At 43.2% G+C, this 1,153,433-nt stretch overlaps 2 protein-coding genes, 2 non-coding genes and 2 pseudogenes across 5 annotated transcripts; 2 read left to right on the top strand and 4 right to left on the bottom strand.

Moving 5' to 3' along the window:
* Positions 1 to 122,525: 122,525 nt before the first annotated feature.
* Positions 122,526 to 299,979, bottom strand: LOC126108504 (zinc finger protein 436-like). Of its 2 annotated transcripts, none has more exons than XM_049913769.1 (8): positions 299,758 to 299,979; positions 298,140 to 298,229; positions 283,336 to 283,398; positions 242,692 to 242,784; positions 233,896 to 233,937; positions 201,811 to 201,870; positions 154,673 to 154,710; positions 122,526 to 124,031 (listed from the first exon to the last, which is right to left on the bottom strand). In XM_049913769.1, exons 1-8 carry the CDS (start codon positions 299,767 to 299,769, stop codon positions 122,615 to 122,617), a joined length of 1,815 nt encoding a protein of 604 aa, XP_049769726.1. In that variant the 5' UTR covers positions 299,770 to 299,979; the 3' UTR covers positions 122,526 to 122,614. The 2 variants fall into 2 exon arrangements, with proteins under 2 accessions (XP_049769726.1, XP_049769727.1); XM_049913770.1 differs by lacking the exon at positions 122,526 to 124,031 and adding an exon at positions 142,491 to 143,042 and having other exon boundaries at positions 299,758 to 299,976.
* Positions 299,980 to 426,678: 126,699 nt separating this feature from the next.
* LOC126108294 (adenylate cyclase type 5-like) lies at positions 426,679 to 1,119,957 on the bottom strand. The gene is made up of 20 exons (XM_049913517.1): positions 1,119,858 to 1,119,957; positions 930,308 to 930,429; positions 897,934 to 898,026; positions 702,773 to 702,919; positions 695,409 to 695,567; positions 682,667 to 682,838; positions 668,731 to 668,825; positions 654,551 to 654,707; positions 651,384 to 651,481; positions 630,776 to 630,860; positions 621,302 to 621,418; positions 606,238 to 606,375; positions 591,250 to 591,380; positions 584,424 to 584,569; positions 558,763 to 558,875; positions 528,094 to 528,313; positions 524,990 to 525,121; positions 512,594 to 512,718; positions 448,820 to 449,026; positions 426,679 to 428,621 (listed from the first exon to the last, which is right to left on the bottom strand). Exons 2-19 carry the CDS (start codon positions 930,388 to 930,390, stop codon positions 448,820 to 448,822), a joined length of 2,418 nt encoding a protein of 805 aa, XP_049769474.1. The 5' UTR covers positions 930,391 to 930,429; positions 1,119,858 to 1,119,957; the 3' UTR covers positions 426,679 to 428,621.
* On the top strand, positions 743,095 to 743,169 carry Trnas-uga (transfer RNA serine (anticodon UGA)). The gene has a single exon. It is a non-coding gene; the product is annotated as a tRNA-Ser (tRNA).
* On the top strand, positions 839,494 to 839,611 carry LOC126109021 (5S ribosomal RNA; annotated as a pseudogene).
* LOC126109051 (5S ribosomal RNA) lies at positions 948,205 to 948,322 on the bottom strand (annotated as a pseudogene).
* On the bottom strand, positions 1,097,564 to 1,097,638 carry Trnat-ugu (transfer RNA threonine (anticodon UGU)). The gene has a single exon. It is a non-coding gene; the product is annotated as a tRNA-Thr (tRNA).
* Positions 1,119,958 to 1,153,433: the final 33,476 nt, after the last annotated feature.

Genomic DNA, 1,153,433 nt, shown 5'->3' with positions numbered 1-1,153,433 from the left:
TGGGATACTCAGCCAGTATTTCATTTATCTCATAAGGCAACTGACCACCTCCCTCCAGATCTTGTTCATCCTGCTCCTGATTGTAAAACATTCGACTTAAGGTGTCTGTGATCATGTTGTCCACGTCCTTGGTGAGTCTTACCCTGAACCGAAAAGCAGATATTCATGTCACTCATCGAAATATCCGCCCAGTTCTTCTAGGGCACCTCAGCACTCAAGGAAGGACCTGATTATCAGTCTCAAGTTCAAATATCTGGTACTCCAAATACATCTGAAATTTTTCCAAAACAAATAAGGCTGCTAATGGTTCAGAACTGTAAGCAGAATACTGCTGCTCCAAGTGACTAAGTGAACACAAAGCAAAAGTAACTCGACAAACCCTTCACCATGTTCTTGTAGGAGGGCAACCTCTATAGCTGTCTGTGATGCATCAGTCTGAACAATACACGATTTATCAAAATCTGTCAGTGCTAAGACTGGTGATGCCACCAAGGCCTCTTTGACAGCAAGGGAATCAGCATCTTGAGACTCACCTCACTGAAATTTCACTTCTTTTTTCCTCAAAGCATTCAAGGGGTCCACCTTTTTGGGCAAATCCAGGAATTTTATTTAATTTAATCGTATGGCTATGGCCCCCTTTGGGCCGAAAGTTCGCCAGGTGTCGGTATTTCAATTTGACGCCACTTCGGTGACCTGGAGTCGGTGGAGGATGAAAGGATGATGATGACGACAGCACAACACCCAGTCCCTGGGCGGAGAAAATTCCCTGACTCAGCCAGGAATTGAACCCAGGCCCAGAGGATTGTCAATCCATCACTCTGACCATTCAGCTACCAGGGGCAGACAATCCAGGAATGAATTTCCTAAAAAAGCTGGCCATGCCTGTAAATATTGCCACCTGCTTCACATACAGAACACAAGAAATTTCATAATCGCCCTAACTTTTTCATTATCTATAGTGAGACCAAGGAATTGTATCAAGGGACAAGCTAACCTCACCTTGTCAGAATTGACCATAAGGCTGACCTTATGTAACCTCTTGGAAACTCAAGATGTGGGAAATGAACTTTCATAGATGCACTACCATCTCATCTTGGTAATGAAACAGAAATTAAAATTTAATCTCATTCAAGACTCAGCTCAGGAGTTGTGACAATACTGCAGCATCTGTTGAAAGGCCAAATGGAAACACCCAGCACAGTAGCCATCCCATTGTGGAGCGGCTTGTCATGTACCTGCAAAGTGGTAGCCTCCTCACCACACAGGTTTCCACTGTTGCTGCCTGAGCTGAAAACTCCCCATGCATGCCACGGAGTATGTTTGCTGTGACTAGGCAAGGCGACTCTGAGCAATGGTTTCTGGCCAGGTAGCCATTGCGGGGTGGTGTCCTGGTCAGAGTGGGTCAAACCAGGGCAGAACAGTCACAAATGAAGTGGACGAAGTCCTCTTCCACTGGTGGCCATATGGCCCCAGCAGTCTCTATGAAAGGATAGTGCTCTTTCAATGCAGAGAGATCCGAACCTAAAATATTCCCTTCCTGGCTACACTATGAGAGGAATGTAGGGCCAAGTGGCAAGCAGAGCAATACTCCCCACAATACTTGGTTTGTATGAGGACTGATGGTGATTCCTACTTGGCCAAAAAGCCTTTGTTCTTTGTGGAGAACTTAGAAGACAAGTTTGGGGAAGCGATAGCCATCTTAAAAATGGAAAGTGGGCCAGTTTTCTGATAAAATGGCATCTCCTAGCATTGCAGGAGTCTGTAAAGACTGTGGACAAGCACTGCATGCAAGTACTCCCTGTGCACGTCCCCACATTTGTGTCAACTGTGGAAAACACCATTCTCCCTGCTCACTAGACTGAACTGTTTTTCAGAGAGAAAAGAGAATTCAAGAATACAAGACTTTGAACAAACTCAGTTACCAAGAGGCCAAGAAGAAGTACAGGTGGCTACAGCTAGCATGTCAATTAATGTCATATGCTACAGCTATGATGACTTCACCCCTTTTAGTGATGGTACTCCCATCCATCACACCTCCTACAGTGTGTCCACAGGGCCACTGGCCCAGGCCTCCCCATGACGGTTGGGAGATCCTCCCTTACTGCTTTCTCCGGACCTACTTTGGGGTCTATGGTTTCTCTCGCCAGGGAGGTGTCCCTTGGGACACTTTCTTGTAAGGTTTCCGTTGGTCTACAACTGGACACAAGCCAATGGCTGAAGGAGGCACAGGCTGCTGGTTGCCGAGCTTCACGATCAACCTCTTTATCTGAACTGACTCAGAGAAGCCCTTGAAATGATAAAAATCCTTTAAGGGGACGAAATACAAGAAAAAGGCCTCCATGAAGAACGACATTCAGATGGGCCCCCGCGCCACCAGGTTCTGCCGTTTCTTCTCCTGTGGCTGAGGTGAAGATTCTTGCCGCCCATAAGGCCCCAGGCCATACCACACAATGGAACTCAGAACTTGCGTACATTGATTCTGTAACACTTCAACTAGTGCCAGCAGGTGACTCTAAGGCATAACCTCCCTCATGGTCCCCCCATGGCCTCACTGTTCATCAACAACATTATTCTACAGTGGAATAGGATATTTGCTTTCTGGAAATTGTCTTAAATGATTAATTACGTCATTTTATGCTCCTAATATGCTTTTTTTCCTCTTGAATTTCAGTATTCTTTTATAAAAACGGAACTGAAATTCAAGTAGTTTGAAAGCCCACTAAAGTGCTTCATTTATGTCATGTGATGCCTGTGATGTCGTCACTGACTAGCTGGCTGCTCCTACTGTCATAATGCTAATTCACAGTGATGTCTTGTTTTGGAATTTCCGTTCGGTAAATGGGTTGCAAATGGTGCATAGTACCGTAGTGTACAAATAAATCTATGAAAACTCCTGAAAAGTAGGTTTTGAGTGTTCCAGAGAATCAGAAGATACGTAAAATGTGGTTGCACTGGACTGGCAAATTGCCACCACGTCGACACCCAAGTTCACTAACTTAATTAAAAATGTGTTGCAATGTGAATTTAACATTAATTTACCTCTGAGATATGCTTCCTCACTGTTACTAGGAAGGGTAGCGTTATTCAACGAAATTAAGCTTCTACTGAAAATTGTCCTTTTATCCAACTACACCTCAATCATTTAGCACCTCAGTTGTTGGAGTGGCAGACCGCTGAATTGTGTAAGATATTGTACATAGGTCGCTGGTTCAAATCTAATCTGAAAGAACATATTAACTTGTTTGTGGAACAACTCGATAGTACTCTCATATGAAAACCAAATCACAATTACAAAACTTCACCACGCCAATCAGAAACAGGGTATTATTGTGTTTTCCTTGGTGTTTACATGCGCTTAAATTTATAATTGTTGTTCACACACGTCATGTTCAAAAAGATATTTTCTAGTTAATGTGATCACGCCCTTTTTACTTTCTTAGAAACAACGTTTTTATCTTTTTATCTGTGCAGGTAGCATCATTATTGTTTAAACATTTGCAGTTTCGTTACCATACATAAATATGAAGCAAGTTTGCTTGAGACGCTAAAGTTAGTTTACACTCACAAACATAACAGCCCTTATGTTTGTGTGATCTGCATGTTGTACATGCTTTATATCTCTCCATATAACCTCTTTGTCCTACATCTCATTCTACTGTGGATGTGTGGTGATATCTTCACTACTAGCAACGCTTTCCAGAAATGTGAATCGTTTGTTCGCAAAGAAAATTCATTTATCCTCTGCTGTCCATTTCTCAGGCTAAGACTAATGTGAAGCTATATATAATACATCCTAACATCGAAACAAACGCTACAAATAGTTCTAGCTAACGTTATTTTCGTATTTTGTGTAACACTTTTAAAACTATATGTCCTTTTCAGGATTCGAACATATGATCTCTACATCTGCTGTCAGATGCGCTATCCATTCCACCACTGAACATCTGTTGGATGCACTATCTCTGCTGATTGTCTTCTACAGAGGAAATCGGAACTAAGTTTTGCCAAGATAATTTTATCGTGCTATGGGTAACAGCTAGTCGACAATCTAGTTATAATGTACGGACCCATTTGCAAAAGTTCTATAATTCCTTAGCTTTGAGTGAGCTCAATGACGTTATGGAGGGGAAGGAAAAGAATATCCATCATCGCACATACAACCGCTTTCAAAGGGGTGGTACATAAACGCATCAACTTTTTCAAGGCTTCCACTATCAGTGTTCACAAAATTACTTTCTATTGTTACTTAAAAGTTGTAATTGTGTTTTCCATCACTAAATAGCTAAACTGTTTGCAGAAAAAGTACGTGAAAAGCTCATAACTGCGGCTAACGGTCGCATAACACATGTATAGCTTTGTCTTACTGCTAGTCTGGGTCTTTACTAGGGCGTCAGCCAATAACAAAGCGTTTTCAATTGTGTGTCGGAACTTGATATTTAATTACATAAGACTAAAATTTTGTGAGAGTATTGACCATGAATGCTGCATAAAAGTTACAATCAATAAAATAAGAACAATATTTTTAACTTAGAAAAATAGCCTATTGGAGTGCTGTTTTACATTACCTGGCTGATTTACGATATCTTTTAAGCACACCACCTGCCTTCTGCATTGCCCTTCAAGAGCCTCAGTTTCGGGCAATCCAGACTACAGCCCTACATGGATACAGGGGATATTTTGGGAATCGTGTTGCCTATGACAGGATGTAGGGCAGAGTTTGCACTTAAAAAAAAAATGAACCTCTCCATACTCACACACACTGACATGATGGCCAACACAAAAGGTCTACTGCCACCTTTGCATAAGGGCTAATTTCCACTAAAGTGAGGTCTCGCAGGACGTGGGTATTGTGATGTTCGCATATGTTTGGCTAAGATCAACCATTAATGTGCGCTCATCTAGAGATAGATTAGGTTGAAAGTTGAAAAAGGGCAGTGGTTTGAATGGCAGAGGGAAAAAGTACCAAGGCAAGAGCCAGGGGAAAAACACCTCTGTGATAGTTGGATCAGGTTGTAAAGACAGTAGTGGTTTTCTTGCTGTCTATGACAGGTCATGAAAGGGTAGGCTTTGTTAGTAGTGGATATCATGATGGTCGAAACCTTTGATGTTGTGCAGTGGTGTTACTTGGTAGCTGCTGCTGGGTGCCGGTGTTGATATCTTGGTCAGCATCAGCATACCTTTAACAGTTACGTTCATCATCGTTTTGTGTCTGATTAGTCATATATCACATTCACAGTGTAGGGTAGTGTTGGCAGTATGCCTGTGCATTAGTGTGCGAGCTTGTTGGTTTCCCCACTGTAGCCTGTCAGTCAGCTTTAATAGAAGCTGGCATGTCCAGTCAATGTTGCTGACATGCAGGGGCTCACTGATGTTGTCACTAGGGGGTGTATGTTAGCTAGCCATAGGTGGTTAAGAACAGTGGGAATATGCTCATGTAATAAACAGATTTTAATGTAGATGAGTTTTTTCATAAGTAACAATTCATACATGTATCAGTGGTAAGTATCACCTGGGGAAGGTTTTACATTTGCACATAAATCTATCATCTAGTTAGTTGCCAATCCAACAGCGGGTCTAAACGTGTAATTTGTCACATTGGATCATTTTGTGTCATTTACGACCCTGGGAGGAGTCAACAACCACAGCAGCAATTTGAATTTTTTACAAACAGAAGCACACACACACACACACACACACACACACACACAGAGTTGTGAAATTACGTTTTGCTCTTATACATTTTGTTCAACATCAAAGCGCAATATATACATTTTGTCAACAATGTTATTTAGACACCATTGTTCATGGCAAAGAGAAAGTGACTTTCACTGTTATGCAGGGTAAGCCTGTTTGACCAGCAACAGCACATCATACGTATGTTATAGATCACCCAACAAAACAATGTTACGAACTATGTTGTAACATTTCGATTAATTTACAATATTTACTTGGTCCAAAGGTCTGACCTAGGGCCTGGAGAGGTGGGGACCTGGGGTTAGGGGGCTTGAACCTATGACTTGAGTAGCAATGACCTGGCAGGTAGGTGGTATAGACATTGGGGGTGAGGTGGGGGGGGCAGGGGGAGGGGGAATGAAGCGTTATGCAATTACATAAAACTCTACACTGAATGTGGTTGTCAAATTTCGATTAAATAACATGAAAATTAAAATATTTGCACATGCTGGGGTTGAACCCTGAACCTTCATGCTCCAGAGCGTTGGTATTATTGTGAAACAGTTTGTGATGATGTCATTTACACTTGGGAACTCTTAGCTCACTTGTGCTATTAAACTGTATAAAACCTGTTTCGACAGTGGATAATTATTTAAAATTGAAACTGAGTCAGAGTAATTAGGGTGCGTCCTTGGGGAGCAACTCAATCAGCAAAGTCCTTCTACTCATGTGCTCCAGGTGATTCTGCGACCTGGACTGTATTCTAAAGTTTATGACCAATATCCACCACCTGTAGGGCGTGGACAACATTGTTCTACATCTACATCTACATCCATACTCCGCAAGCCACCTGACGGTGTATGGTGGAGGGTACCTTGAGTACCTCTATCAGTTCTCCCTTCTATTCCAGTCTCGTATTGTTCGTGGAAAGAAGGATTGTCGGTATGCCTCTGTGTGGGCTCTAATCTCTCTGATTTTATCCTCATGGTCTCTTCGCGAGATATTATGTAGGAGGGAGCAATATACTGCTTGACTCTTCGGTGAAGGTATGTTCTCGAAACTTTGACAAAAGCCCGTACCGAGCTACTGAGCGTCTCTCCTGCAGAGTCTTCCACTGGAGTTTATCTATCATCTCCGTAACGCTTTCGCGATTACTGAATGATCCTGTAACGAAGCGCGCTGCTCTCCGTTGGATCTTCTCTATATCTTCTATCAACCCTATCTGGTACGGATCCCACACTGCTGAGCAGTATTCAAGCAGTGGGCGAACAAGCGTACTGTAACCTACTTCCTTTGTTTTCGGATTGCATTTCCTTAGGATTCTTCCAATGAATCTCAGTCTGGCATCTGCTTTACCGACGCTCAACATTATATGATCATTCCATTTTAAATCACTCCTAATGCGTACTCCCAGATAATTTATGGTATTAACTGCTTCCAGTTACTGACCTGCTATTTTGTAGCTAAATGATAAAGGATCTATCTTTCTGTGTATTCGCAGCACATTACACTTGTCTACATTGAGATTCAATTGCCATTCCCTGCACCATGCGTCATTTCGTTGCAGATCCTTCTGCATTTCAGTACAATTTTCCATTGTTACAACCTCTCGATACACCACAGCATCATCTGCAAAAAGCCTCAGTGAACTTCCGATGTCATCCACCAGGTCATTTATGTATATTGTGAATAGCAACGGTCCTATGACACTCCCCTGTGGCACACCTGAAATCACTCTTACTTCGGAGGACTTCTCTCCATTGAGAATGACATGCTGCGTCCTGTTATCTAGGAACTCCTCAATCCAATCACACAATTGGTCTGATAGTCCATATGCTCTTACTTTGTTCATTAAACGACTGTGGGGAACTGTATCGAACGCCTTGCGGAAGTCAAGAAACACGGCATCCACCTGTGAACCCGTGTCTATGGCCCTCTGAGTCTCGTGGACGAATAGCGCGAGCTGGGTTTCACATGACCGTCTTTTTCGAAACCCATGCTGATTCCTACAGAGTAGATTTCTAGTCTCCAGAAAAGTCATTATACTCGAACACAATACGTGTTCCAAAATTCTACAACTGATCGACGTTAGAGATATAGGTCTATAGTTCTGTACATCTGTTCGACGTCCCTTCTTGAAAACGGGGATGACCTGTGCCCTTTTCCAATCCTTTGGAACGCTACGCTCTTCTAGAGACCTGCGGTACACCGCTGCAAGAAGGGGGGCAAGTTCCTTCGCGTACTCTGTGTAAAATTGAACTGGTATCCCATCAGGTCCAGAGGCCTTTCCTCTTTTGAGCGATTTTAATTGTTTCTCTATCCCTCTGTCGTCTATTTCGATATCTACCATTTTGTCATCTGTGCGACAATCTAGAGAAGGAACTACAGTTCAATCTTCCTCTGTGAAACAACTTTGGAAAAAGACATTTAGTATTTCGGCCTTTAGTCCGTCATCCTCTGTTTCAGTACCATCTCGGTCACAGAGTGTCTGGACATTTTGTTTTGATCCACCTACCGCTTTGACATAAGACCAAAATTTCTTAGGATTTTCTGCCAAGTCAGTACATAGAACTTTACTTTCAAATTCATTGAACGCCTCTCGCATAGCCCTCCTCACACTACAATTCGCTTCGCGTAATTTTTGTTTGTCTGCAAGGCTTTTGCTATGTTTATGATTGCTGTGAAGTTCCCTTTGCTTCCGCAGCAGTTTTCTAACTCGGTTGTTGTACCACGGTGGCTCTTTTCCATCTCTTACGATCTTGCTTGGCACATACTCATCTAACGCATTATGTACGACGGTTTTGAACTTTGTCCAGTGATCCTCAACACTATCTGTACTTGGGACAAAACTTTTGTGTTGAGCCGTCAGGGACTCTGAAATCTGCTTTTTGTCACTTTTTCTAAACAGAAAAATCTTCCTACCCTTTTTAATATTCCTATTTACGGCTGAAATCATCGATGCCGTAACCGCTTTATGATCGCTGATTCCCTGTTCTGCATTAACTTTTTCAAATAGTTCGGGTCTGATTGTCACCAGAAGGTCTAATATGTTGTCGCCACGGGTCGGTTCTCTGTTTAACTGCTCAAGGTAGTTTTCAGATAAAGCACTTAAAAAAAATTCACTGGATTCTTTGTCCCTGCCACCCGTTATGAACGTCTGAGCCTCCCAGTCTATATCCGGCAAATTAAAATCTCCACCCAGAACTATAACATGGTGGGGAAATCTACTCGAAATATTTTCCAAATTATCCTTCAGGTGCTCAGCCACAACAGCTGCTGAGCCAGGGGGCCTATAGAGACATCCAATTACCATGTCTGAGCCTGCTTTAACCGTGACCTTCACCCAAATCATTTCACATTTCGGATCTCCGTCAATTTCCTTCGATACTATTGCACTTCTTATCGCTATAAACACGCCTCCTCCTTCACTGTCCAGCCTGTCTCTGCGGTATACATTCCAATCTGAGTTTAGGATTTCATTACTGTTTACGTCTGGTTTCAGCCAACTTTCTGTCCCTAGTACTATATGGGCGTTGTGACCGTTTATTAATGAGAGCAGTTCTGGGACCTTTCTGTAGATGCTCCTGCAGTTTACTATTAGCACATTAATATTGTTATTCCCTGTTGCATTTTGCCTACTCCTACCTTGCCGCATCTCAGGAGGCGTCTTGTCGGGCCTAGGGAGGGGATTCTCTAACCTAAAAAACCCCCATGTGCACTCCACACGTACTCCGCTACCCTTGTAGCCGCTTCCGGCGTGTAGTGCACGCCTGACCTATTCAGGGGGACCCTACATTTCTCCACCCGATAGCGGAGGTCGAGAAATTTGCACCCCAGATCTCTGCAGAATCGTCTGAGCCTCTGGTTTAAGCCTTCCACTCGGCTCCAAACCAGAGGACAGCGATCGGTTCTGGGAACGATACTGCAAATAGTTAGCTCTGATTTCACCTCGCGAGCGAGGCTTTTCGCCTTCACCAATTCCGCCAACCGCCTGTACGAACTGAGGATGACCTCTGAACCCAGACGGCAGGAGTCATTGGTGGCGACATGAGCAACAATTTGCAGTCGGGTGCACCCAGTGCTCTCTATCGCCGCCGGTAGGGCCGCCTCCACATCTCGGATGAGACCCCCCGGCAAGCAGACAGAGTGAACACTGGCCTTCTTCCCCGACCTTCCCGCTATTTCCCTAAGGGGCCCCATCACCCGCCTAACGTTGGAGCTCCCAATAACTAATAAACACCTCCCCCCGTGTGCCTGCTCAGACTTTGCTGAAGGAGCAGCCACATGTCCACTCACAGGCAGAGCGGGCGATGCCACACGGCCAGCCTCCACATTGACCCTCCGCCTCGTGCGCCGCGAACGCCGCTGAACCCGCCACTCCCGTTGGGGAGAGGGTGGCCCAACCGCGCCCGGTACCCGCGAAGATGTCTCGACAGCAGGGACAGTGGGTGAAGCATGTAACACCTGGGGTGTACCTTGCGACGCACCAGACTCCCCACTGCCGCTACACTCCGAGGCAGCAGCCTGAATACGGCTGACCGTGGCCATCAACACGCTCAGCTGTTCGCGAACAGTGGCCAGCTCCTCCTGCGTCCGTACACAGCAGTCACACATCCTATCCATCCTAAGAAATCAATTTACTGAAGAGAGTTAATCAACCTTTAACTAGACTGCTAATTCACTAAAGGCGGCTGTTTATTCACTAAACTGTGGTTGCTAGCCACTTCTTGTAGAAAACAATGAAAATAGCACTACCTGATTCTGGACTGTATTGAAAACAAACACTAGCACTGCTGGCACTATGGTTGACTAAAGGGACTTTCTCTGACTGTATTCAAAACAAACACGAAATCTATGGAACACTATTAATAGCACCCGACAATTAATGCTTCCTAAAAGCAAATACACACGGAAGAAGAAGTGACAAGTAAGAAAAATACAGTTAATACTTAAATTAAGGTAGCTCGCTGCACAGCAGACGTGAGGCAGGCGGCAGTTACGACGACACTGACTCTACTGGCACTATGGCTGACTAAAGGGACTCTCTCTGACTGTATTCAAAACAAACACGAAATCTATGGAACACTATCAATAGCACCCGACAATTAATGCTTCCTAAAAGCAAATACACACGGAAGAAGAAGTGACAAGTAAGAAAAATACAGTTAATACTTAAATTAAGGTAGCTCGCTGCACAGCAGACGTGAGGCAGGCGGCAGTTACGACGACACTGACTCTACTGGCACTATGGCTGACTAAAGGGACTCTCTCTGACTGTATTCAAAACAAACACGAAATCTATGGAACACTATTAATAGCACCCGACAATTAATGCTTCCTAAAAGCAAATACACACGGAAGAAGAAGTGACAGGTAAGAAAAATACAGTTAATACTTAAATTAAGGTAGCTCGCTGCACAGCAGACGTGAGGCAGGCGGCAGTTACGACGACACTGACTCTACTGGCACTATGGCTGACTAAAGGGACTCTCTCTGACTGTATTCAAAACAAACACGAAATCTATGGAACACTATTAATAGCACCCAACAATTAATGCTTCCTAAAAGCAAATACACACGGAAGAAGAAGTGACAAGTAAGAAAAAGGTTGTTACAGATTATCTCTCGTTCATCAATACTATCCCCACACAAATCGACAATTATAAGTTTGTGGAGAGACACCTCCAGGTAAACAACTATAAGACCCCCTCAATGACCCAAATACTAATGTTAAACGTGAACTTTGCCAAATACGAGGGATGACTAGACAGATCATACACAATGTGCCACAAAGCCACATTGGCCCCCGATCTCTTGGCCACTTTGGAATATCATTTACAACCAGCTGCACAGCGTGTCATATCTTATCGTCTGCCAAGTGACATGCCCTGTCACAGATCATTTCATGTGGCCGAACTTTATGGAAGATTGCAAAGAGTGAATACACACGTGCATGCAATGTCAAGGAGTACACTGGAACTGGTACAGCTCTTCCCAAGTTCGACTGCTATGGAAATACTCCTTCAGTCATCGACCACATAACGATAGTGGGCAGAGGCCATACCTCTCAGAAACATGGAAGATTCAGCAGCCAGGTCTTTCATTAATACTAGTATTTCTTGGTACGGATGCCCAGCGTCTATAACCACAGATCAAGGTTGGCAATTCGAATCAGCCCTGTTCAGTGCACATGAAAACTTCGCAGCACTTATCGATATCAGTCATCTGCTTAACAGACACAGAGAAACAGCCTGGTCGAATAGTGGCACTGTACCTTGAGAGCAGTCACATGTGCCACACAGGCCAGTGGACTCAAACTCTGCCTTGTTTGCTGTTAGACGTGCACTTGGAACACAAACACGATTCAGGGGGCTTCTCAGATAGAGATCATATAGGGCAAAACACTCTCCATACCAGCTGATTTCATGCTTCAACAACCAGGACTAACAGACACATGCCTGTCCACCATCGTCACACATGTCAAACGCTAAATAGCACAACTGCACACCTGTCCTCTACTGCCACAAGTGTGCCAAAACTCTTTGTACCCAAGGTGATGAATGATTGTAATTTCGTTATGTACCGCAAAGAGATGAAGCAGCCACTGTACACAGGCTTGCACAAAGTAGGGGGTACACACTTCCGAGATATTGCAGAAAGGTAAGCCTACAACAGTGACAATGTACAATCTCGAGGTCACGTGGACCCTGTATGACAACTCGTCCACCGCTGATATACCATTTCCCTCTCGTGCCTGCCAGCGCCACATCTTACCACTATGCTGGGAGACCTGACAGCTCACACTGATGATGCCAAGGTATGCCTTATTGTCCAAAATTTCCTGCCCAACGACCTGAGTGACTAGTTATTAACAACTTTCTTGTCACCGAGGGACAACACCCAGAATGGCACACTGAAGATGACTTCACCACCCATCACTTCACACAGCTCTATAGCCCCCCAAATGACGTGCACTTGGTTGCTATTACACAGTTGCTATCACCAGATAGCTATTTCACTAGCACTGCTACCAGAACATCGCAATCGCTCAACACCTCTTCTGAGGAGCCAGACACTTACATGTTATATGTTGATACTGTGCGCTCTGCTCTGACGATCGATGCCTACAACCTATTCCGCTAATGCTAGACTTGTCGACTTCCAGTCCGTTTTCGGGACTACCATCTCCATACAATGACACAGGAACTGCTCCCACACGCTGCAGTCATGGACTGTGTGGCTTGTCCCGGCAGAGGTTCGAGTCCTCCCTTGGGCATGGGTGTGTGTGTTTGGCCTTAGGATAATTTAAGTTAAGTAGTGTGTAAACTTAGGGACTGATGACCTTAGCAGTTAAGTCCCATAAGATTTCACACACATCTGAACTGCTCCCACATACAGACATTCCAGCTGGGACAAAAACTGCTTTGACTGACATCTGCAATGACTCGGACCTCACCGTGCCTCTCCTGCTGCATGGGTGTCACACTATTTCAGTGTCATTGGATCATTGTGGTCACCTCCCTCGGCCCAATGCTCCACACTGGGAGTTGGAGATGTGGCTCCGTAGGGACGTCATGATATGTGACATACTTCCCTGACTGTTGACTGTGGTCTCGTGCAGCTGATATTTGGATCTGTGTGTGTGTGTGTGTGTGCGTGCTTTAGTTTGTTCAATGGCGTTCTCTTGTATGGACACACTCTTGTATTGCTGTTATTTGTGTAATAAATAAAGTACTATATCTTATCAGAAAGTATTATCTCTCACTGTGATCTCATCCCAGGATATGTTTAACTGCAAATCATGAAACACAGGGAGGTTGCTGTCTCAGAACATTCTTCATATGTGAGCTCTTCACGAGATATGTAGACATATTTTAATTTGGATAACTTTTTCATTAGTGTAGGGAATGAAAGAAGAGACTGCTTACAATCTTTCATGAATTTTAACTGACTTTCCATTGATAGTAAACCACCCAAAACAGAGAAATTTTTCTATGGCGCAGTGTTATAATTAATCTATTAGAATGCTGCTGTTTTTGTATTTGCCATTTCAAAGACTGCTTCGAGGCAGCTCTCCAGTTTAGTCTATCTTCCGCATGTCTCTTCACCTCTGAATAACTTACGCATCCTGTGTCCATGTGAACCTATTTACGATAGTCAGATGTCTGTCTCCCTCTAAAACTGTTTCCATTACTCTTTTATCAGTTGCTGAGCTAACTATTGCGTCATGCATCATGCAATATCCTCTCCTGTCCCTTTCTTTGGTCAAGTTGGGCCATATGGATCCCACATAGAAGTGAGCCACCAGCCTAAGTTGGCGACACACCAACAGTGTAGCAAGTCACATATTTAGCTTTTTCTGTTTGTTTTCACAGTTTAATTAGTCATGAAAATAAAAAATGTCATTTTTCGATTTATTTTTCATTCATTAGTGACAGTATCTTCCTGAACTTCCATAGTCGAAATCGCTTCTTAAGTGCCACAAAAAACTAAATACCCATTCATCCTGCCACATCCACTTGCTGAAGAGACTCTTCATTATTAATTTTCATATTACTTGTACAGGGTGAGTCACTAACTACCGCAACCAAGAATAACTCCGAAAGTACTATAGTAGCTGAAAAGTTTCTGGGACAAAAGTTGCATGGGACAATGGGGGCCATAACATGACGTTGGTTTTTTGTTGTTAGGTGGGGTCGCTTCAGAGATATGAAGGTCAACTTTTTTTTTAATGGGATGCTATAGATTGGTACTCGCACTCGCCGGTCAGTACACAGGGAGTGAAAAGATACCATGGAAGCGGTAAAGACACTTCAATTATCAAAACTTTTACAGCAAACTGCAGAAGTTTTCATAACAAAATTAGTGAATTTACTTCCCTCCTGGAAAGCTGTAGTGCTCAATTTATTCTCGGAACCGAGAGCTTGCTGAAACATCGGTAGAATGTTATGAAATATTTAGAGAAGCGTGGAACATATATCGAAAGGACAGACTGGATGTCATAGGAGGGCGAGTGTTCCTTGCTGTTGACAAAAAAAAGTTCGTCTATCGGGGCTGAAACTAAAAAAAAATGGTTCAAATGGTTCTGAGCACTATGGGACTCAAAATCTGAGGTCATCAGTCCCCTAGAACTTAGAACTACTTAAACCTAACTAACCTAAGGACATCACACACATCCATGCCCGAGGCAGGATTCGAACCTGCGACCGTAGAGGTCGTGCGGTTCCAGACTGTAACGCCTAGAACCGCTCGGCCACCACGGCCGGCGGCTGAAACTAAGTCTGACTGTGACGTTACATGGACGCGGGTAGCAAACCTATGTGAACTAAAGTTAATCGTCGGATGTTTTTATTGGCCACCCGATTCCGCCGTAACGGTTGTTGATTCATTTAAAAGAAGTCTAACTCAGCAGCAGGGAAACACACACATCAAGCAGTATCAGTTGAAGGTGACTTTAAACTACCAAGTATAGACTGGGACATTTATGGATTCATTGCCCATGGTACTGATGACAGCCTTGTGGGGCACTTATGAACATATTTTCTGAAAACTGTCTTGAACAGGTACTTAGGCAATCTACACACAGCGGAAATATTGTAACTATAAACCGGCATGACCTTATTAATAGTGTTAATACAGAGACAGTGATTAATGATTATGATGTGTTCATAGTGACGATGGTTACTAAGTTAATAAATCCATCAGGAAAGCTAGAAGAGCGCTAGAAAGAGCAGATAATGAGTCGTTAGCATCCCACTTATATGAGGGTGTGCCGAAAAATAATGCACCTGAATTTTTTATTTTGTTCTCAATATCAGTTGAGATGTTATATGTCATGCATACTACTTGGTCAATTTTCCCGCTTTTCTGGAGAAAATGGCAACCATCGGCTGCTGGAGGTGTGCAGTGTAACTATGCTGGGCGTGAGAAACAGCCCCGAATGCTCACTCCTGACATGAGATAGTGAAGATTGATTATCTATAAAAAATTTCTTTTGGTTTCGAGCGTGAGGCTCATGGGTTCCTTGGTAACAATCTTATTAGCTGATGATTTGACCGACAAAAGAAGAGTGCACCAATGGAGTGCCGCCACAAAGTATCGCCGACGCCAAAAATATTGAAGATCATACTGTCAGCAGGAAAAATCATTCTCACAGTGCTCTGGAATGTTCAAGGTGTGGTGAATTTGGAATTCGTACCTAATGGTACCACCAAAAACAGTGCATGGTACTGCGAGACCCTCAGCAAACTGGAACTACGAATTCGAAAAGTTCGTCCACACACGGAGCACCCTATCTTTCAGCATGACAGTTCAAGTCCGTACATGAGCGTAGCGATGTCTGCAGCAAAACAACGCCTTCGGTTCACTATCATCAATCATCCTTAATATAGCCCTGCCTTGGTCCCACCCGGTTACCATCTGTTTCTAAACCTCAAAGAACAGCTTTAGGAAGCTTAAAGAACAGATTTGATGGTGACGAAGTTTAAAGAAGCTTAAAGAGCAGTTTTGATGATGATGATGATGAAGTGGTGCAAACGGAGGTGAGGTTGTGGCTTCAATAACAAAGTCAAATGTCCTACAGTGATGGTATCACCAAACTGGTCTCTTTTTGGGAGAAAAATTCTGAGGTATTACTTTTCAACATCACTTGTACAGTGAATAGACATTATTTAATTCCAGTGTGATCAACATAGAGGAATTATGGGCACCGTTTAAACTGACCGTAACTCACACCATGGGTAAGTATGTGAGATGCAAATAGAGTAAGGATGAAAAAGACCCACTGTGATCTAGTAATAAAATTCGGAAAATGTTGAGGCAGTAGAGATTGTTGCTTGTCAGATCACAAAAGAACATGCAAATGTCAACAATGAAAAGTTAGTAGAAATTCGTACATGTCAGAAGAACAATATATGAAGCATACAACAACTTCTTCCATACCTTAGCGAAAGGTTCTGCTGAGAATACGAGACGACTTTGATCGCTAAGCGAATTATAGACTTCTGTTCATTCACTCGTCGACTTGTCGGGTGGGGCAATAGGAGACAGCAAAAGAGAGATAAAGTTTCAAATTTTGTTTTTAAGCAATCATTCACACAGGAGGATCGTACAAACATAACATCATTTGACCGCTGCAATGACTCCCATACCGAGGACAGTAATAGACATCCCTGGTGTAGAGAAACAACTAAAAGGACTGAGAATAAATGAGTCACCAGGTCCGCATGGAATACCAGTTCAATTTTACAGAAAGTATGCTTAAGCTTTGGCCCCTTACTCAGCTCGCATTTATCGTGAATCTCTCGCCCAGGCAACTGTAAAAAGCACAGGCGACTCACATATATAAGAAGTGTAAAAGAACTGACCCACATAATCACAGACCGCAATCCTTAACATTGTTTTGCTGCAAAATTCTCGAACTCATTCTGAGTTCGAATATAATAAATTTCCTTTAGAGAGAAAGCTTCTGTTCACAGATCAACATGCATTTAGGAAGCACCGCTCGTGCGAAACTCAGATTACCCTTTATTCACGTGATATCCTAAAAACCATAGATGAAGGACAACTGATAGAGTCCACATATCACTGGAAACCATTTGACAGGGTGTCCCTCTGCAAACTATTAACGAAGGTCCGAACTAGTGGATTAAGTTGCTAGTGGCTTGAAGACTTCTTAAGTAATAGAACCCAGTATGTTGTCCTCGATGGCGAGTGTTCATCAGAAGTGTGATAGGACCGTTTTTTTTTCTTATATATGTATGATCTGTCAGACAGGATGAGAAGCAATTTGCTGATGACTCTATGGTGTATGAGAAGATGTCGTCGATAAGTGACCATAGGAGGATACAGGATGACATGGACAGTATTTCTAGTTGGTGTGACAAAAGGCAGCTTACTCTAAATATAGAGATCTGTAAGTTAATGCAGACGAGTAGGAAAAGGATTCTTGTAACATTCGATCTCAGCATTGGCAGCGTACTCTTTTATACCGTCATATCGATTAAATATGCAATGTAACGCTGAAATTTGATATGCTATGGAACGAGCATGTAACGACAATAGTGGGGAAAGTGAATGGTCGCATTCAGTTTGTTGGCAGAATTTTAGGAAGGTATAGCTAATGTATGAGGGACACCACATATACAACACTAGTGTGACCAATTCTTGAGTGCTGCTGGACAGCATGGGATCCCCTTCAGGTTGGATTAAAGACAGACATCAAACGGATTCAGAGACATGCTACTAGATTTGTTACTGGTTGGTGTGATCAGCATGTAAGTATTATGGAGATCCTTCGTGGCCAGCTGTGGTGGCCGAGTAGTTCTAGGTGCTTCAGTCCGGAACCGCACGACAGCTATGGTCTCAAGTTCGAATCCTGCCTCAGTCATGGATGTGTGTGATGTCCTTAGGTTAGTTAGGTTTAAGTAGTTCTAAGTTCTAGGGGACTGATGACCTCAGATGTTAAGTCCCATAGTGCTAAGAGCCATCTGAACCATTTTTTTTATCCTTCATGGATTCAAATGGAAATCCGTGGAGAGAAGACGACGTTCTCCTTGTGAGGTACTAGTGAGAAAATTTAGAGAACCTGTATTTGAAACTGACAGCAGAACGATTCTACTGGTGCCAGAGCACATTTCATGTAAGATCCACAAAGATAAGAGAAATTAGAGCTCATATGGAGGTGAATAGAACATCGTTTGTCTGTCGGTCCATTTTCGTGTATAACAGGAAAGTAAATGACTAGTAGTGGCACAAGGCACCCTCCACGATGCACCATATTCTGGCTTCGAGAGGATATATGTAGATAATTTTCTTTTCTCCTACTTCAATACAGTTGCTCTTGATTAGTTATGCTGTTTACCCATCTTAAATACTGTTCCTCTTACCCATCTTATCTTCACCATTCTCCTCTGTCATCAAATTTCAAAATCTTCTGTTCCCTTTTTGTCAGAACTGATCATTGTCCACGTTTGACTTCCATACAGGGTTACACTTCCAATGAATACCATCAGAAAACATTCCCTAATATCTAAATTTATATTACTTACTAACAATTTCCTCTGTTTCAGAAACGCTTTTCTTGCAATTGCCAGTTTGCATTTTATATCATCTCTACTTTGCCCAACATTAACTACGTTGCCGCCCAAACAGCAAAACTCATCTACCACTTTTAGTGTCCTGTTTCTTAATCTAATTCCCTCAGCGTTTCCTGATTCCATTTAAATATCCTTGTCAATTTTTTTGTGTATTAATGTTATAAACTCTTTTCAATGCAAATAGACATTCACTCCAACTAATCTTTCTAAGCCTTTTGCCATCCCTGACAGAATTACATTGTCATCTGTAAACCTTCAGTTTATCAATTTATCTTCTTTGCCCTTAATTCCCTGTCCAAATTTTTCTTTGCTATCCTTTACTGCATGTGCAATGTCCATACTGAGCAACATGGGGGTAGGCTACAACACTTCTTACTTATTTGGCAACCACTTTCCTTGTCTTTTGACTCTTAGAACTACAGGCTAGTACGTGTACAAGTGGTAGACAAACATTCACTCCCTTCAATTTATCCCTGATAAAAATGATAAAAACTCCAAAGAACATGTGACACTTAACAATGTCAAAAAATGTCCCTGCATTTACAAATTCTGCAAATGTGGGTTGACAGTTCTTAAACATATAGCTATTCTTCAACGTATTTCCTAAGATAAGCCTTGCGCTTCTAGTATTTGTATATTCCTTGAAAACTGAAACTGATATTGCCCCAAACTGACTTTATGAAGTAATTTCATCTCTCTGTAAATAATTCGAATTAGTATTTGACAACCACGATTCATTACACTGATTGTTCATAAACACACACATCTGTCAGTGCCTAACTTCTTTGGAACTGGCATTATTACACTGCTCCTGAAGTGTGAGAGTATTTCACCTGTAATATACATCTCGCATATCAGACAGAATAATTTTGTCATATACTTTTCTCCCAGAGAACTTAAAGCTTCTGAGGAAATTTCAAGTACGCCAGATGCTATAATGCATTCATTCGTTTATTTTTCTGCAGGTCTCATCAAGATGGAGAACCATCATGGATGTGAAGGAGTGGTGGTGTACATCAACATAAGACAGACATCATATGAACTTAATGTTTCTAATAAATTAACAATAAGCTATCACTATAGTCCATAAAGCTATCCAGATTTATGCTACCTAAGTTTATTTACGTAAATCAGTAAGAATGCTGTCACTCTGAAAGAGTTTTCAGTGTTCGAGTGCACTGTCAGATTGTTCTTGCAATTGTTTTCGGTGTTCGTGTGCACTGAAATATTCTTCTTGCAATTTTACATTCCTGTGACTACTGGGCTTAAAAGGGTGAAATCTTTAGGTTGGGGGAAGGTTACAGGGAGGCAATGTTGAAAGCAAGAACAGAGCAGGAAGACAACATGGTATGCTGTGCACCCACTATGCCACATTTTGTGAACTTACTGCTCGGATTGCATCTATTAAGCAATTGACAGAACGTTTATATGTTCATCATTTCCAGATTTCACTTCTGATCTTACAAAGGATGATTTTCTAATGAGCAAAATTAGTCATGACACAAAACTGCATATCAGAACAGCTCTGGTGGTTCTTATTAGTATTAGAATGAATGAACTGTGGAGCTCAAAATAATAAAGATTATTTCATTTGAATGAGACAACAAGAAATAACAGCATGCAAAGTTGCGCAACACCCTTGGTTTCACCTCAGCATAACAATAGATAGGTCTGAGAGCAAAACGTGCTAAATAAACGTCATTATTAATTAGCTATGACTTAACTACATTTTAGGCATTTGTTCTGGTGGATCCAAAAATAATCATAATGTGGTGTTTAAATTACTGTATGAACAACAAACAGTATACATTTTGGAATCCATATCATTTTTAGTATGTAAGACTATATGATATAAATCTTTGTGTCCTTTAACTGTTTGCTGTGAATCGGTTGATCACCTGAGTAACAAGCTATCCTGGGCCATCTGATATGATCAAATTTTTACCTTCGACTGGTATACTAGAATCAACAGAAAACTAAAACAAAACTAAACTCTGCCCAAACAGGCCACGAAGGCCCAACTGTGCCAACCAGCTGTCGTGTCATCCTCAGAACACAGGTGTCACAGGATGGATGTGCATGTGGTTGGCACACTGCTCTCCTGGATGTATGTCAGCTTCCATGACTTAGCCAAGTAGCTCCTCACTTTGCTTCATGAGGGCTGAGTGCACCCCACTTGCCAACAGCGCATGGCAGACTGGATGGTCACCCATCCAAGTGCTAGCCCAGCCTGACAGTACTTAACCTTGGTGATCTGATGGGAACTGGTGTTACCATTGTGGCAAGGCCATTGGCCAGAATCAACAGTAAACCTTACGGAAATTGAACAATAATCGAAAGTCATTGAAGATCGCTCATGTGTAGTAAGAATATGAGTACTCACAAAACAAACAGTTGTGGGACTCCACATTTTATTTTGCACTACTCTGGCATAAGACAGTTGCCAATAATGCCATAACACTTTTGTTTCCAATAGAATTGTAAGGTCCATACCATCATCTGGATAGTTTCTGTTATTTAGGTCTGCTAGAATTTCATTTATGAGGTAGTGTGTACCTTCCTGCCTGCAAAATCTTGTTAGATAAGGCAATGGAGATGTCAGCAATTTCTGTTGCGAAATACAAGTTAGTGTTTTAGTGTAGGCCATTTCCTCACAAGTCTCTCAAAAGACTAAGGACTGAGACAGTTTATTATAGGACATAACATGTTCATCTAAATTTTTGTAGTTGAATTTGTCAAAAAAAAATCTCTACAGACATGGACCAACGACAAATACTGTTCAAAGGTAGTTGTATAAAGTAAAATCAAGATTTAAATACTCTAATAGAAGCACATAAAAATTCCCTTGACTCATGAACTAATAGATATGGCTGACGTGCTGTTTTATATTTAAGATTAGAACACATTCCACAAGACACCTTCATATTCCAGTTATTTAAAACACAACAGTATAACTGATGTTAAGTTATTCGAGTTATACAGAGAAGACCTTAAGAGTTAATCTAGCAGTGTTGTGTCAGATAGTGGTTTGAATATCTTACAAAGCTCACAGAAGAGATTAACAAGTCAGACAGCTGTGATATTGACATGTAAAATAATTTTCAGGAAAATGCAGTACCGGAGAATGGTTTATTGAGGCGTGTGAAGAAATTTTGCCAACTGGAATGAAAGCGGAGCACAATTATATGCAATGTCATTAATGAGGATAAAAGCGAGACCGTTATGATGAAAAGCAGCTTACGGTTAGAACACACAGCAATGGATTGTAAGATTACATTTATAGAGAGACATTGCTGGTGCGTTCAACACAAAGTGGCTGTTAGAGAAATTGAAGCAATTAATGACTCAACATCCCATTCTTATTGCTCAGACTGAACTACACTGCCACAATAGTTGAAGCTCACCATGCTCTGGGTCGAGTATTACGGCAAGTTAATGCAACTCACTTTTGCTGGGGTTTTACCCACTATAGCTGGTTTGATACGTGTGCTTGAGTATCATTTAGCTGTTGCAGAATGGAAGGTCCGTTTGTTGTAGCTACGCTGTCAGACTTTCAGCACACGTTTACGTTTACTCTGAAGCCAACAAGTGCTATCTTATTGTAGATTAAACGATTTCACTGACAGTTCAATATCAGCACTTTCGACAAAACTTAGTATTGCTGACAGATGATGTTTCAATCTACATCATACAGTTTCTTTCAGTTCTACGCATTCACACTTTTCTGTGTGACTGGAGTATTGTGATGGACTGCAGTAAATAGCATATATACCTGTGCTGTAAATAACTGTCCCTACCTCTCCAAGTGTCAGTCCAAAGCCTGGAACATAAAACAAAGATGCCTCAAAGTGCAACACCCACTATGTGGCCACTAGGTTTTGTTCACAGTAGCCAGTACATTAATGATGCAAAATTGCTGGATGTAAACGTTGTGTTGATAGTACCCTAAGGGAGTATAAAAAATTCTCTCTTTGCACCAGAAGCTGACATTAACTGTTACACAGTTAATGAAACGGTATATGTAACATGGTCTGGGTCTCAGGAGGATATTACTCTAAAATGGAGTCAGTATATATGTAAATTAATCAACCAGCACAGTTAAACATGTTTTGCGTTTAGAAGGATTCTTCATTGCGTTGAGATGAAAAATCTGTGATATCTACCACCAGTTCTTTCCCTATTTCATAGAACTACCTACTTATAATTTAAAAAAATATTTAGCAAAAGCAACCAGCAAGACAACTCTGTGAAGCAGGTAGTCACACATACAGAAGAAATCTCATACATTTTTTTAAAACCTTACAGTCAGTTCCCAAGAAATTTACTCCTGTGTGAAGTGGTCCTGGCTTTCGAGGACTTTAAAATCCTGTTGCCTACTGAAAATTGTCCTCTCTCGAAGTAACGCTGGCTGGCAGCTGTTTTAGCCTTGGAGTGTCCCAGAGATGATGTCTTCTCTTTCGTGATGCTGAATAACAGCTGTTTGTGCCTCCTCTAGTGGTTGCAGTAATCGGTGTCCTTCTTCTTGAATCGCTGAGGCGAGAAGTGGCTTATGTAGATGTCGATGTGACAGGTTCCCATCATATTGCCATACGCAGGAGAATGAGGTAACAGATTATTCGGTATTTTCCTCAAAGCGGCAATATGTTGAGTGCTTTTCTCAGTCGTCTGATGGTGTGGTTAATCACTTGTGAACTGTGAAAGCGTCAGATAGAGTAAGTCACTTTCTATCAGCTGTAGTTTGGAATTTGTTATATGCTGTATGGACCACCAAGGTTACTTCCACGTGCCATTGCAGTGGATCAGTAAGCATATGTGTTCACAGCCAGTTGTGCATCGCATCTTGGAAACTGGTTCTGCTATACTTTTGAGGCTACATCAGTGAGATGTGGTAGATGTTTTGATCCATTTACGTTTTTTTCTTCTTCCTCATATGTGAAATGTGTGGGGGGATCAGTTACCAACAGTTTATCAGTCTGATGTTTTGTACTATCAATTGGTTATTGTGAACTTCGAGTTTATGAAATCTGATTAAAATCTTGTATTGATTTCTTATATCAGTGACTGCCTGAGTCGCTCAGTGATTTTATTGATGGAGAATGAATTCTCCAAGCCATTTGGTATGGAAAGTCAGCATCGCTTGTCACACTGATTAGAATGTTAAGAAACTGTAGTTGAATGTGGTTGTCATAATTATGACCGGCTTCGCCACTGTCGTTTAAATTGACATTCAATCAGGAGTGTTCCTGTTTGGATTGTATGAGGACATGTGGAGTGCAACATCTGTGTCTGACCAAGCATTGAATTTTTACTGACTGTATTTTGTGAACTTTTTTCATCTTGTTATTTGTGTTTCTTATATGGGTTTGGATTTCACACATGTGTGATTGTCTAATTGAACTTGTTGGTTTGTGTTGATCTGTGTGTGATTTGAGTACTGCCATTATGTAGTTTGGCATTACAGGCTGATCACTGTGAAGTGTTGAATATTGGTTGTAAGGGACAATGTATGTGTGTTATCACAATTCATCCACTTGCTCAGTGGGCAACTTGAGATGTTAACCATAAAATATAACAGCTAGAGCTGTTCTGATTATACCAGCAGTAAACCAGCGTCAGTGTGCTGACTGTTAGCAAGGCCACCTTGACATGCTTGTATTCTGTTGTCATTACTGACCGGGCTAAAATACTTGTGGTTAGAAAGGAACTATTTCCCTGGTGTATTCTGGAAATGTAGATAAGTTACAGCTACTACAGTCTTAGGATCGGAGGGTTTTGCCCAGTAGTTATAAATGATATCAAATGACAAACTACTACTACCTTAATTGTAAATGACACTGTAATCATTAACATTAATAAATGTCAAGTGACCACTCTAGGTTAAGAGTCAGCTTTGGTGTAGATTACTGAACGATCTCTGGTATGTCTACTAATTTATAGTAACCACTGCTACTGTTTGGTAATGGTAATACCTGTGTTATGGTATGTAGCTAACTGTGCTATTGAAGTTGTTTGTTAACTGTAACCTGTGGTGACCATTTAACATGTGCATTATCCAATACTGCTAGATGGTTGTTGTTCTATGAGACAGCATATACTGATTACATGGATAACAATTACCAGCTGTATGATAATGACTTGAACTGTATGTCTGCTGTAACATTTAGTATTGATTGATGACAGAATATTATTTTCTTACAGTGTTTCAGATCTGATGGTGTAGGAGAATCCATTATTGAGTTTATTCTCTCGCTAGCTAGAGTCAGCCCTTCCAAGAAAACACTGTGCTCTAAAAATTGCACTCGGAGACATAACCTTCTTGGGAGTAATCAGTAACCCAGCTTTCTGGAGTCTTTCAAAAACTTCATCTACATGTTTCAAATGTGCTTGGATAGATTTACTCTAGCACACTACAACACAAAATCAGACATAACGCCATCCATGATCTTATCCAGTAGCTGAGACAGCACAGCACCACTGATGGACAAGCCAAAGCGAATTCTATTAAATTCAAAGATATTCCAGTATGTGCTGGTGGTAGTTAACGATTTAAATGCGGGGTGTAAAGATATCTTGTTTGAAGTATGGATTTGTAAAAACAGTGGCACCTTTGAACCAAGAAAAACTTGAGTGAAGATCAAGGAACAGGAACTGAATACAGAATAATCTTTTTATTTAGTTTTCGGTAACGAACTACTTCTAGAACTTCGCCTTGTGGCCTATCAACAGTAAATATTAGGGATTAATAGGGTGATAATTATGGATGAATCGCACCTTGTTCAATCGTCTTTTCTACCACTTGCTTTGACTGCTTTATCCATGGTGCAGACAAACTGAAAAGGGACATCTTAGCTGATATAGAATTCGTTACTTCAGTTATATAATTAATCAGATGTATAAGGCATAATTCTTTGGCCCTCACATTAGGAAATTAATCACAAAGCTTCTGAAGATTCACTCGGTCTTTAGTGGAAAAATTTTGCTAATTGTGCCTCATATCTGAATTACTGTGCTCGTTTGGCACTAGAACTTGACATTGACTCACTAATACACACATTTCTACTTGACATTGACAAAAGTGAAGATGACTACTGCAGATGAAATTGGATTCAAAATAACTATCAGACCAATTTCGAAGTAATCCTATCTTAGCAATGTTATCTGATCTGATAATAGCCTCTGTCACAAGATTGTCGATTATGCTAAGCCAAATCTTCCATGTAAAATCAGTGATTCTCAGTACAACAACCATTGTACTTAACACGTCGACCAGTGAAATATTTGCTGGTTCTGGCCGATCTGCTGTGGTGGAAATGTGCTGTGTTGCCGATGCAAAAGTAACCATTGAGAGCTAATAGTGAAAATGGGCTGCCCAAATCTAGAAGCGTGTATACCAGCTTATTATTAATATGATAGCAGACAAGAGGTAATTTACCTACAGACATGTATGTGACTCCTGCTCTTCATGGAATCAAGTTACTCTACTTATCCCTTGATTCATTGTCACCTATCACCAATTATTCTAGACAGATGTGGCTGATGTGGCCTACCTTCCAACACTCAAAGCATTTCACACCTGATTTTAATGGCATGTCTAGTTGAGGTCCTTCCTCTGCCCTGGGTGTTGAATGACAATTAACCTCTTGTTTTTGGTCAAAATACACAACATCTTGGACGTTGTCAGGGATCCGTGATCCAACAAACATAGATATTAGTATCTGACACCTTGGTCAACAGCAGACAAGAGTCGATTGTCGAGCGCTGCAGGAGACAGTGAGATTAGTGTCGAGTGAAAGCAGCCTACTTTTCACACTACTTTCTGCATTTGTGACGTCACTAGTTGGCTTTCGACTATCGAGTTTTGGGAGCGTATGTGAATTGTGTGCATTTCGATTACTCATTTCTTGTGTAACGATAGCCGATTAAATAGTAAATAGTTTGGGACAATGTGTGCTGAACTAGTAGATGCTTACAAAATGCTATTTCAGACAACGCTACGGGATTTTAATGTTACAGGAGAGGGCCAGTTTTGTGGCTTTTCTGATTCAGCTAGTGAGTTAGATGGACTTTTCGAAAAACTGAAGTGTCTTGGCTACTCAAACACGGCGAGAACGTCTTCAGATGCAACCAAAAGTAAGTTAATAACTAGGTTCGTATCAGTATTTTATCTGTTTGCTACTAGAATGTTCCTTGTTTCGTAGCATTACGTCACTTAGTGAAATAATCAGTGTGGAACTTTCGATTACCAATAATTCAGTTGTAGTGTTACCTTAGTTATGCATTTCTGAGATTGATTTTCAACTGATTGTGGCGATTAATTTCGCTACTTTGCAAGAAATGTTGCCTTAAATTGTTTAATAACTATTGTGGGTTTTAAAGTAACAAATTATCTGTTTATGTGTGAAAACTAGGGTTAATTTAGTTCCATGATGATTCAGTCTGTTTAGTAACCCTATTTTAATGATTTAATTTTAGTAGCATAATATAGATTTTGTAGTGCAAACATCCTTTTCTCCTGTATGATGTTGTATTTATACCTGTAATAATCAGATGTAACAGTTTTAATAGTTTTTGTTTGTATTTATTACGTTGTCTTTTCCAGACAAAGCTTGCCTTTTTTTCCAGCACTTGAGTGGAAATGTACCAATTGAGTTCATGGGATCTGCATTGTGTATTGAGGGCATATCCCACAGACAATGTGTGCTTGGCCCTAAGTATTACAAGAAAAAAGAAACTTCTGTGGCAGATCATCTGGTTTGTAGTCTAAAACTACGTTGCAAGATAAGTTTCAATTCTGTGAAACATAGGCTTAAGTTAGTCAAACCAATTGAAAAATAATTTTTATTGTACTTCATACTTCTAGTTTGACCATGTAAATCCAATAAAAATGTAGAGTATTAATGGACACAAAAAAGTGACTGTTCTGCCATTCTTTCTGTAAAGACCATAAGAGTGTTCCACAATTATTGTATAAAGCCAATAAATTAATCTAGGGACACCAAAAAACGAGTGAGTACTTAATTTCTGAATCATGCTTGTAGAACTGTTGCATTGTCTATTGTGCATTTTGTCATTATTGTAGTGATGATTTGACGTTGATTATTATTTGTTTACAGGTGACTGATTCTCTGAAAAAAGTCTTGGAGTTGGTAGAGAAACCAGTTGGTTTCTACGGTTTTATGTTGTTGCGTTCCCAGGAGATCACCACTGTAGTGTCGCGGAATAGTAAAGAGTTGGAAACGTGGAATATTGTCAAAGCACACACAGCAGGCAAAGGGCGCAAAGGCCGCCCGCCACACATGCAAACAAAACACCACAATCCCATCCAGCCACACAAGAAAACAAAACACGACAACACACACAGACAAGGCATGGTTAAAACCAAGGCCGGACACACCAAGGGCAACTTACGCAGAAGTGGCTTCTCCCTCGAGAAGCCATGGAAACGTAGCCCCATCACCACAACACCAGACACCATCACAAGAACAACACCGGGAAACTCACAGCAACAATGACCAGGTCCACCATGACAGAGAAAGCTCTAGGGAACCCCACACACAGCCCACACCCTAGGATCAGGTGTTAGGCATTATGGTGCAGACCATGAACCTCATCATGGAAATGATGAAGGAATTCAAGGAAGCCCAGAGGCCGAACACACAGATCCTCGTTGCCCTTCAGGCAGCAGTCCAGCAGTCGCTCCCCTCTGCGACTTCCTCAGTAGTTTCAAAACCCCATCATGAATAGACAACCAATCATCCAAGGCCCCACAATGTGCGTCTTTAACGCAGACAGCATTGTTAATCAAGAGGTCGAGTTCAGAGAACTCATGAAGGAGTTCTCCATCGACATATGCATGATGGGGGAAACCCAACTAAAACCGGGAATAAAAGCGACAGTCCCCAACTATGTTAGCTATCACAAAGACAGGCCAACCCAAGGTGGAGGAGTGGTCATATACATGAAAAGAGGGATCCCCCGCCACCAGGTATTCTTACCAGCTACCAATAAAATCGAAGCAGTGGCGGTGGAAGTAACCACTGCCACCAGACCCCTAAAAATTGTTGCAGTCTACCGACCTCAAATGACCAGATACATGAGGGAGACATAGCTGCTCTAGGGCAAATTGAAGGCAAACTCGTAATAGGGGGAGACCTCAATGCCAAACACCCTGATTGGAATTCTAGAGTAACCTCCAGAGCAGGCGCCAAGCTGCAACAACTAGTGCGCACCCACCACTTTGAAACATGGGGTCCAGTCGAGCCCACATATTTTCCGAGAAACAGAAGCAGGCCCAATGTGTTAGACATAGCTCTCACTAGGAGGATCGCAGGATTTGTGGCCGCAAGGACAATCAACAGAATGTCCTCCGACCACAACCTAGTGATTCCAGAGGTCGATGTGGGAGAATGGGTAGCACTCCCACTGTACCAGACGTCTTACAAACGTACAGACTGGGAGCGATACCAAGAAACTGTCGCCTCCGATATCGCTCGCGCTCCGCCACCTACTGCCGAAACAATAGAACAAGTGCTACAAGACTTAACAGGCACCATCTTGCAGGTAGCGAAAGAGACCACCCTTCCACAAAGGGATGGCCATCCACCGCAAATACAGCTCCTGGAACACTTGCTAGCGCAAATCTGGCATAAGAACAGAGTGGCGAAAGAGTGGAAGATCACCAGAAATCAGGCCACCAGGAGGCTGCTCAATCGTCTACAGAGAGAACTGAAGGTAGCGCTCAATGAGCACATAAATCAGCAATGGCAAAACCGCCTCACAGCTCTCAAAGTAGACAATCATACACTATGACAAGCAACCAAACAGTTCACAAAAAGACGCGCTAGGATGCTGCCACTGCACGGCGAGTGGGGACTGGTCTACAGCCATGCTGGGAAGGCCAACGCCCTCGCTGACTCCTTCGAGAAGCAGTTTCAAGCGGCAGAACCCCAGGATGAAGAGTATGAAGAGGTAGTCAGTCATCAACTGGCTGTCTTCCTCAATGCTGAGGAGGACCCAGAGGACGAACCCATACTTTTTGCCCCTGAGGACGTGGCAAGAGTAATCAGGTCCCTCCCTACAAAAAAGGCGCCAGGGCACGATAGTGTCACAAACCAGTTAGTCAAAAAACTCCCACCCACAGCGATCACACACCTCACGAACGTCCTCAACGAGATTACTCGCTCCTGTGAGTTCCCAGCTTGCTGGAAACATGTAGAAGTGGTCGCGATACACAAACCAGGGAAAGACCCTCTATTCCCGCAGCACTACAGGCCGATTAGCCTCTTGCCAACTCTCAGCAAGATCTATGAGCGCCTCCTGCTAAGACCCATACAAGAACATATTACCAGAGAGCAAATTCTGCCGGATTTCTAATTCGGGTTCCAGCAGAACCACTCTGCCCCACAACAGGTCATGACAATGGTTGAAGCAGCCACAGAGGGCTTCAACCACAGAGGCTACTGCGGGATAGTGCTACTAGACGTAGCCAAAGCCTTTGATTCAGTATGGCATAGAGGGCTACTCTTCAACTTGTACACACAAGGGTTTCCCAGGAGCATAGTTCAGCTGATCAAAAGCTATCTCACGAATAGGACTTTCTCCGTCAAAGTAGAAACTGCCACCTTCACCAAAAGGCGTATTCGTACTGGGGTGCCACAGGGATCGGTCCTGGGGCCCATCTTGTACAGTTTATACACTGCGGACACTCCAACGGCCCCCCTGGTGCACATTGCGCAGTACGCGGACGACACAGCCTTCTATACAAGAAATGCGAACAAGGACCTGGTCATTCGTCGGCTACAAAGGGTTTTAGACGACACAGACACCTGGGCCCGTCGCTGGCGCATCACCATCAACTCTGAAAAGACGCAGGCAATGCTGATTATCCACAGGCTCGAAAGGCGCGAACCTCCTCAACGTCCCCCCCCCCCCTCCACCTTCACCTAAACGGAACCCAACTCCCCTGGCGCAGAGCCGTCAAGTACCTTGGCGTAACCTTGGACTCTCGTCTTACGTTGAAACCCCACATAGACGAGGTCCACAGGAAGGTCTGCGCCAGAATGTCCATCCTATACTCTATCCTGAACTCAACCAGCTCCCTTCCCTGCCCAGTAGCAGTAATTGTGTACCAGGCCCTGATCCGGCCAGTAATGGAATGACGATACACAGCAAAGCAGCACCTGGACAAACTCCAGAGGCTGCAGAACCGCGCCCTCAGGAGGGCACTGCATTTACCTCTTGGGTTCCCCACAGACGATCTGCACGCCGCAGCCGATATCCCACTCCTGAGAGAGCGTTTCCAAGATCTGGCAAGGGTCTTCTACGAGGGTTCTTAGGGTTCTTCCAGATCGGGAAACGGCCTCATCCACTCCCTAGGTCAGTATGACATGTCCCGTGGTAAGCACAAGCGCCCTATGACGATCTTCGACGATTAAGTCGAAGAGAAAATCCCAATACCAAATCCCAAATCCTGCTTCTTGCCTATATAACACCAAACATCTCGCCAACCCCAGATAAATACTAGACACATACAGAACAGTCATCACATATCACAGACACCAAAAAAGTACAGAAAAATCATACACACACGTACACAGGGGAGTAAAAGCCGAAAGGCTACAAACTCCCCCTCACACTTCCCTAAAGAGGGGAAAGTAAATGATGACAGCAGCAGGACAATGTGTGCTGAACTAGTAGATGCTTATAAAATGCTATTTCAGACAATGCTACCGGATTTTAAAGTTACAGGAGAGGGCCAGTTTTGTGGCTTTTCTGATTCAGCTAGTGAGTTAGATGGACTTTTCGAAAAACTGAAGTGTCTTGGCTACTCAAACACGGTGAGAACGTCTTCAGATGCAACCAAAAGTAAGTTAATAACTAGGTTCGTATCAGTATTTTATCTGTTTACTACTAGAATGTTCCTTGTTTCGTAGCATTACGTCACTTAGTGAAACAATCAGTGTGTAACTTCGGATTACCAATAATTCAGTTGTAGTGTTACCTTAGTTTATGCATTTCTGAGATTGATTTTCAACTGATTGTGGCGATTAATTTCTCTAATTTGCAAGAAATGTTGCCTTAAATTGTTTAATAACTATTGTGGGTTTTAAAGTAACAAATTATCTGTTCATGTGTGAAAACTAGGGTTAATTTAGTTCCATGACGATTCAGTCTGTTTAGTAACCCTATTTTAATGATTTAATTTTAATAGCATAATATGGATTTTGTAGTGCAAACATGCTTTTCTCCTGTATGATGTTGTTTTATACCTGTAATAATCAAATATAACAGTTTTAATAGTTTTTGTTTGTATTTATTACGTTGTCTTTTTCCAGACAAAGCTTGCCTTTTTTTCCAGCACTTGAGTGGAAATGTGCCAATTGAGTTCATGGGATCTGCATTGTGTATTGAGGGCATATCCCACAGACAATGTGTGCTTGGCCCTAAGTATTACAAGAAAAAAGAAACTTCTGTGGCAGATCATCTGGTTTGTAGTCTAAAACTACGTTGCAAGATAAGTTTCAATTCTGTGAAACATAGGCTTAAGTTAGTCAAACCAATTGAAAAATAATTTTTATTGTACTTCATACTTCTAGCTTGACCATGTAAATCCAATATAAAATGTAGAGTATTAATGGACACAAAAAAGTGACTGTCCTGCCATTCTTTCTGTAAAGACCATAAGAGTGTTCCACGATTATTGTATAAAGCCAATAAATTAATCTGGGGAAACCAAAAAAAGAGTGAGTACTTAATTTCTGAATCACGCTTGTAGAACTGTTGCATTGTCTATTGTGCATTTTGTCACTTTTGTAATGATGATTTGACGTTGATTATTATTTGTTTACACGTGACTGATTCTCTTAAAAAAGTCTTGGAGTTGGCAGAGAAACCAGTTGGTTTCTACGGTTTTATGTTGTTGCGTTCCCAGGAGATCACCACTGTAGTGGCACGGAATAGTAAAGAGTTGGAAACGTGGAATATTGTCAAAGTTTCGTTGCCTATGCCGAGAGGCAGAGGCAGTAGGTTAGCCTAGAGGTAGGAAGATTGCACATGTATCTGAATGTGTCGTCATGCAGGGGCTATGGCCTGGTTACACACAACGGGCGAGAGAGAATTGCTTAGCATACGGGTTTGTGTTAGACAGAGACTTTCGTAGAGTGCAAGTCAGAGGTATAGCGTCAGCTGTACTGCATTTCACAACTTTGCGTAAGTCTGCTGTAGCAACACGTAACTCTGTTGCAAGAACACCTAAGGGGCGAGTACGACAGATGAATCAGCAGTATAAGTGGAACGAATGCGTTCATTGCAAATGAGCATGACGTTAGGATGTCGCTCGTGCTTCCTTTAAATACGCCAGCTTTGATAGCAACAAGGCACCCGCAATTAGACTTGCAGTTAGATGTGTACTGGGTCGCTGTGTAGTGCTCAGCTCGGTGATCGACATGTTAATCTTTATTAAGGAGAAGTTGCAGTAAGGGTGGCCCATCCAGCAGCAGACGTGAGGGGACAGTACCAGCTCTGGTCCTCCCTGCTGCCACTGTCAATCATCAACCCAGGATTAGCAGACATCGCGGCAGACTCGCTCGCCGCCAATGCTGACCACATCAGTGAGCCGTCGTCGAGATTGTGCGGGGCCTAGGCCCTGTGCATCCGCCGTCACAACCGGGTGAGCTGACGACGCTGGGGGATTGCAGCCCGTTCCGTCCGTCCACCACGGACGAGTCACCAGAAGGAGCAGGGAAGAAGACGGGGTGGGATAGAGTATACTCCGAACTACGAGAACGCTTCTCGTGCCGACAGCGCCGGGACTTCAACCCTGAACCTCCTACGTGCAGCGGCCTGCTGTCTGCAGCCAAGCCGGCAGGCCAGCCGGGCGCCGCCAGCCATGTGCGGCCGAAGTAAGGGCATTCCTCCGCTACGTCACGGCACGCGGCACTGCGCTAGCAAGACTGATGCTGCCCGGAGCTAGTGTCATCGCTACAAGTCAGAGAGGACTCGTGGAAGGTCGTTGATATCACCAAGCTGAGCCAGCCTGTGTTACACTGGCCACATTGTACTCGACAGGAACAAAGGTGTTATGAATTAATAATGTTTCTTTGGTGTTTCTGAAGCGTCACAGTCACTTCCTAGCATCATGACAACTGGAGAGGGCACCGCTCGGCCTCCAGTCCACCGTAGGCGACCGGGACCACCAGGGCGCCTACACCACACACGTACTCCAGGAAGTGTCAAAGTAAGCGGTGTCATACATCATTTGCTTGCACAAGATATATTTAATATTGTGAAGAGTGGAACATCATCATTGACTATTATTAAACTGCAGCTGGAAACGTTTGTTGACAATCATTTCACTAGTGAGCACAGGCCAGACAGAATAAACACAACATATTAGCGCACTGAGCAAGTAATTTATTCTTATGTACATAGACCTCTATTTAAATTAAAGAATTAAGTCTTTGACCAAGAAGGACTGAAAAATCAAATATATCAGTGGAATATGGAATCGAGAGGGGACAGATTTTTCTTCAGGCCTTATTCAGATCATAATGGGGAAGTGAAGTCATTACTATTTTGTTATCAGAATGTATGGTAATACTGCTTTCCTAGATGCAACGTATAAGATGTATAAGACGACATACCGTTATTTTTCTTGGTGGTTAAAACGAACGTTCTTTACTTAGTAGTCGGAATATTCTTTGTACAGGTGGAAAATATGAGTACTATTCAAGAAGCTCTGTGAATTTTTAAGGGGTAGAACCCTGATTGGACTCCCGTCAACTGGGTTACAGACTTCTCTGAGTCACAAATAAGTGCTATTGAAGCAACATTTCCGCAATCGGTTGTTCATTTGTGTGCCTTTCATCGGGAGCAAGCTTGGCTTAGATGACTGAGGAAAGGGGGCAGTCTGACTGTACCAGATGACAATGCAAAAGTGCTGAAGCTGTGGCGTCAAACTGCTGCATTTTCATCTGAAGAACTTTACAGAGCTCATGTAGATGTAATGGAAACCATTGATGCATTTCGTAGAAACCCGAAAGCTCTTTCTCACTTTCATTAGCAGTGGCTTCCACATCATCACAGATGGATGAAGGCTTTCGAACCCAAGGGCTACTTTGCCACTATTAACACCATAAATGATGTCGGATCACTGAACAGAACAGTAAAAAAAGTTTTTCTTAAGCACAATTCATGCCGATCATTGACAGGAGTGGCCAGGGTCATAGTAAATAGTTTTTTTCCAAGCTCAATCAGAAAATATTGTGTTAAGAATTCCATTATTAAATTATACAGTGAGTAGGTCCCTGTTTTTTTTTGCACAAGAAGACACCCATGTTTATAGATCACGTTATGAGAAGATATTCTGATGCAGAAATTTAATTTAGTGTAAGATCAGTCAAGATGATGGAAGACGGATTGTTTTACGTCGAAAGTACAGTGTCAAAGGACAAACCTTATCTAGTGAATTTCTCAATTCCTAGCCATAGTTGTGAAGATTTCCAGAAATCAAGGCACTTGTGCAAACATTTTTTTGCTATATTCATTCATTATCCTGGGTGGGGATTGAGAAAGTTGAAAAAGGATATAGAACCAGTCCATTAATATACGTCGACGAGACTTATGGATTTGGATTGAACAGCAGTTGCACAGCCCATACGAGTGCTGTGGTACATTCACAAGACATCAATGTGAGTAGCGATGAGGAGGCAGACGAAATTCACAATACAGTAAGTTCTCGCTCTTCACGGAAGCGGGAGGTGAGAGAGATTTGTAAATGTATTAGAAATCTCACCTACAATTGCAGTGACGATGATGCATTAGACGAAGTTCTCCAAATGATGAATATATGTTCCGTGAGGCTAGAAAAATCAAATGCTGTAAGTGATGGGACTTCCCTTAGTGGTAATGTCGCATGCTAAGTAACATAATTAGGACAATGTTGAGAGAGAGAGAGATTCAGTCAGTGGACTTTGGGAGGGAGGAGGTGGGGAATTATGCTTTATTCCTTTTTTTCTTTGCAAGTTTCGCTTGTATTATGGTTGTTGACGTGATTCTTTGCTCGTATGCCTTTTTCCAGTTTTAAGTAGAATATGTTTATCATGATCTGTGTTATTCTTGTATTGTGCTTGACAGCTATTATTGGCATTTCCTCGTTATTTTGTCCAGGGCTAGGTTGAACAATGGTTGGGATACTTTGAGATTAGTGAATGGGCTTTAACAAATTGTTATCCTGTTTTAGAGAAGATTATTGGATCCCATGTCTGGTTCATTGCAAATGCTCAACTTCAATGGACTTTTCTTACTGCAATGAATTTGTTGGATATTTGAAAATTGCTAGATCTGGGCCTCTACATCTACATCTACATTTATACTCGGAAAGCCACCCAAACGGTGTGTGGCGAGGGCATTTTACGTGCCACTGTCATTACCTCCCTTTCCTGTTCCAATCACATATGGTTCGCGGGAAGAACGACTGCCAGAAAGCCTCCGTGCGCGCTCGAATCTCTCTAATTTTACATTCGTGATCTCCTCGGGAGGTGTAAGTAGGGGGAAGCAATATATTCGATACCTCATCCAGAAACGCACCCTCTCGAAACTTGGACAGCAAGCTACACCGCGAGGCAGTGCGCCTCTCTTGCAGAGTCTGCCACTTGAGTTTGCTAAACATCTCCGCAACGCTATTACGCTTACCAAATAACCCTGTGACGAAATGCGCTGCTCTTCTTTGGATCTTCTCTATCTCCTCTGTCAACCCGACCTGGTACGGATCCCACACTGATGAGCAATACTCAAGTACAGGTCGAACGAGCGTTTTGTAAGCCACCTCCTTTGTTGATGGACTACGTTTTCTAAGGACTCTCCCAATGAAAATCAACCTGGCATCCACCTTACCGACAATTAATTTTATATGATCATTCCACCTCAAATCGTTCTGTTTGCATATTCCCAGATATTTTACAGAAGTGACTGCTACCAGTGTTTTGTTCTGCTATCATAATAATACAATAAAGGATCCTTCTTTCTATGTATTCGCAATTCATTACATTTGTCTATGTTAAGGGTCAGTTGCCACTCCCTGCACCAAGTGCCTATCCTCTGCAGATCTTCCTGCATTTTGCTGCAATTTTGTAATGTTGCAACTTCTCTGTATACTACAGCATCATCCGCTAAAAGCCGCATGGAACTTTCGACACTATCTACTAGGTCATTTATATATATTGTGAAAAGCAATGGTCCCATAACACTCCCCTGTGGCACGCCAGAGGTTACTTTAAGATCTGTAGACGTCTCTCCATTGAGAGAAACATGCTGTGCTCTGTTTGCTAAAAACTCTTCAATCCAGCCATACAGCTGGTCTGATATTCCATAGGCTCTTACTTTGTTTTTCAGGCGACAGTGTCGAACTGTATCGAACGCCTTCCGGAAGTCAAGGAAAATGGCAACTAACTGGGAGCCTGTATCTAATATTTTCTGAGTCTCATGAACTAATAAAGCGAGTTGGGTCTCACACGATCGCTGTTTCTGGAATCCATGTTGATTCCTACAGAGTAGATTCTGGGTTTCCAGAAATGACATGATATGCGAGCAAAAAACATGTTCTAAAATTCTACAACAGATCGACGTCAGAGATATAGGCCTGTAGTTTTGCGCATCTGATCGACGACCCTTCTTGAAAACTGGAACTACCTGTGCTCTTTTCCAATCGTTTGTAGCCTTCCATTCCTCTAGAGACTTGCAGTACACAGCTGTTAGAAGGGGGGGGGCAAGTTCTTTAGCGTACTCTGTGTAGAATCGAATTGGTATCCCGTCAGGTCCAGTGGACTTTCCTGTGTTTGTTTTTAATCAAATTTTTTCCCCGTAATACTCTAATTTCAGTAATCTTTGTTTTATATGGACAAGTTCTTGTGGTTTATGGTGCCAGTCTATCTGTGAGCCGTAAATGACAGTGCATCGTCTGAAAACAAAAATGCTAGTTTGTAATTGTTTACAGCAAGGCTTCCCAACCTGTGGTCCGCGGACCCATTAGGGGTCTGCCGGCTCTTTCTAGGGGGTCCGCGGCCACATTTCACCAAACCGTGTAAAATAATGAGTAAAATTATTGAATAAAAATGTGAAAATTAAATTCATCACTTTTTTTTGTGTGTAGAACATGTGTACTTTTACTTCAGGTCGTATACCCAAGCAGCCTTTGCGGTTCCTAAGTGAGAACATATACACAGTTTAGTGCCGGAGAATGAGGCTTCTCTGATCGACTGTTTAGCAACAATACGGGGGGCGTTTGTGTGCTGGCTCACGGCGCTAGATGCGCTGAAACCTTTTAGGCATGCGCGGAGCGAGCTTTGTCGACCAATCACAGCTCTCGCTGGCACGTATGAGGCCCCAGGCATCACTAAACGTTACACTTGCCTTGTCAGTGCACTACCTGTTTCATAAGTCGATTTTTGCCCAGTTTATTACTTCTAACATGGATCGGTGGCTGAAGTCAGGATCATTGAAGAAGGCTGCAGTTTCTCCATCGCCTTCACAACAAGGGAAGTTTCCAGGTGAAATGAATGAGGAGGGACGACGACCAAAGAAAGACTTTACATACATTTGAACATTTTTCTTAGGATTTCACGAAAAACCACACACACACGACTGTTACGAAATATGCATGCTCATTACACAATAGTAGCCAAATAGTGGAAGTGAACAGATCATAAGGGACAGCTTGTTAACATCGAACAGTTTGGACGTAACATTGATTGCTCTTGGAGGAAGAAAGCTCCATCGTGTGAAATTTCAATTACCAAGTAATTTTAATCAGGCTCTTTGAACAAAGAGAGTAAATCCACTAGTAAGTGTCTGGATACAGAGGGAATTCGAATTGGATCGTTAATTTCAAGTTGTTTTCATTCATCTCTAAACCAAAGGCTATTGATACTTCGGGGGGGGGGGGGGGTCATTGGGAACATGGCACCTGCATTAAGAAGCTTTCAGTTCCCATGGGTTTCGCTCTGAAATTTGAAGTTACTGCGCTGTTGACTGACTAGGGGTCCGCCATGGATTTTCGACTGAAGAATGGGTCCGCCAGCTGAATAGGTTAGTGCATTAGCACTGTGAACATTGGGAATTGTTATGTATTTATTAGTTTTACCTCGCTGTACACATGTTAAGCTGTTGCATTGTTGTATTCCTTGAAATCTTGTTTGTGTCTCGCTAATGCATTTTCCCATTCCAAATCCCGCCATGAATGCTTAGTGTTACTTTACCTATTTTGCTTTTTGTGTGGTCTTTCTATAACTTTTTCTCATGTATTTATTTGTCCCATTCCTAGTTTGTTGGAGTCAGATTTACGTGCTATTATTTTTATCGGTGTAAATAGGATTATGATTGGACATTAGTAGTGGTCTACATTAAGATTTCCACCTCTGAATACTAGAATGGATTTTCTTTTGTAATGGGTTGGAAACTGCTCCAAGGTGTATTTAAATTTCCACCACCTTTTGTACAGGTGATCATGATTTCTGTTACTGTTTTCTGAGGGACGGTGACATAATCTACAGCTTGTTTTGCTGGTAAAGTTCGATTAGTTCCACGTCATTTTTGAGTGTAAACTCATGTGGGAAACTTTCTCAAATATTCATAGGACAAACACACTTACTTACTTTATGGTCTTATGCAGCAAATGTTTGTTACCATTTCCTTTGAGATTTTCTATGAGCATAACCTGTAGTTCTTGCTACAAAAACTCCAGTAGTAATGGTAACATCTGAAGCAACAAGAGAAATGGAAAGAAAGTAGCATAATGGTTGTGCATATGAAGTATCCATTAGTAATAGCAGTGTGAAAATGTAAGTACAAAGCATTATATGCAAACACATTATAAATGTTACAGTGTATATGAAATAATACTTTTGTCCTCCTAGTTGGTTTAATGATTAAACAATGCTTGCAAGGAATAGCCAGAAATTATGTATCCGCATTTCCAATTTTTTTAAATTGGTGATTTAAAGGATTAATCAGGAAAACACAAGTCTATCAGTTAAATCATTAATCTAGAATGAAATGTGTAATGGGGTCTTTGTATTGAGACAACAGTTTGAGCTAGCAGATTCATAAATATGTGATAAACAACACTAATTGATCTTGTGTAATTATTTATTTTGCAGTTTGTTAACATTAGCAGATAGAGGAACATTTTGTGCTAAATTGTTACTTACAACCCGGATCTCTTGACAAATGTGCTTCCACTTTGCTGACCAGCTGACTCAGAATTTTCCAAAATGTATTTTACTAAAGCACTGTGGCAAAGAGCTCATTGTATTGAGTCTAGCTTGAGTTGGCAGTTCCTGAGGGTACCTTAAGAACTTCTGCAGAGTGCAGGTGCATTTAGAGAGACACATGAAAGTGTTGAAGTTATTGGGTAGACTGTGAGTCAGCCAGGTAATGTGGTGGAAGTGCATTGGTTGTGAAAACCAGAGTTGTACATCCACACCCCACAGACCAATGTTAAGTGCATGGCAGTGTGTACATTCCATTGTACCACTTATTGTTAATTTTCGCCTTCCTTTCCTGTGGAGCATGGGTAGAATATCTGTTTAAATGCCTCTGTGTGTGACTCATTGATATTGTAGTAATAGGACATTAAGAATTTTTTCATTTTGGGAAGTTTACAACTTTGCATTTCAGAACACTTAAGAAAAAAATCTTGGTACCACTTTATAACTTTTTTAAGAACTGACTGAATATTTATACTGTTTCTTCCAGGATGTATTTCATTCTACATAACTGCAACATCTGTGAAAAGTTTCAGGTTACTATTAATACTGTCTGCAAGATCATTAATTTAAAACATAAATAGCAAGTGGCCCAACACACTTCCCTGAGGTGCACCAGAAGTTACTTAAAAGCAACAAAGTCTCTGCATGGAAACATTTTAGACCTTCGAACGACAAATAGGCCTGAACTTATTGATAGTGTTGATGATGTAGAGACAGGGATTAATATGAAATCATAGCAAATGTAGTTAATAAAGTTAACAAGTGTTTCAAGAAGGCTAGGAGCAGATAAGCAGTTGTTAACATCCCACCTACACTATGAATGGATGTCATTTATTTCTGGCACTATGGACACAGAATTATGAGAAAAGTTCATATGGATTGTAAATCATGCTTTGGAGAAGTACCTGCTGAGTAAGTGGGTTAAGGACAGAAAAGACCTACCGTAGTTTAATAACAAAATTTGGAAAATGCTGAGCATACAAATACTGTTGCAGTGTGGTTCTAAAATAATGTAAATGGTATCCAACAAAACCTCGTAAGTGGTTCATGCATTCATAAACTTCACCATCATACCTTCATGAAAGATATTGCCAGGCACCAGAGAAAATTCTGGCGCTATGTCAAATTGTAAAGCGGGTCAAAGGCTTATATCCGGTCACTCATAGACCAATCTGGTGCGTCAATAGAAGGCAGCAAAAGGAAAGCTGAAGTTTTAAATTTTGAGTTTGAAAAATCATTCATGCAGGAGGATTGTACAAACATACCACAGTTTTACCGTCGCAGATTCGATATCTAGGATAGACTTTGACATGATCCGTGACTGCAGACTGTTCAAAAAGGTATGAGCATGTTGTATAGGTTCTCAGATATGTAAGTGGCTGGAAGACTTCTTTAGTAACAGAATCTAGTATGTTGTCCTTAGTGGCGAGTATTCATAAGAGATAATGGCATTGTCTGGAATTCCACAGGGAAATATGTGATTGGGTTGCTATTCTGAATATACATAAATGGTCTGACAGATATGGTAGACAGCAGTCTGCAGCTGTTTGCTGATGATGCTGTGGTATACAGGAAGGTGTCATTGTCAATTGACTGTTGAAGATTACAAGATGATTTTGTCATAATTTGCAGTTGGTGTAATGAGTGGCAGCAAGCTCTAAACGTAGAAACGTAAGTTATTGCAGATGAACAGGAAAAACAATTCTGTAACATAAGAGTACAGCATTAATAGTGTGCTGCTTGAGTCAATCACGTCGATTAAATATCTAAGTATAACATTATAAAGCAGTATGAAATGGAATGAGTCTTTAAAGATTGTAATAAGGAAGGCGAATGGTAGACTTTAACTTATTGGGAGAGTTTTAGGAATATGTGTTTTTTCTGTCAAGGAGACTGTATATGAAACACTAATACGAGCCATTCATGATTGTATAGGATCCCCACCAGGATGGAAGGAAGATATTGAGGCAATTCAGATCGAGCTGCTAGATTTGTTACTGGTAGGTTTGATTATAATGTGAATGTTACAGCTATGCTTAGTGAACTCAGATGGGAAGTGCCAGAGAAAAGTCTGTGCTGTTTTCATGGGGAACAATTGAGAAAATATAGAGAACTGGCGTTTGAAGCTCCGGCGTACATTTTATGTAAGAACCACAAATATAAATTAAGACTTCTACACAGGCATACAGTACTTCTTCCCTCGCTCAGTTTGTGAGTGCAACAGGAAAGGAAATGGCTAGCAATGGTACAGGGTAACCTCTACCAAGCACTGTACAATGTCTTGAGAGTATGTTTATAGATGTGAGGATTTCATGAGGATTTTCTCAGTATGGGTGAAAGTAATTTTCTCCTTGTACCTTTATTTTTATGTTGTACTTGGCTATTAACTTATGCTAACAAAAATTTGTGCCAACAAATTTGGTATTTTGTTCAAGCATATCGTATATGAAAAGCAGCATGTAAGCCTGTAAGAGGATTTCAGTACAAACCTGGTGGATCAAGATGATATTAAAATGTTTCTTAATGCCTTTTAATGTTTTCCTCATTATGCATGAGCTGGAAATTTTGGGAGATCTGATATGTTAATTCAGCCATTATTACAAATATGAGAGTATTAATTATAGAATCCTATACAGAAAGTGTGACATGTAAAGATTGAAGGTATTACATTTAATGTTTTCCCATACAGCTGGATTATTGATTACTAAAGCTGCTGCCAGAGAGCATAATACTTTCCTTCATCAAGCCTCTTTCGATGTGTCACCTAGTCTAGAATTTAAGTTTTGAAACAGTGTAAATTTTCATATGTATGCCCATAAAATAATTTGTGTTCAGCCCAAGTTAAAACATTTTACACAAGTTCACAGTTTTTTTTTTGTTCGAATCCTATCACAGTCCCTGTATTTTGTGACAGTTCCCTATACATGTATTTTACATCTGCTCAGCATGAAAGGAAAATAGAATAAACTTAAAGCATTGTGCTGGATTGCCATAAGTCATGAAATGGGTGGAATATTTGTAGCTGTGCAGTTGTTGTCAAAAGAATTTGCCTTTCTTCATAATTTCATTCAATTATTAGAGCATCTGTGATGCCTGTTCCTTAAGGCATGCATGTCTGAAGGAACAGACATTGCAAAATGAAACAATATTTTTTTCTCTCAGTAAGTGTGATGGCTACGAAAGTTTATCTTCTACAACTGAGCACATACTGTAAATTTTTTCACACTTTACATGTTTTAATATAATTTAATGTCTAATTCGTGAAACTGATTTTTGTGTTTTATCATTTTCAGGTAGCACTGATATATATCCAGTACATGGAGAGCAGTTTTAAGATTTATGTTTTTGAAAATTGGACACTGATGCCAGCAGCAAGTAAAAAGAATCTGTGGCCTTAATGTACCTGAATGAATTCCAATCTGCTCTCATGTTTGAAAATTTGTAGTGTTTTATGGGTTGACTCCGTAATTCGTCTCTCAACAAATGCACTATTAATACATTCAGCTAAAGTACAGGGACATCCCAAGAAAAGTGATTCTTCTTGAACCTTCATAATTGTAGTTTATTACAGTAGTTCTGACATTTTCTTTGTTCATGGTTAACGTTTATTGGTCTTTTGGATAAAACACTATATTGATTGATGTGTCTGAAGACTGTTGTCAGCTTAAACAATTTGTCTCATTTGTGTAGACTTTATGATGACTAAAAGAAATGTGATATATAATGAATATTGAAGGTACATTTAATATTTTCTGTCTTGATCATTGTACAAGTATATATGGGAAAATATAGTGTAGGGTTTATGGAACTAAATTACTCTTTAGTCTGTGGTATTTGGTGACAACGATAGTTCAGAGAAATAAAATTTTGTGAACATTGCAATAAATGTGATTTGCTGTAAATTTTTGATGTGAATTTAAGATCTTATACTTTGTCATATATATGTATGAATTTATGTCTGGGTGTAATTTTTATTGCCTGAAGTGCTGTTTATTGGCAACTGTAACTGTATGCTTTATAGAATTAAAGTAATTGAATTTTATAAAGTTTCCTCAATTCTGTGATGTTTACTGACTTAATCATGTTAGCACAAGAAAATATAACCACTCTTACTAACAAATATACTGGTATGAATAGAAATCATATAGTAAAAAAGTTCCTAAACATTTTGCTACCCTGTGTAACTGTCCTCTGAGCAAGATAAACTACTGTCTGTACCTCGTAGTTGAGCTTTTTGACTGGCATATTTCATATAGCTGTGCTGGTGCAGGTGAGACCATAATCTTTGTGCAGATGCTATGTAAAAAGTTTCCTTAACTTCATTACATCTTCCTACTTGACTCCAATTGCATGTAGTTAAAGGTCCATGTGGAAACATACCTGTACCAAGCTGGAAATAATTCACAGAGGGCTACATTTCACTTGTGGGAATACTGGTGTAGCAAATTTTGGTACATAGATGGTAATATCAGTTAAATTTTATTTATGTCTCATGTGATGTGGTGTGGTAATGTTGGCAATGACCATTGAATACTGGGGAATATTCTCTGTTTTTTTTTCTTGTAATTACTTTTTCTGAATGTTCGCTTTACAAGGATAATTAATTTACTTAGTGGACAAGAATGTATATAAGGACCTGTCAACCATAGAGCAGGGACAGCGCTAATTATTTATTTCATGATTGGTCATTGCCAACATCAACAGACCATGCCACTTGAACTGCAAGTAAAATTTCACCACGATATCTGTATAACGGTTGCATCATGATTGTAAATCACTCCATACATTGAACAGTCGGCTTTGTGTGTGATAAATAGCTCACATTAAGTATTTGACTTTATGAGTAACTAGTTACTGACAAGGTAATTACAAACAAGTCTAGAATGTCAGGTAATTTGAGACTTCACAATTTTAATTTATAGAGTAAAGGTTGTGACATTATTATATTGTAAGCCTTTGTTGTATGAAGCAGTGTTCTTGGTAAATACCAGTTTTACAGCTGCAAACCAGCACAGATACTCCCAAATACATACTGGAAATATTTCATCTGGAGGGTTTGAAAAGCAAACAGTTGGGATTTTAGAGTACGATTATTAAACTTTAAGTTGCTGAGTTGGAATCTTCATTGTACTATTTAATACTGCAGTGTTCCTTACTTAAGTACATTGATACCCAGTGAGGGAATGCCCTTTTGGTCAACCTACTGTCTTTGCACTTGCACATAATCAATAAGTATTTTGCCACATTTCAGTTACTGTAAATGGCCATATGTCTATCACTCCTATTTGAAAACCTCAACAAACTTGACAGTTGCTGTGGTTTCCTCACTGTCATCCTAACCACACTAACATTTTCTGTACAAAATACTCATATGGGTGACATTCAAGATACTACATTAACTTTTTGTCAACTCCAGAGTGAATCACAAGCCATTCAGGCACAACACTTATCAGGGACATTTCTCCAGAATGACCCTCTATCTATCCATCAACAGATGGGTTTGTGCAGCAACAAAAGAAAATCTTAGAATAAGTCAAAAATTGAATGTCCTTAGTGCAACATTCAACATGGATGTCTCCTCTAAATTGTATTTTCTCAGTATGACAGTTTAGTACAAATGTTTGCTCAGACGAGATATCATACTATTGTAGGCAAGCTGTATCTACATATTATCTGATGATGAAATTCTTGAGATGTGTCATTAAAAGATTTGGTCATCTCAACATCTGTAACAACATATTTATTTTGGTGTCCATATTAGCACTGTTGAATTATCTAATATTCAGAATGAGATTTGCCTGATAAATATTTCGTACATGTATTTCTTTTCTTAGTAGTAGGATAACCATAATCATTTTGGTTCATTTTGGTTCATACATTCTTTGCGTGTTTCCCTTGCGTTATCTAGGCACAGACTCGTGTTTCAGAAACTGTTGTTCAACATCGATAAGAATGGACAGGGACTGTGATTACTGTGTTCGAATGAGGGCTGAGTTGGCATCTCTTCACTCACAGCTGCAAGCGGCGCTGACTTCAGTCGCACAGCTTGAGGCTGTTGCCAATGGGCACCACAGTGGGGAGCAGGACTTGGGTACCATGAGGATGTCAACCTCGTTCCATCTGTCCCCAGATCGGTCTGCCGCTGTGGTCGCCCCAGTTGCTGCCCGCAGTGGGGCTGAGCCCTCGCCTGTGGTTAATTGGGTGGTCGTTCCAAGGCATGGCAGGCAGCAAAAGACGTCCCCGGAGGCTGATCAAAAAGCCTCCCCGGTGCATCTGACAAACAGGTTTCAGGTACTGTCTCTGGCTGAGCCAGATGCAGCTGCCTGCCCTGTTTCAGAGGATGATTCTCAGCCTCCAAGGTCCGGCAATCGCAGAGGGTGGGCTTACTGGTAATTGGGAGCTCCAATGTTAGGCGCGTAATGGGGCCCCTTAGGAATATGGCAGCTAAGGAGGGGAAGAAATCCAGTGTGCACTCCATGTGCATTACGGGTGGAGTCATTCCTGATGTGGAAAGGGTCTTTCCGGATGCCATGAAGAGCACAGGGTGCAGCCAGCTGCAGGTGGTGGCACATGTCGGCACTAATGACACGTGTCGCTTTGGATCTGATGAAATTCTCTATGGATTCCAGCGGCTATCTGATTTGGTGAAGGCTGCCGGTCTTGCTTACGTGATGAAGGCAGAGCTCCCCATCTGTAGCATCGTTGACAGAACCGGCTGTGGACCTTTGGTGCAGAGCCGGGTGGAGGGTCTGAATCAGAGGCTCAGACGGTTTTGCGACCGTGTTGGCTGCAGATTCCTTGACTTGCGCCACAGGGTGATGGGGTTTCGGGTTCCGCTGAATAAGTCAGATGTTCACTACACTCAGCTGGCGGCTACACGGGTAGCGGAGGCTGTGTGGCGTGGACTGGGCGGTTTTTTAGGTTATAAGGCCTCGGGAAAGTACGGGGTGGGCTGCAATCTCAAAGGGTGGGTGGCAAATACAGGACGTGCTTGGATCAAGGAATAGTCGGAATTGTAGTTGTAAATTGTTGTAGTTGTGCTGGGAAAGTCCCTGAGCTGCAAGAGCTAAGAGAAAGCACAAAAGCTGAAATCGTTATAGGTACAGAAAGCAGGCTAAAGCCTGGAATAAGTTCTGTAGAAATTTTTACGAAGTCTCAGACGGTGTTCAGGAAAGACAGATTAGGCAGAATTGGTGGTGGAGTGTTTTTGTCTGTCAGTAGTGGTTTATCTTGTAGTGAAGTCGAAGTCCACGCGAATTGGTATGGGTGGAGGTTATACTTAACAGGCGAATTAAGTTAATAATTGGCTCCTTCTACCGACCCCCAGACTCCGATGATATAGTTACTGAACAGTTCAGAGAAAATTTAAGTCTCGTAACAAATAAATACCCCACTCATACGGTTATAGTTGGTGGGGACTTCAACCTTCCCTCGATATGTTGGCAAAAATACTAGTTCAAAACCGGTGGTAGGCAGAAAACATCTTCCGAGATTGTCCTAAATGCTTTCTCCAAAAATTATTTCGAGTAGTTAGTCCATGAACCCACGCGAATTGTAAATGGTTGCGAAAAAACACTTGACCTCTTAGCCACAAACAATCCAGAGCTATTAGAGAGCATCATGACTGACACAGGGATTAGTGATCACAAGGTCGTTGTAGCTAGGCTCAATACCGTTTCTTCCAAATCCACCAGAAACAAACGAAAAATAAAGTGTCACTAGAAGCCTTCCTAAGAGACAATCTCCATTCCTTCCGAACTGACTATGCAAATGTAGATGAAATGTGGCTCAAATTCAGAGATATAGTAGCAACAGCAATTGAGAGATTCATACCTCATGAATTGGTAAGAGATGGAACTGATCCCCCATGGTACACAAAACAGGTCCGAACGCTGTTGCAGCGGCAACGGAAAAAGCATGCGAAGTTCAGAAGAACGCGAAATCCCGAAGATTGGCTAAAATTTACAGACGCGCGAAATCTGGCACGGACTTCAATGCGAGATGCCTTTAATAGGTTCCACAACGAAACATTGTCTCGAAATTTGGTAGAAAATCCGAAGAAATTCTGGTCATAGGTAAAGTACACAAGCGGCAAGACGCAGTCAATACCTTCGCTGCGCAGTACCGATGGTACTGTTACCGACGACTGTGCCGCTAAAGCGGAGTTGTTGAATGCAGTTTTCCGAAAGTCCTTCATCAGGGAAGACGAATGGAATATTCCAGAATTTGAAGTACGAACAGCTGCTAGCATGAGTTTCTTAGAAGTAGATACCTTAGGGGTTGCAAAGCAACTCAATTCCCTTGATACGGGCAAGTCTTCAGGTCCAGATTGTATACCGATTAGGTTCCTTTCAGATTACGCTGATACAATAGCTCCCTATATAGTAATCATATACGACTGCTCGCTCACCGATAGATCTGTACCTACAGATTGGAAAATTGCGCAGGTCACACCAGTGTTTAAGAAGGGTAGTAGGAGTGGTCCATCGAACTACAGACCTATATCATTGACGTCGGTTTGCAGTAGGGTTTTGGAGCATATACCGTATTCAGACATTATGAATCATCTCGAAGGGAACGATCTATTGACACGTAATCAGCATGGTTTCAGAAAACATCGTTCTTGTGCACGAAGTAATGGCCGCTATCGACAGGGGATCTCAAGTTGACTCCGTATTTCTAGTTTTCCGGAAAGCTTTTGACACCGTTCCTCACAAGCGACTTCTAATCAAGCTGCGGGCCTATGGGGTATCGTCTCAGTTGTGCGACTGGATTCGTGTTTTCCTGTCAGGAAGGTCGCAGTTCGTAGTAATAGACGGCAAATCATCGAGTAAAACTGAAGTGATATCAGGTGTTCCCCTGGGAAGCGTCCTGGGACCTCTGCTGTTCCTGATCTATATAAATGACCTGAGTGACAATCTGAGCAGTACTCTTAGGTTGTTCGCAAATGATGATGTAATTTACCGTCTAGTAAGGTCATCTGAAGACCAGTATCAGTTGCAAAGCGATTTAGAAAAGATTGCTGTATGGTGTGGCAGGTGGCAGTTGTCGCTAAATAACGAAAAGTGTGAGGTGATCCACATGAGTTCCAAAAGAAATCCGTTGGAATTCGATTACTCGATAAATAGTACAATTCCCAAGGCTGTTAATTCAACTAAGTACCTGGGTGTTAAAATTACTTCAGTTGGAAAGATCACATAGATAATATTGTGGGGAAGGCGAGCCAAAGGTTACGTTTCATTGGCAGGACACGCAGAAGATGCAACAAGTCCACTAAAGAGACAGCTTACACTACACTCGTTCGTCCTCTGTTAGAATATTGCTGCGCAGTGTGGGATCCTTACCAGGTGGGATTGACGGAGGACATCGAAAGGTTACAAAATAGGGCAGCTCGTTTTGTATTATCACGTAATAGGGGAGAGAGTGTGGCAGATATGATACGCGAGTTGGGATGGAAGTCATTAAAGCAAAGACGTTTTTCGTCGCGGCGAGATCTATTTACGAAATTTCAGTCACCAACTTTCTCTTCCGAATGCGAAAATATTTTGTCGAGCCCAACCTATATAGGTAGGAATGATCATCAAAATAAAATAAGAGAAATCAGCGCTGGAACAGAAAGGTTTAGGTGTTCGTTTTTCCCGCGCGCTGTTCGGGAGTGGAATGGTAGAGAGATAGTATGATTGTGGTTCGATGAACCCTCTGCCAAGCACTTAAATGTGAATTTCAGAGTAGTCATGTAGATGTAGATGTAGATGTAGATGTAGATGGTCATCAGTTTAATGAATGTAACAAATTTTCTGGTTGTGTTCTTCCCTTTCCTGAGTAACCCAATCACCCAAGAATTTCCATTAACATAAAGCAATTATGAACACTTTGGCATATGTTGCACTTAGTAAACTATTTATTACATGTGAAAATGAGTTAACATTTACATAGCAATATACTTAATCAAATGACAGACAAACCAGCATCAATTTAGAATTACATTTCATTTACCTTAATAATTTTCAATACATCTTGTAGCCTTACTAATGGAACGAAAATTGTATGTAGGTGATCATATATGTATATATGTCTGCAATCTTTCAACTGTGTTTATTGAAAGTTTCATTTGTACCTTGGGCTTGAAAAAGTTTGTTCAGGTATGGAAATTACCACAAATCTTTATTTTCCACATTAAATCTTCTCTTGATTAAACAAGAGCTACTGAATATGTGAGTCTTCCAGTGGAGTCCCAGAAAGTTTTTTGCGCACTATATGTAGACATATTGTTCACAGCTATCTGTTGGGTTGTGAATTGCTATAGCCAATTTATATTCATATTTCCACAAATAATAAATGATTTCCTTTGGAAGTAAACAGACTACAGCCTCTATGAATAAAGAAAAACTACCATAAAGATACAGCTCGAAATTTTTAGTTTACCTTCCAAGATTCAGATCAGTTATTTTGAATTAATACAACTAAAACTTCTACTTCATGTGACTCTTTCCCATTAGATATTATGAAAATTTATCCCATAACTTTACAGGCAAACAATTTCTGCACTAGAAATACAAAACGAGTAAAAAAGCGCTAATTGTAAAGGCACTGATAAAATAGAAGATTATTATAGTTCTTTTCATGGTAACACGCAGTCTGCTTTAATTCTTACTCGTAGTCTACTGTAACTTTATCATAGGGAAGAACTAGCATATCTATACAAATTAATTCATTAACTCGTTACACTTTCCATTGCTTCTGTCTCAACTTTAGCTGTAAGATTTGGAATACAGGGACAAAAAATTCCCTTGCAGTAACACTTTGATAAATAAGTATGTTCTGTTCATCTGGCCTATTTTAATGAGGGTTTGGTTTACTCATCAAACAAATATTTATAACTAGCTATTCAACTGAAACTCATTATTATATGAATCCACAGAATTACACTGAAAAAACGCATACAAGTACCAAAATGATATTGATCTTGGAAGCACAAGAATACTGAATATGTCAATTAATACATATGAAATTTATTCCATTCCTGTGGCAGAAGAAAGCCATCAGGAACACTGACAGAATCCGAGTATATACAACAGAGAAGTGCCACATGTAGGTACAGCACTAGACACAGCAGTCTATGCATGTATGTTTCCCATGAAGTAAACCTGAATAATTTTAAATATGCTCTGATCAACCTTTGCAGATGGAAAGTTAAGAAGTGAAAGATTTTTTTTACCTGACACAGAAAACGGCACACTATTGTAATTTGTAGCCATGCTGTGGTGTTCAAAACAATTTTCAGATTGATGACCATTTTACTGTAATGAATGCTATTTACTTGTGATTACACTTTCACTGTCAGTAGCATTTATTCTTATTAGGCCTACATAACTACTACCAAAAAGCTTAAAAAGCGTAATATTCAATGCTTTATTAATGGTAAAAAAATAGCCTAAATAATTTCTACAATGAAGTACGGTACACGCAACACATGTATTTTATCAACGTCAGTTCACACGATTTTGGCTTTGAAGGAACCTGAAAAACAGAAGGCCGACCTACTATTTTCTTTAAGCACTGTCTCATTTCTGTATACTCTCTAATTTACATATTACAACTAGCGAAATTTTGAGATCGAAATGGAAGAATATAACACACGATGCACAACCGCAAACACTTAGTTAACACATAGGAGGATTCTAACCTCCAAATAACAAACATTCTTGCAACAGATAGCAGATACATAAACATCAACTCGGCGCTATGCCGTCATGTTGATAGACAAATCGATAGCCTCGTTTCTAGTCGCCATCAAGCGGCACTAAGTCACATTTACGTCAGTTCCTGCAAAAAGTAGTGTGAAAAGTAGGCGATCCGTGCTGGGAAGAGTGGCAAAAATGAAAAATGGCGGTCGAGCTGAGTACGGTGTCGATGGCGAATGTGCCGAGTGAGGGGTAAATTGTAAATTCACCGGAGTGTGACAAATGAGCACATCCCCTTATCGTCGTGGGGTTGACCCTCACCAATACCGATTCGCGAGTGATATAAAACCAAAAGTGACAAGTGCCAAATTGCGTGTTTCGCGTCAGTCGCATCGGCCAGCAAAAACCATTGATTGCAGTGAGGATTGTTGTGAATGTTAACCATCATCATTGCATGTGACGAAGCAGGACCTACTTAAAGTCAACAATGAATAAAATATATAACCGTAATTAAACATGTAAGGCGAATGTAGCAACTGCCTTAGAATTTGTATGTTAGTAGAAAATACATATCAGTTTGTATTTCGTAACTTTTGTGGTCTTTAATAATAGAAAAACTTTCAGTCATTAAATATTCCATCTCAGAACAGCCACACTCTCTTGCAATACCCCCGAAACGACAGAAGAAAAACTGATGGCCTTTCATCCATTAAGCACACAGCCATATATTCATAATAATTAACTGTTTGGTGGCTTCAGTAAATCACAAAAAACCAAATAAAGGATATATCAGGGGTGTTTCAATGTGTCAGCCCAATCTGTCTAGCTCTACAAGGATAACTGGCACTGGAGACAAAACTATCCTTGGTCTATCATTTGGACTTAAACCTTCAGATTGCCAGCCAGAGTGGCCGAGCGGTTAAAGGCGCTACAGTCTGGAACCGCACGACCGCTACGGTCGCAGGTTCGAATCCTGCCTCGGGCATGGATGTGTGTGATGTCCTTAGTTTAGTTAGGCTTAAGTAGTTCTAAGTTCTAGGGGACTTATGACCACAGTTGTTGAGTCCCATAGTGCTCAGAGCCATTTTTGAACCATAAACCTTCAGAAATATGCTTAACCACGAGTTGTTCACTACAACACTTCATTTAACCTGGCGAAAATAGTTTCCAACCATTTCGGTCAGACTTCGTTCTTTACCATAAATAGGAATGTGCTAATGCTTGAAAGGCCCAGCCTGGAATCATATTCGCAGTAATTCGACAACATACCTGCTTCAAGAGATCGCCTGTTACTATAGGGTTTATAATAAATAGAAGTTGTTATTGTTGTTGTTGTGGTCTTCAGTCCTGAGACTAGTTTGATGCAGCCCTCCATGCTACTCTATCCTGTGCAAGCCTCTTCATCTCCCAGTACCCACAGTAACCTACATCCTACTGAATCTGCTAAGTGTATTCATCTCTTGGTCTACCTCTACGATTTTTACCCTCCACGCTGCCCTCCAATACTAAATTGGTGATCCCTTGATGCCTCAGAACATGTCCTACCAACCGATCCCTTCTTCTAGTCAAGTTGTGCCACAAACTTCTCTTCTCCCCAATCCTATTCAATACTTCCTCATTAGTTATGTGATCTACCTACCTAATCTTCAGCATTCTTCTGTAGCACCACAATTCAAAAGCTTCTATTCTCTTCTTGTCCAAACTATTTATCGTCCATGTTTCACTTCCATACATGGCTACACTCCATACAAATACTTTCAGCAATGACTTCCTGACACTTAAATCTGTACTCGAAGTTAACAAATTTCGCTTCTTCAGAAATGCATTCTTTGCCATTAGCAGTCCATTTTATATCCTCTCTACTTCGACCATCATCAGTTATTTTGCTCCGCAAATAGCAAAACTCCTTTACTACTTTAAGTGTCTCATTTCCTAATCTAATTCCCTCAGCATCACCCGACTTAATTCGACTACATTCCATTATCCTCGTTTTGCTTTTGTTGATGTTCATCTTATATCCTCCTTTCAAGGCACTATACATTCCGTTCAACTGCACTTCCAAGTCCTTTGCTGTCTCTGACAGAATTACAATGTCACCGGCGAACCTCAAAGTTTTTATTTCTTCTCCGTGGATTTTAATACCTACTCCAAATTTTTCTATTGTTTCCTTCACTGCTTGCTCAATATACAGATTGAATAACATTGGGGATAGGCTACAGCCCTGTCTCACTCCCTTCCGAACCACTGCTTCCCTTTCATGCCCCTCGATTCTTATAACTGCCATCTGGTTTCTGTACAAATTGTAAATCGCCTCTCGCTCCCTATATTTTACCCCTGCCACCTTCAGAATTTGAAAGAGAGTATTCCACTCAACATTGTCAAAAGCTTTCTCTAAGTCTACATATGCTAGAAACGTAGGTTTGCCTTTGCTTAATCTAGCTTCTAAGATGAGTCGTAAGGTCAGTATTGCCTCACGTGTTCCAACAATTCTACGGAATCCAAACTGATCTTCCCCGAGGTCAGCTTCTACTAGTTTTTCCATTCTTATGTAAAGAATTCGCGTTAGTATTTTGCAACTGCGACTTATTAAACTGATAGTTCGGTAATTTTCACATCTGTCCACACCTGCTTTCTTTGGGATTGGAACTATTATATTCTTCTTGACGTCTGAGGGTATTTCGCCTGTTTCATACATTTTGCTCACCAGATGGTAGAGTTTTGTCAGGACTGGCTCTCCCAAGGCCGTCAGTAGTTCCAATGGAATGTTGTCTACTCCGGGGGCCTTGTTTCGACTCAGGTCTTTCAGTGCTCTGTCAAACTCTTCACGAAGTATCGTATCTCCCATTTCATCTTCATCTACATCCTCTTCCATTTCTATAACATTGCCCTCAAGTACATCGCCCTTGTATAGACCCTCTATATGCTCCTCCCATCTTTCTGCTTTCCCTTCTTTGCTTAGAACTGGGTTTCCATCTGAGCTCTTGATATTCATACAAGTGGTTCTCTTTTCTCCAAAGGTCTCTTTAATTTTCCTGTAGGCAGTATGTATCTTACCCCTAGTGAGATAAGCCTCTACATCCTTACATTTGTCCTCTAGCCATCCCTGCTTAGCCATTTTGCACTTCCTGTCGATCTCATTTTTGAGACGTTTGTATTCCTTTTTGCCTGCTTCATTTACTGCATTTTTATATTTTCGCCTTTCATCAATTAAATTCAATATATCTTCTGTCACCCAAGGATTTCTACTAGCCCTCATCTTTTTACCAACTTGATTGTCTGCTGCCTTCACTACTTCATCCCTCAAAGCTACCCATTCTTCTTCTACTGTATTTCTTTCCCCCATTCTTGTCAATTGTTCCCTTATGCTCTCCCTGAAACTCTGTACAACCTCTGGTTTAGTCAGTTTATCCAGGTCCCATTGCCGTAAATTCCCACCTTTTTGCAGTTTCTTCAGTTTTAATCTGCAGGCCATAACCAATAGATTGTGGTCAGAATCCAAATCTGCCCTGGAAATGTCTTACAATTTAAAACCTGGTTCCTAAATCTCTGTCTTACCATTGGATAATCTATCTGAAACCGGTCAGTATCCCCAGGCTTCTTCCATGTATACAATCTTCTTTTATGATTCTTGAACCAAGTGTTAGCTATGATTAAGTTGTGCTCTGTGCCAAATTCTAGCAGGCGGCTTCCTCTTTCATTTCTTAGCCCCAATCCATATTCACGTACCACGTTTCCTTCTCTCCCTTTTCCTACTACCGAATTCCAGTCACCTATGACTATTAAATTTTCGTCACCCTTCACTATCTGAATAATTTCTTTTATTTTATCATACATTTCTTCAATTTTTTCGTCATCTGCAGAGCTAGAGCATTAGCAAATTTAAGTTAGCCATATCAATTAAAGATAACAATTCCTGATACTGGAGTCCCAGAACCTCACCTTTATCCTAAACATCCATCAACAAAAATACAAAAATTTTAAAATACTCATGATTGAATTGTCACAAAAATATTCTAACTTTTTAAAAAAATCCTGGAGGGCATTGGCAACTTTATCAAAGATCTTCACTTTATGATTCATCTGCAGTGGCTGATAAATATTTAACTTTTGTGTTACACCTTTCAGTTCACTTGTACCTGCTCTCACATATCCATTTACTCAGTCAGTTAATTAGTCACATTGCCATTACAGTTGTTTACTGTGGGGTACTTATTTCTGTCATCTACTAGCTTCGACTAAACCCTGTAATATATATTGATAATGTGTTACTTTAGCTTCGAGCTTAAGCTGTTGTGCTAATGATAGGGATACTCAGTAAAATAACTCTTTAGACACTTGGATCACTGTAACTGCAACCTGTAAAGTTAACAGTGCTTCACTCACGCCTTTCGTCAGCCCCTCTGGAACTGTGATCGGTACATCCATCAGGTGTTTTAATAATAGGAGTTATTAAGACATGGCAGAATCACTTCTGCCTCCTGTAACACGTAGCTCATAGCACAGCTCATGTCTCCTCACCAACTGGGGGTGGGGGGTAACATACAAGTCGAGCACAAACGCTGTAACAGAAAGACTGACCTTAGAAAGAGTTTCTAAACAATCTCTGAGTTCAACCCACTGCAGTCTCCCAATACTATCTATCACACTCTACTACATCTGGTTGCACCATACAATACAATTGATGGCTAGAGCACTCGATTTTTGTGACAAAGTTGGATGAGCTGAAACAATCATTTTTATTCAGTTCATCAATTTCTAAACTCACAAGCAACTAATTTTTCTATCTTTGGCATCTGATAAGAAATTCAACTGTACAATATCTACAGAGTGCACTCTGCACGAGATATCAGAAATTCATCCGGCTCGTCCAGTGTAGAGTCAAAAAACAACAACAGTGCAGACCTTGGAATTGCTGAGGGTGGAAGACTAACAGACGGTACAAATCATATTGTTCTCTAAAAGAGATATTAATTACTAATGTGAACCATTAAAATTGTTAGTTGTATTTCACTCTGATCAACAACACAAAAGATTGGCAACATTTACATTTAAAGCGCACAAAATAAAACATGCAATTTAAGTTTATCATCATTAACAATAATTCATTCATTGATCAAAACTTTTTCTGGAAATTTATTCCTCAGTCCATGCAAAATGGGGCCTCTCTTAATCTACTGAGGAGGAAGGATGGAAAGTTCCAGTGAACAGATAAGCAGGAAGTGGCCTTTGTAGGTCTGAAGGAAACATTGACTTCAGTTTCTGTGCTGGCACTACCAGAATTTCAAACAACCTTTATTGATCAAATTGAAGTGTCACAATCTAGAGTAAGTGTGGTATTGCTTCAAAAACTTGAGAATGTGTGTCAGCCAGTTTCCTCTCCTTCTTACTCTTTAAATCATTTGGAACAAAAGTATTCCATTTCTGAATAGGGGGTATTAGCGATGTTGTTTATGCTTGAGAAATTTAAGGAATATCTTAAACAGATGCTTTTTGAACTGGACACTGATTACTAGGCCCTTGATTAGGTATCAGGATGATGTCAACAAATAAATAGTATAGCTAAATTGGGAAACCATAAATTAGCCTTCAGATTTCAAGTAAGAGATATCAAGAATTTCCATGGTACCATAGCCAATACACTTAGTCAGATGTTCAAACCTCAAGGTCAGCACAAACAAGAGTCATTACCCATAGATAGGTATAAACAGATAAATAAGGTCAGAACTCTGTTGTCAGAACTCCCCATGCATTTTGAAGGAACAAAGAAGTGTCAAGAACAGGGTTCTGGAATAAATGAGATTAAAGAAAAACTAAAGCATAGAGGGAATTGTTATGCATATTTGACAAGAGATGGTAGGATTTTATCGTCAGGCTACATATGATGGTGCCTCCAAGTTGGTTGATCTAACAATAGCGGCGTCTTATGTGTTACAGTAATTTCACTTGTCACCAATTGGTCGACATCTTGGCACTTATAAAATTAGACAAAAAGTCAGAGGGCACTTTGGCCTGGGATCTGCATTGATGTTAAGAGCTTCATAGGAAGTTGTGAAACTTCTGTAATGTATAAACTAGCTCAGAATACTGAGTGGGACATTTGACCTCTAAATGAGACGAGAAATCCATGGATAGGCTGTATAATGATTTTGTAGGTCCCTTGTCATGATCAAGGGCTCGACGCCAGTATGTATTCTTAGCAGTGGATGCCCTCTCTAGATTCATGTGGCTTTTCCCAAAAAGAGCAGGCACAGCTGTAAATTCGTTAAAGATTTTGTTCAATACATTTGGTGCAAGTTGGGCAATGGTTTCAGATAAGGCCACAGTATTTACTTCCAAACTGTTTAAGCAGTTTTGGTTTGGGATAGGAGTGAGTCACCAGCATAATATGCCATACTAGCCCAGTCTGTCATTTGTGGAAAAATGATCCGTAATTTTTGCTTGGCGCTAAAAGCATACCACGACGATAATCATACAAAATTGGATGATACATTAAGTTGGTTTGCATACACGTTTAATACAACAAAGCATGAAACCGCCAGAATACTTAAGCAAGTTTGACGTTTCTTTCACTCTGAATTCAACTCTAAATACTCTATGTGGTACTGATTATCTGTTGCCTCAAATGGTTTTTCTGAGCAGTATTAGAGAGCAGTGGAAAAAAGACTCATAATAATGTATGTGCAACACATGATAGACAAAAGAACAGATATAATAAAAATAGGCAGTCTAATGCATATCAGGGGTGAAACAAGGTGTTGCAGAAGAATTTCTCCGCAATTAGTAAGGCTAGTGAGGAAATTTCTGCAATTCTCCCACCCATTTATAAGAGTACTTTTATAATAAAGCATTTCATTATCCTGGTCACTTTCCCAAGAAAGGAAAATTGAAGTAACATGACACTGCTAGCTCATCTCTCCCTGCTAAAGCCCTTTTGCAAGTAGAGCACATTTCCATCTCAATTTTGGGCTACACTTCTTAGGTTTAGACGTATGCCAAATTTGGCGGAAGCGGTGGACAGAGTTCAAGGCAAATGGTCCAGGCTTTCGAAGACTAAAATTCTGGCACCTAATTCATGTGCTGTCGATCTCTTTTTCTTTCCCTGTCTCTGTCGAAATGGCACTGACTCGCGGCTGTTTGCGTAACTGTCGCCTTCCGAATCACCGAAGACGAGTAGACCAGATGGAGAAGTAATATGTGTAGATGTTGATGTGACAGTTTCCCATCATGCAGTCATGTGCAGGAGAGTGGAGTTACAGACTATCAAGTATACTTCTAGAAGCGGCAGTATTTTGAGTCATTTTCTCAGCTTGCGAATTGCGGAAGCAGCGGACAGAGTCAGTCATGTTCTACTAGCTGTACTTTAGTTTGTTTACAGTTGCATGGACCGACAAGCTGACTTCCATATGAGGTTGTGGTGATCCAGTACACATGTGTGTTCCTAGACAATTTAGTATCACTCTGAGGAAACTGGGTTTGGCTTGATTGCGAGATTTTTGCAACGACCCGTAGTTTTTCATTTGGAACATTTCTTCTTTCATATGAACTTAAGGAGAATCAGTTCCTAACTGCTTATCGGTCTGACGTTCGTTCTATCAACTGCATGTTAGATCTTTTAGTTTGTGAAATCTTGTACTGATTCCTTATATCAGAGATTGTACAATTTGCTCAGGCAGTTTATCGATGGAGAATGAATTCTGCACATTATTTGTGAATGAACAATAAGTCTCGCTGATTGTACTGTTTACAATGTTAAGTAACTGTAGTCGAATGTGGTTATCATAATTAAGACAGGTTGCACGACCGTTGTTTAAACTGTCACTCAGTTTGGTGTGTTCCTGTTTGGATTGTTCCAAGGATCTGTCGGTATCTGATGAACTTTTTAATCATTTGTGTTCGTGATATGGGTTTTGATTGCACACTTGTGTGCTTATCTAGTTAAATTGTTGGTTTCTGCTCAGCAGTGTGAAACATGATTGACCCACTCTGATAGTAAAATTAGTGTGGTTTAGTAATTTCAGGTTAATTAAAATAAAATGTTCCTGGATAATTTTCTCCAGCATTTTAAGTACATCAGTTTACACAAGGGGGAAGAAACCGCCAAAAACTCAGTTCTGCAACATAAAATAGAACAGCCTGCATATGGCTGTAAGCTGTGATCTAACAGAAGTGTGGGACTTAGTTTCAACACAGACCTACCTTCAGATACTGCATACTTGAAGGCCAGCCACACAATCTCAACCTGCCTTCACCGATGACGCAGTTGTGGTTATGCTGCACTCCCATTTGTGCCCCTAACTGAACCTTGCATGACCGTAATAATACTCAAACAGGCCCCCATTAAAGACTGAACAAACTAATCTGATAAAATTGAATGCATTATCGAGGCCCTTTATCATATAATTAAGACAATGGACATATTTACATCATTTTTGCAAAATTAACAATACCATTTATCAGAATTCAGGGCGCTTGTGAGACTGAAACTAATTTAGATCGACCAAACAATTTTGCGTTATTGAATTAGCTACTCGCACATAACATTGCCATCACTTTGCTGCTACGACACGTGGGATTTAAACACAAACCCCCGGATAATTTACCAATCTGCCGGAAATCTGTCTCATTGCCACACGATTTTTTAAGACACAAATTACACTAAGCCCCAGGTCTCGACTACACAGTCGTCATCATGTGCCAGTACACAACTGAATAATTAGCTTCGTCCGACTTACTGGCATCTTGTTGAATGAAAATGTAGAATGCACAGTAAGGTTACATCAGTTAAACTGTTTCTGTCTCAGTTAGAGTCACTGCTAATGTATGTAAGTATATGGATTTAAATTTATTTAATATGAAATGAACCAATACAAAGTTTTTGATATAAATCAGGTGGGCTGCCATCTGATACATGATTGAGCTTTGTCAATCACAAGACGTTGTCCTTAAACAATGGTCTATCAGTTCTGCTCATAACTTTTCAGATTGCTGTGACACCAGACAAGGCACTTCGGCAATATTTTTTCTATCAAAAGTGTAGTGCATTACATCGGTTCCTCAAGTGAAAACTCTTTTGAAACTCTCTCTGAAGTAATTCTCGCTTCATTCTCATTTTCACAAAATGCGTTTTTTTGATGGGCTATAATTCTTCCTCAGTTGTTCATCTGCTGGTTGCCCAAGGATGTTTGACCTTCTAAATTGCGTCAGAGTTTCAGTTTGTTCCTTCCTTTTCCTTACGCCAGGCCTACGAAACTTTCTATAAACGTGCTCTGAAGACCACTGTGATTATGAGGGTTCGTTACGTATGTCACCACCACATTGACGTAATAATGATAGCCTCCTGCCTTTCTGTGGTCCCAAAAATTTTGATATCAGTGCTCAATTAAAACTGGTATCTACCACCGTGATTACCATGCGGTTTTTACCAAAAGCTCTGAAATAAGTTACCATTCCCATAAACCGTCTGTTCCAGCCTCTGCCTCGTGTTACTGAATTCTTACACATGCAGAAACAAGTACATCGGTAATGAGCATGATCAGTGAACACACATGTCACTGCCACACCTCAAGAGCCCTGGTTCGCTTTTGTCGTTCTGCCTTGTGACATTGCATGTTGATTACTCTAATGTATTGAAAATTCATTGTAAGCATTTCCGTTAATGGGATTCATGTGCTTTGCTCATTGAGAATCTTCAGCCGTTAAACACAAAGTGTTACGGCTAGAGCTGTTCTTATTATATCAGTGATAAACTAGCATTAGTGCACTCATTACTAGAGTCTTGTATCCTGTTGTCAGTATTGACCAGATTAAAGCATGTCTGGCTATATAGGGGCTATATCCCCAGTGTATACTGAAGACATAGATAAGCGATAGCTAGTACCATTTTCCGATAAGAGGGTTATTCACCAACACTTTAAGTGATATCGTCATTGAAGTCAATAAACCTCGATGAGTGCTCCAGGTCATGAGTCTGTTTAGCTTAGCTTAGTGAGTAGTCGGTAGTATGTCTGCTGTTTCATACTGACCATTACTACCAGCTGGGTACATGTGTTATGTTATGAAACTAACTCTGTCATCGAGGTTGTTCATTTACCATGTGTGTTACTCAGTACTACTAGATAGAGGTGTTTGTGTGAGATGACATATACTAATTATGTGAATATTAATGATTACCAACAGTATGGTAACTATTTGTAGTGCATTGTCTGCTGTGTCAATTTATATTGATTGTGCCCAAATTTTATATTCTTGAAGTGTCTGATTAACTGTGATTAGTGAATGTATTATTTTTAACACGAAATATTTAAACTGATGGCCAGTTGTCCATTTTATTTAGTGTGCTTTAAATATTAATGTTGCCAAATTGTGTTTTCGATTTAAGTGAGAAGGAAGTGAAAAGTCTGAATAGATAATATTAGATATTCAGATCTCTTTTTCAAAACAAAATCGCTTGTGACTTCCATCTGTCTTCCGTTCTCAGCAATTCTGAGATTCGTACCATTCCTGTTTATTGACACTGCACTGGTCAACCTAGGTAAGGTTATGTCTGACTTAGCGTTCATTCTGAAGACGATGTATGGTTGGGTTTTATGTCAGATTCCAAAGACTGAACATTGAATCGCTTGTGAAATCAGAAAGTGAAGGTCTGATTTAAAAAAAAAATGTTTTGGCACAATTAACTCTTTCACAAAAACCCAGCACTCTACCCGCAAATCATATTCCTTGGCACACCCATTAAGGTTATATTTGTTAGGAATAAGAAAATCACCTTCAATTAAACTGTGCCATGCACAACCACATCTCACACCAAAAGTAATTTTCACAAAGACTTTGTCCTCTCGTTTCATTTTCATGTTGAATTCTGCATTCTGGAGCTGTTGTCTCCAACAAATTTCCAACCGTTATTTCCAAAGAATTCGAAGAACTGGAACTACAATTACAACAACAACCACAAAAATAACGATTGGCTACTCCTACAAATTACTGGATTATCTAGATACAAAGGTTGGGATTACAGTCCCCTCCAAGGCATAGAACAATGTACACTGTAAACAAACATTTGTTGTTACAAATGTACATAGGTAAATATTCCATGTGATAAATCTCAGTCTGGTCACATTCAAAATAATAAACGGATTGCTGCTTTTCGCGAAGTAGTGGATTTTGAACCAATTTTAACATGTCAAGTGTGATGCATATGAGCACAAGCTAACAGATGCTGTATAGTAACACTTCATTGTTAGTAAGCTTTTATTGACTTGATTTCTAACAGTTACTTATCTTTTGTTAATCTATACCACTACTGTGTTATTTTGGAATGTTGTCCTTCATTATGTGATTTACAGAACTGAAAATGAAATAAAGTATAAAATAGGATTACAACAGTAAAACAAGATTGATTGGTATTTCTGTTTCTCAAATGAGTGCAGAAGTCATCGATGCTAAAGAAGTGTTTATAGTCACTAGTGAAGAACAGACCAGCAGTTGGAATAGCCAAAATGTTATTATGTACCCTAATTATGGTGCTCCTATATAGTGTTAAGCTTGTGCAGATGGATCCTTATTTCAGTGATAGTCTTCCAGCACCAATCACACTGTATGCCAATCAAAATGAAAATTCCATGAAACTAACTAGTTCTTATCAATTCTCACAGTCCACTGATAATGAACACCACAAAGGCAATTGAAACTTAGCTCTGGTTTTTGTAAAGTGAAATGGAAAAAAAATTATTTCCAGGGTAGGTATAACATTTAAATATGACAAGAATAAAATAGTATAACGAAAATATTATTCAACACTGACGTCATACCAGTTCAGTACCTTACTTCAGTTACTGTTGTGTGTGGTGGGGACTGTACTTTACCCTTGTGTTACAATGAGACTTTAAACTGTTTGCTGCAAGTTTTCAAGGAGCAGAGGGTAGCCATGAACCTTGTTAAATCAGTATTTGGGTGTAAGGAAATCAGCTTCCTTAGCCATGTGATTTTGCATGAAAGGATCCATCCTTATCTGGAGAAGTTCCAGGTCAACAGAAATTAAGCAGTATCAAAAAACATGTGGCACTTGCATACCTTTTTAGGGCTCAAAAATATTTACAAAAGATTCCGTGGGATGACTGTGTCTACGCTGCTGCTGTGTCGCCTACCAGAAAAGAATACCATTGATATTGAGATGAAGATGCACAATGAGAGTTCATGGCATTAAACGAAGCATTAAACAATGCTCCCATAGCAGGACATCCTGACAGAGAGAGTCCTGCCTTGTGCCAGATAGCTCCTGAACTGGGCTGATACACATATACAGAGCGAAAAGTTAATGTTCATCTTTTTCTGTTTTTTCCTCGTAGTATATTTATTATATTTCGTGCGCGTTTTACTGTTTAAGAGATTCACTCTCGCCTTCTTTTAGCGTAAATTCATTCAGTCTGTAGCACAGTAACTGTTCATTTGTTTTGTTTTGAAGGCAACCGTCCAGTCACTTAGTAAGGCATTTAGTCAGACCTAAGCTCTCGGATGATATACATCTACATTGTAGAGTGTCGAATTAACTGTTTATCTTTTTCTTTGTTTTCCTCGCAGTATATTCATTAAATCTTGTGCATGTTTTTCTGTTTAAGAGGTTCAGTCTCGTGCTTTTGTAATGCTGAATTCATACAGTCTGTAGCGTAATGGTTCCTCACTGAACAGCCATTTACACAGCTCATTAATGCATCAGCGTCCTTTGGTCACACATCAGGAGGGTAGCAAGTAGCATATCTAGCATTCTGTCTGCTTTTATAGCTTACTTCTTCAGTTACTCTTGATAGGATGGTTAGAATGTGTGCATGCTGTGTGCGGATTCAGATGGCCGCAGTTTGTGAATTGGCTAGGGTTAGTCACCTTCAGGCTGCTGCCTGATGGTGTAACGGCGGCTGAGAATCTGGCCTGTCACATGGAACACCTCAGGTGTCGCTTGTTTTGCCCATGGGCTCTGCTTCCAAGGCATCTCCTAGTGTACCCAATGTGGTGGATCTGCACTGACAATAGGTGGAGTGGCAGATGGTATCATGTTTGCATCACTCCAGGCAGAGGGCCAATGTGGAGACTGGCTGCCTGACCTTGTCCATTCAAACTGTGAGTGGACAGGTGCCTGCTACTTCAGCAGGGTCCGAGCAGGCACATGGCGGAGGAGAGGGGCGGGGGTTACTAGTTATCGGGAGCTTCAACATCAGACGTGTTATGGAGTCCCTTATGCAGATAGCGTTCAGGGCTGGAAAGTAAGCCAATGTGCAGTCTGTATACCTGCCAGGGGCCTCATCCGAGGTGTGGAGGCGGCCTTTCCTGCAGCTTTCAAGTGTTCAGGGTGCAGCCATCTGCAAGTTGTAGCTCACGTCGGCAGCAACAACGTCTCTTGCCTGGATTCTAAGGCCATCAAATGGTTCACATGGCTCTAAGCACTATGGGACTTAAGATGAGTCGTACCACCCTATCTTGACAATGTTGAATTGGCTATACAAATGCCCTGTTTTCTCAGGAACTGTTGAGTATATAAATGTGGTGTTTTTATCATGTGTTCTCCCATGTGTTGTGACTGTATTGCTCTACAATCACTTTAAAATAATAACTGGAAAAAAGTTATGATTCTTTCCCTAAACATATAATTTTTTGGTGTAAATTATCACAATTTTAATTTCTTGAATTTTAACTATTACAGTAAACACAGTAGAGGTACAACATCATTGTACTATCTATGTTACGTGGTAAATAATTCATTGATGTAGTTTCAGAATCTTCTGAGAAAAAGGGGCTTTTATTCTGAAGAAGCCATGTTGAGAAAATTGCATTTAAAGAAAAAAAATTAATATACAGCCAACTGATACATAAAAATATGTTAGAATCCTCCTGAATGGTAGTCCTCATCTCCTCCTTCATCTTCCTGCCCTCCTTCTCTTGCATCTGGTTTCTTTTGACATATTGTTTGCTGCAATCTCTGCCTTCATGATTCACAGTTGGTCCAAGTCCATCACACTTTGAGTGGTGTTGTAACCTTTATGAATGCCAAGATATTCCAGAACCTGTAGTCTTACAGAATAGCCATAATTAAAAGTAAGAACAGCATCCAAAACACCAAATTCAAAGACTGACCTTCCAACAAACACACTTTTTGGTATCCTTGACCATACAACATTGTTAAATGATCCATTCACATTTTGTGTTTTGCCCTTGAGACATTTCTTCAACAGCTGTGGTTGGGCAAGATCCTGAAACACAGGTTTCATGGCAAGCATAACAGCATTTGGTATAGTAATTTTGTGCGAGAAAGTGTCTACTTTACCCTCCTCTTTTGCCTTTAAGTATTCACACCACTCAGTGGAACACAGGTTGTGTATTGGTTCAGAATCTGTAAACAGCTTGTGAAAATAAATTTCCCAAGCAGCTCTCTTCATACCATCTAAGTTATCTCTGTTACTTCTAATAGCCACACCATAATATTGTGTAATCTGATCAATTTGTTTATCAGTCAGTCGACGTCTTATACTTAGACCATCCGATAACTTGGTACTTCCCAACTGCTGTTTGAGTCTACATAGTCTTGTGCCCATCCTCTTTTGCATATGATTAATACGCTCTAGTTTTGTAAATGACAAATCACCATAGGGTTTACTCTGCACCACTTCCTTATACGATTATGAGTCTCCATCCCCAAGAAAACTCATGTAGTGAACAGCATGGTCATGCTGGGAACGTTGGAACATTTTCACTGCAGAAGCAACCTCCATCCCTGCACTACTTCCTTCATAGTTTCTCTGACAATTCATTTCATGCTTAGTTTGCTTTTCAGTACTCTTGCCTGTTTGCCTACAAGCCTGACAGTATGTGGTCAACACATCAACGTCCAACACTTTCCCATTGTCGATGCTGATAATAGATACACATGAAATCTTTGACTGGAAACCTCTTTTTTGTCAGGATCCGTCGAATGAAAATGTTATGTCAGAACTACCATTTTCTGCTACAGCCTGCACTACTTCTGTAGTCATTGACTCCACAGCACACGCCTAGACACTACTTCTTACTGTTAGATAGATTTTGTAGGGGGGCTAGGGAGGTTCAGCGAGCCACGAAGAACCTTACCAGCGTAATGGCCTTTTCCTATGCATCTAAGTCCACAGACATATCTTAGATTAGTGTCAAAAAGTCCATTCTTTACACTTACATCTGAAGTCTTGAAAGTCTTTTCGCTTTTACAGTTCAAACACATTATTTGTAAAGTGCCCACCAGATAGCTATTCAGAAATTTCAATTTCCCCTCAACATATACGACAACACACTGTTTCCCACAAAGCTGAAATAGGTATATGGAGATTAATAATTAAATTGCAATTTGTTTCACTGTCTGAAGCTGCATGGTATTTTGCATCATTACCTAGCAGTTTTTTTCTTGGAAGCACTTGGAGCAGTAGGGCTGTCACTATTTACAACCAAATCACGCCCTTCGGCGATAACCACTCTTTTTGCTGCTGCTATATTCGTTCTGTAGTATCTGTTTCCTTTGTTTCGTATTTTTTTAAACACTCCTTTTCGTTTAGTCATGACGAAAACTATCACAGGAAACACAGAAACTAAAACGCGGCTAGTGGATTATTGTTGTTGTCAAACACAAACAAACGTACAATTCAAAGAGTTTACTGTGAAGTACCGCCAGTGTAGGCAACTTATGAAACGGACAGTTCGCTACAAAACAAAAGAAATTACAGCCTTCTAGACTATATAGTTCCAGAGAAAAATGCCAATATGCGAAATGATGGAAAACAAAATTCTCGGAAATATCAGGGCATGATTATTTTCAAATATTTATTTTAAATAGTAAATAATCGTGTATTTCAATTAAATCAACACCAAATTAAGCATAAACATCCATATTTTCATAATTTGTATAAAAGTATAAATGTCAATTTTTTTCATTTTTGGTGGTAGAACTCCTCTTAACATCTGAGGTCATCAGTCTCCTTGACTCAAAACTACTTAAACCTAACCAATCTAACTAACCTAAGGACATCACACACATCATGCTCGAGGTAGGATTCGAACCTGCGACTGTAGCAGCAGCGCGGTTGCGGACTGAAGCGTTTAGAACCGTTCGGCCACAGCGGCCGGCTCTAAGGCCATCCTCAGTTCATACAGGCAGCTCGAGAAGGCTGTGGAGACTGCTGGTCCTGTGTGTGGGGTGCAAGCATGGCTCCCAATTTGCTGAATTGTTCGCAGAGTTGATGGGGTTCCTTTGGTTTGGAGCCGAGTGGAGAGTCTCAAACAATGGCTTTGCCAGTTCTGTGATGGTCTTGCTTGCAGATTTCTAGATCTTCGTTATCGTGTGCGGTTTTGTAGGACTCTCCTGTATAGGTCAAGGGTGCAGTACACAAAGGGAGCAGCTACTCGTGCAGCAGAGTATTTGTAAAGTGCACGTGGGGAATTTTTAGGCTGGACGGCAGTTTGCTGTACCGAGATGAACACTCGCCAGTCATTACACAGCAAGGGAAGTCAGACAACGTTCAGAATAAAGAAACTTCAGCTGTCAAAATTTTATCAGTAAACTGTCGAAGTAATCATGATAAATTAACTGCCCTTTGGGAAAGTTCTCATGCTCAAATTGTTCTTGGGACAGAGTGCTGGTTGAAACCTGGAGTGGAGAGCTCTGTGATGTTTAGCGAGTCGTCGAATGTATATTGCAAAGCCAGATTACAGGCCATAGAAATGGGAAGTGTTCATTGCAGTTGTCGAAAATATTTCCTCTATTGAGGTCAAAGTTGAGTGTCACAGTGAAGTTGTCTGGTTATGTGTCACAGGTCTAGGTGAAACAAAGTTGATTGTTGCATGTTTTCACTGGCCACCTGATCCTGCTGTGACAGTTCTAGAACCATTCAAAGAAGGTCAGTGTTCAGTAGCGTGTAAATACTCAGATAATGTAATATTAGTCAGAGGCGACTGTAAGCTACAGAGTATATACTGGGATGTCTATGGATTCATTGTGTGTGTGCATGTGGGGGGGGGGGGGGGGGGGTTCAGACAGACAGTCTTGCGAAGTACTTTTGAACATATTTTCTGTAAACTGCCTTCAGCAGCTAACTCTGCTGCCAACACACGTTGGAAATATCTTAGATCATGTACCTAAAAATAGGCCAGACCTTATCGATAATGTCAGTACAGAAATGGGGATTAACCATACCGAGGTTATTGTATCAACTATTGTTACGAAAGTTAATCAATCAGTCAACAAGGCTAGGAGAGTGTTCCTGCTAGATATATCAGATAAGCAGTTGTAAGCATCTCACTTAAATAGTGAACTGACACCACGTAGTTCCAGTAAGATGGATGTAGAGGAGTTATGCGCAAAGTCTAAGCAAACTGTAAATTGTGGTCAGGAGAGTTATGTGCCCAGTAAGTGGAAAAGGATGGAAACGACCCAACCACGGTTTAATAATGAAATTCGGAAGATTCTGAGAAAGCAGAGTTTGTTGTTTTGTCGGTTAAAAACAGAACGCACAAATGACTACAATCAAATGTTAGTAGAGATCTATGCATCTGTGAAAAGATCTATGCACAAAGCATACAACAACCATTATACCTTAGCAAAAGATCTGGCAGAGAACCCGACAAAATTCTGGGTCTATTTAAAATCGCAAAGCAGGTAAAAGGATTCCATTCAGTCCCTTGTTGATCAGTCTGGTGTTGCAGATAGCAAAACAAAGCTAAAGTTTTAAATTTCGCGTTCAAGAAATCGTTTACAAAGGAGAATCGCGCAAACACATCGTTATTTGACCGTCAGACAGACGACAGCAGTATGGATGACTAGTATGAAACATTCCTGTTGTAGAGAAACAACTTTAAGATTTAAGAGCGAATAAATTACCAGATCCAGATGGAACCCCAGTCCAGTTTTACAAAGACTACTCTACGGTATTGGCCCCTTACCTAGCAAGTATTTATTGCGAATCTCTCGCCTAGCACAAAGTCCCAAGTAACTGGAAAAAAGCGCAGGTGAACCCAATACAAAAGAAGGTAACTAAAAGGACCTGCAAAATTAGAGACCAATATTCTTCACTTCGATTTGCTGCACATCCCTTGAACATATTCTCAGTTCTAATATACTACACTTTCTTGAGACTTAGAAGTTTATTCTGCGAATCAGGATGGTTTTAAAAAGAAGCGCTCATGCGAAATTCAACTTGCTCTTTTCTCTCATAATATACTGCGACCAGTGGATGAAGTTCATAGGCAGATTTCATATTTCTAGATTCCCAGAAGATGTTTGCCACGGTGCTCCAGTGCAGGCTCTTAACAAAGGTACGAGCATGTGGAATAACTTCACAAATACGTAAATGGGTCAAAGACTTCTTAAGTAATAGAACCCAGTATGTTGCCCTCAATGGCGAGTGTTAACCAGAGAAAAGGTTATCACCAGGGAAGTACGATAGGACCGCTGTTGTTCTCTATATACACACATCAAAAAAAATTTTTGCATCACCACAGTTCCCAGAATTCCTGAAGATAGACACTGACTGTGGATATTGCACCACAGACACATTCCCTTTGAATGTTCAGAGATGTCACTAAACCCGCCCAAAGATGTAAACAACCATGCATGAACAGCGCCTATTTGACGGAGGGGGTCCAATAGCCGATCAGTTCCAGTCATCCCTCCAGGAATGAGGTACACGGCTCTTGTTGTGTGTAGTTTAACCATGCTCAGACGATCAATACCGCAGTTCGATCGCGTCCACATTGATAGTTTGTGCCAGGAAGGGCTCTCAATAAGCGAAGTATCTAGGCATCATGGAGTGAAGCAAAGCGATGTTGTTCAGACATGGAGGAGATACATAGAGACAGGAACTGTCGATGTTATCCCTCGCTCAGGCCGCCCAAGGGCTACTACCACAGTGGATGACCGCTACCTACGGATTATTGCTCGGAGGAACCCTGTCAGTAACGCCACCATTTTGAATAATACTTTTCATGTAGCCACAGGACGTCATGTTACGACTCAAACTGTGCACAATAATCTGCACAATGTGCAACTTCATCCCTGACGGCCATGGCGAGGTCCATCTTTGCAAACACGACACCATGCAGCGCAGTACAGATAGGCCCAGCAACATGCCGAATGGATCGCTCAGAATTGACATCACGTTCTCTTCACCGATGAGTGTCGCATATGCCTACAACCATACAATCGTCAGAGACATGTTTGGACGCAACCCGATTAGGCTGAATGCCTCAGACACATTGTCCAGCGAGTGCATCGAAGTGGAGGTTCCCTGCTGTTTTAGGGTGGCATTATGTGGGGCCGACGTATGGCGCTTGTGGTCATAGAAGGCGCTGTAACGGCTGTATGACACGTGAATGCCATCCTCCAACCGATAGTGCAACCGTATTGGCAGCATATTGGCGAGGTATACGTCTTCATGGACGACAATTCGCGCCCCCATCGTGCACGTCTTGTGAATGACTTTCTTCACGACAACGACATCACTCGACTAGAGTGGCCAGCATGTTCTCCAGATATGAACCTTATCAAACACACCTTTTTAGGGCTGTTTATGGACGACGTGACCCACCAACCACTCTGAGGGATATACACCGAATCGCTGTTGAGGAGTGGGACAATCTGGACCAACAGTGCCTTGATGAACTTGTGGATAGTATGCCACGACGAATACAGGCATGCGTCAATGCAAGAGGACGTGCTGCTGGATATTATAGGTACCGGTGTGTACAGCAAGCTGAACCACGACCTCTGAAGGTCTCAATGTATGGTGGTACAACATGCAATGTATGGTTTTCATGAGCAATAAAAAAGGGCGGAAATGATGTTTATGTTGATCTCTATTCCAATTTTCTGTAACTCAGAACCGAGGTGATGCAAAACTTTTTATATGTATCTATGTAAATGATTTGGTGGATAGGGTGGGCAGCAATTTGTAGTTGCTTGCTGATGATGCTGTGGTGCACGGTAAGGTGTCAAAGCTGAATGACAGTAGGAAGATAGAAGACGATTTAGACGAACTTTCTAGTTGGTGTGATGAATGGCTGGTAGCTCTAAATGTGGAAAAATATAAGTTAATGAGGACGAGTAGGAGGGACTAACCTGTAATGGATACAGTATTACTAGTGTTCTACTTGGTACAGTTAAGTCGTTAAAATATCTGGGCATAGTGTTGCAAAGTGGTATGAAATGGAACGAGCATATGAGAACTGTGGTAGGGAAGGCCAATCGTCGACTTCGATTTATTGGGAGAATTTTAGGAAATAGTGGTTGATCAGTAAAGAAGACTCCATATAGGACCCTGGTGCGAAATATTCTTGAGTCCTGCTTGAAGGTTTGGGACGCATATCAGGTCAGACTGAAGGAAGATATTGAAGCAATTCAGAGGCAGGCTGCTAGATTTGTTACTGGTAAGTTCAAACGTCAGGTAAGTGTATGGAGATGCTTTGGAAACTCAAATGGGAATCCCTGGAGGGAATGCAAGATGCAACGCTGTCAAGATGCCCAACAGACGCTATCGTCGTCGTGCAAGACAAACAGTCTATAAAACCATTGAGAACATAGAATTCTCAACGTCTGCCGCTGACAAGAAGAAGAATGCTGTGAAGAACATTGCTTCAACTGCACTTCTCGACGGACCTGCTGTGTTCTGTGGATGTAGACTGAACTTTAGTATTGATCTTAATGATACCTTTTCACATGGGAATGGTTGGCTTACAGTAGCCATTGTACGTGGAGGTACTGGAGTTCCTAACGTTCCCGGCCTGGAAAGTTTCGTCGACAGAGACATCATCGCCTACCGCACCTATCACATTGCTGATTGTACTTTGTATTTTCATAAATAAAGTGATCTGTAGCGTAGCTGAAAACCGGACAAGGGTACATCTAGAATCTGTCGGCATAGAGCGAGAACAGCATGTTACGTCAGCACACTGACCAGTTGACCTTTGACCCCGCGCCGATAAGGCCGGCCGACGTCATCTTGGCAGCGCGCCAGCGGCGGACTTGGCTCTCAGCGGACGGGCGCACTCTAGTGCTGCTAGTGCGCCCGTCCGGGATAACGCGCCGCTGGCACTGTGAAATACGCTAAGTCCCAATCAAGGTCATGCGCTATCGCGCTTCTATAGTGTTTTGGGAAACACTCTTGAAAAAATATAGATAACCGGCATTTGAAGATGAATGCCAAACGATTCTGCTGCCACTAACATAAGTCATGCACGAGGTCCACAAAGATAAGATACGAGAAATTAGGGCTCGCATGGAGGCACATAGACAGTAGTTTTCCCCTCGCTCTATCTGCTAGTGGAACAGGAAGATAAATGACTAATAGTGGTACAGGATACTCTCCTCCACACATCATATTGTTGGCTTGTGGAGTACTGATATAGATGTAGGCGTAGCTGTAGATGTAAGTATAGATGCATGTGTTTATCTGATCCAGGAGATACAGCATGATAGTGTAATGGTGGCTCAGATGACTGCATTTATGAGTCACGTCTTGTCAAAGTCCAAACGAAACCTGAAACCTGAAATGTCAAACCCTCCTGAGAATGTGGCGATTTATAAGATTTTAATTCTTGCTATTCAGTCAGGAGATAAAGGTGTACTGTGACCATAACGCACCGCAGTTTTGATGACTGCCAAATTGAGGGACTGGAACATAGCACACTAGCTACTGTATCTCCTAGATTTTCTATTCACATGCATGTACAAATGGTGGCAGATTTCGTGAGACCCCTCGCCTCATTATCACGCTGAACTGCAAGCTCTACTGTCTGTTAACACAGCATAACATGCCAGGAGACCAAGTGCTACCAGCATATTTTCTACAGGTGCGTACCGGAAAAACTGAGTATTGTGTTGGATAATGTGGAAGAACATGATGTGGATGATTAATTTATCTCTGATATTTATCTGCTGTTTTCAACAAATTAATGATATAATATATGGTACGTGCTGTATCACTACCAATGAATTACAGCTTACCATGTTAACGTTTTTAATGAAACAAAGTATCCCAAATTGTGACGAATTAGCAGGATAATACGCACTTTGAGCTTCAAACAGGACTACCCCGAAAGAATGGAAATGTAGTAGTACGAGTATATACATAATGAAATCCAAACAACGCGCCATTCAAAGCCATATTTAAGTTAACACAATTGACAAAAGTAGTAAAATCAGACACTTGTTAGTGTTGTGTGAAGTTTAACAAGTTTTACACCTTTAGATATACAGGGTGCAGAATCAAGAGAGCGACAAAGCTTATGAGGAAGAAATTGTCTTAGGATTGTTTTACTGATTGTCGATCTGTTGGTGGCTCTTTCATACACAAGGTAAAAATTTTGCCTCCAGGGGGATTAAAATCGAAAGCTAACACTCTCTTCTACTTGATGGGCGAACACTTTAACAGAGCACTTGCCCACGAAAGGCAGAGGTCCCGAGTTCGAGTCTCGGTCCGGCACACAGTTCTAATCTGCCGGGAAGTTTCACTTTAACAGTAAGTTAGCACACAGCTGCGTCACACAGGACTGCCTTTTTGTCCGAATGATGGGTAAGTCGTAGAATTTGCAACGCAAATGGCGAAGTACGCAACAGTTTCTGCTGGAACGATCTTCCTAGGGTCAAAACTATAAGTCTGCTATCTCTATGCCGTCCTTTAAGTGAGAATAATTCAGAATATTTAATCAAAACGACAATAAAATGTTGAGTGAATTTCCCAGGATAATTCTGAATCAATCAAAGAAGTAAATTGATTGTCACATAGTTGTAAAACTTATTCTGCAATGTTTGCAATTCTCCATCAGACTAGCGACAGTCAGACTACGTTTGTCAGCCACTGTGAATCTAGGTCTGGCTGGCAATGTGGATCCTCGCCCTTCGAAGTTGTGGTATTACCAGCTGCCGCTGCATTGACTGGGAGCAGAAATACCTAGTATGGGCCTAAGAGATTTATTTGCATATCTGGTAGCCATGATTTGGATCTAAAGCTTAGTTGCGAATAATATCCCATTGCACCAACTCCTGTTCACACATCATAAATAAAGAGCGGGGAAAATTATTTGTGCTGTTCACCTCTTCAGTGGTTATAGGTATTTTTGTTTCCTGCGTTAACCAAACTGCAAACGGACAACCCATTCACCGGGAGCGATTTCCTTTTTTAGCATCACCAAACTCTATTAGCATTGTGAGTAAATAACATTGATTTTTAGAAATGCATATTAGAAAACGGTTTTCCTTATGAGTTCTTCCATTGTGCCCACCTCTAATAAATAATAACACAAATGGAAATACAACATAACACTGTGGATATTCGGTTTTAAGAAAAGACAACATAATTCTGTGGATGTCTGCGTTTTATAATCAAATTTCATAAGCTGTGAATAACATGTTTTCAACCACAAAAGCAAACTGTGCAATAAAGTCTTCGTCAATGACCGAAAATAGGAGTCAAAAGCCGTGAAGAACATTAAATAAGCAAATTATTACGGTGAAAGGTCGAGTCCAGCTTGAAATAACGTGAAATGCCAAACGGTTGCGAGGTGAATGTGAAACAAGCAACAAAAAGTGCCGACAGTAATGTTTAGAATATGCCTTTGTTAAGCAGCGGCTGGTTGCTTGAGTGATTCACAGGACGGGAGAAACGGCGAGCTCATTGGTCCCATCAGCTTAGGGAAGGATGGAGGAGGAAGTTGGTTGTGTCTTTCAAGGAACCATCCTGGCATTTGCCTGAAGCGATTGTAGGAAAATCACGGAAAACCTAAATAAGTTTGGCTGGAGGCATATTTGAGCCATTGTCCTCCCAAATGTGAGTCCAGTGAGTTAACCACTGCACCATCTCGCTCGGCTGTTTTAGTGTACCAACCACGAAGGGGCATTTATATGCCCCTTCGTGACCCTGGGTAGTAGTGTATTGCAGAAGCGCTGACAGCAGGAGAGCACAGATCTTTGTCACTGTAACAACTGAACGAGGCCAACACAATATTGCAAAGTAGGTCTGCTTGCTGAAACGGCGAATTCAGCGGTACAGCACAGAGGAGGGCAGTAAGGGCAAGGCTGATTTCTACACTGACAGTGGTAGTGCTGTTCTAGGATATGAAACTAGTAGTGACACATACACACAACAAGCGCACTGCTGCCCACTATAAGTACTGGAAATTTCTGTAATGAAATTATCCTTAATCATGCAGCCTGACCAGAATGATGGGGCTGTGCCTAATTAGGGAGCCACATGGACTTGCCAGTAGAAGTCACTGGCTTGAGGGGACAGCAGGGAAACAACTCTGTACACTATGTCCCTCCTGGACTTACTGCCACAGTGCAGCTGACCATCCCAGGTCATCTCCAGCAGCATAACTGATTCCTGTCCACTTGACAGCTGATCACTCCCCTTGCACGTGAGACACCATCTGCCATCAGAAACAGGTCTCTCATGGTGTTGGGCATTCACCATCGTGACACAGACAGGTTTCACCTGAGCCCATATAGAATTTTTGATTACATGGTGCTGGCTTGGGGACCAGGCGGCTAAATTTCATATCAAGGCCACCAGCTCTCAGTGGCATAGCTGTGTCAGTATCACTGGGTGTACAGGCAGCCAGCTGAGCAAAAAGGGATTGCACTGGTGCCCTACACCATGTCTTCTTTCCATATGAACCATATTTTTCTAAAATTCTCCAAATAAATGAAATCAACCGTTTGCCTTCCCTGCTACAATACTTATGCATTTGTTCCATTTCATGTCGCTATGCAATGTTATGCCTAGATATTTCAAAGACATCAGTGTGTCAGCCAACACACTACTAACAAGATTGTTTTAACTCCTCATCTGCGTTAACTTACATTTTTCTACATTTACAGCTAGCTACCATTCATCACATCAGTTACAAATTTTGTCTGTCATCTTGTATCTACCTATAGTCACACAGTGCTGACACTTTCCCATTCACCACAGCAACATCAGCATTCAGCCACAGACTGCTGCTCACCTGTCCACTAGGTCATTTACGTATGTAGAGAGTAATGGCCTTTCTTTCTAAAACAGTGCTGATTTGTGGACAGAACCTTTCACATCTCGAATTCGAATTGAGGATATGTTCGAGAACACTGCAGTGCACAGATGTTAAGGATATTGTAATTTTGTGGGTTCTTTCTTTTCCCTTCCTATATAAAGCAGTCCTCTGCGCTTTTTTCCAGTCGCTTGGGACTTTGTGCTGAGCTAGAGATTTGCGATAAATGCTAGATAAGTAATGGGTCAACGCTTTAGAGCACTCTTTGTGAAATTGAATTGTAATTCCATTCAGACTTGGAGACTTATTTGTATTCCGCTCTTTCAGTTGTTTCTCTACACTAGGGATGAATATGTTAAACGACAGTATATTTGTGTGATTCTCCTGCATCGGCGGTTGATTGAACGTGAAATTTGAAACTTTGACTTTGCTTTTGGCATGTTATACTGCCACACCAGCGTGGTCAACAAGTGACGGGATAGGAGACTTCGACCTGCATTGCGATTTTACATACAACAAAAGTTTTCTCAGATTTTTGGAAATATCTTCTGCTAACATATGACAGTGACAGTTGTATGGTTCACACATTGATCTTTTTGCTGATGCCCAAATCTCCACTAATTTTTACTTGTCACCAATTGTGCACTCTCTTTCGAATTTGACGGCAACAGTTTTTGCTTCCTCAGCACATATTCCTCCAGAGCATGATTTAGGATACGTTTAAACTTTGCCCATAATTATTCTACCTTCATTGTACTGGAACTAAATGATGTTCATTCATTGTATAAGATGGATCCTAACAACCGTTGTCTGTTATAATATTGCCATTGCTTTCGGCTCAAAACAGTTTTCGGAAAATGTGTTCAAAAGTATTTTCGAAGCAGCCTGTCTGTTCCACCTACAGTGAATCCATAGAGTTTGGTACCTTAAAGTTGCCTCCAACTAATATACATGATCTGGATATTTCCGCACTACTGACCATAGACTTTCTTTCGAGTGCTCTAAAACTATCACAGTTGAATCAGGTGGTCCGTAAAAATATTCAACAATTGACTTGATTTCATGTAGACCAGTTATATATGTCCAGATGACTTCACTGTCAGACTTAAATTTGTCCTCAATAGAGACAATATTATTGTCAACAGCAATGAACACTCGCCCTCCTATGGTCTCTATACCGTCTTTCTGATGTACGTTCTATGACTTGCTACATATCTCAGAGCTTCCTACTTTGAGTTTAAGCCAGCTCTCGGTCCTTAGAATAACCTGAGTGCACGAAATTTACTGAAACGCTGTAAATTTGGGAACTTTATTACAAATAAATCGATAATTTACTGATAAAATTTTGACAATCGAAGTGTCTTTAGATGTGGTCTGATTTCGCTATCTGTGAGTCGTCTGTCTAGTGTTCATCAGAGAACCTCAAACTAGCGCCTAGACTAAAAAACACCCACGTGCATCCCACAGGCACTCTGCTACATGAGTAGCAATTTCCTTTGTGTAGTGCACCTCTGACCTATAAAGGGAGTCCCATAATTCATCAACCTACAACGCAGGACCAGCAGTCTGCAGTCAATACCATCACAGAGTTGATGAAGCTCTGACCTCCCCACCCCTATTTGGCTGCAAATCAAAGGACACACATCAACTTGGGGAATAATGCTGCAAATTGTGAGCTCTGCTAGCATCCTGCGTGTGGGGCTAGTAGCCCTTACCACTTCCACCAGATGCCTATATGAAATGAGAATGGCCTCAGGTAACAGGCTTCATTGGTGCCAATGTGAGCCACAACTTGAAGATGACTGAACTCTGCAAGCTCAACAGGTGCAAGCAAAGCCTCCTCCACATCTTGAATGAGGCCTGCCAGCAGACATACAGACTGCACATTGGCTTTCTTTCCAGCCCTGAAAGCTATTTTCCTAAAAGGCTCCATAATGTGCCTAACATTGGCGCTCCTGATAATAAACAAACCCCTGTGTGCTTGTGCCTTCTTGAACCCTGCTGAAGGAGTGGCCACCTGTCCACTCACAGAGGGACTGAACGAAGCCATACAGGCAGCCTATACATTGATTCTCCATGTGTTTGCATCCGACATTGACACTGAGGTGAGGGTGGATCCACAGTGTTGAGTATACTGGGATGCACCTTGGCAGCAGAACCCATGGGTGAAACAAGCAAGTATTATGTGGGCAAGTAGGATGCACTAGGAGATAATTTGCTGAGCAAACCCACCCAACCAAAAAATAAGATATAAGGAAATTAAATCAGTAAAAATGTATTCAAACAATGAATTCCAGATCATGAAATTCTTTATCATTATTTTTAGTTCTCTTCATTCCTTTATACTTTAGCTTAATATTACCATATTCAAAAACAGAGTCCCAGTTAATTATTATTTTATTAAACCTGTCTGGCAAAATAATTTTAAATTTATTATCAAGCTCCAAACAAGTTTTCTCTCCATACCCAGTTTTTAAATATTCACATATGCTAATGTAATACAATTCATTTATTTCTAGCTCACAAATCTTTTTAAACAAATTAGAATTGCTTGCATTATTAAGCTTTTTCAGTAAAGTATCCATTTATATAGAATAAAAAATAATAATACTAAAAAGTTTAACTGAAAATTCTATGCTGAGCATCATATGTTAAATTTTTTTGCCATACAAGACTACATAAGCAATTGCATCTTCAGGAATTTATCATAAAAATGGTAACTAATTTCATTATGTGGCTAACACAATCATTCTCCTAAACATATTTGTAACAAAAATAGGGTAATTTTCAATAAAACTGAAGGGATTTACATTGACATCATTCGTTTGAAGGACTCTCTTAAAATCAAGGAAAGCATCGTATACTTTCAGAGAATATTTGGTAGTTCAAGATGCCATAATTCTTGAGGAAAAAATTCATTTCTCCCATTTTTCATATAGATATTTTGTAAATTAACATGATTGCATGAATCAGAATCAAATAGTTGATTATTTTTTCGATCAGTTTGGAAAACAACGAAAATAAGGTAAGGCACATCATTTTCTGAAGAATTATAATAATTACTAATATCTACTTCAAAATTTCAATTTCCTTCTAATCTGTCTATTTCAACAGTTTCTGATTCAAAGAAAGAAATTTGAACTTTTGGATTTTTGAGTCTTTCTTCTTCTAATCTTGTGAATATTCTGGTTCATATTTCACAACAGGAACACGAATTTTACCTCCTTATGGAAGTGTACCTTTTATTTCAATTCCAGCATCATTTTTATCAGCCCATTTAAGAACAGCATCTCCAGCACTTGAACTCCAAGTAAAAATTACTGTTAATCTCCTTCCCACATCACTTCTATATAATCTATGGAAAAATCCACCAAACAAATCTAGTGGAAAAAGTACTTCATTTTTGTTACTTTTATGATCTTCCATGGTTAACTCACAAGCTGTATCTCACAAATACAGATGAAGGAATGAACGGATGTCCCATTCTAGACAAAATATTGTTTCCTTTCTTTATAGTGTTGATCTCGAACAACTTTGCGTCATAGTTATCAATTAATTTTTTATTGTGTTTTCCATCATATTATGGATAATCTGTAGTACCATAAGCTCCAATAATACTAAAATGCATGTACCGGATGATCAAAAGGTCAGTATAAATTTGAAAACTTAATAAACCACGGAATAATGTAGGTAGAGAGGTAAAAATTGACACACATGCTAGGAATGACATGGGGTTTTATTAGAACCAAAAACATACAAAAGTGCAAGTTATTAGAACGAAAATAAAAACAAAGTATTGCTAGATGCATGAAAGATCTCTTGCCACATCGTTTGGTGACAATCATGTGCTCAGCCGCCACTTTCGTCATGCTTGGCCTCCCAGGTCCCCAGACCTCAGTCCATGTGATTATCGGCTGGGGGTTACCTGAAGTCGCAAGTTTATTGTGATCTACTAACATCTCTTGGGATGCTGTTAGACAACATCCGATGCCAACGAATCACTATAACTCCCGACATGCTTTACAAAGCTGTTCACAACATTATTCCTCGACTACAGCTATTGTTGAGGAATGATAGTGGACATATTGAGGATTTCCTGTAAAGAATATCACCTTTGCTTTGTCTTACTTTGTTATGCTAATTATTGCTGTTCTGATCAGATGAAGCGCCATCTGTCGGACATTTCTTGCACTTTTGTATGTTTTTGGTTCTAATAAAACCCCATGTCATTCCTAGCATGTGTGTCAATTTGTACCTCTCTATTTACATTATTCCGTGATTTATTCAGTTTTCAAATTTATACTGCCTTTTTGATCACCCGGCATAGTTGTGCATGATTCAGATGAACCCATCCACATCCAATATTTCTATTAGTCTCTGTTTTCTTATTGGGGTGATATAGATTATTTTTAGTCTTCTCATTCACAGAGAATGACTAAAACTGATAACTCTCAATTTGGTTCATGATTTAATAAGAATAAACTTATTAAGATGTTTCTATGATTACTGTGACATAAGCACTGTTAAAGGCAATCAAATTATCATTTTCATCAGTTATAGTAACTTCTAAATCTTGAATACGTTCAAAAATTGGAATATGTACAGGATAATGTGGTTCATGAATTATTGGTCCACAAAATTCTGCATTAGGCTTGAATGAAGTTTCTTGATGAAAATGATTATTGCGATTGACAAATATTGCTTAAGGGAAATTGAAATTTATATAAATTAATTCAAATGGAATGATATTAGGAATAGCCTTTTTATTACCTTCAATAATTTGATTATTCAGTCTTAATATATTACCTGTACTATCTTTTATATCCATACTTTTATACTGTCTTTCTATTCATCTATCCATATTTTTATACTATCTTTTATATTCATTTCACATCACTTTCAATAACAATTGATTTTAAAATATGATCTGCTTTAATATGAATATTTGCATCTTTTTAATGAATAAATGTTTCTAAATTTTTCAGTCTATATTGATGTACAGGAATTTCTATCGTTTCTCCACTGCAATACAGTTTATTATTTTTTGCTGTGATATATGGAGTTAAAAACCAATCAGTGCAACGTGACTAAAGCTATCTCATATAAGTACAGTTAATCTCTTTTTGAGAACAGATGGCTTATCACCTAATGAAAATAATCTTATCATTGACTATTAAGAATTTTTACTAAATAAATGAAACTTAATCAAGACTGCTTTACCTGTTGCACAGCTTGGGAACCAAAAATAAGAGTTCTATAAAAGAAAGCAAAAACTAACACAGTAAAATTTTGCCATATTCTATTTGACATGCAATCATAGGACCAAGTGGCTGTGGAGAAACGACGTTAATGATTGGTAATTATATTATAGGACCTGGATGGTGGAACTGGCATAAAATTAACCATTTGTACATTTATTTATAAAGTTTAGATCAACTGAAATATAGAGAATTTATAAAAAGATGTGAAAAATTGAAGATAAGTGTAACAAAAAAATACTACCTTCATTGAAAATTATAATATTAAAGCAATGTCTAGATAATTCAATACCAGTATTTGATGACTTCACCCTTCAAAATCAGGATATAGTTAGAGAATATTTTACTAGTTGAAGTCATAAAGGAACTGATTGTTTTTACTTAGTTCAAACAATTAGTCAGAGATAATCTAATTTTTTTAAAATATTCTTAGACAAGATGATGCAAATTTAAGTAATATTTATCATGAATTCATTGGTGGTGATTTAAAGTTTCATGATTTTAAAGAAATGTGTAGTAAATGTTGGAATGATCAATTTGGGTTTCTAAACATTTTTCGCAAAATACGATGCTGAATTTCTTAAACAGCTAGGAGAAATAGAAGGATTAGAAGAAGAATTTAGAAAATGGAAAAAACAACTGCAAACAGAATACGATAAATTTAAAAAAGATCAGCCAGTTATCATGAAACTGGACAAGTTAAACAAGGTATTGAAGGATTAGGTGATAATGTGTTAAATGCGATTGAAGAAAATTGAGAGTTGAAAAACAAATGGTTCCTTATTCTCAGTATCAGTTAGAAGAATTTAATGATATAGCACCATTTAAACATTATGAAAGTCCACACTGTAACCTTACTTTAAGTGAATCCAAAATAAAATATTTATTGAGTAACTATGGAGAAGAGAGAAAAACAATAAAAATGTTAAATAAATAAATTTAAGTGAAAGAATGTTAGAATATATTAACCTCAGCGAAGGTGAAGTTTTGTATTAAGACCTGTTGGCACATTTAAATTTGTTGGTAAATTACCATAAAATTAGATGGAGATAAATTAACTATTGGTGATAGGACATAGGAAGGTACAGGTGGATTAATGGATCCTTTAAATAAAAAAAGATAGCTGTATAACACATGAATACACTATTTACAGGTTCTTATTTATCAAATTATGCAGCTATATTATACTATTTGGATTATTATTTTCATCAATAGTCACAGATGCAGGTTTACAATGATATGCAAGCTTGTTATTAACAGGCTCTATGACTGACTCCATTTATACAGAGATAAAAAATATATTAGATAAAATAAAGTTCTATAGCACACAAATTCAAAACTTCGTCATAAATATTTTCTCTCTCCTCATTTATTTCGTCAACAGTATCATTGGACTAATCACATAATTTATCAACAAAATAAGATAGACTGTTAAAATGGATATTGTACATTTCTTTACTATTATTTACTCTGTGTACACCAAAATAAATATCAAGTATATGTTCTACTAATTTATAATATGTACATTTATATTTAAGCCATAACATTTTGTGTGTTGTTTCGGTCTTCCACTATTATAACTAGATAAGCCTTCTGAAAGATGATTTAATGGACAATACATCACCACCTTCAAAATAATTTTTATAGCATATTGCTTAGATGTAGCTATGTAAATAATTTGTTCTTTCTTTATCTCTACTGCATCAGAAATATATTTCTTGGTTGTAGACATTCTTGATGTTTTGCTTGTATTTCTATCACTTACTATTCAGTAGTTTTTTGAGATTTATCTTTTTCAACAATTGCTGTATACTTCAGATAATTGAGTAGTACTTTTTCTAAAATATGTAATATTTTCTTTCTTGTTTACATTGTTTTGTATTGAATGTCATTACTGATTTTTTAAAATTTCTTTTGAAGAAGATTATTCAGGTTTCATTTCATTTCGAATATATTCTTAGTGGATTATTGTGTTGTATTTCTTTGTATGGTGTTTCGTTACCATTAATAAATTTAACATACTCTCTTTTATATTGTGTCAATTTTCTAGGTGGGAAATTTTTCCCATCTGGAATTCCACATAGAAAAGTTAAAATATAATTTGTAATCTACACATTCTTCTCATAGAATAATGGAACCCAAATATCCTTAAACCAAGTACCTAAATTCAGTTGATAACTTATTTGATATATAAATTCGAATACATTCATCATATATGTTTCTGAACTAGTGATAATGGCATTAGATGTGCTCAGAATTGGCGCCATTTACATAGAATAAAAATATATTACATAAAAATATTTATTCCAGGTTTCAGTAGTGTCATTACAGATCACAATTTCTTTTTCATGAAATTTGTATTGTATTGCAAATTCAAAAATGAAAAAATACTTCGTAAAAATGCTAGCGACAGTAAAAAATTTAAAAGTGTAAATGCTTTATCTATACAAGTATCTATGCCACAACCACAGGAAAGAGGATTCATTTATTAAGGACTCATTTTTATTAATCTAATGAAGAAGAGTAAAAAATTCGAAGAAAAGAAGTAAATTGATAACTTTTATCATACATGTACGTAAAGGATAAAGCATTTACAACTGAAAATTACAGGTAGTAGTAATTTTGTACAAGGGTGTCTCAGTAGCTTTCCAAAAACATTTGACTTCAAAGAATGGAAGAAGGGATACTTGCCACATTTGTTCAATACACAAGGAAATGAAAATTACATAGGACCAATTCCAGATATTATTGTGCTGACACTATGAAGCAGAAAGATAGAGAAGCATGTCTCAAATGGTACAGATCCAGAGTTAAAGAAAATTGTGTGTTCAATTTGAAAAAAGAAATTCTTGAATACTGTAATTCTGATGTAGATATTTTAAGAAAAGGTTGTTTAGAGCTGAGAAAACAATTTCTAGAGAAAGCTAATATTGAACCATTGTTATTTGACAATCGCTGGAGTTTGTATGGCTATATACAAATCTAAATATGTACCTGAAAATACAATTGCTGTATTGGATAAAGAACAGAGGGATAATTACAGTAAAGAATCCACAGCTTGGTTAAACAGTTTAAACAATAAAAATATTTTGCATGCTCTGAATGGTGGTAAAGTAAAAATAGCTGATGCAAAAGTAGATGCAATCGATAAAGAAACTAATGCTGTTTACCAATATCATGGTTGTTTTTGGCATGGTTGTAAAAATGTTTTAAAAGTGAGATAATTAACAATAAAAATCAGGAAACAACACATGCTGTTTATCAAAATACTTTAAGAAGAAATGTGAAATACGAAATGTTGGATATAATTTAGTGGAGATGAGGGAATGTGATTGGCTTAACTTCCCAGAGTATAAAAGTCTTAAAAAATTAAACGAGTTACCTGAAATTGTTGAATGATTGAATCCAAGATATGCATTTTATGGTGGTCATACAAATGCAATGAAATTAACAACTAAAGCAGATGGTCTTATTACAAAAATTAAATATACTGACTTACATAGTCTATATCCTACTGTGCAATCTACAACTTTTAACCTGAACAACATTTGAGAAAAATTTATAGACCAAGATAGTATTCAAAAAATTGGTATGGTTTAAAAATGTAGATGTGCCACCTAAAGGATTGTTTCATCCCGTTTTACCAGTTAGAGTAAGTGAAGATATATTGTTTCTTTCGTGTGTCAAATGTGCTCAAGAAAAAGAAAGATAAATGTAATCACAATGATGGTGAAAAAAGTTTTACTGGTGCGTTGATGCCTAATGAAGTGAAGAAAGCTGTAGAAAAAGGATACAAAACGTAAATGTCTATGAAGAGTGGGATTTTAGGAATACAAGCAACATGCTGTTTAAAAATTATGTGAAAGATTTTCTGAAATTAAAATTAGAAACCAGTCCAAATAATTTTGAAAATGATAAAGAGTATATCAATTCAGTTAAACAGAAAGTAGATATTGGCTTAGATTCTGATAGAATAATGGAAAATGCAGGAAAACCAACTATTGCTAACATATGTCAATTCATTATGTGGGATACTGAGCAAAGGCAAAATGTAAATCACACAGAATATGTAACAACTTAACAGCAATTTTATGATATAGTTCAGATGATCAATTAGATAATATAGATATAAATTTTCTTACTGGCAATATGGTTCAGACGAAGTTTAGTTTCAAGGATTATTAAGTGGAATGTGACACAGCCACAAATGTTTTATAGCTGCATTCACTACCCCAAATGCAAGGATTAGACTGTATGATATGTTAGACAAACTAGGAAAATCTGTTATATATTTTGATACAGAGAGTATAGTATATATTAATAATGGTGAAAATACTGTGGAAACAAGATCTATGTTAGGCAAATGGATTGATGAATTAGGAAACAACTGAATTACAGACTGGGCATCAACTGGCCAGAAAAGTTACTGTTATGAGAAAAATGATAAAAGACAGAGATGTAAGTTAAGGGATTCACATTAAATTATAAGAATATTGAAAAACTGAATAGTGAATCTATGGTAAGATTAATCGAGAGTGAAGTAAAGAAAAAGATATAATTAGAATACAGTCAGATCGCTAGATATGTTGATACTAAAAATGTAGTTGATAAACTGGCAAAGAAAAAATTGTCATTTCAGTCTGATAAAGGAGTACCTCTAGATAATTATGATACAGTGCCTTATGGATATTAAAAATTATTTATTATTTAATAAGTTTAAAATAAATTTCTATATCTTCTAATGTAAGAACAAAATTCATTCCACATTTGTTATACAAATGACAGACATTTATAAGTTGATTTTTATTGTATTCTCTTTTTTTGTAAATCTCTAATTATTGAGAGAGAAACTATTAAAAAAATTACTAGGATTTAATATATTTTTGAATTATTTTTGGTAAATTATTTATTGGTAAATTATAATTCGCTACATATATTGCATTCATAAAAAAAGAGAGAACCTGAGTTTTCAATTTCTTCCCATATTTCTGTATCAGTCCCATAGTAACTATTAAATCTCATTTTGTATTTTCCATAAATTTGTTTTTATATATTAAAACTTCCAGTATGGTCCTCAATTCTCAAATGCTCTATAATTAAAGATGATTTAAAATATTCTTTGGATATATTGTATTGAAGTTGCTTCTCTCTTGTTTTATTTTTTTGTCAATGAAAATACCAAATTAAATTTCATCCTACACATTACTTATATTTATAATACTAAGAATTTATAGTCTTATAAAAAGTTTATTTGGTATAAATGTATACTCTACTGAAAAAGCTTGATAAAACAAGCAATTCTAATTCATTTAAAATGATTAGTGCACTAGAAGTAAATGAATTGTATTAACTTATGGGATGTGAATATTTAATAACTAGATGTGGAGAGAAAAGTTGTGTGGAGCTTGCTACTAAATCTAAAATTATTTCACCAGTCACATTTAATATAATAATAACTAACTGAGACTTTCAATTTCTTGAAGATTGAAATATTATGCTAAAGTATAAAGGAATGAAGAGAACTAAAAACAATGATAATGAATTTCACGATTTGAAATTCATTGTTTGAATAAATTCTGATTGATTTAATTTATTTACTTTTTTTTGTTGGTTAGTAAATTATCTGCTACTGCACCCAACCTGCCCACTTACTACTCAAGGGATACCTGAGGTGTTCCATGCAGTGCGTCAGATTCTCTGCCACCAGTAGACAGTGTAGACAGTGAGGCAGCACCCTGAAGATAGCTAACTGTAGCCAAAAGTGAATTCAGCTGTTTGTGAACTGTGGCCAGCTCCTCTTGTGTCAGTACACAGCATGCACACATGCTATCCATCCTAGTACGACTAACTGAACAAGTACACCGCAAAAGTATAGACGGAAACCTAGATAATTAACTTGTTATTCCACTGAAATGTCACCTGTCGAGGCTTGTGTGTTAATGAGCCGTGTAGCCAACTGTTCAGAAGAAATGACAACTGTCCTTGAGTTGAAACCTATCAAATATAAAAACATGAACGGAATCTGCAAAATATACCACTAAAAAACAGAAAAAGAACTAAATACATAGCTTGCTGTTCTGCTGGTGTGTAACAGACGACTTTTCGACTCTCACTGACTGAATGACTGCTTAAGCTGAAACGAACGGCTGCTGCTTCTTTAAAACTAACATATGAATAATGGCAGTGCTACAGTTTGTCTGAATTTGCATTTAAAGTCACAAAACACGAGATTACACCACTTAAATAGAAAAACATGCATGGAATTTAAGAAAGATACAACTAATAAAACACACTAACGCTAAATATGTAATTCGCTGCTTTGCAGGTTGTACCAGGCGACCGTTGGACTCTGAAGCTAAACCTACTCACATCTGCTGAGAAGGTATGAATAAGGAAAAGAGGATACAACACAAAGAGCAGATTTTACAAGAAATGAAAAGAAAAATATTTCAAACATATATGGCTTGATATATGATATTATGGTTATCTCAGTTTGTACTTTCATTCACTTACTTTATCGTTCTATTTTGTTTACTGATTTCGAGGATACTGGAAGGCATGAACTCGGCAAACGTATGATTTAGCAAATTGCGCAACGAACTGGACAGTGGAAGTTGCGATATTAATTTTCTTTATTACTTGACGATTAGTTTCAAGTCAAAGGTCATTATCAAATCATCCACCAAACTACGTAATAATGTCCAATATGACAGCCATATGACAGCTCATTCGAGTTAAACATATAAATTAGTGCAGTGCTGAGCTTTATTCACCAGATCTGTGAATAAAGTTCAAGCCAGCACTAATTTACAAGATACATTTAACTGGAAAGAATGGTGGTGTCGCTGTCATAACCATATAATAACATTAGCTTAATGGATGATCTGACAATGAGCTTAGGCTAGAAAGTAATCATTAGGTAATAGAAGGAATTAATATTGCAACTTCGACAATTTTTTGGAATTTGCTGCATAATTTGATTTGATTTTGTGTGGGGCTATACAAGCAGTTTGTTCTGTGTTGACAGATCCGAGATTATTATTGAACAAGATATTTGTTATGTAATTTTTATTGCTTTTCAATAATAGTATTGGTAATCTGTTTATGGCTGATTTGCAGATTATGAGTCGCTATGTGTATAGTTGTGGAAGTCTGATGATGATGATAATAATAATAATAATAATAATAATAATAATAATAATAATAAGTTAATTGACACCTCATGTTCTGTTATTACCAAGCAACAAACCTAGGAACCAACACAACTAGATACAGATCACAAGTATACACAACATTTATTACCAGATATCCAGAATTAAAATTTTTAACAGAACAACGACTAGCTGATCAGATCCGTGTAATAATAAAAAATAACAGGATACCCCAGTCATAATTAGAAAACATCAAACAACAAGTACAACAAATACTGGAACAAAATAATGTGCAATTAGAAGAAGAAGAAAATACAGTAATTGACTCAAACATCCCAGAGAAAACAAACAAAGAACAAAACACGCCTATTAAACAATCAGAGGAAAACGAAATCTTAAGATAGCCACCAGAACAAGCACAAATAGAACATGAAGTGACACACATGTTAGATATAGGAGAAAAATTTCAGTTGACGTATATAGAATACAAAGACACAAATACAGACATTAGACCATTCTTGCATAGACCACCAAATATCCCCTAGAGTCGAAACAACAGTAACAACTATCAACACAATCATACACAACAAAATAAATGAAAATACAACTATGGAAGAGTTACAACTACTGGTTTATGTAGGAGCACTCACTACACTAAATATACACACTAGGCAGAGATCAGAAGCAACCAACACACAGAAGAAACCCACAAAACCAGCATGGCAACACAGGCTACAGATCAGAATAGAAAAACTGAGAAAAGACATTGGACAGCTAACACAATTTAAAAGAAATGAAATATCAGACAAAAAACGAAAAAGGTTAGGTAAAATCTCACAACAAGAAGCAATAGAGCAATTAGATGAAAAGAAGCAGAAATTACAAGCATTGGCCAAACGACTTAGAAGATACAAAGAAAGTGAAAATAGATGGAAACAAAACCAAACATTCAACACAAACTAAAAGAAATTTTACCAGACAATAGATAACACACACATTAAAATAGTCAATCCACCAAACATAACAGACATGGAACACTTCTGGAGCAACATATGGTCAAACCCGGTACAATATAACAGGCATGCACGGTGGTTACAAGCAGAAACAGACACATACAAGATGATACCACAAATGCCTGAAGTGATAATATTGCAACACGAAGTCACCTGAGCAATTAATTGTACTCAGAATTGGAAAGCCCCTGGAAAAGATAAAATAGCAAATTTCTGGCTAAAGAAGTTCACCTCAACACATTCACATCTAACTAAATTATTTAACAGTTACAGTGCAGACCCATACACATTCCCTGATACACTTACACATGGAATAACTTATCTGAAACCTAAAGATCTAGCAAACACAGCAAACACAGCTAAATATCGCCCCATAACATGCCTACCAACAATATACAAAATATTAACTTCAGTCATTACACAGAAATTAATGACACATACAACACAGAACAAAATTATAAATGAAGAACAAAAAGGCTGTTGCAAAGGAACACGAGAATGTAAAGAGCAACTGATAATAGATGCAGAGGTGACATATCAAGCTAAAACTAAACAAAGGTCGCTACACTACGCATACGTTGATTGCCGAAAAGCTTTTGATAGTGTACCCCACTCATGGTTACTACAAATATTGGAAATATACAAAGTAGATCCTACATTGATACAGTTCCTAAACATAGTAATGAAAAATTGGAAAACCACACTTAATATCCAAACAAATTCAAATAATATCACATCACAGCCAATACAGATTAAGCGTGGAATATACCAAGGAGACTCATTAAGTCCTTTCTGGTTCTGCCTTGCTCTGAACCCACTATCCAACATGCTAAATAATACAAATTATGGATACAATATTACTGGAACATACCAACACAAAATCACACATTTGCTATACATGGGTGATCTAAAACTACTGGCAGCAACAACTCAACCAATTACTAAAGATAACAGAAGTATTCAGCAATGATATAAGTATGGCTTTTGGAACAGACAAATGTAAGAAAAGTAGCATAGTCGAGGGAAAACACACTAAACAAGAAGATTACTTATTGGATAACCATAGCGACTGCATAGAAGCGATGGAAAAAACAGATGCCAATAAATATATAGGATACAGACAAAAAATAGGAATAGATAATACAAATATTAAAGAAGAACTAAAAGAAAAATATAGACAAAGACTAACAAAAATACTGAAAACAGAATTGACAGCAAGAAACAAGACAAAAGCTATAAATACTTATGCTATACCAATATTGACCTACTCATTTGGAGTAGTGAAATGGAGTTACACAGACCTAGAAGCACTTAATACACTTACACGATCACAATGCCACAAATACATTCAGCAACAGAAAGATTCACATTAAGCAGAAAGGAAGGAGGAAGGGGATTCATCGACATAAAAAACCTACATTATGGACAGGTAGACAATTTAAGAAAATTCTTTCTAGAACGAGCAGAAACTAGCAAAATACACAAAGCAATCACTCATATAAATACATCGGCTACACCACTGCAATTTCATAACCACTACTACAACCCTTTAGATCACATAATATCAACAGATACGAAGAAAGTAAATTGGAAAAAGAAAACACTACATGGCTAGCACCCGTATCATCTAACACAGCCACACATCGATCAAGACGCATCCAACACATGGCTAAGAAAAGGCAATATATACAGTGAGACAGAAGGATTCATGATTGTAATACAGGATCAAACAATAAACACCAGATATTACAGCAAGCATATTATTAAAGATCCCAATACCACAACAGATAAATGCAGACTTTGCAAACAACAAATAGAAACAGTAGATCACATCACAAGCGGATGTACAATACTAGCAAATACAGAATACCCCAAAGACATGACACTGTAGCAAAAATAATACATCAACAGCTTGCCTTACAACATAAACTTATAAAACAGCATGTTTCCACATACAAGTATGCACCACAAAATGTACTGGAGAATGATTAATACAAATTATACTGGAACAGAACCATTATAACAGATAAAGCAACACCACATAACAAACCTGACATCATACTCACCAATAAAAAGAAGAAATTAACACAACTAATCGAAATATCCATACCCAATACAACAAATATACAAAAGAAAACAGGAGAAAAAATTGAAAAATACATCCAACGGGCTGAGGAAGTCAAGGGCATGTGGCATCAGGATAAAGTTAACATTATACCGATTATACTATCAACTACAGGAGTCATTCCACACAATATCCACCAGTACATCAATGCAATACAGCTACATCCAAACTTATATATACAACTACAGAAATCCGTAATTATTGATACATGTTCAATCACCCAAAAGTTCCTAAATGCAGTATAACATATACCGTACAGTTAAAAGGAAGTCACGCTTGATCAAGGTCCGCGTTACTTTCCATTTTTGACCAGACATAACGTCTGAGAAAAGAAAGAAAGAAAGAATAATAATAATAATAATAATAATAATAATAATAATAATAATATTTGCAGAGGTGGTGGTGGTGGTGGTGGTGGTAGTAGTAGTAGTAGTAGTAATAGTAGTAGTAGTAGTAGTAGTAGTTGTTGTTGTTGTTGTTGTTGTTGTTGTACTACCGTTAGAGGGTAACAAATGAAAAACAGAAGCAATGGCCATTAAGCAATGTGTGAGAAAAGTAGTGAGACTGGTTTTTTATCTACCTGGATTTTACTTTTTTTTTCAAACAACCTTTCAAAGTTGAAACCCCCTTTCAAAGTAGTTTCCTTCGGCAGCTGTTGACCAGTAGAGTGGTTGTTCCTAGTTTTTGAAGCAGCACTGAGAGGTAGGTCCTTTAACATATCGGTCACGTTCTTTTCAATGTTCTCCAGAGTCGCAAAATGACGATCTTTTAAGACATTTCTCAGTTTCACGAAAATGAAAAGTCCCAAGGACAATCTGGAAGTGATAAACACAGCACTTTCCATAAGTAGCACAACAAAGTGCTACCAAATCACTTATAGTGTTGATAGTCTCATTACTTTTCTCATACATCTCATGCAGTTGGTAGTGTTGTCTGTGCGTCAAGATAACAAGGAAAAAATGTTCCACTTCTTTATCCTGGGATGTCAAGCATAATGCGATGGTAGAGTCCATTGTAATATTATTGTCCTTTTTGCGATTTTGAGTTATGACGAGATGTGTGTTTGTGGGCTGATTGTGTTGGTTTCTACAACTTGCGGTGACCCATTTACTGTGATGAGTGAGGTCTCACCATCTTGAGGACTGAAATTGATGATTCATGTAAAAATAGATTTTAGGAATATCATGTAAACTTTCAGTTGTATAATAATTAATAAAACAAAAGTGTGTCTCCAATATCGAGAGTGAGAGAGAGAGAGAGGTGAGAGGGCACTCAGATTTGTGGAAAGAAACTTTGTAATTTATTTAGGGTGTGAGGAAGACTTGTTTGAATATTTGGTGTAAATATACCTTTCTTGCATGTAGACTAAGAATTTTTTCTGTATGTTCATGGGCATTTTGCATTACGATGGGGAAGTGGCACCAATCTCTGAGGGATCAACAGCAGAGGTTGCCACCAAGCACTTCAGCTGTGTACGGATCAGCAGAGTTATGTGGGGGCCACTCCAACCCCCACTGGCGGCCACTTGGGAGTTTAATTTTAGGTTGGATACTTTCGCTGCACTTACCATCATAAGGCCAGCTTCTATGTGGAGTCAGCTGTTTTCTTGAAGCGACATATCAGCTGGCCTTGGGGCAATGCCTGCACCCTTGGATGAGGCCATGGGGCATCTGATCACACAGCCATGAGACGCAATGCTGTGAGCACTCTTTGCTATGGGATAACTTATGACATTATACTAAAGCTGAGCGATCAGACCTGAGTGTTCTGTCAGTTGTGACAGGACAACAATTGAAAACAGGCTGGAGATGGAGTGATAGGCATAATATCAAAATGGCACTTGCATTCACTTCTGGAGGTACACAGCAGTGCCAATATCTTTGATTTACCACTGGTATATGTAATAAAAACAATAATACACTGTACGTGTCACATATTACAACTGCAGCTGCTGTTACTATTACCCAGTGCCTATCTAGTGGAAGTAGAGATTGCCAGTTCATAACTTTATTATAACATACAAGTCATGGGTACGATTTTAGAGAGTGGTGATAGTGTAGAATCTCCAAAGATACGCTTCCTACATGTCCACTGCGTATTGTAAATTTGAAGACTCTTATGAAGAGTAATTGATGAGTCAAGTAACGACAGATACATTTGAGAAACAATAATGTATGGCTGAAGAAATAATATTTCGATCTTGTGTGGTATGGGAGTGACCTCAATTAAGATTATTCAGAGTGTGTCGTTTTCTGTTCTCTTTAAGGTCACGTTACCAGTTTGTATGATAACAAGAGGTGTCAAACCTACTGAACATTTTCAAAGCCCATCCTTCATATTACTCTCTAAGACCCCTGTGGAAAGTGTTTTAATATAAAGAGGTTAAGGCAGAAACTGCATTACACCTCGAAATTTTTCTAGATATTGTATCCTTTTTTTTAAATGTTTTCTGGTCAGATGAAATCTATGAACTTTAATGATTTCTGTGTCTGTCGTTCTGTAATTTCTTCCAAATTCAGACTATGTGTATTCACATTTAACAGTACTATTATGTTAAGTTTCACTGCTTACACCTAATGATGTGTACACACACACACATACACACACACACACACACACACATTTACTGTTGGGGTGCTTATGAAATCTTTTTAATTGCTCAATTGTATCCTGCAAGAACGAAACTTTTCCATGGAACCAAGTAAGAATAACGCAGGGAATGATCTGATCTGTGAAGACAGTTTGGTGTAAAAACCAGTCATTTCTAGGACTTGCCATGTCATAAGACTTTGGAAAGTAAAATACAACCAAGAAATTCACCGTGGTTGGAGAGACAAGGACTTTTCATCATGACTAATAAAGCTGTTTTCATTTAACATTAAGAAATCTGATATTGAGAAATTTACTAATTCAAAAAAAGGTTCCTTGAGTAATCCATTGAACACAAGCAGATAGTTCGTTGTAGTCCATCATTACCATAAATTCACTCTCGTGACTTTCTCTGAGGAAAAGCTTCATAACATGCCTCTGTAAGTTAAATCTGAAAAACATAAAGATGTCATGAAGCTTGTCAAGAAGTCTGTGCAGGCCTCAGGCATAGGATTTTATAAGTTGCTCTGTGACAGAACTGTTACAGACGCTGAATTCAGTTCAGCGGAATGGGAAGGCTGATCAACTTCACATCACTCTTCTCAACTCACAACTTTTATTAAGGTATCCTCTTTCTTTTTGTAATTCTCAGAAACCTCATAATATTCTGCAATACACGAAGTGCTAATAGTTGTAGTTTCTTTAGGCGCCTGTTTATTAATCTGATATATTCACAAAAAGAAATTGTATATTACAAGAGAGAAACAAGTACATTTTTAAAAAATTCGATAAATATCATCAAATTTCTTACTTGGTTATGTAATAAGATATTACCATGTGCTAGTGGCCTAAATAAAGGTTGAGAAAAGACAAGATACGTGAAAAAATTCCAGTTTGTGGACAGATTTTTGTACTTTACTCGAAATTATGTAAACATGACGTACCTGATTAATGTATCAACGCCTTCAGCTGATCATAATTTGTTTGATGCTGAACTTACACACACTGACAGAAGAAAATCTCAGCATCAACAAGGAGTCGTGCAACATATACAAAAGTTGGTAGGCATGATTCTATATCTAAAAGATAATGTCTATTCAGGTTTCATGCAGTCCCATAACAGACGCGCTAGTAGCAGCACTATGAGGATCTAAATCAGGTTTCCTTTAAATACACACTGTAACTATCATGAGCTTTAGTTACCTTTGAGATCAGATGTGGTGAGTTGATGTTAGTGAAGCATGTCTTTAAGGTGATTAAGACCCCATTATCAGTACCTCATTGGGTTTGAATGAGATCAGGTAATAGGTCAACAAAGAGCTGAATGTTCCTTCTGTGCTGCTGCACAAAGACTTGGCAGCAATGTAGCCACTGTATGCGACTGCTGGCTGTGGTGGTCATAAGGATGAACAGCCACAAGAAGACTAGGATCTGCATGGCCATGTAACATTACTGAGAGAGAAGAGCATCATGTATGGCATATGGCACTGTCGCATTGTACTTCACCTGCAGCTCCAGTTGGCACTACAGTAACACAATGAACTGTTACAAATTCAAGGACAGCTCAGAGCCAGACACCCTGTAGTGTGCATTCCACCAATCCCAAATTACCTTGATTTGCGGCTTCATTGGTATCAAGCAAGAGCTCACTGGAAGGCAGTGATGGCTATGTGTTGTTAATAATGACGCCAGTTGAGGGTCTACTTGTTAACACACTGTATCTACATCTGGAGTTATCATCTGTCATTTCATATGACAGCAGGAGCACTCTTCTGGTTATTCCATGCACTCTCACTGCAAATTTGCATACAAGTCTGGTGATTCGATCTGGAAGTGTTTTTCAACTGGACAAAGCTCGACCACATGCCACTGTTTTAACCCAATGTACTCTTGAGTGTGTCAACATGTTGCCTTGCCCTGCTTGATCACCAGATCTCTCTCCAGTCGAGCACACATAGGACATCATCAAACAACTCCAGTGTCATCCGCAACCAGCATTTACTGTCCTTGTACTGACCAACTAAGTGCAACAGGCATGGAAATCCATCCCCCAAACTGACATCCAGCACCTGTACAACAAAATGCATGCGTGTTTCCATTCAATGTTCTGGTGGTTATACCGGTTATTAGTGTACCAACATTTCACGTTTGCAATGGCTATAAACCTGTGAACATGCAATGTTAATTACATACTAATGTTATCTATACAAACGTATTCCCAAAATGTTATTACACGATATGGTAAAATTATTTGCTCATGGTCTTAAATGTCAAAGTAAATTTTGTTAGTAGATATCATGTATCCCAGTTTTAAATTGACATTTCATGTTCATTTGTATTTTGTCACAATGCTGATTATTTTGTAAAATAATGAAATTAGTAGTATTATATTCAGTTTGTAGAATGTGTGTGGCCTAAATGAGGGGATAAACAAATCTCCTTTGGGGAATATTTAATGTATGCTACAAGATTTGTGTGTGTTTGACAATTTATATGCTGTTAAAATAATAATTAAAAGTTGTGGGGGACCACTAGGACTAAGGTTGCCCACTTGGTCCCAATTACTGTGTCGCAGCGAATAACAAAAGAAACAAAATACCTACACCCTGATAACAAGCATCTCCTTCTAAACCACGTGATGGATTTCAACCAAACTTGGTGCGAAGATCGAGGTAAGAAATGTGTTTTCTCAGCACCTGGCGTGTATGGACCTCCAAATGGCAAGTATGTTGTGCAGGTAGTATCAGCATGCTTTGTGGAGGCTACACTTCCTCACAGATATGGCTGAGCTGAGATATGGATGGGCAGGAGAGGGGCATCGGTTGTAAGGGGAATGCCAGAATGGACAAGGTAAACTGTATAGGTGGAGGGATGAGAGAAGGGACAGGGACCAGTTTTGGAGGAAAGAGAGCCAGAGAGAAGAAGAGAGAAACAGGGAGGGTGGGAATGAGATGGTGGACAGAGGGATATGGACAGGGATATAAGGAGGAGATAATTCAGAGAGGACTGGAGAATATGGAAAGAGAGTAGAGGCAGATCAGATGTGGGAGGCAACAGGAAGGTGTAGAGGAGTATTAGTGAGCTGATACACCAATCTTCTTCACAGCAACTACACTTACAGATGGACACCTTACATAGTAGAAATGTTAAGTAGGAGTGGTGTTTCCAGCCCATGCCATGCAGGCTGCCCTGCACGATGGTTTGGTAATGTAGCCTGCTTTGTTGACCATCAGCACTGAGGCATTTCCATAGATGTCCATAACTCCTTCACAGCTGACACCAAGTGTCTCACATGAAAGGTTGCACCATGCTGCAAGCTCCATCAGTTTCCACTCATCTTGCACCTCCATAAGAACATGACTACACGTATGGTAATAATCAACAGATGTTTTACACTATTTGTCTTCACTGCAGTGTGATACTTCCCATGCTTTTGTATTAAGCCTCTGGGATATGCACAGTGCACATCACATCATGTACATACAGGAGGCATGGCCATGACTCCTGTGCAGCATCTCAACATGTTGTTGCTCCTGCAGACATACTCACAAGGTACTTCCACACACATCCTTCTGGACATTACACTATGTGCGACTAGCAAAGAGCCAAAAAGGAATCAAATGGCAGTTGGCTGCCAAATGGGCCCAAGTACCAAGAAATGTAAGCTCAACCATACACAGGAATGTACGCAGGAGACAGCCACACAACAAGCTAGGCAGTGCACCACAGCTTCCACAAACAAAGCATCTAAGACAGTCCCACAGTGTGACACCTGGTTACACTGCATGAGACAACTCTAGCTGCCTCCAGAGCTCAGAGACTGCGTAACAGTGTGAGTGGTGACTTCAAGTGAAGGATGACAGCCAGATGAACAAAAGTTTACATCACTGCATGAATCTATTACCAATGGAGAACTGGATGCACTGTGTGTTCATTGTAAGCCAAGATCTCCTGACCACTGCCATAAGGATCGACAAGTAAAACTTGTTTAACTGCTGCATTCCACTGAACTGATGTTTCCTCAATAAGACACTACAACCCAGGTCACATGGCGATATTACCAATTACAATTCACCTTCAGAGAAATAATATGAAGACAAGGTAGTCAGAATGGTGTGGTAGGCCGATACATCTACTTTATACATACGTGGGTGAAGCCACAGTCAAATGGCAGGTGTGTAAACATATAGTGTGATCGGAAATTTCTGTTACAAACTTCTAGGAATTGTAGAGGGGTGTGAGTACATAAGTTAAATATTATGTTCCGTGTGTAGGTGTACAGCATGCTTGGTTCTTTTTTTCGGAATAATGAAATATTTAATACAAACAAATGGGCTTAAGTGATAAATAGATATTTGTTATATTATATTGTTTTCGAATTGTTACCTAACAATTGTACTGTATCACACCTACTTCAATTCCTCATGCAGAAATGGATGAGTTAAACATCTGAACTGAAACTGAAACTACCTGTCAGGTTGTATGAAAGTATCCACAGACAACTATATTCCCAAAAACGAACAGTGAATATGTAGTAATGTGTTACTGTGTTTGTATAACTATGCTATTTTATGCATGTTTTATATTTAAAGAACCCACTGTTGAGATATTTGGCGCCAAAACTTGTTAATGGAATAAATAAGTCAATAAATAACAAAATATTTCACATAAAGGCAGACTCACAATTCGCCTATTGGAGAAAAATTAGCTACAATGGCTTTTAAGGAAGAATCAGTAATATAGCTAATGGAAGTGATGAGCCAGTTCTGTTGAATAATATCAAGCTGGGGATAACTGAAGCAACAAACAAGGATTTAGGAAAAAGAAAAGTGGAACCATAAAATATTAGATGATAGGAGAAATAGTGAACTTAATTCATGAAAGGAACAAGGTCAGAAAGGAAAATAAAGTAGTTAACTACAAAAGAATTTAAAATCACACCAGAACTAAATGCAGAGAATAAAGAGAAAAAAGGACCAAAAGCATTGCTAAAGAGGTACAAGAAGATCAGAGAAAAGGAAGACAGGACCGAGTTTGTAAGAAAATCGAAGCCCTTCAGAACGAACCTAGAACGAAATCTGTAGCAGCAAGAAATAAAGAGGGAATATTATAGATACCCAATGATTACATATTTACTCGTTTGAAACAGGATATAGAAGAAGTGTACAGTGGTAAAGACTTCAAGAATGAAAATAACCGAAGTGAAGGCACCAATGAACGTGGAAGAGAAATGCAAAACCCTCTAGTCATGAGAACATGAATCTGACCTTAACCTTCAGAGCCTCAGGGAAGGTAAAGAAATTGGTGTTGATGGAGTCACAGCAAAATTGCTGAAAATTTTACGCAACAACGTGAAATAAATGACTCCCATGAAAGAGAAATAATGCCAGAAGACACAATGCAGAACCATTATCACACCAGAAACAGAACAGACATTTAACAGCACCAATCATGGAACATTATCAATATTATCACGCTTCAAAATTACACATGAATACAGTTGAAAGCAGGATAAAAAGGTAAGTGTGTAACTATGGTACCAAAAAACTAAGGTAAACTCCGTCCGATCAGCCCTCAGAAGGCCCAACAGTACCAACTGGCTGCTGTGTCATCCACAGCCCACAGGCGTCACTGGATGCTGATATGGAGGGGCATGTGGTCGCACACTGCTCCCCAGCCGTATGTCAGTTGACAAGACTTCTCAGTCAAGTAGCTCCTCAGTTTACCTCAAAAGGGCTGAGTGCACCCTGCTTGACAACAGTGCTCGGCAGACTGGACGGTCATCCATCCAAGTGTTAACCCAGCCTGACATCGCTTAACTTCAGTGATCTGACAGGAACCGGTGGTACCACTGTGGCGAGGCCGTTGGGTAAGTATGGTAAACAAGACCAGTTTGAATCTAGAGAAGATGGAGGAACAAGAGAAGCAATTTCTGCCTTGCACATTCTGCAGGAGAGAAGAATATACGAGGGCTATCCACAAAGTACATTACGTTTTGGAATTAAAAATAAATAAAGAATAGGAAATTTTTTTATTATATACAGATGAAAGCCACACTTAAATACTACTTTCCTACATAGTTGCCATTTAAATAAAGGCACTTATCGTAGCGATGGACGAGCTTGGAAATTCCTACATCGTAATATTCTGCCGCCTGCGCCTTCAACCACGTGGTTACCTCTTCTTGAAGCTGTGCGTCGTTATCAAAATGCTGCATAGTCAACCACTTCTTCATTGCTGGGAATAAGTGGAAGTCGCTCAGTGCCACGTCGGGACTGTATGGCGGATGAGGAAACAACTCCCACTTAAAAGATTCGAGAACTTCACCAGTGGCATTTGCCATGTGGGCCCAGGTGTTGTCGTGAATCAGTAAGATCTTTGAGCCCAACTATCCCCTGCGCTTGTTTTTTATTGCTCTTCTGAGGTTGTGCAGAGTTTGGCAATACCTTTGAGAGTTTATTGTAGTGCCTCTTTCCAGGAAATCCACAAAAATCACACCTTTTCTGTCCCAAAAGACAGTCGCCATCACCTTCCTTGCCGACATTGTCTGCATGCATTTCTTGGGTTTTGGGGGGGAATTTGTGTGCCCCCAGTGCATTGACTGCAATTTTGTCTCGCAGTTCACATTCTTAACCCATGTTTCGTCACCAGTAACGATGCAATCGAGTAATGAGTCGCCATCTTTCTCGTAAGCGTCCAAAAACGTTAACGCTGCAGCCATTCGCTGATTTTTGTGAATCTCTGTCATTTTTGGTATCCATCTTGCACAAAACTTGTGGTTACCAAGCTTTTCGGTAATGATTTCGTGCAACAAACTTCGTGAAATTTGTGGAAAACTCAGAGTTCCGTTATTGTGAAACTACGGTTTTCACGGACCGCGGCATCGACTTTTTCGACAAGTTCGGCAGTCACTATGCTGGGTCTTCCACTTCGTTCTTCGTCGTGAACGTTAGTTTGGCCATTTTTAAATTTTATGACCCATTGACGCACTCCACCTTCAGTGATTATGTTGTCCCCATACACTTCACAAAGCTGCCGATAGATCTCTATCGGTGTACGGTTTTTTGCAGTCAGAAACCTTATTACAGCACACACTTCACACTTTGCGGCATTTTCAATTAACGCTGACATTTCAAACTGTAACAGTAACTCAACAGAGTACAGCACGAACCTTTCACTAGCACGGCAGGATGCCGCTGAGCGGCGGAATGCCATGACACCAAGATGGCCACGCTAGCCCTGCCCCTAACGGACACAAACGAAAACATATTGTACTTTGTCGATAGCCCTCGTATATGAATGTAACAATTTATTTCTCCTTCATTTGGTAGAAAAACCTTTTGACAATGTGAATAAGGAGCTTTTTGTCACAACTATGAAAGAATAGGTCTTGGATAGAAGGATACAAGACTGATTACTAAACTTTATCAGAAACCCAAAGCAGCAAGAAAACAGGATCAGAAAAGTAGTTATGCAAAGATTTCCACTATCTCGATTTTTATTTAATATGTTGATTGACAGTGCAATTCAGATCATGAAAAAGAAAAGGAAGGAAATAAAAGCCCATGGTGAAACAATCTATTGTACTATCAGATTTGCAGGTGTCATTGTGATAATCGGAGACTCTGAGAAGGAAATGAACACAATGCTGCAAGTCCTTTCAGACACTTATAAACTATGGAAACTGAAAGAGAACAAACTGAAAAAAGGTGTAATGGTAGTATGGAAAAATATGGGAGCAATTAATGGCAAATAACAATTGATGACATCAAAATTGAGCAGGTAAACCAATTTTGTCATCTTCATAGTACAGTCAAAGGGGACAATAGACGCTTAATGGAAGTGAAGGCATTTATGAATAAAAAACATTTCAATCAGCAAACATATGAGTGTATGTCAGAAAATCCTTTGCAAATTCTTGTGTATGTGATACACTGTTCTATAGAAGTGACAGTTGGACATAAGTAAATCGGAAAGCAATCGACTTGAAGTTGATGATATGTGGCTATGGTGCAAAGTTATAGGAACAAGCTGTGGCAGAAAGAAAAAATGATCTGGAAGGCCAAATTAGCATGCTTTGCAGGGGCTGCATGTGTAGATGGGCATGGCTGAGCAGAGAGGAGAGAGAGAGAGAGAGAGAGAGAGAGAGAGAGAGAGAGAGAGGAGGAAGGTAAGATGGACAGAGCAAGGGTTAAGAAGGAGATGCTCAAAGAGGGGGATAACAAGATGGGCAGGGGAGTGGGAGGAGGAGGTACAGAGAGAGGGGGGAGGTGATGTGTTTGTGTGGTGTATTGCAAGTCTTAAGGTTCTCAAGTGCTATACATGCACATGGACATGCCTGAAAAGAGAAAAGGAGGAGGAGATGGATAGTGAGAGAGGGAGATGATAAGGTGTACAGAGAAAAAAAGGAACAAGACAGACAGAGAAGGGGGTGGGAAGAAATGATGGAAAGAGAAACAAGGGGAAGAGGGAGTGGTGAAGGCTGAGATAGAGACTGGGGGGATGAGAGTGAAACAGAGAGGGGGAGGATAAGATGTAAAGAAAGAGTGGAGAGGATGGGGCATAAAGAGAGCGAGAGAGAGCAGGAAGGATGAGAGTGGGGAGGATGATTCAGAAAGAGAAAGAGCATGAAGGACGAGACAAAAAATAGAGATGAGGGAAGATGAGATAGAAAGAGAAAGTGTGGAGAGTGTGAAGACAAACAGAATGAGAGGAGTATAGAAGACAACAAGAGAGAAAGGAAAGAGTGAAGGAGACAGAGGGAGAAGAGGTGGAGGGAGGGGGGAGGGGGAGAAAGGGGGAGAGGGGGAAAGGGGGGAGAGAGGGGGAGAGGGGGGAGATAGGGGGAGAGAGAGGAGAGAGGGGGTGAGAGGGGGGAGAGGAGGGGGAGAGAGGGGAGAGGGGGAGAGGGGGGAGAATGGGGAGAGGGGGAGAGGGGATGAGAGGTGATGAGGGGTGAGAGGGGGATGGGCGAGAGGGGGAGAGGGCGAGAGGGCGAGAGGGGGAGAGGGCGAGAGGGGGAGAGGGCGAGAGGGGGAGAGGGCGAGAGGGGGAGAGGGCGAGAGGGCGAGAGGGGGAGAGGGCGAGAGGGGGAGATGGCGAGAGGGGGCGAGCGCGAGAGGGGGCGAGCGCGAGAGGGGGCGAGCGCGAGAGGGGGAGAGCGCGAGAGGGGGAGAGGGCGAGAGGGGGAGAGGGCGAGAGGGGGAGAGGGCGAGAGGGGGAGAGGGCGAGAGGGGGAGAGGGAGAGAGGGGGAGAGGGCGAGAGGGGGAGAGGGCGAGAGGGGGAGAGGGCGAGAGGGGGAGAGGGCGAGAGGGGGAGAGAGCGAGAGGGGGAGAGAGCGAGAGGGGGAGTGAGCGAGAGGGGGAGAGAGCGAGAGGGGGAGAGAGCGAGAGGGGGAGAGAGCGAGAGGGGGAGAGAGCGAGAGGGGGAGAGAGCGAGAGGGGGAGGGGGAGAGAGCGAGAGGGGGAGAGAGCGAGAGGGGGAGAGAGCGAGAGGGGGAGAGAGCGAGAGGGGGAGAGAGCGAGAGGGGGAGAGGGGAAGAGGGGGAGGAGCACAGGAGGTTGGAGGTGCAGACACGCAGGGAGAGGAGTGGAGGATGTCCAGTCAGGCAGAGATAGGAGTGGAGGTGGTACAGATGGACACAGAGAAATGGCGAGGAGGGAGCAGACAGACGAGGTGACAAGAGACCAGAGAGGAGGCAAGTAGGGAATAGTCAGGTGGAGGAGCAAACAGGGGGAAGATGGGTAGAGGGGACAAACAGGGGAATACAGGTGCAAGGAGCAAGCAGAGGCAGACAGGGAGGCGAGGCGAGCATGTAGCAGACACAGAGAAGAGATGAGAAGGGGGTGGAGGACAGAGAGAAGGAGTGAGGAGAGGGTGGAGGACAGAGAGAAGAGATCAGAAGGAGGTTCAGGACAGAAAAGGGGAGTGAAGGGGCTGGGGACAGTGAGAAGGGGCGTGGAGGAACTGAAGGATAGAGAGAAGGGTCGAGCAGGGACAGACAGTGAAAAGGGGCGAGGAGGGGATGGAGGACAGCAGAGGGGCAGACAGAAAGAAGGGGTTGATGGGGCAGTGGACAGACAGAAGGGACGAGGATGCAATGGACAGGCAGAAGAAGTGAGGGGGGTGGAGAGGAAGAAGAGTGTTGGCAGGGGAAACAGCTGTGCAGAATGATGGCAGGATGAACATCTGGGCATTACAATGGAAGAGGAAAACCTAGGCAGAAAGATGGGGGGGGGAGGAAATGGGTGGAACAATAGGAGGGTGGAAGAGCTAGGCAGAATGATGGGGAGATGAAGAGAGATAGGCAGAAGAGTGGGGGGGGGGGGGGGAAGAAGTGCTGGCAGAATAGTGGGGGATGAAGTGCTGGCAGAATAGTGGGGGGAGGAAATTTTGTGTCTACCCACTCATCTAATATAGGGTGCGTAGGAAGCTGTTTTCTCAGATCGTTAGACAACATTTCAAGCAAATCGTATTAATCGAGTTTATCACAGTAAGTTACATTCACAGTACTTTGCGTGCAAAGGTTGTGACAAGCAAATAGCGACAATGTCGTTCGGTATATACAATTTCAGTGCAAGCTAAACAATACAATTCACTGCTGTAGCGTTTGTATGGCGGCTTGTCTTCCACTCTGCCACAGCTAGGTTGAGTGGAGCTTGTATCCTCTTTGTACAGGGGCCGCTCGTGTCTTGGTGTCGCCCTAGAGAGGGGTTTGTCATGGTACTATTGGCTGACATCGTCTCACAGCCCTCTCTGCTCTTCCATTCTTGATCGTCATGCCAGCGCTTGGTGTTAAGCTGGAAAATCCCCCCACCCCCAAAACGACGGACCGTCGTAGTGTAAGGAGCGCGACAATGGCGGGAGAGGCCGGAGTGTGGACGTTACGCTAGACTGGAAACTGTGGCTGAGGAGACATCAAGCTTCCTGTCGTATTCCGCCATCCAGTCTTCGCTCTGGAGGAAACATCCCCTGGAAAACGACCAGAAGGATACACGTTCACCTCTGGAGGCCAATAACCACATGTAGAAGGGATCAGCTAATGCCGTGTGGGCGAGTCCAGCTCCATCGATAAGACAAGAGGAGGCAGAGGAGGCAAAGGCTCCATCTCCATGAGGTCGTCCCGCAGTGTTGTGATGAAACCTTCTGGCGACTGCTGTGGCTGCAGTGTCCTCGGAAACCATGAATCTGGGGGAAGAGGCACAGAAGGATCACTGTGCACATGACAGTGGCGAAGTTGATTGTGATGTAGGCGCTGCACTCCGTCTTGACCTAAAATGAGATACATGCAAGCGCCAAGTCGACGGATGATCTTATCTCGCGCCCACCGTCTGCTGCCACTAAATACCCAGTAAAACACAGTATCACGCATCACGAAGCAACACTTGCAGCCTTCCTTCAGCGCCACTGCTGAGGAGAGTGGAACAGGTGGAACAGTGTCCGATGGTGACTGTGAAGCAATTCCGCTGGCGATGGTCCATCTTGAGAGTGTGAACGACGGGAGGCGAGAAACAGTTGGAATGCTTAATCCCTGTGTGTGTGGAGCGGAGTTTGGCCATCTGGTGCTTGATAGTTCTGACAAAACGTTCCACTTCACCGTTTGACTGTGGATGGAACCGTGCACTAGTCAGAGGTTGTATGTAATTACATTCACAGAATGTTTCAAATTTATTTTACGTGAACTGAGGGCCGTTGTCTGACGTCATGACTTCCCATAAACCTTCGAGACAGAAAATAGAGGACAACACCTGAACTGTGCTACGTGACGTTATAGAGTTCATTGGCACAGAAAAAGAAAAATTGCTATACAAGTCAACTACAATCAACCAACGAGCGTCGGAAAAAGGTCCCGTGAAGTCTATTTGCACACGTTGCCATGTTACTTGCGGCTTAGGGCAAGAAGAGAATTTTTGTGACGCAGCAGACTGATTTTCAACACATGCGTGACACAGTGATGTCACGATTTGGGTGTCCATACCCTGCCAATTACAATGTTGCCATGCTAACTGTTTCGTACAAAAAATCCCCCAGTGTCGTTGGTGAAGAAACAGAAACGCTTCTTCTCGTCATTTTGAACAAGAATCACACCTTTCTGTGTAGCGAGGCGAGGCTATGTCGATTTACAAAGTGTCGGTGCACAAAGAGTTCTTTATGCTATGCAGGGAATGAGGCCAAGATGTGCGAATGTATCTAAGGAAAATGTTCAAATCTGAATCAGCTGCCGTGGCCTGTGCAATTTTCCTATATTTTGGCTGTAAAGATTTAATTAATTCAGAATCCTGAGCATCGATGTGACAGATACAGCAGAAGCATCAAAATCTCTATCAGGGCCAATCAGAAGAGGTGAAAATGCGTCCACATTACCACGTTTAACTGTCGGACGATGCACAATCTCGTACTGGTATTGGAAAAACAACAAAGTCCATCTTTGCAATTTTTGGGCTGTCCGTACAGGAACGGGTTTCGTCGGATGAAACAAGGGCTGCAATGGCTTGTGATTCATTATTAAGTAGAATTTTCTGCAATAAAAATAGTGGTGGAATTTGGTGGCACCATACGCTTTAGCTAAAGCCTCTTTCTCAATTTGTGAACAGTGACACTGAGCTTTGGACAATACTTTTCATGTGAAAGCGACAGGCCTGTCTTTATCACCAATTCTGTGCTAAAGCACTGCACCGATTCCGTAAGAGGAAGCGTCAGTTTGCAATACAGCTGATTTGTCAGGATGAAAGTGATCTAAGCATCGATCACTGAGCAATGCATCTGTAAGTTTTTGAAAAGCCACTTGTCACTCTTCTGCCCTAACAAAGGGGACATTCTTACGACGCAAGCGATGCAATGGAGCTGCGATCTGTGCAGCATTTGGTATGAACTGAATATAGTAGTTCATTTCCCCTAAGACTGACTGCAGTTCCGTGACGTTGCGAGGAACTGGTGAATCTTGTATGGCTAACAAATTCGATTGAAGAGGATGTCCACCTTGACTGTTTATGACATGACCAACATACTGCAACTCAGGTTTGAACAAGTCACACTTGTCCAGTCTACACTTAATCCTGCATAACACAAAAAGAAGCATGCAAATTTGCAATATGACTTCAGGTGTATGACCTGCTACAGCAATATCGTCCAAATAGTTTGAACAGTTTGGTGCTTGAGCTGTTCCAAATACCATTGGTAAATGGCAGATGCAGAAGCACTGCCAAAAGGCAAACGCAAATATTTAAGTAAGCCCAAATGAGTATTCACTACACACACTTTTTGAGATTCTTCATTGAGCGGTATTGAGAGTTCCGAGAACACTTTCAGCAAGCTAGTTACACTGTCTTTCGCGTGGAATGCAGAAACAGACACTACATCGCCCTGAATGTTAAAGCCAAACAAATCAAACTAATCGACACCAAATATGTTCTCACAATTGCGGGATTGTAGCACCATAAATGTCACTGTTCGTGTATGCGAGCGATACATGGCAGGCAAAGTACATTTTCCAACAATTGGAAGGCGTCAGGTGCGTGCTAGTTTTAGATGGGTATGGGTAACCTAACATTTCATGTGTGTGACGGTTCCACAATGTAACAGAGGCACCTGTATCCAACTGAAATTTCCCATAAAGGAGGAAATGAACAGAAAGTTTGTTGGACTGGTATTGCGCTGAAGAAGCTGCTCGCTTGGTAGTTTTGCTATGCTTGTTGAAGATTTTGAATATATCACATTAATGACATGCGCCTTGTGACTAGATTTTTTAGTGTGGGCCGAGTTCTTATGTTTGTTCTGTTGCAAACATATGGATTGAACATATCCTTTCTTGCCATAAGCGTAACACTGTGCCTGTCAAGAGGGGCAGTCTTGGTGTTTGTGCCGTGAATAACACTGAGGGCATGGCTTAATTCTGTTCGCCTGTGTAAGTGCCCGTGTTGCGAGCTCCTTACGCAGTATGGAGAGTTTTGTAGTTCTAATGATGCAATTAAATGTGCTGCCTCTTTAGATGGTAATGTTAGCCAGAAATGGATACAGGATTTTACAGCTTTGAAATCAAATAATGTTAATTTTTGAAAACTTGGGTAAGACGGTTTGTTTTGTTATGAGTATACCAGGAAGTAATGCTCACACTGAGAGAGTATTTTCTCTTATGAATAATAAGTGGACTGATGTAAGGAACAGAAGTAGCACAAACTTAATCAAATCTGAACTACAAGTTGCCATGAATTTTCCTTATTCGTGTAGTGAATTCTTTGAATTTGCTAAAAATGCTGTAAAACTAGTGACTGAGGCAAAATGTGTGTAACTAATTGTGATGTGTAAATAAATAGTCTACTTCTACAAATACTGCTTAGATTTTTGCCGAAATTTTGCTGTGCTATTAATCTCCTTTATTTTTTTTGTAAAGGATATAAGGATCTCCCTCTTTTCGTTTAGGAAAGTTGGTCACCCTACTAGGGACTCAACCTGACAAATTACTGGCTGCTCAAATTGTTCAGCCGACAGGACACCTGAATCGCACTGATCGAGTATTTGCACTACTTGCTGAAATTTTGGTTCAGACTGTTTCAAAACCTGTTCTCTGAGTTTCACATCAGTTACAGTGTACACGACTGCATCACACAACATAATATAAAGCACAACAAACACATTTGATTTTGCATTTTCTCAGCATAACCTAAAAATCTGTTTTTACAATTAAAGAATTGATACCTAGTGCTACCATATTCACTTATTGGACGTAATAGTTAGTTAGCGAATCTACAACCTGATCATACGAAAATTCACTCTGAGTGACATTAGGGAACAGTTATTGGACGAGTCTAAACACTGCACTGCCTTCTGTGGACAATAGATAGGAAAGTTTCACAGTACGTGGTAAGTTGTGAGCAGTTATGTGGTCTTCAAATTGTTGCAACCACTCGAGCCATTCCTCTTCTTGTTCATGAAATTAGCGAAATGGAGGTATAGCACTTGGTATTGCTGTAGGTGTTGCTTGTGCTGCATTAGTAGTTTGGCTCACCATGATCTGCTGTATCATGTTTAGCAGAGAAAATATTTGCTGGCTCTGAAACTGTAACATCTGCATTGCATCTAATGCTGGCAGCTGTTGCGTCTGAGCACAGGGTGCGATAAGTGCGCTGGGCATGTTGAAAGGGACAAATTCAGAAAAAAAGACAAGACAAACAAGAAAAGTAAATACAAAAGCAAAGAACATTTCTGCAATGGCCACCTAAAAACACTGCTTAGCAAAAGCACGACTGTTAAAGCAAGTAAACACCCCTGCAAAGGAAAGACAAGAGACAATTATGGCATCAGAAAAAGAAAAGAAATTTCCATGGCCAATAGGCACGGTTTTTCTTAATACTCTTCGTCAATTTTTGTGTCTGCCCACTCATCTAATATAGGGTGCTTAGGAAGCTGTAGCTGTTTTCTCAAATCGTTAGACAACAATTCAAGCAAATCGTATTAATGGAGTTTCTACAGTAAGTTCAATTGACAATACATAACTTTGCATATTCACAAAGGTGTGTCGCAAGCAAATAGCAGCATGCAAATAGTCAATGCCTTTCAGTATATACAATTTCAACGCAACCAAAACAATACAGTTCTTAAGTCACCCCTGTAGTGTTTCGATGACAGCTCATCTTCCACTCCGGCTGGGACTAGGTGGCCCAGCACTTATATTCTCCTCGTATAGAGACTACTCCTGTCTTGGTTTCGCTCTAGAGAGGGGTTCATCAGCATACTATTGGCTGACGTCGCCTCACAGCCCTTCCTGCTCTTCCATTCTTGATCATCGTGTCAGCACTTGTGGTTAAACCAGAACAGAAAGATCTGGACAGAGGAATGGCTGAGGAAGAGTTGTGCAGCGCTATGACAGAGGAAGAGCTGGCTAGAATGAAGGAGTGGAACGATGGGGGGAAAAAGAGCTGGGCAGTATGATGGAGGGAGGAATACCTGGTCATAACAATGGTGGGAGGAAGACCTGGATAGAATGACAGGGAAGGAGGTGGGCACAATAGTGGGGGCAGGAAGATCTGAGAAGAATAGTGGGGGAGGAAGATCTGAGCAGAATAGTGGGGGGAGGAACATCTGAGCAGAGTAGTGGCGAGGAACACCTGAGCAGAATAGTGGAGGGCAGAAGAGCTGGGGAAAATGGTGGGAGGAGGAACAAAAGGGCGCAGCAATGGAGGAGGGAAGGTGATCAGGGGTTGGGAGGAGGAAGAAGTGGATTTAGTAATGGGGGAACAGATGATGATGATGGAGTTGGGTTGAGGGGGCGCTCGACATCATGGTCATCAGTGCCCTGACGAAAAGTGGACATGAATCCTAATGGGCGGGGACAAAGGCTGTCCTCACATGAAGAGCAGTTTATAACGTACTAAAGGCTGCCGTTCTTCCCCACCACTTTAGGAATGAGGCCTGTTAGTTCACAAAATTTCACCACTCTGTTAACACTGGTATCGGTATCTGTGAGGATGGTGGGCAGATCTCCAGCGAGACCAAGGGCTGCCCTAATATCAGTATCCAAGATACACGTAGCCACAATATGCTGAACTGAAAGTGGCACATCGCAAACTTCACAGAAAGGTGGATCTTCCCCCCCCCCCCCCCCAGAGGAGCAAGCCATGTGTGAAATGGCTACAGCCAATGTGCAGTCTGGTAAGCAGAACCTCCTTCCAGCAGCAAGGCTGACACGAAATCCTCCAAGCTTTTGTGGTCAGTTTGAGTGACCAGTTTGTTGTTCGACACCTGCAACGCATGACGCATCTGTAAGAAAATGAGATAATGGCGTGCAATGGGACGGGACATTGACGGACAGCACCATCCCAACATGCTTCCTTGGCAGCTTTATCAGGCATGTCGTTACCCTGCATCCCAATGTGGCCAGGTTCACAGCAAAAGACCACCTCCTTGCCACAGCATTGGAGCCACTGTAAGTAGTCATGGATGAGCTGAATCAGTGGGTCTCCCAGATACATTTGGTGAAGCGTTTGCAGTGCGCTAAGAGAGTCTGAACAGACAAGAAAACTCGTACGGTAATGTCTGTGAACCCTCTCCAGTGCCATTAGAATGCCATATAACTATGCATCAAAATTTGTAAATTGTTCTGGAATATGTACTTTAAAACCCCATCAGGGAAAACCACAGAACAACCAAGAGCATTTCGGGTACTGCGTCTAGCTTAAAATCACTTTGGGCTCCGAAGACATCAAGGCGGTAGTGTGCTCCATCCCTGGGTGTGTATTTTCATGCCCGAGAGATCCAGATCCTTGATGCAGTCCGTAGCATGTGTATCAAATGGCTGGGTCGCTTGGGGCCAATTCCTGAACAGTCGTTCAAAAGTGGGTTGGACCACTGAACTAAATGCCAATGACTGTGGTGATGCCAACATTTTCAGCGCCTGTCGAGCCAAAAGGATATGTCGCCAAATCAAGAGTGGTGGTCCACCAGCGTCTGCACACAGACTCTGAACTGGGCTAGTCTGAAAGGCTCCAGTCGATATCCAAATGCCCACATGGTGGACAGCATCTAACATCCGGAGGTAGGAAGGATGGGCCGATCCATAGACCACGCTGCCATAGTCTAAGCGTGATTGAACAAATGCCCTATAAAAGTATAGGAGGCAGGACCTGTCAGCTCCCATGTTTTTCCACCAATGCATTTCAAAATGTTCAACAACCAGAACCCCTTTGTTCGTAGGTCTTTCAGGTGTGGGAGCCATGTTAATTTCGAGTCAAATAATACACCCAAAAAGTGCACTGTGTCTTGAAAAAGTAACTACAGTTCCCTATAGTAAGCTCTGGTTGGATAAAACTGACGAGCACAATTAAAATTGACACACACAGTCTTCTCAGGTGACAACCGAAAACCAGTTGTCTGGGCCCAGGTTTCCAGCCTCCTAATGGTCAGTTGTAGTTGCCTCGTCGTCATCGTAAGATCAGAGGAAGAGTAGAAGATTGCAAAGTCATCCACAAACAAAGAACATTTGGCAGGGCTCCTGACTGCAGAGGAAATGCCATTGATAGCGATGGCAAACAATGTGACACTGCCCTGGGGCATACCATTCTCCTGAACATAGCAATCAGACATGGCATCGCCAATGCGATAACGAAAACGCCTGTCCTCAAGAAAGGATTGGATCAGAACTGGCAGGTGTCCACACAGTTCCCATTCATGAATTTGGCGAAAGATGTACCTCCAAGTAGTGTCATATGCTTTTTCAAGGTCAAAAAACACACAAACTAAATGCTTTCAGCGTAAGAAGGACTCCTGTATCGCCGTCTCCAGTAGAATTAAGTTGTCAAGAATGGAACGGTAGTGCCTGAAACCACACTGGGAGCAGCTCGGGTGACCTCAGGACTCGAGCAGCAGACGAGGTGGTGGTTGACCATGTGTTCAAGAGTCTTACCCATACAACTAGTAAGGGCGACACTCCAGTAACTGTTAGGAACGCTACAGTCCTTACCTGTTTTACAGAATGGAATTAAGATTGCCTCCTTCCAATTCGTGGGGTACTGTCCATCAAACCAAACCTGACTGAAACAAGAAATGAGCTGACCTTTCGCTTCAGGGCACAGATGACGAAGCATGGTATAATGGATCTCATCACGTCCTGGAGCAGTGTCTCTGATTGCAGCTGAAGCTGATTCCAGTTCCCACATGGAGAATGGGAGGTTGTAGACTTCCTCACTGCGCGAAAAAAAATTGAGCTTCCTCATCTCTGCAGTCTGACGGAATACCTGAACAGCAGGAGTTTGTCTGGATGACTTAGTAAAGAACTGTTCAGCTAAAACAAGAGCCATCTCTTCTGGCATGTCCACCAAGACCCCATTATTTGACAACGCCGTAAGGGGATGGGGACTACCCTTGGGTGAAATCCGTCTTATTGATTTCCAAATGTGCACAGCAGAAGTGGACCAATTAATGGAAGTCGTGAATTCCCTCCAGGAAGCCCTCTTCCATTCTTTGATCACTCGCCTTGCATGTGCTCTTGCAGACCTGAAGACATGAAGATTGTCTGTAGTTAGACACCATTTGAAGTTCCAAAGAGCTGTCCATCTGGCCCTGATTGCCAATCGACAGTCGACATTCCACCAAGGTACAGGCCTTCGTCCGAGGTGGTTACTAGACCTGGGGATGGACTCTGCAGCAGCCCTTTGGATCTCATGATTGATATGGGCCACCGCCTCTTGTGCACAAACCTTTAGTTTAAAAATAGACTGTCGACTGTCCTGTAACCAATTTGCCCTTTGTATCATCCACCTGCGTGGTCTCCTGCTGGTCACTGTCCTAGGCGGCAGATGAATCCACACTGGGAAGTGGTCACTAGAATGTAAATCTGGAGACTTCCCAGTGAACTGAATCTGCAATAGCTGAGGAACAAAAGGAAAGATCAATAGCTGAAAAAGACCCTGTAGCTGTGGAAAAGTGAGTCATCTCACCCACATTCAGAAGGCAGATATCTTCAGAATGGACGAGTCACTCGATCAGCTGAACCCTGGAACAAGTAGTAGCCGAGCCCCACAGCACATTGTGGTCATTAAAGTCCCCCACAAGAAGGAATGGGCGCGGAAGTGCCTGGATGAGTTCTGTCAGTGTGTCCGGTGAGATAACTTTCATAGCAATTGCTTGCATGGTCGTGCTGAGAGGGACAGGAGAGGAGAGGTATCCGTCATCAAGAAAAATAGCCACTCAACCTTTAGCCCTGCCTACAGTAGTATCGTCTTTCCTGCATATGTGGTAGTTCCATAATGTAGGTGTGTCTGTGAGTTTAAGATGCATTTCTTATAAACAGATGCAGAAATGTTTATCCTGGACCAGCAGCTGCAATTCTTCCAAACGTGAGCGATATCCATTCAAATTCCACTGCAACACAGAAGTCCTTATGGAAGCCATTGGTTAGCAATAGTGGTTCCTTCTTTTCTCCCTTGGAGGCAGTGATTTACCGGGGAGGTCACGGGGAACGTTAGCTGGTTCTGCATTCTCTAGTTCCTCCAATTGGAGGTCCATATCTTCAAGAGCATAGTCGCTGTCAGAAAGGAAGAGCACTCATTGATCCGAAGGCTTACCTACTGCTTTCTGGGACTTAGAACTACTTTTAGATGGACGTTTTTCTTTTACTGACAGGGAAGGAGACTGCCTGGGTTGCTGGGATGGCTTAGGTGACTTCTGAAGTTGGGGAGCTACACCAGTTGCAAGTGGAGCATTTCCCCCACAGGTACAGCAACAAGTGCATGTGCTCATACTTGAATCTGTGGTCTGGGTTTGTGTGAAGGCATCACACTTAGCTAATAATGTTTTAAGGGCAGATGCAAAAGAAGTTGCAAAAACCAGTGGTTGCATGGCTTTGTAAGTCTTTTTAGCTTCACCATAGGGTATGCGTCTCTGTACATTTGACTCTTGAATTTTCTTTTCCTCATTGTAAACCCCATACTTTATGCTCCACACTCGGTGATCCACAGAGCAGTTAACACATTTCGGAGGAAGTGTACAACAAGTCCCTGACTTGTGAGCGAAGCTTCCACAATTGCCACACGTAGCCTTCCCCTTACATCCCATAGTGGTATGGCCAAATCATTGACATTTATAGCATAACATGGTGTTAGAAACAAATGGGCGAACCATAAGGCAGATATAGCCAGCAAGGATATCTTCCAGTAATTCAGGATACTAAATGTTGCCAATTTTTCTAATTTGCCATTGACTCTCATAATTCTGCACCTCTGTGATGCCCACATTCTTCCACTCTTTACTCAACTCCGTGGGGACCATCTCCATTATATCAGAGCAGGTAACCACGCCTTTAGTATAGTTATATACCCACATAGTTTACATACCCACATAGTTTACATACCCACATTGGGGGCATGCTATATTCCATATATGCTGCAGCAATGCCCTCAAATGGACAGTTTTCGCCCCTTATACCTAGAGTGCTACCTACTAGTTAACTTGGACCACCTTGTCATTTATATTTTCTACCACAAATGGTTCAAATGGCTCTGAGCAATATGGGACTTAACATCTGAGGTCGCCAGTCCCCTAGAACTTGGAACTACTTAAACCTAACTAACCTAAGGATATCACACACATCCATGCCCGAGGCAGGATTCGAACCTGTGACCGTAGCGGTCATGCGGTTCCAGACTGAAGCGCCTAGAAGTGCACGGCCCCACTGGCCAGCTTCCTACCACATATCTGGCTATGTTGTGTTTCAGTGATATGTCTTCCTGTGACCTCATTTTGCTGATTTCGACTTTCCTTTATGTCTTACTGCTTATCAGGATTAGCTCTACAGTACTTTTTATTGTCAACTATTCTTCAAAGGAACTGATCGTTGAGATACTAAGACTGACACAAAGGGTGTATTAGTCCATGTCATTGCATGCAACAACTCTTCCACTTACTCTGAAAGAAACCATCTGAAGGTGTAAGAATAGTGTCTAATATTTCAACAAAATGATAACAGATGGTTCTCTGAATCCGAAATTTCTGAAAGGGACAGCGAAAAGTTTAAAGTGAAATCAAATTTACTGAAAAATTTGACTGGTAAGAAAACGATTTTTGTCAACTTTAGCACACAGTTAACGATTTTTCTTGGGACAAATATCAACAAAGGACTCATTATTTATGTTATTTTTGATACAAGATATTTCGCTAACAAATACAAAGGCTTTTGAAATGTCTTGATGTTTATTCCACATGTACAGTAAAGAATAGGGCACATTAAATGTTCAGGTAATTATGATATTTAAGTACACATCTCTAACCAAAAACATATATAGATAATTTCCATTTCCCTAAAGCTTTTTATGTCATAATTACACACAAAATTGACATTTCTATACATTCCCATTAACCTTTTAGGCCCTTTGTAGCTGTCTATGGATGAAATGCCCCTTTCTACCAACAGTAGAGTATGAACATTTCTAATTATGTATGTCTGATCTCGAAAGTTACAGTAAAGACAGAGAGTATTATTAACTATATGACGGAAGCAGGTCATCCATTTCCAACACACCAGAAGTTATTGGAAATTTAAGAAATCCATCACCAATTATCAATAATGGATGAGAGATGTTCTGTAGCCATTCTACTTAACTTTTTACACATATTATATGTGTTAAATATCAAATTTACAGGACATGTATTACATATTATATACTTACTTAAATATTAGATGGGTAACCTATCACCTGCCAGTAAAATTCTATGTACCGACTTGACAGAAAATCCTAGGAAGTTCTGGTCTTACGTTAAATCAGTAAGTGACTCGAAACAGCATATCCAGACACTCCGGGATGATGATGGCATTGAAACAGAGGATGACTCACGTAAAGCTGAAATACTAAACATCTTTTTCCAAAGCTGTTTCACAGAGGAAGACCGCACTGCAGTTCCTTCTCTAAATGCTCGCACAAACGAAAAAATGGCTGACATCGAAATAAGTGTCCAAGGAATAGAAAAGCAACTGGAATCACTCAACAGAGAAAAGTCCACTGGACCTGACGGGATACCAATTCGATTCTACACAGAGTACGTGAAAGAACTTGCCCCCCTTCTAACAGCCGTATACTGCAAGTCTCTAGAGGAACGGAAGGTTCCAAATGATTGGAAAAGAGCACAGGTAGTCCAAGTCTTCAAGAAGGGTTGTCGAGCAAATGCGCAAAACTATAGACCTATACCTCTGACGTTGATCTGTTGTAGAATTTTAGAACACGTTGTTTGCTCGAGTATCATGTCGTTTTTGGAAACCCAGAATCTACTCTTTAGGAATCAACATGGATTCCGGAAACAGCGATCGTGTGAGACCCAACTCGCTTTATTTGTTCGTAAGACCCAGAAAATATTACATACAGGCTTCCAGGTAGATGCTATTTTCCTTGACTTCCGGAAGGCGTTCGATACAGTTGCACACTGTCACATGATAAACAAAGTAAGAGCCTATGGAATATCAGACCAGCTGTGTGGCTGGATTCAAGCGTTTTTAGCAAATAGAACACAGCATGTTGTTATCAATGGAGAGACATCTACAGACGTTAAAGTAACCTGTGGCGTGCCACAGCGGAGTGTTATGGGACCATTGCTTTTCACAACATACATAAATGACCTGTTTGATAGTGTCAGAAGTGCCATGCGACTTTTCGTGGATGATGCTGTAGTATACAGAGAAGTTGCAGCATTAGAAAATAGTAGCGAAATGCAGGAAGATCTGCAGCAGATAGGCACTTGGTGAAGGGAGTGGCAACTGACCCTTAACATAGACAAATGTAATGTATTGCGAATACATAGAAAGAAGGATCCTTTATTGTATGATTATATGATAGTGGAACAAACACTGGTAGCAGTTACTTCTGTAAAATATCTGGGAGTATGCGTGCGAAACGATTTGAAGTGGAATGATCATATAAAATTAATTGTTGGTCAGGTGGGTGCCAGGTTGAGATTCATTGGGAGAGTCCTTAGAAAATGTAGTCCATCAACAAAGGAGGTGGCTTACAAAACACTCATTCGATGCAATGGGAACGAACCTCAAAAAATTGGAGAAACTAAAAGCAGAAGGAAAGCTTAAAAAACCACTACAGAAAGGGGTCGGTTGTCCCCAAAATGAGCTTAAAATGACTGACGTCATCTCACTGGCACTAATAAACTCGAGAACGCGATCAGCTGAGCGCGTCATATGCTAAAATGGACTATATTTCAGGCGACAGCTGTAGACGGGCGTGTAACGGAGTAAAATAGGGGCACTCAAGTAAAAGGTGTCTTACTGTCCACAGCTGAGAGCAGTGCAGACAGAGTGGGGGAGGATCACTGCTTAAAAGATGTCGATGGCTAAAAAGACAGTGCCCTATCCGGAGTCTAGTTAAAATTACCTCCTCCCGACGACATGTTCAGGAGGAAGAGGTCCAAGCACAGGGACGAGCTTTCACATCCCGCAATTTATTATGGGGAAGTGTCGACCAATGTGCTTGCCATAAAAGAACAACACGATGACATAAAACACTCCGTAGATCGGCGAAGGGAATCGTGCGAATAGCTGGCCGAAGAAGAGAGACTGCAGCCTTCGCTGCTATATCGGCCACCTCATTTCCACAGATACCAACATGTCCCGGGATCCAGAGAAACGCCACCGAGACGCCCCCCAAGTGGAGCAAGTGTAGGCAGTCCTGAATCCGGTGGACCAGAGGGTGGACAGGGTAGAGAGCTTGGAGACTGAGGAGAGAGCTGAGAGAATCTGAACAGATAACATACTGTATCCGCTGATGGCGACGGATGTATTGGACAGCCTGGAGAACAGCGTAAAGCTCCGCAGTATAAACCGAACACTGGTGAAGCCAAAATCGATTTGGGGTGCCGCCAACAATATAAGCACTACCTACACCAAATGATGTTTTTGAGCCATCAGTGTAAATAAATGTGGCATCCTTCATTTGTGCGCATAGAGCAGAAAATGCCCGACGATAAACACGTGAAGGGGTACCATCCTTGGGAAACTGACAAAGATCACAGAGCAGGCAGGTCCGAGGACGGAGCCAAGGCGGTGCTGTACCCCAAGTTGTCAAGAAAGTTTTAGGAAAGCGGAAGGAAAGAGAATGGAGCAGTTGACAGAAGCGGACTCCCCGTGGTAGTAGGGAGGAAGGGCAGCCTGCATACCCTAAATCCAAGGAGGCGTTGAAAAAAATGTCATGGGCCGGATTAGCAGGCACGGAAGACAAATGGCTAGCATAACGACTTAGGACAGCTCGCCAATTGGAGAGCGAAGGTTCAGCAGTCTCAGCATAAAGGCTTTCCACAGGGCTGGTGTAAAAAGCTCCAGACACTAAACATAATCCACGGAGGTGGATAGAGTTGAGACGCCGAAGAATAGACGGCCGAGCAGAGGAGTAAACTATGCTTCCATAGATCAATTTCGAGCACACTAAGGCGCGATAGAGGCGGAGAAGGACCACTCGGTCCTCTCCCCAGGAGGTACCATTCAGGACATGGAGGGTGTTGAGGGATTGCACACAGCGAGTCAAAAGATAGGAAATGTGGGAGGACCAGCACAGTTTTCTGTCAAACATAAGACCCAAGAATTTAGCGACGTCCGAGAATGGAAGGTTGACAGGTCCTAGACGTAAGGAAGGTGGAAGAAACTCCATACGACACCAAAAATTAACACAAACGGTCTTACTGGGACAAAAGCGGAAGCCTGTTTCGATGCTCCAAGAGTGGAGGCGATCGAGACAGCCTTGAAGACATCGTTCAAGAAGGCTGGTCCTGAGAGCTGTAGTACGTCGCAAAATCGTCCACAAAGAGGGAGCCCGCAACATCAGGAAGGAGACAATCCATAATTGGATTTATGGCAATGGCAAACAGTGCAACACTTAGCACGGAGCCCTGGGGTAGCCCGTTTTCTTGGGAGAAAGTAAGGGAGAGAGTAGTGTTCACCCGCACTTTAAATGTGCGCTCTGCCATAAATTCACAAATAAAAAGGGGCAACTGACTGCGAAAGCCCCAAGAGAACTGTGTGTGAAGGATGCCTGTCCTCCAACAAAAAAATATTGCTACTGTTTGGCATTTCCGGAGAAAATTGTTCATGATATAAGTGGAGAGAGCAACCAGACGGTCAACTGCAGAACGATGCTTTCGGAAACCGCATTCGGCAAGTGTTAAAAGACTGCGGGACTCCAGCCACCAAGCTAAATGGCAATTCACCATATGCTCGTGAGAGAAATGTGCCAATAGCTAGAGGGGAGATCTGGATGAGGTATCGAATATATTGCTTCCCCCTACTTATACCTCCCAAGGAGATCACGAATGTAAACTTAGAGAGATTCAAGCGCGCACGGAGGCTTTCAGTCCTTCCCACAAACCATACGCGACTGGAACAGAAAAGGGAGGTAATGACAGTGGCACGTAAAGTGCCCTCCGCCACACACCGTTGGGTGGCTTGCAGAGTGTAAATATAGATGCAGATGTAGAATTATGTTCTCACTCTAGTAGAAAATCATTCCTGAAGCTACACCATTTCTGACACCATATTAATATAATTAAAATGATTTTAAAGAGGTTCAGAACAAACTTCAATATATGAGAACAAGAAAGAAATGATCAGCATACTCCATTCTCCCTATGAAGTAGCACAATTCTTTTGGCAACAAAAACACCATAAACAAAAATTGTTATTAATGGCTTTCATGCCCCACACAAAATGAGACAGTATAATTGGCATATCAACAGAATGTAACAGACTACATAGGAGGAGGACGCATGAAGTAAAGTAGGTATTATCAACTAACAATTATGTAGGAACACTGAACTAATGATGCGCATTGAATATGACATGTAATTGTCAGAATAATTTATTACAATCAAATAACAAGCTGTTGACAGAAAAGTCACCTTTAAATCACTAGATCCATAATGACTTAATTTCCAGCAATCCTGATAATCAATAACTATTTTCTTTTCACCTGCTATAATGGTCCTCTTGGTGGTAACAAATTTTATAAAGTAACCAGGCTTCACAGATAGCACTCCAGCAATACTCAGCACATTGCACCATGATACTTCAATATCCATTCGCCAGGGAAGCCCAGATGCACATTACATAATGGCTAAGTATTACCAATCAATAAGGACAAATGGCTGACAAGCAGGAAAAAACTCATTTCTGTTTCCTTTACCACATAAGAAATCAAAATGGGTTGCAATACGTAGGCAGCAGAAGATGCCATTTTACAGCTAGCAACTGACAGATTTAGTAGTTTATCCTATATTTACAAAACATACCACTCTTTTAGAAACAATAAAGAACTATCTTTGATGGAACTGTCAATTATTTCAACAGAAACGTATTCCACAGCTAGTTGGTTGCAAAGGCGTGTCATACAAAAGCACCACAATTCATTAACATGAGGTGGAATCAGATTATTCAGATAATACTAACAATCAAGCCTCATTATACATGTATAAATATAGAAACTTACACAAGCAACCTTCAGACACAAATGTTGACACAATGAACAATATTATATAACTATTAACTAATAAAGTTTAAAATGTCCCAAACATACATCAATAATGAAGTCTCAAAAGAAAGTTTCTTCAAACTATCTGTGGCATATGAAATTTAAATAATGTATTGATATATGTATAAACAGGTAATTCAATAACGTGTCCAAATGTGCACTGACTATTACAACAGGAGAAAATATATATTTATTATACTACAACCATGTGTACAATGATGAAGTCGCTATTTAGACTGTTCTACTGATATTTTACAAAACCACCTTAAATGAGGATAAATTATAATTACCAATATCAGCAAAAGTACACTCGTTAAATACAAGGGGTACATACATTAAACATAATTCTCAATTTTCATTTAAATCTTTCAAGAGAGAAATAAACACGAGTAGAACAAACACTTCACACTCACATATATATATATATATATATATATATATATATATATATATATATTTACACACATCGCTGGTTAAAAGGGAGCTACTTTTAGCCAGTTTACACATGCAACAATTATCTCTCAAAATGCAACCTTTAAAAAGTTGATACTTTAAAAATGGGCTCCCCACAACGCACTGATATAGAATCATAATAATATCTAGAACAATTCCCTCTGTGCAATTACTGTTTTCTGTGTTCAGCACATCAGTGACACATTTTTGTGAGATCTGTCTTGTATATGAACATAACTCCCCACCTTATTAGAACTTCTTTAAAATATCCCACAGTTATCAAATTTTTGTACTCTGGCGAATGTGTATTAACCTATGCGCATTTAAACTACCAGATTGAGTAAAGGCTTTGCCACAAATGTCACATTTGTAAGGTCTCTCGCCAGTATGTATTAAATAATGTTTCTTCAGACTGCCAGCCTCCGTAAATGATTTGCCACAAACGACACATTTGTGTGGTCTCTCACCAGTATGTATCAAAACATGCTTCCTCAGTGAACCAGACTCCGTAAACGATTTTCCACATACATTACATACGTGGGGTTTCTCACCAGTATGTATTAATTTGTGGGCCTTGAGAGTACCACAATGAGTAAATGATTTCCCACAGATATCGCATTTGTGTCTTCTCTCGCCATTGTGTACTAATGCGTGGATCTTTAGATTCCAGGAGTTTGTGAACAATTTACCACAAACATTACATTTGTTTGATGCCTCACCAGTATGTTTTATGAAATGGGCCTTTAGACTACTGGACCTTGTAAACGATTTGCCACAAACGTCACATTTGTGAGGTTTCTCCCCAGTATGTATTAAGACATGTCGCTTCAGAGTATCGGATACAGTATATGATTTCCCGCAAACATTGCATTTGTGGGGTCTGTCGCCAGTATGTATTAACATATGCTTCTTTAGGCTACCACATTCCGTAAAGGATTTCCCACAGACCTCACAGTTGTATGGTCTCCCACCGATATGTATTAGGGAATGCCTCTTGAGATGACTAGGCAGAATAAATGATTTCCCACAAACGTTACATTTGTGCGGTCTCTCGCCAGTATGTAACAGTGCGTGTTGCTTGAGATGAGCATAGCGAGTAAAAGCAACCCCACAAATTTTGCATTTGTGTGGTCTCTTGCCAGTATGTATGAAGGAATGTTTCTTAAGACTCCGCAACACAGCAAACGATTTTCCACAGACGTCACATACGTGTGGTCTATCATCATTGTTTGTTATTAGAGGACTTGACTGACTATAGGATCCTCCAAAAACATCAGACCTGTTTAGTTTGATATTGGAGACTGTGCTATGTTGTTCACTTTCTTCTTGGCTAGTCCTTTTTTCCACCACTGAATGCATACTCAAGCCATCATGGGTATGGAACACTTCACCACATGTGGTACAGATATGTACAGGTGGCTGTACACCATCAATATGCGTAAACACATGCATTATTAGACTATACTTAGACAAAAAGGTTTGCTTGCATGAACTACATGTGAATTCTTTTTCCTTGGAGATGTTATTTCTAGCACATGGGGCATTATCCTGCTTAGAGAAACACACTTTATTTAGAGATCCACTACCAACATTTGTCGATTTCTCTGCATCAATGTCCAGCTCCTCACAAGTTGCTCCCTGCAGGTGTGTTTCTTCACATCCAGTTTTACCAGACTCATTAGCGATTTCAGTCAACCTGAAGCATGAACAGAAAGGCAGTAAATATATCATTCTCTAGATACACAGAAACATTACTTCAATAATCTACAAATTCTTATTTCTAAAGGGGAAATAGTTTCAAGTATACACATAAGAACATTCCTGCTCATTCACTGCTTATGAGATGAGACTGTTTCACAAGCGGCAAGATAAACCAGAACTAGCTTGAACCTTGTGTGGTTCCAAACTGAGTTTACAGTGGTATTGGTAATAATATTACAACAAACATTTATGATAACACCAGCAGTATACTGAGTTAAACAGCCCGAGGAGCCTGTTTTTCAGAAGAGGTGATTATATGGGAAAATTTCATTTTTTCCACTCATATATTGCATATTATCTAAGCTAACTGCAGTTACGTTTTTGGCTCAAAATAGGAAAGTCAATTTATAAAAATTTCCACCAAAGTAAAGCTTGTATTCGAAATGGCTCTGAGCACTATGGGACTTAACATCAGAGGTCATCAGTCCCCTAGAACTTAGAACTACTTAAACCTAACTAACCTAAGGACATCACACACATCCATGCCCGAGGCAGGATTCGAACCTGCGACTGTAGCAGTCCCGTGGTTCCAGACTGAAGTGCCTAGAACCGCTTGTATTCGAGTTCGCACTAATTTTCTCCATACATTCTATAGTTAAGTTATGATTATATGTCGTGCAGTAATTAGTATTGTTCTTTGGTCATTACTCATTGATGTACAATGGTGCTGAACTGTCATCTTACAGCCTCACATTAAATGAGAAACAGTGAATTATGGGATTTTGGTAACAATGACTTTACAGCTTAAATATTAGGTAAACATTTTAAGATGTAATCTGTTGAATACGATGTAGCAGCCACAAACACTGACAGCAGTACAGTCCAGTGGAATGGAAGCACCTTCAAAAGTCTTCCTGCATGAAATTACATGCCTGTTATGATTATGAAGATAATGCCTGGAAGTTGGAAAGCTAGATCAGCTAAAAAAAAGATTAACATAAGCCATAATCAAAGCACTGAGAGAACTCCAGCAGATTTTAAAAAACCAAATCGAAACTTGAGAACAGTGCATGCCTCTTCTTGAGCTACTGGGATCTAGTCACAAGGCTACTGGATTTGTGGTAAAAATACACATGACCAGCTGTTCACAGATTGAGGATATTGCAGAGCACAGATGGGAACGAAATGTAATGAAGCTTTAGCCTTGATGCAGGGCTGGTGCTTACAGAACAAGCTGCAAGTGGTAGTAAATTAAACCACTTACATAGTGCTGAAAGATAAACCGTCTGCAACATGGTTTTTTTTTTTTCAAACTAAACAATGTTCAATCAGTAGACATCCCTCATATTGCTAACTCGGTCTTTATCTTGGTAATGATCTCATTTTTAAAGGCTATGTACAAACTATGCCCAAACAAACCACAAAATTAATTTACAAGATTGCAAATATCACCAGAGGTCAATACAGAATAGCACTTGACACAGGACAGTAACATGCTGCTGACTGACTGACTGCTGTAGCTGGGACCAATGACTGGGCATATAAAATTATACAGGGAGAGCCATTCAAAACACTACAGTGGCTGCAGAAGAGAGTATTTCTACAAATCATAGTTGCATATGGATAAACACTAGTAATCCTGAAAATACACTTCCTACAATTGCAATTTTGGAGGAGCCACTTACTGCCTACAGAGAGAAAATATGAAGAAAATGCAAGCAGTAACTGAGATGTACTGGACAGTATAGGTGCTGAGCAGAGGTAGGCAGACAAGTAAAAGTCAATGTATGTAGACACATATGGTACTGGTTACAGGGTGTGTTCACTATTGCCAAATGTTAAGGAGTGAAGTAGACTGAACGACTGACTTCCAGTAACTGGTTTTGCGAAACCTAGGCATTGGCCCTAACCCTCATATCAAAGCATATTCAAGTGCAAAGAAGACAACTTTGTGTGGTCAGACTGGAATCATGGTACATCATTCTTCATCATGGTGATCCAGATGACTATTCCAAATGATACAGGTGAGGGGTCCAAGCAATGTCCACATTTAAAATGCTATGACCCAGAAAGGCACGTGAAATTTTGCGGTGTCTTTAAAGAATTCACTTGCAAAAAAAGAACAGGAAGTATACATAACTGAATCAGGTGCAAACTGATAATCCAAAAAAAAAAAAAAAAAAAAAAAACATGCAAAAGTAGGTGGAAATTCCCTGTATCTTGTCTTATACTCTTCTGCCAGCTACTGCCACTCTGATGATTTTCACGTTTGTGTTCTGACACTGACTGGCTTCGCTCAACTCTGTGGAGCTGGCTCTTCAACCACTCTCACTGGTTGCAATTGGGCACAGGGAGCAGAGGCCACTGCCGCGTTCATGGTCTGAACCGAAGGGGGTGCCGCACTTCCCCACCACTTTTCCCGTGCCGCCTCTTCTTGCTGATTTCTTCACATTCGCTTCATAACTTATTGCCTCTTGTATCCCATTTCCAGAATTTCTGCATGCTGTAAAGCCGCAACACAGAGAGGACACTGACCTTTCTTTTGTGTACAAGTGCAACTGTCATGGCTGCCAGCACACTGATTACATATCACCCGATTTTAACAGTATTTTGTCATGAGCTCTGCTCATTGACATTTAGTACTGAATGCAGCTGTGAGAGGTTCCACCTTAAAAGTCAAAGCATGTGAGCATATCCAGCATGAAGATCATTTAGATGATGTCCTCTCTGTTCTTGAAGTCTGTACTGTTATCAGACATATCTACTGCCAGGATGAACAGTGGAGGTCTCTTCTTATTAGTTCGATTGTGAAGCCTCTGTAGCACATTGAATTCATGGTCAAACAGTGCTTGATGTGGTCTTATCATCAAATGTCCATGGCAGCCCTTATAGGAGGGCTGTTACCTCTTGTGTCTTCTTCTGGAGTTCTGCCCTGCTTGGGAATTCAGTCTGATAGCCCTCAATCTTCTTCATGGTCACTTCAAGTGATTGCACATAGATCCAGTGTGGCATTGTTATTAGCTGCAGTGACCTTGAGGGTGTACTGAAGTTGCAGAATTTCCATATCATTCAATTTATCTCCTGTATACTGAATGTAGACAGGTAGGATATTAGAAAAGTACCCGTCACAGAGTAGCACTACTTCTATCTAGCCCTACACCTTCTGAGTTTCACTTACATCTAGGGACAGCAAATAATGGTGTCTATTGCGTGCACTTGACATGAGTTGGCTCTACAGGTTCTAGTGGCTTCTAGTCACAGACAGTGAATGCTTACAGCAGTCTTCTGTGTACTGTTTGTGCAGTCTAATTACTGTGCATTAGTTTAGCTTAATGCAACTCTCATTTGAGAACTGGAAAAGCAATTTGTCCCATCATGTAGCAGCAATAACAGCTTATATCACCAAATTGCCCAACATACCAGGCAGATAATCAGAAATTAACAATACATACAAACAGTCATAACTTGTCTCCTTTACGTAGGAGACTGAAAATCAGCTGAGAAGCTTAAGAACACAGGTTTATATTTAACCTGCAAATCTTTACTACACATTATATTTCAACATCATTTTTCTGGACTTTTAGTCTTCACCGTTTAAAACCTTGCTATTACAGAAAATTATGGAAAGGATGATATTGACACAACATTCTAGTACTTCTGTAACAAACATCAGGCTTCTCAAATCTGAAATTCATATCAAAATTCATCAACAAAAAAACTAAAGAAATAAAAAATGTACTTATTTGACCTGATTGCTATATGTGCAATTTAAATATCTCACTCTTGACACAAAATCATATCATCAACTACGTTGTTACAGACTGCACCATAAAAAATGTGCTTTGACAATTTGCCTTACTTTTGAATCCAGTGTCATCAGCAGTGACACTTTTCATGTGCTTTTTATTTATCAGCAAAAACGCTATTTACAAACAGTTTTTATTCCAAGTTCATACTGCTTTACATGGCTAAAGTTGTCTTAACAAACAATAATTCCAATTTCCTGCATTTTTTAATTTGAAACATCTTCAGCAAAAAATTTCCTATGTGACAACTACTGAGACTATTCACAATAGTATTTGCCCAGTTTTTGAAATATTTCATACACTGACAAAAACTACGTACATTCTTATTGTATAGATTTTGCTCTAATAACAGACTCGTTAAGAAGACTAGATTATATCATGAAGCCTGTCAGCTGTTTCTGATTTTCCACGTCAGTGCAGTACACTAATAAGTGTTCTATAATGAGAAAAATAATTGGTTCATTGGTTGGAAGGGTTGAAGGGATCAGACTGCAAAGGTCATCGATTCAGAAAAATAAATACAACAGTCTATGCGTTATCGGCAGAGTTACACAGAGTTGTTACTTAAAGATTAACTTCCAGGCTAATGATGTAAACCAGTGTCACAATGTTTCTCCTGCCATCACACCAATCTATCTCCATAGTCCCTGGCAATCAGGATCATACAGTATTAGTTGGTTAAGATAGTAAAAATTGGAACGCTTCTCTCTGAAAAATTACTCATACTTTGAGGACAACTTACCTACAATTTTAGTTTTGGCTATGTTTTCAGGGAATTTATGTAAAGTTACTCATTACCATAAACTGAAGACCCCAAAAACTGCACAAGCAGCCTAGGTGCTATGACACATTGTGAGTTGAAGTTCTAATAATGCACATCAGATTAAAAGTTTCGGTAATTAACAAACAATTTTGAATTTCATGAGAAATGAGTCAAACAGCTCCTTGCCATAAAGGCGAATTAAGTTATCCTGTCCCTAGATGAATGTCCAAGTTTCTTACATTACACATTTTTAATCATGGTGTTGCCTTCTGCTTGCTATGGGAGTTCTTACACATGCTGTGCACTTGTTTCAAATTGCAGGTGGTGTAAAAATAGGTAACAAAAATTTTGCTTCCAATTAGAACAGCATTTTTTTCTCTTCTGCTTCAACTCACAGAATTGAAGTAGAGTCATAAGATTAAATCTCTTTCTGGGTCTGATCCCTGAATATTGTGATGGTGTGCTGACTGATAATTCTGAGGGTTCTGCCTCAGAGCCTAAAGACAAAGAAACATGGCCATAAGGAGAGGTGGGTAGAGGCAAATTGACAATAATGTAGAGTGCTGTGAGGAGATTGTATGGACGGTGACTTCTGGCTCTGTGCCATATGTGCACAGTGTAATCTAATTGCCTTGCTGTTCAGTACAACAGTGCAATATGCACAGGCTGCAATGGTAAGACACTAAGTCTCTGTTACTGGTTAGAATCTGAAACTGAGTGGGAGGTGCAGTAACGTGTGTACCTTTTTGTGACCATTGTGTGTGGGTTATACGGTGGAACAACACAGATATTTGATACCATAAGACTAGGAAATAAATGTGTAGCAATTATCACATCATAAACGTGTGAGATACACTCTGCAGAAGTTTGAAGTCCAACACTGATACAGGTGGGCTAACTGCATGTCTTTATTCAACATGATGCCCCCTTTTCATGGCAAAGTTATATATGAATTCAATTTCCTTACAGGTGTAGCACTTCCCTACTGCTGTCATATATTCCCCCCTTCCTTCAATGCCCTAGTAAAACACACCCACATGCTGCTGTGAAAGATGGATTTAAGCACCACACAGGATTGTACAAACATACCATCAGTTGGCCATCATACACATTCCCATATGAAGGACATAATAATAGTCATCTCAGTGCAGAGAAGCAACTAAAAGAGTTAGGAAAAAAAGTAAATCATCTGGTCCAGATGGAATGAAAATTCGATTATACAGGGAGTGCTCTGTGATACTATCTTTTAATTAGCTTGTATTTATCACCAACATTTCACCCAGCACAAAACCCCAAGTGACTATAATAAAGTGCAGATGATTCCCATGTATAAGAAGGGAAAAGAACAGACCCACAAGACTACAGACCAACATCCTTAACATCAGTTTGACACATTTTCATAAGTCAAATATGATAAATTTCTTTGAGGCTGAAGAGTTTCTGTCTACAGTTAAGCATGGATTATGAAAGAACAACTAATGCAAAACTCAAATGGTCCTTTTCTCACAGGATATCCTGCAAGCCATGTATGAAGAACAACAACCAGATTCCATATTCTTAGATTTCTGGAAAGCATTTAATATAGTCCCCACTGCAGACTGTTAATGAAGGTAGACGTAGGCACAATAGCTTGCCAGATATGTGAATGGTTCAAAGTTTCTTAAGTAACAGAAACCAGTAACTGTTCTTGATGGTGAGTGTTCATCAGAGACAAGGGTATCGTCAGGTTTGCTCCAGGGAAGTGTGTTAGGACCACACATATTCTCTAAACATGCAAATGATGTAACAGACATCACAAGCAGAAATCTGCAGCTCCTTGCTGATGATGTTGAGATGTATGGGAAGGTGTCACCATTGAGTAACTGTATGAGGATATAAGATAACTTAGACAAAATTTCTAGTTGGTGCAAAGAATGACAACTTGCTCCAAATTTGGATAACTGTAAGTTAATGCAAACGTCCAGGATATGCAATACCAAGGGTTACAATATGGTATTAGTAGTGTACTGCTTGAGACAGTCACATTTATTAAATATTCAGGGGTAACATCCAAAAGTGATAGTAAAGGGAATGAGCATATAAGGATGGTAGTGGGGAAGGTGAATGGTCGACTGTGCGTAGAACCCCATTGGTGTGATCAATTAATGAGTACTGCTCTAGTGTCTAGGATATCCCCCCCCCCTGCCCCAAGGTCCAAGGTCAGAATAAAGGAAGAAATTGATGCAATTCACTACAGGGCCATACATTTGTTATCTGCAGGGTCAATCAACACGCAGGTGTTACAGATATGCTTCATGAACTCAAATGGGTTGGCCTGCGTGTCTCATTGATACAGATAGGAACACCATAGCTGCAACTGCAATGGATAAAAATCTCTGTAGAAACCAGACAAAAATGTGGTTCCTAAGGACAGCTAGTAGCATTTCCAGTAGTTGCAGGAGGCAACATCTGGATGAATGCTTCATTTGGTCTCATAATGTTACACAACATACCCTTGCTGTGCTGGTACTACAAACAGTTGAAAGAATGGGCAGATTACAGCTATTATTTCTCTGGAGAGCATACAGCTCCTCTGCATAGTTAAATGGTGATGGCACTCTCTTTGATGAAATATTCCAGAGGTAAAATAGTCCCTCATTTCAGTCTTCAGGCAGGACTACTTAGCAGGATGTTGTCTTCAAGAAAAACAACATGGGCTCTCTAGGGAGGGGTTGGAGTATGTAAAGTTATTTCCCTTAATCAGATGGGTATGTTAATGAATCTGAAAAGCAAAATGGTTAGGTACCCATTTCAAATATAGGGAATTAATGAAGCATGGTGGCAGGAATAATAGGCTTTTCTATTACACAACAAAATACCAAATAGGAGGTAACGAAGAACTAGGTATAATAATGAATAAGAAAACAGGAGTGGGTGTAAGCTTCTATGGTCAGCATAGTGAGCACATAATCGTAGCTATTACAGACATTAAGGCAATGCCCACTATGGTAGTACAAGTGTGTATGGAAATTTTGGAACTTGGGGTAAGTCCCCATGGGACCAAACTGCTGAGGTCATCGGTCCCTAGGCTTACACACTACTTAATCTAACTTAAAATAACTTATGCTATGGACAACACACACACACACACACACACACACACACACACACACACACAAACACCTATGCCCAAGGGAGGACTTGAACCTCTGACAGGGGAAGCCATGCAAACTGTGTCAAGGCGCCTCAGGCTGCACGGCTACCCTGTATGACAGTGTGTATGGCAACTAGCGGTTTGTAAGATTGATAGAAAACGTGATGGAATCGAAAATGTTGCACAGATATTTAAACGAGACCAAAATATAGGAGGAGGTCATAGACCAGTAGAATTTTACACACAGCATAATTCTGTCATCGCTAACTCTTGGTTTAATAAGATTCATGAATGATGACTCTACACATGGAAGAGACTTGGAGACATGGCAAGGTTTCAGAGTGATTATGCAAGGGTGCGATAGATATTTTGACACCTGATTTTACATTGTGAAACATTTCCATGGCAAGATATGAGGTTTGACCCTATTTTATTGCTTATGAGTACAAATGAAAACTTGAGGAATGACACGTATGTGGCAACTTATGGACATGGGACATGAATAAATTGAAAAGGATCAGAGACTGTTGGGTGTTTCAGAAGGAGCATCAGGCAATGTTCATCTGGAACATGGGAAGAGAATACAGGTGAAGAAGAAGGGTAGCTTAGAGATATGAAATAGTGCAGGTAGCAGAAGATCAAATACGCATAAAACAAAACATAACACAGGGCATCTTGAATTCAATTTACAAAAGAAGAAAATATCAAAATGTGGCAAATGAAGCAGGCAAAAGGGAATAATGTCATCTAAAAAATGAGACTGGCAAAAGGTGTAAAGATGATAGGCAGGAATGGCTAGTGGGAAAATGTAAAACTGTAGAAGCTTGTACAGTCCAGTCACATTAAAGTGACCATCTGTAAAAAGCCTGAATGACCACTTTTTGCAGTGCAGAAAAGCAGGAAGAAAATCATTCAAATTCTGAAAGATACCAACAGGGATGTGGAGCCAGGCCAACTCCAATACAGCAGCCAGATATCTAGGTGTTTTAGTTGAGGATCCATGGCACAAATAAACCAATTGAGGTGGTCTCACAGATTTGCTATCGGGTTTAAATCCAACTTGTTTGGTGGCCAGAAGAGCATGGTAGACTCATCCTGGTGCTCTTCAAACCACATGAGCTGTGTGACATGTGCACTATCCTGTTGGTAGGTGCCATAATGCCAAGGAATAGATAAGTGTAGGTGTGGACATGGTCCCTGAGAATGGATGCCTACTCGTATTGCTTCACTGTGCCCTTCAGGATGACAAGATTACCCAGGGAATGACACAAAAACATTCTCCAGACCTCCGTCCTCCAGGGTGGACCCTTCTCGCAACTGTTGCAGTGCCATACATGCCACTGGCTATCTACCTCATGGAGCTTAAAACATGATTCATCTGAAAGGGTTGCATGTTACCACTCATGAGGAGAATATGAGAACCGCTATACCCTCATTCCCCAGAAACTTTGCTCAGTGGAAGAGGGGTCAAAGTAAGGTATTTTCGAGGTACTTCATGCACCTTTTACCACGTGATATCTTGAGAAGACATGGTGGCTCAATGGTTAGCATCATGGCTTCTTAATTTTGCACCCTGTGTTTGAAACCCCATTATTACTTATTTTCGGTTTTATTTATGTACCCATGCCTGTAGAATGTCTTCCATTATACACTGCTATAACGTTGTTCTTATTTGTCTACTAATTTGTATGTCAAGTGAACTGATTTTAACAAAGAACAAAATTGTTTGAAATTATTTTTGTGAAATTCCTGTAGTGTGTCTTTATTCGTAAGTGCAAGTGCCAGTTTTCAGAAAAATAACCCATAATGCATGGTTTGCTGCAAAATTATTGCCAACACGCGAAATCTTAACTAGTGTTATTGATGTTTCTTTCCTGAGTGAGATTCATACACAGAAATGTCACTTTGGTAAACCTACCTTCATGTAACACTTGTGCCATTCAGAATATCTGTGTTTTGAATGTTTCTGTGATTAGTCTCTACTGCCAGTTCTGCCAACTGCCTTTGTGACATAGGCAGTGATGATGATGTTCGGTTTGTCGGGTGCTTAACTGCGCAGTCATCAGCACCACTAGAAAGTCTGATTTTTTACACAGTCCAATTTAGCCATTGCCATGAATGATGGTCATGATGATGATGATGAAATGAGAAGTACAAAACAAATACATAGTCCCCGGGCACAGAAAATCCCCATCTGGCCAGGAATACAACCCAGGATCCTGTGGTCCAGAGGCAGCAACACTAGCCACTGGACCATGAGCTGTGGACAAACATAGGCAGGGGTCACATTAATGTGATGATACCATGCATAACCACAAGAAGCATAGATACTCCTCATAGCAAGATTAGACACACCTTTACATAAAAGTAGAGAAGAGATGAAACACAGGCTGGCAATGGCAAGAAAACACATCTGAAATACTGGAATGGAATTTGTTAACATCTAACTTAAATTTAGCTCTAAGGATATCTTTTCTGAAACTGTTTGTCTGCAGTGTAGCCTTGTATAAAAGCGAAATGTGGGTGATAGGCAATTCACATAGAACAGAATGGAACAGAAGCTTTTGGAATGTGATGCTACAAGAGAATGCTGATGATTGGATGTCAGGATTGAACAAAAATAAAGAGGCACTGAATGAAATTGGGAAAAATAGAAATTTATGGCACAACACTTCTGGTTGTAAGAACACATTTGATGCATCCTCAAGGAATTGTCAATTTGGTAATGGAACAAAGTGTGGAGCATAAATATTGTTGAAGGAGACCAAGGCTCGAATACAATAAGCGGGTTCAAATGGGTGAAGGTTGTGATAGGTGTGCAGTGATGATGACACACACAATAGACTAACATGGAGGGGTGTATCAAATTAGCCTTCAAACTGAGGACCATGGCAACCACAACAACAACAAGTCATTATTATCGAACAGATATTGTCAGAAACATTAAACATTAAGCTAATATTCATTAATATCGTAAATTCTAGTTTTATCTCTCTTCCACTGGGGGTGTTTTCAAATGGAGAATTGAGGACAACATTGTTCCCACAAGTCGAAGACGAAAAACAGTCCACTCAGAGCTCAGAATGCCTGAGCAAATCTAGCTAAATTGAGCTGAGACTGGTATCCCTGATATTGCTCAATAACAATAATGCTTGTTTAACATGTATTTTGCCTGAATGGCTCAAATGGCTCTGAACACTATGGGACTCAACTGCTGTGGTCATAAGTCCCCTAGAACTTAGAACTACTTAAACCTAACTAACCTAAGGACATCACACACATCCATGCCCGAGGCAGGATTCGAACCTGCGACCGTAGCGGTCGTGTGGTTCCAGACTGTAGCGCCTTTAACTGCTCGGCCACTCCAGCCGGCATTTTGCCTGAATATTCATCCTCGTAATCCACTTGCAGCTCACTTCAATGATCCTTTTCCAGAGAGATCCTATCAACCACACAAAATGGCGAGTGGAACTAGTACATTTGTTCTCTGAAAGGCGTTATGTTCTTGCACAGAGCACCTTAGGAACCTACCGATGCCAGCAAAGAGTTTCTTGTAACAAAGAAGCTGTATCACTGGCACTAGATCTCTGGTCTCATGCCAACCATAAGAACTGGATCAGGAACTTTAACAATGCTGTAGTATTTATGGTAGTGACTTCTTGGATGTACACCTGCGTGTTTAGAACTAAAAGTAGGTGCTCTAAAAAAGTCAACTAATGACCAGTGTAGCTAGATGGGAAAGAGTAGACAAAGAATTTAAATAACTGAGGCAGAAACTCATCAGTATGTGAAACAGGTATGGCAAGTTAAACTATTAACGGCAGCCTAAAAGTTGCAGTTGGGAGGCTTTGAAGAATCACCTGATTCATTTGCATAAATGACTGAGAAAAAGAGAAGTCTCACTTCATTCCCCTGTGTATACGTGCCCCTTAGTAACAGTGAGGAAATTTGATCAATCTCCAATATATCAAAATGCTGCAATTTCATAAGTGAAATATAAGATGCAAGACCCTAAAAACCTCATTCTAAAATCCGTCTGAAAATTAGTTGGAAGAAATGTTTGGAATACTTCCCACAACATACAGTGTAACATCTTTGAAAAAAATTCCCTCAGCTGTTTTTATTTTAAACTAAATATCTACCGGTTTTGGTTGTGGACCATCTTCACAGGAGTGAATAAGTACAAAATGGGGCTAGTAATTTACATGAAAAGATATAAAATTCGTAATAGGTACATAAAAATAATCTACTCATGAACACTTACAATGTAAAACAGATCATGTGACTACATCGTTTCTTTTATGGCTTATAGAAAATCCAAAACGTCATTATAGATATAACAAAAGAACACAACCTGTTCCATAAAAGTCTAACAGAGGTGTGCTAAATATAACAAAAGTTGATGTAGCGATGTACAAAGAAATAATAAACTAAAGAGGCGAGAGCTATACAGCATAACCTCTGTAATATAAGCCAAGGACCATATCAAAACACCTTCTACATATAATGTTCAGCCTACTTAATAGTCAGTATGTCCACATTCGGCATGGGTAATAGTAGCGACCCATCTTGGCATGGAAGCAATGAGGCCTTGGTAGGTGGCTGGAGAGAACTGGCACCACACCTGCACACACCCGTAAAATCAGGGAGGCAGGGCGATGAGCTTTGACGCCATGTCCTATCACGTCTGAGATATGTTTGATCAGGTTCAGACCTGGCAAGATGGGTGGTCAGCACATCAGTTGGAACATGAATCTGTGTTCTTCTAACCACTCCATCACACTCGTGGAATAGTGAAATGGTGCACTATCTTGTTGAAAAATGCCACTGCCATCAGGAAACGATCGGCATAGAGGGTTACACGTGGTCTGGAATGAGTGTATGATACTCCTAGGCTGTCACGGTGCCTTACACAAGCTCCACTGGACCCATGTATGCCCACATCAATGTTCCCCAGACCACAATGGAGTTGCAGCCAGCTTGCCTCCATCCCACTGTGCAAGTGTCAATGACTGTTCCCTAGATGATGACAGATCTGTGACCTCCCATAGGCATGATGATGAAGATATCGGGATTCGTCAGACCATGTAATGCTCTGCCAATGCACCAACGTCCAGTGCCCATGGTCACATGCCCATTTCAGTCATAGTTGCTGATGTGATGTTACATTGGAACATGCATGAATTGTTGTCCGCCGCTCGTGGTCTCGCGGTAGCGTTCTCGCTTCCCGAGCACGGGGTCCCGGGTTCGATTCCCGGCGGGGTCAGGGATTTTCACCTGCCTCGAGATGACTGGGTGTTTGTGTTGTCCTCATCATTTCATCATCATCCAGGAAAGTGGCGAAATTGGACTGAGCAAAGGTTGGGAAATTGTACGGACGCTGATAACCACGCAGTTGAGCGCCCGACAAACCAAATATCATCATCATGCATGAATTGTTGGCTGCAGATGCTCATTGTTAGGAGTGTTCAGTGCACTGTGTGTTCAGACTCACTCGTACTCTGCCCAGCATTAAAGTCTGATGTTAGTTCTGCTACAGTTCACTGCTGTTCTGTTTTACCAGTCTGACATCTGTAATGAAAGGTGGCTGCTCAACCCCATGACGACTGGATGTGGTTTCACCTTGGTTTTGGCATGTGCTTAAGACATCCACCACAGCATTCCTTGAACACTCAAAATGTCATGCTGTTTCCATAATGCTAATGCCAAACCTCTAGGTCATCACAATCAGCTTTCAGTCGAACTTTTAGAGATTGTGCACCTTCCCTATTTTACACAACAGCACACTCATGATTAATATGCGCAAAGTACATCTACATGCACAGTGCATGAATTATCAATGGGTGTGCTGCCTATGTGTAGAATGGAGAAAGAGATCATAATTGTCTACACTGTAGTATTGCGCACTGTAACATTAATAGCCTACTATGTGTACAAGGTGTATACACAGACAAGGAGAAAAATTCCCGGATTTTTCCCAGATTTCCCGGTTCAGAATACATTTCCTCCCAGTGAAAAACACTTTTTCCTTGTTACATGGCAGTTTATTCTCCCTTGGAACTATAAAACTTATCAATCCTTTGAATAGTTATGGTTTTATATACGAGTGTAGAATTTCTCAGCACTTTAGAAAATGAAACTCAGGGAAAGAAAAACACGTTTTCGAAAGATCTTTGATTTGCACCAACATGTATGCTGCATATTTTCATATTACGAAAGTATGAATCCAAATTCCACCAAACACGGCATGTTACCTTCCGAATCATTGAAATCGCGATTGCGATGCGCTTTTGTAAGCCAGTTGCAGCTCATTTCACGCGATCTCGCCAGCTGATGACAGCGGATATTCAAAGTATACGAGACGTGATATGGTCAGCCAATACTAACATAACTGTTCAGTAGTGCGAACTCAAGTTAATGGTTTAAACTAAGATACATAGTGTTGCTACATGGTAAACAAAGATTTCACATTTAATATTGCTCTCTAAGGTTAATAAGCTGCAAGAGAAGCTAAGCTTTCACATATAATGTTAATATGTTTTGCGAGTGTTACACTTTAAGATACATCACACATGTGACCGTAAAAATTTTAATAATGGCGCAAGTGCCTGATCTTCTGGGCTTAAAATTCTTCTAAATGGTTCGTCATCGAAGAGTCGATTTTTAAATGAGAGTCAAATGCTCTGTGATTTAAGAAATTCATTGTACTTTCTCGCACATAGTTCAACTTCCGCAAAAGGAAATTTGATTTGAAAGCAATGCTTTTCAAACCACCATTGGCAATATTTTCCCGTGACCTGTTAGAAGCAGTTTCGTTTCAGCAGTTGCCACAGAGCGCCAGATGACATGCGCCACAATGCTTACACAGATACGATGACGTAGGAAGCCTGTATGTTCGTACTTGTAAAACATTAAAAGACTAAAACATTAAAAGAAACAAGACATCAGAGGATACTTCAAGAGCATTGGAATTTCGTGAACCATACAAAATGTGCACATTTAAAATGCATACTTAAAGGGCACATTCGTATTTTCGGATTCCCAATGAAGTAGGCATCAACCTGATATTAAGCTTTCCAGTGTGGTTTTCGGGATGTAAATTTTTTTGGAGTACCTGAACTGTAATAACTCTTGTTTGGTTCTTTATTATGGCATAATGCCATACGTGATAGAAGATTACAGAGTGCACTCTGGCCAATAGTATGGAATTAAACACTTTGTTTCAAATACATTGACTGCCTCATTGGAAAAGATTAATAAAAGCCGGATTTTTTTAGCAAACTGACAAAAATAACTTCACTGTTCTGTAGGGCGATTTATGCTTGCCTGTCAGAAACGTGGAAATAAAATCTGAAACTAATAACATATTTTAGCCTTCTGTAATTATGTGAATCTGTTTAATTTCCTTGACAGCTTCCTGCCACAAAAATCTGTTTTGTTTTTATTTGACATGAGAGCAGTAAATGACGAGGAAACAGCAAAAATCACTAAATGTAAACACGAATCATGTGGAGACTACCCACATCCTCATTATAACTCAGACTGCTCTGTGCATCAGCCCCCGATGTACATTTCCGAACCGGGGCAATAGTAGATAGTGGCGCCCTCCCCCCAACCCCTCCCTTGAGCGATTACGAAGACGTCAAAAAGTTAAAAACTCAAATTTTCAAAAATATGCTCATTTTGTGGCGCACATCTTTCTGAAGAGTCTGATACATAAACATATGTGTTCGAGGAATTGTAAGACATGTTATTTGGTTTTAAGTGTGCCAAAATGCAGTGCCATGCCTCTTCACACAGCATTCTTCAATCACACATCACTGTATTTCGCTCTGTGGAACTGAAACGTGTATATTTTGTAATGGATGCTATCGAACTATATTCAGGACAGTGAAAATTAAAATGTCCTGAGGTGCCTCTCCTGCTCCCAGTTAGCCTGTTTGACATTCTGCCCCCCCCTTTTTCCTAAAAAAAAAAAAAAAAAAAAAAATTAATACCAGATGGGATTATTTATAACCAGGAGACCAAGAACTCTTCACAAAATTTGCACCCTTTATTATCTATTAGCTAATAACTTGCTGTTTTGTGTGACATAAAATTAAATATAGGATATATAAAAGCAGTAAAGATAAGCAAGACTGTACACATTACTTCAAACCATAGCTCCTAGCGTTTTTTCTCTCTAATCTTGCTACAGCTTTACATGGCCTCCTTTCCTTTCTGCCAAAGGATCTGTTACCTCATCAAAGTTCATCAAAAGTTTTGCTACATGAAAAAATCGAAATGTCGCTGTCTAATACTAAAAAAGCAGTTAATACAAATAGCACACAAGACTGGTGTGGTTCCTCAATCTGATTACGTCTATTTTCCACTGTCTGCTAGATAAAACAAAATAAGCTTTCCTAATATTGCAGCAATTGTAACACACACCAAATAAACGAAATGGTCATTTTTATAATACGATAGAATATAATTCACAAAGTACCAATATCAATGCCTATTCAGCCTACATGCAAAAAGCTTTATACTAGGAAATAGTTTCACATTTCATTCATATGCTACAGTTTCTCAAGCACGAGATCAGAAAGTAGTTGTACGAAATTTTTATATAAATTTGGAATCGCCATATTCTTCCACAAATTATGTGATGTTCCTGTTTCTTCTCCTTCCTCACTCTAACAGACAATCTTTTCAACACTAATTATGTAACTATGCCTGCCATTGTCGAAATTTATTCGCCAGTTAACTTTACTAACCCTGCCACAATCACCGATTTAGTCATCCTGCGATTATTTTCTGATTAGGCGTTGTTACATGTTCATACAACACGTTTTCCTTGCTACTTACAGAACAGAACTTAAGTGGCTGCTGACCAGGGACTTACTAGTGTAGCGAGCTGGTCAAAAATTTTCTGTGAAAATTTAATTTTCTTGGATACAGCGAGAAGATAATACGCAATCTTTCTTACCTGTTATTCCTGTTAGTCGTTTATTTTCACTCTGGTAGTTTGAATCTGTGGACTTTGCTAGTAATGATAATGATGATCATTCACAAACCCAATCAACCACATAATCAGATAGCGATTGGCATTCATCCATTCAGCTTTACTCCCCTCAGCTCGTATAGCCCTGTCCCCTTTTGTCTGCAGGAAAGTCTATTTCTAGATGTGATGAGGATTCCCCTGACAGACACATCACATACACAATGCCCAAATTCAAAAATAACTTACGATTCAGTTAGAAATCAACAGGTATGCATTTCAAAATCATATGAATAATCGATAGGTCCACGTGTGCTGGATGCTAGGAGCTCTGTGAAACAAGGTTTTCTTTTCCCCCCTCAAGAATATGAATTTGCCACCCCCACCTCCCTGAAATCACTGTCTGGGTCAGATACCATGGTCTGCCCCCCCCCCCAAAGCTACAACATACGGGCCTATCCGGGCCTTCTGCGCATGTGTGAATTTGGCAGCTTGGGCATGCCACAAAAATTTTTCCCAGTAGCATGTACCTGCTTGCTATGATTGCTTAAAAAGCCAACAGCACCATTTACACAGTCAGAAGCGGGAGAAGGTACTACTCATACATGACTAAACTGTGCATGCGCATCGCATGAGCCCACTCATAACTGCTAAATTGAATCTAGTGAAAACAGTTGTGACGTCGTACTCACTGGAGGCAATTTGATGTTATGAAGCATTGCATAGTCTTCCTAAAGCCTTTGAAACATTTTGCTGTTGGCAGACGCTTGTATGAGCACTGTGTTTTTTTGTTGCATATGGCGCATTTCCTTTGCATCTTCAGTTTTATTTTCTCTCGTTCATGTTTTATTGCTGCAGTATTATTCTGCAGTAGTGGGGTACAGTAATATCATTGTCAGAGTATCGGTTCTGACCAGACAAAATTACAAAAAATTAACTGGAGACTAAAATGATAAAAATTTCCAGAATTCTAAAAAATTCCCGGGTTTTTCCCAGATCTTGTGGTGGTCCTGGGTCACATACACCCTGGTATATCAATCTAGGTAACAACTGACACTGCTGCAATATGAATAGTTATCCGAAATATCATGTTGTATACTAGGGTTGCTCACCTGAGATGACTATTACTTATGGTGTGATCCTATGTTATGTACTTTTTACTTATACCATTGATTTAATAGGGTTAACTACAAGAAAATGGGTTGATATTTTTCCTTCTTATTTGTTGGTAACCTATTTATGTGCTTATTGTTCAGGCTTGTATTTTGGTACAGACATTCACTACAACACATCTTTATTTGTCATTAATATTATCATAATTTTATTTACTCTCTCTTTTTGACTGTGCTTGTGAGAAAATGTGCTGCAAAAGATTTAGTTGAACGATTTGAAGTATGTGCATACCAGTTTGAGGTGAATCTGAAAATTCAAGTTGTTCAAGTGTCCAGGGATGACCCTAATGTGAACAAGGCATTCCTAGGAGTGCTGAAAAGCAACCTCAAAGTTGAAGGTAATCCAGAGGATCCCATGCTTCTGGACTTTGGGACATGTTGCTTACATACAGTGCATGGTACTTTTAAGACATATTGTAGTAGGGTTGACTGGAGTCTTGTTCAGTTTCTGAGAGCTTCATGTAATCTATTTAAAAATTTTCCCCTCCAACACTGTTAGTTACAACAATATTACCAGCACTACTGTTTTCCCCCATTAGTTTCGTGATGTTTGGTGGGTGGAAAATAAAATGGTGTCAGTCTGGGATCAGCAAATATATAAAGGAACAAACCAAAGCCTAAGGTTGCTATTGGAATTCCTAAGAGTCGCAGCTACCCGTCTGGATTACCCTCGACATTGAGCTTGCTTTTCAGCTCTTTTATGAATACTTTGTTAACATTAGGGTCATCCATGAACACCTGAAGAACTTGCCTTTTCATATTTATCTCACATTGGGATGCACCTGCTGCACTATTCCAAAAACATACAAATAGATCGAACTTAATTATTATGACAACACTGGCACAACAATCTCCTGTAGTTCTTTAGTGAAAACGGCTCCAGTCTGTACACAATGAATTAATTTAATTTTGACTTTTGAAGGTGGCTTTTTGAGGCAGTTTTATGTTTGGAAACACATCTAATAAGATATTAATAAGCTGCCAAAGTCTCAAGATGAGTGGTGTATGTAGCAGCCAACAGACACAAATAGACTTCTGCTTTCATCACGGCATTCCTCTGCATATAATCCAGTATTGAAGTATTGTTGGGCGTCATCCAGGAGTTCCTGCACCAAGTGCTTGATGTGACTGCTTTACGGTAGCACCTGGTTACTGGAACACATCACAACAGCATGTCACACTCCCTGCCTGTGCGGCAGAAAACTACAAATACATGGAAGCTAATTAGAAATACCATTTTTCTTCATCAAAACTGATAATTTTATTTTCCAGTGCACTTGTTGAATCACAGGCTCTCTCAGGATTGTCTTTTCCAGTGTTGGAGTTGATTATCAGCTGTGTGCACTCAGATGTGGTAGGCAGTACTGCTGAGGCTATGTTCGATGCAGTAGCATTGGAGACAGGGCTATTTGTGGCAAATAGCTTTGATGTAACACTATAACCTTCCAAGTAGCCTTCAGCCCAGCATGCTTCTTTTCCTTATAGGGCTGAACAAGGTCTACTTGCCTATACTGCTGAGTGGGAAGTTGGTTTTAGAGAGCATGAACCAAACTGAGAATTTTTCAGATATGCCCCCTCTGCAACCTACCGAAATTCTGGATTCTCTTTACAATGAGAACTGAATCCATAATTTCAAATCCTTGAGTAAGCCATGAGGTAGCACAGCGGTCGGTCACACATGAACACCTCAGTGACATGCAGCCAAGAGTTCACACAGATAGTACACTACTAAAACAAAACTAGTGATCTGAGCTTTTCCTGTCTTATGTTCAACTTCCACCACACTCCCTGACTTACATCTCTACTTGAGCAGGTTCAAAGAACGGCAATAAAATCTTCTTTACATGCTTACGGCTGAAAGTTTATGTTGACTATAACCCACAGCAGCAGCAGCAGCAGAAAAGTTAGACAGAGATCAGAGGAATGACACAAAGAGTCACCTTGCCCCATGACCAAGGCACCTACTCCCACAGTCTCTGCTAACCCTCCAGCTCCTTGCATTGCAATGTTCCCCTTGCAGGCTTTAACTCTATGTTAAATAAACCAACAGTTGCATAACAATGCCCAATGATTGCTTATTAGTGTCCAAATTACACTATTTTGTGCTAACACTAAGGATCTACAATCAATCTTGCTCATACACAATGCAATCAGATAGATGGGTGTTTGCATGTATATATCCAAAACAATGTACCATACACAAATCCATCAACCTTAGTATCCTTGGTTGAAGATAAATGGATTCAAACAGTCCATGAACTCCCCTAAAAAGCATGTCTTTGTGATACCATCGTGTTAACAAAGAAGGGATACATTTAAACAGATGTAAATGTAAACCACACCAAATACTCATCACACAGCCTTGTTGGCCACATTGTCGTATATGTACAAAATCACGACACAACAAACCAGGGTAGGATGGTCAGGCTGCAGTGACAGGCATGCAAACCATTCTATCCCAACAACAAACCTGAAACTTCCTGGCAGATTAAAATTGTGTGCTAAACCAAGCCTCAAACACAGGACCTTTGCCTTTTGCTGGCAATTGCTCTACTGACTAAGCTACCCAAGCTTGACTCATGACCCATCCACACAGCTTTCATTCTGCCAGTACCACATCTTCTACCTCTCAAACTTCACGGAAGGTCTCCTGCTGAACTTGCGGGAGCAGCACTCTTGGAAGATAAGACTGAAAGGTAGGAGGTAAGCTTCTGACACAATAGAAGCTGTGAGAACAGGTAATGAGTTATGCTTGGGTAACTCAGTTGGTAGAGAGCTTATCCACAAAAGGCATGGTTCCATGTTTGAGTCTCAGTCATACACACAATTTTAACCTGCCAGGAAGTTTCATATTAGTGCACACTCCACTGCAGGGTGAAAATCCAATTCTAGATCAGAAAACCTCCACACAGTGTGTCTGGAATCAGCCAGGCTGGGCTGGCTGGTTGACTAGTCACTGCATTGGGCAGAGTGAAACGGTTGAGGGGTGCTACACCGCAGTGGCGGACAGTCTCACAGCACCAAGTTGAAGGTGAACAGTGTTTGATCAATTGACTGATTACCTGAGATGGGTTATGGGACCAAATGGCGAGGTCATGAGTTCTGCGAATCTGAAGTTAGTCAGGGTCTGCTAAAAGTGGAGGGATCCAGTCAGAGGAGTCAAAATATAAAATAATGAAAATTAAACACACACACACACACACACACACACACACACACACACACACACAGAAAAAGGCATGAAAGGTGAGACCAAATCTAAAAACTGGAAAAAAAGGGGGAGGTTATGGGGCCACAGACAAGGAAGACTGGAAAGGAAATCCCAACTACAACAACCTGACCCTGCTCCAAGACTAAAGTAGAACCTTATATCCGGAAATAAAGACCACTTTCATGGAAGGAAACGAGGAACAGTTCAAACAGTCTAAGGAATCAGGAAGAATATACTTAGCACAAAGGGCCAAAAGAAGGGGGATTCCACCAATATGTGGGATACCATCCGTCTGGCTCAATAACAATGTTGTAGGAGTGGGATGTTATGTAGGAGAAAAAAGGGGGTGAGCCAGGTATGACTAATGTGTCAATGGAATAATACAGTGGACTCCTTCCAAGAGGAGCGAGGAAGAGTACCAAAACTGTAGTATACTCCTTGATTGTGCTGAGTTTATTACTGTGAGCAGTGGCGCTCCATATGGCATTTAGCGTGGAGACTCCTAACAGTGAGGAGGTTGGTCTCTGAAGGGTGTCACTTTAATCTCTGCAGCGACCATCGGTGGTCCTGGAAAGTGACTGTGACATTCTTGGTTCACCATGGTACTGGTAGATGATGAGGGGGACCTGTGGATAGGGGAACACCAGTGCCAGCAGCTTGAAGAATAGTGGCAGACACACCTTGCATGACTACATCAATGAAATTTGAGAAGGAGGTGTCATAGTGCACAGCAGATGTATATGAAGTCCAACTGGCACTGCAGAATGCCCAACATGGAGGCCTGTATGCCTGGCGGCAGCAGGGGAACAATAGCATCACTGGAAAATGGTCACTGTCACAAAGGTCATTATGGGATGACCAATGTAGGAAAGCAACGAGGGCATGGGAAGAGATGGTGAGACCGATAGCAGAAAACGTTCACGAGTGGCACTGAAGTGGGTAGGGAACCATTACTGAGGAGAGAGAAATCAAGTTACATAATAAGTTGATCAATTAGGAAGCTCCTACCTGTTGAAGTGATACTCCCGCACAGTGGGTGGTGGGCATTTAAGTTCCCAAGGAGGAGTAACAGTGGTGGGAGTTGCTGGATTAAGGTAGACAGTGCAACTTAAGGAAGTGGCCTACCTGGAGGGAGGTAGACATTGCAAATGGTGATTGCTGGAGTCGTTTGCACTCTAACTACTACTGCTTCCATGTTGCAATTTAGGGGGTATGACATTGGAGCGAACCAAAGTGCAGACACTACTAGAAGCTACACTGGAGCCAGCATGGTTCTGACAGAATGCCTGATAACCAAAAATGTTGGAGAATTGTCGTCATGAAAATGCATTTCTTGAAGTACAAGACAGAACGCAGAATAGGAAGTGACAAGATGTTGCTTTTCCAGTAGGTGACAATAGTATCCGTTTGAATTCCACTGGATGATCATGTGGCGAGAGTCCAGGTTAGACACAAAGAAGCCGAGAGTGGGTTATGTCACTCCATCAGTAGTCGACACTGAGAAGGATATGGTGACATCCATAAATAAGATATCAGACTCAGGTTGCGAGGGGGGAGAGGGCACCGCCAGGAGCATCGGAGGGGGGGGGGGGCGCTTGTCTTGAGATTTATATTTATTCTTCTCTTTCAGAGGTGGAGGAGTGCAGGGCACAGAGGGATACAGGCATCTGCGAGATCTCGAACTGAAGGAGAGTGGGTGACCTTGGGGTGCACAGATGGTGAGTCTCATGGCTGAGTGCTGGTAGGAGTCTTCTAGCCTGAGAGACACCGGGGAAAGGGATCCCAGGAGGGAGTTTGATCATCAACAGGTGCCAAAGGAGAGGGGCACTTTTTTGGGTAGGGAGGGGGAGCAGCTCCCAGATGGGAGGTCATGAGAACTGCAGGAGGGGGAGGGAAGAGGAGAATGAAGTGGAGGTGAAGAAGAGGCAGGAGGAGGAAATGAAGTTACAGAGGCAAAAATTGAAGATAGTGTCAATGGATGGAATCTCTCATAGTTTTGGCAATCCTCAGCATACAACAGGCGATCTAGGGACTTGTATTCTTTGGTCTTCTTTACTCTCTTTTAAGCCGGGCAATCAAACGAGGGGTGTGGCAGTCAGCACTGTCGACACACACAGGTGAGCCTAGCCTTTCTCCCATGGTGTAGCCAGGGAAGGTAGCCGGGTCATACGAAGCAGCATTCAATGATCCTTCAACATTCAAAGAGACAGCCATTTCAGAACAGAAAAATTTTTGCTGCTTGATATGGTTCATGCGTGAAACATCCACCCTGATATCACCCACTCCAACCAGTGGCTCTCCCCATGGGCACTACCCAGCCACAGCAAGGGCTGTCTGCAACCATTCCTTGGCATACATGGGGAGGGAACAGCTAAGGTATCAGTAGTGTGATCCTTGTGTAGTCAGGGGACTCAGCCACATGGGTACATAACAGGGCCATCACACAGACTGGCCACACGTGCTGGTGACGTAGTAGTGTGGAAGGGGGCTACAGCAGAAAAGGGAGAGGAGAAGGAAGGGGGATGGGGAATCAATACAGTAGATGCTAAGGAGGGATTTCTTCCCCAAATGCCTCACACTAAAAAACAGGAAATCTTGAAGTTGAGGTCAGACCTCAAGTGGTGATCGAAACACCATAAAGGATGAAAGAACATGCAAAAGGAACAAAATTGCAACCAATATAGGAAACCAGGTGGATAGCCAGGTCGATATAAATCATAACACTGAGAGAGGGGAAGGAGAGTTACAAGGATCAGTGACCACGAGGTCATTGTAGCGAGGTTCAAAACCATATCAACCAAAACCATTAAAAATAAATGCAAAATATATCTATTTAAAACAGCAGATAAAAATTCTGCTTGATGCCTTCCTAAGAGAGTGTCTCCATTCCTTCCAAGCTAATTACGTATGTTTAGACTAGATATGGCTCGAATTCAAAGATACAGTATTGACAGCAATAGACAGATTCATACCGCATAAGTTAGTAAGAGATGGGACTGACCCACCATGGTACACAAAACATATCAGAACACTGTTGCAGAAGCAATGAAAAAAACATGCCAAATTCAGAAGAATGCAAAATCCCCAAGACTGGCTAAGTTTTATGGAAGCTCGAAATTTAGTGTGGTGTCAATGTGAGATGCTTTTAATGGTTTCCACAAAGAAACATTGTCTCAAAATATGGTAGAAAACCCAACGAGATTCTGGTTGTATGTAAAGTACACCAGCGGCAAAAAAAGCAGTCAATACCATCACTGCGCAATAGCGATGGAAATGTTACCAATGATGCTGCCACTAAAGCAGAGTTACTAAATACAGTTTTTCGTAATTTCTTCACGCAAGAAGACAAAGTAAATATTCCAGAATTTGAAACCAGAACAGCTGGTGACAGCAGTGACATAAAAGAAGGTATCTTAGGTGTTGCGAAACAACTCAAATCACTTGAAGGCAAGCCTTCCGGTCCAGATGATATACCAGTCAGGTTCCTTTCAGACTATGCAGACACAATAGTGCCTTCTTAGCAATCATATAAAATCACTCACTAGACGAAAGGGCTGTTCTTAAAGGCTGGAAAGTAGCACAGGTCACACCAATATTCAAGAAAGGAAATAGGAGTAACCCACTGAGTTACAAACCCATATCACTGAGCTCAATTTGTAGTAGGATTCTGGAGAATATACTGTACTCAAACATTATGAATCGTCTTGAAGAAAATGACTTACTGATACATAACCCACACAGATTCATAAAATATCATTCTTATGCAACACAGGTAGCTCTTTATTCCTATGAAGTAACGAGTGCTGTCGACAAGGGATCTCTGATCGATTCCATATTCCTAGATTTCCAGAAGGCTTTTGATACCATTCCTCACAGGCGACTATTAATCAAGTTACGTGCATATCTTCTCAGTTGAGTGATTGGATTCATGATTTCCTCTCACAGAGGTCACAGTTCGAAGTGACAGATGGTAAACCATCAAGTAGAACAGAAGTGATATCTAGCATTCTGCAAGGTAGTGTCATAGGCCCTCAGCTGTTCCTGATTTATGTAAATGATCTAGGTGATAATCTGAGCAGCCCCCTCAGATTGTTTGCAGATGATGCTGTAATTTACCGTCCAGTAAAATCATTAAACGATCAATTCCAATTACATAATAATCTAGAGAGAATTTCTGTATGAAAAGAAGTGGAAATTGGCACTAAACAAAGAAAAGTGGTAACTTTAATGAACAAATATAGGTTGAAAAGTGAAGTAGATGATGTCCTAAATTCTTTATGTAACCAATCATGTGATAGGAGGCATGGCGACACATACAATAACTGATTGGAGAAGAAATTTGTCAAGTAATAACATTTTTACAAACATATTTTTAACTTGGATATTATTTACATGATATTTCTGTACATACTGATATAAAAAGGTGGTAAAATACACTTAAATACTGGTAATTCAATATTTCCACGCATGTTTAGTGACTGTGTAAGTGGTTGCAACAGTAACAACAATAAAACCAGTTATTGTTAATAATATTGATTACTGAAACAATTACAAATGGTAAATTAAAATTAGTTGTAAGTTAAAATCCTTTGTTACAATGTTAATGTTGAAACCACTGGAGTAACTACATAATGTAATACCTAAAAAGTCATGTTCTTGGCAGTAGAAGGTATTATTGTGTCAGGAATACACCTGTAAGGTTGGAAGGGTGACAACATGATGCTTGGTTGCACTGTGAGAACAACTATATTGAAAATGTTAATAAAAGGTGAGAAGTTTAAGACAAAGATTGCAGAGTTACATGTAATGACATATATAAACAGTTGTAAAACTGGCAAACAATTTTGCATGCATAAATAATATAGGTTCTAGGTTAAAATTGTGCCAACAATATCAACATAGAATGGATGATGAACAAGAATTAAGTACAACATAATCATTTAAATGATGTGAGTTTAAAATTTTATAGACATTACTATTCATTTCCTCTTATTGTTCAGGTATGACATATCATATTGCAAACAAAAAAGAATCTTGTGATGTTAGTTGTTTTAAACAACACTGGTAAAACGTTAAAAACAGAGTTGATAAGAGAAAAGTATGATTGCATCTTGTAGGAGTCAGCCAGGGTAGAATGAATGAAAATGTTGCAGGAATAGCAGCAAAAGAGTTCAATGAAATTTGTTATTGAACAACATACGTAATTACGAAAGACTGGAAACTGAACAGTAATACCAGCAATAATGAACTGGGACACATGAAGTTAAAAGTTAAAAAACTTTTCTTACTGCAATTCTTCCACTTATTTTTACTTACATTCCATCAGCTGAAAATTACCAAAAAGACAATCAAAGTAATCTTTAAGATATTTGAACTAATTCTGACCAAGTAAAGCCATAAATGAATCAACTATGACAGCTAATAAACACTCTCGATGTTGGAAAACAACATTGTCAAAAACAATGAATAAGTTAACAAGCCCAGCTGAACAATTACCTGAAATTAATGCAAGACCAGTGAACAATTTTCAGCAAGAACTTACTAAATCAGACACAAGTTTTGAAACTGATTCATGAAACTTGAAAACAGTGAATGATAGTGGGATGAGTGAAAATTTTAAAATAAAACTTTGCAGTCTAGAATAAAAAAATTAAGTTAACACTGACAGTGAAAGATAAAAAATTAAGTTCACACTGAGCATGTTGCTACTACAACCACAAACGTAGTTAAAAGAAAGGAACGTGAAGTGTAATTTGGTTTGTGAATAACTAATGCTGTTAATTATGTTGAAAACTTTGAAGTGATTGATGTAATTAGTAAAAACGAGAATGTAGTTAATTCACAGAATATTTATGTATTAGTTCATGAGAGTGAAGCAAATGATACTGATGAGAAACTATTTTCTTGTTCTGTAAGATGAATTCTTGTCTGCATAAATTGAAAATGTAGTATTTAGGCTGTTAGTATCAAATAAGTTTTCAACATGGAGAGTAAAATGTTACTCTAAATCAGTTGTATGGAAACATTTGGTTTGGTAAAAATTATAAGAATTCTGTTCAAATGGCTCTGAGCACTATGCGACTTAACTTCTGAGGTCATCAGTCACCTAGAACTTAGAACTAATTAAACCTAACTAACCTAAGGACGTCACACACATCCATGCCCGAGGCAGGATTCAAACCTGCGACCGTAGCGGTCGCTCGGTTCCAGACTGTAGCACCTAGAACCGCACGGCCACTCCGGCTGGCATGAATTCTGTAAACAACTATAATTTGTTTGGTGGTAAAAGTATCTGAACAATTTCTGTAAGCAGCTTAAAATTTATTGGAAGGACCTTATGGCAATGTAGTGAATGACATTCATTCATTTGAGGGCTTGATTCTGATGAGAAAATTTTCAATACTGCCTTGTCAGTTAAAGTCAGGGGGAAGACTTACAAGTGAATGTAGAATTTATCACACACATCTGAAAGAATAGACATTGTTAATGATCCAAACCTGTATGAAATAATTCAAAATTTAATTCACTGACTGCACATTCCTTGACATCTTCCATAAATCTACTACTCAAATGTGCCAGACAGGGACTCAAACCTGGATTTCCCGCTTATCTTAAGTGGTCTCCTTAACCACTTTGGCTATTGGTGCATGCTCCTTATACTGAGACAAACTTCCATACATCACACTTCCACATCCTCATATCATTGTCCACTAAATTCATTACCTCTTTAGCATAATTTATGACATATTCCTTCGACAGATAACAATTTGCTGAGACTGGAAGGGTAACAAAAACCCATATTTACAAAAAAAAAAAAACGGCACAACTTATCCACAACACAAGAACCCTGCATCATAAACTTTTATCCACAATGAAATTCTAGAAGATACTCACAAATAATTACCTACAGAGAAGATCTGTGCAGAATTTCAGAATATCAAGAGTGTGAGTAAGAACTAACATACCATCAGACACCAGGTGACCTGAACTACAATCGACTTCAACCAATCTGAATTATAGTGAATCTGCAAATACTGGAAATTATACTGTTAATAAGGTCAATGTTACAGGTGTATCTCATTATGACTCACGACTCTCATATTGTAACTTTGATGGTAATATAAGGTTTTGGATGGAGTTCCTATGTGTGTCTTGATATCATGTTTTGACTCTGCTCTTTGAGCAGGTAGACAAAGAGAACTTGTGCATGGTTGCAAGTATACAGCAAATGGTATTTAAATATGGTGCAGAATGTAAATGATGTAAATCATCTGAAGTGATGATACTGAATCAGAACACAATAAAAGGACTAAAAAATAGGCAAGAAGTACTTTCATTCAACAGAAAAATTCTTATGAAATAAATTCTTGTGAGATTTTGTATTGAAGATTCAGGAAGTACTCAGTTTGGTGAAGTTATCATAAATGAAAAGCACCACCTTTACTTTCTCATTTCCAGTGGTGTACAAGAAACATATGCTATTACAGAATACAAACATAAATGTGGATGTAGTTTGTAACAGATATCATGTTACGTGTCACATTATGAAATAATAGATACGAAGCTTTTACAACAAATACAGGAAAATTAGATACTTATGTGTCATAACAAATTTGCTTAAAACAATATTGTATTGCCTTATGTAGGATGGCGATTGAAAAACTGGACCCGAGTACAGACTGCTTGCTAACGACACATGAACTGTTGTCCACCATGAGAGATACAACAAAAATTAGATGAACATGTAGTGATTAGATAATAAATAAATAATAAATAAGCTAATATAAAAGCCTATATTTACTGAATTGATTTTGCCTTTTACACTACATCACATCAGGTGCTAAAAATGACCTCATGCACTTTTTTGTGCAAGCTAACACGTAAATATATACTTTAACAGATCTGTCACAACAATTCTCAAAATTTCATCAGGAGTATTGTCCTTCAAGTCTTCTAACATTATTGGATTATGTGTGTACACTTCTCCCTTTAGACCCTCCTCCCCCCACCCGCATTATCCCACAGTTAAATGTCTTAAGTGGTTAGGTCAGGTGAAAGCAGCAGCCAAAATCTTTTACTGACAGTCTTTTCTTCTTGAATCTCTCATGAATTCATGAGATTGGCTCACAAGAAGTGTGACATATTGAAACATTCACTTGTGACAATCTGTGTGTCGATTTCTTTGGATTCTGGATCAACTGTACTCTGATCACCATGATCACAGTAGGTGCACAAACAGGTGGGGCCTGCGTCTTTTTCTTGTTCACAACTGACTCTGTAGTATACCATTTTGTCACCAAATCCTGTTAGACTGCTCTCTGTCTGTATGGAAATGTCAAGAAACTTCTTTGCAAAAATGTCTCGCATTTCCTTAAATGAACCAGTAGACAAATACCCCTCCACTATTGCAATTCTTTCTTGAAGAAGATTTATCTCACTGATATGTTTGCTTATAGTTTTAACCATGACACAACTTTTGTATTTAACATAAAATGGAACTGCAACAGCTTCGGAATGATAGATATGATTGTGGGCGACAATGAGCATTCTAGTATTCAGGGTCAATTTTTCATGCACCATCCTACACATTTTCATGTTGGATATCATTTGGGTGTGGTACTTTGCACTAAAACATTCCATTTCACATAGTTTGTGTTGTATATGAAGGATGTCGATATCTGTTGACAGTGGATTCAACTTCAAATAAATAGGCATCTACTACCAATTCAACATCTTTGAACGCCAGAAGGGAATTAAAAATTACTCAGGAATTTCCATGAAAGTTATTACAGTTTATTTTCATTATGCTGATTTGTTGATTAAGAAACCAGTTACAATAAAAGATTTAGTAACTACCTTCTATAAAAATACTGCTCAGCACTTGGAAGCAGAAAAATGGAGCAATGAAAACTTCACACACTTCATTTCATCAGCAAACCATCTACATAAATCGGCCTTTCATAGCACGCAGTTAAGGACACAGCTTTCAGATTTCGTCACTTAGTCACTTTTATTTTACTGCTAACTTGTGTATAAAGTTAATAGCACAAAACTATGGGATTCTCACCTAGCACACACAGAGCATCAAATCCAAATACATATGCATTATTGATCATATTACCTTTTACTGTAATATGACTGCCTATTAATACAACAATAAAGAAAAAATCCTTAATATACAACTAACAGTTTCCCCATGAGCTAATGGGAATCAGTACTTCTGTTATTGTTGATTGTGGAATTTAGGAGACTAAACATCAAAGTCCTCAGTCACCGATTCACCCACTTCCCCCAAATCCTATGAGTGTGTGTAAGATCATTTTCTAAATAGTGGTGTGGCATGTATTTGGAGTTGGATATGGATACCAGCCTGGTATTCACCCAGTGGGATATTCAAAACTGCCTAAACTCCACATCAAAACTGGCCTGTTTACCAGCCTTCTTTTTTTAATCTGGAAAGTACATTTGATCTGGGTCAGGCTGGCCTCCCCACATTCCAGTAGTGGGGCACTAATACACTCTGTTAACTGTACTTTTAAGAAAATAGTTCAATGAATAATGAAAACCTTACCTTGGACTGTGCGGTGCAAGTCTTTCTGACGCTATCCCCTGAAACATTTTATAACACTATTAGGTAATGAATTCAAAAAGGTAAGTAAGTAAAAAAATTAAGACACACTACTACTATTCTGACAACTGCTAATTCTGGATTACTCCCTACTGGTAATGTACAGAAAAGTAACTTACAATGTATAATAAAGAGGCTGTGGGAAACATGCAAAATATTTATAGAAATTATTTCATTACAGATACATGCAAAAAAATTAGTCAGAAGCAGTAAACAACTCAGTGCATCCACAAAGACAAGTACTTCCTTGCTGAATGACAGATGCACATGCATTCACATATGCCTGGGGATGAATTTCAGCTGAGGGCCAGCAATACAGACCAATGAGTTTAAGAAACATACATCATTAACTTACTGAACAATTCCAACATTCATATCACAAAAATAAATGTGGAGGCTATCAATCATAAGGTTCCTGCAATGAATATTTCACACTAAAATACTGTATGCACAGTTTTGAAACTTCCTGACATGGTGTTGATGCCAGGCCACAAAATGCAAGATTCCAGTTTTGAGTTTTAGTCCAACACACAATTTTAATCACCCACAGGAAGTTTCAACCTTAGGGCTACTGAATTGCCTGCAAGCATGAAGTATTATTTAAATTGGAGATTTACACATTATCCCATGCCACGAGCATTATGCCCATGCTGTATACTGTCATTCAAGTTATAATCCACACAACAGCCATCCCCAATTGTGTCAGCCATCCTCAATTATGGCCAAAATATTAGAATAATTTTTAATTTTAAACAAATGGTACTGACTTTGCCGATTGTAGTCTTGGGCAGCTTAACACATGTTCAACTTTGAATGACACTTTCTTACTCTGTACATCTGATTCTAATGCTATACAAATACTCAAATATGTATAGCTGTGAAACCAATGAAAGACAACGTACACGTATTTGTAAGCTGACAGCTTTTCAGACTGCAGCATATTTGAAGTGTTCATTTTTACTCTTAAACTAAACTTTCACTAATGTGGCTCTCAGTACTCAGGCCTCTCAGTAACATGGCCCACCACTGGTCTCTAGTTGGTCAAGCAGAAGTAATGGACACAGCAATGTGGTTTGTCAAGTACAATGTTATACATTCTATAAGCTCCAGGAGGATGAGACATTTATGAATATTTTGCTAAGTGGCTGAATGAGGAAAACTGTGAGATACACCAAATGTTACAAGGTAAGGAAATAAAAGTGTGTAGAACAGGTTTGATGAAATAAGAAGAAAAGGACGTATGAGGAGAGAGCATGAAGATTTCTCATGCTGCTGGTGCCAAAGCTACAGACATCTTCCTGAAGAACATTATGCAACAACCAGATACATGAAGTACTGGTGTACTGCTTGTAAAGCAGCAGTGTGCTGACATTGTTTATCATTATTGTGACAACTAAAAATTTGGGACATGTTTCATAGTAAATGATACTACTTGTATGTACGCAGTCAAAAAGTAAGTCTTCTATGAAAGTTAATGTATCTTGGGACTTAATAAAGTATACTTCATTTGTGTTTAAACTAAATTACAGACACTCACAATAATGTGGCACTTCTACTAATCCAGTACTCATGTATGCGTGGAATGGCCAGAACATCGAGAGTCTAGCATATTTTGTTGCTTGATACATCCTTGCAGTCACTGTTTCTGTGGTAGACATATTGATAACATGTCCTTTAATATATATAATTATCCTGAGAATGCAGAAAACAGTACAAACAATAAGTCTTCATCAAGTGAATGAGCTACTTTAGAAGCACGAGTCAGAATAGCAAATAATAAAATGCTGGACACACACATAGTTCAAAAGACGCAGAAAATTGTGAGTGTAGAGACAGAAGCCCTAGAAGTTCATGAAAACTGAAATTATGTGGTTTCCATGTGACATCAGAAACCCACAGCTTAATAATTTCTCAGTTTATGTACAGATGCAGCTACACAGTAATTCAAAGGTCATAAACATTCACTACCACCATCGCCAGCAGCAGCAGTCACTTGACTTCTACTGCTGAATCAAAGCCACACCTAGACTTTTCCATGCATTAGAGTCATCAGGTTTACACTTTTACTTTTTTCCTGTGTATTTTTCAATGTCATCTACTTCCTTCAAGTTTTTCATTTTCTTTTCTTTTGAAATGCCACAAGTAACTTTTGTGGCCTGCCTACCTTCATGTCTAACTTCTTCTGTCCATGTCGTACCCCCTACCATCCAATTTTCATTACAGTCCTAACTAGATCAACAACTCTAACCTATTTTCAGATTCATTTCTTTGTTTTTTAGCCTCTCTTAGTGATTCTCAGCACTCACCTTTTCACTAGCTGTTGAGAAACTCCTCGTTTGAAAAGTTTTCACATTAAAATTTATGCCTTATTGGTATAAGTCTAAACTGGGAATACAATACTCTGTTATTGACCATTTACAAGAAGTGTCAAAATGCAATGGCTCATTTACTATATTGTAGGAAGAATTACAAACACTCTTAATTATCTCTCTTAATGTTTCTGAAGTGTAACTTATACAGATATACACAAAGCACTATGGTCTGTTCAAAATCACTTTAAAACTGACAGTTGAGCAGAAGATTGTGGAGGTGCAGAGCATAGTTACCACATCCCACACTGAACTCTCAAATAATCTTACACTTCATTCAACTTGCTGAATCTCTCTAACTACTCTCTTTATAAATAAGGATCCCACCTCGACATGTTCTCGAAGGGCTGCACTACGTTTTCACTTTATTTGAGGCAGCAAATTATTAAGTTAATATATGGACAGTTCACAATACTGCATTTTCTGATGTTACTGATTTTTCTATATATGAGGAACTTTTTGGTTATTGATGTTAAGTGAACAGATGAAATGAATGAAATCTTAGAAATATGTCAAATTTTCATCAACTCCAAATCATAACTCTGTCAGAGTTTTCTAACATGAGACAGTTTCAGTTACATATGATGCACAATGGTCCCTTGTGCATCAAGTACTAAGTGGTCAGCCGTATGGTTTCATTATGAGATACAGAATGCTACATTTATAATGAATATGTTATTAATTTTTCTGATCCACCTACTTATGTCTAACATAATAAAATATAATATGTATGCATGTCTCTCATGGTGAGAAAACATACTTTAAATAGGCCAACAAGTGTTTGGAGAAAGATAAAAAAAAAAGTGATACAAAAAAGCATTACTTCAGTATTGCAGCAATTATACTGTAAATGGCAATATTTATTTTGTGGGATACTGACTATATAACTGACATGAACTTCATTTGGAGTTGGTTGCTGATAAGGCCTTCTTATTAAAATGTCAAAACTCACTAAAAAACAATTTTGTTATGTAGCTACTTACTGCTGTAAATTGTGCATTTCAAGCTGAATATGCTATATATATTTGATTTCTTTTATGATAAGGTAGAAATTCCACTCAATTCACTCTTGCACTCACAGATGCTGTAAGTAACACTATACTGTACAGATACTATTAAATGAAATAGTCTTCCCCTTCACTGAAGGTCTAAGAATGTATGTTGGTCTTCTTCCAGTCTTCAGGTATGACATTCTAAAACTGATTCTCCTGTGACCTTTCAGACTGCAGCAGGCGCAAATTTATTACTACTCCTGGTTCTGTACCTCTTAATTTGGGCCCATATTAACTCCGTTGGTTTGAAATGGTAGCAACAAAGTGGTAGCCTAATGATTGTATGCTCATGTGTCTTCACCAGCTCGTATATGGGGAACTGTGTTTTTTGTAGGGGTATTCATTCCATAAGCACCACCTTTGTAGGGTTATCTGTCACTTAAATCAACATTATGAAATTGAAGCCAATCAGTCACTCCCTTCTTTCTCTTTGTCACGGTAGATGTATTTTAAACTACACCTGAATGGTAAGGAACATTATCTATAACAACTGTTCACAGTATTCTGAAATTATGCATTAGTGATTCTATGAACAACATTAATAACAGTATTAGGTTATTTCGTAAGGATCATCTCCTGTCTGCTCGACTTTAGAAGCACATAACCATTCAAGAGAAAATCATCTGAGATGCCTGCATGACAAACAGTAAGTTTGTCTCCATTGTCAGAAGGTATTGCTTATATCAACTGGCCAGCCCTGCTTCATAAAGTGACCATAACTGACCCACATCTCATCAAGCCACACTTCATTGATGCCAAGGATCTGCCTCACAAATTTTATTGCCATGCAGCTAAATCTTCCCTATTCATCAACACCTTAGAGTTACAGAAATGTACATAGTAACATCCTAGGTCATGTAATACTGTATGTGACAGCCATGAAGAAGACCTCATTTCTTAAGGGTGACCAATAACTTCCAAGTGCTGAATTTTCCTTTCTCAGCAAATGAAACTATATTCATAATCCACTTATACATACCATGTTTTTTCCTCAAGAATTTTAACCTTTGTTGTTTTTCCACTTTCCTTTTCTTTCGTTAACATTTTCTTGCCAACCTTCTCAACACCGTTCTTGTTTATGTTCAGAGATGCAGCATTTCTATCAGTTACATTGCTCACAGAGAGCAGAGATCACCATTAAGTTATTCAGTCTCAAAATAGGCAAGTAACACAAACGATTTATCTTGACTAACCTTGTATGGCAATACCCTAGCTGAGAGATTGAGGTGGAACTTTTCCACTCAACTTTTGATGATTTTCTTTGTGAAACACTGTTCAATACCACACAACAAATAAAAGTAACAACAAATGCAATAATAACTCTGGCAACAGTAAAAATAACAACAAACAAAATCACAGTTTGCAATGATCACACAGAACAGCAAACTGCCTGAAATTCAAACAATGGAAATGGGAAATTTTTTTGGTCCTGGGGTGAAGGTCTGACAACTCTGCATGCTTCTTGTTGTTACAGGTATTGCAGAATTGGTGGAATACAGTCTGTGCCTTCCTTGTTGGCTCCCCCTTACTACCACCAAAAAGTTCCTAACCCTGAAGTAATTTTCAACAGATTATAGTCACTAACCCACAGTTCTTAAAAAGGTAATTTGACACTGAAAAATGGAAAAACAGAAAAACTTAACCAATACTCGTCCAGTGTCCAGATCCAAATGTAACATTGGAAATAGGTACCTTACTTTATCAGGTATAATCTCGCATTGTACATCAGTTCACTGATTACTTCTGTGTACAAAAGACAATTCCTTCTTCTGTGAGGCCACACTGTGTGATTATCACCAGAGTTACAGTTATTTGTCATTAATGTAAAAAAGTGATGTGTAATGTATAATATGTAAATTATAAAGAATTAGTTCATCATTTTCAATGCAACCTTCAGAAAGAGTGAAATATAATAATAAAAGTAAGTTGTTGAAAACACATTTTTCCTGTCTCTATGTATCTGTCTTCTTTTTCTAATGTTGAAAATAATCACTGTCCTCAGCAGTAACCATGTTGAACAAACATTAGCTACTGATAGGACAAAGAAAATATCTTAAGAAGTGGATATAACACAGTTTTCCATCGTGTACAAAATTATGGAACAGAACAAAAAATATGAATTACACGTTGGTAGTCATAGATTTCCAAACAGCATTGAGTTCAGTGGCTACCAAATCTGAAGTACCAGCCCTTGCAAAACAAAACACTGATTCAGCCCATGTAAGTGCACTGAAGAGTGGTTGTGTCAGCCTCACAGTTTCCCTCACACTGATCATGATAGACAGAACTAAAGAGTCAGACAAAACTGGATATTAATAAAACTATTCTCAGTCCTCCCAGAAAAGTTTTTCACATTGCCAAATCGCCAAACAGAGAAAATAAGTGCATTACACCTGTAACTCTGGTGATAATCACACAGTGTGGCCTCACGGAAGAAGGAATTGTCTTTTGTACACAGAAGTAGTCAGTGAACTGATGTACAATGTTAGATTAGACCTGATAAAGTAAGGTACCTATTTCCAATGTTTCATTTGGATCTGGACACTGGACCAGTATTGGTTAAGTTTTTCTGTTTTTCCATTTTTCCTGTTCCATGAATGCATTACAAAGAATCAAGACTGTTGTTGTTGTTGTGTTCTTCAGTCCTGAGACTGGTTTGATGCAGCTCTCCATGCTACTCTATCCTGTGCAAGCCCCTTCATCTCCCAGTACCTACTGCAACCTACATCCTTCTGAATCTGTTTAGTATATTCATCTCTTGGTCTCTCTCTACGATTTTTACCCTCCTCACTGCTCTCCAATGCTAAATTTGTGATCCCTTGATGCCTCAGAACATGTCATACCAACCGGTCCCTTCATCTTGCCAAGTTGTGCCACAAACTCCGCTTCTCCCCAATTCTATTCAATACCTCCTCATTAGTTATGTGATCTACCCATCTAATCTTCAGCATTCATCTGTAGCACCACATTTCAAAACTTCTATTCTGAATCAAGACTATCAGAGAAAAAATTCTGTTCATTAAACATGTCAAGACCTTGGCCTCTTCAGAGAACATACCCTGTAAACTTACGAAACAACAAGCTGAGCCATTATCTACAACATCAAGAATTCAAGATGAGTATGATTTTATAACTACTATTTATTGCAAAAGTCAACTTAGGCACAGCAATCTACAACCAATGTGCCCACGACTAACTGCACAAATTACTTCAGACAGAAACACCATGAAAACTTGAATTTATATTCTTTAATTATTATTGTGATTATTTGTTGAAACAGTGTTGTTTAAGCATGGTAAAACATATTGGACACCAATTCAAGTATTGCATCCTACTGAAAAAGATAGCTTTATATATCTGCTTGATGAGATAGGTGTATATCCCATATAAAACGATCATTTTAAAAAACCACCACTTCATACTTGTCAGTGGACACATTGAATCAGTCAGTTTTGCCTTCTGACAGAATTTCATCCACCTGCTTTCTGTCTTACAACTGAAACATTCAGAGCCTAACCAAAAATCGAATGCCACACTAAAATAGAACAGACATTTAATTGGTTTAATCCATGTGTCATAATACTAATTCACACTGGCAGTAAGCTGTCACAATGTTATTTGGGTCAAACTCTCATAATATTTATGTATGCACAGTTGTAAAATTTTGTTATACCATTATGATAAATAACGATTTTTTATTTTCAATTTAGTTACAAATAAGTTTCATGCAGTATGTATTGCTTTTAGTGAAACTTTTATGCTTTGTAACCTCCTACTGTAACATTACTGTACATGTTGTAACTTCTCCAACAGGCAATTTCTTTGTGTGTGTGTGTGTGTGTGTGTGTGTGTGTGTGTGTGTGTGGTTTTAATTAATTTAATTATGAATGGGCATACCAGTCTGATGATTAACCAGTCAGTTCTTAACTGTTTATAACACTATTTGTACATAATAAATAGCATTATTAACAGAGGTTGGTTGCTGTTTTTACTTTTCTGTAAGCTCTCTTCTCTTTATTTACATAAGTTCTGTTTCAATATGGAGAGCTCATTTAGCAAAGATGGCCTTCGAAAGAACTTAATTTATATCATCCTGGGAATGTCATTTACATAATCAATGACTGCATGTGACAGCTCTGGCATATCATTACTATGGAGGAATTTAACGATGTTCTGACATTCCCAATAGTAAATCACTGTTTAGAAGAACTTCCTTAACTGATGTGGAGACCTTATTTACTGGTTCTCTTCAATTCTCTTCACACTATTGGACACCAATCTTGTAACAGCACATGGAGATGCACTGCTTTTACTACTGCTAGTCATTCCCTTTTCTGTCCCACTTACAAGTGATGTTAGGAAAAAAATGGTTCTCTATATGTTTCCTTCTGAAACCTCATTTTTCATATCTTTTCTTCACTGTTCTTATGCAAGACATACGTGGGTGGCTGTAGGATCATTTTGCAGCCTATGACAAACACCACTTCTTAAACTTTCTTACTAGTTTTATAAGAAGTCAAATCTTTTAGCTGCAATTTAATCCTTATTTACTTGTACGAGATCTGTTCAAAAATTGCAGACCATTCGTAATATTGTGCCAATTGTGTGTTGGACTGTAATGTGGTTTCGAGCCCTGCACACGTTTGTGTTTAATGAGTAAGGGCCAGAAGTTTCATTGTTGTATGGCTGTTAGCTATTGTTCAATGATGTATTGATTAAAAGGTGTCACAGTTTGCAAATTTTGATATAGCAGAGCCAGAGGAACAAGATGTCTGCATTAAATTTTGTGTGAAACTCGAGAAAACATTTACAGAGACACACTAAATGATGCAGGAAGCCTACGGTATAAGCACTCAAGGTGTACTCAGTTTAAAAATTATTCACATTGTTTAAAAATGGCCAGATGGAAATCAAAGATGTCCCTCATTCAGGACGCCCTTCGACATCTACTGATGACACTAATGTCAGGAACATCGTCACGAATTCATGCCACAGGGACAAACTGTTAATCAATGATACTGTAGGGATGTGTTGCGACACCTGCAGGGAATTGTGAGAAGGATATGGCCTGAACTTGGTTGGTTGGTTTAAAGGGGGGGGGGGGGGGGAGAGACCAAACTGCGAGGTCATCTGTCCCTTGATCCCAGTAGAACAATTACACAAAGGAAAGAAGAAAAAAAAGAAAATGTATGGCACAATAACAGGGGAAAGGAAGAACCAGAAGAATGACAGAAGGACAACGAACACTACAAAGGACAAAACAGGACAAGAAAACTACAGACGGACGCAAGAGACAGAGAGAAAACATTAAAAACAAGAAGACAGATTACCATGGCCGGCGGACCATGAGAATAAAAAAGGAGAAGCCAGCCACTCTGCAACACATTAAAATCTCCACCCTAAAGGTCCTAGGGTGGAGGACACAGAGGGACAAAGGACATGCGCTAAAACTCAGATCAAATGAGAAAACACACCCTCACGAATAAGGGAAGACTAAAGCTGCTGTTGAGGCATTGTTGCCCAACACTGAAGGTAGGGTACTGGGAAAGTTAAAAGTCTGCTGCAGACTGGCACAAAAGTGGGCAGTCCAACAAGAGGAGGATCACCGTCATTTGGGAACTGCAGCAACACTGAGGTGCGTCCTCGCAATGGAGAAGGTAACCATGTGTGAACCACATATGGCCAATGCGAAGCCAACAAAGGACAACTGATTCTCTGTGAGAAGCCCGCAGGGAAGACTCCCACACATTCGCAGTCTCCTTAATAACACACAGTTTGTTGTGCATACTGTAATGCCACTCCCTCTCCCAAAGCCGAAAAACCTTGTGGCTTAAAACAGAATGCAGGTTACTTTCAGATATGCCCATCTCCAGGAGCGGTTTCCGCATAGCTTGCTTGGCCAGCCTGTTAGCAAGTTCGTTGCCTCGGATTCTGACATGTCCTGGGGCCCACACAAACACCACTGAACGAGTGGACCGTTCCAGGGCAGAGATGGGCTCCTGGACCTTTGCAACCAAAGACGGCGAGGGTAGCACTGGTTGGTAGCTTCTAAGCTGCTCAGAGAGTCAGAACAGAGAAAAAACGACTCACCAGAACAGGAACAGATGTACTGAAGTGCACGAGATATGGCCACACACTCTGCAGTGAATACGTTGCAGCCAGCAGTCAAGGAATGCTGTTCAATATGGCCTCTGTGGATATAGGCGAAGCCAACATTACCATCACCCATTCAGCCATAAGTGTAAATAAATTCAGAGCCCGTGAACATTCAAGAATCGAGAGGAAATGACAACGGAGAGCGGCGGGGTTAGCAGAGTCCTTGGGCCATGCAAAAGGTCCAGACGAAGCTTTGACCAAGCTGCACACCATGGAGGTGTACGTGAATGGACCTCAAGTGGAAGTGCTAAAGAGAAGGACTCCAGTTTGGAGAGAAGGGATTGCATCCGAACTGCAATCGTAAGCCTTGACCTGGACTGCCAATATGGGAAATGAACTGCCGTAGATAGGAAAAGGAAATGGTAATTCTGATGCTCAGGAGAACTACGAATGTGGGCAACAGAACTGGCGAGCAGTTGTGAACGTCAGAGCAGCAATTGAGGGACTCTGGCGTCCACCAGAACACTGGTCACCAGACTTATTCTAAGAGCTCCTGTCACTAGGCAAATGCCGTAGTGATGCACTGGGTTGAGTAAACACAACACTGAGGGCGCTGCCGAACCGTAAACCAGAGTCCCATAGTCAAGGCGGGATTGAACAAGGGCTCTATAGAGCTGCAGCAGCATAGAGTGATCTGCACCCTAGATGGTGTTGCTCAGGCAGCCAATGGCCTCGAATTGCTGCCAGTACTTCCGCTTAAGCTGACAAAGGTGAAGTACACAGGCCAATCAGTAATCAGAAAACCAGTCCTAAGAACCAATATGTCTCAAATACAGTGAGTGGGACTGCATCTTGTGAATGGCTCCCTGTAGGCGCCGCTCAGCAACATCAGTACTGGAGGAACAATACGAAATGCAGAAGTCATCGGAATACTGAGAAGGGGACGACAGCCCTAAAGTTAGGCCGTAAATGGCCACTGAGATACACTCAATAAGGAGCCTTGCAGAACAGCATTCTCCTGAATACAGGGGGAACTATGGGAGGCACCAACTTGGGCACAGGAAGTACAGAGCGACAGGAAGGTTTGGATAAAAATCTGAAGCGGGCCCAGGAGATACCACTCGTACAATGTGGCAAGGATATGATGTTGCCAAGTTGTGTCGTATGCTTTACGCAAGTAAAAAAAGATGGCAACCAGATGTTGGCGTCTGGAAAAGGCTGTTCGGATGGCAGACTCGAGGGACAAAAGATTATCAGTAGTAGAGCGAGCCTGGCAGAAGCCGCCCTGACATGGAGCCAGTAGGCCACGTGACTCCAGGACCCAATCCAACTGCCGACACACCATACGTTCCAGCAGCTTACAGCTAACATTGGTGAGGCTGATGGGCCAATAGCTATCCACATCAAGCTGATTTTTACTGGGTTTTAGCACCAGAATTATGGTGCTCTCCCGCCATTGCGATGGAAAGAGCCATCACACCAGAACTGGCTGAAGATGACGAGGAGATATCGCTTGTAGTCAGACGAGAGATGTTTAATCATCTGACTGTGGATCCGATCCAATGCGACCCAGGAGCTGTGTCAGGGCAATGTGCAAGGGATGAGGAGCTCCCACTTTGTAAAGAGGGTGTTATAGGGTTTACTGTGGCATGTATGGACGAGAGGACTTTCCTTTGATCCGCTATTTGAGGATGTGAAAGGCTCGGGGGTAGTTCTCTGACACAGAGGTTCGAGCAAAGTGCTCAGTAATCGCCTGTGTGTTGGTAGAGAGCACACCATTGATGTTAGGGTCTGGTACCCAAAAAGACGTCTGATCTTCGTCCAGACTTAAGAAGGTGACACATGGCACCCACTGATCAACACATAGCTCTCCCAACACTCCTGTTTTCGTCGTTTTATATGCAAGCAAACGCAGGCACAGAGCCACTTAAAGGCTATTAGGTGCTCTAGGGAAGGGTTCCACTTTTGTCGCTGTACAGCTTGCCACTTCTGGCGACCACCAAGGGACTGTCTTTCACCAGGGCACCCTAGAGAACGAGGGATCGCGCTTTCCGCAGCAGAAGCGGTCGTTGTAGTCACCAGCTCAATCACATCATCGATGGCACCATGTGGGGGAGATTCAACATTGATAGCAGATGTGAAGGCTACCCAGTATGCCTTGTTTGAAGCCCATCTAGGTAGGCGCTCGTGGGCATGACGCCGGAGGAGTGACAGGAAGATGGGGAAGTGATCACTACTACACAGGTCATGTTCTCTCCAGTGACAGCTTCAAGAGGAGTTTGAAGGGGCACAGGTTCACTACATACCGCGTTCAGGACATAACCGCAAACTCCACCTAATACTCTATTATATTCACTGTGGTTCTTGTAATATCCCCAGTAGCCACGAAGGGCAGGGGACCATGTTTCCTGGCAGGCGATGCAGAAAGCAGGTGTAAAGCTTAACAGTTCTCGTACCTCAGCCAGGTGGTGGAAAAAACCGCCGCAATTCCACTGGAGGATGATGTGTTCGTGAGACTGGGAAGGCATGAAACACTCAATGAGGCAGTATATGCCTCAGGGTCACTTGCTGCCACCGACTTTTTCCTGAACAGGCTACATCCATTGTGTCCGAGGGTCTGGCCAGATCTAGGTCCTAAGTGGATGCCAGAATCTTCACCTCATCCTCAGACGCAGATGCAGAGGTTGTGGGCAGCAGTTGGTGTGGGTGCAACTGCGATTCCCTTGGTTTTGGGGTCTTCTTTCTGGAATTCTCTCGCTGATCCTTGGGTTTCTCTGGCTGGGACGGATTCACTGATTCTGTCTCTGGGATGGAGGATTATCATGAAGCCCTACGACCATCTGCTTTTGGGAACTTCAGCCAGTGGTGGATGTCATCCTTCCCACTAGCAGAAACCTGGGAACAGAGTGACCCAAGGGACAACTTTGTAGTGAGAGGAGCCGAAGGAGACTTACGCTTCTCCGGCTGAGAAGCGGGGACTGGTGTCCCTGATGGTTGGAGGACAGTGCTCCCGAGGTAGGTGAGCTGATGTCTTCCAGCTCTGAGAGGCAACTGTAACTCACACAACTGATGGGGCTGCAACTTTTCTTGTAGTGGTGGCATACGATGAGGCCTTAGTCACAGGATGTATGTTTCAAAGTTCCTCTTAGCCTCAGTGTAGGTCAGTCAGTCCAGGGTCTTTTATTCCATGATTTTCCTTTCTTACTGTAAAATCTTGCAGTCTGGTGAGCAAGGGTAATGATGTTCTCTGCAGTTGACACTGATGGGAGGGGAGACACATGGAGTATTGGGGTGGGATGGACATCCACAATCTCGACAGACGATGCTGGAAGTACAGCGGGAAGATATACAGCCGAACTTCCAGCACTTAAAGCACCGCATTGGGGGAGGGATATATGGCTTGACATAACAGAAGTAGACCATCACCTTGATCTTCTCGGTTATTGTGTCATCCTCGAAGGCCAAGATGAAGGGACTGGTGGCAACCTGATTATCCCTCGGACCCCAATAGATGCGCTGGATGAGATGAACTCCTCATCGCTCTAAGTTTGCGCACACCCCGCTGTCAGACAGCAAAAGAAGGGCCATATTTGAGGTCTTATGGTGCGTGATGGTTACGGAAACATCCCCCAGTTTGCCACAAACAAGGAATGCCCATGACTGGGCAGAGGATGCTGTTTTTATCAAGACTGACCCTGACCACAGTATGGACAAGCCCTCCACCTCCCCGAACTTGTCCTCTAAATACTCTACAAAAAACTGAGGCATCATCAAGACAAAGGGGTCCGCATCTGCTCTTGTACATATGTGGTACCGGGGCAAATGAGGTTTAGTGCCATTTTTAGCTTAGCATTCCTCCCATGGTGTGGCCAGGGAGAGGAATGATTTAGGATCATATTTCCTTGCATTGTACTGAGACTTGGAACACTTAGAGACCGCTGGCATTAGATCACCAGCAAGTGATGACATGGTACACTTTTCGCGTGTCATCCGCCCAGATGTCACCCACTCCCGACGCTCCAGAGTGACGGGCATCTACTTCTTGGCATATGTGGGCAGTTAAAGGTGCAGGCATCAGCAGAGCGATCCCTGCGTAGTCAGGGGCTACAATCAACAGGGTACATGGCGGTTCCACCAAAATAGACTGGCTACTGTGATGGATATGAGGTGCCAAGAATTCCAAAGTCATCATCGGCGCAGAAAACGACACTGCATAGTGCGTGGAGGAAAACGTACCCAGGAAGGTGTCCTCACCCACGAGATGGAAGATGAGTGGGATTGCAATGCCACGACGTGAAAGTGGGCTAAAGATCTCAATGCATGATGGACGCGATGCACCATGTAAGGTGCCCTTCCCCAGTTGGCACGCTCTTTGGAAAAATTTTCAAAAACAGAGGTCAAACCCTACAAGGGACCATCGCATAAACACCGGAAGGTGAGAGACTCCTTTTAGTCACCTCTTATGACAGGCAGGAATATCTCTGGCCTATTCTAATCCCAGGGGGCTGAAATGTGGTCAGACAATTCATGGCTCTTGCATCACAATAACGCACCCACACATTCATCCCTGTTGTTGTGTGACTATCGCACAAAAAGCAAAATCACTGTGCTGCCTCATCCTCTGTGCTCTCCAGACCTGTCTCCCATAGATTTTGTTTTAATTTCCAAAACAAAGGACAAAGATTTGCAACAATAGGAAACATTGAAGAAAATTCGCAGCAGATGCAACTTAAAGCGATCCAGCAAGATGCATACCAACAATGGTCTTGAAAGTGGAAATGGCATCGCAAGTAGTGTATCAATTGTGGAGGAGAGTATTTCAAAGGAGACTATGCACATTAAGTGAACGGTCTGCTAGTGGACAAGGTCTGGAAATTTTTTGAACAGACCTTGTATACAGAGATTTCTGTTCAACAAGTTCGCTTGTTTCAGCATACAATGCCATTTTCAAATGTGCCTGTGTGGTCTGGAAAAGTGAGTCTTATACATATGTTATTTATGATTTTATTTATCATTTTAAAAAATTATATTTTTACTTACATCCAGGTCGAGTTAAAAATAACAGCAAATTGCATAGCTACACCACTAGAAGAAAGGATGATCTTCAGTACTCTGGATTAAATCTCACTTTGGCACAGAAAAGGGTAAATTATGCTTCCACAAAAATCTTTGGTCATTTGCCAAATAGTACTGAAAGTCTGACAGGTAGCCAACCACCAATTAAAAGCAAATTAAAAGAATTTCTGAATGACAACTCTCCTTCTACTCAATAGATGAATTCTTAGATATGAAGTAGTAACTGTATGGTACAGAAAACTATTTAAAATTACACATTCCACATCATTACAAAATGTCATATCCATGATCTATGGAACAACATTAAATGTATGTATGTATTTCTGTAGTTGTTGATCATATGGCACGCGAGAGCCAACTGTGAGTGACCTGTTATGAATTATTATTATTATTATTATTATTATTATTATTATTATTATTATTCCATATTTCTGGATTTCAAAAAAAAAATGGTTCAAATGGCTCTGAGCACTATGGGACTTAACTGCTACGGTCATCAGTCCCCTAGAACTGCCGCCTGCTTCACGTCTGCTGTGCAGCGAGCTACCTTAATTTAAGTATTAACTGTATTTTTCTTACTTGTCACTTCTTCTTCCGTGTGTATTTGCTTTTAGGAAGCTTTAATTTTCGAGTGCTCTTAATAGTGTTCCATAGATTTCGTGTTTGTTTTGAATACAGACAGAGAGAGTCCCTGTAGTCAACCATAGTGCCAGTAGTGCTAGAGTTTGTTTTCAATACAGTCCAGAGACAGGTAGTGCTATTTTCATTGTTTTCTACAAGAAGTGGCTAGCAACCACAGTTTAGTGAATAAGCAGCCGCCTTTAGTGAATTAGCAGTCTAGTTAAAGGTTGATTAACTCTCTTCAGTAAATTGTTTCCTTAGGATGGATAGGATGTGTGACTGCTGTGTACGGACGCAGGAGGAGCTGGCCACTGTTCGCGAACAGCTGAGCGTGTTGATGGCCGCGGTCAGCCGTCTTCAGGCTGCTGCCTCGGAGTGTAGCGGCAGTGGGGAGTCTGGTGCGTCGCAAGGTACACCCCAGGTGTTACATGCTTCACCCACTGTCCCTGCTGTCGAGACATTTTCGCGGGTACCGGGCGCGGTTGGGCCACCCTCTCCCCAAGGGGAGTGGCGGGTTCAGCGGCGTTCGCGGCGCACGAGGCGGAAGGTCAATGTGGAGGCTGGCCGTGTGGCATCGCCCGCTCTGCCTGTGAGGGGACATGTGGCTGCTCCTTCAGCAAGGTCCGAGCAGGCAACGGGGGGAGGGGTTTATTAGTTATTGGGAGCTCCAACGTTAGGCGGGTGATGGAGCCCCTTAGGGACATAGCGAGAAGGTCGGGGAAGAAGGCCAGTGTTCACTCTGTCTGCTTGCCGGGGGGTCTCATCCGAGATGTGGAGGAGGCCCTACCGGCGGCGATAGAGAGCACTGGGTGCACCCAACTGCAAATTGTTGCTCATGTCGGCACCAATGACTCCTGCCGTCTGGGTTCAGAGGTCATCCTCAGTTCGTACAGGCGGTTGGCGGAATTGGTGAAGACGGAAAGCCTCGCTCGCGGGGTGGAATCAGAGCTAACTATTTGTAGTATCGTTCCCAGAACTGATCGCGGTCCTCTGGTTTGGAGCCGAGTGGAAGGCTTAAACCAGAGGCTCAGACGATTCTGCGGAGATCTGGGGTGCAAATTTCTCGACCTCCGCTATCGGGTGGAGAAATGTAGGGTCCCCCTGAATAGGTCAGGCGTGCACTACACGCCGGAAGCGGCTACAAGGGTAGCGGAGTACGTGTGGAGTGCACATGGGGGTTTTTTAGGTTAGAGAATCCCCTCCCTAGGCCCGACAAGACGCCTCCTGAGACGCGGCAAGATAGGAGTAGGCAAAATGCAACAGGGAATAACAATATTAATGTGCTAATAGTAAACTGCAGGAGCGTCTATAGAAAGGTCCCAGAACTGCTCTCATTAATAAACGATCACAACGCCCATATAGTACTAGGGACAGAAAGTTGGCTGAAACCAGACGTAAACAGTAACGAAATCCTAAACTCAGATTGGAATGTATACCGCAGAGACAGGCTGAACAGTGAAGGGGGAGGCCTGTTTATAGCGGTAAGAAGTGCAATAGTATCGAAGGAAATTGACGGAGATCCGAAATGTGAAATGATTTGGGTGAAGGTCGCGGTTAAAGCAGGCTCAGACATGGTAATTGGATGTCTCTATAGGCCCCCTGGCTCAGCAGCTGTTGTGGCTGAGCACCTGAAGGATAATTTGGAAAATATTTCGAGTAGATTTCCCCACCATGTTATAGTTCTGGGTGGAGATTTTAATTTGCCGGATGTAGACTGGGAGACTCAGACGTTCATAACGGGTGGCAGGGACAAAGAATCCAGTGAAATTTTTTTAAGTGCTTTATCTGAAAACTACCTTGAGCAGTTAAACAGAGAACCGACTCGTGGCGATAACATATTAGACCTTCTGGTGACAAACAGACCCGAACTATTTGAAAAAGTTAACGCAGAACAGGGAATCAGCGATCATAAAGCGGTTATGGCATCGATGATTTCAGCCGTAAATAGGAATATTAAAAAGGGTAGGAAGATTTTTCTGTTTAGAAAAAGTGACAAAAAGCAGATTTCAGAGTACCTGTTGGCTCAACACAAAAGTTTTGTCTCAAGTACTGATAGTGTTGAGGATCAGTGGACAAAGTTCAAAACCATCGTACAATATGCGTTAGATGAGTATGTGCCAAGCAAGATCGTAAGAGATGGAAAAGAGCCACCGTGGTTCAACAACCGAGTTAGAAAACTGCTGCGGAAGCAAAGGGAACTTCACAGCAAACATAAACATAGCCAAAGCCTTGCAGACAAACAAAAATTACGCGAAGCGAAATGTAGTGTGAAGAGAGCTATGCGAGAGGCGTTCAATGAATTCGAAAGTAAAGTTCTATGTACTGACTTGGCAGAAAATCCTAAGAAATTTTGGTCTTATGTCAAAGCGGTAGGTGGATCAAAACAAAATGTCCAGACACTCTGTGACCAAAATGGTACTGAAACAGAGGATGACAGACTAAAGGCCGAAATACTAAATGTCTTTTTCCAAAGTTGTTTCACAGAGGAAGATTGCACTGTAGTTCCTTCTCTAGACTGTCGCACAGATGACAAAATGGTAGATATCGAAATAAGACGACAGAGGGATAGAGAAACAATTAAAATCGCTCAAAAGAGGAAAGGCCTCTGGACCTGATGGGATACCAGTTCGATTTTACACAGAGTACGCGAAGGAACTTGCTCCCCTTCTTGCAGCGGTGTACCGTAGGTCTATAGAAGAGCGTAGCGTTCCAAAGGATTGGAAAAGGGCACAGGTCATCCCCGTTTTCAAGAAGGGACGTCGAACAGATGTGCAGAACTATAGACCTATATCTCTAACGTCGATCAGTTGTAGAATTTTGGAACACGTATTGTGTTCGAGTATAATGACTTTTCTGGAGACTAGAAATCTACTCTGTAGGAATCAGCATGGGTTTCGAAAAAGACGGTCATGTGAAACCCAGCTCGCGCTATTCGTTCACGAGACTCAGAGGGCCATAGACACGGGTTCACAGGTAGATGCCGTGTTTCTTGACTTCCGCAAGGCGTTCGATACAGTTCCCCACAGTCGTTTATTGAACAAAGTAAGAGCATATGGACTATCAGACCAATTGTGTGATTGGATTGAGGAGTTCCTAGATAACAGGACGCAGCATGTTATTCTCAATGGAGAGAAGTCTTCCGAAGGTAATTTCAGGTGTGCCGCAGGGGAGTGTCATAGGACCGTTGCTATTCACAATATACATAAATGACCTGGTGGATGACATCGGAAGTTCACTGAGGCTTTTTGCAGATGATGCTGTGGTGTATCGAGAGGTTGTAACAATGGAAAATTGTACTGAAATGCAGGAGGATCTGCAGCGAATTGACGCATGGTGCAGGGAATGGCAACTGAATCTCAATGTAGACAAGTGTAATGTGCTGCGAATACACAGAAAGATAGATCCTTTATCATTTAGCTACAAAATAGCAGGTCAGCAACTGGAAGCAGTTAATACCAAAAATTATCTGGGAGTACGCATTAGGAGTGATTTAAAATGGAATGATGATATAATGCTGATTGTCGGTAAAGCAGATGCCAGACTGAGATTCATTGGAAGAATCCTAAGGAAATGCAATCCGAAAACAAAGGAAGTAGGTTACAGTACGCTTGTTCGCCCACTGCTTGAATACTGCTCAGCAGTGTGGGATCCGTACCAGATAGGGTTGATACAAGACATAGAGAAGATCCAACGGAGAGCAGCGCGCTTCGTTACAGGATCATTTAGTAATCGCGAAAGCGTTACGGAGATGATAGATAAACTCCAGTGGAAGACTCTGCAGGAGAGACGCTCAGTAGCTCGGTACGGGCTTTTGTCAAAGTTTCGAGAACATACCTTCACCGAAGAGTCAAGCAGTATATTGCTCCCTCCTACGTATATCTCGCGAAGAGACCATGAGGATAAAATCAGAGAGATTAGAGCCCACACAGAGGCATACCGACAATCCTTCTTTCCACGAACAATACGAGACTGGAATAGAAGGGAGAACCGATAGAGGTACTGAAGGTACCCTCCGCCACACACCGTCAGGTGGCTTGCGGAGTATGGATGTAGATGTAGATGTAGAACTACTTAAACCTAACTAACCTAAGGACAGCACACAACACCCAGCCATCACGAGGCAGAGAAAATCCCTGACCCCGCCGGGAATCGAACCCGGGAACCCGGGCGTGGGAAGCAAGAACGCTACCGCACGACCACGTTTCTGGATTTCCAGAAGGCTTTTGACACTGAACCAAGCAAGTGGCTTGTAGTGAAATTGCATGCTTATAGAATATCATCTCAGTTATGTGACTGGATTCGTGATTTCTTGTCAGAGGGGTCACCGTTCGTAGTAATTAACAGAAAGTCATCGAGTAAAACAGAAGTGATTTCTGGCGTTTCCGAAAGTGGTGTTACAGGCCCTTTGCTGTTCCTTATGTATATAAATGATTTGGGATACAATCTGAGCAGCCATCTTAGGATGTTTGCAGATGATGCTGTCGTTTATCGACTAATAAAGTCTTCAGAAGATCAAAACAAATTGTAAAACGATTCAGAAAAGATATCTGTATGGCGCAAAAATTGACAGTTGACTGTAAATAATGAGAAGTGTGAGATCATCCACATGAGTGCTAAAAGCAATCGGTTGAACTTCAATTACACTATAAATCAGTCAAATCTAAAGGCCATAAATTCAAGTAAATACCTAGAAATTACAATTATGAACAACTTAAATTGGAAGGAACACATAGAAAACGTTGTGGGGAAGGCTATCCAAAGACTGCATTTTATTGCCAGGACACTTAGAAAATGTAACAGATCTACTAAGGAGACTGTCTATACTATACTTTTCTGTCCTCTTTTAGAATACTGCTGTGTTGTGTGGGATCCTTACCAGACAGGATTGACAGAGGACATCGAAAAAATTCAAAGGGCAGCACGTTTTCTATTATCGCAAAATATGGGAGAGAGTGTCACTGAAATGATACAGAATTTGGGCTGGACATCATTAAAAGAAAAGCGCTTTTTGTTGTGACAGAATCTTCTCACAAAGTTCCAATCACCAACTTTCTCCTCCGAATGCGCAAATATTTTGTTGATACTGACCTACATAGGAAGAAACGATCACCACGAAAAAGAAAAGGGAAATCAGAGCTCGTTTGGAAAGGTATAGGTGTTAGTCCTTTCCGCATGCTATACGAGATTGGAACAACAGAGAATTGTGGATGTGGTTCAATGAACCCTCTGCCAGGCACTTAAATGTGATTTGTAGAGTATCCACGTAAATGTAGATTGTTCTGCTGGAACTGCTCAAGTCTGTAGGAATGTACAATGGACAGGAATGGATGAAAGTGATCAGACAGACAGCTCACATGTGTCACCTGTCAGTCATATCTAGACATAACAGGGGACATAACTCCAACTGCACATGCCCCACACCATTACAGAGCATCCACCAGCTTTAACAGTTTCCCCCGACATGAAGGGTTCACAGATTCACGACGTTGTCTCCATAACTGTACACATCCATCTGGTCAATACAATTTAAAACGACACTTGTTTGACCAGGCAACATGTGTCTAGTTGTCAACAGTCCAATGCCAGTGTTGACGTGTCCAGGTGAGACAAAGTGTGTGTCATGCAGTCATCAAGGGTACACGTGAGGCCTCCTGCTCTGAAAGCACATATGAGTGATGTTTCATTCAATGGTCCACATGCTGACACTTGTTGATGGCGCAGCATTGAAATCTGCAGAAATTTGTGGAAGGTTTCACTTTTGTCATGTTGAGTGATTCTCTTAAGTCGTCGTTGGTCCCTTTCATGCAGGATCTTTTTCCAGCAGCAGCGATGTCAGAGATACAATGTTTTACCAGATTCTTGACTTTCATAGTATATTTGTGAAATGGTCATATGAGAAAATCACCACTTCATCACTACCTCGGAGATGCTGTTTCCCATCGCTCATGCGCCACCTCTAACACAATTTTCAAACTCACTTAAATCTCGATAACCTGCCATTGTAGCAGCAGCAACTAATCTAACAACTGTGCCAGACACTTGCCTTAGAGAGGCACTGCCAACTGCAGAGCCATATTCTGCCTGTTTACCTATCTCTGTATTTGAATACACATGCCTGTATCGGTTTCTTTGGCGCTTCAGTGTAGATATGTAATTGATGTTGCTGTGCAATCACTTATGTATTTGAACATGATTGTTTTTCCTATTAATCTGCACTAATTTACATTTTTCTATATTTAGAGCAAGCTGTCATTCAACAAACCATACAGAAATTCGGTTCAAGTCATGCTGGATCCTTCTACACTCAAAGATTACAATATCCTATACATACAGCAACATCAGCAAACAGCTGCAGACTGCTTTTCATCCTATCCACCAAATCGCTTATGCATATCCAGAACACTTGCCTTGGGTAAATCAGATGATACCTTTGTCTTCGATGAACACTCACAATGCAGGATGACGTACATGGTTTTATTAAAAATCTTTTGAACCGCTCACATACTGGACAACTTATTTGGAATGCTAGATCTTTGTTAACAGTCTCGAGTGGGGCACTGTGTCAAATACTTTTCAGAAATCTAGGAACATGAAACCTACCTGTTGCCCAGCTTCCATGGTTTGCAGGTATTGTGTAAGAAAAGGGCCAACCGAGATTTGATGCTTTATAAATCTGTTGATTTGTTGACAGAAGCTTTTGCCTCTGAAGGATACTTATCATATTTGAATTCTGAACCTGAGGACATCGCACATTCATTGCCCCAGGCAGGATTCGAACATGCGACCACAGCAGCAGTGCAGTTCCCGACTGAAGCGTCTAGAACCACTCAGCCACAGAGGCCAGCTCATCTGAAACAAAAAAGTCTAGTAAACATGGGCACTAAAGTGCATACCTGTAGAGCTATAAGCGCCTATTCTTCATTACTAGTGTGGTACACAGTTTTTCTACTGAACAAGTTCTCACAGCCCTTAAGGTATTTATTTCAGAGCCCATGTTTACTAGACATTTTTGCTCTGAATGATGGTTCCTGTCATATCCCCGAATATTGAACAATTCGTGTGGGACACTCTCTATAAGGGAGTCACCTGTACTTTTTCCCAGATGACGACAAAAATAATGATTAAGTAAGGGATGCTCAACGTCATGGTCACCAGCACCCAGACAAAAAGTCAGCATGCCAATCTCATGGTTGGGGGTGAAGACTGTCCCACATGTGGAGCAGTTTATATTGCATTTAAGTTTTTCCTCCCTTCCCCCCAATTTAGGGATAAGGCCTGACAGTTCACAAAATTTCACCACTCTTGTAACACTGAAATCGGTATCGATGAGGCTGGTGGTGGATGTCCATCGAGGCTGGGGGCAGCCCTAGTATCTATATATAAGATACACATTGCCAAAATGTGCTGAACTGGAAGTGGCACACCACAAAACTCACAGGGTGGTGGATCCTCCAGTTGGTGGAGAAAGCCACATGTTAAATGGCTATGCCCTATGCACAGCCTGATAAGTAGAACCTCCTTCAAGCAGTGAGGCAAACATGAAGACCACATGCCTGTGTGGTCAATTTTGGTATCTGCAATTTGTCTTCTGTCACCTTCAAACATTCAGTCTCCCGTTGCACACCTGTCAGAAAATGAGGTGACGGCATTCAACACGATAGGACATTGACAGACAATACCACCCCAACATGCTTCCTTGGCTGCTTTATTGGTCATGTTTTCCTGTATCCTGATATGGCCAGATACCCACCAAAATGTCACTTTCTTGCCATGGTGTTGGAGCTGCTGTTAAGAGTCATGGATGGGCTGAATCAACTGGTCTACTAGATTCAGTAAGCGAGTTGGAACAGACAAAAAACCTTGTATGATGATATCTGTGAATCCTCTCCAGTGCCATAAAACTCTGCATCATAATTTGTAAATTGTTCCAAGAGACACACTTTGAAAACCCTTTTGGGGAAAATAGTGAAACAACTGAGGATATTATCTTGTTAGTATCCTTCTGTATGAACAATGACAAAAGTGTGGTACATACTTAAAATTTAAGAAAACAAAGTTGTAAAAATGTAACCTGGAGTACAAATTTTCTTGTACCGGACACCAAGGAACTAATGCATCCCATCCCTGATCGTGTACTTGGGGATCTGATAGATCCAGATCCTTGAGACAGTCAGTGGCATGTATTACAAATGGCTTGTTTACATGGAGCTAATTCCTGAACAGTCATCCAAAGTCGCTTTGGACCACTGCACTAAATGCCAATGACTGACGTGACAGAGAGATTTTCAGAGCCTGTCAAAAGGATACATCGTCGAATGCAAGGCGGTGGTTCACCAGCCTCTGCATACAGACATAATGAACTGGGCTGGTCCAAAAGGCTCCATTCCATATACAAATGTCCAGATGGTGGACAGCATCTAACACATAAGGTAGGAAGGATAGGCTGACCCGTAGACCATGCTCCCATAATCTAAACGTGATACATCAATGCCCTATAAATCTACATGAGATGGGACCTGTCAGCTCCCCATGCTTTCCTGCTAAGCCATTTCACAATATTCAATGACTGGAAGTCCTCTGTGTGTAGGTCCTTCAGGTTTGGAAGCCAAGTTAATTTCGAATCAAATAATAAACCCAAAAAGCGCACAGTTTCCTGAAAATGTAAAATATTGACCTGTGTGCTGTGTTTAAAAACTAATACTACATCCTTGAATGTAGAAATACAAGGGTGAATCAAATAAAACAGAAGTTTTGTTTTACTTGTTTTCTTGTAAATGGAGAGTGTCACCATATCCGCTCATTGTTGCTTTCATTTCCCTTGACTGTTCTTCACAACTATAACGTCGTCGTACTGTGTCTTTAATCAGAATGGCAATGTCTGTGTAGGAGTTACTGTCACTTGTGAAATGCATTATAATCAAGTCTTCCAACAGAGGACATAAAACTATCAACAATTTTGAAGATACTTGCTTCACAGTTCAGTGGCAACACCCTGAACACATTTAAGTGTATGTATGGCACAAGTAGTTTTTATGAAGATGAGAAACAATTTAGAATGCAACTCTCCAACATCACCCAAGGACCAGAATGACTGAGGAGAATATTCCCTTGGTTAGACAGCTTATTGACAACAACCACTTGATAACAGTTTCTGAAACTGCTCCAGTGGTTCGCATGAGCTACCCTAGTGCTCAGGTGATAATTACTGACAACTTTGGATTTTGGAAAGTGTCTGCAAGAAGGGTGTCTCACCTTCACACAATGTTGTTGTTGTTGTTGTTGTTGTTGTGGTCTTCAGTCCTGAAACTGGTTTTATGCAGCTCTCCATGCTACCCTATCCTGTGCAAGCTGCTTCATCTCCCAGTACCTACTGCAACCTACATCCTTCTGAATCTCCTTAGTGTATTCATCTCTTGTCTCCCTCTATGATTTTTACCCTCCACGCTGCCCTCCAATACTAAATTGGTGATCCCTTGATGCCTCAACACGTCCTACCAACCGATCCCTTCTTCTAGTCAAGTTGTGCTACAAACTTCTCTTCTCCCCAATCCTATTCAATACTTCCTCATTAGTTATGTGATTACCCATCTAATCTTCAGCTTTCTTCTGTAGCACCACATTGCCAAAGCTTCTATTCTCTTCTTGTCCGAACTATTTATCGTCCATGTTTCACTTCCATACACTCCATACAAATACTTTCAGAATCGACTTTCTGACACTTAAATCTATACTCGATGTTAACAAATTTCTATTCTTCAGAAACGCTTTCCTTGCCATTGCCAGTCTACATTTTATATCCTCTCTACTTCGACCATCATCAGTTACTTTGCTCCCCAAATAGCAAAACTCCTTTACTACTTTAAGTGTCTGATTTCTTAATGTAATTCCCTAAGCATCACCTGACAATTCGACTACATTCCATTATCCTCATTTTGCTTTTGTTGTTGTTCTTCTTATATTCTCCCTTCAAGACACTGTCCATTCCGTTCAACTGCTCTTCCAAGTCCTTTGCTGTCACTGACAGAATTACAATGTCATCGGCGAACCTCAAAGTTTTTATTTCTTCTCCATGGATTTTAATACCTACTCCAAATTTTTCTTTTGTTTCCTTTACTATTTGCTCAATATACAGATTGAATAACATCGGGGATAGACTACAACCCTGTCTCACTCCCTTCCCAACCACTGCTTCCCTTTCATGTCCCTCAACTCTTATAACTGCCATCTGGTTTCTGTACAAATTGTAAATAGCCTTTTGCTCCCTGTATTTTACCCCTGCCACCTTTAGAATTTGAAAGAGAGTATTCCAGTCAACATTGTCAAAAGCTTTCTCTAAGTCTACAAATGCTAGAAACGTAGGTTTGCCTTTCCTTAATCTAGCTTCTAAGATATGTCGTAGGATCAATATTGCCTCATGTGTTCCAACATTTCTATGGAATCCAAACTGATGTTCCCCGAGGTCGGCTTCTACTAGTTTTTCCATTCGTCTATAAAGAATTTGTGTTAGTATTTTGCAGCTGTGACTTATTAAACTTATTGTTCGGTAATTTTCACATTTGTAAACACCTGCTTTCTTTGGGATTGGAATTATTGCATTCTTCTTGAAGTCTGAGGGTATTTCACCTATTTCATACATCTTGCTCACCAGATGGTAGAGTTTCGTCAGGACTGGCCCTCCCAAGGCTGTCAGTGGTTCTAATGGAATGTTATCTACTCCCAGGGCCTTGTTTCGACTCAGGTCTTTCAGTGCTCTGTCAAACTCTTCACATAGTATTATATCCCCCATTTCATCTTCATCTACATCCTCTTCGATTTCCATAATATTGTACTCAAGTACATCGCCCTTGTATAGATCCTCTATATACTCCTTCCACCTTTCTGCTTTCCCTTCTTTGCTTAGAACTGGGTTTCCATCTGAGCTTTTGATATTCATACAAGTGGTTCTCTTTCCTCTGAAGGTCTCTTTAATTTTCTTGTAGGCTGTATCTATCTTACCCCTAGTGAGATAAGCCTCTACATACTTACATTTGTCCTCTAGCCATGCCTGCTTAGCCATTTTGCACTTCCTGTCGATCTCATTTTTGAGACATTTTTATTCCTTTTTGCCTGCTTCATTTACTGCATTTTGATATTTTCTCCTTTCATCAATTAAATACAGTATTTCTTCTGTCACCCAAGGATTTCTACTAGCCCTCGTCTTTTTACCTACTTGATCCTCTGCTGCCTTCACTACTTCATTCCTCAAAACTACGCATTCTTCTTCTACTGGATTTCTTTCCCCCATTCCTGTGCTTCTCACAATATGGCACAAATATCATCATCTCAAGGTGTGCTACTGAAGTGCGACCAAACTGAAAAAAATTTTTTGCACCAGATTATGACCTATTACGGACCATGGAAGTACCGTTACACCCCAGAACAGAAAAAAATCAACATAAAATGGCACAAAAAGGGCAAATCTGCACCCATAAAAACCAAAGACCGTCTCTCTCTGTAGGTAAGGTTCTTAAAAGTCTTTCTCGATTTTAAAGGAGTGTTGCTCATTGATTTTCTCCATCAATGCCATACTGCGAACACTGCACACTACTGACATCTTCCAACCAAACACAATGTGTATACTGTCACAACAAGCATGCGGTTCTGATCTGGAACATAATTGTGCTTCGTAACAATGACCGACCCCACACAACTGCCCAAATTACACAAAAAATTCCAAAATTGTTCTGGACCACACTAGAACTTCCTCCCTACTGTCCAGATGTATCACCCTCCAATTTTCCTTTGTTTATGCCCTTAAAGGAATCAGTCAGAGGACATATTTGATGATGATGGGCATGTAGAAGTGTTCGTGCACAACTAGCTGCTATCATAGCCATTCAATTCAAAAAATGGTATCAATAAAGTGCCTACTTTCTGGGAAGATTGGGTTTTCTGCTCAGATTATTAGGAAAAATTAGGATGTATATATGAATTTATCTGAAGCTTACATAAACGTATAAAAAAATTACTGTTTATACCTGACTCACCCTCACACATTGTTATCCTTCTTCCAGCTATTTGATTCATGTTTTTGTTCTTTTATTTTATTTTACAGAAACCTTCAACCTTGGCCTTTCATTCACAAGAAATGAATTTTGTGGCTGCAAGTGAACCTCAATATTTTAAATGATCACAGCTGTCTCTGCATGAAAAAACTAGTTACAAAAAGAGGTTATTCAACACACAATGTTCTGATATTCAGCCAGGCTCAAGTAACAGCAATTAGCATATCCATAGCTTTAATTCTGAGTGGTCCTAATGAAAAAGTTGACTTTGCGGCTATGGAGTAAAACATACATTATTTTGCTTAACATGTCTTCTGTTTGGAGGTGATATAATGCAGACAGAGTGGTGACAGAAACATAAACAATATGAAAGAATAAACTGAAAAGTGTGAGGTCTCAGAGTGTTAGACAATGCAATTTCACTATCACTTTTAGGAAGCATAAGCAGTAGTGTGGCATACAGACATTCAATAAATGTGCATAACAAATAGGTTAAAAACAATCATGAAATTTTGTCCAGAATAATAGAGTGCATGTTCTTTTTTAGAAACTTTGGAACATCTCTACATGGCTTGAGCAGCTGGCTCAGCAGCTTGCATGCAGTGGAAATATCTTAGACCTTGTGGCTACAATCAGGAAAGATCTTATCAACAAAGTCAGTATAGAAATGGTGATTAGTGATCGTGATGTCATTATAGCAAACTATGATTATGACAGTTAATAAAGCAGTCAAGATGGCTAGGAGACTGTTTCTGCTACACAGAGCAGATAAGCACTTGTTAACATCTCACTTAGGCAGTGATTAACGTCACTTAGTTCCTGTAATATGGATGTCCAGGAGTTATGGACAAAGTTTACGCAGATTGTAAATCATTGTCTGGACAGTTTTGTGCCTAGTAATTGGATAATGGATGGAAAAGACCCACATGGTTTAATAACAAAATTCGGAGGATGCTAAGGAAGTATAGGACACTGCTTTCTCAGTTCAAAAGGGAATGTAAAAATAATGACAGGCAAAGGTTAATAGATTCATGCATCTGTGAAAAGATCTATAGCATAGTATAACTACTACCACTGTCACATGTTAGCAAAATATTTGCCAGAGAACCTGTGAAAATTCTGGTCTTGTGTAAAATTGCTAAGTGGGTCTAAGGCTTCCATTCATTCCCTTATTGATCAATCTTATGTGGCAGCTGGAGATAGCAAAACGAAAGGCAAAGTTTTAAATTTCACTTTTAAGAAATCATTCACGCAGGAGAATTATACAAACTTACCATCATTTGACAGACTCCTGTATGGATGACACAGTAATACGTTTCCATGGCATAGAGAGACTACTGAAAGATTTGAAAGCAAATAAATCACAAGGTGCAGATGGAAGCCCAGTTTGATTTTACAAACAGTACTCTAGGGCAATGGTCCCTTACCTTGCATGCACTTATCATGAACCTGTCACCCAGCACAAAGTCCCAAGTGACTGGAAAAAAGCACATGTGACTAGTATATACGAAGGGTTAAAAGAATGGACCCATAAAATATCAGACTAATATCTCTAATTTAGGTTTGCTGCACAATCCTTGAACATATTCCAAGTTCGAATATAAAACGATTTCTTGAGACTCAGATGCTTATTTCCACAAATCAGAATGGTTTTCACTGATGAGGAACTAAGCGTTCCCTTTTCCCATATGATATATTGCAAACAATGGATGAGGTGCAATAGGCAGATTCCATATTTCTAGATTTCTGGGAAGCATTTAATGCAGTGCCTGCTGCAGGCTGCTAATGGAGGTACGAGCATATGGAGTAAGTTCACATGTATGTGAATGACTCAAAAACTTCTGAAGTAATAGAACCCAGTATGTTGCCCTTGATGGAAAGACAAGGATATTGTCATGAGTGTCCAAGGGAAGTGACAAGACTACTGCTGTTCTCTATATACATAAATGATTTGGCGGACAGAGTAGACAGCAGTCTATAGTTGTTTGCTGATGATGCCATGGCGCACAGTAAGGTGTTAAAGTTGAGCCAGCGTAGGGAGACGCCGGGCCAGCGTAGGGAGACGCCGGGCCAGCGTAGGGAGACGCCGGGCCAGCGTAGGGAGGTGCAAGAAGACATACATAAAATTTTGTAGTTCATGTGATGAATCACAGCTACCCTAAAATGTGGACAAATCTAAGTTAATGTGCGTTTGTAGAAACATAAAACCTGTAATTTTTAGATACCACATTACTAGTGTCTTGCTTGACACAGTTAAATCATTTAAATATCTTGGCACAACATTGCAAAGTGATATGAAATGGAACAAGCATGTGAGGAATGTGGTACAGGAGGCAAATGGTCAACTTCTGTTAATTAGGAGATTTTAGGAAAGAGTGGTTCACCTGTAAAGGACACTGCAGATAGGATGCAGATTGCTGGTGTGACCTATTCTTGAGTACTGTTTGAGTGCTTGAGTATGTATGATGTCGGATTGAAGGAAGACATCAAAGCATTTCAGAGATGGGCCACTAGATTTGTTACTGATAGGTTAGAATACCGAAAAAGTGTTACTGATGTGCTTTGGAAAATCAAACGGGAATCCCTAGAGGGAGGGCGATGTTCTTTTTGAGAAACATTATTGAGAAAATTTAGAGAACTGGCATTTGTACTTGCCTGCTGAACGATTCTACTGCTGCCAACATACATTGTACCTAAGGACCATGGAGATAAGGTACGAGAAATTAGGGCTCACACGGAGATATACAGACAGTCCTTTTTCCCTCACTCCATTTGCAAGTGGAACAGGAAAGGAAATGACTAGTAGTTGTACAGGGTACCCACTGCCATGCACCGTAAGGTGGCTTGCAGAGTATCAATGTGGATGTAGATGATTTAGTAAACATGGGGTATTTGGAGGATTAGTAAATTTTGCATCAAAATATACTCAAATTTGAAGACACTAAGAGACCAGTGCAGTCTTCTATGTAGTTTTAACACCATTTCAAATGAGTAACCTGATTGCCTCAAGAAATACCATATCCCATGAGGAGACAAAGGCAGAAATTCGAAAAGTCTCCTTCATAGCTGTCACGGCTGATGATAAATATTTTGCAACACACTCATAAGGTCCTTGTTCTGTGGTATGTATTGAATGCACAAAAATTTGAGCTTTTTGGGGGATTCTTTTTACCAAACAAACTGCCAAAAACATATCACAATATAGTTCAGAAATAAGTATAATTCTTCAACGAATTTGACAAACTGATAGCTCAGCTCAGACATCCTGAAGTGCCAATTTCTTGAAAGGAAAAAAACAGGAGTTAAAGTAAAAATAACAGCAGTTAATAGTAACCAACAATTCATTCACTGTTATGTACATCAACTTAATTTAATAATGAGAAATGCATTTAGGATTATACAAAATGTAAAAATATTTTTATTTTTCATTCTCCCTGTTCCAACATTCTGCTCAATGCCACTCCAATGAGTGATATTTCTCAAAAATCAAGCATTCCACACCCATCCTCTACAAGGTGGAACTTCAAAATATGGATCATAAACAGTAATGGAAATTTATGAACGGAATAAATGACTAGTAGTTACTGCAAAATACTGAAGCAAGTAATTCAGAAATCAAAGCAGTTTTATTATAAAAAATCATAATTATATTGGGCAACAAAATGAAAACTGTATAAAATATAGTGAAGATACTTCATTTCTGTTACTGACAGCTTGGGAGTTATCAGGTTTGGTGAGCAGTGCAATGGAGTATCTGAGACTAGTCTTTAAAAATAACTTCAGTAAAATGGAAATGACACTCAAAACCCCCAAGGATGTGGCATCCATCATAAAATACTTAAAACGTAAGTACTCTAGGGGATATGATAACATATCAGCAAAGTTAATCGAAGAGTGCTCATGTGAGTTGAGTTCTATCTTTAAGTTATCTGTGAAATCAATCTCTTTTCAGCCGAACATTCCAGACTGGCTAAAATATGCCAAAGTTAAGCCTCTTTACAAGAAGGGGCATAAAAGGATACCAACCAAACTTCACTTTTGACGACTTTCTCAAAAATATTTCAAAAGGTTGTGTTCAAGTGTCTTCTTAGGCATCTGACTGCAACTAATATATTGTCCAAGTCACAGTTTGGGTTTCTTAATAATTCCGATACAGAGAAAGCTATTTACACTTACAGTGAGAATGTTCTTTATTCATTAGACAATAAATTAGAGGCTCCTGGCCTTTTGTGTGACTTTTCAAAAACCTTTGACCGTGTGAACTACAGCATTCTCTTAAGTAAATTAGACTATTATAGTGTCACTGCCAGTGCTGCAAAATGGTTTGAGTCCTATGAAACTAACAGGAAAAAAGGAGTGTCATTGTAAAATACCTCTGCAGTAAGCAGTCAGTTCTCATCTGACTAGGAAATAATTACATGTTGTGTTCCTTAGGGTTCCACTTTGGGTCCATTGCTTTTTCTTGTGTACATTAATGATCTCTCATCTGTTACATTGCCACATGCCAAGTTTGTTTTGTTTGCAGATGATACAAACATTGAAATACGTAGCAAGTCAAGTGCAGATTTAGAAATAGTTGCTAAGCAAATTTTCGCTGACATTAATAAATGGTTTAAAGCTAATTCACTGTCATTAAACATTGGTAAGACCCACTACATGCAGTTCAGAACCTGTATGTGATTTCCGTGCAGCACGTCTTTAACATATGAAAATATGCAGATTGGATAGGTTGACACTATTGAATTTCTGAGGTTACAACTCTATAATAAACTCTCATGGGAAGGGCATACCACAGAATTGCTTAAGTGCCTAAAAAAGTCTGTATTTGCAGTGGGAATGATGTCAGACATAGGAGATATAAATATAAAAAAATTGCACACTTTGCTTACTTTTAATCTATTGTGTCATACGAGATCATACTCTGGGGTGACTCATCAAACCGAGCAAATGTTTTTAGCATGCAAAAGTATGTAATAAGAATCATTTTCGATGTAAATTCGAGATCATCATGTAGAAACCTGTTCAAGAAACTTTGTATTCTAACCACTGCTTTTCAGTATATTTATTCCTTAAAGAAATTTGTTGCATGTAATCTCTATTTCCAACCAACAGCTCAACAGATAGTATCTACACTAGAACTAAGAACAAGCTACATAAAGACCTAAAATCACTTACCTTGGTAAAAAAAGGGGTCTAATAATCGGGAACACACATTTTCAATGAATTGTCAGCAACCATTAAGAAGTTGGTTGCAGGTGAAGCACAGTTTAAACAGAGCTTGAAAGATTTTTTGAGAGGCAACTCTTTCTACTCTATAGATGAATATCTTAACAGAGACTTTTAGACCAGCTTTAGTAAAAATCCCTGTTGAATTTCAGTTTTGACAGCACTTGGTCACAAAAGTCAAGATTAGATATTTTGTGTATGATAAATTTATTGAAAGTACATAACAATCTTTCAGTCTTATAGTGTAATAATTCTGTAAATATTAACAGTTCCAGTTTACTGTGATGTATTTGCCTATTTTGACGATCTCTTGACAAATGATCAAGGTAGCAAGCATTATATTCAAATGTTTTATGTTTACTTTCTGACCCCCCCCCCCCCCCCCCCCCCCCCCCATGAACTGTGGACCTTGCCGTTGGTGGGGAGGCTTGCGTGCCTCAGTGATACAGACAGATGTACCGTAGCTGTAACCACAACGAAGGGACATGTGTTGAGAGGCCAGACAAACGTGTGTTCCTGAAGAGGGGCAGCAGCCTTTTCAGTAGTTGCAGGGGCAACAGTCTGGATGATTGACTGATCTGGCCTTGTAACACTAACCAAAACAGCCTTGCTGTGCTGGTACTGCAAACAGGTGAATGTAAGGCGAAACTACAGCCGTAATTTTTCCCGAGGGCGTGCACCTTTACTGTATGGCTAAATGATGATGGCATCCTCTTGGGAAAAATATTTCGGAGGTAAAATAGTCCCCCATTCAGATCTCAGGGCGGGGACTACTCAAGAGGATGTCATTATCAGGAGAAAGAAAACTGGCATTCTACGGATCGGAATGTGGAATGCCATATCCCTACCTCGGGCAGGTAGGTCAGAAAATTTAAAAATGGAAATGGATAGGTTAAAGTCACATATAGTGGGAATTAGTGAAGTTCGGTGGCAGGAGGAACAAGATGTCTGGTCAGGTGAATACAGGGTTATAAATACAAAATCAAATAGAGGTAATAATTAATAAAAAAAATAGGAGTGCGGGTAAGCTACTACCAACAGCGTAATGAACACATTATTGTGGTCAAGATAGACATGAAGGCCACGCCCACCACAGTGGTACAATTTAAATGACAACTAGCTCTGCAGATGATGATGAGGTTGATGAAAGGTATGATGAGACAAAAGAAATTATTTGGATAGTGAAGGGAGACAAAAATTTAATAGTCATGGGTGACTGGAATTTTATAGTAGGAAAAGGAAGAGAAGGAAACATAGTAGGTGAATATGGATTGGGGGTAAGAAATGAAAGAGGAAGCCACCTGGTAGAATTTTGCACAGAGCATAACTTATTCATAGCTAACACTTGGTTCAAGAATCATGAAAGAAGGTTGAATACATGGAAGAGGCCTGGAGATACTGGAAGGTTTCAGACAGATTATATAAGTGTAAGGTAGAGATTTAGGAACCAGGTTTTAAATTGTAAGACATTTCCAGGGGCAGATGTGGACTCTGACCGCACTTTATAGGTTATGACTGTAGATTACAACTGAAGAAACTGCAAAAAGGAGGGAATTTAAGGAGATGGGACCTGGATAAACCAACTAAACCAGAAAGTTTACAGAGTTTCAAGGAGAGCGTAAGGGAATGACTGACAGGAATGGGGGAAAGAAACAGTGTAGAAGAATGGGTAGCTTTGAGGAACGAAGTAGTGAAGGCAGCAGAGGATCAAGTAGGTAAAAAGACGAGGGCTAGTAGAAATCTACATCTACATACATACTCCGCAATTCACCATAAGGTGCGTGGCGGAGGGTACCTTGTACCACAAATAGCATCTTCTCTCCCTGTTCCACTCCCAAACAGAACAAGGCAACAATGACTGCCTATATGCCTCTGAATGAGCCCTAATCTCTCTTATCTTTGTGGTCTTTCCACAAAATACAAGTTGGCGGCAGTAAAATTGTACTGCAGTCAGCCTCAAATGCTGGTTCTCTAAATTTCCTCAGTAGCGATTCACGAAAAGAATGCCTCCTTTCCTCAAGAGACTCCCACCCGAGTTCCTGAAGCATTTCCGTAACACTCGCATGCTGATCAAACCTACCAGTAACAAATCTAGCAGCCCGCCTCTGAATTGCTTCTATGTCCGCCCTCAATCCAACCTGATAGGGATCCTAAACACTCGAGCAGTACTCAAGAGTAGGCTGTATCAGTGTTTTATAAGCGGTTTCCTTTACAGGTGAACCACATCTTCCAAAAATTCTACCAATGAACCGAAGATGACTATCTGCCTTCCCCACAACTGCCATTACATGCTTGTCCCACCTTCTATCGCTCTGCAATGTTACGCCCAAATACACTCCTGGAAATTGAAATAAGAACACCGTGAATTCATTGTCCCAGGAAGGGGAAACTTTATTGACACATTCCTGGGGTCAGATACATCACATGATCACACTGACAGAACCACAGGCACATAGACACAGGCAACAGAGCATGAACAATGTCGGCACTAGTACAGAGTATATCCACCTTTCGCAGCAATGCAGGCTGCTATTCTCCCATGGAGACGATCGTAGAGATGCTGGATGTAGTCCTGTGGAACGGCTTGCCATGCCATTTCCACCTGGCGCCTCAGTTGGACCAGCGTTCGTGCTGGACGTGCAGACCGCGTGAGACGACGCATCATCCAGTCCCAAACATGCTCAATGGGGGACAGATCCGGAGATCTTGCTGGCCAGGGTAGTTGACTTACACCTTATAGAGCACGTTGGGTGGCACGGGATACATGCGGACGTGCATTGTCCTGTTGGAACAGCAAGTTCCCTTGCCGGTCTAGGAATGGTAGAACGATGGGTTTGATGATGGTTTGGATGTACCGTGCACTATTCAGTGTCCCCTCGACGATCACCAGTGGTGTACGGCCAGTGTAGGAGATCGCTCCCCACACCATGATGCCGGGTGTTGGCCCTGTGTGCCTCGGTCGTATGCAGTCCTGATTGTGGCGCTCACCTGCACGGCGCCAAACACGCATACGACCATCATTGGCACCAAGGCAGAAGCGACTCTCATCGCTGAAGACGACACGTCTCCATTTGTCCCTCCATTCACGCCTGTCGCGACACCACTGGAGGCGGGCTGCACGATGTTGGGGCGTGAGCGGAAGACGGCCTAACGGTGTGCGGGACCGTAGCCCAGCTTCATGGAGACGGTTGCGAATGGTCCTCGCCGATACCCCAGGAGCAACAGTGTCCCTAATTTGCTGGGAAGTGGCGGTGCGGTCCCCTACGGCACTGCGTAGGATCCTACGGTCTTGGCGTGCATCCGTGCGTCGCTGCGGTCCGGTCCCAGGTCGACGGGCACGTGCACCTTCCGCCGACCACTGGCGACAACATCGATGTACTGTGGAGACCTCACGCCCCACGTGTTGAGCAATTCGGCGGTATGTCCACCCGGCCTCCCGCATGCCCACTATACGCCCTCGCTCAAAGTCCGTCAACTGCACATACGGTTCACGTCCACGCTGTCGCGGCATGCTACCAGTGTTAAAGACTGCGATGGAGCTCCATATGCCACGGCAAACTGGCTGACACTGACGGCGGCGGTGCACAAATGCTGCGCAGCTAGCGCCATTCGACGGCCAACACCACGGTTCCTGGTGTGTCCGCTGTGCCGTGCGTGTGATCATTGCTTGTACAGCCCTCTCGCAGTGTCCGGAGCAAGTATGGTGGGTCTGACACACCGGTGTCAATGTGTTCTTTTTTCCATTTCCAGGAGTGTATTTAATTGGCATGACTGTGTCAAGCACTACACTACTAATGGAGTATTCAAACAATATGGGATTTTTTTTTCCTATTCATCTGCATTAATTTACATTTATCTATATTTAGAGTTAGCTGCATTCTTTACACCAATCACAAATCCTGCCCAAGTCATCTTGTACCCTCCTACAGTCACTCAACGACGACACCTTCCCGTACACCGCAGCATCATCAGCAAACAGCTTCACATTCCTATCCACCCTATCCAAAAGATCATTTATGTAGATAGAAAACAACAGCGGGCCTACCACACTTCCCTGGGGCACTCCAGATGATACCCTCACCTCCGATGAACACTCACCATCGAGGACAACGTACTGGGTTCTATTACTTAAGAAGTCTTCGAGCCACTCACATATTTGGGAAACAATCCCATATGCTCGTACCTAACTTAGGAGTCTGCAGTGTGCACCGAGTCAAATGCTTTCCGGAAGTCAAGGAATATGGCATCTGTCTGACACCCTTCATCCATGGTAAGCAAGATATCATGTGAAAAAAGGGCGAGTTGCATTTTGCAGGAGCGATGCTTTCTAAAGCCATGCTGATGCATGGACAGCAACTTCTCTATCTCAAGGAAATTCATTATATTCGAACTGAGAATTTGTTCGAGAATCCTGCAACAAACCGATGTTAAGGATATCGGTCTGTAATTTTGAGGATCTGTCCTTCTACCCTTCTTATATACAGGTGTCACCCATGCTTTTTTTCAGTCGCTTGGGACTTTACATTGGGCAAGAGATTCGCGATAAATGCAATCTAAGTAAGGAGCCAATGCAGTAGAGTACTGTCTGTAAAACCGAATTGGAATTCCATCAGGACCTGGCGATTTATTTATTTTCAGCCCTTCCGCTGCTTCACAATCCCAGGGATGTCTATCACCATGTCCTCCATACGGGAATCTGTACGAGACTCAAACGGCGGTATGTTTGTACGATTCTCCTGCGTGAAAGATTTCTCAAATGCTAAATTTAAAATTTCAGCTTTCGTTTTGCAGTCTTCCATTGCCAGACCAGACTGATCAGTGAGTGACTGGATGGAATCCTTCAACCCACTTACCGATTTTACGTAAGAACAGAATTTCCTTGGGTTTTCTGCACGATCTTTTGCTAAGGTATGACGGTGGTAGTGGGTGTATGCTTCACGCATTGCTCTTTTTACAGCAGCACGAATCTCTACTAACTTTTGCCTGCCCTCATTCTCCCGATCTTTCTTGTACCGCGAGTGCAACTGTCTTTGCTTCCTGAGCATTCTCCAAATTGCGATGTTAAGCCCCGCTGGGTCTTTTCTGTCCGTAACCCAATTTTTTGGCACATACTTGTCCAATGCGTGATTTACAATGTGTTTAAAATTTGACCATAATTCTTCAACATCAATTGTACCAGAAGTAAATGAAGTCGATTCATTTACTAAGTGGGATGCTAACCACTGCTTATCTACTCTTTCTAGTAAGAATACTCTCCTAGCCTTCTTGACAGACTTTTTAACTTTCACAACCATAGTCGTAATGACAACATCATGATCACTAATCCCTGTCTCAACACTGACACAGCCGATGAGGTCTGGTCTGTTTGTGGCTACCAGATCTAAACTATTTCCATTAGGCGTTGGCTGTTGATTTAACTGCTCAAGATAGTTTTCGGTGGGCGCTACAGTCTGGAGGTTCGAATCCTGCCTCAGGCATGGATGTGTGTGATGTCCTTAGGTTAGTTAGGTTTAATTAGTTCTAAGTTCTAGGCGACTGATGACCTCAGAAGTTAAGTCGCATAGTGCTCAGAGCCATTTGAACCATTTGAACAGTTTTACGGATAATGTGTCCAATAGTAATTCACACGACTGCTTGTCTGTACTACCTTGGTAACAGAAGATGTATTAAATTTAATTGATGAAAGGAGAAAATATAAAAATGCAGTAAATGAAGCTGGCAAAAAGGAATACAAACGTCTCAAAAATGAGATCGACAGGAAGTGCTAAATGGCTAAGCTGGGATGGCTAGAGGACAAGTGTAAGGATGTAGAGGCATATAGGGGTAAGATAGATACTGCCTACAGGAAAATTAATCAGACCTTGGGAGAAAAGAGTACCATTTGTATGAATATCAAGAGCACAGATGGAAACCCAGTTGTAAGCAAAGAAGGGAAAGCAGAAAGGTGGAAGGAGTAAATAGAGGGTCTATACAAGGGCAATGTACTTGAGGACAATATTATGGAAATGGAAGAGTCTGAAGATAAAGATGAAATGGGAGATATGATACTGTGTGAAGAGTTTGACAGAGCACTGAAAGACCGAAGTCAATGCAAGGCCTCAAGAGTAGACAATATCCCATTACAACTACTGATAGCCTTGGGAAGAGCCAGCCCTGACAAAACTCTACCATCTGGTGAGCAAGATGTATGAGACTGGCGAAATACCCTCAGACTTCAAGAAAAATATAATAATTCCAATCCCAAAGCAAGCAGGTGTTGACAGATGTGAAAATTACCAAACTATCAGTTAAATACGTCACAGCTGCCAAATACAAACACAAATTCTTTACAGACGAATGGAAAACTGGTAGAAGCCGACCCCAGGGAAGATCAGTTTGGATTCCATAGAAATATTGGAACACGTGAGGGAATACTTACCCTACAACTTATCTTAAAAGATAGATTAAGGAAAGGCAAACCTACATTTCTAGCATTTGTGGACTTAGAGAAAGCTTTTGGCAATGTTGACTGGAATACTCTCTTCCAAATTCTGAAGGTGGGGGGCCATGAAAGGGAAGCATTGGCTGGTAAGGGAGTGAGACATGGTTGTGGCCTCTCCCCAATGTTATTCAATCTGTATATTGAACAAGCAGTAAGGTAAAAAAAAAATTGGAGTAGGAATTAAAATCCATGGAGAAGAAATAAAAACTTTGAGGTTCACTGATTACATTGTAATTCTGTCAGAGACAGCAAAGAACTTGGAAGAGCAGTTGAATGGAATGGACAGTGTCTTGAAAGGAGGATATAATATGAACATCAACAAAAGCACAACAAGGATAATGGATTATAGTCAAATTAAGTCGGGTGATGCTGAGGGAATTAGATTTGGAAATGAGACATTTAAAGTAGTAAAGGAGTTTTGCTATTTGGGGAGCAAAATAAGTGATGAGGGTCGAAGTAGAGATGATATAAACTGTAGACTGGCAATGGCAAGGAAAGCGTTTCTGAAGAAGAGAAATTTGTTAACATTGAGTATTGATTTATGTGTCAGGAAGTCGTTTCGGAAAGTGATTGTATAGAGTGTAGCCATGTATGGAAGTGAAACATGGAAGATAAATAGTTTGGGCAAGAAGAGAATAGAAGCTTTGGAAATGTGGTGCTACAGAAGAATGCTGAAGTTTAGATGGGTAGATCACATAACTAATGAGGAGGTATTGAATAGAATTGGAGAGAAATTTGTGGCACTACTTGATGAGGAGAAGGGATCGGTTGGTAGGACATGTTCTGAGGCATCAAGGGATCACCAATTTAGTATTGGAGGGCAGCATGCAGAGTAAAAATCGTAGAGGGAGACCAAGATATGAATACACTAAGCATATTCAGAAGGATGTAGGTTGCAGTAGGTACTGAGAGATGAAGAAGATTGCACAGGATACAGTAGCATGGAGAGCTGCTTCAAACCAGTCTCTTGACTGAAGACCGCAACAACAACTTTCTTACATGTTCCACATCCATGAGAATCATCTCATTTTTTTGTTCCATGGAACAAAAACTGATCTAAACTAATCTAATCTAATCGTAAGACATAATTTTCCATACTGAAACATAAACAGAATGCATGAAAATTTACAACCCTTAAAAAGCTGCTTTACTGAAATTAGTCAACATCAAATGCAGATCAAGCCACTGCAGCAGCAACATGAATTTTAAAACACCTAAATGATAACAATGTCATCATATTATGTCTCATGTTAACATAATTTACAAATAAACATAATCAGGAGATATTAGCACATTTAAAGTTAATGAGTATAAAAAAATTCAAGACTGCTTTTTTAGAATTAAAAAAAACTCAAAATCCTGCGAGAATCCTTCAAAGACAAAAGAAGCTAAGGGAGTGTGGGACTGTACATGTGTGGATATATTTGGTAGATATTCTAATACTAAGCATTTGGTAGCTGCTGAATTGTTCAAAGAAAATTCTTCACTAGTTTTAAGAATGGTCATCCTACAGAAAAGAGCGTACTGACCAGTGAAGCACATAGCATTATTGACAAAGAAAAGTCTGAAACTGAACTAAAAGTAATCTACTACATGTCTGATATCTATGATATTGCTCATGTAATCTGTAAGGGGCAGTGAAATAGAAATGAGACAGACAGAAAAAAGGAAGTAAGCTGTTCATTATTTCACACGTTGATACCATAAATGTTAATAAATTTTTCCTGCTGAGAAACAAGATGGTCAATGCCTTCACAGAAAGAAGATTTTTTGTGTCCTACAGAACCATGATTATACTCATACATATGGAAAGTGCAAGGGAAGAAATTAGGACTCTATGAAGAATTTGTATGGACTTTCCAGTGAAACTACAGCAGTGTAGCTGAAAATACTTCAATAACATGCCGGCCTGGCCACATATTGTTGTTTTGAGCACACTGTAGAAGTTTCAACAGGTCTCACTTACACATCCTCCACACTCGCAATCCCTCCCAAGGTGATTTCTTAATTCTTGAAACCCTGAAGAATGACACCTGCAGCAAGCAATCTACTTTGGATGAAGAGGTGCACCCCTAGGTACAATTATGGTTCCGGAAGCAACTGCGAACATTTTATCATGAAGGTACCGAGTGTCTTGCCTCACAATGGGATAAATGTATTAGCAGTTACAATAGCTACTTTTCAAATAATAAACAGTTTACTTAGTTTTCTTCCATGTATCTCATTTTTCATTTGACTGCCCCTTATATCTTGCAATTACCTAGACTGTGTCGACAGTGGAATTACTAAATTGGTAAAAAAATCTGTTGCAGTTCCCATGACTAAATACGAGGCAGAATGCTGCTCTTAACAATGGAAAGGATAAAAACTTTTCTAAGATGCATTATGAATTCAGAAAGAGTAAATGTGTTGACAGTTCTTTCAATAAAGAAAAGTTTCCACACATGGGAAACTTCCCATAAAAACAAACACACACACACACACACACACACACACACACACAAACACACACACACACACACACACACACACACACACACACACACAGAGAGAGAGAGAGAGAGAGAGAGAGAGAGAGAGAGAGAGAGAGAGAGAGAGAGAAAGAGAGAGAGAGAGAGAGAGAGAAAGAGAGAGAGAGAGAGAGAGAGAGAGAGAAAGAGAGAGAGAGAGAGAGAGAGAGAGATTTAGTGGTAAGATGCATAGCATGTCAAAAACTGAACACAGATCAAGCACCACAGCAGGAAGAGCGGAGAGTGTACTGAACAGTAGGAAAAAAAATTAAAACAGACATAGCGAACTCTTCAAGTTTAAGTGCAACACTGAGTGAAGTGGAAGAGCCTCAGCATCATGGTTAAGTGGTTGTGGTGTTAGACTGCAAGGAGGACAAGCCGTGTTCAAAACTCCCTTGTGCGGTTTATTTTTATTTCTTTTTTTCACAACATAATGAACTGTTTGTGTGGACATTGAAATGTTTGTACTCTTTTTCTAGTCTTGATAGCTGTCATACTACACATTGGTTGTAGAATGAAGAGACAAGTGGTAAGAATATATTACCATCACAAATTTGATGATAGTGAGAGGAGGTGAGATACCACATGCATGTCTCACAGAAATGGAAACAACAAATAAATAGGTGTGAACTACATTACAACAAAGGAATTCAAAGATAAAAACTTACAAAAAAGAACACAACTTCAAAAATGTTAAAACTATTTGTTTTGACAGAGCACAGAGAAACAGTACGATTGTGAAACTGTTGCATTCATTTGTTCCTGCTTATGTGACAAACTATTATGTTTTCAACACTTCCTAGGTGGTGATCACATTCCCAATCATACAAACACTTATACACAAAACTTGCAAACCAACATCAGCTTTCAACAAGATGGAGCTCTATAACATTGATCATTAGCTGTTTGCAAGTTCAGGGAAATGAAATTCCCCAGTTGCTGGACTGAATGCAGAGAACCCATTACCTGGCCACCAACATTCCCTTAAAATTATCCTGCATCGATTAGAGAAGGACCATATGTGTGTGACCAAAGTGGATGATATTTGTATGTTAAGATGTCATACTGATTTGATTGTAACAGTGACACATGACGTGTTATGAAGAACATGGCAAGAAATTGAAAACAAAGTTCATATTCTTCATGCTAACAATTGTTAACATGTAGAGGTGTATTGATGATTATTAAAAAGCTTCTTTGAGATGCTCCAACATATGACACCATTTCATTATCATATCTACTGAAGTTGTTCTTGAGCTTCTAAAATTTTGGAGGTATGGAAGGGACACCATGGATAGGGACAAAATAACACCCTGCACTGGCATAAATAATATGATAAATACACTACTGGCCATTAAACTTGCTACACCACAAAGATGACATGCTACAGACGCGAAATTAAACCAACAGGAAGAAGATGCTGTGATATGCAAATGATTAACTTTTCAGAGCATTCACAAAAGGTTGGTGCCGGTGGCGACACCTACATGCTGATATGAGGAAAGTTTCCAACCGATTTCTCATACACAAACGGCAGTTAACCAGCATTGCCTGGTGAAACACTGTTGTCATGCCATGTGTAAGGAGGAGAAACGCGTACCATCACGTTTCAGACTTTGATAAAGGTTGGATTGTAGCCTATCGTGACTGCGAATTATCATATCGCGACCCTGCTGCTCGCGTTGGTCGAGATCCAATGACTGTTAGCAGAATATGGAATAGGTGGGTTCAGGAGGGTAATACGGAACACCATGCTGGATCCCAATGGCCTCATATCACTAGCAGTCGAGATGACAGGCATCTTATCTGCATGGCTGTAACTGATCGTGCAGCCACGTCTCGATCCCTGATTCAACAGATGGGCACATTTGCAATACAACAACCATCTGCATGAACAGTTCGATGATGTTTGCAGCAGCATGGACTATCAGCTCGGAGGCCATGACTGTGGTTACCCTTGATGATGCATCACAGACAGGAGTGCCTGCGATGGTGTACTCAATGACGAACCGGGTGCATGAATGGCAAAACGTCATTTTTTTTAATGAATCCAGGTTCTGTTTACAGCATCATGATGGTCGCATCCATGTTTGGCAACATCACAGTGAAGACACATTTGAAATGTATATTCGTCGTCACCACACTGGCGTATCACCCAGCATGATGGTATGGGGTGCCATTGGTTACACGTATCGGTCACCTCTCGTTCACATTGATGCCACTTTGAACAGTGGACGTTACATTTCAGATGTACTATGACCCGTGGCTCTACCCTTCATTCGATCCCTGCGAAAACCTACTTTTCAGCAGGATAATGCATGACCCCATGTTGCAGGTCCTGTATGGGCCTTTCTGGATACAAAAAATGTTCGACTGATGCCCTGGCCAGCACATTCTCCAGATCTCTCACCAATTGAAAACGTCCGGTCAATGGTGGCCGAGCAACTGCTCGTCACAATACGTCAGTCACTACTCTTGATGAACTGTGGTATCATGTTGAAGCTGCATGGGCAGCTGTACCTGTACACGCCATCCAAGCTCTGTTTGACTCAATGCCCAGGCATATCAAGGTCGTTATTATGGCCAGAGGTGGTTGTTCTGGGTACTGATTTCTCAGGACCCATGCACCCAAATTGCGTGAAAATATAATCACGTGTCAGTTCTAGTATAATATATTTGTCCAATGAATACCTGTTTATCATCTGCATTTCTTCTCGGTGTAGCAATTTTAATGGCCAGTAGTGTATTTGTTCAGAAACGTTTTTACGTAAGCTGCTCCAACAGTCAAATATTCTGCTCACGAATAAACAACAAAAGTCTTGATGGTACTAGATAACTAAATTGAAAACAAGATGCAAGGATAAAGCGGAAGAGCAATATGACTGCCTTCTAATGTTATTGCTCTTGCTAAGCTGCTGTTATATCTTCTGGAACAATGAAATACGGTGTTTTGAAAAGTTTGTGCAACACCCTTTATCTGTTCCCAACAGTGAGTAGAAATGTTCTTATGACATTTGTTAAGGGCATCCACTATTAATTTCACTCCAGCAATTGATAAATTCGACTACCACTACTCGCCCCTTCATCTTACGACCCTTGCAAATTTGGTAAGAACATTAGTCTCTCATAACAGCAAATTCACCATCCAGCATTTGCAGTTCAGCAAGACATAAAGTTGATGTTTCATATTGGGTCAACATGCTGCTGCTCTTGGCTGTATATACAAGTGTGAATAGACTTTGTGAGAAAAATAGATGGTGACCATTAACCTTCACAAAATATCCAAGATGTAATTTTAAGATGAGTAACAGTCGCTTACCAAGTAATAGCTGTGCTTGGCTCTCTCTCTCTCTCTCTCTCTCTCTCTCTCTCTCTCTCTCTCTCTCTTTCTTAACAACACCAATAATAGTAATAATACTTTAGCTCTATATGGTAGTTCAATTTTCTGTACATTTTTTCCACGCTCGTTTAGTGTATTGATGCATGTGCACACAATTTCATTTCTGCTAAATCCTCCTACCTTTGAATCATTGGTAGCTGCCACGTTGTTCTTGAAGAAATTAAATCGAGAACAAAAATTCGCTAAAATTATTGAGATTGTAAGAACTAATAGGCTGCTTATCAAGGAAAACATTAACATCTATGGCAAAACAAGAAAAATTTAATAACAGAATTACAGGTTCCGCCGTGAAAAATATGTAATTGTATATTTCTGGCACTACATTACATAAAATGCAAAGAAATTAAGGATACTGTAAGGCTGAGAAGCTGTTCCTAGAGGCTTTAATTTTTTCAAGTCCTTTGCAAAACCAAAGACGTTCCACATAGAGATTTCTGTGTAGAAATATCTGCTGTTAGCAAATTTAGGAATACACAGAATATCAGAAATAGAGTCCAATATTTTCAGCTGCCTCTATAAGCAACTGAAAATGTTTCGGAACACTGAAGACTGATGGCTATCATGCACACCTTTGGCTTGCCCAAAGAAGCAAAAGAGAACTACGTAACTGATATGCTTCCTTCTTGGTTTTATCCCATCTTTTTGGTTTTTATTCCCTCCAATGCTAAACAAAATGGTCAGTAATTATCATTAGAAAGATCAAAAAACATATGCAACACATACAAAATGTGTGATCAGAATTACAGGATGTTTTCTTTACTTGACAAGCCCATAATTACACCATCCTAGCACACACAACGCAGAGAACAAATGAGTTTTACTTTAAAGTGTTGGCACTCCAGTGACCACTGCTCCTGATGCAGTGGAAGAGGAAGTTTTCTCCTGGCTGGAACTTGCAGTAATGCAAGCAAAATACTCCAGCACCATCAGTGAGATGTATTGATATTGTGTTTGGAGACATCCTTGCCTCAATCATCATTGATGGTTGTACCAGGAGGCAAATATAGCTGAAGTAACTCCTTAGTTTATATTTGGATTAACAATTATTACACCTAACTGAACTATTGTGAGTATAAATTGTCTGAAATCAAGTGGAAGTTCCTTGAAAAACAGCATGTCAGTATTATCTTTCAATTAACAATTTTCTGCTGTTGAACTGTTACTTCCATTTAAAAAGTAACAAAAATGTAACTGCATTGGGTGTAGTCTCTCTTCAATTTTTCTGTAATGAAATAATACTAACCAGCACAGAAAACAACAAAAATGTATCTGAAAAGCATGTTTCATTCAGCCAAGGTTTCCCCTTGTGGAAGCAGGATCAATTTTCCTATATTTTTAAATACTTTTTTTTTCCTTTTACTTTTTTTTGCTCCCTATTTCTCTCCCCCCTTTCAATTATATTACTATCTGATGCATTATTTACTCGTATTTTCTCATCTGTCTACTACTTAAGAGACTGAATTAAGATTTTTGTTCTTAAATCAAGGTCAGTACTCTGCACTGTACATGTCCAAGAGCTTTCTATTTTCATAGCATGTCATACATAATACAATACCTTTAATGTTCCTTCTAATTAATATATAGCAGGACTGTAAAAATATACAAGTTCCCCTCAGCTGGAACATATGGGGAGGGCAACAAAGAACAGAAGCTATCCTCATCATTTATCAAAACAGAGTTCTTAGAAGTTATAGCATTTTCACACATTTTAAAACATTATCAAACACGTGGATGCATGTGTACATCTGAGGCAGCCCCACAAATAGTCTCCCAATTCAGTAAACATATTACTTTCGATATCATTATAATGCTTAAAAACAGCCACTTCTGAATCCTGCCACATGAATATACATTCTCAGTCAATGTCTTGAATTACCTTGATAAACTCAACGGAAAGGCAAACATAAATTAAAATTCTCATTGATATTCAAAGAATGTTTATATAGTTATTTATTTACAGTCATAAACAAATGTTATTTCACAGCACACATTGATTTTTTGGTTCTCTTATCAGCTGAGTCTGCAGATGCAACAAAAAGACTATTTCAAATTTCCATGGTTTCAAACCATCTTAGATAGTAGCCAATACATCATCCACATTTTTCCAGTTAAATGTAATTTTATTTACTAAGTAAATAACTATATGGCAGCTTGAAGTCAGAGTAAAAGTAAGATAATATCTTTAGATTAAGGATGTATGGCTTACCTCCTCATCTCTTATATCCAAGGGGTCACATTCATGAAGACAGTCATCAAATTCCAAACCCTGCACAAATTGAAGAGCATTAATACAAAAATTAAAATACACTCACTAAGAATATAGTACCAAAAACTAGGGTTCTAAACACACACAAAAAAAGAAGATTGTTGCAATCTCGCTGTTGGTTTTATTTAAAATGTTGTGTATTGTCATCATTATACATGGGAAATCAACATTTTTTAACACTAACGAATGATTGAAGACAAATTTCAAATTATTGTAGAGACAAAGCTACCCATATAATTATGGTCCCACAAGAACATACTGTGATAGTCATGCAAAGTGTTTAGCAGTAAGTAACATCTACAAACAAGATACACAAATTATGTAACTTAACATCAGCTACTCAAAAAGTCCTGCTAATGTCATCATTCTTTTCAATTATATTCCATAGACAAATTTTAGTTGGTTATGCTATCGGCACAATAAGAATTTACTGTACTTAGCTGTGAGCTAGAATCATTTCTTTATTCACAAATTATGAAAACAGGTATTGCTAAATGTGTAGATGGTAAATATGAGGTTAAGCATTGAAATAAGCAATTTTTGGTACAGATTATAACACAAACCCATGTATTTCTTGGATGCTACTCAAAAGTATTTCCTTTATAAATGTTGAAAATCTATGGATCCCGACTGGGATATTTCAATTCTTAATGAGGAATCTAAATCCACTGCTGAGCAACCTATCACAAAAAATCAACGTAGATTTCTTAAAAGATTCAAATTGTGCTTAGTAGCTTCACTGGCGTTACAACACTGCTACAATACACTATTGGTGTGGGCACTACATGGGCAAACAACGGCTCAATAATTACCGGGGAAAAGAACCCCATGAGAGGAAACAAAAACTCCTCATGCTAGTCAATCTACAAAAAACAGAAATGAATCCTCACAGAGGCAAGCATGGGGATAACTCAGCATGCATCTGGCATGGGCGGCTGTCGGCTTAGCACTAAGGAACAACATTCAACATAAGGGCAAGGTCCATGGTAGATGAACTCAGTGTAAGTACTGCCCCACTTGGCTTACAGCTGTCCACAAATTAACATCTCCATCTATGGATCTGCCCACACCCTCCACTGCATGTGTCCTCCATGGTGGCTTCCACACTAGTACGAAGTGTTATCCAGGCAAGAGCATCTGCCTCTATCACAACATCCACTAGTGGGAATACTAAACCCTCCTCCCAAGAAAGGCAAGTAAGACTGACAATAGCCAGGCTTTGACCACTGTGTCTAGTGCAGAACAAGAGAACCCAGCATTGGACTGAACTCATAAAACAGGCAATGCAAACAACACTGATTACAGCAGAATAGCATTGAATTGAGGAGCCACCAGGGGTCCACCAGCAGCAGGTGGAGGCACAGGTGAAAGCGGAGGAGGAGGAGGAGGAGGAGGAGGAGGAGGAGGAGTGGATCAAAATCCATGGGCTCCACATTAGCAGATGCAGGTGCATACTTCACTAGGCCAAAGGCTGTAGGTAATGGAAGAACAGCAGCCGGTGTGGAGGGGGGGACAATGGGGAAGCACACAGCTGCAAGTGAGAGTCCACACATTGAGCAATGTCATGACCACCTAGTCACCTGGCAGACCAGAAGAGTGGTGGTGGTAAAGTCATGACTGGGTGAAGTCACAACTGATTGCATGACAGGTCTGCTGTCCCTACTGGCATCCATCACAAACAACTGCCAACTTTTGTGCCCCAGCACAATACCCAGCAGCCACCCCTGCCAGTGGTTGAAGAACTGGAGCCAAACAGAAGGCTAAGAAGAAAACACAGCATGATACTCTGGGTGCAACAATTACAGAAGCCCCATGGCGTGTGCCCATAAAAACATTCTGCCAGATTGCGTCTGTTGTCTGAAGTCACCCGGTATGTAGCCAGAAAGCTTGACAATGCATTGTTGTGGAAAGAGAAATACACCGACTGCTTCATGTGGAACTTAAATGTACGCACAGAGTTCTCCATGCCTGAGTTAGATGTCAGGTGAAATGGTGTGGTAGTGAGATACTGAATCCCGCTGCAGATGCAAAAGACCTCAAACTCCTGCAACGCAAATTCGCTACTACTATTGGATACCAGGGTCCTGTAGGAACTCTCAATGGCAAAAATAATCAACAATTCCTGAACAGTGGTAATTGAAATTGTGTAAGACAGCTCGGCTATGTGCAGGAAATTGGACAATGCAATGATCATGAACAATCATATTACTGTCCAAAACAAGACACACAAAAGTGACGTGCCCCCTGTCCCAAGGGCACTCTGGTTTGGACAAAGAAAGAGAGTGGCGCAGTAGCTGATGCAGCCTGGTTCTGTGCACAAGACCCACAAGTCCACATGAGACATTTGATGTCACTAATAATTGCAGGCCAGGACATCTGCAGGGTACCAGGGGTCGCGTTTACCACACTCACCTAACTGCACTCCCACCAATTATCAAAAAGGACATTCCTTGATACCATCGTCATCCAAAATGAGTACATAATTTGGGCAATGTTGTCTAAAGAAACTTTGGGCAAAGTTAATGCCCTAGTCTGAATTTCAGAATCATGCACTAAGTAGACAATCACAACCCGAATCAGCAAATCTGTATAAGAGACAGCACATCTGGGACACACAAAACTACACTTAAACAATAGACCTTGAAAATCGGCAATAAAGGCCACATATTACTGCCCAGGGCACTTGTGGTGAAGACCAAAACCAACAAACAGCACCATGGGCTTTGTGGGTACAGAAAAAAACCTGTACCATTGGTGAAGTTTGCTGCTGGTGGGGCAAGCTCTTGAAGCAACTCTACAGTGTGGTTCATTAGTGATGTCGTCATTCTCTGCTGCTTCTTTTGTATTCCTGCCAGTATTGCACACATTCTGGGTCCATGGTGGCCCAAAATTAGCCCTGGGGAAAAGGGAAACAAAAAATAGGGGCATCAAATACATAAGAACGTTCCTTGTCACCATTTTAGTATTTGCACTGGTGTGGCAACACTTCTACATTACACTATAGGTGTGAACATTTAACAGGCTCAAATGGGCTCAACAATGACTGGGGAATATACCATGTATCAGGAAATGAAAACTCGCCATAAATCAGTCTACAGGAAATGGAAAGTCTGAACCAACACTCAGCATGATGTGCAAGGCAATGTGAACAACAGTTGAACTCAGTGTAAGCACTGGCCTATTCGGCTTACAGCTGCCCACAAGTAAACATCCCTGGCAGTGGATCTACCCATACTATATGCTACATGTGACCTCCATGGCAGGTTTCTGCACTGCTCTGCAGCACTACCCAGGCCAGCTCTTCTGACTTCATCATGTCTGCTGATGATGTTAAACTGGGAAAATAATGAGTTAGAAACATAATTCTACTGTTACAAATTGATTTAAGTAGTAAATTTTCCAATGTGTGTGCACCCAAATTCGTAAGATTCTCATAGACACAGCTCAGTCTCAAAAAACTCATTGTTAACATACTAGCAGACCATGATGAATAACAAGTGAAAATTAATATAGTAAGACTGTATTGTGTGCCCTTCTATGTAAGGGACTAAATGCTGTGCTACAAACTCCTAGTCAGTCCTTAGGATTTATTGCTTCTTTCACATTTGGATATTATTAGATAACAAGAAATATGTCAAGAAGCGCCTAAATGTGCAGTACAAATGAAAGTGTAGGACTATGTTTAAGCAACTAAGTCAATTCAATTCAAGGCCTGGGGAAGGCATGGTCACACTTGCTTGATCGTAAGTCAAAGCTGGTTATAATATTTGTGCAAGTTGATCCTGAACTATATAATTAAAAACAAAATATATTCAATGTTCCCCTAAGGCAGCATGCCTAGTCTGTGTCTGGAAATACAAGAGAGCAGGACGTATTCCTTTTTAGGGCAGGGTCTATGTCAACTTATGTCCACTAAAATAATTTACACTTCTAATAAATGTGAATTTTAGGCAGCCATGACAAACATGTAGTACACAAAAAAATTGATATCAAGAAGAGTCACAGCAAGTACTGTTATACATATAGCTACAACTGCTCAGATTCTACTCCTGATGGCCTGCAAATAACTAAAGATAAGAAAAGTGCAATAACACTTTGCTTAATGAACTGTAATGCATCATTCACCTTCTACAATTAGCAAATGACATACTTTTACTCCACATGCAGTATGTATATATAATGAATGCATGCAGAATTCTCAGCACCTTCTGGTTCCAAATTTGATTCTTTATCCTCCTCGATAAAGTCAGTTGACATTTACACGGCTTTGTTCTTATGAATGTCATCATAATTTTAAATGATTCCATTCTTCTGTTCGAAGGAAAATGTAACCAAGCCAATTTGCTGATGCATCATTTACTACCATGTACTGACATGATGTCATCCCAATGCTACAACACACATCAGTCTTTGCTGAGAATTAGACGGTTCTTTCACTTTTGTATTGTACGTCATGGAATTTATAGACCTTTAAATTTATGTTCTGATCTCCAGCAACAGTGTTATCTGTGTTCTATCCAGTCATTTTAAAAACTTACTTCAACAAGTAGTTGCAAAATGTGTCAGTTAGGTAAAAATATGCTCGGGCATGCAAGTCAAATGTCATGCCCACTGAAGTCTCCTAGTCTTCAATTTCTGGAGAAAAGATAGGTAGTTGTGGCAGTTTTTGGGCCTTGGCTCTTCCTTCATGAACATCAATCTTTATCTTGGAGAAGACCAACGCTCTTCACCAAGACTTTACACTGACGAAGTAACAGTTCTGTTTTGCTGCCTTTGGCACACGCTTGCTTTTGTCTTAATTTACTGCCAGTTAAACCGTAACTATATAATATGACTAGGTTGTAGGATTTTTGGAGATAGCATTCAAAGTCACTATCTTTTTCATATTAAACTGTGTTATGGATTGCTCAACAACACACACTTTTTACATTCAAAATTTGTCTCTTTGGTTTATTTTTAACATACTTCCAGTCTATTGAAATCAAAACCACAGGTAGGAGCAGTTGTACCATCTATCTACATGTGGCACAGCAATATGTACCTCAGCATTAACTGCACTTTTGAGGCTTTGCAGATGCTATATGGTGGAGAAGCTCAGGTGGCTGGTTCCCTCCTATGTAATGCATCATCTGGAATCTCCTACATATATCTTGTGAAGAGACCATGAGGATAAAATCAGAGAGATTAGAGCCCACCCAGAGGCATACCAACATCCTCCTCTCCACGAACAATACGAGACTGGAATAGAAGGGAGAACCGATAGAGGTACTCAAGGCACCCTCTGCCACACACCGTCAGGTGGCTTGCAGAGTATGGATGTGGATGTGGAATTATATAGCATCTACAGATGCAGCATAAAGCCAAATCACACACCACATAGTGATTATACTTTTGGTCATTTCCATGGTGTAAAATTAACTACCTTTGTAACACGAAATAATATACAGGAAGTAAAGAGTAACTGTTTACAATGTATCACAATAGTATATGGGAAGTCAGACAAAGTCACTGAAATAAGGCACTTGTGGTCTATCAAGACAAGAAACAGCCTCAAATTGGCCTACAAACACACTAAGCTACAGCGTGTATGCTACGTTTACAAAACCCTTTTTCCTTTCATTATGCTCACAGGAATTTTAAATTAACTATGTTAATGGAATAGCCATCTAACCTGCACATAGACAAAAATCAGAGGATATTCAAGTCACATGTTGTGTGCATGCTCTGTGGCTTAGGAGGTTTTTGTGAGATAAATTGAGGTTTTGCCAGGTCTGAGTGAGCACAAATGTCCTAGCTCAAATTGTTTTATCATTACTTCTCCTATACTGCTCTGGTACATTGTAAAATATTATTGTTTACACCCTGTATCAGTACGAATTCACCACACGTATCTAAAGTCACCAGCTTTTACAGTTTTGAATACATATATGGAATACGTTCAAAGTGTACATGGAGAACAAATCTTCAATTTGTGAGCAGTTAATGTCTGAGTGAGTGAAGTAATGTTTCACAACAATGGAGTGAGTCATATACTTTGAGTCAATGGAAGAAAAGTGAAAAAAGTACATGCTTCCAGCAGGTATGTAAATGATTAGTTTTTATTTTTCTGTGTCAAGTAGAACAGCCATAGGAGTACAATAGTGTTTATCAGGTTTACTATTGTTAACTGGCCTGGTAGGGTATATAACAGGCAAGAACATTGTAAGATGCTGAGTGATGACTATGAGGTGCCTTTGTGGGCCTCCATTTGGTTAGCTTATCAAACTGTGCAATATCAAATTTTGTGCACCATTGAGATGCAATAATTACCTGATGCTGGACTGCATGGTAATGAGAGGCAGGTATACTTGCAAGGTTCCAGTCAATGAAGTCTAATCACCACAAGGAAGAATCATTGTATTGCACAAGCAGCACTCATAGCTGCTTCACATCAGCATCTGCCATCCAAGAACAAATAATGGACTCCCTGCATCATTCTGTGACATCTAGCACCACTTGTCATGGACTAGCAGCAGCTCAACTATGGAATTACTGCTCTATGTGTAGTAACACCATAACACAAACAGCTGCATTTGGAGGAGTGCTGTGACCAGGAAGCATGATCTGCTGATGAACAGTGTCACATTGTATAGAGCAATGAATTACATTTCTGCACTACCCCGCACGGCTCTCGTTGGTGAGTATGGTGGCAACCTGGGAAAAAGGTCTCAGTCCTCTGATATTTTAGAAAGGCACAATGGTGTTACTCCTGCTGTCAGGGTGTGAGGAGCCAATGGGTATGATGTAAGTCATGGCTGGTAATGACTGAGGGAACTCTGACAGCACAACGGCATGTCACAGAAATACTGTGTCATGTGTTAAAACCCAACCTACAGTCTTATGGCACCATTTTACAAAAGTAAAAAGTTTGTCTATACATGGAATGTGCCTCTGGACTGTCTTCGTGAGATTGAAGTACTCCTGTGGTGAGCAATATCCTCAGATCTGTCCTAAACACAATGTGGGCGACCAGCTCAGATGTCAACTCCATCGAGGCCTTGTATACCAAGGACTATGTTACAAATGTTGTGGGCCAGCTTGCTTTAGGATATGATACAACAGCTTTATGATGTTCTTACAAAACAAACAGGTCACTGCATCCAGGCCAGATGGGGTGAAATGTCATACTGGTAAGTGTACTTATACCACGAAGTTGTTTCAGGGTCTATAAGCTAAAAGTAAACAAAAAATAAATAAAAATATTCTTGGATTTTTCCCGGATTTCCCTGTTAAAGAAGCACTTTTTCCTATGTTCAAATACACTTCTTCCAAGGTGAAAAATACACTTTTTCCATGATAAGTGAAAGTATACTTTCACTCAGAACTGTAAAAATATCAATCCTTTGAATGATAAAGGTTTTATACACCAGGCAGAACTTCCCGGCATTTCAGAGAACGAAAAAACTCGCAAAAAAGATTTTGGAAATATCTGATGTGAAGCAAATTTTGTGCTGCATATTTTCATATTTGTATTATTCAAGTGTAAATTCGAATTTCACCAAACACAGCATGTTAGTTTCTGAAGCATTGAAATCAAGATTGAATTGTGATTTTTTAAGCCAATCATAGCTTATATCACGTGATCTCACCAGCGAATGACAGCTAATATTCAGAGCATACCACATGTGATGTAGTCAGCCAATAGCAGTATCACTGTTAAGTAGCATTAACACACAAATAGGAAAAGTTAACCGTTTAAATTAATGTACGTAATGTAGCTACAAGAAAAGCTAAGCTCCCACATATAATATTGGTCTTTTTGCATGTGTTACATTTTAAGATACATAACACAAATGTGAAAGTAAAATTTTACATAATGACATTAATGTCTGGTCTTCTGGGCTCAAAATTCTTCAAAGTGGCTAGTCCTCAATTGTCAAGTTTTAAATGAGAGTCAACGCCCTGCGATTTAAGAAATTCATTGCACATCCTGACACGTAACATAATTCAACTTGCGCAAAAAGAAATTTACTTTGAAAGTACACTTTTCAAGGTACCATTCACAATATTTTCCCGTGACCTGTTAGAAATAGGTTCATTTCAGCAGTTGCCAGAAAGTGACGGAAAACACCCGTTACAGTGCATGGGCAACTACAATGACATGGGAAGCTTGCATGTAAGAGTGAGTGTGTGTGTGTGTGTGTGTGTGTGTGTGTGTGTGTGTGTGTGTGTGTGTGTGTGTTTTGTAAACCATACTAAAATGCATAACTCTGCTTCAAGTGCACATTCAATGTTCAGATTAACAATGGAATAGGACGCCCAGCCTGATATTAAGCTTTTCACTGCAGTTTTCAGGATGCAAATTTTCTTTGAGTACCAGTACTGCATTATGTCATGTTTGGTTCTTTATTATGGCATAATGCCATACATGACAGAAGATAAAAATGTACACTTGAAATTCAGTGAACAGTTCAAATGGCTCTAAGAACCATGGACCTTATCATCTGAGGTAATCAGTCATTCAACAGTTGAAACTAGCCAATTGTGTAGAATGAAACACTTCGTTCACATTAAATTGACTGCCTCTGTGGAAAAGATTAGTAAAAGCCACATTTATTTAGAAACCTGACAAAAATAACTTCATTGTCCTGGTAGGTGATGAATGCTTGACTGCCATGGAAATAAAATCAGAAAAACTGAAACTAGTAACATATTTTAGCCTTTCATAATTACATGAATGTATTTTAATTCACTTGCCAGTTACCAGTCAAAGAAACCCATTTTATTTTCATTCGACATGAGAACTGTAAATGAGAAGAAAACAGCAAAATCACTAAATGTGAACACGGCTCATGTGGAGACTAACCCTCTCCCCACTACAACCCAGACTGCTCTACGCATGCACAAATTTGGCAGCTTGGGCGTGCCATAAAAATTTTTCTAGGTAGCATCTGGCCACTTGTTACTACTGATGATACATGAACTGCCACTCTTCAAGTAGCCAGAAGTGGGAAAAGGTACTGTCCATAAGCAATGTAACTGTGAATGCATGTGAGCCTCCTGGCAACTGCTCAAACGAAATTAATGTAAACAATTGTGATGTCACGCTCATTGGCAGCAGTTTATTGTTATGAAGTATTCCACAGTCTTCATCGTAAAACCTTTGAAACATTTTGCTGTTTATTGGTTCTCACCAGTTAAAATTACAAACATTTAACTGAGTACTAAAACAATGAAAAATTCCACGAATTCTAAAAAATTACCAGGTTTTTCCCAGATTTCATAGTTTCCCCAGAGCATATACACCCTGTCTGTAAATTTGACAATTCTGTAAGCACCTAAACAACAACACATACCCTCACAAACCATGTAGTTTCATTTTGTTTAATCGTCCCCTAATGTATACTTCACTTTTTTGATAGGGAATGTGGATGAGAACACGTACAACTCTTACAGGCTGTAACTACAATTTGCCACTTAGAAAGGCACCTACTACCACGTCCACGAGCTAGGAGATATATTGTGCATGCTAGTCAGTGTCACAATTGAATCAACAATCTGTATTAATGTGTACACTGTGACCCTCATGAACTTCTGAAAATGCTGCTAAAATGCAATATGATGGTAATAAAGACGGTGCAGTCAACAAGGGATATGTTTACGATACCTGATTTTAACTGTAATTCATTCTAGATACAATGAAGAGCCAAAGAAACTGGTACACACGCCCAATATCGTGTAGGGTCCCTGCAAACTCGCAGAAATGCCGCAACACATCGCTGCATGGACTAGACCAATGTTTGAAGTAGTGCTGGAGGGAATTGACACCATGAATCCTGCAGGGCTGTCCATAAATGCATAAGAGTACGAGGAGGTGGACACCTCTTCTGAACAGCACTCTGCGAGGCATCCCAGATATGCTCATGTCTGGGGAGTTTGGTGGCCAGCAGAAGTGTTTAAAATCAGGAGACTGTTCCTGGAGCCACTCTGTAGCAATTCTTGATGTTTGGTGCGTCACTTTGTCCTGCTGGAATTGCCCAAATCCATATGAATGCACAATGGACATGAATGGATGCTGGTAATCAGACAGGATGCTTACGCATGTGTCACCCATCACAGTCTTATCTAGACCTATAAGGGGTCCCATATCATTACAACTGTACACGCCCCACACCATTACAGAGCCTCCACCAGCTTGAACAGTCCCCTGCTGACATGGAGAGTCCACAGATTCATGAGGTTATCTCCATACCCATACACATCCATATGCTCGATACAATTTGAAACAAGATCTGTCTGACCAGTCAACATGTTTCATCAACAGTCCAATTTTGGTGCCGAGAGGCCCAAGCGAGCTGTAAAGCTTTATGTTGTGTAGTCATCAAGGGTACATAAATGGGCCCTCAGCTCCCAAATACCATATCAATGATGTTTCATTTAATGGTTCGCACTTGTTCATGGCCCAGCACTGAAATCTGCTGCAATTTGCAGAAGGATTGCACTTCTGTCATGCTGAACGATTCTCTTCAGTCGTCGTTTGTCCCATTCTTGAAGGCTCTTTTTCTGGCCTCAGTGGCATTTGAGATTTAATGTTTTATCAGATACCTGATATACATAGTACACTCGTGAAATGGTCATACAGGAAAATCCCCAGTTCACTGCTACCTCCGAGATGCCATGTCTCATTGCTCATGCGCTGACTGTAATGTTCAAACTCACTCAAATCTTGACAGCCTTCCATTGTAGCAGCAGTAACTGAACTAACAACTGCACCAGACACTTGATGTCTCATATTGGTGCTGGCAACTGCAGCTCTGTATTCTGCCTGTTTACAAATCTCTTTATTTGAATATGCATGCCTACAGCAGTTCCTTTGGCACTTCAGTGTAGTTTGATGAAGTGAAAGAGGCCTTTATGTGTTGAAACTCCACACAGGATATTATGCAGAAGTCACTTATAATCTAAGTAATGGACATTGTAGTATTTTGGCAAACATAAGAACAAACTTAATACCAAATCAAAGGACAACTTCTGATATACTGACTTCAACACTTAGTATAACAACATTCTTAGTTTGATTAACTATGGGCTGTTAGTGTGAATGCTGTATGTAAGATTACACCCGAAATGCAAATAAAAATGCTTTAATGGTGCACAATAGATTTATTGTTCTAACAGAACAGGGAGTTGGAAGGAGTTTCTTGATTTGCCTATTTTGAGAAGATAAAACATGTGTTCTTCAAAAGACTTATTTCAAGTAGTAGAAAATCAAATCCTAAACACCAAAATGAACTTTCTGGCTTTCAGTTACATGACACTATGATGCAGTCTAGGGACATTGTAATAGAGAAAAGTGGGACTGTCCCACTTGTTTTTACAGAACCCTCCAATGCTAATATTTTCTCTTGTTTAATGACTACTTTTCCTTCAAAGTGCAAGTACTATGTGGGCACAAAACTATCAAATTTCTGTTTATGTAGTATTTTACTAAAATTTTATTATTTACATTATAATCTACTGATTACTTGTTAACAATAGTGGTGTGGTTGCAAAAAAAAAGTTTTGCAACTAACTATATGGGTAAGATGCATGCTAATCACATGTAAAAAATCACCAGGAAGACAATTCAGTCCCTGTTCTATAAAAGGGACATAGCCAAAATCTATAATCTGCTGGGCTCATCTCCACTACTACGTTGTTCCACACCATGGATGAATTGTTTTGCCAAGTGACACACAAATCAATGAGACAGCTCAGATTAATAGAGTTTGAGCATGAAGACATTCCAGATATATTACAAATGGTCTCTTAACATGTTACTGTTCACCATCCTTGGCATCACTGATGCTGTGTCAGGAATCATACCGAATCATTGAATCAGTAAGGTCTGTTGTTCATTTCCTAAACTGTTTATTAAGTAAGAATTAGGCTGCACAAAAGTGCAAATGCATTAAAACTGAGAAACTCTTGAGACACAGGAACACTTCATTGCCATCTTCAAGAACAAAATCTAATATCATTATTAGCTACGTATGACTCTATGCCCAGGACCTATGTTCCTATAATACTGTCAAAGGTGAAGGGTTCAGGAACTTATGTCAGGACTTTTCAGGTATATGTGTAAAGTATGCGAAGTCTCTCTGCATAAATGTTAATTTCCTTCTTCATCTGTCAACAATATAACAATATTTCTGAGGAAACTAAAAAAAATCAAAGCAGGAAACCAAAAGTAGCTTGGCAACCAATGCATGTGCCTCTGAAATGGATTAATGGGGGTGACGAATACACTAAAACTGAATACGTTACCATTACTGATCACTATATGACTCCTGAAATCCAGATTAAATCATATTTTATGCATGTTGGAATTTCTTTTTGAAGATGCTAAATCTGGTGTTAATACTCAGAGAAAATTTTTATCTGACTTACAAAGTTATGGCATTCCTGGCACTTATTTAGAAGGTGGAATATTTGTAATAGACCACACAGCTAATATCAAGTCAACAAAACTTCCATTCAGCGGCTTTTCTGTATACCACACTGCATTGCAACAATGCTAAGATACATGTTAGCTGAAGAGAAATTTATCAAAGAATTTGTGTCACAAACACTCACACTAATAACTTCAAGGAATATCACGAATTACTTAAAAAAACTAGTTTAAGAAAACTTGTCACCAGAACAGTAAAGTCCAAAATGGATATCAGTTTGAATACTATTGTTGATATAACAGAGTCTGTGGCAAATGTCATGGAGGAGTTCATAGTCACATTATCAGTATGGAATCAAATGCATCAATTACAAGGCTGGAACAGAGGCTAACTACGGCTTTGATTCATTTCCTCTCGAAGCTTTAATGCATCACTCATAAGCTTCAAGCAGAGAAGCATCCAACATTCCCTTTTGTTTTGGTAATGTACTACAATATGATTTCCCACTTGTCTGTTCCAGAAACTACATCAACAACATCCTTGGAACTAGAGTTACTGGTATGAATTCCATCTACTTCCTTGTTAACAAGCATTTATTGCCACCAAAGGAGACTACTGTTAAGGTCTTACTTTATACTGCAGACAGAAATCACAGCACTTAAGCAAAGGGCAGAATCTCTTCTGAAAGAGAAAATAAAGATTTGTAATGAATATCTTTTCACCGCATATTTTGTATTAACATTCGAAATCTAAAGAATTTAAAGCCAGAAGAAAGACAGGAAGTGCACAGTACAGTGTGCAGAATGTAGAGTTTCCAAGACTCTTCAGATTAGCTCAGTCTATGCTAATAATCCCTGCAGCAAATGCATTTAAGGAAAGAAATTTTAGGTGAGTAGGGCTGATTATCAATGATAAAAGATCACTAATCAGTACACAAAATGTTAGTAACTTGCTGATTCTGCATAACTTCTATTTGCTAAGGTTTATTTTGCAGAAATAGTAATTTCTAAGATTATTTTGTTTATATGTTGCAGTTCTTGTTTACGCGCAAAAGTCTGTGGTGCCTACTCTTTTATTCTGTTTCTTAATTTCTAGGGACAGAAGAATGATTCTAACAGCCAGGTGGATCCACTCAACAAATAGTGATATTTATTTTACAGTGCAGTAAACTGCTATTCAGAATTTGGTTTATCAGCATATTACTTTCTGCAATTCAATTTCAATACATCTGTAGTTCAAAATGTTGTGGTTTTATTTGTCTAAAGAGCTGCACTAAACCATAACCTTTCACCAGGAGAAATAATACGAATAGCTGAACATCAAAATATGATGCTACATTTCCAGTTCTCATTACAGTACTGAATACCAGTATCAGATTTTCACTGGTGATCCATTTCATCAACTGACATCTTAGATTATAGCATTTTATGTATTCACTTTATGAGCAAAAATCATGAACACAAGAGCTTTGACTACAACGCCAACGTAGACTGAAGAAATGTGAAAACATGGGGAACAGCATATTTCCTTGTAATTTCAGTCTGTTTCAGTAGCTATATATATATTATAAGAATGTGCCATTAGTAGCAATTGCAGAATATATTTACTGTGTATACATTCTTTTAATTATGTGTCTCAATTTTCAAACAGCACAAATCAAACATTCGTTAAAGGCACTGTATTCTTGTTGGGAGGAGTCCCTGATAATCACAGTTATTGTAGTAATGATTTGACTCATAGCAGGAATCACACAGCACTAAATGTGAATGAATCATTCTCTCCTCGTATATCTTAAGACATTGCAAAGAGATGCAAGGTACCCCACAACACAGGCAGAGGGCTCAGCAGTACCGTACGCTGAGCACACAGCGCAGTGGGGTGGTAAGTCAATAGGCTGGTGAACTGACCTGTCAGTTTCTTTGCTCTGACTGGGCCCACAGCCCGTATGGGCCAGCAGCGATACACGGGCTAGATGGGTTGAAGCCAGCACAGTGCATGTCTCTAGTTTTGGACACAAAATCAATAGCCCGGTTGCTTAACGTACATTAGTACATGACTGCACCCATATTTCCTGTAAAAGGGGAACACTGACTTGATATTACAGCAACACAGAAAAGACATATAGTATGCCGAGCCAGTGAAAGCATATGAATGGTTATTAGTACCACCAATTCTGGCGTTATAAAGATTTGATTCTTGAAATGAAATGTGTTTTACCATGCACAAAAAAATGTACACTCACAAATGTAAAGCAGTCTCTGGGGAAAAGAGAATACTCCAAGAAAAAATGGCTCACTGAGGTTGGTTGGGACAGTTGTGGAACATAGTATAAAAGTAAGGTACGTTTGCATGTACAGAAATCAGACTAAGAGAAAAAGAAACACATTCCAAGTGGAAAACAGCATTCTGGTAAAATATACAAGATGAACTGCAAAAGAAATTTTAAAGATCATACAGGAACATAGCTGTAGTGTGTATCTTGCAATGTTCTTCAGTTGATCACCTTAGCAAAAATGAAGCAATTACTTAATTCAACAGATCATTCTCAACCCTTTGGCTGTAGTGGAATGCCACAGTAGTCTAAATGCACTATGCCCTAACAGCAGTTGATTGTTATTCAGCACCAATGGAAGTATGGTGTGATTAACTGCTGTAGCAGTTTTGAGACATACAGTTTTTAAGTGCACAAGTTGATAACTCCATTAACAAAACAATATTTGATCCTGATGGAGTTGATACAAGTAACAAGTGCATGGTAATGTTTGGGCAGCATCAACAATTTGACACATTTTATATTCTTACATGGTAAGTATACCCCTGAGGTCTGTTAATAGATTTTCAGTGTTAAATGTTGAAATTTCCGTGCACATCAGCAGCAATGGTTGATCACACAAGCTGAAACTGCAAATTTAAGCTGTATACAGAATACTGAGGGGTATTCACAACACACCAGAATGACTCAGAGTGAAAATTACCGCTGACAAAAGATTTCTGTATGCTTTACTTCATTTTAGTTGTAATGGTATTGTCAATCACATCCAGTCTGTCCCCGATTCCCATTTAGAGCACTGAGAAACAGGTATGTTTATATCTGAATTGACCAGAGGTTGTTACTGTGTCATTTCCTTTAAATAATTTCTTATAAGGACAGCACGCCATCTCCTTACAATAGCCAGAGAAATGTCAATTTATGCTTAGCTCACAGATATTAATGTTTGTATATTAGAATGTATGTTAGTTGGACTGGCATTTTTTTAGAATACAAAATATTACTTGAAATTAGTGCAAAAATAGTCCACAAGATGTTTATTATTATAATTATTTTTATTCTTTTTTGGGGGGGTGGGGAGGTAATCATGGAGCAGCTAGCACTAGGTTTAGTAATTTTCAATGAGTAAGTCAAATGCTCAATAGAAAATCTTGGCGCTTCATGTGTTGCAAGTAATCAATAAACAGTTTAATTTTCAAAGAGGAGTCAGTTCTTGGAATGAGTTGTAATTTGTGGATGTATTTACACTACAGTCTTTCTAAATTAAATAGATAATAACAGCTAGACTGTAGTTTTAGAGAGAGAGAGAGAGATTTTACTTGATTTAATGACGACCCGGAATATTACCTTGAAACATTATTTTTGACTACAATTAAGTTGAATTATCATATAATTATCTCAACAGAATTAGTGACAAATTAAATAATAGATAGTTTATGTTGTTCTGAGCACTGCACCTAGCTAGAAACTGGTACAGTTCAGCATACACTAAAAAAGATGCTATCTGCATTCTGCCCTTGCCCTTTCATTAGTTCAAATTTTAAAATATTATGAAGTGGTTTTCTACCTACCATCTGCAGTAAGATAACAAGGTTTTATGTACAGTCTTAGACATAAAAACTGACCATCGGCCGGCCACAACAGAGACTAAGTTCGAGTCGTTCACTTAAGGTGGTCAATAAAACTGACTGCCCATGACAACTCAAAGTCCGGCAATCTGCACAATCTGGCAACACTGTAAGATGCAGAAGTGTTAGGAGGAAGTGTTGTGTACTTCCGAAATCTTCTCGCATTGTGTGAGCCTGTGGTCTAGTGGTAATCATCGTGCATTCTAAAATTACAGTTGCCTGTTCACGTCCAACAGTTTGTTTTTATTTTTTTTTTACTACATTTCGGTGTAAAGTTATGAGTCTGATTGAACATCGAAGATAATTTGCTTAACAGTCTACCCACCAGCAATAACAAGTATTCCAGAAACAATTCTGCAGGACAGCTCGTGGCTGCGTCGCAATCATAACAGCTTACGCTCGAGCGTTTCCTCACACTGCAGCGGCTTCCGGCCACCGCCCAGACGCCACTCGCCGCATGAAATCCGGTGCCGCACAGGTGAACGCGAGCTGTCAGTGTGTGTTTCAACTGTCATTTTCGAATTTGAAGTTGTAGATATCATCTTGCAGTTAAGCATCAGATTTTGCATACTTGAAAATCATGAACTACAGTTAAGCATTGTAAAATTGAGTCACAAGTGGCAAAAGGTGTAACAACTGCAACACAACGTTTACTTTTGGTATAACAGAGGGATGAATGCAGAGGAGACAGCAAGAAAGATTTAAACTGTGTGTAGAGTGAGTGCTTTTGGGAAAAATACGCCAGAAAAATATAGTCTTGTTTCAACAAAGATCATTCTGGCATGAATGATTTTCCACATCAAGGAAGTCTCGACTACTGAGATATGTTATAGATTACCATTTTACCATCATGCGACATTTGCATTCAACAGACAACGTTCAGAAGTATGGTGTAGGAGTACTGCATGCTCTAATTCGAAACAACAAAAATCAACGGAGTGACTATTATTCAACGCCATCAGGTAGCTGATTGAGCATTCCTATGCAGTACTGTTACTGGTGATGTGTTATGATACCTTTATTGTTGACTTCCTAAGAAGAAAAGAAGAGCTGAGTCCCACCAAAAGACGTACACTCGAGCAAAGAGTAGTGTGAACATAATATTTTACATCTGATAGCTCCAAAAGTGTGTTTTGGGCTATGAATTCTGCCCCAAGGGGTGTGCGCAACACAGCTGGAATTTGTTGCCAACAACTGAGACACCTTCTGGTCGCAGTGTAAGAAAATCGAGCAACTAAACTACATCACCTATGCTTCTGCATGATAACGCACTGTTGATTTGAGAAACAAAACTATCCAGGAGATTGATAGGAAAGTCTTCTCTCAGGCACTTGTATTGATAGGGAAGCCCTCTCTTGAGCACTTGTCCTCCTTCTCGTCATATATTCGTAAAATTTTACCTTTCCCGCTCTTGATCGATCAACCATCAAGGCAGTTCATTTCTAGACGAAAATACTCTTAAAACTACACTGGTTTAATGACATCATTATAACCAGTAGGTTTTTACTGGCATAGAATTTGTAAACAACTTTAGCATTGTCAGATCATTTTAGATATCGTGAAAGAAAACTCTGCTACTGATTAATTTCTCTTTGATGATTACTGTTGCATTTAGTAAACTAATGGAAAATGCAATTAAAATATTCACTGTACTAATACAAGTAAAATTCAGCTTACTACAGAAACATCCTGACTACAGTCTATCTTAATAAAGCATTAAGTGTCTGTAAGAAGATTGAGCCTATTTTAACAGGAATTAGTAGGATGTTACCAACTTTTCACTTCGAAAAGATCTGTATTTACTTCATTTCCTGTATCATTCGCAAGTATTATGAAAATGTGGCATTTCATAGATAAAATTATGTATTCTCAACAACAACAAATATGTCGGCAGAAAACAAAAGTGGCATTATGAATTTGGCAGTACCGTAAGGTTTTTGCTCTGACATTAAGGGTTACTGAAAGTAGCAAGACGAATTTTGCTGGAGTGTTGTCTTACGATTCCCTTATTGAGTTTGTATCAAATCTGGCTTTCAGTGAGTCTCGAAAGGCAAACGAAAAAATGTGGGAACTGGTTTTTTCCTAAAGTGGGAAGACATCCTTTTGTGGTTGAATTGTTGGCAAATGTCAGTCAGACGTGTGCCATTGGTCTAAGTGTTTCGGTGTGTTGAATTTGTACCAATGATTTTTCTACAGGTTTTTTTCTGTTACAAATAGAGAGTTGAAGTCTCCTATTAGTATTTTCACATCATCTTGGTGAATTTTGCTCATAGTATTTCTGAGTGTGTTCCAGAACTTTCGACAGTTTTGGTGTTTTTCTTATTTTTGATGTTTGTGGGGCCTGAGCATTGGAAAGTGTATATTTTTTACTGGTGCTCTGAATGAGCATAGTCATAAGTCGATTTTTGATGGGTGTGATATCTTTGACAAAATTGATGATAGATCTGTGTTCGAGAAATGCAATGCCGAAGATTGGTATGCCTTTCGCTACCTTTTGTTGTATATTGCTCTTGAAAATGCAATGGTTCCCGTAATGCAAGGTTTTGTTGTCAATTAGTTGTGGTTCTTGAAGAGCAAGGAAGAGAATTTTTTGTCGGTCGATTTCTTTTGTGACATTATTTAGTTTTCGAGTTTGGATCAATGTATCAATGTTTAGTTTTCAAATGCATGTTTTCTGCTTGTAGGGAAATTTACCAGAGATCTTAGATATTCTCTGCCGTGCTAACCTGTACTCACCAGTATCCGAAAATCCATCTGCCACCTATCGACAGCCGCGTTGTGTACCACCTGGAGCAAAGTTGACTTTGCTTGCACAGTTCATGTTTGCTTGTGTTTCACTGGTTTGGCCTGAGTGATTCCAGGACCGGACAGGACCAGAAGGTGTTGAAGCCTTTGGAAGCAAATATTTTCAGCTGAGCTCATTGAACTAACTGACGGTGACCAATATAGCGGTGATTTTCATTCTGACGTGCCTGGATTTTGGGTTCAACGGATTGAGTAGCCGTTCAGGATTGTGTTAATATTTGGTTCACCCCAAGTATTGGATTTCTTCGGTACCACCCTTATGGGGGAGAGTTTCCCTAACTGCCACATGAGATTATTATTATTATTATTATTATTATTGTTATTATTATTATAACTGTGGAAGCAAATTCAACTTTGCCCCAGGTGGTACACAACCCAAATGTTGGAACATGTGAGGCAATACTGACCCTACGACTTACTTTAGAAGATAGATTAAGGAAAGGCAAACCTACATTTCTAGCATTTGTAGACTTAGAAAAAGTTTTTAACAATGTTGACTGGAATACTCTCTTCCAACTTCTGAAGTGGGCAGGGGTAAAATACAGGGAGCAAAAGGCTATTTACTACTTCTACAGAAACCAGATGGCAGTTATAAGAGTCGAGGGACATGAAAGGGAAGCAGTGGTCAGGAAGGGAGTGAGACAGGGTTGTAGCCTGTTCCTGTTGTTATTCAATCTGTATACTGAGCAAGCAGTAAAAGAAACGATATAAAAATTTGGAATAGGAATTAAAATCCATGGACAAGAAATAAAAACTCCGAGGTTCACCGATTCTGTCATAGACCACAAAGGACCTGGAAGAGCAGTTGAACGGAATGGACAGTGTCTTGAAAGGAGGATACGAGATGAACATCAACAAAAGCAAAATGAGGATAATGGAATGTAGTCGAATTAAGTGGGGTGATGTTGAGGGAATTAGATTAGGAAATGAGACACTTAAAGAAGTAAATGAGTTTTGTTATTTGGGGAGCAAAATATCTGATGAGGGTCGAAGTAGAGAGGATATAAAATGTAGCCTGGCAATGGAAAGGAGAGCATTTCTGAGGAAGAGAAATTTCAAGATATGATTACACGAAGCACATTTAGAAGGATGTAGGTTGCAGTAGGTATTGGGAGATGAAGAAGCTTGCACAGGATAGAGTAGCATGGAGAGCTGCTTCAAACCAGTCTCTGGACTGAAGACCAGAACAACAACAACTGTTTCATAAATACTGTAACACAGTACAACCAAATTTTATAACCAATTTCAGAAATTGAATTAAAACTTAACTGTAAACTTTAAAAAGCCTGATTTTAACAATGTATGATCTAACTTCGTATTGTTAAAACATAGTTGAGGACCAGTGGCAGTAGTCATAAGAAAACCAGTATTTATCCAGACTTTGAAGTCAGTATTGTGTCAGTCTTTGAGAGAGTGTGAGGCAACGAGTAATTTTTTAAAGCAAGTACACTCTTTTGGCTTCGTCATTTAGTGATTAACAACACACACAGTGCCTCACATACATTGAAACACCCAGATATTATACATAGAGAAAAATCAGCGAAGAAGAGTTACACATCTCGCTCAACATTGGGTACAGTAAGAAGTTACGTTGCACAATTGCAGCGATGAAAGCCTGTTATGTTTTACTGTGCCCTGTTGGGTCATCACTGCTGTGATCTTCCAGGAGGCCAGCTGGCAGGGTTTGTCGTGACATTGTTCAATGTGTGAGCACACACTTGCAGCTGTGTACCTCCCCACCAACACTCACTATAAACGCTGTTGTCATGGAATTCCTATACACCTTAACAACAGGCATAAGGTGTTGATAGAATGTTCATACCAGTGAAATCCATTTCATCAGCTGGAACTGGGGAAAATCTTCCTGATGTTTCATACTTGTACAGAAGAATGGTTTGTTCATTACTTCATTACTGGGAACCCCAATGGTAGAAATGTGACAGACCTTTCAGGGAAACAACAGTCCTCCAAGGGCAGAAAACACACACACACACACACACACACACACACACACACACACACACACACACACACACACACACACACACACTAGTACTATGCATTTTGCAGGAGCTATCATCTGAGATATGGATCCTAGACTGCTGAAATGTGTGGGACCTATACCCAATAGGACTAACACGGGATCTCACACATATGGGACAGAGAAAACTGTAAGGGCCTACAGCATGCCACCTTCAATTCTGAGATTTTTGTGAACATTCACAAAAAGCAATCTCAATATTTTCTTTGATATCCACACACATATGGGTCACCATGATGTTGTGCTTTAGGCCCTTGTGGTCCTCAGTGCCACATATGCAAAGAAGCACAACACATATAGTTACATGTATGTTTGACTTCATGTGAGTTTTACAGAGATGCTGGAAGAACCAAACTGTCTGATGCTTAAAGACAGAAGCAAGGCCTATTTGCACAGTTTTAAGAATCAACTTTCAATTATGCATCTACGAATATACCACAACCCCCACTTATCTCTTCCACTGACTTTGCCAGGACAAGATTAGACTACAGTGAGCACAGATGAATTGATGCAACCACTTTTCGCATGTTCCATACATGAAAGGATTAAAATTAGTCTGAATATTTCATACCCTCTGCCATGCACTTCATAGTGGTTCACAGTGTATGGACTCAGATGATGGCGGTTGAATAAAAATGTATTTATAACTATCAATGTTCTCTTTGGATTACTTGATAACACGGAATACAAGCAGTTTTTTCTTTGTCACCATTTCCATATAATATCATGGATTTTCATTCTTGTGCTAACTTTCAGATTTCTATGGGAAAATATTCCACTTCCAATTGCCACTTTACTGGAAGCTGGATTACTGGAATCATTCATGTGAGAAACACACTATACATATCTCATAAAAGGAGTTGTAGCAAATTTTGATTGTATCCAAAATATATGTTGAGGTTATGTTCTATCTCCAAGTTAAAATATAGACCTAACTGCTCAAAATGCAAAAGCAGCTTAACTTTTCATTAGCACTTTTGCAATCTTAGCAGTTTAACTACATTAAACCTTTAAAAAGCATGCATAAATGTATGCAAGATTTAAATGAATGTATTTAGCATATTTGATATTTAATAATAAATATTTTATGGTGTGAGACTTTAACAACAATAGCTAAAAATAAACAAAGCATATAAGCTGTAGAAATCAGGTTTTTAAGAAGTGTAGATAGCTTTGAGTGTATGATATGATTATGAGTACAACAATCACACAAGGATAAGTACTTAAAAACACAACTGGACAGATAAAACAGTACAGAACTAAATAGAAAATCATGTCACAATACTGAATGAAACTAGGTGATAAATTTGTGACCAATTGGAAAAGATCAAAGGTAGACCAAAAAACAGATGGAGCAACAAACAGAAACTAACCACTGACCATAGAGGCACTGAACAAGAGGACTTAATAGCCAAGAAGAAGAAGAAGAAGAAGAAGAAGAAGAAGAAGAAGAAAATTCATGGCCTGCTGATAACTACAGGTATACGTGCACCTACACTTTGCAAATCACTGTCACATTTATGACAGAAAATACTTTTTACTACATCATATATTACGCTTTCTTCCTGTTCCATTCACAGATGGATTTTAGGAAGAATGTCTGCTTACACACCTCTGTGCAAGCTGGTATTTGATTAATTTTGTCTGTACAATTTCTGCACGACAGTTGTTTATGGAGCTGAGGAATATTCATAGTTTCTATATAGAAAGACATTCTTAACACCTTAACTAAACAAATTTTCTGCAGAAATGGACACAAAAATTTTCAGTTTTTTTAAAGTGCTTATGTTCAACTCTATTATGATTATAGATTATTTCAAACAGCAGTTTGGCAAATTATTGACTTAAAGGGCAATTGGAAACTGGTAAAAAGTCGCTATACTTGCTATTTTAAAAACTAACTCTGTCTTAGGACAGAGTATTTTGGCCAAATCTCTTTCGAAACTTTCTGTAGAGTTTTTGCTAGACAACAAAAATTACAATAATACACTTTTGCACAACAATCATCTTCATATGATTGTGGCTGTGTGAAAGGCTCTGAAGTATCATCCAACACATAGAGGTACATCACTATCTTCACACATATCTCACGAGACCCTCTCATTTTTCTTCCCATTTGCATCAGGAACCCAGCTGTAAATCCCACATCATCTGGTAGGATTCTGCTTCCTTGCCATTGGTAGAATGAATTATGGTAAATGATGGTCAGCTGGATAAAAAGGACTGCTGCTCATGGATGAACAACCAGCTATTTTGAAGATAATTTCTTCCTGTGATGTTCAAATGTCATCTTCTCAGTCACTGCCAAGAGCACTCCTTGTTCCTCCAGATCTGTTGCACCATCTGATTGAATTCCAAAGAGCTAGTTTAAGTAGATGGAAAAATATTTTTGTGGTATTTTCCCTCTTTTTGTGTTACTGGATTGTCTGATATATGCTGGGCAACTTTACCCACTCCTCCCACTAGGTCGTTATATGATACGACTGCTGCTGGTTTTATTAAATGTTTGCGCCTTGTATTTGCATTTTGAATTTTTGCATTGCGGATAGTGCTCAAAACATGCACATCATGCTTGTCTTTCCATCTCATTGCAGTAACTTTATCCCTCTGAAATGCAACAATATCTCCCTTGTTCAATTTATTAATACAAAAGTTCAGTGGCATATGTTTTATAGAAGGTTTCACAGGGTCACGTCAGTTTTTTTTTAGCAATAAGAAGATCTTATATTAGCAGAGAGGTGCAGAAATTATCAACTGTAAGGCAGTAGCTCTTGTTGAGAAGTGGTTTCATTAGGGTCAATACTTTATGACATGATTGGGCACATCCTTCTATTCACCATCAAATATTGTACTCTTATCTGTATATATAATTACAGACTACTCATTGTCAGACTTCAAACCACACAACATGTAGGTCTATTCCATATCTTGCTCTCGTTAGTGGTAGCTAGATACTGAAACCTACCTAATCTCCCTTTATGTAACATAAGACTCATCTATGGTGGCATCCCTCTCAGGAGTACAAATAATTTTGAATTTGTTATTGATATGTTCTAAAAGGGGCCAGATTTTGTTTAGCTTTAGGTTTGTACAGCTAGCAGGGTCATAACTTGAGTTGTCTGAATAATGAGAGCATTTCTTTAGTATCAAAATTGCAGCTAAGTAACCAGTGAAATATTGGAGCTGCAAATAGTGTAGGTTTAGATCAATACATCTGGTAGTTTGGTTTGATCATAGTATTTTGTAACAGTAGTATACTAAAGAAGATACTTATTTCATCATTGTTTGTGTCCTTCCAGCCAGTAATGTTCTTATCTTGAGTATATCTATTACTCTCAGTAACTACTATATTGACTAACTCACTGCCCAGTATTTTACTTACATATTGCACCACATCTGGAGTCATTCTGTGTATGAAGATGTTCCAGTAAACAAAAATTGCGGATGTGCAAGAGGCAATTCTGCAGCCGTTTATATTTCATATTTTTTCTGATGCTGGAAAAACTAACATCGCTTGAGTCACTTTCTTGATCTGTCATCGCTTCACTAACACAGTCAGTGACTGAAGAGTCACTTTCTGATCCACTAAGTTCTATATCAAATTCTTCATCACTCTCCATAATGGGGGGCAGGGGGGGGGGGGGGGGGACCACACATAACAATCTGTACACAGCAAAAGCAAATGGCAACTAGAATCTCTCCCCCTCTAACTCTGACTGCAGCTGGCCAACAGGGGGTTTCAAGACACTGTAATATTATCAAAGTAGCATTCTTGTGCTCTGTTGCGACCACATCTGTAAATGACTCAACGTAACGACAGACAAGTATTCTCAGGTTTTTAAGTTGTTGTAAATATTAACATCCCGAGTACTTAAGAAATGGCTCTGAGCACTATGGGACTTAACATCTGAGGTCATCAGTCCCCTAGGCTTAAAACTACTTAAACCAGGCTGTTCCACCTTGTTGGCTCCATTGTGAGCCGTGGAGCGCTCCCTGCTCCATGGAGCCATGTCGCTCGCTATGACCATTCAAGTGGGCCACCACACCGGCACGTGGCACGGCTGACTGAGGCAGGTGGCAAGGCAAGCATTTTGATGTGCCAGCTGTGTCTTACAAGATCAACAACCTCATACTCTTAGCTGCTAAGACATGGTGACATGCTACACCACGAAATACGATGTACAGGAAATAAATAAGAAACAACTATTTTACAAGAAATTGCATACTAAATTTATTGGGCCTCTGTAGCTTGACATTTTCTTTTCATTACAAGATCGGAAATATCAGGCGTCAAAGGGTTCGCAGTGTTAATGCGGAGGATGGCCTTCATTGTTGCATCCTGAAGAAACGATTGTTCCTTACTTTTCACTCTTTTCATTGCTGAGAAAAGCTGCCAACTACAATACATAGACCCACACATGCACATGATCTGAGCGGCATTGTTGTGAAGCTTGGGAAAAGTTTTTTGCTGTAATGAACAATACCATCGCGACAAATCCAACATGTTGTAGTACCTCTCTTTCAACAAAGTTGAATTTTGCAAATCGATAATCTCCAATTGAAGTGACGATGACAAGTCATCGGGGAAAACTGCAAAAGGAGTGCTGAACACCTTAAGTTCCATTTCAAAACTAGTGAGGTCTCGGAATCGTGTTTCAAACGACGTGATGAGCTGCTTTAACTTTGCTTGGTAATCGCCGAAAGTAGTACCTTCAGGTAGTTTTAAATAAGCAAGATGACTGAAGAACATTAAATGTCCATTACTCATCTGCCTATCAAATAAACATCACTTTTCCATGAATGCTTTGATCTGGTTGTGCATGTCAACCATTAGGTGCCCTTTGCCTTGCAATGACAGATTTAAATTATTCAGATGCATAGTTATGTCAGCTAGGAATGCCAGGTCTGATATCCATTTTAAATCTTTCAGACAATGCACTTCTTCCCCTTTCATTTTGAGAAAAAGGGATATTTCCTCGCAAATGGCAAAGAAAACATCAAGAACTTTTCCCCAATTCAGCCAACGAACTGTACTGTGGTAAGGTGTATCCCCATACTCCGCTTCCATATCTTTCAGGAATCCTTTGAATTGGCGATAATTCATACTGTGACGCCACAAAAAATTCACACACTTCACGACATCTTTCATTACACCACCTAGCTCTACTCTTCCAACACACAGTGCCTCATGGTGAATAAAACAATGAAGAGTCAAAATGTCTTTCCCGAATTCGTCCCTGAGTTTATTTTTCAAATGAGAAGCAAAACCTTGATGACGCCCAATCATTTGTGGTGCACCGTCTGTCGCTACAGAATGGATCTTATCCTATGGCAAATTCATATTGTCTACTGATTCACAAACAACTTCAAAAATGTCACGTCCTGTTGCGGTGTAATCAAGTGGTACCACATCCAAGTGTTCTTCAGTTACTTGCAGCTCCGTGTCGACACCATGCATAAAGACTGCAAGCTGAGCACAGTCCGATATGTTGGTGCTTTTGTCAAGCACTAGCGAAAATGCAACAAAGCTCTCCGCCTTTTTCCTGAGCTGTGTCTCTAAATCTGCTTCCATGTCCAGGATTCGATGAGACATTGTTTGCTTCAACAGGCAAACCCCTTCTATTGCCTGTACCTCCCTTGGAAACAAACATCCTGCAACTGCTACCATGCACGATTTTACAAGTGGTCCCAGCGAAAATGGCTTGCCACTCATCACAATGATGTGAGCAACCCTGTAGCTTGCTTGAATTGCAAATTCAGTAGTGTTTTCCCTGCTCTCGTGTTTTCTCCGCTCTCATTCGCCTGAAAATTATAAACGCATTACAGAACACGAACTATGTTGCATGTTTTGATACCATCCGATTTATGAAACCGTTTTTAAAGTTACGTCTCCTGGTATGTCATTCTTAAGCCTGGCTACCAGTTCTCTGCGTGCAACACCTTCTACCTGATTGTAGTGCGCTGCATGAAGACATGTATAATGTCATTGTATATTGTACCTCTTCGCAGAATAAAATACTTTATGACATACAAGACACTGCGGACGACCATCCCTCTCAATGAATAGAAAGGTATCCTCCAATAGGGGTACAGGGCTCCCGCAGCTAGTCATAGCTGTCATTGAACACAGATTATTGCCTCTGTTGCAGCTGCATGTGGCCAGGGGGCAGTGAGTTCACTTTCCCCCTCCACGCAGGCTCCAAGCTGCCGCAGTGAGTGCTCCAGAGCGCTCCGGCTCCCTGGAGCTTGGTTGGAACAGCCTGTCTTAAACCTAACCAACTTAAGGAAATCACACACAGTCATGCCCGAGGCAGCATTCGAAGCTTCGACCGCAGTAGCAGCGCAGTTCCAGACTGAAATGCCTAGAACAGTTCGGCCACAGCAGCCAGCCATCCCAAGTATTCTCCAGCTTTTCAATTAATGGGTGAACCTTTTCTTTCTAGATGGTCACAATTTGTATGGCATTTTTTCTTTGTGTGTCCACCAGCTAGGATCTACCAAAATTTATGTTACACTTTTTGTCAGTTGTACAAGCCTTTGACAATTGTCACTAACCTTCTCTGTACATGATCAGTGTCTCTATGTAGTCTGACCAGATGTGGGTCCAACACACTCAAGGAGTATTCAAGTATGAAGGAAGGAAGAAAGGAAGCAATTCAGGAAGGCAGATCGGAGCTTGATTTCCTTTGGATAACAATGTTATTAGAGATGGAATACCATCTCAAATTAATTAAGAACAAGGACGGAAATTGGCTAATCTGTTTCAAAGCAATCATGCTGACATTTGACTTAGGAATATCCAGGTTGGAATGTAACAATATTATGAGAAGGAAAGTTGCTACTCACCATACAGCGGAGGTGCTGCATCACAGATGGGCATGACAAGAAGACTTCCACACCAACAGCTTTCGGTCAACAATAGACCAAATTATGTGGGCGCACCTGTGCACACACACCCCCTCCCCCCCCCCCCCCCTTGTCCACCGCTCGTGGTCTCGCGGTAGCATTCTCGCTTCCCGAGCACGGGGTCCCGGGTTCGATTCCCGGCGGGGTCAGGGATTTTCACCTGCCTCGAGATGACTGGGTGTTTGTGTTGTCCTCATCATTTCATCATCATCCAGGAAAGTGGCGAAATTGGACTGAGCAAAGATTGGGTAATTGTATGGGCGCTGATAACCACGCAGTTGAGCGCCCCACAAACCAAACATCATCATCACCCCCTCCCCCCACCCCACCCCACCACACACACCAGCTGGATGAAACTGCATTTGTGTGTGTGTGTGTGTGTTGTCTGCGAGACGAAGGCCATTTGCTGAAAGCCTTAAGTGTAGAAGTCTTTGTTGTCTCAATCTGTGACTCACCATATCCGCTATATGGTGAGTAGCAGCTTTCCTTATAATATCGACATTTGACTTGAGCAATTTAGGAAAATCACTGACAACCTACATCCAGTGCATTAACCAATGCATTACCTCACTTGATATCAAGAAGTAGAGGTTTTTCCAAGTGATTTGCATGCATATTTGTTTTTTCTACAAACTGCAGTTTGTCACTAGCTTATCATGTATCGTAAAACAAAAATTGTTTCACCTACAATTAAGCCTATGTAGTTGCTCCATTTCCTATTTCCAAGATATTTGTGTGGTATGACTGAGCCTGTGGTCAAAGCATACCACAGTTTTACTTTTCATAAATTGCACCACTTTGCGTAATTTATGTTAAGAAGAGCTAGTTGTCAGTCTTTGCATCTGGTTTATATTTTGGCAAGATTTGACCAGTTATTAGTGAATTTTTACCAGATAGACCCTTTTATAGAAACCTTCATTATCTGCAAAAAGCTTGAGATTTCATCAACCACAATTCACTAAACCATTGACTTTCAAGATTAACAACAATTATCTTATGTTTTGTATCTACCGCACAGTTTGTTGAATATCTTCCCAATGTCCATATACCAAGAATCTCAGAGGGACAATTAACAGCTCCTTACCTGTTTTTTGGCATGACTCGGATACGTTTGTTCTAGTAAACAGGGGTTTTGTTACAAGTTGTAAGTTATTTTTGTGGCCGACTGATGGGTGACAGAAGAATTCAATTACAACTTTTATCCCAGTTCTGAATGTTAATCACACTCATACCTGTTTGCATACCATTGATTTAAGATTGTTACCTACTGCTACAAATATATTTCACCACATTTACCCTGTCATTTTAGTAAACAATAGAACCTGTTCTAAACATCTTGCTACTATCAATATTCTACTTCCACCCCCTCTCAGTACTGCATACTCTCACTCTCAGTACTGCGTATTAAGTGAGCCCTACAGTTTTTAACACTACAGACATATATTGTGTATTATTTTAATGGAAATCATGTGAACAATCAATGGAACATGGAACTAACTCACATCTGGTAGTTCCCCAGCAGATGTGAAACATCTAAGGTCATGCTATAATTTGCAGCCCCATGTTAAACTTAACCACAAAGTAACTTTAAACACCAGTCCTTTAAAATTCCTACTGGAAGTGGCCCTTGCCATCCTTTGACATTTTAAATATCTTACCCAACCAGTTATCTGGGAATCAGTGTTTATTGGGGATTCAAAACAAAGCTGGAACTCATCATTCCTCACACTTTGCCAGAGCCACTGATGCTATTACCTTAAACCTTTGGATTTATGGTCCAATATTTATCATCTTCACCACACACCAGTATACTTAGTTGAGTACAGCAGTTCAGATATTCTTCCTTCTCGAAGTCCTTCAGGAGTTATCAGATTGACAGTAGAAGGCTACTGTCAGGGGAGAAAATGTGTAGTACTGAGCAAGGCAGTGCAGTGATTGGAACACTGAATTCACTTTCATGAAGACTATGGTTCAAATATGCATCTGATCATCCTGGACAAGATCTTTCGTGATTTTCCTGAATTGATCCAGGCTGATGTTGGGATGGTTCATTCGAAAGGACACAGATGATTTCCTTCCCATTCCTTAAACAATCTAAGCTTGTGATCTGCCTCTAATGGCCTTTTTGTCAATGGGATGTCAAATCCTAATCTTCCTTCCTTAAACGTGTGTGCTGAATAAGGATTCAATTGTTCTAAAAACTAAGGATTAATGGATCTCAAATATAATTCTGAAGAAATAGATGTGTAAGCTGTCACTAAACTCATGGTTACTGCACTTTGCAGAATAGCATTCCCATACTAACAATAAGACTATTGTATGACTAAAATTACTTGTTGGTTGATACTTCACACTCTGAAGCTGGTTGCCTCCTACCAGAGTGTTCAGTGTCACATCTCAACTGTTCATTACTGCCAAATTGCCACAACAAACAGCCAGTTGAATTCCAACTCCTTGTGAAACTTACTTTCTTGATGTGGTTCAATCCTGTATCTGGGGTGTGCCCCTTTTATTTTACATTTTATCACACACACACACACACACACACACACACACACACACGCACACACACACACACACACACACACACACACACACACACGGAGAGAGAGAGAGAGAGAGAGAGAGAGAGAGAGAGAGAGAGAGAGAGAGAGAGAGAGAGTAACAAAATATGCACATTTCATACTAACCAAGCACTACTGGATCCTTTTGCACAAGATGCAATTCAGAACCACATACACAGTTATCACCACCACAGATGTCGGCTGAAATTAGATAAGGCTTGTACAACATTACATTAAGCCAAAGTACTTGAAGGCAACAAATCACTGCTATTTGTCTTCAGAGTCATAAATATAACATTGTACTGATAAGCAGTGATGTTGTATAGTGTTCATGTTTCATGCCTCATAAATAGATGGTTATGGGTGTGAATCTTGCCAAGTGCTTTAAAACTGTTTATATTTGAATCTTTATGAAAACAACTTTTTTACTTTTATTCAATTAGCTGGTTGAAATCTAATTTCTTCTTTATAATCCTTTGCTGTGTTACTTTCATCATTGTACTGACTTCTTTATTTGCCTTGACTTTTTCCTTTCCATGATTCTTTTTCATTTTGTAGCTTTCTGTGATACCTATCACCTGCAACTGAGTACTATCCAGTACTGTTCATTTGTTGGTAACATGTCAGCTCATGTAACCAGTGTGAGTATAGGTTCAGGTGAAAATGAGAAAGTAGTTTGCTTTTAGTTCTGAAACAATTTTTTCTGTGGTGAATTTGCTCACAGAGGTTAGCTTTAATCACTGTGAACAAAGCAAGTGTGATGAAAAGTTCTGCTACAGGTTGATTGCTGTTGTCTCAGTTATATTGCACATCCAATATTGTTGTTAGGTTAGGACAAGAGTGCAAATTCAGTGCCAGAAAACAGATTATTTGCCCCAGTTCAGTAATGGATCACGTAAAATCAGTTGTTGACAGAGCATCTCACATTCCTGTCATACCTCACAGCAGCTGCTTCCAACATTGCCCCATGTTACACGCAAATAACAGCACTTAACAGACTTTACTGGCCAAGTTTGTGTGTCACCTATAACCGAGCATTAGCTAGCAGGCAATGTACCAAAGCTGTAGTAGTGAGTGACCAAAATCAACTAACAGTTTATTTTAACCAGACTACAGAAATTTATCTGTGATATTTCTGATATTCAATATCTCATTTCCTACAATGTATATGCTGCAGCAATTTTGAATTCCATCCCGTCTTCACTATGTTGCATAAAAAAACTTCACATGCAGTTAAATGTAATTCCGTTTAAGAGTACTACTCCTTGCCCTCCAAAATTCAAAGCAATAATCATGCACATAGGTAAAAACTAAACCAGAGAGAGAGAGAGAGAGAGAGAGAGAGAGAGAGTTATGAGGAAAAGAAAGAAGTATTAGACATTAATGTATGATAGTAACTCACCTCCTCCTTCATTGCCTGAGGATCAAATTCAGGACTGCATAACTGTGACAAAAGAAACAGAGAAAAATAAAACCACTTTTGATGACATGAAGTTCATTAGCTTCATTACTATCACTGTAAAGGCATTACATGCACTGATTCTGTACACAAGAAAATTCTTACATTTTGTATCAGCAGAATGTGTCCTATTACAGGCAGAAAAGATTGAGGTACTGTCACATGCCAAGTTAAAACATGATTCCCAAGATTACATATTTTCCTCATTGTAGAAGTTTCACATTTTATTTAATATCATTCATCTGTACATTAGCTGAAAGAAATAAAAACTTTTGGGGATGAAGAACACCTACACCTCAAAAAATAGATTAATAGCCCCAAAGAAGCCACTGCAGACATCTTCTGTAAAGTATACTAATGATAAATAATTGAGACTAGTGCCGAGCCTTTCGCACTAACAATTATGAATATTTCTTTGGATTACTTTAAAAATGGGACAGTGACTACTTTGAAATAAAATGCACTGGCTCTCCTCTTACGCTACTAAACTGTGTTTTTATTTGTTGCTCCAACTAAATATTTCTCTAACATTGTTCGGTACCTACATACCGGCAAAGACAAAACCACGTAGTAACTGCATCCCTCAGTCCAAATATTTGTATAGATTAAAGGACTTCCTAAAAAGGTTTTGTAATAGATGGGTATGTTCAATTTTCTGCCTAAGGCCCACTGGAATCCTATTACAGACTCCATATATTTAACTCTATTCTGAAATTTGCACAGGTATAGATAGTTTATATCGACACTGCTCTTTCTTCAAGTAGTGTGGTTGTGATACCACAATTCACTCTAATTAATTGTTACCCACATATTCCATTATGGGGTTCATTTATTAGCAACTAAGTACTTCATACCATTGCTCCTTGAAGAGGCTCTTCTAAGATTTCATGTAATGAGTGCCCACTGATATTTACTTCTGGAACTTTTTAAGTTATTCTCACTTTTTTGCAACTGCACAATGTGAGTCGTCTTACTTTAGGTTAAGCTGTCTGTTGGGAACCAGTTATCAGGGCATCCTATTATCCTCCTGGCAATGTGATACATGTTTCGGCCCTTCATCTGTTTACTGCTATCATACCAGAAGTGGACCAAACACTAAAACCTTAGGGCATAAAATTCTACATGATGTCATTTCTGTAGTGTTATTTATTAATATGAAACTCTGCTGCCTGTTTTGATAACATCACTTCATAAATCTAGAGGGAATGCCTTTACCATCATTCCATTTTTGTTTCCCTGGTATAATTTAAAGATCTAGATAATTTATATCCTCACACAGAGCATAGACACTGATGCAGTGGGGTGGCTTCCATGGCTCAACAATACAGGTAGCAGCACCGTACATGCAACCACACGGGAAGGTTGCCTGTGGAGGCTAGTCAGTCTGTTCAATGTTCCATGGATCCTTTGTACCATTAATATCAATAATACTGTGGCATGAGTTATTCCACATTCACATGTGAATATGGATACATACTGATCATTTACAATGGTCTTTTTCTTTCAAAAAAAAATTGTGTACGTGTATGTATATTAGTAAGTCCTAGCCACCGTTCTTTACACAACAGATAAATATAAATTTTTCCATAAAACTAAAGAAATTGTCAAGAAGAAAATTTTTCAGTTTTTATTGAAATTAGCTGTCTGACTGACAGTTTTTGTCACTGGATAGATGATCAAAGATTCTGGTGGCATCATTGTGCACTCTTCTGTGTGTTAAGGATAACCTCCCCCTTATTGTGAAATTATGTCATTTTTTCTTCTGGAACTGTAGGTACTTACATCATTGTTCCTTTTGGACTGTAGTGGATTATTCACAAGAAATTTCACAAGGGAGTAGATATACTGTGAACAACATGGGTTAGCACCACATAATATTCTTGTGCAATGAAGACTTTCTTTCTTAAAGCTGAGTTACCCCAGAAGATTTTTCCACAAGGCATTATTGAATTAAGAAATGCAAGACATGTGAATTTACTGATTTGTTTCTCCCCAAGAACTGAAATGATTTGAAGTGCAAATATGAATGAACTAAGTCATTTTATGAGTTCCAAAATGTTTTCTTTTCTTTTGTTTAGTTCGAACTCTTCTCTACACAGAGATCTAAAAATTTTGAAGTTTCCATCCTAGTTGTTATTTCCTTAACATATGTTACACTTATCACTGCATAGTACCTCTAGAGGTGAGATTTGAACATGATGTTTTTTTGAAAAGGCGAGAAAGAGTAACATAGTTGCTGACGAGGGGCAGCAGCTATTTCAGTTGTTGCAGGGGCTACAATACACATGGTTGATTTATTTGGCATTGTAAAATTAGTCAACATGACACGGAATGAATGAAAGCAAGGACAAACTATAGCTGTTACATTTCTTGATGATATGGTGAGCTGCACCAAATCAGCCTTCAGAATGACACCAACAACAAAATTCAAAGGCTTTGGAAACATCACAAAAAATGCATGTGGGGTAATTTTTTGTCGAATTCTTCCAGTTCTGAGTTGTAAGTTCATATATGACTTTCCTTGTACACAAGCCTCTATGGAAGCCAAACAGAGCTCTCATTAGAAGATCATCACAAATGTTGGTCTATGTTTTACTACAATCTGACAAATTTTTATGCAGGTAGAGGGGCTTGCAACTAGAGGTCACTTGCTTTACTGCACTTTTGCCATTGACTGTTACTTCAGAATATGTCATTATTTCATAAGTAATATGGTGTGCAGAAGATCTGGGGGTGAGGGGAGTGCTACAAAGTCATTTCAAAAGTTTATTACTTTGGTTGTAATACAGCCATAATCAGAAGAGTTATTATTTTATGTGAGATACTGATTTTTGTTATATCTTTCATGTGTGGTAACGCAAAACATGTCAGCTAGAGGAGCATACAATGTCTGTCAAGTAAGTATAATGCTTCTACTTTTGATGGTCTGTTTCCTATCCCTGTGTTATCAGCAAGTGTTAAGAAGAATGCACTGAACTTAATGGACAATGAATTCAAATCAGTTTCATTCGTCTCACTGCTATGGTCATTAGGGCATTGACCATTATTTGTCTCATTGAGTTTATTCATTTCATTCCAAAATTCTGTTTCATTGTTCTTGAAATTTTCATTTTTTATATATAGTGTACAGATTTCATGTTTTTCGTGACATGGCAAAGTATTTTTAATAAGTCTTTTTTTAAAGCTAATCCTCTGCATTAAATAAATCTCTTTTCCAGTCACAATACAGTTTGACCTCAGACATTCGCCATATTTATCTCAACTAACAGTGAGAAATGCATTGCAGATAAACCAGCTTATATATTGTTACCAGTTTTTTATCACTACTTGCTTATTCAGATACCTTGGAAGTGGGAGCTTTGTGATGAAGTTGGAGTATGACATTGTAGAGGTGCACTTATCAAAAAAGGGCTGTTATCATATGATCCACATTCACAGTTGCAGTAGTTGCTTGAAAGATGGCAGTGAGGAGAAAGGTAAGGAGAGGTATGCGTCAGTTACCAAAACAACAACCTCTAACATTGGCACTTGTTTCAAAGGCAATATGTACTTTCAATACAGATGAATTTGGCAACTTGAAATAAGACTTTATGCAAACAGAAACAGGGAGCTCTTTCCGATATCATGTCTGACTTTCTACACTTGTATCCTGAGTGAATGTGTGTTCCATATAACTAATGGGACAGTACTACTGTTGATTGCTTTTTTTTTCCTTCATCCTACATCTTCCACCAGTTTTTCAAATCATAGGTGATCTCGGAATGCGGCTGGATGATAGTTTTAAGTTTGTTGCGTTGTCTACAAAATCTACAAAGTAATCAGGCCTTTCTGAAAAGAACTAGGTTCTATGGCCTGATAACACTGGATACATTAACTTAGGAAATTTTCTTTTTGTTTCACACAGCCCAGACTGGTTGAAAACATGGTACAGCTGGTGAAAAATGATTCATTTTGGTCTGACTATTGGAGCAGCAGCAGTTTCTGGTATTATCTAGTAATATGATTTTCTCATCAGGGGGACTACACTAAAAACTACTTCGTTATTTGTAGTCAGTACTACGCCAAGGTCAAAACATGCTACTGGCAACATGCATAAAAGAATTTGAGGGATTCAGGTAATTGTAAGGACATGTTACAGAAAGTAAGACCAGTACTCACGGAGCTTTCACAGTTGTCCACCACTTAGCATAACTCAGTGGGACCTGAGCAACTAATATGATGTTTGAGATTAAATGAACACTACTTCAAACAAAAATAATAAAAATGTAATAACTACATTCACATCTGATAAACTATGCAATGAAGTGTTATAACAAATTTGAAAATATTTATATTTAGGATTGCTACACTTATTTAGATATAATATGATGAAAAACAGTCATTAAAATAAATACTAAGCACCAACTTCAGAAATACATAACCAGTTTTATACCATTAATATACATACTTATTTGGCTCACAATGTAGCTCTGAAAGTTTAATACAGGATTATTTTTTCATTATTGTGTATCCTTGAGATGGAAGAACTATTTGAGTAATATGAGACATTTGCAGTAATAAAATTCCAAAAACACCAACTCACAAAATTAGTAAATAAAACCAAAAAGAAAAGAAGAAATTTCAATGTTCTTTAAAATTTCTTATAGTAATTATCAGAAATCCATAAATCTATTACGAATGAGAAAATAATGGTAAGTACTGCTAGAATACATATTCAGTACAACAAATACTTTTTTGTTATTGTCAAAATTCTTAACTGACTTTTGAAGATTTTTAATCAAATTATAAATCGGCTTTGCATTTCCATTTGCCTTACAGCTTATAAGTTGCTTCTTGAGCATCCATGTCAACAGTCAAGTAGTAGTCTGCCAACGTAACAGCTCACCTCCCAGTATATCTTTTCTCCATGACTGCAATATCCTGGGGAAAATTCTTGTCTATAATTTTGTATTCTCTCAGTTGTTAAGATATTGAAGTGAACATTTTGAAACTTTCTGAACAACCTTCTCATCACCATGGTGCATTCCATCAAACTGCTTGTTCTGAAGAGCTATCAAATTCATAGGCCAACAAGGATATCCTATTTGATTTTGATTCCCTCAACCATTGAACTTTTCCCTCAAGTGCTTGCAGGTCTTACATTCAAAATATATTTTCATTACAAAATTTTCAGGATTTACGTAAGAATCACTTTAGAAAAAATGTAAGGACAAATTACAAAATTAACTGAATCGAGATATTGAACTAGTATGACCTGGGCATTGAGTGATATTTCTATTATCTTATTTCTCTCTCGTCATACATCATAACAGTTACACATACATGGGCAATAAATGTCTCATTTTTTTCCTTTCTAAGTGACATTCAAAAACCAGAGCTAAGGTGCAATTCTCTTTGTGATATTGATTATCAGTACATTGGAACTGATACAGGTTACATACTTTTCAGGTAATTTATATTTTCACTTGTACAAAGTGCTGGAAGATCATCACTGGGCTAAACTTCCATTTGAACCAGTTAAGCAACATACAGGCAAACTAATTACCTTACATAATCCAATGGGCAACAAATTTGTGGGAAAATTTTTATATGCTTCCATATCTGAACTGTGTTGCACTCACAAAGTTGTTTATAATTTCCTTTCAGCAAATATCACTGTGTGAACATGTTTCGCCATTGGCTGAATTTTTAGATATAAATTAAGGGAGGGAAAAAAAAGAAAAAAAACAACTTAAACATTAGTGTCATGCAATATTTTGTGTAATGTAATATCTTGTACAGACATCTTTTATTAACCTGACATGTTCCACATCATTACGAAGTGTCGTATTCATGATCTATGGAACAAGTATTAATCTCATCTAATCTAATCTAAACACTTCTTTGGCATCCATGCTCCCTGCACTCATTTGTTGTGATAATGCTGTTTCGTACAGTAATTCTTTTATTCAGTTATTCAGTTCTGTGCATACCTAACAATCTGATATCTTAATTCGATAACTGACAGAATTTGTTTTCATTATACATCACAGTTACTGTGCTACAACAATTTAAGTAAATCATTGTGCGGAACTCTAAAAAGTTTGGAGAGAAAAAAAACAAATTGCACAAACTTTGTGTATGGTTGATTTTAGCTCATGCGTCACAGCTTATGAAATGTAGTTAAAATATCACAATTTAAATAAAATTGAGAGTAGAATAATATCTGATTTTGTTCTAGAGTTATTGATTTTTATATCAGACAGATGGTCTGATGATACACCCATTCCCCTCCCTGCGCATTGTGAGTCATGTTGTCATAACAGTCATCAAATTTCATAAAAAGTTCAAGATATCGTAATGAAGTTTCTTGCAAATGTTAGCATAGAAAGAGGCACATGTATTGTAAGGCACATGTATTGCATCATAAATAATCAAAAATTTGGTCTTGACCAAGATAGGGAAGCAACTCGTCCACAGCTGTGAGAGGACAATGGAATGGGACATGTAAATATGTCAACAGTGCTTCAGTAAAACTCCGGACCAAATTTAAACATATCTTCAGCATCTTGGGAGTGACGGAGCATAATGAATTAACTAGTTCACAGCAGGGAAGCAGTTGATGTGACCATCTGCTTTCCATCACACAAGATAAATGACAAACTCCGCATCATTTACTTTATGAAGTACACTATGTGATCAAAAGTATCCGGACACCACCAAACACATACAATTTTCATATTAGGTGCATTGTGCTGCCATCTACTGCAAAGGTACTCCATATCAGTGCCTCAGTCATGATTAGATATCATGAGAGAGCAGACTGGGGCACTCTGAACGTTGTCAGGTGATTGGATTTAACTTGTGTCATACGTCTGTACGCGAGATTTCCACACTCCTATACACCTGTCCACGGTTTCCAATGTAATAGTGAAGTGGAAACTTGAAGGGACACGTACAGCACAAAAGCGTACAGGCCAACCTTGTCAGTTGGCTGACAGAGACCACAGACAGATAAAGAGAGTCATAATGTGTAATAGGTGACATGCATCCAGACCATCACACAGGAATTTCAAACTGCATCAGGATCCACTGGAAGTACTATGACAGTTTGGCGGGAGGCGAGAAACTTTGGACATCATGTTCGCAAGGCTTCTCATAAGCCACACATCACACCAGTAAATGCCAAACAATGCCTCACTTGGTGAAAGGAGCGCTAACATTGGATGACTGAAATGTGGAGAAACGTTGTGTGGAGTGAGGAATCATGGTACACAACGTGGCGATCCGATACCGGGGTGTGGATATGGCGAATGCCAGGTGATCATTATCTGCTAGCATGTGTAGTGCCAACAGTAAACTTCAGAGGCAGTGGTGTTACAGGGTGTGTGTGTGTGTGTGTGTGTGTGTGTGTGTGTGTGTGTGTGTGTGTGTGTGTGTGTGTGTGTGCGCACGCGCGCGCGCGACCGTTCGTGCGTGCGTGCGTTTGTTTGTTTTTCTTTTTTTTTCATGGAGCGGGCTTGCATCCCTTGATGCTTGTTGTTTTGTGTGGCACAACAGCAGAACATGCCTACATTGGTGTTTTAAGCACTTTCTTGATTCCCACTGTTGAAGAGCAATGCGGGGATGGCGATTGCATATTTCTACATGATCGAGCACCTGTTCATAAAGCATGGCCTTTGGTGGGGTGGTTACATGACAATAACATACCTGTAATGGGCTGGCCTGCACAGAGTCCTGACCTGAATCCTATAGAACACTTTGGGATGATTTGGAACACCGACTTTGTACCAGGCCTCACCAACTGACAGTAATACCTATCCTTAGTGCAGCACACCATGAAGAATGCCATTCCCCAAGAAACCTGACAGAAACATGCCTGCGAGAATGGAAGCTGTCATCAAAGCTATGGGTGGGCCAACACCATACTGAATTCCTATATAACCATGGAGGGTGCCATGAACTTTGAAGTCATTTTCAGCCAGGTGTCCAGATACTTTTGATCACATAGTGTATTGTTTTGTACTCCACAAAATGCCTTAGCAAGCTCACAAAATATACCAAGATTATTCTTCTTGCTTAGCTCTGCCATGACAATCTGTAATATTACAAATGGATCTCTGTGGAGAACTGCATGCTAAAGCCAAATTCAAAAGTCTTTCTGTGAATGTACTATGGAATTTAGCAACACTGCATATATGTTGGAATCATGTATCAACCTACATAGGGGGTGACCTATCATGTAGTAATATTTATTACCTCTGATAACTTCCATGGCACAAAAAACACAAATGTAAATGACCTGTTCAAACAAAGTAGCCTGATGCCATGGAAAGATTAAAGAGCCAAACTACATTTAAAGTGAAACTAGTCAAATTATTCTTCTGCAACTCTCTCCCTCCCCCCCCCCCCCCCCTCTCTCTCTCTCTCTCTCTCTCTCTCTCTCTCTCTCTAACTGCTCCTCTAATTTAGATTTAAAACATCCAACACATGCATTATACAAAATGTTTGGTTTCAAGAAGAGTTGCTGTAGGTATGATTATACATATTGTTCCAAGCACTAATGAGAATTTCCTCACAATTGCCACCAAGAGGCAGAAAAAAACCTGAATCAGGAAGAGCTGTACAAGGATGGTGGGAAATTACAAACAGCACTTAGTTCCAGATGACTTATTTCTTTGTAACACATCCTTTACATTCTGCAATTAGCCAAAGAATTTTTTGTTCCACATGCAATACCTCACAGACATTAATGCTTACAATGTTCTCAGTTTCTTCTGGTCCCAATTTTTTTTGTGTTTCCTCCTTGGGACAATTAGTGGACTCCAGCGTTACCAACGGATGTTCAGGAAACTGAAAGAAAAGGAAAAGAAAATCTCAGTTACGATTGCATACATATTTCTGCATACATTACATGCCTCTCAATATTTTATTATGAATATCATCCAGTTTGCAATGATTCTCATCTCTCACACACAAGGAAATTTAATGAAACTAATTTTCTGAGCAGCTATTCTAAGTTACATCAATATGGTTTCATATCTATGCTACCTTGCTCAATAATCTTTGTAGACAATCATACAGTTCTGTCTCATAAGCAGCATACTCAACTGTATAATAGTGTACAGGATAAGGAATACATGTCTCTTTGGCATACTGAATTCACCCATGATGAACTGCATCACTGTTCATTAAATCTTCTGTATCTCCTGTACTATCCTTCCCAGTAACAATTCTATATTCATAAATTGGCAAAACAAGTGTTCTAGAAACAGTTTCTTTTATGGCTGAGTTACACTTATTACTGTTCACTTATATGTGATAAAGTAGCTAATGCCTGAAGAATGTTGCTACAGATCAATGGTGTTGCAGCAATGTGGAACAGTAGCTTCCTTAAACAGCCTCACAGGGTTTTCAGTGTCCTCTGCTCTATCATTTACATATATAATGAACATTAAGGACTTTTTAATACTCCCTTTGGGTACGCCAAAAGTAACTTACTGACCTGACTATATTGTATCCTGAATGTACTCACTGCTATATGTAAAATGCAGTGTGGTACCATGTATTTTGCATTGTGATGCCTCTTTCTATGCCGAATAACACTCATTTCATCAATTTTCAGATTCCTTTAATGTTTCTGCTTATGGACTGGCACTTCGAGAACTAGGTTAAGTTATTTACAGTATTTACTGTGATCTATCACCATACTACAGTTTCATAGCAAAGTATGCAAACATAGAACTGACAGAAACAATGGAATATATACTGAAACATTATCTGTCAGTAAAATTAAATTTTATAAAATGCAATGACATTTAACTGACAGAAAAATCATTTATTGTACACTGAGATGGTACCTGTTGACTTTAGAGTAGGTAATGAAGAATGGAGACAGTTCAGCAGTTGTGCTGAAATCGAATGGGCCGAGTTTTCTAACTAAGTTAAATGAGAAACAAGTGTTTTGAAATAAACAGCTACACTGCTACCACACCAGAGCCATGCTGCACTAAAGTGCTGCTTCAACTACTATCACAGTCAAAGGGCTCACAATGAGATGTTGAGTCAGTGAATGGCTTCAATTTTGCCAACATAATCAAAAAAGAAGTTTCTGAAGTAACACAGCAACAGTGTCCCTTTATAAAGGAAATACTGTAACACCTATTGTACATTGTAACTGAAGATGCTATTTGCCTTAAACTCTCCCCTTTTCTCTCACTCTAACGACAATGCATATAATTTCCACTGCTTTCACTCTGGTTCCAGAACTACATCACTTAACACTTCTTGGGTGTTGTATTTTCTTGAAAATTTCTTTACTTGTCAATATCACAACTTCCTATTTGTCTCGTTGGTCTCTTGCTTGGTCGTTATAACATATTCAAACCAAGTTCAAAAATTGCACCGCTGGATTATCTCTTGAAACTATCTCTACAAACTTTGAACAATTTGATATCAGTTATATTATTGTGCCTCCAATCTATCAGAATTTGAACATCTTTGGGCAATGTGCTTACCACTCTCATATAAAACAGCACTTGAACAACATTTGTTAGCAGTTCTTGAGCCAAGGGATCTTTTCTTTGTTTCTGTCACCAGAATTGACAAAGAAAGAAACATTTGGAAAATACTGACAAGAGAAAGGGACACAATGATAGGGCATGTTAATACATCAGGTAATAATTTCCACAGTACTAGAAGGAGCTACAGGAAGAGAGGGAGACTGGGTTACATAAAACAAATAATTGATGCTGCACAATTCTAGACTTCTATATGTGTTATGGTCATGGTTATCATCATCAGTCCAAAGACTGGTTTGAGGCAGCTCTCCACCCTACTCTATACTGTGCAAGTCTCTATCCTTTCGTAACTATTAAAACCCCCATAATTGACAGTGCTTCCTGTAATCATGCATTAGTGTGTATTTACAATTTTTAACTCTCAAACCTCCATTCATTACCAAACTGACTATTCTTTGATGGCACAAGATGTGTCCGGTCAACATACTTTTTCTTTTAGATAAGCTATGCCATAAATTTCTTTCCTTTCGAATTCATTTCTGTACCTCTTCAATGGGTACCTGATCTACCTGCCTTATCTGCAACATTTCAAAAGCTTGTCTTCCCCTCTTTTCTGTGCTGTTTAACATACACATTTCATTTCTGTACAAGGCTGCAGCACAAAAATTACTTTCAGAAGGTATTTCATAACACTTGAAATTCTATTAGAGATTTACATACACTCTTTATGAAAAGCTTTTCTTGCTATTGCTGCTCTCATATCCTCTATACATCAGCAATCAGTTATTTTGCTGCCCAAATAGTAAAACATACTACTACTACTACTACTACTACTACTACTACTACTACTTTATTGTCTGATTTTCTAATATAATTACATTGGAATCTTTGAATTTAATTGCACTACATTCCAGCGACACTGTTTTACATTTGGTGATGTTCACTGCATAACCCATTTCCAAGATACACAATATTATGTTGAGCTGATCTCCCAAGTATTTTGCCATTTTTGACAGAAATACATTGTCATTACTGAATTTCAGTGCACCATATTTGTTTTCTTCACTCATGAACCACGGACCTTGCCACTGGTGGGGAGGCTTGCATGCCTCAGCGATACAGATGGCCGTACCGTAGGTGCATCCACAACGGAGGGGTATCTGTTGAGAGGCCAGACAAACGTGTGGTTCCTGAAGAGGGGCAGAAGCCTTTTCTGCAGTTGCAGGGGCATCAGTCTGGATGATTGACTGACGGCCTTGCTGTGCTGGTACTGCGAACGGCTGACAGCAAGGGGAAACTATAGCCATAATTTTTCCCGAGGGCATGCAGCTTTACTGTATGGTTAAATGATGATGGCGTCCTCTTGGGTAAAATATTCCGGAGGTAAAATGGTCTCCCATTCGGATCTCCGGGCGGGGACTACTCAAGAGGATGTTGTTATTAGGAGAAAGAAAACTGGCGTTCTACGGATCGGAGCGTGGAATGTCAGATCTCTTAATTGGGCAGGTAGGTTAGAAAATTTAAAAAGGGAAATGGATAGGTTAAACTTAGATATAGTGGGAATTAGTGAAGTTCGGTGGCAGGAGGAACAAGACTTTTGGTCAGGTGAATACAGGGTTATACATACAAAATCAAATAGGGATAATGCAGGAGTAGGTTTAATAATGACTAGGAAAAGAGGAGTGGGGGTAAGCTACTACAAGCAGCATAGTGAACGCATTATTGTGGCCAAGATAGACACGAAGCCCACGCCTACTACAGTAGTACAAGTTTATATGCCAACTAGCTCTGCAGATGATGAAGAAATTGAAGAAATGTATGACAAAATAAAAGAAATCTTTCAGATAGTGAAGCGAGATGAAAATTTAATAGTCATGGGTGACTGGAATTCGAGTGTAGGAAAAGGGAGAGAAGGAAACATAGTAGGTGAATATGGATTGGGGGTAAGAATGGAAAGAGGAAGCCGTCTGTTAGAATTTTGCACAGAGCATAACTTAATTGTAGCTAACACTTGGTTCAAGAATCATAAAAGAAGGTTGTATACATGGAAGAATTCCAGAGATACTAAACGGTATCAGATAGATTATATAATGGTAAGACAGAGATTTAGGAACCAGGTTTTAAATTGTAAGACATTTCCAGGGGCAGATGTGGACTCTGACCACAATCTATTGGTTATGACCTGCAGATAAAAACTGAAGAAACTGCAAAAAGATGGGAATTTAAGGAGATGGGACCTGGATAAACTGACTAAACCAGAGGTTGTGCAGAGTTTCAGGGAGAACATAAGGGAACAATTGACAGCAGTGGGGGAAAGAAGTACAGTAGAAGAAGAATGGGTAGCTCTGAGGGATGAAGCAGCGAAGGCAGCAGAGGATCAAGTAGGTAAAAAGACGAGGGCTAGTAGAAATCCTTGGGTAACAGAAGAAATATTGAATTTAATTAATGAAAGGAAGAAACATAAAAACACAGTAAATGAAGCAAGCAAAAAGGAATACAAACGTCTCAAAAATGAGATCGACAGGAAGTGCAAAATGGTTAAGCAGGGATGGCTACAGGACAAATGTAAGGATGTAGAGGCTTATCTCACTAGGGGTAAGATAAATACTGCCTATAGGAAAATTAAAGAGACCTTTGAAGAAAAGAGAACCACTTGTATAAATATCAAGAGCTCAGATGTAGACCCAGTCCTAACCAAAGAAGGGAAAGCACAAAGGTGGAAGGAGTATATAGAGGGTCTATACAAGGGCGATGTACTTGAGGACAATATTATAGAAATGGAAGAGAACGTAGATGAAGATGAAATGGGAGATACGATACTGTGTGAAGAGTTTGACAGAGCAATGAAAGCCCTGAGCCGAAACAAGGGCCCAGGAGTAGACAACATTCCATTAGAACTACTGACGGCCTTGGGAGAGCCAGTCCTGACAAAACTCTACCATCTGGTGAGCAAGATGTATGAGACTGGCGAAGTACCCTCAGACTTCAAGAAGAATATAATAATTCCAATCCCAAAGTAAGCAGGTGCTGACAAATCTGAAAATTACCGAACCATCAGTTTAATAAGTCACAGCTGCAAAATACTAACACGAATTCTTTACAGACGAATGTAAAAACTGGTAGAAGCCAACCTCGGAGAAGATCAGTTTGGATTCTGTAGAAATACTGGAACACATGAGGCAATACTGACCTTATGACTTATCTTAGAATAAAGATTAAGGTAAGGCAAACCTACGTTTCTAGCATTTGTAGACTTAGAGAAAGCTTTTGACAATGTTGACTGGAATACTCTCTTCCAAATTCTGAAGGTGGGGGCCATGAAAGGGAAGCATTGACTGAGAAGGGAGTGAGGCATGGTTGTGGCCTCTCCCCGATGTTATTCAATCTGTATATTGAACAAGCAGTAAGGGGAAAAATCGGAGTAGGAATTAAAATCCATGGAGAAGAAATAAAAACTTTGAGGTTCACTGATGACATTGTAATTCTGTCAGAGACAGCAAAGGACTTGGAAGAGCAGTTGAATGGAATGGACAGTGTCTTGAAAGAAGGATATAAGATGAACATCAACAAAAGCAAAACGAGGATAATGGAATGTAGTCGAATTAAGTTGGGTGATGCTGAGGGAATTAGATTAGGAAATGAGACACTTAAAGTAGTAAAGGAGTTTTACTATTTGGGGAGCAAAGTAACTGATGATGGTCGAAGTAGAGAAGATATAAAATGTAGGCTGGCAATGGCACGGAAAGCGTTTCTGAAGAAGAGAAATTTGTTAACATCAAGTATAGATTTAAGTGTCAGGAAGTCGTTTCTGAAAGTATTTGTATGGATTGTAGCCATGTATGGAAGTGAAACACGGACAATAAATAGTTTGGTCACGAAGAGAATAGAAGCTTTCGAAATGTGGTGCTACAGAAGAATGCTGAAGATTAGATGGGTAGATCACATAACTAATGAGGAGGTAATGAATAGAATTGGGGAGAAGAGGAGTTTGTGGCACAACGTGACGAGAAGAAGGGACCGGTTGGTAGGACATGTTCTGAGGCATCAAGGTATCACAAATTTAGCATTGGAGGGCAGCGTGGAGGGTAAAAATCGTAGAGGGAGACCAAGAGATGAATACACTAAGCAGATTCAGAAGGATGTAAGTTGCAGTAGATACTGGGAGATGAAGAAGCTTGCACAGGATAGAGTAGCATGGAGAGCTGCATCAAACCTGTCTCAGGACTGAAGACCACACAACAACAACAACAACAACAACAACAACAACATATTTGTTTTCTACAGTATTCCTTTCCCTTGTTTTAGTCAATAGCTGCCTAATTCCCCATTACAACAACCTTTGATTTTTTTCAGTTTATCCAAGTTGCATGTACCAAATTTCCTAAATTTCTTCAGTTTTAATAAGTAGTTCATAAAAGTAAATTATAATCAGAATACACTACTGCTCTTGGAAACATTCTGCAGTTTAAAATCTGGGTTCGAAATCAACCCCTCTCTCTCTCTCTCTCTCTCTCTCTCTCTCTCTCTCTCTCTCTCTCTCTCTCTCTCTCTCTTGCAGCATTATGCTATCGGATACATTCTCATGTCTCCAGGTCCCTTTCATGTAAAGAATCCTTTTAGGATTCCTAAACCAAGTGTTAGCAATGATTAAATTCTACTGTATACAAAATTCTATCAGACAGTTTCCCCTTTTATTCTTTCTCCATTCAGTTCTTTTATAGTATTGGAAATCAGTATAAAGGAACAGTTGCAATGAAAGTAATATTGCAATGTCTTTAGCATAGTGTATTAAATTTATTATGAATGTAGTAAATATATATAATACACGCACTATTATGATGGAATTACATAGCTTCTTTCTTAACGTAGCAAAATACGGCATTTGCATTTCCTGGATGGAAGATGGTATAAAGGCACTCACTGTCCTGTTGTGGTATTGGATTGTGGGTTCCTTTGTTCAAAATTCTCTTCAGCGTTGATTTTGTTGCAATTTGTAGTTCTTGCAGTGAAATTTATTGCACTTTTCAGCTCACATACAACCTCAAACTGCCGTCAACTGTGGCAAAAACACTCTGCAAGTATTCCCCGAAGGTTTTCCATGGGGTTCATATCCTGGCTGTGCGCATACCAGAGCAAAACAGCCATATCTGTATCTTCAAACCACTCTTTGCATGTAGCAGAAACATGCATAGATGCATTAACTTGTTGACGTTCATTGCCTAGGTTCTGATACATTCTAATCAATTCTGGTTCTAGCATCTCAGTGTAGTGTAAGTCTCAAGAGTCCATTCTTGTGTTTAGCCAAGCAATGGGTAATTTATGTTTAGTCCTGAAGACTGCCCAAACTGCAACACTTCTGCCACCAAAATTTATGTTCAATCTTACTTGCTGCACAGCTTTCACATCACGCCAATAACACTGAAGTCCACCTGGAAATCTAAATTAAATTTCTTCTCATCACTGAAAATCTCTGTATCCCACTCTGAAGTCCACATATGTTCTTCAGTGAACAACTCCAGTCTAGCTTATTTATGTTTGAGTGTTAGAGCAGGTTTCTGCAGTCGTTCCTTGAATGCAAGATGTTTGGAACTTGACAGAATTTCACGTACACGTCTGGCAGTTACTGACAACTGTAAATCAGCAACAAGTTGAGAAGAATAACAGTTTGTAGCCCTTGCTTTGCACAAAAGGAACCCTTTCTGTGACTCAGATAATTTTCTACTTTTCTCATATTTTCCTTTCATCCATATCGTGCACCCAATCTCACAAAATTATCAATCACTGTAGTTGAACGTTTCAACCTCTTAGTGACATGATGATCAGAGAATTCCATTACCTTGTACACATTGATCTTTTTCTTTTTCATCCCATGCTGTTTCCCATATGACAGTGTCACAATCATGGTTTATGTACACAACTCACACTGCCATTAATAGTGTGTTTCATATTTGTTATAAAGGCAAATATGTACACAGTAACACCAGACAGAGCCTGCTCCACTATATTGAGTTATACCATCTACCACCTGAAACACTGATGTCTTGTTATACACTGTATTACATCAACTGCACTACCATTTGACTGTGTTTGTTGTCATACTGGATCTCCAACAAATATTCATGCCTTTATACTGATTTCCATTACTGTGCTATTTTCCTGTTCCTAATATCAAATTCCAGCCCTATCTCAAAATTTTACCTCCCTCGACAATCTGAATAATTTCTTTTATCTCATTATACATTCTTTCAATTGCTTTATCATCTGTGGATCTAGTAGGCACGTATATTTGCACTACTGTGGTAAGTCTTGGCTTTGTAACTATCTCGATTACATTATGGAATTCAGTACACTGTTTACAGTAGATCAAATGTGATATTTTTTTATTCAGTATTACATCTACTGCATTTGTATTTCTGTTCATAAAGCTCTATTCACCTGAACATAAAACCTGTTCTTCCTGCTACCACACTTTAAGATATGTACTTCTGCCTGTAAATGCACTTACCAATCTACCCAATGGAGGGATCAGACATTCCATCTTCTGACTTGCAGGATGCCAAGTTTGATTTATCTGAACACTACATCACCGTCCTGACTATCCTCCTATCACCATTATAGATATCTGAATGTTAGTTAGTTACCTTTCTCAGGTATGGGGTATATTTCATGTAAGTGCAGAACCACTGTAAACGCACGAACACTAGCGCAAAACTCTTTAGTATATACGACTTCCACTTATGTTTAACTTTTCTGTCCCTGTGGTTACATGGTGCTCACATAAGCACAGAAAATAACTCTTTAATATATGATCTGCTCCATCATATCAAATTTGTGAATATACCTCCTTTTTCAGTTCCATTCATTCTGATGAAATACAGGGTGATTCATGAAGATATGCAAATATATTAATATGTTATTCTACAAATAAAACTAAAGAAACTAGTTCATATAAAAATATGTCTGCAAATGTTTAGTTACTGAGTTATGGCTAATAAAAGATTTTGCCTGAAATGTAGCAACTTTGTTAATATGAAGCCATCGAAAAACTGTGCGAGGTTAACACCACCCAGAAAAACAAAGAAGTAATTTCAAAAAAAATTTAATTTATTGATTACTTGGCCCCATTCGTTTTTTTAAATTCCACACAATTACACAATGTTTGAAACAGAAGTTAAAGAGAATTTAAGTTTGGAAAAATGGCAGTAATAACGTTAACTGAAACTGCATGAATGTGTCAGATAATCTGCTTTTATTAATACCCTAGCACATGTGAATTCATGTTAAACCGGACAAAACAAAGCTCAGTGATAAGGAAGTTGTACAGTGTTCATACAATTTCACAATAAATGATCAAAAATTTCTCTGAGTTCAATGTATTTAGCTGCACATGTATGAGCGTATTTTGTTGCTCGTTTCGGTTTCACAGGGATGTTCTTAATTTTGTCTAATGCATTCATAAGTCAAGCAAGTAATGCCTCATGAACTGTCTTTCATCGATCCCCATACACAAAAATCCATTGTTGTCAAATGGGATGATCTCGGTGGCCACAGACGTGTAGCACCAAGACCAATCCATTTCTGGGGAAAAATGTTCATTTAAATGTGTAGTAACAGCATTGGTGAAATTTGGAGGTGCACCACCATGTTGAAAACACATTTGCAATGGCATAGCAAATGGGACATCTTTGAGGAAGCGGGGCATTTTTTCTTGAAAGAATTTTAAGTACGTCTCGCCCATTAGATGTCCTGAGAAAATGAATGGTCCAATAAAGTGTATGTAGATTATACCCTACCACACATTTATGCTAAATTGCTGCTGCTAATTGCATTGCTCTGTAGCAGATGGGTTTGCTTCAGATCATACGTGTTAGTTATGAAAATTGTTTATACCATCTCGAGTAAAGTGTGCCTCATCAGTAAATAAAATGTATTTGTGTAACAGTTGATAAGTATTTAACCAGTTGCACAACTCCAAGCAAATAGCAGGATCTCCCAGATGTAAATGATGCACTTTTTGTTTATGGTAAGGATACAGATTATTTACTTCAGTATACGCCATACTTTACATTGTGAAATGCCTAATCGCTGAGGAGATGTCGGGTACTGGTACCCAGGCTATGTTGAATAGCATCCATAATATCTTCATCATCGTCTTCACGTATTGAGCGCTCGTACTGATTATGAATGCTAGGTAGAGAGCTTGTCTCCCATAACTTTTGAACTCTTCCACTAATGGGTCACACTTTCGGAATTGTTAACTGCAGCCATAGCATTACCATCACATTTGCCATAAATAAACACCATTTCTTGGTCATAAATTTGAAAGGCATGCCTATTTCATAAATAATCTACCATCGAGAACACTTACCATGTGGTTTCACTTAAACACACTGTTGTTATGTTCTTTCACTGAACAATACAGAAAACTAACTCATTTCATGTTTAGGAAATGACAAACAACTCACTAACGGTTGCCAAAGATGACAGACGTTTCTACATTCTTAATGGAAAGTACACAAATTTACTTGTACAATAACCTTTGCTTCTCTGGATATTCTGAAAAACTACTGCAGATACTCATCTGGAACATGTTTTATCAGATTCACCAGACCAATAACAACAAAATAAATGGAAATCGTACTTTACTTTAACCTTGTACAGATCTGCGATAGCTTCGTATTAACAAAGTTGATAATTTTACAGACAAAATCTTTTAATAGTCATAACTCCGTAACCAAATATTTGCAGACCTATGTTTGTATGAACTTTTTTCTTTAGTTATACTGGTAGAATAACATATTAAAATATTTGCATATATTTGTGAATAGCCCTGTATACTAACCTTACCTTTTGGAATGTACTGAATATTTTCTGTTCTTGTATTGTTATTGTTTTCAGGACTGCCTGTCTGTAACCTGTCTCTGACCTACAAATTTTGCTGTTTTAAAGTCAATAATAACAGGAATGTGCTATTGCAAGAAAACTTTGACAGATCACTGAAACAAATCTTTTTTCAAAATATCACCTTCCTTACTAATTTACTGGTGGCACAAACCTGTATAAAACAAAAGATGATAATTTATTGTTTACACCTGCTGAACTACCAATCTTGTGCGTACACTGCTTCATCCCCCTATGAACCACGGACCTTGCTGTTGGTGGGAAGGCTTACGTGCCTCAACGATACAGACAGACGTACCGCAGGTGCAACCACAATGGAGGGGTATCTGTTGAGAGGCCAGACAAACGTTCCTGAAGAGGGGCAGCAGCATTTTCAGTAGTTGCAGGGGCAACAGTCGGGATGACTGACTGATCTGGCCTTGTAACAATAACCAAAACGGCCTTGCTGTTGTGGTACTGCGAACGGCTGAAAACAAGGGGAAACTACAGCCATAATTTTTCCCGAGGGCATGCAGCTTTACTGTATGATTAAATGATGATGGCGTCCTCTTGGGTCAAATATTCCAGAGGTAAAATAGTCCCACATTTGGATCCCTGGGCGGGGACTACTCATTTTTTTTTAGGGCGCAAAACTGCTATCATCATTAGCGCCCGGTCCGTGACTTAGGAAACAGTAAAAAACCGAAAATGTAAATCAGCAGCAATGGGAACGAAAGTCATAAAATTGGAGAAACTAAAAGCAGAAGGAAGGATTAAAAATCCTCTACAGAAAGGGGTTGGTTGTCCCCAAAAAAAGCTTCAAATTACTGACGTCATTTCACTGGCACTAATAAATTCGAGAACGCGATCGGCTGAGCGCGTGTCATCTGCTAAAATCGACGATATATCAGGCGACAGCTGTAGACGGGAGCGTAATGGATTAAAATAGGGGCACTCAATTAAAAGGTGTCTTACAGTCCACAGCTGAGAGCAGTGGGGACAGAGTTGGGGGGGGGGGGGGGGGGGGGAGAGATCGCCGCTTAAAAGATGTCGATGGCTAAAAAGACAGTGCCCTATCCGGAGTCTAGTTAAAATTACCTCCTCCCGACGATGCGTTCGGGAGGAAGAGGTCCAAGCACAAGGAAGAGCTTTCACGTCCCGCAATTTATTATTGGGAAGTGTCGACCAATGTGCGTGCCATAAAAGAGTAACACGACGACATAAAACGCTCCGTAGATCGGCGACGGGAATCGATTGAATAGCTGGCCGGAGAAGAGAGACTGCAGCCTTGGCCGCAATATCGGCCACCTCATTTCCACAGATACCAACGTGTCCCGGGAGCCAGAGGAATGCCACCGAGATGCCCACCAAGTGGAGCAAGCGCAGACAGTCCTGAATCCGGTGGACCAGAGGGAGCACAGGGTAAAGAGCTTGGAGACTGAGGAGAGAGCTGAGAGAATCTGAGCAGATAACGTACTGTATCCGCTGATGGCGGCGGATGTAGTGGACAGCCTGGAGAACAGCGTAAAGCTCCGCAGTATAGACCGAACACTGGTCGGGAAGCCGAAAGTGATTTGGGGTGTCGCCAATAACATAGGCACTCCCTACACCTAACGATGTTTTCGAGCCACCGGTGTAAATAAATGTGGCTTCCTTCATTTGTGCACATAGAGCAGCAGATGCCTGACGATAAACAAGTGAAGGGGTACCATCCTTGGGAAATCGACAAAGGTCACAGAGCAGGCAGATCCGGGGACGGAGCCAAGGTGGTGCTGTACCCCAAGTTGTCAAGAAGGTTTTAGGAAAACGGAAGGAAAGAGAATGGAGCAGTTGACGGAAGCGGACTCCCGGTGGTAGTAGGGAGGAGGGGCAGCCTGCATACCCTACATCAAAGGAGGCATCGAAAAAAATGTCATGGGCTGGATTAGCAGGCATGGAAGACAGATGGCTAGCATAACGACTAAGAAGGACTGCTCGCCGATTGGACAGCGGAGGTTCAGCAGTCTCAGCATAAAGGCTTTCCAGAGGGCTGGTGTAAAAAGTTCCAGACACTAAACGTGATCCACAGTGGTGGATAGAGTCAAGACACCGAAGAATAGACGGCCGAGCAGAGGAGTAGACTATGCTTCCATAGTCCAATTTCGAGCGCAATAAGGTGCGATAGAGGCGGAGAAGGACCACTCGGTCCACTCCCCAGGAGGTACCATTCAGGACACGGAAGGTGTTGAGGGATCGCAGACAGCGAGCCGAAAGATACAAAATGTGGGAGAACCAGCATAGTTTTCTGTCAAACATAAGAGCCAAGAATTTAGCGACATCTGAAAACGGAAGGTTGACAGGTCCTAAATGTAAGGAGGGTGGAAGAAACTCCTTACTTCGCCAAAAATTAACACAAACGGTCTTACTGGGAGAAAAACGGAAGCCGGTTTCGATGCTCCAAGAGTGGAGGCGATCGAGACATCCTTGAAGACGTCGTTCAATAAGGCTGGTCCGTTGAGAGCTGTAGTAGATCGCAAAATCGTACACAAAGAGGGAGCCTGAGACATCAAGAAGGAGACAATCCATAACTGGATTTATGGCAATGGCAAACAGTACAACACTCAGCACGGAGCCCTGGGGTATCCCGTTTTCTTGGGAGAAAGTATGGGAGAGAGTAGTGTTCACCCGCACCCTAAATGTGCGCTCTGCCATAAATTCGCGAAGAAAAAGGGGCAGCCGACCTCGAAAGCCCCAAGAGAACAGTGTGCGGAGGATGCCTGTCCTCCAACAGGTATCGTATGCTCTCTCCAGATCAAAAAATATTGCTACTGTTTAGCGTTTCCGGAGAAAATTGTTCATGATATAAGTGGAGAGAGCAACAAGATGGTCAACTGCAGAACGATGCTTTCGGAATCCGCATTGGTCAGGTGTTAAAAGACTGCGGGATTCCAGCCACCAAGCTAAACGGTAATTCACCATACGCTCCGAAACCTTACAGACACTACTCGTGAGAGAAATGGGGCGATAGCTAGAGGGGAGATGTTTGTCCTTTCCAGGTTTCGGAATAGGAACGATGACAGCTTCCCGCCATCGTCTGGGAAAAGTACTGCCGGTCCAAATTCGATTATAAAGGCGAAGGAGGTAACGCAGACTATGGGTTGATAAATGCAGCAACATTTGGACATGGATACCATCCGGTCCTGGGGCGGAGGAGCGAGAAGAAGAGAGTGCATGTTGGAGTTCCCGCATGGAGAAAACAGTATTGTAGCTTTCACGATTTAGAGAGGAGAAAGCAAGAGGTCGCACTTCTGCTGCACGTTTCTTCGGGAGAAACGCTGGCGGGTAATTGGAAGAGCTCGAAATCTCAGCAAACTGCTGACCCAATGAGTTAGAAATTGCGACGGGGTCCACTAATGTATCATGCGCGACAGTGAGCCCAGAGACCGGGAAGAAACTAGGCGCACCTGAGAACCGTCGAAGCCGACTCCAAACTTCCGAGGAGGGAGTGAAGGTGTTAAATGAGCTAATAACGAATTTCCAGCTTGTCTTCTTGCTATCGCGGATGACACGACGGCATCGCACATGGAACTGCTTATAGCGGATACAGTTGGCCGAAGTAGGATGGTGGCGGAAAACTCGAAGAGCACGTCGCCGCTCACATATTGCGTCACGGCATGCCTCGTTCCACCAAGGAACTGGGGGGCGCCGGGGCAATTCGGAGGTGCGTGGTATTGAATGTTCCGCAGCTATAAGAATGACATCGGTAATATGTGTGACCTCATCATCGACGCTGGGAAAGTGACGGTCATCGAATGTCACTAGAGACGAAAAGTGTCCAATCGGCTTGGCCAAACTTCCAGCGTCGCGGGCGCATACATGGCAGTTGAGGCTGCAGTCTAAGGACACATGGAAAGTGGTCACTCGAGTGTGTGTCATCAAGGGCGAACCATTCGAAGCGCCGAGCTAGCGGAACAGTACCGACCGCAAGGTCCAAATGAGATAAATTTGTCGTGGAGGCAGACAAAAATGTAGGGACCCCAGTGTTGAGGCAAACTAGATCCGCTTGGTGGAAGACATCTAGCAATAGTGAGCCACGTGGACAAGGATGTGGAGATCCCCAAAGCGGGTGGTGGGCATTGAAGTCCCCAACCAGCAAATAGGGGGTGGAAGCTGACCAAGAAGATGAAGGAGATCAGCTCGTGCCATTGGTGTGGACGATGGAATGTATACAGTACAAAGAGAGAATGTATATTCAGAAAGGGAAAGACGGACGGCGACAGCTTGGAAGGAGGTGTTTAAGTGAATTGGGTGATAATGGAAAGTATCATGGAGAAGAATCATGAGTCCTCCATGGGCTGGAGTGCCTTCAACAGAGGGGAGATCATATCGGACGGACTGAAAATGAGGGAGAACAAAGCGGTCATGGGGACGCAGCTTTGTTTCCTGAAGACAGAAGATGACCGGCGAGTAGGATCGTAAGAGGATCGACAATTCATCCCGATTGGCTCGAATGCCGCGGATATTTCAGTGGATAATGGACATAGGGTGAACATAAAATGGAGGAATGTGACCAAGGTTGCCGTCAACTCAACGACTGCTCAGAGCTTGCGACTGACAGCATGGAATGGCATTCAGCCGAAGGCAGAAGATCCTGATCCATAGGTTGTTCACGAGCAGCTCCTGCCACCAGCGATCGGCCGGTTGATTGGCCGCCAGCAGTGCGCCTCGGCGACACAGAAGACGGCCGAGGGCGATTTCCACCAGGTGGTGCTGTAGATGGGACACGCCTTGGCGGAGAAGGAGATGAACTGGGTTTCTTTGTAGCCTTCTTGGAATTATGATGTTTAGATGAAGGAGGAACCGATGGTTGTGAAGTTGGGGTACGTAAAAAATCTTCACGAGTATGCTCTTTTTTCGAAGTCTTGGTGTCTGACTTTTGGGCTCGAGATTTAGCAGAACCCGATGAAGGGTGAGCCATAGAGTGGGCAGGCGAAAGTGGTGAGATTGAACGGGCGATCTTTGCACTGGCTGATCGGACGACCATGGCACTAAAGGTGAGGTCGCAAGTCTGTGTGGCCGCCTCCTCTGTTGGCCGAGGAGAAGCAAGGACAGTGCTGTATTTTCCTGTCTGAGGCACGGTGGACTGTCGACTGGCGAATAATTTTCGAGCAGCAAAGGTCGACACCTTTTCCTTCACTCTGATTTCCTGGATGAGCTTTTCGCCCTTAAAAACGGGGCAATCTCGAGAGGAAGCAGCGTGGTCACCCATACAGTTGATGCACCGAGGGGATGGAGGTGGACAAGCACCCTCATGGGCATCCTTGCCACACGTAACACATTTGGCCGGATTGGAACAGGACTGACTGGTGTGATTGAACCGCTGACACCGATAGCAACGCGTAGGGTTTGGGACGTAAGGGCGAACGGAAATTATCTCATAGCCTGCTCTGATTTTCGATGGAAGTTGAACTTTGTCAAATGTCAAGAAGACAGTGCGGGTTGGAATGATGTTCGTGTCAACCCTTTTCATAACTCTATGAGCAGCTGTTACGCCCTGGTCAGACAGGTAGTGCTGAATTTCTTCGTCAGACAATCCATCGAGGGAGCGTGTATAAACGACTCCACGCGAGGAATTTAAAGTGCGGTGCACTTCAACCCGGACAGAGAAGGTGTGGAGCAGTGAAGTACGCAGCAATTTTTGTGCCTGGAGGGTACTGACTGTTTCTAACAACAAGGTGCCATTCCGTAATCTAGAACAAGACTTTACAGGACCTGCAATTGCGTCAACACATTTCTGAAAAATGAAAGGGTTGACCGTGGAGAAGTCGTGACCTTCGTCAGACCGAGAAACAACAAGGAAGAACCGTCTGTGGCTGAGACTCAGTATACTTACTCTTGTGAGCAGACATAGTGGAAGGTGAGGAAACCATTGCGGAAGAATGCCGCATGATTACCGGCGTCTCCGATGGCGTGCTCCTCCCTTGTGGGGGCCCTCTCTGAGGGCACTCCCGCCTTAGGTGATTGTTCACACCTCAGGTCACACCTCCCGACATACGGACAGAGGGACCAATCGGCACTTTCGGAAGGTATCAGCTCGGGTAATCACCCCTCCCTGGGCCTGGCCGTTACCAGGGGGTACGTACGTGTCCTACCTGTCTACCCGGGGCAGGGAATTACGGGTTACCCCGTCACCGGCTACACACAAAAATGCGTGGGTCGGCCTTCAGACACGCACAGGGAGGAAGAAAGAGAAAGGGAAAGGAAAGAAGAGAGGTCTCAAACGCCGCAGCGGAGAAAAGGGTAAAGAGAAGAGGTAAGGAAAAGAGAAGGACAAAGGAAGGAAGAAGACATACAAGCAAAGAAGGCGAAGAATGCGTTACATTTTCAAGTGTCCGTCTCCGGATGTAGGCACAAACCATACTCCCAGATGAGGAGAAAGGGAAGGAAAGAGCCAGAGGTGAGGGGAGGAGGGGCGAAGATGGGGGATGGGGAAGGATGCGGAAAGGGAAGGTATGCAGTCCGGAAAGGAAGGAAGGCCACATTAGCTCGGGGTCCCGTGCTCGCTATGCACGTATCCACAAAAGAGTTGTGGACCCCCCGGGGGAGGGGACTACTCAGTAGGATGCTGTTATCAGGAGAAAGAAAACTGGCGTTCTACGGATCGGAGCGTGGAATGTCATACCCTTAATTGGGCAGGTAGGTTAGAAAATTTAAAAAGGGAAATGGATAGGTTAAATTTACATATAGACGGAATTAGTGAAGTTCGGTGGCAGGAGGACAAGGTGAATACAGGGTTATAAATACAAAATCAAATAGAGGTAATGCAGGAGTAGGTTTAATAATGACTAGGAAAAGAGGAGTGCGGGTAAGCTACTACAAACAGCATAGTGAACGCATTATTGTGGCCAAGATAGACACGAAGCTCACGCCTACTACTATAGTACAAGTTTATATGCCAACCAGCGCTGCAGATGATGATGAAATTGATGAAATGTATGATGAGATAAAAGAAATTATTCAGGTAGTGAAGGGAGATGAAAATTTAATAGTCATGGGTGACTGGAATTCGACAGTAGGAAAAAGAAAAGAAGGAAACCTAGTAGGTGAATATGGATTGGGGCTAAGAAATGAAAGAGGAAGCCGGCTGGTAGAATTTTGCACAGAGCACAACTTAATCATAGCTAACACTTGGTTCAAGATTCATAAAAGAAGGTTGTATACATGGAAGAAGCCTGGAGATACTGACAGGATTCAGATAGATTATATAATGGTAAGACAGACATTTAGGAACCAGGTTTTAAATTGTAAGACATTTCCAGGGGCAGATGTGGACTCTGACCACAATCTATTGGTTATGAACTGTAGATTAAAACTGGAGAAACTGCAAAAAGGTGGGAATATAAGGAGATGGGACCTGGATAAACTGACTAAACCAGAGGTTGTAGAGAGTTTCAGGGAGAGCATAAGGGAACAATTGACAGGAATGGGGGAAAGAAATACAGTAGAAGAAGAATGGGTAGCTTTGAGGGGTGAAATTGTGAAGGCAGCAGAGGATCAAGTAGGTAAAAAGACGAGAGCTAATAGAAATCCTTGGGTAACATAAGAGATACTTAATTTAGTTGATGAAAGGAGAAAATATAAAAATGCAGTAAATGAAGCAGGCAAAAAGGAATACAAACCTCTCAAAAATGAGATCAACAGGAAGTGCAAAATGGCTAAGCAGGGATGGCTGGAGGACAAATGTAAGGATGTAGTGGCTTATCTCAGTAGGGGTAAGATAAATACTGCCTACAGGCTAATTAGAGAGACCTTTGGAGGAAAGAGAACCACTTGTATGAGTATGAAGAGCTCAGATGGAAACCAAGTCCCAACCAAAGAAGGGAAAGCAGAAAGGTGGAAGGAGTATATAGAGGGTCTATACAGGGGTGATGTTCTTGAGAACAATATCATGGAAATGGAAGAGGATGCAGATGAAGATGAAGATGAAATGGGAGATATGATACTGCATGAACAGTTTGACAGAGCACTGAAAAACCTAATTCTGAACAAGGCCCCAGAAGTAGACAACATTCCATTAGAACTACTGACAGCCTTGGGAGAGCCAGTCCTGACAAAACTATACGATTTTGTGAGCAAGTTGTACGAGACTGGCAAAATTCCCTCAGACTTCAAGAAGAATATAATAATTCCAATCCCAAAGAAAGCAGGTGTTGACAAATGTGAAAATTACCGAACTATCAGTTTAGTAAGTCACAGCTGCAAAATACTAATGCAAATTCTTTAGAGACGAATGGAAAAACTGGTAGATCCAACCTTGGGGAAGATCAGTTTGGATTCCGTAGAAATGTTGGAGCACATGAGGCAATACTGACCCTATCTTAGAAAATAGATTGAGGAAAGGAAAACATACATTTCTAGCATTTGTAGACTTAGAGAAAGCTTTTGACAATGTTAACTGGAATACGCTCTTTCAAATTCTGAAGGTGGCAGGGGTAAAATACAGGGAGCGAAAGGCTATTTACTGTTTGTACAGAAACCAGATGGCAGTTATAAGAGTCGAGGGACATGAAAGGGAAGCAGTTGTTGCGAAGGGAGTGAGACATGGTTGTAGCCTCTCCCTGATGCTATTCAAACTGTATATTGAGCAAGCAGTAAAGGAATCAAAACAAAAGTTCAGATTAGGTATTAAAATCCATGGAGAAGAAATAAAAACTTTGAGGTTTGCTGATGACAAATTATTCTATGATTATATGATAGCAGAACAAACACTGGTAGCAGTTACTTCTGTAAAATATCTGGGAGTAAGTGTGCGGAACGATTTGAAGTGGAATGATCATATAAAATTAATTGTTGAGATTCACTGGGAGAGTCCTTAGAAAGTGTGGTCCATCAACAGGGGGGGGGGGGGGGGGGCTTACAGGACACTTGTTCGACCTATACTTGAGTATTGCGCATCAGTGTGGGATCCGTACCAGATCGGGTTGACGGAGGAGATAGAGAAGATCTAAACAAGAGCGGCCCGTTTCGTCACAGGGTTATTTGGTAACCGTGATAGCGTTACGGAGATGTTTAACAAACTCAAGTGGCAGACTCTGCAAGAGAGGCGCTCTGCATCGCGGTGTAGCTTGCTCGCCAGGTTTCGAGAGGGTACGTTTCTGGATGAGGTATCGAATATATTGCTTCCCCCTACTTATACCTCCCGAGGAGATCACGAATGTAAAATTAGAGAGATTAGAGCGCGCACAGAGGCTTTCAGACAGTCGTTCTTCCCGCGAACCATACGCGACTGATACAGGAAAGGGAAGTAATGACAGTGGCACGTAAAGTGCCCTCCGCCACACACCGTTGGGTGGCTTGCGGAGTATAAATGTAGATGTAGATGTAGACACTGTAATTCTGTCAGAGACAGCAAAGGACTTGGAAGAGCAGTTGAACGGAATGGACAGTGTCTTGAAAGGAGTGTACAAGATGAACATCAACGAAAGCAAAATGAGGATAATGGAATGTAGTCGAATTAAGTCGGGTGATGCTGAGGGAATTAAGATTAGGAAATCACACACTTAAAGTAGTAAAGGAGTTTTGCTATTTGCAGAGCAAAATAACTGATGATGGTTGAAGTAGAGAGGATATTATATGTAGACTGGCAATGGCAAGGAAAGTGTTTCTGAAGAAGAGAAATTTGTTAACATCGAGTATTGATTTAAGTGTCAGGAAGAAGTTTCTGAATGTATTTGTATGAAGTGTAGCCATGTATGGAAGTGAAACATGGACGATAAATAGTTTAGACAAGAAGAGAATAGAAGCTTTCGAAATGTGGTGCTACAGAAGAATGCTGAAGATTAGATGGGTAGATCACATAACTAGTGAGGAGGTACTCAATAGAATTGGGGAAAAGCGGAGTTTGTGGCACAACTTGGCAAGAAGAAGGGACCGGTTGGCAGGACATGTTCTGAGGCATCAAGGGATCACAACTTTAGCATTGGAGAGCAGCGTGGAGGGTAAAAATCGTAGAGGGAGACCAAGATATGAGTACACTAAGCAGATTCAGAAGGATGTAGACTGCAGTAGGTACTGAGAGTTGAAGAAGCTTACACAGGATAGAGTGGCATGGAGAGCTGCATCTAACCAGTCTTAGGACTGAAGACCACAACAACAACAACAACAACAACAACAACAACAACACTGCTTCATAGTTGGCACATGAAGTTTGTGCTTGGTTCAGCCACTACAGGTCGCCTGGCTTGCTAATACGACAGCAGTTGCTTGTGCAACCACCCCTTGATGGAGCTAATGACAATGTAGGCTGGAGCACAAGGCTCTGCCAACCATTTGTGTATTGCTAATTGCATTCTACCTTGTCTTACATTTGTGTGTGTGTGTGTGTGTGTGTGTGTGTGTGTGTGTGTGTGTGTGTGTGTGTGTGTGTGTACTGTTTTGAGCAATAACATACTGTGTTCTGGGGTTAGAACACTTTTTTGGTGGCAAGTACAGTACCTGACTCCACATGTTGCACATCAGTCATTGATCCTTTGAGTTTAATTTTCATGGAGGCAGTGCTTCAATCTCTTTGCAAGCAACAGCATTGACAGCTGCTATTTTCAGTTTGACGACTACACTGGCATAATCTGGGGCCCTGCCAACAACATACCCGCTGCCACTCACTGTATACAATGATGCAGCAGAGAACCAGGACATAAACAAAAAATGCCTGTAGCAACATTCCAAGCATTTAAGGTAACATGTACATACTTGTGCAAGGCCCTTTTCTGTCATGGATTTCACCTCACGTGTATCAGTTGTTGCATCAGCCCAACCCCTTACAAGAATTTTCCAGCCTTTCTTTCAATCACTTGTGTGACTTATTTTCTACTTCCACTGTAAACATACGTTATAGCTGCTCTTGTGGAAAAGCAACCTAAAGAGTCATACAGGGCATGGGCAGCAGAACTACATCGACTTAGCCAACAAAATTTTGACAGATTTTCATAGGGAATCCTATGGAGATCAAATGGTTCGTGATGCAATACATTTTTCTCCTGATAGGAAACTTCAAGAGTGAGTTCTACAATGTGAAAATCGTACCTTTTTGGAAGTCATGAAGACACCTCATTCATTTGACGGTTCATCGGCTGCAGGCAGTCAGGTGGAAGCCTGATCTGAAATATCAGGAATCTGTCCCTCTCACACTTCCCAGCCTTCAGTCAGTCCACAATGGAACATATGACTCTACTGCAGCAGTCCAGCAGATGTCTTTATGTTGTACAGGTAATTGTCATTTGTGACAACAGACCGAATCACAACAGTGACAGGCTAATGCTCTACTGCCTTTATGCCCACACTGCTTCATTCAACACGAATGGACTGCGTGTCCCAAGAGCTGGAAAACATGTAACAGGTGCCATAACAAAGGACACACTGCTTCTGTAAGTAACTCCTTCCCAAATCTGAGTAGGGATGAAATGAACATTGATATGAACAGTATGTCAACAGTGACAGTGTTCCAAATCAAGATATACACTGACGTGTGCATGCGGCGCGCGTGCTGTAGCAACACTGGTGATTCTCAAACTTATGTAGATTTGGATTCTCCCCCTCTGACACAAGTGTCACAGAGGTTGACGACTAATAAGAAAAAACACATTCCCATTGTTGAACAGTTTTCTGCACCAGTGACTTCCAAGGCTGTGGTTTTTTCATTAAAATTCCTAGTTGTGGAGAATGTTTACACTGAAATTCTGTTTGGGTGCTTTTCAACTTGTTTTGATTCTCCATCGTTGATGAAGGGCATGTGGTTTATGATAAAAGTTCCATATGAACACTTAGATACCCTGGGTCTGATTTTCCTCTGTATTTTTCCCAGGACTGGGTGGTGCAACAGAATATCATGCTTATCTTCTAATGTTTCAGGCTTATCTTCTAATGAAACAGTCTCTCTGACAGCATTTTTTCTGGGTCCACCCGGTACCAGTAAACTCACAGGATCAAGCAACAGCAGAATTAGTGTGTCTTCAATCACGTTATGTTATTCGACCTATTTCTTCCAGTGAATGGTCAGCACTACTGGTGATAATCAAAAAACCTACCGGTAAATAACACCTCTGCAGTGATTTTGGAAATTTATTACTCCACAGTCAATCATTAATACCTATCCTTTTCTGCACCCTGATGATCTGTTAACAATATTATTGGGGGGGCCACATTTTTCAAAGACTGGCTTCGGAGTGACATATTTACTGCTGCTGTTCAATGAGGAATCTAAATGCCTTATAGTTATCAATACCCATTTGAGCTTTATAAATACCAGCATTTGCCTTTTGATGTAGCAAGCACGCCACTTACGTTTCAACACTTTAGAGCAACTTATTGCATCAGTTTCAGGCTGCATCAACTATTTAGATGACATTGCAGTGTCCAGCGCCTCCACAGAGAAACATTTGCAGAAGCTTTGTGCTCTATTTTCTGTTTTACAGTCTGCATGGTTAAAGTGCAATTTGGAAAAGACACAGTTTTTCAACCATCCATTATTTATTTGGGTTTTGAAGTGTCACATGCTGACATTAAACCATTGCACCAGCATATTGATGCTATTGACCTACTACTACACCCCACATCTGTCAAAGAATTACAAGCATTTTTAGGTATAATTGCATATTAACACTAATTCACGCCAGACATTATTACTGTGCCCAAGTGCTCCACGCACTGTTACATATGGATGTTCCTTTTCACTGGTCCCAGCTTGCGACCGGACATTTAAGTTGTTTAAATGTAAGCTGCAGTTGGCCCTTTGTATGGTCACTTTTCAGCTGGATCAGCACACTGTGTTAGCAATGTACGCACCCGTGTTTGGTCTTCGTGCCGTCCTTGCTCATACGTGTGGAAATGGATCTGAACACCATATTGCACATACCTCTTAAATCCCTAAGTTCAATACAGTGGTGTCAGTAGTGTTACCCTCTGTAAGAGGAAAGGCTTTGGCGATTGTGTATGTTTTATAAAAAATTATGTTTTTCTACACGAGTCTACATTTCACCTGATCACAGACCACAAACCACTGGTCTTTCTTTTTAATGCTTTGGTGTTCTTGTCGAGCAAGGGCATACAGCACTTACCTGACATGATATGAGATATATTTTCAGCTTATAGTGCAACATGCAAATGTCTTTTCGCACTTGCCAACTGGCCATGATCCAGAGTTTGACAAAGGAGAACTGTTTTCATTTAGATGCGGAATCTCAAAATGTTGATGCTTTTCCTGTTACTAGCACTGAAACTGTGGTTGAGGTATTTGCAGATCCTGTTTTAATTAAAATTGTTTCTTTTGTGCAACACAGCTGGCTGGATAAACCTCTGGATCATGCTTCCGATCCTTTGAGAGATTATTTTACATTATGAAGTCTTTCTGTTTGGAATGGATGGCTGCTGTTAGCTACAAAGGACACTGCTCCCCAGGTTGCAGTCCCGTCTGCCCTTCAGAGTAAGGTTACGCGTTTGTTACATGTTTGGCACTGGGGTGTGTCACATACAAAAGCACTAGCATACAGGCGTTTTTTGGGCAGGCACTGATGGGAAATAGTGCTAGTTCTGGCAGACTGCCCACGGTGAGCCATCCATTAAGTGGTTCCCTGTGATTCTCTTACACCATGGCCAGATACAGCAGTGTTGGGAACGAATTCATGTAGATTTTGTGGGACCTATTTTGAATCTCTTTTGGCTCCTTGTAATTCATGGTTATTGGTAGTTTCTGTATACTTCTGTGGTGGCTACTATTTCAGCTTTGTGAAAAATTTGTTGCAATGAAAGGTCTTCTGTATACATTAGTTAAAGACAACAGCTCCCAGTTCATATCTTAGGAATTTGAAGTTTCTCGTAAAGAAAGTGGTGTTCACCATGTCATGGCTCCTCCTTTCCACCCTCATTCGAACAGGGAAGCCGCATGACTGGCATGAACATTTAAAGACTCAGATGAGAAATGTGTTTCGTTTGTGTCACCGGAAGTAGCTTTTGACTGGTTCCTCAGTTCTTATAGGTTCACCCCTGTTGGCAATAGGAGTCCGGCAGACTTGTTCCATGGACATCAGCCCTGAACTTCACTGTATCTGCCCTGTCCAGCACAGGGCCATCCGCCAGCACAGTGCAGTACCAGTGGCCAATGCCTCTGCAACATCCGCATGGCTGAGGGGAGGGCAATGTGACACATTGACCAGCTATGACCTCCCAGGGGTGGCTGCACGCTAGTTGTGCCTCCGTCTCCCCTGTGTCGTCATTCTGCCCAGCCGTCTAATACATCGCGGCCATTATCCTCACCTTCTCTGTCGCCACTGCCAATGTTTTCACAACTATCTCCTCTGCTGTGCATGCCCCTTCAACTGCCACGGACCATGGTGGAGGCCCATGTCCCACACTGTTGCAGCCGACACCAGTGCTGCCACCTCCATCACAACCAGTGCCACATGTTCCATCACCATTAACACAACTTCCTTCCCCTTGTTGAAATCAGACATGGAAATGGAAGCTGTACCAGTGCTGCCTGTCCTACCATATGACCTTAGACAAGAGGGCAGGCACTGCACCTGTCTGCACTCATGCAACTTACGACCCTACGCATGGTGGCAGTAGATCACATGACTCAACAACCTACCGTATTTACTCGAATCTAAGCTGCACTCGAATCTAAGCCGCACCTGAAATTTGAGACTCGAAATTCAAGGGGACAGACAAGTTATAGGCCACACCTCCAAATCGAAACAAAGTTGGACCATCGTAATATGAGACAATTTAGGTCAAATGAATGATGATACAGCTACAGTAGTTTGGTTAGAGTCGTAAGCTTAGCAGTTAAGCTTAACCAGGTAGCCATTACTATGCGTCAGGTGCTCCAACCATATTTATACGGGTACCCTTCCTTTTTTGCGTACTTCGTCTGGTTTGAATTGATTGCTTATTTTTCTTTGATCTGATAAGTGCCGTTCTCTTTGTTATAGGTGTTTACTTCACTCCAAGCTGAAAATGCGTTACTGTACTGTGTTATGCATTGTTTGGCGCATTCTGATAATGAGTGTTTACGACCTGCCCCGCTCGCAGCATGGCTTACTTTTGTGCACGATACCGCCGCTTACAATTAAAAAAGAGAGAGGGAGGGAGGGAGGGAGGGAGAGAGAGAGAGGAATCATCTCATTAGCGAAACAATGGCAAGAGACTGCTATTTGTTGTTACTTACATTGCTGCTTTCTTTGATAATGATCAACAAGAACCACATAATAAACAGCGTATGATAGAAGATATTCTGAACGAGAGTTTAGCGAAAATTTTTCTCTGTTTGAAAATCTTTGCAGGCGCCTCTTTGGTACATTGCATTCTGCACTGAAATTTTAGTCATCTTAGATTTAAAAATCCTTCAATTCTGACTATCACTATTAGGCATAAGAATAATACAAATATAAACATTACATGATATCTATATTCTTCCGCGTTTGCTGTTGTCTCACTCTAGTTTCGTAGTTTATTAGGCAGACAGGATTTAAATGAGTTAGCAGCAAACACGAAAGAATACATGGCAAAATGTTTATATTCGTATTATTCTCGTGGTGAAGAGAATACTGCATGTGATTCACAATTCATAAAAGTTCCTATAAGGAACCATCTCTTCTCAAAGGTAGGAAAATATTCAGAACGTAAAGTTAGCCATGTTGACAAACATCCCAAACAGTCTTGCCAGTCGGATTTTCATAGTACATTGAAATGCTGCTACATTCGAAGATGGAAAATACGGAATTTGTATTTACTTCGTTGGATAATGTATGAAAATGCAGTGGTCGAAACTCGAGGCGGAGAAAAAAGCTCGTCTTCCACCTTTTTTAAAAAATTTATTTACTGACGCAGAGGGTTTGGCGCCAGTATTTATCTTTGTGCCTGTAAAGCATGCCTGTGTAGCGCTACATATATTCGACAGCAGGAGTTAATTGTGGCGGCACCTACCAACATTTTTCAGAACTTCCGCTTACTTTGCACTAGATTCTAAGCTGCAGGCAGTTTTTTGGATTACAAACAATGGAAAAAAGTGTGCCTTAGATTGGAGTAAATACGGTACATTGCCCACAGAAGAAATAGACATGAGCATAGTGCTCACCTCCATGCAATGGAAGAGGAGTGCTTTAACTACCGGTTTAATGTGTGCATCACTTCATAGTTTGCGCATAAAGTTTGTGCTTGATTTGGCCACTAGAGGCCACTTGGTATGCTAATAGAACAGCAACTGTGTGCACATTCTGGCAGCTGCACCCCCCCTTGGAACTAATGACTATATAGGCTGTAGTGCAAGGCTCCACCAACCACTTGTGTACTGCTAATTTTATAGTACCTCGTCTTCCATGTGTGTGTACTGTTTGAGCAATAAAGTACAATGTCCTTGGGTTAGAACAAAACAGAATGCAGATTAAGCTTATGTGATGTCTCTGTGTGATTTTAATGCATATCTTAACTCATTCCACCTCCTAGAATGTTCCCTTCCTCAATGGTATCTACACATACCAATGAACATATCAACAAATCAATGTATCAAGACACCTAGAGTGGTTGATATTTCTTAAGAAGTACTAAGTTCTTTGCAAGAAAGGACTATGATAAAACTGATGAAACTGGTATGCAGGATAAATATAACACCTTATACACCCTCAGACCTCATGGCCAATATAATAATCCAAATTCCAAAGAATTCAGGTACGGAATGATGTGAGTATTTCTGAACAAACAGTTTACTGAGTTGTGGTTGTGGAACATCAACTCAAATTATTTACAGAAGGATGGAATGACTTCTAAAAATCAGTCTGCAGGGAGATCACGGTGGATTTTCCAGAAAATTGGGAATACAGAAAGCAGTATTTATTTTGAGGTTTTGTTTTAGGAAACACATTGAAGAACAGCCAACCAATATTTATAGCCCATGAAAATAAATGGAAAGCTTTTGAGAATGTGAACTGGCACATGGTCTTCGATATTTATAATTGTCCAAGATACACTGAAGGGAGTGAAAGTGTGTCTACAACTATACGGAAATTAACTGTAGTTCTAAGAGCTGAAGAAGAACCAAAAGGGAAACTGTGTTGGTTAACAATGTGAGATATTGTTGTAGCCTGTCCCCATACTATTCTCTCTGGAAATAGAAAAAATAGAAATGAAACTGAAGAACAATTTTGACAGGGAATTAAGAGACAAGGAGGACCTTAAAGGTTTGCTGATGTTACCATAATTCTGTTAGAGATGGAAAAGGATATGGAAGATCAGCTGAACAATATGCCACAAAAAAAAAAGACAAATATCCATTAAAGTTAAACAATGATAGTCAAATTAAGTAAGCTGAGGGTGAGGAAATTAGATCAGAAAATGGGACAATAAAAGGGGTAGACAAGTTTTGCCATTTGGTTAGTGAAGTAACTGATGATGGCCTAAGTACAGAGAATATAAAATGGCAATTGGTTATAGCACAAGAAAGTTTTCTGAAAAACATGATTTTGTTAATATTAAATATAACTTTAAGTTGTCAAGAAGTCTCTTCTAAAGGCATTTGTCTGGAGTGTAAACTTGTACAGAACTGATAAGTGGTCGATAAGCAGCTCAAGGAAAATAGAGAACAAGAACCTATAGAAATGTGTGTTTACAGAAGAATGCTGAAGAATAGTTGGTAATACTCAATAAATAATAAAGAGGAATTGAATGTAATCAGGAACACAAGAAATTTACAGTAAAACTTGACAAAGATAGGGAAAGTTTGATGGGTTACAATATGAGGCATAAAGGCATAGTTACTTTGTGATGGAAGCAGGGAGGGAGGAGGGAGAGAGGGAAGGATAAAAAAATGTAGAGGAAAACAAAGACCTGGTTGTGATAACAGGTGAAAGTCAACAAAGGCTGTAGTAGTCATTCTGAGGTGAAAAAACTTGTACAGTTTAGAATAGTGTGGCATTAAACCAGCCTTTGAACTGAGAAATACAACAATAATACTCAAATAAATAAATTGGAATGTTGTCTCACAACATATTATCTGCTTTGGTTGGTTTATTGTAAATGTAAAGTTATTCAAAATTCACGAAAGGTCACAAGTAGTCTCCTCTTTCATTTTCAGAGCTATGAAAGAATTGAATTAAAGTATGTCCACTTTTCTTGTGAAGATTATACGTATGTATAATTTTGTAAGACAGCAACTAGACAGCAGATAATATGGTGTTGGATGACCTGCAATTAAACATTTATGGATCACCTAATGAGTAGGAAAATCTGAATTGGATATAGTATACTGTACCATAAATAATTAGTTAATTATTGTAAAGCTTCGTGCAAGATAGATGTCATGTTTGGTGATCTTTGCTGAATACACACATCTAGCCTGGTGTTAACTTCCTCCCATTTCTTATCCTTAATACGTTTGTTATTCAGAGTTACACAAGTGCCTCCAATAGCTGTGCTATCATGATGGATTATCCAAACGCACAAACATAAATGGTTTGAAAGGTTATTGTTACAGCTCCACTGACACTGGCGACACTGACTTGATAAGCCGACAGATATTAGAAGAGGATTGACCACACAATTTTCAAACTAATAAAATACAAGACTCCACAGGTCCTAAAGGTGTGACAGTGTCATGGCATGCCCTGCGACTACCACTATTCTGGCCTGATAATATGCCACTCTGGTTTGTGCGGGTTGGAGCTAGGTTTCATAATTCAGGATGTCCACAGATTCTACCAAGTCTGCTCTAGTGGTTAGTGAGCTCTACCATCACTATGTTGCCAAATTTAAGGTTGTAATCACATCACCTCTTGCACAAAATTCATGTAGCAAATGGCCAACAGTGTTGGATTGCGAAGTGTCTGCAGAAAAACAGAGCATGTGTGTCAAATGTTAATGCAAGAAGACATCGAAGTTGGAAAGCTGTCACCATACCTGAGGCACATATATAGTAAAGTTGACGTGGGAGTAGTACCCGACTCATTACTCTGTATGCTTTGGAACAGCTGTTTTCCGACTCAGGTTAAAGCCATAGTAGCATCTCAGGCACAAACATTCTTGGACACTGTTGCAGATCTTGCTGACAAAACTCAGGATGCAGTAGCACCACCATCAATCAGCACTGTAGTGCCATGCAATGGTGTCTGAATATCAGCAATAACACAGGCAGATTATGATCACCCTTTAGACAAATTGGATGCCCTGGCTAAACTAATGATGGACTGCCAGTCTCACGCCATCTTAGAGTGTCATCTTCTGGCCATTTGCAAAGGCAAAGGCAAAGTTTAGCCCAAAGCTCATGGAAAGTGTTACTCCCCTTACACCCAAAAAATCTGGCATGGCACCTGCAGCGTAGTTACAATGCCCTGAATGCAAGAACAATTCCAGACTCATATCCAGTTCCTTTATCAACCCCTCGACTGTTATGGATGAGTTAACGTGCCATGCTCCGCTGCTCCACAAGTGCTGAAGATGTGTTTAAACACAGCCCCTGGATTTTCCTTAAGCACTATTGACGTGTTTACATGTCCCATATCACCAACCTTCTCACTACCACAGATGAGCTATGTCAATATTTCAGTGAATACATAGTTCCAAATATTTTGAACAATTTATGAAATATGCCAATTGTAAATACCAAAATTCACAATGCTGGATATAAAACCCAATACCTTAAGAACAAAATGCTCTAAATTTTAAATTACATTTCGATACTTATCTACATTTCATAGACAGCATTGTATGGGCTAAAATCAACTGTATACAAAGCTTACACAATGTGTTTATGTTCCTACAAACACTAGAATTTCATACAATGCTTTACTTAATTTGATGCAACACAGGAAATATCATGAATACCAAAAATAAATTCCGCACTTTATTGAGTGAAGACATCCAACTGTAAGATGTGAAAAAAATCAAATTTTTTCGCATAATAGTTTTCTTAAAATCAGATGATGAGCATTTCGTAGTGGCTGGAACGCCATCTCCCAGCACACAGGTAATAGCATCATGCGAACAGTACAGCCACAACAAAGCAACACTCACCAAAGAATGCGGAGAGCACATGTGGACCAGTCAAAAGATTATGTGACTACAATTGCATTCTCAGTGATGCTACTGTGTTCAGTGTACTGGACTGTGCAAAGACTTTTATGCAAATTCATGTGGTGAACAGACATTCCGAAGACTTCTGTAATAATGCCATTCGGCTTATACAAAAATGTCAGTGTAGTGGACTGACCGACAGCCAGTCCACAGTGACGGGTAACCGAAAGGCACGCGTTTACACACGCCGTCTGGCGTTTGGTCTGAAACAGGATACGTAATGAATGCTATAAAGAAAAGTTCGTAGCTGCTGGAATACTTAACTTTAATCCATCATTTGTATACAGCATTCTTGATGATACAAGTGAGACTCTTTAGATACATGCAATGTAATGCTAATGGCGCCTTGCCAGGTTGTAGCCATTGACTTAGCTGAAGGCTATTCTAACTATCTCTCGGCAAATGAGAGAAAGGCTTCGTCCATGTAGTCGCTAGCAAAGTCGTCGTACAACTGGGGCGAGTGCTCGTACGTCTCTCTAGACCTGCTGTGTGGTGGCGCTCGGTCTGCGATCACTGACAGTGGCGACACGCGGGTCCGACATGTACTAATGGACCGCGGCCGATTTAAAGCTACCACCTAGCAAGTGTGGTGTCTGGCGGTGACACCACCGTCAGCACAGTACAATAGCCCGTTATGTGCATGTGCCCACTGGGGAATTTGCATATAGGCGGAGATGCTGGCCTTTGCCTTCATTTCAAATTGGGTTTCTCACTTTGGCTGTCTGCTGGACATTAGCACAGACCAAGGCCAAAAAGTCAGGCCAGAGTTATTTAACAAGCTAAGAAATTCTGCACTGCTCTCCATTACTGGAGGACATTTACCACCCAACAAGCTACATTATGGTCAAACAATGGCTTAATTCTATGAAGGCTGCATAAATATGTGGCACAACCAGCTGGAGAATTGAACTGGCCTTTCAAAACAGTCATTGTCAGAAGAGCTCTAATATTGTGAAACATTTCAACTGCTCAGTGGATTCATCAATCCAAGGTCAGTACCATCATACTTCATTTGCTGCCTGAGGAACCACGCTGTATGCATTCGCCCACATCAAGCCTCAAGATGTTTAATGGCACCTACTTTTTTGAATATCACAATCTGCCCACATGCACACATTATGTTTTACACATATGGTGTCACTATCTCCACTAACTCTGTACACGGGCCCACATTGGGTGATCAAAAGAGAAGCATGAACCACAAATACAGAGTGTTTGAAATAGAATATACAGCTTTTAAGGTAATGTAGCTTTTATTACACACAACTTACAATTATAATTCAGCAAATGAAAGAGCAACTCAGTTTTGTCTGTGTAGCTGTGCACAAACAGAATACTATGGAATGACCAATAGTAACTGATGAATGTGCTGAACAAGTGAGTCTTTCACGCGTAGCCCACGAAATCAGTTAAGAGAGCTATTTGTGAACTAGCTGTTCCAGTGATGTCTGTGTGGAGACATAAGGTGACACAACTATTTCCTTATTGTTTGCAGTTGTTACAGTCTCTAAAGCTTACATACTATGGTTTACTTGCCAATTTTGTTGATGAAAAGTTTCTGTATGGAGCATGTTTTCTGGATCATGTGGTCTTCAGTGATGAATCGACATTACACCTATGTGGACAGTTGCAATGAGACTCCATTCAATTGAATTTTATTAGTTCCGTACCCCATCAGAACGTTTATGGGCTTGCTTTCTCACTAAAGCAACTGTAATTTGTGCTTCTCATCTTGTTGTGCTAGAACAGCAGCTCTTCCTTCAACTGGAAAAAGCTGAACCACAGAGGGTTATTTGGCAGCAATATGTTGTGCGTCCTCACTGGTATAACTCAGTATGTGATTATGCAATCGATTGTACCACATTGGCACTGACCAATGGATTGGTCATAAGGAACTGGATAACAAGAGCTTGGTTTGCATTACCTCCATCTTCATACACAGTTTGATGCCATGCAGTTTTTAACTTTGGGGTTCACAAAGGATCATTTATCGGTGCCTCCCCTACCAGCTGATAAACCTGACTTCATGAACAGCATTGTTGCAACAATTAGTCCATGCACATTGAACAAGGTTTGGGAAGAACTCACCTATTAACTTTGTGTGTGACAAATGATGCTCGCATTGAACATTTGCGCAAAAAAACTGTTTGACTTGCTCTTTCATTTGACTATTATATATAACGTAAGCTGAAGGTAATAAATGCTTCAAAGCCTTAAAACCAATACATTCATTCTGAAATACTCTGTATTTTACCAAATGGTAAAACTACTACTATCCCAACACAGTAAAACCAGAGTGCTTATTTCCAAACAAATGTCACATACACTTGTGCCTCAAAACCAGTCCCAGCCTCAAAAGCACATACTACCATTCAAAACACGCTCCAGGCATTGAGTTCATTTTCTGATAAGATATTTGGATGATGCTCCACTTATCCTTAGGGGACTGATGTACCAAATGAGACAGTTACCTGCTGTGTTTCACAACTGTCAGTTAGTTCACAAGACAGGTGCTCTTTATTCAGCATCAGCAGTATTGTTCAGGAAGGTTCCTTGGAAGCAGGCATTGAAAACTTCTTTCCTGAGTAGGTACACATCTTGCCTAGTGTTAATTTACTGCAATTTACAAATTTCAAGATCTTGCTTATCACTAACATATATCTGTAAGTAAATATTTGTTATTCAGAGTTATATAAGTGCCAATAATTTGTGTGCTATCACACCTGAATGCATGTATGTAAGTAGTTTTAACAAATATTGCCATAGCAGCTTCGACAAACATTTGTGAATCGTCTAATGGGAAGGAAAATCGAAATTGTAGATAGTACATTATCTCATGAATAATCAGTTATTATAAAGCTTCCTGCAAGATGGGTACTACCTTGGATGAATACTGAGCACAAGAAATTTGAAGAAAAAGTCTTGTTTTGCTTGTTTCAAGCACTGAAAAACAAACAAATTGTGTGTACTGATTTGTTAGTACAGATGAGATGACTGAATCTGAAAGGCATTATCAGTCTTAAATGATGATGATGATGATGATTATGATGATTATGATGATTATGATGATGATGATGATTATGATGATGATGATGATTATGATGATGATGATTATGATGATGATGATTATGATGATGAGATAAGATGAGATGTGTATCTCATGCTTCAAGTCAAAAAACAACAGCAGTCAAACAGAGTCCCACACCAAAAGAGTAAGTCAGTCTCATGTGCTTGAAAAGTTGTGAACAATTTTTTCTGAGATGCAAAACAGATTCTTGTAATGAAGTGATTCACATGGGAAAACTGATAGCAGGCAAACAACACATCAGTTTTTTAAGATGAATTGGATGGGAAAAAACACTGCCATTTGTAAAGACAATAATTCTGCCCATGAAGGTGATTTGGCAATGTAGAAATTAAGAGGTCTGAAGAACATCCAGAAAATTCACTTGACTTTGCATCCCTAACTTGAATTTTTCCTCCATCTGATGAGTGTGTTGCTGGAAAATGTTTCTGGATACAACAAAGGAATCGTGGAAGATACAAACTAGTGCTGTATCGACTGTCCTGCATCTCACTGCAGGGATGGATCCCAGTCACTGGAAAAATGTTTAATGTCTGACAAAAGACAACAACCTAACAGAAGCAATATCAAATGTAACAACATTTTAAACCTAGAAACATGTTTTTCACTTCGGTTGTGAAAAGTTTACATGTTACCCTGACATATTCTCCCCTGAATGTAGAAAAGCCATGACAACTAAAACTGACTTATCAGGCACAACTGCTACACACACACACACACACACACACACACACACACACACACACACATTTGTTTGTGGAAAATAACAAAGGTGTGCCACATATCCATGCAATTAACGAATGTCAACCATTATGTATACAAGCTCTTCCTCTCTTAAAAATCACACGAAGAGAATAACCTACCTTGATATAAAAACAATTTGGAATATATGGATAGTGCAAATGAGAAAAATTACATTTATTAGATTGTCTTGAGGTGCACTGAACAAAGAACCAAAAGATAAAAATACAAGTTCTCTTTCTACCAGATCTATTCAGGGATATAATGGAATCAGTAATCATTGCATTAATGATCAATTTTTTAAACATCCCTGAATGTATGTAAATTTTAATCTTAGTTCATAAAATGAACCCAGTTCACAAATTTGCTATGTTGTATAACACTTAACTTGCACTAACTGAACAACGTTTAGCATTAATTTAATTTAGGTGCAAGAGGTTGGAAAAAGTGCTGAATCAGCATTTGACCTGACTGTTCCTAAGATTGCAGCTTGTAAAGGGACATCCTCCACCAACATCAGTTTTCGTTAACAGTAGTAGCCGAAACTGGAAATATTTTTTGAATTTTCAATTGTATCAGCTGTTTTTCTGAAAAATTTCATATAATTTTACACACAATACGTTATATTTCAAGTTAAAACCTATGAAAAGAAATTACTTTACTTTCATTGTTACAATTGGTATTTACTAGCTCTGAATGTACACATACTTTTTTTAAAAAACATTTGAAATTATGAAACATTTCGCACATTTCAAATTTTTATTATTAATCACACAATCTAGTACTGTTTATTTATGGATTCATCATAAAATAATAATCTAAACTGACAGAAATTCATTTGTCAAGAAAAATTGTAAACCGTCCGTCTGGAATAATGTTATTACCGCAGAGCGAAGTGGAAATAAGTGTGCTTCTGATGTGATCAGAGGTCTTTTTTTAGTTGGGATGATCAATGTTATTTTGGCTTTGGTAATGTAAAAACTCAAAAGACAGTGTGATATAGTAAAATAGACACAATAAATCATCGAAAAAACAAAAGTTCTGCACAGACATTTTCAAATTTATTTATATGAATTGGACAATGAAAACCTAAAATGGGAAAATTTCAGCTTCAAGAATCAGACCCCCTGGACATGAAGGATTGGACTCAACTGAACATGATAGGTTAGGCAAAAAGCTGGTTATAATCTTACCTACCGTGAATCTAATGAAAAAACGTCATCCTCGTAGACAGTAGCGATAACAAAGAAGGGAGGGATAGATTACAAGCCATTAATTGTACATCACAGATAAACTACAAAATTGTTTGAGGTTGTGTGTTTCAACGATGGAGGGCATGAGGTGGAAGAAACTTCTCAAATTCTGCAAGACACTTCTCCATGGGGAAGAGTACTGATATCGATATCTTTGAAGTGAACATGAATACACAGCTCTCAGCATTTATAGCTCTTGAGCACAGAATTTTCACCATTGCAGTACTCATAATTCTAGGAAACAGCAAATGATGTATTAAGTTGGTGGGTATTGTAGATAATAATCTTTATAACCAATATGGTAGTGAATGTATTGTTTCTTGGCAGATAATTAATGGTTATTTGGCACTGGCTCTTAGGCAGAGCTTTGATTCAACTGAACATACTGCAAACTGTGGTGTCACTCAGAGCTTAAGAAGTCTGCTGAACATGATGCAAACAAGAACTTATGCAACATTCAGTGTGGATGGGTGTTTCAAAACTTTGTACCACAGGGATAAGCAGTTCAAGAGTAAAATCAAAATGGTATTTTCAAAAGTCGACTCACATAATATTCCATCATATGGATGTCTCACCTACTCCTCATTCTGAAATTAGGAAAATCACATATTCTCTCAAAAATAAAACTTCATCTGTACTTGATGGTGTTTTCAGCAAAGTGAAGACTTGTTATGATATGTGTTGTATTTTCTGAAACATGTAATGCATCACAAAGACAGTGTATTTTTCCAGACATATTGAAACACACCATTGTTGAACCACTATGTGACCAAAGTGTAACAGAGATGTAAGTAGCTACCAAGATGTTTCACTGACATCATTTTTCCAAGTTTCTGAGATGGTGATTCACTCTAGAATAGTATCTCTCCTGTGCAACTTTAATATCAAAAATACAGTTTGGCTTTCAACTGAGAAAGTCATTGTGCATTCATTCATAAAATTTTACAAGAATTGAACAATAAAATAGCACCAGTTTCTCTGTGACCTATCTAGTGCACTTGATTATGTGAATCACAACTTAGTTAACTAAGGTTTCATGGAATTAATGGGACAGCCGACAAATGGATATTGCCTAATCTAATCAACAGATGCAGAAAGTGTACATAATAATCCAACCAATATAAGCACGGGAGATGCTTCCAATTCGAAAGAAATCAATTACGGTATTGCATAAGGCTCATTGGTTGGCCCACTATTGTTTCTCATACATGTGAACAACAAAATGCCCAATATACAATAAGCAGAATTAGTAATTTTCCAGATGACATTAGTCTTGTAATCACCCAAAATCTATATACAGCAACAGAACGAGAAGTAGATACAGTTCTTGCCAGTGTTACTGGATGGTTTTCTGCTATTGTTCTGCAACACACATTAGGAAGCACTAAACCAATAATAAACACAAAGTAGGGAAATAATAACTACACTGGGAACCACAACATTTTGTGTGTCCGAATGGATGAGAGTTTAAATGGAAAAAGTACACTTTTGAAACCCTAAAACAACTCGGTTCAGCTAAATTTGCACTTTGTATCATGGCAAATCTTGGGAAGAGAGAAATCAGTAAGTTAACATTTTGCATATTTCCATTTAATAATGTCATGTGGAATAATGTTCAGGGGCAACTTATCACTAAGAAACAAAGTCTGCACTGATCAAAAACTTGCTGTAAGAATATTATGTGCTCCTCACCCAGCACCATTTGCAGACATCTGTTGAAGGAATCAGGCATTTTGACTACTGCTTCACAGTACATTTATTCTCTCATGAACTTGGTTGTAAATAATCCCATCCAGTTCAAAAGGAACATTGATGAACATAAGTCCATTAACATACTGACATTCATTATTCCACACTGAGGTTGTCTTCAGCACAAAATGGGGATGAACAATGTTGCCACCAAAATTTTTGATCACTTACTCAATGATATAAAATTTCTGTCAGCCAGAAAAATTAAATCTGAAAACTGAAAAATTTTCAGTCTCACTACTATTCTGTTCTACTGGAGGATTTCTGTTTACACAAAAAAGGTTGTGGGTAATTCACATTTGCATTAAAAATAAGAACCTGGTAAATTGTCAGCATTAATCATACTCACATATAATGTGTACTTATGACAACTCATTCCACATCATTACAATTACTTGTACAAATGATCCACAGACCAAGAACCTACAAACCAACTTTACTAACTAATTAACCATCAGTCACCCATCCCAAGATTGGTTTTGCCAGCACAAACATTCACTGGGTATAGACGTTTTAAAGGTGGTATACCTTTGCCTTTCTCAGACTTTTCATCAGAATTACTTCTCCAGATGTATGGGGGCCTACAGTTTAAAGTGGATTCCAACCCATGGTGAAACTTCACATCTTGCAAAAAACATCCTGCAAATATTAGAGGAAAAATAAATGGAAACCAAAAAATGGAAACTGGACTGACAAGGGTTGAATGCTAAACTGTTTAGATCCATCCTCTTACACAATTACAGAGCCACGGAAACAACTTAGTTTACACCTTAGCCAATAAAAATGACTGATAACTGACACTGGCATTCTGTAGTTACATTATTGTCCTTCTGTGGCTACTGACATGCAGTATTAGAGTACAGAGTGGATTCCTGTAAAGGATGATCATTATTCCCTGCCAAATAATTCATACACATGCTATTCATTGCAAATAGTTTCACATTCCCTTTTTTACAATGACGTTGTGTGTCTATGAAATTCCTGTAAATTTTTCACGTTATTAGAAGTCTTCTCTAGAAATTCTTAGGGTGGCTGTTATTATCTGCAGCTATTATTTACATCACAGATATTCTCCTTAGCCTATCATTAAAAATAAAAATTCTTCCAGCAGCATGAAAATTTTTCAACCTGTAGTCACACAACATGAAGTCTATTGTTTTGCAGTGTCTTTATTATATCATTTGTTGACTACAATTGAAATTAACTCGACCCCTGAGATTCTCCTAGTCAAAGGTGATGCTAGTACATGGCATATTAATTTGCAGGTAATGTATGTACAATACAGATTTCAGAGTTCAATGTGACGATTTTTTCCCATAATCTATGATCAACTGCTTTATAAAATTGGCCCTGAGCATTTGAAATATCTGCCTCCCTTCTGTCCAGTGTGTATTGAGTAACAGGCCTCTAAAACGGCAAGATGGTTTTATGTATGCCGCCATCACCACAATCCTGCTTACATGAGCTTGCAGGTAGTCTCTACTGAGGATGCTGGTGCCACAGGCGCGCGCGCACACACACACACACACACACACACACACACACACACACACACACACACCAGATTTTAGGAGGGCCTAATGTGTGGAGAAGATATAACTTCTCTGTATTTGTAAATGTAGTATTTAGAGGAAGTACTAGGATGACTGTGGCTATTGTGCCAGGAAACCAAGTATACTTTGGAGGCTTTGAATCTACATTGAAGTTCTGGCAGACAATCACCACTAGGTTATTACTAGGCACAGAGTAATAGAAAAAACACTTAGAATCTTTGTGTGGTTATTTTACAACAAAATGTCATTTACACAAGCTATGCTAACAATTTTAAGATTGTATAACAAATGGCATCTTTGCTAATTATAAAGTGATGGCTAGTTAAAGCAAACTGACAAAACTTACGAAAGGAAAATGAATGTTTTTCATAGTGATAATCAGCACTCAACAAAGAATAGTAAACTATTTGCAATACAAATACTTGCTAAATCTAACTACAATACTAATTTTGAATAGCCTTTGAGGGACTTACTACCTCCATCATCATGTGTACATATTTACTACAGAAATTACAACATTTTTGTGCTTTCCTTCCCTCCTCTTCCCCACCCCACACACATGTACTGTGAATTCAGAAGATGTGTTTATGTGATCTGCCACATGTAAGGAAAAATGTATAAATTTATATTGACAAATAATTGTTTCAAATACCAGATGTTTACAGTTCATCAGACATTCCAAAAAGAATTCAAGACAGAGAAGTAAGAAATTATTCCAAGTAAAAATTACTGAATCTATGAAGTAGAAATTTGCTTTTGACAAAAGAAAAAACTGAACACGGTTTTCCTGCCTTGATCACATGCTACAACAATGAGAATTTGGCAGGGTCCAGAACGCATACTTAGATGGCCGACTAATTCACACAACTAGTCATTAAGGCGTGGAATCTAGGCTCCAATCCCGGTCAAGGCAGCAATTTTCATATTTTGATTCGTAAGTATATCATCACAATAACTCATAATTCCTATCTGTAGTGACATATGCAAGGAACTAATTCTTAAAATATACACACTAAAACTATTGCACAAGCTCACTGATACTACTTCGGCTAATGTTAAGAGATGACGCCCCCCCCCCCCCCCCCCCAAGTCTTTGGTGTGGTGACAGTCTGAGTTGTAGCTAAGTCTGAGATCTAGGTTATGTTTGAAGGTGACAATTTGGTTGAGAGTTGGCAAAGTTAATGGATGTAAAAGCAGAAAAATCTTGTGGTGGTAATAAGCTGACTAGTAGTGAAGCCCCATCTTTATCTCCATGCCATACTCAAAAATACAAGGGAGGAGGTTCAAATTTAACTTTTACCGATACTTCAGTTCATTTAGTGTAAATTATAATGCTCTATTTTGCCTGCTTTCCCTAGTTTTCTGCCAGGGGCCTATAATATTACAATGAGTGTAATCATTACAGGCACTACAGTGAAAACCTGAACGCCAATGGAGAGCTGCATTGCTTACCATTCCCATTATGATAACAACTGTGGCACAATTCAAATGTGCTTAATTTTATATAGTTACATAAATTATTGAATTACCTCTTGATTCACACACTCTTGCAATTCTTCTTTCACGTTCACAGTGGATGGGCAAACCTGGACCTGTGGTAATAATAAAACCACATAATTAGTGTGCTTAAGCAGTTGTAATTTTAATAGTTTTCTGTAAAACGTATGACACTATTAAGTTTAACAATAATTATAATTTTATTACTAGTTCTTTTTTCTGACAGGAATTATTTTGAACAATGGAAACTCCAGGTTGGGATATCAGCAAAAGATAGAATGCTGCTGACTGTAAAGATGACATGTTAAACTGCAAACAGATACAATGAAAAGAAACTTACACATTAGTTTCGTCCTTTTCTTACTAAGGTAATCAGTAAGTGTCTTTTCACTGTGTCTGCCTGCAACTTAGTGTCTCATCTTTCCCTTATGTTATCGATATTCACATAGAAGAGATGTGTCATATATATCATAAACCATTTGCCAAGTAATGGAAAGTAAAGGATTGAATAAAAACAATAATATGAAGGTAGATCACTACTCACCATATAGCGAAGATGCTGAGTCTCAGACACGCAAAGTGAAAAGACTGCTACAGTGGCCAGAGACAGTGGTCACATGTATGTGTATGCAAATTGTTCTTGTGCAAATGTGTATGGGCGTTTTCTACATCGAAAGGAAGCCTTTTGGCCAGAAGTTAAAATGCAAAATAAGTTTTTCTGTTGCCCCTGTGTTACTCACTGTTTCTTCTGTATAGTAAGTGCTCATCTATTTTTTCGTAATATTGTTACAAATGACTTTTTCTCAACAGGTGATTTTCTTATACCTATGGATGATACACAAACCCGCTCAGTAACAAAATGTCCTGGGTACAGGCAAGACAATTCTTACAATGAAGTCACAAAAATGTAGAGAAATGAGATTTTCAAAGTTCAGGGGCTGGGAGTTGGGGGATATTCAACCGTACCCTGTTTGTCCTAGGCTCAGCTTACACAGACTGACCCGTTTCAAGGAAGACTTTCTTGGTTAGGTAGTCAATTTACCCCGTTATATTGCAAGGGCTAATTTTGTGTGAGTTCTTTCATTTGTGTTTTTTGTTGCTTCTCCTGAATTCTTCTAGGTGAGTGAGCTGAAAGACGGAACACAAAATTCACAGGGACAGAAAAGTTTGTTTCAGTTTTCCCATTAAATTTCAGCCTTAAAACTGGATGATATTGCCACATTTAAAGAAAACGAACAAGAACTACGTTTTAGCATTAATTTTAATTGAGGATGTAATGGATTTTGGTCCAAAAAATATATTTTTCAAAAATATTATTTCCTTGATCTACACAGTTTAATCTATGTTGTGTGTGAATTTTATGATGATAGTAGCTTCAGAAATGCCTTTAAATTGTTAAACTGCTCTGCACTTGCGGCCACTCCCACCTTTTCTAACATTTGGGAAACTGCTTGCTTCAGCGGAGTTTGTCAGTGTGAAGGATATTTTCTTTTGATAACTTTGGCTGACATTTAGACCTTTGCCTGAAAACATTGTCGCATGTGGTCTATTTACATTTTGACAGTACCAACACACATTATGGGACGAAGGTTGAATTTGCAAACCTTCACATGGAAGTCAAGATTTATGCATAATGGGTAGTAGAAAAACTGTGTTTAGGAAATGGAGGTTTCATGGAAATCGGTTTAAAACAAAAAAAGAGGACGTAGTTCGAAATTAAGCTTCCACATCAAAATTTGGAATAGGAGAATTGTACAGGTGTGTGAATGATGATATGGATACCACTGGATTCAGACTTACTGATTTAGATCTTGTCTGCCAGGTTAGAGCTTGTCTGTCAGGCTATAAAGTTTTCATGTTCATGTATTAGCTGTAAAAATACAGAATGCACAATTGTTATTGAAGAAAGAAGAGTGGGAATAGCTTGTGATTTTAAATTAATTTGTAATTTATGTGGCTATGAATTTTCATTTTCCTCCTCCAAAAAAATCGACACTGGTACATATGAAAGCAATTTTAGGTTAACATATGCTATGAGATGCTTTGGACAAGGCAGAATTTATTTTGTGGTTCCTTGAACATGCCTCCAACTTGTGCAAGGTTTGAAAAAATAAATAAAGAAATGTCTGGATGTGTATGCGATACTGCCAAAGTTTCTATGAAGAAAGCAGTTGAGGAATTGGTGGAAAAAAAAAAAAAAAAAAAAAAAAAAGAAGAAGAAGAAATAGATCCTAGAGTCGGTATTCATGACAGTGAATATCCTACAAATGTTACTGACCCACGTGTGTCTGCAGATGGGACCTGGATGAAAAGGGATCACTCATCCCTATACGGAGTTGCATCTGTTATAGGTATTGACTCAGGTAAAGTTTTCGATGTAGAAATTATGTCTAAATACTGCCACAACTGTGCAACAAGGAAAATGTCCAACAATGAAGACAGTGAGAAACTGTGGAAAGAAAGGCATGCAGTAGCATGCTCTAATAATTATAGTGGCTCAAGTGGGGGCATGGAGGCTGCTGCAGTTGTTAGGATGTTTTCCAGATCTGAGGACCAGTATGGTGCCAGAGATACTAAATACCTTTATGATGGGAACTCCTCTTTGTTCAAAGCTGTGACAGATAAAAATCTGTACAATACAACAATAGAAAAGTTGAAATGTGTTTGCCAAATCAAAAAGAGGCTTGGAGGTAAGCTTCGTCACTTGCTGAAAGAGAAGAAAGGTGAAGTACATGAAGCTGGAAAACCACTAGGAGGAAAAAGCAGGCTTACTCTTAAAGAAACTGGTTCTCTTCATTTATTTTATGGGAGAGCTATCAGGAAAAACCCACACAATTTGGAGGTAATGAGGCATGTTGTGTGGGCAATTTTTTTTCCACAAACTATCCACTGACAAAACACCAATGCACCACTGTGTCCAATAGGCGATTGGTGTACATTCAACAACAGAAATAGGATGTATTCACATAAACACTAATTACCAGAACTTTTTTTTTAGGGCACTCAACTACTAAGGTCATTAGCACTCAGTCACAAATGTTAGTGCACTAATAGCATAGAAAAACGCAAGGGGGCAACAACAGGATGTACTTACAAAGACACAGATAAACAAAATAAAAGAGTTAGATTTTCTTGGACAAGTCTGTCAATGTCATAAAACTAAGAATACGAGCAGCTGCTCGAGTGTCATCAGCTAAAAGTTCCTGTAAGGTAAGGCTAAATCGTCAATGCCCAATCCGCAACCTGGCCAAAATGACCTCCTCTCGCCAGGAAGGGTGTGAGAAGTTCGTCCAAGCCATCAGGATCGGTTTGATGACCCTAACCCCACTAACGTCAGTTGATGAGACACAAAAGTAAGCTGACCGAGGCAGGAACACAGCAGCCTTGGCCGCAGCATCAGCAGCTTCGTTCCCAGGCACACCAACGTGGCCAGGAACCCACAAAAAAAAGGACACAAGCGCCAGTATCAGCTAGTGACTGAAGGGACCGTTGAATTCATTGCACGAGAGGATGGTCCGAATATGGGTCACAGAGACTCTGAATGGCGCTCAAAGAATCAGAGAATGACGATGGCAGCGGACATACTGTACAGCCTGATAGAGAGCAAAAAGCTCAGCTGTAAAGCTTGAGCACTGGTCAAGGGGCCGGTATTGAAAGGTATCATCCCCAACGACGAAGACACATCCGACGCCAGCAGTAGTCTTGGAGCCATCTGTGTAAATAAAGATGTTATTAGTGAGCCTCGAACGAAGTTCGACAAACCTCGAGCAGTATATCGAATCTGGGGTCCTCTCCTTCAAGGTGAACGTGAACCTGAGTCTGGAGCCAAAGTGGCGTTGGGCTCTCACCCACTCGAAAAGTCGTAGGGAGGGTAAAATCAAGTTGCTGAAGCACGCGACGAAAGCGAACTCCAGGAGGTAACAGGACAGAGACACACAGACTGTATTGGCAGGCGAAAGAGTCGTCAAAGATGAAGAAATATGACAGGTGGTGGGGCATTGACATCAGTCTGCAGGCGTACCGACAAAGCAACATATCGCGCTGGTAGTTGAGCGGTAATTCGGCAGCGTCGGCACACAGACTCTCAACAGGGCTGGTGTAAAATGCTCCAGTCGCCAGACGTAACCCCAGATGGTGGATAGATTTTAGAAGGCGTAAGACAGACGGTCGGGCAAAAGAGTGGACAAAGCTCCCATAATCCAGCTTTGATCGGACAATGGATCGATATAAGCAAAGCAGGACCATTCGATCTGCTCCCCATGACGTACCGCTGAGAACACTGAGGACATTTAGGGAACAGGTACAATGAGCAGCCAAGTAAAACACACGTGGAGACCAGCAAAGTTTCCTGTCAAATGTAAGACCTAAAAATTTTGTTGTCTCCACGAATGAGAGAGCAACGGGACCAAGATGAAAGGATTGGGGAAGAAACTGTAACGCCTGAAGTTCATACAGACCGTTTTCTCACCACAAAAACAGAAACTGTTAGCAACACTCCAGGAATATAGACGGTCTAGACAATGCTGAAGACAGTGCTCCAGGAGACATGTTCTCTGAGTGCTGCAGTAGATCGTAAAGTCGTCCACGAAAAGGGAGCCTGAAACGTCAGCTGGAAGGCAATCCATTATTGGATTGATAGCTACTGCAAAAAGGGCCACGCTCAAAACGGAGCCCTGGGGCACGCCATTCTCCTGGCGAGAGGCATCTACAAAGCAGAAACCACAAGTACCCTGAACATTCGATCCATTAAAAATGCATTAATAAAAAGAGGGAGGTGTCCGCGAAGGCCCCAAGTGTGCATGGTGCGGAGAATGCCCGCCCTTCAACAGGGGTCATAAGCCTTCTCCAAATCAAAGAACACAGCCACCGTCTGGCGCTTACGCAAAAAGTTGTTCATAATGGAGGTCGACAAGGTAACTAGGTGGCCAACAGCAGAGAGGCGCCTACGAAAGCCACATTGGACATTGGTAAGGAGGCGTCTAGATTCAAGGAGCCAAACCAATCAAGAATTTACCATGCACTTCGTTACCTTGCAGATACAGCTGGTAAGGGAGATGGGGCGATAACTGGAAGGAATGTGTTTGTCCTATCCTGGTTGGGGTATGGGAACAACAATTGCTTCACGCCAGTGTGTGGGAACATGACCTTCAGTCCAGATGCATTTATAGGCACAAAGAAGAAAGCCTTTACCTGCAGGAGAAAGGTTCTTCAGCATCTGAATATGGATACCATCGGGCCCCGGAACAGAGGATCGGGACCGGGCGAGTGCACTTTAGAGTTCCCAAACGGTGAAGGTAGCATTGTAACTTTCATGATCCAAAGACTGGAAAGAAGGTGGCCGTGCCTCCTCTGCTTGTTTTTGGGGGAGGAAGGCAGGGTGGTAATGGGCAGAGATCAAAACCTCCCTGAAAAAGCGGCCGAAGGCATTTGAGACATCCTCAGGATCCACGAGGACTTCATTCGCTACAGTCAGGCCAGAAATCGGGGAGTGGACCTTGGTGCCAGATAGCTGGTGCAGGCCACACCAGACAACCAAAGAAGGAGTAAAACTGTTGAATGAGCTGGTGAAAGCCACCCAGCAAGCCTTTCTGCTTCCTTTGATAACACGACAACATTGTGCAAGGAGTCGTTTGTAACTGATACAGTTCGCCATCGTACGGTGGCATTGGAAGGGGCGTAAAGCACGTCGCCGAGCACAAATAGCGTCGCTGCATGCTGTAGCCCACCAGGGGGACTGGGATTCAACGTGGAGAAGAGGAAGTACGGGGGATGGAATATTCAGCAGCAGTGAGAATAACGTCCGTGAGGTATGCAACCTGACTATCGCAGCTGGAGAAGTTTTGATCACTGAAGGTCGCCAGGGAGGTGAAAAGCCCCTAGTCGGCTTTGTAGATGTTCCAGTTCGTGGAACATGGGGAAGGGGTATGATGCAGGAGATGGATTACGTAGAGGAAATGGTCGCTCGAGTATGTGTCAGACAGAGCATACCACTCGAACTGATGTGCAAGTTGGATGGTGGATATTGAGAGGTCCACGTGGGAATAGGTATGCATTGCGTCCGAAAGGAAGGTAGGTGCACCGGTATTTAAGCAGACTAGATTGAGGTGGTTGCAAAGGTCTGCCAAGAGGGAGCCTCTCGGGCAGGATGCTGGAGGGCCCCAAAGGGGATGGTGGGCACTAAAGTCTCCAATCAACAAAAATGGTGTAGGAAGCTGAGCAATCAATTGTATCATGTCTGCCATAGTAAAGGCAGACAATGATGGAGTGTAAACAGTACAAATGGAAAATGTGAAAGTGGAGAGAGTAATTCGGATGGCAACTGCCTGCAGATCTGTGTGCAATGTGATTGGATCATAGTAGACATCATCCCGAACCAGCAACATGACCCCTCCATGAGCCGGAATACCTGCCACAGGGGGTAGGTCGAAATGCATGGAGGTATAGAGTGCCAGGTCAATACAATCGCATGGGCGTAACTTCGTTTCTTGGAGACCTATGACAAGTGGGCAGTGCATTCAAAGAAGCAATTTTAGTTCCTCTCGGTTGGACCGAATGCCGCGAATATTCAATTGAAGAACTGCCATTATGAAAACGAAAAGAAAAAGAAGAAAGGGTCATCTCGATGGCCGCTGAGGGCCTGGCTTTGAGGGAGCGCTGCTGCTGCAGTTGATAGGTGGCGAGTCATGGTCCATCAACTCAACAGTTGCATCTGCCACCTTCCTGAGCTGGTCAGGAGGGGCAGCTTCCTCCGCCGGTGAAAGGTCAGATGATTGGCTACCAGCGGTGCAGCCTGGCGAAACTAAAGATAGCCGGAGACGGCAACCGCTGGGTGGCGCAGGAGAAGAAACGCGCCTCGGTGGAGATGGAGAACTCTTGTTTCTGTGAGCCTTCTTTGAAGAATTACGTTTTGTCGAAAGAACAGTTGATGGCTATGAAGTTTGAGTATGCAAGAAATCTTCACGTGTCAGTTCTTTTTTTGAAGGTCCAAGCATCTGATTTAGAGGTCCTTGTCTTAGCAGTACCAGATGATGTTTGAGCCTTAGGGTCGGTGGGAGTAAGAGGAGACATTGATCGAGCGATCTTAGCACTGACCAATCTGACGACCGAATCCCTGTTAGGCCAAGGAGAGGCGGGAACGGTACTGTATTTACCTGCCAGAAGCACAGTGGACTTTCTGCTATTGAATAACTTGCGAGCAGCCGAGGTCGACACCTTCTCTTTCACTTGAATTTCCTGTATACTTTTCTCATCTTTGTAGATGGGGCAGTCACAAGAGGAGGCAGCATGGTCGTCCATACAGTTGACGCAATGAGGGGACGGAGGTGGACAGTCACCCTCATGGGCGTCCCTGCCACAGGTAATGCATTTAGCCCCACTTGAACAAGACTGCCGTGTATGATTAAACTGCTGACATTGGTAACACCTTGTAGGGTTGGGTACATACGGCCGAACAGAAATGATCTCATAACCTGCTTTAATTTGTGAAGGCAATTGCACATTGTCGAAAGTCGGGAATATAGTTCGGGTCGGTATGAGGTCCTTGTCGATCCTTTTCACAACCCGATGGATGGCCATCACTCCCTGATCAGAGAGGAAAGACAGAATCTCCTCATCAGTTAGTCCGTCGAGTGACCTGGTACACACCATGCCACATGACGCGACGAATTCAAGGTGTGCTCCACCTGTACAGCAAATGTGTGTAAGAGTGTGGCTTGAAGTTATTTTTGGGACTGGAAGGTGCTCTCTGTCTCCAACAGCAAGGTACCGTTGCACAACCAAATACAAGATTTCACTGGTCCGGCAATCGCACCTACACCCTTCTCAATGACAAAAGGGTTGACTGTTGAGAAATCGTGACCATCAGATCTTGTGACAACAAGAAACTTTGGTGCTGGTGGTAGAATTTTCAGAACAGGAGTTACATCTAGCTTTCGTTTTTGGGCAGAAGACATGGAAGAAGAAGAGAAATCTATTGCGGATGAATCCCCCACGATTGCCAGCATCTCCGATGGTGCGCTCCGTCTTTGTGGGGGCCCTCTCAGAGGGCACTCCCACCTTAGGTGGTTGTTCACACCTCAGGACACATCTCCCGAGAAACTGACGGAGGGACCAATCGGCATGTTCGGAAGGTGACAGCTCAGGCAATCACCACTCCCTGGGCCTGGCCTTTACCAGGGGGTACGTATGTGCCTTACTTGCGTACCCAGTGTGGGGAATTATGCATTACCCCGTCACCGGCTACGTGTGTGAACGCGTGGGTCGGCCTTCAGACACGCACAGGGAGGAAAGAAGAGAGGAAAGAGAGAAAGGGTTAGAGGGACAGAAGAAAGAATCTCAAATGCCGAAGCAGAGAATAAGACACGGAAAAGAAGACAAGGAGAATAGGGCAAGGAGAATGAGGCAGAGATAGAAGTAAGGGTATGAAAGCACGGGGAAGAGTGAACGCAGGGAAAGACCAATATAGGAAGAAAGCATGAGGATGGAGAGAAAGAAAGGAAACAGGATCCTGGAGTTTTCAAATGTCTGTCTCCAGACGAAGGCTTGATACATTACTCCCAAGAAGAGGGAAGAGGGAGTGTGAAGTGGAGGTATGGGGGAGGGGGGGAGGATTGGTGACGAGAAGGGATGGGGAATGGGGGTAGGGCAGCCCGGAAAGGAAAGAGAATGGCACTAGCTCAGGGCCCCGTGCTTGCCACGCACGTATCCACAAAAGAGTTGTGGACCCCCTGGGGGGGGGGGGGGGGGGGGGGGTACCAGAACCTGTTATGAATGCATTGAAGCCCACATTCAGGTTTCTTGCAAACCCTGATTTATTGAGGAAGTGTCTTCACAGAAAGACACAAAATGCAAATGAAAGCCTGAAAGCCTCAATAATTTAATTTGGATTACATGCTCAAAAAGGACATTCTGTGGACTTGAAGTACTTAAAATAAGTGTCTATGATGCTGTTTTATGTTACAATAACAGAAATAATGGCAGATTTGAAGTGCTGAAGAGAGTTGGTACAGATCCTGGTGTGTTTACAACAAAAGTATTTTACACCATCGACAACAGCAGGGTGAAGAAAGCTAATAAATCAGTGTCTTACCTGCAAATTCAGGCCAGGCAGATTCAAAAAGGAGGGAAAAGAACATGGCGGATTTTAAAATTGAATTAAGCTTATTACAAGTATAAGTATGAGAAGAAAATCTTTGAACCTCATTTTCTCTGTTCTACATCTCTTACATTATTAGAAGCCTTTTCTCAAGAAGTACATGTGCTAATTCTGTCTCTCTAGAACTAAAAACTACGAGATCCTGCTATTACATTATGATTTTTAGATGATTGTATGTAGAAAAAAAAGTTAATTTTGGATATGCAAAATTAAAAACTCTGTTAATGATACAATTTGTACCATAAATTAATAACTGTAGTTTAGTGGTTTTATAACCTTCTCAGGCTCCTACAATAAAATTTTCAGATTAATTGCATGAGTAGAATGAGTTATGGATTTTTATAAAAGGACAATAAAAAATTCAAAATTACAATTTCTGGAAAAATATTAATCCTGCATATTTTATTATATTTTTCCATTAAAACACAACTCAGCTGCTTTACACATGTAAAATTTTGGATTTGTAAATTAATAAATATGGCTTTAATGACTTATTAAATAAAAGTTTACACTTCCCATTACATCCCACCTTAAGCAATGTAATTCACCAGAAGTTGACAGTGACATTAAAGTACAATAAATAATACTTGTTATCAACAACGAACAGCACATCACATGATTAAGTTTTGTGTGTGTATTAACACACAAATAATTAATATGACTGCAGCAGATGTAGATTGGGAATGTAAATATGTGCTGGCTAAAAGGCAATGAAAATTTTGACTCTCCTATTATGTAGTAACAGCCCAGCCACAATATCATTCTTTGGGATGGGCATAAACAGAAAAGAAGTGATGGAGATACTTTTTGCCTTCCACCTTGTACACATCAGTAGCAGTTAGCCACCTGCTTAGCGCTACCTCACAACATACTTTTTGGGGAAATTTGTGTACTGGGCAAGAAGTACACACTAAATACCACATCACCACACAGGCACAAACCCTTGCCTGACATCTATCAGTTCCATGCGAGCAGCCTCCAGATGGTGCTCCCTAACGCACACTTCTTCCTGCTTCTGCGCCACCTCCTTCAGCACACTGTGTATGTCTGCTCATAGTGCAGACAGCCAATAGGAAAAATGTCAACTACAGACTATACAGCTTTTGCCTCCACTGGGCAGACAGGGATCTTCCCACTGACGGACTCAAAATACAATGGGATGCAGATGCGGACAAACATAACAGTTCCCCACCAGCAGCCAGACAGTTGTTCCAGAGCTGGCAATTCTCACACAATACTCTGAAGATTACCTTCTGACACTACAGTTGCTGTTCACAGAGAACCATAACCAATTACAGAGTCTTTGCAAAGATTTCTATCAGTGGCAATATCAGACGGTCAAGAGACTGCAAAATTAGTTAGATACCACTGCATCATGTTCAGGACATCATCCGCCATGCATCAAAGTTTAGCAAAGTTAAGTACCATTTTGTAAAATACTCTTAATAAATGTTATTTGTTATTTCTTACTGGGTTGTGACATCTTTGTAATAGCACATTCTGTCACAGTATGAGTTTGCGTAGTATAGCATGCCACTATCAACATTAAGGCACTGTAGCAGAGAACATTTTTTCTCCTACCATGAATATTTACACTGAATTCACAGTCACATTCCGCTTCTACAATCACAATGGACAATCCTCAGAGAGGGATAAAATACATCAATATTCAGTTTGAACACAGAGCTGTTAAATACGCATTTGGTACAATGACTTACAATGTGATACTGGCCAAACAAATAAAAACAACTGCTGGAAAAGTGGGGAGAGTGGTCAAATGCATCTATTTATGACATAAAATACACAGACTGTGTAGGAGGTTCTATGTATTTTTGCTATGTAAGTGGCTTTCAATTAACATGATATACTAAATATGGTTTTTGAAGGGTCCAAGGTGGTTCAGTCCATCCACTCAATATTTGAGAGAAGCTTCCATGTGACATATCCATTGTTAAGCAGGGTTCAAATCTTCAAAACTAGTATTCATCAAATACAACTTTAATCTTATAAGACTATTATTTAATTTTATCTCACTTATCAAATTGTAACACAATGTTTAAAGGTATTTGCTAGAAAATCTGAACCTGCCAATCTCAACCACCTCAACTGACATCACAATTAAAATAGTAAACATACACTACTTGCAAATATTGAAGAGAGGTAGAATAAATGTGATAACATGAATTATAGTTGTTCTCAGGTCAGAGGACTTGGTTTTGCTTACTCGAAACCCAACTTTCACCTTCCAAAATAATATGCAGCATGGGCTATGGTAAAGGTCATCATCACAACTTCCACTCAAAACATAATATACAAGCAGAGTTACTTTATCAGTATTCTACTATATCTCTCTGCATGGCATTACAGAAGGATTCAATTCAACCTGTTTGCTCTGAACCATGAGATGGAAGCAGCTATTTCCAGCGTATACAAAATGGTTACAATGATGTCACTAAATACACATGCAAACAAACGCAAAGAAAAATAAGTATGATACAATGTTTCACTCCAAAAATAAAGTGAAACTAACGGGAAAAACACAAAAAATTGGGGTTTTAGGGTGGGGATAAGTCAAATACGCAACAATAACTACACTATGCCGAAACAAATAATATCCAAAAAAGTTTACATTACAACATTCCATTACACCCCCCCCCCCCCCCACACACACACACACACACACAGAGAGAGAAAACCTTAACTCACCATCTTCAGCCTATACATCCTCCCCTCAAAAAATCTTCTGTCAGCAATAGTAATCCAAATGAGATTGCAGGTTGTAAGAGTGCGTAATCCAAATGAGATTGCAGGTTGTAAGAGTGCCTCTTCCCCTCCTTATAACAGATTTAATTGCTCCCAAAGCCCCTCTATCATGTAACTACAAGCCTCACTGTCACAATCCTTAAACTCAGTACTGTCAATGATTGTAAACCCTTGTCCCCAAACCCCAATACGACGAAAATGCATCAGAAACAATAGTGCTACCCCCTCAATATATTCTTCAATTAGACCCACCAGTTACCTATTACTACAGCTCAGTAGAACCATAAAAACACAATCAGCATACCCATCCCCTGAAGTAACAACTACCCTCCCCCCTCCCCCCCCCCCCCAAACACCCACAAACCAACCAGAAAAATGCCCCTCCCATTCTGTGATTCATCAATTTCATCAACCACACCTGGCCCAACCAACTTCCTGCTACATTTCATGTATTCTGAACAAACCTCTTGACAAACAGATATCCAATCCAAAACAGTTCTCTCTCTCACAGCAGTCTCATATGCAAAAACATTTATAAAGGACTTACAACAAAAATAATAAGAGAGCAAGACAATCTCCCACAGGGCTAATCTAAATTTCTCAAACCAGGTACCACATCTCATAGATCTCCAGGTATGTTCACACTGACGTCACATATACATGTCCCTGGTCTGAGCTGCCGGATTGATTGATTGATTTTAAAAGAAGAGCTGAAACAGCTTAGGTTTAATCCGGCACTGCCCGCACCGAAACGGAAATACGGAAGCGTCCAATCCTGCCCGTCTGCTTTGATCCATGACGTCACAAATATGGCGGAAACGACCATAAACCACGATTCCAATATGGCACATATAAAGTTGTTACGTACACATTATGAGGACGAAAATACATCGAAAAACTAAAACACACACACACGTTCCACAAAAAGCCTAACAAGACTAACGGGACAAGTGCGGGAAATAGGTGGTTTTTGGGTGGGGACAAACTAAATATAAACAAATTTAGACACCCACCAAAATACAAAACCACACAAAACGAGGAAAAAAACTGACATCACAAAAGTACTCAAATACCACTAAAGACAATATCATCTGGTATCAGACACTTCCCTTGAACTATATAGCTCAACATCAGCTCCCGATCCCATAAATTAGGACGTAACACTTCCCTTGACCTATATAGCTCACAAACATCTCCCGATACCAATACAAACATTCACAGCCACACATTGGGAGCGAACACTTCCCTTGACCTGTTATCCTCACGACATCTCCACATACAGCCGTCCCTGGTCCAAGACGCCAGAACTTTAAGTAAGCCTCATTTCTTCACAACATACTGAACACTTCACGACTTCATCCAAAAATCCGAATAGTTGAAGAAATTTTACTAGAGACAACGCACTGTCCCCCATCATAGCCGACAACCGAAAACTGTTGACCCTGTCAGTCATATCCATACCTACCAAAGACATAAAAAAAAAAAGCAATTCACACACGACGCCACACTAGCAAACAAAACCTAAAACATCACCTAACACACAACCGGAGAGCACCACCGATTGTATCAAAACGACACCTACAAACAGGCCACTCTCTCAAACTAAATTCCGCGCCGTCGTGACGTCACACACCACAACAGCCTTACATCACGGGTCCAAGCCGATGGGTGGGATCGGACATTTCGGTCGACCCATCAAAACTAGGTTTAAGCCGCCAGAACTTTGATCTACCTCATATTGTCGCCACAAATGTGACACCTAACACATTCAGCAGTAAGGCCACCCATCTGCAGAAACCGTTTGTGTGACATACACCATATCACCACCCTCGCAGAATGTAACGATGCACTCATGTATTTCACTGTCATATCCACACCCAAGAAAAAAATCAATAAAAATCATAGACCCCTGTATGCCCAACCAACACCAATCTAATCAGACGTAACAAAAATGCCAAATATATAAACAAACCTTAATAACTCACTGTAAACACTTCCACAACCCACACTGCCCCACCAACTACTTGAACTGAAGACCACATTAGCACAATACAAGCCGAAACTCAAATGAAGCCTGTACACACCTTAAACTCAGCGTGTCCACTTCCACCCTCACAGGACACCATCCAGAAGCAACTCAACATCTACAAATAAAACCAACTCAACATCACAATACCACTATTATGTCATAAGCCAAAGCAACAAGTGGAATCGGTCGCTTCCGTTGATCCTGTGCACCTATGACATCATATGCCACATCATTTCACCAAGGGTTACACCCAAAGCCTGGTATCGATTGGTTCAACCCACAATATCACTGAAATTGTAACCTATCACAGTGCAAGCAGAGTGCTATCAACTATTTATTGAGGTGCAGTAATGAATTTTACATGAAATGAAATTTACTGACATACTGTTTACATATTCAAAGAGAACTGCTAATGTATATATTAGAATACAGAAGCTTAATTATCACACCAGTGATCACAGTAAACATCTCTTCAACCTTACTTACAAAACAAATATTTTATGTGCCAGCAAACATCGAATGTTAATAAATAAATTACTGGAAGTCTACCTAACCTTCTAGCTGCAAATTAAAGTTGATATTTAAAAGAAGCAGATCAGAATAAGCTCCATGTTTATGCTTATGTATTATAAATGTCAATGAGTAGTGATTTAAGAAATTCTCTAGCTTCTGCTAAATATTTAATCCAAACTATTCCCTCTGTCTATGTTCAACACACACGTTTTATTCACAGTGTTGTGGATCATTACGTTTAACAAAAAGATCTGGATTCTGTACTACATTGCATTCTCCTTACTTCCAACCATATCACTGATTTATGTTAATTCGTTCACAATACTACACACAGAAATTATTAAAACAATGGTAAGATATACAAGAAAACTACTTACAGTGGAGTCTGGCACAGTCGATATCTCGTCTGTTGGCTCCGTTTTTATCCAAATAATGTTTCTGTAATCCATTGCTGCAGTGTGAAGGCCCTGAAAAACAAGGAATCAGATAAAAGTAGTCATATTCAAAATTCATTATCACTATAAGATACAACTCACAAACAGCATTTTTTATTCCAAGACTGAGAGCAACATATGAGCCAGTGCACACAAAACAAATTTAACACTACCTGATGAAAACAGAAATTGTAATTATGGGAACAGATCGACATTTCTCTGGTTAAGAAGAGTTTAAACAAATTACCTCAAAATGTCACATCAATATCACATGCAATGGAAACAAATGATTATATTGATGTTTCTTTGAAACAGGGGTCAATGGTACACTATAATAATGTAAGCATTATAAGACATGAATATTTAGCTTTCCAAATGAATTCTAATTTCAGCAATATGGCCATGCAAAGCGACTCATCAAGCAAAGACATTTTACAAAATAAAACAATTTACTACGGCCAACCTCGATTTTACATATGATGAGAAAATTTGAAATGAAGCTTGCAGCCTTCTGTGAGCTCAATGCTTTTAAATATACTATAGACGTTTGATAATGAATGCTGTCATCCAACACATTCATAATCCGATTCTTACTGATATAACCAAGAACAAATGAGAATTTGTATTTCTTAATCGCATATAAGACACTGAAAGGCTTAATCTCTGAACACAGATGTCATTCTATACACTGTTCACTCACTTATTAAGTTGCAGGCATAAAATGAAATTCTTCCCCTTCTGAATTCAGCAGCCTTCAGACGGCATTTTTATCAGGCAATTTAATATGCATTTCATCCCCATCATTACTGTATATACAAATGTCGAATCTTTAATAGTTCCCGTACTTAAATTCATACTAGAGAAGTGCTCAAAACTTTCTGAACAGCCACAGTAAACAACGGACATGGCCTAATACCTTCTACAGCATTTTCTTTCATTCCAATACAAACATTATCTGATAAGATGTATAAATTACTGGTATTTGAATCTGAAATACTAAGATTAGTACCCAATTTCACACGCAATAATCCCGAGCAGCTACACAGCTAACACACTTCTTGTCTCTTCACAACTAGGTACATCATCAGCGGCGGTAAGCAAGTTAACATAAACATACTAGTATAGTGATTGTACGAATTTCATTACACGTCTTCTCTCGCCCATCACGAAGTATTTAACGACGATTTTCATTTTCACTTGAGGTCGCAAGGTAAAGACACTGCCTTTTACAAACTACGGAAAAACATAGGCATAGATTTCATGTCATGTGGACAAATTACCGGGCACTTTACAAGACGATATGGGCCGGCGTACGTGTAATATTTTTCATAACTTGGAACTTCATAGAAGTTAACAGCGACGTTTTATCGAGTTAACATAACCTAAAACAACTGCACAAGCTGTCTCTCTCGACACACCGTCACCACATTTTTCCAAGCGTTACCCAACCACAGTTATTCAGATGTCGATAACATCGCAGTGAAGTTTGTCGGCTAAATCATATTAAACTGTTACGATATTGATAGAAATAGATACGAGTGTTTCATAAAAATATACTCACAAGTTGCTTCATGGGCCCTACTCAGTTATAATAGAAAGGAAATTGTAGTTGGGTTTATGTTCGAAAATAAATATCAGTCTTTCGTTCTTTCATGTATATAATCCTCCTCACTTTTTTTATTGCTCGGAGGACGGAGAAAGTGGTTCATATATATATTTTTATTTTTCTATTAGATACAAGATGGCGACCACTTTGCTAGAATGGCCAGGCGGAGGCTGCTTAATGATGAGTACCTAACTCGAAAGATGTTTTCATCTTGGGGTGTTTGTTCGTATTTTTCCATTTTTTGATGCAAGTTCGACAATCAGTGATTCTGTGGATATTGCAAAGCATATTTTACATTCTCTCTAGAGGCATGAAAAAGCTGAATCACAAAAAATGACGAACTAGAGGAAAATATCAGTTATACTACATAAGTCAGACAGCCACATAAACGTCAGTATTTTACACTAATAAAATAAATTAACCCCCTGATGATCGTATAACTGCACTCGAAAACGTCTAAGAGTTAAACAAATAAGAATTTGTGTTTGCTCATGACACAACTGTCTGTTCTACAACCAAAGGTATTCATCGTCAGTGGATGGTATTACAAGATAGGTTCATCTTCACCTCTTACGCATCTTGTTTTCTTTGAACGCAATATGATGTTTTCCTTGTTGGTAGCTCGGTAGCAATCGTGAGTCTAAATAAATGTTGACGTAAGGTCTCCCAGATACTAAACAAAATCTACAGATTGCATATAGGAATGAATAAAAACGACGAATTATTCTGAAATAACAGTAAACTCCTAATTTGATACAGTTACATTTGCTCAACTTCACAAAACTAACGACTGACTGTGATGTATTGCGTGTAATTTCTGCTGTAGTTAATGCCGCAATCTCCTATGAATGTGAAAGTAATTGTTAAAATACTTCGTTACGGATTAGATGCACATCAACAGTATTTTTGTGTTCATATTGTCTTTCATACCCTCATGTGTGGCAATAATATTTGCGAAGAGACGACTAGGGACAGTAGCATATCTGATGTGCATCTTCTCTACATTATAACGTTAGCTACTGCTAACGTTAAGTGCTTATAGTCATATTTCGAGTATTAGTTATATGGAAATGCAAAGGAAGAAGCTGTAGTAGGTATTAATTGATCCCAATCAGAACGCTTTCGGCATTCATTTAACTACTACGTTCTGTGCTATAGGTCTGCAAAGAATGTGCTAACAGCTTTAGCAGTGCGAGTTGCAGGGCAGTTTAGTACAAGCGTAACGTGATAGTTTTTTTTGGCACAAATGTGTAAATGAAAATGTTTCTGGAAGAATCAAGAGGTAAATGTATTTCTCACTGAGAAAGAGATTAGCATGACAGCAGAACGTTCGCCATCACCATACAGCAGTAAGCTGTTTCAGTAATCAGTTTAGTAAGAGAAAATTAACCAGTATAAAATGTTTTTGCTAATCAATAATAGGTTGTTTTACATTGCTGTATGTGTGCTTGAATCTAGTGAATAGTTAGAATTCGAATATGACTGATTTTTGTAAATTGGGTAGGGCTATAAAACTTTGAATGTTTACAACGAAAGTTCAAAAAAATGGCTGTGTTAAGAAAGCATAGAAAATTGTCTGCTAATAATGAACTTCACAGGCTGCTAATATTCATTTTCTGTGGGTCAACTAAATTAAATAGTATAACATAGTTAACAATCTTAATAATGACATATGAGCCTAGAGAGAATGTATTTCTAGTGCTGCGTAAATGATGTAGTACAAATCATGTAATGTTCTTATTTACGTTAATAAGAACAGGATTTTAAACCTCTTGGATAATAGTACAAATTAAGATGTTCCCAAAATAGATAAAGCAGTGAGCCTGCAGGAGGTTCAAGCTCAATACCAACCTTTCTTTTTTTTCTTTATCTGTGAAATTGCTTGACAGTAGGCAACTGGTTTTATTCAGCAAAGTCACTTTACATTTATTGTTGTTTTTCTTTCCATATTTCTTATTTTATTTTATTATTATTATTTTTTTCATTTATCATAATACTTAAATTTTTGAAAAATAGAAAACTGTCTCTGTTGCAAATGTTTTATTACTAATGACTTCTTTCTTGCAGTTACTGCAAGAGACCACATTAGTCATATTTAAAAGCCTTTGATATGACAGTTTCTAAATTTTTATTTTTATTAATGACGTTTCTCTTTGTACAAAGACTACCAGCAAATTTACTCTCTTTGCAGATGATACACCTCTTTTAGTTGAAAAAAATAACAGATGATGACATTGCAACATGTGCCAACTTTGTGTTCCATGATCTTCATAAGTGGGCCAGCTGGAAATAAAAGTACATTCATTTCGATGGGTCTCAAAGTTCAGGAGGGCATAAATCTAAGCTGTAATGAGCATAATACACAGAAAGTTTGTTCAAAAATTTTAGCCTCCTCATCCCTAATAAACCAAATTGGTCTTGCCACGTTCTGGACTACAGAAAAAGACTTATTTGAGCAACTTATACTCTAAATATTATAGCAGCAACTGCTAATACTGATGATGGTAAGATTAGTTATTTTGGCTATTTTCATTCATTGTTGCCCAACAGCATAATATTTGGGGTGACCAGCCAATGGAAAATAAAGTATTTGTCATTCAGAAAAGAGCAAGCCAAATTATAAGGTCAGTTAACAGAAGTCATTCATGGAGAAATATTGTAAACTGAATAAAAGATTAACAATGACCTCACAATACACCCTATCCTTTATGTGCCTTTTAATTAAGAACCTCCCCATGTGCAAAGCCAAGAGTGTCTTTCACGACTATGACACAAGGTTAAAACATGACTTGAGGTTGATAGAAAAAACTTGTCTAGTACAAAAGGGAGTCATTACTCAATTATTAATGGTTTTTAATGCTCTCCCATCAGGCAAGGGGGAAAAAAATACCAGTATAATACCACAGTTTAAAAGTAAATTAAAGGATTATCATCTGGAAAACTCCCATTACCCTCTTCATGAGTTCTTTAATATAAACATTTCTACATTGTAATTTAGATAAGACACACATTGTACTTCTAGTATTTGCTATTACCGATTTGTAATAGAATACAGTTATGTACGTTAGCACAGAAATTTTCACTCAGGCTGATGATGAACTTCAGTTCTATCAAATTTGTATTGTTGAATAATTTTAGTGTGTTATTTGATTGTTGTATACCTCTGTTCACTATTGGAAATGTCTAAGCTGGTAATTATTTGCATATTTTGTTCCTGTATGCATATTACAATTTGCATCTCTTAGCATCTATAAGTACTGTCCTCATATATAATTATGACTTGTTCCAAATCCATGCAGTTCTCTTGTATACTGGATCAACGGAACACAAATTGATAAATAAAATATGTCTAATGTGGTCTCGATGGTTTAAGGTTATCTGAAGGTATGCTAAGAATGGAAAATGTGTCAATATTAATACAACACTTGCAACAGAGACTATTTTCTATTTTTTGGACATTGAAACACTGTTGTTGCTTCAAGCCAAAATTGAGAGGAATAATGTATACATAACACTTGAGTTACACTTTATGTGGATAAGCAAAGTGTGTCTTCCATAGTGTTCAATGTACGATACTCTTCCTTGTGATGTACATAAACTATGATGTTTAAACTGCATAAAAGATTAGCAATAACCTCACAATAATTCTTATTTTCTGTCATTTGAACTATGTTTTTTGTATCTCTTCAGAAACAGAGAGCTGTAAATTAGTGCCTGTCAATGGATGCTCTGTGTTCCCCAGCCACTGTGAAATTTATTTCTTGTGTAGTGGTCAGAAAAATGCCACCTTTACCGTGTATGTCACAGTGACAATAGAAATGTAATGTTTGGTTATTTCTTGCCTGTGGACTTTAGATGATAATTTTCAACTGAGAGTATAGGGTGCATCATGCAATTTTATGTATACAGTAAATTTATAGCAAAGAAAGCAGGATGACATTGTATGGGCACATATGAGGTTATTACATATTTTCTGTTTGAATGTAACAGTTAATATTTAATTTGATATTTAACGTCACTCATACCGTATATACATTTCCCTGGAAGATAAACTTTTAAATTTTTGTAAAATACATTTAATTTCTTTAGTTCCTTAATTGATTTTTGAAACTTCTTAAAAAACCATCTGTCTGTTATTATTAGTTTGAGATTCCACTGTGTTGTGTAATTATTTTCCTTCCCTCTAGCTAGAATGTAATGTACCTCCATGTTTGGTAGGTGTTTAGCATTTACTCTCATTGACATCATATTGTGATATATATACAGTGAGTGCACGTTCATAAGTTTTTGGTATACAAAAGCTTGTCTACAAATTTGTCTGGGTGGTTTTTTGGCTATTCATCTCAGTGCTCTTTTCTGAATTTTAAATATTGTTCTTAAGCAGCTATCTTGTGCTCTTCCCCATTCACAAATTGAGTAGGATTAATATGGAAACAAGTTATATTGTTCATTGTTCTGAGAACTTTATCATCCACAACTTTTGCAGTTTCCCGTATGAGGAAAATCTTTGTTTATCATTTTGCACAGTACGTCTATGTGCTCTCCCCATGTTAAATGCTCACCTATAATAGTTCCTAAAATTTTTTGTCACTTGCCTTTTAATTGCCTCACTGTTTAATATTTACATCATACACACATTGCTTTAAGAATGAAATTTTCACTCTGCAGCAATGTGTGCACTGATATGAGGCTTCATGGCAGATTACAGCTGTGTGCCAGACCGAGATTTGAACTCGGGAGTTTGAGTCTCGGTCCAGTACACAGTTTTAATTTGCCAGAAGTTTCACAAGGTTTTAGATTGATTTATAAGAATATTGTTTTGTACTAGATATTTATTTGCGGTTTCAGTATGTATGAGTGCTTCCATTTTAAGCTCCCTTTGTCTCATCTGCACATATAATGGTAGTATCATCAGCATACATTGTAAGTACATCTATATCTACTCCGCAAGCCACCTGACGGTGTGTGGTGGAGGGTACCTTGAGTACTTCTATCGGTTCTCCCTTCTATTCCAGTCTCGTATTGTTCGTGGAAAGAAGGATTGTCGGTATGCCTCTGTGTGGGCTCTAATCTCTCTGATTTTATCCTCATGGTCTCTTCACGAGATATATGTAGGTGGGAGCAATATACTGCTTGGCTCTTCGGTGAAGGTATGTTCTCGAAACTTTGACAAAAGCCCGTACCGAGCTACTGAGCGTCTCTCCTGCAGAGTCTTCCGCTAGAGTTTATCTATCATCTCCGTAACGCTTTCGCGATTACTAAATGATCCTGTAACAAAGCGCGCTGCTCTCCGTTGGATCTTCTCTATATCTTCTATCAACCCTATCTGGTACGGATCCCACACTGCTGAGCAGTATTCAAGCAGTGGGCGAACAAGCGTACTGTAACCTACTTCCTTTGTTTTCGGATTGCATTTCCTTAGGATTCTTCCAACGAATCTCAGTCTGGCATCTGCTTTACCGACGATCAACATTATATGATCATTCCATTTTAAATCACTCCTAATACGTACTCCCAGATAATTTATGGTATTAACTGCTTCCAGTTGCTGACCTGCTATTTTGTAGCTAAATGATAAAGGATCTATCTTTCTGTGTATTCTCAGCACATTATACTTGTCTACATTGAGATTCAATTGCCATTCCCTGCACCATGCGTCAATTCGCTGCAGATCCTCCCGCATTTCAGTATAATTTTCCATTGTTACAACCTCTCGATAACCACAGCATCATCTGCAAAAAGCCTCAGTGAACTTCCGATGTCATCCACCAGGTCATTTATGTATATTGTGAATAGCAACGGTCCTATAACACTCCCCTGCGGCACACCTGAAATCACTCTTACTTCAGAAGACTTCTCTCAATTGAGAATGACATGCTGCGTCCTGTTATCTAGGAACTCCTCAATCCAATCACACAATTGGTCTGATAGTCCATATGCTCTTACTTTGTTCATTAAACGACTGTGGGGAACTGTATCGAACGCCTTGCGGAAGTCAAGAAACCAGCATCTACCTGTGAACCCGCATCTATGGCCCTCTGAGTCTCGTGGACGAATAGCGCGAGCTGGGTTTCACATGACCGTCTTTTTCGAAACCCATGCTGATTCCTTCAGAGTAGATTTCTAGTCTCCAGAAAAGTCATTATACTCGAACACAACACGTGTTGCAAAATTCTACAACTGATCGACGTTAGAGATATAGGTCTATAGTTCTGCACATCTGTTCAACGTCCCTTCTTGAAAACGGGGATGACCTGTGCCCTTTTCCAATCCTTTGGAACGCTACGCTCTTCTAGAGACCTACGGTACACCGCTGCAAGAAGGGGGGCAAGTTCCTTCGCGTACTCTGTGTAAAATTGAAGTGGTATCCCATCAGGTCCAGAGGCCTTTCCTCTTTTGAGCGATTTTAATTGTTTCTCTATCCCTCTGTCGTCTATTTCGATATCTACCATTTTGCCATCTGTGCGACAATCTAGAGAAGGAACTACAGTGCAATCTTCCTCTGTGAAACAACTTTGGAAAAAGACTTTTAGTATTTCGGCCTTTAGTCTGTCATCCTCTGTTTCAGTACCATTTTGGTCACAGAGTGTCTGGACATTTTGTTTTGATCCACCTACCGCTTTGACATAAGACCAAAATTTCTTAGGATTTTCTGCCAAGTCAGTACATAGAACTTTACTTTCGAATTCATTGAACGCCTCTCGCATAGCCCTCCTCACACTACATTTCGCTTCGCGTAATTTTTGTTTGTCTGCAAGGCTTTGGCTATGTGTATGTTTGCTGTGAAGTTCCCTTTGCTTCTGCAGCAGTTTTCTAACTCGGTTGTTGTACCACGGTTGCTCTTTTCCATCTCTTACGATCTTGCTTGGCACATACTCATCTAACGCATTATGTACGACGGTTTTGAACTTCGTCCACTGATCCTCAACACTATCTGTAGTTGAGACAAAACTTTTGTGTTGAGCCAACAGGTACTCTGAAATCTGCTTTTTGTCACTTTTTCTAAACAGAAAAATCTTCCTACCCTTTTTAATATTCCTATTTATGGCTGAAATCATCAATGCCGTAACCGCTTTATGATCGCTGATTCCCTGTTCTGCATTAACTTTATCAAATAGTTCAGGTCTGTTTGTCACCAGAAGGTCTAATATGTTATCGCCACGAGTCAGTTCTCTGTTTAACTGCTCAAGGTAGTTTTCAGATAAAGCACTTAAAAAAATTTCACTGGATTCTTTGTCCCTGCCACCCGTTATGAATGTCTGAGTCTCCCAATCTATATCCGGCAAATTAAAATCTCCACCCAGAACTATAACATGGTGGGGAAATCTACTCGAAATATTTTCCAAATTATCCTTCAGGTGCTCAGCCACAACAGCTGCTGAGCCAGGGGGCCTATAGAGATATCCAATTACCATGTCTGAGCCTGCTTTAACCGTGACCTTCACCCAAATCATTTCACATTTCGGATCTCCGTCAATTTCCTTCGATACTATTGCACTTCTTATCGCTATAAGCACGCCTCCCCCTTCACTGTCCAGCCTGTCTCTGTGGTATACATTCCAATCTGATTTTAGGATTTCATTACTGTTTACGTCTGGTTTCAGCCAACTTTCTGTCCCTAGTACTATATGGGCGTTGTGACCGTTTATTAATGAGAGCAGTTCTGGGACCTTTCTGTACACGCTCCTGCAGTTTACTATTAGAACATTAATATTGTTATTCCCTGTTGCATTTTGCTTACTCCTACCTTGCCGTGTCTCAGGAGGCGTCTTGTCGGGCCTAGGGAGGGGATTCTCTAACCTAAAAAACCCCCATGTGCACTCCACACGTACTCCACTACCCTTGTAGCCGCTTCCGGCGTGTAGTGCACGCCTGACCTATTCAGGGGGACCCTACATTTCTCCACCCGATAGCGGAGGTCTAGAAATTTGCACCCCAGATCTCCGCAGAATCGTCTGAGCCTCTGGTTTAAGCCTTCCACTCGGCTCCAAACCAGAGGACTGCGATCGGTTCTGCGAACAATACTACAAATAGTTAGCTCTGATTTCACCCCGCGAGCGAGGCTTTCCGCCTTCACAAATTCCGCCAACCGCCTGTACGAACTGAGGATGACCTCTGAACCCAGACAGCAGGAGTCATTGGTGCCGACATGAGCAACAATTTGCAGTCAGGTGCACCCAGTGCTCTCTATCGCCGCCGGTAGGGCCTCCTCCACATCTCGGATGAGACCCCCCGGCAAGCAGACAGAGTGAACACTGGCCTTCTTCCCCGACCTTCCCACTGTTTCCCTAAGGGGCTCCATCACCCGCCTAATGTTGGAGCTCCCAATAACTAATAAACCCCTCCCCCCATCTGTTTTATACATTCTGGGATGTCAGTTATGATGAGCAGGATTTCCCAAATTGTGTTCCATGGGACGTTAATAACTGCTCAATGAAAAGCTAGGAGTGTCATGGTCTCTCTCTCTCTCTCTCTCTCTCTCTCTCTCTCTCTCTCTCTCTCTCTCTCTCTCTCTCTCCCTCCCTGCCTCCCTCCCTCCCTCCCCCCCCCCCCACTCCCCATTCCTCTTCCCACTCCCACCTTTTCCACATCCCCCCTCCCTCTCTTCCCTCTATTGACATTTTGGTGATACTAATCACTTGTTAAAAATTTTATTATGATTTCTGTGTTATCATTTAAAATTGAAGTTATCACTGACTAAAGTAAATCTCTCTAATTTTTTGAAATATTATTGACCATTATTGACCTTCAAAATAAATAAGGTGTTTCATCAATGGACCAGGATTTTCAATACGTTCCATCAGAGGAAAATTTTGGGAACCTGTGACATTGAGAACAGACAATATTGACCCAAGCACTGAACCTTGTGCCATATGATGTCTCATAATTTGTAATTCAGATCTGTAATTAATTATATTTTCTCCACTTATACGTCTCATTTCTGTTTACTGTTTTTGACTATCTCATAGCATTTCCCATGAATCCCATACTGATAGAGTTTCTCCATTATCCTAGAATTATTTATGTAGTCAAATAATTTATATAGGTCCACAAAGATCCCACTGATCTCCTGTTGTCTGTCAAGTGAACTCCGAATATGGTCTTCTAAATCTGTTGATTCCGTTATTGTTGATTACTCTTCTATGAAACCATATTGTGATGAGTACATTACTTGAAATTTTATTCTTTATTATCATTTCACACATTTTAGCCAAATTGGGGATCAGTAATATTGGCCTGTAGTCTCAAAATTAACTTCTTTATATTTTCTTAAATACTGGCTGTACTTTACTTGTTTTTAGTGATTCTGCTAATATGCCTTCCTATAACGCAGCAATCAGCATGTGTATTAAGGATTGTAGTATACTTCCCCAGATTTCTTCATGGTATGATTTAAATGTGGGATTTTTAGTATTGTATTTTCTTCATATGTTTTGTTTTCAGTTCTACTGCTACAGTTGTATATGTCATCAGTGTCTGATATTTCTCTAGGATGTACATCACTTATGGTATCTTCCAGTGAACAAATGCGCTCTGTAAATACTGTAGTAAGTCTTTAGTGTAATTACCTGCTTTAACTACAGCTGCCTTAATGAATAATGACTTTCCTTTTTTGATGAAACTGCTGTTTGTGATAATGTAGGACTGGAGGGCTTGTTTATTAAGTATTGAAGCTAGAATGTAATTGGTCTTTCTAATTTCTTTAAATGGGTATCAACAGTTAAAAATCAAGCTCTCTCAGATGTTCAACACCCGTCGCCCACTGTATGGCAGGAAATGAAAGCTGTCTCAATCCTGATGGAGCTCGGGATCTTGGCTGACCCACAACCCCACCCTCCTCCCAGGAAAGCTTCTCGCAAGATCAGATGGTGAGCCTTGAACACACACCAAATGTGCAAACTACTGCAGCAGTAGCTGTGAAACTAGGAACAGAATCACTATGGTACCTTCATTCTGGAAGTAGCATAGCAGTGAGCTAAACAACTTAAGTTTCCAATGAATAGTTAAGTTTTTTTATCAACCTTTTAAGCTCTAATGGGGATAGCCCATGACCAAATGTGAACTACTTAGCCCCATGGTAAGTATAAATATCACAGAACAAGAAAGGGCAGTAGACCATTCAATACTAATGTTTTAACCATCAAACACATAAATGGCAAGCAAAATGGAATCAGGCTTTAGCAACAAGGTGCTTACAACTTAAACTTAACAGTGGACAAATACATGATTACTAAATGAAACTAACAGGTCACCATCTTTAGCAATGAGGCTTTTACAACTTACTGTGCTAAAGTAACTTTATAATGGTGAAGGACATGATTACTTGATTTGAACAGCATAGGCTAACACAACTTAGCAACAAGGCTTTTTAAAATTTACTACATTAAATTAATACTGGCCAAGCTCAATGACCACTACATTCAAATAAGTCACTCAGAGATACTATATACTCTGAGCCACAACTGCATTGCAATAGTTTAACCTTAATGGGGCATAGCTATGCAAGTGAAGCCGAACCGGCTGTAACTGTGCGGACACTAAGCTGCTGTGCAAAACAATGTCAAGTAAACCCATGTGACCATACCCAGCTTGTCAGTTGTGGTCAGCACTCTTTCTTAAAATTTACCAACTGAGATAATGCAGCACTTCACTGCTTCCATTGTTTTACTACAGTGGATATGCTTTTGTAGTTATTAGCAACAAGGCTATGAAGCACAGCTGTTGTCAGGGGCAGTCCTTATAGTAACTCACAATGGCTGCACCACTAAACAAGACAAGGAAATCAACATACCACACACAGTTGAAGAATAATGTTAGCTATCTGCAGTCATTAACTGCACTTTAATATGATAAAAAACACCACCAAGAAGCTGAGGAATCAACTTAGCTGTCTTAGATCTCGTAGTCAACCAGCGTGGTCTGTTGGCATTGTCTTCTTAAGGTATAAAGTAAGTGTCACCGCTTAATCTAACTCAGCCAGCAGCATCCAAGAAAGACAATGGGAACAATTGCCCAAGCTTAACCACAAATCTTGGCTACAAATTACTCTCTCCACTATCCTGACTGTATTGAGAGATGCTTCTTGGGGAGCTGACTTGACTGTCCTCCTCCGCCTCTATCGATCTCTCGTCCGCTCCAAGTTGGATTATGGATGGATTGTCTGCTCCTCTGCATGGCCGTCCATCTTACACCATCTAAATACAATACATCATTTGGGAATCCATCTCACCACTGGTGCCTTCTGTACTAGCCCTGTTGAGAGTCTCTATGCAGATGCCGGTGAACTACCACTGTCGTACCGGCACAACATCCTGCTCAGTAGGTATGCTTGTCGGCTTTCTTCCACGCCAGGCCACCCAACCTTTGACCCTTTTTGTGATGATATTCTTGACTGCCAGTACAAGATGTACGTTTCTTCTCTGTGGCCTCCCGGCATCCACTTTCGTCGCCTGCTTCAGCAGCTGCAGTTCATGCTTTGTGCCACTTTCCGTATGGGAGAGAGCCCTCACCACATTGGCTTCAGACACAAGTTTGTGCTCGTTTTGACCTCAACTCATTCCCGAAGGATTCGACTCCCGAGCTGACCTATCGCTGCAAATTTCTCAAACTTCACTCACAACTTGCCGATAGCATATTTTTGTACACTGATAGTCCCAAGTCCGCCCATGGTGTTGACTGTCCTTTTGTCGTCTGGGCTGATATGTTTCACTATCAACTTCTCGACTAGTGCACAATTTTTACAGGAGAGCTTTTTGCCTTCCATCAAGCTGTTCACTACGTCCGGAGGCACCAGCTCACTTACTGTGTGATCTGCTCTGACTCCCTCAGTGCCCTTCAGAGTCTGGATGATCCCAATCCAGTCCACCCTATTGTTCCACAGTTCCAGGACTGCCTCCATTTGATCCCGGATGTGGGAGCCCAAGTGATGTTCATGTGGGTTCCTGGCCATGTTGGTGTGCCAGGGAATGATGCTGCTGCCGAGGCCACAGTCCATCTCTGTCGGCACGCCTCTTACTCTGTTCCCTTGCAAGATATTTTTACTTTTCTCTATCGGCGTATCATGTCACTTTAGCATGACCATTGATGCTCCCTTCATGAGAACAAACTCAGAGAAGTCAAATCTCTCCCAACAGCCCAGTTGACTTCGTCTGGGCCATTTCGCCATGAGGAAGTAATGTTAGCTTGATTGCGAATAGGGCACTGCCGCTTTAGTCACTGCCACTTGTTGAGTGGCGACCCTGCACCTAGCAGTCCTTTCTGTAGCCAGACATTAACTGTCAGACATTTCCTGATCCTCTGTCCCTATTTTAGCCACTTATGCCAGGCTGCAGCCCACTTTCCCGGACATTTTAGCGAATGATGTGCGAGCTGTGGCTTGCGTTTTGTTTTTTAAAAAGCAGTAATATAACAAAAGAGATTTGATTTCTACCTGGTGGCTCCGGTGTCTTGTCGACGTCTTTTAAATACTCTTACATAAAGTCTTGATGTTTTAGATTTATTTTTTGTTCCTTTTTGTATTGGATCTCGCAACGGTTTTTTGCCCTCGCAGTCCCAGCATTCTATGGTTCTATACTGGGTATTTATGACCTTAGATGTTTTGCGCCCTAAAACCCTACAAAAAAGTATCCTGACTGAATCCAACTAATAATGAAAATGACAAATAGCAACATAGGACTAAACCATCAAAGACATATTTCAACACTTTTGAAGAACTTAATTCCAATAGACACACTTGATATTTTCAGCCGCATGCCTGGCCAAGAACTGCTTCGTTGCTGTGGTGCCCATATGCTGCAGCTGTAAATGGTCATTCAGAACTGAGTGTCCAGCCTAGCTTGTAGTACCTAGGCTGTAACCTTTGACACTGCAACATCACTGCACAACCATTCACACATCTAGGCAGGACCAACACACCATGTTATACACAGGAGTTGTGATAGAACCTCAATGGCAAAAAATGTACATTGCCAGAGAAGGAAACCAACTGGGGAACCTCCCCCACAAAAGTCTATGTTACCTGTGGGAGTGAGCCATACCCAGTGGATGATGCCTATGAAGCAAACGGTATGACCTGTCTTAACGTGTGCGTAAAGGACCTCACCACTCTGGTAAGCAGTGTAACAAACCCCGTGAATGAGAAGGGACCCTTAGATCTGGGCAGTAGGTACTGAAGTTTTTTTTTGTCCTTGCTGTTGGCTGCAAAATTCTTCCAAAAAGCTCTGTCCTCTGCATGGTATTTCAAGGTAGTCTCTTCTGATTATAATGGAATTCCCATTTCTGTGGCCGCCCACTGTGGCCAAGTGGTTCTAGGCACTTCAGTATGGAACTGCGCAACTGCTATGTTGCAGATTCAAATCCTGCCTCAGGTGTGGATGTGTGTGATGTCCTTAGGTTAGTTAGGTTTAAGTAGTTCTAAGTTCCGGAGAACTGATGACCTCAGATGGTAAGGCCAATAGTGCTCAGAGCCATTTGAACCCATTTCTAGTGTGACTGGTGAATGTTTCTCCAGGCCTTATGAGACTGCTCTTTAATATTGGAAGGTAAGAATGTCTCAGCTAACAAATACTCAGTTCTTCACAAGTTGCCCAGTGGTGAATTCAGGACGTAACTGGATATTAGTCAAACTGGCATATGCAAATGGCTCTCATGTCTCGCTGTATTAAAGGCATATGCTAACCATCTCAAGGTTTTATTTCACTTTGCTGAAACCCCTGATGGTAAGTGTTACGGGCAGCTTGGAGATTTTGGTTGACCCTTTCAGTGACAGAGAGGGATTAGGATAGTATGGCATAGTCTGGTGATGTTACACCCCCCCCCCCCCCTCCCCAATGCAAACAAATAATTATTAAATTCCTCAGAGGTGAAAATTGTAGCATTATCAGATACCCCACGATTCAACTAGGACCAAACACCCCGAATATAGCTTTCAGAGCCTCTATTCTACTATTGCAGTAGCCATTCTGTTAGTTATTAACCAGGTAAACCTGGAGACAATGTCCATAATGATAAATATATAGATAAATTTCCCTTCTTAGAATATGGTAATGGACCCACAAAATTAGAAATATTTTTTCAAATGGTTCAAATGGCTCTGAGCACTATGGGACTTAACTTCTGATGTCATCAGTCCTAGAACTTAGAACTACTTAAACCTAACTAAGCTAAGGACATCACACACATCCATGCCCGAGGCAGGATTCAAACCTGCGACTGTAGCGATTCCAGACTGTAGCACCTAGAACCACTCGGCCACTCTGGCTGGCACAAATATTTGTTCCATAGGATGTGAGACCATATATCTAGACAAGGTATTGTGTGCAGGCGTACTAGAAGCACAATCTTTACATTTCCTGACAAAATTTCTTATGTTCTTGTTCACACCTGCCCAAACAAAATGTTCCTCAACTTTCTCCCTAGTTTTAAACAGTCCAGGGTGCCACCTATTGGGAACACATGAAAGTAGTGTAAAAGAGAAATTGCTGCAGCAGCTGGGTCCACAACTCTTGCCTGAGTTTCACGCCACTTTTGACAGTGCAAATGTTCTTTCTTCAATAGGTAGGTGCAGCTCTCCTTGCCATTGTTAATCTTATCCATCACCAGCTTTAACTCTGAATCCCGATTCTGATAATTCTCAATTCTGTAAACCAGTATGGGATACTCAGCCAGTACTGCATTGATCTCATAAGGCAACTTCCCATCTCCCTCCAGATCTTGTTCATTCTGGTCCTGAACGATACGTGTTTTATCAAAATATGACAGTGCTAAGACTGGTGATGCCGCCAAGGCCTCTTTGACAGCAAGGGAATCAGCATCTTGAGCCTCACCTCACTGAAATTTCACTTTTTTTTCCCTCAAAGCATTCAAGGAGGCCACCTTTTGGGCAAACCTAGGAATGAATTTAGTGAAAAAGCTAGCCATGCCTGTAAATCTTGCCACCTGCTTCGCATACACGACATAAGAAATTTCATAATCGCCCCAACTTTTGCACTATCTATAGTGAGACCCTCTGCACATACCACGTGCCCAAGGAACTGTATCGAGGGACAAGTTAACCTCACCTTGTCAGGATTGACTGTAAGGCTGGCCTTGTGTAACCTCTTGGAAACTATCTCAAGATGTCAGAAATGATCTTTCATAGATCTTACCTTGGTAATGAGACAGAAATTCAATTTTAATCCCATTGAAGAGTTGGTTCAGGAGTTGTTACAATACTGCAGCATCTGTTGAAATGCCGAACAGAAATCAATGAAATTCATAAAGTTCCAATCTGTGCTAAATGTAGTTAATGCCTTGGACGACTCTCATAGGGGTATTTGGTAGTATGGCTGATTTAAATCTGGCGTGCCTAAAACGTTAGCTTCCTTAAACCATGCGAACAGGTGTGGAGATTAGGTAATGATAGTGAATACAAAATTATCTTCTAGTTAACAACAGGCCAAATTCCTCCTTGCGGCTTCCCCCCAGTGGGGTCACAACTCTTCTTTGAGTACAGGTGTGGCTACCAAAGGGCCCAGGCCTTTGCAGCATTACTTCCTTTCTATGCTACATGCTTATACTTCCACAATCCCTTTCTCCCTCTGCCTCTCTATCAGACAGGTTTCTTGTTACCGACACTGCTTGGACCTCGTTTATGATTGGGCTTTGAGTTTCCACTTCCAGCATATTCTACAACTTTTCATCAAATAAACACATGGTCCCAACTGTTGGGTTTGACCTGCCACCAATTTTCAAAATTCTACATAAGTGCGGATCATGCAGGGAAGGTCACCCAATGCAGTGTGTGCTCCATCTTTGCACTGTGCCCTTTAATACAGTAATACACCCAAAACCCAGCACAGTAGCCAGCCCATTATGGGGTGGATCGTCAAGTACCTGCAAATTAGCCTTCTTACCACACAGGTTTGCACTGTTGCTGCCTGAGCTGAAAACTTCCCATGCATGCCAAGGAGTACGTGCTTGCAGTGACTAAGCAAGGCGACTCTGAGCAATGGTTACTGCATTGCCCTTGAAGAGCATTGGTTTACAGCAATCCAGACTACAGCCCTTTGTGGATACAGGGGATGCAAAAGGTCTAGTGCCACATTTGCTTAAGGGTTAGTTTTCACTAAAGTGAAGTCACATTCATCTGGAGACAGATTGGGTCGAAAGTTGGACGAAGGGAAGCGGTTTGAAGGGCAGAGGGAAATATGTACTAGGGCAAGACCCAAGGGGAAAAGAAACCTCTGTGATAGTTGGATCAGCTTGTACAGACACTAGTGGTTTTCTTGCTGTCTGTGACAGGTCATGCAATGGTAGGGTTTGTTAGTAGTGGGTATCATGCAGGTAGAAACCTTTGACATTGTGCTGTGGTATTACTCAGCAGCTGCTACTGGGTTCCATCGTTGGTTTCTCAGTCAGCATCAGCATACCTGTAACAGTAAGTAACACATGCCATGGAGTACGTGCTTGCAGTGACTAAGCAAGGCGACTCTGAGCAATGGTTACTGCATTGCCCTTGAAGAGCATTGGTTTACAGCAATCCAGACTACAGCCCTTTGTGGATACAGGGGATGCAAAAGGTCTAGTGCCACATTTGCTTAAGGGTTAGTTTTCACTAAAGTGAAGTCACATTCATCTGGAGACAGATTGGGTCGAAAGTTGGACGAAGGGAAGCGGTTTGAAGGGCAGAGGGAAATATGTACTAGGGCAAGACCCAAGGGGAAAAGAAACCTCTGTGATAGTTGGATCAGCTTGTACAGACACTAGTGGTTTTCTTGCTGTCTGTGACAGGTCATGCAATGGTAGGGTTTGTTAGTAGTGGGTATCATGCAGGTAGAAACCTTTGACATTGTGCTGTGGTATTACTCAGCAGCTGCTACTGGGTTCCATCGTTGGTTTCTCAGTCAGCATCAGCATACCTGTAACAGTAAGGTTCATCATAGTTTTGTGTCTGATAGGTCATATATCAGATTCACAGTGTAGGGTAGTGTTGGCAGTTTGTTTGTGCATTAGTGTGCAAGCTTGTTGGTTTCCATACTGTAGCCTGTCGGTTGGCTTTAATAGCAGCTATCATATTCAGTCAATGTCGCTGACATGCAGGGGCTTCCTGATGTCATTTGTGGGTGTATGTTAGCTAACCATAGGTGGTTATGCCCTAGCTGGTAGAGTCTTTGGCCACTTATGCTTTCACCTATGGTTGTGATCATAGTTCCCCAGAGTAAGGATGAAAGGATTGTTCGAGTGTCTTGAATTCCTGTATAGTCATGTGGCATGTTTATTGAATACTTTCTTGAGGGTTTCAAGGTGGTATTCATTGTGAAGATCCACAGTGTATGTGTAGCATGTAGCATAGCTATGACATGTAGCACTTTTTTCTGTATGATCTGTAGGTGTGTAGAAGCTGCATATCCCCAGATGGGAGCTGCGCACATCATCAGAGGTCTAATCAGTGTCATGTATATGGACCTCAACACCCTCCTATTCAGTTTACTTTCCCTGTTGAGTACTGGGTAGAGTTGTTTGAGTCTCGTGTGGGCTCTGTTGCTAATGAATTCATTGTGGTTCCCCAAGTAAGTTTCTGGCCCAGCCAGACCCCGAGAAATCTGACTTTCTGTCAGAAATGTATTGGGCATGCATGTAGTGTTACCTGTCGACAGTGTTAATGTTCGTGCAGTAGCTTTATTTTGTGTGTGAACAGAACTGCTTCACACTTGTCGACATTTACTTTAATACACCATCATTCCAACCAAGGCTCAGAAGTTCTGAGTGCCGTCTATATTCAGGAATTTATGTTTGACAGTTTCCAATCATGTGCAAGGATGCCCATGTCATCTGTGTAGTTGGCTAACATTGTGGTTTCTGTTGCTGGAAGGTCATTAATGTAGAAATTGAACAAGATGAACCCTGGGATGCTTTCCTGGGGTGCTCCAGCTTGGATACCATATTGTGTCAATTGTTTGCCCTGCACGTCAGTGTTAAAACATCTGTTCGTGAGATATGAGTCTATGAGATGTGTGAGTACGTCAGGGAAACCAGCATCGCTTAATTTGCATATAAGGCCATTGTGCCAGAGACGGTCAAAAGCTTTTTCGATGTCTGGGAACATGGCCTCTGTTGCTTTGTTTGTGTTGTAGCTGTGTGTTATATGTTCGACTATGCAGAGAAGTTGAGTTGTTGAGTGGTGATTCTTAAACCCGAATTGATGCAGCCTTAGGGTTTCATTGGGGATGCAGTGCCTAGTGATGCATTTTAGTAATACCTTCTCAACAATCGCGCTGAGCGAGCACAGCAGACTGATGAGTCGGTAATTTTGTGGGAGGGAGTGGCCCTTTCCTGGCTTCCTGAATATCAGGACCTTGGCTGCCTTTCAAAAGTCAGAAAATTTTTATTGTTTTAAGATGGCATTTGTTATGTGTGCAAGGTGTTCTACAGCTCTATCCATGAACTCCTGGAGGACATGGTTTAGAATCCCATTGGGCGCAGGGACTTTCCGAGCATTGGTATGCTTGATAGCCCAAGTAATTTCGTTTGTACTAGTACGTCAAATTTCATCGCGCATGGGCTAGGCTACAAGTCTTGTAACCTCCTGGTCCATTTCAAGTGTGAATACTGGATCTGATGAAGCCAGATTCGGCATGAAAGACGTTGACAGAGCAGTCATAAGCTCTGCCTTCTCCTTGGTGGAGAAGGCTGTCTTGTCCATGTAGAGTAGAAATGTAATGTTTCTCCCTGGTGAAGCGTCTGGCTAGCTTCTACATGCCAGAATGTATGTAGCCCTACGAGTTTCTGCCCCCATTGCTCATTTAGAAATGTTTGTATTTTCTCCTGTATTATACCCAGGAGTATGTTGGTGTGCAGTTTATAGAACGGGCTCCTGGCACACTGCCAATATCTCGTGAGGCAGTTCCTCATTGAAATAAGGATTTCCTGGGGCAGGACCGTCAAGTGTTGTTTTGGTGTTGTGTGTGGAATGGCGTCAGTCATCGTGTCTTGGACAGCAGTAGTAAGAGCCTCCACCACCTCGTCAATTTGTTGTGTGTTGATAATTTCATGAGTGTCTGGAATAAGACCGTCAAGTGTTTCCTTGAACAGGGTCCAATTTGTGTACTTCTAGTTCAGTATTCTGCATGATTCTGTATCCTGTAGTGTTTCTTCTGTGTGTAGTGTTACAGGCATGTGGTCTGAGTGCAGATCGTTTTCAACCATAATGTTGAGCGTGCATGTGATGCTCTTGATGAGGGCTAATCAAACACATCTGTCCTGAGTTGGGCTTGTGCTTGCATGTACATGGGAATGTCCAGCCCAAGTATAATGTAGTTTTGTCCTAGTGAATATTTGTATAGTTTCTTGCCATTGGAGGTACGTATTTGCCAATTCCAGTTGGGGTGTTTTGTGTTTAGATCTCCAGCAGAGATTCATACAACCCCCCCCCCCCCCCCCCCATGCTATGTTGAGAACTGTGCTGGTATCGTATGTAACTATGGTTTTAGGAGGGTTGTACAGTGCATTATCAGTGTGGTGCTGCCTGCATTGAACTTGACCCTGACAACTGTGGCTTCGAGTCTCTCAAGTGCAGGGAGCTTGATGTTTGTGTGTTCCACGTCTTTGTGTATGATGACGGCAGTGCCAGTTTGTGGTGTACACCGACTTTGAATGCCTTCTCGCTCCTGTGATCAACTGTGAAGGTGACTTTACAGCCTCAAATAGTGCCTTTAGAGAAAAACACATATCATATGCAGCAACATGCCAAATTGCATCATCCTATGATTCAAGTCTTAACCACTACAAATTGTATGTTGGGGATAATCCTACAGTTGGGTTGAGCACTGAGGTCAAAAAATTTCAAGGGAGTTTGTTAAGCTTTACAACAACAATGTACCCATGACCAAATTGAAGGAGGATTAAAATTTGACCAATAACACCGTTGACTGTCATATTTGTGGATTACCGTTAGATAAAAAAGCAGAAACTCCTCATAGGAACCACTGTTATCTTACAGGGAAGTTCCATGGCTCATTTCACAACACATGTAATTTAAAGTACATGTTACCAAGGCATATACCCGTTTTCTTCCATAATTTAATCGGGTATGATGCTCACTTTCTCGTTGAGCACTTGACTGATTTCAGCATGAAGAAAGATCAGGTCAGTGTCCTGCCTGAGAGTGTCAGAAAATATATTTCTTTCTCCAAATGATGAAACAAGTATTATGCTCCACTTCCTTGACATGTTACATTTTATGCAGTCACCACTCCATAAACTCACTGAAACTGTACCTTGGGAGGATATGCACATAACTTGAGATGCATTTCCCAATGAGGAAAAGTCTCATTTTCTGACTAGGAGGAGGGTTTTTCCATGCGAGTATCCAGATAGTATGGCAAAACTCAACGAAACCAGAATACCTGAATTAACTGCGTTCTCCAGCAACCGCACAGGTGATGTCAAATTGGTTGCAGACTATTAGCATGGCATGAATGTCTGGAGGGAATTCAACATCTCCACTTTAGAAGAGTGTGCGTGGCTTTACATGGACACAGACATGCACTCGCTTGCAAATGTTTTTGAGAAATTTCTGGGCTGTGTATGACCACATATTCTCGGATCCCATCTTTCATTACAGCACCTGGGTTGTCTTGAGATTTAATGGTCGAAAAAACGAAGTGCAGCATGAAATTATTGACTAATCCTGACATGTCTTTTTTCTTTGAATGAGGAATCTGTGGGGGAATTTGCCAATGTTTCCGTAGGCACACAAAGAGAAATAACCCACGAACGAATGTCAAGTTCAACTCATTCCTTGATGTAAATACCTTGATGTAAATACTTGATGCTTTGTTTGGAGATTAGCATGACTTTCAGTCTGGACTGTGTGCAGGTCTGTCTCCCAGCCTGTGAGTGCAGGAATATGTGAGAATGTGAGGCAGCTGGCGCATTGTGCTCGCTTGTGGATAGCGAACAGTGCATGCTTCACGATCGGAAGATTTTGAACAGTGTAATTACATATGATGAGTGTTTCATAATGGTATTCCTTGTGCAATCAGACTAAAAATGCTCTGCAATTGTTGAAATATTCCATTGTTCTCAAAATATTTAAATATGTATTCTATACATTGCAGTCAATTACCCAACAATTTCTTTAAATAAATAAGTAAACTATGTTCCACAAACTGCTTTCTATCCTATAAATTCTTTCAATAGACAATATACCACACATTGGCTTGTCTATCAGAAATTTTTTAAACAATATTCCATACACCGCAGTCGATTTCCCATCAAATAGCCAGTTAAATGAGTGTTTTTCCTGCCAATTTCCAGGGGGAGGAGAGGAGGGGGGTGTGAGGGGAGGGGTTAATTAACTTATCAATTAGTTTAATTAATTAGTCAATCAAACTGATAGAGTAGAAGGAGCAATTCGAGCCTGAAAGTGTACTTGTATCAGCAAGGGGAAGGGGAATGGGGAGATTGAGGGGAGGGAGAGGTATGAGGGGGTTTCTTGGAAGGACAGATTTTTGTGACTTGGCAAGACACCCAAGCCACTATGATTGGTAGCCGAAAGGCACGCGTTAAGCTCACGCAGGCTGGCATGAGGTCTGGAACATTTAAGGGAATTTATCGTAGCAAGAACATAAGTAACTACTGAATACTTAACTTTAATTCATAATTGGTGAACATCGGTCTGATGGTACATGCATTACAAGATAAATAGCAAATGATAATGGCACCTTGCTAGGTCGTAGCAAATGACGTAGCTGAAGGCTATGCTAACTATCGTCTCGGCAAATGAGGGCGTAATTTGTCAATGAACCATCACTAGCAAAGTCGGCTGTACAACTGGGGCAAGTGCTAGGAAGTGTCTCTAGACCTGCCATGTGGCGGAGCTCGGTCTGCAATCACTGACAGTGGCGACACGCAGGTCCGTCATATACTAGCGGACCACGGCCGATTTAAAGGCTACCACCTAGCAAGTGTGATGTCTGGCGGTGACACCACACAGATTATCTGCAGTGAGTCATAAATCAGTTAACAGAACAATGGGTTAAGGGGAGGGGAAGGGGTCATAAATCAAACAGTTTTGCGCCCGAATGCATGCAACCTGCACTAACAAAACATGCCAGAACATAGGTTGTCCTACTACTAATAACTATACTCACAAAAGTTTAATGTCCAGATCGTTCTTGTAAGTAAAGACATATACAGTTATTGCCTTTTGTCTGGACAAGATCCTAAATTTACACTATAATTTACTGATCGGGGAGTCCTTATTCACTATCCTGTCTGAAGACATGGCTGGAGTGCCTCAGTATACAGCAATGCTTACAGTACACTCGTCATGTCATTACGCAAAGAATGCGGTGGCGATGCCAGTGGCGGCTGAGGACCACACACACATGGCAACCACATGGAAGCATCATGGTCAGCAGAAGTATGCGGCCTGGCTGTTGAGTCCATGACGCTAATGGAAAAGGCTGCAGTAGTCTTACTGGCAACGAACGTGGGACAGCGCCTCTGGGTGGCGACAATGGCAGAGGAGTGGCGTTGGACTTGGGTAGCACGCCTTGAACAAGGCTTGATGAACAAGGTGAGTGGTACAAATGCGTCTCGCATTTTTTTTCCATGTGTCGATGCCAGGCTCAGGGTTAAATGGCGGCGAATGAGAAGCTGGGCCATCTGCGACCGCCAAATGGGGTCACCCCACATGCAGCACCCAAGTGTGTGGCTCGGCGCGCTCAGTACGCATTAATTAGTGCGGCATGCTGTGGGAGGCAGTGAGGCGGCACAGTAGACTTTGTCCCGGCGCTAGTATGTGTGAACGTAGCGTTTGGTGCAGCATCATAGCTGAGGCACTGCAGCAGGCAGGTTGGTAGGCTCAGCTCACAACAGAATAACAGTGGCGAATACTTACCAACCGCACAACATCATACACGAATCAAAAGTAAACGTTCGCCCCATGCACTGAACAGTGAGAACAAATCCCGATACCGACATCTGCAGGGAGAGGGAGAAGGTTATTGCATACGTGTTATGACGATAATGTACAGGTGGTTGAGCGGTCAGGACTTCTGAGTGAGTATCCAGTGTTAAATGGCAAAACAGGAAATTAGTTCAAATGAAGAAAATATATTTCAATGTATGGAATACAAAGGGTGCGCCTAGGAAGGTAAGGTTCATATTAAGTTATGTTGGTGGCTGGCCATGGGGCACAGAGCCAGAGGGTTGGCCTCTCAAGAAAGACATCTGTTCTAGTCGAGGTCCAGATCACAAGAGGGGGAAGCAACCGTGTTCTGCTCTGGAGGACCTTTCAGTGTCCACATACATGACCTGTATCCCAAACATGTTACTAACTAAAACCGATGACGTGAATTCGCTAGCAGCAGTTTCAGCAGAGGGCCCAAGATGTCTCTTTTCACCAGCTTTAACCAGACAGAACTGCCATAGTTTTGAAAGGCAAGCAACTTGTGCCATGTAGGCTCAGCAGAAGTTGCTCTGGGAGAAGATTTGTAAAGATTTGAGTGGGGCCTTTGAAATAAATTTTTACAACCAATTCCGTAATTACTCCTTGACTGGCTGCCATCCCATACAGATCTCATACAGATATGATTTTATGTATATAGACTGAAGCAGTGAGTGAAAATTTTTTACCAAGGCTGGGAATCGCACCCAGGTCTCTTTCTTATTGGGGAGGTGCCTTAGTCACTTAGCCACCTTGGCACAGTGTTTCACATGACCACATGGATTACCCTGGCATACCTCCCTCCTCGATCCAGATTCTCACTGCCACCCCAGTCTATTTTAAATTCCTCTTATGCACTAACAGAACTGCCAAGGCTCTCCATGTTCTGGAAGAGCACCTAAGCATCTAACATAAATGGGGGACGCAGCCTGAAACCCAGGTACAGGTACTCATACAAATGAAACGACACAGTTTGAGAGACTTTACTGACCCCATACAGATATGATTTTATTTATATACTGTGATCTTATTATGTATTTTGTATGGTTTTCTCGGATTTTATTTTTTAGCAATTTCAATGTGTTTTTGCAGTGTTCTTTGTCTTGAATGGTGTTTATTTTATTATTCAATTTTTAGTTTGCTCCCACCCAAAACGCTTTTTTTCCTATGGTTGTCCACTGATTTTACTGGACGTGGTCAGTGTAATGGTTTGGGTGCTATTTGTATTTCTGCTGGAGCTATGATCGATGTTTGGTCGATATGTTGGATATGCTAAAATAGAGTTTTTGGTGGGGTAACGACGTCAATGGTCAATCGAGTATTCCCTATTTTCTGCGTTTAATTTGCCATCTGTGAACAGTGTGTTAGCTGTTCTGTGTGAGGTAGGGAGACAGTCTGGGCTTGTAGGTATTTTCTGGCATTTTGAGACCTTTTCGGTAGTTTAATGTAATGTCTTGTTATATGTATGCTGGGACACAAAATGATAGCTGTTTATTAAATATGCAATTTTTTGAGTTACGAAAGACTTTCGCTTTCCATTTAAGTGTATGCCATATCTTGTATAGTGTTCTCTGTCCACATCATCCATCACGAGGAATTATGTGTTGGGGAAGTTCTAGCAGATTTTTCTGTATAAATTAACTACTTTCTTTATTTCTTCATTCATAATTGAAAAATAAAGGTTGTATGTTTTAGGAATCCGCATACAGTTACTTGATGTTTATTAAGCCACACAGTGTCTCATGTAAACAGTGAGTGGCTTTGTCAAGTTCGTTGTGGTAGATGTCATTTGATCCCGCTGTCCGCCTGCTTAGCTGGGTGGCAACATGCTCGCCTCCCATGCAAGTGGGCCTGGGTTCGATTTCTGGCTGTGTTGGAGATTTTCTCCACTCAGGGGCTGGGTGTTGTGTTGTCCTCATTATCGTTTCATCCTCATCACTAGTGTGCAAGACGCCCAATGTGGCATCGACTGAAATAAGACTTGCACTTGGCGGACGAACTTTCCCAGATGAGGCCTCCTGGCCAATGATGCCATACGCTCATTTCCATTTGATCCTGCTATTAATAGAATAGACAGTGTACCTGGATCATTCATGGGATAGTTCTTTACTACTTCATCTTTACATCTTCCTCATACAATAAAGTTTTAGCAAGTTTTCTGTCATGGCCGTCTGCACATATTTTTGTGTCACAACTATATTGTATTGTTTTCTAGGAGGACAGTTTTGCAATTTTTATGATTTCTCAATCATCTTGTTATTATTTTTTTATATGTGACTTGTTTCACACCTCCATAAGTTTGTAGAAATAATTTATTCTTTCATTTGAAGTTTCGTTTTACTTCTTTTCTTCTAATCGAGATGTACATTTTGGTTTTGGAGTCTGGCAATGGTTGGTATTTTAATGCTGTCATCTCTGTAGATTTCAAGTTTACTTGGTTTAACTCTGATTTTTCTCCTCTTCTCTCTTCTATGTGAACATAGATTCTTTCAGCCTTTTGAATTCTGCATTTAAATATTTCTTACTCTTCCCCACCATATCATATTTGATTTTAAGTTCTTTATCTCATTAAGTAACTGTAAAAAAGTCCACTTGTTTCAGATTCAAGACTTAAATCCCTTTCATAACAATTCCTACAAATCCAGAACTTTTGGCTTGGGCTAGTGTCACAGCAACAGTAATGTTATACCACTTCGCATTTTATACACATAATACCTTTTGTGACTTGTTTCCTGCAATGGCAGCAGCTGAAATTTGCTATTGGTCATAATATGATGTGGTCGCTGCACACTCTCTCTTAATTGTAATTTCCCAGTGTCACACTAGTTTCTGTATCTGTTTTTCCTGTCATTACAATGCAAAGAAGTACACTTTTTAACACACTGATTTGTTGAAATTAGTACATATTTCTCACCTATTTTCACAAGTTTATCCACATTCACTGCATTTTCATTTTAAGTGTTGCCACTTGGTATCTTTATTTGTTCCACTATGTTTTACTGTTTCAGCTTTCCTTCCTTCCACTATTTTTGTGATGCATGATCACTTAAGATTACATAAATACTGCGATTTCTGTACACGACTGCAGTAGCCACCAGAAAGATCGCGGGAGGCGCACATCGGCACGGCACGTCACAGACGGTAGTTGCTGCAAGTAGAGTCCCGTCTACTAGAGGGCACGCGAGAATTCGGCCGCGACCTCTGCCGGCGGAACAACAACAACAACTCAGGCAGCATGGGCCATGCCCAGTCAGTTCACATCGGGCATGCCTAGGAGACAGTTCCAGGTCTACGCTATGTGAAGTGCGACGGAAAACGTGAACCGAGTTACTACAACGACACATATATTTCACTGTTTACTTTTATATTTTAAGAGCTAACGCACTCATGATTATAGTGTCCACCATTATGCTACAACCCATGTGACTGCTTTTATTTGATTCCCTGTTTTCCAGAGGCCTTGAACTACAGTGATGGGCTACAGAAACGTTATTTGCATAAAAGCAGAGGAAAAAATTATATATCAACCATGTCTGGCTCAACAGTACATGGTTTCCTTGTATTTCCTACCATTGTTTCATTAATTTCTGTCTGCAGTGTTCTGAGCAAATAAACATAGTTGAGTCATGTGGCTGAAAGTAAGTATAATGAAATACAATGAAAATACAGATAATTTTTGTTGTTGGTGGTTGTGATCTTCAGTCTGAAGGCTGGTTTGATGCAGTTCTCTATGCTATTCTATCCTGTGTGAGCCTTTTCATCTCCAAATAACTGCTGCAACCTATGTCTTCTGAATCTGTCCTCTGTATTCATCCCTTGGTCTTCCTGTACGATATTTATCCCCTTCCCTCCACATCCCTGCAATACCAAATTGGTGGTCCCTTGATATCGCAGAATGTCTGCTATCAACTGATCCCTTATTTTGGTCAAGTTGTGCCACAAAATTCTTGTCTCTACTGTTATATTCAATACCTCTTCATTAGTTACGTGATCTTCCCATCTAATCATCAACATTCTTCTGTAGCTCCACATTTCAAACACTTCTGTTCTCTTCTTGTCTAAACTGTTCATCCACATTCAGCCAGCTTCCATGCTTGGCTACTCTCCAGATATACGCTTTCAGAAAAGTGATTCTAACACACAAATCTATATTCGATGTTAATAAATTTCTCTTCTTCAGAAATGCTTTTCTTGCCATTGCTATTTTACATTTTATATCCTCTCCACTTCGGCCATGCTCAGTTATTTTGTTGCCCAAATACCAAAGTTCATTTGCTACTTGTAAGTGTAACATTTCCTCAACTAATTCCCTCAACATCACTTGATTTAATTCTACTACATTCCATCAGCGTTGTTTGCTTTTGTTGATGTTAATCTGATATCCTCCCTTCAAGGCAGTGTCTATTCCATTCAGCTGCTTCTCCAAGTTCTTTGCTGTTTCTGACAGAATTACGATGTCATCAGCAAACCTCAAAGTTTTTATTTGTTTTCTATGAACTTTAATCCCTACTCCAAATTTTTCTTTGGTTTCCTTTACTGTTTTTCAATGTTCAGATTGAATAACATCGGGGATAGGCTACAACCCTGTCTCACTCCCTCCTCAACCACTGCTCCCCTTTCATGCCCCTCTACTCTCATAACTACCATCTGGTTTCTATATTAGTTGTTCATATCCCCTCACTCCCTGTAATGTATCCCTGCTATCTTCAGAATTTAAGAGAGTATTCCAGTCAAAACGGGTAAAGCTTTCTCTAAGTCTTAACCTATATTCTATAAGTTGTAGGGTCACTATTGCCTTGCATGTTCCTACGTTTCTCTAGATTCCAGACTGATCTTCCCCAAGGTGGGCTTCTACCAATTTTTCTATTCTTCTGTGAAGAATTTGTGTTAGTATTACACAACTATCAGTTATTAAACTGATAGTTCGCTGATTTTCAATCCTGTTAGCAGCTAATTACTTTGGAATTGAAATTATTACATTCTTTTTGATGTCTGAGGGTATCTTGCACACATGGAAGAGTTTTGCCATGGGTGGCTCACTCGAAGCTGTCAGTAGCTCTGATGGAATATTGTCTACTCGCAGGGCCTTGTTTCGACTTAGATCTTTCAGAGCTTTGTCAAATTCTTCTTGCAGTGCCATATCTCCACTCTCTTCTTCATCTACATCCACTTCCCTTTCTATAATATTACCTTGAAGAACACCTCCTTTGTATAAACCTTCATATACCCCTTCCACCTTTCGGCTTTCCTTTCTTTGCTTAGGATTGGTTTTCCACTTAAGCTCTTGATATTCATACAGCTGCTTCTCTTTTCTCCAAAGGCCTCCTTAATTTTCCTGTAGGTAGTATCTATATTTCCCCTAGTGAAATATGCTTCTACATACTTACATTTGTAAGCTAGCTCTTCCTGCTTAGCCACAAGCACTTACTGTCAATTCGATTTTTTAAACGTTTGTGTTCCCTTTCCCTGCTTCATTTGCTGCATTTCAAATTTTCTCCTTTCATCAGTTAAATTCTCTGTCTCTTGTGTTATTCAAGGATTTTTACTAAGCTTTGTCTATTTACCTATTTGAACCTTTGCAGCGTTCACTATTTCATCTCCTGAAACTACCCATTTGTTTTCCACTGTATTCATTTCCCCTGTTTTAGTCAACTGTTACCTGATACACGCTGTGAAAGTGTCATCACCCTCTGGTTCTTTCATCTTATCCAGCTCCAGTCTCCTCAATTCCTACCCTTTCCCCGTTTCTTCAATTTTAAGCTACCATTCAGAACTAATAAAGTGTGGTTGGAATCTACCTCTGAAAATGTCTTACAATTTAAAGTCTGGTTGCTAAACATTTGTTTTTGTCATTAAATAATCAGTCTGTTTCTAAGGCTATTCCACATATACAACCTTGTTTTATGATTCTTAAATGAAGTGCAGTGTTGATTAAATTATGCTCTGTGGAAAAGTCTACCAGGCAGCTACCTCTTTCGTTCAATTGTTGCAATCCATATTCATCTTCTGTTTTTCATTCTCTTCCTTTTCTTACTGTCGAATTTCAGTCCTCCATCACTGTTAAATTTTCGTCTCCCTTAACTGTCTGAATAAATTTCTTTTATCTCGTCATACATTTCTTCAAGCTCTTCATCATCTACAGAGTTAGTAGGTACACACAAACTTGTAGTACTGTGGTGGGTATGAGCTTCATGTCTATCCTGGCTACAATAAGACATTCACTATGCTGTTCATGGTAGCTTACCTGCACTCCTATTTTCTTATTCATTATTAAACCTAGACCTGCATTACCCCTATTTGATTTTGTATTTACAACCTGACCAGAAGTCTTGTTCCTCCTGCCACCAAATTCCTCTAATTTCACTAATTTCCACTGCCTTCAACCAATCTATTTCCCTTTTCTAATTTTCTAACCTATCTGCCCGATTAAGTTATCTAACATTCCGTACTGCTATCCATAGAATATCTGTTTTTTTCCTGATGATGAGTAGTGGGAGATCCAAATGAGGGACTATTTTACCTCTGGAATATTTTCCCAGAGGACACTGTCATCATTTAACCACATGACAGGGCTGTGTGCTATTGGGAAAAATTACAGCAGTAGTTTCTCCCTGCTTTCAGCTATTTGCAGTACCTGCTCAGCAAGGCTGTTTTGGTTGATGTTACAAGGTTCAAATGGCTCTGAGCACTATGGGACTTAACATCTGAGGTTATCAGTCCCCTAAAACTTAGAACTACTTAAACCTAACTAACCTAAGGACATCACACACATCCATGCCCAAGGCAGGATTCGAACCTGCGACTGTAGCGGTCGCGCGGTTCCAGATGTTACAAGGGCAGATCAGACTGTAGCTGCTGAAACTACTGAAAAGGCTGCTGCCCTCTTCAGGAACCAGACGTTTGTCTGGTGTCTTAGCAAACATCCCCATTGCGATTGTGCCTACAGTCTGGCTGTCTATTGCTGGAGCATGCAGACCATCCCACTCATGGTGAGGATCATGGGGGAGCATTTCTTGTTATACATAACATTTCACAGTGCTATGCATAAAATGTGGTGGGGGGGGGGGAAGTGTTTAAAATTAATATTTAGTAAATTTATGTAAATTACCTCCCCACTGAATATTAAGATGGTGAAACTAGTTATATGGGTGAAAAATATTCCTGATATTTGCAAAATAAGTCTTTACAAACGACTTTTATTATAGATTTGTATCAATAAATCCAGAATTTTAATACTTTTATGTTATATTTTATTCTTCAATTTTTACAGTGACACCAAACTGAATAAAATTTATTCATAACTAAGAAATCTGTAGTACTTATAAAACACACAAGTCTCCTTGTCTCTTGATGCCAATTTGTGAAAATGATCCACATGTCAAAATCTGTATTTCTGATCAAAAATTCTGGAAAAAATATTTTAACCTTTTTTATTACATACCTTTTTACGCAAAATTTTCACAAATAGCTTTGATATTAGGACAACAGTCACTGGGTTATATCACTTTACATTGGTCCATTGGCATTGATGTAGGTTTATTTTGATGTGTCACACTTCTTTCAATGACAACTTTAATGTGCTGTATAAGAATGAAGGCTAACTTTTAATGAATATTAGGAATCTAATGAAACTTGAAAAAGAAAACAGATGCAAGTAGTGCATTGTTACAATATATATAATAGAGGGAAACATTCCACGTGGGAAAAATATATCTAAAAAGACAGATGATGAGACTTACCAAACAAAAGCGCTGGCAGGTCGATAGACACACAAACATACACACAAAATTCTAGCTTTCGCAACCAACGGTTGCCTCGTCAGGAAAGAGGGAAGGAGACGGAAAGACAAAAGGATTTGGGTTTTAAGGGAGAGGGTAAGGAGTCATTCCTATCCTGGGAGCGGAAAGACTTACCTTAGGGGGAAAAAAGGACAGGTATACACTCGCACACACACACACACACACACATCCATCCGCATATACACAGACACAAGCAGACATTTGTAAAGGCAAAGAGTTTGGGCAGAGATGTCAGTTGGGGCAGAAGTACAGAGGCAAAGATGATGTTGAAAGACAGGTGAGGTATGAGCGGCGGCAAATTGAAATTAGAAATTAGCGGAGATTGAGGCCTGGCGGGTAGCGAGAAGAGAGGATATGCTGAAGGGCAAGTTCCCATCTCCGGAGTTCTGACAGGTTGGTGTTAGTGGAAAGTATCCAGATAACCCGGACGGTGTAACACTGTGCCAAGATGTGCTGGCCATGCACCAAGGCATGTTTAGCCACAGGGTGATCCTCATTACCAACAAACACTGTCTGCCTGTGTCCATTCATGCGAATGGACAGTTTGTTGCTGGTCATTCCCACATAGAATGCTTCACAGTGTAGGCAGGTCAGTTGGTAAATCACGTGGGTTATTTCACACGTGGCTCTGCCTTTGATCGTGTACACCTTCCGGGTTACAGGACTGGAATAGGTGGTGGTGGGAGGGTGCATGGGACAGGTTTTACACTGGGGGCGGTTACAGGGTTAGGAGCCAGAGGGTAGGGAAGGTGGTTTGGGGATTTCATAGGGATGAATTAAGAGGTTACGAAGGTTAGGTGGACGGCGGAAAGACACTCTTGGTGGAGTGGGGAGGATTTCATGAAGGATGTATCTCATTTCAGGGCAGGATTTGAGGAAGTCGTATCCCTGATGGAGAGCCACATTCAGAATCTGATCCAGTCCCGGAAAGTATCCTGTCACAAGTGGGGCACTTTTGGGGTTCTTCTGTGGAAGGTTCCGGGTTTGAGGAGATGAGGAAGTGGCTCTGGTTATTTGCTTCTGTACCAGGTCGGGAGGGTAGTTACGGGATTCAAAAGCTGTTTTCAGGTTGTTGTGTAATGGTTCAAGGATTCCGGACTGGAGCAGATTCGTTTGCCATGAAGACCTAGGCTGTAGGGAAGGGACCGTTTGATGTGGAATGGGTGGCAGCTGTCATAATGGAGGTACTGTTGCTTGTTGGTGGGTTTGATGTGGACGGACGTGTGAAGCTGGCCATTGGACAGGTAGAGGTCAATGTCAAGGAAAGTGGCATGGGATTTAGAGTAGGACCAGGTGAATCTGATGGAACCAAAGGAGTTGTTGGAGAGGAAATTCTGGAGTTCTTCTTCACTGTGAGTCCAGATCATGAAAATGTCATCAATAAATCTGTACCAAACTTTGGGTTGGCAGGCCTGGGTAACCAAGAAGGCTTCCTCTAAGCGACCCATGAATAGGTTGGCGTACGAGGGGGCCATCCTGGTACCCATGGCTGTTCCCTTTAATTGTTGGTATGTCTGGCCTTCAAAAGTGAAGAAGTTGTGAGCCAGGATGAAGCTGGCTAAGGTAATGAGGAAAGAGGTTTTAGGTAGGGCGGCAGGTGATCGGCGTGAAAGGAAGTGCTCCGGGAAGTGCTTCCGGGACTGGATCAGATTCTGAATGTGGCTCTCCAGCAGGGATACGACTTCCTCAAATCCTGCCCTGAAATGAGATCCATCCTTCATGAAATCCTCCCCACTCCACCAAGAGTGTCTTTCCACCATCCACCTAACCTTCGTAACCTCTTAGTTCATCCCTATGAAATCCCCAAATCACCTTCCCTACCCTCTGGCTCCTACCCCTGTAACTGCCCCCGGTGTAAAACCTGTCCCATGCACCCTCCCACCACCACCTATTCCAGTCCTGTAACCTGGAAGGTGTACACGATCAAAGGCAGAGCCACGTGTGAAAGCACCCACGTGATTAACCAACTAACCTGCCTACACTGTGAAGCATTCTATGTGGGAATGACCAGCAACAAACTGTCCATTCGCATGAATGGACACAGGCAGACAGTGTTTGTTGGTAATGAGGATCACCCTGTGGCTAAACATGCCTTGGTGCACGGCCAGCACATCTTGGCACAGTGTTACACCATCCGGGTTATCTGGATACTTCCCACTAACACCAACCTGTCAGAACTCCGGAGATGGGAACTTGCCCTTCAGCATATCCTCTCTTCTCGCTACCCGCCAGGCCTCAATCTCCGCTAATTTCTAATTTCAATTTGCCGCCGCTCATACCTCACCTGTCTTTCAACATCATCTTTGCCTCTGTACTTCTGCCCCAACTGACATCTCTGCCCAAACTCTTCGCCTTTACAAATGTCTGCTTGTGTCTGTGTATATGCGGATGGATATGTGTGTGTGTGTGCGAGTGTATACCTGTCCTTTTTTCCCCCTAAGGTAAGTCTTTCCGCTCCCGGGATTGGAATGACTCCCTACCCTCTCTCTTAAAACCCAAATCCTTTTGTCTTTCCGTCTCCTTCCCTCTTTCCTGACGAGGCAACCGTTGGTTGCGAAAGCTAGAATTTTGTGTGTATGTTTGTGTGTCTATCGACCTGCCAGCGCTTTTGTTTGGTAAGTCTCATCATCTTTCTTTTTAGATATATATATATATATAACATGGAATTGTAGGTTGTGTACTGTACACTTTCAGGTGGGGTGCATTATTAAGGACTTGCATATGAATCCTATTGGATATCAGAAACTACATCTTTGTTTATAAAACTACTAAGTTGAAATTTACTAGATTATATATATATATATATATGCTATGAAATAGAAATTGTGGTTTCTGTATTAACGTATGATGTTTGTTGGTAATTTAAAATAATTTCAAAAATAAGTTTAAAGAGACAGTGAAAGCTTACTTTACCTGTGGTTTCTAGTTTACACTTGGTTATTCATCAATAGAAGATCATTAATTGCTGTAAATCATCTTAATGCTAACTTCTGCAATGATGTAAACAACACATTTTTTAAATGATTTCACTTGTTCCACTTTTATTTTCACTCTTAGTAACACAATAACCACTTTCAGCCCTCACATAAAATGTTGTTCACAGGCAGTTAATTTCAACCTCCTGCTAATAAGTATGACAGGGGCAAGACAGTCACAGTGCATTTTGCACTTCTAAATAGAAAGTCCGTTTAGAGTCAGTGAACACCCTACATTTCTTACATAATACACAAGTGCATAAAATTCCAGGTTGTTGACAAAGCAGCATCCAAAATGAAGTTTACTCCCAGTTTGAATCAAAGAAGCCATAAAGGTAATACAAGCTATTGCATGATGATGATCAGTAGCAGACTTTCATGGAATTGTAGGTTGTGTACTGTACACTTTCAGGTGGGGTGCATTATTAAGGACTTGTATATGAATCCTATTGGATATCAGAAACTACATCTTTGTTTATAAAACTACTAAGTTGAAATTTACTAGATTACATGAGCTTTATGTTTAGAAAAGAATATAGTTTACAGTATATCTAGTGAGTTAATATGATACAAAAGATTACCTACAGAACTATTGTATTTGTCTATACTGGGAATTAATAATTTACAAGTACATTTGTAACATTGCAAATTACTATAGTTAATGTAGAGTCATAATTAATGGCTTAATTAATTAATGAAGTGCCATTTGATGCAAAAATCATAAGGAAACAGAAGTATAGTGGCAAACTTGGTAATTAAATGGGTATAAGTTCACTGAAGCAACTGTAATTTTTGGTGGATGAAAACTTTAATACTAACTAACTTTCAAATTAATAAGTTTCAGGAAAATGAAAATGTGTTATTATGAAGTGTGGATTCTGATCTTTCTTTGCATGTATCAGTGTCTATAATGACTGATTACCTCAGTCAAAAGCTCTTTAGTGTGCTTTGGTAAGATTTTAAATTAGGCATTGCTTTTAATTAATATGGTTTTGGGAATAAAAGCAAACTGTTGCAATCAGTATATGAAAAATTATCATAGGAATCTGTATGAAACATAGTGTGAATAATATTTTGGCAGATTTGGGTGCATATTACTTATACATGATGTGGATAGATTCAAATCTGAGGTCACCTGAAGGAGTTTGATACCAGGCATCAGCTCTGACTAACAACATGCTGTTGTTAAACCATGTGACATCATGTCCGGATGGTGTACGTAATTTTTGGTGCTCTCTATATCTAAATTTAAATGTTTCCAAAGCTGTTGTGTTGTTCACATTGGATTATTAGTTGAGAGAAAATGTGAGGTTTCTACATGTTGAGTTTGTAAGTTTTACTTACAATTTGGACATAAGTGCAGTTTTTGTGTGTTTCTGTTCAGAGAGAATGGAAGGGACCCTTTTTGATGGGAGAAGATGAGAGCTAATTTTTATGTTCTTGTTCTGTTTTTTATTGTGAATAGAGTGTCTGAATAATTTGAATTAATTCTTGTTTTGTTTATATTTGGTGTTGGGGAACAGATGTTGGTTGGTGGATGGCATGTGGTGTAAGGAGGGTGGGTTTTTGTGGTAAAGTAGGGACTTTATTTGGTCCTTTTTTTTACAGGTATATTTGCTTACTGAGTAAATTTCCGAATTTTATTCTTTTCTTTCTTTGTTACTTTAAATTGTTTGGACAACAGTGTTTTTTGTTGATAAGTACACTGTTAAAATCGATTTATTTTATGATTTTTTATAATGAAGGATTAGACTTGCTTTTAGTAAACATCATGGATTTCATTTTAAACATGTGGGGTAATATAAGTTAATAATATTGTACATGAATTTATGGTACTTAATTTGGTTAGTTAGTCTATATTGTTTATTCATGGTAGTTCATTTTAGCTATATAAGTCAAATAACCTTTCTGAAACCAGTTGTGGTAGCTTTTCATTGAAGATGCTGTTTTCTCATTTGTCAGTATTGTGGAGTATAATTCACCTATATAGGTTAATTGAAGATGTTGATAGCAATTTTTTAGTTTTCTTTTCGAGATTTATGTAATTAGGGCTTAATGGACTTTTGGTTTATTTTCTTCTTTAGTTCCAATGTGAAGGGAGGCTGTTGTCTGGTTTCTGTTGTTCAAATGGTTCAAATGGCTCTGAGCACTATGGGACTTAACATCTGAGGTCATCAGTCCCCTAGAACTTAGAACTACTTAAACCTAACCAACTTAAGGACATCACACAGATCCGTGGCCAAGGCAGGATTCAAAACTGCGACCGTAGCGGTAGCGCGGTTCCAGACTGAAGCGCCTAGAACCACTCGGCCATACCGGCCGGCGTTTCTGTTGTCCAAATTCCCATGGGTTTCCTGTTAACTATAAATCAATTTCTTGACCACATCCCTTCCTACAGCTTTTTAATTTTATATTGCCTACATGTAATTTTCTTCACACATCTCGTAACTTGCATGTCTTCTGCTTGGAGCAGAAAAATGATTGTCCATTGTGACAGCAAGGGGGATACAACAAAAAAATTGACATGGAAGCAGTGATAAAGACGGAACCATCATTTTTCACGGATAGAGATAAGATGGCTGGAATGGACTGTTTAACATGGGTGACCTCCAAATGTAGGGTAATAAATTTATAATTGTCAATTAGAAGTCCAGGTATGTCCCCAAAGTTATCGGCAACCAATTTACAGATTTTTATAAAACGCCCTTAAAGAAAGAGCATTGTATTACCAGCTTTGTGGGTGGGGGGGGGGCCTGAAATGTACAAGTACAGAATAGATAGCGTGTTTGATCCAGTGCAATACTGTTTCTGTGTTTTAAATCCCAACAGACAGTATTTACAATGTACTTACCTGTATCTAGAATGAAATTTTCACTCTACAGCGGAGTGTGCGCTGATATGAAACTTCCTGGCAGATTAAAACTTACTTACTATTAGGGCGAAATCCAATCTACATTTCATGTGCCATCTCCTTGACTCTTATGCTGAAAGGCATGAAGTATTTTGTTGCATCCATTTTAACTAACTTACCAGAAGAATTAGAAAATCTTGGCAGTAACCCTTGCACTTTAAAGTCTAAGTAGAAGAATTTCCTCATGGCTCACTCCTTTGATGCTGTGGTGGGGTTTCTGTATAAATTAAATTAATTTGTATGTTATATTGTTGATTACACAAATATATACCCAAAGCTTGTCATCTGCACAGGACAGAGTACATGTTATTTAGCCTTTTGTTACTCTCCTGACATTTATGAATGTACTTTTTTGTTCCATGACCATGGAGATTTGCTCCTTTAGTTGACCTTACAGGAACAGACATACGCAACAAAATAAATAAAACTTTGTCCCCTTGTTTGGGAGTCAGTGCTGGGTTCTGTATTCTGGTGTTGTTGTCTCCAACAAATGTCCAACAGACATTAACGAAAAAAATGGAAATAACTACACTACCACCACCACCCTCGCCACCACCACCATAAACAACAATGGCAACAACAACAACAAGAGAAACAACAATGTGTATTGGCTACTCATACAAATTATTGGATTATCAAGATCCATTAATTAGAGATTACAGTCTTACAGTTAGCTCAGTGACAAGGAATGATCATTATTATAAACTGATATTTATTGTTAAAAATTTAGGTAACTATGTATGATGAATATCAAATTGGTCATATAGGCACAGTCTGGTAGGTATTTACCAAGCAAGGTGGCACAGTGGTTAGCATGATAGACACACATGTGGGAGTATGTTGCTTCAAATCTGTGCTCAACCATCCAGATTCAGGTTTTCTGAAATCACTCCATACAAATGCTGGGATCGTTTCTCTGAATACACATGGTCAGTATCTATTCTGATGCTTGAAATATTCAGAGCTTCTACTACACATCTGGTGACCTCAGTGCTAATGGAGTGTTAAATCTTAAACTTCCTTTCTTTTAGTAACTTTTATAAATAATAACTGAAGTAGCAGCAAACAGTGGCTTTTCAACCAATTTTAATACATCAAGTGTATTGCATATGAGCATAAAGTGACTAATACTGTGCAGTGACACTTCATTGTTAGTAACCATTTACAGGCTTTATTTCTAATAGTTTCTTGTTGTTTTTATATACACTATTATTATTACAAATTGGAAGGTTCTCACTCATAATGTGATCTACAGAACTGAATAAATGAATTAATGTGTCAAATGTACACTCCTGGAAATTGAAATAAGAACACCGTGAATTCATTGTCCCAGGAAGGGGAAACTTTATTGACACATTCCTGGGGTCAGATACATCACATGATCACACTGACAGAACCACAAGCACATAGACACAGGCAACAGAGCATGCACAATGTCGGCACTAGTACAGTGTATATTCACCTTTCGCAACAATGCAGGCTGCTATTCTCCCATGGAGACGATCGTAGAGATGCTGGATGTAGTCCTGTGGAACGGCTTGCCATGCCATTTCCACCTGGCGCATCAGTTGGACCAGTGTTCGTGCTGGACGTGCAGACCGCGTGAGACGACGCTTCATCCAGTCCCAAACATGCTCAATGGGGGACAGATCCGGAGATCTTGCTGGCCAGGGTAGTTGACTTACACCTTCTAGAGCACATTGGGTGGCACGGGATACATGCGGACGTGCATTGTCCTGTTGGAACAGCAAGTTCCCTTGCCGGTCTAGGAATGGTAGAACGATGGGTTCGATGACGGTTTGGATGTACCGTGCACTATTCAGTGTCCCCTCGACGATCACCAGTGATGTACGGCCAGTGTAGGAGATCGCTCCCCACACCATGATGCCGAGTGTTGGCCCTGTGTGCCTCGGTCGTATGCAGTCCTGATTGTGGCGCTCACCTGCACGGCGCCAAACACGCATACGACCATCATTGGCACCAAGGCAGAAGCGACTCTCATCGCTGAAGACGACATGTCTCCATTCGTCCCTCCATTCACGCCTGTCGCGACACCACTGGAGGCGGGCTGCACGATGTTGGGGCGTGAGCGGAAGACGGCCTAACGGTGTGCGGGACCGTAGCCCAGCTTCATGGAGACGGTTGCGAATGGTCCTCGCCGATACCCCAGGAGCAACAGTGTCCCTAATTTGCTGGGAAGTGGCGGTGCGGTCCCCTACGGCACTGCGTAGGATCCTACGGTCTTGGCGTGCATCCGTGCGTCGCTGCGGTCCGGTCCCAGGTCGACGGGCACGTGCACCTTCCGCCGACCACTGGCGACAACATCGATGTACTGTGGAGACCTCACGCCCCACGTGTTGAGCAATTCGGCGGTACGTCCACCCGGCCTCCCGCATGCCCACTATACGCCCTCGCTCAAAGTCCGTCAACTGCACATACGGTTCACGTCCACGCTGTCGCGGCATGCTACCAGTGTTAAAGACTGCGATGGAGCTCCGTATGCCACGGCAAACTGGCTGACACTGACGGCGGCGGTGCACAAATGCTGCGGAGCTAGCGCCATTCGACGGCCAACACCGCGGTTCCTGGTGTGTCCGCTATGCCGTGCGTGTGATCGTTGCTTGTACAGCCTTCTCGCAGTGTCCGGAGCAAGTATGGTGGGTCTGACACACCGGTGTCAATGTGTTCTTTTTTCCATTTCCAGGAGTGTATTATCAGAATGAGAAAAATATTATCCTGATGGTTCCTGAAATGAATCCAGAGAGCATAATACCAATTAAGTGTTTAAAGTGAAGGTGGAGACACAGACCAACAGCGGGATTTTCTGAAATGAAATTATAAACAGCTACATGAGTGCAACACACTTAAGACACAGAAGTGTACATAATTTCCCCCCTCAGAAATATAATTAAGTAACCTAATTAGGATGCCCTGTATCGTATTAAGCTGATTCAGATGGCTCCCTACTTCAGTGATTGTCTCCCAGCACTAGTTCCACTGTACAACAGTGAAATTTAAATTGCATGGAACCATCTAATTCTTATTGAATCCATTGTACTGATAATAGTAACACAAAGAAAATTGAAATTCAGGTGCATGTTTTACATGCTACAAATGTTTCATCTACAAAAAAGAATAGAAAGAATTTTACTGGCAAAATATATAAAACCATTACATATCATGAGAATGGAACAATGTAATAAACATGTTATTCAACATTCTGGGTATATCAGTTCAGTGCATAACTGAGGTAGTATTGTATGTAGCAGTGACTGTAATGAGTTCTCAAGGAGTCACAATTATTAACAAAATTCACTGTGCTAAACATTTCTGGAGTATTTATGCCACTTAAAAAGGTATATGTATATATATATATATTGGTGCTGTAAAACTCATCACTGGAACTAATTATTTATTTTATAAGCTACTTTTCATCAGATTTTGTCCAAAATGTAGAAACACTGAAATACTAGGTATTTTCCACATTTATGATAATACTTTGTTGCATACAGTTACCAACAGCATGTATAGTTCATAAATTTTTAATGTGTTTGTTTGAAGTAATGCTCTTTTCATCAGAAAAATCTCATTAGTTGCACAGGACCTCTTGAGTCATACTACATGACAAACATCTCAGAAAGTTCAGTGAGTACCATTCTTACTTTCTGTAACTTGTTCTTAGAATTACCTGAATCCTTCAAAGTCTTTTATGTGAGCTGTAAGTGGCATGCCTTGTCTGTGGAATAGTATTGAGTAAGTTTTTGCTTCAGTCCCCCCTGTTAATGCACTTGACAGGATCATATTACTAAGTAATAACAGGAAGTGATGATGGTTTAGTAGTCAGACAAGAACGAACCATGTGTCACCAGGTGTAAAATGTACACAGTATTAAAACAGGAATTCTGAAATAAAAGCAAAAATGCCTAAGTATATATGCCTAGTATTACTAGGTCATACAGTCCACTGCTCTTCAGATAAGCCTGATTATGTTGCTGCAGGTTTTGTGGGCATGCAACAAACCTAAAATTGCCATCTAACTGTACATGTGAGACAACACCTACCACAAAGTAGGAAAATATGTAGGAAGATATGGATGAAGAAACATCAGGATGCAAGTGGCTCAATTGAGACTCATTATATCTGGAATGGCTCCATGTCTCTACATAAAATATATTTCAAACAGTTAAATGCATTTATACTAACAGCATATAGCATTTACAGGACGAATTTTTACTTGTAGCATGGCGTTTGCTGATTGAAACTTGCTTGCAGATCAAAACAGTATGCCAGGCTGGTACTCGACCCTGAGACGTCTGCATTTTATGAGGAAGTGCTCTATTGACTGACCTATCCAAGCTTGACTCATGAAGTGCCCTCACAGCTTTACTTCCGCCAGTATCTCGTCTCCTACCCCTGGAACTTCACAGAAGTTCTGCTGCATACCTTGCGAGACTAGCACTCTTGGAAGAAAGGGTGTCCCGCGCCCGGGTTCCCGGGTTTGATTCCCGGTGGGGTCAGGGATTTTCTCTGCCTCGTGATGACTGGGTGTTGTGTGATGTCCTTAGGTTAGTTAGGTTTAAGTAGTTCTAAGTTCTAGGGGACTGATGACCACAGATGTTAAGTCCCATAGTGCTCAGAGCTATTTGAACCGTTTGAAGAAAGGGTATCTGAGGAAACTTGGTATAGCCAATGAAGTATCATGCTGCAGTGGACTGGGTGCTGATTTGAAATTTCTTGATATGTCTCTGCAATATCCTTTCTTTCAAAAGAGCTAGTTCCTGAATGCAAGGAAGAGAACTTCTGCAAAGTGTGGAAGATAGGAGATGAGGTACTGATGGAAGTAAAGCTGTGAGGATGGGGCATGAGTTGTGCTTGGGTAGCTCAGTTGCTAGAGCACTTGCCTGTGAAAGGCAAAGGTCCCGAGTACGAGTCTCGGTCCAGCACACAGTTTTAATCTGCCAGGAAGTTTCATATCAGTGCATGCTCAGCTGCAGAGTGAAAATCTCATTCTGGAAACATCCTCCAGGCTGTGGCTACCTCCAGGCTATGGCTAAGCCATGTCTCCGCAATATCCTTTCTTTCAGGAGTGCTAGTTCTGCAAGATTTTCTGGAGAGCTTCTGTAAAAAAAAAATGGTTCAAATGGCTCTGAGCACTATGGGACTTAACTTCTGAGGTCATAAGTCCCCTAGAACTTAGAACTACTTAAACGTAACTAACCTAAGGACATCACACACATCCATGCCCAAGGCAGGATTCGAACCTGTGACCGTAGTGGTCGTGCGGTTCCAAACTGCAGTGCCTAGAACCACTCGGCCACCCTGGCCATCTACTTCTGTAAAGTTTGGAATGTAGGAGACGAGGTACTGGCAGAAGTAAAGCTGTGAGGACAGGGCGTGAGTCATGTTTGGGTAGCTCAGTTGGTAGAGCAGTTGCCCGCAAAAGGTAAAGGTCCTGAATTCGAGTCTCGGTCTGGCACACAGTTTTAATCTGCCAGGAAGTTTCAAAAAAATTATCTTGTTGGCGTTTACTATGAACTCGTTAAGGTCTTTGTTGTTGTTGTTGTTGTTGTTTTACTGGTTGTTTTCTGTCAGAAGACTCGTTTGTTGCAGCTCTCCTTGTCCTTTGGAAATAAGACAGCTGTAGTGTATCCTTGTTTTCATCCATTCAATGTAACGTTGGCTACTGTTACAAGTGCAAATAAATCAACCATCCACACTGTGGACTTGCAACTACTGAAAAGGCTGTTACTCCAGTTAAGAGACATGTCTTAGCCCAGTCGTTCCACAGATACTATTCTGAGGTGGTTGCAGCTATGGCACTGCTATCTGTATTATTGAGGCATGCACACTACTCTTCTGCAGAAATTCATGGTTTGTGCAGAGGGTACTGATGATACATATCTTAAAATTGTACTTGGACATCTAAAATAGTATGTTGTTCAGACATTCCCCATGCATGGATGGAATGATATCTTGACAATAGACAGCAGATTTGCTGTCATCAGATCATATCACAGAAAGTAAACTAAATTTCGAGTGAGAAAATGTTAAAATATTTTATCCTTCCAGGTTCTGTATTTGGTCCAACCTTAATCTTTCCCTTCATAAATGATTTACCCAGAACATTGGAGCATTCATCAGGAACTGTGATGTTTGCTGGGAACATAAGTATATTGATAAAGGGTCCAATACATTGATACCATATGGCCAGGGGAATAACTGAGCAACATTTCTGACATACATATGGGAAGCATGTGCTATATATATGACGAGGCACATCTGTTTTAAAACATGTCTTACTGTAATGAAGTCATGGTGGAATACTCAAAAGATGAACACGAAATAAGCTTAGTATCAAAACTTATATTTAAAGTATGGTGTTACGGAGTGAGGTGGCGCGTTGATTAGTACACTGGGAGTCACATTCGAAGGACATCAGTTCAAAACTGCATCCAGCAGTCCTGGTTTAGGTTTTCTGTGGTTTCCCTAAGTCGCTTCATGCAAATGCTGGGATGGTTGGTTTGGAAGCACATAGCCGATTTCCTTCCCCATCCTTCCCTAATCTTATGGGTCCAAAGACCTCACTGTTTGGTCACCTCCCACAAATCAATCAGCCAACCAAAAATGTGGTGTATACTAGGCCATAGTGGTGTCGGAGTCATTTTGTTAACAGCACTATCGTTCATAAAACTGCTGTGCAGTAGCTACAAAACGTTTGTGTTGTAGGTTCATTAGATGTCGCTACTGTAGGTCTACACATTTTCATCGTTTATGTAATTGTCAGATATAAAATAACAAGAAGATGACAAAGGGTAATGTCTGTAGTGGTTTTTTTCCTTTATTTTAATTTCATTCCCCTGCCCATGTGGGCAGGCAGTGGCACAGTCCACCACTCTTCAGTCAAACGGCTTTATAAAATACAGAAAGGAGAAGTCTTACATACAAAGGGGGATAAGAAAGGGTGACATAAAAAAACTGGAAATGTAGATGAGGGGAGTTAAAATCACTTTAATATGGGAACATGCACTGGGGACAATTAAAAGTCGACATCAAGTTAAAAGAACATGGGGCAATTTGAAGTGCGCTTGAAAAACACTTCAGGCAAAAGAATGTAAAAGGTGGCCAGTGGTATAAAAAGCACACGAACAATAATGGACTATATACAGGTTGAGTGCACAATTAAAACTACATCCCTACATGACACTGTATAATGGTACCAAACACAACTCTAATGCAGCACACTTGATAATGAATAAAAACCTGTGATGATCTGCTGGGGGGTGGGGGACAAGGGAGAAGAGAAAAGGAGGTGAGAAGGAGGGGAGAGAAAGGGGGAGAAGGTGGGGGCGCGCCGAAGGAAGGCTGGGGAGGGAAGAGATGGGAGAGGAAAACAGCCTAGGAGGGCGTGCAGGGACTCAAGGAGGGAAGACGAAAATCTGCTTGGGAGGAGGAGAGGAAATAGAGGGCCCTGGGGAGGGGGGACAGGGTCAGGTTACAGTTGGAAGGAAGGGTAGATGTCATGGTAAAGTTCAACACCCAGGAGAGGAAGGTGCTGGAAATTGCCCTGATGAAGGAGATAGAGGGTGTGGAGGTGGAGAGAGGGAGGGATACAGCGATAGAGGTGTGGCAATGGGTGGGGGATGGAGAGGAAGGAGTAAACCCGGGGATGGGAGGGATCAAGCCTGCAGACAGTGTAAAGGATGTGGAGATGTTGGAGGAAAAGGAGGAAGTGGGGGAAGGGGATGAGGTCATACGGGAGTCATGTGGGGGAAGGAAGGCAAGGTGGAGCACATGGCATTTGAGGATTTGGAGGGCCTGCAAAAGTGGGGGGAAGGGGTGGAGATTTAGGAAATGCTGGCATGACAGAGGAGAGGATGGATGAGGGATTTGTAGGTGTGGAGGATGGTGGAAGGATGCAAGCCCCATGTCTGGCCAGACAGGAGTTTCAGGAGGCAGAGGTGCGAATGGGCTTTCTGCTGGATGGTCAGGAGATGAGGGTCTAGGTGAAGTGATGATCGATGGTGAGGCCAAGGTATCTCAGGGTGGGGTTGATCTTGATGGGACGACCATAAATGGGCAGGTAGAAATCGTGGAGACGAAAGGAGAGGGTGGTGCAGTTTATGATGATTGCCTGAGTTTTGGAGGGGTTGATATGAAGGAACCACTGTTGACACCAAGTGGTAAACTGGTCAGGGTGGGTTTGGTGGGTGTGTCAGGACCATTGAAAGGCAGGAAGGCGCTGTCATCAGCATATTGGAGGAGGTGGGTGGGAGAGGGTGGCTTGGGCATATTGACAGAGTACAGGAGAGAGAGGAGAGGGCAGAGGACAGAGATGTGGGTGATGCCAGCAGTGGGGTAAAATATATGGGAATTGGTGTTGTGGAGGGTGACATAGGAAGGACGGTGTGAGAGGAAGGAAGTGACGAGAGGGACAAAATTGATAGGCAGAGGGTAGGTTTGGAGTTTAAAGAGGAGACCAGGATGCCATATGCAGTCGTAGGCATTTTGGAGGCTGAGGGAAACTAAAATGTTGGAGCGATGGGAGTTAAGCTGGAGGCAGAGAAGGTGGACGAGGTTAAGTAGTTGGTCTTCAGTGGAGAAGGAGGGTCAGAAGCCACAATGGGTAAGGGGGAGGAGGTCCTGTTGATTAAGGTACTGATGGATACGACAGGAGAGGATGGATTTGAAGACCTTACTGAAGAATGAGGTGAGGCAGATGGGACCATAGGAAGAGGCGACAGAAGTGGGTTTTTAGGGTCTGAGGAATAAGAGGGTGCGGGAAGTCTTCCACAGGTCATGATAGAAGCTGGTAGAGAGGATGACATTGTAGAGATTGGCAAGGACAGTCAGGAAGGAGAAGGGGATTTCTCTAAGGCGGTGGTAGGTGACACAGTCGTGACCAGAGGACACGTTGCGTTTTGACTGGAGGGTAAGTTGAATGTCTTGTGTGATTGGAGAGTTGTTGTTGGAGGGGGGCAACTGCCCCAAGTACTGGAGACTAGGAGCAAGTGGAGCAACCAAGGTATCGGCACATTCCATGATGGTGGGGAAAAGAGAATAATCAAAGTGGTGATCATCAGGGACAGAGAAGACCTCAGAAAGGTGAGAAGCGAAGTGGTTGGCTTACTGATGTTGTCGGGAAGGTGGCAGTCGTTATGGAGAAGGGGGTAATGGAGTGCAGAATGGGAACCAGTAAGGCGATGGAAGGCGGACCAGTACCTGGAGGAGTTGATAGGGTGGGTGGCGTTGAGTCGTGTATCTATAGTGGGCTTACCAATGCAGATCAAAAACACAACTAAAATTGAACTTAGAGTGTTGAAAAGGGAATGGTTGAGTGACAATAACTCTGATACGCTGTTGTGGCTACTTTAGATAAACAGAAATTGAAATACATCAGAACAAGCTTACAGAGCTGACAGAATAATATGAAAATCATAAAATAAATGGAGAACGAAGCCTAATGGACGAAGGAACAGACTGTAATCGCCCTCTGTTCGCGTGGCCGTCAGAATGCCGCATAGGCGAGAAGTGGTCAGAGGGAAACCGACAGAGGGCCTCTCGTACCTTGCTACACGACATTCCAAAAAAAGAGTGGTGGAAGACTGTACCAATCACTTAATAATAGTACATAGTAAATGAAATAAATATATAAACAGAGAAGGGACAATTGAACAACAGAGTAATATGCTCCACGAAACAAAATCAAGTAAATATGTAATGCATTCTATACTTCGTGAAGACAAAATCAAGATATTATATGAGGCGTTCAACGCCTTTTGTGCTGTTTCCAGCATGCATCCCCCCCCCTCCCTCCCTCCCACGGCTTGAATATACGAATATACACTCCTGGAAATGGAAAAAAGAACACATTGACACCGGTGTGTCAGACCCACCATACTTGCTCCGGACACTGCGAGAGGGCTGTACAAGCAATGATCACACGCACGGCACAGCGGACACACCAGGAACCGCGGTGTTGGCCGTCGAATGGTGCTAGCTGCGCAGCATTTGTGCACCGCCGCCGTCAGTGTCAGCCAGTTTGCCGTGTCATACGGAGCTCCATCGCAGTCTTTAACACTGGTAGCATGCCGCGACAGCGTGGACGTGAACCGTATGTGCAGTTGATGGACTTTGAGCGAGGGCGTATAGTGGGCATGCGGGAGGCCGGGTGGACGTACCGCCGAATTGCTCAACACGTGGGGCGTGAGGTCTCCACAGTACATCGATGTTGTCGCCAGTGGTCGGCGGAAGGAGCACGTGCCCGTCGACCTGGGACTGGACCGCAGCGACGCACGGATGCACGCCAAGACCGTAGGATCCTACGCTGTGCCGTAGGGGACCGCACCGCCACTTCCCAGCAAATTAGGGACACTGTTGCTCCTGGGGTATCGGCGAGGACCACTCGCAACCGTCTCCATGAAGCTGGGCTACGGTCCCGTACACCGTTAGGCCGTCTTCCGCTCACGCCCCAACATCGTGCAGCCCGCCTCCAGTGGTGTCGCGACAGGCGTGAATGGAGGGACGAATGGAGACGTGTCGTCTTCAGCGATGAGAGTCGCTTCTGCCTTGGTGCCAATGATGGTCGTATGCGTGTTTGGCGCCGTGCAGGTGAGCGCCACAATCAGGACTGCATACGACCGAGGCACACAGGGGCAACACCCGGCATCATGGTGTGGGGAACGATCTCCTACACTGGCCGTACACCACTGGTGATCATCGAGGGGACACCGAATAGTGCATGGTACATCCAAACCGTCATCGAACCCATCGTTCTACCATTCCTAGACCGGCAAGGGAACTTGCTGTTCCAACAGGACAATGCACGTCCGCATGTATCCCGTGCCACCCAACGTGCTCTAGAAGGTGTAAGTCAACTACCGTGGCCAGCAAGATCTCCGGATCTGTCCCCATTGAGCATGTTTGGGACTGGATGAAGCGTCGTCTCACGCGGTCTGCACGTCCAGCACGAACGCTGGTCCAACTGAGGCGCCAGGTGGAAATGGCATGGCAAGCCGTTCCACAGGACTACATCCAGCATCTCTACGATCGTCTCCATGGGAGAATAGCAGCCTGCATTGCTGCGAAAGGTGGATATACACTGTACTAGTGCCGACATTGTGCATGCTCTGTTGCCTGTGTCTATGTGCCTGTGGTTCTGTCAGTGTGATCATGTGATGTTTCTGACCCCAGGAATGTGTCAATAAAGTTTCCCCTTCCTGGGACAATGAATTCACGGTGTTCTTATTTCAATTTCCAGGAGTGTAGTAGGACATGTAGAACAGGTATGCCTCATCATATTTAAAACGCATGTTTTCCGCGTGTGTGTCACAAATACTTTTCATTTTCGCCTATTTTATTATTTTAACATGTAGAGATTCCAATAGCTATATTTGTGTTTTTTCCTATGTTGTGCTAGAGATCCGAAGACAGTCATCGCTCACACAAACCAGTAGTCTAAGGGCCAAAGAATTTTGTGTCATGGAGGGAAACAAAAGGAAGACTGTAGGAAGAGTTGCGCCTGGTGTATTATTTGGAAGTGCAGTGAAGCATGTTGGTTTGTATTATGATGGGATGTCGTTGGCAGAAGCTTTACATTATTAATAGGCTAGTGAAATGGTTAAGACATGGGTATGATTAAGATTTTATTGATACTTTTCTGACACAGTGAAAAATGTTTTTCCTTTTGTGAAATCACATGTTTGTATGATGTTTCCTCATACAGGGAGAACAGTTTCAAGCTACTACACACTGAACATAACTCTTTTCTTTTAATTTCGTGCAGTATTAATCTTGAGAAATTTTCGTAATCTGAAGTGCCCTGAAGAGTACACGACACTTTCTTGTATCAAAGTCCTTTTTTTTTCTAGTCATTCTGGCTATGATTTTGGAAGCACATTGGTGTTGGGTTTAATGTAAGGAATGGAGTCATTTTGCTTAAATTTGCAGGAAGACTGAGTCTTGATTCGGTTTCATATGTTTGGAGGATGTTGACTACATTGGAATAAGAACTTTTTTCTGTTGCCGCAGCTTATTTGATTTTCATTAGCAGAATCTTTGAACTTTGAAAATTTTGAGTTTGGAAGCCATTTGAGGTAGCACTGGACATTGTGTGCTATAAGATGAGACATATTATGTTTCTAAATTTTTCTCAGTTACATTTTCTGATGAATATTTAAGAATTATCGAGTGCTTATTTAAATTCTACGATGGTGAGTCAAATGAAAACCTTAAATATTTTTTTAAATATTATTTATTGTGCAGAAGTGGTAAAACGCTGTATCACATTTCAACATAATCTCCACCACGCTCAATGCAAGTCCTCCAGAGCTTATAAAGTGCATAAATTCCTTTAGAAAAAAAAAAAAATTCTTTTGGTAGTCCGAGCAACCACTCATGCACTGTGTGGCGTACCTCTTCATCAGAACGGAACTTCTTTCTTCCCATTGCCGGCCGTTGTGACCGTGCTGTTCTAGGCGCTTCAGTCTGGAACCGCGTGACCGCTACGGTCGCAGGTTCTAATCCTGCCTCGGGCATGGATGTGTGTGATGTCCTTAGGTTAGTTAGGTTGAAGTAGTTCTAAGTTCTATGGGACTGATGACCACAGATGTTAAGTCCCATAGTGCTCAGAGCCATTTGAACCATTTTTCTTCCCATTGCGTCTTTGAGTGGTCCAAACATATGGAAATCACTTGGGGAAAGGTCTGGTGAGTATAGTGGATGAGAAAGACACTCAAAATGCAGGTCTGTGATTGTTGCAACTGTTGTACGGGCAGTGTGGGGCCTTGCATCGTCATGTTGCAAAAGGACACCTGCTGACAGCAATCCATGTCGCTTCGATTTGATTGCAAGCCGCAGATGATTTTTTAGGAGACCTTTGTATGATGCACTGGTGACAGTGGTCCCTCTAGGCATGTAATGCTCCAAAATGACGCCTTTTTCGTCGCAAAAGAGACTCATTTCAGGAGTCAGCTGCCATGGCACCCATCTTGCAGACACTTTGTGAAACTGGAGCACATCATGCACAATGTGGTGTGCTGACCCATGACTAATCTGTAAACATGCTGCAATTTCTGTGTTACTCGGCGGTTTTCCTTCACCGTGGCTTCAACTGCTGCAATGTTCTGTGGAATCACAACTCGTCATGCCTGACCTGGATGCGGAGCATCTTCCACTGAAGCCACACCATTTGCGAACTTCCTACTTCATTCATAGACTTGCTGCTGTGACAAACATGCAACACCGTACTGAACCTTCATTCGTCGATGAATTTCAATAGGTTTCACTCCTTCACTACGCAAAAACCGAATAACACGATGCTATTCTTCCCTGGTTCAAGTCGCAGGTGTGGCGGCCATCTTTATACTGATACTGTGACGATATGTGTGCTTATGTCTATACTGTCTATAAATACGTAAGACTGCGAGGGGGTGGATTTCTCTTCTGAACAGCACGTTGCACTATGCTGCTACCTACAGGCCATTCTGCACGCTGTTTGTAGCACGCTTACCAACTTATAGGATAACGGCGTGGAATTTCGATTTGTTATTACGAATTTAAGGTTTACATTTGACTCACCCTCGTACATGTACCTCAAGTCTGGCTTGAAGTATCACGATGAGTAATTAGTCGACTCAAACAATAGCCTACACTTTTACTAGACCTACACTATCAATGCATCACACAACTGGTTAACTCATAGAAATAACTAAGTGCAAAAATGTGTAGAGAGATGAAACGGAACGATCACACAGGCACAGCCATAGACGAAGAAGCTGGCAGACCTCGTTTCACTGCTGGAATACTCGGAGAAATGCATTCAATCTTAAAGGAAACTGCTTACAAAACATTTATGTGACCCATATTAGCATATTGCTTGAATTTGTGCGAGACGCCTACCACATAGCACTAGCAGGGGCTACTGAGCGTGTACAGAGAAGGGCAGCAGGAGTGGCCACAGGTTCGTTTGACCCATGAGAGAATGTCACTGAGATCCCGAAGAAACTGAACTGTCAGATGGATATGAACCATCCTCGGAAAAGCCACTTACGAGGTTTCTAGATAGAGACTTAACTTATGACTCTAGTAATATAATACAAACCGCTGCATACCACTCCTATAGCGATCTTGACAACAATGCTAAAACTGATCCCAGTATGCACGGACGCGAAAAAACAATCATCCTTCCTGCAATCCTTTTACACAGTCGCTAATGTTTTTCCTCATTTTGCACCATCATTTTCGGAGCGTGTTTACACGGGGAATAGCGTGTACTTCTACACCGAACAGCAAAGAAACTGTAACACCTGCCTAATATCGTGTAGGGCCCCCACAGGAACGCAGAAGTGCCACAGCACGATGTGGCATGGATCGACAAATGTCTGAAGTAGTGCTGGAGGAAGCTGATACCATGAATCCTCTGACAGGAATCCTGGAGGACTGTCTATAAATACGTAAGACTGCGAGGGGGTGGAGATCTCTTCTGAACAGCACGTTGCAAGGCATACAAGATATGCTCAATGTTCATATCTGGGGAGTTTGGTGGCCAGCTGAAATGTTTAAACTCAGAATAGTGTTCCTGGAGCCATTCTGTAGCAATTCTGGATGTGTGGGGTGTCGCATTGTCCTGCTGGAATTGCCCAAGTCCGTCGGAATGCACAATGGACATGAACGGGTGCAAGTGATCAGAAAGGATGCTTACGTACGTGTCACCTGTCAGAGTCGATTCTAGACGTATCAGGGGTCCTATATCACTCCAAATGCAGACGCCACACACCTTTACAGAAACTCTGCTTACAGTCCCCTGCTACAGTCCTACGTCTGCTAACAGTCCCCTGGTTACATGATGGATCCATGAGGTTGTCTCGATACCCATACACGTCCATCTGCTCGACACAATTTGAAACGAGGCACGTCCGACCAGGCAACATGTTTCCAGTCATCAGCAGTCCAATGTCGGTGTTGACGGGCCAACGTTAGGTGTAAAGCTTTGTGTCGGCTCTGAAAGCCCATATCGACGATGTTTCGTTGAATGGTATGCATGCTGACACATGTTAATGGTACAGCATTGCAATCTGCAGTAATTTGCACTTCTGTCACGATGACGATTCTCTTCAGTCGTCATTGGTCCCGTTCTTGCAGGGTATTTTCCCGCCCGCAGAGATGTCGGAGATCTGATGTTTTACCGGATTCCTGATATTCATGGTACACTCGTGAAATGGTCGTACGGGAAAATCCCTACTTCATCGATGTCTCGGAGATGCTGTGTCCCATCGTTCGTGCACCGACTATAACACCACGTTCAAACTCTCTGAAATTTTGATAACCTGCCATTTTAACATCAGTAACCGATCTAATAACTGCTCCAGACACTTATTGTCTTATGCAGGCGTTGGCGACTGCAGCGTCGTGTTCTGCCTGTTTATATATCTCTGTATTTGAATACACATGCGTATACTAGTTTCTTTGGCGCTTTAGTGTACAAACTGATGTGGAACATAACTACAGAGCTAATTATGTCATAAAAAACATAGGAATGCAGTCAGTTCTATCATGTCAGGACATGGTGTTCCCTTCTCTATTGACCTCCCTGTTTTCATGGAAATGCTTTTTGTATTGCCACATAGAACTCTATCTGCTGATGGAGTGATTCCTTCAGCAAAGGGCAGTACCTGTTCTGACCGACAATAACAACAATCTGTCGCCTATTCTTTCCGTCATTAACTTTACGCTGCATGCCAAAATACCCACAAAAGAATGTTACAGCCTAAAGACTGATTCAAAACTTAGGGATTTGTTTCATACACTGATGTACTATACACATCAATTAAGGTTTGCATCACCTCGGTTATGAGAGTTCCAGAACCTGTACAGAAAATTAGAGTAAAAATCAACATAAACATCATTTTCGCCATTTTTATTGCTCATGAAAACCACACATTGCATGTTGTACTACGATAAGCGAGACCTTCAGATGTGGTGGTCCAGATTTCTCTACACATCGGTACCTCTAATAACCAGTAGCACGTCCTCCTGCGTTGATACATGTCTGTATTCGTAGTGGGATACTATCCACAAGTTCCGCAAGGTGCTGTTGGTCCAGATTGTCCCACTCCTCAATGGCGATTTGGCGTTGATCCCTCAGAGTGGTTGGCGGTCACGTGTTCCATAAAAAGCCCTTTTCAATCCATCCCAGGCATGTTCGATAGGGTTCATATCTGGAGAACATGCTGGCCACTCTAGTCGAGCGATGTAGTTATCCTGATGGAAGTCATTCACAAGATGTGCACGATGGGGGCGCTAATTGTCGTCCATTAAGAGGAATGCCTCGCCAATATGCTGCCGATATGGTTGCACTATCAATCGAAGAATGGCATTCATGTATCGTACTGCCGTTACAGCGCCTTCCATAGCCACGGGCAGTGTACGTTGGCCCCACATAATGACACCCCCAAAACATCAGTAAACCTCTACCTTGCTTCACTCGCTGGACAATGTGTCTAAGGCTTTCAGCTTGACCGGGTTGCCTCCAAACACGTCTCTGACGATTGTCTGGTTGAAGGCACATGCTACATTCATCGCTGAAGAGAACATGATGCCAATCCTGAGCAGTCCATTCGGCAGGTTGTTTGGCCCATCTGTACCGCGCTGCGTGGTGTTGTGATTGCAAAATTGGACTTAGCCATGGACGTCGAGAGTGAAGTTGCGCATCATGTAGCCTATTGTGCACAGTTTGACACGTAACACGACGTCCTGTGGCTGCACGAAAAGCATTAATCAGCATGGTGGCGTTGCTGTCAGGATTCCTCCGACCCATAATCCATAGGTACTGGTCATCCACTGCAGTAGTAGCCGTTGGGCGGCCTAAGAAAGGCATTTCATCGACAGTTCCTGTCTCTCTGTATCTCCTCCATGTCCGAACAACATCGCTTTGGTTCACTCCGAGATGCCTGGACGCTTCCATTGTTGAGCGCCCTTCCTAGCACAAAGTATCAATGGGGACGCGATCGAACCGCGCTATTGACCGTCTAGGCATGGTTGAACTACAGACAACACAAACCATGCACTTCCTTCCTGGTGGAATGACTGGAACTCATGGGCAGTCGGACCCCCTCCATCTAATAGGCGCTGCTCATGTAGGGTTGTTTACATCTTTGGGCGGATTTAGTGGCTTCTCTGATCACTCAAAGGGACTGTGACTCTGATACAATATCCACAGTCAATGTCTATTACTGTGTCCAGACTAAGCGCCTGCAACTCTCGCTTCCCGCGAAGCAGACCGGTACAGAGGGTCCCGGACCGAGTAGGGGTGAACCTGGCCGGTCGTCCCGGAAACACACACTTCCCAGAGACCACCAGGAGGCGTCCACGGCGCCGCAAGAGGTCGCTACAGCCGCGGACCTCCTTCCTTCCGCTCGACACGTGACTGCAAATAGAGCCAGCCATATCCATGCGCCAAGCAGTATTTAGGCTGCCGCAGGAGCCTGGAGAGGAGGTTCACGCCGAGCGAGCCCACTGGTGTCATCGTAGCCGCCACGTCATCGTCCACCACCACCAGCGTACTGGAGCCATCCTCGCAGGGCCTCTACTCGTCCTCGGACTCAGGTGACGGCAACGTGGACTCCGCGCCGCTCTTCACGAGACGCCCGGGGCTTGGTTTGGTGAAGTTGTATGGTTACTACAGACAGTTTTTGGTTGGAAGAATCTCTTATTTAGTTATTGGTAGCCTTGGAGGATCAGTCCTATCTCACGAATATTGTTTTGTAAATTTTGAAGAAAGACTTTGGTTTAAATAACACCGCTATAACTCACACTCTGAGATTTTCCTATCCGCGGACAGCGGATATATTACTGGCGACGAGGAATTTTCTACGTGTGCATCTCTATGGTGGAGACGCAGTTTCTTCTCTTGGACTGTTTCAGTTGCTCAAGTATGACCGGGCAGATGGATGTGTCCCAGCAGATGCTCCACCTGCTCCAGCAGATGCAGCGGACGAACCAGCTTCTGGTCGAACGTCTGGAGTCAATGGCTAGCACCCCTCCAGAGGTCTCACAGCGTCTTGCACGGATCGACACCTTGATTATGAATTTCTGGACTGCGCCACCTCCTTTCCAGCAGTTTGACAAGAAGGTGGAAACATGGACTAACTACGTGGCGCGTATGGAGCAGCACTTTGTGGCCCATGGCATCGCTGGGGACGCCCAACAGCGTGCTTTCTTCCTGGTGTATGCGGGGCATGAGATCTACCGCCTCCCGCAGGAATTACACCCGGAGGTGGAACCCCATGCTCTCCCTTATGAGATTCTTAAGGTCAGTCTGTCAGATTATTTTGGTTCCCAAATTCACGTGGCTGCTGCCCAGCATAAATTCTTTAGCAGCCACAAGGCCACGGGGCAGTCTTACCGGGAGTGGACTGCCCATTTACAAGGGTTATACCGGGACTGCCGTTTTGTCTGTCAAAATCCTGCCTGTAAACAATCTTACGCAGCTTCCCTGGTGCGTGACATGATTCTGGTTCACGCACCAGATGACAGTCTCCATACCGACCTGCTGAAATTGAAAGATCCTTCTTTGGAAGCATGTCTTCCGATCATATGGGCGTTCGAGCAGTCGGTTCGTTCAACTGCCTCTTTCCAGGACCCATATTCTGTATATGCCACCCGCTCTATATGTCGGTAACGTCCTTCTGCAGGTCAGAGGGACACGCCGTGCTCTGGTACTGCCCTCACGTTTGGTTTATGCCCACAAGCATTGCCCTCCTGTCGACATTGTTTTTCCCAACACCCTCGACCTCAGTGCCCCCATAGGCGTGCCAAATGCGCCGCCTGTGGTAAGATTGGTCATCAAGCCGAGGAGGTCTGCCAGTCTTCCACTTAAATGGTGGTCAATTCTACTCGCTTAGATCAATTTGATACCGAAAAGGAGGTCTCGACCAGTGGGTTGCCAATGACCTCCTTGATCCAAAGTGTTTTTCCACACTCTACAAAGGCTATATCCATCCGTCTGTCGATTAATGCTGTTCCTCTCGACTTTCAGATAGATACTGGCTCGTCTGTAACCATCATTGACTGGAAGTCCTATGTACAGGTTGGCTCCCCACCTTTACATCCCTTTGACATCTCTCTTCGCAGCTACAACAATGACATCCTCAAGGTCTGTGGACAGTTTTTGGCACCAATCCAATATAATTCTACTGCCCTGACTGTTCACATATTGGTCATCAATTCTCCTGGCACCAACAACCTCTTAGGCATGGATCTTTTCAACATTTTAGGTTTGGAGATCCAGGATGCGACCCCCTCCATTAGGTCCATTGCCGATCAGTCATTGGGCGCTGATGACCACGCTGTTTAGCGCCCGTAAACTTCAAACAGACACACACACACACACACACACACACACACACACACACACACACACACACACACACACACACACACACCGATCACTCATACCTGCAAGAGTTGATGCCACAGTTCAGTTCGGTGTTCGAACGACCCACTACCGACATAGTCGGGTTCCAAGCTCATGTCGCCCTCCTGCCCACAGCAGTACCTAAATTCTTCAAGGCGCGTAATGTGCCTTTTGCTCTCAGGGATGCACTAGGCCAGGAGCTTCAGCGACTTCAAGATGAGAAAATCCTCACGCCAGTGCCTCACAGTTTGTGGGCATCACCAATCGTTCTGGTGGAAAAACCTAATGGTGCGTTGCGCATTTGTGGGGACTTCAAGCATACAATCAACACCCAGTCAGTTGTTGACTCGTACCCCATTCCTAAAGTTGAAGACATCTACTCACGCCTCGCTGGAGGGCGTATCTTCGCCAAAATCGACTTAAAGGATGCCTATCTTCAGATACCACTCGATGCTGACTCTTGGCAGCTTCTTGTGATCAATAAACCATTCGGTCTCTTCCAGTACAGCCGGTTGCCTTTTGGCATAGCCAGTGCACCAGCCATTTTTCAACAGTTTCTGGAACAGCTGATTCGAGAGGTACCAGGCACTGCCAACTATTTAGATGATATTCTGGTTCCGGAAAAAGACGCTTGGGATCTAGCAAACAACCTTCATGCCCTATTTTCAGTACTCCAACAAGCAAACCTTAAGGCCAACAAGGATAAGTGCTCCTTCTTTGTGAACCAGGTCGAGTATTTAGGTCATGTGTTATGCGCTGCAGGGATCAGGCCGATGGCCCAACAAATAGAGGCCATCCAGCAGCTTCCACCTCCTTCCAACACCAGTCAATTTAAGTCCGTCCTGGGCCAATTGCATTATTATTGCAAGTTTATTCCCCATTCAGTAGCCATTGCTGAACCATTACACAGACTACTTTGCAAGAATGTGAAATGGCATTGGTCACCTCAATGTAACAAGGCCTTCCAGGCACTTAAGAAGGCCCTCCTCCGGCCCACTTGTCTCGCCCCTTATGACCCATCCAAACCTCTGGTCTTAGCAGGGGATGCATCAGTTTACGGCTTGGGTGCCGTCCTGTCCCAAGTTATGGATGGTGTAGAGCAGCCCATAGCTTTTGTCTCCAAAGCCTTATCAAATGCACAAAAGAACTATAGCCAAATTGAAAACGAAGCGTTAGCCATTATATTTGCACTAAAAAAATTTCATGATTATATGGCAGAAAATTCACGTTACTTACAGACCATAAGCCTTTGCTTCCTCTCTCCAGAATGTCAGCTTCTGTTCCAATGAAGATAGCCAAACGCCTTCAGCGCTGGGCCTTGTTCTTGTCTAGTTATCACGATGAGATTCAATATTGGTCGACCACCCACCATTCTAACTCGGATCTGCTTTACCACTTACCTCTTGGACAGGACCTGGAGTTTGATGAAGAACCTGATGTGTGCTTCCACATCGACATTGCAGAAGAAGACGCCATTGCCAACCTGCCGCTGGATGCCAGGCTCATTGCCAAACACACAGCCACAGACCCAGTCCTGCGGGAGGTGTTACACTGAGCAAAAGTGGGGTGGCCAACCAATCGTCGACAGCTTCCCCACCCAGGCACGAGGCACGAGTTATCCTCTCACCAGGGGGTGCTTCTTCTCCAGGGAGACAATGGGAGAACCAGGGTCACCATCCCCTTCACCCTCCAACAACGGGTCCTCACATTACTCCATGAGGGTCACTGGGGTGTGGTGCTTACCAAGAGACTGGGTCGTCAATATGTCTATTGGCGAGGTATGGACACTTACATCACCAAACTCGTCACCTCCTGTCAGACATGTCAGAGTAAAGAAGCAGCCGCCCCACGTCAGTTCTTCTCTTGGCCGGATACCTCAAGCCCTTGGTCTCACCTCCACCTGGATTTTTCGGGACCCTTCCTGGGACACACATGGCTCATACTTGTCGATGCTGGTACTGGTTTTCCATACGTTTCCCAAATGTCCAACACATCCGCAGGGCAAACCGTACAAGTACTTGCCCACATCTTTGCCATCAAAGGATTGCCAGAAACTATTGTTACTGATAATTGGCCCCAATTCACATTGGCGGAATTTACTACCTTTTGCACTGCCAATGGCATTGCACTACTCCACACTGCCCCTTTCCATCTGGCATCTAATGGGAGAGCGGAACAATTTGTCTGCACTTTTAAAACTCAGATGTCCAAGCTGATACAGCACCATCCGTTAGAAACGGCTCTACCACTCTTTTTGGCCTCATATTTGGCTACCCCACAAGAAGGAGCAACACCAGCAGAACGTTTACACAGCTGTGCACATTGGACATAACTATCATTAATGCAGCCGTCCCCATCTCAACCTTCTAGTCGACGAACCCGTCATCACCGCTTTGCACTGCAAGATCCACTTTGGGTGTTCATGTATCCCAAAGGTCGTCCTCATTGAGCCTCAGGAGTTATATCCCGCCTGCTAGGACAGGGTATGGCTGAAGTTACCCTCCTTGCAGACCCTGTCTGTCGCAAACATATAAACCAACTGCGGCCCTGTCGTGGGGAGACTTCTGTTCCTAGGCACTTACCATCTTCTTTTGTTCCCAATATCGATCCTCCTTCCCCAGAGTCAGAGGGGCGCCTTGCACCATGGCCGAGTTTTGACGGCCGGCAACCAAACCTCACGTCTCCTCCGACAGCAGCACCAACTCCAATGGAGGTGGACCCAGATATTCCAGCTGCCCCAGCCACCGACGCAAAGCTGACAGAACCACACGACGTCGAGATGCGATGTGCTCTCTCCTCCCTCATGGGGGGGGGGGGGGGAGGAATACTGTGTCCACACTAAGCGCCTGCAACTCTCGCTTCCCGCGAAGCAGACCGGTACAGCGGGCCCCGGACCGAGTAGGGGTCAGCCTGGCTGGTCGTCCCGGAAACACAGAGACTTCCCAGAGACCACCAGGAGGCGTCCACGGCGCCGCAAGAGGTCGCTACAGCCGCGGACCTCTTTCCTTCCGCTCGACATGTGACTGCAAATAGAGCCAGCCATATCCATGCGCCAAGCAGTATTTAGGCTGCCGCAGGAGCCTGGAGAGGCGGTTCACGCCGAGCGAGCCCACTGGTGTCATCGTGGCCGCCGCGTCATCGTCCACCCCCGCCAGCCTACCGGAGCCATCCTTGCCGGGCCTCTACTCGTCCTCGGATTCAGGTGACGGCAACATAGACCCCGCGCCGCTCTTCACGAGACGCCCGGGGCTTGGTTTGGTGAAGTTGTATGGTTACTACAGACAGTTTATGTTTGGAAGAATCTCTGATTTAGTTATAGGTAGGTCTTTTGAAGAAAGACTTTGGTTTAAATAAAACCGCTATAACTCACATTGTGAGATTTTCCTATCTGCGGACGGCAGATATATTATCTGTCTTCAGGAGTTCTGGAAACCGGGGTGATGCAAAATTTTTTTTGATGTGTGTATTTTGGAAGCAAAGAATGGGACGCATCACCTGAGTGAAGAAATTTTACAGATATCTATAAAAGTGTGGGAAAATCATTGTCAGAAGGCATATGAAAACATCAACTTAAATTACGTACTCTAGGGGGAAAATGTGATTTGTATGAAAATTTAGGGTGAAGTGTAATTTTTTGAAAATTTTTTCTTCTTCTTGAAACTTTACTAATAGGAACCAACAAAATATTATGTATCTCGGGACGTTTTTGAAAATTTTTTCAATGGATGTCATGTGTAATACTAGGTTCAAGGTTTTCAGGTATACTTATAAGGGAGACACGCCTCAGGTAAGAAAGCATTACACCAACTGCAGCTGTCATACTTAGCGAAAACGAAAGTATTTTCAAAACATGGCAGTCTCGGCTTCGACTGTTAAAATTAGTTATTTATTATATCAAATACTCTCTTTAATCATTTATGTTAAATTTTTTATTCATAAAATCTCGCATTGCAATTTCGATCTTCAGCTATTTTCAAGTGGTGCGCACTGAAACTATGAGAACAGAGTGTATCCTTGCATAACTTCACTTGCATAGAACAGTACAAGTCGCCGTAGTATTGTGAAACACACATTACTCCATATTTTGCACGTTGGTGGACGGCATATACATGGTGATATGTTCCACTGCGTACAAATTCTAGGGATTGATCGATGAGAGGATAGGGAATAGAAAACGTCTAATGAACTTATGTCCGGAAATGCATGTTTACCATGCTAGAGACCATTTATTCGATCATACATTCTTACAGAGACTGCGATCTAGTTCGTGCTGTACCACACATCCACAGTTACAGTATGTGTTGAAAATGGTTTCCATGTGCCTCAATGCATGCGTGTACGCGCAGTATCATGTCCTGTCTCACATTTTAACATCGGACAAGCTGCATTCTAATACTGCCAAAGGCAGTATAAATACTCTGCTCCAGTGTCTCCATGTCTGGAATGGGCTCTGCATACACGATACTTTTGAGATGGCCCCATAAGCAAAAATTGCGTGGTTTGAGATCCGGAGAAAAGCAGACCATGTAACTGGACCACCTCATTCGATTCTTTGACCAGGGCAGACAGGGTTGAGATACATCCGGACGTTAATGGCGAAATAGGCTGGAGCACATCATGTAGCACCCACATAACCCTTCAAATCATCGCTGGCACTTCTTCCAGTTCCGCCCTGTTAGGTGACTTGGAAGGAATACTGGTCCCTAAATACGGTCGCTAACTATCCCGGCTGCACCGATGCTGATGATTCGCTGTCACCATACCTTGTGGGTTCTGCATACTATCCCACAGATGACTGTTATGAAAGTTGAAGATACCACTCTGTGTAAAGGTGGTCTCATCTGTGAATAGGATGGGTGACACAAATCCCGGAATCCTGCTTGCCTGGTGAAGAAACAAGTGACAAAACTGCTCCCGATGTGGAAAGTCTGCCGGTAGTACGCCCTGGACACGATGTAAGTGATAAGGGTAGTAACAATTGCTGTACTGGCAGGCCAACTGCCTGCAACTACCACGGCGGTCGCTTTACATTGTGTTAATCATACTTTTCTCCAAGTCTGGTGTCCGAAAATTTCGGGTACGTGCTCCATGATTTCTTGCTTCTTGAAACGACCTTGTCTCAGACCAAACGGCGAAACACTGTTGCAAACATTGAATGCTGTGGTTGCTGTCGGCGGGGATCTCCTGGTACAACGTTACTGCCCGCTGCCTTGCCTTTCCGTAAGTAAACACCATGTCGGCGGCGCCTCGAGTCAAATTTGGAACCATTGTGTACAACGCTGTATCACGTCCACTACGAGGTGGGTCAGCAAGAAAAGTGAATTGGACACAACGTTACCAGTTACTATGGAAGGAGAGGGCGCTAGGGCATGACGTATGAGGAACAGTATAACGCTGTAGGACTAAATCACGCATACTGTAACTGTGGCTGCATGGTACAGCGCATATTAGACTGCACTGTCTATGATAAGTATCATTGAATATACGGTCCAACCATGCGTTTCTGGACATAAGTTCATTACGCCTTTTTTGTTCCGTATCCTCCCATCGATCAGTCCCTAGAATTTGTACATGGTGGAAAAAATCACCCTGTATATTATTACACGCCACCGTCACCATGGATCCATCTACAATGGGGAGTACCCGACTGAAAGAAACCACCATCGTTAAACAAGAACGAAGTTATGCTTTTGTAGTTTCTGAGTCAGTGTCAACGAAATAACGAAAAACTTATTTCAGAAGCTGAGCCAACGGCCTTGCCGCACTGGTAACATCGGTTCCCGTCGGATCAGCGAAGTTGTGTGCTCTCGGGCTGAGCTAGCACTTGGATGGGTGACCATCCGATCTACCGAGCGTTGTTGGCAATTGGGGTTCACTCAGCCCTTGTGAGGCAAACTGAGGAGCTACTAGATTGAGAAGTAGCGGCTCTGGCCTCGGAAACTGTCATACGGCCGGGAGAGCGGTGTGCTGACCACATGCCCCTCCATATCCTCATCCAGTGACGCCTGTGGGCTGAGGATGACACGGCGGCTGGTCGATAACTTTGGGCCTTCATGGCCTGTTCGGGAAGAGTTTAGTTTTATTTCAGGACCCAAGTATCGCATGCTGGCGCAAATGTAGCTCGTTGAGTGCATATAAGGGTGAGGTTTGCGACTGTTCATCAAGATACCTCTTTGTGAAGTTCCGTTCAGGAAAGCTGACGACTGCCGGTGGAGCGCTGTGCTGACCACATGGCATCAGTATGTATATGGCGGTATCCAGTGACGGCCATGAACTGTGGATGATACGGTGATCGGTTGGTGCCATTCCTAGAGACGAAAACGATGCGCCAGCCAGGGTGGCTGACATGTTACAGGCGCTAGAGTCCGGAACCGCAAGACTGCTACAGTCGCAGGTTCGAATCCTGCCTCGGGCATGGATGTGTGTGATGTCCTTAGGTTAGTTAGGTTTAAGTAGTCCTAAGTCCTAGGGGACTGATGACCTTAGAAGTTGAGTCTCATAGTGCTCCGAGCCATTTGAACCATTTGAAAACGATGCAACGACGTTTTTAAACCTTGACGTTTCGACCAAAGATGTCGAGGTTAACATCGCCGTTTTGAATGGCAACGCATCGACGACAAAGGCCAAAAACATCGATATCGTTCAACAGTGGATCATTCATTCCGTTCGTGGATGCTCAGCCATGATGCATTATGTCTTGTAACTTGTACAGTGCTACATTTACTGCTGAACCCGTGATTTGTGTGCTTTTGAAGTAGTAATCAAGAATATGAAGTTTGCAGAATATTAGTTTACTTCAGATGTTCTAAACTGAACTATATGTTCCAATCATTGTCCCGATGCCCATTGTGCAAGCTGCCAAGTCGAGAAACAATGGGAACTAGTATTGTAAGTATGAGGGAATGAGTAACACTTTTAAAACATTCATAATGAAAAACAGACATATTTTCTGCATGTTGAATATTTCAATTGAAAGTTTGACATCACTGTTACGAAGTTTGTAACGGAACTGAAATGATGGTAGGCTGCCAGTAATTTGGAACCCGCGCGTCAGAAACGGGCGCGCTGGCGTGTGACTGCCAGAGAGTGCACCCTGATGCCATCTATTGGCGAAACCGGGAATTAACGCTACCTGTCATACAATGCACTAAGCTGTCGGACTCAAATGTATCCTTTTTCTGGTTAATTATAAGTTATTACTGTATAATTTAATGCTGTTAAGCGCTAGTAGTAAATCATTATGACAGTTATGAACTCCAGAGTAATAAATATAAAATTTCTTAAACATTAAATGATTTCGGTAAAAATGTGGTAGGGGAACGCCCCCACTCTTGGTGATACGAGCGTCGCTAGTGGTAGCTGGAGACACAGGGACAGAACAATAGAAGGGCCTGGGGAGTGTTGACGTGATCGGACGTGTGTAACTGTGCTCACGCAAAAGTGATTGTGCAACAGCGAAGAGGCGAATATCGCCGCCGTTTGTGGAGTAAAACGCGACGAATGGTTATCGAAGCCGCCTCTATGCCACTGGGGCTGATTGTAAGAGTTCCTGCGCCCAGATTTTATGGCGAACGTGCAGTAGCTTATACGAGTGCTACGGCTCGTGGTTCCAGCTGCCATTAAGGGCATGAGGCGTGAAGAGTTGCGTTATCCACATACATCTCACCACCCGCACCGGCACATCTACCCAAGGCAAGACTGCTTGTAACTGTTGATTCGAACTTTATAGAAATGTAAAAGGAGAATACCAGTTTTCTTTTATGCAAGTACAGAGGACAGAATATAGTAATGAGTAAAATTACGACGCATGTTGTTCATTGTAAAGTGTAGTAACCTCAAACATAGTATAGTGAAATTCTTTTTGTTGTAGAATACTTTAGCGTATAAGAATGTTGAAAAGAGCAATGGTCACACCAGAATGAGTCGCTTATTTATAGTTAACTTAAATCTTTCTGAGGAACGTTTCAAGTAACATCACTTAAGTAATTCTATATCAATTGTTCAAAGAGTAATATCCAAAATCATTACATAAAATTGAAGGATTGAATTTTGTTAACCCAAATTGCATAAATAGTCTTGGTAGTAATTACCAAGTCAACACACAGAAATTGAAAGAGTATTTGCTTTGTTGAATCACCTTGAATGATCAGTAATAGTAATATTCAAAATTAAGTTTAAATTCAACTCAAGCCGCTTCACTTTGAAACGAGCCAAATATTGATTTATTCTTTTGCTCCTTCAGAGCTGGCGACCATAGTTATAATTATTTTCAGGAGGATTCGACGGTAAGTCTGCTGCTCTCGTCGTGCTGATGGGATTATCCACTGCTGCTAGCAGTGATGATTGGATACATAAGCTCACTACCAAGTTAAGTGGGTCAGGTAGGCAGTGTTACCGTGTGAACTGTAGGGCATTGTAGGCTGTGAATCGAACCCATTCAATCATTACAGCTCTTGGGCAAATAGTCCGGTTAGGAGTGTGCTTTAATCATTAGGTAAATACTGGCGAGTAACAGTCAAAATGTACACGCAAGTGAATTCAATAGCTTAGCAAGGCCCAAGTAGCACATAGTTAATGTTGTGCAATGGCGAGGGTAGGAGCTGAGTACAAGTGAACTGAGCATGTGGCAGCTGTGCTGTTTTCAAATATTAACAACTTGAGTTCACTACTACCTCTTACCATTAGGACTGAACTATTTACTGTTAAAATACGTAGCAGTAAGCGCAAAGGCGTGACAGCTACAAGTCCGTATTGGTGATATACATATGGAATTAGGAAGTGGTCATTCCGTCAGGGGAGGGGGTTAAAACAACCGAGTCAGTTGAGAACATACCCCATTTACTGACAGAAGGATTTGGCAGTTTGGTCGCAAGTTCCCTCAGGACGTTTGGCGAAAAACAGATGACCTACATCTGTCCATTTTTAAGAGACAGTCTCCACTCCTTCCGATCTGATCACGTAAATGTAGAAAAGATGTGGAATGCTTTCAAAGGGATAGTGTAGACGGCAATTGAAAGATATATATCACATAAAGTAATAAGAGATGGCACTGATCCCCCATGGTACACAAAACGGGTCATAAGTTCGTAATATAGCGCGTGGTTCAATGCAAGATGCTTTTAATAATTTGCACGACGAAACTCTATCTCGGAATCTGGCAGAAAGCCCAAAGAGATTCTGGTCATACATAAAGCACACCAGTGGCGAGGCGCAATCAATACTTTAACTGCACGATAACAACGGTGAAGTCACTGATGACTGTGACACTAAAGCAGAGTTATTAAACACGATTTTCCCAAACTCTTTCATCAAAGAAGACGCAATAAATATTCCTGAATTCCAATAAAAAACAACTGCCAAGATGAGAAACATAGAAGTTGACATCATCCGTGTAGCAAAGCAGCTTAAGTCACTTAATAAAGGCAACGGCTCTGGTCCAGATTGTATACCAGTCAGGTTCCTTTCAGAGTATGCTGATACAATAGCTCTATATTTAACAATTATATACAATACCTCGCTGATAGAAAGATCCGTACCTAAAGACTGGAAAATTGCTCAAGTCACACCAATGCCCAAAAAGGCAAATAGGAGTAATCCGCTGAATTACAGGCCCATATCACTAACATCGATTTGCAGTAGGGTTTTGGACATATACTGTTTTTCGGACGTAATCAGCTACCTTGAAGAAAACGATTTATTGACACATAGTCAGCACCGATTCAGAAAATATCGTTCTTGTGAAACACAACTAGCTCTTTATACTCACGAAGTAATGAGTGTTATCGACAGGGAATGTCAAAGTGATTCCATATTTGTAGATTTCCAGAAGGCTTTATACAGCGCTCCTCACAAGCGTCTTCTAACCAAACTGCATGCCTATGGAGTATCGCCTCAGTTGTACGACTGGATTCGTGACTTCCTGTCAGAAAGGTCACAGTTCGTAGTAAATGCAATCCGAAAACAAAGGAAGTAGGTTACAGTACGCTCGTTCGCCCACTGCTTGAATACTGCTCAGCAGTGTGGGATCCATACCAGATAGGGTTGATAGAAGATATAGAGAAGATCCAACAGAGAGCAGCGCGCTTCGTTACAGGATCATTTAGTAATCGTGAAAGCATTACAGAGATGATAGATAAACTCCTGTGGAAGACTCTGCAGGAGAGACGCTCAGTAGCTCGGTACGGGCTTTTGTCAAAGTTTCGAGAACATACCTTCACCGAAGAGTCAAGCAGTATATTGCTCCCTCCTACATATATCTCGCGAAGAGACCATGAGGATAAAATCAGAGAGATTAGAGCCCACACAGAGGCATACCGACAATCCTTCTTTCCACAAACAATACGAGACTGGAATAGAAGGGAGAACCGTAGAGGTACTCAAGGTACCCTCCGCCACACACCGTCAGGTGGCTTGCGGAGTATGGATGTAGATGTAGATGTAGATGTAGATGTAGAACAGACGGAAAGTCATCGAGTAAAACAGAAGTAACATCCGGCGTTCCCCAAGGAAGTGTTAAACGCCCTCTATTGTTCCTGATCTATATTAACGACATAGGAGACCATCTGAGTAGACCTCTTAGATTGTTTGCAGATGATGCTATCATTGACGGTCTTGTAAAGTCATCAGAGTTCCAAAACGAATTGCAAAATGATTTAGATAAGATAACTGTGTGCTGCGAAAAGTGGCAGTTGACCCCGAATAAGGAAAAGTATGAAGTTATTTACATGAGTACTAAAAGATATCCCCCAAATTTCGATTGAGCGGTAAGTCAGACAAATCTGAAGGCTGTAAATTCAACTGAATACTTAGGGATTACAATTATAAATAACCTCAATTGGAACGATTACATAGATAATGTGTGTCGAGCAAACCGAAGACTGCGATTCATTGGCAGAACACTTATAAGGAGCAACAGGTCTACTAAAGAGACTGCTTACACCACGCTTGTCTGCCCTATTCTGGAGTATTGCTGTGTGGTGTGGGGTCCGCATCAGGTGCAACTGACGGACGACATCGAAAAGTTCAAACAAGAGCAGCTCGTATTGTATAGAGGAGGTAGTGCCACAGACGTTATATGTGAATTGGAGTGAGAATCATTAAAACAAAAGCGTTTTTCGTTCCGACGGGATCTTCTCGTGAAATTTCAGTCACCAGTTTTCTACTCCGAGCTGGCTGGTGTGGCCGATCGCTTCTAGACCCTTCAGTCTGGAACCGCGTGACCGCTACGGTCGTAGGTTCGAATCCTGCCTTGGGCATGGATGTGTGTGATGTCCTTAGGTTAGTTAGGTTTAAGTTGTTCTAAGTTCTAGGGGACTGATGACCTATGTTAAGTCTCATAGTGCTCAGAGCCGTTTGAACCATTTGATTTCTACTCACCTTCATAAGGAGAGGAGGAGGATATTAGTGTTTAACGTCCCATCGACAACGAGGTCATTAGAGACGGAGCGCAAGCTCGGGTGAGGGAAGGATGGGGAAGGAAATCGGCCGTGCCCTTTCAAAGGAACCATCCCGGCATTTGCCTGAAGCGATTTAGGGAAATCACGGAAAACCCAAATCAGGATGGCCGGAGACGGGATTGAACCGTCGTCCTCCCGAATGCGAGTCCAGTGTGCTAACCACTGCGCCACCTCGCTCGGTCATAAGGAGAAATGATCATCAAGATAAAATAAGAGAAATCGAGCTCGCAGATAAAATTTAAGAGCTCGTTTTTCCCACGCGTCATTGGAGAGTGGAATGGTAGAGAGACAACTTGAAGGTGGTTCATTGAACTCTCTGCCAAACACTCTATTTTAAATAGCAATCACATAGACATAGATCCTGCACAAGCCACTTAGGGCGATTAGCGAAGGGTACCCTATACCACTGCTAGTCATTTCGTTTCCTGCTTCATTCGCAAACAGAGAGGGGGAAAACTACTGTCTACATGGCCCCCGAATGAGCCCTAATTTCTCTTGTCTCATCTTTGTGCCTCCCTTCCTCCTTCCCTCCCCCCTTTCCCCCACTGCAGTGTAGGTTGGCGGCAGTAAAACCATTTGGCAGCCAGATTCAAATCCCAGTTCTCTGAATTTTTCCAATAATATTTCTCGAAAAGAACGTTACCTTCTTCCAGGTATTCCAATTTGACTTGCCGAAGCATCTCTGTAACCTTATATGTTGTTCGAGTCTACCCATAACAAGCCTAATAGCCCGGCTCTGAACTGTTTCGATGTCTTCCTTTAATCTGACCTGTTGCGTATCCTGTACTTAAGAATAGGTCACAGCAGCGCCTTATATGTGGTCTCCTTTACAAATGTCCTGTTTGTTGTCGGAGGTTAGGGAAGACTCAGATTTCTAGGGAGTAGATAATCCAAGCTTCTTTTCCTAAATTCTGTACTAAAATAGTTGAATACAAAGAAATAGCTTTGATGACAAAAAAATTAATTTGCTTTGAAAGACTCATTTTGTTTAGATTCGTCATCTGATTCATGTAAAGGTAGTTGATCATCACATCGGTAGGTATCATTGCGCCAAGAGTAACTTAACGTTAGAAAGTTGGATAGATTTGTGAAGAAATAAGTAACTATTTCCATTGTGTGCGTTTTAAATTATCTCTGACCACACAAAACACAAGTTTTTCTACTGAGATACTTAAAAACATTTCGACGTGCTTTTTCTGATATTTCAGAAGCGGCTGTAGGACTCTTAAAATCAACTATGTTGTTAGCATCGATGGTTTTATGAACGATAGTGCAACCCTAGCCGTTGCTCATTAGTTTGGACGTGTGGAGTTTTTTTTAAACGATTGATGGGGCAACTGGAGCGACGTTTGTTGACTTCTATGTTTTTATAGATTATGGTACAGTACTAGACTTTGCTCGGACGTCGTTTGAATGGGTAGAGATTACTTAAATAATCGATGGGGCACCTGTGCCGTCCACGTACGCGCAACGTTATACTGCCCACGTAAATGGAAGTAACCATAATAAAAGATGAGACGATAGTGCGTTTAAAATTAGTTGCGACTTTTGACGTTTGGCTCAGCGGCGGGGACGAGACGCCGTTGCCCAGGTAACAGCAACGGCGAGACGGTTTTGCCTACCACCGGCAATTCGGTTGGTAAAGCCACCCTGAGGGCAAACAGTGCGACGTGGCGTCGCGCAGAGGCACCACTGTTCATTAGCTCTCGTTCTAAAGTGATATATTCCGGCGTTGAAGTGTTCTGTAGTCGTCAAGTATTGTGAATGAGTGTTTCGTGTTGGTGCTGTGTTAATGATAACAGTGCAGTACTTCTGAAAACACTATATTCACAATGAAAATGGACTTTCAGGAACACATTCACTGGCTGTGAAATACTGTTCTGCTGCCAAATATGTCTCCAAATTCAACAATAATAATGGACATTACGCCATACCAATCTGTTGTCAAGGATAAAGCTACAACAACGCAGTGGATGAAACCGGATATTTGGTTCTAGGTACAAAGAAATGTTACACTGGATAAAGTTGAACATAGCATGTATAAGGTGAAGGTAATGGAGCTTTAAATGCTGTATGAGCAAAAAGCCCCACAGTACCAGGTCGACAATCAGGCTGACGCCAAAGGACATAGTTTAATCGTCCTTCATCCATATCACGCTACTTTAAATGCGACTGAGAATACGCTCAATGAGGCTAAAATGCTGAAAGAAGAAGCCATTGGAAATGTTACACCACAGGACACGTCTCTAGTTGTCAGCCATACCAAGTAGGCAGTTGAGGAGAGGCGGATTCAAAAAGGACTATGACGAGTTTTGAGTAATACGTAACTTCTCTTGTTGCCATGTTAAAATCTGCTTCTTTTGTCAAAACACAGCACAGTTTACAAACATTCATCTCACTAAGATTCTAATGCAGCTGAAATTGCGACAGAATTATGAAATAGTTAAACTACACTCCTGGAAATTGAAATAAGAACACCGTGAATTCATTGTCCCAGGAAGGGGAAACTTTATTGACACATTCCTGGGGTCAGATACATCACATGATCACACTGACAGAACCACAGGCACATAGACACAGGCAACAGAGCATGCACAATGTCGGCACTAGTACAGTGTACATCCACCTTTCGCAGCAATGCAGGCTGCTATTCTCCCATGGAGACGATCGTAGAGATGCTGGATGTAGTCCTGTGGAACGGCTTGCCATGCCATTTCCACCTGGCGCCTCAGTTGGACCAGCGTTCGTGCTGGACGTGCAGACCGCGTGAGACGACGCTTCATCCAGTCCCAAACATGCTCAATGGGGGACAGATCCGGAGATCTTGCTGGCCAGGGTAGTTGACTTACACCTTCTAGAGCACGTTGGGTGGCACGGGATACATGCGGACGTGCATTGTCCTGTTGGAACTGCAAGTTCCCTTGCCGGTCTACGAATGGTAGAACGATGGGTTCGATGACGGTTTGGATGTACCGTGCACTATTCAGTGTCCCCTCGACGATCACCAGTGGTGTACGGCCAGTGTAGGAGATCGCTCCCCACACCATGATGCCGGGTGTTGGCCCTGTGTGCCTCGGTCGTATGCAGTCCTGATTGTGGCGCTCACCTGCACGGCGCCAAACACGCATACGACCATCATTGGCACCAAGGCAGAAGCGACTCTCATCGCTGAAGACGACACGTCTCCATTCGTCCCTCCATTCACGCCTGTCGCGACACCACTGGAGGCGGGCTGCACGATGTTGGGGCGTGAGCGGAAGACGGCCTAAGGGTGTGCGGGACCGTAGCCCAGCTTCATGGAGACGGTTGCGAATGGTCCTCGCCGATACCCCAGCAGCAACAGTATCCCTAATTTGCTGGGAAGTGGCGGTGCGGTCCCCTACGGCACTGCGTAGGATCCTACGGTCTTGGCGTGCATCCGTGCGTCGCTGCGGTCCGCTCCCAGGTCGACGGGCACGTGCACCTTCCGCCGACCACTGGCGACAACATCGATGTACTGTGGAGATCTCACGTCCCACCTGTTGAGCAATTCGGCGGTACGTCCACCCGGCCTCCCGCATGCCCACTATACGCCCTCGCTCAAAGTCCGTCAACTGCACATACGGTTCACGTCCACGCTGTCGCGGCATGCTATCAGTGTTAAAGACTGCGATGGAGCTCCGTATGCCACGGCAAACTGGCTGACACTGACGGCGGCGGTGCACAAATGCTGCGCAGCTAGCGCCATTCGACGGCCAACACCGCGGTTCCTGGTGTGTCCGCTGTGCCGTGCGTGTGATCATTGCTTGTAGAGCCCTCTCACAGCGTCCGGAGCAAGTATGGTGGGTCTGACACACCGGTGTCAATGTGTTCTTTTTTCCATTTCCAGGAGTGTATTAACTGAGGGCAAGCCAGGTCAACAGTTTATGAAACAATACATTCTTAGAATAAAATAAACGCCTAACTTCATCACTTATATTGTCACAAAACCCACGGCAATTCTCGTTTCACTGGATATGGATGGTCCTTAAGAATTACATTATTGCACTGAAAAAAATCTGTTGTTCTTTGATTATCGCAGTGAATTTGAAAGTTCCACATAATAACCATGGCAAAATACTCTGCTCTTTGTGTGTTATCATTTGTCAAAAATCTTGTTCTGTCAGTGCGAACAGTTTATGAGATATGTGGGATTTATGACTATTTCTTCCTGGTTTTTTCGCTGGCGCGTGCTTTCATGATGTAGTGGTTTTCATACAGTCCATTTTATCGAGACTACAGACACATCAACGCATGTTGAAATAAGAATTCAGTATGTTTTCTACAGATCATATGAAGCAACATATGGTCTGACTTGCACGAAACGAGAATTCACCGCATCCTTTAATTTTACAAGTTTCTTCGCAATAATCACGCCAAGCTGGACTGCACGAAGTCCCTATTAATTTCAATCTTTGTATAGGTAGTCGACTCGCTTTGCGTTAATTATGGGGCACATAGGCCCTCCAAAAATTTCAAATATTTGAACATGGTGAATGGCTTCGTGCCGTGCCATTCACTTCTCTTTTTTTTTTTTCCTTTATTGTAATTTTAATCACCTCATATAGGCGGGCTGTCAGCAGCATATTACGCTGCTCTTCAGCCTTAAGTGGCACAATAATATGACATATAGGTGACACAGACAATACAATAAAAATGGAGGGCAAAAAAATGGAGATAAAAAAAAAACAATAAACATGAAGCCGTTCACGCTGGACGCGAAAAAACAGTAACACTTGGTGACACGGCGCACATAACACGGATGACTGCGATGGCACACGTGAACAGTGGAGGCGTGATGGCGAAAGAACACAAAACACAAATCGAGGCACACACACACGACACACGGATGGCGGTGATCTCCGGCGCACGAAAGTCCACTGAGCGTGTACGAGTCCGGGGACCTGCCAAGAGTGAAGGAGGAGGAGGAGGAGAAGGAGGGGAATGGGAGAGGGGAGAGAAGAGATGCTATGGGCAGAGGAGAGAGGGGGAGGGAGGAAGGGGGAGGGGAAGCCTGGGGGAAGAGGGGAGGAGGAAGGGGGGAAAGGAAAGAGAAGGGAAGGGAAGGGAGGGAGGGAGGGTGCCTAAAGGAAAGGACACAGGAAGTGGGGGGAGGATCAAAGTTGATAGGAGGGGTAGATGGAGGGGAGGAGGAGGGGAGGGGGAGCTGGTGGAAGCCACCTTGGGAGAGGGTAAGGAGGGTGGAGAGATGGAGGCCAGGTGGGACGTGGGAATACAGGTGTGGCAGCGGGCGGGGGTGGGAGAGGATCGGGGATACGAGCGGGTGAGGAGGATCAAGTTTGCGGGAGGTGTACAGGATCCGTATCCTTTCAAGCAAAAGGAGGAGAGATAGATGCGATAGGCAAGGCGGAGAGCATGGCATTCAAGGATTTGGAGTGATTTATAAAAGGTAGGGGGGGGCGGAGATCCAGGCTGGATGGGCGTAACAAAGGAGAGGGTGGATGAAGGATTTATATGTGTGGAGGATTGTGGAGGGGTCCAGACCCCACGTACGGCCGGAAAGGAGCTTGAGGAGACGGAGTCGGGAACGTGCCTTGGCTTGGATTGTCCGGAGATGGGGAGTCCAGGAGAGGCGACGGTCGAGGGTGACGCCAAGGTACTTAAGGGTGGGAGTGAGGGCAATAGGACGGCCATAGACGGTGAGATAGAAATCAAGGAGGCGGAAGGAAGGGGTGGTTTTGCCTACAATGATCGCCTGGGTTTTGGAGGGATTGACCTTGAGCAACCACTGGTTGCACCAAGCAATGAACCGGTCAAGATGGGATTGGAGAAGGTGTTGGGAGCGTTGCAGGATGGGGGCAAGGGCAAGGAAGGCGGTGTCATCGGCAAACTGGAGAAGGTGGACGGGGGGTGACGGCGGCGGCATGTCCGCCGTGTACAAGAGGTACAGAAGGGGGGAGAGGACGGAGCCTTGGGGCACACCAGCGGAGGGGAGAAAGGTGTAGGAATCTGTGTTATGGATGGTGACATAGGAAGGACGGTGGGAGAGAAAGGAACCGATCAGACAGACGTAGTTAATGGGAAGGGCGAAGGTTTGGAGCTTGAAGAGGAGACCGGCGGAGGGGAGAAAGGTGTAGGAATCTGTGTTATGGATGGTGACATAGGAAGGACGGTGGGAGAGAAAGGAACCGATCAGACAGACGTAGTTAATGGGAAGGGCGAAGGTTTGGAGCTTGAAGAGGAGACCAGAATGCCATACACAGTCATAAGCGCGTTCGAGGTCAAGGGAGAGGAAGATGGCGGAGCGACGGGAATTTAGCTGGTCGGAAAGGAGATGAGTGAGGTGAAGGAGAAGATCGTCGGAAGAGAAGGGCGGCCGAAAGCCACACTGGGTAACGGGAAGGAGGCGGTGCTGGCGGAGATGCTGGTGGATGCGTTGGGTGAGGATAGATTCCAGGACCTTGCTGAAGACCGAATGCCATTCACGCTACAAACAGAGTTATATAGATGAAGGATTGGATGATTTAAATGGGTAGAGAAGTTTTTCTTGGTCTTCAGCCATGGTATATGTTTCCATAATAGTAAATGCAATTAACAACATATATATCAACTATAATTTCCTGTCTTACATTCAGAAATTATTTGCACATTCTCCGTTTTTAAATTCTATATTGCGTTGTAACACTGAGCTACCAGTGGTGCCACTCAGCGCCGGGAAAGGGATTTATTTCAGCGTCAGATCGATGCGCCGAGTTCCAATACTGAGCTACCAGTAGCGCCGCTCAGCGGCGGGAATGGAAGTTATTTTGGCATCAGACCACAGCGCCGAGTCGGGAGTGCAGTTCTGAGGACAGGGCGGGTGGTTGCACGATTCTTTCTTACTTACAGACGGAACTTTGGTCTGACATTCTGACATTGCGAATGTCAACGCTGCCTTGACTGCAAACGTCACAGTATCTGAGAAGAAACACGCTTCGCGTTCGTTAAGCACGTGCATCGAAGAAACATCTCCACCCACTTTAATTATTCTCATGTATGAAGTACTTTCATGCACCCACCCACCCCCACCTCCACTCCAAGCATCATTGACATTCATCACTGACTGTATTTCTGATCTTCAAACAAGTTTTGGTGTTTTCCACACATGTTTTTAGAAAAAATCTTCAATAATTATCATCTGCTTTTACGTAAAAATCGTATGTTTCTTACACCAATGTGGTTTTCACAAATATCTTCTGTTATCATCATCTTTTTATGTATTTTAAATATTTTTTAAATGCAGTAGATGCGACCTTTGGATGAAATGTGGTTTTCATCCGCTGCTGAGCCGGCCTCTTTGTGCGGAATTCAAGCTGCAATTAGCAAAAGAATACAGAACGCCTAACGTTTCCTCTCCCCACAATATCTTTTCTAACTAGTGTAGGTCATTCGGCTTTTTAATGGAAGTGACAGGTTGTAATGCGCCAAACCGTTTTTAGCCCGGAAAAGGTGCATCACTTCTTTGTATCGCCTCAACTTATTATCCATTTCTATATGCTAGAAAAATGAATTGTTCATATAGCTTTTTGTGTTAAGATGTTGTAGATATGTGACACTTAATGGTAGAGAAGAGCTGTGTCCTGTCAAGTCAGCGAGCGTGCAATGCCCAGCCGATTGCTGGATCGCGGCGTACGCCAGGGTGACAACATATTTATTGTTAAAGAAAGAATTAGAGTGGTTTGTTTGTTCGCAAAGAACGGTTCTTTTTGTCCTTTTAGCATTTTAGTAGTATTCGAGTAGTATGCGAGTATCATTCGAGTAGTGAGCCTCGAGAGAGATTACCTCAAGGTGGTGATGAGATGGGCTCACACGTACGATATGTGAACTAGTCTGCTATGGGGACAGAACTCAAATGTGTTCAAAGCAGTTCTAAGTCGTTTATACAGGTATTTTGAGAAGATTATTGATTTATGTAGGAAATTATTATTTCGCCGGTTTTTGGTAGTGTGTGTTTCTCTCTTTTTTTCCTTTATTGAATTTCGATTTGCATGTGTGGGACGAGTTTGGCTGCCGTGTTGATGTCTGACCTGCAGCTAACAGGGATCACATGGAACATTTATAACATTTATCCTATTTCTAATTATTAAAAACTAATTAATTACAAATTATTAAATTTATTAAATTGATATCACACATTATAAAAAAACTTTGAAACTTCCTCTTTTCATTGGTATTAAGCTTGTTCATTTTGGATTTGTACTTGAATAAATACAAAGTTCTGAATATGAGTCCATAATTTAGAGTAACCCTGTATTATTATTGTGGTGCTTCATTGAGTTGTTTTAGATTTATTCGTGGAATATTTTTTTCTTGTCACTAGCTGAAGTACTTCTGATATTTTTCGGAGGGAGGAGACTTGAGGTTCTTTGTCACTACAGCAAAGAAGTTGATACTTAATTGGTGATGTTGTTGTTCGTTTGAGAATGAAGAAATTCACGATGACCAGAAGGTGTAGAACTGGAGGGAGTCAGGATACTAGTGAGAGGTTTAAAATCAAGGAGCAATCCGATTTTGGTGATGTTCTGTTTCCTGTTGGTAGCCAAGGTGAAGAATGCATGTTTTATAGTAATTGAAATATGCCAATTAGTCAAGCAGAGGGTATTGAAATAAGTGGTGTTAATATGAGTGATGTTGCAGCTGGATCTGGGGTAGTCATTCCACTTGAACCTCTTCATAGATGACACTGCAGCTACTACTGCGTGTAATGTTCAATTAGAACCAACAACAGATTGTCCCATCAGGTTCTATTTCTATAATGTCTGCTTCATCTCAAAGGAGTAAACAGGACTGTGATCTTCCTGAAGAGGTGCTACGAGGGACGCTGATTTATTTGCACTGTTGTAGTCAAACAGCTAGTAACAAAGAATTGGAGGAGCAGAATGATAAATATCATAAATGATATTAGAGTGAATGTAAAAGGACTTAGGGAGGATTTAAATGCTAGTAACAGAGAACTGGGTTAGAACTTATAAAAAGGAATAGATGCCAAGGCCAGAGAAAAACCTAATAGTGGTTAATGCATTGGAACAAGAAGCTAATGCTATTACTTTACAATGGTAGATCCAAAATTTAGAGCAGAAATTTGACCCCACTCTGGAAGATGTTTCAGTGAGAGTTAATGGGAGACCAGGTATGTGACCCTTAAAGGTGGCAGGTGAATTAGGCTGCTGATATGATAGCATGAAGTGCCATTCACCTGTGAAGACGTGTCTGCAGTCGTAGTGGTGTCAGGTATTGGGCAGTGGCCAACAGGAAATCTTTCTAGTTAAGAAAGTCATTTATAGCAAAGCAATTACGCTTTTGAAGCTCATCTCCTTAAAGAAAACCACCACCCAAACGACACTTCAACAGATGATAAGATCGTCAAAGAAAGCAATATTCTCCAACAAAAGTTCACAATGGAGGAGAACTACCTTATAAAAAAACAGTGTTTCAACGGGTGAAAGTCTTGAGTAGAAAAAACACTATGCAACAAAACACGGTTTGCAATGCTCAATGAATTATAAGGAGACACTTTCCCTTTATAAAATATACACTGAAGAGACAAAGAAAGTGGTACACCTGCCTAATATCATGTAAGGCCCTTGCAAGCATGCAGAAGTGCTGCAACGCGACGTGGTATGGACTTAACTAATGTCTGAAGTAGTGCTGGAGGGAGCTGACGCCATGAATCTCACAGGGCTGTCCATAAATCAGTAAGAGTACGAGTGGTGGAGATCTCTTCTGAACAGCACACTGTAAGGCATCCCAGAAAATGTCTGGGAGTTTGGTGGCCAACTGAAGTGTTTAAACTCAGAAGAGTGTTCCAGGAGCCACTATGTAGCAATTCTGGATGTGTGTGGTATCGCGTTGTCCTGCTGGAATTGCCCACGTCTGAAGGAATGCACAATAGACATGAATGGATGCACGTGATGAGACAGGCTGCTTACATACGTGTCACCTGTCAGAGTCATACTTAGACGTATCAGGGGTCCCATATGATTCTAATTGCACATGCCTCACACCATTACAGAGCCTCCACCAGCTTGAACAGTGCCCTGCTGACGTGCAAGGTCCATGGATTCGTGACGTTGTCTCCACACCCGTACACGTCCATCTGCTCGATACAATTTGAAATGAGACTCGTCCGACCATGTAACATGTTTCCAGTCATCAACAGTCCAATGTCGGTGTTGTCTGGCCCAGGCGAGGCGTGAAGCTTTGTGTCATGCAGTTATCAAGGATACACGAGTGGGCCTTCGGCTCTGAAAGCCTACATCGATGATGTTTCGTTGAATGGTTCACACACTGACACTTGTTGATAGCCCAGCACTGAAATATGCAACAATTTGCGAAAGCGTTGCGCTTCTCTCACGTTGAACGGTTCTCTTCAGTCGTTATTGGTCCTTTTCTTGCAGGATCTTTCTCTGGCTGCAGCGATGTTAGAGATTTGATGTTTTAGCGGATTCCTGATATTCACAGTGCTCTTATTAAATGGTGGTAGGGGAAAATCCGCACTTCATCACTTCTTCAGAGATGCTGTGTTCCATTGCTGGTGCGCTGACTATAACACACATTCAACGTCACTTAAACCTTGACAACCTGCCATTGCAGCAACACTAACTGATCTAACAAGTGCACTAGACACTTGTTGTCTTATATAGGCATTGACAACTACAGTGACATGTTCTCCCTGTTTACATATTTGAATGTGCATGCCTGTACCAATTTCCTTGTCGCTTCAGTGTAGTAATCACACACTCTGAAATATCCAAAACTATTATGTTTCTCAGTCTCTCCACCTCCTTTGCCTCTCCCCTCCTCTCTCTCTGTTTCTCTTTCATTTGCCCCCCTCCCCCCCCCCAACCACTACCACCACCACGCACGCTACATAACATATGTTCTCTGCCAGCAAACACATCACAATATTTCCTATCAAACATCCAAAGTTAGTGCCACATTGAACACAAGCAAAACAATGAACTAGTGTATTGCGACAATAAAATAGCGCTTCCTAGTGAGTATGGAGACATAAGCGTTTCTGTAAAAAGAAAGAAAGGTGAGAGTGAAATGAAAGAAAGATGTGGAAAACAATGCACTCCCACCAGGGGAGCACAACAGAGCGGAAAATGTAAGTACTATAGCGGTTCCAGTGCAGAGACAGGTGGCTGTGAGTCAGGATGGTGCAAGCAGATGGTGGAGAGGAGTGGGAAACCCAGGAGGCTCCAGAGAAAGGCGGCTTCAAAGTTAGCCAGTTCTTTGTTGAAGCATCTGCACTTATGTAGTACACCAGATCATTGACTGGTTGGTTGCTGAGTTCTTTTGTGCTGGCTGCTTGCGCTCCCTGCTATGGATGGGACAACTCACTGTTTCCAGTAAGCGACTGGTCAGTCGATGTCTTATTCCTTCAGTCGGTTTTTTCAGTCGAATGAAACAACCGAATGAAACTAGTCACTGCGGCAATGTCTGCTATATAAATGTTTCCACTCACTCACCAGGTTCAAGTGGTTTCACTCAATGCGAGACAACTGACTGAAACAAACACCCATTGGCTGTGGGTGTTATATGAATGTTTTCACTCACCTACCGGATTTGAGTGGTTTCATTCAGTGCAAGACAACCAACTGACACAAGTCTCTGTCGACTGTGGCCATTATATGAATGTTTTCACTCAGATGTCCGGTTTGAGTGGTTTCATTCACTGTGAGACAACCAACTGAGACAAGTATCTGTCAGCTACATCACTTGGTCTCTGGGTTTGAGTGATTTCAGTCCCATACCTTTCCGGCATTTTCTGTGTAAGGGGTGGGGGGGGGGGGGGGGGTGCAGCTGCTGCCAGGGCCAAGGGTGCAGCTGGCGCGAGAAGGTAGTGTGGTGGCTGACGCGAGCCGAGCGCTACTAGGATCTGCGCTAGTGGCGACTGGCCACCTCCTCGCAGCAGCTGCAACCCTGGCAGCAGCAGGACTCTGACATGGAGCATGTGGGTTTGGTTGGTTTCTCTTGAAAAGAAAGAATGAATTACTCAATTAGTACGCAAAACACCACTGGATTGTGTGGACTGTTTTCATTCACTTGCTCCGAAGGTCTGGTTTCACTCAAAAGAACTGAATAAATAATAATCCAGCTGACATGTAAAGGATGTCAAATTAAATACCTTTCAGCCGTCAATTTTCAACCTTATTTTAATTGGCAACCAGTTTCAACGTTTTATTACGCCATCTTCAGGCCCCTGACCGACGTGTAGGAAGAATCTACCTTGTTTGTTCAAAACAGGGGCCAGCAATACTGGTATTAGTACATATTTGCTACAGTGATGTCTTCAACCATCGGCAGGTGATGGTTGAAAATTTACGACTGAAAGATATTTAATTTGACATCCTCTATCGAACGGCCGAGTCCCACAACCATTTACTAAAAGATGGACATACAGAGACTTGATCTGTAAAGCTACAACCTGCTGATTCGCTTGTTTCCATTCGGTTGAGCCAGTAGACTAGTTTCACTCAAAAGAACGACTGAATATGTCAGCCGATACCTAAAACTACAACCGAATGAGTTAACTGTTTTCCAGCAACCGAATGAATCGATTGTTTTCATTCGATTGTTACCAACACTACTCCCCACCATGTCTCTGCCATTCACCTGCAGCCTTGTTACATGTTACATAAGGCTTCCATGCCATTGGCAGATCCGTTCGACGATGCCATTATCTGATGCTGTCCTGGACAGTAACTCGGCTGCATCACAATGGGAAAGCCCACTGCAATGAAGTGTACATTCTACAATGGCAAAAGATGGCTGGTGTGCACGTGGAGCAGCCTGTTGACCTCTGGGCAAGAGTAGGCCGTGCTGCTGGAGTAGACGTGGGATAGCCTGCTGTGCTGTGGCACTAAGTCGAGGAGGTACTTAGCATGTAGAGGTGTTGCTCCGCTGTGGCCTCGAACTGGTGACTTCAGCTGGCAGTTACGTGTGATCACCTCGCTCAGCACTCCCCCTTCGTCCAGGTTGAACTGTGAGACTGAGAATAATCTTGTTACAAAATGTCTGATACTTAAGTCGGGTGATGCTGAGGTAATTAGATTAGGAAATGAGACACTTAAAGTAGTAAAGGAGTTTTGCTATTTAGGGAGTAAAATAACCGATGATGGTCGAAGTAGAGAGGATATAAAATGTAGACTGGCAATGGCAAGGAAAGCGTTTCTCAAGAAGAGGAATTTGTTAACATCGAGTATAGATTTAGGTGTGAGGAAGTCGTTTCTGAAAGTATTTGTATGGAGTGTAGCCATGTATGGAAGTGAAACATGGACGATAACTAGTTTGGACAAGAAGAGAATAGAAGCTTTCGAAATGTGGTGCTACAGAAGAAGATAAGGTGGGTAGATCACGTAACTAATGAGGAGGTATTGAATAGGATTGGGGAGAAGAGAAGTTTGTGGCACAACTTGACTAGAAGAAGGGATCGGTTGGTAGGACATGTTTTGAGGCATCAAGGGATCACAAATTTAGCATTGGAGGGCAGTGTGGAGGGTAAAAATCGTAGAGGGAGACCGAGAGATGAATACACTAAGCAGATTCAGAAGGATGTAGGTTGCAGTAGATACTGGGAGATGAAGAAGCTTGCACAGGATAGAGTAGCATGGAGAGCTGCATCAAACCAGTCTCAGGACTGAAGACCACAACAACAACAACTTACAGACGGCAGCAGAGCGTTTCTTGTGCATCTCCGCCGCTACCCGTCACACATCCTAAAACACTACTGCCACTACCAGTGTGGACATCTGCCTTGCCCATTGCTACATGAGCTTTTACAGCATTGCTGCTTCTGCTGTTTCAGTAAGATACCCCACTTCTCCAACATTCGACATTAGTACAGCAACGTCATACTGCCCTTGCCTGCTGTCAGCACTACTGCAGTTTTCTCCACTCAGACGTACATTTACACTACAGGCCATTAAAATTGCTACACCACGAAGATGACGTGCTACAGACGCGAAATTTAACCGACAGGAAGAATATGCCGTGACATGCAATTGCTTAGCTTTTCAGAGCATTCACACAAGGTTGGCGCCCGTGGCGACACCTACAACGTTCTGACACAAGGAAAGTTTCCAACCGATTTCTCTTACAAAAACAGCAGTTAACCGGTGTAGCCTGGTGAAACGTTGTTGTGATGCCTCGTGTAAGGAGGAGAAATGCGTACCATCACGTTTCCGACTTTGATGAAGGTCGCTTTGTAGCCTATTGCGATTGCGGTTTATCGTATCGCGACATTGCCGCTCGCGCTGGTCGAGATCCGATGACTGTTAGCAGAATGTGGAATCAGTGGGTTCAGGAGGGTAATACGGAACGCCGTGCTGGATCCCAACGGCCTCGTATCACTGGCAATCGAGATGACAGGCATCGTATCCGCATGGCTGTAACGGATCGTGCAACCACGTCTCGATCCCTGAGTCAACAGATGGGGACGTTTGCAAGACAACAACCATCAGCACGAACAGTTCGACGACGTTTGCAGCAGCATGGACTATCAACTAGGAGACCGTGGCTGCGGTTACCCATGACGCTGCATCACAAACAGGAGCGCCTGCGATGGTGTAGTCAACGACGAACCTGGGTGCACGAGTGGCAAAACGTCATTTTTTCGGATGAATCCAGGTTCTGTTTACAGCATCATGATGGTCGCATCCGTGTTTGGCGACATCGCGGTGAACATACATTGGAAGCGTGTATTTTGTCATCGCCATACTGGCGTATCACCCGGCGAGATGGTATGGGGTGCCTTTGGTTACACGTCTCGGTCACCTCTTGTTCGCATTCACGACATTTTGAACAGTGGACGTTACATGTCAGATGTGTTACGACCCGTGACTCTTCCCTTTATTTGATCCCTGTGAAACCCTACATTTCAGCAGGATAATGCACGACCGCATGTAGCAGGTCCTGTAGAGGCCTTTCTGGATACGGAAAATGTTCGACTGCTGCCCTGGCCAACACATTCTCCAGATCTCTCACCAATTGAAAACGTCTGGTCAATGGTGTCCAAGCAACTGGCTCGTCACAATATGCAGTCACTACTCTTGATGAACTGTGGTATCATGCTGAATGTAATCACATGTCAGTTCTAGTATAATATATTTGTCCAATGAATACCCGTTTATCATCTGCATTTCTTCTTGGTGTAGCAAATTTAATGGCCAGTAGTGTATATGTCCATTACATTGTGTAACGTTCCCTGGCAAACTCACGTTATTAAAGAACAAGAGTTTATTTGTACCGTATACGCCGCTCTGGGCAAGTTGTATATAGCGTAATTATTGAACAAAAATATTACTGAATGTGGTGTAAAAGACATTTGTTATTCTCCTTATATTTTTTGTTGTAATATTTCTCTGTATTTAGGATAGGAATTTTTCTGTATTTATTATGTGATTGTAAAATGTGTCAGTATTTGCGATAGCAGAGATATAAAATGTTGCCAGAAGAGAATAATATCGTCAATTTGCAAAGAAATGTTAATAGTCAGCAATACTATTTAAGCACAATGCATTATGTATCCTTTGGTCTTCTCTGTTCAGAAGTCATTGCGGTAGGACACTGTGAAAGAGTTTTTTTTACGAATGTGTAGACTTCTTTTGTCTCTGTCTGGACTTAGCCGCCATTAGACGATGCGTTACGAATTAATGTGAGTTGTACTACTGTTTGATCTAAATATATCAGAATTTATCAAATGTGTGAATTATTTATGTAAATTAGCTTGCCCACGTCATCTATAAAATTTCTTTAAGAATTTTTCAGCATTTTTTAGCGGTGTTGCTGGGCTGTGCCGCGACCAACGGCGGCACATTTAAAAAAAATTATCAAACCCGTAAATCGGGAACAGATGCATAAAAATCAATAGTGAATTAAGAAATTGTTCTTCTTTTTCAGTGATCCTGTGGCTGATAAAATTTGAATTAATTATACGTTTGTGCATTCGTAGGCGGATAGATAATGTTTGTTAACATTGAAATTTAAACAGTTTGGTTCTTTAAAATTAACTCAAATGCATAGTGAAGTTGGTTTGATCAGTGATAAATGTCGGCTTGGCAATAATTAAAACATTTTCTGCTAATAGAGGTAATCTTGTGTTCTATGGCTAGTGCCGGGATAAAATTCAGTAAAAATATTAAAAAAAAAACCCACTGCATCTGGAAAGTGTATGCCAAGGCCGAAAGATTTAAAGGACTCAATTCTCAACCTAATATTCTTAACCAGTTCATATGAGTTCACGTAAATATTATTTTTTCTTTAAGTGTACGTAATTCTTAAGAAAGTAAAAATTTTTATTACTACACGAAAATAAGAGAGTGGTTCTACAACAAAGTTGGCACGAAAGAAAATTAACTTAAAAGCAAAAGAATAAAATTTACTATTCTTCTTTAACGAAATTGTGACGACGTTTTTGTTAAATTGGCGCCCAACGTGGGGCCCGAATATGCAGTGGCCACTAAATACCCGTGAGATAACTAGGGATTTAATATAGTCGAACTTTGTTGCAGAACATTTAACAATTTTTCTATGTATTGTATGTATTGCATAACTAATATTGTGTGGTAATACCTGTGTATGATTTTTTGCATGAGAACACTATGTACCCAGAGGCAAGCTGAAGAAGAGAGCTCAATATTTCGAAAAATTAATTACCTACCACAATATCAGGGGGCAGCTGCACCTAAGATAGATCACCAAAAGGTAAAGCTACAGTGTAGTTGTCCTGTGGGTAGTAAAGTAGCCTCAGTGCAGTGTTCTCGGATCATTAGTGGTGTGCTTGTTGTTAGTACTTTGTTTTAAAATAACAGGACATTTAGGTAGTTAGTCATTGTAGTATATAGTAAGTGTGTATTAGTTAACGTCCATTTCTTGTGTGATTATGTCAGTGAAACCTGAGTGTTAGGATATTTAGTTCAGATTTTATTTCTTTTGTTTACTATGGTTAGATTGCGTAGTCAGAAAGATATCAACATGGATAATGAGCAACAATCAGTAAGTAGTGATACCGAGTTGGAAAGTGGGACACAAAGTAATGTTAGTGACGTAGTTCAGGAAGTACAATGTGAGAATCTGGGGGCAGAAGGACAAGAAATGTTGCCATTGCCACCCAGTGATTCAGTTGATAGCGGAAATACTGTGCCATCCGCAAGCACTGGACACGGACCAGAGAGTGTTGTGATGTCAGAAGTGCAATCATTAAGAGTTATGTTCGAGCGCATGCTAAATTTCCAAGCTGAATTTGTACATATGCAAGCAGAGCGTGACCAGAGATTGGTAGCTGAATTTGCATGCAAACAAGCAGAACGCGATAAAGAACGTGATGCTAAACAAGCAGAGCGTGACCGACGCCTGCATGAGAGGGACTTGCAGTTGATGCAAACTTTAGAAGTTATGCAAAGTGAGCTTGTTAGTTTGAAACAAAAATATGAAACCATACCCAAAACAGTGCATGAATTAAGCGAAAGAGTAGACAGTATTCAAGTGGCTAACGCCAATATCGTAGAAGAAATTAGTGTCCTGACTAACAGAGTCGAGCAATTGGAAATTGACACAACTCAAGTAATTGAGGACAAAGTGATCGAACAAGTACACAAAGTAGAAAATGAAGTCATAAAAGAAATAGATCAGAAAGTGCACGCCGCAATTGAGGCCAGAGATGGGGGCTCAAGTGCGGATGTGCAGGATCTAAAAAGGATAGTGCACAAAGACATTCCGCTGTGGCAGCGGAGTATGGACCGTCGTCTTGCCGAAATGGAGCTTAGCTTGCGGCATGGCGAGGCACAGGCGTATGTCACGCCAGCCAGGTCCAACAATGATAGACATATAAATACTGCAGTAAAAAATTGCGACTGCGAGACAGAACAGGCAACCAATGTAAGCGAAACAAATAAATGTCATTCCAAAGTAGTGATTGAAGAAAGCTTGATTAGGAACCGACAGTTTCAGATCTTTACAACGGAGAAGAAATCTGTTCACCCTGTAGTGTTTATCAAGGGATTTAGAAACATTTTGCCTAGCGTTTGGAGTCATACCCAGAAAATACAGTTCGTTATGTCTTACATACAAGGAGATGCTGCATTATGGGCAACCGAAGCAGCTGATAGTTGCGATACATATGAGCAATTTGAGAAGGCATTCTTGGCCAAATATTGGTCAACATGTATCCAGGAGAGATTACGGAAGGAGGTATATAAACCAGAGCCGTATTCTCCACGACTAGGCAATTTGCGAAAATATTTCGAGAAGTACATTAATAAGACCCGTTACTGGGACGAACAGATTTCATCCCGGGATTTGATCAGACTTTTGAAATCACACTTGCCGATACATGTAAAGGAAAAACTTATACACGTGCCCGAAAATGATATGGAACATTTCTTGTCTGTTCTGGACTCAATTGACCTGATTCAGGAGGACGTTAAGGCAGCCTCTGAACAGGCTAGAAGTAACGGAAATGGTTATAGAAATGGTAGAAATAACACGCCTCCACCAAGTAATGGAAACGGCGGAGGTAATAATAGGAGACAAGATTATGCACAAAACGGAAATAGAGGTAGAGACCGGAACGGCAATAGTCCGCCGGTGAATAATGACCGGAAAAGGAGGTTCGATGACCGGTATGAGACAGGCCCACCAAGCAATAATAGATGGAATAATGCCAGGGGGCCGAGCAATACTAATACTTATAATGACGCAAACCGAACTTGGCCGCAGAACCAGAGGCCCAGTCCGGACCGGCAAAACAGTGATAGATATGACAATAACCGACCGCCACCACAAAATGCGCCAATTGCGCAACCGTGGCGGCCGACGCAACACAACGTGCACATAGTGGAGGTCAGTGACACAGAGCAGCCACACCCATCCACTAGCAATAATTCAACAAACTAGATGCAGCCGAGATACGCTCTCCATCGTCGGCTGAGGTTTGGAGTGAGAGCAGCCCGACGCAGAACAAAACACCGAACAACATCTGTATCCTTAGGTACAATGACGGGGTACAGATGGGAGATGAATTAATAACTGAACCATCCACGTGCATAAAGGAGCACAAAGACAAAGTACAAGCGATAATAGGGGTCAAAATTAACAATATTGATGTGCAAGCGGTCGTAGATACAGGTGCTACTGTCAGTGTTATGAGTATGGACTTATTCAAAGTACTGGGGAAGGAAAGGCGTATGCTGACTTTTCCCGTGAATAATTGTAAAGTCACTGGAGCCATAAGTGCACAGCGACAAATAATTAAACTCCAAGTGCGGGTAGAGATGTATTTAGGGGATGAAGCCATAGCGTGCTCATTCCTGGTAGTAAAGGGTTTAAAAGTAGCCTGCATTTTGGGGGTAGATTTTTTGAGAGAAAGGGACGCAATAATCGACCATTCTCGGGGAAAATTAAATTTGATGAATGCTGGTAGGAGAATAGAATTGTCCATGCTCAGATCTGAAGAGGTACCTGTACCTAATTGTAACGCTATTAACATAAGGTGTAGGAATCAGTGGATACTACATTTAGACAATCATTGTCTAGGCCAGAATCTCTATTATCCTGACGTACAAGGTGATCAATTAAAAGCAAATGTGGACGCACTTGTGAACAAAGTATCACAGTCCGAAAATTTAAATTCAATGCAACAACAGGATTTGGTACAGTTATTATTTAATTATGCAGATGTATTTTCTGAACGACCAGGAATTGTTAAGGGATATCAGTACAAGATCGAGGTAAAGCCTCACAAAACTTACTGTCGAGCCTCATACTCCATTCCTTGGTCCAAGAAGGAAATAGTAGCTAAAGAAATAAGAAAACTGATCGAGTGGGGAATAATAGAACCGTCTTTGTCGCCTTATAGTAGTCCTTTGGTGGCGGTAGCGAAAGCAGACGGACAGGTACGGTTAGTACTAGATGCGAGAGACATAAATGAAATTATTGTACCTGTTAGGACTCATCCGGAAAATCTTGATGAGCAAATACAAAAATTTCATGGAGTGCAATATTTGACATCTATTGATATGAGAAGTTCTTTCTGGCAAATCCTGCTCACACCCGAGTCGAGGAAATATACTGCATTTATATTTGGGGGAAGGAGCTACCAATTTAGGGTACTACCTTTCGGCCTAAATGTAAGTGCAGGAGTTTTTATAACAGCCCTCGACGCGGTGTTAGGTCCGGATTTGCTGCAAAGGGTAACAGTGTATGTAGACGATCTAGTGATTGCCACTGCCACCTGGGAGGAGCACGTAGAACTACTGAGTAAAGTCTTAGAAAGGTTTAAGCAAGCGGGAGTAACAGCGAATCTTGATAAATCCAAATTTGGACGTAATCAGATTAAATTTCTAGGTCACATAATAACACCACAAGGCATCAAGCCTGACAGCAAAAAACTTGATGTAATTCGTGGGTTTCCTAGTCCGAGAACTAAGAAACAGCTCAAAGCATTTATAGGTCTAGCATCTTTTTTTAGACGGTTTGTTCCCAACCAATTAATGAATAACGAATCCTTATTGAGCCTGTTGCGTAAAAATGCACACTGGGTGTGGACAGAAGAATGTCAACGTGCATTTGACGCTATCAAAAATGCCTTGGTGAACGCAAACATACTGCGACACCCAGACATGACAAAAGATTTTTGTATAGCGACAGATTCGTGTTCATACGGTCTGGGCGCGTGTTTATTTCAGTGGGACAGGAGCAACGACCCCACAACAATCAATGTAATCGGATTTGCCAGCCGCACACTAAACAGCTGCGAGAGAGCATATTCCGCTACCGAATTAGAGGCTCTTGCAGTGGTTTGGGCGGTAAAGAAATTTAACTATTACATCTATGGTAAAGAAGTCAAAGTATTCAGTGACCACCAGGCTCTGAGCTATTTAATGACTTGCAAATTATACCATACCCGCTTGCTAAGATGGAGGTTAGCATTACAGGAATATAAAATTAAAATCATGTACCTAAAAGGACAAGATAATGTTGTAGCAGACGCCTTGTCGAGGCTTCCACAAGGGCAATCCTCAATGTCAAATATTTTGGAACAATCGGAGGAACATCGAATACTATTAGTACAAGATAAGGTACATAGGAGGGACTTTTTACATATATGTAAAAATATGTCTATATTGCAGGAAACTGATCCGATTTGGCGAGATATCATTAGTAAAATTAAAGAAGGAACCAATCTTAAAAGTGTTCAGAATTTCAAAATAGTAGATAATATTCTGTATTATAAAACAGGTGTGTCAAATGACCATGGAGTCGTGTGTATACCACAACAGGCTATCCCAGCTGTAGTGTGGCACACGCATTTAGCATGGGGTCACGCTGGGATAGGCAAGACAATAAGGATTTTGTCCAAATTCTGTTATTTTAAGGGGATAAGCCAGCAGACTCGCACCATTATCAGGACTTGTCCTCTGTGCCAAAAAGCTAAGTTTCAAAATAAGTCCACAAGGTTTGAACTGCATCCTATAGTGCCTCATCGACCACTTCAGTTAGTATCTATAGACATAGCAGGACCCTACCCACGAGCCAGGGGTGGATTGAAGTACATTTTAGCGGTGTATGACCTTTTCTCTAAATATTTAAAAATATACTGCCTTAAATCAGCCACTGCTCGTGGAATAGTTAAATGGTTAGGGAAGGAATATTTTACACAAGTGGGTAAGCCTGAAGCGATAATATCGGATAATGCTTCCTATTTTACAGGCCATACCTGGAAAAACTATTTACATGAACAAGATATAAAGCATATACTAATTTCCCGTTTTCACCCACAAGCAAGTTTAGTAGAGAGAACATTTGGAGAGTTAAATAAATTTTTCAGGTTATACATTGCATATAAACACACAAGATGGCCAGATCTGATACCTAAGTTTGTAGAAGTTCACAACGCAACCCCGCATGCTTCTACGGGGTATCCACCAAACGAGATTATAATGAATAATAATAGAGTTTTGAATGAGTGGCTGGCACCTTTGCCTAAGGTCCCAGTCATTCCAGAGCCTAAGGAAGAGAAGATAAGAAAAGCAGGGTGCAACCTTACCAGGTGCGCTCAGAAAAGGAAAGAAAAATATAATCGACATGTGACGAATAACCAAAAATTTAATGTTGGGGACTTTGTACTCTTACGCAATCATCCTAAGTCCTCGGCATCCTTGAAACAGAATAGCAAGTGGCAATTGGTGTACAATGGACCTTTTAGAGTAGTAAGTGTGCCACATGAGTGTAGCTATCTCTTAGCAGATCCCCACTCAGGGAGAGTACGGGGACTGTATCCGCGTAAGGATGTAAAAGCATTCCTACAGTAAAAGACTAATAGTCCTATGTGGACACCATTCTTTTGTAAATAATGAACATTAATGATGTGTGATCTTTAGAGATAATGTACTAGTGTAGAAGTGTTTAGTTATAAGAATATGATTGACTTTCTCATGTGTATGGATATTTGTGTTATGTACTCTTTTAATTTGTGTTATCTAGAACATGCTCTAAATGTTTGCACAGATAATCTGATTAGTGCAATTATTTGTAGTGTTAAGCTGTGACAGAGTTCAATCAAAAAGAACATTTTAGTAATGATTAGTTAGTGTACTACATAATTTTTTATGTGCCCAAATTTGAAATATTTCTTGGCACAATCTTTTCTATTATGTGTATGTATCTATATATGTGTAGCTGTCAGATTGACAGATTCGAACCCAGAATAATATCAATAATATGAGGCCCTGAGAACTTTATTATCTCACCAATGTTATTAGAGAAAATAATGCACCCAGTAGTGACCCGAGGGCACCACGGGAGGCAAACTTGTTGCAAATTTAAGTAGTGCAAAGTTACGCGCAAAGAAGCTTCAATTGAAGCATGTGCAGATTCAAACAGTAAAAAAGAGCTAGCCAGATACAGTCCAAGTCAATTTTTACCTACAGAGACTACACTGTAGTTACGTAGGACGTTGATAGTAAAGTGTGACATGATTTCAAAGGAGTTATTGAACAATATGCCTGAATCCGGCTGGAATGCACAAATAAAATCTACTCGAACACGAATATAGATGACTTTTGGGCAAACTAATACCAAATTTTGAATATTTGTTACCATGTACGCAAATATCACACCTTGGTAAAGAGTTACGAATGTGCTATTACAAAAAAAATTGCACAGCGGACATTGTAAATAAAAATAAAGGAACTTAAACAAAAGTGCAGTATTGTGCGGCAGAGACAGACAGTGACTGTTAAACCTGCAGCAATACGTCACGGAGTAGTTGTGTATAAGTGATAAAAAAAAACTGTATCATCGCCGTGTGTGCAAGTGGACAAGGAACTAGCACGACACGAACAGTGAACCGATAACGGACGGTGGATCACGTTAGTGTCAAACTTTAACTCTTTGTGTGTCAAGGGACGCTAGGAAAGCGCATTGACTACGAAGATACATTTTGTCCTAAGGTGAAAACTTGCGTGTGACTAATGACAAGTCATGACATGGTGAAAAATATTGTGTGCCCATAAAACGTATTACTGTGACAACGAAACATTGTGCAAACCAGACTAGTGAAGGCCTACTGAGTAATGTTGTTGTTGTTGTGGTCTTCAGTCCTGAGACTGGTTTGATGCAGCTCTCCATGCTACTCTATCCTGTGCAAGCTTCTTCATCTCCCAGTACCTACTGCAACCTACATCCTTCTGAATCTGCTTAGTGTATTGATCTCTTGGTCTCCCTCTACGATTTTTACCCTCCACGCTGCCCTCCAATGCTAAATTTGTGATCCCTCGATGCCTCAGAACATGTCCTACCAACCGATCCCTTCTTCTAGTCAAGTTGTGCCACAAACTTCTCTTCTCCCCAATCCTATTCAATACCTCCTCATTAGTTACGTGATCTACCCACCTTATCTTCAGCATTCTTCTGTAGCACCACATTTCGAAAGCTTCTATTCTCTTCTTGTCCAAACTAGTTATCGTCCATGTCTCACTTCCATACATGGCTACACTCCATACAAATACTTTCAGAAACGACTTCCTGACACCTAAATCTATATTCGATGTTAACAAATTTCTCTTCTTGAGAAACGCTTTCCTTGCCATTGCCAGTCTATATTTTATATCCTCTCTACTTCGACCATCATCGGTTATTTTACTCCCTAAATAGCAAAACTCCTTTACTACTTTAAGTGTCTCATTTCCTAATCTAATTCCCTCAGCATCACCCGACTTAATTTGACTACATTCCATTATCCTCGTTTTGCTTTTGTTGATGTTCATCTTATATCCTCCTTTCAAGACACTGTCCATTCCGTTCAACTGCTCTTCCAAGTCCTTTGCTGTCTCTGACAGAATTACTATGTCATCGGCGAACCTCAAAGTTTTTACTTCTTCTCCATGAATTTTAATACCTACTCCGAATTTTTCTTTAGTTTCCTTTACTGCTTGCTCAATATACAGATTGAATAACATCGGGGAGAGGCTACAACCCTGTCTCACTCCTTTCCCAATCACTGCTTCCCTTTCATGCCCCTCGACTCTTATAACTGCCATCTGGTTTCTGTACAAATTGTAAATAGCCTTTCGCTCCCTGTATTTTACCCCTGCCACCTTCAGAATTTGAAAGAGAGTATTCCAGTCAACATTGTCAAAAGCTTTCTCTAAGTCTACAAATGCTAGAAACGTAGGTTTGCCTTTTCTTAATCTTTCTTCCAAGATAAGTCGTAAGGTCAGTATTGCCTCACGTGTTCCAACATTTCTACGGAATCCAAACTGATCTTCCCCGAGGTCGGCTTCTACCAGTTTTTCCATTCGTCTGTAAAGAATTCGCGTTAGTATTTTGCAGCTGTGACTTATTAAACTGATAGTTCGGTAACTTTCACATCTGTCAACACCTGCTTTCTTTGGGATTGGAATTATTATATTCTTCTTAAAGTCTGAGGGTATTTCGCCTGTCTCATACATCGTGCTCACCAGATGGTAGAGTTTTGTCATGACTGGCTCACCTGAGGCCATCAGTAGTTCTAATGGAATGTTGTCTACTCCCGGGGCCTTGTTTTGACTCAGGTCTTTCAGTGCTCTGTCAAACTCTTCACGCAGTATCTTATCTCCCATTTCATTTTCATCTACATCCTCTTCCATTTCCATAATATTGTCCTCAAGTACATCGCCCTTGTATAAACCCTCTATATACTCCTTCCACCTTTCTGCTTTCCCTTCTTTGCTTAGAACTGGGTTGCCATCTGAGCTCTTGATGTTCATACAAGTGGTTCTCTTCTCTCCAAAGGTCTCTTTAACTTTCCTGTAGGCAGTATCTATCTTACCCCTAGTGAGACAAGCCTCTACATCCTTACATTTGTCCTCTAGCCATCCCTGCTTAGCCATTTTGCACTTCCTGTCGATTTCATTTTTGAGACGTTTGTATTCCTTTTTGCCTGCTTCATTTACTGCATTTTTATATTTTCTCCTTTCATCAATTAAATTCAATATTTCTTCTGTTACCCAAGGATTTCTATTAGCCCGCGTCTTTTTACCTACTTGATCGTCTGCTGCCTTCACCACTTCATCCCTCAGAGCTACCCATTCTTCTTATACTGTATTTCTTTCCCCCATTCCTGTCAATTGTTCCCTAATGCTCTCCCTGAAACTCTCTACAACCTCTGGTTCTTTCAGTTTATCCAGGTCCCATCTCCTTAAATTCCCACCTTTTTGCAGTTTCTTTAGTTTCAATCTGCAGTTCATAACCAATAGATTGTGGTCAGAATCTACATCTGCCCCAGGAAATGTCTTACAATTTAAAACCTGGTTCCTAAATCTCTGTCTTACCATTATATAATCTATCTGAAACCTGTCAGTATCTCCAGGCTTCTTCCATGTATACAGCCTCCTTTCATGATTCTTGAACCAAGTGTTAGCTATGATTAAGTTATGCTCTGTGCAAAATTCTACAAGGCGGCTTCCTCTTTCATTCCTTCCCCCCAATCCATATTCACCTACTATGTTTCCTTCTCTCCCTTTTCCTACTGACGAATTCCAGTCACCCATCACTATTAAATTTTCGTCTCCCTTCACTACCTGAATAATTTCTTTTATCTCGTCATACATTTCATCTATTTCTTCATCATCTGCAGAGCTAGTTGGCATATAAACTTGTACTACTGTAGTAGGCATGGGCTTTGTGTCTATCTTGGCCACAATAATGCGTTCACTATGCTGTTTGTAGTAGCTAACCCGCACGCCTATTTTTTTATTCATTATTAAACCTACTCCTGCATTACCCCTATTTGATTTTGTATTTATAACCCTGTAATCACCTGACCAAAAGTCTTGTTCCTCCTGCCACCGAACTTCACTAATTCCCACTATATCTAACTTTAACCTATCCATCTCCCTTTTTAAATTTTCTAACCTACCTGCCCGATTAAGTGATCTGACATTCCACGCTCCGATCCGTAGAACGCTAGTTTTCTTTCTCCTGATAACGATGTCCTCTTGAGTAGTCCCCGCCCGGAGATCCGAATGGGGGACTATTTTACCTCCGGAATATTTTACCCAAGAGGACGCCATCATCATTTAATCATACAGTAGAGCTGCATGTCCTCGGGAAAAATTACGGCTGTAGTTTCCCCTTGCTTTCAGCCGTTCGCAGTACCAGCACAGCAAGGCCGTTTTGGTTAATGTTACAAGGCCAGATCAGTCAATCATCCAGACTGTTGCCCCTGCAACTACTGAAAAGGCTGCTGCCCCTCTTCAGGAACCACATGTTTGTCTGGCCTCTCAACAGATACCCCTCCGTTGTGGTTGCACCTACGGTACGGCCATCTGTATCGCTGAGGCACGCAAGCCTCCCCACCAACGGCAAGGTCCATGGTTCATGGGGGGGTAAAAACTGCCACTAACTGTGTGCGTTCTTTCCCACAGCAGGAAAAATGCCTATAAGGATAGTACACTGTTTCTGAACTTGTTGCATGTTTGCTGGAGCACTGCAAGAAGACGTCGCACGGGCGAGCGGATATCCAACGCGCATCCGGCTACATCAGCTATGCAGCGGCCGCAGCAGCCCGTAGCAGACCAGACAGACAGCCACGCCCCTCCGCGCCGTAGCTATCAACGCCGGGGGCGGTGACCTACACGGAGTCAGCGCGCCGCGCCGAGCGCCGCTCAACAATCACTCCGCACCGCTCACCAAATACAGCATTATTGATTTTTTTTATGTTCACATAAACTGAATAACATGTCAATGACTTCATTTCGATAAACATTGAACATTTACTATGTATGTCTGTAAGTGATATATCCTAGGACAAGTGACCTTGTAGTGTATCACAAGAATAATAGTGTCACGCACAAAACCTTCCGTTGAACTGTATGTGACTGTGATATTGTGTAATTGTGTAACCGTTTGTGACGAACTGCAAATTTAATTCAAATGAATAACTGCTAAAGAGACAATATTGACCATGAACCAACTGGGATGGCTGGGCTCCGGCACAGTTTTGCCCAGGTTTCCTGTTTGCCTACGCCCAAATGGGGGAGCCATGAACTTATATAACCCTGGGACTAAATAAAAGAGCCATTCCGTAAAATATACAAGTCTACAGAACGTTACTGGCACCATTGTGTCAAAGTCTAAAAAACTCTTTGCCAAATGCTGCCAGGGGGCAATGTAACGTTCCCTGGCAAACTCACGTTATTAAAGAACAAGAGTTTATTTGTACCGTATACGCCGCTCTGGGCAAGTTGTATATAGCGTAATTATTGAACAAAAATATTACTGAATGTGGTGTAAAAGACATTTGTTATTCTCCTTATATTTTTTGTTGTAATATTTCTCTGTATTTAGGATAGGAATTTTTCTGTATTTATTATGTGATTGTAAAATGTGTCAGTATTTGCGATAGCAGAGATATAAAATGTTGCCAGAAGAGAATAATATCGTCAATTTGCAAAGAAATGTTAATAGTCAGCAATACTATTTAAGCACAATGCATTATGTATCCTTTGGTCTTCTCTGTTCAGAAGTCATTGCGGTAGGACACTGTGAAAGAGTTTTTTTTACGAATGTGTAGACTTCTTTTGTCTCTGTCTGGACTTAGCCGCCATTAGACGATGCGTTACGAATTAATGTGAGTTGTACTACTGTTTGATCTAAATATATCAGAATTTATCAAATGTGTGAATTATTTATGTAAATTAGCTTGCCCACGTCATCTATAAAATTTCTTTAAGAATTTTTCAGCATTTTTTAGCGGTGTTGCTGGGCTGTGCCGCGACCAACGGCGGCACATTTAAAAAAAATTATCAAACCCGTAAATCGGGAACAGATGCATAAAAATCAATAGTGAATTAAGAAATTGTTCTTCTTTTTCAGTGATCCTGTGGCTGATAAAATTTGAATTAATTATACGTTTGTGCATTCGTAGGCGGATAGATAATGTTTGTTAACATTGAAATTTAAACAGTTTGGTTCTTTAAAATTAACTCAAATGCATAGTGAAGTTGGTTTGATCAGTGATAAATGTCGGCTTGGCAATAATTAAAACATTTTCTGCTAATAGAGGTAATCTTGTGTTCTATGGCTAGTGCCGGGATAAAATTCAGTAAAAATATTAAAAAAAAAAACCCACTGCATCTGGAAAGTGTATGCCAAGGCCGAAAGATTTAAAGGACTCAATTCTCAACCTAATATTCTTAACCAGTTCATATGAGTTCACGTAAATATTATTTTTTCTTTAAGTGTACGTAATTCTTAAGAAAGTAAAAATTTTTATTACTACACGAAAATAAGAGAGTGGTTCTACAACAAAGTTCGCACGAAAGAAAATTAACTTAAAAGCAAAAGAATAAAATTTATTATTCTTCTTTAACGAAATTGTGACGACGATTTTGTTAAAATTGTCGGTATGTTACATTACTCCCTCCACAAACAAGATCTGCTCACTTGGGCTGACCTTAAAATCAATGCATGTTATATTACATGTTCCTATAAAAAAACAGAGTAAATTTATAACTTAAACAACTGGTGGCTTGTCCACACGAGTCAAATACTGCATCCAATGTTTCTTACGACACTGCTTATTGCTTCTTTGGTTATGAGTCCATTTATCAAACTTGTTTTCCGCTTTTGGCAGTTTTAATCTTCACAGCTAGTCCTGTAGTTTCCATTTCTCTTAATCTTAAATTCACATTTTTTTTCATGTTTATAATACAAGTTTACATTCTCACTCTCTCTTATATACTAGGGATTCAGTCTGCTGGAGTCTTGACTATTGGTAGTTTATGCTGACAGTCAGCTCTCTACATCTGAAGAATGAACGCTATGCACAGTAGCGTTAGAGCCACTGCGGCACTTGGTATTGCAGCACTCAAAATCACTGCCAATCATCGTTATCCCTCTTTGAACTTTCTATGTGCTACATTAACTGCTCAGCTGAAATGCACCCATACAGTGCAGCAAAAAATCAGAACAGGGAATTGAGTAGATCTGGTTATAAAGTTTTATTTAGAAATTTCATAGTCGTTTCTGGCAACAGCATCCTTAAGTTCAGATTGTCTGACCTCCATGTGCTATTCCCGCTCATAATAACTCGCCATTACTACTATGTCGTCATAAGTGGGGTAAATCCGATGAAAAGTTGCCTGCTAGGAAAGAAGTCTGCGTTCTACGATATTCTTCAGACAATCTAGTGCCTTGCCTGGCTAAGAGAAGCTGTACTGCACATCTGCTCAGCCTATATTGTATTACCCTGGTAAGACACACCGTGATCTTCGATCTTCCCTCTATGACAATGTTGTCACTCCTCCATCATTATTACGTGTCTGCTATCATCTTCTGAAATTACTAATATCCCACAGGCCCTCCCCTGTAATAACTTTTCAAAAGCTCTCCACCTCAGTGGCTACGTGTGAATGGCATAACACTAAAACTGTGCAATTTCTCTTGTTACCGTGAACTGAATTAGAATGTACAATCGTGCTTGGTCAGTTTTCACTTCTACTGATGTTATGTGGTAGTAGAAGGGCAGGTTTGTCTATTGGTTTCCATAATCAAGCTTAACTCAGGCAGTAGCTCGCTCTGTGCTTGCTATAACCCTGACAAGCACAATACAGATAGCAGAACACGTGATGTATGGCTTCTTGCACGTATGATACCACCCCCTTCCGTATCCCACACACTTTCCACTAATACTCGTCACCACAATTTCCTTCTCCAATAGTTCTATTTGTGCTTACAGCACTCTCAGATTCTGATTCGTCGCGTCCTAACACGCCGTTTCACAGTTCGTTACTCTACCTGTCAATTTCCATAATAACTCTGTGATGTTAAGCGCTTCACTCACCAAATTCGCTTTCTATGTTGCATGCCTCTCCACTGCCTACTTAATTCCTTCAGCCAATTTTTTTAATCATTTCACAGTTTCGTTTAACTCTAATATCATCCCTACCTGCTGTCCTAGATATTGTTTCCAAAATTTTCCTCTAGCATCCAACCATCCTCTGTTCAGCTGTGTCTGTGGCACAACATCCACTACCTATCTCATCTGTTCGCATAGTTGCTTGTAGGATGTATGCAGTTTATCACACACACCTGACCCTTTTTGGAACTTCTACGCCCACTGTTGTCTGAATAGCACATCGTCTTGCCACGAGAACAGCACTCTTCCGTACAGTTGCTAATTCTACAACACCTCTGACCCAATACAGTTGATAAAATGCAGTACTGATATGACTCACATTCCTTCCAGTCTTGGCCTCAGCATATTGCAACCTGAGGACAGGGACTAATACCCTTCTTCCCCCTGCCGAAGGCTGCTGCCACTAGTACTTACATTCACATACAACAAAAATAGCAGAAAAAATGTTTACATTAACGTAACTTATTCACTACAGTTCTATATATAAGCTAATACAGTGTGGTTGCAAGTGAACTTTCGCCACTTCAGAGGGCAGCCATGAAATACGAGTGATCGTAGGGAAATGGAACTTTGTAAAACATTTTTATGGACGTGCAGGAAGGAAATAAAGAAAAAACGATTTAAAGAAACACATTTTAATTTCCACATGATATGACAATACTTGTTAATTACGTACCATGTTTTGTTGCAGGTTACAAATATTGATTAATGTGACAACCACACCCTATTACACTGGTCTGGAACTGCATTAGAGATTGCTCTAGTCCTGCCAAAACATATCAGGTGGGATGTTCTTCAACCTCAGCGCAGAAAGAGGATCTCTCAGCATTCTTTTAATGCCAGCCACGGTGGTCGAGCGGTTCTAGGCGCTTCAGTCCGGAACCGCGCGACTGCTATGGTCGCAGGTTCGACTCTTGCCTCGGGCATGGATGTGTGTGAAGTCCTTAGGTTAGTTAGGTTTAAGTAGTTCTAAGTTCTAGGGGACTGATGACCCCAGATGTTAAGTCCCATAGTGCTCAGAGCCATTTGAACCATTCTTCTCTGATTGCGTCCTTTAAACTCCTGGAATCAACACTAGACTTCTTCAAAAATGTCGTAAACATCCAACATGCGCTACTGTCCTTCTTGTTGGCAACTGAAGCTTCATACTGACTGACGAAGTAGTCTCTAGCACCTGGTAGGGTCTGTCATATCTTGTGATGAACTCCTTCGTTTTCCCTGTCAGTGTGTAATTACTTCATAACGTTACCCATTGCCCTACTGTATACAGCAACAAACTTGCCATCCATTTCATTGATTCCTCTTGCTTCTCTAATGCCTTTGCCTTACAATTTAATGATGCTTATACTCATCGCAGATCACTATTTGATATCTTCACATGCTAAAGCATTAATTATCTCAAACACACCACAGTCCCCACTGCAATACAACTGTAGGTGGCCAGTATGGTTGACACCAAACACGCAGTCACAGTACGATGAAACACTTCAAAATAAACTCTTTTGTCACGATTGGTAAATTGCTGAGGGTCAACGCATGGTGTTGGGGACACTCTCAGTCCACAGTATGTGTTGTGGGTGATGTTCTGCCATTACACCACTTCCTGCTCACTTAGAGCTGTCTTAGCGACTTCTGCCCCTGCACACTGCCTTAAGTCACTATTAACAATTTCTATACATCCCTGGCGCTCGACAATCAGTATCTAGCCTGCCTCCACCTGTATGAGACTAAATTACTTTTATCCTTACCTAAGGGGCTGTTGATCCCTTACGTCCCCGCAGAAAAATGCTTCTTTTTGACCAGAGGCGCAAAAGAATGTAGGAAAAGTTTATACCTATTCAAAAAGAATGAAGACATAAAATCCAAGTAAACACTGAAATCATAAAATATCGAGTAAATTCTCTCTGCCTCTGGTTGTAAACTGCCTCTACAGAAAATGTTAACAAAAATTCAACTTATCTGATTGAAAAAATAGGAAATAGTTTACACAAATTCTTTACATTATGAACAATAAACTTCTGTCTTCAACAGTTTGAGTGTGCCACAGAATGATAGATACCTACTATGCAGCACAGCATAAAAACCATTATTAACTTTATTCCGGCTACCCATTGGGTTTGCCGCTCTTTCAGCAGGAATTTCGGTCGAAAAATACTATTACTATCGTTACAGATCAATCCACTGGTTTCTCAGCAGGGCTTTAGCCATTCGAAAACAGTAGCTATCATGTCAATTAACCACCACACAAGAAGGAGATGGTACTGACTATCCTCTATAACACACTAATAACACAGAAGATATTACACAACATATAATAAATAATACAAATAATTAGCAATGCATTACTCCTTACCACTTTTGCAAATGTAAGTATATCACCAATGTGTTTGTCTGAGAACCAGTTTCCAAAGAGATGGCTATATTACTCTGCCCTAGGCTACTTTTACTAAATTTGAACAGTTGTTAGCATCATACATAGGATAGTGAATACCTTTTATTATAGATTAAAAATTTGAAATGTCAATTCCCATTGTTCAACATGTAGTGCTAGATTTCTACCTTCACACTCAACCCAATTAGCTCAACATCTAATTAGATCATTGAATTATTGTTTCTCTACTCTTCATGAGTTATTCTCCACTTATCATCAACATACCTCTTTCATTATTACAGCTTGTAAATACATGCTAATCTAAATAGAGCAACTCGAGTGAACATAAATGACATTCAGACATCATTTATTACATGCTTCATGCTCTTTATGTCTTACACCTTATATAAACCTCCATGAACATATACAGATCTACCACAGCTGAATATTTCAATTCAAGATCACCTTTACTTCCAATATATATTCCTTCATCATACACTTATCACCTTCATTAACCTCAGTATGACAATACTCCATTAACTCTCTACATATTATAAGCTTCTTTAACTTCATAACACTGTAACACCACTTCTGTCTATATCTCATTATTATGTGTATAAACTATTATTTGTCAACTATATGCCACTGTATACATTCTCCTATCAACCAGACCCATAAGCCATTATTTAACTACAATTCCCTACAGTTTGCTTACTCTTTTATTATGCATGAGACAAAAACCACAAGGTTGCAAAAAACTCCTTACTGATGCTAATTAGCTCTTTTCCCTATTTGAACAGATGTTTACCTTTAGATCTGGCACTACAATTTTTGTAATTTAATTTCCAAACAATTAACAAGACATGACTTCTTCAATAGTTCAAACTTATCCCCTATTACGGCAATGAAACATACCATAGGTATTACTGATTGGTTTTGATTGGAATGCCTGGGCAACCACAACGACTATGACATCACAATAATTTAAACAATAACTCCTACTATTTCTTGATGTCTGAACAACCACCATTAATTTATTTATTGACCTAATGAATATATCCTACTATTTTCTTAACTATTTCCTAGTATTTCCCAGGATTTGCTAATCATCCAATGAATTAATACCTAAGGACCTCTTAAACCTATGGATAGGAAAGACTGTAAAAGAGTGAGACTTGAAAAAGGAGAAAAGTCTCATCCAGCTGGGAGCATACCCAACGCCACTGAGCATACAGACAAAAGAGCTCGCTGTTCTCTACGTTTTAACGGTCCTGGTCATTCTCTTAATCTGGATTACCTCTGTCTTCACATGGTATCATTGTAAAATAGGCGATCATTCCTTTCGTTCCAGTACCCATGACCACCTCCTCTTCCTCAGTGAGATGATTAGTTACAAGAGTGATTTCATTGGCAATTATATGTGCTTTGATTTTTCCCATTCATCTATCTTCATGTGCATGTATTAATTCTAACAGCTCAAGTATCTCCATCAATGGATCTATATTCTTGATCAGGATTATTGATAACTAGTCTTGCACTCTTCTACTGAGTCCTCTCTTAATGGCAGACAACATTATATCCTCGTATAACTGTTGCTCTAAGGTTTCATTCAATCCCCACAAATATTCAGCAAATCCCTCAGGGTACCTCTACAATTATTAAGTGATTTGCGATATAGCAAGTCTTCCAGCATTGCACGTTGACTGCTCCTTGACCAGTACTTCTTTAGAAATTCTCCTTAATATTGATCATAACTATTATACTCTTCATTCTTTCTCAACCTCCTCCTGCCCCTTCCATGTGAAAGCTTACCCTCCATATTATCTATTGCAAAGTGAATCTTGTCTTTATCGCTGAAATGCATAAGGAAAATGCCCTTTAACCATTTCCTAAATATCATTGGGTGCAAGGCTCCATTAGTTTTATATCTTTGTCCTACATGAGCCTGGGTGTACCTGTTATCACCGTTCCCCACCATAATAACCTTACTCTCGCGCACTGCTAAGGCTGCATACTAATCTTCTTATCAATTTCATCAGTTTTCTTTTCTAGTTACTGAATTTCTGCCTGTGTAATCTTCTGCTTATCTTCTCTTCCTTGCACTGCTATTGCAGTCTTCATATTCACAGACAGTTCAGTTTTTAGACCTTAGTACCTGAATAGTGGCATCATATTGTCTTTGCCTCTGTGTCACCTCTTTGATCTCTTGACCCAAATGTATTTCAATTTACTGGATCTTCTCCTTCAGTTTTTTCTTGACTTCCTTAACATCTTCCTTGATTTTTACTTGTCACTTTCTCTTCCATCTTGTTCATATCTTCTCTGAGCAGTTTCAGGTTTTGCTGCAATTTTCTGTCTCTTTCATTGGAGTCTCTCTTCATTTCCTCCTTAAATTCCTGTAACTCCTTCTTCAGATGTTCTTTATTGTCTTGTAATACTTACTGAAATCATTCTTGATTCTTCTAGTGAGCTTCTCGTAATATTTTTTTTCATTTTTCTGTTCATTTTTTGGAATGTTTCTTCTTGTTCTGATCAGACTCTTAATTGCTTTGCAAAATCGCAGTCATCATTGGTTGTATCTTTTCCCATCTCTCCTCCTCTGAATCTCTTTGCTTATCAGTTGATTTTATTGGTATCTATTGGTATCTATTTTCAATATGCCTCCACAGTCTCAATTCTTTCTTCCATCGAGAAAGTCATTTTGCAGAACGCGAAGATAAACGTCTAACTTCACTGAAGAAATAAACTGAAACACTGACGTAAGGATGCTAACATTCGATTATTGCATAAAACTGTCCGTAGTTGTAGGTGTTTATTTCAGAAGTTGAAATATTACATTCTCATTCAAAGCATAGGCGGGCGCCTCCCTGTTACAATCGTACCATCAAGTCAGTGCAAGTCTTAAGTTAATATTACGACATTTACATGCAATCACAGCCACTCTTAACAGCCAGTCTTCGGTATTTAACGGAAAGTTTACAAGCGGATGGTCAGCGAAAATAGTATGCTCGCTCACTGTTATACAAATAGGTCACTCCGGGCACACAGTTCTCGGTGACTACCCGTATAAAATGGTAACGTACAGACCTTTCTCCCTATAGTGTCACAGGTGTAGAACACCCTCTTCCAAATCTGGTGTAAACACAGTCCACCGCCTCCCTCCACGTTCTTCTGTCTGAAAGGACGCATGACCACACAAACGCCCAAAAAGGGTTTGTAATGTTGTGTGATGTGGTTGGCGTCTGTGAGGGTGGTTGTTTTGGTATAGGCGTGCTGCCTCTTGAACGTTTCCGTCTATCTGGTCGTACACAAACACCATCTCAGCTTGTTCCCAACATGAATGCTAGACTATTCTCCTGCTTATATAGCCTGCAGCACACAAGGAACACACGGCAAGTGGTCCGAGGAACTTTCATTCGTCAGCGCCATCTACCGTGGTAATGATGCATTTCTGGGCACATGTTCATAAGACCTTTTGTTCTCCGTTCCTAGTCTGTCCCTGCAGTTTGTCGCTTTTGTCAATGTTCATACTGTGTACTATCTTCAGATTGGTGAAGGTACATCAAATCCAATCAGCTATTAGAACTAAACCACACTGTCCCGCACCTTTTACTATAAGCCAATCACTACATAATATCTGTTCTAAGCAATTTATTATACGAATAAAATTATAAAACCCACAGATACCGTAATAATCTCCTACCTAACTGAACTAACTGAGTATGTTTCTTGTTTACACAGGAGCATAACAAACAACAAATCTACCCAGAGTCCATGACTCACGCACATTGTCGTTACAATTCTCACACAGCTAATAGACTTACTAGTTTTCCTTTCTCATATTACTTTCGATTTACACCTTTATTCCCTTTAATAATTAAACATATTAAACCTAGAATAATTAATGAGACATGTAATATTAGATTATGAAATGTCGCTTCAAAAATACATTGTTCTCATCGAGTATGATTTTGTTGCCTATACGATAGTGACATCTTTAGGCCACAGCCATAACTATTAGCAACCCTCACCGTTAACTATCCTGTAACTTGGTGTGGAGAGAAGCTGTGATGGGCGTTTCTAACTACCCATTAGCCTGAGAAGTGGGCCAAGTCAAATGCAGATGGACATGCAAATGAGAGGAGGAAAGGACAGATTAAGAGTAAAGCGACACAAGCAGAAGCTTGGGCTGCCAGACTGAGAGGTGGAAAATTTCTATACAAGGTGCATCATAACTGTATGCAGTTATGCAATTTGGAACAAACTCCAAAATCTACATTTTGTGCAAAGCTGTTTAAACACAACTTTCAAATAAAATTCAAGTCTGTCATTATCCCAAAAACGATTCCTGCATTCTCAACATTTTGTAATGCTCTGTCAGATCAATACTATAGGTTTCAACAATTGTTGATCACCCAAGCATAGGGGGTCGAAACTGGAGTTGGTTCTGTGATGCTCAACGTAAAATTTAACACTGGGAATTTGTTCTTGTGGTTTGTAGTTGGGAAGGAGGAAAATAAAGCAGAACTTATATAACTAAAATAACTACATTTCAGAACTCGTGTTTGAACAATTTTTGATTCATATTTTCATTGTGAGAGTAGTAAAATGAAGAAGTAAATACAAAAATGGATGAAACATTATATCAAATTTACTACTGTTATTATTACTATTATTAATTAGAAATACACTCCTGGAAATGGAAAAAAGAACACATTGACACCGGTGTGTCAGACCCACCATACTTGCTCCGGACACTGCGAGAGGGCTGTACAAGCAATGATCACACGCACGGCGCAGCGGACACACCAGGAACCGCGGTGTTCGCCGTCGAATGGCGCTAGCTGCGCAGCATTTGTGCACCGCCGCCGGCAGTGTCAGCCAGTTTGCCGTGGCATACGGAGCTCCATCGCAGTCTTTAACACTGGTAGCATGCCGCGACAGCGTGGACGTGAACCGTATGTGCAGTTCACGGACTTTGAGCGAGGGCGTATAGTGGGCATGCGGGAGGCCGGGTGGACGTACCGCCGAATTGCTCAACACGTGGGGCGTGAGGTCTCCACAGTACATTGATGTTGTCGCCAGTGGTCGGCGGAAGGTGCAAGTGCCCGTCGACCTGGGACCGGACCGCAGCGACGCACGGATGCACGCCAAGACCGTAGGATACTACGCAGTACCGTAGGGGACCGCACCGCCACTTCCCAGCAAATTAGGGACACTGTTGCTCCTGGGATATAGGCGAGGACCATTCGCGACCGTCTCCATGAAGCTGGGCTACGGTCCCGCACACCGTTAGGCCGTCTTCCGCTCACGCCCCAACATCGTGCAGCCCACCTCCAGTGCTGTCGCGACAGGCGTGAATGGAGGGACGAATGGAGACGTGTCGTCTTCAGCGATGAGAGTCGCTTCTGCCTTGGTGCCAATGATGGTCGTATGCGTGTTTGGCGCCGTGCAGGTGAGCGCCACAATCAGGACTGCATACGACAGAGGCACACAGGGCCAACACCCGGCATCATGGTGTGGGGAGCGATCTCCTACACTGGCCGTACACCACTGGTGATCGTCGAGGGGACACTGAATAGTGCACGGTACATCCAAACCGTCATCGAACCCATCGTTCTACCATTCCTAGACCGGCAAGGGAACTTGCTGTTCCAACAGGACAATGCACGTCCGCATGTATCCCGTGCCACCCAACGTGCTCTAGAAGGTGTAAGTCAACTACCCTGGCCAGCAAGATCTCCGGATCTGCCCCCCATTGAGCTTGTTTGGGACTGGATGAAGCGTCGTCTCACGCGGTCTGCACGTCCAGCACGAACGCTTGTCCAACTGAGGCGCCAGGTGGAAATGGCATGGCAAGCCGTTCCACAGGACTACATCCAGCATCTCTACGATCGTCTCCATGGGAGAATAGCAGCCTGCATTGCTGCAAAAGGTGGATATACACTGTACTAGTGCCGATATTGTGCATGCTCTGTTGCCTGTGTCTATGTGCCTGTGGTTCTGTCAGTGTGATCATGTGATGTATCTGACCCCAGGAATGTGTCAATAAAGTTTCACCTTCCTGGGACAAAGAATTCACGGTGTTCTTATTTCAATTTCCAGGAGTGTAGATTATACCCATACGACTCCTTTACACACTGACTTGATTGAAAACTACTCCAAAATGAAATCTAGTGTACCATCAATGCCATCAACATCACCCACAACGCCAGGGTCTGAAGTTAAATTTTCATAAAAGTGTCTGGCATCCCCTGGAATGAGATGCATTACCTATTTTATATCCTGCAATTTTGGGTGTAGTGTTGGTTTACCACATGGCTATAAAGGTATAGAGAATGTCGTTAAGTTTAATGAAGACTTTGTGCAGCCTGAAGTACATCTCTGAATAGTTACTTCAACGAAATTCTTATCAAAGTTTTTTTGTTCATGTATACTGAACAAGGTTTGCCCTTGGTTATTCTTATTTGACAAAACTCCAACCAATTAGCTTTGTTGTTGTTGTGTATGTCATGCTTTCTGTTTACTATGCTTTTTAGTAACGGTGAATTACTCCAACAGTTTTTCTTTGCTTTCCTACAGATTTGAAGAGGTTTTTTTCTGGTTTGTTGCATGACAATAACGTATATAATCATGATGTAGGCCAACACATTAAAATACTGTGCCTTATAATTATTTATTTTATAGTTTGTAAGACACTTAGTGATTAATGTTATTAATTAAAATGTTATATAATACAGCCATTAACAACCATTCTACGTTTAAGCTACAACTGGCCATACTAGCCTGTAAATGGCTGTTTTCAGTATTTTCTGCCGAACACAAAGACACCAAGAACTTCCCTCTGAATAGCATGTCTATGACAACAGCATGTCTTTTTAAACAATGACATACATGAAAATACATTCCTCATAATTCCTTGTGCTTCAACTCCAATACGTAAACAGCAAATCATGTGATATTCTTTCAAGGATTTGGTTCGATATTGCAATTCACTGCCACATGGTTACAGCAACTAGTAATTGGTTTGTACCTCTTCAGACAGCAGCACGTTATTGAGTGGAGTTGGTTCCATTTTGCATGACATGTTACACATATTCCAACACAGTTTGCAGCAGAGAACCAGAAATCTGAAAAATGGTAGTTGCTTCCCAATTCCATAACTATCTCAGTTAATACCGAAAACTGGCGGAGGTGAAAGTGTACAATTATAGAAGCAAAAACCATCCAGTAAACACCGGTCCACAAAGGATGCATTTTCGAAATATCTGCGAACATGGGATTACGTGCCGCCACTGACTTCAGTGACGTAATATTGTCCTAGGTGGTAAAAATATGTATCTGAAATGTTCGCTTTTGGACAGTCCCCATTTAATTGAGCTGAAAACTTACCTAACATCTACTTTAGCAAGCAATACTATGTTATTTCAGCATGTAACACATTACGAATTATGGAACACCTATACCTAACGAACGAGGTATTCCACATATCCCCTTTCTATATGGTTTCCAAAATCCCCAGCTCATCTCATACAGCTTGATCAGGTTGTACAGTTTGCTGCTACAGCTTTTTAACTGTTTCAATGGAACCACTGTACACATGACTTCTGAGAGGACCCAAAAAAAAGACTGGGATTAGATTTATTCTATATCTACATGAAACTCTGCAGTTCACACTTACGTGCCTAACACAAGGTTCTTCATACCACCTTCATACTATTTATCTACCATTCCACTCTCCAACAGCACATGCTAAGAAGTAGGCTCTCATATCGTTCTGTATGGGCTCTCATTTCTCTTATTTTCTTATGATGACAATTTCTCTCTATTTTGGTTCGCAACAATAAAATATTTTCCCATTCAGACTAGAAAGTGAGATGACAAGAGAAGAGCTGGAAACAATGTTGAGGGAGAAAACAGAGGAAGAAGTCATGCAAAGAAAGCAAAGATATGACAGGAAGGTGATGGTGGCAGAAACAAAACGTGGTGTTCTGGCGTGGGTATGAACAAAGAAAAGATCTCGTAACAACAAAACACGCCTTTGTTTTAGTGATTACCATCGAAACTCGCTTATGGTATCCGTGACACTCTCTCCCCTATTTCGTGACAGTACAAAACGAGTTGCGCTGCTTTGAACTTTTTCGATATTTATGCGTCAATCCTATGTTGTAAGGGTCCCATACTGCACAGCAGTACTCTAGCAGAGAACGAACACACGTAGCGTAGGCAGCCTCTTTAGTAGAACTGTTGCAGCTTCTAAGCGTTCTGCCAATAAAACGTAGTCTTTGCTTCGCCTTCCCTATAACATTATCTATGTCATCGCTCCAGTATAAGTTGTTCATAACTGTAATTACTAGGTTTTTAGTTGCACTGACAGGCTTTAAATTTATGCGATTTATCGTGTAACCGAAAGTTAACGCATTTCTTTTTGCACTCATGTTGATGACCTCACACTTTTTCTTATTGTGAGACAATTGCCACTTTCCGCACAACACAGATATCGTCTCTAAGATGTTTTGTAATTGTTTTTTGATCTTATGATGACTTTATTAGTCGATAAATGACAGAATCATCCGTAAACAATCTACGAGCACTGCACAGATTGTCTCCTAAATCGCTTATGTACAATAGGAACAGCAGAGGGCCTATAAGACTTCACTGTGGAACGCCATGTATCATATCTGTTTCACTCAATGGCTTTCTGTCGATTATTATACATTGTAACCTTTCTGACCTTTCGCACAGCTGAAGCGATACTCCATATGCATGCACTTTGATTAGAAGCCTCTTGTGTGGAATGGTGTCAAAAGCGTTCTGGATATCTATAAATATGGAACCATTTTGAGAACTTCTGTCGATATTACTCATTATTTTGTATGAATAAAGAGCTGGTTGTGTTTTACAAGAACTATGTTTTCTGAATCTGTGCCGACTGTATGTCAATAGACCATTACTTTTGAGGTAGTTCATAATGTTTGGACACAGCACATGTTCAAAAATCCTCCTGGAAGTCGACGTTGGTGTTCTGGCGTTGGTACGAAGAAAGAAGAAGTCAAGTGAGCATGGTAAGGAGACAAAGAAGTCTTTGAATTATCTTATGGGCCTTACAAGTTAATGGCAACTTTACACACACATGAATACCGTGAGCTGAGAAATATACATGAAATAAAGTTTAGTAGGAATGAGAATAATGATGGGGTGTGTTATAGTGAGTGAGGTATGTATGTTTATTAGTTCATCATTACTTCTGTGATAAATTCAATTTTTTGTTACGTATTTGTCATGCTGTTCATGCAGCATGGATACTAAAGTGGAGATATATCTCCAGAATTTATACAAGGGACATATTGGAAAGTGGAAAGTGTGAATACCTTCAAATGGCAATAGAGTGGAAACGTTGCTCAAGGAAAAGACGGCAGGTGGTCGAAACAAGAATTAGACTGGAGGCCAATTTATTAACAAATACCAAGGGGAAGACCCTAGACAGATGGGATAGCAGCTGATACGAACTGGCAATGGGAAGCTCAGGACTGCCAGAAATCCAGAAATGGGAGAACCTTATGTTGCCCGCTGACTCACAGTGGCCAGAATGTTAAGTGACTGAATTAGCTGATGATGCTCATACAAGGGAATTGATTTTTATGGCATTTGAGGGGGGCTGCTGTTTTAACATTATCATAGGTTTATTAAGTTGTACATTTTTCATACAGTGCAGGAAACATGGAAGATGAAATACAGACATAATTTGTGAATTTTTGGAAGGGAACTAATTTTTTTATGTCATTTGGTGGATATTGCTTAAACATGGTCATATGTGTTATGTCTGTGATTACAAAACCAAGTCAAATTTGGCAAAAACTTGGCACTATGAGCCCACTTATCAGTATGATATTGCACCCTGTCTCACCTGGATAGACATGCTGACTCATTTGGAAAGGATGTCAGAAAACGGTTGTACTGTGTCCTGAGGCCAGATTTCCTTTAGCTGTTTTAACTTGTCTTTGACATCCTTAACAATGGCACTGGGACAGAGTTAGCATCGAATTTGGTCCTACACATGTTATATCAGGGACAGATCTAAGGATATTGCTGGCCATAGGAGTACCTCAACATTACGTAGATAATTGATCAAGGCACATGTAATATGTGGATGGGCATTGTCCTACTGAAAAATGCCACCACAATACTGTTGTATGAGAGGTCGCACACGAGGAAACAGGATGTCTGTGACTTACCATTATGCCATCAGAGTACCCACAGTTACTATCGGCCATGACCGGAACTCATACCTGATGGTTCACCACACCATTATTCCAAGAGTAACCCCCCCCCCCATTCATCTATCTTCATGTGCATGTATTAATTCTAACAGCTCAAGTATCTCCATCAATGGATCTATATTCTTGATCAGGATTATTGATAACTAGTCTTGCACTCTTCTACTGAGTCCTCTTTTAATGGCAGACAACATTATATCCTCGTTTAACTGTTGCTCTAAGGTTTCATTCAATCCCCACAAATATTCAGCAAATCCCTCAGGGTACCTCTACAATTATTAAGTGATTTGCGATATAGCAAGTCTTCCAGCATTGCACGCTGACTGCTCCTTGACCAGTACTTCTTTAGAAATTCTCCTTAATATTGATCATAACTATTATACTCTTCATTCTTTCTCAACCTCCTCCTGCCCCTTCCATGTGAAAGCTTACCCTCCATATTATCTATTGCAAAGTGAATCTTGTCTTTATCGCTGAAATGCATAAGGAAAATGCCCTTTAACCATTTCCTAAATATCATTGGGTGCAAGGCTCCATTAGTTTTATATCTTTGTCCTACATGAGCCTGGGTGTACCTGTTATCACCGTTCCCCACCATAATAACCTTACTCTCGCGCACTGCTAAGGCTGCATACTAATCTTCTTATCAATTTCATCAGTTTTCTTTTCTAGTTACTGAATTTCTGCCTGTGTAATCTTCTGCTTATCTTCTCTTCCTTGCACTGCTATTGCAGTCTTCATATTCACAGACAGTTCAGTTTTTAGACCTTAGTACCTGAATAGTGGCATCATATTGTCTTTGCCTCTGTGTCACCTCTTTGATCTCTTGACCCAAATGTATTTCAATTTACTGGATCTTCTCCTTCAGTTTTTTCTTGACTTCCTTAACATCTTCCTTGATTTTTACTTGTCACTTTCTCTTCCATCTTGTTCATATCTTCTCTGAGCAGTTTCAGGTTTTGCTGCAATTTTCTGTCTCTTTCATTGGAGTCTCTCTTCATTTCCTCCTTAAATTCCTGTAACTCCTTCTTCAGATGTTCTTTATTGTCTTGTAATACTTACTGAAATCATTCTTGATTCTTCTAGTGAGCTTCTCGTAATATTTTTTTTCATTTTTCTGTTCATTTTTTGGAATGTTTCTTCTTGTTCTGATCAGACTCTTAATTGCTTTGCAAAATCGCAGTCATCATTGGTTGTATCTTTTCCCATCTCTCCTCCTCTGAATCTCTTTGCTTATCAGTTGATTTTATTGGTATCTATTGGTATCTATTTTCAATATGCCTCCACAGTCTCAATTCTTTCTTCCATCGAGAAAGTCATTTTGCAGAACGCGAAGATAAACGTCTAACTTCACTGAAGAAATAAACTGAAACACTGACGTAAGGATGCTAACATTCGATTATTGCATAAAACTGTCCGTAGTTGTAGGTGTTTATTTCAGAAGTTGAAATATTACATTCTCATTCAAAGCATAGGCGGGCGCCTCCCTGTTACAATCGTACCATCAAGTCAGTGCAAGTCTTAAGTTAATATTACGACATTTACATGCAATCACAGCCACTCTTAACAGCCAGTCTTCGGTATTTAACGGAAAGTTTACAAGCGGATGGTCAGCGAAAATAGTATGCTCGCTCACTGTTATACAAATAGGTCACTCCGGGCACACAGTTCTCGGTGACTACCCGTATAAAATGGTAACGTACAGACCTTTCTCCCTATAGTGTCACAGGTGTAGAACACCCTCTTCCAAATCTGGTGTAAACACAGTCCACCGCCTCCCTCCACGTTCTTCTGTCTGAAAGGACGCATGACCACACAAACGCCCAAAAAGGGTTTGTAATGTTGTGTGATGTGGTTGGCGTCTGTGAGGGTGGTTGTTTTGGTATAGGCGTGCTGCCTCTTGAACGTTTCCGTCTATCTGGTCGTACACAAACACCATCTCAGCTTGTTCCCAACATGAATGCTAGACTATTCTCCTGCTTATATAGCCTGCAGCACACAAGGAACACACGGCAAGTGGTCCGAGGAACTTTCATTCGTCAGCGCCATCTACCGTGGTAATGATGCATTTCTGGGCACATGTTCATAAGACCTTTTGTTCTCCGTTCCTAGTCTGTCCCTGCAGTTTGTCGCTTTTGTCAATGTTCATACTGTGTACTATCTTCAGATTGGTGAAGGTACATCAAATCCAATCAGCTATTAGAACTAAACCACACTGTCCCGCACCTTTTACTATAAGCCAATCACTACATAATATCTGTTCTAAGCAATTTATTATACGAATAAAATTATAAAACCCACAGATACCGTAATAATCTCCTACCTAACTGAACTAACTGAGTATGTTTCTTGTTTACACAGGAGCATAACAAACAACAAATCTACCCAGAGTCCATGACTCACGCACATTGTCGTTACAATTCTCACACAGCTAATAGACTTACTAGTTTTCCTTTCTCATATTACTTTCGATTTACACCTTTATTCCCTTTAATAATTAAACATATTAAACCTAGAATAATTAATGAGACATGTAATATTAGATTATGAAATGTCGCTTCAAAAATACATTGTTCTCATCGAGTATGATTTTGTTGCCTATACGATAGTGACATCTTTAGGCCACAGCCATAACTATTAGCAACCCTCACCGTTAACTATCCTGTAACTTGGTGTGGAGAGAAGCTGTGATGGGCGTTTCTAACTACCCATTAGCCTGAGAAGTGGGCCAAGTCAAATGCAGATGGACATGCAAATGAGAGGAGGAAAGGACAGATTAAGAGTAAAGCGACACAAGCAGAAGCTTGGGCTGCCAGACTGAGAGGTGGAAATTTCTATACAAGGTGCATCATAACTGTATGCAGTTATGCAATTTGGAACAAACTCCAAAATCTACATTTTGTGCAAAGCTGTTTAAACACAACTTTCAAATAAAATTCAAGTCTGTCATTATCCCAAAAACGATTCCTGCATTCTCAACATTTTGTAATGCTCTGTCAGATCAATACTATAGGTTTCAACAATTGTTGATCACCCAAGCATAGGGGGCCGAAACTGGAGTTGGTTCTGTGATGCTCAACTTAAAATTTAACACTGGGAATTTGTTCTTGTGGTTTGTAGTTGGGAAGGAGGAAAATAAAGCAGAACTTATATAACTAAAATAACTACATTTCAGAACTCGTGTTTGAACAATTTTTGATTCATATTTTCATTGTGAGAGTAGTAAAATGAAGAAGTAAATACAAAAATGGATGAAACATTATATCAAATTTACTACTGTTATTATTACTATTATTAATTAGAAATACACTCCTGGAAATGGAAAAAAGAACACATTGACACCGGTGTGTCAGACCCACCATACTTGATCCGGACACTGCGAGAGGGCTGTACAAGCAATGATCACACGCACGGCGCAGCGGACACACCAGGAACCGCGGTGTTCGCCGTCGAATGGCGCTAGCTGCGCAGCATTTGTGCACCGCCGCCGGCAGTGTCAGCCAGTTTGCCGTGGCATACGGAGCTCCATCGCAGTCTTTAACACTGGTAGCATGCCGCGACAGCGTGGACGTGAACCGTATGTGCAGTTCACGGACTTTGAGCGAGGGCGTATAGTGGGCATGCGGGAGGCCGGGTGGACGTACCGCCGAATTGCTCAACACGTGGGGCGTGAGGTCTCCACAGTACATTGATGTTGTCGCCAGTGGTCGGCGGAAGGTGCAAGTGCCCGTCGACCTGGGACCGGACCGCAGCGACGCACGGATGCACGCCAAGACCGTAGGATACTACGCAGTACCGTAGGGGACCGCACCGCCACTTCCCAGCAAATTAGGGACACTGTTGCTCCTGGGATATAGGCGAGGACCATTCGCGACCGTCTCCATGAAGCTGGGCTACGGTCCCGCACACCGTTAGGCCGTCTTCCGCTCACGCCCCAACATCGTGCAGCCCACCTCCAGTGCTGTCGCGACAGGCGTGAATGGAGGGACGAATGGAGACGTGTCGTCTTCAGCGATGAGAGTCGCTTCTGCCTTGGTGCCAATGATGGTCGTATGCGTGTTTGGCGCCGTGCAGGTGAGCGCCACAATCAGGACTGCATACGACAGAGGCACACAGGGCCAACACCCGGCATCATGGTGTGGGGAGCGATCTCCTACACTGGCCGTACACCACTGGTGATCGTCGAGGGGACACTGAATAGTGCACGGTACATCCAAACCGTCATCGAACCCATCGTTCTACCATTCCTAGACCGGCAAGGGAACTTGCTGTTCCAACAGGACAATGCACGTCCGCATGTATCCCGTGCCACCCAACGTGCTCTAGAAGGTGTAAGTCAACTACCCTGGCCAGCAAGATCTCCGGATCTGCCCCCCATTGAGCTTGTTTGGGACTGGATGAAGCGTCGTCTCACGCGGTCTGCACGTCCAGCACGAACGCTTGTCCAACTGAGGCGCCAGGTGGAAATGGCATGGCAAGCCGTTCCACAGGACTACATCCAGCATCTCTACGATCGTCTCCATGGGAGAATAGCAGCCTGCATTGCTGCAAAAGGTGGATATACACTGTACTAGTGCCGATATTGTGCATGCTCTGTTGCCTGTGTCTATGTGCCTGTGGTTCTGTCAGTGTGATCATGTGATGTATCTGACCCCAGGAATGTGTCAATAAAGTATCCCCTTCCTGGGACAATGAATTCACGGTGTTCTTATTTCAATTTCCAGGAGTGTAGATTATACCCATACGACTCCTTTACACACTGACTTGATTGAAAACTACTCCAAAATGAAATCTAGTGTACCATCAATGCCATCAACATCACCCACAACGCCAGGGTCTGAAGTTAAATTTTCATAAAAGTGTCTGGCATCCCCTGGAATGAGATGCATTACCTATTTTATATCCTGCAATTTTGGGTGTAGTGTTGGTTTACCACATGGCTATAAAGGTATAGAGAATGTCGTTAAGTTTAATGAAGACTTTGTGCAGCCTGAAGTACATCTCTGAATAGTTACTTCAACGAAATTCTTATCAAAGTTTTTTTGTTCATGTATACTGAACAAGGTTTGCCCTTGGTTATTCTTATTTGACAAAACTCCAACCAATTAGCTTTGTTGTTGTTGTGTATGTCATGCTTTCTGTTTACTATGCTTTTTAGTAACGGTGAATTACTCCAACAGTTTTTCTTTGCTTTCCTACAGATTTGAAGAGGTTTTTTTCTGGTTTGTTGCATGACAATAACGTATATAATCATGATGTAGGCCAACACATTAAAATACTGTGCCTTATAATTATTTATTTTATAGTTTGTAAGACACTTAGTGATTAATGTTATTAATTAAAATGTTATATAATACAGCCATTAATAACCATTCTACGTTTAAGCTACAACTGGCCATACTAGCCTGTAAATGGCTGTTTTCAGTATTTTCTGCCGAACACAAAGACACCAAGAACTTCCCTCTGAATAGCATGTCTATGACAACAGCATGTCTTTTTAAACAATGACATACATGAAAATACATTCCTCATAATTCCTTGTGCTTCAACTCCAATACGTAAACAGCAAATCATGTGATATTCTTTCAAGGATTTGGTTCGATATTGCAATTCACTGCCACATGGTTACAGCAACTAGTAATTGGTTTGTACCTCTTCAGACAGCAGCACGTTATTGAGTGGAGTTGGTTCCATTTTGCATGACATGTTACACATATTCCAACACAGTTTGCAGCAGAGAACCAGAAATCTGAAAAATGGTAGTTGCTTCCCAATTCCATAACTATCTCAGTTAATACCGAAAACTGGCGGAGGTGAAAGTGTACAATTATAGAAGCAAAAACCATCCAGTAAACACCGGTCCACAAAGGATGCATTTTCGAAATATCTGCGAACATGGGATTACGTGCCGCCACTGACTTCAGTGACGTAATATTGTCCTAGGTGGTAAAAATATGTATCTGAAATGTTCGCTTTTGGACAGTCCCCATTTAATTGAGCTGAAAACTTACCTAACATCTACTTTAGCAAGCAATACTATGTTATTTCAGCATGTAACACATTACGAATTATGGAACACCTATACCTAACGAACGAGGTATTCCACATATCCCCTTTCTATATGGTTTCCAAAATCCCCAGCTCATCTCATACAGCTTGATCAGGTTGTACAGTTTGCTGCTACAGCTTTTTAACTGTTTCAATGGAACCACTGTACACATGACTTCTGAGAGGACCCAAAAAAAAGGACTGGGATTAGATTTATTCTATATCTACATGAAACTCTGCAGTTCACACTTACGTGCCTAACACAAGGTTCTTCATACCACCTTCATACTATTTATCTACCATTCCACTCTCCAACAGCACATGCTAAGAAGTAGGCTCTCAGATCGTTCTGTATGGGCTCTCATTTCTCTTATTTTCTTATGATGACAATTTCTCTCTATTTTGGTTCGCAACAATAAAATATTTTCCCATTCAGACTAGAAAGTGAGATGACAAGAGAAGAGCTGGAAACAATGTTGAGGGAGAAAACAGAGGAAGAAGTCATGCAAAGAAAGCAAAGATATGACAGGAAGGTGATGGTGGCAGAAACAAAACGTGGTGTTCTGGCGTGGGTATGAACAAAGAAAAGATCTCGTAACAACAAAACACGCCTTTGTTTTAGTGATTACCATCGAAACTCGCTTATGGTATCCGTGACACTCTCTCCCCTATTTCGTGACAGTACAAAACGAGTTGCGCTGCTTTGAACTTTTTCGATATTTATGCGTCAATCCTATGTTGTAAGGGTCCCATACTGCACAGCAGTACTCTAGCAGAGAACGAACACACGTAGCGTAGGCAGCCTCTTTAGTAGAACTGTTGCAGCTTCTAAGCGTTCTGCCAATAAAACGTAGTCTTTGCTTCGCCTTCCCTATAACATTATCTATGTCATCGCTCCAGTATAAGTTGTTCATAACTGTAATTACTAGGTTTTTAGTTGCACTGACAGGCTTTAAATTTATGCGATTTATCGTGTAACCGAAAGTTAACGCATTTCTTTTTGCACTCATGTTGATGACCTCACACTTTTTCTTATTGTGAGACAATTGCCACTTTCCGCACAACACAGATATCGTCTCTAAGATGTTTTGTAATTGTTTTTTGATCTTATGATGACTTTATTAGTCGATAAATGACAGAATCATCCGTAAACAATCTAAGAGCACTGCACAGATTGTCTCCTAAATCGCTTATGTACAATAGGAACAGCAGAGGGCCTATAAGACTTCACTGTGGAACGCCATGTATCATATCTGTTTCACTCAATGGCTTTCTGTCGATTATTATACATTGTAACCTTTCTGACCTTTCGCACAGCTGAAGCAATACTCCATATGCATGCACTTTGATTAGAAGCCTCTTGTGTGGAATGGTGTCAAAAGTGTTCTGGATATCTATAAATATGGAACCATTTTGAGAACTTCTGTCGATATTACTCATTATTTTGTATGAATAAAGAGCTGGTTGTGTTTTACAAGAACTATGTTTTCTGAATCTGTGCCGACTGTATGTCAATAGACCATTACTTTTGAGGTAGTTCATAATGTTTGGACACAGCATATGTTCAAAAATCCTCCTGGAAGTCGACGTTGGTGTTCTGGCGTTGGTACGAAGAAAGAAGAAGTCAAGTGAGCATGGTAAGGAGACAAAGAAGTCTTTGAATTATCTTATGGGCCTTACAAGTTAATGGCAACTTTACACACACATGAATACCGTGAGCTGAGAAATATACATGAAATAAAGTTTAGTAGGAATGAGAATAATGATGGGGTGTGTTATAGTGAGTGAGGTATGTATGTTTATTAGTTCATCATTACTTCTGTGATAAATTCAATTTTTTGTTACGTATTTGTCATGCTGTTCATGCAGCATGGATACTAAAGTGGAGATATATCTCCAGAATTTATACAAGGGACATATTGGAAAGTGGAAAGTGTGAATACCTTCAAATGGCAATAGAGTGGAAACGTTGCTCAAGGAAAAGACGGCAGGTGGTCGAAACAAGAATTAGACTGGAGGCCAATTTATTAACAAATACCAAGGGGAAGACCCTAGACAGATGGGATAGCAGCTGATACGAACTGGCAATGGGAAGCTCAGGACTGCCAGAAATCCAGAAATGGGAGAACCTTATGTTGCCCGCTGACTCACAGTGGCCAGAATGTTAAGTGACTGAATTAGCTGATGATGCTCATACAAGGGAATTGATTTTTATGGCATTTGAGGGGGGCTGCTGTTTTAACATTATCATAGGTTTATTAAGTTGTACATTTTTCATACAGTGCAGGAAACATGGAAGATGAAATACAGACATAATTTGTGAATTTTTGGAAGGGAACTAATTTTTTATGTCATTTGGTGGATATTGCTTAAACATGGTCATATGTGTTATGTCTGTGATTACAAAACCAAGTCAAATTTGGCAAAAACTTGGCACTATGAGCCCACTTATCAGTATGATATTGCACCCTGTCTCACCTGGATAGACATGCTGACTCATTTGGAAAGGATGTCAGAAAACGGTTGTACTGTGTCCTGAGGCCAGATGGCCTTTAGCTGTTTTAACTTGTCCTTGACATCCTTAACAATGGCACTGGGACAGAGTTAGCATCGAATTTGGTCCTACACATGTTATATCAGGGACAGATCTAAGGATATTGCTTGCCATAGGAGTACCTCAACATTACATAGATAATTGATCAAGGCACATGTAATATGTGGATGGGCATTGTCCTACTGAAAAATGCCACCACAATACTGTTGTATGAGAGGTCGCACACGAGGAAACAGGATGTCTGTGACTTACCATTATGTCATCAGAGTACCCACAGTTACTATCGGCCATGACCGGAACTCATACCTGATGGTTCACCACACCATTATTCCAAGAGTAACATCACTGTACGTCTCGAAAACGTTGGAAGAATGGGGTCTCCACCCAGCTAGCTTCCATACTTGGTGATGATAGTCATGTGGTGTAGTGCCGAAATGTGAAACATCACTGAAGAAAATACAAAACCATTCATCCACAATCCACACTGTCTGCCCATCGTACCACTCTAGCCACAACCGTTTGTGTTGTGGTGTTAATGGTGTTCTAAACATAAACAGTTATTCATATCCAAATGTCCAAAAAGTCTGGATATTGCACATGAATGTCCTTTAAAACTTGGCACTTTTGACCTGAAATGGAAACTTGTACAAATGCATACAGTAAACAATTGTGCATTACAGTGATGTCATCCTGCAAAATCTTTCTTTTGAAAGCACATGGCATCTGAACTGCTTGTGAATGCCTGCATTTTATAAATCTGTGACAATCAACTTTTTGCTTATATTTCATCATCTTGTGTGAAACCATCCTAGTTATTTGTGCAAGCAGGTGCACAGATTCCATAAATTCTGTCTCTTCTATTGTGTTATTGATGTACTACGGCACTTCATATATCTTCTCAACCATAATGCTCTTGTCTGAACAACACTCGTTTGTGTCATAAAAAAATCTTTTATTTCCCACTCCATCACTCAGTCATTTTCTTGTAGCAGAAATCTGACAGTGGTATGACATCCCTCCTTACATCAGAAAACTGAATAATATCCCCAGCTTCAAAAGAATGTTAATGACATATCTACTGAAGCAATAATAATGCCGACCTTTAAGCCCTTTACATAATTTATTCCAACCATATATTCCTATTTTCTCAGTGCTTTTAGCTGGCATGTTCTGCTCAAATTTCTCTCCCTCGGAAGCCTTTATATTAGCAAATATCACTTTCCTGAACTTATAAATATTTTGTATTTGATTATCATTATTATTATTATAATTATTACTATTATTGTTATTATTATCAATGACAGCAGCAGCAGCGTCAGTTGTAGAAGTACCACGTCCTTTTGCTTTTGCTACTGCCTTTATCCCGCATTGTGCGCAGGGTCAGCAGGGTTAAGGACGGAATTGGCATGGTTTATTTTTAGGGGTGGCCGGATGCCCTTCCTGCCGCCACTCAATAACCCCCCCCCCCCATCGGGACAGAATTAGTGTACCCCAGCTGTCTGCGTCCAGTGTAAATCGTGAAATAGTGTGAATGTGTTACAAATGTCTGTGAGTTGTGTAACTGAGGCGGGACGAGGGGACCAGCCCGGTATTCACCTAGTCGTATGTGGAAAACCATCTAAAAACCACATCCAGGCTGGCCGGCGCACCAGTTGTCGTCGTTAATCCGCAGGGTGGATTCGATCCGGGGCCGGCGCGCCTACCCGAGTCCAGGAAGCAGCATGTTTGTGCTCTCAGCTACCCTGGTGGGTTTGTAGAAGTACCACTTATACTAACTTTATTCGGTATTATTATTATTTATGCACATTTTCTCTACATACATTCAAATCATTATCAGTTCTATTCATACTACTTTATTATAATTTGTCATATTAAAATTTCAGTTATTTCTTGGGTAACTATGATGTAAAAAAATGTTGTATACGTGAAACTCTGGTTTGATGTGAGAGGAGTTCTGAAGAACCTAGTTTGATCAGGTTAAGTATATACACTGATCATCAAAAATGGTAATAATGACGAAAATAATAATAATTTCCAATATTTTATGACAAAACATATACTTGATTCTTTATTTACAATGCACAACACACATACAAGTCATCTTACATTTCACAATTTGAGATTCATCTTTAATTTCATAGACAAGTTTTGAATAAGAAAAATACAACACTCATTTCAAAATTATTGATTCTCTAAGTAACAGCAGTTGTGACAGACAACAGACTACAGAATTTTATATCTACTGAATATTTGCAGAGTAAAAAAACAACCTTATGAGTAATCAGATACTGTGAAGTTTTTGGCAGAAACAGAACCTTTTACAGAATTCCTAATAAGTAATTATGAATACTGTCCAGCAGGTCTCATAACACTGTAGAAATCCAAAAAAGATGTGTTTCTTTTAGTTCAATCGACTTCCTTGGAAGTAGTTTACATAATCCTAAGAAAAAATACAGATATCCAGAGTATTCAAAGTGAAAAGAAACGTGTTTGAATTCAAAGTAATGACTGATCAATTATGAGGTACGAAATTGTCAGGTGTTTGGAATTGTGTGTTTCATTAATTTCATCACATGCTGAGACAACACGTCTCTACTTCTGCAAATTCCACTTGTATAATTCCTTCTTACCTAACAGTTTGCAGCAGAAGCTTAGTTTGGAAAATTGTGAGTTCAAGAGAAAATATGCTCGTTTTAATAATATGATAAAGGCTCATGTTTGTTCTCCCTCTGGAACGTTTTCCAGAGATAGAACTGAAGCAAACTACATCACTACCAGAGTTTAATGAAATGGTGTCAGCTATGTGGAGTCAGAGTTTGTGTGAATTATGAGAAGCAGCGAAAGACAGTTTTTGAAATGAGACAGGGTACACAGTTAGAGACATTTGGATTTCTGTTTCATATTTTCAATTAATGGATATCTTGCAGCATTTTGCTTATAAAAACCAAATAAATCAGCAGCAGTTACCCATTTTGTTGAAATGGGATACACTGTTGAAAGATATTGAAAATAATCTTAAAATCCTACACTTGCATGACAAAAGATGAAATGTAATCATACTAAAAAATTTAAAAATTTTCAGATACAAAATTACCCAGCTGGAGTTCTAAATACTTTCTAGAACTGTTGAATCAAAACATACCTTAATTGTAATTCTTGTTTCATGTCATCTCCTCATGTTTCTTCAAAAACAGACTAAAACATTGTAAAAACACACTGTCCATTTTTTAAATTTAATTAACATAATTTCTCATAGTAGTAACTAAATTACAGATGTCGACAGGCACTTTATTTCTTCGAACGAAAAAAGTTTGTAAAGATGATAAGATCTGAGCTTTTTCAGAAATATGTTGTGTATCAACTCAACAACATTAAGTTTTCGTCACTACACTTCCAGCCAGAACAGTGAATGTAGAAGTTAGGAATCTTATATGGAATGCTATACCTGCTTTTTTCAGTCGAAAATAAGCCACTACAACAACTACAGATGAAGGCAAGCCCACACAGACATGATACCAATGTCAAAAGCAATCAAAGTGTTTCTCAAGATAGAAGGAACCCATTCCACACTTCCTGCTACAAACAAAGAAAAATTGTGTATTACAAAGTTTAGTGAAGTGTAAGAATGAAGAATGTGGGAGTCAATAGACTACTTATGAAACCGTTATGTATCACAGGAAGCTCCTATCATAGTACGAACACACTACAACAGAAAGGTATGCTTCTAGGGCATGAAATATGTGTTTGTGTTTTCATGATTTCAGGACAATAATCTGTAGTTACGCACATGTTTCTTCGAGTGACATTTATTTTACAGTTATTCACATCTTTTTAATAATTTAGTAATGCTTGGAATGTAAAAACATAATTTCTATTTCGTTAATTAAGAAGAAAAATAATTAACAATGAAGATTAATCTTACAGCTGCCTAGGTTGCTAGTATTGTTCTAACTGTCAGATGTTAATAACTTTTACTGCAGTGAGGGCCACAACCATATATGTTAGATTGTTTTTACATAATGCATGCATAACAACATTAGCTTCTCTCAGATGCAATTGCCTTACAGTTTCAAGGCGGAAAACCTGATGTGAAAGTTGAACACCCTGCAGAAGAAGATTTCACTCTGATATATGCATTGCAAATTGAAAGTATGAAACCAAAACACAGGCAGTCAACAGATTTTTACTCATAAAATTTGTATATTTGAGTGCCAAAATTTGTATATTTGAGTGCCACTGTGTGTCAGATAAAACCATTATGGATGAAAAAAGTAGGAGAGAGTGTTGTATACAATGCCAGCCTTGCAAGTGGTGAGTTTAGGATTCCCCATCTTACTGCTTAGAACGTCTTTGCAGGAGGAATAACCTCAGAAGCTGTACGTTCACTACTGGAAAACCATGACAGCAAAGTGAATGTTGCAGGCTAATGCAGGAAGTATCCAGTAAAGGTGATCAGGCTGTCAGTTTGCTTTTCAATAGTACTGTTCATCTAAACTCAATAACAGTAAGTCTTCAACCTTTCCGAAAATAGGATAGGGATATTACCAGTCTGCCATAAAGAATGAATGAGACACTGCAAAGTTAAACATGTTCTGTGTTGTCTCTAAACAAAAAATTGGGTTTTTATTCCAGTCACAGAATTATGACTGTTACTGCAAGATGGTTCTCCACCTTCCAGCCCTGTGGAATGCTTATGTGCTTTGCTGCTGGAATTAGGCATTCCCAGTGTGAAGGTTAATTTACGTGTACTTTAATCAGAATGTGTGTGTGTGTGTGTGTGTGTGAGAGAGAGAGAGAGAGAGAGAGATAGAGAGAGACAGATAGAGAAGCCAGTTCACTTCATGGCAATAGCGTTTAATTAATAATCCTTGTCTCTAATTAAGGTTTCATTTCTGCCAAAAACATTAATTGGCATTTGATACAACGAAAGAAAATATATAGTTCATTCCAAATGTAAATCAGTTACTTCGGAGAACCTCTTCAAGTGAGGAGCAGCATATAATAACATTAAATATCAGGCAGGATTAAAGGAATATTGAGAGATTTTAATAATTGATGCTTCCCCTAAGTACCTCTGGTACAGACATCTTACATTAATTCCTAGGAAAAGGAAATTCACTTCCATTAGCTCTCATGAGTTAGCTGTTACCTTTTGAGAAAAAAATTGTTGTTTATTCAGATGGGGCTATAAAGTACTGAATATTTCCATAAAAGAAAACAATACTAAAGATTAAAAAGGCAGGCTGAAAGAACAACGTTAATTTTGATGTGACAAGAAAGTGCTTTGTAAAGACAATGTTTGGTTTCAAAAGCCCTATCCGATTATGTGCTTGTGAGGTTTGGTGATGATATCAGAATTCTGTTAGAGACAGGACAGGACTTAGAAGAGCAGTTCAGCAATCTGAATGGTGTTGTAAAACGAGGTTATAAGATGAATATCAACAAAAGTAAAACAAAGGTAACTGAATGTAAACGAATTGAAGTAGGCAAAGCTGAGGGAATTAGTCAGGAAATAGTACACCAAAAGTAGTTGAGTTTTGCTACTTTGGCAACAAAATAAGCTGGGAGGCCGAAGTAGAGAGTGCTTAAAACTGAAACTGGCTATAGCAAGAAAATCAATTCTTGACAAGAAGGAATTGCTAACATCAAATAAGAATTTAAATGTAAGGAATTAGTTTGTGTAGGCATTTGCCTGGAGTGTAAGAGATCTGTACAGAAGTGCAACATGAACAATAAGTAGATCAGACAAGAAGAGAAAAGGAGATTTCGAAATGTGGTGCTTTACAAGAATGCTAAAGATTCGATAGGCAGATGGCGATACAAATCAGAAGATATTTAACTAACCAGGAAGAAAATAATTTGTGGCAAAATTTGACTAAAAAGTTTTCAATTGATAGGACACATTCTGAGGCACCAAGGAATCACCAATTTAGTACTTGGGGAAAGAGTATGGGCTTAAAAATAAAAATTTGTAGAGGTAGACCAAGGCTTAAATACAGTAAGGAGTTTCAAATGAATGTAGGTTTGCAGCCTTTGGACTGAGGACCACAAGAACAACAAAGGATCACAGATACGTTAGTGTCAAGAATGGAGATAGTCACTTGCAAATTAGTACAGATACTGGCAAGGACTTGGTTGGGTTTCGGTGTAAGAATGTTTTAGCGACTTAAGCAGCATTTCAGGGCCACCATTGCTGACTAATATGTCACCTATCTGAACACTAGTAACAGTACTGAATGACAGCAACTGGTGTGACCAATTCTAGAATATGGTTCTCGCATTTGGAGTTGTTTTCAAGTAGCCCATGACAGCAGACAGAGATTAAATTCAGAGACACACTGATAGATTCATAGTGTGTCAGTATAGCACATACAAAGCTATGACACAATTGACAGAGGAAGTTAGAAGGGAAACATTCAGAAAAAGATGACATAGTTCTTAGGAAACCCTATAGAATAAATTTAGAGAATCTAAATATTTTCACATATACAAATTATTAAGTGTCCCAGTTTTAATCTACGCATCTATACAGCTGAAAGCTGGACTAAGGAGGTAGGCAAATTAAGAAGATTTGAACTCAAAATCTTAAGAGAAATGTTTGAACATGCAAGAGTTAGCAGTACTGTTGAATGAATCATCCTACAATATCATGAAATTTATAAATTGGTACAAAATAACAGATACAGTAGAAAAAATTAAAGCCAAAGTAGTCCTTAATAATAATAATAATAGTATCTGTTGTGAAAATATAAGCTTGCATTCAAATATCTTTCACAAAAATAGAACAAGTGACAAAAATAAAAGAGGCACCTAATTTATGGAACACAGAATTTGCAAAAACTAATGAGTCAAAAAAATTTAATATCGTGGTGAAGTAATACCGAAGAATGTCAGTGGTGGAGAGGCTAAAAAAATGCCAAGTAAGATGGAATTGGACTTTCAGTGACAAAATATGTGTACTATAAGAGCTACAGCATTACATTATAGTATTATAGTCACATAACCAGAATGTTTCTACTTATCCCAATGCCTGGGACTGACTAAGACAGGAAAAACAAAAAGCATGGAAAAGAAAGAGAGTAAATTCTGAAGAAAAATTCTGGTACCAATAAAACGCAATGGCTATTACCAGAGAAAGAGTAATGAAGACCTGTTCGAGAGAATTGGACTACTAAATGTAACAGTGGGAAACATGGAATGATGTTCTACAGCCATCCAGCTCAGATAAATGAAAACATGATGTGTAAGGGAATTTTAGAACATGCCAACTGAAAAAAGTATCCCTGCTGCAAGTTGCTCCAAGAAATTCAAAGCGATATGATAGAGATTAATATTGAAAAACGTGATATTCTGCATAGAGAGATATTTTCACAGAACGTTTTAGATTCCCGTCCCTGTAGACAACCAAAATACAATATTGGGTGGAAGTGCTCAGATGTTCAGATATAATAGAACTCTGGCTGAATAAAAAATTATTGGAGGAACGCTGATGTAAAAATCAGAAGTACTCATTTATGGGGACCATAGAAGGGTCAAATTGAGTAAAAACAAGAAGTAACAACTTTTCATTGAGAGTTAACGTGTAGAAATTTGACTTTCATTTTCCACATTTTGTTATAAACAACCAAGTTTCAGAAAATATTTGTAGCTAGCTATATATATATAACATACATACAATGATCATAATACTGGAACATTTATAAAAATGTTTGTAAATATATGGTTACCCTGTTTTCAAACATTTATGTCCATTTCACAATTAACAATTTTTTGATTTGGAAGTTTGCTATTTGATTGGTGAGTAAACATCTACTAAAAACAATCAAACACACACACACACACACACACACACACACACACACACACACACACACAAAGAGACATCACAAAAGTGTACAATTTTCTGGAATGTACTTTCTTTTCTGCCATATCTTCTCGTGTAACATGTCTTCAGTGTTCACATATCATGCTGGTTTATTTAGCAGTGACATGGAAAACTGCATGTACCACAGAAGGCCAAAAAACCTAGAGACACACAAATTTATACATAGAAAAAGCATTGCTACACTGTCATTCCTTTAGAGCACCATTAGATTGGATGAAAGATGAGAAAGTTGGGCCACTGAGTAGCCATGAAGAATTGAGGCATCGAGCTTAGGCCAGAAAAAGACGCCAAAAGTACAGAGCATTTGGCAGTGAGTGGTCCATAGGAGTGAAGCGAAAAATAGTTTTAAACACCACCCACTAAAGATTTCAGATACTTAGGTGATTTTCTTCCATCTCAGTGATTACACAGTTTATGTTTACAAGTATAAACACTAATTCTTACAACATCAAAAGACATCAATTCGTTTCCAATACAGTTGATTCCTCTACAGCTAATGTTTAAAATGTTGTTAATTCATAGATCTTGAACCAGTGGTTACTAGTATCCTTTTAATATAGGTATTATAATTTGTGTTTTTAAACACTCATTTCATAAATGGAATAATTTCACAGTATTTTTTTTCATGTCTTTGTTTCCAAGCTTCTTAGAATATGTTTTTGGAATTAGACTGTTACACCAGTTAAAATAAGTTGAAATAAATTAAGTGACCTGCACCGCTTTTCAAAGACATAATGGTGACAGCACACTTTAATGTTCAATAAACCAGTCCTTCACACTCAAATATTATTTTTCCACCTAAATGTTCATGTGTTTGCAAATGGTGTCATGTGAAAAACTATCATTTTAGACGAGATCCTAGTCTCTTCTTAAAATTCTTGACACATTATCCCAAACAATGGCCAATAGAAATTTAAGTTTCCATTTGTTATTAAACCCAGAACTGCAGTATCTCATACAAACGTTTGAGACAGGAAATAATACAATTTTGTCTTAAAGGTATCATTGGAGACATACTCTCATTTGGCTGTATGGACACTCAGTTACATGGCTTTCTAACTTAAAGTACCGTTTGTTGTCAATAAAGTTTATTTAAATATTTATAATAGGTATGAACTGTAGCAATTTAAAGGGAAAACTACTTGCTAAACTGTCGATAAATGATCATCAGTGCAGCCAACTTACTTGAAGTGTTTAAGTAAACAATACATCTCTATAGCCCCAGGTTTTTCAGCAAAACTATTAATCTACAACAGGCTGTTGTTAAAATATGATGGAACCTACATATTTACTACTATCCTCTATTACTGATGGAACACATATGTGATTCATTTAGTTTGAAATAATAACACTATTCACTGAGTACATTAATGTTTTGAGACAGATACTAGAAAGTTCTTGATTTGGCACTTTATAACAATAATGTGATGGTTTCCTCCATAATTATGGAAGAAACTACTATAACATTCTTGATTTCACTCATCCTGTCATATTGTAATAAGTCCTCTTACTTAATTGTAGTCCACACTTACATAACATTCTTCATTTCACTCATCTTACGTCATATTATTGAGACTTTCCAGTAGAAATACTTTTCATTGCAAACATGCTTCCTGTTGTTCTTATTACAGTAAAGTTCAGGATAAAGGATAACATTCCTTCAGAGAGTTGTGTTCATAGCTCATAAAAATTGTGAAGAGATTTTCATTAGGTCTCTTGCAGTATCTTGCCAGGAAGACATTCAGGTGTCACTGTTACTTCTGGGATAGCCGAAACTGGAAGAGAAAAAAAAGCATTTTTGAGTCTACAGTACTGAGGGATGTGATGCAAATACATTTTAGATTGCTCACCACTACACAACATTAGCAGAGTTTAAGGTATATTTAAGTATAGTTATATTTTGCCACTAGTGCCTTGCTGTAGTCAAACAAATCTGCTTTACACACTGATCAGCCAGAAATTGGGAATGAGCATGTGAAAGATACATAATGTACTAAAGTAGGTGTCTAGCAGGTGATAGGGTTAAATGGATAACTATTATTCTGAGAACAGACGAAGTATAGCGACAGCTACTAGTCGATTTTAAATATCCATACATCATCTGGTACTGTAGACACTAAATATTGCCACTCAGTATGGGAAACAAATGTGAGCAGTAGCATAACAGAATGTGTAGTATCTATTGTGATAGCTACAAATTTAATGGTGAATGTCATTCATTGCTTGTTATCAGAACCAGAACTTCACAAAACCCATGTGCCAGTGTACATCAGAAAGTTAGCAGATGAAAATGAGATGTGATTATGTTGTTTCATAACATTTTGCTTGATTTGTTTATATTAAGCAGGATCTGAAAATATATTTACTGTTTCTACTTTTCAATACGTTTCCGTGTCTAATGAACTGCATTTGTTAACATATTCATTACAATGTGTAACAAAACATTTATTGCTTTGTAAGTTCAAAACATGCTTTAATGAAGAACAGACCATAAATTGCCAAGCATTGATTATTTAAGTTGTTTTCTATTACTTTGTTTGTCAACTTTTCCTATGACATCCACATAATATTTACAATCTACAGTTGGAGGAATAAATAAATAAATATACTGTCAATTAGTATACCTTTGTTAACACTTCGAAAAAGGATTCACTCCTTCATAGCATCTATTTTAATAAACATTTCAGAACAGTTCCAAGTCTGTCCAATAGTTCACAGCTTCTACTAGCTCATATATTGGAGTTATTCTGCCACTCACTATCTTGGATATTTTATGCTAACGAAATTCATGCTACTGTACTTTTGAGATAATTTTAGTCTAGAAAAAGTGATGTTTTGCTACCAGAAAACTACTTAAATAGAAGGCAGATGGAATTCATTTATATGCAGAAATTAGTTACTATCTAATTAATACCCACAAATCAGTAATCAACACAATATTTATCACTATACCATCGAAAGTAGGTGTGAAGGTTATTTACGAGAAACCTGAGACAACTTTGCAGCACTAATAAAGTGGATCAATATAGCTCCACAATATTTCCATTACTTTGTTTTAGACCTGATTTAGCTTGAGATAGATTTTATTATGTTGGAAATGAGTTCCACTGAGAGATTAATGTTGTTATTAGTATGATACGAGAATAAAAAGGAGCAAAGACCTCGCCAACATATGGATCACATCACTGAAAATATGAAAGAATGCCTGGAATCCATAAGAAATGGAACACATGCTTTTCATATCACAAAATGCTTCTAAACCAATTCCAGGAACTAGTAAACAATGTAAGAAGAGAAAAATCCAGACAGTGTTTGATTATTCTAGTGATGAAGACATATTACAAGGAGAAATTCTTGATGACAATTCAGACAAACATTTGGAACCATACAGAAGAAATCAAATGACATGTGTTAGCATCATCTACAGAGAATGAAGAGTACTTATGAAAACCACTGGCAAATTTGAAACCGATAAGATAGAGAATTCGTGTGTTTGGATGAAAGTTAACATTATCCTGATGTTATTGAAAGTTTTAACGAAGACAGTGCAACTATAAATACCACGATAATAAACATGCACTTTTTCACAATAATGAAGGATATATTTATAGAGGTATGTTCCATCTTTGCAACTAAATGAAAGGCAGTTTGTTTCTTGCCCTAGGCGTTTCCCTTCTTTTATTGATGAATCATCTTCAGTTTCCTGTAATACCTGTTTGTTTTTATATACATAATAAGTGCATTATGTAGCAGTTACAATATTTTACTCTTGTTTTTCAGGTTACAAGCAACTTTTGTAGCACATGTTTCGTGAAGGTAAATTATCGTTTGGTGCTACTTACGATTTCCAATGTTGCTAGTCCATATGTGTGATCAAATAAATAAATAAATAAATAAAATAAAAAAATCCACTCTCAGAAAGAATGACACATTCACACATAAGAAAACACACACACATACACACACAAAAAGAAGTGAACATATATCAAACTACACACACAACACACTCAAAAGACAAAAGATAAACACACAGTGGCAGTTGGCAACACTACACACAGTTACCACACGCACGTTCAACACACAATGAAAAGTGCAAGTGAAGTGTTGAAATAAACGTGAGTGAAAAATACTGGAAATTGGCCATCTGGAGTATGGGGACCGACTACACATATCTGCAGGGTCACAAAAATGGGCTAGCAACATTGGAAATCATAAGTAACACAAGCAATAACTTACATGCACGAAATTTGTGCTGCGGAAGTTCTTTCTAACCTGAAATACAAGAGGAAAACATGAGAACACGTAATATAGTAACATGCTTGTACTGCATAGCGCACTTACTGTACATACAAAAATAAACATTTATTACAGGCCACTGAAGACGCTTCATAAACAAAAGAAGCAAAACGTGTATGGCAAAAAACAAACAGTTTTTAATTTAGTTGCAAAGAAGGAACATACCTCCATGAAATTTGATGTGACTAAGGACGACAGAAAACAGAACAAATGGGAGGATATAGTTGAATCTAGGATTTATTTTCTCAGTGCCACAGTTGGTCAACGGTCATGAATTGTGCTTAACATTTTCTTTGTTTAGACACACCAACATACCTAATGAAACATTGGTCTCTTTTTTGATAGCAAAAAACACTAAATTTTGTTCACGTTTGTTACTTTTTTTTACAACTTATATTACAAAAAGTTGCGTTTCTCTGTATTTTGTAATATTTGTCTCTCTGATTCCAAAAACTACATAGATGTTGGTTTAATATGGTTTTATAAGGTAACTCAATAAATTTTAAAGAGGGTGACATTGCCCCAAGCTATTACACAGTCTTAAAGTTTATATTAATTGAAACAAAGTAAGCCACTCCATCAGCTATTTTGCTCCAATTTTTGAAAGATTATAATATTTCAAAAATAAGTCTTTGATATCATTCTACGTTGCTAGATGGTTTCTATATTGCTCTAGAATGGACTAACTTCATTTTCGAAAGTCATTTTACAGCACTACTATGCATTACATGATTTTGTTTGAAAAAACTATCCAAAAGGGGAGGAAAGTAACGGCACTTGACAGTAATGAGAACATGGAGTGTAAGAAATGTTGCTCTTATTAACACTGAGTTACGAAATTTTCTCATTATGTTCCTAACGAAAGTAATGACACCCAATAGAAATGTGTGGTATGGAGAAACGAAAATGGTGAAGTTAACTGGTCAAAAGGAAGGACGAGAAATAAAAGAATAATGTTAGTAGGGGATATGGGAGGAAGAAAACGGAAATAGAAAGGGATGAGAAAAGCAGTGTAGGCAGTCTGACCATTAATGGTTCCATGCTGGATAGAGGGAAAACAGATGGGATATGCCTAGAGGGAAGCTGCATCCATGTTAATAGGTGGACAGTGGATAGGGATAAGATGCATGTTATAGGGTATATCTTGTTCCAGGATCGTGTGGCTGAAGTGGAGAAAGAAATGCAAAAAGTTTAGTGTTGTGCAAAGGTGCTGGATATATCCAATCTTATTTTGCAGTTATGGAAGAGCTAGTGAGCACAGCAATGCTTCGCAATTGCTAAATACGAATATGTATGGAAATTGGATATTCATCCTAATCTTCTTCCCTCCACTCCTCCTCCCCCAATTTTCTGGCCATTTACTCCGCCTCCCCCTCTTTCTATGCCTCACCTCTCCTCCCCTCTTTCTGACGATTTCCTCATCCATTTCCTCCCAGCTCTGGGTTCTCTTACCTCTCTCTCTGACTTTAGACCTTCTAAACTCCTGGAAATTGAAATAAGAACACCGTGAATTCATTGTCCCAGGAAGGGGAAACTTTATTGACACATTCCTGGGGTCAGATACATCACATGATCACACTGACAGAACCACAGGCACATAGACACAGGCAACAGAGCATGCACAATGTCGGCATTAGTACAGTGTATATCCACCTTTCGCAGCAATGCAGGCTGCTATTCTCCCATGGAGACGATCGTAGAGATGCTGGATGTAGTCCTGTGGAACGGCTTGCCATGCCATTTCCACCTGGCGCCTCAGTTGGACCAGCATTCGTGCTGGACGTGCAGACCGCGTGAGACGACGCTTCATCCAGTCCCAAACGTGCTCAATGGGGGACAGATCCGGAGATCTTGCTGGCCAGGGTAGTTGACTTACACCTTCTAGAGAACGTTGGGTGGCACGGGATACATGCGGACGTGCATTGTCCTGTTGGAACAGCAAGTTCCCTTGCCGGTCTAGGAATGGTAGAACGATGGGTTCGATGACGGTTTGGATGTACCGTGCACTATTCAGTGTCCCGTCGACGATCACCAGTGGTGTACGGCCAGTGTAGGAGATCGCTCCCCACACCATGATGCCGGGTGTTGGCCCTGTGTGCCTCGGTCGTATGCAGTCCTGATTGTGGCGCTCACCTGCACGGCGCCAAACACGCATACGACCATCATTGGCACCAAGGCAGAAGCGACTCTCATCGCTGAAGACGACACGTCTCCATTCGTCCCTCCATTCACGCCTGTCGCGACACCACTGGAGGCGGGCTGCACGATGTTGGGGCGTGAGCGGAAGACGGCCTAACGGTGTGCGGGACCGTAGCCCAGCTTCATGGAGACGGTTGCGAATGGTCCTCGCCGATACCCCAGGAGCAACAGTGTCCCTAATTTGCTGGGAAGTGGCGGTGCGGTTCCCTACGGCACTGCGTAGGATCCTACGGTCTTGGCGTGCATCCGTGCACAACATCGATGTACTGTGGAGACCTCACGCCCCACGTGTTGAGCAATTCGGCGGTACGTCCACCCGGCCTCCCGCATGCCCACTACACGCCCTCGCTCAAAGTCCGTCAACTGCACATACGGTTCACGTCCACGCTGTCGCGGCATGCTACCAGTGTTAAAGGCTGCGATGGAGCTCCGTATGCCACGGCAAACTGGCTGACACTGACGGCGGCGGTGCACAAATGCTGCGCAGCTAGCGCCATTCGACGGCCAACACCGCGGTTCCTGGTGTGTCCGCTGTGCCGTGCGTGTGATCATTGCTTGTACAGCCCTCTCGCAGTGTCCGGAGCAAGTATGGTGGGTGTGACACACCGGTGTCAATGTGTTCTTTTTTCCATTTCCAGGAGTGTATATTGTTACTGCAAACGTAACCTTAATTGTGAATTGAAATCGCTTAAGATAAGTGGGTAAATCGGTTGGGATCATTGGCATGTGGGGTATGAAACGCTTCGTAGTATTACAGGTGATTCTAAAATATTACGATAGCTTGGTAGTAAAGGATATTGTGTGTAACATTGGCACTGTTTCAAATATTGCAGTTCAAGACATAAGTTAAAGGCTTGTAGAAAATAAACTAACGCTAAATCGCAGCAAGATTCAGTTTCTCCGGCTTCTAAAACACAAATCAAAGATACCTGACGTGCTAATCACACTGAATCGGCATATGATTAGTAAGACTAAACAGTTCAAATTTCTAGGCATTCAGATCGATAGTGAGCTGTTGTGGAAAGCCCACATTCAGGGCATTGTTCAAAAACTTCATGCTTTTACTGTTAGCTGCCGTTTTTACTATTACAGCAGTACCAGTAACAAGTGATAGTTCGACTCGAAAAGTAGTCTGATTTGCCTATTTTTCATTCGCTTATGACGTATGGTATTATATTTTGGAGTAAAACATCCCATTCTCAAAAGGAGTTTTCGCCTCAGAAACGGGCGGTTCGGACAACAATTGGTGTTAAGTTCGCGAGCCTCTTGTCGACCCCTGTTCTTTGGTCTGTGCATTCTGACACTGGCCTCTCAACATTTACATTCTTTAATGTCGTTTTTGGCTAACAGTATCAGCCTATTGCCAAGAATTAGCGGTTCTCACTCCGTTAATACTACGCAGAAATCCATCTGCATTTGGACCGCATCTCCTTCTCTCTGGTGTGCAGAAAGGCGCACAATATTCTGCTGCAGCCATTTTCGGTAAGCTGCCACAAGATATCAAAAATTTTAGCAGTGTTCCAAGCGCTTTCAAACCTACCTAAATTGAAGAGTTTCCTCATAGGTAACTACTTTTGTTCTGTCGAGGAGGTTCTTGAAAAATTAATCTACTTGCTGTGTTACATTGTTGATTGCATTTGTATAAACTTGTAGCTTGTCGTCTTTTTGGGATTCATAAACATTTTATCCCATTTATTATTACTTTTATGTTGTAATTTTATGTAGCGAAACGTTCCACGACCTTGGAGATTTACTCCTGGATTTGGTCATACGGAACTACTCGTGTAAATTAAAAACGAAAAAAGGGACACCTGTCCAGTTTCTGTCTCTCTTTGAGAGTAGCTTTAGTGACAGTACTTATTTTCCCCCTCTTCCGTAAAATTATCAGAGAGGAATGAATTAAAACAGTATATTGTTGTGTTTGCAATTTTTTTGTCGGAAAAATGTATGTAAGAAGAGAAAATAAGTACAGGAGAAACAATTTGTCTAAAGGGTTAAATGCCCTCCTATCGCAGTCGAAACTGACAGCGAGATAGAAATCGAAATTGCACGTTTTGGCAGCAGAGGGCAGCATTTTGTGTCTCTCAGTCGGTGGTTGATGAGGTTCATATGGGATACATATCGCCCACTAATGTAATATGAAGTTCCGACCTTTCGGACTTCTACTTCTCACATCTGTGTAGTGCTAGCCTGTGGCGAGATGCTTTAGGAACTTGGAGAAAAATACTATGGACTATGCGGTGGATCTATAGAAGGTTGTGGGCGATCAAACGAGCCGGCACGAAAATCAGATATAATGTCTGAAGCAACAAATTGTGTTTTCTTGTATATTACAGACGTTTCAGAATGAAGTTTTCTCTCTGCAGCGGAGTGTGCGCTGATGTGAAACTTCCTGGCAGATTAAGACTGTGTGTTGGGCAGAGACTCGAACTCGGGACCTTTGCTTTTCGCAAGAAAGTGTTCTACCGACTGAGTAAAGCTGTGAGGAGACGTCGTGAGTCGTGCTTCGGGAGCTCAGTCTTTAGTGCACTTCCGCAGGAAACGCAAAGGTCCCGAATTCGAGTCTTGGCCAAGCACGCAGTTTTTACTTGCCAGGAAGTTTCATGACAGACATTGTTTTGAAACTTTAATACATATCTCAGCAGTTCTGCTAGTTCGTAGATTATTTATGTATCAAGTGGGACGTATATGCCAGAGAAAACTCCGCAGAATGTAGAAAACATTGATGTGGGGTATGTCAAAGGAATCTTCAAATGTTGTACTGCAAAATTTTGTGAGGTATTTCAGTTTTTCGTTTTCGTTGGAATAAATGTGTTTTGATATGGATCTGTTAAACTTTTTTTCCATGATTGATAAAATGACCCTAAAATTAAAAATCTAGCTCGGAAAAATCCTGTGTTTACATGAAAACATGGATCTAATAAGCTTCGTGGGACAAATGCGACCCACTCCACCAATTTTCGAAACTCAACAATTTTGGTAGTGCAAGTGTGTTATTTATATGCAGACGTGGTGGGTGTTCTCTCAGACATGGAATAGAACAGACGCAATACATTCGTATGATTGATTCGCCTAGGTGGACAATGGGTCCGCCTTCTTCAGTGCGGTTGCACAAGTATATCCGAGCCCTGGCGGGAATCTCGGAGTAGCGATTGTGAAGGAAATGGGCAGTGGCTGCGGGTAGGTGACGCTCCGTTCGGTGGTGTGCAGCCCGCAAGGCGTGCCGATGTAGTCGGTGCAGTTGCGCTAACGCAGTGTCCTGGGTGGCACAGTCGTTAACACACCTGCCCAGTAAGCAGGAGGTCCCGGGTTTGAGACCCAGCCAGGCACACATTTTCACCCATCGCCGATGTTTCTGCGCAATGTCCCGAAGCAACTGACATCAGTAATCCCTTTCGTTTCGTTTCCTTCCCCTCCTCCACCTTCAGTTTAAATATAGAGTGTTATTTACCACAAAGGAAGACAGTTTTCTACCTATTATTTTCCAAATGTATGCAAAATAAAGTTCATCATGAAAGAGTTACGAGAAAACCTGTACATAGTCATCAAAGAAATACACAGCCTTTGCCTATCCAAACGTTCATCAGAATAACGTGTAAAAGTTCGAAGTAAATCTGTCAAGAACTTAAGGAGATTTTTGATAACAGCGTTGCTCCTTAAGGGGCTCCGGAAAGGCTCAAAATCATGACAAGTTCAATTTTTACTTTTTTGCGTTTTCTGAATCTGCAGACTATTACCTTTTAATAGATATATAATTTATTCAATTCCGAAGACTACAACTATTTTTAAATTTTTTTTGAAATGTGTTCTACATGGGCGTGACCCACTGTGCCGCTGTTAAACTGCTGTCAAATGGTGTTATTATTAACGTCCGTGTTCATCAGGTACATTTTAGTGATGTGAGATAAAGTATGTGTTGTGGCTAACCTATTTTCAGAGACTTAGCAGCACCTGAACTGTTGAAAAAGTGTATTCACGGAAAAACTCAAAACCCCAATGAAAGTGTAAATAGTGTTATATGGTCGAGAATCCCCAAGACTGCATTTGTTGGAATAGAAACACTTCACTTTGGTGTGTATGATGCTGTTGCGACTTTCAATGATGGCAACATTGTAAGGTGGAAGGTATTTAGAAATATGGGAATGAAGATAGGTTCTAACATGGTACGAGCGATGCTTGCTTTAGACAAGGAACGCCTTCGGGCTGCAGACAGGGCTGTAAAGAGTCTAGAAATAGAAGCAAGAGTAAACAGGAGGAGGAACAAGAGGAAGCTGGAGGAGGAGTTTGCAGAGGATGAAGATAATCCATCCTATGGACCTGGAATGCACTAAAAAGTTAATCCAATCTTTGTCGCTCGATTCCCAAAACTTTTATTTTCTCATACTAATTACATGTTTTCTAAGGATCTTCCAAACATATTTGTTTCAAACTTTCAGTAAATGTTACACAGTACCTTCTGCATAATTTAACACAGCCTTTTTCCAAAAAACTGTATATTTTTGAATATATAAATAAAAAATTGCAAAAAAATGTTGTGAATTTTCATTACAATTGAAAACAAATCATCTTTAATAACTGAACTAAAATTTTGTAAAATCCCTGTGTTAAGTTGTAGACCATATTCCAATAAATAATCTGTAAAAAGTTCAACTTCCTACCTCAAATACTTTGTGACGAAAGATGTAATTTATAAGCGTTATTTTAACATTGCAAGTATAGGGCGTTCCGGAGCCCCTTAATACACCGATAGAAAAAAAAAAAATCGCAGCACCAAGAAGAAGTTCTGCGACATAAACGAAAGTCGGTAGACGTGGCTCCACACCTGAAAGGAGACGTCTATTCAAGTCTCACACCAGCTCTATAAGAGTGGCGCTGGTAGCAGCAATATGAGGATGTAAATCAAATTTTCTTTAAATACGAGGGCTATCCACAAAGTACATTACGTTTTGGAATTAAAAATAAATAAAGTATTGGAAATTTTTTTTATTATATACAGATGAAAGCCACTCTTAAATACTACTTTTCTACATAGTTGCCATTTAAATTAAGGCACTTATCGTAGCGATGGACGAGCTCGGAAATTCCTTCGTCGTAAAATTCGGCCGCTGCGCCTTAAACCTCGTGGTTACCTCTTCTTGAAGCTGTGCGTCGTCATCAAAACGCTGCACAGCCGACCACTTCTTCATTGCTGGGAATAAGTGGAAGTCGCTCGGTGCCAGGTCGGGACTGTAAGGCGGATGAGGAAACAACTCCCACTTAAAAGATTCGAGAACTTCACGAGTGGCATTTCCCGTGTGTGCCCGGTCGTTGTCGTGAATCGGCAAGATCTTTGAGCCCAACTTTCCCCTGCGCTTGTTTTGTATTGCTCTTCTGAGGTTGTGCAGAGTTTGGCAATACCTTTGAGAGTTTATCGTAGTGCCTCTTTCCAGGAAATCCACAACAATCACACCTTTTCTGTCCCAAGAGAGGTAACCACGTGGTTGAAGGCGGAGACGGCCGAATTTTACGACGAAGGAATTTCCAAGCTCGTCCATCGCTACGATAAGTGCCTTAATTTAAATGGCAACTATGTAGAAAAGTAGTATTTAAATGTGGCTTTCATCTGCATATAATAAAAAAAAAATTCCAATACTTTATTTATTTTTAGTTCCAAAACGTAATGTACTTTGTGGATAGCCCTCGTACACGCTGTAACGGTCGTGAGTATGAATTACCTATGAGACTCGACGTGGTGAGTCCATGTTAAGAATGCCTCTAAGGCGACAAAGGTGCCATTATCAACACTGCAGTGTGTTTGAACGTGGTTGTGCAAAAGGGCTACAAGAAGCTGGATGTGCCTTCTGTGGTATTGCAGAAAGACTTGGCGGGAATGTAGCTTCTGTACACGATTGCTGCCAGAGGTGGTCATGGGAATCTATGGTCGCAAGAAGACAGGGCCCCGCACTACCATGAGGGATTACATGGCAATCTACGCGGATGACACAGCCATCCTTGCGCAAGATTGGAAACCATCAAACATTACGTCACGCCTACAGACTGCACTCAGAGTGGCCGAGCCTTGGTTGGAGAAATGGCGTGTTAGAGTAAACGTCGACAAGTGCGAAGCCGTTCTGTTCACCAAAAGACCGAAGCAACTGCGCAAACACCGCTACTGCAGACCAATCACTCTACATGCACGTCCAATACGTTTCCGCGAGAAAGTCAAATACCTCGGTGTCTGGCTGGACCGGAAATTACTCTGAGGGGACCACATACAACACATGACCAACCGAGCTAGCGCGAGGCTCAAACAGCTCTATCCTATGCTCAACAGGCGTAGCACACTGAACAGAAGGGTGTCGAGGTCCATGTACATGACACTTATCCGACCCCTGATGATGTACGCAGCTCCCGTCTGGGGATACGCTGCGCCTACACGCCTGCGCCGTCTGCAGCTCATACAAAACAAGGTACTCAAAATCATAAGCAATGCTCCACGATACACACGCATCGCGGACCTACACCGGGAATACCGACTTGAGACTCTCACGGAGGTAATCCACAAACTCACCACAAGACTATACAGAAACTCCAGACATTCGCAGAACCCGTTTATTCTGAATCTGGGGAACTACGACCACAACCATAGATGGAAACATAAAAGACCAAAAGACATACTTGCAAGGACATAACATCTATGGCCAAGCATACGCAAACATAACGGCACAGGCGAGCCCCTGTTAATCAGACGCATTTACTGGATATCCAGCTGAAATACACTGCCGAATAACTGGCACCACACAGGGAAGCCGTACCGTACACTGCATGCAAACAAGCTCCACACATCCCCCACACAGTGAGATGATCTATGGCCGATCTCCCACTACTGTATAACGATCTTGATTGTTCCAGGAAAGTAGCAGCCGCAGCAACTGGGACACATCGCCATCGCGTGTCACGGTAATGATGCATGATACCTATACTAACAAATCCAACCTTGCATGAGCTATCGCAGCTAGTAAGCCACTACTGCTCTTACTACCCATCCCACTGTCGCAGAGGTTTTTTTCCCACGGCACGAGCCATGGCACTTTTTTCCCTCTGCTCTTCAAATCGCTACCCTCACTCGCGTTTCGTCCACTATCTATCACCTGATGGACCGTGTTAATGCGTAGCCTTACCCAGACGCACGGAGAACATCACAGCCCAGCATCCTGTGATCCACCTACTAGATAACTAACATGTTTACGGAGGTGACAGTAGAACTTTTGGTTTGGTCACCACGTTGGTGCGGGCGTGGAGGGGCCCCATCTCTAATTAAACCGAGAGGGAAGCCTACTGTGTTCGGCTGATAGCTCTGGCGCATCACACTGCATCTGCAGCAGCCATTTGACCAGCAGTTGGCACCACTGTGGCACAACGAACTGTAGCGTGCATTCCAATGACCCCACGCCACCGCCATTTGCGACTTCTGTAGTCTCAAGCGAGAGGTCACTAGAGGGCTGGGTGGAGGTCTGTTGAGTTTCCTGATGAAAGCTGGTTGTGCCTCAGTGCAAATGAGGGCCGTATATTAGTTTGAAGGGGGCCAGTTGAGAGCAAGTAACCAACCTGTCTGCATGCTAGACACAATAGGCCTACACCTGGAGGTATGGTCTGGGATGCGGTTTCATGTGACTGTGTGGAGCTCTCTCGTGGTTATCCCACGCACCCTGACTGCAAATTTGTACGTCATGTACTGCCATTTATGAACAGCATTCCAGGCGGTGTTTACCAACAGCATAGCGCTCGCCCACATACCGGCTTTGTAACCCGACATGCTCTGTGGAGTGCCGACATGTTGCCTCGGCCTGCTCAGTCACCAGATTTGTCATCACTGAAGCATATATGGGACATCATCAGAGGACAACTCCGTTGTCATCCACGCCTAGCATTAAGTGTCCCTTCAATGCCCCACCGAATGCAACAGACGTGAAACTCACATGTGCCACCTGTACAACACAATGCATGCACCTTTGCATCCCCGCATTCAACATTCTGGCAGTTACACCGATTAATAATGTGCTAGCATTTCACATTTGCAATAGCTTATCTCGTGCTTACAGTAACCAGTGATCTTCCTGTGTTAATCACTTAGATATGTTACCTAGACAAATGTATTCCAGAAATTTCATTATTCTGTAATGCATAAGTGCATTCCCTTCACGTATTTAGGCCAAGTATTACGCACATTTATGTCATCGGGAATGCTCAGTAGCGGTGAGGCAGCAGGAGGCAATGTTGTGCAACCTTAGCAGGGACAACATCCGACTATTCTGGAGTAGAATCTTAGAATCTGAGACAGCGTTCCGAGACAAACTTCCGTCACAAGGTCCGCAAACGTGACGTCAGATTCGCCTAGCAACAGCGATCGGAACGCCCATATGCTGAAACTTTGAATTATATATATATATATATATATATATATATACTCCTGGAAATGGAAAAAAGAACACATTGACACCGGTGTGTCAGACCCACCATACTTGCTCCGGACACTGCGAGAGGGCTGTACAAGCAATGATCACACGCACGGCACAGCGGACACACCAGCAACCGCGGCGTTGGCCGTCGAATGGCGCTAGCTGCGCAGTATTTGTGCACCGCCGCCGTCAGTGTCAGCCAGTTTGCCGTGGCATACGGAGCTCCATCGCAGTCTTTAACACTGGTAGCATGCCGCGACAGCGTGGACGTGAACCGTATGTGCAGTTGACGGACTTTGAGCGAGGGCGTATAGTGGGCATGCGGGAGGCCAGGTGGACGTACCGCCGAATTGCTCAACACGTGGGGCGTGAGGTCTCCACAGTACATCGATGTTGTCGCCAGTGGTCGGCGGAAGATGCACGTGCCCGTCGACCTGGGACCGGACCGCAGCGACGCACGGATGCACGCCAATACCGTAGGATCCTACGCAGTGCCGTAGGGGACCACACCGCCACTTCCCAGCAAATTAGGGACACTGTTGCTCCTGGGGTATCGGCGAGGACCATTCGCAACCGTCTCCATGAAGCTGGGCTATGGTCCCGCACACCATTAGGCCGTCTTCCGCTCACGCCCCAACATCGTGCAGCCCGCCTCCAGTGGTGTCGCGACAGGCGTGAATGGAGGGACGAATGGAGACGTGTCGTCTCCAGCGATGAGAGTCGCTTCTGCCTTGGTGCCAATGATGGTCGTATGCGTGTTTGGCGCCGTGCAGGTGAGCGCCACAATCAGGACTGCATACGACCGAGGCACACAGAGCCAACAACCGGCATCATGGTGTGAGGAGCGATCTCCTACACTGGCCGTACACCACTGGTGATCGTCGAGGGGACACTGAATAGTGCACGGTACATCCAAACCGTCATCGAACCCATCGTTCTACCATTCCTAGACCGGCAAGGGAACTTGCTGTTCCAACAGGACAATGCACGTCCGCATGTATCCCGTGCCACCCAATGTGCTCTAGAAGGTGTAAGTCAACTACCCTGGCCAGCAAGATCTCCGGATCTGTCCCCCATTGAGCATGTTTGGGACTGGATGAAGCGTCGTCTCACGCGGTCTGCACGTCCAGCACGAACGCTGGTCCAACTGAGGCGCCAGGTGGAAATGGCATGGCAAGCCGTTCCACAGGACTACATCTAGCATCTCTATGATCGTCTCCATGGGAGAATGGCAGCCTGCATTGCTGCGAAAGGTGGATATACACTGTACTAGTGCCGACATTGTGCATGCTCTGTTGCCTGTGTCTATGTGCCTCTGGTTCTGTCAGTGTGATCATGTGATGTATCTGACCCCAGGAATGTGTCAATAAAGTTTCCCCTTTCTGGGACAATGAATTCACGGTGTTCTTATTTCAATTTCCAGGAGTGTATATATATATATATATAGATAGATAGATAGATATACAGGGTGAGTCACCTAACGTTACCGCTGGATATATTTCGTAAACCACATCAAATACTGACGAATCGATTCCACAGACCGAACGTGAGGAGAGGGGCTAGTGTAATTGGTTAATACAAACCACAAAAAAATGCACGGAAGTATGTTTTTTAACACAAACCTACATTTTTTTAAATGGAACCCCGTTAGTTTTGTTAGCACATCTGAACATATAAACAAACACATAATCAGTGCCGTTTGTTGCATTGTAAAATGTTAATTACATCCGGAGATATTGTAACCTAAAGTTGACGCTTGATTACCACTCCTCCGCTGTTCGATCGTGTGTATCGGAGAGCACCGATTTACGTAGGGATCCAAAGGGAACGGTGATGGACCTTAGGTACAGAAGAGACTGGAACAGCACATTACGTCCACATGCTAACACTTTTTTATTGGTCTTTTTCACTGACGGACATGTACATTACCATGAGGGGTGAGGTACACGTACACACGTGATTTCTGTTTTCAATTACGGAGTGGAATTGAGTGTGTCCCGACATGTCAGGCCAATAGATGTTCAATGTGGTGGCCATCATTTGCTGCACAAAATTGCAATCTCTGGCGTAATGAATGTCGTACACGCCGCAGTACATCTGGTGTAATGTCGCCGCAGGCTGCCACAATACGTTGTTTCCTATCCTCTGGGGTTGTAGGCACGTCACGGTACACATTCTCCTTTAACGTACCCCACAGAAAGAAGTCCAGAGGTGTAAGATCAGGAGAATGGGCTGGCCAATTTATGCGCCCTCCACGTCCTATGAAATGCCCGTGGCCCGTGTTTGTTACAACACGCAACTGAACGTCGGAGGTTTCAAGCGTCAACTTTAGGTTACAATATCTCCGGATGTAATTAACATTTTACAATGCAACAAACGGCACTGATTACGTAATTGTTTATATGTTCAGATGCGCTAACAAAACTAACGGGGTTCCATTTAAAAAAAGGTAGGTTTGTGTTAAAAAACATACTTCCGTGCATTTTTGTATGGCTTTTATTAAACAATTACACTACCCCCTCTCCTCACGTTCGGTCTGTGGAATCGGTTCGTCAGTATTTGATGTGGTTTACGAAATATATCCAGCGGTAACGTTAGGTGACTCACCCTATATATATGTATATAGGGTGAGTCACCTAACGTTATATATATATATATATATATATATATATATATATATATATATATATATATATATATACGAGGGCCGTTCAGAAAGTAACCTCCGGTTGATTTAAAAAAATACACCAAGTTAAATAAAAATATTTTAATATATACATCTTACAACTACATCTGTGCACTATTTTTCTACATAGTCTCCATAGCGATTGAGGCACTTATCGTATCTCTTCACAAGCTTTGAAATTCCTTCTGCATAAAAATCACCCGCTTGTGCCTGGAACCAGCCTGTGACCGCATCTTTGAGCTCTCCGTCGTCATCAAACCGCTGTGACCCGAGCCATTTCTTCAAATGCATGAAGAGGTGATAATCACTTGGCGCCAGATCTGGGCTGTAAGGTGGATGGTTGATAACGTCCCACTTGAAGGACTCAAGAAGGGCCGTTGTTCTGCGAACAGAGTGAGGACGGGCGTTATCGTGCAAAAAAACGATACCGGAAGTCAGCATACCACGGCGTTTGTTCTGTATAGCCCGTCGTAACTTTTTTTATTGTTTCACAGCACACGTCTTGATTAATGGTCGTACCACGTTCCATGAATTCAACCAACAACACCCCTTTGGCATCCCAAAACACCGTTGCCATCAGTTTTCTGGCAGAAAAATCTTGCGAGGCTTTTCTTGGTTTGGTAGGCGAATTTGAATGTGCCTACATCTTTGATTGTTCTTTTGTCTCAGGGTTCACGTACTTAATCCAGGTTTCGTCACCGGTCACGATTCTGTTTAACAATGGTTCTCCTTCGTCCTCATAACGTGACAGAAAGTCTAATGCAGAGGCCATTCTTTGAGTTTTGTGGTGGTCGGTAAGAATTTTGGGCACCCATCGTGCACAGAACTTACGGTAACCCAATCTTGCTGTCACTATCTCGTACAAGAGAGTCTTAGAAATCTGTGGAAAACCAGTAGACAACTCCGACATTGAGAAACGTCGATTTTCACGAACTTTTGCATCAACTGTCTGAACGAGTTCGTCAGTCACCAATGATGGTCTACCACTCCTCTCTTCATCATGAACGTTTTCTCGTCCACTTTTAAATAAACGTACCCATTCACGGACAACTCCTTCACTCATAACTCTTGGTCCGTACACGGCACGAAGCTCACGATGAATAGCTGCTGCAGAATATCCTTTGGCTGTAAGAAACCTTATGACAGCACGCACTTCACATTTGGCGGGGTTTTCTATTGCAGCACACATTTCAAACTGCCACAAAAACTAAACTAGCGCAGGTACGACGTTGACTCGACCACGGCTTGATGCCGACTGACCTGTTGAGTGCGTGAACGCACAGATGGCGTCGCTACTCCCCCGACAACCCGCACTGTGACCGATCGGAGGTTACTTTCTGAACCGCCCTCGTATATATATATATATATATATATATATATATATATATATATATATATATATATATGTGTGTGTGTGTGTGTGTGTGTGTGTGTGTGTAGGAAACGAGTGAGGTGTTCCTATTGGCTGAGGTAGAAAGGTGGGGTTTCTGTTGTTATTCGCCAAGACAGGGCGAGTTAGTAGCGAAGCGCCGCTCAAAAGGCACGGTCAAGTAACCGGTGGCGGCACTGAAAGAACGGTCGCGAGTAAATATTCCAGCTATTAAACAAGACATAAAGTGAAGGTATTAGGTATCAGAACGCCACGTGTCGTGGGCAGTGTCTATCAAGAGTATGGAAAGTGAGAACTGTGTTAATGTGTTGTAAAGGGTTGAATACAACGGCGTAGCTCAGAGCCGCGATGTTGCAAATTCTGTGACGTGTGTGTCAAAGTACTTTCTTCATTAAAACGAGTATAATACAAAACGTTGTTGACATTTGACAACTGGCGTCCCGAAACACTCCACTTCAGCAGGATAAAAACCTATATGGAACCTGGCACCTGAGCGCTACTACTGTGCGACGAGGGACTACCGAAGCAGCAAGACACCAGGTTAGTGATACACCGACCAGGGAAGTACTTCCTTCTCGCTAAAATGCCGCTGAGGGCATTCTAAGTCTACATGAATAATATTTTGGTACTGCAATTTTTTCCATTAGCGTCTATTACATATACCGGGTGATCGAAAAGTCAGTATAAATTTGAAAACTGAATAAATCACGGAATAATGTTGATAGAGAGGTACAAATTGACACACATGCTTGCAATGACATGGGGTTTTATTAGAACCAAAAGAATACAAACGTTCAAAAAATGCCCGACAGTTGCCGTTTCATCTGATCAGAATAGCAATAATTAGCATAACAAAGTAAGACAAAGCAAAGATGATGTTCTTTACAGGGAATGCTCAATATGTCCACCATCAATCCTCAACAATAGCTGTAGTCGAGGAATAATGTTGTGAACGCACTGTAAAGCATGTCCGGAGTTACGGTGAGGCATTGGCGTCGGATGTTGTCTTTCAGCATCCCTCGAGATGTCGGTCGATCACGATACACTTGCGACTTCAGGTAACCCAAAAGCCAATAATCGCACGGACTAAGGTCTGGGGACCTGGGAGGCCAAGCATGACGAAAGTGGCGGCTGAGAACACGATCATCACCAAATGATGCGCGCAAGAGATCTTTCACGCGTCTAGCAATATGGCGTGTAGCGCCATGCTGCATAAACATCGTACGTTCCAGCAGGTGTTTATCAGCCAGGCTGGGGATGATGCGATTCTGTAGCATATCGGCATACCTCTCACCAGTCACAGTAGCAGTTACAAAACCAGAATCACGCATTTCCTCGAAGAAAAAAGGCCCGCTAACGGTAGATATGGTAAATCCGACCCATACCGTGACTTTCTCGTCGTGCAATGGAGTTTCCACGACAGTTCTAGGATTTTCGATAGCCCAAATTCTGCTGTTGTGGGCGTTGACAGACCCTCGGAGCGTGAAATGAGCTTCGTCGGTCCACAACACGTTACTCAACCAATCGTCATCTTCCGCCATCTTTTGAAACGCCCACACCGCAAATGCCCTCCGCTTCACTAAATCGCCAGTTAACAGTTCATGATGCCGATGGATTTTGTACGGATAGCATCGGAGGGTACGCCTCAGTGCCAACCCAACAGTAGTCTATGGAATGCCGGTGCGACGTGCGACTGCACGAGCGCTGACTTCCCCGTGCATAGACGAACCCGCTACAGTCTCCATTTCTTCCTGAACTGTGTCAGAACTGTCTCAGCAGCATTACGCCTTGTGCTCGATCGGCCACTACGTGGTCTATCGTCGAAACAACCCGTGGCTTCGAACTTCGAAATCATTCTCGCCATAGCTGCATTTTTCAACGCATCTTTACCCGTTCGAATCCCCTTCCTATGGCGATAGGATCGTAACGCTGAACTAGCACATTCCCCATTCCGATAATACAGCTTCACTAAAAGCGCCTTTTCAGGTAACGTCAACATGCTGCGACTGCTGGCGCATCTCATTCTCTCTCTCATTACAGCTCCTTTTATACACGATTGTCATGCGCAGTCACTGGCGTTTTGCTGTCCAGCGCCATCTGTCGGACATTTTGTGAACTTTATTTTTTTTTTTTGGCCTAATAAAACCCCATGTCATTCCAAGCATGTGTGTCAATTTTTACCTCCCTATCTACATTATTCCGTGGTTTATTAAGTTTTCAAATTTATACTGACTTTTGATCATGCGGTATAGTTAGGTATCATATACATTAAAAACAGCCTATGTCCGTCACAATGTTCATTACAGTATCGTATAAAAATATGATGGAAAATGGTCAAGAACTTTTAGAGGTTTTTGGTACGAACGTAAAACAACGACTTGTCTTTACGCAGTAGTGTGAGGAGGGATACCTGACGAGTATAAAAGGTTGGTGGTTGGTTGGTTTTGGGGAAGGAGACCAGACAGCGTGGTCATCGGTCTCAGCGGATTAGGGAAGGATTGGGAAGGAAGTCGGCCGTGCCCTTTCAGAGGAACCATCCCGGCATTTGCCTGAAGTGATTTAGGGAAATCACGGAAAACCTAAATCAGGATGGCCGGACGCGGGATTGAACCGTCGTCCTCCCGAATGCGAGTCCAGAGGAGGGATATTGAGGACACCAGAAACCAATGAAGTAAACAGTGTGTGTGAATATCGCGTCGCCTACCTGTCCACATCCAGCCTGAGCATAGGACGGGCTTAGATGATCGACGAACAGAATGTTAGAAACATATCTTAGGTGGGCTTTCATAGCTGGCTCGAGTCGTCTATATTGTTAATATCCTGCACGGAACCCGTTTTTGCGCGTTGTTTCCTGTTTTGTTAGCGAGTGCCATGACGTACTGTACAACAGCTGATGGTTGTCCTTGTAGGTGGCTTCTAGGAAACACCATGGTCAGGTGAGAAAAGGCGGCTCGCAGGACGTACCTAGCTCTCGGACGCTCCACCGCTGTTACCATCACCACTGGGCGCCGGCGGCGGCTCTGATGACGCTGGCGTCGACGGCGCCGGCGTGGTGGCGTACCCATTGAGGAAGTAGGTGACCATCTCGCCCTTGCCCTTAACCTTGATGGTGCCGCGGCAGGTGAGCGGATAGCCCTTGGCGTGCAGTATGTGGTACATCTCCTGCGTGACCTGCACACAAGAGATCCAGGTGACGTGAAGAAGACGCTGGGGTACTATCATGGTCAATTATACAGGGTGACTCTAAGAGGTCTTTACGACTGTACAACTTTACAATTTACAACAGAGGTTTATTGGGATAGCTTACAGAATCGGTAGATGTGTCATTTTGTAGCAAGCAACTTTAAGTTTGACATAAAAGTGTCAAGTGTCATTTTGGTTCGCAGGTGGTAGCTTTTAAATCGGCCGCGGTCCGCTAGTATACGACGGACCCGCGTGTCGCCACTGTCAGTAATTGCAGACCGAGCGCCACCACACGGCAGGTCTAGAGAGACGTACTAGCACTCTCCCCAGTTGTACAGCCGACGTTGCTAGCCATGGTTCACTGAGAATTACGCTCTCATTTGCCGATACGATAGTTAGCATAGCCTTCAGCTACATTTGCTACGACCTAGCAAGGCGCCGTATTCAAGTGATATTGAGATTCTATTAATGGTTCAAATGGCTCTGAGCACTATGGGACTCAACTGCTGAGGTCATTAGTCCCCTAGAACTTAGAACTAGTTAAACCTAACTAACCTAAGGACATCACAAACATCCATGCCCGAGGCAGGATTCGAACCTGCGACCGTAGTGGTCTTGAGGTTCCAGACTGCAGCGCCTTTAACCGCACGGCCACTTCGGCCGGCCAGATTCTATTAATGTATCATCAAGAGCGATGTTCTACAAATGTGGATTAAAGTTAAGTATTCCAAAGCTACGTAGTTTTCTTTATAGCATTCATTACGTATCCTGTTTCAGACCTCACGCCAGCCGGCCGAAGTGGCCGTGCGGTTAAAGGCGCTGCAGTCTGGAACCTCAAGGTTCGAATCGGTCGCAGGTTCGAATCCTGCCTCGGGCATGGATGTTTGTGATGTCCTTAGGTTAGTTAGGTGTAACTAGTTCTAAGTTCTAGGGGACTGATGACCTCAGCAGTTGAGTCCCATAGTGCTCAGAGCCATTTGAACCATTTTTGAACCTCACGCCAGCCTGCGTGAGTTTAAGCGCGTGCCTTTCGGCTTCCTCTCATTGTGTCTAGGCTGTCTTGTCTAGACACAACAGTAACTACCATCTGCAATGTGGCAGACATCCCGCCAGTAATGAATATCTTCCCACATCCGTAGCAGCAAACCTGGCATTGCTTGTGCAATGGCAGCGTACATTCGATTTTGCAACTCGTCTAAATAGTTTGGTAGGGGAGTAACATCTCCACAGTCTTTAATGAAACACGACAGAAAGGAATCCAGTGGCCCTTTACGGACAGTTCACCGACCTGGTAAGTGATTATCGGAGAAACCTCGAACTTCCACGAGGCGATGAGGTGGTGCACCGTCTTGCTAGCAGTAGACCATCCCATCTCGGTAATCTTCATCAACTTGTGGAATTAAACTTGTCGAGCACATCCAGTTACACAATGTGTAAGGGATCCGTGAGCCCGCGAACATAGACGCTAATATCCGGCGCCCAGGTCGATAGTAGACAGGAGTCGATTGTCGAGCGCTGCAGGAGGCAGTGAGACGAGTGTCGAGTGCGCACACCTGCACATTTGAAGGAGGGAGATATCCTCGACTGGGGGCGAAGTTCTAGCGCACGAGGCGCTTCACCTTCTGGCTAGAAAATTACATGGCTTTATCGTGCTGCTTGGCTTTGTGCATTTTTCCCTTTTTTGTGATTTTTTATATTTTTATTTTAAAATAAAAGAAAGATTAAAGGATAGTAAGAGGGACAGTGAGAGAAATGGAAAACGAACGGCCTAAGTGACTGGCCGGTGGTTTTAGCAAGAGTCTCCGCTACTGTGGTGATGGCCTCGCATGGTTTTCGTTACTGAAACTGTCGTTGTTTACGTGCAATTTCTTCCATGGCTTCCAGATCTTCGGGAGCCATCTTCCTCCTACCAGACCGGAACTCTTCCTTCACCCATAGGTCTATAATGTCTACTAAGTCGTCCCACTGAGAAGGCGTGAAGATGGGGTATGAATTTATCAAGGCTAGTTCTTTCTTCGTGAGCGCTTCCATCAACGCGTCACGGTATCTACACGTGCGAAGGGGGATCGGTCGATGGGGGAGGGGAGGTATAGGCTGGTCTGGCGGGGTAAAGGGGGTATGGTTGGTCTGAATAGGGGTAGGACCCGTTCTTCAGTGCCGCGGCAATGTTCTTCAGGATGACCTGTACGTTGCTCACGCCGGGGAATGGTAAGCTAAGCCTCGTCTTCTTCGTTGGCTTCTCGGCTTGCGAGGAGTCAGGAGGCGCGTTAGCGCCCTTGCTTGCAGCTGCCACCTTGGAGGGGGGCAGCCCAGGCGGCACATCCTCGTTTCCATGACCGCCACCTCCTGGATTGCTGGAGGGGGCGGAGCGGCGGTTGTTTGTGTGGCCGCATCGACCCCCACCGGACGACTCACGGGGGGGGGGGGGGCGGCGGGAACTGGCGGCTCCTTCTTGGTAGCCCGCAGTTCATATCGCAGCTGTTGGAGCTGGCGATGCACAGCTGCGAGCTCCTCCTTCAGTGCGGCCCTTTCGGTCGCAAAGGCGGCTTGGATGCCGGCCAGAGCTTCATCGGTGGCGGCCTCAAGGCGGGGCGGCTCGAGAGTGAGCGGTAGTGCGGGAAAGACGGGCAAGAATGGTGGTCGAGTAAAATTCACCGGAGTATGACGGGTGAGCACGTCCCCCTGATCGTCGTGGGGTGGACCCTCATCGATACCGATTCGCGAGTGATGTGAAACAGAAAGTGACAAGTGCCGAATTACGCGTTTCGCGTCGGCCAGCAACAACCGTGGATTGCAGTGAGGATTGTTGGAATGTTAACCATCAGCATTGTGTGTGACGAAGTACTGAAAATCAACAACCAATAAAAAGATATAACTGTGATTAGACGTGTAAGGCGAAGATAGCAACTGCCTCAGCATTTGTGTGTTAGTAGGAAATATATATATCAGTTTGTACATCGCAACCTTTGTGTTCTTTAATAATAGACAAACTTTCCATCATTCCACTATTCAGTTGTAAAACAGCCGCACTCGGTTGAAATATCCCCGAAACCACAGCAGAAAAACCGATAGGCTTTCATCCATTAATCACACGGTCATATAATTATAATAACTGACTGTTTGGCGGCTACGATAAATTACGCAAAACCCAATGAAGGAATTTAAACGGGGGTGTTTCAAATGCCAGCGACAATTTTCTCCATGAAGGAGAAACGGCTGAACACTTTCAGTTTGTTAACGGCACAAACCACGTTAACTCTGGGGCTGTTATGAACGTGTTCCATGGCTGAATGTGGATTTTTGCTGCCTCATATTCTTCAGTCGGTGACACAGTGGTGACAACGGTTCCTATCAGATCGCCGAAGTTAAAGCGCTGTCGGACTGGGCTGTCGGACTCGGTCTGCTGAGCGCTCTTGGCAAGCAGGGTGCACTCAGCCCTTGTGAGGCAAACTGAGGAGCTGCTTCATTGAGGAGTACTGCCTCTCGTCTCGTAAACTGACATACAGCCAGGAGAGCTGTGTGCTGACCACATGCCTCTCCGTATCTGCCTCCAGTGTTGCCTATGAGCTGAGGATGACACGGCGGCCAGTCGGAACCGGTGGCCATTCGTGGCCTGTTTGGGCAGAGTTTTAGTTTTCTTATCCTGCAGTTGTGGGTGTTCATCATGCCACTGATATGAAGTACACGCTGAACAGCTGATGCAGAGTTCGTTCGTGGAACCAAACCACACAACGAGCAAGCTCCGCATTGGCCAAAGCAGCCATTTTAGCTGTGAACCGCAATGGTACTCCTGGGTGTGGAATGGGGCGCTGATGCGCTACGTGAATCACACTTGAGCTTAAGTTTCCTTTAATTTACGCCTATGGTCACAAACGTTTTGTTAACAGATTACCAGTTTCGGTCTATAATGACCATCATCAGATCTGTTTTACAAAAACAAAGTGCTAATGGTTCAAATGGCTCTGAGCACTATGGGACTTAACTGCTGTGGTCATCAGTCCCCTAGAACCTACAACTACTTAAACCTAACTAATCTAAGGACGTCACACACATCCATGCCCGAGGCAGGATTCGAACCTGCGACCGGAGCGGTCGCGCGTTTCCGGACTGTAGCGCCTAGAACCGCTCGGTCACTCCGGCTGGCAAAGTCCTAATGTACTGCAGTCATAGTGGCACTTTGTTTTTATAAAACAGATCTGATGATGGTCATTATGGACCGAAACCGGTAATCTGTTAACAAGACGTTAGTGACCATAGACGTAAATTAAAGGAAACTTATTGTATCATGCCACTGATACGAAGTTCACGCTGAACAGCTGATGCAGAGTTCGTTCGTGGAACCAAACCACACAACGAGCAAGCTCCGCATTGGCCAAAGCAGCCATTTTAACTGTGAACCGCACTGGTACTCCTGGGTGTGGAATGGGGCGCTGATGCGCTGCGTGAATCACAATTGAGCTTAAGTTTCCTTTAATTTACGTCTATGGTCACAAACTTTTTGTTAAGCAAATTACCAGTTTCGGTCTATAGTGACCATCATCAGATCTGTTTCACAAAAACAAAGTCCTAATGGTTCAAATGGCTCTGAGCACTATGGGACTTAAACTGCTGTGGTCATCAGTCCCCTAGAACCTAGAACTACTTAAACCTAACTAATCTAAGGACATCACACACATCCATGCCCGAGGCAGGATTCGAACATGCGACCGGAGCGGTCGCGCGTTTCCGGACTGTAGCGCCTAGATCCGCCCGGCCACTCCGGCTGGCAAAGTCCTAATGTACTGCAGTCATAGTGGCACTTTGTTTTTATGAAACAGATCTGATGATGTTCATTATGGACCGAAACTGGTAATCTGTTAACAAAACGTTAGTGACCATAGACGTAAATTAAAGGAAACTTTTTGTATACATGGGTCACTGTTGTGAAACTTGAGGTTGATCGCTACAAAATGACACATCTACCGATTCTGTTAGGTATTGCAATTAATTTCTATATCATTCAAAAGTTATTAAATCCTTTTCGATTGACGCTGTATTGTGCGATAACACTTTGATGCGGAATGATAGGCGATAAAGACACTGCGCCGTTATGGGGATGTCCACTAATTACTTGAGTTCAAAACACAGGAGGAGTCCGGCAAAATCTCACCAAATTTTATTTATAGGGTTGTGGGGCTGGGGATCAGAGTGGGGGGGGGGGGAGGAGGGAGGAAGGAAACATTCTTTTTTCCTCGGTAAAGTTTGGCTGAAAAATGCGGTATTTGTTGTGGGACGTCGTCGAATATTCCCGCTTCAGCCCCTATACTTTAACGAAGAACTTCCGATAGTTGGCAGTGCAATACATAGTCTTCGATATAACGTCTATAACGGTGGTGCGATCCAAGCTGAGAGTTGACTCTCTTTTGGCGGAAAACCAGAGCATCGCAGATATTCGTGGGCTGTTGCAATATCTCTACAGAGATCTAAAAATTGGAAATTTGTTGTAAGGTCTATGGGACCAAACTGCTGAGGTCGTCGGTCCCTAGGCTTACACACTACTGAACATAAGTTAAACTAACTTATGCGAAGGACAAAACACACAACCATGCCGCAGGGACGACTCGAACTTCTGACAGGGGCAGCCGCGCGAACCGTGGCAAGGCGCCACTGAACCGCACGGCTTCTCCGCGCGGTCACTGCGAACTGACAGCGAACAAAATCACGGTGAGTCGTTGGGCGTGGCGCCTGTCGTCTTGGCAACCAGGTGGCGCAAACCTATCCGATCTCCCGACGGCCCGGATCTCGCACCCTCCGACTCGCAGCGGTTTGACCCAACGAAGGATGCGCTCCATGGGAAGCAGTACACGGATGGTGGGGGAGGTTACTTATGTTGCAAGACGCTGGGTTCGACGTCGACCAGTAGGGTGGTACCACGTGGGGGTACTGGTCCGCACAGTAAAGTGGCATAAGACCGTCGCATTGAACGGAGAACATGTTGAAAAAAAAAGAGTTTTGTAGCCAAAAGGGAGAGGAATAATACGCTGTATTAGAATCCTGAACAGATCCAACCAGCTTTCGGTAAAGAAATGCGTTATTGTACTTACCGGTGGCCCCTAGTACGTTACTGTAATGGATAAAATTTTGTTTTGTATAATTAATCCCAAGCACAGACGTTATTGAAGTGGCCACCAGCCTTTATGGCCTCTCTCATCCGAACTGAATACTTTACACGCATGCCTGAGATTTCCCGATTTCAAACAAGTAGCTCATGAGCGCTACGTTTCATTCAGTCATGCCGGTGGGAATAACTGCATGTCAGTCAGTGAGTCCGTCGTGATACTGCGTCACGCATATAAACCTCAAGTTATTGTGCTGAACATGGATTTGTATCAAAAATTTTACAATGCATATGCTAAGTTACATGTCGACAAGTCGGCACAAACGTACGAGCAAGATTTTAATCGTGTGTGGAAGGAAGCTAGGCTAAATTTCACCTGCAAGGTACAAACAGTGTTGTCTTTTATCTGCAAAGGAAGTAGAGCTTCAGTAACATTTAACGAATGTATATTATATCAATGGGCAACGGCCTTGCCGCACTGGATACACCAGTTCCCGTGAGATCACCGAAGTTAAGTGCTGTCGGGCGTAGTCGGCACTTGGATGGGTGACCATCCAGGCCGCCATGCGCTGCTGCCATTTTTCGGGTGCACTCAGCCTCGTGGTGCCAATTGAGGAGCTACCCGACCGAATAGTAGCGGCTTCGATCAAGAATACCATCATAACGACTGGGAGAGTAGTGTGCTGACCCCACGCCCCTCCTATCCGCATCCTCCCCTGAGGATGACACGGCGGTCGGATGGTGCCGGTAGGCCACTCGTGGTCTGAAGACGGAATGCTTATACACTCCTGGAAATGGAAAAAAGAACACATTGACACCGGTGTGTCAGACCCACCATACTTGCTCCGGACACTGCGAGAGGGCTGTACAAGCAATGATCACACGCACGGCACAGCGGACACACCAGGAACCGCGGTGTTGGCCGTCGAATGGCGCTAGCTGCGCAGCATTTGTGCACCGCCGCCGTCAGTGTCAGCCAGTTTGCCGTGGCATACGGAGCTCCATCGCAGTCTTTAACACTGGTAGCATGCCGCGACAGCGTGGACGTGAACCGTATGTGCAGTTGACGGACTTTGAGCGAGGGCGTATAGTGGGCATGCGGGAGGCCGGGTGGACGTACCGTCGAATTGCTCAACACGTGGGGCGTGAGGTCTCCACAGTACATCGATGTTGTCGCCAGTGGTCGGCGGAAGGTGCACGTGCCCGTCGACCTGGGACCGGACCGCAGCGACGCACGGATGCACGCCAAGACCGTAGGATCCTACGCAGTGCCGTAGGGGACCGCACCGCCACTTCCCAGCAAATTAGGGACACTGTTGCTCCTGGGGTATCGGCGAGGACCATTCGCAACCGTCTCCATGAAGCTGGGCTACGGTCCCGCACACCATTAGGCCGTCTTCCGCTCACGCCCCAACATCGTGCAGCCCGCCTCCAGTGGTGTCGCGACAGGCGTGAATGGAGGGACGAATGGAGACGTGTCGTCTTCAGCGATGAGAGTCGCTTCTGCCTTGGTGCCAATGATGGTCGTATGCGTGTTTGGCGCCGTGCAGGTGAGCGCCACAATCAGGACTGCATACGACCAAGGCACACAGGGCCAACACCCGGCATCATGGTGTGGGGAGCGATCTCCTACACTGGCCGTACACCACTGGTGATCGTCGAGGGGACACTGAATAGTGCACGGTACATCCAAACCGTCATCGAACCCATCGTTCTACCATTCCTAGACCGGCAAGGGAACTTGCTGTTCCAACAGGACAATGCACGTCCGCATGTATCCCGTGCCACCCAACGTGCTCTAGAAGGTGTAAGTCAACTACCCTGGCCAGCAAGATCTCCGGATCTGTCCCCCATTGAGCATGTTTGGGACTGGATGAAGCGTCGTCTCACGCGGTCTGCACGTCCAGCACGAACGCTGGTCCAACTGAGGCGCCAGGTGGAAATGGCATGGCAAGCCGTTCCACAGGACTACATCCAGCATCTCTATGATCGTCTCCATGGGAGAATAGCAGCCTGCATTGCTGCGAAAGGTGGATATACACTGTACTAGAGCCGACATTGTGCATGCTCTGTTGCCTGTGTCTATGTGCCTGTGGTTCTGTCAGTGTGATCATGTGATGTATCTGACCCCAGGAATGTGTCAATAAAGTTTCCCCTTCCTGGGACAATGAATTCACGGTGTTCTTATTTCAATTTCCAGGAGTGTATTATATCAATAAAAGGTCAGCTTTTTTAGAAGTCCGTCAAAACGGTTAATACTGTTTTCGTGTAGCCATTTTGCCCCTCTGTCTATGTGTCTGTCCTCCCGAATACTACTCATGGTGGGCATATGTAAAATAAGTGTTTCTAACAACTGGTAAAAATGTGTTTTTAATCACTTGTCAAAATCACATTTTAGAAAACTTCATAAATAGAAAATTACTTTTATAAAATTGTGATAATGATTGTTTGAAACAAATTTTCAACGTTTGCTTTTACATATTTTTATCCGACCAGCTCCCCTCTCGTCTTGGTGAGATTTGGTGAGGGGAGCTGCAAGTTTTAAACAAAAACCTTCATGTAATTAATTGTCATCCCTTAATGCTCTAATTTGTTGCAAGCAGAAAAAAGGTGGATGAAAAATTTGGTCAAGGAGCGTCGAAGCTCGCTGACGAAAAATTATTTAGAGAATTGAGTTTGGACGAAAAAACAATGATTATCACAAGTTTTCGTGCGTTGATGGTCCAACGTTACTGAAAATTATTATTTCCATTGACAAGCACTTGTCCCCCTGCTCCCCCCCCCCTCTCCCGCCCCATCCAGATAAATTCCTGTGAACGCCAATATCTCCATCATCAGAAAACATAATTATGCACCTACATCAATACTCTGAAATTCACCATAAGGTGCTTGGCGGAGGTAACTCCCCACCACTACTAGTCAATTCCTTTCCTGTTCCACTAGCAAACAGAGCGAGGGAAAAACGACTATCTACATGCGATCGTATGGGCCCTAATTTATCTGGTCTTGTCTTCGTGAACCTTACACTCAATGCATCTTAGTGGCAATAGAATCATTCGGCAGTCACCTTAAATGTCGGTTCTCAAAATTTTCTCAATACTGTTTGTCGAAAAGAACGCTGCATTCCCTCCAGGAACTCCCATTTGAGTTCCTCAAGCATCTCCCTAACATTTAAGTTTTGTTCGAACCTACCAGTAACAAACCTAGCATCCCGCCTCTGAATTACTTCTATTTTTTTTTTTTTTTTTTTAATCCGACCTTATACGGATCCGAAACACTCGAGCAGTACTCAAGAATAGGTCCCGCTAGCGTCTTATACGCAGTCTTCTTTACAGATCAACCCCACTTTCCTACAATTCTTCCAACAAGCCGAAGTCGACTTTCCCTACCACAATCCTCCCGTGCTAGTTCCACTTCATATCGCTTCTCAACGCTACGCCCAGATATTCAAACGACGTGACTGTGTAAAGCATTACACTACTAATGCTGTGTCCGAACATTCTGAGTTGGTTTTGCTACTCATCCGCATTAACTTACGTTTTTCTACATTTGGAGGTAGCTGCGATTCATCACACCATCCGGAAACTTTCTACATCTACATCTACATCTATACTCCGCGAGCCACCTTACGGTGTGTGGCGGAGGGTACTTATTGTAACACTATCTGATCCCCCCTTCCCTGTTCCATTCACGAATTGTGCGTGGGAAGAACGACTGCTTGTAAGTTTCCGTATTTGCTCTAATTTCTCGGATCTTTTCGTTGTGATCATTACGCGAGATATATGTGGGCGGTAGTAATATGTTGCCCATTTCTTCCCGGAATGTGCTCTCTTGTAATTTCGATAATAAACCTCTCCGTATTGCGTAACGCCTTTCTTGAAGTGTCCGCCACTGGAGCTTGTTCAGCATCTCCGTAACGCTCTCGCGCTGACTAAATGTCCCCATGACGAATCGCGCTGCTTTTCGCTGGATCATGTCTATCTCTTCTATTAATCCAACCTGGTAAGGGTCCCATACTGATGAGCAATACTCAAGAATCGGACGAACAAGCGTTTTGTAAGCTACTTCTTTCGTCGATGAGTCACATTTTCTTAGAATTCTTCCTATGAATCTCAACCTGGCGCCTGCTTTTCCCACTATTTGTTTTATGTGATCATTCCACTTCAGATCGCTCCGGATAGTAACTCCTAAGTATTTTACGGTCGTTACCGCTTCCAATGATTTACCACCTATGGCATAATCGTACTGGAATGGATTTCTGCCCCTATGTATGCGCATTATATTACATTTATCTACGTTTAGGGAAAGCTGCCAGCTGTCGCACCATGCATTAATCCTCTGCAGGTCTTCCTGGAGTACGTACGAGTCTTCTGATGTTGCTACTTTCTTGTAGACAACCGTGTCATCTGCAAATAGCCTCACGGAGCTACCGATGTTGTCAACTAAGTCATTTATGTATATTGTAAACAATAAAGGTCCTATCACGCTTCCTTGCGGTACTCCCGAAATTACCTCTACATCTGCAGATTTTGAACCGTTAAGAATGACATGTTGTGTTCTTTCTTCTAGGAAATCCTGAATCCAATCACAAACCTGGTCCGATATTCCGTAAGCTCGTATTTTTTTCACTAAACGTAAGTGCGGAACCGTATCAAATGCCTTCCTGAAGTCCAGGAATACGGCATCAATCTGCTCGCCAGTGTCTACGGCACTGTGAATTTCTTGGGCAAATAGGGCGAGCTGAGTTTCACATGATCTCTGTTTGCGGAATCCATGTTGGTTATGATGAAGGAGATTTGTATTATCTAAGAACGTCATAATACGAGAACACAAAACATGTCCCATTATTCTTCAACAGATTGACGTAAGCGAAATAGGCCTATAATTATTCGCATCTGATTTATGACCCTTCCTGAAAATGGGAACGACCTGCGCTTTCTTCCAGTCGCTAGGTACTTTACGTTCTTCCAGCGATCTACGATAAATTGCTGATAGAAAGGGGGCAAGTTCTTTAGCATAATCACTGTAGAATCTTAAGGGTATCTCGTCTGGTCCGGATGCTTTTCCGCTACTAAGTGATAGCAGTTGTTTTTCAATTCCGATATCGTTTATTTCAATATTTTCCATTTTGGCGTCCGTGCGACGGCTGAAGTCAGGGACCGTGTTACGATTTTCCGCAGTGAAACAGTTTCGGAACACTGAATTCAGTATTTCTGCCTTTCTTCGGTCGTCCTCTGCTTCGGTGCCATCGTGGTTAAGTCAACTTCTATCCTCCTACAGTCACTCAACTTCCATTCCTTACCGTACACCACAGCATCATCAGCAAACAACCGCCGACTGCTACCCACCCTGTCCGCCAAAGTCATTTACGTACACAGAGAACAACAGCGGTCCTGTCACACGTCCCTGAGGCACTCCTGACAGTACCCTAGTCTCTGATGAACACTTGCCGCCGAGGACAACATACTGGTTCTGTAACTTAAGAAGCCTTCGAGCCACTCATATATCTGTGAATCTGTTTTGCACGCTCGTACCTTCTTTTAACAGCATGCAATGGGGCACCGAGTCAAACGCTTTCCGTAAATCTAGAAATATAGAATCTGCCTGTTGCCCTTCATCCATACTTCTCAGTATATCATGTGAGAAACGGACACGCTGATTGGTGAACATATGATTCTCCGTCTCAAGAAAATGTATTGAATTCTAACTGAGAATGTATTCAAGGGTTCTGCAGCAAACCAGTGTTAAGGATATTGGTCTGTAATTTTGTGGGTCCGTTTATTCACCCTTCTTTTATACAGCAGTCACCTGCGCTTTCATCCAGTCAGTTGGGACTTTGCTCTGGACGAGGGATTCGCGATTAATGCTAGCTAGGTAGGGGGCAATGCCGTAGAGTAGTCTTCGAGAAACGGAATTAGGATTCCAAACGACTGACACAGTTCCGCGTACCTGTTACGCTATGATACCTTCCCGCTACCAATCTTTCCAAGACTTTAAATTTACAAGTACAGTTTTACCTCACATTGTCTGAGACATACACTATTGGCCGTTAAAATTGCTACACCAAGAACAAATATATTATACTAGAACTGACATGTGATTACATTTTCACGCAGTTTGGGTGCATAGATCCTGAGAAATCAGTACCCAGAATAACCACCTCTGGCCGCAATAACGGCCTCGACACGCCTGGACATTGAGTCAAACAGGGCTTCGATGGCGTGTACAGGTATTGCTCCCCATGCAGCTACAACGCGATACCACAGTTCATCAAGAGTAGTGACTGGCGTATTGCGACGAGCCAGTTGCTCGGCCACCATTGACCAGACGTTTTCAGCTGATGAGAGATCTGGAGAATGTGCTGGCCAGGGCAGCAGTCGAACATTTTCTGTATCCAGAAAGGCCCGTACAGGACCTGCAACATGCGGTCGTGCATTATCCTTCTGAAATGTAGGGTTTCGCAGGGATCGAATGAAGGGTAGAGCCACGGGTCGTAACACATCTGAAATGTAACGTCCACTGTTCAAAGTGCCGTCAATGCGAACAAGAGGTGACCGACACGTGTAACCAATGGCACCCCATACCATCACGCCGGGTGATACGCCAGTATGGCGATGATGAATACACGCTTCCAATGTCCGTTCACCGGGATGACGCCAAACACGGATGCGATCATCGTCATGCTGTAAACAGAACCAGGATTCATCCGAAAAAATGACGTTTTGCCATTCGTGCACCGAGGTTCGTCATTGAGTACACCATCGCAAGCGCTCCTGTCTGTGATCCAGCGTCAAGGGTAACCGCAGCCGTGGTCTCCGAGCTGATAGTCCATGCTGCTGCAACCGTCGTCGAACTGTTCGTGCAGATGGTTGTTGTCTTGCAAACGTCCCTATCTGTTGACTCAAGGATCGAGACGTGGCTGCACGATCCGTTACAGCCATGCGGATAAGATGCCTGTCATCTCGACTGCTAGTGATACGAGGCCGTTGGGGTCCAGCACGGCGTTCCATATTACCCTCCTGAACCCACCGATTCGATATTCTGCAAACAGTCATTGGATCTCGACCAACGCGAGCAGGAATGTCGCGATACGATAAACCGCAAACGCGATAGGCTACAATACGACCTTTATCGAAGACGGAAACGTGATGGTACGCATTTCTCCTCCTTACACGAGGCATCACAACAACGTTTCACCAGGAAACGCCGGTCAACTGCTGTTCGTGTATGAGAAATCGGTTGAAAACTTTCCTCATGTCAGCACGTTGTAGGTGTCGCCACCCGCGCCAACCTTGTGTGAATGCTCTGAAAAGCTAATCATTTGCATATCACAGCATCTTCTTCCTGTGGGTTAAATTTCGCGTCTGGAGCACTTCATGTTCGTGGTGTAGCAATTTTAATGGCCAGTAGTGTAGTTGTGTGAACGTGCCATGCAATGATACGATCACTTAGGCATTATATTCGGGTAATGTAGGAAGAGATAAATATCATCATATATAATGTACTTATACCTTTGCATTAATTAAATTTTTTAAAACCATCATCCTTCAATCCTTCATGTCCCTCTGCTGCATTTTTCTGAGCACGGAATCATGTGATTCGGAACACTTTGTTCTGAACGCACTGCCCCTAACATCCGCAATGCCGACATATCGTGGGTGTCGCAGATAAAAGTAGCCCATGTGAGCATCAACGAAATGCAGTGAAATTACAGAGGCGACGGGCTGAATTGAACTTACGATTTATTTACAGTGAAAAATACATTTATAGAAGACGCTGGAAGTGAACCCCTGCTACATCAATACAGAGCTGTGCACATCAAAGCGTATTATGATACATCGGCCCTAAAGTTCGGATATCGATGGCGGCCACTTCACGGCTGGTTTGAAGGGTTTTAACCCTTAACATTCCAAGTCCTGCCTCACAGACCGCTAGGGTTCATTCTTACACTTTGCTAATGTATAATGGTGGAGTAGGAAATTACAGCGTTGTTTACCTGTTCCTTCCGGAAGCTGCCGTGGTTTCTCTCGTCAGTACCCACCTATATTATTACTGCTTCAATTACACTAGCAGTCTCTGAGACAGCACTTGCACTATGGATTCAGTAGCCAGGTCTTCGTCTGCTGTTCATATTACAGACTCTGACATTGAGTACACTGTTTTAAAATGGTCTGAGGACAGTTTAGGAAGTGATGTTGGCTCAGACAGTGACAACGAAATTTAAAGTGAACATAATTCAGAACAGGAACAGTGCCAAAGTGAAGCATTTTTTTTTTTTCTGCCTGTGAATTCCTTGAATGAAACAAGTGATCAAGGTGACGGAGAAAGAAGTGTAGAGACTGAATCTTTAGCTACAAGTTTTGCTAGAAATATATGGGATGAAACAAATATCGCTGATGGTCAAAGCCTCTTCCAATAATGGCCAATGACATTGTTTTTCAACACGTTGGTCGTAAGTGAGGTGAATGTGTTTGTCCTTCACAATTCCTACAAAGACAATATTCAGGTGAGTCGCTTTAATTTTTCGAAGAAGCTTGCAAACCCATTGGTGATAATACCGCAGATAAAAAGCGAGTCAACACTATCACGTATCCCGTGAATTTCGTGCACCCATTGACCGGGTTTTGGGCGTAAAGCAAGAGTGAAAGTCTTTGTAAAAAGATCGGATACACGTAAAACATGCTCCACCTGCGGCCCAAAAAAGTAGTGAGACGTCTTATACTCGTCGTTGTTGCAAGGAGCCAATCTAATCTGAAATCCCTACAATTTCCAGCGAGAGTGTAAAGAAAACTTCCAAGGAAGAAATTAAAATCCAAAAAGTACTAGCGTAATTTTTATTTTTCAATGTTTTATGGGAGCTTTTATATTTTTATTATTCTATGTATAATAAACAATAAAAAACTAAAATTTAGACTGCAAGGTATTTGCTTTTCCATAGCATTACCATCATCATGTAATATTATGTTCATTTTGCGCAGTTTCCTGCTTATGTACTCCTTTTTCGAAAAAATAAACTTTAAAATTTATTTGTAATATTTTTTGAGAGGTATTAATGTAACATTTTACATAAAAACTGAAATGTTTCACTGAAATTGCTGAATGTAATTTTTATGGATATTGATATACAGTAAACTGGATAGCAGTCTGCCATACTGCGCCTGGGAAGAGTGTTGTAATATCTCTTTATATTCGATGAATTATTCTGATACAATTCTACCCTTGAATGACGTTTACAAATTTTCTATCTTCATACTCGCAGAATCCATGCGCAAAGTATTTTCATACAATAGCTATGCCATGAGCGCATAATTATTCTTTGTAGTACTCTCTCTGGTGGTTGTTAGAAAAAAGAAATCTTCCGAGATTGTCTTCGTGCCGATTAGCCTGAGCTTGGTTTGAAGAACTGTAATCTGATTATTGAGATTTATGACAGAAGATAACTGATAGGAAATTGTACGATTAAAAGGGAAATATATATATATTGCTCCTTCATAAAAAGGTGTGTATTTGACATTTGAGAATTAATGATATTCATCGATATATTGCGTAGTTGTTAATCAGAAGGGAACTTCCGAAAGACTGGATACGAACCTGCATTTAATAATCCAAGAGCTCCATTAATTCTTCGGAAGGTTAAACTTCATCAAAGCCAAATATCCGCTTGATCTGAGGTTTCCCGAATGATTGTACAACACTCCCAAAATTACGAGGCATTTTATTTGTACAAATTAGCAGACTGCCGCAAAGCACGAGCCTGCAGAGAAGAAGAATCATCGCCTGATTTCATTCTAACAAGTAAAATTTCTGAATCATTTTGAGTCACTGAGCTATGACTGTGTTTCCTATCATGAATGATTGATTGCTCGAACGAATTGAGAACTACATAATCACGTAGATAGGAGGAAAAATTACAGTGTGATAAAAGAAAGATCTGGGAAGCTAACGATTAATAGTCAGATTAAACTCATCGTGTTAAAAAAAAGACAAAAAAGAAGGATATAACCGAAAACCGTTGTTTCAGCAATAGCCGCAGCCCCTAGCGTAGATTTGTAAAGCACAATAACAACAACAACAACTAATTACAAATTAAACAAGCGAACTGTGCTGTTTTCTAGGTAGGTATTTCTCAACTGTTACAAACGAAATGAAAAAATGTTTTCTGATTTTTGACTGCAAACTTACATGATCTTATGTCCATGTCGTGAAAACTTTTGCGATGAAAAAAATTTACGCTCACTGTACAGTACCTTAATTTGCCAATTCTGAGAAATGAAACAAGTAAAATAAAAATTTCTGCATGCCGTTGCGGACAAAGATGTATCTGGCGTTTGCTAAGCGATCTCAAAGTACAGCATGGTGCTTTAATATACTGGGTGGTTGAAAAAGAACGAATAGAATTCAGTTGTTTGTTACAAACTATGAAAGATAGAAACGCATGTCACTTGATCGAAGACAAGACGGCTGCACAGTTGTTTGTTTTTAGAAAAAAAAGATGGAAACACAAAGCGTAGCTCACTTGATCAAAGAAGGTTCAAACTATTGACACAGCTGTGCTGTTGTTTGTTTTCAGAAATATGGCAACCACACCACAAGAGAAATTATTTTGTCGCGATGTGAGTCCATTGTTCAAGTACAATCTCCATTTCCGCCTCCGATTCAGGAAGAAGCCGCCTCCGCACAAGCACATTTGTGACTGTCATACAAAACTATTGGAAGTTGGTGGCTACCCTGAAAGGGTACAGGACTACCCGACATGCAAAAGATTTGGCTCATTGGGTACAGTAATACCCGCTGTATAACAACATACTCCGTTGTTCTTGTCAGAACAACGGTTTTATGGTAACACTATTTTATTCAATACACTATTTTAGTCATTTATTTATTCATTTTATATACACTATTTTATTCAATATACTGAAAACGGATACTGATGTAGAAAAGAAGACCAGTTTGGATATTGAATTATTCATATGTGCACTTCCTTCAAAAATATATCTCTGTATCCAGTTTTGTGATGTTTGAGAAATGAGTGAATGGTTTGTTGTCTGCTGACCACAGATAGTGGATGTAGAATCTGTAATTATCTCTGACACAGTCCTCTGGTCACCTTGGGCAGAACCAAAGAAAGGAAGTATTCCACAGCACTAGAGGCCCTGTGTGTGGTTGACCAATACGGTTATATGATCCTCCCGCACTTCTGTGGAAGAGTGGGATGGCCTGGGGGACGGCCATGTTCCTGCACTTTGACGCTGGTTCCTGAAGTGGAAACACCTGTTTTCAGTGTGCTACGTAAAATTTAAGGAATATGGGAATGGTATTCGCGTGGAATATTTAAGAATAGCTAGAAGTAATGATTTCCCTTTTCAGAATATTGACGAGAACAAAACTTTTTGGTGGGAGATTCAGGTAAAGGTAGGCAGGTAAAATTAATGGGGAATTTAGGATTCTTTGGATGTCACCAACGGTCATAATGAAACCACATTTATTTTAAGCTGAGATACTTGCGTGTGTAAATTTGAGCTGAGAATATTTAAGAATTGCGTGTGCAGAATCTGAATTAGGAACAAGCACTTCCACGTGGTGAGTGCTGACTTTGTCTCAAACTGACCAACAGACAGTCGAAGACAGAGGTGCTTGTGCAAACTTCCAGCTGAGGATCCGTGTGTGAGCTAATTAAGTAATCATGATACCAAAATTACCGTTATTAAATACATTCGTGTGAAGCGAGTTAGAAATTTCGATACTTTGAGACAGAAAAAGGTGATTTAGCCATCTGCCCAGCAACACAATGAGTGTTACATTGCAGAGGGAGATGAGCATAAATCCTCCAGGGAGTGCGGTAGGTCCGTAGGAGATTTTACGTCTGAAATCTAATCCGAAGGTCTGTGACTTGTTAATCTGGGCTGAAATTTTGCTGTGGGAAAGATTTGTTACGTACTAGCAAAAGCCGGTTGTTTTGTTTTATTTACACGTTTAATCTGTGTAATTTGAATGTGGCGACTTAGTTACAAGTACTGCACCAAAAAGCAAGAATTTTCTTTGCATAGCCTGACCGCTAGTAAATTCTCTAGGTTATTAATGAATGGGCTTATGAGTGTGTGTATGTGTGTATGTGTGTGTGTGTGAGAGAGAGAGAGGGGGGGGGGGGAGAGAGAGGGAGAGAGAGGGAGAGAGAGAGAGAGAGAGAAGTTCTGGATATCCGTAACAATCCAGAAAGTGCACTGTAGTGATAAGGAAAATCATTAAGAGACCATAGGATACTGAAATGTGTACGTAACATCATACCCACTGGCAGAGAAGTCCTTGTTTTCTTTTATGTTTGAATGTATTGCAGGAAATTTTGTGTCATTGTGGTGGTACACTCTCAGAAACTAATAGAGGAGATATGAAACAAAATGATGGTCATGATCATTAAGTAGAGGGTAGCCATTTTGTTCAGAGATTTTTGCCATCAGCTCCTTATTACTAGACTACCCAAGCGCTGATTAAAATGAATGAAATAGAATGGGAATGTGGTCTTGCCGAGCTGGAGTGAGTCCATCGGAAATGTTACAGAGAGTGCCATACTTAAAATTTATTAGTCAGATGCGTTTAATTCCGTTGCGTTGAGATAATATTTATAAAAAGGAACAAAAATAATAGCAAAACATTTGGGGAATATAGCGTTGCTATTAGTTTACAGTACCAGTGGCTACGGGAAGTCATATCAACATATCCGATGCACAAATATTAAAAGCACTCGCTTGGTAGGCCACACATCTAGTAAGCCTGACTACTAGATGCAACAGATGGGAGAGTTGCGACCGGAAGTGTTAACAGTACTAACGTCTCAATGCAAGCGGAAGAGAACCTGGTTGGCCACGCACGTCTGATGAAAATGTCGAGTGTATCAGAGACGCGTTCACACGAAGCCCTCGGAAGTCCAAAAGACGGGTAGACCAAGAACTTCTACGTCCTCAAACAACGGTATGGCGTGTTCTGAAAGGACACATGCATATACACTACAGGCCATTAAAAAGCTACACCAAGAAGAAATGCAGATGGTAAACTGGTATTCATTGGAAAAAAAATATATAATACTAGAACTGACATGTGATTACATTTTCACGCAATTTGTGTGCATAGATCCTGAGAAATCAGTACCCACAACAACCACATCTGGCCGTAATAACGGCCTTGATACGCCTGGGCATTGAGTCAAACAGAGCTTGGATGGCGTGTACAGGTACAGCTGCCCATGCAGATTCAACACGATACCACAGTTCATCAAGAGTAGTGACTGGCGTATTGTGACGAGCCAGTTGCTCTGCATCATTGACCAGACGTTTTCAGTTGGTGAGAGATCTGGAGAATGTGCTGGCCAGGGCAGCAGTCGAACATTTTCTGTATCCAGAAAGGCCCGTACAGGACCTGCAACATGCGGCCGAGCATTATCCTGCTGAAATGTAGGATTTCGCAGGGATCGAATGAATGGTAGAGCCACGGGTCGTAACAGATCGGAAATGTAACGTCCACTGTTCAAAGTGCCGTCGATGCGAACAAGAGGTGACCGAGATGTGTAAACAATGGCAGCCCATACCATCACGCCGGGTGATACGCCAGTATGGCGATGACGAATACATGTTTCCAATGTGCGTTCACCGCGATGTCGGGGATCGAGACGTGGCTGCACGATCCGTTACTGCCGTGCAGATAAGATGCCTGTCATCTCGACTGCTAGTGATACAAGGCCGTTGGGATCCAGTACGGCGTTCCGTATTATCCTCCTGAATCGACCGATTCCATACTCTGCTAATAGTCATTGGATCTCGACCGACGCGAGCAGCAATGTCGCGATACGATAAACCGCAATCGCGATAGGCTACAATTCGACCTTTATTAAAGTCGGAAACGAGATGGTACGCATTTATGCTCCTTGCACGAGGCATCACAACAACGTTTCACCAGGCAACGCCGGTCAACTGCTGTTGGTGTATGAGAAATCGGTTGGAAACTTTCCTAATGTCAGCTCGTTGTAGGTGTCGCCACCGGCGCCACCTTGTGTGAATGTTCTGAAAAGCTAATCATTTGCATATCACAGCACCTTCTTCCTGTCGGTTAAATTTCGCGTCTGGAGCACGTCATCTTCGTGGTGTACCGATTTTAATGGCCAGTAGTGTATAAAGCCTTAGAAGTTGCAGTTACTGGAGCAACTGCGTCCCGGCGACCATAACAAAAGTTAGGAATTTTGCATTTCAATTCTCCAAGATATGGCGGAAGACACGTTTTCCGAACGACTTCATCTTTTCAGACGAATCGATCTACGGAGTACAGTAAACCGCCGTAATGTAAGAATTTTGGGTCACAAATTAATCACACTGTCGTCGAACTGAATGTATTTTCTGCTGTTTCTGTTCACAAAGTTGATGAATCTTTCTTTCTGGCGGAAGAAACTGTGAAAGGAATGTCATACCATGACACGCTGCGAAAACTGGTTATTTCCTCAACTTCGCGAAGATTCCAGAGATTTTTACGCATGCCAACGTGCGCCTCGCTTTCACCTTGAGGTGCGGCGTTATCTTAACAACGCCATCCCACGACGCTGGATTGGAAGAGGTAGACAACATAGCTTTTGGCCTCCAAAGTTGGCAGACCTCTTTTTTTTCTGCGGGGATACGTAAGACACACAGTGTTAATCCCACCTACGGCAGCTACTCTTCAAGGTGTGCGAAATCGAGTCATTGGGATGTCGATTTAATGAACAGCGACCCGCTGATTCGCGAGTGGAATGAAACGGACTACTGTTTCGACGTTTATCGATCAACGCATGGTGGTCATTTTGAGTTGTATAGTGTCTGTGCAAACATGAAACTTCGAACCTGCTTCTAACCAGTGCGCAAATTGTTTCTATCTGTCATACAGCCCGGTTCCGATTACTCCTCAAGATACACGTTGACTGTGGATATTGTATCACAGACACAGTCCCTTTGACTGTTCAGAGATGTCACTAAACCCTGCCCAAAGATGTAAACAGCCATGCATGAACAGCGCCTTGTGGACGGAGGGGATCCGACAGCCGATCAGTTCCAGTCATTCCACCAGGAAGGAGGTGGTGTCTGTAGTTCAACCATGCCTATACGGTCAATACCGCTGTTCGATCGTGTCTGCATTGTTACTTTGTGTGCCGGCTGGAGTGGCCGACCGGTTCTAGGCGATGCAGTCTGGAACAGTGCGACCTCTACGGTCGCAGGTTCGAATCCTGCCTCGGCCATGGATGTGTGTGATGTCCTTAGGTTGGTTAGGTTTAAGTAGTTCTGAGTTCTAGGGGACTGATGACCTCAGAAGTTAAGTCCCATAGTGCTCAGAGCCGTTTGAACCATTTTGTTACTTTGTGCCACGAAGTGCTCTCAACAGGGGAAGTGCCCAGGTGTCTCGCAGTGAACCAAAGCGATGTTGTTCGGACATGGAGGAGGTGCAGAGAGACTGTCTCCGGGTTATGACATTTCTCGCTCAGACCGCCCAATGGCTACTGATGTAGTCGATGAGCGCTACCTACGGATTATGGCTCGGAGGAACCGTGACAGCAACGCCACCATGTTGAACAATGCTTTTCGTGCAGCCACAGGTCGTCGTGTTACGACTCAAAATGTGCGCAACAGGCTGCATGATGCGCAACTTCACTCCCGATGTCCATGGTGAGGTCCACTTTTGCAACCACGACGCCATGCAGCGCGGTACAGATGGGCCCGACAACGTGCCGAATGGACCACTCAGTACTAGCATCACGTTCTCTCCACTGATGAGAGTCGCGTATGCCTTCAACCAGACAATCGTCAGAGACGTGTTTGGAGGCAACGCTGTCAGAGAGACCGCCTTAGACACACTGGGCAGCAAGGTGGAGGTTTCTTGCTGTTTTGGGGTGACATTATGCACGGTCGACGTATGCCATACGCGAATGCCATCCTCCGACCGATAGTGCAGGCGACAGTGCAGCCCCCATCGTGCACATCTTGTGAATGACTTCCTTCAGGATAGCGGCATCGCTCGACTAGAGTGGTCGACATGTTCTCCAGACATGAACCCTATCGAACAGGCCTGGGATCGATTGAAAAGGGCCGTTTGTGGACGACGTGACCCACCAACCACTCTGATTGAACTACGCCGAATCGCCGTTGAGGAGTGGAACAATCTGTACCACCAGTGCCGTGATGAACTTGTGGGTAGTATGCCACGACGAGTGCAGGCATGTATCAATTCAAGAGGACGTGCTACTGGGTATTAGAGGTACTGGTGTGTACAGCCATCTGGGCCACCACCTCTGAAGCTCTCGCTGTATGATGGTACAACATGTAATGTATGGTTTTCGTGAGCAATAAAAAGAGCGGAAATGATGTTTATGTAGATCTCTATTCCAATTTTCTGTAAAGGTTACGGAACGCTCGCGACGAAGGTGATGCAAACCTTTTTTTTTATGTGTGTAGTTTGTCTGTAACAAACAACTGAATTCTGGTCTTTCTTTTTGAATCACCTCGTACGTCCTGCAGCACACTTCCTGATATTATGTCGTTCACGTTTTTCAGTTTCTTTCCGAAATTCGTTCGCAGCTAACTTGAATTTCTCTCGGTCTCGGCAGGAACTGACGTTTGTTGCGCAGTACTACCCTTACTCGACGGTATATCGAGTGACCATCAATATTTTTATGTGACTCTCCAAGCTTTCACGGCGGATATGTTGTAAATAGTCTTCACGGGTTCACCGCGCGACTGTCCGACATCTTCAGGTGGTTGAGCCTTGCTGGTGGATAGGTACGACTGGCGATATCCGCACGCCGCTGACCCTGTATATAGAACACGAGCACGAGGAATGCGCAGGCGCGGAAATCACGCATGCGCAAATGAAATTAAAATGATCGTATGACATTGTTGATGAGTTGCAGATAGATGGCGCCATACTCAAACGCCCTCTGCCTAAAATCGCAGAGCAGCTCTTCTGTGCGTGTACTGTACGAGGTGCATTCAAATTCTAAGGCCTCTGATTTTTTTTCTCCGGACTGGAAAGACATAGAAACATGCACATTGTTTTAAAATGAGGCCGCGTTCATTGTCAATGCGTCCCAGAGATGGCACCACCGTACGGCAGATGGAATTTTGCCGCCAGCGGCGAGAATGAGAACTGTTTTAAATACTTAAAATGGAGACGTTTTCCTTCCTTGAACAGCGTGCAATCATTCGTTTTCTGAATTTGCGTGGTGTGAAACCAATTGAAATTCATCGACAGTTGAAGGAGACATGTGGTGATGGAGTTACGGATGTGTCGAAAGTGCGTTCGTGGGTGCGACAGTTTAATGAAGGCAGAACATCGTGTGACAACAAACCGAAACAACCTCGGGCTCGCACAAGCCGGACTGACGACACGATCGAGAAAGTGGAGAGAATTGTTTTGGGGGATCGCCGAATGACTGTTGAACAGATCGCCACCAGAGTTGGCATTTCTCTGGCTTCTGTGCACACAATCCTGCATGACGATCTGAAAATGCGAAAAGTGTCATCCAGGTGGGTGCCACGAATGCTGACGGACGACCACATGGCTGCCCGTGTGGCATGTTGCCGAGCAATGTTGACGCGCAATGACAGCACGAATGGGACTTTCTTTTCGTCGGTTGTGACAATGGATGAGACGTGGATGCCATTTTTCAATCCAGAAACAAAGCGCCAGATTCACCACCACCAAAAAAATTTCGGGTAACCGCCAGTGCTGAAAAAATGATGGTGTCCATGTTCTGGGACAGCGAGGGCGCAATCCTTACCCATTGCGTTCCAAAGGGCACTACGGTAACAGGTGCATCCTACGAAAATGTTTTGAAGGACAAATTCCTTACTGCACTGCAACAAAAACGTCCGGGAAGGGCTACGCATGTGCTGTTTCACCAAGACAACGCACCCACACATCGAGCTAACGTTACGCAACAGTTCCTTCGTGATAACAACTTGAAGTGATTCCTCATGCTCCCTACTTACCTGACCTGGCTCCTAGTGACTTTTGGCTTTTTCCAACAATGAAAGACACTCTCCGTGGCCGCACATTCACCAGCCGTGCTGCTATTGCCTCAGAGATTTTCCACTGGTCAAAACAGACTCCTAAAGAAGCCTTCGCCGCTGCCATGGAATCATGGCATCAGCGTTGTGAAAAATGTGTACGTCTGCAGGGCGATTACGTCGAGAAGTAACGCCAGTTTCAACGATTTCGGGTGAGTAGTTAATTAGAAAAAAAATCGGAGGCCTTAGAACTTGAATGCACCTCGTATGCTATGTTTACCAACAGTCCGGCCAGACGTTAATCACAAAAAACCGTACTAGATCAATGTTACGGCGGGTCTGTTATCAAAAAATCTTGATTTTCTCGCCGTGATTTAGCAGCAGCCAATGGAGGGTTCCAGACTGTGCTGGGTTGAAGTCTATCATCCCTGTTGATGAGATTATTGGCTGTATGGATATGTACTGCTTCCTTAGGGTCGCAATCCCAGAAACATGACGTCGGGAATAAGACTTCCGTCTTTTCATAAACCATGCGATGTCCTGTATTCAGGCAGTGTTCTGCAATTGCCGAATGGCGTAGCTGTGTACGACGATGATGCCCACCGCAGCGTTCTTATACTGTGCGACATGTCTGGCCCATCTGTGCCGCCCCACACTGACAAGGAATCTTATACACAGACTCGTCATAACATTGCTCTAGTATTGGTCTAGTATGTGTCAAAAATGGTTCAAAGGCCCTGAGCACTATGGGTCTTAACATCTGAGGTCATCAGTCCCCTAGAACTTAGAACTACTTAAACCTAACTAACCTAAGGACATCACACACATTCATGCCCGAGGCAGGATTCGAACCTGCGACCGTAGCGGTCACGCGGTTCCAGACTGACGTCCCTAGAACCGCACGGCCACACAGGCCGGCTAGTATGTGTCGTCTAGTATGTGACGTCTGGCCGCACTGTTAGTAAACTTAGCGTATAGCGCATGCGCAGGGGGCCACTCTGCGATTATCGCCGGAGGGCGTTTGAGAATGGCGCAGTCTATGTGCAAATCATAGCACAAGCGTGACTTCCGCGCCTGCGCATTCTTTGCGCGTGTTTTCTATATACAGGGCCTCGACGTGCGGACGTCTTTTAATTTTGTGGCCAACTTTTCACCTGTGCGTGTGACTTCAGTGTCTTTTTTTGTGTTCTGCGAATCGCCAACTGTGTTTTTTAACTTGATGTCCACCTTCTTTTTTTAAATTGTCCCCCCCTGAACGTCTCCATGTCAGTGTATTTTTACCTCCATTATCTCCCAGATGTGAAAATTACCGAACTATCAGTTTAATAAGTCACAGCTGCAAAATACTAACGCGAATTCTTTACAGGCGAATGGAAAAACTGATAGAAGCCGACCTTGGGGAAGATCGGTTTGGATTCCGTAGAAATGTTGGAACACGTGAGGCAATACTGACCCTACGACTTATCTTAGAAGAAAGATTAAGGAAAGGCAAACCTACGTTTCTAGCATTTGTAGACTTAGAGAAAGCTTTTGACAATGTTGACTGGAATACTCTCTTTCAAATTCTGAAGGTGGCAGGGGTAAAATACAGGGAGCGAAAGGCTACTTACAATTTGTACAACAAGCAGATGGCAGTTATAAGAGTCGAGGGACATGAAAGGGAAGCAGTGGTTGGGAAGGGAGTGAGACAGGGTTGTAGCCTATCCCCGACGTTATTCAATCTGTATATTGAGCAAGCAATAAAGGAAACAAAAGAAAAGTTCGGAGTAGGAATTAAAATCCATGGAGAAGAAATAAAAACTTTGAGATTCGCCGATGACATTGTAATTCTGCCAGAGACAGCAAAGGACTTGGAAGAGCAGTTGAACGGAATGGACATGATCTTGAAAGGAGGATATAAGATGAACATCAACAAAAGCAAAACTAGGATAATGGAATGTAGTCGAATTAAGTCGGTTGATGCTGAGGGAATTAGATTAGGAAATGAGACACTTAAAGTAGTAAAGGAGTTTTGCTGTTTGGGGAGCAAAATAACTGATGATGGTCGAAGTAGAGAGGATATAAAATGTAGACTGGCAATGGCAAGGAAAGCGTTTCTGAAGAAGAGAAATTTGTTAACATCGAGTATAGATTTAAGTGTCAGGAAGTCGTTTCTGAAAGTATTTGTATGGAGTGTAGCCATGTATGGAAGTGAAAAATGGACGATAAATAGTGTAGTAGACAAGAAGAGAGTAGAAGCTTTCGAAATGTGGTGCTACAGAAGAATGCTGAAGATTAGATGGGTAGATCAGATAACTAATGAGGAGGTATTGAATAGAATTGGAGAGAAGAGGAGTATGTGGCACACCTTGACAAAAGGAAGGGACCGGTTAGTAGGACATGTTCTGAGACATCGAGGGATCACCAATTTAGTATTGGAGGGCAGCGTGGAGGGTAAAAATCGTAGAGGGAGACCAAGGGATGAATACACTAAGCAGATTCACAAGGATGTAGGCAGCAGTAGGTACTGGGAGATGAAGAAGCTTGCACAGGATAGAGTAGCGTGGAGAGCTGCATCAAACCAGTCTCAGGACTGAAGACCACAACAACAACAAATCTCCCCTTACTCTACTCTCCATACCCTCGCCCAAGGTGGCTATCACCAGCTCCCCCTCCCTGATGATGCCCTCCTCCCCTCCATCTACTCCTCCTACCAACTTTGATCCTCCCCATCCAGCCCCTGTGTTTTTTCCCAAGGGCACACTCTCTCCCTTCTGTCCCTCCTCCCTTCCTCCCTCCCTCCTCTCCCCCTGGCTTCCCCTACCCCCTACCTCCTTCCTCCCCCTCCCATGTCCTCTGCCACTGGCATCTACACCCTCCCCTCTCCCTCCTCCACCACCTTTTCCACTATACCCACACGTATAGTGAACATTCGCACGCTGGAGATCATCGCCTAGTGTTTGTGTGTGCTGTCGTGTTCGTGTTCCAGTGTTGCAGTGTTTCATCGTTTGTGCTCCCACATTCGCGTGTGTCATCACTGTGCGTATCCACTTTTCTGAACGTTTTTCTTTTGGACACTGCGCCTGTGAACGGCTCCGTGTGTTTTACTTCTGTATTTCTACGTTTGTATATCCACCATGTCTGTTCTGCGATTGTCTCCTTTTATATCAGTAGTCGTATCTGTGGCCGAAGAGCGACGTAGTATGCCGCTGCTGGCCTACCTGTATCAGGTGTGAAAATAACAATAAAGAAAGAAAACCTTACTCTGTTTTATGTCTCCCCTTTTTATCGCCTTATATGTAACATTTTATTCTAGTATTAGTTGTCATATCCATATGGGGCAGGGGAATGAAATCACAATAAAGACAAAAAAAGTGCGGACACCATCAGTCGTACACAGCCCCAAGGTTCAACCACCTGAAGACGTTGCGTAGTTGCTCCAACAAAATATTGTGGAATTTGTACAGTGTTACCCGACGGCAAACCCGTGAAGACTGTCTACAGTATTATTATAGCTCTGCAGTCTCCTTCAATATATTGCGCAAAGCGGCAACACCGGTCTCAGAGACTTGCGTATCTCTCCACTACGAAGTGATTGTTGTGCCGTGTTGTTCCGTGTCGCATCCTAACACATCTGTTGACGATGAGTGACGCAGCGGTCCCTGGGCCATGACGGCAAGCAGCAGATACACTTCCCTGTCCTCTGAGGAGAGCAGATCGCAGTGCTTTGCAGAGGTAGAAAGTGTTGGTGAATGTTGCGCGTTGGAGAGCGAGATTGAAGGAATTTCTATACCCAAGGCCGGAGGTGGGAGGTTGGCACGAGAGAAGAAGAGAGAGAAAGAGAGCGAGAATCTCGGCATAATTACAATTTTTGCTTACTGCAGAACGTAATTGAGAGTTTAAAAAAATGCAAGAAGCCTGAAAATGACAGAATTGTGACTTGTTGTGTTATGCCTTCATTTACTAGCTTCTTGTTTCTTTTATTGTCAGAACTGGCAGCGAACGGTTCGGGAGAGCGTTTTGGGGGTGCTGCGCCAGGTCTTCGCCAGAAATCGCAGTTATTAAAAGTTAAGTGATTTCTGATATGTTGTTTCAGTTACTTGTTAAATTCTACTTGTTTTCTTGGTCAGTCTCTCGTCCCCAGCTTGCTCGTTTGTCCTGCGTCCGCATTTGTTAGGCAGTTAGTGTCGGTCTGTCTGTCTGTCGGTCGGTCTGCCGTACGTTAATAGCTGCCTCTGTCATGTTTGTCGGATTCGGTGTTAACGAATTTATAGAATTAAGGTACAGGCCGAATTCCAGAAATATGTTTTTATCTTGCCTATCATCTTCCGAGGCGGTATATGTGTAATGTAGAGCATGTTGTACAGTTTATGTAAGTCTGAATTTCACGGGTTTTATTTAAATAGTCATTTTATAAAGTTGCCACCCTTCCACAGTAAGAGCCCTTTTAAAAACAAATTGCACTTTTGGTGGAAAATAAGTTCATAGTGTGAGTGTATCATTTCCATCCCTCTTACGGGGTGCATTGTTAATGTGTTTGTATGAGCTCTTAAAAATTTTAGTTTAAAGTAATCTGGTGTGTTGCAGATTTGCACCACTGTAGTTTTTCAGAGGTCGTTGTCAGCTCTTGCCGTCTTCGGAATTGTGTGGATGATGCTTTTCCGAAAGTCAGATGGTATATCGCCAGACTCATATATTCTACGCACCAACGTGAATAGTCGTTTTGTTGCCACTTCCCCCAATGATTTTAGCAATTCTGATGCAATGTTATCTATCCCTTCTGCCTTATTTGACCGTAAGTCCTCCAAAGCTCTTTTAAATTCCGATTCTAATACTGGGTCCCCTATGTCTTCTAAATCGACTCCTGTTTCTTCTTCTATCACATCAGAGGCTTTCAATGTATTCTTTCCACCTATCTGCTCTCTCCTCTGCATTTAACAGTGGAATTCCCGTTGCATTCTTAATGTTACCACCGCTGCTTTTAATGTCACCAAAGGTTGTTTTGACTTTCCTGTATGCTGAGTCTGTCCTTCCGACAATCATATCTTTTTCGATGTCTTCACATTTTTCCTGCAGCCATTTCGTCTTAGCTTCCCTGCACTTCCTATTTATTTCATTCCTCAGCGACTTGTATTTCTGTATTCCTGATTTTCCCGGAACATGTTTGTACTTCCTCCTTTCATCATCCTTTCTTCTGTTAGCCATGATTTCTTCGCAGCTACCTTCTTTGTACCTATGTTTTCCTTCCCAACTTCTGTGATGGCCCTTTTTAGAGATGTCCATTCCTCTTCAACTGTACTGCCTACTGCGCTATTCCTTATTGCTGTATCTATAGCGTTAGAGAACTTCAAACGTATCTCGTCATTCCTTAGTACTTCCGTATCCCACTTCTTTGCGTATTGATTCTTCCTGACTAATGTCTTGAACTTCAGCCTACTCTTCATCACTACTATATTGTGATCTGAGTCTGTATCTGCTCCTGGGTACGCCTTACAATCCAGTATCTGATTTCGGAATCTCTGTCTGACCATGATGTAATCTAATTGAAATCTTCCCGTATCTCCCGGCCTTTTCCAAGTATACCTCCTCCTCTTGTGATTGTTGAACAGGGTATTCGCTATTACTAACTGAAACTTGTTACAGAACTCAATTAGTCTTTCTCCTCTTTCATTCCTTGTCCCAAACCCATATTCTCCTGTAACCTTTTCTTCTACTCTTTCCCCTACAACTGCATTCCAGTCGCCCATGACTACTAGATTTTCGTCCCCCTTTACATACTGCATTACCCTTTCAATATCCTTGAAGTGTTGGCAGAAGAGCCAACACTGTGTTGCTAGAGGAGGCCGAAATGCACGCGTTTAATTAGACGCTAACTGGCGTGAGATCTGGAACAGTTGAGGGAATTAATAGTAGCAAATAAAGTACGTAGTTGATATAATACTTAACTTTAATCCACAATTGGTGTACATCGCTCTTGACGGTACATGTTATAATCTCAATATCAAAAACTATGGCGCCTAGCTAGGTCGTAGCAAATGACATAGCTGAAAGCTATGCTAACTATCGTCTCGGTAAATGAGAGCGTAGTTGTCAGTGATCCATCTCTGGCTAAGTCGGCTGTACAACTGGGGCGAGTGCTAGTACGTCTCACTAGACCTGCCGTGTGGCGGCGCTCGGTCTGCCATCACTGACAGTGGCGACACGCGGGTCCGTCGTATACTAGCGGACCGCGGCCGATTTAAAAGCTACCACCTAGCAAGTGTGGTGTCTGGCGGTGACACCACAATCCTCATACATTTTCTCTATCTGTTCATCTTCAGCTTGCGACCTCGGCATGTATACCTGAACTATTGTTGTCGGTGTTGGTCTGCTGTCGATTCTGATTAGAACAACCCGGTCACTGAACTGTTCACAGTAACACACCCTCTGCCCTACCTTCCTATTCATAACTAATCCTACATCTGTTATACCATTTCTGCTGCTGTTGATATTACCCGATACTCATCCGACCAGAAATCCTTGTCTTCCTTCCACTTCACTTCACTGACCCCTACTATATCTAGATTGAGCCTTTGCATTTCCCTTTCCAGATTTTCTAGTTTACCTACCACGTTCAAGCTTCTGACATTCCATGCCCCGACTCGTAGAACGTTATCCTTTCGTAGATTATTCAATCTTTTTCTCATGGTAACCTCCCCCTTGGCAGTCTCCTCCCGGAGATCCGAATGGGGGACTATTCCAGAATCTTTTGCCAATGGAGAGATCATCATGACACTTCTTCAATTACAGGCCACATGTCCTGTGGATACACGTTACGTGTCTTTAATGCAGTGGTTTCCATTGCCTTCTGCATCCTCATGTCGTTGGTCATTGCTGATTCTTCCGCCTGTATTCACCTGACCAAAAGTCATGTTCCTCCTGCCACCGAACTTCACTAATTCCCACTATATCTAACTTTAACCGATCCATTTCCCTTTTTAAATTTTCTAATCTACCTGCCCGGTTAGGGGATCTGACATTCCATGCTCCGATCCGTAGAACACCAGATAACGACGTCCTCTTGAGTATTCCCCGCCCTGAGATCCGAATGGGGGACTATTTTACCTCCGGAATATTTTACCCAAGAGGACGCCATCATCATTTATCCATACAGTAAAGCTGCATACCCTCGGGAAAAATTACGGCCGTAGTTTCCCCTTGCTTTCAGCCGTTCGCAGTACCAGCACAGCAAGCCGTTTTGGTTAATGTTGCAAGGCCAGGTCAGTCAATCATCCAGACTGTTGCCCCTGCAACTACTGAAAAGGCTGCTGCCCCTCTTCAGGAACCACATGTTTGTCTGGCCTCTCAACAGATACCCCTCCGTTGTGGTTGCACCTATGGTACGGCCATCTGTATCGCTGAGGCACGCAAGCCTCCCCACCAACAGCAAGGTCTATGGTTCATGGTACATTACCTATATGAAAATTTCCATTTACAGTATAAGACAAAGAGAATGCACAGAGTTTCAAAATTAGTCCTCTGACACCACACCACCTGTGAATACAAATTTGTAAATTAAAATGTATTTATATTCTGAATATGTAGCTTGATTCACTGAAGAGATTGCTTTATAACCTATTATTCTGCTGCAGAATTCGTCAAAAAAATATTTTACTTATTGAAGAAGGAAATCTGTATATTTTATTGTTGACTGTACAGCATGGATTATGTTACTGCAGCCTTGTAGGATAATGTTTAGGAAGTTTTCTAGATGTGTCTTCTGTGCACAATATTTAATGATTTGGGTGCTGCACTCTATGAGACAAATAACATTTATAGTAATAAAGAAAGAAAGAAATGCATAAACGACGAAATAGTTCAGAGCAATGCATAAACAAAGAAGTCTACTGTGTTCAGTGCAACAAACAGAAGTGGCTCTGATTTGTAGGTATGAGAGATACAAAGGTGTCTATTTGATTACAGAATTGTGGTAAGGAAACAGTTATTATTCTCCTTAAAGAGTCTGTTTCAAATTCATTACAACCTCTGGAATAATCACGTAACAAAACAGCAACATACTGCTTGTGCTTATCTGAACATAAATGGTTGTAATTAAATCATTATCTTGCTGCTACAACACTTCATTGATGATGTCACGGTACAACTAGTACTGTATGGTAACAACTACTAATATCTGGAGATTAATTATGTACATAGATACAACCTTCTACTTACTGTGTAGGTGAAGGTGATGATTGAATCTATTATTTATTTAACCTGATCTAATAAGGGTGCTCTCTTATAATGGACCAGGGTCTCAGAAATACAGCAGTTATTATATCACAGTTACCTAAGGAATAACCACTTTAATATGACAACATGTACACCTTGTAAATAATTGTTAACGCTCATTGCATGAAAGGTGATGGAGTGTGTTTATTATCAGAATGGCGTAATGAATGATTGCCTATAATGGTAGAGGTGGGAACGACAGTGGAAGTGAAACGACTGGCGGAACTCAAGCCCTAAGTGGAAGGCCAACACAGGTGTGGTGGTCCAGCTCCACACAAGTGCCAAGACGGACAGTGTGGACACCTGAGCGCGAAGACACAATACAGGGTGAGAGGTGGCATGAGCCCCCTCTCATATTTCTATCTTACGATTCTCCTCTCTAATTGCATGCGGTGGAAAGTTGCTATTCCTTCACACGCGGACTTCCCACGCAGCGTCTCTCGTCACCCGGGTGGTCCAGTGACAGGCGGGCTCTGTTGACTTTGAAAGGGTAAGCCGGCAGGTGTGAGGGAGTCGAGTGAATGCTTTCCAGACGCCGACATTGTCAAGAGGCACGCCCGCAGGGCCTGAAGTAGCGGCTGGGCTAGAGGTTCCGTTACTTCGCAGAAACTTAGCGAAAACACTTTCTGGCAGGCTACCAGCGAGGCGTGGGAATAACTTGTGTACCCAGGCAGCTGTGGCGGGAAAATTCCCGCGCTTTCTGCAAAATAGTAACTGTGATTGGCTTGCTCAGGGCATAGCTCCGTGACGTAGCAAGATCGGCGCAGAAATTGGCGCCAAGAATCTCCATTGGTGGAATGGTAGTGTTCCGGCAATAGAGTGGAATTTTCCGCCAGTTTTCGAGTTGCTGATTGGAACGTTTAACCACGGCCACTGTCGTGGGGGCGGGAATGTTCTGTGTTCGGTTTTGTACGGGTGCTCTTGTGAGTAGTCGGCTCTCGCCTTTCGGTCGAGGACGTCGAAGCAACCAGCCAATGGCTCCGGTACGCCTGATCGTGTCCTGGCAGTCAAGAAGACAGTTTGGTAATGTATGTCCGCAGCACTGGCAGATAGGGATTTTCCTAGGTGATAATCAGAGCTCAGCAGAGCGCGCCTGTTCGTCTTTTTTCTAACTTTGTTCTGTCTTGGGTAGCAGCAATTAATGTTGGGTTGGCTATGTGTTTTCTCTAAGATTTGAGTTGCAAGGAATTGGTTGCACATACCACTTCGTCATAATCCTCACAATCTAGTTTAGGGACAACTTCACATTCACAGCGTTTGTTTGAGTCTCCAATTTGAGCCAATTTGATGTATTATAAATGTTTCATGTGTTTTTGTTTATTATTTTGTGTTTAGTCTTAATAAATCATATTGTTATTTTGGACAGAACTTTCATTCTGTTAATCGGTAGAGCAACCCCATCATTCCTCACTATGTTAATGAAACTTTCGTTTATTTAACTTATTTATCAAATTTAATTATTGCAGGTGCCCAACTCTCTTCTACTCCACTGGCAGGGTTGATTAGAGTCAGTTCGCGTTATTTTTTTTTCCTAGTGCAACAGCAAAAGTTGGAGTCAGAATAGGGGGGGGGGGCCTTAGAGCATCATGTACATATGTAGATTCTAGAAGAATTGAGTGTTAAATACACCGCTAGCCCCGGCACCTCGCAAGGGGAGGCTGGTCACTATCGGCCGCTATTGTAGTAGGGACGGAAGGATAACCGGGTAATACTTCCGAATTATGCAAATCGTGGACGCAGAGGAACGAAGAAGCGGCACCTCGGAAACCACGCAGGCTGGGTTATTTCCAAGGATTTTTACTGAGAAGCGTGCCATTGTACGAGTATAGGTTTTCCCTCGCTAACTTTGCGCGCTGGACGACAAAAGACTAAAATATGGTTGGTCGGCGTTGGTAAGAATCTGCAGAGCGGGAGAATATTGCGTGGTTTCGGGAATATGAATCGTTTTCGGAATTACAAGGGTGGGGAGCCGAGGCTTGCTGGGAAGCCAAGGGTGGAGAGAGGAGGTCTTCCACTGTAACGTTCGCTCGGTATCAGCTTTGTTGGTACAGACAGACTTGCTGTCTTTGCTCTCAGGAGAGTTTATAGTTAGAACAGTTAGTCACTGTACTGCTACGAACCTATACGTCGTTGAGTACGCAGCGTTTAGTAACTGAGAGCACTTCTTCTGCCTACACTTACGTCAAGACGTTATCTGAACTCTGTCCTTGTGGCTGGGAATTCGCATTTCTCGTCTGTAGGACACGGAGAGGAGGAGACAGTATTAGAGTATATTAGTTGGAGGACCGCCTTCTGCCGCCCTAGCGTTTGAAAGAGATTACTTGTGGCTGGAGTTCTTCCATCGCCGCAGACGAGTACGAGAACCATCGCTTCGACGCACCGCATGCAGTACATACGGTGATATCGCAAATTGCTTCGGCTTATTAGGGCTGTAAAAGCTAAACAGCTGTGATCACGTTTGTTGATTTCCACTGAGGTTCCACACCACCGTAGATCATCTTTGAAAGTAGTGTCTTCTAGTGTTTGGTACGTGGATGATGTCAGTCATTTCGTGTTACTGATAATAGATGCGCAGTCAAAATAAGGCGCAGAGTTTGGCAATTCATTAATAATTTTAGGTAGGAAATACAGACAATTGCACTTAAAGGGTTGATTTTGATCTGCAATAAATATATATTGCACAACAACGTTTACATTTAGTAGTATTAGTTGCCTTCATCATTCGTTTATGTTTAGATTGTAATTTATAGAATTAAGAGATCCTAAGATCTGCTTCAGGGGATAGTCAGACAGGGCCACATAATCATTTTAGCGTTTATTATTTTCCATTCCGCACATTCACTTTACACCCGCCTGGAGTACCGTCTAGGAATTGACGAAAAAAAATTCGGAATTTTATATGACGCTCAGTAGCGTTAAAGAAGTCGAATTTTACACCCTTTTCGCATAGTGTAATGGGTAGGATAATAGCTATATAATCAAGGGAGTGTCGGTTAAAATATCATCAGGTGCAGTAAATCTATTTCGTTTTTAAATCATTATTGTAATTATCATCACTTTTAATCAATTAATTGGTCTAAATGTAATAATTTGTTTCCATTACTGTGTCACATCATTTTAATTTTAATAGCAACTTCTTCATTTGTTCGCATTTTTCTTTTTCTAGTTTAAGTCTTTGTTCGTGAGTTTTTCATTTTTCGATTTAATGTCTTTCGTTTACTCACCCTGTTTTTTCTTCCACATTATTGTTTCCATTACATTCATAATTCACTTCGTTTGAATTTTGTTATACTCATAAAACCTTCTTTCATTTAAAGTTTCGCTGGCATTATTTTGTTTATAGTTGAATAAGTATTTAGTTTATGTTTGAATGTTTCTATGATGGTTATCGTGCAAAAACAGTTGAACAGCTGGTAACGAAAAATACTTTTTCACACCACTGCACAGTAAAAATAAACATTTTATTTGGTATTTTGTTTTTTAACTGATAGACCGAAATTTTCAAATAATTGAATATTGCAACAGATAACATAATTAAATTTAGATTCACAAAAATTCCGATTAGGAAAAGAAGGATATAAAGAAAAAATGAAACAAATGAAAAAAGTTCGTTCGGTGATTAAAATAACGTGACAAAGAAATATAGATTAAAAAATGGATTTTAATCTCACGAACGAGGGCCCATCAGGGTTAATAGTTGTAGTGTGTGATACCTGGGATCTTAACAAGCATCACTGTATATTTTGTTTCAAAAAGTCAGTCTCACGTCTGGGACTTCTCCATCTTAGTTTATAGCAATTTATATCTTCACATTTACTCTGTGTTCAGGTTTCTGATTGTACATAGCCACAGTCTAACATAACAGTCGCTGCAGTCCGTCTCATATTTAAAATAAGATTTTCACTCTGCAGCGGAGTGTGCGCAGATAAGAAACTTCCCGACAGATTAAAACAGTGTGCTCGAGTTCGAGTCACGGTCTGGCACACAGTTTTAATCTGCCAGGAAGTTTCATATCAGTTGGCTTTAATGTATTTTTTTTCTTTCTATTCCTTTATTTTAATCACCATATGAACTTTTCTCATTTGTTTCGTTTTTTTCTTTATATAATCCTTTTTCAATCTGAGTCCGCCCCCATTAGCTGAGTGGTCAGCGCAGCGGAATGCCACGCCAAGGGGCTCGGGTTCGATTCCCAGCTGGAGCAGGAGATTTTCTCCGCCCAGGGGCTGCGTGTTGTGTTGTCCGCATCATCATTTCATCCCCATCTCCGACGCGCAAGTCGCCCAATGTGGCGTCGAATGCAATAAGTACTTGCCCTCGGCAGCCGAACTTCCCCGAATGGGGGACTCCCGGCCCACAATGTCGTATGCTCATTTCCATTTCCTATTGGAATGTTCGTGAATATCAATTTAGGTGTATTTATCCATCATATTCAATTATTTGAAAATTCCGAATCATCAGTTAAAAAGCAAAATACTAAACAATCTATTTATATTGCCTGTGCAGTGATCTGAAAAATGTTTTTTTTTTCGTTACCAAATGTGCATGGTCTTGTTTGTAGTTGTCGTACAAACATTTAAAACATAACCTAAATACGTTTAGTACTACGGACAAAATAAAGCAGATGAAAATATAAATGAAAGAAGGGTTTATATGTCTAGCGAAATTCAAACAAAATGAGAAACAGATTTAATGAAAGGAATAACATGGACGAAAAAGCAGGATGGATAAACAAGAGAAATTAAATCATAATTAATACATCAAATTAATTAAAAACAAGTGAACAAAAATTGCAGCTGAGAGAACAATACGAAGAAAAATGAGAGAAATGAAGAAGGTGATATTAAAATGACGTGACGAAGGAATGGAAAGAAGAAATTACATTTAAACCAATTATTTGAATAAAACAGATGAGGAAAGTCATTCTAATAAAGATTTGAAAATGAAAAAAATTACTGCAACTGAAGAGGTTTTAGCCCACAGGCCCTTGATTACGTAGACATCATCCCGCCCATTACACTATATCACCGTAGTGTAAAATTCGAGTTCTTTAACCCAAACTGCGACGCCACCGGACTTAAAAATTCGAGTTGTTTAACGCTGTCGTGCATCACGGGATATTCCCAAATATTTTAGTTTCGATAGTCACCCACGTGAACGTAGAGTAGGTTTCAAAATGTCGATCGCACTCAAAAATATCTCCATACTTCTATGTTTCACCGGCTTATGAAGAAATAACGAATTCCTAAAATTCTACACGTATGTTGTGTCTGACATTCATGTTTCTTGTTAACCCGCTGCGGTGCATCACAGAATGTACCCAAACTTCTTGATTTCGATTGTCACCTATGTGCGCTTCAAGTGGTCGTGCATCACGGGATATTCCCAAATATTTTAGTTTCGATAGTCACCCACGTGAACGTTGAGTAGGTTTCAAAATGTCGATCGCACTCAAAAATATCTCCATACTTCTATGTTTCACCGGCTTATGAAGAAATAACGAATTCCTAAAATTCTACACGTATGTTGTGTCTGACATTCATGTTTCTTGTTAACCCGCTGCGGTGCATCACAGAATGTACCCAAACTTCTTGATTTCGATTGTCACCTATGTCCGCTTCAAGTGGATTACTAAATGTCGATTGAGCGTATGGGTAGCCCCTTACGTTGTTGTTTCATTGGATACTGAAGCCATAACGCTCTCCAAAAATTCTATATGTATGTTGTGTCTCATATTTGTGTCAATTGTTAACCCTAATCGATTTACGAGGAGCGAATTGATATCGGTGTAGCATTGTGTGAATCAAACGAGTAGATATGTCGCTCCTCTTTTGCAGTCACGTTACTCGCTGTAGTAATAGTAACTGAAATAAACAAAAGTCTGTCGATGATATTTTATGTGGACAAGCGGCGCTAAGTTGTTCGTTTAATTCGAATTCTTAAGTTTCTATGCATTGATGCCACTGGGATCTACCGGTGGCGCCGCTCAGCGGCGCGGAAGAGAGTTAGGCGTCCTCCCCACTGAGGCGCTTGCCTGGCGGACGGACTCGCCAGCGGCGGGTTCAGACAACGCCACGTAGGCAATGAATCGCGTACACAATAGCATACATAAATACTAACGAAAATTATTCGAGAGCGCACGAACAAACGTTTCAGTTTGCTCGCATGGAAATATTTCCTCATATCTGCATATACGATACACGTTTAAGAAATGACATTTCATGATTTCATTCATCATAATCGATGTTTCTGGATAGCCTTCAGATGTGTCATTGACGATTTAAATGTTGAAAAACTGCCTTATTTTTCACGTTTAATCCCCTCTGCAGGTGTGCCCCAGGGCTCTGTCCTCTCCCCTCCCCTCTACCTCCTATGTACGGCCGATATACCCCAAACCCCCTTCCCCTCTCCATTATACCTCCTGCAATATGCCGATGACACCGCGTTCCTCGTCCTTGCTCCTACGCTCCAACGGTCCCAACGCCTTCTCCAGAATCACCTTGACCTTTTTGCCGCATGGTGTAACCAGTGCCTCCTGACAATCAATTCTTCCAAGACTCAGGCCATCATCGTAGGTCGTACCACTCGCTCCTTTCGGCTCCTGGATTTCTCCCTTACTGTCTGCGCCCGTCCTGTCTGCCTCTCCCCCACACTCACCTACCTCGGCCTCACCATTGACCGTCACCTCACCTGGATCCCTCATCTCCGCTCCATCCAATCCAAAGCCCACAACTGCCTCCGACTCCTCAAACTCCTCTCTGGCCGGACATGGGGGGTTGCACCCCTCTACCATCCTCCATACCTACAAATACTTAATCCGTCCCATCCTCTGTTATGCCAGTCCTGCCTGGATATCTGCCTCTACCCCCCCCCCCCCCCAAATTCTATAAGACCCTCTAGATCCTTGAGCGTCATGCACTCCGCCTCGCCTTCCATATATGCCTCCTGTCCCCCACGCGGATCCTTTGTGACCTCATTCCTTTCCCCCATCTGCTCCTATTACTTGAACATATCCGCATACTCTACACCTCCTGCAACCTTGATCCCCCTCATCCCCTGGTTGCTCCTCTCTTCTCCTGTCCCCGCCCCCTGCCACACCTTCACTGTTGTGTCTCCCCTACCCTCCACCTCTACACGCTTCACCTCCTTTCCCAAGGTGGCTTCCATCAACTCCACCTCCTGGATGATGCCCTCTCTCCCTCCCTCCATCTATCCCTCCTATCAACTCTGATCCTCACCCCCCTCCTTTCCTCTGTCCTTTCCCTGGGGTCCCTCTTCCCCCCCCCCTTCCATCCTGTTCTCGCCCTGCCAAACGTCTCCCTACCTCCCTTCTCCCCCCCCCCCCCCGAGTCCTTTAGTATTCCCATCCTCTGCCTTCCCCACTCCCAGTCGCGTCTGCTCAGCACCCCCCACCACTCTTATGGGTCCTCATCCTCCATTCCTCCATTTACTCCTTTCCCCACTCCCCCCCTTCGCTTTTCCTCTCCTTCCCCCTTTTTTACTTTTCCATCATCTGTCCAGTTTCCCTCCACCTGCTCTCGGCTGTGGTGTCACATTCGCCAACTTTTTAGTGCGGTGTTCCAGTGAATGTTCAGTGTTTTTTGTCTTTCTAGTGTTGCGAACAGAAATCATGCTGTCGCTGGGTGTGAATTTTATGTCTTCTGCGAACAGAAACCAGACTGTCGCCGTGTTTTTCTTTTTAATTGTCTGTCTATTATTTTACCTGTCTGCTTCATATGTATTTTATTAGCATAATCACCCCTTTGTTCTATGTTTTAAGTTCCACAATTTTTTATCCATGTTACTCTTTAAGTCTCGGATTTTATCGCTGCGGCCAGCCCGCCCCTTCCTTCGAGGGGTGGGGGTGGGGGAATCAAAATGCAATAAAGGAAAGAAAATTCAATGATCATTGCGGTAGTGGCGACGTACCTGATATATTTCGTCATTTTATAGTTTAAATGCACTAAAGCAAGCGAAGGAACATGTAAACAGCAGCCCTCGCTCTAACTTTTATCGAAGATTTTTGCTAAAGGCTTCCTTACTACTAGCCACGATTCGAGCATCGTGACGTCATGACTACGCGTCTCCAAGCCGACGTTAATACATGAGTCATAGAGTCCCGCACAGCACACGAAAACATTTCATACTTTCACGGAAAACTACGATCGGCGTTTTTGCACGTAAATCCGTTAACGGGAGTGGACGGCACGTTGGCTCACTAGTGACCGTCCGAAAGTCCCCCCACCGATCCCATTCACATTGACAGGGTGTGTAGCGCACGGTCAGAACATTACACATATGGAAACAGAAAGACGCAACTATCAACGGTTTCCGAGAAAACAGAGATTCAAAATTTAAGCAGTGCCTACATACTTCGCAGGACCGTTCTTCTACAACCAAGCCGGTAAGTGCTTAATTTTACACTACTGGCCATTAAAATTGCTACACCAAGAAGAAATGCAGATGATCAACGGCTATTCACTGTACAAACATATTATATTAGAACTGACATGACATTACATTTTCACGCAATTTGGGTGCATAGATCCTGAGAAATCAGTACCCAAAACAACCACCTCTGGCCGTAATAACGGCCTTGATGCGCCTGGGCACTGAGCCAAACAGAGTTTGGATGGCGTGTACATGCAGCTTCAACACGATACCACAGTTCATCAACAGTAGTGACTGGCGTATTGTGACGAGCCAGTTGCTCTCCCACCATTGACCAGAAGTTTTCTGTTGGTGAGAGATCTGGAGAATGTGCTGGCAAGGGCAGCAGTCGAACATTTTCTGTTTCCAGAAAGGCCCGTACAGGACCTGCAACATGCGGTCGTGCATTATCCTGCTGAAATGTAGGCTTTCGGTGGGATCGAATGAAGGGTAGAGCCACGGGTCATAACAGATCTGAAATGTAACGTCCACTGTTCAAAGTGCCGTCAATGCGAACAAGAGGTGACAGAGACGTGTAACCAATGGCACCCCATACCATCACGTCGGGTGATACGCCAGTATGGCGATGACGAATACACGCTTCCAATGTGTGTTCACCGCGATGTCGCCAAACACGGATGCGAATATCGTGATGCTGTAACCAGAACCTGGATTCATCCGAAAAAATGACGTTTTGCCATACGTGCACCCAGGTTCGTCGTTGAGTACACCATCGCAGGTGCTCCTGTGTGTGATGCAGCGTGAAGGGTAACCGCCGCCATGGTCTCTGAGCTGATAGTCCGTGCTGCTCCAAACGTCGTCGAACTGTTCGTGCAGATGGTTGTTGTCTTGCAAACGTCCCCATCTGTTGACTCAGGGATCAAGACGTGGCTGCACGATCCGTTAGAGCCATGCGGATAAGATGCCTGTCAAGTCGACTGCTAGTGATACGAGGCCGTTGGGATCCAGCACGGCGTTCCGTATTATCCACCTGAACCCACCGATTCCATATTCTGCTGACAGTCATTGGATCTCAACTGATGCGAGCAGAAATGTTGCGATACGATAAACCGCAATCGCTATAGGCGATAGTTCGAAACGTGATGGTACACATTTCTCATCCTTACACGAGGCATCACAACAACGTTTCACCAGTCAACGCCGGTCAACTGCTGTTTGTGTATGAGATGTCTGTTGGAAACTTTCCTTATTTCAGCACGTTGTAGGTGTCGCCACCGGCGCCAACCTTGTGTGAATGCTCTGAAAATCTAATCATTTGCATATCACAGCATCTTAAATTTCGCGTCTGTAGCACGTCATTTTCGTGGTGTAGCAATTTTAATGGCCAGTAGTGTATAAGCGCAGTGTTTCTAGATCGAATCTTGCACTGGTGCTACTTTTTTATTTCCACGTAATTCGCACTACAGGTTTATTATGAGCGTACAAATTCTCAATATCTAATGATTCATTTGTTTTTTTCTAATCTTTATCCTCATAAAAGGAGTAAAATTATTCTTCTGATAGAGACTGGAAAAAAAAGTGATACACGAGAACTTTCTGTCAAGTCAGTAGGTCATTTCGTTCGTAGTCTTGTATATACAGGGTGACAACTACTGAACTACACGAAATAAAATCGTTGTAACTTCTGACCGGTTTGCGTTAGGACGTGAAAACTGCACGGTTCGCCGAGGGGCACGATGGGAATTAGTATACGCTGTAGGGTTTGGTTGAGCGACGAAGCCCACCTTCATTTGGATGGGTTCCTCAATAAACAAAATTGGAGCATTTGGGGGACTGAGAGTGGGAATGTCGCGATCCAGAAGTCTCTTCACCCTCAATGGGTGGCTGTGTGGTGTACAGTGTCCAGTCACGGAATAATCGGCGCGATATTCCTCGATCTCCACGGTGACTCCCGAACGGCACGTGAAGGTTTTTGTAAGATTATTTCATCACCATTATCCAAAGTGATCCTGAAGTCGACAATATGTGGTTCGTGCAAGACGGAGCTCGAGCCCAACGAAGCAGGAGAGTGTTTGATGTCCTGGAGGAGCACTCTGGGGACCGCATTCTGTCTCTGGGGTACCCAGAGGCCATTGCCATGGGCCTCGATTGGTCGCCGTATTCTCCTGATGTGAAAACACGCGACTCTATTTTGTGGAGCTGTAGTAAAGACGAGGTGTACAGCAATAACCCTAAAACCACTGCTGAGCTGAAAACAGCCATTCAAGAGGCCATCGACAGCATCGGTTTTCCGACAATTCAGGGGGTCGTGCACAATTTCGCTATTCGTGTGCGACACATCGTTGCCAATGATTGCAGGTATATCGAAAAGTCTTTTCTCACATAGTTCAATAATCGTCACCGTATACACAGGTGACAAGTATAATACGTAACCTATGCAGCCCTGCAAGAATCAGGATAATACTGATCACAGGAAAATGAAAAGCAAGTATTATTATGACGCATAGCACAGGCAATGAGCCCGAAATTTTTCCATGTCCATTATTTTTTCAGTACATCTATTGGAAAACGGACTTCGTTCAGGTTCATAAACAGTTCCCAGTAGTCGCACAATTTCGCGGCGTATCACGCATATCGAACAATATTACAGAATATACACTCCTGGAAATTGAAATAAGAACACCGTGAATTCATTGTCCCAGGAAGGGGAAACTTTATTGACACATTCCTGGGGTCAGATACATCACATGATCACACTGACAGAACCACAGGCACATAGACACAGGCAACAGAGCATGCACAATGTCGGCACTAGTACAGTGTATATCCACCTTTTGCAGCAATGCAGGCTGCTATTCTCCCATGGAGACGATCGTACAGATGCTGGATGTAGTCCTGTGGAACGGCTTGCCATGCCATTTCCACCTGGCGCCTCAGTTGGACCAGCGTTCGTGCTGGACGTGCAGACCGCGTGAGACGACGCTTCATCCAGTCCCAAACATGCTCAATGGGGACAGATCCGGAGATCTTGCTGGCCAGGGTAGTTGACTTACACCTTCTAGAGCACGTTGGGTGGCACGGGATACATGCGGACGTGCATTGTCCTGTTGGAACAGAAAGTTCCCTTGCCGGTCTAGGAATGGTAGAACGATGGGTTCGATGACGATTTGGATGTACCGTGCACTATTCAGTGTCCCCTCGACGATCACCAGTGGTGTACGGCCAGTGTAGGAGATCGCTCCCCACACCATGATGCCAGGTGTTGGCCCTGTGTGCCTCGGTCGTATGCAGTCCTGATTGTGGCGCTCACCTGCACGGCGCCAAACACGCATACGACCATCATTGGCACCAAGGCAGAAGCGACTCTCATCGCTGAAGACGACACGTCTCCATTCGTCCCTCCATTCACGCCTGTCGCGACACCACTGGAGGCGGGCTGCACGATGTTGGGGCGTGAGCGGAAGACGGCCTAACGGTGTGCGGGACCCGTAGCCCAGCTTCATGGAGACGGTTGCGAATGGTCCTCGCCGATACCCCAGGAGCAACAGTGTCCCTAATTTGCTGGGAAGTGGCGGTGCGGTCCCCTACGGCACTGCGTAGGATCCTACGGTCTTGGCGTGCATCCGTGTGTCGCTGCGGTCCGGTCCCAGGTCGACGGGCACGTGCACCTTCCGCCGACCACTGGCGACAACATCGATGTACTGTGGAGACCTCACGCCCCACGTGTTGAGCAATTCGGCGGTACGTCCACCCGGCCTCCCGCATGCCCACTATACGCCCTCGCTCAAAGTCCGTCAACTGCACATACGGTTCACGTCCACGCTGTCGTGGCATGCTACCAGTGTTAAAGACTGCGATGGAGCTCCGTATGCCACGGCAAACTGGCTGACACTGACGGCGGCGGTGCACAAATGCTGCGCAGCTAGCGCCATTCGACGGCCAACACCGCGGTTCCTGGTGTGTCCGGTGTGCCGTGCGTGTGATCATTGCTTGTACAGCCCTCTCGCAGTGTCCGGAGCAAGTATGGTGGGTCTGACACACCGGTGTCAATGTGTTCTTTTTTCCATTTCCAGGAGTGTAGCTGCAGACACGTCAAAAAATGGTTCAAATGGCTCTGAGCACTGTGGGACTTAACATCTGAAGTCATCAGTTCCCTAGACGTAGAACTACTTAAACCTAACTAACCTAAGGACATCACACAGATCCATGCCCGAGGCAGGATTGGAACCTGCGACCGTAGAAGCAGCGCGATTCCGGACCGAAGCGCCTAGAACCGCCCGGCCACAACGGCCGGCGCAGAAAGGTCACAAAAAATGTTGTATTGGTAGCGAGATCCGATCTGGAGAAGTCGCCTTTACGAAACTAAGCACTTGGTCACTCGGTTGCGGATTTCGTACAGTCACAGCGACACTATAAGGTACACTATGTGATCAAAAGTATCCGGGCACCTCCAAAATTATACATTTTCCATATTAGGTGCATTGTGCTGCCACCTACTGCCAGGTACTCCAATAAGCGACCTCAGTAGTCATTAGACATCGCGAGAGAGCAGAATGGGGCGCTCCGTGGAACTCACGGACTTCGAACGTGGTCAGGTGATTGGGTGTCACTTGTGTCATACGTTAGTACGCCAGATTTCCACGCTCCTAAACATCCCTAGGTCCAGTGATAGTGAAGCGGAAACTTGAAGGGACACGTACAGCACAAAAGGGTAGAGGCCGACCTCGTCTGTTGACTGACAGAGACCGCCGACAGTTGAAGAGGTTCGTGATGTATAATAGGCAGACATCTATCCAGACCATCACACGGGAATTCCAGACTCCATCAAGATCCGCTGCTAGTACTTTGACAGTTACATGGGAGGTGAGAAAACTTGGATTTCACGGTCGAGCGGCTGCTCATAAGCCACACATCACGCCGGTAAATGCCAAACGACGCCTCGCTTGGTGTAAGGAGCGTAAACATTGGACGATTGAACAGTGGAAAAACGTTGTGTGGAGTGACGAATCACGGCTGACAAAGTGGCGATCCGATGGCGGGGTGTGGGTATGGCGAATGCTCGTCGTACGTCACCTGCCAGCGTGTGTAGTGCCAACAGTAAAATTCGGAGTCGCTGGTGTTATGGTGTGGTCGTGTTTTTAGTGGAGAGGGCTTGGAACCCTTGTTGTTCCGTGTAGCACTATCGCAGCACAAGTCAACATTGATAATTTGAGCACGTTCTTGTTTTCCACTGTTGAAGAGCAATTCGGGGGTGGCGATTGCATCTTTCAACACGATCGAGCACCTGTTCATAATGCACGGCCTGTGGCGGAGGGGTTACACGACAGTAACATCCCTGTAATGGACTGGCCTGCACAGCGTCCTGACCTGAATCCTATGGCACACCTTTGGGATGTTTTGGAACGACGACTTCGTGCCAGGCCTCATCGACCGACATCGATACCTCTCGTCACTGCAGCACTCCGTGAAGCATGGGCTGCCATTTCCAAAGAAACCTTCCAGTACCTGATGGAACGTATGCCTGCGAGATTGGAAGCTGTCATCAAGGCTAATGGTGGGCCAACACCATACTGAATTGCAGCTTTACCGATGGAGGGCGACACACGAAGTTGTAAGTCATTTTCAGCCAGGTGTCCGGATACTTTTAATCACGTAGTGTACATGAGCACGTCAAAAATTGTCAGACTCGGTTTCCTAGGAACCGGTTGAGAGTTTCGTCGTTTACATATTTCAAAGTCCCGCTCATGCCATACATATCCTGTCAATAGGAATCGATATCGTACGCTCCTATTGTCAGCGCGTTCTGTAAGGTGACCGGCCCACTTCTGCATTAAAAAGCTAACTGAAGTGTTCAGTGATGGGGAATCAAAGAAGTCGTGCGACATCTGCATAGCATCACTGACAAAAAACACTACGCAGAAATAGAAAGGAAGATGACGAAAATTTGGTTAGCGTCGTCCCATTTCTTGCGGAAAGACCACTGTTTGATTCCTGGTGACGACTCACATTATTTTCTGGAACGGGGGCTCTTCAAATGGCTCTGAGCACTATGGGACCTAACATCCAAGGTCATCAGTCGAACAGGGGGCATTCAGCCTCGTAAGGCACATGAGGAGCTTCTAGAATGAAGATCAGCGGAATCATCGGGATTTATATATTGGAAATGACGGGTGGTAGGGCTGTCGATATGCTGATCACACGCCCCCCGGTCACAGGTCCGTCCCCCTTACTGTCCTTTAGGGGGTTCAAATGTTCAAATGTGTGTGAAATCTTATGGGACTTAACTGCTAAGGTCATCAGTCCCTAAGCTTACACACTACTTAACCTAAATTATCCTAAGGACAAACACACACACACATGCCCGAGGGAGGACTCGAACCTCCTCCGGGACCAGCCGCACAGTCCATGACTGCAGCGCCTGAGACCGCTCGGCTAATCCGGCGCGGACCTTTCGGGGACATTCGGAACAGGCCTAAGGACGAATCCCTAAATGATGTGTACCTTATAAATCTGCAGACGTATATTATAACACTGCTTATAGCGCTGCTTACATTTCGTAAACGAGACCTCCAAATGCAGAATACAATCTACTATTTTTAACTGCAAAAACCTGATTAAAACAGTTGCTTACAATTTCTCAAGTTCTTACAGTTTGTTTCTGTTTTCGCTCGCTCTCTCTCTCTCTCTCTCTCTCTCTCTCAGAAACACACACACACACACACACACACACACACACACACACACACACACACACACACAAAAGAGAGCACGCATGCAGACACGGGCGAGACAGAAATGGGACACAGCTAATGACATATAAATAAATTGAAACAAATATACGTTACTAACAGTCTTGCAACTTTCGCGGGAGAGCTTCTGCGAAGTCTGTAAAGTAGAAGATGAGGTTCTGGCGAGAGTAAAGCTGTGAGGACGGGTCATAAAACAAATTTAAACAGCTCATTAGCTAGAGATTGCCGGCAAAAGGCAAAGATTCCGAGTTCGAATCTCGGTTTGGCACACATTACTTTTAGCTGCCAGGAATTTTCAATTTTACCAATACAGCGAAAAACTAATCCAAGTTGAAAATTTATTCATTCGATGGCTAATTTTGGGCCGAGACCCATTTTCAAATCATCGTAACAAACTCGAAATGGCATTTTTGAGGAAGTCAAAAATGTGCAGTGAACATTCACAGAGCATGCAGATTTTAATTTTATGTCTGCTGCAAGTTTCAGTGCTGAGGTGACAAAAGCCATGGAACACCTAAAATCGCGTCGGATTTCCTTTTCTCCGGCATTGTGTAGCAAATAGACATGACATAGACTCAACAAGTCGTTGGAAGTCATGTGCAGGAATATTAAGCCATGCTGCCTCTATGATCGTCCATAACTGCGAAATTGTTGCGGTGCGCCATTTTGTGCACGAAGTGAGTTCTCGATTAGGTACGGTAACTGTGCGATGGGATTCATGTCGGGCGATCTGGGTGGCCAAATCAAATGGTTCAAATGGCTCTGAGCACTGTGGCACTTAACCTCTGAGGTCATCAGTCCCCTATAACTTAGAACTACTTAAACCTAACTAACCTAAGGACATCACACACATCCATGTCCGAGGCAGGATTCGAACCTGCGACCGTAGCGGTCGCGCGGTTCCAGACTGTAGCGCCTAGAACCGCTCGACCATTCCGACCGGCAAATCCGACAGAGAATGCCTCTTGTAACACGATGAACAGATTCAACGAAATCTTTGAAGATTTATGTGTTTCCGTATTGTTCTTCCTATGTTTTACAACTATTTGCTTTGAGCTAGTTTCAGTGCTTGGCAGTTTCTAAGGAACAGAGACATTATTGGGCAGGAATAATCACAGAGGATGGTGGGCGACATGAAACACATTATATACGTAACAGAGTACATTCATAAGGACAAATAGTGTATTCTGATTATTCTTCTATCAAGATGGGTCAACCAATTCCTATGGTTCTCCTTGTACTGTACTCAGAAAGCTAAATCCTCGACATTCTGTGATATAGGGAGCATGGTTCTGTGCTTCCACTTTGCAGTGGTATGTATTTGTTTTTAAAACATATTTACAAATGTTGTAAGTCTTTTGATCATTGTATCTCGTAGATATTTAATAACATTAATAAGCAGTTGGAACTTAAATAGCGGCAACACTTCTGCAGATAAGCAACCCAACAGAATCATATGGCGTTGTTTATACCATATATTAGTTCATGATGATATATAAATATTTTAATATGCTATTCTACTAGTAAAACTAAACAAAAAAAGTTCATATAAACGTAGATCCGCAAATATTTAGTTACGGAGTTATGGCTAATAAAAGGTTTTTGCCTGAAATTTAGCGACTACGCTTATACGACGCCATCGGAAAACTGTACGAGGTTAAAGTAAAGCACGATTTCCATTCAGTTTGTTGTTATTGGTCTGGTGAATCTAATAAAACATGTCCCAGACGTGAATCTGCAGTAGTTTTCCAGAACATCCAGAGAAGCAAATATTATCAGACAAGTAAATTTGTTTACTTTCCATTAAGAATGAAGAAACGTTTATAACACTTGCAACTTGGCGGCCGAACGTGACTGGGACATCCCGGCCAACAATGCCATACGATCATTTCATTATGTCATTGTTGACGACCGTTAGTGAGTTGTTTCAGTCTTTTGCTAAACTTGAGTCGATTTTGTTTTCTGTATTGTTCAGTGAAAGAACACAATTTCAACAGTGCATTTAAGTAGACGTCTTGGATTGTTTGCAGATGATGCTCTCATTTACCGTCTTGTTAAGTCATCTGGTGACCAAAACTAGTTGCAAAATGACTTAGAGAAGATATCTGTATGGTGCGAAAAGTGGCAATTGACCCCGAATAAAGAAAAGTGTGAAGTTATTCACATGAGTACTAAAAGAAATCAGCTAAATTTCGATTACGCAATAAGTCACACAAATCTGAAGGCTGTAAATTCAACTAAACACGTTGGAATTACAATTACAAATAACCTAAATTGGGACGATCACATAGATAATGTTGTGGGTAGAGCAAACCAAAGACTGCGATTCATTGGCAGAACATTTAGAAGGAGCAACAGGTCTACTAAAGAGACTGCTTATACCACGCTTGTCCGCCCTATTCTGGAGTATTGCTGTGCGGTGTGGGATCCGCATCAGATGGGATTGACGGATGACATGGAAAAAGTACGAAGAAGGGCAGCTCGTTTTGTATTATCGTGAAGTAGGGGAGATAGTGCCAGAGACATGATACGTGAATTGGAGTGGCAATCATTAAAACAAAGGCGGTTTTCGTTCCGACGGGATCTTCTCGTGAAATTTCAATCACCAGTTTTCTCCTCCGATTGCGAAAACTTTCTGTTGGCACTCACCTACATGGAGAGAAATGATCATCACGATAAAATAAGAGAAATCAGGGCTCGCACAGAAAAATTTAAGTGCTCGTTTTTCCCGCGTGCCGTTCGAGAGTGGAACGGTAGAGAGACAGCTTGAAGGTGGTTCAGCGAACCCTCTGCCAGGCACTTTGTTGTGAGTAGCAGAGTAATCACATGGGTGTAAATGCGTAGATGAACCACATAGCAACTGTTGTAGTTTGTAGATTATTTATGAAATAGGGATACTTCTCAAATTTACGACGGTGGAATATGCCGATATGGTATTTATTAATGGCAAATTTGATGATAACAACGTCCATTTAAAACTTTGTGCAGTTGCCTGGAATTTAAAAAAACGAATTGGACCAAGTTGTTAATAAATTAAAATTTTACGAAATTACATCTTTGCTTCTCTGGATGTTCTGGAAAACTACTGCAAATACACGTCTGGAACATGTTTTATTAGATTCACCAGATCAATAACAACAAAATAAATGGAAACCGTGCTTTACTTTAACATCGTACAGTTTTGCGATGGCTTCATATTAGCGAAGTTGCTAAGTTTAGGCAAAATCTTTTATTAGCCGTAATTCCGTAACTAAACATTTGCGGACCAACGATTATATAAACTTTTTTGTTTAGTTTTACTCATATAATAATATATTAAAATGTTTTAATCTCTTAGTAAATCATCCTGTATATGTCACAGTGCAAATGCACTTTCCTTTTCCACACGACACGTGTGCACAAGTATGAGAGGGACAGGGCCTTGCGTAGTGGATGGTCTCATACAGTGATGTCAAAATGTTTTATAAACGTGAACAACACTGTTGAATAAAATCTGGATGTTCCAGCGTGCGTACAGAATGACAGTTTCCTCATTGTCTGAAATAGGTTTATGGGAAGTCTGCATTGCCTTACGATGCACTCAAAGCACTGGAATGCCATTAAGCGACAGTTTAAAATTTCTAGTCTATTTTTGGTATTCAATGAATGTGATGTTATCTCTGTCTTCATTCGATGTGCTCATACTTGATGCCTGCACTCTTGACATTTGAAACAAGAGTTTTCAATAGTCGACGCGTCATGCCACCTAGATTTTGAGTACAATCACCGTGATCTTTGATTGTTAGTAGTAGACTTGGCCACTGTTTCTATGTTTCGATACAGTGTGTCGATACGTGGAACTGTTTCAGTGTTTCGGAACGGCTGTGGTTCACTGTTTCGAAACAGTGGTGTTTCATTCCGCCCCTGTCTCGGATATCCGGACCACATCCAATCCGAGCCAGACACAGAAACTGTATCGTTGTTTCAAAATAAGGCTGTTTCAGTCCACCTGCGCTTGGAACGGACTGTTTGTATCGAAACAGTGATGTTTCATTCCGCTCTGTGTCGGACGAGATTCGGGCTTGGCACAGGTACTGAAACACAACATACCACTTCGTGAAATACTTTCAAGAGTGTCGAAATCGTTTTGACAAGCAATAGCATGAAGCTTAAGATATCCGAAAATAAAGCTTCGTTTCTAGATGACTGTCCTATTCCGAAATGGCGTAACATTTGCTTTATAAATATTAACCAAACAATAAAACAACTCATACTATTCACATTCAAAATAATAAATATGTGAAAATCATTCAGTTAAATTACACTTTTTTTATAACATACGTTTCTCTGTTCAAGTACAGTAATCATATTAAGAAACGCAAGTAAGCCTACAACATTTTGAATAAAAAAAGGCGTAGAGTGACAGTTACTATACATATACATAAAATTAATGTAGGTATAATTGCAAGCAATCTGTTTCACATATCACTGATAGTGTAATGGTGAACGGGAAGGGCTGGGAAGCATGGTGAATTTATAGTTTCGATTCGAAACCCCTTTGTAAGACAAAAATTTCTCTCTTATATTTTGTTATTTATTCGAATTATTTGGCATTATTTGTGAGTCTATAGTCACTGTGCCTATTATCCACAATGATTCCCTTTGTGTGCATGGGAATTAGCAGGATGGGTATATTCCCATACTAGCGGAATGTGGGAATCCCAGTACCATATCCGTTGTTTCTGCAGTTCGCTCCCACCTTCTGTCTTCAGCTATGGCTGTCCTTAGCAAATTGAAAAGTATGAAAGTCACACGACACGAAAGCAGCGCATTTGCTGCATGAAATACGAAACTACCAAGACGCCTAAGTGATAGTTTCATACTTTCTGCGATATGATTAGCGCTCTCGCACCTCATTTGTGTTTATATGGACATACCTATACAGTAGACATTCAAGATGATAAAATGTCTAGGTTTATTAGATTACAAAACACAAACTGTTTCACTGTTTCGAAACAGCGTATCGAAACATTACATTGTACTGTTTCATTTGTTTCGAAACAGTTACGTGTTTCAGTTTGCACATCTCTAGTTAGTAGCAATGTCGTTGCTGTAGTGGGTAACACGTCTCGTTCCAGAACCGTTACTGCAAATGTGACGTCATTTTGACACCACACGGAATATAGACTACCGCGTGATCGGTTGTCGACTTTTGTTAGCGTTCAATACAGGCGTCTCACAAGACTTCATCACTACCTTTGCATACGTAACGTTTTCCGAAAGATGAAACCGAATTTCAGAAACCGTTTTTCGCTGTCTTATTTACATGTTACTATCTGAAGCGGATTTGCTAGCCCAGTTAAATATGGCGCCAGGAAAACAGCTGATTTAGTCAGTACAATCGCTCATTCTCTTAAATTAGACGAGGTTTAAACAGCTTCAATGTAATATTTCTACTAACCTTTTACTATACAAAAAGCCACTCCTTCATATTAAGCGAAAATTTTTGAAAACAAGACAAAACAGTACAGAGTTGCTGTTTACACGGGAGGGAAAACCGGTTGCGGAATTGCAAAACCGGCAACTAGATGCGGATTTCCAGAATCGATTTTGAAGTGTTTACATGACCACCCAGCAGCGGTAATGGGAAATAGGTTTAAGAAATCCGGTTTTGGGAGCTCCGTGTAAATGGGATGTATGCACTTGTGTTGGAAATTTACAAAAACACGTCTTTCATGAAATTATTTATTATAATTATTGCTATAATTAAATGACTCATAATGATTTATCGACAGTTAATGCCTTCATATAAGAATGCTCTCTCAGGAGTGGGTTGCTATCGACAATAATTTACAAATAAAGCATGAAACACTCTCATATTATAATTTGCAGTGTCGCGTTTCGAGGTAAGAGAGCACTGCAAATATATGACAAACACGTTATACTATTACTTGTCTGTGGTTCATTTAAATTTTTACAATTTTTTTTTGTTTTTGCTTTAGAATTTTCGTCTATTGGCTATACTGGAGTTTGAAGTTCTTTGCATTGTATGTGAGTAATGCAAGTAAAATACCACGTAAATTGTTTATTATGTTAAATAATTTTCTAATGACATTTTGTATTTAAAAATATTTGCGTGTATAAATTGTTCATGTTGATGTAAATTTGACAATTTAAGAAATGGTCACGCTTAGGAACAACGTAAGAAATAGGTGTTATGTAGAAGCCAGTGTGCTTTTGTTCGAAACTAAAGTGTATCTGGAGAGTGGAAAAGGCGAAATGGCGCGCTACCTAGAGCAGGAGCGGGAAGTAAGTAACACAGTGTGTAAGCAGCAGAGGCATTGTGGAGCAGAGGAAGCTTTGTCTGCAAATTTGCACAAAAATGCCTCGGATGAAGACTGCAAACGGCTTACGACACAGCTGCGAGTTGTTGGGTAGCTATATGTAGAACTGAACGACTCCAAGAAGACAAATTGAGCCCATACAGCAAGAGACTTCCAGGCTGTACTGTGGGTAGTGCAGCCGTCATAACTGTTCGCCACACCCAAGCCTACAGCCACCAGATAAGATTTTTTTTTTTTTGTATTTTTACTTTTGTACAGTGTGGACCATTAATTTAAACTGTGTTTTAATAATAATTCTTGAACTTTAAAGAAAGTGGTTCAACCTGTTATTTCATCCTAATCATACACCTATATAGGGTTCCTTCCTAGTGTTTGGTTAATGGGAGTATCCTATTTTACAGCCTTACGAAGTGCCAAGTTAATATAAAGGGGCACCATTTAAATAGTTTTTTTTTGTAACTAATAAAAAAGTTTTCTTAACTACTGGAAAGTGTTACAGTAAAAGTTCGCTTATGTAAAATTCAACCAGAGTGAAGCCAAGTTACTTGAATCTGTTAAATGGCTATACAGAATTAGTTCAAAGAGTAATTACTTTTGAAAGTAAATTCCAGTAAGAAAGAGGTTTTCTTGAAGTGAAATGTTCAATACAAAAAGTGTGTGCTTTAGTATCTAAGTATTTTAGTATTTAAGTTGGTTGATTATGGAAAATGCTTATCTAAAAGTTCCCCCCCCTCCCCCCCCCCCGGTCAATTTTTTTAGCTTCCTTGAAGTTATCTACTGGGCTTTTCCTCTTTTAAAAACGTAATGTATAAGGGTGTAGTCCAACATTGTTTAAGTAGAGTAATATTTATTTGAAGAACCAAATGAAACGGTAGCGAGAAAGTAGGCAAAATTCATACTTCTGCTTTTCCAATACTTCACTGTTCCATTGCCTGGATAGGGTGGCGACCGTTAGTACATGTTTTAAACCACTAAATGAAGTTGGAACTGAGTTGACAGAGCATCTGAATAATAACATCCATACTGTGTTCCTATGTAACCGCTGGGTAAGGTCTTAGGAAAAGAATTGAATAGTCTGATTTACTTTTCCATTAGACACGACACACGGCCAAATCCTGTAAAAAGGGTAACTCTGTTGATTAGCGTTTCCTATTAACGGGACTGTCTTACCATAGTGGACTTTATTTGGAAACTAAACTAAATTTGACTTTTCCAGTGACAGGACTTTTTGTTCTGTTGGGGTATAGTATGCGTGGCAACATAAAGACAGCGTTTCCTGTTATTTAGGTAACAACATACTAAATTACAATAGTAGTGGTAGGGTTATAACGTCACCATTATCATAAAACGTAACTTAATAATGCATCAGCAACATAAACCTTCAAGAGATACTATAAAGACAGGAAGTAAAGATGACGCAATTGTGCGGTAACTTAATGGATAATGCCATTGTTTCAGGAATCGGTTGTTGTGGGTTCGAATTTTGCTACACGCCAATATTTTTTCCATGTTTGCGTTGCTATGATTAGTGTAATACAAGTATTTCCTGCAATATTTTGTGTTATTTACATTCCGTTTGATCTGAGAACGAAGGATGAAATAAATATTTAGCGATTACCCAGCTTGCGGTTAGGCAGGAATCTAAGAGGATAGTTTAAATTGCTGCGAGTGAATCGAGGAGCAATAACATTCATATTCCTCCTCGACACAAAATCGACAGCCGATCATGCAGTCCCGTTTGCAGCAAGTGTTGTGAAACGACTGTTACCTTAGCTGCAGCATTCCAAGAAAAGCTAAGAGAGTGCGATACTAGACACACTACTGAGCGGACTGGAAGTAGTTTGCACAACACGGAGATAAAAATACACTGGATGTTCAATTCTGGAAATGTGATTTAGTGCAGATTAATCTGAGGAGTGAAGATTTTCCGGTAACGTTGCTGCTGCACTGTTTGCTTGTGCGTAAATTGTGATGTGTCTGAAGAAGGGAAAGTTTTAGTGCATTTTTCTCCGTCGGTTTCGGTTACTTAGTTCGATTAATGAAACGTGATTAAACAAAGTTATCAGTTCACATAGCTTGCTCTCGGGTTCGGAAATTTACCACTGCTTTACCATTCGTCTAATTCATTTCATGGCAAAGTAATATTTTTTGCAAAAACTAATTTTTATAAAGATCATTGTAACTGTCAAACTATGAGCATTCACCGTACAGCTTTATAAAAGGTTAATTTCTTTCCAATCATTTAGCAAGTGTAGATTCTACCACTGTCTCCTCACGAGAGTTTATTTCCTGATTACACAACTGGCCATGAAAATTGTTACACCAAGAAGAAATGCAGATGATAAGCGGGTATTCATTGGACAAATATATTATACTAGAACTGACATGTGATTACATTTTCACGCAATTAGGGTGCATAGATCCTGAGAAATCAGTACTCAGAACAACCACTTCTGGCCGTAATAACGGTCTTGATACGCCTGGGCATTGAGCCAAACAGAGCTTGGATGGCGTGCACATGCAGCTTCAACACGATACCACAGTTCATCAAGAGTAGTGACTGGCGTATTGTGACGACCCAGTTGCTCGGCCACCATTGTCCAGACGTTTTCAACTGGTGAGAGATCTGGAGAATGTGCTGGCCAGGGCAGCAGTCGAACATTTTCTGTATCCAGAAAGGCCCGTACTGGATCTGCAACGTGCGGTCGTGCATTATCCTGCTGAAATGTAGGATTTTTCAGAGATCGAATGAAGGGTAGATCCACCGGTCGTAACACATCTGAAATGTTACGTCCACTGTTCATAGTGCCGTCAATGCGAACAAGAGGTGACCGAGATGTGTAAACAATGGCACCCCATACCATCACGCCGGGTGATACGCCAGTATGGCGATGACGAATACACGCTTCAAATGTGCGTTCACCGTGATGTCACCAATCACGGATGCGACCATCATGATGCTGTAAACAGAACCTGGATTCATCCGAAAAAATGACGTTTTGCCATTCGGGCACCCAGGTTCGTCGTCGACTATACCATCGCAGGCGCTCATGTCTGTGATGCGGCATCAAGGGTAACCGCAGCCACGGTCTCCGAGATGATAGTCAGTGCTGCTGCAAACGTCGTCGAACTGTTCGTGCAGATGGTTGTTGTCTTGCAAACGTCCCCATCTGTTGACTCGGGGATCGAGACGTGGCTGCACGATCCGTTACAGACATGCGGATAAGATGTCTGTCATCTCGACTGCTAGTGATACGAGGCCGTCGGGATCCAGCACGGCGTTCCGTATTACCCTCCTGAATCCACCGATTCCATATTCTGCTAACAGTCATTGGATCTCGACCAGCGCGACCAGCAATGTAGTGATACGATAAACCGCAATCGCGATAGGCTACAATACGACCTTTATCAAAGTTGGAAACGTGATGGTATACATTTCTCCTCCTTACACGAGGCATCACAACAACGTTTCACGAGGGAACTCCGGTCAGTTGCTGTTTGTGTATGAGAAATCGGTTGGAAACTTTCCTCATGTCATCACTTTGCAGGTGTCGCCACCGGCGCCAACCTTGTGTGAATGTTCTGTAAAGCTAATCATTTGCATATTACAGCATCTTCTTCCTGTCGGTTAAATTTCGCGTCTGTAGCACATCATCTTCGTGGTGTAGCAATTTTAATGGCCAGCAGGCTATGTGTGTTGCCGATAGCACTTTCCGGAACACAGTGTTTGAAGTATGACCCGCTGAGAAAACTCACAAGTCCTTGTACTGGACTGAGCAAGGCTGGATGTCTTTATGTACTTGGTTTGTCGCTGCGCTGTGATTTCGTTCTAGCAACACCCAGTGTCCGTTGCTACAGTTAAGCCATGAAAATTAGTTAGGGCCACTTTTGTGGTGTCACCGCCAGACACCACACTTGCTAGGTGGTAGCTTTAAATCGGCCGCGGTCCATTAGTACATGTCGGACCCGCGTGTCGCCACTGTCAGTAATTGCAGACCGAGCGCCACCACACGGCAGGTCTTGAGTGACGTACTAGGACTCGTCCCAGTTGTACGACGACTTTGCTAGCGACTACACTGACGAAGCCTTTCTCTCATTTGCCGAGAGACAGAATAGCCTTCAGCTAAGTCCATGGCTACGACCTAGCAAGGAGCCATTAGCCTTACAGTGCTTGTATTTAAAGTCTCATTTGTATCGTCAAGAGCGATGTACAACAATGATGAATTAAAGTTAAGTATTACAGCAGCTACGTACTTTTCTTTGTAGCATTCATTACGTATCCTGTTTCAGACCTCACGCCAGCCGGCGTGTGTAACGCGTGCATTTCAGCTACTTCCGAGTGGCGTGGCTGTCTTGATACGCCACAACAACTTTCACATTACAGTCAGGATACAAATAAATCATTTACAGTTAGGCATTGCATTCCAGATGTATCACCACGTCCAGTTTACGTAAAATTCAGTTTTAAATTACACTGAGATGGCAAAAGTCTTGGGGTAACTAAAAAAAAAAAAAGGTTCAAATGGCTCTGAGCACTATGGGACTTAACATCTGTGGTCATCAGTCCCCTAGAACTTAGAACTACTTAAACCTAACTAACCTAAGGACATCACACACATCCATGCCCGAGGCAGGATTCGAACCTGCGACCGTAGCAGTCGCGCGGTTCCGGACTGAGCGCCTAGAACCGCTAGACCACCGCGGCCGGCTCTTGGGGTAGCTCCTAACGTCGTCTCGGAACTCCTTTCGTCCGGCACAGTGCAACAGGTCGACGTGGTATGGACTCAACAAGTGGTTGGACGCTCCCTGCAGAAATATTGAGCCATGCTCGCCCCACAGCCATCCATAATTCCGAAGGTGTTGCCAGAGCACAGTTTTTTGCACGAACTGACCTCTCGGTTAAGTCCAATAAATGTTCAATGGGATTCGCGTCGGGCGATCTGAATGGCCAAATCGTTCGCTCAAATGGTCCAGACTGTTCTTCATACAAATACTGAACAACTGAGGCCCTGTGACATGCGCATTATCACCAATAAAAGTTCCATCGTTGTTTCGGAACATTAAGTCCATGACTGGCTGCAGACGGTCTCTGTGTAGCCGACCATTACCAGGACCCAGCCCATTCCACATAAACAGCCCAGACCGTTATGGGGCCACCACTAGCTGGCACAGTGGTACACTCCTGGAAATTGAAATACGATCACCGTGAATTCATTGTCCCAGGAAGGGGAAACTTTATTGACACATTCCTGGGGTCAGATACATCACATGATCACACTGACAGAACCACAGGCACATAGACACAGGCAACAGAGCATGCACAATGTCGGCACTAGTACAGTGTATATCCACCTTTCGCAGCAATGCAGGCTGCTATTCTCCCATGGAGACGATCGTAGAGATGCTGGATGTAGTCCTGTGGAACGGCTTGCCATGCCATTTCCACCTGGCGCCTCAGTTGGACCAGCGTTCGTGCTGGACGTGCAGACCGCGTGAGACGACGCTTCATCCAGTCCCAAACATGCTCAATGGGGGACAGATCCAGAGATCTTGTTGGCCAGGGTAGTTGACTTACACCTTCTAGAGCACGTTGGGTGGCACGGGATACATGCGGACGTGCATTGTCCTGTTGGAACAGCAAGTTCCCTTGCCGGTCTAGGAATGGTAGAACGATGGGTTCGATGACGGTTTGGATGTACCGGGCACTATTCAGTGTCCCCTCGACGATCACCAGTGGTGTACGGCCAGCGTAGGAGATCGCTCCCCACACCATGATGCTGGGTGTTGGCCCTGTGTGCCTCGGTCGTATGCAGTCCTGATTGTGGCGCTCACCTGCACGGCGCCAAACACGCATACGACCATCATTGGCACCAAGGCAGAAGCGACTCTCATCGCTGAAGACGACACGTCTCCATTCGTCCCTCCATTCACGCCTGTCGCGACACCACTGGAGGCGGGCTGCACGATGTTGGGGCGTGAGCGGAAGACGGCCTAACGGTGTGCGGGACCGTAGCCCAGCTTCATGGAGACGGTTGCGAATGGTCCTGGCCGATACCCCAGGAGCAACAGTGTCCCTAATTTGCTGGGAAGTGGCGGTGCGGTCCCCTACGCCACTGCGTAGGATCCTACGGTCTTGGCGTGCATCCGTGCGTCGCTGCGGTCCGGTCCCAGGTCGACGGGCACGTGCACCTTCCGCCGACCACTGGCGACAACATCGATGTACTGTGGAGACCTCACGCCCCACGTGTTGAGCAAGTCGGCGGTACGTCCACCCGGCCTCCCGCATGCCCACTATATGCCCTCGCTCAAAGTCCGTCAACTGCACATACGGTTCACGTCCACGCTGTCGCGGCATGCTACCAGTGTTAAAGACTGCGATGGAGCTCCGTATGCCACGGCAAACTGGCTGACACTGACGGCGGCGGTGCACAAATGCTGCCCAGCTAGCGCCATTCGACGGCCAACACCGCGGTTCCTGGTGTGTCCGCTGTGCCGTGCGTGTGATCATTGCTTGTACAGCCCTCTCGCAGTGTCCGGAGCAAGTATGGTGGGTCTGACACACCGGTGTCAATGTGTTCTTTTTTCCATTTCCAGGAGTGTATGTTGACAACTTGGGTCCACGGCATCGTGGGATGTGCGCCACACTCGAACCTTATAATCGGCTCTAGCCAGCTGAAATCAGGACTCATCTGGGCATCCACGGTTTTCCAGTCGTCTATGGTCCAACCAGTATGGTCACGAGCGCAGGAGAGGCGCTACTCGAGGTGTTGTGTTGCTCCCAAAGGCACTCCTGTCGGTCGTTTGGTGTTGTAGCCCTTTCACACAAAATTTCGCTCTGATGTCCTTATGGATACGTTCGTCCCACGTTGATTTCTGCGCTCATTTCACGCCGTGTTGCTCGTCTGTTAGCACTGACAACTCTACATAAACGGCGCTGCTCCCGGTCGTTATGTGAAGACCGTCGGCCACTGCGTTCTCTGGGGCAAGAGACAGTGCCTCTAACCTGTAATTCTCGGCACACTCTTGACTTTTTGGATCTCGCAATATTATACTCTCTAACGATTTTCGAAGTGGAATGTCCAATGCATCTAATTCCAACTACCACTCCGTGTTCACAATCTGTTAATTCCCGTCGTGCGGCTATAATCAAGTCGGAAACCTGATACGTGAATCATATGAGTACTAATGACAACTCCGCCAATGCAGTGCTCCTTTATACCTTTTGTTCGCGACACTACCGCCATCTGTATATGCGTATATCTCTCTCTCCCATGACTTACAATCTCATTGTAATGTCCGCAGCTCGTTGTCTAGTGCCTAGTCTTGCCGCATCTGGATCACAGGGTCCCGGCCGGCTCAGGGCAGCAGCTTTGGTGTCTCCCCCTGGTGGGAAAGCGTAAAGGTTGCCTGTTCACGTGCATTTAAAGGGCGCTATGAGCTCGCCAGTCAGTCTGTCAGGGTCAGTCTCTCGTCCCCAGCTTGCCAGTCTGTTTCTCGTCCGCATTTAATAGGCAGTGAGTGTCTGTCTGTCTGTCGTTCGGAGTGCTAGTATGTCTCTCGTTCGGAACAACATTTAAAGCCGGCAAAATGAGAGTCTTTCCACTCCGCCGGTAAGAGAACTCAGCGAGTGGTCGTCCGGTCGGGGCTGAGTTCCTGCATCTGAGTCTGCGCGATAGGCCGCCAGTCTGGTCGAGTTGCTCGGGCAATGGTCATTGGCGGTTGGATCGATCGGTTGGTCGGTCGTGCACTGAGGCAGAAAATGACTTGTCCGCCTTGAGCGTCGGCGCATGTGAGGTCGCCACGTGAGTCCAGTGGGCCGCGGCGTAAAGCGAGGCGTAGTGGCTTCGTGGTTCACACGAGAGCAACAGGAGTCAACCCACGACATCGGTCTGGCCGGTGCGAGCTGCGACGCCGTGAGACGGGAGATCGGCGCGCCTTCCTGCGTCCGTTGAAGCGGCTGGCAGCGGACGGTCCGGGAGAGCAATTTGGGGTTGCTGCGCCAGGTCTTCTCGAGAAATCGCAGTTTATTAGAAGTTAAGTGATTGGTGATATCTTGTTTGATTTACTCTTTTTAAATTCTACTTGTTTTCTTGGTGAGGTCACCAGCCGTTTTGCTTTGGGGTCGTCCCACCATTCTTCTCCGTTTGCCCACCCGCGGTAAGGTCGTTATTTATGAACTGGGTGGTCTGTTTTTTCCCTTGTGCAGTAGGGGCAGGTTAGAGCAACTTGCGATTCGGGTTATTCGGTAATCTCCCTATCAATCTACCGTACGTCAGTAGCTGCCTCTGTCATGTTTGTCGGATTTGGTGTGTTAACGAATTTATTGCTTGGAGTGTAACGGCCTAATACCTGAAATATGTTTTGATCTTTGGAAACTTTGATATTATTGCCTATGATCTTGAGAGGCGGTATCTGTGTACTGTAGTTTCATGGGCCGGCCGCGGTGGTCTAGCGGTTCCAGGCGCGCAGTCCGGAACCGCGCGACTGCTACGGTCGCAGGTTCGAATCCTACCTCGGGCATGGATGTGTGTGATGTCCTTAGGTTAGTTAGGTTTATGTAGTTCTAAGTTCTAGGGGACTGATGACCTCTGATGTCAAGTCCCATAGTGCTCAGAGCCATTTTCCATTTCATGGGCTTTTATTTAAATGATCATTTTAGTATATAAAGTTGCCACACTTTCACCATAAGACTTTTCTTTGAAGTTAAAATCAAGTTGCACCTTCGGTGGCAAGGTTAATTAGTGTTTTGTACCATTTACATCCCTCCTATGGGGGGGGGGGTAGTTTGTGTGCTTGTGTAAATTGTTAAAACTCTTAGTTTAAAGTGCTTGTGTAAATTGTTAAAACTCTTAGTTTTAAGCTATCTGGTGTGTTGCAGATCTGCACCAGTGTAGTCTTTCAGAGGCTGTTGTGAGCCATCGTAACTACGGCCGTGTCAAAAGGGAGCAGCAAGGATCTCTGCCCGAAAGCTCGTACAGTCAAAGCTTGTTTCTTTCTGCCTCTGAATAAATTGTAACTTTGATATGTAGAAGGTGCTCTCCGATTGTAATTTTAAATCTGTTTCTTTTTAAAATATGCTCTTAGGAACTATTAAAGTGAATAAAATTCCCATTTGTTAAAAGGAATTTGGTTATTATTTGATCAGTTACTCCCTGACAACTACTTCCATGCTTACATAGTGTGATTAAATGTGTTAATGTTCTTGATGAATCGCTAGTAAAAAAGATAAATTCTTAAGAATATTCTTTGAAAATAAATCACGGTTCATGGGTGTTTGTGTTATCCTCATCATCTCGTCACCATTCAGAAAGTCATGAGACTGGAAATGGAAAGATTTGGAACTGATACGGGCGCTGATGACCACGATGTTGAGGGTCCTACAAACCAACATTACAATCATCTCGGTGTAATGCATTCTGATAGGCATTCTACCTGCCACACAGACCTACAGGTTTTATCATTTTCATACCCACCAATGGTGGGCATGGGTATGAACTTACACTGACATCAGACTGTGTCCTCTGGGAGCTTCACTTCTTTGTCGGGCAGTGTAGCTGCCTCTATTTAAGATTCCTACCTTCCTCACTGTAAAAGTGTCAGTCCAGATGGAGATGGTGCTCTCTAGGGTCCACACCAGCGACCTGTATGTTGTGTAGCAGTACTCAGGCAGCCGGCACAAGGTAAGGTGCGCCACAACCCACATCCCCGGCATCAGAAGCTGCCACACCACTGACCTGTATCTTGTCGAGCACGCCCGTGGAGTCCATGCGGCTGGCCACGTTCACGGCGTTCCCCCAGATGTCGTATTGGGGCTTGCGGGCTCCGATCACCCCAGCAACCACCGGGCCGATGTTGATGCCTGAAACATGTGCACCAAGCCCAAAGTTCAAAATGGTTCAAATGGCTCTGAGCACTATGGGACTCAACTGCTGAGGTCATTAGTCCCCTAGAACTTAGAACTAGTTAAACCTAACTAACCTAAGGACATCACAAACATCCATGCCCGAGGCAGGATTCGAACCTGCGACCGTAGCGGTCTTGCGGTTCCAGACTGCAGCGCCTTTAACCGCACGGCCACTTCGGCCGGCTGGCCCAAAGTAGCTCTCGCTCTGACTCTTTTGCTAGACTAGAGAAGATGAGCCACACTCGTCAATGTAGGTAACAAGGGGAGGCCGCGACGTTGGGATCACAGATTAGCGAAATGCCTTATACATGCAATTTTGTAACGTACCCAAAATTACTTTGCACCTCGACGCTTCGAGCTGCAAACACAGGCGCACACCCCATTTGGTAGTCAACCTGCGTAGCGGTGAGACGTTGCTAATGTAGCAACCACCAATCGTGTAGCTCCAAATTTTTCAAATATCACAGAATTTGCATTCCTACGACAAAAATTATGTTGGAGCGGGAGTCGAAACGTCGCTTCATACACGTTCGTCCAACGGCGCCACGCCGCTAACCACATAACCACCATGAATTCGAACGTCCGCTACCTGTGCACAGATACATAAGCCACCTAACAGACACGTAAAACTTCTCTTGAAGTTTTCTAGGAATTGCCAGAGTAGTGCACCATACGGCTTGCACATTATGTCGTTTTAATTGCCTATTAAAGGTCTACGGAGTTTGAAGTAAATCCGTGATCCCAAAGTCATGGCTTCCACTCATAAGTCAGTATCCATGTAGTGCCGTGCTGGCAGTCTAGATTGCGGTTGTCCGCAGTTCGTGGTCTTGTGGCTAGCGTTGCTGCCTCTGGATCACAGGGTCCCAGGTTCGATTCCCGGCCTGGTTGGGGATTTTCTCTGCCCGGGGACTGGGTGTTTGTGTTGCCCTCATCATTTCATCATCATCGTCATTCGTGACAGTGGCTAAAAATTGGACTGTGTAGAAACTGGGACTTTGTATGGGCGCTGATGACCACGCAGTTGAACGCCCCACAAACCAAACATCATCATTAGAGCGCGGCTAGGTAGTTATCCAGTGAGTTACAGGCTTCATACATGATTTCAACGATTCTTTAATCCAAATGCGGCGGAACGAGTCAGTTTAGAGAAGATGTATACGTGATTACTGCCAGAACTAATGAACACATTATTTTATTAGTCCTACTCATGCAACTATACATAAGAAGGTGTTTTTTCTATATAACGTCTACGCCTCCATGACTACTCCGGAATTTACAATCAAGTGTCTGGCAGAGGGTTCATCGAACCACCTTCAAGTTTCATCTCTACCGTTCCGCTCTCGACAAGTTCGCGAGAAAAACGAACACTTAAATCTTTCCGTGCGAACTCTGATTCCTCTTATTTTATTACAGTGACCATTTCTCCCTATGTAAGTGGTCGCCTACAAAATATTTTCGCATTCGGAGGAGAAAGTTGCTCACTAAAATTTCATCAGAAGATCCTACCGCCCCGAAAAACGCATCTGTTTAAATGATTGCCACCCCAATTCGCGTATCTTATCCGTGGTACTCTCTCCTGTTTCACGACGATACAAAACGAACTGCCCTTCTTTGAACTTCTTCGATGTCCTCCGTCAATCCTATCTGATGCGGATCCTGCACCACACAGAAATACCCAGAAGTGGACGGACAAGTGTAGTGTAAGCAATCTCTTCAGTACACCTGCCTAAGTGCAAGGAAAACGCAGTCTTTGGTATGCCTTCCCCACAATATATTGCATGTGATTGTTCCAATTTACGTTATTCGTAGCAATAATCCCTAAGTATTTAGTTGTATTCACATCCTTTAGATTTGTGTGATTTATTACGCAACCGAAATTTAGCGGATTCCTTTTAGCACTCATGTGGATGAGTTCTCACTTTTCATTATTCACAGTCAACTGCTACTTTTCGCACCGTACAGATATCTTGTCTAAATGCTTTTGCAATTCGTTTTGATCATTTGATGACTTTTCAGGACGGTAAATGACAGAATCATTCGCAAATAATCTAAGGTGACAGGTCAGATTGTCTCCTAATTCGATTATGTAGATCAGGAACAACAAAGGGCCTGTAACACTTCCTTGGGGAACGCCAGGTATGACGTCTGTTTTACGCGATGAATGTCCGTCAGTTATTACGAACTGTGACCTTTCCGACAGGGAATCACGAATCCAGTCACACAACTGAGACGTTACTGCACAGGAACGCAATTTAATTAGAAGTAGTTTGTGAAGAATGGTGTCATAAGCCTTCTGGAAATCTAAAAATGTGGAATCCATTTGAAATTCCCTGTCGATAACACCAATTACTTTGTGTGAATAAAGAGCCAGCTGTATTTCACAATAACGATATTTTCTGAATCCATGTTGGTTGTTTCTCAATAAATCGTTATATTCATGGTAACTAATAATGTTTGTAAACATAACTTCGGTCACGGAATAGAAGAAGTTATCCAGGAGACGTGATTGGAGCTTACAGTTAAAATTTGCCGTTATTTCCAAAAATTATCCCATTTTGCGAAATTTGTAACAGATGGTTACTAAGTGGAGATTGTTGAAGCAGAAGTAGCGTTTGTAGTTTTTGAAATGAAGTGTGCAGTTGGGAGAGATGTGTAGTAACCATATGAGAATCGAAGACGAGCATTAGCAGAAAGAGGCATAGAAACCAGAACAGAAGAAACAGGAGCAGTAATTAAAAACAGAACTGGAATTGGAATGAAAATAGAAAAAAAGATGAAAACAATATACGACATAAAAACAGTAAACTACAATTACAAGTCTGGAACCGTGCGAACGCTATGGTCGTAGGTTCGAATCCTGCCTCGGGCATGGATGTGTGTGATGTCCTTAGGTTAGTTAGGCTAAAGTAGTTCTAAGTTCTAGGGGACTGATGACCTCCGATGTTAAGTCCCGTAGTGCTCAGAGCTACCTGAACATTTTTTTTACAATTACAAGAATAGAAACAAAACCAAGAACGGACAGAAACAGGAAAGAAAATACGACTGAAAACACTGTTAGGAAGAGGAGAAGCAATAGGAATAAACCCTAATAGGAATAAAGCCTGGAACTGAAATGAAAATAAAAGAAGGAACGAGACATGAGAATAGAAATAGAAATTCTAAAGAAAACAGGAACTGACACAAGAATGTAAACTGAAATACGAGCACGAGTAGGAACTGACGCAGGAAAATGAATATAGGGGATGGAAGGCAAGCAATAGCGAAAAATAACGAGGGATAAAGTATCCAATAATAGAACAAATAGATTCTACTAAACATGGAGTGGCAAATGTGCCGTTTCCAAGGTAACTGCGAGTGTGTGGACGTGAGCCACCACTGGCTTCACTATGAAGTATTGTCCTGTTTATAATGAGTTCATCGCAAGAATAAATCTGATGTAAACATTACATAGCGTATTATCCTGAGTTTGCGACAACCTCATTGAATTTCGTTTCACGTGTAGGCGAAGCCAAGCTCTTTGAAATACATTCAAGTACGACCATAAGGATATGTTTTGTGCTGTGCGTTACTCCCACACCGACTTAGCGATGATACGGAGCGGCCGCTATACAGAAAAATTTGCGCTACTGGCCATTAAAATTGCTACACCACGAAGATGACGTGCTACAGACGCGAAATTTAACCGACAGGAAGAAGAGGCTGTGATATGCAAATGATAGCTTATCAGAGCATTCACACAAGGTTGGCGCCGGTGGCGACACCTACAACGTGCTGACATGAGGAAAGTTTCCAACCGATATCTCATACACAAACAGCAGTTGACCGGCGTTGCCTGGTGAGAAACGTTGTTGTGATGCCTCATGTAAGGAGGAGAAATGCGTACCATCACGTTTCCGACTTTGAGAAAGGTCAGATTGTAGCCTATCGCGATTGCGGTTTATCGTATCGCGACATTGCTGCTCGCGTCGGTCGAGATACAATGACTGTTAGCAGAATATGGAATCGTTGGGTTCAGGAGGGTAATACGGAACGCCGTGCTGGATCCCGACGGCCTCGTATCACTAGCAGTCGAGACGACAGGCATCTTATCCGCACGACTGTAACGGACCGTGAAGCCACGTCTCGATCCCTGAGTTAACAGATGGGACGTTTGCAAGACGACAACCATCTGCAGGAACAGTTCGACGACGTTTGCAGCAGCATGGACTATCAACTCGGAGACCACGGCTGCGGTTACCCTTGACGCTGCATCACAGACAGGAGCGCCTGCGATGGTGTACTCAACGACGAACCTGGGTGCACGAATGGCAAAACGTCATTTTTTCGGATGAATCCAGATTCTGTTTACAGCATCATGATGCTCTCATCCGTGTTTGGCGACATCCCGGTGAACGCACATTTGAAGCGTGTATTCGTCATCGCCATACATGCGTATCACCCGGCGTGATAGTATCGGGTGCCATTGGTTACACGTCTCGGTCACCCCTTGTTCGCATTGACGGCACTTTGAACAGTGGACGTTAAATTTCAGATGTTTTACGACCAGTGGCTCTACCCTTCATTCAATGCCTGCAAAACTCTACGTTTCAGCAGGATAATGCACGACCGCATGTTGCAGGTCCCGTACGGGCCTTTCTGGATACAGAAAATATTCGACAGCTGCCCTGGCCAACACATTCTCCAGATCTCTCGCCAATTGAAAACGTCTGGTCAATGGTGGCCGAGCAACTGGCTCGTCACAATACGCCAGTCACTACTCTTGATGAACTGTGGTATCGTGTTGAAGCTGCACGGTCAGGTGTACCTGTACACGCCATCCAAGCTCTGTTTGGCTCAATGCCCAGGCGTATTAAGACCGTTATTACGGGCAGAGGTGGTTGTTCTGGGTTCTGATTTCTCAGGATCTATGCCCCCAAATTCCGTGAAAATGTAATCACATGTCAGTTCTAGTATAATATATTTGTCCAATGAATACTCGTTTATCATCTGCATTTCTTTTTGGTACAGCAATTTTAATGGCCAGTAGTGTAACTTTCACAACATTTCCCAGCCATTTACTCCAAATAAGCTGCACTGATGTAAGACGTAGAACGAGACCAACACAGCAACAACATAGCTTTGAACGTCAAAACTGTAGCAACATGCTTCTTAGGTGACCAGGCATAAAAGTTAACATGCTCTCGTTTCTTAGCTAACATAGTACTGTAATAAAGAACAACTTAAAAACGGCTACGTGTGACGTGAAAGCGTGTTGCAAAGATTTCATCCTGTAGTTAAACAGGATTTTCTCAAAAACGGTTCAGACTTACGTCTTGCTGTTACGTCCGTTGAAGTCCTAGGCGTGTCCTGCACACCCTGTCAATATGAATCAGATCGGTCAGGGAAATTAAAACTGTGTGCCGGACCGAGACTCGAAATCGGGACCTTTATGTTTCGCTCGCAAGTGCTCTACCGTCTGAGCTACCCAAGCACGACTCACGCCCCGTTCTCACAGCTTTACTTCTGCCAGTACCCCGTCTCCTACCTTCCAAACTATACAGAAGCTCTCCTGCGAACCTTGCAGAACTAGCACTCCTGGAAGAAAGGATATTGCGGAGACATGGCTTAGCCACAGCCTGGGGGATGTTTGCAGAATGAGATTTTCACTCTGCAGCGGAGTGTGCGCTGATATGAAACTTCCTGGCAGAGGAAGGTAGGAGACGAGATACTGGCAGAAGTAAAGCTGTGAGGACGGGGCGTGAGTCGTGCTTCGGTAGCTCAGATGGTAGAGCACTTGCCCGCGAAAGGCATAGGTCCCGAATTCGAGTCTCAGTCCGGCACACAGTTTTAATCTGCCAGGAAGTTTCATACCAGCGCACACTCCGCTGCAGAGTGAAAATCTCATTCTGGTGAGGGGAAGTTCGTACGGTTCCCAAGTTATTGTGATGCTAACAACTGCGCATATGCTCTTTCTAGCTAAAATACTCATTATGGATGGAATTATTAACTTTACTAACCATCGTCCCCGAGATGAAAATTTGCTGTACACTCACATCTCTTAAAGGAGGCTTCACACGTCTAGTTGTCGTAACTCAATGCAGATCATCTTGTAAATCTTGAGAAGAGTATATATTTTGAAGCTGCAATTCGTCAACCGTGTCACTGCCATTGCTGTACACTTCACATTTGAGGTGAGCTCAGACAGAGGAACCCAGGGGACTGGGGCCAGGTGGCGTTGGCGACTGAGGCACAGGATCTCTTCGACTTGTTCACCTCGGACCACATCAGTGCTGGCCCATCACGCGTGAAGTACGTCCACTAACCGTGGGCTGTGGGTGAAATTTCAATCCATATACGGACATGTTTGAAAACCTTGCACTTCAAATACGTCTGTACTAACTGTAATGATAGCTCATGCCGTAGTCAGTGGCGGCTTGTAACCACTGTTTGTGGAGGAGTTTTCTTTGGAATGTTTTCGCTTCTACTGTCATACATGCGGTCCAGTCACATTAAGGTGGCCACCGCCTGTGTTCAGCGCCAACGTGCAATAGCCACTCACAGGCTGCAGGTGGCAGCAGCAGCTGTGGAGGGTGTTGAGCAGTGTTGAAAGCAGTGTTGAAAGCAGTGCAGTCTCGTCGTAATGCGGAAACGTAGCAATTTAGCTGACGTCCAAAAGCGCATCTTCTCGTTTTTCTGGCCAGGGGTGAACTATTTCCGGAATGGTGTGTCATGGAGATTGACATATACCGTGCATGGCAAAGTGGCTCTATCCAAAACGGCGTCAAGGCAACTGTGATATACCACAGGCCATAGTTGACAGGGGTGGACGACAGCTGTGGACGTGTGCGCCGGCGAACAGACGTGCAAAATGTTGAGCAACTGATGGCCCAGATGAACCGAAGGGCTACCTACAGCGTCTCCTCAACGACTGTTCAGTGAACGTTGCTGTGTACGGGCCTCCGCATCAGGCACCTGGTTCGCACACCCGTGCTGACTGCTCTCCATTGGCGACGGAGGCCTAAACTTTCACACCAGTACTGCAACTGGGCAGGCGACACGTGGCCTCTTCAGATTAATCGTGTTTTACGCTCCATCAAACGGAGGGCTGTGTGTGTAAGTCCATCCAACAATCGTCAGAAGTGTCCAGTACGGAGGAGGGAACGTTATGGTCCTGCAACTGTTTTCGTGGCATTCCTTGGGTGATCTCATCATTATGGAAGGCACAATAGGTCAACACAAGTATGCATCTATCCTTGAGCACCGTATCCACCGCTACATGCAGTTGCTTTTCCACGGCTGGATAGTATCTACCAGCAGGACAACACAATGTGTCACACAGCTCATAGTACTTACTTTTACTTTTCCGTTTCTGGAATTGGGAAATGTCTAATGCTTCTTCTTTAGCCAGCCATAGATCGTCGAGGGTGCATCTGTTGGGGGCAGGCAGGGCATTGTAGAAGATGTCCCATGTACTGGCGAGTGCCGCAGTCGCATTTGTCGTCATTTTCGTCCACCAAACCCCATTTGATCAGATTAGATTTCACAGGAGCCACCCCAGTTCTGATGGGGTTAAGCGTTCTCCAGGTTTTCCAATCACCAGAAACGCCTCTTGGTGGGTCCTCTCTTAGTGGATAGTAGATGGGAAGGGGGGGGGGGGGCTCATCTAAGGCGCAACTTAGGAAACGGCGTCTGGATTTGAGTCTGCTGGGGCCACACTCCAGGCCAAATATTCAGTGACGGGCATCAAAGGTTTGTTTTAGCTTCTCGGTATGTTCATGGGCTTTCCTACGTGAGTCAGGGTTTGTGAAACCTGCGGCCCTGTAAAGATTTTCTATAGGGGTTGGTTTCATGCAGCCTGTCACTATCCTACATGTTTCATTCAAGCTAATATCTACCTTTCTTGCGTGGGCGGATCTCCACCATACCAGGCAGCTCATAGTGTATCTGCGTAGTTCGAAGACCACCAGGATGCGCTTACCTTACTCCCCTGACCACTAAACTGCCCTGATTCAAGACCAGTCGACAATGATGATGATGTTTGCATTGTGGGGTGCTCAACTGCGCGGTCATCAGCGCCCATACAAAGTCCAATCTAGCCACTATCACGAATGATGATGATGGTGATGATGATGATGATGACGATGAAATGATGAGGACTACACAAACACATAGACCCTGGGCAGAGAAAATCTCCAACCCAGTAAGGAATCGAACCCGGGACCCCGTAATCCAGAGGCCGCAATGCTAGCCACTAGACCACAAGCTGCAGACCAAATCGAGACTCGGAGGGGTGAAGTCGACTGGGCTGTTCGCACCATGGAGCCTCAAGCGAGAAACCTAGAGCAGCTGGGTACGGCACTGAAATCGACATGTTTCATCCCTCTCGCTACCTTCCGGAACCTCACTTCCTGCACATCTCACAGCAGTCCACGCTGCAAAGGGTGTCTATTGAAGCTTTCGAAATGTGGGCGCAGTAATGTGAGCGGACAGTGCACTTTTACCCACACTAGTTTTCCTGTTACTTATGACACACCCTGTATACAGGAAAAGATGTAGGAATAGACTCGAAAAGAGTGGAACAATAGTAAAACAGGATACGAGTGTTATTTTTCCGATCGGTCGCGAACCACAGTTAATCAGAAAAATTTGCAACATTTAGCTACACCTTCCAGCTGTTTCTCTACATAGTGCCCGCTCTAACTAAGACATTTGTCGCAGCATGGCACAAACTTTTCAATACCCTCATCTCATCACGGAAAGCTGCATGAAATCAGAAGAAATCCCTCAGCAGGCTCTACACACTCACCTAGAGACACCACTAATCTAGGCATCTTTATTTGCTCACTGTGTGCACAGAACTGAAAAGTGACATGACGCAATCGACGGACATACTACTGATAATGCGCAAAACATCTGCACAAAGCTTCACTAGATTTAAAGTGTGATTTTAATTCCGCGACTGATCGGAGGTTTAAAAAAATAGCCCACACGCATTAAAACATTTTGGATCCTATTTAACAGTTGCAATATTATGTGATTAACTTTCAGTCTGGATATAAAGTGAACATGAGTACAAGAGCGAGGTCAAAGTGTGTAAGTGTGGTAACCTGAGACTGTTTTTCTGAGGCCCATTTAACATTCTCTTTGGGAGTAGATCCCGTACCGGAAGGCCTGTAATCCAAGCGCTTTGGCTGGTTCAGTCTCTTCTTTGAACTAAGAAAGTTCTCCAGACATAAACTTGAGTTCACATGACATCAAATTCGGCTAATATGACAGATTCTTCATACTCACTCCATCTTCCCAATGGGATAATACACAGTGACTCAGATTTTGAATGGGTATCAATACCCTCAAAGGTGTGTTCCACTTAGTGCTGAATGAATACTAGTACCCCTCATAGGTGGGCTCCATGAGCTGTACATGATGTTGAATGGGTACTAATACTTCTCATAGCTGGGCTGTGTTTGGCATCAAACAGGTATCCCCCCACCCCGCCCCCCCCCCACCACCAGGTGAACTTCACTCTCAGCGTTGAATGGATAACAACAACCCACCCCTTCCTTGAAGGCAGATTCTGCTCAGTACCAACTCCCCCTCTCCCCCCCCCCCTCCCCGCCCATAGGCGGTCTATTTTCGGCGTTAAATGGGTATGAATACCGTCCCATAGGTGGCATAGCTGCTTAATGCTTCAGTCCATTTCCCTGTTCCCCTGACAGTGTGGCAGGTGATGTATATAGGTTTTCGCCAGTTATTTCACACAGAACAGTGCAATAGCACATATCACCAGTGTGTCTGTTACAGAATTACCAGGAGAACACAAATTTGTGTGGTGCTTTCTCGCATTGTTCTGCTTTAAATAACCGCACATAATTTCGTTAATTGTCAGTTTGGGATGTGTCCTCACATTGTACTGCATGAAATGACCGCAATTCGTTAATTGTTAGTTCTCTCAAAAAAGTTGCAGTGTATTACTCGTGTACATATTATATCGATCATGGGAAACCCAATCTGCACCTTCACACATGACATCCTGAAAACCATGGATCAGGGCTAATACGTAGATAAGTAGATTCAGCATTTCTTGACTTCCGCAAATGTCGAACAAGCTGTTTCCTTGATACACTGTATTATTCAAGAAGCAATTATCCGAATGGGACTCAAATCGGCACATATGATGTACAGATACAGACAAACAAATGTTTACAGCTTCAGAAAAATTGGACGATTTATTCAAGAGAATGACCTTCACAAATTCAGGAAGTCAATAAGCCACTGGTCTACTTCTGGTCCTTATACAAGCAGTTATTCGGCCTAGCATTGATTCACTCTGATTGACACATGTGTTGGATGTCCTCCTGAGAAATGTCCTGCCACATTCTGTCCTTCTGGTGCGTTAGATCGTCAAAATCCCCAGCTGGTAGGAGGGTCCTGCCTGTAATGGTCCACACGTTCTCAATTGGGAAGAGGCCAAGAACGAAGACAAGGAGTGGAAACACTTGTGATCGCGCAGTCATTATCTTGCTGAAATGCAATCTCAGGATGGCTTGATGTGAAGACAATAAAGGAGAAAGAGCTTCACAAATTCAGGAAGTCAATAAGGTATTGGTCAACTTCTGGTCCTCATGCAAGCAGTTATTCGGCTTAGCATTGATTCACACTGATTGACACTTTTGTTGAATGTCCTCCTGAGGGATATCCTTCCAAATGCTGTCCGACTGGTGCGTTATATCGTCAAAATCCCCAGCTGGTTGGATGGCCCTGCCCATAATGATCCAGACGTTCTCAATTGGGGAGAGATCCAGCTACCTTGCTGGCCAAGAACGAAGACAAGCAGTGGAAACACTTCTCGTGATCGCGCAGTCATTATCTTGCTGAAATGCAAGCTCAGGATGGCGCGACATGTAGGCAATAAACCGTGGCGTAGAATATCGTCGACGTATCGCTGTGCTTTAAGGTTGCCTCGGATGACACTCAAAGGAGTCTTGCTATGAAGTGAAATGGCATACCAGACCATCACTTCTGGTTCAGGCTGTATAGGCTGATAGGTTGGTGTACCACCGCTGTATGTGGCCTCTGCACACACGTCTTCACTAATCATCAGAGCCTGGAATCTCGTTGACTGGAGGGGAATTGTGTGATGAGTCCCGCTTCGAACTGAACACCGATGACCAGTGAAGAGACGGCCCAGACAGCGATGGATACCATGGAGTCTGTCATCTGCCATACAATACGACAACCGCAAGTGATGGTGTGGAGTGCCATTTCATTTCATAGGCAGTATCCCTTTGGATGTTATCAATGGCACCCTTCAGCACAGTGGTACTCCGTTCTGTTACCCTTCATTCGAAGTCATCCTGGGATCGCATTTTAGCAACAGAATATCCTTCTGCACATAGTGAGAGTTTGTACTGCTTGTCTTCGTGCCTGCCAAACTCTCTTGGCCAGCAAGATCGGCAGATGTCTTACCAAATAGGTCGGGACAGTGATGATCTAGCACGTCAGCTGCACAAAATGTGGCACGATGTCCCTAAGGGGACATCCAACAACTCTATCAATCAGTGTCAAGCCGAATAACTGCTTGCTTAAGGGCTAGAGGTGGACCAAAGCGTTACTGACTTGCTGAATTTCTCACGCTCCTTCTCTTGAATAAATCATCAGTTTTTCTTGAAATTGTATTCATTTGACTGTCTGTACATGTACATCACATCTATCTATTTATTTCTTATTCGAATAATTCGTTGGTGGTACGTCGTGGTTTTTTCTTTCTTTTTTATTTCTAAGAGTATAACTACTGTCTCGCTTCTGTACATCTTGTAGACAGCCTTTTGTTCCCTATGTGTCATCCCTTTTATCTTCAGGAATTCAAAGATGGTACCGCAGAAAATATTGTGAAATGCATGCTCTGGGTCTTCACATCACATGAATTTAGGGTTACCTTTCTTCTACTTACATTCTATGAAACGACGTAGCATCAGTATTGCGTTGCGTGGTCCTACATTCCTCTGGCACCCAAACTGATCTTCCTCGAGATTGGCTTGTACCAGAGTCTCCATTTTTCTGTAACTAATTCCTGTTATTCTGCAGCCACGGCTTACAAAAGTGATCACTGACACCTGCTTTATTTGGCGTACTGACTACCTCTCCAGCTGGGCAGTATTCACGGGACAGACGCATCACCCGTAAGGCGCCAGCAGCAGCATTAATAGTTTTTTGGCTATTGCAACAAAATTTGGGCCGACAGACTTACCGATGCGGATGCGGAAGTTGTTGAAGGAGTGTTCGTTGACGTACGCGAGCTGTTCTCGGATCCTGAGGGCGTAGTCCGCCATGGCCGAAACGTGCCGGTAGCCCTTCAGGTCGCACATGCTCTTCGTAAGCCCTGGAACCGAAAACAAAGAAACACACTGAGCGGATGTTACTCTAGCAGAAGAACCACAGGAGGTTTTGAACAGATGGCAAGAATATATTGAATGTCTGTATAAGGAGGATGAAATACAAAGCGAAATTAAGGTTGAAGAGGAGCAATATGTGCCAGAAGATGAAAAGGGATTCAGCATCTTGGAAGCAGAAGTAGAAAAGGCGCTGCAGGAGATGGAGAATAGGAAGGCATGTGGAACTGATGATTTGCCACCAGAACTGTTGAAGAGTCTGGGAAACAAGGAAAGAAAAGAAATAGTCTACCTCTGTAATGAGATATATGACAAAGGGGAATGGCCTGAGGACTTCCTTGCAATAGCTATGATACCAATAGAGTAAAAGAGAAACACTAAAAATTGTGAGGAGCGTAGGATCATAAGTCTAATTTCTCATGCAGCCAAAGTGTTGCTGAGAGAGTTGAATAGAAGGCTATATGGCAAGCTGGATGGAGGGATTGCAGAGGAGCAGTTCGGATATAGAAGAGGAAAAGGAACAAGAGATGCTATTGGCCTGTTAAGAACTATTGGGGAACGATATATGGAAAAAGGTAGAGAAATATTTGCTGTTTTTATAGATTTAGAAAAGGCTTTTGACAGGGTCCAGTGGAACAAGCTGATGGATATATTGAAGAGGACATGAGTAGATTGGAAAGAGGCACGATTGGTACAGTATCTATATTTACACCAGAAAGTAAGGATAAGGATTGGACGATGTGTCAGACAAGGTTGTTGCGTTTCCTCACCGTTGTTTAACACATACCTTGAAGAGATTATTGCGAAAGGCTTAAACAGGAAAAGAGGAATATGTACTGATGGAAAGAGAATAGATTGTATAAGATTTGCTGATGACATCGTATTAGTGGCAGGAAGTGAGCGGACAGTAAATAGCACGCTGAAAGATCTGAATGAAGCTTGTGTGGAATATGGGATGCAAATAAACACAGCAAAAACAAAGAGCATGGTCATCAGTACAAGACGCAGACAATCCAATATTAAAATAGGACAACCTATCGTTAGCCAAGTAAGTGCATTTGGATATCTTGGAAGCACAATTACTGGAGACCAGGAGGCGAAAATTCGAACTGCCATAGCGAAGGAGGCATTCGTCAGAAAGAGGAGACTCTTATGTGGAAAATTAGATAAAGGACCACGGAAAAGCCTTCGCAAATCTTTTGTCTGGAGTGTGGCACTATATGGGGCAGAAACACGGACGCTGAGACGAGAGGATGAAAAAACGTTACAAGCATTTGAGATGTGGATGTGGAGAAGAATGGAGAGGATAAGATGGATGAAAAGAGTGAGTAATGAAAGAGTATTGGAAAGTATGTTACTTTGAAGAGGAAATAATGAATACGACGAACTTACTAGGTGCATTACCTACCTGGCGTAATAATGAGAGTGGTAGCATTTCAGGTATGTCATTTATTGCAATAAATGTGAGCTTACAAGCCTTAAGGACAGTCTTATCTGTGATAAGGCGTTAGCTGATATTTGTAGTATCGTGGTATTACTTTACATCTTGAGTTATTGCGATACAGAGCAGAGTTTTGTAGTGGTGACTTGTTGGAACCATTTTCAATAGTCAAACGACTGTACCAAGGAGCGATTAGAGGACCTGCTAGACAGTTGCGTTATGTGGGTCGCATGCAAATCAGGCAAAATACAATTCAGGTCGTTCGGATACTTTTGAGCACGACTGTACATTAAATGTTTTTTATTTTTAAATCTTTATCCAAATCACCTTGATCACTATTTTTATTCAATTAATTAGTTTACACGCAATTTCTTTTTTTTCTGTTCCTCTACCACATCACTTTAATGAACGTTTTAACTACTTTAGTTGCTCTTATTTTCCTTCCTATCATTCTTTTCATAGTTGGAATCTTCGTCCGTGTGAATTTAATTATTTTTATTAACTATCATAATGGTTAAACATTTGAAAATGCAGATCTGTTGGTTAAAAAACAAAAGACGAAATAATCTGTTTATACTGACTGGGCAGTGGTCTCAAGAATGTATGTTTCGTTGAAAGATGTATATCTTTCTGAATGCAAATCATCATACAAACATTTAAAACATAATTATTATTGAACTGTGGACAAAATAACGTGGATGGCGATTTAACGAAAGCAAGAATCGTAATTAAAATGAAATTCAATGCAAAATGAGAAATAGTAAAAATGAATGCAATAACATTGATGAAAATATATGATGCCGAAATAGAAACAATTAAATCGAAGTTAATACATAACAGTAATCATTTTCAAGGATAACATGTGGAAAAAGACTGATAGGAAGAAAAATGAGAGCAAATAGTGTATTTCATACGATGAATAATATGACTTCACAAAGGAAAAGAAAAAAAATTACATTTAAACCAATTAACTGTATAAAAATACTGATGAAAGTCATTTTGATAAAGATTTAAAAATACAAAAAATTGGAAGTATTCAACAAGACTGGAACCCACAGCATTTTGCGTATGAGGTCAGTACATTAAACGTTATTCTACGGAATCAATCTGTAAATTTTTACTATTTTTAAACATATAGAGCATCACGTGAAATTTTGAAATTTTTTCGTCAATTACTCGCAGTCAAGAGGCCACCAGGGCAAATGGCTGCAGGATGTGATTCCTTGGATCTTAACCTACATCACCATACAGTTGGTTTCAAAAAGTCGATCCCACCGCTACCTCACATTTGGACATGTGAAGCACAATAAGTGCACATAGAAGGGGTACATGGATTCTTCTCCAAGGGATGGGACGGCGGAAGCAGGCAGTTTTAAAAATATCTCTGGGAATGGCATTCCATTTTAATGAGGATCCCTGTACACGTGTACCAGACCATATCTAGACTTGCACGGTTCCACGGCGCCGAGAAGGGAAGGAGGAAGGAAGGAAGGTAGGAAGGTTTCAACGGAGCCGACCGACCTGAGGCGGCCATGTAGGTGGCGCCGGTGGTCTTGATCTTCTCGACGCACTGGAAGCGCTCCTCGGACAGCAGCTCGTCGAAGTCGGCGATGATCTCGTTGAGCAGCCGCAGGCACTCGACGCCCTCGTTGTTCGCCTCCAGCTCGACGTAGAACTCGGAGAAGTTGGGGATGGTGGCGAACATGACGCACACCGACTCGCACTGCTCGTGGTACAGGTCCTACACACAGCAGACACACATACGTTCACATTGGTGGGGGTTTCCACATATAGTGCAATGGAACATATACTACTTGATCAAAAGTACTGCAACACCTGTTAGCGGACCAAATATGACAGGTGTAGACCCTTATCCTTTATGACGACTTAAATTTTGCTGGGGACACCTTTGGTGAAGTAACTGAAAGTCTGTGGAAGAATGGCAGCGCATTCGTCTTCAAGAATCGAAACAAGAAAAGGTAGTGATGGTGGACCGTGAGATCTGGACCTAAGTCGACGCTCTAACTCATCCCAAAAATATTCAGTTGGGTTCAGGCGTGCACTGTGGGCAGTTCAGTCCACTGCAGGGATCTTATTCTCCACAAATCACTGCCACACAGATTCTGATTCATGAGAGGGTCCAATGTCATGTTGCTCCAAACGATCATCATCTCAAAACTGTTAAATATGTCCACATCCTCCCACATTTAGCTTTTTCTCATGTGCAATAAAAAAAAATCACCCCACTACGACGAAAGACACTCCCACACCATAGTAACACTTCCTCCGCAACTTCATTGTAGACACTACGCACGACTGCAGGGGATTCGCGAAATTCTGACCCTTCCATTTGATTGCTAAAAATGTAGTGTGGTTCACGTCTACTCTGCTACTCCCGAGCGACTCCTTCCACTGGTTCCATGTGACCTTTTATCAGTACAGGGCTATTACAAGTGATTGAAGCGATTTCATAAATTCACTATAGCTCCGTTCATTGACATATGGTCACGACACACTACAGATACGTAGAAAAAACTCATATAAAGTCTTGTTCGGCTGAAGCCGCACTTCAGGTTTCTACCGCCAGAGCGCTCGAGAGCGCAGTGAGACAAAATGGCGACAGGAGCAGAGAAAGCGTATGTCGTGCTTGAAATGCACTCACATCAGTCAGTCATAACAGTGCAACGACACTTCAGGACGAAGTTCAACAAAGATCCACCAACTGCTAACTCCATTCGGCGATGGTATGCGCAGGTTAAAGCTTCTGGATGCCTCTGTAAGGGGAGATCAACGGGTCGGCCTGCAGTGAGCGAAGAAACGGTTGAACGCGTGCGGGCAAGTTTCACGCGTAGCCCGCGGAAAATTGGCTCATGCCAGAACTGGAGACCGACAGCGCTGACTTCATCTTTCAACAGGATGGTGCTCCACCGCACTTCCATCATGATGTTCGGCATTTCTTAAACAAGAGATTGGAAAACCGATGGATCGGACGTGGTGGAGATCATGATCAGCAATTCATGACATGGCCTCCACGCTCTCCCGACTTAACCCCATGCGATTTCTTTCTGTGGGGTTATGTGAAAGATTCAATGTCTAAACCTCCTCTACCAAGAAACGTGCCAGAACTGCGAGCTCGCATCAACGATGCTTTCGAACTCTGACGGGGACATGGTGCGCCGAGTGTGGGAGGAACTTGATTATCGGCTTGATGTCTGCCGAATCACTAAAGGGGCACATATCGAACATTTGTGAATGCCTAAAAAAACTTTTTGAGTTTTTGTATATGTGTGCAAAGCATTGTGAAAATATCTCAAATAATAAAGTTATTGTAGAGCTGTGAAATCGCTTCAATCATTTGTAATAATGCTCGATGGTCCCTGTCCGTCAGTCCGTCAGTACATGCCGTGCACCATATCTCGGTTTAGCTACGATTATTCCTTCATAACATGTCACCCCTCATTCTGCCAACGGCCTTGTCAAGGATGGCGGAGGAACAGACAAAGATTCAGGGCACTCTCTTGTCCTAGGGTTGGTTAACTGCCCCTAAAGATGGAAGAATCAGCAATGATCAACTGCATGAGGATGCAGAAGGCAATTGAATCCACTGCATTAAAGACAAGTGATGTGTATCCACAGGACATGTCGCCTGTAACTGAAATGTGTCATGATGATCTTTGCGCTGGCAAAAGATTCTGGAATAGTCCCCCATTCGGATCTCTGGGAGGGGACTGCCATGGGGGAGGTTACCATGAGAGAAAGGTTGAATAATCAACAGAAGGACAACGTTCTACGAGTCGGGGCGTGGAATGTCTGAACCTCGAACGTGGTGGGGAAACTAGAAAATCTGAAAAGAAAAATGCCAAGGCTCAGTCTATATATAGCGGGGGTCAGTGAAGTGAAGTGGAAAGAAGACAAGGATTTCTGGTCAGACGAGTATAGGGTAACATTAATAGCAGCTGAAAATGGTATAACGGGAGTAGGATTCGTTATGAATAGGAAGGTAGGGCAGAGAGTGTGTCACTATGAACAGTTCAGTGACAGAGTCGTTCTTATCAGAATCCACAGCAAACCGACACCAACAACGATACTTCAGGTATAAATGCCGACGTCGCAAGCTGAAAATGAAGAGATAGAGAAAGTTTATTAGAATATTGAAAGGATAATACAGTATGTAAGACATTCCCAGGGGCAGATGTGGACTCTGACCACAATCTGTAGATTAAAAATGAAGAAACTGCAAAAAGGTGGGAATTTAAGGAGATGGGACCTGGATAAACTGAAAGAACCAGAGGTTGTACAGAGATTCAGGGAGAGCATAAGGGAACAATTGACAGGAATGGGGGAAAGAAATACAGTAGAAGAAGAATGGGTAGCTTTGAGGGATGAAGTAGTGAAGGCAGCAGAGGATAAAGTAGGTAAAATGACGAGGGCTAGTAGAAATCCTTGGGTAACAGAAGAAATATTGAATTTAATTGATGAAAGGAGAAAATATAAAAATGCAGTAAATGAAGCAGGCAAAAAGGAATACGAACGTCTCAAAAATGAGATCGACAGGAAGTGCAAAATGGCTAAGCAGGGATGGCTAGAGGACAAATGTAAGGATGTAGAGGCTTATCTCACTAGGGGTAAGATAAATACTGCCTACAGGAAAATTAAAGAGACCTTTGGAGAAAAGAGAACCACTTGTATGAACATCAAGAGCCCAGATGGAAACCCAGTTCTAAGCAAAGAAGGAAAGCAGAAAGGTGGAAGGAGTATATAGAGGGTCTATACAAGGGCGATGTACTTATGGAAATGGAAGAGGATGTAGATGAAGATGAAATGGGAGATACGATACTGCGTGAAGAGTTTGACAGAGCACTGAAAGACCTGAATCGAAACAAGGCCCCCGGAGTAGACCACATTCCATTAGAACTACTGACGGCATTGGGAGAGCCAGTCCTGACAAAACTCTACCACCTGGTGAGCAAGATCTATGAAACAGGCGAAATACCCTTAGACTTCAAGAAGAACATAATAATTCCAATCCCAAAGAAAGCAAGTGTTCACAGGTGTGAAAATTACCGAACTATCAGTTTAATAAGCCACAGCTGCAAAATACTAACACGAATTCTTTACAGACGATTGGAAAAACTAGTAGAAGCCGACATCGGGGAAGATCAGTTTGGATTCCGTAGAAATGTTGGAACACGTGAGGCAATACTGACCTTACGACTTATCTTAGATTAAGGAAAGGCAAACCTACGTTTCTAGCATTTGTAGACGTAGAGAAAGCTTTTGACAACATTGACTGGAATACTCTCTTTCAAATACTAAAGGTGGCAGGGGTAAAATACAGGGAGCGAAAGGCTATTTACAATTTGTACAGAAACCAGATGGCAGTTATAAGAGTAGAGGGACATGAAAGGGAAGCAGTGGTTGGGAAGGGAGTAAGACAGGGTTGTAGCCTCTTCCCGATGTTATTCAATCTGTATATTGTGCAAACAGTAAAGGAAACAAAAGAAAAATTTGGGGTAGGTATTAAAATCCATGGAGAAGAAATAAACATTGAGGTTCGCCGATGTCATTGCAATTCTGTCAGAGACAGCAAAGGACTTGGAAGAGCAGTTGAACGGAATGGATGGTGTCTTGAAGGGAGGATATAAGATGAACATCAACAAAAGTAAAACGAGGATAATGGAATGTAGTCGAATTAAGTCTGGTGATGCTGAGGATATTAGATTAGGAAATGAGACACTTAGAGCAGTAAAGGAGTTTTGCTATTTGGGGAGCAAAATAACTGATGATGGTCGAAGTAGAGAGGATATAAAATGTAGACTGGCAATGGCAAGGAAAGTGTTTCTGAAGAAGAGAAATTTGTTAACATCGAGTATAGATTTAAGTGTCAGGAAGTCATTTCTGAAAGTATTTGTATGGAGTGTAGCCATGTATCTAAGTGAATCATTGACGGTAAATAGTTTGGACAAGAAGAGAATAGAAGCTTTCGAAATGTGGTGCTACAGAAGAATGCTGAAGATTAGATGGGTAGATCACATAACTAATGAGGAAGTATTGAACAGGATTGGGGAGAAGAGAAGTTTGTGGCACAACTTGACAAGAAGAAGGGACCGGTTGGTAGGACATGTTCTGAGGCATCAAGGGATCATCAATTTAGTATTGGAGGGCAGCGTGGAGAGTAAAAATCGTAGGGGGAGACCAAGAGATATACACTAAGCAGATTCAGAAGGATGTAGGTTGCAGTAGGTACTGGGAGATGAAAAAGCTTGCACAGGATAGAGTAGCATGAAGAGCTGCATCAAACCAGTCTCAGGACTGAAGACCACAACAACAACAATACAGGATGTAAAGGGAGATGAAAATCTGATAATCATTGGGGATTGGAATGCAGTTGTAGGGGAAGGAGTAGAAGAAAAAGTTAGTGGAAAATATGGGCTTGGGACAAGGAATGAGAGAGAAGAATGACTAACTGAGTTCTGTAACAAGTTTCAGCTAGTAACAGCGAATACTCTGTTCAAGAGTCACAAGAGGACTAGGTATACTAGGAAAAGGCTGGGAGATATGGGAAGATTCCAGTTAGATTACATCATGGTCAGACAAAGATTCCGGAATCAGATACTAGATTGTAAGGCGTACCCAGGAGCAGACATAGACTGAGTTCACAATATAGTGATGAAAAGTAGGCTGAAATTTAAGACATTCGTCAGGAAGAATCAATACACAAAGAAATGGGATGCAGAAGTACTAAGGTATGACGAGATACGCTTGAAGTTCTCTGAGGCTATAGATACAACAATAAGAAATAGCTCAGTAAGCAATACAGTTTAAGAGGAATGGACATCTCTAAAAAGGGCCATCACGGAAGCTGGGAAAGAAAACATAGATACAAAGAAGGTAACTGCGAAGAAACCATGGATAACAGAAGAAATACTTCAATTGGTCGATGAAAGGAGGAAGTACAAAACTGTTCCGGGAAAGTCAGTAATATAGAAACACAAGTCGCTGAGGAATGAAATAAATACGAAGTGCAGGTAAGCTAAGACGAAGTGGCTGCAGGAAAAACATCGAAAAAGACATCGAAAAAGAAATTATTGTAGAAAGGACAGACTCAACATACAGGAAAGTCAAAACAATTTCTGGTGACATTAAAAGCAAAGGTGATGAAATTAAGAGTGCAACGGAAATTCCACAGTTAAATGCAGAGGAAAGAGCGGATAGGTGGAAAGAATACACTGAAGACCTCTTCCCCCTGAAGATATGTCTGATGTGACAGGAGAAGAAACAGTAGTCGATTTAGAAGAGATAGGGGATCCAGTTTAGAATCAGAATTTAAAAGAGCTTTGGAGGACTTAAGTCCAAATAAGGCAGAAGGGATAGATAACATTCCATCAGAGTTTCTAAAATCACTGGGGGGAGGGGCAACAAAACGACTATTCACGTTGGTGTGTTGAATGTATGAGTCCGGCGACATACCGTCTGACTTCCGGAAAAGCATCATCCACACAATTCCTAAGACGGCAAGAGCTGATAAGTGCGAGAATTGCCGCACAATCAGCTTAACAGCTCATGCATGCAAGTTGCTTACAAGAATAATTTACAGAATAATGGAAAAGAAAATTGAGGATGCACTAGGTGACGATAAGTTTGGCCTTAGGAAAGGTAAAGGCACAAGAGAGGCAATTCTGACGTTGCGGTTAATACAAGACAAAACAAAAATAAAGACACGTTCATAATATTTGTCGACCTGTAAAAAGAGTTCGACAATGTAAAATTGTGCAAGATGTTCGAAATTCTGAGTTTAGGGATAAGCTATAGGGAGAGACGGGTCATATATAGTACGTACAACAGCCAAGAGGGAATAATAAGAGTGGACGACCAAGAACGAAGTGGTCCTATTAAAAAGTGTATAAGACAAGGTTGTAGCCTTTTGGCCCTGTTCAATTTGTACATCGAGGAAGCAGTGACAAATAAAAGAAAGGTTCAGGAGTGGAATTAAAATTCAACGTGAAAGTATATCATATATCAGTGATACGATTCGCTGATGACATTGCTAGCGTGAGTGAAATTGGAGAAGGATGACATGATTTGCTGAACGGAATGAACAGTCTAATGAGTACAGAGTAAGGATTGAGAGTAAATCGAAGACAGACTAAGGGAATGAGAAGTAGTAAAAATGAGTACCGGTATTGATGGTTACGAAGTAGATTAAGTTAAGCAATACAGCTACCTAGGCAGTAAAATAACTAATGACGGACGGAGCAAGGAAGATATCAAAAGCAGACTTGCTATGGCAAAAAAGGCATTTCTGGCCAAGAGAAGTCTACAAATATCAAATATAGGCCTTAATTTGAGGAAGAAATTTCTGTGAATGTACGTCTGGAGTACAGCATTGTATGGTAGTGAAACATGGACTGTGGGAAAACCGGAACAGAAGAGAATCGTAGCATTTGAAATGTGGTACTGTAGACGAATTTTGAAAATTAGGTGGACTGATAACGTAAGGAATATGTGGAAAACACTGATAAGGAGAAGGGACAGGGTGATAGGACATCTGTTAAGACATGAGGGAATGACTTCCATGGTACTAGAGGGAGCTGTAAAGGGCAACAATTGTAGAGGAAGACAGGGATTTGAATACATCCAGGAGATAATTAAGGACGTAGGTTGCAAGTGCTACTCTGAGTTGAAGAGATTGGCACAGGAGAGGAATTCGTGGCGGGCCGCATCAAACCAGTCAGTAGACTGATGGCAAAAATATAAAAATTCCTTGACGTTTCCACTTCAGAATCATTTCACCATCAGTCGACTTGGGCAGCTTCAGAATGGTTGGAATGTCTCTGGTGATTTCATTATTCATCTAACATTCTATGAACTACTCCGCTTTCGAAGCCTCTTAGCTCTCCTGACCGATCAGTTCTGCTGTTTTCTGCTCCTCTACTGAAAACATAAAACTCTCTACATCAGTTTACACTGTTGGCTCCTCCTCCTATAATATCTAGTGTTCTGATACTTTTTGTCAAGATAATGCATACTGATGAACCAAACCTGCTCAAAAACGCCTTGATTCACCTTTGAAGCGCTAAACTGTTGCGGTTCTGTGTGGCATGGATTCAGCAAGTGCTCGGTAGGTTCCAAAGGTATGGGGCACCAGATTTCCGTGTACAGGTGATGCAGTTCGTATGAATTACGGATGAATGGTTTGTCATCACGGTACAATGCCGGTGCAGGTTCACGCGTTTTGAAGTACAGCATTCAGCCAAGATTGCTGAGGATGGAACTACACAACAGACAGCCCTTACATGTTTCTATGCAGACTCAATGACATCATCAATTACGATATAAGTGGGCATGAGTTCATCGAGACCGGAACGTAAAACAGTGGAAACATGTTTCTGATTCATATATAAAAGATATGACAATGATGGGAGACAGTGTGTTTACGAACATATAACTAAAAGGTGCTAACTTAGGTTTAAATAACCAAGTACAAACTATTTTTGCCCTTTTAAAAATTAAGTTTTTGTTACGTAAATGTTAAACAAAAATATTGAATTCAATTTCAGTTTCACCTTTAAATTACAGTAACAAGAACAACTTAATTTTCATCTTTTCTTAAATGTAATGGTTCCTACATACATACAAAATATTTTCATTTTCTGTTAAGCGCAAAAGTCTATATTTGCTTGAAAAATAATACTTTCCTTTGGAACCACTCTGCATCACGTTATTCAAAAATCTTCAGTACGACAGGGTTCGCACCCGTGATGAATCTTTTAATTGATTTTGAGATGCGTTCAGCTGACATTTTCTTTATTTGCTGTACATTTGTATAATTTTGGCCTTCAGCTATTTTCAAGTATCTAAAACGAAAGCATTGCACATTGAATCGATTGGTACCACTTACGAATTTAACATACAAACGAGTCATATCTTAAGATGTACTAGGAGGATACTATCTTAGTTTATAGAGAATTCGTTAATAGTAAGACCTTAACTTTTCCCGGCGAATCGAATGTTCAAATAACTTACGGGTTTGCTGCCGCGTGACGTCGTCGAACACCGCCGATATTTCGACAGGAGCACACCCTGCCATTCTCAAGGCACAAATGCAAGGAAGAGAAAATGTGCAAGCAAATTTAATACCTCGGTTCACAGAGGAGAAACCACACACTGAACAAGTGTCAACACAACCAAAGATAACCAACATCAGAAATATCGATAGTGACTGTTAATCAAGAGGTGAGGTAGCACTAATTCTGTCCCTCTGTTTTTTGATGAGAGACAGAGCCGGATTCCAAGCAGCATTTAAACAAAATCTACCATCTCTGTTAATAAGGTTGCTTGATAGTCTGATTTCGACAGCTTCCTTAATAACGCTATCCCAATAGGTGGGACGTGCAAGCCAGAATCTCCGTGTTGTTGTATTCCATAGGATGACCGGTGTCAAGGCAATGTTCTGCAATAGCGGATTTGCTCGGCTGTTGTAAGCGTGTGTGACGCTTATGTTCAATACACCGGTCTTCCACAGTCCTGATTGTCTGACCAATATATGACATGCCCAGCCGTACGCAAACCAAGGTCATATTTTACGGACGCCAACAGGACCTTAATCTTAGAAAGTGGTCGAAAAACACATATCACATCATATTTCGAAAAATGCGACCAATCCTGTTGGAAATGCTTCCTGCGTAAGGCAAAAAGGCCGTAGACTTGGGTGCCACTTCGTTGCTGTCGTCACCCACCCGTTGCACAGAAGGCTGATAGCGGAACGCAGGTTTGATCTGCCTCTCACTATAACCATTCTGACGAAAGGTGACTTCGAGATGTGACAGCTCAGCTGCCAAACTTTCAGGGTCTGAGATAACGTGGGTCCTGTGAACCAGGGTGCGAAGTACTCCTTCACGCTGAGCCGGATGGTGACAACTACCTGCTCGCAGATACAAGTCAGTGTGGGTGGGCTTCCTATAAACAGAATGTCCCAACGCACTATCAGTTTTCCTTTTGACCAACACATCGAGGAAGGGAAGGCATCCATTCTTTTCCACCTCCATAGTGAACTGAATATTCGGGTGGATTGAATTCAGATGTTCCAAAAACCGGTTTAAATTCTCACTACCATGAGGCCACACAACAAAAGTATCGTCAACATATCTGAAAAAACACGCAGGTTTCAAGGTCGCTGACTCCAATGCACGTTCCTCAAAGTCCTTTTATGTGTGGTTCTGATATTCAGATGTGACCAGTCAATGACATAAGAGGCTGAAACCACTTTCTGGCGAAATAAATAATATTTTGCAATACATCACGAAGGTGTTGCCTATTTAATTTTAAAATACTTGGATTTATCATCAACAGAGGACAACAAAATCAAGTGTTTCTCCATGGGGTAACAGCACCCTGAAATCCTATTATGAAATAAAACTGTAAAAATAGAAATGAACTTAACTTCATTCCGACTAACTGAGTGTGTAAGAGTTACACTGTGAATCTTTTCGCTGTGGCTAGACTGAATGTCTGATGGAAGACTGTATCAGACTGCATATGGTTGTTTCAAGAATAAATAAAGTGTGTTAAAATTGAGAAACTTTTATCATTACAGTACTGCTGGGAGGCATAGATCCCTATATGCACAGGAAGCAGTGCGCCGGTCGATTTAAGCACATTGTAAAATTCAGTAGCTGCGTAATCATCTGACGTAAACGCCAAGACCGTCTGTCATTCATCCGATAATCACTAAAGTTGAATGAACCGTTGTCATTAAAATAAATATGAAAAAACTAACGGGAAGGTGCTGTTCTTTAAGTAGTGAATTCATACTTAATATTTAAATAATAATTTCAGACTAAACGGAAGTAAATTCGTAGTACTAAACAAACCTGAAGGTCATTTTATGTAATGGAGGAGTGTTTCATAAATTTGCATGGTCCTTACTAATTAGTAAGTAAAAGGCATATACTAAAAAAAAGTAAATGGAAAAAAAGTAATTGGCAGGTGGTTAGTGGCTGACTTATCTTCACTAGGACTTACACCAAAGTTACACTGTACCAAAGAAATGAAGCGGCAGAAAAAAAGGAAAGAAATATAACATCTATGTAAACAATTCTCTGCATACGAGTTTTTATTTTATTCCACAGTTACCAAAAACATTTTTGTTAAAGAGAGAAGTTCTTAGGAACGTTAACCTTCATGTGCTTTGAAGAGAGAATAAGTTAGGAAATCGTCATTATAATGCTTAGGTCCAAAAACAAAATAAAAATGAAAAAGGCTATTCCTTGTTAACTACTCTTGCTGTTTCATGTAAAAGGACATTTATATTAAATGTCATATATATATGTAATCGCATAAATAAATTTAGGAGCTCCATTATCATAACACTTTCAAATCCTATCCCAGGTATTCTAATATACAGGGCTATTAGAAATGATTGAAGCGATTTCATAAATTCACTGTAGCTCCATTCACTGACATATGGTCACAACACACTACAGATACGTAGAAAAACTCATAAAGTTCTGTTCGGCTGAAGCCGCACTTCAGGTTTCTGCCGTCAGAGCGCTCGAGAGCGCAGTGAGACAAAATGGCGACAGGAGCCGAGAAAGCATATGTCGTGCTTGAAATGCACTCACATCAGTCAGTCATAACAGTGCAACGACACTTCAGGACGAAGTTCAACAAAGATCCACCAACTGCTAACTCCATTCGGCGATGGTATGCGCAGTTTAAAGCTTCTGGATGCCTCTGTAAGGGGAAATTAACGGGTCGGCCTGCAGTGAGCGAAGAAACGGTTGAACGCGTGCGGGCAAGTTTCACGCGTAGCCCGCGGAAAATTGGCTCATGCCAGAACTGGAGACCGACAGCGCCGACTTCATCTTTCAACAGGATGGTGCTCCACCGCACTTCCATCATGATGTTCGGCATTTCTTAAACAGGAGATTGGAAAACCGATGTATCGGTCGTGGTGGATATCATGATCAGCAATTCATGTCATGTCCTCCACGCTCTCCCGACTTAACCCCATGCGATTTCCTTCTGTGGGGTTATGTGAAACATTCAGTGTTTAAACCTACTCTACCAAGAAACGTGCCAGAACTGCGAGCTCGCATCAACGACGCTTTCGAACTCATTGACGGGGACATGCTGCGCCGAGTGTGGGAGGAACTTGATTATCGGCTTGATGTCTGCCGAATCACTAAAGGGGCACATATCGAACGTTTGTGAATGCCTAAAAAACTTTTTGAGTTTTTGTATGTGTGTGTAAAGCACTGTGAAAATATCTCAAATAATAAAGTTATTGTAGAGCTGTGAAATCGCTTCAATCATTTGTAATAACCCTGTACACTACTCAAAAAATGAAAAAGTTGTCACTTCTGCAAAACACTGTGATTATCTCCCATTGCGAAGCATTCGTTTAAAATTTGGCTCAAAGGTGCATCCCACCTTCCTCTGTAAAGTTGCAAAAGGCTGACGCACTGTGACGCCACCATCGAGCTGTGCAATACGTCAAACAGCAAGGTGTCGAAACGTGCGAAACCGAGGCCACAGTTAAACAGCTCATGTGAGCTGCAAGGTGGGCTAATGGTGTTCCACTGGCACGAGTTTTACCACAATTCTGCCCAAACGCCATAACGGACGTGTCCACGATGGGACGGACGGGTCATCACACCCCGTGTTACCCACGTTTCACCCCTTCTATTAACGCCTGTGCTACGGGCGTCAGAACCGCAACATCCAGCGTTGGAATCGTAATTTTCTTATGGGTGGACGAAGAAAGCATTTCAGGCACCCCGTCGCTCAGAATCGGCACGAAAGGTCCTCATCAGGTGGCGCAGAGGGTGCCAATGTAACCACCCCTTCACTTGAGGCGTTGAATCCCACCCTACTCTAAGGACATCGTGGCACTGAAGCACCATGAACGTGATCGCTCAGAATCGGGACGAAAGGTCCTCATCAGGTGGCGCAGAGGGTGTCAATGTAACCACCCCTTCCCTTGAGGCGTTGAATCCCACCCTTCTCTAAGGACATCGTGGCACTGAAGCCCCATGAACGTGATCGCTCAGAATCGGCACGAAAGTTCCTCATCAGGTGGCGCAGAGGGTGTCAATGTAACCACCCCTTCCCTTGAGGCGTTGAATCCCACCCTTCTCTAAGGACATCGTGGCACTGAAGCCCCATGAACGTGATCGCTCAGAATCGGCACGAAAGGTCCTCATCAGGTGGCGCAGAGGGTGTCAATGTAACCACCCCTCCCCTTGAGGCGTTGAATCCCACCCTAGTCTAAGGACATCGTGGCACTGAAGCCCCATGAACGTGGTATGGCCGTTCTGGTGTGCAGTGCGACGGCAGCTGTCTGCCATGGTGTTCAGGATGGAACGCTAGGGATCATTCAAAAGCACTGAACGAAATCTGGCGCGATCTGAAGCAGCAAAGTGTGTTTATGCTCTCTATCTCTCTTGTTTTGCGCCCTCCTGTGGCGTGATCATGGTGGGATGCAACATTGACATGTGTGTGTTCCCTGTTCAGTAACACACATGCACCTTTGTGAGCACGTTAAAAATGTACCTGTCTGAGTTTTCGACACCTATTCGAGTGGCGCCTCACGGTTGCGCCTCAGGGCAGGCAAACCCCTGAACACCCCTTAGGTAGGGCTGCCTGCCCTCAGGTGTTAGGGCAGCTGCGAGGCACCACTCAGGCTAACAGGTGTCGATGCCTCTGACAGGTACATTTTTAACGTGCTCACAAAGGTGCATGTGTGTTACTAAACTGGGAACACACACATGTCAATGCTGCATCCCTCCATGATAACGCCACAGGAGGACCATAGTGGTTCCACTCGGTATACCAGAGCAAAATGTTGCGGTCGCATTACACACTCAATTGGACAGATCAATGTCAATAGCCCCATGATGTTATGGTGTACCAATGTATGCAAAACTCTAATTTGGGTGCCACGAATTGATATTGTGGTGAACGGTACATATCGACTGCCAGAATCGGACGTTCGTGTGCTACGAACGCGTCTCTGTGTCTTACCAAACCAAAGATTTGTTTTATGGAGTCTATATGAAGGAAATGGAGAGATCGGAAGCGTGGGAGAGGAAGAGAGACTGTATTGTTGTAGGACTTTGCAAAAACAGACATAATGTCTTATGGGATAACAGCAATCAGTGATTTTATAATGTTACTTAAAATCCGTCTTGATTGCAATTTTTTTTTATTATTCATATGACCGGTTTCGGTTCATTCAGAACCATCTTCAGATCTGATATTTCAGTTACAGGACTAACACGTCCAAATCCAGCAACTTTCACATGCTACGTCACATGTAGCATGTGAAAGTTGCTGGATTTGGACGTGTTAGTCCTGTAACTGAAATATCAGATCTGAAGATGGTTCTGAATGAACCGAAACCGGTCATATGAATAAAAAAAAAATTTGCAATCAAGATGGATTTTAAGTAACATTCTTGTAGGACGCCATTACGGTATACAGGGTGAGTCACTAACTATTGCCACCAAGAATAACTCAGAAAGTATGATAGGGGCTGAAAAGTTTGTGGGACAAACGTTGCATGAGAAAATGGGGGCCATAATATGACGGTTTTTTGTTGGTAGGTGGAGTCGCGTGAGAGATATGAAGGCCAACTTTTTTTTAATGGATTGCTATAGTTTGGTACTTATCTTCTGATAGCGGCTATCGACGTGAATCTAATGATGTGTAACAGTAAGGTATTTCAAGGTATTCACAGAAGGTGTTCGAAGTGATGACCATTGGTATCAATGCTGTGCTGCATTCTTCTTATCATGGACTGAGTGGTATTCCTTATCACATCGACACTTATCGAAGGACACAAGAAAAAATCTAGAGGCGTCAAGTCTGGCGAACGAGCTGGCCACAACACATCTCCTCCGAGTCCAATCCAACGATTTGGGAATTGTGTCTGCAACTCATTTCTAGCCATCAGCGAAATATGTGCCGGACACCCATCGCGTTGATACCACATTGTGTTCCTTGTTCCTACACGTATTTCTTCCGATGACAGACCTAATGTTTCTTGCAAGAATGTTGTGTACTTCCTACCATTAACATTTCCTTCGATGAAATAGGGGCCTATAATTCTGTCCTCCAGAATCCTACACCGTACATTCACCGAAAACAGCGTTTAGTGTGCAGCTTGCTCCAGCCAACATGGATTTTCAGTTGCCCAATAATGCATGTTACGCAAATTAACATTTCCTTGGTTCGTGAATGTAGCCTCGTCGTAAATAAAATCAAATTGCTAAGTGTGTCATCCCTCTGAATCTGAAGTTGACCCCGTCTACAGAATTCATTGTGACGCATACAACCCGTACCAGTTAATTCCCGGTGGAGACTGATATGGTGAGGATGATATTTATGGCGATGCAGAACACGAACAACACTACTCTGACTCGTGCCAGATTCCCTTGCGATTTGACGCGAACTAACACAAGGATCTCGAACCACAGTGGCAAGAGTACCAGTTTCCGTTTCCTCCTTAGTACCTTTCCTTTGCGGGATATGTTTCCGAAGCGTTAAGGATCCAGGTGTTATAAATTTATCATACACATATTTAAATGTACGACGTGTAGGGTGGGTACGTTGAGGATATCTTTCAGTGTATAAGTCTCTAGCTCTCACTGATTTTTTTCAGCATTCTCCGTAAATGAGGAGCATATCAACTTGTTCTTCGAAGGAGTACATCATTCACATTCGCTTGATTCGACGATACTAGTCTTACCGTTCCTACTAGTGTTGGATTGCGAAACCGTCGAATGGTGTTTACATGTCAGTGGCACGTTAGACGGATACTATTTTCACGATATACGAGAGAGAATTGTCAGAGCACGTGCTTCGATAAGTGATGAAGTGATAAAGAATACCAGTCAATCCATGATAAGAAGACTGCATTGATACCAATGGTCATCACTTCGAACATCTCCTGTAAATGGACGTTCATGCCACCTTTGTGACCTTCGTTGACCTTCAAAGACCTTACTGTTACACATCATTGGACTCATCTAGATAGCCGCTATAAGGAAATAAGTACCAAACTATAGCATCCCATATAAAAAAAAAGTTGGCCTTCATACCTCTGACGCGACCCCACCTAGCAACAAAAACCCAACATCGTATTACGGCCCCCGTTGTCCCTTGCAACTTTCGTCCCACAGACTTTACAGCTCCTATCATACTTTCGGAGTTATTCTATGTGGCAATAGTTAGTGACTCACCCAGTACAGTAAATGTTCAAATAGTTCTTTGCACAAAATAAAATCCAATAATTAACGTCAAGTATTCATGGTGTGTATATCTCCATTCAGAGATTAGTTAGTTATCGCGTACAGATATTACGAGACGTAGATCGTTCGGAGGTGAAGTTTGGAACGATAGCGCGGCCCTGCATTTTCCACGCTCATAATTCGTCGAGAGATTATCTCCGAATTAATAGACTTTACTTGCCACATTTTTGAACCTGTCATGCAGACTCATCAAACAACATAGCACACAGTTGTGCCGAACGATGTGCGTAGTGAGTAAAAGGTTTTAGAGATTTTAGGCAGAGCAGATAACGAGGAAGAATTCTCGCGAGATGCCGCTTCGGAATACATCTCTTGCTCACCTGTGGTATTTAAAACGAAATATTTATATTTTCCAGGTTTTCACGAGAGTAATGATAAAATGAAATAAGAAACTAAGTTAAACCAACTAAAACCAGTAACTAAACCAATGATTAAAATAAAAGCACACATAAAGAAGGGAACGTTTCCGTCTATGTGCGTGCTCGGCAGCTCAGTCGGCATCCATCCGTGACAGAGGGAACGTCTCTGCACGTCTGTTTGTTTCGATATTCGAATCTGAAATGCGCGCTGCAATCGAAAATCCCGCCAGTTATGAGGTGCGGTCTGTGATACGGTTTTTGCTGGCAAAAAACCTAACACCTATAGAAATTTATCGTGCGAAGTGTACGGAAACAACGTAATGAGTGAATATTCCGCCCGGAAACGGTGCATTCGGTTTAAAAATGGCCGAACCAACGTTCATGATGAAGAGAAGAGTGGACGTCCGAGCATTGTGACTGACGATCTTGTAGCTAAAGTCGATAAAACGATTCGTGAAAGCCGTCGCTTCACAATAACGCAGCTTTCGCTTTCTTTTCCTCAACTTTTACGGATTTTGTCGTTTGAAATTGTCACTCAAAAGCTAGGCAACCAGAAATTTTATGCATGATGGTTCCCAAAAAGTGCCCAAACTGCGTACAGAACACCATAAAGAACAGCGAATGGGGGCAACGTTGATATTTCTGGAGGCCTACCAGAAACACGGTGATTCATTAATGAATCGAATCGTAAACTGTGACGAGACTTGGTCGAAACACGTCAATTGCGAGACAAAATTACAGTCCATGGAATGGGGGCACACAAGGTCTCCCCAAAAACCAAGAAAATGTTTGCAAACCTTGTCAGCAAGGAAGTTGATGGTGACAGTGTTTCGTGATAGACAAGGTGTGCTTCTTATTGATTTTCTGAAATGTGGAGCAATCATAAATTCTCCCCAGTACCGTCAAACTTAGCACAGCCTTAGAAGAGCAGTTCAAAACAAACACCAAGGAAAGCTGGCGTCCAAACTTTTATTTTTGCACGACAATGCCCGACCTCACACGGCAAACCGCACCAAATAACTCCTTAATTCGTTCAGATGGGAAATTTTTCCTCATCCGCCGTCCAGCCCCGATCTAGCACCAAGCGACTTCCACTTTTTTTTCCAACATGAAGAAGTGGCTTGCAACGCAGCGCTTTGACGACGACGGGGACCTCCAGGCGGGCGTGACACACTGGCTGAAATCTCAGGCGGCTGAATTTTACGACGAAGGTCTTTCAAAACTTGCCCAACGCTATGATAATTGCCTCAATGTGTTTGGCGACTATGTGGAAAAGTAGTGTGTCAGTCGCTCTAAAATGTATTTCTTGTACTTAGTCTTTTTACGCCAACTTTCTGAACAGCCCTTGAAAATAAATAAAGAGTCTCAGGAATCGACCTGGGAGGAGTTCTTGTGACTCTGAGACAATGGGAGTGAAACTCGTCGTTGCCTGTCACCTGCAACCATTATACAGGGTGATTCAAAAGAATACCACAACTTTAGGAATTTAAAACTCTGCAACGACAAAAGGCAGAGCTAAGCACTATCTGTCGGCGAATTAAGGGAGGTATAAAGTTTCATTTAGTTGTACATTTGTTCGCTTGAGGCGCTGTTGACTAGGCGTCAGCGTCAGTTGATGCTAAGATGGCGACCGCTCAACAGAATGCTTTTTGTGTTATTGAGTACGGCAGAAGTGAATCGACGACAGTTGTTCAGCGTGCATTTCGAACGAAGTATGGTGTTAAACCTCCTGATAGGTGCTGTATTAAACGTTGGTATAAACAGTTTACAGAGAATGGGTGTTTGTGCAAAGGGAAAAGTTCTGGACGGCCGAGAACGAGTGATGAAAATGTAGCACGCATCCAGCAAGCATTTGTTTGCAGCCCAGGAAAATCGACTCGCAGAGCTAGCAGAGAGCTGCAAATTCCACAATCAACTGTATGGAGATGGAGCGCCACCACATTGGCACTTATCTGTCCGTAACTACCTGAACGTCAACTACCCGAGGCGATGGATCGGCCGCCAGGCAGCCCGTGACAGAGCACTTCATCACTGGCCTCCAAGAAGCCCTGATCTTACCCCCTGCGATTTTTTCTTATGGGGGTATGTTAAGGATATGGTGTTTCGGCCACCTCTCCCAGCCACCATTGATGATTTGAAACGAGAAATAACAGCAGCTATCCAAACTGTTATGCCTGATATGCTACAGAGAGTGTGGAACGAGTTGGAGTATCGGGTTGATATTGCTCGAGTGTCTGGAGGGGGCCATATTGAACATCTCTGAACTTGTTTTTGAGTGAAAAAAAACTTTTTTAAATACTCTTTGTAATGATGTATAACAGAAGGTTATATTATGTTTCTTTCATTAAATACACATTTTTAAAGTTGTGGTATTCTTTTTGAATCACCCTGTATATTGGATTCAGCAAGAGAATCCAACCAGCCTCTTTCATTCCAGCACGTAACCTACAAGCACCTAACACTTTTAAGCCGAGCGTCCCAGTGGAACATTGGGTAACCAATCCCAGTGGGAAGCTGAGTCGGCGAGCAGACCAGTGCTGGGGGCTCCAAGGCTCACAGCCTTGGCAGGATCCTGGTCGGTGGGAAACATCGTCGACACCAATAAACAGTTTTCCAACTGACAAAAGCCTGCAGGAAAGCTCAGTGAATGCTGCTACCCCAGGTAGTACCCAATCCACCGTCGTCTTGGACGATGCGTGCAGGCTTCTGGAGTGTGGGGTGCCCGCACCGACATGCTTGCAGGTAACGGAGACTCCTGCAAAGATTAAGCACAACTGGCCAAATTACTTTGCCACCTTTAATGCCAACTCGCTTCTGAAAGCTGGTAAACTAAAACAACTTACAGACACCCTGCAGCAATATAAGATACTAATTGCAGCGATTCAAGAAACAATATTCACAGATGAACATACCTTTGAGTCAGAGGGCTACAGAATATTTAAAGGTAAAACTCGCAAACGCGTTGTAAAAACTATTCCTCGTCTTGGCACAGGATTTATAGTCAACAAGAAAATTCTAGATTCCGTCATAGACTTTAGCTCACCAAATAGCCGAGTATCTGCTATTTCTTTCCGAAGCACAAAGTTTACAGCATTGTGAATGTTCATGCACCTACCAACCAGGCAAACAAGAGAGATCCGAAAGGAGCAGAAAAATTTTGGGAAGAACTAGAAGAGCTCCTATCCAAGATCTCAGACAAACGCATCATCATCCTGGTTGGATATTTCAATGCGCAACTTGGCAAGGAGAGAAAATTCCAAGACATTGTTGGAAAATTACCCAGCACATAAAAGAACCAACCGCAAATGAGAGAGACTCGTGGAACTGTGGAAAGCTTTTAACCTAGTCATGAAATCAACAGCAGTCAAACACTTGCCAAGAAAACAGGTAACTTGGTCATGCCCAAATCCGAATCTTGTAGAATATAAAATTGATCACGTTTCCATCACCTGAAAGGCACAATGGGATATCCAGAAAGTTAAAGTTCTGAGGAATGCCAATCTGGATTTAGATCACTATCTTTCAAAGATTAAAATTAAGCTAATTCCAAGAAGTTCCAGAAAAACACAGCAAAGAAGATACAGATTTGACACGGAAAAGCTGATGTCCAGTCGAGAATTCACTCGTAAACTTTAATCCTTGCATCCAGAGTGCTGGGAATAATTGCAACAAGCCCTGCTCAGAACAGCAAAGGAAACTGTTCCGCGTCTGAAACCGGAGAATCATACTTGGTGGAGCAGTGATTGTCAGGAAGCAGTGAAGCAACGACAGCTTGCATGGCAGAGATGGAATGCCAAAAAAACGTGAAGCTAACAAAACTAACTTCCTGGATGGTAGAAAACATGCTGCAAAGATCATACGGGGAGTGAAGGGTACATTTGAGAAAATGAAGTTGGCACAAATTGAATAAGACTTCCAGACGACAAATACACGGAACTTCTACAGAACTTTTAAGGCGAGTCTCGCCTAAGTACAATCCTCCAAGCCTACACTTCAAAGCTCCGAACGGGAAGCTAGCTCACAATAATAAAGACAAATGCTAGATATTAGAGAATTACTTCACAGCTCTTCTGAATTGTGAACCTCCAAACTCCACATTTCCCTTCACCAACTATGTAGGAGTACACCAAAATTCATCACCACCCACGAAAGAGGAAATCAGGCTAATTATTCACTCGCTTAAAAACAACAAAGAACCAGGCGAAGATTCTATAATTGCTGAGCTTTGGAAGTATGCAGGGTATAAGGCAGTAGATAAACTAACAGAAATTATCAGCGAGATTTGAGAAACTGAAAGACTTCCACATGGCTAGAATTATGCTCTAATTCATCCTCTTCATAAGAAAGGAGACAGAACAGATGTAAATAACTATCGTGGTATCCCTCTCTTATCAACAACCTATAAGATTCTGTCGAAAGCTCTGCAAACTATGTCAGAAGAACAGCCAGACCCACAGCTGGGAGATTGTCAAGGAGGTTTCAGGAAGGGGCGATCATGCGTCGAACAGATAATGAACCTCGAATCCATCCTTTCTTACCTGAAGCTCAGGAATAAAAATTTTGTTGCGACCTTTGTGGATTTCAAAAAGGCATGCGACTCGATTGATCATAAAACTCTGATCAGAATTCTAGAAGAACTTGGCCTAGACAAGAAGACCAAAGCGATAATCCAGCAAACACTAACCGACACAATCTCAAAAGTTAAATTTAGAGCAGAAACACCACAAGCTTTTGAAATAAAGACTGGAGTGAGGCAAGGAGATGGGCTCTCGCATCTGCCCTTCAACTGTGCCTTCGAGAAGGTAATTTGTGAGTGGCGCAAAGAACTGGAAAACCAAGGAATTAAAACTGGTGTCAGGCTGGCTTAGAAGAAACAGAATGTTGAACTCGATTGTCTCGGTTTTGCGGATGATCTTGCAATTTTTTTCTGATTCCACGGAAACAGCTGAGAGACAGATTAATGAGCTTAAAGTACAAGCGCAGGAGACTGGCCTCCAAATTTCATTTGAGAAAACCGAGTTTATAACGAACATAAATTCACCACAAAGGGAGCTTGTAGCGGGTCAAGGCAAACCTAAGCGAGTTGAAAAGTTTAAATATGTCGGAGAATGGATAACAGCCACCTTATCAGAGGAAGAAGCCTTGCATGAACAAAATGGAAATGGCATTCAATTTAACCATAAACATGTACAACAAAAGGTCAGTATCGTTCAATGCAAAGTTAAGGCATTACTGCATTGTTATCAGTCTGGAGGTCTTGTACGCTTCTGAATGCCTAGTAATGAACAAAAAAAGCCCTAATCGAAAAACTGGAGGCCCAGAAAACGAAGATTTTAAGAAAGATCTTGGGTCCCACCAAAGGGAATGGGGAATATAAAAGGCGTCATAATCATGAACTGTATTCCGACATAGAGAAGATAACCGACACCATCTGGAAAAGGAGGATTATGTTTTATGGACATATGACCCGAATGAGCCCTGGAAGACTCACCAATCGTATGATCACCTACTTTCAGGAGAAGAAAAGAAAATGGGCCTGGTTTACAGAGGTGGAGAAAGGTCTTAAAGAAGTGGGGGTCACCCATGATGACATCTTGGAGCGTGTCGCACTCTAGGAGAAACTTATGGCGTGGCAGTGTTTCCAAGAAAAGCCAAAACTAAAAACAGGAATGGCTTGGATCCAGGCGAGGAAAGAGCAGCACCCAGAACGACTGTGGGAGCATTGGGCAAACATCAGAACACGTAAAGGAAGACTGTTGAAATAACGTGGTCCAAAGATTGCCTATACGAAATGAATGAATGAATTAATAAATAAAGAATATTTTTAATTAACTTGGGGTTGGGTTGTTTTGGGGGAAGAGACCAAACAGCGAGGTCATCGGTCTCATTGGATTAGGTAAGGATGGGAAAGGAAGTCGGCCGTGCCCTTTCAAGGGAACCATCCCGGCATTTGCCTGGAGTGATTTAGGGAAATCACGGAAAACCTAAATCAGGATAGCTGGACGCGGGATTGAACCGTCGTCCTCCCGAATGCGAGTCCAGTGTGCTAACCACTGCGCCACCTCGCTCGGACTTTAATTAACTAACCAATAATAATATATTATGTTCTTAGAGTAGGGTCGAACCGTCCAGGAAGTGTCAGAGGTGTCGAATGTTGCCAAGAACGTCATTCTCTTGCTCACTGGACTACGAATTGTAGCTTTCGACCGCGAACGGTGAGGAAATCAATGCCTCAAAGGAAGGAATGGTTACATGGACACCCTTTATGCCACTTTCTCAGGGATTTTCGTGTAGATTGCCAGTGGCGGTGTGTGTCAAATGTTTTCCTCGGCGACCCCTAAGAAATCAGCGTGATTCCAATGCTGGGTGCCGCTGTTTTGACCCCCATCACAGAGAAATCCAGGGGTGAAATGTGGGTAAGAAGCAGTTTGACGACTTTCCAATCGTGTAACACGTACATGGATGTGCTGGACAGAATTTTCCTGGAATTTGGAGCCAATGTGACAGCATTAACGCACCGTAAGCCTCACATGAGCTCCTGAGCTGCGGCCTTTTTCTTCGCAAGTGTCGACACCTTTTTGTTTGAAACGTCGCCAAGCCCGAGGGTGGCGTTGCAGGACGCCATGCTCTTGCACCGTCACAGAAGAAGGTTGTAGAGACATTTGTGTCAATTATATGCTTCTCAGTGGGAGCCAATTACAGGGATTCGCAAAAGCGACAACTGTTTTACTTTGAGTCATGTATATACACAGCAACACAAAAAAAGAAGAGTCCTGAAGGTACGGTCGGACGTTAGTATAACTTTCAACAGATAAACACCATCGGGACGGAGGTATATAAATGATTAGAGTTGCAACTTTCTGTGACAGGTGGAAAGGCCGTAGTTGGTATTTAGGTTTGTTACCAGGCCTGCAAGGGTATGTAAGCGACATGAATAGCGTCAGACGCTGCGTACTCGTGTGAGACAGCTTTATCAGCATCGGTCAGAGTTTCAAATGGACCTCATTTTGGGTCTTCAACATGCCAGCTGGTCGAATTGTGCAATATCCACATTATTCAAATGTAATAGTGTCCCAATGCTGGACTGTATAGGAATGTGAGAGTAGGCACATTCGCTGTCAAGGCTGGAGTCGACAATGCGTAACCACCACAGGGAGGAGGGTCACTGTCCTGTGCACCAAGAATATTGCAAACCCTTTCAGATCTGTAGCTGGCATCAGAGAACAAGCAGTGGATTACCTGCAACATTCTCTGTCATCCAACACCATCGGAGACTAGCAGCAGCCGAGTTACGGAATTATTGTACCATGCGAAAGCTCCATTCAGAGTGGTACGAAATGTTCAAATGTGTGTGAATTCTTAAGGGATCAAACTGGTAAGGTCATCGGTCCCTAGACTTCACACCTAACCCATGCCCTAGGTAGGACTCGAACCTCCAGCGGGAGAGTGGTACCGTGAGCAGGTGACATGGAATACTGATCAATGGCGTCGCATTGTGTTCAGGGATGAATCGCGGCTCTCCAGTGCCCTGGGTGTCCATTGTCGGCGAGTATGGAGCTGACCTTTGATGGGGTCCTTTTCTTCGAATGTTTTGGAGAGCCACAGTGTTAGCAGTCCTGCTGTTCAGGTGCGGGGAGGCATCGGGTATGACTTTAAGGGAACTCCGAGGGCACAGCAGTATGCGCACATCCTGCGCCCTCATGTGGTATCCTTCATGCAATAGTATGGGAGCGCCATTTTCCAACAGAGCAACGCTCGTTCACACATGACCAGTGGCTTTTCGAACTGTATGCGTGATGCTGAGGCACACTCGTGGTCAGAGAAAGACCCACATCTGTCCACAGTAGAATCTGTGTGGCAGCAACCCAGATGTCGGCTCTGTCCTGTTGCTAGTACTGGGGATGTCGAGGACCAGTTACAAGTGTTGTGGGCCAGACTGCACCAGGACAGGAGACAACAGCTTGATGACACATTTCTCAACCAAATCAGTGCATGCATAGAGGCAAGAGGGGTGCAACGTCATGCTGATAAGGGCCCTTATACTGCGAAGTTCTCTCTGACTTTCAATCGAGTTTGTAATAACTGAAATAACATAGCACACCTTGTCAAAGCATTCAGTTTAATATCATTTTCTCCTCATCTTCTGGGCGCTTCCCCTTTTTATTTGTCAGGGAAATATCCAAAAGGACGTGAAGAAAAGAGACTGTATACATGTAGGATGTCCATAATTAAGATTACCAGTTTCAAAACGCCGTAGAAGGAGAACCACCGCTCAAAACAACGTTAAATTTGAACACCATATTATTGGTGCTGGGAGAAACGTCACGGGATGGAAAACAAAAACAAACGGAAAATTTTACCAATAGATGGCGCTGTAAGCGTCAGAATGCACACCAACAGGCGCGTGGCACACGGCTGTTCCTCAGTTTGCGTCCGAGATGCCCAACATGACTGGCTCGCGCGCTGCTCGTAAAAAGCTTTTTTACACTAAAGCGCCAAAGAGGGGATGGGTTGGCTTGTTTGGGGGAAGAGGCAAACGGCGAGGTCATCGGTCTCATCGGATTAGGGAGGGACGGGGAATGAAGTCGGCCGTGCCCTTTCGAAGGAACCATCCCAGCATTTGCCTGGAGCGATTTAGGGAAATCACGGTAAAACCTAAATCAGGATGGCCGGTCGCGGGACTGCACCGTCAGCCTCCCAAATGCGAGTCCAGTGTGCTAACCACTGCGTCACCTCGCTCGGTCGAAGCATCAAAGAAACTGGTTAACGCATGCGTATTCAGATACAAAGATATGTAAACAAAAAAGTTCAAATGGCTCTGAGCACTATGGGACTTAACATCTTAGGTCATCAGTCCCTAGAACTTAGAACTACTTAAACCTAACTAACCTGAGGACATCACACAACACCCAGCCATCACGAGGCAGAGAAAATCCCTGACCCCGCCGGCAATCGAGCCCTGGAACCCGGACGTGGGAAGCGAGAACGCTACCGCACGACCATGAGATGCGGGCAGATATGTAAACAGGCATAATACGACGCTGTGGTCGGCAACGCCTATATAAGACAATTTTCTGGCACAGTTGCATCGGCTAATGCTGCTACAATGGCAGGTTATCGAGATTTAAGTGAGTTTGAACGTGGTGTTATAGTCGACGCACCTCCGAGGTAGTTTTGAAATGGGGATTTTCCCGTGCGATCATTTCACGAGTGTACCGTGAATATAAAGATTCAGGTAAAACATCAAATCTCCGACATTGCTGCGACCGGAAAAAGAGTCTACACGAACGGGACCAACGACGACTGAAGAGAATCCTTCAGACAGAAGTGCAACCCTTCAGCAAGTTACTGCAGATTTCAATCCTGGGTCATCAACAAGTGTCAGCGTGCGAACCATTCAACCAAACAACACCGATCTGGCCTTTCGGAGCCAAAGGCCCACTTGTGTACTCTTGATGACTACACGACACAAAGGTTCACGCCTCGCCTGGACCCATCAACACCCACGCAAACTGTTGATGACTGGACACATTTTGCCTGGTCGGGCGAGTCTCGTTTCAGATTTTATTGAGCGGATGGACGTGTAAAAGGTATGGAGACAGCGAATCCCTGCACCTTGCATGTCAGCAGGGGACTGTTAATGCTGGTGGGGGCTCTGTAATGGACTTGGACGATTTCAGCAAGACAATGCGAGATCCTACACATCCAGAATTGCTATACAGTGGCTCCAAGAACACTCTTCCACTGTCCACCAAACTCCCCGGACATTAACATTATTGAGCATATCTGGGATGCGTTGCAACGTGCTGTTCAGAAGAGATCTCCACCGCCTCGTACCCTCACACGGATTTATTACAGCCCTACAGGATTGATGGTGTCAGTTCCCTCCAGCACTATTTCAGGCATTAGTCGAGTCCATGCCACGTCGTGTTGCAACACTTTTGCGTGCTCGCGTGGGCCCCATATGATATTAGACATGTGTACCAGTTTCTCTGGCTCTTCAGTGCATGAGAATGGTGGCTGTGCGCCAGTAGCCCTACAGAAGTTGTGGACACTGGAGGGTATGAGAAAAGACATTGGATAGGGAGAACATGACATCGAAATGACAGCTTCTTTTGACTTGCGACGGAGGGAGGAAAGCAGTCGATCCACCGTCTGTCAAAGATGTAACCACAACATTCCAGGAGCGGTCGAACAGTGGTCTGCAAACATGCAACACTAGAGGAATTCCCCGAACATTGCACATGCCTGCAAGCATGGTGCATGAAATTCTACGAAAAATCCTGCAGTGCTATGGATGTAAAATCACACATGTTCAGAGTTGCTTCCTGCTGACCTTCCAGAAAACCAAGCGTTCGGTCTCTTGTTCACACGGAAGCGGACAACAAGTAGATTATGGGAAAAATGAACATCGGCACGCACGTGAACTGGTTCAAAAATGGTTCAAATGGCTCTGAGCACTATGGGACTTAACATCTGTGGTCATCAGTCCCCTAGAACTTAGAACTACTTAAACCTAACTAACCTAAGGACATCACACACACCCATGCCCGAGTCAGGATTCGAACCTGCGACCGTAGCGGTCACGCGGTTCCAGACTGAAGCGCCTAGAACCGCTCGGCCACTCCGGCCGGCGCGGATCTTGGTCTGAGGACAGTTACAAACCAATGTTTTCCGTCCGATATGGAACGACCTTGCCTTGGTGGATGGGCTTACCCAACACTGCGACAAATGTTGACTGCCGATCTTGTTCATTCATGAGCACTGAACAGTACGGGTGGCGTGTGTGCATAGCCGTCCTACTGCGATTAATTTGTCTTTTGAGGGCGACCCCACTACGTTAAGACGCCTACAGCTCCATCTATTTTTGAAATTTTCGTTAAATTTCTTTCGTGCAATGTCCTTTTCCCCTGTGCCAATAATGTACTGTTCAAATTTGACGCCATTCTGAGCAGTCGTTTCCTTTCTACAGCGCTTTGAAAGTGGAACTTTAATTATGGACACCCTGTACACCGTGTTTTCCCTTAAGATTCAGATGGTTGAAATGGCTCTGAGCACTATGGGACGTAACATCTGAGGTCATCAGTCCCCTAGAACTTAGAACTACTCAAACTTAACTAACCTAAAGACATCACCCCCCCCCCCCCCCCCATCTGCCCTTGGCTATTCCGAAGTGTTGCGAACAGAAATCATACTGTCTCTGGGTGTGATTTTTATATCTCTTGGGCACAGAAACCGGACTATCGCCATGTTTTTTTAATTGTCTGTCTACTATTTTACCTGTATGCTTCCTGAGTATTTTATTAGCATTGCCAACCCTTTGTTTTATGTTTTAACTTTCCACAATTTTTCGCCGTTTTACAATTTACGTCACCGTTTTATCGCCTGCTTTTATTCTTTCTTATCTTCTTCTTACGTTTTAAAAAGTCTGTAGGCTGAAGAGCAGCGTACTAAGCTGCTGCCAGCCCGCCCCCTTAGGGGGGAAATCGAAGTTCAATAAAGGAAAGAAAAAAAGACATCACACACACCCATGCCCGAGGCAGATTTCGAACCTGTGACCGTAGTAGCCGCGTGGTTCCGGACTGAAGCGCCTAGAACCGCTCGGCCACCGCGGCCGGCTTTTCCGCAAGAGCGTGCAAAAATGTAACCGGCCACAGACAGTGCTCCTCTGAACAATTTGACGCAGGGAAAAGCCACCTTAAGGAGTTTTGGAAGGAAACTTCTTTGTCTAGCAATGCTGTTTTCCAGCTTATTTACAACTAACATGCATACAAGTTTACACGTATTGTCCTGTTTATTTACATGTATACTCTTTATTTGGTGCAAGGAAACGAGAAGCACGAGACTGATTACCAGGAAGTCATGATGCAAGGTTTTGTTTACTTTAGTTGTGCATATCGTATTTATATTGTCTCATCACAGAATGTGCTCTGAATCAACGATAGACGCATTAATGAATCAGTGCTATTCAAAGATGTACCAGTACAGTGCGATGGAGTTGTACCGTTACAGTTTCGCAGAACCCACTGACATGCAGCTTGTGTATGGGGAAGTACGGTGCAATGCTTTCACTGCTGAAAGGCTGTACAGGGAACGATTTCGTAACAGGCATGACGAGTGTTTATTTCTCTCGATCGACGAATTCGGGAGACTGGTTGATCGGGAAGAAGAAACGAGGGACCTGGCAACATGAGGGGCACTCGCCTACCTGATTTTGAAGAGGAGGTGCTGGGACGTGTTGCAGTGGACCCCAATACAAGTGCTCGTCGTATTGCACGTGGAATGGGCGCTGCACGTACTAGCGTGTGGCGAGTACTCCACGAACAACAATTACAGCCCCATCACCCGCCACGAGTCCACGCAATGCTTGTGACTGACTTTGGTGCAACGCTCGCAGTGTGTCAGTGGCTGCTCCAACAACTGATTGGTGGACCAGATTTCCTGCAAATCGTGCTGCTTACTGACCAGGTCTCACTGGATGGTATTGCGAACAGCAGAAATAGCCATGTATGGGATGAGGACAACCCTCACACTGTTGTAGAGACACGCCATCAAGCAGGTTTTGCTGTGAATATCTGGACCAGAGTTGTAGGCGACAATCTCAGCCGGCCGTTGTGGCCAAGCGGTTCTAGGCGCGTCAGTCCGGAACCACGCTGCTGCTACGGTCGCAGGTTCGAATCCTGCCTCGGGCATGGATGTGTGTGCTGTCCTTAGGTTAGTTAGGTTCACATAGTTCTAAGTCTAGGGGACTGATGACCTGAGATGTTACGTCCCATAGTGCTTAGAGCCATTTGAAACATTTGACAATCTCGTTGGGACATATCTTCTACCTGGCCATCTGAATGGCCACCCGTACTTTAGCTTCGTGCAAAGAGTTCTACTTGGGTTGTTGGAAAACGTACCCTTGGCTGTTCCTGAGAGGATGTGTATACAACATGAAGGTGCACCGCCTTACTTCACTGTGGATGTCCGCAACCATCTCAGTGCTGTATTTCTTGGTCGGTTGATTGGAAGGGGAATTCCTATTCCATGACCTGCGAGGTCACCTGACGTGAGTGGCCTTGATTATTTTCTGCGAGGATATCTAAAGTCACTTGTGTATGAGACCCCAGTGGATTTGGAGATGTAATTAGTTGACAGAATTGTGGCTGCCTGTGATGCGATTCGAAACACACCAGGGATATTTGTCAATATAACGTCCAGCCTTGTCGTCAAATATGGAGTGTCTAGGAATCCTTCTTACTCGGTTCGCTAGACAATCAAATCAAAGAAGTCATACTAATGAATTTTATTACCAAACGAAAAGAGACAAAACTTTTGCATTTACACAGCTTGTGGCAAGCCAGGAGCTACATACAAAATAAGCAATCTTCTTCCATATAAACAATTCAAAGTCTGCGCTACATGAAGTGTGCAAATGAAATAAGTAGAGTTGAAGCTACTACAGAGCTCGCCAGTCTTAAAGCTGCTATTCAGCTGGGGCGTCACCAGTCGGTCGCGGCGCTTATGTCCTCTTCACATAGGGGCCGCTACTGTTGCGTTGTCGTCCTGGAGAGGGGTCGGTCAGCGTCCGATTGGCTGACGTCTTCTTCACAGCCTTCTCTTCCCTGTCGTTCCCGACTGGCGTGCCGGCGCTTGGCTTTATGCCGTAACAGTCAGCGTGCGTCAGAATCTTGTTCGCCTGTGTCATGCTTGCATTGAGGCTGGTGGCCGTCAGTTACAGCACGTTTTGTAAGATACAGTACACATGGTCCGTTTATTGTGTGAATGAAGGTCTTTCCAGTTACCTGTCATCATCTATGTTTCCCCTGTATCCAACATCTGGTATCAATGGTACTTCCTCACTTTACTCGGTCCTTCCACCATTCATCTTCCACAATTTGGTCCCCTAGCAGGTTTCTCCTCTTTAAACTCATCTTTAGTGTATCAATCCATCTTGTTCTCGGTCTTCCCAGTTACAAGTAACTAATGTAAATAAAAAAAGTGCACATGAATGTGATTTCGTACATATTACATCCTTAAGCTGGCTTATCCACCCCAGCTTCCCTACTCAAATTGTTCAGTAGAGCATCCTCCATGTCTTGTTCAATTTTTGCACGCCCTTACGGAAACATCCTGTGTGTGTAGTTAAAGAGAGAGATAAAAGATTGAACTCATGTAAAAGGAAATGCATAATCTCTTAATACTTAAAAAGGTCGTAATTCGTAGTATTACAGCAGTCTTAAGCCTCGAATACTTTTCTTGGTTGTCGATAATTGTGTTTTCGTTGCTGTTACATTCTCAGTGCGTACAAATCACGAAAAATGTGGCTCAGATTAACATCTGGCTTGTTACTTGTGAGAGAGAAGGGTGAGCACTTGGTTCGTTCGTGGGGCTGAGCTGAGACAGAGCGTTAATTCTCTCGACGGACCGACACGCCCTTTCTTCTCTCTACCACAGACCTCACCGAGAAGGGGGGTCTCGACAAGTACTAGAGGCTGAGTGGAGGCAGCCGCCGCAACCGCGCTGACACTCACGTCGACGGAGTTCTTGTCGCCGCGCAGGAAGTGCTGCGCCACGTGCACCGGAAGTATGTTGGCCAGCAGCTTCCGGTTGTACGCCTGCAGGTGCTCCACGTCCTCCTTCTCCTCTGCAACAAGCCAAGCGACACGCAGCGTTAGTCGTAAGTGCACGGTCCAGAGTTAAAGTGGGGCGAATCCGCCGAATTGAGAGAAAGGACAGTAAAAGTTAAATCACTTGAATTAATTAACAATGCGATTGAAACAAAGTTTGGGAATGATCGGTATGTATTTAAATGATCAGTCGCATCTTGATAAGCTTTCAAAGTGGTGCAAAGATTGGCAATATGTCAGGCAGAAGTTCCTGGCAGATTGAAAGTCTGTGTTGGACCGAGACTCGAACTCGGGACCTCTGTCTTTCATGAGCAAGTGCTCTACCGACTGAGCTACCCATGCAAGACTCACGACCCGTCATTACAGCTCTAATTCCGGCAGTACCTCGTCTCTTACCTTCTATGCTTCACAGAGGCTATCCTGCGATGTGTGCAAGACTAGCACTCCTGGAAGAAAGGATGAATGAAATGGCCGTACGGCATTGCTGACCGGGAGTCCCCAGCCTCCGAAGTTCGGCCGCAGAGTGCGAGTGTTATTTCAGTCGACGCCACATTGGGCGACTCCCGCGTGCCAGTGAATCAGGATGAAATGATGATGAGGACAACACTACACCCAGTCCGCAAGCTGGGAATCGAACCCAAGCCCGCTGCATGGGAGGTAAGGACGTTACCGTCCGGCTAAGCAGGCGCATGGAAGAAAGGATATTGGGGAGAGATGGCTTAGCCACAGCCTGAGGGATCTTTCCAGAATGAGATTTTCACTCTGCACCGGAGTGTGCGCTGATATTAAATTTTCTGGCAGATTAAAACTGTGTGCTGGACAGAGACTCGAACTCGGTACCTTTGGCTTTCAAGGGCTTTCATATCATCGCACACTCCGCTGCAGATTGAAAATCTCATTCTTAGAACATCCCCCAGTCTGTGGCTAAGCCATGTCTCCGCAATATCCTTTTTTTCCAGCAGTGCTGGTCTTGCAATGTCCGCAGGAGAGCTTCTGTGAAACATGGAAGGTAGGAGACGAAGTACTGCCGAATGTAAAGCTGTGGGGACGGGTCGTGAGTCGTGCTTGGATAGTTCAGTCGCTAGAGCACTTAGTTGTGAAAGGCAAAGGTCCAGAGTTCGAGTCTCGGTCCGACACAAAGTTTTAATCCGCCAGAAAGTTTCATATCAGAGGACACTCCGCTGCAGAACGAAAATTTCATTCTGGAATATGTGAGACATTAGTTTCTACCAGCGTATACAATGTTCAAATAACTTACGGGAATGCAGGCGAATGACGTCGCCGACAATCGTCGATATTTCGACAGGACAACACCCTGCCATTTTCAAAACAAAACTTCGGGACTACGCGCTGCGCAAACGAATACAAAACCTCAGTTTCCAATAAACTCCATAATGATAACACACACACACACACACACGCACACACACACACACACACACACACACACACACACACACACGATGGTTCAAATGGCTCTGAGCACTATGGGACTCAACTGCTGAGGTCATTAGTCCCCTAGAACTTAGAACTAGTTAAACCTAACGAACCTAAGGACATCACAAACATCCATGGCCGAGGCAGGATTCGAACCTGCGACCGTACACACACACACGCACACTTTGCTAGCACTAGCGCCATCACAAACTAAAGATGACCGACGTCGGAAGTCATCGATAGTGAAATTTATAATCAACGGCTGAGCTCGCATAGACCTGCCCCTCTGTTTCTTGTCAATTGAGAGAGCAGGATTAAATGCGGAACTCAAACAAATACCACCATCCCTATTTATACGGTAACTTACTAATTTAATATCAACAGCTTCCTTAGTATCACTGTCGCAATAGCTGGAAGTGCATTCTAGAATCTCCGTGTTGTTATATTCCGTACCATCACTGGTGACAAAACAATATTCTGCAATAACGGATTTCCTCGGCTGTCGTAAGTATATGTGCCGGTTATGTCCAGTACACCGGTCCTCCATAGCGCCACAACTAGGACTATATCCGATATATCGACATTTAAAAATATCGTTATCGGCCCCCGAGATTTAAACAAAAAGTGTCGATGTATCAACGGAGTAAATATGGACGTGTTGTTGTTGATGTCTTCAGTCCTGAGACTGGTTTGATGCAGCTCTCCATGCTACTCTATCCTGTGCAAGCTTCTTCATCTCCCAGTACTTACTGCAGCCTACATCCTTCTGAATCTGCTTAGTGTATTCATCTCTTGGTCTCCCTACACGATTTATACCCTCCACGCTGCCCTCCAATGCTAAATTTGTGATCCATGATGTCCTATCAACCGGTCCCTTCTTCTTGCCAAGTTGTGCCACAAACTCCTCTTCTCCCCAATTCTGTTCAATACCTCCTCAGTAGTTACGTGATCTACCCATCTAATACTCAGCATTCTTCTGTAACACCACATTTCAAAAGCTTCTATTCTCTTCTTGGTCAAACTATTTATCGTCCATGTTTCACTTCCATACTTGGCTATACTCCATACAAATACTTTCAGAAACGACGTCCTGACACTTAAATCTATACTCGATGTTAACAAATTCCTCTTCTTGAGAAACGCTTTCCTTGCCATTGCCAGTCTACATTTTATATCCTCTCTACTTCGACCATCATCAGTTATTTTACTCCCCAAATAGCAAAACTCCTTTACTACTTTAAGTGTCCCATTTCCTAATCTAAATCCCTCAGCATCACCCGACTTAATTCGACTACATTCCATTATCCTCGTTTTGCTTTTGTTGATGTTCGTCTTATATCCTCCCTTCAAGACACCATCCATTCCGTTCAACAGCTCTTCCAAGTCCTTTGCTGTCTCTGACAGAATTACAATGTCATCGGCGAACCTCAAAGTTTTTATTTCTTCTCCATGGATTTTAATACCTACTCCGAATTTTTCTTTTGTTTCCTTTACTGCTTGCTCAATATACAGATTGAATAACATCGGGGACAGGCTACAACCCTGTCTCACTCCCTTCACAACCACTGCTTCCCTTTCATGCCCCTCGACTCTTATAACTGCCATCTGCTTTCTGTACTAATTGTAAATAGCCTTTCGCTCCCTATATTTTACCCCTGCCATCTTTAGAATTTGAAAGAGAATATTCCAGTCAACATTGTCGAACGCTTTCTCTAAGTCTACAAATGCTAGAAACGTAGGTTTGCCTTTCCTTAATCTATTTTCTAAGATAAGTCGTAAGGACAGTATTGCCTCCCGTGTTCCAACAGTTCTACAGAATCCAAACTGATCTTCCCCGAGGTCGGCTTCTACTAGTTTTTACATTCGTCCGTAAAGAATTCGCGTTAGTATTTTGCAGCAATAACTTATTAAACTGATAGTTCGGTAATTTTCACATCTGTCAACACCTGCTTTCTTTGGAATTGGAATTATTATATTCTTCTTGAAGTCTGAGGGTATTTCACCTGTCTCATACATCTTGCTCACCAGATGGTAGAGTTTTGTCAGGACTGGCTCTCCCAAGGCCGTCAGTAGTTCCAATCTAATGTTTTCTACTCCCGGGGCCTTGTGTCGACTCAGGTCTTTCAGTGCTCTGTCAAACTCTTCACGCAGTATCATGTCTCCCATTTCATCTTCATCTACATCCTCTTCAATTTCCATAATATTGTCCTCAAGAGCATCGCCCTTCTATAGACTCTCTATATACTCCTTCCAACTTTCTGCTTTCCCTTCTTTGCTTAGAACTGGGTTTCCATCTGAGCTCTTGATATTCATACAAAGGTCTCTTTAATTTTCCTGTAGGCAGTATCTATCTTACCCCTAGTGAGATAAGCCTCTACATCCTTACATTTGTCCTCTAGCCATGCCTACTTAGGCATTTTGCACTTCCTGTCAATTTCATTTTTGAGACGTTTGTATTCCTTTTTGCCTGCTGCATTTGCTGCGTTTTTATATTTTCTCCTTTCATCAATTCAATTCAATGTTTCTTCTGTTACCCAAGGATTTCTACTAGCCCTTGTCTTTTTACCGACTTGATCCTCTGCCACCTTCACTACTTCATCCCTCAGAGCTACCCATTCTTCTTCTACTGTATTTCTTTCCCCCATTCCTGTCAATTGTTCCCTTATGCTCTTCCTGAAACTCTGTACAACCTCTGGTTTAGCCAGTTTATCCAGGTCCCATCTCCTTAAATTCCCACCCTTTTGCAGTTTCTTCAATTTTAATCTACAAATATGGACGTATCGGCCTATAAAAATATCGGCTGCACGTTTCAAATACACTGCCGGTTTTCGAGTTGTATGTTTAATTATTCCTTCATTATTAGTTATTCTGTACATAAACAAGGTAGCAGCCTGCCTATCCTCCTTGGAGCAATAATTGAAGAAAAAAACACTTAATTTGAAAATTTGTAACTTAATAATGGGAATTTGTGCAGAGCAAAAGCTTGTATTACAAAACATTTTTCATCGAATGTTGTGTTGTTCATTAACAACTGCGTACATGGTCCACTGTCATGCAGTATTTCGTTGCAGTCGACCTGTCATACATTATTTTCTTAGTTTATCATTGGCTACATGTCGAAATAAACCTATTTCCACGCTGATGTAGAACAATTGCGTAGTGAAGCTAAACGTTGGAGTTTCTGTTGGTGGCGCCGAGCGCCAATTACGTCAGCATTTTCCCTCACACGTCTCCACCAGCCGCAAGGACCAATCTTGTCTTTTAAATTTTTGTTCATCATTTTAAGTAACTATTTTTGAAAACTGCCGATGTGACGAACTAGTAGACTAGTTTTCTTTTTTAACGCAACTTGTGTATTATTTCTTGAAATCGGAAATCTTATTCCATTCACACCGACATCCCCCCCTCCCCCCCCCCTCAGTGCAATCGAACTTCCTGTTTTGTGCCGCCTATACTTCGTTCACACAGTCATAGAGAAAGACTGGAAGTGATGAAAGCTCAAAAAGTTGTAAGATTCCTTCACACAGTTAAAGTAAAATTATGTTCTACTACAGTTTCAAAAGAACAACTTCAAATATTTACCGCAAATTACGAAAAAAATAAAAGTATCGGCACTCGATACTGCCATTTTGATATTGCCAGATCGAAGAACAGATTGTCGCCATTGACATTTCCCGGGGAATATATCAGTACCGGTAACTTATCAACAGCCCTAGCCACAACTGCAAGGCATACGGTAGACACCAGCCTTACGCAAAGCAAGATCATCCTTTACGGAACCTAAAAGGACCCAGGTCCCAGATGGTGGTCGAAAGACACCCTTCACCTCATATTTCCGCAAAATAAGACCAATCCTTTATGAAAAGCTCCCTGCGTTGGACGAAAAGGCCGTAGACTTTGGTGTCACCTTTGTCTTATCAACAGTTGGTCGATAGCGGAACGCACGTTTAATCTGTCTTTCAGTATAAGTATTCTGACGAAAGATGACTTTAAGATGAGTTAACTCAGCTCACTAACCCTCAGGGTTTGAAATGACGTGGGCCCTATGAAACAAGGGACGAAGTATTCTCTTCAGGTTGAGCCGGCGTGCACTTCCAGCTATTGTTCAAAAATGGTTCAAATGGCTCTGAGCACTATGCGACAACTTCTGAGGTCATCAGTCCCCTAGAACTTAGAACTAATTAAACCTAACTAACACAAGGACATCACACACATCCATGCCCGAGGCAGAATTCGAACCTGCGACGGTAGCGGTCGCTCGGCTCCAGGATGTAGCGCCTAGAAACGCACGGCCACTCCAGCCGGCCCACCTATGGTGATAGTGTTATTTAGGAAGCTGTTGAAATTGATTAACAATGAACCTTATACACTGAAGAGCGAGAGAAACTAGTACATCTACCTAATATCGTGTAGGGCCCCCGCCAGCACACAGAAGTGCAGCAACACGACGTTGCATGGTCTCGACTGATGTCTAAAATAGTACTGGAGGGAACTGACACTATGAATCCAGCAGGCCTGCCCACAAATTCGCAAGAGTACGAAGGGATGGAGATCTCTTCCAAACAGGCACGTTGCAAGGCATCCCAGATATGCTCAATACTCACTAATCTTCATGTCTGGGGAGTATGGCGGCCAGCGGAAGTGTTCAAACGCGGAAGAGTGTTCCTGGAGCCACTCTGTAGCAATTATGGACGTATGCGGTGTCGCACTGTCCTGCTGGAATTTCCCGAGTCCTTTGGAATGCACAATGGACATGAATGCATGCAGGTGGTCGGACAGGATGCTTACGTACATGTCACCTGTCAGACTCGTATCTACACGTATCTAGGTCCCATATCACTCCAACGGCACACGCCCACACCATTACAGAGCCTCCACCACCTTGAACAGTCCCCTGCTGAAATGCAAGATACATGAATTCATAAGGTTTTCTTCATACCTGTTCACGTCCATCCTCTCGATGCAATTTGAAACGAGACTCGGCCGACTAGGCAACATGTTTCCAGTCATCAATAGTCCAACGTCGGTGTTGAGGGGCCCAGGCGAGGCGTAAAGCCTTGAGTCGTGCAGTCATCAAGGCTACACGACTGGGCCTTCGGCTCCGAAAGCCCATATCGATGATGTTCCGTTGAATGGTTCGCACTGACACTTATTGACAGCACAACATTGAAATCTGCAGGAATTTGCGGAAGGGTTGCACTTCTGTCAAGTTGAACGGTATGACGTTTTACCGGATTCGTGATATTCACGGTACTGTCGTGAAATGGTCGTACGGGAATATCCCTACTTCATCGCTACCTCGGAGATGCTGTGTGCCATCGTTCATGCGCCGACTATATCACCACTGAAACGCACATGAATCTTGATAACCTGCTATTGCAGCAGCAGTAACCGATCTAACAACTGTGCCAGACACTTGTTGTCCCATATAGGCGTTGCCGACCGCAGTGTCGTATCCTGCCTGTTTGCATGTACGGGTGTTTCAAAAATGACCGGTATATTTGAAACGGCAATAAAAACTAAACGAGCAGCGATAGAAATACACCGTTTGTTGCAATATGCTTGGGACAACAGTACATTTTCAGGCGGACAAACTTTCGAAATTACAGTAGTTACAATTTTCAACAACAGATGGCGCTGCAAGTGATGTGAAAGATATATAAGACAACGCAGTCTGTGGGTGCGCCATTCTGTACGTCGTCTTTCTGCTGTAAGCGTGTGCTGTTCACAACGTGCAAGTGTGCTGTAGACAACATGGTTTATTCCTTAGAACAGAGGATTTTTCTGGTGTTGGAATTCCACCGCCCAGAACACAGTGTTGTTGCAACAAGACGAAGTTTTCAACGGAGGTTTAATATAACCAAAGGACCGAAAAGCGATAGAATAAAGGATCTGTTTGAAAAATTTCAACGGACTGGGAACGTGACGGATGAACGTGCTGGAAAGGTAGGGCGACCGCGTACGGCAACCACAGAGGGCAACGCGCAGCTAGTGCAGCAGGTGATCCAACAGCGGCCTCGGGTTTCCGTTCGACGTGTTGCAGCTGTGGTCCAAATGACGCCAACGTCCACGTATCGTCTCATGCGCCAGAGTTTACACCTCTATCCATACAAAATTCAAATGCGGCAACCCCTCAGCGCCGCTACCATTGCTACACGAGAGACATTCGCTAACGATATAGTGCACAGGATTGATGACGGCGATATGCATGTGGGCAGCATTTGGTTTACTAACGAAGCTTATTTTTACCTGGACGGCTTCGTCAATAAACAGAACTGGCGCATATGGGGAACCGAAAAGCCCCATGTTGCAGTCCCATCGTCCCTGCATCCTCAAAAAGTACTGGTCTGGGCCGCCATTTCTTCCAAAGGAATCATTGGCCCATTTTTCAGATCCGAAACGATTACTGCATCACGCTATCTGGACATTCTTCGTGAATTTGTGGCGGTACAAACTGCCTTAGACGAGACTGCGAACACCTCGTGGTTTATGCAAGATGGTGCCCGGCCACATCGCACGGCCGACGTCTTTAATTTCCTGAATGAATATTTCGATGATCGTGTGATTGCTTTGGGCTATCCGAAACATACAGGAGGCGGCGTGGATTGGCCTCCCTATTCGCCAGACATGAACCGCTGTGACTTCTTTCTGTGGGGACACTTGAAAGACCAGGTGTACCGCCAGAATCCAGAAACAATTGAACAGCTGAAGCAGTACATCTCATCTGCATGTGAAGCTATTCCGCCAGACACGTTGTCAAAGGTTTCGGGTAATTTCATTCAGAGACTACGCCATATTATTGCTACGCATGGTGGATATGTGGAAAATATCGTACTATAGAGTTTCCCAGACCACAGCGCCATCTATTGTTGACAATTGTAACTACTGTAATTTCGAAAGTTCGTCTGCCTGAAAATGTACTGTTGTCCCAAGCATATTGCAACAAACGGTGTATTTCTATCGCTGCTCGTTTAGTTTGTATTGCCGTTTCAAATATACCGGTCATTTTTGAAACACCCTGTATCTGTATTTGAATACGCATGCCTATATGAGTTTCTTTGGCACTTCAGTGTAGGGTACGAGATTCGTGCGTAAGCCAGGTGGCAGACTGCGGTTTACTGATAGAACAGCCGATCTGCAAAATAGACTGCTTGTTAATCACTCGTGCGATCAGTCCTAGAATGCAGCTGACGTGAGCGGTGCTGATATCAGGTAGGACTAATAGGGGATATTGAACGTATACAGAGAAGGGCAACACGAATCGTCACAGGTTTTACCTGTGGGAGACTGTCTCATAGATGCTGAAAGAACTGAATTTTCCGACATATAAAGATAGACGCAAACTATCCCTAGAAAGCCTACTTAACAAAATATCAAAAATCGGCTTTAAATGATGACTCTAGGAGTACACTACAACTCTCTGCAAACTATCCCTAGAAAGCCTACTTACAAAATATCAAAAATCGGCTTTAAATGATGAGTCTAGGAGTACACTACAACTCTCTACATATTGCTCCCATAGTGATCGTAGGGACAAGATTAAATCAATCACACAACGCCCAAAGGTGATAAACAATCATTCTTCCCGTGGACGTACGTTTGAGGTGTGATCAAAAAGTAACGAGAATTTTGTTTTCCTTAAAGAATCTTTATTTATTCATTAACATGAACTCTGCCGACTTGAAAGTAATAGCACTCAGGTGTAATACACCTGTTCCTGTCCTTGTTTCAAAAAAATGGTTCAAATGGCATAGTGGCGTTTACAACAGCATTGACTATCAGCTCGGAGACCGTGGCTGCGGTTACCATTGACGCTGCATCACAGACAGGAGCGCCTGCGATGGTGTACCGAACGACGAACCTGGGTGCACGAATAGCAAAACGTCATTTTTCGGATGAATCCAGGTTCTGTTTACAGCATCATGATGGTCACATCCGTGTTTGGCGACACCACGGTGAACGCACGTTGGAAGCCTGTATTCGTCATCGCCATACTGGCGTATCACCCAGCGTGATGGTATGGGGTGCCATTGGTGACACGTCTCGGTCACCTCTTGTTCGCATTGACGGCAATTTGAACAGTGGACGTTACATTTCAGATGCGTTACGACCCGTGGCTCTACCCTTCATTCGATCCCTGCGAAACCCTACATTTCAGAAGGATAATGCACGACCGCATGTTGCAGGTCCTGTACGGGCCTTTCAGGATACAGAAAATGTTCGACTGCTGCCCTGGCCAACACATTCTCCAGATCTCTCATCAGCTGAAAACGTCTGGTCAATGGTGGCCGAGAAACTGGCTCGTCACAATACGCCAGTCACTACTGTTGATGAACTGTGGTATGGTGTTGAAGCTGCATGGGCAGCTGTACCTGTACACGCCATCCAAGCTCCATTCGTCTCAATGCCCAGGCGTATCAAGGCCGTTATTACAGCCAGAGGTGGTTGTTCCGGGTACTGATTTCTCAGGATCTATGTACCCAAATTGCGTCAAAATGTAATCCAAAAAAATGGTTCAAATGGCTCTGAGCACTATGGGACTTAACATCTGAGGTCATCAGTCCCCTAGAACTTAGAACTAATTAAACCTAACTAACCTAAGGACATCACACACATCCATGCCCGAGGCAGGATTCGAACCTGCGACCGTAACGGTCGCCAGGTTCCAGACTGAAGCGCCTAGAGCCGCTCGGCCACACAGGCCGGCGGTCCTTGTTTCATCCTTGGAAACACTTATGCAACTCACACCTTCAGACGTACCGGTTTTATCGCACCAGTGGTGGCAAAACGACGTCCTTTCGTGGTTCTCTTCAGCCTCGGGAGTAGAAAGCAGTCGGGGGGTTCCATATCAGCCCGCGGCTTCAAGGTCAACATCGATAACGCGGCGCACAGCCACCTACTGCTAAAATGTTCGTGTCGTTCTCGTCGTCGCTATAAACCGCAGTTAATGGATGAATGTGATTTGAGCAGACATGCAGGATGCCTCAAAGACGTATGTGCGAACCATACTGTCGAATCAGTTAGTTTGAAAGGGGGCGCATTATTAGCATGAGAGAATGCCATGCAGCCATCCGGGAAATTCAAAATTGTTAAGGCTTTCGTGGCCACTTGTTGACAAACTGCCTATTGGCTTCCGTCTCGGGTTCTTCGGCCGACGTTCATCTAATGATTTTTCTGACGTTTCGCCAGCACGCGATGATACTTTCGTGGTGTGGAGCCATGGTGAAGAACAGCTCGGTGAATTCCTGAGACACTTGAACAGCCTCCATGCCAACATAACATTTACCATGGAAGTAGAAAAGGACAAGAAACTGCCATTTCTAGATGTGCTGGTCACAAGGGACGGCGAAAACCTGGGACACAGCGTGTATCGAAAACCGACACACACGGACCGATACCTGCACAAACTGTCAAACCACCACCCGAGCCAGAAAAGAGGCATGATTAGTACGCTCGTAAAGAGAGCAGGACGAATATGTGAGCCTCAACACCTCAAACGAGAAATGCAACACCTGGAAACTGTTCTGAGGAGCAATGGGTTCTCCACAAATTACATTAGAAGTGTAACAGAGCCAAACACTCGGCGAAGTAAGGAACCAGAGAAAGAAATGTCGGGTACGGCCTTTCTGCCATACATTCCCAGAGTGACGGACAGAATCGTCCGTATATTGCGCAAACACGGCGTAAAGACGATTTTCAAACCGACAAGGAAGATCAAAGAGTGTCTTAGATCGGCGAAGGAGAAAAGAGACCCACTTGCAATGTCGGGAATATACCGTATACCTTGCACATGCGGAAAAGTTTATGTCGGAATGACTGGACGATCCATTAACACCAGGATCAAAGAGCATAAGCGACATTGCAGGTTGGGGCAGGTGGAGAAATCGGCCGTGGCAGAGCACGCACTGAATGAGACCGACCACGCAATAAAATTCGCCGACACGGAAGTTCTGGCTGTAGAGAAGCACTATCACACGCGCTTGTTCAGAGAAGCTGTAGAAATCCAAAAACACGCGAACAGTTTCAACAAGAAGGAGGAAAGCCTTAAGGTAAACGGATCCTGGCTTCCCGTACTGCAGCGAACGACCGTCGCAGGTAGCAAGAGGAGAACCGCACCGGAAATGACCGTGGAGAAGCCCTCGGACTTTGGCGCGCCAGGTACATATAGTCTGCGGCCGCGAGCTCGCCTCCAGTTCACCACCGGCAATGGAGGGTGAAGCTTTGACAATGCCAGCCACTCGTGCTGGCGAAACGTCAGAAAAATCATTAGATGAACGTCGGCCGCAGAACCCGAGACGGAAGCCAATAGGCAGTTTGTCATCCGGGAAATTGCTGTGTTTGTGGAACGAAGTGTTGGAGTGCAATGGGTGTGTGCAGAATGGGCGCAGAGTAGGACGAGATGGGTGGATCAGATCGCACCACCCAGACCATCTCCCGAGAAGATCGACACCTCATCCGACTGGCATTGCAGGACTGATCTATGCCCCCTCAGATGTAGTGGAACAGCGCAACACATCGTTCACTATCAGGGGTGACAGCCGTCGCCGTTTAATATGGTACGGTGGTGGTGGTGGTGGTGTGTTGGGGCTTATGGGCGCTCAACATCGAGGTCATCAGCGCCCTGACACACATTAAAAGGAACGAATGTGGACAGACCTAAGAAAACTAAAGCACACACTCAAAGAAAGCAGGAAAAGAAGGAAAATGTTACATAAGAACGTAAAACCTAAGGAAAGGGGAAACATAGCAACAAAAATGTCACAGGAAATTGTTATTGGCTGGCCACTTACATAAAATATGGGCGAGCTTGTCACACAGTGAGCAAATTAAAATCCTCTCCCTAAAATCTTTGTAAAAACATTTGACAGGGCACAGATCTTTAAAACTTTAACCACATTCGTCCGAGTGTTGCCTAAAAGAGATGGCAGGTCCGCTGGCAAGTCAGCCGCGGCCCGCTGGTCAGAAAATAAAACGCAATCCAATAAAACGTGGCGCACAGTGACCTGGACGCCGCAAGCACCACACATTGGAGGGTCCTCTCGCCGGAGAAGGAAGCCGTGCGTCATAGGGCTGTGGCCTATTCGAAGCCGCGTGAGGAGAACCTCGTCCCGTCGACGGGGCTCAAAGGAAGTACACCACACACGCGTTGTGGGCTCGACTATACGGAGCTTATTGTCAGTCACTTCCAGCCACTCATCCTCCCACCGACGCATGACCCGTGAGCTCAACAGCGAGGTGAGTGCGTGCAAGGGGATAGCACACTGAGGTACTTGTGGACCGAGACACGCCTCCTTGGCTGCGAGATCTGCCCTTTCATTCCCAGCAATGCCGACACGCCCCGGAACCCAGCAAAAAGCTACAAACTTCTCCAGTCGCTGTAGTCGGAGGAGGGCATCCTGGATGGTCTGGACAATTTCGTCTGCCGGATACAAACGTTGCAATGAGTGAAGGGCACTGAGTGAATCGGAACGGACAAGAAATTTAGGAGAGGAAGAATGTCTCATGTGCTCCAGTGCCCGCAAGATCGCAGACAATTCTGCATCAAAGACAGTAAAAGTCTGAGGCAGTCGGACCTTGAGGACACGATATGGAAAAACAACTGAGCAACCAACAGAATTCCCTTGTTTTGACCCATCCGTAAAAACAGCTACATAGTCGTGGTGCTCAGATAAAATGGCAGAAAATGCTGCATTAAAAACGGTGGCAGGAGTGCAATCTCTCTTGTACTGCAATAAATCTAAAATCACTCTGGGCCTCTTCAGTAACCAGGGTGGCAGGCGGTTAAAACCTTGGATTTGGGGTTGTACAGACTCCACACCGAGGGACTCTAGTACACGTTGCACACGGATCCCAAATGGCAACGTAGCCCGGGGACGGCGGGAAAAAAGGCGGTCCAGAGGTGGATGGGCAACAAGACGGTGAGCAGGCGAGCTGGGAGCTGCAAGAAACTTACAAGCCTGGCGCACCAGCAGGAGCTGCCGCCGGATGGTAAGTGGCAGTTCGCCAGACTCAGCACAGAGGCTGGGTACGGGACTGGTCCGATAAGCACCCGTGGCCAGTCGGATCCCAGCATGGTGAACAGCATCGAGGATCCGCAAATAAGATGGCCTCGCTGACCCATATACTGTGCAGCCATAGTCCAGCCGTGAACGCACAACAGCTCCATAAAACTGAAGGAGACGCGCCCTGTCCGCGCCCCAAGACCTGTGGCTGAGGCACTTGAGAATGTTCAGTGCCTTCAGCGTTCTCCACCTACCTTTGACGAATGTGCAAGAAACGTGCTAGATGGCAATGATGTATGGGACGAGGTCGCTGTGGATAGGAATGGCATATTAGGTATCATTTTCAGACGAATCTGTTTGTTTGAAAATGATGGCCGCATTTTGGTTCTCCGGTGCAGGGGGAGCCGCATCACAGTGACTGCATTTGCACAAGACATACAGCTTCAACTCAAGGCCTTATGGTGTCTGGTGCAACTGGGTGCAACTAAGAATCACATTTGGTGCGTGTTCAGGACAATGTGACTCACGCCGGGCTGTAGCGCAAACTTTTGCTGGCGTGTGTGCAAGCTATTACAACATCTGCTGGGACATGAGATGGTACGCCTCTCTTCCATGCAGACAGGTTGGCTCATGGGGTGAATGACAATAATAAGAACAATATTCATCACTACGGAATTTTGGTCTGAAAAATGTACCCTCTCGCTTTACAGTATTTTAAGCATTTTTTATTCTCACGACCAGCCGATTATCCGTGCTTACCCACTTACTCGTTTTGGTTAAATGCTTGAGGCGAGCGAAAACAACATTCCCTAGAAATTACACAATCAATTTTTTCCGAATTTCCATAGCGAAAGGAAGAGTAGGAAATGCATAAATGAGGTATCGTATTGACCAGCATGAGGTGTACTTTTTTAAGCAAGATTAACTTACTTTAAGGTGATCGGGGTAATTAATAAAAACTTAGTGACCTGAGGGAAAAGTGAAATATTTTATAAACAGCTGCTGCCAGCTATGCAGTGTCAACAAAGTCATAGTACAAACTGAGACTTCTCTACTTTCTCGTGATCTCTATACTATTAATAATATTATCATACGATCGACATATAAATACAGGATGTATCAAAAACAATCATCCGGTTTTAAAAAATCGTAACTTTTATTTTATTTGAGATACGTGCGTGAACAACCATAATATGTGGATCTGAATTCTCACAATGTATTCTACAAACTCGATCACTGTTAGGGATTCAAATCCAAACGATCAGGATACTTAGCCGTATGTCGCAGTGAACTACCTGTTGTGTAGCCACAGGGTGCCATATGTGTGACTAAGGATTTTCATGTTTTGACGACATATACTGGAAATTTGCATCATTCGAACTGTAACTAGTACAAAAAAACTTAAGCATTGCATTTCAGACCTGGACTGATCGGTACGAGATTTAAATTAAGCAACAACCAACTGTTTGGGTCATGAAAGATGAATCGAAACCCATAACTGAGCCTTCCTCGAGGAGTATTTGCACGAAACTGATCGCTTGTACACTGGAGACATCGTGAGGTTGGAAGAACTCTTAATGCTGAATGGTATACAGAAATTTGTTCGCCACAAGTCATCTATGAAATCACGAAAACTTGCAGAAAACATCGCAATAACACCATCATGACGATGCCAGCTATCAATACAGGCTTCAAACAACTGGATTATTTGAGGAACAGAAACGAGTGATTAATGTGTCGGGCTCCCGTATTTATCTCCTTTCTCCCCTAACGTCTTTTTTTCGTTCCCTTCTGTCAAACAGAAATGTGTACACAGCGAATGTCGTCACTTCAAGATGCAGCTCGGTTCTTGCGAGGGCCCAGAAAAAAAAGTCAGAAAAATAGGTGTAGAATAGGTAGAAACACACGCAAAATTATGTAAAGTGTAAAGGTGAACCCTTTGATAATGAAAAGAAAGGATATATAATATGGGAACGGGACAAGGTATAACTAAAGACCTTTACAAAAAAAATGCCTCTCTAATAATGCATAAAAAGGAATTACAATACAGTGGCCAGAATGTGTACATGGAAGCTAACGCCTACATTAAATTTCAATTTAGATAAATTGAAATACCATAAAGTCGAACCATTAGGAACATATTAGGCTCACGAAAAGCTATGAAAGGTTAGAAACTATGGAGTAAGAATTAAATTCACAGAAATGTAGGAAACATATGAGAAGTAATGAGAAAAATAAGACAGATTCTTTTTGGACACTTATGCCGAATGAAAGACAGCATATTAAGCAGTTCAAGGTTTGTGGGACAAAAAGTCAGCAACAAGTTTGATCGACGAAGTGAAAAAGGATTTAGAAATATGAAAGCCGAAAAAACAACTGACAGAGAAGTATTTAGAGAAAAATTATTGAATATCTTGGGGAAAAAACTGGATTAAAATCGTCAGAAGAGAGGATGAAAAAAATAGTGAACAAATGAAACAGCGGCGGAAGAAGAGGACAGAGCAGCGAGTAAGAAACTGAAACTGGCACGTGGCTCTTACTTGCCCCATCCGAGAAAAAATCTGTACCAAACGAAAAAATTTTGCACCATTGTTTTGGCTAAGACTATAAAGGTATCCGTCGTATACTAGAAGGACAAGAGCGCGAAAAAGATTCTAAATAGCCTGTGGTCGTCTTCTATTGCTCAGCATTGTGCAACATCACACGGGACGCCAACCTTCAAACTGTTCAAATTCTCGAAAACATAGCTTTCCAAATGATAACAGGGGGATGGGAGATACGTACCCAATGTACAAATTGGGTCTGAGTATTACTCGCCAGAACAGTCATGTAAATTAAGTATCATTGTATCAGTCCACTTTAAAATATCAGCGATGGCTTTGTTCTCAACAAAACGCAAATTTTACAGTGTTTTAACAAGATCATCGATCCCAGTTGCAAACACAATCATATTCACTGGCGAATAATTTACCACTCCCTGGTACTACAGACTGCAGGAACGCCCTCTTCTCTGATTGGCTGATTCCAGTGGTGGACAGTGAGAGTTGTACTGTTCTCATATACGAGTAATTAAGAAAAATCCGCTAACTGACTATCTCAGCTGTAAACTGGAGTTTGTATTAATTTTCAAAATATCATTTCTTAAAAACCAAATAAAGAACAATTAATCATAGCTTTACTCGTATTATACACCGATGAGCGAGAGCTTAATGACCAGAGATATACTATCCATATAAAGCAGTCCAGGCGATAGTAAAGTCACGTGGTGAAGATTGACAGCTAGTGAAACACGCAAGGTGCATATAGTATAAGTCTGCGCGCTGTCTCTGTGTAGAACGGGGAAGGTGTCTGAGTTTGACTGAGGGCAGATATGATGGCCCGGAGGCTCAACACAAGCATTTTGGAAACTGCACAACTTGCCGAGTGTCCGAGGAGTGCTGTGGTGAACGTTCCAACACGTGGCGAAACCAAATGAAAACACCGTCAAGATTAGGTCCGGTTGGGTGGCCGCTCCTAATTAAAAAATTTCGGACATCGTATGCTGGGCAGATTGGTAAAACAGGAAGGCGGTGAACTGTGGCGCAATTAACATTAGACTTTAATGCTGGGCAGACTACAAGTGCATCTGAACACATAATGCACCGAGCACTCCCAACACCTGGCCTCTACACCCGATGACCCGTGCATGAGCCAATGTTAACGCCATATCAGTAAATATTACTGAAATTGGCACGTGACCATCGGCACTGGACGCCGGCGCAGAGGCAGAGCGTTGCACTGTCTGATGAATCCCTCTACCTTCTGCATCACGTCGATGAGAGGGCGCGGATCCACTGTCTTCCAGCAGAACAGCTCCTTGATACCTGCACTGCAGGACAGAGACAAGATGGCGGCGCCTCCATTATGCTCTGGGAAACATTAATGTGGGCATCCCTCCGTCCAGTGGAGTTAGTGCAAGGCGCCATGATGGCCACTAAGTATCATGCGCTGGTTGCAGACCACGTACACCCCTTCGCGATGATCACGTTTACCGTTTTTAACAAGATAACACACCATGCGAGAAAGTCATGGAGTGGTTCAAGGAACACAGTGGCGAGATCCAATTGATGTGCTGGCTCCCCAACTCGCCAGATCTGAAGCCGATTGAACCCATCTAGGATGCGATCGGACGTTTTCTGACAGCTCATCACCCCCCCTCCCAGGAATTTAGGGGAATTAGGTGACTTGTGTGTGCAGGTGTGAAGACGTGTCACTGCTGTTATTCATGCCAAAGATGGACATACCAGCAATTAGGTAGGTGGTCCTAATGTTATGGCTGATCAGTGTAGAGCAGTGTTAACATATTGCTTCTCCGATATAAGTAGCAACTGTTTCCACAATTTCGTTTCAGCCACTGAACGTGACCCCCTCCACTATTGTACAACATCCTCTCACACAGTCAGACATTGATAACTAACTGCTCGCACATACGAGATTCATTCTTCATGTATGGTTTACATTTAAATGTTACATATTCTAATAACGTGCAAACTGTAATGTGTATTTAACTAAAGCAAAGTTTTTATTTTAAGGAAATTTATACATCCGCAAAATACTGAAAGATGTTGACTTGAAAATTCAGTATAACAGCAGTATATCACGGGTCTTTAACACTGTTTCCTAGAAACAGATAAAAGTAAAATTACAAACTACCTCTGCCTCTTGCTATGAGGATCGCTCCAAAGCAAACACTCAGTGTTTTTTTTTTTTTAACTTACAATTTATCTTCTACATCTTTTATATACCACCATGAACTATAGACTTTGCCATCACTGGGATGGCTTGCGTACCTCAGAAATACAGATTGCCATACTGTAAGTGCAATCACATTGGAGGGGTATCTGGTGAGAGACCAGACAAACATGCAGTTCCTGAAGAGCGGCAGCAGCCTTTTGCGATAGTTGTAGGATGATTGATTGATCTGGCCCTGTGGTATCAATCAAAACGGCCTTGTTGTGCTGATATTGTGGATAGATGAAAGCAAAGGGAAAATACAGCCATAATTCTTTCTGAGGCCATGCAGCTCTACTGTATGGTTAAATGATGGTGGCGTCCTGTTGGGTAAAATATTCCGGAGGTAGAACAGTTCTCCATTTGGATCTCTTGGCAGGGACCGCTCAGGAGAATGTCGTCATCAGCTGAAACAAAACCTGAGTTCTATGCATTGGAGCGTGGAATGTTAGGTTCCTTAATTGGGCAGGTAGGTTACAAAATTTAAAAAGGTAAATGCATAGGTAGAAGTTAGGCATAGTGGGAATCAGTGAAGTTCGGTGGCAGTAGGAACCAGACATCTGTTTAGCTGAATACAAGATCATAAGTACAATATAAAATACAGGTAATGCAGGAGTAGGTTTAATAATGAAGTTAAACATAAGAATACGACTAACCTACTATGAACAGCGTAGTGAACGCATTATTGTAGCCAAGATAGGCACAAAGCCAATATCTGACACACTAGTATGAGCTTATATGCCAACTAGATCTGCAGATAATGTAGAGATTGAAGAAATATGTGATGAGATAAAAGAAATTATTCAGATAATTAAGGGAGATGAAAATTTAATTGTGATGATGTACTGAATTCGATAGTAGGGAAAGGAAGATAATCAAAAATACAAGGCGAATATGGACTGGGAGAAAAGAACGAAAGAGGAAGCCACCTGATATAATTTTGCACACAGCTTAATTTATCATCGTTAAATTTGATTTAAGAATCATGAAAAAAGGTTGTATATCTGAAAGAGACCTGGAGACACTGGAGGGTTTGAGATAGATTATGTAAAAGTAACACAGTGATTTCGAAACCAGATTTTAAACTGTAAGACATTTTCAGGAGCAGATGTGGACTCTGACCATGATTTATTGGTATGGACTATAGAGTAATACTGAAGAAATTGCAAGAAACATAGGCAATTCAGGAGATGGAACCTGGATAAGTTGAAAGAACCAGAGGTTGCTGAGAGTTTCAGGAGGAGCACTGGGCAATGATTGCATATAACAGGTGAAAGGGATACAGTAGAAGACGAATGGATGACTGTGAGAGATGAAATAGTGAAGGCAGCAGAGGATCAATTAGGTAAAAAGAAAAGGCTTGAATAACGGAAGAGTTATTGAATTTACTTTATTAAACGAGAAAATATAAAATGCAGCAAATGAAGCAGGTTAAAGGGAATACAAACGTTAAAGAAATGAAATTGACAGGAAATGCAAAATGGCTAAGCAGGAGTGACCAGAGGAAAAATGTTAGGATTTAGAAGTGTATTTCATAAGGGGAGAGCTAGATACGACCCACAGGAAAATTGAAAAAGTCGCTGGAGAAAAGAGAAGCACGTGTATGAATACTAAGAGCTCAGAGTGAAAATCAGTCCTAAGCAAAGAAGGAAAAGGTGAAAGATGGAAGGTGTATATAGAGGGTCTACACAAGGAAGATGAAATTGAAGGCCACATTATAGAAATGGAGAAGGACATAGATGAAGGTGATATGGGAGATATGATACTGCCAGAAGAATTTGACTTAGCACTGGAAGACCTAAGTCGAAACAAGGCCTCGGGAATAGAAGACGTTCTGCTTGAACTAGTGATAGCCTTGGGAGAAACAGTCATGACAAAAGTCTTCCATCTGGTGAGCAAAGTGTATGAAACAGGCGAAATACCCTAGGACTTCAAGATAATGTAATAATTTCAATTCCATAGAAAGCAGTTGCTGAGAGGTGTGAAAATTACTGAACTATCAGTTTAATAAGTCATGGCTACAAAATACTAACACGAATTCTTTACAGAAGAATGAAAAAAATGGTAGAAGCCGACATTCGGGAAGATCAGTTTGGATTTCGGGAAAATGTAGGCACACACGAGGAAATAATGACCCTACGACTTATATCCGAAGATGGGTTAAGGAAAGGGAAACCTACATTTGTAGCATTGGTAGACTCTGACAAGGGAATGGTCAGACTTGTCATGCCGAAACATGTACTGATTTTTTTAGCACTGTTATTTAACTGTGCAAAAGGTCCGTATGCAAAATTGTAGCTGCTGACATGAACTGGAAGTCACCTAAAAAAATCACGAACATGGCTGTTTTTCCTGCTTGGCGCTTGCAGTGACGGCTGGCCACCCCTGGAAATGGCGAGTCGCGAGTGTTGTGCGCATGGTCGGGAAGTGCGGCCGTCTTATCGCGGCGTTCACTAAAGAGGAATATCGCTGCAAGGTTTTGGTGGGAAGGGGAAACGAATATTCGTTTCTGTGGCATGCACGTCCTTTTAATTTCTGGTACGTATTTCGAAACATACCGTCCTGAAACTGGTTAGAGATATGAAAGATGTTCTGTACATGTTCATCTATACTCCGCAAGCCACTTTACGGTGAACATTCAATCTCCCCTCACAGGTGATGGCGAACCCTGTAAATGTTTTGCTGCTTGCCATGGAGATATACCACAGGCGCCAAACGAAGCAATCAACAGAAGACACGCGTGAAGACTGTGTGTTGTGCGACATGGTTGTTAAACTTCTAGACGAGCATGTAAATGGCGCAGACATGTGGCTAGAATCAACTGGAACACTCGATATTGCAGACTGTGACTCTACAGACGGCGAAGACACCGACGAAAGTTGCACTCATGAAGACTCTTCGAGTGATAGTGCCACGTACCATCATCATTTATCTCCGAAAGTAACACCAGCAACTACAATTACCTTATCAGACAAAGAAAAAGCGGTGACGTATTGGTTGAACGAAAGTGGTAAGAAACGCTTACGTGTCAGTACTGTTCAAAATAAGTATCGCTTTGTCCGTTCTGAACGTGAATTGTATAGATGGAAAAAGCAAGTCGCTCGACGACGTAATAGTCGACTGGAAATTGCGACGGAGATAAATGCGCGACTTTTTGAGCTATTTACCGATGCCAGACAACAAGTCATTTGGTGTGAGCAATACAACTTCGAGGGATTGGGCGTTAGAGATTGACAAAGCGATAGGCGCTAAAGAATTTAGAGCTTCTCAAAGTTGGATTAGTCGCTTCAAAAGATCACATAAAATTGTGGCAAGAAAAATAAGAAAATTTGTATCGAGAAACAGGTCGGAAAATGAAGTGACACAAATCGAAATGATATAAGCTTTTCTTACGAATGCAAAAAATAAGATCACTAGTTTTAGTGAATCATACGTGTACAATGCAGATCAGTCAGGTTTTCAAGAAGAAATGCGTGTGAAGAGAACACTGCCATTCAAAAGAGAAAAACATATTGAGGCGATTGCACAGTCCACGACTGCGCTCACCCATTCATACACTATAATGCCCATAATTAGTCTGGGTGGTTCATTGCTGCCTCAAATATATGTGTGTCTTCAAAAACCAACTGGACGTTTTGGATCACGTCTCAAAAGAACAATGTTCTACGCAAACAGTCTTGTAGTAGACGCATCGAAGTCTGGAAAAATGGGAAACGAAAACGTTACACTTTTCATGCGTCATGCTTTTCTTCCGATCTGCGGGAACAAATCTCTTCTCCTTCTAGATTCGTGGTCAGGTCATAAAAGGTCTGATTCATTAAAATCTGTATTTCGAGCCCACCCTGACAAAGAAGTAGAGATGCTTCAGATTCCACCAGGCACGACCAACGTAATTCAACCTTTAGACAGAGAATTTTTCCGCCAGTGGAAGGCTTTTTACAGAAAACTAACAGAGAAAATTATTGTGTGCTGATCACTGCAATTTCCTGTCTGTCACCGTGACAATATTCTCAAGCTGCAATCAGTAGTACATTATCAATTTTCCTCCCCACGATTTCAGAATTTTATTAAATATGCGTGGCACTCCTCGAAATATGCTGATATTAGGCCTGATTCATTCCTAACAACAGTCCAGTTTTGTCTACGGACATCTAACAACGTCTGTGATTCGCAGGGCTGTCACATGTCGTCTTTGCTTGTATGTTCTTGGTGCACAAAAAACCTATGTTTTGAACATTGTATCAATGTTTCGCATTTTTGCGGTAATTACAAGAAATAAAATTTGGACGTGTTCTAAACCGTATATTTATTTGTGTCTATTTCATAGCTATTTGGAAAGAATGTCGTAGATAACATATCAGCCATATTTGTCAACGAATGTTTAATTATCATACGATCGCTTTCACTGGGGAATCAGCTCTCTCACCGCTGTGGCAAGAGAGCGGCGCGTAGCTAACGCCACCTTGTCCCTAGATGGCGTTGGTATAACGTAGCGAGAGAGGTCAGGGTTGTACAAGAGGCAGTTATAAGCGCGGAAACCATGCGACAATAATGTCTTACTTCATCGAATTGTTTACAGACTTCCAGGTCATGTCAGCAGCTAAAATTCTGCATACAGACTTCTTGCAATGTTAACTCACAGTGGTAAAAAAAGCAACACAGGTTTCGACATGACAAGTCTGACCATTCCCTTGTGAGACAGTTTTCGACACGTCAACTGGATACTCTCTTTGAAATTCTGAAGGTGGAAGAGGTAAAATACGATTACAGGGATCAAAAGGCAACTTACATCATGTACAGAAACCAGATGGCAGTTATAACACTGGAGAGGCATGAAAGGAAAACAGTAATTGAGAGGGGAGTGAGACAGGGTTGTAGCTTATCCACGAAGGTATTTAATCTGTGCACTGAGCAAGAATTAAGGAAAGTAAAGGAAAATTTGGAGTAGAAATTAAAGTTCAGGGAGAAGAAATAAAAATTATGATGTTTGCCAATGACATTGTAATTCGGTCAGAAACAGTAAAGAGCGTGGAAGAGCTACTGAACAGAATAGACAGATGGACAGTACCTTGAAAGGATATAAGATGAACATCAACAAAAGTAAAACAAAGGTGACATGTCGTCGAATTAAATCAGGAAATTAGATTAGGAAACGAGAAACTTAAATTAGTAGATGAGATTTGTTATTTGGGTAGCAAAATAACTGATGACGGCCGAAGAAGAGAGGATATAAAATGCAGACTGGCAAAGGCAAGAAAAACATTTCTCAAGAAGACAAATTTGTTAACATTAAAAATAGAGTTAAGTGTTAGGAAGTCTTTTCAGAAGGTCTGAAATGAAGCCATGTACGGAAGTGAAACGTGGACGATAAACAGTTCAGACAGAAAGAGAACAGAAGCTTTTGAAATGTGGAGCTACAGGAGAATGCTGAAGATTAGATCCGTTAATCGTGTAACTAATGAGGAGGTACCGAACAGAACTGGGGAAACAAGAAATTTGTGGCACAACTTGAATGTAGGAAGGGATTGGTTGATATGACATACACTCCTGGAAATTGAAATAAGAACACCGTGAATTCATTGTCCCAGGAAGGGGAAACTTTATTGACACATTCCTGGGGTCGGATACATCACATGATCACACTGACAGAACCACAGGCACATAGACACAGGCAACAGAGCATGCACAATGTCGGCACTAGTACAGTGTATATCCACCTTTCGCAGCAATGCAGGCTGCTATTCTCCCATGGAGACGATCGTAGAGATGCTGGATGTAGTCCTGTGGAACGGCTTGCCATGCCATTTCCACCTGGCGCCTCAGTTGGACCAGCATTCGTGCTGGACGTGCAGAACGCTTGAGACGACGCTTCATCCAGTCCCAAACATGCTCAATGGGGGACAGATCCGGAGATCTTGCTGGCCAGGGTAGTTGACTTACACCTTCTAGGGCACGTTGGGTGGCACGGGATACATGCGGACGTGCATTGTCCTGTTGGAACAGCAAGTTCCCTTGCCGGTCTAGGAATGGTAGAACGATGGGTTCGATGACGGTTTGGATGTACCGTGCACTATTCAGTGTCCCCTCGACGATCAGCAGTGGTGTACGGCCAGTGTAGGAGATCGCTCCCCACACCATGATGCCGGGTGTTGGCCCTGTGTGATTCAAATGGCTCTGAGCACTATGGGACTCAACTGCTGAGGTCATTAGTCCCCTAGAACTTAGAACTAGTTAAACCTAACTAACCTAAAGACATCACAAACATCCATGCCCGAGGCAGGATTCGAACCTGCGACCGTAGCGGTCTTGCGGTTCGAGACTGCAGCGCCTTTAACCGCACGGCCACTTCGGCCGGCGTTGGCCCTGTGTGCCTCGGTCGTATGCAGTCCTGATTGTGGCGCTCACCTGCACGGCGCCAAACACGCATACGACCATCATTGGCACCAAGGCAGAAGCGACTCTCATCGCTGAAGACGACACGTCTCCATTCGTCCCTCCATTCACGCCTGTTGCGACACCACTGGAGGCGGGCTGCACGATGTTGGGGCGTGAGCGGAAGACGGCCTAACGGTGTGCGGGACCGTAGCCCAGCTTCATGGAGACAGTTGCGAATGGTCCTCGCCGATACCCCAGGAGCAACAGTGTCCCTAATTTGCTGGGAAGTGGCGGTGCGGTCCCCTACGGCACTGCGTAGGATCCTACTGTCTTGGCGTGCATCCGTGCGTCGCTGCTGTCCGGTCCCAGGTCGACGGGCACGTGCACCTTCCGCCGACCACTGGCGACAACATCGATGTTGAGCAATTCGGCGGTACGTCCACCCGGCCTCCCGCATGCCCACTATACGCCCTCGCTCAAAGTCCGTCAACTGCACATACGGTTCACGTCCACGCTGTCGCGGCATGCTACCAGTGTTAAAGACTGCGATGGAGCTCCGTATGCCACGGCAAACTGGCTGACAGTGACGGCGGCGGTGCACAAATGCTGCGCAGCTAGCGCCATTCGACGGCCAACACCGCGGTTCCTGGTGTGTCCGCTGTGCCGTGCGTGTGATCATTGCTTGTACAGCCCTCTCGCAGTGTCCGGAGCAAGTACGGTGGGTCTGACACACCGGTGTCAATGTGTTCTTTTTTCCATTTCCAGGAGTGTATTTTCATATTAGCTCATGCACTGTGAGATTCCAGATAACACATCGCGTAACTTGAATACCAGCCACTTGGACTCGTTTTCCTCACAGCATCTGCCCACGCACAGAACTGCCTCTACGAATAAACTATGTATTGCTGTGCCACAACCATACTAGTGTGGTGACACCTGGCAACTGAGAAACACACAGAGTGGTGTGGCGCGGTGGCTCACCTGTGGCCTGCAGCTTCCAGAGGAAGTCCAGCCGGTAGGTGGCCTCGGTCTGCTGCGCGTGGATCACCAGCGCCGCCAGGCAGCCCAGCAGCACCACCACCAGCAGGTAGCGCGACGGAAGCTCGTCGTCCGGCCGCGTCCGCGTGCTGAAACTGCAGCCACAGTGGGGTGAGAAGGGGTACCAGAACGTGGAGGACAACAACGTGCTTCATTTGCCAGCTCCCAAGCAGAAATTATTCTGCACGTATACAGGGCTAAATGAAAATTAATTGATGCAGTAGTAACGAAACATATGGTGCATGGAACTTGTGGTGCACTTAACCGAAATTCTGTGTGGATGAGAGATGACAAAACTGCAAAAAACTTGCTAAAGATAAAATCCATATTTACTTGCTAAATTTAGTTGGCACGTGACTTTGAAGCTTGCACTAGAGTTGAAAAAGTAAAATATATTTATAAACATGAATGTAAAGGATATGATAGTGCAACTGTAGAAGTAGGCAATCAAAAAACACATGGGAATGAAGAAGTTGAAATTGAGGTTCAAAGATGGTTCAAATGGCTCTGAGCACTATGGGACTTAACAGCTATGGTCATCAGTCCCCTAGAACTTAGAACTACTTAAACCTAACTAACATAAGGACAGCACACAACACCCAGCCATCACGAGGCAGAGAAAATCCCTGACCCCTCCGGGTATCGAACCCGGGAACCCGGGCGTGGGAAGCGAGAACGCTACCGCACGACCACGAGATCCGGGCCAAATTGAGGTGGTCAATTTTGTGAACAGTCATGTCAAGCGGTATGGCATATTTGTGAATTTCCAAATCATTTTCAGTTGCACACCGTCATTGGCCTTGACAACTGATATGTAGGGTTTACTTCTGAATAGGAGAAGAATGAGAAGCAGTGGAAAATTGTGAAAAAAACGAATTACTATCATTCTCTTTTTTTATTAAATGAAACCCCAGATGACTGGAAAACCGTGGCCTCATCAGACGAGTCCACATTTTAGTTGGTAAGACCTGAGGGAGCGAGTGTGGCACAGAGAGTCTACGAAGCCATGGACCCAAGTTTTCAACAAGGCACTGTGCAAACTGGTGATGGCTCCACAACAGCGTGGGCTGTGTTTACATGGAATGGACTGTGGTCCATTGAACCGACCATTGGCTGGAAATGTTTATGTATGGCTGGTTGGAGACCATTTCAAGCCATTTATGCAGTTCGTGTTCCCCAACAACGATGGAATTTTTATGGATAACACTGCGCAATGCAAGCCCGCATCTCGTGGTCGTGCGGTAGCGTTCTCGCTTCCCACGCCCGGGTTCCCGGGTTCGATTCCCGGCGGGGTCAGGGATTTTCTCTGACTCGTGATGGCTGAGTGTTGTGTGCTGTCCTTAGGTTAGTTAGGTTTAAGTAGTTCTAAGTTCTAGGGGACTGATGACCGTAGCAGTTAAGTCCCATAGTGCTCAGAGCCATTTGAACCATTTTGAACTGCGCAATGACGCGAGGCCACAGTCGTTGGCGATTGGTTTGACCAACATCTTGGACAGTTCGAGCGAATGATTTGGCCACCCAGAACGCCCGACGTGAATGCCATAGAGCATTTATGGGACGTAATCGAGAGGTCAGTTCGAGCACAAAATGCTACACCAGCAACACTTTCGCAATTATGGACGACTATACAGGCAGCAGGGAACTTCCAACGAGTTGTTGAGTCCATGACACGTCGAGCTGTTGCAGATCGCTAGACAAAAAGAAATCCGACACGATATTAGGAGGTATCCCACGAATTTTACACCTCTGTGTATTTTACATATTAAATTAAATCATTAGAGAAAAAATTAACTTTGAAATGATTGCATACTACATATACTCAAAGATATTTCTGTTGTCTCGAAACTTATTGTTCCAGATCAGCATAGGTCAATTTTGGAAATATGAAATGTAAACAAAAAAGACTCTGAAGTAAAATATAATAACAAATACACCCTGTTGCCATACCATTCTTGTCCGGGCACTTGGTGCAAGATAATACAACATCCCATCTGCAGCTGACACCACAAACGTCCTGAGGTATTTGTTTAAGATATGGTAAGAAATTCCTTGGGCTTACAAACAATATAGTTGTTATATGTAATTAGGCAGCCTAGTGGAATTTATACCCAATGTATTCGTCACATGACTGAAAAATGAACAATTAAGGAATCCTCGTAATCCAAAGTAGCCGAATCTCCAACAGGTTAAAAATATCATCGGTCAAGAAAAACGAGACAGGAGAACAAATACAATCTTCCATGGGTAGTACACTCAGCCTACGAGCCACATGGACATACTGATTACGACGCCATGTTGCAGTAGTTTACCTGAGCGCCTCAGGCCCGAGAGGTTGTGCGGAACCTGCTGATTTTGTGAGCAAAACAGCTTACTATCTCGATGCTCATTAGTCGCGGCAGTTAGATACATCAGAATTGTGGTGGTAACTCACAATTACGATAACATGTGGTCCACAAACGCCTCTGTGGTAGCACTTGTTAGCAACATTTTTGGTATGAAGGAAGTGAATGCTTTCTTTGCTGTGTGGCGAGTACTGAATGCCGAAATGAAATCACTTTTTGGCCATCAGGCTAAATTTTCTTGTGACACGCTACCCTCTATACAGGTGCTCAAAAATTACTGTTACAAACTTCTAGGGTTTGTAGAGGAGTGTGAGTACATAATATTTTGAATAGGAATCCATGTCCGGAAACATACTGTTTCCGGGCTACAGCCGTTTAAAAACATGTTTGTCAGATAGGTTCAAATGGTTCAAATTGTAACGCCGGAAATGCATATCCTCATATTTCCATCTATTGTACTATAAATTTGTTTTCCTTATTTTTGTTACCTGAATATATGACATTTCTGTGTCTTTACATATTGTAATTGTTTTACTATTTGTATATATATATATATTTATGCATTTATATCGATGTATAATTGGTTTGTTCGTAAATATTATTTGTATTTTTACGCTGGGTCTTGCCTAGGGAAAACTGCTATCGAACGATTACATCGATAGGTCGTGTGAAGAATCAAAGTGTGTAGGATCTTTGGTAGTGTTAACTCTGCCTCGTGGAGCGCGGGCAGAGAGAGTCTGGCTGGAGTAGCGAGTGGAGCAGGTGTGTTGTGTGAAGCTCCCGCGAGTTGCCGCGCTTTCAGGGTTTGGCAGCATGTAATTGCGCTCGACTTGCGATGATAGTTTCTGACATGGTGTCGCGGACAGGAAGCATTAGCTGGCGCACATCAAGAGCCCGTTTCGTCTGGTGACCGTGTCGAGAAGAAGGCGCGCCAACATCCAGCTTCTGCAACAGCGACGGCCGACAATGAGTGACTGTCGCCACCTCCTCGATCGACGGCTTTCAAACCTCCAATCAACCAACAAAGAAGACTGGAAGCACGGAAAGTTTTAGAACTGTATGGCAGACCTCAGCTTTTCAAACTTTTAAAATTGTTGCATCACAAAATTACAGCAACTTAGCATGAACCTTTGTTGCTCATTGTCCCAATTGCATTACCAAGCAGGGTCCCTTCCTTTTCCGAAATGAACCCGAGTGTCGTTGAAATTCAGACGCCAGCATTAAAGTACAATCCTTCTATTTCACTACTTTAATTTCAAAGCTCAGTTAAAGTATTCATAGCTGGCTACAATACTTAGATTACACAAGACAAATTAAGAGTGCGAGTTTTGTTACCATATTTTAGCTTACCTGTGACTGCAGCTCAGCTTGATACGTACTAAATTTTACTATTGTTAATTGTTCAGAATCGTTTAATTCAAGTTCAAAGTTAAATCTCTTATTTCTAAATTGCGTAGATTCAACTACCTTTTGAAATGATTGTTGAGGTAGCCCAAGACTAACCGTGATTTACTGAATTTCGTAGTGCTTCAGAAACAAAGCTCACTATTAACTTCAGTCACTAAATTGACTTTCGATTTTTCCGGTTTTATTAATTCTTTTGCTAAATTAAGTCAGAGTGTAGCGAAATTTATTACTTCTGACAAACTTTCAGTTTTCACACAATACGTGTCAACCTTCAGTTGCCACGCTTCTAGTGCTAATTATATGTGTAATAACCTTTCTTTTTCAGTTACTATAGTAATTGTCCTTAGGACTTGCGACCGTAATTTCCCCCAAATCTCAAATATCTAATTACCGCTAGTTAATTTTTAACGTAACGGCCGCACATTTACTTTCTTTATTAACTTTACCCCTTTTCAAAATTAATTTCCACCAGTTTCATTAGCATTTTTCCTTTCATTTAGATGTAACCCTTTCCTCCCTCTTTACCGACAAATTAACTTCGGTGACGACTGCTTTTCCCAAATTTCTATTAGGTACACGCGGTTTAATTTTTCACTGTCATTAAGGTCGATAAGTGAGGGGGAGGTTACAAAATGGCTCTAAGCAGTACGGGACTTAACATCTGCCGTCATTAGTCCTCTAGACTTAGAACTACTTAAAACTAACTAACCTAAGGACATCACACACACCCATGCCCGAGGCAGGATTCGAACCTGCGACCGTAGCAGCAGCGCGGTCCCGGACTGAAGCGCCTAGAACCGCTCGGCCACAAGGTCCGGCTGTCAGATAGGTATGCAACAGTGTTGTCATTGTAGGAGGTGGTTATGGCTGTAGTCATTTGATGTCTATCCTACGTCTCTGACGTGATTCGAGCTGCATTCAGGCGTCTGTGAATGTTGGAGCAGCACAGTTGAGTGCACATTTGCAAAATACACGGACATGATCCTTCTGAATTGCGAAGCACTTGGTAACGCAATACCTGCTCGTCCGTTTTATCAAGATCGTTCTCCACAACGACCGACGCCATCGCAAACCCTTTTCACCACAATTCCTCAGCGGCTTTGAGAAAGAGTACCTTTACCATGAGCAGGCGCGACTTTGGTACTCCAAGGAGACGCTGGGCACCCGAACTGGTGGATCACGTTGAAGAGAAGTCGTGAACGACTACACGAGCAACTTCTTTGGATGTTCATGAGAGGAACTATGAAACAAGTTAGGTACCGGGTCACGCTTAATTAATTGTTTGTAAAAGTGGTCGCATTGCCAACGTGTTGTCAAATGGTTATGTAGCACGGAAACGGCACTTTTCCGGAAATGGGTTCCAATTCAAAATATTGTCTATCCGTTCCCCTCTAGGTGTCCTCGATTTGCACCGATATTTCCAAACACCCTGTATATTGCAAACTTCGAAAATGCTGGTGATCTTTATCAAACAACTGTCCTGACGCGACGTATCGCCGCAAATCGGAAAGTAAATATTTTTAGGCACTATTGCTTGCATTTATTTTTAGTCTTATGCTACTCATTTCTTTAATTCTGAGGACTTCCTTGCTGTTTACATTTGAGAATACTGTCATGACACCGTCTCTTTTTTTCAGGCAGCCTACACGAAATACGTAGGCTGCAGTAAGCACAGAAAAAAGAAACACGATTACATGGAAAGTTAGTCTGGTATAGATATTTTGAAATTAAACTTGCATTCAGTGTCAAGTTACCTTCCACAAACAGAGTATCTCGTTCTTGTAACCATAAAGGATTATTTTGCCGACTAGTGAATTCTTCGACATCATAGTGTTGCGTAACACCACTGAAGAGACACTCTCTCGCTCACCGCAAATTATCATGTTGAATTTCTGAAATCATCTTTTTTCCATGATTTTTTGCGTGCGGTGCTTCCTTGCGAAACAAATGTTCGCAGCTGGCCCATTAAACACAATTTGTCTAGAGTAAGATAAGTTTTTCCAGATTTACTTAATATGTTAATATTCTTGTAATTGTAGTCGTGGGTCTCTATGAAGCAATACATGTCGTTAGCAGTGACTATAAGTCGACTCTTCGTTGAGAAGAATTGTGCTGTTCCCTCCTGTCTTGAGTTTTAACCCTGGTTGACCACCTCCGTGTGATACAGTTTAAGGCCAAGAATGCTTATTAACCCTAGCAATACCAATACACTTTCAATAACGGAATGATGTATTCTACACCAATGAATTGAGGGTCGGAGGGGGGAGGGGGACAAGGGGGATACTTCATGTCCACCATAGAAAAGGAGAAAAAATGACAAGAACAGATTTCGTTACTTGTTGTTGAGTTTTATGGAAAACATGCTTTTTGTAAAATGTAAACTTTCACGGCTGGAAATGTCACAGTTCATAAAATGTTCTGGGCTTGATGCCATGGTCGAGTAGCGAGCCAAAGTGTGAATGGGTCATTCACCAAAGTTACGAGCACCCTTGAAAATGTCGTCCACAATGAGGACAAAGCATCAGGTTTTAAAGTAAAATACATTCGACCACGGTATAATACCCCGGCATGTTTTTAAAGCAATACTGATGAGTATGTAGAATTCAGAAGTTGAAAATATCTCTTAATGCTATTATTTACTAACTAAGACATTGATTGCAAGAAGTAACATCTACTGCTAAATATTGGAGGAGGAGAGGGGGAGGCAGGGTGGAGCGAGGATTTTTTGACCACCAGAGTTAGACATAATTCTTTGGTCAACTTTACCTGAAAAATTTAAATAGTTATAGAAATTAGTGGAACAATTCATTAAAAAACTAAATTTTAAAATTTAAGGTAGCAATTTAGGTCAAAATATTTAAAAAATATGGGCATAAAGCACCCTCCCAGACTTCTCTACCCTCCCCAAATACTACTGCCAGGAAACAAGCCTGCAGTGGATGAAGAATATAATGCTTTGGAGCAAGAGTGTTCATTTCTAGAAACCCTGTTGTATGTGGAGACCGTTTGCAGAGACTCACCTGGCATGAAGTGTCAGCAGACCTAGGTAGCCAAAGCAGATGCACGAGAGCACCAGCAGCTTGGCCAGGCTGATGAGGATCTGATAGACGGCGCACATCACCATCGCCATCATCACGCACAGCGTCAGGAACTGCAACATGGTGGGAGATGGGGTGTACGGTGAATAGGTGATGCAGCCTACGTGAGCAGTGTACAGGTTACTGCTGACCATTAAATCAGAAACGCCAGTAAAGTTGCCAAGTAATGAAATTTTGCAAGTAAAAAATATTTATGAGAATATCTGATTGAAATTGTAAGGCATTTTGCGAAATTTAGAACACAGAGCAAGAGTGGCAGCAGAAGTGGCTCCAACCTAGCTGACTGTCGAGATGACCTCAACTTGGGTGTCAGATAAGTGCACACCATTCTGTGCTGTTTCAGTTTATACAGGCTGAGTCAAGAAGGATTTTACAACTTTGGAATGATATAGAAATTTATTGAGATAGCTAACAGAATCGGTACAAGTCGCATTTTTCAGAAAAAATGTCAAGTTTGATTCAAGTAGTTCATCTGTAGCCCATTTTTTTAGATAAACTTGCTGCATCGATAAATAATGTATCTTTTGATTATAGGATGGCTCATCCAAATTGGAAGGTCATAAGCTTTTGTCATCCTCATCAACTATTTAAACACATCTTATAATATTTGAGTGTATATAAATGAAGGTACTTTTACTATTTACAAAAAATGACCAAGTGGTGAAGTTGTGTTATTTGTTGACAATATAATATATGTGACAAATTTACATTCATTACAATTAATGCCTGGATATCTAAAGCAACAACCTAGTACAGGATTACATGGAGATTTGGATTAGATGGTGTAGACTATACATATTAAGATAAAACATTTCTATTCTTTGACATTTTTTGTATTCAGAATTGGATGAATATAGTTTTAAGAATAAAATGTGTGGTACTATAAATAGACAATTTTCAGAATTGTCTGTAGGAATAAATTTAGTGTTTTGATACATTAACAGGATGATCTGTTGTTTCAAGGATAGTACATTCTGTGAATATAATGAATTCATAAAAAGTATTTAGAGCAAGTACAGCTGATTTATATTTATTTCCTACTGACTACAATAAATTTTCAGCATTACTTCTAGAGTTAATAAAAATATTCAAAGATACAAAACACCTAAAACATATAAATTTTTAAAAATTTTATTCAATTTTTTTCTACTAAAATGGAAGCAGCAAACTGTATCAAGCAGCAGCTACAGCAGTCTTTGGATTGGATGTAGTCCAAAGGAAACAGTGGCTGTTATCTGCTAAACTGATAAGTTTATTGGTAATTTTACCTCTCAGAAATATACAAAAGTTCGTTATAGGACAATGTGTAGAGAACATAAAAATGAAAATCATACAAAAGTACACAACAGGACACAAATTCTTTGTGTGAATGGAAAAAACGTTTCTGTATATTATTATGCTAATCACTTGAAATGACTTCTGAGTGAGGAACATTTGAAGATATCATTGTCAATGAAAAACTATGAAAAACAACAAATTGAAGGTGTAAAACATGTGTTGGTTGTCAAGAAATAAAAGATTCAGTTTGTTTTTATTCAAACCTATTGTGCAAAGACAAACATTCAACTGCTTGTAAGAAATGTCATCGGGAAAATATAAAACAATAAGAAATCTGAATGTGATAAGCCTAATTATCTTCAGATTCATGTTATATTTTATTTTTAATACATAAGATACTAAAATGAAGAAATTCAAGATTTCTGAACTTTGTTGTGATTGTAGAAGAAACAATTTGACCGGATATAGTAAATTAAATAGAGCTGCTCAGTTGCATTTATTGATACATATTCTTGGAAACAGTCACATTATTCTAAAATTGGAAATTAAATTTTTCAAAATAGTGAAAAGAAACCATTCAAAACGATATTTCCTTTTTCTACTAACATATTTGACAAATTAAGAGACAGAAGAACAGATAGAAATTATCTAGTTGAAGAAGCATTTTCTAACAGGCTACTGACTATAAATAACGAAAATAATCTGAACTTAATTGACCTAATTTTTTCTTGAATTCATCAAGGCCGTGGTTCATGGTGCGGGTTCCTGTAGTCATGTCCTAGTTCATGAACCACGGGCAACATATGAGTGGCCAAGTAAGTGGTCCCGACAGTCAGGATACCAGTTACTTTGGAATAAGGCTGGGCATCTCGGACATATTCTGAGTCGTGGTCACCTTTGTGCTCATACGGCAAAGACTACCAAATCCACCGGTTAGTCCCTCAGCCGTTAGGGGTAAAACCCAATGGGACTCGGGGCAAGTAAGGCTAGCAACCAGGGAGGTACTTTAAATATGATGCTGGCAATAATCAGAGCAAAATGCCTCGGACCTTTGGAGGTGACGGAGTCCCACCTCTAACTGACAAACCAGGGACTCCTAAGATACGACTTGGCAAACAAATGGTAATGAGATGGGGAGCTATTAATATCAATGGGGGCTACTCTGGGAAGAAGGTAGAGCTGGCAGAGGCTGCAAGTAAGATGGGGCTGGACGTTTTAGCTGTTAGTGACATTTGGGTAAGGGGTGAGAGAGAAGAGGAAGTGGGAGAATACAAGGTCTACCTGTCAGGAGTCAAAGCAGGAATAGCACAATGAGGTGTAGGGCTTTACATCAGGAAAGAAATGGAACCCAGCGTAGTTGCAATAAGGTATGTAAATGAACGACTGATGTGGATAGATTTGACAGTGTCTAGCAAGAAAATTAGGATTGTGTCAGTATATTCGCATTGTGAAGGGACAGATCAAGATAAGATGGGTAGTTTTTATGAGGCACTCAGTGATGTAGTTGTTAGAGTAAAGGACAAGGATAGTGTTCTGCTCATGGGTGATTTTAACGCCAGGATTGGAAATCGAACAGAAGGGTATGAAAAGGTTATGGGTAAATTTGGAGAGGATATGGAGGCCAACAGGAACTGGAAACAACTCTTGGATTTCTGTGCCAGTATGGGCTTAGTAGTCACAAACTCCTTTTTTAAACATAAGAACATTCACCGGTATAATTGGGAAGGCAGGGGAACCAGATCTGTCATTGACTATATAATAACAGATCAGGAATTCAGGAAGGCTGTGAGGGACACACGTGTATTCAGAGAATTCTTTGATGACACTAATCATTATTTAATCTGCAGTGAAATTGGGATTGTGAGGCCGGAAGTGCAGGAGGTCAGGTCCATATGTAGGAGGATAAGAGTGGAGAAACTTCAGGATAAGGAAATCAGGCACAAGTACATAACAGCGATCTCAGAAAGGTACCAGTTAGTTGAATGTAGTCAATTACAGTCATTGGAAAAGGAGTGGACAAGGTACAGAGACACAGTACTAGAAGTGGCTAAAGAATGTCTTGGAACAGTAGTGTGTAAAAGTAGGATGAAGCAAACAGCTTGGTGGAATGATACAGTCAAGGCAGCCTGTAAAAGCAAAAAGAAGGCGTATCAAAAATGGCTACATACCAGAACCCAGGTAGACAGAGAAAGTTATGTTGAAGAAAGAAACAAACCAAACAGATAATTGCGGCATCGAAGAAGAAATCGTGGGAAGACTTTGGAAACAGGTTGGAGACTATGGGTCAAGCTGCTGGAAAACCATTCTGGAGTGTAATTAGCAGTCTTCGAAAGGGAGGTAAGAAGGAAATGACAAGTATTTTGGACAGGTCAGGAAAACTGCTGGTGAATCCTGTGGATGCCTTGGACAGATGGAGGGAATATTTTGAAGAGTTGCTCAATGTAGGTGAAAATGCGATCAGTAATGTTTCAGATTTCGAGGTAGAATGGGATAGGAATGATGATGGAAATACGATCACATTTGAGGAAGTGGAAAAAATGGTCAATAGATTGCAGTGCAATAAAGCGGCTGTGGTGGGTGAAATTAAGTCGGAACTCATCAAATACAGTGGAATGTCAGGTCTTAAATGGCTACACAGGATAATTGAAATGACCTGGGAGTCGGGACAGGTTCCATCAGACTGGACAAAAGCAGTAATCACACCAATCTTTAAACATGGAAACAGAAAAGATTGTAACAACTACAGAGGTATCTCTTTAATCAGCGTTGTGGGTAAAATAGTCTCAGGTATTGTTGAAAGGAAAGTGCGAGTATTAGTTGAGGACCAATTGGATGAAAATCAGTGTGGGTTTAGGCCTCTTAGAGGTTGTCAGGACCAGATCTTTACCTTACAGCAAATAATGGAGAAGTGTTATGAGTGGAACAGGGAATTGTATCTATGCTTTATAGATCTAGAAAAGGCATATGACCGGGTTCCTAGGAGGAAGTTATTGTCTGTGCTACAAGATTATGGAATAGGAGGCAAACTTTTGCAAGCAATTAAAGGTCTTTACATGGATAGTCAGGCAGCAGTTAGAGTTGACAGTAAATTGAGTTCATGGTTCAGAGTAGTTTCAGGGGTAAGACAAGGCTGCAACCTGTCTCCATTGTTGTTCATATTATTTATGGATCATATGTTGAAAACAATAGACTGGGTGGGTGAGATTAAGATATGTGAACACAAAATAAGCAGTCTTGCATATGCGGATGACTAAGTTGTGATGGCAGATTCGATTGAAAGTTTGCAAAGTAATATTTCAGAGCTAGATCAGAAATGTAAGGTCTATGGTATGAAGATTAGCATCTCCAAAACGAAAGTAATGTCAGTGGGAAAGAAATATAAACGGATTGAGTGCCAAATAGGAGGAACAAAGTTAGAACAGGTGGACGGGTTCAAGTACTTAGGATGCATATTCTCACAGGATGGCAACATAGTGAAAGAACTGGAAGCGAGGTGTAGCAAAGCTAATGCAGTGAGCGCTCAGCAACGATCTACTCTCTTCTGCAAGAAGGAAGTCAGTACCAAGACTAAGTTATCTGTGCACCATTCAATCTTTCGACCAACTTTGTTGTATGGGAGCGAAAGCTGGGTGGATTCAATTTACCTTATCAACAAGGTTGAGGTTACGGATATGAAAGTAGCTAGGATGATTGCAGGTACTAGTAGATGGGAACAATGGCAGGAGGGTGTCCACAATGAGGAAATCAAAGAAAAACTGGGAATGAACTCTGTAGATGTAGCAGTCAGGGCGAACAGGCTTAGATGGTGGGGTCATGTTACACGCATGGGAGAAGCAAGGTTACCCAAGAGACTCATGGATTCAGCAGTAGAGGGTAGGAGGAGTCGGGGCAGACCGAGGAGAAGGTACCTGGATTCGGTTAAGAATGATTTTGAAGTAATAGGTATAACATCAGAAGAGGCACCAATGTTAGCACTGAATAGGGGATCATGGAGGAACTGTATAAGGGGGGCTATGCTCCAGACTGAACGCTGAAAGGCATAATCAGTCTTAAATGATGATGATGATGATGATGATGATGATTCATCAAAGCCAAAAATTCTGAAAATAGTGAAATATTATCTAAAATTTCACCACGCACTGAAATTAAATTTTCATTTTTTTTTACTAGAGAATGCAGACAACTGGAAATATTGTGGAATTTACATTTCAAACACAAAACTATAGAATCATCAGAGTAAGAGAGAGAGTTAATTTAAAAAATTGAGGGATGTATATAAAATATTTTGTCAAGAACATTATATTTTCTCTCTCATGATTCTGATTCAACATTAAATATAATTACTGGCTTGCTTTTAGTAATTGATAGATATGGTCCTTAATGAAGCTCTTCATACATTGAATTACCAGAAAAAGTAAAAAAAAAAACAACATGCATTAGTATAACAAATATTTATCAAAAAGTTTGCTATAAAACATTCTTTGTTTTCTGCAGATAAAAATGCAGATAACGTAGCAAAATACAAAAATTTTGGTTGTGATACTGATCAGAAACTTGAAAATTTTGAATTCTCTGTAGTAGTTGACAATAGTCCAAAAATTGAGATTTAAATTAATGTATCTGTTACTGTTAATTAATTTGATGAAAAAAATAACAAAATGTAAGAAATAGATACATATAAATTTTCTTTATCTCAAAAATGGTGAAAATTCACATTATTTTTGTATAAAAAACTATCTCAGCTTCTTTTGAATCAAATTATAAAATAGAAGATGTAAAATCCATTTCAGATACATGTTTATTCCATTTCAACAGGAAGGTAGAATTAGACAGTCACACGTCAAACAGCTTAGTTAACAAACCATTAAATTTAGAGTTGCTAGATAAAGGTTCATATGTTGGTTTAAAAATTAACAGCATACACAGAAAGTTCCATTTGGTATTTATCCAGATTCTGAAAGTTTGTCATAGAAGATGGACAATTGCAACCAAATCCAGAAAAATCATATAAAATGGAATATGAGAAGCATTAACCAAGTGATTTCTGTTGTTATATTAAATACATGAATGGACACTACAAGAATTTAGTCATATATTGAGAATCAAATGTCATAAAAAAATCATGGAATGTACGGAATAAAGGGCGAAGAAGCTGGAAAAAATTATTCTGAAACTAAGAAATGAGACCATTAATGTCTGAAGTACAGTCAAGACATATAAGATCTAATATAAGCTCATTATGTAGACATCATTATACAAAAAAATAAAAAAGTTCATCATTAACATTTAACAGTGAAATATATAAATCTGTTATATAACAGATGTAATTTACAACTGGAGAATCCTAGTTTTGTATCAATTTATTTACAGAATTTCTCACAATATGATTCTCATCTCTTCATAAAAGAACTCAATTACAATAGAAAAAGTGATAGATTTGATATCCAACAATAAAGACTGATACATTAGTTTTGGCAAGGACACAGAAAATTTTAAGATGAGATTTATTGAAAAATTTAGATTTACAGCCTCAAGTCTTGAGTAACTTTCGTTAAGTTTGAGGAAGGATCAGATGTGAAATATTAGTTTTTCGCAGAAGATTTATTTAACCCAGTGATCAGGAAAGGTGTCTGTACATATGATTGCATGAGTTCTTGGAAAAAATTTGAAGAGAAGCAGCTTCTGTGAAAAGAAGCATTTTACAGTAAACTGAATGACTGTGAAAAGTGATGAAGGTTATCACCATGCAAAAGTAGTTCAGGAAAAATTTAATATGAAGAATCTTGGGGACTGTCAGAATCTATACCTTAAAAGTAATGTTTTATAAGCGGGTGATGTGTTTGAAAATTTTAGAAAACATGTGGAAAAGTGTACAATTTGGGTCAAATTGTGGTATTTAAAAATTCACATCGTGGGATGCAATGCAAAAAATATCTGCACAACTATTAGAATAATACATGATTATGACATGATTCTAGTATAGAAAAAGGAGTAAGAGGCGGCATATCACAGTGATGTAATAGATGTGTGAAGGCAAGTAACATGTATATGAAAGATTATGAGGTAAAAAGATATCAAATTATTTATACAAACAATCTGTAAGGTTATTATATGACTTAATATTTACTGTATGGAGGATTTTAATGGGATTATCCAAATAACTTTTATTTGAAAAAAAATAAGTAGATTGTTAGACACTTCTCAAGTTGGATAAATATTTAAAGTAGATGTAGTCTTTCCTAGAGAACTGCATGATCTACACAAAGCTATATCATTAGCTCCTCAAAATAAAATTGTGCCTGGAACTAAAGAAAGTAAGTTGTTGACTGCTCTCAATAATAAGTGTAATTATGTACTGGTCTTCAGATTGGAGATAACAGGAATACACAGAGTCGTAAAATTTAAACAATTTGCTTTGTTAAAGAAATATATGGACTTGAATAGAGAAACGAGGATGATACGAAAGACTGATTTTAAGAAATATTTTCATAAACTGATGAATAATTCAGTCTTTGGGAAGACAATGGAGAATATAAGAAACAGAGTGGATATAAACTTAGATTCAGATGCAGATAAATATGATGGACTTGTGGCAAAGCCAAACTTCAAAGGAAGAGCAATATTGAACGAAAATCGTATTGTTATCCATGTGGATAAGACAAAAATTGCCTTCAGTAAATCTGTGTTGGCATGAGTATACTTGATTTATCTACAGAATCATACCTGAGTTCTGATTATGTTATATCCAGCAGATAATATATACCATATTCCACAAGAAAACACCAAAATTTTAGCAAAAAGGAAAAATAAATATAATGGAAAAATGATGTAAGAATTTTGTGGTTTGATAATAAAAATGTATGGTTATAAAGTTGGTGACCATATAGACAAAAATCTAAAAGAGTCAAGAAATGTGTTGTTAAAAATAAAATATGCTTAGAAGATTATAAAAATAGTTTGTTTACTATTATTGAGCAATACAGCACTATGAATTTGATACAAACCATTAAACATTAAATTTATTCAGTCTACATAAAGCAACAGGCGCTGAGACCCCATGATGATAATGGAAATGTTTCGGAAAATAAAATAAATGTAATAGCATACAGATATTATTCAGTATTACATCAGCAAACGTATACTCTTTATTTTCTTTACAAAATAAAAATATTAATAAACATTTTCTCCACATAAATGGAATGCTTGCTGAAGAAGCTCAACAACGTTATGAATTCTAATTTGTTCAAAAAATTTGTGAGTTGCAGGAAAATGTTTTTTGCAACATTACTGGCCATATATACTTGAGTACTAGACATGGGGAATAAAATTAGTATGGAACTTAATAACGAGATTAAGATTATTTTACTAGATAGATATTTGAAATTAATAACTGAATGGGATTTTTAATTTTTTGGAGAAGGATAGATTAAATTTAGATGCAAAAAATGAAGAAACTTAATAATAATGAATTTCATGATCTCTAGGTAGAAATTTTTTTAATATATGTAGTCTTTAAATGGCCAACACAAAGCAGTGCAGTCAGTGTATAGAAATAAAAAAAACGAAAACTTCTCTAATGATAAACATTGACAACATTAATATCATAACATGTATAAAGAATGTGATAAAGAGATACCAGAAACTTAACATTACATCTATATGTAGTAGAACTGTGGTCAAGTGTGCACTCAAACAACATGAAAAATCAACAGTACATGACAATCTTATATCTGCTGAAGAAGAAAAAATTAAGAAAATTTCAGGCAAATATTAAATGATAAAAGAATTCATTTCCCCTATTTTATTAAACTTGATTTTCGTTTTTCTTCATAGGAAAGTTTGATTTTCTTAGAGAAAAGAGGAAAAATAAGAAAAAACTAAGTTTTATTAAAAAATTGAAAAAACTATTAAAACCTGAAAAATTAATTAAAAAATCAGGAAAAATAGTTTATAGTAGTAAAACTCTGTAGGTTTTTAGATTTTATGAATTTGGAAAAAATGAGCTAAAACCTACAAATTTTTAGTACTCTTCCCATACGCCCTTCATTTGCATACGTCCCTGCTGTGGCAGGGATTTGTGAGTTACCACTTTAAGGCAGCGACCACAGGAATATGTAGTAACATGAAGCCATGCTAGACTAGCTAACAAAAAGTATTCAGTGCATCAGAGCAGCATCAGCACAGCAGCCATTGCCAACGAACAACGCGAGAAACTGAACTTTACCAACCTTCCCTTCCCCCCCTGCCCCACCCCCTTCCCTCGCCTCACCACGCTCACCACGGGAATGTCGATCCCGTGCGGCCACATAACGAGGCCCTTACAGCCCTTAAGGGCCTCCGAGGGCGGCCTGAGCCCTCTAAGCTCAGCCTAAATTTCTGCTCTGTACACGACACGCGCTTAGTGCGCCTTTGTCAGGAAACGAACAGGTAAACAAAAATGAAATGTAGAGGTTCGAGAGGGAAGAAATAAAACGGAATTACGTGCAATCGCCTAGCACACATGGCTTGTTTAAGGCCTAAGCGACACAAACGCCGCAAGACCACATGTACAGTATACGTGTAGTCTGTGTACTGCTTGCAGTTTGTAGCAGAGCAGACACGGGGAATGTATACGGTTACAGAAGCAAAACCAGGTCCAGTAAACATCTATCCGCAAACACCCCGTTTGCGAGATAGTTGCAAGTTTCTAACTACCAACCCCAAACTATGTCCAAATGAGGACCATATTCTATAACGAACTTATGAGCTGATCGTAACCATACATTTGCAAGTAAGGGAACAGATGGCTTTGGAGTAACATAAAGAAAACTAACAGAGGCAAGCAGTACAGTAAAAAGAAATGTTGGTGTAGACCATTAGGAGCCGTTATCATCTTTTATTATCCTTTTATTGCAGATCTCCGTATCAGAATTCCGACAAGTACAGAAACAAGGTAAAAGATTCACTGACAGAAATAAATCATAACATCAGAAAATAATTCATTAACGCTAATGAAATTTCGGGAATATATCTGTCTAGGTAACATACACTGGTGTCCAAAATTAAAGCACCGAACCGAAATTTTGCAAGGTTCCTTTATTTTGCCACAAAACAGTATAATCAGGTGATAGTACAGTAGAAACAATATAAAGAAAACAGAACGTAAACCACTGCAACATGTATAACGGTAGTCAATAACGTTCTTAATATTTTTCCAACTTAACGGATTTACATACACATTCCAACAACTGGTTAAAGTGCTCATTGTGGGGTTTGGCCAACTCTAGCAGCAAATATAGGTCTGAGCACTCTATGCCGTGCGTGTAGTATCTTCCGTTTCCACGAAAACATAAACCACGTGTGCTCTATGATGTTGAGCACTATCGTCCAGCAGTAAGACGTCTGGGCTCACAGCACTTCACAACAACCGCACATGAGGTCCCAACATCTCGTCATGATACCTGGCAGCAGTTAAACCTTGCTGATTTGACCATACAGTTTCATGAAGTGCGGTTCGAGAAGTGAACATAATCCCTGCCAACTCCATTAGGGGTCACCCTCGATATCAGTCTCTTTCCACAATGGTTGGCCCCCAACGCATGTTCCACGTTCCCTCCAGATGCGAACCACTGTCCAGACAAAGTCGGGACTCATCTCTGAAAAGAACATTGGGCCACTGTTCGCCTGTCCAGATGGCATGATCGCCGCTTCACTCTACACATTCACTTCTGTGAAGACGCGTCAGAGGTACACTTACAGCAGGTTTCGGACAATAAAGGACACTCTGCCAAAGCCTTCTGCACACCGTCTGCCTCGCTACAACACGTCCAGTGAACGCTGCGGGGTCAGATGCCAGTAGTTGTGCAGCACTAAGTCGATATCGTCCTGCCCTTAAAGCCTAATAATGATCTTCACTTTCTCATGTTCCACGTGGTCGGCCCCGCCATTGTCTTTGGGATACAGTTTCAATGTCTATACAGGGTGAAAAGTATTTAAACCGACAAACTCTGGGAGGTTGTAGGGGACATCAAAACAAATATTTTTCCCTAATGTCATTTTTTCCTATGAGGAGAATTTAAACCGGTAGAGGAAGATTTCTCTGGCGGAAAATTAATTAAACCAACAAACACTTTTCCATTTTTTTAACACCAAGAGACAACACATTAACACAACCCATTCTGAATTACAGTAGGTTTTCAAAAATGCCTCCATTGACACGTAAAAAAAGTTTACACCGTCGGATCATGCTCTGTCTGACACGGGCAAAAACTCCCGGAGTATCTTGAATTGTTCGTGCTGCTGCTACTATCCGGGCTACCAGATCCTCTTCTGATGCAACAGGAGTTGTGTAAACAAGGTTGCGCATCTCTCCCCACACAAAAAAGTCCAGAGGGGACATATCTGGGGATCGAGCAGGCCATGGTACATGATCACCTCTGCCAGTCCACGTTTCTGGTAACCGTCGGTCCAGGAATCGACGCACACGATGACTGAAATGTGCCGGCGCCCCGTCATGTTGGAACCACATGCGTTGTCTTGTAGGGACCGGGACGTCTTCCAGCAAGTCTGGAAATGATCTGGAGAGAAAATTGTAACAGTGCCTGCCATTTAATGGCCTAGGTAGCAGATACGGCCCAATTAGACAATCCCCAGCAACACCGACCCACACATTGACGAAGAACCGCACTTGTTGTTGATCAATCCGCTGTGCGGCTCGTCCGTTGTGGTGCGCTACGTAGTACGCACCAACCGCATCAGTGTACTCACTGCAGGTGTATCGCTCCATTAGTAAACAGAGACAATGCACTACTACACTGGTGGACAGCGGTTGCCTACAACAGAAGAGCGTAATACGGCCTCTAACCGCTGAAGAGCGTAATACAGCCTCCACCAGTTTAAATAATCCTCATAGGAAAAAATGACATTAGGGAAAAATATTTGTTTTGATGTCCCCTACAACCTCCCAGAGTTTGTCGGTTTAAATACTTTTCACCCTGTAGACTGTCGTCACATCCGAAAACAATAGAACAATTCACAGTAAGCCATCGGGCCACATCAGTTTGTCCTGTTACTATTCTTGCTATGGCCTTCCGCCTCACAGAGTCTGGTACACCTCTCTCTGTGCCATAATACACGGTCTGTGACTGTGCGCACAGTGATTGTGGATGTGGGACTAACTGGCAAACACAATCCCGTTTGATAAGTGCCTTCAGGTCATCGTTGGAGTTGACCAAAATTCTATCTCCCGTACAGGCTACTATTGTAGAGACATCTGATGACAGTTTGTCTGATTATATCATGAATTAGACTGAGGACTTGGAAATAGTGGCTTACTACTTTCATTTTGGACACCAGTGTATATGAGTGATTAACGTTGCAAAATGACAGGTTATTGTAAGCGCGGTATAAGCCATTGCAAAATGTGAAATGCTGGTACATTAATAACCGGTGTACCCGCCAAATGTTGTATATAGGCATGAAAACGTGCATGCATTGTGTTGTACAGGTGCCGGATGTGGTGTTCCATGCATGTTGCACTTGGTTGGTCAATACCGGGATGGTTAACACAGTTTGTGTGTAATGCTGGAATCGTCGTCCGATGATGTCCCATTTGTGCCCAATTGGAAACGGATCTGGTGAGTCTAGCAGGCCAAGGCAACATGTCGACGCTCCGAGTTACAACAGCGGTATGTGGGCGAGCGTTGTCCTTTTGGAATACACCTCCTGGAATGCTCTTCATGAATGGCAGCACGACAGGTTGGAACCCCACACTGAGGTACAAATTAGCAGTTAGGGTGTGTGGTACAACCACAACAGTGCTCCTGCTGTCGTACGAAATCGGACCTCAGACTGTAGCTCTATGTGTAGGTCTCATGTGCCAGTCCTGTAGAAAAGTTGGTTGCAGGCTCTCAACTGGCCTCCTTTTTTATCTGTTAGTGTATTTCCACTTACTGACCTAGTATCTCATGCGACTGGATGTAAATATTCCAATATATGAGTATGTTACCTAGACAAATGCATTCCCGAAATTTCAGTGCCGTATCTTAATTATTTTTTGGTGCTGCGAGTTTATTCCTTCATTGTATTTTACAGCCTCAGGTCACGCAAAGGCTGTCGGTTTCGACTTATTAACAAGTCGCTATCAGACGATGAAATTCTCTCCAAAGATGTGTTGGTGGGTTCATCTGATTCCTCGAGTAAAACTGTGCTTTCAGTTTTAAATGCAGTTAGGCCAATATTATGCTGGTTAATGCCGGTCCGAAGCTACACAGATAACTGGAGCCGCGCGAAGTGGCCGCGCGGTTTGAGGCGCCATGTCACGGATTGCGCGGCCCCTCCCGCCGGAGGTTCGAGTCCTCCATTGGGCATGGGTGTGTGTCCGTCTCTTTCTTGGCGTAAGTCTAGGGACCGATGACCTCAGCAGTTTGGTCCCTTAGGAATCCATACTTTTTTTTATAACTTGAAAACATGTGTTTTTACAGGGAACTGATATTCACTGCATTTAGCGTTAGCAACCACAGACTGACAACTTATTTTCAGAATTACTGTTACTACACACTATACACCATCTGATCGAAACTACTCGTCTACCTGTATGTAATGCTGTACTGATCACTAGACATCATGAGAGGTGAACTCGCCAGTATAAATGTAGGACCGACATCGTGTTGCCTAGTAAAGAAGCGTTAATAGCACAATGGATCGAGAAGGAGAGCTCAGTGAGTTCGATACTGGACTTGTCATAAGGGTTCCGAACATAAACCACCACTTAGCTATGAAAGAATGAAAAATACGGTTCAGATGTCACAAAAATTGGGTCGTGGAAACAAATTTACGGAATATATTTAATAAAATTTAGCACATGTAGCGTAGCGAAAATTCATAAATATGAAGATGTGTGTTTAAGAGCTACATAGTAAGGGTTTCAATAATAACAAATGACTGCGAACAGCTTTTTATGATGCATGTTTAAATTAGTATTAATAATAACAACAACAGTTAGTAATGAGGATTGTCTCTAGGTTACTGTGGTGAGATATTGTGAGCTTTACTGTGATGGTAGTGGTGTTAATGGTACTGGTCTTAATGGTTAATGGTTAATGGTGTGGTGTTAACGGAGGTGGTGTGATGATGGAAGTGATGATGCTCATGGTGCTGCTTACGATTGTAGCAATGAAGGTATGAGAGCGATACTGTTGCTGACGATGGTGGTAGTTACAGTATTGGTGGTGTTGCTGTTGGATGTTGTAAAGATGTCAGTTGTGGACACTGATATGGAAATGGTTGTAACAGAAACAATGGTGGTGGTACTGGTATCTGTGGTTCTGGAGATAGATGATGATGATAATGATGGTATTGGGGGTTGCGCTAGTAGTGTGAGGGTAGGGAAGACAATGGTGATGGTTGCAATGAAGAAGGAGGAGGAAGACTGTTTTTTGATTCAAAGTTATGTAATATTAGGGCCCATTCCAAAAATATTGAGATATGATGCAGTGCCCAAAGTGATTTACGGAACTGTAGGATAAAATGGTCAAGCATTGTATAACGGGCTCCTCCTACACTGTGGGAAGGTGTATTGGTTTCGTGTAACATTCCATGTACTAGAGACTTGACATTAGAGGTGAGACCCTGAGAGCAGGCAGCTGGACTCACGTCGAACACGTAGGCCTCCTGGCAGCCCGCCTCCTCCTGGAGCCTGAGCCTCTCCAGCGCCGCCACGCTGGAGCGCGACGTGTTGGGGGAGGCCCACTGGTCCAGCCGCGGGTGGTGGCACGGCTCCAGCCGCACGAACTGGAACACAGTGGCAGAGTGGAGCACGTCACGCGCCAGGTTCCGTATCACACTCGCTCGTCAGCAATCCATCAAAATACACAGTAATTCATAGAGAAAAAGCAGATTTCAGTTATTTATTACAGAGAGACTACGGAAGACAGAAGCATTTTGTCCATGTCACTGGACAGAGGAAGGTCCGAAGTTTTACGTTCGCACAGACAATATACCATACACTCAACATGGCCACCATGCGCTACTCGACTAACATCGAAACGGTAGTCCCGATTTCTCAGCTCTCGAGGAGTAGCTGCCATAGGTGGGGCAAAGACTCTGTCTTTTATGAACTCCTACAAAAAATATCGCAAGATGTGAGATTTACTGATGTGGAAGGCTAAAAGCAATACGCACGACCTTGTCGTCCACGTCTTCCAATCCAACGTTGTGGGATGGTCTTGTTAAGGTGAACGTGAGTCGGGGCGCTGTCACACTTAGAAATAAAATCACTGGAATTCTCGTGAAGCCGAGGAAACAACCAGTTTAGTAGCATGTCCAGGTGTGACATTCCTGTCACACTTCCCTCCGTAAAAAAGGAAGGTCCACAAACTTTATGAACTGAATCGGCACAAAACACATCCAGTTTCGGTGAGTCTTTCGCGTGTTCGAAGACGACGCCAGGACTTTGAGACCCCCCGAAATTCTTGCTTACGGCGCTTTACTGTAGCCGATGGGTCAAACGTCGATTCATCCTAAAAGATGAGTGGTTCGGACTCTGCCATATCCTGGAGAATTGAAATACAAAGTTTGTATCTTGTGTTACGGTCACTGGTACGCAATTGCTCCAGTAACTGCCACTTGTAAGGCTTCATATGGAGGCGTCGTTTCAGAACAAGCCAGACCGTTGTTTGAGGAAGTTGAAATTCCTGGCCTGCCCGTCTTGTGGACTTTCGAAGACTTCGCGTGAACCCTTCTCGGATACACTCGGCATTTTCATCAGACGTGTGTCGCCGACCAGTGCTCTTCTCCTTTGCATTAGCAACCAACTTCCAAGAATTTTGTGTGCCGGTCACAGGTCTGCTTGTGCATTTGAACAATGGATGACTGCGCGCGAATTCCAGCACACAAAATGATTTCTCTTGTGGTGTATTCACCTAATTCTTACAAAAAAAAATGAAAAACAGTGCAGCTGTATCAAAACTTGCACCTTTCTCTATCTAGTGATGCGTAATGTATTTCTTTCATTGTTTGTCTGTAATAAACAACTGGACTCTGTTCTTCCGTTTTGAATCACCCAGTATATCTCTGTAGCTCCACCATTATGTTGGCAGTACAGCAGTCAGATCATGGCCATAGCCTAACGACGCATCGCTCTAAGGGCTCTAAGCAATTCGGACACCACATGAGGCGGTACAACAGCTCTGCTTTCACAAAATATGTAATGTTACATCCACTTTTATGAAGTTTAGAATGTTTTAAGGAAGTACAGTCAGTTGACTGACAGCCGTAGTGCGACGGTGCAGCAGAATGCGAGCTTGAAGTATTTGCCGCGGCGCCTGCAGTTGTTATCAATACAAACAAGTGTTAAAATGTGTGTGAAATCTGTCGGGACTTAACTGCTAAGGTCATCAATCCCTAAGCTTACACACAACTTAACCTACGTTATCCTAAGGACAAACACACACACCCATGCCCGAGGGAGGACTCGAACCTCCGCCGGGACCAGCCGCACAGTCCATGACTGCAGCGCCCTCGACCGCTCGGCTAAACCCGTGCGGCTGTTATCAATACAGTTGGCTTTCAGAATTAGCAGATTTTAGACGGAATTGTAGAACTTGTGGCTGCGGCACTGCCTGTGGCTGTTGTCAATCCAGATATTGAACAGCCATAGTGTCTGTCAAGCAAACTCAACCACGTTCGCTAAGTTGACGCTGTGTGTGAAAGTCAACTGTCGAAAGGACAGACAGTTCTTATGGGCCATGACCCGGCATAAACTGCAGTAAAATTTGTAGTATCTGTATGTGAATGTGACTGGCATGCGCACATATTGAACAGCCATAGTGGAGGAGGAGGATATTCGTGTTTAACGTCCAGTCGACAACGAGGTCATTAGAGACGGAGCACAAGCTCGGATTAGGGAAGGATGGGGAAGGAAGTCGGCCGTGCCCTTTGAAACGAACCATCCCGGCATTTGCCTGGAGTGATCTAGGGAAATCACGGAAAACCTAAATCAGGATGGCCGGACGCGGGATTGAACCGTCGTCCTCCCGAATAACAGCCATAGTGTATGTCAAGCAAACTCAACCAAGTTCGCTAAGTTGACGCTGTGTGAGAAAGTCAACTGTCGAAAGGACAGACAGTTGGAATATATACCGTAAGAACACGACAAAAGATTTATATATTACACAGGAATTACAATGAGGTGAAAAAAGTCGTGGGATATCTTCTAATACCATGTTGAACCTCCTGTTATCCGAAGTAGTGCAGCAATTCGAAGATGCGTGCACCCAACAAGTCGTTGGAAAGTCCACTGCAGAAATACTGAGCCATACTGCCTCAATAGCCGTCCACAATTGGCAAAGCGTTGTCCGTGCAGAATTTTTTACGTGAACTGACCTGTCCATTATTTCCCATAAATGTTCGATGGGATTGATGTCGAGCGAGCAGTGTGGCCAAACCATTTGCTAAAAATTATGCAAAATGCTCTTCAAGCCAATGGCAGACAACTATGTTCCAGTGACATTGTCATCCACAAAAATTCTATTGTTGTTTGCGAACATGAAGTTTATGAACTAGCTGAACGTAATCATTTCCAGTTCACGGTCGGTTCAATGCGACCAGAAGACTCTGTCTGTTCCATGTAAACACCGACCACACCACTATGGAGCTACCACCAGTATGCACAGTGCCTTGTTCACAACTTGGGTCCATGGCTTCGTGGAGTCTCCGCCACCCTCGAACCCTACCATCAGCTCTTACTAATTGAAACAGGAGCTCGTCTGTCCAGGCAACCGTTTTCCTGTAGTCTATGGTCCAACTGATGCGGTCACGAGCCCAAGAGAGGCACTGCAGGCCACTATTAGAGAAGGCACTGGCGTACTTCGTCTGCTGCCGTATCCCACTAACGCCAAATTTCGCCACTTTGTCGTATCGGATACATTCGTCGTACGTCGCACATTGATTTCTGCTGTTATTTTACGCAGCGTTGCTTGTCTGTTAGTACCGACAACTCCACGCGAACGCCGCTGCTCTCGGTCGTTCAGCGAAGGCGGGCAGCCACTGCGTTGTCCGTGATGAGAGGTAATGCTTCACATCTGGTAGTCTCAACACACTCTTGACACTGTGGATATGGGAATATTGTATTCCATAACGGTTTCCGAAGTGAAATGTGCCATCCATCTGGCTCCATGTTCCATTCCGCGTTCAAAGTCTGTCAATTCCCGTCGTGCGGCTACAATCACGTCGCAAACGTTTTCCTTGAATCACCTGAATACAGATGACAACTCCGCCACCGCACTGCCCTCTTATACCTCGTGTACTCGCTACTACAGCCACCTGTATTTGTTCATATCGCCATCCCGTGACTTTGGTCACCACGTTTTATTTTACAGTCGTATCATAAAGACGCAGATATGTCAGAGCAGTTGTAATGAACCTTTGTGACATGTGCATCAGGATCTCTGAGAATTTTTATGTACTTTTATATTTTTCGCTACTGATGGAGTTTTTAGCATAAGCAGTACTTCGAAAAGAAACAAACTTGTTCGAAATATAGTTCTCATTTACGACTACGTATTCAACTATGGCAGGAACTAAATAAATAATAATAAATATTTGTGGTTACGAACGGCGTACTGTGGACATTCCACATGTGATTTATGTTTGTAGAGAAAAGTTGGAAAGGTACAACTTTTGTATAATTACAAGTACTGTCTGGGTTTTCTCAATTCATACGGAGACTGGTGATACACTACTCGCCGTTAAAATTGCTGCACCTCGAAGACGACGTACTACAGACACGAAATTTAACCGACAGGATATGCAAATGATTAGCTTTTCAGAGCAGTCTCACAATGTTGCCGCCGGTGGCGACACCTACAACGTGCTGACATGAGGAAACTTTCCAACCGATTTCTCATACACAAACAGCAGTTGACCGGCGTAGCCTTGTGAAACGTTGTTGTGATGCCTCGTGTAAGGAGGAGAAATGCGTACCATCACGTTTCCGACTTTCATAAAGGTTGCATTGTAGCCTATCGCGACTGCGGTTTATCGTATCGCGACATTGCTGCGCGCGTTGGTCGAGATCCAATGACTGTTAGCTGAATATGGAATCGGTGGGTTCAGGAGGGTAATACGGAACGCCGTGCTGCATCCCAACGGCCTCGTATCACTAGCAGTGGAGATGACAGGCATCTTATCCGCATGGCTGTAACTGATCGTGCAGCCATGTCTCGATCCGTGAGGCAATAGATGGGGACGTTTGCAAGACAACAACCATCTACACGAACAGTTAGACGACGTTTGCAGCAGCATCGACTATCAGCTTGTCAGATCGTGGCTGCGATTACCCTTGACGCTGCATCACAGACAGCAGCGCCTGCGATGGTGTACTCGACGACGAACCTGCTTGCACTAATGGCAAAGCATAATTTTTTCGGATGAATACAGGTTCTGTTTACAGCATCATGATTGTCGCATCCGTGTTTGGCGACATCGCGGTGAACGCACATTGGAAGCGTATTCGTCATCGTCATACTGGCGTATCACCCGGCGTGATGGTATGGGGTGCCATTGGTTACACGTCTCGGTCACCTCTTGTTCGCACTGACTACACTTTGAACAGTGGACGTTACATTTCAGGTGTGTTACGACCCGTGGCTCTACCCTTCATTCGCCGGCCGCGGTGGCCGTGCGGTTCTGGCGCTGCAGTCCGGAACCGCGGGACTGCTACGGTCGCAGGTTCGAATCCTGCCTCGGGCATGGGTGTGTGTGATGTCCTTAGGTTAGTTAGGTTTAAGTAGTTCTAAGTTCTAGGGGACTGATGACCTAAGATGTTGAGTCCCATAGTGCTCAAAGCCATATTTTTCCTACCCTTCATTCGATCCCTGCGAATACCTACATTTCAGCAGGATAATGCATGACCGCATGTTGCAGGTCCTGTACGGGCCTTTCTGGATACAGAAAATGTTCGACCACTGCCCTGGCCAGCACATTGTCCAGATCTCTCACCAGTTGAAAACGTCTGGTCAATGGTGGCCGAGCAACTGGCTCGTCACAATACGCCAGTCACTACTCTTGATGAACTGCGGTATCGTGTTGAAGCTGCATGGGCAGCTGTACCTGTACACGCCTTCCAAGCTCTGACTCAATCCCCAAGCGCATCAAGGCCGTTATTACGGCCAGAGGTGGTTGTTCTGGGTAATGATTTCTCAGGATCTAGGCACCCAAATTGCGTGAAAATGTAATCACATGTCAGTTCTAGTATAATATATTTGTCCAATGAATACCTGTCTATCATCTGCATTTCTTCTTGGTGTAGCAATTTTAATGGCCAGCAGTGTATTTCCTCTTCTGCTGTCTTCAGTATTTCATGTCTCAAAGCTACCCATTCTTCTTCTAGTGTGTTTATTTCCCCTGCCCTTGTCAATCCTTCCCTAATAGTCGCTCTGAAACTGCCAGCAATCTCTGGTTCCTGCTGTTTATCCAGGTCCCATCTCCTTAATATAATAAGTCAGTTCTTAACATAGAAGTCAGTGAAATCGCATAACCGACGGTGTGTGTGTGTTTCGAATTGTGAGGCAGAATGTAATTTTGCCAGTAACGTTTCATTAATTTTTTCTTTCTTTTTCCTTTACATTCGTCCTCCATATTCCAAAAGAACAATGATACTATGGTGCGCTACATTTTGAAGTGAGGTGGAATTTGCTGCATTGTTTTGCGGGTGATGGACGAGAAACACATGGTTCTCCAGCTATTTTAGTTATATGTAGGGTTTCAGTGTTCTGCTATTTACTCCCAACAAAGCAAACTATTTGCGAATCAAATTGGCTGGTTAAGGAACCAGCAGGGCTTCGGCACACCAACGGCCTCACAAAAGCAGTTGTTTTCCATTTTCTTCAACGTGTATTTACCGTAAGTACGATTGAAGGTTTCCTATTTTGTTCACTTTTATCGTTGTTGTTTCCAGGCTGTTCTTCCATGTAAGGGTCTGTCGACCGTCATTCGTTTCACTCTGCCTTTATCGACTGTGGAGCGTTAGACAATTCGGCAAAATTACTAAAGCATAAGTAAATTTGAATATGTGTGGAAGGGCTGAATCTTCTAACACAGTGAGACGCAGTAAAGAAATCACAGACGGCAGACGGAGGCAGACAGAATAGCGCGGCAGTCGCAATACACAGGTCTGTCCGTCTCGGGTGGGGAGACTCCTGAGCATGCGCACAAACCACAGGCATGCATCACTTTGCAGCTTTGTATGCGCCCCATCGCCTCTTCGTGCAACGGGCGCATGCGTCAAGAGCACGTGGAAAGCTGCATAAGTGTAGTGTGCGAACGATTCGTCACCAAGAAAATGCTATCCTTATATTTTATATAGCAAATTTGGTTTGAATCCCTACAGAAGTTCAAGAACTGTACAGGAACATAAACATATAGACACATACACTTCCCTACTTGCACCAGTGTCGTGCCTTTCCCACTTTGTATAAGCAACGTTCAATAACTAATGCACCACTTTTTTTCTGAGAACAGTTTGGTTTTACACAGGATTCCAATACCATACATACACTGATAAACCAAAGAAACTGGTACACCTGCCAAATTTCGTGTAGGGCCCCCACGGCCACGTAGCAATGCCGCAACACGACGTGGCATGGACTCGACTAATGTCTCAAGCAGTGCTGGAGAGAACTGACACAATGAATCCTGCAGGACAGTCCATAAATCCGTAAGAGTACGAAGGGGGGGGGGGGGGGGGGAGATACCTTCTGAAGACTAGGTTGCAAGGTATCCCGCCGGCCGGAGTGGCCGTGCTGGTCTAGGCGCTACAGTCTGGAACCACGTGACCGCTATGCTCACAGGTTCGAATCCTGCCTCGGGCATGGATGTGTGTGATGTCCTTAGGTTAGTTAGGTTTTAGTAGTTCTACGTTCTAGGGGACTGATGACCACAGATGTTAAGTCCCATAGTGCTCAGAGCCATTTGAACCATTTTGCAAGGTATCCCAGAATGCTCGATAATGTACATGTGTGGGTAATTTGGTGGCCAGTGTAGGTGTCTGAACTCAGAAGAGTGTTCCTGGAGCCACTGTGTAGCAATTCTGGACGCGTGGGGTGTCGCATTGTCCTGCTGGAATTGCCCAAGTCCGTCGGAATGGATGCAGGTGATCAGACAGGATGCTTACGTACGTGTGTTCTGTCAAAGTCGTATCTAGGCATATCAGGGGTCCCATATCAATACAACTGCACAGTCCCCACACTATTACGGAACCTCCACCAGTTTGAGCAGTCCGCTACTGACATGCCAGGTCCATGGATTCATGAGGTTGTCTCCATATCAGTCCACGTCCATCTGTTCGATACAATTTGAAACGAGTCTCGTCCGACCAGGCAACATGTTTCCAGTTATCGACATTCCAACGTCGGTGTTCATGAACCCAGGCGAGGCGTAAATCCTTGTGTCGTGCAGTTATCAAGGGTACACGAGTGGGCCTTCGACACTGAGAGCCCATATCGATGACGTTTCATTGAATGATTCGCATGCTGACACTTTTCTTGGTCCAACACTGAAATCTGCAGCAATTTGCGGAAGAGAGGCACTTCCGTTACGTTCAACGATTCTCTTCAGGCGTCATAGGTACCGTTCTTGCAGCGTCTTTCTCCAGCCGCAGTGATGTCGGAGACGTGATGTTTTACCGGATTCGTGATATTCATAGTACACTTGCGAAATGGTCTTATCGCTAACTCGGAGGTGCTGTGTCCCATCGCTCCTACGTCGACTTTAATACCACGTCAAAACTCACTTAAATCTTGATATCCTGGCATTGTAGCAACAGTAACCGGTCCAAAAATTGCGCCAGACACTTGTTGTCTTATACAGGCGCTGCCGACCGAATCTCCGTATTCTGCCTGTTTACATATCTCTGTATTTCAAATGTTCAAATGTGTGTGAAGTCTTATGAGACTTAACTGCTAAGGTCATCAGTCCCTGAGCTTACACACCACTTAACCTACATTAACCTAAGGACAAACACACACACCCATGGCCGAGGAAGGACTAGAACCTCCGCCGGGACCAGCCGCACAGTCCATGACTGCAGCGCCCTAGACCGCTCGGTTAGTCCTGCGCGGCTCTCTGTATTTGAAAACGCGTGCCTACACCAGTTTATTTGGCGTTTCAATGTATATTCTCCACTCTATAGCTACAGAGTCCTGTTATTTAACACAATCTTCGTGCATCCTACTGGAAGGGTCTGGATGCCCACATGGTGCCACTCTAGTGATCGACGTCGGACCCAGTGTCTTGCGGCAACAATGATCTCCCTATCGTCAACCTACTGCTTCCCACGGAGTATATCCTTATTTGGGCCAAACAGATGGAGGCAGAAGGTGCGAAATCCAGGTTGTAGGGTGGTTGAGGAAATTTTATGAGCTCCTCTCGGATGCACAGACTTGGGTGAGGCCTCGAGTTGTCATGGAGAAGGAGAAGTTTATTTTCTGAAGTCGTTTCCTCAGTTTCGTGAGGGTAGCACAGTGCACTTCAGAGTTGATCGTTCGTTGTACCGTGAGAGAAGACGTCAAACACGATAACTTCTTCAAAGGCCCAGAAGACCGTCTTCGTGACTTTACCGGCTGAGGGTGCGGCTTTGAACTTTTTGTTGGGAGGGAAGGTGGTTCGGCGCCACTCCATTTCCTGCCGTTTTTTCCGGTTCGAAGTGATGTACCCATGTTTCATCGCCTGTGACGATGCTCGACAAAAGTTTCTCACGACCAGACTCGTAACATGCAAGCAGTTATGTGCAGATGATCCTTCGCTGCTGTTTATGATATTCTGTCAGCTGGTGAGGAACCGAGCGGGCGCACACCTTTGAATACCCCAATAAGTGAATGAGTGTGCCAGCAAAGACGTTCAGTTATGCCCCCATTTTTTTGACTTTGATCTGTCGATCACGTCCAATGAGAGCTCCCGCCCATTCCAACTTTGCAGAAATCACAGCTGTGTGTGGCCGGCTGGCATGTGGGAGATACTTGTTTCGATGACGACAGACGCCTCGCCCAACGACTCACCGCGCTTTTGCTCATTGCCAGGTCTCTGTTTACACTCTGCAAGCGCCAACGAATATCTGCAATGCTCTGATTTTTCGCCAAAAGAAACTCATTTGCAGCTCTGTGCATGGTACGCCTCTCCATTATAGAAAATTCACGCAATTAAATGGGTTCAACCAAAACTGAACAAGAAAAAATGTCGCGCATTACTTGTTGAGCGCCCCTCGTATTTGTTTTTAATCGAACAGTAGCTTCTCAATATTGTTTAGACCACCATAAGTAGTTACGAACGGTCACCTATCAGCTGAGAGTAAAAGTCTCCTTGCGTTCTCAGTGCAGTTGAACACAGCGCGCTCAGTCTTCATTCGTGAGTGTTGTGATAAAATTCTGTTTAATTCTTCTTTCGACGCATTTGCCTGTTATTTCCGCTTGTTCAGTGCCTCTACTGTTCATGGTCGGTTTCCAAATAAGAATAGAAATGAGATTTTCACTCTGCAACGGAGTGTGCGCTGATACGAAACTTCCTGGCAGGTTAAAACTGTGTGCCGAACCGAGACTCGAGCTCGGGACCTTTGCTTTTCGCGGGAAAGTGCTCTACCATATGAGCTATCTATATGGGTAGCTCAGATGGTAGAGAACTTGCCCGCGAAAAGCAAAGGTCCCGAGTTCGAGTCTCGGTCCCGCACTCAATTTTTACCTGCCAGGAAGTTTCAAGAATAGAAATGTCAGACATTCTACGCAACATTTTTCATAAAAGCCGTGTTGGTGGTATTGTGGTTTCGGCATTCTGTTCCATGTTCCTAGACTCGTTCCAAGTGCAACGTGGTGGAGACATTGTTTCAGAAATCCATTACTAGGTGGTTCCTGGTGTTTGTGACAAGCAGTTCTTCCCAGTGGAGTTGCCAACAGCAAGAGAATAACAAAGAAAGTATTACAGTAACTTATATGGGATGATTATACAGCGCAGTTATTATGTAGATAAAACAAAAGTGTACTACAGCCCACTGAAGATGGTACATATATAAAAAGAAGCGGAACTCCTATGGCACAACACAAACAGCTGGAATATCCTTTCAAGAATGTAAATGGTATTTTAAAAATACTTTTGCAAATATTGCTGACATATTCCTTGGATGCAAACAAGCCAAAAGTTCACATAAACGTATGTCCGAAAAATCCTTCGTTTTCGAGTTTTTCATGAAAGTCTACAATTTAGGTGATGGTAGCTCATTAACATACAAGCTCATAATAAATGCTCGAAATGTCCTCCTCTTTCTCCTAAACACGCTGCAGTCGTCGGAGTATTGACTGTCGACCCACTTCAACTACTCCCTGAGAGTTTTAAATGGTTTCACAGGCTTCCTTGACATGTTGATGAAGAGTTTCTGCATTCAGCTGGTTAGCTGAATAGACCATTTGTTTGAGGTCCCCCACAGACAATAATCCAGTGTATGGAGATCTATGGAACGTCCAGGCCATGGAACTGTTCCCCATCTACCTGTCCATCTGTCACAGTAGATACCAGCCACTGCATCTCCAACACTGCAACTGAAAGGTGCTGGAGCTCCATCACGCATAAATCACGTGTTTCTTCTTATCTGCAAAGTCACAGCTTCTAGCAGGTTTTTGTGTGTAGACGGTTCATGTAAGATGTGGTGGGAGAAGTATGACCCTATCAGACAGTCATCTACAGTTCCAGCCCACACATTAATCTTAAACTGATGGTAATGGCCGGCCGAGGTGGACGAGCGCTTCTAGGCGCTACAGTGTGGAACCGCGTGACCGCTGCGGTTGCAGGTTCGAATCCTGCCTCGGGCATGGCTGTGTGTGATGTTCTTAGGTCAGTTAGTTTTAAGTAGTTCTAAGTTCTAGGGGACTGATGACCTGAGAAGTCCCATAGTGCTCAGAACCATTTGAACCATTTTGATGCTGATGTTTACCCTGTGCTGTAGCACCAGAACTGCGATCGGATTATGTGTATTGCTTGTGGTAATTTGTTAGTTCATCTCTTCCAAACGTTGCCTAAGCTGTAAACAAAACTGCGGAGACAAAATACATATTGGTAGCTCGTGCAACAAATGAAGCACAATAGTTCTGCTGCGGTGAGTGATCGGCAGCCCAGCCATAACACCCAGCACACGTTCAAGAGGATGGGGGTACACGACTTCCTTGTGAACTGTGCTTAATGCTGAAGTTGGCGACGTACCAGATGCCAGGGTCACTTGTCTTGAGCTGATAGCCAACTCTTCCTCAACAGGCCACAGAACATGCTCTACACGATGTGGTGCACGAGTAAGATATGGTCTTCCTAGATCCATAGTACACTCCTGGAAATTCAAATAAGAACACCGTGAATTCATTGTCCCAGGAAGGGGAAACTTTATTGACACATTCCTGGGGTCAGATACATCACATGATCACACTGACAGAACCACAGGCACATAGACACAGGCAACAGAGCATGCACAATGTCGGCACTAGTACAGTGTATATCCACCTTTCGCAGCAATGCAGGCTGCTATTCTCCCATGGAGACGATCGTAGAGATGCTGGATGTAGTCCTGTGGAACGGCTTGCCATGCCATTTCCACCTGGCGCCTCACTTGGACCAGCGTTCGTGCTGGACGTGCAGACCGCGTGAGACGACGCTTCATCCAGTCCCAAACATGCTCAATTTGGGACAGATCTGGAGATCTTGCTGGCCAGGGTAGTTGACTTACACCTTCTAGAGCACGTTGGGTGGCACGGGATACATGCGGACGTGCATTGTCCTGTTGGAACAGCAAGTTCCCTTGCCGGTCTAGGAATGGTAGAACGATGGGTTCGATGACGGTTTGGATGTACCGTGCACTATTCAGTGTCCCCTCGACGATCACCAGTGGTGTATGGCCATTGTAGGAGATCGCTCCCCACACCATGATGCCGGGTGTTGGCCCTGTGTGCCTCGGTCGTATGCAGTCCTGATTGTGGCGCTCACCTGCACGGCGCCAAACACGCATACGACCATCATTGGCACCAAGGCAGAAGCGACTCTCATCGCTGAAGACGACACGTCTCCATTCGTCCCTCCATTCACGCCTGTCGCGACACCACTGGAGGCGGGCTGCACGATGTTGGGGCGTGAGCGGAAGACGGCCTAACGGTGTGCGGGACCGTAGCCCAGCTTCATGGAGACGGTTGCGAATGGTCCTCGCCGATACCCCAGGAGCAACAGTGTCCCTAATTTGCTGGGAAGTGGCGGTGCGGTCCCCTACGGCACTGCGTAGGATCCTACGGTCTTGGCGTGCATCCGTGCGTCGCTGCGGTCCGGTCCCAGGTCGACGGGCACGTGCACCTTCCGCCGACCACTGGCGACAACATCGATGTACTGTGGAGACCTCACGCCCCACGTGTTGAGCAATTCGGCGGTACGTCCACCCGGCCTCCCGCATGCCCACTATACGCCCTCGCTCAAAGTCCGTCAACTGCACATACGGTTCACGTCCACGCTGTCGCGGCATGCTACCAGTGTTAAAGACTGCGACGGAGCTCCGTATGCCACGGCAAACTGGCTGACACTGACGGCGGCGGTGCACAAATGCTGCGCAGCTAGCGCCATTCGACGGCCAACACCGCGGTTCCTGGTGTGTCCGCTGTGCCGTGCGTGTGATCATTGCTTGTACAGCCCACTCGCAGTGTCCGGAGCAACTATGGTGGGTCTGACACACCGGTGTCAATGTGTTCTTTTTTCCATTTCCAGGAGTGTATGTGGTGCTGTGGTCACTCTCTCGGCAAGTGCAGCCGTCCACCATTGAATCTTTTGTCATTCATGTGGCTGTCGTAAAACCGTGTCTGGTCGTTTACAAAATGAATTCCCTGCTGTGCTTGAATGGAGCAATTCCAGTTACTGCACACCTGTACTACATGTACACAATGGGTACAATGAAGGCAGAGGAATGATGGATGTGAACAATTGTCGGAGATCACCACCTAGGATACAGAGAGTCAAAAGAGTGCATGTGCAAGTGGAGGTGTTAGCTTGAACCTGGAAAGCCGCTGAATATCAACTTTCATCAACACTCCGTGGGCCAAGAAGAGACACCTCTGTGTGAAATCAGGAGAGCTATTGGGAACATGTTAAGCATCAACGAAGCCAGTAGAACATTATTAGAATTGAACTAGTTATTCTCAATGTTTACAAGTCATAGTTATTCTGCAGCAGCCTCTGCTGTTGCTAATTCAGCTGCGTGTTGGATCCTAGCTGACGTCCATCGAGTCACCTCAGCGTTTGCATGCCCAGGAGGTGATGCCAGCGACCCAACCGGCGCGGCGGCAGCCAGTGCAAAGTGCTTCTCATACTGGTGCTGGAGTGTACTCTGTTCCACTCCGATTTCTACAATGACCCTTGATGACTCATCCGCAAAGTACCTGGTGTAAGTAGTCATGTGGTCGATTGATCTCCTCTCTACCCCTGGTAGGTTTCCGCAGCCAAAGGTGCTTGATTGAGGAACAGGAACGTGGAACCCACGAAATCCTGTTGCTGGCTTCCACGTTCAAGTCCGGTACTGGCAGCTCCCTGCGATATGGTGTTGTCAAAGGACAGTCAGTTTCTCCATCAGTAGACGGTAGGCAGCGAGCAGTATGAAGTCATCCGATGAAGGCCCTCGCAAGTACATCTTCAGCTAGTTCACAGATTGTACTGGAGCATCTAGGACTTAGATTCACCACTGCAGTATTGGAATCGAGCGCTATTACTGAGAATGCCGTTGATCCCATTGATTAACTCATCACAAGATCCAGAGAGCTGGTATATATAAAGGCAGTTAGTGTGAGGCTATGATTCAAACCTCGGTTCGCAAAGACAGACCATGTCCTTTTCTGCTACATTCACTTAACAGGATGTTAACTGCTTTGTCAGTCCCTCACTATGTACTCTCTTGGAACAAATTACCCCAACATGCCTTACACGTTAACGAATATGCTTGTCTCGCTTCCTTTGGTTTCCCATCCTGTTTTCTGCTGAATGCTATTACTTACTCGGCAGGCAGAGTCGTCGACCTGATCCACTTGTGGCGTTATGGCTTGCATCCTGCTTCTGCCTCCATGTCCGGCATGACATGAATTTTCCCGAGGCTATGTGAGTGAGTTTGAATAAAACTTTTTTCTAATTTCTATCCCATACAATTCTGTTTCATCCCAAATAACCCAGATACGAACTATTTTGTGACATATGTTCATCTGAACTGTTTCCTTGTTTTTCTTTAATGAACCTGTCCCCTAAGTTTGTAAAAATATTTTTTTAAATACCTTGCAGAAGCAAATAACGAACGATGGAAAATATTAAAATGACAATTCTTTTCTTAATTTCGTTCATCGTATTAGACGTTTTGGGAAATCCTACAAATATGTCATTATTTAAATAATGAAAATCACACATACAAGCATCACCAAACATATTCATGTAAACAAATACACAAAAGCAATTGAAAATGACAATACATTCTCGAAACGTGTTGTGCTAAGCAGCAAATATTAAGTAACTGGTGCAGTTTTCATTATTTGAATCAGGAATATTTCTTTTTATTAGTGTTTGTAGCTGAAGACTCTGTTTGACAGAGAGAAGTATCCGGTAGTAGCAGTGCAATGCCCTGAATAGCTCGCAGGTGCTAGGTGATGCGCCCGATGATGTGGCGGGGACGACTTACCAGGGGGGAGAGCGCCACCAGCGTGGTAGCGGCCAGCGAGATGGCTGCCAGCAGCTGCGCTGCCGCACGGTCCTGGAACACCTTCTCCGACAGCCTCCGGATGGGGCCCGGTGCGGACTGCAACAACACACAGTAAAATAAGCGGGTCTGCAGCCATCTGCAGTTGTTTGTTGATGCTGCTGTTATGCACAGGAAGGAGTCGAAGGAGATTGTAGAAGGATACAAGGTGAATTACGACAAAACTTTTGTAGCCTCAGTCTCTATGTAGCATATATGCTGCATCGAAATTTTATTTTTTCTTATGTCAGGAAATAAACCAGACTTGCAGTGCCTAATTGTAAGATACACACTTAAGCACCAAAGAAATTGGTATAGGCATGAGTATGCAAATACAGAGATATGTAAACAGGCAGAATACGGCGACGTGGTCGGCAATGCCTATGTAAGACAAGTGTCTGGCGCAGTTGTAGATCGCTTACTGCTGCTACAATGGCAGCTTATCAAGATTTAAGTGAGTTTGAACGTGGTGTTATAGTCGGTGCACGAGTGATGGGACACACCATCTCTTTGGTAGCGATGAACTGGGGATTTTCCTGTACAGCCATTTAACAAGTGTACTGTGAACATCAAGAATCTGGTAAAACATCAAATCTCAGACATCAGTGCGCTGGAAAAAGATTCTGCAAGAACAGGACCAATGTCGACTGAAGAGAATTGTTCAGTGTGACAGAAGTGCAACCCTTTCGCAAATTGCTGCAGAGTTCAATGCTGGGCCATCAACAAGTGTCAGCGTCCAAACCATTCAATGAAACAGCATCCATATGGCCTTTGAGCTGAAGGCCCACAGTGCACCCTTCATGACTGCATGACACAAAGCTTTACACCTTGTCTGGGGCTGTCAACACTGACATTGGACTGTTGATGACTGGAAACATGTTGCCTGGTCGGACGAGTCTCATTTCAAATGGTATTGAGCAGACAGACATGCATGGGTATGGAGACAACCTCATGAATGCATGTCAGCAGGCGACTTGGTGGATGCTCTGTAATGTTGTGGGGCATATGCAGTTGGAGTGATATGGGACCCCTGATACGTGTAGACAGGTGACATGCATGTAAGCATTCTGTCTGATCACCTGCATACACTCATGTCCATTGTTTATTCCGACGGACTTGGGCAATTCGAGCAAGACATTGTGACAACTCACACATCCAGAATTTCTACAGAGTGGCTCCAGGAACACTCTTCTGACTTTAAACACTTCCACTGGCCACCAGGCTCCCCAGACATGAACATTATTGAGCATACATGGAGTGCCTTGTAACATGCTGTTCAGAAGAGATCTCCACCCTGTCGTACTCTTACGGATTTATGGACAGCCCTGCAGGATTCATGGTGTGAGTGCCGTCAGGCACTACTTCAGACATTAATCGAGTACCTGCCACGTCCTGTTGCGGCACTTCAGACTGTTCGTGGAGGCCCCACATGACATTAGGCAGGTGTACCTGTTTCTTTGGCACTTCAGTGTACAGGGTGATCAAAAAGTCAGCATAAATTTGGAAACTGAATAAATCACGGAATAATGTAGATAGAGAGGTACAAATTGACACACATGCTTGCAATGACATAGGGTTTTATTAGAACCAAAAAAATACGAACGTTCAAAAAATGTCTGACAGATGGCGCTTCATCTGATCAGAATAGCAATAATTAGCATAACAAAGTAAGAGAAAGCAAAGATGACGTTCTTTACAGGAAATGTTCAATATTTCCACCATCATTCCTCAACAATAGCTGTAGTCAAGGAATAATGTTGTGAACAGCACTGTAAAGCATGTCCAGAGTTATGGTGAGGCATTGGCGTCGGATGTCGTCTTTCAGCATCCCTAGAGATGTCGGTCGATCACGATACACTTGCGACTTCAGGTAACCCCAAAGCCAATAATCGCACAGACTGAGGTCTGGGGACCTGGGAGTCCAAGCATGACGAAAGTGGCGGCTCAGCACACGATCATCACCAAACGACGCGCGCAAGAGATCTTTCACGCGTCTAGCAATACTTTTTTTTTGTTCTAGTATAACCTCATGTCATTCCAAGCATGTGTGTCAATTTTTACCTCTCTATCTACATTATTCTGTGGTTTATTAAGTTTTCAAGTTTATACTGGCTTTCTGATCACCCTGTACTTGACAACGTGTGCTTTCACTACATCATTTGTTTTCCATCTCAGCATGTTCCGAGTGGATTAGACCAGATGCTTAAAAAAGGTGTTCATCACAGTGTCAGTGTATCTTAGAAAAATGAACTTAATTTCTGTTTGTTTTTAATTATTTTGTACTAGAATGTGTTTAGGTCCTGCTGTAATATGCTAATAGAGCCGACAGTATCGTGTAAGTGGACATTTATTTCATCACAACAATACAGCGATTTATTGTTTTTGGTGCTGCACATTGACTACATCTGGCAACTACTTATATTTTCATAGTTCAGTGACATTGTTTTCATAACTTTTAGGTGTTTAACATTGAATTTTCCAGACATTGCAAATATTTCAATTATTTTCTTACATAAATACTGTTCACTTTGAACATGTTCTAAAATTTTTATGAATCACACCAATTTTTTAAGTTGGTATTTCAGTCTTATTTTGCCCAAGAACAACAATACAAACTTTTCATTCACAAAATCTAAGCTCAGGACTGAGGAGAATAGTCCGATTAAAATTACTTGACAGTTGAGGTCTGTCACTCGCCGCTACAGTATTGCCACGTCGGCTGCCGGCCGCCTCTCTGTTATAGGGGAGATACAGACATGGCGGCTTACTTCACGAATGCCGTTAACGGTAGACGACGCGTTTCGTCGCCCTGAACCTAAACTCATGTACTAACCTATCCGAGAAAACGGCACTCAAGAATCTGCAGCAGTGCTAAAATCACTATCGCTTTATTTACGGCGATTAAGGCTGCAAACCCAGAACAGAAGAAATTCAGTTTCAGCGCTGAAAGCAAACTGTAATTTCTCGATATCTTGGGTTACCTGAAGGTATCATCAAACTCGCTACACGAACTGCTAAGTTACCAACTGCTCAGCTGTCCTCATTCGTATTTGGTTACAGATTATGGGCGATACAGGCAGATTCCACACGAAAAAAGAATGCTAAGAAGAAAATAAGAGCAAATAAAAAAGTCAGTACCATGATTAAATTGATGTGACGAAGAATTAGCAATAAAAATACATTTAAAGTAATTAATTGAATACAAATAATAATCTAAGATTTTGATTAGACTTGGAAGTAAAATATTTTGTTGCATTTAAGGAGATCGAAGCTACAGCTTTCAAACAGCAGGTTAATACGCAATCCATTGCTCTAGCCTGCAACACTGAAGTAAGTTCTTATATTTATGGCTGTGCTCATTCAGTCGCAGCCTTGAATTGCAGCCTTCAAAAATTCGACTTCACGCAATTTCGTGTGAAGCGTATCCAATGTAAGCCGATCTTGGTAATGATGCTAACTGTACGCTAGTGCTGAATCGCAGAAATATCGAGCAGGGTTTAGTTAGTGTCTGTATTTGATTAGCACAGTTGTGTGTGTGTGTGTGTGTGTGTGTGTATGTGTGTGTGTGTGTGTGTGCGTGTGTGTGTGTGTGTGTTGTTTTTGGTGTTGTCATCATTTGTGATTAAATACGAAATAAAAGTGCCAGACCGATGATATGGGATCCAAACACGTCAAGTAAGAAGGAACTGGAAGTGAATAGACGAAGTGTTGAGACAGCTTGGCAACAGTGAACGGTTCGGGCGTGAAGTTCAGCACTCTGATTGGAGGACACTGGCTCCAACGCTTGAAGTGTCAACTATCAAGCAATTTTAATCAGAGTATTGTTCGTGTGAAGAATGCCAGCTAGCTCTGAATGTAGAAAAAAGGAAGTTAATGCAGATAAGTAGGAAAAACGGATCTGTAATGTTCTGATAGAGCATTAGTACATTCCTACTTGACACAGTCACATCATTTAAATGTCTGGACTTAAGGTTGCAAAGTGACGTGAAATGAAAGCAGTATGTGAGGACTGCGATAGCGAAGGTGAATGGTCCACTTTGGTTTACTGGGAGAATTTTGTGAAACTGTGGTTCATCTGTTAAGGAGGCCGCATGTGGGATGCTGGTGCGACCTGTTCCTGAGTACTGTTCGAGTCTTTAGGGTCTGCACCAGGTGAGATGAGAGGAATACATCGACGAAATTCTGAGGTGGGCTGCTAGATTTGTTACCAGTATGTTCGAACAACACCTAAGTGCTCCAGAGATGCTTCGGGAACTTAAGTGGCAGGGTAGGCGACGTTCTATTAACAAAAGGAGGCTGTAAACGTGGAACGTACCTGGAGATAGTGAAAGGTTTCAGATCGATTATATAGTGATAAAAATGGTTCAATGGCTCTGAGCACTATGGGACTTGTCATCTGAGGTCATCAGTCCCCTAGAACTTGATGTTGTTGTTGTGGTCTTCAGTCCTGAGACTGGTTTGATGCAGCTGTCCATGCTACTCTATCCTGTGCAAGCTTCTTCATCTCCCAGTACCTACTGCAACCTACATTCTTCTGAATAGGTTTAGTATTTTCATCTCTTGGTCTCCCTCTAAGATTTTTACCCTCCACGCTGCACTCCAATACTAAATTGTTGATCCCTTGATGCCTCAGGATATGCCCTACCAACGGATCCCTTCTTCTAGTCAAGTTGTGCCACAAATTTCTCTCCTCTCCAATTCTATTCAATACCTCCTCATTAGTTATGTGATCTACCCATATTATCTTCAGCATTCTTCTGTAGCACCACATTTCGAAAGTTTCAGTTCTCTTCTTGTCTAAACTATTTATCGTCCATGTTTCACTTCCATACATGGCTACACTCTATACAAATACTTTCAGAAACGACTTCCTGACACTTAAATCTATACTCGAAGTTAACAAATTTGTCTTCTTCAGAAACGCTTTCCTTGCCATTGCCAGTCTACATTTTATATCCTCTCTACTTCGACCATCATCAGTTATGTTGCTCGTCAAATAGCAAAACTCCTTTACTTCTTTAAGTGTCTCATTTCCTATTCTAATTCCCTCAGCATCACCCGACTTAATTCAACTACATTCCATTATCCTCATTTTGCTTTTGTTGATGTTCATCTTATATGCTCCTTTCAAGACACTATCCATTCCGTTCAACTCCTCTTCCAAGTCCTTTGCTGTCTCTGACAGAATTGCAATGTCATGGGAAAACCTCAAAGTTTTTATTTCTTCTCCATGGATTTTAATACCTACTCCGAGTATTTCTTTTGTTTCCTTCACTGATTGCTCAATATACAGATTGAATAACACCGGGGAGAGGCTACAACCCTGTCTCACTCCCTTCGCAACCACTGCTTCCCTTTCGTGTCCCTAGAACTTAGAACTACTTAAACCTAACTGACCTAAGGACATCACACACATCCATGCCCGAGGCAGGATTCGAACCTGCGAGCGTAGCGGTCGCGCGGGTCCACACTGAAGCGCCTAGAACCGCTCGGCCACACCGGCCGGCTATATAATGATAAGACAGAGATTTCGGAACCAGAATATAAATTGTAAAACATTTCCAAGGGCAGATGCGAACTCTGAAGATAAATTATTGGTTATGAATTGTATATTAAAACAAGCAATTGCAAAAAGGTAGGCAATTAAAGAGCTGAGATTTCATACGTTGAACGAAAGGTTGTTTAAAGTTTCAGGGGAGGGAGGGGGGGGGGAGTACTGGCCCCAACGATTGCCTCAGAACAGTTGTAAAGAAATGTAGCAGAAAACGAAGGGGTACCTTTGAGACATGAAATATGATGACAGCAAAGGATCAAATAGGTCAAAAACAAGGAAGTAGAAATACTTGATAACACGGGACATATTGAGTCTAACTGTTGAAAGGAGAAAATACAAAAATGCAACAAATGAAGCAGGATAAAGGGAATACAAACGTCTAAAAATGAGATTCATAGGCAGTCGAAAATTGCTAAGCAGGAGTGGCTAGAGAAAAATGCAATGGTTTAGAAGCATCTTTAACTAGGCGAAAGATGAACACCGGCTACAGAAAAATTAAAGGGGCTTTTGGAGAACAGAGAAGCGGCTGTATGAATATCAAGAGCTCAGGTGGAAAACCAGTGCTAGCAAAGAAGGGAAAGTTCAAAGATGTAAGGAATAAGTAAAGGATGTATACAAGGGAGGTAAGCTTGAAGGCAGTATTATAGTAATGGAAGAGGATGTAAATGAAGAGCAGATTGGAGATATAATACCGCGAGAAAAATTTGACAGAGCGCTGACTGAAAGACCTAAGTCAAAAGAAGGCCTCAAGAGCAGACGAGATTCTGTCAGAACTACCGATAGCCTTAGGAGAGCCAGCGATGACAAAACTCTTCGACCTGGCGGGCGAGATGTATGAAACAGGTGAAATACCCTCAGACTTCAAGAAGATTGTAAAAATTCCAATTCCAAAGAAAGCAGGTGCTGACAAGTGTGAATATTATCGAACTCTCAGTTTAATAAGTCACGGTTGCAAAATAATAACACGAATCCTTTACAGAAGAATGGAAAAACTGGTAGAAGCCGACCTCTGGAAAGATCAATTTCGATTTTGGAGAAATGCAAGAAGACGCGAGGCAATACTAACCCTACAACTTCTCTTAGAAGATTCGATAAAGAAAGGCATACCTACGTCTATAGCGTTTGTAGACTTATAAAAAGCTTTGGAAATGTTGACTGGCATACTTTATTTGAAATTCTGGAGGTAACACGGGTAAAATACTGGTAGCAAAACTATTTACAACTTGTACACAAGTAGACGGGCATAAGAGGGAAGCAGTGGTTTAGAAGAGAGTGAAACAGGTTTTTTGGTTATCTCCCATGTTATTCAATCTGTACATTGAGCTAGCTGTAAGGGGAACCAAAAAAAATCGGAGCTGGAATTAAAGTTCGGGGAGGAGGAACAAAAGCTTTGAGATGTGGTGATGACATTATAATTCTGTCAGACAGCAAAGGACTTGGAAGAGTAGTTGAGCGGAATGAGGATATAAGATGAACATCAAGACAAGGTAAAAGAATGTTGTCGAAGTAAATAAGGTGATACTGAGAGAATTTGATTAGGAAACGAGGCACCTAAAGTAGTAGATGAGTTTTGGTCAGCAAAATAACAGATGAACGCTGAATAGAGAGGATATGAAATGGATATTGGCAATGGCATGAAATGCGTTTCTGAAGAAGAGAAATTTGTTAACATAGGATATAGATTTAAGTATTACGAATTTTCTGAAGGTAATTCCGTGGAGTGTTGCCATGTATGGAAGTGAAACATGGACGATAAGCAGTTTAGACAGGAAGAGAATAGAAGCTTTTAAAATGTGGTGCTGTAGAAGAATGCTGAAGATTAGATGGGCAGATCGTGCAAGTAATGTGGAGGTACTGAACAGAATTGGGGAGAAAACAAATCTGGCTATAAGACAGGATAGGTTAATAGGACACTTTCTGAGACATGAAGCGGACGACAGTTTAGTGCTGGAGGAAGTGTGGGAGTAGAAACCGTAGAGGGAGACCAAGAGATGAACACAGAAAGCAGATTCAGAAGGATTTAGGTTGCAGTAGCTACTCGGAGATGAAGAGGATTGCACAGTATAGAGTAGCACGAAGAGATGATCAAACCAGTCTTCGGATTGAAGACCACAACAACAACAACAACAACAACAAAAATAAGGTTCAGGTACAGCATTAACAGTGACCTGCTTCACACAATGACGCCATTTAAGTATCTGGACGTGGCGTTGCAGACTGTGAGGATTGTGGTAGAGAAGGTAAATGGCCGACTTCGGTTTATTGGGAGAGTTTTGTGAAAGTGTGGCTCTCCTGTAAAGGAGACCTCATATAGAACGCTAGTGTGACCTATTCGTGAGTACTGCTGGAGTGTTTGGGATATGTACCAGGTCAGATTAAACGAAGATGTCGAAGCAAATCAGACGCGAGCTGCTAGATTTGGTATCGGTAGGTTCGAAAAACACTCAAGTGTTACAGAGACGCTTTGTGAACACAAACGGGAATCCCTGGAGGGAAGGCAACGTTCTTTTCACGCAGCAAAATTGAGAAAATTTAGAGAACAGGTATTTGAAGGTGACTGCAGAACGATTCTACTGGCATCAACAAAAATTACGCGTGAGGACCATGATGAGAAATTAGGGCGCACACGGAGTCATATAGATAATCGTTTTTCCCTCGCTTTGCTTGAGAGTGGAACTGCAAAGCAAATGACTTACAGTCGTGCAGAGCGCCTTCTGCCACGCACTTACTGTGACTCGTGGAGTATGTATGTAGATGTAGTCGTAGAAACTAGTGAGCTCGTACGTAGTTCTGCCATAAGTCGCTGATATATCGTTTTTCTTTGCATTTTTCTCTGGTCGCCTTATTGGAAACACGATAGGAATCAGTGCGAAATCATGTCATAATTAATAAGAATCTAAACGTAATTTTTCGTTTTTTAAATGTTTTTGGCAGAGCGAAAACAAACCTCCCTACGAATTACACAATGCGGTCTCTGTTCGATTTTCACAGCCAAATGACAAATGGCGCATCTGATTGACCAGCATGACGTCAGCAAAAAATACATTTAATTACTTGAAAGTTCCCAGAGACTCATAACTAGTGTTTGAGATGAAACTAAAAGAGCTGGTGCTAGGTATGTAAATTATATCTCTTCGAGGCCAAGCTATTTTGCGCATAAAACGTAACACTGCTGCCGTATATAACAGATATACGGTACTTTTTTTTTTCGTATGAAGTACTAAATCCAAGACATTTCACGGACAAAGGACGCCAGGGAAACAATTTGTGCTGGCTGAACAAGACTTGAAAATAACAAAAAAACTTTGAAAAAAAGGTGAATCGTTTTGTGAAATGGTTGTCTAAAAGTAAGCAATTAGATAGACTACAGATATATTTAATGTGCCTTTGAAATTTAATGCTCAGTTAGGACCTCATTCCCATAGTATGACTGAGTACGGAAATACACTATTATGAAACCGGTTGTAAACCATAAAATAGTTTCGGTTCAACAACTGTCGAGGTTTTCGTATTTTGTGAAAACTGGCATAGAAATAAAATGAGTGTTATGATGTTGCGTCTTACACAATTATTACTTCTACACAAGTTCTGACAGCAAATCCCGTAGATCTACTCCAGTATTTTTCTGTCTAATAATTCTATGGTAGTAGCTCTTAGCGCGGAAATTCTGTTGCACATACCCCATTCCATCGGAGGGGAGAAAATAATAGTGCTACGAAAAGTACCCTCCGTCACACACCATAATTTGGCTCGCGTCGTACAAATGTCGATGCAGGATTAATGCAGAGGAGTGTGTGCAGCAGAACACGGAGTCTGACACCTTTTCGTCAGCTGGTGTAATAATGAACTGTGCAGCTACTGACCTTAGAACCGTCGACTATGATTATGTAGTTGACAGCCACCAGGACGATGACCCCAATGGCCATGCAGACGTACATCGGCATTGAGCTGCAACAAGGGAACGAGAGATCATGTTAGCCAAGTCACTCTGATCTGCAACAGTAAAAGACTGCTAGTTATGTAAAAAGAAGTAACTTAGTCCGTAACTTTTTTGCCTAGTAAACATAAAACAGATGCTTCAATTTACAGTGATAGCAGCTTCCTTTACTCTTATTTGAATTCTATATTTATCATCAAATTCAAGAGTTAATTAATAAATTGCTTTATAAAAAAAGTTATTTTATTTTTAATTAGTAATCCCATGAGTATGTGGATATCCACAACAAAATTATATAGGATGTTTGAGGAGCAATTGTTAATATTTTAGGAGGTGGTAGTGAAGACGAACTGCAATAAAAAAATTTCATATAACATGTGACCAATTTTGTATTGGATTGTTAGTATGTAATCCAAGCAAACTTAATGCAAAGGCAAATACGGATGTTCACAGTTGATTTTCAAAGACTATACTGCCAACTTCAGTGCACGTTTGACTTCTCTTGATAACACCATGCGTAGCTCTTCTGAGGTCATCTTTGCGTTCTTTTATCAGGGCTGCACTACTCATAATCCGAACGATCAAATCGGCACTTGTGCTTGCTTTTTCTTTGTAGACTTCACCTTTCAACCATCCTCACAAGCAAAAATCCAAAGGGGTGAGGTCAGTGGACCTTGGTGGTCAAGAAACATGCCCATATCTACTGAACATCTTCCGGGGAATATTAGGTTTAGGTAATGTGTCACCCGACGACTACAATGTGCATTGGCCCTGTCATGCTGGATGAACACACCCATTCTTCTAGCCAAAGGAATCTGATCCAATAATGATGGAACCTCATCTTCCAGAAAGTGTAGATAGCGGGGTCCTGTTTGTCTGTCACGCCACACCATAGATTTACAGAGAAGCGTTCTTGAAAATGTGTCTCCACAATGGCATGTGGGTTTCTTCAGACCACTGATGTGAATTACGAGTGTTATTGATGCTGTCACGAGTGAAAATGACTTCAACCGTCTTTCTTTCATTCTTTCTTTTGCTTGTGCCGTTTTCCCGCAACGACGCAGGGTCAGCATGGTTAATCGGATTTGGCTAGGTTAATTGAAGGGGTGGCCGGATGCCCTTCCTGCCGCCACCCCGTACCCCCCGGGATGGAATTAGTGTACCCCAACTGCCTGTGTCTAGTGTAATCCATGGAATAGTGCGAATGTGTTCAGATGTCCGCAAACCGTGTAACTGAGGCGGGACGTAGGGACCAGCCCGCTATTCACATAGTGGGATGTGGAAAACCGCCTAAAAATCACATCCAGGCTGGCCGGCACACCGGTCTCCGTCGTTAAGCCGCCGGGCGGATTCGATCCGGGGCCGGCGCGCCTACCCGAGTCCAGGAAACAGCGCATTAGCGCTCTCAGCTAACCTGGCGGGTAAAATGACTTCAACAGTGAAGAGTATAAATGGGATTACCTGGTGATTTTCAAGTATCCGAAGACGAAATTCCAATAGTCTACATTATCTTCTGCTCGAAGATGTTGAATGAACTATAAATGATACGGTTGTAACCAGTGTATACATAATATCCGTCACACTCCTGTATGTGGAACACCGATACGTGCAGAAGTTCTATGTGTGCTTGTTGAAAGACCACCTTCTACCGATTAAGAAATATTTTCCACTTGATCAGATTCTGTTCATTTACACGCTCATATGGAGTATGACTGCTGGGCACTGCACCAGTGTCACGCAGTGTATTGAACACAAGAGTAAACACTCTTGAATCTGGTAGTCTGCAATTAGGAAATCGTATGCCGTGTGCTCTACAAGCGGCAGCAGCGTTTCCGTTACAAAACCCATACACAAATACCATATCCGCATACTTAGCGGCCGGCCAGGGTGGCCGAGCGGTTCTAGGCGCTACAGCCTGGAACCGCGCGACCGCTACGGTCGCAGGTTCGAGTCCTGCCTCGGTCATGGGTGTGTGTGATGTCCTTAGGTTAGTTAGGTTTAAGTAGTTCTAAGTTCTAGGGGACTGATGACCTCAGATATTAAGTCACATAGCGCTTAGAGCCATATGAACCATACTTAACGTGCGGCATGTTTACACGCCACAGTACAGGAGGCTTGGCCAAAAAATCACAGTGGAAACTTTAATGTAAAGTAAAGCACAACTTCATAGCCTGAACATCAACACTCTACTGCTGACGTTCGATAAATACGCCCATAGGACCTATAGCAACCGATAGCAACCGGCGTATCAACACACGAAACGAAAAAACATTGAACTCAGCTGTATCTCTGAACTCTATAAAAATTGGACACATATTATACGGCATTTTTACTGCATTTCGTCTATACTACCATCTCCTAAAATACGAGGGTTGACTGAAAAGTAATGCCTCCACCTTCGTAGCTGTTCAAAAGTTGGCAGCACTCGTATGCTGCAGGTACTGGCTTGTTCTGTAGCCTCTTCTCTAGAGCTCCAGTTGGCGGGAAGCCTTAGCACTGTACGGTTGTGTTTACAGTGTAAAGTATGGAATCCAGCACAGACCGTCGGACAATGCAATTTAAGCAACGTGCAGTCATTGAATTCTTGTCAGCAGATGGTGTCAGCCCAAAGGAGATTCACCAGAGAATGAAAGCAGTTTATGGTGATTTTGTTGATGTCACTACTGTGCGCCGTTAGGCAAGTACGTTTCAAGATGTTGAGGTGGAAACATCTGACCTGCATGACTATCAAAGGGTTGGACATCTTGTGACAGCAACCACAAAATTTCACAAGCAAAATGTTGACAGACGGGTTCAGGACGATAGTTGTATCACTCAGAGAGGAATTGCAAGCACAATCAGCATTTCGCAAGAACATGTGACCATGATTTTTTCAGCTGAGGGCTACGTCTTGAATTTCTTTTTTTGGGGCGAGTCTTTGTGTCGATATTCCTTAGACTAACGTTTCGTCTGCGGGTCCTAATGATGTACCCACGTTTCGTCTCCTGTCACAATTGAATGGAGAAAGGCGTCATTTTCAGTCTCCTCGCGAGAGGAGTTCCTGGCAAGTTTCGAGTCTCTGCGCTTTCATTTCAGGGGTCAGCATCCGGGGTACCCATCGCGCACAGATCTTCCGATAGGCAATCAAAGCAATAATGTGAGCCACACGTTCTTGTGAAATGCCGATTGTGCTTGCAGTTTCTCTCTGAGTGATACGGCGATGGTCCTGAATAAATCTGTCAACATTTTGCTTGTGAAACTCGGTGGTTGCTGTCACAGGACGTCCAACTCTTTGTTTGTCATTCAGGTCAAATGTTCCCGCCCTGCTACGGTCGCAGGTTCGAATATAGCCTCGGGCATGGATGTGTGTGATGTCCTTAGGTTAGTTAGATTTACGTAGTGTTAAGTTCTAGGGGACTGATGACCTCAGAAGTTAAGTCCCATAGTGCTCTGAGCCATTTGAACCATTTTTGTTCCCACCTCAACATATTTAAACTTACTCGCCCGACACATTCACGAAAATCTGCTTTCATTCTCTGATGAATTTTCTTTGGGGTGACAGCTTCTGCTGTCAAGAATTCAATGATTGGACGTTGCTTAAATCGCATTGACCGAATGTCTGTGCAGGGTTGAATACTTTACACTGTAACAACACAGCCGTTCAATCCTAAGGCTTTCCGCCAATTGTTGCTGTAGAGAAGAAGCTACGGAAGAGGCCAGTACCCGCTGCATACCAATGCTTCGAACTGTTGAAGAGTTAAGAGGATTACTTCTCAATCAAGCTTGGTATTTACCATTACTGAAAAACTCTGCATATGATACAAAAATGCGAAATGGTTTATTGTTACACTAGAAAATTACGTGCACTATTGGCCATTAAAATTGCTACACCACGAAGATGTGATACAAACGCGAAATTTAACCGACAGGAAGACGATGCTGTGATATGCAAATGATTAGCTTTTCAGAGCACTCACACAACGTTGGCGCCGGTGGCGACACCTACAACGTGCGACAATAGGAAAGTTTCCAACCGATTTCTCATACACAAACAGCAGTTGACCGGCGTTGCCTGGTGAAACGTTGTTGTCATGCTTCGTGTAAGGAGGAGAAATAGGTACCATCACGGATCCGACTTTGATAAAGGTCGGATTGTAGCCTATCACGATTGCGAATTATCGTATCGCGACATTGCTGCTCGCGTCGGTCGAGATCCAATGACTGTTAGCACAATATGGAATCGGTGGGTTCAGGAGGGTAATACGGAACGCCGTGCTGGATCCCAACGGCCTCGTATCACCAGCAGTCGAGATGACAGGCATCTTATCCGGATGGCTGTGCCGGCCGGAGTGGCCGAGCGGTTAAAGGCGCTACAGTCTGGAACCGCACGACCGCTACGGTCGCAGGTTCGAATCCTGCCTCGGGCATGGATGTGTGTGATGTCCTTAGGTTAGTTAGGTTTAAGTAGTTCTAAGTTCTAGGGGACTTATGACCACAGCAGTTGAGTCCCATAGTGCTCAGAGCCCAACCGGATGGCTGTATGGGGATCGTGCAGCCACGTCTCGATCCCTGAGCCAACAGATGAGGACATTTGCAAGACAACAACCACCTGCACGAACAGTTCGACGACGATTGCAGCAGCATGGACTAAGCTCGGAGACTGTGGCTGCGGTTACCCTTGACGCTGCATCACAGACAGGAGCGCCTACGATGGTGTACTCAACGACGAAACTGAGTGCACAAATGGCAAAACGTTATTTTTTCGGATGAATCCAGGTTCTGTTTAAAGCATCTTGATGGTCGCATCCGTGTTTGGCGACATCGCTGTGAACGCACATTGGAAGCGTGTATTCGTCATCGCCATACTGGTGTATCACCTGGCGTGATAGTATAGGGTGCCATTGGTTACACGTCTCGGTCACCTCTTGTTTGCATTAACGGCACTTTGAACAGTTTACGTTGCATTGCCGATGTGTTACGACCCGTGGCTCTACCCTTCATTCGATCTCTGCGAAACCCTACATTTCAGCAGGATAATGCATGAACGCATGTTGCAGGTCCTGTACGGGCCTTTCTCGATACAGAAAATGTTCGACCGCTGCCCTGGCCAGCACATTCTCCAGATCTCTCACCAGTTGAAGGCGTCCGGCGAATGGTGGCCGAGCAACTGGCTCGTCACAATACGCCAATCACTACTCTTGATGAACTGTGGTAACGTGTTGAAGGTGCATAGGCAGCTGTACCTGTACACGCCATACAAGCTGTGTTTGACTCAATGCCCAGGCGTATCAAGGCCGTTATTACGGCCAGAGGTGGTTGGTCTGGGTATTGGTTTCTCAGGATCCATGCTCCCAAATTGCATGAAATTGTAAGCACATGTCACTTCTGGTGTAATATACAGGGTGTTACAAAAAGGTACGGCCAAACTTTCAGGAAACATTCCTCACATAGAAAGAAAGAAAATATGTTATGTGAACATGTCTCCGGAAACGCTTACTTTCCATGTTAGAGCTCATTTTATTACTTCTCTTCAAATCATATTAATCATGGAATGGAAACACACAGCAACAGATCGTACCAGCACTGAAATGAGGATTGACACATTGTTGGATGAACCATTCGCAGAAGTGTACTCGTGGAGGCCAATCAGCTGCTGATAGTGCCTGCACACGCTGTACATGGTACGGAAACAACTGGTTCTCCCGTAGCACTCTCCATACAGTGACTTGGTCAACATTACCTTGTATAGCAGCAACTTCTCTGACGCTGACATTAGGGTTATCGTCAACTGCACGAAGAATTGCGTCTTCCATTGCAGGCGCCCTCGTGGTTCTAGGTCTTCCCCAGTCTCGAGTCGTAGGCTGGAATATTCCGTGCTCCCTAAGACGCCGATCAATTGCTTCGAACGTCTTCCTGTCGGGACACCTTCGTTCTGGAAATCTGTCTCGATACAAACGTAACGCGCCACGGGTATTGCCCCGTGCTAATCCGTACATCAAATGGGCTTCTGCCAACTCCGTATTTGTAAACATTGCACTGACTGCAAAACAACGTTCGTGATGAACACTAACCTGTTGATGCTACGTATTGATGTGCTTGATGCTAGTACTGTAGAGCAACGAGTCGCATGTCAATACAAGCACCGAAGTCAACGTTACCTTCCTTCAATTGGGCCAACTGGCGGTGAATCTAGGAAGTACAGTACACACTGACGAAACTAAAATGAGCTCTAACATGGAAATTAAGCGTTTCCGGACACATGTCCACACAACATCTTTTCTTTATTTGTGTGTGAGGAATGTTTCCTGAAAGTTTGGCCATATCTTTTTCTAACACCCTCTATTTGTCCAATGAATACCCGTTTATCATCTGCATTTCTTCTACGTGTAGCAATTTTAATGGCCAGTAGTGTATATGAATAATACCGTTCAGCCTCTAGTAATAAAGAAAATGATTTATATTTTACTCAATTTTTCCTATGTTTGCACCCTGTTTGATTTATTGTGAATACTATCATTTTCTTGCAGTTAGTAATTAAATATGAAAATACACGGTCCAGTTACATTAATATGACCACCGCCTATGTGCGATGGCAACGTTCAATAGCCACTGACATGCGGCAGGTGGCAGCACTGGCAGTGGAGGTTGAGTACAGCATTCTTTGGGGGGGGGGGGGTCAAAAAGGAGCGATTTATCTGACTTCGGAAGGAGGAGGCACTGTGGCGACTCCAGAAATTATGAAATACATGAAATGCATTCTCATGTGCGGATGCGGACAACCATCAGCTGCATAATGGAACGATGACCGCTCGTAATAAACGGGAGATCTGGGTTCGAGTCCTGGAGCGGAACAAATTTTCATTGTATTTATGGCATTATACTGCTAATGGTTGTCGCTCTTTCCAACTGTGAATGCATTTGATGTGTAGATTTGTTAACAGGTCGAGAACAGCCGTGTTTAGAATGCAGAGGGATCCAGAAGACTCTAGACACTCTCTGATGGTCAATATTAACGGAACAAAATGGCACACTGTTACAATTCTTGCACGAGGCTAAGGTTATTCTATGTGTTCAAAGTGACTCCCATTGGCAGCCATACAACGTCGATGCCAGTGAACTGTTGAACGAAATACGGCTGTCAGTGTTGCCGGTATGATAGCGGCACAGGGCGACTCGATGGTTTCTCGTAGCTTGTTCAGCGTAGCTGGTTTCTGTTAATGAACTTCATTTTTCAAGGTCCCGCTTTGGTAGAAGTCAAGAGGTTCAAGGTCTGGAGAATGTTGTGGGTAGTCAACGGCTCCTCTTCGACCTCTCCATCTTCCAGGCAGATTTTCGCCCAAGTAGGCTCTGAAATGTCTGAGGTAGTGAGGTGGACCATCATCTTGCTGTAGGTAAAATCACTTCCAAACACTTCTCGGTTGGCAGATAAAATCGATTTATGCAGCACAGGAAGAAACGCCTCACCAGTTACGGTACCCTTCAAAGCACCCAATCACAGACCAAATCGCACGTTAGCGCCAGACAGATTTCACATATTTGTCCACGTGAACGTGAGGTTTTTCAGGAGCCCAGGACACACACAGTTGTGGCGTTTTACAGTACAGTTCAGTTGGAATTGTGCCTCGCCAGACCAGATAACCGTTCCTCCAAACCGTTCACCCTCGCGAAGAGTGCTATCAAACCGCTCGTAGTATTCCGTCCTTCGATCCGGGTCGTGCTCGTTCATAGCGTGCAATGATCTGGGAATGTACACTTTTCAGAATTCGTTGTACACCTGTTCATCTTACTCCGATTTTTTGTGCACGCAGCTTCACCAATTTTTGAGGTGACTTAGTGAGATGTTGCAACACAGCAGCGCTGGAAGCTGGACTTGTTGATGTTTGGTCGGTCATACCTTTCTTTAGGCACATCCTGAACAGTGCCGTTCTCTTCAGATGCATCCCGAATATAATAAATTGCTGTAATCGTTGGTGGCTGAGTTACATGCACATTACGCCACTGCCCTTGTATCTCCGTCACCTTTTCGTACTTCCAGCACCACTTCAGTACGGCCTTGCGTTGCTCAAACGACAATCTCATGTCATTCATTGCTGCACCGTCATCTGCTAGGAACTGGCGGCAACAAGGGACTAGTCTACCGCGAAAAATTGCAATCCTACGTAATTTTGTTCCAAAGACATTAACTATGGAAAATGGAAATGGAAATGCCGTGTGGCTAGGGCCTGCCGTCGGGTAGACTGTTCGCCTGCTGCAAGTCTTTCGAGTCGACGCCATTTCGGCGGCTTGCGTGTCGATGGGGATGAAATGATGATGATAAAGACAGGACAACACCCAGTCCCTGAGCGGAGAAAATCTCCTACCTGCCGGGAATTGAACCTGGGCCGTTAGGTATGACATTCCGTTGCGCTGACCACTCAGCTACCAGAGGCAGACAAATGTCGTGTGAGTGGGGCCTCCCGTTGGATAGACCATTCGCCGGATGCAAGTCTTTCGATTTCACGCCACTTCGGCGACTTGCGCGTCGAAGGGGATAAAATGATGATGAGTGGGACAACACCCAGTCTCTAAGCGGAGAAAATCTCCGACCCAACCGGGAATCGAACCTGGGCCATTAGGATTGACATTCTCTCACGCGGACCACTCAGCTGCCGGGGGCGGACATATTAACTATGAAAGAGTGTGTATAATTCTTCTAGAACCCTCTGTAGATCGTGTCTGGCAAAATGGCGCTATGCAATACTGTCGCTGACGCTACTGTGGTGGGCGGTGGGCTATAGGTAATTAGCATGTGGAGATGTGTACAGGCGAACAGATGTGCAACTGTTGAGCAACGGACCGCCCAGATGAACCAAGGGGCTACCAACAGCGTAAGCTCAACGACTTCTCAGCGAACCTTCCTGGGTATGGACCTCTGCCGCTGGCGCCTGGTCCATGTACCCATGCTGACCATTGTTCACTGACGACGAAGGCTGGAGTTAACACGTCTGTACGACAACTGGACCTCCACTGAGGGCTGACAGGTGGCCTTTTCAGACGCATCACGTTTAATCACGGACAAATGGCCATTGGAGTGTGTGGCCTGGAACTTCTGAAAACTAACAACGTGCAAGAATCGACAGAAGCCTCCAGGCTGGAGGAGGAAGCGTTACGGTTCTGGAAGGCACAATGGATCACACAAACGTGCATCCATCCTTGGAAACCCCGTGTATGCTATTCGTTTTTCTGTGGCACAATGGCATCTACCAGCATCACAATGCAACATGCCGCACAGCTCGCTGAGTTTATGCAACGATCGGAGAGCACCAGGATGAGTTTCCATACTCTCCTCGCCAGCAAACTCTCTGGATTAAAACCAAATCGAGAATCTGTGGGACCACCTCTATTGGGCTAAATGGTCTAGGGCTCAACTGAGCAACCTGGCGCAGCACGCCACGGCAGTGGAGTCGGTATGCCTCCACATCCCTCGCAGTACCTTCCAGAACGTCACTGACCATCTTCCTGCACTTCTCATTGCTGTCCTCACTGCAACAGGTAGCTATTCAGGCTTTTGATAGGTGGTCACGTTAATTAGACTCTATGTATATTTTATACTTCTGTCCTCAAGAGCGTTCGGAAATGCTGAAAGTGAATTTTTTCCAGCCGTCGCCAGTATAAGGATAGAAAAAGTTTTCTTTCAAAAACTGTACAGTGTAGAATCGGTATGCCAATCAGGCATCCCACCGATGCACCAGGTTAAAGATGCCCGTTTCAAAAACACAGTGCCCTGCTGCATAAAGAAGTCCTGAACTGCCTGTTGCTCACCCTCGTCAGAGAGGAACCGTCGACCTTTCAAGGCCTGTTTTAAGGGACCAAAGGCGTGATAATCGCATGGGGGATAGATGAGGGCTATAGCGCACTTCCTCGAGTGCCTCCCACTTCAGTTGGCATAACTTCTCCGTTACTACGTTTGCGATGTAGGGAAGTGCGGTATTATGAAGCAGCAGCATCCGTTGTCGCAGTTTTCCAGAGTCGTGGTTCTTGACAGACATGCTCCCCATACACAATATTCATTCACCGATGGATTTCTAGCGACACCCAAGGAAAGAGTAACATGTTGGTCCTGTTTGGACGAATTTGGTAATAAATTCGCCAATTTCCAACTTTCCACACTTGCCACGCGCAACTCCTAAAGACGCGAATGCCACACTGGTCTCTTGTCAACACATCGCTGCTTATATAGCCGCGACTGAGTCGCTGCGACAACAGCCGGCCGGAGTGGCCGAGCATTTCTAGAAGCTACACTCTGGAACCGCGAGACCGCTACGGTCGCAGGTTCGAATCCTGCCTCGGGCATGGATGTGTGTGATGTCCTTAGGTTAGTTAGGTTTAAGTAGTTCTAAGTTCTAGGGGCCTGATGACCATAGCAGTTAAGTCCCATAGTGCTCAGAGTCATTTGAACGTTTTTTTTTTTTTTTTTTTTTTTTTTTGCTGCGACAACACCCTCAAACGAAAACTTCTTGATTACCCCTTATACTATATAACAAGCAATACAGAAACACTGTGTCATCAGTGGAGAATCGCGTCTGTTGTACAAACAGATTTCACAACAATAGCAAATGCAATGTAGCTTGGTTTCAGTACTTGCAGAGCATCTACACTGAAGCGCCAAAACTCTGGTATAGGCATACGTATTCAAATACAGAGATATCTAAAGAGGCAGAATACGTCGTTGGGGACGGCAACGCGACCGCTACGGTCGCAGGATCGAATCCTGCCTCGGGCGTGGATGTGCGTGTTGTCCTTAGGTTAGTTAGGTTTAAGTAATTCTAAGTTCTAGGTGACTGATCACCTCAGATGTTAAGTCCCATAGTGCTCAGAGCCATTTGATTTTTGCGATCGGTAATACGAGTATACGTCACCCATATGAGACAAGTGTCTGGTGCAGTTCTTAGTTGCTGCTGCTACGATGGCAAGTCATCAAGATTTGTTTCAATGTGGTGCTATAGTCGGCGCACGTGCGATAGGACACAGCATCTCCGAGGCAGCCATGAAGTGGAGATTTTCTCGTACGACCATTTCACGAGTGTGCCGTGAATATGAGGAATGCGGTAAAACATCAAACCTCCGACATCGTTATGGCCGGAAAAAGATCATGCAAGAGCGGGACGAACGACGACCGGAGGGAATCGTTCAACGTGACAGTGGTGCAACCCTTGCGTAAATTGCTGCAGATTTCATTGCTGGGCCATCAACAAGTGTCAGCGTGCGAACCATTCAACGAAACATCATCAGAATGGGCTTTCTGAGCCGAAGGCTCATTGTATAGCCTTGATGTCTTCATGACACAAAGCTTTACGCCTCGCCTGGACCAGTCAACACCGACGTTGGACTGTTGATGTCTGGAAATATTTTGCCTGGTCGGACGACTGTCGTTTCAAATTGCATTTAGCGGATGGACGTGTACGGGTATGGAGACAACCTCATGAATTCGTGGTTCCAGCATGTCAGCAGGGGACTGTTCAAGAGTGTGGAGGCTTTGGAATGGTGTGGGGCGTGTGCTGTTGGAGTGATACGGGACCCGCGATACGTCTAGATACGACTCTGACAGGTTACTCGTTCGTAAGCATCCTGTATGATCACCTGCATCCATTCATGTCCATTGTGCATTCCGACGGACTTGGGCAATTCCAGCAATTGCTATAGATTGGCTCCCGGAACACTCTTCTGTTTTTAAACACTTTCGCTGGCCACCAAACTACCCTGAAATGAACATCACTGAGCACATGTCGGATGCCTTGTAACGTGCTGTTCAGAAGAGATCACCACCACCTCGTACTCTTACGGGTTTTATGGACAGGCCTGCAGTATTCATGGTATCAGTTCGCTCCAGCACTACCTCAGACATTAGCTGAGTCCATGCCACGTCACGTTGCTGAACTTCTGCGTGCTCACAGGGGTCCTACGTGATGTTGGTCAGGTGTACCAGTTTCTTTCGGTCTTCAGTGTCTATATGCATATATTGGTGGAGATTCGAGATTTTTGCAGGTAATTATAATTATACTACTAAATATGGAACCACGCTACCCTAAAAATTAGTCTCCTCCTCGAGGCATCAACCTAATACTACACATCACTGCCTCTGAGTTTGATGATGATCTCAATCCCGTGAAGAACAGAGCTCACAAGTTTCTTCCTGAATGTCAGATGCAGCTATAGCCACTGATTGACAACGAGATCCTGAAGGGATGTCGATCGGTATGCTACACCCATTGTTCCAAATAGTTCGATACATTTACTGTGAGACTCATGTCGACTGATTAAGAGCAGCATTCAAGGTGCGATTCTGTGAGTGAGTGCCTTTCAAATCAGCAACGCATGCTGGCAACCCCATGAACACGTATGTTGCCACCTAGGAAGATGGAATTATCCACAGCGCACTCATCATGAACGTGCATAAGAAGGAGGTACAGCTGGTCACCCAGAATGCTGAAATATACATACAGGTTCATGCTATCAGTCTATCGAAGTCACGATGCGAAAAGCAGCCTCAAAACATAATAGATCGACCTATGTTCTAAACTAGACACTGCATGGTGAACGACTCATTGGGCCGTATATGTGTTCGACGCCTTACAGTAATTTGAGAAGCATAATGTGCTAGGAAGAGGGCGTTCTTGATACTTTGTAAAGTATAGCAATTCATGTCCACTGATCAGCCAAAACATTATGACCACTGCCCACTGCAAGGTTGTATGCCTCCTGGTGGCATTGCGGACACACGACGAAGTAAGAGAACTACGTAAGCCGAGCAGAGACGGATGGGCGATTACTCTAGCGAAGATATGTGTTGACAATGGGGAAATGCATTGACACAAGCGACTTTGGGAACGGTCACATTATTATTACGCAGTAGCTGTGAACATCTCCAAAACGGCGAAGTTGGTCGAATGTTCACGTGCTACTGCCGTGAGCATCTACAGAAAGAGGTAGAATGACAGTGAGACTACCATTAGGCGCTAAATGGTTGGATGTCCACAATCTTCACAGAAAGTGGGGTTTGGAGGCTTGCCTCCACTGTACAGTAGGATAGATGATGATCTGTGGCATCCCTGCCGAAAGAGCACAGTACAGGTGCACCAACAGGTGTTTCGGGGTACAGCATTCAGCGCACATTGTTGAACAAGGGACTCGACGGCAGACCAGCTCTGCGTGTACACATGCTGACCCAACGACATCGTTGGTTGCGTTTGTATTGGTCTCGGGATCATCGAGATTGGACCGTGAATCACTGGAAATGCGTCAGCTCGTCGTGTGAATCACGGTTTTGCTACCTACAGGTTGACAGTCGTCTCTACAAATGACATCATTTAAGGAAAAGGCAACTCGAGCCGTGCAGTGCGCCACGGACGCAAGCTTTCCGAGCAGCATTGTGCTGTAACAGACATGCTCCTGTGCTTGCATGGGACCTGCGTTAGAAATGGAGAATAGCCGCGCGGGATTAGCCGAGCGGTCTCTGGCGCTGCAGTCATGGACTGTGCGGCTGGTCCCGGCGGAGGTTAGAGTCCTCCCTCGGGCACGGGTGAGTGTGTTTGTCCTTAGGATAATTTAGGTTAAGTACTGTGTAAGCTTAGGGACTGAAGACCTTAGCAGTTCAGTCCCATAAGATTTCACACACATTTGAACTTTTTTTTTTTTTTTTTTTTTTTTTTTTGAGAAATGGAGAATACCATGTCAGCCTTCGATCATCTGTATCCCTTCATGCTTGATGCCATCTTCTAGCAGTATAGATGTTCGTGTCTCGAAGCCACAATCGTGGTGTAGAGATTCGAGGAGCATGATACAGAAATCGCGTAAATGACTTGGCCACAAAATTCGCCTATGCGATTCCGATGGTTCCCATCTGGATCGCTGTCCCCTGCCCCCACCCCCTCCCCCTCGCCCCCCTGTCACCGTCTACACAAATCAGCGCTCAGTTATTTACCAGAATTACATGAGTCGTACGTTTGCATCTAACACCACATTCCCCCACAAACCTATGAACGAACTGTAGAATCGATGATTCGCAGAATACACTACTGGCCATTAAAATTGCTACAAGAAGAAATGCAGATGATGAACGGGTATTGATTGGACAAATATACTATACTAGAACTGACATTTGATCACATTTTCACATAATTTGGCTGCATAGATCCTGAGAAATCAGTACCCAGAACAATCACCTCTGGCCGTAATAACAGCCTTGATACGCCTGGGCATTGAGTCAAACAGATCTTGGATGGCGTGTACAGGCACAGCTGCCTATGCAGCTTCAACACGATACCACAGTTCATCAAGAGTAGTGGCTAGCGTATTGTGACGAGCCAGTTGCTCGGCCACCATTGACCAGACGTTTTCAATTAGTGAGAGATCTAGAGAATGTGCTGGCCAGGGCAGCACTCGAACATTTTCTGTATCCAGAAAGGCCCGTACAGGACCTGCAACATGCAGTCGTGCATTATCCTGCTGAAATGTAGGGTTTCGCAGGGATCTAATGAAGGGTAGAGCCACGGGTCGTAACACATCTGAAATGTAACGTCCAGTGTTCAAAGTGCCGTCAATGCGAACAAGAGGTGACCGAGACGTGTAACCAATGGCACCCCACACCATCACGCCGGGTGATACGCCAGTATGGCGATGACGAATACACGCTTCCAATGTGCGTTCACCGCGATGTCGCCAAACACGGATGCGACCATCGTTATGCTGTAAATAGAACCTGGATTCATCTAAAAAAATGAAGTTTTGCCATTCGTGCACCCAGGTTCGTCGTCGAGTACACCATCGCAGGCGTTCCTGTCTGTGATGCAGCGTCAAGAGTGACGGCAGCCACGGTCTCCTAGCTGATAGTCCATGCTGCTGCAAACGTCGTCGAAATGTTGGTGCAGATGGTTGTTGTCTTGCAAACGTCCCCATCTGTAGACTCAGGGATCGAGACGTGGCTACACGATCCGTTACAGCCATGCGGATAAGGTGCCTGTCATCTCGACTGCCAGTGATACAAGGCCGTTGGGATCCAGCACGGCGTTCCGTATTACCCTCCTGAACCCACCGATTCCATATTGTGCTAACAGTCATTGGATCTCGACCAACGCGAGCAGCAATGTCGCGATACGATAAACCGCAATCGCGATAGGCTACAGTCCGACTTTTGTCAAAGTCGGAAACGTGATGGTACCTATTTCTCCTCCTTACACGAGGCATCACAACAACGTTTCACCAGGCAACGCCGGTCAACTGCTGTTTGTGTATGAGAAATCGGTTGGAAACTTTCCTCATGTCAGCACGTTGTAGGTGTCGCCACCGGCGCCAACCTTGTGTAAATGCTCTGATAAGCTAATCATTTGCATATCACAGCCTCTTCTTCCTGTCGGATAAATTTCGCGTCTGTAGCACGTCATCTTCGTGGTGTAGCAATTTTAATGGGCAGTAGTGTATATTGCATCACAAAGATGGCCCAACAAGCTACTGACCAGGTGGTCAAAATGTTTTGGCTCGTCAGTACAGGAGCTGCAAAATAATGGACGTAACACAGCTATGGGTAATACAATAACGAACATAGTAGAAGGAAATTTGTACCGGCACTCATCACAGTGTTGGTTTATGCAAGAGTTCTCACCTCATCCCCCCCTCCCCCCCAGGACCCCCACCCCCTCCCCGGTCTCTCTCGATTTTTCGGTTGTTTCACACAGCACCACCTTTGTGAGCTCTTTCCTGAAAATTAATTTCAAATTTTTTAGCTTAGTTTTCATTAAACTTTGCTCCGCAGTTGCAGTATCGCCCACAAATGTTTCACCCATCTCTTCCTACACCCTACTTTTTACATTGTTGTTCGTGTGATGTTCTTGGTGCAGTTTCCACAGACAAGGACGTTTGCGGTACAGCTGTATAAGTACTACGGTGTGGTCTTTCGTCCACTACTACTCCATACTTCAAGAAAGGTGGGACCACCGGGCTTTTGAGAATCGGTCGCAAATATCCCCGGCTCGTCGAGTATCAGTACAGTAAAATAGGTGGACAAGGAGACACGACAGAGTTGCACAAAGGATTTACCATGTCTGGACGTGCCCATGCTTTCACCTTGAATGAAGCCACTCGATTTGTTAGCGTATCAGCGCGGTAGGTCATAAAATATTATAGCCGGCCACGATTTGATATGAATGTCACACCTTGTCAACGACAATCGCGTTCATACCTGACAGCGCTGCTGTCAGTAAATGTAGTTACATCTCGACCAATTTCCGAGCAAACAATGCGAACTGCCTCAACAGACATTCGGAGCAGCATACCACGCAAAACGCTGCTGCTCAAAACGACAGAGAAAACGTCACGTCTTCAATTGCCAAAACAACACAGAAACCGGACAGAACCTTCCAGCAACTGAATAGAGTGGTCTGATGAGCCGTGATTTTCCTTCTATTCATAAGATGCTACGCATCAAGTTCTCTAAAGGTTCAATGACGCGTTTACTAACAAGTGGATCTGTGATGTTTTGGGGGTGTTTTCCATAGCGTGAGGGTCAGGGCGTGACTGGTACGGTGGTGAGTGAGTCGGCTGATGGAAAATGAAGCATCACCTCCAAGGCTGAAAATCGGCAGCAGCTATGGGGGTTCCTAGAATTGTTGGGCAAATTTCCAGTAAAACATCCCTGGTTGTAACAGCCCCTTATTCATACCAACTACACAGTTTGAGCCCAACCCAGAGAGCAGGTTGTTGCTCTCAACGACATACGTGGATACTGGAGCATGGTGTGCTAGTGTTAGCACTTTGTCCGTCCAGCGGACAACCCACGCGAGAAGCCACATTGCTGACGTCCACAAAACTACAGAGCCCTGACACAAGCGCTGTACCATCGGCGAGAGATCACCATGGCAACTCGTCATGGTTCAACAGCTCCACTGTTGTAGTGACAAGACACCAGGATGGATGGTCTTTAAACTGTGGTGCCCACCATGACCAATGATGATGGCGAGTGCCCACCCTGAGCCATGGATTTTGGCTCACTCATTCAGATTATTGTTAACATAAAATAGGATGTTTATTTCAATATCCTTGGTGATCAAGTATTTCGTTTCTTGTACACTTCATGGTGATTATAGTGACGACAGTCCCATCTGCCGAGAAGGCTGCACGCATATTTTCCTGGTTGACGAACACCCTGGTACCCTATCGCACCTTGACTGGGCTGCCACACCACTTTACCCTATTCCCACATAAAATGCCTGGGACTATTTTGAACAGTGTGTGTAATGTAGCAATCAACAGCTTTTCAATATGGGAAATTTACGAGATGTAATCAGCGCTGAGTGGCTTCAGCTGGGTATGGCATACGTGAAGCAACTTGTAGACTCTCTTCGTCGCACAACTGGGTGCATTACCAAGGCTAGAGGTGGTGCCACATGGATTAGTGTCACAGTTCCTGGGTGTGTGACAAATTTTTGTTTCATTTCATTATCAACTCAGAATTTTTAAACGGTTTTTACTGAATCTGTTACAGCTATTACTTAGCCTTCATTTGCTTACTTAACATAAGACCGTTCCCAAAATACACACATCAAAAAAAGTTTTGCATCACCCCAGTTCCCACAACTCTTGAAGATAGACTTTCACTGTGGATATTATATCACAGACATAGCGCCTTTGACTGTTCAGAGATGTCACTAAACCCACCCAAAAATGTAAACAGCCATGCATGAGCAGCGCCTATTAGACGGAGGGGGTCCGACAGCCGATGAGTTCCAGTCATTCGACCAGGAAGTCTGTAGTTGTGTTGTCTGTAGTTCTACCATGTCTAGACGGCCAATAGCACGGTGCGGTCACATCCGCATCGTTACTTTGTACCAGGAAGGGCTGTCAGCAGGCGTCTCGGAGTGAAGCAAAGCGATGTTGTTTGTACATGGAGGAGTTACAGAGAGACAGGAACGGCCGACGACACGCCTCGCTCAGGTCGCCCGAGGGCTATTACTGCAGTGGATGACCGCTACCTACGGATTATGGCTCGGAGGAACCATGACAGCAACGCCACCATGTTGAATAATGCTTTTCGTGCAGCCACAGGACATCGTGTTACGACTCAAAGTCTGTGCAATAGACTGCATGATGCGCAACTTTACTCCCGACATCCATGGCGAGGTCCATCTTTGCAACCACGACATCATGCAGCGCGGTGCTGATAGGTCCAACAACATATCGAATGAACCGCTCCGGATTGGCATCATGTTCTCGTCACTGATGTCGCATATGCCTTCAACCAGACAATCGTTGGAAACGTGTTTGGAGGCAACCCGGTCAGGCTGAACGCCTTAGACACACTGTCCAGCGAGTGCAGCCAGGTGGAGGTTACCTTCTGTTTTAGGGTGGCATTATGTGAAGCCGACGTATGCTACTGGTGGTCATGGAAGGCGCCATAACGACTGTACTATATGTGAATGCCATCCTCCAGCCGATAGTGCAACCATATCGACAACATATTGGCGAGGATTCGTCTTCACGGACGACAATTCGCGCTCCCATCGTGCACATCTTGTGAATGACTTCCCTCAGGATAACGACATCGCTCGACTAGAGAGGCCAGCATGTTCTCCAGACATGAACCCTATCGAACATGCTTGGGATAGATTGAAAAGGCCTGTTTATGGACGACGTGACCCACCAACCATTCTGAGGGATCTACACCGAATCGCCGTTGAGGAGTGGGACAATGTGGACCAAAAATGCGTTGATGAACTTGTGGATAGTATGCCACGACGACTACAGACATGCATCATCTACTACATCTAACATTTATACTCCGAAAGCCACCCAACGGTGTGTGGCGGAGGACACTTCACGTGTCACTGTCATGACCTCCCTTTCCTGTTCCAGTCGTGTATGGTCCGCAGGGAGAACGACTGCCGGAAAGCCTCCGTGCGCGCTCGAATCTCTCTAATTTTACACTCGTGATCTCCTCGGGAGGTATAAGTAGGGGGAAGCAATATATTCGATACCTCATCCAGAAAGGCACCCCCTCGGAACCTGGACAGCAAGCTACAACGCGATGCAGAGCGCCTCTCTTGCAGAGTCCGCCACTTCAGTTTGCTAAACATCTCCGTAATGCTATCACGCTCACCAACTAACCCTGTGACGAAACGTGCCGCTCTTCTTTGGATTTTCTCTATCTCCTCTGTCAACCCGACCTGGCACGGATCCCACACTGATGCGCAATACTCAAGTATAGGTCGAACGAGTGTTTTGTAAGCCAGCTCCTTTGTTGATGGACTACATTTTCTAAGGACTCTCCCAATGAATCTCAACCTGGTACCTGCCTTACCAACAATTAATTTTATATGATCATACCACTTCAAATCGTTCCGTACGCATACTCCCAGATATTTTATAGAAGTAACTGCTACCAGTGTTTGATCCGCTATCATATAATCATACAATAAAGGATTCTTCTTTCTATGTATTCGCAATACATTACATTTGTCTTTGTTAAGGGTCAGTTGCCAATCCCTGCACCAAGTGACTTTCCGCTGCAGATCTTCCTGCATTTCGCTGCAACTTTCTAATGCTGCAACTTCTTTTTATGCTACAGCATCATCCGTGTTAAGCTGCATGGAACTTCCGACACTATCTACTAGGTCATTTATATATATTGTGAAAAGCAATGGTCCCGTAACACTACCTTGTGGCACGCCAGAGGTTACTTTAACGTCTGTAGACGTCTCTCCAATGAGAACAACATGCTGTGTTCTGTTTGCTAAAAACTCCTCAATCCAGCCACACAGCTGGTCTGATATTCCGTAGGCTCTTACTTTGTTTATCAGGCGACAGTGCGGAACTGTATCGAACGCCTTCAGGAAGTCAAGGAAGATGGCATCTACCTGGGAGCCTGTATCTAATATTTTCTGGGTCTCACGAACAAATAAAGCGAGTTGGGTCTCACACGATCGCTGTTTCCGGAATCCATGTTGATTTCTACAGAGTAGATTCTGGGTTTCCAGAAATGACATGACACACGAGCAAAAAACATGTTCTAAAATTCTACAACAGATCGATGTGAGAGATATAGGTCTATAGTTTTGCGCATCTGCTCGACGACACTTCTTGAAAACTGGAACTACCTGCGCTCTTTTCCAATCATTTGTAACCTTCCGTTCCTCTAGAAACTTGCGGTACACGGCTGTTAGAACGGGCGCAAGTTCTTTCGCGTACTCTGTGTAGAATCGAATTGGTATACCGCCAGGTCCAACGCAAGAGGACGTGCTACTGGGTATTAGAAGAGGTACCAGTGTGTACAGCGATCTGGACCACCACCTCTGAAAGTTTCGCTGTATGGTGGTACGATGTTTTCATGAGCAACAAAATGGGCGGAGATGGTGTTTATGTTGATCTCTATTCCAGTCTCTACATGTTCTGGAACTCTCGGAACCGAGGTGATGTAATTTTTTTTTTAATGTGTGTACGTGTCTTGCCACTATAAAGAAGTACAATAACAAAATAACTATCCTACTGAGAGGAAAAATCAGAACAAAGGATATGAATATAAAACTTACTGTGGCATGATGATGAGCTCGACCAGCATGATGGACAGGAAGATGAAGAAGGAGCTGAAGAAGTAGGTCGACATCATGCGATCGCCCTCCTTGGAGTACTGCAACACAGCGAGAAGTCCTTTTTTATGTGTAAAGCATGCCCACAGCTGCAGCACAACATCGATATCACCACTGTGCACAGAATTCCTGGTATGGCCCAAGCTCTGTGAGCCTGCTGTTGTACAGGAGGCAACACATGCTCTGACTCCGTCAAGTTGTCTTAGCCGCATTATATGGGTTAGGCACGGCCTTGGAAAGATATCAGAGGAAATCGTTGCGCCATGCAGCAGTCTCACCTCCACAGTATACGGTAATATATGCTATACAATATCTTATACAGAGTGAAAATTATTCAAAAACCGACTAAATTTTGGGGGTTGTATGGGAAACCAAAACAAACGTTTTCTCTAAGGTAATAATGTGATTTTAAAATAAATTGTTCCACATCATGACGGTTCATCAAACAAATCAAACTAAGTAGGTAACCTTCTTGGACCCATAGCCAAAAAACGCAGCACATGTAACACTTTTATCACTTGTGGGGGGAGGTACAAGAAAATACATAGGTACATATAAACTAATGTAACTTTTATTGTATGAAAGATAGTTGAATCAATTTGAAGTGTTGAGAATATGTTATTGGTTTTAAAGCAATTTATTTTTTTAAACTTTTTGTCAAGTAATTTGATTAGACATGTGTGGGTACTTTTGGAACATTTGCTATCACACGAGGAACATTTTCTCAAACATTACTTCACTTATCACTTTCAAAATACGGTAGGTTATTCTTAGTAATTAGATAAACAAATCTGTATAGCATTTTTTGAGCATCACTCTTACAACCCAGCAACAATTTTTTAAACTTGTGTGTATGATATAATTAAATAAATTGGATAGTTATGCACTTTGAAAAATTTTGTAGCCCAGTGCTATTACAGTAAGTACAAAACTTCATCTATTTATCTGCAATGGTTCAGAAGAAAATTAGTCTTATACACATAATAACGAAAGTTGCAAGAAATGTAGAAAAAGCATTTTACTAGGATTTATTCCGGAAACAAGTACCTTGATGTTGCCCATAGCCATACATTTGTCCTTTTGGTCTTCATGTAGATCTTTCCTTGTAGTCTGAGCCTTCTGGCATGCCATTTTGGAAATGTCCTTCGCTGACATTTCAGAAATAGCATTAAGCACATCATCAGTCTTCTCCAATAGTTTTCAGTGAAGCAATCAATGTCAAATGCTAGTCCCATGACAGTCCTGACTACCACCATTGAATGCCAGACATGCATTACATGTGTAAATTTTAACAATAGGAGGTAAGCAAAATGTTGTCTTTGAGTGTCTCTTCTAAATGAGGTTATTAAAGCTGTCATTCAGGTTTTGTATTCCACTGTGTGTGCATTTCTTTAATAAATGGTAATTAATCGATTGAACTTTCTCATGGTGAGAAATTAGAAGCAGCGATCTGTTTTACTTGGTAAAAACTTTCTAAAGCCAATATCGCATCAATCTTTCTTTATTTACAGACCTTATATGCCGTCTAAGGTGGACGTTCACTGGTTAGAACATTAAAGTTAACAGGTGTGCTACTGTGCTTTTTATTGTGTACTGGGTTTTATAATGTAACAGTCATCTGTGAGTGCTACATATATCAACACAGCCATGGCCACAAGGTGTTGTTTGATATTATGTATTTTACTTATGACAGACCTTTATATAGTGTGATACATTTTATCCACATGGGACTTTGGCGCGAGGTCCAACTCAAAATAAACATATTTTAGAACATATATTTTTAAAGACCTGAAGATGACAGCAAAGTATGTCGATATGGTTGTTTGTAAATAAAGAAATATTTATGCAGCCTTGACTTTCGAAAGTTTTTAGCTGGTAAATCTGCTCGCAACCTTATATACTCTACAGATGACTTCTCTGACGGTAGCAAATTATGAAATATCGCAAACATGGGCACAGTCATGTAGAAAATAGGGCATGGGACTGTGCACTTGTTGAAACGAGATGACAATTAGACAATTCCTCACGCGAATTAAACTCTCTCTCTCTCTCTCTCTCTCTCTCTCTCTCTCTCTATATATATATATATATATATATATATATTCGCATGAGGAATTGTCTAATTGTCATCTCGTTTCAACAAGTGCACTTATATATATATATATATATATATATATATATATATATATATATATATATATATATATATATATATATATAGAGAGAGAGAGAGAGAGAGAGAGAGAGAGAGAGAGAGAGAGTGAGAGAGAGAGAGATAAAAACACTTTTTTAAGGAGAAATCAATCTAAAACTGGACTATATATATATCTATATATATCTATATATCAATATATATATATCTATATATCAATATATATATATCTATATATCAATATATATATATATATATATGTATTGACCAGTTTTATGTTATACTGATTTCTCCTGAAAAAAAGTGTTTTTATCTGCTCTAAACAAAGCAAAAGTTTGTGTATGTATACATGTGATGTCTGTTCTTTAGGACATGTCTCAAAGAACAGACACAATTTTGATCTAGCAGTCACTATGAGTTAAGCTACAAAGGAGTCACAGACATTGGCTGCTTAAATCAATGGGGGAAGTTGAAAATATGTGATGGCTCAGGATCTGAACCTGGACATTCTGCATATAAAGGAGAGGCTGTCACCACTAACCCATCTAGACAAAGTGGTCATCGCAGTTGCATGAACTATCCCAGCACGCCTCCCATCATATCTTCACCAGGCTCGAACTCTTACAGGAATCGGCGAAACGCTGCGAGTAAAGTGGATAATGGGCAAGGGGCACTACACAAGTAGAGTACTGATGAGAGTTTGGATCTGATGGGAGGCGTTTTAGGGTAATCTGTGCAGTCCTGACCACCACTGTGGCCAGATTGCTTGCTGGTCAGAGCATCTGCCTAGTAAGCAGGAGACCTGGGTTCTAATCCCAGTCTGGCACAAGTTTTCAGCTTTCCCCATTGGTTTAAATCAATGCCCACTCTCAGTCAATATCTGTAATTCCTCTGTGTTTTTGTATCTATAGTTTTGTTACACACTGTGTAGAGGACAGAGCGAGCGGTGCCGGCGTACCTTCTCCTCTATGTCGGCCTTGCGGAAGGTAAGCAGCAGACTCTTGCAGTGCTCGGCGCGCAGGCGGTCTATGCTGCGCGCGTCGATGGCCCTCATCAGGTACTCGTTCACCTCATCCTCTGGGTCCTTCTCCTCCAGGCTCTCCCCGTAGCCCAGCCTGTGCAACGACAGAGAAGCAAACATATCACCCCACATTACCAGTTGTATTCCGTGCATCACGTGAAGAGGAGTCTTTGCGATTAGGAAAGCCTGTGATTTACTGTCAGTTTTGTCAAGCACTACTAGCTGTGACCCAAATCCAAACCTGATAGTTCTCTTACCATAAGACTAGTAGTAGTATTGCTGTGCCCCTGTAAAACATTGGAACAATGGAATTTATTTCCACGTCATTGCCTTAATCACTGACAGTGGTCATCTGTGGTAATGCCAAACTGTAATTCATTGTTGAACGCAACTTGGTGACATTCACAAGCAGTCCATGCATCCTGGTCACAGTATCATTCCCAGCTCAGCCATTTTTATTTTTGTTGTGTTGTTGAAAGCAGCCTACACTTGTGATGGAATTACTCTACTCCAGCTGCTGATAATCTTTTAAATGTCTATTTGACACTATGATTTATTTGACTATGTTTTATTATTTGACTATGGTTTATTATTTTTGAAAAAAGAGACAGCATTGGTCGTATATTTTTTTACTATCGCAAAATCGATTTTCTGTCACTGAGTGACCATCTTCATTGCTATATTGCATAACTTAAATTAGGATGAACTGTTGTCACTAAGCTTACGGCAATCACATAGACTGTATTTGATTGCCGTAAGCTTAGTGACAACAGTGCATCCTAATTTAAGTTATACAATATAGCACTGAAGATGGTCACTCAGTGACAGAAAATCGATTTTGCGATAGTAAAAAAATATATGACCAATGCTGTCTCTTTTTTTGAAGTATACCTGTTATCTGGTCGTAGTGCACAAGACAACATGGAGTCGCCAATCAATAAGTTTATTATTTTACTATGGTTTATTATTTTACTATGGTTTATTATTTTACTATGGTTTATTATTTTACTATGGTTTATTATTTGACTATGGTTTATTATTTGACTATGGTTTATTTGACACTATGGTTGTTATTTAACCAATGCTCTGGGGTAACACAAAATGTTGCACAGAGTCCATTAATTGTGCTTGGATAGAAGGTGCTGATGCAAATGGGATAACACAATGCTTGTTTGACATTATGGCAGTCCTTCATTGTGATGGTCATATGTGGTCAACCAGAATCTTGCTGTCAAGTATGCCTGCCCTCAATTTCCTATGCTGTTCTACATCAAGCCAACGTCACATCCAAATGTCATACGGCTCTGTATGTTGGATGAGTCAACCAGCTCGCCAAATACACACCAAAAATGAGGCCCCTTTGAAATTCGGTGAGGTGCTGATAACGCTGTCTCATATGAGTATGTGGCATCTCTGTATCCTTCACAGTGATAACTCAACATCTGATGATGTTGTCGTCCACTATGCATCCTACCAGTCTTTGTAATAACACTGAATACAAACACCACTAATATACTCTGGTGGACATTCTACCAGTCTCAGGAACTGTACTTCTACCCATGTAAATATACATAACCTGATAGTGTAAATGAATGGATTTCCATTGTCGTGCAGTGCTGTCCTTGGGTGCTTCACTTTTTCTGTTCGACAGTGTACAATTAAAGAATTTAGTTTACTCCACTGACACACTGTTACCCACAGCCAGTGTGCCTAGTATGTCCAAGAAATGTTAATACTCCTTCCACAAGTGCTAAGTGAAATAGGTACAAAAATCTGAAGCACATTTTTATCTAAGAATTGATACCAAACTCGACACAAACATATAAACACACATTGATAACACATATTACATGGAACTGCATAACATGTATGTTTAGAAAGCTTAGTTACACAATCTACATTACTGTGATGAAGTAAAGCACAAATTACATAACAGCCACGCTTTTTCCTATTATTACCTATATATATATATATATATATATATATATATATATATATATATATATATATATATATATATATATATATATATATATGTTATACTACGGAATTCTACAATGGAGCAGGAGGAGTTGGCCACCAGAAGCTACTCCTGGCATATTTTAAACTGAATTATTACAGATGATTATTTATGCTTCTGGCAGTTATAGAATTTATATTTATCAACTGTAGTTGCATTGAGTATTGTCTTCATGCATAAGTAATACTTCAAAGCCATAAGACCGAATAGCCAGTTGACTCCATATCGTAAATAATTCGTACTGCACACTTTTGGAGGTGAATAAGAATAGCCTGGCTCGATGAGTTACTCCTAGACAGTGTGTTTCAAAAATACTTTTACAAACTTTGGGGACAGCTTCCTTACACCAAAAGAAGGAAAAAAGTTCATGCAAACATATGTCTGAAAATACTTCGTTTTTGGGTTATTAATGAAAGATTATCTTGAACGAATTTCCGGTACAAACCAACAACTTCACCTGTCTATGCACTCATTTGATGCATTGTATCCTAGTTCATGCTGTATCACAGGGAGCTTTGTTTACATTCGTTATCCACCTGTCGTCAACTTGTCCATTATGAACATGTACTACAGGTAATGTGTTAGTTGATAGTCCTCCATTCAAACATGGTAGCGTATTCATTTCTTGAGCAGGCAGACATATTTTTTTGTATACAGCTGTGCGAATGGTAATGAAAACGAGGTTGCACGGCTGTACCAGACGACGTTGGTCATCCACCCTTTGTTGCTATGTATTGTCATATTGAGCAGACGGGAACTGTAGCACCACAGACTCTTCATTGTGGAACACCATATGTTGCTCATAAAGCAGCACATTCTATGGGCTGTTGAGGAAGAGCCAGTGGCTCTAAAATGTGGTAAAGGCTCTAAAATGTGGTAGATCACCAAGTTCAGCATGGATGATATGTGCAGAGTTTTATGACTGCCGGTCGGGGGAGAACTTTCGGCTATGGCTCGTTGCACAAACTGCCAATCCATTGTTTGTTTCTTCAGTTTTATTTACGGAAAACACAACGTTTGGAAGAGATGAAATAAAAAGTCAACACATATAGACCGATCACAGTTTAAGACGCATGGCCTGGAATTGTAGATGACTGCCTGGTAAGGCCATACGTTCTCCTAGCACATCTCACAGACGCTGCCTAGAGGAACATTATTCAGAACACCCTCATCTAGAATCACATGTACCCCTGCAAATAATAAGAATTATTTGGTTTAAGCATGATGCAGCTCCAGCACATTTTCGGCTCAGTGGTGGAGGTGCACTGGCTGGTATCTACCATAACAGATGGACAGGTAGTGGAGGACCAGTTTCATGGTCTGCACATTCTCTTGATCTCCAAGCTTTGGGTAATTAACTCTGGGAGCCACTGTAAACAATTTATCTATGCAGAAGACCACCGGGATCCAAAAACTCTTCATCTATTAGTCACGGAAGCCTGCGAAACGACTGGAAACATTCAGGAAGTTTTTGAAAGTTTGCGGCAGTCCCTGATTCGTCGAATCCGTGTGTGTCAAGAAGCAAGAAGAGGATAATTCTGCAATTCACAATTAAATGCTTGGCAGAAGATTTATCGAACAACCTTGAAGCTAACTCTCTACTGTTGCACTCTAGAAGAGCGCACAGAGAAAACAAACGCTTAAACCTTTGCATGCGAGCTCTGATTCTCTTATTTCGGGTATTTATCAGGTATTTATCATAGGTCTATGCGCTGAAGAGGTCTTGTCATCTAAATTGTATACATTTATTAATAACCCTGACAAACAAACCTTTTGGAAGAAATAGAACTGGCGACAAAATTTCGGCTGGAAGCAAAATTCTTAGAAACACAAATAGGCAAAATAGAGCGAGTAAATAAATTCAAGTATTTAGGGGAAACTACACAACAGAATGGACCAGAAAAATATGCAGTAGATGTAAGAGTTAACAAAATGGAGATAGCATTTGGTTTGACATGAATATTTACCACAAGAATCCATACTTGCAATAACAAAACTAAAACACTACACCACAGTGGTACGACCAGAATTTTTGTATGGATGTGAATCCTTAGGAATGAACTATAAGCTGGACTCATTAGAAGTACTTAAAAAAAAAAAAAAAAGAAAAATGATGAGTGCAACACAAACTACTGATATTTATCTTTTCTACTAGCGGCCCTTCTACTGTTTTTGTTTGTTTGCAGTTACCATTATTGTACGTATGTACTGCCTTTCATGCTAAAACACTGTTTATTCTGGTTACCGAAACATGTTTCGGCACATCTGTGCCGTCACAAGTGGGTTTTGTCTATTGAAAACAGTAAAAAGCGGACATGTCTTAGGTTGTAACTAATCTAACAAAGTGACGCCTGAAGAGTTTTTTTCTTTCTCGCTGTGACTTTACATCACGTGGTTTTGCAGGCTGCACTGATCTGCAAACCAAGCGATGTAAATGTGAACATCATAAGCGAGTTAACACATTACTTGATTTTTTAAAAAAACCTGATTTTGGTGTGGCAAAATGCTTTCTGTATATAGTTGTTATAAGTCACGTTTTTCTGCCACTGATCCTTCTTTTGCGTCCTGGGGACACAGCGCACACATTGTAATGTACTTTGTGTAGTTTCGGTTTTACAGACGACTTTTCGCTTCCCAAAACGCGGTGAGCAGTATGTTGTCGTTTGTCAGAACCTGAACACATTGTAAAAGAACAAGAAAGACAGAGTACACCAAATTTCAATGCTAACTTAACAAGGGAATTAGTTGCTGCAGAAATAACATAGGCAACCAGGACACACAAATCCACCATAATATCTGATGACAAAACACGAAAGGAAATCACAGCCAACAAACTAATACCAAAACTGAAACAAAACTATGCCATTTTAACCAGGGAAGACAAGGTAAACATTACTGTATAAACGTTGGCTTCTGAGACCATTGTCACAGTCAATAAGAACAACACAACATACAAACAGCGACCGCATGCAACACGCAACAGTGCAACAGCACACATTCAAAACGAAATGGCACACACTAATCTCTAATAACGAAATTGTCCGCAGAATAGGTAAAATTTGAAAGTAACAGCGACCTCAAGCAGGACAGGACAGACAACACAGAAAAAACTCTGAACACAGAAGACACCGACAGATAAATTCAACGGATCAGCAAAATATATAAAAGTAAACAAAATTCAAATTCGGCGCCAAATTCTCGTGGGAACAAATGAACGCCGTTGGGGTTAAGAAACACAACAACATAGTGCTCACCATGTTTTGCGAACTGAAAGGGTGTTTGTAAGACCGAAATTACACAAAGTTCATTACTATGTGTGCGCTGTGACCTGAGGACGCAAAAGGAGAAGAATCAGTCATAACAAAACGTGAATTATAACAGATATATAGACAAAACATTTTTCCGCACCAAAAAACGTTTCTTTAACAAAAAGGGATGTGTTAACTCGCTGATAAAGTTCACATTTACATCGTTTGGTTTGCACATGACAAGCTATTAGTGCATGACAGAATACAGATGTCGCTGTAAAACCATATGATGTAAAAATACGGTAAGAACAAATACGAACAAAAACTGTCTTCAGCAGTAACTTTTTTATATGTTACAGCCTGAAATTTTGCAGCTTTCAGTAAACAAAACCGATGATGGCACAGGGGTAATAAAACATGCTTGAGTACGAAGAAGCAGCTGAGTTTTTGTATAAAAGGCGGAACCTATATACAGACTACAGATGACTGAAAAAGGAGAGGTAACGAGGAGATCTGCTAAATTATAGGGAAAACGTCAAATGTACAGGCTAAAAGAAGATTAATCTTTTTTTGGACAGCTTTACCGAATGAATGGGAGTAGTCTGAAGAAGCAAATATGCCTTTATTTCTGGAAGAAGAAATCGACAACAGCATGGATTACAAAAGTGAGTAAAGATCTAGAATGAAACAACATCAAAAAGCCTGAAATAACAGTTTGTAGTCTATTCAAGAGTAAAATATTAAATTTAGAAGGCTTTCAGTGAAGAAGAAATAAGAAATCAGGAACAACATGGGCAGAAGAAAGGGAAAGACAACATTGGGAGAAGATGACGGAGGACTGGAAAAATAGACAACAACATGGACAGAACGGGAATTGAAGATGTTACATGACGCTAGTTGGCCAGTACGAAAAAAAGTACTTGAAAACAAACGATTTACAAACATATGTTTACATTAAAAGTTGTACTTGTCTTGTTGTAAGGAACCTACACCCATATTTTGTAGAAGTATTTCTGAAACACCTTATATACACACCCTGTATATCACTTTGCAATTCCTAAATATGTATAGGAAGTGGATATGCGTCGTACACCCCTTCTCTCCCTCCCTCTCTCCATCTCCTCATCCACCCACTATTTCTTAATGCCACCTCATCGCCGCCTTCCCTCACTCTACATCCACTTTCCCCTTACCCCTCCCTATGCATCAGTTCTCCATTTCCACACCCATGCCTCTCCCTCTCAACACCACTTCAATCTCCATCTGCCTGTCCATCTACTGTCCCTCCCCCCCCCCCCACTCTCTACTCATCTCCTCCTTCCGCACTCGACGTCCATTTTCTCCTCCACCATTTCTGTGCATCGCCTGTTCCTCCTCTCTCTGCTCTTAAGTCCTGTTTATTGTTCTTGAAAACTCATATTCCCTCATATCAATAACCACATGCACTACAAATGTAGCTAAAGTTAGCTGCTTCGTTAATATTGGGCTCTGCGTTCTTCAATAAAGGTTTTGATCCATCTGTATTCTAAAAAGCTGGACACTACTTCTCATACTTCATTGTTTGTGTACACTGCTAGTATTTCTATAGGAAATGCATACGAGTTAATGAATAGCTGCATATAGCAATTGAATATAATAATTTTTATGACAAGCTATTCACCCTGAGCCACTTTATGGGACTTTTTAAAAATATTTTTTTATTTCAGAATCATGTTTCATTACTGTAAATACAAAATCTGCTGAAGCGATTGTTTCTCTCGCGATTATAGAAAATGTGAGTACGAGGGGCCTCTAGCATCACGATCAGGAGACTATGAATGAGAGACTAAGAGGACAGCTGTATTCCAATGCATGTCTCGCTTATAGCGTCTGATACTGCATGTCTAATTTATGGTTTGCTGAATGTAAAATGGGCTTTGTCGTATTTCAGGTCTTCTACTAAAAAGAAAGGCATAGACCTTCAAAATGGTAACCATGTTATTGAAGCTAACGAAATATTCTGGGAGGAAGTGTTCGGAAGGGATTAAGTAACGTTAATCAGCATCGTTACGCGGTTGAAATCAAAAGTAAGTAGTGCGAATCTGTTTTTTAATTGTTTAATATGTTTCTTTTTAAACTGTGTAATGTGAGAATGTCATAGACTCTAAGACAAAAAAGAATGGCGCACCACCGAGGAATTACCCAAATGGCATGAATATCAGTAGTATGATGTACATGTACAGAAAAAAATGAGTACAATTTCAGAAAAATTGAATAATTAATTGAATAGAAAGGATTTCACAGATTGAGCAAGTCAATAATTGGGTTGATCCACCTGTGGCCCTTATGTCAGTAGTTATTCGGCTTGGCATAGATTGATGGAGTTGTTACACATCCTCCGGGGGGATATGGTACCAGATCAGCAAGAACGAAGACAAGGAGTGTGGGCGGGCATTATCTTGTTGAAATACACTCCTGGAAATTGAAATAAGAACACCGTGAATTCATTGTCCCAGGAAGGGGAAACTTTATTGACACATTCCTGGGGTCAGATACATAACATGATCACACTGACAGAACCACAGGCACATAGACACAGGCAACAGAGCATGCACAATGTCGGCACTAGTACAGTGTATATCCACCTTTCGCAGCAATGCACGCTGCTATTCTCCCATGGAGACGATCGTAGAGATGCTGGATGTAGTCCTGTGGAACGGCTTGCCATGCCATTTCCACCTGGCGCCTCAGTTGGACCAGCGTTCGTGCTGGACGTGCAGACCACGTGAGACGACGCTTCATCCAGTCCCAAACATGCTCAATGGGGGACAGATCCGGAGATCTTGCTGGCCAGGGAAGTTGACTTACACCTTCTAGAGCACGTTGGATGGCACGGGATACATGCGGACGTGCATTGTCCTGTTGGAACAGCAAGTTCCCTTGCCGGTCTAGGAATGGTAGAACGATGGGTTCGATGACGGTTTGGATGTACCGTGCACTATTCAGTGTCCCCTCGACGATCACCAGTGGTGTACGGCCAGTGTAGGAGATCGCTCCCCACACCATGATGCCGGGTGTTGGCCCTGTGTGCCTCGGTCGTATGCAGTCCTGATTGTGGCGCTCACCTGCACGGCGCCAAACACGCATACGACCATCATTGGCACCGAGGCAGAAGCGACTCTCATCGCTGAAGACGACACGTCTCCATTCGTCCCTCCATTCACGCCTGTCGCGACACCACTGGAGGCGGGCTGCACGATGTTGGGGCGTGAGCGGAAGACGGCCTAACGGTGTGCGGGACCGTAGCCCAGCTTCATGGAGACGGTTGCGAATGGTCCTCGCCGATACCCAAGGAGCAACAGTGTCCCTAATTTGCTGGGAAGTGGCGGTGCGGTCCCCTACGGCACTGCGTAGGATCCTACGGTCTTGGCGTGCATCCGTGCGTCGCTGCGGTCCGGTCCCAGGTCGACGGGCACGTGCACCTTCCGCCGACCACTGGCGACAACATCGATGTACTGTGGAGACCTCACGCCCCACGTGTTGAGCAATTCGGCGGTACGTCCACCCGGCCTCGCGCATGCCCACTATACGCCCTCGCTCAAAGTCCGTCAACTGCACATACGGTTCACGTCCACGCTGTCGCGGCATGCTACCAGTGTTAAAGACTGCGATGGAGCTCCGTATGCCACGGCAAACTGGCTGACACTGACGGCGGCGGTGCACAAATGCTGCGCAGCTAGCGCCATTCGACGGCCAACACCGCGGTTCCTGGTGTGTCCGCTGTGCCGTGCGTGTGATCATTGCTTGTACAGCCCTCTCGCAGTGTCCGGAGCAAGCATGGTGGGTCTGACACACCGGTGTCAATGTGTTCTTTTTTCCATTTCCAGGAGTGTATTAGCCCAGGATGGTTTGTCCCATGAGGCACAAATGAACGGGGCATAGAATATCGACGAAGTACGGCTGTGGTGTAATGATGCCACAGATGACAGCCTAAAGGGGTGGCACACCAGAGCAACAATCCCTGTTGTCACACTCTATGGCGAGCAACACTCAGGTTGGTATCCTACTGCTGTTCAGGACCTCTCCAGACATGAACTCGCTGGCCGTCGAGGGTCGTTTCGAGGTGGGACATCACTGAAGACAGTTCTACTGCAGCAATGAGACTCCAGGCTGAAGACGTGTCTGGAGACGCTCCGGGCAGCACCTGACTGTCGCCCGCCATACTGCCTCACAACCAGGAGTGATAGTCTGCGGTGCCATTTCTTTCAGGGCGTGACCCTTTTGATTGTCACTTGCAGAACCCTTACAGCACGGCGGTACATCGACCGTACTCTATGCCATGTTTTGTTGCCTTCATGGAAAGCTATCTAGGCATTTAATTTCAGTATGATAATGCCCTAGAGCGGATGGCGAGAGTTTCTACTGCTGTTCTTCGTTCTTCTCAAACGCTACCTTGCCAGCAAGGTCGCATGTCTCCCAAAATGAGAACAGTTGGAGCATTACGGGCAGGGCCCTTCTACCACCTTGTGGTTCTGACGATCTAGCGTGCCATTTGAACAGGACCTGGAATGACATCTCTCAGGGGAACAGCCAATAACTCTATCACTGAATACCAAGCCGAAGAACTGATTGCATAAGAGCCAGAGGTGGACCAACTCTTTACTGACTAGGTCAATTTGTGACGCTCTTTCTCCTGAATAAATCATCGATCCTGAATAAATCACCCAGTTAATCTCAAATTGCAATCATTTGTTTTTCTGTACATGTACATCGCATATTTTTAGCTTAGAATGCAGGTGTGATGCTAATAAGTGGCACACCCAATATCTCGTTTTTTTTTTCAGATACGCTGTGACAGAAATGTGATGCAAAGTGAATGTCAGTGTAAAGCAGGCCAATAGGGACGATGTAAACATATTTCCGTATTGTGCTGCTTCGCTGCAAAAAGCACACACAATCTAATAAATGTGTAGCAATGGATCACCATGTCTTAATAAACGAGAGAAGTTTGAGAGGGTAAAGACGTCGAGAGCACCTTTTCTGACATATTACGAGAAGAATGTGGAAGTAAAGCTACGGTTGTACCCAACTGTATTGTGAAACAGTTGTTAATAGATTCTGTTGAATAAAATGAATATAATATCTTCATTCATAATTGTCCTGTCTCGTAGTTGTTTCATCCGCTGCAACCATCATTCGACATAATTTTGATGCTATGTGCAATCCTGGTACATATGCTAGGCTGTCAGGTTCTCTTGTGGGCACACCATTTACTAAATGACGACTAGAAACGCGACAATGTTTTGAAGAAATCAGTTGCTTACGATCAGCTGTATTCCTCTTCAGTGCCGCGGTCCAAGCAGTCCACTTAGTCGTGGGTTGCTTTTCATTTGGAAAAGAGAACAGCTTCGTTACTGCATGTGAAGTTAAAACCAAACACAGAAGAATTGTAATTATCCTTCCTATAGCCTGAAGCTCTAATTTCAGTCTTCTTTACACTAGAACGCTGCTTTGTGCGTAGTCATTTACCCATTGAAGATTGTTGCAACACTGTCTGCTAGACTTTAGTACTTACAGTGTGCAAGTCTCCCTGTAGACACGTATAATTAAACAAAGTAATGATTTCTGATCATCAAAGCAAACTCACCATCAACCTTCTGTTGTCTTCAGTACTGTTGACAACACAATGGGAACCGCTTGCGGTATGTTGTTTTTCAAATCAAATCATTAGGTACGAAGGTCGTTCAATAATTAAAGAGACAAATTCGTCTGCAGAAAAAAGCGTTTATTTTTACAAAACAATACTTTTTCTACTTTTCGTCATAATCCATTTGAACATTTATCCAGTTGTTCCAATGGACTACAAACTTTTTTTATTCCGGCTGCAAAAACTCTTTATCTTGATGTTTGAACCAATTTTCCACAAACTTTATCACGTACTCGTTGTCCTGGAACCTCGTCCCAAGTAATGCCTCCTTCAGAGCACCAAACAAATCAAAATCACTAGGTGCTAAATTAGGGCTGTAAGGGGGATGAGGCACTACTTTCCAGCCCATTTTGTCGATGGTTTCACGGGTTTCGGTGAGCAATATGAGGACGTGGGTTCTCTTGCTGGAGAACCACACCTCTCCACTGAGATCCTCGACGTTTCTCTTTCATGGCTGGCTTCACCTTAATTAAAAGCGAATCCGAGTGGTACTGGTTGTGCATTGTACGATACTATTCGAGATAATCACAAAAAGACTGACTTTCGGCATCCCAAAACACCGTCGACATGACCTTTCCTGCTAATGCCTGGCTTTTGAATGTTTTCTTGACAGGTGAGTTGGTGAGCTTCCGCTCCATGCTTTGTCTTTTTTAATCTGCCTCATAATATGAACCCAAGTTTCATTAGAAGTTAAAATTTTGTTGAGGAAGTGCTCACTCTCAATCTTGTTTCTTTGTGTAGCCGTGTCAACTCCTTTGGGACACATCTTGTACATGTTTTGCGGCACTTCAGCTTGTTACAGATAATGTTATGAACTATACCAGTACTAACTTGAACCTTATCAACTATCATTTCCACTGTCACACGGTGGCTGGCACGAATAATGTCATCAATTCGACTTTCAAGAGTTGTTGTTGTTGTTGTGATCCTCAGTCCTGAGACTGGTTTGATGCAGCTCTCCATGCTACTCTATCCTGTGCAAGTTTCTTCATCTCCCAGTACCTACTGCAACCTACATCCTTCTGAATCTGCTTAGTGTATTCATCTCTTGGTCTCCCCCTACGATTTTTACCCTCCACGCTGCCCTCCAACACTAAATTGGTGATCCCTTGATGCCTCAGAACATGTCCTACCAGCCGATCCCTTCTTCTGGTCAAGTTGTGCCACAAACTTCTCTTCTCCCCAATCCTATTCAATACTTCTTCATTAGTTATGTGATCTACCCATCTAATCTTCAGCATTCTTCTGTAGCACCACATTTCGAAAGCTTCTATTCTCTTCTTGTCCAAACTATTTATCGTCCATGTTTCACTTCCATACATGGCTACACTCCATACAAATACTTTCAGAAATGACTTCCTGACACTTAAATCTATACTTGATGTTAACAAATTTCTCTTCTTCAGAAACGCTTTCCTTGCCATTGCCAGTCTACATTTTATATCCTCTCTACTTCGACCATCATCAGTTATTTTGCTCCCCAAATAGCAAAACTCCTTTACTACTTTAAGTGTCTCATTTCCTAATCTAATACCCTCAACATCACCCGACTTAATTCGACTACATTCCATTATCCTCGTTTTGCTTTTGTTGATGTTCATCTTATATCCTCCTTTCAAGAACTTTCAAGAGAGGGACTTGAAACTGCAACACATCGATCAGAACGGTGTTCGTCAGTCATTGAGTCGCGACCATTTTTGAACTGCTCTACCCACTTGTAAAAATTTGCACGCTTCTTACAACCTTCACCATAAACTTTAGACATTCTACACTTTATATTCACTGGTTTCTCGCCTTCAGCAAGTGAAAAACGAATGACAGTACGTCGTCAACTAATGTGGACGTTTCAAGAGGACTCGCCATCATCAAAAGTATTTTCGAGGTTATGAACAAAACAATGTTGATACATCAGCGTCGGCCGGAGTGGCCGTGCGGTTCTAGGCGCTACAGTCTGGAGCCTAGCGAACGCTACGGTCGCAGGTTCGAATCCTGCCTCGGGCATGGATGTGTGTGATGTCCTTAGGTTCGTTAGGCTTAATTAGTTCTAAGTTCTAGGCAACTGATCACCTCAGACGTTAAGTCGCATATTGCTCAGAGCCATTTTTTTGATACATCAGCTGATCAGGGCCCATCCCAGTGATGCCAACTTAAAGCCGTAAAAGTACCAAACTTGTCCTGCTGACAGTTTTTTCCCGATCAGTTTGTCTCTTTAATTATTGAATGACCCTTGTAGATAGTTACTCCGCAGATTTTATAGATACTGTAATAATTTTTGTGTCATCTTTTTACATACTAACGGTGTAAAGATAAACCTCTGGTTAGCGCATACCCGTTACAGCATTGTGGAATGATCTCATGTGATTGTATCGTAATAACATAAAAAATAAAAGACCGTATCTAATCGCTTAATCTACAAAGACAGTTTGGTTTGGAACATTGTTCCTGAGAAACAGCGGTCAAAATTTAGAATAAAACCTTTTGATTATTATAAAACTGAATATTGTAAAATGTTAGAAATTAAAACTGAATAATCAGGTGACTGGTTTTGATAGTGTTCGATCATCATCAGACCAATAAAACTATGCAAGAGGAGTAATACAAAGTTCCAGCGGACAAGACTTAAGTATAAATGCAAATAATGTAACTAATGTAACTAATTTAAATTACACAATTAAAACTCTGTGAGAATGGTAATTCATTGTTTCAAAGGAGAAGACTGAGGTATAAATGCAAAGAATAAAACTAATGTAAATTATTTAATTTAGTTACATTATTTTTATTTGTATCTATTCCTTGTCCTCCGAAACTTTGTGTTACTCTTCCCAAAGAGTTTTAATGGTCTGATCATGATAGTACCACTTCGCAACCATTATTATTAAATTTCAATTATTATTAAATTATTAAATTATTAAATTTCAAATTTTAACAAGTTAAATGCTATTCTAGATTGTTTTTGTTTAAATTTTTTTCTCGAAAAACAGTGTCTCCTCTTATTACGAGAAACTCGGTTAGCCTCGTGTCACTATAGTTAACACCTGTTAACCTGATTCTGGTTAATTTAACTGAGAACGTTAGGACTAACGCTCCGCTATTACGAGATTCCATGCGTGTTTGAGACTTACAGGGATTGCCTCAGTTGGTAGACCTTATTGTGTGTACTTACTTTGAGTACTTGCCGGACTGTGACCCGTGTCCCATCATCCGCATCTCCTTCGACACGCTGCCGTTCATCGAGAACGTGTGGTTCGGCCGTTTTACCTGAAACACGAAATCCGTTCATTCAGGATTACAATTTACATATTTCCAATTCATACGTTGTCATGAAGTGCATAAAAACACACTTTCTTGAATTAAAGAACAGCCAAATAAAAACAATTACTATAACAACCACAATAAAACCAGCATCTCCAAGGATCCAAACCTCAGATGTGCACTTGAGGCCAATCACATTACATCAAGTGTTACTTATGACCGACCACCGTTGCTGTGAAAGAATGCTTCAGCATGTCTCGTGATCTTACTTGCAAACGTTCAAAAACCTTAGGGCTATTCTGAATGCATTGACAACCATCAATAATGGGTTCCCGGTGTTCACTGACAATATCAACAGGGTTGAAATACACCAAAGCCTTTAAATATCCCCACAAAAAAAAAAAAAATCCAACAGGTTTCAAGTCTTGGGAACCTGCGTGCCCATGGTATGGGCAAACCATGACCAACACACTTGTTGTCTACGATTTTTGCTATATATTGCCAAACAGTGATAGGAAAGTGTGCTAGTACACCATCATGCATGGGCCACATATGGTATGCATCCCTTCACCGTAAAGGACATCATCCAAAGCGTAGCCATAGACCAGAGTTCTCCCTGGAGTGTCGAGTAGCAGCATCAAGGTTATCACGAGACTAGTAAACTCAAAATTTAAAATAAACGATTGATTAAAAGAAAAATTTGGAATAGGAATTAAAGTTCAGGAAGAAGGTATAAAAACTTGAAGGTTGCTGACGACATTGTAATTCTCTACTAGACAGTGTAGGACATGGAAGAAGAGTTGAACGTTTCAGAAATTGTTTTGGAAGGAGGATGAAATCGAAAAAAGCAAATCAGGGATAGTGAAATGTAGTCGAATTAAATCAGGTCACGCTGAGGGGATTAGATTAGGAAACAAGACACTTAAAGTAGTAGATAAGTTTTGCTATTAGGCAGTAAAATAACTGATGATGGTCGAAGTAGAGAGGATATAAAAATATGCGCTGGTAATGGCAATAAAAGCGTGAAGAAGACAAATTTGTCAACGTTGAACACAGATTTAAGGGTCAGGAAGTCTTTGCTGAAAGTGTTTGGCTCACAAAATAATTTCATTGTTGTTCTGAAGAAGATTCCATTACTGGAATCGAAACCTAGGTAAACGAGTAAAATTACCTTGCAACTGAAGGCTGAAAACATTGTTTATTTGATGAATAAAAGTGATAAACAGGTTAGACAAGAAGAGAACAGAAGCTTTCGAAATGTAGTGATACAAAAGGATGCTGAAAATTAGATGAGTTGATCATGTAACTAATGAGAAGGTACTGAACACAATTGGGAGATAACAAACTTGTGTAACAGCTTGAGTAGAAGATGGAATCGGTTGATTCGTCACATTCTGAGGCATCAAGGGACCGCCAATTTAGTACTGGATTGAAGTGTGGGGAATAAAAATCATAGAGGGGGACAAAGAGATGAATATATTAAGCAGATTCAGAAGGAGGTAGGTTGCAGTAGTTATTCAGATAAGAAGAGGCTTGCACAGGATGGAGCAGCATGGAAAGCTGCATCAATCGAGTGTTCCAATTGGAGACCAAAACAACAGCAAAACAAATGAAATACTTGCATTATCTCGTGGGTATATAAATTAAGAAAATCTTCTTGGGCTTCCAGCCACGTCAGGTGACTATAATCCCATGAGCTTTCAACAGAGCTCTCCCCGGCCTTTCTCAAGTGGTAAATCATAGCTGTGTAGCCGTGGCCTCCCCGTTATATAGCGAAGCAGCTGGCTGTGATTTCACTGGACCCCTCTTTGCCCTGGGTCCATCGCGCCTGCTTCAGCTACAGCTATCTTTTTTCGTTTTCTACAAATAGTGGGCAAATCCGAAGAAAAAAATGCTCCTTAAGAATGAATTATGACTGCAGACTTAAAACCAACATTAGTGAAAATGGTGTTCCTTTTTAACACGCTATGAATATCGCTTGGACGCTTTTCATGCTTCAGTTTAGTGGTGGAAAGTTCCTTTTTATTCCTGAAAAAAATGCAATTTTGGACTTGTCCAGTTTTGATAAGCCACTCATGTATCCCGGTGAATGTACATGCAAATGTATACCATTGTACGAGATACACATCAGGAGATGTGGCGTCATAAACATTGAGATGGGTGACAAACTAGTTTTCTTAAAACGGAGGTGTTTTCTACATGCGAATTTGATTCCTTTACGAATTGGTGGGGGGAGAGGTGGAGGGGAGAGGTGGAGGAGAAGTTTCTAGTATTCTCCAAGCGACACGTCTGCGATGAAATTGAAGAAACAGATTGATTCTTCGATGTTTTCAATGCAAATTCTAATAATAATTTCATTACGACTTGGAACAATGTTCGGTTAGGGTAGTTTCAATTCTCTTTGAATAACGGGACTGCTTACTGCAGTATCTTTCATTTGTGAACGTGATCACCTTTCAAACGGTAGTACAGGGTGTTTAAAAAATGACCGGTATATTTGAAACGGCAATAAAAACTAAACGAGCAGCGATAGAAATACACCGTTTGTTGCAATATGCTTGGGACAACAGTACATTTTCAGGCAGACATACTTTCGAAATTACAGTAGTTACAATTTTCAACAACAGATGGCGCTGCGGTCTGGGAAACTCTATAGTACAATAATTTCCACACATCCACCATGCGTAGCAATAATATGGCGTAGTCTCTGAATGAAATTACCCGAAACCTTTGACAACGTGTCTGGCGGAATGGCTTCACATGCCGATGAGATGTACTGCTTCAGCTGTTCACTTGTTTCTGGATTCTGGCGGTACACCTGGTCTTTCAGGTGTCCCCACAGAAAGAAGTCACAGGGGTTCATGTCTGGCGAATAGGGAGGCCAATCCACGCCGCCTCCTGTATGTTTCGGATAGCCCAAAGCAATCACACGATCATCGAAATATTCATTCAGGAAATTAAAGACGTCGGCCGTGCGATGTGGCCGGGCACCATCTTGCATAAACCACGAGGTGTTCGCAGTGTCGTCTAAGGCAGTTTGTACCGCCACAAATTCACGAAGAATGTCCAGATAGCGTGATGCAGTAATCGTTTCGGATCTGAAAAATGGGCCAATGATTCCTTTGGAAGAAATGGCGGCCCAGACCAGTACTTTTTGAGGATGCAGGGACGATGGGACTGCAACATGGGGCTTTTCGGTTCCCCATATGCGCCAGTTCTGTTTATTGACGAAGCCGTCCAGGTAAAAATAAGCTTCGTCAGTAAACCAAATGCTGCCCACATGCATATCGCCGTCATCAGTCCTGTGCACTATATCGTTAGCGAATGTCTCTCGTGCAGCAATGGTAGCGGCGCTGAGGGGTTGCCGCGTTTGAATTTTGTACGGATAGAGGTGTAAACTCTGGCGCACGAGACGATACGTGGACGTAGGCGTCATTTGGACCGCAGCTGCAACACGGCGAACGGAAACCCGAGGCCGCTGTCGGATCACCTGCTGCACTAGCTGCGCGTTGCCCTCTGTGGTTGCTGTATGCGGTCACCCTACCTTTCCAGCACGTTCATCCGTCACGTTCCCAGTCCGCTGAAATTTTTCAAACAGATCCTTTATTGTATCGCTTTTCGGTCCTTTGGTTACATTAAACCTCCGTTGAAAACTTCGTCTTGTTGCAACAACACTGTTCTAGGCGGTGGAATTCCAACACCAGAAAAATCCTCTGTTCTAAGGAATAAACCATGTTGTCTACAGCACAATTGCACGTTGTGAACAGCACACGCTTACAGCAGAAAGACGACGTACAGAATGGCGCACCCACAGACTGCGTTGTCTTCTATATCTTTCACATCACTTGCAGCGCCATCTGTTGTTGAAAATTGTAACTACTGTAATTTCGAAAGTTTGTCCGCCTGAATATGTACTGTTGTCCCAAGCATATTGCAACAAACGGTGTATTTCTATCGCTGCTCGTTTAGTTTTTATTGCCGTTTCAAATATACCGGTCATTTTTGAAACACCCTGTATGTTAGAATAGTGTCTTTATCTGTGAACGCATTTTAATTCTTTTCTTTACTATTGTTGTCATTTTGAGCACCAGACTGATCCATGAGGGACTGGGTGGAAGGTTCGGATACGTCCGTTCACGTCACATAGAAGCAGAACTTCCCGGTGTGTTGTGTTCCGTTGCGATATTTCACTGGAACTTGACAGCGAAAACTATTGCAGTCTTGTCGCACAACCTTCTCCTGAGGATACGAGAGTTGTCACAATTTTTTTTCTGTCAGTTTGTGTACATAATGTACTGACGTACACTGAAAAGCCAGACAAACGTATAGGCATGCGTATTAACATACAGAGATATGTAAAAAGGCGGAATACGGTGCTGCAGTCAGCAGCACGTATGTTACTGCTGATACAATGGCAGGTCATCAAGATTTAACTGAGTTTGAACGCCGTGTTTAGTCAGTGCACCAGCGATGGGACACAGAATCTCCGAGGTAGCGATGAACTCGCGATTTTCCTGTACCACCATTTCACGAGTGTACCATGAATATTAGGAATCCAGAAAAACATCAGATCTCCGACATCGCTGCGACCGAAAATAGACCCTGCAAGAACAGGGTCAACGACGACTGAAGAGAATCTTTCAGCGTGACAGAAGTGCAGCCTTTCCGAAAATTGCTACAGAGTCCAATGCTGGGCCATCAACAAGTGTCAGCGTGGGAACCATTCTACGAAACGTCATCGATATGGGATTTCGGAGCCGAAGGCCCCGTCAACACCGACATTGTACTGTTGATGACTGGAAACATATTCCCTAGTCGGACGAGTCTCGTTTCAAACTATATCGAGCAGGTGGACGTGTCCGCGTATGGAGACAACCTCATGAGTCCTTGGACCCTGCATGTCAGCAAGGGACTGTTCAAGCTGGTGGAGGCTCTGAAACGGTGTGGGGCGTGTACAGTTGGAGAGATATGGGACCCCTGACACGTCTAGATAGACACAGGCGACACATACGTAAGCATCCTGTCTGATCACTTGCATCCGTTCATGGCCGTTGTGCGTATTGATGGACTTGGGCAATTCCAGTAGGACATTGCGACACCCCACACGTCCACAGTTGCTACAGAGTGTCTCCAGGAAAACTCTTCTGACTTTAAACACTTCCGCTGGCTACCATACTTCCCAGACATGAACATTATTGAGCATATCTGGGATGCCTTGCAACGTGTTGTTCAAAAGAGATCTCCACCCCGTCTTCCTCTACCAGTTTGTGGACAGTCCTGACGGCTTAATGGTGTCAGTTCCCTCCAGCACTGCTTCAGACATTAGTTGAGTCTATGCCATGTGTTGCAGCACTTCTACGTGCTTGCAAGGGCCCTACATGATATTAGGCAGTTTCTTTGGTTCTTCAGTGTACTTTCCCCTGTGTAGTCGGAGTTTCTGAGGCGGGTTTGTGTCGTGGTGCTCGCTGCAGGGATAGCATGTCCAAAGTCTAGTCATGGAAAAAACTTTCACCACCAGAATCGGACCAGTAAGTGGACGAGAACTGGTAGCGTAAAATCCAACATAATGAGATTTTGTGCCAATATCCTGGATTACCTGTCGGACTTTTTCGTAGTGCCTCATTAAGTGGGGCCAGGTGAAACTGTTGACGGTGATCGGTACATAGGGTGAAGCTGTAGTACATTGAGAATGGCCTTAGTCATCCTGGATGGGGCATACGGACTGCTGTTTTTCACCATGCGTACTGTTTTGTAACGGTGAATGAAGTAAATGTGTTCGAGATTTAATTTCAAATGACGAAACTTGGTACTTTTAATCTTATAAATGTTATTTTAAAATATTAAAACTAGGAGAATTGAAATGTTGTACTGAATTTTGTTCTCATTCAGAAGATAAATTGGCTGATTGCTAACATTGGAGCATGCTTTAAGGACACATATTGCGTGTGATTTCTTATGACACTTTCTACTATCAGAGTTATTTTACGAATATTCATTTAGGCGCTACAGTATTTCAAAGGCTTCACTACATTATATTCCTTTGTGCGGCACGTATCTCGCCAACAGTCCAAACAGAATTGTGGATCAGTATCACGATCATCAACTACTCCTTATCAACTGAAATTGCTGTTTTCTTAATCCAGGACAATGAAACCACCTCTACCATTGAAATTTGCTTTGTCAAAACTATGTAGCGATCCGTGGGCCAACAATGCTGCAGGTGAAAGGCGAAAGCAGTATGTGGTTCCGCACTTACAAGGGGAAGGTCGCCGACAGGGACAGCCGATTCTGCTCATGTTTTGCAAGTCTTGCAAGTCGCTTGTGTACAATCAACAATGGAAGGAGCTAAGATATGGTTCAGCACTCCCAGGTTTTTAGAAAACTGCTCCTAAATTACACTGAAAAGCCAAAGAAACAGGTACACTTGCATAATATCGTGTAGGGCCCCCGTGAGGATGCAGAAGTGCCGACACAACGACGTGGCGACTAATGTCTGAAGCAAGGCTGGGCAGGAATTGACACCATGAATCCTGCAGGACTGTGCATAAATCCGTAAGTACAAGGGGGTGGAGATCTCTTCTGAACAGCACGTTGAAAAGAATCCCAGATATGCTCAATAACATTCATGTCTGGGTAGTTTGGTGACCATCAGAAGTGTTTAAACTCAGAAGAGTGTTGTTGGGGCCACTTTGTAGCAATTCTGGAAGTGTGAGATGTCCCATTGTCCTGCTGGAATTGCCCAAGTGCGTCGGAATGCCCAATGGACATGAATGGATGCAGATGATCAGACAGGATGCTTACGAATCTGTCTCTGCCAGAGTCGTATATAGACGCATCAGTAGTCCCATATCACTCCTACTGCACACGCCCCACACCATTTCAGAGCCACCATCAGCTTGAACAGTCCCCTGCTAACATGCATGGTCCATGGATTCATGTGGTTGTCTCCACACATCTACACGTCCATCCGCTTGATAGAATTTGAAACGAAACTCGTCTGACCAGGCAACATGTTTCCAGTCATCAACAGTCGAATGCCGTTGTTGACGGGGCAGGACGAGGAGTAAACCTTTATGCCCTTAAGTCATCAATGGTTCACGAGTGAGGCTTTGGCTCCGACACCCCATAGCGGTATTGTTTCGTTGAATAGTTTGCTTGGTGACACTTGTTGACTGCCCAGCATTGAAATCGGCAGCAATCTACGGAAGGGTAGCACTTCTGTCACACTGAGCGGTTCTCTTCAGTCGTCGTTGGTCCCGTTCTTGCAATATGTTTTTCCGGCCGCAGCGACGTCGGAGATTTGATGTTTTGCCGGATTCCTGATATTCACGGTTCACTTGCGAAATGGTCGTACGGGAAAAACCCCACTTCATCGCTACCTCGGAGATGCTGTGTCCCGTCATTCGTGCGCTATAACACCACGTTCACACTCACTTAAATCTTGATAGTCTGCCTTTGTAGCAGCAGTAACTAATCAAACAACTGCGCCAGGCACCTGTTGTCTTATACAGGCGTTGCGGATCGCCGTGCCGTCTTCTGCCTGTTTTGTCTGGTGCACTTGTTATATCGGTTACTGCTACCACAATGGCAGATTATAAAATGTAAGTGAGTTTCAACGTGGTGTCACAGTCGGTGCAGGAGCGATGGGACACAGAATCTCCGACGTAGCGATGAAGTGGGGATTTTTCCGTTACAACCATTTCACGAGTGTACCGTGAATATCAGGAATCTGGTAAAACATCAAATCTCCGACGCCGGCCGGTGTGGCCGAGTGGTTCTAGGTGCTTCAGTCTGCAACTGCGCGACCGCTACTGTCGCAGGTTCGAATTCTGACTCGGGAATGGATGTATGTGATGTCTTTAGGTTAGTTAGGTTTAAGTAGTTCTAAGTTCCAGGGGATTGATGGCCTCCGATGTTAAGTCCCATAGTGCTCAGAGACATTTGAACGAAATCTCCGACTTCGCTGCGCCCGGAAAAATATCCTGCAAGAACAGGTCCAACAACGACCTAAGAGGATCTTTAAACGTGACGAAAGTGTATTCTTTCTGCAAATTGCTGCAGACTTCAATGCTGGGCCATCAACAACTGTCAGCATGCGAAGCGCTCAAGGAAACATCATCGATACGGGCTTTTGGAGCCAGAGGCCCATCAACACCGACATTGCAATGCTGATGAGTGGAAACATGTTACCCAGTCAGACGAGTCTCGTTTTACATTGTATCTAGGGTATGGAGTTGTCGGGCTATGGAGACAACCTCATGAATCCATGGATCCTGCATGTCAGCAAGGGACTGTTCGAGCTAGTGGAGGCTCTGTAATGGTGTGGGGTGTGTGCGTTTGGAGTGTTATGGAACCCCTGATACGTCTAGATACGACTCTGACAGGTGACACGTATATAAGCATCCTCTCTGTTCACCTGCATCCATTCATGTCAGTTGTGCATCCCGACCGACTTGGGCAATTCGAGGAGGACAATGCGGCACGTCACAACTCCAGAATTGCTACAGATTGGCTCCACGAACACTCTGAGTTTAAACACTTCTGCTGATCGCCAAACTCACCAGATACGAACATCGTTGAGCATAACTGGGATGCCTTGCAACGTGCTGTTCGATAGAGATCTCAGCCACCTCGTACTCTTACGGACGTATGGACAGTGCTGCTGGATTCATGGTCTCAGTTCCCTTCAGCACTACTTCTGACAGTAGTCACGTCCATTCCATGTCGTGTTGAGGCCCTTCTGCGTGCACGTGGTGGCCCTACATGATATTAGGCACGTGTACCAGTTTCTTTGGCTCTTTAATGTATGATGGTGCGAAATACTAAGTTTTCAATTACCAATAACTCCTGTCAGTTTTGAGTCAATTGCGCATCAAGTGTTTCAGGGGCGGTTTTCTCAAAAACTAGATAGGAGAGGCGTGAGGGCGGGTGTTGAGCGAAAATATGTTAGGGTCTTTCATTTACGTTCTACACAGGTGACTTGCCAAGTAAGCGCCGAATCGGTTGCTCACGCCTTGTGGCGTTTCCGTCGTGAGCAGAAATATAGAAAATAATTTTTTGGGATGTACATAGTTCAATATTCGATAATTGCGTGGCAGGACACAGCATAGACTCTTCCGTGTGCGGTCTACACGGCTACCAATAGATGTCAGGAGGCCCAATGTTAGGTATGAATTTTTACGGACAACACGAGCAGGACGCTGGCGCTGTCTGCCGCCTGGAGTCCTACTCGGGTTCCGTCCAATAAGTTCCAACCCTTTAAGAGGGCATGACAGACATATCTCGAAATCTATTTGACATAAATCCAAGGTGAGTGAGGGTGAGAAATTTTCTTGTCCAGTGTGATTGTGCATTGATCAGCCAGAGCATTGTGACCATCGACCCACTGCCGATGTAAACCCGTCCAGGTGGTAGCAGCGTCACCCTGCGAGGAGTGACTACACGTCAGTGACACGTACGGTGCGTGTAGTACCAGTGAGCGTGCTGTCCCTGCGTAGAATGAGGAAGGCACGTGATCTACCTGAGTCTGACCGAGGACCGATTGTGTTGGCCCGGAGGCTCAGCACGAACATTTCGGAAACAGCATGACTTGTCGGGTGTTCGAGGAATGCTGTGCTGAGTGTCTTCAACACGTGGGAGTGCCGAAGTGAACCCTCGTCCAAATGTCATGCGGTTGGGTGCCCACCCCACATTACAGCTGTTGGACGCTGTAGGTTGGGCAGACTAATAAAACAGGACAGGCGGCGAACTATGGCGGAACTGATATCACACTTTAATGCTGGACAGGGTACTAGTGTGTCTGAAGACATAGTACACCGAACACTATTAAAGATGGGCCTCCACAGCCAACGACCCCTGAGTGTATGTCTGTGTTAACATCACGACATCGGTAACTACGACTGAAATGGGCACACAGCCAGCAGCAGTGGACGTTCACGCAGTGACAGAGCGTGGCGCAGTCTGACTAATTGCGATACCTTCTTCATAATGCCGAAGTGAGGGCGCGAATCGGTCGTCTCCCAGGGGAACACCTACTCAACACCTGTACTACAGTACAGAGACAAGTTGGCGGCCGCTCCATTATGCTCTGGAGAACATTCACGTGGGTATCCATGAGTCCAGTGGAGGTCGTACAAGGCGCAACGACGGCCAAAGAGTGAGCCATGGTAAAAACTGCCTGTTTTGAAGAGCGCGCCGCAGCGCGTTATGTAAAGCAGTCGCCCTCCGTTTCTGGCGGCGGCGCCGTTGTGGCAATCGCAGCTTTGGTGTCTCCCTCTGGTGGGAAAGGGGAAAGGTTGCCTGTTCACGTGCATTTAAGGGGCGCTATGAGCTCGCTAGGCGGCGAGTGGGGTCAGTTGGTCAGCCGGGTCAATGTGGGGCAGTCAGTGTCTGTCTGTCGCCCGGAGTGCTAGTATGTGTTAGGCCGCCAGTCTGTTCGAGTTGCTCAAGCAAAGGTCATTGGCGGTTGGATCGATCGGTTGGTTGGTCGCGCACTGGGACACGAGATGACTTGTCCGTCTTGAGCGTCGGCGCATGTGAGGTCGCCACGTGAGTCCAGTGGGCCGCGCCGTATAGCGGGGGGTAGTGGCTTCGCGGCCGACACGAGAGCAACAGGAGTCAAGCCACGACAACGGGCTGGCCGGCGCGAGCTGCGACGCCGTGAGACGGCAGATCGGCGCGCCTTCCTGCGTCCTTCGAAGCGGCTGGCAGCGGACGGTTCGGGAGAGCGGTTTGGGGGTGCTGCGCCAGGTCTTTGCCAGACATCGCAGTTCATTAGAAGTTAAGTGATTCGTGATATGTTGTTTCATTGATTTGTTAAATTCTACTGGTTTTCTTGGAGAGTCTCTCGTCCCCAGCTTGGTTGTCTGTCTCCCGTCCGCATTTGTTAGGCAGTTAGTGTCTGTCTGTCTGTCGGACTGCCGTACGTTAATAGCTGTCTTTGTCATGTTTGTCGGATTCGGTGTTAACGAATTTATTCCTTGAAGTGTAACGGCCGAATTCCTGAAATATGTTTTTATCTTGCCTATCATCTTGAGTGGCGGTATATGTGATATATAGAGCATGTTTTTACATTTCATGTAAGACTGCATTTCATGGGTTTTTATTTAAATGGTCATTTCAGTATATAAAGTTGCTACCCTTCCACCGTAAGAGTTTTTTTTTTAAATCAAGTTACACCTTCGGTGGCAAGTTAAATTTTTTAATGTTAGTGTTTTGTACCATTTCCATCCCTTCTATAGGGTGCATAGTTTATGTGCTTTTGTGAGTTGTTAAAATTTTTAGTTTAAAGTAATCTGGTGTGTTGCAGATTTGCACCAGTGTAGTCTTTCAGAGGTTGTTGTGAGCGGTCGTGACTACGATGTGTCAGAAGGGAGCGGCAAGGTTATCAACCCGAAAGCTCATAGTGTCAAAATTTCTTCTTTCTGCCTCTGAATAAACTGTAGCTTTATATTTAGAGGGTGCTTTCTGATTATAGTTTTAAATCTGTTTCAAAAAGAAAGAAAGGGCTTTTAGGAATAAAATTTCCATTTGCTGAAAGAAATTTAATTAGTTTTCATTAGTTACCCATTGGCAATGACTTCCACGCTCAGGTAGTGTGATTAAATGTGTTAATGTTCTTGAGGAATCGCTAGTAAATAAAGTAAATTCTCAAGAAAAGGTTTTGAAAGTAAATATAACGGTTCAAGGAGTATCGTACACTGGTTGCGGATCATGTACGCCTGTTCGTGACGATCACGTTTCCCAGTGGCAGTGTCATTTTTCAGCAAGATAATGCCCCATGTCACAAGGCCAGGAGTGTGTTGGAGTGGTTCGAGGAGAGGCGAGTTCTAATTGATGTGCTGGCTCCCCAACTGGCCAGAGCTGAATCCGGTCGAAGACATCTGGGATGTGATTGAATGTGGGGTCAGAACTTATCGCCCCTGTTCCACGAATTTACGAGAATTAAGCGAGCTATGTGCGCAGATGTGGCGCCAACTGCTTCCAGCGACCCACCAAGGCCTCATTGCTTTCATGCGACGACGCGTCGACGCTGTTATCCGCACCATAGCTGGACATACTGGCTATTGACAGGGTATGTAGCAGAATACTGAAGTACTGTTCTATGTATGTTAGCCCAGTACTTAGGCATATCTGTAACTTCTCCTTTAGGAGTGGTCGGATTCCTAACCGATTACAGTACACGGTAGTGAAGCCGCTTTATAAAAAGGGAGACAGGGATAATGCTGACCATTTTAGACCTATTTCTATGCCATCGGTGTTTGCTAAAGTTATCGAGAAGGTTGTATACACAAGGTTACTGGTGCATTTAAATTCACATAATACGCTGTGAAAAATACAGTTTGGTTTTAGAAATGGTTTAACAACTGAAAATGCTATATTCTCTTTCCTCTGTGAGGTTTTGGACGGATTAAATAAAAGGTTGCGAACGCTAGGTGTTTTCATTGATTTAACGAAGGCTCTTGACTGTGTTGACCACAAAATATTACTGCAGAAGTTGGGCCATAATGGAGTAAGGGGAGTAGCTTACAATTGGTTCGCCTCTTACTTTAAGAACAGAAAGCAGAAGGTAATTCTCCGCAATATTGAGAATGGTAGTGATGTTCAGTCCCAATGGGGCACTGTTAAGTGGGGCGTTCGCCAAGGGTCGGTGCTGGGGCCGCTGCTGTTTCTTATTTATATAAATGGTATGCCTTCTAGTATTACAGGTGATTCAAAAATATTTCTGTTTGCTGATGACACCAGCTTGGTAGTGAAGGATCTTGTGTGTAATATTGAAACATTATCAAATAATGTAGTTCATGAAATAAGTTCGTGGCTTGTGGAAAATAATTTGATGCTAAATCACAGTAAGACTCAGTTTTTACAGTTTCTAACTCACAATTCAACAAGAACTGATATTTTGATCAGACAGAATGGGCATATTATAAGCGAGACGAACAGTTCAAGTTCCTAGGCGTTCGGATAGATAGTAAGCTGTTGTGGAGAGCCCATGTTCAGGATCTTGTTCAGAAACTAAATGCTGCTTTATTTACCGTTAGAACAGTATCTGAAATAAGTGACAGCTCAACACGAAAAGTAGTCTACTTCGCATTTTTTCATACGCTTATGTCATATGGCATTATTTTTTGGGGTAATTCTTCTGATTCAAAAAGGGTATTTTTGGCTCAAAAACGGGCTGTTCGAGCTACATGTGGTGTAAGTTCGAGAACCTCTTGTCGACCCATATTCAATAGTCTGGGAATTCTGACATTGCCCTCACAGTATATATTTTCTTTAATGTCGTTTGTTGTTAGCAATATTAGCTTATTCCCAAGAGTTAGCAGCTTTCACTCAGTTATTACTAGGCAGAAATCAAATCTGCATGTGGAATGCACTTCCTTCACTCTTGTGCAGAAAGGAGTGCACTATTCTGCTGCATCCGTTTTCAATAAGCTGCCACAAGAACTCAAAAATCTTAGCAGCAGCCCAAACGCTTTTAAGTCTAAACTGAAGAGTTTCCTCATGGCTCACTCCTTCTATCCTGTCGAGGAGCTCCTGGAAGAGGCGAGAAATTAAGCAAATTCCAGTATTACATTGTTGATTTTCTTTATTTAAACTTAGGAATTGTCGCCTGAATACGTTTCTTGTATTTTACCTGTTTCTACTATGGTGTTATAATTTCATGTATTGACTCGTTCCATGACCGTGGAGACTTCTCCTTAATTTGGTCCCACGGAACAATAAATAAATTACGTAGTTGGCCATAATGATCGGTGTGTGAGGTGTGTTGTGGGACTCGGTGCGGCAGTGCAGCGGCGGCGCGTGGGCCGAGCGGCTGGCGCCGTGCCGTGGTGCGGGCTACTCACGGAGGCCCTGGAGGCGGGCGTGGACGCCTGCCCGCCGCCGGACTGCGGCACGATGAGGAACGTCTCGATGTTGTGGTCGCGCAGGTAGGCGTTCCGCTCGCCGCCGTGGCCCGCCTCCACCGCGTAGTCGCCGCCCAGGCAGCGCAGCGTCTCGCTGGTCACGTGCACGCGTCTGCAGGCACACGTGCAAAAAGACACGTGCCAGCGTGGTCACAAATCCACTCCCAATAATCAAATGGTTCAAATGGCTGTGAGCACTATGGGACCTAGCTACTGAGGTCATCAGTCCCCTAGAACTTAGAACTACTTAAACCTAACTAACCTCAGGACATCACACACATCCATGCCCGAGGCAGGATTCGAACCTGCGACCGTAGGGGTCACGCGGTTCCAGACTGTAGCGCTTAGAACCGCACGGTCACTCCGGCCGGCCGCCAAAAATCAGATCTTCCGGATGCTAACAGTCGAGTTGCGACGTCGCGTTGTCGCCACGTTTCCACGAGTTTACAACTTGTCATCTTCAGGCGAAGACCGATTGACCGCATGTCCGTCTTTTCAGAGACGATTGGGGACTCGGCTGTTCGATACAGGATGTAAAATCAAACACCTTTCAGTCGTCTAGTTTCCGAACTTATTTTATGTGGCTAAAAGTTTCGGCGATTTCCTACGCCATCTTCAGGCCGCCGACCGACGTGTAGGAAGATTCACCTCGATTCTGATCAAAACAGAAGCCAGCAATACTGATATTAGTAGATTTCTGCTTCCTATAGCGATCCATAGTTGAACGTATAGCTATAGCACGCCAAAATCTATTAATACCAGTATTGCAGGTCCCTATTTCGATCAGAACCGAGGTGGAATCTTCCTACAGGTCGGTCAGGGGCCTGAAGATGACGTACTAAATCGCCGAAAGTGGTAGCTAAATAAAATAAGTTTGGGAACTACATGGCTGGATGGCGTTTAATTTCACACCCCAGGACTGAGTGAGGTGGCGCAAGAGTTAGCACAAGGGACTTACATTATGGAGGAAGACGTTTCACATCTGTGTCCGGCCACCGAGATTTAACTGGCATTATTTCCCTGAATCGCTTCAGCCGGCTTCTTTCCAAAGGAAACAGCCGATATCCTTCTCCATCCTTTGGTAATTTGGGCTTGTATTCCGTCTCTAACGATCCCTCTGTCGACGAGACATTAAACAGTAATCTTCCTTCCTTTCTTCTTCGCTCAGGCGAAGATGAAAAGTATGAGTAGGGAACTCGTCGAAACGTTGCGACTACACGATGCCGCGATGCCGCTGATAAACCGAGATTATTTCAGCAAAGGACGACGCTCACCGACGCTGTTCAGGCTGGTACTGTGCTGTTAGGAAATCGTCTAATGTATTCTCTACAAGCAGCAGAAGCAGCGTTTCCACTTCATTACCCGTTCAGGTATGTCGCTATACACAGGATTTATAAATACATGCATCATGCGTAAAGTATACAGTATAATTGGCCAACAAATCACAATCACAGGTGAAATATTCAATTGTGTAAACTCAAGCACATCTTCGTCACTTCAAATTCAAAAATGATATTCAGTAACTAGATCCATAGCAAACTGAGTACCAACAAGTGAAGCGAAAACTTATCGTTATAACTGGGTGCACCTCTGTAATCAATTGAAGTCAGACAAATGTTATATGTAATGCTTTACTCGAATTAATCTTTGAAACCCACAATGTTTACTATTTCTTCTGAAATACCCTGAATAATAAAAATAACTACTGGCACTTTTTTTTTAATTTGACATGTACTACGTCAAGAAAATAATAATTAAGAAAAAGATTTTATGCCTGGTGGACAAAGCAGCATTCATCTCTGTGTGACGGTTTCTCGGGTGGTTCTACTGAAAAAAAAAAATTATTGAAGAGCATGGGCGTGGCGGGAGACACTGCTAGAAACAGCTTCATCTTATCACGAAGAACCACGCTGAACTGACACGTCCTATAGAGGATGACTGTGTTAAATGGGTTCAAACTGCAGGATACGATTCCTGAGACTACAAGGATCAAAAATATCATATGGACATGCACCTGGGAATGCATTCTGAACGAGGAACACTATGAGGGCTATACATGCATTTGAAGGTGCAGATAAAAGACCTTTGACAGTGTAGGTTTCAATAATCGAAATTACACAGTAGAACTCAAAGTATGTGTGTGGCGAGCAGTTTCAATGAGAGGAAAAACGGTTTCCAAAATTTTTCGAATTTTCTATTTTAATTGTCTTTCACATAATATACTGTGCTGTCCTTTCGTTATGACAGTGGCTGAACCTGGACCACCATAGAACCGGAGATTTTGCATAAAACTGTAAGTAGGCTGTTTAGGTTTTTATGTTGGTAACGCCACGTAGCGCTCTGTATGAAAATTACTGACTGTGCTGTGTGCAGTCTGTGGCTGGTTGGCATTGTTGTTTGCTACTGTAGTGTTGGGCAGCTGGATGTGAAGAGCGCATAGCGTTGCGCAGTTGGAGGTGAGCCGCCCGCAGTGGTGGATGTCGGGAGAGAGATGGCGGAGTTTAGAGAGCGGATGATCTGGACGTGTGTCCATCAGAGACAGTAAATTTGTAAGACTGGATGCCATGAACTGCCATATATATTATGACTTTTGAACACTATTAAGGTAAATACGTTGTTTGTTCTTTATCAAAACCTTTCATTTGCTAACTATGCCTATCAGTAGTTAGTCCCTTCAGTAGTGAGAATCTTTTATTTAGCTGGCAGTAGTGGCGCTCGCTGTATTGCAGTAGTTCGAGTAACGAAGATTTTTGTGAGGTAAGTGATTTGTGAAAAGTATAGGTTATTGTTAGTCAGGGCCATTCTTTTGTAGGGATTTTTCAAAGTCAGATTGCGTTGCGCTATAAATATTGTGTGTCAGTTTAAGCACAGTCATTTATAATTTTTCTAAGGGGACGTTTCAGAACCAACGCTCAGTCCACGTGACCATCGTCCCACGGAAGTACCGCTGACGGAAGGACACCCACTGAAGTACCCTCCGCCCACCAATGAGAGCACTGGGAGCCCGGTCACGTGGGGCGCGCCGGACAGCTTGGTAGGAGTGCATTGGAACTGAGAGCTCTCTCTTGCCTGCCACCTCGGTCCTCGACCACATGTGTCCACTAGTTCCTGCCTTTGGGGTCTCAGTGCCTCTCGATTTAATTGCGGCAGCCTCTTACCGCTGTAGCTAGTTTGAGTTGACTGTACCCCTTAGGTGTAGGATTTTGAAAAAGTGGAGCCTCCGTTGGTCACTGGACAAACTTCTTTCGTAGGCTTTCTCCTAACACCACAGACGTCCAATTTCCCGCCCATTTCCCCATCCTGAGCAAGCTCAGCACGTACAATGGAAATGTTCCGTCTGTACTACAGTTTTAGCTCCTCACTTGAGAGGGCAGTGAGCTGGGGGACCACCACGTAGTGCCCGCGTCACCCTTCAGGCCACCAAAAGCCTGTCTTGCTGCAGGGCAGGCAGCATCACCTGCAGGAAGGGCAGATATGCCTCGCCTGTGCAGCATCGTGAAAAGACGGCTTGTTCCACGAGGCAGTCACAAGTTATCCTTGTCCATACACTGCAGGTGCCGATGCTTCTCTGTCACCATAACATGACAATTCTCCATAGCAGAAAGGTGCCTGCCATGAAGGTTAACGACACAGTCCCATATAGTGATAGCCTCATCTGTAGTAGCACAGATGACCAAAACCACAGCACCATGGGGACCTGTGTGACGAACTTCGCCGTTCAGGTAAGTCCATAGGTAACTGAGTCTGTTGTAAATGACATGGATAGTTACACCTGCGGAGAAACTTCTACACAGTCACCTGGCTTGCCCCATGCTGGCGGGCCACCTGCCTGGTTTTGATACTACAGTCGCTGTCAAAGATCCGAAACCTCCACCTTCAAGCACATGTACCTCTCTTGGAATGCATTTCCAGCCGTAACCTACAACCTTTCTTGCTCCTTAAGCTCTCAGAGCCCATTCCCTGATGTTTGTTTCCATTCAGAAAATTCACGCTGTTTATACACTGAGGTGACAAAAGTCGTGGATTGCGATCTAATATCATGTCGGACCTCCTATTGCCAGCCATTACGCGGTAACTCGACGTAGTACGGACTCAAAGTCGTTGCAAGTACTCTTTAGAAATATTGAATAATGCTGTCTCTACAACCATCCATGACTGACCTCTCGATAACGAACTGACCTCTCGATTATGTGGCATAAATCTTCGATGGGATTCATGTCAGATGATCTGGGTGGCCAAAACGCTCGCTCAAATTGTCCAGAATGATCTTCACACCAATGTCGAACAATTGTGGCCCACTGACATGACACTGTTGTTTGGAATCACGAAGTCCATGCATTGCTGCAAATAGTCTCCAAATAACCGAAAATAGCTGTTTGCTGCCAATGATAGTCTCAGCCCCTACCAGAGGACCCAGCCCAATCCACGTAAACACAGCCCACACCATTATGGAGCCACCACCAGCTTGCACAGGGCCTCGTTGACATTTTTGATCCATGGCATTGTCTGGTCTGTGCCACACTCTAACCCTACCATAAGCTCCTACCAACTGGAATCGGGACGCATATGACCAGGTCATCTAGGGTCCAGCCGATGTGGTCACAATGCCAGAAGCGGCGTTGCAGGCCATGTTGTGCTGTTAGCAAAGGCACTCGCGCCAGTCATATGCTTGTAACGGAACATTCGTCGTACCTCCCACAGTGATTTCTGTGTTTATTTCACCCAGTGTTACTTGTCTGTTAATACTGACATCTCTACATAAACGTCAGTGCTCTCGGTCGTTAAGTGAAGGCCATCGGCCACTGCATAGTGTGTGAAATTTGGTACCCTCGGCAGACTGATGACACTATGCGACTCGGGATATTGAGTTGCCCATTTATACCTTGTGTACGCGGTGCTACCGCCACCTGTCCCTTTATACCTTGTGTATGCAGTGCTACCGCCACCTGCCCATTTATACCTTGTGTATGCGGTGCCACTGCCACCTGCCCCTTTATACCTTGTGTACGCGGTGCTACCGCCACCTGCCCATTTATACCTTGTGTACATGGTGCTACCGCCACCTGCCCCTTTATACCTTGTGTACGCGGTGCTACCACCACCTGCCCATTTATACCTTGTGTACGCGGTGCTACCGCCACCTGCCCCTTAATACCTTGTGTATGCGGTGCTACCGCCACCTGCCCCTTTATACCTTGTGTACACGGTCCTACCGCCACCTGCCCATTTATAGCTTGTGTACGCGGTGCTACCGCCACCTGCCCCTTTATACCTTGTGTACGCGGTGCTACCGCCACCTGCCCATTTATACCTTGTGTACACGGTGCTACCGCCACCTGCCCCTTAATACCTTGTGCATGCGGTGCTACCGCCACCTGCCCATTTATACCTTGTGTACGCGGTGCTACCGCCACCTGCCCCTTTATACCTTGTGTACACGGTGCTACAGCCACCTGCCCCTTTATACCTTGTGTACGCGGTGCTACCGCCACCTGCCCATTTATACCTTGTGTACGCGGTGCTACCGCCACCTGCCCCTTTATACCTTGTGTACGCAGTGCTACCGCCACCTGCCCATTTATACCTTGTGTATGTGGTGCTACAGCCACCTGCCCCTTTACACCTTGTGTACGCGGTGCTACCGCCACCTGCCCATTTATACCTTGTGTACACGGTGCTACCGCCACCTGCCCCTTAACACCTTGTGTACATGGTGCTACCGCCACCTGCCCCTTTATACCTTGTGTACGCGGTGCTACCGCCACCTGCCCCTTTATACCTTGTGTGCACGGTGCTACAGCCACCTGCCCCTTTATACCTTGTGTACGCAGTGCTACCGCCACCTGCCCATTTATACCTTGTGTACATGGTGCTACCGCCACCTGCCCCTTTATATCTTGTGTACGCGGTGCTACCGCCACCTGCCCATTTATACCTTGTGTACACGGTGCTACCGCCACCTGCCCCTTAATACCTTGTGTACGCGGTGCTACCGCCACCTGCCCATTTATACCTTGTGTACGCGGTGCTACCGCCATCTGCCCCTTTATACCTTGTGTACTCGGTGCTACAGCCACCTGCCCCTTTATACCTTGTGTACGCGGTGCTATCGCCACCTGCCCATTTATACCTTGTGTACGCGGTGCTACCGCCACTTATATACGTGCATATCGCTATCCCTTACTTTTTGTCACGTCAGTGTAAGTCTGCAGGGTTTCATTGCCATTTCCACTGATGCCAAAAATTTCTGAACTGTTAGGTCGCATTATATTTCTCCTCTAACTTTTTTATCACTCAACCATCATATTGAGTATCTTCGCAAATATGTTACTGGCTGGCCCCAAGAAATTATCGTAGGACCTTCGATGTACTCACTGTAAGCAAGTGCATTATTAAGTAGAGTCAGCAGCACTGTAAAGTTGTTCTGTAATAATGCCGTTATATACAGGAAAGCTTAGATGTTGAACGACAATAAGGAACTCTAGAACGACATGGACATTTCCACTTGGCGTAGCGTATATCAGATCCCTTTAAATGTGGGTAAATGTAAAATAACGAATTCATCGAACAAGAAAAACCCGATAGTATCTAATTACGTGGTTAGCAGTGAACATGTTTACCACGTCATATAATAAAAGCACTTAGAGACAGCGGAAAATTGTTCCCCTCGGAGCACAAGAAAGGCGAATATCCTCTTTAAAAGACTGTAACAGAAAAGCAAGTGTCTTCAATCTTGATTCCGCCTTCCTCATCAGAAAATTTTGACAAGCGAACATATTAGCACTTTTTCAACACAGAACGTTACAAATCATGTTATGCTGTCTCCCTTTTAGTGAACCTTTCATACACATACTCAGCATCTTCTCTCAATGCCACGGGCTGTATACGTCTCTTTTCCACTGTCTCTGTTTTCTCCCCTTAATTTACAGTATATCCTGCTGTCACTGGCTCCTCTCCCTCTTAGACTATCTCCTTTAGTCATTCTTCACCACTGCCACTATCTCCAATATACATTTTCCCTCACAGTTATTTGCTTAAAATTTATGTCCAAACTGTGCCCTCCCTTGCGGGTATCTACACTGAAGAGCCTAAGAAGTGTAATACACTGAAGAGCCAAAGAAACTCCTACACCTGCCCGACATCTTTTAGGACCCCCCCCCCCCCCCGGGCACGCAGAAGTGCATGGACTCGACTAATGTCTGAAGTAGAGCTGGAGTGAACTGACACTATGAATTCTCTGGGGCTATTCATAAATCCCTAAGAGCACGAAGGGGTAGAGATCTCTTCTGAACAGCATGTTGCAAGGTCAATAATGTTCATATCTGAGGAGTTTGGTGACCAGCAGAAGTGTTTAAACTCAGAAGAGTGTTCCTGGAGCCACTCTGTAGCAATTCTGGACGTTTCGGGTGTTGTATTGTCGTGCTGGAATTGCCCAGTCCATCGGAATGCAGAATGGACATTAATGGATGCAGATGATCAGACAGGATGCTTACATACGTGTCACCTGTCAGAGTAGTATCTAGACTTATCAGGGGTTCCATATAACTCCAACTGCATGCCTCCCCCCTCCCGGCCCCGTCATTACAGAGCCTTCATCAGCTTAAACAGTCCCCTACTTACATGAAGGGTCCATGGATTGATAAGGTTGTCTCCATACCTGTAGACGTCTCTCCGCTCGATACAATTAGAAACCAGACTCGTCCTACCAGGCAACATGTTTCCAGTCATCAGCAATCCAATGTCAGTATTGACACACCACAGTTAGACGTAAGGCTTTGTGTCATGCAGTCATCAAGGCTACACGAGTGGACCTTTGGCTCCGAAAGCCCATTTTGATCATATTTCGTTGAATGCTCCATACGCTCACACTTTTTGATGGCCCAGCATTGAAATCTGCAGCAATTTGCAGAAGGGTTACTCTTCTGTCACGTTGAACGATTCTCTTCAGTCGTCGTTGGTCCCGTTCTTGCAAAATCTTCTTCCGGCTGCAGCGATGTCGGGGATTTGATGTCTTACAGGATTCCTGATGAAATGAAATATCGTGTGGCTAGGGCCTCCCGTCGGGTAGACATTCACAGTACACTTGTGAAATGTTCGTTATATGAAAATTCGCACTTCATCGCTACGTTGGAGACGCTGTGTCCCATAACTCGTCCGCCCACTATACCACGTTCAGCCTCACTTAAATCTTGATAACCTGCCATTGTAACAGCAGTAGCCGATCTAACAACTGCGGCAGACACTTGTTGTCCGCAGCGCCGTCTTCTGCCTGTTTACGTATCTCTGTATTTGAATACGGATGCATATACTAGTTTCTTTGGCGCTTCAGTGGATTAAAGTACGCCGGTCTCGAAGGATCTAGATCACCCCCCCCCACCCCCCCAGCCTATGTATGGTCTCGGTTCACCTGTATTTTTCATTTACACTGTCTCCTCTCTCTTTTGTTCACAATATTTCTGTGTCCAGCACCCTCTCTTTTACTTGCACTCTCTCTCACTGTCCATTCTCCTCCCTCCTTGTTTTCCCCCTCATCTGTCCAGATCCCCCCCCCCCCCCCCCACAATCTGCCCTTGGCTAGGGTGTGTCATCTTTGTACCGACATTTCGTGCAGGGTTTCAGTGAGTGTTCAGTGTTGTGTGTCTTTTCGGAAGTGTTGCGAACGGACATCATACTGTCGCTGGGTGTGATTTTTATATCTCTTGCGAACAGAAACCAGACTGTCGCCATGTTTTTTCAATTGTCTGTCTACTATGTTACTCGTCTGATTCCTGTGTATTTTATTAGCATTGCCAACCCTTTGCTTTATGTTTTAACTTTCCACAATTTTCCGCCGTTTCACAATTTAAGTCACCGTTTTATTGCCTGCTTTTATAGTTTCTTCTCCCCTTCGGGGGGAATCAAAATTCAATAAAGGAAAAAAAAATCACTGTCCATCAGTATCTTCTACATCTACATCCACATCTACATCTACGTGATTACTCTGCTATTCACAATAAAGTGCCTGGCAGAGGGTTCAATGAACCACCTTCAAGCTGTCTCTCTACCGTTCCACTCTCGAACGGCACGCGGGAAAAACGAGCACTTAAAGGTTTCCGTGCAAGCCCTGATTTCTCTTATTTTATTGTGATGATCATTTCTCCCTATGTAGGTGGGTGCCAACAGAGTGTTTTCGCAATCGGAGGAGAAAAGTGATGATAGAAATTTCATGAGAAGATCCCGTCGCAACGAAAAACGCCTTTGTTTTAATAATTGCCACTCCATTCACGTATCATGTCTGTGACAGTATCTCCCCTATTTCGCGATAATACAAAACGAGCTGCCCTTCTTTGTATTTTTTCGATGTCATCCGTCAGTCCCACCTGATGCGGATCCCACACCGCACAGCAGTACTCCAGAATAGGGCGGACAAGCGTGGTGTAAGCAGTCTCTTTGGTAGACCTGTTGCACCTTCTCCCTCTTTGACTCCCATTGCTGTTATTCTCATCCATCTCTTTCACTACCCGTTTCTCTCTCCCGCCACTAACGTCTCTTCTGTCTTTCTCTCCTATTGGTATGTCACCTGGCTCTTCCACCGCCACTGTGTATCTGCTACTCTCGTTCCCTTGTGTTCACTGCAACAGAACGATGTAGTGATTATACAGTGTGTTCCCGTAAGAGCCTGCAAAAGTGCAACAGGACATAGAGAATGACCCGCTGGACAGTTTGAAGTAGGGAACCTGGGGTCGGAGAAGCCACCTTAAGAAGATATGGAAGTAAACTTGCCTACCGCTTTGTCTAGGATTACTGTTTTGCAGCTTATAATACAACTATCATGTGTACAAGTTTACAAGTACTGTGCTGTTTATTTACACGTACATTCTTTATTTCCTGCAAGGAAAGAGGGAGGACGAGCCTGAATAGTTGGAAGTCATGATGCAGGAGGCTGTATGAATGCCCACCATCGTCGATGGTTGCAGGACAGCCCTTGTGCGAGTACATGGGAGGATGACTGCTGAGGAGTATTGGGACGACGTACTACCACGCACTGTGGCTCCATTTGGTGAACGTATTGCAGCGATATTCACGATGATGGGTTACAAAGCACGTCCCCTTCATCATAACATCGTCAACAGCTACCTAGTGGAGAACAGAACCAGTCAGATGGAATGCCCTCCATTTACCCAGATCTCAACTGCATTGAGAATGGATAGACAATGCTGCAACGAGCGCTTTGCATTGATCCTTTCCCACCAGAGACCTTACAGGGCATCAGAGAGGATGATCAGAAGGAATGAGATAATATACCACAGGTTTTTAAGGATAATTTCACAAGAAGTACGCCTAGCTGCACTGAAAAGTGTCTCCAGCTACAAGCAGGGCCAGTTTGTTCACAAATAAAGTGTTATGTAAGATGACAGTGAGAACAAACTGTACCGTTTGTAGTGGAATACTTTTTGATTTTCTTTTGTTCGTAGAATGAGATTTTCACTCTGCAGCGGAGTGTGCGCTGATATGAAACTTCCTGGCAGATTAAAACTGTGTGCCGGACCGAGACTCGAACTCGGGACCTTTGCCTTTCGCGGGCAAGTGCTCTACCAACTGAGCTACCCAAGCACGACTCACGCCCCGTCCTCACAGCTTTACTTCTGCCAGTACCTCGTCTCCTACCTTCCTCTGCCAGGAAGTTTCATATCAGCGCACACTCCGCTGCAGAGTGAAAATCTCATTCTGGAAACATCCCCCAGGCTGTGGCTAAGCCACGTCTCCGCAATATCCTTTCTTTCAGGAGTGCTAGTCCTGCAAGGTTCGCAGGAGAGCTTCTGTAAAGTTTGGAAGGTAGGAGACGAGGTACTGGCGGAAGTAAAGCTATGAGGACATTGCGTGAGTCGTGCGTGGGTAGCTCATTTGGTAGAGCACTTGCCCGCGAAAGGCAAAGGTCCCGAGTTCGAGTCTCGGTCCGGCACACAGTTTTAATCTGGCCAGGAAGTTTCTTTTGTTCGTGTTTATCAAGTGGAAATTTGTTTATCTCTGTATTTTTGTTTCCTTATAAGTGTACCTCACGGAACAAAATCACTTTTGTTTCCCATTATGTTCGATATTGACAATAAAGCAATATGCAACAATAAACTGAAGTGCCAAAAAATTGGTATAGGCATGCGTATTCAAATACAGACATATGTAAACAGAAAGGAGACGGCGCTGAGTTCAGCAACGCCTATATAAGACAAAAACTGTCTGACGCCGTTCTTAGATCGGTTACTGCTGCGACCCTGGCATGTTATCAAGATTTAAGTGAGTTTCAATGTGGTCTCACAGTCGGCGATGGGGTACACCATTCCGAGGTAGCGATAAATGGCGGATTTTCGCGGACGACCATTTAACGAGTGTACCGTGAATATCAGGAATTCGGTAAAACATCAAATCTCCGACATCGCTGCAGCCGGAAAAGACCCTGCGAGAATGGGACCAACGACGACTGAAGATAATCGTTCAACGTGACAGAAGCGCAACCCTTCCGCAAATTGCTACAGGTTTCTATGCTCTGCCATCAGCAAGTGTCAGCGTGCGAACCCTTCAACAATTCAACATCGGTATGGGCTTATCGAGCCGAATGCCCACTCGTGTAACCTTTATGACGGCACGACACAAAGCTTTAGGCCTCGTTTGGGCCTGACAACACCGACATTGGACTGTTGATGGCTGGAAACATGTTGCCTCGTCAGACGAAACTCATTTCAAACTGTAACGAGCGGATGGATGCGACGGGTATGGAGACAACCTCACGAATCCATGGGGCCTGCATGTCAACAGGGGACAGTTCAAGCTGGTGGAGGCTCAGTAATTGTGTAGGGCGTGTGCTGTTGGGGTGATACGAGACCCCTGGTACGATTCTCACAGGTGACATGCACATAAGCATCCTATCTTACTACCAGTATCTATTCATGTCCATTCTGCATACGGACGGACTTGGACGCTTCCAGCAGGACGATGCGACACCTCACATGTTCAGAATTGCAACAGAGTGACTCTTCTGAGTTTAAATAGTTGCGCTGGCCACCAAACTGCCCAGGTATGAACATTACTGAGCATATCTTGGATCCCTTGCAACGTGCTCAAGCCACTCGTACTGTTATGGATTTATGGGCAGCCCTGAGGGATTCACGGTGTCACTTCCCTCCAGCACTCCAGACATTAGTCGAGTCTATTCCAAGTCATGTGACGGCACTTTTGCGTGCTCGCGGGGGCCCTACACGATATTAGGCAGGTGTACCAGTTCAGTGAATTTTGACCACTGTAGCTATTATCACTTTAACTGGAACATCATTGTAAAAGAAATTACCTGTTGTTTCATGTAGGGTTCATAAAATCAAGATACGATAGATTAGGGTGCGTAGGTAGGCATGTAGACAGTTGCTCAGTACGTTAATGGAATAGGAAAGAAAATGAATAATACTGGTATGGTGTACCCTCTGCCAAGCAGTACACAGTGGCTTGCAGAGCAGAGTATGTACATGTAGCCACTTCGACTCCTCTGCCTGGTCCACTGGTGTCCACGGGCAGTTCAGTATTCAGCCTCCCACGGCACGAGAACTTTTCTGAAGAGGGTCTTGTCAGAGAAGGCCGAAACTTCGAGGTTGGAAGGCGCCTTCAGGGGACCGCGTCGCAGGCCTGGACGTTGTGCCGAGTTCCGCAGGCCACTTACCCCGGCAGTCCGCCGCTCTCCATGTAGTTGGCCAGCGTGACGTCGTTGGACCAGACGTCGAACTGCCACTTGCGCAGGCCCAGCACGCCGCAGTGCACGCGGCCCGTGTGGATGCCGACGCGCATGTTCACGTTCACGCCCATCACCTCGCGCACCAGCCTGCGGGCACGAGATTCTGCGTAATAAACGTGTAGTGGAATTAATGGTTTACATCTGGAATGACAAAAGGAGTCAGTACCACTGTGCTGCGTAGTATAGATACTATGGACCAGGCAAAGATTTGTCGTTAGCGGAAATTTATGTTAGTGGTGTCCCACAAGGTTGAATCTTAGGCCCACTCCTTTTCCTCGCAAACGCTCTTCAATAATTACAAAGGGTAGTTAATTTCTTGTTTTGTAGTAGCCTCTGACTGTAACTGAAAAATGTAAAACATAAACAACAATATACATACTGAGCAGCACTAACATTAGCCATTCATACAGCAGTTATATTACATAAAAACACCAAAAACAGCAAATTACTTGTACTGTCCTTTAGAATGTGACAATATACAGGGTGAATCAGAAGGAACAGTACATGCTTTGATGGGTGATAGTATTATTGATTCTGAACAAAAAACTTCATGTGGATGTATGCCCTATTCCGAATGGTTTCCGAGGTAGAACACATTTAACATCACTTTTGTAAATTTTCCTTCAATAACTAGAAAACCGCATCCTCCAGCGAAAACGCATCGCAGTAGAAAATTAAACTATATTAAATTTCCTGCAAAAAAGATCCTTATCATTTTTTCTCTAGAACTAATGGTTTGTATGAAGAGAGCGCGAGAATGTTGAAAAACTCACTCGACGCCCATGCACCGTACCATACGTAGATTTTGTACGCCAATTTGAGGTTGCATATTGAGGTAGCAAGTTGAGGCGAAAAGTTTGATACGGGACACTTGTCGTCTATCGAGTCGAGAAAATACCTCAAAATACCTCAAACTGGCCTACAAAAGCTACAGCTCATGCGTGTCGAGCGAGTTTTTCAGTATTCTCGCGCTCTCTTCGCACAGACCATTAGTTCTAGAGAAAATAATGAATAGTACCTGTTCTGTAGGAAACTTAATATAGTGTAATTTTGTATTGCCACAGGTTTTCGCTGGAGGGTGCGGTTATCGAGTTATTCAAGAAATACTTACAAAAGTGACATTAAATGTGTTCTGTCAGGGAAACCATTCGGAATAAGGTATAAGTCCATATGAAGTTTTTTGTTCAGAATCACTAATACTGTCCCCCTCAAAGCATGTAACTTTCCTCCTGACTCATCCTGTAAATATGCATTTGCAGTCTGCAAAAAAAAAATGTTTAACGACAAAATCGCCTGTCTCCCATAGGGTTTTTTTTTTCCACTGCACACCTGAGCAACGTCAATTGAATGTCCCCTTGCTCAGATTCGGGCTTGACTCCGTAGTGGCATGCTATCGATGAGATCATCAAGCTTGTCCTGGTACAAATTGGCCCATTTTTCAATGTCGAGTCTGTGTAAGTCGCACAGATTACGTAGTAGCTGTCGACGCCCCAAAATAGCTCGTTTCGGTCGACCCCACACATGCTCGATTGGATTCACGTTCAGGGAGTAGGCAGGGCACTCCATTCTGGTGATACTACTAGCATGTTGAAGGAACGAGTTCACAAGAACAGCACAGCAGCCATGCGAGTTGTCGTCGATCAGGACGAAATTGTTGCCAAAATGTTGGTGATACTGTCAAACTATCAGCTGCAGAATCTCATCCCTGTACTGTCGATCAGTGATGGTGCCTCAACAACCATGAGAGGCATACGGTAGCCCCACGTAGTGCCAAACTAGGTGTCACTCCACCACCACCTTGCAGCATAGGTGGGACACAGTGTTGGAGGATTTCAGTAGTACCAGGTCTGTGAACACGTTATCTGGGATTATTGGGATACAAACAGATCCGAGTGTGGCCCATAAACAACACCCAATGCTAATACTGGGGCGTCTGTTGTGCATGATTTCTTGCCCACCTCTAACGGTGTTGTGGTGTACGATGTAGTCCTCGCCATGGTCATTGGAAATTGAGGTTTGCAACATGCAGTTGTCTCTTAACAAACTGATGCGGTTCCTTTGACTCAAAAGTCGTAAGTATCGATCATCCTGTGCAATTGTCGAAAATATAGGGCTTGTGCAGTGCAAGTCCTCAACACTAACTGGAACCGATGCCATGTTGGCACCATATTACTTTATTCCACAGTGCACATGTTGAGCAATTTCGCCAGTTGACAAGCCTTCTGTGCAAGGTGATTATGTGGACCCGATCACTGACTGCTAATGTCCTTCATGGCATGATGGATGGTCTTCTACTGTTCCACAGACATGTCTAGTATGACCCTACTGGTGCTTCAGTTTCGACTAAAATGGTGCAATCGATTTGAGTGTGGTGCTAAACCCATAGGTCACGCTTATGGTAACTGTGTGTATGTCTGCAACCAACGTTAGGGGTGACTTTCCTGTTGGTACAGGAACAGACAATAGCTTCACACCTCCACGATCTAATGGAGTGACGCAAAACTATTGTTGATGTGTGTATGTTATGATACAGTCATAAGGTGTGAGGCACGCGACAGGATGTTTATCTTTTATGACATAGAGTGATAGTACAGATGTTACATATCCCAAAAGACTTAAGTGTTTCAGTTGCTCTTTAATATGTGGCAGTAACAATCACACATTAAATATGTATACATTGCACTCCATCTCCATCTCTCTGCATCCCATCCCCTCCTGTCATTGCAGACCTCCCCAACCTCCAAATTCGTCCTGGCTTTATGTCTTCCCACAATCCTCCCCTAAAATCTATCTTCATTTCCATAGATATCAATCAACGGCCTATATATTTACACCCCTCCTTCTGTCTTCCATCCCCCCCCCGCCCACACACACACACAGAACACCCTACGTTTATTATACCTACAACCATTTCATTGTCAGTGCAGACCCTTCAATTTGTTACTGAAAATGCATAGATCTTCAATGAACATCACCATTCCTTACAACGAATTCAAATATCTACACTACTGGCCATTAAAATTGCTACACCACGAGGATGACGTGCTACAGACGCGAAATTTAACCGACAGGAAGAACGTGCTGTGATACGCAAATGATTAGCATTTCAGACCATTCACACAAGTTTGGTGACGGTGGCGACACCTACAACGTGATGATATGATGACAGTTTCCAACCGATTTCTCATACACAAACAGCAGTTGATCGGCGTTGCCTGGTGAAACGTTGTTATGATACCTCGTGTAAGGAAGAGAAATGCTTACCATCACGTTTCCGACTTTGATAAAGGTCGGATTGTAGCCTATCACGACTGCGCTTTATCGTATTGCGACATTGCTGCTCGCGTGGGTCGAGATCCAATGACTGTTAGCAGAACATGGAATCGGTGGGTTCAGGAGGGTAATATGGAACTCTGTGCTGGACGGCGTCGTATCACTAGCAGTCGACATGACAGGCATCTTATCCGCATGGCTGTAACGGATCGTGCAGCCACGTCTCGACCCCTAACAGATGGGGACGTTTGCAAGACAACAACCATCTGCACGAACAGTTCGACGACGTTTGCAGCAGCACGGACTGTCAGCTGGGAGACCGTGGCTGCGGTTACCCTTGACGCTGCATCACAGACAGGAGCGCCTGCGATGATGTACGCAACGACGAACCTGCGTGCACGAATGGCAAAACATCATTTTTTCGGATGAATCCTGGTTCTGTTTACAGCATCACGATGGTCGCATCCCCGTCTGGCGACATCGCGGTGAACGCACTTTGGAAGCGTGTATTCGTCATCGCCATACTGGCGTATCACCCGACGTGACGGTATGGGGTGCCACTGGTTACACGTCTCGGTCACCTCTTGTTCGCATTGACGGCACTTTGAACAGTGGACGTTACATTTCAGATGTGTTACGACCCGTGGCTCTACCCTTCATTCGATCCCTGCGAAACCCTACATTTCAGCAGAATATTGCACGACCGCAATATTCTGGATACAGAAAATGGTCGACTGCTGCCCTGGCCAGCACGTTCTCCAGATCTCTCACCAAATGAAAATGTGTGGTCAATGGTGGCCGAGTAACTGGCTCTTGACAATACGCCAGTCACTATTCTTGATGAACTGTGGTATCGTGTTGAAGCTGCATGGGCAGCTGTACCTGTACACGCCATCCGAGCTCTGTGTGACTCAATGCGCAGGCGTATCAATGCCGTTATTACGGCCAGAGGTGGTTGTTCTGGGTACTGATTTCTCGGGATCTATGCACCCAAATTGCGTGAAAATGTAAACACTTGTCAATTCTAGTATAATATATTTGTCCAATGAATAGCCGTTTATCATCTACATTTCTTCTTGGTGCAGCAATTTTAATGCCAAGTAGTGTATCTTTACCTTTTACAAGGAGCGTTCAATAAGTAATGTAACTAATTTTTTTCTAGAAGCAGGTTGGTTTTATTAAAGATTACAGTACACCATGTTATTTCACACTCTTTTGGCATCAAAACACTATTTTTCAACACACAACCTCCGTTCTGTGCGATGGTATTACGCCACCTTGTTGGGAGGCCTGCATGCCTTTGTGGTACCAATCTACTGGTCTCCATCGGAGCCAGCGCTCTGCTGTATCAGTAGCCTGCCCAGCATCAACGTGCTGCCTCCCACGGCGTGCATCCTTCATTAGGCCTGACAGATGGAAGTCAGAAGATGCGGAATCTGGGCTGTAAGGTCGATGAGAAAGAACAGTCCAGCGAAGTTTCGTGAGCTCCTCTCGGGTGCACAGACTTATGTGAGACCTTGCGTTGTCATGGAGAAGCACAAGCTCGTTTGCATTTTTGGGGCGATGAACACACTAAAGTCGTTCCTTCAGTTTACTGAAGACAGCACGACGCCCTTCAGAGTTGGTCATTGCACCATGAAAGCAGACACTGCACTCTTGAGACTCCCAGAAGACTGTCACCTTGGCTTTAAATCAGCTATGAACTTTTTCTTTCGAGGAGAGGTGGTGAGGCGCCACTCCATGGACTGACGGTTCGAAGTGACGAACGCATCTTTCAGCGCCTTTGACGATGTTCGGACAAAAATTGTCGCAATGAGCCTCGCAATGGGCAAGCAGTTCCGCGCAAACGGCCCTTCGTTGCTCTTTATGGTCTTCTGTTAGGTGCCTCGGACCTGGGAGGAACACACTCTCGAGTATCCCAACTGGTAGACACGTGCATCAGCACTACGGACAGAGACGTTGTAAGGTGTCAGGCAAATCCAACACCTTCCATGAAAACCCTGACATGATAAGCAAATCCAGTAGTATGTCACATAGCTCCGAATAAATCGTGACATTAAATTAACCAAAGTAATACGAGTAACGAGTGAGCAAATGGAATACCACAGACTAACACAAGAATGCCTAAATACATGTCGTACCTTCCCACCGTGAGACAGACGCAGTTCCGAGGGGAGAAACGAGAACAGAAGCCGAGAGCAGAACCCTGTTAAGCTGGAAGGCCCTACGATAAAGGACGGACAGACACCCACGTCACCAGCTAACCACTAGGACCACACCACCCGCAAGTTTTAGCGTGAGACTTTTTCGCGTCTCTGTTACGTTAGGACCACCCCCCAGCCCATGTTAAAAGATAGAGGCCTCCAGAAGAACAGTATAGATCTTACGGTAACGCTAAAAGGACCACACCAGCTGCAAGTTTTAGCGTGAGACTTTTTCGCTTCTCTGTTACGTTGCAAACTTTAAAAACGTTGCCCCACCACGAAAAGTATAACGTTTCTCATTGGATAGACAGAATTTTTGTAGGCGGAGCTTAAGGTTAACATTGAGACCCTGATTGGTCAGATGAAAACACAGCCAGATAGTTTTTTTTAAACCAACTTCGGTAAATTATAGTAAGGAGAAGTTAGGAGAGGTTGCTTCCGAGACAGCGAGATGAGAGTTGCTTCCAAGAGGGCGAGCTGGACGGAGCTGCGCCGGCCGCCGCCCCCTGAGGAACACCGACAAGGTAATGAACGCACGCGATGCCGCATTTTTGAGCCCATAAGGCTTCACTCAGAACTGCAGAAGTCTCATCTGTTACATCCCCTTTTTGCGTAATACTAGTGTCGATCGTCAATTAAAGTTCATGGTGTTCACATTTGCCACTTGAAGTAAAAATCTGAAACGCGATGATTTTTCTGTTACAAATGGTTCAAATGGCTCTGAGCACTATGGGACTTAACATCTGAGGTCATCAGTCCCCTAGAACTGAGAACTACTTAAACCTATGTAACCTAAGGACCTCACACACATCCATGCCCGAGGCAGGATTCGAACCTGCGACCGTAGCAGTCGCGCGGTTCGGGACTGCAGCGCCTAAACCGCATGGCCACCGCGGTCGGCTTTCTGTTACATAGTTATTGAGAACCCACATCAGCCACTGTAATTTACGACAAGTTAGATAAGTAATTAAAGATAATTAGGGGCACTGTAGACCATTTTGATAGTTTTCTCTTTTGTGAAACTTAATTTAAACCTAGATTATAGATGTGATATGGCATGGGTCATCGTTCGATCCATTGTAGAACTTAGAAACCCATTCAGGGAATATTCGTTCACATTTTTGTTGAACACAGTTGGTTTTTACCATCCTGTATTAAAATATTTCCTTTTATCAATAGTGCAATTAATAAACGATGTTTTGTGAGTAGAATAAAATTTCCAATGGCAAACTTAACTGCTTTTTCGACGTTCTTTTACCAGCTAACTAAAAATAGGAAAGCCTTGAACCCCTTCCACTAAATTTAGTTTGTATTAAGATTCCTTTACAGGGAGTGCAGTGGAGCTGACGCTGAAATCATTAAGTATTTGGTTATATCATCGCTAGTCTCACTGAACTCTTCTGAATTCTACATGTCATGTGTGGTCTGACGTCTCCTTCCCAGCAACAGGTCCCAGGTTCAAACTAGTGAATTCCCTAAAAAACACGCTCAGAGCGTCGTTGCGCGAAAGTGGTAGGGAGACACGATATAGAACAAACAGACACCACACAGAATGTTTAGAACGTCCACTTGTGAAGTGTTTGACTGTGATCCGTCAGTCAACTCGGCTGAGAGTGTCCGCTCACTCCAACGCTGCAGGAGCCACAGCGGTGTGCGACAGGTCAGCAATTGGCAGATCGACAGGTCTGAGTGACCTCGCTCTGTGTAGCCGGCGCAGCTTGCTGAAATCCCTGGCACTATTTGTCCAGATCGATGCCCATTGGAAATATCACATGTGGGAGTACACGAGGTAAGTAGATGGTGGAGAGTACTTACGCGATGGCGTCGATCATGTCGAGGCCCATCTCGACGCAGCAGTGGGCGTGGTCGGGCCGCGGCTCCGGCAGGCCGGACACGCAGTAGTAGCAGTCCCCCAGCAGCTTGATGCGCAGGCAGTGGTGCTCCGCCGCCAGACGGTCGAACCTGCACACAGGAACAAACCGGCCACTGTTGTTGTTGTTGTTGTGGTCTTCAGTCTTGAGACTGGTTTTAAGCAGCTCTCCATGCTACTCTATCCTGTGCAAGCTTCTTCATCTCCCAGTACCTAATGCAACCTACATCCTTCTGAATCTGCTTAGTGTATTCATCTCTTGCTCTCCCCCTACGATTTTTACCCTCCACACTCCCCTCCAATACTAAATTGGTGATCCCTTGATGCCTCAGAACATGAACTATCAACCGATCCCTTCTTCTGGTCAAGTTGTGCCACAAACTTCTCTTCTCCCCAATCCTATTCAATACTTCCTCATTAGTTATGTTATCTACCCATCTAATCTTCAGCATTCTTCTGTAGCACCACATTTCGAAAGCTTCTATTCTCTTCTTGTCCAAACTATTTACCGTCCAGGTTTCACTTCCATACATGGCTACACTCCATACAAATACTTTCAGAAATGACTTCCTGACACTTAAATCTATACTCGATGTTAACAAATTTCTCTTCTTCAGAAACGCTTTCCTTGCCATTGCCAGTCTACATTTTATATCCTCTCTACTTCGACCATCATCAGTTATTTTGCTCCCCAAATAGCAAAACTCCTTTACTACTTTAAGTGTTTCATTTCCTAATCTAATACCCTCAACATCACCCGACTTAATTCGACTACATTCCATTATCCTCGTTTTGCTTTTGTTGATGTTCATCTTATATCCTCCCTTCAAGACACCATCCATTCCGTTCAACTGCCCTTCCAAGTCCTTTGCTGTCTCTGACAGAATTACAATGTCATCGGCGAACCTCAAAGTTTTTATTTCTTCTCCATGGATTTTAATACCTACTCCGAATTTTTCTTTTGTTTCCTTTACTGCTTGCTCAATATACAGATTGAATAACATTGGGGAGAGGCTACAACCCTGTCTTACTCCTTTCCCAACCACTGCTTCCCTTTCATGTCCCTCGACTCTTATAACTACCATCTGGTTTCTGTACAAATTGTAAATAGCCTTTCGCTCCCTGTATTTTACCCCTGCCAGCTTTAGAATTTGAGTATTCCAGTCAACATTGTCAAAAGCTTTCTCTAAGTCTACAAATGCTAGAAACGTAGGTTTGCCTTTCCTTAATCTTTCTTCTAAGATGTGTCGTAAGGTCAGTATTGCCTCATGTGTTCCAGTATTTCTATGGAATCCAAACTGATCTTCCCCGAGGTCGGCTTCTACTAGTTTTTCCATTCGTCTGCAAAGAATTCGTGTTAGTATTTTGCAGCTGTGGCTTATTAAACTGACTGTTCGGTAATTTTCACATCTGTCAACACCTGCATTCTTTGGGATTGGAATTATTATATTCTTCTTGAAGTCTGAGGGTATTTCGCCTGTCTCATACATCTTGCTCACCAGATGGTAGAGTTTTGTCAGGACTGGCTCTCCCAAGGCCGTCAGTAGTTCCAATGGAATGTTGTCTACTCCCGGGGCCTTGTTTCGACTCAGGTCTTTCAGTGCTCTGTCAAACTCTTCACGCAGTACCGTATCTCCCATTTCATCTTCATCTACATCCTCTTCCATTTCCATAATATTGTCCTCAAGTACATCGCCCTTGTACCAGCCACTGTATTGCTCGGAAAACGAAAGTGGCTACCTGCTGAAAGTGGCAGCACCGCCGTGGGTACGTCCAGGAAGCAGGGAGGGGAAGCAGCAGTAGCGTACACTCCACTGCTCTTATACACTGAGGAGACCCCAGTCGTGCGACAGCTGTTAACATAGTGTTGATCCTCCATTTGTCCGGCACAGTGCATCAACTCGATGTGTAGTGTACTTAACAAGTTGTTGGAAGTTCCCTGCAGAAGGATTGAGCCATGCTGCCTGTATAAAGGTCCATAACTGCGAAAGACATTTCCAGGGGCCGATGTGGACTCTGACCGCAATCTATTGGTTATGAACTGTAGAGTAAAACTGAGGAAACTGAAAAAAGGTAGGAATTTGAGGAGATGGGACCTGAATAAACTGAAAGAACCAGATGTTGTAGAGAGCTTCAGAGAGAGCATTAGGGAAAGATTGACAAGAATGGGGGAAAGAAATACAGTAGAAGAAGAATGGGTAGCTTTCAGAGACGAAATAGTGGAGGTAGCAAAGGATCAAGTAGTTAAAAAGACGAGAGCTAAGAAAAATCCTTGGGTAACAGAAGAGATATTGAATTTAACTGATGAAAGGAGTTAATGCATTAAATGAAGCAGGCGAAAAGGAATACAACCTTCTCAAAAATGAGATCGACAGGAAGTGCAAAATGGCTAAGCAGGGATGGCTAGAGGACAAATGTAAGGATGTAGAGGCACATATCACTAGGGGTAACATGGATACTGACAACAGGAAAATTAAAGAGACCTTTGGAAAAATGGAAGCCGCTTGTATGAATATCAAGAGCGTTGATGGAAACGCAGTTCCAAGCAAATAAGGCAAAGCAGAAAGATGGCAGGAGTGTATAGAGGGTCTATACAAGGGCGATGTTCTTGAGGACAACATTATAGAAATGGAAGAGAATGTAGACGAAGATGAAATGGGAGATATGATACTGCGTGAAGAGTTTGACAGAGCACTGAAAGACCTAAGTCGAAACACGGCCCCGGCAGTAGGCAACATTGAATTACAACTACTGACAGCCTTGGGAGAGCCAGGCCCAACAAAACTTTACCATCTGGTGAGCAAGATGTATGAGACAGGCGAAATACCTCAGACTTCAATAAGAATATAATAATTCCAATTCCAAAGAAAGCAGGTGTTGACAGATGAGAAAATTACCAAACAATCAGTTTAATAAGCCACGGCTACAAAATACTAACACAAATTCTTCACAGACGAATGGAAAAACTGGTAGAAGCCGACCTAGGGGAAGATCAGTTTGGATTCTGTAGAAATGTTGGAACACGTGAGCCAATACTGACCCTACGACTTATCTTAGAAGAAAGATTAAGGAAAGGAAAACCTATGTTTCTAGCATTTGTAGACTTAGAGAAAGCTTTTGACAATCTTGACTGGAATACTCTCTTTCGAATTCTGAAGGTGGCAGGTGTAAAACACAGGGAGCGAAAAGCTATTGACAATTTTACAGAAACCAGATGGCAGTTATAAGAGTCGAGGGGCATGAAAGGGAAGAAGTGGTTGGGAAGGGAGTGAGACAGGGTTGTAGCCTCTCCCCAATGTTATTCAATCTGTATGTTGAGCAAGCATTAAAGGAAACAAAAGAAAAATTCGGAGTTGGAATTAAAATCCGTGGAGAAGAAATAAAAGCTTTGAGGTTCGCCAATGACATTGTAATTCTGTCAGAGACAGCAAAGGACCTGGAAGAGCAGCTGAACGGAATGGACAGTGTCTTGAAAGGAGGATATTACATGAATATCAACAAAAGCAAAACGAGGATAATGGAATGTCGTCGAATTAAATCGGATGATGCTGCAGGAATTAGATTAGGAAATGAGACGTTCAAAGTAGTAAAGGAGTTTTGCTATTTGGGGAGCAAAATAACTGATGATGGTCGAAGTAGAGAGGATATAAAATGTGGACTGGCAATGGCAAGGAAATCGTTCCTGAAGAAGAGAAATTTGTTAACATCGAGTATAGATTTAATTGTCAGGAAGTCGTTTCTGAAAGTATTTGTGTGGAGTGTAGCCATGTATGGAAGTGAAACATGGACGATAAATAGTTAAGAAAAAAAGAGAACTGAAGCCTTCGAAATGTGGTGCTACAGAAGAATGCTGAAGATTAGATGGATAGATCACATAACTAATGAGGAGGTATTGAATAGAATTGGAGAGAAGAGAAGTTTGTGGCACAACTTGACTAGAAGAAGGGATCGGTTGGTAGGACATGTGTTGAGGCATCAAGGGATCATCAATTTAGTATTGGAAGGCAGTGTGGAGGGTAAAAATCGTAGAGGAGACCAAGAGATGAATGCACTAAGCCGATTCAGAAGGATGTAGGTTGCAGTAGGTACTGGGAGATGAAGAAGCTTGCACAGGATAGAGTAGCATGGAGAGCTGCATCAAACCAGTCTCTGGACTGAAGAGCACGCCACCACCAAATACGAAAGTGTTGCCAGTTTAGAATGATGTGCACATGTAGACGTCCCTATTACGTTCCACAACGACAAGTGAATCTCAATGTAGACAAGTGCAATGTGCTGCGAATACATAGAAAGAAAGATCCTTTATCATTTAGCTACAATATAGCAGGTCAGCAACTGGAAGCAGTTAATTCTATAAATTATCTGGGAGTAGGCATTAGGAGTGATTTAAAGTGGAAGGACCATATAAAATTAATCGTCGGTAAAACAGATGCCAGACTGAGATTCATTGGAGGAATCCTAAGGAAATGCAATCCGAAAACAAAGGAAGTAGGTTACAGTACACTTGTTTGCCCACTGCTTGAATACTGCTCACCACAGTGGGATCCGTACCAGATAGGGTTGATAGCGGAGATAGAGAAGATCCAACGGAGAGCAGCGTGCTTCGTCACAGGATCATTTAGTAATCGCGAAAGCGTTACGGAGATGATAGATAAACTCCAGTGGAAGACTCTGAAAGAGAGACGCTCAGTAGCTCGGTATGGGCTCTTGTTGAAGTTTCGAGAACATACCTTCACTGAGGAGTGAAGCAGTATATTGCTCCCTACTACGTACATCTCGCGAAGAGACCATGAGGATAAAATCAGAGAAGTCAGATCCCACACAGAAGCATACCGACAATCTTTCTTTCCACGAACAATACTAGACTGTCATAGAAGGGAGAACCGATAGAGGTACTCAAGGTACCCTCCGCCACACAGCGTCAGGTGGCTTGCGGAGTATGGATGTAGATGTAGTTGCAGATCCAATTCACGTCGGCCGATCTGGGTGGGCAAATCATTCCCTTTAATTGTGTAGGATTTTCTTCAGTCAGTCACAAACAGCTGTGGCCGATGATATGGTGCATTGTCATCCATTCAAATGCCATCGTTATTTGGTAAACTCCATGAATGACTGCAAATGGTCCCGGAGTAACTGAACATACCCATATCCAGTCAATGATCATTTCAGTTGGACCAGAGGATCCAATCTGTTCCATGTAAAGACAGCCCATATGATTATTGACCCAACGTCAGCTTACACAGTGCCATGTTGACAATTTGGCTCCATGGCTTTATGGGGTCCGCATCACACTCGTACCCTACCACTAGCTCTTACCAACTGTAACAGCGTTCAAAATGGTTCAAATGGCTTTGAGCACTATGGGACATAACTTCTAAGGTCATCAGTCCCCTAGAACTTAGAACTACTTAAACCTAACTAACCTAAGGACATCACACACATCCATGCCCGAGGCAGGATTAGAACCTGCGACTGTAGCGGTCGCACTGTAACAGGAACTCAGCTGATCAGGCTCGATTTTCCACTGCTCACAAGCACAAAATGGGCACTGCAGGGGATGTACTTTTAGCAAAGGCATGCAGTTATTTCATGTAGTACTGTAGGTCTGTTAGCCCTGACAACTCTATCCAAATCCCGCTGCTCTCGGTCGTTAAGTGAAAGCCGTTGGCCACTGAGCTGCAATAGTGAGAGCTAAAGCCAGGAATTTGGTCTACTTGGCACACTCTTCGTAATGTGAATGTCAGAATAGTTATTTCATTAACAATTTCCGAAATGGGCTGTCCCATGCCTCTAGCTACAACTACCATGTTACGTTCAAAGTCTGTCAACTCCTGTTCTGCAACATTGGAAACAATTGCAATGAATCACCTAAGTACATGGACAGCCCTGCAGCCGGCCGGTGTGGCCGTGCGGTTCTAGGCGCTACAGTCTGGAACCGCGTGACCGCTATGGTCGCAGGTTCGAATCCTGCTTCGGGCATGGATGTGTGTGATGTCCTTAGGTTAGTTAGGTTTAAGTAGTTCTAAGTTCTAGGGGACTGATGACCACATATGTTAAGTCCCATAGTACTCAGAGCCATTTGAACCATTTGACAGCCCTGCCACTGAACTGCCCTTTTATACCTTGTGTACGCAGCTCTACGACCATCTGTGTATGTGCATATCGTTATCTCATGACTTTTGTCGCCTCACTGTAAGTGTAACTGGTACCCCGTGACACGTTATACTCTATAACTGTCACTGAATGAGTTGTTACCACGTGTTACACTCTGTGAGTGAAGTGCTACCACGCCTTAGCTCTTTACATGCCTTTGAATAAAGTGCTACCACACTTTACGTTCTGTATGTGCCTTTCAGTGAGGTGCTACCATACCTTACACTCTGTATGTCCTCTGAGTGAAGTTCTACCATACCTTACATTCTGAATGTGCCTCTGATTGAACTGCTACCACACCTTACACTCTGTATGTGTCTCTGAGTGAAGTTCTAACACTCCATCTGTGCCTCTGACTGAAGTGCTACCACACCATATACTCTGTATGTGCCTTCGAGTGAAGTGCTACCGCACCTTACACTCTGTATGTGCCTCTGAGTGAAGTGCTGCCACAAGTAACACTTTTTATGACCCACTGACTAAGGTGCTACCATACTTTACACCAGGGGCATCAAAAAATTTGGTTCATGGGTCATGACCTGGCATGAGTACCATATGCTCAGCCTGGCTTTCACACTTCCATCACCACCATGCCACGCTGTCTGATCGTGAGGGGAGGAAAAGGTGGAGAACTGTGAATGCACCACATTTAAATGGCAATGCAGTACACTACATATAACTTAGTTTTACATTTCACATTTCTCAACAACATACATCACAAAGAAAACGAATTTTGAGTATTATTTAATTATTTTTGGCGTGCTGAACATAGCGTAATTTTTAACTGGTATAAACTGCCGGCATAGCGCATGCAGGCACATAACAATGATTTATTTAGTTTCGTAATCGAAATATGGTCTTTCACACACATACTCAGTATTTTGATCGAAATATTTTATCACTTTTGCAGCCTCATTATGGAGATGTGGAAGAACTACCTGAGGAAAACAATGGCTCTGAGCACTATGATACTTAATTTCGAAGGTCATCAGTCACCTAGAACTACTTAAACCTAACTAACCTAAGGACATCACACACATCCATGCCGGAGGCAGGATTCGAACCTGCGACCGTAGCGGTCACGCGGTTCCAGACTGTAGCGCCTAGAACCGCTCGGCCACCTCGGCCGGCAAAACAATGTAGATGACGTGGACAGTTTTAACGTAAAGGAATTGTCTTTATAATGGAAATTACGTCGCAGATCAATCAGTTGCATCTGCAAACACACAGAGACATCAAACAGTCTCGAAATGAAATCGAAAATACATGTTACTTGGCAGTGTCCTCAGAACGTTACAAAACTACTCTTGTAATTCCTTCAAGGTCACAAGGGATTCTTCGAACCTCACGTTTTCTTCAACGCCAGCGAGCACAGGAAAATGCACTGTGATTGCCTGAATTTGTCCCTTCTACATGTGAGTTTCTTTCTATATGCATCCCCATCACATCAGAAATAAGTTGTTTCTCACCTTGCAGTGTCTTACTGTTGGCAGTGTTCAATCATGTCCACTTAAAATGCAATGTCTGAAACCCATTCCAAATGTTCTAATTTTCATTTCTGCATTCCTTCTTTACTCATGAAATCGACATCAATCGGTTTTAAATGGAAAAATCGTTTCAGGAGCGCACTTTGCAGATATATGTAAACTCTCCATATTCCCATTTCACTTCCATCAAGAACTGTCAGAAGTTACAGTGCAACTATGCGTGCAACTTCAGAAATTTTTCTGTTCCTTCCACCAATCTCTTCACATGCTCTATGTTTGCAAATGTAATGCAACGTGCTTCTTTACATGCAGAACAATCCATTCCATCTCTAGATAGCTGTAATTGCTTTTTTTTCATTGTATTGTTATATCGTTTCATAGCAAACTTGCGGTACCCATCGATTATGCGATTGTGTGATAGATACTGTATGATAGATATTAAGAATTCTCCCCTCTGTCATCCTCATTCATTTCTAAAGGCTTGTGACGGTACACCTCTATACTGCCTCTTTTGGTGCAATCAGCCACTGGACATGTGAACACCCTTCACACCATGAACAAACAGCGATAGGTAAACAGCGCTGATACCACGATACCAGCGAAGTGTAGAGAGTCCTTCCGACCAAAAAATACCACGCTGCAATACTAAATGAAAAGTCACGCTGTGCCAAGTACTTCCAAGAAGGACCGAGCAAAGCTGAGACAGGCCAGCCAAGACTCGGCTCACACGCGACCAGCACCTGTGTGGTTCGGCGCGCCATGACCGCCGTTACACTCTGTACATGGCACTGAAGGAAGTTCTGAGGCACCCTACACTCTGCATGTGCCACTGAATGAAGTGCTGCCACACGTTAAACTCTGTACGTGTCACTGAATGAAGTGCTGCCACACATTTCACTCTGTACATGTCGCTGAATGAAGTGCTGCCACACATTACACTCTGTACATGTCACTGAACGAAGTGCTACCACATGTTCCACTCTGTACATGATACTGAAGGAAGTGCTGAGACATGATACACTCTGTACGTGTCGCTGAATTAGGTGCCGACACGTTCCATTCTCTACATGCCACTGAATGAAGTGCTGCCACACATTATACTCTGTAAGAGCCGCTGAATCAAGTGCTGCCACACATTACACTCCGAACATGCCACTGAAAGAAGTGCTGCCACACACTACACACTGTACATGAAGCTGAATGAAGTGCTTCCACACGCTACACTCTGTAAGTGCCACTGAATGAAGTGCTTCCACACGTTAAACTCTGTACGTGTCACTGAATGAAGTGCTGCCATACATTTCACTCTGTACATGTCGCTGAATGAAGTGCTGCCACACATTACACTCTGTACATGTCACTGAACGAAGTGCTACCACATGTTCCACTCTGTACATGATACTGAAGGAAGTGCTGAGACATGATACACTCTGTACGTGTCGCTGAATTAGGTGCCGACACGTTCCATTCTCTACATGCCACTGAATGAAGTGCTGCCACACATTATACTCTGTAAGAGCCGCTGAATCAAGTGCTGCCACACATTACACTCCGAACATGCCACTGAAAGAAGTGCTGCCACACACTACACACTGTACATGAAGCTGAATGAAGTGCTTCCACACGCTACACTCTGTAAGTGCCACTGAATGAAGTGCTGCCACATGCTACACTCTGTATGTGTTGCTGAATGAAGTGCTGCCACACGTTACATTCTGTACATGCCACTGTATAAAGTGCTGCCACACACTACACCCTGTACATGAAGCTGAATGAAGTGCTTCCATATGCTACACTCTGTAAGTGCCACTGAATGAAGTGCTGCCACATGCTACACTCTGTGAAGTGCTGCCACACACTACACTCCGAATACATCCCTGAGTGAAGTGCTGCCACACGTTCCCCTCTGTATGTGCCACTGAAGGGAGTGCCCATTTAGAACAAGAACAGTATATCTCACATTAACAGGTGCCTAAGCTTTGCTGGTACTATCCACCGTACTGCGTTTCCCGAAGATATCATTATGTTTCTCAGTTATTTTTGTCGATTGATCAACTGCTCTTTCAAACAGAGACCAAATGCCCATTCTTGTTTCGAATCTTCCAGAATTATTGAGCTCGTGCTGCAGATATTAAGGCTGCAGAAGTTCCCTTAATGCCTTTCACGTTTCACTCACAATTATTCATATGATGGAGTCTACACCCCAAAGATAAAAGGAATGCGGGATACATATTCAACTCTTCAAATCCTCAACGCTGATTTATAATTTTCTACTAGATCTGACAAAGGATACCATTCTCGTTTAGTGAACAAGCGGTAATAACGGCATCGATTCCTTTCAATCTCATGAATTAAGCCAGATCATCCACTTGGATAGTTACGGTATAGAAAAGTGTGACACTTCTTCTATCAATAAAAGTAGAGTATTAAGCAACTCACGTTCAGTAAGCACTGCTCTAAAATGGATTGCTGAATAGTGCAGAAGGAGATGAGTTTGTTTTATTATGTTTCAGAATAACTTACCACCGAAGATAACGATGAAGATGGAACAATAAAGTAGAACTGTACGTGTAAAGGGAAATGCTTACACGAGCTAACATTATGGCTTACATACAACCTTAGATTGTGCCGTCCTGCAAAGATACGTTACTAGTCCCACTTACAACATAGATAGCCATTGCATGTCTACTTATTACAGCTGATCTATTTCGTATTCTTTCATCCAAATTTGTAGCAGAGTCAAATCGTTTTGAAGTAAGAGTATCTCCTAGTTGGTGACATCTGGACACAAAACACTTTAGCAGTATCAGTACGACATCGAATTTCACATTCACTGCTCGTCAGAACTCACGGCATTTGTTCGACTGTATACAAACAAAAGCAATTACAAACGTTTCATGAATGAAACTGTTAGTGCAGACAAGAAAAACTGACGCGTGTAGCATACTGCTGATAATAGAACTGAATCTGAGGTTGTCTGCATTTAGTTTCAAAAAGAAAATAACTCTTAATGCAATGTAAACTTAAATATGATAGTGACTGACTTCATAAACCACACACCATGAGAAATATCAACAACAGTTGCGCATAGTGCACAGCCATAGTTTTGAGTGCGACGCGTCGTAGGAGGTGCATTCAAGATCTAAGGCCTCTGATGTTTTTTCTCCGGACTGGAAAGAGATAGAAACATTCACATTGTTTTAAAATGAGGCCGCGTTCATTGTCAATAAGTCCCAGAGATGGTAGCACCGTACGGCAGATGGAATTTTACCGCCAGCGGCGAGAATGAGAACTGTTTTAAATACTTAAAATGGCGACGTTTTCCTTAATTGAACAGCGTGCAATCATTCGTTTTCTGAATTTGCGTGGTGTGAAACAAATTGAAATTCATCGACAGTTGAACGAGACGTGGTTATGGAGTTATGGATGTGTCGAAAGTGCGTTTGTGGGTGCCACATTTTAATAAAGGCAGAACATCGTGTCACAACAAACCGAAACAACCTCGGGCTCGCACAAGCCGGTCTGATGACATGATCGAGAAAGTGGAGAGAATTGTTTTGGGGGATCACCGAATGACTGTTGAACAGATCGCCTCCCGAGTTGGCATTTCTGTGGGTTCTGTGCACACAGTCCTGCATGACGACCTGAAAATGCGAAAAGTGTCATCCAGGTGGGTGCCACGAATGCTGACAGACGACCACACGGCTGCCCGTGTGGCACGTTGCCGAGCAATGTTGACGCGCAGCGACAGCTCGAATGAGACTTTCTTTTCGTCGGTTGTGACAATGGATGAGACGTGGATGCCATTTTTCAATCCAGAAACAAAGCGCCAGTCAGCTCAATGGAAGCACACAGATTCACCGCCACCAAAAAAATTTCGGGTAACCGCCAGTGCTGAAAAAATGATGGTGTCCATGTTCTGGGACAGCGAGGGCGTAATCCTTACCCATTGCGTTCCAAAGGGCACTACGGTAACAGATGCATCCTACGAAAATGTTTTGAAGAACAAATTCCTTCCTGCACTGCAACAAAAACGTCCGGGAAGGGCTACGCGTGTACTGTTTCACCGTGACAACGCACCCGCACATCGAGCTAACGTTACGCAACAGTTTCTTCGTGAAAACAACTTTGAAGTGATTCCTCATGCTCCCTACTCACCTGACCTGGCTCCTAGTGACTTTTGGCTTTTTCCAACAATGAAAGACACTCTCTGTGGCCGCACATTCACCAGCCGTGCTGCTATTGCCTCAGCGATTTTCAAGTGGTTAAAACAGATTCCTAAAGAAGCCTTCGCCGCTGCCATGGAATCATGGCGTCAGCGTTGCGAAAAATGTGTACGTCTGCAGGGCGATTACGGGTGTTTCATCGATTTCGGGGGAGTAGTTAATTAGAAAAAAAATCGGAGGCCTTCGAACTTGAATGCACCTCGTAGTTTGTCGCTGCCAAATGTATCGCGTATTTACTCTAGACTGGAAATTGGTACAGCTTTCCCTCCAGCATTGAAGACAATTTAGTTATCTTAGCTGTAGTTTATGTGCAGCAATGTATGACCTGAAATGCAATAAATACGCTATGTGATCAAATGTGTCCGGAGACGGCCGGGGTGGCCGAGCGGTTCTAGGCACTTCAGTCTGGAACCGCGTTGCTGCTACGGTTGCAGATTCGAATCCTGCGTCGGACATGGATGTGTGTCATGTCCTTCGTTTAGTTAGCTTTAAGTAGGTCTACGTCTAGGGGAGTTATGACCTCAGATGTTAAGTTCTATAGTGCTTAGAACCATTTGGACGATTTTTTGAACAGATGACATTCACCGGGCATTCGGCATACCCACACCCTGCCATCGGATCGGTACATTGTGTAGCGTGATCCGTCACTCCACTGTTCAATCGTCTAGTGTTTACGCTCCTTAGACCAAGCGAGGCGTCGTTTGAAATATACCGGCTTGATGTGTGGCTTATGAGGGCCTCTCGATCATGAAATCCAAGTTTTGTCATGTCCCGCCAAACTATCATAGTACTGGATCCTGATGCAGTTTGGAATTCCTGTGTGATGGTCTAGATAGATGTCTGCCTATTACACATTACGACCCTCTTCAACTGTCGGCAGTCTCTGTCAGTCAACAGACGAGGTCGGCCTGTACGCTTTTGTGCTGCACGTGTCCCTTCACGTTTCCACTTTACTATCACATCGGAAACAGTGGACCTAGGGATGTTTAGGAGTGTGGAAATCTCGCGTACAGACGTGTGACACAAGTGACACCCAATCACCTGACCACGTTCGAAGTACGTGAGTTCCGCGGAGCGCCCCATTTTCGTCTCTCACGATGTCTGATGACTACTGAGGTCACTGATATGGAGTACGTGGCAGTAGGCGGCAGCACAATGCACGTAATATCAAAAACGTATTTTTTTGGAGGTGTCCGGATACTTTTTATCACATAGTGTATAAATCGTCCAACGACTACATTTTCCACTAGGCACTTTTCGAAATCTGCGCTGTGTTATTTTCGAAGTGTTACAATAACGATGAATAATTACGAAAAGATAGCCAGTTCATTATCATTATTATGTCAGACAATAAGGTGTCGAATAATAACTTCTTTTATCGATAGCTTTCTCAAAATCGAATGACAAAGATTAGGTGCACGTGAATCCAAAAACAGTGGTTTCTCACTTTTTACACAAAAAGTGAAAGTTTAACTGAGAAATGGATGTAGCTTTGCTTCATGTACATAAAACCTTATTTGATTTGACTACAGCCAGAACATTTACATTGTCCGAAGGAGACATGGCGGCATGTTACTAATTTTGGTGACGAGTCCAAGTATCCACCCCATCACGTGTCACATCATCGCTTGTTACGCCACGTCGGTGGGCGTCCTGTACAGGGTCCTGGGATCAAGCCTACTTGTGTTATGGAGCTTGTAGTAAGGGAGAGTTGCCGCTGTTTTGTTTATTTAGCACTAAGTCTGACAACTTGTCTCATTTCATACCTACTTTTGCGTTACATTTGCTTTTGTGCTTTTGAATTTCTATGGCCCCTCTACACACCACAGAAGAGTGGCGGCTGGATCTCAATACAACCATAATATTGAAGAAACGGATCTGGAGCTTCCATGGTCCTAGTGGATTATCTTCCTTCAAAAATATGTTGTCTGCACAACTACAAAATGATTGTGTACCTCTTGTCAAGATAATTTCTTAGGGACTACATGTTCTCAAACTCACTGAATACATTATACGAAAAAATGCTGTTTTTGTATCTTGCCCCTTCCTGGATCAGTTTCTGTGAACGCCTGCCAAACAGCACCGGGTTCCTCGAAGTATAATCACACCTCGTGTACAACAGGTGCCGAACGTTTAGAGAGGAGGAGACAATGGCATTGGGAAAGAGACGTAAAAGAAATAAATGATGGAAGATACACTCCTGGAAATTGAAATAAGAACACCGTGAATTCATTGTCCCAGGAAGGGGAAACTTTATTGACACATTCCTGGGGTCAGATACATCACATGATCACACTGACAGAACCACAGGCACATAGACACAGGCAACAGAGCATGCACAATGTCGGCACTAGTACAGTGTATATCCACCTTTCGCAGCAATGCAGGCTGCTATTCTCCCATGGAGACGATCGTAGAGATGCTGGATGTAGTCCTGTGGAACGGCTTGCCATGCCATTTCCACCTGGCGCCTCAGTTGGACCAGCGTTCGTGCTGGACGTGCAGACCGCGTGAGACGACGCTTCATCCAGTCCCAAACATGCTCAATGGGGGACAGACCCGGAGATCTTGCTGGCCAGGGTAGTTGACTTACACCTTCTAGAGCACGTTGGGTGGCACGGGATACATGCGGGCGTGCATTGTCCTGTTGGAACAGCAAGTTCCCTTGCCGGTCTAGGAATGGTAGAACGATGGGTTCGATGACGGTTTGGATGTACCGTGCACTATTCAGTGTCCCCTCGACGATCACCAGTGGTGTACGGCCAGTGTAGGAGATCGCTCCCCACACCATGATGCCGGGTGTTGGCCCTGTGTGCCTCGGTCGTATGCAGTCCTGATTGTGGCGCTCACCTGCACGGCGCCAAACACGCATACGACCATCATTGGCACCACGGCAGAAGCGACTCTCATCGCTGAAGACGACACATCTCCATTCGTCCCTCCATTCAAGCCTGTCGCGACACCACTGGAGGCGGGCTGGACGATGTTGGGGCGTGAGCGGAAGACGGCCTAACGGTGTGCGGGACCGTAGCCCAGCTTCATGGAGACGGTTGCGAATGGTCCTCGCCGATACCCCAGGAGCAACAGTGTCCCTAATTTGCTGGAAAGTGGCGGTGCGGTCCCCTACGGCACTGCGTAGGATCCTAGGTCTTGGCGTGCATCCGTGCGTCGCTGCGGTCCGGTCCCAGGTCGACGGGCACGTGCACCTTCCGCCGACCATTGGCGACAACATCGATGTACTGTGGAGACCTCACGCCCCACGTGTTGAGCAATTCGGCGGTACGTCCACCCGGCCTCCCGCATGCCCACTATACGCCCTCGCTCAAAGTCCGTCAACTGCAATACGGTTCACGTCCACGCTGTCGCGGCATGCTACCAGTCTTATGCGTGTGATCATTGCTTGTACAGCCCTCTCGCAGTGTCCGGAGCAAGTATGGTGGGTCTGACACACCGGTGTCAATGTGTTCTTTTTTCCATTTCCAGGAGTGTAGTAGACAGTGGTTGTGGTAGAGAAAGAGCGAAGGACAGAGCGGAATTGTGAGAGAAAGACAGGGGCACAGTGGCACTGGTATATAGCTGACAGTGACAGGACAATGTTAGGTAAAGAGGTAAGGAGACAGTGCCATTGTGACAGGAATAAAGGGAAGGAAAAGTGGAAGTGGGTGAAGGCCAGTGGTAATGAAAGACGGAGTATATGACAATGGTAACGAGGAAGAGAGAGACACTCGAGAGAGACAGCAGCAGTAGGAAGGAATGAATGAGGCAGTAACATTAAGAGAGAGCAAGAGGAGAGTGTAGTAGTAGGACAGAACAAAGGAGACTGTGACTGTTGCAAAGGAGACAGTGATAGAGAGACGAAAAGAGATAATGACAATGAGTTGGGCTGAATGAGTGACAGGGAATGAGTAAGTGGGAGTGGAGCTACTTCCAGCGATGTACTAGTGGGTGTGAGGGAGTTACAGTTAGGGTAGGTTGTGGGAGTGAGATGTGAGCTGCATGCTGAAAAGAGTGCGAATATGCCTGCGTGCCAAAATTTATGCAAAATTTTTTAAGGTGTTGAACAAGGTAGAGTCAGGCAGTTACTCCCGCTTTTTTCAGTCAGGATCTTTTAAAACAGTATCGTATGAGCCTTGTTTGAGCTCTGATAAAATCATTTTACCACTGGTTTAATTCTTTACCAATGTCTTGATGACTCATTGGTTACTGCTATCTGATATCTATGCAATATTCACTTTAAGTTGTGCTTAAATTACAGTGTGTGTGTCTACCTGACTATTCGGGTAACAACTGCGGGTCGAATTGCGTTTACTTTTACGTTCTGAAACGTATTGGATAGTTGAACATTTGAGTACTTTTCTGTTCACTGCTCACGAAGAAGTTAACTTGTTATATGTGTTTATTACAAAAAAAATACAGTGTATCACTGGAAGCTTTAAAGAATGCCGATGAATCGAAACGTTTCGTATAGTTACGAAAATGAAGCAGTCAGGCATCAACTATTGATATGGCATTAATATGGAAATATCTGACACTTTCAGTAACAACTAGATTTCAAAATATTAGAAATTTGATTACTGGAAAACCAGAAAAACGATGCTAGTTACATGTAAAAATTACCGAAAGTATTTAAAGGACCGCTAAGAAGAATGATATCTTAAGCGGCTAGTAAAAGAACAATTCATCTCTCGTTGACGCTCCCTGCATCGAACGAATAAAGAATAACCATCTCTGGTCGGTGGTATAGCAACGAAACATAAACAACATTCAGTTACTGTTATCTCACGTTATCGTCGAAACTGCAAACGTATCTAGATACAAACAATAAATATTCTTGGCAAGCACCTGCATATAAATAGACATCTTACTTAGGTGCAAATAATTAAAACATGTATATAAAAGAAATATGATGTTTGTGCTATGGCAGAGTACAGTCAGATAAAAATAGTGTATCACGGCAACGGGTACCAACCGTAAATGGAGAGCAATAATTCCGACGCGAACGGTGCTGTCAAACTGAGACGCTATTTCCTGAGCAGTAAAAGCTGCAACATAAAACCAGCCACACCGTAGCACCAGGTACACAAAGGTTTTTCAAATCGTGCGTAATTCATTCCTATACATTGTATGCATGAGCCCTGTGGGCACAGTGTGGATGAAATTTTATTACTCCTGATAAACTGTTGACAGTGGTACTGAAACGTCTGAGTAACGTCCAGACAGATTTGTATTCATACGAGAGCTGACCTTAGTCTACCCATCCGCCCGGCGAGAGTACGACTTCTGCTATTATTCGTTGTGTGCTTGTGTCCGGCAGGTACACTCCTGGAAATTGAAATAAGAACACCGTGAATTCATTGTCCCAGGAAGGGGAAACTTTATTGACACATTCCTGGGGTCAGATACATCACATGATCACACTGACAGAACCACAGGTACATAGACACAGGCAACACAGCATGCACAATGTCGGCACTAGTACAGTGTATATCCACCTTTCGCAGCAATGCAGGCTGCTATTCTCCCATGGAGACGATCGTAGAGATGCTGGATGTAGTCCTGTGGAACGGCTTGCCATGCCATTTCCACCTGGCGCCTCAGTTGGACCAGCGTTCGTGCTGGACGTGCAGACCGCGTGAGACGACGCTTCATCCAGTCCCAAACATGCTCAATGGGGGACAGATCCGGAGATCTTGCTGACCAGGGTAGTTGACTTACACCTTCTAGAGCACGTTGGGTGGCACGGAATACGTGCGGACGTGCATCGTCCTGTTGGAACAGCAAGTTCCCTTGCCGGTCTAGGAATGGTAGAACGATGGATTCGATGACGGTTTGGATGTACCGTGCACTATTCAGTGTCCCCTCGACGATCACCAGTGGTGTACGGCCAGTGTAGGAGATCGCTCCCCACACCATGATGCCGGGTGTTGGCCCTGTGTGCCTCGGTCGTATGCAGTCCTGATTGTGGCGCTCACCTGCACGGCGCCAAACACGCATACGACCATCATTGGCACCAAGGCAGAAGCGACTCTCATCGCTGAAGACGACACGTCTCCATTCGTCCCTCCATTCACGCCTGTCGCGACACCACTGTTGGCGGGCTGCACGATGTTGGGGCGTGAGCGGAAGACGGCCTAACGGTGTGCGGGACCGTAGCCCAGCTTCATGGAGACGGTTGCGAATGGTCCTCGCCGATACCCCAGGAGCAACAGTGTCCCTAATTTGCTGGGAAGTGGCGGTGCGGTCCCCTACGGCACTGCGTAGGATCCTACGGTCTTGGCGTGCATCCGTGCGTCGCTGCGGTCCGGTCCCAGGTCGACGGGGACGTGCACCTTCCGCCGACCACTGGCGACAACATCGATGTACTGTGAAGACCTCACGCCCCACGTGTTGAGCAATTCGGCGGTACGTCCACCCGGCCTCCCGCATGCCCACTGTACGCCCTCGCTCAAACTCCGTCAACTGCACATACGGTTCACGTCCACGCTGTCGCGGCATGCTACCAGTGTTAAAGACTGCGATGGAGCTCCGTATGCCATGGCAAACTGGCTGACACTGACGGCGGCGGTGCACAAATGCTGCGCAGCTAGCGCCATTCGACGGCCAACACCGCGGTTCCTGTTGTGTCCGCTGTGCCGTGCGTGTGATCATTGCTTGTACAGCCCTCTCGCAGTGTCCGGAGCAAGTATGGTGGGTCTGACACACCGGTGTCAATGTGTTCTTTTTTCAATTTCCAGGAGTGTATTTTCAAATCCGAAGAAAGTACCTCATTTAACTCTATATGAATTCAGTACTTATAATGTTGCAAATCGTTTTTTATTCGCTTTTTAAATTTCTGTCACATTGCGAACACATGCTTCTGATTATTTTAAACTGATACATAATTTCAATTAATCTCCGTTTCAAACGCGTTACAGTATTATTGCCAAGACTCGTCGAAACGTGGAAGAAAAGTTTCCAAGCGATGCATCGTTACATCAAAGAGAAAGGTTGATTCGAGAAAATATTTCCTCGCAACTGACTTGTCATTTCGCGTCAACCTCCCTGTCTTTTCTGGAGACAGTAGTTTCCTTCCGTGAGGTTTTACTCATTTTACTAATGTCATAGATATATTCATCTGCTTTCGTACTGGGATTTATACTTTACTGTTAAGCAGCGAAAATTTAAACTGAGCCGCCAGTCACCGAAATAGCGTCATATGCTTAATATTGTGCCGGCCGTGGTGGCCGTGCGGTTCTAGGCGCTGCAGTCTGGAAACGAGCGACCGCTACGGTCGCAGGTTCGAATCCTGCCTCGGGCATGGATGTGTGTGATGTCCTTAGGTTAATTAGGTTTAAGTAGTTCTAAGTACTGGGGGATTGATGACCGCAGATGTTATGTCCCATAGTGCTCAGAGCCATTTGAACCATTTGAACCTAATATTGTGTAGGGCTCCCGCGAGCACGCAGAAGTGCCGCAACACGACGCGGCATCGTCTCGACTACTGTCTCAGGTAGTGCTGGAGCCAAGTGACACCGTGAATCTTGCAGGGCTGGCCATAAATCCGTAAGGGTACGAGGGGGTGGAGATCTCTTCTGAACAGCACGTTGCAAGGCATTCCAGATACGCTCAATAATGTTCATATCCGGGGAGATTGGTAGTCAGCGGATCAGTTTAAAATCAAACGAATACTCCTGGAGCCACTCTTTGGCAATTCTGCTCATCTCAGCGAGACAACAGGAGTCACAGTCCCTTGAAGCCCTCTGGAAGTCAAGATTAGAGGCACAGATCGACATTTTTAAAGAAGACAATGAGAAGCTAAGACAACAAGTTGAGGAGCAACTTTAAGACTATCTACATCTACATCTACATCCATACTCCGCAAGCCACCTGTCGGTGTGTGGCGGAGGGTACCTTGAGTACCTCTAGCGGTTCTCCCTTCTATTCCAGTCTCGTATTGTTCGTCGAAAGGTGGATTGTCGGTATGCCTCTGTGTGGGCTCTAATCTCTCTGATTTTATCCTCATGGTCTCTACGCGAGATGTACGTAGGAAGGAGCAATATACTGCTCGACTCCTCGGTGAAGGTATGTTCTCGAAACTTTGACAAAAGCCCGTACCGAGCTACTGAGCGTCTCTCCTGCTGAGTCTTCCACTGGAGTTTATCTATCATATCCGTAACGCTTTCGCGATTACTAAATGATCCTGTAACGAAGCGCGCTGCTCTCCGTTGGATCTTCTCTATATCTTCTATCAACCCTATCTGGTACGGATCCCACACTGCTGAGCAGTATTCAAGCAGTGGGCGAACAAGCGTACTGTAACCTACTTCCTTTGTTTTCGGATTGCATTTCCTTGGCATTCTTCCAATGAATCTCAGTCTGGCATCTGTTTTACCGACGATCAACATTATATGATCATTCCATTTTAAATCACTCCTAATGCGTACTCCCAGATAATTTATGGTATTAAATGCTTCCAGTTGCTGACCTGCTATTTTGTAGCTAAATAATAAAGGATCTATCTTTCTGTGTATTCGCACCACATTACACTTGTCTACATTGAGATTCAATTGGCATTCTCTGCACCATGCGTCAATTCGCTGCAGATCTTCCTGCATTTCAGTACAATTTTCCATTGTTACAACCTCTCGATACACCACAGTATCATCTTCAAAATGTACTAAATACTAAAGAGAAAATTCAAAATTTGGAAGACAAACTGCGAAATGCACTGGATGAAAATAACCACTTTCGGAACAATGGAAACAGGATTTTTGCCCAGTCCTTCGCATCCGTCGCAGCAGCTGGGAGCTAAAAAAAAATTACAAAAGACCAAATAAAAACAGGCTACGACTATATTCATAAGAACTAACGATAAACAAGACACGAAAGACGAGAAACCGTAACCAGAGCGCTTAGAACTACACCGACTGTAGTTACTGTAAGGATGGACACACAAAAATTTCTAGCCAGAATATTAAATGTGAAGAGACAAAGAAGCACAGACCACTCATAGTCACGTATAAGGTCTAAACAAGAGTAACGGAGGACGAATTCATGTCACAGTTCTACAAACTAAACCGTGAAGACAACCCAGCAAGAGAAGAATTTGAGGAAGAGGTCAATATGAAGCTGAAAACAGGCCCCAAAGAACGAAGCACAGCAAATATAGTTCTATATGTAACACCGAGGGTTCACACAATGCTAGTGAACTAAGATATGTCCGCAGCTCGTGGTCGTGCGGCAGCGTTCTCGCTTCCCGCGCCCGGGTTCCCGGGATCGATTCCCGGCGGGGTCAGGGATTTTCTCTGCCTCGTGATGACTGTGTGTTGTGTGATGTCCTTAGCTTAATTAGGTTTAAGTAGTTCTAAGTTCTAGGTGACTGATGACCATAGATGTTAAGTCCCCTAGTGCTCAGAGCCATTTTTCAACTAAGATAGAATTTTTAACAACCTCCTTGCACTGAGCATAGAGGATTATTGCGAAAAACCAACTGCTTCAAATACTGTGGGCTGGGACATCCGCCTATATACCGCCGAGAGACATGATAACCTGTGCCAAGTGTGAAGAAACACGACATAAACAACCGGCCGGTGTGGCCGTGGGTTCTAAGCGCGTCAGTTTGGAACCACGTGACCGCTACGGTCGCAGGTTCGAATCCTGCCTCGGGCATGGATGTGTGTGATGTCCTTAGGTTAGTTAGGTTTAAGTAGTTCTAAGTTCTAGGGGACTGATGACCTCAGTAGTTAAGTCCTATAGTGCTCAGAGCCATTTTTGAACGACATAAACAAGCAAACTGCACATCGAGAGATCCCCCTGGGGACCGCATACCGTGTAAACAAAGAAACAGAACTTGTTAAATAGGTGGAGGACCGGACTGTCCCACCTACAGACAGCTGCACGACAGACTTACAGCAGAAATCGAGTATGAGTAATTGTCAAAACAGGAAACAATTGAAGATACTTCAACTTAATATATGAGGACACTAGTCATTAATGAACATCCAAAAGCAATGGGTGAAGCAAGAATAGACGTAGCACGCCTGCATGACCCATATTCAAGCAACAACAGATTGGTATGTGTTCCGAAAACGTCAGAACGATAGCAGGTGGCTGAAAAAACAGTGAAACCGACAGACATAACAGTGACCAAAACATCCCAACTATGTAATAGTTACGTGGCAGCGGTAGCACCAAGGCAAGGAAATGCCACATGAATTGTAGCTTCAGTAATGAAATGACAGGATCTTATAGTATTGATGGCCGGAGGGATACAGGGAAGTTTGGCCGCCGAGTCTCAAGTCACATTTCAGTCGCTGATGATGAAATGCTGATGAGGACAAGACAACACCCAGTCCACGAGCGGAGAAAATCCCCAACCTGGCCGGAAATCGAACCCGGATCCGCTGCATGGTAGGCAAACACGCTACCACTCTGCTGAACTTCAGTACATGCACAGACTCACATGAGAGCCAGCCATATGCAGAGTGGATAAAACACAGCAGCAGAGAACGCAACGAGGGGGAAGATATTGATTTAAGTCGATATACGGGGTGAGTCACTAACTACTGCCACCAAGAATAACTCCGAAAGTATCATAGGAGCTGAAAGCTTTGTCGGATAAAAGTTGCATCGGACGACGGGGGCCATAATATGACGTTAGTTTTTTGTTGCTAGATGGAGTAGCTTCAAATGAGATACTATAGTTTGGTACTTATTTTCTGTTAGCGGCTATCGAGGCGAAACCAATGACGTGTAACAGTAAGGCACTTCCTACCATTATTATTTCCTTCGATGAAATACGGGCCTATAATTTTGTCCTCCAAACCCTACACCATACATTCACCGACCACAGTTTTTCGGTGTGCAACTTGCCACAGCCCAGTAATGCATGTAATGCAAATTAACTTTTCCATGGTTTGTGAATGTCTCGTCAGTAAATAAAATCAAATTAATAAATTGCAGAATCGAAGAAGAAATCGTGGGAAGACTTTGGAAACAGGTTGGAGACTATGGGTCAAGCTGCTGGAAAACCATTCTGGAGTGTAATTAGCAGTCTTCGAAAGGGAGGTAAGAAGGAAATGACAAGTATTTTGGACAGGTCAGGAAAACTGCTGGTGAATGCCTTGGGCAGATGGAGGGAGTATTTTGAAGAGTTGCTCAATGTAGGTGAAAATGCGATCAGTAATGTTTCAGATTTCGAGGTAGAATGGGATAGGAATGATGATGGAAATAGGATCACATTTGAGGAAGTGGAAAAAATGGTCAATAGATTGCAGTGCAACAAAGCGGCTGGGGTGGATGAAATTAAATCGGAGCTCATCAAATACAGTGGAATGTCAGGTCTTAAATGGCTACACAGGATAATTGAAATGGCTTGGGAGTCGGGACAGGTTCCATCAGACTGGACAAAAGCAGTAATCACACCAATCTTTAAACATGGAAACAGAAAAGATTGTAACAACTACAGAGGTATCTCCTTAATCAGTGTTGTGGGTAAAATCTTCTCAGGTATTGTTGAAAGGAAAGTGCGAGTATTAGTTGAGGACCAGTTGGATGAAAATCAGTGTGGGTTTAGGCCTCTTAGAGGTTGTCAGGACCAGATCTTTAGCTTACGGCAAATAATGGAGAAGTGTTATGAGTGGAACAGGGAATTGTATCTATGCTTTATAGATCTAGAAAAGGCATATGACCGGGTCCCTAGGAGGAAGTTATTGTCTGTTCTACAAGATTATGGAATAGGAGGCAAACTTTTGCAAGCAATTAAAGGTCTTTACATGGATAGTCAGGCAGCAGTTAGAGTTGACGGTAAATTGAGTTCATGGTTCAGAGTAGTTGCAGGGGTAAGACAAGGCTGCAACCTGTCTCCACTGTTGTTCATATTATTTATGGATCATATGTTGAAAACAATAGACTGGCTGGGTGAGATTAAGATATGTGAACACAAAATAAGCAGTCTTGCATATGCGGATGACTTAGTTGTGATGGCAGATTCGATTGAAAGTTTGCAAAGTAATATTTCAGAGCTAGATCAGAAATGTAAGGACTATGGTATGAAGATTAGCATCTACAAAACGAAAGTAATGTCAGTGGGAAAGAAATATAAACGGATTGAGTGCCAAATAGGAGGAACAAAGTTAGAACAGGTGGACGGTTTCAAGTACTTAGGATGCATATTCTCACAGGATGGCAACATAGTGAAAGAACTGGAAGCGAGGTGTAGCAAAGCTAATGCAGTGAGCGCTCAGCTACGATCTACTCTCTTCTGCAAGAAGGAAGTCAGTACCAAGACTAAGTTATCTGTGCACCGTTCAATCTTTCGACCGACTTTGTTGTACGGGAGCGAAAGGTGGGTGGATTCAGGTTACCTTATCAACAAGGTTGAGGTTACGGATATGAAAGCAGCGAGGATGATTGCAGGTACTAGTAGATGGGAACAATGGCAGCAGGGTGTCCACAATGAGGAAATCAAAGAAAAACTGGGTATGAACTCTATAGATGTAGCAGTCAGGGCAAACAGGCTTAGATGGTGGGGTCATGTTACACGCATGAGAGAAGCAAGGTTACCCAAGAGGCTCATGGATTCAGCAGTAGAGGGTAGGAGGAGTCGGGGCAGACCGAGGAGAAGGTACCTGGATTCGGTTAAGAATGATTTTGAAGTAATAGGTTTAACATCAGAAGAGGCACCAATGTTAGCACTGAATAGGGGATCATGGAGTAACTGTATAAGGGGGGCTATGCTCCAGAATGAACGCTGAAAGGCATAATCAGTCTTAAATGATGATGATGATGATGATGATGATAATAAATGTCTCATCCCTCGAATCTGAAGTTGAGTCCATCGCCAGAATTCAATGTGACGCATACAACCTGTACAAGTTATTTCTTGGTCGAGACTGATATGGTAACAATGATATTTATGGCGATGTGAACACGAACAACACTACTCTGTCTCATGCCAGATTGCCTTTCCATTTGACGCGAACTAACACGAACTAACACAAAGATTTGGAACCACAGTGGCAAGGGTATCAATTTCCGTTCCCTCGTTAGTAATTTTCCTTTGCCGGATATGCTTCCCCTGCGTTAAAGATCCAGTTGTTCACAATTAATCATACACACATTTAAAATGTACGACGTGTAGGGTGAGTAAGTTGAGGATATCTTTCAGCGTATAAGTCTCTAGCTCTGACTGACTTTGGTTGGAAATCTCCAGAAATGAGAAGCATATCGACTTCTTCTTCCAAGGAGTACATCATTCACATTCGCTTGATGCGACGATACTAGTCTTGCCGTTCCTATTAGTGTTGTATAGTGAAACTGTCGAATGGTGTTTCTATGTCAGTGGCGCGTTAGGTGGATATACGGTGAATATTTACTATTTGCACGATATACGAGAGATAACTGTCAGAGCATGTGTTTCGATAAGTGCCGAATTGATAAAGAGCACCACTCAGTCCATGATAAGAAGATTGCAGCACTGCATTGATACCAATGGTCATCACTTCGAACACCTTCTGTAAATGGACATCCATACCACGTTTGCGACCTTCGTTGAGCTTCAAAGGCCTTACCGTTACACACATTGGATTCGTCTTGATAGCCTCTATCAGAAAATAAGTACCAAACTATACCATCCCATTTAAAAAAAACAAAGTTGACCTTCATATCTCTGATGTGATTCCACCTAGCAACAAAAGACCAACATAATATTATGGCCCCAGTTGTCCCATGCAACATTTGTCCCACAAACTTTTCAGTTACTATCATACTTTCGGAGTTATTCTAGGTGGGAAGTCCTGTACACTGGAAAACCAAGAAAACCGTTATATCTGCTTAATATCGTATAGCGCCCCCGCGAGCACACAGAAGTGCCGCAACACGACGTGGCATGGACTCGACTAATGTCTGAAGTAGTGCTGTAGCGATTTGTCACCATGAATTCTGCAGCGCTCTCCACAAATCCGTAAGAGAACGAAGGAGTGAAGATACATTCTAAACAGCACATTCCCAGGCATCCCAGATATGCAAAATAATGTTCATGTCGGGGGAGTTTGGTGACCAGCAGAAGTGTTTAAACTCAAAAGAGTGTTGTTGGAGCCACTCTGTAGCAATTCTGGAGTCGTGGGGTGTCGCACTGTCCTGTTGGAATTGCCCAGGTCCGTCGGAATACACAATGGACATGAATGGATGCAAGTGATCAGACGGGATGCTTATGTATGTGTCACGTGTCTGAGTCGTATCTAGAAGTTGCAGGAGTTCCATTTCACTCCAACCTCACACGTCCCACAGCATTGCAGAGCCTCCACCAGCTTGAACAGTCCCCTGCTGACATGCAGCGTCCGTGGATTCTGAAGGTTGTCTCCATACCCGTACATGTCCATCCGCTAGGTACGATTAGAAACGATACTCGGCTGACCAGGCAACATGTTTCCAGTCATCAACAATCCAATGTCGGTGTTGACCGGTCCAGGCGAGACGTAAAGCTTTGTGTCATGAAGTCATCAAGGCTACACAATGGGCCTTCGGCTCCGAAAGCCCATATCGACGATGTTTCGTTGAATGCTTCTCAAGCTGACACTTGTTAATGGCCCAGCATTGAAATCTGCAGCAGTTTGCAGAATGGTTGCCCTTCTGTCAAATCGAACGATTCTCTTCAGTCGTCGTTGGTGCCGTTCTTGCAGTATTTTCTTCCAGCCGCAGCCATATCGGAGATTTGATATTTTACCAGATTCCTGCTATTTACAATACGCTGATGAAATGGTCGTACGGGAAAATCGCCGCTTCATCGCTACCTCGGAGATGCTGTGTCCCATCGCTCGTGCGCCGACTGTAGCACCACGTTGAAACTCACTTAAATCTTGATAACCTGCCATTGTAGCTGCAGTAACCGATCTAACAACTGCGCCAGACACTTGTGCTCTTACAGAGTGGTTGCCGGCCGCAGGGTCGTAATCTGCCTGTTGACATATCTGTGTATTTGAATACACATACCTATACCAGTTTCTTTGTCGCTTCAATGTACATTTCACTGAGCCTGGGGTAAAAAAAAAAAAAAGGAGAGAGAGACAGAACTTTTCATCAACGTCCGGACCCGAACCCTACTCCTAACACAGCGCGACGAAAGCGTGCAGAATAAACTGCTACAGAGTGCAGCACACAAGGAAGATGGGCAGGCAAGCAGGACTCCTTCATCCTGCTTGGGTTGGGCACAGCCTGGCTTGGATGGGAGCAGAGCAACCCGCTCGAGTCCAGGGCGCATTGCCTACCACATCTAGTTCTCAACTAGCCAGGCCGGCTAGCCGTGCGGTCTAACACACTGCTTCCCGAAAGGGAACGTGTGCCGGTCCCCAGAACGATTCCCACGGTGGATTAGTGTTGAGGCCCGGTGTGCCTGCTAGCTTGTGTATGGTTTTTAATGCGGTTTTCCATCTGCCTCGGCTAACGCGGGCTGGTTCACCTTATTCTGCGCCGTTATGTCGGCGATTGCTGTGCAAACACTGTCTCCACGTACGCATACACCATAATAACTCTGTATTGGAATACGAATGCCTATACCAGATTCTTTGGCGCGTTAGGCTGAATAGAACCTAGCGAAAGAAGCTAAGCGATGTCTTTATGTTTTTAACAGGCGAATTGAAATCAGTAAATCCATACATCCTAGCCAAGTAAATTGAACGTTCGCTTGTATTCGTAAAGATAAGATTGCAGTAGTTAATTCCGAAAATTCGTCTGTCTCAAAGGTAAAAAACGCTCCTAGAACAGAAGTAAAATAGAAATAAAACCTATTCAAAGAAGCATAGCAACAGTATGATATTTTCACTCTGCATCGGAGTGTGTGCTGATATGAAACTTCCTGGCAGATTAAAACTGTATGCCGGACCGATACTCGAACTCGGGACCTTTGCCTTTCGCGGGTAAGTGCTCTACCAACTGAGCTACACAAGCACGAATCACGCCCCGTCCTCACAGCTTTACTTCTGCCAGTACCTCGTCTCGTACCTTCCAAACTTTACGGAAGCTCTCCTGCGAACCTTGCAGAACTGACACTCCTGAAACAAAGGATATAGCGGAGACATGGCTTAGCCACAGCCTGGGGGATGTTTCCAGAATGAGATTTTCACTCTGCAGCGGAGTGTGCGCTGATATGAAACTTCCTGGCAGATTAAAACTGTGTGCCGGATCGATACTCGAACTCGGGACCTTTGCCTTTCGCGGGCAAGTGCTCTACCAACTGAGCTACCGAAGCACGAATCACGCCCGGTACTCACAGCTTTACTTCTGCCAGTACCTCGTCTCGTACCTTCCAAACTTTACGGAAGCTCTCCTGCGAACTTTGCAGAACTAACACTCCTGAAACAAAGGATATAGCGGAGACATGGCTTAGCCACAGGAGCGCTAGTTCTGCAAGATTTCGCAGGAGAGCTTCTGTAAAGTTTGGAATGTAGGAGACGAGGTACTGGCAGAAGTAAAGCTGTGAGTACCGGGCGTGAGTCGTGCTTCGGTAGCTCAGATGGTAGAGCACTTGCCCGCGAAAGGCAAAGGTCCTGAGCTCGTGTCTCGGTCCGGCACACAGTTTTAATCTGCCAGGAAGTTTCAAGAATAGCAACGTCGTTAAGTATTTAATACACAAAGCGAAATCAGTGAAGCCATACATTCCAGCCAAATAAAATCGCTGAGGTGAGATTGTGGCGCTTAATCCTATCACTGATGTGAACTACCTAAAGTACGTCTGTCACTCATATAAAAAAACTAACAACACCGTCTACTGGTTATTTGGTGTACGAAACTAACAGCACCACCTCTTGGTTTTTGGTGTACTACTCTGTGATGATTAAACATCCGAAAAGCTAAACCGAGCAGACGATTTAAATTACTGTATCTTCTCTTCTGTGTTCCAATTTTGATGAAGTGAAACCTAATAGGCGAATCCGGAAAGTAAGGTTACAAGAATTTTTTGAAGTACAAAAAGTGAATTTATTTTAACAGAATTTACATGCATTGTAATAATTTACATGCATTGTAGTATAGGTCATGCATTGTTTTTCCACGTAATCAGCATTTATCTCAACCTGTGGGACGAGTTTTCTGATTCCTGAGTCATAGACGTCTCCCATCGCCTTTTTCAGTCGATTTTCACCTCGTTGTCGTCGGAAAAATGTTTCGGCGTAGGTGTTCCTTCAATTTAGTGCGCAGATGATAGTCACTAGGTGTGTGATCGAGGCTGTGAGGGGTGCTTTAAAACATCCCAACGAAACGAGGTCAACAACTCTTGTGTTGCATGAGCGGTGTACGGACGAACGTTGTCATGCAGGAGACAAACCCCATTGTCAGCACCCGGCGACGTTTGTTTTGTATGGCTCTGTGAAGCCTCTTCACGGTCTGACAATATCTAGTGTTACTTATTGTTTCACCTCTTACCAAAAACAAAAAAACAAAAAAATAACGAGCAGAAGCCCTTTTCGGTCCCGAAACACTGACACCATGATTTTCCCCACTGTTTGCTGAGTTTTGAATTTTTTGATCGAAGGAGAATAAGTATGGTGCCACTGTCTTGATAGTCGTTTGCTCTCTGGAGTATGGTGATAAGCCCGAGTTTCATCCCCTGTCACTATTGAGTTGATGAAAGTCTCGCCTTCAGTCTCGAAACGGTCAAGAAATTCGCGAGCGGCACTGACTCTGTTCATTTAGGACGCTTCGACAAGCATCTTGGGCACCCATCGCGCAATCAGCTAACAATAATTTAGTCGATCAGTTGCGATTTGATGAGCAACAGTTCGTGTAATGTTTGCACTAACTGCATGCAGGTCGTCAACTGTCGAACGGCGATCGGAGAGAAGACTTTTATCACTCACAATAGACAGCCTTCCGCTTCTGTCTCGATCGTGAATTTCCGGCCTTCCAAAATCGAAATTTCGTCACATTCTCCCTTGACATCACGTCCTCTGCATAAGATGAAAAAATTTCCCGATGAATTTGAAGCCAGTTTGACTATTTTTCGATCGTGACTGTCTCAAGAAATATGTGAAGGTTTTTCTGAATTACCGCTACCACTCACAAACTTTGTCAACCATTGTACACTACTGGCCATTAAAATTGCTACACAAAGAAGAAATGCAGATGATAAACGGGTATTCATTGGACGAATATATTTTACTACAGCTGACATGTGATTACACTTTCACGCAATTTGCGTGCATAGATCCTGAGAAATCAGTACGCAGAACAACCACCTCTGGCCGTATTAACGGCCTTGATGCGGCTGGGCATTGAGTCAAACAGAGCTTGGGTGGTGTGTACAGGTACAAGCCTATGCAGCTTCAACACGATACGACAGTTCATCAAGAGCAGTGACTGGTGTATTGTGACGAGCCAGTTACTCGGCCACCGTTGACCGGACCTTTTGAATTGGTGACAGATCTGGAGAATGTGCTGGCCAGGGCAGCTGTCGAACATTTTCTGTATCCAGAAAGGCCCGTACATGACCTGCAACACGCGGTCGTGCATTATCCTGCTGAAATGTAGGGTTTCGCAGGGATCTAATGAAGGGTAGAGCCACGGGTCGTAACACATTTGAAATGTAACGTCCACTGTTCAAAGTGCCGTCAATGCAAGCAAGAGGTGACCGAGACGTGTAACCAATGGCACCCCATACCATCATGCCGGGTGATACGCCAGTATGGCGATGACGAATATACGCTTCCAACGTGCATTCACCGCGATGACGCCAAACACGGATGCGACCATCATGACGCTGTAAACAGAACCTGGATTCGTCCGAAAAAATGACGTTTTGCCATTTGTGCACCCAGGTTCGTCGTTGAGTACACCATCGCAGGCGCTCCCGTCTGTGATGCAGCGTCAAGGGTAACCGCAGCCACGGTCTCCGAGCTGATAGTCCATGCTACTGCAACCGTCGTCGACCTGTCCGTGCAGATGGTTGTTGTCTTGCAAACGTTCCCATCTGTTGACTCAGGGATCGAGACATGGCTGCACGATCCGTTACAGCCATGCGGATACGATGCCTGTCATCTCGACAGCTAGTAATACGAAGCCGCTGGTATCCAGCACGGCGTTGCGTATTACCCTCCTGAACCCACCGATTCCATGTTCTGCTAACAGTCATTCGATCTCGACCAACGCGAGCAGCAATGTCGCGATACGATAAACCGCAATCGCGATAGGCTACAATACGACCTTTATCAAAGTCGGAAACGGGATGGTACGCATTTCTCCTCCTTACACGGCGTATCACAACGTTTCACCAGACAACGCCGGTGAACTGCTATTTGTGTATGAGAAATGGGTTGGAAACGTTCCTCATGTCAGCACGTTTTATGTGTCGCCTCCGGTGCCGACCTTTTCTGAATGCTCTGAAAAGCTAATGATTTGCATATCACAGCATCTTCTTCCTGTCGGTTAAATTTCGAGTCTGTAGCACGTCATCTTCGTGGTGTAGCATTTTTAATGGCCAGCAGTGTATTACTTATTTATTTAGCGACATGTTTTCAGGGTTAAACCTCATCTTCAGGCTAGATGGCATTACAAAAACAACTTTACAGTAAGGTCATGCTCTTCTGGCGTGGCAGTCTCGCTGTGATGTGTTGCGGTGTATCCATTTCCGTGGCTCTCTTGGTCACTGTTCAAAAATTGTCACTAATATAGCAGTAGCCTGGAAATGCCATTTAGCCTGAAGATGAGGTTTAACCCTCGAAACATGTCGCTAAATAAATAAGTAATACAACAGTTGACAAAGTTTGTGACTGGTAGCGGTAATTTAAAAAAACCTTCACAAATTTTCCGATGAATTTAGGTAGCGGGTGACAGCGCGTACTTCGCACAAGGCGGCGAACGCTCATTTCTAACTAGACTTGGCCTCTGTTTCTATGTCTCGATACAGTGTATCGATACGTGGAACTGTTTCAGTGTTTCGGAACGGCTGTGGTTCACTGTTTCGAAACAGTAGTGTTTCATTCCGCCCCCGTCTCGGCTAACCGGACCAGATTCGATCTCGAGTCAGACACAGAAACTATATCGTTGTTTCAAAATAAGGCTGTTTCAGCCCACCTGTGCTTGGAACGGACTAATTGTATCGAAACAGTGATGTTTCATTCCACTCTGTGTCGGACGAGGTTCGGGCTCGGCACAGGTACTGAAACACAACATACCACTTCATGAAACACTTTCAAGAGTGTCGAAATCGTTTTGACTACCAATAGCATGAAGCTTAAGATGTCCGAAAATAAAGCTTCGTTTCTAGCTGACTGTCCTATTCCGAAATGACGTAACATCTGCTTTATAAACACTAACCAAACAATAAAACAACGCATACTATTGACATTCAAAATAATAAAATGTGAAAATCATTCAGTTAAATTGCACTTTTTTTATAACATACACTTCTCTGTTCATGTACAGTAATCATATTAAGAAACGCAAGTAAGCCTACATACAACATTTTGAACAAAAAAAAAGGCGTAGAGTGACGGTTATTAGACATATATACAAATTTGATGTAGGTATAATTGCAAGCAATCTGTTTGACATATCACTGATAGTGTAATGGTGAACAGGAAGGGATGGGAAGCATGGTGCATATATACAAATTTGATGTAGGTATAATTGCAAGCAATCTGTTTGACATATCACTGATAGTGTAATGGTGAACAGGAAGGGATGGGAAGCATGGTGCATTGGTTCGAAACACCTTGAAAGACAAATTTTTTTCTATTATATTTTGTTGTTTATTCGAGTTATTTGGCATTATTTGTGAGTCTATAGTCACTGTGCCTATTATCCACAATGATTCCCTTTGTGTGCATGGAAATTAACAGGATGGATATACACTCCTGGAAATTGAAATAAGAACACCGTGAATTCATTGTCCCAGGAAGAGGAAACTTTATTGACACATTCCTGGGGTCAGATACATCACATGATCACACTGACAGAACCACAGGCACATACACACAGGCAACAGAGCATGCACAATGTCGGCAAAAGTACAGTGTATATCCACCTTTCGCAGCAATGCAGGCTGCTATTCTCCCATGGAGACGATCGTAGAGATGCTGGATGTAGTCCTGTGGAACGGCTTGCCATGCCATTTCCACCTGGCGCCTCAGCTGGACCAGCGTTCGTGCTGGACGTGCAGACCGCGTGAGACGACGCTTCATCCAGTCCCAAACATGCTCAATGGGGGACAGATCCGGAGATCTTGCTGGCCAGGGTAGTTGACTTACACCTTCTAGAGCACGTTGGGTGGCACGGGATACATGCGGACGTGCATTGTCCTGTTGGAACAGCAAGTTCCCTTGCCGGTCTAGGAATGGTGGAACGATGGGTTCGATGACGGTTTGGATGTACCGTGCACTATTCAGTGTTCCCTCGACGATCACCAGTGGTGTATGGCCAGTGTAAGAGATCGCTCCCCACACCATGATGCCGGGTGTTGGCCCTGTGTGCCTCGGTCGTATGCAGTCCTGATTGTGGTGCTCACCTGCACGGCGCCAAACACGCATACGACCATCATTGGCACCAAGGCAGAAGCGACTCTCATCGCTGAAGACGACACGTCTCCATTCGTCCCTCCATTCACGCCTGTCGCGACACCACTGGAGGCGGGCTGCACGATGTTGGGGCGTGAGCGGAAGACGGCCTAACGGTGTGCGGGACCGTAGGCCAGCTTCATGGAGACGGTTGCGAATGGTCCTCGCCGATACCCCAGGAGCAACAGTGTCCCTAATTTGCTGGGAAGTGGCGGTGCGGTCCCCTACGGCACTGCGTAGGATCCTACGGTCTTGGCGTGCATCCGTGCGTCGCTGCGGTCCGGTCCCAGGTCGACGGGCACGTGCACCTTCCGCCGACCACTGGCGACAACATCGATGTACTGTGGAGACCTCACGCCCTACGTGTTGAGCAATTCGGCGGTACGTCCACCCGGCCTCCCGCATGCGACAAAGTCCGTCAACTGCACATACGGTTCACGTCCACGCTGTCGCGGCATGCTACCAGTGTTAGAGACTGCGATGGAGCTCCGTATGCCACAGCAAACTGGCTGACACTGACGGCGGCGGTGCACAAATGCTGTGCAGCTAGCGCCATTCGACAGCCGACACCGGGGTTCCTGGTGTGTCCGCTGTGCCGTGCGTGTGATCATTGCTTGTACCGCCCTCTCGCAGTGTCCGGAGCAAGTATGGTGGGTCTGACACACCGGTGTCAATGTGTTCTTTTTTCCATTTCCAGGAGTGTATTACCCATACTAACGGAATGTGGGAATCCCAGAAGCATATCCGTTGTTTCTGCAGTTTGCTCCCACCTCGAGTTCCGTTCGTGGTGGTTCTTCTGTCTTCAGCTATGGCTGTCCTCAGCCAATTGCAAAGTATGAAAGTGACACGACACGAAAGCAGCGCATTTGCTGCGTGAAATACGGAACTGCCAAAACGCCTAAGTGATAGTTTCATACTTTCTGCGATATGATTAGCGCTCTCGCGCCTCATTTGTGTTTATATGGACATACTTATACAGTAGACATTCAAGATGATAAAATGTGTAGGTTTACTAAATTATAAAACACAAACTGTTTCACCGTTTCGAAACAGCGTATCGAAACATTACATTGTACTGTTTCATTTGTTTCGAAACAGTTACGTGTTTCAGTTTGCCCATGTCTATTTCTAACAGTCACCACAACACTAAGCGACGAGCCACTGATTGTTGGGAATGCTAGTTCCTTCCGCTGGCTTCCCGCTACACGGCAGTGGTACCAACTTCCCCCACGGGCATTGTACGCTCAAGTTACAGGCCTTGTAACCTTAGTTTCCGGATAACCCTCGTTATTGCCCTAGCCATACTCAAATCATCTATGAGAACTCCATGAAATTTTTTTTAGCACTTTTGAAGATTAGCGTGTTCAAACACATAGACACAACGGTTTTAGACAAAACTCTAAATTACGATATCCATATTTTTTTGTGATCCGATACTGAAGAAATAAAGAATTTGCATTGCCTCAAACTACGCTCAAGTTACCTGTGAGAACCTCACGAAACATCGTTATTAGCTTGTTGAAACAGACAAACGGATTTTACAGTTTTCTTATTAATATGAATATAGATTAAATGAACTGTGTTAGCTGCTGCTCGACCGAACGTGGTGTATGTCGGACAACTCTATAAAGGCAGCGGAGCTCTATGAGTGTACAATACGCTGGTGACACAATAGCCTTCCTCATGCCGTCTGTCTGCAGCCCGCACAATGGCCGCTTCCCTTCACTCGACTTCTCTCTGGAGAGACTCATCTGCCAGTAATCCTCCAGAGCTCCCCCAGGAGCCGGCATTATTTCTCCAGCCTCCCTGTTGTGTTGCCGCTGTCGTTTCTGCCACAGCCTCGGAACCTCCTCTTTTTCTACTGCACACGCGTTTACAAGACGGGTCGTAACTCGGATGACGGGAGATTTGAGCGTTGCGTTCCCTACATGCCGGGGTACACAGGACCCAGAACGAATCCCTGTGGGACAACGCAGTGTACACATGGGTTGTTCCGCTCAACTGCATTAAATTTCGCAAGTAATAACGTGTTCCATAAAATTTCGGGTGTGCAGCCGCATAAATTCAGATTCTTCTTCTAATATTTCGGCTCAATACCGTCCAGCCATCTTCAGAGTGAACCAAGGTGACTAACACTCCTCGCTCGCTCTTTACCTAATTGGATAGTGCCTGACTGTCTCTAGGTTACGCAAGTTAAGTGCTTTGAACTATTCCTGCACTTCCTAATGTGCACGCCTGTATTAAAGAGGGTAGAAAGACGGATCCTCAAAATAACAGACCAATATCCTTAACATCGGTTTGTTGCAGGATTCTCGAACATATTCTCAGTTCGAATATAATGAATTTCCTTGAGACAGAGAAGTTGTTGTCCATGCATCAGCACGGCTTTAGAAAGCATCGCTCCTGCGAAACGCAACTCGCCCTTTTTTCACATGATATCTTGCGAACCATGGATGAAGGGTATCAGACGGATGCCATATTCCTTGACTTCCGGATAGCGTTTGACTCGGTGCCCCACTGCAGACTCCTAGCTAAGGCATGAGCATATGGGATTGGTTCCCAAATACGTGGATGGCTCGAAGACTTCTTAAGTAATAGAACCCAATACGTTGTCCTCGATGGTGAGTGTTCATCGGAGGTGAGGGTATCATCTGGAGTGCCCCAGGGAAGTGTGGTACGTCCGCTGTTGTTTTCTATCTACAGAAATGATCTTTTGGATAGGGTGGATAGCAATGTGCGGCTGTTTGCTGATGATGCTGTGGTGTACGGGAAGGTGTCGTCGTTGAGTGACTGTAGGAGGATACAAGATGACTTGGACAGGATTTGTGATTGGTGTAAAGAATGACAGCTAACTCTAAATATAGATAAATGTAAATTAATGCAGATGAATAGCAAAAAGAAGCCTCCCTGTAATGTTTGAATACTCCATTAGTAGTGTAGCGCTTGACACAGTCACGTCGATTAAATATTTGGGCGTAACATTGCAGAGCGATATGAAGTGGGACAAGCGTGTAATGGCAGTTGTGGGGACGGCGGATAGTCGTCTTCGGTTCATTGGTAGAATTTTGGGAAGATGCGGTTCATCTGTAAAGGAGACCGCTTATAAAACACTAATACGACCTATTCTTGAGTACTGCTCGAGCGTTTGGGATCCCTATCAGGTCGGATTGAGGGAGGACATAGAATCAATTCAGAGGCGGGCTGCTAGATTTGTTACTGGTAGGTTTGATCATCACGCGAGTGTTACGGAAATGCTTCAGGAACTCGGGTGGGAGTCTCTAGAGGAAAGGAGGCGTTCTTTTCGTGAATCGCTACTGAGGAAATTTAGAGAACCTGCATTTGAGGCTGAGTGCAGTACAATTTTACTGCCGCCAACTTATATTTCGCGGAAAGACCACAAGATAAGAGAGATTATGGCTCGTACAGAGGCATATAGGCAGTCATTTTTCCCTCGTTCTGTTTGGGAGTGGAACAGGGGGAGAAAATGCTGGTTGTGGTACGAGGTACCCTTCGCCACGCACCGTATGGTGGATTACGGAGTATGTATGTAGATGTAGATGTAATGCGTATTTTAGGTGGTCCTATTGTTTGTGTTGGTCCTATTGTGTGTTGAGCATTTTATGGTGGTTAATATACATCACTGTGGCAGTTTTTCACTGCCTTAGCAGGTCGGGCCATCTCGTCGTGCCTCTTCTGTGTGGTTTGTTCCCGAGATTCGAGACAAGTCTATTTTCAGACTGCTATGACTTTTCGTAGAAAAGTCGAGCCGTCTGTCTAAATCTACCCTTAATTGTCTGTACTCCTGTAGCTCCTTAGTTGGGAAGTCACGGGGGAGTTTCATGATCATCCTAAAGATTCTACCCTGGAGACTCTGCAATCTTCGGATGTGGCAGTCTACCGGATTGCCCCACACGACTGCAGCATACCAGCCTTATAAGGGCGAGAAACAGCGCAATACTGCAGCGTGTGGGTGGTGTTGTCTTATGGTTCCATATCGGGTAAAGTGTTCTCAATCTTCCATAGGCTTTACCACTAATATCCCTTATGTGTGGCCCCCACATGAGGCGTCTGTCAAGGGTCACCCCAAGCTACTTGGCAGTTCGGGTCCATGGGATGGGGCCTCCCATTATCCGCACTGGCTGTAGGTATATGGGGATCTTTTTCCTCATGATGATGACTGCCTGACTTTTGCCGGCATTGTGTTTAAGGCGCCACTTTGTGGCCCATGTGCCTAGAGCACCACATGCCATCTGCAGGCGGCGGCGCATTTGGTTCGTATTCGCACTTATGGTATACAGCGTGGTGTCGTCCGCGTATAATGCGAGCGAGACTGTTGGCCTCTGTCCAAGGTTTACGGGGAGGACAGCAGGGGTTCGAGAATAGAACCGTGCTGTACTCCCGCCTGTATGGGCCTTGCTGCGGATAAGCCCGCTCCTGCACGGACATTGAGCGTTCAGCCGCTGAGGTGGGACTCGATAAGACGGGCGTGTGGAGTCGGTACCCCCAGTGTGAACAATTTGTATAGGAGGAACTTGTGCCATACACAGTCGAAAGCCCTAGAGACATCAAGCAGCACGGCCCCTGCGTACTGTCGATTCTCCAGCGCACTCAGCACTTGCTCCGTCCTTTTAAACCCTAGCAGCGAGCCACTATGTATACGGCAAAAGATACACAAGCGCCAGTGACGTTGATAGGCGGCAAAGAGGTGTAACATACGCATAGAAATTGAATCTATGGCTGCATAGTCGATCCAAACGGTGATATCGATGTGTCACGGATAGCTGCACTGTCGCGACGTCTTTGTGATTTAATTACAGAAATTGCCGGATTCCATGATTTTTGCAAGCCGAAGCCGCTATCTCTATTAATCAAATTCGTCGCCAACCGAATTTCATATATGAAGATAGTAACAGTTTCCGAAAGAACAGACACCATTGATGACCGTGCAGCTTCTCTAGAATAAATGATAATTAATTGAAACCCTCAGCTGCCGACAGATATTGGTGATATACCTCGATGGGGACAGCTGAAAATGTGTGCCCCGACTGGGACTCGAACCCGGTATCTACTGCTTACATGGCAGACGCTCTATCCATCTGAGCCACCGAGGACACAGATGAATAGCGTGACTGCAGGGACTTATCCCTTGCACGCTTCCGGTGAGACCCACATTCCCAAATGTAGACTGTGGACAGTTGGGAATGTGAGTCTCACGAAAATCATGCAAGGGATAAGTCGCTGCAGTCGCACTATCCTCTCTGTGTCCTCGGTGGCTCAGATGGATACAGCGTCTGCCATGTAAGCAGGAGATACCGGGTTCGAGTCGCAGTCGGGTCACACATTTTCAGCTGTCCCCATCGAGGTAATCACCAATATCTGTTTCAATTAATTATCATTTAATCGAATTTCAATTGCTTCTTTCACTACTGAGTCCCAGAAAGCCGAAGTGGAAGCTAAAATTTCGACACTATCGTACACCATAGAATGCCCAGTGTCAATACAGTGCTCTGCCACAGCAGATTCATTAGGTTGTAAGAGCCTGGTGTAACTGCGGTGCTCTGTGCATCTATTCTGGACTGTACGTGTCGTCTGGGCGAAATATGAACACCCACACTCACGTCGGATCTTATAAACCCCGGGCTTCCGACGCAACACAAATCATCTTTAACGGAACCCAGGAGTGTTGCAGTCTCTGGTGGAGGGCAAAAAATCACTTTCACTTTGTGTTTACTAAGGATCCGTCCAATATTTCACGAAAGACTACCCACGTATGGCAGGAAAGCCATGGATTTAAAACTTCCCATGTCTTCTTCCGCTTTGCTTGTGTCCACTCTGGATTTCATTTGTAGAGCCCTACATATCTGCTGTGGAGAGTACCCGTTGGCTTCAAAAACTCTTCTCAGGCGTAGAAGTTCGTCCTCCAGACTGCTCTCGTCAGCAATGACGTGTGCTCTGTGTAGTAGAGTTCTGAATACACTCATCGTCTGCGAAGGATGGTGGCAGCTATTTGCACGTACATATAAATCCGTATGGGTCGGTTTTCGATACACTGCATGTCCCAAAGTCCCATCATGTTTGCGCCGTATCGACACATCCACAAATGGAAGGCATCCATCTTTTTCGGTTTCCATCGTGAACTGAATTTTTGGATGTGTTGGCACGGCGGGAACATGATGGAAGTATGGGGGCTTTCTTTTTGTTCGTTGCATTTATTCGGGGCGGACGTCCCATGACACCTGTTGAAGTTCTTTGTTGACCCATTGACTCAGTTTTTTGTTACAGACGGCGGCTAGCCCTCGGACCGAACACGCTGAGCTACGGTGCCGGCGCACTCGGCTAAGAGAGCGGACGTGTACCCTTGATGACTGCATGACACAAACCTTTCCGCCTCGCCTGGCCCCGCCAACACTGACTGCTGATGACTGGAAACACGTTGCCTGGTTGGACGAGTCTCGTTTCAAATTGTATCGAGTGGATGGAGGTGTGAATTTATGGAGATAATCTCACGAAGCCATGGAGGTTACAAGTCAGCAGGGGACTGTTGAAGCTGGTGGAGTGATATGATACCCGTGATACGTTTAGATACGACTCTGGCAGGTGACACGTACGTAAGCATCCTGTCTGATCACCTGCATCCATTCACGTCTATCGAGCAGTCCGACGGAGCCAGCCGGAGTGGCCGAACGGTTCTAGGCGCTACAGTCTGGAACCGCGCGACCGCTACGGTCGCATGTTCGAATCCTGCCTCGGGCATGGATGTGTGTGATGTCCTTAGGTTAGTTAGGTTTAAGTCGTTCTAAGTTCTAGGAGACCGATGACCTCAGAAGTTAAGTCCCATAGTGCTCAGAGCCATTTGAACCAAGTCGGGCGTGAGTCGTGCTTCGGTAGCTCAGTTGGTAGAGCACTTGTCCGTGAAAGGCAAAGGTCCCGAGTTCGAGTCTCGGTCGGGCACACAGTTTTAATCTGCCAGGAAGTTTCATTATTGAGCATATCTGGGATGCCTTACAACGTGCTGTTCAAAAAAGATCTGCACCCCCTTGTATTGTACGTATTTATGGGCAGCCCTGCAGGATTCTTCGTGTCAGTTCAGACATTAGCCGAGTCCATGGCACGTCGTGTTGCGGCACTTTTGCATGCTGGCAGGGACCAAACATGATATTAGGCGGGTGTACCAGCTTCTTTGGCTCTTCAAAGTACTGGTGTCTCCGCCGGCATAGTACTCTGTCGTCAGATCTGTCACAGACCGACGCCTGTCGTACATTACACAACGATCAATTCTCCAGCCCTCATATTCCGTGACGAGTCATGGACGGCCAACACCTTGTCACCTACCTGCAGCTTCACCGCCGTTCAACCACTTTCCTTATATGGCCACCACAGCAGCACGCCAACAGCCGACGCCAACCAGGTTCGCTGTTTCCGGGATGGTCGTTCACAGGCGCCGACCCGTAACAATCAGCATCCTGCATCCCCGCAACAATGATTCTCCTGTTTTTATTTTTATTATTTTTTTTCTTATGGCTGTGACAAAGTGCTACCACATTACTAGGAGAGGTCCCCAGCGGTGGTATCGGTTTTTTGAAACAATGTGTGCGGCGATGTGCGTTAAGATCCAATCAAACGCACCCTGCAACGATCCACCCTTGTGTGCCCTCTTTTGCGAGTAACCGACGAAATAAATTTCGGAATTTCGCGTGATGCTCTATGGCTGTAAAAACGGTTGCATAGTTAGTGGTGAAGTTTCTGACCTCAGATGCAGAATGTTGTCGCTTCGAATCTCGCCATTTAGATAAGAAGTACCTATTTTTAAAACTTTATGTAAATGGTTCTGCTCATTATTTTTATTCAGTTAATTGATTTCAATGAAATTTATTTCTTTTCATTTGTCGCATCTCTTTAACAAACGTTTTAACTTCATTTTTTCTTCCTATCGTTCTTTCCCCATTTGGAATCTTTGTGCATATTAATCTAATTATTTTTATTCATCTGCCGTAATGTTCAGACATTTGACGATTCGATCTCTCGGTGAAAAACAAAAGATGAAATAATCTACTAATATGACAGTGCAATGGTGTCAATAATGTATATTTCTTTACAATATGTACCTCTTTTAGGATGGAAATCCTCATAAAAACATTTAAAACATAAATTCATTTTGAACTATGATCAAAATAATATGGATGATGATTTAAACGATTGAAGGGATTATAAGTAAAACGAAATTCAAGAAAAAGGAGAAATAGAAATAACAAATGCAATAACTTGGACGAAAACGACAGATGACAAAATGGATGCAATTAAATCGAAATTATTTCATAGTAATAATCAAAATCACATGAACAAGGATTCGACGTGGAAAATGGTTGAAAGGAAAAGAAAATGAGAACAAATGATATAGCCGGCCGGAGTGGCCGTGCGGTTCTAGGCGTTGCAGTCTGGAACCGAGCGACCGCTACGGTCGCAGGTTCGAATCCTGCCTCGGGCATGGATGTGTGTGATGTCCTTAGGTTAGTTAGGTTTAATTAGTTCTAAGTTCTAGGCGACTGATGACCTCAGAAGTTAAGTCGCATAGTCCTCAGAGCCATTTGAAGCATTTGAACAAGTGACATATTTCATACGATGACTAATATGAAGTGACAAATGAATAGAAAAAATTGGATAGAAACCAACTAAATGAATAAAAATAATGATCGGAGTCATTTCCATAAAGATTTAAAAATAAAAAATTAAAAGTACTTGACGAGATTCGAACCAAAAACCTTGACCATTACGCTATGCAACCACTCTGTAAATTGTTACGATTTTTAAATGTACTGACCAGTAGGCGAAATTCCTAAATTTTTTCGTCGATTATTCGGAAATGACGGCTGACAACGGTGAATGCCTGTAGGGTATGATTCCTTGGACGTTAACCTGCATCGCCGTACAGATTGCTTTAAAAAGTCGATTCCACCACTGGGGATCTCTCCTCGTTAGTAGCTGGAGTTGATATGTGGATTTTGAAAGTGTATCTTTATGTTTCTTGCAATCTTGATAAGGCCACTGGACTTTGTGTCCTTTGGTCCTTATAGCATGTAGCTGAAAGTCGAGGTGGGTCTTCGATAATTGCCCAAGGCATACTTATAAGCTTATAAACAACTGATCCAACATATTCTAGGTGATATGACATGGGCCGTAGGGCTTGCGTGAGTGTTGGATGGAGGTTTCCTGGATGGTTGGCTGGTTAAGCTCTTCACGTTTTTCACGGGTTCTTGCCCACCTTAGCGCCCCAAGAATGAGCTGAAGACATCGATAATCCGCCATTCGTTTCTGCTCCCCTTCTGTACTTTCCTCACCGCAACGCCAGAAGGCGACAATCAAGTCTCGCGGTGCACAGTGGTCATAATGTTTTGTGGATGAGAAAACAGTGGATTACGCTACAGGGCAAAATTGCAACGATATCATTTTGTTCCAAAGGTACTGACCATCAAAGAGTGTCTATATTTTTTTCTGGGCCCTCTGTTGATTCTGACGTGGGCAAACTATTAGCGCTCGTATGCAATGCCACCTACACGATACCGTGACTCACAAGGTATCTATGACCATTCATAGTACCTTCTATGTACATGTCCAACACCGCTGTGACGTCGTCCTCTCATGGAACGTGAAAACGGATACGGATGAATAGCTGGCGACGTCGCAGAGTGATATCCCGCGTTACACTCTACTGGCGGGCATCAAAATGAAGAATATGAGTTGAACTACGTACTTTGTGTGTTTTCCTTTGTCATAGAGTACATGGTATAAATATAAACTGCTTAGAAGCAAAATCGAACTGACGATCTCTCGAAAACGCTTCGTTTTAGTTACGATTTGTTATAATAAAGTAACAGGAAAGTACATATCGGCAGGAAACGGTATCGTGTAGTACATGTTTTTTGCCTTATAACCTGAGTGCGATGGAAGTACACTGAAGATGGTGGTAAGTTCCTATGGGACAAAATTACTGAGGTCATCGTTCCGTAGGCTCACACATTACCTAATTTAACTTAAAATACACTCCTGGAAATTGAAATAAGAACACCGTGAATTCATTGTCCCAGGAAGGGGAAACTTTATTGACACATTCCTGGGGTCAGATACATCACATGATCACACTGACAGAACCACAGGCACATAGACACAGGCAACAGAGCATGCACAATGTCGGCACTAGTACAGTGTATATCCACCTTTCGCAGCAATGCAGGCTGCTATTCTCCCACGGAGACGATCGTAGAGATGCTGGATGTAGTCCTGTGGAACGGCTTGCCATGCCATTTCCACCTGGCGCCTCAGTTGGACCAGCGTTCGTGCTGGACGTGCAGACCGCGTGAGACGACGCTTCATCCAGTCCCAAACATGCTCAAGGGGGGACAGATCAGGTGATCTTGCTGGCCAGGGTAGTTGACTTACACCTTCTAGAGCACGTTGGGTGGCACGGGATACATGCGGACGTGCATTGTCCTGTTGGAACAGCAAGTTCCCTTGCCGGTCTAGGAATGGTAGAACGATGGGTTCGATGACGGTTTGGATGTACCGTGCACTATTCAGTGTCCCCTCGACGATCGCCAGTGGTGTACGGCCAGTGTAGGAGATCGCTCCCCACACCATGATGCCGGGTGTTGGCCCTGTGTGCCTCGGTCGTATGCAGTCCTGATTGTGGCGCTCTCCTGCACGGCGCCAAACACGCATACGACCATCATTGGCACCAAGGCAGAAGCGACTCTCATCGCTGAAGACGACACGTCTCCATTCGTCCCTCCATTCACGCCTGTCGCGACACCACTGGAGGCGGGCTGCACGATGTTGGGGCGTGAGCGTAAGACGGCCTAACGGTGTGCGGGACCGTAGCCCAGCTTCATGGAGACGGTTGCGAATGGTCCTCGCCGATACCCCAGGAGCAACAGTGTCCCTAATTTGCTAGGAAGTGGCGGTGCGGTCCCCTACGGCACTGCGTAGGATCCTACGGTCTTGGCGTGCATCCGTGCGTCGCTGCGGTCCGGTCCCAGGTCGGCGGGCACGTGCACCTTCCGCTCAAAGTCCGTCAACTGCACATACGGTTCACGTCCACGCTGTCGCGGCATGCTACCAGTGTTAAAGACTGCGATGGAGCTCCGTATGCCACGGCAAACTGGCTGACACTGACGGCGGCGGTGCACAAATGCTGCGCAGCTAGCGCCATTCGACGACCAACACCGCGGTTCCTGGTGTGTCCGCTGTGCCGTGCGTGTGATCATTGCTTGTACAGCCCTCTCGCAGTGTCCGGAGCAAGTATGGTGGGTCTGACACACCGGTGTCAATGTGTTCTTTTTTCCATTTCCAGGAGTGTATTATAGAAGTAAGTATACAATGTGCATGCCGCTAAAACTCAGAAACGAGTTCCGGTACGTGCAAGGGAGTTATATGATGTGATAGCCCTCCATCTTCCATCCATGAAGAAAGTTCCCGTTTTCACCTGAAGAACGTGGTTTTGAGCATACGAGGTTTGGCATTTTAACAGTGGTAACTATGTATTTACAGCTCGTACAGAACAGATACGTGTTTCAATGTAGACACCAGCATTGTGTATATAACCCGTTGCCAGCGATGTTGAAGTCGTAGGATACTCTTAGCAGTGCCAGTTGTGTTGACAGTTCGAGTGGCGCGGTCTATTGTCCGACGAATTTGTAGCAGTTCTGAAGCGAATGCCGTGAAGTGTTTCCTTCAGTTTAGAAATCGAGTTGAACTCAAGAGGGCTTAAGTCAGGGGAGTGCAGTAGGTGGTATTGCACTTTGCAGCCCCATCACTCAAACAAATCAGTAACAGTTTGCACTGTACGTGCTTGAGCATTGTCCTGTAAGATGATGGTCAGGTCCTGCAGAAAGTGTCACCACTTCTGTCTCTAAGCTGGTCGTAGGTTGTCTTCCAAACGTTCAAGAACATTCCAGAGTATTCTAGAGCATTGTGCAACATTCCAGAATGTTCCAGAATGTTCCACAACGATGCAGGATGTTCTTGAACAGCCTGGAACATCTCAGATCATTATAGAACATTTCACAACACTCTAGTATGTTGTGAAATGGGCGAAGGCACGTATCCTGCAGAACAGGCTACCGTTTTGTTGCACTTTGTAGCTATCCGTTACAGCGAGATAATGCCAGTCCACACATGAGGGTAGTCTCTACTGTTCATCTATGAGCTTGCCAAACACCACCTTGTTCAGCAAGGTCGCTACATCTCTCCCCTGTTGACAACATTTGGACCATTATGGGCAGGGCTCACCGATCAGCATGGTATTTTGACGAACTATCGGGCCAGGTGAACAGAATTGACACGACATCCCTCGGGATGACATCCAACAACTCTGTCAGTCACTGTCAAGCCGAATAATTGCAAGTATAGAGATTGTGGTCGTATGTGAAGTTTGCTAGTGACCAGACACAATCAATGCCTTCTCTGAGCCTTAGCAATGGAAATACACTCCTGGAAATTGAAATAAGAACACCGTGAATTCATTGTCCCAGGAAGGGGAAACTTTATTGACACATTCCTGGGGTCAGATACATCACATGATCACACTGACAGAACCACAGGCACATAGACACAGGCAACAGAGCATGCACAATGTCGGCACTAGTACAGTGTATATCCACCTTTCGCAGCAATGCAGGCTGCTATTCTCCCATGGAGACGATCGTAGAGACGCTGGATGTAGTCCTGTGGAACGGCTTGCCATGCCATTTCCACCTGGCGCCTCAGTTGGACCAGCGTTCGTGCTGGACGTGCAGACCGCGTGAGACGACGCTTCATCCAGTCCCAAACATGCTCAGTGGGGGACAGATCCGGAGATCTTGCTGGCCAGGGTAGTTGACTTACACCTTCTAGAGCACGTTGGGTGGCACGGGATACTTGCGGACGTGCATTGTCCTATTGGAACAGCAAGTTCCCTTGCCGGTCTAGGAATGGTAGAACGATGGGTTCGATGACGGTTTGGATGTACCGTGCACTATTCAGTGTCCCCTCGACGATCACCAGTGGTGTACGGCCAGTGTAGGAGATCGCTCCCCACACCATGATGCCGGGTGTTGGCCCTGTGTGCCTCGGTCGTATGCAGTCCTGATCGTGGCGCTCACCTGCACGGCGCCAAACACGCATACGACCATCATTGGCACCAAGGCAGAAGCGACTCTCATCGCTGAAGACGACTCGTCTCCATTCGTCCCTCCATTCACGTCTGTCGCGACACCACTGGAGGCGGGCTGCCCGATGTTGGGGCGTGAGCGGAAGACGGCCTAACGGTGTGCGGGACCGTAGCCCAGCTTCATGGAGACGGTTGCGAATGGTCCTCGCCGATACCCCAGGAGCAACAGTGTCCCTAATTTGCTGGGAAGTGGCGGTGCGGTCCCCTACGGCACTGCGTGGGATCCTACGGTCTTGGCGTGCATCCGTGCGTCGCTGCGGTCCGGTCCCAGGTCGACGGGCACGTGCACCTTCCGCCGACCACTGGCGACAACATCGATGTACAGTGGAGACCTCACGCCCCACGTGTTGAGCAATTCGGCGGTACGTCCACCCGGCCTCCCGCATGCCCACTATACGCCCTCGCTCAAAGTCCGTCAACTGCACATACGGTTCACGTCCACGCTGTCGCGGCATGCTACCAGTGTTAAAGACTGCGATGGAGCTCCGTATGCCACGGCAAACTGGCTGACACTGACGGCGGCGGTGCACAAATGCTGCGCAGCTAGCGCCATTCGACGACCAACACCGCGGTTCCTGGTGTGTCCGCTGTGCCGTGCGTGTGATCATTGCTTGTACAGCCCTCTCGCAGTGTCCGGAGCAAGTATGGTGGGTCTGACACACCGGTGTCAATGTGTACTTTTTTCCATTTCCAGGAGTGTACTATCTAAGACAGTGCTGCCAAGCAGAGTTACTAAACACAGCCTCCCGAACTTCCTTCACGAATGAAGACCAATTGAATATTCCTTGAGTTCCAATCAAGAACAACTGCCAAGATGGGAAACATAGAAGTAGATTTCCTCTGTGTAGCAAAACAGCTTAAAACATTTAACAAAAGCAATTTTTCTGGTCCAGACTGTATACCAGTTAGGTTCCTTTCAGACTATGCTGATGCATTAGCTCCATACGTAAGAATCATATACAACCGTTCGCTCGCTGAAAGAGCCGCACCCAAAGACTGGAAAGTTGCACAGGTCACACCAATATTCAAGAAAGGTAGTAGGAGTAATCCACTAAATTACAGGCCCACATCGTTAACGTAAATATGCAGCACATTTTGGAACATGTGTTCGAACATTATGAATTACCCCAAAGAAAACGGTCTATTGACACACAGTCAACACGGATTTAGAAAACATCGTTCTTGCGAAACACAACTAGCTCCTTACTCGTACGAAGTGTTGAGTACTATTGACAAGGGATTTCAAGTGGATTTCGTATTTCTAGATTTCCAGCAGTCTTTCGACACTGTACCACACAAGCGGCTTGTACTGAAATTGCGTGCTTGTGGCATAGCGTCTCAGTTATGTGACTGGATTCGTGATTTCCTGTCGGAGGTATCACAGATCGTAGTAACTGGCGATAAGTCATGAAGTAAAACAGATGAGATTCTGGCGTTCCCCAAGGTAGTTTTATAGGCTCTTTGCTTTTCCTTGTCAATATAAACGGTTTAGGAGACAATATGAGCAACCGTCTTAGGTTGTTTGAAGATGATGCTGTCGTCAATCGACTAGTAAAGTAATCGGAAAATCAAAACAAACTGCAAAACGATTTCGAAAAGATATCTGCATGGTGTGAAAATTGGCAATTGACGCTAAATAACGAAAAGTGTGAGGTTATGCTCATGAGTGCTAAAATGAAACCGTTAAACTTGGGTTACACGAAAAATCAGTCAAATGTAAATGCAATAAATTCAACAAAATACCTAGGAATTACAATTACGAACAAGAAGAACTGGAAGGAACACACGGAAATGTTGTGGTGAAGGCTAATCAAAAACTGCGTTTTATTGGCAGGACACTTAGAAAATGCAACAGTTCTACTAAAGTGACTGCCTACACTACGCTTGTCCGTCCTCTTTTAGAATACTGCTGCGCGGTGTGGGATCCTTGCCAGATAAGATTAACGGAGTTCATCGGGAAACTTCAAAGGAGGGCAGCACGTTTTGTATTATTACGAAAAAGTGGAGAGAGTGTCACTGAAATGATACAGGATTTGGGTTGGACGTCATTAAAACAAAGGCGTTTTTCGTTGCGGCAGAATCTTCTCACGGAATTTCAATCAGCAATTTTCTCCACCGAATGTGAAAATATTTTTCTGACGCCGACCTACATAGGGAGAAACGATCATCATAATGAAATAAGGGAAATCGGAGCTCGCACGGAAAGATAGGGGTTCGTTTCTTCCGCGCTCTGTTAGAGATTGGGCCGCGCGGGATTAGCCGAACGGTCTAGGGCGCTGCAGTCATGGACTGTGGGGCTGGTCCCGCTGGTGGCTCGAGTTCTCCCTCGGGCATGGGTGTGTGCGTTTGTCCTTAGGATAATTTAGGTAAGTAGTGTGTAAGCTTAGCGACTGGTGACCTTAGCAATTAAGTCCCATAAGATTTCACACACATTTAAACAATTTTTGTTAGAGATTGGAATAATAGAGAATTACTGGGCAGGTGGTTCGATGAACCCTCAGCCAGGCACATGAATGTGATTTGGAGAGTACCCGTGTAGGTGTAGATGTAGATGAGGGCAAGAAGTGGACCAATGCTTACTGATTTGCTCAATTTGTGAAGCTCATTCTCTAGACTATAACATCCAACTTTTGTGAAACGGTAATCCCTTGTTTGTCGATACAGGTGCATTACATATACTAATTCCATCCTATTCGGATAACTTCTTTGTCGTGCGTCTTTTTTTTTTCAATTGCTCAGCATATGCAAATCATCATTAAGGTGAAGGTTGGACACATGTCACGTTAATTTGCTCTAATAGGCATCTGGGCACTTTCGATCAGATAGTGTAGTTAAAATCAGCAAGGACTGAATGTAAGATTTAGAATGTCGTGGAAATGATGTGTGTCACAGATGGAATAAGCAAGTGAGAGGAGCAATCTAGTTATCTGATATTCTCCACGTGGACCCACTGGCCACAAATTGTCGCTGTGCTGGATGAGGTTCTCTTCAGACCGAGGTAGTCCGTGCCTCCACCCCCCCTACCCCCCCCACCCCCCTGTGTCAAAGCACCGCCGCATGTGTCCCACGAGGGTGGAGTCTCGCCCGCAACTGTAGCAGAGCTCTCGGACTGCCAGAGTAATTACTGCAGTCTGCCCGCACTGAGACCGGCTCGGTCCAGAGCTTCTCTGAGTGACACAGCGTCCGGCTGTGGGTCTGTGGCTATAGTGGTGTGCGAGCAAGGTGGAGGGTGCGTGATGCCTTCTGCGCAGAACGGCATGGAGAAAGAGAGGGGAGGAGGGGAGATGCAGAACCATTTCAGAAGTCGCCTGTGTGGGCCGTTTCCGTCCCACGCCACCAAAAGGATACAATATCATGGAGAGGCGACACTGTGAGGACAGTCAAGCAAACTGAACAACCTGTCGCCATGTTTCACGCCATTACAACAGAGGGGAGTCGTGTAGGCTAGAGGCAGATAAAGTGTCAGGTAACTACAAAATACGCTGTCTCTCAAAAAATGTGAAGCATCTAACGACATGATCAGATGTCAACACAAATTCGTCCACGTAGATACACTATGCGATCAAAAGTATCTGGACACTCCCAAAAAAATACGTTTTTCATATTAGGTGCATTCGGCTGCCACGTACTGCCAGATAATCCATATCAACGACGTCAGTAGTCATTAGACATCGTGAGGGTGTAGAATGGGGCTCTCCGCAGAACTCACGGACTTCGAATGTCGTCAGCTGATTGGGAGTCACTTGTATCATACACTCCTGGAAATGGAAAAAAGAACACATTGACACCGGTGTGTCAGACCCACCATATTTGCTCCGGACACTGCGAGAGGGCTGTACAAGCAATGATCACACGCACGGCACAGCGGACACACCAGGAATCGCGGTGTTGGCCGTCGAATGGCGCTAGCTGCGCAGCATTTGTGCACCGCCGCCGTCAGTGTCAGCCAGTTTGCCGTGGCATACGGAGCTCCATCGCAGTCTTTAACACTGGTAGCATGCCGCGACAGCGTGGACGTGAACCGTATGTGCAGTTGACGGACTTTGAGCGAGGGCGTATAGTGGGCATGCGGGAGGCCGGGTGGACGTACCGCCGAATTGCTCAACACGTGGGGCGTGAGGTCTCCACAGTACATCGATGTTGTCGCCAGTGGTCGGCGGAAGGTGCACGTGCCCGTCGACCTGGGACCGGACCGCAGCGACGCACGGATGCACGCCAAGACCGTAGGATCCTACGCAGTGCCGTAGGGGACCGCACCGCCACTTCCCAGCAAATTAGGGACACTGTTGCTCCTGGGGTATCGGTGAGGACCATTCGCAACCGTCTCCATGAAGCTGGGCTACGGTCCCGGACACCGTTAGGCCGTCTTCCGCTCACGCCCCAACATCGTGCAGCCCGCCTCCAGTGGTGTCGCCACAGGCGTGAATGGAGGGACGAATGGAGACGTGTCGTCTTCAGCGATGAGAGTCGCTTCTGCCTTGGTGCCAATGATGGTCGTATGCGTGTTTGGCGCCGTGCAGGTGAGCGCCACAATCAGGACTGCATACGACCGAGGCACACAGGGCCAACACCCGGCATCATGCTGTGGGGAGCGATCACCTACACTGGCCGTACACCACTGGTGATCGTCGAGGGGACACTGAATAGTGCACGGTACATCCAAACCGTCATCGAACCCATCGTTCAACCATTCCTAGACCGGCAAGGGAACTTGCTGTTCCAACAGGACAATGCACGTCCGCATGTATCCCGTGCCACCCAACGTGCTGCACGTCCAGCACGAACGCTGGTCCAACTGAGGCGCCAGGTGGAAATGGCATGGCAAGCCGTTCCACAGGACTACATCCAGCATCTCTACGATCGTCTCCATGGGAGAATAGCAGCCTGCATTGCTGCGAAAGGTGGATATACACTGTACTAGTGCCGACATTGTGCATGCTCTGTTGCCTGTGTCTATGTGCCTGTGGTTCTGTCAGTGTGATCATGTGATGTATCTGACCCCAGGAATGTGTCAATAAAGTTTCCCCTTCCTGGGACAATGAATTCACGGTGTTCTTATTTCAGTTTCCAGGAGTATGTCTGTACGAGAGATTTCCACACTCCTAAACATCCCTATGTCCACTGTTTCCGATGTGATAGTGAAGTGGAAACATGAAGGGACACATACAGCACAAAAGCGTACAGGTTGACCTCGTCTGTTGACTGACAGAGACCGCCGACAGTTGAAGAAGGTCGTAATGTGTAACAGGCAGACATCTATCCAGACCATCACGCAGGAATTCCAAACTGCATCAGGATCCACTGCAAGTACTACGACAGTTGGGCGAGCGGTGAGAAAACTTGGGTTTCATGGTCGAGAGGCTGCTCATCGGTCACACATCAGGCTGGTAAATGCCAAACGACGCCTCGCTTGGTGTAAGGAGCGTGAAGGAGTGAGAATCACGGTACACAATGTGGCGAACGGATGGCAGGTTATGGGTATGGCGAATGCCCAGTGAACGTCTTCTGCCAGCATGTGTAGTGCCAACAGTAACATTCGGAGGCGGTGGTATTATGGTGTGGTCGTGTTTTTCATGGAGGGGACTTGCAAGCCTTGTGGTATTGCTTGGCACTGTCACAGAACAGGCATAAATTGACGTTTTAAGCACCTTCTTGCCTCCCACTGTTGAAGACCAGTTGTGGGATGGCGATTGAAGCTTTCAACACGATAGAGTACCTGTTCTTAATGCACGGCCTGTGGCGGAGTGATTACATGACGATAACATCCTTGTAATGGACTGATCTGTACAGAGTCCTGACCTGAATCCTATAGCACACCTTTGGGATGTTTTGGAAGGCCGCCTTCGTGTCAGGCATCACCCACCGACATCGATACCTCTCCTCAGTGCAACACTCCATGAAGAATGGGCTGCCATTCCCCAAGAAACCTTCCAGCACCTGATTCAACGTATGCCTGCGAGAGTGGAAGTCGTCATCAAGGCTAAGGGTGGGACAACACCATATTGAATTCCAGAATTACCGGTGGAGGGCAGCACGTAACCCATTTTCAGCCAGTTGTGAGGATACATTTGATCACATAGCGTAGCACTGCCAGATATGTAAATGCTAGTTGCAGCTCTCTGTGACAGGTACAATGACCACTGGAGTTCTCTACTGTTGTTCCTATTTAATATTTTTAACAGACACGTGAGGGTGTACAAGATGCGTGAACAGTGTCGTGTGTCGACTTATTACTGCCAAGGACACAGACGTCCCACATACTCGTGTGAGACAGTATTATCATCTCCTGACAGAGTATGGAATGGGACTCAGTGTCTGCATTTACAGGGTTATTACAAATGATTGAAGCGATTTCACAGCTCCACAATAACTTTATTATTTGAGATATTTTCACAATGCTTTACACACACATACAAAAACTCAAAAAGTTTTTTTAGGCATTCACAAATGTTCGATATGTGCCCCTTTAGTGATTCGGCAGACATCAAGCCGATAATCAAGTTCCTCCCACACTCGGCGCAGCATGTCCCCATCAATGAGTTCGAAAGCATCGTCGATGCGAGCTCGCAGTTCTGGCACGTTTCTTGGTAGAGGAGGTTTAAACACTGAATCTTTCACATAACCCCACAGAAAGAAATCGCATGGGGTTAAGTCGGGAGAGCGTGGAGGCCACGACATGAATTGCTGATCGTGATCTCCACCATGACCGATCCATCGGTTTTCCAATCTCCTGTTTAAGAAATGCCGAACATCATGATGGAAGTGCGGTGGAGCACCATCCTGTTGAAAGATGAAGTCGGCGCTGTCGGTCTCCAGTTGTGGCACGAGCCAATTTTGCAGCATGTCCAGATACACGTGTCCTGTAACGTTTTTTTCGCAGAAGAAAAAGGGGCCGTAAACTTTAAACCGTGAGATTGCACAAAACACGTTAACTTTTGGTGAATTGCGAATTTGCTGCACGAATGCGTGAGGATTCTCTACCGCCCAGATTCGCACATTGTGTCTGTTCACTTCAGCGTTAAGAAAAAAAATGTTGCTTCATCACTGAAAACAAGTTTCGCACTGTTGCAACCGCGCCGAAAATTCAAAGCGTTTGACTTTGTCATCGAGTGTCAGGGATTGTAGCAATTGTAAACGGTAAGGCTTCTGCTTTAGCCTTTTCCGTAAGATTTTCCAAACCGTCGGCTGTGGTACGTTTAGCTCCCTGCTTGCTTTATTCGTCGACTTCCGCGGGCTACGCGTGAAACTTGCCCGCACGCGTTCAACCGTTTCTTCGTTCACTGCAGGCCGACCCGTTGATTTCCCCTTACACAGGCATCCAGAAGCTTTAAACTGCGCATACCATCGCCGAATGGAGTTAGCAGTTGGTGGATCTTTGTTGAACTTCGTCCTGAAGTGTCGTTGCACTGCTATGACTGACTGATGTGAGTGCATTTCAAGCACGACATACGCTTTCTCGGCTTCTGTCGCCATTCCCACTGCACTCTCGAGCGCTCTGGCGGCAGAAACCTGAAGTGCGGCTTCAGCCGAACAAAACTGAGTTTTTCTACGTATCTGTAGTGTGTCGTGACCATATGTCAATGAATGGAGCTACAGGGAATTTATGAAATCGCGTCAATCATTTGTAATAGCCCTGTATTTGCCCAGCTAGTCTATTCGTGCAATATGCTGCCCTGCATCGGAACATGTGGGCAGGCATCGTTGTGCATGGAGCACACATCTGTGGCTACCATCTGAGAACAAATAATGGACTTCCCTGCAACGTTCTGGGTCATTCAGCACAACTGGTCGGAGACAAGCAGTAGTTAGACAAGGGAATTATCTTCACATGTGTAGGCTGCCATTAACACCACAAGAAAGTAGTAAGATGAAGATGTGGACTGAAGTTTGCGTTAGGGAGGACATTGCACTAATGTCTGTGATGGCGTAAAGGCTTCGCATTCCTGCCTAGTAAGCAAGTAGACCCAATTTCAAGTTCTGGCCAGGGCACAGATTATAATTCATTTCTTCGGTTTCCATCATTATCATAGATAAATACTAGACTCAAATGTCTGGAGCAAAATTTAATTATATCGTATCTATAAACAGCTGTGTTTGGATAAACTGCTAATGAAAAGCATCACATTGTGTTTAGCGACTATTCTCCACTCTAAACTACGCATACGACCATCGCCAGAGAGTACAGAGGCCAACTAGGGAGAGGTCACTTCATTCCAGTGTCCTGGACAAGCACAGCCGTGTTACTCGTGCCGTCACAACGTGGGGGAGCCATCGCGTATGGCTTCAGGATGTGGCTGGCAGTGTTTGAAGCAACTGTGTCATATACATCCTGGGACGTTACGTATTACGTTTCGTCTGACAGTATTGTGATCGCACTATCCTCTGTGCTCTCGGTGGCTCAGAGGGATAGATTGTCTGCCATGTAACCAGGAGATCCCGGGTTCGAGTCCCACTCGGGACACACATTTTCAGCTGTCCCCATTGATGTATATGAAAAACACCTGTCGGCAGCTATGGGTTTAGATTTAATTTCATTTCATTCTAGAGAAGCTCCACAGTCATCAATGATATCTGTTCTTTCGGGAACAGATACCATATTCATATAGTTACAGGCTACCCGGCTACCTTCTCCTGTGCGAATGCGCACACTTTGCCCGAACTCTTACGGGACTCGTCATCTTAGTCTGGCGCTAGTAATGACTTAATGGGCAAATATCTATTAGGAACACTACGAACGTAGGCTGTGGACAGTTCGGAATGTGGGTCTCACGGGAGGCGTGCAAGGGATAAGTCGCTGCAGTCGCACTACCCTCTATGCCCTCGGTGGCTCCGATGGATTGAGCGTCTGCCATGTAAGCAGGAGATCCTGGCTTCGAGTCCTGGTCGGGGGACACATTTTCCGCTGCTTCCATTGGTGTATATGAACAACACCTGTCGGCTCTCTAGAAGAGCGTAGCGTTCCAAAGGATTGGAAAAGGGCACAGGTCATCCCCGTTTTCAAGAAGGGACGTCGAACAGATGTGCAGAAATATAGACCTAGGTCTCTAACGTCGATCAGTTGTAGAATTTTGGAACACGTATTGTGTTCGAGTATAATGACTTTTCTGGAGACGAGAAATCTACTCTGTAGGAATCAGCATGGGTTTCGAAAAAGACGGTCATGTGAAACCCAGCTCGCGCTATTCGTCCACCAGACTCACAGGGCCATAGACACGAGTTCAAAGGTAGATGCCGTGTTTCTTGACTTCCGCAAGGCGTTCGATACAGTTCCCCACAGTCGTTTAATGAACAAAGTAAGAGCATATGGACTTTCAGACCAATTGTGTGATTGGATTGAGGAGTTCCTAGATAATAGGACGCAGCATGTTATTCTCAATGGAGAGAAGTCTTCCGAAGTAAGAGTGATTTCAGGTGTGCCGCAGGGGAGTGTCATAGGACCGTTGCTATTCACAATATACATAAATAACCTGGTGGATGACATCGGAACTTCACTGAGGCTTTTTGCAGATGATGCTGTGGTGTATCGAGAGGTTGTAACAATGGAAAATTGTACTGAAATGCAGGAGGATCTGCAGCGAATTGACGCATGGTGCAGGGAATGGCAATTGAATCTCAATGTAGACAAGTGTAATGTGCTGCGAATATACAGAAAGATAGATCCTTTATCATTTAGCTACAAAATAGCAGGTCAGCAACTGGAAGCAGTTAATACCATAAATTATCTCGGAGTACGCATTAGGAGTGATTTAAAATGGAATGATCATATAATGTTGATCGTCGGTAAAGCAGATGCCAGACTGAGATTCATTGGAAGAATCCTAAGGAAATGCAATCCGAAAACAAAGGAAGTAGGTTACAGTACGCTTGTTCGCCCACTGCTTGAATACTGCTCAGCAGTGTGGGATCCGTACCAGATAGGGTTGATACATGACATAGAGAAGATCCAACGGAGAGCAGCGCGCTTCGTTACAGGATCATTTAGTAACCGCGAAAGCGTTACGGAGATGATAGATAAACTCCAGTGGAAGACTCTGCAGGAGAGACGCTCAGTAGCTCGGTACGGGCTTTTGTCAAAGTTTCGAGAACATACCTTCACCGAAAAGTCAAGCAGTATATTGCTCCCTCCTACGTATATCTCGCGAAGAGCCCATGAGGATAAAATCAGAGAGATTAGAGCCCACACAGAGGCATACCGACAATCCTTCTTTCCACGAACAATACGAGACTGGAATAGAAGGGAGAACCGATAGAGGTACTGAAGGTACCCTCCGCCACACACCGTCAGGTGGCTTGCGGAGTATGGATGTAGATGTAGATGTAGATGTAGGTTTCGATTTAATTTTATTTCATTCTAGAGGAGCTGCACGGTCATCAATGGTATCCGTTCTTTGGGGAACAGATACCATCGTCATATGTATCCCAGAATGCTCAATAATGTTCATGTCTGATAGAAATTGGTGGTCAGCGAAAGTGTGTATACCCAAAAAGTGTGCCTGGAGCCACTCTATTGCAATTCTGGACGTGTAGGGTGTCGCATTGTCCTGTCGGAATTGTCCAAGTTCGTCGGAATGCACAATGGACATGAATTGATGCAGGTGATCAGAAAGGATCCTTACGTACGTGCCACCTGTCAAGTATCTAGATGTGCCAGGAATCCCATATCACTCCTACTGTACACACCCCACACCATTACAGAGCATCCACCAGCTTGTACATTCCCCTGCTGACATGCAGAATCCATGGATTCATGAGGTTGTCTCTATACCCGTACACGGCCATCCGCTCGACACAATTTGAAACGAGACACGTCCGACGAGGCAACATGGTTCCAGCCATCAACAGTCCAATATCGGTGTTGAGGGGCCCACGATAGGCGTAAAGCTTTGTGTCGGCTCCGAAAGACCATATTGACGATGTTTCGTTGAATGGTAGGCACGCGGACAGTTGCTAACGGCACAGCATTGCAATCTGCAGCAATTTGCGGAAGGATTGCACTTCTGTCACGACGACGATTCTCTTCAGGCTTCGTTGGTCCCGTTCTTGCAGGATATTTTTCTGGCCGCAGCGATCTCAGAGATCTGATGTTTTGCCCGATTCCTGATATTCACGGTACACTCGTATAAGGGAGCTAGGGGAAAATCCCCACTTCATCGCCACCTCGGAGATGCTGTGTCCCGTCGCTCGTGCGCCGACTGTAACACCACGTTCAAACTCTCTGAAATTCTGATAACCTGCCATTTTAACACCAGTAACCGATCTAACAACTGCGCCAGACTCTTGTCTTATACGAGGTGCATTCAAGTTCTAAGGCCTCCGATTTTTTTTCTAATTAACTACTCACCCGAAATCGATGAAACTGGCGTTACTTCTCGACGTAATCGCCCTGCAGACGTACACATTTTTCACAACGCTGACGCCATGATTCCATGGCAGCGGCGAAGGCTTCTTTAGGAGTCTGTTTTGACCACTGGAAAATCGTTGAGGCAATAGCAGCACGGCTGGTGAATGTGCGGCCACGGAGAGTGTCTTTCATTGTTGGAAAAAGCCAAAAGTCACTAGGAGCCAGGTCAGGTGAGTAGGGAGCATGAGGAATCACTTCAAAGTTGTTATCACGAGGAAACTGTTGCGTAACGTTAGCTCAATGTGCGGGTGCGTTGTCTTGGTGAAACAGCACATGCGCAGTCCTTCCAAGACGTTTTTGTTGCAGTGCAGGAAGGAATTTGTTCTTCAAAACATTTTCGTAGGATGCACCTGTTACCGTAGTGCCCTTTGGAACGCAATGGGTAAGAATTACGCCCTTGCTGTCCCAGAACATGGACACCATCATTTTTTCAGCACTGGCGGTTACCCGAAATTTTTTTGGTGGTGGTGAATCTGTGTGCTTCCATTGAGCTGACTGGCGCTTTGTTTCTGGATTGCAAAATGGCATCCACGTCTCATCCATTGTCACAACCGACGAAAAGAAAGTCCTGTTCATGCTGTCACTGCGCGTCAACATTGCTTGGCAACATGCCACACGGGCAGCCGTGTGGTCGTCCGTCAGCATTCGTGGCACCCACCTGGATGACACTTTTCGCATTTTCAGGTCGTCATGCAGGATTGTGTGCACAGAACCCACAGAAATGCCAACTCTGGAGGCGATCTGTTCAACAGTCATTCGGCGATCCCCCAAAACAATTCTCTCCACTTTCTCGATCATGTCGTCAGACCGGCTTGTGCGAGCCCGAGGTTGTTTCGGTTTGTTGTCACACGATGTTCTGCCTTCATTAAACTGTCGCACCCACGAATGCACTTTCGACACATCCATAACTCCATCACCACATGTCTCCTTCAACTGTCGATAATTTCAATTGGTTTCACACCACGCAAATTCAGAAAACGAATGATTGCACGCTATTCAATTAAGGAAAACGTCGCCATTTTAAGTATTTAAAACAGTTCTCATTCTCGCCGCTGGCGGTAAAATTCCATCTGCCATACGGTGCTGCCATCTCTGGAACGTATTGACAATCAACTCAGCCTCATTTTAAAACAATGCGCATGTTTCTATTTCTTTCCAGTCTGGAGAAAAAAAATCGGAGGCCTTAGAACTTGAATGCACCTCGAACAGGCGTTGCCGACGGCAGCGCCGTGTTCTGCCTGTTTATGCATCTCTGTATTTGAATACACATGCGTACAAGAGTTTTTTTGGGGCTTTAGTGTACAAACTGATTTGGAACATAACTATAGACCCAATGCTCATATAAAAACCATAGGAATGCAGTCAGTTGTATCATGTCAGGAGATGTTCCCTTTTCTATTGATCTCCCTGTCTCTATGGAAATGCTTTTCGTATTGCCACGCAGAACTCTATCTGCCGATGTAGTGATTCCTTCAGCAAAGGCAGTACCTGTTCTGACCAACAATAAGAACAATCTGTCGCCTATTCTTTCCCTCATTAATGCGACGCTGCATGCCAAATTCCCCCCCCCCCCCAAAAAAAATGTTTAGAGCCTAAAGACTGTTTCAAAACTTGGGGATTTGTTTCGTATACCAATGTACTACATACATAAAGAAAAAAGTTTTGCGTCACCTCGGTTCCGAGAGTTCCGGAACCTGTACAGAAAATTAGAATTGAGATCAACATAAACATTATTTCCGCCTTATTATTGCTCATGAAAACCACACATTGCATGTTGTACCACCATACAGCGAGACCATCAGGAGTGGTGGTGCAGATTACTGTACACACCGGCACCTCTAATAACCACTAGCACATTCTCTTGTATTGATGCAAGCCTGTATTCATTGTGGCATACTATCCACAAGTTCCGCAAGGTGCTGTTGGTCCACATTGTCCCACTTCTCAATGGCGATTCGGCGTAGATCCCTCAGAGTGGGCCGGCCGAAGTGGCCGTGCGGTTCTAGGCGCTGCAGTCTGGAACCGCGAGACCGCTACGGTCGCAGGTTCGAATCCTTCCTCGGGCATGGATGTGTGTGATGTCCTTAGGTTAGTTAGGTTTAACTAGTTCTAAGTTCTAGGGGACTAATGACCTCAGAAGTTGAGTCCCATAGTGCTCAGAGCCATTTGAACCATTTGAACCTCAGAGTGGTTGCTGGGTCACGTCGTCCATAAACAGCCCTTTTCGATCTATCCCAGGCATGTTCGATAGGGTTCATGTCTGGATAACATGCTGGCCACTCTAGTCGAGCAAAGCCGTCATCCTGAAGGAAGTCATTCGCAAGATGTGCGCGATGGGGGCGCAAATTGTCATCGATACGTACCCGATATGATTGCACTATCGGTCGGAATCGTACAGCCGTTACGGCGGCTTTCATGACCACCAGCGGCGTACGTACAAAACAACAGAGAGCCTCCACCTTGCTGCACTCGCTGGTCACTCTGTCTAAAGAGTTCAGCTTGACCGGGTTGCCTCCAAACACGTCTCCGATGATTGTCTGGTTGAAGGCATATGCGATACTCATCGCCAAAGAGAACGGATGCCAATCCTGAGCGGTCCATTTGCCATATTGTTGGGCCAGTCTGTACTGTGCAGCATGGTGTTGTGGTTGCAAAGATGGACCTCGCCTTGGACGTCGGGAGTGAAGTTGCGTTTCACGCAGCCTATTGCGCACAATTTGACTCTTAACACGACGTCCTGTGGCTGCACGAAAAGCATTAATCAGTGTGGTCGAGTTGCTGTCAGGGTTCCTCCGAGCAATAGTCCGTAGGTAGTGGTCATCCACTGCAGTAGCAGCCCTCGGGCGGCCTAGGCCAGGCATTTCATCGACAGTTCCTGTCTCTCTGTATCTCCTCCATGTCCAAAGAACATCACTTCGGTTCATTCCGAGATACCTGGACACTTCCATTGTTGAGCGCCCTTCGTGATATAAAGTAACAATGCGGACGCGATAGAACCGCGATATTGTCCGTCTAGGCACGGTTGAACTACAGACAACACGAGCCATGTACCTCCTTCCAGGTGGAATGACTGAAAGTGGTCGGCAGTCGGACCCTTTCCGTCTAATACACACTGCTCATGTATGGTTGTTTACATCTTTGAGCGGGTTTAGTGACATCTCTGAACAGTCAAAGGCACCGTGTCTGTAATACAATATCCACAGTCAACGTCTATCTTCAGGGGTCCTGGGAATTGGGGTGATGCAAAACTTTTTTTGATGTGTGTATTTTGGTAGCAAAGAATGGGACGCACCCACTGAGTGTAGAAATGTTACAAGTATCTATAAAAGTGTGGGAAAACCATTGTCAGTACGCATATGAAAACATTAACTTAAATTACCTACTGTAGGGTAAAATGTGACGTTGTACGAAAATTTAAGTTGAAGTGTAATTTTTTGAAAATGTTTTCTTCTTCTCAAAACTGTACTAACAGGAACCAACATAACATCATGAATCGCCACATGCAAGAAAGCGCTTCACCTACTGCAGCTGTCATTGTTCGTGAAAACGAAAGTATTTTCAAAACACGGCATTCTCGCCTTCGACTGTTAAAATTATTTATTTATTATATCCATTACTGTCTTTAATTATTTCTGTTAAATTTTTTATTCATAAAATCTCCCATTGCAATTTGGATCTTCAGCTATTTTCAAGTGTCATGCACTGAAACTATAAAAACAGAGTGTATCCTTACTTACAGTCTTGGATGACTTCACTTGCATAGAACGATACAAGTCGCTATAGTATTGTGAAACGACACATTACTCCAGATTTTGAGCCTTGGTAGACGTCATATACATGGTGATATATTCCACCGTGTACAAATTCTAGGGATTGATCGATGAAAGGATAGGGAACAAAAAAGGTCCATGAACTTATGTCCGGAAATGCACGGTTTCCATGCTAGGGACCATTTATTCGATCACATATTCTTATAGAGACTGCGGTCTAGTACGTGCTGTACTACAGTTACAGTGTGTGCTGAAAATTGTTTCCATGTGGCTCAACGCATGCGTGTAATCGCCGTAGCATGTCCTGTCTCACACGTTCACTTCGGACAGCCTGCATCCGAAATGTGTTAAAGGCAGCATCAATAACTCTGCTCGAGTGTCTCCATGTCTGGAATGGGCTCCACATACACGATACTTTTGAGATGGCCCCATAACCAAAAATAGCGCGAGTTCAGATCCGGAGAAAAGCAGGCCATGTAATGGACCTCTTCGTCCGATTCATCGACCAGGGAAAACACGGTTGAGATGCGTCCCGACGTTAATGGCGAAATAGGCTGGATCACATCATGTAGCCCCCACATAACCCTTCGAATCATCAATGACACTTCTTCCAGCAGAGGACGCAAAGTCACCCGCAAGAAATGCCGGTAGTTCCGCCCTGTTAGGTGACGTGGAAGAAAGACTGGTCCCTAAATACGGTCGCCAACTATCCCGGCTGCACCGATGGTGATGATTCGCTGCCACCATACTTTGGGGGTCTGCATACTATCCCACAGGCAATTGTTATGAAAGTTGAAGATACGACTCCACGTAAAGGTGGCCTCATCTGTGAATAGGATGGGTGACACCAATCCCGGAATCCTGCTTGCCTGGTGAAGAAACCAACCAGTGACAAAACTGCTCCCGATGTGGAAAGTCTGTCGGTAGTAAGCCCTGGACACGATGTAAGTGATAAGGGTAGTAACAATTGCTGTACTGGCAGGCCAACTGCCTGGTACTGACGCGGCGGTCGCTTTCCGGAGTGTTAATCATATTTTTCTCCATGTGTGGTGTCCAAAAATTTCGGGTACGTGGTCCATGATTTCTTGCTTCTTGAAACGACCTTGTCTCAAACCAAACGGCTAAACACTGTTGCAAACATTGAATGCTGTTGTTGTTGTCGGGGAGGTGCCCGAGCTGTTCTAGGCGCTACAGTCTGGACCCGCGCGACCGTTACGGTCGCAGGTTCGAATCCTGCCTCGGGCATGGATGTGTGTGATGTCCTTAGGTTAGTTAGGTTTAGGTAGTTCTAAGTTCTAGGGGACTGATGACCTCAGCAGTTAAGTCCCATAGTGCTCAGAGACATTTGAACCATTTTTTTTTTTTTTTTTTGTCGCGGAGGGGGGTGGCTCTCCTGATACAACCTTGCTGTCCGCCGCCGATTGCCATTTGCCTTTCCGTAAGTAAACACCGTGTCGGCGAGGTCTCGATTCAAATATGGAACCATTGTGTACAACGCTGTGTCACGTCCACTACGAGGTGGGTCAGCAAGAAAAGTGAAACGGACACTACGTTACCAGTTATTATGGAAGGAGAAGGCGCTAGGGCATGACGTAGGAGGAACAGTATCACGCTGTGGGACTAAATCACGCATACTGTAACTGTGGCTGCATGGTACAGCGCATATTAGATCGCACTCTCTATGATAAAGTATCATTGAATATACGCTCCAACCATGTGTTTCCGGACATAAGTTCATTAGGCCTTTTTTGTTCCGTATCCTCTCATCGATCAGTCCCTAGAACTTGTACACGGTGGAAAAAATCACCAGGTATACGCGCCACCGTCACCATGGATCCATCTACACTGGACGAGTACCCGACTGAAAGAAAGCGCCCTCGTTAAACAAGAACGAAGCTATGCTCTTGTAGTTTCTGAGTGAGTATCAACGAAATAATGAAAAACTTATTTCAGGATCCAAATATCGGATGCTGTCGCAAAAATAGCGCATTAGCGTTTCTTGAACATCGATAATCTACCGATTAATCGATAGTAACTGCCCTACCGTCACTATCGGTAGTCTGGTTTAACTATCGAAGTTTTATCGTTTTTAATGTAATTCTTTTTGAATTGGCGCCTGAAAATTTGTTGGTTTCTATTACTTCCATGGTGTTTGGAGTGCAGAGGGAAAGCAGATTGTATGGAGGTATTTAATCAACAACAAATTTGGTGGAGCCTTAGCCAGTCCAAGTTGTTTATAAACTATGTTGTTAATAGAGGGTGAGGGGTCCTGAAAGAGGGAATTTTCCTGTTTGTATCCCAGTGATGACAACTCATGGTCGTGCGCATCTAGTACCGAACAGATGCTTATGGTAAAAACTGTTGTTGTTGTTGTTGTTCCAGTCTTCAGTCCAGAGACTGGTTTGATGCAGCTCTCCATGCCATACAATAAAGCTGCATGCCCTTGGGAAAAATTATGGCTGTAGTTTCCCCTTGGTTTCAGCCGTTCGCAGTACCAGCACAGCAAGGCCGTTTTGGTTAGTGTTACGAGGGCAGTTCAATAAGTAATGCAACATTTTTTTTTTCTCGGCCAATTTTGGTTGAAAAAACCGGAAATTTCTTGTGGAATATTTTCAAACATTCCCGCTTCGTCTCGTATAGTTTCATTGACTTCCGACAGGTGGCAGCGCTGTACGGAGCTGCTAAAATGGAGTCTGTAACGGATGTGCGTTGCAAACAACGGGCAGTGATCGAGTTTCTTTTGGCGGAAAACCAGGGCATCTCAGATATTCATAGGCGCTTGCAGAATGTCTACGGTGATCTGGCAGTGGACAAAAGCACGGTGAGTCGTTGCGCAAAGCGTGTGTCATCATCGCCGCAAGGTCAAGCAAGACTGTCTGATCTCCCGCGTGCGGGCCGGCCGTGCACAGCTGTGACTCCTGCAATGGCGGAGCGTGCGAACACACTCGTTCGAGATGATCGACGGATCACCATCAAACAACTCAGTGCTCAACTTGACATCTCTGTTGGTAGTGCTGTCACAATTGTTCACCAGTTGGGATATTCAAAGGTTTGTTCCCGCTGGGTCCCTCGTTGTCTAACCGAACACCATAAAGAGCAAAGGAGAATCATCTGTGCGGAATTGCTTGCTCGTCATGTGGCTGAGGGTGACAATTTCTTGCCAAAGATTGTTACAGGCGATGAAACATGTGTTCATCACTTCGAACCTGAAACAAAACGGCAATCAATGGAGTGGCACCACACCCACTCCCCTACGGAGAAAAAGTTTAAAGCCATACCCTCAGCCGGTAAAGTCATGGTTACAGTCTTCTGGGACGCTGAAGGGGTTATTCTGTTCGATGGCCTTCCCCATGGTCAAACGATCAACTCTGAAGTGTATTGTGCTACTCTTCAGAAATTGGAGAAACTACTTCAGCGTGTTCGTAGGCACAAAAATCTGAACGAACTTCTCCTTCTTCGTGACAACGCAAGACCTCACACAAGTCTTCGCACCCGAGAGGAGCTCACAAAACTTCAGTGGACTGTTCTTCCTCATGCACCCTACAACCCCGATCTCGCACCGTCGGATTTCCATATGTTTGGCCCAATGAAGGACGCAATCCGTGGGAGGCGCTACGCGGATGATGAAGAAGTTATTGATGCAGTACGACGTTGGCTCCGACATCGACCAGTGGAATGGTACCGTGCAGGCATAGAGGCCCTCATTTCAAGGTGGCGTAAGGCCGTAGCATTGAATGGAGATTACGTTGAAAAATAGTGTTGTGTAGCTAAAAGATTGGGGAATAACCTGGTGTATTTCAATGCTGAATAAAACAACCCCTGTTTCAGAAAAAAAATGTGTTGCATTACTTATTGAACTGCCCTCGTACAAGGCCAGATCAGTCTATCATCCAGACTGTTGCCCCTGCAACTACTGAAAAGGCTGCTGCCCCTCTTCAGGAACCACAAGTTTGTCTGGCCTCTCAACAGATACCCCTCCGTTGTGGTTGCACCTACGGTACGGCTATCTGTATCGCTGAGGCACGCAAGCCTCCCCACCAACGGCAAGGTCCATGGCCCATGGTTGGCGGGGGTGGGGTGGGGGGGAGGGAGGCAGGGGGTAAAAACTACACATGTAATAACACGGATTCGTGAATGTGCATTATACTGATCTTCGTCTTCAAATCTGTGAGGAAAAAAGACATTTTAAAGATTTGTTAAGTTTGTTTGATTGTACTGAATAATGCATTTAAAAATAAATACAATTATTGTCGTTATTAAGTAAACACACCTGCTACTGTCCTCTTCTGTTTGTGAGTCCTCATTGTACTTCCAAGCGTTTTTAGTTGTACGTGTTACTGTGTAAAGCGACTCGGAAACACAAAACACTGACGCAGTCCTAATGCCCCTGCGTCACTTCTGCTTTTGCAGAAGCACAAATATCATTCGTATGATGGTTGGCCGCGATGAGGTCGATTAGCGGAGCTTGTTGCTTCAAGGACACACCAGCTCCCGCAAAACTAAATGTACCCGTTGCGTGTCAAGCTTTATTATTTGTATGGTGGCTGGACATAATCATTAAAATAAACAGCTGTGTATTTACTTGCTATCTGCTTTCACAGCACTACAGTGCATATTCATACGTAATTCAGGCGAAATGTGAACGTTTCAGTGGATGTGAGACATAACTAGCCTCTTTTTGCCAGGAGTTGACTGTGGATTGTCCAGGAATGTTTTTGCAAAACTCCAGAAGGCTCTGCTGAAACTCTTTGTTTGAAACTTGTGCAGCGGATGAATACGCTCTCGATAATTCTTACTTTTTTTCATTTTTTTCAAGTTTACATAATTCTGCAACCTGGTTAATAATTTTTCAAGCGTCGCGGGAAAGAATTCTGCCTCTAAGGCTTCTAGCTCTACGGGGCATCGTAGGAGGTGACTTCAGTGTGCCAACAGTGGCTTCTTCGTCACTCATTTCGTTATTAAACGCCACACGACTACAGGATTATTCTTCATAACGCAACTATAGTACCACAACTGTTGAATCTCTGTCGTTGGCAGCAGTGGGACAAAGAGCACAGTAGCGAGGAAGTGTTCAGAGTGGTGACGACATGAAACGGTCAGTACTTCTCTCATGACACCGGTAGTCTCTGTTGGCTGACGAAATTCCGCGCTTCCAAGATTATTTTGTTTATGTAAGAGGTCCGTAAATAGAATTTTTTTCTTATTCTCTTGAAAATGAACCGTAAAAGTCAATCAAAAATGTGTGTAAACTCTTAAAGGGACTTAACTGCTAAGGTCATTAGTCCCTAAGCTTACACACTACTTAACCTAAATTATCCTAAGGACAAACACACACACCCATGCCCGAGGGAGGACTCGAACCTCCGCCGGGACCAGCCGCACAGTCCATCACTGCAGCGCCTTAGCCGGCCGAAGTGGCCGAGCGGTTAAAGGCGCTACAGTCTGGAACCGCACGACCGCTACGGTCGCAGGTTCGAATCCTGCCTCGGCCATGGATGTGTGTGATGTCCTTAGGTTAGTTAGGTTTAAGTAGTTCTAAGTTCTAGGGGACTTACGACCACAACAGTTGAGTCCCATAGTCCTCAGAGCCATTTGAACCATTTTTTGCAGCGCCTCAGACCGCTCGGCTAACCCCGCGCGGCAAAAGTCAATCATCTGTGTGGAACTTTTTCAAGAATGTGGGGGATAGTAGTCAGTTTGTAAAGTACCATCTGCATAAAAATCATAAACGTGATCAGGGAAAAGGACTAATTTAAATAGTGAAAAACTAGAAACCACGACGTTAGTAACTTAAAGGTGAGGGATCAACTTGTGAGGTAGAACAAGAGCAAGAGGTGCAACCAAAAGAATTGAGAAGCTCTATAAAAAATAATTTTAACACAAGTCAGTTGTACGTTGCCAGTTCAAAAGTAAAAAAACAAAGAACTTTATTCTCTTCATGCACATATGACGGCTATCCATATGCGGCCATACAGAACTTCCGACCATCAAGGTTTGAAAAAATTTATTTATGCCTCATCAACACCATGCTGAGTTTCCTTGCATTCATAAGTCGGCAATTACAAATAATTTAACTAGAAGTTTGAAGTGCAGCTCACGATACAAACAGACTTATATAGACGAAGGATTGGATGATTTGAATGGGTAGAGATGTTTTTCTTGTTCTTCAGCCATGGTATATATTTCCGTAACAGTAAATGCAATTAACAATATATATATCAATTATAATATTCTGTCTTACATTCAGTAATTATTTGCACGTTCTCCGTTTTTAAATTCTATACGGCGTTGTAACACTGAGCTACCAGTGGCGCCGCTCAGCGCCGGGAAAGGGATTTATTTCGGCGTCAGACCGATGCTCCGACTTCTATTACTGAGCTACCAGTAGCGCTGCTCAGCGGCGGGAATGGGAGTTATTTCGGCGTCAGACCGCAGCGCCGAACCGGAAGTGCAGTTCTGAGGACAGTGCGGATGGTTGTACGATTCATTCGTACTTACTGTGACATTCTGAGATTGCGAATGTCAACGCTGCCTTGCCTGTAAACATCGCAGTATCTGAGAAGAAACACGCTTCCCATTCGTTAAGCATGTGCATCGAAGAAACATCTCCTCCACTTTAATTATTCTCATTTATGAAGTACTTACATGCACCCGTCCCCCCCCCCCCCCCCCCCCGAGAAGTTTTGGTATTTTCCACATATTTTTTATTTTTTTTACGAAAAATCTTCGATTATTATCATCTGCTTTCATGCAAAAATCGTACGTTTCTTATACCAATGTGGTTTTTACAAAAATATTCTGTTATCGTCATCTTTTTAAGTATTTTAAATATCTTTTAAATGCAGTAGATGCGACCTTTGGCTGAAAAGCGGTTTTTGTCCGCTGTTAAGCCGCCCTCTTTGTGTGGAATTCAAACTACAATTAGCAAAAGAGCACACAACTCCTAACGTTTCCTCTCCCACAATATCTTCTCTCACTAGCGCAGGTCATTCAGCTTTTTAATGAAGTGACAGGTTGTAATGCGCCAAACCGTTTTTAGCCGAAAAAGGCCTCAACTTATTACCATTTGCATGTGCTAGAAGAATGAAGGGATTATGTTGCCAATATAGCTTTTTGTGTTAAAACGAGTTAGATATGTGACACTTGATGGTCGAGGAAAGCTGTGTCCTGTCAAGTCAGTGAGCTTGCAATGCCCAGCCGATTGCTAGATCGCGGCGTGTGGCAGAGATGACAACACATTTATTGTTAAAGAAAGAATAACAGTGGTTTGTTTGCTCGCAGAGAACGATTCTTTGCTTGTCCTTTTAGCATTTTAGTAGTACTCGAATCTCATTCGAGTAGTGAGCCGCGAGAGAGATTACCTCAAGAGGGCGATGAGATGGCTCACACATACGATACGTGAACTAGACTGCTATGGGGACAGAACTCAAATGTGTTCAAAGTCGTTTAGAAAGGTATTTTGAGAAGGTTATCGACTTATTTAGGAAACGAATATTTCGCCGGTTTTTGGTACTGTGTATTTCTTTCTTTTTTTTTTTTTTTCTTTCTTGAATTTCCTTCTCCCAGCGTAATATGCCACCCTGCAGCCTACAGAAGAGTTTAGAAATATTACGAGTAGAGAACAAACAATTTAAAAAAAGGCGATAAAACTGTAACACGGCGAAAAGTTGCAAAAGTTAAAATGTAAAAACAAGGGTTTGGTGATGGTGATAAAAAACACATAGTAATTAGACAGGCACAATTACAAAAAAAAAAACATGAGAGTCTGGTTTCTGTTCGCAACAGTTAAGAAACACACCCAGCGACTGGACGTGTCTGTTCACAATATTTGCTCCTCCTCTTCTTTCTTTGTTTCTTCTGATCATCCTCTGTGTTGCGGATTCCTATTAAATCTGTTTCTGAAGTGAAACTGGGGTGAGTTGACATGAAGTCATCACTTCGGATGTAATCATCTGCACTACATGAAATGCTTCGCATTGTCATTAACTCAGCAATTACTGCTGCATTTTCTTGAACTTCGATGCCCACGGAAGCCTCTTGTTCTTGACCGCCAAACCATGCTTCGTTGAAGCATTTGGTAACAGTTTAGTGTTTGATTTCCACTACTGCCGAGCCAATCCAATTTACTGCATCCAGTACAGAAACTGACCGTGCAAGAGCAAACGCACTTTCGGCTTCTTCAACAAGAAGATTATGAGATTACCTTAGTAATCGCCTATAATGACACTCGACTGTGTAAATAACCCCCTGTTCCATGGGTTGTGGTGGGACTGGTTGAACGTGGAGGGAACCAAGCCAATTTTATGTTTGATAACGTTACTTTCTGGTGGCTGGTTGCACTGTCCAGGAAAAGCATAACTTGGCTATCTCCTTTTCTCATTTTCACATTGAAAGATCCCAGCTATCCTTGCATAAGACCACTCGCCATCCACACCTTTTTATTGTTTCGCCATGCGACTGGAAGCTTACTGACGATTATATTTTTGAAATAACGCGGTTTTGCCACCTTTCCAATCGTCAGTGGCCTCTCCATTTCACCTAACATGCTTCCACACAGCAGTACAGTGAGTCTTTCTCTGGACATTTTTCCGCCGGTTTACTTTTCACCTCGAATTGCTAGCGATTTTGATCGCAGCGCGCGATAAAACAGTTCAGTTTAATCGTAATTGAACGCCTCTTTCGGGTCATAATTCACAATTAAGTTGGACAGTATTGTGTTCCATTCTGTTGCTACACCTGCCCGCACAAGCTTAGCTTACCCACACACTTCGCTACACACGTTGTTGTGCTTAGCTTTGAAACTGTCCAGCCATACTGTGGATGTCTTAAACTTCGTGTTTCCAAGCTCTTTGGCGTGTTTGTGCCTCACTCCACAACATGGGTCCAGATAAAGGTAAGTTTTTTTCCCTGCGCACTTGCAAACTATTCCTACACTATTTCGTTAACCAAAAACACATTCCAAATACCAGTCAGAAGAAAACTGTATCTGTCACTTTTGCACACGTAAGTGGGACCAATAACCTATAGTATTTTGTTGAAAAAAATACTTAATTATTCTCAATAAAGATCAGGTGCTGACAAAAAGCGGTGAGTTTGGTTTTTAAATACTTACATTTATTTCTGAATGTGGCGGCATTGTTTACACAAGAAGACACTTGACCAAAGAGATTCTAGCTTTGAAACTGTCCAGCCATCTTGTGTTATGTCTTAAACTTCGTGTTTCCAAGCTCTTTGGTCTGTTTGTGCCTCACTGCACAACATGGGTCAAGATAAAGGTTTTTTTCCTGCGCACTTGCAAACTATTCCTACACCATTTCGTTAACGAAAAACACACTCTCAAATACCAGTCAGAAGAAAACTGTATCTGTCACTTTTGCGCACGTAACTGAGACCAATAACCTATTGTATTTTGTTGAAAAAAGTACTTAATTATTCTCAATAAAGATCAGGTGCTGACAAAAAGCGGTGAGTTTGATTTTTAAATACTTACATTTATTTCTGAATGTGGCGGCATTGTTTGCACAAGAAGACACTTGACCAAAGAGATTCTAAAAACACCTAAGAAATAACGTGCGAGTACTGTAACTCGAAATAAAAAACAGAGATAAACTAATCATAATGCTCACATATGATGTTAATTAATAATTTAACACAAAACATTTCTTAGAAATCGTTAATTTGTATGACAATTCCTACAGTGCAATCGCACAAACATGCTAAACGCCGCTGACTACACAATGTCTTTAAGCAAACATATACGGGTACTCTGCTAAATCCGACTGCGAGAAAAAGAAAGCCGCGGGGGGTAGCCGTGCGGTCTTCTGCGCTATGACACGGTTCGTGCGGCTTCCCCCGTCAGAGGATCGAATCTCTGTTGGGTATGTGTGTGTGTGTGTGTGTGTGTGTGTGTGTGTGTGTGTTATAATATCATAAGTTAGTTTAAGTTATATTAAGTTGTGAGTAAGCTTAGGGACCGATGAACCCAGAAGTTTGGTCCCATAGAACTTACCACAAATTTCCGAGAAAAAAATGTTGTGTTGTCCTTTCCTCTGCAATAGTGCGGGTTTTTCGCGTACTCTGTCGTAACTACGACAGTAGGGCAGTTAAACCACTTGACAAATTTGATTCACACACTTTAGTATTATGCATATTTTGAACCAAAAATTGTGACAAGACAATTTGCTCTATTGTTTACTTCCTCGCAGTTGGTTTTACGTTTATGTATTATCAGCATATGATTAGAATACTATTATGGTCATCTCCTTCATCAGGGCAACTTCCAGCGCCTCGCCCTCCCGGATGACGAACTTCACCGTGACATCTACCCTTCCTTCCAACTGTAACCTGGCCTTGTTCCCCCCCTCCCCAGGACCCCCTTTTTCCTCTCCCCTCCTTCTGCCAGAGCGGATTTTCCTCCTCCCCCCCTGAGACCAAGCACCCCATACTTGCCTCTTTCCTTCCCACATCCCTCCCTACCTGGCCCTCTTCAGCGCGCTCCCCACCCATCTCCCCCCTCTCTTCCCCTCCCTCCCACCCTTCTTCCAGTCTCCCTCATCTCCTTGTGCCTAGCAGATCCTCCATTTTGATCATTGTCAGTGTGCCACGTCAGTGTTGTGTTTAGTGCTGTTCCTCCTGTGCGTCAAGAGGTGTGATTTTAATTGTGTACTGCCTTGAAGTTCGCTGTGAGTGTTTGTTATGTGCTACGCCATCCGTCAATACTTTTTATGCTCCTTGTGTTCTTTTAATTGTCGCAGTGTCAGTCGCCCCTTTTTTTGTCTATTGCCTTCCATGATGTTCCCCCTTTTTTATATCTATGTTCACCATATTCTCTCCTTTGTATATTTTTCACTGTCTTCTATTGTTTGTTCTATGTCTTTCGGCTGAAGAGCAGCGCATATGCTGCTGCCAGCCTGCCCTGATGGGGAATTGAAATACAATAAAGAAAAAAAAAGTGTTATGGACCTGAACTTGCGATAAGGTCAAACAAGGCTCAATGTCAAAGAGAGGTGGAAGGAAATATGGACAGAGAGAGTCTGAGATGGGGATGGAGATATGTAGGTGGAAGGAGACACTGGGGGAAGATTAGGACATGAATTCAATTCCTATACATATTTAGCAACTGCTAAGCATTGCCGTGTTCACTAAGTCCTGTTGTTGTTGTTGTGGTCGTCAGTCCTGAGACTGGTTTGATGCAGCTCTCCATGCTACTCTATCCTGTGCAAGCTTCTTCATCTCCCAGTACCTACTGCAACCTACATCTTTCTCAATCTGCTTAGTGTATTCATCTCTTGGTCTCCCCCTACGATTTTTACCCTCCACGCTGCCCTCCATTACTAAATTGGTGATCCCTTGATGCCTCAGAACATGTCCTACCAACCGATCCCTTCTTCTGGTCAAGTTGTGCCACAAACTTCTCTTCTCCCCAATCCTATTCAATACTTCCTCATTAGTTATGTGATCTACCCATCTAGTCTTCAGTATTCTTCTGTAGCACCACATTTCGAAAGCTTCTATTCTCTTCTTGTCCATACTAGTTATCGTCCATGTTTCACTTCCATACATGGCTACACTCCATACAAATACTTTCAGAAACGACTTCCTGACACTTAAATCTATACTCGATGTTAACAAATTTCTCTTCTTCATAAACGATTTCCTTGCCATTGCCAGTCTACATTTTATATCCTCTCTACTTCGACCATCATCAGTTATTTTGCTCCCCAAATAGCAAAACTCCTTTACTACTTGAAGTGTCTCATTTCCTAATCTAATACCCTCAACATCACCCAACTTAATTCGACTACATTCCATTAACCTCGTTTTGCTTTTGTTGATGTTCATCTTATATCCTCCCTTCAAGACACTATCCATTCCGTTCAACTGCTCTTCCAAGTCCTTTGCTGTCTCTGACAGAATTACAATGTCATCGGCGAACCTCAAAGTTTTTATTTCTTCTCCATGGATTTTAATACCTACTCCGAATTTTTCTTTTGTTTCCTTTACTGCTTGCTCAATATACAGATTGAATAGCATCGGGGAGAGGCTACAACCCTGTCTTACTCCCTTCCCAACCACTGTTTCTCTTTCATGCCCCTCGACTCTTATAACTGCCATCTGGTTTCTATACAAATTGTAAATAGCCTTTCGCTCCCTGTATTTTACCCCTGCCACCTTTAGAATTTGAAAGAGAGTATTCCAGTCAACGTTGTCAAAAGCTTTCTCTAAGTCTACAAATGCTAGGAACGTAGGTTTGCCTTTCCTTAATCTTTCTTCTAAGATAAGTCGTAAGGTCAGTATTGCCTCACGTGTTCCAGTATTTCTACGGAATCCAAACTGATCTTCCCCGAGGTCGGCTTCTACTAGTTTTTCCATTCGTCTGTAAAGAATTCGTGTTAGTATTTTGCAGCTGTGGCTTATTAAACTGATTGTTCGGTAATTTTCACATCTGTCCACACCTGCTTTCTTTGGGATTGGAATTATTATATTCTTCTTGAAGTCTGAGGGTATTTCGCCTGTTTCATACATCTTGCTCACCAGATGGTAGAGTTTTGTCAGGACTGGCTCTCCCAAGGCCGTCAGTAGTTCCAATGGAATGTTGTCTACTCCGGGGGCCTTGTTTCGACTCAGGTCTTTCAGTGCTCTGTCAAACTCTTCACGCAGTATCGTATCTCCCATTTCATCTTCATCTACATCCTCTTCCATTTCCATAATATTGTCCTCAAGTGCATCGCCCTTGTATAGACCCTCTATATACTCCTTCCACCTTTCTGCTTTCCCTTCTTTGCTTAGAACTGGGTTTCCATCTGAGCTCTTGATGTTCATACAAGTGGTTCTCTTATCTCCAAAGGTCTCTTTAATTTTCCTGTAGGCAGTATCTATCTTACCCCTAGTGAGATAAGCCTCCACATCCTTACAGTTGTCCTCCAGCCATGCCTGCTTAGCCATTTTGCGCTTCCTGTCGATCTCATTTTTGAGACGTTTGTATTCCTTTTTGCCTGCTTCACTTACTGCATTTTTATATTTTCTCCTTTCATCAATTAAATTCAATATTTCTTCTGTTACCCAAGGATTTCTACTAGCCCTCTTCTTTTTACCTACTTGATCCTCTGCTGCCTTCACTACTTCATCCCTCAAAGCTACCCATTCTTCTTCTACTGTATTTCTTTCCCCCATTCCTGTCAATTGTTCCCTTATGCTCTCCCTAAAACTCTGTACAACCTCTGGTTCTTTCAGTTTATCCAGGTCCCATCTCCTTAAATTCCCACCTTTTTGCAGTTTCTTCAGTTTTAATCTACAGGTCATAAGCAATAGATTGTGGTCAGAGTCCACATCTGCCCCTGGAAATGTCTTACAATTTAAAACCTGGTTCCTAAATCTCTGTCTTACCATTATATAATCTATCTGATACCTTTTAGTATCTCCAGGGTTCTTCCATGTATACAACCTTCTATCATGATTCTTAAACTAAGTGTTAGCTATGATTAAGTTGTGCTCTGTGCAAAATTCTACCAGGCGGCTTCCTCTTTCATTTCTTAGCCCCAATCCATATTCACCTACTACGTTTCCTTCTCTCCCTTTTCCTACACTCGAATTCCAGTCACCCATAACTATTAAATTTTCGTCTCCCTTCACTATCTGAATAATTTCTTTTATTTCATCATACATTTCTTCAATTTCTTCGTCATCTGCAGAGCTAGTTGGCATATAAACTTGTACTACTGTAGTAGGTGTGGGCTTCGTATCTATCTTGGCCACAATAATGCGTTCACTATGCTGTTTGTAGTAGCTTACCCGCATTCCTATTTTCCTATTCATTATTAAACCTACTCCTGCATTACCCCTATTTGACTTCGTGTTTATAACCCTGTAGTCACCTGACCAGAAGTCTTGTTCCTCCTGCCACCGAACTTCACTAATTCCCACTATATCTAACTTTAACCTATCCATTTCCCTTTTTAAATTTTCTAACCTACCTGCCCGATTGAGGGATCTGACATTCCACACTCCGATCCGTAGAACGCCAGTTTTCTTTCTCCTGATAATGACATCCTCTTGAGTAGTCCCCGCCCGGAGATCCGAATGGGGGACTATTTTACCTCCGGAATATTTTACCCAAGAGGACGCCATCATCATTTAATCATACAGTAAAGCTGCATGCCCTCAGGAAAAATTACGGCCGTAGTTTCCCCTTGCTTTCAGCCGTTCGCAGTACCAGCACAGCAAGGCCGTTTTGGTTATTGTTACAAGGCCAGATCAGTCAATCATCCAGACTGTTGCCCTTGCAACTACTGAAAAGGCTGCTGCCCCTCTTCAGGAACCACACGTTTGTCTGGCCTCTCAACAGATACCCCTCCGTTGTGGTTGTACCTACGGTACGGCTATCTGTATCGCTGAGGCACACAAGCCTCCCCACCAACGGCAAGGTCCATGGTCCATGGGGGGGGGGGGGGGGGGGCACTAAGTCCTAACAAAATGAAAAAAAAAAATTGTAGCTGGAAACTACCCTGACAGGAAATTCTCCAGCTTCTTCCAGGTCTGCCCAGCGAAGCACTGCCGCTACCCTCGCATCGTCTAGGAGGGGTTTTGCGAACACGGGGATAAATTGTCGCACTTACCCTGGCCAGAACAGTCACCAGACCGCAATCTACTGAGGCAACAGAGGTCGTGGGCAGCCACCCGCCCATACACATATGTCAGTAGTACCATGCGCACAAGGTACAAGAGGGCAGTGGCCTGACGGAGCTGTCATTTGTCCTCAGGCCATCGATGTGAAATGGTTTCCCACGAGATTACGGCAGCACCACGGGAACCAATAGACTTTAAATGCGGAATGGTGACTGGAGGTAAACGGAAGGGCCATACCATTCCGGAAATGGTTAGGGAATTGAATATTACAAAATCTACATTGTGATCAGTTTGCCGAGATTACCAGATTTCAGGCATTACCTCTAACCATGGACAACGCACTGGCCGACAGCCTTCACTTAACAACCGAGAGCAGCAGCATTTGAGTAGGGTTGTCAGTGCTAACAGACAAGCAACAACATCGCGAAATAACCACAGAAATTTATGTGGGACGTACGACGAACATATCAGTTAGGGCACTGCGGCGAAATTTGACAGTAATGGGCTACGGCAGCAGCAGACGCGAGTGCCTTTGCTAATGTCACAATATCGCCGGTACCGCCTCTGTGGGGGATCCTGGCCATATCTGTTGGGTCCTACACGACTCGAAAATCGTGGTCTGGTCGCATGAATCCACATTTCAGTTGGTAAGAGCTGATGGTAGGGTTCGACTGTGGCATAGGCCCCACGAAGCCTTGGGTTGCCAACAAAACACTGCACACACTGTTGGTGGTTCCATAATGGTGTACGCTGTGTTTACATGGAATGCACTGGGCCCTCCGGTCCAGCTGAACCCATCATTGCATGGAATGGTTATGTTCGGCTAGTTGGAGACCATCTGCAGCCATTCATGGACCTCATGTTCCCAAACAATGATGGAACTTTTATGGGTGACAATGCGCCTTGTCACGGATTCACAACTGTTAGCGTCTGGTACGAAGAACATCTGGACAATGTGAACACTTGATTTGACCATCCAGATCGTCCGACATGAATCCAACCGAACATTTATTGGACATAATTGAAAGATCTGCTAGTTGACAAAATCCTGCAGCGTCAACAGTTTCGCAATTCTGGGCGGCTGTGGAGGGAGCATCGCTCAGTACTTCTGCATGGGTCTTACAACGAATTTTTGAGTCCGTGCCACGTCGAGGTTGCTACACTACGCCAGGAAAAAGGGCGTCCGACACGATACTTCATGAGTTAGGTCACCTCAGTATTAATGAGTCTTTGTGGTCTCCTTTGGAGAGAGGGCTACGTGGTCGTTATCCGCCTCCATCATCGTTGCCTGCTCAGTGTAGCAAAACAACTCAAATCACTTAATAAAAGCAAGGCCTCCAGTCCAGATTGTATACCACTCAGGTTCCTTTCAGATTATCTACATCTACATCTACATTTATACTCCGCAAGCCACCCAACGGTGTGTGGCGGAGGGCACTTTACGTGCCACTGTCATTATCTCCCTTTCCTGTTCCAGTCGCGTATGGTTCGCGGGAAGAACGACTGTCTGAAAGCCTCTGTGCGCGCTCTAATCTCTCTAATTTTACATTCGTGATCTCCTCGGGAGGTATAAGTAGGGGGAAGCAATATATTCGATACCTCATCCAGAAACGCACCCTCTCGAAACCTGGCGAGCAAGCTACACCGCGATGCAGAGCGCCTCTCTTGCAGAGTCTGCCACTTGAGTTCGTTAAACATCTCCGTAACGCTATCACGGTTACCAAATAACCCTGTGACGAAACGCGCCGCTCTTCTTTGGATCTTCTCTATCTCCTCCGTCAACCCGATCTGGTACGGATCCCACACTGATGAGCAATACTCAAGTATAGGTCGAACGAGTGTTTTGTAAGCCACCTCCTTTGTTGATGGACTACATTTTCTAAGGACTCTCCCAATGAATCTCAACCTGGTACCCGCCTTACCAACAATTAATTTTATATGATCATTCCACTTCAAATCGTTCCGCACGCATACTCCCAGATATTTTACAGAAGTAACTGCTACCAGTGTTTGTTCCGCTATCATATAATCATACAATAAAGGATCCTTCTTTCTATGTAATCGCAATACATTACATTTGTCTATGTTAAGGGTCAGTTGCCACTCCCTGCACCAAGTGCCTATCCGCTGCAGATCTTCCTGCATTTCGCTACAATTTTCTAATGCTGCAACTTCTCTGTATACTACAGCATCATCCGCGAAAAGCCGCATGGAACTTCCGACACTATCTACTAGGTCATTTATATATATTGTGAAAAGCAATGGTCCCATAACACTCCCCTGTGGCACGCCAGAGGTTACTTTAACGTCTGTAGATGTCTCTCCATTGAGAACAACATGCTGTGTTCTGTTTGCTAAAAACTCTTCAATCCAGCCACACAGCTGGTCTGATATTCCGTAGGCTCTTACTTTGTTTATCAGGCGACAGTGCGGAACTGTATCGAACGCCTTCCGGAAGTCAAGGAAAATGGCATCTACCTGGGAGCCTGTATCTAATATTTTCTGGGTCTCATGAACAAATAAAGCGAGTTGGGTTTCACACGATCGCTGTTTCCGGAATCCATGTTGATTCCTACATAGTGCTGATACAACCACTCTCTCGCAGAAAGCTGTGTACCTACAGACTGGAAAATTTCACAAATTACACCAATAACCATAAAGGGAAATTGGAGTACTCCGCTGAATTACAGGCCCATATCACTAACGTCGATTTGCAGTAGGGTTTTGGTACGTATAGAGGTAAAGGTGGATAAATGGGCCCCACTTTGTTTTTTTTTATATAACACCTTTTATTTTTAGTATAATCACTTGAAATTAACATAAAACATTTCTCTAGTATGTCCTGCAATAGTTACGGCATGTTTTGGTTCAACTTTTTAATATTTAAAACAAAATTTTATTTTTTTCCTGATAGTCTGCATTTTGTTGCGTCAAGAATATGGTATAATGGGCCCAAGGTAGTTTGAAATAAAAAGAAAGAAAAACTTGAAAAAAAATAATTTTATTTAATTTTTGTGTATAATGAAAGAAAGATTCACTCTGACCATTGTTAATTAGTCTACTGGTGGGGTGATTTTCAGACGCTACGCATAATCTATTTACAATAGTCACACACATAAGCTTCTCTTTCGCATCCAGCGCATTCGTTGTGAGCTCACATCTCACAGACTATATACACTGGAGCCAAAGTTCACCTTTTGTGTCCTTTGATAAAAACTCTTCACCAAATAGACATACAGCGTAGTCAACATCAGGGACAGAAACACCAACTTCACTGTCTGGGAGGGATTCTCCCGAATCAAAACCTACACTTGCCTCTTCACCTTCTTCATCTGATTCATGTTCATACACTAACTTATTTCTCCTACTTGTTCTAGAATTTGGTTGTTTTTTATTGCCGCCGTTCTTCATTGTACTGCTCTTTTCTTTTCCGTCTTATTTCTTCTTAGTTTTCTTATTTTTCTTTTCTTCTGCCTGCGCTAGTGCACGTTTATAAGGAGAAGTTACAACAGCACAAGTAATGGGTTTAGGGCCTTTGTTTGTCAATTTTCTTTTTGGTCTTGGTATTGGCAATACTTCTTGGGATGACCAAAACGTTGTTGGGAAGGGCAGCCTGAGGGCCCAGCTTCTGCCACGTCTCTTGCAGATGGTGTAGTTAATGTCGATGCTGTGCCAGGATGAATGCATTCAGATGATTGACTTGAGGGCTTGTCCTTAGGAGTTCGCCCTTTATTGGCTTTCAGAGCATCTACAGTCAGACTTCGAACATCAGTATTTCCAGAGGGAGCAAAGCCAATATCATTAAACGCTTTGCGATTTACAGGAAAAATTCCTGTGACTCTGAACCCTGAAATGGCTATTTCAGCTGTTTGACATTTCAGGGATGCATTCCCAAGTAGCTCAGCAATATCGTATGGTCCTAGAAGCCTATTGCTGTGCAGCATCCATTGCCTTGTGTATTCATTATAATGATTCTTAAGGGGTCCCATGAAGCTCCTATCTAGTGGTTGCAGCTTGTGTGTAGTGTGCGGAGGCAAGCTAACTACTGTAATGTGGTGCTCACGAGGTATGTCAATTATGTCAATATTCTTTGTGTGGGTATTATAGCCATCTAAAATAAGCAAAATAGGATCATCTTTTGATGGCTATGTTCTAGAGATAAAATGGATTAACCAATCAGTGAAAAGGTTGCTCTGAATCCAACCAGAGGGATGACACCAATCTATAGAGCCAGGCAGAGCCCCTTTCATCAGTGTATCCATCATATTTTTCCTGGGGAAAATTAGCATTGGTGGGACGAAAGTACCAGAAGCACTCATGCAGAACACACACACGTTACAAGTGATCCTCTTTCAACTGCAGATAATGCACCAGTTGGCCTTTTTCCCCTCAGGCCGATGACACGAGAAATTTTGCTTTGAACGACACTAAGGCCTGACTCGTCTACATTAAAAACTCTGTCTGCGGGATATTTGTAGTTACTGAACGCAGCTTCAAGTAAATTGAAGAAATTGTCGACAGGTTGTTTATTAAACCCATTAGCAAATGAAATCGAAGTTGCGGATGGCTTCAAAATAGACTGAATATTTTTGTGCCGTGAATAAAATGGTCAAACCAAGCTCGAACACCAACTTCGCCCTTTACAAATGGATGAGGGCTTTTACTTCTTGTGCAAAGCTGGTAGGCCATGCGCCTGACGTCATTTCCGGTAAGGCCGTAGAATTTGGATTCCATAATGAGAAGATATTTAACCAGTTCGTCCTCTAGTCCCTATGGTAAAACCGGTGGATAGCCCAAATTAATATTAACTATTTCTTCGACCGGTTAATCGATTCGTGAAAGCCTTTGCAGCGTAGAACGAGGGACAGAATACACTTACCCGCTTTTTTCAACACAATTTTCTTCTCTATAATAGCTACAATAGCATTTGCCATATTTGCATTGTCCCACGACTGCCCTTTCGATTTTTTTGGCGATACAAGACATCTTCGAGGCATCTGAAATATAAAGAGTAGCAATATTTGGAAATGGTTCCATAAAATCTGATTGATTGTACGAGGCCCATAATACCAACAGCAAAAGGGGCCCATATATCCACCCTCGCCATCTTGGGAAAAACGATTTGGCCAACGGTTAGTTTGGTTCGCAACCGACGTTAATTAATATAAAGCGGCATCCCCAACAACAAGCCAAATACGTACCTTACTTTAGTTTTACTAATAACATGTTAGAAATTTGAGTTTTATTCAAGTAAACACTAACCTTTCAAACTTTTGATGACAGCGAAAAAATTCACAATACAACCATGACAGCTACTACATCTGCGCACTCTACAGTGAAGTGGGGCAACTACTTCTAGTAGTTGATGTGCTCTCCGCTATAATTCGTGGCCTGTACTTCTAAATACACTCCTGGAAATGGAAAAAAGAACACATTGACACCGGTGTGTCAGACCCACCATACTTGCTCCGGACACTGCGAGAGGGCTGTACAAGCAATGATCACACGCACGGCACAGCGGACACACCAGGAACCGCAGTGTTGGCCGTCGAATGGCGCTAGCTGCGCAGCATTTGTGCACCGCCGCCGTCAGTGTCAGCCAGTTTGCCGTGGCATACGGAGCTCCATCGCAGTCTTTAACACTGGTAGCATGCCGCGACAGCGTGGACGTGAACCGTATGTGCAGTTGACGGACTTTGAGCGAGGGCGTATAGTGGGCATGCGGGAGGCCGGGTGGACGGACCGCCGAATTGCTCAACACGTGGGGCGTGAGGTCTCCACAGTACATCGATGTTGTCGCCAGTGGTCGGCGGAAGGTGCACGTGCCAGTCGACCTGGGACCGGACCGCAGCGACGCACGGATGCACGCCAAGACCGTAGGATCCTACGCAGTGCCGTAGGGGACCACACCGCCACTTCCCAGCAAATTAGGGACACTGTTGCTCCAGGGGTATCGGCGAGGACCATTCGCAACCGTCTCCATGACGCTGGGCTACGGTCCCGCACACTGTTAGGCCGTCTTCCGCTCACGCCCCAACATCGTGCAGCCCGCCTCCAGTGGTGTCGCGACAGGCGTGAATGGAGGGACGAATGGAGACGTGTCGTCTTCAGCGATGAGAGTCGCTTCTGCCTTGGTGCCAATGATGGTCGAATGCGTGTTTGGCGCCGTGCAGGTGAGCGCCACAATCAGGACTGCATACGACCGAGGCACACAGGGCCAACACCCGGCATCATGGTGTGGGGAGCGATCTCCTACACTGGCCGTACACCACTGGTGATCGTCGAGGGGACACTGAATAGTGCACGGTACATCCAAACCGTCATCGAACCCATCGTTCTACCATTCCTAGACCGGCAAGGGAACTTGCTGTTCCAACAGGACAATGCACGTCCGCATGTATCCCGTGCCACCCAATGTGCTCTAGAAGGTGTATGTCAACTACCCTGGCCGGCAAGATCTCCGGATCTGTCCCCCATTGAGCATGTTTGGGACTGGATGAAGCGTCGTCTCACGCGGTCTGCACGTCCAGCACGAACGCTGGTCCAACTGAGGCGCCAGTTGGAAATGGCATGGCAAGCCGTTCCACAGGACTACATCCAGCATCTCTACGATCGTCTCCATGGGAGAATAGCAGCCTGCATTGCTGCGAAAGGTGGATATACACTGTACTAGTGCCGACATTGTGCATGCTCTGTTGCCTGTGTCTATGTGCCTGTGGTTCTGTCAGTGTGATCATGTGATGTATCTGACCCCAGGAATGTGTCAATAAAGTTTCCCCTTCCTGGGACAATGAATTCATGGTGTTCTTATTTCAATTTCCAGGAGTGTATGTAGGGAGCCCATAATACCAGCACAGGCCCATTTTTCCACCTTTGCCTCTACTGTGTTCGAAACAGTCAGCATAGATTCAGAAAATTTCGTTCTTGCGAAACACAACTAGCTCCTTATACTCATGAAGTAACGAGTGCTACCGACACAGGATGTCAAATTAATTCCACGTTTTTTTTCTTTTTTTAATTTCCAGATGGCTTTCGGCACCGTTCCTCACAAGCGTCTTCTAATGCAACTGTGTACCTATGGAATATCGCCTCAGTTGTACGACCGGATTCGTGATATCCTGTCAGGAAAGCCACAGCTCGTAGTAACAGATGGAAAGTCATCGAGTAAAACAGAAGTAATATCCGGCATTCCCGAAAGACGTGTTATAGGGCCTCTGTTGTCCCTGATCAATATTAACGACATAGAAGACAATCTGAGGAGTCCTATTAGATTGTTTGCAAATGATGCTGTTATTACCGTCCTGTAAAGTCATCAGAGGACCAAAACGAATTGGATAAGATATCTGTATGGTGCGGAAAATGGAAATTGACCCTGAATAAAGAAAAGTGTGAAACTTCCTGGCAGATTAAAACTGTGTGCCGGACCGAGACTCGAACTCGAACTCGGTAGAGCACTTGCCCGCGAAAGGCAAAGGTCCCGAGTTCGAGTCTCGGTCCGGCACACAGTTTTAATCTGCCGGGAAGTTTCATATCAGCGCACACTCCGCTGTAGAGTGAAAATCTCATTCTGGAAACATCCCCCAGGGTGTGGCTAAGCCGTGTCTCCGCAGTATCCTTTCTTTCAGGAGTGTTAGTTCTGCAAGGTTCGCAGGAGAGCTTCTGTAAAGATTGGAAGATAGGAGACGAGATACTGGCAGAAGTAAAGCTGTGAGTACCGGGCGTGAGTCGTGCTTCGGTAGCTCAGTTGGTAGAGCACTTGCCCGCGAAAGGCAAAGGTCCCGAGTTCGAGTCTCGGTCCAGCACTCAGTTTTAATCTGCCAGGAAGTTTCATATCAGCGCACACTCCGCTGTAGAGTGAAAATTTCATTCTAAAAGTGTGAAGTTATTCACACGAGAAATGAAAGAAATCCACTAAATTTCAACTACACGATAAGTCACCCAAATCTGAAAGCTGTAAATTAGACTAAATACTTAGGGATTACAATTACAAATAACCTAAATTGGAACGATTTCATAGATAATGTTGTGTGTAGAGCAAACAGAAGACTGAGATTCATTGACAGAACACTTACGAGCAGCAACAGGTCTACTAAACAGACCGCTTACACCACGCTTGTCCGCCCTATTTTTGAGTATTGCTGTGTGGTGTGGGATCCGCATCAGGTGGGACTGACAGACGACATCGAAAAGTTCAAACAAGGGCAGGTCGTATTGTATTATCGCGAACTAGGGGAGATAGTGCCACAGACATTATGCGTGAATTGGAGTGAGAATCATTAAAACAAAAGCGTTTTTCGTTGCGACGGGATCTTCTTGTGAAATTTCAGTCACTAGCTTTCTACTCCGAGCCGGCCGGTGTGGCCGAGCGGTTCTAGGTCCTTCAGTCTGGAACCGCTCAACCGCTACGGATCCTGCCTCGGGCATGGATGGTTGTGATGTCCTTAGGTTAGTTAGGTTTAAGTAGTTCTCAGTTCTAGGGAACTGATGACCTCACATGTTAAGTCCCATAGTGCTCAGAGGCATTTGAACCATTTGATTTCTACTCCGATCGCGAAAACATTCTGTTTGCACCCACATACATAGGGTGAAATGATCATCACGATAAAATAAATCAGGCTCACAGAGAAAATTTAAGTGCTCGTTTTAGCTGCATGTCTTTGGAGAGTGGAATGGTAGAGAGACAACTTGAAGGTGGTTCATTGAACCCTCTGCCAAGCACTTTAATGTGAATAGCAATCACATAGCTATAGATCCTCCGCAAGCCACTTAGGGCTATTTGGAAGGGCACCTTATATCACTGCTAGTCATTTCGTTTCCTGCTTCACTCGCAAACAGAGGGGGAAAACAACTGTCTGCATGCCCCCGTATGAGCCCTAATTTCTCCTGTCTCATCTTCGTGCCTCCCTGCCTCCTTCCTTCCCCTCTCCCCCCTCCCACTGCGATGTATGTTGGCAGTAAAACGATTCGGAAGCCAGCTTCAAATCCCAGTTCTCTAAATTTTTCCAATAATATTTCTCGAAAAGAACGTCACCTTCCTTCCACGTATTCCAATTTGACTTCCTCCGTAACCTTACGTGGTTTTCGAATCTACCTGTAACAAACCTAATAGCCCGGATGTGACTTCTTTCGATGTCTTCCTTTAATCTGACCTGTTCCGTTACCCCCCACACTCGAGCGTTACTCAAGAATAGGTCGCAGCAGCGCCTTATATGTTGTCTCCTTTACAGATATGCTGTTTGTTGTCGGAGGTTAGGGAAGACTCAGATTTCTAGGGAGTAGATAATCCAAGCTTCTTTTCCTAAATTCTGTACTAAAATAGTTGAATACCAAGAAATAGCTTTGATGACAAAAATTAATTTTCTTTGGAAGATTCATTTTATTTAGTTTCTATCCCTGATTTATCAAAGGTCGTTGATCATCACATCGGTAGGTATCATTGTGCCAAGAGTAACTTAACGTTACAAAGTTGGGTAGATTTGTGAAGAGATAGGTAACTATTTCCGCTTGTTTGCGTTTTAAATTATCTCTGACCACACAAAACATACACTCCTGGAAATTGAAATAAGAACACCGTGAATTCATTGTCCCAGGAAGGGGAAACTTTATTGACACATTCCTGGGGTCAGATACATCACATGATCACACTGACAGAACCACAGGCACATAGACACAGGCAACAGAGCATGCACAATGTCGGCACTAGTACAGTGTATATCCACCTTTCGCAGCAATGCAGGCTGCTATTCTCCCATGGAGACGATCGTACAGATGCTGGATGTAGTCCTGTGGAACGGCTTGCCATGCCATTTCCACATGGCGCCTCAGTTGGACCAGTGTTCGTGCTGGACGTGCAGACCGCGTGAGACGACGCTTCATCCAGTCCCAAACATGCTCAATGGGGGACAGATCCGGAGATCTTGCTGGCCAGGGTAGTTGACTTACACCTTCTAGAGCACGTTGGGTGGCACGGGATACATGCGGACGTGCATTGTCCTGTTGGAACAGCACGTTCCCTTGCCGGTCTAGGAATGGTAGAACGATGGGTTCGATGACGGTTTGGATGTACCGTGCACTATTCAGTGTCCCCTCGACGATCACCAGTGGTGTACGGCCAGTGTAGGAGATCGCTCCCCACACCACGATGCCGGGTGTTGGCCCTGTGTGCCTCGGTCGTATGCAGTCCTGATTGTGGCGCTCACCTGCACGGCGCCAAACACGCATACGACCATCATTGGCACCAAGGCAGAAGCGACTCTTATCGCTGAAGACGACACGTCTCCATTCGTCCCTCCATTCACGCCTGTCGCGACACCACTGGAGGCGGGCTGCACGATGTTGGGGCGTGAGCGGAAGACGGCCTAACGGTGTGCGGGACCGTAGCCCGGCTTCATGGAGACGGTTGCGAATGGTCCTCGCCGATACCCCAGGAGCAACAGTGTCCCTAATTTGCTGGGAAGTGGCGGTGCGGTCCCCTACGGCACTGCGTAGGATCCTACGGTCTTGGCGTGCATCCGTGCGTCGCTGCGGTCCGGTCCCAGGTCGACGGGCACGTGCACCTTCCGCCGACCACTGGCGACAACATCGATGTACTGTGGAGACCTCACGCCCCACGTGTTCAGCAATTCGGCGGTACGTCCACCCGGCCTCCCGCATGCCCACTATACGCCCTCGCTCAAAGTCCGTCAATTGCACATACGGTTCACGTCCACGCTGTCGCGGCATGCTACCAGTGTTATGCGTGTGATCATTGCTTGTACAGCCCTCTCGCAGTGTCCGGAGCAAGTATGGTGGGTCTGACACACCGGTGTCAATGTGTTCTTTTTTCCATTTCCAGGAGTGTATGTTTTTCTACTGATATACTTAAAAAAAAAATTTGGACCTGCTTTTTCTGATATTTCAAAAGTGTATGTAGGCCTCTTAAAATCAACTATGTTTGCTAGCATCGATAGTTTTATGAACGATCGTGCAACCCTAGCCGTTGCTCTTTAGTTTGGAGATGTGGAGTTTCTTTAAACGATTGATGGGTCAATTGCAAATGGTTCAAATGGCTCTGAGCACTATGGGGCTTAACTTCTGAGGTCATCAGTCCCCTAGAACTTAGAAGTACTTAAACCTAACTATCCTAAGGACATCACACACATCCATGCCCGAGGCAGGATTCGAATTTGCAACCGTAGCGGTCGGGCGGTTCCAGACTGAAGCGCCTAGAACCGCTCGGCCACTGCGGCCGGCTGGTCCGTTGCAGCGATGTTTGTTGACGTTTGAGATTCTATAGATTACGGTGCAGTACTGGGTTTTACTCGGGCGTGGTTTGGGTGGGTGGAGATTACTTTAATAATCGATGGGGTACCTGCGCCGTCCAAGTGTGTGCAACGTTTTTCTGCCCACGTAAATGGAAGTAATCATCATAGAGGTGAGGCGATAGTGCGTTTAAAATTAGTTGCGACTTTTGACGTTTGGCTCAACAGCGGGGACGAGACGCCGTTGCCCCGGTAACAGCAATGGCGAGCCGGATTTCCCTACCATTTCCCTACCACGCCACCGGCAGTTCGGTTGGTAAAGCCACGCCGGGGATAAACTGTACGACGTGGCGTCGCGCAGAGGCACCAATGTTCATTAGTTCTCGTTCTAAAGTGATATATTCCGGCGTTGAAGTGTTCTATAGTCGTCAGGTATTGTGAATGAGTGTTTCGTGTTGGTGCTGCTGTAATGATAACAGTGCAGTACTTCTGAAAACACAATATTCACAAAAATAAAAATGGACATTCAGGAACACATTCACTGGCTGCGAAGATACTGTTCTGCTGCCAAATATGTCTCCAAGTCAACAATAATAATGGACATACCATACCACTGTGTTGTCAAGGACAAACCTACAGCAACGCAGTGGATGAAACTGAATATTTGGTTGTAGGTACAAAGAAATGTTACACTGGATAAAGTTGAACATAGCATGTATAAGGTGAAGTTAATGGAGCTTGAAATGCTGTACGAGGAAGAAGTCCCACGGTACCAGGTTGATAAACTGGCTGACGCCAAAGGACACAGTTTCATCTGTATCACACTACTTTAAATGCGACTGAGAATACGCTCAATGAGGCTAGACTGCTGAAAGAAGGAGCCATTTGAAATGTACATCACAGGACAGGTCTCGAGTTGTCAGCCATACTAAGTAGGTAGTTGAGGAGAGATGGATTCACAAAGGACTATGACCAGTTTTGAGTAATACGTAACTTCTCTTGTTGCCATGTTAAAATCTGCTTCTTTCGTCGAAACACAGCATAGTTTGCAAATACTCATCTCACTAACATTCTAATGCAGTTGAAATTGCGACACAATCATGAAACAGAGTGTTATTAAACTAGTAACTCAGGGCAAGTCAGGTCAACAGTTTATGAAACAATCCAGTCTCAGAATAAAATAAACGCCTAACTTCTTTACTTATATTGTCACAAAACCCAAGTAATTCTCTTCTCATCCGATATGGAAGGTCCTTAAGAATTACATTATTGCACTGAAAAAAATCTGTAGTTGCTTGATTATCGCAGTGGATTTAAAAGTTTCACATAATAATCATGGCAAAATACTCTACTCTTTGTGTGTTATCATTTGTCAAAAATCTTGTTCCGACAGCGTGAACAGTTTATGAGATACGTGCGATTTATGACTATTTCTTCCCGGTTTTTTCGCTGGCGTGTGCTTTCATGGCGGAGTGGTTTTCATACATTCCATTTCCTCGAGACTACAAACACATCACCTCATGTTTAAAGAATAATTCAGTATGTTTTCTACATATCATACGAAGCAACATATAATCTAATATGCACGAAACGGAAACTCTTCGCGGCCCTTATTTTTCACTGCAAACATTAATAATTCTTGGCCGTAGTTTAGGGTGACCAAATTATTTTCGGTGAAAACCAGGACACGTTCACCCGAGTGCCAATGGACACCTCATTCCACATGTACCCAGGTTTCTTAATTTTAAATATTAATGTATTGTTGATACATTTTGTTAACCCGATTATTATAACTAATAATATGATACAAAAGATTGATATAATCTGGATTATCTGTATAATTGACATTTAATAAACGTATACAGTAATAAAGAAATGTATTACGATTTTACAAAATTTTACAGCCATTCAACTTTTAATCAATTAATATTAACATGAGCTTTAATATTACTGAGCACTTGTAGATGGAATTGACTGTCCTTGGAGAAAAAGGTATTTTTCACTGCCTCCAGCCTTCTTGATCATGCCTTTGTTCTTTGAGACACAGTGATAAAACTCGGCACAATCCATTTTAGAGTTGTACAGGATCTGCAGGATTGCTTCAAGAGAGTCCACCTCCATTCTGTTTCTTTCATCAGTCCACTGGATATCCATGAACGAAAATATTATTTCCACATTGGCATTATGGGCTGGGATTGCAAATAAATACCTTGCAATTATTACCCACTCAGAGTAATACTGAAGACAGTCACAGCTTTTAAAAAAAATTCACCCACTTCTCATGACATTCCAAAGGTGTTTTTTTTTCATCATTCCACTTGTGAAGACTTTCTTCAACAAAATTAGTCAGTATGCCGAACTGATCAATCTCTTTACTCCTCAAATATGAAACTGTCTCTTCAACACTTTCCCATTTTGGCACTCTCTTCAGTAACATCCAATAAAACACCAGCGATGAGGGTAAATATGAAGCGCTCCACATGCTGAGATATTCTACACAAGTGTCATAAAACTTGTTAACTTCTTCTCTAAAACTCCTTTCCGCTGTTTCTGATACTTCTGCTCTTTTAAGGACAGATTTAACATTAAAAGAAATGAACTGCTCTTCTCTCCTCTTAGTAACAGTTTCCAGAGTATTTTTCAAAACATCATTTACCTCTATTACACTTTTCGTACTTCCCTCAATTTCCTTTATCCCATGCTACAAAGTGCTAAGCTGACTGTGAATGAACCATAAGTAGGCTTCACTTAAAGGGTTACTGAAAAACTGAACCAATATTTTGGGGGGCTTTATCTTCATTTAGGAAAAAATCTTTTAACGGTTCAAACAGTCGGATTACTCTTTCAGCTGCTGGAAACAGTGATAACCAGCGAGTTTTCGAGTGACACTTTCATATATTCAGTTCCCACATAATTACAGAACTCCTTAAGCCTCTCTGTTCTAACAGTATATATGTAAAAATGTGAGTATACCTTCATGACGATAGTTTCAACATCACAGCTTAAACTGTCAGCAGATGTCTGCACGCTATTGTGTAAAACATGTGCAGGGCACCCTATGCCTTCAATGTTTTCATGCAACGTTGCCTTTAATTTGGTAAATACGTTGCATTTGCCTTGTCGTTTTAAACCACCAAAGTTTGTGTTGGTGTTGTCTCCACAAAATGCCACACATTTATTTTTCTCAAGATCAAACATTTCAATAGTATTCATACAAAATCTTGAAACTTCGTCAGATGTTTCATTAGGTAGGGAACTCACCTTCAAAAGTTTGGTCTGAATTCCCTGATTAATATCGAAAAACTGAACAACAAACGGAAATATTTGAGTGACCTTATGATTGCTGGCATCAGTGGATATCCCGTAGAAAGAAGGCTTTCTGACGTTTTCAAGGCTTTCCTCTACACTCTGGGGAGCATTAACTCCTTTCACTAAGGCTTGTTCTTGCTGAACTTACCTTTTTTGCAATGGAAGAATCATCAAACATAATGCTGTTAAACTTATCAGTACAATCACTAGATCTATAAGTTTGGTGATGTTTTACCGTGTGGTAGGCTAGTGTAAGCTCGGCTGCTCGAACTTTCGTCTCTTCACTTGACTGATGTTTCACAAAATAATTTTGTAGAGTTTCACTGCAGCTCGGTGCACTGTATCTGTTAATGTGTTTCTTTGACCTGATGTGATCAACTATGTCGATGTTTATTAGATTACAAAACACAAACTGTTTCACTGTTTCGAAACAGCGTATCGAAACATTACATTGTACTGTTTCATTTGTTTCGACCAACAGTTACGTGTTTCAGTTTGCCCATCTCTACTACACTGTTCTGACAATGAGTGTGTGAGTAAGTGGCGCGACAATCGGACGGTTTCATAGCTCTGTTGCAATAATACAACTTCCTACTTGTTGGCCAAAGTACCGCTCAAAGTAAATTATTGCCTGAGTGTATCAATACTGATACCGTGATAACTAGTATGGGGCAATGGAGGTTTTAGATAAATAAGCTAAAATATATTAATTTCTTGTGTTGTATTTCCTTTAATATAGCGAAATCCCAAAAATTTGAGAAAAGCTAAGGAATTAACTTACATTATTGTTCGTAAATCTCATGACATTACCTGATAGTTTCTTTGCATACATTAGAGGTGGCAAAAAATAACGTAACTGATAGAAATAACCGGATACTGAAAACTAACGGTTACTGCGATAACCGTTCCTCTGATACAGGCAGTTATTTCAATAACTGTCTAATGTCAACAGTGCCTCGCGCCATCTGTTGACCGAAGATCGTACTACGCTTTCCCGTCAACTCATCGGAGAATTGGCTAGGAACTAAGGAGAGGATAGACCATTTGGAAGGCGTTCTATAGGCCACGGGAATAACCGTGAGACTGCGCGCCATCTGTTGATAAGAACTATGTACTATATCGTGCGCCTTCGTTACTTTTAGCACAAACAATTAAATAAGATTAATGTCCGAGCGGTGGCTGATAGGAGCTGCAGTATAGGCATTAACAAGTACGGTCGTTCCCTTAAGCCACCGCCTCATATGTCAATTTAGCTTGGACGGGTTGTATAAATAGAGGTACCATAAGGAATTCGAGCGACTATGGAAATAACTGTCAGAGATAGGTATTTTCCTCTGGCATCAGAGGGTTGGATCCCCTCATTCGAAGGCGTCCGATTCCAAGGCCTGGGCTACTCCCTGGTTGGAATCTCCGCTTTCGAAGTTTGTGTTCGTCTGCCTGCCTGCCTACCTGCCTGCCTGCCCGCCCGCCGCTTCCTGCTGTCGCTGTTCGTCCGTCTGCCCGCCTGCCTGCTCGCTGTCCCTCCGTCCGTCCGTCTGCCTGTTCGCCGCCATCTGCTGTTCGTCCGTTCGTCGCCGCCGCCGGTGCCCGCCGCCGGCCGCCGCCGTCGCCGCCGTCCTGACCTTGGTCTACGGCCGTCCTCGTCTTCCTCAGTCTTCGTCTTCGTCTTTGTCTGTCCCCAGTTTCTGTCCTCTCCTCTTCGTTCCGTTCGTTATTGTTTCTGTCTACCGTCATGTCCGCCCCCACCACCGCTGCCACCGCTACCACCACCGCCATAGTTTATACTTCCCCTTCCGCCGCCTCCACCACTATAACTTGGTGTGCCCAGTCCCACCCCCCTCCTTCCATCCCACCTCTCCTCACTCTCCCTTCACCCTCTATCTTTGTCGCCCCCTCTCCCGCTTCTTCCTCTCGTTCTGATCCTTTCCCCCCACTCCCCCAGCCTGTCACTGCAGCTCCGGCTCGGGTGGTGGCCCGTCGGGCCACTGTCCACGCCCAGCTCTCCCCGTCACCTTCGCCATCACCGCCGCCACTGCCACCGTCATCGTCATCGTCATCGTCATCGTCGCCGTCACCTTCACCTTCACCTTCACCGTCACCATCTCCGGCGCCGACTCCGGCCCCGGGACCTGCCCCTCCCCGCCACATTCCCGTTGTTCCCGTCCCCCACACCTCCTCCACCGCCGTAAGTGCCCCAGTGGCACCCCTGCTTCCTCTGCTTCCAAAAAGGCTCCGCCTCGTCCTCCTTCCCCCACCCATGATGCCATGGATGTCTCCCCGCCTGTCCCTGCCCCCTCCTCCTCCTCTTCTACCCCCTCCTCCTACCGCTACCTCCTCTCCCGTCCTGATCCCTCTCTCCTTGAAGCCCGGAACCTCACCCTCTTCCTTCACCAGCATTGTCCTGGTGCCCCCATCTCCCTCCTCACTCCTCGCCATGATTTGGTCCTCATCTCCTCCCCCAGCCCAACCCTCCACACATACCTCCTTTCCCGCATCCCTGTCACCCGCTTTGGCCCTCATGCCTCTTTCACCCCTGCTCCTTCACCACCTCCCTCTCGCCAACCCCAACCTCCGCGTCGCCCGCCAACTCTCACCGCCGTGATCACTTAGTCCAGTGATCACGGAGGAGGAGGTGTTGGCGGAGCTCCAGGCGCATCCCCATTTGAAAGTGCGTGCGGTTCGCCGCATTCATAACGCTAGCGGCCCCACCCGCCTTATGCGGGTTTTTTCTGAGCACGCCCCCTCCATTGACCGTCTCCTGAAGGAGGGTGCCCTCCTTTTTAACCAGCGGTACAAGGTCGACCCCTCCCGTTCCCCTCCTCAATCCCTGCGCTGCCAGAGGTGTCTGCGCTATAACGCGCACCCCACAGCTGAGTGCCATGAGGCCCCCACCTGCCCGCATTGTCGGCAAGCGCACTTCCTCAGGCAGTGCCCTAACCTCCAATCCCCTCCTTCCTGCAATACCTGCAATCTCCCCCATCCCACCTACTCCCAAAAGTGTAAAGCCCGACCCCCTCCAACCACTCCTGAACTCACCGTCCCTGTCCGTCCCCTGGACGCCCCCACCCCTCCTGGCAATTCCCTTCGTCCCCCCCCCCCCCACCGCTGAGGACATCATCAGGTTCCTTACCATCGTCCTCCAGAATGTTCATCCCTTTCAGCGCCCCCACACCCTCCAGCAGATCTCCCTTGCCGCCCGTTCCATATTCCAACTCAAGATGTACGCCACCTACTCCAACAACCAGGCCCATTTCACCTTCTCCCGTCTTGACACCCTCGTTTAAATCCCTGTCATGGCGCGACAGCAACGTATCCTTTTCAACAACATACGCTCCTTTCCCGCCAACAAAAACCTCTTCCTGCACACCCTTGCCACCCACCGCGTGGATGCCTTCCTCCTCAATGAAACCTTCCTGCAACCCCACCACACAGTCCACACTTCGCCCTACCTCCTCCACCGCTCCGATAATCCCTCCCGAGTGCGCGTGGCGGAGTTGCCATTTGGGCACCACCGCCAGATCCCCGTTCGGCTCCAACCTCTCCTTCCCGACCCCACCGAACACCTGATCCTTAGTCTCTTCTTCCCTGGCCTTACCGTTACCTGCGCCACCATCTATGTCCGCCCTAACGCCCCTCTTCCATTCGACTTCCTCTCCCACATTGACCGTACCTTCTCCTCCTACGTGATCGCCGCTGACCTCAACATCCATAGTCGTTCCGCCGCCCAGTTACGGCGGTGGCATCGGTTCCTCTCATCCCTTCAAGGCGACCTCATTCCCATCCCCCAGCACACCCGTCCCGAATCCAACTCCACTCCTGATGTTATCCTCTCCTCCCCCAACCTCCTTGGCCACATAACGGTGGATGTCCTGGAACCTATTGGTAGCGACCATCTCCCTGTCCTCCTCACCGTTTCAGACGGTCGTCGCCCTCGCCCCGACCCTCGTACTGATCCTCCTCCTCCCCCTAAGTATGTCCACGACTATTCCCGAGCCGACTGGAATGCCTACCGGGATACCCTTTCCACCCAGGTCGATAGCCACCCTCTCACCTACCACCACCCTGACGATGTCACCCATGCCGCCTCCTTTCTCCAGCAGACCTTGTCTGAGGCCGTGGAGGCCCACGTTCCTACTGTCGCCATCCACCCCCACTGTCCTACCTTACCCCCACAGGCCGTTCTCCTCCTCTGTGAATCCCGTTGTCTCTACCGTGCCTTCCTCCGCACGCGTGACCCGGACACACTACGACGCCACCGGCAACTCCAGCGACACGTTCGTAATTTGCTCGCGGCTAAGAAACGCCGGGACTGGCGACAGACATGCACCCGTTTAAATGAAACCCTACCAATCAACTCGTCCAAGTTCTGGTCGGCCTTCCGTCGCCTTACCGGAACTAAACCCTCCCCCTACTATCCTCTTCTCCACGAGGATCACCCCTTCCCTGACGCCCTTAGTAAGGCCAATCACTTTGCCTCCTAACTCTCCGATGTTTTCTCCATCCCCGATGATCCCCAGTTCGATTACTCCCTCTTCCCGGATATCCGCGATCGAACTGACACCTCTGTCCCTCCCCTTGCTCCTGGTTTCCAGTACTTGGACAACATTACACACACGGAACTCAATGCCCCTATCACTACACAGGATCTCCTTGATACACTCCGCACAAAACGCAACACCGCTCCTGGTCACGATCGTGCCACCTACCGTCACCTTCGTGAAGCTCCTGTCTCTTTCCTCTCCACCCTGGCCAGGCTCTACAATGTAGTCCTGTCCACTGGTTACTACCCCGACCTGTGGAAAACCTCCCGTATCCTCATGTTCCTTAAACCTGGCAAACCGCCGTCCGCCGTCTCCTCTTACTGTCCTATCAGCCTTACCTCGGTCTTCAGCAAGGTCCTGGAATCTATCCTCACCCGCCGCATCCACCAGCATCGCCGCCAGCACCGCCTCCTTCCCGTCACCAAGTGTGGCTTTCGGCCGTCCTTCTCTTCTGACGATCTTCTCCTTCACCTCACTCATCTCCTTTCCGAACAGCTTAATTCCCGTCGCTCCGCAATCTTCCTCTCCCTTGACCTCAAACGCGCTTATGACCGCGTCTGGCATTCCGGTCTCCTCTTCAAGCTCCAAACCTTTGCCCTTCCCATTAACTACGTCCGTCTGATCGGTTCCTTTCTCTCCCGCCGTCCTTCCTATGTCACCATCCATAACACAGATTCCTACACCTTTTTCCCCTCCGCCGGTGTGCCCCAAGGCTCTGTCCTCTCCCCCCTTCTGTACCTTTTGTACACGGCGGACATGCCGCCGCCGTCACCCCCCGTCCACCTTCTTCAGTTTGCCGATGACACTGCCTTCCTTGCCCTTGCCCCCACCCTGCAACGCTCCCAACGCCTTCTCCAATCCCATCTTGACCGCTTCACTGCTTGGTGCAACCAGTGGTTGCTTAAGGTCAATCCCTCCAAACCCCAGGCGATCATTGTAGGCAAAACCACCCCTTCCTTCCACCTCCTTGATTTCTATCTCACCGTCTATGGCCATCCTATCGCCCTCACTCCCACCCTTCAGTACCTTGGCGTCACCCTCGACCGTCGCCTCTCCTGGACTCCCCATCTCCGGACAATCCAAGCCAAGGCACGTTCCCGCCTCCATCTCCTCAAGCTCCTTTCTGGCCGTACGTGGGGTTTGGACGCCTCCACAATCCTCCACACCTATAAATCCCTCATCCGCCCTATACTTTGTTACGCCCATCCCGCCTGGATCTCCGCGCCCACTACCTTTTATAAATCCCTCCAAATCCTTGAACGCCATGCTCTCCGCCTTGCCTATCGCATCCGTCTCCCCTCCCCCACGCGGATCCTGTATGCTCTCATCCCCTTCCCCCACCTCCTCCTTTTCCTTGAAAGGATACGGATCCTGTACACCTCCCGTAAACTTGATCCTCCTCACCCGCTCGTGTCCCCGATCCTCTCCCACCCCCACCCGCTGCCGCGCCTGTATTCCCACATCCCACCTGGTCTCCATCTCTCCACCCTCCTTACCCTCTCCCAAGGTGGCTTCCGCCAGCTCCCCCTCCCTGATGATGTCCTCCTCTCCTGCATATACCCCTCCTATCAACTTTGATCCTCCCCCCCCACCTCCTGTGTCCTTTCCTTTAGACACCCTCCCTCCCCCCCTTTCCCTTCCCTTCTCTTTCCTTTCCCCCCTCCCTCCTACCCTCTCCTCCGGGCTTCCCCTCCCCCTTCCTCCCTCCCCCTCTCTCCTTTGCCCATGGCATCTCTGCTCTCCCCTCTCCCATCTCCCCTTCCTCCTCCTTCACCTCCACTCTTGGCAGGTCCCCGGACTCGTACACGCTGAGTGAACATTCGCGCGCCGGAGGTCATCGCCATCAGTGTATCGTGTGTGCCGTCGTGTTTAGTGTTCAGTGTTGCCGTCGTACTCCATCGTTCACCTGTGCCATCGCCATCTTCAGTGTTCGTGCGTCGTGACAACAGTTTGTAGTGAATTATCGTCGAGTGTGAACGGCTCCGTGTTTGTCTTTATGTGTCTCCTTTTTATTAACCACCGTTATGTCGCATTTGTGTATTCTTTCTGTTTTTTCTTATCTCCTCTACGGCTGAAGAGCGGCGTACCATGCTGCTGACAGCCTGCCTGTTTGTACGGGTTTTAAAATACCAATAAAGAAAAAAAAAAATATTTTCCTCTGGCAGTTATCGTTATTGGCTCACAGTTCTCGCTCTCTGGTAGTTATCGGACTACCATTACAAGTAACCTGGAAGTTGGTAACGGAATGACTGTGTGTCTGTGTTCCTGATACAGTGACTCCAGTCTTAGACCCCGGTGATATTTACAGAGACGATAGTTACTGGAGCAAACAAATATTTACGTACTTCTTCGGAAATAGCCGCTGGCCGTCGCGAATGACAAATAACATGTCAGAACGTATAACATAATACAGTGGAATATAATAATTATTATCCTCATCATTTGTCAGGAGATTGTCAAAATATGTGAATATATCACAGTAACTGCTAATATTTACAGAATTGATACACTGTCAGAATAAAACACAGATAGGCACTTTCAATAAATTTATCATACACAGAATACCCGATCTTGACTGTTGCAACCAAGTGCTGTCAAAACTGAAATATAGAAGAATTTTCCCCTTAGTTCATCTATCAGTCTGTGATACGATATTCATCTACAGAGTAGAAGGAGCGGTCAATGGAAGCGTCTGATTCCACCCGTCTGCTTCGACGTAAAAGTGTTGTGGGGTGTGAATGTCATTACGGCACGGTGTTTATGAGTTGGTTTTTGTGTGTGTCGATCTAGGTTGCAGTGCCGGAATTTGCTGGTGGTAATTATTATTTTTTTCTAGCTGTGATGTTTTGAGTATTTATGAAGTATTGAATGTGATTTAATTTATGTAGGGATGATTGATTTGTGGACTTTTGGGATTGTGGTTTTATTTTTCGCAGTTGTAGGTGTTGGTTTTTTGGCATCAGTAGCTGTGGTGGACCTATATAGGTTACCGGAAATGACTGATTCCCATTTTCATAGTTGTATGTGCTGATGTTTTAGTATCGTCATCTGAGGTTGACCTATGTAGGTCAAGGAAAATGTCCGATTCCAATTTTCGTACTTTTAGTTGTGGGTATTGGTGTTTTGGTATGGTCACCTATGGTTGACCTATATTGTTCAAGGGAAGTGTCCGATTCCTGCAGATTTTTGTTGGTGTAGCAGAATGTTGTATTTTTTTTCTTTTTGTTCTTCATTTTGTGTTTTGGGATCATGGTGTGTTTTTTTTACTAGCTTGTCCTCACTCTAAAACCCCCAACTTCCCATAGTTGTCCCGTTGGTTTGATTGTATTTTTGGTGGGAAATGTTATTGTATTATTTATATGTATCTTCGTGTTTGTTGCCATGTGTATGTAGTAACGTCATAGACACACTTAAAATGGCTATTTCCGGCATATTGATGACGGGTGGAATCAGACACTTCTGTATCAAATAGTATTTCAAACACGCTGTAAACCGTGCTTTATCTGAAACCAAGTTTTTAATGGTTGCTGACTTGCTGGCAGTTTATTGAAAATGCATGTTCCTGAATATTGGACCCCTTTTGGACCAAGGTAAGTGATTTTAGGTCTTTATGTAGATTGCTGTTCCCATTTCTAGTACTGATATTATGTATTAAGCTATTGGTTGGAAATACTTGTAACAAATTTCATTAAGGAATAAATATACTAGGAAGCAGTAGTTAGAATACAAAGTTCCTTGAACAGGTTCCTACATGATGTTCTTGAATTGATATCACAAACGATTTTTATTACACGCTTTTACATGCGAAAAACTTTTGCTACGTTTGATAAGTTACCACAGAATATGCTCCCTTATGAAATAATAGAATGAAAAAATGTGGTATGCCCTTCCCAACTGAATTTATTATCGATTTGTAGTCCCAGAAATGTAACACTGTCAACCTTTTCGATCTGCATGTCTTCATATGTTACAAACATGCTGTCGCTGGAGAAATCGAGCAGTTTCCAAATCTGACATAAAACTTGGATTAGCGTACTCACACTTTCCCCAATAGGACTAGCTTTTACAGCACAAGAGTAAACGAATCTGTCATATTACGCATATTTTTTGTTGTATTACAAGGCTGTACACTTTATTCTATTATGCGAGCAGCACAAGAAATTAAGCTTCGAATTTAACCTACAGTACTCAGTTTACATATTACTTCATACTTAAAAACGCACGTTGTTAACATTTTACTTAAACAGTGCTTTGGCGAAGTTCCGCGTACTTTCTGTCGCAGCTGCGAAGATAATATTTCTAATAGCGACCGATAACCTACAAACATATAATCTGAAACACTAATAATCGTTCTAACATCAACTAAAATGTACCCGGAGTTAATAAGCTGAGGTTATGACACGATTCATATGACATTCTTGCTATTTCACACTACTCGCAGTTATACTGATAACTAAACTGATGGATTCCAACTATGTCGTTATTTAACTGTCGGAGTTACCGGTATTCGCTAGCGAAAAATAACTTGGCAGTTAGTAATAACCGTTAACGATATCGGTTACTGCAGAATAACCGTTTGGCCCACCTCTAGCATACATCATGTTGCATAACAAGCATACTTGAATACGATTAGATCATTTATGGGGCGCATCAGCCCTTCAAAAATTAGGGGAAATATAGAGCAATAGTGACTAGCAATTTGTGCAGTAAATATATTGCACAAACGATTTATAGACGCAGGATTGGGTGATTTGAATGGGTGGAGATGTTTTCCTGGTTCTTCATCACCAGTATATGTTTCCGTAATAGTAAATGCAGTTAGCAATATATATAGCAATTATAATTTCCTGTCTTACATTCAGTAATTATTTGCACCTTCTCCGTTTTTAAATTCTATACAGCGTTGTAACACTGAGCTACCAGTGGCGCCGCTCAGCGCCGGGAAAGGGATTTACCTCGGCGTCAGACCGAAGCGACGACTTCCAATGCTGAGCTACCATAGCGCCGCTCAGCGGCGGATATGGGAGTTATTTCGGCGCCAGACCGCAGCGCCGAGCCGGGAGTGCAGTTCTGTGGAAAGGGGGGGGGGGGGGGGGGGGGGTTGCACGATTCTTTCCTACTTACAGACGGAGCTGTGGTCTGACATTCTGACATTGTGGATGTCAACGCTGCCTTGCCTGCAAACATTGCAATATCTGAGAAGAAACACGCTTCGCGTTCATTAAGCACGTGCATCGAAGAAACATCTCCGTCCACTTTAATTACTCTCATTTATGAAGTACTTACACGAACCCGCCACCCCCCCCCCCCCCACCCTCGCCCGCTCGAAGGATCATTCACATTCATCACTGACAAATTTTGGTATTTCCCACATATATTTTTTTACGAAAAATCTTCGATTATTATCATCTGCTTTTATGTACAAATCGTAAGTTTCTTACACCAATGTGGTTTTTACAAAAATCTCCTGTTATCGTCACCTTTTTATGTATCATAAATATCTTTTAAATGCAATAAATGCGATCTTTGGCTGAAATGCTGTTTTTATCCGCTGCTAAGCCGCCCTCTTTTTGCGGAATTGAAACTACGATTAGGAAAATAACACAGAACGCCTAACGTTTCCTCTCCCCACAATATCTTTTATCACCAGTGTAGGTCATTCGGCTTTTTAATAGAAGTGAAAGGTTGTAATGCGCCAAACCGTTTTTAGCCCGAAAAAGGTGCATTACTTTTTTGTTTCGCCTCAAATTATCCAATTTTATGTGCTAGAAAAATGAAGGTATTATGTTGTTCATATAGCTTTTTGTGTTAAAACGTGTTCGATATGTGACACTTGATGGTCGAGGAAAGCTGTGTCCTGTCAAGTCAGTGAGCTTGCAATGCCCAGCCGATTGCTAGATCGCAGCGTGTGGCGGGGATGACAACACATTTATTGTTAAAGAAAGAATTAGAGTGGTTTGTTTGCTCGCAGAGAACGATTCTTAGCTTGTCCTTTTAGCATTTTAGTAGTATCCGAATATCATTCGAGTAGTGAGCCGCGAGAGAGATTACCTCAAGAGGGTGATGAGATGGCTCAGACGTACGATACGTGAACTAGTCTGCTATGGGGACAGAACTCAGATGTGTTCAAAGCAGTTCTAAGTCGCTTAGAAAGGTATTTTGAGAAGATTATCGACTTATTTAGGAAATGAATATTTTGCCGGTTTTTGGTAGTGTGTCTTTCTTTTTTTTCTTAATTGTGTTTCCTCCCCCCCCCCTTTCGCCACAGAGGGCGGGGGTGGGTTGGCAGCAGCGTAATATGCCACCCTGGAGCCTACAGAAGAGTTTAAAGATATAATGAGTAGAGAACAAACAATAAAAAATGGCGATAAAATTGTAACAGGGCGAAAATTTGCAGAAGGTAAAATATAAAAACAAGTGTTTGGAGATGGTGATTAAAAACACATAATAATTAGACAGGCACAATTAGAAAAAACATGGTGAAAGTCTGGTTTCTGCAAGCAACAGTTAAGAAACACACACAGCGACAGCATGGTGTCTGTCCACAATATTTGCTCCTGCTCTTCTTTCTTTGTTTCTTCTTGAACATCCTCTGCGCTGCGGATTCCTGTTAAATCTGTTGCTGAAGTGAAACTGGAGTCAGTTGACAGAAAGTCATCACTTTGGATGTAATTATCTGCACTGAATGAAATGTTTCGCATTGTCATTAATTCAGCAATTACTGCTGCATTTTCTTGAACTTCGATTCCCACGGAAGCCTCTTGTTCCTGACCGCCAAACCATGCTTCGTTGAAGCATTTGGTAACAGTTTAGTGTTTGATTTCCACTACTGCCGAGCCAATCCAATTTACTGCATCCAGTACAGAAACTAACCGTGCAAGAGAAAACGCACTTTCGGCTTCTTCAACAATAAGAATATGAGATTGCCTTAGTAATCGACTATAATGACACTCGACTGTGTAAATAACCCCCTGTTCCATGGGTTGTGGTGGGGCTGGCTGAACGTGGAGGGAACCAAGCCAATTTTATGTTTGATAACGTTACTTTCGGTGGCAGGTTGCACTGTCTAGGAAAAGCGTAACTTGGCTATCTCCTTTTCTCATTTTCACGTTGAAAGATCCCAGCTATCCTTGCATAAGACCACTCGCCATCCACACCTTTTTATTGTTTCAACATGTGACTGGAAGCTTACTGACGTTTATATTTTTGAAATAACGCGGTTTTGCCGTCTTTCCAATCACCAGTGGCCTCTCCATTTCACCTAACATGCTTCCACACAGCAGTACAGTGAGTCTTTCCCTGGACATTTTTCCGCCGGTTTACTTTTCACCTCGAATTGCTACGATTTTGAAGGCAGCCCGCGATACAACAGTTTCGTTTAATCGGAACTGAACGCGTCTTTCGGGTCATAATTCACAATTAAGATGGACAGTATTGTGTTCCATTCTGTTGCTACACTTGCCCGCACAAGCTTGGCTTACCCACACACTTCCCTCCAAACGATGTTGTGCTTAGCTTTGAAACTGTCCAGCCATACTGTGGATGCTTCAAATTCCATATTTCCAAGCTCTTTGGCGACTCTGAGCCTCACTCCACAACATGGGGCCAGATGAAGGTACGTTTTTTGTCTGCGCACTTGCAACCCATTCCCACACTATTTCGTTAACCAGAACGCACTCTCAAATACGAGTTAGAAGAAAACTGTATCTGTCTCTTTTTGGACACGTAACTGGAACCAGTAACTAATTGTATTTTGTTGAGAAAAGAAATACTTACTCATTCTCAATAAAGATCAGGTGCTGACAAAAAGGGGTGAGTTTGGTTTTCAAATACTTACATTTATTTCTGAATGTGGAGACATTGTTTACACAAGAAGACACTTGACCAAAGAGATTCTAAAAATACCTAAGAATAAAAGCGCGACTGCTGTAACTCGAAATAAAAGACAAGAGATAAACTAATCATAATGCTCATATTTGATGTTGATTAATAATTTAACACAAAACATTTCTTTGAATACGTTAATAAAAAGAGTTTACTTTAACAATATGCATATAAGAGCGCCATATATAATGTATAAACATAATCACAAGTTTATGTAATACAAATTATAAGGGAATCATTGTTACCAATTATTTTCGAATGGTTTTTCGCCGATTTGCTTCAAATCTTTGCACAACACTTTAATGAACATTGGAACGTACAATCTATAAATAGAAAACCGTTGTCAGCAACTACCTCGAAAAAAGTTCATGTACAATTTCTTTAATATTCCTTCCGTACAAACGTACAAACATTCTAACCGCCAATGATTTCCAGTCAGGGTAGGTTCCAGCTACAATTATTTTTTTCATGTTGTTAGGACTAAGTGAACGCGCCAATGCTTAGCAGTTCTTTTTTGTGTGATTTGTTACAATACAGCATCACCGGTCTATTGCGGTCTAACTGTGTTGGTGAGGCAGTAAATTGATCCACTACCCATTCAAATCACCCAATCCTGCGTCTATATAAATCGTTTGTGCAGTACGTTTCCAGCGCAAATTGCCAGACACTACGGTCATATATTCTAACTAATTTTTTGGAGGGCTAATGCGCCCCACAAATGATCTAATATTGAAGTATCCTTGCTATGCAACATGATGTATGCAAAGAAACTATCAGGTAATGTCATGAGATTTACGAACAATAATGTAAGTTCATTCTTTAGCTTTGGAATGAGCTACGTAGCATTTGGTTGAAGCTCGGAGTCGTGATACTTCGAACTGCGGTAGGGTGACCAAACGTCCCAGAAAACCGGGATTGTCCCTGTTTTCATCCCTGTGTTCCGGTGTCCCGAAAATTTGTTTCGGTACGCTCAAAAGTCCCGGAATTCAGTTTTTAAATACATTTCGTGAAACTTTCTCAAATTTTTGGGATTCGCTATATTAAAGGAAATACAACACAAGAAATTAATATATTTTAGCTTATTTATCTAAAACTTCCATTGTCCCATACTAGTTATCACAGTATCAGTATTGAGTATTGATACACTCAGGCAATAATTTACTTTGAGCGGTACTTTGGCCAATCCTTTTCCCTCTCCCCCCCCCCCCGTTCCATCCTCTTTTTTTCCCCACCTACCCTCTCTCTGGCCCCCTTCTCACCCTCGAGTCCTTTTGCGTTTCCCTCCTCTACCTTTCCCCATTCCCTCTCGCTTCTGCCCTGCCCCTCCCCCCTTATGAGTCCTCTCCCTCCTTGGGTTCCCCCATTTCGTTTCTCCTCTCCTCCCTCCTTGTTCCCGCCCCCAACACTCTGTCCAGGTCCCCCCCCTCCCCCCCCCACCCAATCTGCCCTTGGCTGTGGTGTGCCATCTTTGTGCCAAGATTTTAGAGCAGTGTTTACAGTGAGTGTTCAGTGTTGTGTGTCTTTTCCAAAGTGTTGCGAACGGACATCATACTGTCGCTGGGTGTGATTTTTATATCTCTTGCGAACAGAAACTACACTGTCGCCATGTTTTTTTTTTTGTAATTGTCTGTCTACTGTGTTATCTCTCTGCTTCCTGTGTATTTTATTAGCATTGCCAACCCTTTGTTTTATGTTGTAACTTTCCACAATTTTCCGCCGTTTTACAATTTACGTCACCGTTTCATCACCTGCTTTTATTGTTTCTTACCTACTTCTTACGTTTTAAAAAGTATGTAGGCTGCAGAGCAGCGTAATAAGCTGCTGCGAGCCCGCCTCCTTCGGGGGGGAATAGAAATTCAATAAAGGAAAAAAAAAAAAAACGGAGCTTTCATTTGTACTCAGGTGATCCATGTGAAATGGTTTCCCACGAGATTACAACCGTACGTCGCGCGGCATTAGCCGAGCAGTCTGGGGCGCTGCAGTCACAGACTGTGAGACTGGTCCCGGCTTAGGTTGGAGACCTTCCTCGGGCATGGATGGGTGTGTGTGTGTGTGTGTGTGTTTGTCCTTGAGATAATTTAGGTTAAGCAGTGTGTAAGCTTAGAGACTGATGACCTTAGCAGTTAAGTCCCATACGATTTCACACACACACACGGCCGCATGACGGGAATCAACATAGTTTAAACGCTGAATGGTGACTGGAGGCAAACGCATGGGCCATTCCATTCCGGAATTGGTAGGGAACTGAAGATTACAAAATCTACAGTGTCAAGAGTATGCCGAGATTAACAAATTTCAGGTGTTACCTCTAACCATAGGCTACGCACTGGCCGACAGCCTTCACTTAACATCCGAGAGCAGCAGCGTATGCGTAGAGTTGTCAGTACTAACAGACAAGCAACACACAGAAATACACTCCTGGAAATTGAAATAAGAACACTGTGAATTGATTGTCCCAGGAAGGGGAAACTTTATTGGCACATTCCTGGGGTCAGATACATCACATGATCACACTGACAGAACCACAGGCACATAGACACAGGCAACAGAGCATGCACAATGTCGGCACTAGTACAGTGTATATCCACCTTTCGCAGCAATGCAGGCTGCTATTCTCCCATGGAGACGATCATAGAGATGCTGGATGTAGTCCTGTGGAACGGCTTGCCATGCCATTTCCACCTGGCGCCTCAGTTGGACCAGCGTTCGTGTTGGACGTGCAGACCGCGTGAGACGACGCTTCATCCAGTCCCAAACATGCTCATTGGGGGACAGATCCGGAGATCTTGCTGGCCAGGGTAGTTGACTTACACCTTCTAGAGCACGTTGGGTGGCACGGGATACATGCGGACGTGCATTGTCCTGTTGGAACAGCGAGTTCCCTTGCCGGTCTAGGAATGGTAGAACGATGGGTTCGATGACGGTTTGGAGGTACCGTGCACTATTCAGTGTCCCCTCGACGATCACCAGTGGTGTACGGCCAGTGTAGGAGATCGCTCCCCACACCATGATGCCGGGTGTTGGCCCTGTGTGCCTCGGTCGTATGCAGTCCTGATTGTGGCGCTCACCTGCACGGCGCCCGCTGTCGCGGCATGCTACCAGTGTTAAAGACTGCGATGGAGCTCCGTATGCCACGGCAAACTGGCTGACACTGACGGCGGCGGTGCACAAATGCTGCGCAGCTAGCGCCATTCGACGGCCAACACCGCGGTTCCTGGTGTGTCCGCTGTGCCGTGCGTGTGATCATTGCTTGTACAGCCCTCTCGCAGTGTCCGGAGAAAGTATGGTGGGTCTGACACACCGGTGTCAATGTGTTCTTTTTTCCATTTCCAGGAGTGTATGTGTGGGTCGTACCACGAACGTATCACTGTGGCGAAATTTGATGTTAATGGGCTATGGCAGCAGACGCGAGTGGCTTTGCTAACATCATGACATCGCCGGAAGAGCCTCTACGTGGCTCCTGACCGTATCTGTTGGGTGCTACAAGACTCGAAAATCGTGGTCTGGTCAAATGAATACAGATTTTAATTGGTAAGAGCTGATGGTAGGGTTCGACTATGGCGCAGACCCCACGAAGCTATTCGTCCCGGTCGTTAACAGAACACTGTGCACACTGTTGGTGTTTCCATAATGGTGTGAGCTGTGTTCACATGGAATGGACTGGGCCCTCTGGTCCAGCTGAACCCTGCATTGACAGGAATGATTATGGTCGGCTAGTTGGAGACAATCTGCAGACATTCATGGACCTCTTGTTCCCAAACGATGGAATTTATATAGATGACAGTGCGCCATCTCACAGATCGACAATTATTAGCGATTCATCTACATATACACTTACATTTATACTCCGCAAGCCACCTAACGGTGTGTGGCGGAGGGCACTTTACGTGCGACTGCATTACCTCCCTCTCCTGTTCCAGTCGCGTATGGTTCACGGGAAGAACGACTGCTGGAAAGCATCCGTGCGCGCTCGAATCTCTCTAAATTTACATTCGTGATCTCCTCGGGAGGTATAAGTAGGGGGAAGCAATATATTAGATATCTCATCCAGAAACGCACCGTCTCGAAACCTGGACAGTAAACTACACCGCGATGCAGAGCGCCTCTCTTGCAGAGTCTGCCACTCGAGTTTGCTAAACATCTCCGTGACGCTATCAGGTTTACCAAATAACCCTGTGACGAAACGTGCCGCCCTTCTTTGGATCTTATCTGCTATGTCAACATTACCTGGTACGGATCGCACACTGATGAGGAATACTCAAGTATAGGTCGCACGAGTTTTTTGTAAGCCATCTCCTTTGGTGATGGACTACATTTTCTAAGGACTCTCCCAATGAATCTCAACCTGGCACCCGCCTTACCAACAATTGATTTTATATGATCATTCCACTTCAAATCGTTCCGTACACATTTTACAGAAGTAACTGCTACCAGTGTACGTTCCGCTATCATATAATCATACAGTAAAGGATCCTTCTTTGTATGCGTTCGCAATACATTACATTTGGGTATGTTAAGGGTCAGTTGCCACTCCCTGCACCCACTCCCTGCACCAAGTGCCTATCCGCTGCAGATCTTCCTACATTTCGCTGCAATTTTATAGTGCTGCAACTTCTGTGTATATTACAGCATCATCCGCGAAAAGCCACATGGAACTTCCGACGCTATCTACTAGGTCATTTATATATACACTCCTGGAAATTGAAATAAGAACACCGTGAATTCATTGTCCCAGGAAGGGGAAACTTTATTGACACATTCCTGGGGTCAAATACATCACATGATCACACTGACAGAACCACAGGCACATAGACACAGGCAACAGAGCATGCACAATGTCGGCACTAGTACAGTGAATATCCACCTTTCGCAGCAATGCAGGCTGCTATTCTCCCATGGAGGCGATCGTAGAGATGCTGGATGTAGTCCTGTGGAACGGCTTGCCATGCCATTTCCACCTGGCGCCTCAGTTGGACCAGCGTTCGTGCTGGACGTGCAGACCGCGTGAGACGACGCTTCATCCAGTCCCAAACATGCTCAATGGGGGACAGATCCGGAGATCTTGCTGGCCAGGGTAGTTGACTTACACCTTCTAGAGCACGTTGGGTGGCACGGGATACATGCGGACGTGCATTGTCCTGTTGGAACAGCAAGTTCCCTTGCCGGTCTAGGAATGGTAGAACGATGGGTTCGATGACGGTTTGGATGTACCGTGCACTATTCAGTGTCCGCTCGACGATCACCAGTGGTGTACGGCCAGTGTAGGAGATCGCTCCCCACACCATGATGCCGGGTGTTGGCCCTGTGTGCCTCGGTCGTATGTAGTCCTGATTGTGGCGCTCACCTGCACGGCGCCAAACACGCATACGACCATCATTGGCACCAAGGCAGAAGCGACTCTCATCGCTGAAGACGACACGTCTCCATTCGTCCCTCCATTCACGCCTGTCGCGACACCACTGGAGGCGGGCTGCACGATGTTGGGGCGTGAGCGGAAGACGGCCTAACGGTGTGCGGGACCGTAGCCCAGCTTCATGGAGACGGTTGCGAATGGTCCTCGCCGATACCCCAGGAGCAACAGTGTCCCTAATTTGCTGGGAAGTGGCGCTGCGGTCCCCTACGGCACTGCGTAGGATCCTACGGTCTTGGCGTGCATCCGTGCGTCGCTGCGGTCCGGTCCCAGGTCGACGGGCACGTGCACCTTCCGCCGACCACTGGCGACAACATCGATGTACTGTGGAGACCTCACGCCCCACGTGTTGAGCAATTCGGCGGTACGTCCACCCGGCCTCCCGCATGCCCACTATACGCCCTCGCTCAAAGTCCGTCAACTGCACATACGGTTCACGTCCACGCTGTCGCGGCATGCTAGCAGTGTTAAAGACTGCGATGGAGCTCCGTATGCCACGGCAAACTGGCTGACACTGACGGCGGCGGTGCACAAATGCCTGGCAGCTAGCGCCATTCGACGGCCAACACCGCGGTTCCTGGTGTGTCCGCTGTGCCGTGCGTGTGATCATTGCTTGTACAGCCCTCTCGCAGTGTCCGGAGCAAGTATGGTGGGTCTGCCACACCGGTGTCAATGTGTTCTTTTTTCCATTTCCAGGAGTGTATTTCGAATGCCTACGAGTTTCCTGCACCATATTAGGCGTGGAAAAGCGTTATCTTTTGGGTGGTCCATATTTTTATGCACGCCGTCTATAGCAGAACGGCAGCGTCCGAGCGCTGGCAGTGATCCAATAGAGAGGTCAAACTCGGCTGACCTTTTTCCTTTCCATTTCCTTTCTTCGGCACTGCCGCGGTGTGGGAGTGGTCGGTCGGTCTGCGAGACTGCCGGGCAGATATTTCATTCCGACAGTAATGGTCCGACCCCGCAGGGAAAGGGCAACTGGGAGTGGGTCGCTAGGGTGCGCCCTCCGAACAGCCTAGTGGGCGGGAAACCAGCGGTGCGAAATAATTGTTCAGCGGGGTAGCGGACAGCCACTGCGGGTAATTAGCCTGCCGCGCTCGGTCTGAAACGCGCAGTGTGGCTTTCCGCTGCGTACTGCTATGCCAAACTGGCATGAAGTGTATTACAAGGCGCTTTCAACAAGTAATGCAACGCATTTCATTTTCCTCTAGCAGATTCGTTTTATTGAGGAGTCCAACAATCTGTTTTTCAGCATTATCTCCTTTCAGTATGACGACCTTAGGCCAGCTTACTGGCAAGTCGTGTATGCGTGCGTGGTACCACTCCACTGGTCGACTTCGGAGCCAACGTCTCGCTGCAACAATAACCTCCCTCGTCATCCACGTACTGCTGCCCACGGAGTGCGATATTCACTGGGGGTACACAGCCGTGTACCGCAAGTCTCTAGAGGAACAGAATGTTCCAAATGATTGGAAAAGAGCACAGGTAGTCCCACTCTTCAAGAAGGGTCGTCGAGCAGATGCGCAAAACTATAGACCTATATCTCTGACGTCGATCTGTTGTAGAGTTTTAGAACATGTTTTTTGCTCGAGTATCATGTCGTTTTTGGAAACTCAGAATCTACTATGTAGGAATCAACATGGATTCCGGAAGCAGCGATCGTGTGAGACCCAACTCGCTTTATTTGTTCATGAGACCCAGAAAATATTAGATACAGGCTCCCAGGTAGATGCTATTTTTCTTGACTTCCGGAAGGCGTTCGATACAGTTCCGCACTGTCGCCTGATAAACAAAGTAAGAGCCTACGGAATATCAGACCAGCTGTGTGGCTGGATTGAAGAGTTTTTAGCAAACAGAACACAGCATGTTGTTATCAACGGAGAGACGTCTACAGACATTAAAGTAACCTCTGGCGTGCCACAGGGGAGTGTTATGGGACCATTGCTTTTCACAATATATATAAATGACCTAGTTGATAGTGTCGGAAGTTCCATGCGCCTTTTCGCAGATGATGCTGTAGTATACAGAGAAGTTGCAGCATTAGAAAATTGTAGCGAAATGCAGGAAGATCTGCAGCGGATAGGCACTTGGTGCAGGGAGTGGCAACTGACCCTTAACATAGACAAATGTAATGTATTGAGAATACATAGAAAGAAGGATCCTTTATTGTATGATTATATGATAGCGGAACAAACACTGGTAGCAGTTACTTCTGTAAAATATCTGGGAGTATGCGTGCGGAACGATTTGAAGTGGAATGATCATATAAAATTAATTGTTGGTAAGGCGGGTACCAGGTTGAGATTCATTGGGAGAGTCCTTAGAAAATGTAGTCCATCAACAAAGGAGGTGGCTTACAAAACACTCGTTCGACCTATACTTGAGTATTGCTCATCAGTGTGGGATCCGTACCAGATCGGGTTGACGGAGGAGATAGAGAAGATCCAAAGGAGAGCGGCGCGTTTCGTCACAGGGTTATTTGGTAACCGTGATAGCGTTACGGAGATGTTTAACAAACTCGAGTGGCAGACTCTGCAAGAGAGGCGCTCTGCATCGCGGTGTAGCTTGCTGTCCAGGTTTCGAGAGGATGCGTTTCTGGATGAGGTATCGAATATATTGCTTCCCCCTACTTATACCTCCCGAGGAGATCACGAATGTAAAATTAGAGAGATTAGAGCGCGCACAGAGGCTTTCAGACAGTCGTTCTTCCCGCGAACCATACGCGACTGGAACAGGAAAGGGAGATAATGACAGTGGCACGTAAAGTGCCCTCCGCCACACACCGTTGGGTGGCTTGCGGAGTATAAATGTAGATGAAGATGTAGGGGTAGACATTTGGAAGTAGGAAGGTGCGAGATCCAGGCTGTAGGGTGGATGAGGGAGAAAAGTCCGATTAGGTTTTGTGAGCTTCTCTTGGGCGCTCACACTTCCGTCAGGCGTTCCGTTGTCGTGAAGGAGACGTTCATATGCATTTTTATGGCGAGGAACACGCTGAATTCGTTTTTTCGATTTCCTGATATAACACCCCAACGACCCCTTAAAGTCAATTGAGACAGAATATCATAATATGAAGTAGGGAAGAGTTATCTTCGCAAATACGACATTTTTGATAACAACAACATTATACAGGGTGTTATAAAAAGGTACGGCCAAACTTTCACGAAACATTTCTCACACACAAAGAAAGAAAATATGTTATGTGGACATGTGTCCGGAAACGCTTACTTTCGATGTTAGAGCTCATTTCATTACTTCTCTTCAAATGACATTAATCATGGAATGGAAACACACGCCGGCCGTGGTGGCCAAGCGGTTAAAGGCGCTACAGTCTGGAACCGCGCGGCCGCTACGGTCACAGGTTCGAATCTTGTCTCGGGCATGGATGTGTGTGATGTCCTTAAGTTAGTTAGGTTTAAGTAGTTCTAAGTTCTAGGGGACTGATGACCTTAGAAGTTAAGTCCCATAGTGCTCAGAGCCATTTTAACCATTTGGAAACACACAGCAACAGAACGTACCAGCGTGACTTCAAACACTTTGTTACAGGAAATGTTCAAAATGTCCTCCGTTAGCGAGGATACGTGCATCCACCCTCCGTCGCACGGAATCCCTGATGCGCTGATGCAGTCCTGGAGAATGGCGTATTGTATCACAGCCGTCCACAATACGAGCACGAAGAGTCTCTACATTTGGTACCGGGGTTGCGTAGACAAGAGCTTTCAAATGCCCCCATAAATGAAAGTCAAGAGCGTTGAGGTCAGGAGAGCGTGGAGGCCATGCAATTGGTCCGCCTCTACCAATCCGTCGGTCACCGAATCTGTTGTTAAGAAGCGTACGAACACTTCGACTGAAATGTGCAGGAGCTCCATCGTGCATGGACCACATGTTGTGTCGTACTTGTAAAGGCACATGTTCTAGCAGCACAGGTAGAGTATCCCGTATGAAATCATAACAACGTGCTCCATTGAACGTAGGTGGACGAAACTAAAATGAGCTCTAACATGGAAATGAAGCGTTTCCGGACTCATGTCCACATAACATCTTTTCTTTGTTTGTGTGTGAGGAATGTTTCCTCAAAGTTTGGCCGTACCTTGTAGTAACACCCTGTATATCAATGTCAGTTTTTGTTATGAAAAGAGGAACAAACCTCAGATTTAATTAATGGACAAATATCCAAATGATAATTGCAATTAATATCTTGAAAGCTATGTCCAAGGTGATGTTAGTCAGAGATAACTTTTATGTGGAAGAGAGTTGTAAGCGCAACGAAGAAATCCAATGCGCCTACAATACTCTTTCACAGAAGATATCGCTTGCTGGCTCTCGTCCTGTAAAGACGTGCGAGAAAAATTCTTGTCTTAGTTATTGAGAGCAGGGAACACGACCAGATTGTTTTGCGTTCTGAAGTGTTTCTTGCGTGACGTGATTCACGAACTTCGGAAACTGATTTTCTATGGAGAGACAGGAACTGATAGACGCGTTTAACCGTGCATAACGGGTTAATTCTTTATTGACGAAACTAGTGAATATTGGACTTGACTTTCAAATAGTTGAAACTAAAAGAAGAGTGGATAGTATATCCACTACACTCAATTACTCTCGAGTAGGACACAATTACACGACTTCAGGAAGATAATACAATTACGATGAAGAGTCAAGTTGTCGTAATTGTCAAGAAACTTAATTTCAATAGAACTGAATTTACCTACCAACTCCGTGTGCGTATGGTGCGAAAGTTATAAAGTATTTAGTGGCCAAGGAACAATAAACTGTTCGTTCCAAGTGAAATATCAAGCGTGGACTACATTATTAAGTGATGTAATCGATGATGGTTAACGAACGACTGTTCAGCAGGTACAATTGAATCTGAATATCAAAATACCTACTTCATTAATTGAAAAGAGAACTTTTGAACATTTTTTTTAACACTACGGCGTAGGTTCACTCAGACGTGATCAAATAGTATCTGTGGATATCGCTTCATACAGGTTCAAGAACTCCATAGCAACGAGCCAACAACGTACGAGAAGACTGATAATCATAACGTTTCCTCGCAATTGGTGGTGTGTACGATGCGCATGAGATAAGGTTTAACAACTACTGCATATCCGGGAAATAAATCATTCAAGCTTAAATCAGAAGAAGCATCCATCGTACGAGTTCGCATTTGTGTCTCCCGTTCACCAACGGGGACCTGCGTCATCGCGCATCGTGTCTCAACTCCACTGCGAGAGCTGTGGCAGTAGCAGCTCTACGGCGTCGACGATATCAGCACGCGGTTGGAGTGCAGGGACGCCACACTGAGGGTAGCAAAATGCGCTTTTTCAGAGTTGATCTTTGCGCCATGAGAGAAGGCATCACACAGAATAACCCCTTCAAAGTCCCAGAAGAAAGCCTCCGTAACTTTACCGCCTGAGGGTGCGGCTTTCAACTCTTTACTCCGACGAGAGGCGATTCGAAGCTATGGACGCCTGTTTCACCACCTGTGAAATTTGTAAGTGTCAGCCTCGTAACGCTTAAGAAATTCCGCACAGATGGTCATTCGCTGCTCCTTACGGTCTTCTGTTAAGCGGCGCACACACACCTCTGAGTACCGCAAGTGGTGGACGAGTGTGTCAGAGACGTCCAGTTCAGCAGTGAGGTGTTTGGGATCCGTCTGTCACCTCGAGTGAGAGTGTCTGCACGTTCCGGCTCTGCTGGAGTCACAGCTGTGCGCGGCCGGGTAACACGCGGGAGATCGGAAGGGTTTGCGCGTCGTTGTTGCGATGGTGTTAACAGACGCCTCGCGCAACGACTCACCCTGCTTTTGTTCCCTGCCAGGTCTCCGCAGACATTCTATAAGAGCCTATGAATGTCTGGGATCCACTGTTTTTCTACCAAAACCAACTCAAATGACAGATCAATACTTGGGGCAAACCCCAGCCATTTTCAAGGCTGCGTATAGTGCAGCCATCTATCACAGCTTCTTGAAGAGCTGAAGTGGGAATATTCCACGACGCCCCACAACAAATTTCGCATTTTTTCTATTGAAACTGGCCGAAAGCATTACTTAGTGAACGCCACTCGCACATTTGCAAAGTTCTCTGCCGCCTTCTTGACCAATACTCCATTTCCCTTCTCGAAACGGAGATCAAACTATGTGATCCAAAATATCCAGGCACCCCCAAAAACATACGTTTTTCATTTTAGGTGCATTGTGCTGCCACCTACTGCCAAGTACTCCATATCAGCGACCTCAGTAGTCATTAGACATCGCGAGAGAGCAGAATGGAGCGCTCTGCAGAACTCACGGACTTCGAACGTAGTCAGGTGATTGTGTGCCACTTGTGTCACACGTCTGTACGCGAGATTTCCACACTCCTAAACATCCCTAGGTGCGCTGTTCCCGATGTGATAGTGAAGTGGAAACGTGAAGGAGAACGTACATCACAAAACCGTACACGCCGACCTCGTCTGTTGACTGACAGAGACAGCCGATAGTTGAAGAGGGCCGTAATGTGTAATAGGCAGACATCTATCTAGACCATCACACAGGAATTCCAAACTGCATAAGGATCTGCTGCAAGTACTGTGACATTTAGGCGGGAGGTGAGAAAACTTGGATTTGACGGTGGAGCGGCTGCTCAATAAGCCACACATCACGCCTGTAAATGCCGAACGATGCTTCGCTTAGTGTAAACAGCGTAAACATTGCATCTTTCATCGATCGAGCACCTGTTCATAACACACCGTCTGTAGCGGAGTGGTTACACGACAATAACATCCCTGTAATGGGCTGGCCAGCACAGAATCCTGACCTGAATCCTACAGAACACCTTTGACATCGATACCTCTCCTCAGTGCAGCACTCCATGAAGAATGGGCTGCCATTCCCCAAGAAACGTTCCAGCACCTGACTGGACGTATGGCTGCGAGAGTGGAAGCTGTCGTCAAGGCTAGAGGAGGGCCAACACCACATTGAATTGCAGCATTACCGAAGGAAGGCGCCACGAACTTTTAAGTCATTTTCAGCCAGGTGTCCGGATACTTTTGATCACATAGTGTAGGTTCTCTGACCTATTCAGCTTAACCTTCATACCGAGTTTATTTTGAGTCCTCTTCCATTACACGTAGTTGACTGATCTCAAATATCTTTTGCTATGTCTAATTAATTTTGAAGCATCTTTTCTAATTACCACCAACGTGTCATGTGCATTATCTGCTTTGTTACTTCACCTAGTTTTGAATGCCTCGTGTCGAGTTTTTATCGCCCGTTACAGATCGTCATTCAACCAAGGCCGTTTTTTCGCCTTTGTAAGCGAATCTGGTTCTCGGTAGCGGTGATAAACTCGTGTCTCTGTTACTGGCAACTTGTCCTTGCTAGTAGTGGTACTTGGATTTTACTAGTATCAAATTTAGGAATTATCGACATCCTTTCGCTACGTTTTTGGGACTTTACGTTTAGTTTCACAGCGGTTACATAGTAATCTGTGTCAATAGTTGATCCTTTGCGTACTACTTGCACATTTAAAATATCCCTGTCAATCGGATACGTGATTGAGACAGGATCCATTTGGAATTCAGTTATACTCTCGTTAGGTAGTCGCCACGTCTTTTCTTCTGAGGGTTATTTCTTAACACGAGTTAGCATAATATTGACGCTGAAATTTGTACATACTTTCGCCACTATCTTTCCATTCTGATTGGTGTATTTATGTGCACAGGGAATTCACCCGTCGTTTACTTGAACTGTGTAAATCAGAATCGCGAATTAGAAGTTTTGGATGTTTTTCTTGAATTGTGAAGTAATTACATTTGCTTTTTCAGGATTTCTTTTCTTTTTGTGTGATCTACATGCGTTTGTTGATTGTCGTGTACAGTTTCTATGCACATATCACAGGAACTGTCAATAACATGCTGTTCATGGGGACTATGGAATTAAGCAGGTTTTATCAGATTTGGAATGTAACACCCAGATAGGATATATTTAAGGATTATTTTGCATGTTTCATTGTTGGACTGTCTGCAATCTCCTGAACCTGTGCTGATCTCAACTGCCAATCTTGCTTCTTGCATGATTAAAATTGTAATTTGTATGTTGTTTATAGGAAATTATCACTATTATCTTTGCTATTTGGGGAATGCAAAACCGTCTTTCATCGCAAAACGTTTCTTTATTTCATAATTATTTACGACATGTTGCAACAATGTCATCATATGGAGCTGTATTTTTAAACTCACTGTTTGATCTGTGTAACGTTAGTGGAACTTTGTGTAAGTTTTGGCGTCTGTTCCTTTACTGCCCAGGTAAGGAGCAAATTCAGCACAACACGCTCTGACGCTGTGGTGACCTATCTAACGTTGGCGCAAATTTGTGTAAGCTTTGGCGTCTGTTCCACGTACGTAGAAAATTCAGCCCAACTCGCTCTTGCACTGAGGTGACAAAAGTATGCGATAGCGACACCCACATATGCCGATTGCGATAGCATCACATACACAATATATTACACTGATGGAGCTACGATATGTGCTCAGGTGCGTCATGTGAAAAGGTGTCCGACGTGATTATGGCCCCACGACGGGAATTAACAGACTCTGAAGGCGGAATGGTAATTGGAGCTGGACGCATAGGGCAGGATATCCCATTTCGGAAATCGTTAGGGATTTCAATATACCGACATGCACAATCCTAAGGTTGTGGCCAGAATACCAAATTTCAGGGATTACCTCTCAGCAGAGAAAACCCATTGGCCGATGGCCTTCACTTAACGACCGAGAGCAGCGTCATTTGCGTAGCGTTGTCAATCTTAAGGTTGTGGCCAGAATACTAAATTTCAGGCATTACCTCTCAGCACAGACATCGCAGTGGCCGATGGCCTTCACTTAACAACCGAGAGCACAGCGGCGTTTGCGTAGCGTTGTCAATCTTAAGGTTGTGGCCAGAATACTAAATTTCAGGCATTACCTCTCAGCACAGACATTGCAGTGGCCGATGGCCTTCACTTAACGACCGAGAGCAGCGTCATTTGCGTAGCGTTGTCAATCTTAAGGTTGTGGCCAGAATACTAAATTTCAGGCATTACCTCTCAGCACAGACATCGCAGTGGCCGATGGCCTTCACTTAACAACCGAGAGCACAGCGGCGTTTGCGTAGCGTTGTCAATCTTAAGGTTGTGGCCAGAATACTAAATTTCAGGCATTACCTCTCAGCACAGACATTGCAGTGGCCGATGGCCTTCACTTAACGACCGAGAGCAGCGTCATTTGCGTAGCGTTGTCAATCTTAAGGTTGTGGCCAGAATACTAAATTTCAGGCATTACCTCTCAGCACAGACATCGCAGTGGCCGATGGCCTTCACTTAACAACCGAGAGCACAGCGGCGTTTGCGTAGCGTTGTCAATCTTAAGGTTGTGGCCAGAATACTAAATTTCAGGCATTACCTCTCAGCACAGACATTGCAGTGGCCGATGGCCTTCACTTAACGACCGAGAGCAGCGTCATTTGCGTAGCGTTGTCAATCTTAAGGTTGTGGCCAGAATACTAAATTTCAGGCATTACCTCTCAGCACAGACATCGCAGTGGCCGATGGCCTTCACTTAACAACCGAGAGCACAGCGGCGTTTGCGTAGCGTTGTCAATCTTAAGGTTGTGGCCAGAATACTAAATTTCAGGCATTACCTCTCAGCACAGACATCGCAGTGGCCGATGGCCTTCACTTAACAACCGAGAGCACAGCGGCGTTTGCGTAGCGTTGTCAATCTTAAGGTTGTGGCCAGAATACTAAATTTCAGGCATTACCTCTCAGCACAGACATCGCAGTGGCCGATGGCCTTCACTTAAAGACCGAGAGCAGCGTCATTTGCGTAGCGTTGTCAATCTTAAGGTTGTGGCCAGAATACTAAATTTCAGGCATTACCTCTCAGCACAGACATCGCAGTGGCCGATGGCCTTCACTTAAAGACCGAGAGCAGCGTCATTTGCGTAGCGTTGTCAATCTTAAGGTTGTGGCCAGAATACTAAATTTCAGGCATTACCTCTCAGCACAGACATCGCAGTGGCCGATGGCCTTCACTTAAAGACCGAGAGCAGCGTCATTTGCGTAGCGTTGTCAATCTTAAGGTTGTGGCCAGAATACTAAATTTCAGGCATTACCTCTCAGCACAGACATCGCAGTGGCCGATGGCCTTCACTTAACAACCGAGAGCACAGCGGCGTTTGCGTAGCGTTGTCAGACAAACAACACTGCGTGAAACAACCGCAGACATCAATGTGGAATGTAGGCGGACGTATCCGTTAGGACAATTCGGCGAAATTTGGCGTTAATGGGCTACAGCGACAGAGTGGCTTTGCTAACAGCACGACATTGCCTGCAGTTTCTCTCCTGGGCTCGGTTGGACCCCAGACGACTGGAAAACCGTGGGCTGGTCAGATGAGTCCAGATTTACGTCGGTAAAAGCAGGTGGTAGGATTGGAGTGAGGCGCACACTTCACGAAGCTGTGGATCCAAGTTGTCATCAAGGCAGTGTATAATGTGGTGGTGCCTACATAATGGTGTGGGCTGTGTTTACATGGAGTGCGTTGGATCCTCTGGTCCAACTGAACCGGTCACTGATGGGAGATTGTTATCTTCGCTACTTGGAGAGCAAAAAGCAGCCAAGGTTGTAATTTTCGATGCTAGGCTGTGGGTCGAATTCAATGTTCCAACCGATCTCAAAGGTGTTCCATTTGGTTCAGGTCAGGACACTGTGCGAGTGGTCCACTTCATTTCGGGAATGTTTTTGTCCACATACCATTGCCTCAGACAAGCCTGCTTTATGACTGGGTCAGTTGCAATGCAGAAACAAAGCAATTGTCTCTGAACTGTGTAACCTCCCCACAAAAATGTAAGTCAATTCAATAAGAAATGAAATCTCAGTGACAATGAAAATGCAAATAGACCGAAATGTCGATCTTTAGGCCCTGATTATACTCAAATTCTTACCTCAGTAATACTGCATCTGCTCTTATTTTTCGCCATAGCTTGGAGGAAATGCATCACAAATACATATATATATTTTTTTTTTGAATTTAAGGGAAACTTTTCTTTAAGGAAATGCAAGGGAAATATTATTTCAAAAAAGGATTCTTTGTTAAAAATGGTTGCTTTAAAAACGAAATTATTATTGGGGCGATTTTGGAACAATTTAGTTACAGTTAATTACATTACATTATCAGATGTGCGCAAAGCTGCTTCATTACCTTAATTAACAATATACCTCGTCCTGAATCTTGACCAGAGCCATGTCGGTGCCCGCCGACTTCTCACACACACCGACTGTCTCTCGCGCGCTACTAGCACCGACTACCTACATGCAACTGCTTCTCGCAACTAAACAGAACTGAACTCTCGCGCGCTATTACTCTCTCGCAACTGAACTGAACTCTATGCTCTCTGGTCAGAGATTGTGCAATGCCTCACCATCGCTGCCACACAATATACGTGTTTCAACTGTTTCTACACTGTATGCACTACACAGTTCTGTAAAATGTGTTTATATCCTCCCTCATATAGCCTTTTCTAATACACGATAAAGTACCTCACCATAGCCACGAAGAACACCCACACAATCTAACATCACCTATTCCATAATTCGCTGTTCGCATTACACATATAGTTCTCCATGCATTCGCTAATTGCTGCAGGGTATAGTGTGATACGTCACTCCAAGTGATTGCTTTCCAGTCATCCATTGTGCAATAGTGTTAATTCCTTACACAACCATACAAACAAGTACTCCAGCACTGTAGTCCTACCTTTTAACTCCATACACACATTTTACCAGCTGGACTGCTGGCAGTGCTTTGCAACTCATGAGTGATTCCTTCTGGCGATTCCATGGAATCACTTGCAGCTATCCTCCATAATGCCTGACGGCCCCTGTCTGTCAGTAAATGAGGTGTGTTTGCTCTTTTTCCCCACGTTTCGACTTGTCAGTTGAATCACCAAAAGTCAAGTTGGGCGGTTTTGGAAGTGTTGAAATGTCCCTCATGGATTTGTTACTGATGTGACACCCAATGAATAGTGCATATTCGAAACCACTGACCCCTCCTGACTGACGCACTGTGACGTCAGAGCATCTCCACTGATAAATAAATTCTCCCCACATCCTCTGCCTAAAGCTACATCTAGTGGTCAATTCTGTATTAAATAGGCATGTCTGAATTCTTTTGATCAGATAGTGTATAATGGTTCAAGTTGTCATTAACTACTAACCACATGTTAATTAATCTTCTAACATTAATGAAAATTGACAACCGACAGGGATGATATTCTGCCTCTAAATGAAGGGAAAAATGTCCCAAGAACATGTGTCTAGAAATGCGTGATTGCTATGGTACATACAGCTGATGAATGAGCTTTCCTCTGACCATGTACTATATGATCTTTGTGTGTTTCAGACTGTGTTATTGACCTAGCATATGTTAAACATACACACACACACACACACACACAGGTATATATGTAGTGTGTGTGATTGCCCCCAGACCTCTCTTTCGATTTAACTCAAATTTGGCACAGCAACAGTAGGCATTACGAGTATCGGGACTAGAGATTCTATAACCTCATAGCTCCAATAGATGTGAATATATGGTAAAGATTTGTTTTTCCAGCCTCCATCATACAGGCTCCCCTGCATGACAAGTGTGTAGTGTGGTAGTAGTATCGGCCTTGTTAATCAACCTGCTTTACAAAGCAGCTCACATTTGAGGGCAACAAACAGTTTTTGAGCCCCTGATGTGTAGGCTGCATGGTATGATAAGTGTGTTGTTGTGCTGGAGTAGTATTCGCCTGTGTCATTGAACTGCCCTGTAGGGCAGTGTATATTATGAATGGGAACAGCTGTTGGAATATTGAGATAAGATAGTGAAGGGGACGATGGAAGGGGCAGAAGCAGATGGGCAGAGAAAGGGGCAGGTGGTGATGGACAAAGAAGGGAGAATAAAGGGAGGGGGAGAGGGATGGGAATAGGGCAGGTACACAAGAAGTAGGAGGAAATGGATAGGGAGAGCAGGAGATCGATAAAGAGAGGGGGAAGGAAAGGAGGAGGGGAGAGGGAGATTCTTAGGAAGAGGGGAGGAGGTGCCGGGTAGGGAACAGTGGGCACAAGAGGATGGAAAGGGTGATTTGGAGAGGAGTAGAGACCCAGAGGGAGGACGAGAGAGACAAGGAGGAAGGGGAGGAGGAGACAGTCAGATGGAGAAGGAGGAGGAGATGTACAGAGAGGAAGGGGTAGGATGTGGTAAAGGGAGGGGGAAAGGTATGATCGTAGAGGGGAGGAAGAGATGGATAGACAGATGTGGGAGGCTGAGGGAGGGAAGAGATGAACACAGGGAGGAGAACTAGAGGTGTGCAATATATATTCGAAAAGTGTAGGTGGGTGAGGTCATGGGGAAATAGTAGAAATGTATATGGTTCTTGGTCCTTTACACGTGTAAATATGTTTTATGTAAAATTCTTGAAATCGTTAGAAGGGATTAACATATAAAATAATTTTTCAGAGAGAAATTTTTAAAAAAGCTCATTGAAGGTGCTGAAAAGCGTTTGGGCAATAACTAATTTATGAAACAGTGTCTCACATAAGGCAAAATTCCTCTCGGATTTTGTTATGTACTGTTTACTGATGTAGGAACACAGATCGAAATCAGTCATAACACAAAGAAACAAATTTCGTTCACAGTCTGTTTTGAATTCTGCAAGTTCTGGGTCAGTGCATAGTTCAATTTGATTATGTCACAGTTGATCTGTACCACTATTATGGTGAGATGTGGGCGTCCACTTGAGACGACGCTGCCCGTGACTACTGAGCAGAGCGATACAGGGAGCTGTAGCCGTGTTCGGCGGCTGGGCGCCGTCTGACAAAGCGCACGACCGGAGCGAGGGGGCCGCGGTCGATAGCCCGGTCGACCAGCGCCCGCGCCCGCCCGGGGAAGCCCCCGACCCCTCGCGGCGCTCCCCCCTTGTTTCCGCTTCCTCCGCGGATTGGCCACCTGTTGGCGCCAGAATAGCTCTCCGCTCGCCTGCCCTGCCCCTCGCATCTGTCAGCCGGCGGTTCGCGCACGCCGCAACTCGCTACTGGGGATGGGGAAAAACGGACCGGTTAAAACCAGTATTTTTGGATACTTGTTTGGTCGCGGTTATAACTGGTGTTTCTATTTTTTACTAATAATCTTGTAAAAAACCGAAGTATAGACTAATGACAATTAAAATTGCTACACCAAGAAGAAATTCAGATGATAAACGGGTATTCATTCTACAAATATATTATACTACAACAGACATGTGATTACATTTTTCACGCAATTTGGGTGCATAGATCCTGAGAAATCAGTACCCAGAACAACCACCCCTGGCCGTAATAACGGCCTTGATACGCCTGGGCATTGAGTGAAACAGAGCTTGGATGGCGTGTACAGGTACAGCTGCCCATGCAGCTTCAACACGATACCACAGTTCATCAAGAGTAGTGACTGGCGTAATGTTCACGAACCTGTTGCTCGGCCACCATTGACCAGACATTTTAAATTGGTGAGAGATATAGAGAATGTGTTGGCCAGGACAGCAGACGAACATTTGCTGTATCCAGAAAGGCCCGTAGAGGACCTGCAACATGCGGTCGTGCATTATCCTGCTGAAATGTAGGGTTTCGCAGGGATCGAATGAAGAGTAGAGGCACGGGTCGTAAGACATCTGAAATGTAACGACCACTGTTCAAAGTGCCGTCAATGCGAACAAGAGGTGACCGAGACGTATAACTAATGGCACCCCAATACCAACAAGACGGGTGATGCTGATGACGAATACACGCTTCCAATGTGCGTTAACCGCGATGTCGCCCTGCACGGATGCGACCATCACGATGCTGTAAACAGAACTTGGATTCATCCGCAAAAACGACGTTTTGCCATTCGTACACCCAGGTTCGTCGTCCAGTACACCATCTCAGGCGCTGCTGTCTGTGATGCAGCGTCAAGGGTAACCGCAGCCACGGTCTCCGAGCTGATAGTCCATGCTGCTGCAAACGTCATCGACCTGTCCGTGCAGATGGTTGTTGTCTTGCAAACGTCCCCATCTGTCGACTCAGGGATCGAGACGTGGCTGCACGATCCGTTACAGCCGTGCGGATAAGATGCCTGTCATCTCGACTGCTGGTGATACGAGGCCGTTGGCATCCAGCACGGCGTTCCGTATTACCCTCCTGAACCCACCGATTCCATATTCTGCTAACAGTCATTGGATCTCGACCAACGCAAGCAGCAATGTCGCGATACGATAAACCGCAAACGCGATAGGCTACAATCCGACCTTTACCAAAGTCGGAAACCTGATGGTACGCACTTCTCCTCCTTACACGAGGCATTACAACAACGTTTCACCAGACAACGACGGTGAACTGCTGTTTGTGTATGAGAAATAGGTTGTAAACTTTCGTCATGTCAGAAAGTTGTAGGTGTCGCTACCGGCGCCAACCTTGTGTGAATGCTCTGAAAAGCTAATCATTTACATATCACACCATCTGCTTCCTGTCGGTTAAATTTCGCATCTGTAGTACGTCATCTTCGTGGTGTAGCAATTTTAGTGGCCAGTAGTGTAATAACAATTCTGACAGATGAGCAACAGACATTGAATAAGAACTGGTACCGCATTGCTGTGTATCTTTTACCATGTGATGTGGCCTACTAAGGGGTACACATATGTATGTGGAGGGTGCAAGACTTGGGTCCATCTGGCAATATCCCACTCTCGTCGGCAGACATCAGCTGTATTACAGAATGGTACCATTCCTACTTTGTATTTCACGAAGTGCGGTATCAATGAAATAGAATGTTCCATTAGTTTTAAAAGATTATATACTGGAGGGGCCACAACAAACTTGCGACATAATATACGGAGATACCTTAAATCTTAAGAGTTCATTCACAGTTTACAATAAAAATAGAAAGCAGCCGACATGCTGTCCGTGTTTACACAACACGCTTTTATCTGCTTTTAGCCCTTGCAAACGGAGAAATTAAAACGAAAAATGAGTTTTTTTTCAATTCAGTTTTCACCCTTTAGCACTAAATATTCGTAGTGCCCAAACGGCGGGACGGTCCTCGATTACAACATGAGTTGTGAGTAGAGTTTTAAAAAACTAGAATCGATAGAAGAATTCTACAAATGCTGACCAATCCGAATCTGTGGAAAAAATTAATATTTGGGTCAACATTTGTAAAACTCTAATTCCTCTCTCTCAAACCCCAGCCTAGGGGAGAGAGGAAGAGTTTTAGTTTTAGCGAATCAAAATTTACGAAGTAAATAAGTATTTTTTGTTTATCTGTAACAATTTTCCAGGTAATTATGAGAACATGGATTTTCTTGAATTACAGCGGCAACTGCCAAGATCAAAATAAACGTTTAAGACAAAATGTACATAGTTTTTTTATGTAGAATCTGATTCTGCAATAAAAAAATGGGGGTTCCCATTTGAAATTTTAAAGTTGCCTTCCGCCCCCCCCCCCAGGGTGTTGGGGTGGCGGCCTAATTTTAGTACCATCTGATGTCCCCCTCGAAAATAATCAACTTTAGATTCTACATATTTTTTCGGGTGAAACTTATTTTACGGGTTATTCTCGTTTGTCAAATTAAAATTTACAATTTGTATTACGGATGTTTACTAATGGTGTGCCTATTTCAAAATCGTCGTCATATTTGTTTTATCGCTTAGAATTAATCTTAGTGTGACAGCTTAGACGAAATTTGAAGCAGTCAAAGTTACAAATGTCGTCGCCTGTGTCACATTGCCCATAATCAGTCCAAATCTCCAGTTTTGCTGTTGAAATTAGCACGATGTGGAGGGTGCTGAGTTTAATTTTGACGCTAATATATCGGGTGATTCGCTTGAAGAAGGTGATAAAGGCACAGACAATGGAGAGTTCAGTAAAGAGGATGGTTTTCTTGAAGAATATAACGTTGTTTTTGAACAGATGATAGTGGTGCAGACTGAGACTTTCAAACAGCAAATGAGGTGAAGGAGGAATCAGGAGAGGAGTCCCTGGGCGACCAAGGAAGGCCGAGATAGGTCCTGTAATAACAGTGTCCAAAGCAGAAGACTCTCTACTCATTTGGTGTATAAAATATTCTTGGTGTTATAATAATCTGTAACTAGATCACAGATTGAGAAGGGAGTGCTTGCTAGCAGATGCTTTGGAAGGATTGGTTTGTAAGACAAGTCTGAGAGGAAGAAGGAAATACAAGATTATAGACGACGTAAAGGGAAGAGAAAATTATGCAGACCTGAAGAGGATGGCAGAAGATTGGACAGCCTGGAGAACTACCATGTGAAAACCTGCCTTTTGGCAGAATACTGATGATGATGATGATGATGATGATGGTGATGATGATGGTGATGATGATGGTGATGATGATGGTGGTGATGACAGCATAAATCATCACTTCTTTCCAACAACATGCTGAACAGTAAAACGGTCACTATAGGGTGTAAAACAGGACATTTTGTACGTGTTTTGTATATAGCTTATCACTGGATATGTAATAACTGTGACTGGCCCATAGCCTATAAATTATGACTTCCCTGGATATGTAATAACTGTAACTGGCCCATAGCCTATAAATTATGACTTCCCTAAAATAAAATTTGGATTAGTAAAATTTGCTATGGTTTAGTGGCAATGTAACATTTTTTTCCTCTCTCTACTGTTCTAGAGTTAATCACACACAATCACGTTTCCCGCTTTAGTTCGGTCAGCCTCCACCTCCGTGTCACTTTATTTCACTTATCTTTACGCTTATTTGTTCGGTTAGTATTGTGAGAAGATGTAAGTTTCATGACATTATTGTGCAATACCAACTTCTGCGATGTAATACTTCATGGTTCAAATGGCTCTGAGCACTATGGGACTTAACTTCTGTGGTCATCAGTCGCCTAGAACTTAGAACTACTTAAACCTAACTAACCTAAGGACATCACACACATCCATGCCCGAGGCAGGATTCGAACCTGCGACCGTAACAGTCCCGCGGTTCCGGACTGCGAATACTGCATGGAATCGACGTGCGCAGAACACTATAAATAGTTTGTTTCTGCTCTCAGCACTGAGCGTGCATGCATGCTGACACACTTCACGCCTAAATATCTACCCGCAAGCTTGTACGCACTAGCACAGACGGTGCTCCAGGCCTGAGAGGGTCTAAACATGGTTTTCTTCCTGAGTGCCGAAGAGATAAAAGTTTTCCATAGTTTTCAACGTGTTATTGTATTTCATACCAGCAATCTCTGTGTGCAGGCTCAAAACTGTTGTGAATATGGCCAGCCGAAGTGGCCGAGTGGTTCTAGGCGCTACAGTCTGGAACCGCGCGACCGCTACGGTCGCAGGTTCGAATCCTGCCTCGGGCATGGATGTGTGTGATGTCCTTAGGTTAGTTAGGTTAAAGTAGTTCTAAGTTCTAGGGGTCTGATGACCTCAGAAGTTAAGTCCGGCTGCTGAGATAAATTTGAAATTTCAGGGTAATGAGCCGGCCGATGTAGCCGAGCGGTTCTAGGCGCTTCAGTCTGGAACCGCGCGACCGCTGCGGTCGCAGGTTCGAATCCTGCCTAGGGCATGGGTGTGTGTGATGTCCTTAGGTTAGTTAGGTTTAAATGTTCGAAGTTCTAGAGGACTGATGACCTCAGAAGTTAAGTCCCATAGTGCTCAGAGCCATTTGAACTATTTTTTTAGGGTAATGAGTAACATATTGCTAATATGATATCTGAAGTAAATTCTTTTACTGATAAATTGTGTTTGTGGGATTGATGCCTTAAAAGAAATTAGTTAAAATACTTTCCAACTGTGAAGACGCAAATGGATGAAGGTGAGATACCTTGCAGTACTGAATGCAAAAACTGTTGGCCTTTAATAAATCAGGACAAATACCCAATATTAATTAATGTTGCACTTAGGTTAAAGGCATTCTTTGAGTCTACTTAACGTTTTGAATTATTATTTTCAAATACGAATTTTATTAAAAATAAGCGCAGAACGAGGGAGACTGAGGAACACATGGACTCCTGTATCCGACTAACGGCAGGCACCATAACATGATTTCCCAGGAACTTAATGTAGTGGCAGAGGAGTCAAAATAAGCGAACACGTGTCTCAGCTTATCTGTAGATACTCGACCATTTATGTTTTACTTTCATTTATATACCCATATCTGTAGAAGATTACTATACGAATGTGATCCTGTGTATACTGGTATACCATTGTCCTATTTGTATGTCTGATGAATGAATTTAAAAAAATGAGAAAATTATTTGACATTTCTTCGGTGAAATTCTTGTAGTGTATCTTGATTCGTAATCAAAAGATATGTTATACATGGTTTGCCGCGATATTATTCCTAGTGTGCGAAACCTTCATCAGTGTTAACGATGTTTCTTTACCGAGTGAGATTCCTATGAGGAAATCTCGCTGTGGCAAAACTACCTTCGCGCGATGCTCTTAGTGTTCGGAATATCAATGTCTGGAATATTTCTACTATAATGTCATCTCAAATGGTTCAAATGGCTCTAAGCACTATGGGATTCAACATCTGAGGTCATCAGTCCCATAGACTTAGAACTACTCAAACCTAACCAACCTAAGGACATCACACACATCCATGCCCGAGGCAGTATTCGAACCTGCGACCGTAGCAGCGGCGCGGTTCCGGACTGAAGCGCCTAGAACAGCTCGGCCACAGCGGCCGGCAATTTCATCTCAGGCAATGCACCAAATCTTGCTGAATAATAAACATATGAATAAAATATAAGAATTAATACTGTATAAGAATTGATATGAGAATGATCGGAATATGAGAACTTCAAAAACATCATAACTCCCCAACATACCATACACACATATGCTATGCGAAAATGTATGACACTCATTACGAAATCCAGTTGTAACTTCACAATTGATATAACGCCCTTGTACAACGGGAAGTACGCTCTGTCATGCGCCTGTCGGTGGTTTACAAATGGCTCTGAGCACTATGGGACTTAACATCTGAGGTCATCAGTCCCCTAGAACTTAGAACTACTTAAACTTAACTAACCTAAGGACATCACACACATCCATGCCCGAGGCAGGATTCGAACCTGCGACCGTAGCGGTCGCGCGGTTCCAGACTGAAGCGCCTAGAACCGCTCGGTCACTCCGGCCAGCTCGGTGGTTTACAGAGTATAGATGTAGATGTAGTTGTAGTCCCAATTTGATAAGAAACATTCGTGTGCTACGGACGTGGGTAAATAAACGAAAACAATAAAAATAAATTAAAATAAATAAGAACAATAATCGAGTTTCGTAGATGGGACGCAAAATTAAGAAGCAACGATGCTGACTACTGAGCCACCATTTCGTCTGAGGATATTGCGTGGTAAGAAAGCACATACAGTACCTCCAAAATACCTTGAAAACTTTGACCACCGTTTTTACAGAAACGGACGTGTATCTACGGATAATCCGATACAGGTGGTCGCATATTGTGACTCCTGTTCCACTGAGCGAAGTTCCTGGGAAATCACGTGACGGTATTTGCCGTGTTCTCCTAGTTGTAACGCGGTATACACCAAATATCACGGACACTGTTGACAGAACATTACTCAGGTACATAGTAAATGTTGGATAGTTCTTGTGTTATGGACATAAGAATGTGTTTATTGATAAAGACTTGGTTACGTGTTTTAAGGTTGGAGACATGCAACTGAAAATATTGGGAACTATGGATATTTCAGTTAAACGTTGTCACTGCAAATTGTTTAAGTGCATAGTTCGAGATGCACATAAAACTTTCTCTGAGTGCTGCATTGCTGAAAAAATATCCATCTTGTTAACTCTTGGTATATATTTGGTAAAAGTTATGTAATGGACCACTATCGAATTTTTCAAAGTTGATGTATGACGAATGTGTGTAAAACGCATGAAAACATTTGTCAGGACCCCGTCTATTACGTAGTAGACATATTCTGAGTTTACCACCCAGTTTTACGAGGTGCATTCAAGTTCTAAGGCCTCCTATTTTTTTTTCTAATTAACTACTCACCCGAAATCGATGAAACTGGCGTTACTTCTTGACGTAATCGCCCTGCAGACGTACACATTTTTCATAACGCTGACGCCATGATTCCATGGCAGCGGCGAAGGCTTCTTTAGGAGTCTGTTTTGACCACTGGAAAATCGCTGAGGCAATAGCAGCACGGCTGGTGAATGTGCGGCCACAGAGAGTGTCTTTCATTGTTGGAAAAAGCCAAAAGTCACTAGGAGCCAGGTCAGGTGAGTAGGGAGCACGAGGAATCACTTCAAAGTTAGCTCGATGTGCGGGTGCGTTGTCTCGGTGAAACAGCACACGCGCAGCCCTTCCCGGACGTTTTTGTTGCAGTGCAGGAAGGAATTTGTTCTTCAAAACATTTTCGTAGGATGCACCTGTTACCGTAGTACCCTTTGGAACGCAGTGGGTAAGGATTACGCCCTCGCTGTCCCAGAACATGGACACCATCATTTTTTCAGCACTGGCGGTTACCCGAAATATTTTTGGTGTCGGTGAATCTGTGTGCTTCCACTGAGCTGCCTGGCGCTTTGTTTCTGTATTGAAAAATGGCATCCACGTCTCATCCATTGTCACAACTGACGAAAAGAAAGCCTCATTCGTGCTGTCGTTGCGCATCAACATTGCTTGGCAACATGCCACACGGGCAGCCATGTGGTCGTCCGTCAGCATTCGTGGCACCCACCTGGATGACACTTTTCGCATTTTCAGGTCCTCATGGAGGACTGTGCGCACAAAACCCACAGAAATGCCAACTCTGGAGGCGATCTGTTCAACAGTCATTCGGCGATCCCCCAAAACAATTCCCTCCACTTTCTCGATCATGTCGTCAGACCGGCTTGAGCGAGCCCGTGGTAGTATCGGTTTGTTGTCACACGATGTTCTGCCTTCATTAAACTGTCGCACCCACGAACGCACTTTCGACACATCCATAACTCCATCACCACATGTCTCCTTCAACTGTCGATGAATTTCAATTGGTTTCACACCACGAAAATTCAGAAAACGAATGACTGCACGCTGTTCAAGTAAGGAAAACGTCGCAATTTTAAGTATTTAAAACAGTTCTCATTCTCGCCGCTGGCGGAAGAATTCCATCTGCCGTACGGTGCTGCCATCTTTGGGACGTATTGACAATGAACGCGGCCTCATTTTAAAACAATGCGCATGTTTCTATCTCTTTCCAGTCCGGAGTAAAAAAATTGGAGGCCTTAGGACTTGAATGCACCTCGTACTTTTTGAGATGAAAAGTGCGCTATGTGTGTTTAAATATGGCGCAAACGTAAATAATTTGTTACACTGCAGGTGAATCTGTTTCTATACTCTCTGTCCGGCATTCACATTCGTTGGCTTCACCGACTCTCAGTCCCATTACTACCTTTCATCCTAACGTAGATCTCGGGCTACACTGCAAGATTAATACCATACACTGCCAGAAGCCGGTTGTTCTGTGAAGATGGCGCATTGCTCATCGGGTGCTCCGTAGGTATGCAGGTTACACTGATGCTGAATCTGTCACAAGACATCATATAAAATGATAGATACCCCCATGAAGCTAACAGTATAGTGGAAAAATCAACTGTCACATTTATCGGAAAACGTTATTTTATAGGTTCCTGAAATCGTCAGCGGCCTCGCCTTTTGATTATAGTTGGAGGACCTGTGCATTTCACCTGAATAATTTACTTTAATGTTTTTTGAATGATTAGAGTTTGATCTGGCAAAGTAATATTGGTTCAAGGAATGGAAATAAAATACTCATGACACATAAACGGCGAGGTTATAAAACAATTAGAGAATCAATTTACATAATTAAAATAGAACACTGATAAGAAAGATAAATGGTTATTAGGGTCATCACCAGCGTGGTGCTAGAGAGTTACGGTTTGAGATGGAGACCACATACATAAATGACACTAACTACACTTTCAGCCGAGATCACAAATCTTTAAAATTATACAATAAAGGATATCAATTCGAAAGGAGAAAGTAACAGATCAATTAATAAAGGAAAAATCAGAAAGAATCATCACGAGATGGACAAGCTCCAACGGACTTAACTCGATAAAGGAACAAAAACGTGAGTCTACGATAATGTTGGAAGCTAAAGAAATGGAGTTGTGCCAACGCAGGGAATCGAATCCGGGTCTTCTTGCTTACTATATAGGAACGCTGACCATTACATCACCGCAGCTGTACGGTCAATATTGCTGCACGAACTACCCAAGTCGAATGTCCTCACAAAGACAAACTTCAGTTCATATCTCCAGCTTATTACCCCTTTACACTGTCACTATTACCAGGGCTCTCCGGCAGTGGAATAGCATTCCAGGGTTGGGCGTAGTGGGGAAGTTCAAAATGGCTCTGAGCACTATGGGACTTAACTGCTGTGGTCATCAGTCCCCTAGAACGTAGAACTACTTAAACCTACCTAACCTAAGGACATCACACACATCCATGCCCGAGGCAGGATTCGAACCTGCGACCGTAGCGGTCACGCGGTTCCAGACTGTAGCGCCTAGAACCGCTCGGCCACTCCAGCCGGCCAGTGAGGAATTCCTGTACTACATGTAATCGTATAGATCTTATATAATTAAATTTTCCGTGAAACGTGAGTGGCTACGAAAAAGAACATCCTCTTTGAAGCGAGAATTGGATTGCAGAAAAATATACATAGGGGTGCATGAGGTGCGTAGATGATGGAGACTAAGAATAGAAACCGGGAATGAAGTCCTCTTCCTCCACCATGTCGCGATTTCCGAAGTCGCGAGTGCGCATTGCAGAAGCGCCGATACCGTGACTGTCGTCGAGGAGTGTTCGGACAAGTCGCTCTGGGCTGAACTGCCGCCGCTGTTAAATGTTGCTGGGCCGAGCCGATGTGATGCGCATCGCGGTTCTCACCATCCTGCTGACCACCTGCCGCAGATATGCGTCAGTTCAAAGTGACACTCTGAACATTTGGTAGAGTGCCAAGGTCAAGACAAACACTCACGACTGCAGAATCCAGACTCACCAACATCTACATCTACGTGATTACTCTGCTATTCACAATAAAGTGCCTGGCAGAGGGTTCAATGAACCACCTTCATGCTCTCTCTCTCTACCGTTCCACTCTCGAACGGCACGCGAGAAAAACGAGCAGTTTTTCCGTGCGAGCCCTGATTTCTATTATTTTATCGTGATGATCATTTCTCCCTATGCAGCTGGGTGCCAACAGAATGTTTTCGCAATCGGAGGAGAAAACTGGTGACTGAAGTTTCATGACAAGACCCCGTCGCACCGAAAAAGCCTTTGTTTTAATGACTGCCACTCCAATTCACGTATCATGTCTGTGACACTATCTCCCCTATTTCGCGATACTGCAAAACGAGCTGCCCTTCTTTGTACTTTTTCGATGTGATCCGTCAGTCCCTCTGATGCGGATCCCACACCGCACAGCAGTACTCCAGAACAGGGCGGACGAGCGTGGTGTAAGCAGTCTCTTTAGTAGACCTGTTGCACCTTCTAAGTGTTCTGCCAATGAATCGCAGTCTTTGCTTTGCTCTACCCACAATATTATCTACGTGATTGTTCCAATTTAGGTTATTTATAATTGTAATCCCTAAGTATTTACTTGAATTTACAGCTCTCAGATTTGTGTGACTTATTGCGTTATCGAAATTTAGCTGATTTCTTTTAGTACTCATGAGAATGACTTCGCACTTTTCTTTATTCAGGGTCAATTGCCACTTTTCGCACCATACACATTTCTTATCTAAATCATTTTGCAAGTCGTTTTAATCATCTGATGACTTTCCAAGACAGTACTTAGGTTGTCTCCTTAAGTCGTTAATATAGATCAGGAACAATAGAGCGCCTAAAACACTTCCTTGGGAAACGTCGGATATGACTTCTGTTTTGCTCGATGACTTCCCATCTATTACTACGAACTGTGACCTTTCTGACAGGAAATCACGAATCCAGTCGCACAACTGAGGCGATAGTCCATAGGCACGCAGTTTGATTAGAAGACGCTTGTGAGGAACGGTGTCGAAAGCCAAGCACGAATCAGAATGCCGATCTCAGTTTTGATAGACTTACTTCAGGCATCGGAAAGGCATGCGGCACAGCCTTTCCTAATCAATCCCGGAATGGGAAGTGCTCTTCCAGCCATGGATCTCTCCCACTATAAAGTTGAAAATTCGCCCGTGAATGAGATACGTGTATATTGGAAACAGGAAACGAATGCAGCCACATTCTCACTTTCGGACGGGCGATTGCCCGAGGAAGACATGGGGCTGCAAATGGGGAAATCCATTGAGATAAGCGTCTTTGACAAAGGTGAGATTATTATTACGCAGAGCCTGTGATCTCGGAAACGGCTGGTCGAATGTTCACGCGCTACTGTCGTGAGCATCTATGGAAAGAGATAAAGTACGGTGAAACTGCTACTAGGCGCTCAATGGTTGGACGGCCACGACTCTTCACAGAACGTGGGGTTCGGAGGATTGCCTGCCCAGTAAACCACGATAGATGGTGATCTGTGGCATCTCTGCCAAAAAAGAACAATGCTGGTGCATTTACAGGGTGTTTCAAAAATGACCGGTATATTTGAAACGGCAATAAAAACTAAACGAGCAGCGATAGAAATACACCGTTTCTTGCAATATGCTTGGGACAACAGTACATTTTCAGGCGGACAAACTTTCGAAATTACAGTAGTTACAATTTTCAACAACAGATGGCGCTGCGGTCTGGGAAACTCTATAGTACGATATTTTCCACATATCCACCATGCTTAGCAATAATATGGCGTAGTCTCTGAATGAAATTACCCGAAACCTTTGACAACGTGTCTGGCGGAATGGTTTCACATGCAGATGAGATGTACTGCTTCAGCTGTTCAATTGTTTCTGGATTCTGGCGGTACACCTGGTCTTTCAAGTGTCCCCACAGAAAGAAGTCACAGGGGTTCATGTCTGGCGAATAGGGAGACCAATCCACGCCGCCTCCTGTATGTTTCGGATAGTCCAAAGCAATCACACGATCATCGAAATATTCATTCAGGAAATTAAAGACGTCGGCCGTCTTGCATAAACCACGAGGTGTTCGCAGTGTCGTCTAAGGCAGTTTGTACCGCCACAAATTCACGAAGAATGTCCAGATAGCGTGATTCAGTAATCGTTTCCGATCTGAAAAATGGGCCAATGATTCGTTTGGAAGAAATGGCGGCCCAGACCAGTACTTTTTGAGGATGCAGGGACGATGGGACTGCAACGTGGGGCTTTTCGGTTCCCCATATGCGGCAATTCTGTTTATTGACGAAGCCGTCCAGGTAAAAATAAGCTTCGTCAGTAAACCAAATGCTGCCCACATGCATATCGCCGTCATCAATCATGTGCACTATATCGTTAGCGAATGTCTCTCATGCAGCAATGGTAGCGGCGCTGAGGGGTTGCCGCGTTTGAATTTTGTACGGATAGAGGTGTAAACTCTGGCGCGTGAGACGATACGTGGACATTGGCGTCATTTGGACCGCAGCTGCAACACGGCGAACGGAAATCCGAGGCCGCTGTAGGATCACCTGCTGCACTAGCTGCGCGTTGCCCTCTGTGGTTGCCGTACGCGGTCGCCCTACCTTTCCAGCACGTTCATCCGTCACGTTCCTAGTCCGTTGAAATTTTTCAAACAGATCCTTTATTGTATCGCTTTTCGGTCCTTTGGTTACATTAAACCTCCGTTGAAAACTTCGTCTTGTTGCAACAACACTGCGTTCTAGGCGGTGAAATTCCAACACCTGAAAAATCCTCTGTTCTGAGGAATAAACCATGTTGTCTACAGCACACTTGCACGTTGTGAACAGCACACGCTTACAGCAGAAAGACGACGTACAGAATTGCGCACCCACAGACTGCGTTGTCTTCTATATCTTTCACATCACTTGCAGCACCACCTGTTGTTGAAAATTGTAACTACTGTAATTTAGAAAGTTTGTCCGCCTGAAAATGTACTGTTGTCCCAAGCATATTGCAACAAACGGTGTATTTCTATCGCTGCTCGTTTAGTTTTTATTGCCGTTTCAAATATACCGGTCATTTTTGAAACACCCTGTACAAGTGTTAGGGAGCACACTGTTCATCGCAGATTGTTGAACATGGATCTCCACAGCAAACCACCCCTACGTGTTCACATGCTACCCCAACGACATCGTCAGTTAAGATTGCAGTCGGCACCTCGCCATCGGGATTCTATCGTCGATCAATGGAAAGTTGCCTGCTCTTCGGGTGAATCACATTTTTGCTACACTAGGTTGATCGTCGTCATCACAAACGTCGTCATCGAGGTGCGAAGTTGGCTAGAGACGTGCAGCGCCCCACGGACGCACGCTGGCGGGAGCAGTACTGTGCTATGGGAGACATTCTCCTGCGCTTGCATGGCACGTAGAGATCGAAGACACGCTGACAGCTGTGAACCATCTGCTTCACTTCATTCATGCTTCCACGACGGCGATGTCATCTTTCAGGAGTATAACTGTCCCTGTCTCGGGGCCAGAACTGAGCTACAGTCGTTCGAGAAGCACTATAGTGAACTCACTTTGATGTCTTCGCGACTAAATTCGCCTGATGTAAATTCCATGGAAGCCGTCTGCGTCGCTGTCGGGCGCAATCACCGCGTACGCAAATCAGCGAATTACATTTCTTATGTGTAGGCATCTATTGTCATGTACCTCCAAAACACTACCAACAAACTGGCGGATTCCTGATAGCAGAATCAGTAACGTATTTCGTTCCAAAGACGGTCAAACAAGCTACTAAGCAGTTGGTGATAATGTTTTGGCCAACAGCCTTACCCCAGTGGTAACACCGGTTCCCGTCAGATCATCGAAGTTAAGCGCGGTCGGGCTGGGCTATCACTTGGATGGGTGACCATCCGGTCTGCCGAGCGCTGTTGGCAAGCGGGGTCCACTCAGCCCTTGCGAGGCAAACTGAGGAGCTACTCGACTGAGAAATGGCGGCTCCAGTCTCGTAAACTGACATACGGCCGGGAGAGCGGCGTGCTGACCACATACCCCTGTATATCCGCATCCACTGACGCCTGTGGACTAAGGATGACACGGCGGACGGTCGGTACCGTTAGACCTTCATGGCCTGTTCGGACGGAGTTGAGTTGAGTTGATAATGTTCTGGCTCATCATGGCGTCAGTGCTGCTGCTAGGTAAAACACCAAGCGTAAAATTTCGCTCAAAGCAAATTATCTTCTTTGTTCAGTTTTTCGACGAAAGGTCATACATCCACTACAAGATACGCGGGGCTCTTAGAGCAAAGTATGAACGTTGGTAAACAGATAACACTCGGTGTTGAATGTTAAATGTCACTTTTAGTTGCTACTTGCCTTTCCTAGTTGCTACTTGTCACTGAAATGCCAGCCAGACTCGATAGCGTGGTACAAAGTCTCTAGTAAGAAGTACGAGATTCAGGTAAGGCATGGCACATGCTGAATATCAAATGCAACTTTTAGTTGATGCTTGTCACTTCAAATTGTGACTGAAATCGCAGCCGGACACCATAGAGCTACTATTGTGAAGACAACACTGGGACCTGTAGCAGATGCACGATGTATTACCCACCCGTAGCGAATAGGCTCAAGTAGCCACACGAGGGTTCTCGGTTCGGTTCTGCGAAGGGACGGGGTCGCAATTTGTTACTTGGTGAAAAATGTTGTAAGGGGCAGCAGTGTGGAAGTCATACTTGATTCATGATTGTCGATCTCAAACGAACTCATCTAGCCAAACTGTTTATACGTATCTAAGGCAACAGTCGGGTCTTCCCTTCATATGACGCTAATATCGTGGAGTCGAGTCAACTTGTACTATGTAGCTGGTATAATACCTCCGCAGTTGTTAGCAGTGTAGAACCACTCATTCGACGAAAGATCGGTAGGTAAGGTCTGGAAAGTTGCATGGGCCACTGCAGTAAGTAATTGACCAATGTAAGTAATCTGCTGTGTTAGAGGCACATATCACTCATGTCGATTCGTAGTAGATTTGTCGAACATATACTGCGTTCGAACATTATCAATTACCTCGATGCAGCTAACATCACTAATCCCTTCACTTTCCTTCCCTTTCTCTCCCTAACCTTCAGTATACATAAAATTATCTATTGACAAATAACCAGCACGGATTCAGAAAATATGGGTCTTGTGAAACAGAACTAGCGGTTTATTCTCACGAAGTAACGAGTGCTACGAAAGGCATACATCTAGATTTCAAGAAGGCTTTTAACACCTTTATTGGTAAGCGGCTTCTAATCAGATTCCATACCTGTGCGACTCGATTCGTGAGTGTAATCTGCTGTCTTACAGAGCCATGTTACTGATGTCGGGTCGTAGTGGAAAGCTCACAGTACGTGCTAATTGAGGGAAAGTCATCGAGAAAAACAGAAGTGATATCCGGCGTTCGCCAAGGAGGATGATGATGGTTACCGTCCAGTAAAGTCATCAGATGATGAAAACCAAATACAAAATTAGTTAGTCGAGATATTTTTGTAGTGCCAAAAGTGATAATTGACCCCAAATAATGAAAAGTGTTAGTTAGTTTCATGCTCCATGAATCATTTGAACGATAAATTTTAGTGATGTAGAATGAGTCATCCACATGAGTACTAGAAACATTCCATTAACTTCGGTATACGCTGTACTATAGAGTACAGATGTGAGCTGTTAGTCGAAATAAGTAACATTATATCAACGACTAAAATCTTCGAGATAATTAATGAAGTAATATTATATGCAACGTTCATTCGTCGCAGAAAGAAGCATTTCACATCATACACGGTGTTTCCGTAAGAGAGCGTAAAAATTTAACAGGACATGGAGGATGCTCCACTGAACGATTTTAGGTAGGGAACCTTGGGTCGGTGAAGCCATCTTAAGGAGATAACAGGAATAAAATCACGTTACTGTGTACTTTATTAACATTAGTAAACTCCAAATACAATCACTGACGCAATGAACGTACCATTTGCATCGTATCTTAAAAAATGTGATGAAACTGACGGCCATCAACGTCACTACAAGGATCAGATCGGCGAACAAGGTTCTGACACACTCTGACAAATACCCCTTGTGTGTTTCGAGTCACATGACAGGCATCTAGAATTCTGGCATCTAATTCCACCTCTGTACCCACTGGGATCTCATACACAAGTGACTTTAGATATCTCCAGAGAAAATAAGGAAGGGGATTCAGGTCAGGTGACCTCGGAGGTCATGCAATAGCACCTCCCTTTCTAATCCAGCGATCAGGAAGTACAGCAGTGAGGTGGTTGCGGACATGTACACTGAAGTGCGGCGGTGTACCGCCATGTTGTATCCACATCCTCTCACGAACAGCCAAGGGCACGTTCTCCAACAACTCAGGTAGAACTCTATGCACGAACGTCAAGTACAGGTGGCCATTTAGACGGACAGGTGGATTTCCTCGAAATCAGTCTCATCCTCCTCGTTTTAGTGCAGGAAATAAAGAATGTAAATGTGAATAAACGGCACAACACATGTAAACCTGTAGTCATGTTGGTTGTAAATAAGCCGGAAAACAGTAATGCTAGACAAAGCGGTAGACGAGTTTTCCTCCACACCTCCTTAAGATCGCTTCTCCACCCCAGGTTCCCTACCTCAAATTGTTGAGTGCAGCATTCTCTATCTCCTGTTAAATTTTTGCACGGTTTTACGAAAAAACCCCACATAATCTGCAAAATTGCTTGTAGCTAAAAACTGATTTCACGACAATCTCATTGCATACGTGCATTTCCTGGAAGAGAACTAACTGCAAATATGTTTAAACCCGATTCCTGTGCAGGTCTTATACTTTATAATGTTTGCAATGCTACTCTGAACAGAAATTACCGTCGTTCATACCACTTCTTTACATGGATAGTCAGGCAGCAGTTAGAGTTGACGGTAAGTTGAGTTCATGGTTCAGAGTAGTTTCAGGGGTAAGACAAGGCTGCAACCTGTCTCCACTGTTGTTCTTATTATTTATGGATCATATGTTTAAAACAATAGACTGGCTGGGTGAGATTAAGATATGTGAACACAAAATAAGCAGTCTTGCATATGCGGATGACTTAGTTGTGATGGCAGATTCGATTGAAAGTTTGCAAAGTAATATTTCAGAGCTAGATCAGAAATGTAAGGACTATGGTATGAAGATTAGCATCTCCAAGACGAAAGTAATGTCAGTGGGAAAGAAATATAAACGGATTGAGTGCCAAATAGGAGGAACAAAGTTAGAACAGGTGGACGGTTTCAAGTACTTAGGATGCATATTCTCACAGGATGGCAACATAGTGAAAGAACTGGAAGCGAGGTGTAGCAAAGCTAATGCAGTGAGCGCTCAGCTACGATCTACTCTCTGCTGCAAGAAGGAAGTCAGTACCAAGACTAAGTTATCTGTGCACCGTTCAATCTTTCGACCAACTTTGTTGTATGGGAGCGAAAGCTGGGTGGATTGAGGTTACCTTATCAACAAGGTTGAGGTTACGGATATGAAAGTAGCTAGGATGATTGCAGGTACTAGTAGATGGGAACAATGGCAGGAGGGTGTCCACAATGAGGAAATCAAAGAAAATCTGGGAATGAACTCTATAGATGTAGCAGTCAGGGCGAACAGGCTTAGATGGTGGGGTCATGTTACACGCATGGGAGAAGCAAGGTTACCCAAGAGACTCATGGATTCAGCAGTAGAGGGTAGGAGGAGTCGGGGCAGACCGAGGAGATGGTACCTGGATTCGGTTACGAATGATTTTGAAGTAATAGGTTTAACATCACAAGAGGCACCAATGTTAGCACTGAATAGGTGATCATGGAGGAATTGTATAAGGGGGGCTATGCTCCAGACTAAACGCTGAAAGGCATAATCAGTCTTAAATGATGATGATGATGATGATGATCATACCAGTGGATGACAGGAGACAAAATCCATAGGTAACAAATGCTAGCTAAACACAAAAAAAGGTCTGAAGACGACTCTCTTAAGGGACACCAGTAAATATTCACGCTGTTACTCACTTATTCGCTAATATCTCGAGCCTACCGACATAGAAACATAAAAATAGTGTTAATACTTATCAGAGAAATTATTGTAAATACACTCCTGGAAATGGAAAAAAGAACACATTGACACCGGTGTGTCAGACCCACCATACTTGCTCCGGACACTGCGAGAGGGCTGTACAAGCAATGATCACACGCACGGCACAGCGGACACACCAGGAACCGCGGTGTTGGCCGTCGAATGGCGCTAGCTGCGCAGCATTTGTGCACCGCCACCGTCAGTGTCAGCCAGTTTGCCGTGGCATACGGAGCTCCATCGCAGTCTTTAACACTGGTAGCATGCCGCGACAGCGTGGACGTGAACCGTATGTGCAGTTGACGGACTTTGAGCGAGGGCGTATAGTGGGCATGCGGGAGGCCGCGTGGACGTACCGCCGAATTGCTCAACACGTGGGGCGTGAGGTCTCCACAGTACATCGATGTTGTCGCCAGTGGTCGGCGGAAGGTGCACGTGCCCGTCGACCTGGGACCGGACCGCAGCGACGCACGGATGCACGTCAAGACCGTAGGATCCTACGCAGTGCCGTAGGAGACCGCACCGCCACTTCCCAGCAAATTAGGGACACTGTTGCTCCTGGGCTATCGGCGAGGACCATTCGCAACCGTCTCCATGAAGCTGGGCTACGGACCCGCACACCGTTAGGCCGTCTTCCGCTCACGCCCCAACATCATGCAGCCCGCCTCCAGTGGTGTCGCGACAGGCGTGAATGGAGGGACGAATGGAGACGTGTCGTCTTCAGCGATGAGAGTCGCTTCTGCCTTGGTGCCAATGATGGTCGTATGCGTGTTTGGCGCCGTGCAGGTGAGCGCCACAATCAGGACTGCATACGACCGAGGCACACAGGGCCAACACCCGGCCTCATGGTGTGGGGAGCGATCTCCTACACTGGCCGTACACCACTGCTGATCGTCGAGGGGACACTGAATAGTGCACGGTACATCCAAACCGTCATGGAACTCATCGTTCTACCATTCCTAGACCGGCAAGGGAACTTGCTGTTCCAACAGGACAATGCACGTCCGCATGTATCCCGTACCACCCAACGTGCTCTAGAAGGTGTAAGTCAACTACCCTGGCCAGCAAGATCTCCAGATCTGTCCCCCATTGAGCATGTTTGGGACTGGATGAAGCGTCGTCTCACGCGGTCTGCACGTCCAGCACGAACGCTGGTCCAACTGAGGCGCCAGGTGGAAATGGCATGGCAGGCCGTTGCACAGGACTACATCCAGCATCTCTACGATCGTCTCCATGGGAGAATAGCAGCCTGCATTGCTGCGAAAGGTGGATATACACTGTACTAGTGCCGACATTGTGCATGCTCTGTTGCCTGTGTCTATGTGCCTGTGGTTCTGTCAGTGTGATCATGTGATGTATCTGACCCCAGGAATGTGTCAATAAAGTTTCCCCTTCCTGGGACAATGAATTCACGGTGTTCTTATTTCAATTTCCAGGAGTGTATATCAGGTCAGTGAAGTTAAGCACTGCCGGGCTGCGATAACACTTGAGTGGGTCACTGTCCGGGCCTGCCGAGTGCTGCTGGTAAGCGGGCTGTTCTCAGTCCTTGTGAGGTTGACTGAGAAGCTGCTTGTCTCAGAAGTAGTCGCACCGACAACAGCCAGGACAGCGGTGTGCTGACCACATGCCCCTCCGTATCCGCATCCGGTGACGCGTAAAGTCTGAAGATGGCATGGTTGCCGGTACATACCATTGGGCCTTAAAGGCCTGTTCGAATGGTGTTCCTTTTATATTAATACCATTAAAATCGATTGTTTGTGGTAAATAAAGTATTCAGCATCATTTAAGACCTGTAGTATCTATAGTTACTGGTGCAACTTACAAGGGGAGGCCGGCAATTGTGAAATTCAGATTCGATTCACACTGCGCATAATAAAAGCTCATGGCCAGAGATGTAATGTGGCAAAGCACCAAGATGCACTTCTCAGCCGTTGTCGAGAAAATCGACAGTTAAAAGAAACTTTTGCGGTGAAATACTCTCTAAGAGTAGAAATTTTCTGCAGAGTCGTGGTGCAGCGGTAAGCGCTCGGGTTCGTAATCCGAAGGTCGCCGGATCGAATGCCGAACCATTCAACAATTTTTTTTAGTATTTGTTTTTTGTAATTCAAATATATATATATATATATATATATATATATATATATATATATATATATATATATATATAATTCCCGGCCATCAGTTGCAACAATTATGCATATAATAAGTTGTTGAAAGTCGTTTGTCGTGGAAAAACTGGCGACTTCGAACGTCATTATGTATTCCGCAAACAGAGTTGTATTTCACAAATTTTATTAATTGTCTTCATAATGTTAACCACGTGTAGTTAACGGAAGACGTAGAAACGATATTCCGAAACGAATACGTATAGCGTAAGTCAAACGTTCGAATTAGAATAGAGACCCCACGAACACAAACTTGCTGTGGCAGGTATGAAATATAAACTCCGTTACTCGCTCGTTACACTTGAAGGACAGATGTTGAACGGGCCGAAACGAGCCGCCGCATAACAGAGTAGTTGCGCGCTAACTTCGAAAGAAGGTAGATGTCGTCCCTAGCGCAACTTACAACATCGTCGAAAATCAGTGCGGACGCGAGAGCTTTGGTACACCCTGTTAAACAAATGGAAAAATGGAGGCGGTACAATTGGAGAGCGATCCGCCTTCACCAACATGCATAAGCAATTCATTAATAGTTTATATATATATATATATATATATATATATATATATATATATATATATATTTATTTGAATTACAAAAAAATAATAATAAAAAAATTGCGTGGCGCGAGATTCGATCCGGCGACCTTCGGATTACGAACTCCAGCGCTTACCGCTGCACCACGACGCTGTAGAAAATCATTAATCGTAGAGTATTTCACCGCAACGGTTTTTTTTAACTGTCAGTTTTTTCGAGAACAACTGAGAAGTGCATCTTGGTGCTTGCCACATTACACCTCTGGCCATAAGCTTTTATAATAGGCAGTATGAATAGAATCTGACTTTCGCAATTGGCGGCCTCCCCTTGTTAGAGGGTAAAACCAACTGCCAGTTGAGTTTATTGTGCTTCTCTGTGATGCTCTCCCATGGATAATACTGCATCTCTAGCCACTTACACGTCAGTAAATAACGCAACTAAATAATAAATATAACTTAATTCAAAACACCAAATAACGTAAAAACACTTTGTCCATAGTGGACTGGTAGTCCACAGCTCCGGCTAATACGATGATGACTAATAAGATGATGATGATGTTTGGTTGTGGGGCGCTCAACTGCGCGGTTATCAGCGCCCGTACAAATTCTCAACCTTTGCTGAGTCCAATCCCGGCACTTTCATGAATGATGATGAAATGATGAGGACAACACAAACATCCAGTCATCTTGAGGCAGGTGAAAATCTCTGACCCCGCCGGGAATCGATCCTGGTCCAGCTAAACGTGATTAAAAATCATCGCTTTTATCCTTCAGTCACGTTTATTTTACACACCGTTACACACGTCAATGCCTGTGTTTCTTACTAAGGTACATTAAGAAGCTTTCACATGTTGGACTCACTTTTTACATACCAGTGTGTCCTAGCTAACAGTAGTATTGGGACAAGGCCGGCACCATTCCAAAATACCGTCACCAACCCCCACCCCCCTCCCCCCACCTACGTATACGCGCTAGACATGAAATGTTTTCATAACATGTTTTTCCAAAACATCGTTAGTCGACAAGGTCGCACGCAATGTATCCGGCATGTGTTGCCTCTCTAGTCGTTATTACCGTAGTGGGTTGCGACATAGAGAGAGATGGCGGTGGTGGAAATGGCTGTATCCAATACGGTCCCTTAATTGAGTCACATGTTCGACTTCTACCAATAGGATTCAACTATCCTATGACCTCATTGTAGGACATATATAGGTTAAGTTCCGGGACCTCAGTCTTGGTCACTCAGTCAGCGGGAGACTAAGAAGAACAATCATGAAGCACCAGTCGACCTCCAGTGCAGTCACTCAGAACAGGATCAAACGGAAAAGTAAGTATCATATTTCACATTATTCTATCTCGTTCATTATCCTTATTATTCAATGTTTTCACTTATTCGCTAATATCTAATCATTCATCTTCTTTTTTCAACAGAGTCAAACGCAACCATGCTTAGCTCCGCAGACGTGTCCGAACATGCATCATCATTAGCTTCGTTAACCATCTCATCCGGACCTACACCAGCGACAGCCGACTCATTTGATCCAGTAGCGACCGCGTGGGATCCTGTAGCTCACATGTTGGAGCAGGACAAGGAGTTGCTGCTCTCCGTCCCACTCAGCAACTTGTGTGATGAAGACGCTCGATCTGCTCACCACACAACGAATTCAACCATTGGTGGTGTTAAAGATCAACTAAATGGTGGTCAGTACTGGATGCCTACATATAACTCATCACAATCGAACACTCCCTTGATAGTGCAACCACCGAGTTTTGATACTGTAAATAAAAAGAATACGTCTAGTGCGGCTACGCTATTCACCACGACATATAATTTAACCTCCAGTGGCTCCAAACGTGTGAACATTGCTATAGACGTCCATCATGTCTGGGGGATCCAAGCTATAATGGAGATTGAAAATATTTCCAAAAGTGTTAAAGTCCCGATTTCCGAGTTCGACTGGGCCGGGATCTGTCATGCAGAGCGCTACATCAATCAACAAATGACCACCGAATATGACCCAACTCACCCCCCACCAGAAATTCGTCTTGCCGATGTCATACTTTCCATTACTACTGTATATGATGACTGCGCCTTATGCATTAAATCAGGTGTCGACAGCGTCTATCTAAGGCATCCATCAGTTATCAAATTATTCACCCTAGACTCCTCTATACGGTTTGCTCTCGAGAGACTGAATCGTTGGGTTCCTAGCATAGAGGCAGCATATAATGATGTTAAAAACTCTCTACGTGTTAATAATATACATATTGACGATTTTGAGCAGCATCTTCGTTCGCATATGGCCATTAAAACTACAGACATCCAATTGAAATGCGTGTGTCAAAAACCAGAGTACTCAGAGTCACCTATCGGATTGCGTGAGATACGTGCAGAATTTATTGCCAACCAAAGAGAATTATTTGGTATATATTGTACAGGTTCTAAGAAGAAACGTGCAGATTATGATAACACCTCAGAAATAGTACATCCAATGTATGATTTTTAAATAAATAATTTATATTTAATCTTCTGTTTCTCTTTTATTTCAGACCACCACTCCTATTATAATCAAATTGATCCAATAATTTTTTTAATTCTACTCAAATTATGACCATCTTACTCTTCATACATGTGTTCCTCGTGTAGGCAGTATAGCTCAATCGGTTAACTGATCGAACTATACTGGCTACACACAAATATTATTATTATCCTCTCAGTTATATTTTCTATATATGTCAAGTACTTGTTTGTACATGGCTCATTTACTATCATGGCTGGCTGGGTGAAGCACCCTCACCACAAGGACTTTGTTGTCGGTGACTGGTCATGTGAAGATTCAAGTGAAGAGCAGAAGAAGAACAAGAAAAACGGAATTCTCCTTCCCGATAATATAAGAGCAATTATTGTAGGCCCATCCAACTGCGGCAAGACTAATGTCCTCATGACTCTGCTAACTCATGTGCAAGGTGTCCGATTTGAACATGTCTGTCTATTCTCAAAAACACTCTTTCAACCCAAGTATCAGCTATTGCATGAGATATTTCGAGGTGTAGATGGCGTTACATACACAACATTCAGTGAAAGCTCTGATATCCCCCCACCTGAAGAAACAAAACCAAACACAGTATTCATATTTGACGATGTTGCAGTAGAAAACCAAGACCAAATTCGCAAATATTTCTCTTTCGGTCGCCATATGGGTGCTGACGTATTTTATCTAAGTCAAACATATTCCAGAATCCCCAAACAACTTGTTAGGGATAACGCAAATCTCATTATAGCCTTCAAGCAAGACAATCTTAATTTAAGACACATTTACCAAGCACATGTGGGGACGGATATGTCGTTCAATGATTTCTTAAAGATATGTGCAGACTGTTGGAACCATTCACAGTATGGGTTTCTCGTTATTGATAAAACAAGAAAACTGTATGAGGGTAGATACAGACGAAACTTTCAAGAATTTTTGCATATATAACAAGGTAATAGACGTTAACACATCAGTCTACGTCATACAATGGACAAATTCGCGCGTATGTCCACCTCTCAACCTGAGATGATTGGTGTACACAGACAGAACATTCGCTTGTACATAGATGCGAAAATTCAAGCTATGGCTCTTAAAGTTGCAAGTATGCGCAGGGAACTAGAGACCTATTACCAAACCCTTCTGAGAATGGTGAATCAGTTAAATGAGCTAGTTAATCAAGTCAGTAAGAAAGTAACCGACTTAACTGAAAAGGTCGATCATATTCAGAGAAAAATAGATGTAGACCTCATTGTTGTCGATAAGGGTGATCGTGATCATACTAAGAAGCTGAAGAAAACGAATGCATATATAAAGCCTCATGTCGCAGAGACGTCTGATTAGTATACGTTGAGATGTCGACGACCAAACAGAAAGTCATTCAAGCCCGTAAAGCAGTCCGAGAGAAATTACGGTTGCTTAGGTTAGGGTATATTGATCGTCAGCAAACACTAAGAGAGACCTTTAAGCCCGTTACTGAGTCTCTCCGACAGCTCTCACCAAAAACAAAAACGACCCAAAACGACAGTCAAGCCATTGATGAATTCATTATTAGTCACGCACCAGGCCAGATAGATAGAACATTCGGCGTTAGCCCAGGAAGACCATACATGTTGGGCACGCATCCCATAACTGTAACAGAAGACAAAATACAAATAGCTGATAGACAGTTTGACCGAACACCAGGCTTAATGAATCTTATTTTCCTAAGACCAACTAAAAAACCTATAAATTATTCAGTTAGTGATAAGGACACGTACCGTCAAATACTACACATGACTGGTGTACACAAGATCACCAAAAGCCTAACCAACAGGAAGTATAAAACCATTATAAAATCAATACTTGAAGACCAAAACAACAACAACGGTGCCAGCAGCGGAGATGGTATTGACATTGGTCTTAAGACAGTGAACAATCGAGTCCCTCAGTATATATATTATGACGACCCCAACGAACTAATAGATCGACTACGTCTGCTCATGGCATCAGCTGCTGCAGGTAATACAGCTCATTCGAATGAAGTTATCTCCATAATCTCTGAGCTTCGAGAGAGAGGTATCATCGAATAAGTATGGAGACCGTAGTTCGAGAACTACACAAACCAGCACGCAAAACATACCCGCGCAGGCATGTCATGATTAAAGGGATAGATGACTTGTGGCAAGCTGATCTTGTAGATATGCGACAATATTCACATGACAATAATGGCTTCAAATACATTTTAATTGTTATTGATACATACTCCAAATTTGCATGGGCAGTACCAGTCAAGACAAAAACCGGACCAAATGTCGCTGATGCTTTTGAACGCTTGCTATAGATAGGAACCAATCGATGCCCTGACAATCTCCAAACCGATCATGGTGGTGAGTTCTACAATAGGTACTTCAAGACAGTGATGCAGCGGTATGGAATACATCACTACTCGACATTCACTCACCTGAAGGCAAGTATCGTAGAGCGCTTGAACAGAACAATAAAAGGTAGAATGTGGATGCGGTTTAACCTTCGTGGCTCATACAAATGGACAGATATCCTCCCAGAAATAATTGCTCAATATAATAGAACCAAACATAGCACAATAAAAATGCGGCCAATTGATGTTCGTGATAACAACTGAGTGACCAAGACTGAGGTCCCGGAACTTAACCTATATATGTCCTACAATGAGGTCATAGGATAGTTGAATCCTATTGGTAGAAGTCGAACATGTGACTCAATTAAGGGACCGTATTGGATACAGCCATTTCCACCACCGCCATCTCTCTCTATGTCGCAACCCACTACGGTAATAACGACTAGAGAGGCAACACATGCCGGATACATTGCGTGCGACCTTGTCGACTAACGATGTTTTGGAAAAACATGTTATGAAAACATTTCATGTCTAGCGCGTATACGTAGGTGGGGGGAGGGGGGTGGGGGTTGGTGACGGTATTTTGGAATGGTGCCGGCCTTGTCCCAATACTGTCATGTGTAGTATTTGACGGTACGTGTCCTTATCACTAACTGAATAATTTATAGGTTTTTTAGTTGGTCTTAGGAAAATAAGATTCATTAAGCCTGGTGTTCGGTCAAACTGTCTATCAGCTATTTGTATTTTGTCTTCTGTTACAGTTATGGGATGCGTGCCCAACATGTATGGTCTTCCTGGGCTAACGCCGAATGTTCTATCTATCTGGCCTGGTGTGTGACTAATAATGAATTCATCAATGGCTTGACTGTCGTTTTGGGTCGTTTTTGTTTTTGGTGAGAGCTGTCGGAGAGACTCAGTAACGGGCTTAAAGGTCTCTCTTAGTGTTTGCTGACGATCAATATACCCTAACCTAAGCAACCGTAATTTCTCTCGGACTGCTTTACGGGCTTGAATGACTTTCTGTTTGGTCGTCGACATCTCAACGTATACTAATCAGACGTCTCTGCGACATGAGGCTTTATATATGCATTCGTTTTCTTCAGCTTCTTAGTATGATCACGATCACCCTTATCGACAACAATGAGGTCTACATCTATTTTTCTCTGAATATGATCGACCTTTTCAGTTAAGTCGGTTCCTTTCTTACTGACTTGATTAACTAGCTCATTTAACTGATTCACCATTCTCAGAAGGGTTTGGTAATAGGTCTCTAGTTCCCTGCGCATACTTGCAACTTTAAGAGCCATAGCTTGAATTTTCGCATCTATGTACAAGCGAATGTTCTGTCTGTGTACACCAATCATCTCAGGTTGAGAGGTGGACATACGCGCGAATTTGTCCATTGTATGACGTAGACTGATGTGTTAACGTCTATTACCTTGTTATATATGCAAAAATTCTTGAAAGTTTCGTCTGTATCTACCCTCATACAGTTTTCTTGTTTTATCAATAACGAGAAACCCATACTGTGAATGGTTCCAACAGTCTGCACATATCTTTAAGAAATCATTGAACGACATATCCGTCCCCACATGTGCTTGGTAAATGTGTCTTAAATTAAGATTGTCTTGCTTGAAGGCTATAATGAGATTTGCGTTATCCCTAACAAGTTGTTTGGGGATTCTGGAATATGTTTGACTTAGATAAAATACGTCAGCACCCATATGGCGACCGAAAGAGAAATATTTGCGAATTTGGTCTTGGTTTTCTACTGCAACATCGTCAAATATGAATACTGTGTTTGGTTTTGTTTCTTCAGGTGGGGGGATATCAGAGCTTTCACTGAATGTTGTGTATGTAACGCCATCTACACCTCGAAATATCTCATGCAATAGCTGATACTTGGGTTGAAAGAGTGTTTTTGAGAATAGACAGACATGTTCAAATCGGACACCTTGCACATGAGTTAGCAGAGTCATGAGGACATTAGTCTTGCCGCAGTTGGATGGGCCTACAATAATTGCTCTTATATTATCGGGAAGGAGAATTCCGTTTTTCTTGTTCTTCTTCTGCTCTTCACTTGAATCTTCACATGACCAGTCACCGACAACAAAGTCCTTGTGGTGAGGGTGCTTCACCCAGCCAGCCATGATAGTAAATGAGCCATGTACAAACAAGTACTTGACATATATAGAAAATATAACTGAGAGGATAATAATAATATTTGTGTGTAGCCAGTATAGTTCGATCAATTAACCGATTGAGCTATACTGCCTACACGAGGAACACATGTATGAAGAGTAAGATGGTCATAATTTGAGTAGAATTAAAAAAATTATTGGATCAATTTGATTATAATAGGAGTGGTGGTCTGAAATAAAAGAGAAACAGAAGATTAAATATAAATTATTTATTTAAAAATCATACATTGGATGTACTATTTCTGAGGTGTTATCATAATCTGCACGTTTCTTCTTAGAACCTGTACAATATATACCAAATAATTCTCTTTGGTTGGCAATAAATTCTGCACGTATCTCACGCAATCCGATAGGTGACTCTGAGTACTCTGGTTTTTGACACACGCATTTCAATTGGATGTCTGTAGTTTTAATGGCCATATGCGAACGAAGATGCTGCTCAAAATCGTCAATATGTATATTATTAACACGTAGAGAGTTTTTAACATCATTATATGCTGCCTCTATGCTAGGAACCCAACGATTCAGTCTCTCGAGAGCAAACCGTATAGAGGAGTCTAGGGTGAATAATTTGATAACTGATGGATGCCTTAGATAGACGCTGTCGACACCTGATTTAATGCATAAGGCGCAGTCATCATATACAGTAGTAATGGAAAGTATGACATCGGCAAGACGAATTTCTGGTGGGGGGTGAGTTGGGTCATATTCGGTGGTCATTTGTTGATTGATGTAGCGCTCTGCATGACAGATCCCGGCCCAGTCGAACTCGGAAATCGGGACTTTAACACTTTTGGAAATATTTTCAATCTCCATTATAGCTTGGATCCCCCAGACATGATGGACGTCTATAGCAATGTTCACACGTTTGGAGCCACTGGAGGTTAAATTATATGTCGTGGTGAATAGCGTAGCCGCACTAGACGTATTCTTTTTATTTACAGTATCAAAACTCGGTGGTTGCACTATCAAGGGAGTGTTCGATTGTGATGAGTTATATGTAGGCATCCAGTACTGACCACCATTTAGTTGATCTTTAACACCACCAATGGTTGAATTCGTTGTGTGGTGAGCAGATCGAGCGTCTTCATCACACAAGTTGCTGAGTGGGACGGAGAGCAGCAACTCCTTGTCCTGCTCCAACATGTGAGCTACAGGATCCCACGCGGTCGCTACTGGATCAAATGAGTTGGCTGTCGCTGGTGTAGGTCCGGATGAGATGGTTAACGAAGCTAATGATGATGCATGTTCGGACACGTCTGCGGAGCTAAGCATGGTTGCGTTTGACTCTGTTGAAAAAAGAAGATGAATGATTAGATATTAGCGAATAAGTGAAAACATTGAATAATAAGGATAATGAACGAGATAGAATAATGTGAAATATGATACTTACTTTTCCGTTTGATCCTGTTCTGAGTGACTGCACTGGAGGTCGACTGGTGCTTCATGATTGTTCTTCTTAGTCTCCCGCTGACTGAGTGACCAAGACTGAGGTCCCGGAACTTAACCTATATATGTCCTACAATGAGGTCATAGGATAGTTGAATCCTATTGGTAGAAGTCGAACATGTGACTCAATTAAGGGACCGTATTGGATACAGCCATTTCCACCACCGCCATCTCTCTCTATGTCGCAACCCACTACGGTAATAACGACTAGAGAGGCAACACATGCCGGATACATTGCGTGCGACCTTGTCGACTAACGATGTTTTGGAAAAACATGTTATGAAAACATTTCATGTCTAGCGCGTATACGTAGGTGGGGGGAGGGGGGTGGGGGTTGGTGACGGTATTTTGGAATGGTGCCGGCCTTGTCCCAATACTCATGACTGGTGTACACAAGATCACCAAAAGCCTAACCAACAGGAAGTATAAAACCATTATAAAACCAATACTTGAAGACCAAAGCAACAACAACGGTGCCAGCAGCGGAGATGGTATTGACATTGGTCTTAAGACAGTGAACAATCGAGTCCCTCAGTATATATATTATGACGACCCCAACGAACTAATAGATCGACTACGTCTGCTCATGGCATCAGCTGCTGCAGGTAATACAGCTCATTCGAATGAAGTTATCTCCATAATCTCTGAGCTTCGAGAGAGAGGTATCATCGAATAAGTATGGAGACCGTAGTTCGAGAACTACACAAACCAGCACGCAAAACATACCCGCGCAGGCATGTCATGATTAAAGGGATAGATGACTTGTGGCAAGCTGATCTTGTAGATATGCGACAATATTCACATGACAATAATGGCTTCAAATACATTTTAATTGTTATTGATACATACTCCAAATTTGCATGGGCAGTACCAGTCAAGACAAAAACCGGACCAAATGTCGCTGATGCTTTTGAACGCTTGCTACAGATAGGAACCAATCGATGCCCTGACAATCTCCAAACCGATCATGGTGGTGAGTTCTACAATAGGTACTTCAAGACAGTGATGCAGCGGTATGGAATACATCACTACTCGACATTCACTCACCTGAAGGCAAGTATCGTAGAGCGCTTGAACAGAACAATAAAAGGTAGAATGTGGATGCGGTTTAACCTTCGTGGCTCATACAAATGGACAGATATCCTCCCAGAAATAATTGCTCAATATAATAGAACCAAACATAGCACAATAAAAATGCGGCCAATTGATGTTCGTGATAACACACTCATGGATACGGTATACTTTCACATTAAGATACTGGATCCACGCAAACAGAAATTTAATGTAGGTGATTTGGTGCGTATCTCAAAACACAAGACCGCATTTGAGAAATCATACCTACCGAACTGGTCAACTGAGATATTTACAGTTTCAAATGTGCAGCGAACGAATCCTAGAACTTATTTATTGAAAGACAGTAAAGGTGAAGAAATTGCAGGCTCCTTCTACACTGAGGAGATGCAGAAGAGCTCACAACCAGATCTTTTTCTCGTGGAGAGAGTCATAAGACGACTTGGAAATAAAGCCTTAGTCAAATGGCTTGGTTTTCCTGCTACACAAAACAGTTGGATTGATGCCAGGGATTTGCTATATAATGAACATTCATCGTCCACAACCACCACAGTAGCCTGACATGCGCGATCGAGGGCACATTAGAGGAGGCGGTGGTGTTCTGGACAAACTACCTTTGGAATTACACATCCCGGGGTATAACTACTGCGGACCTGGGACAAAGCTTCAGAAACGCTTGACGCGAGGTGATAAGGGAGTGAATCTGCAATGTGACGACTTGGTAGATTTTTATTTGCTTCGTATGCAATGTCGTGTTCCATGCACGCTTCGTCAAGCAGATTCACTCCCTTATCACCTCGCGTCAAGCGTTTCTGAAGCTTTGTCCCAGGTCCGCAGTAGTTATACCCCGGGATGTGTAATTCCAAAGGTAGTTTGTCCAGAACACCACCGCCTCCTCTAATGTGCCCTCGATCGCGCATGTCAGGCTACTGTGGTGGTTGTGGACGATGAATGTTCATTATATAGCAAATCCCTGGCATCAATCCAACTGTTTTGTGTAGCAGGAAAACCAAGCCATTTGACTAAGGCTTTATTTCCAAGTCGTCTTATGACTCTCTCCACGAGAAAAAGATCTGGTTGTGAGCTCTTCTGCATCTCCTCAGTGTAGAAGGAGCCTGCAATTTCTTCACCTTTACTGTCTTTCAATAAATAAGTTCTAGGATTCGTTCGCTGCACATTTGAAACTGTAAATATCTCAGTTGACCAGTTCGGTAGGTATGATTTCTCAAATGCGGTCTTGTGTTTTGAGATTCGCACCAAATCACCTACATTAAATTTCTGTTTGCGTGGATCCAGTATCTTAATGTGAAAGTATACCGTATCCATGAGTGTGTTATCACGAACATCAATTGGCCGCATTTTTATTGTGCTATGTTTGGTTCTATTATATTGAGCAATTATTTCTGGGAGGATATCTGTCCATTTGTATGAGCCACGAAGGTTAAACCGCATCCACATTCTACCTTTTATTGTTCTGTTCAAGCGCTCTACGATACTTGCCTTCAGGTGAGTGAATGTCGAGTAGTGATGTATTCCATACCGCTGCATCACTGTCTTGAAGTACCTATTGTAGAACTCACCACCATGATCGGTTTGGAGATTGTCAGGGCATCGATTGGTTCCTATCTGTAGCAAGCGTTCAAAAGCATCAGCGACATTTGGTCCGGTTTTTGTCTTGACTGGTACTGCCCATGCAAATTTGGAGTATGTATCAATAACAATTAAAATGTATTTGAAGCCATTATTGTCATGTGAATATTGTCGCATATCTACAAGATCAGCTTGCCACAAGTCATCTATCCCTTTAATCATGACATGCCTGCGCGGGTATGTTTTGCGTGCTGGTTTGTGTAGTTCTCGAACTACGGTCTCCATACTTATTCGATGATACCTCTCTCTCGAAGCTCAGAGATTATGGAGATAACTTCATTCGAATGAGCTGTATTACCTGCAGCAGCTGATGCCATGAGCAGACGTAGTCGATATATTAGTTCGTTGGGGTCGTCATAATATATATACTGAGGGACTCGATTGTTCACTGTCTTAAGACCAATGTCAATACCATCTCCGCTGCTGGCACCGTTGTTGTTGTTTTGGTCTTCAAGTATTGGTTTTATAATGGTTTTATACTTCCTGTTGGTTAGGCTTTTGGTGATCTTGTGTACACCAGTCATGTGTAGTATTTGACGGTACGTGTCCTTATCACTAACTGAATAATTTATAGGTTTTTTAGTTGGTCTTAGGAAAATAAGATTCATTAAGCCTGGTGTTCGGTCAAACTGTCTATCAGCTATTTGTATTTTGTCTTCTGTTACAGTTATGGGATGCGTGCCCAACATGTATGGTCTTCCTGGGCTAACGCCGAATGTTCTATCTATCTGGCCTGGTGTGTGACTAATAATGAATTCATCAATGGCTTGACTGTCGTTTTGGGTCGTTTTTGTTTTTGGTGAGAGCTGTCGGAGAGACTCAGTAACGGGCTTAAAGGTCTCTCTTAGTGTTTGCTGACGATCAATATACCCTAACCTAAGCAACCGTAATTTCTCTCGGACTGCTTTACGGGCTTGAATGACTTTCTGTTTGGTCGTCGACATCTCAACGTATACTAATCAGACGTCTCTGCGACATGAGGCTTTATATATGCATTCGTTTTCTTCAGCTTCTTAGTATGATCACGATCACCCTTATCGACAACAATGAGGTCTACATCTATTTTTCTCTGAATATGATCGACCTTTTCAGTTAAGTCGGTTCCTTTCTTACTGACTTGATTAACTAGCTCATTTAACTGATTCACCATTCTCAGAAGGGTTTGGTAATAGGTCTCTAGTTCCCTGCGCATACTTGCAACTTTAAGAGCCATAGCTTGAATTTTCGCATCTATGTACAAGCGAATGTTCTGTCTGTGTACACCAATCATCTCAGGTTGAGAGGTGGACATACGCGCGAATTTGTCCATTGTATGACGTAGACTGATGTGTTAACGTCTATTACCTTGTTATATATGCAAAAATTCTTGAAAGTTTCGTCTGTATCTACCCTCATACAGTTTTCTTGTTTTATCAATAACGAGAAACCCATACTGTGAATGGTTCCAACAGTCTGCACATATCTTTAAGAAATCATTGAACGACATATCCGTCCCCACATGTGCTTGGTAAATGTGTCTTAAATTAAGATTGTCTTGCTTGAAGGCTATAATGAGATTTGCGTTATCCCTAACAAGTTGTTTGGGGATTCTGGAATATGTTTGACTTAGATAAAATACGTCAGCACCCATATGGCGACCGAAAGAGAAATATTTGCGAATTTGGTCTTGGTTTTCTACTGCAACATCGTCAAATATGAATACTGTGTTTGGTTTTGTTTCTTCAGGTGGGGGGATATCAGAGCTTTCACTGAATGTTGTGTATGTAACGCCATCTACACCTCGAAATATCTCATGCAATAGCTGATACTTGGGTTGAAAGAGTGTTTTTGAGAATAGACAGACATGTTCAAATCGGACACCTTGCACATGAGTTAGCAGAGTCATGAGGACATTAGTCTTGCCGCAGTTGGATGGGCCTACAATAATTGCTCTTATATTATCGGGAAGGAGAATTCCGTTTTTCTTGTTCTTCTTCTGCTCTTCACTTGAATCTTCACATGACCAGTCACCGACAACAAAGTCCTTGTGGTGAGGGTGCTTCACCCAGCCAGCCATGATAGTAAATGAGCCATGTACAAACAAGTACTTGAAATATATAGAAAATATAACTGAGAGGATAATAATAATATTTGTGTGTAGCCAGTATAGTTCGATCAGTTAACCGATTGAACTATACTGCCTACACGAGGAACACATGTATGAAGAGTAAGATGGTCATAATTTGAGTAGAATTAAAAAAATTATTGGATCAATTTGATTATAATAGGAGTGGTGGTCTGAAATAAAAGAGAAACAGAAGATTAAATATAAATTATTTATTTAAAAATCATACATTGGATGTACTATTTCTGAGGTGTTATCATAATCTGCACGTTTCTTCTTAGAACCTGTACAATATATACCAAATAATTCTCTTTGGTTGGCAATAAATTCTGCACGTATCTCACGCAATCCGATAGGTGACTCTGAGTACTCTGGTTTTTGACACACGCATTTCAATTGGATGTCTGTAGTTTTAATGGCCATATGCGAACGAAGATGCTGCTCAAAATCGTCAATATGTATATTATTAACACGTAGAGAGTTTTTAACATCATTATATGCTGCCTCTATGCTAGGAACCCAACGATTCAGTCTCTCGAGAGCAAACCGTATAGAGGAGTCTAGGGTGAATAATTTGATAACTGATGGATGCCTTAGATAGACGCTGTCGACACCTGATTTAATGCATAAGGCGCAGTCATCATATACAGTAGTAATGGAAAGTATGACATCGGCAAGACGAATTTCTGGTGGGGGGTGAGTTGGGTCATATTCGGTGGTCATTTGTTGATTGATGTAGCGCTCTGCATGACAGATCCCGGCCCAGTCGAACTCGGAAATCGGGACTTTAACACTTTTGGAAATATTTTCAATCTCCATTATAGCTTGGATCCCCCAGACATGATGGACGTCTATAGCAATGTTCACACGTTTGGAGCCACTGGAGGTTAAATTATATGTCGTGGTGAATAGCGTAGCCGCACTAGACGTATTCTTTTTATTTACAGTATCAAAACTCGGTGGTTGCACTATCAAGGGAGTGTTCGATTGTGATGAGTTATATGTAGGCATCCAGTACTGACCACCATTTAGTTGATCTTTAACACCACCAATGGTTGAATTCGTTGTGTGGTGAGCAGATCGAGCGTCTTCATCACACAAGTTGCTGAGTGGGACGGAGAGCAGCAACTCCTTGTCCTGCTCCAACATGTGAGCTACAGGATCCCACGCGGTCGCTACTGGATCAAATGAGTTGGCTGTCGCTGGTGTAGGTCCGGATGAGATGGTTAACGAAGCTAATGATGATGCATGTTCGGACACGTCTGCGGAGCTAAGCATGGTTGCGTTTGACTCTGTTGAAAAAAGAAGATGAATGATTATATATTAGCGAATAAGTGAAAACATTGAATAATAAGGATAATGAACGAGATAGAATAATGTGAAATATGATACTTACTTTTCCGTTTGATCCTGTTCTGAGTGACTGCACTGGAGGTCGACTGGTGCTTCATGATTGTTCTTCTTAGTCTCCCGCTGACTGAGTGACCAAGACTGAGGTCCCGGAACTTAACCTATATATGTCCTACAATGAGGTCATAGGATAGTTGAATCCTATTGGTAGAAGTCGAACATGTGACTCAATTAAGGGACCGTATTGGATACAGCCATTTCCACCACCGCCATCTCTCTCTATGTAGCAACCCACTACGGTAATAACGACTAGAGAGGCAACACATGCCGGATACATTGCGTGCGACCTTGTCGACTAACGATGTTTTGGAAAAACATGTTATGAAAACATTTCATGTCTAGCGCGTATACGTAGGTGGGGGGAGGGGGGTGGGGGTTGGTGACGGTATTTTGGAATGGTGCCGGCCTTGTCCCAATACTAACAGTATGAGGATTGAGCATTTTACAAGTTAATTCCGTCATGTAAAAATGACAGCTTGGTAACTGAAACAAGTAATAGCATTTACAGTGACAGCAGACAAAACACAGAATGACGCACGTTTCTCTTTAGGCGACAACTGTTATTCATTGTGAACGATAAAACCCGCCAGTTTTAAAAATTATTTTTTTGTAAAACGAGCAGTACTACCCAGTTTCAGGGCGTACGTCTCATCTTCAGGTGCATTTTAAAATGTCAGTTCACAAAGAATTTCTTTTTCAGCTTTGGATTGTGTGTCGTACTGGTCCGATGGGTGTCTATGCACCACCGTTTCCGAAAGGTCGCCCATCTGCCTTCATGCAGATTCATGATCCATGTGTGGCGCCCCCCTAAGTCGGGGCCGTTTTCCTCCCCTGTGAGGTCCTGCCTAGCAAATCTTGGGTTGAAGTGGATATTCTCTTTCATGTAATGTAGCAATGGCGCACTATTTTAACATATTTTAACTTATTTTAACCTTGTGTGATCTGTATTAAACCAGGGACCTAGAAACGACGGATAGGCTTTGTCCTGCTGTAGCCCTCAGTGGTTCACAACCCCACAATGGGCCACAGAAATCCACCCACTCCACCCTCCCCCCCACCGAACCCAGGGTTATTGTGTACTTTGGCCCCCAGTGGACCCCCTTGGGAATCTACATCTACATACATACTCCGCAATCCACGATACGGTGCGTGGCGGAGGCTACATCGTACCACAACTAGCATCTTCTCTCCCTTTTCCACTCCCAAACAGAACGAGGGAAAAATCCTACATGCCTCTGTACGAGCGCTAATCTCTCTTATCTTTGTGGTCTTTCCGCGAAATATAATTTGGCGGCAGTAAAATTGAACTGCAGTCAGCCTCAAATGCTGGTTCTCTAAATTTCCTCAGTAGCGATTCACGAAAAGAACGCCTCCTTTCCTCCAGAGACCCCCACCCGAGTTCCTGAAGCGTTTCCGTAACACTCGCGTGATCATCAAACCTACCAGTAACAAATCTAGCAGCCCGCCTCTGAATTGCTTCTATGTCCTCCCTCAATCCGACCTGATAGCGATCCCAAGCGCTCGAGCAGTACTCAAGAATAGGTCGTATTAGTGTTTTATAAGCGGTCTCCTTTACAGATGAACCACATCTTCCCAAAATTCTACCAATGAACCGAAGACGACCATCCGCCTTCCCAACAACTGCCATTACATGATTGTCCCACTTCATATCGCTCTGCAATGTTACGCCCAAATATTTAATCGACGTGACTGTGTCAAGTGCTGCACTACTAATGGAGTATTCAAACAATACGGGATTCTTTTTCCTACTCATCCGCATTAATTTACATTTATCTATATTTAGAGTTAGCTGCCATTCCTTACACCAATCACAAATCCTGTCCAAGTCATCTTGTATCCTTCTACAGTCACTCAACGATGGCACCTTCCTGTACACCACAGCATCATCAGCAAACAGCCGCACATTGCTATCCACCGTATCCAAAAGATCATTTATGTAGATAGAAAACAACGGCGGACCTACCACACTTCCCTGAAGCACTCCAGGATGATACCCTCACCTCCGATGAACACTCACCATCGAGGACAACGTACTGGGTTCTATTACTTAAGAAGTCTTCCAGCCACTCACATATTTGAGAGCCAATCCCATATGCTCGTACCTTAGTCTGCAGTGGGGCACCGAGTCAAACGCTTTCCCGAAGTCAAGGAATATGGCATCCGTCTGATACCCTTCATCCGTGGTTCGCAACATATCATGTGAAAAAAGGGCGAGTTGCGTTTCGCAGGAGCTTTCCAAAGCCGTGCTGATGCATGCACAGAGTCTTCTCTGTCTCAAGGAAATTGATTATATTCGAACTGAGAATATGTTCGAGATTCCTGCAACAAACCGATGTTAAGGATATTGGTCTGTAATTTTGAGGATCTGTCCTTGTACCCTTCTTATATACAGGCGTCACCTGCGCTTTTTTCCAGTCGCTCGAGACTTTACGTTGGGCAAGAGATTTGCGATAAATGCAAGCAAGTAAGGAGCCAATGGAGTAGAGTACTCTCTGTAAAACCGAATTGGAATCCGATCAGGACACGGCGATTTATTTATTTATTTATTTACAACCCTTCCGCTGCTTCACGACCCGAGTGATGTCTATCACTATGTCCTCCATACGGGAATCTGTTCGAGACTCAAACGGCAGTATGTTTGTACGATCCTCCTGCGTGAAAGATTTCTCAAATGTTAAATTTAAAATTTCAGCTTTCGTTTTGCTGTCTTCCGTTGCTATGCCAGACTGATCAGTGAGTGACTGGATGGAAGCCTTCGACACACTTACCGATTTTACGTAAGACCAGAATTTCCTTGGGTTTTCAGCAAGATCGTTTGCTAAGGTATGACGGTGGTAGTGGTTGAATGCTTCGCGTATCGCTCTTTTTATAGCAGCACGAATCTCTACTAACTTTTGCCTGTCCTCATTCTCCCGATCTTTCTTGTACCGCGAGTACAACTGTCTTTGCTTCCTGAGCATTCTCCGATTGCGCTGTTGAACCACGGTGGGTCTTTTCCGTCCGTAACCCACTTTTTCGCACATACTTGTCCAATGCGTGATTTGCAATGTGTTTGAAATTTGCCCATAATTTTCCCACTTCCATCGTACCGGAAGTAAATGAAGTCGACTCATTTACTAAGTGGGATGCTAACAATGTCTCATACCTGACGAGTGTAACCCCAAATGTTCAGATGGTAGAGCAAGTATGGTGTGTGGGTACACGGAGAAGGTGTTTGTGCAGTAATCGGTCACACAGTGTAACTAAGGTGGAATAAGGGAAACCAGCCTGCATGCGCTGAGGTAGATGGAAAAGCGCCTGAAAAACCATCTATAGGCTGGCCTGCACACCAGACCTCGGCATTAATCCGCCAGCCGGATTCGTGCCAGGGAAGCAGCGCGTTAGACGGCGTGGCTTGCCGGGCGGGCTTATTTTAATCTTAATTATGCATCCTTCATGGACTCACATTTTAATGTGCACCTGAAGATGGGACGAATGTCCGGAAACTGGGTAGTGCTTCCCTTTCTAGAAATTAGAAATGTATACAACTTTAGCTGATTTTATCATTCACACATTATTGCTGATCTCTTCATTATTAAATATATTAAAGCAACGAAGGCTTTTGTGACCAGATGTTCAAAAATGGTTCAAATGGCTCGGAGCACTATGGGACTTAACTTCTGAGGTCATCAGTCCCCTAGAACTTAGAACTACTTAAACCTAACTAACCTGAGGACACCACACACACCCATGCCCGAGGCAGGATTCGAACCTGCGACGGTAGCGGTCGCGCGGTTCCAGACTGTAGCGCCTAGAACCGCTCGGCCACTCCGGCTGGCTGACTAGATGTCTTTGATTCTGGTGCATCACCTGAGATGTACAGTCTTGGTCCGTGAAAAATTTATTTTCTTGGCGTTTCGCCCAGAGCTGTGCTAGACACCCTCAGCTGGCAAGACTAGACAGGAGCATGTCTGAAAATATTTCATCACAGCTCTGGTCGAAACGTCAAGAACGAAAAAGTTTCATGGACCAAGACCCCACAACCTAGTAGATTCAACAGCGACGCTGCTATACACCCTTTATCAGAAAACAGTTTAAAAAAAATAGACAATTTCACTTACCAAGTAATGATCCTAGCTTCTATCGAAGCTTGGCTACCTATACACAGTTGCCGGCGTTTCTGGAGGTCTTGGAAGCAAGCAGGGAAATTTTCAACTGCGATGCTTCTAAGATAATTTGTCACGGCCCACTGGATGTCTGCGACATCTTGATGAAGCTTTCGTTTGTCATCTTTTTACTCGCAGAAACAAGAAAAAATCGCAAGACAAGAGGGCGGGCGAATATGGCGGATGTAGGATGAGAATAACAGAATGTCTGGCCAGACACTCGGTAACATATAAAGCAGTATGAGGTCTTGCATTGTCATGCAGTGAGAATCAGTCCTGCCAACGCGAAAAATCATGGCGGTGACATCGAATTGTTTATCGCACATGTTTCAAGGCTTCTATGTAAATAGTGTGGTTTACTGTTTCACTTTGAGGAACATACTCATGGCGAATTAATCCTTTACTATCAGAGAATGCGATCAACATTGTCTTTGTCCTCCAAGAGTGTCGTCTGACTTTTTTTTTCGACGCTGGAGATCCAGCTTCGTGTGAGGGTGTCATACTGGTAGCACCAACTTTCATAAGCAATAAGCTTTGACAGAAACATGGGAACCCGTCAGAAATTCTTAGTCTTACATTCCCCTTGAACTTGGTCTGTTCCTGTGTTAGGGTGTGAGGGACGAGTTTTGCATTACGTTTCCGTTTCTGTAAATCGCGTAAAATCTTGTGACACGCTTCAAATTAAGTTCTGATATCGCTCGACCAGTTACATGATGAGCTTCTTGCTACAATTGCCTTACGCGCTCCACGTTTGCATCCATATGTGCTGTAGACGGGCGACCATCTCTGGGGTCTTCTTGCACTGAATCTCTGCCTTAACGAAACCTTTCGTGCCTCTCGAAAACTCGGCTTCCAGAGAGCGCGTCGCCTGCATATGCATTCTTAATCATTGTCCACGTTTCACTAGGGGTTTAGCGCAGAACAGAATGTTCACTCTTTGCTCGCAATCAGCATCCATTGTGCCACCGTAACCAATGCGCCGAAAAGGCCAAACAGCGTGTAGCTAAGCACAGCTCTGCCACATAGAGAGTTTGAGCAGACACATGGCCAAGGTCACTTCAAGGACGCACACATAACAGGCAACATAAAGACAACATTTGTTTCTTTTTAGTATTCCAAACTCAGAAATAAAAATCTTGTCCTGAAACTTTTCTGACAAACCATATTTACAACGAACCAGAAAACATGATAAAAGAAAACGAACTTGAAGACAGTATTATGGAAAGTGAAGACAAATTAGATGAAGATGAAATGGAATGCATGATGGAAAAGAACTTAACGGCTCAGTGATAAGTCGAAATAAGAAACCTGCGAGTACCCGTCATCACCTCAGAATTGCTATCACTGAGAGAGTCACCCAACACAAAATTCTTCTAGCTGATATGCTAAACATGTGAGTCATGTAAATACAGTCCAAGTTCAAGGGGAATGTAATAATTCAATTTCCAAAGAAGAATGGAGCTGAAAGGTTTGAACATTACTGAACATTAGGGTTACAAACTATGAACCTGAATGATTTACACAAGAATTGAAGAAATGGTAGAACGCGACGCTGGGATAGATCAAGTTGGGTTCCGGCAGTTATAGGAACATGCGAAGCAATAGAAACTCAACGTCTTATCTCGAAAGGTGGGAGTGACAGAAGACAAACCTACAATTAAAACATTTGTAAGTTAACAGCATGTTTACCCGAATAAACTATTTGACTTTGTGGATAAAAGATGGAGTGAAAGGTTATTTACAACTTGCACAGAAAAAAGACTGAAAGATTACGAACTGAAGGTCAAGCAAGGAAAGCAAAAGCTTAGAAAGGAATGAGACAGAATTGCAGCCACTCCCGCACGTTATTCAACCTGCAGATCGAGCAGGCAGTAAAGGAAACCAAGGCGAAATTTGGGAAGTGAATCAAAGTTCATTACATTTTGAAGTTTTCCACTGACACTGTAATTCTGTCAGAGACAGCACAGGACATGGAAGAGCAGCTGAATGGAATGGATAGTGCGTAGAAAAGAGGATGCCATATGAATATCAGCAAAAGTAAAACGAGGGTAATAGAATGTAGTCACATTAAATTGGGCGATGGTGTGAGAGTTAGAACTGAAACGCTAAAAGTACGAGATCAGTTTTGTTTCTTCAACAGCAAAATAAGGGACGATGGAAGAAGTAGAGAGGATACAAAACACAGACTGGCGATAAAAGGAAAAGCATTGCTGAAAAAGATAAATTTTTTAATAGCGAATGTAAATGAAAGTATTATTCGGTCTTATCTGAAGCCGTTTCTCGGCAGTGTGGCCTTGAGTGTAAGTAACAGATGGGTGACAGACGATTTAGACAAGAAAAGAATACAGGGTTTTCAAATGTGGTGCTACAGAAGAACGCTGCAGATTAGATAGATGGATGAGGTACATAAAGAAGACATACTGAACGGAATTGGCAAGGAAAGAAAATTATGACATAACTTGAGCAAAAGTGTCCATCAGTTGATAGGAACATCGTGAATCTACAACGAATTCTCAAATTAGGAAATAATGTATGTGTGTGTGTGTGTGGGAGGGGGGGGGGAGCGCATATATTTGTAGAGGAAACCATAAAAGACTTTCAATGCACATGCTTCAGAGTGATGACTTCAAAACAGCAACAATCAGACGTAAGAGCAATGTGTTGGGAGGACTGTGGGTGATGCTATAGCGTTCAGAAATGCGGGGAATTTCATATCAGCGGACAACAGTGGACGGAAGCATTTCAGTGAAAGCAATAGCGGACCGAGGAATGTAATTGCAGCGACGGATACACTCTAACTCAAGGAATGAAGTTACGAGATGAAAGAGTTATTTCTGTGGGAACATAATTACACATTTAGACGAAATAGGTGTGTAGTCGAAAATGTTTACAGTAGGCGCAGCAACGCCAGAGATTTAAAATATGCTTACAATTACTGTTGATGAATGGTGAGCATCAAAATAATATTTTTTTAGTTATATTCAATATATGTTCTCCGTGAAACATTGTGTTCATTGATCATGAAAAAAATCTCTTTTTAAAATGTTTCACATATTTTGTTTCGCACCTTATTGTCCTGGGGGAAGTCTAGTATCTAGATCTATCGTTTACACGGCGGTAATCATTTCTTCTGGCGTATTCTGAAATAGAGTAACTACAACCAAAGGAGTAAGTAGTAATTAGGATAGATCGTGATTTTATTGTTACGAGAGTTGCCTTTAAAGGTTTTAGAAACTGCCCCTAGGTGGCACTGGTGAGGTGGTACGTTGTTATTTTAAAATCTGCCATTTATTATTTTTAAATGCTCTAGCGGCGTGCTGCACTGCTGCGGCGCAGGGATTTCAGTATGTACGACGTACATATGTAACTCAACATAAACAAAAACTTAAATAGGTAACTACATTGTCACGGAGGTGGTAACTGGTATTTTATGTCTAGCTCTCCAAAAATGTTCTCGGCGTATTTGTCGCGTTTAATTTCTACGAAAATTCGAGCGTTGCCTTCGTAACGAAAACAAGTGATCGTCGATGATGGTTCAAATGGCTCTGAGCACTATGGGACTCAACATCTATGGTCATCAGTCCCCTAGAACTTAGAACTACTTAAACCTAACTAACCTAAGGACACCACACAACACCCAGTCATCACGCGTCGATGATGTAACGGAAGTACTTGTAGATGACGGTGCCCACTGTGATCACGGCATACGGGTATCCATGGAGTGAGCATAGCGTACTACAGATGTCATCAACATCAGACCGTACCGTAAATGTTACGTGACAATTGGTATAGCACAGTGAATAATTGCTGCTGCTACAGATTCATATCGGAATACTCACACATTGCTTGTAATGGAATTGCCTCTTAAGGAATCCGCTTCGGACATTTAATTCACTTCATGGACCAATAACATTTCCCGCAAAATGTTATCTTTTTTTAATTTTTATTTACAATCTTGTAGATACTAACGTATTAGCTTCTTGTGCACTAATATAAGACGAAAAATGAGAAAGCTAATTTCATCTCAGTTTTGTAATTCTAAAACTATCATACGTATTTTGCACTTTTGTGTAACCAACAACACTAATTGTTACTATTATCAGTATCAATATTTAGTATTAAAATAATAAATTCAATATAATAAACTGTAACTAAATATGCACAAACTTATTTATACCGCACTTTTACCTGTGTTACAATTGATACTAATGTCACATAATATCTTTGTCTGGCGGTAGGTTGTTAGTCGTAGTCACACTATAAGAGTGTTAGTGACCATTTGCATGTCGGCCAGTATTTGCATCGTTAAAAGTGATCGACAGGGATTAATTTAATTTCATATAGTGACTTAAAAAAAAGAAAGAGACTAATCGGATAAGTGGTTCCATGGTTAACAGCGCCAGTCTTACATCTGGGACTGACTTTTCCCCGCTGGCGGTTCTAAGCGCTTCAGTCTGGAACCGCGCGACCGCTACTGTCACAGGTTCGAATCCTGCCTCGGGCATGGATGTGTGTGATGTCCTTAGGTTAGTTAGGTTCAAGTAGTTCTAAGGTCTAGGGGACTGATGACCTCAGATGTTAAGTCCCATAGTACTCAGAGCCATTTGAATCATTTGACTTTTCCCACCTCAAACGGATGTTACTGTACATGTAAGCGCATTGGAAAGTGATATCTACTTGGTCATCAGCAATGATTAGTTTGAATATTGATCACAACAAAAATAATTTTATAAAGATATATTAGCAAAAATTGAAAAATTAATGTGTCAAAGATCCATTTCTTTTTCTATGCAATTGTGACAAAGCCTATTTGTCGTAGTAACTACTAAATAGCTTTATTTTATATAACTCACAAACTGCAACACCCTATAAACTTTTCATTCTAATTAAGGTCAGAGAAGCATTGTCTTCTCCGAATGTACTTCTGACCAAAATGCGATACTGCTTTGGTAATGAGATATTTTCGTATTACTTTTCATCCTCTACTTCACCCGCTTGGGGATTGAATTTTTAAAAACACCGAAAGACGTATTTTTTAAATTACCAGCCGAGAAGTCAAACACCGATTTACGCAGATGTACAGTATGTCGTCAAGAGTATCCGGAAACCTTCAATAATATATTACGTGCATTGTGCTGCCACCTACTGCCAGGTACTCCATATCAGCGACCACAGTAGTCGTTAGACATCGTGAGAGAGCAGAATGGGGCGTTCCGCGCACGTGGTCTGGTGATTGGGGGTCACTTGTGTCATCGTCTGTACGCGAGATTTCCTCACTCATAAACGTCCCTAGGTCCACTGTTTCCGATGTGATAGTGAAGTGGAAACGCGAAGGGACATGTACAGCACAAAAGCGCACAAGCCGACCTCGTCTGTTGACTGACAGAGACCGCCGACAGTTGAAGAGACTCGTAATGCGTAAGAGGCGGACATCTACCTACACCATCACACAGGAATTCCAAAATGCATCAGGATCCACTGCAAGTAGTATGACAGTTAGGCGGGAGGTGAGAAAACTTGGATTTCACAGTCGAACGGCAGCTCATAAGCCACACATCAAGCCGGTAAATGCCAAACGACGCCTCGTATGTAGTGCCAGCAGCAAAATTCGGAGGCGGTGGTGTTGTGGTGTGATCACGTTTCTCAAGGAGGGAACTTGCACCCCTGTTGTTTAGCGTAGCACTGTCAGAGCACTGCCTACACTGATGTTTTAAGGACCTTCTTGCTTCCCACAGTTGAAGAGCAATTCGGGGATGGCGATTGCATTTTTCAACACGATCGAGCACCTGTTCATAACGCACGACCTGTGGCGGAGTGGTTACATGGCAATAACATCCCTGTAATGGACTGGTCTCCACAGAGTCCTGACCTGAATCCTATACAACACCTCTGAGATGTTTTGGAACGCCGACTTCGTGCCAGGCCTCACCCACCGACATCGATACCTCTCCTCAGTGTAGCACTCCGTGAAGAATGGGCTGCCATTCCCCAAGAAACTTTCCAGCACTTGATTTAACATATGCCTGCCAGAATGGAGGCTGTCATCAAGGCTAAGGATGGACCAGTACTATACTGACATGAGATGGAGAGACATTCTAACCACAACTCCTTTGAAGTTAAGAGTGCCCAACAACTAGATGCGGGCGATAGAATTCCTGTCCACTCGAGACGGTAGTGACCGGAGAACACACTTCCAGGTCCGATTACCAACCTGACTATAGCAGATGTTGGAAGTGACCTCCATTCGTCTCTTCGCATTTTTGGGCCTCGTTCAACAAGTTGCAGAACGCGAATGGAAGCTGAAGTACTGGAATTAATGCGATCTCATCGGAAATGTTCCGCTGCAGGTCTTGAAGACTGAGGGTTGCTGCGATACATCTTACATTTTGAGGACTCCCAACACAAAGTAATCGCACACTGACAATCAGGTAACCTGAGTGGTCAGCTGCGGCCGACCAGAGTAACCTCTGCTAACAACTTACGTAATGAATGAGATTTTTACTCTGCACCGGAGTGTGCGCTGATATGAAACTTCCTGGCAGATTAAAAGTGTGTGCCGGACCGAGACTCGAACTCGGGACCTTTGCCTTTCGCGGGCATGTGTGAACAGAGTGTAAATGTGCTCCTTGGTTCCGCCGGCTGTATCCAACCTGTGGAATGTAAGCGTAGGTCTTTTCCTCCTCCGTTAATGCTGCCACAAATGGTATTAAAAACGTTGTGAATGTTTGTGAATGTAAGGCGCCGAAGTCAGAGTCTGATGAAAGTAGATGCGACTAATAGTGCGGCTTGCAAACACTGCACACCAAAACACAATGTTCTGATCGGGCAATGGTGTTTCGTGGAAGTTATGCTGATTCTCAGCTGCCCAGAACATGTGGTTCTGTCAGTTGACGTAACCACTCAGTTCGATCCAGGAATCATCAGACATAAAGATCAGATCCGTGTCCAAGCCACTGACTTTTATCTGAGTGAACAGCCAATCGCCAAAGTGGAGGCGCTGAGGAGCATCTGCTGATTTTAAAGTTTGAAAAAACAAACACTTGGTAGGTATGCGCGTGCAGGTCCAGGTGGAGTTATATGATGTTACATTGTCCAGGCCGCTTTTATTAGTCCCATCCGGTACATATGTCGCGAAGCCACTAGCGAAATCATAGGGGGAGGGGTGGAGGGAAAAACACCTTTCCTTAAAGAGCGAGACTGCAGGCGCAGTGAAAAATACATAAGGGGCATTCAAATGAGAACGAGACAGATGGAAAAAAGTAAGTAAATTGTTTATTATTTCAAAATTAACTGTTAATACATTTATGCCAGTGTGAGACCAGACGGCCATTGCCTTCATGGAATCACGTCTGTGATTGCCTACGGAAACCTGATTGTAGCCAGACGAACACTTTTTCGTCAGAAGCAAATGAACACCCAAGAAGATCTCTCTTCATGGCTTCAAAAGTATGAAAATCGCGTGGGGAGAAATCGGAGCTATATGGAGGAATGGAGGATATCTAAAGCGAAATTTCTGTGTCGTAGTCGAAACAACCTGTTAACAAAATGCTCGCCTCCAAAATGCCAACATTGTTTCGAGTACGCGACCACAGTCTTTACTATCTTATACAGGATGATATAGTAAATAGTGTCGGAAGTTCCATGCGGCTTTTCGCGGATGATGCTGTAGTATACAAAGAAGTTGCAGCATTAGAAAATTGCAGCGAAATTCAGGAAGATCTGCAGCGGAAAGGCACTTGGTGCAGGGAGTGGCAACTGACCCTTAACATAGACAAATGTAATATATTGCGGATACATATGAAGAAGGATCCTTTATGTATGATCATATGATAGCGGAACAAACACTGGTAGCAGTTACTTCTGTAAAATATCTGGGAGTATACGTGCGGAATGATTCGAGGTGGAATGATCATACAAAATTAATTGTTGGTAAGGCGGGTACCAGGTTGACATTCATTGGGAGAGTCCTTAGAAAATGTAGTCCATCAACAAAGGAGGTGGGTTACAAAACACTCGTTCGACCTATACTTGAGTATTGCTCATCAGTGTGGGATCCGTACCAGATCGGGTTGACGGAGGAGATAGAGAAGTTCCAAAGAAGAGCGGCGCGTTTCGTCACAGGGTTATTTGGTAAGCGTGATAGCGTCACTGAGATGTTTAGCAAACTCGAGTGGCAGACTCTGCAAGAGAGGCGCTCTGCATCGCGGTGTAGCTTGCTGTCCAGGTTTCGACAGGGTGCGTTTCTGGATGAGATATCGAATATACTGCTTCCCCCTACTTATACCTCTCGAGGAGATCACGAATGTAAAATTAGAGAGAGTCGAGCGCGCACGGAGGCTTTCCGGCAGTCGTTCTTCCCGCGAACCATACGCGACTGGAACAGGAAAGGGAGGTAATGACAGTGGCACGCAAAGCGCCCTCCGCCACACACCGTTGGGTGGCTTGCGGAGTATAAATGTAGATGTAGATGGAACCAGTACGGACCATTCAGAACCATTCGAAGAGATGTCAACGTTATCTGAAGCAGCAAATGGTGCTTTCGGTTCTTTAGCCCTTCTGTTCCCCTACTTTCGCGTTACCCCGTTGTGGGAAGGAGGGGCTGCAATATTCACGTGTGAGAAAATAAAAACGTCAAAGGTGTGGTAATAAAGAAAACGGACTCATGCACTAACTTTCACAACTGATATGTTGGCCCCTGCATTGTAGTTCCCTCCTTGATCCCTTCACCGCGCCATGCGAATTTTCCACTGTTGGTGGAGGCTGCGCTGAAAGTCTGTTTCTGTGACGCTGTAGAGGAGGCTCGTCGTTTTTACCTTCACTGCATCCACGGACTCAAACCTGGCTCCTATGAGCGCAGACTTCAGTCTTGGGAAGAGAAAGAAGTCGCATGGTGCTAGGTCAGCGGAATACGGCGGATGTTCCATTGCTGGAATGTTTTTCACCAAAAATCTCTTCAGACTGAGCGTTAGGGTGCGGGGCGTTGTGCAGAAGAAGAATCCGTTACCGATTCTTGCAACAGTTCTGGTCTCCTTCGTCGCACACATTCGCGGAGGCTCCTCAGAACAGCTACATAATAAGCTTCATTGACAGTCTGACCCTCAGGCGCCGAACCAGTGTACATAAAAACTAAAACTAGCCTCCGCCCAAACAGGTCATGAAGGTCCAATGGGACCGACCGGCCGCCGTGTCATCCTCAGCCCACAGGCGTCACTGGATGCGGGGTCAGCACACTGCTCTCCCGGACGTATGTCAGCTTACGAGACCGCAGCCGCTACTCCTCAGTCAAGCAGCTCCTCAGTTTGCCTCACAAGGGCTGAGTGCACCCCACTTGCCAACAGCGCTCGGCAGACCGGATGGTCACCCATCCAAGTGGTAGCCCAGTCCGAGAGCGCTTAACGTAGGTGACCTAACGGAAACCGGTGTCATCGCTGCGGCGAGGCCTTTGACTAATCAGTGTAGATAACCCCTTTGGATATCGCAGAAAACAATCACTATTAATTTGAATTTTGATTTCCTTATACGCGCTTTCTTCTTACTGATGGATTGAGGGCTCTTCCAATCCGTGGATTGTCGCTTAATCTCTGATTCGTATTGGAATATCAATGCTTCGTGACACGAAATTACTTTTCTGTGGTAATCAAGGTCATTTTCAATGTATTCGAGAGTGCCAGCACAGCTCTAGTGTCCTGCGGTCGGCAGGAAAGAACTAAGGATCAAGTTTGAACACACTTTATTTGATCAAAACGCCTTCTTGGCGTGCACTAATTTCCAAACACAAGAACAACAATAAACCCAACAGTTCTTGTGGTAGATAAGAGTACAAGACAATGAAAAGGAATAATAACAACCAAAATACTACACTACACAATTATAAAGTGGCGATGCGCCCAACAAGATACAACTTTCTACTGAAGCCTGTGGCGAGTATCTACTAGGCTAGAGCCGGCATAGGTATTGGCTGGAGCTGTCCTGGCTGTAGGTACATACTGCCAGTCTGACTCTGCTGGCGTGCTTATAACACCGATTCTGCGGAGTGCTACACTTAGTCAGATTAGTTCCAATTGGTGGACCACTGTTACATGGCTTTTCACGAAGTACTGCCGTGTTTGTGCAGAAAGTCTGTTGATGTTTACATCCACAGGCGAGCTCTTGAAGGAAGGTCGGCAGCCCACCTTGCTTAACTGTTGTGCGGGTCCTCTAACTCATAAGTGACCGCTTCGACAACAGCAGTCGACTCGATGCTGCTTTTGCTCGTTTGTGAATATTCTTGGCACCACTTTAGCAAAAACCTTTGTCATGCCTAAATCTTTGTGCATAATCTGCTAAAAAAAAAAGAGGTTCAAAAATGGCTCTGAGCACTATGGGACTTAACATCTGAGGTCATCAGTCCCTTAAAACTAAATAAGCTAAGGACATCACACACATCCATCTCCGAGGCAGGATTCGAACCTACGACCGTAGCAGTCGCGCGGTTCCAGACTGAAGCGCATAGAACCACTCGGCCACCGCGGCTGGCGCATAATCTGTCTAACGGTTTCGTTGGTGATGCAGGCAAGTTCTGAAATTGCTCCAACGCTTAGGCAGCGGTCTCGTCGAACCATTCTACTGACTTTCTCAACGTTCTCTTCAGTTTTCGAAATGAATGGACAGCCCGACTTTGAATTGTCTTCGACGTCTTTCCTACGGTCCTTGAACCTCTTAACCCATTCAGAATCTTGGGTACGAGGTAGATACTGATCATCACAAAAAATCGCAAGTTTCTGTAGTGGATTTACCAACTTTTGTGAGGAATTTGGTGTCAACACGTCATTCCACTTTAGAGCACACCATAATTCCGACAGAGCTCAGACAACACGCCACGTTTCTAAACTGGCTCAGAACCAGACGAACCATCACAGAGGAGTGAAATTTTGTATGCTTGTCAGGCAGGATACCAGGGCTATTCCCGCACTCTTCTCTTTATCATTGATGAAGCTGGAAATGCGCACAACAACTAGTCTGGATTCTTTATTGCCACATCTCGTATAGTACATCACGTCTGTACTAAATAACTATGACTAATTTTGCTTATGTGGGAGATGAATCAGTGTACCTGACGGCTTGAAATTTGTAGTGTGTTCAAACACAGCGCGCTGCAGTTATACGGCTAGTGTGGAAATTAGGACTGCGAGAGCATGAGGCTCTGTGGACCTCATGTTTACTCCATTCAATGTGGCGGCCGTACCCCACCTTATTGGGAAACTCCGTATGTCCGCATTGTACCGCTCTACTGGCAGACGTCGGGAAAAACGATATGTTGCATCAGTAACCTCCCCATCGTCCACGTACTGCTTCTCGTGGAGTGCGTCCTTCATTGGGTCAAATTTCAGTCCTGCACAGATCCATTGTCGCTCTTCATGGTCTTCTGTTAGGTGACGAAGAACCCAGTGGACAAACACCGTCGAGTACCTCAACTGGTGGATTAGTTTGTCAGCACTTCCGACAGAGACATCCAGTTGAGGAGCTTTATTGTGATATGTCGATCAGCTCCAGTGAGAGTGTCTGCACTTTCCAAAATTGCGGGAGGCACAGCTGTGTGTAGCCGGTCAGCACTTGGGAGATCGGACAGATCTGTGCGAACTTGTTGTGATGACAGATGCCTCGCCCAACGACTTAGCATGCTTTTGTTAACTGTCAGAGTCCTGTAGATATTCTGTAAGTGCCTATGAATATCTGCCATGTTGTGGTTTTCAGCCAAAAGAAACTGAATAACAACTACGCGCTTAGAATGCACACTTGTGCTACAGACGCCATTTTGAAGGCTTCGTGTAGCACTGCCACCCATCGGATGTTCATGAAACTATAGAGGCTGAAGCGGGAATATTTCACGATTCCCCACAGCAAATTCAGCATGTTTTTAAACCCAAAATGGCCTAAGAAATTCTGTTGCATTACTTGTTGGACGTCCCTCGTAGCTACACGTAAACTATCTCGCAAAAGAGTATTTGCTTCAAGTACCAGTGTTAAGTGAAGAACAACGGGATATGCTTCAACTGCTACATATCACTCCCAGAGTGCAAGAAGATTAAAGAAGTCTCTAAATTTGCCATTTCTTATATAAATGAGCTGGTCAGTTTCGAGACGTGTCATGCTACAAGAACTAAATTTTGTGAACGACAGAAGCAACCATAGCATAGAAGATTTATCACATGCGTATGCAATTTTATACTGAATAAAAACTCTGTACGCCAAATTCCGGAGGGGGGGGGGGGGAAGAGAGGTGCCCTGACTGCCCGCTCCACCCCCCCCCCCGACCCCCACCCCCGCTGCCCATTGCCTACGCCTACAATTACAGCAGGCTCGTGAATAAAATCATTTTTATCATTTTTCCCACGTCCCGTACGAGAATGGAACAGGAAGAAATTCTGCATCTGCATGGATACTTTTCTGAGGTAATCAAGGTCACATTTAAGTGCCTGGCACAGGGTTCATCGAACCACCTTCACAATTTTCCAATCTCGTAAAGCGCGCGGAAAGATCAAGCACTTATATCTTTCTTTCAATACGAGCTCTGATCTCCCTTATTTTATCGTGGTGATCGTTCCTCCCTATGTAGGTCGGTGTCAACAAAATATTTTCGCATTCGGAGGAGAAGGTTGGTGATTGGAATTTCGTGAGAAAATTCCATCGCAACGAAAAAAGCCTTTCTTTTACTGATCTCCAGCCCAAATCCTGCATCAATTCAGTGACACTCTCTCCCATATTTCGCGATAATACAAAACGTGCTGCCCTTCTTTGAACTTTTTCGATGTACTCCGTGAAACTTATCGGGTAACGATCCCACACCGCGCAGCAGTATTCTAAAAGAGGAGAGACAAGCGTAGTGTAGGCAGTCTCCTTAGTAGGTCTGTGTCCTGCCAATAAAACGCAGTCTTTGGTTAGCCTTCCCCACAACGTTTTCTATGTGTTACTTCAAATTTAAGTTGTTCGTAATTGTAATTCCTGGATAATTAATTGAATTTACGGCCTTTAGATTTCACTGATCGAAGTTTAACGGATTCCTTTTAGCACTCATGTGGATGACCTCACACTTTTCGTTAATTATGGGCAACTGCCAATTTACACACCATTCACATATCTTTTCTAAATCGTTTAGCAGTTTGTTTTGATCTTCTGATGACTTTATTAGGCGATAAACGACAGCGTCACCTGCAAACAACCGAAGACAGCTCCTCAAATTGTCTCCTAAATCGTTTATATACACTCCTGGAAATGGAAAAAAGAACACATTGACACCGGTGTGTCAGACCCACCATACTTGCTCCGGACACTGCGAGAGGGCTGTACAAGCAATGATCACACGCACGGCACAGCGGACACACCAGGAACCGCGGTGTTGGCCGTCGAATGGCGCTAGCTGCGCAGCATTTGTGCACCGCCGCCGTCAGTGTCAGCCAGTTTGCCGTGGCATACGGAGCTCCATCGCAGTCTTTAACACTGGTAGCATGCCGCGACAGCGTGGACGTGAACCGTATGTGCAGTTGACGGACTTTGAGCGAGGGCGTATAGTGGGCATGCGGGAGGCCGGGTGGACGTACCGCCGAATTGCTCAACACGTGCGGCGTGAGGTCTCCACAGTACATCGATGTTGTCGCCAGTGGTCGGCGGAAGGTGCACGTGCCCGTCGACCTGGGACCGGACCGCAGCGACGCACGGATGCACGCCAAGACCGTAGGATCCTACGCAGTGCCGTAGGGGACCGCACCGCCACTTCCCAGCAAATTAGGGACACTGTTGCTCCTGGGGTATCGGCGAGGACCATTCGCAACCGTCTCCATGAAGCTGGGCTACGGTCCCGCACACCGTTAGGCCGTCTTCCGCTCACGCCCCAACATCGTGCAGCCCGCCTCCAGTGGTGTCGCGACAGGCGTGAATGGAGGGACGAATGGAGACGTGTCGTCTTCAGCGATGAGAGTCGCTTCTGCCTTGGTGCCAATGATGGTCGTATGCGTGTTTGGCGCCGTGCAGGTGAGCGCCACAATCAGGACTGCATACGACTGAGGCACACAGGGCCAACACCCGGCATCATGGTGTGGGGAGCGATCTCCTACACTGGCCGTACACCACTGGTGATCGTCGAGGGGACACTGAATAGTGCACGGTACATCCAAACCGTCATCGAACCCATCGTTCTACCATTCCTAGACCGGCAAGGGAACTTGCTGTTCCAACAGGACAATGCACGTCCGCATGTATCCCGTGCCAACCAACGTGCTCTAGAAGGTGTAAGTCAACTACCCTGGGCAGCAAGATCTCCGGATCTGTCCCCCATTGAGCATGTTTGGGACTGGATGAAGCGTCGTCTCACGCGGTCTGCACGTCCAGCACGAACGCTGGTCCAACTGAGGCGCCAGGTGGAAATGGCATGGCAAGCCGTTCCACAGGACTACATCCAGCATCTCTACGATCGTCTCCATGGGAGAATAGCAGCCTGCATTGCTGCGAAAGGTGGATATACACTGTACTAGTGCCGACATTGTGCATGCTCTGTTGCCTGTGTCTATGTGCCTGTGGTTCTGTCAGTGTGATCATGTGATGTATCTGACCCCAGGAATGTGTCAATAAAGTTTCCCCTTCCTGGGACAATGAATTCACGGTGTTCTTATTTCAATTTCCAGGAGTGTAGATAAGGAAGAGCAAACACTACCTAGGGCAACGTCAGAAATCACTTCTGTTTTACTCGATCACTTTCCGTCTACTACTACGAACTGTGACCTTTCTGATAGGAAATCACAAACTACTAACTCTGACCTCTCTGACAGGAAATCACAAATCCAGTCACATAAATGAGACGATATTCCAAAAGCACGCAATTTCACTATGAGCCGCTTGTGTGGTACAGAGTCAAAAGCCTTCCGGAAATCCAGAAATACGGAATCGATCTGAAATCCCTTGTCAATAGCACTCAACACTTCATGCGAATAAAGTGCTAGTTGTGTTTCACAAGAACGATGTTTTCTAAACCCATGTTGACTGTGTGTCAATAGACCGTTTTCTTCGAGGTACTTCATGTTGTTCGAACACAATAATGTTCTAAAAACCCGCTGCATATCGACGTTAACGATATGGGCCTGTAATTTAGTGGGTTACTCCTACTACTTTTCTTGAATATTGCTGTGACCTGTACAACTTTCTAGTCTTTGGGTACGGATCTTTCGTCGAGCGAACTGTTGTATATGATTTTTAAGTATGGAACTAATGCAACAGTATGTTCTGAAAGGAACCTAACTGGTATACAGTCTGGACCAGAAGACTTGCTTTTATTAAGTGATTTAAGTTGCTTCACTACTCCGGGGACATTTACTTCTCCGTTATCCATGTTGGCAAGTGTTCTTGATCCGAATTCTGGAATATTTCCTTCATCTTCTTTTGTGAAGGCATTTCGGAAGGCTGTGTTTAGTAACTCTGCTTTGGCAGCACTGTCTTCGATAGTATCTCCATTCTTATCGCGCAGAGAAGGCATTGATGGTTTCTTGCCGCTAACATACTTCACATACAACCAGAATCTCTTTGGATTTTCTGCCAGGTTTCGAGACAAAGTTTCGTTGTGGAAACTGTTATAAACTTCTCGCATCGAAGTCTGCGCTAAATTTGGAGCTTGTGTAAAAGATCGCCAATCGTGGGGATTGGCACAACGGCAAATACTCCCTGCCATGCAGTTCACAGTGGTTTGCAGCCAATGAATGTTGATGTAGATGTACACGTTGGAAGAAAATAAAAGTTCAGTGTTCAGAGTCAGAAAGTGTATGTGCCAAGACGATTCGTACATACGTCTGGCGAAGTGCCCGAAACGAGGAAATCAGGGAAGTTGGAGCTAATACAGGGTCTTACCGACAGTCTTTGTTTCCATGCACGGTTCGACAACGTTATCGCTGTGCCTGAAGCACCCTCGACGATATACCATAAGGCGGCCCTTGAACTACGCACGTTACTGGTTGACGATCATTGGCGGTGATAAAGCAATGAGATCGTAGGAATCGTGTGAACATATAACTCAGGCTAAGGTTCTCTCTCTCTCTCTCTCTCTCTCTCTACTTTTTTTTGTCCTCTTTTTTTTCATAATGTTAGTGTTACCGCCTAGAGAGCCAAACTATTCATCTTAGTAATTGAAACTACCGGTTTATTTACCGAGTGTGTTCAAAGCAAATGTTCCTTTGCCAACTCTCGGCGAAATTCTTCCCAGGCAGTTCCGTTAGTTTGCGAAGCTTACGTAGAACTTTATATAAGTAGCGGATGTGATTACGAAACTAGGAGCACAGGATAATGTGTTAAGTTTCGGGCTCTTGTGTAGGGCGTCTAGATTGAAATTACAACCCTTCCCTACGTCCCGTGTTCTCGGCGTAAAGCCGTTCGGCACACGGCTCTCGGATGCCTCCTCGCAACAGACCTTTCAAATCCGCTTGGCCTCACTGATTAAATCTTCCTTCTTACATGGCGGGGCAGCGCCTTGTTTGTCCAACGAAAACAGGGGAGTAAATTTGCTTTGTCAGGCTTCCGAATGGTTTGATGCAACGCGCCACAACTTCCTCTAGTGAGTCAGTCTGTTCTTCTTAGAGTAACTCATGCACCAAACAACGGAAATTAACTTGAAGATAGTGTTAGAGAGACGGAAGAGGATGTAGATGAACACGAAAGTACTCAGTAGCAAAGCCGCTTTATAAAAAGGGAGAAAGGGATAATGCAGACAATTTCAGACCTATTTCTATGCGATAAAAGTTTGCTAAATTTACTGAAAAGGCTGTGTATGTAAGGATAATTGATCATTTTATAGCACACTATTTGCTATCAAATGTACAGTTTGACTTTAGAAGTCGTTTAAGAACTGAAAATGCTATATGCTTTTTTCTCTATGAGGTACAGGATGGGATAAACAAAAGATTTCGAACGCTTGGCATGTTTTTTTTTATTTGTGTTGATCACAAAATATTGCTCCAGAAGTTGGACCATTACAGAAAATGGGGAGTAGCTCACAATTGGTTCACCTCTTACTTTAGCAGCAGACAGCAAAAGGTCATTATTGACAGTGTTGATGTGGGGTCTGAGTTGGGTACAGTCAAGTGGGGGGTGCCCCAGGGATCAGTGTTGGGGCCACTCTTGTTCGTTATTTATATAAATGATATCCCCTCTAGTATTATGGGTAACTCTAAAATATTTCTGTTTGCTGATGACACTAGCTTGGTGAGCCATGGTAAAATTTGCTGTTTTGAAGAGCGCGCCGCAGCGTGTAGTGTGAAGCAGTCGCCCTCCATTACTGGCGGTGGCGCCGCTGTAGCAGTCGCAGCTGTGGTGTCTCCCTCTGGTGGGAAAGGGCAAAAGTTGCCGGTTCACTGGCATTTAAGGGGCGCTATGAGCTCGCTAGGGGGCCGCATTCCTCGCCCTCGCTCCTGCCCTCCAACGGTCCCAACGCCTTCTCCAGAATCACCTTGACCTTTTTGCTGCATCGTGTAACCAGTGGCTCCTGAAACTCAATCCTTCCAAGACCCAGGCAATCATCGTAGGTCATACCACTCGCTCCTTCCGGCTCCTGGGTTTCTCCCTTACTGTCTGCGCACGTCCTGTCCGCCTCACCCCCACCCTCACCTACCTTGGCCTCACCATTGACCGTCACCTCACCTGGATCCCTCATCTCCGCTCCATCCAATCCAAAGCCCACAACCGCCTCCGACTCCTCAAACTCCTCTCTGGCCGGACGTGGGGGTTGCACCCCTCTACCATCCTCCACACCTACAAATCCTTAATCAGTCCCGTCCTCTGTTATGCCAGTCCTTCCTGGATATCTGCCCCCCCCCCAAATTCTATAAGTCCCTCCAAATCCTTGAGCGTCATGCACTCCGCCTCGCCTTCCGTCCCCCCCCCCCCGTCCCCCACGCGGATCCTCTATGATCTCCTTCCTTTCCCCCATCTGCTCCTATTCCTCGAACATATCCGCATCCTCTACGCCTCCCACCGTCTTGAACCCCCTCACCCCCTGTTTGCTCCTCTCCTCTCCCATCCCCGCCCCCTGCCACGTCTTCACTGTTGTGTCCCCCCTACCTTCCATCTCTACACCCTACATCTCCTTTCCCAAGGTCGCTTCCATCAGCTCCCCCTCCCGGATGGTGCCCTCTCTCCCTCCATTTATCCTTCCTATCAACTCTGAAGCTCAACCCCCCCTCCTTTCCTCCGTCCTTTCCCTGGGCTCCCTCTTCCTCCCCCCTTCGAACCTGTGTTTTCTCCCCGCCTATCATCTCCTTTCTCTCCCCCCCCCCCCCGAGTTCTTTTGTACTTCCCTCCTCTGCCTTCCCCAATCCCTGGCCCGTCTGCTCAGCACCCCCCACCCCTCTTATCGATCCTCCTCTTCCATTGGCTCCTTTCCCCCCTCCCCCTTCACTTTTCCTCTCCTTCCCCCCTTTTTTTCCCGTCATCTGACCAGTTTCCCCCACCTGCTCTCGGGTGTGGTACGTCGTATTTGTGCAAACTTTTAGCGCAGTGTTTAAGTGAGTGTTTGGTGTTGTGCGTCCTTCCACAGTGTTGCGAACAGAAATCATGCTGTCGCCGGGTGTGCTTTTTATATCTCTTGCGAACAGAACCCAGACTGTCGCCGTGTTTTTTTAACTGACTGTCTATTGTTTTTCTGCTTCGTGTGTGTTTTATTAGCTTCATCGACCCTGTGTTTTATGTTTTATGCTCCAGAATTTTCTGCCATTTTTACCTTTAAGTCACCGCTTTTATCGCCAACTGTTATTATTTTTTATTATCTTCATCTTTTTAAAACAAATTCTGTAGGCTGAAGAGCGGCGTAATAAGCTGCTGCCAGCCCGCCCCCTTTAGGGGGAATCGAAACCCCAAAAAGAAAAAAAAAAAACACTCGCTAGGGGCGAGTCTACTCTGTTGGACAGCCTGGTCAGTGTGGGGCAGTCAGTGTCTGTCTGTCGTCCGGAGTGCCAGTATGTGTTAGGCCGCCAGTCTGTTCAGGCAATGGGCATTGGCGGTTGGATCGATCGGTTGGTTGGTCGCGCACTATGACACAAGATGACTTGTCCGTCTTAAGGTGAGGTCGCCACGTAAGTCCAGTGGGCCGCTCCGTATAGCGAGGGGTAGTGGCTTCGCGGCCGACACGAGGGCAACAGGAGTCAACCCACGATATCGGTCTGGCCGGAGCGAGCTGCGACGCCGTGAGGCGGGAGATCGGCGCGCCTTCCTGCGTCCGTTGAAGAGGCTGGCAGCGCACGGTTTGGGAGAGCGTTTTGGGGGTGCTGCGCCAGGTCTTCGCCAGACATCGCAGTTTATTAGAAGTTAAGTGATTGGTGATATTTTGTTTCAGTTATATGTTAAACTCTACTTGTTTTCTTGGTGAGTATCTCGTCCCCAACTGGCTCGCCTGTCTCTCGTCCGCATCTGTTAGGCAGTTAGTGTCTGTCTGTCTGTCTGTCGGTCTGCCGTACGTTAATAGCTGCCTCTGTCATGTTTGTCGGATTCGGTGTTAACGAATTGATAGAATTAAGGTGTAAAGGCCGAATTCCGGAAATATGTTTTTAACTTGCATATCATCTTGAGAGGCGGTACATGTGTAATGTAGAGCATGTTGAACATTTTATGTAAGTCTGAATTTCATGTTTTTTATTTAAATACTCATTTTTATAAAGTTGCCACCCTTCCACCGTAAGAGTCCTTTAAAAAACAACAAATTGCACTTTCGGTGGCAAATAATTTCTTAGTGTGAGTGTTTGTACAATTTCCATCCCTCTTACGGCGCGCATAGTTAATGTGTTTGTGTGAGTTGTTAAACTTTTTAGTTTAAAGTAATCTGGTGTGTTGCAGATTTGGGCAAGTGTAGTCTTTCAGAGGTTGCTGTGAGCGGTCGTGACTACGGCCGTGTTGAAAGGAAGCGGCAAGCTTCTCAGCCCGAAGGCTCATACTGTCAATATTGTTCTTTAGATAAAATTGTAACTTGATATTTCGAGGGTGCTTTCCCGCTTATAAATTTTAAATCTGTTTTTGAAAAGGCTTTTATGAATAAAATTCCCATTTGTTAAAGGTAATTTTATTTTCATCAGTTATTTCCTGGCAACTACTTCCGTGCTCACCTAGTGTGATTAAATGTGTTAATGTTCTTGATGAATCGCTAGTAAATAAAGTAAAGTCTTTAAGAAAAGATTTTGAAAGTCAATTCATGGTTTACTTGGTAGTGAAGGATGTTGTGTGCAACACGGGTTCAGTTTCAAACAATGCAGTTCACAACATAAGTTCATGGCTTGTAGAAAATAAGCTAACGCCAAATCATAGTAAGACTCAATTTTTTACAGTTTCTAACGCATAATTAAACAGAAGCAGATGTTGTAATTTCACTGAATGAATGGGAATATGATTATTGAAACTGAATTGTTCAGATTTCTAGGTGTTCAGATAGACAGTAAAGTGTCGTGGTAAGCCCAAGTTCAGGATCTTTTTGATAGATTTAACGCTGCCATTTTTACTATTCGAAAGTTATCTGAAGTAAGTGGTCGTTCGACACGAAAATTAGTCTACTTTGCTTATTTCCATTCCCTTATGTCGTATGGTATTATATTTTGGGGTAACTCTTCCCATTCTAAAAGGATATTTTTGGCTCGGAAACGGGCAGATCGGGCCGAATGTTCACGAACCTCTTGTCGCCCCTGTTCACGATTCCGGATATTTTGCCATGGGCCTCTCAATAGGTTGGTTGGTTGGTTTGGGGAAGGAGACCAGACAGTGTGGTCATCGGTCTCATCAGATGAGGGAAGGATTGGGAAGGAAGTCGGTCGTGCCCTTTCAGAGGAACCATCCCGGCATTTGCCTGGAGTGATTTAGGGAAATCACGGAAAACCTAAAGCAGGATGGCCGGACGCGGGATTGAACCGTCGTTCTCCCGAATGCGAGTCCAGTGTCTAACCACTGCGCCACCCCGCTCGGTAGGCCTCTCAATACATATATTCCTTTCTGTCATTTCTTGTTAACAATATCACCTTATTCTAAAGAATAAGCAGCTTTCCCTCAGTCAGTACTCGGCAGAAATCAAACCTGCATTTGAATCGAACCTCCTTAACTCTTGTGCATTGTGCACAAAGGTGTGCAGTATACTGCTGCATCCATTTTCAATAAGCTACCACTCGAATTCAAAAATCTGAGTCTACTTTGCTTATTTCCATTCCCTTATGTGTATGGTATTATATTTTGGGGTAACTCTTGCCATTCTAAAAGGATATTTTTGGCTCAGAAACGGGCAGATCGGCAATAAGTGCCGTATGTTCACGAACCTCTTGTCGCCCCTGTTCACGAGACGGATATTTTGCCATGGGCCTCTCAATAGGTTGGTTGGTTGGTTGTTTTGGCGAAGGAGACCAGACAGTGTGGTCATCGGTCTCATCAGATGAGGGAAGGATTGGGAAGGAAGTCGGTCGTGCCCTTTCAGAGGAACCATCCCGGCATTTGCCTGGAGTGATTTAGGGAAATCACGGAAAACCTAAATCAGGATGGCCGGACGCGGGATTGAACCGTCGTCCTCCCGAATGCGAGTCCAGTGTCTAACCACTGCGCCACCCCGCTCGGTAGGCCTCTCAATACATATATTCCTTTCTGTCATTTCTTGTTAACAATATCACGTTATTGTAAAGAATAAGCAGCTTTCACTCAGTCAGTACTCGGCAGAAATCAAACCTGCATTTGAATCGAACCTCCTTAACTCTTGCGCATTGTGCACAAAGGTGTGCAGTATACTGCTGCATCCATTTTCAATAAGCTACCACTCGAATTCAAAAATCTTAGCAGTAATCCATGCGTTTGAAAATCGAAACTGACGAGTTTTCTCATGGGTCACTCGTTCTATTCTGTCGAGGAGTTCCTTGAAAAATTAAGCTGATTCTTATTGTATTGTTGACTGAATTTACTTCAACTTATGGCTTGGCTTTTTCGATAAACATTTTATTTTTATCTGTTTATGTTGTAATTTCATGTACTGACTTGTTCCATGACCTTGTAGAGTTGCTCCACAATTTGGTCCTTCGGAACCTGACGTGTAAATAAATAAAAAAATAAATGAGATGGGAGATACGAAACTGCGAGAAAAATTCCGGAAAGAACGTAGTCGATACGAAGCCCATAAAGCAAATCATGTTCCACAGAATTACAGCTTGCTATAACAAGAATATTCTGCCTCGTGTGCTAGACATTCCACAAAGACAAAATGTCGTGAGAGTTCAAGGAGAATGTACACTGACTGAAAAAATCGCAACACCAAGCAGGAGTTGTCCACCATTACGAAAGTTGGTAGGCGTCTGAAAGATGAGATCTACTCAAATTTCGCGCCATTCGCTCTAGAGCGGCGCTAGTAGCATCATTGTGAGAATGCAGTTGAGGTTTACCTTAAGAGGCCGCTGGATCGGTCGTGAGTGGTGGTTGCCTTTGACATTGGACGTGGTGAGTTGTGGTAGTTGCATGGGGGCTTAGTTAAATATTAATGAAAATATTTTTTGTAGCTGTATGTCCGATTACGCAAGTCTCGTAAACGGCTGGCCCTGACTAGTTTTAGTACGCAATCTGACTGCTTAGAATGACAACAAAGAATGTAAGAAAATTTCTGTTAGCACAATCAATTAATTAAGTCCCCAGCAACTATAAAACCTACGAAACAACAAACACAAGTGTAGCTGTTCTGTATGTGGTAGTATGACTCAACGCACATCTGGCACGGTTCTTCTTCAACAAGACAAGAATTTTTAAATACCAATTATACTGACGTGATAAAAGAAAATTAGAAATACTATAATTGCGCAAGAAAACCAGAATTACACTCTAATACAAGAACACACGCCAGATGCTTTGTTGACTGAACCTGTAATGAAGCATTATTCAGGACACACAAATAATAAGAAAATAAAGAACAGTAGTTAGTTACCTTAATTTATATTGACGAAAAGCACTCAGATCATTACAATATCTCCATTGGAACAACATCTGCTATCTCTCCCATCAAATAACTGCATAAACATGGAACAACACTCTCCACTACCGCATCTCACTCTGACTTCAGCTACAAGCAGTGTCCACCACAACTTCTCGGCAAGAACTGCCTGTCGCTGCGTCTCAATAATCACTGCCAGTGGAGGCGGCGGAACAATACTCTCTGGCGCGATTTCTGGCGCTGTGGCTCAGTGTAGCCACCTTTCATAGTCCAAAATGCCTTTAAGGCGACAAAGCCGCCATCATCAACACCTTACTGAGTTTAAACGAGGCTTCTAATACAGGGTTATTACAAATGATTGAAGCGATTTCACAGCTCTACAATAACTTTATTATTTGAGATATTTTCACACTGCTATGCACACACATACAAAAACTCAAAAAGTTTTTTTAGGCATTCATAAATGTTCGATATGTGCCCCTTTATTGATTCGGCAGACATCAAGCCGATAATCAAGTTCCTCCCACACTCGGCGCAGCATGTCCCCATCAATGAGCTCGCAGTTCTGGCACGTTTCTTGGTAGAGGAGGTTTAAACACTGAATCTTTCACATAACCCCACAGAATATGCCGAATATCATGATGGAAGTGTGGTGGAGCACCATCCTGTTGAAAGATGAAGTCGGCGCTGTCGGTCTCCAGTTGTGGCATGAGCCAATTTTCCAACATGTCCACATACACGTGTCCTGTAACGTTTTTTTCGCAGAAGATAAAGGCGCCGTAAACTTTAAACCGTGAGATTGCACAAAACACGTTAACTTTTGGCGAATTGCGAATATGCTGCACGAATGCGTGAGGATTGTCTACCGCCCAGATTCACACATTGTGTCTGTTCACTTCACCATTAAGAAAAAATGTTGCTTCATCACTGAAGACAAGTTTCGCACTGAACGCATCCTCTTCCATGAGCTGTTGCAACCGCGCCGAAAACTCAAAGCGTTTGAATTTTTCATCGGGTGTCAGGGCTTGTAGCAATTGTAAACGGTAAGGCTTCTGCTTCAGCCTTTTCCGTAAGATTTTCCAAACCGTCGGCTGTGGTACGTTTAGCTCCCTGCTTGCTTTATTCGTCGACTTCCGCGGGCTACGCGTGAAACTTGCCCGCACGCGTTCAACCGTTTCTTCGCTCACTGCAGGCCGACCCGTTGACTTCCCCTTACAGAGGCATCCAGAAGCTTTAAACTGCGCATACCATCGCCGAATGGAGATAGCAGTTGGTGGATCTTTGTTGAACTTCGTCCTGAAGTGTCGGTGCACTGCTATGACTGACTGATGTGAGTGCATTTCAAGCACGACATACGCTTTCTCGGCTCCTGTCGCCGTTTTGTCTCACTGCGCTCTCGAGCGCTCTGGCGGCAGAAACCTGAAGTGCGGCTTCAGCCGAACAAAACTTTATGAGTTTTTCTACGTATCTGTAGTGTGTCGTGACCATATGTCAATGAATGGAGCTACAATGAATTTATAAAATCGCTTCAATCATTTGTAATAGTCCTGTAGTGCTACGAGAAGCTGGATGTTCATTCCGCGATACTGCAGAGATACTTGGCAGGTATGTAGCCACTGTGTATGAGTGCTGGCAGCGGTGGTCAAGAGAATGTATGATTGCATGAAGATTGGGCTGTGGACGGTCACTTGAGACTACCGAGAGAAAAGACCATCTTGTTTGGCGTATGGCTCTGGCGCACCGCACTGCTTTGCAGCAACAATTTGAGCAGCAGGTGTCACCAAAGTGACACAACGAAGTGTTACAAATAGGTTACTTCAGGGACAGCTCCGAGCCAGATGCCCTGTAGCGTGCATTCTACTGCCCCAAAACCACCGCCATCTGGAAGTTCTTCAGTGTCAAGCGAGAGAGCTCATTGGACGGGAGGGTGGAGGTCTGTTGTGCTTTCTGATGAAAGCTGTTTCTGCCTCAATGCCAGTGATGGCTTTGTGCTGGTTAGGAGGAGTCGAGTTCAGTGCCTGCAATCAACCCGTCTGTGCTAGACACACTGGAACAACACCTGGGGTTATGGTCTGGGATACGATTTCATACGACAGCAGGAGCACTCTCATGGTTATTGCACGCTCCCTGACTGCAACTTTGTATGTCAGTCTGCTAGTTCGGCCTGCTTAGCTACCATTCGTGAACAGGGTTCCAGGGCATGTTTTCCAACAGGATATCGCTTGTCCTCAGATTGCTGTTATAGCCCAACACACTGTACAGAGTGTCGGCATGTTGTCTTGGCCAGCTCGATCACAAGGTCTCCAATTAGCTGGCCGGACATCCCCGGTATCCGGCCCGACAAATATTTGAGGTGGTACCTATACTACTAACAATTGAGTTTCGAGGCCTATCGTGACCTATACACCGCGACATTGTCGGAGCTCTATCTTTACAAAGCGGAAGGTCATGGTTAAACTTGTGTCTATACACAATAAACAGACAGACCATTCTCCGTGCGATAGTGAAAAAAAAAACGGTTAAAAGACTAGTTCGGCGAAAACATTTTAAGTAAAAAAAATTTTTGTATTTTATTCTACTCACGAGTCTGGTGCAAGTCTTTCAAATGGACGCCACTTCGGCGACTAGCCTTAGTAATCAATCATTATGGAAGATGCTTCTTAAGTAAGGTTTCACTTTCATTACGTATTTAGATTTTCAGATTTTCCTTGTCTCTTCGCATTCAAACTTTGAATTGTCCCACACTTACTAGTACAGCGCATAAAACACTAAAAAACTCGTGAGACACTCGCAACACAGACACAATCACGCAACAGAACCATCAAATATATGCTCTGGCTCTGCTACTCGCTACAAGACTACGTAACTAAACTTATTGTTGTGCTGCTTCAAATAACAATGCGTTGACATACTCTACCTCTGTTACGTCTTGTAGTAATAGTGTTGCTAAAAATGATTTTGAGATTTCGTTAACTTTGCAGGACGCTTTCGTGAAGAATGTGCAGTGACATACTTTTTGTCGGTGAAATTCGCCAGAATAAAATGTGTCAGAAATTCGGTCACATACGTCCAGCAATCAAAATTATGTAATTAAATAAAAATCGTACTTAGTTTCAGTGCTAGCTATCCCCACAACCTTAGATTTTTGCGATTTCATCTTTCCTTTAGCCTTACATTACGGTGATCATGGAGTGCTAGGGTGCTTTAACCCCACTAGGTACATCTTGGCCCTTATGACTTCGTGGATGAGTCAATGTGGCCCGCAGACTAAAACCCCTGCCATAGACTGACATCTGACACTTGCACTGACATCTGACACTTGCACTGACATCTGACACTTGCACTGACAATGCTTGTCTCACTCCTCCATTAATCTGTGATCTTGTAGTGTTAATCACTTACATATGTTACTGAGACAAATGTATTATTACTCGACGCTAAATATTTTTGGTGTATAAGGCGCAATCGATTCAGGTTGTAATATAATACTGAGACAGAGATTTGTAAACCATATTTAAAACTGAAAGATATTTCCAGGAGAAAATATAGCATCTGACAATCTACGTCTACTTACACATCTACAAGATTACTCTGCAACTCACAATTAAGTGCCTGGCAGAGGGTTCATCGAACCACCTTCAAGCTACTTTTCCACCATTCCACCCTCGAATGGAGCGCGGGAGAAACGAACACTGAACTCATTCCGTGCGATATCTGACTTCTCTTACCTTATTATGATGCTCATTTCTCCCTACGCATATTTTCAAACTCTGAGGAAAAAGTTGGTGGTCGAAATTTCGTGAGTAGGTCCTGCTGCAACGAAAGAAGCCTTTGTTTTAATGATTGCCACCTCAATTCGCGAATTATTTCCATGTCACTCTCTCACCTAAAAATGGCTCTGAGCACTGTGGGACTTAGCATCTGAGGCCATCAGTCCCCTAGAACTTAGAACTAACTAACGTAAGGACATCACACACATCCATGCTCGAGGCAGGATTCGAACCTGCGATCGTAGCGGTCGCGCGGTTCCAGACTGTAGCGCCTTGAACCGCTCGGCCAACCTGGCCGGCTCTCTCACCTACTTCGTGGTAATAGAAAACAAGCTGCCCTTCTTGGAATTTTTACGATGGTTATTCATCAATCCTATATGAATCGCATCCCACACTCCACAGCAGTCTTCCAGAAGTGGCCGGACCAGTGTAGTGTAGGCAGTCCCTTTAGTAGACCTGGTACATTTTCTAAGTGTTCTGTCAATAAATCGCAGTCTTTGGTCTTCTTTCTCCACAACATTACCTATGTCATCGTTCCAGTTTCAGTTATTCGTAATTGTAGTCCCTAAGTATTTAGCTGAGTTTATAGTCCTTAGATTTGTGCGCTATCGTGTAACTAAATTTTAGCGGATTCCGTTTAGTGATCATGTGGATGACTTCACACGTTTCATTGTTTAGAGTCAATTGCCAGTTTGTGCCCCATATAATATTTAATCTAAATCATTTTGCGATTCGTTTTGATCATCTGATGAGTTTCAAAGAAAATAAATGATAGCATCGTCTGAAGACAGTCTAAGTGGGCTGCGCAGTTCGTTTCGTAAATCTTTTGTGTAGATCAGGAACAGCAGTCAGCCTATAACACTTCCTTGGGGAGTGCCAGATATTACTTCTTTTCTACTCGATGAATTTCCGTCAGTTACTCCGCACTGTGACCCTGTTCGCCATCTGGATTTGCAGCTCCTTGCGTTTATCGCGTTTAAAGTTAAAATTGTTGACTGCAAGGTCGACCTGTTACGCAAAACACCGATATTTACTAAATGATTACAAAATTACGGGAATATTTAGTTCAAGGAACAATTTGTTTTTTTTTTTTTTAGTTAATACCTTTACACTCGGTTTGCAGATGACAAGCTACCTGTAATAAATAATACACAAGTGGTCCTGAAAAACTATGTAAACCGAGAGTAAAGCTATTAACTGAAGAAACAAATTGTTCTTTGAACTAAATATTCCCGTAATTTTGTAATCCTTTAGTAAAACTTTCACATTACAGAGTAAATAAAGTAGAAACCCACTGATGATGGCACAGAGGTGCTGAAATACGTTTGGGAACTTGGAAGAAACTATGTTTTGCATAACTGGCGGACTTTGTGACCTTCCTGAGAGGAAATCATCAATACTGTCTCACAACTAAGGCGATACTCCACAGGCACGAAATTTGATTAGAAGACGGTCATGAGGAACAGTGTCGAAAGCCCTCTGGAAGCCTGAAAATACGGAATCAGTTTGACTTTCCTAATCGATAACAGTCAACACTTCGTGAAAAAATGCCCTGTGGAAATCTGAAAATATGGAATCAGTTTGACGTTCTCAGTCGATAATACTCATTATTTCGTGAGTGTAAGGAGCTAGTTGTGTTTCACAAGAACGATCTTTTCTGAATCGGTGTTGGCCATTTGTGAATCAGTCGTTTTCTTCGAGGTAATTCATAAGGATCGAAAATAGTGTAAGTTTCAAAGTCCTATTGTAAATCTACATTAGCGATATGGGTCTGTAATTTAGCTGATTACTCGTATTTCCCTGTCTGGGTATTGGTGTGACTTGCGCAACTTTCCAGTCTTTCGGTACGGATCTTTCACCGAGTGAGCGGTTGTATGCGACTGGTAAGTATGGGGCTATTGTATAAGCATACTCTGAAAGGAACCTGACTGGTATACAGTCTGAACCGGCGGCCTTGCCTTTGGTTGGTTGGTTGGTTGGTTGGTCTCGGGGAGAAGAAGAAACAGCGAGATCGTCGGTCCCGTCGGATTAGAGAAGGATGGGGAAGGAAGTCGGCCATGCCCTTTCAAAGGCACCATCCCAGTATTTGTCTCCAGCGATTTAGGGAAATCACGGAAAACCTAAATCAGAAAGTCGGACCCGGGTTTGAACGTCGTCCTCCCTAATGCGAGTCCAGTGTGCTAGCCACTTCGTCACCTCCCTAGGTTGGCCTTGCCTTTCTTAACTGCTTTAAGCTGCTTTGCTACACCGTGGATATCTACTGTAGTTCCAAGCATGTTGGCCTTTGTTCTTGATTCGAGTTGTAGAATAGTTACTTCTTCTTCTTTGGCAAAGGAATTTCGGAAGACCATGTGTAGCAACTCTCCTCAAAATGATCTCCATTGGTACCGCACAATTAAGGTATTGACTGCGTCTTGCCGCTGGTGTACTTTACATACGACGAGAATCTCACTGTGGTTTATGGCAGATTTGGAGAGAGAGCTTCGTCATGCTCTTGTAGAAGTAGAAGTACACTACTGGCCATTAAAATTGCTACACCACGAAGATGACGTGCTACAGACACGGAAATTTAACAGACAGGAAGAAGATGCTGTGATATGCAAATGATTAGCTTTACAGAGCATTCACACAAGGTTGGCGCCGGTGGCGACACCTACAACGTGCTGACATGAGGAAAGTTCCCAACCGATTTCTCATACACAAACAGCAGTTGACCGGCGTTGCCTGGTGAAACGTTGTTGTGATGCCTCGTGTAAGGAGGAGAAATGCGTACCATCACGTTTCCGACTTTGATAAAGGTCGGATTGTAGCCTATCGCGATTGTGGTTTATCGTATCGCGACACTGCTGCTAGCGTTGGTCGAGATCCAATGACTGTTAGCACAATATGGAATCGATGGGTTCAGGAGGGTAACACGAAATGCCGTGCTGGATTCCAACGGCCTCGTATCACTAGCAGTCGTGATGACAGGCATCTTATCCGCATGGCTATAACGAATCGTGCAGCCACGTCTCGATCCCTGAGTCAACAGATGGGGACGTTTGCAAGACAATAACCATCTGCACGAACAGTTCGACGACGTTTGCAGCAGCACGGACTATCAGCTCGAAGACCACGTCCGGGGTTACCCTTTACGCTGCGTCACAGACAGGAGCACCTGCGATGGTGTACTCAATGACGAACCTCGGTGCACGAATGGCAAAACGTCATTTTTTCGGATGAATCCAGGTTCTGCTTACAGCATCATGATGGTCGCATCCGTGTTTGGCGACATCACGGTGACCACACATTGGAAGCGTGTATTCGTCATCGCCATACTCGCGTATCACCCGGGGTGATGGTATGGGGTGCCTTTGGTTACACGTCTCGGTCACCTCTGGTTCGCATGGACGGCACTTTGAGCAGTGGACGTTACATTTCAGATGTATTACGACCCGTGGCTCTACCCTTCATTCGATCCCCGCGAAACACTACATTTCAACAGGATAATGCACGGGCGCATGTTGCAGGTCCTGTATGGGCTTTTCTGGATACAGAAAATGTTCGTTTGCTACCCTGGCCAGCACATTCTCCAGATCTCTCACCAACTGAAAACGTCTGGTCAGTGGTGGACGAGCAACTGGCTCGTCACAATACGCCAGTCACTACTCTTGATGAACTGTGGTCTCGTGTTGAAGCTGCATGGGCTGCTGTACCTGTACACGCCATCCAAGCTCTGTTTGACTCAATGCCCAGGGGTGTCAAGGCCGTTATTACGGACAGAGGTGTTTGTTCTGGGTACTGATTTCTCAGGATCTGTGCACCCAAATTGCGTGAAAATGTAATCACATGTCAGTTCTAGTATAATGTATTTGTCCAATGAATACCCGTTTATCATCTGCATTTCTCCATGGTGTAGCAGTTTTAATGGCCAGTAATGTATTAAACGCATCTCACACTGAATTTCGCGCTAAATTTCGAGCGTCTGTAAAACTTCGCAAATCTTGAGGCTTTTGCGTTCTTTTAAATTTTACGTGCTTATTTTCGCTTCTTCTGGAACAGTTTTCTGATCTGTTTTGTGTACCAGGGTAGGATCACCACTAGCCTTATTAAATTATTTGGTATGTACCTGTGAATTGCTGTCGATACCATTTCTTTGAATTTAAACCACTTCTTTTCTGCGCTTACATAGTCAGAGAGGAAGGAGTGGAGACTGTCTCTTAGGAAGGTGTCAAGCGAATTTTATCTGTATTTTATACAAATATATTTAAATTTATTGCTTACGAACTGCAAACTGAAACTAAAAAAATTGCAAAAAGTTTTGAATTTTAAGCGGTGGTAGTTGGATAAATTGAAGGAAAAAGAGGTTTTTGAGACATTTACAGGGAAAATTAGACAACGTTGCACAGAAACAGGGGAAACTAATATAACGGAAAACGAATGGGTAGCTTCGAGAGGTGGAAAAGGGAAGGCAGCAGAGGATCACCTATGGAAAAAGACACATTCTCTACGAGAAGGCGAGGAGGTCACTTAACTTGACTGTATTGTTCTTTCTCATCCACCCTGCGGCTCAAATCTCGCACCTTAACCCTTCCATCTGGTTGATCAAATGAATGATGCATTCCACGGGAAGCAGTACGTGAATAATGGGGAGGTTATTGATGCAGTAACACGGCTCCGGAGACATACCATACCATGTGAGCATACACCCCGTCCTAGTAACGGGGTGTAAGGGCGTCCCATTAAACAGAGATTGTGTTCAAAAATCGGGTTTCGCAGCAAAAGAGTGGGGAATGACATGGTGTATCGGAACGCTGCTGAACGAAACCAACCTACTTTCGGAAAAAAAATTGCTCTACTTATTGAACGCCCCTTTGAATTCTGTCAGATACTGTAAAGTTATTACAAGAGCGGTTGAATGTAACGGGTGGTGTCTTGAAATGAAGGTATGACATGAATAGCAACAAAATTACGTAATTATGAAATGAGACCAGAAAATGAGACACTGAAAGCAGTCGATGAGTTTTGCTATTTGGACAACAAGACCCGTAGTAGACAGGATACAGAACAGGAAGAAAACCACTTGAGAAAGAGAGGGAAGTATTAATACCTAACGTAAATAGGTAAACAGCTTAGACGAGAAGCGAACAAAAGGCTTTGAAACGTGGTGCGACAGAATATTCTGAAGATTAGATGGGCAGATAGCGTAACTAATGAGGAGGTACTGAATCTATGTAAAAAAAAAAAAGAAATCTGTGGCACAGCTTGACTAAAAAGGAGGGATCTTTTGATAGGATATATCCTGAGGCAACAAGAAATCGTCAGTTTGGTAGTGGAAGGCAGTGTAGCGGGTATAAACTGTAAACACAAAATCAAGTCTTGAATGCAGTAGGGAGGTTAAAGTGCATTTAGGCTGCAGTAGTTATCCAGAGATGAGAGACTTTCAAAGCATGGAGTAGCGTGGACAGCTGCAGCAAACCTCTTTGAACTGGGGCCAATAACAACATCTTCAAAATTTGAAAAGTTGCGTCAATACAATCTATTCATCTTTGCAAGAGATTTTGCAGTCGTTAAAAAAACGAAAGAAATACCTTTCGATAAGAAAACTGGATCACTACCTGGATTGATAGAGTGAATGATACACTAATCGTATAACTAAGATACACTACAGTATGCACGCTATCGTTTGATAAAAACCTCATTTTGGATAATATACTGGAGAGTATAAGCTATGTTATTTCTTACGGCAGCCGCCCTGTACAAAGCCACCTGTTTGGGAAGACTGTTAGATTACTGGGAAGATAATTAAAGTGTACTCACCTCGCGAAGAGCTCGTTGAGCAGGCGTACCAACTCTTCGGCCGTGCACTGGTCTGAGAGGCTTGTGAAACCGCAAATGTCGGCGAACAGGATGCTGCAGAAAGACAGAGGTACAATTAGCGTGACAGCAGTTTAGTAACAACTGAGTGACTGAATATGCAAGGTGATTTATCTGACAGTACTGATCCGCAACGTCTTCAAAACCCACACATAAGATTTTAATTTTCTCTCACTCCCTTTGCTATAGACCAAAACAGACAGGACTTTTTTGGGAGGAAATTTAATGAAGCTAAATTTTGTACGGGGATACATTTTCACTGGAGACCATGGTTTTCGAGTAATTCAAGAAAACGCGTTTGAAGGTCACTTTTGTACTTTTTTCTTGAATGATTCCAAAACTGCAGCCTCAAGTGAAAAGTATCCACAGCACATAATTTAACTACATTAAATTTCCTACAAGAACATCCTGTATATTTTTTTTCTGCAGGACTAATGGTTGCATATGGCGAGTGAGAAAGTATGAAAATATTGCATGCGGTATTTGATGGCGTTGGAGGTTGCATAAAACACATCGATAGGGGCAGCTAGGTGACCCTGTATTCACAGGCTTTCAGAAAAAATCTGAAAAAAAGTTGTGAGGTTGTGGCAGGGTAGGTTGTGCTGAGAGATAATTTTTCAGACAAAATTCGATACGTTGCGCCGTTTCCGAGTCAGTTAGCATTGAAGTTAGCCAGTCAGTCCGTTTCGTGCGCAAATTCAAGTGGCCCGCCAGAGACAGTGCCGCCAAACGTGTTTTTCGTTTGGTTTCCTAAAACCGAACAAGAGAGCGATACAAGAACTTGACATGAGACTTCAGTAGTGATCGAACGCGAGACAAAGACTGAGCTGTCTCGCGCACTATCATGCATGCTATCAGGAGAACTGACACTAATTGTATCTGGCGGACCGTTTGTATTTGCATGCGAGGAGGTCAACTTTTAAGTTTTAAATTTTTAATTTAGATTCAGATTCTGCGGCAAAAAAATCTGGAACAATTGTTTCCATTCTTGGTATACGATGCTGCAATCGGTGGAAGAGTTACAAAAGAGCATACTGAAATTAGTCAGCCTCATGGTGAGATTGGAGGGGATTCGCCGAAATCAAGCATGCTGGTGGTTCGGGGGCTCACCGAAATCGGTCCTGAAGCGAACTAGACAGTATGTAACTATAAATGTAGTTTATTTGTCAGACTCTTTTAAATGACTAAATGTAAAAGTTTTCCTGTAACATCAAATTTGCAAAACTAAATTAAAATTTTAACTATAATATCAACTGTTTGGAACAGAAAGGTTTATATTTCTATCAGAAATGTAAAGTACATTAAGTGAATCGGTTCATAATTGCAAAACTCGTAAAAAATTTGTTTTGTCGACAACAGCAATAATCAGCTACGAATGGGCAAAAAAAATGTTTCTGGTAAACCGTAGGCCTTTTTTTTCGTAGAATTCGAATCTGCAATGCATATGGTGTGTTCCCATTTGAAAACTGAAAGTTCATCTGCAAGGGGTACGGGGAGGGGGGGGGGGGTGGCTGGTGGAGGAGGGACAGTTTCAGAATAGAGAAGTGCCCTTCTTGAAAATATTAACTTTTCATCTGAAACAATTTTTTCGTACAATGCGTATTTTTCGAAATATATAGTTAGTCCATGTTAAAACGAACATCCCATACACGAACGAGAAGGTACAAAACGGAGTGACGTGGGAGAATGTTGAAGAGGTGATTGTTCAGCAGTGCATCGATAGGGTCTACAGGAATTTTCGATACTATCTGTCAGGTTTGACCACAGACGTAACGGTAACTGCTGCTTTGGTGCAAATTTCTTTATACCGTTATATGCTATCATATTTTAGTCAAATTGGAGAGAAATTACGTTTTTAATCTCAACTGTGTGTAAGAAAGAAAACACTATCCTTCCCCTTTTGGAGGGAGTTATAATATTTAGTCGATTTATCCATCTGTTTTTCTTTGCGATGAACATTTTTTCTCAAAATGTTTACTCTTTCTCGGGGTACCCACTACAGCTGCTTTTTTATGGTACTTGGTTGGTGTTATTTCAGTTAAATATTTGACGTCCTTGTGTTCAAAAATGGTTCAAATGGCTCTGAGCGCTACAAGACTTAACTTCTGAGGCCATCAGTCCCCTGGACTTAGAACTGCAGGGTGTTTCAAAAATGACCGGTATATTTGAAACGACAATAAAAACTAAACGAGCAGCGATAGAAATACACCGTTTGTTGCAATATGCTTGGGACAACAGTACATTTTCAGGCGGACAAACTTTCGAAATTACAGTAGTTACAATTTTCAACAACAGATGGCGCTGCAAGTGATGCGAAAGATATAGAAGACAACGCAGTCTGTGGGTGCTCCATTCTGAACGTCGTCTTTCTGCTGTAAGCGTGTGCTGTTCACAACGTGCAAGTGTGCTGTGGACAACATGGTTTATTCCTTAGAACAGAGGATTTTTCTGGTGTTGGAATTCCACCGCCTAGAAGACAGTGTTGTTGCAACGAGACGAAGTTTTCAAGAGAGGTTTAATGTAACCAAAGGACCGAAAAGCGATACAATAAAGGATCTGTTTGAAAAATTTCAACGGACTGGGAACGTGACGGATGAACGTGCTGGAAAGGTAGGGCGACCGCGTATGGCAACCACGGAGGGCAACGCGCAGCTAGTGCAGCAGGTGATCCAACAGCGGCCTCGGGTTTCCGTTCGCCGTGTTGCAGCTGCGGTCCAAATGACGCAAACGTCCAGCTATCGTCTTGTGCGCCAGAGTTTACACCTCTATCCATACAAAATTCAAACGCGGCAACCCCTCAGCGCCGCTACCATTGCTGCACGAAAGACATTCGCTAACGATATAGTGCACAGGATTGATGACGGCGATATGCATGTGGGCAGCATTTGCTTTACTGACGAAGCTTATTTTTACCTGGACGGCTTCGTCAATAAACAGAACTGGCGCATATGGGGAACCGAAAAGCCCCATGTTGCAGTCCCATCGTCCCTGCATCCTCAAAAAGTACTGGTCTGGGCCGCCATTTCTTCCAATGGAATCATTGGCCCATTTTTCAGATCCGAAACGATTACTGCATCACGCTATCTGGACATTCTTCGTGAATTTGTGGCGGTACAAACTGCCTTAGACGACACTGCGAACACCTCGTGGTTTATGCAAGATTGTGCCCGGCCACATCGCACGGCCGACGTCTTTAATTTCCTGAATGAATATTTCGATGATCGTTTGATTGCTTTGGGCTATCCGAAACATACAGGAGGCGGCGTGGATTGGCCTCCCTATTCGCCAGACATGAACCCCTGTGACTTCTTTCTGTGGGGACACTTGAAAGACAAGGTGTACCGCCAGAATCCAGAAACAATTGAACAGCTGAAGCAGTACATCTCATCTGCATGTGAAGCCATTCCGCCAGACACGTTGTCAAAGGTTTCGGGTAATTTCATTCAGAGACTACGCCATATTATTGCTACGCATGGTGGATATGTGGAAAATATCGTACTATAGAGTTTCCCAGACCGCAGCGCCATTTGTTGTTGACAATTATAACTACTGTAATTTCGAAAGTTTGTCTGCCTGAAAATGTACTGTTGTCCCAAGCATATTGCAACAAACGGTGTATTTCTATCGTTGCTCGTTTAGTTTTTATTACCGTTTCAAATATACCGGTCATTTTTGAAACACCCTGTACTTAAACCTAACTGACCTAAGGACATCACACAGATCCATGCCCGAGGCAGGAGTCGAACCTGCGACCGTAGCGGTCGCGCGGTTCCAGACTGTAGCGCCTAGAACCGCTCGGCTACTGAGGCCGGCAGTTCTTGTGTGATAACCGTTTAGATTGACTACTGATACATGCACTATCACATTAATGGTATCTGCTCAGTCTTACATAATACTGAATTGACCACTAGTTGTTGCGAGAGGCCGATTCGCCAATGTCAGGGTAGATGGGGAAATCGTGTTGCCACTACCGAAGCAGCAACAACAGCAGAACTGGTCGGTCAGAGGAGCAAAGTGTAGCCCGCACAAAACGCCGCGGCCGGTAGATGCGCAGTTGGCTGGCTGTGTGTCGGGAGAGTGGCAGTGGTGGGATCCACGGGCAGGCGCAGTAGGGGAAATGCAGAGCACTGGAGGCGAAGCGCCACTCTTAAACTGACGCCTACACTCACATTTTTTGTAAATATTAAGTAGGACCACTCCACGCCCACACTTGCATGGTGGCCATTCAAAGAGCTCTGGCAGCCTGTTTTGATCAGTAATCTGAAAAGAACTCCGCTGAAAATGCAGCGATTGATTTTCACTTGGCTTGTTAACCATTTGTAACTTTCGGAGAAGAGCCACGAGTGGCGAATTTTGACTATAATTTACACATTTGCCTGGTTACCATGTTAAATTCGCTTCTTCTGCCAAAGTACAGCGGAGTACACATAGTACCAACTTTCTAGCATGCTCTGTGGAGACGCAAATTTGAGAGAATTCTGAAACAGTGGTTTATTAATTTTATTAAATTGGGAATTGAGGAAAAGTGACGTCAGAAGCTTATTAAAAAAACACAATTTCGATACAAAATAAACGTGTATTGTCTACGCTTATGCTGTTCCAAAACCCAAAGCATTTCTCGTTTCAGCAGTTACTCGTGGCACCTAAAAAGTACATTATTTCATCGAAAAAATCTGTAGTTACAGAATTAGCGCGGTAGATAATGAACTTTTGCATAATAACTACACGGCAAAATACAGTTAGTGTACTATGATCTGCCAAAATCTCATTTCGATATCTCAAACCATTGAGGAACGTTGTGCATATTTTATTCTGGATTCACCGCTGGCACGGCGAGATCGGAAATGAGTGTGTTACATCAGACAATTTCCACAGATAGAGACCTCTACTTAAGTCTAAAGAAAAATTCGATATGTTAGCTAAATTACTTACACAGAAACATATTATGTAATTTGCACCAAACGCAAAATCACAGCGACCTCCTTTTCCCCTTATAAACTTGTTCGAATTTCCTGCAGTGTCTTACTTTCACTTAAATATCACAATAACTTTGACAATTAACGAAATGATGGGCAAACCATGAACTTGACACACAAACCTCTAAGTAACACAAAACTTCTTTTTTTTTACCGAATGGTTTCTGTAAGAACGTTTGAGAAAGGTTACAGGGCGCGTGCCTCGATTCTGTCATGGCGGTCAGCCGATAGGTGGCAAACACTTGTTGGCCTCCCTTTCCAAACAAAAGAACGAACTCGTGCAGCGCTTTTGACGGAAACTGGTCACTGCATATTGGCCACTTTATCCTGCACGAACTACAGCTTCCAACGTGGACGAGTCATTGGATGTCATCTGAGTAAAAGATCCATCAGGAATATTTCAACTCTTCGAGAGCTACCCAAGTCGACTGCTGGTGGCATCAGTGTGAAGTGGAAACCCGAAGAAATAACCACAACTAAACCGACACCAGACCGATATCATCTACTGACATTTTCCAGGGTGCTCATCAAAAATTGTATGGATCAGCAGAAGAAATCACTTGTGCATTCCAAAGTTCTCTCATCAGTCCAGCTACCACATCGACTGTGTGTGGCGTGTCAACAAAAATGAAGTACAGTGGTCAAGCAGCTCTCATTACAGGTGGTACAGACCATCCGTCGTGTGAATTACTTGTGAACACATTGTCTGAAAACTGTCTAGAGCAGTTAAATCGATAGCCAACGCGTAATGCAAATATTTTAGATCTGGTAGCCACGAACAGACCAGACCTCATCAACGGTGTCAGTGTTGAGACAGGGATTAGTGATCATGATGTTGTCATCACGACTACGTTTACGAAAGTTGAAAAGTCGGTCAAGAAGGCTAGGAGAGTATTCTTACTAGAAAGAGCAGATAAGCATGTACATGAATCTACTTCATTTACTTCCAAGTACGATGGACGTGGAAGAATTATGGGCAAATTTTAAACACATTGTAAATCACGCATTGGAGAAGTATGTGCCGAAAAAGTGGGTTAGGGACGCAAAAGACCCACCGTGGTTTAACAGCGCAATTCGAAGAATGCTCAGGAAGCAAAGGCAGTTGCACTCGCGGTACAAGAAAGATCGGGAGAATGAGGACAGGCAAAAGTTAGTAGAGATTCGTGCTGCTGTAAAAAAGAGCGATGCGCGAAGCATACAACCACAACCACCGTCATACCTTAGCAAACGATCTTGCTGAACACCCAAGGAAATTCTGGTCTTACGTAAAATCGGTAAGCGGGTCGAAGGCTTCCATCCAGTCACTCACTGATCAGTCTGGCCTGGCAACGGAAGACAGCAAAATGAATAAATCGCCAGGTCCTGATGGGATTCCAATTCGGTTTTACAGAGAGTACTCTACTCCATTGGCTCCTTACTTGCTTGCATTTATCGCGAATCTCTTGCCCAACGTAAAGTCCCGAGCGACTGGAAAAAAGCGCAGGTGACGCCTGTATATAAGAAGGGTAGAAGGACGGATTCTCAAAATTACAGACCAATATCCTAAACATCGGTTTGTTGTAGGATTCTCGAACATAATGAATTTCCTTGAGACAGAGAAGTTGCTGTCCATTCATCAGCACGGCTTTAGAAAGCATCGCTCCTGCGAAACGCAACTCGCCCTTTTTTCACATGATATCTTGCGAACCATGGATGAAGGGTATCAGACGTATCCCATATTCCTTGACTTCCGGAATGCGTTTGACTCGGTGCCGCACTGCAGACTCCTAAGTAAGGTAGGAGCTTATGGGATTGGTTCCCAAATATGTGAGTGGCTCGAAGACTTCTTAAGTAATAGAACCCAGTACGTTGTCCCCGATGGTGAGTGTTCATCGGGGGTGAGGTTATCATCTGGAGTGTCCCAGGGAAGTGTGGTAGGTCCGCTGTTGTTTTCTATCTACATAAATGATCTCTTGGACACGGTGGATGGCAATGTGTGGCTGTTTGCTGATGGTGCTGTGGTGTACGGGAAGGTGTCGTCGTTGAGTGACTGTAGGAGGATACAAGATGACTTGGACAGGATTTGTGATTGGTGTAATGAATGGCAGCTAACTGTAAATATAGATAAATGTAAATTAATGCAGATGAATAGGAAAAATAATCCCGTAATGTTTGAATACTCCATTAGTAGTGTAGGGCTTGACACAGTCACGTCGATTAAATGTTTGGGCGTAACATTGCAGATCGATATGAAGTGGGACAAGCATGTAATGGCAGTTGTGGGGAAGGCGGATAGTCGTCTTCGGTTCATTGGTAGAATTTTGAGAAGATGTGGTTCATCTGTAAAGGAGACCGCTTATAAAATACTAATACGACCCGCCACGCACCGTATTGTGGATCTCGGAGTATGTATGTAGTTGTAGATGTAGATGTAAGCCACACATATGTCTGTAGTCGATGCTAAGTGATGCTTGGGGGAGGTGTAAAGAGCAACGCCAGTGGACAGTGGATGGCATTTAGAAAAATGAACCACAACATATCCTGTGGCGACCCGATGGAAGGGTTTGGGTTTGGCGAATGCTTGGAGAGCATGATCTGCCATCATGTTTTGTGCCAGCAGCAAAGCACGCAGGAGGTCATGTTACGGCATGGGGATGTTTTCCATGATTAGGATGTGGTCCCATTCTTGTGCTTCAGAAAACACAAAATGCAGAAGGGTGTGGAGACATTTGTCGCCACTGCGCACTGTGCGCCGTAGAGGGACAGTTTGGAGACGTTGGTCGTTTCTATCAGCATGACAATGCACCCTGTCATAAGGCAGCATCTCTGATACAATGCAGTGTGATCAGAAACATTCCTGAACTGGACTGGCCTGCCCAGAGTCCGACCTGAAGGCAATGGAACACATTTAAGTCGAGTTAGAATGTCGACTTCAACCCAGATCCCCGTGTTCAATATCAGTACCATTTCTGATTTTGGCTCTTGAGGAGGAATGGGCTGCCACTTATACAGACATTCAGGCATCTCTTTCACAACCTCCCTCACAGAATTCAAGCTGCCATGTTAATGTCCACTAATGACCTCTTCAATGCCAACCAGCATGAATTTCGGGAAACACTGATCATGTGAAACCCAACTCGCACTTTCCTCACATGACATACTGAAAGCTTGGATCAGGTAGACGCAGTATTTCTTGATTTCCGGAAAGCATTTCACTTAGTACGGCACCCACGCTTATTGCAAAAGTACGATAATTTGGGGTATCAAGCGTAATTTGTAACTGATTTGAGGACTTTTTGGTAGGGAGGACACAGCATGTTATGTTCGACGGAGCGTCATCGTCAGATGTAGAAGTACACTACTGGCCATTAAAATTGCTACACCACGAAGATGACGTGCTACAGACGCGAAATTTAACCTACAGGAAGTAGATGCTGTGATATGCAAATGATTAGCTTTTCATAGCATTCACTAAAGGTTGGCGCCGGTGGCGGCACCTACAACGTGCTGACATGAGGAAACTTTCCAACCGATTTCTCATACACAAACAGCAGTTGGCCGGCGTTGCCTGGTGAAATTTTGTTGTGATGCCTCGTGTAAGGAGGAGAAATGCGTACCATCACGTTTCCGACTTTGATAAAGGTCGGATTGTAGCCTATCGCGATTGTGGTTTATCGTATCGCGACATTGCTCCTCCCGTTGTTCTACATCCAATGACTGTTAGCAGAATATGGAATCGCTGGGTTCAGGAGGGTAATACGGAACGCCGTGCTGGATCCCAACGACCTCGTATCACTAGCAGTCGAGATGACGGCATCTTATCCACATGGCTATAACGGATCGTGCAGCCACGTGTCGACCCCTGAGTCAACAGATGGGGACGTTTGCAAGACGACAACCATCTGCACGAACAGTTCGACGACGTTTGCAACAGCACGGACTATCAGCTCGGAGACCACTGCTGCGGTTACCCTTGACGCTGCATCACAGACAGGAGCGCCTGCGATGATGTACTCGACGAGGAACCTGGGTGCACGAATGGCAAAACGTCATTTTTTCCGATGAATCCAGGTTCTGTTTACAGCATCATGATGGTCGCATCCCTGTTTGGCGACATCGCAGTCAACGCACATTGGAAGCGTGTATTCCTCGTCACCATACTGGCGTATCACACGGCGTGATGGTATGGGGTGCCATTGGTTACACGTCTCGGTCACCTCTTGTTCGCACTGGTGGCACTTTGAACAGTGGACGTTACATTTCAGATGTGTTACGACCCGTGGCTCTACCCTTCATTCCAGCCCTGAGCAACTCCACATTTCAGCAGGATAACGCACGACTGGAATACTCTCTTTCAAATTCTAAAGGTGGCAGGGGTAAAATACAGGGAGCGAAAAGCTATTTACAATTTGTACAGAAACCAGATGGCAGTTATAAGAGTCGAGGGGCATGAAAGAGAAGCAGTGGTTGGGAAAGGAGTAAGACAGGGTTGTAGCCTCTCCCCGATGCTATTCAATCTGTATATTGAGCAAGCAGTAAAGGAAACAAAAGAAAAATTCGGAGTAGGTATTAAAATCCATGGAGAAGAAATAAAAACGTTGAGGTTCGCCGATGACATTCTAATTCTGTCAGAGACAGCAAAGGACTTGGAAGAGCAGTTGAACGGAATGGATAGTGTCTTGAAGGGAGGATATAAGATGAACATCAACAAAAGCAAAACGAGGATAATGGAATGTAGTCGAATTAAGTCGGGTGATGTTGAGGGTATTAGATTAGGAAATGAGACACTTAAAGTAGTAAAGGAGTTTTGCTATTTGGGGAGCAAAATAACTGATGATGGTCGAAGTAGAGAGGATATAAAATGTAGACTGGCAATGGCAAGGAAAGCGTTTCTGAAGAAGAGAAATTTGTTAACATCCAGTATAGATTTAAGTGTCAGGAAGTCATTTCTGAAAGTATTTGTATGGAGTGTAGCCATGTATGGAAGTGAAACATGGACGGTAAATAGTTTGGACAAGAAGAGAATAGAAGCTTTCGGAATGTGGTGCTACAGAAGAATGCTGAAGATTAGATGGGTAGATCACATAACTAATGAGGAAGTATTGAATAGGATTGGCGAGAAGAGAAGTTTGTGGCACAACTTGACCAGAAGAAGGGATCGGTTGGTAGGACATGTTCTGAGGCATCAAGGGATCACCAATTTAGTATTGGAGGGCAGCGTGGAGGGTAAAAATCGTAGGGGGAGACCAAGAGATGAATACACTAAGCAGATTCAGAAAGATGTTGGTTGCAGTAGGTACTGGGAGATGAAGAAGCTTGCACAGGATAGGGTAGCATGGAGAGCTGCATCAAACCAGTCTCAGGACTGAAGACCACAACAACAACAACGCACGAACGCAAGTTGCAGGTCCTGTACGGGCCTTTCTGCATACAGAAAATGTGGGAGTGCTGCCCTGGCCAGCACATTCTCCAGATCTGTCACCAATGGAAATGTCTGGTCAATGGTGGCCGAGCAACTGGCTCGTCGCAATACGCCAGTCACTACTCCTGATGAACTGTGGTATCGTTGAAGCTGCATGGGCAGCTGTACCTCTACACGCCATCCAAGCTCTGTTTGACTCAATGCCCAGGCGTATCAAGCCCGTTATTACGGCCAGAGGTGATTGTTCTGGGTACTGATTTCTCAGGATCTATGCACCCAATTTGAGTGGAAATGTAATCACATGTCAGTTGTAGTATAATATATTTGTCCAATGAATACCCTTTTATCATGTGCATTTCTTTGTAGTGCAGCAATTTTAATGGCCCATAGAGTAACTTCAGCGGTGCCTCATGGAACTGTGTTGGGACCACTGCTGTTCATATTGTATATTAATGACCTTGCAGGCAATATTAATAGTAAAATAAGGCTTCTTGTATATGATGCAGTTATCTATAATGAAGTACTATCTGAAATAAGCTGCACAAATACTTAGTCACATCTTGATAATATTTCAAAGTGGTACAGAGATTGGTAACTTGCTCTGAATGGTCAGGAATATAAAATTTTGCTCTTCACAAAACGGAAAAACGTTGTATCCTATGGTTATAATATCAGTGAGTCACTGTTGGAATCAGCCAAGTCATTACCTGGGTGTAACACTTTCTATGGGTACTAAACAGAATGATGACATAGGTTCAGTCATGGGTAAGGCAGGTGGTAGACTTCGGTTTACTTGTAGAATACTGTGGAAGTGCAGTCAGTCTACAAAAGAGATTGCTTACAAATCACTCCTGCGATCGGTTCTAGAATATTGCCCAAGTGTTTGGAACCCATATCAGATAAGACAGACAGGGGATATTGAACGTATACAGAGAAGGGCAGCTCGAATGGTCGCCGGTTTATTTATTGCGTGAGACAGAGTCATAGAGATACCGAAGGAACAGAACTGGAAGACTCTTGAAGATAGACGAAAACTATCGCGAGAAAGTCAATTAACAAAGTTTCAAAAACCGGCTTTAACTGATTAGGAATGTACTGCTATCCCCTACATATCGCTCACATAGCGAGCTTGAGGATAAGATTAGAATAATTACTTCACGCACAGAGACAATCCAAACAATCATTCAACCCGCACTCCATACGTGGGTGGAATAGGAACAAACCCTAATAACTGGTACCATGGGACGTACGCTCTGCCATCAACCTCGCAATGGTTTGCAGAGTATAGATATAGGTCTGTAGTTGACTTCTTAGTCAGTCTGTTGGGAGGCGCTGAGACTTTCTTTTTGAGGCATAGTGGCGTGCAGTTGAGTTATTCAGTGAATAAGGTCTGTCACCGTCAATCTGGGAGAAGCTGTCTGGAATACTATATTTTAGGGAAGGAAATTCATTTCATACTTTCTTGTTATTTATGTTAATAGCGGAGATTTTGAAGGAATTTTAAAGGTATGTTTGTAGTTTCTTGGTAACGAGAGAATTTTGTAAATTTTTGATTTCTCGAAAACGATTTTCGTAACAGTAAAACAAACCTCCATGATTTGTACCAAAGTTTTGAATTTTTAACGTGAGAGCATTGCATCTTATGCCACACGAAGCGACAGACTGTTTCTGAGAAAAAGGATTTAGAGTGGATCTGTAAGTACATTAATTTTCAGTGAAGATTGTTAGTAATTACAAACAATTATTTTCTTCCTAGTAGATCACTCTAACATTGCAATTTACCTCACACATCGTCCACAATGAGCTTCGGTACTGAGTTTTCGTCATATAGTTCTGACTGAGCACACAATTAGTTTCTTTTGATATTTAATTACATTTATTTTCTTTATGTCAAATTTATGCACTCCATGAAGTTTCAAGATTTTATTTCACGACACAGTTCCCATGCGCAACACAGGGTCAACCAACAGTCGGTATTGCTCTGCAAGTGAATATGTTATATAAAGTACAGATTACATGGTGCGATTGTTTATGAAATCAATATAATCAGTTTTCCCTCACACAGACAAACATTTTATAGAAAGCTTACACATATCGACCCTTTTCCCCTACGACAGTCCTCTGGTTTTTCTGTAATTACATAACTGCAACACAGGTTCTCGAAAGCAAATCACTGCTACGTCTATATGAATCAACATTGTATTTTCTCTTTCAGCTACTGTTATTTCATTCCGATATTTGTGTATGATTTTGTCGGAATTTGTATTTTTTTCTTTTGCAAGTAAATGTTGAGTGTGTTGACCTTTGTTGCGTAGAAAGACAATATCATAATCCGTGTGAAACATTTCAGTGTTGCATATATTTTCGCAGATATTTCATTTGTGTAAAAGAATTTATTGTTTTCGATCATTTTAATACAAATAAAAAATTTTGTTTCTTAACTCAGTTTTTACTTTTCAACATTATGGCCAACAACACAATAATTCGTCCTGCTACCAGATTGCAAACACGGCACAAAGTAATGGCGCAATTATCAATGTTACAGGACAAGCACAACAGTCGTTACACATCAATAATTTATTTCTAATTTCAGAGAATGCAAATAACTGTCACACACAGATGAGTTTTTTAATTAGGAAATGCGACAGACGAGATTTCCAACAGTGAACAAGAAATTTCAGAAGACGAATCAGCATGTGACAAGTCGCCTCAGCTGTCCGTAAATTCGCACTGAGCACTTGCTGCGACCGGCGATTTGGGCTTTGCTTTCGTTTCTTTCAATCAAACGGTACAGGAGCCAACCTCAGTTACTGACAATACACACTCAGACGTTGCAAATAGAGTAAACATGCATGCGGAAGTTACGAATTCAACTTTATTAGAGTTGCTACAAGATATGATTTAAACCTGAATAGGTACAAATAAAACACTTGAACAAAACACAAAACAGTTTCAGAAAAGAGACAAAAACCTACAATATAATACAAAATCACAAGAAGAAATTAGTCAAAATATCAAGAAACGTGAGGAAAAACAGCTAAATCTTTGTGTGGAAATTCGACAAGAGATTAGAAATGACTTTCAACCAATTATTAAGAGGTTAGAGACCAGGCTATGTATCCTTGAAACTGGACAGAATAATTTAAAAACGACACATCGGAACAACAAATAAGAGCTTCTCGCAAAAATGATTACCACTGTACTCAGTATAGCAGTCTCGCAAATTCGCAGAACGTCACGATCACCTAAATGTCATTGTTGAAATAATTAGTGAACACATAAACGCATTACGACTGAACTCTGATGAACAAAAATAACAACTATGTACGTTAATAGATAACAAAAAATTAGCCGACACGAATTTAAACAGTGAAATAAATCCGCACATAGACGAAATATTACAACTCTCTAAAAAACATTGTAAAATCCTGTACCATTACGGCTGTTGGAGAACAAATCGAACACCTTGCTATCGCAACTCGTGAAGAACACGAACAAAGAGCTATGATTTTGAGTAACGTAAGCAGGGACTCAGTTAACATTTTACTAACTTGGTCTTCGTGTGCATAGTCCGCGATCACTCGCGTCGTTAGAAAAATCTAACATTTATGATTTAGTCGAATATTCCAGCACATTTCAAAGGTAATGAACTGATGGTCTAGAAATGCTTTCTTTCACATCCGTGCTTCATTTAATCTGTGACTTGACAATCAAATATCAACAATAGCTTACTGGTTGTGCCATTATTTGAAATGGTGCGCAGTGTTAGATTTTTTTCTAACACGGGAGACTTTATGTAACAATTACTTTTCCTTTCGTGGAATACCGCCTTGCTTCTCTTTTAGTCTGTTTCTTGTAACACACGGCTCTGTTCGTTTGTTTTCTCCTGAAAGTGTTCAGCGTATGTTACGTCTTTTATAACAAAAGTAAGTACTCTTATTGGGTTTTACGAATTGAATGAATGAATTGTTTATACAGAGTACATGACATTGTCTGTCGGATATGAAAATATACAGGGTGTTACAAAAAGGCACGGCCAAACTTTCAGGAAACATTCCTCACACACAAAGAAAGAAAATATGTTATGTGGACATGTGTCCGGAAACGCTTACTTTCCATGCTAGAGCTCATTTTATTACTTCTCTTCAAATCACATTGATCATGGAATGGAAACACACAGCAACAGAACGTACCAGCGTGACTTCAAACACTTTGTTACAGGAAATGTTCAAAATGTCCTCCGTTAGCGAGGATACGTGCATACACCATCCGTCGCATGGAATCCCGGGTGCGCTGATGCAGCCCTGGAGATTGGCGTATTGTATCACAGCCGTCCACAATACGAGCACGAAGAGTCTCTACATTTGGTACCGGGGTTGCGTAGACGAGAGCTTTCGAATGCCCCCATAAATGAATGTCAGGAGGGTTGAGATCAGGAGAGCGTGGAGGCCACGGAATTGGTCCGCCTCTACCAATCCGTCGGTCACCGAATCTGTTGTTGAGCAAGCGTACGAACACTTCGACTGAAATCTGCAGGAGCTCCATCGTGCATGAACGACATGTCGTGTCGTACTTGTAAAGGCACATGTTCTAGCAGCACAGGTAGAGTATCCCGTATGAAATCATGATAACGTGTTCCATTGAGCTTAGGTGGAAGAACATGGGGCCCAATCGAGACATCACCAACAATGCCTGCCCAAACGTTAACAGAAAACCTGTGTTGATGACGTGATTGCACAATTGCGTGCGGATTCTCGTCAGCCCACACATGTTGATTGTGAAAATTTACAATTTGATCACGTTGGAATGAAGCCTCATCTGTAAAGAGAACATTTGCACTGAAATGAGGATTGACACATTGTTGGATGAACCATTCGCAGAAGTGTACCCGTGGAGGCCAATCAGCTGCTGATAGTGCCTGCACACGCTGTACATGGTACGGAAACAACTGGTTCTCCCGTAACACTCTCCATACAGTGACGTGGTCAACGTTACCTTGTAGAGCAGCAACTTCTCTGACGCTGACAATAGGGTTATCGTCAACTGCACGAAGAATTGCCTCGTCCACTGCAGGTGTCCTATGTCTTCCCCAGACGCGAGTCATAGGCTGGAATGTTCCGTGTTCCCTAAGACGCCGATCAATTGCTTCGAACGTCTTCCTGTCGGGACACCTTCGTTCTGGAAATCTGTCTCGATACAAACGTACCGCGCCACGGCTATTGCCCCGTGCTAAACCATACATCAAATGGGCATCTGCCAACTCCGCATTTGTAAACATTGCACTGACTGCAAAACCACGTTCGTGATGAACATTAACCTGTTGATGCTACGTACTGATGTGCTTGATGACTGTAGAGAAATGAGTCGCATGTCAACACAAGCACCGAAGTCAACATTACCTTCCTTCAATTGGGCCAACTGGCGGTGAATCGAGGAAAGACAGTACAGTACGTACTGACGAAACTAAAATGAGCTCTAACATGGAAATTAAGCGTTTCCGGACACATGTCCACATAACATCTTTTCTTTATTTGTGTGTGAGGAATGTTTCCTGAAAGTTTGGCCGTACCTTTTTGTAACACCCTGTATAAAACTTTTCAGGGAAGGAGTCACGTCAGGGGAACAGATATTGATGTGGCTAGATGAAGCACTAGTCGAGGATATTTACATAGTGGGTCTGTCATCAGATACTGACGCACCCTCTGAGCATGAAGGGATCAGTACCGCAACAGATCATTCAGAGACCGAATCTGATGCTTCTGTTACAGCTGTTTCTCAATATACAGATCGTGAAACCCTTCTTGATAGCCGGCCGCGGTGGTCTAGCGGTTCTAGGCGCTCAGTCTGGAACCGCAGGACTGCTACGGTCGCAGGTTCGAATCCTGCCTCGGGCATGGATGTGTATGATGTCCTTAGGTTAGTTAGGTTTAAGTAGTTCTACGTTCTAGGGGACTGATGACCACAGATGTTAAGTCCCATAGTGCTCAGAGCCATTTTTGAACCTTTATTGATAAGGGTGGAATAACAGAATGGTTGAAGCAACACCCTCCACCACCAAAAGCTGCCTATCAGAATATTGTAACACATCTTCCAGTTGTGGTGTTGCAAAAAAATTCGAAAAAAATTGGAACGTTGGAAATTATTTTTTCCAGATAGTGTAATTGGTCGCATTGTGTAGTACACAAACCAAGAACCTGACAGAATGGCACCATCTTACTCACGGAGTGCCTAAGACTGCCCACAGAGAGATTCTGAAGAGTTAAAAAAAATGTGTGTGAAATCTTATGGGACTTAACTGCTAAGGTCATCAGTCCCTAAGCTTACACACTACTTAACCTAAATTATCCTAAGGACAAACACACACACCCATGCCCGAGGGAGGACTCGAACTTCCGCTGGGACCAGCCGCACAGTCCATGACTGTAGCGCCTGAGACCGCTCGGCAAATCCCGCGCGGCTCTGAAGAGTTTGGTGCAGGAGTGAAAAAGGCGCAGCATCTCAGTACTGATGAGATACGGGCCACTGATGGGACTGCACCGGATTTTTTTATTACACTTCTCCAAGCTATGCACTTTGACGACAGATCAAGAGAAAGGAAACAGATAATCTGGCACCTCTAGAGAAATATTTGACTAATTTGTGGATGTTTGCAAAAAGAGCTATACTGCCGGTGCACTGACAACGATATATGAGATGTCAGAACCGTTCTGTGGACGTTTCAAATTCAGGCAGTAGCAAACAAGCCTGCAAAATACGGCGTCATGGTATATGCGCTCTGTGATGCCAGAACGTTTTATATGTTAAATATGGAAGTATATGCAAACAGCCTACTGGACCATATCAAGTACCCAATGATGCAGAGAATGCGGTGTTACGATTGATTAGACCGACTGACAAAACAGTCAGAAACGTGACGATGGACAATTATTTTATGTCTATACCATTCGCTAACAAAATGTACGCCAATCATCGACTCACAGTAGTAGGTACTCTACAGAAGAATAAAAGAGAAATTCTACCGGAACTTCTGGACGTAAGGTATAGGCAACTAAACTGCAGCATATTCGCATATGGAGAAGAATCAAGCAACAACTGCTTGATTTGCTCATACGTCCCAAAAAAGAAACAGAAAAAGAAAGTTCTAATGTTATCCACCATATACAGCGACGATGCTATAGATGCTGACAGTGACGAAGCGAACAAATCTGAAGTCATTACATTTTACAATCTCACAAAAGGAGTTGTAAATCAGAATATTCTGTTTCAAGAATAAGCAACTGCTGGCGTCTTACACTCTTTTTCAGCTTGTTCAACATCGGGGCAATAAATGCTCCAATAATATATAAGGCAAACACAAATGACTTAATTCCACAGAGAAGATACATCACAGAATTGAGTATGCTCCTTACAAAAAAACCGCATGATCAAACGCATGTCGATTCCGAGGATATCACTCCGCTTGAAGGAGAAAATAAAAGGTGTTGTGCACATTTACAAACTACCGACAGCTAAAGAAGAAAATGAATAAAGAGAAAAAACGAGATGTCACTACTGCCCTAAAAGGAAAAACAGATTCACACAGCATCGCTGCCGTCATTGTTCCAGTCCTATCTGTAATCAACCTACAGCATCGAGTGTTCTTTTTTACCAAGAGTGTATGTCATAAGAAGCCATATACCAATCTGACGAGTAAGAAGGAGTGTGGTCAACCTTAATTCATCACTTGCTGTAAATATTACGAACTGTTGTTCACACAGGTGTTGTAATTGTAAACAAAAAATTTGTGAAATCTTTGCATGTTGAAAGATTTTTAAGTTTAGCAAATTACATGTTCCGTACCATGTTGATACTAATTTATAATGCTTTGGTAACAACAAAGTAATGATTTATTGTATAAACGTGTCTTTGTCTGGCGTAAAGAGATAAAAAAGGTGCAAGATCTCATTGTTAGAAGAAAATCTAACACAGGAGTTATTACGTAACAACAATATACCCCGGCGACCGCGGGACTTTCACTACGTGTAAGCTGTTGCACCATTATTCTTACATGATCGTCTTCATGGAGGTTCAAAGCCTTGCGTTTTTATACACGTGAGGGCAAACTAGTAAAATGTTATCTCAGTCCCTGCTTACGTTACTCGAAATAAATACGAGCTCTTTGTTCGTGTTCTTCACGGGTGGCGATAGCAAGATGTTCGGTTCGTTCTCTATCAGCTGTAATGGTGCACTATTTTACAATGTTTTCTTTAGAGATTTGTAATATTTTGTCATTGCGCGGATTTGTTTTACTGCTTAAACTGGTGTCGACTAATTTCTTGTCCTGTATTAACCTACAAAGTTGTTATTTTTGTTCACCAGTGTTCAGTCGTAATCCGTTTATCTGTTTACTAATTAAAAAACTTCCTGGCAGATTAAAACTGTGTGCCGGACCAAGACCCGAACTCGGGTCCCGAGTTCGAGTCTCTGTCCGGCACACAGTTGTAATCTGCCAGGAACTTTCATATCAGCGCACACTCCGCTGCAGAGTGAAAATCTCATTCTGTTCACTAATTGTTTCAACAATGACATGTAGGTGATCGTGGCCCCCTGCGAATTTGCGGCACTACTGTGCTAAGTACAGTGGTATTAATTTTTGCGATTAGCTCTTATTTGTAGTTTCGCTGAGCCGTTTTTAAATTATTTTGTCCAGTTTCACGGATACATAGCCTGGTCTCTACCCTCTTAATAACTGGTTGCAAGTCGTTTCTAATCTCTTGTCAAATTTCCACAGAAAGGTTTAGTTGTTTTTCCTCAAGTTTCTTGATATTTTTACTGATTTCATCTTGTGATTTTGTATTTTATTCAAGGCTATTGTCTCTTTTCTGAAACTGTTTTGTGTTTTGTTGATCGTCACGACCACCTAAATATTGTTGAAACAGTAGTGAACAGATAAACGCATTACAACTGAACTCTGGTGAACAAAAACAACAAATTTGTATAAAAAATTAGCCGACGCTACTTTAAACAGTGGAACAAATCCACACAATGACAAAATGGTATTTTAATATCCTGTACCATTACGGCTGATGGAGAACAAATCGAACACCTTGCTATCACAACCCGTGAAGAACACGAACAAAGAGCTATGATTTGGAGTAACGTAAGCAGGGACTGAGATAACACTTTACTGGCGTGATGTTCACGCGTATAGAAACGCAAAGCTTTGAAACACCATAAAGACGATCATGTAAGAATAATGGAGCAACAGCTTACACGTAGTGAAAGAAAATGCAAGTGCGATGATTTTGATTATCCTTGTTTATATTTTGGCACTTACCGCATTATTATGTATTCATGGCATTTAGGTGAACTTCACGAGAACACAGGTCTACGCGCAGTCTAGACCGTAAACAGCCTTGGCTGCATACAACAGAAGTATCGTGGCACAGAGAGATTACAGTCACGATTACAAACATTTTCATACAGTCAACTTATGTGATCATTTTCTTCTACAAAAATGCACTTATATGCAATACAGCGAAGAGTTCACGCGTTATTAACCGTCTCAGCGAAAACCTACAAAAAAGGTGACAATCTGAATTCCACGCATTTTCCTACGTCAAAATGTGGGTAGAGGATACATGAACTGGTTAACGATGTCTCCCCGAGCTGGATGTTACTGTTTTTCAGTTTCTTGGCACACTCATCTTCTTCTACTATACTTTTCAATCGATAGGTACAAAAAATGTTCTTCTGCTATCGTAATATAAATACGCGGAAAATAATTCTAGTGACTTTTGAGCTATTCTTAAGAACGTGTCATTTTGGGAACGAAGTACATCCCCATTCTGACAACTAAAATACACTCCGATTACACACGTTTAGTTACTGTAACGAAATGTGACTCGGTTAGAAACATCTTACTGATGGTCCTGAGCATGAAGTTAAACTATCCACCACAAAAAACTGAAACAGAAATTGTACTCTTAGAAAATATTTACTGACGTGGAATTTTTGGAAGTGAAACACACTGATGAAACATGTATACAGGTTTGAAAACCAACGTTTTTACATACAGCAGTAGCAGTCATGTGTTATAAAATTATATTTAGTGGCAGTTCTGATGAGATATACAGATAATTGAGATTATAGTTGGTTGTCGAAATGGGAAAATCAGTTTTCCAAAATAATAGTGGTAATGATAAATTACGAGTATATGAAGGATTTTCCACCAGCTCAAAGAATAGTTACAAGCTGTTAAAGGTAAGGCAGTGTTGTCTGAAAGAACTTATCAGTTTGTGGCGATTTTCTATTCATGATCAGTTGTCTAGTAATGAAGGTACATTTTGTAACCTAAGTTCTAACACTTGCAATGTCATTTATAGTTGTAATTTATTGTACTCACTCCTTTGTAATATTATTTTTTTTTAAATCATTCTTCTTGCCATGCAACGGGTAAGGCAGCCCATATGAATTTTTTCTGGGGAACAGGGGAAAGGTAAGGTTCTCATATGTTTTCTGCTATTTTAAATAATTTACCTCTACTGTACAGGGACAAAGATCAATGTGCGCATGGGACGAAAGTGAATAAGATCCTTAACACTGCGTTTAGTTTTATCTGTGGCTGGTTTGCTAGCCAATCTGTTACGCAGCGCTTAAATCAGGTACAGCAGCGAGCACTGGAGTTTTTTAGGGAAGGAGATTCGTTATTTGTGAATCTGGAAGAAACTATCTTGAACAGTTTATTTTGGGGATGGAAATTCATTTAATACTTTCTTGTTATTTATGTTAAAAGAGAAGATTTTAGTGAAAGTTCAGAGCTGTGTTTGTAGTTTCTTTATAATGAGAGAATTTTGTTTTCGTTTGAGTCTTCTTACGGTGTGCAGTCTTTTTCTCAATAATAAGAGTCTGATCTCTCTAAAACGATTTGCTTTAAAGTAAAATTCACCTACATGATTTATAGTAAGGTTGAGTCTTTACCGTGTGTGCATTGCACCTTAAGCCATAATAAGCAACAGACTGATTCTGATAAAAAGAATTTAGAGTAGATTATTCGTCTTTAGCTACTGTATCTGTTGATTTTTATTTCCTTTCGAGAACGTCAGTACTCCAGAGACAGAAGCAGCATGCTGAGCAAGAGGTAAGTCACTTTGATGTCAGGGAGCATCTCATCTTGCATTCTTGTGCAAACAGTGTGTAGTCAGGATTGTCAGGTGTCGTAGTAGCAAGCACAGTAATTTTCAGTGAAATGTGTTGAAAATTTCAAACAATTATTTTCCTCCAAATAGAGCAGTAATTTATTTTTTTGGATATTCTTAGATTAACTTTGCACTTCATATGACCGGTCGTTCATAATGTGCTCCGGTACTGAGTTTTAGTTACATAGCTTTGATTGAGCACACAATCACTTTATTTTGGCATTTAATTAGATTCGTTTTCTTTATTTCAAATTTTTGCATTTGATGAAGTTTAACTTGTTGTTTCACGACACTGTTTACATCTACAACACAGGGCCAACCAACAGTCACTTTCGCTCTGCAACTGAATACTTTATCTAAGTACAGGTTACACAGGGAGAAAGTTTTTGAAATAAATATATTGTTTCCCCACATACGAACAAATATTTTATAGAAAGCTTTAACTGCGTTCTGCAGTCTTCAATTGACTTACATATCTAAAGTGCATTTTTCGATATTGGGTTTGATTATTTTCCATGTGTATATCTAGGTATCCGATATATCCGTTGATTCTTTTTCTTTTTTCTGCGTTGTCTGTTTGTTTCCTGTCCGAAAAATAACTGAAGTTATTCTTGTCAAAACCATTCAAATTTTCTACTAATGCGTGCATATATTCGTAATTCTGTGTCTCGTTCTCTAGTTGAGCTATATAGCTAAAGGCACTCTTCTGATACTACACAAGATTTATTTATGATACATAATGTTTTAGACCTAGGTATGTGTCATGATGTCTATAACAGCTGTAGAACTTGATTTTACGTTCCAAAAAATGTTTCTCTTATTTATATGGGGCTGATCATTATAGTTGTAATTTGAACTATTTTTTCCGATGTAGAGAATTTTAAAATGAAAATTGTGTGTGTTGTTTACATTTCAAAATACCACCGACAATATGATGTCGCCATATTGTTCACATCGATCGTTGCATGTGTACTACATCACATGTCAAAAATCGACAATTACTTTTGCAGTTCCCCCTTTATCACATGGATTACGTCTAAACAAGAAAAAGATTATGGGTGGAAGCCGTACAAACGAAAATGTATCTGCCCAAAGCATAGTACACTGTACAGTTACGTGAACAGGATCACCGCCTATGTTCTATGTCTACGTGCAATAACCACGCACAGACTGCAGGTGGAAGCACTAGCAGTGGAGGGTATGTAATGTGTGTCAGGGGGACGAGCGGAACAGTGCAGTCGTTGTCGTAGTGGGGAATGGAAGGATTTATCTGCCGTCCAAAAGGACACGATCATTGGCTTTCGGGCCAACGGTGGAAGCATGGTAGAGCGAATCCGGCGTTGAGACAACCGTGGTGCCACACGGGCAGTAGATAACAGGGGTGAACTACGGCTGCAAAGGCGTGTACAGCAGAACATACACAACGTGATCAAAAGTATCCGAACACATGCCTGAAAATGGCTTACAAGTTCGTGGAGCCCTCCATTCGTAATGCTGGAATTGAGAATGGTGTTGACACACCCTTAGCCTTGCTGACAGCTTCCACTCTCGCAGGCATATGTTCAGCGAGGTGCTGGAAGGTTTCTTGTGGAATGGCGGCCCGTTCTTCACGGCGTGCTGCACTGAAGAGAGGTATCTATGTCGGTGGGTGAGGCCTGGCACGAAGTCCCAAAGCTATTATATAGGATTCAGGTCAGGAATCTGTGCAGGCCAGTCTATTACACGGATGTCATTGTCGTGTAACGACTCCGCCACAGGTAGTGCATTATGAACAGGTGCTCGATCGTGTTGAAAGATGCAATCCCCATCCCTGAATTTGTGTTCAACAGTGGGAAGCAAGAAGGTGCTTAAAAGATCATTGTAGGCCTGTGCTGTGGTAGTACCACGCAAAACAACAAGGAGTGCAAGCCCTCTTCATCAAAAACACGACTACACCATAACACTACCGGCTCCGAATCTTACTGTTGACACTACACACGCTGGCAGGTGACGTTCAGACCTATGGCCTTTGTAGACTGGTCCCTTCAATTCCCACAAACCAACCAACCAGACGACATTCACTGGGCATTCGCCATACCCACACCCTGCCATCGGATCGCCACATTGTGTACCATGGTCCGTCACTCCACCCAAAGTTTTTCCGTTGTTCAGTCGTCCAATGTTTACGTTCCTTACACCAAGCATGGCGTCGTTTGGCATTTAATGGCATGATGTGTGGCTTATGGGCAGCCGCTCGATCATGACATCCAGGTTTTGTCATCTCCCGCCTAACTATGGCAGTACTTGCAGTGGATCCTGATGGAGTTTGGAATTTCTGTGTGATGGTCTGGATAGATGTCTGCCTATTACAGATTACGACCCTCTTCAACTGTCAGCAGTCTCTGTCAGTCAACAGTCGAGGTCGGCCTGTCCGCTTTTGTGCTGTTCGTGTCCCTTCACGTTTCCACTTCACTATCACATCGGAAACAGTGGACTTAGGGATGTTTAGGAGTGTGGAAAGCTAGCGTACATGTGTATGACACAAGTGACACCCAGTCACCTGACAGCGTTCGAAGTCCGTGAGTTCCGCGTAGCGCCCCATTCTGCTCTCTCACGATGTCTAATGACTACTGAGCTCGCTGATATGAAGTACCTGGCAGCAGGTGGCAGCACAATGCACCTAATATGAAAAACGTATGTTTTTGTGGGTGTCCGGGCACTCTTGATCATATAGTGTATGTACAACTGTTGAGCAATTGACCGTCGAGACAAATATGTTAGCTACCAACAGAACTGTTCAGCTAACGTTGCTGTATACGGGCGTCCGCAGCATGCAGCTTGTGCAGTCGTGCTAACCAGTGTCCATCAGCAACGAAGACTGGAATTTGCTCGGCAGTACTGTAATTGGACGCCCACAGAATGGCGACAGGTGGTCTTTTCAGATCATCAAGTTTTATGCTAAATCGGGATGTGACCGTTGGCCTGTATTGTGTGATACGTCTGAAAACAAATACACTGTAACAATAGTCGGAATTGCCAAGGTCAGAGGTCATTCCCTGGGTAATCTCGTCATTCTGGAAGGCCCAATGAACCAACACCAGGATTCATCTATCCTTCGGGACCATTTCCACCCCTAAGTGTAGTTTGTTTTTCCTCAGCACGATGGCATCTACCAACAGGACAATGCAACATATCACATAGATTGTAGTGTAAGTGCGGAAAGCACCAGGGTGAGTTCACTGTAGCCTCTTGACCATCAGACTGGTCAGTTTTAAACCGAGTCTATTATTTGAGGGACCACCACGATCGGGCTGCCCGAGCCATGGATCCTCGACCGACAGACCTATCGCAGCTCGCCACGGCACTGGAGTCGCCACGGCTCCATCACATCCCTTTCGGCATCTTCCACATTCTCACTGACTCTGCTCCTATAAGTCTGTCAGCGATCTGCGCTGTAAAATGTGGTTATCTAGCTTTTGAGAGGTGGTCACATTAATGTGACGCGACACTTCATGTTCGTGGGCAGAGCACGGGTAAATTCTAGTGTCTGATTAAACTTGTCGGCTTTGCGCACTGACGTTACATCTAGCAAGGGGAGGCCACGACGTTTGGAACGCGGATTTACTGCAGACTTCGTACACTCGTAGTACGCCATCAGGACAACAAAACGTGTAAGCAGTAGCGCGTACTTCTCAAGCGTTACTGAGAAAATCGCAAGATAATTTCGGTCGTCAATTATATACCTGCGCGTGGCCATTTTTACTATGAAGCGCCGGCAGCCGAGTGGCTCCGCTCAGGGACTGGCTGTTGTGTTGTCCTAATCATCATCATTTCATCCCCATCGACGCGCAAGTCGCCGAAGTGGCGTCAAATCGAACGCCGGCACGGTAGCTAAGCGTGTTCGGACAGAGGGTTAGCTGCGCTCTGTAATAAAAAAAACTGAGTTAATCGATCAACAACGAACTTAAAAGGGTGTCCTACGACGTCCGCCCCAAGCACATACGACGAACGAAAACGAACAAAACTGAAAATAAGAAAAAAGAAAAAAAAGAGTGGATAGCGTTCAAGCCCTGTACTCGTTGGGTCGCTGGATCGTGTCCCACTCGTCAGCTTTGTTTTTTCTAACACAGTCATTTTCTTTACTATTTATATTACAATTGATGTAATGGGACAAATACGTGTAATCGGATGAACTTTTATTAAATTTACAATGTTACTTGGCAGTCAACAAATCTTTATTATCACAAATAATATAATATTCATAACTACCGACTAGTAAACGACCAAACGCATAAAGTGATACTGAAAATGTGTGCTTGTCCCTGTCTTCAAAATTGTTCGTATTTAATCGAAAGTGAACGAGAAATTGCTTCTCGTGAAGACGCTATTAAAATACACTCGATAATGCATGACCAATTACCAGCGCCGATATTTAAGGAAATGCTGCGTTATGCATGGTTTCCATCCAAATTATCGGCTGAAAGAGAGGTTTTTGAAAATGTTAACAAGGTTTGTTTTTCCACGGAAAACCTCAAAAGACCTTGCGTGTGCGGAAACATAGCATTTATTCAATGCAGCTGGTGCCGTTTAACTTTGTTTTTCATGTTCTTACGAAAAATACCATCTCGCAACTTGTAATGTCGAAAGCGACGATTAATTGTACATCTTTCGAAAGCCGTCTGTGCCGGTCAAAACTTGGAGGTACCAAGTCGTTTCGGGCTCCTTCCAGGTGTAAGGGATTTCTCAAATCACGGACAAGAATACATTTTCTGTATCACTTTATGCGTTTGGCCGTTTACTAGTCGGTAGTTATGAAAATTATATTATTTGTGATAATAAAAATTAGTACACTGCCAAATAATATTGTAAATTTAATAAAAGTTCATCCTATTACATATATTTTTCCCATTGCATCAATTGCAATGTAAATAGTAAAGAAAATGACTGTATTAGAAGAAGAAAAGCTGACGAGCGGAACTCGATCCAGCGACCCAGCGATTACAGGGCTTGAACGCTAACCCATTTTTTTTTAAATCTCATTTTGTTCGCTTTCGTTGGATGTATCTGCTCGTGGCGGACGTCGTAAGACACCCGTTTTAGTTCGTTGTTGGTCGGTGAATTCAATTTTATTTTTACAGAGTGGAGGTAACACTCTGACCGAACACGCTGAGCTACCGTCCCGGCAACCACTCGGCTGCCGGCGCTTATGCTAAAAGTGGCCACGCACAGGTGTATACACTCCTGGAAATGGAAAAAAGAACACATTGACACCGGTGTGTCAGACCCACCATACTTGCTCCGGACACTGCGAGAGGGCTGTACAAGCAATGATCACACGCACGGCACAGCGGACACACCAGGAACCGCGGTATTGGCCGTCGAATGGCGCTAGCTGCGCAGCATTTCTGCACCGCCGCCGTCAGTGTCAGCCAGTTTGCCGTGGCATACGGAGCTCCATCGCAGTCTTTAACACTGGTAGCATGCCGCGACAGCGTGGACGTGAACCGTATGTGCAGTTGACGGACTTTGAGCGAGGGCGTATAGTGGGCATGCGGGAGGCCGGGTGGACGTACCGCCGAATTGCTCGACACGTGGGGCGTGAGGTCTCCACAGTACATCGATGTTGTCGCCAGTGGTCGGTGGAAGGTGCACGTGCCCGTCGACCTGGGACCGGACCGCAGCGACGCACGGATGCACGCCAAGACCGTAGGATCCTACGCAGTGCCGCAGTGGACCGCACCGCCACTCCCCAGCAAATTAGGGACACTGTTGCTCCTGGGGTATCGGCGAGGACCATTCGCAACCGTCTCCATGAAGCTGGGCTACGGTCCCGCACACCGTTAGGCCGTCTTCCGCTCACGCCCCAACATCGTGCAGCCCGCCTCCAGTGGTGTCGCGACAGGCGTGAATGGAGGGACGAATGGAGACGTGTCGTCTTCAGCGATGAGAGTCGCTTCTGCCTTGATGCCAATGATGGTCGTATGCGTGTTTGGCGCCGTGCAGGTGAGCGCCACAATCAGGACTGCATACGACCGGGGCACACAGGGCCAACACCCGGCATCATGGTGTGGGGAGCGATCTTCTACACTGGCCGTACACCACTGGTGATCGTCGAGGGGACACTGAATAGTGCACGGTACATCCAAACCGTCATCGAACCCATCGTTCTACCATTCCTAGACCGGCAAGGGAACTTGCTGTTCCAACAGGACACTGCACGTCCGGATGTATCCCGTGCCACCCAACGTGCTCTAGAAGGTGTAAGTCAACTACCCTGGCCAGCAAGATCTCCGGATCTGTCCCCCATTGAGCATGTTTGGGACTGGATGAAGCGTCGTCTCACGCGGTCTGCACGTCCAGCACGAACGCTGGTCCAACTGAGGCGCCAGGTGGAAATGGCATGGCAAGCCGTTCCACAGGACTACACACAGCATCTCTACGATCGTCTCCATGGGAGAATAGCAGCCTGCATTGCTGCGAAAGGTGGATATACACTGTACTAGTGCCGACATTGTGCATGCTCTGTTGCCTGTGTCTATGTGCCTGTGGTTCTGTCAGTGTGATCATGTGATGTATCTGACCCCAGGAATGTGTCAATAAAGTTTCCCCTTCCTGGGACAATGAATTCACGGTGTTCTTATTTCAATTTCCAGGAGTGTATTTCACGGCCGAAATTATGTTGCAATTTTCTCAGTAACGCTTGAGAAGTACGCGCTACTGCGCACACGTTTTGCTGTCCTCACGGAGTACTACGAGTGTACGAAGTCTGCAGTAAATCCTCGTTCCAAACGTCGTGGCCTCCCCTTGTAAGGCAAAGAGGCTACGTATAGGCAATCTATGAAAACAACAGATCATACTCGTAAACAAACGAATATAGTATACGCTAAAACTTCGATCACATTCACGCAGTTATTTACTTAGTCATGTATTATATCGAAACGAGGTGAAGGTAACGAAAATTAAAAACAAGAATTAAAAACAAATCACGTCTGGTAAGAAGTTTTCTTGTGATTTATCCCACTATAAAAGCACAGAGTACCTTTAAATGCCATTACAGTAAAGCGCATGGTGATATCATACTGTTACGAGGGTGAGTCAAATGAAAACCTTACATTTGTAATAACAAATCGAAATTTCGCGCCGTTATCCTGTAAGTTGGTGAGCGTGCTCCAAACGGCGTGCAGAATGTTCTGTAGGTGGCAGCATAGTGGTGAAGGTAACTGCACTGTCGCACTGTCGCAGTATCAGTATAAAGATGGCCGCCCCACCTGCGACTTGAACCAGGGAAGAATAGCGTCCTGTTATTCGGTTTTGCGCAGTGAAGGTGTGAAACCTATTGAAATTCATCGACGAGTGAAGGTTCGGTACGGTGACGCATGTTTGTCACAGCAGCAAGTGTGACTTCAGTGCAAGATGCTCCTCGTCCAGGTCAGGCACAACCAGTTGTGACTCCACAGAACATTGCAGCAGTTCTAGCCACAGTGAAGGAAAACCGCCGAGTGACACTGAATGAAATTGCGGCATGTTTACAGATTAGTCATGGCTCAGCACAACATACTGTGCACGATGTGCTCCAGGTTCACAAAGTGTCTGCAAGATGGGTGCCACGGCAGCTGGCTCCTGAAATGAGAGAACGACGTGTTGACGCTTGTGAAGAACTTCTTCGGCGCTTTGAACGAAAAAGTGATGGCTTCCTTGCAAGAATCGTTACTGGGGACGAAACCTGGGTTCACTTCCACCAACCAGAAACGAAGAGAGCGAGCAAGGAATGGCGCCATTCCTCATCACCAAAACCGAAGAAGTTTCGAAGAGAACCATCAGCAGGGAAAGTTTCTTTTGGGACGAAACAGGCGTCATTTTGGAGCATTACATGCATAGAGGGACCACTCTCACCAGCGCATCATACACAGATCGCCTAAAAAATCATCTGCGGCCTGCAATCAAATCAAACCGACGTGGATTGCTGTCAGCAGGTGTCCTTTCGCAACACGACAATGCAAGGCCCCACACTGCCCGTACACCAGTTGCAACAATCACAAACGTGCATTTTGAGTGTCTTCCTCATCCACCACACTCACCAGTCCTTGCCCCGGGTGATTTCCATATGTTTGGACCACTCAAAGACGCCATGAGAGGAAAGAAGTTCCGTTCTGATGAAGAGGTACGGCACGCGGTGCGTGAGTGGTTGCGCGGACTACCAAAAGAATTTCTTTCTAAAGGAATTTATGCACTTTGTAAGCGCTGGAGGACTTGCATTCAGCGTGGGGGAGATTATGTTGAGAAGTGATACAGATTTGTACCACTTCTGCACAATAAGTAATATTTTAAAAAAATATTTAAGATTTTCATTTGACTCACCCTCGTATAAAATAGCGTTAATTCTAAATTAATTATTGAATCTAACGGGAGGAGCGCAGGAAAGTGGGAGTTTTGGGAGGTGAGAAACTAAAATGTATCAGAAAAACGGGAAAATTAAATGATTGACAACAAATGCAAAACAGTAGCATAAAATGTGGAGAAATCGACGCACTAAATTCTAAAAGAGAAGCTAGTACATGACAAACGAATATCAACGAAACCTAGAAAATATTGGAATCCATAACTAGAATTAACCTATGAAGATAAATTCCAGTTACAGATTCCAACCGCTCCATGATTCATATGTAAATTATTTTTGCAGTTGTATACACTGAAACGTAATACCATTTGTAATTGCTCTCTAAAACTACTGCGGTGCATAACAAAAATTAGAATCGGTAACTGGAACTGACCTTCTATATAGGTCAATTATAGTTACCGATTCCAATATTAGTAACCTTTTTGCAGTATTTCAGAGAGCAAATACAAATGCAGAAGTCATATTAGCCTACATTTGAGTACACACACGTGCTGAAATAATGATATAATTAATCAATCACCAAATGGATGGAATCGGTAATTAGAATTGACGTATATCGGAGGTCAAATTTCGTTACTGATTTCAACTTTTCGATGGTTAATAATTTCGGACATTTTTGCTTTAAATCTGTGGGCTACAGTTTTGTAGGATTTCTACATTTCTTATTGATCTCAGATCTACCACAAAACAAATTTTTCTCTTTTTAATAGTAACGACGATACACTATGTGATCAGAAGTATCCGGACACCTGCCTGAAAATGACTTATAAGTCGTGGCGGTCTCCAGCGGTAATGCACGAATTCAGTATGGTGTTGGCCCACACCTTAGCCTTGATGACCTCTTCCACTCTCGCAGGCATACGTTCAACCAGCTGCTGGAAGGTTTCTTGGGGAATGGCAGCCCATTCTTCAAGGAGTGCTGCGCTGAGGACAGGTATCGATATCGGTCGGTGAGGCGTGGCACGAAGTGGGAGTTCCAAAACGTCCCAAAGGTGTTCTAGTGGATTCAGGTCAGGACTCTGTGCAGGACAGTCCATTACAGGCATGTTATTGTCGTGTAACCAGTCCGCCGCAGGTCGTGCATTATGAGCAGTTGTTCGATCGTGTTGAAAAATGCAAACGCCATCCCCGAATTGCTTTTCGACGGTGGGAAGCGAGAAGATGAATAAAAAATCAATGTAGGCATCTGCTGTGATAGTGCCATCCAAAACAACAAGGAGTGCAAGCCCCTCGTTACGACTCTCTTCAGCTGTCGGCGGTCTCTGTCAGTCAACAGACGAGGTCGGCCTGTACGCTTTTGTGCTGTACGTGTCCCTTCACGTTTCCACATCACTGTTACATCGGAAACAGTGGAGCTAGGAATGTTTAGGAGTGCGGAAATCTCTCGTACAGACGTATGACACAAGTGACACCCAAACACCACGTTCGAAGTTCGTAAGTTCCGCGGAGCGCCCCATTCCGCTCTCGCACGATTTCTAATGACTAATGAGGGCGCTGATACGTAGTACCTGGCAGTAGGTGGCAGCACAATCTACCTGTTATGAAAAACTTAAGTTTTTTTGGCAGTAATACGATACGTACAAATCCTATAACGCTTTAGAGCACACACTTGTTTATAGGATCTAAATAACTAATCGTGCAATGGTTGGGATCTGCAAGTAGAACTAACCCATATAGGTCAGTTACAGTTACTGATTCCAGTGTTTGTTAGACCCAAATTTTTGTCAGTTTTTGTTACCTGTCTACTCGTGCGGTAATATTTAACAATTAGTATTAAAAGTTAACGCTGATTCATAATTTTATGACCTCACCATGCGCTATACTGTACTGGAATTAACGGCTCTCTGTGCTTTCCTTACTCACATAAATGACGATGATAAATCATATCCGTCAAGTATACTTCTCTATTCCTGTTGTTATTTATTTTCCTCACCTTTAATTCTTGTCGGTATAATTTGTGGCTAAGTAATTAATCACGTGAACTGTGTTTGTAATTTTATCGTATGCTACATGCGTTTGTCTACGAATATGAAATGAGGAGTATTGCTGTACGATCAGCATCAGGTGAGACTGACGAATGACATCGAAAAAAGTACGAAGAAGGGCAGCTCGTTTTGTATTATCGCGAAATAGGGTACATAGTGTCACAGATGTGATACGTCAATTGGAGTGGCAATCATTAAGAGAAGAAGGTTGTTCACTGAACCCTCTGCCAAGCAGATGCAGATGTAGAATATGATCAGTTGCTTTCAAAGATTGCCCCTACGAAGCGTCTCTGCCTTAGGAATGACGTCATTGCTAAAAAAGCCGAAGAGTGGAATCAGACACTAGAACTGACCCCAGAGTACTGTAATGACTAGTGACTGTAATGACAGATGTGAGTTACCTGACGTTCTCGTGCCGCTGGATGTAGATCTTGTGGAACATGGAGTCCTTGGGTTTTCCCGCGATATCCGCCTTCATCTCCATGGCAACGTGGCGGGGCAGAACCGACAGCAGCAGCCGCTCCTGCAACAATCACATTCACGTCAAACACGGTGACTCCGCAAATGTTGTCTTTATAGCGTGGATGGTACCACTGCGAAGAGTACTTTTACGTTTGAAGGTCACTCTGTGGCATGTAGTAAAACGTACGCATTTCAAAAGACAGCAGATAATAATTATAATAGGAGAGGAATCCCAAAAGTAAGGTCTATTTTTTTATAAGTACACTACTGGCCATTAAAATTGCTACACCACGAAGATGGCGTGCTACAGACGCGAAATTTAACCTACAGAAAGAAGATGCTGCGATATGCAAATGATTAGCTTTTCAAAGCATTCACGCAGGATGGCGCCGGTGGCGGCAACTACAACGTGCTGACATGAGGAAAGTTTCCAGCCGATTTCTCATACACAAGCAACAGTTGACCGGCGTTGCCTGGTGAAACGTTGTTGTGATGCCTGCTCTAAGGAGGAGAAATGCGTACCATCACGTTTCCGACTTTGATAAAGGTCGGATTGTAGCCTATCGCGATTGCGGTTTATCGTATCGTAACATTGCTGCTCGCGTTGATCGAGACCCAGTGACTGTTAGCAGAATATGGAATCGGTGGGTTCAGGAGGGTAATACGAAACGCCGTGCTGGATCCCAACGGCCTCGTATCACTAGCAGTCGCGATGCGACAGGCATCTTTTCCGCATGGCTGTAACGGATCGTGTATATACGTCTCGATCCCTGAGTCAACAGATGGGGACGTTTGCAAGACAACAACCATCTGCACGAACAGTTCAACGACGTTTGCAGCAGCATGGACTATCAGTTCGGAGACGATGGCTGCGGTTATCCTCGACGCTGCATCACAGGCGGCCCCGACTGCGATGGTGTACTCGACGACGAACCTCGCTGCACGAATGACAAAATGTAATTTTTTCGGATGAATCCAGGATCTGTTTACAGCATGACGATGATCGCATCCGTGTTTGGCCACATCGCACTGAACGCACACTGGAAGCGTGTATTCGTCATCGCCATACTGGCGTATCACCCGGCGTGATGGTATGGGTTGCCATTAGTTACACGTCTCGGTCACATCTTGTTCACATTGTCGGCACTTTGAACAGTGGACGTTACATTTCAAATGTGTTACGACCCGTGGCTCTACCCTTCATACTATCCCTACGAAACCCTACATTTGAGCAGGATAATGCACTACCGCATGTTGCAGGTCCTGTACGGGCTTTTCTGGATACAGAAAATGTTCGACTGCTGCCTTGGCCAGCACATTCTCCAGATCTCTCACCAACTGAAAACGTCTGGTCAATGGTAACCGAGCAACTGGCTTGTCACAATACGCCAGTCACTACTGTTGATGAACTGTGGTATCTTGTTGAAGCTGCATGGGCAGCTGTACCTGTACACGCCATCCATCTCTGCTTGACTCAATGCCTGGGCGTATCAAGGCCGTTATTACAGCCAGAGGTGGTTGTTTTGGGTACTGATTTCTCAGGATCTATGCACCCAAATTGCGTGAAAATGTAATCATATGTCAGCTCTAGTATAATATATTTCTCCAATGAATACTCGTTTATCATCGCATTTATTCTTGCACATGCACTCCGTCTTCAAGCCACAAGTGGCCGATCGGAACCATCTACACGCAGCAAGCGGCTACACGGGTAGCAGGGGTTATGTGGCGTGGACTGGGCGGTTTTTTAGGTTAGATGGTCTCGAGCAAGTACAGAAAGGTCAACAGCCTCAAAGGGTGCGGGGCAAAGTCAAGACATGCGGGGACCAAGCAGCAATCGGTATTGTAATTGTAAACTGTCGAAGCTGCGTTGGTAAAGTACCGGAACTTCAAGCGCTGATAGAAAGCACCGAAGCTGAAATCGTTATAGGTACGGAAAGCTGGCTGAAGCCAAATTCAGCCGACGGTGTTTAGAAAGGATAGATTGCATGCAACCGGTGGTGGAGTGTTCGTCGCTGTTAGTAGTAGTTTATCCTGTAGTGAAGTAGAAGTGGATAGTTCCTGTGAATTATTATGGGTGGAGGTTACACTCAACAACCGAGCTAGGTTAATAATTGGCTCCTTTTACCGACCTCTCGACTCAGCAGCATTAGTGGCAGAACAACTGAGAGAAAATTTGGAATACATTTCACATAAATATTCTCAGCATGTTATAGTCTTAGGTGGAGATTTCAATTTACCAGATATAGACTGGGACACTCAGATGTTTAGGATGGGTGGTAGGGACAGAGCATCGAGTGACATTATACTGAGTGCACTAACTGAAAATTACCTCGAGCAATTAAACAGAGAACCGACTCGTGGAGATAACATCTTGGACCTACTGATAACAAACAGACCCGAACTTTTCGACTCTATAAGTGCAGAACAGGGAATCAGTGATCATAAGGCCGTTGCAGCATCCCTGAATATGGGAGTTAATAGGAATATAAAAAAAGGGAGGGAGGTTTATCTGTTTAGCAAGAGTAATAGAAGACAGATTTAAGACTACCTAACAAATCAAAACGAAAATTTCTGTTCCGACACTGACAATGTTGAGTGTTCATGGAAAAAGTTCAAGGCAATCGTAAAATGCGTTTTAGACAGGTACGTGCCGATTAAAACTGTGAGGGACGAGAAAAACCCACCGTGGTTCAACAACAAAGTTATGAAACTACTGCGAAAGCAAAGAGAGCTTCACTACAAGTTTAAACGCAGCCAAAACCTCTGAGACAAACAGAAGCTAAACGATGTCAAAGTTAGCGTAAGGAGGGCTATGCGTGAAGCGTTCAGTGAATCCGAAAGTAAAATTGTATGTACCGACTTGACAGAAAATCCTAGGAAGTTCTGATCTTACGTTAAATCAGTAAGTGGCTCGAAGCAGCATATCCAGACACTCCGGGATAATGATGGCATTGAAACAGAGGATGACACGCGTAAAGATGAAATACTAAACACCTTTTTCCAAAGCTGTTTCACAGAGGAAGACCGCACTGCAGTTCCTTCTCTAAATCCTCGCACAAACGAAAAAATGGCTGACGTAGAAATAAGTGTCCAAGGAATAGAAAAGCAACGGGAATCACCCAACAGAGGAAAGTCCACTGGACCTGACGGGATACCAATTCGATTCTACACAGAGTACGCGAAAGAACTTGCCCCCCTTCTAACAGCCGTGTACCGCAAGTCTCTAGAGGAACAGAAGGTTCGAAATGATTTGAAAAGAGCACAGGTAGTGCCAGTCTTCAAGAAGGGTCGTCGAGCAGATGCGCAAAACTATAGACCTATATCTCTGACGTCGATCTGTTGTAGAATTTTAGAACATGTTTTTTGCTCGCGTATCATGTCGTTTTTTGGAAACCCAGAATCTACTCTGTAGGAATCAACATGGATTCCGGGAACAGCGATCGTGTGAGACCCAACTCGCTTTATTTGTTAATGAGACCCAGAAAATATTAGATACAGGCTCCCAGGTAGATGCCATTTTCCTTGACTTCCGGAAGGCGTTCGATACAGTTCCGCACTGTCGCCTGATAAACAAAGTAGGAGCCTACGGAATATCAGACCAGCTGTGTGGCTGGATTGAAGAGTTTTTAGGAAACAGAACACAGCATGTTGTTATCAACGGAGAGACGTCTACAGACGTTAAAGTAACCTCTGGCGTGCCACAGGGGAGTGTTATGGGACCATTGCTTTACACAATATATATAAATGACCTAGTAGATAGCGTCGGAAGTTCCATACGGCTTTTCGCGGATGATGCTGTAGTATAGAGAGAAGTTGCAGCATTAGAAAATTGCAGCGAAATGCAGGAAAATCTGAAGCGGATAGGCACTTGGTGCAGGGAGTGGCAACTGACCCTTAACATAGACAAATATAATGTATTTCGAATACATAGAAAGAAGGATCCTTTTTATGATAGCGGAACAAACACTGGTAGCAGTTACTTATGTAAAATATCTGGGAGTATGCGTGCGGAACGATTTGAAGTGGAATGATCATATAAAATTAATTGTTGGTAAGGCGGGTACCAGATTGAGATTCATTGGGAGAGTCCTTAGAAAATGTAGTCCATCAACAAAGGACGTGGCTTACAAAACACTCGTTCGACCTATACTTGAGTATTGCTCATGGGTGTGGGATCCGTACCAGATTGGGTTGACGGAGGAGATAGAGAAGATCCAAAGAAGAGCGGCGCGTTTTGTCACAGGGTTGTTTGGTAACCGTGATAGCGTTACGGAGATGTTTAGCAAACTCAAGTGGCAGACTCTGCAAGAGAGGCGCTCTGCATCGCGGTGTAGCTTGCTCGCCAGGTTTCGAGAGGGTGCGTTTCTGGATGAGGTATCGAATATATTGCTTCCCCCTACTTATACCTCCAGAGGAGATCACGAATGTAAAATTAGAGAGATTAGAGCGCGCACAGAGGCTTTCAGACAGTCGTTCTTCCCGCGAACCATACGCGACTGGAACAGGAAAGGGAGGTAATGACAGTGGCACGTAAAGTGCCCTCCGCGACACACCGTTGGGTGGCTTGCGGAGTATAAATGTAGATGTAGATCTGACCGCCGTGTCATCCTTAGTTGAGGATGCGGATAGGAGGGGCGTGTTGTCGGCACACCGCTCTCCCGGTCGTTACGATGGTTTTCTTTGACCGGAGCCGCTACTATTCGGTCGAGTAGCTCCTCAATAGCCATCGCGAGGCTGAGTGGCCCCGAAAAATTCAACAACGCATGGCCGCTGGATGGTCACCCATCCAAGTTCCGGCCACGCCCGACACCGTTTAACTTCGGTGATCTCTCGGTAACCGGAGTATCCACTGCGGCAAGGCCATTGCCTGCATTTCTTCTTGGTGTAGCAATTTTAATGGCTAGTAGTGTACTTAGACCTGTTTATTTCTAGTATGGCTTACGTCAGTTTACAGCTTGAACATTTAGCTATTTTTCGACATAATCACCATTTCTGTCGAATCATTTTTGTGTGCCCATGTGATACCAGCTCGCCGCCATGCTGTTCATAATGTTATGAACCTCTTCTTTCACCTCGTCGTCGGAGCCGTATCGCTTTCCGGCCAAATGTTCTTTTAACCTACGGAACAGGTGATAGTAACGGGGCGCCAAGTCAGGACTATAGAGTGAGTGGGTTACTATGTTCCACTGGAACTGATGCAGGAGAGCAACGGTTTGCCGAGCGATGCGTTGGTGAGCGTTGTCATGGAGAATGTGTACGTCCTTGCTCAACATTCCTCCTCTCCGGTTCTGAATTGCCCGTTTGAGTTTTTTCTGAGTCTCTCAGTACCTGTCAGCATTAATTGTGGTCCCAGTGGGCATAAAGTCGACCAACAATACCTCTTTCCATCCCAAGAAACGGTTGTCATGACTTTACCGGCAGACTGTGTTTGTTTGAATTGCCGCGGCTTTGACGAAGAAAGATGCCGCCTCTGGCGTGATTGTTGCTCGGTCTCAGGTGTAAAGTGGTATACCCGTGACAATTGAGTCCAGAAAGTTGTCCTGTTCGGCACCAAGGCGGTGAAGAAATGCGCAGGAAGCATCAACTCGTTGCCGCATGTGGTCCTCAGTCAGCATGCGTGGCACCCATCTTGCGCACACCTTCGGGTAGTTCAATGTCTCCGTTAAAATTCTGTGAGCGGTGCTTCGGGAAACCTCAGGAACCAACTTGCAGACATCATCCAGGGTTATCCGTCGATCTTCACGCATGCTTTGCTCAACCTTCAACACTGTCTCCTCAGAAATCGACGGTCTCCCGCTCCTTTGTTCGTCGTGAATTTCGGTCCGACCAGCTGCAAACTCTCTACACCACATACCAGCATTTTTGACATCACTTCCGTCAATTGGCGATGGATTTCAATCGGCGCAGTGCCATTTCCGTTCAAAAACCGAATAACTGCGCGCAATTCGCACTTAGCGGTAACATCCAGCGGGAGCTCCATTCTCAACGGCTGCCAAGCCAAGACTGAGCGCCTCAGCGCGGCGTGCGCATGTCTACACACAGCGCGTGAAGCACTCTTCATAACAGTGTGACCAACTGCCACACGAACAGAGTTCTGTACTTATAAAAAAGGTAGGAGACCTTACTTTTGGGATTACCCTCGTAATAATAATAATAATAATAATAACAATTTTATTCAGTCGTCATCACCAACCTTGCCCCTTTCAAAATAATGTCTGTTATATAGTACACACTAATGTCAGGGTCGATGTTCAGAAGCGATGCATGCGAAATGACGAAACTTTTCTCGTGTTTGCCGGGTAAATCGTGGGCGAGTACTTTCGTACAAAAATACGACGTCGGTAATCGAGTGAGCCTAAATCGTCATAAAACTTTTCCTCACAGACATACGTCCATAGTTTTACCTCTTCTATACGTATCGCAGTGTTTTGTGTGTTCTGAGCTGCGTGTAGAAAACGGTGAAACTACAGATATGTGAAATGGTATAAAACTCAAAGGCAGCGAAAACAAAAGCCGGTTCGTAAAAGAGGAAAAGTAGTGGAAGGTGAAACTGAAACTAAGTTTTGTTTTTCTTTTTAACTTCAGTATCCGCTAACAACGAGGGAAAAAAGTCCAGTGGACTGCACGACATGTAAAAGAGAGCGACAAACATCAGTGACCACTGATAACGCTCTGTAAATAAAAGTGGAACGCGTCTAGCAGAAAACGGGAGACAGAAAAACAAATAATAACTGGTAACATCTGCTACGGAAAATGGACATGCAAAGAGACATATTGTTTCGACGACTTCGTGCACCAGGTCGTGGCCGACTACACACGGATGGCTGCATCCTTTGTCATGAACATCCATCTATCCACTTTTAAAGCAACTTTAACATTCATGCACAAAACCACCGCTCACCATGCATAGAGCACAAATTTCAGAGCGATTCTCAAACAGTTTGAGATACTCTGCCGCTGAAGCCCACATTTCCGAAGAGATGAACCATTTCTTGGGATTTTGTAGTTCAGCGCTTTTTCTGAACAGTGTAACGCCCCAAGGACAGAAAACCCCAATTAACAAACTTTGTGGAAACTTAAGGTAGGGAAGTGAATCATCTTGACAGGGTCGGCAACTATTGACGATAAAATCTACACTGGTAATATTTTGAATAACATCTATATTATACATCTATAGATCTATAGATGTAGCAGTCAGGGCGAACAGGCTTAGATGGTGGGGTCATGTTACACGCATGGGAGAAGCAAGGTTACCCAAGAGACTCATGGATTCAGCAGTAGAGGGTAGGAGGAGTCGGGGCAGACCGAGGAGAAGGTACCTGGATTCGTTTAAGAATGATTTTGAAGTAATAGGCTTAACATCACAAGAGGCACCAAAGTTAGCACTGAATAGGGGATCATGGAGGAACTGTATAAGGGGGGCTATGCTCCAATCTGAACGCTGAAAAGCATAATCAGTCTTAAATGATGATGATGATGATCTATATTATTCAAATGGTCCGCCCTCGTGGCCTCGCGGTAGCGTTCTCGCTTCCCGAGCACGGGGTCCCGGGTTCGATTCCCGGCGGGGTCAGGGATTTTTCCTGCCTCGAGATGACTGGGTGTTGTTGTGTCGTCTTCATCATCATCATTCATCCCCATTACGGTCGGAGGAAGGCAACGGCAAACCACCTCCATTAGGACCTTGCCTAGTAAGGCGGTGAGGGTCTCCCGCATCGTTCCCCTACGCTTCTGTGAAGAAGCATGGGACTTCATTTCATTTCATATTCAAATACTGAGAATAGCAAACGAAAAGGGGAGATAAGAGGAAAGGATTATCCTAGATTCTTTATCAAACACCTGCAGAATAAATTCAAAATCATATGAACGAAGGTTAAATCCAAGAAAGTAATCTACATGTACATCCATACTCCGCAAGCCACCTGACGGTGTGTGGCGGAGGGTACCTTGAGTACCTCTATCGGTTCTCCCTTCTATTCCTGTCACGGATTGTTCGTGAAAAGGAGGATTGTCGGTATGCCTCTGTGTGGGCTCTAATCTCTCTGATTTTATCCTCATGGTCTCTTCGCGAGATATACGTAGGAGGGAGCAATATACTGCTTGACTCTTCGGTGAAGGTATGTTCTCGAAACTTCAACAAAAGCCCGTACCGAGCTACTGAGCGTCTCTCCTGCAGAGTCTTCCACTGGAGTTTATCTATCATCTCCGTAACGCTTTCGCGATTACTAAATGATCCTATAACGAAGCGCGCTGCTCTCCGTTGGATCTTCTCTATCTCTTCTATCAACCCTATCTGGTACGGATCCCACACTGCTGAGCAGTATTCAAACAGTGGGCGAACAAGCGTACTGTAACCTACTTCCTTTGTTTTCGGATTGCATTTCCTTAGGATTCTTTCAATGAATCTCAGTCTGGCATCTGCTTTACCGACGATTATATGATCATTCCATTTTAAATCACTCCTAATGCCTACTCCCATATAATTTATGGAATAACTGCTTCCAGTTGCTGACCTGCTATATTGTAGCTAAATGATAAGGGATCTTTCTTTCTATGTATTCGCAGCACATTACACTTGTCTACATTGAGATTCAATTGCCATTCCCTGCACCATGCATCAATTCGCTGCAGATCCTCCTGCATTTCAGTACAATTTTCCATTGTTACAACCTCTCGATATACCACAGCATCATCCGTGAAAAGCCTCAGTGAACTTCTGATGTCATCCACAAGGTCATTTACGTATATTGTGAATAGCAACAGTCCTACGACACTCCGCTGCGACACACCTGAAATCACTCTTACTTCGGAAGACTTCTCTCCATTAAGAATGACACGCTGCGTTCTGTTATCTAGGAACTCTTCAATCCTATCACACAATTGGTCTGATAGTCCATATGCTCTTACTTTGTTCATTTAACGACTGTGGGGAACTGTATCGAACGCCTTGCGGAAGTCAAGAAACACGGCATCTACCTGTGAACCCGTGTCTATGGCCCTCTGAGTCTCGTGGAGGAATAGCGCGAGCTGGGTTTCACACGATCGTCTTTTTCGAAACCCATGCTGATTCCAACAGAGTAGTTTTCTAGTCTCCAGGAAAGTCATTATACTCGAACATGTACGTGTTCCAAAATTCTACAACTGATTGACGTTAGAGATATAAGTCTATAGTTCTATACATCTGTTCGACGTCCCTTCTTGAAAACGTGGATGACCTGTGCCCTTTTCCAATCCTTTGGAACGCTACGCTCTTCTAGAGACCTACGGTACACCGCTGCAAGAAGGGGGGCAAGTTCCTTCGCGTACTCTGTGTAAAATCGAACTGGTATCCCATCAGTTCGATCAAAGATAATATTTACCATGGAAGAGAGTTGTAGCCGCATCGAAAACGAAATTCAATGCGACTACAATGCAACTCGGATATGGAAATGTTCAGTTAGTTAGTTGGTCTTCAGTCGCTCTAGAGTACTTTAGCGATAGTTGTCTGGACGTAAACGCTATTAGATTGCTTCAGTTTTGGAAGTTTGATAATTCGTGACGTAGAGACTGAAGTATTGCTCAGTGATTCGACTGATGAAAGTTGATCTTAACCGCAACGGTATAGTAAGACTTCACTTGAGTGATATTGGTTTATCGCACTTAGCCTTCGTACTGATGAACAGTTACGAACCTTTAGAGCAATGGATCAACGACAGAAAGACCATTCGTAGTCTTGAGTAGGACACAATAAAACGAAGACACGGAGAAAAACAAGTACATCGATTAATCAGAAGGTGCTGTTAGCGTCACGCCGCGAGGGATTAGCCGAGCGGTCTCAGGCACTGCAGTCATGGACTGTGCGGCTGGTCCCGGCGGAGGTTCGGGTCCTCCCTCGGGCATGGGTGTGTGTGTTTGTCCTTAGGATGATTTAGGTTAAGTAGTGTGTGAGCTTAGGGACTGGGTAGTTAAGTCCCACAAGATTTCACACACATTCGAACATTTTTTGTTAGCGTCACAATTACTGAACTGAACAGAAGTTAATCTTGAATGACATATCGGTGTGCGTGTGTTGTAGGGACAAGCAATTAATTACAGAAAGAATAATAAAACCTGAGTCAAGAGGTAAATGTTACGTGTCGCCTAACTCTTTAAACATTTTAAGTAACTAAGTGAGTACATGAATAATGGACAGCGAAGAGTGATTAGTTTAAACCAGTATGACGGCGTATTAAAAAAAAAATCCTCCATCATAAGTTATCTCTGGAGTTACGTCGGACCGTTGTTAATAACTGGACGTAGCAACGGACTAGTAGGCAGCAAATTTTCATCCTCGCTATGTATGATGTGAAAAACGACCGTAATGATGAAATCAAGAATCAAGATTTTATTTTATCACGGAACTAACCGGTCATGCCGGCCGGGGTGGCCGAGCGGTTCTAGGCCCTTCAGTCTTGGGCCTGGATGTCCTTAGGTTAGTTAGGTTTAAGTAGTTCTAAGTTCTAGGGGACTAATGACCTCAGCAGTCAAGTTCCATAGTGCTCAGAGCAATTTGAACCATTTTTTAACCGGACATAAAAATAAAAATAAACAATTGCAGTTTACCAGTTCGCACAAGCTGAGAAGACTGTCGCGAACAGATAACAGAACGTTTGTAAACCACACGAGGAGTTGTGTTCTTACGGGAGTTGCAGTTGCTGTTCCATGTCATACCGACGTGGACGAACATCGTTACGAGTCGCGTCTCCTACCGCTGAGTGAAAAAGGAGGGAAGGGACGTCACAATATCTACTGCGAATGAAAGGGGATTATTTATTCTTTAGCGCAGGGCATTGTACACAAACTCTGTAGGCAATATTTAGCACCGTATTTCTGTTGACTACGTGGAGGTACGGAAATAGAGGGGTGTTGTCATGAAGCTGTACACTCAACTCTCACGTTCTCCACGTCAGTTGTTCCAAACAGAATCTTCAGGTAGACGTATTTCGATAAAAAAAGCCAGCTTGCGTTATACAGCGTATAATGGGTATAAGTACAAATACACTCCTGGAAATGGAAAAAAGAACACATTGACACCGGTGTGTCAGACCCACCATACTTGCTCCGGACACTGCGAGAGGGCTGTACAAGCAATGATCACACGCACGGCACAGCGGACACACCAGGAACCGCGGTGTTGGCCGTCGAATGGCGCTAGCTGCGCAGCATTTGTGCACCGCCGCCGTCAGTGTCAGCCAGTTTGCCGTGGCATACGGAGCTCCATCGCAGTCTTTAACACTGGTAGCATGCCGCGACAGCGTGGACGTGAACCGTATGTGCAGTTGACGGACTTTGAGCGAGGGCGTATAGTGGGCATGCGGGAGGCCGGGTGGACGTACCGCCGAATTGCTCAACACGTGGGGCGTGAGGTCTCCACAGTACATCGATGTTGTCGCCAGTGGTCGGCGGAAGGTGCACGTGCCCGTCGACCTGGGACCGGACCGCAGCGACGCACGGATGCACGCCAAGACCGTAGGATCCTACGCAGTGCCGTAGGGGACCGCACCGCCACTTCCCAGCAAATTAGGGACACTGTTGCTCCTGGGGTATCGGCGAGGACCATTCGCAGCCGTCTCCATGAAGCTGGGCTACGGTCACGCACACCGTTAGGCCGTCTTCCGCTCACGACCCAACATCGTGCAGCCCGCCTCCAGTGGTGTCGGGACAGGCGTGAATGGAGGGACGAATGGAGACGTGTCGTCTTCAGCGATGAGAGTCTCTTCTGCCTTGGTGCCAATGATGGTCGTATGCGCGTTTGGCGCCGTGCAGGTGAGCGCCACAATCAGGACTGCATACGACCGAGGCACACAGGGCCAACACCCGGCATCATGGTGTGGGGAGCGATCTCCTACACTGGCCGTACACCACTGGTGATCGTCGAGGGGACACTGAATAGTGCACGGTACATCCAAACCGTCATCGAACCCATCGTTCTACCATTCCTAGACCGGCAAGGGAACTTGCTGTTCCAACAGGACAATGCACGTCCGCATGTATCCCGTGCCACCCAACGTGCTCTAGAAGGTGTAAGTCAACTACCCTGGCCAGCAAGATCTCCGGATCTGTCCCCTATTGAGCATGTTTGGGACTGGATGAAGCGTCGTCTCACGCGGTCTGCACGTCCAGCACGAACGCTGGTCCAACTGAGGCGCCAGGTGGAAATGGCATGGCAAGCCGTTCCAAGGACTACATCCAGCATCTCTACGATCGTCTCCATGGGAGAATAGCAGCCTGCATTGCTGCGAAAGGTGGATACACACTGTACTAGTGCCGACATTGTGCATGCTCTGTTGCCTGTGTCTATGTGCCTGTGGTTCTGTTAGTGTGATCATGTGATGTATCTGACCCCAGGAATGTGTCAATAAAGTTTCCCCTTCCTGGGACAATGAATTCACGGTGTTCTTATTTCAATTTCCAGGAGTGTATAATACCGGAGCCACCGGGCTGCGTCCGTGGCGCGCTGCAGGTTTGGATCAGCCATTCGCCGCAATGACGGCGTATCTCGACACGACCATCGACCTGCTTTAACAATAAACGGGATTCATTCTACCAGGCTAGATGATTCCATTGATCCGTGGTGCAATCTCGGTGACTCCGTGACAACTTTAATCATAATCGACAATGTTGTTAGATCAACATGAGGACACGTAGGCGTCCTCTGCTGCGGAACACCATGTTCAACATTGTACGCCGAACTGAGTGTTCCAAAAGACTTGTCCCTGCGCCAGCCACTTTACTCTGTCGTCAGATCTGCCGCATATCGCCGCCTGTCCTGCTTGAGAGAGCGGGCAAGCTTCCGACCCCTATGTTCTGTGATGGGGTGTGGACGTCCAGCTTCTCGTCGCCTACTCGTGGTTTCGGCATTCTCCATCTATTCTCCACAGACGATCACGACAGCAGCACGCGAACATCAGGGCAGTGTCGCAGTTTCCGAGATGCACGCTTCCGGGCACTGGACCACAACAATCTGGCTTTCGTCAAACTCTCATAAGTCGAGGGATTTCCGCATTTGCGGCACTTATCATCACTGGAATGATTCCCAATTCATCTCTGGTCCCCTCATACACTTCTCTTACCGCGTCACGTACCTTCAGCTCTTCCAGGCGCCATACAACATCGCGATGGGCACTGATCATAATGTTTTGGTTCATCAGTGTAGTTAACGTTACATTTCTGACCAAATATGTTGAAAGGTGGCTACACTGAGCCACAGCGCCAGAGATCGCGCCAGAGAGTATTGTTCCGCCGCCTCCACTGGCAGTGATTATTGAGAAGTAGCGGCAGGCAGTTCTTGCCGAGAAGTTGTGGTGGGCACTGCTTGTCGTGAAGTCGGAGTGAGATGTGGTAGTGGAGAGTGTTGTTCCATGTTTTATGCAGTGGTTTGATGGGAGAGATAGCAGATGTTGTTCCAATGGAGATATTGTAATGATCTGAGTGCTTTTCGTCAATATGTATGAAGGTAACAAATTCCCTGTTTTTTTCTTTTTAATATTTCTGTATTTCAAATAATGCATCATTACAGGTTCAGTCAACAAAGCATCTGGCTTGTGTTCTTGTATTAGAGTGTAATTCTGCTTTCCTTACGCAATTATAGTATTTCTAATTTTCTTTTATCACGTCAGTATAATTGGTATTTAAAAATTCTTGTCTTGTTGAAGAAGAACCGTGCCAGATGTGCGTTGAGTCATACTACCACACACAGAACAGCTACACTTGTGCTTTGTTGGCTTCGTAGATTTTATAGTTGCTGGGGACTTAATTAATTAACTGTGTTAACGAAAATTTTGTTTCATTGTTTGTTGTTATTCTATGCAGTCAGATTGCGTAATAATACTAGTCAGGGCAAGCCGTTTACGAAACAGCGTAATCGGACTTACAGCTACCAAAAATATTTGCATAATAGATATTTAAATTAAGCCCCCATGCAATGTATACACAAACAACAGCTACGAAGAATATTAATAAAATTTGTTTTATTTCAAAATATTTATCATTTTTCACATAAAAAATTCGGAGGCATTAGTTTCCAGCACGTCCTCGTACGATGACACCCTAAATTTCTAATTCCGTCAGAATTTATATGAAATATTCAAAATAAAATGTTTTGTTGCCCCTAGAAGTCGATAGAAAGGTAACCTGCAATTCGGAGCGTGTAGCGTTAACCACGCACAGCTTCAGACATTTAGCAATATAGATATTGTACATCTCCATGCACATTTCACTACAACACCTCACGTTTCCACAAGTGTATTCAGTTTTAGAAGTGCGTCCACTAGTTGCTGTTATATACGTACTTCTGTCATTTTTTCGCGTTTAAAAACGTGAAACTGAAGGTGGAGGGAGAAGAAAGGAAAGGAGATGTAAGGAACTAATGGTATCAGCCGCATTTTGACTTTACGCGCAATCACTGGCGACGAGCGAAAATGTTTGCTGTCCCAGGACTCGATAAAATGGTTCAAATGGCTCTGAGCACTATGGGACTTAACATCTGAGGTCATCAGTCCCCTAGAACGTAGAACTACTTAAACCTAACTAACCTAAGGACGACACACACATCCATGCCCGAGGCAGGATTCGAACCTGCGACCGTAGCGGTCGCGCGTTTCCAGACTGAAGCGCCTAGAACCGCTCGGCCACTTCAGCCGGTAGCAGTACTCGAACCTGGAATCGCCTGCTGCCTAGGCAGTTGCGTTAACCACTGTACCACCCGTACACAGTGCTGGTAGGAAATGCGCGGACTGTCTCGGCTCATTCCCTGGCCGACTCACATTCCTACCCAGCGCACATATCCGCAGTCCCCATGTTCGCTAATTTTAAATTCCCGCTGGAGGTCGAACGCAACTGTGCATCCGTACTGAAAGTTGTGGGTTCACTGCCCATTCCTGTCTGCCTGAAAAGGCACTACATCTTCATTTAATTGACTAGCTTACCTCCCTTTGCTTCGTTCGCATGTGGCCCGAACAGATTTTGTTTTGTCTTTATTTAATCGACCTCTTATGTTTTTCACAAATTGTAACGCCCTCTACACTTTTCTAACTAATTAAGGCTATATAAGAATGGTCTATTCCGAATGTACTTCTGACAACAACAAAAAAGCCATTCTGGTAGCTGGAGTCCAAAGTTTTTGTTAATCGTCCGTTTTCCGATCTTGTGGTGATGTTTCCATAGCAACTCTCATCCTCTAATAAATATTTCTTTATATCTAACCCAGGAGAGAAGTACCAGTTTTCATAAGTTTAGCTTTAAAATATTTTTATTACAACGAAATATTTTCTTAAAAAGTTTCATCCCCTAATGCACTCCTACAGCGAATTTCCAGAAACGTCGAAACACGTATTTTTTTATTTGTAACCGTGAAGTGAAATACCGGTTGTCATAGATGTAGCCTTAACAATCTTATATAACTGTTTAGTAATTATTTATTTTCAAAAAAATTTTCACTCACTTTTTTACCTCCTTAGTGCTTGAATTTCCAAAAGTTCTGAAACACCTATTTCTTATTTTCTGACTATGAAACCAGATACCAGTTTCCCTACTACTAGTTTCAAAATCCCCTTAATAGCGACATACTTTTAGAAAGTATTTCATCCCTTATTTCAACCCCTTCAGAGTGCAATCTCAGACAATATCTTCTTAAACGACGTCTGCAGTATAAGAACCACACCCTCTCCAAACTTCAAGTTTCTATCCTTAGAGATTTGGGCCGGGGGAATGATGAGTCAGTGAATCAGGCGAGACACGTATTTTTTCATCTCTAATCGATAAGTCAAACACAAATTTTCAAAGATTTAGCTTTCGGAATGACATATTTTCATAAAACGATTCAGCCTGTATTTCACCCCTCATCGGTTGAATTTCCAAAAACTGTGAAACGCTTACTTTTTTATTCGTAACCAGTGTCCATAGGTGTAGCTTTAATAATACTTTAGCAGTTCTTTAATAATGATATACTTTAAGAAGAATGTTTACTCATTACGTCACCTGCATACGGTTAAATTTCCAAAACTGCTGAAATACGTATTTCCTTATTGCTGACCAAGAAACCTAACACTAATCTTGCTAGGTGTAGCATCAAATTTCCCTTAATAGCGACATCAAAAAGAACCCTTCATCCCTTATTTCGCCCCCTTCTACATCTACATGTACATGGTCACTCTGCAATTCACACTTAAGTGCCTGGCAGAGAGTTCATCGAACCATTTTAATACAACTTCTCTGCCATTCCACTCTCGAATGGCGCGTGGGAAAAAGGGAACACCTAAATCTTTCCATTCGACCTCTGATTTCTCTTATTTTATTGTGACGATCATTTCTCCCTACGTAGGTGGTTCTCAACAAAATATTTTCGCATTCGGAAGAGAAAGTTTGTGATTGAAATTCCGTAAATAGATCTCGCCGCAAAGAAAACCGCCTTTGTTTCAGTGACTGCCACCCCAACTCGCGTATCATATCAGTGACACTCTCAACCCTATTGCTTGATAACACGAAACGAGCTGCCCTTCTTTGCACTTTTTCGATGTCCTACGTCAATCCTACATGGTAAGGATCCCACACCGCGCAGCAATATTCCAGCAGAGGATGGACAAGTGTAATGTAGGCTGTGTCTTTAGTAGGTTTGTCGCATCTTCTAAGTGTTCTGCCAACAAAGCGCAGTCTTTATTTCGCGTTCCACAGAACATTATCTGTGTGGTCCTTCCAATTTCAGCTGCTCGTAATCGTAATTCCTAGGTATTTAGTCGAATTGACAGCCATTAGATTTGTGCGATTTATCGTATACCCAAAATTTATCGCATTTATTTTAGTATTAATCATGTGGATGACCTCGCACTTTTCTTTGTTTAGTGCCAATTGCCACTTTTCGCACCATACAGAAATTTTCTGTAGATCATTTTGTAACTGGAATTGATCGTCTGATGATTTTACTAGACGGTAAATTACAGCGTCATCTGCAAACAATCTAAGGGGGCTGCTCAGATTATCACCTAGACCATGTATGTAAATCAGGAACAGCAGAGGGCCTATGACACTACCTTGCGCAACGCCAGATATCACTTCTAATCGATGATTTACCGTCTGTCACTACGAACTGTGACCTCACTGAGAGGAAATGACGAATCCAGTCAGACAACTGAGACGATACTCCATATGCCCGAAATTTGATTAATAGTCGCTTGTGAGGAACAGTATCAAAAACCTTCTGAAAATCTAGGAATACGGAATCGATCTGAGATTTATCGACAGCACTCATTACTTCAAGGGAACAAAGAGCTAGGTGTCTCGCACAAGAACCATAATTTCAGAATCCGTGATGGTTATGTATCAATTAGGGTTGTAATTTCGAAAAATCTCTTCTTAAAAGACGCCTTTTCCAAATTTCAAGTTTCTATCCTTAGGGGTTTGGGCTGGGCTTCAATGAGTCCGTCAGTCGGTCAGGATATTGCCTTTTATACATAGAGAAGATTAGCCTCTCTGGGGAATGAATCCGCAGCCTTTTGTGCAGATGACTGCTGACAGGCTGACCTACCTGCCGACTGTGACGTCACTGGTGCTCATTGCTTCGGCATATGTTGGCAGATGTTGAATCCACGTTCGCTGTGACAGCTTGAGTCTGGCGATCGCTCGATCCCACGCCTCCCTGAGCTGTAGGGTGTCGTCTCGCACCGACCGGCCGCCGTGTCATCCTCACTCAGCCCATAGGCGTCACTGGATGCGGATATGAAGGGCCATGTGGTCAGCACATCACACTCCCGGCCGTGGGTCAGTTTCTGAGACGTGAGCTCCTCAGTTCGCCTCACACAAGGGCTGAGTGCATCCCGCTTGCCAGCAGCGCTCGGCAGACTGGATGGTCACCCATCCAACTGCTAGCCGAGCCCGACAGCGCTTAACTTCGGAGATCTGACGGGAACCGGTGTTACCACTGCGACAAGGCCGTTGGCCTACTAATGGTGTTGCCGGTGATTTTTATTTCGAGGTCTTCTTTAATCATATTCATCGCAGGTTTTTACATGGTAACTCTCCACGCCCTCCTGTCCTCTGCCATTCTCTCCACGTCTGCGTAATTTCCGCTGCCCTTGATGTCGTCTATGTTCTTGGATCTCCTCCTTCTTCTCAGTCTCCTCCCACAAACTAGACCATACAAAGCGTCTGTTAGCACACACTATCGCCTCAACGAATGTCCCATCCAGTTCTTGCTTTCTTTGCAGCCTGCAGCAGTCTACTCCTCTCACCAACTCTTTCCAACTCTCTTTTTTTTTTCCTTTTCAGGATAAATTTCAGCCATCAGTTGGAAATAAATTTTATTATGCTTCACCGGTTTCGGAAAATTAATTTGCCATCTTCCGAAGCCTATGAAATTATGGATATTATGTTTGAACCTTGACTACACATTTACGTGTAGTATAAAAAGTACATTACAGAAACTTACTTACTTTAGCAGACAGCAGTATCTACTTCATAGAACGATAATCCCATGGTACATTCAGAAATTTACATATTGTATGTGATTATTTTAAACCTTGTATAACAATTTACAATAACTGAATCACATCTATGTATATGTCTTTCTAGCAGCAAGGAACATGTATAAAAGCATACAAAATTTATTTGTAAAAAACATGAGACATAATTCTGGTATATGAAAGGGAAGAGCTAATTTTCACAATTTATAAAAGATGATAGGCAATTAAAGAAGTGTTTGTTTTTTAATGCAAGCTGATAATTCATTAAACAAACGCTATTTCGATTGGATGTAATCTCTTATAAAATGTGAAAATTAGCTCATACCTTTCATATTTTGGAATTATATATCAGGTTCTTTCAAACGTATTATATGCTACTACTTTATTTGCCTTAGTTATAATTTTTATATGTACTTTTATGTATGTTACACTAATAGCCATTAAAGTTGCTACACCAAGAAGAAATACAGATGATAAACGGGTATTCATTAGACAAATATATTATACTACAACTGACATGTGATTACATTTTCACGCAGTTTGGGTGCATAGATCCTGAGAAATCAGTACCCAGAACAACCACCTCTGGCCGTAATAACGGCCTTGATACGCCTGGGCATTGAGTCAAACAGAGCTTGGATGGCGCGTACAGGTACAGTTGCCCATGCAACTTCAACACGATACCACAGTTCATCAAGAGTAGTGACTGGCGTATTCTGGCGAGCCAGTTCCTCGGCCACCCTTGACTAGACGTTTTCAATTGGTGAGAGATCTGGAGAATGTGATGGCCAGAGCAGCAGTCGAACATTTTCCGTATCTAAAAAGGCCCGTACAGGACCTGTAACACGCGGTCGTGCATTATCCTGCTGAAATGTAGGGTTTTGCAGGGATGAAATGAAGGGTAGAGGTACGAGTCGTAACACATCTCAAATGTAACGCCCACAGTTCAAAGTGCCGTCAATGCGAACAAGAGGTGAATGAGACGTCTAACCAATCGCATCCCATACCAACACGCCGGGTTATACGCCAGTATGGCGATGACGAATGCACGCTTCCAATGTGCGTTCACCGCGATTTCGCCAAACACGGATGCGACCATCATGATGCTGTAAACCTTGATTCGTTTTGCCATCCGCGCACCCAGTAGACCATCGCAGGGGCTCCTGTCTGTGATGCAGGGTCAAGGGTAACCGCAGCCACAGTATCCGAGCTGACAGTCTATGCTACTGCAAACTTCGTCCAACTGTTCATGCAGATGGTTGTTGTCTTGCAAACGTCCCGATCTGTTGACTCAGGGATCGAGACATGGCTGCACGATCCGTTACAGCCATGCGGATAAGATGCCTGTCATCTCGACTGCTAGTGATACTAGGGCGTGGGGATCCAGCATGGCGTTCCGTATTACCCTCCTGAACCCACCGATTCCATATTCTGCTAATAGTCACTGGATCTCAACCAACGCGAGCAGCAATGTCGCGATATGATAAACTGCTATCGCGATAGTCTACAATCCGACCTTTATCAAAGTCGGAAACATGATCGTACGCATTTCTCCTCCTTACACGAGGCATCACAACAACGTTTCACCAGGCAACGCCGGTCAACTGTTGTTTGTGTATGAGAAATCGGTTGGAAACTTTCCTCGTGTCAGCACGTTGTAGGTGTCACCACCGGCGCCAACCTTGTGTGAATGCTCTGAAAAGCTAATCATTTGCATATCACAGCATGTTCCTGTCGGTTAAATGTCGCGTCTGTAGCATGTCATCTTCGTGATGTAGCAATTTTAATGGCCAGTGGTGTACTTGCTGCTAGAATAACACATACGTAGATGTGATTGAATTATTGTAAATTGTCGAACAGCGTATAAAGTTAACACAAACAACACGTAAATTTCTGAATATACCATGGCATCAACATTCTATGAAGAAGATATTGGCTATGTGCTAAACTATGTACGTTTGTGTAATATAGTTTCTATTCTTCACATAAATATATAGCCGAGGTCTAAAGAGTTATAATAGTCCTAATTTTGTAGGCCTCCGAGGATGATAAATTATTTTGCCGAAACTGGTAAAGCATAGTAAAATTTATTTGCAACTGATGACTGAAATTTCTCCTGAAAAAAAAAATACTGCAGTTATCGAAAATAACAGCCATGAATAAAATATGAACTCTTTCTTTAATTACATTAGTGTAGCGTTATTGTCCAAAAACCATTGCGTCACAGCCTTGTGACACGATATTCTGTCACGCCGACACGGTCAGCGTCCCCCAAAGAGCTCCTCTGCTGTACGCAAGAGAATTCTGCAAACTGTGTTCGTATTCTTCCATATTTAGAGTTTTGTTAAGCATAATGAGGGAACCACACGCTAGCCACGAAAAACATCCCCCTACCGGAACATCACATTCTCTTTACAACATCGTTGCATGAAACGTGATGGCAGCTAACGTTCTCCACGCATTCGCTAAACCCAGTGATTGCTACAGGGTGAGTCATCGCTCCAAATCACTCGTTACAAGTAGAGAAAATTAACTAATGATCTACCACGGGGCTCCGTCTTAGTCCTCGTATTATTCAACCTATATATCTCCGATCTCCCCAATACCAGGTCAACAAAATTCTGCTACGCGGACGATATCGCTGTTAGTTGTAGCCGGCCGTGGTGGCCAAGCGGTTAAAGGCACTACAGTCTGGAACCGCGCGGCCGCTTCGGTCGCAGGTTCGAATCCTGCCTCGGGCATGGATGTCTGTGATGCCCTTAGGTTAGTTAGGTTTAAGTAGTTCTAAGTTCTAGGGGACTGATGACCACAGCAGTTAGGTCCCATAGTGCTCAGACCCATTTGAACCATTTTCTTAGTTGTAAAACCAAAGATCTAGGATGAAAAAAATGATTCAAATGACTGTGAGTACTATGGGATTTAACTTCTGAGGTCATCAGTCCCCTAGGACTTAGAACTACTTAAACCTAACTAACCTAAGGAAATCACACACATGCATGCCCGAGGCAGGATTCGAACCTGCGACCGTAGCGGTCACGCGGTTCCAGACTGAAGCACCTAGAACCGCACGGCCACACCGGCCGGCTAGCCGTTATGAGCGCCAATTTTAGCAAGTGGTGACTTAAACCGAGTAAAAGTAAAACCCAAGCATGTACATCCCATCTCGCAGACAAAGAAGCTAAAGCGGAGCTCAGAGTGAAACTTAACGGAAACACTCTTTGTCGTAAAAAGTACCCCAAGTACCTTGTTGTCACCTTTGACCGCACCCTTTCATATCGAAAACATCTTCAAAGTACTGCTGCCAAGGTAAAAACCCGTAACAATATTGTTCCAAAATTGTGTGGAACGACATGGCGAGCTTCAGCAGATACCTTGCGTACATCGTCCATTGCGCTGGATTTTCAGCAACGGAGTATTGTGTCCCGGTGTTGCTAAACAGCCGCCACACTAACTCGATCGGCGTCCAGTTGAACTACACTATGCGCTTAATGACAGCGGCAATCCGACCAACACCGATTTATTGGGTTCCCCTGCTAAGTAACGTCTATCCATCCGCAATCGGCAGAAGCGAGGTCTTGCTTAGGGAATACCGCAAGATACAGGATAACCTGGAATTACCCATACAGGAAGACATACCAAGTTCACGACGAAACAGACTCCGTTCACGAAACCCACCGTTACGGCAAGCAGAAGAGCTATATGCCAGACATACTGGTGTGAGACACTTGCGGAACAAAAGCTGTAAACTTGTAAGGTGTCAGGCAAATCCAACACCTTCCATGAAAACCCTGACATGATAAGCAGATCGAGTAGTATGTCACATAGCTCACGAATAAATCGTGACATTAAATTAACCAAAGTAATACGAGTAACGAGTGAGCAAATGGAATACCACAGACTAACCCAAGAATGCCTAAATGCATGTCATACCTTCCCACCGTGAGACAGACGCAGTTCTGAGGGGAGAAACGAGAACAGAAGCCGAGAGCAGAACCGTGTTAAGCGAGAAGGCCCTACGATAAGGGACGGACGCCCACGTCGCCAGGTAACCGCTACGATCACACCACCCGCAAGTTTTTAGCGTGAGAATTTTTCGTGCCTCTGTTACGTTAGGACCACCCCCAGCCCATGTTAAAAGATAGAGCCCTCCAGAAGAACAGTATAGATCTTACGATAACACTCAAAGGGCCACACCAGCTGCAAGTTTTAGCGTGAGACTTTTTCGCGTCTCTGTTACGTTGCAAACTTTAAAAACATTGCCCCACCACGAAAAGTATAACGTTTCTCATTGGATAGACAGAATTTTTGTAGGCGGAGCTTAAGGTTAACATTGAGACCCTGATCGTTCAGATGAAAACACAGCCAGATAGGTTTTTTTTAAACCAACTTCGGTACATTGTAGTAAGGAGAAGTTAGGAGAGGAGTTGCTTCCGAGACGGCGAGGTGAGCGGAGCTGTGCTGCTCGCCGCCCCCTGACGAACACCGACAAGGTAATGAACGCACGCGATGCCGCATTTTTGAGCGCATAAGGCTCCACTCAGAACTGCAGAAGTCTCATCTGTTACATCCCCTTTTTGCGTAATACTAGTGTCGATCGTCAATTAAAGCTCATCGTGTTCACATTTGCCACTTGAAGTAAAAATCCGAAACGCGATGATTTTTCTGTTGTATAGTTATTGAGAAGCCACATCAGCCACTGTAATTTACGACAAGTTAGATAAGTAATTAAAGATAGTTGAGGGTCACTGTAGACCATTTTCATAGTTTTCTCTCTTGTGAAACTTAATTTAAACCTAGATTATAGATGTGATATGGCACAGGTCATACTTCGATCCATTGTAGAACTTGGAAACCCATTCAGGGAATATTCGTTCACATTTTTGTTGAACGCAGTTGGTTTTTACCATCCTGTATTAAAACATTTCCTTTTATCAATAGTGCAATTTATAAATGACGTTTTGTGAGTAGAATAAAATTTCTAATGGTAAACTTAACTGCTTTTTCGACGTTATTTTACCAGCTAACTAAAAATAGGAAAGCCTTGAAACCGTTCCACTAAATTTAGTTAGTATTAAGATTCTTTTACAGGGAGTGCAGTGGAGCTGACGCTGAAATCATTAAGTATTTGATTATATCATCGCTAGTCTCACTGAACTCTTCTGAACTCTACATGTCACGTGTGGTCTGGCGTCTCCTTACCAGCAACAGGTCCCAGGTTCAAACTAGTCAATTCCCTAAAAAACACGCTCAGAGCGTCGTTGCGCGAAAGTGGTAGGGAGACACGACTTAGAACAAACAGACACCACGCAGAATGTTTAGAAACTTATTGAAAATCCTGAAGAGCGTGAGAGGTTCCAAAAGTATAACTGTGCTCCCGCTGGCTCGACAGGAAACTGTGGGTCAAATTGAACAGAGCTCGCACTAGGCATGGACGATGCACAAATTGTCTTTACAAATGGGGGTGCTACAGAGTCTCCGGTTTCTGACTGTGGGGCTACGAAACAGACAATCAAGCACATTAGAGACTAATGTCTCTTGCGTTCCTACCAGGGGAGCTGCAGCTACCGCATGAAAGCTGATGATACGGTTCTTACATGGATTAGGAACCTAGATATTGGCATTTGGTAGTTTTGTATTTTTATATTCATGTTATATATAGTATTACTAATGGTTGGTTTGTGGGATTAAAGGGACCAGACTGCGACGGTCATCGGTCCTATTACTAATGTTATATACCTGTAATTTAAACTGCTTGTCAGCCATACGAATATATAAAATAAATAAACTCATTTCTAGGCATCCACCCTCCACTGGCGTCGCCCTTTACACCCCATAAAGCGACACTTAGCGCTGACTGCAGAAATGCTCGGCGTATGAGAAACTGGTCCGTCATTGTACCCCTATAACACTATCGACTACTTAGAAGGAGAGACAGCATTATGTGATCGCTCTAAGCTTGTTGACACCAGTGCCTACCAATTTAAATTGTATATTACAGCACTGAGGATGGTCACTAAGTGACCGAAAATAGATTTCGCGGTTAATAAAACAAAAAAATACGACCAATGCTGTCTCTCCTTTTAAGTATATCCATTACCTGGTCGTGGTGCACAGGACACTCCATGGAGTCGCCAATCAATAAACTGTCGACTACCACTCCATCAGCAGTACACCGATGATGTTACTCCTGCGAAAGGATATTTATTTGACAGTGATCGTGCGTAATGGAACAGGTATCGGACTTCTTCTGTTCCTCCAAAGATTCCTATACAAAGGAAACAGCACCAGAACAAACACAAATCGAACCAAGGTTCCATTAGTGATCAAGTAAATTGGAATTACATAAAAGGGAACGATCGACAGCCTAATTAGGCGAAGCCATACCAAGTAGTAACATGGTTCATACAGAAACTTAACGACTGGGATTGACTTTGTTTAATGCCGAAATTCTGTTTTGCTGATAAGATACAAGACAGTAGAGGAATTTAGCAAGTAATGAACCAGTGGTTTCACATGGACTACACAGGAGGAATATTAATTCGTTTGGGCAACAACCGGTTCTCGGTAACACCATCTGTACGTTACACTAAGAAACGAATGATCACTATAGATAAATTATTACTACTGGTGGTGACTACTAACTTGGACAAGCGGTTCTTTCCTCAGTTTAGTTATTCGTATTGTCAAGGGACATTCACTTCCTTATACTTTTTAGCTCAGATGTGGCATATGATACCTGAACCTAGTATAGTTCGACTAGTTGAAGCTGTTTGCTTACTATGGTACACACAACTCATAAGAATGAAAATCGTATATCTTCAGTACCGTTGCTGTAATATAAAATTTTAATTTGGCTACACTATTAGCATGGCGACCCACAAATTAGTCCATCAGTGGTTTCGAATCTATGTTCAAAATTTTAGTCACAACACGATGGTAGAAACACTGTTAACTACACCGTAGAGCCAAAGAAAGTGGTACACCTGCCTAACGCCGTGTAGCGCTCCCGCGAACACGCAGAACTGCCGCAACATAACGTGGCATGGACTCGACTAATGTCTGAAGTAGAGCTGGACAGAACTGACACCGTGAATCCTGCACGGCTGTCCATAAATCCGTAAGAGTACCAGGGCGTGGAGATCTATTCCGAACAGCACGTTGTAAGGCATCTCATATATAGTCAATAATGTATCGGAGGAGTTTGTTGGGCAGCGGTAGTGTTTAAACTCAGAAGAGTGTTCCTGGAGCCACTCTGCAGCAATTCTGGACGTGTGGGGTGTCGCATTGTCCTCCTGGAAGTTCCCAAGTCGGTCAGAATGCATAATGAGCATGAATGGACGCAGGTGAACAGGGAGGATGCTTATATACGTGTCACCTGTCAGAGTCGTATCCAGACGCAACAGGGGTCCCATATCACTCCAGCTGCACACGCCCCACACCGTTACAGAGCCTCCACCAGCTTGAACAGTGCCCTGCTCACATGCAAGGTCCATGGATTCATGAGGTTGTCTCCATACCCGTACATGTCCGTCCAGTCGACACAATTTGAAACAAGATCCGTCCGACCAGGCAACATGTTTCCTATCATCATCCCTCCAGGTCGAGGCGAGGCGTAGGGCTTCATGTTGTGCAGCCGTCAATCGTACACCCCTCGGTTCCGAAAACCCATATCGATGATGTTGCGTTGAACGGTTCGCACGCTGACACTTGTTGATGGCCCAGCATTGAAACCTGAAGCAATTTGCCGAAGGGTTGCACTTCTGTCACAATGAACGATTCTCTTCAGTCATCGCTGGCCCCGTTCTTGCAGGATCTTTTTCCGGCCTCAGCGATGTCGGACATTTGACGTTTTACCGGATTGCTGATATTCACGGTACACTCGTGAAACGGGAATATTCCCACTTCATCGCTACCTCGGAGATGCTGTGTCCCATCGCTCGTGCACCGACTATAACACCACGTTCAAAGTCACATAAATCTTGATAACATGCCACTGCAGCCACAGTAACCGATCTAACAACTGCACCAGATACTTCTTGTCTTATATAGGCATTACCGACCGCTGCGCCATATTCTGTATATTCACATATTGGTTGAAATGGCTCTGACCACTATGGGACTTAACATCTGTGGTCATCAGTCCCCTAGAACATAGAACTACTTAAACCTAACTAACCTAAGGACATCACACACATCCACGCCCGAGGCAGGATTCGAACCTGCGACCGTAGCAGCCGCGTGGTTCCGGACTGCGCGCCTAGAACCGCTAGACCACCGCGGCCGGCAGGTATTTACAAACTTACGCTAACTAAAGAATTATGTACTCTGTAACTCCACGAGGTGTATTAATTTTCGTTAAGCAAGGTAACTGCTTTTCATTTTAGTAAAATACACTCCTGGAAATTGAAATAAGAACACCGTGAATTCATTGTCCCAGGAAGGGGAAACTTTATTGACACATTCCTGGGGTCAGATACATCACATGATCACACTGACAGAACCACAGGCACATAGACACAGGCAACAGAGCATGCACAATGTCGGCACTAGTACAGTGTATATCCACCTTTCGCAGCAATGCAGGCTGCTATTCTCCCATGGAGACGATCGTAGAGATGCTGGATGTAGTCCTGTGGAACGGCTTGCCATGCCATTTCCACCTGGCGCGTCAGTTGGACCAGCGTTCGTGCTGGACGTGCAGACCGCGTGAGACGACGCTTCATCCAGTCCCAAACATGCTCAATGGGGGACAGATCCGGAGATCTTGCTGGCCAGGGTAGTTGACGTACACCTTCTAGAGCACGTTGGGTGGCACGGGATACATGCGGACGTGCATTGTCCTGTTGGAACAGCAAGTTCCCTTGCCGGTCTAGGAATGGTAGAACGATGGGTTCGATGACGGTTTGGATGTACCGTGCACTATTCAGTGTCCCGTCGACGATCACCAGTGGTGTACGGCCAGTGTAGGAGATCGCTCCCCACACCATGATGCCGGGTGTTGGCCCTGTGTGCCTCGGTCGTATGCAGTCCTGATTGTGGCGCTCACCTGCAAGGCGCCAAACACGCATACGATCATCATTGGCACCAAGGCAGAAGCGACTCTCATCGCTGAAGACGACACGTCTCCATTCGTCCCTCCATTCACGCCTGTCGCGACACCACTGGAGGCGGGCTGCACGATGTTGGGGCGTGAGCGGAAGACGGGCTAACGGTGTGCGGGACCGTAGCCCAGCTTCATGGAGACGGTTGCGAATGGTCCTCGCCGATACCCCAGGAGCAACAGTGTCCCTAATTTGCTGGGAAGTGGCGGTGCGGTCCCCTACGGCACTGCGTAGGATCCTACGGTCTTGGCGTGCATCCGTGCGTCGCTGCGGTCCTGTCCCAGGTCGACGGGCACGTGCACCTTCCGCCGACCACTGGCGACAACATCGATGTACTGTGGAGACCTCACGCCCCACGTGTTGAGCAATTCGGCGGTACGTCCACCCGGCCTCCCGCATGCCCACTATACGCCCTCGCTCAAAGTCCGTCAACTACACATACGGTTCACGTCCACGCTGTCGCGGCATGCTATCAGTGTTAAAGACTGCGATGGAGCTCCGTATGCCACGGCAAACTGGCTGACACTGACGGCGGCGGTGGACAAATGCTGCGCAGCTAGCGCCATTCGACGGCCAACACCGCGGTTCCTGGTGTGTCCGCTGTGCCGTACGTGTGATCATTGCTCGTACAGCCCTCTCGCAGTGTCCGGAGCAAGTATTGTGGGTCTGACACACCGGTGTCAATGTGTTCTTTTTTCCATTTCCAGGAGTGTAGAATACTCGGAATTGTCGTAGCACTTGAGATAGGACACTGTTAGGTAAACGACTGACGTGGCTCAAGACAAACTTTAGAGAACACAAAAAGCACGTAACTGGTCCATGCAGTTATACAGTACTCAACTGATAATTTGAGATGAAGGTGGTGGCATTGTCGATCTCCTGTGCTACTTAAAGAAAGGTGCCAAAAGTATCCATGGCCCTTACTGTGCAACGAAGAATTGTCTTCTTAGCGTGGGATTTTCGTAGCAGAGAGCTAACTAAGGTATTCCATGAGTAATAAGCCAAATTACTTCCTCTCTCGAGGCTATATTATATAATCCTGCAGTTCTTCTCGCCTCTTCCAGTTCACAAGATGCACACGCTTTCGTTGCTACCCACCGACGGACTCTTACCACGAACAAGCGCTGCAGTTCGACCGCCAGATCCACCTTTTCTATTCCCGACCAGGTAGTTTCGCAGCGAGGCTGCTTCCCTCCATGTTGTACACGATAACAAAACTGCTTGTCCTATGCATGAACCAGTACTACAAGTGAAGTTTTAACATCTGCATTCGTTTACAGCATATTTCTTTGGAAAATACATCCATCGATTAATTACAATTACATATGCGGTCACAAATAATGAATAAAGCATTTACACATATGTTAAATATCAAGGACCTTCGTGATACAGGAGTTACGCTACGTAAAAGCAGACAAAGAAGTTACATAAAATAATTATAGGTACACTCATGTTCAGAAAAAGCAGGACACGTTAATCAGCTAGAGACAGGATGTACGTATTCACAGGACATGTAAAGTAGTATGTCGTCCAGAAATGATTAGCAATTGAACAATGTCGGTCCTCGGGTTAAAGGTCAACATCGATGTCGCGGCACAACATCACCCACCGGTGAAATGTGCCTGAGGCTCTCGTTCTCGCTACAAAACGGAGCTAATGGATCAGTGTGACTCTAGCAGTCGTGTAGGATGCCTCGGAGACGTATGCGAGAACCGTATCACCGAATCGGCGACTTTGAAAAAGGGCACATTATTGGCATGAGAGAAAGTGATGCAACCATCTCGGGAACAGTCGCTCGTGTGGGAAAATGTTTCGGCAGTACAACGGGTGTTTTCAGGATGGTTCACGGAAGGCCGTGGAATATGACGATATGGTTCAGGTCGGACCACTCAGACCACCGCCAAGATGGTCGACACCTCATCCGAATACCACTGGAGGACAGATCTGCGTCTTCGTCGGTTCTGGCGCAACAGTGGAACACATCTTTCACTATCTGGGGTGGCAGTACGTCGCTGTTTATTGCGGCATAGGCTACGTGCGCGTCGTCCACTTCTCTATCTATCTTTTATGAAGCTGCAGAAACATGCCAGATGACAATGGTGTATGGAATGGAGTCACTGACGAAAGGAATGGCGTAGGGTAGTGTTTTTGGACGAATCTATATTCTGTTTATTTGAAAATGATGACCGCATTTTGGTTCGATGCAGAAAGGAGGAGCGGCATCACAATGACTCCATTCGCACAAGACATACAGAGCAAACTCGAGGCCTTAAGGTGTGGCGTGTCATTGGTACAACCACAAACCACAACTGGGGCGTGCCCAGAGCACTGTGACCTGTAAATGATGTCCTGCGATCAGTAGCCACACCCTTTCTGCGCAACACTCCAGACGCCATTTTTCAGCATGAGAATGCATAGCCACACGTTGCTGCATGAACAAGTGCCTTCTTGGTGTCACAGGATATCAGCCAACCGCGCTGGCGTCCCGGATCACAGGACTTGCAGCCAATCGAAAATGTGTGGGGTATGGTGGAAGGACGGGTGCAGCGCTGTGACCCAATGCCGGTCACCACAGATGAACTTTGGAACTAGGTGAGTGCAGCATGGATGGCTGTACCGCAGGACGGAAACCGCGACTTAAGCGTGTCGATGCCATCACGTATGGAAAATGTTATCAATGCCCATGGTGGACCCTGTGCCTGCTGGGCAACAGGACGCATGCTGAACCGAGGTGACTGAAATGCTAATCATTTCTGCAGAACATCCTAATGTACATGTCCTGTGAATATGAACGTCCATTAGTCGCTCAAGGTGTTCTGTTTTCTTTTTTTTTTCTGGACCTAAGTGTAATATCGCTAATACTGTTACATCCTGTTCTTTCTAACTCCCTACACACAGTCATTAACTGGACAGCTCCTTGCAGTTAGGAATTCACGAGTGATTCTTTCTGCTGGTTTCACGCGATTTTTTAGAATCACCTTCCGAAGCTGTCCCTATGCCGCAGCACAACACACCTGCATGGCATCTGTAATTGTTCCTTCATGTCTCCACTTCACAATCACATCACTACAGGTCGACTTTGGCCGCTTTCGGAGCGTTAAAATGTCCCCGATTCCTTTGTTATTCACGTGACATCGAACGACTTGTCCACGTTCGAAGTAACTGACCTCTGCTGACCAGTCTATTCAGCTGGTACAGCTCCGGTACTGACAACATAATTTTGCAAAAACAGACATAATGTCTTATGGGATAACAGCAATCAGTGATTTTATAATTTTACTTAAAATCCGTCTTGATTGCAAATTTTTTTTTATTATTCATATGACCGGTTTCGGTTCATTCAGAACCATCTTCAGATCTGATATTTCAGTTACAGGAGTTACCCGTCCAAATCCAGCAACTTTCACATGCTACGTCACATCTGACAGTTACTGGAGTAACCCGTCCAAATCCAGCAACTTTCACATGCTACGTCACATCTGACAGTTACAGGAGTAACCCGTCCAAATCCAGCAACTTTCACATGCTACGTCGCATCTGACAGTTACAGGAGTAACCCGTCCAAATCCAGCAACTTTCACATGCTACGTCACATCTGACAGTTACAGGAGTAACCCGTCCAAATCCAGCAACTTTCACATGCTACGTCACATCTGACAGTTACAGGAGTAACCCGTCCAAATCCAGCAACTTTCACATGCTACGTCACATCTGACAGTTACAGGAGTAACCCGTCCAAATCCAGCAACTTTCACATGCTACGTCACATCTGACAGTTACAGGAGTAACCCATCCAAATCCAGCAACTTTCACATGCTACGTCACATCTGACAGTTACAGGAGTAACCCGTCCAAATCCAGCAACTTTCACATGCTACGTCACATCTGACAGTTACAGGAGTAACCCGTCCAAATCCAGCAACTTTCACATGCTACGTCACATCTGACAGTTACAGGAGTAACCCGTCCAAATCCAGCAACTTTCACATGCTACGTCAAATCTGACATGTGACGTAGCATGTGAAAGTTGCTGTATTTGGACGGGTTACTCCTGTAACTGAAATATCAGATCTGAAGATGGTTCTGAATGAACCAGCAACTTTCACATGCTACATCACATCTGACAGTTACAGGAGTAACCCGTCCAAATCCAGCAACTTTCACATGCTACGTCACATCTGACAGTTACAGGAGTAACCCGTCCAAATCCAGCAACTTTCACATGCTACGTCACATCTGACAGTTACAGGAGTAACCCGTCCAAATCCAGCAACTTTCACATGCTACGTCACATCTGACAGTTACAGGAGTAACCCGTCCAAATCCAGCAACTTTCACATGCTACGTCACATCTGACATGTGACGTAGCATGTGAAAGTTGCTGTATTTGGACGGGTTAATCCAGTAACTGAAATATTAGATCTGAAGATGGTTCTGAATGAACCGAAACCGGTCATATGAATAATAAAAAAAAAATTTGCAATCAAGACGGATTTTAGGTAAAATTAAAAAACTGACAACATAATTCCACCCTGCCTCATTTTATATGGGCGGGTCCAACTCGCCTGACATCCAGAAGTCAATGGCGCATTACATAGTGACAGCGCGATACTTCTGATCTCGAAGTGATGGTGGGTAAAACTGCCTCTATACCCGAATTATGTTTTTTCTTCTTAATTTATAACACCATGCTTTTTCCAGTATTCTTATACAGGGAGCCTGAAAAAGAAAAAAAATTACTGTTTTTTTTTACGACAGGCAAACTAAGGAAGGTACAAACACGTTGTGCATATCACTGAACAGAGGAATGTTCAGAGTTTTATATTCTCGCACATCACATCGGTACACTCAACATGAGCACCATACGTTGCTCGTGAAATATTGAAACGGTAGTCCATTTCAATACATACATCACTCAACAAGTCCCTCTTTATTGAACGGACAGATTTAACTCTTCGGTTTCTCAGCTCTTCAAGAGAAACTACCACAGGTGGGACCAAGACTCTGCCTTTTACACTGAACCGCCAAATAAACCTGTACAGGCATGCGTATTCAAATACAGAAATAGGCAAACAGGCAGAATACGGGGCTGTGGTCGGCAACGACTACACAAAACAAGGGTCTGGCGCAGTTGTTAGACTGGTTAGTGCTGCTACAATGGCAGATTATCAAGATCTACGTCACTTTGAACGTGGTGTTATAGTCCGCACACGAGCTATTGGACACAAGGTCTCCGAGGCACCGATGAAGTGAGGATTTTCCAGTACGACCATTTCACGAGTCTTCCGTGAATATCAGGAATCAGACAAAACATTAAATCTCCGACATCGTTGCGGCCAGAAAAAGATCCTGCAAGAGCGGGACCAACAACGACTGAACAGAATCATTCAACGTGACAGAAGTGCAACCCTTGCGCAAATTGCTGCAGATTTCAGTGCTGTGCCATCAGCAAGTGTCAGCGTGTGAACCCTTCAACGAAACATCATCTATGTGACCTTTTGGATCCGAAAGACCACTCGTGTATCCTTGACGACTCTACCACATAACGTTTTACGCCATGCCTGGGCCCGTCAACACCGACATTGGAATGTTGATGACTGGAAACATGTTGCCTGATCGGACGAGTCACGTTTCAAATTCTATGGAGACAACCTCATCGCCGGCCGCGGTGGCCGAACGGTTCTTGGCGCTTCAGTCCGGAACCACGCGGCTGCTACGGTCGCAGGTTAGAATCCTGCCTTGGGCACGGATGTGTGTGATGTCCTTAGGTTAGTTAGGTTTAAGTAGTTATAAGTCTAGGGGACTGATGACAGATGTTGAGTCCCATAGTGCTTTGAGCCATTTGAACCATTTTTAAACAACCTCATCAATCCATTGACCTTGCATATCGACAGAGGACTGTTAAAGCTGGTGGAGACTGTAATGGTGTGCGGCGTGTGCAGTTGAGTGATATGGGACCACTGATACGTCTAGATACGACTCCGACAGGTGACACGTACGTAAGCATCCTGTCTGATCAGCTGCATCGATTCATGTCCATTGTGCATTCCGACGGACTCCGGCAATTCCAGCAGGGCAATGCGAAATCCCACACGGCCAGAATTGCTCCTGAATTTAAACACTTCCGCTGGCCACAAAACTCCCCAGACATGAACATTGTTGAGCATATCTGAGATGCCTTGCAACGTGCTGTTCAGAAGAGATCTGCACCCTATCGTACTCTTACAGGATGTATGGACAGCCCTACAGGACTCATGATGTCAGTTGCCTCCAGCATTACTTCAGACATTAGTCAAGTCCATGACACGTCGTGTTGCGCCACTTCTCCGTGCTCGCCGGAGCCCCACACGATATTAGGTAGGTGTACCAGTTTCTTCGGCTCCTAAGTGTAAATACAGGGTTATTATCAATGACTGAAGCCATTTCACAGCTCTACAATAACTTTATTATTTGAGATATTTTCACAATGCTTTGCACACATATACAAAAACTCAAAAAGTTTTTTTAGGCATTCACAAATGTTCAATATGTTCCCCTTTAGTGATTCGGCAGACATCAAGCTGATAATCAAGTTCCTCCCACACTCGGCGCAGCATGTCCCCATCAATAAGTTCGAAAGCATCGTTGATGCGAGCTCGCAGTTCTGGCACGTTTCTTGGTAGAGGAGGTTTAAACACTGAATCTTTCACATAACCCCACAGAAAGAAATCGCATGGGGTTAAGTCGGGAGAGCGTGGAGGCCATGACATGAATTGCTGATCATGATCTCCACCACGACCGATCCATCGGTTTTCCAATCTCCTGTTTAAGAAATGCCGAACATCATGATGGAAGTGCGGTGGAGCACCATCCTGTTGAAAGATGAAGTCGGCGCTGTCGGTCTCCAGTTCTGGCATGAGCCAATTTTCCGCGGTCTACGCGTGAAACTTGCCCGCACGCGTTCAACCGTTTCTTCGCTCACTGCAGGCCGACCCGTTGATTTCCCCTTACAGAGGCATCCAGAAGCTTTAAACTGCGCATGCCATCGCCGAATGGAGTTAGCAGTTGGTGGATCTTTGTTGAACTTGGTCCTGAAGTGTCGTTGCACTGTTATGACTGACTGATGTGAGTGCATTTCAAGCACGACATACGCTTTCTCGTCTCCTGTCGCCATTTTGTCTCACTGCGCTCTCGAGCGCTCTGACGGCAGAAACCTGAAGTGCGGCTTCAGCCGAACAAAACTTTATGAGTTTTTCTACGTATCTGTAGTGTGTCGTGACCATATGTCAATGAATGGAGCTACAGTGAATTTATGAAATCGCTTCAATCATTTGTAATAGCCCTGTACATCACAGAAAATCGCAAGATGTGATGTGTGATGACATGGGAGGCCAAAAGCCATGAACACGAGCGTGTTGCCCACCTCTTACAATCTAAAGTTGTGAGATAGAGTTGTTAAGACAACTCCGAATCTCAATGTGAAAGTGACGCCGGACGTCATCACGAAAAAAAAAAAAAAGTGGATTCTTCGTGAGATTTTGCAGCATGACATGACATTCCTGCAGACGACCCCGGGATTCTGTTACGCCCACAGTCTCACATCATATCGGTTTACTGCACCCGATAGGTGAAACCCTGATTCGTCCGAAAAGATCACTAGTTCGGAAAAGTGTCCTCCGCAATACGCTGGAGAACTGAAAAGCTCAACTGCTGGCTTCTGTTATGTCGCCGGGACGCAACTGCAGTAGTTAACTGCAACTTGCACGGCTTCGTATGCAGGCGTACTTTCAGAAGACACCACACCGGTTTTTTGAGAAATATGAAGTTTCTGGTGTGCTCGTCTTGAAGACTTCCGAGGGCCGCGTGTGAACGCGTCTCGGATGCCCTCGACATTTTCATCAGACGTGCGTGACCTACCAGTGCTCTTCCCTTTGGGTGCGCAATCAACTTCCAAGAATTCTATATGGCAGAAATAAATGTGCTTGTGCAGAGGCAACTCCTTGCTGAATCGTCGGCGAATTGTACTTCAACAATGGATTGCCAAAATGAATTCTCTCGTAGTTTAGTCGCCGTAGTTTAGTTCGGAAGTAACCTCCCCCTCACTTATCGACCTTAATGACAGTGAAAAATTAAACCGCGTGTACCTAATGGAAATTTGGGAAAAGCAATCGTCACCGAAGTTAATTTGTCGGTAAAGAGGGAGGAAAGAGTTACATCTAAATGAAAGGAAAAATGCAAATGAAACTGGTGGAAATTAATTTTGAAAAGGGGTAAAGTTAATAAAGAAAGTAAATGTGAGGCCGTTACGTTAACAATTAACTAGCGGTAATTAGATATTTGAGATTTGGGGGGAAATTACGGTCGCCAGTCCTAAGGACAATTACTGTAGTAACTGAAAAAAAAGGTTATTACACATATAATTAGCACTAGATGCGTGGCAACTGAAGGTTGACACGTGTAGTGTGAAAACTGAAAGTTTGTCAGAAGTAATAAATTTCGCTACACTCTGACATAATTTAGCAAAAGAATTAATAAAACAGGAAAATCGAAAGTTAATTTAGTGACTGAAGTTAATAGTGAGCTTTCTTTCTGAAGCACATCGAAATTCAGTAAAATACGGTCTTGGACTACCTCAACAATCATTTCAAAGCTACTTGAATCTACGCAATTTAGAAATAAGAGATTTAACTTTGAACTTGAATTAAATGATTCTGAACAGTTAACAATAGTGAAATAGTACCAAGCTGAGCTGCAGTCACAGGTAAGCTAAAATAAGGTAACAAAACTCACACTCTTAATTCGTGCTTGTGCAATCTAAATATCGTAGCCAGCTATGAATACCTTAACTGAACTTTGAAATTAAAGCAGTGAAATGCTATATTATTACTTTAATGCTGGCGTTTGAATTTCAACGACACTCGGGTTCATTTCGGAAAAGGAAGGGACCCTGCTTGGCAATGCAATTGGGACAATGAGCAACAAAGGTTCATGCTAAAATGCTGTAATTATAGTTACGAAAATGGTACAGTTTGAAAAGCTGAGGTTTGCCATACAGTTCTAAAACTTTACGTGCTTCCAGTCTTCCTTGTTGGTTGATTGAAGGTTTGAAGCCGTCGATCGAGGAGGTGGCGACAGTCACTCATTGTCGGCCGTCGCTGTTGCAGAAGCTGGATGTTGGCGCGCCTTCTTCTCGACACGGTCACCAGACGAAACGGGCTCTTGATGTGCGCCAGCTAATGCTTCCCGTCCGCGACACCATGTCAGAAACTATCATCGCAAGTCGAGCGCAATTACATACTGCCAAACCCCGAAAGCGCGGCAACTCGCGGGAGCTTCACACAACACACCTGCTCCTCTCGCTACTCCAGCCAGACTCTCTCTCTGCCCGCGCTCCACGTGACAGAGTTAACACTACCAAAGGTCCTCAACACTTTGGTTCTCCACAAGACCTATCGATGTATCCGTTCGATAGCATAGTTTTCCCTAGGCCAGACTCAGCGTATAAATACAAATAATATTCACAAAACAAACAAACATAAATGCATAAATATATACAGGGTGTTTCAAAAATGACCGGTATATTTGAAACGGCAATACAAACTGAACGAGCAGCGATAGAAATACACCGTTTGTTGCAATATGCTTGGGACAACAGTACATTTTCAGGCAGACAAACTTTCGAAATTACAGTAGTTACAATTTTCAACAACAGATGGCGCTGCGGTCTGGGCAACTCTATAGTACGATATTTTCCACATATCCACCATGCGTAGCAATAATATGGCTTAGTCTCTGAATGAAATTACCCGAAATCTTTGACAACGTGTCTGGTGGAATGGCTTCACATGCAGATGAGATGTACTGCTTCAGCTGTTCAATTGTTTCTGGATTCTGGCGGTACACCTGGTCTTTCAAGTGTCCCCACAGAAAGAAGTCACAGGGGTTCATGTCTGGCGAATAGGGAGGCCAATCCACGCCGCCTCCTGTATGTTTCGGATAGCCCAAAGCAATCACACGATCATCGAAATATTCATTCAGGAAATTAAAGACGTCGGCCGTGCGATGTGGCCGGGCACCATCTTGCATAAACCACGAGGTGTTCGCAGTGTCGTCTAAGGCATTTTGTACCGCCACAAATTCACGAAGAATGTCCAGATAGTGTGATGCAGTAATCGTTTCGGATCTGAAAAATGGGCCAATGATTCCTTTGGAAGAAATGGCGGCCCAGACCAGTACTTTTTGAGGATGCAGGGACGATGGGACTGCAACATGGGGCTTTTCGGTTCCCCATATGCGCCAGTTGTGTTTATTGACGAAGCCGTCCAGGTAAAAATAAGCTTCGTCAGTAAACCAAATGCTGCCCACATGCATATCGCCGTCATCAATCCTGTGCACTATATCGTTAGCGAATGTCTCTCGTGCAGCAATGGTAGCGGCGCTGAGGGGTTGCCGCATTTGAATTTTGTATGGATAGAGGTGTAAACTCTGGCGCATGAGACGATACGTGGACGTTGGCGTCATTTGGACCGCAGCTGCAACACGGCGAACGGAAACCCGAGGCCGCTGTCGGATCACCTGCTGCACTAGCTGCGCGTTGCCCTCTGTGGTTGTCATACGCGGTCGCCGTACCTTTGCAGCACGTTCATCCGTCACGTTCCCAGTCCGTTGAAAGTTTTCAAACAGATCCTTTATTGTATCGCTTTTCGGTCCTTTGGTTACATTAAACCTCCGTTGAAAACTTCGTCTTGTTGCAACAACACTGTGTTCTAGGCGGTGGAATTCCAACACCAGAAAAATCCTCTGTTCTAAGGAATAAACCATGTTGTCTACAGCACACTTGCACGTTGTGAACAGCACACGCTTACAGCAGAAAGACGACGTACAGAATGGCGCACCCACAGACTGCGTTGTCTTCCATATCGTTCACATCACTTGCAGCGCCATCTGTTGTTGAAAATTGTAACTACTGTAATTTCGAAAGTTTGTCCGCCTGAAAATGTACTGTTGTCCCAAGCATATTGCAACAAACGGTGTACTTCTATCGCTGATCGTTTAGTTTTTATTGCCATTTCAAATATACCGGTCATTTTTGAAACACCCTGTATATACAAACAGTAAAACAATTACAATATACAAAGAGACAGAAATGTCATATCTTGAGGTAACAAAGCAAGGAGAAAAAATTATAGTACAATGGATGGAAATAGGAGGATATACATTTCCGGCGTTACAGTTGCTACAAAGAAATAGAAAAAGGAACGGGCGCAGACGTGTCAATACCGTGTGGTTATAATTAAACTTTGCCTATTTAACACGTAATAACACGGAAACTAATCATCGTACAAGTACCAAACTCGGTAGCATTAATGTGGAGGGGAAGAGAAATAATGCAGAATCAATTCATTTCAAACACTTTCAATGTGCTGCTACGACACATCATACCATTAGATACTGGTCCAATTACTACTGCAAAAGGGGCTCAATATGGCGCCCATCAGTGTCCAGAAGAGTCTGAAAGCGCAGAACTGCATTTTGCACAGCAGAAAGAAGTATGTCGGTAGGTATGCTGGCTACCTCTCTCGATATGAGGAAGAGAAATAATGCAGAATCAATTCGTGGAATGTCAGATCCCTTAATCGTTAGAAAATTTAAAAAGGGAAACGGATAGGTTAAAGTTAGATATAGTGGGAATTAGTGTCGTTCGGTGGCAGGAGGAACAAGACTTTTGGTCAGGTGAATACAGGGTTATAAATACAAAATCAAATAGGGGTAATGCAGGAGTAGGTTTAATAATGAATAAAAAAATAGGAGTGCGGGTAAGCTACTACAAACAGCACAGTGAACGCATTATTGCGGCCAAGATAGACACGAAGCCCACGCCTACTACAGTAGTACAAGTTTATATGCCAACGAGCTTTGCAGATGACGAAGAAATTGAAGAAATGGATGATAAAATAAAAGAAATTATTCAGATAGTGAATGCAGACGAAAATTTAATAGTCATGGGTGACTGGAATTCGGCAGTAGGAAAAGGCAGAGAAGGAAACGTAGTAGGCGAATATGGTAGAATTTTGCACAGAGCACAACTTAATCATAGCTAACACTTGGTTCAAGAATCATGAAAGAAGGTTGTATACATGGAAGAACCCTGGAGATACTAGAAGGTATCAGATTATATAATGGTAAGACAGAGATTTAGGAACCAGGTTTTAAATTGTAAGACATTTCCAGGGGCAGATATGGACTCTGACCACAATCTATTGGTTATGAACTGGAGATTAAAACTGAAGAAACTGCAAAAAAGTGGGCATTTAAGCAGATGAGACCTGGATAGCATAAGAGAACAATTGACAGGAATAGGGGAAAGAAATACAGTAGAAGAAGAATGGGTAGCTATGAGGGATGAAGTAGTGAAGGCGGCAGAGGGTCAAGTAGGTAAAAAGACGAGGGCTAGTAGAAATCCTTGGGTAACAGAAGAAATATTGAATTTTATTGATGAAAGGAGAAAATATAAAAATGCAGTAAATTAAACAGGCAAAAAGGAATACAAGCGTCTCAAAAATAAGATCGACAGGAAGTGCAAAATGGCTAAGCCGGGATGGCTAGAGGATAAATGTAAGGATGTAGAGGCTTATCTTACTAGGGGTAAGATAGATAGTGCCAACAGGAACATTAAAGGGACCTTTGGAGAAAAGAGAACCACTTGTACGAATATCAAGAGTTCAGATGGAAACCCAGTTCTTAGCAAAGAAGGGAAAGCAGAAAGGTGGAAGGAGTATATAGAGGGTCTATACAAGGGCGATGTACTTAAGGACAATACTATGGAAATGGAAGAGGATGCAGATGAAGATGAAATGGGAGATACGATACTGCGTGAAGAGTTTGACAGAGCACTGAAAGACCTGAGTCGAAAGAAGGCCCCCGGAGTAGACAACATTCCATTGGAACTACTGACGGCCTTAGGAGAGCCAGTCCTGACAAAACTCTACCATCTGGTGAGCAAGATGTATGAAACAGGCAAAATACCCTCAGACTTCAAGAAGAATATAATGATTCCAATCCCAAAGAAAGCAGGTGTTGACAGATGTGAAAATTACGGAACAATCACTTTAATAAGCCACAGCTGCAAAGTACTGACACGAATTCTTTACAGACGAATGGAAAAACTGGTAGAAGCTGACCTCGGGGAAGATCAGTTTGGATTCCGTAGAAATACTGGAACACGTGAGGCAATACTGACCTTACGACTTATCTTAGAAGAAAGATTAAGGAAAGGCAAACCTACGTTTCTAGCAATTGTAGACTTAGGGAAAGCTTTTGACAATGTTGACTGGAATACTCTCTTTCAAATTCTGAAGGTGGCAGGGGTAAAATACAGGGAGCGAAGGGCTATTTACAATTTGTACAGAAACCAGATGGCAGTTATAAGTATCGAGGGGCATGAAAGGGAAGCAGTGGTTCGGAAGGGATTGAGACAGGGCTGTAGCCTGTCCCCGATGTTATTCAATCTGTATATTGAGCAAGCAGTGAAGGAAACAAAAGAAAAATTTGGAGTAGGTATTAAAATCCGTGGAATGTAGTCGAATTAAGTCGGGTGATGTTGAGGGTATTAAATTAGGAAACGAGACACTTAAAGTAGTAAAGGAGTTTTGCTATTTGGGGAGCAAAATAGCTGATGATGGTCGAAGTAGAGAGGATATAAAATGTAGACTGGCAATGGCAAGGAGAGCGTTTCTGAAGAAGAGAAATTTGTTAACATCGAGTATAGATTTAAGTGTCAGGAAGTCATTTCTGAAAGTATTTGTATGGAGTGTAACCTTGTATGGAAGTGAAACGTGGACGATAAATAGTTTGGACAAAAAGAGAATAGAAGTTTTCGAAATGTGGTGCTACAGAAGAATGCTGAAGATTAGATGGGTAGATCACATAACTAATGAGGAAGTATTGAATAGGATTGGGGAGAAGAGAAGTTTGTGGCACAACTTGACCAGAAGAAGGGATCGGTTGGTAGGACATGTTCTGAGGCATCAAGGGATCACCAAATTAGTACTGGAGGGCAGCGTGGAGGGACCAAGAGATGAATACACTAAGCAGATTCAGAGGGATGTAGGTTGCAGTAGGTACTGGGAGATGAAGAAGCTTGCACAGGATAGAGTAGCATGGAGAGCTGCATCAAACCAGTCTCAGGACTGAAGAGCACAACAACAACAACAATTCATTTCAAACACTTTTAATGTGCTGCTATGACACATCATACCATTAAATACTGGTCCAATTACTACTGCAAAAGGGGCTCAATATGGCGCCCATCAGTGTCCAGAAGAGTCTGAAAGCGCAGAATTGCATTTTGCACAGCAGAAAGAAGCATTTCGGTAGGTATGCTGGCTACCTCTCTCGATATACTGCGCTTCAGATCAGCTCATGTGTGAATGCTCCCCTGGTAAATCCTGTCCTTCAGGTAGCCCCACAACAATAGATCACAGGCAGTGAGATCAGGTGATCCGCTCATAATTCGATCGTTTGCAGGTGTGTTTCGGAGAAGCACGTGAACTTGACGAGCAATATGCGGTGGGGCTCCATCTCGCATGAGAACTGTTGGGTTCAATGCGTGTCGCTCCTGTGGTGTGGGTACGACATGCTTACGGAGCAATCGCAGAAACGCTGGCCTCCCATACTACATGTCTTTGGTCCTTGAGCGCCAACCTGTTCGAACAAGAATGGGCCAATGATGACCGTAACTGGGAAGCCACACCATACGGTGACACGTTGACCATACTTCATGCACAGTGACTGGAAGTGAGGATCCCCACACTGGGCAATTCCGTGTGTTCACCGCACCCGTCAGAGGAAAATGAGCATCGTCTGACCATACGACGGTCCGCAAGACTCAAGTTTCACACGGAATTTGCAGTCTCCCCTCCACAACGACCACAGGCCGGTCACGTGATTCCACCTCCACACGGACAGGAGGCGGGGCGTGACTGCCAGCGCTCAGTCTTAGACCTACTACAAACAGATGTTATTTGCCTCCATCATGATTTTACCTGGGCTTTAATAACTGAAATTAAAATTGTCAAATCCACAAATTTTTGAACATGTTGCTTACAAGGCATTTTCAATGTCTTCAGATAAACATAAGTATGTACTAGAAACATACCTTCTGTGCATTGTTATTCAAAAGAACGAGTTTCCGAAACTAATAACACACACATATTTTGGATATGCAATTGATACTTAAGGTAATTCATAATAATGGCAACAGAGTTTGTCATGGCAGCAAATATATGTGGTTATTGTACAAAGCTTTAAAACCATTCAGCAGTTTGCTGAGGACGACTGTATGGAAAATATTGACAGTTCAATAATTATTGTATCCTATTTGAGCAGCAAATGGATAAAATGTTGGAAACTCATTCTTCAGCCGACTGTAAAACTCTGAAAAGTCATATCCCATGTATTGCCAAACTCTGCACTAAATGTTATATCAGCCTAAGACACGGATATATTATGAACATAATGCTTGAAGTACGCGAAATAAAATCTCACAAGAACACCAGTAGACAGCAACTTTAATAAAGAAACGAAACGAACAATGAACTGTTTGCATCTGCTAAATGTTTATGTACAAAGAAATAGCCGTTACAGCACGTTAAAGTGGAAATTTCACGAACTTAAGCCTTTTTAATTGCCGTACACGAAATTGAAGCCGACTCCTTCGGCAATTTTGTGACAGACATTTTATTTTGAGCAATAAAAACATCACAGTAGAAACTCATGTTCGCTACGCAAGAAAGTTAATAAGAAAAATATTTATTTTCAGAAACAAAACGGAAAAAGAGTGCAAGCTTTTGTTGGGTCACTTAATCTTCTAGGCTCTTTTTGGGCTGTACGTTTTTAAACAACTCGTAGCAAAAACCTGAAAAGAATCTGTGCAACCTGGCTGTAGTGCACTTTGCTGGTTTTGCTTACAAACACAAAGCAGGCGAGAGTGTGTTTGTTTTCCGGCGGGAAAGGCAACATAGTACACTCAAGCAAAACCAGGAGCGCTGGCAGTCACGCCCCGCCTCCTGTCCGTCTGGAGGTGGAATCACGTGACCGGCCTTTGGCCGTTGTGGAGGGGAGACTGCAAATTCCGTGTGAAACTTGAGTCTCGCACGATGGTCCAGGGCCAGTCCCCGTCAACTTCAGTCCTTGCTAGAAAGTGGAGAGCCAAGTCAACACGGCGTTGTGCGTCCTGTGCTGTAAGCTGCAGTACGATATGGATCTTGTACAGACACAATTTGAGAATGGTTCGAAGCACCCTCCGTACAAAGGACCACGGGATGTTCAACTGTCGTGACGCGGCACGCGCACTGCCTGACGATCGGGAATTGCGCGCAGCGTTGTCTGCCGCAGCGACAGCGATTCCGTCAACCACCTGTGGCACAACCGGTGGTCGGCCTCTTCCCGGAACGACGCTCAGTTCTCCAGTCGATTCGAACGTCTTCATCATGCTCCGCACAGGAGGTGGGGAAAGAGCACGGGTCTAGTGCAGCATGGAATACAACCCGTCGGCTTTGAACAATGACGTCACGAGTCGCCAGAGGCCATGTATTACAAAGATGAAAGAGCTGAGGAGAATGTTGAGAAACAAAGGAATGCGAGAGAGATAAACATTGATCTTGTCAAAAGCCGAGAAGCGATTCTTCTTAGTGTTGTAGCTCCCTTCAGTAGCTAATAAGTGTTTTTTGGCTTTTAAAAAAAATCTCACGAGATAGAATAAACTGATCCTACTTTATTAAGCAATATCTTGTCAAAAGCCGAGAAGTGATTCTTCGTAGTGTTGTAGCTGCCTTCAGTAGCTGATAAGTGTTTTTTGGCTTTTTTAAAAAAAAATCTCACGAGATAGGATAAACTGATCCTACTTTCTTAAGCAATCAGTAAAAAAACGAAATTGAAACATAACAGCAAAAGCTGTTATGTTTTAGTTTAATTTTTTTATTGATTGCTTAATAAAGTAGGATCAATTTAATCTATCTCGTGAGATTTTTTTTAAAAAAGCCAAAAAACACAATCCACATTACCTCAATATCATTACGAAAAATATTAAGTACCGGCCGAATAAAAAACAAACAATTAAGCTAATTAAATCACACGTTTAATGATGTACCGAATATCAAGCGATCGCTTTTAGATTAACATTCAATTATTTTAATGATAGTGCTTATTAGAACACAGAACTGCTTTATTATCTATGCCTCGAAGTGAAGACATTACGATCTATGACTAAGGAATGACGTCATTGTTCAAAGCCGACGGGTTGTATCCCCTGCTGCACTAGACCCAAGAGCACCCTTCCGTAATCGTTTCAGATAGCGATATTCTTGAAGTTGTAACGGCTCTTCTTCTCGATGATTTGGTTTGATTTGTACTCGGCCTCGGCTAAAACTCGGCGACAGTCGGTAGAGTGTTGAGATGGTTATCAAGCCACGAAGACGACGATACAAAACAATAACAATGCTGAACCGAAATGTCGACGTGCGTGAGATATTTACTTCACCAAGAACCGTAATTAATCGTTCGTAATCGACGTTTAACTGAACAATGATGAAATATTAATGATAAAACCAATACAGTGACATCCACAACAAATTCCCTACAAGCTGCTCGTAATTTCAAGTATCCAAGAAATCGTAACGGTGGGCTTGTTGTTTTAGTCAAAGATTCTACACACGCGCCGAGCGCTACAGTCAACTACAGTATTATCGCTGCGCGTAATTATTACTCGGGAGTTTCATGTCAATAATTTGATAGAATTTTAAATCACAAATGCACGACTTGGCACGATAGGGTGTTGTATTGCACAATATCAGTCACTTCCTAACCGAGCCTTGAGAAGAAAACTTTCCCAGGTGTTGGGGGAGGGGGGGGGGTGTTAAATTATATGCTTCGGACCTATCACTGAAGTTCCACAAACCACTGGCTATTATGAATGAAAATTGTCTATCAGTGTTCGTTGCCTAAATCCCTGTCTAAGTAATGTTTAGTTCAGTTATCTAGTTAAAAGTCCACTTTATTCTAGTAGGTAAAAGTCCTCCGTTTCACTTCTAATGCCGTGATATTTGAAGTCATAAGATCGTATTACTACGTCATAATAGATCGCAATTATTCAATCTCAAAGACAATCTAAGCGCGCCTACATGTACGAGCATTCAAATACACTCCTGGAAATGGAAAAAAGAACACATTGACACCGGTGTGTCAGACCCACCATACTTGCTCCGGACACTGCGAGAGGGCTGTACAGGCAATGATCACACGCACGGCACAGCGGACACACCAGGAACCGCGGTGTTGGCCGTCGAATGGCGCTAGCTGCGCAGCATTTGTGCACCGCCGCCGTCAGTGTCAGCCAGTTTGCAGTGGCATACGGAGCTCCATCGCAGTCTTTAACACTGGTAGCATGCCGCGACAGCGTGGACGTGAACCGTATGTGCACTTGACGGACTTTGAGCGAGGGCGTATAGTGGGCATGCGGGAGGCCGAGTGGACGTACCGCCGAATTGCTCAACACGTGGGGCATGAGGTCTCCACAGTACATCAATGTTGTCGCCAGTGGTCGGCGGAAGATGCACGTGCCCGTCGACCTGGGACCGGACCGCAGCGACGCACGGATGCACGCCAAGACCGTAGGATCCTACGCAGTGCCGTAGGGGACCGCACCGCCACTTCCCAGCAAATTAGGGACACTGTTGCTCCTGGGGTATCGGCGAGGACCATTCGCAACTGTCTCCATGAAGCTGGGCTACGGTCCCGCACACCGTTAGGCCGTCTTCCGCTCACGCCCCAACATCGTGCAGCCCGCCTCCAGTGGTGTCGCGACAGGCGTGAATGGAGGGACGAATGGAGACGTGTCGTCTTCAGCGATGAGAGTCGCTTCTGCCTTGGTGCCAATGATGGTCGTATGCGTGTTTGGCGCCGTGCAGGTGAGTGCCACAATCAGGACTGCATACGACCGAGGCACACAGGGCCAACACCCGGCATCATGGTGTGGGGAGCGATCTCCTACACTGGCCGTACACCACTGGTGATCGTCGAGGGGACACTGAATAGTGCACGGTACATCAAAACCGTCATCGAACCCATCGTTCTACCATTCCTAGACCGGCAAGGGAACTTGCTGTTCCAACAAGACAATGCACGTCCGCATGTATCCCGTGCCACCCAACGTGCTCTAGAAGGTGTAAGTCAACTACCCTGGCCAGCAAGATCTCCGGATCTGTCCCCCATTGAGCATGTTTGGGACTGGATGAAGCGTCGTCTCACGCGGTCTGCACGTCCAGCACGAACGCTGGTCCAACTGAGGTGCCAGGTGGAAATGGCATGGCAAGCCGTTCCACAGGACTACATCCAGCATCTCTACGATCGTCTCCATGGGAGAATAGCAGCCTGCATTGCTGCGAAAGGTGGATATACACTGTACTAGTGCCGACATTGTGCATGCTCTGTTGCCTGTGTCTATGTGCCTGTGGTTCTGTCAGTGTGATCATGTGATGTATCTGACCCCAGGAATGTGTCAATAAAGTTTCTCCTTCCTGGGACAATGAATTCACGGTGTTCTTATTTCAATTTCCAGGAGTGTATATGACCTGCTTCGGCTAACTCTCGTAACGTAGTGACAATGCATTGACTTATACTGAGTCATTACTCACGATTCCCAAATTGTACTCACACGGAGTATTCTTTGGGATCGTTGGTTCTACTTTGCGAATGTTAATTTATACTAATTTTGCGATTTATTATGATTTTTATTTTAATTTTACTGAAATTTAATCTTTCTTTCGTAGATTGCTAAATTATCAAGTCTTAGATTCCTGATTTAATTACTTGTTATCGTCCTAATGATAGTGATAAATGGAACTTCGTTCGCTTATTCACTTTCCTGGGAATTTGGGACTTGGGGGGAAATCTTTGGGGTATTGGGAGCTAATTTTAGATCTTTATTTCTTGTCCGAGGAAGTGGCATTACAAAGTGCAGCTGAGCATTACTGCTGTTTTGATAACAAATGTCCTTTTTGTCCAAGTTGATTTTGACACATGAAAAAGTGCAGTGCGACTGGTCAGGTGTGTGCGACTATGAATCACGATGACTGATCAGGGCTCCTGGTGGCCATGTTGGCGCTGTGACGCGTGGAAATCATGCACCTCATACCCTGCACACTTATGGTACCGTGTTTGGTACTTGTACATAATTAGTTTCCGTGTTATAACGAGTTAAGGAGGGAAATTTTAATTATAACCACCCGGTACTTTGAATACACTCCTCAGTCCACTGACGTGCACGATGCGTTTCTATATTTTATAGTTAGTCTATAATAAACAATTCACATCTGTTCTTTAGTTTACTACTACCAATACTGCTGCTGGTTCTAGTACGTGACGCGCGTTGCGCAATCTCTGACAGTGAGACACTCCAACCCGTGTCAGCTTAGACTGCGCAGCCGCTAGCTGTCGCCCTGGAAGGGCTTAACGTCACCAGGTATCGACTGCAATCTTATGCCGCAACTGGGGGACAGCGGTAGTGGTGCGAACCAAGCGCCCTCCCGTGGTGGCAGCGTTCGACACAGCCTCAGAAGAGAAGAGATAGAGGTGGAAGTCGCACCAGCCATCATGCGGAGTGAGACTTATCGAGATATTTAGTATAGCTCTCCATACCTTTTTTTTTTGCCAGTCGTGCTCACCCACAGCTGTTACTTATTTGTGATGCGATTTGTACACTACTGGCCATTAAAATTGCTACACCACGCAGATGACGTGCTACAAATGTCAAATTTAACCGACAGGAAGAAGATGCTGTGATATGCAAATGAGTAGCTTTTGAGAGCATTCACCGGTGGCGACACCTACAACGTGCTGACATGAGGAAAGTTTCCAACCGATTTCTCATACACAAGAAGTAGTTGACCGGCGTTGCCTGGTGAAACGCTGTTGTGATGCCTCGTGTATGGAGAAGAAATGCGTACCATCACGTTTCCGTCTCTGATAAACGTCGGATTATGGCCTATCACGATTGCGGTTTATCGTATCGCGACATTGCTGCTCGCGTTCATCGAGATCCAAGGACTGTTAGCAAAATATAGAATCGGTGGGTTCAGCATGGTAATAGGGGACGCCGTGCTGGATCCCAACGGCCTCGTATCACTAGCAGTCGAGATTACAGGCATCTTATCCGCATGGCTGTAACGGATCGTGCAGCCACGTCTCGATCCCTGAGTCAACAGATGGGGACGTTTGAATGACAACAACCACCTGCACGAACAGTTCGACGACGTTTGCAGCAGCACGGACTGTCAGCTCGGAGACCGTGGCTGCGGTTACCCTCGACGCTGCATCACAGACAGGAGCGCCTGCGATGGTGTACTCGACGACGAACCTGGTTGCACGAATGGCAAAACGTCATTTTTTCGGATGAATCCAGGTTCTGTTTACAGCATCATGATGGTCGCATCCGTGTTTGGCGACATCGCGGTGAACGCACATTGGAAGCGTGTATTCGTCATCGCCATACTGGCGTATCACCCGGCGTGATGGTATGGGGGTGCAATTAGTTACACGTCTCGGTCATCTCTTGTTCGCACTGACGACACTTTGAACAGTGGACGTTACATTTCAGATGTGTTACGACTCGTGGCGCTACCCTTCAATCGATCCCTGCGAAATCCTACACTTCAGCAGGATAATGCACGACCGCATGTTGCAGGTCTTGTACGGGCCTATCTGGATACAGAAAATATTCGACTGCTGCCCTGGCCAGCACATTCTTCAGATCTCTCACCAATTGAAAACGTCTGGTCAATGGTGGCCGAGCAACTGGCTCGTCACAATACGCCAGTCACTACTCTTCATGAACTGTGGTATCGTGTTGAAGCTGCATGGGCAGCTGTACCTGTGCACGCCATCCGAGCTCTGTTTGACACAATGCCCAGGTGTATCAAGGCCGTTATTACAGCCAGAGGTGGTTGTAGTGGGTACTGATTTCTCGGGATTTATGCCCCCGTTTTGCGTGAAAATGTGATCACATGTGAGTTCTAGTATAATATATTTGTCCAATGAATACCTGTTTATGATCTGCATTTCTTCTTCGTGTAACAGTTTTAATGGGCAGTAGTGTAGTTACTGTAACACATCGAAAAATCAGAGAGGAGAGGAAATCTTTCAAGGTTCAAATGGCTCTGAGCACTATGGGACTTAACTACTGTGGTCATCAGTCTCCTAGAACTTAGAACTACTTAAACCTAACTAACCTAAGGACATCACACACATCCATGCCCGAGGCAGGATTCGAACCTGCGACCGTAGTGGTCATGCGGTTCCAGACTGTGGCGCGTATAACCGCACGGCCACTCCGGCCGGCAATCTTTCAAGGATGAGGATTAGATCTTGCCAAGCTTTGGTAAATGGTACCCTCATGCCTCGTCGTACTAAGACGACCACTTCTAAAATGCCCTGTATTCATAAAAGCTACTTTCTTTTTTTTTAAAAAAAAAGCCAGATACACAGAAGTGTGTTTTAAAACCAAAGTATTCCTCCTATAACAATTTGGTTTTGTATAGGAGTAGTGAACATTGTTGGTAGCAAAACTGTTGTTGTTTTTTCTTTATGTTCAGTTTTAAGAAAGATATACACTGATAAGCCAAAATATTATGACCACTGCCCATCGCAATCTTGGATAGCGCCTGGTGGTCTTGCGGTAACATATGTATGTGGTAACATATGCATGCAAGAGGAGCAGATACGGATGTGGGATCACCATAGCGAAGACATGAGCTGCAAATGGGGAAATCCATTGGTAAAAGCGACTTTAACAAGGGGGAGATTATTATTACACATAGCCTGTGAATGAGTATCTCGAAAACGGCGAGGATTGGCGAACGTTCACGTGCTACTGTTTTGAACATCTATGGAAACAGGTAGAAGGACAGTGAAACTATCACTAGGTGCTAAATTGTTGGACGTCCACAACTCTTCACAGAACATGGGTCTGGAAGCTTGTCTGTTCTGTAAGTTAGGATAGGTGGTGATCTGTGGCATCTCTGCCGAAAGACGACAATGCTGGTGCATGCACAAGTGTTTTGGAGCACACCGATAGTAGAGGGAAAAGGTCTGTGCTGGAGCATTTTGTTAGTGTGGGTTGCCTACATCAGGGAGAAGCATAGATTCGGGGGCAGAGCTACTGTTTTCTTTCGATTGACATGTTACGACCCCATAATGATAATCATTCTTTTTGATTGAAGTGTCCTTAACCTATTGCTCCCCCACCCCTCCCACTCCTCCTCCTCCTCCTCCTCCTCCTCCTCCTCCTCCTCCTCCGAACCCCTCAGGTAACCTTCAATTATCCCCCATCCCTCTCTCTGACACACATACTCTTTCAGGCCTGAGTCCCTCTAACTCTGTCAGCGTCATTGACTACTTAAATAAATTGATCCATCGCTGGTAAACCTTCCAACCTACACTACCTCCCCTTCCTGGGAATTGACGGCTCTTTGGCGGAGAGGAAGGATCTAACAACAGGAAATTCAATTAAAAAGCAGGAGGTATATTATTTATTTATAAAAAATACCGTTTGCAGGGGTTGGATCTATCTTACTCATCATTCTCTACTGTTTGGGAAGATGCAGGTCTTGTAAAATACATGAAAAACAACTAATGAAATCGGTGGCTTTCCTTTATATGCTTGTCATGCAAGGAATACCATCACAAAACACACATCACACGTAATTACACTGTTAAAAATTGTTCGATAGCAAAGCATGCTCCGTGTGCCATCCCCTGTTCACTGGATCGCGCCCAGTGCTGGCTCTGCAAAGTGACACATCACGTGCCTGCCCAGGTGTGACCGTTCGAGTCCTGCAACTCACAAGCCAGATGTCACGCTAATCCTTGAACCAAAGCATCTGTAAATTCCCGTCGTAACATGTGTTGTTTGTCTGTTTCTCCTTCTGTAACGTGCCACTCCCAGACTTACACGCACCGTCAGTCGCTGTCGGACTGAACCGCAAGCAAAGCATTGTTTACCCAGTAAACCCTTGCTGAATATCAATGCACACGAGATGCCTTCCTTTGAAGGCAAATCCCTGAGTGAGCATGGATTCCGCCATGGGCTCTACGCTGCCATCTGTACTGGAGAGAAGCAATCTCATAGCAAGAATTTCAATTATATATAGTGCGTGTCATTTACGATGGCGGCCGAGTTTAGGTTCGTTCTGCGCATCTGACGTCACGAAACACAGTACGCCAATGGACAGAGAACGACGTTGCCAGAGCTCGACTGCAGTGCAGAGCATGGATGAGTGTCTTCAGTTTTAGAAACGTTCAGTCATAAATAAAGTAATTGAACAAAAGCAATGTCTTGATAGCAGACTTTCTTTTATAGAAAGTTTGAAAAAGCATTCTTTATACCAGTTGCTTCATATTCTATTAATTAATTAAACCAAACAAGCAATAAGCCTCCTAATTCAGGCGATAGCAAGGAAAGGTGTTTGTATCATTATCATGAACCAATTTTTCGCAATAAAGAACAGCGGTAATTGTTTATTTCCTATTGTACTTCGACGAAACGTAATTCATAGTCATACCAACAGTGTTTGTCGGTATTTTGCATGACATTTTATAGTCCTCCAGAATTTCTATTGAATGACGAGCTGCGTTAGTGTAATGGTTAATGTATTTGGCTGCTAAGCGAAAGGTTGTAAGTTTAAACCTTGTTTGAGGCGTAATTTTTTCTTTATTTAGAAACAATATCGAAGTGTCTTACTTCATGAATTTTATTCGTTTGAATGAAATTTTTTGAAATTTCTAGTGCTTTGTCTCTTCATTATAATCATAATAAGTTTTCGGTTTTTCTAATTTTGTCCTCCAATATTTCTTTTCACAGCAGTTAAAAGCAATGAAAAGGCACACATACAATATTCATGTTATCCGTTTTGTTTGTATATCATCTCTTCCGCAGTCGCTGTTTTACTATTCATATTGAGATATATTCTTTTGCTACAGTATTAAAAGTATTATTTAGAGAAGAATTTCGGCTCGTACGTTGCCGAGCTACTTGATTGTCTGACGCAGTTCTTTGCTTCGCTGCTTTGGCAACATCATATTCATATTCAATGTTTCCGTCGACTGATCTATGTTTTGGCATTTATTGGCTGTCCGTTGTGACAAACACAAATTGTTTGGGCACTGGGCCTCACTGACAATATATTTTAGTTTCTATGTTTTATTACGTCCACAATTCAGTTTTGTGTACTTCGCCAACTTTGTTTTATTGAGGACTTTTTTGAAAAAATCGAAATGACTGGTATAAATAAAACTTTTATTACAGTCGCGAAAGACGGAATATTTCTCAATATTACATACGACACCTATCTGGTACTTAAATGAAATATTGTTATACAGTAAATTTTATATGAAATTTATGTATCTTGTCCACATTTCATTCTCCACATTATAGCAAGTAAAATCGACTATACGGAAAGTATACGCTATGGACTTTTACCTCTGCAAACTCTTCAAAATTTCGTGCAATGGTTTACTACATTTAATGCTGCACAATAACTGCGTTGAACATCGAAACAAAATTAAGTCATTTATGGGGGGAAGGTATCGGTCAAGAAGATGTGTAAAAATCAAATTTTTGGGCCATATAGCTTTTGTGAAAACGAATGGTAAGTGTGTCAAATCAGTGGGAACACCATGTGTCTGCACAGGCGAGCAGTGCAGTGATGACGAAATCGCGCACAGCGCGGAATGCGGGGAGCACGTCTCTGTAGCAGCGAAAGGGTTAATGCGGCCGTGGTGGCTTTACTTCGTAAACTGCGCGCTCCCCCCTAAACGTAAGTTTGGTGCTGCTTCTCTTGGCGCATGCAACTGGCAACACAGCAATCTCCCGCGTCTGGGCGGACATGCGCGAGCCGGCAAGATAAAAGAATTGAACTATAGCATAGGATATACTGTTTATATACGAACTTCATTTTTCATGGGCTGGATCTCACTTTTATTTGGTGCAAAAAAGTCCGGAAGATTGAAGGTGTCGTCCGTCTTATTGGAACATTTTGCTGTGTGCACGCAATTTGACAGGTAGGGATCGACAGAGCTAGTGCACACTGCCACCACCAGAGGATGTTCCACTCTTCTACCCCCCTCACCCTCCCACCCTACCCCTCCACAGAAAAACTGGAAAAAAACTCACTGTGCTGGAGAACAAGGATCTCACGACACGAAATTCAAATCTAAGTCAATAATATACTGATATATATTCTTTATTTAATGACCATGTGGGAGACAGGGTTTCCCCACTTGGGCTGGCGTCACGAGTGCATCCCCATGCCATAATAGTTGTAATCACAAGGGAATGGCCTGAAGTGCAATATAGTAGCCACCATTTGGGCTCTCCGGCGTGTGTGTCTATCGTCAGGGTGCTGTCACGAAACTCAAAACAGCTCAATGTCCTAACTAAAGATCACATTACCAAATACCACAGAACACTGACCGGATATCGGCCTCCTTTGATGTCGTGGCCCCCAAACAAAGCATCATGTGGCACCACTTTGTTCATTAGCAGATTCCAGACTCGCTTCCTGTCTCTGCCACTCCCAAGACGCCACTCCCTACTTGTCTGTGTGAACCAACGTCTCAGAACACGAAGATGGAGGTTTTAATCTCTTCTCAGAATACTGAATTTCTATTGGCTAATGCTGGACCCAAAGGGAAAGCTGAAACAATTTCGATATCAAAAAAGAGGGAAATAACCCATTTGTACTATCCTGCCAAATTAATTGTTTAATAATTTACACGAGTCAAATAGATCGCTTAAAACAGCCACTCCCACATTACAATTATCCTTCTTAGTAACGAAGGCAACGGCCTCGCCGCAGTGGATACAGCTGTTTCCGTGAGATCACCGCAGTTAAGCGCTGTCGGGCGTGGCTGGCACTTGGACGGGTGACCATCCAGGCCGCCATGCGCTGTTGCCGTTTTTCGTGGTGCACTCAGCCTCGTGATGCCAACTGAGGAGCTACTTGACCAAATAGTAGCGGCACCGGTGAAAAAAAATCCCTCATAATGACCATGAGAGCTGTGTGCTGACCACACGCCCCTCCTATCCGCATCCTCAACTGGGGACGACACGGCGGTCGGATGGTCCCGATGGGCCACTTGTGGCCTGAAGACGGAGTGCTTTTTTTTTCCTTAGTAATGAAACATATTTCAGGAGTGCTAGTTCTTCAAGGTTCGCAGGAGAGCTTCTGTAAAGTTTGGAAGGTAGGAGACGAGGTACTGGCAGAAGTGAAGCTGTGAGGACTGGGCGTGAGACGTGCTTCGGTAGCTCAGATGGTAGAGCACTTGCCCGCGAAAGCCAAAGGTCCCGAGTTCGAGTCTCGGTCGGGCACACAGTTTTAATCTGCCAGGAAGTTTCATATCAGCGCACACTCCGCTGCAGACTGAAAATCTCATTCTGGAAACATCCCCCAGGCTGTGGCTAAGCCATGTCTCCGCAGTATCCTTTCTTTCAGGAGTGCTAGTTCTGCAAGGTTCGCAGGAGAGCTTCTGTAAAGTTTGGAAGGTAGGAGACGAGATACTGGCAGAAGTGAAGCTGTGAGGACCGGGCGTGAGTCGTGCTTCGGTAGCTCAGATGGTAGAGCACTTGCCCGCGAAAGACAAAGGTCCCGAGTTCGAGTCTCGGTCGGGCACACAGTTTTAATATGCCAGGAAGTTTCATATCAGCGCATACTCCGCTGCAGACTGAAAATCTCATTCTGGAAACATCCCCCAGGCTGTGGCTAAGCCATGTCTCCGCAGTATCCTTTCTTTCAGGAGTGCTAGTTCTGCAAGGTTCGCAGGAGAGCTTCTGTAAAGTTTGGAAGGTAGGAGACGAGATACTGGCAGAAGTGAAGCTGTGAGCACCGGCCGTGAGTCGTGCTTCGGTAGCTCAGACGGTAGAGCACTTGCCCGCGAAAGGCAAAGGTCCCGAGTTCGAGTCTCGGTCGGGCACACAGTTTTAATCTGCCAGGAAGTTTCATATTTTCAATGTTTAAATATCAAGTTATGCAAAACCAGTAATCAAATTTTCGTCACAAATAGATCACAGCAGTAAATACATCCGACGTCCTGTACGTGCTCTACTCCATCACAACGTTTCCACTAAACACATAAGCTTAAAAAAAAAAAAACGAATCCTGACGACCACAAAAGGTAACGATCGCGAGACGCACACATGCGCCGGTCATGCCCACCCGCTACAAACGCACACACTATGTCATCAAAAGTATCCGGACACCCCCAAAACTCAGGCTTTTCATATTACGTAAATTATGTTGCCACCTGCTGCTAGGTACTCCATATCAGCGACCTCAGTAATCATTAGACATTGTGAGCGAGCAGAATGGGGCGCTCCGCGGGACTGGTAGACTTCAAATGTGGTCAGGTGACTGGGTGTCACTTGTGTCATACGTCTGTAGGCGAGATTTCCACACTCCTAAACATCCCTAGGTCCAATGTTTTAGATCTGACAGTGAAGTAGAAACGTGAAGGGACACATACAGCACAAAAACGTATAGGCCGAGCTCGTCTGTTGACTGACAGAGACCGCCGACAGTTGAAGAGGGTCGTAATGTGCAACAGCAGACATCTATCCAGACCATCACACAGGAATTTCACACTGCATCAGGATCCACTGCAAGTACTATGACACTTAGGTGGGATGTGAGAAAACTTGGATTTCTTGGTCGAGCGTCTGCTCATAGGCCACACATCACGCCGGTAAATGCCAAACGACGCCTCGCTTGGTGTAAGGAGCGTAAATATTGGACGATTGAATGGTGGAAAAACGTTGTGTGGAGTGACGAATCATGGTACGCAATGTGGCGATCCGATGGCAGGGTGTGGCTACGGCGAATGTCGGTGAACGTCATCTGCCACCGTGTGTAGTGCCAACAGTAAAATTCGAAGGCGGTGGTGTTATGGTTGTAGCCTCCCCCCCAATGTTATTCAATTTGTATATTGAGCAAGCAGTAAAGGAAACAAAAGAAAAATTCGGAGTAGGTATTAAAATCCATGGAGAAGAAATAAAAACATTGAGGTTCGCTGATGACATTGAAATTCTGTCAGAGACAGCAAAGGACTTGGAAAAGCAGTTGAACGGAATGGACAGTGTCTTGAAAGGAGGATAAAAGATGAACATCAACAAAAGCAAAACGAGGATATTGGAATGTAGTAGAATTAAATCGGTTGATGCTGAGGGAATTTGATTAGGAAATGGTACACAAAGTAGTAAAGAAGTTTTGCTATTTGGGGAGCAAAATAACTGATGATGCTCAAAGTAGAGAGGATATAAAATGTAGACTGGCAATGGGAAGGAAAGCGTTTCTGAAGAAGAGAAATTTGTTAACATCGAGTATAGATTTAAGTGTCAGGAAGTCGTTTCTGAAAGTATTTGTATGTAGTGTAGCCATGTATGGAAGTGAAACATGTACGATAAATAGTTTGGACAAGAAGAGAATAGAAGCTTTTGAAATGTGGTGCTACAGAAGAATGCTGAAGATTAGATGGGTAGATCACATAGCCAATGAGTAGGTATTGAATACACTCCTGGAAATGGAAAAAAGAACACATTGACACCGGTGTGTCAGACCCACCATACTTGCTCCGGACACTGCGAGAGGGTTGTACAAGCAATGATCACACGCACGGCACAGCGGACACACCAGGAACCGCGGTGTTGGCCGTCGAATGGTGCTAGCTGCGCAGCATTTGTGCACCGCCGCCGTCAGTGTCAGCCAGTTTGCCGTGGCATACGGAGCTCCATCGCAGTCTTTAACACTGGTAGCATGCCGCGACAGCGTGGACGTGAACCGTATGTGCAGTTGACGGACTTTGAGCGAGGGCGTATAGTGGGCATGCGGGAGGCCGGGTGGACGTACCGCCGAATTGCTCAACACGTGGGGCGTGAGGTCTCCACAGTACATCGATGTTGTCGCCAGTGGTCGGCGGAAGGTGCACGTGCCCGTCGACCTGGGACCGGACCGCAGCGACGCACGGATGCACGCCAAGACCGTAGGATCCTACGCAGTGCCGTAGGGGACCGCACCGCCACTTCCCAGCAAATTAGGGACACTGTTGCACCTAGGGTATCGGCGAGGACCATTCGCAACCGTCTCCATGAAGCTGGGCTACGGTCCCGCACACCGTTAGGCCGTCTTCAGCTCACGCCCCAACATCGTGCGGGCTGCCTCAGTGGTGTCGCGACAGGCGTGAATGGAGGGACGAATGGAGACGTGTCGTCTTCAGCGATGAGAGTCGCTTCTGCCTTGGTGCCAATGATGGTCGTATGCGTGTTTGGCGCCGTGCAGGTGAGCGCCACAATCAGGACTGCATACGACCGAGGCACACAGGGCCAACACCCGGCATCATGGTGTGGGGAGCGATCTCCTACACTGGCCGTACACCACTGGTGATCGTCGAGGGGACGCTGAATAGTGCACGGTACATCCAAACCGTCATCGAACCCATCGTTCTACCATTCCTAGACCGGCAAGGGAACTTGCTGTTCCAACAGGACAATGCACGTCCGCATGTATCCCGTGCCACCCAACGTGCTCTAGAAGGTGTAAGTCAACTACCCTGGCCAGCAAGATCTCCGGATCTGTCCCCCATTGAGCATGTTTGGGACTGGATGAAGCGTCGTCTCACGCGGTCTGCACGTCCAGCACGAACGCTGGTCCAACTGAGGCGCCAGGTGGAAATGGCATGGCAAGCCGTTCCACAGGACTACATCCAGCATCTCTACGATCGTCTCCATGGGAGAATAGCAGCCTGCATTGCTGCGAAAGGTGGATATACACTGTACTAGTGCCGACATTGTGCATGCTCTGTTGCCTGTGTCTATGTGCCTGTGGTTCTGTCAGTGTGATCATGTGATGTATCTGACCCCAGGAATGTGTCAATAAAGTTTCCCCTTCCTGGGACAATGAATTCACGGTGTTGTTATTTCAATTTCCAGGAGTGTAGAATTCGGGAGAAATTTGTGGCACAATTGGACGAGAAGAAGGGATCGTTTGGTAGGACATGTTCTGTGGCTTCAAGGGATCACCAATTTAGTATTGGAGGGCAGCGTGGAGGGTAAAAATCGTAGAGGGAGACCAAGAGATAAATACCCTAAGCAGATTCAGAAGGATGTAGGTTGTAGTAGGCACTTTGAGGTGAAGAAGCTTGCACAGGATAGAGTAGCATGGAGAGCTGCATCCAACCATTCTCTGGACTGAAGACCACAACATCAACAGGTGTTATGATGTGGTCTTTTTTTCCGCAGAGGGGCCTTGCACCGCTCCTTCTTTTGCTTGGCACTGTCACAGCAGAGGCCTACATTACGTTTTTAAGCACCTTCTTGGTTCTCAAAGTTGAAAAGCAATTCGGGGATGGCAATTGCATCTTTCAACACGCTAGAACACCTGCTCACAATGCATGGCATGTGCCGGAGTACTTACACGACAATAACATCCCTGTAACGGACTGGCCTGCACAGAGTCCTGACCTGAATCCTATAGAAAAATGGTTCAAATGGCTCTGAGCACTAGGTCATCAGTCGCCTAGAACTTAGAACTAATTAAACCTAACTAACCTAAGAACATCACACACATTCATGCCCGAGGCAGGATTCGAACCTGCGGCCGTAGCAGTCGCTCGGCTCCAGACTGTAGCGCCTAGAACCGCACGGCCATTCAGGCCGGCAATCCTATAGAACCCCTTTTGGGATGTTTAGGAACGCCGACTTCGTGCCAGCCCTCACCGACCGACATAGATACCTCTCCTCAGTGCAGCACTCCGTGAAGAATGGGCTGCCATTCCCGAAGAAAACTTTCAGCACCTGATTCAATGTATGCCTGCGAGAGTGGAAGGCGTCACGAACTTGTAAGTCATTTTTAGGCAGGTGTCCGGATACTTTTGATCGCATAGTGTATATTGGAATTATGTGTAATGTTTTTTCGAATGTGTTATATATAATTTCCTTAAATGCCTTGGTTACATTTTTATACGTGCTTTTATGTATTTTCCTTGTTGCTAACAAAACATTACATAAATGTGATTAAGTTATTGTAAATTGTCATACAGTGTTTGAAATAACCACATAAAATATGTAAATTTCTGAACGTACAATGACATTATCCTTTTATGAAGGAGATATTGACTGTTTCCTAACTAATTAACGAAGTTTTTGTAATATACTTTTTATACTTCAGATAAATGTGTAGCCAAAATCTAAAGATTTATATCATCCCTAATATTTTAGGGTTCTGAATATGACAAATTAATTTGTTAAAACCGGTGAAGCATAACAAAATTTATTTACAACTGATGGATGAAATTCACCCTGAAAAATAAAGAGTGTTCGTCCTGACGTAAATCCTACAGAACATCTTTGGGATGTTTAGGAACGCTGACTTCCTGCCAGGCCTCACTGACTGACATCGATACCACTACATTCGGAACGAGGGAGGTTCTACCGCGCAATAGAATAGAGTCAACAGCATACGAGGTGCGGCTAGAAAAAAACCGGACTGATGCTGGAAAAAACATTTATTTACAATTATTTACAATTTCATGTTATCTCCTTCAATGTACTCTCCTCCTCGGTCTCTGCACCGCTCCATACGAATTTTCCAGTGTTCATAGCAATGCTGCAGATCATTTTCGGTAAGTCCATACATTACTTCCGTCGCTTTTTCTTTTACTGCTTCAACAGTCTCAAATCTAGTTCCTTTCAAAGCTGACTTGACTTTAGGGAAAAGAAAAAAGTCACAGGGGCCAAATCAGGTGAGTAGGGTGGATGATCTCAGATGGGAATGTTGTGTTTTGCCAAAAACGTCTTCACTGACAACGCACTGTGAGCTGGGGCATTGTCTCGGTGAAGGATCCATGACTTTTTTCTCCACAAATCGTTCCGTTTTCTCCGTACTCGCTCACGATGGGTAGCCAGGACGCTAATGTAGTAATGCTGATTCACTGTTTGTCCCTCTGGTACCCAATCAATGTGCACAATGCCTTTGATGTCAAAAAAAAAAATCATCATTGCCTTGAATTTCGATTTTGACATTCGTGCTTTTTTTGTCGTGGAGAACCAGGAGTTTTCCAATGCATCGATTGGCGTTTAGTTTCGGGATCGTAAGTAAAAAACCACGATTCATCGCAAGTAATAACATTTTGTAAGAAGGTGGGATCACTTACAATGTTTTCCAGGATGTCAGAACAAATCATTCTTCGGCGTTCCTTCTGTTCAATTGTGAGACACTTTGGAACCATTTTTGAACACACTTTGTTCATGTTGAAACTTTCATGAAGAATCTGCCTAACACTTTCCTTGTCAACTCCTGTTAACTCAGACACTGCTCTGATTGTTAAACGGCGATCTTGTCGAACAAGTTTACCGATTTTTTCAATGTTTGCGTCAGTTTTTGCTGACAACTGTCTGCCAGTGCGAGTGTCATCACTGGTGTCTTCGCGGCCATCTTTAAATCGTTTAAACCACTCAAACACTTGTGTTCGCGATAAACAATCGTCGCCGTACACTTATTGTAACATTACAAACGTTTCACTTGCAGATTTTCCTAGTTTGAAACAAAATCTGATGTTAACACGCTGTTCTTTCTGTACACTCAACATTTTCCGACGCACAGACAAAACGTCAACTACTTGAAACAGACGCCACGGGCGGACTGAGTGCAGGAGGCAGATGAAACTCGAGCAGTAGGCGGAGCGAGAGTCACGTGACAGGCCACGCGACTTTCAGCCTTATTGCATTCGTTTTATTGTTTCACCAGTACTAGTCCGGTTTTTTTTTCTAGCCACACCTCGTATACCATTGCAAGACCACTGTGGTGCATTGAGTAGCTCTACACACGAGACACTAGAACCACGATCCAGTGCGTAGCAGTAAACTGTCAGGGCTAGATGTCGGAGACAGCTGGAAACACTCGCACATCCCCACGCGCTCATCTCCCGAAGTCCAGACGCCATGCCTCCCCCCTCCCCTTCCCACCCCCGCCACCATGTACACCGGCAGCGCTGAAGTAAAGAAGTTAGTCAGAATTTCCGCCACGGCCGCAGTTGCTGTCGTTGACGCACGTGTATCCCAGGGTGCACCAAGCCCAGCAAGTGGGGCATTCGTGGATGGTGCTGTGGTAGGAATTCGAATGTTATCAGTACGTCGACGTCTATCATTCTGAATCTTCTCTGACGTAACACACACAGGTTATAACAACACAAGTCTATGGACGATCACACAGTTTCTACTTGTTTAACGAAGTTGGTTTCATTAGTTGTGTTGAATATTAGTCTTGTAAATGTGTTGTCAAGTTACAAATGGTATTTGTTATTTAAGAAAGAGACTACGCATCGAATGTTAACATTTCGTAAGTAGACACACTGGCTTAGTCAGGGAAAAGATATTCCCAAAAGGAGTAATAAATTGTAAATGTATGAGGCGTGTTTTTTGTAAGTAAGTACCGTTTTGAAACTAAAAAAAGACGTGCTAAGATATCTCAATAATTTTATTTTTGCATGAAAGTCTGTACCTTAATCGACTTTTCTACATAATTTCCGTCAATACTGAGGCACCTGTCATAACGCTGTACCAGTTTTTGAATACGCTCCTCATAGAAGTCTGCCGCCTGACTTGTTAACCACTGTTTTGACTTCGTCATCGTCTCGAAGACGCTGACCGCCCAGGTGTTTCTTCAAGTGCAGGAACAGATGGTAGTCACTGGTCGCAAGATCGGGGCTGTACGGAGGATGGTCTAGAGTTTCCCATCGAAAAGATGTGATGAGATCTTTGGTCTGATTCGCCACATGCGGGCGGGCATTGCCTCGCAGCAAAACGATGCCCTTGCTCAACTTCTGTGGACTGTTGCTCGGATTCTGGTGTGACGTAGGCCAGCCACGTTTCATCGCCCGTAAAAATCTGGCTGAAGAAATCACCACCGTCGTTGTGGTACCGCTCAAGGAAAGTCAATGCACTGTCTAAACGTTCGGTTTTGTGCACATCCGTCAACATTTTCGGTACGCAACGTGCGCACAATTTTCGGTAATTCAAGTGCTCGGTCACAATGCCATACAAAACACTACGAGAAACAGGAAAGTCATCCCGCAAGGAGGAAATCGTAACGCGTCTATTTTCTCTCACCTTATTGTCCACTTCCTGCACCAAACTTTCATTAACGACCGGACGACGCCCACTCCGTTGTTCATCGTGCACATTTGTGCGGCCATCTTTAAATGCTCTCACCCACTTTCTTACCATTCCATCACTCATAATGTTCTCTTCGTAAACTGCACGGATCTCACGATGAATATCGATCCCTTTTAGGCCTTTAACACTAAAAACTCTTGTAACAGCCCGTACTTCACAGTCGGCGGGACTCACGATTATCGGAGGCATCACAGACACTCACTACACAACGTAAACAAGGAAGAATCAGACCGTAATGGCGTCAGTGCGTAGATTAAGGTACAGGCTTTCGTGTAAAAATAAAATTAATGAGATATCTTAGCACGTCTTTTATTAATTTCAAAACAGTACTTACTTAAAAAAACACGCCTCGTATTATCGCTGGGCGTGCGAGCGCGCGAAAAGAGTAGCAGTTCGGACACGCAAGGACACGATTGGTGTCGTTGGTTGTGTGTATTCTCCGGTGTGGCTACGCAAAAGTGCGGAGATAAAACGTCTGTTTCCGAAGTGCGGAGCAGTGAAAACTGAAATGGTTGTTTTGGCGGGTGTTTAACATGGGCAAGCTATGTGTATGGCATTTATTGGGCGCAGTTCAAATGCAGCAAGAGTAATTCACATAACATCAAGAGTATTATGGGCTCTTGTTACTGGCTATGTAATGGCAAGAAGATCAACCTTTGCCCTATTTTGGCGGCCAGTGTGGCCGAGCGGTTCTAGGCGCTTCAGTCTGGAGCCGCGCGACCGCTACGTTCGCAGGCTCGAATCCTGCCTCGGGCATGGATGTGTGTGATGTCCTTAGGTTAGTTAGGTTTAAGTAGTTCTATGGGACTGATGACTACATATGTTAAGTCCCATAGTGCTCAGAGCCATTTGAACCATTTTTTTGCCCTATTTTACCCCAAAGGCTTTCCGTTCAACCACAGACCTCCATTGGATCCTCTCGAGACGTCTTTTAATGACTACATCCGCTAGTGAATCATATTTGCGGCACTCTCATATCTCGAAACGAGTCATCTTCTCCGATCCTACTTGCTGCAGTAAAATTCCAACGTGGTTTTGGATAGTTCCTATACAGCTCAATCTCTGCCCCACCATCCCTGCTGCTTTGCGCATGTGATCGTTCCAATTTAACTCGGAACTGAGCAAAAGTCGGACAGCGCAATATCTACGAACTTCTGCAATCCGTGTAGACACAGGACAAGCTGAGTTAATGCAACAGAATCGTGTTTTGACCACTCGTTGGAAATGGGAACATGTCGTAGCTCCGGCAACCGTGGAAAATGTGTAACGTCAGCCCCAAACGAAGCCTGATCCTGCAACACAAGGTAGTATGAAAGATAGTACGAAAAGTTATGGCGGTGTTGCTTATTGGGAAATTTAGGAAGACTTCACATCATACAAGTACTACAGTCCAAATCACACAAGTGTCCGTTCACCAACGGCATTATAAAGCGAAATAAGATCTAGACCTTTTATAACTGGAAGTGTAAATAGGCTGACCAGTCTGGTGGGAATTTTATAGCTTAAATACCATTTTTTCCGTGCATATTGTGACATACTTAATTTTCCTAAGTCGTTATCCAAGTAAGATCCATGCTATCTCTTTGTACGAACTGAGGTAATCAGGAAACGAACTGAAAATGAAGTGAACATCAATTTATTAGATTATCAAAACATAATTTTTTCCAATTTTTGGACAATTATGTATTAATGAAATCTTTGACTGCAGTACGAATAACGTCAAAGACAGAATGATGCAAAAGCCAGTATTAATTCCTTTGCTGAAAATAGAGTAATTTTCATAATGAAAAATTAGTACTAAAAGTTCACGTTACTTGGACATTGACTTTCGCTGTCAAAGCACAGTTCTAATTTATAGCTTGTGGCATAATTTATAGTTTTATAACAAAGAAATATCAGAGTAACTAATAGTAAATCAATTCAAACTATCTTCGTGCTTGGAGCATGGGTGTGTGTGTTTTGTTCTTAGCGTAAGTTAGTTTAAGTTAGGTTAAGTAGTGCGTAAGCCTAGGGACCGATGACCTTGGCAGTTTGGTCCCGTAGGACCTTACCACAAATTTCCAAATTTCATTTCTGCTTGCTACAATTACGGCAGTCAGAATTACGGAGAGTAACGCAACAAAAAATTTCTGCTCACCGCCAGTAAAGAATCGTATTTTAATTGACCTTTGAAAATTAATATAATACGTTGTATTTGATTGCTATTCGATTGTGATTGACTACTGTGACATGTGTGATGTGAAGAATTTCAAAGTGTGCGTTAGCTACTGTTCCTACATCATGACGCCAATACATATTCTTATGTAGGAGGGACACTCCAAAAGAAATGCATACTATTTTTTTTAAATGCATCTTTTATTCTATATGTTTGAAAGTTTTACAGTGTGTAGATAGATTCATTAGGAACAATATTTTCATTTCTCCACATAATTTCCATCCCATCTTGGAACCGACATCTGTATACCCGCCCAGTAAAATCCCGGACCAACCTGTTGGAGCCACTGTTTGGCAGCGTGCACAAGGGAGTCGTCATCTTCAAACCTTGTTCCACGAAGAGAGTCTTTCAGTTTCCCAAAGAGATGATAGTCACATGGAGCCAGGTCAGGACTGTAAGGCGGGTGTTTCAGTGTTGTCCATCCGAGTTTTGTGATCGCTTCCACGGTTTCTTGACTGACATGTGGCCGTGCATTGTCGTGCAACAGCAAAACATTCTGCTTTTGCCGATGTGGTCGAACACGACTCAGTCGAGCTCGAAGTTTCTTCAGTGCCGTCACATATGCACCAGTATTTATGATAGTTCCACTTGGCAGGATGTCCACAAGCAAGAGTCCTTCGGAATCGAAAAACACCGTAGCCATAACTTTTCCAGCAGAAGGTGTAATTTTGAAATTTTTTTCTTGGGTCAATTTCCTTGATGCCACTCCATTGATTGCCTCTTCATGTCTGGTGAAAAATGATGGAGCCATTCTTTCATCACCTGTCACAATTCTTCCAAGAAATTCATCTCCACCATTCTCGTTCTGTTCCAAAAGTTCGCTACATACCGTTTTTCTTGTTTCTTTGTGAGCCACTGTCAATATCCTGGGAACCCACCTGGCACAAACCTTTTTTAACGCCAACACTTTCAGTATTCTGCAAACACTTCCTTCCCCTATCCCAACGTAGCGTGACAGTTCGTTCACTGTGACGCGTCTGTCAGCAGTCACCAATTCGTTAACACTCTGCACATTGTCTGGAGTGTGTGCAGTACGAGGCCTGCCGCTGCGAGGACAATCCTCAATATCGCCGTGCCCGCTTTCATCACGTAACCTGCTTGCCCACCGACTAACTGTGCTGCGATCGACAGCAGCATCTCCGTACAGCTTTTCCAACCTCTTGTGGATATTTCTTACTGTCTCGTTTTCACAGCACAGGAATTCTAAAAGGGCACGTTGCTTCTGACGAACGTCAAGTGTAGCAGCCATCTTGAAGACATGCTATGACGGCTTCACTCACGGGAACAGGTTGAACGAATTTTGAAAACAAGCAGGAAGGATGTATCTACACACTGTACAACATTCACACATGCAGAATGAAAACTGTATTTTTACAAAAATAGTGTGCATTTCTTTTGGAGTGACCCTCGTAAGATTGCTTAGGAGTATAAAATTCAGTTTCAGTTTAAGGGGCTCCGGAAAGGCTCAAAATCATGAAAAGTTCAATTTTTACTTTTTTGCGTTTTCTGAATCTGCAGACTATTATCTTTTAATAGATATATAATTTATTCAATTCCGAAGACTACAACTATTTTTAATTTTTTTTTGAAATGTGTTCTACATGGGCGTGACCCACTGTGGCGCTGTTAAACTGCTGTCAAATGGTGTTATTATTAACGTCCGTGTTCATCAGGTACATTTTAGTGATGTGAGATAAGGTATGTGTTGTGGCTAACCTGTGATGGTTCAATATATATCGCTGGTGTGATTGTCGATTGTTTCATGTTTATTTACTCTGTCGTTATCTCGAAAATATTCTTGAGTCTCTGTTTTGTTGAAGTATAGTAATGGGTAAAAGTAAAGTTATTAGAAATCCTCTGAAGGCTTTTAAGAAAAGGAGAAATGTTGGAAAGCCAAAGGTATGTGTTATTACTGTAAACAATAAAGACGATAACCAAGTGAGTGAACCTAACCTCTCAAGTACACCTGCCCATAGCTGCAGACAGAGCTGTAAAGAGTCTAGAAATACAAGCAAGAGTAAACAGGAGGAGGAACAAAAGGAAGCTGGAGGATGAGTTTGCAGAGGATGAAGATAATCCATCCTATGGACCTGGAACGCACTAAAAAGTTAATCCAATCTTTGTCGCTCGATTCCCAAAACTTTCATTTTCTCATACTAATTACATGTTTTCTAAGGATCTTCCAAACATATTTGTTTCAAACTTTCAGTAAAAGTTACACAGTACCTTCTGCATAATTTAACACAGCCTTTTTCCAAAAAGCTGTATATTTTTGAACATATAAATAAAAAATTGCAAAAAAAAGTTGTGAATTTTCATTACAATTGAAAAAAATCATCTTTAATAACTGAACTAAAATTTTATAAAATCCCTGTGTTAAGTTGTAGCCCATATTCCAATAAATAATCTGTAAAAAGTTCAACTTCCTACCTCAAATCTTTTTGACGAAAGATGTAATTTATAAGCGTTATTTTAACGTTGCAAGTATAGGGCGTTCCGGAGCCCCTTAATGATTCTTGTTCCGGTGAGGAACTGGCGACCGTTGGTTCTTTCCATTAATGACATACTTTGAAACCGTTGTTTCCAAGTTTTCCACCGATTACTGTTAATTAAAAAGTAGTTTACGTAATAACAATATACAAAGTTAACCGAACTTTGTTTCTGATCGTCACTGCTAAAGTACTGAGCAGTGGCGATTCGGCTATAACTTCATCTACTTCTCTCGGTTTTGCACTATTCTTCGGAGTAGATGCCTTTTCCCTACAGATTAGGTACACGGTCATGCAGGAAAGCCTAATTACCCGGAGAGGTGGGAGGGTCATAAGACACTTCTGTCGCGCTCACCCAGCACGCTGGCTATTTTGCCAGCCCTCGCTGCCGCGGGCAAGATCAGTCAGGTAGGCGCTTCCTCCGTACACGTCAAAGGACGACCTAGTCCGGTACTTACGGTTGCCGCCTCCTCTTAACTATCCTTGCCGGCAGCTTCGGTGCACTGTGAAACAGGCAGCTGCAGCTTGGACGTATACAGTAGTTCTAAACACTCCCACCTCCGCACAGAACCGCCAGTTTAAGGGGCTCCGGAAAGGCTCAAAATCATTGAAAGTTCAATTTTAACTTTTTTGCGTTTTCTGAATCTGCAGACTATTACCTTTTAATAGATATATAATTTATTCAATTCCGAAGACTACAACTATTTTTAAATTTTTTTTTTAAATGTGTTCTACATGGGCGTGACCCACTGTGGCGCTGTTAAACTGCTGTCAAATGGTGTTATTATTAACGTCCGTGTTCATCAGGTACATTTTAGTGATGTGAGATAAAGTATGTGTTGTGGCTAACCTATTTTCAGAGACTTAGCAGCACCTGAACTGTTGAAAAAGTGTATTCACGGAAAAACCCAAAACCCCAATGAAAGTGTAAATAGTGTTATATGGTCGAGAATCCCCAAGACTGTATTTGTTGGAATAGAAACACTTCACTTTGGCGTGTATGATGCTGTTGCGACTTTCAATGATGGCAACATTGTAAGGTGCAAGGTATAAATAAATATGGGAATGAAGATAGGTTCTAACATAGTACGAGCGATGCTTGCTTTAGACAAAGAACGCCTTCGGGCTGCAGACAGGGCTGTAAAGAGTCTAGAAATACAAGCAAGAGTAAACAGGAGGAGGAACAAGAGGAAGCTGGAGGAGGAGTTTGCAGAGGATGAAGATAATCCATCCTATGGACCTGGAACGCACTAAAAAGTTAATCCAATCTTTGTCGCTCGATTCTCAAAACTTTTATTTTCTCATACTAATTACATGTTTTCTAAGGATCTTCCAAACATATTTGTTTCAAACTTTCAGTAAATGTTACACAGTACCTTCTGCATAATTTAACACAGCTTTTCTCCAAAAAACTGTATATTTTTGAATATATAAATAAAAAATTGCAAAAAAATGTTGTGAATTTTCATTACAATTGAAAAAAAAAATCATCTTTAATAACTGAACTAAAATTTTGTAAAATCCCTGTGTTAAGTTGTAGCCCATATTCCAATAAATAATCTGTAAAAAGTTCAACTTCCTACCTCAAATACTTTGTGAGGAAAGATGTAATTTATAAGCGTTATTTTAGCATTGCAAGTATAGGGCGTTCCGGAGCCCCTTAAAAAAGCTACTTCACCCAATCCGAGGCAGCGATATTGTACACCATACCCCTCGAATTTCTCACGCGAAATGTAGATTCCTCCCGTTTGTACCAGTTATTTTCGAAAATAAAATAAAATAAAATGGATAATTCAAGCGTTTCCACGTTGCAAAGGTGTCGTTAGCTGTGAAAATCCCGTACAGGAGTACGGCATAGACTATATTCCCTCTAAGCATTCTTTTATGAAGTACGAAAGCATAATTCCTTATCTGTCACGTCATGCATCACAGGACTAGAATATTAAACTCATTTTCGGCTAATGACAAAGTGCTGAGATGTATCACTGTCACATGACGCCGTCTCACTTTTGAACTCTCCCTTGAGGTACCCAAATATGCCGCTCTTAAGGTAAGGGCACAGAGAAGTTGTAAATATAAGTTTTATACTACGTATCACTTTATTTACTCGGTAACACATCTGATTTTATTACGACAGTTCTCTCTTCCTGCTTACGTGTACGACTGAAATATCGTCAAAACATATCGCCGCAACGAGAAAAAACACCGGGTGAAGAATCTCTGATCCGTGTTGCACTAGCCATCGCCTACACCCGCCAGGCGGCATGTCACTGATATCAAATTATAGGCTAAATAATTAAATTCTTCATGAGAGACACTTTGCATGTCGAGTAATTTTTCTTTGCGAGTAGTCGGATTACGCTCACCAGAAAGTTCAAATGGGAATCCCTGGAGAGAAGGCAATGTTCTTTTCGATAACACTAATGAGAACCGACATTTGAAGCTGAACATAGACGGATTCTAATGCCGGCAACATACGTCACACGTAAGGACCGCCATATACACTCGTGCTAATAAATTAAGGATAACTGCAGATAATTGCAGAAGGTGGCACTACACAAAACTGGCACTAATAGCATAGGCACATAGGGAACACACACTACACAGATCTGTAAGTCCACGGTATTGGCCATAAGTTGAGAAAACCGTCCCGAAACACACGTGCTACAAAACGCCACTGTTTCCTGCGCATGTACCCCGACATCAGTATGGGATATGATCACCATGCACACGTACACAGGCCGCACAACGGGTTCGCATGCTGTGGATCAGGTGGTCGAGCACCTGCTGGGGTATAGCGTCCCATTCTTGCACCAGTGCCTGTCGGAGTTCCTGAAGTGTCGTAGGGGTTTGAAGACGTGCAGCGATACGTCGACCGAGAGCATCCCAGACGTGCTCGATGGGGTTTAGTTCTGGAGAACAGGCAGGCCACTCCACTCGCCTGATATTTTCTGTTTCGAGGTACTCCTCCACGAAGGCAGCTCGGTGGGGCCGTGAATTGTCATCCATCAAGAGGAAGGTGTGACCCACTGCACCCCTGAAAAGGCGGACATACCGGTGCAAAATGACGTCCCGATACACATGACCTGTTACAGTTCCTCTGTCAAAGACATGCAGGGATGTACGCGCACCAATCATAATTCCCCCCCCCCCACACACACACACCATCAAACCACGACCTCGATACAAGTCCCTTTCACCGACATTAAGTGGTCGGTATCTGGTTCCTGGTTCACGCCGGATGAAAACCTGGACTCGTCCTTGAACATGACCTGGGGCCACTATTCCAATGATCACGTGCTGTGTTCTTGACATAAGGCTTTATGGGCTCTCCGGGTGATTAGGGGTCAATGGAATGCTCCTTGCAGGTCTCCCGGCGAATAAACCATGTCTGTTCAGTCGTCTGTAGACCGTGTGTCTGGAGACAACTGTTCCAGTTGCTGCGGTACGGTCCCGAGCAAGGCTACCTGCAATACTCCGTGGCCGTCTGCGGGCACTGATGGTGAGATATCGGTCTTCTTGTGGTGTTGTGCACTGTGGACGTCCCGTACTGTAGCGCCTGGACACGTTTCCTGTCTGCTGGAATGGTTGACATTGTCTGGAGAACAGTTCAATTTTACACAGAGTACGCGAAGGAACTTGCCCCCCTTCTTGCAGCGGTGTACCGTAGGTCTCTAGAAGAGCGTAGCGTTCCAAAGGATTGGAAAAGGGCACAGGTCATCCCCGTTTTCAAGAAGGGACGTCGAACGGATGTGCAGAACTATAGACCTATATCTCTAACGTCGATCAGTTGTAGAATTTTGGAACACGTATTGTGTTCGAGTATAATGACTTTTCTGGAGACTAGAAATCTACTCTGTAGGAATCAGCATGTGTTTCGAAAAAGACGGTCATGTGAAACCCAGCTCGCGCTATTCGTCCACGAGACTCAGAGGGCCATAGACACGGGTTCACAGGTAGATGCCGTGTTTCTTGACTTCCGCAAAGCGTTCGATACAGTTCCTCACAATCGTTTAATGAACAACGTAAGAGCATATGGACTATCAGACCAATTGTGTGATAGGATTGAGGAGTTCCTAGATAACAGGACGCAGCATGTCATTCTCAATGGAGAGAAGTCTTCCGAAGTAAGAGTGATTTCAGGTGTGCCGCAGGGGAGTGTCATAGGACAGTTGCTGTTCACAATATACATAAATGACCTGGTGGATGACAAAGGAAGTTCACTGGGGCTTTTTGCAGATGATGCTGTGGTGTATCGAGAGGTTGTAACAATGGCAAATTGTACTGAAATGCAGGAGGGTCTGCAGCGAATTGACGCATCGTGCAGGGAATGGCAATTGAATCTCAATGTAGACAAGTGTAATGTGCTGCGAATACACAGAAAGATAGATCCTTTATCATTTAGCTACAAAATAGCAGGTCAGCACTTGGAAGCAGTTAATACCATAAATTATCTGGGAGTACGCATTAAGAGTGATTTAAAATGGAATGATCATATAATGTTGATCGTCGGTAAAGCAGATGCCAGACTGAGATTCATTGGAAGAATCCTAAGGAAATGCAATCCGAAAACAAAGGAAGTAGGTTACAGTACGCTTGTTCGCCCACTGCTTGAATACTGCTCAGCAGTGTGGGATCCGTACCAGATAGGGTTGATAGAAGATATAGAGAAGATCCAACGGAGAGCAGCGCGCTTCGTTACAGGATCATTTAGTAATCGCGAAAGCGTTACGGAGATGATAGATAAACTCCAGTGGAAGACTCTGCAGGAGAGACGCTCAGTAGCTCGGTACGGGCCTTTGTCAAAGTTTCGAGAACATACCTTCACCGAAGAGTCAAGCAGTATATTGCTCCCTCCTATGTATACCTCGCGAAGAGACCGTGAGGATAAAATCAGAGAGATTAGAGCCCACACAGAGGCATACCGACAATCCTTCTTTCCACGAACAATACGAGACTGGAATAGAAGGGAGAACCGATAGAGGTACTCAAGGTACCCTCCGCCACACATCGTCAGGTGGCTTGCGGAGTATGGATGTAGATGTAGATGTAGATGTCTTGAGATCACACTTTGTGACACACGGAGGGCCCGTGCTATGACCTGCTGTGTTTGACCAGCCTCCAGTCGCCCTAGTATTCTACCCCTCATAACGTCACCAGTATGTGTTGTTTGAGCCATTTTCAACACACAGTCACGATTAGCCCGTCTGAAAGCGCCTGCACACTTACTCGCTGCACCGTACTCTGACATGCCAGCGCCACCGTGCGACGACCGCGGGTCAAATGCGCCGCATGGTCAGACCCCGAGGTGATTTAAGCTCGCAAACCGCCCACCAGAGCGTTGTTTCACCATGAATCAGCATTATACTTAATTTAGGAGCATGAGTGTAGAAAACACGATCACAACGACTATGTTACTATGTACTGCATAATGGGTACACACAAGAGTCGCTGATAGTGTTACGCTTTCTGGTAGAAACACTGTATGCGATTTGGAATCAAGTCTTTCCATTTGAAACGTCCCCTTAGAACTAATTATACAAGACTGTGCTTAAACTGACACACAATATTTTTAGCGCAACGCAATCTGACTATCAAAGATCCCTGCAAAAGAATGGCCCTGAGTAACATTAAACTATGCCTTTCACAAATCACTTACCTCACAAAAATCTTCATTACTCGAACTACTGCAATACAGCGAGCGCCACTACTGCCAGCTAAATAAAAGATTCAAACTACGGAAGGCACTAACTACTGATAGGGATAGTTAGCAAATGAAAGATTTTAATAGAGAACAAACAATGTATTTACCTTAATAGTGTTGAAAAAGCATAATACACATAGCAGTTCATAATTTCCATTCTGTACTCAAAAATCCGCCATCTCATTTCCCACATCCACCACTGCTGGCGGCTCACCTCCAACTGCGCAACGCTACGCGCTGTTCACATCCAGCTGCCGCTGCCCAACACTACAATGGCAGACAATAATGCAAACTAGCCACAGACTGCACACAGCACAGCCAGTGATTTTCATATAGAGCGCTACGTAATGTTGCCAATAAGAAAACATAAACAGCCTACTTACATAGAGAAAACATAAACAGCCTACTTACATAAAGAAAACATAAACAGCCTACTTACATAGCCCCCATGCTCCCCACAAATAATTTTACAAAATGTTTTGGCCAGTGGCCAATAATGATTTGATAAAATTTTTCATAATTACAATAACAAAAATTTCAAATGCACACACTTATTAATACAATGGTGGTCAAAAGCTAAAATTTTCTCACAGTCCATAAAGACAGTCCAGATTGTTCATCACAGTAAAATTTCAGCGTTTTTTTTTTTTTTCAAAGTCTGAGCAGTAAAAGACAATGCACACGGAAGTAGTGGATTTCCATGCAGTCTTGAAGAAGTAGTGTTGTCCTCCAACGGAAAGACAGTGCTGACTCTTGACATGCTGACAGGTAATGGGCCACAACAGAGCAAACCCACAGCATAGTCATTCGAAGTTTTGAAGAATATTGGTAGGTAGGTCATCACAGGGTAGACCCACTGTAGTCCTGGTAGAGAATATGGTATTGGTGGGCCACCAGAGGTGCAGACCCACTGTAGTCGTTGTAGAAATAATGGTATTGGTGAGTCATCACAGGTGCAGGCCCACTGTAGTCCTTGTAGAGACGGCCAGCAGCCATCTGTTGCGACTGTGCAGGTGCACAATCACCAGCGAAGAGTCTTGCAGAGAAGATAGCAAGTCCATAACCACCACCTGTGCACTCACAAAGTTTTGGAATTGTCCTTAGAACCAGGGCCAGCCTACTTACACATTCAATCATATACCTGCGTTGGATACTCTGAAGATATCTTTTAATGATTACAGCCACTAGTGAATCATATCCGTGGCAGTCTCATATCTCGAAACGAGTCATCTTTTCCGAACCTACTATGTGCTACAGTAAAATGACAACGTGGTTTTGGATCGTCTCTATGCAGGTTGTAACAGCCCCTCAGTCTCTGCCCCACCATCCCTGCAGCTTTGCGGATGTGATCGTTCCGATTTATCCGGAACTGAGCAGGAGTCAGAGCGTAATATCTACCAACCTCTGCAGTCCGTGTAGAAACAGTGTAAGCTGAGTTAATGCGACACAACCGTGTTTTTACCAGTCGCTGGAAATGGGAACATGTTTTCGTAGCTCCGGCAACCGTGTACGATGTCTAAGCCCATCTCCAAAGGAAACCTGATTCTGCAAAACGAGGTAGTATAAAAGACAGTACGGACCGTTACCATGTTGTTTCTTATCGGAAAAATTAGGAAGACTTCACATCATACAGGTACTGCAGTCTGAAGCAGATCTGCGTCCCTCAGCGTCCATTCAAATCCATCGTCCAAACATTCTATCATCGTTATTCTGTACCATCCACCAGAGAAAAATTATGAACTACACTTGTAGAAAAAGAAATAAGAACCCCGTGAATTCATTGTCCCAGGAAGGGGAAACTTTATTGACGCATTCCTGGGGTCAGATACATCACATGATCACACTGACAGAACCACAGGCACATAGACACAGGCAACAGAGCATGCACAATGTCGGCACTAGTACAGTGTATAACCACCTTTCGCAGCAATGCAGGCTGCTATTCTCCCATGGAGACGATCGTAGAGATGCTGGATGTAGTCCTGTGGAACGGCTTGCCATGCCATTTCCACCTGGCGCCTCAGTTGGACCAGCGTTCGTGCTGGACGTGCAGACCGCGTGAGACGACGTTTCATCCAGTCCCAAACATGCTCAATGGGGGACAGATCCGGAGATCTTGCTGGCCAGGGTAGTTGACTTACACCTTCTAGAGCACGTTGGGTGGCACGGGATACATGCGGACGTGCATTGTCCTGTTGGAACAGCAAGTTCCCTTGCCGGTCTAGGAATGGTAGAACGATGGGTTCGATGACGGTTTGGATGTACCGCGCACTATTCAGTGTCCCCTCGACGATCACCAGTGGTGTACGGCCAGTGTAGGAGATCGCTCCCCACACCATGATGCCGGGTGTTGGCCCTGTGTGCCTCGGTCGTATGCAGTCCTGATTGTGGCGCTCACCTGCACGGCGCCAAACACGCATACGACCATCATTGGCACCAAGGCAGAAGCGACTCTCATCGCTGAAGACGACACGTCTCCATTCGTCCCTCCATTCACGCCTGTCGCGACACCACTGGAGGCGGGCTGAACGATGTTGGAGCGTGAGCGGAAGACGGCCTAACGGTGTGCGGGACCGTAGCCCAGCTTCATGGAGACGGTTGCGAATGGTCCTCGCCGATACCCCAGGAGCAACAGTGTCCATAATTTGCTGGGAAGTGGCGGTGCGGTCCCCTACGGCACTGCGTAGGATCCTACGGTCTTGGCGTGCATCCGTGCGTCGCTGCGGTCCGGTCCCAGGTCGACGGGCACGTGCACCTTCCGCCGACCACTGGCGACAACATCGATGTACTGTGGAGACCTCACGCCCCACGTGTTGAGCAATTCGGCGGTTCGTCCACCCGGCCTCCCGCATGCGCACTATACGCCCTCGCTCAAAGTCCGTCAACTGCACATACGGTTCACGTCCACGCTGTCGCGGCATGCTACCAGTGTTAAAGACTGCGATGGAGCTCCGTATGCCACGGCAAACTGGCTGACACTGACGGCGGCGGTGCACAAATGCTGCGCAGCTAGCGCCATTCGACGGCCAACACCGCGGTTCCTGGTGTGTCCGCTGTGCCGTGCGTGTGATCATTGCTTGTACAGCCCTCTCGCAGTGTCCGGAGCAAGTATGGTGGGTCTGACACACCGGTGTCAATGTGTTCTTTTTTCCATTTCCAGGAGTGTAAAACAAATACCGTCTGCGTATCAGCATTGAGTATATGTGGTGATCCTATTAAATTTACAGGTATTGATCAATTGGAGCAGGTGGCCAGTTATCGAAGTCGCTTGCACAGACCACTGTAAAGGTTCATTGCCAGTACTGTAGGAGGACCGTATCCCACAGACTGTCAGTCGCAAGATAGGGTCCCTGTTTCGTTGTCTGATACATTTGTTTCTGCTATAACACGCTTTGGACACTGTCATACATTTTGTTATTTTTTTCGCTACGAATTCGAGGTCTTCGTCAGGTTCTAACACGTTTAGGGCCATTGCCTCTCACAGAAAACTGGACGTCACACGGTGTAAATCATGTTGCTGCTGCTGCCACGACACACACACTGGATGATTTTAAATGAAAGACAGTCACAACATATGGAAAGAGGAAGAGTTTTGGGGCGTTGTTGAGCGTTTCCAAACTGCTGTCCTAAGGTGACTGACAGTCTTTTCATGTCACGAGGAGCACTTTAGATGATCGAATAAAAGACAAACAGTACAGAAAAGGAACTCAGAAAGATACTTAAAGTCAGGTCGAGCGCTCAATAGAGAAACGTCAGATGTGTCTAACAGTAGGAAAGAAACAAATAGTTCAAATAGTGATGCAACAAATAGAAAGCATCAAAAGAAGGTGGAATTTGGTGCAGACACTTTACCAGTGGACGACAGCACCGTATGTGTAAAAAACTGCTAGTCGTTTGAAGAAGAACGGGTACAACGGAGTAACGTAAAGAGTGGGCACACGTTGGTTGTGTAGACCAAGGGAGAATATTCTGTTTTATTTGTGACCATTGCAATAGGTGAACAATGGTTTTTGAAATTAGTGAATTTTGTCCGTATAATAACATGTTTTATGCTTTTCTTTACTTGCATAATGTTATTTATCAATAAAGCCTTAAAATCTTCCTATAGATGCACTGGCCAATACTAGAGGACAGTTCTTGTAGTGGCTGAAAAAAAAAATTTTCCTTGTACGTGACCTCTCACTTCTGTAAAATTTCAGGGAAATCATATGTGTACATCCATAGGGTATTAGTTTGTACCAGTCTGCTGTATTAAATTCATAAATTTTTAAATATTTTACATTTTACAAGTGAAAAGGTTAAAGGTGGCCGTTACTGTAGGACTTTCTTCTATTGCAATCTATTGGAAACCTATAGTTGAACAGTGAAATGAATATAAGTACTGGAAACCATACCAGAATCACGGCTACATAAGATGTACCGCAGCTTCCTCTCTGTAGGACTCACCTCACGTAGGATTGGCCTACTGTGACACGGACGACCAGTTGCTAAATGAGGCCATTGTTTCTCGCCCGGGAATGATCGTAAGTCTACCATCTTCTGATTTCAAGTAGTGACTGCGGCAACGGGCTGAGGAATAATGGGCGAAAGACTCCCGCCTTTCAAACTGCCATTCTGTTCTATACTGCGCTGCGATCCAATCAATAATTAGAAGCATCCGCCGGTTTCGAAAATTTCAAGTGACAAGGAAGCCGGTAACTACCTTGCTACGAATGTGTACCAGTCAACCTTCACACGCTTTTCACTTATATCGGATAGGCATCAATTATCCTTTCCGCAGTTTTCAGAGATATGAACGGCTTCTTGCTTACCTGCAATTTCTTTGAAGTTCAGCAAAACTATTCACTACAAAAGCTTGACAAACTAACAGGTGGTCCTGTTTTATTGTAACGTGCGTAAATGGTATTTGGTGTTGTACCTCTGGTTGTGTAAAAAAAATTCCGACGCGTACGTTTCTCAATTTGTGTTCTGTTTGTTTTATTTTGTATTCTGTCTCCAGTTAATAACTCAAGTTTCCGTAGTTAGACAGGGTGTTGCGATATTCTCGTTACAAACTTCGAAGACTTGCAGAGTGGAGTGGGTACGTAATATTTTGAGCAGGAATTCATGCCCGGAAATGCACCGCTTCAGTTTTACGACTGCTTCAATTCAGATGTGTAATGAGTCCACGTCTGCTGAGGGAAAGAGAAAAGTCTCAGAGTTGCTCGTCCTGGTATGCAATAGGATAGACCGGGTGACGTAGTCTGCTTCTTATGGGTTCGTATGCAAAGTTTAATTTACGAGACTCCTGTAGAGGCAGAGGAAGATCTGCTGGCAAGAGTTCCGGCTGCTGCACTGGAAACTGAAGAGACACCAGGTGGGATGGAGAGTGTGTACCGGAACATGCTCCGTAGGTACAACGTCTGTTACAACGTTGGTGGTCTCCACATGGAGCTGCTATTGTAATGCATCAGTACTGTTCCGTAAGCACAGTATGATGGGTTCTTATTTGCTATGGAATAGTGTAAATACGTAATCTTTCAGCGTTAATACAGGGTGTTTGTAAATGAATATCGGGGTTTTAACGCTTTATAACATTTAGTGTACAGGGTGATTCAAAAAGAATACCACAACTTTAAAAATGTATATTTAATGAAAGAAACATAATATAACCTTCTGTTATACATCATTATAAAGAGTATTTAAAAAGGTTTTTTTTTCACTCAAAAACAAGTTCAGAGATGTTCAATATGGCCCCCTCCAGACACTCGAGCAATATCAACCCGATACTCCAACTCGTTCCACACTCTCTGTAGCATATCAGGCGTAACAGTTTGGATAGCTGCTGTTATTTCTCGTTTCAAATCATCAATGGTGGCTGGGAGAGGTGGCCGAAACACCATATCCTTAACATACCCCCATAAGAAAAAATCGCAGGGGGTAAGATCAGGGCTTCTTGGAGGCCAGTGATGAAGTGCTCTGTCACGGGCTGCCTGGCGGCCGATCCATCGCCTCGGGTAGTTGACTGTTTATACCAACGTTTAATACACCACCTATCAGGAGGTATAACACCATACGTCGTTCGAAATGCACGCTGAACAACTGTCGTCGATTCACTTCTGCCGTACTCAATAACACAAAAAGCTTTCTGTTGAGCGGTCGCCATCTTAGCATCAACTGACGCTGACGCCTAGTCAACAGCGCCTCAAGCGAACAAATGTACAACTAAATGAAACTTTATAGCTCCCTTAATTCGCCGACAGATAGTGCTTAGCTCTGCCTTTTGTCGTTGCAGAGTTTTAAATTCCTAAAGTTGTGGTATTCTTTTTGAATCACCCTGTATTAAACTTACAGTTATAAATGATATATCAAATGAAAGAGCAAGAACATTATAAATGTTAAATGTGAGCACCATTTGTCACACGGCACACATCAAGTGCATAGCCGAGATCTCCCCAAACGTTGATAAGTGTGTCTTCAGAGCCGCGCGGCATTAGCCGAGCAGTCTAAGGCGCTGCAGTCATGGACTGTGCGGCTGGTTCCGGCGGAGGTTCGAGTCCTCCCTCGGGCATGGGTGTGTGTGTTTGTACTTAGGATAATTTAGGTTAAGAAGTGTGTAAGCTTAGGGACTGATGACCTTAGCAGTTAACTCCCATAAGATTTCACACACACACACACACACACACACACACACACACACACACACACACACAAACGTGTCTTCAGTGATTGTAGCAACAGCTGCTTCAATCCGGTTTCTTAGTTCAGGGAGGTCTGCTGGTAGCGGAGGCACGTACACACGATCCTTGATGAAGCCCCAAAGGAAAAAATCGCATGGCGTTAGGTGGGGTGAACGTGGAGGCCATGCAAAGCAAGCCCTGTCATTGGGCCCCTTGTGGCCTATCCAGCGTTTGGGTGCAGTGAAGTTCAACCAATCACGTACTTCACTATGCCAGTGAGGTGGCGCACCATCTAGCTAGAAAATGAAGTTCTCCGGCTCATCTTCTTCCAACTGAGGGAAGAGCCATTGCTCTAGTGTATCAAGGTAAGAAGTGCCAGTTACAGTAGGTTCAGCAAAAAAGAAAGGCCCATAAACATTCCACCGGGGTACGGCACAAAAAACAGTCACTTTAGGGGAATCTCGTTGCATTTGTACCACTCGTGAGGATTTTCTGAGCTACATGTCGGTGTTAACTTGTCCACTAAGGTGAAAGGTCGATTCGTCACTGAAGACGACATGATCCACAAAATCTTCATCGTCATGAAACAATATTTCGTTTGGGAAGTTGGCACGTAATCCATGGTCTGCCGACTTTAGAGCCTGTAATAACTGTAAACGGTAAGGACGTAGTTGTACGCGTTTTCTTAAAGCTTTCAGAACTGTCAACACGGGAACTTGTAATTCACGACTAGCCTTCCGGACTGATTTCTTCGGGTTACGAGTGAACGACTCTCTCACTCGCTCAATAGTCTCTTCACTAACTCTTGGCCTTCCTGTGCTCTTTCCTTTACAAAGGCTGCCGGTATCTTCAAATTGATGATACCATCTACAAATGTTATCATCACTTGGAGGATCACAACCGAACTTCAGCCGGAACATACGTTGCACAGTAACCACAGATTCGGTCTTTGCAAACTGGAAAACACAAAACGCTTTCTGTTGACTAGTCGCCATCTTCGCCACTACCGCTGTCTAGTGGATTGAGGCGGAGACACTGCGCGCTGCGCATGCGCACTGGTGCCAAACACAACTGTTTGAGTTGCTCTTTCATTTGAAGTATCATTTATAACTCTAAGATTAATGTAATAAATATTATAAAGCGTTAAAACCCTGATATTCATTTATAAACACCCTGTACAAATAAATACAGTTTAATACGTCATCGCTGCAAAATACTAACACGAATTCTTTACAGACTAATGGAAAAACTGGTAGAAGCTGACTTCGGGAAGTTCAGTTTGAAATACATAGAAATGTAGGAATACGTGAGGCATTATTGACCCTACGACGTATCTTAGAAGATAGACTAAAGAAAGGGAAACCTACGTTTCTAGCATTCATAGACTTGCAGAAAGCCTTTAACAATGTTGACTGGAATGCTCTCCTTCAAATTCTGAAGGTGGCAGGTATCAAATACAGGGAGGGAAAGGCTATTTACAATTTGTACAGAAACCAGAAGGCAGGTATAAGAGTCGAGGGGCATGAAAGGGAAGCAGTGGTTGGGAAGGGAGTGAGACAGGGTTGTAGCCTATCTCTGATGTTATTCAATCTGTATATTGAGCAAGCAGTAAAGGAAACAAAAGAAAAATTTGGAGTAGGAATTTAAATCTGCGGAGAAGAAATAAAAACTTTGAGGTTTGCCTATGACATAATTCTGCTAGAGACAGCAAATGGCCTGGAAGAGCAGTTAATGGAACGGACGGCGTCTCGAAAGGAGGATATAAGATGAACATCAATGAAAGCAAGACTAGGATAGTGGAATGTAGTGAAATTAAAGCAGGTGATGCTGAGGGAATTAGATTAGGAATTAAGACACTTAAAGTAGTAGATGAGTTTTGCAATTTGGGGACCAAAATAACTGATGATGTTCGAAGTACGGAGGATATAAAATGTAGACTGACAATGGCAAAGAAAGAGTTTCTGCAGAAGAGAAATTTGTTAATATCGAGTATAGAATTACGCGTCAGGAAGTCTTTTCTGAAAATATTTATGTGGAGTGTGGCCATGTACGGAAGTGAAACGTGGACGATAAACAGTTTAGACAAAAAGAGAATAGAAGATTTCGAAATATGGTGCTAGAGAGGAATTCTGAATATTGGATGGGTAGATAACGTAACTAATAAGGACTGAATGGAATTGGGGAGAAGAGGAATTTGTGGCACAACTTGAATAGAAGAAGGGATCGGTTTGTAGGACATGTAATGAGTCATCAAGGGATCACGAATTTAGTACTGGAGGGAAGAGTGGAGGGTAAAAATCGCAGAGGGAGACCAAGAGATGAATACATTAAGCAGATTTGGAAGGATGTGGGTTGAAGTAGTTACTCGGAGATGAAGAGCCTCGCAGAGGATAGAGTAGCATGGAGAGCTGTTTGAAACCAGTGTCTGGACTGAAGACAACAACAATACCAACAACAAACAGATCTGCTTAGGTGATGAACATATGTTTCGTGATGTTTCCTTTCGAACAGTTACCTAATAACTGCACTGCGTCAGACCTGCGCCAGTTCCTCGAGCAAAAGTGGACGACTTAAACATCTGAACTTAAACTGTCGTAGGACGGCAACAGCACGTTCCTGGACATCGGTTCCTATTCAAAATATTACGCACCCTCTTCATTTCACAAGTCTTAGAATTTGTAACGGAAATCGGATCGCGTGCATGTATTGTACGTCTATGGATATCTATATATACCAATAATAAAACTGTAAAACTGCCGAGTCTCTCTATTTGTAGTTCGAAAACACTGATCTCCAAAAGTACTACATTGTTTTTCATGGGGTTTTCGTATGTAACTTGAGCATAGCTTGGGACACCGTATTGGCTTTATTTCATCAAAGTCGGAACACAGAAAAAAATACATCGTAATCGAAAGTATATCCACACTAATATTACAAATGTGGAAGTGACTCTGCAGCGGAGTGCGCGCTGATATGAAACTTCCTGGCAGATTAAAGCTGTGTGCCGGACCGAGACTCGAACTCGGGACTTTTGCCTTTCGTGGGCAAGTGCTCTACCATCTGAGCTACCGAAGCACGACTCACGCCCGGTACTCACAGCTTTACTTCTGCCAGTATCTCGTCTCCTACCTTCCAAACTTCACAGAAGCTCTCCTGCGAACCTCGCAGAACTAGCACTCCTGAAAGAAAGGATATTGCCAGGAAGTTTCGTATCATCGCACACTCCGCTGCAGAGTGAAAATGACATTCTGGAAACATCTCCCAGGCTGTGGCTAACCCATGTCTCCGGAATATCCTTTTTTTCAGGAGTGCTAGTTCTGCAAGGTTTGCAAGAGAGCTTCTGTAAAGTTTGGAAGGTAGGAGACGAAGTACTGGCAGAAGTAAGGCTGTGATGACCGGGCGTGAGTCGTCCTCGGGTGGCTCAGTTGGTAGAGCACGAAAGGCAAAGGTCCCGAGTTCGAGTCTCGGTCCGGCACACAGCTTTAATCTGCCAGGAAGTTTCATATCAGCGCGCACTCCGCTGCAGATTGAAAATCTCATTCAGCTGATGCTATCACACATACAGTAGATTGCTTACTCATCATCGCTCACCCTATCAGAACTACGGATATTGCAGTGTAGCTGCATGTAACAAACATACTGTGCTCATCATAAGAAGAAACCTGGTGCAAACATTTCACCATGTACCCTTGCGAGTTTCCTGGAATCTCATCGGATTTCGTTTCACGTGGAGCGGAAGCCAAGTCAGTTTCAAAAATAAGGATACGTTTTATGTTGTGCGTTACGCATTCGTCGAATGAGAGATAGTAGCAGACAACAGCTTTGCCGGCGCACTGGCCTTCGACAGCACTGGCCAGCGAAGAGGTCAGGCCAACCTGCCGTGATGTGAGCAGCTGCAGTCAAGACGAAGAAAGATAGGAACAGAGAAACAATATAGCTTCGAATGTCATTTTATTTTTAAACAGAATGAAATAATATTCGGCAAAATTCCAGCAATATCGGATCCTTCAGAGGAGACCGGACAGAGAGCATAATAACATGCTCTCGTTCTTAGGTGACACAGTATTGTAATTAAAAACAAGAATAATGAAAAACTTAAACACAATATAGCAGGTCAGCAACTGGACGCAGTTAATTCCATAAAGTATCTCGGAGTAGGCATTAGGCGTGATTTAAAATGGAATGATCATATAAAGTTGATCGTCGGTAAAGCAGATGCCAGACTAAGATTCATTGGAAGAATCGTAAGGAAATGCAACCCGAAAACAAAGCAAGTAGGTTACAGTACACTTGTTCGCCCACTGCTTGAATACTGCTCACCAGTGTGGAATCCATACCAGATAGGGGTGATAGAAGAGATAGAGAAGATCCAACGGAGAGCAGCGCGCTTCTTGACACGATCATTTAGTAATCGCGAAAGCGTTACGGAGATGGTAGATAAACTCCAGTGGAAGACTCTGCAGGAGAGACGTTCAGTAGCTCGGTACGGGCTTTTGTTGAAGTTTCGAGAACATACCTCCACCGAGGAGTCGAGCAGTATATTCCTCCGTCCTACGTATATCTCGCGAAGAGACCGTGAGGATAAAATCAGAGAGATTAGAGCCCATACAGAGGCACACCGACAATCTTTCTTTCCACGAACAATACGAGACTGGAATAGAAGGGAAAACCGGTAGAGGTACCAAAGTACCCTCTGCCACACACGGTCAGGTGGCTTGCGGAGTATGGATGTAGATGTAGATGAAGAAACACAGTGTAATTTTTTTGAGGTAGCTATTTGTGACTCAGAATCGTATATCATGGATTTCATTGTATAGTTAAATACTGAAGCCACCGAAGGTATTACTTACAGTATGTCGTTTACTAATTCTGATGTCCTTCCATATGAGAATCAGAGAAACACATTTGAGTTCTGGACCTGTCATCTGCTAGGCAGATAGCGAGTCGATAAGGAACAGAATGCACGGAGTCGGCCGAAGCGCCATATTTGATCCATGTGGAGCACGTACTGGTCTCACCGCGGACTTCTAGTACTCAGTCACACACAACTGATTTCATCAAAGTGTACGGGCCTGAAGATGGCGTTGACGCGACGTCGAAACTAGTAGCCAAATAAATATAAAATCTTAAGTACAACTGGAGGAGTTTCATTTTTAATAAAAATTGTACCAGCTGTGTCCTACCGTCATCCAATTTAAATATGGATGAACAGAGATATTTTCTCCTCTTCTTTTATGACGTGCTGTCCCGTACCTCGTCAGCATTCGGCAGCGACGTGCGACAAAGTTTTATGCTGTAGTTCCAGTACGTCTGCCAGCTCAAATGTCTCGTTATTTCTCGCGACGAATCCCTTAACTCGGCTCCAGATCAGTTCTGCCGGGCTCATATTGCAGTGTTACGAAGGCAACTGTAAAAAGGCAGAATTTCTCTGGTCTGCTTGATGCTGTGAAAATTATTGTTTTCCGTGTTTCCACGAAGCTTACCATTATGTCTTGTATGAGAGCACATCTGTGCTATAAAACAATGGACATGGTCCTAAAATTTGATTTGTTATGTTTTCTTGACTTAAATAACCTTTAATACAATCAATTTTATAAAATATCGATATTGTAAGAACATACATTTGCTATGGAAACAGGAATTTTGCGTGTAATGTGTGATTAGAAATAAGAAGGCGTGCATTTTTCTGTGAAATGTTGATTATATACGTATTAATTAGCTTATATTTGTTGAATTTCACATTTAAAAGATTTAGGTATTCCAAATTGAAGAAAAAGGAATCACTGTGGAATTTCAAACATCGATACATGTGGAGATGGTATCTGCTCTTTCGGACATGTCCGAAAGAACAGATACCATCTCCATATAGTTAAGACTAACCGGCCATTGACCTTCTTCTTCTGTGCTGGATCCACACGCATTGCCCGAACTCTTCGGGACTCGGTAAGATTGTCTACCGCGAGTAATGAGTGTAATGGGCAGGGGCACTACGAATGTAGTGTGTCGACATTAAGTTGGGAATGTGGGTCTCACGGGGAGCGTGCAAGGGTCAATAAATTTCTTCAGTCGCACTTTGCTCTGTGCCCTCGGTGGCTCAGACGGATTCGCCGGCACGGTAGCTCAGCGCGTTCGGTCAGAGGGTTTAGCTGACCTCTGTAATAAAAAAAAAAACTGAGTGGACGGATCAACGAACAACCTGTACGTGTGTCATCGGAAGTCCGCCACGAACAAATTCAACGAACAATATAGAACATATATACACTACTGGCCATTAGAATTGCTACACCAAGAAGAAATGCAGATGATAAACTGGTATTCATTGGACAAATATATTATACTAGAACTGACATGTGATTACATTTTCACGCAATTTGGGTGCATAGATCCTGAGAAATCAGTACCCAGAACAACCACCTCTCGCCTTAATAACTACCTTGAAACGCCTGGGTATTGAGTCAAACAGAGCTTGGATGGCGTGTGCAGGTACAGCTGCCCGTGCAGCTTCAACACGATACCACAGTTCATCAAGACTAGTGACTGGCGTATAGTGACGAGCCAGTTGCTCGGCCACCATTGACCAGAAGTTTTCAATTGGTGAGAGATCTGGAGAATGTGCTGGCCAGGGCGGCAGTCGAATATTTTCTGTATCCAGAAAGGTCCGTACATGTCCTGCAACATTCGGTCGTGCATTACCCCGCTGAAATGTAGGGTTTCGCAGGGATCGAATGAAGGGTAGAGCCACGGGTCGTAACACATCTGAAATGTAACGTCCACTGTTCAAAGTGCCGTCGATGCGAACAAGAGTTGACCGAGACGTGTACCTAATGGAAACCCATACCGTCACGCCGGGTGATACGCCAGTATGGCGATGACGAAAAAATTACGTTACGCCATTCGTGCACCCAGGTTCGTCGTCGAGTACACCATCGTAGGCGCTCCTGTCTGTGATGCAGCGTCAAGAGTAACCGCAGCCACGGTCTCCGAGCTGATAGTCCGTGTTGCTGCAAACGTCGTCGATCTGTCCGTGCAGATGGTACTTGTCTTGCAAACGTCCCCATCTGTTGACTCAGGGATCAAGACGTGGCTGCACGATCCGATACAGCCATGTTTTTAAGATGCCTGTCATCTCGACTGCTAGTGATACAAGGCAGTTGGGAACCAGCGCCGGCCGGAGTGGCCAAGCGGTTAAAGGCGCTACAGTCTGGAACCGCACGACCGCTACGGTCGCAGGTTCGAATCCTGCCTCGGGCATGGATGTGTGTGACGACGTCCTTAGGTTATTTAGGTTTAAGTAGCTCTAAGTTCTAGGGGACTTACGACCACAGCAGTTGAGTCCCATAGTGCTCAGAGCCATTTTTTTATGGATCCAGCACGGCGTTCCGTATTACCCTCCTGAACCCACCGATTCCATATTCTGCTAAGTCATTGGATGTCGACCAACGCGAGCAGCAATGTCGCGATAGGATGAACCGCTATCGCGATAGGCTACAATCCGACCTTTATCAAAGTCGTAAACGTGATGGTCCGCATTTCTCCTCCTTAGACGAGACATGACAACAACGTTTCACCAGGCAACGCCGGTCAACTGCTCTTTGTGTATGAGAAATCGGTTGGAAACGTTCCTCTAGTCAGCACGTTGTAGGTGTCGCCACCAGCGCCAACCTTGTGTGAATGCTCTGAAAAGCTAATTATTTGCATTTCGCAGCATCTTCTTCCAGTCGGTTAAATTTCGCGTCTGTAGCATGTCATCTTCGTGGCGTAGCAATTTTAATGGCGAGTAGTGTATATAAAAGATGGATAGAGCATCTTACATGTTAGCAGGAGATCCCAGGTTCGATTCCCGGTCGGGGTACACACTTTCCCCGTTGATGTATATCAAGGCCTGTCGACAGCTCAAGGTATTGATTTAGTTATCATTTCATCCATACATCCATGCCGCTACCGACTCAACTATGCACCACGTTTCCTAAAACTCTTTTAACTTCAGCAAATACACTCACTCAAAAAATTGAAAGGCTGACTTTTTGTGTAAACCTGCAAAAAAAATAAGAAAGCTCTTTTTCTGTGTACTTTTTAGCGGTGTTACATCGGCGTGTTTCACTACTTACGAAGCACGAAGCAGCGGCAGTCATTTTCACACTACGACTACGTATTAACCTCGTGACAATCAGAGCATAACAGTACAGAGACTGAAAGTGTACACGATTTTTAAAATAAAAACTACATAGCTAGAACATGACTAAGAAAATGTTGACGGCTGTTAATACACTGGAATGTCTTGAAGTTTCATTCAACGTAACACAATAATAAGATACCTAAGTATTTTAATATACACTCCTGGAAATTGAAATAAGAACACCGTGAATTCATTGTCCCAGGAAGGGGAAACTTTATTGACACATTCCTGGGGTCAGATACATCACATGATCACACTGACCGAACCACAGGCACATAGACACAGGCAACAGAGCATGCACAATGTCGGCACTAGTACAGTGTATATCCACCTTTGGCAGCAATGCAGGCTGCTATTCTCCCATGGAGACGATCGTAGAGATGCTGGATGTAGTCCTGTGGAACGGCTTGCCATGCCATTTCCACCTGGCGCCTCAGTTGGACCAGCGTTCGTGCTGGACGTGCAGACCGCGTGAGACGACGCTTCATCCAGTCCCAAACATGCTCAATGGGGGACAGAACCGGAGATCTTGCTGGCCAGGGTAGTTGACTTACACCTTCTAGAGCACGTTGGGTGGCACGGGATACATGCGGACGTGCATTGTCCTGTTGGAACAGCAAGTTCCCTTGCCGGTCTAGGAATGGTAGAACGATGGGTTCGATGACGGTTTGGATGTACCGTGCACTATTCAGTGTCCCCTCGACGATCACCAGTGGTGTACGGCCAGTGTAGGAGATCGCTCCCCACACCATGATGCCGGGTGTTGGCCCTGTGTGCCTCGGTCGTATGCAGTCCTGATTGTGGCGCTCACCTGCACGGCGCCAAACACGCATACGACCATCATTGGCACCAAGGCAGAAGCGACTCTCATCGCTGAAGACGACACGTCTCCATTCGTCCCTCCATTCACGCCTGTCGCGACACCACTGGAGGCGGGCTGCACGTTGTTGGGGCGTGAGCGGAAGACGGCCTAACGGTGTGCGGGACCGTAGCCCAGCTTCATGGAGACGGTTGCGAATGGTCCTCGCCGATACCCCAGGAGCAACAGTGTCCCTAATTTGCTGGGAAGTGGCTGTGCGGTCCCCTACGGCACTGCGTAGGATCCTACGGTCTTGGCGTGCATCCGTGCGTCGCTGCGGTCCGGTCCCAGGTCGACGGGCACGTGCACCTTCCGCCGACCACTGGCGACAACATCGATGTACTGTGGAGACCTCACGCCGCACGTGTTGAGCAATTCGGCGGTACGTCCACCCGGCCTCCCGCATGCCCACTATACGCCCTCGCTCAAAGTCCGTCAACTGCACATACGGTTCACGTCCACGCTGTCGCGGCATGCTACCAGTGTTAAAGACTGCGATGGAGCTCCGTATGCCACGGCAAACTGGCTGACATTGACGGCGGCGGTGCACAAATGCTGCGCAGCTAGCGCCATTCGACGGCCAACACCGCGGTTCCTGGTGTGTCCGCTGTGCCGTGCGTGTGATCATTGCTTGTACAGCCCTCTCGCAGTGTCCGGAGCAAGTATGATGGGTCTGACACACCGGTGTCAATGTGTTCTTTTTTCCATTTCCAGGAGTGTATATAACTAATAACTACTTTCAAGTGCGTAAAAAGACCAGTGTACTTTTGCTATGACTGCTAACCAATAACCACGTGTATGATTTTTTACATCAGGTTTGATCTTATGATGAACAAAGTGTAGTTGTAAAATAATTCTGAAGCATTGTTCAAACTTGTTATACTGTGATTTACCTATCAATAACTTTTACATTCGTACCAAGGCGCTGGCAGTTCGGTTCAGTGAACCGAAAAAAAAGGGTGCTCCATAAAACTTTAGTAGTGCAGCGGCATAAACGCTATTTCTTCTTCTTCTGATATTTCGGCCACTTACCCTGCGCCCATCGTCACACTAAGCCCTCGAACTGAAGCCAGTATAGTGCTCTTCGGTGCTCACTCCATCATTCTAAACCAAAGAAACGCTATCGTCAGAGACGTTGATACGCGACGGAGGGCGTAACTTTGGCTACGCAGATGCACACAAAATAAATAAATAAATAAAAATAAAAATAAAAGCGATCCTCGTTTCATTAGTGACTAGGGTCTGCGGCGGCACTACACTTGTTTGTGGTTCGCGTGCTCTCCACGAATTTCCGTGTCCCCTTCTGCATTTGCTGCGACGAGAAACTGCCTTCCTGAGAGTTGCGTGTTGTCCGGCCTCAAAGTGAGGGCAAAGCGACTGTGTTAGTGTGTGTGTGTGTGTGTGTGTGTGTGTGTGTGTGTGTGTGCGTGCGTGCGAGCGTCATGTAGCGCAGCTTCCGGTCTGTGTCGCAGCCCTCGGGCACACACTTCAAAGGGAGCCGCCATCACGTAGATATTCCGGTACCGCCGTGGTCGCTGCGGTAACCCAGACTTCTACGTGTGCTGCTGGTGTAGCCCGGAGACACTGGCAGCTGCGATGGACGCAAAGGGTACCTTGTGTCTACACCAACATTTACGAGGGAGGTTCAGTAACTAATGCAGCACATGTTTTTCTGAAAGCAGTTTGGTTTTTATTCACCATTCGAATACACCACATTATTTTGGCTACAAAACCCTATTTTTCAGCACAATATTCGTTCAATACGACGGCCTTACGAAACCTACTGACAAGACCTGTATGCCCACTTGGTACCACTCTGCCGGCCGATGTCGGAGCCAACTTCTTTCTGTATCAGTAAACTCCCCATCATCCAAGTACAGCTTTCCCTGGAGTGTATCCTTCATTGAGTCGAACACACGGACGTCGGAATGTGCGAGATCCGGGCTGTAGGGAGATGGGGTAGCCGTATGCGACCTTGTTGTAATGATGAAAGATGCCTCGCCCAACGACTCGCCGTGCTTTTGTTAACTGTCAGGTCTCCGTGGACGTTCTGAAAACATTTAGAATTCGCACACGCCATATTATTCGCACTTTTTTGGCTACAAAACCTTAGTTTTCAACACAATATTCAATCAATACGACGTTCTTACGAAACCTACTGGCTGAACCGCACTGCTGCTACGGTCGCAGGTTCGAATCCTGCCTCGGGCATGGATGTGTGTGATGTCCTTAGGTTTAAGTAGTTGTAAGTATAGGGGACTGATGACGTCAGATGTTAAGTCCCATAGTGCTTAGAGCCATTTAAACCATTTTTGAAACCTACTGGCAGTGTCGTATGCTCACACGATACCACTCTACTGGTCGATGTCGGAGCCAACGTCTTGCTGCATCAATAACCTCCCCATCATCCACGTACTGTCTCCCGCAGAGTGCATTCCTCTTTGAGCCAAACAGACGGAATGTGCGAGATCCAGGCTGTAGGCAGGTGGAACAGGTCTGTGCGACCGTGTTGTAATGATGGAAGATGCATCGCCAAACGACTCACCGTGCTTTTGTTGACTGTCAGGTTTCAATAGACACTCTGCAAGCGCCTGTCAGTGTCTGCGGTGCTCTGATTTTCCGCCGCTAGAAACTCAGTGACACCACTCTGCTCGTAATGCACCTCCATCACAAACGCCACTCTGAAGGCTACGTATAACCCCGAAAGCTATCGGAAATTCATGAAACCATAGCGGCTGTAGCGGAAATATTTCACGATGTCCCACAGCAAATTGCGCATTCTTTCTACAGAAATTGGCCGAGAAAAAAGTGCGTTTCCTTACTTACTGGACGCCTCTCGTACACCAGCATCTACAATATGAACCAGAAATCCACTGACAAGATTTCGAATCTTCTTCACTGATGTTTTCTCAGTAATTTGGTTTAAGGGACTCGATGTCTCCGGTGCCTCGTTACATAGTAATACAGTACACTTATATTTGTGCTCTTCAGGCCACTGTGAAATGCCTAGCAAAGGGTACTTCCAATAGTACCTGTCATCACGGCTTCAGTCCGTTCCATTCATTTATGGACCGGGGGAAAAATGACTAAACCTGCGCTCTGCCAAAACTATGGTTCGTTTGTTTCGGTACACAACATAATGACGTAGTAAATAGAATTACCGGTGCTATTGGTTGCGTTCATGGCGAAAGAATCAAAAATGAATATGCAAGAGAGAAACGGGGAGCCGACGATTTCTTCCTTTTGTTTCACAGAATGACAACCGCTATTGAGTATTTCATATCCCTGCACAATATAAACTGCACTCTAGAAGTAATAAAAATTATAGGAATGGCTGTAGCTCCGTCGTAAGTACCTTTTCTATTTGTTGACGGTGACTAGTTTCGAACAGCTATGTCAGTTTTCAAACCATCCGTATCGTAAGTGTGATACCATCAGCAAACAGAAAAGATACTTCTTAATGCAACTTTATATTTGTTTCAAATATAAAACAAGTTGCGGACCTATTTGTTGGCGGCCGGGGTGGCCGAGCGGTTCTAGGCGCTACTGTCTGGAACCGCGAGACCGCTGCGGTCGCAGGTTCGAATCCTGCCTCGGGCATGGATGTGTGTGGTGTCCTTAGGTTAGTTAGGTTTAAGTAGTTCTAAGTTCTAGGGGACTGATGACCACAGATGTTAAGTCCCATAGTTTTCAGAGCCAGCCTATTTGTTACCTGTAGTATGCTGCAAGTTCGTGATAATAATTAGCTGGTCGCGTAACTTCTGCGCTTTGATGTAAGCAAAGCAATCACTTCTGGTGCAAGCACAATTTACATGCAAAACATAAAAAAATACATAACCACTGTTGTTATTTTCTACTAAACAGAACGTTCTTCATCATGATCCGAGTTTCCTGTTATTAACAAAAGATGTTTATGAAAAGCAAAAATATGTTTTATATACGTTTAAAGAAGTATTGGAGCAATGTTTGTTACATTTTCATTTTACTGGTTTTAATTTTACTTTTTACTGAGAAAACTGCGTTTTCTAGCGCTGTATGGTAAATCTGTATTTTTTACAACATCCCTCTGTTTCACGTGACGAAGCAACAATTTTCGAATGACACCTGAATTAAACATTGACAAGTTCAGTTTTGCTGTAAATAATTTCGGAATAGGATAGGAATCCTGTTAATGACATTGATATACTAGCTCTTTTATCTCTTTTCTTTAACAGTGTTATTTACTCGGCAGAATGGCTGAGAGTCGCGCCTACTCAACTTGAATAATTATCCAATTGAATTTTTCTAAGGACAGTCGAGACTGTCACGTGAGAAATGTAATGGAGTGACGTGAATGAAGTATATTATTTCTAATGGAGGAAAGATGTGGCTTGCCTACGCTGTAGAGCACAATACCGTGAGCTGTGACGACTGATGCCTGTGTCGTTTGCTGCTGAGAAATAACGAAACTATCTCTTTCTATCTTGATTCACCTTCGCCAATCGAACTGTCACCTTGATGAAGTCAAGGACTGCTATCTGCCCCTAGTCTAACTATTGGTGTGGTGCACCGGTCAGATAACCAGTTCACCGCAATGCCACTCAATGTTCGCTCGCAGGCGCTAACTAATACTCTGTCTGTGTTCACACCGCACATTAAGTGTCGCGGCCAACACAGTGAACAAATTCTTAATCGCGAGCGACTCAATATAGAGGATCACTCCGATTTTCTAGCGACAGAGGTGCTCTCTCAGTGCAGTACTGAGTAGAGACTTTGTTCCTCACTCTCTGCATACACACACGAGCACACTCGCTCCCGCCACGTGTTCCCACTACAAGAGCTTCACTGGAACGATTTCCCTCCACACAAAAAGCGAAAGGGTATATGATATGCTGTCTTTCCCTCACTCCTCTGGCTCATTGCGTCAGAAATAGTCCACCAATCAGCTTTACTCTAACAAACGGGAGAATGGCTAAGCTGACCAATCCAGAAACATATAGCATCTGCGTTAGACGTTTACTGTCCACTTGTGAGAAACTGCGCACTAGGTCCATCAAAAAAATGCGTATCCTGGGGCTCTCCCAAACAATACAGCTGGTTTTGATTTTAAGGTGAACACGCAAGCCATTGTCCCTTTTCTCTGGCAAAAACTGTTTTGCTCCGTGGGCGGTCGGCCGGACGGCGAAGCTGCGTGCTAACCCACCCTCCTACGGACTTTCCAGCTGGCTGGTTGCCTCCACCAAACAAAGAAACCTGTCGCCGTTGTATCTTGAATGTCTGTGTATGCCGACCTTGACTTTTTAATCTCGTTGCGCACTTGCGATTTATTTATTAGATTTGCATATAGATTAAATGGAAATATGTAAAACTGACTCTACCCTATCAAGTTTGGGCTCGAATGAAACGTCATGTTATGCAGAATACGATAGTGAGGTCGGCATATGTAAGAAATGAAGGCCAGGAGACCACGCCACCTTACATTGTACAGACAAATAAATGATTACAGTTTCTCCATTATTGGATGACTCATTCAAGAGGAAGAGTTCGACCATCTGAGCAGCCAGTAGCACGTTGGTCCTCCTCTGCCCCATACGCAAGCAGTTATTCGTCTTCGTATTGATTGTTACAATGGTTGGACGTCCTCCTGACGGATATCACGACAAATTCTGCCCAACTGGCATGTCGTTGTTGTTGTTGTTGTGGTCTTCAGTCCTGAGACTGGTTTGATGCAGCTCTCCATGCTACTCTATCCTGTGCAAGCTTCTTCATCTCCCAGTACCTACTGCAACCTACATCCTTCTGAATCTGCTTAGTGTATTCATCTCTTGGTCTCCCCCTACGATTTTTACCCTCCACGCTGCCCTCCAATATTAAATTGGTGATCCCTTGATGCCTCAGAACATGTCCTACCAACCTATCCCTTCTTCTGGTCAACTTGTGCCACAAACTTCTCTTCTCCCCAATCCTATTCAATACTTCCTCATTAGTTATGTGATCTACCCATCTAATCTTCAGCATTCTTCTGTAGCACCACATTTCGAAAGCTTCTATTCTCTTCTTGTCCAAACTATTTACCGTCCATGTTTCACTTCCATACATGGCTACACTCCATACAAATACTTTCAGAAATGACTTCCTGACACTTAAATCTATACTCGATGTTAACAAATTTGTCTTCTTCAGAAACGCTTTCCTTGCCATTGCCAGTCTACATTTTATATCCTCTCTACTTCGACCATCATCAGTTATTTTGCTCCCCAAATAGCAAAACTCCTTTACTGGCATGTTACATAGTCAAAATCCTGAGTTGGTTGCAGGGCCTTCCCCATAAAGCTCCAAACGTTCCCCATTGGCGAGAAATCCAACGACCTTGCTGGCCTACATAGGGTTTGGCAAGCATGTAGCAGAAACTCTCGCCATGCTTGTGGGGAACTATCTTGCTGAAAACTGAGCTCAGGATGACTTGCTATGAGGGGAAACAAAACGGGGTACTGAATGTCGTCGACAGAGCACTGTGTATGGACGCTGCGGATGACGACCAAATGGGTCCTGCACTGTAAACAAATGGAACCCTAGAGAATGACTCGGGGTTGTCGGCCCGTATGGCGGGTGAGAGTAAGATTGGGATCCCGCCGCTCTCTGGGGCGTCTAATCAGTAGACTGAAGTCACTTCAACTCAGTGAAACTGACTTATTAGTGAGCTTCGACGCCACTTCACCTTTCACTAACGTTCCTCTTCTGGACTCATTGTCACTCATCAACAATATGTTCACAGCCGAGATAGCAGCATTTTTCCATCATGTCCTTTCCTCAACCTGATCTTTATTTAACAATAGGATATTTTGAGCAAGTCCTCTCTTCCTTCTGTTAGCAAACTTTTTTATGTAAGATTTTGACGAAAGGGCACTTGGATAGGCAGACCTTGCCTGTATCTGTGACATCGATCTGTTGTAGAATTTTGGAACATGTTTTTTGCTCGCATGTCATTTCTGGAAACCCAGAATCTACATGGATTCCGGAAACAGCGATTGTGTGACACCCAACTCGCTTTGTTTCTTCATGGGACACAGAAAATATTAGATAAAGGCTCCCAGGTAGATGCCATTTTCCTTGACTACCAGAAGGCGTTCGATACAGTTCCGCACTGTCGCCTGATAAACAAAGTAAGAGCCTACGGAATATCAGACCAGCTGTGAGGCTGGATTGAAGAGTATTTAAGCAAACAGAACACAGCATGTTGTTATCAACGGAGAGACGTCTATAGACGTTAGCGTGCCACAGGGGAGTGTTATGGGACCATTGCTTTTCACAATATATATAAATGACCTAGTAGATAGTGTCGAAAGTTCCATGCGGCTTTTCGCGGATGGTGCTGTAGTATACAGAGAAGTTGCAGCATTATAAAATTGCAGCGAAATGCAGGAAGATCTGCAGAGGATAGGCACTTGGTGCAGGGAGTGGCAACTGACCCTTAACATAGACAAATGTAATGTATTGCGAATACATAGAAGGAAGGATCCTTTATCGTTTGATAATATGAGAGCGGAACAAACACTGGTAGCAGTTACTTCTGTAAAATATCTGGGAGTATGCGTACAGAACTATTTGAAGTGGAATGATTATATAAAATTAATTGTTGGAAAGGCGGGTGCCAGGTTGAGATTCATAGGGAGAGTCCTTAGAAAATGTAGTCCATCAACAAAGGAGGTGGCTTACAAAACACTCGTTCGATCTATACTTGAGTATTGCTCATCAGTGTGGGATCCTTACAAGGGCGGGTTGACAGAGGAGATAGAGAAGATCCAAAGAAGAGCGGCGCGTTTCGTCACAGGGTTATTTGGTAAGCGTGATAGCGTTATGGAGATGTTTAGCAAACTCGAGTGGCAGACTCTGCAAGAGAGGCGCTCTGCATCGCGGTGTAGCTTGCTGTCCAGATTTCGAGAGGGTGCGTTTCTGGATGAGGTATCGAATATTTTGCTTCCCCCTACTTATACCTCCCGAGGAGATCACGAATGTAAAATTAGAGAGATTCGAGCACGCACGGAGGCTTTCCGGCAGTCGTTCTTCCCGCGAACCATACGCGAGTGGAACAGGAAAGGGAGGTAATGACAGTGGCACGTAAATTGCCCTCCGCCACACACCGTTGGGTGGCTTGCGGAGTATAAATGTAGATGTAGATGTAGAAAACGAGAATCTTCTGGTGATGTGTAGATGATAATTTTGTAGTGTGGCCCCATGGCAGAGAAAATTGTCATGTTTCTTGCAGCATTTGAATTCAGTCGCTAAGAACATCCAAAACATCCAACTTACGATGGAAATAGAGAAGGATGTCTGTTGAGCGGTTTTGGATGTCTGGGTTGGTAGGAAAGTGAGTGGGTCATTAGGGCATTCCGTCTATCGCAAGCCCATACATACTGACCTCTAGCCTCAAGTGCCGATCTACCATCACGATTCACATACTATCGGCTTTCTTAGAACGTTGGTGCACTGGGAACAAATTGCTTCTGATGGGGACAGCGTTACAAACGAGCTAGGACATCTATAGTCGGTGTTCAAAGATAATGAGGAGTAAGAAACGTGACCGCCAACAACATCAGGAAGACAAGGAGCTGTTCGTGCAGGGCGTTCAATACGTCGGCAACCCTTCGTCTAAGGCAAGCAGAATCCTAAGGAAACATCAAGTTAATGCCACTTCCAGCCACTGATGAAAGTTAGTGTTCTTATAGGTTCCGTAAAGGACGATTTGGAACTGCGAAAAGCAGTAATTTACATAATTCCCTGCCAGGGTGGCAAAGCTTACATAGGTCAGACGACAACCATAGTACATAAAACAGGGGCGGGCAGGAATTCTGCACGTGTGCGGTGCACATGCACGTGTGCAGTTAACAGGTGTTCTGCGTGCACACAGGGGCAAGCTGGCCACCCGCTTCTCACCCCTCCCCACCATACCGTCTCTCCGCTTCTTCCTCTGTAATGCGTTTTGTTTCCTGGCCTGCTTTATTAAATGAAGGAATAAGGTTAGTAGGAGTCCTGTACAGAAATCATGGTTTGAAAGAGTACCTATTGATGTGTTGGCAGAAGAGCCAACACCGTATAGCTAGAGGAGGCCGAAATGCACGCGTTAAAGCTCACGCAGGCTGGCGTGAGGTCTGGAAAATGACAAGGAATTATAAGAGCCAAAAATAGTACATAGCTTCTGGAATACTTAACTTTAATCCATAATTGTTGTACATCGCTCTTGATGGTACATAAGTGCAATCTCAATATACACTGGTAATGGCGCCTTGCTAGGTCGTAGCAAATGACGTAGCTGAATGCTATGCTAACTCTCGTCTCGGCAAATGAGAGCGTATTTGTCAGGGTAGCTTCGCTAGCTAAGTCGGCTGTACAACTGGGGCGAGTGCTAGGACGTATCTCTAGACCTGCCATGTGGCGGCGCTCGGTCTGCCATCACTGACAGTGGCGACACGCGGGTCCGTCGTATACTAGCGGACCGCGGCCGACTTAAAGGCCACCACCTAGCAAGTGTGGTGTCTGGCGGTGACACCACACCTATTACCTACGATACGTTTTATTTAATTATCACAGGTGGAGTTTACAATACGTTTAATGTCTGGAACAAAATTTCTACTTACAGACAAACGCAAATAGTTACGTAAATTTTCATTACTGATGTTTGCTCTTAACCGAGACTTATTAATTTTCATAACAGAAAAAAATCTCTCACAAAAGTATGTCAAGCCCAACATTGACTATCTTCATGGCTTCACGATGGAGACGAGGAAACTCTTGCTGTGGAAAGTCGTGATAAAAATCTATTACACGTCTTGCCAAAAGGAACTTGTCTCTCAGACGAGAATTACACTGTAGATCTATTAATTCCATTTGCAAACTGAGATGAATATCATCTATAGAAACCAGATTCTCTCGAGAACTATTCAAAACCTTGGGATAAGTAAGATATATCCTCAAATCGCTTGAGAAATTCCTCTTTTATTGCACAAAGAACGGCAACATACTGAAATTTATTATAATGGCGTTCAATATTAAACTTCCGCCCACCAGCGACAATACTGTCACATATTATACATTTCCAATTTTCACGTTTTTCCACAGAGAACAAATGATTCTCCCATTCCTTTTTAAAAGATAGCAAATCTCCAATTCTCCGTTTGCTCGATTCACTCTGCATTTTCCGGTTATTGAAATACAACGTTCACTACGTAGTGGTCGCTTCGCTTCAACGTCCGCAGCTTAGCCTGGTACTACACTGCCGCAACCTGCAGGCTGTCGCCACTGCCCCAGTCGACGATTCCACGCGAGCAGCACACGTGCAGAGCTGTGTGCTCATGAGCCGCGTGCAGCGTTTGCCCGCCCCTGACATAAAAGGTGCGTTGAACATGAGTGCCACACTCGCCTTTGGCAGCACAATAAGTCCGCCATAGCTGAGCATTGTACTGCAACACAACACTCTATGGGCTACTCTGCCACAAAAATCTTGGTCCTGGCGAGATCCTTTAGGGATGCAGTAATTAGAGATCCGTGGAAATACGTCAAGCACAAGATCTTATAGATTTTTGGAAATATGGTTGTGGAGATGAAGCAGCGATTATTATGATTAATCAATTATTCAAAAACAGTCTTAATCGCATTTATTATTATTATACCGCCAACCGGTTTCAACCCGACGTAGAGGTCACCTTCTGGGCGTTTGCACCACTGGTCGACTTCTGGTGCCGTTATGTAGACAGGAGTGACACCACCGGCAGTCGACCAATGAAAGATGACCCCTACGTCGGGTTGAAACCGGTTGGCGGTATAACAATAATAAATGCGATTAAGACTGTTTTTGAATAATTGCAAAATCTTATGCATCGTGACGACGATTTTCAACTGGAAAGGCTTGGGACCCGGTGATCTCTTTAATTTCTTCTCAGAGAAAACACTTGTAATGACACGTCTGGCGACATCTAACGTTTGTTTTTAGCGCCGCGATCGTGCCTTCTGACAGGGGACGGACATGTAGTTTCACCTTCACGCATGATCCTGCGCGCAGCAGATGGAACAGTATTTGCAGAGGAAGCGGACAGGACGAGCCTGTGACTGCCGCCAATGGCCAGTTGCGGACACCCACCTGAGGATGGCTGAACGGTCGCCAGCCGAAACATTGTAGCAATAAGCCAACATGATCCGGCTGTAATGCCGAAACCTCAGAGAATACGTCTTCTCTGGTCACGAAGCGGGACCCATTACTGAAGACAATGCTACGCCAGCCTATGGGGTTCGAGACGCCAATGAACAACGAAGACGTGTCTGGAGACACCTGGGCAGCAGTGGTATTTCGACCTTCCTGTCACCCGCCACAGGGCCCGACAACCACGAGTGATGATCTGGACTGCCAGTTCATTTCACAGCAGAACCCCTTTGGTTGTCATCTGCAGCACCCTTACAGCACAGCGGTTCGTCGATGATATCCTATGCCCCATTCTGTTACCCTTTGTGGCAAGCCACCATGGACTACATTTCAACAAGATAATGTCCGTCCACGCACGGTGAGAGTTTCTACTGCTTGTCTTCATACTTGCTAAATCCTTCCTCGGCCATCAGATTTGCCAGATCTCGCCCCAATGAGAACATTTAGAGCATTATGGGCAGGGTCCTCCAACCAGCTTGGGATTCTGACGATCTCCATCTACATCTACATACGTACCCCGCAATCCACCATACGGTGCGTGGCGGAGGGTACCTCCTACCACAACTAGCATCTTCTCTCCCTGTTCCACTCCCAAACAGAACGAGGGAAAAATGACTGCCTGTATGCCTCTGTACGAGCCCTAATCTCTCTTATCTTTTGTGGTCTTTCCGCGAAATATAAGTTGACGGCAGTAAAATTTTACTGCAGTCAGCCTCAAATGCTGGTTCTCTAAATTTCCTCAGTAGCGATTCACGAAATGAACGCCTCCTTTCCTCTAGACTCCCACCAGAGTTCCTGAAGCATTTCCGTGACACTCGCGTGATGATCAAACCTACCAGTAACAAATGTAGCAGCCCGCCTCTGAATTACTTCTATGTCCTCCCTCAATCCGACCTGATAAGGATCCCAAACCCTCGAGCGGTACTCAAGAATAGGTCGTATTAGTCTTTTATAAGCGGTCTCCTGTACAGATGAACCACATCTTCCCAAAATTCTACCAATGAACCGAAGACGACTATCTGCCTTCCCCACAACTGCCATTACATGCTTGTCCCACCTCATATCGCTCTGCAATGTTACGCCCAAATATTTAATCGACGTGACGGTGTCAAGCGCTACACTACTAATGGAGTATTCAAACATTACAGGATTCTTTTTCCTATTCATCTGCATTAATTTACATTTATCTATATTTAGAGTTGGCTGCCATTCTTTACACCAATCACAAATCCTGTCCGAGTCATCTTGTATCCTCCTACAGTCACTCAACGACGACTCCTTCCCGTACACCACACCATCATCAGCAAACAGCTGCACATTGCCATCCACCGTATCCAAGAGATCATTTATGTAGATAGAAAACAACAGCGGACCTACCACACTTCCCTGGGACACTCCAAACGATAACCTCATCCCCGATTAACACTCACCATCGGGGACAACGTACTGAGTTCTATTACTTATGAAGTCTTCGAGCCACTCACATACTTGGGAACCAATCCCATATGCTCGTACCTTACTTAGGAGTCTGCAGTGGGGCACCGAGTCAAACGCTTTCCGGAAGTCAAGGAGTATGACATCCGTCTGTTCATCCATGGCTCGCAAGATATCATGTGAGAAAAGGGCGAGTTGCGTTTCGCAGGAGCGATGCTTTCTAAAGCCGTGCTGATGCATGGAGAGCAACTTCTCTGTCTCAAGGAAATTCAATATTTTCGAACTGAGAATATGTTGGAGAATCCTGCAACAAACCGATGTTAAGGATATTGGTCTGTAATTTTGAGGATCCGTCCTTCTACCCTTCTTATATACAGGCGTCACCTGCGCTTTTTTCCAGTCGCTCGGGACTTTACGTTGGGCAAGAAATTCGCGATAAATGCAAGCTAAGTAAGGAGCCAATGCGGTCGAGTACTCACTGTAAAACCGAACTGGAATCCCATCAGGGACTGGCGATTTATTTATTTTCAACCCATTCAGCTGCTTCACAACCCCAGGCATGTCTATCACTATGTCCTCCATACGGGAATCTGTACGAGACTCAAACGGCGGTATGATTGTACGATCCTCCTGCGTGAAAGATTTCTCAAATGCTAAATTTAAAATTTCAGCTTTCGTTTTGCTGTCTTCCGTTGCCAGGCCAGACTGATCAGCTAGTGACTGGATGGAAGCCTTCGACCCGCTTACCGATTTTACGTAGGACCAGTTGGTCAGAGTCCGACACGACGTCCCTGGGGAGAACACCCAACAACTCTAGCAATCAATACCAAGCCGAATAACTGCTTCAATAATGCCCAGCGGTTGAGCCTCGAGTTCCTGAATTGCCCAATTTGTGACGCTCTTTAAATCACACATTTCTCCTGAAATTGTTGTCATTTGTTTGAACATATGCATCAGACCTTCCTTTTTCCACTAGTTCCATTTAATTCGGATGATTAATTCATGGTGCACTGTTATTTATGTCAGAGTGTATTTGTACCTGACGACGTATTAAAATTGTGAATCAGTGATGTTGAAGCTATGTGATACTACCTTTTTTTCCTACTGTGAGGTGAACAATTTTACATTTCTGAACATTATAGCAAGTGACAGTGATGTGTTGGCAAATGTGCCAACGCCTTGTAGATAGAGAAGGCCGAAATGCACGCTATCTAACGCAGACGGGCGTGAATTCTGGAACAGGATGAGTAATTGAATGCTAATAAGAAAAGTACGTATCTAAGTTAATACTCAACTTTAATGCATCCTTGTGGTACATCGCTCTTGACTATACGAATGAGACTATCTCCAGATACGGTTAATTACAATCACTGTAAGGCAAATGGCGCCTTGCTAGGTCGTAGTCATGGACTTAGCTGAAGGCTATTCTAACTGTCTCTCGGCAAATGAGAGAAAGGCTTCGTCAGTGTAGTCGCTAGCAAAGTCGTCGTACAACTGGGGCGAGTGCTAGTCCGTCTTTCTGGACCTGCCATGTGGTGGCGCTAGGTCTGCAAGTACTGACAGTGGCGACACGCGGGTCCGACATGTACTAATGGACCGCGGCCGATTTAAAGCTACCACCTAGCAAGTGTGGTGTCTGGCGGTGACACCACAGACAGCAAATCTCTGTACCGCTTTGGAATTTTATCACGATGTAACTGAATATTTGTGTAGCTTTTTTTTCAGACAGTGCTTCATTACAAGGTAGCTCCGTTGTCTGTGAAGAGTGTAAGACTGCTATAAATACTTTCCGCCAATTTATCAATGTACAGTACAACATGAACTGCAAGGGATCCAACACACTTCTCAGTCTGCATCATCTTCGTTTACTGTTGTGGGAGTGGTTTCGGCCAGCAGACAAAATTGAGGCAGCGGCAGCGCGGTCATCGATGTGATACTGTAGAATTAGCGATGAATTCCGCAAATGCAAGAGTGAAGAAAACAACTTCTTCATTCTGACAAAGTAATGGGTGGTTATAATTAAACTGCCAACTCTCCGAGTGCTGCACTGCGGGCTGTATACGTCACAGGACGCTGAAACATCGTAGGCGCGCTCGCAGAGTATGCTGGAAAAATATCATAGTTCCGCTTTCTGCCACGAGGTGAAAATATGGCGCTGTAAGCAATGTTTAACTGGAATACTCTCTTTCAAATTCTGAAGGTGGCAGGGGTAAAATACAGGGAGCGAAAGGCTATTTACAGTTTGTACAGAAACCAGATGGCAGTTATAAGAGTCGAGGGGCATGAAAGGGAAGCAGTGGTTGGGAAACGAGTAAGACAGGGTTGTAGCCTGTCCCCGATGTTATTCAATCTGTATATTGAGCAAGCAGTAAAGGAAACAAAAGAAAAATTCGGAGTAGGTATTAAAATTCATGGAGAAGAAGTAAAAACTTTGAGGTTCGCCGATGACATTGTAATTCTGTCAGAGACAGCAAATGACTTGGAAGAGCAGTTGAACGGAATGGACAGTCTTTTGAAAGGAGGGTATAAGATGAACTTCAACAGAACCAAAACGAGGATAATGGAATGTAGTCTAATTAAGTCGGGTGATCCTGAGGGAATTAGATTAGGAAATGAGACACTTAAAGTAGTAAAGGAGTTTTGCTATTTAGGGAGTAAAATAACCGATGATGGTCGAAGTAGAGAGGATATAAAATGTAGACTGGCAATGGCAAGGAAAGCGTTTCTCAAGAAGAGGAATTTGTTAACATCGAGTATAGATTTAAGTGTCAGGAAGTCGTTTCTGAAAGTATTTGTATGGAGTGTAGCCATGTATGGAAGTGAAACATGGACGATAACTAGTTTGGACAAGAAGAGAATAGAAGCTTTCGAAATGTGGTGCTACAGAAGAATGCTGAAGATAAGGTGGGTAGATCACGTAACTAATGAGGAGGTATTGAATAGGATTGGGGAGAAGAGAAGTTTGTGGCACAACTTGACCAGAAGAAGGGATCGGTTGGTAGGACATGTTTTGAGACATCAAGGGATCACAAATTTAGCATTGGAGGGCGGTGTGGAGGGTAAAAATCGTAGAGGGAGACCAAGATATGAATACACTAAGCAGATTCAGAAGGATGTAGGTTGCAGTAGATACTGGGAGATGAAGAAGCTTGCACAGGATAGAGTAGCATGGAGAGCTGCATCAAACCAGTGTCAGGACTGAAGACCACAACAACAACAAGCAGTCAGAATGTGGTGTGTGTGAAGGAGAAGGGAAGGAACAGCCCAACGCAAGATAACAGTAGATCTGGCACATTTACTAGGATATGCTGACAAGCTTCAGAACTTCTCCAGTGTGCTCTCCCGCCTCAAGAACATGCTGCATCCATAGCATAGCACGGTAGACAGTTGCTAACAGTATATCCAGTGCAGTCAGAGTGATACATCGTAGTGCCCACCCGGCTAGCCCTGCAGTCCAATGTGCTGCTTCCCGAGTGGGAAGGTCTGCTGGTCCCTGGCACTAACCTGTCCAGCGGATTAGTGTCGAAATCCGGTGTGCCGGCCAACTTGTGGATGTTTTTTTATGGCGATTTTTCATCTGCCTCGGCCAATGCGGGCTGGTTCCCCTTATTCAGCCTCAGTTACACTATGTCGGCGAATGCTGCGCAAACACTGTCTGCACATATGCATACACCATAATTACTCTACCATCTAAACATTTGGGGTTACCAATTAAAGACATGAAGTTTGTATATGAGACCGAAATCATTTTATTTATAGCACTTTTATTACAACAAGTCTGTCTTGATCACATAGATTTCTTTACACTTTATGACCAGTTTCGGCTTACCACCATCTTCAGATCGTTAAAATACTCTGATATAAATCATTGTCAAGTAAAACATGTGCACATGTCAACCGCCATCTTCAGATCGTTAAATTACTCTGATATAAATCATGATTTATGTTAACCGCCATGTTCAGATCGTTAAAATACTCTGATATAAATCATCGTCAAGTAAAACATGTGCACATGTTTAACTCGACAATGATTTATATCAGAGTATTTTAACGATCTGAAGATGGCGGTTAGCATGTGCACATGTTTTACTTGACGATGATTTATATCAGAGTATTTTAACGATCTGAAGATGGCGGTTAACATGTGCACATGTTTTACTTGACGATGATTTATATCAGACTATTTTAACGATCTGAAGATGGCGGTTAACATGTGCACATGTTTTACTTGACGATGATTTATATCAGAGTATTTTAACGATCTGAAGATGGCGGTTAACATGTGCACATGTTTTACTTGACGATGATTTATATCAGAGTATTTTAACGATCTGAAGATGGCGGTTAACATGTGCACATGTTTAACTTGACTATGATTCATATCAGAGTATTTTAACGATAGGAAGATGGCGGTTAACATGTGCACATGTTTAACTTTACGATGATTTATATCAGAGAATTTTAACGACCTGAAGATGGCGGTTAACATGTGCACATGTTTTACTTGACGATGATTTATATCAGAGTATTTTAACGATCTGAAGATGGCGGTTAACATGTGCACATGTTCTACTTGACGATGATTTATATCAGTGTATTTTGACGATCTGAAGATGGCGGTTAACATGTGCACATGTTTAACTTGACGATGATTTATATCAGAGTGTTTTAACGATCTGAAGATGGCGGTTAACATGTGCACATGTTTAACTTGACGATGATTTATATCAGAGTATTTTAACGATCCGAAGATGGCGGTAGGCCGAAACCGGTCATAAAGTATAAAGAAATCTATGTGATCAAGACTGACTTTTGAAAATAAAAGTGCTATTTGGGGTTACACTCGTCTGGTATGAGACGTTCCACGGGGGTCGAACTGCACAATAACCCTGGGTTCGGTGTGGGGCGGCGGTGGGGTGGGGGGACTGCTGTCGCCTGTTGTGGGGTTGTGAACCGCTTGAGGGCTACAGTGGGGCGAAGCCTCTCTGTTGTTTCTAGGTCCCCTGTTGAATACGCATACAATACACACATTGTCGTATACTGTCCTTCAGATCAGGAACGGTCTGGATCCATCCCAGATAGACCCGATCTTTCAGATATACCCACAACCAGAAGTCATATGGATTTAAGTCGGAGTATCTGGAAGACCACACGTCTTGAACGTCCTAGAGCTGATTCAGTTGTTAACGAATGTTTCTCAAAGCTTCACCGGCAAACGACATGTTGTATCGCCCCATCTTGCATGAAAATAGTGGTGTGGATGCCGAGGCGTTCTCGCAAAGCTGCAATCACAAGTTACACCAGGAGGGCCATATAACGTACAGATGTCACTGTAGACCTAAAAGGCCTGCGAGGTGTCATCATCTCCTCGAAGAGAAACGAACCTGGAATGAAGGAGCTTGCGAAACACACGACACAGTCACATAATCCGAGTGAAGTGGCTGTTCCAGAATAACATGTGGTGGAGTAGAGAACCATATGCGACAGTTCTCTCGTTCAAGGCACTGTGCAGAATAAAATGAGCCCCGTCTATCCAAAGAATATTCCCCAGCCCTGTCTCATCCATTTCCATGTGTGCCAGAAAACTAAAGGCAAAGTCACAGTGTTGTAACCTAACTTGGGGCTTTATTTGGTTCCAAATTCTAAATCTCCTAGAATGTGAAATTTTGACCTCGGTAGAGACAATTAACCGTGACACAGCTGCAGGATTTTAGGCATGTGCTGTATCGTCGGCTTCACTTACATCACGTCCATGGACAACCCAACAGTATCTGATTAAAAAACTAGTGTTGAACATCTTGTGAAGACGCGTAAGTATTTAGGTGTGATAATACTATGAAGCAATATAATTTGGCAAGATCGTGTAAAACAAAAGTAAGGAAATGCGGTCGCAATTTCGTATACAAGTCCCCCTTGCGACCAGTTCTCTAGCTGCAGTGCTGGAGTTCCTATGAATCGTCCCGCAGACGCACTGCAATAATCCATCCATCATAAGAATAAACCCGATGTAAACATTGCACTGTGTATTCCTCCGCGTTTGCTGGAACCTCGTTGGATTTCCGTGTCACGTGGGACTGCAGCCGAGCTGTCTCGAGTACTGTCAAGTACGATATTAAAGGTACGTTTTGTGCTGTGCTTTACGCGCGCATCGAGTTAGCGACAATACGAGACAACAGCTTTAGCGGCGCATTTGACTCGGACAGCACTGGCCGGTCAGCTGGTGCAGCTAGCCTGCAGTGATGTAAAAAGAGACGAGCATGGGAGCGATACAGCTTCGAATGTCACTTAATTTTCAAGCAGAATCAAATAATACACTGCAAATCTCCCACGATACGCTCCTTAGACCACTAGACGAAAACCACAAGAAGTTATCGTTTTTAGCTAACTTACTACTGTATTTAAAAACAAGAATGATGAAAATTCCTGATTTAACCACGGGGTAATTTTTCTGCATAAGCTGTGTGTAACGTAAGAATTGGAGGATTTCATCGTATAGTTAAATATTGAAGCCACAGAAAGTATTAGTTACGGTCAGTCGTCTGGTAATCTCTTAGCTCCTTCCTTATCCGAATCTGAGAGATACATTTGTCTCAGGGAAAAATATAATTAAAAGACCTAAAAAAAATACATTTCAGTTCTGGAAGTTCTAAGAACCCTACCACAACAAAGGTCAAAAATTAATTATGATTGTAGTGTTGCTCACGCTGCTAAATATTGCATTTTCGGGCAACAACAAAGTTATATTATGTGGCAGGTGTCATTAGGGCACAATAAAGTCATTTCTTGAAATAATGGATAAACTAGGCACTCATCTTTTCGTGTTTCCCACGCTGGTCTCGTTGTGAAATCATGGCTCAATCGTCGAAAATTTAGGTAGTGATGGTTCCAAGCCCGGATGCAAAGAGGCCTAGTTGTTATTCTGCGATATTCAAAAATTTTATAGACGTGTTTCATAAACCATTTTTGAAGATTAAACTTTTGCAAGTTAGGACAATGGTGATGTAAAAAAGTAATCAGCACTCCGAATTTAAGTTACACTTCTTTTTTATTACTTTTGTTGCAATATCACGTGACTCGTTCCAAAACATCACTTCACAATATAAAACATACTTGAAAATATCTTCCTCACTGTTAAAGTTCACATTTCATAAACTGACTACAATTTGCGTCTTTTTAACATGACGACCGAAGCTTGACTCTCTAATAACCGCTTACGCGCCCAAAAATCAGAGTTACAAGTACGACAAAGATTATAGTGACAAAAGAAAGAATAAACATAAGAATAATAACATTGCAGTACATACATATCGACGCATCGAAGTACCTCTACATTAATGAAATCAAATCTGAATGTTGTCAGAGACAACAATTAAAATCGCTCAAAAGAGGAAAGGCCTCTGGACCTGATGGGATACCAGTTCAATTTTACGCAGAGGACGCGAAGGAACTTGCCCCCCTTCTTGCAGCGGTGTACCGTAGGTCTCGAGAAGAGCGTAGCGTTCCAAAGGATTGGAAAAGGGCACAGGTCATCCCTGTTTTCAAGAAGGGACGTCGAACAGATGTGCTGAACTATAGGCCTATATCTCTAACGTCGATCAGTTGTAGAATTTTGGAACACGTATTGTGTTCGAGTATAATGTCTTTTCTGGAGACTAGAAATCTACTCTGTAGGAATGAGCATGGGTTTCGAAAAAGACGGTCATGTGAAACCCAGCTCGCGCTATTCGTCCACGAGACTCAGAGGGCCATAGACACGGGTTCACAGGTAGATGCCGTGTTTCTTGACTTCCGCAAGGCGTTCGATACAGTTCCCCACAGTCGTTTATTGAACAAAGTAAGAGCATATGGCCTATCAGACCAATTGTGTGATTGGATTGAGGAGTTCCTAGATAACAGGACGCAGCATGTCATTCTCAATGGAGAGAAGTCTTCCGAAGTAAGAGTGATTTCAGGTGTGCCGCATGGGAGTGTCATAGGACCGTTGCTATTCACAATATACATAAATGACCTGGTGGATGACATCGGAAGTTCACTGAGGCTTTTTGCAGATGATGCTGTGGTGTATCGAGAGGTTGTAACAATGGAAAATTGTACTGAAATGCAGGAGGATATGCAGCGAATTGACGCATGGTGCAGGGAATGGCAACTGAATCTCAATGTAGACAAGTGTAATGTGCTGATAATGCACAGAAAGATAGATCCTTTATCATTTAGCTACAAAATAGCAGGTCAGCAACTGGAAGCAGTTAATACCATAAATTATCTGGGAGTACGCATTAGGAGTGATTTAAAATGGAATGATCATATAATGTTGATCGTCGGTAAAGCAGATGCCAGACTGAGATTCATTGGAAGAATCCTAAGGAAATGCAATCCGAAAACAAAGGAAGTAGGTTACAGTACGCTTGTTCGCCCACTGCTTGAATACTGCTCAGCAGTGTGGGATCCGTACCAGATAGGGTTGATAGAAGATATAGAGAAGATCCAACGGAGAGCAGCGCGCTTCGTTACAGGATCATTTAGTAATCGCGAAAGCGTTACAGAGGCGATAGATAAACTCCAGTGGAAGACTCTGCAGGAGAGACGCTCAGTAGCTCGGTACGGGCTTTTGTTGAAGTTTCGAGAACATACCTTCACCGAAGAGTCAAGCAGTATATTGCTCCCTCCTACGTATATCTCGCGAAGAGACCATGAGGATAAAATCAGGGAGATTAGAGCCCACACAGAGGCATACCGACAATCCGTCTTTCCACGAAGAATACGAGACTGGAATAGAAGGGAGAACCGATAGAGGTACTCAAGGTACCCTCCGCCACACACCGTGAGGTGGCTTGCGAAGTATGGATGTAGATGTAGAAATATGTTAACTATTTTACAGAAACACAGTAGAATATTGCTGGTATCGAGAGGTTGAGGTGAGGTGCCGTAATGGTTACGCAATTCAAGTACCATTACAAAGTGTCACCTGCTACGTTGATAACCAGCCTATCAACAACAGAATTCAGGAAGCCAACCTGGCGCCGCATTTCCTCTTCTTTTATGACGAGCCGTTCTGTATCCCGCCAGCGTTCGGCAGTGACGTGTGAAAAAGCTGCGTGCGTTAGTTCCAGTATGTCTGGCAGCCCAACGGTCTTTTTACTTCTCGGGCCAAATACCGCAGCTTCACTCAAGATCAGTTCTGTTGGGTTCATATTGTAATGGTACAGCAGCAAATGCTGTAAAAAGACAGCATTTGTATGACGTGCTCGATTCTGTGAAAAGTATTGTTTATCATGTTTCTACGACACTTATCTACCTCTGTGGTATAAAAAGATGAACATAGTCCAAATAAAGAGGATTTGGTTTTTCATTTTTGCCTTAAAAATTAAATTGTTTTGTTTTCTTAATTTGAACCACTTTTATGAACAATTGAAAAATCGAAATTAGAAACAAGAAGACGAGCATTATTTATAATAAAATGATGACGAGTTTTATAATTACGAGATGAAGGTATTGCAAATTGAATGGAAGAAATAAAAGTGATAGTGGAGAGATTTGAACCAATGCAAGAATAACCGCATGCGGTTCACGTTCTATTACGCTCCCAACCGCGCTATATGGTATATGTGGAATGGTTCTCAAATGCATTATATACAATACTAGGAAAACTTCAAAGCCGATAATCTCCGTAAAGCCGGCTGGAGTGGCAGAGTGGTTCTAGGCGCTTCAGTCTGGAACCGCGCGACGGCTACGGTCGCAGGTTCAAATCCTGCCTCGGGCGTGGATGTGTGTGATGTCCTTAGGTTAGTTAGGTTTAAGTAGTTCTAAGTTCTAGGGGACTGATGTGCTCAGATGTTAAGTCCCATAGTGCTCAGAGCCATTTAAACCATTTATCTCCGTAAATATATATATATATATATATATATATATATATATATATATATATATATATATAGTGTCGAAAGTTCTATGCGGCTTTTCGCGAATGATGCTGTAATATACAGAGAAGTTGCAGCATTAGAAAATTGTAGCGAAATGCAGGAAGATCTGCAGCGGATAGGCACTTGGTGCAGGGAGTGGCAACTGACCCTTCACATAGACAAATGTAATGTATTGCGAATACATAGAAAGAAGGATCCTTTATTGTATGATTATATGATAGCAGAACAAACACTGGTAGCAGTTACTTCTGTAAAATATTTGGGAGTATGCGTGCGGAACGATTTGAAGTGGAATGATCATATAAAATTAATTGTTGGAAAGGCGGGTACCAGGTTGAGATTCATTGGGAGAGTCCTTAGAAAATGTAGTCCATCAACAAAAGAGGTGGCTTACAAAACACTCGTTCGACCTATTCTTGAGTATTGCGCATCAGTGTGGGATCCGTACCAGATCGGGTTGACGGAGGAGATAGAGAAGATCCAAAGAAGAGCGGCGCGTTTCGTCACAGGGTTATTTGGTAACCGTGATAGCGTTACGGAGATATTTAACAAACTCGAGTGGCAGACTTTGCAAGAGAGGCGCTCTGCATCGCGGTGTAGCTTGCTCGCCAGGTTTCGAGAGGGTGCGTTTCTGGATGAGGTATCGAGTATATTGCATCCCCCTACTTATACCTCCCGAGGAGATCACGAATGTAAAATTAGAGAGATTAGAGCGCGCACGGAGGCTTTCAGACAGTCGTTCTTCCCGCGAATCATACGCGACTGGAACAGGAAAGGGAGGTAATGACAATGGCACGTAAAGTGCCCTCCGCCACACACCGTTGGGTGGCTTGCGGAGTATAAATGTAGATGTAGATGTAGATATAGAACATTAAAAACAGCCTCTTTCTCGGCACTTTCGTTCCACGCGCGTGTTTCACCACGGAACAGGAAGCAGCCTCAGCCATTTTCGGACTGCTCATTAACAACGCGAAAATCAGAGCACAACATTTCAGAGGCTGTGACTATACACGATGTTTGAAATAAAAACTAGGTAGCTAATGCGTGATTACGAAAGACGTTGATGGCTGTTAATACATTTGAACGTCTTAAAGTCTCATGTAGCGTAACTTAGTAATGTTGTTGTTGTGGTCTTCAGTCCTGAGACTGGTTTGATGCAGCTCTCCATGCTACTCTATCCTGTCCAAGCTTCTTCATCTCCCGGTACCTACTGCAGCCTACATCCTTCTGAATCTGATTACTGTATTCATCTCTTGGTCTCCCCCTACGATTTTTACCCTCCACGCTGCCCTCCAGTACTAAATTGGTGATCCCTTGATGCCTCAGAACATGTCCTACCAACCGATCCCTTCTTCTGGTCAAGTTGTGCCAAAAACTCCTCTTTTCCCCAATTCTATTCAATACCTCCTCATTAGTTATGTGATCTACCCATCTAATCTTCAGCATTCTTCTGTAACACCACATTTCGAAAGCTTCTATTGTCTTCTTGTCCAAACTATTTATCGTCCATGTTTCACTTCCATACATGGCTACATTCCATGCTAATACTTTCCTGACACTTCTGTCTATACTCAATGTTAACAAATTTGTCTTTTTCAGAAACGCTTTCCTTGCCATTGCCAGTCTACATTTTATATCCTCTCTCCTTCGACCATCGTCAGTTATTTTGCTCCCCAAATAGCAAAACTCCTTTACTACTTTAAGTGTCTCATTTCCTAATCTAATACCCTCAACACCACCCGACTTAATTCGACTACATTCCATTATTCTCGTTTTGTTTTTGTTGATGTTCATCTTATATCCTCCCTTCAAGACACCATCCATTCCGTTCAACTGCTCTTCCAAGTCCTTTGCTGTGTCTGACAGAATTACAATGTCATCGGCGAACCTCAAAGTTTTTATTTCTTCTCCATGGATTTTAATACCTACTCTGCTATCGGAACGCTGGACACGACATCTTTCAGACAGCCACACAGCCATAAGTGACACGGATTAAGATCAGACGATAGCGACAGCCAGGCTGTAGAGAAATGGCGGCTGATAATTCCAGCATTTGGCTCTGCAGTAGCTCCACTGTCTGGGCAATGAGGGAAAGAGCGCCACCTTGCATAAAAGTGATCCCAACCACAGACACACACACACACACACACACACACACACACTGTTGAAGGTTGGAATGACGTTGGCGCTCAAAAGACTCTCATAGCGTTTACCAGTGACCGTAAAGGTAAAAGGACCCGCAGAAGTCATCACCTCGAAAAAATATGGCCCTACGCTAAATGATGCCGTGAACCCTCACCGAACAATGATATACGCAGAATAAAGTCGTACGTCTTGATGTGTGCGCGAATCTTCCGTTGCCCACATTCTGCGGAAATGAGAATGGACTTCGTATGTCAACAGAATGTTCCATGGCCATCCTTGTCTACTTCTATGAGAGTGAACGTTTTTGTTGCTCGCAAGTCAGCAGAAAGCAACTCCTGAACATGATTGATTTGTATGGATGGCAATGCAGGAGGTTTTGTAGGATTTTATGCACCGTGCTCGCAGGCATATCCAACGTTCGGGCAATTCTCAGTGCACTGGATTTCGCATCCCACCCCTCGATCCCTCCTGCAATGCAATTGATCAGAGTTTCGTATTTTCTTTTTTTGTTCTACCATGGCGTTTCCTACTGCGTCAATAATGTGCAGTTCAAATTTGATGTCGTTCTAACCAGTAGTTCTCGTTCTATAGAATTTTGCAAGTGGAATTTCTATTATGGACGCTCTGTACATCTCATGAATGCATTTCACGTAAATTTACGTACCTGATTGATTGACAGTTCGTAGGTACAATAGGTATATATATATATATATATATATATATATATATATATATATATATACTCCTGGAAATGGAAAAAAGAACACATTGACACCGGTGTGTCAGACCCACCATACTTGCTCCGGACACTGCGAGAGGGCTGTACATGCAATGATCACACGCACGGCACAGCGGACACACCAGGAACCGCGGTGTTGGCCGTCGAATGGCGCTAGCTGCGCAGCATTTGTGCACCGCCGCCGTCAGTGTCAGCCAGTTTGCCGTGGCATACGGAGCTCCATCGCAGTCTTTAACACTGGTAGCATGCCGCGACAGCGTGGACGTGAACCGTATGTGCAGTTGACGGACTTTGAGCGAGGGCGTATAGTGGGCATGCGGGAGGCCGGGTGGACGTACCGCCGAATTGCTCAACACGTGGGGCGTGAGGTCTCCACAGTACATCGATGTTGTCGCCAGTGGTCGGCGGAAGGTGCACGTGCCCGTCGACCTGGGACCGGACCGCAGCGACGCACGGATGCACGCCAAGATCGTAGGATCCTACGCAGTGCCGTAGGGGACCGCACCGCCACTTCGCAGCAAATTAGGGACACTGTTGCTCCTGGGGTATCGGCGAGGACCATTCGCAACCGTCTCCATGAAGCTGGGCTACGGTCCCGCACACCGTTAGGCCGTCTTCCGCTCACGCCCCAACATCGTGCAGCCCGCCTCCAGTGGTGTCGCGACAGGCGTGAATGGAGGGACGAATGGAGACGTGTCGTCTTCAGCGATGAGAGTCGCTTCTGCCTTGGTGCCAATGATGGTCGTATGCGTGTTTGGCGCCGTGCAGGTGAGCGCCACAATCAGGACTGCATACGACCGAGGCACACAGGGCCAACACCCGGCATCATGGTGTGGGGAGCGATCTCCTACACTGGCCGTACACCACTGGTGATCGTCGAGGGGACACTGAATAGTGCACGGTACATCCAAACCGTCATCGAACCCATCGTTCTACCATTCCTAGACCGGCAAGGGAACTTGCTGTTCCAACAGGACAAAGCACGTCCGCATGTCTCCCGTGCCACCCAACGTGCTCTAGAAGGTGTAAGTCAACTACCCTGGCCAGCAAGATCTCCGGATCTGTCCCCCATTGAGCATGTTTGGGACTGGATGAAGCGTCGTCTCACGCGGTCTGCACGTCCAGCACGAACGCTGGTCCAACTGAGGCGCCAGGTGGAAATGGCATGGCAAGCCGTTCCACAGGACTACATCCAGCATCTCTACGATCGTGAGCATGGGAGAATAGCAGCCTGCATTGCTGCGAAAGGTGGATATACACTGTACTAGTGCCGACATTGTGCATGCTCTGTTGCCTGTGTCTATGTGCCTGTGGTTCTGTCAGTGTGATCATGTGATGTATCTGACCCCAGGAATGTGTCAATAAAGTTTCCCCTTCCTGGGACAATGAATTCATGGTGTTCTTATTTCAATTTCCAGGAGGGTATATATATATATATATATATATATATGTGTGTGTGTGTGTGTGTGTGTGTGTGTGTGAAATACGCAGTTAAAAATTTCTTTATCTGACAAGGCGATTAGTTCACTTTATCGCCAAACCAATTAAAGTTCTAATATACTTTATTTCTTCTTTGCTATGATATCGAAACACAGCTCAGGCTTCTAATATGAGGTTAACTATCGCAGAGCACAAAAATCGTGAGCTGAATAACTTATAAAGTTAAAAGGATACAAGCCTCTTTTGAGAATAACTATCTTTTTCCGAATAAAATCTTGGATTTAAATTTACAGCTTACCTGAAAACAAGTCACAATTTCTTGAGCACTTCTTTTAAATTCAGTCTCAAGCTTCCCATTAAAATTCTTCAATTTCCTAGAGTTATCAAGAACTTCTGCTTAAATTATTATTTCAACAGACAACTTGAAACTATAGCAAAAAATTTTATTTATAAAACAAAAAGGAATACACAAATGTTATGAGCTACAGTTTTAGGATCTTAACATTGATTGACGCAGTGATTTCAACTAGACTTGTAATGTATGTGATCTCATAAATGAGTTTTCGTTTATCCATGAAAATATGGTTATACTGCCTTTGATGCTAATAAACTCCTCTACGTTGTAAACATACATTGCCGTTTATATGACGTTTACTTACAAATGCGTTATAGCTGTGATGGTTGGTCTCCCTGTTCCGAGAATGTTACGAATAAGGCATTTCGCATTAGCACGTCGTACTTGCAGTAAAACTGTGAACAATTTGAGCGAATGATTTGGCCACCCAAATCGCCCGACATGAATTCTATCGAACATTTATTATGTTGCTTAAAATCCGTCTTGATTGCAAAAAAAATTTTTTTTTTAATTATTCATATGACCGGTTTCGGTTCATTCAGAACCATCACGTAGCATGAACCGTCACGTAGCATGTGAAAGTTGCTGGATTTGGACGGGTTACTCCTGTAACTGAAATATCAGATCTGAAGATGGTTCTGAATGAACCGAAACCGGTCATATGAATAATAAAAAAAAAAAAAAATTTTTTTGCAATCAAGACGGATTTTAAGCAACATTATAAAATCATTGATTGCTGTTATCCCATAAGACATTATGTCTGTTTTTGCAAAGAACATTTATTAGACATAATCGAGAGGTCAGTTCGTACAGAAAGTCCTGCAGCAACAACACTTTGGCAATTGCGGACGGCTATAGAGGCAGAGAACTTGAAATGACTTGTTCAGTCCATGGCTTTTGTCACTTGAGTGTAATTGACTGCCTCAACTTCAAATTCGCAGATTCATCCTTGCAAATATATGAAGAAATCTAGTGTTCCAAGTTGGAGATTTTAAAACAAAAGTGCGATTAAAACTAAATAAGGGGTTCTTCAGAAGGAAACTTTCGGAATGATACCAAATGTATCGGGAAATCCGTCAAGAAAAACAGATTGTCCTTACGAGAGGCTCCCGGAACAAAACAGTCTGAAATGGATCTGGTGAGGAGTAACTGAAACTTAAAGTAAAAGTGACTAAGTTTCGTAGAATAGCAAAGCAAAGTAATTACACGGGAAGTGACAGTCGAAAGCCACTTTCGGATTGCAAGAAATTAATAATAGTATGTACGCAAAAAGTGAAGCACCTCTTGCTTAAGATGAAATTATCGTGTTGCGATGCTCAGGAAAAGAACATCCCAAATAAAACGTCGTCTTCAGAGATCGCTACTGGGAATATTGCACACTGGAGCACCGCATGGCGGAGGCATTACTGGGCTCTTGTTTCTGTAGCTGTTTATTACGCTAACAAGTTAATGCCGTTATTAGGATAGTTGTAGCGTTGTAGATTTAATATTCAAGCTCTGCCGAGCAAACGTCAAGCAAGACTCGCATCTAACGTAGCTAGCAGGGCATAGATAATTAAGTCTCGACAGCTTTGACTGCTCAGCTTGAACAATCGCCTGAAGCTAATTTAACCAGTAAACTACGCTCTGTGCCATCTGCGCTCTTGGCTGCTGTTTTATAATATTAGCTCCACAGTGGTGCATACATCCGACGTGTCGTTACGAGGCAAATTTTGTTACAGCTGACGATTCTGATCGTGCTGTGACTTTAACGCCTGTTATTTCTGTTACATTTTGTTCGAATTTTGTTCAAAAAAGGTAAAGCGAATTTTTGTTGTTCCTAAAGAATTGTATTTATTCTTCTACACCAATGCTATTCCCTTCAAAATAGTACCAATTGCCTGTTATACACTTATTCCAGCGCTTCTTCCATCTCTAGGGGAACTCGATCTTTGGACCAGTTTTTAACTCTGTGAGCGATGTGCTTTTAATCTACATCCAACACAAGCCTTCAAAATTTTCTTTATTCTTAGGAACAAAAGAAAAGTCACATGGGACCATGTATGTCGAATATTTAGCCTAGGGCATGACTGCAATATCGATTTTGGCGAAAAATTGCCGAATGAGTGACCGAGAGTGGTTAGGTGCATTATCGTAATGCAAAAGCCGTGGATCGTTTCTACACGAATCAGGCTGTTTATTTCGGATTACTTGAGGAAATCGGCGTTGTAATTAGCGTTCCCTACTGTTCGTTCGACATAGTGTACCCAAAAACAACGGATCGTTTCGACACGAATCAGGGTGTTTATTTCAGATTACTTGACGGAACAGGTGTTGTAATTAGCGCTCCTTACTGATCGTTCGACATAGTGTACCCAAAAGCCGCGGATCGTTTCTACACGAATCAGAGTGTTTACTTAGGATTACTTGAGGGAACAGGTGTTTTAATTAGCGCTCCTTACTCATCGTTCGACATAGTGTACCCAAAAGCCGCGGATCGTTTCGACACGAATCAGGGTGTTTATTTCGGATTACTTGAGGTAATAGGTGTTTTCATTAGCGCTCCTTACTGATCGTTCGACATAGTGTAACCAAAAGCCACGGATCGTTTCGACACGAATCAGGGTGTTTATTTCGGATTATGAAACTTCCTGGCAGATTAAAACTGTGTGCCCGACCGAGACTCGAACTCGGGACCTTTGCCTTTCGCGGGCAAGTGCTCTACCAACTGAGCTACCGAAGCACGACTCACGCCCGGTACTCACAGCTTTACTTCTGCCAGTACCTCGTCTCCTACCTTCCAAACTTTACAGAAGCTCTCCTGCGAACCTTGCAGAACTAGCACTCCTGAAAGAAAGGATATAGCGGAGACATGGCTTAGCCACAGCCTGGGGGATGTTTCCAGAATGAGATTTTCACTCTGCAGCGGAGTGTGCGCTGATATGAAACTTCCTGGCAGATTAAAACTGTGTGCCCGACCGAGACTCGAACTCGGGACCTTTGCCTTTCGCGGGCAAGTGCTCTACCAACTGAGCTACCGAAGCACGACTCACGCCCGGTACTCACAGCTTTACTTCTGCCAGTACCTCGTCTCCTACCTTCCAAACTTTACAGAAGCTCTCCTGCGAACCTTGCAGAACTAGCACTCCTGAAAGAAAGGATATAGCGGAGACATGGCTTAGCCACAGCCTGGGGGATGTTTCCAGAATGAGATTTTCACTCTGCAGCGGAGTGTGCGCTGATATGAAACTTCCTGGCAGATTAAAACTGTGTGCCCGACCGAGACTCGAACTCGGGACCTTTGCCTTTCGCGGGCAAGTGCTCTACCAACTGAGCTACCGAAGCACGACTCACGCCCGGTACTCACAGCTTTACTTCTGCCAGTACCTCGTCTCCTACCTTCCAAACTTTACAGAAGCTCTCCTGCGAACCTTGCAGAACTAGCACTCCTGAAAGAAAGGATATAGCGGAGACATGGCTTAGCCACAGCCTGGGGGATGTTTCCAGAATGAGATTTTCACTCTGCAGCGGAGTGTGCGCTGATATGAAACTTCCTGGCAGATTAAAACTGTGTGCCCGACCGAGACTCGAACTCGGGACCTTTGCCTTTCGCGGGCAAGTGCTCTACCAACTGAGCTACCGAAGCACGACTCACGCCCGGTACTCACAGCTTTACTTCTGCCAGTACCTCGTCTCCTACCTTCCAAACTTTACAGAAGCTCTCCTGCGAACCTTGCAGAACTAGCACTCCTGAAAGAAAGGATATAGCGGAGACATGGCTTAGCCACAGCCTGGGGGATGTTTCCAGAATGAGATTTTCACTCTGCAGCGGAGTGTGCGCTGATATGAAACTTCCTGGCAGATTAAAACTGTGTGCCCGACCGAGACTCGAACTCGGGACCTTTGCCTTTCGCGGGCAAGTGCTCTACCAACTGAGCTACCGAAGCACGACTCACGCCCGGTACTCACAGCTTTACTTCTGCCAGTACCTCGTCTCCTACCTTCCAAACTTTACAGAAGCTCTCCTGCGAACCTTGCAGAACTAGCACTCCTGAAAGAAAGGATATAGCGGAGACATGGCTTAGCCACAGCCTGGGGGATGTTTCCAGAATGAGATTTTCACTCTGCAGCGGAGTGTGCGCTGATATGAAACTTCCTGGCAGATTAAAACTGTGTGCCCGACCGAGACTCGAACTCGGGACCTTTGCCTTTCGCGGGCAAGTGCTCTACCAACTGAGCTACCGAAGCACGACTCACGCCCGGTACTCACAGCTTTACTTCTGCCAGTACCTCGTCTCCTACCTTCCAAACTTTACAGAAGCTCTCCTGCGAACCTTGCAGAACTAGCACTCCTGAAAGAAAGGATATAGCGGAGACATGGCTTAGCCACAGCCTGGGGGATGTTTCCAGAATGAGATTTTCACTCTGCAGCGGAGTGTGCGCTGATATGAAACTTCCTGGCAGATTAAAACTGTGTGCCCGACCGAGACTCGAACTCGGGACCTTTGCCTTTCGCGGGCAAGTGCTCTACCAACTGAGCTACCGAAGCACGACTCACGCCCGGTACTCACAGCTTTACTTCTGCCAGTACCTCGTCTCCTACCTTCCAAACTTTACAGAAGCTCTCCTGCGAACCTTGCAGAACTAGCACTCCTGAAAGAAAGGATATAGCGGAGACATGGCTTAGCCACAGCCTGGGGGATGTTTCCAGAATGAGATTTTCACTCTGCAGCGGAGTGTGCGCTGATATGAAACTTCCTGGCAGATTAAAACTGTGTGCCCGACCGAGACTCGAACTCGGGACCTTTGCCTTTCGCGGGCAAGTGCTCTACCAACTGAGCTACCGAAGCACGACTCACGCCCGGTACTCACAGCTTTACTTCTGCCAGTACCTCGTCTCCTACCTTCCAAACTTTACAGAAGCTCTCCTGCGAACCTTGCAGAACTAGCACTCCTGAAAGAAAGGATATAGCGGAGACATGGCTTAGCCACAGCCTGGGGGATGTTTCCAGAATGAGATTTTCACTCTGCAGCGGAGTGTGCGCTGATATGAAACTTCCTGGCAGATTAAAACTGTGTGCCCGACCGAGACTCGAACTCGGGACCTTTGCCTTTCGCGGGCAAGTGCTCTACCAACTGAGCTACCGAAGCACGACTCACGCCCGGTACTCACAGCTTTACTTCTGCCAGTACCTCGTCTCCTACCTTCCAAACTTTACAGAAGCTCTCCTGCGAACCTTGCAGAACTAGCACTCCTGAAAGAAAGGATATAGCGGAGACATGGCTTAGCCACAGCCTGGGGGATGTTTCCAGAATGAGATTTTCACTCTGCAGCGGAGTGTGCGCTGATATGAAACTTCCTGGCAGATTAAAACTGTGTGCCCGACCGAGACTCGAACTCGGGACCTTTGCCTTTCGCGGGCAAGTGCTCTACCAACTGAGCTACCGAAGCACGACTCACGCCCGGTACTCACAGCTTTACTTCTGCCAGTACCTCGTCTCCTACCTTCCAAACTTTACAGAAGCTCTCCTGCGAACCTTGCAGAACTAGCACTCCTGAAAGAAAGGATATAGCGGAGACATGGCTTAGCCACAGCCTGGGGGATGTTTCCAGAATGAGATTTTCACTCTGCAGCGGAGTGTGCGCTGATATGAAACTTCCTGGCAGATTAAAACTGTGTGCCCGACCGAGACTCGAACTCGGGACCTTTGCCTTTCGCGGGCAAGTGCTCTACCAACTGAGCTACCGAAGCACGACTCACGCCCGGTACTCACAGCTTTACTTCTGCCAGTACCTCGTCTCCTACCTTCCAAACTTTACAGAAGCTCTCCTGCGAACCTTGCAGAACTAGCACTCCTGAAAGAAAGGATATAGCGGAGACATGGCTTAGCCACAGCCTGGGGGATGTTTCCAGAATGAGATTTTCACTCTGCAGCGGAGTGTGCGCTGATATGAAACTTCCTGGCAGATTAAAACTGTGTGCCCGACCGAGACTCGAACTCGGGACCTTTGCCTTTCGCGGGCAAGTGCTCTACCAACTGAGCTACCGAAGCACGACTCACGCCCGGTACTCACAGCTTTACTTCTGCCAGTACCTCGTCTCCTACCTTCCAAACTTTACAGAAGCTCTCCTGCGAACCTTGCAGAACTAGCACTCCTGAAAGAAAGGATATAGCGGAGACATGGCTTAGCCACAGCCTGGGGGATGTTTCCAGAATGAGATTTTCACTCTGCAGCGGAGTGTGCGCTGATATGAAACTTCCTGGCAGATTAAAACTGTGTGCCCGACCGAGACTCGAACTCGGGACCTTTGCCTTTCGCGGGCAAGTGCTCTACCAACTGAGCTACCGAAGCACGACTCACGCCCGGTACTCACAGCTTTACTTCTGCCAGTACCTCGTCTCCTACCTTCCAAACTTTACAGAAGCTCTCCTGCGAACCTTGCAGAACTAGCACTCCTGAAAGAAAGGATATAGCGGAGACATGGCTTAGCCACAGCCTGGGGGATGTTTCCAGAATGAGATTTTCACTCTGCAGCGGAGTGTGCGCTGATATGAAACTTCCTGGCAGATTAAAACTGTGTGCCCGACCGAGACTCGAACTCGGGACCTTTGCCTTTCGCGGGCAAGTGCTCTACCAACTGAGCTACCGAAGCACGACTCACGCCCGGTACTCACAGCTTTACTTCTGCCAGTACCTCGTCTCCTACCTTCCAAACTTTACAGAAGCTCTCCTGCGAACCTTGCAGAACTAGCACTCCTGAAAGAAAGGATATAGCGGAGACATGGCTTAGCCACAGCCTGGGGGATGTTTCCAGAATGAGATTTTCACTCTGCAGCGGAGTGTGCGCTGATATGAAACTTCCTGGCAGATTAAAACTGTGTGCCCGACCGAGACTCGAACTCGGGACCTTTGCCTTTCGCGGGCAAGTGCTCTACCAACTGAGCTACCGAAGCACGACTCACGCCCGGTACTCACAGCTTTACTTCTGCCAGTACCTCGTCTCCTACCTTCCAAACTTTACAGAAGCTCTCCTGCGAACCTTGCAGAACTAGCACTCCTGAAAGAAAGGATATAGCGGAGACATGGCTTAGCCACAGCCTGGGGGATGTTTCCAGAATGAGATTTTCACTCTGCAGCGGAGTGTGCGCTGATATGAAACTTCCTGGCAGATTAAAACTGTGTGCCCGACCGAGACTCGAACTCGGGACCTTTGCCTTTCGCGGGCAAGTGCTCTACCAACTGAGCTACCGAAGCACGACTCACGCCCGGTACTCACAGCTTTACTTCTGCCAGTACCTCGTCTCCTACCTTCCAAACTTTACAGAAGCTCTCCTGCGAACCTTGCAGAACTAGCACTCCTGAAAGAAAGGATATAGCGGAGACATGGCTTAGCCACAGCCTGGGGGATGTTTCCAGAATGAGATTTTCACTCTGCAGCGGAGTGTGCGCTGATATGAAACTTCCTGGCAGATTAAAACTGTGTGCCCGACCGAGACTCGAACTCGGGACCTTTGCCTTTCGCGGGCAAGTGCTCTACCAACTGAGCTACCGAAGCACGACTCACGCCCGGTACTCACAGCTTTACTTCTGCCAGTACCTCGTCTCCTACCTTCCAAACTTTACAGAAGCTCTCCTGCGAACCTTGCAGAACTAGCACTCCTGAAAGAAAGGATATAGCGGAGACATGGCTTAGCCACAGCCTGGGGGATGTTTCCAGAATGAGATTTTCACTCTGCAGCGGAGTGTGCGCTGATATGAAACTTCCTGGCAGAAGTAAAGCTGTGAGTACCGGGCGTGAGTCGTGCTTCGGTAGCTCAGTTGGTAGAGCACTTGCCCGCGAAAGGCAAAGGTCCCGAGTTCGAGTCTCAGTCGGGCACACAGTTTTAATCTGCCAGGAAGTTTCATATCAGCGCACACTCCGCTGCAGAGTGAAAATCTCATTCTGGAAACATCCCCCAGGCTGTGGCTAAGCCATGTCTCCGCTATATCCTTTCTTTCAGGAGTGCTAGTTCTGCAAGGTTCGCAGGAGAGCTTCTGTAAAGTTTGGAAGGTAGGAGACGAGGTACTGGCAGAAGTAAAGCTGTGAGTACCGGGCGTGAGTCGTGCTTCGGTAGCTCAGTTGGTAGAGCACTTGCCCGCGAAAGGCAAAGGTCCCGAGTTCGAGTCTCGGTCGGGCACACAGTTTTAATCTGCCAGGAAGTTTCATATCAGCGCACACTCCGCTGCAGAGTGAAAATCTCATTCTGGAAACATCCCCCAGGCTGTGGCTAAGCCATGTCTCCGCTATATCCTTTCTTTCAGGAGTGCTAGTTCTGCAAGGTTCGCAGGAGAGCTTCTGTAAAGTTTGGAAGGTAGGAGACGAGGTACTGGCAGAAGTAAAGCTGTGAGTACCGGGCGTGAGTCGTGCTTCGGTAGCTCAGTTGGTAGAGCACTTGCCCGCGAAAGGCAAAGGTCCCGAGTTCGAGTCTCAGTCGGGCACACAGTTTTAATCTGCCAGGAAGTTTCATATCAGCGCACACTCCGCTGCAGAGTGAAAATCTCATTCTGGAAACATCCCCCAGGCTGTGGCTAAGCCATGTCTCCGCTATATCCTTTCTTTCAGGAGTGCTAGTTCTGCAAGGTTCGCAGGAGAGCTTCTGTAAAGTTTGGAAGGTAGGAGACGAGGTACTGGCAGAAGTAAAGCTGTGAGTACCGGGCGTGAGTCGTGCTTCGGTAGCTCAGTTGGTAGAGCACTTGCCCGCGAAAGGCAAAGGTCCCGAGTTCGAGTCTCGGTCGGGCACACAGTTTTAATCTGCCAGGAAGTTTCATATCAGCGCACACTCCGCTGCAGAGTGAAAATCTCATTCTGGAAACATCCCCCAGGCTGTGGCTAAGCCATGTCTCCGCTATATCCTTTCTTTCAGGAGTGCTAGTTCTGCAAGGTTCGCAGGAGAGCTTCTGTAAAGTTTGGAAGGTAGGAGACGAGGTACTGGCAGAAGTAAAGCTGTGAGTACCGGGCGTGAGTCGTGCTTCGGTAGCTCAGTTGGTAGAGCACTTGCCCGCGAAAGGCAAAGGTCCCGAGTTCGAGTCTCGGTCGGGCACACAGTTTTAATCTGCCAGGAAGTTTCATATCAGCGCACACTCCGCTGCAGAGTGAAAATCTCATTCTGGAAACATCCCCCAGGCTGTGGCTAAGCCATGTCTCCGCTATATCCTTTCTTTCAGGAGTGCTAGTTCTGCAAGGTTCGCAGGAGAGCTTCTGTAAAGTTTGGAAGGTAGGAGACGAGGTACTGGCAGAAGTAAAGCTGTGAGTACCGGGCGTGAGTCGTGCTTCGGTAGCTCAGTTGGTAGAGCACTTGCCCGCGAAAGGCAAAGGTCCCGAGTTCGAGTCTCGGTCGGGCACACAGTTTTAATCTGCCAGGAAGTTTCATATCAGCGCACACTCCGCTGCAGAGTGAAAATCTCATTCTGGAAACATCCCCCAGGCTGTGGCTAAGCCATGTCTCCGCTATATCCTTTCTTTCAGGAGTGCTAGTTCTGCAAGGTTCGCAGGAGAGCTTCTGTAAAGTTTGGAAGGTAGGAGACGAGGTACTGGCAGAAGTAAAGCTGTGAGTACCGGGCGTGAGTCGTGCTTCGGTAGCTCAGTTGGTAGAGCACTTGCCCGCGAAAGGCAAAGGTCCCGAGTTCGAGTCTCGGTCGGGCACACAGTTTTAATCTGCCAGGAAGTTTCATATCAGCGCACACTCCGCTGCAGAGTGAAAATCTCATTCTGGTATTTCGGATTACTTGAGGCAATAGGTGTTGTAATTAGCGCTCCTTACCGATCGGTCGACATAGTGTACCCAAAAGCCGCAGATCGTTTCGACACGAATCAGGGTGTTTATTTCGGATTACTTGAGGGAATTGGTGTTGTAATTAGCGCTCCTTACTGATCGTTCGACATAGTGTACCCAAAAGCCGCAGATCGTTTTGACACGAATCAGGGGGTTTATTTCGGATTACTTGAGGCAATAGGTGCTGTAATTAGCGATCCTTACTGATCGTTCGACATAGCGTACCATGCTGCTAAGATCGAAAAACACAGTGACCGTAACATTCACATTTAGAGCACTTGTCGATATTTTTATCGGTCTTGACGATCCAGAATGCTTTTACTTGTGCGACTGCGTCTTAATTACGACGTCATACACGTAATCCCATGTTTCATCACCTGTCAGAACACGTTTCAGTAGATTTGCATGGTCGTGGAAGTGACCTAGAGATTCCTGATCAACTTGAATTTCTCACTGTGTCTGTTCCACATTCAGTTCGATACAAATTTAGCTGTCACGTGTTTCGTATGCAAAATAACGGAAAAATTTCATGGAATGAGAAAACTGAATTGTCAATATCACCAGTGATATTTCATATTGTAGTTTGGTGATTCTGCATAATAACTATTGCTTTTACTTTTTCCACGATTCTGTTGTTTGATGGTGTGCTGGGGCGTCTAGTGCATTCGTCACCTTCGAAGATGGTTATACTACTCGTAATCCGTTAGTCACGTTAAAAGCAATATTAAACATTTCTGAAAAGTTTGCTAGACTTTACACTGATGAGGCTGGCAGAACATTATGACCACTCCCCACCGCGATATTGTACGCTGCCCGATGGCGGTGAGAATACGTGACGCGGTATGAGAAGTATATGAGCGCAGGAGAGAGGAGTGGGGAATCATTCTAGCAACGATCAGGGGCGCAAATGCGGAAATCTGCCGCGCGGGGGAGCCGCGTGGTCTTAGGCGTCTTGTCACGGTCCGTGCGGCTCCCCCCGCCGGAGGTTCGAGTCCTCCCTCGGACATGGGTGTGTGTGTTGTGCATAGCGTAAGTTACTTTAAGCTAGATTAGGTAGTGTGAAACGCGCTGCTAAGCCCCCAGGACAGGACAGGACAGGTAATTTGAACTGTGGAAAGGGGCCAAAATAAGAAGCTGTCAGTTACACTCGGACATACAACTTTATTATTTGAACAAACATCACAAGAACCAAGAAAAATTTAAAAAAAAACACAGCATTAATGTTTGGAACTTAATAACCGGCTGAATACGCCATATAATCTCATGCCTGAAGGACAAGATCACTTTAATTTAAAATCGGCTGAAAGCCAATAACTTAAAACTCAAACCAAAATCAGAAATTTTAAAGGCAGAAGGCCTTATCTTAGAAAAGTTCTTTAATTAGGCTGTAGACCAAAACAATCTGACGCCTTAAGGGCAAAACAACCTTAATTTAAAAATAGGCGCCGGCTGGAGTGGCCGAGCGGTTCTAGACCGCGCGACCGCAACGGTCGCAGGTTCGAATCCTGCCTCGGGCATGGATGTGTGTGACGTCCTTAGGTTCGTTAGGTTTAAGTGGTTCTAAGTTCTAGGGGACTGATGACCTAAGAAGTTAAGTCCCATAGCGCTCAGAGCCATTTGAACCTGCATCCACAAAGGTCTGTACAGGACCTGCGACATGCGATGGTGCATTATCTTGCTAAAATGTAGGATTTGCAGGGATCAAACGAAGCGTAGGACCACGGGTCGTAACAGATCTGAAATGTGCCGTCCACTGTTCAAATTGCCTTCAATGCGAGGAAGAGGTGACCGAGACCTGTAACCAATGGCACCCCATACCATCACGCCAGGTGATACGCCAGTATGGCGATAACGAATACGCGCTTCCAATGTGCGTTCACCGCGATGTGGCCAAACACGGATGCGACCATCACGATGCTGTAAACAGAACCTGGATTCATCAGAAAAAAGGACGTTTTGCCATTCGTTCACCGAGGTTCGTCGTTGAGTACACCATCGCAGGCGCTCCTGTTCGTGATGCTGCGTCAAGGGTAACCGCAGCCACGGTCTCCGAGCTGATAGTCCGTGCTGCTGCAAACGCCGTCGAACTGTTCGTGCAGATGGTTGTTGCCTTGCAAACGTCCCCATCTGTTGACTCAGGGATCGAGACGTGGCTGCACGATCCGTTACAGCCATGCGGATAAGATGCCTGTCATCACGACTGCTATTGATACGAGGCCGTTGGGAACCAGCACGGCGTTCCGTATTACCCTCCTGAACCCACTGATTCCATATTCTGCTAACGGTCATTGGATCTCGACCAACGCGAGTAGCAATGTCGCGTTACGATAAAATGCAATCGCGATAGGCTCCAATCCGACCTTTATCAAAGTCGGAAACGTGATGGTAAGCATTTCTCCTCCTTACACGAGGCATCACAACAACGTTTCTCCAGGTAACGCCGGTCAACTGCTGTTTGTGTATGAGAAATCGGTTGGAAATTTTTCTCATGTCACCACGTTGTAGGTATCGCCACCGACGCCAGCCTTGTGTGAATGCTCTGAAAAGCTAAACATTTGCATATCACAGCATCTTCTTCCTGTCGGTTAAATTTCGTGCCTATAGCACGTCATCTGGTGTACCTATTTTAATGATCAGTAGTGTGTATTCCGCTCCACTCGACCAGCACACAAAAGGGAATTGAATGTAACAACGTAGAAAGTATAGGCGCCCACAACCAATCATACATGGAGGTGTCAAACTACACACCGTGCTGGACAGCAAGAACATGATGAGGAAAATATACGTCAATGGCCAGGGCAGTTAAGCAGAATGTTAATGGTCACAAGGCAGAAGATTCCGCTGGCGCACCCCAATTCAAAATAACCAAGTTCAGTGAAACACCACTGGGTGGAGGGTGCCTAAAATTTGTCAACTTGAAAACACACGTTCTTACTCACGGGAATGTCCCAACAGCTGGCAACGAAATCCAAACCACACAATGTGAATAATCGTGACTTGATGGTAGATGAAGTCAAAACTCAAGTTTTGTGTGCAGGACGGTGAGCCATGGACCTCGTAGCAATTAGAGATGGGGGATCCGCTCTTGAACTAATTCATAGAGTTGAATCTTTCAAAGGAGTGAACAATCAGTGATTCAGAAAAAAAGAACGGTAGCTCCAAACGTTTCCCACGGCAGAGAGAGAGAGAAAGACGGAGCATATCAGCAGCGCCTCTGCTGGTCAGAGCACAGTGCACGCCACACAACACAGCCAGCGCCGGCCTCTGCCCTGCTTCTACCTTGGCTGCCTGCATTGTGCAGTGCCCCATTGGATTTTGTGTTTCACATATGCCGTGCCGTCTCTGTGCGTCGTCTGCCGCTTGCAGTGTCTGGCGCAGCTTAATTTCGCATCACACTCTGTCGGCGATCGTTTCAGTCGCACGTCCTGCCCTCTGGGCAGTTGATGCGAGCAACAGGACAGAGAGCCACCTAGCGGATAACATAGGAACTACTTGCAACAACCTGCTCGCAAGGGAACGGACGATTTTGTCTCGTAGCGCATGAGTTCACCGCTCCCCCCACCCTCGGAACTCGCCCGCTCAACGCTCACCCCATCGTCTCGACTCTAGCCAGAGCGTTGAGCAAAGCGACTCAGGTATCACTCTGGTCTCTGCTGTCTCAGCTCACGCAGTAATGCAGCTCGCGGCTCGACCTGCTCGACTCACCGCCTCTGCATCGGAGTTCTTCGTAGTAATACCGCTATGTATATTACATTATTATGTTATGTATACATCAATTGTTTTTATTTTATTTTTATTTGTTTAAACTGATTAGATTAGGTTCCTGATGACTCCTCTTACTATAGGATTTTTATTATGGACACTCGAATTTACGCTTTAATTACGAGCGAACCGATAAACATATCGCAAAATGTGATATACCAATATTTTCCTTGTTTTATTCTGCGTAAGGCTATATGCAGCACTTTCGTTTTACAGTCAAATTTATATTTTTTTTGCTTATTCTGGTACGGATTTTGCGATTTTAGGCGTCTTCGGAAGGAAACGTTCACTTTAAAAATATATGGCTTGCGATGTATTTGTACGAGGTTAATGAAATTTTAATACATTATAGCCAAATATATTGTTAATATAAATCTCAAGTTACAACATTTTCCGATCACCCAGAAAACCACGATAGTGCAAAATAAATCAATAATCAAAAACTTTGTCATATCGTGGAAATTTCAATAAACAATACAAAATTCTTACTCATTATCTGTGTTACTTCAAAATAGGATCAAATAAGATCAAAATACAGGTATAGTACTGGAATAAACCAAGTTTAAAGGGCAATGTGCCTTCCATTTATTTTCTATTGTAAATGAGTGGTGAGTCATGAAAAAGAGCTAATTCATTTCAGGGAGTGAACAGTTCTGATCCAATCTCTGAAAAGAACAGTTTTGCCCATCTCTAGTAGCAATGGGAACAGCACCGCACACTACGACTGCGCGTGGACGCCGCCAGCAGCCCCGGCCAAACCACACCCCGTGAAGAGTTCCTGGCTGTTCCACGCCAACCGACCGACTGCCCAGCCTCACAACGGAACCTCCCCATCGCACCCCGCTCAGATTTAGCTATAATTTGGCATAGTGGATAGGCCTTGAAAAACTGAACACAGATCAGTCGAGAAAACAGGAAGAAATAGTGTGGAACCATGCAAAAATAAGCAAAATATACAAACTGAGTAGTCCATGGGCAACATAGGCAACATCAAGGATACTATGGGCGCAGGAGCGCTGTGGTCCTGTGGTTAGCGTGAGCAGGTGCGGAACGAGAGGTCCTTGGTTCAAGTCTACCCTCGAGCGAAAAGTTTATTTTTGTAAAGTTATGATCTTTCCGTTCGTTCATTGACGTCTCTGTTCACTGAAATAAGTTTAGTGTCTGTGTTTTGTGACCGCGCCGCGAAACCGTGCGATTAGTAGACGAAAGGACGTGCCTCTCCAATGGGAACCGAAAACATTTGATCCAGGAAAACACGTCTGATATATTCTATACGACACTGGTGACACAGCGGACACACCACGAACCGCGGTGTTGGCCGTCGAATGGCGCTAGCTGCGCAGCATTTGTGCACCGCCGCCGTCAGTGTCAGCCAGTTTGCCGTGGCATACGGAGCTCCATCGCAGTCTTTAACACTGGTAGCATGCCGCGACAGCGTGGACGTGAACCGTATGTGCAGTTGACGGACTTTGAGCGAGGGCGTATAGTGGGCATGCGGGAGGCCAAAGCGATGAGTAAATAAATCAGTAGTGCAACAGAGTCCTAGACAAAAAATAAAACAGTAGAGAATGTGGAACTCTCTCGCAGGCGGAACACAGACAAGCCGCTATATATCTACGTCTTCTGGTCGTGACGATGTGTAGTGATGTGATTATTATCAGAAGGCGTAGCTTACCATTCTCCATTGCAGTTGAAACTTGTGTGTTGTTCATGTTTAACAGCGGTGCTCTTACCATAGAATGTTATAATATTATATTGCTCAGAAGGCGCTCTTACCATAGAATGTTATAATATTATATTGCTCAGAAGGCATAGATTACCATTCTTGATTGCACTTGACGCTTGTGTGTTGTTCATGTTTAACAGCGGTGCTCTTACCATAGAATGTGATAATATTATTTGTATGTGATAATATTATATTGCTATTCACGGTATAATTTAGATGCTGAGTTGCAGATTGTTGGTTGAAAGCTCACTATCTGATAGTTCCTCTGTCGTGCATATTTCCGAATCAGCAACTCCTCTTTTATATGGTGAGTAGCAACTATCCTTTTCGTAAGATGTTCATGTTACTTTTCAGCGTGGATATGGTAACTGAACGTTATCGACATCAAATTGCATTCTCAGCAGATAATGCAGATTCATGTAATTTGAGTACGATTCCGGCCAGCCATATAGGCCGTCCGCTTTCTACTTCTCTCACTATTCCTCTTACTAAGCTTTAATCTTTCCTTTATTTAAAAAAAAGCACAAAGTCAAGCAAATACGATAAAGCCAAGAATTTTTCTCCCCAAACCACCATGTTAGAAGGAGAAGCGCCTCGCGCGCTAGTACTTCGCTCCCAGACGAGAACATCTTCCTCCTTGAAGTGTGCGTGCGCGATACAGCTGTCTAGTATAGGAAGCGGCAGCAGTTTACCTAGCAATAATGAACGCTTTAATATGTTGTTCCTCGGTTGAATAGGTCGATTACTGACAAATATTTTGAGCGACAGACATTTAATGTTATTGTAATATATTTCTTAATTTGACTTTGCTTCAGTGTGTGTACTGGATGAAGCTGTAGTCATATAACTGGTTATATGGATGTAATTTCTTATAAAAATATAGTAAAACATTTCACACATGTTTATGTCGTGGCCTTCAGTCCGAAGGCTGGGTTGATACAACTCTCCATGCTACTCTATCCTGCGTAAGCCTCTTTCTGAATCTGCGTAAAGTATTCATCTCTTGGTCTCCCTCCAGAATGTCAACCGCCCGACTCCCACTTCCCTACAGCACAATTAGTGTCTCAGAACGTTTCCTACTAATCGATCCCTTCTTCTAGGCAGATTGTGTCACAAATTTATTTGCTTCCCAATTCGGTTCAATACCTCCTCATTAGTTATGTGATCTTCAGCATTCATCTGTAGGATTACAATTCATAAGCTTTTATTTCCTTCTAGTCTAAATGGTTTGTTGTCTGTGTACCACTTCCACGCATGCCTACACTTCGGATAAATACTTTCAGAAAAGTATCTATAACTTTTAAATCTGTATTCGATGTTAACAACTTTTTTTTCTTCAGGAGCGCTTTTCTTGCCATTGCCAGTCTACATTTTATATCCTCTTTACTTCAGCCATCATCGGATATTTTACTGCCAACATAAGAAATCTCATTTACTACGTTACGTGTCCCGTTTCGTTATCTGATTCCCTAAGCATCCCCTGATGTAATTCGTCTAAATTCAGTTCTCGTTGTCTTAATTTTGTTGATGTTCATCTTATACTCTCCTTTCAAGACACTGTACAGTCCATTCAACTACCCTTCCACGTTCTTTGCCGTCTGTGACAGAATGACAATGTCATCAACAAATCTGAAAGTATTTATTTCTTCTCCCAGAACTTTAATTCCTGCCCCTAATTTTTCTGTTGTTTCCTTTACTGCTTGCTCAATGTACAGATTGAGTAACATCAACGATAGGCTAAAACCCTGTCTCACTCCCTTCTCAACCCCTGCTTCCCTTTCATGCCCCTTGACTTTTATGACAGCCGTGTGGTTCTGTAGAAGTTGTATATAGCCTTTCACCCCCTGTATTTTACCACTATTACATTCAGAATTTCGAAGAGGGAGTATTCCAGTCAGAAAGTCTGCAAATGCTATAATCGTTGGTTTGTCATTCTTTAACCCATCTTCTAAGTCATAGGGTCAGTATTGACTTGCGTGTTTTTACATTTGTCAGGAATCCAAACAAATCTTCCTAGAGGTCAGCTTTTTCCATCTTCAGGAGCAATTCTTGTTAGTATTTTACTACTGTAACTTATTAAACTGATAGTTCGGTAATATTCTCATTTGTCTAACCTGCTTTCTTTGGAACTGGAATTATTATGTTCTTCTTGAAATCTGTCGGAATATCTTATATATCTTGCACAGCAGGTGCACAAGATTTGTCATGGCTGGCTCCCTCAAGGCTAGTAGTAGTTCTGACGGAATGTCGTCTACTCGTGGGGACTTGTTTTGACTTAGGACTTTCAGTGATCTGTCAAATTATTCTCATACTATCAAATCTCCAATTTAATTTTCCTCTAAATCCTCTTTCATTTCTATAGTTTTGCCTTCCAGTTCATCTTCTCTGTACACACCTTCTAAATACTTTCACCTTTCAGCTTTTCCTTCTTTTCTTAGGACAGGTTTTGCATCTGAATTTTTGATATTCATGCAGCTGCTTATATTTTCCCCATGGGCGTTTTCAGTTCTCCTGTAAGCTGTATCTAACTTACCCCTAGTGAAATTCTTACATTTGCCCTCTACCCATTTCTGCTTAGCCGTTTTGCACTTCCCGTCAGTCTCAATTTTTTGACATTTGTATTCCCCTTCGCCTGCTTCATTTGCTGCATTTTTAGTTTCCTCTCTTCACCTGTTAAATTCAGTATCTTGTCTTTCTACCTGTTTGATCCTCTGCTGCCTTCAGTGTTTTACCTCTCAAAGCTATTCATTCATCTTCTATCATATTCCTTTCCCATGTCCTTACTGACCGCCTAATGCTTCCTCCGAAACTCTCAACATCATCTGGTTCGTTCAACCTATCTAGGTCCCATCTTCTTAAATTCCTACGTTTTTTTCCCTTCATGCAGTTGTAATCTGTAGTTCCCACACAATGAACTGTGGTCAGAGCAGATTCCGTATCTGCCCCTGGAAGTGTCTTACAATTTGAAATCTGGTTTCGAAATTTCAGTTTTGCCATTATGCAGGGTATCCCACTCGAAGGAAGCCCCATAAACATGTGGAGCAATTCCGTTGAAATTGTACCCAGCAATTTATGACGTTAGGCATGGCAATACTGCACTACGCAACATCGTTTGACGCAACAGTGTTTCCGCGCGTCGCTGTGGCTGGAGATCAGTGTTCAATGTTTAGTGACAATGTATTGCTATGCTGTCGAAATGCACGTGTTTCTTGTGCAACAATATTAGATTACTGGTTCCAGTAAGATATATCCGCGAATGTTTGTTGAGCAGTTTTGACCAGCATGTTGTTGTTGTTGTGGCCTTCAGTCCTGAGACTGGTTTGATGCAGCTCTCCATGCTACTCTATCCTGTGCAAGCTTCTTCATCTCCCAGTATCTACTGCAACCTACATCCTTCTGAATCTGCTTAGTGTATTCATCTCTTGGTCTCCCTCTACAATTTTTACCCTCCACACTGCCCTCCAATGCTAAATTTGTGATCCCTTGATGCCTCAAAACATGTCCTACCAACCGATCCCTTCTTCTAGTCAAGTTGTGCCACAAACTTCTCTTCTCCCCAATCCTATTCAATACCTCCTCATTAGTTACGTGATCTACCCACCTTATCTTCAGCATTCTTCTGTAGCACCACATTTCGAAAGCTTCTATTCTCTTCTTGTCCAAACTAGTTATCGTCCATGTTTCACTTCCATACATGGCTACACTCCATACAAATACTTTCAGAAACGACTTCCTGACACTTAAATCTATACTCGATGTTAACAAATTCCTCTTCTTGAGAAACGCTTTCCTTGCCATTGCCAGTCTACATTTTATATCCTCTCTACTTCGACCATCATCGGTTATATTACTCCCTAAATAGCAAAACTCCTTTACTACTTTAAGTGTCTCATTTCCTAATCTAATTCCCTCAGCATCACCCGACTTAATTTGACTACATTCCATTATCCTCGTTTTGCTTTTGTTGATGTTCATCTTATATCCTCCTTTCAAGACACTGTCCATTCCGTTCAACTGCTCTTCCAAGTCCTTTGCTGTCTCTGACAGAATTACAATGTCATCGGCGAACCTCAAAGTTTTTACTTCTTCTCCATGAATTTTAATACCTACTCCGAATTTTTCTTTTGTTTCCTTTACTGCTTGCTCAATATACAGATTGAATAACATCGGGGAGAGGCTACAACCCTGTCTTACTCCTTTCCCAACCACTGCTTCCCTTTCATGCCCCTCGACTCTTATAACTGCCATCTGGTTTCTGTACAAACTGTAAATAGCCTTTCGCTCCCTGTATTTTACCCATGCCACCTTCAGAATTTGAAAGAGAGTATTCCAGTTAACATCGTCAAAAGCTTTCTCTTGGTCTACAAATGCTAGAAACGTAGGTTTGCCTTTTCTTAATCTTTCTTCTAAGATAAGTCGTAAGGTCAGTATTGCCTCACGTGTTCCAACATTTCTACGGAATCCAAACTGATCTTCCCCGAGGTCGGCTTCTACCAGTTTTTCCATTCGTCTGTAAAGAATTCGCGTTAGTATTTTGCAGCTGTGACTTATTAAACTGATAGTTCGGTAATTTTCACATCTGTCAACACCTGCTTTCTTTGGGATTGGAATTATTATATTCTTCTTGAAGTCTGAGGGTATTTCGCCTGTCTCATACATCGTGCTCACCAGATGGTAGAGTTTTGTCATGACTGGCTCTCCCGAGGTCATCAGTAGTTCAAATGGAATGTTGTCTACTCCCGAGGCCTTGTTTCCACTCAGGTCTTTCAGTGCTCTGTCAAACTCTTCACGCAGTATCTTATCTCCCATTTCGTCTTCATCTACATCCTCTTCCATTTCCATAATATTGACCAGCATATACCGTCTAAACGCTACATTCAAAAGTTAGTGAACAAGATGGAGAGTATTGGAACAGTGTTGGATCGTGACGGCCAATAGCGGAAGAAAAAGTGACTGACATGAAATAACAATTTTTACCTCTCCTGCAAAGTCTGGACGACGTTAACTCAGGAACGTGGAATGTCACGAAGCACTAGTCACGGAGCTGCGAAGAGGCTGACATGTATCCATACACGTTTACAGTTGTTCAGGAACTGAATGTCAACGACAAAGACAAACGGATTACATTTTGCTGTTGATATGATAATTAAACAACAATCTTGATCGTAAAATTTCTTTTAATCAGAGTGACCGGTTTCAATTCTTAAGGATCACCGAGCGAGGTGGTGCAGTGGTTAGCGAACAGGACTCGCATTCGGGAGGACGACGGTTCAATCCCGAGTCCGGCCATCCTGATTTAGGTTTTCGTGATTTCCCTAAATCGCTCCAGGCAAATGCCGGGATGGTTCCTTTGAAAGGGCACGGCCGACTTCCTTCCCTGGTCCGACGAGACCGATGACCTCGCAGTTTGGTCTCTTCCCACAAACAACTCAACCCAACCCTTTTAAGGATCATCTTCAGACTGTAGAACGGCAGGTGGACTTCCACGGAGTAGGCTGTGTCGAAGCACGACGCTGAATTGACTGCAGTCGTGGGTCGAAGCAGCCTGCTCCGTGGAAGTCCACCTGCCGTTCTACAGTCTGAAGATGATCCTTAAGGATTGAAACCAGTCACTCCGATTAAAAGAAATTTTGTGATCAAGACTGTTTTTTTAATTATCATATCAATAAAGGAGTGGTGATAATGTTTAAAAAATATTATTTTGCTGTCGGTTTCAGCAATTTATTGCTCAGAGTCCACAATATTGCAATACACGTGGTTCAGTGATGAGGCGTGGTTCCATCTCTCTGGCCATGTAAACACTCAGAATACATGTTTGTGGTGTAATGAAAATGCACATCCACTGGTCGACCAACCCCTGTATTCACAGAAGATTGGCGTGTTCTGTACAGAATCACACCACCACATGTAATTTTTTTCGAGTCTACTGTGACAAGTGCAGTATAAATCGAAACATTTCAGGAATTTGTGAACCAGTTGGACGATTAAGAACTAACAGGATGGCGCCACATGCCACTCGTCTCGAGTAACCGTGGCTGATGTCGAATCACTTATCCCTGACAGAGTGATTTCGAATGGACTTTGGCCACCAAGGTCACCCTATTAAACTCCACCTGACTCTTTCCTTTGTGGTGGCCTAAAAGGCGAGGTCTGCAGGAACAAACCACACAACATGGAAGATATACGATAGGTCATAATCTGTGAAATCCAGGCAGTGACACCAGAGGTTCTGGCAGCAACATTCGAGAATCTGCAGTGTCGTGATAAACTGTGTCTACAACTCGAGGGCGATCACTTCGAGCACCTTTTGTGATTCACCTTTATTTCCTCATGAACAATGTAGAACATGTTCATTTCATTTCGCTGGCCGGAGTGGCCGAGCGGTTCTAGGCGCTACAGTCTGGAACCGCGTGACCGCTACGGTCGCAGGTTCGAATCCTGCCTCGGGCATGGATGTGTGTGATGTCCTAAGGTTAGTTAGGTTTAAGTAGTTCTAAGTTCTAGGGGATTGGTTGGTTGGTTTGTGGGATTAAAGGGACCAGACTGCTAAAGTCATCGGTCCCTAAGTTCTAGGGAACTGATGACGTCAGAAGTTAAGTCCCATAGTGCTCAGAGCCATTTGAACCATTTGAGCCATTTCATTTCCTGGTGTTTATGCAAAGCCTTTAAGCGTAGTGTAAGAAAATATTTTTTTTTTTTTTTTTTGTGGGGCCTCTGTCGAGTGGGAGACCCTGATTAATCAGTCTGCAACCTTCCAGTGTCTCTGGGTCTCTCCACGTAAACAGCCTTCTTCTATTATTCTCAGATGAAGTGTTAGCGATGATTAAATCAATGCCCTACGCAAAGATCTACCAGGCAGCTTCTTACTTCATTCCTCTCCCCCGCCCCCCCCCCCCAGTCTACATTCGCCAACAATTTTTCATTGTCTTCGTTTTTCTACAATCAAATTCCAGTCCCTCATCACAATTTTCGTCTCCCTTAAGTGTCTGCATAACTTCTTTTGTCTCATCATACATTTCTCCAATCTCTTCATCACATGCATGGCTAGTTGGCATATAAACTTGTACTACTTTGGTGGGTGTTGACTTTGTGTCTATCTTGGCCAATATAGCACATTCACTCTGCTGCTCATAGTAGCTTTTATATATGTATATATTTATTAAACCATGGACCTAGAAACGACGGAGAAGCTTCGTCCCGTTGTAGCCCTCAGTGGTTCACAACCCCACAACAGGCCACAGCAGTCCACCCACCCCACCACCGCCCCACACTGAACCCAGGGTAATTGTGTGGTTCAGCTCCCAGTGGATCCCCTGCCCTGGTGAACTTCTCACACCAGACGAGTGTAACTCCAATGTTTGGGTGGTAGAGTAATTATGGTGCACGCGTACGTAGAGTCAGTGTTTCCGCAGCAATCGCCGACACAGTGCAACTGAGACAGAATAAGTGGAAGTAGCCCGCATTCGCCGAGGCAGATGAAAACCGCCTTTAAAACCATCCACAGGCTGGTCGGCGCACTGGACCTCAGCAGAAATCCCCCGGGTGGATTCGTGCCAGGGACCGGCACGACATCCCGCTCGGGAAGCAGCGCGTTACACCGCGCGGCTAGCCGGGCGGGATCATGGTAGCTTACTCGCAGTCCAAGTTTCTGATTCCTTATGAAACCTTCTATTGCCTTACCCGTGTTTGATTTTGCGTTTATAGCCTTATATTCACTTGACCAGAAGTCCTATGCTGCCTCCTGCTACTTCACTATTTCCCACTATACCTGACTTCAACCTCTCCATGATTCCCCTTTTTAAATGTTATAACATACCTGCGCGATTAAGGGATGTGACATTCCACGCTCCGATCCGCAGAACGCCAGTTTTGTTTCTCCCGGTGACTATACGCTCGTGAGTGGTCCACGCGCGAAGAATTGAATGAGGGACTATTTTAGCTGTGGAATATTTTATCCAAGAGGATACCATCCTCATTTAACCGTACAGTAGACTGTAGTTCACGGGGATGGGAAGGGGGGAGTGGGGGGCGGTTGGCCTTCACACAGCTCGCCAGAGGCCGAAACGTAAGAGAATTTTATATACTAACAGTGTAGTCACATACCCTGATGAATTTCGACGACGTTGATAACGGCCGAGGAAACTTACGGTGACATTTCATATATGTTGTAGAAGAATAGCCAGAAAACTATATCCTTCCTCTTCTACCCTTGTGAAAGCAGTGAACTAAACGACTTACAATCCTACAAAAAGAGAAATTCGGTGAACACGTGTAATCCAATCGTTTGTAAAAATAGAGAACTGCCAGTACAATGTTTGGAACTGTTTGTTACCTTTTCAGCCGTCTAAAAGTTAAGAACGGCCACCGTCGCATTAATGTTCAGAATTTCGAACAAATCAGGCTAACTGCATTATTACATGTGTGATACTAACACAAGTCGTTCAGCTGCTAAAACCAGGGCCTGATTGCAGCTATGACTGAAATAAAACCATCTGCAGGATCGAGTTATCGCAAAAAAATGGTTCAATTGGCTCTGAGCACTATGGGACTTAACTGCTGTAGTCATCAGTCCCCCAGAACTTAGAACTACTTAAACCTAACTAACCTAATGACACCACACTCATCCATTCCCGCGGCAGGATTCGAACCTGCGACCGTAGCAGTCACGCGGTTCCAGACTGTAGCGCCCAGAACCGCTCGGCCACACCGGCCGGCGAGTTGTCGCAGCTCGTAGCGACTGAAATGTGCTTCATGCACTCCATCACGTTGCTCAGACCTAAACACGGCTGAGGTGGGGCGAGCGCTCCATCCGCTTACTTAAGGCTAACTTAAATTAGCTGCTTTGTGCAGAGTTTACCTTGCGGCATTTCCTGTTACTGCTGAGGTGGTGTGTGTTTATGTTATCATCTTTATTTTTGTGTAATGTGTACGGTCTAAATTCAGTTTTGTCTGCTGCTTTCATTGCGATGTATTTTGCCATCATTCCCATGGTGTCAACAAGCCTACAATTACGGCATGTCTTACGAACCAAATTAAATTTCTTGTAATTATAAGCTATATCGATTGCATCACAATTGCCGGCTCTGGCTGCATGATAATATTATATTGATACGAAATTGACTGAATGAGGTTTCAAGCGTACTTGATGACATTAAAACATCGAATTTTAGGTAAAGCTTCGTGTCAGAATTTAGGTATTTCGAGCCTCGTGCTTCGACTGAAGGTCATCAGTTGCTGCGTAAGGGTTTGCAAATAATGTGAATGAGCTGTAATAAATGGCTCTGAGCACTATGGGACTTAATATCTGAGGCCATCAGTCCCCTAGAACTAAGAACTACTTAAGCGTAACTAACATAAGGACATCACACACATCCACGCCCGAGGCAGGATTCGAACCTGCGACCGAAGCGGTCGCGCCGTTCCTGACTGAAGCTCTCGGAATGAGCTATACTCTCATATTTGGCTTTGCAGTGACCTGATCAGGGTAAAGAACAAAATGCGATGTGTTTGTGTTCTTCTCGCAACATTAACCAATGGGTTCATGCTTACTGTAGGGCGACATGCGGTGGTTCGGTATTATTTATTTATTCATCTTCATATACAAGTGATGGCTCTCGCAATGATGAACATTGTGCTCAATGCGATGTGTTTGTGTTCTTCTCGCAACATTAACCAATGGGTACATGCTTACTGTAGGGCGACTTGCGGTGGTTCGGTATTATTTGTTTACTCATCTTCACATACAAGTTATGGCTCTCGCAATGTTGAACATTGTGCTCGAAGTATACGGTCAGATTGAGATGTTTTTTTATACTTGTAATAGAAGACACGCAACTCGCCTGCGAGAGAGTTCGACGTTCTTAGAACTTTAGCGGCAATCTTTGCAAAGTCAATTCCGTTGGCAGGTTACTGTAATGAAAGGATTCACTTTCGTCTTGAGATCTAGTGAGAGACTACGCGTATCACTACCAGTGTCAACTTGTATAACAAGGGTACTGTTGCTGGCTGCCGTTAATGACTGTCGGATGCCCGCATCTCGTGGTCGCGCGGTAGCGTTCTCGCCTCCCACGCCCGGGTTCCCGGGTTCGATTCCCGGCGGGGTCAGGGATTTTCTCTGCCTCGTGATGGCTGGGTGTTGTGTGCTGTCCTTAGGTTAGTTAGGTTTAAGTAGTTCTAAGTTCTAGGGGACTGATGACCATAGATGTTAAGTCCCATAGTGCTCAGAGCCAGCCAATGACTGTCGGAAGTTAATACAATGTAACCGACGCAAATAGTGTCAATATTTCGTCTGCAGATTGATGTAAAGGACTCAAGAATATATTTTCGTGGAAAAAATCGTGTAAAACAGTTTATTTCTTCAGTGACTGATTTACTATTGTGACTGTTGACTACATCCATACAATTTTTCGGAACGATGTTTGCTCGATGCTTCAACGACCGAATGTGCACGCACGGTCATTTATTCTTCGGGAAATATTACTGTAGCATTTTCTGATTTATGAATTCTACACTGCCGTTAAGATAATCCAAATCTCGTCGCCGAATTGAACTTGCACCCATACAGACTCCGTTGAGTCTATGAGGACGAGTACAGCACGTTTACAGATTACAGCGACGGTGGGACGTTCAACAGGGTCGCTGCTGAACTACGAGATCTTCAGAACTCAGTACCGTGACTGATAGAAAGTTTTTACGTCTTTTACCTTCGTCAAAAGCAGTTCATCATTCATGACACCAGTGTGCTTTAATTAGTCGACGAAGAAAGACTTAAATAATAAACTAACTCTAACCAAGACAATAATTAATTTTTAAATAAACAATTAGTGGAAGTTATAGCTCCACAAAATCTATTACATTGCTGCGAAATAAAACGTGGTTCCCGCTTTCAGTACGTGTAGTGATGGCTGAGGATAATTTCGGAAAGTAGGTTGCAGTACACTTGTTCGCCCACTGCTTGAATATTGCTCACCAGTGTGGGATCCGTACCAGATAGGGTTGATAGAAGAGATAGAGAAGATCCGACAGAGAGCAGCGCGCTTCGTTACAGGATCATTTAGTAATAGCGAAAGCGTTACGGAGATGATAGATAAACTCTAGTGGAGGACTCTGCGGGAGAGACGCTCAGTAGCTCGGTACGGGCTTTTGTTGAAGTTTCGACAACATACCTTCACCGAGGAGTGAAGCAGTATATTGCTCCCTCCTACGTATATCTAGCGAAGAGACCATGAGGATAAAATAAGAGAGATTAGAACCCACACAGAGGCATACCGACAACCCTTCTTTCCACAAACAATACGAGACTGGAATAGAAGGGAGAACCGATAGATGTGCTCACAGTACCCTCCGCCACACACCGTCAGGTGGCTGGTGGAGTTTGGATGTAGATGTAGACGTAGATCTAGGTGTAGAAAGAGAAACCGAAAACAAAATATGAGAACTTGAACAATAGGAAGACAGCTGAGGTAGTGAATTCAAATAAAAATAACTCGGTGGAACTGGAGGGAACCTCGAAAGGTATTTTATGTAGTGGTCGAAAGTGACTGTGATGTTATATCAGAACCAACTTAGGTTGTAGGTTGTAAAGTAGTTTTCATCTGATGCAACCAATTTAGAGTTCGTTAAGGATAGGAGGGTAAGTAACGAACTAAATTTTGTGCAAAGGCTGGAAGTTCAACCTGCGTCTTCTGTTTACAGGCAGAAGTACTATCAGCTACACCACCCTAAATGTAGCTAACGCAGCAGTACTGAATGCCATAGTCCAACGCCCTCCTTAACTCAGACTTCAATTCAGGAGTCAGCCCATCCCCTTGGCCCCAATTCATTACTTAAGGTTCTATCATCAGAGACAAAATTGAGGCTCAGTATGTCTCCAGGTTTCCAGGAAAATGTAATACACCAGATCGATTTGGAACTGTTGGATGCTTGCAGCTGATCTTGGCTGTATGAAATAAAGAGGCGAGTTCAATTGATTTGTATCCCCAGTTGCGAAGGAGGTTTGGGTAGCATAGCGTTCTCTTTTATTTTTGTGGCTTTCGAACGTCATCCACTTAGCCATCCTTAGATACATGATATGCTAGAGCTAAAATATTTCCAATGACACAGACACACACACACACACACACACACACACACACACACACACACACACACTCACACATGTACACCCATGACATACCTACAAAATATATATTGGTTTTAAACGTAATAATTGCATCATGATATGTTCAACCGCTGAACTGTTACATACACGCTCGAATCATGTTAATGTTCAACGTCAACGTGCAATAGCCACTCTCTAGTGCCAGGTGGCAGCAGCAGCAGCAGCAGCAGCAGCTGATGGTAAATAAAGTGCGTCGGTGGGACGTGGAAAACAGTGCAGTAACGTGGAAACTGAGTGATTTATCTGACGTCCCAAAGGGCATCATGATTGGCTTTCGAGCCAGTGGTGGAAATATTTCTAAAACAACTGAGTTCGTAAGCTGTTCGTGATTAAGGTATACCACGGACGGCAATACGGCGCTATCCCAAACTGGCACCAAGCCAACTGAGGTGCACCACAGATGACAGGGGTGAACGATGGTTGTGGAGATGGGTACGGGCGAGTAGACGTGCCGCTGTTGGACAAGTGAGCGTCTGGATGCACCAGCGGGCTATCAACAGCGTCTCCTTAGCGACCGTTCAGCAAACATTCCTGCACACGGGCCTCCACAGCAGGCACCTGGTCCATGCTGACTTCTGTTCATCTGTGACGAAGGCTGTAATTTGCATGCAGTTGCACGTCTATATATATACACTCCTGGAAATGGAAAAAAGAACACATTGACACCGGTGTGTCAGACCCACCATACTTGCTCCGGACACTGCGAGAGGGCTGTACAAGCAACGATCACACGCACGGCACAGCGGACACACCAGGAACCGCGGTGTTGGCCGTCGAATGGCGCTAGCTGTGCAGCATTTGTGCACCGCCGCCGTCAGTGTCAGCCACTTTGCCGTGACATACGGAGCTCCATCGCAGTCTTTAACACTGGTAGCATGCCGCGACAGCGTGGATGTGAACCGTATGAGCAGTTGACGGACTTTGAGCGAGGGCGTGTAGGGGGCATGCGGGAGGCCGGGTGGACGTACCGCCGAATTGCTCAACACGTGGGGCGTGAGGTCTCCACAGTACATCGATGTTGTCGCCAGTGGTCGGCGGAAGGTGCACGTGCCCGTCGGCCTGGGACCGGACCGCAGCGACGCACGGATGCACGCCGAGACCGTAGGATCCTACGCAGTGCCGTAGGGGACCGCACCGCCACTTCCCAGCAAATTAGGGACACTGTTGCTCCTGGGGTATCGGCGAGGACCATTCGCAACCGTCTCCATGAAGCTGGGCTACGGTCCCGCACACCGTTAGGCCGTCTTCCGCTCACGCCCCAACATCGTGCAGCCCGCCTCCAGTTGTGTAGCGACAGGCGTGAATGGAGGGACGAATGGAGACGTGTCGTCTTCAGCGATGAGAGTCGCTTCTGCCTTGGTGCCAATGATGGTCGTATGCGTGTTTGGCGCCGTGCAGGTGAGCGCCACAATCAGGACTGCATACGACCGAGGCACACAGGGCCAACACCCGGCATCATGGTGTGGGGAGCGATCTCCTACACTGGCCGTACACCACTGGTGATCGTCGAGGGGACACTGAATAGTGCACGGTACATCCAAACCGTCATCGAACCCATCGTTCTACCATTCCTAGACCGGCAAGGGAACTTGCTGTTCCAACAGGACAATGCACGTCCGCATGTATCCCGTGCCACCCAACGTGCTCTAGAAGGTGTAAGTCAACTACCCCGGCCAGCAAGATCTCCGGATCTGTCCCCCATTGAGCATGTTTGGGACTGGATGAAGCGTCGTCTCACGCGGTCTGCACGTCCAGCACGAACACTGGTCCAACTGAGGCGCCAGGTGGAAATGGCATGGCAAGCCGTTCCACAGGACTACATCCAGCATCTCTACGATCGTCTCCATGGGAGAATAGCAGCCTGCATTGCTGCGAAAGGTGGATATACACTGTACTAGTGCCGACATTGTGCATGCTCTGTTGCCTGTGTCTATGTGCCTGTGGTTCTGTCAGTATGATCATGTGATGTATCTGACCCCAGGAATGTGTCAATAAAGTTTCCCCTTCCTGGGACAATGAATTCACGGTGCTCTTATTTCAATTTCCAGGAGTATATATATATATATATATATATATATATATATATATAGGGTGAGTCACCTAACGTTACCGCTGGATATATTTCGTAAACCACATCAAATACTGACGAACCGATTCCGCAGACCGAACGTGAGGAGAGGGGCTATTGTAATTGCTTAATACAAACCATACAAAAATGCACGGAAGTATGTTTTTTAACACAAACCTACGTTTTTTTTTAATGGAACTACGTTAGTTTTGTTAGCACATCTCAACATATAAACAAATACGTAATGAGTGCCGTTTGTTGCGTTGTAAGATGTTAATTACATACGGATATATTGTAACCTAAAGTTGACGCTTGAAACCTCCGACGTTCAGTTGCGTGTTGTAACAAACACGGGCCACGGTCGTCGAGCAGCATCTGCAGGGACATGTTTACGATGACGACCGTGTTTACGAGTGTGGCTGTAGTGCACTGTTGTGGTTTGGTCTAGCTGTCGCAGTGTCCGCATGTAGCGCTTGCTGCTATTGTTATTCTGCATTCGTCTCCGCACGCAGACCAACTGTAGTACACCGTGTTACCAGACGTCTGTGATAGTGTAGTGTTGTAGAAACTGTGACCATGGTGTATTCGAACTCTGAAAAGGCGGAGGTGATACTCATCTATGGCGAGTGTCGACGAAATGCAGCTGAAGCCTGCAGGGTGTATGCAGAACGGTACCCGGACAGAGAGCATCCAACGTGCCGCACATTGCAAAACATCTACCGCCAACTGTATGCAACAGGTATGGTCGTAGCACGCAAACGAGTCCGTAACAGGCCCGTCACAGGCAGTTGGTGTGTTAGCTGCTGTTGCCATGAACCCACACATGAGTACACGGGACACTGCGAGAGCCGGTGGACTGAGTCAAAGTAGTGTCATGCGCATACTGCATCGTCACCGCTTTCACCCGTTTCATGTGTCGCTACATCAGCAATTACGTGGTGATGACTTTAATCATCGAGTGCAATTCTGTGAATGGGCATTAACAGAGAATGCTTTGCAGTTCTACCTGTTTACCGATGAAGTGAATTTCACAAACCACAGGGCAGTGAATCTACGGAACATGCATTACTGGTCCGTGGACAATCCTCGCTGGCTCAGACAGGTAGAGCGACAGCGACCGTAGACTGTAAATGTATGGTGCGGAATCATTGGCGACCACATTGGTCCTCACTTCATTGCAGAGGCCCAAACAGCTGCAACATACATCGCGTTTCTACAAAATGATCTGCCAACGTTGCTCGAAAATGTCCCACTGGAAACGCGTCGACGTATGTGGTATCAGCATGATGGTGCACCTGCACATTCCGCAATTAACACTAGGCTGACCCTTGACAGGATGTTCGACGGGCGTTTCATAGTGAAACGTCCCCTTAGAAAAATTAAACATCACTGTGCTTAACCTGACACACAATATTTTTTTTAGCGCAACGCAATCTGACTTTCAAGAATCCCTACAAAAGAATGGCCCTGACTAACATTAACCTCTACCTTTCATGAATTCTTACCTCACAAAAATCTTCGTTACTCGAACTACTGCAATACAGCGAGCGCCATTACTGCCAGCTAAATAAAAGATTCAAACTACTGAAGGCACTAACTACTGATAGGCGTAGTTAGCAAATGAAAGATTTTAATAGAGAACAAACAATGTATTTACCTTAATAATCATAATATATATAGCAGTTCATGATATCCAGTATTACAAATTTCAAAACTCCGCCATCTCTCTCCTCACATCCACCACTGCTGGCGGCTCACCTCCAACTGCGCAACGCTACGCGCTGTTCACATCCAGCTGCCGCTGCCCAACACTACAATGGCAGACAACAATGCAAACTAGCCACAGACTGCACACAGCACAGCCAGTGATTTTCATACAGAGCGCTACGTAACGTTGCCAATAAGAAAACATAAACAGCCTACTTACAATAGGACGTGGAGGACGCATAAATTGGCCAGCCCGTTCTCCTGATCTTACACCTCTGGACTTCTTTCTGTGGGGTTCGTTAAAGGAGAATGTGTACCGTGATGGGCCTACAACCCCAGAGGATATGAAACAACGTATTGTGGCAGCCTGCGCCGACATTACACCAGATGTACTGCGGCGTGTACGACATTCATTACGCCAGAGATTGCAATTGTGTGCAGCAAATGATGGCCACCACATTGAACATCTATTGGCCTGACATGTCGGGACACTCTCTATTCCACTCCGTAATTGAAAACGGAAACCACGTGTGTACGTGTACCTCACCCCTCATGGTAATGTACATGTGCGTCAGTGAAAAAGACCAATAAAAAGGTGTTAGCATGTGGACGTAATGTGCTGTTCCAGTCTCTTCTGTACCTAAGGTCCATCACCGTTCCCTTTGGATCCCTACGTAATTCGGTGCTCTCCGATACACACGATCGAACAGCGGAGGAGTGGTACTCAAGCGTCAACTTTAGGTTACAATATCTCCGGATGTAATTAACATTTTACAATGCAACAAACGGCACTGATTACGTATTTGTTTATATGTTCAGATGTGCTAACAAAACTAATGGGGTTCCATTTAAAAAAACGTAGGTTTGTGTTAAAAAACATACTTCCGTGCATTTTTTTATGGTTTGTATTAACCAATTACACTAGCCCCTCTCCGCACGTTCGGTCTGTGAAATCGATTCGTCAGTATTTGATGTGCTTTACGAAATATATCCAGCGCTAATGATAGGTGACTCACCCTGTAACCGTGGGGTCTTTAACGCATACCTTAAGAGCTATGACCAATTCTTGATCTTCGATACTGTGAAACAAATCTCTTCTACTGCGAGCTCTTTGCTTTCCATTTTTTGGGAAGTGGTAGTACGGACAAAAACAAGGAAAAATATTCCAGTAAACACGTGCACTAAATCGCATAACTTAAGAGCTATGGGCACTTGTTCATCTCCGCTATTTTGAAACACAACTCTTTTAACGAACAAGTGCTCATAACTTTTATGGTATGCATTTTCGAGTGCACGCTTACTAGACATTTTTTTTCCTTGTTTTGGCCCATTGTACAAGGGCTGAATGAAAGAATGAAAAGTAATGCTTCCACTTTCGTTAATTGGGTTTGGAGGGGAATATTTTAATAAATCAAACACAGAAATAATCCTTAGGTTGTGATCTTTAATTGCCAACATTCACTTTTCCGCAAAAATTACCAGCCACTTCGATACATTTCTGCCAACGATGGACAAGTTTTCTGAAGCCGTCACGGAAGAACTCGACCCACTATTTGCGCAACCACAGTTTCTCAGTTCTCTCAACGCCTTCATCAGAAGCTTAATGATGTCCCCGCAGATCATCTTTCACTATCGGGAACAGATGGGAGTCCTGCGGTGCTAAATCTGGACTGTATGGAGGATGCCGTACGGTGGTCAGATTCACTCACTGAAGTTCTGCTGTGGCCGCACGTGAAGTGTGTGGTTTGGCACTGTCATACTGCAGGAAAACATTTCCCATTTACTTTCGGACCCAACGACCCACGGTACTCACATCAACACAATCACCATAAACTGCTTTCATTCCCTGATGACTCTCCTTTGGGCTGACACCTTATGCTGTCAAGAATTCAATGACTGCACGTTGCTTCAGTTGCATTGACCAACCGTCTGCGCAGGGTTCCATACTTTACACTGTAACAACTCAACCGTTCAATACTAAGGCATCCCGCCAACTGGAGCTGTAGAGAAGAGGCTACGGAACAAGCCAGTACCTGCCGCATACCAATGCTGCCAACTGTTGAACAGTTACGAAGGTGGAGGCATTACTTTTCAGTCAACCCTCTTACCACTTCCCAAACATGGAAAGCAAAGAGCTTCCAGTAGAAGAGATTTGTTTCACAGTAACGAAGATCAAGAATTGTACATAGCTCTTAAGGTATGCATTTGAGACTGCATGTTTACTAGACTTCTTTGTTTCGAATGTTCATTCCTGTTATACCCCTGAACATTGATCACCACTTCTGAAACACCCTGTATATATAGTATAGGGTGATACACGAAGATATGGAAATATTTTAATATGTTATTCTACAAATAACACTAAAGAAAAAAGTTCATATAGACATAGGTTCGCAAGTGGGAAGGAAGAAGGTGCTTAAAATACCAGTGTAGGCCTGCGCTGTTATAATGTCACGCAAAACAACAAGGGGTGCATGCCCTTCCATGAAAAACACGACCACACCATAACACCACCGCCTCCGAATTTTACTGTTGGCACTACACACGCTGGCAGGTCACGTTCACCGGGTATTCGCCATACTCACACCCTGCCATCGGATCACCACAATGTGTACCGTGATTCGTCACTCCACACAATGTTTTCCCACTGTTCAATCGTCCAATGCTTACGCTCCTTACACCAAGCGAGGCTTCGTTTGGCATTTACCAGCGTGATGTGTGGCTTATGAGCAGCTGTTCAATCATGAAATCCAAATTTCCTGACCTCCCGCCTAACTGTCATAGTACTTGCAGTGTACCCTGATGCAGTTTGGAATTCCTGTGTGGTGGTCTGAATAGATGTCTGCCTATTAGACATTACGACCCTTTTCAACTGTCGGCGGTCTCTGTCAGTCAACAGACGAGGTCGGCCTGTACGCTTCACGTTTCCACTTCACTATCACATCGGGAACAGAGGACCTAGGGATGTTTAGCAGTGTGGAAATCTCACGTACAGACGTATGACACAAGTGACACCCAGTCACCTGACCACGTTGGAAGTCCGCGAGTTCCGCGGAGGCCCCCATTCTGCTCTCTCACGACGTCTAATGACTTCAAAAAATGGTTCAAATGGCTCTGACCACTATGGGACTTAACATCTATGGTCATCAGTCCCCTAGAACTTAGAACTACTTAAACCTAACTAACCTAAGGACATCACAAAACACCCAGTCGTCACGAGGCAGAGAAAATCCATGACCCCGCCGGGAATCGAACCCGGGCACGGGAAGCGAGAACGCTACCGCACGACCACGAACTGCGGACCTAATGACTAGACCACGGATTTTTAGGTCGTAAAAAAGTGTGTTTTAGGCACCTAAAGTAGGCTTCTTGAGTAGTTCATTCAGGCAATATAAAACCTAAAATAGGCTCTAATAAAAATGATGCAGAGAAAATAGCAATAAATTAAAATACACAGTGTTGACAGTATGAACATCTTATTAATCATTAAAACAATGAGAATGAATATTTACACAGTTACAGAGCACAGCAATCTACAACATAACTCAAAATATTTTTGAGTTCCTGCAAGATAAAGATCTCCGTAAAAAAGATGTGGCAATGGTTTAATTAATACATTCATAGTTTCACATATTCTGACCATAGTTGGCTTCACAATAAATAACCAAAATCTTTCCTAGGTTTTCTAGTGAAAACCTGTGGCGCTTGTCAGTCAGAATCAATTTATACGCTGAAAAAGAACGTTCTACATCAACAGATATTACAGGGGCGTACTTCATGTGCGTCACATGTTGGACAGGAATGCTGCAGTCAGGAGTGCTGGATTTTCCACTAAGTATGTCGGCAGCTGCACACAACTCCTTCAGGCCACTGTTCTTCTGCAAAACCATTTGCATTTTTGCCCGTACTTTTTCCCCTATTTCACCTGGCGCTTCATTAATTTTCATTTTGACTTCTTCAAGCAAAGAAATATTGCCGTAGGTAGGTCTCCCTGAGCCTTCTAATTGTGAAATTATTCTTGCCATAAATGTGTAGTGGGCCCTAATGTAAGATAAGTCCCGTTTTAAAGAAGAATCTTTGAGTAACTACATTGCTGCTGTTACGGATGCAGCATCCTCCGGTACATTTTCAACCACCTTCTGGACAGCTGAGAGATGCGTACTATAGTATTCTGCTGCTATCAGCCACGTGCCCCAGCGGGTGACAACAGGCTCTGGCGGCAATGGGACATCTGGAAGCTGTTCTTTGAATGCCTGTATTCTTGATGGTGCCTTAACAAAAATTTTCTTCACCATGGATATTACTTTATTTACTTTAGGAAACTGTAGCCTTACTTGCTCTGCTATGCGGTTGATCCCATGCACTACACAAGTTACGTGCAGCATCAATGGGTAGAATACTTTTAATAGTTCAAACGCTGCTATCATATATGCAGCGGCGTCAGTGACGGCCAGAAGCACCTTATTCTCATCCACTCCGTTTGGGTATAGCACCTTAAGCCCATTGTTCACTAACTGTGCTATTGTTTGTTGGTTAGTTTTTGCAAGCTGTTATGAGTAAATCAAATGAGCCCTGGATGGAGCATCTGGATCTAGCTTGCCAATACTCAGGTTTGCAAAATGGTTCAAATGGCTCTGAGCACTATAGGACTTAACAGCTATGGTCATAAGTCCCCTAGAACTTAGAACTACTTAAACCTAACTAACCTAAGGACAGCACACAACACCCAGCCATCACGAGGCAGAGAAAATCCCTGACCCCGCCGGGAATCGAACCCGGGAACCCGGCGTGGGAAGCGAGAACGCTACCGCACGACCACGAGATGTGGGCGTTTGCAATGTAACGGCCAAGACTGTCAGTAGTTTCATCCACAGAAATCCATATACAAGATTCTCCAACATCTTCTCGGATTCTGTGCAATGCAGCATTGTAAGCTGAATCCACATAATTCTTACGTAAAGCAGACTCTACAGGAATAGACTGATGGCAGTACTTCTCAAGAAAACCTCTGAAAATAGGGTTTTCTAGTTTCCGAAAAGGGATGTTTGCTGCCACAAGTGCATGACACAAATCACTGCAGAACTTGTTTTTTTCGGAGGATTCGCCAGATTTATTGGTTAAAAGAGTTTGCTTCAATTTTTACTTCTGTTCAACATTAGCTTTATGTGCGCTTCCATCTGCATGCTGAGTTAAGTGAGATTTCTTAACACTCAAAACCTAATACGAGAGAAAAGGGAAATGCAGTTTAGAATCGCATATAAAGAGTACTTCGTATTAGTAAAGGTTAGCGATAAAAAAGAATCCGAAGTGACAGGAAAATAAGAAGTCTAAGAAAAACATCAACTAACCTCCTTGTTGCATGCTTGGCAGAAAATAATTTTCCCATCTGTTGTATAATGCGTAAAATCTTGCAACCACTGCCTTATATGAATAGACTTTGAACTACCTGTATTCGGCATATCGTAGTTTTCTCACACAGAAACTAGAATTTATTTTGCACTTAGAACGTCAGTAACACTTAACAAGTCGGTCGCTACACAATGTACTGATTTGTTTTCGCTGGGAAAAGTGAATGACGACCTGTTTTTTTTTTCCTTTAACTGTGGTGCATGGGAGCGGTAGGGGAAGTACCTTACTTGTTGCTGGCCATATGGCACCTGACAGATGGCCGCCCCTTCGGAACAAGCGAGTGGAATCTACCTGTGCTTCAGATGAAAACATCTCACTACTGGCAAATTATTTTTCGAACCGGAAAATTCACGTATAATACCTTTCACGAAACAGAGTAGTTTGATAGGACTGCCTGTAGACAGCAGCGAGAAAATGCGCGAAGGGCAGCAATTTAGCTACAGAGGGCGTCTACGATTAACATTGTGATTTTTTAATCCGTGCTCAGCTTCAGGCCTATGAAACCGTTTCTTTGCGAAAATACACAGCTGGCCAGAATTCTACGAACGAAATATTTTCAAATATAACATTTAGTACTCCCACGTTCGATTCCAATGTGTAAATCAAATCTTTGACCGGTTCCCATTCGCTCACCGAAGTTAAGCGCTGTCGCGCTCGGCGCGTACTTGGATGGATGACCATTCAACCGTGCCGAGTGCTGTTTGGTAGTAAGGCAAGCAAAGGAATTGTAAACAGTCTCTAACGACCTTCGCCTTCGATGAGACGTAAAGCCCTAAGTTTACTTCCTTTTCTAGTCTTTGAAAACACAAGAACTCTATGTCAGATTAACGAAATGGGTACTTTTTAGGATTTTGATGCCGAAAGAGGCAAAATTAAGCGTCAACGTCGAAATACGCAATTTTAGGTCCTATAGAACTAACGGTATTCAGTTTAGTTACTTATGAAACGCATAAGTACCAACTTATATGCAAATTGGAGCTTAAGAAAAAAATAGGCTTTAACCTAAGATCCGTGATCTATTTTTACATATGAATAATAAAACATCTCTAAAGAGTATATGGCATTATCAGGGATAGCAATATAAAAAAATAAAAAAAGACCGAATTGTTAGGCAAATACGAAGCATGAGCGCATATCAGCTAGCCACCTTGCTGCACGCTGGGCAGAAAATATTTTTTTACATCTGTCGTATAGTGTGGAAAAACTTGGAGCCACTGTCTTATATGATGAAATAGGCACTTTTTAGGATATTAAAGCCGAAATAGGCAAAAATAGGCACAACGTCGAAGTAGGCTTTTTTAGTCCTATGGAATTAACGCTATTAAGTGTAAATAGTCATGAAACGCATAAGTACAAATTTTTATGCAAATAGGAACTCAGGAACAAAATAGGTTTTTGCCTAAACTCCGCGGTCTACTAATGATTACTGAGGTCGCTGATATTGGAGTAGCTGGCAGTTGGTGGCAGCACAGTGCACCTAATGTGTTTTTGTGGGTGTCCGGATACTTTTGATCGCATAGTGTACCTCGCAGCTGTAGCAGTTATAAAGTTAAGTACTGAAAAGTTATTCGTGCACTGTTAGATAGTTATTAAATTTAATAGTTTTCAGCGGTGTTTCGTGCTGTTTGTGGCGAAATAACGATTTAATAAAGTTTTGGAGAAGTTAGCTCGCTGTGTTTTTTTAGAGGTTTCTCTGCGTTGAAGTTATTTAGTAAATTTCGTGCTTTAGTTTTCAGGTGAAGTTTGTTATTGTTTCTAGTGAAATATTTCAGTCAAATTTTCATTCAGTGTTTTAACTTCGTTGACTGTTCCAGTGGCCGCTTGAATTTTTGGTTTTAGCTTATAATTTTGTGAAGTTTTTTTGGTATTGGTATTACCTGTGGTGTAGCATTATTATTAATACAAGTAGTTGCTTTCTTAGTAGACAGAGAATTTCGATACCGCTATTGTTAGTTCTACAAATAGTTCTGTTGGTGTAACTGAACTTGGGTAACATAACGTATAGTTTTTTTTAGTAACTATAATATTTTACTATGGGTGAGAAGTGTGGGCTCCGTTGTAGGTTTGTGAGTAGTGGGTTATGGTGTGGGATTTGTTCAAAGTATTTTCATTGGGGGGAATGCAGCGGGGAGGCCGGTGGGCATTCTAGCGAGATCTTCTCCCGTGAATGCAGAATCTGCAGTAAGAAATAAGTTGATAGAGGAGCAAGAGTGTAAGATTTGTGCCCTTCAGGTGCAGTTACAACGCGCAAAGGAAGATCTAGATAGGTTGAGGAGGGTGAAAGGTGTTGGGGACTGGGAAACGGCAGTTGGCAAGAATGCAGCTAGGAGGAGGAGGTGTTCAGACAGTTATGCTTTGCGCACATGTAATAGATTTGACCAACAGTCAGAATTGAGTGGAGAGGAGCCTCTTGTAGCTGTAGATGTGGGGAACATGCAGCAGTCCTCAGCAGGTAAGTCAGTTGCAAAGTTCAACAGGAAGAAGGAGGTTCTGCTGCTAGGTAGTTCGCACAGTAGAGGTGTGGGCCAGCAGTTGCAGGAAGTGTTGGGGAATGAGTACCAGGTCACCAGCATTGTGAAGCATACTGTAGGGTTGGTTCAGGTGACGGACAGCATAGGGGAGTTACGTAGGAATTTTACAAAAGAAGATCAGGTAGTGATAGTGGGCAGAGTAGGGAATAGTCTTGATAGGGATGGGGAATATGATGTAGGTGATGATCTGCTAAAGATAGCTACTCAAACTGGTGGCACCAATGTGCATTTCGTGCAACTGTTTCAGCGTCAAGATCGACCTCACCTTAATGCGGCTGTTGGGAGCGTTAATAATGGGCTGGAGGGATCGCTGATGGCAGAGGGCATGGGTCACATCTCAGTGGTGCCAGTTGGGTCTATCAGTAGATCGGGTTTATGGCCTGCACCTCAACAGGTATGGGAAGGGGAGGCTGGCAAAGTGTAGATGGAAAAATACCTGTAGTAGTTGGTGTTAGAGCTGCACCTTTCTTACATTGAAGTCAGCTGGGAGATATACCTGCTTAAAGGAAGTCCCTCTAACTAAGTTCTCACCTTCCCAGGACGCAATGTTTCCAAGTAGAGAAGGAATTAGCATATTTCATAAAAATATAAGAGGTATTAAAGTTAGTGAACTGCTTATGGATGTTGACTCTGAAATTACTGGTATATCGGAGCACCACTCAAATAACTTGACAATTCAGAAGCTTCGTTTACCAGGATACAGATCAGCTGGCTGTTTCTGAAGGAGTTCCTTGCGTGGTGGGGAGTGGCTATGTACCTAAAACACAGTATTCCATTTGTGTCCATAGACGTATCACAGCACTTCACTGAACACATATTTGAATTTTGTGCAGGGGCAGTTGAATTTAGTGAAATTAACTACTAATTGTTGTTGTTTATAGGTCCCCTAACCCAGACTTCAGAGCTCAAGCTAGAGAGGGTTCTTGATTCACTTTGTAGGAAGCACCAGAAGTTAGTTATATGTGGCGACTTCAATATAAATTTTGTATATAATGGTGCAAGAAAAAGGATGTTGGCAGATTTCCTAAATTCATATGCAGACGGTGTTTTCCCAACTAGGGTGCAGAGGAACAGTAGCACAGCCATAGACAATATTTTTATTCACTCTACATTACTAGATGGACATTCTGTTAGTAAAAGGGTGAATGGCCTTTCAGACTATGATGCACAAATTTGAACACTAAAAGGCTTTTGTACTCAAAAAATGCCACATATAATTACAAACTATGTAGGAAAGTTAATCCAGCAGCAATAGAGAGTTTTTAAAACCTTGTAAAGGAACAAGAATGACAAGATGCTTATGGTGCCGATAACATAGATGATAAATATAATGCCTTCCTTGACACATTTTTCATGCTCTTTGAGAGTTGCTTTCCATTAGAACATTCTAAACGGGGTACTGGCAGTAATAGGCAGACCGGGTGGCTGACTAGTGGGATTAGGATATCATGTAGAACAAAGTGGGAATTATATGAAAATGTTTGAAGTAGTCACAATCAGGCTACAGTAGCCCATTAGAAACAGTATTGAAAGCATATTAAAATGTTATTAGGAAGGCAAAGAGTATGTGGTACGCAAATAGAATAGCTAATTCACAGGATAAAATTAAAACCATATGGTCAGTTGTGAAGGAAGTATATGGTCAGCAGCAAAGGTTTGATGATATAAAGTCAGTTCATAGTGAAAATATTTCTGTTAGTGATAAATCAGATATATGTATAGTATGTAACAATCATTTCCTGAGCATTGCTGGTGAATTAAATACAAATATAGTTTCTACAGGGAATCACATAACTCTCTTGGCAAATGCCTTTCCGAGATTGATGTCTCAAATACTCCTCTTTGATACAGACAAGGGGGAGATTTAGTCAGTAATTAAATCACTGAAGACTATGGATTCTCATGGATATGATGGAGTGCCTAGCAGAATATTATTGTGCTGCACGTATTAGCCCTGTATTTAGCCATATTTGTAATTTTTCCTTCAGGAGTGGTCAGTTTCCTGAACGATTAAAGTACTCAGTAGTAAAGCCGATTTATAAAAAGCGAGAAGGGGATAATGTAGATAATTTTAGACCTATTTCTATGCCATCAGTATTTGCTAAAGTATTGAAATGGTCATGTATGTAAGGATAATTGATCATTTTATATTGCACGATTTGCTACCAAATGTACAATTTGGCTTTAGAAGTCGTTTAACAAATGAAAATGCTATATTCTCTTTTCTCTGTGAGATACTAGATGGGTTAAACAAAAGGTTTCGAACGACCAGCCATATTTTTTGGTTTAACTAAGGCATTTGATTGTGTTGATCACAAAACATTGCTCCAGAAGTTGTACCATTACAGAATACGAGGCGTAGCTCACAATTGGTTTACCTCTTACTTTAGCAACAGACATCAAAAGGTCATTATTCAGAGTGTTGAGATTGGCTGTGATGTGGGGTCTGAGTGGGGTAGTGACAAGCGGGGGTGGGGGGGGGGTGCCCCAGGGATCAGTGTTGGGGCCGCTCCTGTTCGTTATTTATATAAATGATATGCCCTCTAGTATTACGGGTAACTCTAAAATATTTCTGTTCGCTGATGACACTAGCTTGGTAGTACAGATGTTGTGTGTGTCAGTTTCAAATAGTGCAGTTCATGACATAAGTTCATGGCTTTTGGAAAATAAACTACCGCTAAATCACAGTAAGACTCAGTTTTTACAGTTTCTAACACACAATTCAACAAACCTGACGTTTTGATTTCAAAGAAGGGGCATATGACTAGTGAAACTGAACAGTTCAAATTTCTAGGTTTTCAGATAGATAGTAAACTGTCGTGGAAAGCCCACGTTCAGGATGTTGTTCAAAGAGTTAATGGTGCCATTTCTACTTTTTGAAAGATATCTGAAGTGACTGATCTTTCGACATGAAAATTAGTATACTTTGCTTATTTTCATTCGCTTATGTCGTGTGGTGTTATATTTTGGGGTAACTCTTCCCATTTTAAAAGGATATTTTTGGCTCAGAAAATGACGTTTCGGGCAATAAGTGGTGTAAGTTCACGAACTTCTTGTCGGCCCCTGTTCATGAGTTTGGGTATTTTGACATTGGCCTCTCAATATATGTATTCATTACTGTCATTCCTTGTTAACAATATTAGCTTACTCCCAAGAATAAGCAACTTTCACTCAGTTAATACTCCACATAAATCAGACCTGCATATAGATGACACTTGCTTAACTCTTGTGCAGAAATACCCCGTCGGCGGTTCGAGTCCTCCCTTGGGCATGGTTATGTGTGTTGTCCTTAGTGTAAGTTTAAGTTAGATTAAGTAGTGGGTAAGCTTAGGGACCGATGAACATACCAGTTTGGTCCCATAAGACCTAACCACAACTTTGCAATTTTTCTTGTGCAGGAAGTTGTGCAGTATATTGCTGCATCCATTTTCAATAACCTACCACTCGAATTGAAAGATCTTAGCAGTAATCTACGCGCATTCAAATCGAAACTGAAGAGTTTCCTCATAGGTCACTTCTTCTGTTCTGTCAAGGAGTTCCTTGAAAAATTAAATTGATTCTTGTTGTATTGTTGATTGTGTTTACTTAAACTCATGGAGTGACTGAAATTACACTGAAAGGAACACCCTTAGCTGCTTACAGGCGTTGACATACGTCAACTGGAATAGATGAAAATGTGTGTGCCCCGACCGGGACTTGAACCCGGACATGTCCGAAAGAACAGATACCATCTTAGTATATATATAGTTAAGGCCCACCGGCCACTTGACCATCTTCTTCTCCTGTGCGAATGCACAAACAGTGCCCGAAATCTTACGGGAATCGGCAACGCGCCGCGAGTAATGAGTATAATGGGCGGGGGCACTACGAATGTAGTGCGGGACAATACGTTGAGAGTGTGGGTTTCGCGGGAGGCGTGCCAGAGATAAATTCCCGCAGTCGCGCTATCGTCTGTGTCCTCGGTGGCTCAGATGGATAGAACGTCTGCCATGTAAGCAGGAGCTCCCGGGTTCGAGTCCCAGTCGGGGCACACATTTTCATCCGTCACTGTTGACGTATGTCAACGCCTGTAAGCGGCTACGGGTTTTCATTTAATTATAATTTCATTCTAACGAGCTGCATGGTCACCGATGGTATCTGTTCTTTCGGACATGTCCGAAAGCATACCAGTTATATAGTATATATTAGTATAGTATATATTATGGAGTATATATTATGGAGTCACTTTATTGAGGTTCATAAATATTTTATTTTTATCTGTTATTACTTTTATGCTGTAATTTCATGTGCTGACGCGTTCCATGACCTTGGAGATTTGCTCCTCAATTTGGTCCTACCGAACTTGGCGTGTAAATAAAAAAAAATAATAGATAGAAAAAAAGATGCTGTGTCGTATCGCTCGTGCGCCGACTGAAACACCACGTTGAGATTGACTCACATCTTGATAACGTGACATTGTAACAGCAGTAACCGATCTAACAATTGCGCCATACACTTTTTGTCGGTTCTAGGCGCTTCAGTCCGGAACCGCGCTGCCGCTACGGTCGCAGGTTCGAATCCTGCCTCGGGCGTGGATGTGTGTGATGTCCTTAGGTTGTTACGTTTACGTAGTTCTAAGTGTAGGGGAGTGATGACCTCAGATGTTTAAGTCCCATAGTGCTCAGAACCATTTGAACCATTTGCTGTCGTATAGAGCTTTGCCGACCGCAGCTCCGCGTTCTGCCTGTTTACATACGTCTGTATTTGAATATTGACGCCTATACCAGTTTCTTTGGCGCTTCGTGTCTATTAGCGTGACGCAGGTGACCACATATCTCCATTAGAAGGTGTGACGTTGGCACAAACAACGAAAGGCAGACCAGCGTAGAGAATTGGAGGAAAAAACAGGCGGCTACTTTCTGTGACGAGGATACTGAAAAGTTTGTACAATGCTACGATAGCCGCGAGGGGTTAGCCGAGCGGTCTGAGGCGCTGCAGTCACGGACTGTGCTGCTGCTCCCGGCAGAGGTTCGAGTCCTCCCTCGGGCATGGTTGTGTGTGTTTATCCTTAGCATAATTTAGGTTAAGTAATGTGTAAGCTTAGGGACTGATGACCTTAGCAGTTAAGTCCCATAAGATTTCACACATATTTGAACATTTCTATGCCACGATAAATGTCTAAGTCGCAAAGGTAGCTGGAGGGTGTGGCTAAATGTTACGCATAAAAAATTTGTGGTTTTCAATGAGGTTTTCATTTCATGACCGCTCGGGCCTTACTTTTCGAATACGTCTCGTAATATTTTGAATGAGAAGGTGTCGTTTCCGTTCTACGACAGTTTCAGTTCAGATGTTTAACTCATCTGCTTGAGGAACTGAATCAGGCATGGGGGAACAGAATTATTAGGTGACACTTCGAAAGGAAACATAACGAAAAATGCATTTGTCACTTAAGCACGTTTGTTACGTGTTTACATAATTCAACAAAAAAAAAACCAGCATGCTGTACGCACAGGACAGTACTGATGCATTCCAACAGGAGCTCGATGTGGCGACCACCAACGCTGTTACGGACACTTTACCTGTGGAGGGTGACCCGGTACACACTCTCCGTCCCACATGGCGTCTCTTCAGCGGTCAGAACTCGTCCCAGCAGATCTTCCTGTCTCTACAGCAGTCTCGTATATCAAACTTCGCATATGACCCTACAAGAAGTATTCCATACGAGTTAAATCCGGTGATCGAGGCGGCCACGAGTTTGGACCACCGCCGCGTATTCATCTTTCACCATATCGCCTGTTGGATGTCATCGAACCGCAAGTGAGAAGTAAGTTGGTGCACCATAGTGGTGAAACCGCATTTCCTGACGGAAATTCAATGGCACAACTTCCAAGACAGGGTCCAGTACGTTTTGTAGGAAGATCAAATGTGCAGGAGCTGCTAGCTTGAGTGAGAGGAGGTATGGCTCCATCACTTAACCCTCCAGAATACCTGCCCACACGTCAATAACAAACGGGTGCTGAAATCGCTGAACATGCTTGCCTCGATGGTTTTCGTCTGCTCAGGCATCGCTGTTTCACGAATTCAGAACACAGTCCCTAGAACTTACACCACTGGCAATTAAAATTGCTACACCAAGAAGAAATGCAGATGATAAACATGTATTCATTCGACAAATATATTGTACTAAAATTGACATGTGATTACATTTTCACGCAATTTGGGTGCATAGATCCTGAGAAATCAGTACCCAGAACAACTACCTCTCACCGTAATAACGGCCTTGATACGCCTCGGCATTGTCAAGCAGAGCTTGGATGGCGTGCACAGGTACAGCTGACCATACAGCTTCAACACCATACCACAGTTCATGAAGAGTAGTGACTGGCGTATTGTGACGAGCCATTTGCTCAGCCATCATTGACCAGACATTTACAGTTGGTGAGAGATCTGGAGAATATGCTGGTCAGGGCAGTAGTCGAACATTTTCTGTATCCAGAAAGGCCCGTACAGGACCTGCAACATGCGGTCGTGCATTATCCTGCTGAAATGTAGGGTTTCGCACTAATCGAATGAAGGGTAGAACCACGGGTCGTAACATATCTGAAAAGTAACGTCCACTGTTCAAAGTGCCGTCAATGCGAACAAGAGGTGACCGACACGTGTAATCAATGGCACCCCATACCATCACGCCGGGCGATACGCCAGTATGGCGATGACGAATACACGCTTACAATGTGCGTTCACCGCGATGTCGCCAAACACGGATGCGATCATCATGATGCTGTAAACGGAACCTGGATTTATCTGAAAAAATGACGTGTTGACATTCGTGCACCCAAGTTCGTCGTCGAGTACACCATCGCAGGCGCTCCTGTCTGTGATGCAGCGTCAAAGGTAACCACAGCCATGGTCTCCGAGCTGCTGCAAACGTCGAAGTGTTCGTGCAGATGGTTTTTGTCTTGCAAAAGTCCCCATCAGGGATCGAGACGTGGGTACACGATCCGTTACAGCCATGCGGATAAGATGCTTGTCATCTCGACTGCTAGTGATACGAGGCCGTTGGGATCCAGCACGGCGTTCCGTATTACCCTCCTGAACCCACCGATTCCATATTCTGCTAACAGTCATTGGATCTCGACCAACAGGTGTCGCCACCGGCGCCAGCCTTGTGTGGATGCTCTGAAGACCTAATCGTTTGCATATCACAGCATCTTCTTGCTGTCGGTTAAATTTCGCGTTTGTAGCACGTCATCTTCGTGGTGTAGCAAATTTAATGGCCAGTAGTGTGCTATACGGTCTCTACTGTCTACCCTACTGCACACCAGGACAAGAAACTTTGACACTTTTCTCTTTCGCTCAGGAGATGTGCACACGTTATACGTGTGAACTCAATCGTTCGTAGAATGGAAATGGTACATTTCCGGACCTGGGTTCCTGTTCAGAATATTATGTACTCACTCCCCCCTGCAAGTGGTAGAAGTTTGTAACGGTAATTTCCTTACACCCTGTATGGTATGCTATGCTTAATCCCAGCTATGTTTTCTTAATTACACTGAAGAGCCAAAGAAACTGGTACACCTGCCTAATATCGTATAGGACCCCACGAGCACAAAGAAGTGGCGCAACACGACACGACATGTTCTCGACTGTCTGAAGTAGCGCTGGGGGGGACTGCCACCATGAATCCTGCAGAGCTATCCATAAATCCGTAACAGTAAGAGGGGGTGGAGATCTCTTCCGAGCAGCACGTTGCAAGGCGTCCCAGATGTGATCAATAATGCTCATGTCTCGGCAGCCAGCGGAAGTGTTTCAACTCAGAAGAGTGTTCCTGGAACAACTCTGCAGCAATTCTGGACGTATAGGGTGTCGCATTGTCCTGCTGGAATTGCCCAAGTGCGTCGGAATGCACAATGGACATTAATGGATGCAGCTGATCAGACGGGATGCTTACATACGTATCATCTGTCAGAGTCGTATCTAGACGTATCAGGGGTCCCATATCACTCTAAGTGCACATGTCCCACACCATTACAGAGCCTCCACCAGCTTCAACAGTCCCCTGTTGACATGCAGGGTCTATGGATTCATGATTTTGCCTCCGTACCTGCACACGTTAGATACAATTTGTAACGAGACTCATCCAACCAGGCAACATGTTTGCAGTCATCAACAGTCCAATGTCGGTGTTGACAGGCCCAAGTGATGCATCAAGCTTTTTGTGTCGTGCAGATGTCAATGGTATTCGATTGGGCCTTTGACGCCAAAAGTCCATATCGATGATGTTTCGTTGAATGGTTCACACGCTGACACTTGTTGATGGCCCAGCATTCAAATGTGCAGCAATTTGCGGTAGGGTTGCAATTTGGTCACGTTGAACGTTTCTCTTCAGTCGTCGTTGGTCCTGCTCTTGCATGATCTTTTTCCGGCAGCAGCGATGTCGGAGATTTGATATTTTACCGGATTCCTGATATTCACAGTTGTTGTTGTTGTGATCTCCAGTCCTGAGACTGGTTTGATGCAGCTCTCCATGCTACTCTATCCTGTGCAAGCTTCTTCATCTTCCAGTACCTACTGCAACCTACATCCTTCTGAATCTGCTTAGTGTATTCATCTCTTGGTCTCCCCCTACGATTTTTACCCTCCACGCTGCCTTCCAATACTAAATTGGTGATCCGTTGATGCCTCAGAACATGTCCTACCAACCGATCCCTTCTTCTGGTCAAGTTGTGCCACAAACTTCTCTTCTCCCCAATCCTATTCAATACTTCCTCATTAGTTATGTGATCTACCCATCTAATCTTCAGCATTCTTCTGTAACACCACATTTCGAAATCTTCTATTCTCTTCTTGTCCAAACTATTTATCGTCCATGTTTCACTTCCATACATGGCTACACTCCATACAAATACTTTCAGAAATGACTTCCTCACACTTAAATCTATACTTGATGTTAACAAACTTCTCTTCTTCAGAAACGCTTTCCTTGCCATTGCCAGTCTACATTGCATATCCTGTCTACTTCGACCATCATCAGTTATTTTGCTCCCCAAATAGCAAAACTCCTTTACTACTTTAAGTGTCTCATTTCCTAATCTAATTCCCTCAACATCACCCGACTTAATTCGACTACATTCCATTATCCTCGTTTTGCTTTTGTTGATGTTCAGCTTATATCCTCCTTTCAAGACGCTATCCATTCCGTTCAACTGCTCTTCCAAGTCCTTTGCTGTCTCTGACAGAATTACAATGTCGTCGGCGAACCTCAAAGTTTTTATTTCTTCTCCATGGATTTTAATACCTACTCCGAATTTTTTTGTTTCCTTTACTGCTTGCTCAATATACAGATTGAATAACATCGGGGAGAGGCTACAACCCTGTCTTACTCCCTTCCCAACAACTGCTTCCCTTTCATGTTCCTCGACTCTTATAACTGCCATCTGGTTTCTGTACAAATTGTAAATAGCCTTTCGCTCCCTGTATTTTACCCCTGCCACCTTCAGAATTTGAAAGAGAGTATTCCAGTCAACATTGTCAAAAGCTTTCTCTAAGTCTGCAAATGCTAGAAACGTAGGTTTGCCTTTCCTTAATCTTTCTTCTAAGATAAGTCGTAAGGTCAGTATTGCCTAACCCTAAATGGTCGTTTGGGAGAGTCACCACTTCTTCGCTACCTCGTTGATGCTGTGATCCATCGCTCGTGCGTCGGCTATAACACCACGTTAAATCTCACTTAAATCTTGATAACATTTACATTTACATTTACATCCATACTCCGCAAGCCACCTGACGGTGTACGGCGGAGAGTACCTCGAGTACCTCTATCGGTTCTGCCTTCTATTCCAGTCTCGTATTGTTCGTGGAAAGAAGGATTGTCGGTATGCCTCTGTGTGGGCTCTAATCTCTCTGATTTTATCCTCACGGTCTCTTCGCGAGATATACGTCGGAGCGAGCAATATACTGCTTGACTCCTCGGTGAAGGTATGTTCTCGAAACTTCAACAAAAGCCCGTACCGAGCTACTGAGCGTCTCTCCTGCAGAGTCTTCCACTGGAGTTTATCTATCATCTCCGTAACGCTTTCGCGATCACTAAATGATCCTGTAACGAAGCGCGCTGCTCTCCGTTGGATCTTCTCTCTCTCTCTCTTCTATCAACCCTATCTGGTATGGGTCCCACACTGGTGAGCAGTATTCAAGCAGTGGGCGAACAAGTGTACTGTAACCTACTTCCTTTGTTTTCGGATTGCATTTCCTTAGGATTCTTCCAATGAATCTTAGTTTGGCATCTGCTTTACCGACGATCAACTTTATATGATCATTCCATTTTAAATCACGCCTAATGCCTACTCCCAGATAATTTATGGAATTAACTGCTTCCAGTTGCTGACCTGCTATATTGTAGCTAAATGATAAGGGATCTTTCTTTCTATGTATTCGCAGCACATTGCACTTGTCTACATTGAGATAAAATTGCCATTCTCTGCACCATGCGTCAATTCGCTGCAAATCCTCCTGCATTTCAGTACAATTTTCCATTGTTACAACCTCTCGATATACCACAGCATCATCCGCAAAAAGCCTCAGTAAACTTCCGATGTTATCCACAAGGTCATTTATGTATATTGTGAATAGCAACGGTCCTACGACACTCGCCTGCAGCACAACTGAAATCACTCTTACTTTGGCAGCCTTCTCTCCATTGAGAATGACATGCTGCATTCTGTTATCTAGGAACTCTTCAATCCAATCACACAATTGGTCTGATAGTCCATATGCTCTTACTTTGTTCATTAAACGACTATGGGGAACTGAATCGAACGCCTGCCATTGCAGCAACAGTAGCCAATCAAAAAACAGGGCCAGACAAATGTTGACTTATATATGCATTTCCGACCGCAGGCCCGTATTCTCCCTATTTAAATATCTGTGTATTTGAATACGCATGCTTATATCAGTTTCTTTGGCGCTTCAGTGTATTTTAGCCACATTTCCACATAAACAACTACATGTGTCTTCTCTATCACATTCATGTATCAACTCATATTTTATGACCCAGTCAATTCTTTTGGTGTTTTCTACTGGATACTAAGGAACGCATCTTCGGTATGACGTCACGACACCGCTGTCTGGCCGTGTCTTCAGGTGTTGCTCGTGACCAGCAGTCGGCGCCAGATTGTGTTAGCGACGGCGTTGACATAGAAGGCGGTGGGAGCGTCAGAGAAGTTAATCTGAATTCATGCGACGCAGCGACTTAAGAAGGCTATGGCCGGCCTAGCTGCCGTCTGACAGCCGCCAATACATAAATTCATGAGGCTGCTTAGCAAGTCTCCCGAGATAGCCGCAGATGCGATACTGATGTAAACAGCGCCGCGCCTCGCCTAGAAATTCTAGGCTAACTTCAGCTGCCTACCTGGCATTAGTGTCGTAGGTCATCTTACGATGCTCCTGTACTGCTTAAGGTTTCATGAGACACAAGTCATATCATTACCGTTTGTTGACATCGGTAGTGCGAAATTATCGCACCATCTACCAGGGACATGCAATAATTAAAGAGCCAGATAAGTCCGCAGCTCGTGGTCGTGCGGTAGCGTTCTCGCTTCCCGCGCCCGGGTTCCCGGGTTCGATTCCCGGCGGGGTCAGGGATTTTCTCTGCCTCGTGATGACTCGGTGTTGTGTGATGTCCTTAGGTTAGTTAGGTTTACGTAGTTCTAAGTTCTATGGGACTGATGACCATAGATGCTAAGTCCCATAGTGCTCAGAGCCATTTGAACCATTTTTAGAGATATATATGACGGTAGTATCTGTTCCCGAAAGAACAGATACCGTGGATGACCATGCAGCTTTGCTAGAAATGAAATGATAATTAAATGGACACCCTAGCTGCAAACAGGCGTTGATGTACTTCATTGGGGACATGTTGAAAATGTGTGCCCCGACCGGGACTCGAACCCGGGATCTCCTGCTTACATGGCAGACGCTCTATCCATCTGAGCCACCGCGGGCACAGAGGATAGTGCGTCTGCAGGAACTTATCCCTTGCACGCTCCCCGTGAGATCCACATTCCCAACATGTCCACACCACTACATTCGTAGTGCGCCTTATATATGTTTGTCCATCATATGATGGATAGAGCGTCTGCCATGTAAGCAGGAGATCCCGGGTTCGAGTCCCGGTCGGGGCACACATTTTCAACATGTCCCCAATGAAGTACATCAACGCCTGTTTGCAGCTAGAGTGTCCATTTAATTATCATTTCATTTTTTAGAGACAGACAGGTCTGGAGAAAAAAGCGTTTATTTTTACAAAACGATACTTTTTCTTCTTTTCAAACCCCTTGAACATTTATGCAATTGTTCCCACGGGCTACAAGCTTTTTTATTCCGACTGCAAAGAATTCCTTATCTTTATGTTTGAACCAATTTCCCACAAACTTCTTCACCTTCTCGTTGTCCTGGAACCTCTTCCCACGTAATGCTGCCTTCAGTGCAGCAAACAAATGGATATCACTAGGTGCTAAATTGGACAGTAAGGGGGATGAGGCTGTACTCCCCAGCCCATTTTGTCGATGGTTTCACGGCTTCGTTGAGCAATTGGAGGACGTGCGTTGGCTTGCTGGAGAATCACACCTCTCATCTTTGATCCACGAAGTCTGTCTCTCATGGCTGGCTTCACCTTGTTTAAAAGCAAATCCGAGTACTATTCGCTGTTCATTGTACGCTGATCTTCGAGATAATCACAAAAAACTGGACCTTCAGTATTCCAAAACACCGTCAATATGACTTTTCCTACTGATGCATGGGTTTTGAATTTTCTCGTGACAGGTGAGTTGGTGTGCTTCCACTCCATGCTTTGTCTTTTTGATTATGCCTCATAATAGTGAACCCAAGTTTCATCACAAGTTACAATTTTGTTGAGGAGGTGCTCACCTTCTCTTTCATAGCGTTCCTTTAGCTCTGTGCACACTCTCAACCTTGTATCCCATCTTGCGCATGTTTTGCGGTACTTCGACCTGTTACAGATAATGTTATGAACTGTACCAGTACTAACTTGAACCTTATCGACTATGATTTCCACAGTCACACGGCGGTCGGCACTAATAATGTCATCAATCCGACTTTGAAGTGAAGCAGTTGAAACTGCAACTGGTCGGCCAGTAAGGTGTTCGTCAGTCACTGAGTCGCGACGTTTTTTGAACTGCTCTACCCACTTGTAAAAATTTGCACGATGCATACAACCTTCACCATAAACTTTAGACAGTCTACAGTATATATTCACTGATTTCTCGGCTTCAGCAAGTAAAAAAAGGAATAACAGAACGTTGTTCAATGCGGACGTTTCACGCGGACTCGCCATATTGAAATGTATTTTTGAGGTTATAAAAAAAAAACAACAATATTGATACATCAGCTGATCAGGGTCCATCCAAGTGATGCCAACTTAAAGCCATAAAAGTACCAAACTTGCCCTACTGACAGTTGTTTCCCCAAACGAATTTGTCTCTTTAAATACTGAATGGTCCTCGTACAATTTTAACAACATCTATAACCTGTAGAGCGCTGTGTAGCTCAAGGCAGAGGGTGCTTGTTACTCAGCTTCTTCCAATTGCTTTGCGTACGTAAGGCTGGAATAATGATCGCTTCAACATCTTTGTTGCTGTTGTGGTCTTCAGCCCTGAGACTGGTTTGATGCAGCTCTACATACGCTACTCTATCCCAGTACCTACTGCAACCTACATCCTTCTGAATCTGTTTAGTGTATTCATCTCTTGGTCTTCCTCTAAGATTTTTTACCCTCTGCGCTGCCCTCCAATAGTAAATTGGTGATCCCTTGATGCCGCAGAACATGTCCTACCAACCGATCCCTTCTTCTGGTCAAGTTGTGCCACAAACTTCTCTTCTCCCCAATCCTATTCAATACTTCCTCATTAGTTATGTGATCTACCCATCTAATCTTCAGCATTCTTCTGTAGCACCACATTCCGAAAGCTTCTATTCTCTTCTTGTCCAAACTATTTACCGTCCATGTTTCACTTCCATACATGGCTACACTCCATACAAATACTTTTAGAAACGACTTCCTGACACTTAAATCTATACTCGATGTTAACAAATTTCTCATCTTCAGAAACGCTTTCTTTGCCATTGCCAGTCTATATTTTATATCCTCTCTACTTCGACCATCATCAGTTATTTTGCTCCCCAAATAGCAAAACTCCTTTACTACTTTGTCTCATTTCCTAATCTAATACCCTCAGCATCACCCGACTTAATTCGACTACATTCCATTATCCTCGTTTTGCTTTTGTTGATGTTCATCTTATATCCTCCCTTCATGACACCATTCATTCCGTTCAACTGCTCTTCCAAGTCCTTTGCTGTCTCTGACAGAATTACAATGTCATCGGCGAACCTCAAAGTTTTTATTTCATCTCCATGGATTTTAATACCTACTCCAAATTTTTCTTTTGTTTCCTTTACTGCATGCTCAATATACAGATAGAATAACATCGGGGAGAGGCTACAACCCTGTCTTACTCCCTTCCCAACCACTGCTTCCCTTTCATGTCCCTCGACTATTATAACTGCCATCTGGTTTCTGTACAAATTGTAAATAGCCTTTCGCTCCCTGTATTTTACCCCTGCCACCTTTAGAATTTGAAAGACAGTATTCCAGTCAACAATGTCAAAAGCTTTCTCTAAGTCTACAAATGCTAGAAACGTAGGTTTGCCTTTCCTTAATCTTTCTTCTAAGATAAGTCGTAAGGTCAGTATTGCCTCACGTGTTCCAGTATTTCTACGGAATCCAAACTGATCTTCCCCGAGGTCGGCTTCTACTAGTTTTTCCATTCGTCTGTAAAGAATTCGTGTTAGTATTTTGCAGCTGTGGCTTATTAAACTGATTGTTCGGGAATTTTCACATCTGTCACACATGCTTTTTTGGGATTGGAATTATTATATTCTTCTTGAAGTCTGAGGGTATTTCGCCTGTTTCATACATCTTGCTCACCAGATAGTAGAGTTTTGTCAGGACTGGCTCTCCCAAGGCCGTCAGTAGTTCCAATGGAATGTTGTCTACTCCGGGGGCCTTGTTTCGACTCAGGTCTTTCAGTGCTCTGTCAAACTCTTCACGCAGTATCGTATCTCCCATTTCATCTTCATCTACATCGTCTTCCATTTCCATAATATTGTCCTCAAGTACATCGCCCTTGTATAGATGCTCTATATACTCCTTCCACCTTTCTGCTTTCCTTTCTTTGCTTAGAACTGGGTTTCCATCTGAGCTCTTGATGTTCATACAAGTGGTTCTCTTATCTCCAATGGTCTCTTTAATTTTCCTGTAGGCAGTATCTATCTTACCCCTAGTGAGATAAGCCTCTACATCCTTACATTTGTCCTCTAGCCATCCCTGCTTAGCCATTTTGCACTTCCTGTCGATCTCATTTTTGAGACGTTTGTATTCCTTTTTGCCTGCTTCATTTACTGCATTTTTATATTTTCTCCTTTCATCAATTAAATTCAATATTTCTTCTGTTACCCAAGGATTTCTACTAGCCCTCGTGTTTTTACCTACTTGATCCTCTGCTGCCTTCACTACTTCATCGCTCAAAGCTACCCATTCTTCTTCTACTGTATTTCTTTCCCCCATTCCTGTCAATTGTTCCCTTATGCTCTCCCTGAAACTCTGTACAACCTCTGGTTCTTTCAGTTTATCCAGGTCCCATCTCCTTAAATTCCCACTTTTTTGCAGTTTCTTCAGTTTTAATCTACAGGTGATAACCAATAGATTGTGGTCAGAGTCCACATCTGCCCCTGGAAATGTCTTACAATTTAAAACCTGGTTCCTAAATCTCTGTCTTACCATTATATAATCTATCTGATACCTTTTAGTATCTCCAGGGTTCTTCCATGTATACAACCTTCTATCATGCTATCATGCTACAGCTGTCTATAGCTGCGAAAGTTTTGCCGGTGCAGGATTTTGTGCACGAATTTTCTCTCGATTGTGTCCCATAAATGCTCGATTGGATTCACATCGGACGATCTAGTTGGCCAAATCATTCGCTCGAATTGCCCAGAATGTCTTCAAACCAATCACGAATAGTTGTGGCGCAGTGATACGTTTGGCGACATGAAGTCTATGAATCGCTAAAAATGGTCTCCAACTAGGCGAATTTGCAGTCAATGACCACAATAGTATGGACCCAGCACCAGCTTGCCCAGTGCCTTGTTGACAATCTGGCCCCATGGCGTCGGGGGGGTCTCAGCCGTATCGAGCACTACCACCAGCTCTTAACAGCTTAAATGAGGACGCATCTGACCTGGAGATAGTTTTCCAGCCGTCTAGGGTGCAACGGATATGGTCACGAGCGCAGGAGAGGCGATGCCCTCCAATGACGTGCTGCTATGAAAAGTGCTCGCGTCGGTCGTTCGCTGCCGCAGCCCATTAACGGCAGTTTTCTGCGCACTGTCCTAACGTTGTTGTACGACGTTGTCTGATTTATGTGGTTATTTCACGCAGTGCTGCTTGTCTGTTAGCACTGACAACTCTACACCAACGCCTCTGCTGTCGGTCGTTAAGTAAAGGCCGCAGGCCACTGGGTTGTCCGTGGTGAGAGGTAATGCCTGAAATATGGTGGTGTTGGCACACTCTTGATGTTGTGGGTTGGCAGGAGAGCCAACACCGGTTTACTAGAGGAAGCCGAAAGGCACGCGTTTTAGCTCACGCAGGCTGGCGTGAGGTCTGGGACAGGACAAGGAAATTAGAATTTAGAAAACACGGACGTAGCTCGTGGAATACTTAACTTTAATCCACTAATGGTGATCGTCGCTCTTGACTGTACAGCAGGCCGCGGTGGCCGTGCGGCTCTAGGCGCTCCAGTCCGGAGCCGCGCTGCTGGTACGGTCGCAGGTTCGAATCCTGCCTCGGGCATAGGTGTGTGTGATGTCCTTAGGTTAACAAACTCCCTATTGGCTTCTGTATCGGGTTCTTCGGCCGACGTTCATATAATGATTTTTCTGACGTTTCGCCATCACGAGTGTCTGGCATTGTCAAACCTAAGGTGTGGTACAGGTACGTCGATGATACTTTCGTGGTGTGGAGCCATGGTGAAGAACAGCTCGGTGACTTCGTAAGACACTTGAACAGCCTCCATGCCAACATAACATTTACCATGGAAGTAGGAAACGACAAGAAACTGCCATTTCTAGATGTGCTGGTCACGAGGGACGGCGAAAACCTGGGACACAGCGTGTATCGAAAACCGACACACACGGACCGATACCTGCACAAACTGTCAAACCACCACCCGAGCCAGAAAAGAGGCATGATTAGCACGCTCGTAACGAGAGCAGGACTAATATGTGAGCCGCAACATCTCAAACGAGAAATGCAACATCTGGAAACTGTCCTGAGGAGCAATGGGTACTCCACAAATTATATTAGAAGTGTAACGGAGCCAAACACTCGGCGAAGTAAGGAACTAAAAAAAAGAAATGTCGGGTACGGCCTTTCTGCCATACATTCCCAGAGTGACGGACAGTATCGGCCGTATATTGCGCAAACATGGCGTGAGGACGATTTTCAAACCGACAAGGAAGATCAAAGAGTGTCTTCGATCGGCGAAGGAGAAAAGAGACCCACTTGGAATGTAGGGAATATACCGTATACCATGCACATGCGGAAAAGTTTATGTCGGAATGACTGGACGATCCATCAACACCAGGATCAAAGAGCATAAGCGACATTGCAGGTTGGGGCAGGTGGAGAAATCGGCCGTGGCAGAGCACGCACTGAATGAGACCGACCACGTAATAAAATTCGCCGACACGGAAGTTCTGGCTGTAGAGAAGCACTATCACACGCGCTTGTTCAGAGAAGCTGTAGGAATCCAAAAACACGCGAACAGTTTGAACAAGAAAGAGGAAAGTCTTAAGGTAAACGGATCCTGGCTTCCCGTACTGCAGCGAACGACCGTCGCAGGTAGCAAGAGGAGAACCGCACTGGAAACGACCGCGGAGAAGCCCTCGGACGTCGGCGCGCCAGGTACATACAGCCTGCGGCCGCGAGCTCGGCTCCAGTTCACCACCGGCAATGGAGGGTGAAGCTTTGACAATGCCAGCCACTCGTGCTGGCGAAACGTCAGAAAAATCATTAGATGAACGTCGGCCGAAGAACCCGAGACAGAAGCCAATAGGCAGTTTGTCAACAAGTGGCCACGAAAGCCTTAACAATTTTGTGTCCTTAGGTTAGTTAGGTTTAAGTAGTTCTAAGTTCTAGGGGACGGATGACCACAGCAGTTGAGTCCCATAGTGCTCAGAGCCATTGACTGTACATGATTCAGTATCAATAGTAACTGGTAATGGCGCCTTACTAGGTCGTAGCAAATGACGTAGCTGAAGGCTATGCTAACTATCGTCTCGGCAAATGAGAGCTTATTTTGTCAGTGAACCACCGCTAGCAAAGTCGGCTGTCCAACTGGGGCGAGTGCTAGGAAGTCTCTCTAGACTAGACCTGCCGTGTGGCGGCGCTCGGTCTGCAATCACTGATAGTGGCGACACGCGGGTCCGACGTATACTAACGGACCGCGGCGGATTTAAAGACTACCACCTAGCAAGTGTGGTGTCTGGCGGTGACACTACACTTGACACTGTGGATCTTTGAATACGGAATTCCCTAACGATTTTCGAAATGAAATGTCCCATGTAGCTGACCTGTAACTATGATTTCGCGTTCAAGGTTTGTTAATTCCCGTCGTGCGGCCAGAATCACGTTGGAAAGCTTTTCACATGAATCAACCGATTACCAATGACAGCTCCGCCGATGCACTCCCCCTTCATGGCTTGTGTCCGCAGCACTACCGCCATCTGTACATGTCCTTATCACTATCCCACGACTTTTGTCATCTCAGTATTCATCCATAAATTCAGTCCTTAAAGGTGGTTCAACGTCGGTAAACAGACTTTGACTGGATTGTTCGCGTCTATCTTGAAGTGTCTGCCACTTCAGTTCCTTAGGCATCTCCGTGACTATCTAAAAAACTAAAAACTAAACTCCGCCCAAACACGCCATGAAGGCCCAACGGTACCATCCTCAGCCCACATGCGTGAATGGATGCGGAAGATATGGAGGGGGATGTGGTCAGCACATCGCTTACCCAGTCGTATGTCAGTTTACCGATACCGCCGTGACTTTCTGCCACCGGTCGAAAAACAAACATGTGTCCATTCGTGCTGCGCTTCTCTGTAACCGTTCAACATCCCCTGTTAGTACCGTTAGGGCGGGTCAAACACACCAAACACACTTAACCAATATTCTACCGCGTGTGACAGGTATCTTATAACCAGTCTCCTTTTTAGACTGACTTCTACGTAAGAACCGTAGTCTGTCATATGTTTTACCCCCGACTCTACCAATATATTTAATTTCGTATTCCTGCAAACTGTTACACTAATAGCCGGCCGGAGTCGCCGTGCGGTTCTGGGCGCTACAGTCTGGAGCCGAGCGACCGCTACGGTCGCAGGTTCGAATCCTGCCTCGGGCATGGATGTGTGTGATGTCCTTAGGTTAGTTAGGTTTAATTAGTTCTAAGTTCTAGGCGACTAATGACCTCAGAAGTTGAGTCGCATAGTGCTTAGAGCCATTTGAACCATTTTTTGTTACACTAATATATCGATAACTTCATCTATGACACATTGATGTGGCAGAGTTACAATGCTGCGTTCTTTAGTTTTGTGAAGCGCACAATTTTAAACTTTTACAATCTTACCACTATTCTGAAATCTTACTCACATCCGACTGCCTAGATGAGTACATTTTTTTTCAGATTACACTTTAGTGTAAACAACTGCTGCATCTGCTAAAACTCCGCGGTTGTAGCTGAAGAAATGTCTACCGGATTTCTGCTTGGCCTACCAGAATCAATGGTGTTTCGTGTAGATCACAGTATAGCATACATATATAGTCGCGTCACTCAAAGGTGTAAGAACTGTTACCGTCTGACAGGGAAAAAACAATAACGCACGTAGGGGCTAGAATGCCAGCCGAAAGGCTAATGTTTGTCTCTAATTATTTTTCTACTTAATTAACGAAATATTCCAAGAATTAGTAAATTAGAAAGACACGTGGACGATGTCAAAACAGCGGAATGTCACTATTTCAGTCATATAAGCTACAACGTATTCACTATGAAATACGTGTATCACTGCAGCTAATTTCGCTGAAAGCAAAAGAATATAAATACTTATTCCATGTATGAGAAATATACATTTACTGTTGTTGTCTGTTCTTATTATGATACGCACTTCCCTTAATAAGTAACAATTTTGTATGGCGTGTAGTTGGTTCAAATGGCTCTCAGCACTATGGGACTTAATATCGGTGGTCATCAGTCCCCTAGAACTTAGAACTACTTCAACCTAACTAACCTAAGGACATCACACACATCCATGCCCGAGGCAGGATTCGAACCTGCGACCGTAGCAGTCCCGCGGTTCCGGACTGAGCGCCTAGAACCGATAGACCACCGCGGCCGGCTATGGCGTGTAGTGATTCACACAGCATTACACTTCACTCGTCTTTCTAATACACGAATATTTTTACAAACGTAATTACTTTTGCGTCAGAAGGTATGGATCGAACATTCCTGCAGTTTGTGGCACAGATTTAGCAACAGTTATGGAATTGGTTTCTCATGTGTTGGGAGTTTAATTGCTTTTGACTTTTTATTATCAAGTCTATGTGGTTTTCCCTTCATCTATAATTACGATGGATTATTTGGTACCGTAAATGATGTTGATATTGGGAGTCCACACAAGTTTCCTGGATGTGTAGTGAAGAAAACTGCACCTTTTTCAGTAGATACAAGACGTATTTCTACAAAAGATCAGGTCTTCTCGTGTTTACTAGCCATTTCTTTATTCTTAAAAGAAAATGACATTCTTCAGAAAATACCTGTAGGTTACAAGAGAATCTTAAATAAATCTTAAATAAACTCTTGTGTAATGTACCGTATCACACCTCCCAGGGTTCCTTGGAAGCTAAAGATACACAACTGTCGTGTCATTTTTTAGTTAGTGCCATTCTTTATGCCAACGGCCTTGCCGTAGCGGTAATACCGGTTCCCCTCAAATCACCGAAGTTAAGCACTGTCGAGCTTGGCTAGAACTTGGATGGGTGACCGTCCGGTCTGCCGAGCGCTGCTGACAAGCGGAATACAGTCAGCCCTTGTGAGGCAAACTGAGGAGCTACTTGAATGAGAAGTAGCGGCTCCGGTCACAAAAACTAACAACAGTCGGGAGTGCGGTGTGCTGACCACATGCCTCTCCATGTGCGCATCCAGTGACGCCTGTGAGCTCAGGACGACACGGCGGCCGGTCGGTATCGTTGGATCCTCCGAGTCCTATTCTGACGGGGTTTAGGAGTCGGTTTTTATAGCACTACATACGCTCCGTATTATAACGTTACAAGTCAATATAAACAAAGTTGCAGGCACGGTTTTGTCAAAGGTGGGTCCAATTTGTTAATGAAGACCTTAAAAAGAAACGTTTTCCATTTACTCGGAAAATTTCAGCAAGTGGAGGTATAATCTCGTTACTTACGAGAGTTGCGTTTTGGCAAAGCAATAAGAAGCAGTAATGTTTCAATCCTGCTTTACCCTCCAAGTTCATTCTACACTCTTCTTCTTTGAGTTTGGATTTGAACTGGGGAAGTAATCAGAAATGGACGAGAGCTCATTTTTTGGGGTACCAAGATTATTACCGATAAACAATTTGTAATACAGGCGTCTGTGTTCAAGATAGAAGCTAGAACAATTTTTGGTGGCGAAAATGCAAAGGATCTGGAGTTATTCAACCTTACACTTTCCCAAATTTATGTATGCCTCTTCCAATTCTTGCACTCAAGAAAGATCATTTTCTGCATTAAAGAATGTCCCGCCAGACAAACGCATGAGCCAAAATGATAAGAACTTGCATGATTATTTATTTATGAGATGGCTTTTAATGCCAGGAATGTGCTCGGCTTGCCTCAAAGACAGCTCTTATCATGTAAGCATAGGGGCTACATCTTTAAGGAAACTGGAATCTGTCAGGAAAGAAAGGCATTCGGAGGGAACTGGCTGTGGTCTCTAGTGATGGGCCAACCTCGGAATGTGACTAAAATGAAAATGGGAGACCACAAGAAACTATTTTCGAGGTTGCCGGGAGATGGATTTGAACCACCTCGCGTCCAGAATCAAGGGATTGTTAGCTCAGCGCCTCAACATGCACAGCTACCTACCCCACGTCGGTGGAGAATTTGGAGAAAATGGTTGTTGTACACTGTTTTAAAATAAAATAAAATGAATCACAACAGTGAAGACCATATTGCATCTACAGAAAAATTTTTGCACGATTTCTTGTTAAGTATAATATATTTTGTTGTTACGAAACATAAACTATGCGTTTCTATAACATGTTTTCAGAATTCAAGTTTGACAGTTCTTGACTGCGATGCTACATGTTCACAAAACATCGTAATATCTGACAAAAACGTATGTTTTACGTTTCGTAACAACAAAAAGTATTACACTTACCAAGAAATGACATAAAAAATTTACTATAGATGTAATATCGTCGTCACTTCCAACTAGAAAACACTTTATAATCGCAGTTAGCCAAACAGGCCTGTCATGGAAACTATGAAAAATATATTATCTTACTGCGGCTAGTGTTGAAGTATTCGTTTTCATTATGTCTTATACTGATGTATACTATACTGTAGGTGCAATGGAATGTAGAGTATTGAATTTCATTTCATAAAATAGTGATAAATACTTGTCACTTAAACAGTAGATATGTAGTTTTCAGAAAGATTTTATTGCATCGTTGCTAGTTTCGTGCTTAAGCTCATCGTAGGACGGTAGCGTTGACTTCTTTGCAAGTTTTACATTTGTCTCTTCCTGAAAAGCCCTCCTTTACAAATTATAAGAAAAAGGTTTCATTTCATTTTACAATCCATAGTGAACGACGAACTGAACTAAACACCAGGTCGCGGAGACATTTTTTGGCCAACAAATGTTTACAAACAAATGTACCCGCCATTTTGTATTTAGTTCAGTTTATAAGTTTACAAACAAATGTGTCCGCTATCTTGTATTTATTTCAGTTCATTGATCAGCACGGACTGTAAAAGAAAATCAAACCTCTGTCTTATAACGTGTAGAGGAGGGCTTTTAGGAAGACATAAAAGTAAAACTTGCAAAGAAGTCAACGCTGCCATCTGACGATGTCCTCAGGACGAAACTAGTAATGGTGCCAAAAAATCGTTCCAAAAGGCTTGTGGCTGGTTAAAATAAATACTTGTCGTCTTTAATTACTTAAATAGCTCATTTTATTTGCGAATGCTGTATTTTTCAGTTCTCATCTATTGGTAAGATACTTACGATTGTGCAGCCAAGTCGGCCAAAGGGTGGTAACTGGAGTGATGTGCAGCCACCACACAGGCATTTGTTGCAGTCAGTATTTGTACTAGGTGGCAAGTTTACTTGACTCTCAGCTGTTTCGACCCCAACTTTAATATTATTAGTTGAAAGAGTGAGGGGGGGGGGGGGATTGAAAACACAGGTTTGCGGACGCCACCAGCTCAAGGGAGGCATTTCCCAGTCTAGAGAGACAGATGCCTGAGAATGCCTGAGATACCTGGCCAAGGTGCTTTCCGCAAATCTCCGCAAATCCTGCTCGCCGCATACTTCCGTGTCGGCATCTCTCCGGCATTCCTCACAATCAGCGCACAACGGCACGATGCCGGCGGTAATAACGAATGCAGTTGTTGTGAACCGCCTTATGGACGAAACGTGGAATCATTTGAGCAAGGGGGGAGGTTGATAAATGATTTAATCAATAAAAAGGGAGATTTCTTCATGGCAGAAAAATCTAACTAGGGAACAGTCACATGTGTAAACAAACGATCTTGACGAAAGTTGTCGGGTATGTAGAGGGAACAAAATAGTGCAGTACGTAGTTTTCGTTTTTGTCCAATTCCCCTTTTAAGGGATAAAACACACCCCAAAAGATAATATGGCATATTACACTTAAAGCAGGGGTGTCCAATAATTTAGCTTACTCGGGCCACATTGTAAGATGAGTATTTCTGGGCCACACATAATATACCTAACACTAACAGAAGAAAATGACCTAAGGTACACAGTTAACAATTTAAGTAATTTAGAATTTATTAATTCATGATTTTCTACTCTAAAGAATCAAGACTGTATTCATATGATGTTTTATATATATGTATGAGATTTCATTAATAATTTTATACACAAGTAATTACAAATGACGGAACTGAGATCACTGAATTTGGGAAACTGATTTGTCAGTATCTAGTTCGACTGAAGTGGTTCCAAGCCTCAAGATGTCACCCTGAGATTTTCGTTCTACTTTTACTCTCTCTGTGCTTCATTCTGAAACTACGCCCAAACTGAGATATATAAATTCATAAATTGTGCAGGAAGAGATATTTGTCTCTGGACCGGTATAATCTGTAGAAACCCAACAAAGATAAATGCTGAAATTTTTCTTTTAGCTACGTGTCAGACTACGGCTCTATGCGTTCCATCCGAAAATCTTTGGGCTACGATTCTGTATTATGTTGTCACAAAAACACAAAAAGTTTTTATTGTATTTTCGAAAATCCTGAAATCGATTTTTTTAAATTCTTGCAGCAAATCGCATAATATGGCTAGGTATTTCTTCCCATCCTTAGGATTATGTTTCATTTCATCGTAACATTACATAAACGGAAATCTTTTTTTTACTTATTGTGTGATAGTTACACACTTCTTCGGCTGCATTCGTAGCATTGATATTTGATTTGGGCTGCATGCAGAATGCAGGGGTTGGCCATGCCTGGTTCAGAGGGAATATCTTTAACACATTGATATATAAAAAAGGTTTTTCATATAAAAATTGAAATGTTATTATCGTCTTCAAAAACTGTATAATCAACTTTTGTAATAACAGAAATTTGGCAAAATACGCCTTCAGCATCAATTACTTTCGAAAAACGAAAACTTTTGTTCCAACATAAATTAAAGAAGTTTTCGTGCTAGACACACCTATGGCTAATAAAGCTGGTTTTCCAAGTACAGTTTTTTGGGAAAATAAGCTATACACGGTGCACTTTAGGAGCATTTTCAACATACGCAATTAAAACATCTAAACATTCATTATTCTTCTAATTATTTATTTTAATTACTTTGTTTTATGTTTTAAGCGGTTATTTTACGTTTTAAATACTTGTTTTTTTGTTTCGTTTTTTTACTATTTCACATACATGTAATTTATTAATTGAAAATAGTAAGTAATTCATTATTACGATACACAATCATTACAATAGCGATAATGAGTAAAGAAATGTTTAAAACATAACTTTTTTTACGCTATGCATATAGAATGAACGAAACTGACTGACACAATATACATAAGATACAACAGAATATAGAACAGACTCGAGCAGCATTTCATATTGTGACAGGTGATGCTATATATGTTCTGATTTCTGTTAATATATTACAGTAGTTAGTAAACCTTGGGAAATAGGACTGGTTATGTACTAGTGAGCGCAGCTTTATTTTCCTGTTACTCGGGTGGAGACTGACATCGTAATCGTCCAGCAGAACCATATCAGAAAATCTCTCCACAAAGTTCTTCCAACATCGAAAGCTGTATACATCCTGCAGCTGTATCTGTGCCGTCAAGCCTTTTGGGATCACCAGATGAGCAGCATCCCTCTCCACATGTGTGACACTCAAAACGGTTTATTCACAATGACAAACCATCTTTTTATAGCTTCGAAAGAAAGTAAAGGTGAGCTTGGTTTGAGAATTCGAGAACCTGTTTCTTAGGCCCCAAAAGACCTTGTGACAGTATCGGCATATGGTAACCAAACATCTGCTTAAAGGGCTCTATGGGACAAGCACATCCATTGGCAATATATGCCTTTCGATGTTAGAAGAACGCTGTAAGAAGATTTTCAGGTCAAGCTCTGCCGAACAGTTATGATGTCAATCTGCTCTTGAGAAGCAATGTTATCAAGCTGCAGTCACTAGTATATAATGAATTCTCGTGGACAAGATTTTCCAACGTACTGATGAAATTCACGATACTTACAGGGTCACCCACCACAATGCGGGAATCCTAATGAATTTTCTTTTCTAGTGTTTCATACGTCCTGCGTATTATGTGAAAATATTTCGTTCGTGGTCTAGAATAAACGTTATGCTTTGAGCATTTCTTTATAGTTTAACATTACTGTAATGATTTTGTATCATAATAATGAGTTATTTATTACATTAATTTAATAAAACGCACGTATGTGCAACAGTAAACTAAGACAAAAAACACGGATTTAAAATGTAAAAAAATAATTTGAAACTTGAAACTAAAATATACAGGGTGGTCCATTGATGATGACTTGGCCAAATATCTCACGAAATAAGCGTCAACCGAAAAAACTACAAAGAACGAAACTTGTGTAGCTTGAAGGGGGAAACCAGATGGCGCTATGGTTGGCCCGTTACATGGCGCTGCCGTAGGTCAAACGGATATCAACTGCGTTTTTAAAATAGGAACCCTCATTTTTTATTACATATTCGTGTAGTACGTAAAGAAATATGAATGTTTTAGTTGGACCACTTTCTTCGCTTTGTGATAGAAGGCGCTGTAATAGTCACAAACGTCTCCAGGACGACATCATCCAAGTGTTCGGACCGTTCGCAGGATAGTTAGGTTTTTTAAGGAAATAGGAAGTGTTCAGCCACATGTGAAACGTCAAATACGACCTGCAACAAATGATGCTGCCCAAGTAGGTGTTTTAGCTACTGTCGTGGCTAATCCGCACATCAGTAGCAGACAAATTCCGCGAGAATCGTCTGTGTTGACAATGCTACATCAACATCGATGATACCTGTACCATATTTCTATGCACCAGGAATTGCATGGCGACGACTTTGAACGTCGTGTACAGTTCTGCCACTGGGCACAACAGAAATTACGGGACGATGACAGAATATTTGCACGCGTTCTATTTATCGACGAAGCGTCATTCACCAACAGCGGTAACGTAAACCGACATAATATACACTATTGCGCAACGGAAAATCCACGATGGCTGCGACAAGTGGAACATCGGCGACCTTGGAGGGTTAATGCATGGTGCGGCATTATGGGAGGAAGGATAATTGGCCCCCATTTTATCGATCGCAATGTAAATGGTGCAATGTATGCTGATGTCCTACGTAATGTTCTACCGATGTTACTACAAGATGTTTCACTGCATGACAGAATGACGATGTACTTCCAACATGATGGATGTCCGGCACATAGTTCGCGTGCGGTTGAAGCGGTATTGAATAGCAGACAGGTGGATTGGTCGTCGAAGCACCATACCATGGCCCGCACGTTCGCCGGATCTGACGTCCCCGAATTTCTTTCTGTGGGGAAAGTTGAAGGATATTTGCTATCGTGATCCACCGACAACGTCTGACAACATGCGTCAGGGTATTGTCAATGCATGTGAGAACATTACGGAAGGCGAACTACTCGCTGTTGAGAGGAATGTCGTTACACGTATTGCCAAATGCATTGAGGTTGACGGACATCATTTTGAGCATTTATTGCATTAATGTGGTATTTACAGATAATCACACTGTAACAGCATGCGTTCTCACAAATGATAAGTTCGCAAAGGTACATGTATCACACTGGAACAACCGAAATACACTCCTGGAAATTGAAATAAGAACACCGTGAATTCATTGTCCCAGGAAGGAGAAACTTTATTGACACATTCCTGGGGTCAGATACATCACATGATCACACTGACAGAACCACAGGCACATAGACACAGGCAACAGAGCATGCACAATGTCGGCACTAGTACAGTGTATACCCACCTTTCGCAGCAATGCAGGCTGCTATTCTCCCATGGAGACGATCGTAGAGATGCTGGCTGTAGTCCTGTGGAACGGCTTGCCATGCGATTTCCACCTGGCGCCTCAGTTGGACCAGCGTTCGTGCTGGACGTGCAGACCGCGTGAGACGACGCTTCATCCAGTCCCAAACATGCTCAATGGGGGACAGATCCGGAGATCTTGCTGGCCAGGGTAGTTGACTTACACCTTCTAGAGCACGTTGGGTGGCACGGGATACATGCGGACGTGCATTGTCCTGTTGGAACAGCAAGTTCCCTTGCCGGTCTAGGAATGGTAGAACGATGGGTTCGATGACGGTTTGGATGTACCGTGCACTATTCAGTGTCCCCTCGACGATCACCAGTGGTGTACGGCCAGTGTAGGAGATCGCTCCCCACACCATGATGCCGGGTGTTGGCCCTGTGTGCCTCGGTCGTATGCAGTCCTGATTGTGGCGCTCACCTGCACGGCGCCAAACACGCATACGACCATCATTGGCACCAAGGCAGAAGCGACTCTCATCGCTGAAGACGACACGTCTCCATTCGTCCCTCCATTCACGCCTGTCGCGACACCACTGGAGGCGGGCTGCACGATGTTGGGGCGTGAGCGGAAGACGGCCTAACGGTGTGCGGGACCGTAGCCCAGCTTCATGGAGACGGTTGCGAATGGTCCTCGCCGATACCCCAGGAGCAACAGTGTCCCTAATTTGCTGGGAAGTGGCGGTGCGGTCCCCTACGGCACTGCGTAGGATCCTACGGTCTTGGCGTGCATCCGTGCGTCGCTGCGGTCCGGTCCCAGGTCGACGGGCACGTGCACCTTCCGCCGACCACTGGCGACAACATCGATGTACTGTGGAGACCTCACGCCCCACGTGTTGAGCAATTCGGCGGTACGTCCACCCGGCCTCCCGCATGCCCACTATACGCCCTCGCTCAAAGTCGGTCAACTGCACATACGGTTCACGTCCACGCTGTCGCGGCATGCTACCAGTGTTAAAGACTGCGATGGAGCTCCGTATGCCACGGCAAACTGGCTGACACTGAATGCGGCGGTGCACAAATGCTGCGCAGCTAGCGCCATTCGACGGCCAACACCGCGGTTCCTGGTGTGTCCGCTGTGCCTTGCGTGTGATCATTGCTTGTACAGCCCTCTCGCAGTGTCCGGAGCAAGTATGGTGGGTCTGACACACCGGTGTCAATGTGTTCTTTTTTCCATTTCCAGGAGTGGTTTTATCGTCCACGCTTCACTTCCATACACGGCTACACTCCATACAAATACTTTCAGAAACGACTTCCTGACACTTACTATACTCGATGTTATACTTATACTTACTATTTACTTATACTTCTAGTTACTATATACTTATACTTACTATACTCGATGTTAACAAATTTCTCTTCTTCAGAAACGCTTTCCTTGCCATTGCCAGTCTACATTTTGTATCCTCTCTACTTCGACCATCGTCAGTTATTCTGCTCCCCAAATATCAAAACTCCTTTACTACTTTAGGTGTCTCATTTCCTAATCTAATTCCCTCAGCATAACCCGACTTAATTCGACTACATTCCATTATCCTCGTTTTTCTTTTGTTGATGTTGATCTTATATCCTCCTTTCAAAACACTGTCCATTCCGTTCAACTGCTCTTCCAAGTCTTTTGCTGTCTCTGACGGAATTACAATGTCATCGGCGAACCTCAAAGTTTTTATTTCTTCTCCATGGATTTTAATACCTACTCCGAATTTTTATTTTGTTTCCTTTACTTCTTGCCCAATATACAGATTGAATAGCGTCGGCGGTTCTAGGCGCTACAGTCTGGAGCCGCGCTACTGCTACGGTCTCAGGTTCGAATCCTGCCTCGGGCATGGATGTGTGTGATGTCCTTAGGTTAGTTAGGTTTAAGTTGTTCTAAGTTCTAGGGGACTGATGACCTCAGAAGTTAAGTACCATAGTGCTCAGAGTCATTTTTTTCCGGATGCTTGCAATTGCTGCCCTTGTTGCCGGTGGTGTTCCAGATTCAATCCTCCAACGTCGTCGTACCTCACTCACATTGTACGTTTTCCAACAACACTTTATCGCCTGTTTCCGTTAAGCCAACGTCAACGCCGTGTTTGTTTACCATCCTGAAACAAAAAGAAGCTTTGATATGAAAGTTCCTGGCAGATTAAAACTGTAAGCCGGCTCGATACTCGAACTGGGGATCTTTGCCTTTCGCGGGCAAGTGCTCTCCCGACCCTTTTTTTTATCTAGTTTTCTACGTCATTGATCGTTGAATTTGTCCAGGGAGATCGTCTCAGGACCCACGTTCAAGTTCATCGTTATTTATTTACTCAGTTATTTTATTTCAGAGGGCACCTAACCCTCTGAACGAACGCGCTGAGCTACCGTGCCGGCAAACCGACTGAGCAACCCAAGCGCGACTCACGACCCACCCACACAGCTTCAGTTCTGCCAATAACTCGTCTGCTACCTTCCAATCTTCACAGCAGCTCTTCTGCGAACCTTGCAGAACTAGCACTCCTGCAAGAAAGCGTAATTCAGAGGCATGGATTTGCCACAACCTAGGGGATGTTTCCACATTGAGATTTTCACTCTGCAGCGGAGTGTGCAACGATATGAAACTTCCTGGAAACATCCCGAAGCCTGTAGCTAAGCCATTGCTAGCCGGCCGAAGTGGCCGTGCGGTTCTAGGCGCTTCAGTCTGGAACCGCAAGACTGCTACGGTCGCAGGTTCGAATCCTGCTTCGGGCATGGATGTTTGTGATGTCCTTAGGTTAGTTACGTTCTTCCAGGAGTGCTAGTTCTGCAAGGTTCGGAGAAGAGCTTCTGTAAAGTTTGGAAGGTAGGAGACGAGTTATTGGCAGAAGTAAAGCCGTGAGGACGGGGCGTGAGTCGTGCTCTGGTAGTTCAGACGCCGTCACGGTAGCTCAGCTTTTTCGGTCAGAGGGTTAGCTGCCCTCTGTAATAAAAAAAAACTGAGTAAATGGGTCAATAATAAACTTGAAGAAGCATCATGGGACGTCCCGCCCCTAACAAATACAGCGACCAATAACGAACAGAATGAGAATTTAAAAAAAGAGTCTGTAGAACACTTGCCCACGAAAGCAAAGGTCCCTAGTTCGAGTCTCGGTCCGGCACACACTTTAATCTGCCAGGAAGTATCATATCAGCGCACACTCCGCTGCAGAGTGAAAATCTCATTCTGAAGCTTCGTTATGTTTTTCACCGCCTTCTCAATTATTAATCGCCAAATAATTGTGTTTCTGTCTCCAAATGGCTCTGAGCACTGTGGGACTTAACATCTGTGGTCATCAGTCCCCTAGAACTTAGAACTACTTAAACCTAACTAACCTAAGGATATCACACACATCCATGACCGAGGCAGGATTCGAACCTGCGACCGTAGCAGTCCCGCGGTTCCGGACTCAGCGCCTAGAACCGCTAGACCACCGCGGCCGGCTTTCTGTCTCCTTTAATGAAAGAGATATTCAGTTTCACTGAGTGTATAAACAGTATAACCTCGTCAGGGCGAACTCGCATAAGACGAACTCGCGGTTAACGAGACAAAGATATTGGTCCCGCCAGGAATACATTAGTACTTATGGTATGTTTTATCGGTTAACACGAATTTTGGTTAAGGCGAATTACGAACTCTGTTTCAGTTCCTAGCGTAATTAAATTTCACTGTAACACAAACTTCCGACCTTAAGAGTATTCTAAACCGTAATTTTTTTTCCGAAATGAATGTAGGGAATGTAGCTACAAAGCTAATTATACTTACTGTTGACTCGTTTTTAACATATTGTAGATCGGTAGCCCCGATTATCACCTCAACAATCAGCGTATGCTGTACATTGTAAGACATTCAATAATGTGTGCAGCAGGATTTAGGAATGTACTGAGTGCCAGATTTGACAGGTGTTCTGTTAGTCTGGCCGTATCGAGTTGGAATACTGAATAAAAACTACAGTTACAACCGGTACTGTAGAACGCGAAAATGGCAAAGAGGAAACAGACAGCTCTAAATGTACCGTTAAAGCTTGAGATTCTAGATGAAGTGGACCGTGGTACCAAGAAAACAGCAATTGCAGAGCAGTTTGGAATACCTATATCAACTTTATCCACTATTATTAAGAATCGAGAAAAAATTATTAATGCTGCGGTATCAGGTTCTGGAAACAAATCTAAACGACTTCGTACCGCCGAGTATGAAGACATCGAGACGTTACTGCTAGAATGGTTCAGTCATATGTGTGCAACCAATGTATCTTTAACTGACTCTGTGATTCAGTCAAAAGCAAATGATATTGCTAAAGATACGGGCATCAAAAACTTCCGTTGTTCTGCTGGTTGGTTGTATCGGTTCCAAAAGAGACATTCAATTTCATCTGTACAAATTTGTGGTGATGCAAATAAAGTCGATGAAGAAAGTGCGAACAGCTGGTCGCTTGAATTCAACCGAGTGAGGGAAAAGTATGCCTCGTATGATGTGTTTAACATGGATGGAACTGGATTTTCCTACAATCTTTTTCCAAATCACACCCTGGGGATAAAAGGTCATAAGTGTCACGGTGGTGCACGAAGCAAACAACGTGTGACTGTTGTACTGTGCTGTAATGCTGACGGCAGTGAGAAGTTCCGTCCCTCGGTTATCGGTAAATCCGAGAAACCACGTTGTTTTAAAAACATAAATATGGACTCTTTACCTTGCATCTACTCTCACAACAAGAAAGCTTGGATCGATGGCACATCATTTCGCAAGTGGCTTCTTCGTTTCAACAGTCGAATGGTGGCTCAAAATGGACATATTCTTCTTCAATGGCTCTGAGCACTATGGGACTTAACATCTGAGGTCATCAGTCCCCTAGAACCTGGAATACTTAAACCTAACTAACCGAAGGACATCACACACATCCATGCCCGAGGCAGGATTCGAACCTGCGACCGCAGCGGTCGCGGGGTTCCAGACTGTAGCGCCTAGAACCGCTCGGCCACTCTGACCGGCCATGTTCTTCTTACATTGGACAGATGTACTGCCCATAACGTTCATGATCTGAACCTATCCAACATAAAGGTTCAGTTTTTTCCACCACAAGCCGCCTTCAGAATTTCGACCAAGGCATAATTTCTCTCATAAAGGGAGCTTATCGTAAGCGACTTAAAAGAGCTGAAATTCGTGCAGCTGAAAACAATGGTGCAACCCCAAATTGGAATCTGCTTGACGCAATAAAAGCCATCGCAGCAGCCTGGAACTGAGTATCGCCACATCATATAGGGAAGTGCTTTAACAGAGCTTGGAGACACAGCAACACTGAAGATGTCCACGAGTTAGAAGATGCCACTTCACCTGATGAATGGACAGTTCTGCAGGACGCTGCGAACCCTGGGATTAGTTTCGAAGAATTCATTAGTGTAGACGACGATATTGCCGCCGTATGTGCTTCTGTGGAATCGGATGTGCCAAAAGGTGTGAACGAGGCGCAAGATGGGCCATCAGAAGAAAGTGAAGAGGAAGAGAATACAGATACAATTCCTACTACCCGTCAGGAGATGTTTACAGCCTAGGACTTTTTAGAACGGTTCGCTTCAAGATCCGACGTCACTGCTGGATTTACGGACGCTATCACTACAATTGGTTGTGAAATTACGAAACATTATCGTTCCCATGAACGTCAGCGAATCATGACCGAATTTTTTCCAAGAGAGTAACGTACATAATTTGTGAGTACTTGAATTTTACAATCATTTTACAGTGCTATAAGTCTACAATAACGTGACTGATAGTGTAGTGTATTACACATTAGTGTACTGCTGTACATGTATACTTATTGAAATCTGTGTTTCTCACTTAACACGATTTTTTTAAACACGAACTCCTGATTTTTCGGTCCCTTCCGATTCGTGTTAACGAAGCTTTACTGTATTATTTTAGGGTGCCCCGATGGTTTTTGATCTCCCTACATCTCCACCAAGTTCCGCCGAGATGGTCTGTTTACAGAATTAAATTTTCACTCTACAGCGGAGTGTGCGCTGATATGAAACTTCCTGGCAGATTAAAACTGTGTGCCGGACCGAGACTCGAACTCGGGATCTTTGCCTTTCGCGGGCAAGTGCTTGGGTAGCTCAGTTGGTAGAGCACTTGCCAGCGAAAGGCAAAGGTCCCGAGGTCGAGTCTCGGTCCGGCACACAGTTTTGATCTCCCAGGAAGTTTCAGTCTGCTTACACCTAGGAGTGCCGCCGTGCAAGTGCCAGCTGGGGCCTGCTTACCTGCTGCTGGTTCTCGCGCTGCGTGTTGAGCCGCGCCTCGACGCACTGGCGCGTCTCTATGAAGGCCTGGCGCTGCGCCAGCTCGCTGGGGTAGTGCGTGAACACGCCCGCCACGTTGGCCGCCAGCAGCAGCAGAGCGTTGCAGCCCAGCTGCAACAGCAACAACAACAACAACACGTCAGTCAGCACCGACAACACCACCTGCAAGGCACACTACAGGAAGTCTCGTGTCACACCATCGACAGGTGGAGAACTCCACACATATTACACACTCCTGGAAATGGAAAAAAGAACACATTGACACCGGTGTGTCAGACCCACCATACTTGCTCCGGACACTGCGAGACGGCTGTACAAGCAATGATCACACGCACGGCACAGCGGACACATCAGGAACCGCGGTGTTGGCCGTCGAATGGCGCTAGCTGCGCAGCATTTGTGCACCGCCGCCGTCAGTGTCAGCCAGTTTGCCGTGGCATACGGAGCTCCATCGCAGTCTTTAACACTGGTAGCATACCGCGACAGCGTGGACGTGAACCGTATGTGCAGTTGACGGACTTTGAGCGAGGGCGTATAGTGGGCATGCGGGAGGCCGGGTGGACGTACCGCCGAATTGGTCAACACGTGGCGCGTGAGGTCTCCACAGTACATCGATGTTGTCGCCAGTGGTCGGCGGAAGGTGCACGTGCCCGTCGACCTGGGACCGGACCGCAGCGACGCACGGATGCACGCCAAGACCGTAGGATCCTACGCAGTGCCGTAGGGGACCGCACCGCCACTTCCCAGCAAATTAGGGACACTGTTGCTCCTGGGGTATCGGCGAGGACCATTCGCAACCGTCTCCATGAAGCTGGGCTATGGTCCCGCACACCGTTAGGCCGTCTTCCGCTCACGCCCCAACATCGTGCAGCCCGCCTCCAGTGGTGTCGCGACAGGCGTGAATGGAGGGACGAATGGAGACGTGTCGTCTTCAGCGATGAGAGTCGCTTCTGCCTTGGTGCCAATGATGGTCGTATGGGTGTTTGGCGCCGTGCAGGTGAGCGCCACAATCAGGACTGCATACGACCGAGGCACACAGGGCCAACATCCGGCATCATGGTGTGGGGAGCGATCTCCTACACTGGCCGTACACCACTGGTGATCGTCGAGGGGACACTGAATAGTGCACGGTACATCCAAACCGTCATCGAACCCATCGTTCTACCATTCCTAGACCGGCAAGGGAACTTGCTGTTCCAACAGGACAATGCACGTCCGCATGTATCCCGTGCCACCCAACGTGCTCTAGAAGGTGTAAATCAACTACCCTGGCCAGCAAGATCTCCGGATCTGTCCCCCATTGAGCATGTTTGGGACTGGATGAAGCGTCGACTCACGCGGTCTGCACGTCCAGCACGAACGCTGGTCCAACTGAGGCGCCAGGTGGAAATGGCATGGCAAGCCGTTCCACAGGACTACATCCAGCATCTCTACGATCGTCTCCATGGGAGAATAGCAGCCTGCATTGCTGCGAAAGGTGGATATACACTGTACTAGTGCCGACATTGTGCATGCTCTGTTGCCTGTGTCTATGTGCCTGTGGTTCTGTCAGTGTGATCATGTGATGTATCTGACCCCAGGAATGTGTCAATAAAGTTTCCCCTTCCTGGTGTGAATGAATTCACGGTGTTCTTATTTCAATTTCCAGGAGTGTATTATAGAAATCGATTTGCATATGTATGCTTGTTTGTATATACACTTAGAACTCATGGAATCGCCATATACACTACTGGTCATTAAAATTGCCACACCAAGAAGAAATACAGATGATAAACGGGTATACATGGGACAAATATATTGTACTAGAACTGACATGTGATTACATTTTCACACAATTTGGGTGCATAGATCCTCAGGAATCAGTACCCAGAACAACCCCCTCTGGCAGTAATAACGGCCTTGATACGCCTGGGTATATAATCAAACAAAGCTTGGACGGCGTGTACAAGTACAGCTGCCCATGTAGCTTCAACATGATACCACAGTTCATCCAGACTAGTGACTGGCGTATTGTGACGAGCCAGTTGCTCGGTCACCATTGACCAGACGTTTTCAATTGGTGAGAGATCTGGACAATGTGCTGGACAGGGCAGCAGTCGAACCTTTACTGTATCCAGAAAGGCCCGTACAGGACCTGCAACATGCAGTCCTGCATTATCCTGCTGAAACGTAGGGTTTCGCAGGGATCGTTGAAGGGTAGAGCAACGGGTCGTAACACAGCTGAAATACAACGTCCAATGTTCAAAGTACCGCCGATGGAAACAAGAGGTGACCGAGACGTGTAACCAATGGCACCCCATACCATCACGCCGGGTGATACGCCACTGTGGCGATGACGAATAAACCCTTCCAGTGTGCGTTGACCGGGATGTCGCCAAACAAGGAGGCGACCATCACGATGCTGTGAACAGAACCTGGATTCATCCGAAAAAACGACGTTTTGCTATTCGTGGACCCACGTTTGTCGTTGAGTAAACCATCACAGGCGCTCCTGTCTGTGATGCAGCTTCAAGGGTAACCGCAGCCATGACCTCCGAGCTGATAGTCCATGCTGCTGCAAACGTCGTCGAACTATTCGTGCAGGCGGTTGTTCTCTTGCAAACGTCCCATCTGTTGACACAGGGATCGAGACGTGGCTGCACGATCCGTTACAGCCTGTCATCTCGACTGCTAGTGATACGAGGCCGTTGGGATCCAGCACGGCGTTCCGTATTACCCTCCTGAAGCGACGGATTCCATATTCTGCTAACAGTCATTGGATCTCGACCAACGCGAGCAAGCAATGTCGCGATACGATAAACCATAATCGCGATATGCTACAATTCGACCTTCATCAAAGTCGGAAACGCGATGGTACGCATTTCTCCTCCTTACACGAAGCATCACAACGGCGTTTCACCAGGCAACGCCGGTCAACTGTTGTTTGTGTATGAGAAATAGGTTGGAAACTTTCCTCAAATCAGCACGTTGTCGGTGTCGCCACCGGCGCCAACCTTGTGTGAATGCTCTGAAAAGCTAATCATTTGCATATCACAGCATCTTCTTCCTATCGGTTAAACTTCGCGTCTGTAGCACGTCATCTTCGTGGTGTACCAATTTTAACTTCCGGTAGTGTACATATGTTATACAGATGACAGTTGTCTCACCCCCTTTTCAACGACTACTTCTGTTTGAATTCCTTCAACTATTATATCTACAGTCTGCTTACCGTACAAGTTGTGGATAAGCCTACTTGTATTTTCCTTCAGCTACCTTCATAATTTGAAAGACTGTATTCCATTACTCATCGTGAAGAGACCGTTCTAAAACAAAAAACCCGGAGAAGTTCGAGTGAAATTCGCGCTCTGGGTGTTCCGTACTAAACGTAATTACATAAACAGTAATAATAATTTCATGTTTCTGATTGACCTGGTTCGACTCTCTCTATTGGACGCCTTTTCGGCGACTTGTGTGTCCCTAACCTGCCCCAGTTACCCAAAGGGGACATAGAGTCTAACTTGAAATCTGAGTCACTTACGACTCCTCACATCAATGGGAGATGAAGGCCACGTTAAAACCAAGACTGAAAAAATCTGCGGTCCGAATTAGATTCCATTTGTCGACCTCCCGGTATCCTGGGCCGCGTTTTTACCGCTAGGCTACCAGACTCGACATGTACCTTAATCAACAGTTCATCTATATGTTTTGATGAGTGAGTTTGCGAGTACCATGATATGTGACATATAACATTCACTTGGAAACTTAAATTATTGACCTTAATACTTGAGATAAATTTCCGCTTCATACCCCTACCCGCCGGCCAGTGTGGCCACGCGGTTAAAGGCGCTTCAGTCTGGAACCGCGCGACCGCTACGGTCGCAGGTTCGAATCCTGCCTCGGGCATGGATGTGTAGGTTAGTTAGGTTTAAGTAGTTCTAAGTTCTAGGGGACTGATGACCTCAGATGTTAAGTCCCATAGTGCTCAGAGCCATTTGAACCATACCCCTACCCGTCCTGGTGAAAAAGAGGTCTACATCTACATCTACATGGCTACTCTGCAAATAACACTGAAGTGCGTGGCAGAGGGTTCATCGAACCACTTCCACAATATTCTCTATTATTCCACTCTCGAACAGCGCACGGGAAAAAAGGGCATCTATTCTTCCCCTGCGAGCTCTGATTTCCCGTAATTTATCATGCTGATCGTTTCTCTCTATGTAGGTCGACGTCAGCAAAACATTTTCGCATTCGCATTCGGAGGAGAAAGTTGGTAATTTGAATTTCGTAACAAGATCCCACCGCAACGCCTTTATTTTAATGATTTCCAGCCCAAATCCTGTATCATTTCTGTGACACTGTCTCCCCTATTTCGCGATAGTACAAAACGTGCTGCCTTGCTTTGAACTTTTGCGATGTACTCCGTCAGTCCTATCTGGTAAGGATCCCACATCGCGCAGCAGTATTCTAAAAATAGGAAGGACAAGCGTAGTTTAGGCCGTCTCCTTAGTAGGTCTGTTACATTCTCCAAATGTCCTGCCAATAAAACGCAGTCTCTGGTTAGTTCATGACAACATTTTCTATGTCTTCCTTCCAATTTAAGTTGTTCGTAATTGTATTTCCTAGGTATTTAGTTGAATTTGCGGTCTTTAGATCTCACTGATTTATTGTGTAACCGAAGTTTAGCGAATTCCTTTTACCACTCATGTTAATGACCTCATGTTTCTCATTATTTAAGGTCAATTTCCAATTTTCACATGATACATCTTTTCTAAATCGTTTTACACTGTGTTTTGATCTTCTGATGACTTCACTAGACGAAAAACGACAGCGTCATGTGCAAACAACCTGACGGCAGCTCAGATTGTCTCCTGAATAGTTTATATAGATGAGGAACAGAAGAGCGCCTAAAAACTACCTTGGAGAACGCCAGAAATCATATCTGTTTTACTCGGTGACTTTCCATCAATTTCAATGAACTGTGACCTCTCTGATAGGAAAAAACGAATCCAGTCGCAAAACTGAGACGATATTCCATAAGCACGCAATTTGATTAGAAGCCGCTTGTGTGAGGTACGGTGTCAAAATCCTTCTGGAAATCAGTTTGAAATCCCTTCTCGAAGGCACTCGGCACATCGCGTGAGTAAAGAGCTAGTTATATTTCACAAGAACGATGTTTCCTAAATCTGTATAGACGACCGTAGCTTTTCATTACATCGTCTTAGAAGCTTACATTCTCTTACATCGCCAAGGCAACTTAGTCCTTAGTGTTGTTGTTGTGTCTTCAGAGACCAAAGGCTGGTTTGAAAAAATGGCTCTGAGCACTATGGGACTCAACATCTGTGGTCATCAGTCCCCTAGAACTCAGAACTACTTAAACCTAACTAACCTAAGGACGCCACACACCTCCAAGCCCGAGGCAGGATTCGAACCTGCGACCGTAGCGGTCACGCAGTTCCAGACTGACGCGCCTAGAACCGCACGGCCACACCGGCCGGCGGGCTGGTTTGAAACAGCTGTGCTTGCTACTCTATCCTGTACAAGCTTCTTCATGTGCGAGTAAGTACTGCAACCTACATCCTTCTGAATCTGCTTAGTGTACTCATCTCTTAGTCTCCCTCTACGATTTTTACTCTCCACGCCTCCCTCCAGCACTAAATTGGTGATCTCTAGAGTCCTCAGAACGTGTCGTACCAACTGACCCCTTCTCCTAATCAAGTTGCGCCACAAATTCCTCTTCTGCCCAGTTGTATTCAGTACCTCTTTATTAGTTACGTGACGTACCCGTCTAATCTTCAACGTTCTTCTGTAGCACCACAAAAAAAAAAAAAAAAAAAAAAAAAAAGAAAAAAAAATGGTTCTAATGCTCTGAGCACTATGAGACTTAACTTCTAAGGTCATCAGTCCGCTAGAACTTAGAACTAATTGAACCTAACTAACCTAAGGACATCACACGCATCCATGCCCGAAGCAGGATTCGAACCTGCGACCGCAGCGGTCGCGCGGTTCCAGACTGTAGTGCCTAGAACCGCTCGGCCACCCAGGCCGGATGTAGCACCATATTTCGAAAGGTTCTGTTCTCTTCTTGTCTAAACTGTTTACTGTCCACGTTTCACTTCCGTACATGGCTACACTCCATAAAAACACTTTCAGAAAAGGCTTCCTGACACTTAGATCTACACTCGATGTTAACAAATTTCTCTTCTTCAGAAACGCTTTCCTTGATATCGCCGGTGTACATTTTATATCATGTCTAGTATTTGACATAAACCTCAACTTGATAGCTCTAACCGCGTTCCTGAGAAAACGGACTCGTGAAAGACAGACAACAGATGGCAAAAAAAGTTTTTAGTGTGATATAATAACAAATTGACAAATCTCGGATGTTTTCCTTTACTCGCACTGTGAAAACTTGCTGCAAGCGAAATTTCATTATTGTACGCCATCGGGGGAAGTACCGTATAGGTTGTCGGGCCGCATATTTCCTTGCATTGACTTACAAGATTTGATTTTTTTTTTTTTTTTTTTTTTTTTTTTTTTTGCTCCGCCAAGGTTCCAATTCCTTAGAATGTAACACATATTACAACTTGGTAAGTCTACTAGTTCCTGAGGACAGATCGACAATAGGAAAACAGATAAACTGACGTGGAACCAAGTGATCAGCTGCGTGGTCCAAGGCGCCTTGTCACGGTTCGCACGGCTACCTCACCCGTCGTTAGTTCGAGTCCTCCTTCGGGCATGTGTGTGTGTGTGTGTGTGTGTGTGTGTGTGTGTGTTGTCCTCTGCGTAAGTTAGTTTAAGTTAGATTACGTAGCGTGTAAGCTTAGGGACCGATGACCACAGCAGTTTGGTCCCATAGGAACTTACAACTACAAAGTGATCCTGTAGGGATCAGTTTATGCCGAATGAGGTACATAACGCTAAAAAGCTTTTAATTTGGGTTGTCCTGTGCGGCTGGTCCCGGCAGAGGTTCGAGTCCTCCCTCGGGCATCGGTGTGTGTGGTTTGTCCTTAGGATAATTTAGGTTAAGTAGTGTGTAAGCTTAGGGCCCGATGACCTTAGCAGTTAAGTCCCATAAGATTTCACAAACATTTGAACATTTTTTTCGGTTGTCTTTCTTCAACCTCTGCTCTAAGATAACTCGTACGGTCAGTGTTGCTTTGTGTGTTTCTAGCTCTTTCCCCAAATCAATTTGATCTTCCGCCACTCCTCCTCCACTTCATCCCCCCCCCCCCCCCGCGCTACCCCCGCTGCCCACTCACCCAATCCCTCTACCCCCCTGGCCTGTTTTATCAGTCGTTCCCTTCATCTGCAGATTACCGTTCGGTAGTTGGTTCCAGCACTACAAAATCACGCTGCATAATACCCAAAATAGGTTTTTTCTAACGGCCAAATTTTACTCCAACGCGGAGCCTTAACCTCTGCTGTAAATTCTGCGAATCTACGAAGCAGAAAATGGCACACGAAACGGCTGCGAACACTAAAAGGAGCGATTTTGTAACGAGACGATGTGACCAGCTCGTGTAGGTGAAGAGCTATTGCATATCCCCTGGCCGTTTCAAAGCAAACATGCAAATTAAATGTATTGTGTAAGCTGGCTTTAATTAATGGCACGAGCGATGCGGAGCAGATTAACGTGAAATAATAATTGTGTTCCATTTACAGCAAATTACGTAATCACCCCGTCTGATTACGAAGTTTGATGGGCCGGACTGTTTATCCCAGCATATGTTCAGCTAACGTCCATTACTGTATTGCTCGCAATTTTTGTTCTAGCTCGTCGTCTATTTATTTACTGGTAATAATCATCATCTTTGTAAATTACAGATTATATGTTTGATCTGTTCCGTCAAAGGTGGCGTCCCCGTTTCGCTGAGACTTGCGTCTCCATACTTAACAATGGCAGTCTGTTATCCTGCATTCGGCTCGCATTGGTCAAATACACTGAAGAGCCAAAGAAACTGGCACACCTGACTAATATCCTGTAGAGTCCCTTGCAGCACGCAGAAGTACAGAAACACTACGTGGTCTGGACTCAATTAATGTCTGAAGTAGTGCTGCAACGAACTGACGCCATGAATCCTGCAGGGCCGTCCATAAATCCGTACGATGGGGTGCAGATCTCTTCTGAACAGCACGATCGGAGGCATCAATAATGATCATGTCTGGTGAATTTGGTGTATACCGGAAGTGTTTTAACTCAGAAGAGTGGTCCTGGAGACACTCTGTAGGAATTCTGGACGTGTGGAGAGTCGCATTATCCTGCTCGAATTGTCCAGCTCCGTCGGAATGCACAATGGACACGAATGGGTGCAGGTGATCAGACAGGATGTGAGATTACGCATCACTTGTCAAATTCGTATCTAGACGTATCACAAATGGCTCTGAGCACTATGGGACTTGACTTCTGAGGTCATCAGTCCCCTAGAACTTAGAACTACTTAAACCTAACTAACCTAAGGACATCACACACATCCATGCCCGAGGCAGGATTCGAATCTGCGACCGTAGCGGTTACGCGGTTCCAGACTGAAGCGCCTAGAACCGCACGGCCACACCGGCCGGCTAGACGTATCAGGGCTCCTATGTCACTCCAGCTGCACGCGCCCCACACCATTACAGAGCCTCCACCAGCTTGAACAGTCCCCTGCTGACATGCAGGGTCCATGGATTCATCACGTTATCTCTATACCCGTACTCGTCCATCGGCTCGATACAATTTAAAACGAGACTCGCCCGATAGGCAACATGACTCCAGTCACCAACAGTCCAATGTCGGTGTTGACGGGCCCAGCCGAGGCGTGAAGTTCTGTGTCATGCAGTCATCAAGGTTACACGAGTGGGCCTTCAACTCCGAAAAAACAATGTTCAAATGTGTGTGAAATCTTATGGGACTTAACTGCTAAGGTCATCAGTCCCTAAGCTTACACACTACTTAACCTAAATTAGCCTAAGAACAAACACACACATCCATGCCCGAGGGAGGACTCGCACCTCCGCCGGGACCAGCCGTACAGTCCATCACTGCCGCGCCCCAGAACGCTCCGTTAATCCCGCGCGGCTCGACTCCGAAAGCCATGGATAATATTTCGTTGAATGGTTCGCACGCTGACACTTTTTGATGACCGAGTATTAAAATATGCATCAATTTGCGGAAGGGTTGCACTTCTGTCACGTTGAACGATTCTCTTCAGTCGTCATTGGTCCCGTTCTTGCAGGATCTTTTTCCGACCACATAGATGGAAAAATGGCTCTGAGCACTATGGGACTTAAGGGGCTCCGGAAAGGCTCAAAATCATGAAAAGTTCAATTTTTACTTTATTGCGTTTTCTGAATCTGCAGACTATTACCTTTTAATAGATATATAATTTATTCAATTCCGAAGACTACAACTATTTTAAAAATTTTTTTGAAATGTGTTCTACATGGGCGTGACCCACTGTGGCGCTGTTAAACTGCTGTCAAATGGTGTTATTATTAACGTCCGTGTTCATCAGGTACATTTTAGTGATGTGAGGTAAAGTATGTGTTGTGGCTAACGTATTTTCAGAGACTTAGCAGCACCTGAACGGTTGAAAAAGTGTATTCACGGAAAAACTCAAAACCCCAATGAAAGTGTAAATAGTGTTATATGGTCGAGAATCCCCAAGACTGTATTTGTTGGAATAGAAACACTTCACTTTGGTGTGTATGATGCTGTTGCGACTTTCAATGATGGCAACATTGTAAGGTGCAAGGTATTTAGAAATATGGGAATGAAGATAGGTTCTAACATGGTACGAGCGATGCTTGCTTTAGACAAGGAACGCCTTCGGGCTGCAGACAGGGCTGTAAAGAGTCTAGAAATACAAGCAAGAGTAAACAGGAGGAGGAACAAGAGGAAGCTGGAGGAGGAATGTGCAGAGGATGAAGATAATCCATCCTATGGACCTGGAATGCACTAAAAAGTTAATCCAATCTTTGTCGCTCGATTCCCAAAACTTTTATTTTCTCATACTAACTACATGTTTTCTAAGGATCTTCCAAACATATTTGTTTCAAACTTACAGTAAATGTTACACAGTACCTTCTGCATAATTTAACACAGCCTTTTTCCAAAAAACTGTATATTTTTGAATATATAAATAAAAAATTGCAAAAAAATGTTGTGAATTTTCATTACAATTGAAAAAAAAATCATCTTTAATAACTGAACTAAAATTTTGTAAAATCCCTGTGTTAAGTTGTATCCCATATTCCAATAAATAATCTGTAAAAAGTTCAACTTCCTACCTCAAATACTTTCTGAGGAAAGATGTAATTTATAAGCGTTATTTTAACATTGCAAGTATAGGGCGTTCCGGAGCCCCTTAACATCTATGGTCATTAGTCCCCTAGAACTTAGAATTACTTAAACCTAAGTAACCTAAGGACATCAGACAGCACCCAGTCATCACGAGGCAGAGAAAATCCCTGACCCCGCCGGGAATCGAACCCGGGCGCGGGAAGCGAAAACGCCACCGCACGACCACGAGCTGCGGACCCACAGAGATGTCTGAGATCTGATGTTTTACCGGATTCCTGGTATTCACAGAACACCCGTGCAATGGTCGTGCAGGAAAGTCCTCACTTCATCGCTACCTCGGAAATGCAGTGTCCCATCGCTCGTGCGCCGACTATAACACCACTTAAATCTTGATAACGTGCCACTACAGCTGCAGTAATCGATCTAACAGCTACGCCAGACACTTGTCTTATACAGGCATTGCCGACCGCAGGGCCGTATTCTGTCCATTTGCACTTCAAAAATGGTTCAATATCTCTGTATTTGCCTATGCCACTTTCTTTGCCGCTTCAGTGTATTTTTCTCTGTAATCTTTCATCTTCTCAAATTGTATGGAGCTGTGTTCTGTTATCATCCGTTGTTTGTTTGTCAACCCTCTCTACACCATTAATTCGTCTTAACATGCTAGTCCTCTTCGAAAATTTCAAAATATTAGATTTTTTTGCTTCAATGTCCGTCACAAGTTTGCCAGAAACTCCATTAACGAATTACAAGGCGATTTGTAAAAAGGTGACTCCGAAAATCATCCACAGCGCTAAAAGAAATGGTCTGTTTGTCTTTTCAACGACAATATAACGGACATTATGGAAATTATGGACGTGCTCGAACTAGAGAGCGGATCAGCCTACGGATGGTTTTACCCAAATTTGAAGATGCATCCGATTTAAAGATGAGTGCGAGACGTATTTCTGACATCATAGAAACGAAACTTAGCTTAAGACATTTCAAGACGCTTCCGTTCCACACAGAAACATAACATCTGGCGAACAACTTGTGAAGTACAGGGTGATTCAAAAAGAATACCACAACTTTAAAAATGTGTATTTAATGAAAGAAACATAATATAACCTTCTGTTATACATCATTACAAAGAGTATTTAAAAAAGTTTTTTTCACTCAAAAACAAGTTCAGAGATGTTCAATATGGCCCTCTCCAGATACTCGAGCAATATCAACCCGATACTCCAACTCGTTCCACACTCTCTGTAGAATATCAGGCGTAACAGTTTGGATAGCTGCTGTTATTTCTCGTTTCAAATCGTCAATGGTGGCTGGGAGAGGTGGCCTAAACACCATATCCTTAACATACCCCCATAAGAAAAAATCGCAGGGGGTAAGATCAGGGCTTCTTGGAGGCCAGTGATGAAGTGCTCTGTCACGGGCTGCCTGGCGGCCGATCCATCGCCTCGGGTAGTTGATGTTCAGGTAGTTACGGACAGATAAGTGCCAATGTGGTGGCGCTCCATCCTGCTGAAATATGAATTGTTGTGCTTCTTGTTCGAGCTGAGGGAACAGCCAATTCTCTAACATCTCCAGATACTGTAGTCCAGTTACAGTAGCACCTTCGAAGAAAAAGGGACCACAAACTTTATTCACTGAAATGGCACAGAAAACGTTCACCTTAGGCGAGTCACGTTCATACTAAGTTGTTTCCCGCGGATTCTCGTCGATTCACTTCTGCCGTACTCAATAACACAAAAAGCTGTCTGTTGAGCGGTCGCCACCTTAGCATCAACTGACGCTGACGCCTAGTCAACAGCGCCTCAAGCGAACAAATGTACAACTAAATGAAACTTTATAGCTCCCTTAATTCGCCGACAGATAGTGCTAAGCTCTGCCTTTTGTCGTTGCAGAGTTTTAAATTCCTAAAGTTGTGGTATTCTTTTTGAATCACCCTGTATTTCGTTGTAAATGTCCATTTCGGCAATATATTCCTTCAAAAACAGAAAAAATGTGGATTGAAGTTGTGTTCTGTATGTGACAATGCCACTTTTATATTCTCAACCTGCAGATTTACTCTTGTCGATAACGAAACAAATCACGTGAAGTTGGTCAAGGCAAGAGAGTTGCTTTAGGTATGGTGCAAGGCCTGGAAAACAGAATCAGTTATGTATCAGTTGACAATTTTTCCACAAGAGTCGTTACGTATTGTCCAAAAATGGGACAAAGTTATAATTTTGCTTAGTACAGTGCATTCAAGCAAGGAAGTGGACGATAATGAAGAATCCAAGCTAATGAAGACGCATGATTATAACAAAACAAATGGACAAGTTGGTTAGAACGCACGCTACAAAGAGGATAAGCAGAAAATGGCCAATGATATTATTTAGCAACACGATTAATCTTATCACAGTTTATCGTAAGAGTCGTGACATTCCATCTTGCTTTTGTTACCCATTGCGATAGGAACGCCCCAAGCGCCCAGCAAGAGATATTTCTGAATATGATATCAGACGAGAGCTAATTCAAACGTTCGTATAGATTTTAACGTAGTTTCTGCAATACCAAACGTATTTAGTGCCACTAAAATCAACAAAAAATGACACCACATTTGTGATAATTTAGCTTCTACATCTACATCTACATCCATACTCCGCAAGCCATCCTACGGTGTGTGGCGGAGGGTACCTTGAGTACCTCTATCGGTTCTCCCTTCTATTCCAGTCTCGTATTGTTCGTGGAAAGGAGGACTGTCGTTATGCCTCTGTGTGGGCTCTAATCTCTCTGATTTTATCCTCATGGTCTCTTCGCGAGATATACGTAGGAAGGAGCAATATACTGCTGGACTCTTCGCTGAAGGTATGTTATCGAAACTTTAACAAAAGCCCGTACCGAGCTACTGAGCGTCTATCCTGAAGTCTTCCACTGGAGTTTATCTGTCATCTCCGTAACGCTTTCGCAATTACTAAATGATCCTGTAATGAAGCGCGCTGCTCTCTGTTGGATCTTCTCTATCTCTTCTATCAACCCTATCTGGTACGGATCCCACACCTCTGAGCAGTATTCAAGCAGTGGGCGAACAAGTGGACTGTAACCTACTTCCTTTGTTTTCGGATTGCATTTCCTTAGGATTCTTCCAATGAATCTTAGTCTGGCATCTGCTTTACCGACGATCAACTTGATATGATCATTCCATTTTAAATCACTCCTAATGCGTACTCCCACATAATTTATGCAATTAACTGCTTCCAGTTGCTGACCTGCTATTTTGTAGCTAAATGATAAGGAATCTCTCTTTCTATGTATTCGCAGCACATTACACTTGTCTACATTGAGATTCAATAGCCATTCCCTGCACCATGCGTCAATTCGCTGCAGATCCTCCTGCATTTCAGTACAATTTTCCATTGTTACAACCTCTCGATACACCACAGCATCATCTGCAAAAAGCCTCAGTGAACTTCCGATGTCATCCACCAGATCATTTATGTATATTGTGAACAGCAACGGTCCCATGACATTCCCCTGTGGCACACCTGAAATCACTCTTACTTCGGAAGACTTCTCTCCATTGAGAATAACATGCTGCGTTCTGTTATCTAGGAACTCCTCAATCCAATCACACAATAGGTCTGATAGTCCATATGCTCTTACTTTGTTCATTAAACGACTGTGGGGAACTGTATCGAACGCCTTGCGGAAGCCTAAGGACCCAGAGACATATGAAACAGTGCGTTACAGGATTCTCTCGTAATGTACAGATATTTACTGAGGAATATCGTTTTTCTTCAATAACAGAGAATTGCTAGTAAACACCAGTACATCTGACTGTGAGTCTCCTAGACTTTGGCCGGCCGGGGTGGCTACAGTCTGGAACCGCGCGACCGCTACGGTCGCAGGTTTGAATCCTGCCTCGGGCATGGATGTGTGTGATGTCCTTACGTCAGTTAGGTTTAAGTAGTTCTAAGTTCTAGGGGACTGATGACCTCAGACGTTAAGTCCCATAGTGCTCAGAGCCATTTGAACCATTTTTGAACCCTAGACTTGGAACTACTTAAGCCTAACTAACCTAAGGACAGCACACACATCCATGCCCTGTCAGGGTGCGTCAGAATCTTGTTCGCTGATGTCATCCTTGCACTGAGGTTGATGGTCGTCAGTTTCAGTACGTTTGGCAAGATACAGTTCAAATGGTATGTTCGTCGAGTGAATGGTGATACTGAAGTTAACTGTAACAAAATAGTAATGTGATTTTATTCTTATTATCTCCTTAAGGCGGCTTCTCCGACCCCAGATTCCCTGCGCCAAATTGTTCAGTGGAGCATATCCTACGTCCTGTTAAATCGCCGCGCGGGGTAGCCGCGTGGTCTGGGACGCCTTTCACGGTTCACGCGGCTGCTCCCTTCGGAGGTTCGAGTCCTCCCTGGGGCTTCTGTGTGTGTGTGTGTGTGTGTGTGTGTGTGTGTGTGTGTGTGTGTGTGTTGTCCTTTGCGTCAGTTAGTTTAAGTTAGATTAAGAAGTGCTTAAGATTAGAGACCGATGACGTCAGCAGCTTGGTCCCATAAGACCTTACCACAAATTTCCAATTTCCTGTTAAATTTTAGCACTCTCTTATGGAAATACCCTATATACCAGCTGGTCAACCATCTGTCGGCAGTATTAAACTCCTAAGTCGGTAAATGTCAGCACCACATCAGGAACTCTGTACATTTCATTCAACGTTTGAATGGACCACGCCTTCGTGACCAGGAGCTTAATGCGGGCTTTGATGTGGTATCCCTTTTCGCCAAAGCGCCGCGTGCTGATTCCTTCAAGTTTATCAGGAAGAAAATCGACCCGACAATGACTGATCTCTTCTAAATTCTCCTCACATCTGCTTTCTTCCTTTTCAGCGGCTAGTATTACGAATTAATGGATGGCGTCGCCGCAGGGTGCCTTCTGTCACCGGCTGTGGCAAACTTTTTCATGGAGAAGTCCGAAGAGAAGGCTCTGGAAACAGCTGAACTGAATCCTACATGCTTTCTGAGATAGGATCATGATGCATTTGTGATATGGCAACATGGTATTGAAATACTTCTAGAGCCCCTCCAACATGCGAACTCTCGGCACCGCATATCAATTGCACCATAGAGGTGGAAGATAATGGCTAACTCCCCATTTTGGACGTCTCAGTCAAGCGCAAAACTGACGACACTATGGGACACAGCGTGTACACGAAAGCCACCCACACTGATATGTATGTCCAACCTGCCAGCTGCCATCATCCTTGAAAGCGTGAGGATGTGCTACGTACGCTAGTACACAGCGCCGTTGCAATACCAGGTGCAGAAAGCGTAGGTACGGAGCTCAACCACTTTAAGGCCGTACCCATGGTTCAAAAAATGGTTCAAATGGCTCTGAGCACTATCGGACTCAACTGCTGAGGTCATTAGTCCCCTAGAACTTAGAACTACTTAAACCTAACTAACCTAAGGACATCACAAACATCCATGCCCAAGGCAGGATTCGAACCTGCGACCGTAGCGGTCTTGCGGTTCCAGACTGCAGCGCCTTTAAGCGCACGGCCACTTCGGCCGGCCGTACCCATGGTGATCGGATATGACTGTCGACAAATCGAGCGTGCTTTCCTGTAGAAGGTAGAGGCCCAGCAAATAGAACACCACAATGAGGATAAAATAATGGCGTATCTGCTGTATTCTGGCAAATTATCGAACAAAATCCCGGTTCAACATACACTGAAGAGGCAAAGAAACTGCTACACATGACTAATATCTTGCAGGACCCCCGCGAGCACGCAAACGTGCTGCAGCACGACGTGGCATGGACTCCACCAACGTCTGAAGTAGTGCTAAAGGGAACTGACACCATGTATCCTGTTGGGCAGTCCATAGATCAGCAAGAGTACGTTGTAAGGCATCCCAGATATGCTCAATAATGTTCATGTCTGGGGAGTGTGATGGCCATCGGAAATTTTTAAACTCAGAAGTTTCTGGAGCCCCTCTATAGGAATACTGGACGTGTGTCGCATTGTCCTGCTGGAATAGTACCAGTCCGTCGCAATACACAATGGATATGAATGGATGCAGGTGATCAGACAGAGTGCTTACGTACGTGTCACCTGTCAGAGTCGTATCTAGAAGTATCAGGCGTCCCATATCACTCCAACTGCACACGCCCCACACCATTACAGAGCCTCCACCAGCTTGAACAGTCCCCTGCTCACATGCAGTGTCCATGCATACATGAGGCTGACTGCATAGCAGTACGTCCATCTGCTCGACCCAGGCATCATGTTTCCAGTCCTCAACAATCCAATGTCGGTGTTGACGGGCCCAGGCGAGGCCTAAAGCTTTCTGCTGTGCATTTGTCAAGGATACAGGAGCGGGCCTTCGGCTCCGAAAACCCATATCGATGATGCTTCGTTGAATGGTTCGCACGCTGACACTTGTAGATGGACCAGCACTGAAATCTGCAGCAGTTTGCGGAAGGGTTGCACTTCTCTCTCGTTGAACGATTCCCTTGTGTCGTCATTGGTCGCATTCTTGCAGGATATTTTTCCAGCAGCTGAGATATCGGAGATTTGATGTTTTATCGGATTCCTGATATTTACGGTACAATCGTGAAATGGTCTTACGGGAAAATCTCCACCCCATCGCTATCTCGGAGATGCTGGGTCCAATGGCTCTTGCGCAGACTATAACACTCACTTAAATCTTGATAACCTGCCATTGTAGCAGCAGTAACAGATCTAACAACTGCGCCAGACACTTGTTGTCTTATATCGGCGTTGCCGACCGCTGGGCCTTATTCTACCTGCTTATATATCTCTGTATGCCTATACCAGTTTCTTTGTGCGCTTTAGCGTATATTAAAACCGAGAAATCGGAGTGACAGGCCTAAACCACTAAAGACTTTCCAGAACCGCCCACGACTGACACAGGTTCGAGTATGGCCTCTCATTTTATTATGGTGGCATGTGATGTCACTCCTTTGGCGTCAAACAAGCCCTACGTCATAATTATGTAGTTTCGTAGGAATCGTATCAATATTTCCTTAATTTCCAATGATGGTGACGGCCGATGTACAGTATGAAACAGTAGACCAAATTCGTAGTCCGGGACTTTATAGTTTTCCGGTCCGGTTTGCTTGCAAATCGTGTTTACATTGACTGGACAGGTTTGACACGGAATAGAAGGGCTAAAAATAAACAAAAACGAAAAATCACTCCAGAAATGTCTAAACTGAATGGTACCTCTGTACACAGGGTGGTACAGAGGGTGGTTCAAAAATGGTTCAAATGGCTCTGAGCACTATGGGACTCAACATCTTAGGTCATCAGTCCCCTAGAACTTAGAACTACTTAAACCTAACTAACCTAAGGACATTACACACATCCATGCCCGAGGCAGGATTCGAACCTGCGACCGTAGCGGTCGCGCGGTTCCAGACTGAAGCACCTAGAACCGCACGGCCACACCGGCCGGCACACAGGGTGGTCAGAAAGATTCTACAAACCATGTAAGAATGTTGCAGGGTGGGTTGTGCTGAGAAATAATTCTTTGATACGTTACCCCCTTCCGATTTAATTAGCATTTAAGTTAGCCAATTAGGCCGTTGTGCGCGCAAATTCAAGCGGTCCACCAGATACAATTAGTGTCAGATTTTCTCATAGCGTAGATCATGGCGTACAAGACTGGTCAGACTTTGGCTCAGTTCGATGCTTGCTATCGTCTCATTTCTAATGTTTGCACCACTCTCCTTTTCGGTTTTAGGAAGCTAAACGAAAAATACATTCGACGACGCCGTCTCTGGTGCATCGTTTCAATATGCGCGCGCTACTGCCTGATTGGCTAACTTCCATGTTAATTAACTCGTTAATGGCCGAGCGGTTCTAGACGCTTTAGTCTGCTGGAACCGCGCGACCGCTACGGTTGCAGGTTCGAATCCTGCCTCGGGTATGGATGTGTGTGATGTGACGCCCTTAGGTTAGTTAGGTTTAAGTAGGTCTAAGTTCTAGGGGACTGATGACCTCAAAACTTAAGTCCCATAGTGCTCAGAGCCATTTGAACCATTTAAGTCCGAAAGGGAGCGACGTGTAGAATTTTTTGCTTAATAACAATTTCCCAACGCAACCTATGCTGCAACGCCGTTAGAAGCCTTTCAGACTGTTAAATGATCTCCCTGTCTAAAAAGAAATGTCCACACTGATTCATCAGTGTGCAGCCCAAACTGCTAAGGTCAGAAACTTGAAATATGGCGAATGTGTTGATCAGCTACCACAGGCATCGAGTAAGAAGGGATTTTTCGAAATTGCGATCTTAAGGGGGTGAAATAAGGAATGAAAGGATTTTTGAAAATATACAGCTATTAACGCAATTTTGAAGCTAGAACGACGAAACTTTGTATCTGGTTTCTCGGCCGGAAGTAAAGAAATACGTGTTTGACAATATTTTGAAATTTAATCCCTGTGAGGATGGAATAGTGGGTGAAAGTCTTTCTTTGAAAGTAAGTCATTCTTAAAGTAGTTCTAACGGTTCTCTTTTAACATTGTATATCGGTTTTACGTTTCTTTGATACTACACAAGATAAGAGGTTAGCATTAATTATTTTCTTTACGTAGGTGAGACCGTTAGAAGCAGAGTATCTTATAGGAGGTCGAAATAAATGTTTGTTTTCAATTTAAATGAGCACCAGGCTCCCTACAACACTATCATATCTGGTTTTCATCTGAATACAGTCAAGGCCAAAGTTCACAGATCTACGACAAATGGTATCTCTGAAAGTATTTGAACTCTCGCAAAATTAACTCATGGAACTATTCAGATTTAAATTAAATAATGTTTTGAAATGATTTTATCACTTCTGCTCTAGTGGAAAGTTGCAAGAACAGTTAATATTAAGTCCGCGGCGTAATGGCGGCCAATTGTTGCCAGTCAGCGATCACTGCTTTCGTCTGCTTGATAGCTGAAAAATACTAATTATTCTCTCTTTTTCAATTAAAAAATTAGGATTAGTGGCTGATATGTTCTTGAAATAATACATTGAACTCACTTTTATACATATATTTCCATCAATACCCTGATACACACCTTTTTTATCGTCTAGTCGAAAGAACAAAAGGAACATCTGCTAGCGTTCAACTCTACACACAATCTGTAGCTAACAATAGTAACATGAGAATCAGAAACAACAGAAGAGCGAGTAATAATTTATCTTTTCCATCTTCTATAGTTATAGGAAGATATAAATGTTTTATTTCAAAATATTCTTTACTGCGATATGGTTTATCATCGTCATTGTCTTTCCCTACCGTAGTATCGACGTTATAGTTTTTGCAAATAGTTTTATATTTTTTTCACAATTGACTTTTAGTCTGGTCTGTTTGATCTTATTCAATATTTTTATACACACTTCACATGCACATCGCAAAAGGGACACTGGATAGTATTAAAGCATTTTGTCAGGTACATCTCTGAAAATGGGTATATGAGTTCTCAGTTAGAAATAAAAGTATAGGTGTTTCAGTGTTTTTTAGAAATTGAACTCATAACTGGATGAAAGATGGGATGAAAATTCTTGTCAAACTGTTTCATTATATTGAAACATTTTTCACACCAGCTCTATGATAACTGGTAGTTTTCTTCTAAGGAAATGTATGTTAGGGGATGAATGTCTCTATAGAAATATCACCACAAGAGCTCAAAAGGCAGGGGTAACAAAGGCCTTCGGCTCCAGCAACCAAAGTCTCTTTTTGGTCAGAAATACATTCGCAAAAGACCATGTTTGTATCGCCTTAATTAGCGTGAAAAGTGTAGATGGAGTTGCAATTATGAACAACATACAAACTTGATTAAAGAAAAAAAATCTGTGCATACCATACAGTCCACATCAGCAAAGCAGTGGGTGCTAGGCGTGTGTGTGTGTGTGTGTGTGTCTGTGTCTGTGTGTGTGTAAGGAGTATCGTAAGTTATCGACGCATTTGAGTTGATGTTTTAATAAATTAATATTAATTAGAACACAGTCATATACTTCAATTACTGCAAAATGGCTTTTAAAGAATGTGTAGTAAAGTAAGTTCAGCAGTGCGCTCACATCAAGTTTGGTACGATTAGTTCGTGGAAACTACACTCCTGGAAATTGAAATAAGAACACCGTGAATTCATTGTTCCAGGAAGGGGAAACTTTATTGACACATTCCTGGGGTCAGATACATCACATGATCACACTGACAGAACCACAGGCACATAGACACAGGCAACAGAGCATGCACAATGTCGGCACTAGTACAGTGTATATCCACCTTTCGCAGCAATGCAGGCTGCTATTCTCCCATGGAGACGATCGTAGAGATGCTGGATGTAGTCCTGTGGAACGGCTTGCCATGCCATTTCCACCTGGCGCCTCAGTTGGACCAGCGTTCGTGCTGGACGTGCAGACCGCGTGAGACGACGCTTCATCCAGTCCCAAACATGCTCAATGGGGGACAGATCCGGAGATCTTGCTGGCCAGGGTAGTTGACTTACACCTTCTAGAGCACGTTGGGTGGCACGGGATACATGCGGACGTGCATTGTCCTGTTGGAACAGCAAGTTCCCTTGCCGGTCTAGGAATGGTAGAACGATGGGTTCGATGACGGTTTGGATGTACCGTGCACTATTCAGTGTCCCCTCGACGATCACCAGTGGTGTACGGCCAGTGTAGGAGATCGCTCCCCGCACCATGATGCCGGGTGTTGGCCCTGTGTGCCTCGGTCGTATGCAGTCCTGATTGTGGCGCTCACCTGCACGGCGCCAAACACGCATACGACCGTCATTGGCACCAAGGCAGAAGCGACTCTCATCGCTGAAGACGACACGTCTCCATTCGTCCCTCCATTCACGCCTGTCGCGACACCACTGGAGGCGGGCTGCACGATGTTGGGGTGTGAGCGGAAGACGGCCTAACGGTGTGCGGGACCGTAGCCCAGCTTCATGGAGACGGTTGCGAATGGTCCTCGCCGATACCCCAGGAGCAACAATATCCCTAATTTGCTGGGAAGTGGCGGTGCGGTCCCCTATGGCACTGCGTAGGATCCTACGGTCTTGGCGTGCATCCGTGCGTCGCTGCGGTCCGGTCCCAGGTCGACGGGCACGTGCACCTTCCGCCGACCACTGGCGACAACATCGATGTACTGTGGAGACCTCACGCCCCACGTGTTGAGCAATTCGGCGGTACGTCCACCCGGCCTCCCGCATGCCCACTATACGCCCTCGCTCAAAGTCCGTCAACTGCACATACGGTTCACGTCCACGCTGTCGCGGCATGCTACCAGTGTTAAAGACTTCGATGGAGCTCCGTATGCCACGGCAAACTGGCTGACACTGACGGCGGCGGTGCACAAATGCTGCGCAGCTAGCGGCATTCGACGGCCAACACCGCGGTTCCTGGTGTGTCCGCTGTGCCGTGCGTGTGATCATTGCTTGTACAGCCCTCTCGCAGTGTCCGGAGCAAGTATGGTGGGTCTGACACACCGGTGTCAATGTGTTCTTTTTTCCATTCCAGGAGTGTATTTCCGAGGTGTGTGGTATCAGCAGTTCTAAGTGCGCAGTGAGCACATAAAGAAGTCCAGCCCGGCCACGGTGGCCGAGCGGTTCTAGGCGCTACAGTCCGGAACCGCGCGACTGCTACGGTCGCAGGTTCGAATCCTGCCTCGGGCATGGATGTGTGTGATGTCCTTAGGTTAGTTAGGTTTAGGTAGTTCTAAGTTCTAGGGGACTGATGACCTCAGATGTTAAGTCCCATAGTGCTCAGAGCCATTTGAACCAAAGAAGTTCAGAAAACAGTCTCCCAACAAGTGTGAGGCCCTGATAAGACATTTCGCCTGATTTCATGCAGCCCACATAATGTAACCGTCTTGCGTTTGCTTCTTCATGACAATTCTTGGCTACACACTGCAGGGGCAGTGAAGCTGCTCCTACAGCATTTTCGATGAAAAGTGTTTCATCACCCACAATACAGCTCGTAATTGGCTCATCTTGAGTTTCATCTATGATCACATGAACGGCTGGCTATGATGACAACATTTGGGCACAGACAAAAAGCTGTACATCAGAGCAGACATTTGACGGAACACCTTTTATGACGAGGCTATTGGAAAGTTGGTACAATGCTATGACGAATGTCTAAGTTGGAGCGGCGAGTATGTACATAACTGGAACGTGTAGCTAACTGTTCCAAACCTAACATTTTTAATTTTCACGGTGGTTTCCAATTTACGACCGACCAGGCTTAATAAACAGATACTCTAGCACGTTCAAGAGAGGTAAACATATGTTTATACCATTTGCAGTTTTTGTAGAGTTGGCTGGTATGCAATGTTTTAAATTATGTGTGTATCAGGGATAAAATAGGCAACGGCCTTGCCACAGTGGATACACCGGTTCCGGTGAGATCACCGAAGTTAAGCGCTGTCGGGCGTGGTCGGCATTTGAATGGGTGACCACCCTGGCCGCAATGCGCTGTTGCTATTTTCCGGGGTGCACTCAGCCTCGTGATGCCAACTGAGGAGCTACTCGACCGAATAGTAGCGGCTCAGGTCAAGAATACCATCATAACGACTGGGAGAGCGGTGTGCTGACCCCACGCCCCTCCTATCCGCATCCTCCACTGAGGATGACACGGCGGTCGGATGGTCCCGGTAGGCCACTCGTGGCCTGAAGAAGGAGTGCTATGAGTGCTATCAGGGATAAAATGCAAGGAGAGAAAGGTTATCTACAACCTGTACAGATACCAGACAGCTGTTGCAAGATACGAATGACATGAAAAGGAAGTCGTAGTATCGATGGTGCTGAGACAGGTCCCTGTAGTTACTCAGTCTGTACAATGAGCAAGCTGTGAAGAAAATCGAGAGGAAAATTTAGAAACAGAATAAAAGTTTATCGGACAGAAATAAAACATTTGACGTTTACCAACGAGAGTGGCAGAGAGGCGAATGCTGTTGGAAGATGAGTTGAGCGGAATGGATTGTGCCTTGAAAAGAGTTTGTAGAATGAACACCAACAAAAATAAAACAAGGAGAATGGAAGGCAGTCAGTTTAAATTGGGCAATTCCAAGGGAACCATGTATTAGTAGTTAACAAAGTTCTCTTTTTCAGAGAAGCTTCCCTTGCTGAAACCAGTCTGCATTTTATATCCTCTCTACTTCGGCTATTGTCAGTTATTTTGGGCCCCAAACAGCAAAACTCGTCTACTACTTTCTGCCCCTCATTTCCTAGTCGCATTAATGTGCCCCGCCCGGTTGGTTGGGAGGTCTAATGCATGGCTTTCCAGATTGGGAAGGAGCGCCTGGTCCCCGGCACGAATCCGCCTGGCGGATTTGTGTCGAGGTCCGGTGAACTGGCCAGTCTGTGGATGGTTTTTAGGCGGTTTTCCATGTGCCTCGGTGAATGCGGGCTGGTTCCCCTTATTCCGCCTCAGTTACACTGTCGGCGATTGCTGCACAAACAAGTTCTCCACGTATGTGTTTACCATCATTACTCTACCACGCAAACATAGGGGTTACACTCGTCTGGTGTGAGACATTCCCTGGGGGGTCCACCAGGGGCCGAACCGCACAATAACCCTGGGGACGGTGTGGGGCGGCGGAAGGGGTGGACTGCCGTAGTCGTTGTGGAGTTGTGGACCACTGCGGCTGCGGCGGGGACGGAGCCTCTGCATCGTTTCTACGTCCCCGGTTAACTTACAGTACAATACAATACACATTAATGTGAGAACTGCCTATGTTAGATGTCAACGTGCAATAACTACACCCAAGTGGTAGGCGGCAGTTCTAGCAGTGGAGGGTGTATAAAGTGGGTCAGTGTGTGTGTGGGGGGGGGGGGGGCGGAAGGGGGGGATCACATGAACCAAGGGGTACCAACAGTGTCTCCTCAACGACCATTCATCAAACGTTGCTGTGCATGAGCCTCCACACCATGTCCCCAGTTCATGCACATATGCTGACTGCTGTACATTGTCAACAAAAGCCGGAATATGTAGACCAGTAATACTACTGGATGTTCACTGAATAGCGACAGAGGGCCTTTTCACATAAATCACGTTTTATGCTCAATCTGACAGTTGGTCATTGGCCATGTGCTACAATCTGGGGACAGTTTTCTGAAGCATCTGGGACATCTTGTTATTCTGGAAGGTACAATGGATCAAGTATGGATTATTCTTGAGGACCATGTCCACCCCTACATGCAGTTCGTTTTTTCTCACCATGATGGCATCTACCAGAAGGACAATGCAATGTGGTTCACAACCCACAGTATACGAGGGGCGTTTGAAAAGTCTGTGCATAGTCCGAGTGATGGCACCACCAGCGTGTATCGAGGTCATGTTTAGTTAGTAGCATCTCTGGAAAGAACGCACACCCACATTCATCCATATTGGTCTAAATGGTTCAAATGGCTCTGAGCACTATGGGACTTAACATCTGAGGTCATCAGTCCCCTAGACTTAGAACTGCTTAAACCTAACTAACATAAGGACATCACATACATCCACGCCCGATGCAGGATTCGAAACTGCGACTGTAGCAGCAGCGCGGTTCAAGACTGAAGCGCCTAGAACCGGTTGGCCACAACGGCCGGCCATATTGGCATTCGTGTGAATCAAGGAAGTCAAGTGATTGTCAAAAAATGGATGAAGCAGAATTTCGTGTGGAGATTAAACATTACTTTATGAAAGGCAAGACGCCTCAGGAGACTAAAGAGAAGCTTGATAACATTATGGTGACTCTGCACCTTAGAACAGTTTATAAGTGGTTTCAAAATTTTCGGAGTGGTCATATGGGCACATGTGATGCTGACCGTTCTGGACGCCCTGTGGAGGTTACGACTCCAGAAATAATTGATAAAATCCATGACATGGTGATGGATGACAGACAAGTTAAGGTGGGTGAGATTCCTAGTGCTGTGGGTATCTCGAATCAACCGGTACATAATATTCTACATAAACATTTGGACATGAGAAAGCTATCCGCAACATGGGTTCAGCGATTGCGCACGCTTGACCAAAAACAGAATCGTGTAAAGTGTTGCAAGGATGGTTTGCAACTGTGCAGGAAGAATCCGCAGGACTTTAAACGTCGTTTCGTCACTGTGGATGAAATATGGATACATTACTATACTCATGAGACCAAATAACAATCTAAACAATGGGTTACCAAGGGAGAATCTGCACCAAAAAAGGCGAAGACCACCCCTTTGGCCAGAAAGGTTATGGCGACTGTCTTTTGGGATTCGCAACGGATAATCCTTATCGGCTATCTGGAAAAGGGTAAAACTATTACAGGTGCATATTATTCATCGTTATCAGACCGTTTGAAAACCGAGTTGCTAGAAAAACGCCCGCAATTGGACCGCAAAAAAGTTCCTTTCCATCACGACAGTGCACCAGCACACACCTCAGCAGTTGTGGTCGCAAAATTAATGGAAATAGGATTCCATATCGTTTCACACCCCCTCCCCCCCTATTCTCCAGACTTGGCTCCCTCAGACTACTATTTGTTCCCCAATTTGAAGAAATGGCTGGTAGGACAAAGATTTCATTCAAACGAGGAGGTAATTGCAGCAACTAACAGCTATTTAGCAGACTTGGACAATTTCTATTATTCGGAAGGGATCAACAAATTATAACAGCGTTGGACAAAGTGTATGAGTCTAAAACGAGACTACGTCGAAAGATAAAAAACGTATACCCCAAATACGTAAGTAGTTTTTATTTTTGCACGGACTTTTCAAATGCTCCTCGTACATGGAGGATTTGAAGAGCATCAGGATCAGTTTACCATACTCAATGGCCAACAGACTCCATGGATTTAAATACAGTTGAGAAACTGTGGGACCACCTCCAATGGGCTGTTCACACTACGGATACTCAACCAAGAAACGTAGCACAGCTGGCCATGGGAATGGAGTCGGCATGGCAGGTTCAGTGACTGAGGTCTACTGACTGTTCTGGACATCATCAGCTTCAGCTGATGGTGCTATTCCGAAGATAGTCTAAAACTAGGTCAAAACTGGTCATTTTAAAAGAGAACTGTCATAATCCAGGTTCTTTTCTTCACTAATTTTACATTGCTTACTATTTTGTTGTTTATCAAAAATGTTACCAATAGTTTTGATTTGTCATAGCGTTGTACCAATGTTCCAATACCCTTGTCATAGAAGGCAGCCACCTATAATTTGCACCACGTCTCCATGCTGGCCTGCAGTTCTTTGTATGTACCAAAATGCTGTCTTCGTAGCCGGCGGTTCATGTGAGGAGAGACGAAAATCAGAGGGAGTCACATTTGGGCTGTATGGTGGGTTATCAAACAGTTTCCATCGGAAACGCTGATGCAGCAGCTTCGTTGCCCCTGCAGTGTGCTGCCGAGAATTGTCAATAAAGAAGGAAATGCCTGACAGTTACGTTATGTGGGCTGCCTGATATCAGGCGAAATCTCGCGGCAGGCACCCATGCTTAGCGGCAAACACTAATTTGTAGGCGTTTTCAGGTGCTCACTGTGCGCTCGGAACCGAAAAGAGCGACGTGATGCGATTGATGAATTACTAGGGACACTCAGCAACACTTCTGTGCAAAGCTTCATCGGACTTCCACTGCGGTTTTTGAGCTGTGACGAACTGGCGCCCATGTTATTTTGTTCATGTATCGTTGAGATCTATTGTGGTTGAGCTAAGTTATCTTTGCTTTCACATGTCTTATCTTGCAGATTGGCAGGCGAAGCGAGTTCGTTGTTAGCCTTCGACTGGTAACCCTCGACATCTCGTCACATTAGCGGGGAGACAAGTGTCAACGACTGTCGAACTAGCGTGATGACCATTACAAATTGTGGTGTGAAATCGGTTGGGCGTTTTGCCGACATGGGCAGCTTGGAGAGACAAGTTCTGTGACTTTGCTGGGAACCAAATTTGGAGGGAAGCGGTGAAGCTGTGGAACCAGCTCCCTCGTATTGTGTACCTGATATGGAGTAAGTCATCGTGATTGTTTTTGTTCACCGACAAACTCAGAGATTTCAAACTTTATTATTACGGTGAGACTTTCATAGTCGAACCTTAAGACGGTGGGGAAGAGTTCAGTTGGCCTAGTTAAATGTTGACCGTTATTTGAAAATTTTCTCAGTAGTTTTACTAGTGCTTTGTGTCTCTTGCGCCAGCCGGTGTTGCCGAGCGGTTCTAGGCGCTACAGTCTGGAACCGCGCGACCGCTACGGTCGCAGGTTCGAACCCTGCGTCGGGCATGGATGTGTGTGATGTCCTTACCTTAGTTACGTTTAAGTAGTTCTAAGTTCTAGGGGACTGATGACCTCAGATGTTAACTCCCATAGTGCTCAGAGCCATTTGACCCATTTTTGTGTCTCTTGCAATCAAATGATTTTATGTTGCCGTTTTTAAAGCCTGCACTCTATTAATACAGTTGTCCATGTCTAAGTGAGTCATAGGTTCTGACGACTGTTTCTACGTTTCAGAGTTACTGGAATGTCTTTGTGATTCACGCAGAAATTTTTGATTGTGCCAGCGACTTGGCGGGGAGTGAAATGTCATCCGAGGTCTAGGTCAGGCGGTGTTTAAGAACCTGGATACTACCGGAGTTGTTCACATATGGCCTTCCAAAGTTTAGTATTTATCTTCCTTTACGACAAGGCGGGTTAAGCTGGTAGGTATCTATATTGTATGTAACCTGTTTGTATATGAACTTGTTTTCTTAAATATTAGGGACTGGCAGCTGGCTAAACCTTAAACTGCATGGCAGCTGCTGAGTTCCTTGTGCAGCTTTTTCTAGTAATTTTTTTATTAACTCGTCTGAGCAAGTGAACATTTATTTTTTAAAGATCAGTGTTTCTGTTGTAATTTTTTTTATGAAGTGGTTCCATCATGTTATGTAATGGCTGTAATGGCATCTTCGCTTGGCAAGAGTGTTCAAATGTTATTAAGTCACCCTTTACATGTAATTGTTCTCATTATATCTATTTTGAGGAAAGTCCTATATAAGAGTTTGAAGTTGTCAAGTTCATCAGTAACCCTGTTCTCTTAATTTGGAATTGTTTGTTAGAGAGTGAGTACGTTGGGTTTCTAACTGTAATTGCAAGGTTTTATCTAGTGGCTCGTCCACAATTTGAAATTGTCAATTTTTTTAAAGGGGTAATGTCAATAAACTGTCTTAATTATAAATTGTGACTGCCAACCATCATTCCATACCGTTCCTCTTTTGTGGTGTTTAAGATATGGTGCGTACGTGTGGTACAATGACGGAATCACGTATCAGTTTTCATTTCACGTCCGATCGGACCTTACTTGCAGAATAGCCCTAGAATATCCCGTGAAAAGGTCACGAAAGTAAAATTAGGCATTAGAGCCCCGAAGAAGCCTTACTTGTGGTCGTCCTTCTCTTGAACCATCCATGACTAGAACAGGAAAGAGGGGAACTGCCAGTTATACAAGAAGTACTCTCCGCCACACACCTTAAAGTGTCTTGCGGAATACGGATATAGAAACAGACCAATTTCCTTCAACTGATCTTCTGATACTTTGTCGTCTCTGTGAGAGTTACAACGTTCAAATGGTTCAAATGGCTCTGAGCACTGTGGGACTCAACATCTTAGGTCATAAGTCCCCTAGAACTTAGAACTACTTAAACCTAACTAACCTAAGGACATCACACACACCCATGCCCGAGGCAGGATTCGAACCCGCGACCGTAACAGTCCCGCGGTTCCGGACTGCAGCGCCAGAACCGCTAGACCACCGCGGCCGGCAGTTACAACGTTATTAAACTTTCAAATACCCTCGTCATAGAAAGCAGCCGTGTCTGATTTCTGCCGCTTCTTTACGCTGGCCTGCAGTTCGTTGTCTTACAGACTTCTGAAGAAGAAGCGACGGTACCTGGATGCTTGTTGTTGTTACTAGTACGGCCTCGGTCTGGCAGTAAGACAATGCACCCCTTTTCCTGAGTGCTTGGCTGGACAATATAGCTGGCCGTCTGCAGCCGCGCACGTCTTGAAGGGACCGGAAGCACAAAGGGGGAGGCAATTTGTTTCGGCGTGCGTGCTTTTGTCTTGCTGGGGACGAAAGAGAAGATGGCGGAGAGGGGCAGGTAAATGGAAAGCCAATATTGAAACTCACTCAGCGTTCGCCTGCCTGCCGCGGCGGAATTTAATTAATATTGCCTTAGGCATCTTTTTAATATCGCCGGTAGACCGTCGCGGAGTCGCAAAAGGCCTATTGTGTTCAGCGGAAACGTTATACCGCCTCCCTCCACTCCGCCCCCCCCCCCAAACACACCCCCTCCCCAGCCCCCGCTATTTGATCGAAACCTGTAGAAACAAGTGTGTGTCCCAGCGTCGAGCTATGTCAAGGGGCTTATGAAACACGATCTCCATCTCGAAGGGTCAATAGTGCATAAAGTAGGTGGTAGACTTCGGTGAAATGATAGTATACTGGGAGAATGCAGGCTACATTGAAGTCTGTTTGCTAAAGAGTTGTGTGACACATATTGACGCGCCAAAGAAACTGGTACTGGTATGCCTATTCAAATACAGAGATATGTAAACAGACAGAATACGGCGTCTGTGTAAGATAACAAGTGTCTGTCGCCGTTGTTACATCCCATACTGCTGCTACAGTGGTAGGTTGTCAAGATGTAAGATAGTTTGAACGCGGTGTTATAGAGGGTGCGCGAGTGATGAGACACAGCATCTACGAAGTAGCGACGAGGTGGGGATTTTTCTGTACGACAATGTCACGCGTGTACTGCGAATGTCAGGAACCTGGTAAAACATCAGATCTCCGACATCGCTGCAACCGGAAGAAAATCCTGTAACAGCGGAACCAACAACGACTGAACAGAATTCTACAGAAATTGCTGCAGATTTCTGTGCTGGGCCATCAACAAGTGTCAGTGTGAGAAACATTCAACGATATATCATAGATATGGGTGTTCGGAGCTGAAAGCCCACTCATGTACGCTTGATGACTGTACGACACAAAGTTTTACACCTAGCCTGTGCCTGTCAACACCGGATTGTCGCTGACTGGAAACATGTAGCCTGGTCTCGTTCCAAATTGTATCGAGCAGATGGACGTGTACGAGTATGGAGACAACCTCATGAATCCATGGATCCTGCATGTCAGCAGGGTACTGTTCAGACAGGTGACACATACGTAAGTAACCTATCTGATCACCAACATCCATTCAGGTCCATTGTGCATCTGACGGACATGGGCAATTCCAGCATGACAATGCGACACCCCAAACGTCCAGGACTGCTACAGAGTGCCTCCTGTAACATTCTTCTGTGTTTAAACATTTCCGCCGATCACCAAACTCGCCAGACATGAACATTATTGAGCATATCTGGGATGCCTTGCAATGTGCTGTTCAGAAGACATTCCCACCCCTTCGTTCTCTTACTGATTTCTGGACAGCCCTGGAGGATTCACAGTGTCAGTTCCCTCCAGCACTACTTCAGAGATTAGTCGAGTCCACGCCACGTCGTGTTGCGGCACTTCTGCGTGGTCCCGGGGGTCCCTATACGATATTTGGCTCTCCACTCGAGTGTGTGGAACCTATCCCAAGCAGGACTGACCGAGGTTGTGTAACGTGTACAATGGAGAGCAGCATGAATGCTCAAAGGTTTCTCAGATCCAAGGAAGAGCATCACGGAAATGCTGAAAAACCACAAATTTCAGTTATTTCAACGTGGACACTGTTTCGGGAAATGCTGCTTACGAATTTTCAACAACCAGTATCATTGAGGATCCTTGGTATATACTACCTAGGCATAGTCTCCAGAGTAATGGAAAGAAGGCAGTTGATAGGTTTTCCAGCCACAGCTAAAGGCCTGATAATTGCGTAAACAACCATTAGAACACTCGTGACCTATCTCTCGTTCACGGTCGTTCGGTGTTTTCCTCCCTATACTATGTCAATCGTAACAATAAATCTGATGTTAACGTTAAACTTTGTGTTATTCCACGTTTGCTAGAATCTATTTGGATTTCGTCCGACGTGCAGCAGGACACAAGTACAATCAAGTACGATAATAGGGATACGTTTTGCGCTGTGCATTACGCGCACTTCGACTTAGCCGTAATACGGGACAACAGCTTTACCGGCGCATTTAACTTGCACAGCACTGGCTAGCCAGTTGGTCTGACCTACCTGTAGCGACTTGAGCAATTTCAGACTTATATAGGGACGAGCAGAGAAGCAATATAGTTTAAAATGTCATTTAATTTTTAAACGGAGCCGGCCGGAGTGGCCTAGCGGTTCTAGGCACTACAGTCTGGAACCGCGCGACCGCTACGGTCGCAGGTTCGAATCCTGCCTCGGGCATGGATGTGTGTGATGTCCTTAGGTTAGTCAGGTTTAAGTAGTTCTAAGTTCTAGGGGACTGATGACCTCAGAAGGTATTCAAAATATCCACGGGTGTGCTGCCGGTCTAGAGTGTCCAACGGGCACAATATTTCGGCAATCATACATGTCGCCATCATCAGGTGAACTGACGGACTGAGCTCCAGTGAACGTGCCGGCACGGAGATCCGTACGCTATGGCTGCTCAGAGGGAACTAGGTTTGGTCGCGGCGGCATCCGATTTAAATACCCTCCGCCCGCGGCGCGCTCCCTCCGCCGTCCGCGCCCCGCGCCACGGTCGCGCGGTGGAACAGACTGCGACGGCGTCTGAGATGACGTCGGTGTGATGGCTCTGTCCGCCGTGGTCGTCACAACTATACGTTTGCTCGAATTACTCTCGATTAACCCAATCGCTGGTTCCCAAGCCTTGCTAAGATTATAACCACAGTCACGGTTTATGAGGTCGTCATTGGTGCGAATTTCGATGGCCTCTCTAACAACGCTGTCCCAGTATCTCGATGTCTGTACCAGAATCCTCGTGCGGTCATACTCCATGGCGTGATTTTCCGACAAACAATGTTCAGCGACCGCCGACTTGCTCGGATACATCAGTCGAGTGTGCCTCTGGTGTTCACGGCATCGATCCTCGACGGTACGCGTCGTCTGACCAATGTACGACTTGCCACATTGACACGGAATCTGGTACACGTCGGCCTTCCTCAAACCGAGGTCATCTTTGGCGCTCCCCACCAGTGCACGAGTTTTATTTGGAGGACAAAACACAGTTCCGACCCGGTGTTTCTTCAGAATGCGGGCGATTTTCCCCGAGAGTGCGCCTGTGTATGGAATAAATGCAGTGCCCACCTCCTCCCTCGTGACTTCATCCATCTCAACAGGTTGTGCTGCAGTGGTTGGGCGGAGAGCACGTTGAATCTGCCACTCTGAGTACCCATTTTTTCGAAATACAGTTCTCAGTTGTTTGTCGGAAAATCACGCCATGGAGTATGACCGCACGAGGATTCTGGTACAGACGTCGAGATACTGGGGCAGCGTTGTTAGAGAGGCCATCGAAATTCGCACCAATGACGACCTCATAAACCGTGACTGTGGCTATAATCTTAGCAAGGCTTGGGAACCAGCGATTGGGTTAATCAAGAGTAAATCTAGCAAACGTATAGTTGTGACGACCACGGCGGACAGAGCCATCACACCGACGTCATCCCAGACGCCGTCGCAATCTGTTCCACCGCGCGACCGCGGCGCGGGGCGCGGACGGCGGAGGGAGCGCGCCGCGGGCGGAGGGTATTTAAATCGGCCGCCGCCGCGACCGAACCCAGTTCCCCCTGAGCAGCCATAGCGTACGGATCTCCGTGCAGGCACGTTCACAGGAGCTCAGTCCGTCAGTTCACCTAATGATGGCGACATGTATGATCGCTGAAATATTGTGCCCGTTGGACACTATAGACCGGCAGCACACCCGTGGATATTTTGATTATCAAATACGCCGGGAGAAACTCAAGAATCTCAGAAGGTATGTTCCTTAGCGCTCAGAGCCATTTGAACCATTTTTAAACGGAAATCGACAAAACAGCAGCATTACCGTTCGCTGTCTCAGGGGACCAGACAGAAAGTAATAGCATGATCTTGTTCTTCGGCCGGTATTACGCTATCATATTTCTTTGACAAATTACATCAGGTATGTAAAGTGTAGTATGTGTTTCACTACCCCAGTGTCGTACGCTAATTACCTCCCAAACTTCCCCTCTTTCTTACACTTATAATAATAATTATTATTATTATTTACAACAAGAACAACAAGCTTCCAAAAACATATATTCCCTTAGGTATTGAATAAGGAAACATTATAAATTTGCCCGCATCTGGTGGTCTGGCGGTAGCGTTCTCACTTCCCGCGCACGG

This window comes from Schistocerca cancellata, chromosome 11 (assembly GCF_023864275.1).
Source record: "Schistocerca cancellata isolate TAMUIC-IGC-003103 chromosome 11, iqSchCanc2.1, whole genome shotgun sequence".
NCBI lineage: Eukaryota > Metazoa > Arthropoda > Insecta > Orthoptera > Acrididae > Schistocerca > Schistocerca cancellata.
This window is presented reverse-complemented; position numbering and strand designations above follow the sequence as displayed.

What these genes read in the sequence shown, in the direction of transcription:
- LOC126108504 (XM_049913769.1), bottom strand. An exon ending in CAGAAGAAACTGAGAACATT is followed by an intron (nt 233,938 to 242,691) that starts GTAAGCATTAAT and finishes CTTTTGTCACAG; the next exon opens with TTATGCAGTCCTGAATTTGA. An exon ending in CTTGCACCGCACAGTCCAAG is followed by an intron (nt 124,032 to 154,672) that starts GTAAGGTTTTCA and finishes TTCATGCTTCAG; the next exon opens with GTTGACTGAAATCGCTAATG.
- LOC126108294 (XM_049913517.1), bottom strand. Translation starts at nt 930,390, where the DNA reads ATGGAGATGAAGGCGGATATCGCGGGAAAACCCAAGGACTCCATGTTC. An exon ending in CAGTCCGGCAAGTACTCAAA is followed by an intron (nt 654,708 to 668,730) that starts GTAAGTACACAC and finishes GTCGTTGCACAG; the next exon opens with GCTGGGCTACGGGGAGAGCC. An exon ending in CACCTACATGGCCGCCTCAG is followed by an intron (nt 525,122 to 528,093) that starts GTCGGTCGGCTC and finishes TTTCGGTTCCAG; the next exon opens with GGCTTACGAAGAGCATGTGC.